Source organism: Lineus longissimus, chromosome 13, assembly GCF_910592395.1.
Source record: "Lineus longissimus chromosome 13, tnLinLong1.2, whole genome shotgun sequence".
NCBI lineage: Eukaryota > Metazoa > Nemertea > Pilidiophora > Heteronemertea > Lineidae > Lineus > Lineus longissimus.
In genome coordinates, this window is record NC_088320.1 from 178,106 (window position 1) to 1,260,187 (window position 1,082,082).

Consider the following 1,082,082-nt stretch of genomic DNA (forward strand, 5'->3'; position numbering starts at 1 on the left):
CAAATCTGCATTGTCCATTTCCCCTAATCTTTCTTTCAACCTTGTTTTCCGTCAATATTCTGATTTGATGCGGGTTTGAGTAGTCCCCCCTCCCGCCCGCGCCCCCATTTTCAGCCAGCCATGTTCACGCGAGTCCACTCGTTTTGCACCCTGCTGCCATCTATCGTATAAATGACCACTTGTAGTTATGGGGAATTCCAACACGAATTCCCACTGGGTTTTCCGTTCAGTAGATTTTCCTGGGGAAGTTTCTCTGGATCATACGGTAATGCCATCTATCTGTTCGTAAACTAACCAACCATTTCGTCTGTCGTCGTTGATGTATTATGGGAGAATAGTAGGTCTTTATAAGGGGGATGGGCTCGAATAGTGGCGTTCCATTCACAAAGAAGCAAAACGCGTGTATTTATTGGACAATCATTTATTAGTAATGACAAAGAATTCCGTTCAAATGTGAAACATACAGGTAAACTATACATCATCATGTCATCGCCTATTCATACCTAACTGGTTATAACTATGGTGAGCTTTCGACATAGTTTTGGTAAAAAAATATTTCTTTTTTTCTTGGACCAAATAAATACGGTCCTGTCACCTAATGCGATTTCCCCTCCGTATATTTGTAAAACATATTTATTATTACCTCTATTTTATATCATTGAAAACGTGTGTGTGGTCATCTGTTACCTCTATGGTCATTAAGCTGTACATTATATGGGAAGCTCTGCTAGTTTCCGGCGTCTAACTTAAAGCACTCCGTGGTGAAAGTGGTCTGTCTGCGGCGTTTTCACTTCATTCATCATATACTGGGCAGGTGGCGCTGCGCATTCTGATGCAATCTGCTAAAACCTCAAAACAAAAAGGTTTAACCCAGTTAAACGATAAGTAACGAACAACTCCTTTAGATTTGAATGGCTACTTTTGATATATATCTGTATGAGGTTTGTCTTGTAAGGACGAAATGTAATGTACATACATAGGATATGTAATGTACATAGCCTGCGTTCACTCGATAGTTCTTTTTCTATTGAATAGGTGGTTTCCTTGGTAAAGTTCTTAAAAATAGCACAATGTCTAATTTTGTTCTTAAACACTGCAACGTTTGCTGCACCGCTTGTCGGCAAAAAAACACGTGAGACACATTATCCGTGATGAACTGATTTGGTGAAATATCCATTTTATTATTGAAGACCTCCTGCAAGCGATTTCATGCTAATGTCAGTTGTGAAAAAGGCAAGCAAGGGTATCACCATTTTACATTGTACTCCACGGTCGCTCCACAAAGAGACAGTTTGACTGAGAGTCTACTTGGCATGCCTGGTATGTTTCGCCAATGATGACACGGATGAGCCTTTGGCATCAAATCTTCGTTTTGATGCAGGTCTCAATGAATATTGTTGGAAGATAAGTCCAGGTAGAGACGAGTGTTTTATAAAGGAAAGTCCAAACTGAAATCCAGCTCTGAGATAGAAAACAATCAGGGGAAACTCTAAATGTCATTATAAAAATATAGATATCGAACGAGAAATTCCTCCGAATTCTATCAGATTGTCCACTTCCATGTTTTAGTCAAAGATCAGCTCAACAGCCTGGCGGCCATCACTGTGGGCGACACCTAGTGGTAGATGTTGTTACCAGCTCGGACTCGTCGCCTGCAAAAGAAAACGGATCACGTGATAAGTCTTAGGACGACAGGTATCATTAAAGGTCACTCCTCTTCCAACGGATTGGTGCCAGGCATCGTACACTGGCACAAAAGGCGTCATCACTTTGTTGTCACAAAGACGATTATAAAACCCGGACTCCATCCCTGCCGCCACTTCTCTGTACAATTCTACACACATCATACTCGGGACATCGTAGCTAACATAGATCGTGTCAGCGAGTTTGACATCTCGTCAAATGTTGGTACAATTTATATGTGCTACACTGGACCTAGTTGATGAGAAAGTTGATTCACCAACTTGCTACTCGTTGCGTCTAATAGGACAAGCATTGGGGAATCAAGATGCTCTTGGCATAGAGAGAATGTCGCCAGGGACAGAAGGCAGCGGAGGAAAGTCGCCTGTGCTTTCAGAGGAGTGAAGGGCTTCGGTAAGGAAGTACATTTAAAGCGAATGGTGGTGTCGCCTGTCATTGCACAGTCAATATCACGGCAGCACGGCGTGTTAAACAGCTCTCATAATAAAACCATTCATACCATCAACGTTAAATGTGTGGGGCGTCTTTGAATCTTTGCGATGGTTGCGTGGATACATCTTTTTATATTGACATGACCTTCTCTGAACTGAATTCATCTTTGCCAATGTATGGACAGGTTGTTGATCTCCACCATTTACTTAATCAGAACAGGTTATTTTAGTTCCCAGCTCCATCAAAGCGCGGGACTGTCCATACGGATATGACGTCACGGCCTTACCTCAAGCACTTGTACATTTCTGTGTTGGCATCCTTAATGCATATTTTATCCTTTGTTGCGAAAATAGGCGTTTTGGCTACTTCTAAACTGGCGGTGTCTATTGCCTCGAGATCTGGAAGAGAAAATAATATCAGATGAACACCTTTCGTCTGAGGGAGTAACTTGTTTTGAATAGAGATTGCCTGTACGGGGACCTATATGGGTTTAGATAATGAACTGACATAATCGGTTTGATCACGAATAGGCTGCGTATGTTTTACACAGTTCAGCTTTAAATAATGATTTATTGAGGACTCTTTCTTAAATTCTCTTCATAATTAATCACTGTTAGCCCGGCTCGATTCCGCCCCGACACGCGCAGGAAGCCGAATAAAAGCGTTGACTCTGGCATCGTCAATAGACCAAATGTCCATGAACAGGAAGTCATGGTCAGGGCATTATGGGAAGTGACACCTGTTTTCCTTGACAACCACACACTTTGATCGTGACCTGAACTATTTGATGCAGATGTAAAGGGAATCCAAAAGACAAGGAATGATTTTATGTCAACAACTATTTCTTGATGTGCCAGCCCTGCCGAAGCGTGGGTGACCAGAGAATCAATGAAAGGTATCATTGTTGGTATCTTGAGCCAGAACAACTTTTCCAATACGACTAATGTACCAGTATCATATCCCAGTGAATACATTCCATGGACGTTTACAGTCAATTTGACACTATAGAAAAGATTGAGTTTCTGCCCGAGACAAGTCATTTAGTTCTAATATTTCACGCCAGGGGGCACTCTATTGATACCTTGCCACCAGGGACCGAGTTTTGAGTACATCCTCTCTGATCATTATGAACAGACACTGCTTTCATTCCTGTGACTGCGAGGGGCCAAGAAATTAAAAACCTCTCATTGCCTAATATGTAAATGAGAAATGCAAATGAGCTCACCATCTTCTGAGTTGAATTCTCCGTCTGTGGCAGGATCTCGTTTACCGAATCGCCCCTGGGGGCGCCACTGCGCCTCGCTGTGTGATATTAACATTAAAACTAAACATAATGCAGCCAGGAAGTATGTGTAGCTCGCGGACCTCATTTTGTCTGAAACGATAAAAAACATGAATATTCATCAGATCATTTGCCTAAAAGGCGGAGGAGCAATGGCATTGGCACAATGTTCCGGCCATCCCCCTAGCCATGGATGACGCACTGTCTCTGCGCGATCGTATCGTGCCGTCGTTGCACTGGCGAATTTAGCTGGCGTTGCTTACCGATGCCAAACTATTTAGAACCCTGCTCTCTTCGCAAAGGATCCCATTCCCAATGATTCTGTTCCGTACTTACTGCATGCACACAGTGTATACACCAGACGAGCAACATGCAATGTCATTTTGCGGATGGTTCCCATGAACAGATCATTTGCATCAAATCTCTTGGGAGAGTATCACCTTTCATGCTGCGAGAGACAAAAATTGCCTTTTTGTATTCCGGAAATAAGTAATGTTCAGCGAGGCAAAGTCTTTTCTAAAATCTGATAAAAAATGGAAATCTCAGCATGTTTGAAATAGAAACCTGACAGTGTCATTCCCTCCAAAGTTTTGTCTTTGCTGTGAGGGAGGCTGTGATGGTGTTTGGTGGGAACCTCTTACCGTACGGGTGCATATGTTGGTCGAAAACCTCTGATGATAGTTTTTCAAAAGCTAAAGAACCTTCGTTTTCAAGAGTTTACCGTCAACGAAATGGTTTCGCAACCTCACTGAGAATGATATGCACATAATTTATACATCACCATGTCGCACGAGTGAGGTACCAGTGATGCATCTCGCCAACAAGAGAAGGTCAACATCGATCAAGTGACATGTCATCCGGGTGTTCCACTTGATGATCGCGACTGATGCGAATATCACCAATAAAACCATTAAACAAATCGCATTGCTTTGTAATGTAGCGGAGTCGAGCCCGTCTTTTGCAAGCTTTGCAAAAAACGTTGTTTGTTTTTGCTATCATGTGAAGTTGCAGTGAGATTCGGCATGAAACTCGTGTCGGCGCTGCATGTTGTTTTCAGACTGATATCAAGTGAGAGGATAGCAAGTTCAGAGGTGTCAATTCCATACTAGCTACCACACCAGGGCTGTGAATAGGAGGTCACTGAAGCTTTGTTTGGGAGTTACTCTATCTCAGGCTCGTTCAACCATGATTCATATAATGCCAATGTTTCACCGGAACCGCAAAACTTTTCAAAACTTACGGGTACGGTGACCAAAGACAGTGTCAGTGTTTCTTCTGGCTTTGACGAAAGAAATGGCTTTTGATTCGGGTAATGTATTAGGATGTCACCTCTAAGTATATGACGGGGAAATCAGTGAAATGTTCTTGTCCCTCAGTTCCGGCAAGGGGTGTATTCTGTTATTGTTCCTCTTCTCACTTTCATGTGGGAGAACTCATGGTGGATTAACCGCAAGATGGGACTGCGGAAATACGCCCAGGAAAAACACCTGCCACTGCCTCTCAGCCTGAACAAGAAGAAGAGGACTCACTATTTCTGATTGACCCACAACCTCCTCAAGTGGAAACCATATTGTTGTCATTTTGCGCCTGACTGGTTATGTAATGTACCATCCAGAACAACATTAGACAAATTGCTCTGGTGTTGTCGCCGCGGCCATTTTGACGCGGCACGCAATTTTCACGCGCAGTTACCGTAAAGCGGAACGCTGTCGGTGTCGTAAAAATAATTAGGTTCTTCAATCAAGTGATTGGAATCACCAATCTATCAGCTGAGGAGTGTGTACGTCCATGCCATCGCAAGATGAGCTGAATTTGGTGTATGTACACTGACTGTATGGTATGATCAGAGGTTTTGATTGGGCCATTGAAGATCGCTTCCTTGGTTCCGCGGGTTGTCGCTGACAGCCTCCACCCTGCTGATGCCGGTGGGATGAGGATATAGAACAAGCTGTTGTCCGACCTAACGACATTATCAACACTAACATTTGGTTCCCTGCAGATTTTTAATATCTATCTACCGAAACCCAGTAGCTGACCGCCGATGTTTCCACGGCTGATTATCTTCGAATGAGGAGTAATTAATGATGAGCCCTAAAGAAACTCCCGCTGTAATATCTTTATCTACCGAAATTAACTGACAATGCCTCGATGCACGCGCGTTTTTATAGCGAATCATCCCGCCCAGAATCAAATTTGAGCATTTAGCAGTCGAGCTTCTTTTTCTTGGCATAATTAAGTGGTTGGCACTTGTCATTGATATAAGATCGCGCTGAAGCAGCAAATGAGGCGGCCATCGAATGCCGTCATTTCAGTCCCTTCCACGTAGTGATTGTCGTGGGAGGGGAGGGGCACTGATTCAAGCGCCGCGATGGAGAAACCAGCGCGAACCATGCACTTTAAATTTAAACCACGCCAACCTGACAAAAAGTGCATTGACGATACGGCTGGTTTTCTGCATGATTGCTGCATCCTAGAAGGTCCTCTTGAGCACTCTGACTTTCACCTAATGGTGACATCGTGTTACATTATCGATGAGATGAAGACTGCACCAGCTGTACAGTGCTACCGAGCCTGTCAAGTGTGCTTAAATAAAAAAAGCCCAAATTGAATTCTTTACGATGCGTGAAAATGCTCTTTTCTTCGCATCAATTGAAATGCATTAGCTCACTATTGGAAGCTATCGCTGTTTTTTGGCCGAGTGTCGCCTTGGGTTTGGTGGTTATAAAGACATTTTAGGGGAAGTGATGTGATTTCAATGCCACGTTGAATTTAAATCATATTTTGCAAAGGAAAGACTGATGACGTCTATTGAGAGCAGTCTTTGCGGGATTAGGGAACTGATGCAATTTAAAACTACGGGCCAGGCAATTGGAAGGGATGGCCGGTGGATTAGGTCAGGGTCACACCAAATCGATGTGTTATATATCGTTACAGCGCCGGTCCGTCACGGTAAACCCCGCGTGCATGCCACCCTATATGCCGGAAGATGCATAGCTGTACGAACGAAAACATTTAATACGAATTACATCATGTCATTGTTTCCATGGGGATCAACCTTCCTTAAAGTAAAAATGTTCTAATGCATTCTGATTTCCTCAACCCTCATCAAAACTATAGCATTCATAAGTTTTATCAATCAAACAATTAAAGTAAAAGAAGATTTTTGCAGTTCCATGTACTGCAAATTGCATTTGATAGAAGAGTGGGTCCCCGCCTCGCTCCCCAGATGGTTGGCTCCCAGGGCTGGCACAGATAACTGGGAGTCTAGCATTCATTAATCGGCCGGTGCTATCATCGCCATCACCCGGCTACATTAGACCTCTAGTTGCTATTGACATGACAGACCGAGACAAAGATAAACAACGACATTGTCATTAATTTTTTAATTTGATTTCATATACCAACTGAGATCAGTTTCTTGTTTCGTTAACCGAACCAGGTATAGCAGGCGGTCTCTGGGTTTTCAATCTTACAGGAATTGACCTGTCGTGAAAATATGCGGAGATCTGAATATCCTGAAGCTCTGGCCAACACTCGGCACTATCGATGTGTGCGAGGAGAGGAGGATACGACTGACTCTCGATTTTCGAGGATGAGGTTCTCCAAGCTTCAACAGACTCCGTCTTTCGCATATCCGAGATCGAGTCCCCAAGGAAAGAGGCCTGATAAGCCAGGGAGAAGCTGGGGAGCGTACTGATCTTGTGGCGTTATCTGCCCCGTATAGGAGCCTGAAAAAATTGCAAATCAGCCGGTGAAGGCATCATTGCGGGGTATTGGGTATAGTTTTCAACTAGCAATAACCGCGCCTCGGATAAACCTCATTGGCTACGGTACCGCCACTGCGCAAAGCTGAGCGTGAAGCGGCCGTTGGGGAAAAAGTTCACAACAAATTGTATTACTCCCGTGGTTTTATTCGGAACTAGGTCATAGAATCAAATTCCACTTTAAATATTAAATTGTACTTAATCGCTAACATGCAACACATAGTAATATTGTTCAATTATTAGGAAAATACATTTTGTGAGATTATGATACATTTGTACCCAAACAAATGAACTGTAGATGATTTTTATACATTGTACGTATCAGCAACGTTCTATGTCTGTTGTGCGCGTATTCAACACGTATCACACACGCATGGTCACATGATTGATCGATCAATTATTGCACTGACCTGAATCAGTCATGAAAAACGTAATTTGGGACATGTCAACCAGTGTTCAAAGGCTGTCTTTGTGTTTGTTTTACACCTCCCTGAATGAGGGGACGGCGGGGACACAGGACATAGATTGTCGTGGTGTGTGTTTAACTGATCAATCACTCCAGTAAGCCGCCCCAATGTACTTACCCCTGAACTTATCAGTAATGTAATAAAAAAAACCTATCTGGTCATGCACAGCTTTGAGTCACGCAGCGGTCAATGTGAACCCGGTTACCCCCCCCCCCCCCCCCCTCCCCTCGGAATTCGACCCAGGTTCGACATTGAATTCATGTAGGGGGCACATGGTTGACCGCTGCATCGAGCAGGAGAACGCAGCGAGTTCTCTTAGTCAATATGGCATGGATTACTCGACAAGGACAGATTGCTAACATCGCCAAATTTTCTGCAGTACCCACTTGCTCGTAATTAGATTCCGAGTTCTCGGATGGTATGTGTGCTTGATTGATACAGGTCAACACAGAGGGTGCTTGACATTCATAAAGTCATGTTGCTCCTGATTGAAAAGGTATTCAGGAAGAACTCGGTCCCATTGACTAAAAAATGAACAAACTTTGCTGTGTAATGGGTTAACAGAGTCAAAAGCAATGCTACTGAGAGCGAGAGTGCGACACTGTTTGCGCAAGCACTCAAACTCGCCGCAACATGTCACCGCATGTTGCGCCTTCTCCTCTGCCACATAATGGCCATCGAGTCCCTGCTTCGACCACTGAACAATCTCGCCCTGTCCACAGCTGCTGGTAGGGATTAAACCTGTTTCTTTCGCGCATGTCTCGAATGCATTTTTTTCACAAGAAAAAGTGCACTGGTGTGGTTTCGGGACGGTTGCTGTGATCTCAGTCACTGTAGGCCTATATGCTAGGACAATTCCGTGTTTCACATTTGTGTGCGTTATTCAACCTAACTCTGTTACAAAGTCTGTGTTTTTTCTCCATGCTTCCATAAGATTATAAACAGAGTAAACTTATTTTATTGCTGCGTTGCCAATCCGAGCCACCAACTTAATCCATGCCTGACCGAGCACACAAGGAGTTTGAAGGGGTATCTATTTCCTTCCATAGTCATGATTGTTATTGACAAACATTCAACAGACACTGACAGCTGATTGATTATTAATTAAGTGTCATTTACTCAAGTATCAATTGGCTATTAGGTGCAGTCATTGATACGCGCGTTCCTTGTCAGATTTACCGACTGCCAGAAGGGAATTTGAGAACACCTGCGAGGATAAGTTCCTTGATTACACATACAATGTACATTCCTTTGTTAAAGTCGCTAAAAGTCCTATAGATTTCCCACATACCCTATTTTGGTCTGTGTACCCATAACAGCGCCCGCTGTAACATCGTTGAACAAGAATGTTTTGGCCGAGTGGTCCTCCGTGGTCGAGTCTGGTGCTGTGCATCGATAGTGAAGGTCATTCATAACTATCGTCTGCCAGCCTTGATTTTGATGATTGAGGACCAATATCCGAGAGGACAATACAACCACACTGACCACTGGGCCCGATCCTCAACTCCGAGCATGACAGATCGATCTGACTTTGCGACCAGTCCATGTACATGGACTCTCTCCACTCTAACCTCTTCTATACGTGCATGTGTACACGGAGTGCGATTGCGACAATGCATACGGCAGTGCTTGGTGATCTCATTCAGCACTCATCATACTCATCAAATAATGCAGGAGCACGTGCTTTGTGAAATTCACGCGAAATCGCGTCAAATCTCATCCAGGGAAAACCCTGGGATGAACCGAACCGTTCTTGCCAGTGAGAGAGTACGCATCACATTGAATCTATACGACATTCACTTCTATAACCAGGGTTTCTTTCGTTTTGAAATGAAATATTCCATTGAATACCGCAAATCAAATTAAAAACTTAAAAACAATTTAGCTGGAGTAGATCCCCAGATTAATGGCACGCCGAGCAATAGTGAGAGGGTGTCATCCATTGACTCGCACGAGCGCCCTGACTGACGGTCGAATAACTCTTCGGGTGTTTGGTGAAAGAGCTCCATTTTGTGAAAATGGCGGATTTCAAACTGATGAACAGTTCGTCTCATTTCCTTGTTTTTGCTTTTCTGTAAACAGCTTCTGCACTGAACTCGGGACTCATTTTTTAAACTTTGGTTTTTCGAGACAAATCTTTCAATCAGCAGGTTTGTGAATGAAGAATCACGCGTTCCCTTCGGAAGGCATGGGAGTGCTCGCTCGCAAATACCATTGGCCGATTCAAATGCGTTTTTAGTTTAAAATCCGGCCACGATTCAAATCACCAAATGACAGTCTATGTGCAGGTTTACGATGAAGGTAGAAAGCGTTGACAAGTGTTCACAACTCTAGCTTGACATTTTGATATGAGTTGGTTCCCGCCAATAACACAACCTAAGACACTCCTAATTCAGAATCCAGTACTTCATTACATGACATGATGGGTTTTCCTCTCCAAATAATGACTTTCGTAATGTCGAATAAAACCGAAGTAGGCAGCCACTATTGGTGATTCCAAAAAGTGCATTGGGGTCAAATAGAAAACATTATACCAATCACATCATCGGATGCAGCTATATACAAACACGGTTTCGTATGTAGTTTTGTAAGTGATTTCGCGATCGAAAACAAAATTGTCTATATTCTGTGTTCGAAAACTCAAGTACTTTAGCACCATGTCGGTTTTTTTCTATAGATGATCATTGCGACGACATTTTGCACCAAACGGAAATGATATTTCGTATTAAATGATTGAAATTTTTTGTCGCCCGAGAGAATATCAACACGAGCCCCACAGCGAAACATTGTGTTCACGTATGGCAGTAAAATGAAAAAGTCGATCCGAGACGAGAACTCCTGTGAGTGGCAAGCTACGAAATCCTCCTTGCAATAACCGACAAGACACAGTCAGTTGCCTAGACTGATCAAGTCAGCCACATTCCGCCCTGGCATTCAAAATAGAACCGACCAAATTTAATTGGATATAAACTCAATCTGGCATCCACAACTAAAATTGCGTGTTAACTTTTCTCGATTAACTTGAAGTGGACGGACCATCAATCACTGTTGCGGTCAAGGATTTGGATACAGGATATATTGTTGTTATTACTTCATCATACCTAGATAAACTGGAAGGAAACTTTGCTACCAGCTTTTGTTGTCTCCAATCGTATCAGTCAGAGGAGAGCGGGGGTTAATTCTTGTTCATTTCTCCGGCCCGAGACTACTGTGAGATCTGCGCCGAACAATCATGGCAGTCGGCTTCTGTTTGGCCAACACCTGATCGGAAGTGTCAAACTCTTACTTGAGGAGAGTGTCACTTTATATCTAGATAAACACCAATTGCCTGAAGAAAGATACCCATGATAGCGATAAAACAAACTTACAAACACGCGATACTATCAGGGTAACTGAGATGAGCGTTTTGTGCAAATTCCTTAAAGAAAAGTGATATCTGGTTTCTGTGGTTGCGTAAATGATCTTGTCTCTGCCCCTGGGGTCGGTATAAGTGTGATGAAGGCGTGAAGCAGTCACTGCGCTATCGCCATCAAGTCAGGTCATCAATATACCACTCGAAATTAGCCTTGGCGACAGCTCCAAAACGATTTCAAGCCCCCGCAATCTGCATCACACTTGTTTGGATGTGAACATTACATCCCCAAATACAAGATTCGTTGATCAACATTGTCCAACATGTTGTGCACTAATGTATTCATTTATGTATTTTGTGTGAGATGTTCGGGATTTTTCCACGGCATCGAGATGTAATGTTTGAATATAAGCGGTCGATTAGCACTGTTCTCGGCTCATTAGGTCGCGCTTGCTGGTGAGATAGGATGTGTTCTCCTCCTTCACCTCGTCCGGTCTCGGCGTATTAGTCAATCTGAGGATGATGACGCTCTTTTCATACCACGTGGTCTTAAGAAGTACATGTACCATCTTTGATTTCTACGTTTTTTGTTGGAGTAACCGCAACCCATTTGCTACTGCACCCAGGCCGCCACGTCAGCGCACTTCTAGCAAACAAGTTCGCTAAGATAATGGTCACTTTATCATTCAGCGATAAGGAAGCATGGTTAGTTACCTTATGAGGATAAATCACTCACAAACTGCCTGCCAACTGTGGCCACGCGGTTGCCCCTTAACACAGTGATAATTAGATTGTTCTTACGAATCGTCGATTTTTTCTAGAAGTATAGGTAATCGCTAAATCAAATCCATCAGCTATTTATCACGTTGACAAAATATCGAAATCATTCGATATGTCATAGCGGTAAGGGTCACTCACCCACCGAACGCTCATACGATGGCCAAGATCCCCCACGAATGGGAATGTCCCTCTAAAGGAATCACCAGGCGTGAAATCAACGCCGTTAATATTAATCAGCCAGCTGGGCAGACGACGGGTTCAAACATTGGAACGTCTGCTGAGGGCATTCTGTAACCCAAGACGACGCTTTTTATGACAAAGTGATGACTTGAGTTCTGTCTGGCGACTCGCTTGACAAGTGGCAATAACAACGACTTCTGCTAATACGTCACTTAACGATGTATCCGCTATTGAACACATCATTTTTATTGTATCCTCTTAGACCGCATATTATGCAACTACATCCCTTTTTAACCTCTATCTCGGTATTTCTCTAATGTCGCTCAATTTCTGTTGATTGCTATTCAATTTCTGTTTTGCATTGGTCTTGCCTCAACATGACCTAAACGGATTCAAGGTCATATCAACCCCCTTATGATGACTTACTGCATCACAACATCATCCCCAGCTAGCTTTGAGTATCATATCATGTGACCTTTGGCGGGCCATGTCAGCTCATCTGGTGAATACATGTATCTCCAACATATACAAGACAAGATTGAAGTAAAGTGCTTTGAAATTATTCCGGAAACGAACCAAGGGCAGTGAAATAACCCAATATGTAAACATCCGATTGATATGATTTTTGCCAATTTACAAAAATGATTATTAAGAAATCAACGCCATCACTGTGACCTCTGATCCATCTCACGCACTTTAACTCTCTTGAGAGGACCGATGATTTCCCACTGGGCTATGACCTTGAGGTTCAGGTGACCTTCCCAATGGAATAAGACGGTTGCTGACCTGTCAGATGACACGCCAAGTGAGGTGAGCTTCGAGTCTTATGTCATTTTATATGAAGACAATCTACTGTTGTTTTTTAATTTGCAGTAAAATTACCTGAATATCGTCTCCAGTGAATTGGTTGTTATTCCGTTGAGAAATGGAACTTTCTTATTTATCCTCAGGTGAGTATCAGTCGTGTTCCTCCACATATTAGAGGACGCACCTTTGGCGGGGTGATGACCTTAATAGACTTGACCTATCATGACCTCCTAGAGGCAACAGAACCCGGTGATGATGTCTAGCAGAGTTTGGAGTTGGTTGTAGTCCATCGATTCCTGGATTGCTTTGGGGTGTTATTCTGAATGTGATGAGGGTGAAAAGAGCTTGTTCACTAACTATAACAGTAACGCTGTGAGCAAACTATTGTTTAGAATAAACAGACCCAAATCGATTCAGTTCAACACTTATCGTACTTTGTTTTGTTGGGACATACTTATAAATTCAAAAGATATCTTTTTTATCTATTTTCTTATTCATTTTCAGGTAAACAAACTCTAAATAATGTTTATATATGTGTATATTTGGTTGTCTTAATGCAGCGCTGGGTTGTTACTGGTATTTCCAGTGTCTAGCAATTGCAAGAAGATTCCAGAAGGAGATCCGATGCCTGCTGTATCTGGGGATGCTTAACTCTCATGGCTAATCTCAGGGCAGATCTGTTCAAGCTCAGTAACATTTGCTGCGAAATGTCAGAGTCACACCGTTGACCACAATGGCTCTTTCAGAACTGCCATTGATAACGTCTCGCACAATCACGCGGGAAGACAGAAGGCGTTGTCCTCACGATCCGGTCTCACATGCGCATCAGTATGCTCTGATCACCGTATCTATTGACAGGAATGCCACTTGATTTTTTTCAGCAAACCTGCCCTGCGAGCCTTTGATTTGCCTGCCTGTAGCGAGCGGCTTTAGACGATCATGACAAGGCCTTGCCGACAAAGTCGGAAGTGTGGACCAACAGCAACGGTAAAGTGAACAGGTATAATATATATATATATAAATAAGTCAGCGTTCTCGTTTGCTCAATAGTTCCAATAGTATACGTTCTTTAAAGCTCTTCCATTCAATCACAAACCTGCTAATATCGTTTATCGATTTCATTATAGCTAGAGGTTCTTCATATTGAAAACTAAAACAAACATGAACCTGTCAATAAAATTGACAATTCATTGATTCAATCCCTTGTCATAGTTTGTGAGGGATACCTTTTACCAATAATTGTTTATGGTTCCTCATTCCTCGTCTGTTTTGCCTCTTGGGCGGCATTTGTGAATGATGACATTGACTTTCAAAGTGGCGCTTGACAGTAGGCCTAACTTATGGCCCTTTCTCTCAGGTAGACGGTTTTGATGGCTCCGAACCCAAGTACCATCATCATTCGGGTGCAATCGCATACCTCAGAAACCCCCACTCGTGTGTCAGAAACCCCCACTCGTGTGTCAGAAACCCCCACTCGTGTGTCAGAAACCCCCACTCGTGTGTCAGAAACCCCCACTCGTGTGTCAGAAACCCCCACTCGTGTGTCAGAAACCCCCACTCGTGTGACAGAAACCTCCACTCGTGTGTCAGAAACCCCCATTCGTGTGTCAGAAACCCCCACTCGTGTGTCAGAAACCCCCACTCGTGTGTCAGAAACCCCCACTCGTGTGTCAGAAACCCCCACTCGTGTGTCAGAAACCCCCACTCGTGTGACAGAAACCCCCACTCGTGTGACAGAAACCCCCACTCGTGTGGGTTTGTGTATTGAACCTGTTGAGGAGAGTATTCACGCCAAGTTCCGGTCAGTTTTGCTCGACAGTGTTGGTGAAGATCGTTAGGATGACAGCTTAAGGCACAGATCCTGTGTTGTCAAAAGTATGGGGTTTGCCAAAAACCTATTCAAGTCTGAAGGCAGGTATGTGTAGAATGATTAATAAGCATCCACCTTGGTGCCTACGCAAGCTTGTGTTGTAGTGTTGGTGACATTCCTCACTGCATTGTTGTCTAAGAATACCATCCATGTCCCCAACGTGGAGAGTTTGCCCGCAGTCTTCAGGCCCGATCGTGCAGAGCAGCAGGTTAATCACTAAATTGCGTTAACCATTGTTTAAAACAAAACTTAGGCACGTCACCTATTAATTCAAATCTTTCACATGTTCTACACCCAGCGTGAGATGATAATTAAACAGAAATGAGATACGAGTGGAATCCTGGTCAGCTGTTGTCAATATTAATTGAAACATCGGGTAGTTAGAGAAATAATTACCGTTATCTCTATCAAGGTACAATACATCGCACATTAAAGGCTGGTAATTTCCTACAAAGAGTTGCTTCGGGGCGTTACATCGAAATTTTATAGGGGTGGCGCAATATCTCATTTCTGATAGGTTATAGCTGGTGATAACTTTGCACCTCGGAGTCAGTATCGTTAGATGAGCCGACAATACAATTTTTAAGGGTCTGACTGCGAGCTCAAGCGCTCGAAGCTGAGCGAAATACACTGATTAGTTTTATTTGTGAAGGATGATGTTCTTTTTAAGGTAGAGTGTGGCCTACACTTTATCTCAAAAGTGGCTGTTGTAATTCGAATGTCAGTGTGGACTTCGAATGGAATTCGAATGTGGCATTTTGAGAGCTCGACTATTCGGATTCAATTGCTACAAAGCATGCGCCTTCTAGACATGACGTAATGTCACGTGAAAACACTCTCTCTACCCTCGGGTTTTCAGACGAACTCGGCCCACGAGAGCCAACACATGACTGTTCACAACGAAATGCGAGATTCTAAATCCTTAATCCACGCGGTCAATATACGGCAAGCTTCTCCTCTTATTGCAGAAATTAGCATCATATTTTCAATAACTTCTTTATCATTTATTCAATGATATTTGAGGTAAATTCTCAGTCGCATCGCTCTCTTTCACATTGTTAAAAGCCAACAGCCAAAACCTCGTCCGCCGCTTCGGTCTGGCCGACATTTTAGCTCCCCTCTCGAAGTGTTTGGTGAGACAACCAATACCCCCGGTTCCATATGAGTTTCTTAAAACACATCACGTGGGTTAGGAGCATATCGATGATTGAAGTAACAAACAGTCTTTGAAGTTAAAAGCAAAGCAGGTTTGATCGTCGCCCGCTGAATGCCAAATGAGTTGCAAGCTTGTGGTGGGGGTCGTTCACAGTTACCAACAACGCATTGTATGATAATCCGCTCTGATCTGCTTCATTGGAACACAATGGATCGGGCTGTGCTAATACTAGGATCATTGTAATAGGAGCCCCTATTATAACAAAGGGAAAATGAGGCGGTTCAACTGAAGTGAAACCAAATGGAAGCTCTGTACATCAAATGCTACATCATTAACCAACAAGGCTTTCTGAGATATACTTTGGGTCAGTCCCAATTTCACCACCCTTGCCCTCGCTGTGCCATCATTATCTGTATCATCGACCTGACGGCTATTCTTGGCAGCACCGCATATTGATCCATCTTTCAACTTCTTTATGTCAACATTCCGTGCGCGTAACCAAGATACAAAACCTGCGGGGATGCACTCGCACGTTACTCGAAAGTTTCCAACATTGTTTTCACTAAATATATCATGGAAATAGTTACAGATCCGATACCCGCTTATCAAAATTCCTGGAGTGATCTTTACCTTTTGAACAAAACGCACAAAGATTGTATAAAAACAAGTTGAACAACGTAAATGTGGCACGCTAGTCTTATTATTTTACATCAAGATGGGTGGATCTCGTGATAGATGTTGGCACTGTTTGTATCAACCCTTTACTGACTGAGCTATTTTAAAACTTGTCCACATCAAGTTCAACACACCCAATCATTAATGACAATGATTATATCATCGGTACGTGCTCATAAAGAGCTTTCAAACGTCAATGGTTATGTCAATAAGTCAGTAGGTGTAGGAAGTTCTCATAGGGAGCTTCAAATGAACGGCCATGTCAGTAGGTTCACCAAAATTGTACCATTGCCACTGCTTGCAATTTCGCTTTCAAAGATACTAGTAAGTTGGCCGTAATACAGTATAATATAGTAATACAGAGAGCATGCACATACAAGTACAGGTAGTAGTGCCGTGGTACGAGGTTGAGGTGACTTCCTGTCTTGATCAATGGAGATCAGCGACAACGGGATCGGATGACCAGTCTCTCTTACGATCAATGCAAACTTCATTGATCAGATCAATGCACTTATCAATGAGGTTGTCATTGATGTCGCATCGTCTTACTCACGATCATACTTTTATCATAACATATTGATTTTTCGTTAAGAACCTCTTTGCGCAGTTCACGTTGTCTTCGCCTTTTCTCGGAAGCTTTCGGCAATTTCCGGGAGGCAGAGAATGTAAGGCATCAGCATTGGAGAGTTGTATATTTGTTTGTTATCCACATGTCTTGTCTATTAGTCAGTTCACAGTGTCATCATGTCTTTGGTAGACTGAAACCACTCTCAGCATATCAACCTCCATTTAGTCTTGTTGATCAGGTTGCAGACGAGAACTTTATTAGAGTTGATATGGGAAATTAAAATGTCTTTGAAAGCTGATTCCTTGCGCCAATGAAATTTGGTTTTATGTTTCTTGTCAGACACTTTCAGGAACAGGGTGAGGTTTTCCTTCAATTTTCATCTTTCATCATCGGAAAAATAAAATCTGATGTTTCCTGGTGAAGAACACGGGGTCATTGAAGTCAGTTCATCGGCCAGAGGACTGAAGAATTGGCAAAGCGTTGAAACAGTCATGTTTAAGTGATGAAATGTTTCAGTGCAGCCCCAAAATTAGGCGAGAGTGTTGACGAGAACCAAAAAAATCAAGTTTCATTGGCCTAAGTGTGGGTGGCAAAGACAAAATGCAGTTTTCTTCTCTCTGTACATCTTCCCCGTTCATCTAATGGACGAATTCTTCACTGTGTAATGGAAACACTCAAACTAAATAATGCATGCAGTGTCGCCAGAACCCACTATTCCCTGCATTGTCCAAAGCCTCTTTGTTCTTTTGTAATCAAACTTCGAAATTCAATGTGTTTCACAGTGCATGGCCATGTGCATTTAGTCCATTTTAAAACATGTGCATTGTGCACAGGTCTATTCATGAGAAAATCAAAGTTGTTTACAGGAGAACGTCATTCCTGTTGGGTGTTCTTGCTGAGTGTTTCGACCAACCCCAGCATACCATGCTTCTATCCCATATTGCTATCACGTGGTGACAGTATAAAATCGTCCCATCGATTCTGAGGTTCAATATCAGGAACAGCAGACATATAAAAGTGTGACATATTGTGCGAAGTAAGGATGAGCAACCATCGTCCTTTATTTGGAATGAAAGTAATAACTCATTCGCTGACAAGTGTACTGTTGTTAACTAAAGGTATAAAAATTATCGAATAGATTTACCCAACATTTCATTTAAATGTTACCGTGTGAGACCGAAACAGTAAACTGTCAATAAATGCTAGAATACCTGATGAAACCGAAGGTCCCTTTGCTTAAAACACGAGTCCCACATGCTAACATAATAGGAATATGCTGATGAACCCCTGCAGAAGTCGCACGGGGTAAACCCCTGTGAGTGGCTCAATTGTGATTGTGCGCCGGGGAAACAGGGACCAGGGGTTCTTATCAGGCTATCGGTAAGATCGAACTGCTGCAGCAGTTGTACGGAATACTCCCTGTGATTGGCTCAGTTGTGATTACAGCACCGGGGAAACAGGATCGAGGGTTTCTTATTGGTCAATGGCTAACACCAACACATTTTTTTGAGAAAATCTTGTAGTTTTTTAAAATCTATACACTGGCAAATATCCTGCACATTATCAGGTAGTTTTTATATCAAGCATGATTATAGATTTTACAGCAGGGCCTTGAAATACAAACAGCGAAATAAGGTTTCATTTGATATTAATTAACGTTAAAGACTGAAAGATACCTCGGCTTATGAAACACAGCCTCGGTGCCCGCGGGCTCCACCTTCTCGATAGCATACCAGTTACTGGCTCTGAATATTTCAGAGGTCGTGTTAGAGGCAGATGTGGGTTCTGGTGAACTTTCAACATCCACCAATATTTCAACCAAATGGACGGCGATGAGCATTTTGGTGGTTGTTAAATATGCCACGCCGATTGATTGTGACACGGATCTGAATGCTGTACATCGGTGATTGTGATGTCACAGAAAGGTGCGATGATGAACAGTTTATAATATGTTGAGGGAACCTACGATCCAGTTGTAGGTCCTCAATGAAGTCACGCCGTCCTCCAGTTTAGTGTTGATCATCACACAACACCTGATGACCCCCCCCCCCCCCCCCCTGTGCCTCACATAGCTGCATGTCGGCCTGAGATGCTAGTTGTTGGCAGCAGTTTCTTCAGCGGATAGATTAAAGGAAAAACAGGAGCAAAAAATGCAGAGCCCTACCTTGTCTGAGGTCGAGAATAAACCGACAAAGAAGCTGGTGGTCTGAGGCGGTCATTAAAGAGAGCTTTCAGAGCTAACTGGGAGCATTTTTCACTTTGGTGACGTCACAGCGCTTTTAAACGCACCTCCATCACCTAAGTACATCAGAATGATGCTATTTTTCAGTGGTCATTCACGACATGTCCAGGGCGTTATGCATGCGTGATGAAAGATGCACGAACTATCAGAACCGCTAATGAGAAACACACGTGTGATGGTTAAAAACCATGGGCGATTCTAGTAGTCAGCTGTTGTAAAATGTGACTTTCTATACGCTTTCCCGGTGACTTTCTATACGGTTTCGTTTCTGACGTCTCCACTCAACTGACCTGAAATGGCCAGGTGGAACTTTTCTTAATAGATGGCTTTCTTGTTTCGGAAGCCCTGGAAACCAAGGTTAACATGTTTCTCTGCGTTCACCATCTTTTGTAGAGTCATAGTCTGTTGTCTATTGTAGAGAATCACTGAAGTTTGGGGAACATTTAAAAACTTATTTCACCGGTTCCTCGTTACACGCGGGCGTCTTTAAAGGGTAAATGTGTGGGACGATTAGAACATCATGATCGCACGGACATCGATCATCGCACGGACATCGATCATGTTCATGGCAGAAATATAGAAGCAAAAACAATTACTGTCAAACGATAGCGTGAAAAGCTGAGCTTATCGTGGAACATAATGACCTTTCTCTCTCCCATAATTGGATCGTAGATGTTGGATCTATGACAATTTATTTCTTCTTTAAGTTAACAGGATAACTATCTAAGGAGGTATTCGAGGCTAAAAATGCCAAGGCATGCGATGCTCTTGTCCATACTCGTCATAAACAAAACCAGCTGGAGGGATGCACTGATCTGTACGATTCGACACTTCAAGAGCAAGGTTTGCGAAAGAACATGAAGTTCAGTAGTTTTTCACGCATTAGAAGATTGTCTCCTATGCCCTTAGATCCTTGGCAATGTTAGACAACATCGAAAGGTCAAACCAACACGTCGCTTCAATGTCTCTACCATCCTTTTTGTGATGTCAGCAGAGAAAAAAGCACTTATTCTACCTAAGGCTTTATGAAGGCCCTGGGATGAATAACATTAGGTCAACGTCTGCTTGTGATGGTTTCCTACGAAACCACGGCAGAGATCACGAAATCACAAAACCATGCCTGACCTGTGTCAGCCTTACGGTTAAATCAAACTGCGTCACTTCGTGACGATTCATTTCGTCAAAAATATCGCATACTTTGAAAGATTATATCTCCCAGTATTTAGCAGTGATTCTGTGTCTAATCTTACGAGCAAGGGTCTTGGGTATTTATATGTCATTGCTGAGAAAGACATGGCAAATAAAGCTCAGTACAAAGGAACAGAACTTTAGAAAGCCGACAGTTGTCAGAGATCACTAAAGGTTCGCAGCTAATTTTCACTTTGTAGTTGCAGAGACAAACGCTCATATATAATGACGTCGCTTATTCCTTAAAAATACATCATGACCTCATCGCTAGTACAGTAGATTCTCCCCATTGCACGACGTGTGTTCCAGAAACTATTGAACACCAAGGACGGCCAGTGGACTGATAAGTAACAAGCCAAATGAGCTGGTCGTTGGTTTTGGGTTTTTTTCATCGAAGGTTAGCACCTGAGCAATCTCCATAACCATGGAGCTACTCTTTCATTTTCGATAACAGAACAATACTGTAAAAGCTAGACTCATATTTATTGCCGCCGGTTCATCCGATTGGCACGCGAGGCATGTTTGGGATGAAAATACTTCGTGAACATTGAACACTTAATGAAAAGGTCGGGTAGAAGGGCGAGCAGTTCCTTCATATTCCATTCTATTTTGTTTGTCACGGCAACTTGATGTTGGGTGAACACTATAACTATCAAAACAAGTGGGACCTAAATTTGGTTTCATAGAATTCGTGCGAATGTTTTACTTTGATTAGCTTGATTTAAAGCTGACCACCAACACACGGCTGTGTTTCTTCGAGTTCCCTAGATTTGCAGTAAACATACCCGGGTAAACATAAGGGGTCGAAGTCGATCTGGTCAAGTTAGTGGTAGCAGGCGTTTGTTGGCATAGAATGCCCACGTGGAGGCTATAGTTCATGCTTATTCTCCATTGCCATTAATTCGTGTTAGCATTGTTGGTTATGGCCAAATCAGCTCAATCCAGCCTCAGGCCAAGTTATCTCTAGCAGAATGACCAAATGAGCAAGGGATATGGACGCTGGAACATACGCCATACCCTCCATGATTAGAGGAGGAATGTGGCTGTGTCTGCCTAGATGAATATTTGAAAATAGTTCAGCTTGTTATTCTTAGCAACCTTCTTAAAGGGCGCTGCAGTCCTTTAATGTCGTCGACGTGGCGGCGCCCTCCTCTACAGACAGACTGTGGAAAAAGAATGCCGGGGACAGGGTTTTCTCAAGAGGGGTGCAACGATTAGAAGTCGATGTTGGGTTACTTGAAACACCAATGGAAGAACTTGAATCGTTTTTCATCCAATTGGTCAGTGTTGCTTGAGAGTGCTTAGTGACCATAACCTGCCATGCTGAAGGCACAGACAAAAGAAAGTAAGCCCGAATGACCATGACAGAATTTGATTCAGTTTGGTCAGGCATGACACAAGTCATTGTTGTAGCACCAACTATTATGGCTGGCCATGAGAGCACTCTATGGAAGGACATTCTTTTCATCGGCAGATTGATCCTGCAACCGAGGCTACTAGCGACCTTGACCCTGACCTTGACCCCATATCGTCCTACGAGCAGCAGATCTGCCAGAGTCTCTCGTACCAACGCTTGTTGATGCGCTAATGAGCGGAGATTGGTTGGTGCTAAAAGGCGCACTTGTTTGCCGGGTATGTCCGGGATTGCGGTGATCAGGTTAGACGCGGTGAGACGCTGCTCTCATTGCTCATTGCACAGATCGGACTTGAATCTTCGCCCGCGTCTTGATCAAAGCAGGGAATGATGACAATGCCTTTAGTTATATAAAACGTGCATGATGTAAAGCTTCATTGCCAAGTATGTGATGGTTCTTGTTACCATCGCTGAATGGCAAACTCCGATCACCAGCTTTGGTGAACGTCATTGGGGAAGCTGCAACTCCTGCAGCCGTGTCGAACAGGGGCTGCACGCGACCGTTGTTTGCAGAAGGGATCCTTCACAACACGACAGTCAGGTCTTATGATTATCACATGGATTAGATCCCCAAATGAGGCTCCTGCAGTAAACAAAAATCAAACATTCCACTGAAGAGTGTCGTAATCGGCTTTTGTTGACCGACGCTAGCTCATTAAGGTCATGGCATATGATTGGCCCAGGAAGAATAGGAAGTCGATGATTGATGTTCTATAGATTACCAAAGGCTTATGTTGCTTAGCTGTTGGTTTTATTGTGCAGCGGAAGAACTCACTGCTTGTCGTGAAGGATACCTTGTCGGGATTTACATCAATATCGTCTGCTTTATGTCTTCTTCTCATTCCCCAGACAACTCATCTCTATCAGTCTTAGCGATACTCAAGAGTCTTTATTTGAAAGCCTGGCGCTCAGATGATGCCGAAATAAATAATAAAACGTCTTGCCGCCGTCACTGTGTTCAAGGAGACCCGCATCTCCTCCGCATCATTAAGTGATTATGAGTTAATCTTAGAGTGTAATCGACGCTCGCGGGACGCTGGTCAACCGCGAGGACTTGGGGACCGCCATATTGATAAAGACTCGGGATGCGAAAGACTTAATAGTTGAGACGTCTCTTATAAAACCGTGTATTTGGTGACGTATTTCCCTTCATAGCCCCTGTTCCCATTCAGGAAACACACGGGAACTTCCCTCCAGTCGCCCACATAGTCCTTCGCCCTTAAAGTCAGGTTACTCTGGACTTTCCCTGCCAGAAAACCAGCCTTACTATCAGTCTATAACCAAGACATGTTGATCAGGAAAATAATATAATTCTGCTTTTTTAACAAAGGGACGAGGTCTGCTGTCTCCGGCCCAACATCAATGAACAAGTTCCCCTTGGCGGAAAGACTCGAGGCGGATTGATACAGGAAATTGTATTTTGATTATTCCCGATATATTGTAGTGACAGGAATTTCAATAGATACCAGTTTTGGAGGGTGATGAGGCAGCTTTTTGCAAGTGTATATGACAGGGACATTGCCCTCCGGCCTCAAGTAAGAACTTCAGCAACGGTTCGGTCCGTTCACTACGAAACCGACTTCGAGGAGCGAGACAGCGCTAACATCAAGGTAGCTTTTTGCATGTAAGAACTCGGCGTGATCGGAGGATCTTACTCAGCCTGTTCAAGTGTTCCTCGCCACCTCATTATAAATAAGACTAAAGGAAAATACCTATAAATCTAAATCTACCTCACATAATTGGCATTTTATAGCCCCTTTCCTTGAGGAAAATGGAATTTCTCGTGATATACTTTCACCGTCATAATATTATTATGAAGAGGCTGCGATGGTTCACTGTTCAGCCAGCTTCTACATCAGCACACCACCACAACCGGAAGAGAGCTAGTCGACGCTGCACAGAATGCTGCTTATCGTCCCCTTGCCATCAGCGTTCATACCTGTGATTGATGGCATCTGACAGGAAGCGTTTCTTGTCTTCCAAACTCTAATCAAGACAGAGATGTGACGCTTCCCGTCCAAACGTCCCACAACACAATTGGAGAGAGGTTGATTTAGAGACAGAGTCATGTCCATTCTGTTCGCAGCTTTGGGACAGAGTTGTCATTCTCTTATACCACATAACTTGATTAAGAATGTGGAGGAATGCTTCTCTGCCGGGTGGAGATGAATCAAACTTATCAAGAAAGTGATGCGAGGTTCCATTAGTTATGTCAATGTTTTTCGAGGGATATCAGATCATTTATCACGGGGAGTGAAGATATGGAAGATTGCATCTAATGTAAATGCTCGCAAAGCAACAAGGACCGTCCGTCAAGTAAATGCTGATCATTTCCACCTAAAGGTAATTATGAAGCACAGATATCTACAACTTTGAAATATTATTCTAAGGCAAAAACTGAAGGTCCTTTCACAAATTTAGCACATCCTCTCAGTTTACACTTAATCTGGAGCTTGCCAAACTGCAGTGACGTGTTCAACATTTTGAAATTTACTGCTGAATGTATAATACAATTAGAAGAAAGTAAGTGATAGATTTTTTCAGATTGCTATGTATTCTGTCATCTTGGGTGCAGTAACAATAGTATCCTAAGGGATTCTGCGATATAATCATCAATAAAAGTTGTCGTTTTTTCTCACAGCAGCAGTTACTGTCGATCGTTTAGCAGCCGCGCAAGTTCATCAAAGAACTAGAAAATCTAATGTCTTTTGATGTCTTCATCCCCTTTAAAAATCGAGGGAGTCAACTTAAAGAAATTTGATCTTGAAAATCTCCCTGTGAGGATATTTTAGTGACATAACAGGGAGTAAATGTCAGATGTGTATTATTGCATGCTTGTACTGCCTGCATCGCAGAGAGGATGACTCCACTACGGTGACATCAGCTTGGAGTGTTGGCTTGTACTGCCAGCGTCGCAGATAGGATGACTCCACGGCGGTGACATCAGCTTGGAGTGTTGGCTTGTACTGCCTGCGTCGCAGAGAGGATGACTCCACGACGGTGACATCAGCTTGGAGTGTTGGCTTGTACTGCCAGCGTCGCAGAGAGGATGACTCCACGACGGTGACATTAGCTTGGAGTGTTGGCTTGTACTGCCTGCGTCACACTTTTTGCCAGGGAGGAAAACTCCACCACGGTGACATCAGCTTGGAGTGTTTTCGCAAAGGTTTTTTTCTCCAGTCGAAGCTTGAAATGTGACTAATCTTTGATGAGTGAATGTAAATTTCGTTTAATGACATCATCACTATGCAGAAGGGATTATGAGCCCTGCCATATATTGGTGGATGCCTTACAGAGGTCAGCCTGTGCTCTTTAGCATGCACTCAGTGAATGTAGTACTTGTTATTCTGTTATTCTGTATGAAATAAGGAGAACTGAATGAGGCTCCATCGCGTCCTGTTCACTCCTCGGTGTGACGCAGCCTTCATGAAATTGTCCAACAGTCAAACACGTGATATGAAAACACAACACAATCACCATCTTGAATGAAGAAAGAAATAAGTCACGTGACTTTAGGCCAAACGACATTGGCATGCAGGATATAAAACTGTGTGAACCCGAACTCCTTTAGCCTGAACTGAGGACCTGACTTCATGTTGACCAAACCTTGTCGATATTGAAATCATGCCGACTTTGTGCTCCGGCGGGCTTTATACATGTATATACTATCAAACGATAATGTCAAACACTGATATAATATATAATCAATGGCTCGGACGCCGGCTACATACTTAAGGCTTATTAAATTCAAATCTGAGTTGAACATTTGTTGGTTATTCTCCTGGGTATTTTAAGTCTTGGGTTTGTTGATAGATAAGTCGGGCCATGTCGCTCCATAATGAGCCATACAGGAGACATTCTGAACGACTTGTACGGAAGCTGGGAAGGCTGAGCCTGTTCAATACCAACTTGGCACAATCGTCCGATGGTCACATTTCAAAAGGCAACACTTCATACCGCAATCAATTGTGGAAGTACCCAGATGGAACTTTCATACCTTGTTATTGACCTTTACTTATTGGGATTACGTGACTGCAAACCGATCCTATTCCGAATGATCATGAAGTGGTTTTATTGTTCAGCGCCACCTAGCGTGTCCAATTGACTTAGCATTGCAATACGCAGTTTATATTGTACAGCGCCAGCTCTGGTTCATTGTCTGTTTGGAGAAAGATTACTCACAAACCCAAAGACCCAGATGTTTTGTATACATCTAAACTTTGATGATGAGTATGTTGAGTTGATGGATCCTCCTGTTTATTTCGAATGGCCTTTCTTTCATGCCTCACGAGTACATTCGAGACCAGGTCACATTTAATCTATTTCATTTATGACAGTCAACCAATGAATAACAATATGGTAAACAGACAGTTTTCACGGCAGTTTTATATCCGCACTGTAACACTAAGGTCTTCATCTAAAATACGGCAGTGCAAAGATGCAACCTCAGCATATTACTCTGATATCTTCACTTCGTGATTGTGACCACCAAGAGTCAGAAATCAAACTGAGCAGTGCCGTGACCATACAGCTTCGAAACTGAAACAAAAGACCCGACACTGGATAAATGAATAATCAGGCGAACTCTTGAGGAAGCCCCCAGAGAAGCTGACACTGGTGTTACCCACTGGTGACCCAACACTACTTTGGAAATGCAATAATGCGCCAGATGATCTCTTATATTATCTCTCACCAGCCTCGATAAGTAATTCTAGTCCGCTCTTATACTCTCTGAGGGATGGATGGGACTGGCAACAGACGTGTATCATCTCTAGAGTTCGACATAATGATATTTTCACCTTTACCCGAGCCAAATCAGTTTCTCGCCCAGCTGCTGTGTAAACTCAAACAATCGGACAACATCCGAACATTGTCACAGTCTTGAGAAGTCCGCTCCTCGCCAGGTTGACTGTTCTAAAAGGTTTTGAATTGTCTCGACCTGTTGAGATGCCAATTTGTAAGAAAACTATAAGATCGGCACACTTTGTATGGTACCATTTGTAAACCTACAACACAGCTATTCGTTTGAAAGCTCTTAGTGAGCACTTTATGATGGTACCATTGGTACTAGTCGACCATTCGTTAGAAAGTTTATTGATAACTTACTTTCTGATGGTACCATTCGTTACCCGACTTCACTTGGGAAAAGACGTTACTTTCTGACTATTTTCTCAGTGTATCCCCAGTCGTAATATGAAGCACTGATACAGAACCTAACTCATTACATGAACGCTCATAACGGTCGTGATCTGTTCTTTTTCCAAGGAAAATCGGCTTAAACAACAAGAAACGGTAACCGAAAACCTTGGAGACTAAATTGCTGAAATCCTTATTCTCGTTTTACACTCGGTAATCGGTGGACGAACCTGATTCTTTAGAGATAGGTTTTCATTTGAAAAGATCCCCAGTCATATCGTGTTAATAAGAGGTCATCGAAGCATACTGGGACAAGAGAGAGACATGGTGTATGAAAACATTAAATCACACGCATACAATAGATCTGAAACTATATCACCTTCGATGGTGGCTTCTTTTGTAACTTTGAGAAACTTCGGCGATTGCCCCCAAAACTCTAAAGTCTTCACCGACAGGTCTGGTGTTAATTTCTTGTATCTAGGCTATATCTGGCAAAGAATGTGAAAGTTTGAGGCTTCCGGTTAATAATGGATGATTTGATTGGTTTAAAGATGACCAGTATACGCACACTGTACGGCGAACGAACTGACCACTAAGGCGTACATTGACTTTCTATCCGGTGGAGACATTCTTTTTTTGTCACTCGATCTTGGTTAAGATTTGTAGCCAATGTGACAACAAATATCGATAAAGTAATGGGGAAGGAAATTCCCTTACTTTTTTTCACAATTACTTGTAGTTTTTAATCATGTTGTTTTGGCCCAGTCGATATGTATCAAAAGCTTTACAAAATCAGTTTCGTGGTCGAATTTTGGGTCGAACTTTCACAGGCTTAAAGTTTGAAGGTGTTTTTGCCGAAGCCGAGCTTTCGACAAAAGATACTAGTAAAGCTTTAATTCTGCAACAGGACAATAAGTGAGGCTAATGAGTGAAGTCCCTACCTTCTTTTCTGTACTGGTAATCACCTCGCCAACTCGGTAGCTCGTTAAGTCCTTGCGTTCCTTCTAAGATACTTTCCCGCGTCTGTATCTGCAGGCTGCTGACCAATAATGTCGTGTTAGAGCACGTGGCAGCGTTCTTCTCGCTTATAAACCACGCGGGCGTGATGACGCGCCACAATCTCACCAACAGGTATCTTGTTCGTTACTTTATCGAAATACATACCCCGAGATGCACACCAGAAAGTTATTCGAATATGACGTAGAGTGGTTTGAACCTCGTCCTGGGTCTTAAAACCATTGGACACCTACGATATATTGGTAATGTTCCATATTTGGAAAGAAGTTATTTTGGGACATAAGATATTTCTCTTACACAGTTGACCTTTTCTATATATAGTGTATCCATATAGAAACTGGACTTCCTCGGCGACAATCACCTGCCCTTATTCCAACTGGCTTCTTGCCGTGAATATCAACTGACTGTCAAATTCCCAGTCTAACGTTACAAAAGCCTACTGTCACGTATTTGAATGTTCCCCTTATCTCAGTGTTTCCATGTGATAGACAGAGCAAGCGTATTTGGATACAGGGAAAAACACAGTTCTTGTGGCAGAAACGGAAACAACGACGTAACACTATTCGGTCGCCCTTGACAACATTCAGTCAACCATAACACTATTCAGTCGGCCATGACACTTTTCGGTCGGCCATGACAGCTTTTAGTCGGCCATGACACTAGTCGGTAGGCCATAACTGTTCCTTATGTGAAGACAATCAACGGCTAATACACACTACCTTGGAGAGGCGGCCTCTATGATAATCATGGGCTGTGACAGGTCTTCTGAAGAAAACCTCACTTGACTTACCCATGGGATGTTTAAATGATACTGGCGGCGATTATTACTGGCGGTCAACACAGGGGCAGGCATTGTTTGCTTGTTTTACGAGTAACGAGTAACGTTTATGCGCGAGGCCGTCCGTAGAAGAGGTCACAAGAGACATCAAAACTCGATACACTTAGTCAAAGGAAAAACAATGGTAATGATTGAATATGAGCTGATAGTGTTTCTGTCGTTGCATCAGCACGAACTGTTATAAATATGTCCTAACCGGATGTGGCTTGTTTTCATGTCTCAATTCAAACGAAAACATGACCTTCTCTGCCTCTTTTAATTGAGCTAATGAACGTTTTGCTACCCAGGGTCAAACTACCACGTTTTTTGAATATTCAGAAATGGTCTTATATCAGTGATACTCAAGTATTCAAGAAGAGCATTATCAGTAAGCTGGCAATGCAGTGAGGTCGTTTCAGTATTGATATTTTTATAGCAATGAAATAAATTCGAAAATAGATATTCATCCAAACACATGTAAACTGATAAATCATTTTTTACTCGACAACGATTTCCGATTTGATATTTGCGAGGTAGGTATCTCTTTGGGTAGGTTGTGAATTGGCCTTGCACGCAGAAGCATCGCTGGGGAGCGGGAATATCGGGCCTGGCTATTTTTTGCCCGTAACCTATAAAGTATGATTTATATATGATTAGTGATTGTAAACATTTTCAAAATATCAGTTTGAACGCTTAACCCTGTCAACTATGGATTGTATCACAAAGAGTGAAAATTAATAAGGACTAATGTAAGATGTTTGTGTAATAGCAGATCAAACACTGCACATCATTTTAACGCTGCGAGGCATGGTTGGAAATGTTACTCTTTCCTTTTGTAATTCATATGACAACAATGCGACCACTAGGGTATAATTGGCTCTATTAACACTCTTGGCCGTTTAGTAATGAAATGAAAAAGGACACCGTCATACCATCTAAGAAAACGGTTAGAAAACAGGAGGTGAAAAAGGTGATCAGGTCAGATCGATGTCCAGACATCCTTTATACATATTGACAATAAAAAGGCAAGCTGGGCATCTTTCCACAAAATTACTGCTTTTACCATTGAATTAGGAGTGCACAACCACGAAAATGTCATCAGAGTAAAATGCTAGGTTTTGTTGTGGTTGTTGAAAGACATGATATAGTATTGTTCCCGCCGCCACCAATTTCGTTAAGGTGCTTCCGGCGAGTGGCCCCGGTAGTCTTCCTGGACCGCTTTGTTAACTCGAGCCTTCCGCCCCGTGATGGGATGACTTAGTGCTCCATTTCGCGGAGAGAACGGAGTTTTTCATACGACGACCGCCATTTTTTACGGGTGTCTGCCTCACCGTGTGATGTAATATCGCGGCTAATTTAGGAGCCTCGGGTCCAATTTCACACTGGATGATCAGGCGTCTTGCTTGGCTGCTAGCAGAGGTGCTCGACTCTCTCGCCTTCAATTAGTTCACCCAACTCCTTCCAAAAGCTTGTAAGCAAACAAATCATGTCGTTATAATATTCGTGTGTTTCTCGGGCGCCATTACTGCCAGCGGAAATTTGATTCTTGCGCGTATTGTTGCGGTACATGTAGTTCCTGTTTTCAAGCCTCCTCTTATTATTTGTCACCGGAGAACATTGATGTAGAATAAGGAGTTTTTTCGATTTAGCTCCTGATATCCGGTTTGGGGAGATCGTTTAAGGGCTCTCGTGGAACCGCCTTCGATACTATTACGTTTTAGCCTTATACATCATCAGGGAGGTAAAACCTTCCTGATTTGACCAACGACTTCCTAAGTATCCTGACCTATTGCATTATAAATGATATTTTCTTGATTAATTTCCTTACTTAGACAAGCAATTTCTGCTTTATACTAAACAAACTGCACGGCAGCTTAGGTTTTTCAAAAGCTCAAAACATTTTGTTTAAAGAGTGTATCCGGGTGCGTAGCTACTTCCCAATCCAGGACCAGCCACGACTCATCCACGGATCGGTACAAGTAATGGCGGGCATCATGACCCATTATGACATCAACTTAAGACAAGCGACACTATGATTGGATTTGACCGTGTCTATAACAGAGCATGGCCAATATAACAGCATGGTCAGTTCGTATTATGTCACAGATTGGGTGATAATGAGTTTAGAGTCCAATGAGCGAGATTTCACGGTTAGAACACGAGGAGAGAGGTGAGCGTCCGAAACCCGGGAAGCAACACTTGACTGAGTAGACCCCCAAGGCAATCTATTCGCCATCCTATTCGTAGGTCTTTCATGGGGGAGGGACACTTCCCTTTACATCATGTTCGTATGCGAAATGTTTCATCTTGTACGTCGGTGCTGCTACCTGTTGTATGATTTTGAAACGGAGAGACTTCCGTTTAGATTGACCGCAGCAATGGCTACCAAACGCTGTCTATACGTACATTTGATAAAGATAGAACAAATCAGTTACTTATTAACAAATTTACTATCTTTTTACTCGGTTTTCTCTTCTACCTTCTTATAAAGGTTACTATGTAAAGACTATTGAAGTTTGATGGATTTTATAATTTTTAAGCTAAATTATATGAGACAACCTAGTTTCTTGTAAAACCACGGGAGTAATACAATTAGTTGCGGTCTTATTCCCCAACGGCCGCTTCATCGACAGCTTTGCGCAGTGGCGGTACCGTAGCCAATGAGGTTTATCCGAGGCGCGGTTATTGCTAGTTGAAAACTATACCCAATACCCCGCATTGACGCCCTCACGGGCGGCTCTGCAATTTTTTCAGGCTCCTGTATGGGGCAGATGATGACAAAATATCAGAACCACTTACCTGACTGTACGGAATGCGGATAGGATCGGGAGGACTGTCGAGAAGTGAGTGATCCCTGTGGCCCTTCCTGAAGCTCAGGCCAACACTCGGCACTATCGACCGAGCTTACATGTGCGAAGGGACTCTGGATTATCGAGAATGCCTGCTGCCGGGAATTGTGGAATTACGAAAAGAGACGCACTTCCCTTAGGACAGCCCTCTTCTCGTCAGCTTTGCGCAGTGACAGTGTCACACTACTGACCCAACACCATCAGAATGCGGCATCCTCTCAGGGCAGTTATTAATGATCTTCAATCAATTCTCATTAATCACCATCCCAAGAAAGATGGACCGCTTTCTGCATGAGAGAAATTATCACTCGCAGACATGACTAGTGTCACACTAGATGCAGGATAATCCGGCACAGAATGATTCGCTGCGAGGTCCCTAGCGCCGGGTCTCTTTCCCGTGCGTTACGATTTCAAACAAATGAGTGAGGCGGGACAATTTGACTGTTAATGGTGAAGTGTCCCCAGTCAATCATTAATGTCAATAGAATCCTTGCCCACGGGACACTTTATTCTAGCAGAAAATTTATAGACCTCATCTGTCCGATCAAAACTTGGAAAATTAAAGTTGAATTATAAAGTGTAAGTAAATAGGTTCACTGAACATAAATTTCAGAAATGGCGTTGTGTAGAACCAGTAAGTAGGCTGATTTATCATACTATGAAAGCCAGATTTGAGCGAATTTGTGTGCGTAAATCTACAGCACTAAGCCACTGGTCGGTTTTCCTGATTTTACACGTGGTGATACATAGAATGTTGGCCTGTATGAGAGCGACTCGTCAGGCCAGCAGCAGCTCGAGGGAAGCCATCACAGAACAATTAACCATAATTGAGAGCGCATGAGAAGACAATGCTACGGCGCTTGGCAAGGAACAGGCCCCCAGCGTCCGCCCATTGCAGTAATTCCTGAGAAATTCATCGTTAATTGTTGGTTAGTTGATGGTGTCTAGGAGGGCGTAGTTGCGATTTGAGACCTGCCGGCGCGGGATTTGTGGAGAATAGCATGAAATGATTACAAACTGTAATAACTGTTTACGTACTTAAAGCAGAATAGCCTCTTGATGGATGAAGGTGTTATATAGTGTCAATTTCCACACGCAGAAGCGGCAATGGTAACATGGTCACTAATCTACATCATTAGCGTTCGATGTGATATAATCACTGGTCTTATCGTTATCAATCCTCGGCAAGACGTTTAGCTACCGGGGCCGATCTGGTCACCACGACTGCCCTAACTTGTGAATGAAGGACTTGAGATGTATCCCTGTATAAGCAATATGATGATTTAATGATGATGCCAAATCATCATGGAATCTACAGGGTTAGACTTAATGATTTGTTGGCACGTCATGTGCTGTGCTTGAGAGCAATTCGAATCGGCGCAGACGCTCGTTGTTGTCGTCGTTTCTTTCCCTACCGCGGAGACCCACCGAAGACACAACTGTCACGTCCGCACAACTCTCCCGCCGTGTTTTAGGCATATGGGCTTAACTTTGGAGCAGCCCGGGTGGATTATTCACCTTGGGTATAACTGTCTCCACGGTCTTATCCTTTTCGTCATGCGGTGGAGCTGCCAGGCCAGGTTCAGTCTGGTTATAGCGATTCTCATTTCTTACACTGTATTGGCAAAAAGTTGGGCAGCCAGGTGTGGGGCAGCGAGGTCAGTTGAAGTCACATTAAAAGCTCTCAGAAGACATCGTCACAACTATAGTCACAGGACCTTTGCAACAGATTTGTCAAAGAAACGTCACAACCAGTCCCACCTTTAACTATGTTCAGTCCCTCTCACAGAATCTTTCAAGAAGTTACAAAAGAAACACATTTACTTGAGATGACCTTGACCTCTTTATTCATTATCTTGAACAACACCGGTCTCACAATGGAGGCAGCTTACAAATGACGCATTACACTTGCACTCATCTGGAGTAAATGCACAGAAATTCTGTTCAGAGTTAGTTACAGACATCATGCCTGGTTTAGAAGCTTCATGTCCTCTTCATTCTGTCCTGTAAGGGCCCCGTTGCTTGAGACATGAGCCTTTGAACTGTCCAGTAGTATGAGAGCCATGACATAGACCAACAAACTACATGTACTGTAAACTGGGCATTGTTCACGAGGGCGAAAGTCAGGAACCAGTCACTTTTCTCAGAATTTCACATGCAGGATTGGCAGTTGGATAGAACTAGTCTTAAGAGTTGACGACTTGGATCATGCCGCCAAGCTCATAGCACAGATAAGAAAGTCTCTGGACCGGTGCCGGGCCTCTCAGCCCAAGCTCATAGCACAGATAAGAAAGTCTCTGGACCGGTGCCGGGCCTCTCAGCCCAAGCTCATAGCACAGATAAGGAAGTCTCTGGACCGGTGCCGGGTCTCTCAGCCCAAGCTCATAGAACAGATAAGAAAGTCTCTGGACCGGTGCCGGGCCTCTCAGCCCAAGCTCATAGCACAGATAAGAAAGTCTCTGGACCGGTGCCGGGCCTCTCAGCCCATGTTCTGACGATTACCCCATCCTCTGCGGTGATCTGCAAAGATGAAGGCCAAGGATGGCATCATTACGTGTTAAGAGTTTGCAATTGCAATAGCTTTATATCGTGAGAGCCGATATCGAGGAAAGGCTACAGTTGGCAGGATGAGGGATGAGCTAGAATCACAGAGACAACATGCCCGAGTGAGGTAGACATTGTTATTTATGCCACTTGTAGTGCTGTCATCTGTTGATAGAATATTCAACTATGCAGGTCTGGGTTTGGTTGAAAATAGAACATTTGAAAGGATCAAAATCTATGACAGGACCCAGACCAACAACCCTTGGATGATGAGTACATAGGCAAACATTTCTGTTGTAAGAATTACTAATGTCACCATGGTAGGATCTGTGATCTGTGATAAGTATCATTTTCACAGCCATGAAGACTTCTGTGGATTCTCGCTTGCCAGGAAGAGAACACAGCCCTCTTACCATCTCGCCAGTCGTCCCACTCCCTTGCCTTCTGTAATGTCTCGGGATCATCGTCTTGTATGTTCGCTTCCTTCTCCAAGTCTTGTCTCTCGTACTCCCTGGCTTCAGCCCCTGGCTCTGGCATGCCAGGCATCTTCTCCCTGAAACACATACTTTAGAGCTACAGGTGCTGGACTGACTCAGACTTGACGTGCTCTGTGTGTTATTATAACAACAATGTTCTGGCTTCAGCTACATGATCAGGCATTCCAGGAATGTTCTCCCTAAAATAAGGTTCTTAACAAATTCATAATCAACGTCGGGGGCCGAAAAGACTTACCCAGGTCTCGGCAAGCGTCCAGCCTCCACCTGCTGATCATACCACTCTTCTACAGAATAGGTGGGAAGACTTGGATAGCCAGCTCCTATCACTTGCTTTTGGAGGGCGTCTTTGGTCAAAATGAATGGTCGGAATGTCTACAAGAAAGCAAGTATTCAAAATTTTAGGTACTTCTGTTACAGAGCGTAGAGTGCTTCTCATTTAAGTTTGCAAGAGAGAAGGTCTACACAAGTATCATTCATATCCACATTCCACGATTGATGCCTTTGGGAAGTCACTTCACTTCAAGCAGAAACACAGATGCAATGTACAGAACTAAAAACACCTTGGTGGCAATGTAGTTTTGTGTTCTATGTAAATACATTGTGCCTCGTTTTGGTGTCTCAAACCTGCCACCTCAACTGCTTAGTTGGATCTTGCATGATTCTCAACATGTACTGTAATACTGGCCTAGTTGACAGAGAGGTAACAAATGGTAGGAGTGAGGATGAGTGACTGTGATGGAAAACTTTCAATGACTCACTGATTTTGGCTTCACTAGTTTTTCTTCTGTTGGAGTTTTAGCACCAGATATTCGCATTTTTGCCATATGCTCTAAAATTGGAAGTTCATCTGAAAAGGAAGTCATACTTCTGTAAACAGTAGTTTTAAACATCTCGCTTCAGGAGAACCCTGGCGAACATCACTCTGCAGGACACAGGAAAAGGCAACTGAAAACATGGTCGACCAAAGAGGATCTGGATGTGAAAGATTGGACGGGATGCAAGACAAGACACTTCATCTGCCTTCCAATGACAGAGGAGCACGATGCCATGAACGGGCAGGATGTCCTTCGATATAATGAGTTCCTCTAGTAATGGGTAAGAGTAGTTTGAATACTACACAAGCTCACCTTTGATACTGTCTAACTCCTCAAGACTAGAATGGATCCATCCGGTCAACAGAGTCATGTAGTACTCTCTCTGAAACAAAAATATGCAATCGTCACAATTTCTCCCTCACAACCACAATAGAGATCATATAAATGGCCTCAACTTGGATGTGGAGTTGAAGACCACACTACAGATTTTCCTATGAGCCCAACTATTGATACATGCTGCCTTCTATCCACAGTAACTCACCTTGATCTCATCATCAACATGCTGCCTTCTATCCACAGTAACTCACCTTGATCTCATCATCAACATGCTGCCTTCTATCCACAGTAACTCACCTTGATCTCATCATCAACATGCTGCCTTCTATCCACAGTAACTCACCTTGATCTCATCATCAACATGCTGCCTTCTATCCACAGTAACTCACCTTGATCTCATCATCGACATGCTGCCTTCTATCCACAGTAACTCACCTTGATCTCATCATCAACATGCTGCCTTCTATCCACAGTAACTCACCTTGATCTCATCATCAACATGCTCCTCCTTGACCTTATCATACAACTCCTTCAACCGGACTTCGGTCTCCTTCTGTTTCTTGAAACGCTCCATTTTCACTTTCCTCCGGTCTGCCATCAATATGAAGTCTTCTTGTCTGAAATTATGATAACAATTGACAACAGCAGCCTTTGTAGCGCATTTCTCAATCCAGGGGGGCCAAGGTGAATATCAAAGGGGAACGTGGTTGACCTTAACTGTCTCTAGGTCTCCAGAGTCAGTCTCGGGGATCGAAGAGCTGGAGCTTTCGCAGCCTGGACTTGACCTTGACCAGTAAAATGGAACAGCGTTCAAACACCCTTGGACCAAGTTAGGTTCAGACACCATAACTTCATTGTGATCAACAAATTGATATTGCAACATATATCTCACCAGTGGTATTTCACACCCTCATCATTTATGCATTCAGCAACAAACAGTCTGCAATCCTGTAAACTAACATCTACCCAGAAGTATCTCACTAGAGCGCCCACTCACCGAGGTGGCTTGGCAGATGCACTTTTCCTCTCCTCCTCCTCACTGGCTGAGGGCTGCTTTGGTAAATCAAAATCACAAACTTGATACAGCTTACATAGCTTAAGAAAGTCGAGGTAGTAGGCCTGTGACTTCTTAACGACTTCCATGCGCTCTAACTTTGTGTTTTTGTTTACTATATAACCAAGAAGACCTGGGAGAAGTAAATACCTGAAATGAAAGAAATACTGACATAAATAATCATCTGAATACTTCAAACCACCTTGACAATCATTTACTTCATCAGTCGCCAATAAATATGGAATATTTTTATCACCAAAACAAACCAGTGATTGTGCACATTAGTCACCATCAGGAGACCAACAAGTGAGACCCCGAGATGTTGCCTACAGCCTCCTTCGATACAAACCTAAGTTCATTTGAAGCCACTTCCTCAATTTCTTCATTCGTACTGAACAGATTCAGATCATTGATCATCATGATACCCTGCTCAGCTTTTTCAATACCATTCTTGACTTTTTTCTGAAAGAAGAACATGATGCATTCTAGAATTAAAAGTTTTTGAAAATATCATTACACATGTGTGCCTACTTTATTCCACTGTATAACAATTGGAGACTAAAGCAGATGAATTGATGACTTCGAAGAAGTTTGTTTTGGCACAGAGTCAGCCGCACTGACCATAGTCATGACTCGATTATGCGTTTCACCTTGAACAAAGGGTACCGTGTCTCTAGGCATTGTTTGTAGTCGGCTTAGGCCTTCTGACATGTTCTGAGTGTGCGCTTTTGATTTTTGTTTTGGCGCGTATTTGTCTTCTTCAAAAAGGCCTATGGCTATGGTATGAGGGGCGGGGCCGGGGGGTGGTACCGAGTGACGAGTTGTTTGATGGAGATTTGCATAGATAGATTTCCTATTGTATGCGGAGCATAACTTGGAACTCTGTTTGGCCTAACTGCAGAATAGCTGGGATAGTAGTAGGCCTAGCTTATGTACACTGACTCTGTCCCTCTGTACATTATTATGTACACATTCAATCATTCCTATCATTTAGCACAGAGTGTCCCAGGTATTCTGCAGTTCCTCCACTCTGTGTTTGTTTGTTGATTACTTGGACAGCATCTGCAACAGTTGATTCATTTGTTGTGTCAAGGAATTCATAGATTTTCCAAATTTCGTCGAAGATTTCTGACAATTTCGGACCCAGCTCCGCCATCTTGAATCCCGGAACAACTGAACGGTCATCCTAAACAGCGTCGACCTGCGTCCACCAGCGCTCCTGACGCTGTTTAGTGTGACCGCAACTGAATTTCAGAAGCAATGTTTGACATAGATTTTTTAAATCACCCATTCTAATTAGTTACGATTATTTAAAACTTTTAGTCAGCCTAGTTAGATAGTATATATACTATCAAAGTTATCAAATATTGTTTGAATTAGAATATCTGAGTGGAATTCGTATGATCATGTAGGCCCTATTACTTGTGTTGTTTAAATGTTCTTCTTTTTCACTCAATTTCAAGATGGCGGCGCCAATGAGAAAAAATGCGGCTCTCCTGCGAGGAATTGCAAAGGAATTTAGGCACATTTACGAAAAGGTGGCCCATTATTTTGCATTTCTCATTATATAAGACTACGAACCTTCCCTACCGATACTTATTTTTGGCGAATTGTTTCAGTTTCGTAGGTCTTTTAGGAGTTGAAGAATGCACTGTCCAACACTTCACTTGATGTACACAACACAGTGTGAGTGACAGTTCAGTAGGTCTACAGGTAGTCCAGGTGGTAGCATCCAGGTTTGGTATGAAATTTCTTTTATCACCATTTCAGCAACGACAGTTGCAGATTTTCTTCCAGGATCTCTCAAGAATTGTTCTTTTTCCATTTCATTTTCAGTCTGGGGAAGTCAAGGAAAAGCCCATGTACTCGTTTATCCTGGACCAGTTCCGAAACCACGATGTGACAGCTCAGAAAATATGTCGCGGTGATAAAGAGCTGGAGCATATGGCCGACACATATCTCTGCTACCTCTACAGTAGTCGCAGACACTCAGTAAGTCTGATTTGGTCTCACCCTTGTCGACGACGACAGTTTTCGATTTATTAAGATCAGAAGGACGTGATGAGTGGCGAGTTCCTTGGAGCAGTCTGTGCGTTTCTGTGTTTGTTGAATGTCAACGACATCTACATGTACATGCTTAGTATAGGTGTCTGATTCTTGATGGCCAGCATTGGACTGCAGATAATATCCTTGTTGGTGCTTATCTTGGTCTCTATGTATTTCAGGAATTGATCAAGACATACAAGGGCACAAAGAGGACTACAGAGGAAAGTGCACGGTCGGTTGGACTGACCACCAGTCATGCTAAATGGGAAAAGCCGAGTGAGTCCTAGGACCCAGTATCACTGCTGTGATGAAACATGCATAAAGGCTAGTTACAGGGACTGGAATGCACATTATACACAATAATGTGAGGAGAATTGAACTTGTTTGGATTCCATGTTATGAACTAAAACATAGTGTGTGCATTTCCTGCTTCTGTGGACAGTGCATTCAAGATGGTTCTTGTCCGTTATTGTGTGGACATGTTGTTGAAGGAAAAAACTATGATGGACATAACAAGACACTTAATTAATCAATTATGTAACAACAACAGTGTGTGAATGGATGTGCTGAATGATCATTCAATATGTTTGCGATTGTAGATTGTGCACCACTTGACATGTAGGGTACAGCTAATCAAACTTTAAATCGTTCTAATCAATATAATTTATATTGTATGCATTTGTAACCCATTATACAACAATGTGTACCTCATGTGCAGAGTAAATATTTTTCATTGAGTTTTGGTCGTTCCATCATGGTTTGCAGCACCTCAGCTCACTTTGGAGCTGAATTAAAAATGGCTTCATCATGGCTTCCAGTTGATCGCCCGAAAGAGCTGTTGGATCAAAGGAAACTTGCCGTGACCTGACTCTTTATTTGAAAGACTCTGCTCCAGCATGATGACTGAAAAGAAATCCCCCTACAAGCAACCTAACAGCAACTTCAGGGACCAGAGTTAGGCCTGGAAGAATTTCCTGGCCCAGTGTAGAGTCGCAGAACCCTTCGAGCAGCAACCCAATGAAGAGGTCCAGGTTCTAGGAGTTGGGGTCAGGATTTATTTCGAAAAGGTTTTAAATTTCCCATGGTTTACATTTTGGACATTTTGATATTTTCTGGTAATGATACCTCTTCTATGGTATGATATTTAGAAGTATATCAGAGAAGAGGTCATTGTAGATATATCAAAGAAATGTCTCATGTATCTAGATTTGAAAAGTGACATTGTCTTCATAAATTAAATGATTCTTTTGATGTGATATTCCTGATATTTGTGCTTTCAACCAACACCAACAGAAGGCAACAGGAGACATTGGAAGGGTCTAACACTATTTAGAATGAGTATCAAGTGCTATTGAAATACAGAGCTGAGATCATTTATCCCTAGTTTGAAAAAATAACACCCAGCCTCAACAACTCAAGGAGCCTACTAGATCCAGCTCATAAGGTACCTAGAACAACATCGGGACCCTACTGGCCATTAAGCTCATGCACTTCCCCCGGGTTGTACCTGAAACAAGTTACAACTAGTTTCTTGTTTGACCGCTAGGGGCGTTGGGTGTCTATGTCAGTCACCTCCGGTCGTTCAATATGGCTGGTGCTGGGAGGGATGTCTGCCAGGTGCAAAATTCGGTGGAAATATTTTTTCAAAATATAAGAATTCCAGAAAACTATCACCAAGCAAATCAGTCTATGGTAGATTTTGTCGTGCAGCACAGTAAGGAAGATCGCAAGGTTGTTTTAGTCACTGTAAGTAAGCATATCGATGAGTTGTGTTGAGAATCTGATATGAATTATGATGCATTTTTCATCTGTGAGTGACTGATTCCTCTTATTGGCCTGGCATGCCTGGCCTGTAGGCCTAACTTGTATTTAACAGTTATCAATAATGAGGGATTGTCTTATCTAGAAAAATGTGTAAGAACTTAACAACAGACATTAACAAGTTACAACAGAGCAGTGATAGCTTTTTGAATCCAAGAATTCAGGTTTTTGATCTGATTTTGATACGCTTTTCTATTTCAGTCCGGTGGCACAACAGTCCCCCTTGAAAGTCACACAGTCCGCTTTATCGACAACTTTAGTATCGGGACGAGAGGTTCTGCTTCCACAGAGTATCCTTTCTAGGCCTACCTGGACCCCAGCTGATCCTAGATACCAGGTTCTTACACTTCCCAATCATGCATTCCCTTGGACATGTGTCATAAGAAGACTGCTATCCTTGTGACCTGCTGTGACTGACATACATGTATACTCATCCAGTCCTCTAATGATGTTTAAACAGCTGGGCAGCTCGTTCAGTCCATGTTCTACTCCTTGACTTCAATCAGATATTTCCTCGACCAAGGCTACGCTGTCATCTTTCTCCACAGACATCGCTCACTCGAACCATTCCTCAGACATTTCTCCAAAGTCTCTTTCCTGGACATTTTGGAGTTTGATGAGGATGAAAAAATAGTTGGTAAGTAAAGGGATTCCAACATGTCTGAAGATCAAGATGAAAATACCCTGTTATGGTATGGCTCACATGGAACTGGATATCAAAATATATTTCGTTAAAGGCAACTTTGCCTTTGCATTCTTAGATGCGGAAACACCACATCTAAAGGTAGAGATATCAACTCATTCTTAGATTTTCTTTATTGCCCTCTTGACATCTTTCATGTCTTTATGATGTTGATAGCGCTTTCAATGCAGGTGTCGCCTACATATAGGTATAATGGAATTGAAAGAGCTCATTCATAACTCAACGGTCGGGAAAAAATATTATTCTGTTCCATATTCAGTGAAGAACAGTGAAATGCCTATGCTAAAGCAAGTCATGAAGAAATACCAGGCAGTGAAGGCGGAGGGTCGACTCCTGTCAGTCAGTTTCCAGACTATCGGAGACTATCTCCACCTATTGAGAGCGGCGGCAGAAGCTCTTCAACCTCTGGAGGGCAGAGCTTTACTGTATTTGGCCGCAGCAGTCTCAGACTTCTACATTCCACGAGATTTAATGGTAAGCCTCGGTCAAAAATACATGTTGTTTCTGCTCTCTGGTTCTAACAACATGAACAAGGCAGTAGTTACTTGTAGCTGTGGGTGGAGTCGAGAGGGCAGCTCTACAAAAGTGGTGAAATGGTGAGCAAATTGATACCACAGAACTCTTCTGTCGAAACCTAGTAGTGACAGAATGCACTTTAGAGAATACCGGTAACTCTAATATACATGAAAGACACTTCTCTGTTTTTCAGCCAGAACATAAAATCCAGTCAAGTGAAGGACCCCTGAACATAGCATTGCAGTTAGTTCCCAAGATACTAGGCCCTCTAGTCAAGACATGGGTCCCTAAAGCATATGTTGTATCTTTCAAGGTAAGTTTAGAGCCTATTTAGTATGAGACCATGTATGCAGACGATAGGTTGGTTTCATTCTGACTGTCTCCAAGAAGGTGTGTCATAATAGAACATGTCTGATGTCTAATTTACATTACATGGCATGCCTTGTTGTTAGGGCAACAATGGCAGAAGAAAAGTCAACCCTGACATCATCCACTATCTCAACAACACGGATTGACGTCTGAAATAGATGCTTGAATGGTGTCACTGCACTATTGCTCCATATCTTTCCTCGGTTCAAAAATGAGTCACATTTGTGTTTTCTTTTGCAGTTGGAGACAGATCCAAATATCCTTCTTAGAAAAGCCAGACAAGCCATGGAAAAATACTCACATCAAGTAAGCTTGATACATTTCCCTGCACATGGTCCGGGGTGGGTTAATGTGGGTGTTCCAGGTCAGTTACATCATACTGATTCTCGTTACTTGCCTATAATTAAAGTTTGGGCTCCATTAGGACTGCCCACCTTTCCCGTAAGTATTGATCAAGGATGATGTGTCTTGTGAATCCATCAAAAGGCATGTCCTAATCCTATATTTGCTGCCAAAATAAGTTTCCCTCATCTTGTGATTCTTTTTCAGCTTGTGATAGCAAACATCTTAGAAACGAGGAAAGAAGAGGTTGTCATAGTGACCAAGGATACAGAGGAAAAGATCAAGCTAAGCCAGGAGCAGATGGCAAGAGGAGTTGAAATAGAAGAGCCGATCGTAAAAAGACTGAAAATACTTCACCAACAATTCTGTGTATGACTTGGTCTGCATGTCAGTCAGACAATGAATCAGGGACTGTTGGTCAATCGATGACATATCGGTCAATCAATTAGGGAGTGTTTGCAGAGACGCCAGTCAGTCAATCATGTCAGTCCATTATTTAGGGACTGCAGGCGTTTCATCATATTGAGCTGCTCACGGAGTCCCTCATTTGTGTATATTGAGAGGGAGTTGGGTGTTCTCATTTTGGAGAAGAGCATTGCAGTCTCCCCTCGGGTATCATGGTGCTTTGAAGAGTTGGATGTGTTGTTACTTATCTGCCTTGAAAATGAGGAATATGGGACCAACTAGGTCTTTTGTTCACAAGATATCAAACTGAGATCAGAGAAAGCATTTAAAAGTGTACCGGTAATGACTTGAGAAAATCCGGAAGAAGTATTGTAGGCTGCTATGCATATGGATGATTATTTTTGAATATTTTGAATAAAACTTCCACATCAATGATTGAATCAGTCTTGTGTTCTGTTCGTGCAGTCGTGGAGGTCAAAGGAGAGAGTTTCCTGGCAGCAGAGTGCTGTTCACAGAGTTCTCACTCTCAGTAGGAGATTGTCTAGACCCTATGGTAACATGTGAATTTCAGACTACCTAAAAGATTTTCGCCAATATGATGTAATAAAGATCACGGATGTAAAGGAATAGGAACAAAAAAAAAATATATAAAAAATGTGTCGTGCGACCCTGATGGGACTCGAACCCACAACCTTCGGCTCCGGAGGCCGACGCCGTATCCATTAGGCCACAGGGTCAACAACTCATTTTGGGCCGCCAGATTGGATTTTATACGTGGGAAACACCTACAAATGGATCTTACACAGTTGTATGCGTTGACGTAATTTTCTTTATAATTTGACAATTCATCATTCATTTATCGATTTCTATATCTGTAAACTCAACGATATGCGATTGGAGCAATGCTTTAGTACTAATTTTGTCGACGACGGCACCACTGTCGCAATGAGGCGCTTTTCTTCAAAATCCCATTTTGCCAGTTGATTTACCCCCAATTTCTACCAATATAAACTATCCTTAGCCCCGATCATGAGATTCAGAGCGAAAATAGTAGACATAGGGTGCATACAACACTTTTCTAGTATGTACCATTTCTCACATCTCTATGAATATTGCTTTTCATCTCGTTCTGAACTGACTTTTTATTAAATTATGTTGTTGACCTCTGGTGTTGAGAGTCGGAACTAAAACTGTCTTTATAGGATGTCTTCAATCAATCAAGGCCGCACTAAGCATTTCTCCTGACACTTTTTTCGAATTTACTCAATCGAAAAAAACTCATGACGGCATTTCTGAGACTTTTCTTATGACAGCCTACCCTCATGTGGTGACGTCTCCAAGTCATTGATGACCTGACTCCAGGTGTGAGGTCAAGAACTTCATAACATAAGTCCAGAGCATTCAGGACAATCAAAGGCACCAAACAAACTAGGTTGGGATGCCCTCAAAAGCTACCCCTCAAAATGTACAACACTTCAGCCTAACTCGTAATAAGCCATCACTCACATGTATTGTAGATGATGACTGTACTGTTACTAATCATCCTAAATCTAAAAAGATACATTTCTTTTTTCAGAGGTTGTCGGGACAATCGCCAAACTAGCCAAAAACTGTATTCTAAGAATTACCCCCAACAAGTTGTATTTTATCCTGACGGAGCGGGTGGCCAATGGTGGAGTTGGCATTTGGTGTGAACTTATGCAGGTGGGATGATTACAATTACATCATAATGAATGGTCAAAGTTCTTTTTTACTTTAGAGAGGTTTTCAACGAATGGTCATCGGTGAAAAATGCTCGGATTGAAATGACGGTCGAGCAGCTAATGTGAGCTCTGCTGAAAGATCTCATACTTGGCTGATTCTTTTCCAGAGTCATTTCTTCAATGAGTACAGTATGGACGGTGTCTCCGAGGAGGACAATGAGATATACCTCGAGGTTTGTCCAGACAGTCTCACACGATCTCTCAAGTCAGCACAGAATGCAAAAACAGTCAAGATCAAGCTCACCAAGCGGCACACTTCTTGTATTACTTTTGAAATCGAATTGGTAAGAAATATCAGGTTGTAAATGTGTAGAGTTCAGATGCAATAGTTGAAAGGTGAAAGGAGTTGAGGGCAGTGCCGTGCCCTGGAAAGACTGACTGGATTTGTTGAGTTTGCTGGTTTTCCTTCCCAAGTGTTAAGAAAATCTCCTTTATATCTTGGCCTTTATTTGAAAATGTCTATTTGTGTATTTCTCTCATTCTAGCCATCTCTAACGAACCAATCGCGGTTGGTGGTGCATGACATCCCGGTCCGAGTGATCCCGCGCCGTCTCTGGGTGGACTACCAGGAACCCAAGGTGCCAGATTTTGATGTAAGTCGTCTTGTCAAGAATTAATATCAGTGCTCATGGTGAGTGCTGGTGGTTTAAGGGTATACATAACTTAATCAGTGGCAGTCACCATCATGCACCATGATCTTGCCCCCCCCCCATGCCCGTTTAGTGATCTTGATATTGTGTTGCAAATAATGAAGCAATGTAATTTCCCCTCCAGGTGAGTATCTATATGCCAGCGCTGAAGATGCTGAGGAATGTGGTCGAGCGCATGAAAAACATCAGTAACTATGTGGTCATATCAGCCAACTGGTGCGGAGAGATGCAGCTCAAAGTGGAAACGGACTTGGCGGCCATCACAACACATTTCAGGGACCTACAGAATCCAGTATTGGGTAAGGAAGTGCTTGCTTTACACCTCAACATTCCTGAGTGAACTCTTCCAGTGCTCAAAACTAGATAAGTCCAAACATAGGAACGGGTCAGTGTCCCGCCAAATGAAATGAGCACACTTTTAGCCTTGTAAACATTTCTCTGCTAATACTGTCTGCAACTCCTCCTTTCTTGTTCCACTTTCCCTCCAGATAAAGGTAACACGTCACAGACGTCCCAGAGTCAACAGTCTAGAGATCGGGATGTGGAAGAGTTTGCTGAGGCACGCATTGATATCAGAAAGCTGGCACAGTTCTTGATCGGTCAGCAGGTCAACCCAGACAAGGTGATATGCAGTAAGTAGGGCAAAGGTCATTTTGGGTTCCTTTTCATGGCTCTCCTGCATCCTTCTGGAGATGATGATACCAGGCTGGCACCGATGAATGATGCAGAGTCCCTCGGTAAATGCAGCAAAGTATAGACATGGTTTATAGACATCTACTGTCATTCCCTGCCCTTCTCAGAGAGTTTGGTACATGTTTGTCACAAGCAAACAGCTCTTGGACAACACACCCTGCTGATATCTTAATCTTAGTCCACCTCATCAAAATTAGATTTCATCTCAAAATAATTGTTTGTTTTACTTGATATTTCAGATATTGTTGATAATCGCTTCATCCACTTCTTCCTTCTTCATGAGGACATGTCGCTGCAGTATTTCATGCCCGTCATCACTTTATGATCCATGCTGAGGACATGTCGCTTCTACTGCTCATCAATGTTGTCACTGTTTATGGACTGTAAAACAAACAATCAGATTTAAAGATGCAGTCATTGGACGAGCAGCAAAGTGCACAAAAGTTGCCAGTACGGTTGAAGGAATGTGCCCCAATGCATCATTACTTTGTGCCATTCCAAAGAAGTTTTCCTCGTCATGAGTTTGGTCTCTTCTGACTTTAGTCTGCAAAGGGAAGGTTAACCCTCTTGGGGTGGACTCCTGTAGGATATTCATTAGAATCTCCTTACAATGTAAATTTGTTAATAAAACCACGTTAATTATAAATATGTTTTCAAAATTTTCTTTAGAAGTTGTCTCTTTTGTCATTTGAGTCTGAAGTGTTGATGTGGTTTGTCCACACTTTGGGTATCAGCTGGTTGAGGCCTCCTAGTCCTACAAGACCACCCAGTCAATCAGTCATCTGGGTACAGGTTGTCCTTGTCCTCAGACATCAGCTGGTGGTTGAAACTTCGAAGAGCTGGGCTAGCTGTCTCATCAATGGATTTTAGGTATTCCGTGCGAGTTCTTGCATATTTTGTACATTGCATACAGAAATGGGTTTCATTTTCTACATCACTTCCAGTTCCACAGAGCAAACATAATCTCTATTCGGGCTTTTGTTTCCTATACCTGCCCATCTCGATTTGGAGCTTATGGCGATTACCCCAGGCAAAGCCCAAGCCCCCAATGCCAAGCCACCTTTAAGTGAAAGCGAGGAAGTTTTTGACACGAGGACGTTTTGGTACCTTGAAAGCGAGGACGTTTTGGCATGGGGGCGTTTTCACTGGATATCATGAAATGGCCCCTTATGTTAAAGAGTATGCCCATATATAGGCTTAGATACATACAAAACACTCAATTCTAGAAAAATCCTTTATTTCCATATCATGATGATATATACAAAGTGAAAAAACAGTGATTCTAACCCACTCTCGGTCATACAGTGTCTCTTTACACAAGGGCCTTGTTGTTCACAAACTCGGCCCTCAGTTCAACTTGGTGTTGTGTAATCAATTGTCTAAAACTGAAGGAGACAATGTCAAGTTAGTGACAAACTTGTTTAAACGACAAGGCTCTGGTGTAAGATTCATACAATAAACGAGATCGCTATTCTGCTCCTATTGTCTTTTGAAACTATAAAATCATTTATATAATCCGGAAGTGTGCAGGCTTAAACCGACACCCTCCATACTAACAGGACAGACTCTTCAATGTAGGCCATCCAATGCGAGTGAAAATCAGTGATCATGACCTCGTTCATTTTAGATGGGGGTCAGCTAAACTAAAGTTCTATAAATGCAACGATTTGCTGGACGGAAATATGTAGCACAGTCCTATTGAGTATCACACTCTTGACCATGCAGCTGTTAAGACCCATGCTATCTTCTAAGTTGAAGTGTCCGCCTACACAGAGACCAGCTGGCCATGAAAGAGCACCCCTCGTACCGAGGCATGTATCATTCACTCCTATCATGATTCTGATTCTAGGACATCTGTCTGCAGTCCATCAATGCCATCTCTGACAGAGTTCATCGTTGACAATATGTCAGGTGATGTCTCCAAGCGGTCCTTTATAGCATTGCCTATTGTCTCGAGACCATCTTCATCAATCTCATCTAACATCAGCAGTACAGCCTGGACCAGGTTAGAATTCTGTAACAGAGAGAAAACAAACTGTAATGGTTAGTTGTGAATTTTCCGCTCCTGTGTTTGGGCTATCAGTATGAGGGTTGTGACAGGGCTTCACGACTATTCAAGCCGATAACATCACTGTTCATTGACTCGACAATGACACCAATCAGACTCGTCAAACATGCTAAGCTAATCTGGGGAGCACTGATAAGTCAGCAGAGTTTCGAGTATCATGTCAACAAATGAGGCCCTTCTCAGCTTCATCCATCAGGATGTCGTATTCAAACTCGAAGGATAAACAAGTCAAAAAGACTTGTACTCGCGTAGATATGAGATATGGAAAACATCTGCTGATCTAAAGATATCAACTACAATAATGTACTCATAGGTTAGGTGTAGAAGAAGTGAGAAGGTAGTGTAAGACAGCACACACTGCAACAAGGTGGCTAAGAAACAGACCACACAATGTGTTAGCTAACCCCACCACATCCCATCAAGGCAGCCGTGGCCATCCATCATGGGGTGAGACACAAGAAGAAGACCCCAACCCACCAACTGTCACTTTGCATGTGTACTTACATGACCTCTCTCCTTTTGATTTCTGCATGAAATGAACAATATGAGAATACTAAGATAAGCTTTTAGGTCTGTGAACTACATTCTGAGATCATCATCATTATCATCAACACCAGTGGTAAATGACCGCTAACTTGACTAGTTTGGCAAATAGCGAGAAGGTACAAAGTAAAGTAGACAGAGGAAATGTTGTGAAGTGTGTTAGGAAAGAAGCAGCAGGGCAGGAAGATAAGCAAACATTTGAAGTAATGTATAGATGAACTCCTCCATCAGGATTTCTCTTTGCCATTTCAAGCACAGTTTGTGATGCATATTGAATGACAAAGCAGAACTACATCACTGTATCACCAATGATCCATAACATCTCAGGAGTGACCAACATCACAGGAGCTTTCAGTGATTGACGTGGGAGATAGTTTCACCTCGGGCTGAAGACGTAGGAGAAAGTCAGTGGGAGTGTGGTGTGTGTGGAGACTAGTTAGGTAGGGATTACAAAGAAAAAGTTGGTCAAATGGGACCAATGCTTTAGAGTGACCTTACCCGGCCTTTTGATGGCCTAATTCTCTGTTTCGCGGGTGAAACTTTCTCTACGGGAAGTGGCTTCAGACCTAACTCAGCTCGGATTTTGCTGTGAATGTAATGTAGAAAGAGATTACAGAATGCATTGGATTTCCGGGTTTGGATGGAGGGGTCGAGACTGGTGTGACTACAAGAGAACAGAATCGCACACACACTTCACTGGAAACAGAGCCATACATGTCCAACACTACTACACAACGCCCATCCAAGCTATCATTATTCAGAATGAGCAACCAGGGGTGGATCCAGGATATTTCGAAAGGGGGGGGCGCACTTTGAGGGCGAAGCCCGAATTGCGAGTGCCGCAGGTGCGAAGCGACGGCGGGGTGTCTGGGGGGGCCTTCCCCAGAAAAATTTTTAAGATAAGACTCCATATGCGATTTCCTGGGATCTGATCTTCAAATATTAAGCACCACTTTAATTTGGGCTACAATTTTTTTACACCGTGCCGGAATTAGGGGGGGCGTGCGCTGGGGGGGCGCCCCCCCTTGGATCCGCGCCTGGCAACGATTACAAATGGACACCAAATATAATTTTCCATTCATTCCATCTCTACCAAGGACATTCTAGAAGTTGTGGAGCATCTATTGAGGTTTAAAGCACTGCAGGAGCTCAGAAATCCACTTAACGGCCAAATATAAAATCTTCTTACTTTGTTTCGTCCAATGTTAGCGTGCGAGGATCTTCAAACTTGTCTTCCTGACTGGAGGAGGTTGCCATCTGTGGTCTCGGTGGATCAGGGACAGACAGTTCGGCTCCAACTTCAACTGCTTCATTTTTCTCATCTTCCTGAATGGCTGAAACAAAACAAATGCTGGCAACTCATTCAAAATGGAGGATGACATCACTTTAGGGGAACGGAAGGAGACAATGATGAATTTAGAGTTTGAGCATCGAGCTGCGTATACCTTGGATCATGCCTTTATTTTGAGTTCAATTTGCTATTGCACAGCAGTCTCTTATTGATTTCTGGCCAATACATATTGATATTGACTGCACCTAGCTAAAGCCCACAGTAATGGTAGGAGAACTAACAAATTCACCAGTCAAATAGATCATTTGGTTCCATTGTTTGGCGACACACATGCAGAGTTTACCGAGTGGTCGATTCAACAATGCTCGCACTCTGCACGACGTCCAAGCAACCAGCCTGGTGAAGATCATCCGGTACTCACCAATATTATCTAGTTTCTCTAAATTGGGCAGTGTACGCAGAACTGTGGACCTGTAGAGATCACCAATAGCGCATGGGTTGTCACTTAGCCATAGAACACGAAGATTTGGACATTCTTGGAGGTAGCAAATCTCTGATAGGTTGCTGATTTGATTTTTCCTGATGTAGAGTTCTTTGAGGTTATAGCAATGTTGGAATGGCTCTAGACTGGTGATCTTATTGCAACTGAAATAGAGAGAGAAATCCCCAAGGTTATATCATTGTTGGCATCTGTGGCATGTGCCCCAGATACATCAGTAAGCAGATACTGGCTGGATACCTTGGGAGGAGGGTGAGATGTACCTCACCAAGAAGACTGCTGCAGCTGAAGCATGATTAGGCTAGTCTGCTCGACGTTTAGGTTACAATGATAGCATGACGTTGCAAAAGCATTGATCCCAGTCATGAGAATGAGGGACAGTGATCATGTTAATTATGGTCCACAATAAAACCTACCTCAGACTAACTATTTCAGCATTGTTGAGCTTCTTTATGATAGTAATATCATCAATTTCTGTTGCCCTGAAAGCAAAAAGGAATGCTGTGGCTAAACTATAGATCCATGCACTTGATTGGGAACAAAACGTCATGACACGTCACATTACACTGCAGTTATGTAAAAATGCATGGTGACGTCAAGATGGCCAACACTACGTGTCATGAAAGGTTCAGAAAATATGAAAAATGTCCTGCTTAATATTTTGTTTATGAATGAATATGATAACTGGATTTTATTTCAAAACCTGTGGACCAATGTTTTATTGTTTAGGATGAAAGCGGCTATCATAAACAGCGTCCACCACCGTCCACCAGGTTTAAAGTCATCAAAATAAAATTTAGTCGACATAAACGAAATGAGTAGGCCATAAAACACATTCTGACATTTCCCAAAAATTTCATCTGCCTGGGTGCAAGATTAGGCCGGGAGTTGTTGTCTAAAATCAAAAGTCTCCTGATGTATTTTTGTAGGCCTAATATTGGGAAGCCCTATCCAAGCCTAAATCAACAGGAATGTGAAAAATGTCCTGCTTATTTCGTTTATGACCATTAGATTTTATTTTGATGTCTTTAAACTTGCTTCCTTTAATTAAACCTAGTGTGGACGCGATCTACAGTCTAGCGTCTAGGATGGTTACCTCTAGGATGACATGTTGTGATGTTGAAAGAATAGACTTCATTTTATTGGCAATTCCATATCAAACACACACATACCAGCAATTAAGCTTCTTTACACTATCAAGTGATCTGGCTCTTGACCGCGCCAAAACCATACGTTCAGATAGTTTTGGCATTTTGACCATAAAATCAATGATAACCTTGTAATTTTCGCAAAATCGCAACTCTTCAGGAATTGCTGTTGTTTCGCTCCGCGACCTTTTCGCCCCCAGTCGTTTCGCTCAACCCCGTCCTTCCGATACGTTTTGTGGTTTTAGCCAGTGCATTGGGGGGGTCTCCCAAACCCACTGTCCTTCTGACATGTTTAGCCAGTGCATTGGGGGGGGGGGGGTTGGAAACATGTGTAAGGGGGAGTCATTTTTTGTCTGGGTCTTGAAACTCACAAAGACAAAATCTTCGAAATCTGGATACATGATAAATATAATTGATTTATCGCTAACGAAACCGCCTTAGCTGATTTTTGATGCGAGTTGGGTCATAGCAAGATGTATATTGTGGTCCTTTAAATCGTCTCAGAAGGACTTATTGAGGGGGGGGGTAGTTAAAAATGCTCCCGCAGAAATCCCCTTCAAGCCGCCAACAGCAACTTCGGGAACCAGAGTTAGGCCTGGAAGAACTTCCTAGCCCAGCGTAAAGAGTCGCAGAACCCTTAGAGCAGCAACCCAATGAAGAGAAGATGTTTGGAAATTATGACCCAAATCCCAACAAGCAGTGAGACATTACTCGGAACAAGTGGGATGGTCCAAGATAAACGAGGTCCAGGTTCATGAAGGAGTTGGGTCAGGATTTATTTCAAAAAGGTTTTAAATTTCCCATGGTTTACATTTCGGACATTTTATATTTTCTTGTAATGATAACTCTTCTATGGTATGATATTTAGAAGTATATCAGAGACGAGGTCATTTTAGTTATATCAAAGAAATTTCTCATGTATCTAGATTTTAAAGTGACATTGTCTTCATAAATTAAATGATTCTTTTGATGTGATATTCCTGATTGTGCTTTCAACCAACACCAACAGATGGCAACAGAAGACATTGGAAGGGTCTAACATTATTTAGCAGAAATCCCCCTACAAGAGGCCTAACAGCAACTTCGGGGACCAGAGTTAGGCCTGGAAGAATTTCCTTCTATCAGATCTTCTATCAGAGTGAGATTAGAGCCGCCATTGATCAGCATTTTCATCATCACTTTCATCAGCAGTTTACTCCTATTCGCCGATGCTGCCATCTGCGAGAAGACTGTAAAACTAGTTGACTCTCCATGTTTTCGCGGAGAAGAGGAAGGAAAATAAATAAAAATAAAAACATTGGCAACATGTTGGAGATTATATTTGCCTAATTTATCCCGATTTTTATAATATCTGAGTCACCCAAAGTGTGGATAAGTTATTGAGGTAAATATACATGTTAACCGTATGCTGCTGGTGACATCGATTCACGAACAATAACTGCTGTTTGGGAAATATTTCGGATGAAAGGAGAGATTGAGATTTCGGGATTCTGCAACCATCCATCCACTCCATCCTTATCATGCTTGTTGCTGAGGTAGCCAGTCCTCTATCATTGAGACTGAGAGTGGTTATCTCGATTTCCCTTTGTCTTGTTTACCAAAGGGAAAGGCATTGATGTCTCAGGTGTGTTAACGGATGTATTCTCTTCATGGTGTCTGTTCGGAGTTCCGTCGTCTGCAATGACTTTTTATCAGTAGTAGGCCTAGGCCTATCAGTATGCACTGTTGTGACCGAGTCTTCTCTTGTCAAAACTTTTGTCGTCTGCAAAAAATTGGTGAATGAAATGGTGGTTATATGGAGCGATGGGACACTTTGAATACAGTCCAGGGTGGCCTAGACATGGTTGAAGGGTACCAGTACGCCTGGCCTAGCTTGCTGAAACAATGTTGCCTATAACTTGAGAAAGTGAGAAGAATGGACCGGAAAAAATGAGATTTATGATTTGAGATAAATTTTGAGAATGTTCATATGTTATTTTGTTTCATCAGATGATTAGTGTTTCAGGCCGAATGTAATTTCTAACTGGAACATTTATGATGTTTTTATTTTGGCGTTATGTTTTGATTGTGTCACTGTCACTGTGATATTTTGATAAATTTAATATTTTCATGATATTGATATGATATTTTGAAGAAAAAATTCTCAATTTTTTTGTTTGCTTTAAAAAAAAATTTCAGTACCTCTTGCAAATGAATTTATTTCTCGTTTTAGTTGACCTTAACTGACTCTGAATCAAAAACTTTATCTTCTGGAATATGTAGAAAACACAATTAAAGAAGACAATTTCCCCATTCGAAGTTGCCGAAAAATGTGAACTATTTAGGATATCTAACGAATTCACCGAATTGCGATGTTAAAACCGCTGAAATCAGCTGTGAAGAGGAAGAACAGTGGTTCCATATTTGGCGGCAAAAGTCACAAAGAGCCGGAGAGCCGTAAGGATACTGAGCCAGAGCGGAGGGCGTCGATAGCAACAACATCTGATGGTGTCGAACAGGCAGAGAAGAAAGCAACCTTAGGCAAGAAGTAAGTTCATGTTTTCTAACTGCTCTAAACCCGCCGAGATTTGCAGACATTTTGATTGTTATTGTTTCATGGTTTCATCATGATGATATAGCAAGGCTACCTTGTCAATGGCATGCTCTACACATTGTAATCTTATTCTGATTATTCACATACGCTTCTCTTGGATCTGTTTGTATCAAGAGAAGGATTGACAGCATTGATATCATTTACTATTTATGGATTTTGTTAAGTCCTTGCCGTGTTTTTGATCAGGCATTCAGACACTTGTCAATTTTTATTGTCCGATTTCAACGCCCTCTGATAAAATTTGATTATTAGAGGCATGTGAATATATTCAGATCCACTTGTGGATGTTGTGAGCAGGGTGGGCGTTGTGAGCAGGATGGGCATTGTGAGCAGGATGGGTCTTGTGAGCAGGGTGGGTCTTGTGGTTGGAATGTAAACATAACTGGCAATGCATTATGATCTCCACATCATCCATTTCTTGGTAGACTAGACTACCTAGAGCTCAAAGCTAGTATTGGCAGGTAGCAGATCAGTCCCAGACATAATGCTAGAGAACGCTAGCCAAACATCCCAGCGTCTTGTGTTTCATGTTGAAAAAACATGGTCTGCTTTACATTCAGCATACCTAGAGTTGTGCTGGTTCTCTTCATGTCTCTCTTGTTTGTATTTGTACAAAGACAGCGTACATTGTTTGAACATTATTGGAATATCATCTTTGTGCAAACTATCATGACGTCATGTAGAATGATGTGGACAGTACTCATTTTAACCCTCTGCCCTAGAACTGTTGACTGGCAATAAAACATTCCCCAATGTTTTCTTTCTGTTGTCCATGTTGTTAGGTCAGCTTTGTTAGAACTTCAGCTGGTAGCTCATGGAAAATGGGTCCAGTCACTTTTCATTCAGCAGGCACACTTCTACAGTACATGAGTCTCCTTCACATCACTGATTCAGTTCACAGTGTTGCCTTTGAAGTTGAAATAGAATTCTTGCATAGCATGGTCTTTGTTCTGCAATGCTGCATCACAATGACCTTACCAGGTCAGTGCAGCAGGGGAGGAGGAGGTACCAGTCTAGTTGTGCATGTCGCCCTAAAGGAGTGCAAATATTAATAGAACATGGTGGTTTGGAGATTTTGTTGGGTTTTTTTTGAATACAACATGTACAGCGTACCAATATTTTCATATCAGCTGTCGACCTCTCGAACTGTGATGACAGTGATGCTTCGTCCTAAAAGTAAAAGATGTCCACCGATCTCCATATTGTTGCCAAATTATGAACAGGCTGGTCAACATCCTCGCATCTGCTTGGGATGAGCACAGTGATAATTGATGTTTGTCTAGAACACCTAATTAGAGGGATGACTGCATAGCAATTAGTCACCAAGAAGAGGATAATCATACAATACATTACAATCAGTAATCGGGAGAGGACAATCGCGAGTCCTATCACGACCTGGACCATCCTCTCAGTTTGTGATAATCACCCCCTAAGGGACTGGGATTACATTAAACTTGGGCTCATCAAACATTTTTCATGCCTTCAAAGGTGTGGTGTAACTTTGACTGTCAGTGACTTGGTGTCCTGAAAATATAACGTTTTCAACTCAAAAGGCTGGGAACGACTGTGACAGTTGATGCATCCAAGCTTTTGGTTGACGTTTGCTTCAGATTCTATTGATAAAAACCACTCTTGTGTATTCCAAATGACAAGAGTGATTAGTTCTGCTAAACACAAAGAAATACCTGAGTGATTGATTTCACATGAACCTGTTAGTGCTTCACATGTTGGTGTATTCATGCTGCTGCATGCTGACTAATCAATTCAATGGCCAATATATTAGGTCAATTGCTGTGAACAATTGATCCATTACTTGTAGGCCTCGTTCTTCAATTTCGTTAAAAAACTAAGAACTGTTAGTTTTCCTTTCGTATTTATACCACACAAATTATGATGCATTGGGGCTATTAGCATGACTGTGTATGGGAGAACTTGCATTGAACCTGCAAGTTTTAGGCCAACACTCCTCACTCCTGTCTCACACTTGTCATGTGAGTTGAATCTCAATTGAAAGATCAAAATGGAATATCAAATACTTTCATCGTAGACCTACTTATTATTGATTAAACATGCTATAGTCACTGATATAAGACCAGTTTACTATGACATCGAGACAAAGGCCAAGCTGGATTATGATGTCTCGAGTATCAGACAAAATGTCGTCAATCCATTTCCCTCCAAGTTGAAGATGTTCAGGTACTGGATCTAATGACAGTGGGCATAATAATAATACCACCAAATATAGAACTACTCTTAGATCAGTGACCCTAGAGTATTTCTGAGTCTGTACTCTGACCCAAATGTATAAAAAGTCCTTTTCAAACAGTTTATGTGAAGGGTCACGCTTAATATGCAGATATTGATGAAGTGCATGAAAATGAATGAAGGAATGATGTGTCACAACTGTAAAAAAGGCTTTTCAGGTGTGCGTTGGTTGTGTGAAGCCTGCCTATGCTGACGTGGATACTGTACATTGAGCAGTTTATTTACCATTGAAACATGGTCCTATTACTGTTGTGCATTATGCATGCCACCAGATGATCCTTCAATACATTACATCAGTTACACTGATGTAAGACCAGTTGATTCAAGCTCGATATTATTACGGCTCATGGTCTTTATGCCAGCATACATTGTTCACATGTGATTAGGATAGGTAATTGGTTGCCAACACCAAGTTGTCCGATGGTCCTGACATTACCTTCTGGCTTGGTCGATGGCAATGATAATCCGCTTATCTTAGATAGGTGAAACAAGAGTAATTCATCACAACAGTCAACACTAGCTCAACAGGAGGCACATGAGCGGCCGTGGCATGACAACATATTATAAACACACTCATCATGTTGAAGTAGGACCAGCATCACTCATCATGTTCATGGACCAGCATCACTCATCATGTTCATGGACCAGCATCACTCATCATGTTCATGGACCAGCATCACTCATCATATTCATGGACCAGCATCACTCATCATGTTCATGGACCAGCATCACTCATCATGTTCATGGGCCAGCATCATTCATCATGTTCATGGACCAGCATCACTCATCATGTTCATGGACCAGCATCACTCATCATGTTCATGGACCAGCATCACTCATCATGTTCATGGACCAGCATCACTCATCATGTTCATGGACCAGCATCACTCATCATGTTCATGGACCAGCATCACTCATCATGTTCATGGACCAGCATCACTCATCATGTTCATTGACCAGCATCACTCATCATGTTCATGGACCACCTCTCATTTCAATCAGTTGTCTGAGGGTTTGTTGTAACAGTGTGTGAACATTCTGTCATAGCCAATATCAACACTAACCACACAACAGGACACAAACAATCACATTCCTTTTGTATGCTTTTGTTACATAATTTTGAATGAGCTGTAAATTTGTTTTGTAACTCTTTTGAGGATATTGGAGTGAAGGTGGGTTGGGATGTTATAGATTCTGTTTAGAAGTGGTGTCATCATAGGCCTACATCTTGGTTGGACAAATTGCCACCAGATGTCTCTCAGGTGGTGACAGGGCCTATTACAAGTGATCAGAGTTGTTGCATTGTCACACTGTTAGGTAACCAAGGCAGAGTATCTCCCTGATTAGCTTGCAAAAAGGGCTTCTTGAGAGCAAGCTGGAAATCTGCAGGAGTCTTGGTATTGTCCTGCCTTGCTGAAATTAGAATTATTCCCGATGGAATTGAAGACTGGTCATTAAACTGATATTAAGGAGAGATTAGCTCCTCTTTTTCAAACATGTCAGAAGCGGTGAGCGATCACTCAAGAGTCAGATGTTGCTAACCATTGATAATCCGCGCTTAGACGCAACCATGAAATATCTCACGAATTCACCCACACCTTCGCTCCCTTTCCAATTACACCCAACAATGTGATAACTCATCCTGGTTGCTATGGTAGCCACATCATCACCATGACAACTCCATCATATTCCTGACTACTTGGTGGATTAGCAACTGTTGGTTCTCACATTGTGTACAGTACTGTCCATAAATAACATGACCACACCGTGCAACTCTGGAAATTCACCATGAGTGGGAATTTGCAAATTCACCATGAGCGGCTCAGGCCAAATAAACTATAAGCCGCATTGGGCAAGTTTACCATGAGCCGTTATGGGCTGGACTGTGTAATACCTAACCTGCATCGTTGTGCTGAGTGGCTGAGCTGCGCCTCAACTTCAACTTCTGTCATACTGGCGCTCAGCAAGAACATGAATGGATGACTTAGAGAAGCAGATTTTTTTACAGCAGTGAGACCACCATCCTTTAATCAATACATGTATGTTGGGAAAATGCTATTGGATTGGACCAGACTGGCTGTCAGTAGGGATTGCCACTGAAACTGCTATCCCAGAGGCGGCAAATCTATTTTATGCTGAAAGCTTTCTGTCATGTTGTGTTTTATCTGCTGGCTCCTGTGTTGTAATGCTAGAGTGCTTGGACAGCTTAGAGACAGATATCGTTGCGGCTTGATTGATGATAAATGACATGAGAGCTTGATGACTTGATGAGAGGAAGGCTCTCTCAGATGTGGCAGATCATGGCTGAATGGAGAGATGAGGATCATGTTTTATTCCAAATAATGCCAACAGTTGTTGGTGGTGTTGGCTGCCCTGTAGCCATAACATCCATGATGAGTCACCCCAAACAAAGACACCTGGAAGTCATACTGAACATCCAGTGGCATTGCCTCCATTACCTGGGACATGCTTAGCAATGTCAATACATTGAGGGTCAAGCTTACCTACAAAACAACTCCACAAGTTTGATCATTGCTTTTGAATGCTGTGGGTCATTGGTTGACTGGCTTCAGTTAGCGATGCGCTGATATGATTACTGGCTGATCATAATCTAATTCGTGACTTGAAGGTGACCAGTTGGTTTAGGAACCAGATGTGCGAGCTGTTCAGGATACATTTGAAGTCCCTTGCAGTGTACAACCTGGGTCAAAACTTATACAAAATAGGCCAAAGTCAGCCTCGTTCTGGATTGACCTAGCTTGTGTACTATCTAGTGCATTCCAGTTTCAATGCACTATGATCTCAGATAGTGCTTTGATAGCTGGGGTCATTATTTGAAATGACTCTGACACAGCCCAAATCTTTTTTTACCCCAATAAACATGCTTAATATTGTTAGATACATACCACACTACAATCCTAATGCAACATGTATTCCATTTAAGCACTTTTGAGAGCATAAAATGCATTTCATTGTGAGTACTGTCCAACACACACCCCACCCCCAATTTCTAATTGGGATAGAAAAAGTTTCTATGTCTAAAACAAGAGACCATTGATGGGAGACCTTTGATTGACATCTTGGCTGTGGAATTCAACCACTTTTCTCAATGAATATGCACACCCCTTGATGTATGAGGCTTATGAATGGCTGGAGTCCACCCAGCACAGCCCCCTCCCCCTCAACTAAACTGTCAATAACATTCTTGGTGGTCAACTTGTGTATGGTATCATGATACAGCCTGGTACAGGGACCTTTCTGCTTGATTAATTACACACATTTGGGTTAATTTGTTTATACACTTGTCTGCTATAATCTCTCAAACTCAGCAGGCTGCTTGTTTGCAAGGCGGCATATTCCTTTGATCTTGTAATAGGGATAGATTTTGTTTCTGATACTTCAAGTGCAGAAGGTCAATTCCATGGTGTTGACCATGTCTTACTGTAGTGAATGAGTACAATTTACACCCTTTCTGGTCATCAACGAAGTGGCTATCACATTTTTGATGTTGCTTGTCCAGCTCATTATCAGCCGCTCATTAGCATATTGACCACAGTAACCATGATGAAACACGTGGTGGTGAAGATCAAGTGCTTCCTGCCTTGTCAATTTTGTTACATCTTTCCTGGTTCCAGTTCTTCTGAACAGGTTAAACTTATTTTGTTGTTCCTTTGGTGGATTATATTCTTACTTCTTTTGGATTATCAATGTTTCACCTTTGTAGGCCTATATTCATTCAGTGACCCTTACTTTGATTTATATTTTTCGACCAAAAAAGGAATATGGAATGAAATAATTGTTTGGATATTTGGATATTCTTGATTCAATATATTAGGGATGTTGAGAGGGTGATTTTATTTATTGTACTGCAATAGTGAATTCAATGCACATTTCAGATGGACAAACTCCACTTTCCATGCATGGCACTATTATTGTTTACATTCCTAATATAGGTAAACTAGGACATATTATGCATGAATCTATGTCAGTGGGCAGCCAAGTTTATGCTAACCAGGTATACTAAACCGAGGCTATAATCTGCCAGCAACTGGGTCACTTTGGATATCAGTTACACTTTCGCTACCCAGAGCACTCACTGTTGGGCCTGTTTTGCTTCTGACCACAAGCTCTAAAGTCCCACGGAACTGACAATTACTGTCTTTTTAGAAAGATGTCCAAAAGAGGTCAGCTTAAAATGAAAATGGCATTTTGTATCAAAAGCAGTGCCCCTAATACTCCACTAATAGAGAGTGTGTCCTGCTAATGGAGGTGTCTGCTAGGTGTCTGTTCATGCTGAAATGGGGTTAATAAACACCAGTTTCTTTTGACTTTCATATCCTATTTACATTTGCATTCTTATGAAGAAATTGGTTCAATCACTAAGTTTTTATATTGAAATTAGCCACTCTCTCTAGAATTTAGAAACACCACATAAGAGCTGCATGTACATGTTTCATTGTTCTTCAGTTAAACTTGATACTTCAGTGAAAGAGGTATAATTCTCTAGAATACAGTGCCAAAGAAAGGATTCATGTTCAAATTTGTGAACATTACTGCGTAAAATTGTACCGGGAATTTGATTTCAAGAGGCAATGTTCGGGAGTCTTGTGGAATTACACTGTCTTGGAGGGGTTTGCTCCCCATGCAATCTCTCTGGGTGGAGGACACAGACCTTCGAGATTCACTAAATTCTATAGTCATTTCAAGCAGGATGTCAAGCACATGGTCATCATGCACCTCAGTTATTTATTATCCCTGAACAAATATTGTGACCGATTAAAGCGGCAGTCTGAAGACGTTTAGGTCTAAACTCTGCAAAGTACACAGGCCTACACAATGCCTCTTTTGTCCTTAAAATGAATGGCTTGGCCTAATTTACCTGAACTGAGTTTCAAAATGTAATTTGAAAACAACCCCTCCCTCGCTTTCATGGCAATCACGACTTTGGCACAGATGTTTCCCCAAAATAACCCTACAGCTCATTAACAGGCCTCGGCCTGTCCGATCAATGATTCTATTGATAGTTTGATCTTGAGCATTAGGCCTAGTTGCACAGTTTATGATGGCTGTGTACGTGCCTCTCGAGGGTGTCCTAAATATCATACCACATTACTATGTTTAATTGGTTTGCCATTACTATCTGATTTGCAGGGATGATTCCTTGATCTTGGAATAAAACCTTGAAGTAGGCCCGTGTTAGCCAGGAGCCAATTCTTGGATGTCAGTCTGATCTGTGTGATCACAGCTGCTGTGGATCAGCCTGTCGAATTGTCAGTAAACTCATGACAGCATTGAATTGAGTTCTCCTTTAGTGGGTGGTGTGCAGTGCTGGTCAGTTCAGGACGGTTTATCAACTTTCAATCTCATCTTATCTACCGCAGATTGATGTTACTGGAACAGGTTACGATTGAAACGGAGTCACATGTGTTAGGTACACGTATCGTGTTGGTGATGTGTGGTGTCTCAGTCATGTCAATCAGATTGAGCTCATCATCCCTTAGGCCCTAGTTACAGTGAAAAATACGAAATAGGCCTAATGTGTTGAATGGTTTCTTGGCAGCAGTCTCACTCGTCACTGTGCTTGGATACCAGGATCATTGCTGGTCTTCAGCAATGATTACAAGGCAGCATTCACCTCCTTCCCGTGGATTTCAACGTATGGTCTGGTTCTGTCCTGCCAAGCTTGCTATAAAAGACTTATGCAACACTTTGGATAAATTGAGGCCACAGGATTATGTCAATGGAAAATACAGTACTATCAGGATTAAAACTTTTGGATTATAACTTGGTAGACTGATACTTGATTGGATTTAGTGTAAACATAGAGAGACAGTAGCATCACCATGTTCCTCATTCCATGTAAAGGCAAACGGGCCAAGACACTACACATGCGCAGGTCTGTGTCACACGAGCCACAATCAAAGACAGAGAAAGGCAACTCCATCATTGAGAAACATTACTATTTTGATGGTCATGGCCAGCCAAAGAAAAAGTTTGCCAGTCTGACACGATCGTTGCCATGGGGATTCCTGCGTCCACAATCATGGCACAGTCATTTGGTCAGAATACCTGAGGATTTCCACAACAGTGTGTAAGTTGATCGTGCTTTTAGTTCACTTGAACGTTTTGATAAAACAGACAGTCTATCCCATAAGGCCTGATAATAATCAGCCTTTCTCTTTCTATTTACTCTTGTAACAGCTCATATCACTGCAATGGCCCACTGCGGAGATGGTGCAGACCTGGACAAGGAAATGGAATGCTTTCCATGAAGTACACTATGATAATAAATCATGGCCCAATTAGCATATCTCTGCCTCTTTGCACCTATAAACATCACCAGCGATAGTCAATCTCATTGCCAGCTGCTGCAGATACCTTGATATTACCAAGAAATCAGCATTCAACATGTTCGAGATCAATTGAACTCGAAAAAACATTTCATGATTCAGCCTTATTCTCTACAAACATAATACAGTATGTGGAGCTAGCATTACCATTAACCTTGTTCAGATAATGTGTTAACCCCTTCAGCAATGACCTCAGCAGTGACCAGTGAGACACATGCATTGTATACCTGTACCCCCCCCCCCCCCCCTCCCCAGCTCCTTCCTAGTGCAAATCAGAGATTCACTGCTGAGACTGGGTCTGTCAAATCAACCAATCTGACCACGAAGGCAGTTATTATCTACTTTGATAGATAATTGTTTTCTAATATATACAGTTTATCTGTTTATGCGGGAATGATTGCTTATTAAGGGCTGTTTGCAGACACACAATGAGAGATCATTATCATGATTGGAGTGTTACTCATATATTTCGGTACTCGATAAAAATCCTAAAGTAAAAATCCCAAAATTCCTGATGTCCTGAGCTAACCTCTGCTGATACTGGTTGAACACTGCTGTTTCAAGGTCATGTTTTGTCCCTGCAGAGTGCTGATTAGATTTATCAGGCCATTTGTAGATAATAAACAGTCCCCTGGGCCTCTTTCATGTGACAGATCAATACAATGTGTGGTCAGTGTAGACCTCTGTGAGTGAGCAACAAATCAATGTTAGAACTCTCATTTGGCTGTTAACATTGTGTTGTTAGAGTCTGATGAGAATCCTGGTCTGATCTCTCCACACTCTACCATCATTCTTCCTTCCTCTGCCCGCCTCTTCCAGAATCCAATACAATCTGGTGAGTTTGCGTAGGAGGTGAATAATTCATGTGATCAGCTCATCCAAGGGGAAACCATTGCCATCAAGCAGCACCGCCAACCTGACGACTGTTATGCTGATCTCGGGCACCATCAGAATCATGCTGACCATACTTTGTGGTACCCTATGTCATCTTGGTCCCACTCTGCTGCATTAGGGGCTCACATGTCATGGTTAGGACAGGAAGTGACTTGAAATGGTGGATTTTTCCACTACCACTTCTAGCTTGTTGTTAGTGTTGCTACTAAGATTTGGGATAGGGTCGTGCGGTTTGTGAAGTCAGATGAAGCCATATGATGATACAGTTCTATACAACAAGCGACTGTCTGACTCAGATGTGTTGATTTTCTGACTGTCACTTCCATTTGGCAGAAGCCCTACAACTTGTTGGATGTGTGAGTCATGAGCTGTGCTCTCCCTGCCTGCTGTCTCATACAGCACATCAACACAGCACATCGTCTGCTCCATAAGAGATACGAACACACAAGAAAAATGCAATCATCAATTTTCATTTGTAAATCGGAGTAAATCAATGGAATTATCATCTTTAGTCTCAGATCTTTTGGCTCGTTTTCCCTCATCAATAACCACTCACAGAGCTCAGATTCCTTACCCTCTCAATCGTTTGACTTGATATCACACAATAATTCCTTATTCATATTCTTATTACATGTGGCAGTAAGGTGCTGAGATGTGATATGGCCATGAGATGAAGGACGTCTACCTGTAGTGTCAACACCCTTGAACATGTTGTATCCTTCTTGGTGTGAAACAAACTGTACTTCATCTCACTTCAGGCTGTCATTCAGTGCCAAGAACAAGGCTGGGGAGGAGACATGGTATGGACAAGAGCCCACTGATATCCCCCTCCGTAGTGTTGACCCCCTCGTACCAGACATCTTCACGTCGTATACCGGACCAGAAGATGGCCTTTGCTTGGTCGATCAGCTGTTACGGGGTAGGTGAGGTGCCTCTTCGGTTGGGAAGCAAAAACCATGCACCTGCTTGGATTTGGAGATTGTCAACTGTCTGGTTGTCTGCCTGGGCAGATGGATCAGTGGTGCATAATGGAGAGTCACTTTGCAGACTGAGAAAAAGTCTAGTGGTTTAGAGTTTTATGCGGCCAAAAAGGAATTCCTCATCCAGTTTGATATGTAGCTGACTGGTCACCGGTTTATACCGGTTGTATCTCTCTCGAGGGTGATTTGTATATTAGATGGGTTCCCATGGAAACCAATGATGTTGACTTATTTATCGAATGTTGGGATACGTGTGTTGATGACTGAGGCTTCTTCATAATGGCTAAAGGGGCATGGTTTCACTTGTTGGGCCAAGAGTTCATGGCACGCCAGGTTTGGCAATGGAAAAAGGTCAAATTGGCCATTTGTTTTCGCTCCATTTTTCAATGTGCTGGTTTTTTCAGAGTGGAAATGATCAGCATTTAGATATTGATAACATGATTCATATCACTTCATCTTTCAGGCTCAGAGAATGACGACGATACACCAAGAGTTCTTGGAGCGAAGGCTTGGAACGTCAAGAGTCGTAAAGCATATGGAATAGCTACCTCATTATATGACCAGCACCCAGTCAATGGCAAGATCTCCGGTAGGTAACACCTAGACTTGAAGCTTGTGCCACTGGAAATGGAATCTCCGTCCTGAAGCAGTCCAGCTCAGGCTATTTCTAAGTTGGGGAGGGCCTCTTCTCCTCTTGTTTCTAACTTGTCTGTGGGTCAAGGTGAAAAGGGCCTCGTTTACACCTGTACATGTGATCACTTCTATATGGTCTTGTTTTCACTGAATCAATGTCTGTCAGAGTCTTTTTTATAACAATTAGGAATGAAATTGATTACGTCTCATCATTCCAGGAGACCCAATCGCTGACTCGTTTGCAATCTGTGCGAGGAAGAACAACGCCATCTTGGTAATCGCAGACGGTGTAAACTGGGGCGAGAAGTCAAAGATAGCTGCGCGCTGTGCCATCTACGGATGCATGAAGTTCATGCACGAGAAGATGTTTTTATCGAATCAGCCAATCAAAACAACTCAGGTAGGGAGAATTGAGATCTGATCTGTATGATGACTTATGAGGAAGTCATGCTGGCTGGCACTGATAACGTTGACGGAGTTCCTTTATAGGGGGCTGCTCTTGGTTGAATGTACACAGACATTCTCCCTTCTGCATGTGTGTGTGCTCGTTAAATGTTCAACAGTAGCGCCCCCTACACTGGAGCTTTGTAAACATTAGAGCAGTCTGGCATTACCTCTGCACACTCCTCCTCTGAATGCCTCGTCTGTCAACGATTCTGGCTCTGCAGGCATCCTGCATTTGCAAAACGTTGACAAATAACTTGGTTTCTGGTCTGTGGTCAATTCTTAATCGCTCACTTGACCATCGGTGTCACTACAAGTCCGTAGAAAGATCACAGGAGTTGTTATGTGACCTGTAGGTGACTTTGCTATTGCACAGTATATGGGCACAATTCACGCTTGTACAAGGTCTCCATTCATGACCAAGTTAACTGATGTGTTCCTCCTCCTGGTTGACATGCGGATGACGCCGATCTCTTGTTTCCATTCCAGGAAGCGATGCAACACTTACTGGACTCATTCTACGCTGCTCATGATACTATCTTGAAGTGTGATGGTGGCCTGACCACACTCAATGCTACACTAGTGATGCCGCTATCTTATTGTAGACAGTTTGCTGTCCTCTCAATCAACGTCGGTGACAGCTTAGCATATGTGTTCAGCAAATTTCACGGTGTGCGAGAAGTGAGTATTGGGTCACATGACTTGATGGCTGAGCGGGATATCCGGGATGCCGGCGGTGCGTTGGGACCGGTCGATGGTGAAAACCCAGAATTACACAACTTGACGTGTACTATGACAATATGTGACCCGGGTGATATAGTATTCCTTACAACTGATGGCATTTCTGACAATTTTGATCCTGTTGTGACGAAGCTGGCTCAAGCGAGTCGTCGCTTTAGCTCACCGGATATCGAACACGCTCAACAACTCTCAGCCAAACCTGAGATGGAACCTAAAGAGAGACATCAGTATTCGGTCAAAGAAATGGAGCGAATCATTCACGAGTTTGAACTCGATACAGAGTCGCCGTGCTCGGCTCAAGAACTATGTGGTGCCCTCTTACAACACGTGTTGAAATTAACAGACAATAAACGCAAGGTTCTCGAAGATCCGAACTTGTATGGTAAGAAGTTACGCTCAAAAGAGCGCAAGAGGCGAGATTCACAAATCGTGGAGAAAATGTCAAAAGCTCCGGGGAAACTAGATCATGCGTCGATCGTGGCATATGAGGTTGGACATTACCATGGCAACGATGATGAGAATTATGAAATCGAGGAAGAAGAAGAGGAAATCCCGCTTAATGATGATGATGATTATGAACCGATGTCACCGATCAACTTGAATGATCCCTACCTCCAAAACAGGAGATTGTCATTTGAGACGTCATTATAGTTCAGCACCGTTCTGGCCAAAAGTGTGGTCGCTTGTCTAATGCAACATCTGTTCAATACAACATTGATATTGGATAACTTTGCCAGTGGGATGATGTTGATGTCAGACGCTAGAAGTGACTGAGATTGTCAACTAGCAGGGTAATCAAGCAGTAGGCTACGGGTGAAAACTCTTCATGAGTCTTGTGCATTTTAGAGCTTGGTTTGTGAGTAAAGGACTTTATTTCTCAGAATGTGGTCAGCAAAAGTGATGAAGATGTTGGCTTTTCAATGTGTTGTCAGCTCGTCACACCATCAGGTGGTGCCCTCTTACGAGTAATATCATGTATAATACTGAAGGAAATGCTGTCATATATCGCTTTGCATATTAAAATACGGAAGACTGGAAGTCTGGAAAAAGTGAAGATTTGGATGAATTCTTGAAATGTTGAGGGTTGGCTCACTTGAGTTGGTTTCCACTCCACCTTATGAAACATGTGAGATGTCTAGCTATCAGTGAGTCAGGGGGCTCTCCCTATAAAAAGGCTGTTTGAGAAACTGACCAAGCTTTGAGCTGAGAAAACGAAACCAGCCATTTTTAAGAATTCATCCATTTTGTAAAAGAAGTTTAAAGTTTATTGTGTAATTGTTGTATGTTGTTTACATAAATCTGCTTAAAGTTTGTAAATAGGAGGATATGAGAGAGATATTTAGTGTGTGCTCTGTTCGTGGTACAATGATCATGGGTGATCAACGACGCTGGGTGGGGGAGGAGCAACATTCTGCTCTTGAGCCTGGCTGGCGTATATTTCGGTTTTTATGGGGATGAATCTTTGCACTTATTTCAGCTTGCACATTTTATGTTGACATTATTTTTGGGGTAAATATGGGATTTGATGCTATGGTTGGATGAACATTCATTTAGATCTCTGTCCATGCAAGTCATGTTTCCCAACTTGTCCTGTCTTCAGTTTGTGTGATGTTTAGTTTATGATCCTTGGGATAGATGACAACACTGTTGGGAAACATTGCTACCGAGTTTTATCTGCATGTTCATATTCTTTCCACTGCCAAAAGTGCTGTGCCATTTGTTTTACTGTATAAGTTTGTTACTGTCGAGCACATTTCTATTTAAGGTAATTAGTGCTAGTTTACAGTAGTAGGTACGATATAAGTACAGTAGGTGATGCAATTAGCCTGTGTAGCATTGCCGACGTCAGCCGTCTATCGCTTGCCGACGTAAAAGATGACAATTTGGCGGAGGGCGTCATCTCGGCAGGAACTACGTGAATATCCTGCTCGGCTTTCAGATGCATCTCCTTACTCTGCATTTGACTCGATGTAAACAAACCAATTTATTTACTGGCAATAAATTGTTAATGCGATTATATGCTTCCTTTCTTAGTCTTGTAAATGTAAAGCTCGGTTCAAGGAAGAATCTGCGAGTCGTTCACTGAGAGGAGCAACTTTACACCTCAAAATGGGGCAGAACCAGATTGGTATTAGTCCCGAGCAAACTACTACGTACAGAAAAACCTCTCATCTGTATTGCTGAACTCCTCGCCCAATGGGCCTGTGACTCCGTTCAGTGCATTCACATGTGGTCTTAACCTTGTCCGGTTCCTCTGGTTTGTCAAAGGTTTCAAAGAGACGAATGACGTGAAATGATATAAATTTATTCCTTTAATAATATTTTCTTTCAATATTACAAGTTCATTGCATGTTCAGCTAATGAGAAATATAAAATCCTGGATATCCTAGTGCCAACACTCTGCTGTTTGCTGCCGAGAAAGGTTGTCATCTCAATAATTAATACTTGTTCTCACACAACATATACAAGATCTAATTTAGCCTATTATAATATCACATTGATCAGCTGATGTGACTTGGGTCTCCATCTTGCGCTGCTGGCATCATCACGACGAGGTGTGATGCTGGCATCATCACGACGAGGTGTGATTATACTTGACATGAAGTCTTGATGTGGCACATGCCTTGTTGGTACCAAGGGCAGAGCCAGGTTTGAATACGCAGCACCAGTTTTGAGCCACAAGACTTGAGTAGATGGTGTTCAGACTGCCGATGATCACTGCAGGGTAATGGAAGACACTTCCCCCTGGATAAGTAATGACTGCACAGTCACTGAAAGCTTCAATCACCCCCCCCCCCCCCCCCTCCCACACTCCCCTATTGGTTCTAAGCAATTTTCAAAGTTCAATCCTCAATGAATTCGCTTCCAATGTCTCTACACTTCAGCAAAGAATGACTGGCGTAGCTCCTCGGCAGCCGACTGGCGGACTTGTGAGTAAAGACTTGTCTTACGCGCTTCCACTTCCGATTGGATATAGTTGTGTGGGAAGAATCCGGATGCGCCATTGCAGTGACCGTGCCACCATCCGGAGTCGTCGCGGCCTGTCACATATATCACGTCACCTTCGGAGAATGCAAGCTCATCTTCTGCCTCTTTAGCATAGTCATAGAGAGCTGTCACTGAGGAGAAAATTGTGTTTGATCAGCAGGGAGCAGTAAGAGAGTCAGAGCATCAGAACTAATCAACTCAGTTAGAAAACAATCTCTGATCAGCAGTGTCACATTGTCGGACAACTTGATGGTCTTTAGCAAAAAAAGGAGTTGTCAATATGAGTCTATGACAGCCTGACATGGCACTTTACGGGCATGTTTTGCTTGAGAATGACTGCTCTACAGAATCAGCTTGGGATTATTGTCAACTGAAAGTGGAAAGTCTTACCTTTCTCAAGATATTCGGCAGGAACCCACTCGGGGAGGTTCTCCAGTGTGACTGAGCTGGTCGACCTTGATCGTAGTTTACCAGGATCATCAGACGTCAATCCTGGTGTAGGAGTCGGCAGAGAATCAAAGTTGACGGGCTCATCTTTGGGGGATTCTGACACTGGCTTGAACACAGCTTCCTGTAGAGACAGAAACTCCTGGTAAATGAGATGAAGGTATCTCCAGGCTTCTCACCTGGGGCCATCTCTTCCATGTTTCTCTGTGTCTGGAGTAGTTCTTCTCCCAGGAGTATTCCTCCTTCGGACAAGCAGTTTTTGTGTGCCACTACAGCGAGGTGCAAATTTGATTCACTGGCATAGTGACTTGATCTTTGGCCAGAGAGAGGTGAGCAGTGGAGTGGGGAGACCCAACTACTACTCTCCACTACTCTCTCTATTCATAGGGACACTCTTTAGCCAATGACTGAAAAGTGGTGTTCTTAGTAGGAGAGGTGTCTTGATTACAAATGTCCAACTGCCAATTCAGGTCCAAGCAACGGGTGTCATCCTGCCATGAAGAGGGGTGTTTTGCTGTATAAAAGGTGCTGAATGAGCTTTGTTATGGGACAACCTGTGCACACAGATCTTGGAAGGCTATCTCTCACCTTCTCTGGTATTGATTGTGGCTCCGGCTCAACATCTGTTTTCTTCTTATTCAATGCTCCCTTCAGTTGCGACATGAAGTCGATCTGTGGAGCAGCAGGCGGTCGCTTGGCAGGTTGTGATGCTCCACCAGATGGGGTCGTCTTCTTGATCGCTGTGCCACCAATTGGTGGTGGAGGTGGTGGAGGTGGTGGACAACCTCCTGGTGGTGGTGGTGGTGGAGGTGGTGGACAACCTCCTGGTGGTGGTGGTGGTGGAGGTGGTGGACAACCTCCTGGTGGTGGTGGTGGTGCTGGAGGACCACCTCCTATTGGAGGGGGAGGTGGGGCAGGAGGTCCACCACCAATAGGAGGAGGAGGGGGAGCACACGGCACACCACCTGGTGGTTGAGCTGGTGCACTTGGTGCCTTCATACTCTCCGCAGGAAGGGGTTGAGGAGCCCCTCCAATAGGAGGCGGTGGTGGTGCAACTGGTGCCGCCGTCGTTGGTCCTGAACTTCTCAATAGAGGAGGCGGGGGAGCAGTAGGGGCTCCACCTATTGTTGGTGGAGGTGGGGCGGTAGGAACTGCAGAGGATCCTATCCCAGGAGTTGCCGGTGCTGGTGGGACGTCGTCTGATTCAGGCACCCGTGCTTGCTCGAGACTGTCTTCAGAATCTGTAAAAGAAGGATAACCTTGATCAGCAGGTGAGGAGGGAGGTGGTCTGGTCGTGGGTGGGGGTGGTGGCAATGATGGTGGTCTGGTCGTGGGTGGGGGTGGTGGCAATGATGGTGGTCTGGTCGTGGGTGGGGGTGGAGGAGGCCCCTGAGGGGTGATGCATGGTTGAATTGCCACTTCTGGGTCTTCATCATGATCCCTTGACTTACTCCTAAATGATTGGAAGGCTTCATCGTGTAGGATTGGAGATGAACTCATCAGGGGTGGAGGAGGCAAGGTTGTTAGTGGTGGTGGTGGTGGGGGTGAGGTTGGCAGTGGTGGGAGTGAGGTTGGTTGTGGTGGTGACCAGGAGCATACACAGGGTTGTGATGGTGGTGGTGCAGAGGGTCGTGGTGCTGCATGAGGGACATTGCCTGGTTGTTGTTCATTTTCATCAGGTTCTGGAAAAGATGGTCACATACAATTACACGTAAGAGGAGATGAGGCTGATTAGTTCTAGTTTGGTGTGTTGTTCAATAGCAATGCCCCCCCCCCCTCCCCGCAGCAGTTTTCTAGTCATCCTACTTGACTTGACTGAGACTATAGCCTAGTCATGTTCTCGACGGTGCAGGTTACATTCAAGCAGTATAAACACTGAAGCGAATAGTTAACTCGAGTCCTGGTGGGGAGCTTCGCTGGCACTCAAGGACTTGTGTATATTCACCAGTGACTAACTCAAATGTAGTTGAGGAGTGGACTGTACCTAGAGACTGTGTATGTCTTAGCTGAGTATGATGACAAGCCTGGTCACAGAAAGTGACCCAGTAGGATTTGAACCTACATCTATGGTATGCACTGCCCTACCTTTAACTGGAGGAATAAATGAGCCTCCTGAAGTGTCGAGCCCTACACGTGCAGGACTGGCTTTCACTCGTAATGTCGCATATTCAGAGCCATCTTCAAACACATAGACAGGTCCTGATGACAGGCCAGGGGTAGGCGCATCCTGGGGGAAGATAAGAAAGACCACCAGTATTTACTTCAAGGGTTTGATAGATTATTAGGAACAAACAGCGGCAAACATGACCATGACTTTCAAGCGACTTTTTAGAATTGCTTCCATAAGGTTAACGGTTCCGGCCTGACCAGTTTTAGAGTAGGCCCACGATGTGACCAAATCCCTCGACCTACCTTCGCCCCTGCACCAATACCATCCAAACTCGAGTAGTCAATATTCGTCTTCCTCATGTATCTAATTCTCTCCTCCTTGCATTCAGGGAAGATGATGCCTTTCTCGGGGGAAGCCCAGAGTTTACTCGGAGGCATCTTGGATGTGGTGAACCCCTTGAGGGCGTTGAACGTCTGCTGGTAGCTCTTTCTACTCATCTCCTGTAAAGGGTGTCAATCAATCAATCAATCAATCAATCAATCAACAAATCAGTCTATCAACAAATCAATTTACTTATGACAGCTTGGCAATGATTAGCTAGATATACTATGAGATAAGCATGTGTTTGAAATCTCAAGTCAGTGGCCGGGGGGACCTACAACACTTGTTTAAACTTTTATTAATAGGCTACTAGTACTAATAGTGACATGAATGATGCCTTGTTCTATCTGGCTGCATAATCGAAAAATGCATACTAAATGCCGTCACTCAGCAAGGAGCCGTCACAACCCCCGATCTTTACCTCTGCTAAATAGCCAAGACTACTGTCCATTTCTGCCAGCTTCGTCTCTTGCGACTCCAGAATCTGTAAGAACTTGGTGGCCATCTTGTTTACCTGGGCTACCACGGTTGCTAGGGAAGTGATGGTCTGGTCTCTCGTCTGCTGCAGGGCAGCGTCTTTATCTTCTGCCTGCAAGACAGGCCTTAACATATCAACTGAACGTATGAACCACGCAAACGACGACGCTGGTCCTTTAAGAAGGCGTCTCGCCTAACAGACAGCCAGACCAAGACACTCCCCCTCCCCATCCGGCTCCCCCCCCTCCCCAATCCCGATTAACAGTAACAGTAATCCAAACCTAGAGGACAGTACTTTAACACGGATCCCCACAAGAATCTTCAAATCTCCTCACCTTAACATAGTTGTCCTGGCATTCTCTCGCCAGTTTGTCAAACCTGCCGACATTCTCTAGAAGTGCTGTCGCCTCGGTCACCTCGTCACCGGCGTACATTCGTTGCGTCGCCAACATTGTCACTGGATCTAAAGCTTTTTATAATGTTCCAAATGTTTGCCGCCGTACATCAAGGAATCGCGTCATTTCTTAATTTGATGATTAGCAGAGGCGCCCGTCGTTCATATGGTTGTACCGTCCCAGGTGAGCTTGTCTTCGGGATATAGGTTGTATCAGCTAGCTACCACTGCCTGCACCATCAGATCCCAAGCAGCTTTGAGGATGACCTGAAGTATGAATACACTCCCCGTCAAACAACAGGATAACAACCATGATATCAAAGAGAGATTGACAAACAACCCAATTAAACTAGCCCAAGTCACATCTTACCAGTTTGGTGACCAGGGCCTGGTTTTGGATGTGCCTGATCCAGTGTCGAGAAATAGGCCTACCTTGTCTTCTGACTTGGTGTTGAGCCCTACTCGTAGGCAGTGTGTCTCTGTGCTGCCAACACGGAAGTATGTGGGACCTACAGACATGAGTATAATCCTAGTTTGGCCAGGACACTCATCCGTCTGCTTACTTTATTAGTTTCACACGAATGATTAGCCTACGAGTATATACGAGAGGCCACCTCACCTGCTGATGGGGGTGACCACGCCGTTCCCTCTTCAGTCTGCACCAGTAAATCAATGTGATAGTTGGCCTCTAAATCGGATCACAACAAATATGGCTTTCTGAACTTCCAGAATAAAACCTATTACATTCTATGTCACCAAATATACTTATCACAGGAGAACCTCTCTATCAAGGACGCCCTTCAAGACTGTCAAGTGCTATCTTGAATAGAGAGGTGTCCTTATTAGAGAGGTCGAATTGAGTGGAAACAACCCATGGGATAAAAACTATTGTTCCTAATAAAGAGGGTGTCATGCAAAGTTACATGTCCGCTTAAAGATGTTTTACTCTATAATGCAGGTCGGAATATTAAGCGCTATTACGTCGCTAATCTCCAATAATGGGTTTATTTGCCTTTATTTGATAGCGTTATTTAGGACACACTCTATCGTCGGAGAGTGGTAATTGTGCTTGGCATGCACTGATAAACAACTAGAATGGTGTATGAGGAACAAGGCATGTCACATCATGATTATCAATTATATTATCAGAACACAATTGGAAATCATGCGATTAGAGACAAATCTAACACTGTCCTTATATAGCACTTTCTGTCTTCTCTTCCTTCCGAATAATGCTGCCGCCCGTTTTAATCGCAGGACGGTCTGCATCGCCGTCTGCATCTGTCATCACAAGCAAGAACAAGGCAGTATTTCAGTCTGTCGTAAAGCATCTGTGCTGAAATTGGGGTCTCTCTGCATCTGATCGACCAAAAAACACTATGATGGTGCTTCGCACTTGATGCAGAGACTATCTGAATCCCCACCCTCACAAGAGGAGCTCCGCCTTTGACAAGTACAGGCCAGGGACCGTCTGAACCTGTCCTCACTCGACAGGACGGTGGCAGTGACGCATTGTGTATAAATGCCTCATATTAAAAGCAGGGACGGTCTGAATCAGTCCTCTTGAGGAAGACGGCGGCAGTATCACAATCTGCCTCAAGCTAGGCCTATTTGGCGTGGATGCAGGTAATGAATATGTCCTCATATAACAGGACAGGAGAGGTATCGTAATATGTCCAATGGCGCCCATCCTGAGTGGAGGGCCTTGTGAATCCAAGGGCTCAAACAACAAGACGGGTTCAGCCTTTGATACAGGTCCGGTCAGTCCAATCCGTTCTCTTAAAAGCTCGGAGATTAAGCGCATTTATTAGAATCCTTCGATTCTTGGACATTCTGTCCCGAGACATTTCAAACTACACATAGACAGCATGAATCTGTCTTCGCACAGCAAGGCAAAGACAGTATCACAATCTCTCCTAAGACATCCGTCCTGAACGCAGGGACAAACTGAATCTGTCCTCGCACAGCCAGCCTGGCTGTGACCGTCTCATCTCTCTCACCATGTTGGCAACACGGCGTGGAGCAGCCAGGACTGATTCGGTCCGGCTGTGACTGTCACATCTCTCTCACCATGTTGACAACTTGGCAGAGCAGCCAAGACTGATGTGGTCTGGCTGTGACTGTCTCATCTCTCTCATCATGTTGTCAGCACGGTGGAGCAGCCGGGACTGTCTAACAGTTGTGTGAGCTCACTAGAGCTTGCACTTACATGATAGTATAAAACTAAAATAATTAAACATAATATTACCGTCATCAGATGCGCATCCGATATGCCACGAGATCCTTCACCGTCATTTCCTTTACCGTCATCGGATGCGCATCCGATATGCCACGAGATCCTTCACCGTCAGTTCCTTTACCGTCATCGGATGCGCATCCGATATGCCACGAGATCCTTCACCGTCAGTTCCTTTACCGTCATCGGATGCGCATCCGATATGCCACGAGATCCTTCACCGTCAGTTCCTTTACCGTCATCGGATGCGCATCCGATATGCCACGAGATCCTTCGCCGTCAATTCCTTTACCGTCATCGGATGCGCATCCGATATGCCACGAGATCCTTCACCGTCAGTTCCTTTACCGTCATCGGATGCGCATCCGATATGCCACGAGATCCTTCACCGTCAATTCCTTTACCGTCATCGAATGCGCATCCGATATGCCACGAGATCCTTCACCGTCAATTCCTTTACCGTCATCGAATGCGCATCCGCTATGCCACGAGATCCTTCACCGTCAATTCCCTTACCGTCTTCGGATGCGCATCCGATATGCCACGAGATCCTTCACCGTCAATTCCTTTACCGTCATCGAATGCGCATCCGATATGCCACGAGATCCTTCGCCGTCAATTCCTTTACCGTCATCGGATGCGCATCCGCATGTCTTCACGATGCGCATGCCTTCAGTTTTGGCTTGGCCACGCTGTTCATAGTTTAGCTCTCAGCAGTATAGTACCCCACAACTGAGGACAGGTTGTGCCTTTTAGACCGACTGTCTCCATGTCATTACGCACTTGGTGATCGCAATGGTATCTTCTGGGGAATAGACAGCCGAGCAGACGCATCAAACGGTGATAAAGTTCCATTTGTAATGCTGGGACAGTACTTTAACAGTCTAATACTACATCCAGCAGCAACTTTAAAGTGGCATGTCATGCAATAAAACTGAATATAACAGATTCATACTCAATCCCAGAATGCACATTAATGGGGAGGATATACTTATATTTCCTATGAAATACCGAAGCAGCATTTTTCAAATTTCTATCTTATAGAATGGCAGGATACCATGATGTATCATGTGTTATACTTCACATTTGATATCCAATATAATTGCTTCATATTCTTCAGTATAACACATTGATACAAATTTAATCTAGTATAATGAGATATTATACATCTCAGTACACTACGCTGTGATATACTGCAATCATTATATTCGAAATATATACCATCTCAGTATATAGCAGTATATTCTAATAATACACATCACAGCTAGAATACTGATCTCAGTATAACAGAATTAACTCAGTATTCCAACCTGTTTCGTGCAGTGGTAGGGCCTGTCTATATCATTATAAACTATCACAATTTGTGCTTTGGCATTCGGTCTGAATAGAGGGACTGTCTGCATATGTGTTTACAAAGCAGGGCAGGGGCAATATCGCAATCCAAGTCGACACATCTGTCCTTGTGTTCATCTTGAAGTTGAAGAGGGCAATTGTGCCTTGGTTCGAAGATTGAAAAGCAAACCAGTAGTTATGAACATCACTCTCATCGACTTATTATTTCATGATCATCATACCTACAGTGAGTATACAGTGAATGCCAAGCATTTACGGAAACACTTAAGCACTTTCAAAATAGCATTAAAAATCATAGTTCAGTTCAGTCTGTAGTCCAGTTTTCGTCAGAATTCAAAATGAGCCCAGTTGCCCCATATCTCAGTGTGCAGTCCACCTCATGAGAACCGCATTCTTGGATCGCTAGTGATTTCACATTGAATTCACACTCCAATAACTTAATGAAAAGTGTGACACTTCACAGTCCTAAGAGTCTGTCTCCTACAATGTTAGTTCTTGATCAGACGGGAGCGGTGAGACTTCACAGTCCTAAGAGTCTGTCTCCTACAATGTTAGTTCTTGATCAGACGGGAGCGGTGAGACTTCACAGTCCTAAGAGTCTGTCTCCTACAATGTTAGTTCTTGATCAGACGGGAGCGGTGAGACTTCACAGTCCTAAGAGTCTGTCTCCTACAATGTTAGTTCTTGATCAGACGGGAGCGGTGAGAAGTAATGGGAGACATGGTCGTCAGAAACATCCTTGATAGTGTCAGGGTTCCACTTGGGCTTCTTGTCTTTATCCAGGAGAACTGAAAATAAATATCACACAGAGTTATTGATACAGTACCTCAAACCCATCATGTGACTGGATAGCGACGTTATACACTTTCACAACAGACTGACGGTATGGAAAGCACAGAAGCGCTTGTAAGGAGGAAGTGGACTTCTGATGACTATCACAAGATGGGGCAGTGAGTCTTGCACCTTTTCAAGTTGAAATCGTCTTACGCCTCAACCCTTGGTTGTTAGATTCGACAAAATTTAAAGGGATATATGTCATATTGGTGAGATGATTTCTGCTGGGGAGAGTGCCATGTGTACCTGCTCTCACTCCCTCATAGAAGTCCTTGTCCTCCATGAACCTCTGACTGAGTCGGTACTCCATCTGGAAACAATCCTGCAAGCTCAGCCTCCCTCCTTCGTTAATTTGGCGTAACGTGACCTTCATGGATGTAGGGGACTGAAAGGCACATGGCAAGAGTTCAGGTACAATATTAAGGTTGACCATAGGTACCGCCATTTAGGCTAGACCTCCAATTCCTAAAGCAATCAGAACTCTTTCCAAATGAATTGAATGCTCATTTAAATCATGGGAGTCTGTTCTCAGGAAAACAAAGAACAGACTCCCGGCCTTGAAATGAGCATTCACTACGATTTGAAGGAGTTCTAATTGCTAGGATTTGGAGGTCTAGCCAAAATGGTGGTACATATGGTCAACCCTTAAAGTCAAAATCACATGTCAATGTTTAGTTTGAGGTCTGACATTTCACTGTCCGATTTGCCGTCTCACCATATACTGCCTGGGGGAGCTGGCATTCTGCCTGAAACTTCAATGCGATGCCTTGGTTTTCACCAACATTTTAGCTCCACTCTCCTGGTGATCAGTGAGCCAAGGGCGGCCACAATCCGGCAATGAATAGCCACCGATACACGCACCATGTCCCCCTATCATGACCTTACCATTTTTTTTAACAATGCTAACTGACTGAGCGCCCATTCAGAGCCATCCTGCTCGAGTTGTGTGAAGATGTCTTCCATCCTATCACCTTTAAATAACTTATTGATCTTTTCCATGCGAGGTTTGAGGATAAAGTCTGCATCGCCATCTTTTGTTAAAGTCTGAAATGAATTGTTGGTTGGTTAATTCATGATTTGGCAAATGATCACTTACTGAATACGCCCTCAGAATGGCATCATCTGGTCTAACCACTTGCCTACTGTCGCCTGATATTATGGTTGGTGTTCTGATGACGTATAGGACAGACCAAAATACTAATCACACGATGTCCATTCCCTAAGCACAGGTGGCCATAACCGAGGTGGGCTCGCCTCAGAATGTCCATTCCCTAAGCACAGGTGGCCATAACCGAGGTGGGCTCGCCTCAGAATCTAGATTGGTCAACAAGTTTCGAGAAAAAAGAAAGAGCAGATTAGCTGGATGATCTTACCTCTTTTTGATAACGGTCTAATATGTGAGCAATGTCTCCAGTGTCGGGAAACTCTAAATCTAGAAGTTCTTTTTCTATAATTGGCACCTGAAAAACAGAAGTAATAAACATACTGAACTGGAGGCTGTCAAAAGATGGTTTCAACCAAACTCTTCCACAACCCATGGATGCCCAAATGACGTCCTTGCACTTGGATGTCACATGGATGCTCGAATGATAAAGGTAATGAACACATAGAATAGATGTCCCACACAATTGCTGTTGGAGGGTCTTGGGTTGCCCGAGGAGGCAAATTCACAACCAGAATCCAGCCCATGTGGTGTTTACTACCATGACGAGATGCCACCCCACCGCTCTACTCACCATCTCTGACTTGACACTAGATGCCACCCCACCACTCTACTTACCATCTCTGACTTGACACTAGATGCCACCCCACCGCTCTACTTACCATCTCTGACTTGACACTAGATGCCACCCCACCGCTCTACTCACCATCTCTGACTTGACACTAGATGCCACCCCACCGCTCTACTTACCATCTCTGACTTGACACTAGATGCCACCCCACCGCTCTACTTACCATCTCTGACTTGACACTAGATGCCACCCCACCGCTCTACTCACCATCTCTGACTTGACACTAGATGCCACCCCACCGCTCTACTCACCATCTCTGACTTGACATAATGGGTGGCGACTCCTGCCTTCTGCACGTCAAGACCCTTCAACCGGAAACCGGTCAATGCAAGGAAAACCCCCAACTTGCCACCAAGTCTAGGCAGAAAGTAACTGCCACCAACATCAGGGAATAAACCTATGTCTGTCTCTGGCATGGCAAACAACGTCTTCTCTGTGGCTACTCTGAATGAACCATGCACTGATAAACCAACCCCCTGAAACAGAAGCAAGTGAATAATTACACCTTGTGATAGAACTAGAGCTAGTATCTTAATAGTGAGCATGACTTTGAAGTTCTAGTACTTGTGCACTTACTCAGCCAATGTGATAAATGAGGGCTACAAAGGGTGACTGTACTTACCCCACCCATTGTGATCCCGTTAATGAGGGCCACGAAGGGAATATGTAGTGTACCTATGGCATTGTTGAGAATGTACTCTTCCTTAAAGAAGTGTTGTGACAGTGGGTCGCCAACTTTCCCAGCCTCCGTTACAGCTGAAAACAGAAAATTATGTTCAAATGAAAAACAATAACATCTGAATTCTAGGGAAAGAGAAATGGCTGCCGAGTGATCGTTGGTCTCACTCAGATTGGACATGGAGGTTGATGACTGTGTAGTTCCTTATATTAAACAGCTCTTGCTTTGACTTCACAGTATAAAACAAAGTGAGCACAATTGCTCGTCTCTTTTGAAATTCACAGTGACATGTATAGAAAGAATGAAATAAGTACAGAAAGTTAAGGACTGGGCTTTGAACCACAGATCTCTGGACTACCGGTTTACTGCTCTATCGTAACCATTGAGTTGTTGAACCTCAATAGCCAGCATTAGCAACCTCTATTTATCGTATTCACAGAGGAATGCTGAAAAGCTCATGAAGGATAATACAGCTCTGTCTTTTTGGTTGACAGCAAAGGCAATGCGCCTGCACACCTAAAATGAGAGGAAGAATTTGATTGTTCTATTCAGTGAAGTGAGTCAGTGGGCATCTTCAGTGGCCGAGATGTCCCAGCATTCACCAATCATCCTCACCTTCAGAGCAAGCTGCTAAGTGAATCATTCAACCATACCTACAATATCACCTCCAGCACAAAATGCTCTGTTCCCTGCACCCTTTATCATGATCATCTTCATAGCTGGGTCATCCTCCCAGGCCTGGAGAGAGGCAAGAGTAAATCATTAAAGCACAAGAGCAAGCTAAGGGCCATCTTGACCCGCAATGTTTTGAGATCGCTAAATCACTCATCCAAGTGAGCTCGATAGCGGTGATGCAAACCCATGAATCAAGATGGCTCAGGAGCTTTCCTTATCATTTGATCAAAGAGATACATGCGGAGACATACATGCACAGCACAAAGCTGGTCGAGACTAGAGCCACTTCAGTTTGGTCCGAAAGTATCAACATATCAAAATCCAACTTGGGACAGTTGGATGCCCAATGATGAGCTAATGTGCTGCGCCTTCGGCAATCTAGTAGAACTTGAAAACGAGAATCTATCAGAATGCCATCACACAATCACAAGGGCAAAAGAATAACAGAAGTGTTCACCATCCCTCCTCACTTTTAACAAGTATAGATAATCCATACTTGCCTTTAATTGTGGATAAATAGTTCGTATCATGGACAGATTCAAAGCATTGAGAGCTTTCGGTCGGTTCAGAGTGATAACACCCTTGTCTCCAATAGTTTCTAGAAGGACCTCATCTGTTGCAGCTTGCGAATTCATCCGCTGTGCAAGAGAGTAAGAAAGAAAAGTGAAATTTTGTGACTGAAAGGATTTTGTTAATTGGTTAAGCAAATGACTGGCGGCTGCCATGTAAGACGTGTTCTGAAGGAGTTGATAAATCCGATTTTCTTCCGATTTACAACTAGGACCTTACAAGCTATGATATTTGGCAACCTATGATATGATGTAGAAGGAAACCAGAGACAGTACCTCTCATCACATGAAGACGATCTTGGATCAAACCCTGAGCTCCGAGGTGACAGGCTCTGATGTTACAAGTGATTTTGCTCCCTGGGCTTACAACTTTACTGACCACTCACCAGATGCTGGAGAATAATGCTGCACCTTGACAAGGACCTTTTGTAGAAAGGAAACAATCGTGGTCTAAAGGCCATCAGTCAAGTTGACTGATACTCTGTCACGTCTGGAAAAACAATGCAAGTATTTTCTTAAAGATCCAAGTATTTCAACAAGCAGTGCCAACACCGAAACACCATCCTCATCCTGTCACAAAAACGATGAGTCCCCAACACGCCCCCCCCCCCCATGGTGATCTGCCCGGGATTGGCTACTGGATCGAACGTGAGGCCTGTAAAAACCTACATCGAATATCGCTTCGAATTTGTCCCCTTTGAAAAAGGCTACAGTTCCACATCCGTGGCGTGCATGTGAGGCACCCTTGTCCACTCCGCGGATATGGATGGATATGCATATCACTGCGCCACAGTGGTCTGTCCATTGGTGGGACTGGGGGAGGGCCGGGCAGGGAAAGGGTAAAAGAAACAATGCACGCATACATATCATGATATCATAAGCAACGCAAGTCTAAAGTCCATCCGACAAAAGGTTGCACAAGTTTATGTACAAAATGAATGCCCAGGTGTCACTCAGTTTGTGAAGTAATGAGTTTCGTCCAAAAATAGATCTGTTTACACACTACGGCAATGGCGTATTGCAGGTACACGTCAACGGGTCATTGATTGTCGGACGTCAGTTCGCCAAGAAAACCAAAGGAATCGAAGGATTCATTGAACTCATCAACACATCATTAGTTTTCAGTGAAGTGCAACTGTATTCCTAGGTAAATCACTTTGGTATATAGAGAGTAAGATTACAATTAACTCACGTTAAAGTTTGAGTTCCGGGGAGGTAGCGTTGTCAGTACGTTGGTTTAGGGGCGCAATAACCTAGCTTATAGCGAGCAATTAGTACACTAAGATTTCAGTGATTAACATAATAGTTGCAAGTATTTGGCATTTTAGACTCATAATTCGTGCTATAATAACTACGTTGTAAACAAAATGCTCAAAATTGATTCATGAAAAAGTTGTTAGGGCAATATCAAGCAAGCAGTAATGGAAAAAAGTGTAATTCCATTAACTGAATATTGTTTTTAGACACTATAACATTTTAGGCCTACTTTTCCGTAAACCACGAGAACAATGTATGTGAAAAAAACAACACATATAAGTGAGGCGCCGAGTATACAGTAATTGTAAGGTAAAGAAAAGCTCGGTCTCTAAGGTCTGGAGGTCCGGAGTCCGTGAGCGCTGACAGTCTAGTGGCGCGGCCCACGGATAGATCGAGAGGGCGGGCGCTGGGGTTCCGCCGACGGTGCTCGCATGCATTAGTCGTATCCCCGAAACCTTTACAACGCGAACAAAGCTCGTGGCATCCATGACGGTATAGGAATTGACGGTGAGGTAACAAAAAAACTCGTGGCATATCGGATGCGCATCCGATGACGGTAAAGAAATTGACGGTAAAGGATCTCGTGGCATATCGGATGCGCATCCGAAGACGGTAAGGGAATTGACGGTGAAGGATCTCGTGGCGTATCGGATCCGAAGACGGTAAGGGAATTGACGGTAAAGGATCTCGTGACATATCGGATGCGCATCCGATGACGGTAAGGGAATTGACGGTAAAGGATCTCGTGGCATATCGGATGCGCATCCGATGACGGTTTTATATATGTATATACACATATATGTATTTAGTTTTATACTATGTAATTTGCAAGCTCTAGTGAACTCACTCAGCTGTTTGACATGGGGGAGCACCCCCCCCCCCCCCCCCCCCACCCCCACAACCCCCACAACCCCGTCCTTCCGATACGTTTTAGCCAGTGCATTAGGGGGTCTCCCAAACCCCCTGTCCTTCTGACATGTTTAGCCAGTGCATTGGGGGTTTGGGAAACGTGTAAGGGGGAGTCATTTTGTGTCTCTTGGTCTTGAAACTCACAAAGACAAAATCTTCGAAATCTGGATACATAATAATTGATTTATCGCTAACGAAACCGCCTTAGCTGATTTGTGATGCGAGTTGGGTCATAGCAAGATGTATATTGTGGTCCTTTAAATCGTCTCAGAAGGACTTATTGAGTCCTATCATAGCCCTCTAATGAGAAATAACCGAACCAACTCAAATGAATGAGTAACTTTGAAACATGATCACAAATAACTCTAATACAGAAATTTAACAAATCAGATTTATTTTCATTTTATGAAATATCGAAGTGTTGAGTATAGTGGATTAATGCAACGTCAGTAATGATAGCCTTTATTGCTTATTGTGGTAATTAACACTAATTACCATACTAATGCTAATTACCATCAGAGTAAATAGTTTATTACCTTAAAATACTTTGGTAGAGAGTTTAAGCTATTGGAGAATGTAACCATTGAAAAGGTACATAAGAGTTTATACACGTCATTGCTTGCTAGTACACTATGTTCGAGTTTCCTTATTTTGATTGACAAAATAACAGACAAGAATTGTACATCTAGTTTGGAGCAAAGTAAAATGCCTGTGCAGAAATTTTGCCATAAAACCCATTACGTTCAAGATCTATTGTAAAATTGATAAAGAGGCAAATGGCTTATTTCAACCAAAGCTGGACCCATCCGGACAGTGATTTAGATTTCAATCTGTCACTTTAGTAAAGCACTGCCTAAGTGGTCAAACTTGAGCTGAAACAAGTAACATTCTACGTTGTAAACATAATGCTCAAAATTGATTCATGAAAAAGTTGTTAGGGCAATATCAAGCAAGCAGTAATGGAAAAAAGTGTAATTCCATTAACTGAATATTGTTTTTAGACACTATAACATTTTAGGCCTACTTTTCCGTAAACCACGAGAACAATGTATGTGAAAAAAACAACACATATAAGTGAGGCGCCGAGTATACAGTAATCGTAAGGTAAAGAAAAGCTCGGTCTCTAAAGTCTGGAGGTCCGGAGTCCGTAACTGTGACGGTCACGAGAGTGATTTGTCCTTACGGATAGATCGAGAGGGCGGTTTGGGGTTCCGCCGACGGTGCTCGCATGCATTAGTCGTATCCCCGAAACCTTTACAACGCGAACAAAGCTCGTGGCATCCATGACGGTATAGGAATTGACGGTGAAGGATCTCGTGGCATATCGGATGCGCATCCGAAGACGGTAAGGGAATTGACGGTGAAGGATCTCGTGGCATATCGGATGCGCATCCGATGACGGTAAAGGAATTGACGGTGAAGGATCTCGTGGCATATCGGATGCGCATCCGATGACGGTACAGGAATTGACGGTGAAGGATCTCGTGGCATATCGGATGCGCATCCGATGACGGTAAAGGAATTGACGGTGATCTCGTGGCATATCGGATGCGCATCCGAAGACGGTACAGGAATTGACGGTGAAGGATCTCGTGGCATATCGGATGCGCATCCGATGACGGTATAGGAATTGACGGTGAAGGATCTCGTGACATATCGGATGCGCATCCGAAGACGGTACAGGAATTGACGGTGAAGGATCTCGTGGCATATCGGATGCGCATCCGAAGACGGTACAGGAATTGACGGTGAAGGATCTCGTGGCATATCGGATGCGCATCCGAAGACGGTAAAGGAATTGACGGTGAAGGATCTCGTGGCATATCGGATGCGCATCCGATGACGGTAAAGAAATTGACGGTAAAGGATCTCGTGGCATATCGGATGCGCATCCGATATGCCATGTCATCAATGCAGGGTCAAAGATAATTGACTTTGAAATAAGCTCAAATGCTTAGAAATAAGTGTCGATGTCCGACTGTCACGTGACTAAAACGTCATCAATATCTTATGGAAATGACCTTGTGAGCTATAAATAGTAACTTCGCGCAATGCTATTGTGACAATCCGACACCAATACTTTTTTGCCCCAATGTTGAATGTATCCTTGAAAATACCAGCTGCCGATTCCAACAACCATCCTCGGTAGTACTCGCGAACGCCCGGAATCAGTATGTGCTGCAGTTTGAAAAGTTTGGGTGCAGGGTATGATAATGATAATAATAAACATTTCGACATCTGTATATGGAATGGATGATCAGATAACAAGAAAAGGAAGAAAAAAAGAGAAAACTGTGGCAGATTCACCGGGAGTCGAACCTGTGACCTGCCGATTCACAGTCGAACACTCTAAGCGCTGAACCGTCAAAGCTGGCCTTTTGGGAAACCAACTCTGAATAGACCTCATGATAGATCATACCCTCAGGTCGCTTTTCAATTTTTGTGATGAAATTGATTTCTTCCAAGACATGGATGCACCATTCAACATGAACTCTGGTACAAAGCTAAAATGGTTAAAGATCTCGTACTCTTATCTCTGAAGTCATAAAGGAATGGAGGAAGACAAAATCGATTATCACATCCATAATTTATTGAAATACAAACTAGACAAAAGAACATACATGCAGGCTTATAGTAAAACAATCGATCAATCCTATCCCATCTGACTGTGAGGGTGCCGAAATAAACCTTTCTCACTAAAGTGGCCGTACTCTCAGAATATCAGCAACGTATAGAAAATGAAGTGTGCACTACATTCGGAGAGTCCATATAGTCAAATTTTGATTCATTACACAATCTAAAATAAATTAACAATCCATAATCAGATATGAACAAACGAAATAAGCTACACCAAGGTCAAGTTGTGTGACGAGAAGTGAACTCTCCGTGAAGGTAACTTGACTTTACTGCAGGAGACAACTGTTACCTACTGATCTTGTTATGAACAACCAGACCTACAAGTTGACCACTTTTTCCCACCAAATGCACCAATCTATCTTCCTGAGGCAACTTGAACAATGATATCACAGAATTTCGTCTTCCAGGTTCACACAAAACCTGCAGGGAGGACAAATAACAATCTGCAGGAAGACCAAGGCACAACCTACTGAGAAGACAATGTCTGTTGTAAAGGAAGACAATGTCTATTACCAGGGAAGACCTAGTCTGCTGGTAGAGAAGACAAAGTCTGTTGCCAGGGAAGACAAAGTTTGTTGACAGAGAAGACAAAGTCTACTGCCAGGGGAGACCATGTATGCTTCCAACATTTGCACATCAAACACATCCCTCCTCTTTCACTTGTGTTTCACTGGCAGTCCATAACAAACGGGGGCAGATCCCACCAGATATGGCAGCTTGCATGTTTCCCTTGCTGCCGATATGAAGTCTTGTAGGCAAGAACCTGGTTCTGCATTCAGCCAAAGAGACAGCAACTGCTCAGCAAAGATGTCGATGTCTTTGTCAGTGATGTCCCAAAGATTGCCCAGCACAAAATACCTGAAACAAAATAAGGGGAATGATGAGAAATAGGAAGGGATGACGGGGGTTTCAATGGCACACTGGTATTTTGGTAGAAAGTAAGTCTCGTGCTCATAGGTCAAGAGGTGTAGGCAAAGGGAGGTTCAACATCTACCGTGGATCTCCATAGTGAACACCTGTAGGTAGGGCGATGATCGACATCTACCGTGGATCTCCACAGTGAACACCTGTAGGTAGGGCGATGATCGACATCTACCGTGGATCTCCATAGTGAACACCTGTAGGCAGGGCGATGTTGTCTACATTTACTTCCACCTCAGCAATCAGAACACACTCTCCGTTAAGAAAAGCACTGGTCAGTATCAAGGGCTCCACATGTACTGCAGAGAGGTCTCCATGCACTGCAGCTGGATGTACTTACGCTCCGCCCAGGAAGTAATGTTGTATTGTTCCAGTTCCTTCACAGACTCCCTGAACAGTGAGGGCAGCACTGCTGCAACCAAACAGAAGGGAAGCAGCCCGGCACTTGGTCGTCTGCAGTGTGTCACAGGCCAAGTACTTGCGGCCACAACCGTGCCCCGAGTAGCTGCAACAGGATATGGTAAACTGTGTGATTAAGAGAACAATGAAGTTCTGGCACAGGGCCTATAAAGCAAAGACAAGGTTGACCCGCAACCAGGTTAAAACAGTTGCTGCAACGTCACACATGTACATGTTTGTACAAGCAGGTTATTAGAAGAGAGTGTGATGATGTCATGAAGCACCACTGATGAGGGTGTTTAGACTGAATAAGAACTACCTACAGGAAGAGATCATAGTCAGAGACGGCAGTCTTATACTGCTTCTGTGTTGGTTTCACGCCACTGATCCCGAGCCATTTGTATTCTCTGAAAACATGAAGCAGCGATGTAAGCATGTACAAAGCTTGAAATTATGGCAAAACCAAACGCAACTGATTCATGAATATGGACGATTACACAATGAAATAGCCTAATATTGAGTTTATAGCAACTCTATTGAGTATTGCCTGTCCAGTCTCAAGACCCCAGCAAAACAAACATTATGTGAAAGTTTGAGTAGAAAGCACCACAAGCGATTTTGGGACCGGTTTCTATGTATCAATCTTTTTTTATCAAATAAGTAACATGATATGTGTACTCACGCAAAAACTGGCAAAAGCCTTTTCTCGGTCTGAGCCAAATTACCATCTGGATTCAAGACAAAGAAGCCTCGGTCTTGGTCCACCCCGTTGTTGAAGACATTGTCTGCATCGAGTTTGGCCTGAGTGAGGAGGGCACTGAGGGTATGGAGGGAGAACATCCTGGTGACTGGGTGACCATGAAGCACCGGCAGGCATTCAAATGGCACCCTCTGCAGCAGCTGGAAGATATAATAGGTGCATAAGCATAAACAAGCAAGAATTGGCCCCTGTGGCCTTCTGTCAATCTCTCATGACATGATGAAAATGGTTCTTACCCTGTCCAAGACCAAGATGACCGGCTGTCTCTTCTGTTCCTTGTCGACGAGACGTAGAATTGATGGTTTCTTGATGTGTGTCTGTAGCCAATCTGGTACCTGGTGTGTCTGTAGCATGTGAGCTGCACCAATCACGAGCTGCAACACAACAAAGAATCACTCAAACTTCTTTCAGAGAAGCCCATCACTGCAGAATCTTCTGTTTTCCTTGCATGATACACACAACTAGGGTGCAAAGCTGAGCACAGTGTAGGCCAAACGACATCAGGACTAAGCTGTGTGACACCATCACTGGCCAATATCTGTTTTGTGATTGAGTTGGGTCGATGGCCACCATCAGGTGCTTGTTGATACCTCAAGCAGCCAGATGCGAACCCCTACCTCAAGAAGGTGCCTGTTTCCCTCCGCGACATCAACATCTTCACAGCTCTTAATGCCCTCCTCTTGGAACTTCCTGGCCAGGTTTCTTACATGGCTCCTGGAATCATCATCGACGAGTTGTCCGAGCAGTAGGCCCTTCCAACTCCCAAACCAATCATTCTCTATGTCATAGACGAATTGCTGGAAAATAAGACATTTCAGTTTCAGATAAGGGCCTTGCTATCGAGCCTCAGAGGCACACTGGTTGAGATGACCAACAGTCGTTTTATAACAAGCACTCGATACACACCCCTGGCAGTGAAGAGTGCAAGTCAGCATAATAATATCTGCAAGTGCCTTTACCTTTAGTTGATCACATAATTGCTTCCTCTTGGTCCACCAGTTGTAAGGATTGGACTCTTCCATCGACTGTTTACTTTTGTTCAGGACGATGTCTTCAAAGTAAGAGAGGTCATCCCTGGCCTGGAAGAGAACAGAACACTTGAGCTCTGTGATCCTCATAAAGATGACATGATTAGCACCACTCTAGGAGCAATCACGACACCATGCATTGCAAAACAATGATGTGGTGTCAATTCAAATGCTTTGAGCCGCAAGAAAATTAGCTGAACCCAAGCACCGACCAGTAATAAAGCCAAATGACATAGTGCCAGCCCAATATTATCTCAAGAGACATCTCCTTTGACCAGATCTTACAGTGTTAGAGAATCCAGGCAGCCTGATGACGATTGGTTCTTCTCCCTTCTGAAGCCTTGTCAGGAAGAGTTGCAGCTGGCCGCCGCTGGTTGGTAGCTGGAGTACTGATAGCTGACAGATGACCCACTCGGCCGGCAGTGATGACACGAACGTCTTGAGGTCGAGTACATCTTTACAGAAGAGAAGCTCCTCAGTCACGTCATGCTCAAGAGACATTAGGTCAGTCGTGTTCATCTTGTCTCGGACAAGCCGTCTGGCCAAGAAAAACGGAGTCATTTTACACGTTATGCAGAAAACGTTAATAAATGTAAGTTCCAAGAACGCTTCATACCATACAGCTGTCTCACAGAGTTTAACATCTACTCCCCGGCCTCTTCTGGAAACCTTTACGTGTATGTACCAACCAAGAACAAACAGTGCCAGGCCAGTTGAAGTTAAACAGAGAGGCACTGGCCTGCAACCTTTTGGTGACAAGTCAGATGTTCTTACACTGCGCTCCCCAATGGTTAGTCTCGCTCAAGTCATCAGCTGGGCTTCTTTTTGACTTCTTTCAGTGATTGGCAGTGATTGTAACTTCAAAAGCAGGACTGATGAATTTGAAAGCAATTGCATGTTGCAGACTAAGATGTTTGACACTTACCTTCTCTTCTTGCCACTGTTCATAATATGCTGATGCCTAATGGTTGTGTTCATAGCTTCAGACAGATAGTAGGCCGTCTCCCATCGGTCCTCTCCGTATGAACACAGCGCCAAACCCTGGCAGATGTTACGGTATTCAGCGACGGATGGGAAGTGGCGTAACATGTCGAAACCATACAGCAGTTGATCTTTCATGCCATTCGATGGCAGCAGTGTTTGTGGGACTGAAGCTGGAAGAAATGATGATGGCATGAAATTGACTATTGTGACTTTGTCTTCATATTCAATGGATGGTCTTTCAGCCCAAACTATCATAGAAAGATTCAAAGGGATAAAACTCGACGAACCCTGATGCAAGCTATTCATTAGATACAAGTCACAGTACAGGGTTGGCTCTGTGAATTTTTTCTTCCTAGCCACTTTTTAGCCAAGTCGCTGCCACTTTTAGCCATATTGAGTTCGCTCTAGCCATCTTTGGGGCTGACCCAGCCCACAGTGTGCGAGAATGGCAGCCCGCCAGTACTGAGACTAGCAAATCAACGAACGATTCGAGGAACACGTGACCGGAGACTCCATGGCAACGAAGCGAGCGGGAAACTAGCCGATAATGTATGCGCAAGGCGACCAGCAGCGCCACCAAAATCACTGTAGCAGCAACGGGTAGAACTACAATGCAGACGATAGCAACCACGTGTGATAGCGCGGCCGCCCGCAAATATGATAAAGTTTGACTGACTAACGATTGTCCTTGGTGCATTTGGTGTGGAAAAGGATCTTTTTGATAGACTTTGATCAATTTTGGCACAACACTATTACTCTCTCACATTCGCAAGTGACGAATATGTGAACGGTGCACCAAGCCTGCAGTGTCAGCCAGATATTCATGATGCTTAATGTGCTCAGGTGAGGAAGTCAACAGTGATCATTTCAAGACCAGATTGTGGAATGTGATAGATAATGTGAAAGATAATACTCACCACCTTTTTTGTGTGCGTTAGTTTTTGCCATGTTAACGTTGGAAACTGCCTCCGCGGGCTGTACTGCTCTCATTGCCCTCGCTATTTCCCTCTCAACGTTCTTTTTTCGTCCACATCTTTTAACCCTGCCTTTCCCACTCACATCATCATCACTATCTGCGGCACGACAAATCTCGATTGACTCGTCAAGCAAAGGTGTGCGACTGTAAGATAGTTCATCACCCCAAACATCTGTCCTTTCCAAGTCCTCATTGATCTCATTCAATAAAGCTTCTTGTACATCATCAGCGATGACGTCTGCTTCTACCTGATTCGTCGCTGATCGGCATTGTTCTTTAGCTCCGCCTCTTGTCCGACGAGGTTGAAGTGGCGATGGAGACAGCTTGGCAGCACGTGCCACACACTTTCTCCCACGTGAGGCCTTCATTGTTTTTGGAACATGAGTTTCAAGTGAAACAGTCTCCACCATACTGATCACATTATCAACGCATACATTTTCATCCTTCCTGCCTTTCCTCCCTCCCGAGCCCTTGGTTAACTTTGCAAGACGAGGTTCAGCGGATAGTTTCTGCCTTCCCCCAACCATACCACCTGGCTTGTTACATTCGTTCACTATCTCAAGTGGCAGGCCCTTTCGTTTCCCAACACTGCAAGGCCCTCGCTCAACACAAAACCCTTCTTGTTTCACACTTCCAGCACCACTGGGCGAGCCACTATCATCAACTGGCTGATTCTTACCTCTTCGAATACGATCAGTCTTTTTGGCAGTCGGTATACTCTGCTTGCCACGGCCACGGCCCCTTCCAGTTGGTTTCAATGGACTAGCGCAGGCAGGATCAGGTTCTACAGTGCCTGGTGCTGATGACTGTGAATCTGACCTGAGACGATCAGAGTGAGACATGAACAGTTCTGCAGTTGGTTGCAGACAGTCAGCACTGGTAACCGCTGATGCTCTCTTGAGCACCGGGATCCTTTTAGCCAGCCCTCGGCCTCGACCTGTCTTCCTCTTCTCACTGACTGGAGAGATGGGCAGTGTATAAACATCCTCAGAAGCTATTGAAGCAGGTGAGCTAGTTTCAGCGTCATCATGAGTAGCAGCCCGCTTTGCCTTAGACTTGGATCCCTTCTGTTTGCTCCCACTCCTCTCAGGTAAGGGTGCCTCCTCATTCTCTACGCGATCAAACGCAATCACCTCAGCCACTTTACACGACTCCAATGGCTCCACTCTAACCCTCGCTGCTTTCCCAGCCAGCCTTTTACGAGAAACTGTCTTGATGCCGGGAGAGGGTGGCACATTATTATCTTCAAATGAGATCGCCATGGCTACTTTACGGACTGACGGCTGAAGTGGCACACGCATGGCTTTGCTCGTCACCTGTCGAGCAGTGCTGACTTTCCTCTTGGTTGTGTTGGAGGCAGGCGTGCATCCATCCTCGTCATCACTACTCGCCATCAGTAGATCTAAAGCCTTCCTCCGTGACACACTGCTTGGCGTCCTGAACACCTGCTTAAGCCCGGCTAATGCAGATATATCAACAACGCACGGTGTCTTATCTGATTGAAAAGACACAGATTTCTTTTTTATATTTCCCGGTGTTTTCAAACGATTCGTACTTGTCTGTGTTGCTGGGGTGACTGCGGTCAATGCAGGGCTATCTTGATTATTCCTCTTCTTGTCAACAGTGTTACGAACGCCTCTGGCTTTGTTGTCAAGAGAAAAAACATTGTCCGTCTCCACAAAAAGGACTTCATCGTCTGCCGAGTCCAGATGTTGGATGACTTCGTCCATCTTCTTTGAATCTGGTGAGTTTCTACATCTGTTCGCTGGTTCCTCACTTCCTAACTGCATCGATCTTATTCCATCTACGAGATCATCAACAGCACCACCTACTGGTGTAACATGGAACTGTTGTAGGGTGTCTGATGCAAGGAGATAGGAAACCTGTGCAACCAGGTGAGAATTGACGCCCATATCAGGGTTAGTATCTATGGCAAGAAGTTCCAAGGCCTTGTGAGCCCAGTCGGGGAACTCTCTAGAACCAGCAGACAAGGCCGAGAGACAATGTTGAATACAGAGCTTAACCTGCTGCAATGTCAAACAGAAACCAGCTGATTCATGCTCAGGTTGAATGTCCTTCTTTCCACCAAAACCAATGTTGTCAAGTTTCATGAAACAAACATTAACCTTTGCTTGGATCTTGGAAAGTAGTTGCTGGCAGTCGATGAGGTACTCATCAGGAGCAGGGTAGCCAAACATAGAGAAAGTGTCTGAGAATGCCAAGTAATGATTAACCCTCAACAAGAGTAACACGACATCCTTGCAGTAACTACATGTACAATCTGGTGGACAACGATACAACTCGATCGGTTGTGGTACATCACGATAAAGGCAAGTAGATTCAGGTGTAGAGAGGCCATCAGCCTCTTCGTCACAAACAAAACCGAAGCATTCCTCCTCCCTCGGACTTGCTGCTACGTCTGCCGTGTCATCTTGGTCGGTTTCCTTGACATATCCGTCGGGAAAGTTCAGGATTCTGTGGGACACTTGGAGCGAGAGCTTGGCATCGTTGATCTGATGTTGGAGAGCCTGTAGCTTGGTCTTCCCGAGTAGGAACTGAACACACCTGAAACAAAACAATGAATACGATGAAATATTGGAGTGTGTGGGCTCTGAGCCTGCCACCATGTTGTGCTGTACTCACAAAGTTCTATAAGCCAGAGAGTACTTTCCAAATCATGAAATAATCCCATTTCAGACTGAAACTCTCATCAAATTGCAGCAGAGATTATAAGAAATCATTGAAGGAATGTTCTACCTTTTTGGTAATGAGAATGCTAGAGCGATATCGAGGCCTTCTTTGAGGTAATATGTGCTCTGTCTGACTTCCCCTGTGCGTACCATCAGGGTGGCACATACATGGAGAGAGGTGAGCAGGTTGTCCAACGAGGTCCATTGCTCAATCAGCGATGTGTATCCTGAAACAGAGCACAAGAGGAGGTTAGTGTTTCAGCTGTGGTTATGTGGTGTTGCTTCCAGTTCCGATCACTAGCTGGTCTTCCTGGGCTCAAGTGTTGCTCTCAATGAGCTCCTCTGCAGACACAGACTATCTAGTTTAAGTGATCGTCAAGCGCTAGATACCGGCTAAGGTCAGGTAAAAGCAAGCCACCATTACTATTCATTCGCTACAAACAAACTAATCACACCATTTGCAAAAGATGTTCGACCGACGATATTACTGGAAAGAAAGTAGATCTCGAGACAAGTTAAAGAGAGAAAGATAAATACGCACTCGGCTGTTTTCCAATGTCTACTTCCAGTTTCTCAGCATTCCATCCAATGAGAAACATGACCACGTATGAGTGATGCATGACTGCCTCCGTCAGGTGAGTGAGTGGACTCGTCGCATTACCGTACTCAAAGTCCATCATCTTGGGATTAACACCATACTGGTGCAGAGGTAGGGCCAGGTATTGGGCGAGCAGACGATGGAACCAGCCTAGGAGAGACCTGTCAGCCCGTGCATCGATACAGAGACGTGTCTTCAGTTGGTTGACTTGCTCGAGTAAGGAAAAGCCTTCTGAAACCTGGAGCAGAAAAGGAATACCAAGTCAAAACCTTGAATGTGGTGTAGCTGAGCTTATACTGTTTGTTTCAAGTTTGGTTGATTTCATTTCCTGCATTAAGGCATTTACATTTTGCAACACGATTGCACTCTAGCAGGTCATGGGTGGTCATCAATCAAGCTCTCAGACCCGAGTAATGATGCGTCCAGTATTGTTTACACGCATAGCGGATGGTGTTTGATTTGAGGTGTTGGTGAGGAAACCTCATACAAGTAAGCCTCGCCACTCTTCAAGCTTACCTTGCCTGTCACCAGGTAGAGCTGCGCCTGAGTCAACAGAAAAACGTGGATGGCAGGAATATCCTTGTCTGTGCCTACAAGGTCAACTCCCTTCTCCAGCGCAATCATCTCAGCTAGCAACACTCTGGCTGCTTCAAACTGACAGAGATTGGTGAGAATGATGACACGACGTGATTCCGTCCGCATCAATTCAGCAGTTTTCTTCCTTGACTGTTTCAGTAGAGATGACAGCAGGCTGAGGCAGTGTAACTCTTTGATGGGCTGAAGACAGAAAGAGCATTGAAAGCTGAATGAAACCAATCAAGCCTACTACATGAAGTGGATCTCGAGGTATTTGACAGTTTGAGCTTCAAGCACATTTGCTTGTCACTAAAGCAGTAGAATGATATGCCCTCGGTCCACACTCATTTACAGTTGTCCACTTGACTTACGTTTTGAGTGAGGGCATATATGGCCTGGGTTATGCTCAACACCTCCAGAATCTCGTTGGTGTAGTCAGTCACCTCGACACGACAGGCCTCTGTTGCGTATTCCAGAGCTTTATCGACTGAGCAGAGGAGTGTGTTCTGTTCATGGAGTGTCATGAGATCACAGAGGCTCTCTTCAAGAGATTTCGTCTTCTGAGAGGTTGTAGGTTTGCTGGTATTGTCTGCTTCCTGAGGTGTGGTCCCACTTGATTCTTCATCATCCTGGGGAGGAAGAAATCAATCAGAAATAAGATGGCAGCTGCTTTTTAACTATTCCTGGCATATGAGACCTTGGGTACTTGCTAAGCTTGGGGTATTGCAGAAGGACAGAGGTCAGAAGAAAACACAAAACATAACAACCAGGAACATATGCAGGGTTTGTGTACATGTAGCAGGGCTAATTGTAAAAAGAAAGAAAAGATTACCATGTTTATGTTGCCATCTTTCATTTTGTTGGCCTTCTCGCGGCACTTCTCAGAGATCTTGATGATGTACGTCCATAGGAATGCCTTGGCAAGTAGAACCAGACCACTGTTTCCTCTCTTTATTGCATCGTTCAGGAGGACAATAGCTTCATCCAAACACTCGCACTGTTCACTGAAGGCAGCGATAAAGATAGACATCAACTCCAAAACAAAACCTTGTCAAAGGTGAGCTGAATTAAGGCTCCAAAATGCTGATTCTTGGCCCGATTTCCAAACTTTAAAGTTCCACAGAGAGATGGGGCATACATCCTTTCATTTCTGTTGTAAAATGAAACCATTTTCAGGCTTAGAAAACCAAAATCCTCCAAATCTTAGAAAAGTTACACCCAAACATGAAATGTGCGTGGACAACATACCTGCAGTCTCCCTGTTCCCCCTGCATCCACAACTGCTGAGCTTTAGAGATCAATATGTTGGCTCTCTTCTCTGGGTCCATGACCAGGACAAGCAGCTCACTGATCACAGTCAGGGCTTCTTCAACCATTCTGCAAGGCAACCAGAAAGCAGACTGGATATGTCACCTACTCATGGTTGAAAGAGGTCTACTCAGAGGAAACCCAAGTCTGCATTCCTGGGTCTTTTACTACTGAGCTTTGGTAGAAACAGTTTGTTAAGGTAGAAATGCTTAGTTTTTACAGTCCTCTTGAGGGAGGGGAGTGTGAGATTCCTCTTAGTACTCTTGTGAAATTGTTCAATGATTCTTTAATTGATCTCATTGTGCTACTTGAAGCCTAGCGGTGTTGCGAGCTAGAGCTAATTCATTACCTGTGGTTATAGGTATAGACGTGAAGCTCTTTCTCCATCAAGTCAACAATGTTGACATTGGTCAGGTCACAATGTTCGCCAAGAAGTGCCTGGTGGAATGTCCTGAAATAACAAACAATATCAGCCTTGCCTTTCAAGGTCTCATACATCTACATATCAGTATAAAGGTAAGTCTATCAAGGTGTTACTTTTCATATACTCGCTACAATATAATACATACATGTAAGCTATAGCAGGCCATGTGTAGTGTTTCGAAACAGATACCTTACCTTAGTTTGATCGTGTTCCTGTATTCCTCTGCCTGGTTCATCACTTGACGTTTGATCCTGTACCAGGCCTCAGCAGCCACACCTGAACGACTTGGGTCAGCAAGAAAACCTTTCACAAGTGCATTCATTGCTTTCTCAGTTTGTCTCGTTTGACGCAGGCTATCACTCAATGGTTCGAAGACATGCCAGATCCAAACACTCGTCTGAAACATTGAGAAAGTTAGCAAGGCTAAATGCTGGTTGGTCTTTGTATCCTTGAGCAAAACATGTCACCTTAACTTGCTCCTTTGTTTGAATGAAACATGCAGACAACATCCATGCTGCCTTGGAGGAGGAATGCTGCCTTGGAGGAGGAATGCTGCCTTGGAGGAGGAATGCTGCCTTGGAGAAGTATTCCCCAAGTGCAGAGAGTACGCTGTTCTGAGCACTTGCTTGATGTCACAAGGTCCTAGGATACTTTATGAAAGACTGACTTACTTCTCTTTTGCTGCGCAGACCTTGCTGTGATGTATCGTTTTTGATGTCCTCCCAGAATTCCACAGCCAGTTTGTAAAACACTATCGCCTCCTTGTACAACTCACGATTGTAGCAACATCCTCCGAGGCGATGAGCGACATAGATGAGGATGTGATATCTCTGCACAACGGCAACACTCATGCCATGGACGGAGATGTCGTCCAGGACATCTTTCATAGTCTTCAGCACCTCAACGCAACTGTCAACCTTCGCTGAACAGTCAGCATTTGAAACTGAAAAGAAAAGCAACAAACACGTGATAAAATGAAAATCCAAGAAGGAAGTTTCCTGTTGGTGTAGAAAATTGGTCCTTGATCAGTCATGCGCAACAAAAGAGTGAAGTATTTATCATTTACATGTAAGAGTCTTTCTGACCATCTTCCTGCCCATTGTAGTGCACTTGGTGTGGATGGTATCACTACACAACTACTGCGTGCACCATCAGATTCTTTTGCTCACAGAGCAAGATTTAGCTGTCAGAGAAAGATTGCTTTGATTGCCAACACTGCTAATACATGAAACAGTTAGAGCCAGGTTGTATTTGTCTCATTCACATCCCATTCAACACCTAATACGGCCAATAATACCTTTTCGTTGTTTTGACTTGATTCGACCAGATTCCATATAAAGCAGAGAAGTGGACACATCGACTATCCTCAATGCTGTCGTCTGTAACTTCTTTACTGCACCTTTGTCACTAGCTGAGTTCACTTGATCAAGATACACCCATTTCTGTCGCTGCAATATGTCTATAGTCACTCTGAGTAACATGTCGAGAGGTTGCTCGAGACTCTCTGGTATTGAGTACGTCGTGGCACCCAACTGACCATAAGTACTCTCGATTTGAACCTTAAGCTGTAAGAGAGACTCAACGATGGTAAAATATGTCCTTGGGCCGAGGGCAGATGGGAAGCGAATCAGTTCAATTGCTGTTGAAATATCACAAGCAAGCTTCTTCTTTTCCTCCACAGAGCCATCTTTCGTGGATATTGAACTGAGAGAAAAAGAAGCCTCCAAGAGTCGACAGCTCGCACGATAGGCGGCCGCAATGCTGGCTTTCTTCTCGTGCACCTCGTTTAAAAACTCGGAACAAATCTGGCAAATTTCTCTGGCGAGGTTGAATTTACCATTGCTACTAAAGTGGCGGATTTCAAACTGCTGTATTTCAAGTAAAGCGTGAAGGTGGTCATCAAAGTCATCTGAAGACTCATTCAACTCCTGCAGTTTATGCTTGAGTGAGCCCACTACACTATCGAACAAGTCAACTGCCAGTGCCACAGAGTTTGTCTCATCACTTGAATCTGGGAAACTGCAGTTTTTATACAAACTCATCACTAAAATTGCTTTTTGGACTAGGATATGAGGAGTTTGCATGTTGATGGAGTAAAACTTGAGTGCCAAGGTGTACACCTGGAAAAGGACATGCGGGGCCGAGTCTCCACCATTTCTGACCGCTATATTCCACAGCATTGCATGTATTGTTCCAGCGATCGAGAATATTGTGGTCTGTTGGTCTGACATGGACTTGACTAGTGGCTCAATCTGGACATGTAAGAATTCTGACAATCGAAGAACATCGCACAGAGCACCCTGAAAACAGATAGGAGGCTTTTAAAAGTTGAAACTTCTTTTGGCTATTTCAAATGAAGAACAATTTGCTGTGGTCGAGTAAGATGACACTGCAGGTTAGCAGGTTGAGAATGAGTTTCCTCCAATCATTTCTCGCCCAGGAGAGACAGTTAACTTAGTCAGAGCATGGTATTCATGGTAAAATAACAATACCAACCTTCTTACTGAGCTTGTTTATGAAATGATAAACAAGCTTAGCAATGGCCAGTGGTTCCTTGGGGCTCTTGAGATATTGTTGTGTTTCTGTGATGCACTGACAACACAAGTGGACAGAATCAACAAGTTGGTGGAAAAGGTGCGGAGGCCAGGTGTCGAGAGTCGAGATGGCCGCATGGAGATATCTGGCAGCAGAGTAGGCATAGCGTTGGAGGCTCGTGTCAGGCAGGTTGCTCTTGGTAAGTAGAAGAGGTGATAAGTACTCCTGAAAAATAGATTTACCATGCAGATTCAGTACTTACAACAATATGAAATATGAATTGCGAAACCCTTCATTCAGGGGTACAGTCACCAAGTCAGCTTTGTACCGGTCGGAAAAAGTGGTTCTGAGCCACCAGCACAACAAGTCAGCATCAAACAAAGCCTGAGGACCGAGTATGAATTGTGGACGTGTTCACTTGGTGTGGTTGCGTGTGCTGTTAGACTGACTATATGCCATAGGCCTAGGCCTAGCCAATAGTCTTAGGCCTACACTTCAGTCTACATGCATGCATGATCATGCATGGTCTACACTGACACTCGTATCGATGTTTGTTACTGTCCACAACTGTGTCGTGGTTTCATGTCGTTGTCTTCGACTTTATTTCAAATGGTTTTCTATTTCAAACTTCAAACTGTACTGTACATGCACTTGTAAAAACGTTAATTTATGCATGTATTGTAATGTAAGTACATGAAATTGGTGACGCCCCCCACCGTATTAGGAGAGGTGTAAATACTAAATGTACACAATGATCTTATTTGTCATTTTGGGTAGGCCTATAGCCTAGTACATGTAGGCTGGTAATACTAATAGTCACATCTTTTATTCTCACTTTCAAGTCCCGGTGAACACTACCAAACACTCCCTTCTTCAAATTGTCGATGAAGCTTTCTCCGGACATATTCACAAATTGAATCGACCGCGAGAAAAGAAAAAAAGACTGATGAAAACCACGGAAAATGACCTTTCCATGCGTTTCATTTTCGATTTTTCATGTTTTGTTCAATTCGAATATCGCCGCTTGACGCGGTGTCCGGTGGTTTCGCTCCCTGACCTTTTCGCCCCCAGGCCCAGTCGTCTCGCTCCAAATCGAAGTCACTTCGAATCGATTCTTGAAGAGTTCTTCAGAAATGACTTTGCCACTTCGATTAGGCCATGGGAATGATTAATACGGGTTACCGTCCGAGATATTTAAAAAGATAATGAGGGTTTTTTTCATTTTTCATCATTCATAATCGGATGATTTACTGGTCAAAACTGTGTAGTGCCACCTATCGCGTCATCCTGAGTAAGGGCGAGGAACGAGGCCGGTCCACAGCGTCCAGAGTGTAACCTCGTACACAAACATTTGAACAAGGATTGAATCGGGGACGCAAGCCCGAAAATGCCGTTCCGTCCACGACAATTATCATTTAATCAAATCGATTCAGTCCTCAGCGAATTGTTGTTTCACTGAGGGTACTGTACCAGTACCATGAACCAGTCTCTGTAATTAGTGAATAGAGAAGACCAAATTCTATTCAATTCAATTTGATTTATTCTCCACTTAGTTAAAAGTACAGAGAAAAAAACAAATAAACCGATCTAGTTTACAGTGGCAGTTACAACATAGTCAATAGTCGATCAAGAGGTGACATGGAAAGGGGTTGAGATACAGACCGATCGGATGTCTGCTGACGTCACGGCTAAGCGGCCGCCTCAGCGCCACCACGCGGGGCCTAATGGTATTAAGATCAAGAGGCGACAGCCGCTTGGATAGCTCCTGGGTGAGTTTACAGTAGGGTCCTACACGTAGGATAGGTCCCATGGGTAGGGCTAGATCCAAAGATACTCGGCCCCTTTTGTTGACATCGGCTATTTTAAGAAAGCACATGGTAACTCCTTACCCACAATACATTGCGGACAAACATTACCACGTGTTTTTTTGTAGTTGTGGTTGTCGTGAATTATTCGCCACGAGAGACAAGACCACAATTGATTTTTTAAGCCTTTTAGCAGTTAAATTGTCAATGTTTGACCGCGACGCATCAAAGAATGCGTCAAGTAGTGAAACTGAAATTCGGATATGATATACGGGTTAGTCTTGCGAGTAACTGGTGCGATTTAAATTGGTGATTGACCACGGAAATTTTTTTTTAAATTGACAAGTTTGACACAAGTGGACATTTTTACCCATATCGGCCATTTTCACTCCAAATTTGAACCACCCCCCTATGGCCAGGTTGTCGAAATTCAAAATTATTTTTTTACCAAACAATTTATTTATATCTGTAGACTTGCCACAGCAAATATTTTTTCAATACCTCTCCAAATATGTACTTGAGAGTAAAAAAACATGCACTCGTCTAATTGATAGGCCTCGACCCTCCAACCTATGAATATTCATTTGTGGTCTTGTCTCGCGTCGGACTCACAGACAGTGTCGCCAACTGCGTTGTGGGTTCGAATCCTGTTGAGGGCGAGTTTTATAATGCAATTTTTTGGGCGTTTTTGGCAGTTAAGCTTCTCACAAAAGAAAGGGGAAGACACCCATGACAGACTGATTGAAAGTTTATCAAATGCACCTACCGGTTGGCTCCAATATCGATCGTTCGACGTTAAAGGAAACTATCCTCATGATAAAAACATACAATATACCCAAGCATTCGGGACAAGAAACATGCATCAGAATAATGTAAATAACAGTTTATTTCAACGACAAAATAGACATGTATTCTAAAATCTATTATTACATCGACATCATAGCAAATCATTTCTATCTTTGGTTGGCAATGCCCCGACAATTAAAATGAACTTATCCCGGACAAAGTCCCGGTTGTTTGAAAGCATGTTCGCTCGTAAAAATATGCTGTTTTCAGACAACCCGGCCCTGGTAATGACTTGGTCCTCATGCACCATCAAACCTCTCTCTGCCTAACACAACAGTAGTCAGGATGATGAAATTCAGTTTTATGTTAGGATGATCAGCGCGGTCATCTCATATAAAGCTGCTGGTGGACGCGATATTGATTCCAGAGGGCGCTAGCATCCATGGTCCACTTGTTGAACATATGATCTGGAAATAGTCCGTGATAGACTGATCCCACTTGCCCGACACCCAGCTTCCTGATTCAAATATATGTGAATATATTTGTAACTATAATCATCGCGAACCCGACCTCAGTGTACTCCAAGATTGTCTCTTCGACCAGTGACTTAAAAGTAAATACTACAATATGTTGAAAACGCGGCTAGGGGTCGTTGCGACTGGTCCTAGAGGTGGCAGCACCTGAGTTCCATCTGGAGATGTATTGCCATCTACAGCTATGACAGCTATTAACCTATTTTAGTACAACCGACCATAAAGGAATAAACGTAAAGGTGCTACAGAGTTGAGCAATTGAAATTACGATATTTTGAAGACATGCGCAAATTACGAATCTAGTGATAACTTTACGATGATGATATTCTCAAAATGAGAGGTTGAGTTCCACATGAGGCTTTCCTAACTACATTTTGCCTTGTAGCTATCCCATAATGCCCGTATCTCACTTTGATTATAATTCGTCACAGCAATTTGTTTCCTGAAGTCACAAGGTTTTTTCAAACTGACGGCCTTCCAAAGACTGAATGCCTTATTGTGAACTAGGCGTACTGGGAGACCAGTTCTTCGAGCGACCATTGACGAAATGAACACATCTTCCATTCGAAAGAGGCGCTGTTTTATTGCAGTATCATATAAAACGGGGACGAGCTTTCCCACAATTGCGTAGAAACCTCCGCAATATGGCGGCAGACTTTTCCCGCCATATTCTTGTTTTGAGATATACCACCGATGGTTTGGATCACGGACGACCGGGGAACCTTTGAACACATAACACATCAAGAAATATTTTGTTTGTTTTGATGCCATATGCAGACGACTCATCAAATGTGGCGCGTTGACGAGCGCGTCGTCATCCACTTTGAATACGTAGGACGCGTGGCGGCAGTAGGAAGTTACCCACCTGATGACGGACACTGATTTGATTGACAGGTTATCATAACTATCCCAATGACTGTGTTGGACGATGTCATGATACGTCAAACTCTCGTTCCTAATCGCAGATCTCGTCCCGTTATCTTTGTCAACCCCGAGAAAGAACAAGACCCGAGCATTAGCACCATTTTTGAATTCTCGTCCCCAGGTCTGGCGGACTCGCTGTCGTCTGTCTGCGTTGTGTAGGGAGCTGATCACGGCCACCACGATCTCCACTGGAGCCGGGTTTCCATCCGACTTCTTGCAAGTTTGTCCAGACTCAGCAATAAACCTGTAGTCACGTGGGATGTAATACTCCGGCTCACCCCGTTTGTTCCAAGATCGTCTATTGTTGTCCACCATCATGGCCATGCGCGTCATCACGTGACGCGCGCTGAAGTGTAAGCTCGTGGTGGTGAGTGTTCTCGACCATAATCCGGGCAACAAGAACATGGCATTGTTGAAAATAAAGACGATGAGAACCCCGAATATCAACAGCAACAACAGCGCCCTCTTCATCGGAAATCTGAAACTACAAAAATGGTGACGTATTAAGGATGGTTCTAAAGAGACCCGTGACATCCGAGATTAAAAGGGCATAATACAATCATTTGTGCTTACGACGCGCAAGTATCAAACGACGTTAAATCCATGCTTCATGTTTCCATGGCAACTGAGATGCGAGTGTAACCTGGCGGAATGATGGATATCGATTGGAGAGTGAACTCCCCGCCCGTGTTGACGTATTGGTGTATAGCGTTCGGGGATTGAGAACAACATACCAGCTCAGGGATGACAACTGGTGTGGACGGAATTTTGACCCCTTTGGAAAAAGTCGGGTAAACAAAATGTCGTTTCAATCGTGGGGATTGAGAATGTGGGGTTTTGGGCATAATGCAAGACTTGTGTCTATATTAGATGGTATGCCACATATACAGGGCATCACCCTCGGTCACTGATAGTCTATCACATTTGACCTATTCAAACTGTCGACCAAAAAGGTACAAACTATACTCTAGGATGGAGTGACCGTGTGACAAAGGATTCTATTTTGCGCTATTAATCTGAAGACTGACGGTCATGGTCTCTACAGAACCGTATGCCTCAATTCGTCACCACAGAATGAGGACAGACAAGGCGCACGTTGCGCAGCTGTGTTTTGTATGAATTTTGACTGACAGCACGGGTGTACAACATTGCAAGTACTGCTTGCGGACACAAACGATTACATCACTTAAATGGTAATGTATTATAGGGCAGAGGACAGCCAATCTCTCAATATTCCCACTGCCATCCCTGTGGACACTCATGTGACGGAGGGGACATCGAGCCCATTAAAACAACATAGACAAGGTGATGAAGGTATACATACCTACCTTATTCCCGGTAGTCACATCCAATGCCTACCAATCTGTCTCAATGTTGACTCCAGCGTTCCCAACGTTCATTCATCCTCCATCTTCACCCCACCATCTCGCCTATTTGATTTCTGCTAGCTCTCGATATCTGGATCCTCGCTATCGCGTTTTATTCCCACTACACACTGGTAGGCATCCATTAATGAGATGATTCATGCTAATTTTATGGTGGCTTCCTGAGCTAAATATTGATCAAGAAGTTTTGAAAGGTGTCGCAGCGGTGATGCATTCCATCAGAGAGACTCACCATCGTGAGCAGACGGGATCCCCGTTTCGTGAGCTGTCGCTGCTTCTTGCGATCATCGCTACTTGATCTGCTGCGCCACTTCTATCCAATTTATGTCCCTCGCAGCTAGATTTACGAGTTGCCCCTGTATAACTGCTTCTTTCTAAAAAAAAGGTTTGCGTTAAAAAGCGTCCGCGCATGTCCTCGTCGACAATGATTTGAGAATCCGAACAAGTCTCAGGGTGAAGAAGACTTCATAAAGTATGGTAAAAAAGGCTCAGCACTTGCGCATTGCGGCATATATCAGTTTGCGTCGAGGCATCGGAATCATGTGCATAGCAATCTGTTTCCTGTACAGACATTTGTTCCTCTGGAATCTCACGTGGTAGAATAAAAATTCCTTGGCGTGCACATGGGCGATAGAGGTCGCCAGCATACCGGATATATAAATGTCTTCAATCCATATAGAGGGCGTTGTGAGCGTGTTGTTGAGAAGCACGTCGACGGCTGACGTGGAAAATGCGTAAGCGGTGCCGGAGCAGTGGGTCGGGTAGAACGTGTCACTGTATTCCTTCTCACTTATGTGCCACCTGTAATCATCACTCCGGACCGCCTTAATTCCTTTTCGGACGGCACACAAAAAGAACTTGTCAAATTTAGGCTGATAGTGTCGCAATCTTGATAAAAGTACATCCGGGTTTATAAGCATGTCGTCATCAGCTTTCAAAACAAAACGTGCACTCGTACAGAAATCTTTTAACCAATTCAACATGGCTACCGACTTGATGGTCAAATTTCGGTATGTGTCTAAAAAGTCTAATTGAATGACGTCATTGTAATGCGCCTTCTCTCGTTGCAGGAAGTTCTGTTGAGCGCCATCTAACGTCGACCCGAAGATGTACACCACGGTCATCTTGTTTTTGACCTTGTTTTCAGATGACCCCCAGTTTTCCCGAATAAGCTGCCGACGTTCAATATGAGTAATGGCTGAGGCCACGACAACTATCAGCTCTGGCTGCTCCTGCACGCAGATCATTGGACAATTCAAAATATAACGGCTTGGTGGAAATCCCCGCCATTCTGGTAGAATCCCGCTGTAGTCGCGTATAAAACGGTCGTAAAAGGTCCCGGCCTTGACTTGTTTCACTTTGGTTTGGGAGGTTGCAAGACCAAGGATGACATGAGTCATCCCAGTGTCAATCGATGCGGTATGCGCAATTTCATGGTTTTTGTTCATCTTGACGTATCCTTGTCTTGGTCTGTTATCGTTCTGCAAATTGTGTCCCAGCCAAAAAATCCCGGAGGTCGTGAACAGACCCATAACACACATCAATGTTTTGGCAGAGCTCAATGAGGTGAAGCGACATGAGCGACGCCCTTGTGGCATCTCTTGGGGCTCCTTTCAACCCCCGATGGATTGGAAACTTTTCGGCCGCTGGAAAAAAGAGAGCAAACAAAGTAATAAACAACGCCATCTACCGAATGATCATGAAATTGCGCGCCTTTCGCAGCAGTGGTCGTTCGCGATACGGAGAAACTTGAGCGACCCGACGATAACGAGAGGTGTACAGAGTCAACTTACCGGGAACTCACCCTTGCATTACTTGAATTAACATCCGTAAATCAGGCTGCTGTAAAATCTGGAGTAACCACAGTCTGGGCGGCTGGATGAAGCCTTTAAGAGAGTAACCAATTGGATCGTCTCAAACATCATGTTATAGTTTTAGTCCGAGCACTGGCATCTCTAAGTACATAATACGAAGTTTTGGGACACGTTCAAGTTCATCTTTCTAAAGAGACTATGAGAAAGAATTACCTACCTTAAAAATCTCAGGAAATTTCTAGCTGTCCATCACAATGAAGTGAAACTTCCACCAACGAGAGAGCCCTACTCGTCCTTGCTAAGCCAGTCAACAGATCTCCGTGACCGAACACGGCATCAAAATCAAGGAGACATTGTAAAGGCACACAATATCACACAATATCACGAACAACGGGTTCTCCGTCTTGCTCTGATTATGGCCATGTATGCGTCATGTTTCGATACGACTTCCTTGAAGTCGTCCGCGCGTGGCATTAGTGAGGTTTCGCAACCACCCGTTTAGGCCCTACGACGACGTTTATCTATTGTGTGAGTTTACCTGATAAACGTCGTCGAAGGGCCTAACCGGGCGGTTGCGAAACCTCCCTAATAGCTCCATTAAACGTCGGCTTGTGAAGTTAACGGAACGGGAAACCTCGTTCGAGGTAATCATAAATATAAGAGTATACATGACTTTGAATCAACTTACAGCAAGGCAACGACGTTATACCTGGTCTTCTATCAACCACTCCATGTAAAGTAGCGCTCATCATATCATACTTTCCAATATTCATCTGGATATTACGAGATATATACTTCAGGCGACTTCTTGCTTCATTTGTCTTCTCTCGGAGGGAACAATCAGTCCGAGCAGGTGCCCATCTGACGAACAAAACTTTCGCATCTCATCAAACTTATCCTACATTTAGGCGGGGTACCCATCATGATACAGATCACCCAGGAGCAAGGTTACCAATGATCTGTACCCAGGGACAGACCATTGTGACGATTATGGGTAAGCTCCTGATCTGTATCCAGGTTAGAGATTACCCTGGGCAAAGTCCTCATGTGGACCCTTATCCATACGTCTCAACACACAAAAAGATGGAAGACAATTTCTGTATAAATCATGGTTTTATTCAAAACGAGTTTTTTACGGGTATACTAAACATGGAACATTAACATGACATGAATTGGAATATGCTGGTAAGTGTATATTATTGGCAGTGAACTTCATTTCCAATCCTAACCGTATATATTAAATAAGTGAAAAGTTTTTGAGAAACAAATGCCATCAGCAGATTACATCAATTTTGGTACTGCAAAGTAGGTCAGGAGCTGTTGTGTGATGGTGTTCCATCACAAAGTTTCAAAGTCATGATGACTCCCACCCAAGCTCACAGTACTCTAAATGATAAAAGTTTGCACACTCTTTCGGTGGGTTTAGATATTATCAAGACACTTAATAATTTCAATAAATTATTACATACAACACTTTGATGTTCTTGGATAGCCAATCAGGGGGAGTTATCGGTGGTGAAGGATGGATATCAGACACAACAATGGTGGATTGGCATGGCAGTGCATTGCCATCTTAAAGGTAGCAGTCATGCAGTTTATGTACAAATTACATAATCTAGATACCTTAATGTCCATTCCCTTATGGTATATTTCTACAAAATGTAAACAAGCACCATAGTAATAACTGAACACAAGGAAATATGCAGCAATTTGCACAAAATATTGGCAAAAAGTTTTACCTAAAATCAGTAAATTGTTTGTGTAAATTGCAGAATATGTTCCTAATATTACTAATATTTGTTGATTGCACAATAGCCGCTGAACCAGACTAGTCTTAAAATACCAAATGCACATTCAGAGTACCTTGTTCCAAGCAATATGTGATCGCCTCTGATGATCAATGCTGTTGATGTAAACACCCTCAGCCAGATGTTCATTATTCACCTTATAAAACACGACACGTCGTGGTAACCTTGAAGGGGATTTCACACAACCAACGTTTCAGCCTACTTTTTACATTTTCTGGGGCGGTGAAAATGAACCTTCTAATTTCCTGTTTATAAGTTCAGCACAGATCAGTTAGCTTGACTCGCCCAGATGAACATGTGGACAATAGGGCCTGCAGTTTCCATTCAGAAACTAGCGTATGACTTGATGCGTTTATACCGATTGAGACTCAGTAAGGGCAATGTATTACTCCTATGAAGCTCTGACATCAACACCAAACCAATCACCCTCAAACCTTGTGAAACCTACTCACTGCAATTATCATTTGTGCGCACTTATCAACAACTGAAGTTTGGTAATGGAATTAAATGGGAAAAGAAGATTGATCACTCAGCATCAATTCTCTGGAGAATAATGTTTTCAACACAACCAAATGATTATTGTATCATGATTACATTTTCCATGGAAACTATTATCTTGTCTGGATACATGTTATAAGACCAGCAAGGATAGAGCTTATTTCCATGGTATCAACACCGACACCAAGCTTTGCATTGGCCATAGAAGCAAGGAAAACATTGATATTGACATTGACAGGTTTTCCTTCAAAGGAAGGCAAAATGAATGCATCACAGAACATGTTAACCCCTCAGGCAGTCTCCCCTCACTGTTCCTTTGTGCTGTTTCCCCTTGTTTCACGTTTGCCTATGATGCCCCACACACTAAATGAACATTAGTTTGGTCCACCAGGGGATCATATAGATGCTACCATCAATAAATAATAACAAAAAATACATAAATATCTCAATAACATCAGGAACCAATGGATTATGCTGCACCTAAACTTGGATCTAAATGATAGTATACACAATTATAAAATGGTTATCAAGTAAAGCAATCACCCGGTGGTTTAAATTGAACTTATGATTACAAATGGTTTAAGGCTAAGTATCTGACTTGTGTTTATCAATAATAGTTGAGATGACACACCAAGTTGGTAACTTGGCCAATTATCACACAACATCAAATGACATGATTGGTAGTGCTACAATGGGACAGGTGTCATGCCTGCTTCATGATACAACCTAGCGACATCAAGTGAGCACATCAGGAACCACTCATCAGGCTGTCGTGTCTTCTACGCACCATCAGCACTTAAGATCGCGTTGATGCAGCGCCTTCCAAATAGACCGCAGCTCTGACGGTGAAACTCTATGACTCGTGATCAATCTCTTAAACGAACACGGCTTGCCGATTGTCGTTTTCCAAAACTGGAAGCCCTTGTGATGAATGTGACGCATGCCCACTTTTCTGGCCAAGATGCCAGTGATGTAAATATCCTCCAACCAAAATATGGGCGTCTCCTTTGATTTTGAGAACAGATCGGCAGCGATGTTGATGGAGAAAGAATAAGCGGACCCAGAGCAATAGTTTGGATATCTTGCCTGCGGGAATTCCCCCTTTGGCACAAACCATTTGGATTTTTTATTTCGTATCGGTGAAGCGCCGACTTGTAATGAACAGAAAAAGAAGCGTGGATATTGTACTCGGCGTAACCCCGCTAGTAAGTTAGGTACGTGGACAAACATGTCATCATCAGCTTTCAATCCATACTGCGCACTTGAGCAATACGTTGCAATCCACTTCTGCAACAAGATCGATTTCAGCGTTAAATTGCGATACGTATCTAAAAAATTGCCCTGAATGATATCGTGATAAATGTCATTCTCCTCTTCTAACTGGCGTTGGAAAGTCTTATTCAAAGTCCGTCCAGTTAGAAATGCCACCCTGACACCCATGTCAATCTTTTTCGTGTACGAACCCCAGGTCTCACGTATCGCTGTTCGTTTGTTGAAAACATCAACACTACATGTCACCACAATGATTAGACGCACATACCCACCCTCCTTGTGACATAAATCTTGCTGGTTCATCAGAAAATCATCATCGTCAGAACCCTCTTGCATTATTATCTCATCCTCCTCATCCACATCAACCTCAGAATCGTCTAAATCTCCAAAATAAATATTTGGCAAATTCGTTTGTTTTTCTAATGCAAAGTTATAATCCATGATGTCATTTACCATCGGTCGATTGAAGCTTCTCTGCGTCACATTGACCATGCTAACAACCGGAAGATGCCGTATGGTTGTCATGACGACGACGGGGTAGTTGACATAGATGACGTAACAGATGATGTTGAACATGCAACAGATGATGAGGATAGTGAAGGCGACACGGCGGGTCTTGCTGACCATCGGGTTGGTGTGCGAGTCACTAGAAAGAGACGGAGAAGATAATCATGATCAGTAACTGGAACCACCACTACATGCTAGTCCACCCCCTGCTGTCCCTACATGCTATTCCACCCCCCCTGCTGTCCCTACATGCTATTCCACCCCCCCTGCTGTCCCTACATGCTAGTCCACCCCCCTGCTGTCCCTACATGCTAGTCCACCCCCCTGCTGTCCCTACATGCTAGTCCACCCCCCTGCTGCCCCTACATGCTAGTCCACCCCCTGCTGTCCCTACATGCTAGTCCACCCCCTGCTGTCCCTACATGCTATTCCACCCCCTGCTGTCCCTACATGCCAGTCCACCCCCTGCTGTCCCTACATGCTATTCCACCCCCTGCTGTCCCTACATGCTAGTCCACCCCCTGCTGTCCCTACATGCTAGTCCACCCCCTGCTGTCCCTACATGCTAGTCCACCCCCTGCTGTCCCTACATGCCAGTCCACCCCCTGCTGTCCCTACATGCCAGTCCACCCCCTGCTGTCCCTACATGCCAGTCCACCCCCTGCTGTCCCTACATGCTAGTCCACCCCCTGCTGTCCCTACATGCTAGTCCACCCCCTGCTGTCCCTACATGCCAGTCCACCCCCCTGCTGTCCCTACATGCTAGTCCACCCCCTGCTGTCCCTACATGCCAGTCCACCCCCTGCTGTCCCTACATGCTATTCCACACCCCTGCTGTCCCTACATGCCAGTCCACCCCCTACTGTCCCTACATGCCAGTCCACACCCCTGCTGTCCCTACATGCTATTCCACCCCCCCTGCTGTCCCTACATGCCAGTCCACACCCCTGCTGTCCCTACATGCCAGTCCACCCCCTGCTGTCCCTACATGCTAGTCCACCCCCTGCTGTCCCTACATGCTAGTCCACCCCCTGCTGTCCCTACATGCTAGTCCACCCCCTGCTGTCCCTACATGCTAGTCCAACCCCCTGCTGTCCCTACATGCCAGTCCACCCCCTGCTGTCCCTACATGCTAGTCCACCCCCTGCTGTCCCTACATGCTAGTCCACCCCCTGCTGTCCCTACATGCTAGTCCACCCCCTGCTGTCCCTACATGCTAGTCCACCCCCTGCTGTCCCTACATGCTAGTCCACCCCCTGCTGTCCCTACATGCTAGTCCACCCCCTGCTGTCCCTACATGCTAGTCCACCCCCTGCTGTCCCTACATGCTAGTCCACCCCCCCCCTGCTGTCCCTACATGCTAGTCCACCCCCTGCTGTCCCTACATGCCAGGCCACCCCCCCCCCTGCTGTCCCTACATGCTAGTCCACCCCCTGCTGTCCCTACATGCTAGTCCACCCCCTGCTGTCCCTACATGCTAGTCCACCCCCTGCTGTCCCTACATGCTAGTCCACCCCCTGCTGTCCCTACATGCTAGTCCACCCCCTGCTGTCCCTACATGCTAGTCCACCCCCTGCTGTCCCTACATGCTAGTCCACCCCCTACTGTCCCTACATGCTAGTCCACCCCCTGCTGTCCCTACATGCCAGTCCACCCCCTGCTGTCCCTACATGCTAGTCCACCCCCTGCTGTCCCTACATGCTAGTCCACCCCCCCTGCTGTCCCTACATGCTAGTCCACCCCCCCCTGCTGTCCCTACATGCCAGTCCACCCCCCCCCCCCCCTGCTGTCCCTTTAATCAATCTCTCCATGAGATATCAGGCGATACTGCTACATATGATCAATATCCCATTGAACTGTCCTCCTCAACACCGAGACAGCTAAATGAGAGTGTGTATAGCTACAATCAGCTTGTTATACGTCATAGCCTCTGAATCATGTGTCTGCCATAGATTTTTCATCTTCTGTAATCATTCCTTATCTGATAGATGTTAAGATAGAACCAGTTAATTGCATGCAGCTAGCTAGCATAGGCAGCCCAAGATTACACTGTTCATTCAATTGATGCCACAAAGATTTCTGACTTGACGTCAAGCAAGCTTAGCGATGCCCCCTTTCCCTATCGAGATGATTGGACGTTAATCTGTGGCATTGACCGATCAAACGTTACCTAAAAGTATATGAGCTGTTACTCACCACGAGGGATGGCAGACTCTAATGACAATGAATCGTCGTCATGACAAGTTATGCTTAGTCCTACATGAGTCACTAGCACTGTTAACAACACAACCAGATTCACAAGAAACTCCAGAGTGCGATGAAGATGAAGATAGTTCTGGAAACGCCGGCCGAGACGGATTCTTACGCGACAATTTCATGTCAACACCACCGAGATTTCCACGAGACTGGCCCCCGTGGAATCCAAAATCACGATAACTTGCCCTTGACGTTACCATGGCAACTGGGAAAATAATTCTTACTTGCTGAGTCAATGACATCCCATGGCTTCCCATTGAGATGTGTCATTTGTTCCCTTTGAATCAATCCGTCTGATATGATGAAATACGTCAACAGCTACTGATTAGTCTAATTAAACCCTGACCACGATGCATGCTAAAGACTTGTGGTGTTTATTTTAAGATGTCACGTCAATCATAACAATTGTCTGGCTAGATGAGGAGCTTTGGCCATTTGACCAGCGGTGCAGTCGAGGTTGATAGGCAACATTGACACAGCACTTAATGTGTTCAGTAGTCTGTTGTATCATAGGACGAATATCAGTCGGACGAGTCCCATCATCTCGAGGAACAACAAGACCCCCCCCCCTCCCAATGGGAGCGTCTCTTACCATCTCACTGTAAGTACTGCCAGCAAAGGAGCACATTTGGTCATTTTCTTTAGTATTGGCAATCAAGTAGGCTATCCCTCTGCCTCTATTCTGGTAAAAACATGCAAATTAGGTTCCAGAAGTTCAGCTAAAAGAACTTTGTCCTTGCCTAATAAAGCAATATTAGTAACATTCAATTAGAATCCGACTAAGGTGACGATAAGAGGTTAGAGCCTTGAAGGGGCTCTGGCATTGGCAACATTGAAATATAAAGCATCTACTTGCAAACAATATAGACATAGAGGAACTTTCTAAGCATATGCAACAGTAGTTAGAGGTCAAATACACATGGATTTCAACTTCGAGCCCATGTCAATTTCATCCACAGAAGGTCCTGTATTGTACTGGATCACTTAAAACTATCCCCTATGGCAATGACATCACCCAGTCTGTCAGTGTGAAGATGTTGGCCTGATGAAGCATCTAATCACTACACTCAAACAATGCAGATAAGTTGGGGATGCAGAGAACAATTCTAACAATAAGGGGGTTTGAATACATTGAACATGGAGACAATGAGCCTACCTTACAAGAGGGTGGAAGAAGAACTGGTGCTGAATGAAAATAATGATAAAGTGTGATCACAAGATCTCAACCAGGCAAACATGATGTCGAGTCCTTCGTGTCTGTGGTAAGCTGCATCTCCTGTGACTTGCTACCAGTTTCGTATTCACATTTCCTTCCACTTTGTGACAATCAACATGAGAACATATGAACCTGTTGACAGTAGCTGGAACAGTGCTACCACCTAAACCTGTCGACAGTAGTAGGAACAGTGCTACCACCTAAACCTGTCGACAGTAGCAGGAACAGTGCTACCACCTAAACCTGTCGACAGCAGCAGGAACAGTGCTACCACCTAGAGTCCCACACAACCCGAAAGACTCAACAGCAACTTACAAAAGAAAGAAGCAAATAATAACAAGTGCAGCCAATAGCACGGCAAATTCCATGGACAAAAAACCTCCATCGGAAGTGTTTTTCCTTTTCTTGGCATTGCCAGACTTAAACTGAATGGCTGAGGGATCTGGTTTCTCATCGCACCCGACTTGAGTCCCCCATTCTCTTGAAATTTCGAAGCGAGAGGTTCATTTTCTGGTTGACTAGATCTAACAAACATCTCCAACAAGACTCGTCTTTCGGCGGTGGGGCTATAAGTCTAGTCTCGCAAGGGCAGATCTACGAGTCTTGGAGGGTTTTTTATGTCAAATTTCATGGTGAATTTTCCTTAACAAGATTATGTGTTTTTGCCACTCCACCTCCGGCCAAGTTGGAAACTACTTTGCTTGCACATTGAACAGCAAAACTCAGTGTTTTTTCAACTTAAAAACCGCTCTATGGGAATTGGTTAAAAACATACACTGCCACCAGCTGGCTTTTCTTGGACAACAAGTCTGTTCAATGGAACATAAACAGCCTACAGATGAGTCATGAATCTTTAATTATGCTGATTAGCACTGATTGAGCAAATGAACGCACTTGAGATGGGACCAACAATGAAGTAATGAGTGAATCTCATCAATAGATTATGAGGCGATCTTCACATGACTTCCTGTACACTCAAGACAATCAGTGCAATTAAATCAAGATCAACATTGGATTTCTTTATCATGGTAAAACAGTTGGGCAGTAAACTCATATCAGATGCATTCCTAGAAGGCATTTTACACGGGTGGCCACACTAGCCCAGATCCCATTCATGGTGCCTACTGGCTACGGGTGTAGCCGTCAAGGCCAGAAAAGTTCACACGACCCGTAATTCCTTTTTAATGTTCGGTAAACTGTAAGAAAACCATTTATTTGTTAATCATTAACAGGTATAATGTACAGGTATTGGCTAAGAAAAAACTGAACAGAATATAATTTGAGAAAAACAAGTTTAAATAACTCACCAATTCGTGGCTAGTTTACTGGGTAAAAAATACACCGCTCCAAGGGCATGGCAGAAGACTAACACAGTGATTTGTCAGGACAGCATCAAGCGAACGCTTGACTGAGCGTACTAATCGCTCCCATACGCCACCCATATGTGGCGCCTTTGGTGGAATGAAATGCCACTCAATACTTCTTTCAGCGAGACTCTTGTGGACTTTGTCCGAATCAATACTAGCTATTGCCTCCTTAAGCTCCCTGTTTGCTCCCACGAAGTTTGTACCGTTGTCGCTATAGATATGCCTCGGTGAGCCACGACGAGCGATGAACCTTCTAAGTGCTAAAATGAATGCATCAGCATTCAGTGAGGATGCTAATTCTAGGTGGACAGCACGAACTGACAAACTAGTGAGGAGACAAACCCAACGTTTCTCTCGACCACGGCTCCGCTTCACCATGATTGGTCCAAAGTAATCACAACCTGTATTATACCAGACAGAATTCATTTCAAAGCGAGCCAACGGAAGCTGAGCCATCTTTGGCACCCTAGATATTATGCGACGCCTATGACAGATGCGACAAGCCTGAATTACACTTTTCACACGTGCACGAGCGCGCGTGATCCAGTATGTTTCGCGTAACCTAGCAATAGTGTGCTCAGCGCCTGCGTGATTTACGCCGATGTGTATTTTCAGAATCAACAAAGTGGCTATTGGATGCTTGCCAGGGACAATGATTTGATGCTTACTTTCATATGGAAAGGGAGCATTGGTCAAGCGACCACCGATCCTCAGAACACCATCAACCATTACCGGAGTCAGTGATTTCAACGAACTGTCACGCGGGAGACCCGGGTTCGATTCCCGGCCGGAGAGCCAGCCCTTGGAGTTCAAGACGTGGCATCGTAAGACATCGGTCCTTCAAAGGAGCAACCTTAGTTTTTGACATGACAAGAGATCCGTACAATTCACCACTTTCTGATGATACAAACAAGTATGAGCAGGCCGCGAACGCAAACTCAGACGCATCACAGAAGGTATGCAACACGAACGTTTCCGGTACAAACTCACATGGCCAGTAACATCGAGGGATATGAAGACCCGGGAGCTCACTTAGCTCTTCACACCATCGGGTCCAATCACTGGAGTCCGCATCACTTACAATGTCATCCCAACCGTAACCTTTCTCCCAGAGACTCTTCATTATCAACTTTGCCCTGAGAACGAACGGTGACAACAAGCCCAAAGGGTCAAATACGGAACTGATTTTGCTCATGATTCCTCGTTTGGTGCAGACATTTTGAATCACAATTGACTCGAAGCAAAACACATCCGATTTCATATCACAATTGATACCAAGTGTTCTGCGAGAGTGCGTACCATCCAGGTTCAAATCTACAACCGTTGAGATTCCCAGGCTATCATCCAGATCTTTCAAAGCGCTCAAAATTTCTGGACAATTTGAAGCCCAAGCTGTCAATTTGAAACCACCTGAAGCAGTGATCTTAATTAGCTCCACAACAAGATCAATAGCTTCTTCAATTGTACACTTGTACAAAGCTTTCAGCATGTCATCAACATAGAAGTTGTGCAACACAGTATCAATCACCAAGGGACTAAACTTATCGATGTGGTCCAACGCACAGCGGCGCAAGCAGTAATTGGCGCAGCATGGAGATGATTTTGCACCGAATATGTGCACGACCATTTGGTATACATCAGGAGGATCATCACTTTCTAAGTCATCTTTCCAAAGAAACCTGAGAGCATCCCTGTCATCTTTGGGAACCAAGACCATGTGAAACATACTTTCTACATCGGCGGAGATTGCTATGGGACCACATCTAAATCTCATCAAAATTCCGATCAAATTATTTAGCAGATCAGGACCCACTAACAAGTGATCGTTCAAACTAGAACCTGCATACACAGCAGCAGCATCGAACACTACTCTCAATTTGTCAGGCTTTTTTGGATTGACAACTCCATGGTGTGGCAAGTAATGTGTACGGTCACTCGATTGACTAACCTCTTCCGGGGATAGTTTACGTGCAAAGCCCTTAGAAATATACTTATTGATCACATCTCTATACTTGTCGCGAAAAGTAGGGTTGTTGTTCAGTTTACGTTGCAATTGTTCAAAGCGGCGCTCTGCTTGTGGCTTATTATCTACAAGATCCGGAGGTTTCGACCATAACATGCTGACTTCATAATGACCGTTCTCTGTAATACGTGTTGTTGTGTCAAGCGCGTCCTGTGCTCTTTTATCTTCCATTGAATAGGGGACATCTGTTGCATCGAGAGTACCAAAGCTTTCGGTTTTCCAGAACCGTTCAACACTCTGTTCCAAGTCGGTGATCTTGTTGATCAGAAAGTTGTTGACACTCACATCATGTTCATTACCAGAACTATCAGGTTGAGTACGATCCACACCCATTACAGTCCATCCCAAGGGGGTATGTACGGCGATTGGCAGATCTACAGGGCCTTCCCGAACTTCTAGTTGTGTGTGGGCCTTGGTAACATTAACCCCTATCAAAACCTTTATGTCTAGCGAGTCAGGCGCATGTTCCAAGTTCAAATGTTGTACATGTGGCCAGGATGAGAAATCTGCATTGTTACCAGCATGAACCGAAAGACTAAAAGGCTCACTGAAAGTCCACGCTTCTTTTACTCTAATTAGTGGTTTGGAATCATTTTTGGGATCACTCAACCAAAACGATAGACACTTGGACTGTTGTTCTGATAGCTTGCCACCAACGCCACACACGCGTAACTTTGATGAGGGACCTTTCAAACCAATACTTTTTGCAAAATCTTCTTGTATGAGTGTAGCCTGACTACCACTATCAAGTAACCCGTATGTATCAACGACCTGTCCACTGGGAGTGTGAATTCGCACCGGCAATGTCTGTAGATATACCACTGATTTTCCTTTTTTCATGAAACCAACACCAACGGAATGGACGTCTGGCTTGCTTCCCTCCTTTGGCACACCTGCTTTAGTGTGATCTGATGAGAAACTACTTTGAGCCAGCTTAGGAGCCAAAAAAGCTTCATGAAGGATGGTAGCATGCGATTTGCCGCAATCTTTCACTTTGCATCTTATCTTGAGGAAACATCCACTAGACCTGTGGGTAGTTTTGGTACACAGAAAACATCTGCCCTTTTCCTTAAACCAGGCTAGACGCTCACTTGGCGTTTTACGGGAAAATTTAGCGCATGAGTCCAGCCAATGTTCACCATTGCAAAAGACACAGTATTTCTTAACCTGGGTATAGGGTGTAGTCAATGTGGTTACCGTTTTCTTCACCTCATGTCCCTTCTTAGACTTGTCAATACTCTGATAACACGGCGGATTTGACGACAACGATGTAAAACGCAAAGCATTCTCTTTAGACTTCAGCCATTGATAGAACAACTCAACTGTTGGGTTTCCTTCGCCCTTCTTAACTACCCAATTCCCCCACGATTCTTGCATACTGTCCGGAATTTTGGAAGTCAAATCACACAGGAGACCTTTAGCTTGTAAATCTGCTTCGTAGCCCATGGCTTTAAACATTTGAATCAACTGAGACACATTTGTGAAAAAAGTACCCAAATCGCAAATACCGCGTAACTTCGGCCACTGGCGTACCTTTCTAATGAAGCCATCAATTACCAGTGCTGGGTTACCATATCTATCCCTAAGTTCAGTCATTGCTTTGGGGTAATCCTTAGCGTCCAGTAACAGACCAAATACCTTGCTGCGTGGCTCCTGGCCTAAATACGTTTTAAGATAGCCTAACCTTTGCCCGTCAGTCAATGCGGGATTATCATGAATGAGGTTTTTGAATGACAGAAACCACTCAGGCCAGTCAGCCGGTTTACCACTAAAAACTTCTATCTTAAACTCAGGCAAACCTGGACCGTAGTGAACAAAAAACGGAGGATTCTGAACATTTGACTGAAAAGGCGCAGGTGGTTTATACACCTCCTGCTGTTCATGATTAGATCTACAATTATTTTCATGATGGGGATCCTGGATCCAAGAATCAACTTTAGTAGCAGATCTTAGTACAGGTGGTTGCACTTTCGCATCAGCTTTATAAACATTTTCATGCAACTCGAAACATTCGTCTATAGTCATCATAGACACACTATCAGATTTTGAATTCAGTTCAAGTTCCTTCAGGTCATAACTAGCACGCGCGGTTTCTAGACGTTTCTGAATATTCAATTTGCGTGTTTCAAGTTCAATCTGTTCTGTCTCCAGTTCAGCACATTTTGTCTCATAACGAAGGCGCAGCTCAGCTTTCTTTAATTCAACGGAATTACATGTAGCTCGTTCACTGGATGACGAGTGTTCACGGGGTTGACTACCATCAGGAACTGCCAGTGTGTCAGGTTCGTCAAATTCATTGTCTATTTGTATACGGACGTCCTTCTTAGGGGTTTCGAGGACCTTCCAGGCGGTATCAAGGGCCTTAGCTGTTGGGCGTATCTGACGACCATACCGAGTTTTATGAGTAGCCATGTGTACTATTTAAAACTACTCACCTGCCACGCCCTGCACTGAAGCTTGAGGAGCGGTGTCCGTATTTGGTACCAACTGGTTTCCTAATACTAGGAATTGTTTACTGTAGCCGTCAAGGCCAGAAAAGTTCACACGACCCGTAATTCCTTTTTAATGTTCGGTAAACTGTAAGAAAACCATTTATTTGTTAATCATTAACAGGTATAATGTACAGGTATTGGCTAAGAAAAAACTGAACAGAATATAATTTGAGAAAAACAAGTTTAAATAACTCACCAATTCGTGGCTAGTTTACTGGGTAAAAAATACACCGCTCCAAGGGCATGGCAGAAGACTAACTAAAATAGGTTCCCTCATGTGCACCCACAGCTCAGGCCCAGGTTAATTATATAAGCTATCTCATTAGGCCTACTATTATTACAGCAAGTCAGAAAGTCCACAAGGGCCTGAGCCATAACTGCAACAAAAGGGGACCAAATGTAAAATATAAAAAAGGTAACTTAAAGAAAAAGTAATTTGAATAAAAATTGAATGAAAACCTTCACAACGGGCCTTAATAGTCTCTCCAAATCTTTGCTTTAACAACATTTAGACGGCGCAATGCACATCTTACCCCCCTCAATTTCACCTGTCACATAAGATTGGGTAGGCCTTTTGTTATGGGAATCCCCAGCCTACATGTAGTACGGTCCAGGCACCGTGGAAAGGCAAATATCTCTTTCAGCGACAAGATATTGGTACACCTTGTTCATCAGACCACCCTCTATCAACTGGAATCAAAAGCAGTCCTAGTGGCGATCTATTACCAAAAACCTGCCATCAATTCTGCCAACTATTACCTAGTAGGTCTACCATCTGTTTTTCAATGTTCATCTTCTCAAAATGAGCACTGTGGTGCTACCAGACTCTTGTACTCCTTCAAATCACTCATCCCATCACACATCGTTGTTCCTCTCAAATTTTTATGTCAAGAAAAACCAGACAAAGAAATGAATAACTCACTGATTGTTGGTGTCTTTTAGCATGTTGGTAGGAAGCGGTGGGTAACTCACTGATTGTTGGTGTCTTTTAGCATGTTGGTAGGAAGCGGTGGGTAACTCACTGATTGTTGGTGTCTTTTAGCATGTTGGTAGGAAGCGGTGGGTAACTCACTGATTGTTGGTGTCTTTTAGCATGTTGGTAGGAAGCGGTGGGTGTTCTCATTGGTCATGGAAGACGATTCACGTGATTGTCCAGGCTGCTTCACATCATGGACTGAAACAACAACAATAGACAATGATCCATCCATGTTGGTCCATGGGTTATACCAGAGAATGCCATTTTCATGCTCCTCCCCTTGTCCACTGATCACCAGGTCAAGGAAAATGACCTAGGGGATGCTTATCGACCTCGTCAAAGCTTTGTAGTCCAATCAACCTTACCTTGGGCACCTCCTTCTGCTCCTGTAGGCCTATCCGGATTACCAGATCACCAACAGTATAACTTACTATTACTAGTATTAGGCCTACCAGCATCATTCATTGTGTACACAGACAGTAGTGTCATAAATCATGTCTCTTCATGGCCAATTAATCCACTGTTAGTAGTGGCCTATGCCTATCCAATCCCTTATACATGTATATAGGCCTACATAGACCTGAGTAGGCCTGGAACCGAAATGAAACCAAAACAAGCAATGCACATGGATCAATGGCTCCTGTTCCATCTCGTGCCATGGAGGTTCTTAATAATACCTCCATGCTCGTGCTAACCATCCATGTACACAGCTAATGTACTACATTGTATACTCTTATCGATCACTTAGCCACCAGACAGTTAGCCAACTAACTGCAAGCAAGAAATCACAGCATCATCTTGGCAGATGCATGTGTCCTAATGACAATGGAGCCGTCATGGACGATAACTATTCAAAGACTTACCTCTTTAGCCGTTCTTTCCGACCTGGCGCCTATTTTCTGACAGACAACGCAGCCCTCAGCCTCTACTCCATCTTTGCCTGACAATCGCACTCTGTATCAGCAATATTGAATCATCACCGTACGGTAGAGACATCTGATGGTGATGAATGGAACTAATATAGCACGGCAGACCAGATAACCAGCTGGAAGAGAGTTGCTTGGGCGCATAGTCCATTTACCAGGGAGTTTGTTCAGTTCATAATCGAGCCGTTTGGCGGCACAACTAGTCGCATTCCCGACACCATATGACGTCACGTTGGTACAGGCCCTGGTTGTGGAACGACACGGCGAGACGAGGACGGGACGGATTTGTCGCATCTTGTTTGTGGATTACCCGGTGAATAATCAAAACTGTTGATGTGAGTCTTAGGATATCAGGGAGATAGAATCGAAACCCGCCATCGATTAGAATGAAGGTTTGCCTTCACGGTGAGTTATAACAGTGCCCTGGAGTGTTTTGTATGTGACGCGCTTCACTTGTTGTGTTGGCATTTAATACTTGTAAAAGCATGTATACATGTCGGATATGGTACGTTCAGTATTACCTTGTTATACATATGCCAATCTGTGGATAACTTTATACCATGGGATGGGTGAGCGCAACCTTTTTTACAAATTAGAGATTGTCCTAGACGTGTCTTCTCCTCCGAGTTATCAAGATTGTGCTCAACTAAGCGTCTCAACTCGTCAGCGACAGTACTCATGATTACTTTCGGATTTTGAACCATTTGATATAATGATTACACGTTAATGTCCTAACTTCGGATTTGGAAGGCTGAGGCGCCAGACCCCAAAGCCTTGCGTCTAATTTTAAAGGATAAATATATCGTACGGTGATTCGCGACATTTCAGGCGATAAAGACCCGACCCTTTCTGTACGTTTCTGAACCTCGCAGAAAGAGTTGGATATCCCTTGCAAATGCAATATTTCATTGTATAAGTATTCAGCCTGCAAGACTCTAAAGTGGGGGTAATGTGTTTAAATTGCCAATAGAAAGAGCCCCTTGGGTGTAGATCTGCAAGTTACAGTGAAAGAAGGGCTTTTCAGTCATCCCTTTTAATTCTTGCAGGCTCCTCCGAGAATATCTGCAAATTGCAAGATCACTTTTTTATCACTTTTCTTCTTGTTGTGTATTTACAGTGACTGAGATATCTCCTACGCCGTGATACACTTGGATTAACCCTCCGCATCCGATCCGCAGGCAGCAAAACAATCACAGCCGCCATTTGTATGGGACACCAGATACGACATTTGCTGCTGCTGCTGGAGGAACGCTTCAAAATGCTCAAAATGAATGCTGCTGATTCCTCTGTCTTCCAATCTTAATTCTACGGAGTGTTAACCCTACCGTATTGAAAAAGTTTTGTGTGAAAAACTTTGGATTATGTTCAATGCCATTTTGACGTAACATTGGATATTCGGTGGATACCAATTTCTGTGACAGTTCGAGGTCGAAATTCATAGTTTTCGTGTTTGAGATTACAATCGTGAAGCAATCGTCACGCGCGATAACGAGATCTCACCAGAAAAACGAATTGCGTCATTTGTGACGTAACTTGCTACAGCGTCGTCTTCGGAGGTGTCATCTTCGATCACGTGACTAAACGCCATAATGTCTTTCTGGAAGAAATCATTCTGGAAGAGGTCGAAAGGAAAGGAAAGTGACGCTGAGAATGTGAATCCGCAAGTCGATGATGCAGACGCGAAACGGAAGTTACGTCATCAACTGTCCGTCTCGCGGTCTGGTCGCTTTAAACAAAAGGACAAGCAGAGGACGGGCTTTCTGGATCAGCCGGAACTCTTTCATGGACCCGAAAATGAAATGCAAGCAAAGGCCGCCGCGGCTGACCAAAGTAAGCCAGGTAACTCACAGACTCAAACCGGAAACGGAAGTATAGGCAGATCTCAAAATCCTTCAAATTGCCGGGAGGTAGAGCAGAGACTCGGCCAGAACACGGCTTTAACAAACCAACACACAGCGCAGGTATGATGGACCTACTGGCAATGTTTGGTCCTTGAGTCGAAGAGTCCATCATTTTATCTGCCGTCCTTATTCTTGAAGGGAATAGCAAGGCGTGTGGGATTGGTGTTTCAACCATAATGCTTTCAACAGGGCCACAAGTTCTCCTCACAGATTCTTGGTAGCAAACCGCAACGCAATAAACTGGACATAAGACCTACCTACAAACGCGAACTGTTTTCCAAGCAAAAACCTCTGCAAACTCTGGCAATGATTGTGATTCTGCGTCTCACCGCGAAACTCTAAAGGCCTGTCATAACATCAGCGTTTCACGCTACGTATCGTGGGGTAACCCGGCGTACGTTGAGTTAGTCATCTAATCTTTCGCACAGTGTGGTTTTCTGAGATACTATTCAATCGTAATTTTGGTATTTAGGGGTTAATGAGTACCTCTTCGGTCTCGTTCGTTAAGTCGCGCTTTCTGGCTAATGTACGCACTTCAAAGGCCTGTAGTTAGCACTGCATGTTCCGGCCCATATATGCTTAGACTTAGCTTGTTCCCTTGGGGGTGAAATTATATACATGTACTAAAACGTATTTGTTATTTTGGGATTAAGTGTTGTGATCGCCACGAACTGATCTGAGGTCTAGAGTGGGAGGGCATGGTCTTCGTAGGCCTTCAGAGATTGTCCGGCCTATGGGCCTAAACTGAAGGCAGACCATTACCGTTAATACGTCCTTAGCAACGAAGCCCGGCGAACTGGTCGTCATACACCACCAGATTCCTTCCTTTTCGTGTTGTGTACCGAAACTAACCGAACAGGCCTCTCGAATTTGATGTCTATTGGGTGATTTCAAAGCTTGGGTCAACACCAGTGATTATGAGGCATTTTTCACACAGGTTTAAAGTCACTCATAGTCGGAGTGGAGGTGGGGGGAGAGAGGGCGCTAAAATACGTGGAACAGTGATATCAAAGGTTGTAACTTTCTTTGCGATTGCTCAGCCTAACTTATTCCGTCCCCAGAAGCTCTTCGGCCATGCATGGTAAAAGTTCGAAACGTCCAATGATAGAATCATGTTCGGGAACAAAGGATTCTATTATACCTTAAATCTCTAAGCTATTCATGACAGTCATGGCCTTTTACGCACCATATACATATACCATAATCCGTCAGAAAACAATAGCGCAGGACACATTCTTCCTATACATGTAGGTTCTTCTTTGGTTTCTATTGAAGTATACGGACGCGCAGGCGAACAGTGGCTTTACAAATGGTTCATTACCATGAAACCATTGCTCGCCAGCGTCTCCAGATACGGTGTTGCTCCATCCAGCTCTTCATGTGGTGTTTAGATTGAGCCTAACTGTGATGTAGATGATAATATGATGTCGCTCTGGGCGAAATGCTGTGATCTGATTGGTTGTATTTTGAATTTGAATACAGATTTGAAAGGGACGGCAACGCCACCTGGTTACTCTACGATACAATGAGAGCCCCGAGCTTCTCGTAATCTGGTTGGTCAGTGCCTCCTAGTGGGTGTTTTCGTCATCTTTTGAATGGAATATCTTATCATGTATATATATAATTTACTTTCTAGTGTATATAAGATGTACAGTTCTGTCTGGTCCGAAGGGCGTTTTACATTCCATATTTTGCTCTAAAAGCATAAATCATATATTGTCACTTGCGCCCAAGGTTTAGACTGGTTACTAATCTCACCGCCAGGGTGGTCACTGGTAACCTAGCGGTGGGATAAGGAACTATGCTCTAGCTATGAGATTAGGAAGGTATCGGCGAGTGTAACTCGGTCATTCCTCAGTGACACGAAGACGAGCTGTGTTTGGGGTCAGAGTGCACCCACCTGTGTATATATCAACTTACATTAAATACAGTAAATTATTGTCATATCATGTTGTTCTGTGATCAAATCCCGTCCCCTGATGACTTCTGTCCTACTGGAAATGAGGTAGAGTTGATCCGTCCTGTACCCCCTGATGACTATGCTTACAAGCAGAGGCCCTGAAATGCGAGGTTAGTTTCCATGAAAGTGTCGTTTTGTCATGGAGGCTCAAGAATGGCATAGCCGCTATAAATCTCGCACTCCAATGTACTAGTAACGTTAATCATCTACATCTATTTCAAACTGATACCGGCAGTTTCCTTATAGTTTCGGTCCCTTCCGTTTGTAAAAAGCTCCGTTTGGACAGAATCAGCCTTTTCGCACCAACTGCAGCGACGTTGACAAGACACCATGCCTACTGACAAATAACACAGTCAATGGACTTGTCCTTCCTGTAATACAACAGGTACCCCATTCATACCAAGGACTTTGAAGTGATGCTAACTTGGTGAGTGCGCTCAACCTACGAATCAAACAGTATTCGTCATATAAAGTCAACACTCGACATGGGTTAGAGGTAGTCATGAACCGTTATGGTTTGGGTACATTATGATGGGACATCTTTCCTGCGGGGCGCAGTCATGTTGGAGCTCTTCAGATATGAAAGAAATATCTAGGGTTTTGATTGGCCAACGACTTGTTGTCAATAGACCAATCAGAAGCCCTCGATACTGCTTTGTCTTTCGCCATCGCCAGAGTTAAGGTTGAGTGAACTGGCGTGGTATGTTTTTAGTGTACAATTAAGTGTAAAGTATGTGCGAGGTTGGCACGACTGCTCGGACGAAGTTGACACCCAGAACAAACCTGACATGCAAACCTGAATGAAATGAATGTGTTTATGTACATATCGTTATTACCTACTTTACCTTAAAACGTTTACTCGGCGTTGTTGACAGTGAAAACAAGTCTTTCGGTGAGAGTCGTGGGTGTTTGGGACCCATGAACTTGTCTGGCGTCGCCTTGTCGCTCCGTCAAGTGCAAGAAGAGTCCACGTTGGAACTTTCATTGTCAAAAGGTTATTTTATGTGGTGTCAGTTGAATGTTAGAGGAATCGGTGACTTCTGCAATTGAAATTCTACTACATGGTGTGTTTCATCAGGACGAAATGGCTCTGCACTTACACGCAGAACACGAGCAATTGAACAAAATGTATTCTTCAAGGTGAAGTCCTCAGTCCTGGTTCACAGGTGAAATTTCAAAGTCTGAAGTCTGAAAAGATACTCAATGTGCCAAACTTGGACAGTTATAATCTAGAAGCAACGACTCGAATCCTATCACTGTCAAATATCCCGCTGTAGGGCTAATTGGTACATGGCCTATACAGTCATAATTACACGATATCAGTTCTTAATTAACGGCAGTGCACGATGAACAAAATCAAAAATTCATCTTGTGCAAATATTTTCGTGTGGCCCCTCCTGCTCGTGCTCATGTTGTGTTTGACGTATTGATCCGTCGACCATTAAACATACTCATAAAACATGTTATTCACATCGATGTGAATTACCCCGACCCATATAGGCTTGGTTACATTTGTGTCTGCCCCCAAGCGGCACGTGGGGTCTTTTCAAACCCCAGCCTTGAAATTGAACATCGTTAATGATTTTACATTATTCCTCCAGCCAATTTTACCGAAAGTAAATTAGTACTCTGTTGTGTTTTTGGTTCAATTCTAAAACTGTGCTGGTATATTTGAAGCAGGATTGAGAACCTAGCTCTGATTGGATCAATTTTGAAGACTGCGCCGGTGAGCGGGGGCTTCTGATTGGTTCTATTCTGAAGATTGCACCAGTGAAACGGGATTGAGAGCTTCTGATTGTGATTCGAAACTATGAGTGAATGCATTGTATTGGTCCTGAATGCAACATCTTTCGACGCGTTTTAATACCTCATGATTATTGTTGGCAACTTTGTGCATAATCTCTTTGTATGTATTTGGCGAAGTACCAGAATAATAAACACTGCTGTGAAAGTAAAAGTAACTTGCTTCGTCGGCATATCCAGCATTTACTATATTTATCGAGCAGATCATTGATCAATCTGAACCCCTCAATGACACCATGATGCCACGAAGATGTTTTAAACACGATGATAGATTGCATGATCGTAAAATATACTATCTACTTCCAGTCACAGCACATCACGAAGGCCTAGGCCTACTTAACGCACGAGTGTCTTTTGTAGAATTTCTGCCAATTCCCCACGGATTTCTTTACACACAATGCATCATTATTTCTGTTTTTATTCTCTGATCTGATGAATCGCTCGCGGCTTCAAGTAGGCAGGCCATCTCATGAAAATGTGTCAGGCTATTCATTTGTAGTTGTGCTGTGATTTATTTAAAAGTGTTTATCCACAATATTGTTGTTGTAAAAAAGCATTCACCACGCATGCGCCCCACCGAGCACCCGGTGAAATATCACAATGCCCGATGATGGTCATTATTTTCCGTGACCACGCGAGTGATCAGGAGATAAGAGCAGACGAGAATGACATCCCCCTGGATAGGAGACAAAGAATGGTCCAATCAGAACAGGACTTCTCATCGTTGGACATTACCAAGATATCCCAACATATCGGCCTACCCATTTTTTTCATTTTTCGGTCTTACACAGCATAGTACACACTGACGTGTCCTACATCAAAATGTATTGACAAGATTAGGCTTTCTGTCAGCTTGACAAACGATGTGTTCAACATCATCGCTAAAATCTAGGCCTATTCGATTCTTTATTTCAAGTGTCAAATTTTTCACGAACAGCGTAGGCCTTTAACAAATTGCTATTATTCCAATTCTCTCGGAAGTAAGACTTTAAAACTAGAGGAGGTTTACTAAAATCCGCAAATATGTTAAATTACAATTTACATGCTGTGGATTATGATAGTTAAGCCTCTATCGGCTTATCGACTCAAGCCACATTTATGTTTGTCAGATGATCAATGGCATCACACAGTCTCTGCACCGTGTTGCGTTTTGAAGTGGAAACCAGTGTGAACTTGACTTTAGGCCACACGTCAGCCATTTTGCCAGTCTGTAGAACACTGGCGGGGACACAAGATAGACTTGTTTCACCATGCAGTCATGTCGTCTTGAGGTGATCTACGTGTTGTGATTCTCAGATGCGTTACGCCCCTCCTTGAATTGAGATTCGCAAAATGGCGGACGGATGTGTTCAACGTAAGAAATCACACGGGAGGCGGGTTTAAGGTGCAAGCTTAACATGGATTTCATCTAACCCTGCAAAGTTGTTTTAGATTCTTGCCAAGAATGCTTCAGTATGGTATTCCTAAAAGGAGAGCTTCAAAAGCACCCTGCTATAACAAGTCTCTAAATACATGTACTGTCCCACTACCAAATCATTCACACTACAAACAATGCCTAAACCATGGGAGACGCAGGCTAAGCCAGACATTACAATCCAAGATATGTCTACACAGGCAGCAGAAGCCTATTCTCAGACATCAATATAATACAGTAGAATTGATATTTCAAAATATTTAACTGCTTTGCTAACTTGGCACGTGCTAGCTAATAGTAAAGGCAGCACAACATGCCCCGTTTGACAACTTTCAATGGAAATCGTTGCAGGAAACCCATATTAATCATAAACCACGATTAATAACTAATCCGGTTGAACCAGAGGGTACAAAATTTTGGGAGTTAGTGGTATTGCAGACTTGGTAAGCTTACTACATGTATGTCGTTCTGTCTGATGGAACGCCCTTTAGAGCTTTAATCTATTCAAGACAACTCCCATCATAATGTTGGCTCATGAGCATTGAGGACATCTCGGGAACAACCATATACAATCATACAAATGCGCTGGCAACTCAAAGTTTGAAAATGTTGCTTGGAATACAGTCGTGGACATCCTAATACTGCTACAGAATACTACTCAAGTGAGCACGTTGTGTTGTTATACCGGAAACAATCTTTAAAAAAGCTTTTTTTCTGACTATGTCATGTTGTTTGCATATCTCGTAAACAGGCAGTGGAATAAGCCTAGCTATTCCTGATGTGACTGAGAAAGCGCGCCGAGCACCATGGGCAAGATGGCCTTGGTTGGCTTGAGCCCCTTGTTCAAACTTGAGCACTCATAATAACACGGAAAGCTCCCTGTTCAAACCCAGCCATGGACGACTAAAGGCCACACAAACATTACATAACTGGCTAGCATGTTTAACATGTTTAAAGGGGTTTGGGGTATTAGGCATTGTGATGTGCTAGCAGGACTCCTCGTATCGGAAGTGACATGAAGATTCGTCATACAGAGCAAGTGTCATGGTCAAGCATCGGGAGGTTCCAAGCAAGTCAGCCAATGTCCGTCCTCAGAGTATGCTAAGGTCCGTCTTCAGAGTACGCTGAGGTCCGTCTGAAAGGCAAACAGATAAAAAGTCTTGCAATGGCTTTGTGTCCTCGGTCGGTCCAAGGATGCTCTATTTTAGAATCAGTCCTTGGTTAGTTTGAGGTTGATAGAACTAACCAAATGATGTCGTAAACGAGTCAAGCTTTGAAAGTGTGATTTCTATTTAGTATACGAGTCAAACCATGCCACTGAAGCGGCCTCCATCGTCCTTTCTTCCACCACCAACGTCCAAGGTCCGCGGTTTCTATAGCACTATACGCTAAAGATCCGTGGTTGAACCATCCATGCTCGGTGAAAACCTTGCAAAATCTCAAACTGTGACTAAGTCCCCATTGCATTTCTCTGTCTCAAACCTCAAATCCGCCTTAAGCGGGATAAAACGGATAAAAAGTCCACAGGACGGTATTTTTAATTTCTTCCAATCGGTATCACCAGGATAATTGACAGTAAGGTGCCCAGGGCTGTTGCCATTTATTGCTAAATGTTTTGTGCTGTTGTTTTGAGTCTGAGAAATATATCATATGCTTGGGGCTGTTGGTTTTTTATCAGTTTAATTCAGTGATACTATATGATATTCATACGTTGGTATGCTTTAGCCTAATTGGTTGATCGGGGATCTGCACTTTAAGAGAGCAATCATCTGGAGAAAACTCGATGTGGGCACGGAGGATATCGGTTTACCTCAAGGCACTGAATATGACAACACTATTTGAAATAGAATGTTCTGTTCTAGTGTTGGAGCAAGGAGGTTCTAGTTTAAAACTTGCTTGGTTAGAGATGGTTAAAAAACAGGCTCTGCCAGCGAGCTTAAATCAAAATCAAAATCAAATATGCGTTACTGTATATGTCGTCTAGCTTTCCTTCCCAGATCAGCACGAACTTTATCATCGGTAAACCTGGACCTTTATCAACCGTGGTGCGCCTGCTACCAAGCTGTACGGTAGTTTGAAAGAGAATCATGAGCTCACATGCGACAGGGACCTGGAAACGAGATATGTTTTGCCAAGAACAAACAATATCCAATCGATGAGGATTCGAAGCCAAGGCACTGAGGAACACTTCTGTGTATGACATCTCATAACCAGGCATTTCACACATCTACATGTTATCAACACCACATTATGACGTCTGGCCGTCCCTAACACGCTTTGTTCCATAACTCGAACATAGTTCTCACATCTCAGCAACATGAGGCCAATGAAAGTAGTACTCCATCTGAGTAAAAACTCGTGTTATGAATCTTTCATGTTAGTTGTGTCATAAAGAACAACACCGTCATTGATCTGCTGGAGAAATAAATCACTGCTAGGATTGGCGAGTTACAGAGATAGGCGAGTTACAGAGATAGGCAGGGCGGGTAAATGTTGTTTTTTATGGTAACACCAGCTCCAGCAGGGCCGCAACAGGGACTTTAGAAAAGACAACACTTCTCACTGCTATAAACTGGACACTATGTACTGTGCCCTGCTGAGGAGTTGGCAACATACTGGTCAAAGCTCTACATATGATGTCCACTTAGTGCATTGTATCGTCACGCAACTGGCAGTGGCGCTTGGTGGTCATTTCGAATGTTATCTTCCTACCATGTAAATCTCAAGCCATTCTTGTCCCTTTAAGGAAATTCCGCTAGACCCGAGAAGCTTACTTTTTATTGAAACTGGCACTTTGCCCGCTCGATCAGTTACTATTATACAGTAGCATAAATCAACTCGGAAATGTATTTTTCACCGGAAGATATTATATTATCTTGCTTACAATGGTCAGCTCAATCTGGTATCTTCAATCTGTGCCGCAAATCTATTCACAGATGTGTCGCGCGGCAGATGTTGCAGTGTCACAGGTAATCTTGGGGTCTGACAATAGGATTGAGTGGTCAGCGCGTGAAAGAAAACTCGGGGCATCTCATTGGATCAATTATGATGGCAGCACCGGTGAAGTAGGATTGAGAGCTTCTGATTGGATCAACCACGATGATTGCATTGGTGAAGCAGGATGAGAGCGTCTGATATGGTTAATTTTTGGCCAAAATGACTTTGAAATTTATTTCGAACCACCTAACCAAACCATCCAAAATGATCGACTAGCATTTGCAGACAGCTCTCCAGACACGTTTGCTATATGAGCTGCCTGCGGTAAACCGACCTACCATATTATGACCCCAGGAGCCTGAATAATTGACTGCAAAATATTGCGAAACTTGGGTAAAGTGAGTTCAAGTGAGCTACTACCGTATATTCTGTAAGCTTGTAAACTGGGATTCGATGTTCATTTTGTAAGCTGCCCATTCTGTCAATTTCAGTGTGGCACGTACGGCACTTTATCAATAATGTGGTGTGCTTCAGACACATACTTGTATTTTATACAAGGGGGCTGTTCGCCCTGGAGTTGTTGGTAACATTACTTTCCCTCATGGGACTAGACTTCAAGCCAGGAGCGATCGTGACGTACCGTCATCTGATGTCTGGTTGGTTTTCGGTAGGAGCCGAGAAGCCTCCCATACCCAACGTGCTCTTTATGAAGGATAGCCAAACCATAAACATTAGTTGGGGACCTAACCACAAATGGCAATCAGTGCAGTCGAAAGTAGACCTGGAGCACCCCGTTGACAAATTCCCTCCAACTACATACAGGGTGTTAATGAAAACATTGGCCCATTGAAATCCCTGATACCTTTTGTCCAGAATGACAACGATTATGTCAGTTGTACCCATAAAGAAGAAGTGCCAAAAGCGAACTCCTTCTCAGAGCGGCTTCTTATCTGAAATAATACCACTGCATAAAGGTGAAAGCCATTTTGGTCAATACTTTGATACGTAAAACTGAGCCATGTTTTAAAGAACACCCAGTATGTATGTAGAGGTACCAGATGTTGGTTACACGTCTATAGGGAGGCGCTAACTGTACATTAGAGGAAAATCAATCGTCATATATACTTGTTCTCCTTCTGTGCTATTGAAATATGTTGTCTACATACCACAGTGTGACAAGCAAGCACCACTCCAGATCGTCTGCCTACTTAAATCACATACTCTATCGAAGTCACGTTGTGTGGGTTACACATTAATTGGATGGTAGAAAAAAACAGACTTTAGCTTTTTATCACCAAATTCGACTCGGTTTACGATCTACTAATGGATGAGTGGAGACCACTAGGCCCTCCTTGTTCCTGCCCCACATCGTGTCTTCCTTTAACAGGACGTTATAGCTTCATGGAATCGTTAGGTCATTTCATCTCAATGAGATGAACCGAGCCTCATGTTCTTTTCTTGCCGTTCCTTGTTAAGCCATATACCAAGTGCCTTCAATGCTCCCTTATGACACGGCTTCAGCGGACCAGCAAATGTCTTCATTGTGGAAACATATACAAGAACACAATTACATTGTGTTCTTGTTTAATGGCTCAGCTAAGGCTTTGATTGTTGTGGTATTTCTCGTCTCGAAAATGAGTCAATGGTTTGTTATCCCACGATACTCAGTCAACCATGGAAGGACTCGGGTCATAAAAACACTGGCATGTCATGTAGAACAGAGATCAAAGTGATATTATGGCCTGATGAACTTCTCCAATGATCATATTTTAGTGCCAATCTTATAGATTAAGGATCAGCTCTCCTCATCTATTTTGTCAGCTAAGACACACCAGAACTCATAAAATATTCAACTAATTAGGCACCGTATAGCTCGGCGGGCAGGCTGTATGGTTGGTTGGCTTCAGTTGTTTAAGGATCCCCATTTCTGAATACTTTCCGAAACTTCGATCCCATTGCTGGTCATGTCATCGTAAGAATTGATGGTGGCATTTTCGTTGGCTGTGACGATGTACCTCCCACTGCCCGTTCGTTCGATGATAATGCAAGAAGGATCTACTGTGATACTTGGCTGTGAAGATGTACCTCCCACTGCCCGTTCGTTCGATGATAATGCTAGAAGGTTCCACTGTGATACTTGCTGGAGACATAATATCCCTATCATTGCTGTGTGTTGCACGGACGGAGATTACGTTGTGTTTCATTTCAATATTTCACCCCAAATTGGTCTTTTGCGGACAAAGTCACAACCAGAATGCTGAGATGAGCTCGCACCAATACACCCTCAGATCATGACCAAAACCCAGGCTGGCAAGGCTAAACAAGACCCCATTCTTATGAAAGAGAGGCGGACAATTCTGTTTTCATATGGCCGTACAGGGTGAACCGATGGGTCCAATTGAACTTAGTAGGTCAACCATTGGCAGCTTATCACAATAGTGCTAGGTTTCGGCCAGTATGGCAGCTAATCTATATGTATTCAATATCAATGAATATGAATATTGACAAACGGAATGTCCTGATATTTTCCGAGTTATTGACTTGGCAGTCGATGACTCGTGCGCCGTCTGGCGTTTCACAACCGAGGCTCCGGTCCCTGGTCTTGGGTTTTGCCAAAATATTCTTTGACAGTTTGAGAGAATTGGTGCCATCTTTCCTAAATTGGACTTGGGCATGGTGGTTAACATGCCTTAGCTGTTTAAGAATCAGAGTGATTCCAAGTTCTGCTTGGGACATAGTCTCAACCCATCTGAACACAGTGCATTGGGGGTCCCCCAAACCCCCTGTCCTTCTGACATGTTTAGCCAGTGCATTGGGGGGGGGGGGGGGGGGGGGGGGGTTGGAAACATGTGTAAGGGGGAGTCATGTTGTGTCTGGGTCTTGAATCTCACAAAGACAAAATCTTCGAAATCGAAATGTGAGAAAAAAGAAAAAGAAATGTGTGGAAATTTATATTCCCACATGGGGTTCGTACCCCAAACAGGGGGTATAATGGTCCCATGATACGTCAGGCGCCAAAGCGACCAACAAAAGAAGACCAACCTAATGGGGTCCACCTAATGTGCGTCCGGAACTCTGTTTGCGCGTCCGGAAGAGAAAGTGCGCGTCCGGAACAATTTCCTATGTAAATATGAACCTATTGTTGCATTAGATGGCTTAAATAGCATTTTAATTCCATGTAGAGAAAATAAAATTGAAAAAAATCTTTTTGGTGACTTTGTATTTTACAATTTTCAGCGAGGTGGTTAATTACTAATGCCATAATCATATCCCAACTTCCTTACGCGCCTTCTCCTGTTGTGGTCGTCTAAGTCGGTATGAGTTTGTCTTTGCGTGCCGTGGGATAAGGGGCAATAGCAATTATTGTGAAGCCAATTTGCGCTTTTAGGGGGGAGGGGAGGGGATCGAGGGGGAAGGGGGAAGGGGGTCAACAAAATTCAGTGCGGTTTTAAGAGCTTCAACTAAAGATGAGCTTAATGATTATTTTCCTGGGTATATATCTTATTCATTAAAATAAAAATGCCAGTTTTTCTACCATTCGACAGAGTGGGCCCGGGAGGGGGGGGACTTATTTTTTAGAATAATTTCTAATTGGCTACACTTAAATTTAGGTATGGCTTATTATCAAAGGATCTAGTGATGACAGTGGATTTAAGGATACACTCACATCAAAGAAGTAGTACAATTTTCACTTATTTTTCTCACAAAATATATTTTTGGGGGTTTGGGGGACTCATCCCCCAATGTACTGGCTAAATATGTCAGAAGGACGGGGGTTGGGGGGCTCCCCGGGTCCCCCATGTCAAACAGTTGTGTGAGTTCACTAGAGATTGCTCTTTACATATTAATGTGAACACATCTCACTAATTGACACTTTGACTGTATAGCGATTTTCAATAACATATTTGATTCTGATTTTTTGTGAAATTAACAATGATAAGACACTCTGACGGCATTCCATGTGCTGAGACACCAGATACCAGTCTAATCCATTACAACACGGCTACTATCGAAATTCTGCAACTGCAACAACAATTGGTTGAGGAGAAACGTCAGTAAACTGGGATTTGATGGCTGTGTAACACCCAAATCACCCCGCTGAAAATTGTAAAATACAAAGTCACCAAGGAGATTTTTTCCAATTTTATTTTCTCTACATGGAATTAAAATGCTATGTAAGCCATCTAATGCAACATTAAGTTCATATTTACATAGGAAATTGTTCCGGACGCGCACTTTCTCTTCCGGACGCGCTCCGGACGCACAAATTGTTCCGGACGCGCATTAGGTAGACCGACCTAATGGCCATCCTACGGTTCTTGTGGAAGTGGTCAAAATCAAAACTTTCAAATTCGCAACATAGAAAACAAAGTATACGCCAAGCATAGTTTTGTGGGAAAGAAATCCTTGGTTTCCGCCTATAAAATCCAGATATTTGTTACTATTTACTTGGGAGGATGATCTGAGTTTTGGTAGGTATTTGCATTGAGTAGCAAATCTAAGATTCTTCCCGATTGGCAGGCAGATCTTCAGCGTAGTTTTCGACTGATCTATTTTCGGACGGACACAGTTTCATTCAATCGTTGTTGTCAGGTGTGATATTTGGCCTACATCAATGTATGCCTTGCCTTACGGTTCCCGTTATCGGTTTTGTCGGATGGCCTGAATGGGCTATTGGGCAGTTTATCACTTTTTGAGCAGTTTGAGTTTGTTGTCAATTCCTGAATAGACCCGTACGTGTGCCAAAATAAATTTCGGCCATCTTTTCGCAGGCAGTGTACTGTAGGCCTACTCACTAACTCAACTGTACTGCCGTAAGTTTACCATGTCATGACATAAAAGTCATGATGTATATCAAAACATCACCAAATGCATTCAAAATATCATGAACATTGACATATTCAGGCCCAAAAACAGGAAGGAAGGTCCACCACCCTGGGATGTCTCAAGATATAATCTGAAGGTATTGATGTTCTGATTTGTCTGATGGATAACTTTGGCAATTCAAGTGTTGACAATTGATCTTTTGAACTTTTGTATTTCAGGTTGTGCAATGAAGGTGTGCCCAGAATGGAGACCATGATCATAGAAGCTTCTGCTGTGCAGACAAGCGGCTTGCCCGTTGAGTTGCACCAAGAGCCGATCATTTATGAAAAGGACCCCTCTCCTGAACATGGTTCTTCGCCCAACAGCCAACCAAATGTGGTCTGTGAGACAAGCTTTAGCCCCAAGGATGGGGTCCCTAATCAAAGTGACAGCCTTCAGAACATGGTCTGTGTTCCAAAAGACGGCCCTGAGAATGCAGCTGCCAGAAGAGTACAGACTTCTCTAAATAGTCAAAGCAGCCAATCGAACCTAAATGCTGACTTTCAAAATACACTTTGTAACATAAAAAGTGAACTTGTGCCTTCCATCAGTCCAGCTAATGTGATCCATGAATTCAAACCTCAGGTCATTCATGACCAGGGGCAACATCTACATGTTCCATCTGGGTTACACCCCTCAGAGACACTGCAGGCCATTCACAGCATTACTTCTCAGTTCGAGGAATCAGAGAATGAAGAGGCGCCCTCGTACTGCGACATGAAGCCTCTGGGTGGAGAGAATCTACCTACCATGTTGACTGAATATTCTGTTGGAAGAGTGGATGGTGAGGTCTTTGATGTTAAACAAGCCATCTTAGCTGAGTTGACGCCTCAGGCAGAAACCGTGGATGTAGATCTGTCTCGTGACATTCTAAATGATCCTGGTGATTCCAAAGATTCGGAGGTAGCTCTGGCTCACACAGGACACATCTACGCGGACTTAAAACCAATGGTACTCGAGTATCATGCTCCATCAGTTGAAATTGAACCCGATTCAGAGATAAGAAGTCATTCTCATATGAACGTTGGGTTCCAGTTCGACACCAAAGTAGAAGAACAGTTCTCTGGGTCAGACTCGGGAAGTACGTTGACAGGTAGCCCCGATGTGCCTGTCAGTCGAGGTAGTATTGACGTGCCTGTCAATCAAAATGACGCGGTAGCCCCTCGGAGCACTTCTTCTAATGAATCCATGGTGGCTATGCCTGCTTGCAACTTATCAAAACCACATCATGTTCATTTCGCCACAAATCAGGTCCAAGAAAATCATGATTCAGGAACAAATGCAAGTGAATCTGGTGGACTTGTTCAGCAGTTTCGTGACATAACAGGCCATAATCAGCAGCCAGAGACTATCATGCTCGGCCCGGCAGAAATGTTGGCAACTATTCTTGACCTGAATAGTCATGAGGTGGAGGAGAGAGTGATCAAGCACAACAAGTCACTTAAACTGAAGAAGTTCAAGAAGAAATCGGTTGAGATGAATTTAGCATGCGAGTGGGAGGAATGTGAGGAGGTTAGCAATGATCTGAACCAGTTCATCAACCACATCACAGCCCATATCGGCAGCAATCTAGAGGACTATGCTGAAGAACCAGGTATGCTGCAGTAGCTTTCTCTTTATACTTCATCTGAAGAACCAGGTATGCTGCAGTAGCTTTCTCTTCGTACTTCATCTGAAGAACCAGGTATGCTGCAGTAGCTTTCTCTTCGTACTTCATCTGAAGAACCAGGTATGCTGCAGTAGCTTTCTCTTCGTACTTCATCTGAAGAACCAGGTATGCTGCAGTAGCTTTCTCTTCATACTTCATCTGAAGAACCAGGTATGCTGCAGTAGCTTTCTCTTCGTACTTCATCTGAAGAACCAGGTATGCTGCAGTAGCTTTCTCTTCGTACTTCATCTGAAGAACCAGGTATGCTGCAGTAGCTTTCTCTTCATACTTCATCTGAAGAACCAGGTATGCTGCAGTAGCTTTCTCTTCATACTTCATCTTCTTCAATGACATCTTGACATGTGCATTTCAACGAGAAGTAATTGTCGATGTATTTCTTTTTAACATTTTCTTTTCAATCTTTTAGATCTGATGGCCTGTAATTGGCGTCACTGCGGCTATGAAACCCAGCGTGGAATCAGGGACATCCTGCGCCATGTCTATTTCCATGCATTCCACGTCAAGTTGAAATGTCTCGGCATTCAGATGATCATAGACAACAATCTCCACGCATGCAGAACAGACGGCTCGAGTCGCAATCTCATCCCAGAGCTTCCAGAGAGTCTCATCTGTGGTTGGGTGCATTGTGGGGTATGTAAGGGTCCTGATTGTTTGGTCAGCTGAACTTGAATGAGACAAGGACAATACACTTCACTGAGACAATGCAGTGGTGATCGTTCTTAGAGTCGAACCCCACTCCTCTTAATGATGAGACTGGTGCTCTAACCACTATGTAACGGAGCTCCCTCTTTCTATATCTACTTTCAGCATGTCTGTGAGAATGCGGAGTATTTCTACCGTCATGTTGACATGCATGCAGACAGCGCTCCTTTAGATAACTTCAAATGTTTCTGGGAAGGTAAGCTGGCTCTGATAGTATTGATAGCATTGTGTTCGGTGATAAACGCTGCCTGACTTAATGCAAATCACATGATTTTTTGCTGTCGCACCCAGCATGTCTAACACTGACAATCATGTTTTCTACTGCAGGTTGTACTGTGAAGGTCAGGAACAGAACTCGTCTGCGAGACCACTTACGGAGCCACACCCAGGAGAAGGTCATCGCCTGTCCAACATGTGGTGGCTTGTTTTCAAACCGCTGCAAGTTCTCAGATCATCTGCGTCGCCAAGGCCCCATGGACAGTAAGTCAACCATTTATCATCGCACCTGGTTTAGCCTTGTGCCTGCTCTGCAGTTAGACACCAGCTAGGTGATTGGCCTTGTGACGCCATCTTCAGCCTCTGAGGAGAAGTCACCATCGATTGTCAATTGGATCTGGTTGTTATGTGTGCCACTGTGGTTAGCTGCCGCCTGGTGTTATTGGCTAGAGACGAGTCTATCGTAAGCTACTCATGTTTCTCACCTGGTGATGTCTCTGCTTGCCCTTGCAAAGACACAAGGAACTTTGGCTTTACATCTCATTCAAAGGACGAGCGTTATGATTGTAACTGGTTGTTCCTCTGTTTGCAGCTCTGTGTTTCCAGTGCTCCCACTGTAACAAGAAGTACACGACTGAGAGACTCTTACGGGATCACATGAGAGTCCATGGTAAGTACACAACTGAGAGACTCTTACGGGATCACATGAGAGTCCATGGTAAGTACACGACTGAGAGGCTCTTACGGGATCACATGAGAGTCCATGGTAAGTACACGACTGAGAGACTCTTACGGGATCACATGAGAGTCCATGGTAAGTACACGACTGAGAGACTCTTACGGAATCACATGAGAGTCCATGGTACGTACACGACTGAGAGACTCTTACGGGATCACATGAGAGTCCATGGTAAGTACACGACTGAGAGACTCTTACGGGATCACATGAGAGTCCATGGTAAGTACACGACTGAGAGACTCTTACGGGATCACATGAGAGTCCATGGTAAGTACACGACTGAGAGACTCTTACGGGATCACATGAGAGTCCATGGTAAGTACACGACTGAGAGACTCTTACGGGATCACATGAGAGTCCATGGTACGTACTCTCTTCCTCAAGAATTGCCAATGATAACTCTACTTGCTATCAGACTACTTGGCCTTGACTATCAAGCCTTGATATGAGGATTTTCTTGACGTAAGCCAGTGATAACAATGCCATCATGAGCATAATGAGAAGAGAATAAGGCTGCTCATGATGTTGACCACATGATTGAGAACATCAATCTTCCTTCTTTTCAGTGAACCATTACAAGTGTCCGTTCTGTGATATGACATGTCCGAACCCGTCCACACTAAACGCTCATATCAAGTATCGCCATTCTGACGAGAAGCCGTATGAGTGTGAACGCTGTCAACACAAGTAAGAATGAGTCTCTCCACGACACCATGTCAAAACGACTAAACATTTGTTCAGTGAATATTAGCAATCCTCTCAGAGATGTCACAGCCTTGTTGGAAGCATATCTCATGCCCAACCTGTCCCTTTAAGTCTTATCTTTAATCTTGTTCAACACTGAGGTATGTTGCTTGTAATTCATCCCAAAACGTTTAACTGTTGACTTTCAGGACCAAGTCTGCTGGTGATTTGAGACGACACATGGAGGTCCATAATGAGAAGAAGATGTTCAAATGTGAGTTTCCTGGCTGTGACTACTCGCATAAGACATTCCACGGGGTTAGCTACCACTACAGACTCCTTCATCAGGTAAATGTGTTTGGGCTACGACTTCCCGAGATGATGAAGTTTGCACTATTGATGGAGCAGCAGTCAGTGGTTGTACACGACTTCTTGAGATGTGACTATCCTGGACAGGACATGATGAAGTTTGCACTATTGATGGAGCAGCAGTCAGTGGTTGTACACGACTTCCTGAGATGTGACTATCCTGGACAGGACATGATGAAGTTTGCACTATTGATCGAGCAGCAGTCAGTGGTTGTACAGATGCCAGTCTCCCTCCTCATCATGTATTAAAGGCAGGTCTCCCAATTTACCGAGCGACCCGCCCATGTCAAAGCCTAGTAATGACCTCTGTCAATGACATGATTTCAAACTTTTTTCCAGACCCCAAAGAAATACCTGTGTCACATGTGCCCAGCCACGTTTGAAAGAGGAAGTAACCTGACCAAACATCTGAAAAGAACCCACAGGTTTAGGTGGCCCTCAGGACATAGTCGCTTCAGGTAAGTTAGTGTTGTGACAAAGTCACTTAAACTAAGAAAGTCGATTTTGTTAATAATGCTGTTGATGTCCCCGCTATAATCAGCATAGTAGTAAGTACAACCTGCTCAGTCCAGATGGGGCTCAAGTAGGCCAAGAAGTCGAAACAATTTAGAAAATGACTAAAAGTGTAATATGATTATTGTTGTTTTAGGTATCGGCAGCAGGAGGACGGCACGATGGGGTTACAGATGGTACGTTATGAAAGTGTGGAGTTGGCCACTCACATCCTAGACAAGGATGGTGAACACGTGCATGCCGCACCGAGAGAGGGCCACTCGGCGGGATTCAACTCGGTGCCAGCCTATCAGAGTGATGCCACAGAAACGCCCATTGTGAATGACTCGGACAAGCCGTCGAATGCTGATGCTGATAAATCAGCTGATACACCAGCTGATGTTTTCCTGACGGAGGCCGATCTTTCGTATAACTTGGAGATGCTCGGTGATGTGGCTTTACATGAACCAGAGTTTTCGTGTAGCGCTGAAAACAGTCCAGTGAAGGCAAAAAGAAAGGCAAAACGTGTTGGCAACGGCCCTGCTAAGTCTGCTCGAATGTCTGATCTGCCTAGTCCTATACACGGGTCGGCATTCCAACCTAATGTTGCAGTACATCATGAAGCAGCCAGCAAAATCATCACACTCTCGTCCAACCTTTCCACCTCTCCAGAAAAAAGTTATGAACTAACGTCCGCTCAAAATGACAATAACAAGACACCTGAAAAGGAGCCAGCTTCAGGTGAACTCCACCCTGAGAGTGATTCACAGCGTCATACTAACTCGAGACCATGGAAGGTAACATTCAATAACTCACCTCGTAAACGAGGACGATCGGCTGGTCGTTCACAAGCAGCAAATAAACAATCAGTTGAGGGGACGCCTGCATGTCAAGCCAAACAGAAGAGTGCGCGCTCACCAAGACTGAAACGCGCCAAGAGACTCAGTTAGGTGTTATGAACTGCAAGGTCAGCAGTAAATGGTCCTGACGTATGTTCCCTCTAGACTATCAACTGCCTCATTCGTCAACATAACTCATGATCTCTATGAAGGTGCTCATCACAAACTTGTAAAACTGGCCTAAATGAAGGCGTCACTTTGTCACAATGTGGTAATGATTTAGAATGTTTTATAAGAGTCTGATATAAGAGAGCAGCTTCTTCCAATGCATGCCTGGCCCTGCTCTCTTCACACTGCACTCACTGAGTCTGTGGTGAGTCTGATATACGAGAGCAGCTTCTTCCAATGCATGCCTGGCCCTGCTCTCTTCACACTGCACTCACTGAGTCTGTGGTGAGTCTGATATACGAGAGCAGCTTCTTCCAATGCATGCCTGGCCCTGCTCTCTTCACACTGCACTCATTGAGTCTGTTGTTGCATTTTATATTGTGTATTCTGGTCTGTTTTGCTGAGCTCGATGAACCTCTATTAATCTGCCTTTGTACCATTTGATGCCTTGCTGACAGAATAAAACTGCCATTTTTCTCATTCTGTGTTTATTGCATAATACCCTTACGAATATGATCAGGGATTCACCATGGTGATGATGATGATGAGTTGATGTAGATGGTGATGATAAGATGATGAATGATTCAACAATAAAATTGTTTTGTAACACTCATTAGTTTGATCCAGTCATTTGTTCAAATCCTGCCCATTACCCCACTATCAGGCCAACTAATCAGTTTGGCCAGACAGTTCGATTGGATCACCCTGTATCCGGCAAACAAAGGTTGCTGCCAGCGTGTCCGTATATAGTGAAACGCTTATAACCACAAAGGTTCTGCTAATAATGGAAATGGCATGGCTGGAAAAACTGGTTGCATCTGATGTTACACCTGTGCTATATTAGTCATGAAAAGCAAATCCAAGGAAAAGTTTGCTGGAGTCAAAATTATAATGTTTGAAAATGGCCTCCGCCAATGAGGAGACAAAGAGAAACCAGTAGTTGGCTTGAACCTGGTGAATATCTGGTCAATGCTGATGGAAAGACCAACATGTCCAAGCTACTTCAGACGTTCACTTGAGGAAACTGAACCTGGGACTCTGAACCGACCTCTGTCAGCGCTGTTCACTCGGAGAAATCATACTTGACATGATTGCAAAGGTTGACTGAGCTGCCTAGTCAATCACCTGAGTTGGAATAGACTTATTATAACCTTCATCACCGTCACCTTCTGTCATCTTTTTTCGTTACTTTCCCTTTGCGTCAACGTCTAAAGCTTGCAGCACACTGGACGCCAACTTCGGCGGCAAGGCGCGTCAGACTGAACGCGACTGAACGCCGCTCGACGCCAGAGTTGGCGGCAGTGGATCGCGCTCATAGCACACCTACTCAGAATTGGCGTCCAGTAGCGTCTTTTCCGCCACTTCCAAGAATCGTGGGGGCTGCCATTTTAGTATCATGTGACGTCAAGACGCAAGCTGATAGGCCAAAGCCTCGCCGTTGACGCTGGTTGACGCCAACTCTGGCGGCGATCCGTGGCACACCTGGATTCTTCTTGCGTTCACTGGCGTTCAGACGCCGCTACAGGCGTCAAAAATCAAACATGCTAGATATCTGGCGGCAAGTGGCGTTTGCCTGACGCCGTCCGTAGCACACTACGGATTTTTCAGGCGTTCAGGACTCTTGCGGCAAAAAACGCGCCTTGCCGCCGGAGTTGGCGTCCAGTGTGCTGCAAGCTTAAATGAAGCCATTTCTTGCTCGATTTGTCTTCTTGTGACAGTTTCCGATCTGTGTAAGTATCGGTATCGATTTGTTTCTGTCGGAGTTGTGATCAGACCAGGCATCTGTGTGACGCCTTAGGAACCTCTGTCCTTGTCCTTTCAGTACCGTTTTCCCTTTCGATTTAAATCTGTGACAAGACACTATGTGCTTCTTCATACGTGCCGTACCTGTCCGTCATGTCCATAGTTACAGCACACACAGAATAAGGATAGTTTGTTATAAGTTCTATCAGGTAGAAGGTTTGCCCGTATCGATATCTATAGAGGTCATGAGGCAAACACCGTTTAACTAATTAATTAAAATGGACTGCCACGTGTTGCCGCTAACATATCACTTATGACCCGGCACTCGTTGGAGAGGTGTGATCAGCAATTGATGATGATAACATCAGTAAACCTATTGACACGACCATACGCTGGAGAGTAACTCGCGATGGTACCATTGAACGTGTTAAATGGACTGACCTACATTACCATTAGTTTCTGCCAGCTTCTGAAGAGCTCTTTCAGCTGGTTTATCGTGCAATGATTTGGAAAGAGCGTGTAATATTCGCAAGGTCTCTTGACCTGGTTGTTCAAAAAAAGATAACCACGGTGTTGTTGGTGTCAACTTTAACTGTGGTTTAAGTCTAGTGGGCTTAACTGAAGGAGATAACGCCGAGTTAAAGTTAACTCCACAGGTTGTAACTGAACGTCTTTTTAACTCTCTTGCCCTGTCCAATTGATCGTCACCGGGAATTCTCGCCCCTTACAACAAGGCGCGGCCAATTTAGAAAGATATGAAGACAACCTACTGCCTCAATTGAACATCAGCGACATTTAATCAAAACGTGCATGAGATCAAGATTGGCATTGTCATGGAGTACATCGGTGAAATTGAATCAATCGTGGCCACGTCACTTCCTTCAGCTGATCAGGGTGACTTCAACGAGTTAGCTACCGCTATCCAGTTCTACAGTTCCACAATTACTCTGGTAATAGGACTGATTGGCAACACTTTATCAGTACTTGTCATGTGTCTGCCACACAATAGGGACAACGTCATGTGCTTTTATCTCCGGAATCTATCAATCTTTGATATCCTCCTCCTCGTTGCTGCCTACTTGCAGCCATTTTGGTTCACAGCCAATCGCACTCTCGGAATCGCCTACTGCATTATCTTTTATTACTTCGCGCATATATTTTACTGCTGTTCCGTCTATACGGTTGTTATAATAGCTGTTGACAGAGTCATAGCGGTGAGGTACCCCCTCCATGCATCAATATGGTGCACTATGAAACGGGCAAAGATAAGCACCATGTTACTTGTTGTGTTTTGCTTGGGGTTTTATACCGCCAGTCTTTGGGTGTTTCCTAAGTTTGATCCGAGTCAGGACGGCATTCGTTTGACTTGTATCCTGCCTGACTATTTAGAAATATACGTCATCATGAAAGAAATCATCGGAACTCCTCTACCAATCTTTGTAGTTTGTGTCTTGAACATTACCATTGCCGTTAGCGTTGGTCGCCATAGAAAGAAAATGAAGCAGATGACCGCAACGACAACGGAAGTGACGTCACAACGCGAGGACTCCAAGAATAACAGTATGACCTTGATGCTGATGCTGGTCGCGACCTGCCTCATCATACTCTTATTCCCGTTTTTCTGTGACGTATTAATCTGGAGTTTTATTCTACCAGACTTGGCAACAGCAAGATCTGATCTGAGATATCTGTCATTTGTCATAATATTTATCCCAGCTCAGTTGAATCATGCTGTCAACTTTTTCCTTTACTGCTTTGGAAGCCGATATTTTCGAAAGGATCTGCGCATGCTCTTATCGTGTAGGTTTAAGTGAACTCGTCTACAGAGCAGATGATGATGTGGATAAGGTAACATAACATAACAACGAGACAACCTATAACCACTGGCGATAATGCCGGTGTGACAGCGGATATAGTCCCCCTGGAGTCATAGTCCGGTAGCATTGTATTTGACCAATTAAGCAGCATGATCTATTGTACCGCTAACCCTAACCAAAACATTTAGCAATGCGGGCTATTGTTACACGGACTATCAGCCCTAGGACTACTATCCCCGCCACACCGGTGACACCAAAATGAATATAGGTATCGTCACTTACCAGAACACTGTTGATAGTGTGTTGGCTATTCTGACAGTAAGACAGTATGTATCTCAACTGTCTGGGTGAATTATGACATTATTAATTTGGCATTTTGGGATCATTACCGTCAGTTACAGGACTCGTTCACATTGACCACAACATGCTCAGTGGAAGTATCGGACTTTTGATAAATCCCTGTCTTGGAAGAAGCTAAGTTATAACGATAGAAGCTAAAATAAATTCTCAATGAACAAGCTTCACCAGAGACGTCAAAGGCATGGTGTCGTGGTTAGGGGCCCGCGACGTGTCTCATCTCCCTCATTGTAGCATTCGCCCGGGCCTTCATTATCATGGCGCAGCTCATGTCGGTTCTGCCATTGGACTCAACACGTAGTGTCAGGAGAGAACTTCGCCCATAGAGGATTTGCGATCACAAAGATGGTTTTAATTGGATTCAAATTGGTATTCATATTTCATGAAATCATACTTTCAAAGTCGAAGTCGAAATTTGCCAGTGTGTACAGTGGTAAATGCTGCTTATGCTGATTCTATGAAGGATGTTCTCTATCATGAAATCTATGATGGGCCATCACGCGCCCGTATGGTGATTATACTCTGCCCTGTCATAGACTCTATGACTGAATCTTTTGCCTGAGTACTCGAGTGTGTACACTTGAAATAGCATGTCTATGAATACAATTACAAATGTCAGATGAAAATAGCAGTTATAAAATAGTTCTTTCTGCATATTGTAGCTGATCATAGACCGCAACTTAAGAGCAAACTGATCTCAAACAAATATGATATCAGCCATGGAGAGAATGGTGTCGAAATGCGCTGGGGCTCTTTCGTGGCATGTTGTTGAATTGACGAACCATGTGAGAAGGTGAATATGCGGGTTGTCCATGTGCTGGAATTCTATCGGTATGCCCGATTTCGGAGATGTCCAGCTGACTTAGATTCTATCTTACTAAATACATTCACTGAGGAGTTCATCCATTCTGAAAGTATCGCTTCAATCAGCAATATGTGGTTCCTTTCACCTTACTAATTCATCCTCTGTGGTTTGTATCACCTTTTCTTTTCCAATGACCAATACGACAATGGAACTGAACAGCGGTATTCAACCAAACGTAATCACACCCTCTCCAACTGCCAATTCGTTGTTTGAGTACAACGACTTGGCAGCTGCCATTCAGTTTTATAGTTCTACCATATTTCTCGTAATCGCATTGATTAGTAACACTATAGTCATACTGGTCATGTGTCTGCCCCAAAATCGAAAGAATGTCATGAGTTTTTATCTACGCAATTTAGCCATCTTCGATACACTTACTCTCACAACTGGGTATCTGCAAGCAAGTTGGTTTACTGGGAGCCCTTCACTAGCAGCAGCCTACTGCATACTATTCCATTATTTTGCCTCTGTCTTTTATTTTCTTTCCCTTTTAACAGTTGTTATAATTGCCATCGACAGAGTCATAGTGGTGAGATACCCGCTTCAGGCAGCTGTCTGGTGCACTATGAAACGGGCAAAGATATCGACATTCATTCTTCTTGTACTTGGGTTCGGGATATACATTCCCCAGTCGCGCTTGGTTCCAAACTTGATTCAGACCGAGCGTGGTGTCCAAGTGAGCTGTGAAGTAAGCGAAGATTTACGAATATACTTCATTTTGAAAGAAATCGTCGTCACACCATTGCCAATACTATTAGTCTGCACACTGAACATAGTCATTGCAGTCAGTGTCAATCGACACCGGAAGCAGATGAAACATATGACGCAGGAAGTGACGTCACATAATGACTCAAAGGAAGACAACATGACTCGGACACTCATGCTGGTTGCTACGTTTCTCATATTGCTCTTGTCGCCTTACTTCATTGATGCACTTGTCTGGAATGTTGCTCTGCCAAACCTGGCGAATGCCAGACCTGATCTGAGATATCTATCATTTGTTGTGATACTTATCCCTGGAACGGGCAACCATGCCATCAACTTCTTCATTTACTGTTTTAGCAGCAGGTATTTCAGGAAAGATCTGAAAGTCTTGGTAAAGTGTAGGTTCTCATCAGCTGATAAAGGTAGCAGGGGACGCTAAACCCGATGTATTTCATGCAGCAAATCACTAGATTCTTATAAGATCGGTTGATTCTTACCATAACCTTGTAACGAATGTATGCATATGTGAACGAATCGGAATAAGACTTAAGAATCTTATAATAAGAACGTGATCGTGATCTTCGACTCGAGCTTAGAAAGGTTCCAGGATGTATATTGGTTATTGTATGCAGGCTGATCAACCTTTTTCGCCTCGGATATCGGACTAGACTGTAACCGTCATCTTTTTGACTTGTCAAATGTACCGATTGAGATTTGGCCTTACATTCTCTCAATGAGCAACGACGACTTATATCGACGACTCAAAGATGTAGATGTTGGGAATATCCGTTGTTGCTAATTAAAGTTCTGGTATCGATGTCAAAGAACTATTTTAGCAAACAGAACTTCTAACTATGACTAACCACCAGAGTCGTCATAATAAGATTTTACGCTAGATTCTAAAATAAGTGTTTCTGGAAATATATCATCAGAGTGTAGATTCAGTTGCCACGAGCAATTATACGTAATCACACTCTAACCACGCGAAACTGGCATGAAACATCACCGTATGCTATTTCCAAGATGAGGTGAAGTTGAAGAAGATGAGATGAAGTTGAAGACGTCTAATGCACATGTGTCCTGATGATGACAGTGAAAGCGTTAATAACAGTTAGGAGTTGTGAGCTATATAACGCGTCGTGAATAACTATTCAATAGGGTATCATGATCGTCGTTGTCAATACCAGTTGAGAGGAAATCCTACAGACATGTTTCCAAGTGATGTTTTTTTAACTCCCCGTTCGTTTTCTTACCTTGGTGGTCCTTTCTCAAGGTGATGATTTACTACACCAGGGCCGGTACAGCACCAACGAAAACTGGTCGTATAAGGCAAATTTTCTAAAAAATAAGTCGATTACTTATGTCCGTTATGAAAATTCAATACACCTTAATTGAAGGGATAAAAATCATTGTGCAAACAGGAGAAGGTCTTCAGCACTGCGTCCCACTGATATCAAGACCATGGAACCAAAGTACAACAGTCGATTCATTTTAACGACGGAATCTATTTCAGTAGCTGACTACATTGAGTTGGCAAATGCCATTCAGTTCTTCAGTTCCACCATTATCCTTAGTGTAGGTGTGGTAGGCAACACCCTCGCCATCTTAGTAATGTTCCTCCCGCACAACCGTAACAATGTCATGAGTTTCTATCTGCGTAATTTGGCTATCTTCGACACCCTTGTTTTGATTGATGGCTACCTTCGGCCATATTGGCTGTCTTTGAGTCCAAGCGGAGCAGGCTATTGTATTGTTTTCTATTACTTTGATTACGTAGTGTTCTGTTGTTCTCTGTGGACAGTGGTTATAATAGCAGTTGACAGAGTGATTGCAGTAAGATTCCCTCTCCAAGCAGCCATCTGGTGCACGCTTAAACGAGCAAGAATCTATACCGTAATTCTCCTTGTTTTTCAATTGGGAATTTACAGCGCTCATCTGCGTATGTCCCCTCAGTACCAGTCGGGTCCCAACGGCAGCTATGTCGATTGCGCACTTCCAGACGATTTATGGATATATTTCATCTTTGAAGAAATCCTTAATCAGCCTTTACCAATCTTATCAGTTTTTGTGCTCAACATCATCATCGCGGTCAGCCTCAGTCGCCACAAGGAACACATGAAGCAGATGACCAGCTCTACACGGGAAGTGACGTCACGAGGTGACTCCAAGGACAGCAGCATGACCTTGATGCTCATGCTCGTCGCGACGTGTCTTGTCATTCTTTTGCTACCGTTCTTCTGTGACGCAATAATTTGGAATCTGATCCTCCCAGACCTGGCCCTCACAAGACCAGATCTAAGATATTTGTCATCCGTGATCATTTTCGTACCGGGAACAGCTAACCATGCTATCAATTTCTTTCTGTATTGTTTCGGTAGTAGGTACTTCAGGAAGGATCTGGGAATGCTCCTGACTTGTCAGTCTAAACAGATGGAGAAACGAACCAGTGGGCACAGGAAGTAATTGAGGGATTAACCTGACATCTCCCAACTGTTTTCTGAATCCCCTGAGAATTTTTCTCAGGAACTTTGAATCACAGGGACCATACGTCTACGCCAGCGGCTGTTTTGACAGACAGTAACTGAACATGTTGCGTAGTCATTTTCACAACAGTGCCGCAGCCTGTCAACTCAGCCTCCCGAGTGTGTTCATATATTGTATGCATGGCCCACCCTCAGCTTGCTTCGTCGCCACTGTAGTTGTTCTTATTGACATGGATATTGATGACATACTCTTTCAGACACTGGAAGAGCTACAAGCTAGCCTGGACCTATGGACCTTGCCTAGATACAACCGGACCATCCCGCTCTCCCAGGCTGCATTTGACGCCATCTGGACTGCAGCTAATGGCCCTCAACCCATCCATTGACCGCCTCGCCAAGGTGACTAAGAATACGGAATCCTTGGAGGATCCGCTGTGATAGTGCCCCGTTATGATGTTGTTCGTCGCCAATATACCCTTTGTTATCAATAAAACAATAGTCTTCATTCCTATCACCCATCGACAAAGGATCACAATGATGTCATGACCCAATTAGTTAAAATGTGACCAGTGAGAATATTTAGTTGGTATTTTCCAAGAACCATGATAAATAAGTGACGTCTATGCCGACCTACTGGCGAGGTGTAGACGTATTACAATGAGACCATACTTGCACGACCAAAGCATTGCTCATAAAGCGTTCTCGCCACGCGTATTCAACACAATCGCCTTCAAGAGCTCCACACAGCTATACGAACAAACCTTGGCGTGTTACCGACACTTAAACCGATATTTACCGTGGTTGGCATAGGCGCAAATCATACATACAGATCGGTGTATACTGCCCTGGTTGTACCATTAGCAAGAGTAGTCATCGATCCGAAGCACAGACTTCATTCATTGAGGAAATATCGTGGTTTTCACGTGGATAGAAAACACAGGCTGCGATCGGAGTGAAGCCACAACAGCTATAATCAACCAGGAACCCTTCTTATTCACAGTGGTTTTCATCAATATCGGAATAGATCACAATCCTTCATTTATTGCCATTTGTAGCACCTGCAGAGTGCCGTATGCCTCGTGGTGAAGGCTTAGCACATCGTTCGCACATACCAGGGCCAGTAACAATGTCGAAGGATTCCATTCTCTTGCTGGAAAGTGTGGTAGGAGAGTCCATTCACATGCCGGACAATGGCGGATTGACAGCTGATGCACTGGTCAATCATGTCAAACGGAGCACCAACAACGAATTGGTAGCCGAGTTTATTTCGATAGATGAGGAACCCAAGAGCGCCACCTATCTTGAGGCAGCGTAAGTACACATTAGTTACAAGTCGATTTCACTGACTTTTAGTAAGATGATTCCTTGGGCCCGGACCTTAGCCCGAGTTCAGCTGGAACTGGAGGGTAGAGTGAGAGTTGCACGTGACATTACGTGATGTCAAAAATGCGCATATCGTGTAGGAGCTGCACCCGAACGCAGTTCGATTAGCCCATACAATCAATATATACCTCTTACCTCAATATTTTCAAAGCAATGTTCGATGATGAGAATGATAAACTGACTTCCATGACCTCATCATTTCAGGAAAGAGGAGAATCTATACTACCGGAATCGATATTACAATGTGTTGAGTATGGACCACTCTCGCGTCAGAATCAACTCGGGGACCTATATCAATGCAAACTTTGCGGATGGATACAAACAGAAAAACGCTTATATCGCTGCGCAGGGTGAGGTTCAATGCGTCAGTCAGTTCAAAATTTTGAAACATTTTCAAAGTCAAAAACGTTTTGGGACTGATGATGTTTCTTCATTTGGAGCAGAAAAAAACCAAAAGTGAAAAACATGTTTGGACTCGAAACATTTTTTCATCTGTAGCATGACAAATTTGTATAAGCCGGAAGTCATATATTGCATTCTAAACCACTCACATGATCTGTCCTTTCAGGACCACTGGACGAGACATTCACGGACTTCTGGGAAATGATCTGGGAACAGTCAGTCATGACCATTGCCATGGCAACAAGGTAAATCAGTGATCTACTATCTATCGAATACTTCACACACTGCCACATGCTGACATTTAGGGTAAGAATGTGATGCTTGCGAGGCCACATAACACTATTATCATTGAATGGCATTTTTAGAATGAATTGGTGATACATTTACGGAGACAATGGCCTTTTCATACCAAAAGCTTTGATCGTTATAATTGCCAACATTGAGCAGTTCTGTGTGATGCAGCACCAGTCCTGTTTGTATAGTATGTTATTGAGACAATGGATCTTTTATACACTTGACAACGCTGTGTACACTGTCCGAACGTCGTGAACAAAACTATTAGGAGAGCCAAAGGTAGAGTAGAGTTTCAATATACACTAAGTTTTAACCAAACCTTTGAATATGCCACTAGCATATCAATACCCCTGAGCCAATTTGAATAGAGCTACCAGCAAGAATGTATGGTCTGGACTACTGGAGTGTTGAGAATGGAGAAGTGAAAGAAATTGGTCCTAAATTACAAACTCGCATGCTTGTCTTGCACACAGACATCAGTGTAACGCCCAAAATCATCATATAGGTTTTGGTAGTTTTGTATTTGCATTTTATTTGATGTCTAGGTATTCATAGATCACACTTTAATAATTTACTTTCTCAGTCATGTAGGTCTGTATGATGTCTCATGTACTTTATGCTTGTTTAAAGTTAGTTAGGTGTGGGTGCCTGTCACCGTTAATTAGTATACAACTCAGAACTTTCTAGGAATTGAGGTCCGGCATCCTCCGAGGACTGTCCATAGTTTATGTGACACTTCTTTGCTATCTTCGGTAGTCTTTGATGTAACTCTTTCCCAGCATCTCAAGAATTTACAACTTCCTGCAGCTTGCAGTTAGTTTCCTCTCTGAAGAGTGATATGTCCTGGTACGCCTTTCATAAATCGGTTTGACCATGGGTCACTTTCAGGATGTTAGAACTTTGTTACTTTAGAAGATTCAGTGAGACCTAGGTTGTGAAGGTGGCAAGACGTGCCTCTTCTTTTGCTTTGGACAAACGGTCCAAATAGGCAAGGTGGCAAAGTGCCCCTTCTGTTTCTTTCTGGACAAATGGTCCAGCCTGTGAAGGCCTAAAGTAGGCTAGGTGGCAAATGTGCCCCATATTCTTTCGTTCTGGACGGATGGTCCAGCAGTTTATTTTGATTTGATAGAGCCAGCCTTGTAAGTAGAGTTATAATTCTCGATTTGTCGTTTTCTGTTTTAATGAGATAATTTAGGTTTCTTATAGAATCAATATGTTTAGGATTTTTACTTTCAATATTGCAGATTGAACCACTTCATGAACACTTCATGAACACTTCATGAACACTTCATGAACACTTCATGAATACTACACTTCACGTCGTTACGTTTCAAGCAACTTCATTGTCACTTCGTTCCTGTATGAATACTTCACGTTGTTTCGATCACTTAAGTGTGAACTGTATGCGGTATACAAGTTTGTGGAGTAATTAAAAGTGTGTATCAATACTGGACCTATACATTTATTTCGTTTATTCTCGTTGTGAGAATGGAAAGGCCTCACTCACCCCATGTGGACTAAAGGAGAGTCCACAATCAGCACACCAGTAGTTGTTTTTGTCATCTTCCCTGTTAGTGTTAAGATGTGGACAATCATGGCCCCTATAGAACCATACCATGATCTGTCAGAATACAACAGGGTACTCTTTCCATAGGGGCAGTTTGAACTGCTACACCGGCATGTTACTGAATGTCTGCTTCCTTCAGGCTGGCGGGTGAAGGGAGGTTCTCGTCGTTGTGTGGAGAGTATTGGCCCAGGGTCGACGGCCAGGTGGACCAGTATGGCGAGTTCGAGGTTCGGAACAAAGGAATAGAGAAACAAAAAGACCTGACAGTGACTGCCTTGGTGCTACAGAACCTTACGGTAAGCGAATTCCACAATGTCACAGGATAAAATGGATACTCCCTTCCTCTCAAAGGTGTCTGATAGCAAACGAAGAACACCACGTGACACTCAGAGCTTAATCGAGCTGGGAATCGATACCTTTAGGCTTCTACATCTAGGATGGATAACGAGGACAAAGTCTCGTAATGATCCTCCTACATCCACATCGACATCGAGACGCAGTACATGATATATATTTTACTCTTCAGACCGGAGAGTCCCGTGATATCGCCCATCTCCAATTCACCGGTTGGCCCGACTATGACGTACCAAGCTCCGCTGCTGCATTCTTAAGTTTCTTGTCGCGCGTCCGACAGAGCCAGCTCGAGGCCATGGAAAGACAGACTTCTGGCTGGACGGGGCATCCGCTTGGGCCTCCTATCCTGGTCCACTGCAGTGCGGGTATTGGCAGAACAGGTACGAGTTTGATTGGGAAGTTAGTTCATTAGCTGGTAAACACTAATTCTCCAACTTCACGTTTATTTGCCTTTGTCGGTGTGAACCTATCGCACCAATGGACGTTGCTTTGTGGGGTAGCTAAAGGTGTTCTCAAGATCTGCGCCTATAACCATTTCTTAAGACAGTATATTGCATGGACTTATTAAAGCAGTTTTGAAACACGATGCAACTAATTTGTAATATTGTTCTGCCTTCCAGGAACTTTCTGTACCGTCGACATTTCGCTCCAGCGCCTGGTAGACATCGGGACTGTGGACATCACTGGAACTCTCCAGAAACTCCGGAGTCAACGATCTCTTTGCATACAAACACACCAACAATATGTCTTCACGTATCTTGCAATCCTAGAACATTGCTCAAGGGAAGGGTTACTCAAAGACAAAGATTCAAAGGCGTATGTTAAGCGACTATGTGAGAATTTTAGAAAATAAACCAGGTGGCTTCGTGAGGAGCTGCGGTAATTTCAAATTTCCAGTGGTCGCCAACGATGGCGGTTGGAACATCAGGACAGGGTGGGTATGAAAGGAAGTACAGTGCTCCTGGAGGATGAATCCCTTTGCTGCGTCACAGTAAATGGAAGAGGAGGAAGAAGAATCATATTGTATTGATCGACGGCATGTTTACAGGCGGACTAGTAATATGCACGATCTAGTCTCAAGGTGATTATCATACACGGCTCAGGAAATTGGTTTGGTTGGACTTCGTCAAAATATTTCTCGTGCATGCCTGGATGATGTTCTGTCAGGAGACAACCATTGCGGGAACCTATTCTAGCTCATGTAGTTCCTGTCTTTAGTCTCCTTTTACATTTGTATCTCACCGGCCATTTGACTGGGAGCACGGGCACAAGTGCTGTGAGTGCGTGGCCAGTGGATTGATCGTTTATTTGGGCCATCTTTGATCTCTTACTGTCATGCTTGTGGTTAAACTAGAAGCAATAACTTGCATTTTATACTGTAAATGATTGAGACCAACTGTGATCTACATGTGTAATGTTCTTGTCGTATAGACTCCATGTACATCTGCATAGGCTGTCGGAGACAGTATGTAGATGTGCCTGCTACCAATAAATTAATTTTATGCAGCCTTATCGTCATGAATATTCGTTCTGTAATTGACAGCCTCCTCAATTCGTCAAAGTGCTTTTTGACTGCTTCCATATTCTGTAGTAACCAATCAAAGTGGTTGTGGTTGCGTCAAAAACCTTGTGCCCAAACCGAGAGGCAATGCATTTTACACAGATGATAAAACTACATTGCAGTCAAGACGTTTTAGAATAATGATCTTAACGAAACTCGTATCATCTATACAAATATAGAGTTTATATTTCTCATCTATTCAACGTAAAAGGCACATTCGAAGAAGTGCGAGATTCGAACAAAAACAATACAGTGGACGAGGTTGAAGTTGTGGCCGCGAGATTGCCATCTGATTACGTCACAGGAAGCAGATCGGACGACATCATTTTAGTCTCGGGGATGAATTTCTACTATGAAGACAGTCACAAAAAGAATCTGGCGTTTTTCGGGACTTGGCCTGTCTTGTGTTGTCGAGTACTTGTGTACAGATGACGACAGGTGGCACTGCTTTAGTCACAGCCTCGCCACCAAGGAACGATCTATCTATACAAAATAACAATGAAATGATATTGAATTTGTCGGCGTCACTATCATACTGATATAAAGTATTCTACACATCACTATGTACACTCTTTAAGCAAGTTCTATTCTGAAAGCAGGAGAAAGGTCTTTGATATGGCATTATTGGAATGTTTTGCGGCAAGGTACCGGCCTGAAATGTTAGTTCGTTTTGGGCGACTCCAAACTACCCGGTCTATTCTCGCAATGATTTTTGACTAAAACATACTGCTCGTACTGTTCCTGAACGCTCCAACTATATGTCACGTCTGAGTGCGTCTTCATGTCACACCCCTTATGGAATTGAGAAAATCGTTCGGAATGACATCGTTGTGAGCTGAATAGGCTTTCCAGGGAAGGACCGCAACCGGTTCCAGACTCAGTGTTGAAGGCACGTGATATGCCCCTACTAAAAAAGCAAAACACAAGCACAGTTTATCGTGGAATTTCTACCTAAGATGACTTCTTTGCTGTGATGTCCCGTAGCCGTATTTCCCGCTTTACTGGGTGTTCAATGATGGTCACTCCAGCGTTAGCTAAGTCTTGAACTCGGCCATTCGCCTGCCTTGAGAACACTGTCTCCTGGTCATCATCTCTTCCGCCTTGTCTGGCCGGAATCTCCGCCTGCTCGTGAGCACTCTCCCTCCTTAACTGAAACCAGCGCCCAAAGTCGGGGACGTTACGGAAGACTTTCTCCATGATCGAGTAGTGCCTCGCGCGATCTGTTGAGCGGCCCCAGCGGCCACCGTCACTGGTGAAACCACTGCCCTGCAGACACATGACATAGTTGACGTAATCCTGTGGTTGTGGGTTCGATTTCAGTACACACTGATCGCGTTTTGATTTAGACTTGAGTCCATTTCTGGTGAACTCTCTATCAATGGACCTTCCCCAACGGCCACCGTCAGTGGTGAAACCAGTACCCTGTAGGCATATGACGTAATCAACGTAATCCTGTGGCTGTGGCTTTGATTTTAGTACGCACTCGTCCCGTTTTGATTTGGATTCGGGTTCGTTTCTGGTGAACTCTCTATCAGTGGACCTACCCCAACGGCCACCGTCAGTGGTGAAACCAGTACCCTGTAGACACATCACGTAGTTGACATAGTCCTGCGGTTGTGGATTCGACTTGAGTACACACTCTTCCCTTTTAGATTTGGATTTGAGTCCATCTCTGGTGAGCCCTTCATCAACAGATCTTCCCCAACGGCCTCCATCAGTAGTGTGGCCATTGCTATGCAGACACATGACGTAATCAACGTAATCTTGTGGCTGAGGATTTTTCTTCAGCACACACTCAGTCTTCTTCGATCTTAATAGCTTCCTGAGTGGCTGACTCCGGTCAAGGACATTCACCACCGACCTGCCCCATCTTCCGCCATCCGAAGTGAAGCCAGTAGCTTTCTGCAAGCACACGATATACTTCATGTATTCTCCCTGGGTTGGCTCGCGTGGTAGCTTGCAAGCGAGCAAGCTGCCGCAGGCACTCAGGGCGATGACGAGGAACAAGAGCCTTCCATCCATGATGATGGGTTATCTGAAAGTAGAGAAGGAGACAATATATCAAAGAGTATCAGACATGCATATCATATGTCATATTTTAATAAGTTTGGTCTAGATAAGATACTAACAATGTTGATGGCAAGGACTTTGGTCTTTATCTAGAACCATTATCCTCGACAATGATGATATAAGGCATTAGTCGTTCGCATCGGTTGCTAAACCACTGGCCGGCTTCTGGCCGTCAAGGACAAGTTCAAAGTCACTAGTTGAGTCCAAAGTTGACGAAATACGCAACATTACGTACGAAAGAGACATCTTAGCTTTAATTGTACCATAACATTTCATGAACTAATCGGCAGGTGTTGTGTTTGGAGAGATTCGGGCCTACTTGGAACCAAGCCGTGGACTCGCGCGAGTGCATGGCGCCAACGACTGATAACTTAATCCAATTATTCAATAATTATGTACTTTATCATTACATACTACCACAGATCATGGTCCGAAACGATGACACGAGTTATATTAAGTTCCTACATGATGTGTTATTGTTTTTGTTCTTGGCTGACAAATATATCTGTATTTGGAACTGACCTTGTGAGACAAGTGATAACCCTATTCCTGCTGATCAAGCTAATCTGGGCTCTTGGGAAAGGTAACATGCTGTTTGACACTGACTACCAGTTGGTGATCTAACCTTGCTTTATATGTCTTGGCGAGATCGAGAGTTATATGCCTTGCATTATCACCACCAGTTGGTGATCTAACCTTGCTATGTATGTCTTGGCGAGATTGAGAGTTATATGCCTTGCATTAGAGTACAAGCAGGAACACTTGGATGCGTCCCACTGTGAGAGCACTGCATACAACAGTGATTATGAGATTATATTTTAACAGTGATGACCGTATGATGACCCGATGTGCCCAGGTTTTGTTAGATTTGTGGGTCAAATTCTGCTTCAATGAGTATGACCTGTCAATTGATATAACTAAATGGTCAGTTTTTTCATCATTTTATTATTCTCCTGAGCACGGCAAGAAGTGGCTATCGTAATGAGACAGTTTGCCATCTCGAGAAAGTATGCATTTCAAAAGTGATGATAGTTGCTATATCATCTGAGGTATCGGTTTCATAGACCGGGATCGATCAGTATAGTAGACCTATATCACATTCAGTCCCAGGCGACACTAATTCCTGTTACAAGGACAGTTTAGTTGATAAACAGTCGGCTCGATCAAAGTGAGTTGATATTCGGAACGACAGATTTCGACAAATCTAATCTTGAGTTTACAATTTAACGTTGCTTTTCTAACTAGTATGACTAATGGGCTTGTCGTTAGACTATTATGTGAAAAGGTAAAGCAAAGATATGTAACACTGTTTGCCTTGTTTACATAAATGTCGATCAGTGCTTGTTTGCTACTTAAACCAATACCAACATGCTAGTTGTATTGAGAACGATAACATCAAGATCACATGATCATAAATTGATAATATTATTGCCATATCATGTTAATTCAAATTTGCTCTAAACTATTGCATAATAATTTTATCTTGTCTTAATTGATTTACAACACCTTGTCAATAAACCGTGTAAACGTCGTCTATTTTAGTCCAACTGACCGCGAACCCTCTGAAGGCCACAGGCAAAGGTACCGGCGCCACATCAGAAGGCTTCATCGAGTGAAAACATTGCTATCAGTTATGTAACAGATACTGCGTTGCTAATACAGTGACCATTTGACGGAGTCACTAGGGAAAGCGGTTGTTTCATGAAGTTCAGCATCTAAAAGCCAATAGCATCAACATTGTCTAGAAAACGCTGATTTTGTCGTCTTAGCACTGACACAAAACTCGATGTCACAAAGATACAGATCAATGAACACCAGGACATAACTGCTTGGTAAACCAGTATCAGGACCTGCGGATTAAGACGTCTCGGTATTGGCCAACATTAATAGCTCCACCCTCACGGTTTTGGTTAGAAAGCCAACTTCAGTTCGGAATCAATTCCTTCAGCTGAGTTCAGCATGGAATAGAAGACCAACTTTGACTTTTAGGCCGAATTTATTCATGTCATCAAGTCAGTACGACAGTCTAGGTTATGTTTAATTCGGCATGAATCCCGCCATTAGCCACTAGCGAAAAGCATGAGTGACCAGTGAAAGTTTGGTCTTTAATAGTTAGAGTCATTCAAGTCATTTCCAGAAGTTGACCCGGGTTGTAATTGTCGTCACGCGTTAGCATCCTGATGAGAACAATGAGAATGTCTTATCAGGTTTCGTCCGGTTCTGCGCTCTTGATCCTTCTTTGATGAGTCGTGAATTATTTCTGAACCTTTTAAAGAAAGCCACACACCAGATGACAACTCACAGACATGACAGTGCATGTTTGATGAGGCGACAGAAGCCCACAATCACATCGTCCGGCAGACATGAGACGCTTAACGCTTTATTACGTAGTCTTTAGCAGCTGGCTTGTCCTTTGTGAAACCTTGGCGATATGGTTTATTAGCTTTCCGGCGATGAGAACTAGTCTTCTTAATTGGGCAAAGATCAGATCGAGGTTGAATGTTCGCGTTGCAAAATGCATGATTAGGTTTTCCCGCCAAAATTGTTGAACTTATTCATAAGTTCAACAGTTCACGGCAACTAGGCCCTTCGGTCGGGTTAGAGGGGAGAATTTGGTCACTGGGACCGCCCAATCCAGTGGTCGTGGTCTGGGTACCGGGGTGGTCGTGTTACAGGGGGACCTGTGATGGTAATTAGAGAGGAAACCATTCGGGACTGGCGATTCTTGCTCGTCAGAGCGAGGTGGTCGCGTTACCGGGGTGGTCGCCGACCGGGGTTCCACTGTACGAGAGATCCAAATGTGGCAAGTACTCATCGCCCGACTCTCGTGGAGGCTATCATCGGTCGTAATCTTTTCCAGCAATTCAGAATGGGAAAAAGCAGTGTGTTCAAGCTAAAACGTGACAGAAACCGCACGCCCTATGTCAAGTTTAAGAGACGCTTTCCTGACCTCAAGTATCCATCTATCTCAATAGGTTTAAAGCACATGTATTGATAGACACTGGCATACATGTTCGCGACACACGTTGTTCAGATATTAAGATAAAAGGACAACCATTTTCTACCTGGTTGACACCCACATTATTTTACATCTTTGAGGATGTGACAAGCAGTGTTTAATTAGTTATCAAGTTGAGTACTATCAGAGTTTGCTTAAAGATTGATGCGTAGATAATTGAGTGTACCTTCGTCAACATGGACCCAGACGTTTACACTCTGATAAAAACACCAGCGCTTTCTGGAGCACCCCCATTAAATAAGACAGGTTTACATAGTTCCATCTCCAGGTGTTTTCTAACATGACGTGTCTGAGCAGTTTGTTGATGAGGAGACACGGCAGAAGGACAAATATAGCCAACACGGCAAACATGTGAGCGTCCGGCTAATGTACCTGCGGCTTCGTTCTCTTCTAGAGAGGATCGGTATGACTTCTCAATGGAATCATTAGGATCTGAAGAAAGAGCCGTATTACCACTGATGGACAGTAGACGACCGCCTCCTACTCGAAATGCTTGGAGGGTGTAAATTCTTTGAGAAGTGGCTATCATCATCGCTTGACGTTTACAACAATACTGCTTTTTGCAACCAGCTATGATTGAGCATGCCAAACGGGTCTGAACCAATAATACATTCGTGTCTTGGTTACGGACTTTTAAAATGCTGCTTGGGAGCGATGTGTTTACTCATTAGTGTGATGACTCGGAATACTGATATGACACCGACGAGGAACGCTGATGACGTAGTTGACATAGGATAGCAAGGACACGTTGGTATGCTGCGATGAACTGCAAAAACAGCTGTACAACAAATGAGAACATGTAAGGCTGGAGTGTGAATACAAGAGAACCTTTACAGCCAGAGCTAGTCTTCGAAATGCAAGCAAAAAACCGTTGGGTTTTAAAACCTCCAGTCTTCGATTAATGTATTCCGCAATGGCTTACGAGCTTTGGCTGATCAAGATGTTTAAAACCATATTCTGTATTGGTCAGGCAGCCTCCCGAAGCCTTACCTCTCCCGACGGTGACTACCATTTCTTTCGTGTTTTTTGGCGGGCATCAAGCGTTTTGTCATGTCGCAAACAGACAAGGGTGAGATGAATGTGACATGGCATACGGTGGTCTTCCTCCTCCTCACTGCTATGATAGCATTTTAATGTTTCCCCGAACAAGCCCAATATAACCCGTTTTTCTGTTCGAACGTTTTGTACCGGACACTATTCGGTAGGCTTCGTAGCCATTCCGAACCACCAAGCACGAAGTCTGTGGTGTTATCAAGTCCTGCGCCAAAACAATTATGCGACACTTGTAAATCGGCCTTCAAACTTACTAGCACGAGGAAGCAGGAAACATTTCAACAACCGTCGTCGACCGCCTTGGTATTCATTCGCCGTCCAACCTTTTAGATATCTAATGAATTCAATTTACTTCAATAAGCGTGACAATATTTGCGTACTGCAAATGATAAAGCTAATTCCATCCTGTCTATTCTTGGCATCAGAAGTGACGGAGTGGAAGATAGTGTTTTGCTCATAACCAGGTGTTTGTTGGTTCGAATCTTGTTATGGGTACCTTACCCCATATCTGCCAAAAGCGATTGTCACTTAGAAGTCATCCTGCGAATGACCATCATCCCACTCAACAGGTTAACCCGTTCTCATGCGGAAAACACGCTCACAGTCTATAGCCAAGTAATAAAACGTAAAATTCTTTCAGGGGTGAATATTCTGGCGATTGCGCAGAATAAAGCACATTGATTGATAATACAACCAGCAAATGAACAGGGAAACAACAGAAGGAAGATGAGTGATTGTGGTTATGACATCATCAAACTGATGGGACAAACAAGTCGTTAAACCCAGGGTGTCCAACCACGCCGTGACATGCTCTACAACATCAAAGCTTTCTTGTGGTTATGAATGGGATATTTTGATGGTAGCATCATCCACAGCCAGGACAGCCTGATGTAACTCTCTCATTAGTATGGAGGTGGTCTTCAATAAAAGTGGGGAAAGGTATAAATAAGAGGCGGCAATTATGTCCTTACAAAGCCCTTACCACGGGATAGTAGGTTGAGAACCATCACTTATATTCTTAGACCTGTCAATGGCGGATCCTATTCCATGTTTTTGAATATAAAAAGAGAGGACAGCGTGCTGTTGCTGATGCAATGGCTTGTGCTAAAAGTGGGGTCAAGTCCTCTGTGAGTGTTCGGCAAGGTAGCTTGCGATGCCTACCTATGGTCAATCGATGCGCGTACGGTGAGGGATACATTTTTAGGAGTTCCACCAAGATAATATAATCATCTCTCGCGTTTTATACAAGAAGGTCGGCTCATCCTCAAACAAAATCAAAACTGTGATTGACAGCTGGCGGTAATCGCACAGGGATAATGCACGATTTATTAGCTTTGTCATTAGGAACGGAAAAAAATAGACCTTCAACATGACTGACGTGAACTGATTAAATCATAATCATAATTGAGGTGAATAAATCTTTTGCAAATGAAGCTAAACTGCCCACTGATTTCTCCCGTGAAACGTGAGCGGCGAATCTATGGTTACCTCCAGAAGAGGCTCTACTCTTCGAACTCTTTTGGCTGAAGGGTTTTAAGGGATGTCACGTGTTCGGTGACAACACTTTTAATCGTGGAAGCATACATTGCCGTTCGTGCTCGTCACTCGTCGCTGCTCTAGCTTTTGTGACATCATCAGGCCATCCTCGCCTTCAGATGGCAAAGGAAGCGTAAATGTGTAAATGATTGCTCTGCGAGGAAGCAAGGCGAAGGCCACATTGAGATTGATCCTTGGGAAATGGCGTTCGACCAGCTGTGAGTTTTGTAAGATGATGTGGACTGCGCAGATATGTTGCTACAGTGGCTAAAGTTTCCTTCATCATGGAATCATTGATGATTCTTGAAAATAAGAATAGTTCACCAATCCAATATGATATCTATGATGACCCGTAAAAAGCACTACGATTAGTATGAATGACATACATGTATCATACATTTATACAACCAAGCTGGTAAAATACATCAATCTTTACTTCTCTCTACCATTATAGGCTGTAGGTAGCTTTATCAGTAAACTGAACAATACAATGACACTAGGTCAATAGACATTGGCTCTTTTAGAAGTTGAAGGGAATGTCATGTATACAAGGTACACGAACTACTTCCGACGATTAGAGGTTTTTTTGTAATGTGGCATAAAGTTCAACGAGTTCCTGTCTTAGTAATGAACTGTTTTTTCATATTTTATCGAGTCCCAGTTTCATAACAAAAGAATAAACAATGCACCATTATCAGATATCATTATTCATAACGAGAGAAGTGCCACAGGCGCACGGTATTCATTTCTTCTGCAATAACTTTCGTACTCGCTCAGTTAAGTCTGCCAAGAAGGCAAGAGATTTGGGAATGTTCGTTCACACCAACACATCTTCCGAATCATTCTGAATCAACGACTTCTTCAGAGACACACTGTAGACGAAAAGTATCTCAGAATATGTGGAATGACACTTAAATGCAACTGATGAAAAAAAGATTGGCTTACCTTTTTTTTCTCTTTTTAAACCTGCTTCAATCCCACGTTTAATAAAAATTATATCACACAGGTCATTTGCTGAACTGTAGATAACTTGGCACTGACACAACTTGGCACTTGAGAGGTTCCGATTCTGACTTGTCGTCTCGATGTTGTCTCCAAAACTTAGCTGTTCGGCCAGCATGGCCAAATATATCAAAACGAGGTCTGGGTATGTGCCAGCTGAGAGCGATAAAGTCAACACTCCAGGCAGAGATCCCTACAGCAAGAGCGTTCACGCATGCGTGTTTTATCATTGATGCTTGGAGTTTGTCGTAGGATTGGTTTCCGTTTTCTTGGGGGCGTATGGAGGTAAACTCATGCTGCTGAATCATAACGAGACACTAACTGGGGATCATGGATTATGAACATTTTGCCAGTGTTTAAAACTGTTGGGTGGGGGGGGGGGGGGGTCGTAGGTCGTGTGTGGCACACATTGGTTCGGGGAAGTGAGAGTCACACAAAAAAATGATAACAATCTCTTTATCAAACTTTGCCCGAAAATGTTTTTATTTATAATATCCATATCAGAAACGGATTATAACATTGATACTGGAAGGACAACAAGATCAAATTATAGTACTATGTAAATCAGAGGTTATTGATAGTATTGGGATTAAGACAAGTCTAATCCAGTCTGTTTACAAGGCTAAAATCTTGTTTGTGACAGAAGAAGTGACCTAATTAACGGTGAAACTGATATAAAATCCATTCTGCACTTACGGGGTCATAGTAGCGGCAATGTCAATCTTAGATGAATCAATTCATCAAATGTTTAAGATCACAAAATCCAATTAAATCAATATGTTTCTATCAAACAGATAATATTGACAGTAATTGCGTCGGTGATTAAGCTAATTGGGCTAATCTAAGTGCCTGGTCGTATTCAACCTTGATTCAGATACAGTGGAACCTCGGTAACACGACCACTCATGGGATTTGTTGCAATCAATGAGAACGGACTTTTCAATTCCACTTGGCGTTACACCACATAGGTTTGGAAGCATCTCCTTGTCAAGTCTCGGTTCGTGGCTGGAGTAACATTATCCAGCTGATGTTACTCTAGCCATAAAGCGACGTGCTGACTGAGGTTGATAATGGTTCCAGGCCTTTCTTCACATTATCCTCGCTATAAATGACGAACTTTGCTAAACATTACTACGACAACTGCATAAACTATTGCATATAATGAAAAGGAAAGCGATACAGCTCTTGTCGCTCCGGACGTGAATGTCGGGCAGACTGGCATCCAGCCAATGTCATGTCCTTTGTTCTGCTCTTTCAGCCAATCAATGAGCGGCTTGAAGTAATCAACGATGGCGGTGGCGTCCATCTTGCGTTGTCCGGTAACGGCTTCCATGGCGTCCTGCCAAGGCTTGGAGGAACCAAGTTGTAACATAGCGCTGGAAGAAACAGAAGTGTTAATAATCTGGTTCTAATCCCAAGACCAGCTTCCTACATACGACGGCATCTTGCACTGTTTAGCAGCTACTGACCGGGACAAGATTAACAGCGATATATTCATGATAACTGATAGATAGTTATAACGTAAAGGACATGTTTTCCGCGGGCAAAATTTGCCATTACTTGTGTCTGCTGTATCTGTTTGCACTCTATCACTTCGGCATACTCGAACATGTGTATGTTCGTTTCTTGTGCAAACTGTTGCGCAGAATACAACACACCACATCTTCGGCAAAATCTGTCTTCAAATGTAACCGAGATGCCGGCCTCCACCTTGAAAGAAGATGCACCGGACATACATGATATTCTGCAGGACCTACCCTAGTTTATCTCCTGCTGCCTTTGACCGATAGATGTCGCACTTATGAAGTGGACCCGTTTGATTGGCTGCCGCGCAAAGAGCTTTGTGGAATTGAAACTGGATGACGTAACTCACAAAATATCTGAAAGGAAGTAGCAGTTACATTGTAAATAAACGTTGCACTTGGCCTCACAAAAGTAATATGCTTTTAAGACAAGGTATAACGAATATAAGTTACCGCCTTCATGTTTGATAAACCAGATCCCCAAATGCTACCCGGCAGCTACTATAATACTCTGCTTCAGGTTGAATATTTGGTATTAAGCAACACTTTGGGCTGCTGGATTTGGGTTTAATGCCACTACACGTCGTTCGAAGAATAGTGACCTGATATAAGGTGTATTTGCAGGGATGTGGTATTTAGCACCAGGATCAAAGTCCTCCTCAGATCGAGCGACGGGCGGCGCTATTCCTTGATATTTGCACCTGGAAATACATAGATAGAAGACAACTGTGACTGAGTCAGGTCGTGAATAAAGTCGTTTTTGCCTCATAGCAATAATATGAAGATCTCACAGTTTCAGATGTCTCAGAAACCTGCATAAAGAATGAATTCTTCCTTTCTAATTCGTTAACTGAAATTCAAGAAAGTGGCCACTCAGCGGCACCTTTTGGTCAGCGCAAGTAGGTCTTTCGCTCACAACAAAACCATCCCTCTGTACGCTACGGTCACTTATGGGATGTCGAAAAGGCACGTTTCTTTCCGTAGAGTAGTGTTTCAGTACGTTTTCGCGTTACGTCTAGACCTGTTGACGCGAACGTGCAGGTTCATGAGGAGAACGTTACGGTATCGTATCGGAAGTATGTTGATCACCACGAATAAAGTATACGAAGCCCAATACCTCAGAGCCCACCAATCTCTGTTGTAATGAGAGGGCGACGTCTCTCCGCTGAAGACCTTCCATCTCCACTGGTCCATGAGGAAGCCGAATGGAAGGAAGGCGATTTTATCAAGGGCCATGGACATCAGGAAGTTAATGTCACTCTCTGAAAGTCGAGAATCAAATATGATCAAAAGAATTCGTGAACTGGTGATAAACGTGACAGAATACACAACTGTAAAAGTGTAAGTTATTGTTCCAATTGGTTTCGCTGCAGTGAATCAAAGTTATAAAATCAGCTCTTGTTTACTTTGGTCATAGGGACTTCAGGCCGTCACTCCATCCCTTATGGTGGTAAACATCTCCGAAATGCACCGCTGAAGTAACCCTAATTATCTATGGTCGAAGGCTTACCAGCATCATTCTCCACTTCAGCGAGTAGTCCAATCTTCTTCAAATGCCCTGGTGTAGAGACAGATAGTGCAAGCACATCCCCCACGGCCTCATGGAAGCCCGGGTTCGCCCCGTCTCGGAAGATGACCGGCTGGTTTTTATACTGTAGATCGTACTGGATGTGACCCATCTCATGGTGCACTGTTACGAGGTCTCCCATGGTGACGACAGTACACTGTTTGATCCTAGAAAGAAAATATAGACTAGTAATTATATTGATGCTGGCAGGGACGCGATGTTTGATAGTTATTCGATCCTCTTTTAGGCTTTAGATAGCCCAGAGTTACAGTTTTAAACAGTTAGTATACGCGCCAACTTCTGATATGGGCCCCACCCTACAAGCAAATATACATCACCACTGAGAAGATCCTGATGTAGCTATAAATAGCTACATCGGTGTACACTCTCCAACCACGGGGTAGCTTTTTTGGCGGGGAGCAAAGGTCGTGGAGCAATTGTTGTCTGGCGCCAAGGAATGAAGATTGGGTTCGGTCAGCCGCCTGAATGACCTTTCAGGCGGGATTTCAGTGTATCTACGATTCGGATTTTTATCATAATTGAAATGTGACAACCAGCTTGTGAGTTGAGCTCATGTACGGGCCAGGCCGGTCAAGTCCTACACTCGTTGCGTGATATCAATATGAATGAACATGAAGGCGTGGCGAGCAGAAGAAACGTGTGATGCAGGCTAGATAATGGGATAAGCCAGGAAAGTACTATGAGAATAGTGCGGGTAAAGCTACTGATTGGGATTTGAGTGTTTTCAGAGGAGTGTCTTTTTCGATTTTTGTGGGATGGATCAAACGTAAGTGAGTTACGAATTCTGTATCTTTCAAAGTGAGAACAATTTAATCGTGGAATCGTGACGTTTTAACAAAAACAAGAGCCGACGAAGAATGGGTAAGTACTTTTCTGTTTCTTTTTGGGACATTCCATCAGTTCTCTTCAAATTGTATATTTGTCTTATTTCAGATGGTGGAATGTCCCGTGTGTCTTTAAAGGGGGACTATAGGCAGGAGCTAGGGGGTTGAAATGGCCATGTTCGGGTGACAATATGCAATTGATCATGTTTGATTCAGGACTAAACATATTCCTCGTACATGCGTGAAGAGACGAGACATTATGAGAGATGGGAGAGAACCCTATTGGCGACTTCGTCCGAGTTATTCTTGGCTACCCAGCTGTCGCCTATAAAGTCTCTTCAAGCTCATTTGAGGGGGGCTTATACCTGTATACAATGCCGTGGCGTTCGTCGTCAACCGTTAGCAGATAGAGGGCATTTCATAACCGCTGGTGTAAGACACTGACGGCCACAAATTGTACTGTGGGCAATTTGCCAAGATTTTCTTTTCGACGATCTTTTCGGGGCTAAGTAGATTAAGGGCACAAAATCATATGTGGGTCATTTGTCAAGAAGTCTTCACTGCATGATGTATAGTGTCATCGATAGATCATCCAATCAAGCCCAACATTGTGCTGCAGGCATTTTGACATTGACCTTATTTCCAAGGTCACAGCGGTCTAAATCTAAAATCTCATCAATGGTGGCATGTTTTGTCGTTATTTGACCTAGACTACAAAGTTCATATGTTTCATCTTGACCCTCAATGTATTGACATTGCTCAGCCTCCAAGGCTACGGAGGCAATACCGCTGGATGTTCAGTATGATATGTCGACACCTATTTGGCATCTCTGCATGTTCACCAAGATTTAGGTCAAAGTGACCTTCTTTCCTGGTGTGAATAGGTAATGGCCATAAAATCCTACGTACGTCATATTTCAGGAGTTATTCACTGTGTGACCTTTTAATGTATGTCATTGATTAATCTGATCAAGCTTTAGGTGGTAACGTTTTGACCTTGACCTAATGTTCAAGGTCACAGATTAAAATTTCTGTCATCTTTATGGTAACTATGTCCCGTCATTGACTACAGGTGAGCAAATGACAAATGACCCCCAGTAATTCATTTTAGCTCAATCAGCTTTCGCAATCTTGTCGCCCCATCTCGTGCTGCCCGTCGTCCATCTCGTGCTGCCCGTCGTCCACCTCGTGCTGCCCGACGTCCATCTCGTGCTGCCCGACGTCCATCTCGTGCTGCCCGTCGTCCATCTCGTGCTGCCCGACGTCCATCTCGTGCTGCCCGTCGTCCATCTCGTGCTGCCCGTCGTCCATCTCGTGCTGCCCGACGTCCATCTCGTGCTGCCCGACGTCCATCTCGTGCTGCCCGACGTCCATCTCGTGCTGCCCGTCGTCCATCTCGTGCTGCCCGACGTCCATCTCGTGCTGCCCGTCGTCCATCTCGTGCTGCCCGTCGTCCATCTCGTGCTGCCCGTCGTCCATCTCGTGCTGCCCGTCGTCCATCTCGTGCTGCCCGTCGTCCATCTCGTGCTGCCCGTCGTCCTCCTGTCGTAGACTACATGGGTCGATACCGGGACACCAACGAGGAAATATCCAACTGGGGGGAAAACAGGCTTGGCAAACCAGATAGATTCTCCATTGATGCATTGTGTTGTGGGAAGTAGCCAGCTTGCCCCCCCCCCCCCCCCCCCCCACTCCCCCACCCTCCAAAATCAAACAAAACCAAAAACAGCAAGAATTACCTCAGGTGAGGAGAAACAGTGATATTTCAAGATGAATAGATGTTATCTTAGAGCAATTAGAGCAACAGTTACCATGCACATGATATTTTTCCCCCTTTTAAATACTTTCCATAGCAAAAGTTCTAATAAAATATCAAAAAGACTAGTGTATCACCCCGATCACCACCACAAGGGACCACAGAACTGGCTAAGGTTGCCCGGCTTTCTCATCAAATTAAAATCCTACACAAGATACCATCACTATGCATACAATTAGTTCCTGAGTGTAAATATAAAACCATCACATCGATCTCTACCACTTCTTGATTGAGTATAGAAAATAATAAGAAATATTCCTCACTTATCACCATACTAGATTTAATCTGATCCCACTGCCCAATCAAACACTTGGAGAACACATCTAAAAACACGAAGCATCAACCTCCTGGACCAAATCTAAAACCAAATCCACATTTACTGTGTTAACACAATACCTATCCTTATCAATCTGACAAACCAGTTGGCTTTTGAAACAAACTCTCCTATAACTGGATGAAAACTCAAGTCCAAAAAAATTTTTCACTGGTTTTTTGTTTTCTGCTCAAAATGAACCAAAATCATCAGTCCCCAAACTTTTTTTGACTTTGAAAATTTTTCAAAATCTTTCCTTTTTTTCTGCTAACCCTTACCCTTAAACCCGGAAAATTTTCCAAATCCAAAAGTTCTGCATGAAAAATGTTAATAACACCTGATATTAGCAAAGAAAACATGATACAGCCCGAAACGATGTCAAACCCTCAAAGCAATGACCCGTATTGCCTCGGTGTCCCGTTGTCGACCCATGTACTTAAGGCAGCCTCAGGATCCCAAACCAAATGCAATAGCTGCAACATGGATATGATAACAACAACAGCTGAAGCGATCTCACCTGAAGAGAAAAGGGCATCACACCCTGCCTCCGAACCGACCACTGGTGAAGACTTCAACACCACATGCACCACAAGTTTGGAAGTGAAGAGAAGGACATTTGTCTTGCCCTTGCAACACCGAGCCAGCGACTGTCAACCAAATCCAGCCAAATATCCAGAACTAGCAGCTCCGATCGAGGGAGGAGTTGGTACCATCAGAATCCTGCATCAGAGACCAAGTTTACGGTGACCAAGACGAATGGAGACAGACGACAGCATTCGTCACCAAGACCAAACTGTCCATCTAAGAAGGAGGAGGCAGAAGTAAAGAATGATAGAGAATTCCAATGTTCTCTATGAAACGAGCTGTGGGACTGCTGGTATGTACTTCTTTGATGGTAACTTGAAGGCGTTATGTTAATATGTTGATGTGTCTACCATGAAGACACTATATTGAAAAAGTCATGTCTGTGTATGCGTGTGCCTATGTTAGTGTACCAGTGTACTTGTTTCTGCTATATCATCCTTATCAAGATGACGGCATGTACTGTTTTGTGCATCTTGTGCTCCGAAATAGGCATATGTGAGAACAAGCACTTGCCTGAAAGTGCTAGATAAAGTGATGACTAGATTCATTGAAGATTTTGGCATGTACTAGTTTGTGCATTATGTGCCCCGGCATAGGTCTATGTGATAGCAAGCACTTCGCTGAAAGTGCTGTATCAATTGTTAACGAGATTCCTAGTAGGCAGATTGTGCGATATGGCTACATCGGCACTGTCCAGTGAGGCTGCGTGAATACAATGGTAGTGCAAGTGTATGTTATCACGATAGGCTGCAAATTCAGTTTATCTTTTTAGGCTTAATCCTCTCCTAAATTGCCTCATACGGCCATAATAGGTCTACTGTCGAAACTATGATTACAGTGGAACCCCGGTAACACGATCACTCATGGGACCGAGGTGGTCGCGTTAGTGAAGTTGCCAATCCGGGGACAAAATGCATGATTAAGTTTTCCCGCCACAATTGTTGTACTTTTTCATAAGTTCAAAATTCTAGAGAAATTATCGAGCAAGAAAACCACCGAAATTGTCTGCTGTAACGATTCTGTTAGTCTACTTCTTATTCCAGGCATACTGAATATGACCACACTACAGATGCATTCAAGAAGAGTCAGAACCACGGGGTTCAACAACATCACAGACACAAAGTCAGCTGGATGAGAAGTATCACTGTGAGGTGACAGGTTTGTTCTACCGAAGACTTCACAAGCTGGTGATGTTCCAAGACAAGTGTAAAGAATGTGTAATTGTGAGTGAGTAGATTCTAGGACATGGATCATCAGCTTTAAGAGATGATCTAGGTAGACAGGATACAGCAATTGGAGACAGGTGAGCTCTCTAAGTGTATTTTGACAGCTCCAATTTCAGTGTCTCAGCAAGCATATCCCTTGTTGCTTCAGCCCAGCGGACATGATAGCCTTTTTACCTGAAATCTTTCTGGTTGTAGAAGTCCCAGGCGGATGCGTGACAGACGACCTCACGCCCCTCCGGCTTTTCAATCATAGACTTGTTCCAGAAGGGCTCAGGCATGGGGATCAGACCAAGAGAGGTGAAAAACTCGTCGGATATCTCAAACATCTTCTTGGCAGTATAGTTCTGAAATATGAAAATTAAGATCCGATCGTCATCTTAGCTTACTTCGACATTTTACTGTCGTCGTCAAAGGCATTGGTGTTCATGTAGCTTCAGCCGTTGGGGGGGGGGGGCAGTAAGCCTAAAGGAGCCCCACACTGAAACTGAACTCGCTCTGCTCTTCGTCGACAAAGACAGCGATATTCAGAGCAAAATTCTAATATAGTGAACATGATAATATTATATTGGTCAATTAGCAGCCAGTCATTTAGTCAAATGTTCAACGCGACGCCCAGATTTGTCAAACTCATAAACCAGCGGCCCTTGTTGTCAACTACCAAACTACCAACCTGTCTGACCATTTCGGAAGTGACGTCAACGCTGACTTTGCCCTTGTAAGGTTCAACGATATCCATGATATTATCCCATGACTGTGCCCACATGTTGCCTGGAAAGAAGCAGGAGGGCTCTTGGTCGAAAATTTAAACATGTTCAAAAGAACGAATGTCCATTTTACCTTATCTATCAAAATGTGCCAAGATATAACTAAGCGATGATGATGTGCTTACCTCATAGATACGCGGGGATGTGATTAATCGAGGACATTTTGCTTACCAAGTAGATGGGCGGGGATGTGACCAGTAGGTGGAAACAGGTCCTTGCCATAGCGCTCCATGAGTTTCCTGCGCACGTAGGCATGCAGGTTGTCATACAGCGGGCCAAGTTCTTCATACAATCGCTCGAGCTCTGCTTCAAAGTTAGGAGTCTCGTACCGAGCGCGCCAGTCTTCCGCAGTATCCTTAAATCCTAAAGTGTATAGAGAAAGACATGAAAATGGGCTTAGTTGTTTGACGTCGTTACCTGTAGTATTGCTCTGCCCTTGTGTGTTCCAGTCGTCTTCTGTTAACGCTGACATCGACCAGGCAAGGCAAGTCCATCAAGAGTGTATCGTGTTTCTCTCTTCGGCCTTTTGTTTGCCCAAGCATTTGCACCACACCAAGTACTATTGAATCCTATGTTTAGCGCCTTGCTGAGCGAACGTTGCCGGTAAAGTGATGTCAGATGCAGCTTGATCAACGTGCCCTGTGCTGTATAATAGATACAATAGTTTTGCGCAGCAAGACGCTCGTCATCCTACCCATGCTTGATGTGATGTCATCTAAAAGATTTCCCAATTCGCTCTGTCGATTGATGATGTAAATCAATGATGCAGGCCGGTTTGGCTGTGCAAAGTAGCTTGATCTGGCTAAAATAGGTCTATTTGACTGTTTACAACCTACCATTTGCTCTTGCACCTTCATTGCTTAGTTCGACAAACCGCTGATAAAGGGGTCTTATCTTAGGTCCGGTTGCATCTCGCCATCCTTTCCATACTCGCAATAGTTCCTCCGGGTCTCTAGAGGTGCGGAGTATGCGGGTCAGGTCTGTAGTCAAGGTGAAGAAATGCATGACCATTTTGAAAATATTGTTTGAGCTGCACAGATTATTTGATAAAACATTGGTTTTCTATACAGAGCCTGGTCGAAATTTGATGCGGGCCCGGTGAATTTGATGAAATGGAGCCTGTATTCACACGATACGAGGAACCATATTCTAAATCTGTACACTCTCCATTTGGTTCACTGTCGATTTGTTTCATTCATCTTTGTTTTGATGCTGACTGATTCGTTACAAATGGGATGAGGTTGTATTGAGTCGTGTCTTGCGGCTAATAATCAAACAAATGTTCTCTGGAGGTTCATTATGCAGCAAAAAATAAGCTGGAGTCTGCAATTCCTCGTTCGTTTACTGCAAGCGGCATAGCAATATGCCAAAGCTATGGGAGGTGTACATGCGACAGTACATATAAAGCATTGCGTACAGTCTGAGACAAAACACCCAGATGCAGCCCTACAAACATGTGTACACCAAGCTAAAAACACGAACAAGTACCGAACATGCGAATGTACATCAGTAACGGGTTGCACAAAACATGCGTACGCACTGACCTGGTTCCAATGGGTAACATTTATTGGCATTACACATCTTGCTGGTACTGTAAATTGTCTCCATTTCAGGAATAATTCCCATGTACTAAATAAGAAGAAGACGGTTTCTAACCTAACAGGTTCAATGAAATGACTTAAGCAGCAGTGGCAGTCCATACTCCTCTCGCGATGTTCCGTGCACACCCGACCAAGTCGCCAGCGCTGTAATTGTGAGCGCGCGACGATCTTTGTAACGAATGTGCGAACTTAGACTAGTTCCCCGATCTGCGACCTTCACGGCATCTAGCAAAACTGGGACCAGTCTAACTCTAATGCTGATTCGACGAGAGGAGTGCGACTGCTGAAATTACGATACACACATGACAAGGCCGAAAACTGGAAGTACCAATCACCCATTTGTGTTATTTCAGCTCGGGCCAAACTGTCTTTTGAGGAATATTGATCCTTTGCTTCTTTGCTATTGCATTTCCAACTTCAACAAATAGGTGATGCGCACTTCCAATTTTCAGCCCAACGATTCTGTTTTGGCGTCGCAAACTAACCTGGTTCGAGTTGATAGCAATTGCCTTCCATGCAAAACTTCCCTGTGCTGTATAATGTCTTCATGTCAACAACAACCTGATTGTACTATGAAAAACAAGTGATATGGGGAAAACAAGTAGAGTGGGTGTAGCCATATTTCTATGGAGCCTGTCGACGAGCTTGGTTGGTAGACTAGGCAATACGATTTGGAACAATGCAATATAGGATGGTTCTCTCCCTCTCACATACATTTTGCCGATTCCGATGCAGCTGACAGTTGGCTATCACATGATTAAGGGCTTTAAATTACACACTCGATGTTTATTACCGCAGACTGGTATGGTAATGGTGCAGCCATGCGTTTGCCCTGGCGATATTGCGTTAAAATGCTGTAGGTTGAGGGGAATGAAGATTCTGTATTGAGCCGGAGGGACGAAGCACGTTTAGAGGACAGCATCATGTACATGCACGTAAAATAACAGAATTACAGACATAAACACGATGAATAGACAGGCAATTTCCGCCAATCAAACAGACGATAGTGCTTCCACATGTACCACCTCTTTCGGTGGTGCTGCAGTCGCCATTAAGTTCTTGATAGGCAGCAACAACCTAGGTTATCCTACGGAAAATCCAAAGAAAGCCGGCGCCACGCAGCAAGAGCGGCAACTTCGGTAGTCGGTGAATGCATGTTTGCTGGATTGTCAAAACTAAGTAGCGACTGCACCACCACAACGACAACACTGGTTCTGTTACCTGGCGCTAAGGAATGGCAGGTTGGGCCTAAGCAGACCCTGGTCGAGGAGAATAGGTACTCCATCCTGTGCATGAGGGAGTCGTACTGGCAAAGGGGGAGGAATATGTCGTTATTTAGCCATCAGGCTGTTTACTGAGGACCAAACGAAACATGACCAGACTGACCAGATCACATCGCTCACGACGTCGTGATAGCGTATAGTCTAAGAAATATATGCCGGTATTCCATGATGTTAGATACATGTAAGTAGACAAAACGTAGAGAAGGTCCACGTTTTAGACCCCATCGCACCAAACCAGACTGGACCAGTTCACATTGGTGCGCGCTTACACGGCAGACCAATCTCGGCCAAACCGGATTGATCTATGTCGGTTTGTTTTAGATGGGTCTAACACGGCCCTGATAGATCCTTTCTACCAGGATCGCCGCTTACGCATGCAGATGCCCATCATCCCATATCTCCTCACTGGGTGGAAGAATCGTGAGAAGATTGACCATGCCTGTCGTTGTCGAACATCACGGTGCAAATGAGCATGACCGATCAGGATCTCATTTTCCTTGGCCATCTATAATGTGAGAATTGAATGGAGCAGCCCCGTAAGAGATGTCGTTTTACTAACCTCTTTGACTTTGGCCTTGTCATCCAGCGCAGCTATCCCAATATTCGACAGGTCCTTAAACATTTTCTTCAGTGTTTCATTCTTGAAGTTTCTCCAGTCAAATAGAGAAGCATTCTTGAAGGTTTCTTTGCTGAACTCAGACTCTCGAAGACTGGCATTAAGCTGAAAGAAAATCATCAGAGTGCAGAGACAGTGTTATAACTAATTGCACATGTCGTTGCAGAACCTGTTTCTGATCATAGATATCTATCTATATCATCTATCTATATCATCTATCTATATCATCTATCTATCTAACTGCCTGTCCTGCATCCATGTGGCCATTTGGGGCGGCCCCACCTGTACGTGGCACCATAGTTTTCTCTCCTCTGCGAGGCAGATGGTCATTTTATGTCCAACCATTCCTTTACATCGTCCATCCGAATCCTCCTCGGTAGACCATGTCTTCGGTTGCCCTCTACTGTGCCCTGCTGGATGATGGTCGGAAGGGTTTCCTTGGTCATTGTCGCGTGACTAAACCACCACTACCAGCTTCCTCTTCTTACCGGCAGTCAGCAAGCTGTCGTGTCTTCTTATGTGCTGGACAACCAGGTCTCTGACCTTGATGTTGGTGGTAGGAGACGTGCAGTGAATGTCGTGATGTCTGCGGTAACGGTTGATCTCGAAAGCATTTATGTGTTTTTCCATCTCGGCATTCATCGTCCATGATTCTGAGGCATACGTAGATATAACGTGCATATTTTGTGTAGCATCGAGAACTCACCCTTATCTGATATTGATATAACCATATCTAATGACAAGCTCTCTTTCTCTCGTATTGCACGATAGAATGAGACGATGATTCACTAGCCAAGCCAGAAAGAAGAGACTGACCGCTTACATTACGGTGTGGCACACTCTTAGTAGTATGACAACAAGCATTCTTGTACGTGTAAATAACTGAGGGGATCAGAGTCATATGCTAATTTACTGTCTCATGAAATCTCAGGTGCTTCTACTAATCAATAAAGGCACCGCACATAACTTGACACTTCAAGCTATAAAAATGCCAAAAGCTCCGTGCAGTTGTAACATCACAACCTGATCAAATGCATATTAGTATTGTTATCGTCCCTTGCATTTCCCTTAACTTTATTTCGACGATACTTGATAGATTGTACAGTGGAACCCCGGTCGGCGACCACCCCGATAACACGACCGCCCCGCTATGACGACCAAGAATCGCCAGTCCCGAATAGTTTCCTCTCTAATTACCATTACAAGGCACCCGGTAACACGACCATCCCGGTACCCAGACCACGACCACTGGATTGGGCGGTCCCAATGAGCAAATTCGGCTTTGGCTTTGAAACTTTCCAGAATTTTGAACTGATGAAAACGTTTTGGCGGGAAAGCTTAATCATGAATTTTGTCCCCGGATTTTCAACTTCACTAACGCGACCACCCCGGTGACGCCACTATTGAACATCGGTCCCATGAATGGTCGTGTTACCGGGGTTCCACTGCAGTCAGTTTTTAGGGCTTGTTCTTTTGTATTGAGTCACCTGATCTTGGCTTTGACATCTGTTTGTATGCATAAGTATACACTTAAAGCGAAGCAGTATCTCGAAGACCATCGACCTACTTTTTACGACTTTACGAGTTCAAGTTCATTGGTTTTTTTTTCATTTACTTGCATAGATCGTGCTGTTTTGTTTTTTCACTACTCTGAAGAACATTGTTTTTGTTTGTGATGACTAGGAACTATTAGAAAAATAATGGTCGGAACTAACGAGGGACCCCAACATGCATAATCGGGCGACTACCCACAGGGAGCAATGTTTGGGAACTGCAACAGTTCGCTTTCATCATTGTTCTATGGTTCACAGGACTAATGATGGAAATGGGTCTCTATAGAACCATACCTTAATCCGTCAGTGTACACTAGAGAGGTCACTCTTGCCAGGGGGATGGGGAGGGAGCATTTGAAACATCATTTCAGAAAAAGACGAAAATGCTCTAAAACGACCTACCTGGATTTCCTTGTTATAATCTGTGATGTTTGTATTATAATTCCAACTCGCTGAGACAGACTGGAAGTACATCTGTTGGGCGGCTTCGTTGTATTCATCCAGCCATTGGGCAGCCAGAGCCTCATCCGTTATCAGGCCGTCAGTTCCGAGGAGGCAGACGGAGAAGACCATCAGTAATGTTGGAGAGAGAAATCCCATGTCAGTGGCTGGTTTCGTTATTAAGTCCTTAGCAAGTACTCTTCCTTTCCTCTTACCTTGGAAAACCCGAATCGCGTATTGGTTTGTAAATATCAGCTTTCTGTCTCAATCCTCAGCATGCAACCGCTTTAGTTGAATTGACAGTTGAAATACGCGCTTACCGGTGTCGAGAAAACAATGAAAACTGAAATCTCTCGAAGTTTTACTACGCCAGCACGTTTCCTACCGTGCCGTTTGCGATGATCAGTGAACAATACAAGTCTACCAGTGCGCTATCCAATCGCGTCGCATGTGAAAACCGAATACTTTCCCCTGATGAATACATAAACTCTGACTCGTTCGAGTTAGTCGTGTTTCGCTAATTTGAAATGAAATACACTTCAATTAGGGAAAAGAATCAACTTTTGCGACCTCACCTATCTCAAGCGCTGAACTTGCGGGGAAAATTAGACTACTATCAAATTTATGTACTTCAGTGGTAATTGAATATGGCCACTCAAACAATTGTTTGTTTCGTGTTACCGGTTTATAAATTGATAAGGTTGTTCCTGCTTTCTCGTTGTCCTGAGCAGAGACAATACTGCAAGTCACTTTCACAGTTGAAGTAAAATCATTTGCAGAAATTCAGCATCTTATTTCCTCCATCATTAATGATGTTAGCTTCTGTAGGTCACTTTACGATGCTGAAAAACAATTCATTTTCATACTTGGCCTTGAAGGCATGAAGTGTTTATCACTGTCCAACTCCAAAGTACAAACGAAGGCCGATAGCGCATGATTTTTAAAATTTGATTTAATCTTATCTCTATATTGACAAATTTTATAACCGTGTTGATACACGGAGGCACATGTCAACACTGTCGGCATGTGCCCTACTGTTCACCGTAGAGAATGAGTTGATTCTCCAGGGTGATGTTAAGTTGATCTTCTAACAAACAAACAACCGTACTTGGCTTTTGATCCTTAGTCCTACTTCTAGGTGACCCAACAACGATGAACTGTTGATTTTGAATGACTCCCAAAATCTTTTTTCAGCAAATTTAGCAAAATGCCAGCTACACTGCGTTATCTTAATAGGCAGAGTTGTCGAAACTCTCTCGAGGCCAGTAGCATGTGTGCGGACGACTGTAAAGTGCCATTTGAGGTGTCAGCACTCTCCCCTAAACTCATTTATGTAATTGTGTCTGGTTATACTGCGGCCCCAGTTAAACACGGTTTCCATGATTTCGTTGTTAGGATTCTGTAAGCATCTGTAACCTCAACTACCGTCACATGATGACTGTCAAATTAACCCTCAAAGCCTATGAATTTGGGCTTGATTTCAACTCGCGTAAAAAATGATTAGTGGCGGTGGTGATGTGGAGGGGTGGTCAGTATTGTGTTCGAGCTGTGCATTACTCATGCACCCCGATGTAGCTTGCTTGTTGTCTCAGTGTGTACGATTGTTGGTGAAGGAGCCTTTCTCGATAAGCAAAATGGTATCACAAACCACACGAATGCGGCCAAGCTCTAAGGCTTCCCAAGTCAAAATCCCGATAGGATTCCCGATATGATCCTTAGTTATGATCTTCAATCAATCACATTGCCATTTTCCAGGCAAAAGAGTAGCTTTCAAGTTCGCCCTCACCTCTGTACTTGGTGGTACTTTCTGTAAAGTTAGGTTTTTATCATAAACAAAGAATCTCTCGCAAGAGTCCTGTACAGAATGTACATGTACATGAACACGAAACCGCAAAATATCTCAATTGAGAATCGGTGACCTTAGTTGAGTGTCCGTCAATCGCAGGTGTGTTGGAGATGATCTTTCCGCGTCGACTGTTTATGTTGAATCAGTGGCCGACGCTCCAGCTCACAGCCCTCAACAGTGTCATTAAAGGGAACTGAAACCGCCCAGCCAGTTCGTATGACCTCGTTTTCATTTCCCGCGTATCGGGTGATCAGAACGAGGCATGAATGAAACATGGCGCCTAGCTGTCAATCATTGAGTGACGTCACTACTATGGAATTTACTACGAAAACTCATGAATGAAAGATCGCATGACTCACGTGATTCTCACATGATTCTCAATAATAACAAATTGAACTGCGCATGCTCGGGCACTGGGGGCGGAGCTACAAATCTGAACTCGAATATGAAGTTGGAAGTTTGACTTTCTCGGGTGGTGAAAGTCGAAAAGTTGAATAAATCGCTCGGCGGTTCCAGTTCCCTTTAAGGTTAAAGAACAAACAAGTCGGATTTCGATCTAGAAAATGATTATTTATTGGTTTGTTTTATTTCATAGTTTTAAATGCAAAAGTAGCAAAATAGGCTTAACAACATTCCCAAATAATAACCTGTATGGAACTGAACATTAGAATAAAGTCAATGTGTGTAACAACCCAGTTTTGAAACAGCCAAACGGAAGGGAGCTAGGGGAATGTCTAGATAAGGAGTATGGGTCGTGATTATATAGTTTAGTTTGTAAAAATGACAATATTCATTCAACTGAGGACAAGATTGAATTTTGTTCTCCTGCATTCTGTGCATTTAAAGACCCGTTCTACTTTGAATCAGTGACATGCCATGCCTACTCGAGATGGCCTCCTGGAGGCCTAAGACAGTGTATCATGAAGCATATCATGAAGTGTATCATAACAATGTCCAACCTGACTAGGTCCTTGATGCGGTCGATGAAGATCCCCTTTGTGAAATAGGCATGTCATATCTCTGATACTAAATGTTCATGAAAAATTGTGATGAGTTAACTAGATGCGAAAGTGTTGTAAATACAAAACCAAGAAGTTTGTTTAACTTGCTGATGGCCGAAACTAGGTGGCAATAACAGACTGGCACATTTTTATCTTGATATACAATCCACTTTGGATCGTGATTTCAAAACCTTGGTAAAATCGTAGATACTATTGACCAAAAAGCACTATTAGCACTGCGCACCTTTTTTAACGAGACTGATAAAACAACACTCTTTGGAATGAGCCGCGATTATTTTTTGTTCCAAATATGAAAGTCATGTTTTGATTGCCGCTTCTACTGTGGTTAGCGTTACTTTCCGGCTTGAGAATAGATTGACATGCCCCATGTCAAGTATGATGCGGGAATATGCAACATACCCCTTTTATGTCTTTAGAACGGTTGTAATGAGGATGCTGTTTAAGTCATAGTAATTCAAAATCGCAGAATAAACAAATTGAGGTTTGTCAATAAATGTCAAGAAACAACTGCATGAACCAGACGTGTCCCCCTGGATAAGGCGTTCGGTGACAGATTAAGGTGCGTAGGTACAGAGACTAATGACCTTCATACGTACCATTTGTTCTGATTTCCGTGGATACCTCGTGACAGATCCTTTGGGGATCGACTTGATTGCCATGCAGGTAACAAAACTCCTATAATCATTCGTGTTTATTGGTAAAATTGCACTGGTGCAGTGCAAGCAATCACTGCATACCAAGTCGCGCATGCTCCCTGAAAGAGAGAACTTATGACAGGATGAAGCATCCTTCATTGCGGATTCGTGATTGTCGAATCAGGTTATCAGTATGATGACGAGCTAGCTCCACTTCCTCGAAAGGTAAAGCATTTTGGTTTTATTATCAGTGTACACCCCATGATTCAACTTCCTTTTAGTAATTTTAGATTTCATTCTTTCGGAAACAGAAGGGCATTTTATCTTTTGGACTATTGGTAGAAATTCTTGTGAACGCCTTTAGGGTGACCTGTTCAGAATTCTTCTGTGTATTGGGTTGGTAAGACCTTCGCTTGATCGCTGGTACCAATTTCATAACAGAAAGCTGCTCTCTTTCTGAGGGGGCTACGCGACCTCTCTACTCATGGCATGCAGTGGAACAACATTACTATCTTACATTATGAACAATTCATATAATATTATATGACACTGTACAAGAAAGACCATTGTGCATAGAAAATGTAATTAATAGCAAAAATGTACATGTGTTAGATTTATAATGAATTAACAATTTCATAAGGCAACAAATTTCAACAATGTATTTACCGAGGATTACCGACGACTGTTCGGTAAAAGTCGGAAAAGTTCAGAAAGTGATCTACCCTACTCACAACCATTAGAAGGTCTAACGGTCTAACGGCGATTAATCTAAAATGATAATTACTACCTCGACTATCAAGCTCGGCATATCATCAATGGAGGTTCGACTTGTGAAAATACATTGTGAAAACCTACGCAAACGCATCATCTATATACGTCACTTGTTTAAAGCTACTTTTTGCACGTGTCGTTTCGTTGATGTTTACTCTTTGCTGCTGTATCAGTAGTACACACAGTATAAAGCGTGACAATTTCGTACCACAGACTTTGACTGAGTTTTCATCACTTTGCTATATGGATACGGCGTATGCTTCACTGATGAATTACCGAGTTTTGTCCTTGGAAAACAATACACGAAATTTGAGAAGAGAATATTGATTTTCAGCACAAATAAAAAAGGCAAGAAAACTTGGCCTCGTGATCTCTTAAATACTAAGTATCCTACTGGCTGTCCTCGGGCTTTAGGCACGAACCATTCCTTATAACATGTTGGTTTTCGAACTACTCGATATAGGGGTCAGAGGCGTCGGTGTTTGCCAAAATTGCCCGACACCTACATCTATTCGATTGTATATTTACACTATGTACACTTTGAACATATCTCACAGATTTATGGGCTGCAATTAAGTTGTGACAAAATTTTGAATTTCAGAGCTAATTACACTCTATCTAATGACGTCACACAGTTTAACCTGTTTACAGATTGCGGGAAGGGAGAAATGAATTGGGCCAAGAATAATTGCATAATGTCGTCTTAACATTCCTCACATGGAAGATTTTCTATTGATACCGGGATTTGGGTTGTGACTGGTGACTGTTATCGAAACCGCTCACTAAAATGAGGAATCTAGTCTGTAATGCAATGAACGAAACACGTCATTATCTACCTACTTTTGTAAAGATGGCAGCAGTTATGCCTCTCACTATGGTCTGTATGTTATGATACACCGTACCCACAAGTAAGTTGGGGAAAAACGGAACGGGCTTATGTGAATCCAAAATAAAAAGAAGGCTGGAAAGCGCAGCTTCCGGCAATCAAATAGTTCAATTGAATACATATTATTGCATATTTTCATCTCAGTTTGATATTGTCGTAGAAGCAGTTTTCATTAATACTAATCAGCAGGAAATCTTGCCTTAACGTGACACAAATAGCCTTGAACAGAAAACTACTTGTGAGAACTCTTTGGTCACTTAAATACAAACAAACTTTAGTCGCTTTTAGATTATCTTCTTTTCGGCCGCTATGCATAATTTGCTGGGCCAATTACATCAAAGAATAAAGATTGGTTGTACCACTTTATTTCTCGATTGACTGTTCAAGTTATTAGCCGCCCTTCTGTTCCATTGTGTGATTATGACCATGCCTAAGAACGAACCAAAACTTGATATTCGGAGAAAAGTTGAAACAGTTAAACAGTGATGATATACTAGTCGTTTGATATATATAAAAAAGACATGATATAAATTGCATGCCACACATTCTATCTCGAATTGGGATTAGTACCCGATCTATTCGAGAGATGCCAGGACGAAATGAGTCCGCGGCCAAGCCTACTTCTGTGAACACTTTCCAGCCAATCGGCGAGCTTGATTTGTGGCCTGGAATGCAAATAAAGTACGTGCACACATTGGTCCAAATTGGCAACCATGGTCATCTGCATTTTGCCCTGCCATCTGGGGAGTGAATCGGTACTAATCCAACGTGAGGTTCTCTCTTCTTCTTTGTCGGTTCTCTTCTTCTATGACGCCACACTTCCTCTTCATTCATTCCACTACCGATATCCAATATCAGAGGACAAGGCAATGTGTTATCGTGAGATTCCACGATATGTGTTTCTGACGTCATCTTCATTATTGTTGACGTCATATCTATTCCCTGCTTCGTCACATTTGGCACGTTGTCCCGTGTTTTGATATACTCAACACTTGGACATTATTCCTTGAAAATAATTCGTTTTATTAAGGTGAGCATATATCTATAAGAAAAGGTAGACAACGTATCTACTCTCAGATTCCGAAGACACATATAATGCATAATTTTAACGTGAGAAAAGCCAGAAAACCTCCATAGAATATTCAAATTGACTACATTGAACTATATCCTGAAGTTCTTAATTGAAGCGAAGACTTGGATTGATGCAATAAGTAAGGCCCCCTCGCTGAAAGCGTCTGTAGCCCAGTGCATCTAGGATCGGGTTCCCGGATGTTTGGTTCCAAAGCGGCGTAGTTGAGGTCACGTTTTTTGACACCATGGTGACCACCATCATTGTATAACGCATCTAGAGAAGGCGCGGAAGATGTTGATTCCACACAGTTATCGGCGGATCTCTGCAATGACCACAGTCTATTTACATCCGGGCATATCACCTGCTCGGTTTTACCAGTCGGCCATTTTGTCTCGGAGTCTAACCACTGATTCTTCTTTCGACTTTGAGCGTGGGGTTTTGATGCATCCTGGTTTAAACATTGGACAAAATCCTCAATACCGTCTAACGTCTTTCTATTATTGAACAATAAGGTTAACAAGGCGATTATAACGACCATAGCCGTCCCGAAATAGTCCGCACTAGGCCGGGTGGCGCCGTTACATTTCTTCGACTTGCAGAAGCAAAGATGGCCGTCCCCAGGCCGCGATTCCTTCATACAAACCAGAGAGACATGCATCTGCATATTGAGCGTGGCAGAGCAAGTCCGGATGTAATGAACAGCGCCTGAAATGAGACAGAGGACACTTATTTTGTAGAATGTGTACGAAGGTGGTCATGCGCCATTTGGTGGGCATTAAATTAGTATCATTTGACAACTACGCTGCCTCCCCCATGTCTGGTGTGGATACAATACAAGGTTGACATGGTCGGTGCCCGTGTGAAGAATCGAACTATGTTGTTCTCTTCCCCCGACACCAGCTTCGATTGTAGTCTTGTTACAGGAAAAACATACTGCTGAATCTGAACCGACCCAGTCATGCCGTCAGGCTTCACGTCTTCTGGATGAAAGAAATTACCTTGCTTTGGGATTCTGACCCACTTAGCACAGGCTCCTTCACAGTTCTTTGCTTGTGCATTCGGATGTGATGCGTTGAAAGGGTCGGCACAGAATTTGTCGCCCTTCAGCGTTGAACACTCGTAACACTTGATGTTCTTGGCTACTGAAACGAAGGGTAACAAAATAAGCACTTGGAAGAATCAAGTGAAGAGCTCATTAAGATCCCAAAATTTCTGAGTCCACATTTTCTTTTCACTGGTTTTTTTTTTCTGCTCAAAATGTACCAACGTCATCAGTCCCAAAAATTTTTTGACTTTGAAAATTTTTCAGAATTTCGAACTTATGAAAAATTCTACCTCGATATATATTTTGAATAACAACATAATAGGTAGAGCTGAAAACGTGTGAATAGTTAACATTATAAACATGATAAACGTCGACAGAATAAACTGACCAATTAATAATCATAATGTAAGAACAGTTCATGATCAAAGTGCCGAGTTCCCCAATGGCCGTCAAAACCTGATTGTTATTCAAGTTATACATTTTGTATTCATTCAGCTTCAGAGAACGCCAGGCACGATGTATCACCCTGAAATTCCAAGTGGCTTGACATTTGGATGAAAGCCGGCGAACTTAAAACACCCGCGAAAACTTTGTTTACAGTAAAGTTTACAGTATCCGATTCGTATAATACAGTGAACAAGCAATGTGTAGATCAAATACAACATGGCATTTACATATCATGGCGAGAAATGATACCAGTTAAATACAAACGATGAAGGTATACTTTATGAAGCATAACGTATTGATTCGTAGATGATACCAAAAAGCAGTTTCTTGAATGTCGAAATCTGTCAAGGGGGAGTATGACCTAAAATCACCCCAATATTTAAAAACATTAAATTTTAAAAAAAAACATATTTCATTGTGGAATGATCTTAGCTTAAGTATTCAAGCAATATTTGAGGCAGAAAACACACTAAATTCTCCCGACACAGGAACATTGAAAGAATAGAAATTTGCCCAACTGGTCTTAAAGTGATCAGTATGTTGTTGCAGACTCAATGAGCGAATGGATTTTGTTGCACCGGCAGAGATTCCGAGGTGTTTCATCATAATTTCTACCCTCCTTAAATCAGACCCAACTCAGTCTTATGAAGACAACGTCACAATCAAGACAGCAGTCCTGGGAAGGCCTGAAATTGTGATTCATTCAAGTTTACAAATAAGACTAAGAGAAAGTCTGTTTTGACATCGTACCCAGCTTGTTGCGTTTAAGTGTTTACTATTATCAGGCATTTATAGAAAATGTTAGAGAGAGAAAAAATGGGATACATAGCATTGGAAAAATATACATGTAGATGTTGTAGCGTAGTTTAATGGATAGCAATGAAAGTGTCCATTCATTGGAGAAGTCAAACATGCTAAGTGTGTAAGAAGGGACTGTCTTTCTTGTGTGTATGTCTTCCGCATCAGATACATACATCACACACGCATCATTCCCGTTCAGTTTGTTCCCTGTGTTCTTTGTATGACGTGTTCCTCTTTGATAGGCTATGATCACCTTGTCTCCTCATGTGTATGACCTTTATTTGTGACTTCGAAATCTTTGGACCGTTTATGGCAAACCAAAAATGAGGCATAAATGAACATATCATCAGGCTTGAAATTGAAAACATGCTCTTGAGAATCAACATTGCTTATAAGTAAAAACTTTTGATTTCATTGGAAATTACAGACTACACTTAGATCTCACAGATTTTGAGCTGTAGACGTCTAAAGCTTAAAGTTGAAGACATGCTTGTTTCGTAGTTTATATACTTACATGCGTCTTGAATAAAGAAACGGGTTCAAGTAGCAATATTATTATATGTCTTGAAATATTTGCAAAAAATGCAAATTTGTGATGTAAGATGAAGTTGTAAAATATAGAGAGAATGATTAAAGTTTATATCGTGTTGCAGTGACATCCTAAATGTTAGTACTTACTCGAGTCAAACTGACATAAAGGTTATTTTCTAAACTTGTAAAGTACATGTCCTGCATTTTCTTATTGGAAGACTGCGACTTCGTGATTTAAAGTTCCTTGTAGCAAACTGAATGTTATTGATGTAGCATATACATGTGAATCGATATGCGCGTTTATGCTAGATTCATGAAGTAGAGAAAGAATTTAATACGTATCAATCAATGGCTTCGTATTCATATTGAAAGTGTAGTCAAGCGGATAAATCTTAATTTGTATCTTGAAATTTAATCAAATAGTTGAGAAACTGTCAGGCATGCAATCCTACTCACCAACGTCTAGGGGGTGTGCGTTGACAGAATTGAGACAGAAATGGATGAATCATAGACTACGGAACATAAGAGCAAGATATTTTGATGTTTTTGCTGTTAGTGTTTGAGGCAGTTCGAAAAGTAGAGTTGGAACTTGCACTGTGAATACAAGTCTCTGATTTAATTGTTATCATCGTCTTTTATATTGACAGTTGACTTAGGCCAGCTAATTGGCAAGGATTAAAATGCACCATCTAGCAATACGAGTCTGTTTAGTATTAGATCAATAAAGAGCATATAAAATCATTATCAAAACGGGGTTGTATGATTTGGAAACGAGTAGAATTATAAAATAATTAAAACTTGAATGTCGAATTTTTAGATAGATTTAGAAATCATGCACTCTCTGTTTACTCACCTATTTCGATCTCTGTGTGTGTATATTAAAGTGTAGAAATATGCTAAGTTTATAGAAAAAGTCAGCATGAAATAAACAAAGACGACCCTGAGTTTCGTGATAGGATGTGTCGTTCACATGGCGCCGCCCAAACTAGAAACGATATGGGGTTGTAATGGTTGTTTACTGCCACTGTGCCACCTTACCTCCCCTTGGCTTTATATAGTTAAACATTTGACAGCGAGCGCTTTTGTGTTGACCATGACACCAGGTGTTCGCCTGTAATATTTTCGTTCCATGAACTGTTCGATGGTTAGTATGTCAGCAGTATTTTTCTGCCTAATGTATTTTCGGACAAGGCTCCCAAAACAGAATGAGTAATGAAGTGTCTTAGTTTGTTCCCTGAGATGCTGCTGTCTTATATTGTATTTCTGTCGCTGGTGCAACATGTTTTACTTCAACAAAACAATGCATAGAAAAATCAGCTTGTTACATATCTCCCTACGGTTTCTAAGATCCTTCAAATCAGCATTTCATTTTACATAGGACTCTAGGTGAACAATGAAAACATGTCAGAACAAAAAAAGAAACACCGTTCAAAAATATACGCATATCTTGAAACTGACTTACACACCATCTTTTCATTGCACTAGGATGGCGCATAGGGACAATGGTTGACTCACTGCTAGATCTCCGTCGAAAATGTATTTCAAAAAGTTCTTTCTGAAGATTATTCGAGATACTCTTATGAATGGAATGCTTTGTGACATAGTGAGAAAGCCCGGATGCGTCACCCTATGCACGTGTGAAGTATTTACAATCTGTTCTGATGATGAAATAAACTTGGATGAAAGCGCATCGCCAAGCATGCTAGGCGTTTGATACTATATATATATTGCATGAAGTATAGACAGCGGGTTGGAGGTAGTACCATAAACCGAGGAGTGGGTAGATTAGAGAGGAGGGAAAATTTGAGCTAGAAAACGCAGATCACTGCTCTCACAACCATTTTGTCTGATAGTCACATGACGACCTCTCGTGATGGCTGGTCTGATCAGATTGTTTGCTAAGGACCTTTGACCTCTGCAGCAAAATGGCAGGAGATTTAGTAATCGCTTTTGTCATAAACTTGACGAAGCCTCAGCTTAGTGTAAACCTGCAGATAAAGGTAAAGGGGAGCAGTTTGCGAATTGTGGTAAGGCTGTATGCACGTGGCTTCTTCCTTTTCTGATAAATGGTTCGTATTAATGAGTGACCCACATAGTTTCAGTTGCAAACTGCACCCTGTGATGCTGATCAATTAAAATGATGTCTAGGTTTTAGCAAGTTTAGGAAGAAAAATTTGAAGTTTAGGTATGCATAATTTCCAAGAATGTTCCAAGAGTGAGGAACTGAAAGATTATATTAGTCTAAAGTGATGTGTACCTTTTTTCACTACCACCTCCGCTGGGAAAGTGTAACAAAGAGATTTAAATAGATACACCAAATCCACAAGACAGGGCTCATGACAGGCGGATGAAATATTGGTAGCCAGGTCGAAAATCCCAATAGAATTCTTAAAAGATTCTTAGTTTTGAGTTTCGTATACATGTGCATCTTCACAAGATTCTTGTATGCGAAACTGAAATGGATCTTAACTAAGATTTTTATAAGAACGTTATCGTGAGTTTCAACCTGGATATTATACATGATGTTACAGAAAGAATGACACAAACTTACGCTGACGATATACACGTGTAGTGTTACCTACAGAAGAAAACGATGAAAGTGTACTGTTTGAGGAAGTTTTTTAAGGCAAGGTCCGTGCTTCAAGAATTTGAAATTGGATACTTAAACAGTTGGTGTTCACAGCTTCATTAACATGGCAAGATTCGCCCTCTGTTGTCACTTGCAAATGTACAGGTCTTGGCCTGATTTAGAAAAGCACGTTTCTTTCTCACTAACACTTCGGCGTTATGTCCTTCAGTCAATTAGACTAAATGCCAAGTTTGAATTAACGCCAGTGACAAACGAACAGTTCACCCCGGGATATGCCCATATTAAGGGGCGTCCAGCCAGCATCACTACTTGGTTGTGTCACCATGGAGGCCGCCTCATGGCAGGGCATCAGAGATCAGGATTGCATCCGGAAACACCTCCTTGCAGTGCTTGTACAGGACAGCTACCACCAGTACTTGTCATTTGCAGTTCTGGGTCTTGGAATCTTGCCATCTTCCTCTTCATCGTAGCGGCCAAAGATCTTTTGCTGTGTATAAGGGAGTACTTACGCTTTCTTCATTACAATATGATCGCCATCATAAAATAGTGTCAGAGTGGTGATATTAAACCCCAGCACGGCGTATTTACTCACCCAAACACTCCTCATCTCCGGCACACAATGCATAACTGATAAGCACCACTGGAAAATATGAAGGTAAAACATTCAACTTTAATACATTATGCAACAGTCTAAGAAGTGTTGTGCTGAAGATGACATTTCCTTAGAAACGAATGAAATTTAGCAAAGGTTAAGGAAATTCTCATGCTTTATCAACGTTGAGCACCTGTTGATCATCGACTCAAGGGCTGGGAACTCCCAGGACATGAGTGTAATTGATAAAGATATTCAAACTTCCAATATCACAGAGGACGGACATTGTCACAACCTTTTATAACATGAAGCACGTGCATCTACGATCGCTTCTACTAGTTATTTGTGAAAACTAAACTATACTTTCTATGAATGCACAGAGGTTCTATCTAATGAGGCACACCGTCGGAGTCACATTAGTGTGACACTAGTGTTTTCACATTGAATTATATGACAGTGAGAGTGTCTTCACTATAGTCCACTTCTCGAGAACACAATGGCAATAAGGTTTATGGTGCTTTACACGAAAAATGCAGCCGGTGAGCAAAATGCTATATTTCATCGGAAACTTCGAAGTTTGAAGCATCTAAAAATCTTTCTTTACAGAATTGGAAAAGAACGAGCAATTTGCTTTCGAGATATGTGAGAGTTGGTTGCAGGCAGTGCAATGTTCTCATGAAATGGAATTCATACAGTTTCAGTTCAGTCGAAGAATAGTGACAGCCATGGCAAGGTGGGAGCAACTATCACAGATTAGAAGGCAAACCAACAAAATAAAAATCACACAAAGAAAGTGGCATGGGTCACAGTTAGCTGTAAAGACCAAGCTCTATTTCTTGACTGAACAGTGCATTCACCACAAATATGGGGTTGTACCCTAGATTAAGCATGTACACACCTGGACATGATTACTATCAAACAGTAAGGTACAACCCCAAACACACAGACAGGTACAGTACACTATATAGCTGACACAATGCAGAGTGGCTCTCTCTGTTACCTAGGGCAAGGTTGAATATTGAACGAATTAAAGGCAGCAAATGATATATCCAATCCGTTGGCTTCTAAGTTTAAAGTGATAGTGTAAGAACGTGTTCAACTGCCATTTGACAGGCAGAAACTGATAAAAACGGTTAGATGAGAACCAGCTTCAGTGCTTTAATATACCGTGGTTTGCAGGCTATGTCAACTTGTACATTAGAATCGGGGAAGTTGTCAAATATGTTTCTCACCCAATATTCACAAAAGTGGCACTTTATCACAGTCTTGTACTCGCAGGTCCATTTGTCATTAGAAGTCTTGTGATGTCGGCCATTAAAACATTGGTGAATAGACAATACTAGTATATTTCATTCTCACGGTTTACCAATATAAGGTTCTAAAGCAACCAGGTTTTATGTGCGATGAGATACAATCAACGTCTCGCTGACCGTTGGGTAAGAAAAAAGAGACAGACGCGCTTTGTACGTTCAGTATGCAACCACCATTACACAGAGAGTTAATAATACCAATTACCGAAATAACACAGTCGGACGAGGTTGGTAGCTGAGGTTACATCCGGGGACTTCGAAAGAGGACGGCCAGCATCACCTAGAAAAGTAAGTGGCCATCAAAAAAGATGTCATGGGGAGGTCTGGGAGGCATGCACAAGATGCATAAATGCTCTCGGGGTAAATATCAAAAATTGCAAATACATGCTGAAAGTTCAATCTGAAACTATATTCAATGTACCTTACGGAAACACCATATCTATACTTTAATGTTTAAGCCAGAGATAAATAACTGGCCTTGAAAGATTGGTTTTTTAGACCTTTAGTCAAAGCAGACAAGGTAACGGCAACTTTGGTCTCGCCCTACCATCAGTACTGAGTCCAGATGCTATGTATATTTCATATGGCCAAATCCTGGGCGCATATTATGTGTACTCTACGATATAACAAATACAACTATTATTACCTTGCCAGCTGTTTTTAAGTACCATATACTTATATTGTTATATCTTGTACAGTTTGCGCTCAATTCTGGGTAAAGTACCATTAAACAAGGGTATGGATCGAAAAGCTATGTATTTTCACGCTTGCTACTGATGAAAGTACCAAGGATAGCAAGTTTAGAGTCAAGTTTCAGATGGTAACAGGAATCTGTCTACGAGTTTTGAGTTGGACTGTAAGCATTATTCGGATGTTTAAATTCGAGCCCACCCAATCGCATTTGGTCTAAAACATTATATAGAAGGCATGGTGTTTCTCAGCTGTAGTTCATTTGAACGAAAAAGGCAGATCAAACACACTTTAGGGAAACAAACATCTTGTGTCCTTTTTGTCGATGGTAGCAGTAGAAAATGCAATAATGCAATGGACTTAGAAGATAATAATCATTATAATGTGGTGGAAACTCATAAAGGGTGAAAATAGACAGGCTGTTCTATCATACAGGCAAATGACTCTTTACTCATTTTGCCTAATGAATAGTTGCTATCCACTTACCAAATGCTTCTAATAAAACCCGTATGCTTGCCATTCCCCGGTCCTGGCTCACCTACACTCGAGTCTAAGCACCTCTCCTGTAACAACAAATACGAAACAATTGATAAGATGTGCGAGGTAATAAAAAGTCTAGACACCCTTTCTGCAATAACAAAATAGCTGAGAAGATGATGAGATTCTGTGGTCAATGACACAAGTCTTAGGATTGTTCCTGCAAGAGCAAACAATAGGGAACATGTGATAAGATATGCCGAACAAAAAGATATCAATAATTTAGACAAACTATGATTTTCAGCGGATGAGTGAGGCTTTAAGATTAACAGTTGTCACTAGCTTGCATTCTAAGTGACAATCTGATCTCCGGTGCTTTGCCTTGCACAGTAGTGTTTTGGGCCATCATGATATTGCAAAAGCAATACCGATAAGCTTAGTGTCTCTTCCCGCGGGAGAAGAGCTACCAACAGCCAGACTCTAAATTAGTCATGATAACCAACCAAGCAAATATCATAAAGTAATAAGAGAAACGCCTTGCCACACACTAATGCTGTGTAATAAGTCATTACTCAAAAACCATTTGCATCAGCGAAGTCATATTGTCATGGGAAGGCTCGGCGTAGATCGGCATAGTAAAAGTGTGATATTTAACATGGACCTGAATCGTATTCATGAAGGTTATTTCCAGATGTAATATCGTTTGCTTCTGAACAGAAGCTGGTCATACATAATGCGGTTCAGCTGGGACAGTCATTTCATGGTTCATAAGCAAAGCAGTGTCTCGTGGTCATGTGGCTCTTCAGTAGCACTACATGTGCAACTGCAGGTCCTTCACAGAAGGTCTGCTTCGATCCTTCGGATATACATATATGCCGGGTACCGACAGCAAAAAATCATGTGATTTGCATTCAGTCAGGCAGCGTTTATCACCGAACCGAATACATTGGTGCATTCTAAAATGGGAATGATGAGAACTGAAATTGATTGCGGCAAATTTGTCATGCTACAGATGAAATTTTTTTCAAGTCCAAATATCTTTTTCACTCGTTTTTTTTCTGCTCAAAATGAAGAAACATCATCAGCCCAACAAAAAATGCTGACTTTGAAAATTTTTCAGAATTTTGAACTCATGAAAAAAATCCTACTCTGAAGGATGAAAAGGATGAAAAAATTTCTGAGTCCAAATATTTTGTTCACTTATTTTTTTTTCTGCTCAAAATGAAGAAACATCATCAGCCCCACACCGGTAACGTGACCATTGAACCTCGGTCCCATGAGTGGTCGTGTTACCGGGGTTCCACTGTAATGAAATCGCCACCAGCCAGTCGCCTGTGAGTTATTCAAATCAATCACTCACTTAAACAGTCTCTTATATCGATTGCCCAATCAGAGCAGACTGATCGTGGCACCGCCGATCAAACACCATCGCTTAGTCATGATCAGTGTCGATTTCATCAGTCTATCAATTAAGCAGGTCTCATTATTTGAATGTCGTTAATTGATCGATAGTTCTATGACATTCTGCAGCTTGGGTGCTGTGCAAACGACCCATCATATTCACGTGGAGGAACGTCACTTATAGCCTTTTGTTACTCAAAGAACGCCTTGTTCGCCTTCTGCCGCTATCGCAACAAAATCCCCTAAGACAAGTCAACCCGGCCAGCTGCTAGTGCCTGGAGATGCTATTTAACACCAACAATAACAACAACATCACAGTTAAAAACGTATACGACCACGTTAAATGTGAAATCCCACAAAAGTGCTTTCTTTCATTCTTATGTCCGCAAATGTCATCTATTCTGGTGCGGTATAATGCCCGATATGTATTTATACTTCGTTGACATATCACTTGCAAAGTGCTTCTTTTCATTCTACCCGATGGTTACTGACCTCTTCGTCGACTGGTGTTATAATATTCATCTTATCCCTGTCTAATCCATGTGGTTCAACAAAGGATATCGAGCGTTTTGCAACAGAGATATCTAGTCAAGAAGATGGCATGAACGCATTGCACAATGTCCTAATCTTAGCATAAGCACTTAGGTGTCTCTTTCCTTATCATGTTCCATATCTGAACAAAAGCGTTGACTACCACGGTCATTCCATCGCAGTTGATCAAGTCAATGGCAGGAGTGACGGTTGATTGCATCAGAAGCTGTCACCCCTTCTGTATTTCTAAAGAAACAGTTGGTTGTCCCAATGCACGTCTTTGGAACCTTAAGATTAACCAACCTCTAAGTTGCAACTCATAACTCGTTAGACAAAGACAGTAGCGGCCATTCACACTTGATGACTGTATAGCGCTATTACTTGTAGCAATAAAAGACTTCGTTATTAAACCAATAGCCATAAAGTGGTTCTTCCGGATGCAATTGGCCTTCTCGGAGTGGCCTTGCCTTTGTGGAATGCGTTATTGCCTGTGAAGCTGTTTCTCTCGCTGTGAACGTGCTTCATGTAGAACAGTGATGACACTTGCTCTAGCTCTGTTGTCAACATACTAGCATTCTGTAGTTGATATGAAATATACCATTATTTCAGACGATTATTGCCAACCTCAAGTGGCTAGCAAACTATTATTCATATGTTTCGCTTAGCACGTAATGGCGGATCGCGGGGTAAATGAACCATTAGCCGATGTAATACACAAGGGTTTGGTATCATAGCACGTTCTACTGTAGATTGAAGCCGAAGAGCTAATTCGTCTTGTCACTTTCCTCACTTTAAGTCTGTTTTTAGGCCATGATAGTACAATTTGCATGATCAGCCTACTTAATAGCCCTTCCTAGAACTTGCCATGGGAACTAAAAGAGCATGCTTCTCTTACAGTGCTACACTTGATCCTTTCTGACTGAACAATGGGCATTGAATTGATTTGGTCGAAGCAACGACCTCCGGGTTATAATCCCAGCGCCCTCATTACTTCACTGATCCCCCTGCGTGCATTCTAAATCTTGTAGTCACCCGAGCCCGGCCAGGTCTGCAGTCGTCTCCAAAATCTGCCAACATCAATGTACCAGAGTCAGATATTCCAACAACCCATTGCTATTCATTTCACGAAGTATTGCTTGTTATGAAGCCAGTCTGATGTAATCAATAAACTTTCCACATGGCAAGGCAGGAGCTGTATATACAACATGTGGATGAAATGCTGGCTCATTGCAGTGCATTCTGCTGTATATACAACATGTGGATGAAATGCTGGCTCATTGCAGTGCATTCTGCTGTATATACAACATGTGGATGAAATGCTGGCTCATTGCAGTGCATTCTGCTGTATATACAACATGTGGATGAAATGCTGGCTGCAGTGCATTCTGCTGTATATACAACATGTGGATGAAATGCTGGCTCATTGCAGTGCATTCTGCTGTATATACAACATGTGGATGAAATGCTGGCTCATTGCAGTGCATTCTGCTGTATATACAACATGTGGATGAAATGCTGGCTGCAGTGCATTCTGCTGTATATACAACATGTGGATGAAATGCTGGCTCATTGCAGTGCATTCTGCTGTACAACATGTGGATGAAATGCTGGCTCATTGCAGTGCATTCTGCTGAACGGTTCCAAATCTATCAACTAGATGAAACGAGGGCGTCGAACTCTTAGTGGCGCAGTCTTTAAACTAACAGCGTGATCGATCCTCTTCGACATAATGTCACCTGAAATCTGTTGTCTTTGAAGAAGATTGTGGACCAAATATAGCTTGTTGGATACATCCATGTTCTTGCTCACATGTTATGATCAACATTTTCAAATTTCAAAAGTACTGGATTACAGTATGAAATAAAATACCAGCAATATGTCATAAAGACCTTTCAAAGACACTTGTGTACAGCTATGCATTGCATTCAGGACTGCATCACTCGAGTAATTGGCCACAACAATGGCCACCCATAACAAAAGAGCTGCGGTGGCGGCATCTTAAACTGCTTACTCTTTGCAGGATCGATTAAAGCCCATTGAGATAAGCTGCCGTCAAGTGTTATGTGGACACGGTGATGGCGTGGGGAGCACAACAGCGTGTTAATGTTGAACTGTCATTATTACTGTTTGTAGAGGGCTTAGTAGCAATGCAAAATATCAAACATTTTAGCAGATTCTGTTGGCGAAAACCTTCTAAGAGTGAGTTTGGTATGTTTGGGCACAAAATCGTAGGGTGGGGTGTTGCACCAGTTCTGATGAATCTGTCTATTTGGAATAATATTCAAGACGAAACACTTATTCTGAGCCGACAGCTGCACACACTTGGTTGTGGAATTTAAACTAGACTCTAATCGATGATCGACACACACTAAATTTTACTATGGGTCTTGCTCCTCAGTACACTGGTATAGGTTTTAGAACATGTGCCCACCATTCTGATCATTCATGTGGTCCACAAATCTAAGCCTGGAGGGCTATAGCTCGATTTGGAAGAATGTTGCTCCCCACCTGTTCATGCATTGAATACTGGTGGTAAGTTGATAATCATTGTGTTGTGAAAGTGTATGACTTAAATTCACGTCACTCCTTCGAAGAAATCTCGCGAATGTCTTCATTAGTCAAAATCCCCGTAACTACTGTGCAGGAGTCCATTTCCTAAAGCGCCTGGATTATACAGACGCCATAATCAAGACATTCGCAGCACTTCAGTAATGGAGTAAAGCGATAACTCGAGAAACCCCACACCAATTATTCAGGATTGCCTCAGTAAAGAAGACAGGATAAACCCGACCATTAAAAGAAATGGATTGTTAACGGCTTTCCCAATTATTTCCTCCATGCTGTTGGCCTCGTAATGAATTTGCGCGGATCAAGTGCTTACCAGTGATCTTTCGCACCCGATAAACGGCTCAAGTTGACTGTAACTGATCGATATTCGAGAGAGTGATTGATCTTGACTCTGGCATCATTGAGTGCATTGATTGAACGTTGTATCGATATTAACAATTCATTGCACAGCGGGATTGTTTCTTGTTGAAGCGATGGCTTCTTTCGATTTTCTGTATCAAAGTGCGAGTTTTGTTCTGTTTGTTGTCCTTTTAACATCTATTGTCTCATGGGATGTGAGGTTGAGCAAAAAATTGGCTTAATACTTACATACCATGTATGACATATCAATGATTTATAAAGCGGTGGAGAGGTTAACGCTAGGCATTCCCTTGACTCCGCTATGAGATCAGACACCAGTTCAAGCGAGAACCTGGCCCGGGATAGAATTCCATGCTTGGGTCCTTATTGGACTCTTGTGATGGAACAGACGCAGTGTACCCAATCCTCTCCCAGCCCTAAATTAAACCAATAAACCACCTCCGGCGAGTAAACGATGTTTGCTTTGTTGTTAACGGCATATTATTCGTAAACGTTAGCTTCTGCCTGGAGTATCCATCGAGGGATATTAGTCCAAGTCAATGGTTACATCCGTCTTTTGTGATCTCTCTGAACTAGGAGAACTGGTAACCACTGTAACGGTATACAACGTAAGTTTGGTCCGCCAATCATGGCAGTAAAACTGAAAACACTGGAACCATTATTGAACAGATTTAAATTCCGAAGGATATCGCTATAACCTCTGTTGATCATTAGCCACACTAAGATTTGTACGGACAAATATTCAACCATGTAGTCTGTACGAAAGAAAACCTCACTCATCACCACATTTACTAGCCTCTGTGAAACTTCAACAGAGTGGCTGACACAAAGAGACAGTGCGGATGTGTATATTTGGCTATCATTGCTCTACATGGCTGTTTGCCCCGGATCCACTCAATCATACATAATGTATCAGGATGCGTGACCGGCCAGAATAGACCTAAATCTCTGGTGGCCAAAATGTGGGATGACTGAAACTAGAACACGGAGATGATGAATTTCGCATGCGTTGGATTATCAGGGGACCTTGGGAAGACGTGTTTTCCGTTATCGGTCAAAATGTAATATGTGATGACGCAAAATCTCAAAATTGACCAAGGTTTATGATCAGTTAGCAAGGCACTCCAAAAACTAGAGAAGACGCCGAGCAGTATTAGGAAGTCTATTTACCTATTGCGAGGTGAGAGGTTACATGGAAAAGCGAAAGGAATTCTGTCGGTTAGAATCGCATCGAAATGCATGAACTATCAAGGATGATTTCACCCAAATGTCAACAGCAATTACAACTGTCTCACTGATGAGTAATCATTTAGAAAGAAGAACGATGTATATTCTGAGCAGAGATACACCAAAATAAGTGTTGGCCAATCATCTTAGGAGAAAATGTCGCGGAAAGAGACATCGAGTAAACAGTGCCATCCTTGTAATGATTTAGAAGAAGTGTTGATGCCAGCACGTGCTACTAGCTTGCCAAGTTAGAACACGATCTTCCATCACAGCGATATGGCGACCAGAGACGACACTAACGAATAGAGTATTACCCTATATGTCGGCCACCCTGGCCTTTCATCAGCTGCTCTATCGATTACTGTGAGGCAAATCTGTTTATATGGAGTTATTGTTGCCTAATTACGGACAAATGGTGGGAACTAAACATATTAAGTGATGCTGAGAATCCCCATGAGAGTGTGAGAATCTGCGGGAGATTTTCTACCAGATACGCACTGTAAGATGTCAGGAGGAGAAATTTGATGCAAAGCATTTGATTTGTTTAACTAGCTACTTTATGTTATTCTTAAGATCACTCCAAGGCTATGCTTTCAGATACGCTGATGGTAATATCATCATCGATATCAATATTAAAAGGTTAATGACGTTTCTCATGCGTTATCCTATTGTAATTAAGACTTAGTAAAATCAATAGACATTCACTGTGACCTATTGCATGGCTTTATTGACAACTGACTGTCTCATAAAAGCAAGCTTTCTATTCATAGATTGGAGATCCGAACACATGCTGTTCCGACATTACAACATAACACACGAACGTAAACAAAGACAAAATAGATTGACAGGAGACAGGTGGCTGTACAATTGACATGGCATGGCATCGAAGGCCGCAGCACACATTGTTACTCGATTCTGATAAGGTAGGGCAACATGTGCTTGACAATGAACTGAATGACAGGCTCCTATGCGATAAAAATCCCGCTGTTTCAGATCCAAAAGCTCAACAAACTACTGAATGATGTGAGCTCAACGAAACAATTCTGGAAGTACGAGATAAGGCTCTGTTGTCACAGTCATTTCAGTCTGTCGCATTTGCATGCAGGGCGTTCTAATTTGCATGCTCACCACTATTTCGTCAGAAGGTCCAAATACAGTTTTGGCTACAAATTAATGATTAATTTCTTGTCCAGATATATGATATATGACATACTTGACAAGACCTTCATTTCATAGAGTATCGTCGCTTAACTTATTGCCTCTGCTCCATTGACATGTACCAGCTGATACCTCAAGTGCTAGACAGTCGAACATTGACCGTATTATTGATCAAGCCATAGCCTGTTGCTAACTTGTTATGACATCTGTTAACCGCTGTATTGTTCCCCTTACACTCAGATAAACAGCTCTTCGTCAATTTGGTCTGGCATATCAAGATCGATAGGGAAAATGCAGACCTTAGACAGGCGGTATCACCTTTGATGACTTGCGGCTATGGGCTTAACTTTTCGGCCAGAAGAAACGGACTGATTGCTAAGCAATACCAAATATAGAATTTTACTCTGTGTTACATATCAGCTGGGGATGACGTACCGACGTCTTTCAGAAATGACTTCTGCCAATGGCGCGTTGTCTCAACGGCGACTTAACAAATGGGCTCGCTGCACAATCTTTCACTGCCACAACAATCTTTCGTCATATCTATAGCGAATAAAGTGCAACACTCTTTACCATCATTAACGGCCACGCTGGTCGCCTGTACCAGCCTCACCCAGTACGTGTCCCATCTTTTATTGGCCGCCAACAACGAACGTCACTCTTGCTCGTTATCGCCAGTGGATGAAGTGAAGCACCCTGTACCATCATTAACGGCCACGCTGGTCGCCTGTACCAGCCTCACCCAGTACGTCTCCCATCTTTTATTGGCCGCCAACAACGAACGTCACTCTTGCTCGTTATCGGCAGTGGATGAAGTGAAGCACCCTGTACCATCATTAACGGCCACGCTGGTCGCCTGTACCAGCCTCACCCAGTACGTCTCCCATCTTTTATTTGCCGCCAACAACGAACGTTACTCTTGCTCGTTATCGCCAGTGGATGAAGTGAAGCACCCTGTACCATCATTAACGGCCACGCTGGTCGCCTGTACCAGCCTCACCCAGTACGTGTCCCATCTTTTATTGGCCGCCAACAACGAACGTCACTCTTGCTCGTTATCGCCAGTGGATGAAGTGAAGCACCCTGTACCATCATTAACGGCCACGCTGGTCGCCTATACCAGCCTCACCCAGTACGTCTTCCATCTTTTATTTGCCGCCAACAACGAACGTTACTCTTGCTCGTTATCGCCAGTTGATGAAGTGTAATCGGATCAATGCCATGAAAACATCGCTGACAACATTTACCAATTGACCCACTGACAGCCGCTCCTTATCGATTATCGAGCAGACGACACCACTTAATGGATGCTCGATAAACACAAGTGAAGGAAGGCAAGGACGCTGGATGGATACATGCATGTAGGAGAAAAGGCAGGAGGACGCATGGAAGGATCTAAAGATGCATCTCGGAGCATTTGTACCGAAACTCATTAGCGAAATGGTTTTTTTTCTTCTGGTTGGGTTTCGGAGTGGGTTTCTTTTCATTTTTGACAGATATTTATGTGACGGTTATTCCGAATCAGTTGTGGGTGGTCTCCCTGATGTTATTTGGGAGCGACTGCTGCAAAAGGCATCTTCACTCTATACAGTCAATAGGACGAAGCTAGACATCGGAGCAGGAAACTCCAGGAAATGCTATGATGTTCCACCCAGCCAAATATTGCACCACGACAAACCGCCGTGAGCTGCAAGTCAGACTGCCAAATATGCCTCGTCATCAAACATGCCCAGCATCGTGAATGTCATCTGAATGCACGGGAGGCTCACATCGGATTAGGTGTCACTTTACGGGTTTGATATTTCACGACATTCCCTAAAGCCAATTAGATTACCCGCGGATATGGCAAGAGCGTAGGGATGAAAGTTTAATGAAGCATTATTCAGCTCAGTGACTTTAACAGCGAAGCATTGGGAACTGATTGATGGCGCCAATCGGGCAGGTGTGAAGCAAGATGAGTTCCGTGGCATTATTTTGGCTTCACTCACAGAAAATGGTAGTCCGGTAGTCCTGTGGAGTTGCCAATTTCATGATTTTTTTCAGTAGCGCACAAGCACGAAGCCGTCACATGTTGAACATTTGACAGTGTTTTCACACTGCAGAGAGCGCATTCTCTGGCTGTTTCAAGTGGATTTTGTTTCTTATAATGTTGTTTCTTAAACTAGGAATGTGAGACGTGCATTTCGTAACGTAGACGCTAGTTGCTTCTCATGTCAAAGTTAACTTTCCCTTGATGCTATGCATTGTCTTGACGAGAATTTCAGCCTATGCCCAAGTTGAGCCTGTGAAATAAAGCATCAAGTCATTCTTTAGACAGGCCCAGTCTGCAAAGCGTTAAGGCGTGTGACTTGATATAGTGTTGTTGTATTCTACTGATCAAGAATCACCATGTATTGCTACATCATTGCCTTTGAAACCTGTCAATATTCTCCTACCATGCCGCAGCTTGCTCGTCTTACATGACCGGACAGCCCGGGAATGTACATCAATATGCTCCATGAAGCCAAAGTAACATATTCATCCCATGTTACTCTAAATTGCCCCACGAATCAGGCAATTCTTTGGCATTTCAACATGTGAATAAAAGCAATTCCATGTCGGGTTGTTCGCATACGATCTACATGGTTACATTGATCTCCAACTGTCTGCAGTAGACGAGATGGCTATGGTATAAGACGTGTACAGAGACTGGGTATTAGCTAAAGTATGAAAGGTTTTATTCAATAATGATTAAACCTGATTCTATGTAATGTCTAATATCACCATGACTCGCCATGTAGTTGCTCTTCAGCTGGAGAGACTGTTATAAATAATCTTAGTATGGCTGATTCCATTCACCAGTGAATGTTTTCCCTTGTCAATTGCATGAACTTCCAGTGTACACAAATCATTACCATCTACCACCACCCACCCACCCACCCCTATCAACACCCTCCTCTTCTTGCTGCATTGATTGAAATGCCATGCTTGACAAGATTTAGGGAACTCTTCCAGAGCTTTCCTAATCCTATTGCGTAATGACGTTGTTATGTTATTTTCTAACCAGCATTATGTCCCCGCCTGGCAACAGTCCACCTAATCCATACAGTCCATCAGAACTTCCAAAGCTGGGCGTCAGATACAACTTAATTGAATTAGTGCATTAATACATGACACAATCGCATTAGCCTAGGTTAGTTAATTACTTTATACAATATGCAGAGACAGGTTGACGATGTTAGAGTGACTGATAAGTTTACAGTGAAGGCAGTTTACACCAAGGTATACTGTCATTTATTATGCATTGTCTATCACTCTCGAAGTTACAGTACAATTAGGGGCTGTTCCATTGTAGGTATCAGCCATATTCGTAAGAGTTCCTGTTGGCAATTTTTCATCTGGACAAGTTGGCCTGATGGTCGATATGATTGCCCTGGAATGATTCATTGATCGTTCTCATGATCCTATAACACTATGATCATAAGGACAGATCTGAAATAGATTATTCTTCAAGGTTCTGGCCAGGCGTCTGCCTCGAAGGTGTCCACCTCGCCCAGAACCCGCCACACACAACTCAATTCCGTCTGCCTGAGATGGATTTGGTTTGCAGATCTAATAATCTGAGCTGTGGCACCTCGTGACCTTCGGAATTGGACTGATCATCCACTCAACGGAGTATGATGTGCCCTGGGTATCAGTTGTTCCCTTGGGCACTGCTTAGAGATATGGATTGGCTGAGACTTTGAACTGGCTTCTGCTCGATGTAGGATGATCCCTTGGGATAACTCTCTCTCTTAAGTGCGGTAAACTGACTTGAAGTGCCCGAGAACTAGAACTGGATTGTAAGTCTGCGTGATGTGTCCGGTGTCACTTTACTGGCCGGTACTTCATGCAGGCTTGGATTGACTGAGACCTGGAGCTGGGTTCTACTGTATTATGTTCCCTGGGTATCTCTCATTCACTCCCGTGGGTACTGCATGCCACGCATACAGACTTGGTTTGGTTGGACTTGGAGCTTGTATTGGCATCCATCAATATTCCCTTGTCGATAGATTTTGGCATAACATTCAAATTCCCCTCGACTCCCACTCATTGAATTTTCGATGTGAAAATCGATAAATTCCCCATGTGGTATTGACGTACCATGGAGCGTGCCCTCGTAAGGATACCGTATTGACAGGTGGCTGTCCACGACATCTTCAAGGGCGTCCGTTGGCGTACGTGTATCTCAAGCCACCTGCATTTGTTCAAGCTTAATCTTTGAAACGTTGACATACTTTGGCGAACGATATACATGTAGCATATGCCGACATTATAAACGTACAACAGCAATTAGATGGTTAGTCTTAGCTGTAATCGAGGCAGTTCTTTCAGCTGTCTTGGGAAATCCGTAGTATGGATTCGTATGCAAATAATTAAGAATAGATTCATTCGAACAGGGTGGAGGCACTGCACACTGCAAAATTATCTTTCTGTAGATATTTCCCTATCACTCGACCTGCTACGACTTGGTATTTGAAAATATCTCTCACGCGTAGACTAAGGACGGATCAGTGTCCTATAAAAGATTTCCTGCAGTTGCGATCGATTTCGAAAATGGCCGTTAATGTCTGGTAAGGCTGCGAAGGACATGTAGATTATGTCAACGTTCCATCCAACTTATCTCTGAGAGCCGTTAGCGCTCACAGCCCAGCCTTAAAAACATGATACAACCTTCATTACCCTTTGTGAATGATCATGGGAAAGTGTTCATCTTATCAATATAAATCGGCCGATATGCATAAGCGGCTGTCGTGGCGTGGATGTTATGGCGGATAGTTTCATATCTTTTGATTGAAGTGGACGCAGAGATGCTAGCTGGGACAGGAACGGGGGCTAAGGTGAACTGTGTGATGGTGCATTATCAGCCGGTGGCCTTGTCCTCAGCACTGCCTGCAGCGACTCACGGGGGCTACCTGCAGCCACTCACGGGGACTACCTGCAGCCACTCACGGGGGCCACCTGCAGCCACTCACGGGGGCTACCTGCAGCCACTCACGGGGGCTACCTGCAGCCACTCACGGGGACTACCTGCAGCGACTCACGGGGACTACCTGCAGCCACTCACGGGGACTACCTGCAGCCACTCATGGGTGCTACCTGCAGCCACTCACGGGGACTACCTGCAGCCACTCACGGGGGCTACCTGCAGCCACTCACGGGGGCTATTCCCGCCTTCGCTCCACTCCACAAACCAGCACAAGCCTGTATCATTCTTGAGCCTTTCTTCTGCAGCCACTCAGGGGGGCTACCTGCAGCCACTCACGGGGACTACCTGCAGCCACTCACGGGGGCTACCTGCAGCCACTCACGGGGACTACCTGCAGCCACTCACGGGGCTACCTGCAGCCACTCACGGGGACTACCTGCAGCCACTCACGGGGACTACCTGCAGCCACTCACGGGGGCTACCTGCAGCCACTCACGGGGGCTACCTGCAGCCACTCACGGAAGCTACCTGCAGCCACTCACGGGGGCTACCTGCAGCCACTCACGGGGGCTACCTGCAGCCACTCACGGGGGCTATTCCCGCCTTCGCTCCACTCCACAAACCAGCACAAGCTGGTATCATTCTTGAGCCTTTCTGATGCAGCAGACACGACTGATATTAAGAAATAAGACATTCAAGTCGAACACACAGACCGGGCCACCAATAACGATAAAAATATATTGTATGCATTTGCTCCTTATTGACCCGAAGAACCAATGTCACCGAAACCAAATTTGCGGCTAGAAATGCCAGGCTCGACGATCTATTGTTGTAAATATGTGGACGTGTACACTGGTGACTTATTCACTACATATGAAGCCACGATCGATGAGACAAGATGGCCAAGTGTGGACTGTCTTTATGTGAGGATTCAACTCTCAAGAAACACTTCTTTCTTTATAATCCAATAACTGGGAAATTTTGGTCCCGCTGAAAGTATGATTATTTATAAGATTCGAAGTTAAAAATCTCACAATAGAATGCCACTGCAGGAACTGTTTCTAGACTCGTTTTTTGAAAACAGTATAGCCTACTAATAAAGGGCAGGCAACGTATCATCTAATAATGCCCTGCACCTCGTCGCAGTGTTATCTAAATGGGCAATTACAGTCATAATATTCATGGTGAATTAATTGTGCTCGAGGATAACCTCAAAACCAATAACGTACCAGTCCAATTATATACGACGCCACCATGGTCAGAGTTGTAATAGTATATAGATAATAACCATCGCTACAAATTTCATATTTCATGTTATGCAGGCTGCAGTAGTCGGTACGCTTATCTATAACCTGCTGGTTGTTCGTGACATTCTGCTCCTCGGTTCAAACACTAGCTGCCCTCTCCATGACTGGCATATTATACATGATTATGCCATATATCTAATGCACATTGATACTGTATGAAAACTCGTATTCTGAAAAGCTCTATTTTGAACCAAATGAAGTTAAGTTGAATTATCTTTGTCATGAAGCAGTTTTTAAGATCCAAAATTTACCAACTCTTGCGTTTAACATCCTGCCACTTACATTGCATGACTCTGGCATGTCATACTTCTCAGCCGTTCAAATAAAGTCACCACAAAAAGGAAGGTTTTAATGTGATATTAACAAGACAGATCACCTTAATGCAGCCTTTATTCTTCGACGAGTGGATTTCGCATTTGTTGTTGCATACTTGCAGAGCCTGCCCTGTGAAGTTATCAACCGAAAAATTAAAATTTCAATCAATTTACTGCTGTTGTTTGGCCTTTGGACGCTCAAAATGGCAATTGAAAAAGATTATGTTAGATGGTTTAAAAGCGCTATATGTATATGTTTACTTTTCAATGAAAAGGCATAACATTATTTTGACATAGTTTGAGCATGTATTGCGTGCATCATTGATAGAACGCCTAACAATAACAGTTGCTGACACCTGTAGCTTTCTATAAACAGTAAAAAAAACGTTGATATACATACATACCTTGTAGCTATACGAGCCCACTATGACGTCCAATGAGGAGAGGATTATCCAAGCCAACGGTATATCCAAATGTTACAACATTGCGTCCACCATGTAATGGTGACTTGGAAACACAACTTGAAACAATGAACCAGCAGGGTTGGCTGCAAACCCGCAGGTCTGGTTGCAAACCCATGCCAAGCAGAAGCTTCTGCTATTTGGCGATTGTTCCATATGTGTCATTGACAGAAGCTGTGTGTAGGCATGTAGCGTACAAGTTTGTAATTGGTATCAATCAGGAATCTGTGACATGTGATTTTGCATTGATGAATTTTAATGAATGACGCGGTATTGGTCTGAGATACTGCCAGATACTTAAGACGCATATCAAGGCTTGGTCCTACTGGCTTCTGCCTAATGTTTACCTTTATACACACAGTTTGCTGAAAACAACACTCTGCCCATGATGAAATCTGTCCGAGAACTACTGAAAAGAAAAAGACGCCAGGCCCAAATGAGCTGATATATGACGTAGTTATTAGATCGGGCTATTCTTTGGTAGCTGCTGACACACGCAATAATGCATTTCAGAGAGAGAATGTGCTTCACCTCAAACATGCCACATCAATCAAAGCAGCCTTAATGCACTGAGAATAGCCCAACATGAATTGTTGTATATGGCATGTTTGGAGTATATGCCTGTGCGACTTTCATTGCTGGTTAACATGTAAGCCAAAGGCTGGAGCAAGGATTTTGATTCATATCTTGCTCTGGATTGAATAGGTCGGATCTAAATGATTATTAACTACTGTGACGGGTCGATAAGTGAAGCAACATGTCGTCGATACAGGTATATTGGTTATTGGTGGATAGAGAGGAATAAGCATTGGGACGGTCTTAAATAATACCTTGAAGTCAGTGACATAAACATTTGATTCATGTTGGGGTCCCCCTACCTCACTCCTCACATGCAGACGTGAATTCATGTCATTCACTTGGCTTTCATTCCAAGATGGAGATGGCAAAGAAAGGGACTTACAACCTTTTAGAGTTAGACCACACGTAGTTCATTTGACTGGAACTGTGAAAGAAAGAGCACAACCAATATAGTAAACGCCATGAAGCCGATATAAAGACAAGCAACGCTGAGGCAAGCTAATTGGGTGGGCTTGGAGGCTATTGGTAATTTGAGTCCCAATATCATCATCTTTATTGAGCGATATCGGTCGAACAAGCAAAGCTACGTTTCCGGTGATATCTGTCATGATATCCGCACAAAAAATGGAGCACCCTCTTGACGCCAAGTAATGGTCCCAAAATTATAATTTAACACTGAATGAACACAACCATAAACTGAAGCTTGAGTCTGCGTACGAAAGTCACAATCACAGTCTTTCTCCCTGACACCTTTCTTAGTCGCTTTTTTCTTTATTGCTGCTGCTGGCTATACAGAATATTGTCATTGTGTTTCCATAATTGCGTTTGCCAAAGGTGGAGTAATTTTCTATGCTTTCGGATATAGTTGGTAGAGCGTTATATCATAATCATATTACCGATATTGCTTAATATGTCTGCAGCTATGTCTATAAGCTTGGATTGGGTATGATGTTATGCATGCAGTTTCAAGGTGCATTTTGTCAAAGACCCTGATGTATCATAGTATGATGAATGCTTAGACGAAAGGTTGTCGCCGATATAAATATTGCAACCTGTTGTCCAACTCTTCGAAGCTACGTTTGCACCCGCTTGGATCCGCGCCTGATAAACGTACATGAATGAATAATAACGAGAACATTTTTCAAAAAAACTCGAAAAAATAGATTCGCCGGGGTTCGAACTCGTGACCATCCAATCCTCAGTGCAACCGTCTAACCGCCGAGGCCATCCAGGCTTTAATGGTAGACCAGGATTTTCGTTGTACAAGTAGTGGCCATATTGAAGAAGCGCAATGATTGTGACGAGGTCACGCTGGCGGAAGGGTAATTGGGTCCAAATAGTTCCAAGCTAACCGTATAATTCGATATTGGGACAGATTTTTCTTGATGTGTCGTATTTATATAGCTCGGTGATATAATAGATAATGTTCGTAGTTGATTTTAATGTTTGAAAGGCTTTCTCAAAAATGTTTTAGAAGCGAGGTCAACAGGGTCAAAAGAAATAGTCTTTGGCGCCAATGATGTCAGCAATGGCGAATTTGAATTAAGATTCCAGTTGATTCTTTTGGAGTCGGAAGTGCGCAAGCACACGGCAATCGTATTTATATAGCTCCGTGCACGTGATTTGAAGGGACAGTTTGGGTGTGGGATTTAGGTGACCAGAAAGATGATATGTAATTTGAATCTATCCGCCTGCTCATCACTGTAGTTACAAACTAAATGCTCATCACTGATAATGAATTTAGCGCCGACTTGTCAAACCATTCTCTGGAGTGCTCGAATACCTAGATTCAGTGTGTGCTTCAGCTTGAAAAGTTCGGGTGAAGGGGTTTTCTTCGTGATAATATTCATAATGGTATAAGATGATGGTATAAGAGGGCCGGCGAGTCAAGGGACTGGAAGAAGAGGGGGCGTGCTCTGCATTTCTCATCAAAATTCCTGGACAGGTGTGTTCCAAAATTTCATGAGTGGTATATTAAAAACGTTTACATCAATTAGGAGCCGTGCGTCTGGTGCACCCGCTTGGATCCGCGCCTGATAAACGTACATGAATGAATAATAACGAGAACATTTTTCAAAAAAACTCGAAAAAATAGATTCGCCGGGGTTCGAACTCGTGACCATCCAATCCTCAGTGCAACCGTCTAATCGCCGAGGCCATCCAGGCTTTAATGGTAGACCGGGATTTTCGTTGTACAAGTCGTCGCCATATTGAAGAAGCGCAATGATTGTGACGAGGTCACGCTGGCGGAAGGGTAATTGGGTCCAAATAGTTCCAAGCTAACCGTATAATTCGATATTGGGACAGATTTTTCTTGATGTGTCGTATTTATATAGCTCGGTGATATAATAGATAATGTTCGTAGTTGATTTTAATGTTTGAAAGGCTTTCTCAAAAATGTTTTAGAAGCGAGGTCAACAGGGTCAAAAGAAATAGTCTTTGGCGCCAATGATGTCAGCAATGGCGAATTTGAATTAAGATTCCAGTTGATTCTTTTGGAGTCGGAAGTGCGCAAGCACACGGCAATCGTATTTATATAGCTCCGTGCACGTGATTTGAAGGGACAGTTTGGGTGTGGGATTTAGGTGACCAGAAAGATGATATGTAATTTGAATCTATCCGCCTGCTCATCACTGTAGTTACAAACTAAATGCTCATCACTGATAATGAATTTAGCGCCGACTTGTCAAACCATTCTCTGGAGTGCTCGAATACCTAGATTCAGTGTGTGCTTCAGCTTGAAAAGTTCGGATGAAGGGGTTTTCTTCGTGATAATATTCATAATGGTATAAGATGATGGTATAAGAGGGCCGGCGAGTCAAGGGACTGGAAGAAGAGGGAGCGTGCTCTGCATTTCTCATCAAAATTCCTGGACAGGTGTGTTCCAAAATTTCATGAGTGGTATATTAAAAATGTTTACATCAATTTGGAGCCGTGCGTCTGGTGCACCCGCTTGGATCCGCGCCTGATAAACGTACATGAATGAATAATAACGAGAACATTTTTCAAAAAAACTCGAAAAAATAGATTCGCCGGGGTTCGAACTCGTGACCACCCAATCCACAGTGCAACCGTCTAACCGCCGAGGCCATCAGGGCTTCAACGGTACACCGGGATTTTCGTTGTTCAAGTCGTCGCCATATTGAAGAAGCGCCACGATTGTGACGAGGTCACGCTGGCGGAAGGGTAATTGGGTCCAAATAGTTCCAAGCTAACCGTATAATTCGATATTGGGACAGATTTTTCTTGATGTGTCGTATTTATATAGCTCGGTGATATAATAGATAATGTTCGTAGTTGATTTTAATGTTTGAATGGCTTTCTCAAAAATGTTTTAGAAGCGAGGTCAACAGGGTCAAAAGAAATAGTCTTTCGCGCCAATGATGTCAGCAATGGCGAATTTGAATTAAGATTCCAGTTGATTCTTTTGGAGTCGGAAGTGCGCTAGCACACGGCAATCGTATTTATATAGCTCCGTGCACGTGATTTGAAGGGACAGTTTGGGTGTGGGATTTAGGTGACCAGAAAGATGATATGTAATTTGAATCTATCCGCCTGCTCATCACTGTAGTTACAAACTAAATGCTCATCACTGATAATGGATTTAGCGCCGACTTGTCAAACCATTCTCTGGAGTGCGCGAACACCTAGAATCAGTGTGTGCTTCAGCTTGAAAAGTTCGGGTGAAGGGGTTTTCTTCGTGATAATATTCATAATGGTATAAGATGATGGTATAAGAGGGCCGGCGAGTCTAGGGACTGGAAGAAGAGGGAGCGTGCTCTGCATTTCTCATCAAAATTCCTGGACAGGTGTGTTCCAAAATTTCATGAGTGGTATATTAAAAATGTTTACATCAATTAGGAGCCGTGCGTCTGGTGCACCCGCTTGGATCCGCGCCTGATAAACGTACATGAATGAATAATAACGAGAACATTTTTCAAAAAAACTCGAAAAAATAGATTCGCCGGGGTTCGAACTCGTGACCATCCAATCCTCAGTGCAACCGTCTAATCGCCGAGGCCATCCAGGCTTTAATGGTAGACCAGGATTTTCGTTGTACAAGTCGTCGCCATATTGAAGAAGCGCAATGATTGTGACGAGGTCACGCTGGCGGAAGGGTAATTGGGTCCAAATAGTTCCAAGCTAACCGTATAATTCGATATTGGGACAGATTTTTCTAGATGTGTCGTATTTATATAGCTCGGTGATATAATAGATAATGTTCGTAGTTGATTTTAATGTTTGAAAGGCTTTCTCAAAAATGTTTTAGAAGCGAGGTCAACAGGGTCAAAAGAAATAGTCTTTCGCGCCAATGATGTCAGCAATGGCGAATTTGAATTAAGATTCCAGTTGATTCTTTTGGAGTCGGAAGTGCGCAAGCACACGGCAATCGTATTTATATAGCTCCGTGCACGTGATTTGAAGGGACAGTTTGGGTGTGGGATTTAGGTGACCAGAAAGATGATATGTAATTTGAATCTATCCGCCTGCTCATCACTGTAGTTACAAACTAAATGCTCATCACTGATAATGAATTTAGCGCCGACTTGTCAAACCATTCTCTGGAGTGCGCGAACACCTAGAATCAGTGTGCCCCTCTTCCAATATTTCTCCCAAAGAAGATTGTCAGTTGTTTTAAGGGGAAATACAGATGAACATATACAGACATTCAGAAAAACTGCATACGGCGGCGAATTTCATGAACGTTATGAAACATCTGTCCTTCCCATCCCTGGTTAGGAACACTCCCTATATCTCAAGTGAGTTTCGACCGATCCATTGCTGGCTGTTTGCCGGGAACAGTCTGGCACTGTCGCTGAAGCGTTTCTATTTCAACAAATCAATGTCCCACATGAATCTATTCTAACGTTGCAGTGGAACCATCGCCCGAATACTTTTGCAGTGATGGGCGAATTTATCATTGGAGGTGGCGGGGTCCTTTTATCATATTTAAGAAATCACTGCTTATGAAATCAGGCGTTTTAAAACTATTACTTGAAGCAACTTAGAAATCAGTTTGCAGAAACTGTGTTCATTGCACCATGGACATCGTTTCGGTCTAGAGACGTGTATATTCGTGCCTCTGTGGTCGCAGTGGCGACTGGTGTGCTTGTAGAAAGCTAACTGCTTTGTTTAGAGTAACCACAGTTTGTGGTGAAATGATTGGTAAAGTGCTTTATATCGTTTCAAGAAGAGCAAATCACCAGATAGAAGCATTAATATTTCCTTTATAAAGTGTCTGTCACTTCGAATAGAGCACTAGCTCTGGCAGATATACTAGTGTATCGTCTACCAGAAGAACTAATTGCCACAAATATAATGATACAGGTCTGAGGAGCAGGTTTCCCTTATTGAAAGAGTAGCCGTCATAAATAGATAAAACGAAGACAGCCGAGATGAATAAAGTGCTCTAAATTGTAACAGTTACTTTATAAATCGGCATTTAGAGGCAAAGCAAGGCAGCATTAGGAGATGGATGCAATGAATAATTGATATGACTTGACTACTGAAGGCTTGGTGTTGAATAGTTCGGTCGCGATGGGGCGGAACAATTACCCTAAAAGGTCTAATGATTTATTCAACCCAACTATTATGGTCATGGCATATCTGGCCTATCGTAGATGGAGTGTACAGGTGTGATGGTTGCTTATGATATACATTGTAGTAGGTAAAGTGATTGGTGGTGACTTATATGTTGAGGAGCTCAAAGGAACTCGCTATTCCCATCATAGTTGCTTTGTACAGTGACTCGGAGATAAAGTAATTGAAACTGATTGTCGGCGCCAACTCGATTAGAAATCAATGAAGTGATCGGGTACATCCGCGAAAAAAACCAAAACCAACTTTCACTACAGCTTGTTCAAAAGGCATATGGTGGCCTTCCTACACAGAGTGATAGTGTAAGATATTGAGGTCGGGGAATGCTTTCTCCAGAATCAATGCCAGTCATGATTTGTTTTCGTAGCGACTTCAAAATAATAGGATATGTACCTGTCAATCATTGTGGATTTATAATTGAAGCAATTATGTCAACAATTGGACCTGTCGCTTTGCCGTCGAGTCATTTGTAGCCTGTAAATCAAGTCAGAAATCAATACATTCTATAGTGATTCTGTAATCAAGTAAATAATGGATCATATCATGACGTAATGATGTTATGTTCACCATGAAAGGAGGAGGTGACACTTACTACAATTTCACGCATATTGGTGTTCAGAGATGTTTTTACATTTCACACACATTGGTGATGATTTTACAATCTCGATGCGACTTTGCCAGGTGCTCCTCAACCGTTTTTTGTGTCAACACCGATTATAAAGAGGGTGATGTGCGGGCCAACTTAGGAGGAGTAATTTATTGGACTTAAACGTTTGATAACCAAACGCTCGCTGGTGCCAAGTAAACTTTTGCCGCAGTTGCTACCAGAGTGGAGAAACTCTGTACGTAGTAGATCCAGTAGTGGGCAATCCGGGTTCAGTCGTCTTTCCCCATGGCGGTGATTGCACTTCCCTTGGCGTTAAATATGCATGTCATGAAAGACAGCAGACCATGTGTTATCCCCCTCCAAACACTCGAGTTGACGAGCTGCATGAAACAAATCCCCGCTAAAAAAGCACTGGGAGACCCAAGTGTAATGAATAGTTGATAGCAATTTGGCCAGGATATGTATGCTGTGTATCACACGTACATTCATTCACTCAGGAGAGGCAGTATTGAACGTGCTCTTCGTCATGCAAGGATATGGTGTATAAACTGGTATGCCGATTTGCCTTGTATTGAGCGCCCCGACCATTTGGGATGGGAAACATCAGGCGTTTCTTTTTGCCGGTTCTGCCAAGTAATTTCTAGGCCATACCCCTGGCCGGTCCAAACGCTGGCGGACGAGAGCACCATACATCAAGAGAGCTTCTCAATTAAACAGTTCTCTTCATCAATAGAGAGGCCTTCGCCTATAAAGATCCACAGCAGACCTAACTACGAGCACTGTGTACTGAGAAACTGGGAGCACACATACAGAGGTAGATGTCTAGGATATCACGAGGTCGTTGGAATCCCTTGTTGATACCACAGATGATGTCGTTCTGTCGGCGACAGTGGCATTGGCTTTTAATGACCTCTTCGACATTCGCTCATAGACGATTACCTCTGTGTGCTCGATCCAAGCTCTGGCCCTTGCCACTGAACTGTATTAACTTATAATTAATTCAACCTACCTTTCTGTTGAACCTGGCAGTTCTTCCCCCGCAACACCATGGCGCTTGTGGTTTGTATCTCGTGTCTGCGGGTTCTCAACAGCAACAAGAACAACTATATGATAATGATTAAATCCATGATGCTGCCGGGATGTTTTTGTTTTTCCGCTGAATGAGCATGATCTGTATACAGCCTAAAACGTACGCCTTTGCCTATAGGCCTACAGCGTCAGCATTGCTTCTCCATCTAGGTTCTTCCAAATGTTATCCCCACTTTACTATTAAACGCAACAGAATCACGAACGAATCAATAGACGTCTTTAAACTCCATATCCAAATCTCGTTGATCAAAGAGTGATGAAATGGAGCACGTGCACTTTAAAATTCCTCGATCCATCATCATAAGACATTTGCCGTTATCGTGATTTGCTCAGTGTTGCGAAACGTCTAGCCTATGGTTGGAAAGAAATGATGCACTGCTTAGCAGGCTTCTTCGTGTGCACATTTATTGTATCGGCACCTGTTGCGCGACTATTGCGGGTAAATACATTACAGCTGGGGCAATGTTTAACAAAATACGTTGACGCAATGAAATAATAGACGACATAATACCTGTTTAATATCTTGTTGATGTTGTTTGTAAGTAAACAATGATATTTTAAAGCTCGTTTGATATGCGGCAAAAGAGCATTGCAACATCTCTCCTGTTTTGGCTAAAGTGAAATACTTCAAAGCAATACATTTCATGCCAGTACTGCGTGTTCATCTCCCACGTATTGGGCATACTGTCATAGGGAAAATGTGTTGTGGATGAAAACCACATATCAAGCATTCGTTCTGCATTAGCTTAAATTCCGCTCAATTCTGTCTAATTCATCCCAATTAGCTGGTAACGCTCTGAAAGAGTCAACTAGGAAACGTTTGTACATGATAGCATCGCTTTGGCTCTGTACCAACGTACCCCATCGACCAAGGCCAAGAAGGTAGGCCTACCTTGATGGCCGGAGCCAATGTAGGAATACATTATGAGCACCTATAGCCAACATCGTTTACTTGAACAACATCTTAGATCTAATTTTAGTCTTCGAAAGCAATCTTAGCTTCATTACGATTTCAAGAGCAGGTAGAACCGGCTTTCATAGCCTACCTAAGCCAAGCATTACGCATCGTAGCCAATGTATAGCATTAGTAGACATACACTTAGGAAGGAATAAGTATTCCAACTATAGCCGAATGCCAACTCAGACGTAGATTATTGCTAGCATAAGCCTACAAAATGATAGGTTTCCCCTGTAGAAAGTTCACCTCTATTTCATATACTGGAGGAGGCACGATATTGGGCATGTGGGGTGTCGGGACTCAATAAAAAAACATTTCCGTTTATGCGTAATCTAACGTGTATTTTGTGACGATTCCATCCTTTTAAAGCCCCTTTGCCCAGATTTGATAGCTATTGCTCCATAAGGTGCTGAATTATTGCTTCTACGTCTATCTAGATTCATTATCCTTATCTAATAAGCTACAAATCCCCGCACTATATAAGCAGCATCCGTCATGTTAATATTTCCCAGTATTTGCAATACGTGGGCTGACAGCATTGCTGGCAAAACCTCGAATGATAGCTGGGTAATTAGCCTGGCTCATATGATAAGAGTAGGGTAATAATGTGTGCAGGCATCCGCAGCATGTTTATCGATTTTGTGAGCATAAAAGCAGTTCTTTGGTAAAATGAAACATCAGAAAGAACAGTGCAGTAAGATTCAAGTCAGTGTATACAAGTATATTCGTGTCAAGTTTGCAATCGTCAGTCAATTGAAGATGTGAGAGCGAGAAGATGCTGAGTACCTTTTTTGTTAATTGGGTTTATTAATTGAGTTGTCTCAACTCTGTAACCTTCTCCCTGTCTGGTGTGAATACAAACATGTTGACATGGTCAATAAGCCAATGTGAAGAATCGGGTTTGACTGTCATATTCCATTTTCTATCAGACAACATTGATTTTTGAACATTTGTTCATTTGAATAACACATGAAATTTCTCTCCATCATGGTAGAGTAGAGTTGTGATTTGGTACATTAGTGTATCTAAGTAGTTATGGTAAATTTCTCATGACCTTTTTTAATCTTTGCAGTGTCAAGATTCACGATGTCCTCAAGAAGAAGAACGTCTTCACCAATAAGTAGAGATTTACAGCTGACAATGCGGTGATAGGAACCACGCCAGTGTCTTCGATCAGCAAACCATTGCCCTGTCTACATTTGTGTATTTTTGCTGAGACATCATGTCACCTTCAGGTCTTTGTCATTGTGGCAAAGGCTGAGTGTTTATTAGTTAATGCACACCTTGCCATCTCCTACGTTTTGAGCTTCCCAGCAATAACAATAGGCAGCTTTTTACCAGAGTGCAGAGAGGATGCTCAGAGATAGATCAAACAGATAAGAAAAGGGCGAAGCAGGATTTATTTGGAGTATGTGTACCAGCATACTATGTACATATCATGACATGATAGAATGCTGGTCTTCTGAAAGCTGTTAGATGTAGTCTCATCAAACAAGAACAGAATATTTTACTTCGGCGTATAAAGTCTGATCATTTTGTTCCTGTACGCAGACACACGCAGAACTGCATTTTGACCCCAGCGTAATGTGGATAGAGCTAAAAAATGACCGACGGTATCAAGGCATAGCTCCGATCTCACAGTATTCGTTTTCTGCCAATATTTTACCACAACAAAGTTTGTGTACAGTTGATACGCAGATACTTCGTAAATACATGTGTAGTGTGGTAGCCTACACGTTAAAGTCAGATGATGTAAAAGATCGTTTTTTACTTCAGAACTTCAATGTCGGTAGACTAAAACGTTTTAGATGTCACTAATTAGTCAATAGAGTATATCCAACGTGCTGTTTTACTAAGAGCTTGCTGCAGCGCCAGTGTGAACTAATTGTATCATGTTCGCCGTTGATCTGCGTGTTAAAACCTTATCCACCGCAGTTGGATTATGTCAAGTTAATTGATAAATGGATTCTATCAGAACAGGCTTTCATCAGTGCCATAGCTCAACATTCCATGACCGTGTTGTATTTTAGCGTTTAATGCAGGAAGTCCAATTAACCACTCTGTCAGCAAGCTGAATTGATATATGATAGGTACAATGAAGGCTAAGCAACCAATGCATCATTGGAGGGTTTCATATAAACACATGACAAATGTAAAAAGGAACTCCATTTAACCCGTATTGTGACTATAGCATCGCCTGCTGTGGCTTTTCAACATGTATCTATAAGCAGAATGTGAATGCAATGCGGTATTAATCAAACGGCCCATCTATCGAATTCCCTCCGCAATCAAAGTTGATTGCGGCAAATTTGTCATGCTACAGATGAAAAAATTTCTAAGTCCAAATATTTTTTCACCTGTTTTTTTTTGCTCAAAGTGAAGAAACATCATCAGCCCCCAAAAATGTTGGCTTTGAAAATTTTTCAGAATTTCGAACTTATGAATAAGTTCAACAATTTCGGCGGGAAAACCTAATGATACATTTTGTCCCCGGATTTTCGACTTCACTAACGCGACCACCCCGGTAACGCGACCATTCAACCTCGGTCCCATGAGTGGTCGTGTTACCGGGGTTCCTCGTGTAGCTTCATACTTGGTACTTGTCCTTGTCTATGCTGATTCGACGCGATCTAGCAGCAGTCAGCTTTAACTTTTAAGAAAAAAACTGCACCTGTCATGCCTGTAATGAACGGAACACACTATCAGCAGTAGCCAAACATCCCATCCTAGAAGGCGTTATTACAAATGAGAAAATAGCTACCCTATGCATTACCCAAATTACCAACTCGGCCTGAAATGTCAATAAAACATTGCAGCATTGGGAGGGAGATGGCACGAGAGGATTTGACTACAATATGAAATATAGATGAAATGAACAGGCCGATAGGGTAGAGAGACAAGTGTTGGCATAAGGGCGAAGTCAATACGAGGTGTGTTGGCTTTTTCGGTGCATGCGGTTGGTATATGCTAGTTCTTCAGTTCCTGAAAGGTATCTTGTTGTAGAGAGTTCGTACGCACAGTCAGTCTCCGTCACCATGATCATCAAGTGTCACCACTCCAGTAGCTAATGTGCCAAATATGTAGCGGTAAAACTAACTTTTAATGTCGATATATAGTTTTGTAGATGAAAAGACAATGTTTGAATAGTCTATTTCAGTACTGCATATCAACGCCAAGTTATGATTTTAAAGCTTTTATCAAAATAGGAAGTATGTTTTAGACCACAAGTATTATTCTTAACCACTTTTAATAATGGCAGTACTAATATGTATTAAGCTTACATTTCATGAAGGGAATTTATCGTCCTCATTTAACAAACATAAAAGTACACACGACTGTGGATAGGTTGATTGGACTAACCTTAATATAAGTATTTATGCACCCTCTTGCTAATTCAAGTTTTATTTGTGCTCATAGCACGGTAAACGTAGACAGAATTAAATTTGAAATGCCTCGTGTTAAAAGGTTTAGCCAAATATGATATTGTTGATCTGTGATTTAGAAGATATAAGGCAGGATTTTCGTCATCTGATCGGAAATACCTGACAGTCTTATCTACATGCTCCTCAGAGTGAACCATCTGAAGCCACTCGCGAATCAGAATGGCTTCTGAATCACCACTCATCGCATCCTTCAAGGGAAGATATTCATATGCAAACTCTCGATTTCAATCCGCAGAATTGATTGGTCTCCCATGGGGGCTAGCCAGGCGGAATCGGGGCTAAATACGTGGGCATACCATCGCGCTGTTATCATGCTAAGCTATCTGGCACGATGAGATATGCAAACAGAATCAAATCAATGCTTCCTTACCTTAGTTCCTCCACAATCTATCCCTATTGCTGGTAATCCAACATTATAGAAGCATTATCCACAGCATATGTACAACGAACACCGGGTAATCCTGCTTTCGGTCTACAATCCCGCGTCTTTGGCCCATTTGATGAACGTAGTGGTAGGGTTTCGCGGGAGTGACGTCACGGATTTTGCATGAACGCCATAACGAATCGCTGGGCCTCTCAGAGCCACTCGTCGGGGAACGGTTCCATTAAACGTATCTTTGTGTGCGTTGTGATCGTTATGCCTTGGAACTGGAGAGTAGTCGAGGTTGATCGTTATATTGGCTCAATCCACTGAGATGATATGCTATTCAAGTGTGAAGTTTCATATGTATAGGCCGGGTTAAGCTGGCGTGATGTTTCATGAAAACATGGAAGTCTGAACTGAATACCTATTCCTTCATGGCTAACGCATGCTATAAACATGCAGCGGTGTTTCAGCATCAGACTCTTAATCAACTGGTTTTGTTAATTATAAATTAAGTTTGGTTTAGGTAAAACAGGCCTGGGTCAATCACGGAGTCCAATCGATACGACCGTATTGAGTAGGGAATAGATTTCCCGTAACGATAGACCCACCCGATCTTTTGTGACTGGTGAAATGAGTAGATAAGGGTGTATCATCAAAAGCGCCAACGGCACCGGCTAAATTACCGCTGAGGTTGAGCGTAGTTTAGTCGCAGCGACGATAAAAGAATGGGGTGCTCTAATGGAATGGCCTTTGGCTGCTAAACTTGTCATACATATTGTGAATGATGTACAAGCATTTGGATTGATTTGATTTGATTTGATTCGGTTCTCGATTTAACTTTATTTGTATCATGAAAGAAAACAAAAGAAGTACCAACCTATTATTTATTTACAACATTAAAACTTGTCATTTGCATTATATCACAGTTTGGTTTTGTTAGACTTACGTAAAGATACGATGCTGCCCACGCGATTTGCGCAAATCTTTCCTGTGAAACGCGTTGCACCGCGCATCACACGGCGACGATGGCCATACAGCTTACAAAAAGTTATCGCCATCTCGTGGGCTGCAGCTAAACTCTACAGTTCATCTGTTATTTCCCAGCACCCAACACCTGAACGTGAAAGTGGTGTCCAGACCATGTATCACGTGCACCCATACAACGCTAATACTGAAGTCAGTACAGATAAGGTCACTGTAGTCAGTGTATGGTATCTTCCGTTAATACTTAAACTTGAATTGCACTTGTCTCTTCCACACATACAGATAAATCCGTTGCCATATTTCTCCTTCCTGCAATCATCGCTGACGATGAGATGAAAGTTCTCCATCGCATAGGTACAGGTTCGCTCCAACCACATGGTCCCTGAAGATTAAATCATGATTTCGTATATAAACAAAAATGCAAATATCCTTTTGTGAGTGAGGTTATTGTACTCAGCGGGACAACTTGGATAAGACAGTTCCAGCAAAGGGAAATCTGTCAGAAAACCAGGACTTGTGGAGCCGGCTATACATATGAATCTGGGCTTCTGACCAACTTGTCAGTGAGATGGTGATGCGCCTTCGTTTCAGGAAAACTTCGACAGCCTACAGTAATGGCTGCGAAAGTAGACAGTTTAGTCGGGAACCATTTTAGGATGAAGAAAAATCAAGTCATCCTACGGTCTGCTTGGCTCTTCAAAGAGAATGTTCATCCAATCTAAACCCGAAGTCGATTGGCCTTCTAGATTCTAGATAAGAATATGCATAAGCACACTTCTAACTTGACACATGTACCAGTACAGCTTATGCCCAGCTGTACATCAGGATATATCTTAGCTTACCGTTCTTCCGCCTTGCCCACTTGACACACATGCCCTTTTTGCACATGCCCACTCGCACATCGGGATGCAGGTCGAAGTCGGTACCATTGTTGGCACACGTGCTGTTCTTGGCATCACCTTCACAGAAATAACATTCTATCTCGCCTGAAAAAAGCAATAATCTGAGGTGGGGTCTTCTCCCTCTTCTGCGTTTGGAAATCTGAGCTCCGTTGTTCAACCAAACAAAATTAGAGCACTGGGCCTACCCTAACTAGTTTAGACAACGGCAATAGTATTCAAGTTAGTGCCAATTAAGCGACTTCTGAGCAACCGTGATTCATTTTCTCGCCGGGATGGCCACTCTCACATTTGACACAGTGCTCAAGTTGCCAAGGATCCCATGTGACCATCTTCTGATGACATTAATGACATTTTTTTGGCCAAACCTTCGCTTGGATCGAGACAGGTCATCAACTCTCGATCCATATGAACAATCAGATTTATAACATCGACACACTGACCAAATCACTGCTTCGGAAGAGAGTGACAATCCTCCTTATACTTGTGTCAGTATTCCAAGACTTACCCTCCCCCATGTCTCCACCAGTTGATGTCAGAAAAGAACATAAAAGTATCACTGTAAACCTGCGAATTTCCATAGTCAGCTTTCCTGAGTCGAATTGCCAGTCATGGCAATGACGCAGTTCATTTTATCAAGAACAAGTTCACTTTGACTTACAAGACCGAAGTTGATTCTTGTATGACAACAAGCAGATGTGGCCAGTAGACCACAGAGACATACACAATGTAAACGTCTGTGCGCAGTGTGGTAAAGTTTGACGAGAGAATTTCTGATCATGCATAAAATGGACAATTCGACAATGCCTTTATAGGTGGCATTTATCTGTTGAAGACGAGTACAATACCATAAATCCGGTAATCTCGATCACCTGTCTTGCTCGGGGACTATCGATCTCAAATGGTAATGGGTGTCAGTTGAGTGTAATGCCGCGCGAAATGCAAACTACATACTATCATGAGAATCCTTTTCCCTTTTTTCTGCTCAAAATGAAGAAACATCATCAGCCCCAAAAAAATTTGGCTTTGAAAATTTTTCAGAATTTTGAACTGATGAACAAATTCAACTCTGAAGGATGAAAAAATGTCTAAGTCCAAATATTTTTTTCACTTTTTTTTCTGCTCAAAATGAAGAAACATCATCAGCCCCCAAAAATTTTGACTTTGAAAATTTTTCAGAATTTTAAACTTATGAATAAGTTCAACAATTTTGGTGGGAAAACCTAATCATGCATTTTGTCCCCGGATTTTCAATTTCACTAACTAGACCACCCCGGTAACGCGACCATTCAACCTCGGTCCCATGATTGGTTGGGTTACCGGTGTTCCACTCTATATACTTACTGGCATACTCTTTAAATGCAGTCACTGTACAACAGAACGCTGAAAAAAGGGAAGAATCAGTCAATGCATTCATTATGACATGGAATGTCCTAGCCCAGACCGTTGGTTCAGAGTTTACCAGGGTATCACCAAGTCTCGATCGTTGGTTTGGTTTGTTAATTCCAACGAAAATCACCTCGGTCGTTTCTTCTGTAAAGAAAGTGAACTATTGTGGCATTAATCCTAACGTTTGAGCGTCTACGATGAGACGAGATTGATGAACGTGGTCTTCTGAACTCGAACAGTATAAACTGAAGTACAAACTGCTTCCAGGCATTCGAGGTAATAGTCACTCCGTAGGATGTTGCATCGGCGCATGGGGTTCGACGCTGTTAATGTAGCCAGGAGCGTATACGATAGCGCTAGCGCTGGGAAGTAGCTCCACCACTGCCCGTTCGCGTCCGCTAGGGTACACAATGGTACCACATCAGAAGGTCATGCAGAGAATCGATTGATTGATTGAAATCAACCAATAGGAAATGGGAATTTTGTTTCCTGATTCCCTAGCTGAGGGTTAATAACTTTATCATCATAACTACATTAAACAAAGCGACATGAGTACGATGAAAGGGAGATGCATTTCCCTATTGGAACAGCTGGACTTTCTCTTCATGGAGGCAGTCGGGGATGTACTATTATATGGATATGAGCGAGGACCTGGACATGCAACATGTTGCCAGTGTGATATGCCTCAATCAATGGATCTTGATTTACTTGATTCTATCACGTGTGGGGAGAATGGAAGTTGCACAGATTCTGGGTTGTGGTCACTGTATCGCGTTTATTATTTGATTCATCATGCTACCAGACATCACAAGTCACGCACCGTCAAACTATTGATATTCATAGTCACGATAGGACTGCTTACATATCAAATAAGACTGCATTGACTATCTGTTTGCACACTTCAAACACACTAGTGACCACGGCAGCGGTGGATCTTACAGTCCAGGACACAAGTGAGAGTTCATTGCGAGAGTTCCAAAAGGTTTCAGTTATATTATGACTGGGTTTTAACTTGTTAAGAAGTTCGAAAATAAATTCTGGCAAGTACTGGTGTTGTTTAGTGCCCCTACTGTTACGATTCACATCGTTAAAAAAAAGTTTGGAGAAAAGAATTTCAGATGCTGGGTATTTTTTGTGTTTCCTGTACATTTTCATGTACATTGACTGAAGTTTTTCACTGCTCACCCTTCAACACCAGTACCTTGTCAGAGGAGCTTTTTCTAACTTTATGACAGTTTTTACCCTGTGTGGTTTGAGGTGGTTGGGATGTTGATGTGTTTTCTGACATAAAACGGTGATTGGTGCGAATCCGCCTTCCACATCCACTATTACAAGGTTTAACGGATCATGAGTAGCATTGGCTCGATTGACAAGTTGGAGGAAAAAAGACACCAGCATATTTCAACACTGCCGGCGTGTGCTTGTGGCGAGCTATGTTGCTCAGTAAGAGCTAGGAGTAAGAAAACAGTACCTTGTATGACACTGTAACAGACATCACAAGTCATACTCTAATTTCTAATTTTCGGCCCGGAATAAGGCCTCACTCAAGCCTTATCACTAGAAACGTTTCCTCTACTTCCCAGCTCATAGCTCTTACATATATGTTAGGCGTGTGCTGACGTCCAACAGGGTCTCAACAGTTCAAATATTATTGCAAGTGATTACATTCGGCCTGAAATGTTAGTCTTCTAACCTGTGGGCTTCCGTTAAAATTCAAACCACAATCAAATATATTTAAACCAAATGTTTATAATTCAAAGTGCCTTGTCAAAACACTATCAGCAGGAAAGTAGGCGGATTTAGATTTCCCTTGACTAAATACTTAATACATGAGACAAAACACGACCGTGGTTCACCGATACAAATAGCTGACCAGTTCAAGCACTGTTGGGGATCTTATCGCCAAAACGAGAAGAATAATATACACATCTTCATCAGTTGAATGTGTTGAATTCTTATTTTTGCTGCTGGATCAAAACCATCGTATGACCAAGCGGGATAGCCTTGTCTCTCGTTGTCAATGCGCTTTCTTTCACGCACCAACCTTTCAAGTTAAATCTTCGAGCATACATTATTTTGGTTCACAACATTGATATCTGTGTTGTACCTCTGCTTCGAAGTTCTCCTATCCCATCCTTCTGGTTGTGGATGCGTATTATGAATTATGTATTATGTGGGTGCGTATTAGATTATGAAACAGTGGTCATTTGATTCAACTGCGTCTGCATTCATGCAACGCGGATGAAGGGCCGCAAAGTAATAGCAGTTGCCCTGTCCAGCAGAGTTCAAACGAGGTAATATTTCAACCATCAGTTTACCGCAGGCGATGTATCTCAACAGTGCGAGTCAAGGTTGGTAATAGGTAAACCTGAAATCCAAAATCAATTAGAACTCCTTCAGAATTAAGTGAATGCCTATTTAAAACCTGGGAGGCTCTTCTCTAGAAAACAAAGAACACCTTCCCAACCGTAGATGCAAACAATGAACCTCTTTTTTCACGATCATGCATCAAAGGCTTCTCCAACTCTCTTGGAGCTGCAACATGAACGGATGGGAAATGGAATCGCGAACAAAGTCAAGCGCGATGACAAACACCGATGACATAGGCCTACTTACCAAAGATGAGCACAATGCAAGCCTGAATTGTCCATTTAATCCCACCCATGGTTATAAGATAGTCACATTTTAATGATTTAGTAGGCCAAATTCGACGTGCAATAGGTTAGAAAGACACCTAATCGGTCAATCGACTGTTTCACAATGCAGGCCTGTTTGGCCTGAGCAGTCTGTTGGGTTTAGACTATTGCCATTGTATAATGCATTCATAACATGCGCGTATTGTGATATTGTTAACGGTGTGTGTCACATGTGACAATAAGGCCTAGCCAAGCACAACGAAACACGATATGGAATTCTCAATTGATAAATTTGTGTCATTTTCAAGTAAATACGATCATAGAATGATAAAGATAATTTGGATTCACTCGTTAGTTTGTTTGAGAGTGAATCCACACAAATCATCTCTCTGTGCGCTATGCGGGCTAAAAGAAGGCACCAAGGACCATACTGCATGTATCATCTATACATATATATAAAATCGCAATTAGTCCACACTTGAGTGAGCATGCCATGTTCTATGGGGGGCACATCATGATATCGGCTAAGAAACGGCTATACGCCTTACACTCTACGAGCTGCCTTCCTCCAAACAGTATCAAAAGTTTCAATCGTCCTGTCATTCAAGTCCCAAATGATACAACAATACCAAGACGTGCAGTAAGTGTTAAACAATCTCAATTTAGTTTCGAATTTGCAAAAATGGAATTTTGACAGTAAGACATTGACTCTGCGATTGAAATCGGACACAGTCGTGGTTACCTCGGAATTCCTTGCATCAGGCCAAGGTGGCCTTGGACGCCAACTCCTTCGCAACCATGCGTGCACCTTAGAAAGCTATTGCAGGCGGACCATCATCAAAGTTGATACAATTAGGCATGAAGTATAAGAGGTGATACTTAGTGGCAAGAAAAAGGCACTAAGCATTATGAGGGTGTTGTCCATGAACATTTCAAAGCATTTCAAAGAGGTCAAGCTAACAAAAATTCATTTTCTCCCTCGAAAAAAGTCAGAAAGCATGACGTAATTATACTTTACTCCACCTAACAATAACATTATAATATGTAGTCGCTCAGCTAATCTGAATTTCATAACGTCTTCTTGGTATCAGAGAGCTTTCTCTAAGTATATTCCTTGTATCTCTCGATGGTCGATAGGTTTAGAATCTTAGCACGGCGACCCCATGAACTTCATAAATGACTTCACACTGAGGAATCCTGAGGATCTTATAGCTAAGCTAATGCTTGGATATATTATTTTTCTGCAGCTTTATCCCCGCTTGATCCACCCTTATTGCTCGCGGTATATGGCAACAAAATATGTATTCTAGTTTTGATAAAGATTGTGGTATCATTCCTACTCCCGGGTATAGTCTTCTCTCTCGTCTTTGAAATATCTGGCCGAACCAGACAGACAGCAGTGTTAGGCTCCCAATCAAAGTTTGGCGTCAAACTCAAAACTTTGGCATTCTTAGTGTTGTTTGTTTTTTAGACTGAATGACGATGCCTGCATCTGGATGTAAGAAGATTTTGATAGTTCACGGCTACTTACTCCAGGATTCTGGATCATGTGTCTACGTGCGGAATCTGGCCACCGGCTTCCATATGCAGGGGCATCATGTGACAATTGCCTGTCAGGATATTCATGCTGAAAAGCTGAAAGGTAATATCTAATAAAAGTCGGAGTATTCTATTCTTGTTTCAATACCTGAGTGCAGCAATTGACGATGCTAGTGCAAGTACTAGACCTGAGTGTCATTTTTGTGTGAAGACTGAGTTAATGTAATGTCTATCTGCGATTTCCAGAATGCCGTGTGCTTTCACCAGCCTTCTGGAATCAGAACACATTCCTATTGGAATAACTGTAGTAGTTATGAATGCATGTCTGATATTTTGTGTCAATGATTGGTTGACTATTTCATGTTACCCGTTATTGCAGATATCGTGCATAAAACTGAAGACGTGAACTTCCCAGAGAACGATGGCGTCACTGCCTTCATACCGATGCCTCCCTTTATGAACCACGTCCTGCCTGTCTACTTTTACAACCCTTATGAAGGATACAACGCCAAGACCATTGTTGAGATGACCGAACAGGAAGGCGAAGAGCACATTCAGTTTGTCTCAAAGCGACTGGCTGACTTGATCAGTGTTCACAGTTACGACTTTATTATGACAAACCACTGTCTGTTTAGCCCTATCAATGTCAAGAGGGCGCTCGAGATGTGCGGGAAGAGTATTCCTTACGTCAGCAAGATCCATGGAAGTGCACTCAATACCATAGCAGCGAAGGATAAACGCTGGTTGCCGTTTATTTACGAGGGTCTCCGCGGTGCGAAGAAGATCATTTGCGGCACAAGGTATATGCAAATGAGGTTATTTGATGTACTGACAGAAACCCTTCCTCCCGCGAGCATAATACCTTGCGGCGTCAATACAGCTTTATTTTCAGGCTTTCCTCGCGTTCCTCGTAGGAATAGACCATTCAACATCATATTTTGGAGCCATATTCTCAACACGAAAGGAATAGGTGAACTCCTTTTGGCAATTTCGCACGTTAAAGGAAAACACCCGAACATCCAGTTCCACGTGGCTGGGACGGGAATGTATGTTGATAACTTCCAACGAATGATTGAAGCTCTCGACGAAGGCGATGCTGCAAAATTCGAAGCCAATGCATTCAAGAATGATTTCGTAGCGAAGCACGTTGAAGTGAAATCTCTTTTCAAGAAGATTGATACCGATTTCATTAAGTACCATGGCTTCCTGACGCATGACATCCTTGCCCCCCTACTTGCAACCTGTGACATCATGGTGGCACCGAGTAAAGCAGATGAAGCGTTCGGTATGGTCACAATTGAGGCGCTGGCTGCGGGGGTTTATCCTGTTGTAGCCGACCACAGTGGACTCTCAAACGTCGTCGATATAATCTCATCCTACGACTCAGCAGTGACGAATTGTATGAAGATTCCTTACCCCGACGGCAGGATTGATGTAGGAGAGCTAATCGCGGCGGTGAATAGGGCGGTCGAATTCGTAAAGTCGAGTGATGATCAACTGGCGGGGAGGTTAAGGACTATCAGCAAGAATCTAGATTGGAAGGAAGTGTGTGACATGATAATGAACTAAAGAGACATTTCGCCTATGTGGATTGATCCGGCTGACAAGACATCGGAAAAACAAAAAAATACCCTGAAGAATTCATTTAAATTTCACTTCGCTGTCCAATGATGAAGTCATTAACAAACATTCTAACCGCTCTATATCCTCCACCCACCACTAGAAACACTTAAGAATTGGATTTCTATGGTGAGGTAGGCGAACTCTATCCCACAACACATTAAAATCATTTGTAGTCTTCATGTTAAATAAAAGTCGCTCAGCTCACAGACTATTAGCGCCTAGGCTGACAGGATAGGCGGCCCTTGAATATCATACTCATCATTCGAGTGCCGTCCAACATTTCTGCTCTGTGTATCATTTGATTGTTCGTACATGTATTGGCAATAAAAAACCACTCAGATAGAAAACTCATTTGGACCGTGATCACGATGCTCAGTCCGGATTAAAGTGTCACGCAGTATTCATCGACCAGTCTGATGAGATTGGCAAGTTCCGCTGCTAATGGTACTTTGGCTGTCTAACTTATGAGCAGTGAAGTGATACCATTCATCGAAATGACATTGGCTATAAATTTGCATAGTGGGAACCAATTTAGTTTCAAATTGTAGACGTTTGAGGCGCATTTGGTATTGCGTTAGTTGATACTCTCTACGGCCGTTAAACGTTTAGGTGGTGTACCAAAATCTCGGAAACATGATAATCGGGACTTTAGTTTAGTGTAACCATCAACATTCGACAGAAGAACAAATGGATTATAACGCAGCTCTTATCATAATAACGACTTCGATCCTTTCTGTACTAGGTAGGTAGTATATCGTTTTGCGATTTTCTGAAGATTAAAACAATAACATCTGTAATAACAATAACATCTGTCTTGATTTCGTAGCAATTAACAAAGAGGTCTTAGTGCGTACTGACAAAGCTCCCTTTTAAGATTTAAAGATTATTTGAGGATGAATTTATTTCTTCAGGGACTGAACGTCCTGTTGGCGTCTGGCCCCTCGACTCTATCTCCAGGTTGCGAGATGTGTCGGGAAATGAAAACCACATGACCCAATCCAACACAAAGTTTGTAGAGTGGTCGAGCGGCATTGGCGAGACAGCTGTACGCCTCTCCAACGATAACGTTATCACGATACTTCAAAAGGATGGCGCAGATTCAATGAATTGCGGAGGGAGCTTTACCTTGATGTTCCATGTTCACATTAGAAGTTTGACTTCTCTGTTCTTCCGTTGGCATGGAAAAATGGGTTACGGATCCATGGCGAGGATATCTAACGGTCAGGTAAGTGGTATCAGTCAATTAGAAGAGCGTGTATGGTGATTGAGGACATGCTGTAGGGATGCACAAGAAATTGTATTACAAATCGACATGAACTTTCCAACATAAACCGTCGCGGATTATTTTATTTGCATCTTTTATTGTGTTGTTTGTGCTCATCATCTAAACTAACTACCAGCCGAGACTGATAGCACTTTCTCCATTTATTTAGCAAGTAAGGAAGAGCGGCATACACCAATAAACAACCTTAACGGAACCAGTTATCATATTTTCAAAATCTTTTAATCGTCAGCCCTGGTTGATTCTGCGCAGAAGTTCACTTCAGCCCCTTCTCCTCTTTCGCGTGCCAATTCGATTGAAATCTACGCAATGGAACTTCGTCGCCTTTTCATATGACTCCGAGACCAGAGAGGCCCTGGCTTGTGTGAATGACCAGTGTGCATCTGCCAAATCAACTGGAAAGCCTGGGGAAAAGCACATGTGAGTTCAGTATTGCTTTAAGCTGACACTTCATTAAGTAGTGGACACTGAAGACATGATCATGATTTTATAATTCACTTTTAATATCTGGTATTGACACGATTGAAGTTATTGATATATATACTATATAAATGATGCTTATATAGCGCAGTATCCAGACAATTGTCCGCTCAATGCGCTTTACAATGGAAAACCCCAACTCATCCAAAGGCCTCCCGAAAGAGGTGGGTTTTCAGAAGGACTCTGAATGAGCTAAGGTTGTCGCACAATCTCAGTCGCTCGGGTAGAGCATTCCAGAGCTGTGGGGCTGCGAGAGAGAAAGCCCGGTCACCGTATGATGGTACAACCGGCTTTGGACTCACCCGCAGCCTGACACACCCCCGCGATCGCAGGTCAAACGAGTGAGACTGCGCGACAATGAGCTCGGAACAATTCCGTCACCATACGTTTAGTGTGGGTGCGTGTGTGTGGTGGGGGGGGGGGGGGCATTTACACCCATAAACTGCACATGAAGTCGCCCATATGGTGTATTGGAGATATTGTTTCCGTTAAATAACTACTATCTTTGGAAGCTAAACGCAAAAGCGTTTTTATGGAACAACGTTCACCTCTAAAATCTTTGTAGGGCCTATGGTAAAATGACGATCAGAAGTCAGTCAAGAGGCAAAGAAGGACTAAAGCTTGCCTGCATCCGCCTTTACAGAATCAACTTAAACAAAAAGGAACTTCTCAGGATGGCGATCCTCCACCTAAACTGCACTGATCGTAAGAAAATATTAGCAAATTGACTTGATGATACCTTAGATATTCGTACTTCGTTGTTGGTGAAGGGTTGCGAAACCTGCATTAGTTGAATGTGAAGATAACATAACAGAGAGATGATAAAAAGTGTTTCCCCTGCTCTGATCATTTGCAACACCACAAATATCGTTCAACTGAATGAACTCGAGAAACAGGTAAGACTCGGGTCTTTTTGGCATGGACCTGATTTTCACTTCTTACCATTGGCATTGCGGTCAACTAAGATTCGTCTGTTTTTACCATTGCAGATTCCATTATGACACCAGCTATGTTATTCAGAAAGTACTCAAAAGCAGTGCCTCTCTCTGACGTCACATGGACTTCTGACGTCACAGGTCGAGGGCCCCTCAAATGTCTTTTCGAATGTCACACACGTGACAAGTGCTCTGCTGTCAACCTCGATACCAAAGGTCAAAACTGCCGTATGGGATCTTACACGAGTGAATCATTACTTACAACAGGAGACGAGGATGCATATGTCGCTTCCAATCTCAATTAACGATACAACCTTGGATGAGGATTTCTTTCGTTTCCAGTTTAATCGGTGTTCCTGGCTAGTTGTATCTGCATATTTATTTTAGTATACATTCCCTAAACTACTGATAGAACTTATAGTCACACGTGTCCGAAGAGATTTCCGGGGTTGGGTCAGCTTGGTTGTTTGTCCAGCCTATGTGAGTGGTATGATAATCAACATGACCACCGAAGACACAACAGTTACCAGCATGAACAGCATGAAGAAAAACCTATCAAGAATTTCAGCGGCGACCTTCCAGCTGTTTGCGTACTTTCCGCTACCAGGGTGATTGTCTTGTTCGTAGGAATCTTGATTGTGCATGACGAACTGGACACGCCTCATTTCTGGTTCTTTTGCACTAATTATTGGGATAATCGTGCTGATGTCTGTTGTCATGGTAGCAGTGCTGCCCCCTATCATTGATACAGTATCAGAACTAGGGCTTGGCTGCACTTGGACGATTTTGGTTGTCGTTTCCAGTTTAAGCTCCGCGACTGCTTTACGCTTGAATGCGATCACTGCCAGAATTCTGAAGACTAGTGTCTTTGCCCAGTTGGGGACGGGTTTGTCCGGGTCGTGGTGATGGATGTTGAGTACAAGCATCGCCAGCACGACAGACGTAGCTGAGAGGCCAATCAAAAGGGTGAGGTAGATGGCTGGAAGAAGATGGGAGACTATTATTGAAGAACTATAGAAGCGAGTCTAAACGATTTTAAGTCACACTGACCAACTGTCGCACTGACTACGCAGTCAGACGTTGTCTGGTTTAAGAATCATCGAAGTGATTAGCGGCCTTCCGAGTCCGAGTTATTGTGGTTGATTTTTGACTGGGCAGTATAATGACTGAATAACTTCACTCAAAAAGAACGGCATATTCAAGCGCTCTCTTTTCATAGCAGGAGCAGATAATGTGCTTACAGATGAGTGAGGTTGTCTCCGATGTCTTGGGTAGTGTTTCAGCTATGATTAGCTGGTAGACCGTGAACGCCAACAGGATTGTCACACTGAACGAGATTTTCTCTCCGGCTTCACTCGGCATGTAGAAAGTCATCGTCACGAGCAGGGATATGAAGACACACGGACTAATGAGATGGACCCAGTAGTATCCCGTCCGCCTCTTTAGAGTCAGATTGAGTGTGAACTCTGACAAAGTCAGGTAACCAGTCGGTGAGCCCTCCGTTGGAAAACTTCTATCTCCTACTTCCTGTTTTGCTGACACGAGATCCCATTCAGTACTGTTGATGTAGAAGAGCGTCGACGAGTCATCTAACATCGTTGTCAACTGTAAGAAGTCTTTCAAGTGAGTTGTGGAGATGATCGGTATGGGGCAGACTTGTGTATCGAATGGGAATCGCGTCATGTCCAGTTTGCACGAGACTTCGAACACCCCAGTGACTATCCATAGAACTATACCATAGTTGTAGACGACCGCTCTGTTCTTAGCTTCTGCGGACAAGTCGTAACTCAGGACGTTGACACTAGGAAGTTATGAGAAAAAAATAGTCGGTTGTGAAGATTTAAGCAACGCTCGTTTTCAGAAGAGGCGTCTAGCGATAGATCCGTCTTTTGCGAATCGTATCTAAATCGGAAAATGAGCTTGTTTGTTTGCTTGAATGACGATTTCTGCTGTGGACTTCTTAGAGCTTCTTGTCTAAGAAGAGATCAGAATGTGCGGTAAAAGAGTGCTACCATATCTTGACTTGTTTCTGCATCGTGTAGAGCGTTTTTATCTCTAACCTGTGTCTAGCAGTCACACAGCACTTCTATTAGGTGGGTCTTATTCTAAGCTTGGCATGTACAGGAATAAAAGCGTGTTCCTGCTTGGTCGCAAAGCTGGCAAAGCTACACAATTGTTTTGGATTCGAAAGCTGAATGATGTGGCTGTCGTCATCTAATGATACGCTTGCTCTCAATCTCCCCCTAGTCCCCTTTAAAGTTATTGTGATCATACTATCTTCAGAACGAGCGGTTTACCTGTTCCCTATTCCTAAATCTGGTTTCCAGATGTCCTCAATGGGAAGAAAGGTTTGGGTAATTCCGCCATAGGCTGTAGAGTCCCATCGCAAGTGTACATCAGACCACATCTGGAAATAGGCCAATGTATAGGTGTTCAAAACATAATACATGTATAACCGCACTCGTGTATATTTTAAATGATGGCCGACAATTTAGCCTAACTCTCGAATCGTGATCATTTCAAGTAATGGCCGACGATTAGACCCTACTTTCTCACAAAACTTATATCAATTTCATTTACTTGATGTACCAGTTTTACAACAGGAATATCGTCCTGGTTTGCATTTGCTTGTGTTGGTTAAGATGGGGAGGCAATCTACTAGTAGAGTGTTCACGTCCTTGCAGGTACGAATTCAATGTTTCTTTGATGCAACTGCATCTGAGTCGCCGAATTGTTGCATCTCTTACCAAATTGATCGAAGCAGAGATAGTCAAAACCTGCGAGCGATCATCCTGAAAGTGAAAAATGTCAAAATCAGCATCGCGACATTTTGCAAGTTCTGCAAAAAGCAACATGGGGTCATATGCACGTTTTCTGATAAAATTTTGTCAACGTACGGGCCAGGCTTTGTTCTCATACACTACAATGCTCTTCGAAACGTCGTGGAAAGACGGACATTATACAGATGGAGAACCAAAAGAAACTTTAACCAGCCAAACAAAGCCTGTCTTGCATGCGTTGGCATGGGAAACAAGTCTGGCAGGATATCATGTCGAGCAACATAGGAGATCAACACAGAAATTAAGTCGTATAATTAGTTACCAGCGATCAAATTGTGACGTCATTCATTAGTTGACCCCATGTCGTATATTTTTCAAGACAACAAAACCTGCTTTGATTGCCATAATTGCAAATTATTGTGCGCAGTTTAGGCAGTGGTCACATATTGTGGAATATCAAGCTTTGTTTATCGGCTAAACTATTCCATATTGCGTGATAAAAGCTATTGTACTTAACACATTTCCTGTTTTCGATGAAATAGTGCGCAAATAATCGAATGTTTGCAGCCTTCATTATCCCTATTTCCGGCAGCCGACTTGACTCATAATGTAGTGTTTTCAGGCAAGTCCTGTTCAAACTTAGCAACCATTAGAACATGTGTCCTAAATTTCGGCTTCATCGCCTAAAATATTTCTCGCACTATCAAGCCCAAATATGATGATTTTTTGTTTAGGTTCCGTTTTAATCCAAGTTCTTTAAGCCGTGTCTTATGTGACTATGTGGCAATTTCTATGGTCCGGGACGATTGCCACTTTTGTACTTAAATTGATGTAAAATTATTCGGCCTTCATCGAGGAAGATTTTTAATCTTTGATCTATTCCAGGTTTTTGCTTTAGGATTTCAAATTCTAGCCAAAAATTGTGGTGCCTAAGGTCAACCATTACCTATAACTTACCAATGAAATGATCTGGTTTATACCTGTGAAGACCGTTACTGATAAAGCTGTCAATGGATCCGCCACAGGCCTCACTCGTTCGTCGTACCCATTGAGGAGATCGGCCAGCAGAAGGTCCTCGCTTGTTATGTTGGCTGGGTGAAAATCAAATACATGTAGCTGAAACTTAGTGACGAGTAAGTTTGCCAGACAATGAAGAAATAAAGCATGGAAGGTGAATGGCATTATAGTTTTCATTTAAATGTGAAATGAGTGAAGCACTCCAGACCCAAGTTATTTTAAACGACGCTGGAATCGAAGCATATCAAGGATGTTTAAGAATCTCATTACGCGATTGCACAACTTTTCGTATATTCGAATCCGAAAAGCAACAGTGTACTATCCCCTTGGTCTTATTATTTCAACTTTCAATAAATTTGTATCGTGAAATTTGGAAAACCATGTCAGGCCAATTCTCGTTGACTGTAAAGTCATCCTCCCAAATCCAAAGGAACTTACCTGCCCATGATGTGAGCCCAGTTGCCCCTGAGAGACATTGACTGATGATGAGAACTGCGACCAGGATGCTTGTCCATGAAGATATGGTCCTTTGAGATTCCATGTTTGGGATTTTTGACAAACCTCAGTAATTTAACAACGTATCGGATTTAATTCTGGAAATAACCACTATTACCCATTGTGAAATGAGTCCATCCGCCGAACAAGCGTTAAATGTTCTCTGCGTAGCTGCTTTCAACTCTCACAATCACATGATTATTATATAATCCTATCAGTGGCTCTCCATAACCATGGCAAACAGAACGTCACGCATGTGCTGTCATAAAGTGCACCCTATGGTTGTGACTAGTCACGTGACAATTGGCTATGACGTCACTTGTCAATTCATCCAATCGAATCGTTCTAGATTTGATCGAGGCCAGGCGAAGGAAGGCACCCAGATGTGTTTTGATTCTCAAGACTATCCCATGAAAAAGTCATCGGGCAAAATAAACGTGAATTTACATTCGTTGACTAGTCTGGTTTTACAGGACACATTCCTCTGTAGGCTTTATTTCAGCAAACCTAAGGTCCACATTATCATGAATTGCGTGGCTGTCTTCGGTAATTAGGACTCGTGTGCCTAATGTCAATATTGTGTTCCGTCATATGGAGATTGACTTAGCTTTGTCCGGCGGGAAAATCTAGCAAGTCATAGAACAACTAATAGGGTCTCATAAAACACAATATTGGCCTTTTTCACAGGTTATATGAGCTAATGTTGGGATGGTTCCAGAAATATTCACATTTGACCTAGTTCCTTGTGGTAACGTTTCTTCAAATGGTATCCAGGGAGGTTGGATAAACCGCATATTTGTGTGGACGGTTATATCCACTCAAAGACTTGTGAATTTGTCGAACAGTGTACGGACACAAATATGATCTGTGATGCTGAATTCGCAGTGGTGGAAATCCAAGCCATAAGAAAGTGTTTTATTATAGAATTTATTGTCTCTCTTATTACATGTATAAACTTTTAAGTCTAGAATGAAAGTGTTTCATTTGAAAAGGCATTCTCTTATAAATCTCTTATCAATATATAGGCCTGTATATCGTTGCTAACGTTTACCGTGGGAAGTCATTACATCAGGACAAGTTGAGTTGATTGTGATGAGTATCATGTGTCTTCGGTAGTGTTAGAGCACATTCACCGTTGGAGATGCGAGGGCAAGAAATTGGTCAAGTGTTTTTCATATCCAGAGATAAGCAAGGAAACACCCGGACCTAAGGAAGGCAACCATACCTTGGTTGTCAAATATGCTGCTAACTCAATTTTCACAAAAATGCACATGTCCCCTTCTTGCTCTAGCATTCCCAAGTCCCCTTCATTGTCTCACATTGTTACAGTTTCACCTCTAACTTTCCTCAATGCTGCTTAATGGTTGCTGCCTTGTCCTTCATCACAATGGCGGTCATGGCTCTCAGTATAGCCTCTTCCAATGCTCGATCCGCAAAACAGTAACAGTTTAATCCTCACTTGGTCTTTGGCTCCCTTTTTGGTATATCTCTTGGTTGTCTCCATCACTCCATATAGTTTATTGTGACTTGTCTGACATCTTTTCTCTCATCTCTAGTAAAGCTGTCAACACTGCATTTTCCATCTCTTTTGCTGTAAATAGTTTTGCAGTAGTTTTTATTTTTCTGTAGGACCGATGTGATCGCATAATCATATAATATCCCACGGAAATGGTTCAAGGAGGCAAAATACTAGCACATTTTGTAAGATCTACACCATTGGTTTCTTGAGTCATGAACGTGGACATTTTCAGGAATCCTATGTTACACCAGCCGAGCTTAAACCATCAGGTGATACAAGGTTTTACACGGTTTTCCCTGTGAGAGTATAGAATTTACTGTAACAACGGAACTTCATGAGGACTGCTCGTGGTTCAGTCCGGTCAGGTATTTTCAGATCCGCAGCGGTGAAATGTATTTTATTAGACTTTTTACTTTTCTGTAACCACTACGCTTGCAAAGCGGATTTTATAACTTCTGATTGATTTATACAACCTGTACAACTATCATCTCAAATCATTTGAACATTTGAGAATGGATGAATAGCATTATTACCTGATGGCTTCTCCCCCTTCTTGGGCTCTTCCCTTCTGGCTGGCTCCGATACCGCGGATGCCGCATCCTGTCGTTTTCGTTGGTTGTTTCTCGCCTTAAGCAAACTAAGTGCTGTAACAAAGACACGAGGTCAAGTATTTACGACATTAGAAGCAGAGGCCACGATGCAAGGCTACTTTTTGGACTTAACATTTTTTCATCCTTCAGAGTGTGTAATATTTCGGCTATCATGCGCTTCTACTCCAATGCATTTACTATTGAATTGAATGCAGCACGGAGTCATCATTCACCTCTGTCTATTTGATCCTTTGAAAACGGATGGTTCAACCACTGGCCAGCATCGTCATCTGTTTCGACCACATCCGTACCTAGTGAATCGCTATCTTTTGATGGCTTCTGTTTCGGCGCCAATTTGTCGTCTGCCTTCATATCCTGTTCTCGTGTGCCGACATGCTTAGGGTCTGAAATGAAAAAGAAACATTGGCTTGATAACCGTGTTTTTAAATTCCATGTCTCCACATGGTCAACATCCTACTAGCAATGGATCGTAAAGTTCCTCAATCGGGTAATCTCCCCGCGATCCATCTCTCGAAAAAGTTATGCTTACCAAAGCCACTGATTTGGTGATCTTGTGTTCTCTTCGGCTTTGCTTGCAGTTGGTTCAACTCCAACACTGAAATGATAGAATATAGTCATTTGTCAATACAGGACCACTCACAAAGGTTAACGCTTCTGGGTGTGACACTGTGGTATACCAGCCGTCTTAAACTAGGTAGATACTCTGTGGCAGGTGGAGCATCTCGACTTTGAACTGCAGTCGACATACCGTAGTGTTGCCGACTGACTACGAGGAGTCATGGTCGAAAGAAACAGACCAAAAACAAAGCTTTGGAGATCTCTTGATATAGCTCATGTATTTTGCTATCATTACTTTGACGGCAGAATCAGTGGTTACGATGTATGGGACATCAAAAGACACCTTTAAGCCATTGTTGGTGATGGGTGTGAAGAGCACTTTCTTACCTAGTCTTCGAGCAGTGTTCAGACGAGCAGCGAACTTGGCAAACTCCTTTACAATCCTGACATCATTTTCTGGCAGCCTCTCAAGAATTGTCTCGACCTCCTCTTGTGTCCAGCCATGATCGGTGAGGATGTCGTCAGCTTCGCCTGCCTTCACATCTTTCTTGGGTGCGGTGCTCCCTGTTCTCCGATCTTGGCGCCGGATATTGAGATCAGATATTATTTCGTCCTGTTGGCGAGCTTCGCGCTGGTTGAGCTTTTCGTCAAGCTGAAGAAGAGCGCAGAGTTATAGAGTGTTGACCTCAATAATATTTTTAATCGATACTACATGTACCAGTTGTAGTAGATAAGAATGGCATATTTGCCGGGTCTATGAAAATGCCCCTCTTCATTAATATTTTGCTTTAGAAAACTTCTGGCTGACCATTCTCTCGACTATTACACGATGCCCATTCTATGATGCCTGGTCTTTGCAGTACCAATATGTAAGGTTTGCTTCTGCCATTAGGTCAAAAAACTACAGCATCATATCATAAGATGCAAGGCCTCCAAGGAAATAGCCTCATTGGATTTGGAAGTACCAGTACTGTGGCAGTACAATTCAATCTACGACATCAATTTAAGACATTGATGACTCCTGTCGGGTTGCACTATCTGACTGCCTTATCAAATTCGAACACGGACAAGCCCAAACGCCTTCTGACGCCGGTAACTTTGGCATGTGTTTACATAAATTTGTGCAAACATATTTGACCTGTCTCCAGCTTCAACATACTTGAGCGATGACATCTTAACACAATATGTAAGTACTGCCTTCGTGGCCGGGCAACGTTTATGGACAGCGAGTCACCGTCTTTTTTTAATCATTATTATCCCAAACTATATGGCATCGACGTTATATCAAAACTCCACGCGTGTTGTTTCCACTGATATTGCAGTGATCATGGTGATCAGTTTGTTTTTGAGAGTTAGGAGTTGTTCGGTTCACTTACTATTTCCTTTAGGTCGGCCAAGACGTCCGCGTCTAGTTTTGCTGAATAACAATAAATGAAAAAAGTCATGGATATATTCAAATAGTTCTTACATTGAGTCTCACGGATGTATTGCCTTAGCTTGGCCTGAGACATATGCAAGAGACGCATCCTATCGTGTAACCTGGCTCGGTAAATAGAGACTTGTTTTTGTTGAATAAACAATCATTTACTATTTCGTGGTGGTTATAATAGAATATGATGGCCATTCAAAAGCGAACTGAATCAGTGTTTTTTCACAAAACACAGAAATACTATGAGACCAAGTGGATGGACCAATTCTGACATCCTCCGCCTCTTTATAAGGAGGAAGCATACACTAGAAGTAATAGTCATGTGAATGTCCTGCCGAGGACAGCAGTAGATAGGGTTATACTTGGCACGAATATGGTTCTGTATAATTTCTGACACATACGCTTTCCAACTACTTGTACTTTGTTATCAATTTAAAAGTTCGATTTACCAATAAAGTAGGATCAAGGTATTCATCTCTTATATTGGTATATGCTGATGATTTCTCTAGATTGTAAGGGGGGGATCTGAGGCCAACCTTTCCCTCCGCGAGGCTTCTGCTTCACAGAACCCGAGGGACATAGGACACACAGAACAGGGGGGGGGGGGGGTGACCCCGGCGTATACGTAATTGCGAATCGGTACATTTCCTTCGATATTGCTTTATCAACCCATGATGTGTCACGGATGATGATATGTTGGATAACCAATTACCAATTAATACAGAATAGAGTATACTAACCAGGTGCTGCCGAACTAAGGACAACGACACACGCCCAAACTGGTATCCACAAATGCATATTCCCTTTGGCAGCTAGCTTGTTAAATGCAATAAGTGACGACTCTCGAACAGATGTTCGTCAAAACACGCTTCAAGTCGAAGTACTAATATTCCTTTCTGAAATTTCAATGAATTCAAAAGGTCAATTCGAATGACTCGTCAGGACGCAACTTGAGGATATGTGGGTTAGTCAACTTCTTCTGATCGTGCAGTAAAGAGTGCCTACTCAAGTTCTGATAAATGATGAAATGAAATATTTCAACACAGATCGTCATTTCAAGTATGCCTTCCTTGAAAAAATACCGCTGGTTTATTATTAGACAATGATTGTCATAACGATTATTTTCCAGGTCGCAGGTCATAGGATCGGTTCACACATGTCGTTTCTTCCTTATTGTTGCATGCACATGCACCATTCAACAGTCTTGGTGAATGCCTTATCATTGATAAGCTTGATTATCTCTATGACAATGTTTTCGTGGGCATTGTGTGCTTGCTATCTCAATATTTCATCAGATTTTAAGTTATTTGTAAATATAACATTGAATATATATTGTTATAGAGATCTGTTCAAACAGTTTGTTCGCAGATAATAAGCAGAAATCGAGAAGATGCATGCCTTTATTATAAGACAACGGCCGCTTGTCTATTCATGAAAAACAGGAAGCATATCAGTGACTTTAATACGTTTTGACGGAAGCGCATTGAACCTGGGCGTGTCGGGTTTGATTTGACTCAGTTCTAATTTTGTACCAAGATGGCATGAAACACAAGCGGATGCCAAATACATTGAAGTCAACGATTGATTCAAATTACAACTCCAGCACACATGGACTGGGTTGTCTCTGCAAAGATCGGTTTGATTCCGAAGTGATTTGTTGGGAGACTTTGCATCACAGACGAGATGTATCGACCGACACCAGAAGTCGTAGAAGACTTCAGATATTTCCATAATCATATCTGTAGCTATCTGAATACCAGAATTAAACAATAAAATGACTCAATCAGAAGCAATTTATTTGTCGCTTTGGTTTTGTATGCAGGGTTTCGTAATCGACATCTACACTTCATCTAGGAGGAGTCGGTTATTCAGGCAAAGAGATACATATCGCATCTAAATCGAACTTACATCGTGCTATAAACTACAACTTGCAAATTGGGCTTTAGTCATCCAGAATTTCCAAAGTGAATAATAGCCTTTACTTTTCTGACATTGCTGGCATCTAGTGACGTTACCATGATGCTCTTTGCTCGATGATGTTTACATGTGGTTGGCGCGTAGAGCAACCACATCATGTTCGACTCCACTGAACAGTTTCTCCCCCACTGTCCCTTCCCTGTACACATCGCTACAAGTCCATTTAGATCTGTTAGGTGTCTGCTTCTTCTCCATGAGACTATTCATTTGCTCCCGGGCTCCCATCCATGCGTCTTCGTGGTGTCTGTAGACGTCCGCCGGCTTCCATTTCGGGGCGACTGTGTTGAGTTTTGCTTCTGAAACCGCCTTAGCCATTCTCACTACTGGCGAGGCTGGCTTGTTTTTTCCGAAGAGGCTGGCTAAAGTCGACAACGGAATGAGTGACGCTGCGGCAATCCCCGCGATGACGAGCCAGTGAGGGATAGGCTCTTCTGGACAAGTACAATAACAGCAGGCTGCAATGATATCAAGTTCAATATCAAAGTTTAACAAGAACCTCTGGCTCTTTATACAAATCTTTAATCTATCAATCTTGTTTATAACTAGCATATACTACATGGAATTGGTGTGGGACTGAAATAAGTTAGCAATTGCTGTCACGAATAAAGTTGCATCAGATGAGACTTACGTGGTGGCGGAGACGTTGGCTTCACAGTCGCTGAAGAGAATAAACGCGAAAATATTCAATTATTTTGAAGAAATTGATAGAGCGGAATGCATGCTGGAGCGTTGAAAGTTGAAGGCAGAAGAAAATAAAACAGCTGAAACGGAGCATGTGCGTGTAAAGGAACTCTTGGTGTGAAACACAGTAATCAGTACGATGGTAAAGATTCAACTCGGACCACTCACTTGATGATATAACACCAGGTCTGAATGCTCTACGACGGAATGCGACGGTAGTACGAACTCATCAACCCTAAAGCCTTTATCTATGCCTGTACTCGATACCTATAACCCATGGCCAAGGAAAGTGACAAGTCCCGCACTGTCAACAAGTCAGAGTTGATGCACTTACTTGTTGTTGTCGTCGTAGTTGTAGTCGTGGTTGTCGTAGTCGTGGTCGTTGTTGTTGATGTCGTGGTGGCTGTGTTTTTATAATAAGAAGAAGACAAAAAAGTTTGGTGTATTTCTTTGGAAAGGCTGCTGCAGTTTGGTCGGTATAATCGGTGATAAGGTGATATTTCTTTTGGAAATGTATACGCGGTCTATACTAAAGAATCGTAGCGAATGTGTCGACCTAAAACGTGGCGTTTTGTTCACGATGAGCTGCAAATTAAAAGCCAAATTTGTTTAGATGTATTATAACATTACTGAAGTTTCGGAAACCTTTGTCGCAATAGATCAAAATGAAAAGGAACAAGGATACTTACTCGGTCGTCCAGTTCCGTATACCTCAACTTCGCACAATGTCAAATCATATTTTCTGCCCTGTACAATGTACACGTATCGTCCTACGGCACCAGGGGCACACCTAGAGCGAGATTGGAACTAGAATATCGATGGAGTTTTTATGATGCTCCTTGGCCTGGCAAACCCCTCGATTTACGGGCTAAAGTTTTATCTTGATCATGTTGATAAGAATACCGCCCGAATCCAATGGTCAGTATCGCCTTTAGGCCAATGAGTATTCTGATGGAAACGTATTTAACAATAAGATATTTGCTTTTTTTTGTGTACTAGTACTGTTTAAACTTCACCTGTACGTCATGGTCCTACCAGTAGGTGCCGCACCCCTCATGTGATAGCACAACTTAAACACGCCTCTCGTTCGCAATGGAAGGGGTCTTCTATTTGTTGGTGGTGGGTGATTCGACACATAGATCTTGAAATTGCTCAGTCGGAATCCTGTGCAAAAGAAAACTGGTGGATCAAGTGCAAATTAAGACATCATTACTCAGTTACGTTTTGGTTTGTCTGTATCCATGTTCATGGCTTGCCAGAATGTGTGCTGACTGTATTACGCGATCACTGGCTGCAAACATTATGAGTCCGTAAAATGTCTATAACCAAATTTGAAATCCTGAATAACTCTAGCATATCTAGTAATCGCAGGATGCATGAGCATCATTAGCCATGATGGCTGTGTGGTCAGAGTGCTTTAACTTCACTGGTGGTCTTCTTTGATTATTAGTTCTCAAAGTCGAGGACCAACAAACTGTGAGTAAAATTGCAGGGGCACGCCTACCACAGCAATCAGCACGATTGGTGATCTTCACTTGGTGTATGGAATGCACATGACTCAATCGTACAGCCCACCAGTTTCTTCTATTCGGGTACAGCCTTGCACTGAAGAAGGAAGCGTCGGCACTTGTATGCGTGCACGAGTTTCCAGGCCAGTGGGCGTTCCTGTTCCCGTCCACAGCCCTTGATGATAGTCCACCATTGGTTGTGTCGTACTGGTAGGTTGGTCTTCCCCGGGCTATGTTTGCTGAAATGAAAAACATTGAACGACAACGGGTTCAAAGATCTATATGGAAATGTGGAAAGTTGACCAGATGCTGCTCTTATACGGCGTTCTCTACTCTATCTTTTCTGTCACTTACCTCCCTGGCCACTCGTCCAATTGATCAGGCACAGAATAAGAACAACAAGCGACAAAAGTTTGGCACGACTGGAGATCATATTCTTTCAAGGATACTCTAAAAACCGGGGAAAAATCTGCAAAACATTGTTAGAGCAATATGAGAGGTCCTAGTTGGCGTGTTTTTTTCATAATATGCTTATAAAATGCCATTCCAATGTCACCTTCAATACTGCGATCAATGAAACATACGGCCCGTATCCCTTTGTAATGATGCAAAATTGGAATATAAACCCAAATGAAAGGCGTTGAGTCAATACCAGTTTGGACGCTTACCATTATATATACGCCAGTGACAACATTTGAATACATTTGTCACTTTTTCAGATGTTATTCATGATGTCTTCAGTTAATCGTACAAATTTCGATAACAACAAAACAATATTTATCATGTTTAACATAATTCCGTAAGTCTGTCTCAAATGGCCCGTTCATGAATTAGGAACTTTGATCTGCTTGCACTTATCGCGGTGTATTCAAACAATTTTTAAATTTTGAGACCCTTTGAATAACCCACTCAGATTAGATCTGCATTGTACCGCCTACATTACCGTTAAGTAGTTCTACTAACTGTCTACCTCTGAAACCCACAGAATAGTTCAAAGATTGAAGATTTCAAAAGAGGGAGAACCTCTTGGTTGTGACCTGCAGAGGGACTGCTGTCTTCTATTGAAATATAGTCAGTTTATCAACTGCGGGACTAATTATCCGTTCCCTTGTTCCCATCCACGCATCATCCTGATGTCTATAGACGTCTGCTGGTTTCCATTTCGGGGTGACGACGTTTGATTTCGTGGTTGCTCGTGCCATTACTCTACTTTCCAAAGCGTTTTTGGTTATACCTTTTCGAGAGCCACAGAGTATGGCGCTGACGATGGAGAATAACGGGATGAGAGATGCGGCAGCAATCCCTGAGACGACCAGCCAAGGCGGGATAGGGTTCTCTGGACACTCGCAATTGCAACACACTGCAGTAGAAAATTGGTGGGGCCATCATTAGAAAGAAAAACACGATATATATATATAACGAAAAAGTGTTATTATCTTAAAGCAGGTCGGCTGTTCCGATGAACTAGGTCTCACCATAAATATACCGCTGTTCTTCCTTTACTTTTAAACTGGTTCTGCCACCTAGACCTAAATTTATGATTAAATAATAACTCAAACTTGCTTAATGCTTTGGCATTGTCGAAACAGGACAACGGTTTGCTGCGGTTGTCCCTACATGTGAGCAGTCGATCGAAATCGGATCAAGGGCTAAAACGTCTACCATAAGGACATTTCTTACTTGTCATTTTTTTCATCGTTGAGATCATGGTTGTTCTTGTTACAGCGGTAGTTCTTACAGCTGGCGCCGCCGCCATTGTTGTTGTTGTTTTTCTTCCTGTTGTTCTCGGTCTTGGCGGTGCTTTGTTTGTCGTCGTAGTCGTAGTCGTAGTCGTAGTTGTTGTAGCTTTTGAAAGGATATGATAAAATCTTAATGCATTTTCTTCATAAGAAATACCAACATCAGTCTCGTTTCTGTGAAGCATTAGTTATTTGAAGGTTTGCTTTTAGAGATTCCTTGGACAAGTTCGAAATAGTCCATTTTGCAAAGTTTTGTGAGTCAATGGTAAATATTAGAACACATTTTCAAGTCCCGGTATGGTTTAGTCTGTCGTTGATATAAAAAAAAAAAAATGCAGAAATTAGATATTTTGACCATTGATGAAGTGGCTTCTTAAACTCAAAGGGTTGACATTTGAGGAAAAATCAACCTCAACCCTCGAGATTTGCTTACTCCATCTTTTTCCGTTTACTTCGACTTCACACAATGTAAGGGCATCTTTTCTCCCCTTGATGATATAGAGGTATCGCCCAACTGCGCCTGCGAGACAACTGGAATAGAAAACAATGACAAGCGCAGTAGTTTTTAGTATAACTTCATAACTATCTGGGGATGACATTTTCTCTGAAAGCATTTTATTATAATATACAGTGGAACTCCGGTAACACGACCACTCATGGGACCGAGGTTGAATGGTCGCGTTACCCGGGTGGTCGCGTAAGTGAAGTTGAAAATCCGGTGACAAAATGCATAATTAGGTTTTCTCGCCAAAATTGTTGAACTTATTCATAAGTTCAAAATTCTGAAAAATTTTCAAAGCCAAAATTTATTTGGGCTGATGATGTTTCTTCATTTTGAGCAGAAAAAAACGTGTGAAAAAAATATTTGGACTCATAAATTTTTTCAAGTCATGACACTATAATCCTGAAGACTTTGAGTCGTTCTTCAAAGAAACTTGGTCAAACACTATTTAGTGTAAAACATACAGCCTGAAGAAAATGTAACATTCATGTATCCTATTGTAATAAAACTTTACCTGTAGGTAGTTGTCCCTCGAGGAGCACTACCCTTCTGGAAGTGGCACACCTTAAACAAGCCCCTTCTCTTGAGCGGAAGGGGACTTTTATTTCGTGGTGGGGGATAGTTCGATACTGCGATGAGGAAGTTTGCCAGGCGTTTTCCTTAAACATGCAGAATAAAATTAAATGTGCAGACATTTTAAAATGTCCATTGACCGATAGTCAATGGCCGGTATAAAGTGCTCAATTCACGAAAAAGCCAGACCATTTTCTGTTGTAATAGTATTTAAAGCAGCCAGGATGCAAGCTACCAAACCGTGCGGCGAAACGATAGTGTAGTTCTGCCTCGACCATCGGTTGCATCCGCTCCATAATGCGTCAAATGCAGCGAACGTAGTGTTTCAATACCTCTGGTTCGCTATCAATTCCATTAAAAAAAACCAACTGCGAGTCATGCGTGATGGTTTTAATGATTTTACTTACTGTTTGTGATTTTCACCTGTCGAATCGCATGAATATGATTCAGTTGGACGGCCCACCAGTTCCGCCGGTTAGGATACGCCTTCCTTCTAATCCATCCATCAGTTTTAGTGTGAGTGCATGAATTCTGCTTACCGTCAACTGCTTTTGATGCACCCATGCCATTTTTCGTGTCGAACTGCAACGCTGGGCGGCGAAGGGCAAGGTTCACTGAAGGTGCAAGAGTGGAAGAATTATTAAGGGAAATAAACATGATAGATGATGAAATGCACAATGCAAGTTTTGCGCTCATGGTCACTACCTTACCCGCTTGTTATGGATGCTACCTTTCTTTGCCTGTTACTTCTCTATCGGAGTAGCCAATCGCCCTATTCGATAAGTCACAAAAATGAAATATCATCTTCGTGATGGCAAAACAGAGATAGTGCAAAGACAAGTTAATGTGATTTATGTCAGATCGTTTCCATTTTACCTACCCGATTCCACATTTCTGACCAAATAGTAAAGAACAAACAAAGTAATCGCCAATATGTGTCCTCGAAGCATTCTTTCCATGACCATGACGAAAAGTGTCCATTGGCTTTATTTTTTACTGAAGTGATTCTCACAGTGACTTGTTAATGATGCCTCACTTTCCATAATGACTTCTAAATTAACTATGATGCATCGTCTTGCCCGCGGTGAGGTGATTCCTGAATACAAGCCAACAAACCTTGGAATCATATAAAGTTTTATGATCATTCGGAAGAAGAACCTGTATTCTAGGTTAAGCTACAGCGAAGGATTACCATAATACCAACGATTGTAGTCAACTATTCGTTCGACGCCAGCATTCATGCGATTAGAATAGATAGACTCACCGTCTCAGAATGTTGAGCAGATTCAAAGGGAATAGCACAGTAGCGAATGTGAAAATGTGAGACCATGTGTGATATCTTGCTTAAAGCTATCGAATCCTTTTTAAAGTGTCTACGTTACGGTGGTTATGACAGGACTCTACCTGTTGTTTATTACCATTAGTCAATCGAAAGGTTATTTAACGGAAGTATTATTCATAACTTGGCGTCCAGTCAAGGTTTATTTTGGTAACGTCGTGCAGGTTAAGTCGGATCTTGAGGACCATCACAACCGAATTAAGCAGCTGCTCGGGTTATTAATTTGCTCGACCAGCTCGATGTTTTGGCCCTTATAAACCCCTACTGACTCGTTCAGGATTCCCCACTAGAGGCTTTTCGGAATGGTACCCTAGTGAGGCGATCGGTAACTCATCTTCACGTTCTGCTGAAAGATTTTGCTTCTGGCGGCTACGGCATTTTGAAAACAGCAAAGTACCTTTGTATACATAATTATGGGGATACACATTAATCAGATATGACAGTCGACGTATAAACAAATCAGATGTATTTTTGTATTTTCTGCATGTCCAGCAGCAGATTCGAAACGACGTGTGCGACCTGTATACTCCCCCACAGGCACTCACTCCAAGAAAAAACCAGGGTAAGTATTTCATCTTTATTATCATTGGTTTAACCAGTGCTTCAGGCTGAAACTGGTATCAATGTATGCACCAGCCAAGGCCTAAGCAGTGTTAGCAAGAAACAAGCCAATATTTGACTCATTACAAATACACAAAGACACTTAAGCGGATCTCGATAGACGCTTCTTGTATTTTGTTTTCGCTGTTGTAGTGGCAACATGATAAATAAGACTGTTGACCGGAGGACTGCCCATTTCATTATGTGATACGATATCAGGATATAGAGCAGAATGATCATCGTTTACATTTTTTGAGGGTCATCTATGGTCATCGACTTTGGATTGTGACGAATTCCAGTCAATCTTTTTCATACGTGATCGCCGTGTGTTACGACCTTCATCAGGATGAACGTTGGTCCCTTCATTCTGTGTGACCCAGATATATCGCGCAAATTAACTTGTTGGAAGGACTTCTTGTGACTATTGGATGTCTTATCAAATCGTGGTTCGAGATCTAGTTTGGTTATTTTCGTGGGCTTTATGATCACCATTTGCCTATTCTGAGATTAAGACAGGTGTTTGGCCTCATTTCTTTTTCCTTGCTCGTGTTTGAAGTCGTAATGATATGTCTGGTGTCTACTAGCTTTTCATTCAGGCAACTGAAAGGCTTATCTTGTTACTTTCAGATTTTAACCAAGATATACCAGCCAAGTAAAAGAGAAGACCACGAGAAGAAGCTCGATGAGGCTTGATGACGTTCGATAACAACAATCGGCCGCCAAAGCCTCAACACTAGCCGCATACGAAATTCGCAGAGCAACTCCAACTTGGTTACATTGAACGCGCGAAAGCCAGCTTATGTTATAATTGTGACAAAAACAAGTTGTGTCGAGTTGATTTTGTTACCGCAAAACCGTTCAATTGTATAACGCGAGCGCAAGGGATAACCGCAAAGATCGTAGCGGGTGCTTTAACATACTTCACGCGAAATCATTACCGCTTTGCGCTTTGGCCTGAATCTATCTGCTTTGTTGCTAAACATGCTTCACCTGTTATGTAAGTCATTATGCTTAAACAATATCATTGCACGATATCCAGCACAGGGGTTGTCAAGATTGCAATTGATGTGACTGTCGTTGTTTTTTGGGGAGCACCTGAAACTTAACTGTAAAACACGAACTGAAAGATAGTTGTTTAAATTCTAGATTAACGAGAATGGTTTAAAAATTGTTGTGGAATATCATGACTTCGCCTTTGCTGAATATAGCTGTTCTTTAAATTTGGAAACTCCCAATATCGTTTATCTCCTTGATCCTGGAGTAAAATAGCCGTCTCTGTGATTTCAGCCAAACCGACCACAACAACAACAACAACAACAACATCAACGACGACCACAACTGCAGCTCCAACAACGACAATATCATCAAAGTCCAAACCAAATAGTATGTAAAATGCACAATGAATCGCTATTTTGACTCTTGAGCGCTTATGAATCAGTCGACTTGATAGAAGTTCCATCAATATGGTTTCCGGAGTGCTCGTAGTGACGAGACCTTGGTTAGGATCTCATGAAACTAATTCGTTACGGTAGAAATCAAGGAGCGACTGGAGTTGTTGCTCTGTCGGTTGCTTGTTTAATCTAGGACATGGGGTTCTTCTCCTATTCTTAAAGAATGGTCTCAAGCGATTGACTCCAATCATGCAAATTATGAATGGCGATCTTGCTATACGTTTCAGTTTGTTGTTACTGCGATTGTCCAAAGAATGAGATCCCGCCATGGGCAATGGTGGCTGCGACCGCCGCTGCAGCACTTCTCCCGCTCTGGGCTATCGTCGGGGCCATACTTTGCCGGAGAAAGAAGAAGGATCCAGTAGCAGAGATTATGACTGAAGCAGTCCGGAGGATCTCCATCCACCCAAAACCAGCCATGCCGAAGACGACAAAGTGGAAGCCAGCGGATGTGTACCGGCACCAAGCTGACGCTTGGACAGGTGGGCGTGAGACGCCACCTGAACCTGAACTAGAACCAGAACCAGAACCAGAACCACCAAAGGCAGCAGGGAAATCAAAGTGGAAATGCAGCGATGTGTACAAGAAGGACGCTGGGACAGATAAAGGTGGCTCGGTCTTCAGCGGGACTGAAGAGACATCGAACGCCAGTAGCCTCCTTGGGAAGCGTGAAGGCTCTAGCCTTACCACTGTGACATCTCTCTCAGTGGATGAGGACGACCCTCCGCCACCCTATGTGCCTCCAATGACACCGGGGACGAGCAAGGCCAGGCAACGAACCATGCAAAATAAGCCGCTTCCTCCAGTGCAGAGTTAAGGTATGATAACGTTTTGGCATATTCATTGAACTCACCGGGAGAACCGAGTAGACATTTTACTTCAGTCAGTTCATGATGCCAGTTTCGTCGCTACACTGATGCACTATAATGCATTTTTTTCATTTCAGTTTACTTTGGGCCGGGAGTGTAAAGACCTTTAAGAGACTCCTTGTTCGAGCTTTAACTAAGAAGTATATCAATGACTTAGGACAGGCATTGGCAGTAACGACAAGAGACAAGGAGGCAGTCAGAAACGCGTGCATAGACCTTAGAATATTGCCTTCCGATATGATCCGCGCCCCTATCAAAGTCACATTGCCACCAAATCAAATGTGATGACTTTTAACCGTAGTACATGTAGTGTGTTATTGATGTTTTAAATCTTTATGGACTGTGCGTGTGAGTGATGTTTTGATATAGTTATCAAGAAATGATGATGATAATTTAGTGTTAAGTGTGGTATGTTAGTGTATTTGACCTTATAACTTTGGAGCAAAGGCAACTTACCTCTGTTGTATAATCATTTCATCAACACGGCGGGTACAGGTTTGTTTTTTTTTAAATTCTTACTTGGAAGAGAAATGAAGACACAGAAGGAAAAGGACAACAGATTAGTTGATTTTGAGGTGCGAAAGGCACGCATTTCTTTATTTTTGTTGTTTTAGTGCCTTGTTTATATTGTGTTGCAAAGGTAGACCGATCCCTTTCTTTACCAAGTGTGACTAAGTCACTCTAAAGATTCAAAATATTGAAATAAGTCTCTATGTGTTTCCATCAGAGAGCCTGTATAAGAGAGAATCTCCCTAAAAGATCGATATGCGAAGATGTTGACCAGTTTGTTTAATAAACTAGAATGAGCTGCATACACGTACTTGTTTTTGTTTCCTTCTTAAGTCTTAATTAGAAGCTGAATGTATTTTCGCCGCGTCAGAAATGAAAAGTGTAAATGCAGGAACTGAGAGTAAACCAGCATTGGACTTAGAATTGCATGAAATCAGAACACCAGACCTGCGTTTTGTAGCTCGGGAATCTTCGTTTTGTACATGGGTCTGCGTTTTGTAGCTTGGGGAGTCTTCGTTTTGTAGATAGGTCTGCGTTTTGTAGCTCGGGAATATTCGTTTTGTACATGGGTCTGCGTTTTGTAGCTTGGGGAGTCTTCGTTTTGTAGATGGGTCTGCGTTTTGTAGCTTGGGGAGTCTTCGTTTTGTAGATGGGTCTGCGTTTTGTAGCTCGGGGATCTTCGTTTTGTACATGGGTCTGCGTTTTGTAGCTCGGGGATCTTCGTTTTGTAGATGGGTCTGCGTTTTGTAGCTTGGGGAGTCTTCGTTTTGTAGATGGGTCTGCGTTTTGTAGCTCGGGGATCTTCGTTTTGTACATGGGTCTGCGTTTTGTAGCTCGGGGATCTTCGTTTTGTACATGGGTCTGCGTTTTGTAGCTTGGGGAGTCTTCGTTTTGTACATGGGTCTGCGTTTTGTAGCTCGGGAATCTTCGTTTTGTAGATTGGTCTGCGTTTTGTAGCTCGGGAATCTTCGTTTTGTACATGGGTCTGCGTTTTGTAGCTTGGGGAGTCTTCGTTTTGTAGATGGGTCTGCGTTTTGTAGCTCGGGGATCTTCGTTTTGTAGATGGGTCTGCGTTTTGTACAGGTCCGCGGTGCTCGATCTTCGGATTGTACACGTGTAACGGAAGTCGTTATGGGCCTTGCATGGTTAATGGTTATGTCATAATTTTGACCTGGTTTGCTTGGGCCTATAATTTGGTAATCTCCTGAGGTATTTTCAAGTGATGATCGTTGGTCTCCTTTGTGTTCTGGGCTAATGATTTTAGCTTCTTTTGTGTGGCTTACTTTGTAATAGGGTTGGTGAATTCTGGCTGTTACGGCAGGCATTGGTTCGTTGAGATGAGGTAATCTTTCTGTATAAAACTGGGCCCTAGCGTTGATCAGTGTCCATACCTAGCGCGCTTGCTACCAGACGGGTAGACCTTTTCTTTCTGTGATTTTGCTTGGTTCCTATGGCTGAGTAGAGCCTACATTTTTGTCTCATCTCTCTGAACCGCTGCATGGTGTGACACGCCCAATCTTCACCATGTATGTCATGTACATGGGAACGTTTGCTGACTTTTGGCTTTTCTTGTGAGTATAAACCCTCAAATTCCGAGTTCCGTATTTCTGCCATGTGACCTATAATTTTACCCCCTTCGTGTGCCTCTAGGGCTGGGTTTGTCAATATCCTGTTATGGCCAGACTGACCGGGTTTTCCTGAGGTTTCTTTTAGTTTGTTTGAGTTGGAACTTTGTGTGAAGAAGCTGGGCAAAGTTGCCCACAATTCCTGTCCGACATGTCATGATCATGTCACTTGTTTTATACTGGATTTTGATAGTGTTTAATCTTGTTCTGACTTCCCTGCTTGGCATAGGTTTTGAGTTACATAATCAGAAAGTGATTCCAGGTGATACAAGTTCTGGGGAATCTTAGTTCGGAGTGTTCCATGTCTTGGTTGGTGAACTGTTTTGGGCCACCCTGTATAGATTTACATTGGCTTTGGTTCATCTGACTGGTACTTTGATTAATAGGTGATTTCTCCTCCAATTAGATGTCGTTTTGACAGGGGAATTTAGGCTTCTGGGTTGTTGGTAGAACAAGTGTGGTGAGAAGGAATTTGGGTAACCTGGGGTCATATCTGGTTGGCCATGCAGTTTATTGGGTTGGATGAATGTGAAGTGAAATCTGGAATCTGGTTTGTTCATAATAAACATATTTTGGGTATATTCTAGCGCTTATAATTTATCGGTCAATGCACACCCCCACAAACTCTGGTTCTCGTCAACGCTGGTGAAGGTTCATTCATTTTGCCAGGGGTTGACGGGAACTCATTAACGACAATTCCATTGACAAGGACGTCGTTACAATTGGCACCCGCGTGGTTTTCATTGGCCGGTAATACTTACTAATTGCTATCTATATTTCACTTTTTCTGCTTCCTGTGAGTTGTCACTGGGTCGTGACACTTGTTGGAGGGGGGAGGTAGCCTGTTTTTGGCTGACGTGTGTTTTTTTTTTGTCAAGGTAATATTGCTGGTTTAAATGTATCATGGGAAACTTTTTGGAATTTCTGGTCAGTCTGGTGTGTCATGCTATGCGGTGGAGATGAGTGGATGAGACAATGTTATTCATTTGAAGTTTAGATTTAGTTTATTGCACGCTAGGTGTGGATCATCAGGAAAGCTCGGTGAGTGGCCAATTTTTTATTTTTATTTTGATATTTGTGTTAGCTTGAACATGGACCCATCTGGACGGGTAGACGAATTCCTGTCGCAGATTGGCACAGCCCTGCAGGGGATGCAGGAGGAGATGACGAATGTGATGGTTGGGCCACCACCGCCCGCAACTCCGGGTTCTTCTGGTCGGATGCGTTATTCGACTCCTTATGGGGCAACAGCTGAGTCCGATGACGAGCTGTTCCATAAGAAACCGGTGGTGTTACCGGATTGGTATAATAACGATGGTAAGACAGATTTCGAAGATTGGGTGGAAAGAGTGCGAATTGTGCAGAGGGTGAACCATTGGTCAGAGGAGCAGCTAATGAGTTTTGTGCCCTTGCGACTTAAGGACGATGCTTTTCGTGTTTACAAAGACATGCATGATTTTGAGAAATGTAATTTCGATACCTTTTGTGAAACTTTCAGGCTGCGGGGTTGCCCTGCTGATGTGAAGGTATTCAAGGCCAGACTGGCGGCGCGGCGTAAGCTTGAAACAGAGACTTACGTCCAATTGGCCGCAGACATCCGTCGTCTGGTCTTGAAGGCCTTTCCATCGGCAGGAGTGGCGATACGGGAAGAGATGGCGGTGGACTACTTTACTCAGGCACTAACCGATAGGGAAGTTCGGCTCCAGGTCAGGCGGGCCGACTGCGACACCTTGGACGATGCTTTGTCTAGGGCGCTGGCTGAGGAAAGTTTCCAAAGGGCCGAGAAACCTGGAGAGGCTAGGAAGGGTCCCCAGAAGGTGAACATGACGAGGCCGGGTGTCGCAGACGGACCGTCGGGACCTGGTATGCAGAAGCAGATAGACGCGCTTTCGAAAAAGCTAAATGACGCGCTGGTTGCTCTCGGTCAGATTAGTACAGCCCCTGGTAGGAGGGCTCGGCATTGTACGTATTGTGGTCGTGATGGTCATGAGATGGGTTTCTGTTTTAAAAGGAGACGTGACCAAGAACTTGAAGCTCAGCAACAGCAGGGACTGCCCACCCAAGGTAACACAAATCCACAGTCAGGACCTTCTCAGGGGCCTCTGGGCCCTGGTTTTCATCCTGGTCCTAATCCTGGACCTAATCCTGGACCTGGTACGGGAAATCCACATTTTTAGATGGGGCTGGCTCTTCTGAACTGAACCCTGAGAGGGGTCAGCCTGAGGCTTTTGATTATGTGCGGGGGCAATCTGCACATGTTAGAATTTTGATGCATGGGGTAGAGTTCATGGCTTTGCTGGATACAGGTTCAACTTGTACAATTATTTCAGAAGATTTACATCAGAAAATGAATGTGTCTGGTGGGGCGCCTTTGATGCCATATGATATGGAAATTTTGAATGCATCTGGGGGTACCTTGCCAGTCTTAGGAGAAATTAATGCTAGGTTGGAGTTTCCAGATTTGCCAAGTCCTCGTCCTGGTAGACAGCATACTTTTGTAGGGCCAGTGGTAGTTGCCGCTGTGCCTGGGTTGTGTGTCTTGGGGATGGATTTTCTTTCACCAATGAAAGCTTCCCTGGATTTAGGACATAGATTGTTGCGATTGTTTTGTGGGTGTGTGCCCATTCATTATAACCAACCTGACTTGGCATTTTCTTGTTACAGGGTTTTTGTCGGGGAGACTACCACCATACCACCATCGTCGGAAGTTGTGTTGACTGGGAGAATTAGAAGAAGGGGCGCGCTGCGGTTGCAGGAGGGAATGATGGAAGGTGTGCATCATGGTTTTTCGTTGTCCGGAAACAGACCATTGGTGGCCAGGTCGGTGGTCTCCGTCGACAAGAACGCTGTACCAGTACGACTGATGAATGTTCACAAGGAACCATACATTTTGCAAAAAGGTCAGTGTATTGCTATATTACAACCTTTTGAGTCGCAGCAGGAGACTGATCTCAAGGTTGGTGAAACTGAAGATAAGTTGTCAGAACCTTTGCAGAAGTTGTATGAAGAGAGTCTTGGTGAACTTGATGAGGCACAGGCCGCTGATTTGTACAAGCTGTTGCTGAAGAATGAACATGTGTTTTCTAAGGGTGACATGGACTTGGGTCGTACAGATGTAGTCAGACATAGTATAGATACTGGGGATTCTCCTCCTTTGCGAGAACCAGTGCGCCGGTTACCTATTCATAAGTATGCTGAGGCTGAGAAATGTGTACAGGATATGTTGAAGCAGGGGGTGATTGAGCCTTCAAGCTCTCCTTGGAGAAGTGGGGTAGTATTGGTGAAGAAAAAAGATGGCAGCACTAGGTTTTGTATTAATTACAAGAAACTGAATTCGGTCACCAAGTTTGACAGTTACCCTTTGCCCAATATTACTGATAACTTAGACGCTTTGAGAGGGGCCAAGTGGTTTTCAACTCTAGATTTAGCTTCCGCTTATTGGCAATGTGAAATGGATCCTGATTCGGCTGCTAAGACTGCCTTCTCAGTGGGACGCCATGGGCTATATCAGTTTACTAGGATGCCATTTGGACTTTGTGGGGCCCCAAGTACTTTTGAGCGTTTAATGGAGTTGGTTTTGGCTGGGTTGCAGTGGGAGATTGCCATAATTTATTTGGATGATGTGGTCATTTTTTCGTCAACATATTCTCAGCATCTTGCAGATATCCAGAAGGTGTTTGACCGTTTGGGAGCTGCCGGGTTGAAACTGAAGTGTAAGAAGTGTTTGCTGTGTAGACGTGAAGTGGAGTACCTTGGTCATGTGGTTGGTAGGGATGGAGTAAAGACATCTTGGTCCAAGATACAGAAGGTAAAAGAATGGCCGAGGCCTAAAACTGTCACCCAGCTGAAGAGTTTCTTGGGCCTTTGTGCGTATTATCGTCGTTTTGTGCTACGGTTTGGGGAGATTGCTACCCCGTTATATAAATTGACAAAGAAACAGGTGGATTGGGTATGGACAGCTGAGTGTGAACGTGCATTTGAATTGTTGAAGGAAAAGTTGTGTACCGCTCCGGTGTTAGCCTATCCTGATCCAAGGAAAGAGTTTATTTTGGATACGGATGCTAGTGGTCATAGTATCTCTGGAATCTTAGGACAGGTGAATGAGTCTGGGGGTGAACAAGTTGTGGCTTATGGCAGCCGGGTTTTGTCGAAAGCTGAGAGAAACTACTCTGTCACACGCCGTGAACTGCTGGCGGTAGTTTATTTCATCAAGCAATTCCGACATTACCTGGTGGGGAAGGAGTTCGTACTGAGAACAGATCATGGTTCCTTACGCTGGCTGTTTAATTTTAAAGACCCAGAAGGTCAGGTTGCTCGCTGGTTGGAGTATTTGGCTTCATTCCGGTTTAAGATTATGCATAGGCCAGGTGAGAAGCATGTAAATGCGGACAGTTTAAGTAGATATCCCCTGGAGGAGGGTGAAGAGCATGAACATTCCATTAGTGAACCAATAAGTGACATTCAAGAATCAATTATAGAGGATCTGAGTACCCAGGTGGAAGCTGAGGAATGCACTCGTACATGTAGTTTAGCTAGCCCTGAGTCTGAGTTTTGTCGTGTTTTGAGAATAGATGTTGATGCTCCTGCAGGTATAGTGGAGGCGCAGAAAGCTGATGGTGACCTAAAGACTGTTCGGAAGTGGTTGGAAGCTGGAGAACGTCCGCCGAAATCGAAGTTGCTCCAGTTCTCATTCGCCCTTCGTCGTTGGTGGTCGGTGTTTGGTCAGTTAGAACTGAAGAATGATTTGGTTTACTACAGATGGGAGTCAATGAGAGAGAACAGTAGTGAACTTCGTGTAGTGGTTCCTGATAGTATGAAATTAGAAATTTTCCGATTGGGACACTCTGATAACACAGCTGGTCATTTTGGGGTGCATAAAACCCTAAGGCGTATACGTCAGACTTTCTATTTTACAGGCTTGGATGCGTTTGTGAAGGAGCAGATCAAGAAGTGCAGGACATGTGAGCGGCGTCGTAGTCCGATACCTCATAGGCGAGCACCTCTTCAGGACATGTTGGTTTGCAGACCGCTGGATAGGATTGGAATGGACATCGTTGGACCGTTTCCGGCTGGTAAAGATTACAATCGCGTGATTTTGGTCGTCCAGGACTATCTGACAAAGTGGGTAGAATTGTATCCTTTACCTTGTCAGGAGGCTGCTGTGGTAGCCAGAGTTTTAGTTGACAATTTCATCACTAGGTTCGGAATCCCATGGAGCTGGCATTCTGATAAAGGGCCTAATTTTGAGTCGAATCTTATGTCTGAGCTTGCTAAGATTTTAGGAATCTTGAAAACCCGAACTACGAGTTACCACCCACAAGGTGATGGTTTGGCAGAACGATATATGAGAACACTTTGCACGGCTTTGTCGAAGTTTGTTGATGATCATCAGAGAGACTGGGTGGAATACTTGCCAATGATTCAATATGCTTACAATTCTAGCGTCCAGGAGTCCACTGGTTTCACGCCTGCACGGTTGATGTTGGGACGAGAGATGGTGACGCCGTTGTCGTTCGTTGCTGGTAGACCACCTGGTGAGCCGTGTGATGACGTTGGTACTTACGCAGAGGATGTTGAGCAGAGAATGAGGTCGGCTTTTGACATGGTTGAGGAGAGTTTGGGTGCCGCACACAAGAGACAGAAAGTGGTGTACGATTCGAGGAAGCATGGGAAAAAGTTCGAGTTAGGAGATCGTGTTTGGTTGCATTCGCCGGCGGTCAAGCGTGGATTGAGTCGGAAGTTGCATAAGCCGTGGACTGGACCATTCGTGATAGTGAAAGTGCTATCAGACGTGAATTTTAAGATTCAGCTGGAGGGCGGACGCAAATCGTACGTAGTGCATTTCAATAGGCTAAAACCGTGTTACTCAGATCAAGTGGCGCCTGAGCAGTTGTCTCAGTCAAATACTGAGCAAGCGGCTGCTGCTGTTGAACCGCGTGATGTGACTGTGACTGTTCCAGAATCTGGGAGAGATGTACCAGGAGAAGTGGAGTGGCAGGATGATGCGATAGACTTTGACCCGGAGGATGTGGAAGTGGAAACCGAGCCTGTGGTTGTTGTGCCTGCGGTCTCGCCAATCCGTACTAGGAGGGGTCGGAAAATAGAACTGCCATTTCGATTTCGAAATGATTTTGTAATGAGATGCAGAAATTTCAGCCTTTCCAGGGTCAACCTTGAAGGGACGTGATGGAATCATAGTAATTTAGATAATTTCTGTCATTTTCCAGGTTTAGGAGATGAGATGGGAAACTGAAGAGCATATAGTAATTTTTCTGCTTGTTTTCCAGATGTGTCGTGATGTTTGGTGACTTTGTATTTGAACATGTTTTGATATTTTGTGCATTTTTGATGTCATGAGGGCATGACATTTTTAGAGGGAGGGGGGTAGTTGTAACGGAAGTCGTTATGGGCCTTGCATGGTTAATGGTTATGTCATAATTTTGACCTGGTTTGCTTGGGCCTATAATTTGGTAATCTCCTGAGGTATTTTCAAGTGATGATCGTTGGTCTCCTTTGTGTTCTGGGCTAATGATTTTAGCTTCTTTTGTGTGGCTTACTTTGTAATAGGGTTGGTGAATTCTGGCTGTTACGGCAGGCATTGGTTCGTTGAGATGAGGTAATCTTTCTGTATAAAACTGGGCCCTAGCGTTGATCAGTGTCCATACCTAGCGCGCTTGCTACCAGACGGGTAGACCTTTTCTTTCTGTGATTTTGCTTGGTTCCTATGGCTGAGTAGAGCCTACATTTTTGTCTCATCTCTCTGAACCGCTGCATGGTGTGACACGCCCAATCTTCACCATGTATGTCATGTACATGGGAACGTTTGCTGACTTTTGGCTTTTCTTGTGAGTATAAACCCTCAAATTCCGAGTTCCGTATTTCTGCCATGTGACCTATAATTTTACCCCCTTCGTGTGCCTCTAGGGCTGGGTTTGTCAATATCCTGTTATGGCCAGACTGACCGGGTTTTCCTGAGGTTTCTTTTAGTTTGTTTGAGTTGGAACTTTGTGTGAAGAAGCTGGGCAAAGTTGCCCACAATTCCTGTCCGACATGTCATGATCATGTCACTTGTTTTATACTGGATTTTGATAGTGTTTAATCTTGTTCTGACTTCCCTGCTTGGCATAGGTTTTGAGTTACATAATCAGAAAGTGATTCCAGGTGATACAAGTTCTGGGGAATCTTAGTTCGGAGTGTTCCATGTCTTGGTTGGTGAACTGTTTTGGGCCACCCTGTATAGATTTACATTGGCTTTGGTTCATCTGACTGGTACTTTGATTAATAGGTGATTTCTCCTCCAATTAGATGTCGTTTTGACAGGGGAATTTAGGCTTCTGGGTTGTTGGTAGAACAAGTGTGGTGAGAAGGAATTTGGGTAACCTGGGGTCATATCTGGTTGGCCATGCAGTTTATTGGGTTGGATGAATGTGAAGTGAAATCTGGAATCTGGTTTGTTCATAATAAACATATTTTGGGTATATTCTAGCGCTTATAATTTATCGGTCAATGCACACCCCCACAAACTCTGGTTCTCGTCAACGCTGGTGAAGGTTCATTCATTTTGCCAGGGGTTGACGGGAACTCATTAACGACAATTCCATTGACAAGGACGTCGTTACACACGTATACACCCTATACGTTGTCGTTTTTTTCCTTTATTAATGCAAAATAAACGCTCTCTCCACCAAAATCCTCATCGCTCGTAATTTGTCTCGAGGCCTTCAACACAATAGGTTGTGTTTTAAAGGCGGTTTTTTTCACATGTCGTTTGATACCAAACTCGACCCCATCAGGCCAACCTAACTTTAAATGTGTATCGTGGCATAAGAACCGGTAATAGGCGTTATTAAAGACGTCAGTCATATTAGGGTCCCGTACAAATCTGAATGACATGCCGGCTTGTCCCGGCTTTGGTCTAATATAACCGTAAGCATCTCTAGTTATTCGGAAATAAAATGTTAATCCACTGAAAATGACAAATGTGCATTCAATAAGGACGTGCAATCGTATCAACATTACACGCAGATTACCTTTAAGTTACCAATCACACCAGCCCATTATTTTACGTGCTATCCTCTTTCGCACCCAAGGGAATCAAAATCCTGAACTCCGAACTTCACCAGGTTACAAGCATTTCATATTGATGTGGAGCTAGTAAGGAATATTTTACACTAGTATGGAATATTTTAGAGAACAAGACGAACGTACATGCACTTTCCTGTTGTCGCACAGTCATACATCAAGTATGTAGGTTCCTTTGTGTTATCTGTTTTCTTCACCAATTCTATTCTGTAAGGCGTGGCTTCGGCATTTTCAACAGCAAGTAAAGCCTGAAACGGCCTTTTCTTTGTAAAAGGGAGGTAACTCAAAACCTTGCTGAAGCTGCTATCGGCTGTATACGGTTTAGTTAGAATAGGCATCATGCAGCTTGATTTTGGCTTCCTCGGTTTACCACGTTTTGGGCAGTGAAACAGGACGTACATTTTGTATTCGCCATCTTCCAAAATTTCTGTAAGGAAAATCAATTTAGTCCATTCACTTCCTTTGGTTAGCCAACTGAACGAAGAAGATGAAGAAAGAAAGACATCCATATAGGGTCCAGCCACAACGTATTTTCGGAACCGGTCTCTTCCTATTCGATTGTCATAACCAGTAGTAAATTTAAAAGTTGTTAAAGAACTATAGGGGTATCTTGGTTAAAACTAGCGGTGCAGTATGACTATCTTTCTATAATTTGGTTCCCTTTCCCCAATTAAAAATGAAGTGACACTCTATTGTCTTCCTTTGCTTAAAAGAAAAGTGAGTGGCGGGCATTAAATGACAGTCTAAGATTATACCATGGGCTCGTGTTGAACTGATTAAAGTATAAAAGATTGACACAGTTTCTTGAGTGACGGTAAACATGGAAGTGTCCCTGATTTTGTTACCTTGATGTGAGAGACAGGTCCACTTGTCGTCCTGTTCACGCTCCGATATCTCAAGACGGTAAAATGGTTTCAAGGTTACTAAGATGCGACTCTAACGTTAAACAATTTGCTGATGCAAATCTGTCTTTCTATGGGTAGCTCTCAGCCAGAAGACACGAGACAAAATCTGACAAAAAGAACTAAGTCTGATGTCTAATGCCTGATGACGTCCGCATGCCTCGGCATCAGTAAATGACGTCTTTGTCACCCTCGTATGCGAAAATAGTTCTTATCGAAAAGAGATCACGTTTTTGTTTGTGGTTCTTGATGTGGATGGCGTCGGTACGAGAGATTCCATTTTGGTTTCCCGAATGCACCAACTGCTTTTCGCAACACTTTATTATCGTGTATACAGACCAGACGAGCAATATCTACGCGAGTTGGAGGATTCTCAGGCCAAATGATGCCAAAGATTGATGCGATGTGGTCATATACAAAGTACTTTTTATGGATAAGGTTAAATCTAACTCATGACTTCAGAAGATAGACACTAACCTTGCAGTAAACAAATCCGACAGTTGTGTCTATAGATGAAGTCGAGGAATTCCTCATAACCAGCTTGAATATTGCACAGTATTTTGTGGTAGCCACATAGCTGAACGAGCCACAACGTTGGTCAATATGGCAGAGAAATGCACAAGTAAATGTGGTTCTTTCCTCCACGAGAATCAGTGGTTCACGGCTCTCAGGGGAAGCCTTACGGAAGTACTGAGCTGAAGCCTCTGCAACAACCAGAAACGCAGACATTGAGGAGATGAAGAGTCTCTGTTGCTGATTTCTGATGAGGTGCATTGTGGTCATCGAGGTACAATATCGTGTGAAGAGAGCTGCTTGTTCGCAGGTGAGACTAACCTTGCACACACGCCATAGATAAATGAAGCAGCAGCCGGGACTTGGTAAGGAGGAGCCAAACATCTGTGTCTAAACGCTGATTTCTAGGCACAGGCAAATCATTTCGCCCAAATATGGAAGGCTGTGCTATTACTTCCACAGTCATGAAGTACACCGTAAAGATAAATGGCCGACATGAAAGATATTTCGGGTGAAGACCATTGTGTAGGTCAGGAATAGCATATTCTGTTTCCCCCTGGTGTTCTTCTTCCAAGTTAATTCCTATATGTCCCAGATTCTGAGAAGTGGAAAGGCTACTGGGCGGTTGATTCGTGTCGTCACGGAAACGATGATTAGAAAACCATAGACGCGTTTTCGTCTACCATGCTAGGCCGTGTTTGATATTACAGGATTGCTTTACGACCATGCTCATCGTGCATTGTATGACTGGAGTTGAAAGATTCACGGATTAACATGAATGAAATCATTGTTCTGTTCACAGCTTATATCATTCTTTTATCATTATTGAACAGGTACTGAATGGAGGGGTTGCATTTATCTCAATTGCCCTCCGGCACTGATTGAGCGTATGGTTTATCATTCACAGGCATGTTTGTATTGATTCGTTGCATTGTTCGAAGAAACAAAAAATAAATATATACTTTATTGTTCGCCAGCAGTGCTAAACCTCGTCAGGTTCATAGTCTTGTCCATGCCACAGCTCTGTGTTATCCCAAATACATGCACGTCACTGGAGAAAAAAACACAAGTCTAGACAACCCATTGCCATCATGGCCATCGACTATCTAGTACCTGAGCCATCGCCATCATGGCCATCGACTGTCTAGTACCTGCAGTTGAGCGAGTTTGGTTCTCGACACCTTCCAGCACGAAGTGAGCAGGGTCATTACCTGGAACATAAAATGCTCCTTGCGCCATGCTAAACTTAGCCAACCCTGCAGAGAGTGCGTTCCTCGACCACAATACAGATTGACTTTAGAAGCATAGTATTCGTCCCCTACGATGGGGACGAATCTTTTTACCTTTGTCCGCACACGTAGCTTACATTGTCGTTTTGTCCCTGGCCCCGTCAGATATCAAAGCAAAATAAACAACAACAACACCAAAGCTAGCAAAAAGACTGGGCCTCCTCGACTCTCGAGGTAACGTTTATCCTCAGTCATCATATCAGTTCCATTCCTCTTAGTATCATTATATGCGGTGACCATCATGTCTTCCACAGCCTCCCAGGTCCCGTTGTGAGGCGAAGGATCTATTCCAAGGATCTGACACATGATCTGGTAGATGTTCACATTGGCAAACGGCTTGGCTGTGTAGTTGCCTTTGAAGTCTGGAAGTAAATGTGAAAGTGTGAAAGTTTCAAAAAAAATTTCACTGGTTTTTTTGTTTTCTGCTCAAAATGAACTAACATCATCAGTCCAAAACTTTTTCGACTTTGAAAATTTTTCAAAATTTTGTAGTGAATTGTTACTCCGTGGATGTTCTGCTCCCACCTGGTCCTGTCGCATAGAAGATGCCTCTCATATCAATTTCTCGGTTGTCATATCCATGGGTGCCACCAGGTCTGTACTCATGCTGGAAGAAACAGAAAAAGATTTGATGTAATTGCAATTTTTCGTAATCTTACATTGCTGGATGTACTAAACTGAATTCGCACAGTCATTTGTATGTACCCAAGTTTGCTTGTGTGTAAATGAACTGAAAACCTTCAACTATAGCCTAAATCTGGTGAATCACTGTTTCGAGTTTTCGTCTAAGATTGGTGGCTGAAAACAATGAAGACCCGCCCCGATAACTGATGCCTCACTATGCCGTGCATGGGACTCGGACATGTCGGATATGTTAAGATATCCGGGTATAACTTCGAGGAAAACAGTGATTACGGTCAATTACGCAGGTAGCAAGTCAGTCATCATTAAGTTATTTAAGTTAACGTCGCCTAAGCTGGTTCCCCGTTCCTTACTAAGTGAGCCATTCGCAAGCTCTTATCTATCAAATCAAGCGAAAAAATGACAATACCTCTTTTGGACAAGAATGCGCTGTATTGCTCTGAGGGTCTTCAGAGAAAATTATGGTAATTAGGACCTTTAATCAATTCAATAAAGAGAGGTTTGCATATGTCAAGACGATGTATGCTGATAGCAATCACAAGAGGGTCTCAATGGTGTATGTATGGGGTGAGAGGTCCCTAATGTTCGTACGAAAGCAATCCAACACTTGTTCCAGCTCGAACAACATCAACACAAACTGATGAGTGGCACCAACCCAACTCCTGCATTCGATAGTTTCGAGGGTTAGGGACAACGTAGTGGCCACAGTTTTCGGGGTAAGTGGCTGACTGTACATGTATATCTTTGATTCTGGTCGAGACAGTTCTTTCAACATATTCTTTAAGTTTGTGACTGTGAGAATGTTTATCGCTGGAGCATCAATAACTTGAAGCCCGGGTCTTTTTATATTTGCCATATCTCAGTCAGTTAGCTAAAGACAGTTAGGTACGGTACCATGACCTTTCAAAAGGGAATCACAGAGAAAGATGTTATTGTTTTTAGCGGTTCTCGTATGAGGGGAAACATTCGGAAACGTAAACTCTCAAATACATTATACTGGCACTGGTTATCCAGCTGAGGTGTTGAGTGTTCCTTTTCACTCTAAATAGTAAGTCCTGCGGTCAATATTGACACTAAACATGACCGCAACGACTTCATCCAGGATAAGACATCATTATTGTCTTAGTTTGAGCAGAGATCAGTCAATGTTTACGGCAGGTTTTAGCGTTTCTTGTCGCCTCGTTGTATGCCAATGCCGTCATCGACGTACGAACGAAGGCAGCTTGAAAATTTTGGACCCCCAGTTTTGTATCGTCGCGTATAATGGATCACTGACGGAATATAAATTGAGACCTTGGTGTCACTTTTCTTTTCGGAATTGTAGAGCTGAGGTAAGGTTTTAACACATTTAGGCCACCATAACGTATATACTCTTCCCGGGTTACAAAAAGTTGCCTCAAGAACCGTTCGCCCCACTGCCCGCCCTCAAGAAAACGAAGATCAGGGACGTAGAGATTCGGGCCTCTAATTGGCAAGATGCCGTGCACCGTTCAGGTTTCAAATTCGGCGTACGACGATTTCGTTGCTGCTTCAACTCGGCCATCTTTTAAGAGTGGAATAATACTTGCTGGAGTTAGGTCAAGGAACTGATTAACTTTTTCTAATTACAGCAAAGATCAAGCGCCGTCAGGATGGCAAAAACCTACTTCCGAATATTCCTGGTTGTGATCGTTTCATCGTTAGTGTGTACATGCATCTTCTTGACCAAGATAAACAGACTGGGAAAGACGAAAGAGATAGCAAAAATAGGCAAGTATCTTATGATTGGCCTCGGTGCGTTGATGTCCTAAAGTGGAGAAAGACTTTTAGAGTTAAAATCACTCGATACTTTTGGTTTCCTTGTTACGTTTGTTTATTTATTTTCATAGAAATTACTCTTTGAAACCATATTGAAGGGCTGTGTACTTCGTGTATCGAAGCAGTTGGCCTTAAGTGAGTTGAATATTAGAATTTTGTTCATGATCACCAGCAATCATGCCTATATTGGTCTATTGGAATTATTTTTCCACAAGTAATTTATGTAACAATCCTGTTTTTTTGTTTGCCAGGCAAGAATATTCTCGCCTTCAATGGTGTGCGGTACGTCTATACCGGGAGGCAAGCCTACTGGTGGAGGGAGTTGAAGAACTTCAAGAGATCTATCACAGACATACTCCAAGGGGAACCAAACAATGATAATGCCATCTATCAGACACTTCTAGCCAGGAAGATCCCTCTTGACGTCTTAAAAAAGGAGATACTGGAAACAAAACACAATCTAACCGTTGATGGAAAGGAACTTTCTCAGAATGTGTTACATGCTTTCAATGCAATTCTAAAATTGGAAGATACTTCTTTGGAACAGAGAACTGGAAATAAGGCTCTTTTGGACGGTTGATATTTTTAAGAAGTCCGCCAATTTTGGCTACATCTTTTGCCGGTATGTCATTATGGGCCGAGGTTGCCAACTGGATTTCCGCCTAAGACATAGTAAGTGCGATGGGGACTTTAGGGTCGTGGCATTGACACACAAAAAGACGCCAATCTGGCGAAATATTTGAACAACGACTTTGAGATACTCGATCAGTATGATTGACAGCATTACGTAGACACCAGCTCTGTTCCAATGAACTTGATGCCTATCATCTGTTCACTTACATGTATTCCTAGTATGGACCAGTGTATATCTGCCAGCAAGAATATCGGTGGGGTGAATCTTGAGTGTTTGAAGTGCCAGAACTGATCCTGTGGGATCTCTTCCTTAAGGTAGACGTGGAGGTGGGGATGCTTGTCTTTGAGTTGATGGTGAATCTAAATGATGGAGAAGAAAGTATTTTGAATCAGATCATTAGTTGTATTCATGCTGTAGAGGAAAAGAATACAGACTGTAGATGACGGCTTGTTCTAGTGCAATGCACTAAGGTCTTTGTCGACACGCACGAAAAAAAAGGAGTTGCGTTGAAAATGGCACGTTCAACATCTCTTAGCTCAAAAGAGTTAAGCCATCCTTGATATTTTATAATCTAACGGTAGATGTATGTTCTAGAACTGTTCGCTACTTTTCCACCTAGAATTTGTAACTTCCCTTCAGATGGCAAATCAGGACACCACTATCGTGATTGTGGGGCTCGAAGCGGGAAAGCAATCGCCTGGCCATGGAGACTGCAGGGCTTCTGGTTGACAAATTCCGGGGCAGGAGTCTCGCATGTTAACTTGGTGGAAAGTGGCAAATGTGATGATGATGGTCATGTTCGCATCACTTTCCGCTGGGCCCCCATTTAACCACCAACGTACCCATTTAGTCTTGCCTTTCCTCGGCCATATGCAGACATCTGAGTATCGTATACTGCTCCATTCTACGGAGTCGCCCCATGAAGTTTCATTGAAAAGATTCCCCAACCAGATTGTCTTTCGTGGATCTTTAGTTGTCATCCCATGGTCACTGAAAATGATGACGTCTGTTGTTTCTGCTAAGTTGCTGTTTGCAAGGTTGTCTAGGAGATACGTGATGATACCGTCTGCTTCCCGCATTGTCTCGTTGAAATCTCGCGTGAATAAGCCTTGATGGTGGGCAAAGTAGTCTGTTCGAGCAAAGTAAAAACCTGTAATATTAAATAAGAGAGTTAACACTATAATTGGTTCAAGGTCAGAAAAAAATGAAATGAAAAATGTTTTGGCCGAAACCCGGGATCGAAGCAGGGAACTAGAGCTTTCAGTCTAACGCTCTCCCAACTGAGCTATTTCGGTTTAAGAGGAGTGACCTGGTAATTCTTGAGCTTTGACATTGATCGGTGGTAAGGCTCTCTCAACACAAAACGTTTTACAACACATAACTGTTGAGAGTTGGTTCTGATATGGTTCCAATGGACATACATTAAACATGACAATTCCTCTACCTGCGAAATCCGTCTTATTTTCCATCATGTGTTCAAAGGTTTCCTTCATGCTGCGTTTAATTTCATATGCAGATGGTCCTGGGTCGTCCGTGTATTTTATATAATATTCTGGAGTGTAATTTCGTATCGGGACCTCGCACCCTAACCAATAATACATTCGGCAGCGTTTCTTCTGAATATTCAAATAGATGTCGAAATATTAAAGAAATTCTTAATGACTGAATCAATTGCTTTCAGGAAGTTAGTATTGTCGTTTAGTATGCCTTCGACGGGAGTGTTTCAGGAGCCTATGCATTCGTTAACTGCAGCTCAGACAGGAATTAAGCATTTCTCTCAACAAACAGGTTACAATGTGCCTTTCTACGCCATTATTGAAGGTGCAGGAAGTAGAAGTGCATTTTCACTACCCACAAAAAAGAAATTTTATGAAATACGAATATTAGCATGCAAGAGAAGCCAATCTAACTGTTAGTTTTACCTGGCGTGTGGCAGTCACCCAGATCGGCTCTCCCCCATTCCACCAGAATGGGTCACTGTAACTTGGACTACCCCAGTCGAAGACCTTCTTGGACTCTGGCTCATACATTCTGTTCTCCATCATACCATGGTCGCCGATGTGCAATCCTTATCCATGACAAGAGGGAAGTGAGCATTGAGTAAAACATGCTAAAACTTAATGGATAAGACCACAGGTTAACACCCTGTTAGGTGCTTTTGCTCTGGGCAAATAGGAGCCAGAAGCATTGATCGGGCCTTGATCAGCTTTGTTGATGATACACCAGTAGGCAATACAGAATCTTAGAGATATACGTCAGCGTTATCTTAGGCCACAAGATTAAGATGTTACCAAGTTATTTAAAACTTACCCGTTGTTAGACTGTAGTGATTAGGCCAAGACATTGTTGGGAACTCTGGCATCAGGTTCTCCGCCCTAACGCCCTCTGTCGCGAGTCTTTGAAACCCATTCAAGCCTGAAATCAGATATGGGTAATCCCACCGGAACGCATCAAATAGCACCATGATCAACTTCCTGTCATCCTTCAGTTCGTCGCCGTAAGAGGTCGCTGTGATCATGGAGGCAAGGATGGCGTACGTTATGTTTAACCAGTTGGGGGTGTGCATACTTGTGGTAAGGATAATTATATCACGCTGACGTTACTGCAAACTGGAAGGAAAACTATCATGACGCCTTCTCACTCAAGTGACATTATCAAACTTATCATATAACGTGCAACTCAAATTGTCCTGGCTACTTCTACAGAGCAATACTGTATAACCAACTGCAGCACAGTGATAATTCAAACTCACAACTTCCCGTCAGTTCATGGCAATTGTATCGAGGCTACGATGATTATATGATGACTCTTTAAGGAAAAAGCTTGTACCAGTATTGCGCTGGTTTTGCTAGGTGTGGAATTACTGCTAGCAACGACCATCCATCATCTAGACCTACCCCGATTGCAGGCTACTCTCGAGATGATCAGACCTACGTTGCTTGATGGCAATGATTTTCTGCAATCAACAAGCTTACAAGCAAAGATTCACTTACCTGAAAGACAGTCATATACTCCCGGCACCCAGCTTTCACTAGGTCTCAGGGTAATCATTACTGCACCACCATAGGAATACCATAGACCAATAACATCATTTCACATATTCCACGAGTACGTCCGATATTTCAATGTACATACTTGTATATACTAGTCTGCAAATGGCGGTTTCCTCTCCATTGATAACATTCAACATGTGCGCTCTGTCGCCAGCCGCTAGACATAATGATATCGATTTTATAAAGCGGGAAGTGGAACACATTGGAGCATTTAATTCTAAAGTGTGGAATGATGGGGCTGAATAGACGTATGCTTGATTGCGGCAAATTTGTCATGCTACAGATGAAAAAAAATTTCAATTCCAAATATTGTTTTCACTTGCTTTTTTTCTGCACAAAATGAAGAAACATCATCAGTCCTAAAAGAGTTTTCAGAATTTTGAACTTATGAAAAAATTCAACCATTTTGGCGGGAAAACCTAATCATGCATTTTGCAAACGATGTGACTGTACATATTGCAATTCACACCTTGACATCGTGATAAGGGTAAAAAATACTTGCAGAGATGATGGCACAAAGTAGCCAAACCATCCAAAACCACCTGATGGTCCCGAAATAAAACTCCCTTTAAGAATTGTTGAGTAATTGCAAGAGAATTTGTACGCAGATGTAATTTTAATATGAAATTCTTGTAACAGATAAACCAGGATCAAAATCATGAGTTTCAAATTTTCTTGTTGATGTGTTTGTCCTATTTCCTTGGAAACACTGGTCTGAATACCCACTGCATCTCTGGAACATTCTTCTGGCATACTCTCAGTCCCACGTTGCTTGTGCCCACCATCCGGGCACAAAGCTCGCTATGAAAGTGAAAGAGTTGGAATTCGTTCTGGAAGAAAAGGGTCGAAGTATAAAGAAACTCATGAGGTCTCTGTGACATCCTTACGGTTTGTTGCCGGGGTCTCTTTCACGTTCAACAAGTCCCCAACGTGAATAGATATAACACATGACCCTTATCGGTGAGGGCGTGCTGTGATATTTCAGGGCGATTACTCCGATTTATGTCGCTTTCGGGTAGACGCGACTGAAATACATTTGAATTCAAACTATGCAAAATGTGTAAAGCATCTCTGAAATCGTATGGACGCGGGATTTCAAACAGTTATATTGTTATCCGCTTGATTAAACGAGCGGCGCAACAACGAACTGAAACACCCAGTCTAACATCTGATATGGCAACATTATTGTTTACTATGTGAGTTACCTCGTAGTACTGCCACTCTCCAGTGAGATCGGGCTCCCCACATTGGTTTGTGTATAAGACGCCAGCACTTGCCCCGTTCACGCATTTGCCGTCCTGCAGAAGCTGACCATCCGAGTTCAGTATGAATAACTGAAAGGTGATCGGTACAAAGGTATCATTAAGCAGCTCGTTTTGAACGGATGTCTGACCGCTTGCAAGAAGTGTTCGACTCCTCTTCAGAAATTCATATCTTTGAGGATGGCGGGCTAACAGTCATTCTATTCATCTACGTGTCTGCATGATAATCTACTGAGTGTTTTTCTTCGAATCGTTATAGTGTACCAATGGAATGAGATTGCCCTTGGCTCCCAAAACCATCTTCAAAACCTTTAAACATATTTGTTTGTCTATCAACAGTCAATCCCTGCTAATAGCGAAAGGTTTTCCGCATCTCATCCGACCACCACGCAGAATGAAATTACCAGCTTTCCTCATGTTTGCACATTGGATCAAGCTTACCTGAGTCCCGCCGTTGTTACGACACGGAGTCAGCCTCAGCTTTCCCTTCGCCACATCAACTTGATCCAGACACTTTGCTTGGTTTCCCTTGTGAGTCAACTCTCCCCAGGCCAGGGTTTCTGATAGGTAGGGGAAACGGTCGACTACCTCGTACGCCACTTCCCTCATATACCAATCGAAGCTTTTGCATTTCAAACGTTTTCTTGTTGTCATCATCTGTGAGTTATCTCCTGCAATGGCGAGGTGAGCGGTCAAACTTCATTTAATACTGTATCATGATGAAGTTATCAACATAACGATATCACTGCAGATTACATGGAAATTCCAGCCATGTTGCACCAAAGGTGTGATCAAGGGCAAAGCAACTGGCGAGTGTATTTATCCATAAACCTTTAGAAGCCACAAACTACATGCACATACCTATTGTAATATGTTGCAGCATTGGATATGTTCTGTAGACATTCGCTTTGATATTATCCATCCAGGTCATTGCGATAAGCTTTAGGTTGACATGAACTGTTGAGGAGTTGGATGAGTCGAAGTCAGTCGTTTGCTTCTTATCTAAGACCGCGATATGGGAACAAGGTACGAACTCCACCCGTCCTCCGCATTGCCATACCTGCAGTAAGATGGGCTTTAATGACTAAAAGTGAAAATTACATGTACATTCTTTAACCAGAATGAATGGAAGACACTTTCATACTGCAGTGGTGATATAGTCGCTGCCAGCATGTAGCCAGCAGCCTTGGTGATCTGATGATCCGCTCCAAGGAGACACTGTAATGACTATCGACCGAGCCTCTTGTGCCGTTTTGTCAGGGCTGTGCCCAGCCAAAACTTATCACAAAACAGTGGATGGAGTTTCCCAAGATCGTCATATGTGACAGTCTGCTGTGTCTCTCTAATAGTACATCTCGTTGATCGATAACTTGTATTGACAACTCTGACGACTGTCGGCCGCACTGCAACATCGCAGTAAAGTAAAAATGGCCCTCAAATGTGTTTTGAGACCCTACTCGACGATGGCGTGTCTCCCGCGACGAGTTCTTTTGTTAATAGTCACCTTAAAGGACATCTCTAGATCGGCTCCCATCGGCCCTTCAAGTGCAGGACCATATCCACCGAGGCGAAGAAAGTATTCCCGTCCAATTGCAAACACGCCTTCATTAAAGGCAGGTGACCAATAGGGGGCGCTAGTCCTGTTTCTCTTCTTTTGAATCTTGGGCGGGACAAGGTTCTCCGTGAATTTGAGCCCCCAGTCGAAGATGCCAAAGTGAATGTCTTTAAGCTCTTTGAATGGTTTGATGCTGAATAGTGATGGGTTGATCTTGTCTAACCTTGGGACAGCCAGTGTTTGACTGAAATCGAATACAAATCAGAGGTAGTTCGTGCACATTTTGGACAATGATATCTACATGAACTCGCTAAAAGTTAAGTCACCTTACCATCTTACCTATTCTCCGCAATCCGCGCTAACAGTGGTGATAACCAGTTAATGCCACATTCAGAGCCCGCTTCCAAAAACACAATGACGTCACCACTACTTTCCCCTGCTCCGATGTTCCTTGCAGAGACAATGTCCAATTTGCCCTTTGTTTTGAAGTATTTTACTTTCTTGGCTACTTCTGGTGAATGTGTTGCGATGTGGGTTTCTATCTCTGATTTCATTCCAGTACCTACAATACCAAAAACACTACGTCAATTATATATGTCTGATCATAAGGTCAAAGTTCAAGGCTTAACATCCCCGTCGGACTTATCATTTTTCAAATCATGGGCTTAGGAGTAGTAGTCGGCACTGCAAGGACCCTAAAGATCTTACCAATAGCTGGAAATCATTCCAGTGTTTCGCTTGGTGTTCCATCATTCTTGATGACGTGTTGTTCGATTGTGTCATTTTGAATGCAATGGGCTATTGGTGTATTAAAGTCATTCCATTTCACAGACACCAGTTTCCTGGGGACATCATAGGTAATCTCAATGTCAATCAATCAATACACTCACCAGTACTTTTGTCAATACCATGATTTATCAGTATGACTTCGTTCACCAAATCCAGTGGTCCTCTTCGAAATACGCTGTGGATGGTTCGCAGTAGCGGCGACAGTAGATAGTTGGGAGTGGTAATGACAATGCTTGCTGTCGAAAGCTCCGCTTTGCTTGGGTAGTGCCAGTATTGACATCTAAATGAAACCATATTTGCAAGAATTGATAAGGAATTGATGTGTACTCTCGCAATAGTTACCAAAGAGAACGACAACCTAACACTTTCAAAGAGAAGACGATTCTATTTCTTTTATAACGTGAAAATTATCCCTCCAAGTATCACTGACAATAGTTGGCCGTTTTGTGCAACATAGTACTCACTCTTCAGGTCGGCCATCCGGTATTGCCCGATCTAAGGAAATGACGTCACTGGCGTAGATATTCAGCCCATCTCTCTTGAACTGTGCATCATCTCTAGCAACCTGCACTGCTTTACCGTTTTCACCATGCCCGACTGAAAAGGTTCCAAGAAATAATTAGGGATTGACGGCGATAAAGGTGTTATAAATACCGGTTATTTCAGCCGCCTCGTTAGCGCAGTAGCAGCGCGTCAGTCTCATAATCTGAAGGTCGTGAGTTCGATCCTCACACGGGGCACGTCCCGAAGTGCGGCTTCATATTTTATCAATCGGATATTTTTCCTTGGGTTTTTTATGGATTAGTTTTACGATAACCGTATTGTTTCATATCAACTTATTTTTAACAATTGTTTGAAAACTTGTTTAAAGGGAGGAATCCTTCACCCGGGAGGAAGCCTACCCTCCGCCAGAGAGAAACAGCCATTGGACTGAATGACTCGAATACAGAGGACTTAACAAAATAAGAGCAGGTTTACTCTTTACGATCGTGTAACTTGTCACTCTTCTTATGTTATACAGAACAATTCATATCGAAGAGCTACTTATAGGCCTTCACATGTCACACCTCGTTTATGTTACGCCACATAATGGCATGTTTTCAAGCGTGAGTCAAGGAACAAACTCGCCTGTGACAAGTGAACATGCTTGTGACGAACCTTTTCCGGATTTAATGATACTTTTTTTGGCGATTTTCTCATACGCTCCGACCACACCTTCCTTAAACACAATCTTGACGTCTTGATGTTCGATACTTGCTCTTGTCAGGCCAACGTGACGGTTCTGTATTTGGTCCATAAGCCAGTTATTTGATGTATAAGCTGTCTGAAAAGACAAAGATGTTGATGATACCTGTCCTCCAAATAGATCATCGGACCTGGAAGGTAAAGTTCTGGAACCATCTATATGATCAGTACGCATAGCTAGCAGAGATCTCGTTTTGTAAGCAGAGACATGTCCTTCTCTGTGAATAGTCGCCAGCAAAGCCACGACCCACCACGACTTGCCTTTTCAGAGGTGGGTTCAAGTCGACGAAGACTAGAAGTACAATGTCCGCCCCTGAAGACACTAGTGGTGCTCGTTTTTTTGCAGCCACTAACATCAGCACTAGCAGTGCTCGCCACTTTTGAAGCTACTGTAACTGACACCGAGGGTCCTGTGTTAAAACGTTTTGACATTTGTCTGGTGTCTTGTCATAAATTGTGCTCGCCCAAGCTCCATGCACCCAGGACTTTTCAAATCTACGTAAAGGCCCAAAGCAACAGAGGTCCGAGTAACAATACTTAGTATAAAGCGGCATGCCGTTCATGAAACAGAATGTGGAACAATCACCCACCTTTTTAAACCACCTATCATGCTGGTTGTTCGGTGTCATTCGTTGGAATAGTTTAGCTACGATTATCAGAGCGATAAAGAACATGCAGAACCGGACAGTGATGAGTTTCATTCTGATCTTCCTGATGAGCATGGTGTGGTCACCTCAAGACATACAGTGCTAACAGTTTCCAGTTAATCAGTTGGTAGTCGTAGACATCTATCTCCTAATGACTGCTCCTTTGGTCGTAGCCTTGTTTATTCATTTGAATATGTCGGACCTGAAACACGGAGCTGTAGTTTTAGAACTGTTGCTCTCTGAACGCCAATCCCGTCAAGGTGGTGTGTCTGCGCCATCAGACCCTTCTTGTCTATAGTCATGTCATGTTACTGATCGATGATCTTACTTCTAAGGCGATCGTGGATGCATCACAAACAAATTGTGGATGGTACTGGTCTCATAAGATTCATCAATTCATGTGGTGTTCCAAGGCGAAGCCTACCCCAAAGTTGTCATAACTGAATTAACAGAGTGGATAAACAATCGAGCACATTGCTCGAACTCTGAGTAAGTCTGACCGCTAACCTCAGACCCCAGCAGGCCACCTTGGTTGATGACTGTTTCAATTACCCGAGATGGTATATTGCATCTACCTATCATCATAGTGCAGGGATGAAATATCTGAAATGATTTTTTACTACCCATTGGCAAACTCATCAGTCTTAATTTCAACGCAATTATAAAGATCGTTCTCAAGAAATCGATACTATCCTTCCAAAACTTCATACGAAGAGGATCTTGCGCACATCAAAGTGTAAACGAAAAAACGCTTCATGTTCTTCTCTACCTTTTGAAACAACAACGTACTTCTTCTTCGAATGAACATGCGTAAGACTGCATCAGGGGCAGGTTTCAAAGATGTTGAATACCTGTTTCGACTGTTTAAAAATACGCAAAGGAAGTTGTCTGGTCTAGGAAACCTCTCGCCAAGGCTTCCGACTTGATAACCAATGTCCAGTAAGGTACATACGCCCGAAGCGGATCGTTTCTATCGGTTATAACGAACTACATCAAGTTTTGGGATTCGTTGCGTAAAATTGGTAAGTATTCATGTTTTTTTAAATATTCAAAATGCAACACCAGGTGCACGTGTATGAGTGAGATGTGTTGCTCAAGCATTCTTATGTCAGTGTGGGATGTTGTAACTATTGTCTTGCAACTTGGATACGCGCTCAGCTAACAAGCGTGTAAATAAGCTGTCTATGGTTCCGTTAAAGTATTTAGTCTATCGGGGTGAGTTCGGTTATGAAGATGAAGTCCTTAGTTCGCACATTCTGTTGACCTCAGTCGAGTTGGTGCATGCAAAATCAGTAATTGCATACTTTGAAATGAGTAAATAAGTAAGTTATGATAGCACCGGGTTGGCTTAATATTGCATAATCGAAGGTCCCCATTTTATTGTAGTTAATACAGTTAGTCCCAAACACTTATTGGATCGAATATCATATTCTTGCTGTAGGACAACGCCTACAAAGAAGAGCGGGATGGAACACTAATCTAGCTATTCTTGAGGTAGTCACAAAATATGTTGAAATTCGCACTAAACTGTGAAGTTGAAAAACATGAAGATGGTATTCCAGCGATCTTGTGATTGGAAATCGTCCTTACCTTAAACAGTGCTCAGTGCATCGGCTGATGTACACGTGATAAAGAATGTACATTTGTACAGCATCATCAGCGTAGTAAAGATCAATCAGTGCATTGCATGTACACTGATTCTGGTTTGCCACATGACAAGTACCTCAAACAGATGGAGAAGTTGACAAGGCATCTGTTCAAATTCGATTTTCTCCAGACTGGTCAATTCGAGCTTCATCATAGGCCTCCGCAACAACATGACTCTTGTCACAACTCCACTAGCAGCTCGTAATATAAACATTCTATTCAGTCTTTTAGTACTTCGCCCTCATCGGTTAGTATCAACATGAATGTCGGCACAGACGTCTTGAGTAACCAAGGCATTGCGATAAATTAGCCTTTAAAACCTGCGAAGCGACCTCCTTGGCTTAGCCGTGGCATCCCAACCCCCAACAGCTTGAGATCCGTACGGTAGGCCTATCAAATTTCAGGTGCATGTTTTGGACTTATGATTATTGTTATCACGGCGTGACTCCGAGAAGTTCCACTGGTTTCTTCAGACTAATAAATAGACGCTGTCGGGAGTGCGTATCCATCCCTATGTTCAAAATGCATGCAGTCTCAGGTGTTGAATGAAACGGAGAGACTGAGCTGACAAGCGAGGAAGGGCGATTTTGTCTGCTGGTATATTAACGAGTATTATATCATCCCGTCATAGCTGTAATTCACTTCCAAGTCCGTTTTGGCAGTCTCCTACATCCCCGTGTCCTTTTTATTGTTTGGTTAACATGTGTAGGCAGGAGTATTGTGGCATTATTGTTGGCATCATACACCATGGTCCTGGGGTAGAACCAGAACCGTATTTGCATTTTCATCCAAAAAAGCATGTAAGCAGGAACGCGGAAACATGTGACAGGGTATTTTCTATTTATTTTCTTGGATATTGCTTATGACAAGTAGAGGCAGTTCATAATATTTACATCAAGCATAAGTAGTTTGGGGAGTAGAGAGTTGTCTGGTCTGAGACCAACGTACAAAAGCTTCCTAGTTCTCGTAAGCTCCCAAGATTGGGTATCCCATCGCAGATTGCCTATGGCCACGTTCAAATAATGGAATCATTATGCTTCTAAACGTCTTCGTCATGCATGACTTTATACTAAACACTACAAACCTCATTAAGCAATGCTACGTTCATAAATAAAGAGCTTTGTACATTATAAATGATACACATTATGTTTTACTTATACTGTTTCGGTAAAAAAGTGCGAGAAAGAATACATCTAATGTGATTTGCATTTAACTCCAATGACCTATTGTTACCACGTTCAAAATGACTTGTACACATGTTCGAGAAGTTAGTATGATGTCCCCTAAGCCACGTTTACTGAGTATTATATATGGTATCAACAGACTGAGATTCTGTGTGGCTTTACTGGAATAACGAGCTGCATTGAACTGCATCTACAGAAGAACCTGGCAATGTGCTTGTATCTAAAACCAACTTATGATAATTATGTTGGGCACCATCTGAGTAATTAGAGTGTAACAACAGTACTCTGATCTAATGACAGCAAACAATAACGGCGGTTGTAACAGCTAAGTGTGGCAAGATTAGGCTGTATCGTAAATGCCATCTCCTTCCTAAAATTAATGTGTCGAAACTTAGCGAGTCGACGTACATGTGAGGTTTAAACAAATGGCTTGCCTCCAACCATGTTGGCCTAACGTTACGAAGCTCGACTTGTCTGCATGACTCGACCTCATCATGATTCCTCGTCGTGGTTTTTGTAAAGTTACGACAAAGATCCAAAATTCGTGATCAAAACTGACTGCCAAGATATCCCATTTTCGACGTTGTTCGCATTGCAATACTGCAGAGGTGTGCCTTTGAGCCAGTTTTACTGGGAGCATCCTGAAGGAGAGACGGCTATCAGACAACGTCCTGGCCGAGCTCTCGCCGCCCACAACAACATTAACTCTATCAGAAAATCTAACTTTTATCTCAAATGAGTGATATCCATCGAATTCGTTAGCACCGTAACTAAAGTTACAAGAAATATTGTCATTGTTCCTATTGTTGATATTGGTGTCGCTGCCGATATGATACTGCCATGTTCAGGTGGACTTGGAAGAGAACAGGAGACTGTTCGAGTTGGAAAAATACTGACTAGGCCACGGGGGTAGGTCTCTGGCATATCTGGAATAGAATAGAACATAGCCGTTATCTAAAAGGCAGAATAGAAAATGTATCAAAATCCTCATACTGTTCTTTCTGTGGCAAGTTCAGAGCTGGATATGATACAGTCATACCAGGATACAGTTCACGCTGTCATCAACATAGAAGTTAAAAACGCGACTTGATCCCGGACGAAGATTGGACTAGTGTCAGATGCCTCCTCGCAGTGTATATGAGATCGGGAAAACCTAAAACTCAAATCTTTTAGATGTTCCCTTGGCCGCATTGTACTGGGAACCTAACGTACTGCGTTGTTGATGTGTCTGCTGTGGCCCCTATTCAATATGTGTATTGGGTGTTATGGTTCCTACCTTCGAAAATCTCCTTCTCCTCCCCCGTACTCTCGTATCTCAGCTTAAACGTCCCGGGCCTTTGCCGTTCTTGTAAGGTCAGGGTGACGAACGGCTCAGTAGTCTCGCACCCGTAAACCTGGAACAACACCACAATTTGAAAAGTGATGAGGTTGAAGAAGAACTACCTATAATAGGTGCCAAACTCTTTGAACTATGGCGTTCGGGTTTTGTTCAGTTTGGATTGAGATCCTTAGTACTTCTTGTGTAAAGATCCAGAGATCCGATCAGTTTAGTGAGAGAAAAATATGTGTCATTATTTGGATTTCTTGTTTGATTTCGGTTTTCATATACTTGATCATTCAAGAAGCGTAGAGCTATCAAACCTGGACGTATACAAGTTCGTTATTTGTGTCCTATGGAATGAAAATGACTCACCTCGATCTTGAATATTGCACCCATGTATGTGATGCCCTGGAACTTGACACCACTTGATGATGGAAGACACTGCGGATTGATGTCCATGTGATCGGGGAAGATTCGGATGCCTCCGTAGCCGAAGATGAGCGTGGATAGGAAGGCAGCTGCCCCGGGAACAAAGTTGGAGGTTTGGACCATGTCTGTGGTTGTGTCTGTCCACACCTGGAGCATAATGAGCAGTATTGATAATCAGGACTCCTCTGGGATCATTATGGGTAGGCAGAACATAGGAGAGCACATTTATCATGTACAAACCATATCAATAGCATTACCAATGTACTGTCGCTAAGGGATAGCATACTAATTCCTCTATTTCCCAGGAGTTCCACCAAGTACCTTCGCAGAGCCAAGTCAAGAGCCCTTGAAGGACACAGTTGAGACAAATTCACCAAGACTCACCGAAAATGGCCCCCTTGGATACCCAGTGGTCATCTTCTTAAGCGACAAACCGGCTTTCTCTGTATCATTCAGGGCTAACCAATTCATCACAATAGCTGCGTACGCATACACTGGCGGATTATCCACCAGTTGAGATGCGTATTTCTCCAAGTTATTCCTTCTGTCTGCTGGTGATATCTTAAATGCTAATGGGTAGTCCACCATCAGAGGACCCGGGATGTAGAGGTTCTTTTCGGATGCATCTGAAAAAGAAGAGCAGTTTGAGACTTATGTAAGTAGTGGATATAAGTCTGGTAGACGTCCGATACATCACAATTGCATGGAGATGGAGACTAACCCATGGCAGAACAAACCCCACGCCATGGAGTTGATTCGCTGTGAAAGGCAATTAATGGATTGAACCTCATCAAAATTTTGGCGAAGGGTTGGGGTTAGGGTGCCTACAATATCCAGACCAGAGGCTAGAGGTAGACCATGCCCTGGGAAGGCAGTACCCTTCCGGTAATTACAACGACATGGCTGATGCCATGCAAATGTTGAAGAAACAATCGATTGCTGACTAACCTGTTAATCTACTGTAGCCATCAAATGGCTCTCGGAATTCATCAGCAGCGTTCATGGGATAGTTCATCTGCCTCGCCACGGCCATCCAGCTATCCGGTACGGCCCCTTCCTTGTCTACGAGGCAAGCGGCGTAGCGAGCATACTGGATGGCGAGAGAAGCTCCTATGTTGGTGTAGATGTCGTTGTCTACCTTTCGGGTGTTTGACCTGAGTTGATATGTGTCTGGACCCATAACTCCTGAATCATAGAGAGTTTATTAGCCTTGGACCCTAAGGAACTAACGATTCTCAAAAACCTTCAACAAATGCAAGTGCTATGATAGAACTACTCTTTGGTGAAATCGCCAATGTATGGTGACGGATTAATGGATACAACCTTGTAAGGCAACGAACAGTGGTACTCTGCCAAATGTCCAAAGTAGTGATAATGCCACTTACGAGACCACTTATCGGCAAGATATCCATTTCCCTTTTATCGATTATTCCTCTATCAAACAAACCACATGGTGTGTGCCTTTGACTTATAACAACGTGCGGGTTGTCGTTACAGATGACATTCTGGTCGATTGGTGCCCAATTCACTCACGACATGACAAGACCAAGTCGGTAGGTTGGTCTCGCCATGTTTTTATTTTCATCAACACTGCGTGCTGGCTGTGATCAGACATACCTAAAATATCATATCGCTTCTTTGTTTTACTATAAGTCGCCTTTGATACAAAATACTCCGCCGTTTCTGTCAACAGAGGCAGACCTTCCTCATTTGCCAGCCAGTTACGATCCTCAGTCGCTAACACGTACAGACGGCCCGCCATTGCAACGTCAGAGGTCACGTGATCTGCATATTTATTGACGTCACTACATGCTTTACACTCTGCTCCTGGATTCGAACGACATATGTTGCAGTCGTTCGGCGTGACGTCATGTCCGGTTTGGGCGCTTTCCCATGGAAACTTGGCACCTTTTCTCCCAACCTCTTTGGCAAGAGCTCTAGCAGCCTGAAAAAGTGAGGTTGGTCAATTGGAGAAGCGATTGTCTACCGATATTTCTGATATTCTAATGATTCCTAATACCAAGATGACTAATACACTGCAAAAAAAGGTTACTGATCAACCGCAGACGACGTCTCCAGTTTATAGTCACATGACCTCTTTTGTTTTGTGAGAGCAGAGGAAGTCATCTGACCAGGGTTGCAATAAGTTGATGATTAATCACAAACCACTGTGGCCAAATAAGATATAGTGATATTTTACCAACCGCCAACCACAAGATAGGAAGTTTTTCTTACAATACGCCTGCCAAGTTCGTTCCATTCTTTTGGTGAGGATATTCGGCATTCATTAAAACTCAATGTTTTTGATAAGTTGCACTCTATTGTTATGCCTAAACAAAGGTGTGGGCATGTGTGATGATAAAAAGTCTGCACGATTCGAATAGAGCCAACATAAACATAGCTGATCTGAGGAGAAAATGTAGCGAATCTTTTAGATGATCGGAATAGAACGACTTCGAAATTAGCCAGTATTTTGTGAAACAACAAACATATATCAAAAAGCTCGGTCTTTTGTATCGGAGCCAGGAAAATTGGTTGGAAAGCCAGATAGATTGCATTACGGATAAATCACTTAAATAGCATAAAATAACACTTTTTTAATGACAATACGCTCAGCTGCTAGTCAAAGTGCAAACTCTTGTAACAGTACCCTAGTCGCAAGTAATGGAGACCTCAGTCTTATTCATAGCTCACGCGCATTGGTCTATTGAATACTCGTAGCCATCGAGAAGCGTCGCTTTTGGTTCAGAGCAAGTCGCGAACCCAGTTGTAATGTGCGCATTAGTTTATACATATAAACTTACTCATTAAATTTGACCCTAGGCCGAGGTCAGTATCATCTGTTACCTCTAATTTTGGCCCTAAAAACGAAGTGACTTCATTTTCAGCTGAGTTATGATCTGTTTTACCTGAAGTCTGTCTGTCCGATATTTTAGGAGTAATCTCGCAGTTTCTGGAGAAAATATCAGAGTCACTGGAAACGTCCAGACGTCCTGGTTCCACATCACGTGACCATTTGAATTGCCGTCATGCGCAAAGCCTTGGAAATTGACAGTCTCTGTCGGAGGTAGGGCACTTAGTAATTGATACATGCTGCTGTAAGCAAGGTCTTCTAACTCCTTGTTTCCCTTGATATCTATGCTGAATTTGTTCCAGCGGTTTCGCCATTGACTTATATGGCGGCTGTAGAGCTCTTTGCTTGCTCTGAGAGCTGAAACATACAGAAAATTTGATTAGAACTTGTTTTTAGTGGACTTCATTTGGTTTTTTTCATTGGTTTAGAAATCAATGTCGATACGTTAAAGTGCTTTTTTACCTCTATCTTTGAATAATACGAGGATGATATTGATATTGAACCCTACTCTCAGATAAACATCCCATTGTTATTCAGTTTATCAAAGACTAACTTTTCTACACATATGGTACCTGAAAGATGAGTTATTGCTATTTGATGCGACTTTCTCATATTTGCCTTCAGGTTACTCTGTTCTCGGGTGCACTGTCCTGAAGGTTTTGTAACTCACATTTTGCTAAATGAAAGCTTGCCTCTGCTCTGTCTCTGTCCGTGTCCACCACCCGAATAAACTGATTGGTGGCCGTGCTCTCAGATGCTCTCATCATGATCAAATTAGGATATGTGTAGAACATATAGATGTTAGTTGGTTTGACGCTGGGGGACTCTCCTGTCAGTACTCTACCGCTGCAGTTTCTCTCCCGACTGAAAAATTGAATAGGCAGATATGTAGAGTGTCGTAGTGAGAGAGAGTAGGGCCAGCTCCCAAAGGTCACAAGATGTCCATGCTTTCTGCTCCATATATGCAAGATAGGTGTTTTTCAATTGACCAATACCAACTGGAGTGCCCCAATTACTGCTCATGGAAGTAGCGACTGGGTATTCTGTGTAGTACACCCAAAACAGTTATACCCTCTCTTCTTACAACTTACTGATATCAGCTTTTCATGCTGGCCTTTGATGGAGAACATTTTCTCAGACATCTCAGAGAAAATCGATATTCTCTGTTTCAACAACTTTTATGCGCATGCCCTGCGGGGCCCCGTCAAATATCATTTTGCAAATACATGTACTATTTTTGGGCTGTTTTATTGGAACTGGTGAAGGAGGTTGCTGTCTGCTAAATGAGCTGAAGTGGTCTGGTGTTTGACTAAGTGATTCAATGAAGACAACATGTACTAGTACAGTGAAACCCCGGTAACACGACCACTCATTGGACCTAGGTTGATAAGTTGAAAATCCGGGGACAAAATGCATGATTAAGTTTTCTAGCCAAAATTGTTGAACTTTTTCAAAGGTTTCATAATTTGTCATAAGTTCAAAATTCTGAAAAATTTCAAAGCCAAAATGTTTTGGGGCTGATGATGTTTCTTCATTTTGAGCAAAAAAAAAACAAGTGAAAAAAATATTTGGACTTGGTAATTAGAGAGGAAACCATTCGGGATCGGCGATTCTTGGTCGTCATAGTGGGGTGGTCGCGTTACCGGAGTGGTCGCCGACCGGGGTTCCACTGATATAGAAATATGCAACTACAAGGTCGTCAGAAGAATATGAAGCCATTATTTTGGATGGATTACTCTCTTCGGGACTATATTTCCACTACTCTATCTATAGTGATATGGTAAAATAAAAGGAATGACACAACGATTTCCTAAAGGACCGAGTATCTGACATTTTTTATATCAATATTCATGGCAAGGATCAATTTAGCTCAAACATGACGTAAACAGGTTTTCAACTCTTCCACGTCACTTCTGGTATGCGATGGAAGGACGACATATTCGAATTTGTCAACAGATATGTCTCAGCTAATCAAAGTAGTTATCTCCGAAATCCTACTCAAAATTCCACCATTATCCATAATTGTCAAGTTTAATGAGAAACTGATCGTTCAATCTGTATTGAGATCATTGCAAGCTTTTTGATCCATGAAATATTGCAATATATTGATCATGATCATCGCCAATAATCAGTCCTGTCTATCAAATATCAGATCAGGAGAATTATTGTTCCAGCCAGGTGGGTGTCAGACCTACAAATGAGGCACCCATTGAGTTCAAACTATGACAATTTCAACGCTGAATCAAAATTGCTACAAATTTATTTCATTTTCACTTAATTTATGCTTGCTTGGTATAATTCGAAGGAGAGTAGTTATGAAACAGGCCATTCAGAGACCATTCTTCTGTGTATTCCAATGTGTTAGATGACAGATCATATGATGTGTGTGGAGTGATACCAGCGAAGGCGTTGACGGCATCATCTAGATGCAGATCCTTGACACTCACCTGACCCCAACAATGAAATCACACTTCATGGTGACGTCATCACTTTCTGCTGCCTTCAGAAACTGTGGTTCGAAGATGACATCTTGGTGTAATAAAGCGCTGGCGTGGCGCTTGATGTATACTTCCTGTACGAGGACATTACTCAGAGAAGGGTCGGCGTGGGCGTAAGTGCGGAGGGAGCCGGTGAACTGGGCGTTCACCATGTCAGTTTTTTCCTCGTAGTATCCTAGAAAACAAACAAAACAGATCACTCCGTAAAAGCGAGAGATTGTACTTGTCGGGGAGGTCGATTAATTCCGGCTTCTTAAACCAATGCTAGCCCTTCCTACTCTCTATTGCTTGAAGAAGGCAGGGTCCGTTCTGACCAGGCTCAAAGCTTCAGAGCCTGCGACTGCTGTGAGTAACGGCACAAGTATACAAGCTTTCGCCTTATATGCTTTTTTGGATTTGGGTTATTGGCAATGGCCGATGCAAAAATAAGCTCATCGATTGTAGATCTGCCAAAAATGGATGCTCTGGTATTAATGTTGGTAGTTGTGGATGTTAAAAATCATTATCTTACCTTTTTCCACGTTTAGACTGTATGTCTTGACCTGATTCAATGGCCTACCATCCCCATCACTATTCTCTGGTTTGATAGTAAATGCACGGTCAGGGAAGATCCTGGTCCTATGACTGGCTGATCCCGCCCCGCTGTACAGCCCGGCTAAGTGGATAGTGTCCGAGTAGGGGACGTAGGCTAGGTATCCGTTACCGACGTACGGGATGAAGTTGAGGTCCGTGGCCCCATTGACAGTTGGCAACCTAAACAAGGATCAGACTATCATAAGTTTGGGGAGGGGTGCAAACTGCAAATCATATTTCGTAGAAATCTAGCTGTCATGTTAATCTTATAAAAGTTGTATCATGTCTGAATTCACTTTCAATTTCTGTCTACATTATGTCTTGTTCAGTTCGTAATCAGCGTTATTTCAAAGTTTTCGTCATGAACCTTAACTGCTGGAACATCTCCGCATTGTCTCAACAATCCAATATTTACCTATCTGCGACAAATTCCTTCCAGCTTGTTCCTTTGTTGGGTATTGTTTGAGGGACTTGTCTCTTGGTCGGCCATCTTGATTCTGATGCTCGCAGGAATAACAAGAGCATCAACAGTGGTTGCCAAGTCATGTCCTGTAATGAGAAGTGAGGCATCTAAATCAGAGGTGATCGTAACAGAATTGGAGAAACTTGCAAGAATTAAGCTGTAATATACGGCGTTGATAGAGATTATATGCAAGAAAGAGGCTTGGGATTACTTCCATACCAGCCATGAGGGTGTGGGGGAGGGGGCGTGGGGTATTCAAAATTGGGAAATCTGCATAGTATACAGTTCTGTCAAATGCAACGAGATTACTTGGAGCCTCCTGCGAAAGTCACAGTCCATCTCGATCACTGGAGTACACTCTAAATCATATTTGCAGCCACTGAGGCAATTCTATGATGTTAAATGAGCCAGAAGATAGACTTCCCATGAGAAAGATGAGTTCTAAAAAAGGCACATCGATTGGTGAGGCTATCTGCCGGTGGTAATAGCCCTCAGTGCAACCTCAATGTTCTCATGACGTGACGAGAGAAAATCTCACGGGTGGGGCGGAAATTAGCCATACTGCTGACATCATCGGCGCCAACAACTGTTTCTTTTAACCCTGCCGGAGTCTTTCAAAACAATAAATGATTGTGTCTGACCCTGCTGACCTCGATTTTGAAAAACTTTTTAAAAAAGGTCATTCAAACGTTAAATCAACTGCAAAGATAATCTTTTATATCACTGAGGTATATACATACGATATGTTGAGAAAAATCTGTACAACTATCGAAATATACGATTACTTGGAACTATTTCGGCTAATCACTTTGCCACCTGCGCGACCTTGTCACTATTGTGGCGCGCTCGTTTGCATACCGCATATAAGAGGCGAATAAAATCTCCATTTCAACATGAAAGCCTTGATGGTTCAGCGCTGAAGGTGTTTGACTGTGGATCGGCTGGTCACGGGTTCGAACCCCGGTGAATCTGCCGAATTTTTTTTTTCTTTTTTTCTTCTTCCTTGTCTTGTTATCTAATCATCCATGTACAGATGTAAACATTTTCATTATCATCATTATCATACCCCGCACCCAAACTTTTCAAACTCCAGCACATACTGATTCCGGGCGTTCGAGTACATGAATTATGAGGTAGATGTATTGTTTCAATCATCGCAAATCTGCCTAAAACGGCAAGTTTTCTCAGGTACGGGTACGGCAGTGGCGTGCGTCTTTTTCATTGAAACGACCTCGCACGGCCGGCACCGACATATATCGTCGTTGATGATGGAGAGAGCGGTAGCCGGTACATATTGAGCACGGTTCACCAGCAGTTCAATCTGCTCATGACGTGACGAGAGCAAATCTCACGGATGGGGCGGAAATTCGCCATATTGCAGACATCATCGGCGCCAACAACTATTTCTTTTGACCCTGCCGGAGTCTTTCAAAACAATTGATTGATTGACTCTGACCCTGCTGACCACGATTTTTAAAAACTTTAAAAAAAGGCCATTCAAACGTTAAATCAACTGCAAAGATAATCTTTTATATCACTGAGGTATATAAATACGATATGTTGAGAAAAATATGTACAACTATCGAAATATACGATTACTTGGAACTATTTCGGCTAATCACTTTGCCACCTGCGCGACCTTGTCACAATTGTGGCGCGCTCGTTTGCATACCGCATATAAGTGACGAATAAAAGCTCCATTCAGCATTAAAGCCTTGACGGTTCAGCGCTAAGAGTGTTTGACTGTGGATCGGCTGGTCACGGGTTCGACTCCTGGTGATTCTGCCGCAGTTTTCTACTTTTTTTCTTCTTCCTTATCTAGTTTTTCAACTGGAGCTCGAAGGAGAATCAGAAATAGGTCTCTTATTCGTGTAGTTATTGCGGGTCCAGGACAAAAATCCTGCTAAGACTTTGTTTCACATCATATTCAGTTTCTTACTGAAAGATTCTGCCATGTGTCTTGTAAAGAGTGGTCAAACGCCTGGTCACATTCTTTCACCAGTGCTGTCAAATCAAGTGGTGTATGAAGCATATAGCTTGTCCCCTCAAATTCAACAACTATAACTCATTAGAAGGAAACAGTACGAGAAAGAAATTGACAACAACAAAGAAATGTTGTGAATGCCGCTTTTTGGGAGCAATTATTCTCTTCCCTGCCAGTATTGGCGTGACTGATACAGGAGAATAACGAATGAATAAAAGCAGTAAATGGGAGATTATAGTCATGAGTATATTGGCGGGTCGTGAGGAGGATCTGGTCTCACTAACAAAGGAGATGTTGTTGGCTGTCTTGTGTTTCAATTTTGAACAGGACTGAAGTGAAAATGAAACTGAGGAAAACGAATTCTGAATCAGTGTGATGTGGTACTTACAACTCGTTAACTGAGCCAACGTAGACTTGACAAGTATTCAGTCTTGACTACGATGACTGGTTTCTGGAGCCAATATTCCTCTAAACATGACAAAGTATGTAGTGTCCAATGTGGCGATGTCTACTTCCTACAATGCATTGATGTACATATTCCACCATATTAAAATCGACTATGACAATAAGTGCCTTTATCTATGTTGATATTATGAGATACGAGATAGCGAGTTCTTTGGGTCAACCATGGGGGTCTATTTCTAAAGCCCGTAGCACACTAGCCGCCAACTTCGGCGTTTACAGGCGTTTTTTGCCGCAAGAGTCCTAAACGCCTGAAAAATCCCTAGTCTGCTACGAACGGCGTCGGCGAACGCGACTTGCCGCCACTTGCCGCAACTAAACGCCAAATATCTAACATGTTTGATTTTTTACGCTTGTCGCCGCGTTCGATCGCAAGAAGAGGCCAGGTGTGCTACGGATTGCCGCCTGAATTGGCGTCGGCGGTGAGGCTATGGCCAATCAGTATGCGTCTTGATGTCACATGATTTCAAAGTGGCAGCCTAAAGTGGCGGAAAAGACGCTATTGGACGCCGATTCTGGGCAGATGTGCTCTGACCGGGATCCACTGGTCGCCAACTTCGGCGTCGAGAGGCGTCAGCTGAACGCTTCTTGTCGCCAAAGTTGGCGGCTAGTGTGCTGCGGGCTTAAGAAGGTAGGTACTTGAAGGAATCATGTCAATTCTACACTTCACTGATCGGTTTGATTGACAGTTGATTGATGTAGATGGTTCATTGAGTGAAAATTCGAGTATTTTCATTTTCAATCAAACAGCAAAAAGCATCAACAAGAAAATTGTCGTTGTGCGAATCATCAACTGGTGCCGCCTTTTTTCAGGCTCAACGACCATCCCCCTTTACAGGTAGTCCCAGACAGACGACAATCCATGAAAGCTAACCTTATGAACTCGAATGACCAAAGAGGACCTAATAAAATACACTAAAGAAATCCGAGCGCATAATTATCAATTGTTGTAAAAATGTATGCCGTAAAAAGTTATCAAAAAATATTTCTTTCATGTTCGCAGAGCAAATTTAAAAGAGAAGGACATACCTGTTATCGTATTATGACTCAATCATAGTTGGTTTCTTAGAAACGAAAGAGACCCTGGTCTCTGACCAGGTCGGAAGATACGAAAGTCACCACGGAAGCTACACCCCTGTCCATCGCAACGCGAGGTCCCCTTCTACAAGTACAATGCCGACTATCTCTTAATTCTTTGAACACTCTCCACACATTCAGCGCAAGAAAGCGATGAGATATTATCACATTAAAATAGTTTTAATTGTGTCATTCCCGCTAATTACTGTGTCATGCTTAAAGATCTTGCAATGAAGTTAGATTTAATTGCACAAATTACCATGTTATTCGCTGAGTAAAATAACTTTGGTTAGAAGGCAGAGGCCTGAGGGAAATAAGATTGAAGACTTGGCAGATGAAGCACACGGCAGTAATATCAGAGGGGATGGTTATAGGAAGATGGTTAGTTACCGCACAGTTCAAGAACCGCCAGTTGTTTATCACGTGCAATAAAGATGATGACATGAAGGAAGGCTACTTCGGTAATAAGCGGAAACGACCAGGAATACTATTCAAGTTTAAGACAAATAACACTGTCGTGAGGGTTGTTGGGCCACGTGGAATGCGTGGAATATTTCCCTTAGATTCCGTTGTCAAATGTACAGTAGATTCAATTTCAAGTAGTTCAGTAGAAGGAGACGTGGTTTGTTTACTTCCGGTAGGAGGGCGACGGGAACGTATGCTATTTGTTTGAATAGCGCGTGCATGAACATCCAACCGCCAGCCCCGTCCAGCGTTCATGGCAGGTGTAGTATACGCATTGGCCTTCGATCATGTTTACTAGGTCCGGGTTATTGGCGAAAAAAGTTGACATCACAGATTTTGCGAGAACTGTATTCTGTAAGGTCATCGTGAGGTAGAGCAGGGAATATCAATTGTGCAGAAAACAACTTGAACAGTGACACTACAGAAGAAATGAAACTTTTTCCGTTTGTAATGAATTTAACGATAAAATATTTGGAATATAAAAGTGTCATTAAGGGCTGTAAAAAGATGTTCTTGACATGTTTCGTACAATACAATAACAACATCACGAATGTTGGACAATGGGTGGGGGGGGGTATGAATTAAAGTCACAATAACTATCTAAATGCAGTAACAGCGTTTTCTCCTTATCCATAGACTGGCCATAACAGGAAGATATGAGTCTGAACCAAAAAAACAACAACTTAATCATTTGTTTGTGAAGAAAATGCAGGAGTCAGAACAGAAATCAAGTCGAGAAATGTTGATGTGACTTACTCTCTTTTGCTGCTACAATCTTTCTCCGAGCGTTCTTCTCAATCTAGTTCCCTCCGATCTTCACCTAAATCAAATCACTGTCAACCTCACAGACACAATACTAAAAGCCAATTAGACAAATCAGGGTGATAATCGTTATCATTTATATTTATTTGTCGAACCACTCATTGGTCATATAACCCTGGTTTCCTTGTCATAAATTTGGTATTTTGAGTGGTCAAAATTCGCTGAATTTTCTCGCCATGTTTTCCCTGTGATGTGTGCCACATCTGTCTTTACCCAAGATAAAACAAAAATCCAACTTGTCATGCACGATAAAGCTATTTTGATGTAAATAATGCGTAGCCGATGATAACAACATTGATTTCTCTTAATCACAGGATTATAGAAATTTCGGAATATTTTCTTCTGTGGATATGTCACGCCCACACGAGATACGTAGTTTTAGGGTCAGAATGTAATCTAAACCGCGCTTAGAGGACATTATAGTATCCGTTCAGTCAACGCACGAAACCGGGAACGGTCTGTCTTCTGTACACTGCTTCCGCACAAAGCTTGTCTTCACAAGCTTTCAAAAAAACACCTTAAAAAAGAAGTTGCTGATTATGCATTTGTTTACAAAAGCAGTTTTGACGACACGAGTATTTGCCACATGTGACGTCGAGACTCGCAGCACATATCGCATAAATGCTCTGCAAATATAAATAATATGTAATATGTTTGATATCAACAATTTCGCGAAAAATGGATTAGTTTACCGTAAATAAAAGCTCATAGCATATTGTTCTAAGAAATAAATTATTCGGTAATAAGCCTTTGCGTGCTTTACGTTAAAAGCGTTTGGTAGTAACACGTATAGCAATGGGCAGTGCTATTAGAACTTGGCCCACGTGTGAATGTGTATGCTTTCAAGACATCTGATATGAACCCTGAACGCGCCCCCAAGTCACCGTCGATATATTATTAGAATACTGTTAGTTTTGTAGTATCATTTCGAGTAAATTTGCCAGTGCATAGTGCCAAGTACTAGGCCAGGACGGCAATAATGTCCGTAACGTGACCTTTGCAGCCAGATGTAAGGGAGTGATGTTACAATTGGAAGGTCGTCTCAACGACGTCTAAGGTCTCTTTCATTGTTTAAACATCAGGGGACCAGCAAGCAAATTTATTCAGGCATGGACACGTCGGGGTCATATCCTCACAGTCATGGAAAAGCAAACGTCCCAAAATATCAATTATCCCATATTTATAATCAACAAATATGACCAACTATTGTTTTCCTCTGATCGCTTAGCTTATAAACATAGCCATTCCTTATTCGGAAAGTGATTGTTGTCAAAATAACTAATTACATTACATATTCTAATCATTGTTTGCATAGTCTATTTGCAATCCGACCATTCCAAAATTTAACACTATATAATAATGAGATATTAGAGTAACGATGCGCTGAAGTACATGAACAATACATTGAAGTTTTAGCGAGGAATTCTGAAAATAACGACAAGAGACTATTGACTCAGTATTTGATAATGGTACCTAGAAAGGCTGTCGAGCTTTGCTAAATACGTTGACACATCAATTATCTTATCATTGTTTGTCCTATGACTCGTTGGGTGAGATTTCTGAGGAAATATGTCACTAAAGAGTGACACTCTAATTCAGAGTTGGCACGACTTTACCATCAGTCCCGGTGAAATTTAAACTTATTACAAGAAGCTTTAGACGGGTAGGCGTTGCATTGTTATAAGAATCGTTAACAGTTCTGCCAAGACACTACCGGATTCTAGATTGAAGTGACTTTCGCTCTTTGATAACTTTAACGTTGCTGATCAACAAACCGACAAGGACTTTATATTTTGACTGACAGGTAGGAAATCTTACTTCTTGTCTACTCGTATTTTGATTGTCTATTGAGTCTGATACCATACCTTTATATTAACGTTAGATGACTACTTTTTTACTATACTGTATATATTTTGACTCGCCTTCAACGGAATGATGATGGTCAGAGATGATCACTTCATCTGGCAAAGATCTCATGCAAAAACGGCGGATCGGGTGATCAAATTTAAGTTACGTGCCTTTGAATTGCCAGGAAGTCCCCACAGCATATGATGACCGCCTCTCCAGTCATTACATACCCTTTTTGCTTACAGGATTATCATTCCAGCATGCGCAACCTCTTTATTGGAGTTTAAGGCCACGAGTTTTAAATATCGGTATGACAAGGCACAAGACTTGTAAGAAGCGGGTGTTGCAGCATAAGCATTGTAAAACATGTGAAAAGTTCCATTGTAGGAGATTGGTGTATATCTAGATTATGACAGAAACCCATGTCCGTTACATATGCCTAATCGTCTAACAAGGTGTTGCTTCCATACACCTTTCCAGAAATGGGGCGCTGAGTGTCCGAAATAGTGATGTCATAAGGGGAAACTAGGCCTTGTGGTGTAGGGACAAAGGAGATAGTCATGGTTGACCAACACACTTGAATGCCTTTGATGACGAACAAGGGGGGAAAAGTTAGTTCCAATGCAAGCCACTAATTTCGGGAAGCATGTACATGTATATGCTCTTGCATTTGTGTAGAAGATGTTTAATGCACTGCATCTTCGTATCGATTACCCCATACCAAACAGAGTCTTGCTGAATCCTATCTTGGGAGTGCCACTTGAGTTTCAATCTAGAAACTGCTGGAACAGTGCAGTGACTTCTGTCCTGATCGGGCTCAGTTTGTGCAAATCGATAAGACGTTAGAGATGTTGATGTAATAAGGCTGTCGTTGTCTGCGGTTACGACAACGGGATTGTCGTATATCGAATATGGCAGTAGGTCTATGATTCAAAGTCATTCTATGTAGGCAACGGTCAGTCAAGCCAACACCATTTTGCGTTCAGTCTCCATCAGGGACAAAGAATTCACTCTGTACCTCCCGATTTTGTATACATGTAATTCCTTGTTTTACTCATTCTTAACATTATTTCTGTTCCAAATAACTGTATTCCGCCGTCTACCAGTGAGATTGTTAGGCGATTTGCCAGTGATGTTTTTTTGGCATTTCATGAAGTGTATACATGGTGTACTGTCAATATAGCAAAGCCTCTGAGTATCGCATGAATATCGCATGTAACGGACATGGGTTTCTGTTAATGCCCTTTAGTCAGTCACTTTCCTTTGTATTAATTGCAATTACTACAATCAATTACTGACAGTTATCATATTACACGGGAATTAGGCCATCATATAGTTAGTACATTGTATCTTGTCATAATGTAATTAATGAGTCTGGTACATTCCTGACCAGATTTTAAAATACCATTTTGGGTGGTTTCCTTTTTTATGGAAAACTCGGTAAAATCGAGGGTATTTCAGACTTTACACGAAAAGAATGACATATCAGTCTCAGAAGAATGAACACTTTAGATGTGGTTGTAAGTGTACTCAACGTGCACATATCACAGTGTCACAATCAGCGTATGAGAAATAGACAAGAGGTATTGTCGCGTATTCAGACATTACTGGTATATGGTACTTATTGCAATATACAAGTAAGTAGAAACTGGGTTAATAAGCTCATAGTGATTTGCCTGTAATTGACACTTACCAATACGTAATCATATCATTTAACCGTCGCTACGCCACTCTTTATTGCAAAAGAAGCTCATTCTGCAGCTGGCTCGGTGTGTATAATTAATTGTCAGCAGAGACCACAGCCTTTGTCTGGTCATACTCCTCTGGTGTTGTTCAAAGCTAGGGATGGCGTCAGAACAGCTTTTACCAGATACATTTTTACCAGAAGGAATACTATGTTGGCATTTTAAGCGACCTCCATCCTTTCTGCCATGTCTTCAGGCTGTATCATTCACGAAAAAAAGGTCATTGTCAATCGCCCTGACTTGGTGTATTTATCACCCGGTGAAATCGGCTACACTAACAATGGAGCACAATAGAGCTAAGCAACGGAGCAACCTCAAGTATTGTACGCTTTATATCACGAATACGAGTCAAATGAATAAAAGTGGCAAGTGAATAGAACCATAGTCTTATTTCACAATGGCTAAAGTATCAAATCAGACCAACGATCAGTAATAACAGTTCGGTATTGTTATCCCACGCTATCTTTTATGTCAATTCATGTCGGAGTTGTAACTCTCTCTTGGTGTCCTAGATTCGGTCATGCTAGTAACGTGCGTCCGGAAACCGGTTCATGCCTGGATGAATATCAATGCTGATTGGTGATGAATGATGCTGTGATTGATATGGTTTGATGCGGTTTTGAGGTTAATCTATAATAATAATAATAAATAATGACCAGCCAGTATTCAATGTTCGTCCCCATCGCTGAACTGAACATTTTCAAAGTTGCTATCGAGTTGACTGTGGGATTTCATTGGCACACTATACAAAACCGCAACAATTATAGTATGAGGAATACCATTTTACCCTGGTACAGTGGTTAAATAGACATGCCCCCTGTGAAGAACCATTTGGACCTTATTCAATGTTCTTGCTTTGAGAACCGATCGCGAAATGACTTATTTCATGGCATTTTGTGCCTTGTCTGGAAATGACTGTCAGAAATGACCCAATACAAATGATTCCAACAAAAATGTTGTCGCTTCTTGGCAAAATCGAGAAGATATCTTCGAATTATAAGAGTACTACCATAACCCGCGCTCCACGTGAAATATTTGTGAAGAGGTACAGTGTCAAGATGTTTAAATTAGTGGAACGTTCCTACAGTTTAGAGTATACCACAATACTGTTCAGTTAAAGCATATGCATCGGCCATAAACCTCCTCCTACCGGCGAAGTGACCACTTAAGTACAAAATGGGCTACATGTTCGGTACTGACTTATGGAGAAGACTGATGAAGATGAATGCCCGAAGACAACTTGATATGCCAGGGAAAGATTTAACTGGGCCAGTAATTGATTTATTGTGTCCACTCAATTTAATCTTGACAGTAAACTATTTCAGGCATTGTAATCCCTTCACAGTTGATTGAGTACAAAACTGTCCCACGATACTGATAACATTGGATTGATTTAAGTATGTCATCTTCAAAATGCCCCTGTCTAAGAAAACAAAATTGTCATGGTGTTCAGCACGTTTAGCACTGTCGAACAGTATGTTATATTTCTGTGCATTCTGTATATGATATCTGCTCTAGGAACACGCAATGATCACACAAAGGTGTTTAACTCGTCACAAAGCAGTTTTGTAGGAGTAAACATTCCTTTAGAATTACGATAATCAGTATTTGATATGTATAAACTACTAGTAAAACAGGGAATATGGATTGGGACCATATAGACACCTGTGTGTGCTCAACCCGGCACCTCCTCTGCCCACACCTGGCCGTTCCTAGAAAGTCTGATCTTAACTATTATATAGTTTTCGGCATATTCTCAGTCACTGAGCAGGATCCGTTGCACATTATTCTAATATTGTGAACACCTGCTACTACTTCGTGCCTGCTGAAGGTGGGACATATATAGGCCTACATTAGTAGTTAAAAAACATTACATTCAGAGCTGTAGACAACATGTGGGTGTTAACATACAGGGTAATTAGTTCAGAAATGTATGCGCTGCATTTCATTCAAGCACAAGAATTTAGTAAATGAACTAAGCACCACCATTGACTGAATTGGAAACATAATGTCTCACTTGATTGATAAATGCAGGAAATATAAAAAAGTATCATTGTTGCTGAATATAATGTGATGGTGTAAGATATGCGTAGTTGTGGGTGAATAGAAAGAAGACTACGTGTACTTGATTCCTTGACAGGTGGCCTCACATGTAACTGGACTTGACCCTTGTCGATCAGTTAGATCAAAACTGGTTGAAGTTATCCCAAAACTGTTTAATGCTATGGTTAACGATGGTGAAACTGTTGTCAGAAAGCAGATAACCATCACCAATGGAGGTGAAGACGCTCGAGAGAATACAAGTTTGAACAGCAGCAAAAAGAGCAGTGATGAGTTGTCATCCAGTATAAGCACATGCAGTAATCAAAATACCAACACTCAAATGAATGTCACCGATTCATACTAATAAACTTACCAGCAGGTATTTCGGGTCATTAACTGTATACTACATCCAAAAAATAGAACTTTTCATCTTCCTTTCGGCCTCACTCACGTCCCCTGCAAAAAATGCGCATCGGCGACCTTGCGAGTTTTTAAGAGGATCCATGAATAAAAGCATGTAGACCAACAACGTGCAAGCGAAGCATTGAAATGATATTGAAATATTGCCATGAATTATGAAGCAGTCCATGTGCACCCGACTATGAAAAATGAATAAAATGATAATTCAATAGTGTTGTCCCCTATGACAATATGAGGACAAAGAGCAGACAGTTGAAAAGGATATAATAATTCGTTACACTCCCTCCGGTGAAGGCCAGTGGAGCACTCACAATCAAGATATAACAATCTAACGCGGATTATTGGTCCTTGGGAATATTACGGGTATGGCATTTGTCATCGTTTGTCAGAATAGTAACTCAGCTGGGTTTGTGATTTAAAGGAAACAGAGAAAGAAGATGATTCTTGTTGACCTGCGTTCCCAACTAAGCAAGGGGAAAGAGCCAGAACCAACTCAAAGACATTACACCGGGTCAGACGAAGATCAGTGAAAGGACAGGAGCCTCTGTCATTACAATGCCAACGATCAGATCCTACCAATGGGTGAACCTTGTCAGAGAGCACCGTGTTAAATTGCGGAACATGAAACCCGAATGATGCATTGAAACGTACCGCGGTACTTTGGTGACCTCTGGGGTGAAATAGCATCAGACTCTGACATCAGCTAATAGCGAACTCGACACTAATCACACAAGGCTTAATGAAGCGCAAGTTTTGTCTCATAACACCAATTAATGTTACAAATCACAAAATGATAACCGACCAGAGGCTCCAGTCAGACATGGGTAAAAAGCATTTGGCTGTCTGAGGGACCGTGTGACTGACGAGTTTGCTGGACGCGCTGGATATCGATCCAATGTATTCATGATGTTAATTTCTGTCTCCCCACGAGACTGAAGGCCATCCAGCGTCGGCCAGGGTCAATTGACCGGCCAGCAAATATCGCTGAGCCTGCAGAGTCCCCTTTGGAGTCCACTTGACAGCAGCAACCGTAATTGCGACGAACTCGGTCTGTGAAGAGGGGTCGAGACTCCATGAAGAAGCTGCCATGGGCTTACTCTTAACAACACTGCAGATTGATTGACGACAAGCCAAATTCCTTTTCAGATGATACTGTGGCAGTAACACTGGGTCAGCTGATTTTCACACTGTCGTCGACCCATAGATATTCTGTGATCAAAAGTGCCTATTTATGGTGATGAAGCATGATAGGAATCCAAGACCCAAGTACCACTCAGTCGGATCCTGCTGATAATGATCAATCTCTAAAATAAGGCAACCACGACAACATATTGGCCTACTTAGGTCATCAGATGTTAATTTGAATGACAAGTGCGTCCCATTCAAGCACGTCTATTACTGCACAGTTTCAAGTAACCAACTCAGCATGAAATCAACAGCAATAAATCCAGGAAGATTCTTGGGTTTTTCGGACATTTTCCACTGAATGCTAATGCTGGTAAACTAGCTTTATGACTCATTTATTGGGTGCACATGGTGTAGGCCAACTCCAAAAGCCTATAAAGTCACCGTATTATGACTTGATGACCAATACGCCAAGTTAAGAACAAGCGCAACTGGGGCCAGTGAGCGAAGCTAAAGCGTAGGTAAGCCTGCTTCATTCCATTGGAGTCGGGTTATTTGTCCAGTAAACATTGAGAGTTCGTTGTCAAGTGAGAAATTATCTTGAAGTGAGAAAAAACACTGCTGGTTTTCTGGCGACACGTCGGCCTGCCGAACTACCCTTCATCAGCAGGGCAGAAACAGGTCTTTGATATTTTGTTGGATACACTAAACTTGGATATCTGTTGAGACCCTATGTAGTGACGGCAAATTCGGAGGAACGTTGTGATAACTTAGACGGTAACTACCACAAAGCCTGTTGGGCATTTTTCTGCATGGTTATTTGATGAGAAGACATGTAATTCAAGGCGAATGTTGTCCTGGGTGACGCATCGCATCATCTGGTTGATTCTACGTGACATGCATGAGGGCAAATAGATATCATGGAATAGGCCTATAGTATCACGGCCTGCATGTTCAAAACTAGTTTTTTTCCCTAACGCTGGCGATAACTCAACATGGCGCCTTCTCCTTCTGTCAAGTCCAAGCTTATTTAACACGACTGATTAATGTACCTTTGAGAGTTCGCGATGTTCTTGAATGAATGAATGAAATTGTCATTTATATAGCGCCCGTATCACTGGAACAATGTTCACAGGCGCTCATAAGCTTGCACAAACAAATATGTTTTTAAGTCTCTGCGGAAAGTATTGACGTCCTGTGCAGCTCTCAGGGTGGACGGTAGTGAGTTCCACACCTGAGGCGCAAGAATGGAAAAGGATCGTCCTCCGAAAGTTTTTAGTCTGTATTTGTTTTCCTTTAGAAGGTCCATAGATCCAGAGCGAAGGGAGCGAGGGGGTGTGTAATGTTCGAGGAGATCGTTGAGGTAATTGGGTGCCAAATGATTGAGTACACCAATGAAATCAATGTACATACGAGACATAAAGTGTAGGACACGACTGCAACAAACAGAGAGTAGAAACTAAATACTTAAAAGGGGCCAGTTGATAACATCTAGTCGATCCAAGTGATTCAGCAATCTCATCATTTTGAAGATTCTACGACTTCTATGTCTTCGTCCGGAATGTTAAAGTCCAAGGTGCCAAAAACAGAACCTAACCATGGGCACAAGTGCAGTGTACTATACACCCAAGGACAAGAGACGGGAATCTTGAAACTATGATATGCTTTCAAATCGTGATACTCACTCGCAAAGGACAATTATTATCTGTTTGACTCATTGACATCCGGTCATCAGTCCCAGATGTAATCAACTCAATTTCATCCATTGTCTGATCTCATGCATTGGTTAGCTAAAATGGCTAATTAAAACTGACAGCGATATTTAGATGCGGTGTTACATTTTAAGAGTCATTTACTTCGTCAATGTTATCTTTGTAACTATTCACTGGATGATGAGTATTCGATTGTCATCGGAGAAAGAGTCACAAAAGATGCAATTCTCAATATGGGACAATCATGACCCAAGAATCAGCTAATGCTCGTCTTCCTCTGACCAGATGGTTCATGAGACAACATGAACAGCACACAGAACTCAACAGATAGCATTATGCACTAATCAAATTGATAATTAAACATTTAGCTGGTTGAATTGGAATAATATGTCACGTGGGAGACGACACAGCCCCACCAGTCACCAGTATATGTAATTCTCGGATGCAATTCCTCCAAGAAACGCCTCCGTAATTGCATTACAGTAGGTCAAGGTCTCTTTGAACCCATGGTACTTGTATTGAATTACTTAAATGATGACTAATCGCTGTCTGTTTATTAGTTTGTTGAACTTAATTGTAGACTAATTCGATAATAAGCTCTCAGATCGAGGAATCAGAACAAATTGATAAGGAATCTCTTTTTTGTTGGAAGTTGACCAAAATGAGCAACGGCAGATGACTCGCTGGTGTCGTGTTATGACCATACATCATCCAAATATTAATATACAGTAGGCCTATGGTTCTACTGGCCTGATGATCTATCACAAACTGACGACTTGATAAAGAAACGAACATTGCCAATCAGATGAGAGTCTTAACTATCGAACTCGGCACATTTGATTTCTGAAAGCCTATTGGCCGAAATCTATCTTTGCATGACAGCAAAAACTAAATTTGGTGATTACATCAGCGAAACACCAAATATGCAAGGGATAAAACAAAGGAACTGTGTTTATCTCACAACCTGCAGGTGTAGGCGTACTTGAGGCCGGCATGAAATTCCACAGTCATCAATAAAAGAGAGTGACATCCGATGCCACTTGGTAATGTTTGAAGTCATTGAGGTAATACTAAAGGATGCTTCTGGTACCTCGAGTGGACAGGACTGGTAAGAGGCGACAGAGCGGACAATGGCATTAATTGAAGGTCGTCAATGATGAGATCGCACCTGTGTGACTCTTCTGATAGTAAACAGCTGACATTGGGAATAGTAGCAACGCATGATTGAAGTTTGCCATTCAGAGGCAATTCCATATTGATTTGTTGTTGAAGTAATACAGACGAGAGACAGTAAGGCACTAAAAGAACTTGCATTTCAGATTTCATATACCAGCCACATTTCTATCTCTTTTGGTCATCATCAACCACCTCGAATCTCGTTCTCGATCCAACCGTGCCTTTTTTGGTATGAAAAAACCTCGATGTTAGTTGATGCTTACTTGATGATGACAGCCATCCTTACCGGACAGTTATAGATCGATCTTGAATAGTTCATGTTAACTGAACGCAAAACCGAATATCATTGATTACTTTGCTTAGCATATTTACTGATGACGACCGTGTCCTCAAATCCATGCTGTTTTTGGTATAAACTACAGATAGGCTAACTTCAATAAAATAGGAAGTTTGCAACATCATCCCCAACATACAAGTCCAAGAGCTTGGCTACACAGACTAGGATATTCTCTTTATGCTTTTTCCTCTTTATTCCTGGTTAACGCAGCAAATCAAATAAGCGATGATTATCATGGTTTGATGTCGTTCCTGATGGATAGTCCTGTCAGAGACGGAGGGCAAGCTCTAGTCTAATCTTATAATCGATACGTCGAGATTTGCCAACTCTACAACTCAAGCACTTAAGAGTAAGCTCTGATAAAGCACGGGTCCACGAAATATAAAGCTACACAAAAGGTAAACAGACATTAAGCAATGCCATCATACTAATGCAAAATGTGGCCTTCGAAGCAAAAAATCGGAAATAAGGTATTAATGAGTGACGAAAATGTCATCTTTCATGCGGGTTGTTCAGGTAGGCTATCTTAAAAGCCATAGTACCTTTAATAAAAACAAAACAAAACAGTTTTCCTCTGTCAAGTAATATTGTCTAAGACCTGTACTTTTGTTCTAGCATAAGAGTTATTTGATGAATTGACACTGAAATGTAGAAATGACCCAAGAAACAAATCTGAAACTTCCCGGCGCCCCACCCGTCGGATTTGCTCTTATCACGTCATGAGCACATGTACCGAATATCTACCGGCTACCGCTCTCCCTATTTCAATTGTACTTCGGTAGCTCAGTGGTCTAAGGCGCTCGCCCGATTGGGTTTTTTTTGCGCTGGTTCGAATCCCACCGATGCTTTGAGTCCCCAACAACGTGAAATTGAGCAACTTCAACGTGTCAATACACAATTCTGATTAGACCGGCCAAGGATTTTATTTTTGATTCCAAATCCTAGGGTCCTCTTTATTCTACATATGAAGTGTGAACACCCAGGTCCCTGTGGCAATTTAATTGTAAGCAATAGCGCAAGACATACTTCACACGCCTTAACCCATATATATACTGTGAGACACCAAAAAACCAGCCGACTGTAAGTTCTGTTCGAAGAATGAACATGCCATGAGGCTGTGACTGCCAATCAACTTAATTAGCCACTAAGATTTAAAACTTACCTTTAAAATTCACTTCAGGCAGCACTGCCAGGTAACTCTGCCAGGTTAAAGTTTAATCCATCGCTTCCGCGTTTCCCGCCGATCAGAGAAAAGTTAAGATGTCTGAGAAATCTGACCTCAGAGACATCCCAACTTATTAACTTGTGGTGCACTTTTAAGTTTCGAACTTTTGTGCATATTTTGTGTTTTAGTCTAAGCTTACCGATGAGACATCTCTACGAGGTAGCCTATACACAACTTGGAGCATTTATCTTTGGAGCAGCTTATTAGCTTAGCTGGAGGTAAAGTATTTTCTCTTTCATAAAAATTATTCCATTTTTGTCTTGTCTTGTCCTATATTTACAATATTATCGAATGCTCTCGAGTACTCTTCTGTTTTGTTCTCACATCTCTGCCTCTTTTTCATGCGGAGAGGCTGCACAGAGATTGTTCTCTGACTGCTATTTTGCCCTGAGGCGAGGACCGTTATGTACATTGGCCGTATCAACTTGACCTGCCAAGCTGTTGAATATCATTTCTCTGGTCATCAACAATGATCGCCGAGTTTACCAGGTCAGTCTTGGGCTACAAACTGTCGTCCTTATGTGGCAGTCAAATCATCAAGCACCAGTACCTAACCCTGTATGGCGTTCACAATTGACTTACAATAGCATAAATCATACATGAGCCATTTTAATTATTTTAAAATATAAGTGAATATTCGAGTGTCATATTTACCAGGTGTTTGATACATTTTAACCAGGTGCATGACACAGTTAATTTCGCATTACAATATAATTCTACTGATAAAACTACTTGATGAATAATGCAGAACCTCTCTGCCTGAAGATGAGTGGTGGAGCGGCAGTGTAGGTATCGGCATATTATCGTATCTACCGATTGTGAGAATATTCATGGTAACAAACTTCAGGGTAGATAGCCAACTAAACTCCTCAACTAGTCATTTCTGTTAGAGAACCTGATAGATAGATATACAAGGTCAGCATGGAGGCAGACGAACGACAAATTAATAGCTCATTTGATAATCGTCTTAAGCACAAAAGATCTACAATCATGAAGATGTCAGTTAAGTAAGATCGGCGAATATGGTCGTGGTGTTGAGATGGTCTACAGACAAGAGTGCCAGAAATTCCAATAGATTCTTAGATGTGTCTCTCGCTTCTTCATATCTTGTTATATTGATCAGAATGTACCAAAACAGACAAATTTATTCATCTCCAAAGAGCATGCCATGCCTTGATACAAATCACGGTGTGTTAAATTCGATCTTCAACTTTGAATAGTGGTGGTACGAGATAATGGGTGATATGAATAAAGACTAGCAAATGCTTTTATCTGAAACTCCATGTACATTTACACTAGGCCTTTCCGTACAAAATTGAAGTAAAAGCATTTGCTAGTCTTTATTCATATCACCCATTGAGTGGTAAACTGACAAAAATGATAACTGTTAGATACTTACCTGCAATCGAAGCCTATTCAATGCCAAAATTGAAAAAATATGGCCCTAGGCAGTTAACATAATAACATGGAAAATATGTATAAACTTACATGTGCATTCATCTATCCCTCCTCCAGTATCTTCTTGCATTAGTCCAAGGTTGATACATGTATATCCATTACGTATTAGCGATATATTCCATCCGATACACAGTTATCTAACAACACCAGGTGCCAGAACAGGATCCGACTCTCACTGAAAAAGCAACCTCTCAACGAAATCTATAGTTTTCATAAAATTATTCCCAAACTTGTGTTTCTAAAGTGTTTTCTTTTGAGTTCACTTCACCAGGTGATTCACCATCCGACCAGATCAATCTTTGCTCTCTGTGGATAAAAAAGCTCGGGTTTCACAACTGTGTTTGGCTACATTTGCATCCTGTTCTCCAAATTCAATTTTCTCTGAATAAATCACATATTACGTATAATTCTACTTCCTGATGAGGACGTCAGCATAACCGCACATGGTGCGACACAGCTGCACGCTTCCGTTCCTTCTACGACACGCCTCTCGGAATCTTACCCCAAAACGAACACCTGCAGTCCGAATAGTATGGATATCAGCGCACCCTAGGTCCAGCCAGCTCCAGTAGGACCATTCCAACAGCAGGGGGACCTTCAACAGAACACTCCTCCCTGAACCGCACTTCCACAGAGGGAAACCCCGAGTCCAAACCACCTCCAGTATCCAACAGCAAGGGCAATCCCGAACACCAACAGAATGTGACAACCGTGTGGCTTCCCTGCAGTATGGCCGCTATACACCAGGGTAAACGTGCAGCTGGTGACAGTGAAAAAATCCCAACTCAACGAAAATATGTAAAATCATCCGAATTCAATCGAATATAATATGTAGAATTGGCTGAATTAATCATTCATAGAGATGCTATGACATTTGCCGAGGACTTGTTGGTGGATCAGCGATCTGATGGACAGTCCAGCGGATCGATGCCTTGTCCTGCTTTTAGTGTTTTGACAGCGCAAGATAAGTAACGTTGCTGCTCCTTGAATAATCAAAGCTTTTTGAGGCAGGAGTTGATAAGATTGTGCTTTATCCGCTGGTAAAGTTTTCAATTGGCGTTGTCAGACCTCACCAGACCATCTCTATGAACAGGAGTTTGCTTATCCAAAGGTATGCAGTCCCAGTCCGGATTATGCCTTCGATAAATATATGACTGTGTGTGGTTTTTACATTTGTGAAGGTTCCAAGCTTAAAACTGTCCCAAAAACGTCTAGTGAGGGTTAATCCAAATGAAAGTCCGATTCATATTCGTTTTTTGCGCTGCTTGATCCGCGCGCTATACTTGTAGCGCAAGTGGTTTTCCTCCGACTCCTGTTTTAAAATTAAAGATATTGGAGACTGCAGTCTTGATCTTCAGCCGAATTCCCAAGAGGCAATGTCTTGGCAAATATTGATGGCAGTGCTTGCTATGAAAAATCCTGGGCATATATTGGATGTGTCAGTCCCCTTCGCGGGCTGCTCTAAGAAATTTATTTTGCAAGTGATACATACCGCCTTATTTATACATTAAGTATCTTGTGCGGTGTTTCGGATGGACAATTTCAGCTTGATTTGCCCAAACAACCAGTGGACCCTCCTACAATGCCCATCTGTCTTTACCGTATGTTTAGCCTGGGATGGATCCAGAGGTTTCGGCACTCATCGCCTCTCATGGTCGCGGCATGAATATATTAACGTGTACATTCGTGGGGTACATAGATACCTGTTTGAAGTAACTTTAAGTACCAAAATGGCTGCGGAGACTCGTATTATATCAAAGCCAAGAGCGCACGAGGACTATTTGAAGGTACTCAGAAGCGGTGGCAACCTTGCGCATTGTTGGCCACCTGGTAACGCATGCCACCAAATATGTGGAGATAGTTGGGCCAAATACCGACATCCGCAAAGCGAAGTGCATCTGTACGTGATACAAAGTCTTACAAGAAAGCCCAGCCTACGTGTCCCGAATTAGGTATTTTGTATAACTTCGAAATCAAGGCCTGTGTATGTAGGGTCTGGACCTCGATCAGCAGTCGAGGTCCAGTGTGAACATGATAAGAACTCTGAGAATCAAAACATGCAATAATGATAATTAAGTATGATTATAAATTTGTAGAACTTTCCACGTTTAAGCAAAGAAATGTTACTTACAGTTAAATAGTTATCGGATCTCTGAGCTGGCGGCCTCAAAATCACTATTGCATCGCCAGACGCCGATGACAGATTGCCATAACAAGTGAATGTATTGTTTAAGAGCAAACGAAATAATGAGATTTTTTCATCTTCGACGAGAAATTATTCTTTCAGGGAAGAGGATATAGTCTCATAGACAAATAAAAGTACCTCAGTACATGGTAGAGTGATGGTGTACTCCTGATTTGATTATGAGAGGTATGATAACGTACGATGATAAATTGCCATTATCATAAACATACAATCACAAGAGTCGTGGACTTGGACTTCTGGGTCTAATTATGTTACTCTGTAAGAACTTAGTTACATTGTATTAACGTAGGAATTTACCAAAGGCCGTGGCTATTCGTACCGTGACAGGGCCGGCTTGCCTGGCTGGAAGTCAAGGACCCTACCCACACCCGGAGCCAGGAGTAAAGGCACTTCCAACACTCGTCACAAACAAACACCACCTCAATCATGAATTAGGCCTACTTTCCTTACCCACCATCACCCATGTCACCACGGTGCGATCTATTTATTCACTCCGTATTATTCGCACCATCACGGTACGGTACCTTTCACCGTAACGGTGTTTCTGACGGTGCGAATAAGACCGGAAACAATGGCCCCATACACCGTGGCGGTTCGAATAGCCAGTTCCTTTACAAAAACCGTAGCAAAAGCTTTTGCGTAAGTTTTTTGCCGAGAGCAGTTCCAGTCGCCCACGTTCGTGCTTAGGAGCATGCAACCAAGTAGGCTTGAGTGGGTGCTGTAACCGCACTAATAAGCAGACGCTGTGATAACCTAACTCTATCCTCTTGTTTCATCTCTATCTGTACCACACAAACTGTGTGTAAAGAACGCAGGGTTATTATGATAATCGTATGGCGTCTGCGGTTCACTAGTGTTTTAAAGTGATTTCCGATTTTTTTATCAAAATAGCTCAGATTCATAACAAGGACACGTCATCAAGTGGTCCCTGGCTTGATGACAGTTTCATATCTTTTATCATCCACGAACAAGGTTATCCCTTACAGCGATGGGTGCGAACAAACACGAGATATCTATTGTCGTGTCGCTTGACTTTCCGGCGTTGTTCCTCTCATGTCTGACCAAATATTTGAAGAGGTGACAGTTGTCACAATATGTCAATCATAATATGCAGAGGAGTTGTCTATCCGACATGTCAAAGATATCACTTTCCCTTATCAAATTCCAATCAGTTCAGTATTTCCTTTTCAAGATTTTTTCTCCAAAGATACTCGGCTGTAGAAATATTCTACACTTCAACCTTTTTTTCCACAAATTCGACTGCGAAACTACATATCTACGATTTCATGTAGTCTCACTCATCATAGTGACAGACAGTGGTACTTGATCGTCCAGTTTTATAACTGTCTATTCCACACTGGTCATCGTTTCAACAATTTCTCACCACCTGTATCCCTGCCTTGTTCTAACGTGAGTTAATTTCACTTGCTTAGGAAGAGAGAAAATCCCTATCCACTTGGATGAGGTATTTGTTTGACCTGACATCGGCAGAGACGTCTTTGTTTCCGTCTCCTTCCAAAAAAAGTAACTGTTTTCTATCATTTCAGAACCATGAATGTCTTATTACCTCTTGCGTCCATACTTGTGCTGACGTCAGCAGCCCCTGTCATCAATCTTGCCGATGGCACAACAATTTCGAAAGACGAGAGTAACAAGGATTTTCTATTCCTAACAAAAGAGTAAGCATTCAGATTCATGTCTTTGTACTGACAGGTTTTGATTGGTCTCCCATCATCGCAACTGCTTTGATCTCGACGCAGTGCTGTCTTAAATCTTACTCAACCAACTTATGAGCTACTTCATGGCGTAACGTCTTTCAGAGTTACTTCATGGTGTAACGTCTTTCAGAGTTACTTCATGGCGTAACGTCTTTCAGAGTTACTTCATGGCGTAACGTCTTTCAGAGTTACTTCATGGCGTAACGTCTTTCAGAGTTACTTCATGGCGTAACGTCTTTCAGAGTTACTTCATGGCGTAACGTCTTTCAGAGTTACTTCATGACGTATTGTCTTTGAAAGACGTACATGTACTCGACCTTGTTAAACCTTAAATCTGATTACCAATACTTGGATGCAGTTGTTACTTAGAAGAGGTAGGGGGCAATCTTCGAAGAAGGGAAATCAAGTCATGTTGGCCTCGGCGACATGATACTTTTCACTAAATGAAGATACAATCACTCAAACACAGGACTTTTGCAACGAATACTTCTCATTTCAGTCTCCCAAGACACACAAATGGCAGCATCAACTTCCGGTTAATGCCAGAAGTAGGCAACGGCCATATTGGTCACGTGCCATTCTCGGACACGGTATACATGAGCGCCCTTTACAATGGTCAAGGTGGGAACAGCCACAGAGCAAGAATACCAGCCTACTGTGCCTTCGAGATGGACTTTTCAGATTTCAGACTTAATGATGGAGATATTGTAAACCAATATTCACTCAACGTACAAAAAGGTAAGTTCTTTAAGTCGGTTCAAGATACTAGGAATTCTGAATATTGAAGGCACATCATTGTTGTCGAACAGAGAGTTACGAAGCTTTCTTATGTGTGCCGCTTCACTCATATATGTCAACAGTATGTAAGCCGCAAACCTTTCCAATGAATCTTCATCTTCATCAACGTATGTGTTATTGAAACGTCATCAATAACATGTATGTTGCTGATTTGCACTGATTTCCGCCATTTATTCCACCAGGTTTCTTCGAGATGGTGTCCACCATCCGAAGCCGCTACCTAAACATATCGCAGAAAGTCTACGCGCATGCCCACGAGCAGTTTCCACACCTCCTCGTTTACGAGTTGAAGATTTGGCGGATGGAAGGAGGTCAAGCAAACTCTGATATTGACTTTAGAATCAGGTCGTTAGATGGCTCTGTTTCAGAGGACTTGAAACTGCAGTTGGATTCTAAGTACCTTGCAGGGTGAGTACTGTTTTCTTGACTGGAGGTCGCGGAGATTAGTCAACGGTAAAGTGCCGGAGCTTTCTGCTTCGAATGAACAGATGAAGGGATGGCTTGGGTGGCAGAGTTCCACTTTGTTGATTCATAACCATCCTGAGATCAGGCTCTTCTCTCTGCCAGGTCTGTTCCTTAGCATCATATCGTGTGTCGATCTGCGCTCAGCTCACTATGATCGTCTGATGAGTGGCAACACCCTACAAGCACTTAGGCGGATCACTTTCTATGCAACCGCTTGATTTTAATACCTTGATATCTGTCCTTGCAGCGTACATCGATTCGGTACAACAACTGAGGCGGAGAACCCCGACAACAAGCTGCAAGAGATCCACATCTACCACAGTAAGATCCGCCCCTACATGACATTTAGGGCCTCCGACCCTAACCCACTGACAGTGTCATATGTCATGTCCGTGGCCCATTCTGAGGAAGAGGCCAAACGGTTTTATGAATCAAGCTTAGGTAGGTCAGTTTGCGTTCAGTAAGACATCATCAACATCTAGGAATCAGAGAAATTAACCAAGATTTTTCACCCTGATCTGGGTAGCTCCGAATGGAGGGAGCTCTTAGCCAAGGATGAACAGCCAGGGGTCGTGATTCCCTCGGAAGATCTTCGAAACCGACTCTGCACGTTTGAAAATTGCCATACATTACCCATGCATGAGGTTGATGACCACTTGCGAACAATTCCAGTATTACCTCGTTTAGCTCTTCTTGGAGCGCGTAGAATATTAGTTTCTTGTGTTTAATGGAGAGATGTCTATATGCATTCGTGATGCTTTCAGTCCACACATCAACTGCCTACCTCCTCGACCAACACTCAGTCACATGGACAAAGATGTGGGACACAGGGCGGGTGGATGTAGGCGGTAACCTTACTCTCTCCAAGATGGCCTACGCCAGTCTCTACTACCTACTCAGCTCTCTGCCGCTGAAAGATGATGGAGTTGGCGGAATCAGCGCAGGTGGTCTCGCGCACGGCGGATCCGGAAAGGACTACCAAGGGCACGTTACGTGGGAGCAGGATGCATGGATATTTCCAGTCGCGTTGTTACTTTTTCAGGAGAAGGCAAAAGATTTATTGCAGTACCGAATGGACAGGCTTCAAATGGCTAAATACCTTGCCGGGAATATGTCTCTAGGTGGCGCCAGGTATCCATTTGAGAGTGCATACACTGGGATGGATGTTACTCCTGGTGCCTGTGAACTTTGTAAGGCTGCCCCCTGTGAGATCTGCAAAAAGATAAACCAGTATACAGAGCATGTGACAGCCGAGGTTGCGTTGGCAGTGCGACAATACGTCTTGGCAACGAGAGACTTGGCTTGGCTGGCGAAGGAAGGTGGTTTCGATTTCTACAAGAGTTTGGCAACGTACCTCGGCGACAGGGCTACGTACGACAGCAGGAAGAAGACTTACAATATAAACAGTAAGCTATTTTTTATTCTTTGAATGTGATCAGTCTCGCCATTTGAACGAATTCTCAAAAGGATCATTGTAGAATACCAGAGAACAATTCAGTTGTCCACTGTACATCTCAGTCGTACCTTCTCATTACAGATGTCGTCGGTCCCGACATCTACCAGACCAACAAGGAACTCTTGATAGTCAACAACTCCCTGTACACGAACGTGGCCACGAGTATCACTATGGCTTCAGCCGAGTATATCTGGTGTCTGGCGGGCAAGGCGGGAGTCGAGCTGATCCCGACCCAATGGAAGACGTACCTTGCTAGAGTTGCACTGCCACGGTCGGGCACTCTGCTTCTACCGTTTGATGACTACAAAGGTATACTGACTGTAATTAGAAAATAGTTAACAGTGTTCTCTCCGAATGCTTTTCATCGATCCAAGGTGAATGCCATGTCGTGCCTGTGATAGCGTTCAGCCCCATTTTAGCGAGCAATCATCAGTTGAGTTTATAGCTCTGCTGAAGGAGCCTCTGTTTTCTTAAGCCCTAGTACATTGACCAAGTATTACCCCAGCTAAATTGACAACCTTGTCTCATTTGTAGCAAACTCCACGAAGGACAAACTTCTCTTTCCGAGTCCTTTGGCGATAGGCTACCCCCTCGACTTCGTCATCGGACCCCATGCCAGGCGCACCATCATTGAGCACTACAGTACAACCATTGCTGACGATGCCCCAGCCTACACTTGGGCGACACTGGCCACGGGTTGGGCGGAAGTCGGCGAGTTGGAGAAAGCAAAGGATGCATTCCATAAGACATTTGATGGTTTTACCCGGCAGCCATTTTGGGTAAGTGCTATTAGCGCAATTTAAACCAGAAAAAAGATTCGTGAGGGAAAGATTGCTGTTTATGCAAACGAAATATGGCACTAAGAGCTGATAGATTTGGTCCACAGAGGACCATTGGGTGTATTGTTAGCGGATACCCAGTCTTAAACAGAGTAAATGCATGTCTCTTTCAGATCTGGACGGATACCAACGACAAATCCAAAGTTGGTCGCATCAATCATTTGACTGCCATGACCAGCTTCCTGCAGACATTACTCTTCGGCTTCGGCGGCATTCGGATGTATTCGGACCGCCTCGCTTTCAATCCAAGATGTCCAACTCCTGAGGCATCATACATGTCGTTCTCGGGGATCGATTACATGGGCTACTCGTTCGATTTAACATTTGACGAGCAGACCGTTGACTTAACTGTGAAGAAGATGCATCCACGGCGTCTAGTGCAGTTAAAAGTTGGCGATGGAAAGGAGTTGAAAAACTTTACAATGGGTGAGTTGTCGACAGTACTAGTAATGAAGGTGCTGAACAATTCTACTTATTTGTAGTCTGCAAATGGATTCATCTCAGCTATTAAGTAGTTTTGGAAAGATATCGTAGCTGCTCATATGGCCCTGAATTGTTTTAAATTGTTGATGTTAAAATTTTGCGTGTCTATTTCAATGCAAATATTGTTTCAGGCAAGAGTATACATTTTCCGCGGCAGCCGTTCTCCTTCCATCTGCTCGCTGAAGACAAGTGCGGACTACCAAATGTGTCACCGGCAGACAACGCCGTAGAGCCAACTGCCAACGAACAAGTCCTCGGCGTCGGGGCAGCTCAAAGAAATCTGCCAACATTGTTATCAATATTTATAACTATTTTCCTGACAGTAAAATTGACGTATGTACTGTAAAGCGCATGCTAGCTTTCATAATAAAATGTATGGTTGGGGAAGATTTGAGAACAAACGGATCGGAGAAGATAGGTTCATGGCTTGAATGCCGCTTTTGACTATTGTACCTCGACATGAAATGTCTAAAATATCCGCGTTTGCCGACTGTTGCATATCGATTCCGTATCGATCACAACTCAATCTCAACACATCTGGATAACTACAGTCGATGAACACGGGTGGTTGGGGGTACACTGGCGTTATATATTGTGTTGTACAAGCTTTCTCTTGGAGGAAACTGCAATGATAGTGCTTGAACCAGAACATTAAGAACACTTAGGAACGGTTATATGACAGTCGCCATACTTGTATCAGATATCAAAATCGACCGGAGAACGCACAATCGTTTCCATTTCCAGCGTTCTTTTTTGTACTTGACAACACCGATGAGATTTTGTGCTGAGCGATTTTCCTAACATTTGTATATAATGTATGTATGTATATATAGTATGTTTGCTAAATTATGACCATATGAGTAGAATAGAAATGTGAAGTGACGTATTAATGAATCTTTGAATGTAGGATCATATTTGAAGATTTTGAACAGTAGGCCTAATGACTTTGCTGGAGTAATGTGATCTAGGTATGCTTTGAAAGAAAATTTGCAAAAACTAACAATAAAATGTGTATTTGAAAAGTGTGTGTCTTTGTGTAATTTTTGTTTTCTTCTGACTGTATTTTGCTCCCTTTCAACCAACACTCCGCCCGATATTGACCACGCCAAGTGAAACTAAATGGCCGCATAACCGGACGATTTGAATCCGAATCGTTGTGATCTGCTTTTATAATCGCTGCAATATGCGACGAAGAAATCTCGCCTGCGGGTAAACCTTTAATCGCTGGGTATTGTGTATTGGTCGCAGGTCGCTGCAAACTCCGATTCTTGGCTGATATAAATGCCAGAACCAGGCGGATTATTCTCTGATGACACCAATATCTCGCCCATCGGTATTGTACCTCTGGCATTGGCTAAGAAGATAATTGGCTATAGAATCTCGAGAACCTGGGTTTTTTTTCATTTCCCTTCCAGTTTTCCCAAATGAATCATGTATGCCCCAACACAATATTTTCAAAACTATTGTTCGCAGCAGACGATGGGGACGATATCGTAAATACACTTGGCGGTAAAACTAAAAAAATTGATTGGTCCGACAATGGATTAAAATGAACTCGTGCAATATTGATGACACTTGTAGATATACCTCTTGTTACCAGGGGAACGACAAGCTTGCCTAAGGCAACTGTATTAACGAATGCTTTAAAACGAGACGTTTATTGATAGAGTGGAAGCTATTTCATTAAATGATTCATGTGGCTTGTACTAAATGTGAATGAAGCCCGCACCTTCAGAGGAAAGTCCGTGTTCGTCAATCTTGCCCCGCAAACTTCGGACCCCATTTCCCCCTCGGACACCGTTACACCTGGATGAAATTGGAGGGGAGGCTAAGGACGGAGTTCCACTGATAGTTCAGAATTGTGTCCATGCATCTATGGGAAGGATTAAAACTGCGCCCAATAAGAAGGCGCGACTGAGTGTGAACTACGCATTAAATTTCGGGCTCGATTACGGGTCGATAGGAACAGCTTGCATTGGAGAATCAATGAAGTAGAAGGAAAAAAAGATCGGCCAATATTGCGCAAGTATGGGCAGATCAGCTTCCCACAAAATGAAGTGTATGCTGCAATTCTGTTTTATATGTGTGAGTCCTACAATACCGTTCAAACATGTCATATTATACGATAACTGACATGACTGATAGTCAGCTGCTCTTTTCCCAAGACCATGCTGGAACGAGGCGGCCAAGGTAGCCCGCTCTTAACCCATCAATCATCTTACTCACGATGGATAAGGATATGTCTGTCTCCTTCTACAACACAATAGAAACCAGGACCAACTTTTTTGACGGTGTTTGAGGGGAAGAATGATTTATCAGATTGAGTTATATTTACTTGTCAGAAAAGAAAACCAGTGAGGAGCTACCGCTGCATATAAATATGAACTAACTGTTCTATCATTAGCTCAATATACGAACACTACCAGCCATAGTATTTGCATAGCCTGAATGTCGTTTACCATCCGAGGCCTACAAAGGTAAGCAACGCTGAATATGCTGTAGAACTGCATAAATTAAAGCCACCGAATGAATATGTCATTAGAGAGTGGGATATAATGTTACAGAATGACTTTGTTTTCGCGCTGTGCCACTTAATGCAAGTTTTACCGTATTCTTATCTACAGTTCACTGGTCATGGTCTCGCTCAGCGCAAGTGCAACTGCATCCACATTATCATCAGTGCGGAGACCTTTGATAAAATCTACTGATGGTATTCTTGCTGAGGGCAAAATCGATTTTTATCTTTCCAGCTGATTCAAGTATGCTATGTAACATGGTGATGGTAACAGTGTACTTATTGTGATTTCAATAGGGCCAATGACGGCGTTGTCTTTTCACCAGCATGTCACAGCGGATCAAGTTAATGATCAAGGAGCTACAGACTTGAAACAGAATATATGTAGTAATCTTGTATAAGTATATGAACGATAGGAAAGATGCTATTATTGAGTAAGTAACAGTTTTGTTAGTTTGATTCGAGTTTTCGTCTAGTTTGCTTATTGTATCTATCCAAAAATGCATGGTCAAGGGCCTAACCACCTGGGCCTAACGACCTCGCCCGCCGAGCGATGAATAAAAATTTTGAAATATTTGAAATATTTTAATCAGCCAGTGCTCGATTGGTATGTCAGCCATATTGAATCTAATGTACGTGAGCACCCAGTATATAGATATCAGGAAATAAACAAGTTTTTGGCCAATCGATTTTGCCATACTTCCAATAAGTTGCATTGTGGCAGGTGTAGACAGAAAAAGCTGTGGAAATTATTTTCGATTCATTCGTTACAAACTGCATGTCATTGAGCATGAATCAATTACAACACACACGGATCCACCTTTCCGGTAAGCTGCATTTCTCCGCATAACTTTTATCTATGCATTTCCTTTTTGAGCGAGTCTTCGCACTTTGACAGCAGTTGATTTATCAACATATATCGGATGATTCAGAAAAGAACGGCTTTGTCTTTGAAGGGGTACAATGAATTTCTTTCTGAGACTGCAATTGACACAGAGAAAGTATCTAAAATGTGTGCACAGTTTAATAGGATAAAGTAACATCAATATCTCCGGAACACTTTAACATGGTGGTTATTGTATTTTACACGACCAAAAACGTCCATTAGCGACCATGATGTGTCAAATACTTTATCCGAGGTGCGTTCATATTTCGGACACGCTTTGTGCTACGAACTGTTAGAAATGCAACTTTAAAGACAGGGCTTTTTTCGAGTAACCCGAAATGTCTATAGTTTATCCATGAACGATGTTGCGTTACCGATAATTTTAGAACATGAGGTGTGAAGCAATGTCACACCACCATTTCACATGTTTCAATCTGATAGAAAATAATCTACCCCGACAAGCTCGGGACATTTCCCAACTGGTTTCGTCATCCGAATTGAGTGCGGGTTGGCCCAATTAGCCTTCCATTAGCCTGACCTCGTTCCCGCATCAGAATCAAATATGGCGGAATCATAACAAACCAAATCAAGAGTTAAGAGTGCTTTTATCTCCGACATGACCAGGATATTTATATTGCAATTGCACAAATCTAATCATTTGGATTGAATTGGCCATCATTATGTATGTGGCACAATAACCCAAAGTGAAACTGAGTTGCATAGTGTGTACATGACAAGGTCTTGCATGGAGGATGCTGTCCGCACGATGTGAAGGAATGCGACGACTAAACAGAAGTTACCGCCTTACAGGTAAGCTATGCATGCAAAGAACAGGACATGTACCTTTCGAACCAAGTAAAGTCTGTCTTCTCAGTTGCTGCTTGGAGCAATGACATTTTTCAAAGTTGGAGTCGGCGCTGGGAGCAAAGACATTTGAAGCTGCGTGCTTGTGTCCTTGCATGGCGTATAGATCGCTGTCTAGTTCAGTAGTTGGTGCATCATTGCTGACATCATCATTAGGACCCTTGAACATGTGTTTCATGCGGCGGACAATCATCTGAAGGTCTTGGTGTGCCGTCATCTCTCACTACGGCTCCTACTCGGTCCAAACGTTGATGATGACAATCGTCTGTCATCCTTATCTTTCACAATGGGCACCTGCGTTTATGAATCTTTATCTGTTAGGCATTCTGTGATGACTCTTTAATGTTATCAACAGCAACAGCTGCTGCCTGAAGTAATGTAACAGCCACCATGTAATAACAAGTGCAACCACTGTTCAAGCATTACCACGCTCGTTTTCGCTACTTCCATTAGATCTGTCTTGAATGAGAGCCTTGTTACCTGCGGTGTACCGGTATATGCTTGAGCAGGAATGAACCCAATCCAAGCTAGATGGCTTGCGATGAACACCACCACTCGCCTAGGCCAATAACACCAAGTGGCATGTAACCGTATAGTTGCATGCAAAAATGCCCATCCTGCACTGGCGTACAAAATACTCCACAGAGATGAATTGCTCCTGCTCCAATTTACAGCGAACGTTAAGGAGGAAAACGAAATGAAACACCCGCAATCAGGCCCGTGGTTGCATAAACTTATTTTATCAAGCCACCGGTAGGGAGACGGAGTACATTGATGCAATAGTCTACAGCCACAAAATCGCGAAACTTTTTCCCTCAGAGTGAAACCAAATCATTCAGGAGTTAAAATGAAAAATATCTTACGCGGACCATAAGATATATAGCATTTTTGCTGACAAAGCCAATGACTAAGGTCAATGTTAAGAGCAGACATGAAAAAGCACATTATCTAAATTGTTAATATCCGCCATATCCTTCCTCCTATCTACATCTGATGACTCAATTTGGAACACTTCAGAACCCGTGACACTTCCTTAGACCATAGAAAGCATACTTGAAGAACACTCCCGAAAAAAAATGAGCAGAGACATCGTGTTTTTATTGCAGGTGTTGCTTTTATGAGCGATATAAATATTAAACCTTTTGAGGGAGTATGAGTCTGTTCGTCACATCTGTTGCCACAAGCTGCTATGCTTGTCAACTATTGTTTACCGAACAGTACAGAAGAAAAAACAAATGAGTTATAAATTCTGAGCCGTGGCTGGCTTCTTCTGAGAGCGTTTGGCGAGACTTCTTCCAGTCCCAGTAGTTTTTTGGTTACTCAAAGTACTCGCGAGCACGATTGGCGGGTAGCGGAAGTATCATCAAACGACTCATACCACTCCCATCGCTGGAGCTAAGTTAAGTTGTTCAGCACAGCGAGAGAAAAAACGCTCTTGACCGTATTTGCAGTTGTGATTTCAGTCATGAGTAATAGCGGTTGGCAAGGTTTAAGACGATTGCCAACCTCTAACCAGTGATACTTCATTGATGTGTTGGTTTTCTCTAATCTCGACCTTCTTCTTCTCGTTTCAGGATTGTGCTCCACGCGCAAGACATACGCTCTCTTAGGGATTGGAATATTGGTATGCGTGTTAGTCGCCTACTTTCGGATCGGTGACGAAGTGCGTACAATTAGGAATGACTTCACAAACTTTGCTAAGCTGGAGCAACGAGGTGCAAAGGCGCTGAAACTTCTTAAAGGGAACGACCCGGACAAGGCGACAACGGAATCGGACAGGTTACAGTCTTTTATAGCGACAAATATGCCGCTTGCAGCAATGGTAACAAAGAAACCTACGATCGGTAAAATAGAAACGACGTCGACAACAATAGCTACATCAACATCTGTTAGAACGGAAAAAACAAGCACAGCAACGGCAAAGACGACGACAACAACAACGGCAAAGACGACGACAACAACTACCAACATACCAACAACAACGTCAAAGCAACAATACATGAATACCGTAGCACAGACCATGCAAAGGCGAGGCATGAGCCAAGCAGAGAGGATAATTGCCTTGGATCTTCTAAAAGTGATCATCAAAGTTGCTAAAAGACTTGGTCTGGTCCATTTCATTTTCGGGGGGACGATGGTTGGAAGTTGGAGGAATCACGGAATCATTCCCTGGGACGATGATATTGATTTATCCTTCAATGCTTCAGATAAGAATCGGTTGAGGGAGGGTATCGCTGCACTTGGCAGCCCCTACAAGTGTAATGATGGATCAGCCAGAATCAAAATGTGGTCCGACTCCTCCACCATCCAGTCTCCATACTCTTGGAAGTGGCCTTACATCGACGTCATCTTCTTTGAGAACAATGAGACTCATCTTTGGGAGAAGGCAGGAGAGTTCCGAAGCACTAAATACAAAATGGCCGATGTCTTCCCATTGCATGAACGGCCCTTTGAACAATTGTGGGTGAACGCACCCCACAACATCGTAGCCATGTACTTGCTCTATTTCGGACAGCCTGATTGGTGTACAACCTGGTGGTATGTCCATAAGTTTGAAAAAGGCGGTAAAATGATTGGGTTTAACTGCAAGGAGTTGGCACCATATTTCCCATTTGTTCACAGAGATATAGTGAATGGGACAATGAGAGAGACACTCAAGTTACTGGACGTAGTCGTCAGTTCAGTCATGGTGCCCGGCGAGCCAGTCGAACATATTACAGCGCCTTATGGGTTTAGAGCACTCGATGTGACCAGCACTAAAAAAAGTAAACGTTAAATTTATTTGCTGGATATGATTCATACTGATTTCATCACATTGATAGCTACCGGGCCCAGGCAGGCAGGACGAACATTTGGCCTGGGTTATGTCCCTTATAATGAAATGAACAAACAACAAACTAGAGGGTGACACTTTCCAATCTTTATTTGATATATTCAAGACAAATTTAGGTATTCGGCTTCACACTGGTGACTTGATCTGTCGTGTCAAAATCACTAACATGCTTTACACCACATGGTATTTCCTAAGAGATACAAAACGCATTGATAACATCATTCGTCCCAGGAATCACTCTATGCCAGGGCATTAAAATCTGTTGCACCTGTTAATCCTGATTTGTCAGGACTCTATCTTGGTCCAGTACTTTCTTCCAATACTTGCCAACAAGGCCCATCTTTCATTTCGGTCAGTCAAAATATGAGTTTGGGTGTTGGAGCTACTTGAGGTTTCCTGGCAATAACATGATAACGCTTATGGTCAATCTGAATGCAAGGTCGTTACGCCTTTAAAATCAGAAGAGGCAATACAGCAAACTTTAGACTTTAGAAACATCACCAACCACCTCAACGCATGCCGCATCAAACATCGCACATGGTCTCCAAGTAATAAATATCATCAGGATAACATATTTCATGTATTAAATGCTTCATATAGCCAAAATTACTATCTTTTTTGTTTCATTACTTCCACATGGGACATTTCTTATTTTTTATTCTTTTTGCTACAAGAGACGAGTGGCCCTTCTTCTCTCCGGCTTTGACGCCCTACTACGAACATATCAATAGATCAGCCAGCGGTCTCACATAGACAACACAATCCAGCTTTACCAAACTCCAGTTGAACGGTCCTGGCCACCATCTTAATTATATAGCACACGTAAACATGTAATGATCATTGACAGCCCCAACGGCTCCTGGCCATTTTCACATTTTGAACATATGATTAGGCTTCTTTTTATACGAAATTCATTGAGATCTCGGGTCACTTGTGGCTTATTGTAGCGTGTCCTTTGATACCGTAAGCGATTCTATGATATTTCAGACCTTAGCATACTGATATTGTACGCTTCAGTGACCATGTTTTAGTCCATTAGCGACGTCAGGACAGAATGGTAGTGCATGATTTTAACCTTATGCTGGGATAAACTGCCTCGAGACAAATGGAGAGTGCCGGAGCTACGCTGTAGGACGATCAAAAGATCCAGAGGAACCTTCTCATTGCTGAAGCTGCTAGCTGTAGGCCTCTTTGACATCAAAATATACGAGTGATAAGCCGGGTAGCGTAGACGACAAACTGTCTCTAAGGACGACTCAGAGTGATATTGTTGTGATTTGGCTAGTTCATATCAGAGAAGGATTTAGTGAACCTGCTTACATGTAGAAACATCGTGACATTATCAATTTGGAACCATTATCGTCGTACAAGGAAATGATCCGCAACTTGTAGTTGGTCAGGATCCACTTGTATTTGCATCGAAACGAGTTTATTGGTAACTTTTCGTTTCCTCTAAATCTGCTCTTCGTTGAATGAAGGAGGACGAGACGGAAGACAGTGAAGTTTGTTGATCCCGACCGAATGGACAGCAGTTTCAATTGCATGCAGTCAAGGTAAGAGTTTTCACAAAATCAACTTTATCAACTTTTCCCCCATCGTAGTCATTGGTTGCTATTCGATGCTCTATATACCTAAGTCAAGCTGATCATCATTGGGGGAGGGGGGGGGGGGGGGGGGTTATGACTTATGACAACTGACATATGGAGTTTGTTCATTACTTTGCTAAACTTATAGTAGGCTATAGAACAACGTAGTTCATGACAAATGTGTATTCAAATAAAACGAAAAGTAAGGCGTCAATTCCGTCTGCAAACTGTCTGTTTATGTACATGATATGACGTGTAGGCCTACGCCTTCAAGCACAGTATACGCTTCATATACTAGTATATTGGTTTATAGGTCTCTCCATGTCGAATGTTGTTTTTATTTTCAATTTATTGTGACTTAAACCAAAGAATAACAGTTCTATCTTCTGTTATGTCTTTGTTAAAATAGTAGGATTTGTTAGGATAGTTGATATGATAGACTTAAACCGTCAAAGAATTTAGTTTAGAACCGTATAACTGCACGAGGCATTCTAATAGAGTTAAAGCTAGCATGCATAAAAAACCTGAAGGTAAGTTAGAAATCACAAACGCCCGACCACCAAAAGACCAGACAAGTTCGTTGACGAGACAGGTCGCCGATACGCTCTCGTGTGAAGAAAAAATAAAAACATTTCCTCGAGCGGGTTCGAACTCGGAACGCTCGCAACTTGATCCATGCCGTGTTACTCACTTGGCCATGAAACTGACTGGGTGGGTGGCATTCGATTTCAAACAATGCTCGCGCGAGTTCGCAATGCGCACTTGAACTGCTCTGTTGGTGAATACGGTAGCGCCACTGCGGCCTGCTGGTAGTCTATCATACCTGAGGGCATTCAAAACATGGCGGACGGGCGTTAGTGTTTTCTAACTTGGCCGTTGTAGTCTTCGTTATGTGTTAACTAGACGCGTTCTCAGAAACAGGGAACACGGGCAGCCAAAAGATCAATCAATAACATGTGTCGATCTCCAGCTATTGATATTTGATTAAAGAGCTCTACTGACAAAACAAATCTTGAAATGATTCAAATCCATGATGATAGGCCTTGCATTGCCCTCAAAACTAAACATCCGTCACAAACTTCTTGTGACGCACGATCGGTATCAACCGGTTTATGAGAGGTTTGGTCACTAGTCATTACACAATCAGGTAATTATTATTTATTATCATTAAAACATATTTTTAGGTGCCATTATCAACGAATTGCTCAAAGGCACCTTACAATCTAAGAAACAATGTGCTCAAAGTACTAAAATACAGCAATAAAACAATAAAACAATTTAGGACCACATGATTAAAAACGGATTTAAAAATTGGCTAATTTAAAAAGATAGGTTTTCAATGCCTTCTTAAAGATGCCCAGAGGTAAGATGCCGTTTCGCCTTCAAGTTGGCCACCTCTGTGAATATCGTTTTTAACACGAGATGGTCTTGAAGTTGCCAGATTCGCCTGATAGGTAGGCTTTTTCAAGCCTTGGAAGGCCTGCGATCGACGAAATACGAAGGTCTTCATTTCGGCTGCCCGAGAAATCAGATGAATCTTTCAAAATCGCCGCCGATGAAATACATTTACATGTACGTACTTCATCGTTCGTAAGGGTTCGTACACCTGCAGGTTTCGCAAGCCCTGCGAACGACGACGTCCAAACTACGAAGGTCATTTTGGTCCGCTACTCCACGATTCGTGGAGTTCACACAGGTGCGTGAAGACACCAGAATCGTAGCGATCGTTCAGCCAAGTATAAATTGATTCTGATATCGCCACGCGCCTGTGACACATCCGGGACCTCATGGTGTCTTGGGAATCGGCGTTGGCAGAGAGAGAGTACCCTTCGGTCTGCATGGAGAATGGGCAAAACCCTTTCTCAACATGCCACTCAGTTAATTTTCATGGCTCGCCAGTGACTTCGGTTTATTTCCACCTATATAGGATACCACATCTTTACCTATGATGATTTATGTTCGGAATTGAGCTCACATCTTGATAGTTTGATAGTGCCATGAATCATACACATTCACCCGCTGTCAACAGATAACGGATATAACGGCATAGACCCATCTGATTTGATTGAGATAAACCCCGTGAATAGCCCGTAGAGCTCCGAGAGCGTCCTAACGATAATAATAACACTGTCATTTTGTCATCGTCAAACAAACAACACGAATATCTTGATTGTGGTCGAGACTAATATATCAATTATTTTGAATAGAAATAGCTAAATGGCGCTCATCATCCAACTGAGCCCTCGATCAGGATCTTAATTGGTCAACCAACTCAATGATGTTGATAGTTCAAGTTTTAACTGCCAGATGGAGCTGCGGATTCCTTCCTTCATGGTTCAGTGTCGTCCTCTTTTGCATTGCTTTTCGGCAGCGGTTTGAGCCGAGAAGTTAGTCCTACTTCGAACTCCTGTCTGCGACCAAGCTGATGTTCGCATTCTCTCATGTCTTTTCAGAGTGCGTAACGTCTGAGATCCGAACGAAACACATCGCTTACACTTTACTGCAGTGTTGGGTGATCCTACGTGACCTCGACGACAAGGGTGAAATGATGTAGACTCGTCTGAACGCCATTGTTCCTGGGTGGACTTTTTTGTAGTAGACTGTAAAGGGAGAATTTCTTCACCAAGAAGTATCGGGTACACATCACGAAAATCATAATGGCCACGAAAGTATTTCAAGACAGCAGTGGCCAAAAGAAGCGAAGTTTCCGCTTCGGGGCTGGCAGACTGATGACCTTCAAAGAGGCAAAGTCAATACCGGATTTCATCCTGAAGCGCAACCTAGCGGCTCTCGACGTAAAGAAGGATAGAGTTGCTCTGAAGATGAGACGAGAAGAGATGAACCTAGAGCTGAGCCTGCAGTCGCTGAACACTTCTTTCGGCGAGTATGTCAACATAGAGACGGCGGAGGATGTCAGGAAGGAGCTCAAGAAGGGCATTCGCAAACAAATGAATGGTGAGTACTTTAGGTTCCCGATAGGGGGCGTTACTTTCGTGGTGCGAGAACAAATCCATCGCTACACTTGCGAAGTGATGCCTACAGGTCCTCTCGAATCTTACAACTGTGTTTTGTTATCTTGAAATGTTTATCTTTGGTTCATCTATATCACAAACATTTGCTGGACTAATAAAAGTATATAAAGTCTTTAGCATACCTTAAGTTTACGATTCAATGAGAATAATGACAGATTTTATGGCCTATTCACGAAGAAGGATTATCAATAGATTTTGCGAATGATGGGTTTTAGTACTCTTGAGTTCAAAATCTAATATTGTCCTCTTGAAACGTTTATTGGGCAGTAATTGGCTTGAAGCCAGTGCATTGAAGAGAGATCGGTCTATGAATCGTAGGCTCATTGATGGATTCAGACCTATCCGACGTCAGATTGAAAGGAGCCTGACACGCTTCATCCACATCCAGGGATCAAAGTCATTCCGCCAACATATCTGTCAGCTTCACTCACTGACAGACGTTCGGAGGCATACCCATCGGCTGAAGATGGGACTCGTTGTTTATAGCCATGAATTCTGTCAGAAAGCGAGATCGAATCATTCGTAAATGTGTGTCTCAGGTGATAAAATCACAGCCTTGCATCACACCAGAAGTGAATAAAAGCAGAACCCATCAGCGAAAGAATGTCAATAACATGTCAAACCAATGATTTTCGCATTCGAAGCGTTGTAAAAATGGTCATAAACCAATAACTATGCAAATGCCTCGATTGCAATTTTTAATATCCGTCATGGAAGAATAGGCTAAGTGCTAATAGAATGTAAACCATTGTATTCATTACTTGGTGACCGACAAAGCAGCTTAGCTTTAAAACCAATAGAGATGTTGGTGTGTGACAGGCACTGGTTAAAGTCATCATCACATCACAAAATTCATTTCGTTTATGTATGTTTGCATGTACATGTACATGGTGACCATGCATGTTCAGCAGCGGTGTCACTTGTAATCAACCCACAGCCGCGTCAGCTGTCGTGTTTGACCACTGACATGACTGTACTACATGCACCTTTGGCGCATTCATTCGACAACAAACTGTACAGGTCCAATAGGCAGTAATATCATACTTTGATCACTGACAGAGATAATGTGTTACATTTCACTGCCATAACGAACCAACCACGGTGTTTTTCAATCTGTTGAATGATATCTTCAGTCGTCAGACCTTACCCCAGGTCACAGCCTTTTACGCTCACTGTCGTCTTGGAATCATCATAATACAACTCTACTCTTGTTTGGCGCAGTGTAAGACACCAGTGGGTCCACTATGATATAAACAGGAATAAAGCAACGAACAATCTTTACCCTCCAATGTTTGGTTATCTAAAGCATTCTGTTTTTGTTGTTCAAAATTCACACTGGGTTCTTTCAACATGAACAGTTAGGCCGCGATCGCTAGTGTCACGTTGAAGAACTGACAGACCAGCAGGGGGCAGATCGATGTGCACTGACAGTTAGATGCGTATAAAGACCATCATTCTCACCCCCACAATAGCAGACTTACTTTCATTCCGTCTGTGAGGGGCCGAGTACATAAAGTGAAGTTGCCATTTGTTTCCTCAGAGCAGTTTTCCACTTCTGATAGATTCCAAACTTATACAAGCTGTGGACATTCATGTCAGATTGTGACCGACGCGATAGCTTCACCATCTTCATGATCGTTACTCGTGATCGTCGCCAATTATAAAAGTGACACAATGGTAATGTGATGACAGAGAAATTGTCGGTTGCATGAGTCGTTACTATAGAAGTCTACTATGACTATTGATAAATGGAAGCAATAGCTCATCAGATCGAAACAAGCTATCGTGACTGACCATGAGCAAGCGATGGAATGTTCTGATTCGATTGGAGTACTAAATACATGTATGTCCATCTCGTAATGGCGAAGGACGACACAGAAACAAGAACAAGCAAATTGTTTATCACATAAAACCACATACGATTTTCCAATTAGAGTAATTGCCAAAACTACATGGGATTACAAGCAGACAGGAAAAGACCAGGAAGACCATGACCATGCTATAATTTCAATGATTGGGAGGATCACACGGAGGGTTGAACATGGCAAACCATGTCAGAATGAACGGAATCCCATTAAACCGGAATATTTGCCAACTCCGGTAAGCACATTCTGGATGAGGGACGTTTACGGCGGCTTTCAATAGTCTATGACTTGTTTATCGTGGATACATTGTTGTCGTTTACCTTGCATGACGAGGATAGGCTTGAAAACTGTTTTCGGATTGTAAGCAAACGCTTTGAACTATCAAACAGACTGCCGCTTTCAAGATACAATAAAACGATTCATATGGGTAATGGATGTTTATGGATCATAATTATTCTTCTTAGAATATCTGCTCATTTCGTCAAGCAGAAGGATATACTGGACTTCTCATGTTCAAGTTGTTTCCTTGAAGGTGGCTATTAGTCCCGGATACTCCACCGTGATTGACAGACACATATCACAAGAGAGAGGACTTGGCAGCGGACATTCCTTCCAGTAAAAGGGGGTAGTCGTTCTTGTCACGGATAACGTTTTCGTGGACACTTTTGCTTTTATTCTCCAATGGACAGCGCGATGTTACCAACAATGATATTGGAGACGCATCAGAATGATATCGAAACGGATTGTACGGTATTTTAGTAACGCGTGCTTATCAAATTAGTATCATGACACATTGTCCATATATTGTAATTAACTGTCAGGACCGAGATAGATAAGCGTTGTCTGATATCTTCGTTGACAATGAACAATATTGTTACTGTACGGAGATCATTCTATTCGGGTAGTCTGTGAACTAGACTCTGACTGAGTGGTTTTCTGGACAGGAATTCCGGCTGTGACATGCGGCGGACCGGATGATGAAAAGAGTGCCTAGTTGAAAGATAGATTAGACTGATTCAATGTTTGGATAACAGGACAACGTTCCAGAGGCTTCTAAATCAACACTTTACCGGATAGATACTTTAGGCACTTGAGTATGACGCAGTCATCTGAGTTGTCTTCTCTCCACTTTCGTAACCAATGATCATCACCATTATGGCCCTTCGAACCGGATACTTTCGGGAAGGCCTCAACCTAGGCAAAAACTAAACAATTTGGCGAAGTGGCAAATATCATTTGATGTGACCATTGGAGTTAGAACATATTTTCGCTCGCTGATACTGGCACATTCCTCTCGTGTTTGAGTAACAGTGACCATGTTGGGCTACATGCTGGTTAGAAATGAGCGGAAGCCACGCTCTATTCAACAGCTTCTTCGAGGTATGTCGGGGAATACTGTTTTTTTGCGGGATGACACGTTAATGACGAAATCTTGGTTCAGTACTCAGACTGACATTGTCTTCCATGTCATCAAGAAAATGTTGATATTTTGAGAACATGTCCAAGTTGTCGTTTCGTGATATTTGGAAGAATAAATGGTTGATTAGCTGCATTGATGTCGATATTTCGCTTTAGCATCAGTGAGATTATTAGCTCACCTCTGGGGAGCGTGTACCACAACCTCTGCCACAACACTCACAACATAAATCTTTTATTCATCCCATTCGAACCAGAGTTTCTCAACAATTTCATTCAATAAACCCAATGGAACTTTAGCGTCCTTCTAATCTATGTCCCTGTATATTATTCATGGTAATTAGAACTATCACTGTGATCTATTATAGATGAAGTAATTCCCAGTGGAAGCTACGTTGATTACGGTCAGCGTTCCGTTGGATAGATCCACGGTGATTAGAATATCAACTATTCATGGTGTACAGCTATGATATGGACGCGACTAGTCCTTTAGAAAGTCTAACGCTACTGTTGTAAATTAATAACGCTTATTTGTGCTAACGCTGGCGTTTATCTCCAATGCCGATGGAGCATTTTAGTCCTGATCTTTCGAAACCATTGTATTATATATCCACTTCATATTCTTACAGCGCAACGCGAGCAACAGGAGATAGCTGAGGCTGCGGAGGTGAACGACATTAAGCACCCTGAGAAGTGTTGGATCTAAGTAGAGCGATGTGTTTAGTTCTTTCCACACCACTGTTTAAATCACCCACTTCTTCTACTTCTTCCAGCCCAGCGAGAGCAACAGGAGAGAGCTATGGCCGCTGAGAAGGCCGCCCAGGGCCACGAGGAGCAGCCATCGAGTGAAGACGAGGCAAAGAAGGCTCAAGAAAACAGGCAACCGACTCCAGTCAGAGAAGCCATGAAGTAAGTACACTTGACATCTTGACCCCAGAGGTTTTGAAATTGCAATGCGCGCTGCGGGCAAAGGATGAGATGGTGAAGAATCTCGCGAGGCAGGCTGCCAATGCAAAATGCACTTTTCGTCCTCTCAAATCACCACTTAGCACCACCTTGATTGGTCAACACAGAGTTCAGGAGATCCAAGATCTACATCCTACTATTTAAGTAAAATTCCGTCTCTTCAATCTCTTACAGGCGGAGGAAGAGAGACGTTTTAGCAAGAAAACAGAAACACCCTCGGCCGAAATACTCACAGCTCGTCATGGATGACAAGAAACAAAGACAGTTTAACAACAACCGGAGTTATGATCGGCTCATGGAGAGTTATGGCAGGGGTAAAAACGATGAGAAGTTGGAAGCTTGGCTGGATATGATGTACCCAAGGATGGACCACATGTCCGCGACTATCATCGGGATGAAGAAGCGCCTGGAGCGCTTTCAGAGCAGAGAGGCGATGGTGACGAATCCCAAGGAAGGCGGTGTGCAGACGCTGATGAATAACTACAAGGTGTATTCTTTGTATCCGGAGGTTTTGAAGGAAAAGAGACAGAGAGTGAGGCGGGGGTCTGGGAGTGGGAGCTCGTCAGGGAGCCAGGACTCTTCACAAGTTTTCAATCGTGTGCCGAAGCTCCCGCCGATAAAAAATGAATCGAGGTCGAGTTTGGGTGGTGTTTCTGAGGGTGATATTCATTTAGAGTTGGAGAAGAGTTCTAAGAATGGTTCGGTGCGCTCCGGGGAGAGTCGGCGTAAGAAAGGGCAGCGGGATAGCGCTGGGAGTACAGGCAGCAATGGTAAGAGCAAGGATGAAGCTTCCAATCCTCCGCTTAAACTTCCTCCCGCTCCGAAGAAGGGGATCTTGCACAACGCACCGATTCAGGCCAAGCCGGATATCAAGTCCGACCATCATAAAAATGACGAGGGTGACGTTGCAGATCTACCTCCAAAGAAGGAGAAGAAGAAGGTGGCGATCATGACGCCGATAATGAGCCGCGAGGGGACACAGGTGACTCCAGAAGATGGCGAGACGGAACGGACGGAAGCTAAAACGGATGCGGAAAGACAAGAGGAAGAGGATGAGATGGCAGAGTTTGCTGCCTTCAGAGAACGCATGCGCGATTCTATGCGACGCCGGAGCTCCGTCAACTCGAAGAATAGTGCAGCAGCTCTTGCCCAGGCAGCTGAGAATAAGAATAAGATCGAGGAGATCAAGCAGCAGATTCTGGCGATGCGGCGCGGGGAAAACGGAGGAGAGGACTTCGAGTTGGAGATGTCGCGCCGGAAATCACTGATGGTACTCATGGGTGATGATTACGATGAGGAGGACATGGCGTGGTTGGTGGACGTTGAGGAGCCAGAGAAGCTTTGGAAAGATGTCAAAAGCTGTCGCTACCTACGCGGCCACGACCCGACGGAGATGCAGGTGCCTGACGGACCGCTACAGGAGTTTGTGTTTTGGAAAGGCGACTTCGCGCAGGAGTCGAGTTTTGAGCGGGAACAGAATGAGAAGAAGATGAAAGAGTTGGCTGATGCTGGGGTCGAGGGGGCCGGCTATGATAGTGATGTGGGCGCTATCAACTCAGTGGGGGAGGCGACAAGGCGTATCTCGCTTTCAGAAACCACAAAGCGGAAGTCAATGGAAAACATTTTCAAGTAGAAACTCTTGATACTGCAGGCACCACATGACTTTACAGACTCAATGCTCTCTCAAGGAAATGACTGTTTATTAACATGTACTTTAGAGTCGGTTATACTTTGCTCGGGAGAAGGTTACTTTGCCCGGGAGATAGGCCACTTTGCCTGGGAGTACGCGTTTTATTAACGTATTGCCATCTCGTGGTCGCCTGATGAGGTTTCCAATGGCCGGGTATCACAAGGAATGAAAAACTATTGAACTTTGCCGCAAAAAAGTCGCGAGAGGTAGTCCAGATCATTGTTCTCAACCTGTCCTGCCTAAAGATGTTCGGAGATGACTTGGATGCGCATAATACCAATAAGAGAACATAGCCGAATCATAGATTTAGTTTTTTTAATACATTTTTTATCCAATTCCTGTTCAAGCTTTTCGATGTAGTTGATCCGTGCAGAATCGGTGCGTAGCTAATCTGTGATTATGAAAATGTATTAAAAATGCACATGAAAATAATGTTGTTCCTTTACTTGACGTATGTCTCCCCTGATGAGACTATGATCAATTCATCTTGGTCATAGCGACGGTGGAGCCCTGCGGTTGGGAATCGGCTGTTTTTACTCTCTCATCGCGTCTTTCCAATACGAGGAGAGACACCAGACATCTTCAAACAGAGGGAATCGGATCAGTTCAGAGAGAGGTTACCAATGTCCACAATGTCACAACCAGTCCAGGTATTCAATTGTGGCACTGGGATGAGAAGTGAGTGAAGGAAGACCAAGGGTGTTACCTTCACTTATGCCAACTAGAAGAACAGGACCATTGATTGCGCTCACTCCTTACCAGGGAATATGGCACATCACAGAATTTCAAAAGGAAGAATAAGAAACATGGTATAGAAAACGTCATATATTATTATATATATATGTACAATCTGACTGCATTGTTAGAAATCATTTATACATTCATTTGTAGACAACAGATCTGTTACCAAGGGCAAATTCTGGTAAAACTACAAGGGCCAAATTCATAAAGGGTGTTTAGCTTAAAACAGCGTTTAACTACTGAATAGACAGATTCTGGCCCTTCATGTGAATCTTCACAGAATATGAATAGGCCCTGAAACTGATTAGAGAGAACTTGTACATGTCTAACTCTTAAACGCCCTTTATGAATTTGGGCCCAAGACTGTAACAACTAAACCAGGGTATGTGACCCATAAAAATATTTTACCACTTATAATTTGGAATCATAGTGATTAATAGTCGAGACTCTTCGTGAAAGTTTAATAAATACATCAAGTGGTACATGATATGAAGAGCAAGATAAAGCATAAGAGTATGTTTGTCAGATGATGAGATGAAAACTCGAGATTTTGATTACGGTACTAACTCCTGCATTACCAAACTGCATAGTAACTGAACTGGTGCACATCCCTGATGTACATTATAAAGTGAAAAACGATGATGAAAATAACGAAACCCTATTCATGAATTAGAAAAGGAAGAAATGTATAAATCTAAATGACCGTGTACATGTTGGTCTAATCCTTGCCAAAGCAGAGTGTATAACTAGTGTCATTAGAAGCTTGACTACTCTACTGACTGATTGATGAGGTGCCCTGTCAGCTGTGCAATGGAAACCACCACATTGGCGCACCTCTTTATCGCAATTTGCTAAATATTTTTGAATAAAGATAACAACCCGAGTTCACTAGAGCAGACAACTTCATCATATTGCTGCAACAATAGTGTTTTAATAGACTTGCAATATCCTTCATTTGGCTAAAGATTTGATCCTTTTGGACAGTCACAACAAGACGATACGATTAAAGTCTTTTTCACTATCAATTGATGAGCCTGTCATCGTGAAGTTTCAGCTGTATTCATCTAGAACAATGTAAACTCGCGGTTCGTCAATGCCATCTCATTCACAAATCTGAAAGAGAAAAATAAAATGCTGTCAGCGAAACAACCTTAGTTTGAGATCAATAACATCAACCGTACCTTTTTCAACTAGAATCTACACTGAGTAGTCCTCGGATTAGCACGCAGGCCATATTAGGTTTGGTGTATTGCGCTATATTGTAGTTGACTTACATCTGATTCATCATGCCAGGAAAGTCCCAAATACCCCCCTACATACATCCGACAGGCAATGTGATTGCAAAGCATTGTGTGTCATGATGGTTTTATTTAGCATTAGATACTGACCTTGTCATTTCACTATTTTGATGTGTTTTTCTTGGTACATGAGTCCACGGTCGGTTGACATGAATGGGGTCCTCCTTCATCCACCATCCATACTGCTGTGATGTCGTGGCTCGCCCTCTGTACAATTCAACCGGTCCTGAAAGGAGCATACCCCAAATCAATCCTAAACATATTTACACCTTTCCATAGGCTAATCACAACTGGCATGCAGATATGCTCTATGACAAGGGTCCTCATGGCATGTAGTTCAATCTCCAAAGGCACGGCTGCATCTGATCATGCCAAAAATAACACTACTGGCACGGTATATAGGCCCCCCCCCCTACACCCAATGAATAAGATAACACAGTCCTTGTCGTGTGTGGATCAACAATGTGAATGACTCGCACCGTACCTTGTGGACTTCGTATATGTTTATGCCGCATCCGTACATATTCTACGTGAGACCCCTTTGGTCCAGCACCATATCCTGAAACTTGGTCAATCGGCACGATGGATGGACGGAGATTTTCATCGATCTTTGGTTTGCAAATTGGAGGAAGTTTTTGCAACTGTTTATAAGGAAGTGTGTATCTGCCCACAGCAAGATCTTGTTCATATTTGTCAGTTTCTGGATACTTTACGAACTCCCTGATGCTATTTTGGTATCCAGCATGACTGAGGCCAAAGAAAGCCATTTTGACCTACTGAATAAATTGATTTTCGAGTGCAAAAAGCGGTTAAAATGCTACATTTGGAGAGAAACCCTGCATGTCAACGTGGTTGCTATGCCTTTTGTTTATTCCATGTATTCGGAACCCGGAAGTAAGTATCAACCATGGTTGCAGGTACTACAATGATAAAATATCCTTGTCGTAAGCCATCATAAAGAACCAAAATCAATGAATCAATGATCTGTCCATTAAGAAAATGTATTTATTCTTCGATATTCTCCAAAATAGTTGTATCAATGACCTGTATTTACGATTTTTTTCATTCATTTAATGGTCCAATTTTACCTGCATACGAGGTAGATAAAAGTCTCGCCAAATCTTTGATCTCGCCAAGGAATCTCGCGATATTCGGCCATATTGGAATCCAGAACATTCTCACGCTTGCCGGTAGAAATTTCTCGATTTATTGGCACAGAATCCGCCCTAATCTCCTCATTCACTCCCCATCGGGGTTAAAAACAACGCAAGATGTCGAATATGGGCCAGATAGCATTCGATGAATACGGCAGACCTTTCATTATATTGAGGGATCAAGACAAAAAGAAGCGTTTGTGTGGCTTGGATGCCCATAAAGTTCGTATACATTCTATATCGTAGTGCATTTTACACTATTGTAATGATTGCATGTCTGCCATGTACATGATGCACATAATGTTCATTCACACTGACGACCTTAGCTCACGAGTTGCGTTTCTATGGCTTGAATAAATGCTAAATGCCTCTCTTACTTTTCTTTGTCCTGCGCATGTAAATAGCCTTGCCTGAGGCTTTGTCATATTCATAATCATGATAAATAATCATGTTGCCATATTTGTTGGGGTATGGCGGTCAGTTTTTTCACTATCAATCATCACAAAGACGCAGAATCCACATTCTGAGCTCGCGATCCAATGGGAGCAAAAAGGATCTTGTTAAATTTGTCGTTGTTATGTTAATCTTGCCTTCCTCTTCAGTCGCATATCATGGCAGCCAAGACTGTTGCCAACACCCTCAAGACGTCGCTTGGGCCCAAAGGTCTTGACAAGATGATGGTGGGCCCCGACGGTGACATCACAATCACTAATGATGGTGCCACTATCTTGGGTCAGATGGATGTCGAGCATGAGATAGCCAAGTTACTTGTTCAGCTGTCCAAGTCACAAGATGACGAGATTGGAGATGGAACAACTGGGGTTGTCGGTAGGTCCAATTAATTGAGTCAGACCTCGTAAGTTACTTTGTATGCCACAGACATTGGATTGATATGAATTGGCCCCTGGAGGTCATGTCATTTCCTGAAATGTTATAATAACTGTTCCTTCACAGATGCTGATTTGTGATTGCTGATGTAGATCTGCTCTAGTTTTCAAAACACCGCCTGCCATATTAAAAAATATCTTGTTTTTCTTCAGTTTTGGCTGGTGCACTTCTTGAGATGGCTGAGCAACTCCTGGACCGTGGTATTCATCCAATCCGTATCGCTGATGGTTATGAAATGGCTGCCAAGATCGCTGCTGATCATTTGGAGACAATCTGTGACACCTTCCCAGTTGATCCCAAGAACACGGAACCCCTCATTCAAACTGCCATGACCACCCTAGGATCGAAAATGTAGGTTAAGTCACTCGGCACTGGCTTTGCTGTATGTAAACTTGATGATATTTTGAAGAGGTATTTCAAACGCTTATGTGCCTTGAAGGCAAAAGAGTATATTGAAGCTGTTTTGTCACCAGTCTTTCTCGAATCAAATCTGCCCGAGTAAAAAAAGCATGGCTAAATTGTTATGGAGCTTGTCCCTAGCTCCATGGCCCAGACACCGTGCAAGATCAATCCACTTGTATTGCTTTCGGGTTCTGTCCTTGTTGGAGCTCGATATCTCAAAAGTGGCACATGTTTTCAAGACACCGTTGAGTAGTCTTTACAGAAACCGAGCTACCGTCACTGAATCAGTGTTTAAAAAGCATGGCTAAATTGCTGTGGAGCTTGTCCCTAGCTCCTTGGCCCAGACACCATGCAAGATCAATCACTTGTATTGCTTTCGGGTTCTGTCCTTGTTGGAGCCTGATATCTCAAAAGTGGCACATTTTATATACAACTTCTCAACCAAGTTACAGCTAAGCCAAGTGTTCATGTTCCAATCAAGTTCTCTACCTTGATTTCCAGTATCAATCGCTGCCATCGGCAAATGGCTGAAATTGCTGTCGAAGCGATCATGTCTGTTGCAGACTTCGAACGGAAAGATACCGATTTCGAGCTGATCAAGGTCGAGGGAAAAGTTGGTGGGAAATTGGAGGACACAATGCTTGTAAAAGGCGTAGTCATCGACAAGGACTTCAGTCATCCTCAGATGGCAAAGGTACCCGTTACTTCTCTGGCTGGGCCTCGTATCAATTCATAATTACCCGGTGGTGCAATTCTATAATTCTTCCAAAATGTTGGCAGCCATAGCCTTGGTTTGTCTTGATCTGACTTTATTTCAAGTGGTGATGAGGATAAAACTGCTCATGATGTACCCTGAATGCATTATACGCTATTCTGAACCACAACATGGATGGCACTTGAATTGCCGTGCTATCGTCAACAAAGTACTCAATTCATTTTTTGTTTTAGTCTCTGAAAGATGCCAATATCGCCATCCTAACTTGCCCATTTGAGCCGCCGAAGCCTAAGACCAAACATAAACTTGATGTGACGTCCGTCGACGATTACAAGAAACTCCGTGAATACGAGAAGAAGAAGTTTGAAGACATGGTTGAGATGGTGAAGAAGACAGGTGCTAATCTCGTCATCTGTCAATGGGGCTTTGATGATGAAGCAAACCACTTGCTGCTACAGAAAGATCTCCAGGCTGTACGATGGGTTGGTGGACCTGAAATTGAGGTATGTTTCTAGATCTGTGTCACGTTTGACAGGGACCCAGTGGTAATGAGGATAAAACTGCTCATGATGTTAACTGATTGCATTATACGCTATTCTGAACCACTGTTGGAAGTCCAGCTTTCTAAATGTATAAACCTTGAAGAATACTCCTCAGATGTTGTGTTTGACCAATTCAATAACTTTTGATAAATTTGTTGACAGATCAGAGTAATGTTAAGTGAATATATTGTGTATTTGTAATGTAATAGCACTCAATATCCTCCCGATCTTTTCCAGTTGATTGCCATTGCCACTGGAGGGCGCATCGTCCCTAGGTTTGAAGAACTGACTGCGGAGAAACTTGGTCATGCTGGAATTGTACGCGAGTTGAACTTCGGTACGACCAAGGACAGAATGCTTGTGATTGAAAAGTGTCGTAACTCAAGAGCTGTCACTATATTTATTAGGGGAGGTAATAAAATGGTAAGTTGTAGCATTGCCTTTATTTTAGAATAACTCTGGTCTGAAAATGTCCTGCTAGCTAGATAGTGGTGATGAGGATAAAATCATTCATCATGATGTACACTGAATGCTATATACGCTATTCTGAACCACTAGTTTTAAAAGGACAACCTACTCGGGGCTGATTTGTGTTGGGTACCCATCGTAGTGGAGTCTATTGATCAAGTAGCTGTAAGATTCATGAACTATCTTAAGAAAAACCGTTAAAATGTTATTTGTTTGGGATTTCAGATTATTGAAGAAGCAAAGAGAAGCTTGCATGATGCCCTTTGTGTCATCAGGAACTTAGTCCGTGATAACCGTATTGTCTATGGAGGTGGTGCGCCGGAAATCTCATGTTCTCTCGCCGTACATCAAGCGGCAGATAAGGTTGGTATATCTAACTATTATGCTCGGCTTCAATCGAAAAGCATCTAGCTGGTCGGATTGAATTTCTTCATATTCTCTCAGTTTTACCATGAATGCAAGAAAAAACTCCCCTCGAACCATTGTCTTACCTCTTCCATAGGTTTGTCACACTGATGTGGGGGAAACATTGATCCAATGATAATGATAAGCTAAACATTTTGAAGCATCTAGCTGGTCGGATTGAATTTCTTCATATTCTCTCAGTTTTACCATGAATGCAAGAAAAAACTCCCCCCGAACCATTGTCTTACCTCTTCCATAGGTTTGTCACACTGATGTGGGGGAAACATTGATCCAATGATAAGCTAAACATTTTGAAGCATCTAGCTGGTCGGATTGAATTTCTTCATATTCTCTCAGTTTTACCATGAATGCAAGATAAAACTCCCCCCGAACCATTGTCTTACCTCAACCATAGGTTTGTCACACTGATGTGGGGGAAACAGTGTTATGAATAAATGAGTTAGGTCTTTCCAAAACATGCAGGTGTACACATTACAGTATTCACTTCTACTCCACAGATATCCACATTAGAACAGTATGCAATGAGAGCATTCGGTGATGCATTAGAAAGTGTACCATTGGCCCTGGCTGAAAACAGTGGCCTGCCACCGATTGAAACCTTAGCTGAGATCAAATCAAGACAAGTAAAGGAAGGCAACCCGAGACTCGGAATCGATTGTTTAAATAAGGGATCAAGTGGTATGTATTGGAATTTTGACTTTAGACTTGCTAAATGTTTTGTTTTGTTTTGTTGGAATTTTTGAAAGCATCTAGCTGGTCGGATTGAATTTCTTCATATTCTCTCAGTTTTACCATGAATGCAAGATAAATCTCCCCCCGAACCATTGTCTTACCTCTTCCATAGGTTTGTCACACTGATGTGGGGGAAACATTGATCCAATGATAAGCTGAACATTTTGAAGCATCTAGCTGGTCGGATTGAATTTCTTCATATTCTCTCAGTTTTACCATGAATGCAAGATAAAACTCCCCCCGAACCATTGTCTTACCTCAACCATAGGTTTGTCACACTGATGTGGGGGAAACATTGATTTAAACTACTTAATCCTTCATTATTTATACGCATAACCACTCTGCTGTCTGGAGTTTTCTGTCCTGACAGTTTTTAACATACTATGCAAGAGAAAACTCCCTCCGAACCATTGTCACACCTTCTTTCATAGGTTTGCCACACTGATGCGAGGGAAACAGTGCCTCTGTTCTAATTTCATATTACGGTACTTTTGTTTTGTACCATATAAGGCTCCTAATATCTTTGCTTGTGATTTCAGATATGAAGGCTCAGCATGTTATCGAAACATTGACAGCCAAAAGAGCCCAGATTATGTTAGCCGTACAAGTCTGCAAAATGATCTTGAAAATAGACGATATAAGAGCTGGCGCAGATTCTGTGAGTATACAAATCTTTGTCAGGTGTTATCTCAAGTAGCCTGGTCTGTCATCAAGGCGTCTCTGTACTTCACATGGAAGGACTGTAAGTGCAAAGTTTGTTTGTCTCAAAACCATTGGTGTTGGCAGTTTGTTTGGTTTAGAATGCATTATCATTGTGTCTTTACAAGACTCGCCAAAACCTACCCAAATTCATACTCATTCTTGTTTGACAAATCCCTCATTTTTGTTTCAGGGATATTAAATCATATCAACGTTGAGCATGAGGACGAAAATGGAAACAATCTATAAACGATCAACCATGGACTTGTTCTTTCTTTATGGAACTCCAATCAGTTTTTTGATGGCTTGACACGGACTAAGCATCAAGTGCATGTAGACTTTGACGAGGACTGGATTACAACACTTCTAGAAAAAGGACAGACTGATAAAAGAGGACTTGAAGGACATAGTGTGGTTGATCTTTTGGTCTTTGGACGTTGGACTGTTAGCCTGAAGTTGTTCTGATTGGTCTTTGAAAGAGGGCATGACCAGCTTTATTGTCTCAGCTCCTCAGCGTCATGTTGTACCCAATCCATTGTACAACAGTCAGATTCACTCTACCATGCAGTCTAAAGGCTTTGTGTTATTTCAATGTGCTTTTTCTATTTTTGTCCACCATGGCATGCTCAGCTAAATTTGGATAATTGTTTCAAGTGTCACTTATTTCTAATGTTTATCTTCCCTCATAGTAGGTAGCAAATCTTAATCTGCATGCTGTCGGCACAGCCGTCATTGATGTCCTTGTCATCTTGTGTCTCTATTCACCAATGAAACATGGGATTAGCAGTAATGTAGCCTGTTGCCTCAATCAGTATTGTCAAGCCTGGCACGCATGGTAGAATCATATCGTGAAACTTGGGACATTGGAATCTTTAAAAGTATCTAGACGTGATAAATTATTTCCTCAACCCTGGGGCCTAACTATGATCAGTGATCTTGGTATGTGCTCCTTGACTTACGTAGCAATTTGTTTTGTACATTATTTTATATTTGAAAATATACCAAGGTTTATTGTGGAATATTTTTGTGTTGGGGTTACTTTACTAGACACTGGACACTCAATGGAGAAGGTTTTGATGAAAGTTAGTCTTGGAAGTTATCTCTGAAAGATATCACTTTCAAGGATTGCGTGGCAGCACAGTTGGAGACGCCACCAAATCAGGCCTGGCAGTTCTTGTCTTGCCAGCCTTGTAAGAGAGATGAGACCGTCGTCTCCAGATAAAACAGGACCTGGAAGTCTCGCCGTGTTGCCAAAGCAGTGAGACCAGTGACAATCACAACCAAACCAATAGGACCTGGCATCTCCATCGTCTTGCCAACAAGATGAGAGAGTTGAAACAGTTCCACCTGCGGACAAAGGCTCACACAACCAGGCCCAAACACGTCTGGTTGGGACTTTCATCAGTGTCCTCGTGATTGCAAAACGATCGAGCTGGTGGGCTCCACCATGTAATAGATACAGAGCGAAAGTTGAGACAGTCACAACCACACGAACATGCAGTGATACCTGGCTGTGACACTGCGTTTGCATCACAGTGAGAGAGTTGAGACAGTCACAACCACACGAACATGCAGTGATACCTGGCTGCTCCACTGCGTTTGCATCACAGTGAGAGAGTTGAGACAGTCACAACCACACGAACATGCAGTGATACCTGGCTGCTCCACTGCGTTTGCAGCACAGTGAGAGAGTTGAGACAGTCACAACCACACGAACATGCAGTGATACCTGGCTGCTCCACTGCGTTTGCAGCACAGTGAGAGAGTTGAGACAGTCACAACCACACGAACATGCAGTGATACCTGGCTGCTCCACTGCGTTTGCATCACAGTGAGAGAGTTGAGACAGTCACAACCACGCCTAAATGGGACCTGGTAGCTCCACCGCGTTGCTAACACAGTGATAAGAAAGAGATAAGACGGTAACAACTCTACCGAGTCGGACCAGATTGCTCCTCTGCCTTGCAAACACCGTGATCAAGTTTACGAAGTCACAACCTTACCGAATCGCGCCAGGATACATAACGGCGTCGTTAGCACAGTGAGAGAGTTAAGACAGTCACCACCAGACCGAGTCGGACTTGGCAGCTCCACCGTGTAGCCAACGGAATGAGACGGTTGAGACAATCACAGCAAGACGGAATCGGCCCTGACAGCACCAGCGTCTTGCCACTGCGGGATAGATGACTGAGTCTAAATCGTCTTGCCAATACGGGGAGAGAGCATAGTCACAATCTCACCTGAATGGGACCTTGCAGCTCCACCGTGCCGTGTCAGCTCCACCGTGTCGCCAACATGTTAATAACAACCATACCGAGTTAGACCTGGAAAATCATCACCGTGTTGCATATGGTGATTGAGTTGAGACAGTCACAACCACATTGAATAAGACCTGGTCGCGCCACAATGTTATCTTAACGTTAAGCTGTGTTGGCAAGACGGTTGAGCATCCAGTGGTTTGTCTGTGGCCGTCTCATCTCACCGCTCAGTGCCAGGTCCAATTCAGTTGGGTTGTCACGGCAAACAGCCGGGTCTTACAGTTACACGGCCACATGACTCCACCCTTGGCATTTCCAGGGTGTGTGTCGAGGGAGAAATGGCTTAAAGTCGGGATGAAAAAGTGTCATCAAGCACCGTGCGAACTCTTGTCTTGGCTTAACAAGTGTTCCGAGATGATCACCTTGTTTTAATTATTGATGAATATTAGAAAAGAGAACAACCAATGGTTGGAAACCTTTGTCGTTGGAGTTCATCGGGTTCACTGCGGCAGTTGGTGAAGAGTCCGAGACGGTGGTCACGGCATGCTCCAGGATGGTAATAAAAGGATGCGCCTTCAATAATTCATCATCGCGTTTCTGATAATCAAAGTTCATTTCTTTCTACATGTTTGGTGCCTGTGTGATCGGTTGCTTGGAGTCTTAATTGTCTCGTGGGACTAATTGACTCCATAATTCTGCATAATTGGATAAAGGGATGCCTGAACTGTTGCGGAATGTTTAAATATGCATCAGCAAAGCCTCTGCTCGGTTGCGTGAAGGATCAACACTGACGTGCGAACACAGTAACTATTTTAATGATGTATGCGTCTCAGATGATGTCTATATAAAGCCTCTTCTGAGATAGACGCGGATCATTTGATCAAGGGATTCTTTGCCAAGCCAGGAGTCACGAACCACAGGATCTTTTTCTTTCCATTTTCACATGATCTGTTAGTGCGAAATGTTCCTCGGGAGTAAGATGACCGTTAGGGAGCTGTCTGTTGTTGTCGCCAGTTTGATGATTCTAAACTGGGGAAGAGTTGATGGCACTGACCGTAAGTCACTTTCCGATTTTTGCCAGTGTTGGCCTGTGGCCTTGGCTAGAACCATCCTAAGATTCAGGGTCTGTCGCCAACGCCTACGCGGACATCCTGGGATGAGGCTTTTTACTCCTTCGTCATATATAATCCGTCTGAAGGGTATGATTTCACGAAGGGTTTGAAATATCGACAGGCGGAGTATATAAACCGCTGGTTATGTCAGGATGCTGTACCGACCTTTTCAGTTAAAGTGTGATAAGTTTTAGCTTCATGTATGGTTCCTAGCCTTAATTGACTGATCGTTTGTTTCCAGCTGGCCTTGCGTTCATATCCTCTGTGCCAATGTCAACAGCTACCACAACTGTCATCGATGCCGGACAGACAGTGACGTTCACCTGTCTGAAGTCACTTGCCACCGTCACCCCCACTAATTGGATATTCATCAAAGGCGCCTCCACTGAAGTGCAAGCTGATTCAACCTCGTCCACCTTTGTGATTACAAGTGCAGCAACCACTGATGATGGAGCCTACTCATGCAAGGCCAAGCATGCCACGGATATCTCCACTGCCATTTCAATATCGCCCATAACTCTCACAGTCACCGGTAAGTCATTGCGGTCCGAAAATCGCTCGAACGACCTTTCAGTGTAGCGTTAGCTACTCCAAAGTTGAAACCCTTTTTACGCCGACCGGGATGTGCAATGAATTTGCCAGATTGCAGAACCCTTTACTCATTGAAGATTGATACTAAGCGCTGGTTTAATTACCTTTAACATTGAGAACGAATCTCATGTTTGCTATGAGTAAAGAGAGTGAGAATAACTTGCTCGTGTACGTCGTATTCGACACTTCTTCCTCATCTTCTTCAGCTCTATCTGCACCAACCTTGACCACTCACCCAACAACGACCTCCGACACTGTCAAACAGACTGAGGGCCAAATAATCACCTTCGTGTGTAAACATGCCACAGGGAATAAGGCGCCAGCAGAATACAAGTTCTTCATGGGAAGTGCTGCGGACTCCATGACCGAGATCACGACCGGACACAGTAACGGCATCTATGCTCTGAAAGTGATGAAAGCGGATCATGACGAGAAGAAGATCAAGTGTCAACAATACAACGCCAACACTGCTACTGGCAAGAAGGACTCGGCGGTCCTCACACTGTCAGTGAGCGCAGGTTAGTATCCACACCACACCACCCCCGCCCCCGCCCCAACCGCTTTGATAATGAGATAGAAAGTCTTGACTCTGTCCGTGAGCGCCAGTAGGTCGGTCGACCATTCCATAGATACATCGGACCATCACCAGTTTGATTCAAGATGTCCTTGGTTTCTTAACATTTGAAACATACTCCGTCATTTTTCAGCTTCAACCTGCAAACAGAGTAACGGAAACGCCCCGACCATCAGTCTTTGTCTTCTTCTGGCCATGGCAGTGGCGCCACTGTTCTCGTCCAGCCGAGACTAGGAACCAGAAACTGGATTCGGAATCCTAACCGTCCCTTTTGATAGCACTGTTTTTTCTCTCTCATATGTATTTTGAACTTTCTGTCATACAGTAATTTACTGACAGCAGCTTCTCCAACGACTGTTGCTGCATAAAGCAGCTATCGTATTCTCATATCATTCATTTATGACACTGGAACATCACATGTGATGCCGACATTATACTTTAAACTTCATCCATTAAAGACCTAAACATGCTCTTTTGCATCTCGAACCATTTCTGAATTGAAGAAATGCTCCCATCGATTGCCGGTGAGTCTGAGTTGTTGGATTAACTGTCATGACTGTATACTGCAGTGACACCTTTTAAGAAGTGGAGGTATTTTCATGCTGTCCGTGTATAATGTTGAGAAAGGGATGAACTCCACGGATCGAGCTTTCGAAGGAAAAACACATCTTGAGTTTGTATGAATTTGAAGTGTTCCCGTGGTGATGAAAATGCCCCCAAATCTTAACTCACGTAGTGGCTATGAAGCTGTAACTAGTAAGTGGTCTGTGCACTGATATTAATCACCTATGAAACTTTCAAAGGCGGTTTCCATCCACCCTGTGGTTACATGCCGGGGCTACTTGGACAGAGGAGCACCTTGAGGCTGAGCCATGGACCTTTTCTCTCTTAGTACGATCTGGCGGGAGAGGGGAAAAGGAAAAGCCTGTTCAAGGTTCCCCACTCGCCCCTCCAAGTCTAATCTCCGTATGTAACTTTTCATTCTCTAAAACTTGTCGCAAAAACATGATTTTGACAAGGAACCAGTCACAACCAAGGCTGCACATTCAAAATGCTTCAAGTGATGTGATACTTTCACCACGACCGTCCTTTGTACCAACACAATATATACATGTGCTTTGCTTGTGGGGGGGGGGGGGGGTATAAAGTCAGAGTTTTGGACCAAACTGTCCAGGATTGTTTGCCAAAGTGCAAGTTATTGAGGGTACTATGTGACCAGCATTTTATGAACCGTCTTTTCAGACGGGGACGTCTTGATGGCAACATGTTTGGTGGCCCAGTACTCCCCGTTTGTCGCATGTTGAAGAAGATCTCAGATTCGAACTGGGGTGACTCTCTCTCTCTTGGCGTGTAATTGTTGATGTAAGTAAAAGATGATAATGCAAAACCTGACTTGTGTCTTTTATTCAGTATTGATTTATGTGTGACTTGATCTCAAGAGAGCGTCTTAGTTTGTAGTTGTTCGCCGTTTGCAGGGTAGCGAAACCTGCCTAACATTAATCCTTCAATCAGCGACACGGATTGCTCTTTAGTAGAAATCCGTCTTGTCCACGGTCGTCATGTGGCTGTCCCGCAGACCGTACTGTGACGACGGTATCTTATTAAAGGCAGCCGTTCGTAACCGTTACGAACGAAGACAGACCATCGTAGTTCATTTGTCGTCGTTCGGGGTTGCGAAACCTGGACATTGGACGATGTAAGGTGCAATTCACCAACAAAAATCCGAGATAGCACCACAATAGATATGATCAAAAACATTGAAAATCGGGACGCAAACACAAAAACAAGCCTCATATAGCGTTTTTACACGGTGCGGGTTCAAGTCACAAACTTCAACATTGTTTACGAATACTGGCATCCGATTTAATACAAACGTCAGCCGCAGGCAAGATCTGAACCATGTATTTATAAGCTGGTACCGGAGCCAAATGAGTTTTTTTCAAGTCCATATGTGCCCGAGGAAATACTATGCGTCGCCAAGAACGCTGTGTTTACATTCCAAACACTGTTGACATGAGATCATGTAGATTAACTGTGCATTTGCAAGTTCTGGTCGCCGACATATGGTAGGTTTTAAAGTTGATTACCACCGCACATTTCATCGCCCAAGTTGTCTTCGAACGCGCGACAAAACTTGATGCTGTTCTGCTTCCCAATACATTGATTAAGCTCCACTACAGATACCAAATCAGTGACCTTAATTTTGGAATGCATACAGAGATAACGGCCACGGTGCGCTCCATCTGAACATTCATCAGGAAGCACACACACCATACGTGGTACATCGAGAGAGGCCACTGGTAGGGAGGGGCCTATCACTTTCGCTGGGGCACAATTTATTTATGAGCGTTCTGATTAGAATATAGTATGCATGTACTTATGGTAATTGCTGCCGTGTTGTGAGAGTTACCGTAGGTGGAACACTTTCTTGAAGTTATCCGTAGAATGATCAGGTAAGACTGATACTGTTTTCTTCACCAGCAAACGAGTTGGCTGCTTCTACAGCCAGTGTTGCCGTGTTGTGAGAGTTACCGTAGGTGGAACACTTTCTTGAAGTTATCCGTGGAATGATCAGGTAAGACTGATACTGTTTTCTTCACCAGCAAACGAGTTGGCTGCTTCTACAGCCAGTGTTGCAAGTTATTTGAAGATGACCTCAGGTCAGGAGTCAAGCCAGGATCCCCAAACGGCCAGTTGTCGCCAAAACAAGCCGAGCTACTTTGTCTTGTCATGCTTGGAGTATCCTTTTCAATAACAGTATAAAACTCCGGAGTTGAATTAGACTGACTGGTGTATATTCGGTTATTATCAGCTCCGATATGCCGTTCAAACAGCCGGACATGACACTGGCTGACTTGCATATTTCCAATCGATCTCTACAACCAAGTTCAATAATTGCAATCCAACATTAAATTTGATGCAGCTAAGTAAACACATGAAAACTAATTGGTAGGCGAGTATCGATGTACATGTATGAGCGTCCATTGACGAATGGGCATTATAAATACAGTGGAACCCCGGTAACACGACCACTCTGCAATTTTGAGCAGAAAAAAACAAGTGAAACAAATATTTGGACTCAGAATTTTTTTGTGGAGAGTACTTTTGATTATTCCAGTCAGAGATTTTGTAAACTCAGTATACATTAGGCATAACACTAGTATAACATACTCATGTTGTTTTCATTCCTTGGCTTCGATATCTAAACGGATCGATCGTTCGTTCGATTGTCTGGCCAGCCAGCGCTAAGGCTTCTCTATTCGACCCTGATCAAGTGTTCTAAATGTGCTGTGGGACTATGCATCCGTTAAACAAGTTATGATCAATTATGCCGGTATACTTCCACCACTGACCTCATTCTAATTTCAGCTATTATGTGCAATGTAAACTCATTTCAAACATCGTTTGCACACTTTTTCTTTTTCACAGTAAACGGCGGGACAATATTGACTCAAAAGGATGATGATCTCTGGATAAAAGCAAGGCTATACTCAATATTATTTTGTAATTTCAGTTAGAAGACCTTGACGATACTACAATTGATGGCACTTGGAGGAATGCACGGTGTATTGCCGTTAGCAAATGTAACAGTGACGTATGCCTGGGATTGAAAATAGCTTTGAGAGCCAAAATCTAACCGTCTGTTTGGAACTAATTAATGCGACTCAGGATGTGAACAGACAAAGATTGCAGAACAGCGGAGAGTTCCATTCCGAGACTGTTGCACTGATTTGAAGAAAAGCAAAAGTTTCGGCTGGGAATCAGCAAGACGCCATGAGCTGGCTTCGGATCGCGATGCGGTAAGGATAGTTTGGTCCCTTCGTCACCAATTCTGTTTCAGCTTTGTTGACGCGCGCGTTTAAGCTTTGTCTGGCCCTGTGCATCGTTAGCGACGAGGTCTCGAGGCTTTCGATCTGAAAAAAGAAAATGAATGACATCTTGGTCATTTTTGTTCGCTGCGAAGGCTTCTTTCACCGAATCTGATTCAACTTGCAGAGGTCGCGTCCTGCGGCTGGTTTGCCCCGTGCTCCTGGCGTGTTTGGTTGCCGTCCTCGTCATCACCAACCGGAGACGGTTCCGGAACATCAGCTGCCCCAGGTGCTCTCAGGGTAGTGGGGCGAACCCTGTATGGGAGAGGGTGAGACTAGCCGGGGCCCAAGGTATTATACTCTATATTCTCTTATGTAAGATCTGTTGATAGGCTCACACGCTTTGCACGGTGTTGGTCACAGTCACTACACAAATAGCCAGATTCAGCGCCGAAGTAGTTGGTTGATTCTCGGACGATGTTTTGTCGAAAGACGATGCCCAAACAAAAGTAAAACATAGGTGGATTAGAGAGATATGTTGTTCTGCTCATCGGTAGTGTTCAATGATGATTTGTTGTTGCTAACTCATACTGACCACTGCTCTTTAGGTCGCAACGCCAAGGGCACAGAGACGGAGTTCGCCAGCGAAACATATCGGTTGGAACATACCCATATACAAATATCTCAAATTCCGCAATTGAAGCAGAGCAGTTACTTTCAATTCCCTGATTTCTTTGCAGTCAGGGAGATGGCGAAGTTGGAGTTCCCGAAGATGTACGAAATGCCACCCTGTGATCCGAACGTCAACACGACACTCAACGAAGACGTTTGTAAGGTTCTCGGGGCGACGATAGACGAGGGGGAACGACAAACGTACCTTCGTTTGCTGACCTACTTTAACGACCTGGCGGTCAAACACAACTGGACGTACTTCATGGCGTTTGGGACGTTGTTGGGGTCGTGGAGGCATCATGGGTTTGTTCCTTACGACCAGGATGTTGACCTTTATATCGATTATAAACACAGGATGGATATTGTCAACGTTATTGAAGAGCAGTCGAGATTCGTGCCAAAGCAAATGGTGACAGATCAGTTGAAAATATACGATGCAGAAAGAGTGGTTGGTGGCGCGTACTATCCGAATGTAGGTCGATGGTGGGCGCCCGATCTCGATTGCTTCTTCTATAAACAAAACGCAACCCATATTTTCAAATCGGATGAAACCAACGACAACGTATGGAAAAAGAGTAATATTTTCCCCTTACAGAAGCGTCCATTTGAAGTGCTGGACTTGCCTGCACCCATAGATACGTTGGGGAACTTGGTCAGTTTGTATGGGAATACGTCCACATGTGAGCGCTATGCTAGTGCTTATAAACCCGTGCAATGTAAAGACCTTGGGAAGTATATTCCGTTTGTACAGCGGGCTTTTAAAGTGGGTCACATGGAGGAGAAGCTCGTGTTGGGCGATAAGGTCCTCCAGGTAAGGATGACGAGTGAATCGAACAGAAGTATCACTGTGAATCCGTATTCACTGCAGAGGGTATAACAAATATATATTATTTGTAGGCTTTAGTTGGTAGCAGTTGAATACGGTGCGATGGAAAGGTGCTCATATAAGATTTCTGCCATTCCATTCATTCGTTGACAACCTTGTCGCGAGTCCGGTAAGATTCGTTTAAGAATTAGGAATGAGTACCGTGTTCTAGCAATATCATGTCAGTCCAATACATACAAGTCAACCTTTGGTGCCGCGTGCCTTTGTCCAGATACTTCCTCAGAGAGAATAAGATGGAGATGTAAATCCTGTGGTTAGCCAGTGTGAATTTTGTGGCTAAGTATAAATGAGTTCGGGTCTCCATCTTGGGCAAAGAATTCGTTGTTTGGTAAGCCGGGCTGGCCGTTGTCTACGAAGTCCGTTTGTACACATATCCAAGGCTTGTAACTTGGGGCTTGGAAGACCTGTCCCCTTTAATTTGTGAGGATCCGGTTTATACAAGTCCGATAGATATATGCCGTGTTTACTGTAAATAATCCTGCTCCTTTACGACATAACCATCGAGTCGCCGGTTACACCATCATCAATGAATGTTTCACGTCCAGAACCTCTCTCCTTACCGTATCTTTCCTTCTTTGATGACCTCCGCATTGGTTGCGGAGCGGAATTCAAATAAGTCATATCAACCTTAGAGGAGAAGCTGTGTATGGCTTGGAAATAGGTTGAGACCAGAGGTACAGTCAGGGCCATCAGTAAGATCCCAGAGAGGGCGCAGAGACCTCCCACAACTTTGCCGAAAAAAGAGCTTGGGACAATGTCACCGTAACCAACGGTCGTCATGGTGATGATGACCCACCAGAAACACTGGAACATGTTTGGGAACATGTAGTTTTGAGGAGAACCGTTTCCCACTCGGTCCGCTACGTAGATGATCACGCCCATCGTGCATGTAAACATGAACACGAATAGAAAGATAGACATAATTTCTCTCCAGTTTCGCTTCAACACGAAGAGTAGTACCCGGGTTGGCATGTAGTGGCGCACCAGGACGTAGAAGTGTAGCCCGCGGAAAAACTTCATGAACCAAAATATGCTGAACCATTCTGCTACGTCGACATTGCAAACTTTGAGCACGCAAGTGATCTCGAAGTACGCGATGTTTACGATGGTTGGCAACTGGCTGATGACTTCGATGACGACTCGAAACGACGTCAGAGCGAATCCGATAGATGGCGCAGTAATAAGATGCAGGCAACCGTCCAATAGAAAGAAGACACTCATGCCAAGATCGAAGGCTTGCATCCACCCATCTAATCCTTTTTGAAGCATTTTGAATACGTAACCCTTGGTGAGAGCTTGGCAGACCATGTACTTGATGTCGTCCTCTGTGTAGGACCCGTTTTGACGATACTGGTCATCAATGTCATCCAGCGCCTTCGACAGATCGCCATCTTCAACCATTAGCACAGCCATGTAGAGAAGTACAGCAATGTACAACAGGGCTGCATAGATCTGAAAGTGAAAGGACTTCCACTAAAGCTGCTAAACAGATCACAAGTCATAACCAACCAATGAGCAACAACCAAGGTACAAGGGCATTCTTGTTAAAGCCCCCATTGATGTAATAAAGGCCTGGCACATGCTAGTTGATATTCATATTGTCAACGAACGTGGCCAGTATTCATTCCTTTACTCCGCGCTGCAGACAGGCAAATGTTTGCCAGCGTTACCAAAACGGATGGCAAATGTTTGTTCTTATCGGGACCTCAACTAGATGCTAAGATGCTCGGTCATGATCGGAGAGTTATGATCTGGAGGTAACGACCAGTGGATACGGATCGGGGGTAATGGTCTGTGTACCGGTATAATAATCTGTGGGTAATGTTTTCGAAATGATCTGCGGAATAGTGATATAAGATTAACAACATCGAGGTATTATAAAGAGAGTGTGTTATCATAAAAATGGTGCCATTTCTCCATAAGCTGTTGCCAATATATGCCTTTCTATGATGGTATACGTACCTTTCCGGGTGTCGAGGTTAAAGGGTAATTCAAAAAGTACCATGCCTTAGCCCTGGTGAACCTCGACCTCTGACACTCCAGGAACACATAGTCTTTCACAAGTTGTTGTTCGGTTCTGATGGCGTTTTCGAAGCTTTTTATAGCCTCGGTTTGCTTCAGGGAAATCTGGTATCTCGATGTGCAACATGGTTCAATTGGGCAGTCGAGTTGCCAAAACTCCAGCTCCTCTTTGTACACTGCGCCACAGACTTCGTTTGGAAAGTGTAATTTTCCTAGAGATATAAAGGGTGGGATCAAAGTTAGAGAATGTGGTGGGGATGATTGAGGCAGCAGATTGCCGGACGTGCCAATGAGAAACACTACTTTTGAGCAAGGAAACGGTAAATACAAAATGGAGACGCCCGTCTGGCATAATCTGTTCGCAATAGTTTTGTCGGGTCCATGTCACGGCTTTGAGGCAGGATGTTCCTCCCTTTACTCAAAGGCGTCCTTGGATAAAAGGCCTGGGTGAGGTCATGAACAAAGTGTTTTTGTGGAAACTCAATTGCCATATTACATGCTACATAAAACATGTGAGTGGTATCGCTGTTTTATAAGAGAGGATGCCACACAAGATCACAGGCCATTGAAAACATGAATACCAACCCGTTTCATAGTACTGTATGACATGCTGGAATACTGTTGGATCTCGATTAAAGAAGTAATCCACATCGGTGTGGCCGAGCTCCTGGTAGTGACGTGCGAGTCTCCCAAGTTTGGTGTCCGGAAACTTCAACAGCTGCGAGACGGGAAGGTCGAATTTACGTCCCCTGAGGCGGATTCTGACAAGGTCTTCGGGATTCAAGATGGTTTCCTGGGCGTGGGAGGGTCGGCAATCCCAGCTTGAGAGGCGTCGTCCTATTCTAGACATGTTCTAATCTCTGATCAAACGCAAGGTGAAATGGTTTGCGACAATTACAACAACATCCAACCGTTTTCTGTGTTATCCTGCCGATGATAGCTTCATCTTGATCATCAAGAATATTGTAGAATCACTCGTTCAAAGCATCCATGTCTCACATCGGTCTATGTGATAATAATTCGGCCAGACCACAGCAGCATTCACCTTTTGACCTTACCCAGATTGGCACGGTGATTTGCAAAACAGCATAATAGGATTCTAATGCTTCAAGCATATATAAAGCAATTCTGTGTTATTCTGACCATCAAATGTCGATGACATGATGGTATATGATTATAAAAATGCTGTCATTACAGCAGGTAAATCAGGCCTCTGACAACACATGTATATGGGTCGCTCTCCAACAAACAGATCCAAGGATTTGTTAAATCATAGATGTATATTCATATGTGCTGTATATCATTAGCAATGCGTACAAAATTCACTTTTCAAACGCGTTCAATTTATTAATATCACCTTAGACATGGGAACATGATATCTATGACTTACCAGATGTCGTCTAAAGGGTCTGGCGCATGATGCACGACGTGTAACTACAAGTATTCGTTTTACCAACGTACACGGCAAAATTTCTCTCATTGGGCGCTGGAAAAACGAAGCTTTAGTCACAAATGTTGACAACATGTCAAAGTTTTTATGTTCTGCAGGCTTTATCGTCTGATTTAATACAACCAATGAGTCTATTCACATCCTTCCTAAACCTTCCAGACACGAGACAATACAAGTAAAAGTTCACACATTGATTCGTGGTGGTGAGATAAAACGCTACGTAGAAACTCAGCTCCCTTAAATTCGGGTAGTTCTTCTTAACATCTGGTATGATGAACTCCCACACGATATTCTCCACAGGGTAGTAGGCCATTAAAAAGATGAAAGTGAAAGCGACAACCATCATCATCACAGTTAAGCTTTTCTCTTGACCCTCTTGCTGTTTATGACGACCCGTTTCACCGAGGCTTGCCATTTCTTTGGCCTGTCGCCTGAACCTATGAAGAATGAATAAGTTAAGGGTTAATACTATTAAAGGGGACAGGTAGTTTACTACGGTTTCGTACATGATTACTTCGAAGTAATCCCACCAGAGTGGGAAGTTATCCGGCGCCATGCAGACTGAGGTGTGTGTTGTATAGTCGCCGATACGATACTCCTTCCATAGTTTTATTAGGCTGAATAAGGAGTGGAAAACGCAGTTAAAAATGTAACAGCAGGTGGCGCGCTTTATGGTGCACCATTGCGAGGCTCTTAAATGGTAACATACAGCAACGAACCGATCGATTGAGATTATGACGACATTCCACACAGATATCCCGAAGAATACAAAACAAAGATATAGAAACTCCTTACAGATGAACCAACCATATCGGTCCATTGCATCCGGGTACCTCGAGAGCAGCAGTCTTTGAAACACGACAAAGATTAGCATGAGTTGGTCCCCTACTGCTAGCGCTCGGAAGTGGTAGGACATGAGGACATTACGTTTCTGACGAATGCTCTGTGTCATAGTGAGAAAGGTTAGGGTGTTCCCCACGACGCCGAGGGTTATGAGGACAGAGGGGATGTAAAAGCTGAAGATGGTCATGAGATATTCGGTCAGGGCATCTTTGATGAGTGATGACGGTATCCTCGAGATATTTGCGAGCGGCTCTCGGACTGGGACCAAGGCATCCATTTCTCTATCACCGAGTTCGTGCCCCATGATCACATTGAAGATATTTCAAACCTGGACACTTGAGTTATTGACCTACCCTGATGTCCGGGGTATATGCATCAGGTTCTCTGTGTTTTCTGCATCACTTCTTTCCCCCGCAATACAAACTTCGTTGCCATCCGTTAGACTTGGGATTCAAGAGAATGAAAGTTCATGCCAGACCCACCTCCCCGTAAATTGCATCCTTAACAGATCTGCGTCGCGACTTCTACAAAATCGACCAAGAGAGAGCCTTCCGTCCCCACCAACTTCTTCGCCCTCTTTGCGCTGGGGACATGACGATTTGAAATGCCGTAGCTTTGGTTCTTCTCCGTTCCAAGGTTTGAGTTCCCCTCAGTTCGGGCGCATCTCTTTTGCTCCTTCGCAGTGATAAGTTGTCAATATTTCTTTGAAAAACGATGTGTTGGTTGGCGACATGGTGCAGATTTTAGAAGGTTGTTTTAGCAACAGAGGCGTAATGTTGATACATATCATCGTTGCTGATATTATTATCATCATGATCATATGGTTTGTACGCTGCTTCATGCATACTGTAAATACGGTAATGTGTTTTGGTCTTGGTGATCGATTCTATAAACAACACCATAAACGAATTGCCTGCAGTAATTACTTCTATATTTAGAAACTGAGAGGACATTTCTTAATTTAGGTGCGATATCACATCACAAGTTGCAATACAACGATATCTGATTTTATACATGTTCAATGAAGAACACGTGGGTTTCTGGTTTTCGATTCCACCGGGGAGGTTTCGTTAATGCAATCCATCTTTTGCCATACCAGCGAGGCGGCTGACGAATCAGTATATACATGCTTCCCGAAATTGGTGGCTTGCATTGGAACTAACTTTTTCCCCCTTGTCCGTCATTGAAGGCATTCAAGTGTGTTGGTCAACCATGACTATCTCCTTTGTCCCTCCACCATAAGGACCAGTTTCCCCTTATGACATCACTATTTCGGACACTCAGCGCCCCATTTCTGGAAAGGTGTATAGGACGGCCCAGGCCGGTCTCTACCCGTATTAACCCGGGTCCTTATTTCACCTGTTGTCCTACTGGCCAAAGACCTCTATTAGCCAGCGTGTACATTCTGTGTACATTTTAATGAACATAGGTTGGTGAAAAAAGTACACCAAGGGTGCTTTAATTCCCACCAAATTTTATATGTGTTATGAAGAGGCTTAATAGTAAAAATTCAAAACATTCCAATACCGATTGCCTGAGAAAAATTGATTTGTGTACATCATTGCCATCAAATCGTCACTCGCGGACTGATATGGGCCTATTAGAATACAAGTTCTAAACTGGCCAGTGAGACAATATTTCCTTAAATTAATTATCAAAAAGTATATCTCTGTTATGGCCTGGCTGTGTAGATTAAGAATCCACCAGAGTGTGTTGTAACGAGTGTGTTATAACCAATGACCCTAATACCATTCATTATTAACTGTGAATGCAAGAAGATCGATCAGCTGACCAAATATATAAGCATGCTAATGTAGGCCTACTCAATGGCAGCGTGAGCCCGAAGCTTGGACCTGCCTTCAAATCGCTGATCGAGGTATAATGCAAGTCGGATTTGCAAGAGGACCATTGCACTGAAGGTAGGTAGGCCTACAGCTCATGTTAAGTTCGTCTCTTTCACCTGACCCCCTCCCCTGCCTCCGCCTGGCTAGGATGTTCAATCATATCCTACTTGGGTCTTTTATTTGGTACCTACAGGCAGTGAGATGCCTGCTTGATGATGACCATGGCTTGTGAGGATCGCCTCTCGCCAAGGTCGTTATTTCCAGCGAATCTGATGGGACGGAAAATGATATCCTCGGTCCTTATAGATGTCAGAGCAGTTCAACCCAGCAAGACACGAAATTGCTGTCTGTGACATCCTCCTATGCCCCATTGGGTTCAGAACATGTATATAGGCTAAGTGTTAAATACAGTAGGGTACATTTTCAGAGCTTTTAACTCGACCCTGACCTCCTGATCACGCGATATGTTGGCCTAACTTTGTTCGGTGGCAACTTTGGCGTCATTTGGCGCGTAATTCCAATAACGTTCTCTTGCGCTGTCGCTATATGCGACACTGACTTTCTTGCAGCAGAACGATGGATCGTCTCCGGTTTAGCACGTGCCGCTTTTTAACCAATCACGTTCACCGACTCATGATCAAGTGCCGAACCAACCTCCTTCTCAGGGTAGTAAAGAGCGTCAATCACATCAACAGCATCAACAATAGTATAGCGAGAGCCGCGTCCCTGTGTGGAAGTTGGTGTGGGCTGAGACAAGTCTGCTACGATCGCCCTTCCGAAGTCCATAATAAATCTCTGTTTTAGTGTTTCAGGATTCAGCTGACGAATAAACGGGTTCGATTTCACCATGGCTGAGAGAAGCATTCCTAAGCTGGCCGCCATGGGTACGACCGCTGGTGTCTTGACCATCACTGTAATCTTCAACATCCTGGCGATGGGAAATCCAAAAACAGGTAACTGACATCACTGTGCTGATGACAGCCAGGATGTCTTTCTGGGTAAGACCTCGACTTGATTGTGGACAGCTTTTGAACTGGTACCATTTGGTATTTTCCCACGGACAGTTCTCAAGTTGGGCCTTCCCAACAACTACGAAAAAAGCCTAAAGATGGCTTGAAACTATTGAGTCACTTCTTCTTATAATCTTGGTCATGTGTTTTTTCCGGAAATGGAAGGTTAGTAGAGTCAGAGTATTTCAATATAGGGCTTACGTATAATTACAACTTGTCTCATTGTTGTTCTAGCTCTCTTCACCAACACGACTGGGTCAGTTTATGACTACTACACCCTGGAGATTGTCCCTGCAAGTTGGACATTGATTACACTATGGGCGATCATCTACATTTGGCAAGTCTTGTGGATAGGGTAGGTATCAATCTCCAAGCCTCGGCATTGGTGACGGATGCTTTGTGATACTAGTACTTGCACGGTTTACGGAGCAAAAAAGCTAGCTATTCTCTCATTGAGAGATTGGGCTACGTATCGGTTCGCGTTCTGATAAAAGCTAAGCATCCAGGGTATCTGGTCTTTGGTGCATTGTTGGAGACACACCTGCCTATTTGAGATAACTGCCGAATGATGCTGAACACATTTCAAATGACCCCACCTACGTAGATTTCAGTACAGCGCCACTGTAGACGATGCTATGACGGTGTGCAAAACAGTTGGCCAAACCATTTTCAAACTTCGCCTCATCTCTGCTTCCAGATACGCACTCAGCACCATCTGCCGGAAGTCAGCGTCTGGTCCCCTCTACCTGCATCCGGCACAGATGTCCGTATGGTTCTATGCCTTCTTCATCGCGAACAACATCAGCAACATTATCTGGCAGATTGTGTGGGATAGGTTCCTACTGGTCCCATCTCTCGTGTTCCTGGCCCTGGTGCCGCTAACGCTGAATGGGTGCCTGGTGACCGTGTCCAAACCTCTGTCAAATCACCAAGAGTCACTCATAAAGGAAGGTAAGAGTTATCGCAGCGTTCTTTTTCTGCTGTATGGCGTTGATGTACCGAACATTAGACCCCAGCTGCGTTCGTTTTACCAAGGAGGTTCTAGTTTATAAAACTCCAGACCCTTGGCTCGCCCAACTCGTTGTAGAAAAACTGTCCGGCCGTATTGTATTCTGACGTATCGTGGTATATGGTACTGTAGAGGCCATGACAGTCAACACCTCAGAGATTCTATTAATGCTTTTAAAAAAGCGCATATAGAATCCTTTGTTCCGCGGACATTCTATCCTTGGACATTTCAAACTTTTACATAATCATGGGCTTGGAATTCTGATTAGAAACAGTCTTGTATTGAACCAGTAACATTTAGTGTTCGATGTTTAGAGCGAATAACTGACACGAACTCCTTCCTTTTCAGGTTTAACCCGTGAAGTCTGGATGATCCATCTCTTTGTTGAGAATGGTATCCTGGTCTACATCGCCTGGACCGAGATTGCCACCCTGATCAACGCTGCCATGGTGATGCATTACCTCATGGGCGTCGCCGAGGAGTTGGCGTGCACCATCGTACTGGTGATCTTCACTGTTATATTCATCACGTGGTTTATTCTGGACATCTTTGTTTTTGAAGAGTAAGTATTAGTCCAATCACCCAGCCTCACTATTGGCATTATTGGCAATCGTTTAAAAGAATCAAGAGTAGGGCTAGGGTACCAGTAGCATGGCTGTTATCTCGCAGACCTAAATCCCGTGTCTCCCGAGACCAAACCTCCGAGATGTTGACGTCATTGTAGTTCTTATTCTCATACGACTGACAGACATGTCTTGCTAATTCCATTTCACCTTCTCCCTTTCTAGGATGTACCGGTACATGTTCGTCTACTACCCTGGGGTCGTGGTCGCTCTCTCCGGCATTGTCAACAAGAACTGGGATCCAACCAAACGGAACCAAATATTCACTGTGGTTCTGCTGGCGGTGGCGTGCTTAGCAACTGTAGTAAAACTTGTGTTGATGGTGTACCGACACAAGACGCGGCCGATGGTGGCACATAAAGATGAACACTCATTAATTGGAGTTACAGCTGTATCGTCGACAGGCAGTAAACAATACACGGAGTAGAATCTCTCCCTCAACTTGCTCTTGTTCTTCGTTCTTCGGACTGTGATCTATTGCTTGTAACAGCTGTAACGTCTTTGAGTGTTTCCGTTGCTCAGTGTTTCCCTTCATTCCTTGGGAACGCTTAAACACAGCTTGAAGCGTTCTTCGTTTCCCCCTGAAGAAAAGTCACGGTAGCTGTCAAATATTTGGTAACACTGAAATGTGGGGAACAATCACAGATGTCACACCGACTGTTGACCTCTATTGGAGAATATAGGTCGTCCTTGCGGTCTTCTTAAACCTCGTATGACGGCGGTCCCCGCTTTCTTCTTCCGTGACAGCTGAAAGGCCTAGCAGCCCAGCGACAGACACGGTAGATCTTCTCCTTGGGCTTCACCCATCCGGATATAAGCTCCGGGACTAGCTATGTACGATGATAGTACTTCATATTCTCAGGTTTGCATGATTGTGACATTGGCTGGTTGAAGATCATAAGCGAAACGAAAGTAATGTACACCATGTACACAGAAGGGAATAAAGTCTGAAAAGTTGGTCGTCTCACCCATTGTTTTATCGAGTTGCAATCCATATTTTCTAAACTGGTCAGAAACAAAGACTACGTTTATAGAACATACGATGTGTCTAAACGGTATGTTATGAAAGGAAGCTTTATGGCGCTACGCATTTAGCTGATCTCTAAATAACTTTATACTGATGTATAAACTAGGAGTATTGATCAAGCTCACACAGTCACCAGAAGAGCAAGGCGAGGCAACAATCTCGATGGTCCAATGATTTGATAGAGCAGGGCCTACTGAACACCCGCATGCAGCAAACGGGAAATCGCTACCAGAAGACGGAAACTTTACATACGAGCTTCTAAGAAAATAGCGCATGCAGAGACTAGACGTGGTCATGATGATGTCAACTGATGGAGGTCTTGTTTTCAGGACGGGAGCCCCTCTTTCGGGTGACTACAACGAGCTAGCAACAGCCATCAAGTTCTACAGCTCAACCATCACCCTCATCATTGGGTTCATCGCCAACACGTTGGCCGTGTTGGTCACATGCCTACCACACAACCGCAACAACGTCATGTGCTTCTATATCCGTAACTTGGCTATCTTCGACACCCTTACTCTCATAATAATGTTCCCAAGCCCATATTGGTTCGGTACGAGTGCGACACTTGGAGTCGCCTACTGCATCATTTTCTATTATTTTGGATCTACTTTTTATTCGTGTTCTCTGTGGACGGTAATTATAATAGCTGTTGACAGAATCATAGCTGTGAGGTACCCCCTCCAAACAGCCGTCTGGTGCACTATGAAACGCGCCAAGACATGCACCATCGTGCTGTTGTTATCTCAGTTCGCTTTCTATATCGCGCATCTGTGGATGTCTCCTCAGTTCCATCCGGGTCCTGACGGCGTCCATGTCACTTGTGTCTATCCCGCAGATTTGGAAATCTATTTCATCGTTGATCACATCGTCAGTCAACCAGTGCCAATTCTCTCCGTCTCCGTGCTTAACATCGTCATCGCTGTCAGTCTGAAGCGCCATGAAAAACACATGGAACAAATGAATAAGGCGACACGGGAAGTGACGTCACGAAGCGACTCCAAGGATAACAGTATGACCTTGATGCTCATGCTTGTCGCTACTTGCCTCATCATATTATTATTTCCTTTCTTCTGTGACGCAATAATATGGAACTTCATTCTTCCAGAGATGGCCATAGCAAGACCAGATCTGAGATATTTATCATTTGTTATTATATACGTGCCAGCGCAGTGTAACCATGCCGTCAATTTCTTCCTGTACTGTTTTGGGAGCAGGTATTTCAGGAAGGATCTGCGCATGCTCCTCTCCTGTGAGTTCATGAAGACGGCGAAACACTCCATTTCTGCGGTTTTCTAGCGTTCCGAAAAGAATTAGCTGAAACAGTAGAAACGATAACTCGTCAAAAAATGAAACCGAGGCTCCAATATAGGAATACTGTGCATGTACTGTACTGTATAGTCGCTATTTATCCGATGTTGGTGCATCTTCTTCAAATTGGCCTATAATACATAATATAGGCCATTTGACCAGAAGCCCTTCAACTGGCTTAATAGCGTGGTCACAGTATATGAAGTAACTGTAAACCTGAAACCTTAAATCGTGGTTATAAAGTTCCTTTCAAGTCGAATTTAGAAAATGTTATAAATACCCTGTTTTCAATAAAAACCGCCGAGTGCTGTTATATTATGCATGTTGTTGTTCTTAAAATATCGATAGAGAAAATGTGGAGACCCCGCCGGCGGGTTTTGAAGCTATTGATGTGAATATAGGCAGATGGGGACCAGCTACAGTGGATGGTGTCACAGCTAGGCAACAAGGAAGAGGTCATCGGCGGGGGATACGTTATTCCTTAGCTAGCTAACGCTTGCCATAGACAGGCGTTGTCTGTTTGTGAGTAGCACATTATCGCTGACGCAAACTTTGATTGACATCGCGAGCATCAGTCCGATCACCTTCTTCCTTTACTGTGTCATGGTCATAATGGCGCCAACGGAATGGGAAGGACAGCTCGTGGTGCGGACAGGAACACCTTCTTCAGAAACTGACTACAACGCGCTAGCAGCAGCGATCCACTTCTACACTTCAGCCATCATCCTCATCATCGGATTGATAGGGAACATTTTAGCAGTTCTTGTCATGTTCCTTCCCAACAATGGCAATAGCGTCATGTGTTTTTATCTCCGTAATTTGGCCTTCTTCGACATGCTTACACTACTCATAGCGTACCTACGGCCATATTGGTTCGGTACGAGTGCGACCCTTGGAGTCGCCTACTGCATTATTTTCTATTATTTTGGATCTACTTTTTATTCGTGTTCTCTGTGGACGGTGATTATAATAGCTGTTGACAGAGTCATAGCTGTGAGGTACCCCCTTCAAACAGCCGTCTGGTGCACTATGAAACGTGCAAGGTTGTACACTATACTACTTGTGGTCATCCAGTTTTGTTTTTATATCCCCCATCTGCACATGTCTCCTAGGTTCCATCCGGGTCCTGATGGTGTTCATGTTAGTTGTGTCTATCCCGCAGATTTGAATATCCTGATTATCATTGACCATATCGTCAGTCAACCAGTTCCAATTCTCTCCGTCTCCGTGCTTAACATCGTCATCGCCGTCAGTCTGAAGCGCCATGACAAACACATGGAACAAATGAACAAGGCGACACGGGAAGTGACGTCACAAAGCGACTCCAAGGATAACAGTATGACCTTGATGCTCATGCTTGTCGCTACTTGCCTCATCATATTATTATTTCCTTTCTTCTGTGACGCAATAATATGGAACTTCATTATTCCAGAGATGGCCATAGCAAGACCAGATTTGAGATATCTGTCATTTGTGATCGCATTCGTACCAGCGCAGTGTAACCACGCCGTCAATTTCTTCCTGTACTGTTTTGGTAGTAGGTATTTCAGGAAGGATCTAAGAATCCTCTTTACCAGTGGATTCGTCAGCCAGAATAGAGGAAACGAAAAACTCTATAAGAACAGTAACTAGAAATGATTCCGATGTAACGTCCACGTTGGTGTATTTTCAAAAATCACGATTTCGATTCACGTTGTTATCATGTTTTTTTGGGAAATGGTGACCGGCCATATGAGGCATTGAGAAGTTAGGCCACTCCTGTAAAATAAACAAGTATCTTTTGTTTATAGTCTGACACAAATATCAACTCAGAACCGGATATCTTTATTTGGTAGTTGGTCTTGAAATTTAACATAACTTGATAATAAACAGGGAACAATCTTAAAAAAATTGTGAACATCAAAATACAATCGATAATTTTCAAAGTGTTTTGAACCACTGACATTAGGCCTACTCACAGCAAACCGACACAGATAAAGGTTAACTTGATTAGACCCCTACGAGTTTTTACACTCGGTTGTTTAGTGAATATTTAATGACATTATCAATAGTGACCTGCTGTTCCTATCCATATGAATATTCAATGATACGACATAATGTCATTCGCACTGACCCGCACTTTCAGTTACTGAATTAGATATCATTCCGATTCAAGTGCAAGTTTATGAAAGCCGGTTTTCTCCGTTGGCTACTAGATAAGTCGCCTGAAGACTTTCAGCGCGTATCTGTAACTTTAATATGAACAGATTGACAACAGCCGTTCAGGTCGGTCGGACTAACTAGAGAAGATGGCGGCGTATCATTCGCCAGTGAAGTTGGTGTTGTTGCTGATAACATGGTTGGCGTATCTTTCGGAGGTAACCGTGGAGTTCCTGGTGCCCTACCTCGTTCCAGACGGTGAGATATGTTCTTATTGTTTCAGGGGGTAGCTTCCTGTACACGTTCTTGTGCCTTCAACTTGTAATGTAACGACTGAATCTTGTTTTGCGAGTATTCACAATGCATTGCTCTTAGTAGTGTAGTAGTATAGTACATAAGTAACAACAGTATCACAAAAGTCAGCTGGCTGCGAGATGCTAATTCATGGGGGGCTTTGGAGTATCATTCAGAAATGATCCAGGTGGTAATATAATGTTCATGAACTATATGCTGGTATTGAAGTGCTTATGAGAGGCAAACATATCCGGGTTTTTTTATTATAAACATATCCGTAACACCTTCAGCGACTGCGTTGGCATTAGGATTTGCCCAGAATGTACATTTCGCTTCGATCCTCCAGCTGTATACATTCTTCACAATAAGAATAAGCCAGACGTGTATGTAGGGATATAAACCAGAGATAGTGACAATGGCACAGTTGGCACAAATGGCACGTACGATATGGACACTGTCAAGGCCTACTGGCATGATCTTGTCAAGTCAATTTTCGACAGCGATCGACCTTACTGGTATGCTTATGTTGAAGTTTGTTAGGTCAAGACTATTGATAAATCAATGAAGTTTGTTTTCAAGAGCATTATGTTACGTCTTGCGCTTACTCATCAAATCCTCATTTTAGATACGAATAGGGGCCTACAACAAAGCACCCCCCCCCCCCCCGCCCCTCCGACATCTTAAGCACTCCTAATTGTATCCAGATAATCTTGAACTTTTCTTCGTATACCTTCATTGATATCATTGTCATTATTTGCTTCTTCTCTTTTCAGCGGTACTACAGTCGGACGATAACAGGACGAATTCTAGCGACGGAGCGCGCATCATTCTGCAGCCTTACCCCTTGACCAGCCTTACCATATGGGCCGCCATCAACGTCTATCAGTTCCTGTGGCTGGTGTACATCACGAGCACAATATGTCGTCGGAATCCGCGCAACCGCCAGTTTATCTACTGCGTGGAAGGTGTGATTCCTGCGCCTGCGCTGTTGTTCTTTACGGCAGGAATGGTGGCCAGAAACATGGCCGTCATCGCGTCCAACAGACTTCATCACATGACGTCATTATCTGCGTCGGGATTGACCCCGATATTCTTCTGGGCAAGCGTATGGTACTTATTGCGCTGCTACAAGGAGTCAGTGCTTCAAGAAAACCGGATGTCGGCAGACAGAATCCTCATCCTGGTCTTATTACACAACGGTTTGTGCTCAATTGCCACTTGGTCGACCTTGCATTTCAACATTCAGACGTGTAGAGCTCTGACGTCATTGGCTCAGCTGCCGCAATCCTCAGCTGGGATTATAACTCTGTTCATTGTGTGTGTCGAAGTAATCGCGTGGTGCATTCTGGACTGGACCATATTTCGCCACCATCTTGTTTTTGTGGTCACGCCCTATATCGTCTGTATTGTTGGGCTTGCTGCCATCACAGACTTTAAACCCATTGACCTGACCGGCAGCATCCCGTCTATATTACTTGGCCTGGAAATTATCGTTACCATGGTGAGATTGATGAGGTTGTTCTGGGATGCCGGCCAAACAGGGAATCAACAGACCAAGAATCGCCGCACACATCATGCGCAACCGGAACCACTTCCCGACCTGATACCGTTGTCAGTTCTGTGAGAGTGGCATTTCACATGTTCCATGACACATGCAAAACTTAGCTGTTGTGATATACAGTTGTAATTGTCAGTTTTTTGGAGTGTGCCAGAAACAGATAAACGCAAGGCCGTTTTTCTCAGTTTCCCTTGAAGTAACGGCCTCTCTTAAACATGTATGGAAACACTGACATATTGGAGAACAACCGAAAACTTTACACCGGCAATCAGCCTGTCAATCTCGTGACCATGTGCAGTGTGTCAGAGGGACAACAAAGTCTTTCGTTCCTCAATATTTTATTATCTTTTATAATCACTAGTAACATTGTAAGATGCATATCCTGTTGAAGCCAAGATAATTGTTGTACTGATTTATACCCCGACTTTGTATGTACAAAAGAAATACAACCAACACCGGTAAGCCTTAAGAACGAAGTTCCCAAGCACTTTCATGACTAGTCTATTTGTATCAAAACATCATAACAAACAAGCATCCTACTACGACCACCAAGCCCAGACTGGAATGAACCCCGTACGTTCCAACATCCTCCAAGTACGATGCAGCATGTTCCCACGATCCATTGTTCGGAGCGGCTGGTATCTTCAACACGTGACACATCATCTGGTACAGATCCACTATGTCTACAGGAGGAAGGTCTCTCTCGCCGCTTTTGAAATCTGAAGGATAACGACAAATGTATAGAGAGTTAGCTCTTTAGTATTCCCGAGTCGTTGCTGTGTTTGGCAGTGGCATGGCACGGAAAGTGTTTTAGACCTTTCCCACGTACCACTGCGAGGATGTTCCTGGGTCAACCATGTCTTCGTTTCGTCTTTTACGAGAAATGACCTTGGTTGCAACTGGATGGACTTGCAGAAGTATCATTGATAAAACAAATCAGCTTGAATCTATCTAAAATAATTCTATAAACTAAACGTCCAACATACCCGGTCCTGTAGCGAGAAAGATGGCTCTCATGTCCCTTTCCCTGTTACCAAAGGCATGTCCACCCTGCACTGGGCGCCCAGTGTCATTGAACACCTTGAAATCGTAATGTTTCTGAAATAGAGTAAAGAAGGTAGAACTTTTTCTTCTTCTGCTGTCGGAAGATGCTCGCCAGTCACTCTGTTTTCGGTAACCAAGTCAGCTGTCCTAGAGAGTTCCACCACAGAGCCTCAGAGTGGTGTCATTTGGCCAGTATTCCACTCACTTCTTCATTAGGGAGTACATGTTGGTCTCAAGCACATGAGCTGCAGTCTGGTCTCCAGCTCCACATTCACCCTCTAGACCCCATGCGATGGGCACAGGGAGCAGGTACGAGCAAAGCAAAACAACAACAAAAGCCTGAAGCCACTAATTATCAAAGTGCTTTGCTCGGTACTTACTTCTAATGTATCCAATACCATATACCATGGTATATCATCCGTGACTACGATCGGCGCCACTCGAGGATTATGCTTGTAGTGCCATTCCTCAGGCAAGAATCCTTTCTGGTAGACTTGCATGTGGGGGTTCTCGTTCTTCAACAATTCATAAACCTGAAATCAACAATGATTTGCTTTTTTTAATCGATGCCTTATGAGTTCGCTTATGGAAACAAACACTACCTAGTATGAGGATCTCCCCACAAACCGGTCCACTTCGGGTCTAAGACCCTTTGTCTCCTTCTTAAATTCACTGCCTTTTAGCCGCTGGGTGAAAACTACTGGACCGATCCATTCAAGTTTGCACTAAGCTTTGAGGAATGTTAGTGGCTGAATCATCAGAACCGTAAGTCACAAAAAGGAACCCCATGACATACCTCTTCTTCCTTGCCTAGTTTTGGCCAAAGAGAAAACATCGGATACTCGATATTGTTTCTGTAGTTGTTGGTCAGCCTCTCCCGCTCCTCAGCTGACATGTATTTCGTCACATTAATCATCTTAGTCAGGTCCAGTTGAGTCATGCCGTGGTCGGACATGATCATGATGTTCACTTCGTCGGTCAGCTGATGTTCAGCAAGCTGGTCCTGAAGGTAATCTATGTGTTTGTCGATGTTCAGGACTGTCTTGTTGAGGACATCGCTGAACGGTCCGTACCTGTGGCCGAAGTGATCTGGATCTTCGATGTAAATACCTGAAATGAATCGTTGTCATAATAGTGGCTCAGACTTTATAAAACTCTAGTCAGCAGCTGACCTTGGAGAACGTCTACACACGGGCTGTTGACCGAAGTCCATACTGACATATCCCCCTTGCCACGAAAAGCATCCGTGAAGTACTCAGTTATTAACTATTGCAGGCTAGTTCGTGCAACAACCTTCAAATAAATGAATCGCGGACGAGCCATGACGCTTGATCCACAAGCTATTCTAGAGTTTCTTGAGGCGATATACCCAATATACCAACCTATTAAGTCAGCACCATCCTCTAGAAGATTCCTAATTCCAGAGTCTATCATATATTTAAAGTTCGTCTCAAAAGACCCGTTGTCATAACTATACGCATCACAGAAGTTTGGGCGTAGACCTCGTATCTCAACTTCACAGCCTAACCAAGAATACATAAACGACTTCCTATCCTGAAATGGGAATCATTGATATGGGTCATAGAAGATCTTCGAGGACTTTTTGGAGGCCAACTGATGTATCGTTACTTTAACTTTCTTGTTTCATTCATATGCAGAGTAAATGCCCCGACATCTTTACAATGCTATGTTCATTGAAGTGATGTTAAAAACTCCTTATATCCAAATAAAAACAAAGCAATTACTCTCAAGACTTAATTACATGTTTTCTTCCAGTGATCCAAATGGGTTCCCCACCATTCCACCATTTTGGATCAGTGTCGTTCTCGCCCAACCCGGCTTTGAAGGTGTCGTTGGTGGCTGGGTCGTACATGCGGTTCCCAACCATACCATGACTCTCAACGTGAAGACCTACAGGGATGTGCAGAAGGAGATATGGGTATATCATTGCCAAGATGTTTATCAATTAAGGGTTGACCAAAGGCTCCACCATTCTGGCTAGAACTTGTAACCTTGAGGCGATAAGGACTCTTTTGAAACGAAGTGAATGCCAATTTCAAGGGTGGACCTCTGTTCTTTGTTTTCCAGAGTACAACCTTCCATGTTTGATAAGGGCTTCACTTCCTTTTGAAGGGGTTCTAGGGCTGCTTTAGGATTTCAAGATCTACCAAAATGCTGGTGCCTATGGTCAACCCTTAGATGTATGCACTGCTGCTCAAAACGAACGAAAACAGCCTGACACAAAACACTTGATTTGCTTGGTAGTCAGCTCATTGGTGACCTGCAAACAAATCGTGGTGCACCGTGTGATAAATGTGATATCGACGAACCAATCACACTTCAAAAACTAGGCCAGTGTTCAATAGCCTTGGGCTACTCTTATGACTGCACATCATGCACTACTCTACCATGGATTGCGAGTGTCTCATAGAATATTGGCCTGGTGGGCTGCAACACAGCAAGAATATTTCTTCTTGAGGATATCAGGGTTAATGTTCGCTTCTCCGCTCTGCACTCACCTACTCATTTTCGTTCAGGCTCAACATTAACCCCCGATTTCCTCAGGATGACGTCTCTGGTCTAATCCCTTTGAGCTCTGTCACAGGCCCACACCGAAATTTGGGACTCACCTGTTGTTATGCTGTAATGGTTCGGGAAGGATTCACTGGGGAAGTCTGAAATCATATATTTGGCCTTTACCCCTCGCTTCATCAAGCGTTCAAATCCCTTAAGGCCCTGAATCTCAAAGTAGTCCCATCGAAATGCATCCAGCAGTATGATGATAAGTTTGTTGCCTCGACGAGAGCTTGAGCTTGTCTGATAATTAACTGGACGAGTATCACAGAAGGAAAGAGTAAATGTTATCAGTGCCACGTGGCTGAGCATTACGCTACATAGTGTCATGACGGAGCTTGTTCGTGCTTCTCGCGGGTGCCTTCAGTACGAAATCGAATGAACCAGTTGCGTCACATAAGAGTCCTCTTGGAATATCTGTACAATTCCACTACGCATTCTACGAATTTACCGCTATGATGAAAAGGCTCTCTTGTCTCTGTCGTTGATGGCAAGCCTGCTCACCAGTCAGTGGAGTAGTGGTATCCTACGAAAGTAGCCACTGGTTCCCTATTTTCGGTGAGGCCTTCCAGTAGGCCCGGCTAGGCCAACGATGCAACGTGCCAACCATTCATCCACCAGTCTACAATACAACTCCACGTACACGGCGACTCGCCTCTGTTCCACATACGTATCCTGTGTATCAGATGTTCGTTCCATTTGATCAATACTGCCTGGTTCTGAGGCGATCCCCACGTGGCGCTGTGAGGTACAGAACCATGCTACCGTCTCAAATCAATACTTATTCAGGTTGACGGAGACTAATTATAGCCATTGTTGACACGAATTATATGAATATCTCCATTATGATCGCCGTTGTTAATAGAGTTTGCGTTTTCATTTGTTCCTACACGCATTCTTATTACCGGTAGAGAGACTATGAGATGTTTCAAGTCAACGCGAAACCTTCTGCAACTTAAAACATACATATAAAAGTTAATTGAGGGGTTAATCATCACAAGCGCGACTGTGAGCTCGTAAAGAAATTGTCGTAGCTGTAACACTTCGGGGTCACTGATTTGATCTGGAAGAATTGCAATCCATATGAAGTAGTCTAATGTGTAGGGGACGATCGTTAGGATGAAAACAACAGACACCAGGAGCAGCATTGCTGTTAGTTGACCTTCCTTTCCCGCCAAGATCGTTTGACCATGAACTGACACGTCACTTCCTGTTGTGTTTTCACGATGACCTTGACCTTTCCTCTGTATCTGCCATTTTCGTGTCACCTTGACAACCATGGAAACATTCAAACACAGTACAATCAAGAGTGGAATCAGCATAACGAAACACAGGAAGATGATCTGTGACACTTTTTCGTGCAACTCATTACCAAAAGCACATTTCTGTTTCAAAACGATGGAATCAGGATCGGACTTGCTACAAAGGAAGTGAGAGTTGGCTATCATGGAGATAACCAACAGGATGACTAGATGCTTCCTTGCTCTTGATATGGTACACACGGCTCTGCATTGGAGTGGGAACCTTACAGCAACAAAACGGTCTATCGTCATGAGGACCAATATCCAGTGCGAGTTGGTCATTGTCGTGTTTACAACATACATAAACTCCTTACAGAACCACAGGCCATTGAAATGAAAGAAATCGGGGAAAATTGAAAGCATGTAACGCTGTAAATTAAAAAATAGTAGCTCTGTTGTATCCGAAATGGCCAAAGCCATCATGTAGAAACAAGTTGATGATGAGCGATATTTTGGTTTCCATAAGATACAGATTGACAGAATGTTTCCTATGATTCCTATGGTAATGATGATGGGTGGTAAGACACGATCAAAAAAGAAGAGAGGATCATGGTACGGGTCCTGCCTGCTTGCCGTAGCTAGCCTAGTCGCGTTAATCCAAGAGTTGTTACTGGAACTGTTGTTGGCAACTCCTGACAGCCATTTTGCACGAACAGATCCTTCCTGAAGAACAGGCGAAGCTGGGACTAGAAACTCAAACGTAACACTTCGTTTTCTTAATAAATGCTGTAGCGTCATTTTAGGCCATACATCAGAGTCTGTATTCTCATTGATTGAACCATAGACCTCATTAGCTCACTGTCAGTTCACAATGGTTTTCGAAATCACCTTGTCTTCTGAGATATTGGTTACTCGAGGCCAAATGAGTGTGTGCGCAGCACTTCATCACCAATCACCTTATTTGCTGTGAACTGATCTTGCATCAGCGGTCAGATTGTTTGATCCACATCAAAGAAAGGGTACTTCCCCATTTGCCTTCGAGTATTTGCACCACCAGTCCGTGTCTCATCCTGTTACCAAGAAAACGACAAGTACCATTGACCTGCGATGAAGGAGGTTGGCACAACTATCCCTCTACAAGGAGTGGCTGACCCACTTCTGTAGATGTGTCATGAGACCCATTTTATCATGGTGAAGTTAGCCTCACCATAGTGAAATCTGAATTCACCATGATGTTTCTTCACTTTGAGCAGAAAAAAAATCAAGTGAAAAAAATATTTGGACTTAGAAAATTTTTCATCTTTCAGAGTTGAATTTAGATTTCACCATGGTAACTTAGACATCAGTTTTCGTAAGGGTCGTGGTCCTGCAGACATGTGAAAGGCAATGTTACTCATGGAAGCATGCATTTCAATAAATATTCTTGAAACGACGCTCGGAAGTGATTTGCCTTGGGAACAATCTGTAAACATTTCGTTTATCATGTTAATGTTAATTATGTTGATAACAAGTGAATGTTTGCACATCTTTGGGCACGAATTTGGCGGAGATTCTCATGGGAAAGCATTGGAAAAGACGGAATATTGTATTGTACTTTGTTTCAGTACAATTTCGATAGTCTCGTGTCCAAGACGGATCACGAATCAAGTCACGAATTCAGTATAGTCTTAGTCACGGTCACGGCCAGGAAGGAGTGGTTGCTAATGCCAAACTCTGAGAGTGCATTGCACAACGTTTTGCATTGCACAAAGTTCACAGTGTCGCTAAGATGCTGACAGATGGCGGAGCTTGTGTCATCCTTTGGCTCTTGTTGTCGGGCGCGAATGTAGCCAAGACGACAGCAGGTAAGATACGACCCCCACGTACACATTTTGTTCATGACGGACGGAAAAACACTCGAATTTATCCATTCCTTTTGGAAATAAGCTTACTTAATTCACTTCGTTGGTGACAAAACACAAAATCGTTGACAAGTGAAAATTAACTTAAGAAATGACTGCCGAATGTTGATGTCTAGTCAAGGTGGGTTTCAATGATGATCTCCCAAATACGGTTTGCCAGTAAGACGGTAAAGAGTTTTAGTAGATAAACTCATCTCAGAAAGTAACTCGGGAAGATACATTACCTCTCAATTTCAGCTCCTTGCAACCCGAACGCCCAGGTTGACATCTACTTCATGATAGACGCCTCAGGTAGCGTCAAGGCTCAGAACTTCCCACATCTTCTCCAGTTTGTGAACATCCTGATCGGGTCCCTTCCCATTGGCCAGAACCAGGTCAGAGTAGGCGTCTACAGGTTCAACCACCAACCCACCTTCATATTTCCCCTAAACAGGTATGTACTTTATGCATAGCTTTACTTTGAATTTCTGTTAAAGGGAGATGAAACGCGGGAACCAGGCGGGCCAGATTACTACATTTCAAAGTCGCCATAGTTATCTTACAGTACATCCACGGGTATTATTTACCCTGTTACAAGGAATCACAAAATCGGAGAAAATAACAACAACGACAGCATCAACTGCAAAAAAGCTCGAGAGTCATTCAAAATCTTGTTTTTGACATAGGTATTACAACAAGGCCGCCATGCAACGAGCAGTCAGCGCCATCCGGTTTACTGCGGGAACGACTGGAACTTTTCGCGTACTGAGGCAAATGAGGCTGAATGGCTTTACTGCCGCAAATGGTGACCGGCCAGGTGTCCACAACATCGGTATTCTCATAACCGACGGCATCTCGAACAACCCCTACCAAACCATCGCCGAGGCAACCGCGTGCAAGAGAGCCGGCATTGAACTCTTCTGCGTCGGCGCACAAATACCCTCGATGAAGGAGGTCACGGCCATAGCCTCGAAGCCGAAGAAACCTCACTTGTTCCGCGTGAATAAGTTTCATCAGATGAAGAGTCAAGCGCCCGCGATATTCAAAAAGATTTGCAGTCAGATCTCGAAGTACTTCTCAAATGGTGAGTAAATGGATGATTACAGTGTCAAAACGGCAATGTTCTGGTCATCATCATCATCATCCTGCGCCCGAAATCAGCTGATTGTCACTCGTGGTATTAGGCATTGGTGTTTGTAACAAAGACCGCTTTGATTCCACAACATATCATGATACATTTTACCGCCACCATGTCACCATCATTCGATATACATTTGTAGTCATCTACTCATCTTGCTTTCGCTTAACTACGCGTTCGTACCAATTGCGCAGGCCATGGTACCGCGTCTTTAATTTGGCGGTCGTCATAACGATGTCCTGCGGATCGAGGTCCAACCCGTTGGGTGGAAGAATGCGGGAAGTAATGGCATTGCCACACGGAGATGATATACGGTGAAGATATAAGAGGTAAAAGAATAGGAAGAGGAAGAAGAAGCAAAAGATGGGATAGACTCTACCTACCAGAGCGGCAGATGTTGTGAAACTAGGAAGCAATCACACTGCCTACGAACCCATAAATGGATCTGCTTAATGGTAAGGTCCTTTAAAGAATCATTCAAAATCATTCGTTAGTGCTGTAAAATGAAATTTGATTACTATGAAACTAGCGCTACTTTTGCGCTCTTCCACATTTGGAATACCTGAGCATTCTATTTTACCATACCTGCCTCATCAAAGCCCATACCTACCTACACTGTGCTTGTTGACAAATTTACAGATTTTCTTTGAAATCATCGGAGCCTTGCCTGACATCTGGACAAACTTCTTCACCACGAACACATGTTTTTTTACAGGTTTCGAGGCGATCTGGTAAATCTGGCCAGTGGAAGGAATCTGGACCCCAACGCAGAAAAGCTCGACCCCAGCACGTTTTGTCAGCGTTGCCTGGTTCAAGGTGGCTTGCTGTGCCCAGGAGATGCCATCCGTTACTAGTATACCGATGTTATGGACGCCAGGTCTGTCGCCATTCGCTGCTGTGAAACCACTGCAAGACAATGAAACCACAAACTACACTATTTGGAAAGTTTCGGTCGTCATCTTTTTTAGCTGTGGAACACGAACGACGGTACTGCAGGCAAGGTTCCTTAAAGGCCTGAGTTGTTCGTGCTCAAGTTTGCTTTCCTCTGCAGCAGTTTCTGCGATAGAAACAAGTCTGGCCACATGGGAACCGGTCTGGTTACAGAAGTGGTAAGTAATAGTAAGCAACAACGATAGATTCTAATGAAAAGAGAGGACCGTTGCCAAACACTTATGATCTCAAACAGAACAGTACAAGTACATACACTGTTCTGAGATCCCGTAAGACGAACTGCGTGCTGGTGCCTCCTCCAGTAAACCTCACAGCCCTAACAGCTCTCATCAAAGCCGCCTTGGAGTAGTGCCTATTCAGGGGGAATATCAGGCTGGACTGGTGGTCGAAGCGGAATACGCCTACCCTCACGTCGGTCTGGCCGATGGGAAGGAAATTGATCATGGCAGCCACGAAGTTGAGCATGTGGGGGAAGTTGTAACTTCTCACGCTTCCAGAGGCATCAATCATGAAGTAGATGTCGACCTTTGCTTTCGGATTGCAAGCTGGAATATAAAGGAATCTCTCATTGTAGACATGCACTTTTATCTAAAGCCTGCATCGAACGGATCCGTACTCCTTGTAAACAGGGCTTAACGGGTATTAGCTTAACTTCTATGTAGATGAATTTCTGGTCGAGAACGTAAGAAAGGCACTGTGATATACGGTAAACCCTGAGGGGTGCAAGAAAAGGGATACATGTACCTTTCTCAGGATCTCAATTATGACAATGAAACCGAGAAAATATGACTGAAAAGACATCATGTGGAGAACGAACTTACGTGGTGGTTTTCCAGTAGTGCCAGTTACCCTGGACGCTGTCGTCAATTTGATGATAGAAGTAGGTTTCGCTGTGGTAGTCTTAATATTCGTTGTGGTAGTGGTAGGGGGAGGTTTGGTTGTTGTTGTCGTAGGTTTGGTTGTGGTAGTCGTAGGTTTGGTTGTGGTAGTCGTAGGTTTCGTTGTGGTAGTCGTAGATTTCGTTGTGGTAGTCGTAGATTTCGTTGAGAGTTTTGCTGCGGTAGTTGCAAGTTTCGCAGTTGTAGTTGTGGCTTTTGTTGTTGTAGCTGTTGTTGTGGTCGTCCTTTTAGCTGTAGCCACAGGTTTTACTGTGGTGGCCCTACGCGTTGTTGCAGCTTTGACTTTCCCAGTTGTAGTTCCTGGCTTTGCTCCTGTCGAAGTCCTTGTTAAAGTACTGGAGGTTGTTCCAGCAATCCCAGTAGTTCCAGTAGTTCCTTGTCGATGTGTTGCGGCAAGTGTAATTGCCATTTTAGTTGTCAATGTCCTCACCGTAGTCCCTCCAGCTGAATGCGTTGACAGTGCAAGTGTTCCAGTTGCTTGTAAACCAGTTGTCATTGAAGACACTGTCAGGCTGGGGAGACTGGCTGTGACTACATTGAGCTGCGTCGTCTGTCCCCCTTGTGTGGTACTACCCACACCTGGAGTGGTTGGAGTGGTCGTTCCTGACGAAGTCGTCAAGCGGGCACAGACCTCTCTCGTGGTTAATATTCGCTTAGCAATCAAGATAGCCTGGCCCTTGAGTTCCTTAAATTTCTTTACGGTGTAAACGTGCTTACTCTTTGACTTCGAAGCAATGGCAATTATCTCCTTCTTGGAAGGAATCTTTGCTCCCACACAATAAAGCTCTACACCAGCTTTCTTTGCAGCTCTTGCCTGCGCTAGGGTTGCCTTGCCATCGTTCGAGAGACCATCAGTGATGAGGATTCCGATTTTATGCATCCCGGGTCTAGCTCCGTTCTTGCTTGTAAAGCCACTGAAACATATAAGGGGATCAACGTCTGTTATTACAGAGCATCCGGACTCTAGATGTATGAACGTACCTTAATTCAGTGTGGTGTTTACTTTGGACAAGGCAGTCGAGGCAGCGAAAACCAGAACGACGTGGCGAAGGAGCCTTTTACGTTCAAGAATCTTACCTCAGTGCCATGGCTTTGAGTGCCTTGTCTGTCGCCGTAGATCCACTAGCATACCGAATCCATTTGACAGCAACCTGAAGATGTGACGTCTTGTAATATCGATTCAGTGGCAGCATCAACTTGGACTTGCTTCCAAATCTGTAAACCCCAACTCTGATCTTAACTTTCCCGACTGGCAAGGCTCTGATCAGGGCGTTCACAAACCCGAGCACGTGTTTCCAGTTTTTGTAGCCGACACTGCCAGAGCAGTCCACCATGAAGTAGATGTCGGCCTTTGGGTCGCATGCTGAAAGACAATGTGTGCTTAGTTCCAATGATGACGAGGGCGTATGAAGTCTATTATGACGTTAAGGCTATAGATATAGTTCTAGTAGATTTCCCAATACTGAAAACGTCGAGTAAGTATGATGTGCTCGAGAAGAACACTTACGCATCGCAGTGGTGGTAGTTGTGGTTGTCGTTGGTGGTGGGGTGGCCGGCGGTAACTTGTTCACCTGTTGACAAATCTTCTTCACAATGGCGGGCCCGCCCTGTTTCATCTGGCTGAACTTCTTGTACCGGAACACGTGATCTTTGGTCGGTTTGGATGCGATCTTGTTCACCTCTGTCATAGTTGGAATCTGTGCTCCGACACAAAACATGTTGATGCCGTACTTCTTAGCTTTCTTTGCCTGGGTGATGGTTGATGAGCCATTATTTGACAGACCGTCTGTGATGAGGATGCCCACGTTATGGACATTTGGTCTCATGCCATTCTTTGGTGTGAAACCGCTGAAAAGTGGAGGTGAGCACGGGTTTAAAATAGTGGGCACTGACAAGGTAGAAGTGAAATATAAGACTTTTCATACTTTCATTTGTAACATATTCAACCAAACATCAAGTTGATCTAGTATTGCAGCACCGTTTGTTTGTTTGTCTGTAGTGGTTCGCCTGTGGTACGACACAATATTTCCGTGGGAAAACAGTGCCCTGGATACCTCTGTGGTTACCTAACGACACAGTCTTATTGGGCAATACACATAGACAGACCAAGGACAGTAGAGAAACTCGAAGCTGTTAAGTCTTACATTTGCCTCATCTGTTTGAGAACTTTGTCGGTGCCAGTGGAACCACTTGTGTATCTGATCCAGTTCACCCAGGTCTTCAGCGTAGCTTTGTTATAAAACCGGTTCAGTGGAAACATCAGTGTCGATTTCTGATTGAATCTGAACACTCCAACTCTGACCTGGTTTTGCCCAATTGGTAGAGAGTCGATGATAGAATTGACAAATTTCAGGAGATACGGGAAGTTTTTAAATCCAACACTACCGGATGAGTCTATCATGAAATAGATGTCTGCCTTGAAAGTGCACTTTCCAGATTTTGTTTGCTTTGCTGCTGTTGTCGTCTGCCCGTGTACAGTTGTTGTGGTTGTTGATTTGACTGTTGTTGTGGTCGTCGGTGGTCCTGTGTAGGGCGTGGTGGATGGTGCTGGTGTCGTGACTCCACATACCTCTCTCGTTGTCAGGATTTTCTTTGCAATAGATGCAGCCAGGGTCATTAATTGTTTAAACTTTTTAACTGTATATACGTGGTCACTCTTTGACTTCGAAGCGATGGCATTTATCTCCTTCTTGGAAGGAATCTTTGCTCCCACACAATAAAGCTCTACACCAGCTTTCTTTGCAGCTCTTGCCTGCGCTAGGGTTGCCTTGCCGTCATTCGAGAGACCATCGGTGATGAGGATTCCGATTTTATGCATCCCGGGTCTTGCTCCGTTCTTGCTTGTGAAGCCACTGAAACATATAAGGGGATCAACGTCTGTTATTACAAAGCATCCGAACTCTAGATGTATGAACGTACCTAAATTCGGTGTGGTGTTTACTTTGGACAAGGCAGTCGAGGCAGCGAAAACCAGAACGACGTGGCGAACGAGCCTTTTACGTTCAAGAACCTTACCTCAGTGCCATGGCTTTGAGTGCCTTGTCTGTCGCCGTAGATCCACTAGCATACCGAATCCATTTGACAGCAGCCTGTAGATGTGACGTCTTGTAATATCGATTCAGTGGCAGCATCAACTTGGACTTGCTTCCAAATCTGTAAACCCCAACTCTGATCTTAACTTTCCCGACTGGCAAGGCTCTGATCAGGGCGTTCACAAACCCGAGCACGTGTTTCCAGTTTTTGTAGCCGACGCTGCCAGAGCAGTCCACCATGAAGTAGATGTCGGCCTTTGGGTCGCATGCTGAAAGACAATGTGTGCTTAGTTCCAATGATGACGAGGGCGTATGAAGTCTATTATGACGTTAAGGCTATAGATATAGTTTTAGTAGATTTCCCAATACTGAAAACGTCGAGTAAGTCTGATATGCTCGAGAAGAACACTTACGCATCGCAGTAGTGGTAGTTGTGGTTGTCGTTGGTGGTGGGGTGGCCGGCGGTAACTTGTTCACCTGTTGACAAATCTTCTTCACAATGGCAGGCCCGCCCTGTTTCATCTGGCTGAACTTCTTGTACCGGAACACGTGATATTTGGTCGGTTTGGATGCGATCTTGTTCACCTCTGTCATAGTTGGAATCTGTGCTCCGACACAAAACATGTTGATGCCGTACTTCTTAGCTTTCTTTGCCTGGGTGATGGTTGATGAGCCATTGTTTGACAGACCGTCTGTGATGAGGATGCCCACGTTATGGACATTTGGTCTCATACCATTCTTTGGCGTGAAACCGCTGAAAAGTGGAGGTGAGCACGGGTTTGAAATAGTGGGCACTGACAAGGCAGAAGGAAATATAAGACTTTTCATGCAGCTTTCATTTGTAACATATTCAACCAAACATCAAGTTGATCTAGTATTGCAGCACCGTTTGTTTGTTTGTCTGTAGTGGTTCGCCTGTGGTACGACACCATATTTCCGTTGGAAAACAGGGCCCTGGATGCCTCTGTGGTTCCCTAAGGACACAGTCTTATTGGGCAATACACATAGACAGACCAAGGACAGTAGAAAAACTCGAAGCTGTTAAGTCTTACATTTGCCTCATCTGTTTGAGAACTTTGTCGGTGCCAGTGGAACCACTTGTGTATCTGATCCAGTTCACCCAGGTCTTCAGCGTAGCTTTGTTATAAAACCGGTTCAGTGGAAACATCAGTGTCGATTTCTGATTGAATCTGAACACTCCAACTCTGACCTGGTTTTGCCCAATTGGTAGAGAGTCGATGATAGAATTGACAAATTTCAGGAGATACGGGAAGTTTTTAAATCCAACACTACCGGATGAGTCTATCATGAAATAGATGTCTGCCTTGAAAGTGCACTTTCCAGATTTTGCTTGCATTGCTGTTGTTGTCGTCTGCCCGTGTACAGTTGTTGTGGTTGTTGATTTGACTGTTGTTGTGGTCGTCGGTGGTCCTGTGTAGGGCGTGGTGGATGGTGCTGGTGTCGTGACTCCACATACCTCCCTCGTTGTTAGGATTTTCTTTGCAATAGATGCAGCCAGGGTCATTAATTGTTTAAACTTTTTAACTGTATATACGTGGTCACTCTTTGACTTCGAAGCGATGGCATTTATCTCCTTCTTGGAAGGAATCTTTGCTCCGACACAATAAAGCTCTACACCAGCTTTCTTTGCAGCTCTTGCCTGCGCTAGGGTTGCCTTGCCGTCGTTCGAGAGACCATCAGTGATGAGAATTCCTATCTTATGCATCCCGGGTCTAGCTCCGTTCTTGCTCGTGAAGCCACTGAAACATATAAGGGGATCAATGTCTGTTATTACAAAGCATCCGGACTTTAGATGTATGAACGTACCTAAATTCCGTGTGGTGTTTACTTTGGACCAGGCAGTCGAGGCAGCGAAAACCAGAACGACGTGGCGAACGAGCGTTTCACGTTCAGTTCAAGAACCTTACCTCAGTGCCATGGCTTTGAGTGCCTTGTCTGTCGCCGTAGATCCACTAGCATACCGAATCCATTTGACAGCAGCCTGCAGATGTGACGTCTTGTAATATCGATTCAGTGGCAGCATCAACTTGGACTTGCTTCCAAATCTATAAACTCCAACTCTGATCTTAACTTTCCCGACTGGCAAGGCTCTGATCAGGGCGTTCACAAACCCGAGCACGTGTTTCCAGTTTTTGTAGCCGACGCTGCCAGAGCAGTCCACCATGAAGTAGATGTCGGCCTTTGGGTCGCATGCTGAAAGACAATGTGTACTTAGTTTCGATGATGACGAGGGCGTATAAAGTCTATTTGGACGTTCAGGCTATAGATATAGTTCTAGTAGATTTCCCAATACTGAAAACGTGTAAAAATAGGTTTCGACACAGAATCTCGAGTAAGTCCTGTGTACTCGAGGAGAACACTTACGCATCGCAGTAGTGGTAGTTGTGGTTGTCGTTGGTGGTGGGGTGGCCGGCGGTAACTTGTTCACCTGTTGACAAATCTTCTTCACAATGGCGGGCCCGCCCTGTTTCATCTGGCTGAACTTCTTGTACCGGAACACGTGATCTTTGGTCGGTTTGGATGCGATCTTGTTCACCTCTGTCATAGTTGGAATCTGTGCTCCGACACAAAACATGTTGATGCCGTACTTCTTAGCTTTCTTCGCCTGGGTGATAGTTGATGAGCCATTGTTTGACAGACCGTCTGTGATGAGGATGCCCACGTTATGGACATTTGGTCTCATACCATTCTTTGGCGTGAAACCGCTGAAAAGTGGAGGAGAACATGGGTTTGAAATAGTGGGCACTGACAAGGTAGAAGTGAAATATAACACTTTTCATGCAGCTTTCATTTGTAGCATATTCAACCAAACATTTAGTTGATCTAGTAATGTAGCACCGTTTTTTTATTGTCCGTAGTGGTACGACACCATATTTCCGTGGGAAAACAGGACCCTGGATGCCTCTGTGGTTCCCTAAGGACACAGTCTTATTGGGCAATACGCATAGACAGACCAAGGACAGTAGAAAAACTCTGAAGCTGTTAAGTCTTACATTTGCCTCATCTGTCTGAGAACTTTGTCAGTGCCAGTGGAACCACTTGTGTATCTGATCCAGTTCACCCAGGTCTTCAGCGTAGCTTTGTTATAAAACCGGTTCAGTGGAAACATCAGTGTCGATTTCTGATTGAATCTGAACACTCCAACTCTGACCTGGTTTTGCCCAATTGGTAGAGAGTCGATGATAGAATTGACAAATTTCAGGAGATATGGGAAGTTTTTAAATCCAACACTACCGGATGAGTCTATCATGAAATAGATGTCTGCCTTGAAAGTGCACTTTCCAGATTTTGTTTTCATTGCTGCTGTTGTCGTCTGCCCGTGTACAGTGGTTGTGGTTGTTGATTTGACTGTTGTTGTGGTCGTCGGTGGTCCTGTGTAGGGCGTGGTGGATGGTGCTGGTGTCGTGACTCCACATACCTCCCTCGTTGTCAAGATTTTCTTTGCAATAGATGCAGCCAGGGTCATTAATTGTTTAAACTTTTTAACCGTATAAACGTGGTCATTCTTTGACTTCGAAGCGATGGCATTTATTTCCTTCTTGGAAGGAATCTTTGCTCCGACACAGTATAGTTCTACACCAGCTTTCTTAGCAGCTCTTGCCTGAGCAAGGGTTGCCTTGCCATCGTTCGAGAGACCATCAGTGATGAGGATTCCGATTTTATGCATTCTGTTTCTGGCTCCGTTTTTGCTAGTAAAGCCACTGGAAGAAGACGTCAAGTCATGATCAAATAGCTAAACAAATATCCCACACGTTTGATGACACTCGTGCCTGTCTCGCAGCCATTTATTCTCCACTCACCAGTGCTGCACAATCTCTGGCTATTGTTTCAATGACCATAGTGATGAATTGGCCAATCCTCATACATTACTCGGTTAAGACGTCAAGGCAAATTCCAAAAGACACCCAACACAACACTATACACCTGCTTCTACGTTCAAAAACTTTACCTCAGTGCCATGGCTTTGAGTGCCTTGTCTGTCGCCGTAGACCCACTAGCATACCGAATCCATTTGACAGCAGCCTGCAGATGTGACGTCTTGTAATATCGATTCAGTGGCAGCATCAACTTGGACTTGCTTCCAAATCTGTAAACTCCAACTCTGATCTTGGTTTTCCCGATTGGCAAGGCTCTGATCAGGGCGTTCACAAACCCGAGCACGTGTTTCCAGTTTTTGTAACCGACGCTGCCAGAGCAGTCCACCATGAAGTAGATGTCGGCCTTTGGGTTGCATGCTGAAAGAAGATGCAAAATTATTTCCATTAAAAATGAGATTAAGAACAGTCTCCGACTTTCAGTTCCGTTTGCTCTTTCGCTGCAGAAAATACCACCATAGGCTCCATGTCTCCTTTGACGTGAGCTTCACAATCGGTATCCGGTGGAGCGTCACGTGTTCTGAGATTGATGGCACTGCACCAACCCCGCCAGGAAACTGGACAAGCGGGTCTTTCCCCATATCTTTACGAACGTTCACATGATGTCGATGACGACAGTAAACATTTGTTAAAACTATTTCGATGAACGTCTTGAGCAGGAAAGGTCGCTGACCTTAAAGCTGACATGCATGCATAAAAACTCTGATGGCCAATTTCGAAAACACAAACGTCCGACCACCAAAAGACCAACTGCACTTGAAACATGATAGACACCCAGCGACTGCAAAACAACAAGTTCGTTGACGAGACTGGTCACCGATACGCTCTCGTGTGAAGAAAAAATAAAATATTTCCTCGAGCGGGTTCGAACTCGGAACCGTCGGCACTTGACCCTTACCGTCTTACTCACTCAGCCACGAAGCCGTTATCGAGTACGTAGACATTTTGCAGATTTTCATTTCAGGTACAAGCTAGACAGAATGTCGTCTTTTGTACCATCTGTACCATTTTCAGTTTTAAAGTGGCCTTTAAAATTTGCCCTTTTACAATATTGGCAAAGTGAATTCATAAGATACATAATCAGGAGATGAACATGCCACCCCGCGATGATTGTAGGAGCACGCAGCTATTTTTTGTTTTTTAAAGATGCAAAACAATTTCCCGCTTCGCTAGTATTAAAACCATGCGTGTATTGAGGAACTGTCTGATGAGGTGGCATTCGATTTCAAACAATGGTCGCACTGGTCACTTTTCAGTATATGAACTAATGCTCATATCAGTGCCCTGGTGGTGAATATGGTAGCGCCACTGCGGCCAGCTGGTAGTCTATCGTATCTGAGGGAGTTTGAAACATGACTGACCGGCGGTCGTTCAAAACATGGCGGACGGGCGTTGGTGTTTCCTAACTTGGCCGTTAGGGTTTTTATGCATGAATGTCAGCTTTAAGGTCAATTTTTGATATTGCCTGTAGGGGGACTCAAGGCATGGGCTTGGGAGGGGAGGTCAAATCGGTTGTCTTCATGTGACGTATTGGCGACGTCGTTGAATCTGAGATCACGTGGTCTCCCTCTACACTATTAACTTACCAGACTCCGTCTGTAACACATTCTGTGCTAACAGCAGAGATGCCAAGAAAGTCCAGCAGAATATGATTTTCATCCTGGCTGCCTGCAAGTCGACAATGACAAAGATGTATCAGATGAGACGAAGTTCAAACTTGACTATGGTCTACCTTAGAGAAGGGCCTGCACACTGCTGCCTATCCAGTGGTCAGGCCTGCATTTATTCCGCCAGTTTTGACGGGTGGCGGCGCATGGCGCGCAGACTGGACACATTAGACCAAGTCACCTGATCCAATTTACTTGCTTCCTCATGCACTGCTTTTTAACGTCATGTAACTTCAAAATAGACGTTATTAGGTTACAACCTCTCTCTGCACTACACGTATCCCACACACGCCACAGATAACAAACGGCTCCCTAATCCGAAATTGATCACATATCAAATAAAAGTATTCAACCAACTACAGCAGACACACTTTTCCAAACTCCTATTTCCTCACCAGTCCCAATAATATTCTATCCCGGGGTCGAGATTAGCTGATTGCGTTGTCTGAAACCCAGCCAACTCATGAATTCCCAATGAACAAACAACTCACAAAGAGGTTGGCGATTTGTCGAAAGACGCACGGTTGCGTGCGACCGGCTCGTACCAGGCGTGTGACCTATACCGACAAATCCAGAATAAAATATCGTGACATATACCCGAAGGTTAAAGGACACTCTGTGAGATATCGCGCTCACTTTGAGGTAATTATTCGTCCTCAGATTTATGAATTTGAAGGGACATCTCGACATGGGCTAGACTATTATGCAGTCCATTTCATCATCCTGGTCGTCTTTCCTCGATGACGACGGGCCGAGGCCGGTCCACTGCGTCCGGAGTTAAGGAATGGGCAGGATGGATGGAAACGGAGACAAGATAGGGGTGGTATTGACGGTACGTCACGTACGAGGCTTTCTGGCCAAGGATGACTTTCTTGCTAGGACCATACCCTAATCTGCCATCATACAATAGGGTCGGACTCCTTTTCCATGGGTACATACTGTGTCGATCACCGGCTTAGCTGAGAAGGCCCCTTGAAATTATAAGGCCATGTGCCCGAGGTGGGCTAGATTATTCAGTCGCAAGAGATCAAGAGGTGATTACCATCGGCCAGCGATCTCTGTCGCCGTTACCCCACACATGTATTCAGATGGCCTGGCTGACTTCTATATCGGTAGAGACTTATATAAGAAAAAATACAATTGATGCCGAGGTTAATTTCATTTAAATAGCTCAACCCCAAAGGGCTTTTCACTCATACCTCAACTACTCCACACATGTTCAGCTGAAGACAACGGTACTGAGTATGCGAATGACGGGAAAGCGCCGACATTGCAGGACGTGTAGTAGACCGACTAGGAGCCGTCACGAATCCGTTCGTTGTGCGGTCGTTGCGAATGTGGTTGTAGATTATAGCCACACCTCAAGAGCTATGGAGACATATCAAGTAAAAGTATTCATTCCCCTTTGATACAGGGCAATGATAATGGGATTGTCTTCCGGGTCCAGATGGAGGCATGTGATGAATGCCAGGCCGAAGGGATGATAATCAAACCGTTTGTCAAGAAGTTGAGAAGACAAACAAAACATATTAGTACATACACATATATTTTATTTTCTGAATAAATAACACATCCAATTAGTTTAGGTGTACTCCAGGTGTTGACTTCGTAATACAAGAGTTATATTGCACATCTTCTAGTGTCTCTCTCAAACTTCATGTCATCATTGGATATGAAAAGTGTTTTGAACTGCTGCCAGCAGGTTGTTTGTCGAAGACCCCACATGGGATATTTTGAAACTAATTTACAGAAAGTCCTAAAAGACCAATGAGAGAGGCTACACAGGTGGAATGTCAAATCAATAATGTACAGCAACAAATATCAGTCTCTTTCCAATATAATGATTCCCTAATTAACCCATCACTTCATGCAACATGCATATAATTCTGAAAGCCTCAGTAATAACAGGCTGTCTGTGATATTGCAGAGAGCAGAACAAGCCAATTCTACTTGATGGTACTTTCATTTCAAATACACATCAGGCCAATATGACAGCATTGTTTGGTTAGGTCAATGTACCTGGCAGTTGTTTCATATTCTGCCACACAAAGCAACCGGCATCTCTACATGAAGCAAATCACAATCATTTATCTGAAGTCATCAACACTGAACATTCCCTTCGCCCGTCTCAATATGGAATCCTTGCTAGCATCATACGGGTGGTCCTTACTCGGGATCTCGAGGACAGCTGGCGTCGCTACGTTGTGAGCATCGAGGACGTAACGTATCATCTCCGCCACCTGGAAAAGAAGTGACATCAGTTGATCAGAGTCATGATAGACTACTATCTTTCACTTGACATTTCATATAAGTCTGGCCTTTTATAGGCCTACCAGCAGTGCCAGAGACTGGTACTGTTCAGGCCCTCTGCTCATACAATAATACTCATACTCAATCAATCCCCTGTCAAGTTTGAAGTGTTGAGAACCACTTACATTTTGATTGATTAGTATTATGGCCACATCATCTCGGGCGACAAATGACTTGAATGTTTCTTCTATTTCTGCTACACTGGTATCTGAGGAAGAATGAATAAAAGAATCATTCATTTCACACGAATATGTAGTTTTTTGAGAGGTTCATGAAGGTCAATGTGAAGTTGACAGGATTCCCTTCCTAGTGCCGAATGCTCAGGAAAAGCCGCCCCCGCCCCCGCCCTAACAACCAAATAAAACAGGTTCATTTTGAGACCATGAAAGAGAAGTCATCTCTTACAATCAGTTCTGAATACCTATAGAACCTCATCAATCAATGGCACAGAATGTCTCCTGCAGCAACCAAGTGTTCCAGTCCTGCACAACCATACTTACTTTTATCAACAACTAGAAAGTTGGGTTGCCTACTTTTGTTCATTTCACCAATGCCACCAAGAAGAAACCCGGTGCAAGTATCCTGAAAATAAGAAACAGATAATACATATCAGATGAAGTTAGCTCCAAGTCCAATGGACTACCCTCTAAATGCCCCAATTTAAGGGTGGGAAATTGTACCATGAATCGTTGATACGGAAGGGAGATCAGTTTTCAACTGCAACTCTGCACATTGCCACAGCATCGCCACTATCATAACCATGGCTGGCATGCTGGGCTGGGGACTGGGCTCTAGGCAGCATGCATGCACATCACTATTCACACTCCTCTGGCTCAGCCAGCAGGACTACCCACACGCAAGGCCAAGGCCAAGTGCCTTTGGAATTCCGAATTGCAGCTTGCTTTGGCTTGGGTGGCCATGCCAAGCCCATGGCCACGATAGAGTATCATTTTCACCTAAATTTGGGAAAAACATAATTCTATTCTTTAATTGTCAGTTCTGATATCAAATCTGTAACACCTAATTGTTACAACGTGTGAACAACTGAAAATTGTAAATTTACAACTAGAATTTGAAATCGAATTAGAATTTTCAAGCTTGTCACATGACGTATAAATCTCTTGTAAAGCCTATTTTTGGTGTCTTCTGAGACATAACCCTGGCTTATTTGGGCTTATTGTGTAGGTATTTATCTCTTCTATATTCTACATTGTTCAATTACGTGAAATAGGGAGAAATGAAAGCATACTTCGTCTCCGATGACGGCGATTAGCCGACCTTTTTGCGATGAGTGTGCCATCTTGGATCAAATTTGGTCTTGAGTGATCAATATCGGTCATACTAAACAGCGTCCACCAGCGTCCACCAAATTGCAGAATTCAACCTATTTCTTTAATAAATATATATATAATGTTTCGCGAAAAAATTTGGATTAAAACAAACTAATAAAACTATTTCAATAATGTATTCATTTGTTCTTACCATTTCCAAGTGTCATGGTGGTCGAATCCAGAAAAAAAATTGTTTTCGGAAATAAATCGATTAAAATGTCAGTAACTACACGTCATACTTCAACTGAAGTTGTTTTATTTGATACTGTTGATGTTTTTCCATTACAGAATGATTAGAATTATTTCATGAATGGAAGGATGTTTGTGTAATCGACCATTGTTAGTCTCAAAAATGACAAAACTGGGTGGCAGTCTTGAGTCTGGGAAAATGTCCACTTTATCTCAGACTCAGTTCATGATTATTGCATGTCTATCATGAACAGGTCCAGGTGTTGGTATGGGGCATGCTGCCACCCATTGTAGGCACCCGAATGGCATGCCTGCCAGGCTGCTGCAGTGCTGGGCCTGCCTTGGCCTTGTCCATCTCTATGGTTAGGTTAGGTAAAGTAAGGTGTCAGTAGGCCTATGTGTTGTAGGGTCAGTTGTACCTCATTGCTTCCTTCTTGTTAGTTACTCACTCTATATGCTTGCTTTTCTTCCAGAGTCCAATAAAAAGAGATGTCGATCATAGAAGGCGTTGGAGATGAGGTCACAATCTTTGTGACCATCCTTTTCGTCCTTACTGGGCTGCTTCTCGCCTGGTTAACTACTACCCTCAACCCTGGGTCATCTGATGCAGGGACTGACATCAGTCATGAACCAACCAGTGAAGGAAATGGAGCCACTCACGACCAGGCAGGAAGTGACACTTCGGAAACGTCGCCACAGCAGCAGGAAGAACCTCCAGATGGCACAACAGGAGAAGTCAGGAACCGACTCCATCAAGAGCAGAACCAGCCTGACCCATCAGGACCTGGAGACTCTGTACCCAAGAACTCTGCTCCTGAGAACTCAGAACCCAGTGCTTCAGGTTCAAGTGCAGGCACCCCACCTGAACCATCTGAAAGACTCGACGGTCATATTCGATTGAAAATCAAATATCTCGACGAGCGAGAAAGATTTGTCCAAGCTCGCCCTGATGAAAACATAGAGAATTTCAAAAGGTAGGTCTGCCTTAAGAACAAATGAACATCCATACAAGGATGTGATGAACTCTCCTTGATCTCCTCTTCTCGTTTCTTTCCTTGCTTCGTTTACTAGTAAGCTTTAACTTCCATATCCTTGACTGAAGGGGTTCTCTCAGCTTATAAACCAAGTGGCACCCAGTGGTAAATAATATGTTGTTATTTTTACTTCCAGGACACATTTCGCTGGTGAGCTTGCCGAGAATCTTCTGGTGCGTCTTATCTACAATGGTCAAGAACTGCGTGGAGACGGCTCAACGCTGTCCTCGTACAACATCGGAGACATGAGCGTTGTTCATTGCCTGATCACACGCTCACAACGTCCCCAGGAAGGAAACGTACAGATGGACCAGGACACTATGGAAATAGACCTTAGCAATCTAATGTTCCCGTTATTTGGACTAATTCTAGGTCTGATCTGGTACTGCCGGATTGCCTATAGAAACTTTTTTAATGCTATGTCCACTTTGGCGCTTATTGGGATCACTGTCTTATTTTTCTTTGCCTGTGTGATTACGTTTCGGAATAATAGGCCACATGAACATTTCCCCCCGCCTCACATGCCTCAAGAGGTACCAGGCGCGGGTGGTCACCAGCACCAGGAATAGTTGGATATTTCAATTTGGGTGGACAGAAAGTTGTACCGATACCATCAAGAATACAACTTAGGTTTTTGAGTTGTCAAGAATTGAATTGTGGACTTCAGAAAGGGTAATTTGGATGCTTTCTCCACAGCAACTAGTCTCTGTAATCTCCCTTCCTACTCAAGATAGGCAGGTTATGTCATGTTGTGCTTATGTGGCATGGTTTGGCACCAAGTTGGCCGAGGCATCTTGGCAGTCAAAGCTTCACCAGATGCCTCTCAAGATTTTATTTCTTACTCTTCAATGTACATGTAAAAACACTGATGAAACACAAGTCGTCTCCTCTAAAGGAATGCTACTTGAATAGGTTTATATTGTACAAACACTGTCATGGTGTATAGAATGCATGTTACTTTCCCCCTTGCTTGTCAAGCTGATCAGCTCATGAATAAATTGTTGAATATTAGATATGTGTGACTTCATTCACGGTCATTGTCAAGTCACAACCAAGAGGTCAACAGTATAAGTGGACAGTCTTCACTGTATTTGCCTTACAATACAACAAGCCATGGATAGCTCCACGAGTCCTGGAAACCTGCAGAGGCTTCAGCACTGTGGCTTAGACAAAGGAGTGTCCAGCCTTATCAAGGGCTCAACTGACACGTCCCCAGACCAACCAGCCTCATCCCTTCTGTAGACGTTTACAAATCATAGTATCTTGGGTGAAGGTGCTACAAATGTAAAGGTGCAGATCAGCTATCTTGGATATCCGATATGTACCTTAGTCGTTTACAACCAATGACATGGTCATTCTAGCAGCAATGGAAACGTGGTGTCCACAACATTGTCTCACCCCAATGGCAACAACCAAGGGACCAGGACATCAAGTGGGGAGAAGAGATGGGGACCTCCGAGAGCACCAGTGACACACAGCTGGCCGTGACCTCGGAGAGCACCAGTGACACACAGCTGGCCGTGACCTCTTCTAACAACACTTGGATGTGCATACCACTATTTCTGGCCAAGGCAAGGCAGAAAGGTGTAAATGCCGCACGCTCAGTCCCAACCAATAACATGCAGTCCAAGTCTGGGTTGAAGAATCACCAACAAAACAAATGCATTTCAAAAGTCAATATCTTAAAAGCGATTTATTCAAATAATGCTTTTACACTTCAAAATATCTGAGTATGTTGCAATATGCATTGCACCTTAATTTGTTTCCCAAAACCAACAGCTAACCTTAACAACCTAGTTTTCTCCACAAAATGTGGAGCAGAAGCCCACTCGCGTGATCCAATCAGCACCCCTATGATACACAAGGTCTATCCAAACATCAAATTGCCAGAAGGACTTGTAACTAGACTAACATGATATGGTTCTATCCAGCCTCAACAACACGAGAAAGGAGTCACAATTTATTGCTAACTGGACTACCAGCTACAAATACTAAGACCAACTGAACAATGTCATAAATGACGAGGAGTTTGGTTCTGAGTAATGTTTGCAGAGCCCAAACTTTTCCAATTTGCTCATTTTTCAATTTGTGTCGACTACATTCCATGTTTGCTGCTAAAGTTTAACAGTTAATGCATTAGGGTTGAAAGCCACAACCAGAATGACCACAGCTATCAAAAATAGTTTTTCCTTTGTAAGAGAAAATATCCTAATTTATGTACACAGATACGAGACCCAAAAAAAACAGAAAGGAATCAGTCAGTATACAGTGCTGAGTCATACACAAAGTCATCTAAACAGCAACGATTCCTATCACTTTCGGTCACAAACACATCAAGGATTAACAAATAAAAGGGTTCTTTGCTGAGAGGACCACACAACCTTGAGCCAAAAGGATAAGTTAACAGTCATTTGGAGATGGAGTTTTGACCAGAAGGCATTCATTCATTCCTGAATAAAAAGGCACCAATATGTAAACAATTCCCTTCCAAAATGACCTGAGTGCATTTTGCTGCGGCTCTAAATGTGGATTAAATGTAGAAGTATAAAGCCATGGAATCCGAGGCAAAATATTCCAAAATGGCATCAAATATAAATAGATTGGGTCACTTGGTTCTTGGGTTGATCGTGTAGCAATTGTACACCACAAGACTGGCACCATATGCATGAAGTTCATCAGTCATTCTGTCTCCAGAACTTCAGTCAATATTATACTCTTAGGTCATTTACAAGACATCTAGCACAAATAAATAAGAAGCCTTGAATATTTTGATTATAAAACACACGGATACTGGCAGTGCCGGTTTGTAATGGCAGACTAATCTAGTTGGAATGTTCAAAACAGCTACTGTAGAAAAAACAGCCACCACAAGCGCAAACACTCAACAAATAAGTCTCGAGGCCAAGTCCAATTAATAACGAGGATGTCAGCATGAATATAAACCAACTGATATGGTGTATGAAGTCGACGGTGGCCTTAAGCCAGCTCTTGGTTCCCAATTATTGATTGCGGTCAATCAGGTACGCTTAAAGAATTACAGGCAGAAGTCCCATTGACTGTGGGTGCTTTCCTGACCGAGTCAACTGGAACTGACCACCTTCTAAGAGGATGGTTTCTTGTTATACAACTCGTACCTCAGTGGCCATAGTGTTATTGCTAGACAGATCTGTCAATATCAACAGTGTTTCTCCAGGTATATACATGAATGCATATGTACAAGTGTACACAGGCCACACAAAGTACAAAAATGAACCATTCGGTATCTAAACACATAAATACTTCAGTCATTCACATTATTAAGTAGGGTCGACACCAAAAGCATGAATGACCATTCAAGCACCCTTTACGGATATGGAAGCATTTCGCACACATACCAGGCAGGGAGCTCTCACTAACTCAAAGATTTATGAAATACAACTTTTGGACATCAAACATTTCTTTCATATGGAACTTTTTCCTTTTTTTACAAAAATGACTGATGCAGGTGGTTCAGGAGGTATGGTGTGAAGAGAAAGATTACTATAAAACTATGCCAACCACCAGTGATGAGACTGATCAAGATGTTTATAATTCTGTCTTCTTTTTCTCCTTTGTATTTTCCTCAGCCTTCCTTTTCTCTTCCTCGGCCTTCTTTTTCTCCTCGGCCTTCTTCTTCTCTTCCTCGGCCTTCTTTTTCTCCTCGGCCTTCTTTTTCTCCTCGGCCATCTTTTTCTCCTCAGCCTTCTTTTTCTCCTCAGCCTTCTTTTTCTCCTCGGCCTTCTTCTTTTCCTCAGCCTTCTTTTTTTCCTCAGCCTTCTTCTTTTCCTCAGCCTTCTTCTTCTCTTCCTCAGCCTTCTTTTTCTCCTCAGCCTTCTTCTTTTTCTCAGCCTTCTTTTTCTCCTCCTCAGCCTTCTTTTTCTCCTCAGCCTTCTTCTTTTTCTCAGCCTTCTTTTTCTCCTCCTCAGCCTTCTTTTTCTCCTCCTCAGCCTTCTTTTTCTCCTCGGCCTTCTTTTTCTCTTCCTTAGCCTTCTTTTTCTCCTCAGCCTTCCACTCTTCCTCAGCCTCTACTCGACGTTTCTCCTCTGCCAGTCTGTTTTCTTCTTCGGCTGCCTTTAGTTTTTCTGCTTCTTGTTCCAAACGTTTCTGTTCTTCTGGATCATTCCTGAAATAAATATCAGAGAAGTCATTTGACGTAAGTCTAGCAGAACCAGGCCCCATGCTCCCTCCAAAAGAATCATTTGTTGAGCACGAAGAAGAAAAAGAGGAAGAAGGTGGCTTGCCCTGATGGGGTGTTTGATCGCAGTCGATAGTGAGGTAGGCAGGATGATGGCTGGATATCAGCAGATCACGCCTGAAGTGCTCTATGTTGGATTTGTCCCGTAAACTACAATCATAAATCTGGACAAATAATCTGTCTATTCTGATTTGCAATGTAGACTAGAACAACAGCCATAAACTGGATAATATAATGACTCACTCTATCATGAAGTTAAACAGGTCGTCAGTGGAGCGTCCGCCGTCATAGTCCTTCACCATCTGGCCATTCCGGAAATATTTCACTGAAATCAAAGGAAAACTTTACTGTCAACAGGACACATTATTTGAACAGAACTGCAGTGGGTTCTATCAAGACTTGCTCAACTTGACAACCTTGAGTTGTTCGTTGCAGCTTTGGATGATTCCCACCACCAGCTTTGTCTTAGCAATGCCATGTTGCCATGCACTGCATGCACTACATGCACCATTGCATGCACTACATGCAGTTATGTGGACAATGTATGTGAACAATGTACAGTATTATGTTCTGACGAAACTCAGTGATTATATCTTATCTTCATGACACACTTTGCCCAGAATGTACGTGGCAAGTTCTGGCAGAGGTCAACAGTCAACAATGCAGCTCCTTGGCTGACAGAAGGTACGTGGTACTCACGTGTCGGGTAGCCGCGGACCTCGTACTTCTCACCAATCTGCGCCTCCTGTGTTGCATCAACAGCAGCTAGAACGCCACCTATCTGTAAATACAGGAACATGTCTTAATGTGAGGTGGCAGGAGTGGTTTTTCTCTTGCTGAGGGTCAATTTTCTGTAATCTAACTTGAATTCTGATGTTGGCGATAATAAGTTGATCAGAAGAGAAACTAGGTGGAGCTTTCACCACTTCAAATCACGTCTCTCAAAGCTATAATGAGCCAACCAAGGCTTACCGATCCATCAACAAGTCGTTGAGCAGCTTCACCATACGCAGGCTTCATGGCTTTACAATGTCCACACCCTGAAAGATCATCAAAACAGAATGTCACAACAGCATCACAGGCAGGAGCCAATGATGGAACACTCATTCTTACTTGGCACAAACTGTATGAAAGACTTAAACCACAGCAGGGAGTTACAAGATACTTTCATGTAATAGAATTTCACTCAACAAAAGCAGAAAAGAAAACAATCAAACTTACATGGTGCGTAAAACATAACCAGGACGGATGGATGTTCGGATAAAAACGTATCAAAAGTGTCGTCTGCCAAGTGCTGGACGTTGCCGGCGGCGTCGTTCTCTGCCCAGGCAAGTCGTGGGTCGGTCTTGGGCTTCGGAGGGGGAGTCGGGTTCTGGGGATCCTTCATGAAGTGCACGAAGTCATTTTCCTGAAAGTGACAGTGAAAGAGTTAAAGCCAGATGGAAGACTCTATTTGAAGAGGGATAGGTGTGAAGCCATCAAGAACCAGGCCAACAACTACATCTCATCAACCAGGAGCATCTCCAACCAACCAATAGGAGCCTACCTCTCTTCCACCAGTATATTTCTCATCATTCTTGCCGTAGTTGAAGTACTTGAACGTCGGGTAGCCACTGACGTCATGCTGTTTACAGACGTCGGCATGTTTTGTACAATCCATGGCAGCAAACATGACCTTGTTGTCCTCTTTGTACGTCTCAGCAGCTTTCATGTAGTGCGGCTTGGCTTTCTTACAGTGACCACACCCTGGAAAATAAACCTATTCTGGTCTTAACATTATCAACAGGAGCTTTCAGTGGTCAGGAGTAGGTATGGTGTGTCCCTATCTCTGTATGGCAAGTTATAGAGAAGACACGCCACTGGTGAGGAACACCAAACTCAGTGAGAGGGGCAGACCGAAGGACATTTAGGAGGATACCAGGATCACAAAGAGAAGGCCTCACAATGGAGTCAGCCAGACTATTGTATATCACTTACATGGGGCATAAAACATGACAAGAGTGTGTTTCTTCCTCTTGAGTGTGCTCTTGAAGTTTTGAGAATCCAAATGGACCACATCACTCTCTGTTAGTTCCCACGGTTGTTCTTCCGCGGGTGGTGGCGGAGGCTCCTTCGGACTGTAAAAGAATAGGACTATATTAGCACGGATAAATCACCTACACGGCGGCACTGAGCCTCCCATTGTGGGCCTCTCTCCACAGTGCAGATTCCCTATTACAAAACCAAGACCATGTTTGAAATTATTCAATTCAATTCACAAAGCAAGATGTGATGTCATCAACAAAACAGGCATCAACAAAGACACATTACCAACATGCGAGTGTTTGATAACTTACTCTTTCATAAACTCCACAATTTTATCTGCCGTTCTTTCATTGACATCGAATTTGACTTCACCATCCCTGCAAAAAATGAAACAAGTGTCATGATAAGTTGGGTCAAGTTCACTTCTCCACATCGCTGTTCAAGAACTTGGGCATCTCGGAGGGTTGTGGCCACCAAGCACATGACTTGACATGTAAAGAACAACACCTGAAAGGACTCCACGCTCTCAGCTGAGCAAATTCAAATCTCCATCAACCTGCTCCTCAGGTTTCCAACTGTTTCATGAAACATCAACTTACTTGAAATACTTGACAGTGGGGAAACCTTTGATGCCATATTTCTCCGAGACGACTTTCTCCACCGTTGAATCAACAGCTGCTATTGTCGCTTCGATCTGAAACCAAGACGACACAGTCGATGAATGGAAGGATTGTTACTCAGTAAGTAATCAACAGGTCACCAAAACAGTGGTTTATCACCTTTAGACCAGTGACTTCTCCCGTCTAATCAAAATCTTCAGAGGGAACAGAAGCCTCTTATTCTACTCTGGGGAAATGGATATGATGAAGGGAACAGACTGAGCTCTTCCAGCTGCAGCAATGAAATGGATAGTCTATCAATAATAATGAAAACGATGTTGTCAGGCTGTCACAACGTCTCTGAGAATAATGGAGTAGGCACCCAATGCGAGCTGTGGCAATTCAGTTCAGACAACGCCTACCTCTTCACCCTTGAGTTGGGCAGCTGCATCAACATACTCTGGTTTCATCTTCTTGCAATGGCCGCACCCTGAAAGAGATGGAGGGACATCAGGTAATCAGGATCTTCTGCCAAGTCTACACCATGGAACCTGACTCGAGACCATTCTACAGAAAGCTGACATCAGCACTTTCTGATAGTAGCATGTGTTCCATGACTAATCTTATTTCTGGGTGAAATTATTTCCGATCACTCAACTTACATGGGGCATAAAACATGACTAGGACGGAGGGATGAGATGCCATGAATTCATCAAAGTTGGCATCCGTCAAATGGACCACATCAGTCTCCTCCTCCTTCCATTCAGACTCTTTCTCAGGCTCTTTAGGTGGCTGAGGGCTGCAAGAGAAACAGGGTGCACGTCACAAGATGCTTTCAAGTGAGATAAAGGTCTCCCCGACCAGCTCAGGGCTTCTCTTGGAGGCCGACGTATTTTGTACCAAAGATTTACTTTGATCATTCATGTTTCAAGAGCCTAAATACATTCTAGATAAACCACAACTTAAGCCCACATATATTTAAGTATAATAGCCTGTCAAGTCTGAGGCCTCTGCAACATTTGTATGTCATGTGATTCCATCATAACCTAAGTTACATGGGCTTCACTAGGCCTATTATTGAGTACATAGTGAGTAAGTGGCAGCATCTTAAGATTCTGAAGAAAATCAATACAATGTAATTGTTATAATTTGTATGTTTTTTCTTACTTCTTCATCCAAGTAACAATACCATCTTTATTTTTCTCTCCGCCATAGTTGTATTTCATTTGGCCTTTTCTGAAAATATGAACAAGCATAGATAAACAGCAAGTCGTCTTCATTAAGAACAGGGCAGAGGATGCTGGTCTTGGTTTTACCTCAATGTCTTGTTAGTCTCACTGTAGCACTGTACAGCAGAAAGAGAATCACCTTAGCTGAAGACAAACTAGACTTGTGTGGAGGCTGAAGAAGGACCGATTGCTAGACCTCAATCTCCTTGTAGTACTCACTCTATGTAAATAATGGAAGGGAATCCTGTGATGTTGAACTGTTCTCTGATGATAGCATTCTCTGGTTTATCAACGTCCATGCCAGCAAGAACCTGAAATACACAATTAGGCGAGAGTTAGACTTTGACTTGATCTGCTTGCTATCGCACAAGACCATTGCACTTAACCTCAACAGAAGCACTCGAAGTGATAACAGGCCCCATGCATCTATATTCCTGCCATCAATCAAGTTGACCAACTGGTTTAGTCACATCGTTTCTGCCCAGAGGTGATAATGGAGGCAGCATTATCCAATCTCCTGGTTAGTAACTGCAAGCACCAGACTACCCGTCTGTCGTCAGCTGATTTGTATACTTACCGAAAAACCTTTCAGTTCAGTGGCAGCCGCTGCATATTCTGGTTTCATCATCTTACAGTAGCCACACCCTGGAAAGACAGAATACAAGTATGTACAGATAAAGAGAGGTTGACCGATGTCTAAATCAGAAGAGTTTGGTTGAAGAAAGTATGCAATCTTAGTCTGTGCTTTGTCATTGACTTATCATCTTACACTGGGATAACAACGACTCCTCTGGTCGAAAAATTATCTCGTCAATTCTAAACTAACCAGGCTATGACCACAGCACACAGCAGAGAACCTAGCAAAGTGCACAAGATCTGACTTACATGGCGCATAGAACATCAGGAGTATAGGCTTTCTCTCTTTCTTCAGTAATTTCGTTAATTGTGGTGGATTCATGATATGAATGACATCATCCGCGGATGATTCTTCATCCCATGGTAAATCACCTTTAGGATCGCGTAGGAAACTAATCAGTGACTGAAAGACAACAAGTTACCATTCAGTTAGATTTGATCTCTGTAATCAGGATGTACCTTTCTATAGATACAGCATTTGTAAGTTCCAAACGTGCTCTCAATAGAGAGGTTCGACCAGCTTTAAAATGCATGACCTGATCTTCATTTGCTAAGTGAATCCCAAACTATTTTTTGAGGATTGTAGAAAATAAAATGTCAAACAAAAACCTACCTTGGCTGTTTCTCGCCGATCATATATTTTATTAAATTCACCATTACTGGAAGAAAAAAACCCATCAATAGTACTTAGAAATCCAACTGTCACAATAAGCACAAATCTTATTTGTCCAAGGTGGCCTTCGATTCAACACACTTATTCACCTTTCTATTCTTGAGGACACTAACAAAACCTGTTATAGCAAAACCTATCCGACATGTGCCATAATCCTCAACAAAATATACCAACTTACCTATAATGTTTTATTTCATAAGAACTGGGCTTCGCTTTAAATTTTTTGCATAATTTTTGAGCTGCACTGAAAAAAGAAGAAAAGAATCTTACAAAAATCTACCAGATTACCAAGAAATTTTGTATGCGTATGATTTTATTGTTGGCAACATGCCCACCCCCCCCCCCACCCCATCCCCGGCCCCATGTATGGCTGCTTACCTACAATCCACATATGCCACTGTGGCTTGGCCCATCATCTCTTCTGCGGCCTCGCGGGCAGTCTTGAGCAATGAGGAGACCTCACGATCTGAAAATAAAGCAGACAGATGATTGTATAATCTAATAAAGGATAAGCCCAGGGCTCTCCATCTTCCTGCAGTGCTCAAGGAAGGAATAATAGAAAATATACTCTATCATTCTGTAGGCCACTGAAGGCAGTTTTCAATTCACGCTTGGACCCGACTGAAGACTTCACTGCCACTTTTTGCTCTGTAGAAACGCCCTTTATTTTGTCACTCAAACCGAGGCTAATGACCTTTTTTTGGGAAAACGGCAGTGAATTGTCAAGTCGCTAGCAAGCTCGTAGGAGTTTAGGACAGCATCTAGGCAATACACAGAACTGTTTATTTACATACCATTTTTTGCATAGACAACAAGGACATTTGTCCGAGTCCGTAATAACTTTTTGAAATCCTTGACATCCTTCGGTCGTTGAATGAGGTTTTGCCGATTCTTTGCTGCTAGTGTCGACAATGGAATGATAACCTGAAAGTGAAATTGAAAAGTTTGTGAGGGTGTGAGGGTGTGAGGGCCAAGTCTATAAGACCTTCTGAGTTTGTGAGGGTGTGAGGGCCAAGTCTATAAGACCTTCTGAGTTTGTGAGGGTGTGAGGGCCAAGTCTATAAGACCTTCTGAGTTTGTGAGGGTGTGAGGGCCACTTTGTTCAAAATAACTCAAAAACATGACCCTCAAAATGACTGAAACTCATCATGGTATTTCTTCAGAAGCATGAAATATACTATCCAAATGGTTTTAAACCACAGATGCTCAGTTTTTGAAGTGTTGGTCATGATTGGTCGTGATTGGTCGTTATTTAGTATGACTGGTTATCATTATGTGTACCCAGGCTAGGACAGGAGAGCGAGAGGCCAAATTAAATTTTCTAACACCCATCGTCCCATGTACTCAAAAACTAAGAGGTCGGTCAAGAAATTATCAACGGAACAAGCAAGACATTAGTTTTGACTTATCGTTTGTTTATTGGAGTCTTGAAATCAGTTCTTATTCAGGGAATACACACCAAAATAAACAGCAAAGATCGCCACAAAGTGGACACGCTCACAGTCGCCATTTTGCCACGTATGGACAATCTGGTTCCGTATCCGGTGTCTTTTGTTTTTGTCGCGCACACGAGAAGCGCGCCGATGAACGGTGAATTCACCATGGTGATCATGATAAATCTCCCGGTCTTCGGTCCGTCTGTCGAATTGCTATAGACAGGGTCTATTCTACAGACCAAGGACTTTACAGACCTCGTTTTTTTGCTCTCACTTTTTAATTTGTTGAGATTTTCATGAAATCTAAAGTGATATCAGACCGGAAACGGTTTCCGCATATGTTCAGAAAAAACTTTTGAAAAAAATTAAATTTTAGTACCCTGATTTTGAAGAAATAAAAGTCTGTAATTCTCAGAATTCTAAATAAGAAAAAACAGACCAACTTCAAAGGCAAATCAAGATATAGCATAGTTAAGATGAACCGCATGATTAAACCAGGTTCATATTTGCTTTGACTCAATGAATGACGGATCTGCGGGAGCTGGTTCAGGGGTTCCAGCCGTAAATCGTCCCCCGCCCTAAAAACGGCCGATATTTTAAATTTTACGCAAATGCCTAGTTCCAATTTCTTAGCTTAGATGGCGGTATCTGACAGTTACGAAGACTTGTAAAGATGTGACACTAAATGCATAAGGATTTACCGTGGCTCCATGTTGTTTATATGCTGGGGAGGACCATGTTCTTCAGAAATGACCTTTGCCAATGAGACAGTAGACCGGCCTGGCCCTTCCCTCTGATGGATGTTCCTTTTTGCTACTTGGTGCGCCTTATCCCCAATTGCGTCAGGTTCTAGGTAGTGCCCCATGTCTCTTCTGGATGTGCCCTCCCCCTTTATAGCGCACCATGGCAGTGTTGCTACATAGTGTACCAAGTCCATGCCCCTTTACTAGGCGTACTCTGTCTGATCTGGATGTCGCTCTCCCACGACCAGGCCGAATCAGTCCTGGCTGCTCCACCGTGTTGACAACATGATGAGAGTGATGAGACAGTCACAGCCAGGCCGCATCAATCTTCGCCGCACACTGCCTAGTTGTTAACATGGCGAGAGAGATGAGACAATCACAGCCAGGCCAAATCAGTCTCGGCTGCTCTGCCAAGTTGTCTACATGGTGAGAGAGATGAGAGAAAGTCACAGCCAGGCCAAATCAGTCTTGGCTGCTCTGCCAAGTTGTCAACATGGTGAGAGAGATGAGGAAGTAACAGCCAGGCCGAATCAGTCCTGGCTGCTCCACCGTGTTGACAACATGATGAGAGAGATGAGGAAGTCACAACCAGGCCGAATCAGTCCTGGCTGCTCCACCGCGTTGACAACATGATGCGAGTGATGAGACAGCAGTCACAGCCAGGCCGCATCAATCTTCGCCGCACTGCCTAGTTGTTAATAAGGCGAGAGAGATGAGAAAGTCAGAGCCAGGCCGAATCAGTTCTGGCTGCTCCACTGTGTTGACAATAATTATGGTGAGAGAGATGAGACAGTCACAGCCAGGCCAAATCAGTCTTGGCTGCTCTGCCAAGTTGTCAACATGGTGAGAGAGATGAGGCAGTCACAGCCAGGCCGAATCAGTCCTGGCTGCTCCACCGTGTTGACAACATGATGAGAGAGATGAGGAAGTCACAGCCAGGCCGAATCAATCCAGGCTGCTCCACCGTGCTGACAACATGATGAGAGAGGTGAGGAAGTCACAGCCAGGCCGAATCAATCCTGGCTGCTCCACCGTACTGACAACATGATGCGAGTGATGAGACAGTCACAGCCAGGCCACATCAATCTTCGCCGCACTGTCTAGTTGTTAATATGGCGAGAGAGATGAGACAGTCACAGCCAGGCCGAATCAGTTCTGGCTGCTCCACCGTGTTGACAATAATTATGGTGAGAGAGATGAGACAGTCACAGCCAGGCCAAATCAGTCTTGGCTGCTCTGCCAAGTTGTCAACATGGTGAGAGAGATGAGGAAGTCACAGCCAGGCCGAATCAGTCCTGGTTGCTCCACCGTGTTGACAACATGATGAGAGAGATGAGACAGTCACAGCCAGGCCGAATCAGTCCTGGCTGCTCCACCGTGTTGACAACATGATGAGAGAGATGAGGAAGTCATAACCAGGCCGAATCAGTCCTGGCTGCTCCACCGTGTTGACAACATGATGAGAGTGATGAGACAGTCACAGCCAGGCCGCATCAATCTTCGCCGCACTGCCTAGTTGTTAATATGGCGAGAGAGATGAGACAATCACAGCCAGGCCAAATCAGTCTCGGCTGCTCTGCCAAGTTGTCTACATGGTGAGAGAGATGAGAGACAGTCACTGCCAGGCCAAATCAGTCTTGGCTGCTCTGCCAAGTTGTCTATATGGTGAGAGAGAGGAGACAGTCACAGCCAGGCGGCATCAGTCTTCGCCGCACTGCCTAGTTGTTGATATGGTGAGAGAGATGAGACAGTCACAGCCAGGCCAAATTAGTCTTGGCTGCTCTGCCAAGTTGTCAACATGGTGAGAGAGATGAGGAAGTCACAGCCAGGCCGAATGAGTCCTGGCTGCTCCACCGTGTTGACAACATGATGCGTTTGATGAGACAGTCACAGCAAGGCCGCATCAATCTTCGCCGCACTGCCTAGTTGTTAATAAGGCGAGAGAGATGAGACAGTCAGAGCCAGGCCGAATCAGTTCTGGCTGCTCCACCGTGTTGACAATAATTATGGTGAAAGAGATGAGACAGTCACAGCCAGGCCAAATCAGTCTTGGCTGCTCTGCCAAGTTGTCAACATGGTGAGAGAGATGAGGAAGTCACAGCCAGGCCGAATCAGTCCTGGCTGCTCCACCGCGGTGTTGACAACATGATGAGAGAGATGAGGAAGTCACAACTTAACGGCCGTTTTTTGTTGTTGACGTTTTGAGAGGTGTTCAGAAAATTCGTGGTATTTCTTTAACTATTGAAATTATCGATTGTTTGTTGACATATTCATGATCTTTGTATCACCCTTCACATAACAAACTTGATCTTTCATTTAAAAAATGTTTTTTGGGGATTTCTGCTGATGCATCATGCATCTTGCATAATGCTGTATTGGGGGAACAACCCATCTTGAAGACAAGCATCAGTGCTACCTCAGGGTGATGGTGTATTGGGGGAACAACCCATCTTGAAGACAAGCATCAGTGCTAGCTCTTGGGGATGGTGTATTGGGAGAACAACCCATCTTGAAGACAAGCATCTGCTAGCTTTGGGTGATGGTGTATTGGGGGAACAACCCATCTTGAAGACAAGCATCAGTGCTAGCTCTGGGTGATGGTGTATTGGGGGAACAACCCATCTTGAAGACAAGCATCTGCTAGCTCTGGGTGATGGTGTATTGGGGAACAACCCATCTTGAAGACAAGCATCTGATAGCTCTGGGTGATGGTGTATTGGGGGAACAACCCATCTTGAAGACAGATCAGTGCTAGCTCTGGGGGATGGTGTATTGGGGGAACAACCCATCTTGAAGACAAGCATCTGCTAGCTCTGGGTGATGGTGTATTGGGGGAACAACCCATCTTGAAGACAGATCAGTGCTAGCTCTGGGGGATGGTGTATTGGGGGAACAACCCATCTTGAAGACAAGCATCTGCTAGCTCTGGGTGATGGTGTATTGGGGGAACAACCCATCTTGAAGACAAGCATCTGATAGCTCTGGGTGATGGTGTATTGGGGGAACAACCCATCTTGAAGACAAGCATCTGCTAGCTCTGGGTGATGGTGTAATGGGGGAACAACCCATCTTGAAGACAAGCATCTGATAGCTCTGGGTGATGGTGTATTGGGGGAACAACCCATCTTGAAGACAAGCATCAGTGCTAGCTCTGGGGGATGGTGAATTGGGGGAACAACCCATCTTGAAGACAAGCATCAGTGCTAGCTCTGGGTGATGGTGTATTGGGGGAACAACCCATCTTGAAGACAAGCATCAGTGCTAGCTCTGGGTGATGGTGTATTGGGGGAACAACCCATCTTGAAGACAAGCATCTGCTAGCTCTGGGGGATGGTGTATTGGGGGAACAACCCATCTTGAAGAAAAGCATCTGCTAGCTCTGGGTGATGGTGTATTGGGGGAACAACCCATCTTGAAGACAAGCATCAGTGCTAGCCCTGGGCGATGGTGTATTAGGGGAACAACCATTCCAGTGAGGACTAATCTGTCTTCAAGATGGATTGTTCCCTACTCATTCATCACCCAGAGCTGGCACTGATCTGTCTTCAAGACGGCCAGAGTCCTGTACTGGAATTGTATATAACTGTTTACATACTGTTGACAGAGATTTTTGTCAAAATGTCCACTGCGGCCAATGATGGTTTCTACCCATCGGCTGGGACAGGCAGTGTCTATATTTAGAGACAACAGAGGGATGTAGGGCAGGGGTCAACAGAAACAGTCAAGACGGCCATTATAAATTACAACTAACAAACATATTTATTTTATACCTTGATCTGCCACAATCAGTTAACACAATCATGATTTTTACAAATATCTGTAAAGTTATGTGCAAGTTTGAAAATGAGAAAACACAAATGACACTTTTTCCCACAATACCCTTGAAATGCAAATGGCTTCATTAGTAACTTTCTAAAAAACGTCTACCAAAAAGCATGATTTCTACTCCTACATAGAACACTTAAAATTCCAAGTCTATCGATGAATGACAAAGTCATTTGAAAGAAGGAGTGTCTCTGGACATGCTACAATCAAGACATATTGCCTGACAGTCGCGGTGTTCCTGTATAGATGGCGCTACACATAAGAAAGTCTAGAGTTGTTTAGAACGAGGGCGCCCATTTCCTTGTGCTACATAGAATCGTCGCCTTCACAGGAAGTCAATATCAAAAGTGGGCAACTTGCGTGATTTCAAAACAATCCTACTTGCATTCGAATCAAGGGAATAAGTTTTACAAGTTTAGAAATGTCAGGACCATTCACGGAATAAACACAGTCACGGTGTATACATTACTATCTTCTATCACAATGTCATCACAAAACCACAACAGTCGCCCTCCCCCCCATAAAGTCCTCTTCAACTCTTGCTCTAAGCCCTAATGTACATGTTTCGGGTTGATTAGTGCCGAAAGAATGAGAGGGTAGCATTCTCCTTTCACCAGTCGTAACCTTCATATTCCCAGAGCCAGGTCAGTCCCTAAGTTCCCTCGTGTACACTAGGGCTGGGTGACACAGGATGGCGTCGCAACCATTCTGGAGCCGAAGGCTTGGCATGTACACACCTCTACAGTAAAACAATTATGGCACTTCAGTAAAGTCTTCATTATTTATTTTGCCATTTTCACATGACAAGAACTTGAATGAAAGGATTAGTCTGGATTTAAGGTTGATCAATTCAGGGTTAGTGCCTAGATGATGTTCCGGTCGCATCTAACGACTGTTTCTGGGTAGCCAGTCAGCTCTAGGTGTGCCAACAGGTAGTAGAATATTTACGCACATTTTCAGATTCACGATTCACAACAGTACAACCCTGTACAGGACTTTTGCAAACACTGACTACTGCTGGCCAAACATCATGATACTCTTCCTTTGATAAATAGAAGGATTTATCCAGATAAAAGGCATATTTCAACGCTGCCAGAAAACGACATGTCTCACAAACCTTGCACAGCAAAACATCTGAAGCCTCGAGTGCTTTGACAAAGAAATAATGACAAAATAATGACTAAAATGCGTTTCATAATATTATTGATAATTTATGGACTATTTACATGATCTATTAACAACTTTATACAAAAAACTCATATTCTGGCTCATATAAATACCTTCAGGGGCAACCTCACAGGAAGCAGAAACCCAAGTGTTGATTTCTCAATGTGAGTGCGAGAAATCTGGAGACTCTATCTGACTGAGGAACCTTAGCTATAAAATCTAACAGCCATCAAGTTTTAAACTCTCCCCAAATGCGCTGCATATTTACCCCCCCCCCCACCCCCCCCCCCCCCCGCCAGATAATAATAACTTATAGTTAATAATTATCAAATAATTAAGCATACTAACTTTGAACTTACAAACCAATATACACATAATCTTAATATGGGATTACAGGCCCCTTTCTGAGGAGAGTGTCATCATAAACCTATCACGATAATATGATCATTTAACCCCAACATAAACAAACCCAACCTCCAGCCGCAAGATTTCTTTGCTTCTTTTTAGTTCAGATATTCCATTTGAATAAGAACACAAGCAAGAGTAACAACGGTCCACAAGCTGAATCCTTCCTTGACTTTCATAAAGTGTCTTAACTATAACTCCCCAGAACCAGTGGGAAATATTTTGCTGAATACCATCACATTTTGCATACATTTTTGTTATTGCAATGATGTCGATGTCATGAATACGATGCATTGCGTTTCCAGACAGCCAGGGAAGTATTGAGGCTTACAATCACCTAACAGCACATTTCATCATACATGTCTGAAATACCTCTTCAAACAATTTTGAAAAAAGATTATGATTTCAAATCAGCACAATCTCTAATATGGCAACTTAAAACATTGACTTGGTTGTAGATTTTGCTTAGTCTCTGGTGTTCAATTATAATTCAACGCTTGGTTTAATACACCAAATCGTATCGACAATATATAAACTTGGTACAGACTTTGTCCAATCAGTTGAGACTCGAGCCTTATTCAGAAAGACTGGGTTTAAACTAAACAAACAGAATTCATGTTATCGACCGGTCCAACTTCATACCAATCCAATCTAAAAGACTGGTTCCCTCTGAACAAAATAGATCGGTCCTCATGAACAGACGTGACAGGCTCCACAAGTAAGCAGTCATATCCAACACAATGTGTCACACAAAGTCTCTAAATAATCCACGGTGTCATCATAACGCAGTCTCTTCTCGTTTGTTCGGGTTGTCCTCAAAAGGAGGAGGTGGTGGTGGTGGTGGCAGGGGCAGGCCTTTAGAGTCGACTGGGACGATGATCTCTGGTTCTGGTTCTGGCGCAGGTGGTAACGGCAAGTCATCTTTCTCCGTATCCGTCTTCAATCCGACTTCGGTGATCGATCCGAGTGATGCAGCTTTCTCGAGTTTGGCATGTTGTTTACATTCTTCCTTGATGCGAGCAAGCAGACGACGAAGTTCACGGTTGCTAGGCGCCAGCTTCAGTGCTTCCATCAGGTCGTCAATGGCTTCAGTGTACTTCCTGAAATCAAGAGAATGGAGAACTTAGTATTTAGGCATGCATTACAATGTAGGTAGTAAGGTGTTAATTAGCATCATTTAGGACTAGCTTTAGTTGCAACGACAGTAATATCAAATGGTTACTGATATGCTGGGAAAATTTTCCCACTTTCTTCTAAATCGTCAATATCAATGTAAACGCCATGAAATTTGACTAGAAAGTCAACCAACCTGTCATCACGCTTGGCCCTGGCTCGTGCATAGAAAGCTTCATATGACTGTGGTCGTAAGTCCAACACCTTGCTGGCGAGATCAATGGCGCCAGGGACGTCTCCGAGCTTCCTCTTGCAGCGGGACAGGTTCAGCATCAGGTTGATCTTTAGGTCCTTGAACGTCTTCGAGTCCTCTGCTCCGCATTCTGTGGGGAACTTCTTCAGGGCGTACATGTAGCGGTGAGCGGCTTCTTTCAGGCGGTTTTTCTGTGGAGAGAGAAGGAGGGAAATAAGACAATGCCTAGAGACACGGCGATCCTTTGTTCAAGGTGAAACGCATGGCTGGTCAGCGCCAAAACAAACTTCTTCAAATTCGTCCATGGTCATGGCGAGGCTTACTTTCTTTTGATGAAATTAACTGGTATAAAAACAAGATACATACCTTGTAGAGTATATTCCCGTCCTCCATGAGTTTGTTGAGCAATAGAATCAGAATGTCCGCCTTGCCAGCAGCCATCGCCCAAGTTGCCGGGCCGAGTTTGGCACCTTTCTTCAAGAAACAGATGACAACACTTGTATTCCTGCAGCCAATGGCGCGGTCAAGGGGACGCATTCCATTGAAGTCTGTGTGTTCAATGTTAGCACCATGGTCGATTAGATACTGCACCTGAAGGAAGAACAGAGACCTGGGTTACAATTGGATGATTGGTTGTGAGCTGTTACAATCAGAACATACCATAAACTATCACTTGTTAGCAAGAGCCCAGCTATGCACTGACATTCAAGTTTCTAATTTCCCAGAATAGGGACCAGTGCAAATAATGTATCTATCTTGGTACAGCTTAGTTTAGAGAGAACGTCAAAGGTGACAGCACCAACAGCTCCTTTGTGCGTTATGATGAAGGTAATAAAGAATGCCCTGAGGATCACTTACCACTTGTGCATCTCCATAGAAGGCAGCCAGATCCAGCGGACTACGCCCATTCTTATCCTGGTGGTCAATGGCAGAACCGCGATCGATCAACGTCTGTACGCACATGAAGTGTCCTTTCAGACATGCCCAGCAGAGGGCGCTTAGACCTTCACGGTCCACAGCTGTTGATAAAGCACCTGGAGGAGGCAAAGAGAGAGAGATTTAGAACTGATTGTCATCTTGGAACAGTCACTTATTTTCTATGGTAAAAATCTTTGAAATGTCTTTCACATCATTTTCAAGATCATCTAACTGTGATCTCAAAATTAGACTCTACAACATAAAGCCGCTAGGTAAGGTAAAGTAGCATCAAGGAAAATCATCTCAACAAAAAATGCAATATGAACTTTTCAATATTTACCTTTTGAAAGTAGTAACTCCAGCACACCGATGTGACCCTCACTACCAGCGATCATTAACGACGTGCGACCATGTTTATCCGTCTGCTCGATATCTGCTCCGGCATTCAGCATGAAATCGACAACCTCCCAATGTCCACCTTTCACAGCGCAGAGCAACGGTGGGACTGTCTTTCCATTCGGGTGCTGGATGTCAGCTTGGCGTTCTAACAGCATCTTGATGACATCAGAGTGTCCGTTGAAACATGCTGCAGTGAGAGCCGTCTCTCCATGGAGGGAGTCCACCTTGTTGACAGCTGTCCCTTCACTACCGAGGTCTTGAAGATTCAAAAGGAACTCCAAGATCTGCAAAAGTTAAGAATAAACCATTGTCAACAAGAGGAGAAGAGACATCCTAATTTGGCTCAGACTGTACTGGTAATGTGCATCAATACGGTTTCTGCATGGTGCCACTGTATTTCTGACTGCTTTCTCAGTTTGAGCTCATGTGAATACATGACCCAGCTGGTCCCACACTCAACCTGCTCAAGGCACATAGGTAACAACACACACAGCCACTAATGACCACAAAAGGTCTATTGAAATGTGTCTAATCCTATATGAGTGAATGTTCATTTCGTTTCAATACATGATCATATGCAGAGGGGATCATAAATCACGGTTGGCTGCCTCCTGATCTGCACAGAAGTTTCATTGATTGGTGTTGTAACTTTTTAAAACTCTGCAGTTCCACAAGATGTTGTGTCCTTGGTTGTTGGCTCTGGTAATCAGGACTTCAGGTAATCAGGACTTCAGGTAATCAGGACTTCAGTTGGCCAATGTGGCAAGATAACTTACATGTTTGTGGCCTGAGGCAGCAGCCGCGACCAACGCCTGTTGCAATGCTTCGTTCTTGTTCAAGCGACTATCACGGCTCGTCCAATCACATTGCAGCAAGAATTTGACGGCTTCCAGGTGTCCGTTGAGTGCCGCTAGCACCAGGGGGCACTGACCATTGGTGTCGGTGTGAGTTACCTGGAAATAGAAAAGATGAATTTCGAATAAATCATTTGGAAACAAGAAGTTATGACATGACATTTTAAGAGATGTGATTTCAAATATGACACAGGACACACAATTTTGGGGAGTTTTGAAATGATTACCCCGGAACCACGAAGAACCAAGGTGAAAGTCTGGAATCACCAAGTGAAATCCAAGCCAAGCACCTCAAGTCAAATTGAGGACTAAACATACCTTAACCATCCTCATGATGAAATCAAATATGACACAAATCAGACAAATGAGACAATTGAATATAAGAAGTGATGAGTGTTCAGTTAGATGTTCAATGAGAACTGATGAGGATTCACCAAGATATTCACCTTAAATACCCAAATCAGTTGTCAAGCCACTGGAACAAAAACTCACCAAATTAACAGAATAATTAGTGAATTTCAGTGACATATTGTTACACCAACAATGCCAGGGCAAGGAACTGTTTCCTGACCATTGTGGCTTGGCACCAGAGCTGGTTAATGGGGTGTGACGGTGATTAAGCTGGGCTGGCACTGAGGGTAATATATTGGTCAATGCTGGACTAATTAGTCAATTGATCATGCCAATTGTTTTTGTTTATTGACCATGAGAAGGGAAGATTGGTTTTGGCATTGAAGTATTTCATCTCATCATATTTTGTAGGGATCACATTTTCCTTCGGTGGGCCGACACAGTGGTTGTGTCTTTCTTTATAATGGTTGGTGGATGGGACAATGATTGGAAGTTCTTAACCTGTTCATGGACACTTAAATACACAAGATTTTGTTTCTTTCTATCAATACAACACCATGTCAATGTTTCATACAGGCACATACATATCACTTTGTCTAGTAGTACTATCATAGTGCGAGAAAGTTCTCTGCTGAGTCCTCTCTGCCAGGTGGGTACACAACATTGTTTTGACTGGAATTCAACTTTCAAGTCAGATAAAACTGCTTGCAGTTTCAGCAATTTGACAAAACAACTTTCAATAGCTTTGGAAGTGGACTCTCAGATGTTAGAGTACAGTACTAAGTTACTGCTGTGTTATGATAGCAATTTTCATTCAAGCACATTTACCAAAAGTGGGCCTACATAGCATTGACCAAGCCTTCCTGACACTGACCACCAAAGGATGTTCCAAAGCTCGTTAAAAGGTTGATTAATTAGCTTATAACAATCATGACTTAATCTGTGACCATACATTTAGAACTTGAACTGTTTTGTTTCGAAAGAAGATTGATCATGGCTTGGGTCGCACACAGTGTGAAAGGTAATGTTTGCATCTACAAAACAACAAGTTGTGGATTTCTACAGAAGTCAGTTTTTCACTTTCACTGGCAGATTCAGGCAATCTTATTTTGTTAGTTCATTCAGCACATCAACTGCTGACACAACCATTTCAAAAAGTGCCAACAACAAAATCCAAAGTGATATGTACCATTGTTGCGCAAGCATGCCATTCTGACTGACACTGACTGTCAATGGCACTGGTGTGTGTAGTTCATTTCATTCTTGATTAATTAGCTTGTAGCCAAGCACTAATTACCTTGTGGTCATAGGATCAATCGTGGTAAACAATGTCTATAGGCAAGCTTGGTGGGCACACTTCATAAAAGGCACGGTACATTGACCATACTCTACTTCAGTTAACATGGTGGAAATGTTTTGTTTTCACTGCAAATAGTTTTAGAGCAGTTTTCTTCTGCCCATTCTCTGTTTGGGGTTATAATGGGAGTAACTCTGATTTTGATTATTCTGTGTATATAAAATAGAGTTCATCTTTTGGAGATGAGTTTACTATTGAGTTATTGCTTAACTTGGAAGTAATTCCTCTGAAGACACAAGCTAAGGTTTTCACTGGACATTAGCTGAGTTCAGCATCAGGAAAAAATAAACACTCGTGTTGAAAGAAATGTGAGAAATTGGGTATGAAATAGTTCATGGAGTAATAGAGACACTTTTCAACCAAAAGACCAAAGAGCCAAATCATTTTGAGGGCTGATAGGTGAGGGGAAGGGTAAACGAAAAACATTTCCAGAATCAACACTGTAGAGATTTGGCCAAGACTAGATTTTGGGACAATTTGTATGCACCAGCAGATTACGTACCTTTGCTCGTCTAGAGACCAACATGTGCATAATATCCATGTGTCCACAGGCCGCAGCGTAACATAGAGCAGTCTTACCATCCTCCCCAGTCCCGTCAACCCACGCGTTGAATTCCAACAGTAGTGCCACCATGTCAGTGAAACCTTCTTTGGCGGCGACGCAGAGTGTGGGCGCTTTCTGGTAGAAGTCTGTCTGGGTGTTTGGGTTGGCACCTGACAGGAGCATCAGGCGGCTGACCTAAATCAAACAAAATATCACACGTTAGTAAATGATAACGATGTTCTCGCTGCAAGAAGCAATGATAGGTCCAGTGGTGTGTTTGTTAGCCATCTGCGTGGTTCATAGCCAAAGGTTGCGATGCGCACCCCTGGGCCAAGTCACCACATAATCCTTCCATGGCAAGGTGTTGCGTTTTACAAGAGATCAACTTCTACGTCTCATGGAAGATAACCCAGACAGAATGATTTGCCAAAGAATAGAGTGAATGCAACTCAGCTATGTAACTTGATTTCACACTTCGTTCCATTAAACTCACCTTGACATTTGGTGAGAACAAATTGCGGTGCGATATCAATGCAGCGCTGAGACTGTTTGAGCTGAGGAACATCCAGAAAGCCTGCTGATCCCGCGAGGAGTAACCCATCTGCTTGCTGATGTTCTTATAGATGTGAGCCTTCAAGATGTGGTGGCCGAGTTCGACAGTCTTGTCTGGGTTGAGAGGCGCGTTGATCCTGGTCAGTTTGAATGCCAACAGGGCATGGCCATTCCTGGAGAAAAGGTAAGGCGGATGATAAAGATGACATTGATTTGCCTTTGAGGTGATTTCTGTGGTGCGATGGGGTCAATGTTACAACATGAGTGTTGACACAAATGGAGACAGAACTACAGTATTGAGTGGAGGTAGTGGAAGATAGAGGGGCTGGGCAATGACATCTATTTTATTGTTGAAAATCACCAATCAAGACAGACTGATCAAAATAAAAAATTCTTGAATCAGTACAGATTAGGAGGGATCAATCAGTCATGAATAGACCCAGTGGTCATGATCTCTTCTGCATATTATGATCATGTCATTCAACAAAATTAACATCCACTCATATAGGATTATAGTCTCATTTCAAAAGACCTTTTGTGACCAATGGTTGTGTGTGTTGTAACTGATCCAAGCCACCAATGCATTCAAAAGATTAGTTGATTGGATATCTTTGCCTGGGAGGTGAATTGTTCAAGTTAGTAATCCTCAAAGAGTGGTTTTCAGTCTTACGGTCTGAAACAGGACAAGTATGAATGAACTGCAAACTGCTCTCCAAAAACATGCTTGACAAACATGAGTCACTACCATATCCCCAGCATGCAGCCTCAGAAGGCACATCCAGAAGTCAAGTTGACATTTTGGGATCTCATCAAGAATTTCCAATGCCAATATGGTCAGACCACACAGATCATATAACACAGGCATGCTGATCATGAGTTGAACACCCAAACACAAGGAACATCATCACTCTTTAGCATTAACACGACAAGCTGTCCCAGTCTGGCCTTGCATGCTTTCATGCCAGTCTTCAAGGACTCAAACAGCATATGAAAGACTATAACTTGACACAACCCCAGGTTTGCTGAAGCTCACGGCAGACAGACATTATTCAAAGCCATGATTGCCAGGCAAATGATTCTGCAATGGTATGATGAACTCAAGACTTGATTCAGTATCTGACATTTGCAATGCATCTTTTTAACTACACATCACCCTATACAGTTGGAAAACATGGGGATAACTTGGTTTCTAACATTAGATTTCACAGCTCAGAGTTCGCCCTTTGGCTCTAAGATAGGCCTACAGTCCTTCTCTTCGATCTCTGAGGACATACAAGATAGACACATTCACATGTACTATACTATTCCGTGCATACAGACTGCCGTAGTTAAAAGTGACAGGGCTATTGGTCTAGTTCATGCATCACAGAGGGAAACTTCCTGCAGCTGGGATGGTGGTTGGTCCATGTGGCGGTGTACATGTTCTAGTACCTGATTGACTCACAGATGGCAGCATGATGAAATGATACAATTGGTCATGTCTGCCATATTTTAAGGACGTCACACGCACTTGCGTGAACGACATTGGCCTTTAAACTCACATACCACATCCAAGCCAGGAGCAGGGAATTTACCGTCATTCACATGACAAATACGAGTAGTGTGTATGTGTGAAAGATGGTCGTATGGTGAGATGTAGGAGTGATAATCAAGTATAAACTGAACTGGATCAAGGTTTGTACAATAACTATCTCTAAAAGAAAGGTTTCTTTTATTGACGAAAGTGCTATTGAAACTCAAACACTATACGATCTACGAGAAATTCACTCTGTAATACTCTCGACGACAAAACTGAAATAAATCAAGAATTCAAAGAATATTAAACTACTCGTTGACACGTAATATGGTGTGGGTGTGTTTGATTAAAAGAAGAGCTGAGTAGTGATGAGCAGCAGCAGAGGGGGCAAGCAGACCAGGGAACAGCCATTTGAAGCCAGAGAGAACCGGTAACCTTACCTATAGTCAAAATCAGTGTTCCTGTGCATGGAAGAAGCAGAGAAGCATTGTGTTAGTGGATTAGTGCATGGGAGGTAGTGTTCTCCAGGAGGAATTTTAGAAGGACCCCTCCCCCAAAGAAAACCCTAAAAACCAGTTTTCACCAAATATTTTCTTGGAGGAAACTCAAACTGCCCAATAGAATAACCAATCCAAGAAAGAGCGTGAGACATTCTCCACCGCTTCATGCATTTCCATAGCTTTCCCGAAACCCATTTTTCAAAGTCTCCATGGATGGGCACAGAAAATGACTTAGTACGGAGAGCTTTGAGTTTTAGTTAATGAAGTCTGAAACTTTCTAGTTTGAGAGGAAACTAAACATTAGAATCAGTCAATGTTAGTATAAGTAGAAACCTCATCTCATCACCGAACACAGAATACTGGACTGTTCTTATCAGAAACAAACCGGTGGTCATCTCATCTAAAATCACATTGGAGAACTCAGGGATGGGCAGTGCAGGGGGTCATGGGCACCAACGGGTTGATCTGGAGGCGTGGTCACAACATTATCATCTCTAGTCCTGGTATAGGGACATCCAGAGTTTGAGAGATGTGGTTTGACCAGGGACGGGACAATGGCAGCAACTGCTGATGTCCCAGATCAAGAACCAATCTCTAAAGCTGGAGACCCACTTCCCAGACAGACCCTATCTAGGCGGACTAGGACTAAGGTGGGCCAATCTACCCTAAGGGCTTGTTGGCACATATATGGATGGGGGGTGGGGGGGGGGAACAGATAGTTATGTTAACCTACAGTTACAAACAGTTCATGTCAGAACTGAAACCAATTCATGACAGCAAACATTTAGATTCCTTCAGTACAATACATCGTCACGGAAGACAATTTGAAAACTTATAGCACTGAAAGTTTACAAATCAAGATTGACAGAATTGGATAGTCACAGTTTCAGTTTATATTCGAGGTGGGATTAAACAGTTTTAATCATTCTATACAGAAGGAGATAAGAGCATTACAACATGTTGTCTTTCAGTCCAAACCTGATAAGAGGCTCATTCAATTATGAGGACAGTGAAAACAACACAACGCACTGACACCACAGGAGACAATCAATCACAACAAGGAGGTACATCACAATATGTCACCTAGAGCAATCCTACTTCTACTTGACTTGTGCAACCCAAGTGGAATCTATAAGTGCCCTACATGAACTTGTGTGCTCCATGCTCCAAGAACACCTACACTACCCATACCACCATCATGACCACTCAAACCAAATATGAAAACATTCCCAAGCTCAATGCAAAGTACTTGAAACTGACTGAGTAAATTCGTTCAACACGACTCAAGCAAACGTAAAATGCACTTTGTGTCAATATCCTACCCCAAGTTATCCTTGCTGTACAGGACATAAACACTCCACTGCCCCACCTTGTGGACATTGCCAAGTCTCAAACTGAGACCAAAAATCCTTATGTCCAGCATACCCGCTCTCCAAGTCCAGACCCCCGTAGCACCATCATGCCCTCCCTCTGAAGTAACACTTTAAGATCACATGTAGCACACCACCAGTAACTTTCTCCAAGAATTGAACTTAATCAGAGAGAGCAGGATTGTGGGAGAAAGTAGGAACATTGTTATATACAGGGTAAGGTCGAAATTGTTTGGACAAGGTTGAGAGAAAAGAACCTATTGGTAAACCCAGCTTAGAGAAACAGATACCAGGTCGAATAAAATGATGAAGTAACAAAGAAACAGCGCATAAGATGTCACCACTTACCTAAGGTCGCACAAGAACTTCAAACTCTCTGTTTCGTCTCGGCGAATCAGCCACTCCCTGAAGGCCGGATGGAAGTACATGAACGACGTATCCTGACGCTGGTGGAGGAACACTTTGATCGTCTCTAACCGCTGTACAAACTCGTCCCACGACAGAAACCGGTCGAGGTATCCGCTGTTCACCGCCTCGAATATCTCGGTGGCCGTCAGAGGGTAGAGCGAGGCGAGGCAAGTGTTCAGAATCGGGCAGACCTTCTCAAACGATCGAACACTCGGGAACTTCAGGTTGAACATCAAGAGAAACACTTCAGCTAGGTTCACAGGGAGTATCTTATAGTTGGTACTCTTCATGACTAAGTTTCCACGCTCGATTAAGTCCAGCGTCATTTTGCAGTAAAGGAAACATCCCTGGCTTAAGTTAGTGAGGTGGGAGGAGAACTTGTATTGAGTGGCCGTTTCTAACTTTCCGTTCAATGCGATGTTATTGCGAAGGTTTTGACTGTTATTGACACGGTAGTTGACATACTCGTGCAAGTCTTTCAGTAAGAGTTCATTGGAAGCGATGTGATCGAGACTAATCCGTGTGAATGGCAACGGCTTGGTGATGTCATGCAAGACTGAACGCACGGTGCATACCATTTTCAACCACGTTGGAAAATGAGTTATATGCGCCGCTAAAAATGAGGCAACAGTGTCACCATAATCTGGCTTGTGAAATTCGGCCTCGTTCAGTGAGTCAATTAAGATGATACACGTATCCATCCCTAACTTTCCTGCCTTCGTTAACGCATTCAATGGCTGCAATACGCCACTGATGAACGCCTCTGATGGGTTGCGCACACACTCTTTCATACAAAGACAAGTCTGTAGGTTTGGGTCTTGTACAAGCATATCCCGGTACGGTATCAACTGTGGAGCTAAGACTAGACGTGCGGAGAGACTGTGAACGAAATCCGGTACCATACAGGTCTGATTGAGGTCCGCCTGACAGTAGTGGTAGGAGACGATTTGTGATGCTAGGCCCTTGAGATAATCGTAGGTAATAGCAAGGCTCAGCGTCGAATTGGACAGGCTTCCTTGCTGGTTCAACATCATATTCGAAGCAGACAGCTCCATGTGGCTTGATGCCGGCCGGCCTTTTCCGTTGTGGTTTAATTCTGAAACTAAATAAATGTAGAGTAAGATACCATCGTTGAACTTCGTCTCCAAGGCTGGAGGTTTGCTATCAAACGCCTCTATTTGAAAGGACTTTAATGGAATGCTAAGGACTGTCAGACTAGCACAGTGGAAACACCACGGCCTGTCACCTCGTAGGTCCTTGGTTCAATTCCTTGTCAGTCCCAGTAGCTGATGAGTAAGCATTCCAAGGAAGTGCCAACTTTAACCCTTTTCAGCAGCTTTTAGATCAACGAATCTGAAAACTTACTATTTTCTACGAGGCCTGTATTGCCATCTCCAAAGCAGCTGTAAGCCACCAGTTGTTCCACGATGGCCGACTTGCCGAATCCCACACCTCCCATGATGATCACACCCTGGCTATTCGATGAATCTTCCTGGTTCAAAATCTGCAAACAACCAATAAACAGGTGAAATAATCATCTGAGCATTTCTGGGTACGGGTATGAAGTCTTTTTGTCATGCTACGGCTTTCATGTAAAGGTCACACCAGGGCAAGCACGACAGACAAGTATATGATCAATGATCCAACTGGGTCTAAATTGCTGACGTGAGAAAGGCTGAAGACTTACCTTATCTATATCTCTGAACACCCACTCCCGACCAACAAACAAGGGGTACCGCTCGTGGTGTGGAATCTCAAAGTTGATTGGGGTGAGGTTGATGGTGGGAGGTCTCGGTGGTTTGTAGTTCCCTAAGAAACAAGGCAAACATTAAACTCAGGTGGAATTATATCAAATGAAACTTTCAGAGACACCTGCTCTTCTTGTAGATGTGCGTGCGGTCAGAGACAACGTGTCAATGTCTGGATTCCAACCAACTATGTTCAGATTGTGAACTGAAACAAGACCTCAACAGCATTCAAATGGTTGAGGATTTCTGGGCATCTTATTTATCTCTGGGCATCTTACCTCTGAGCATGCTCGCCCTGGCTGACCGTCGAATGGAAGACTTCCGCTTTCCGAACAGCTCCTCAATCTGACCTGTCGCCGTGGCTGAAACAGTAATGCACTAATTAATACACTATTGGACACACAGGTGGCGCTGATATCTGACTCCTTGCAATGCTAATGCACATCTACACATACGGCTGGTGCGTGCTACACAAAAGAAAGAAAAATTATGCATGACCTGGGATGGAGAAACCTCATTTTTATTCTTCATGTCACCTTCACTTTCAATTTTTTGCATTTTTGAATGAACTCTAACTTCCTGAACAAAATAATCAGATATTTCAAAGGATTTCTTGACCCATAAAATGACTGCCCCCGCACTGAGGTGACAATCAGAGATATGATCATTTCATGTCAATGGCCATTTCAGTCTCTTGTATGAGACATGCCGTGTACACTTAAGATATATGAGTCATGCCTGTGGGAAAAGCAGGATCTGTACTTTTCCAAACACAGCTAACAGCAGGAATTCTTTTTAATGAATCGGGTTCAAAAGCATAGCTACTGAACCGAATGATTCACAAATCAAATCTTTTAAAGGTCCCAAAAGTATCTCTTGCCTAGAATGACACTGTTCAAAAAACATCCAGAATTACCCTGAATGAAAAACCTATGACATGACCATTCATTGGAAAGCTCTTGATGGGCTCTTTCTAATGATGCCATCCATTTCACGATTCATTTTGGGTTGATTTTCTCGAAATATGTTCTAGATTTTCCACCCCAGGTCGGGCAACACGTCATATTCCAACACCACATGTCTATAATTCCAGGGATGAGACTGAACCAAAACAGGAAAACACCGAAAACTGCTGTGGTCATCCATTCAAAGCCATATTCTTTGGGGAAAAACATGCCCAGACATGTGCCAAAACTAAGCACTTCTTGTCCGATAATATCAGGTGACTTCCAAAGACTGGTGGAGTCCAGTAATGTGACACATCACTGTCATGCAATCCCATCAAAACAGAAGCTGTGTTGTCTGATTTGAGGAAAAATGCAAGAATTCACAACACTCAGTGTCAAGCATTGAGAATGCTATAAAATGTGTCCACGCAAGCTATTCCAATCGACAAACCAGGTCTCTCATTGTTTAACATTCAGCAGGCAACACGAATCTCAAGAAAACACATGCATCATCCCAATGATTGAAATACTCCAAAATGTAGAATTTGTTCTCTTGTTTTCTCAATTTCACACCCCACAGGCAGAAAAATGTGCGTTTTGACAGAAAACTGAAAACTTCCTTTTTGTTAAAAGTTGAAATTTCAAATTCTTTTGGAGAGGGCCTGGCTCGGATAACACGGTAGCGAAATTCCCCAACATCAAATATGCAAAATGCAAAAACTCTTCAGTCTCATCCCTGTAAATATTGGAAAACCATGGAAGGAATCATACATACAGATGAGCTGGCGAAAGTATTCTATCTGCTGTTCCCGCTCTACAAACAAGAAAGTTAATGAGGAATGAACCAGCCTACAAAACAAGACTATTTCAAACAGAGTCTGACCACTCGGGAGAGAAGGCACAGGAGGACTGGGGTCGGAGTCAACAGGAGACAGCATGCACACAACCAGTCCTATTTTCCCCCATTTATCAATATATCCTGGCTTTATGGCCAAACCTGGGCTTTTGTCACTCGTTCACATGGCCAAGAGGCACAACAGAAAGCTAACAGCAAGACCTCGGTGATACAGAACCTCTCGAACACTTCTGAAATATGAATATATAATGACAAGATCCTTGTTTAGAATCAACAGAGCATTCACTGCGAACAGGCCTGTCTAAGATTGAGAACGATGAAGATGAAAAATTCTGTTGGGTATTCGGGTACTTACTTGTAATAGAGTGTGGTCTCTGCGATATCGTACTCCCAGGACTGATACTCGACACAGTACTCCCAATACTCATGAGGGACTGCATACTCTCGGAGCTCGGGTCACGGCTCCCGGCGTTGAAGCCAGGGCCATAGCTGAGCCGTGCGGTGCCACGGTCGCTACCGGATGAGACTGAAAATGGATGGAGAGAGATGATCATATTGCAATCCTGTAAATATTTAAACTTGGCTGGTGAAGATATTCAAATCTGTTGAAGGAAAGAGACTGAAATTCTCAGTTGATAATTTCTGAATTCAGACCTCACCCGTGGGGGCTGACAACAAGGCCTCTGATGATATCATCATTGGTTTACAACTGTTATGATAGGAAGAACACATTTCGTCATTTTTTGATTTGAACAAAGACAGAACAACATTATAAGTCACTTGCAAGTCTAAACGCAAGTGTTTTTTTCTGAGGTCTGAAAGGAGATAACGATTCTTATTAGAAAAAGCCATGCTTGAGTCAGCCATCATGATGCAGTAACTGATGTGATTGGTATCAGGGCAGGGGCTAGTAAGTTCATCTGCACACCATGCTAAACCAAAAGTCAAAATTCGCTTCCAAAAACACCAAGCCTTTCATCCATAAAAGCCAGCTGGACCATACTTTATATCTTCCCAGCCATTATCTGCCAGTGACATGCCTATAAAAACCCTAATCAACTTTTTACCCTTTCTATCATTGATTTGGAATCGAGGTTGACCAATACACAGGTCAGATGCTCATTTCAATCTTGCCTACATCAACTCTGATTAAGATGCTCTATCAAACTATAGTTCAAGAATGAGTAAAATATAACACTTTACTTATTGCAAGTCAAACATTATGAATTACTGTGCACTTATCACATTGAAAAGAAGGCCTACATGTCACTACCTGAATTACATTCAAAACATCTATATCCAAGAGCCTACTCCCACACACATATAAGTTGTGTATACATTGTACCATTCACACAACACTGTAGCTTCCAAAACAAATGCATGCACAGACCTCAGCAAGCTTAGCATGAACAGACACAAGATTTCATTGTTCAGACAAAATCAATTTCAGTCACCGTGCTCCTGAGAAAAAGCCATGTTGGTCACTGTGAGCATTCATGCTGAAAAATATGCAGGAATTCTTGAAAGCTAAGTGTGTCAATACAACAAGAGATCAAGTAATGGGTATTGAAGAGGACTATTCCCATGTTTATATACTTATTCATATCCCATTGAGGTATTTTCATGGGCGGTAGCGATTCAAGTTCCCCAAGACATGAAATAAATTCACAGATGAGTGCATGCATGGCAAACACACATTAGGATGACTGTTCATCAAAACATAGTGAAACAAAATTTCAGCAGAAAAAAAACTGAAACTGATAAAAATCCATAAATTTCAATGTTTTGAGTGCGCTTTTTTCACAGCCTATTGGGAAGCCGTGTACCCTACTGATGATGGACCTCAGAACTGAATGGCATCTCTACCATACTGTCTATGAGAAGATAAAGAACCAACCTGTTCGAATGCTGTAATCACTGGCATATCCATCCAGACCACCAAAACCAACCACAGAGTATAGTGACTTTCCATGGCATGGCGAGAGAGACTCATCATCACTTTGATAATCATACAACCGTGGGGTGCATTCAGTTACACCAGATTCAAAGCTGTCATTCAACAATGTGGCATTCGTAGATGTTGAGTTGCTATTCTGACCCAATAAGTCTGTGCAGGCAAATGATGAAGTATTCCAACGGCTGGTTGTGGTCCTAATCCGTGAGGATAAGGTACCATGAGCATGTGAAGAACAGTTCCAAGTATCGTAGTCACTACTTGTAATATCATTCGAGTTGACGTCAGTTGGTGTACTGAGGTCATATGATGGAACACAGCAAGAACTAGAGTAGGCACTGTTCATGGTACCATAGTTACTACTGGTTACATTGCTGTAGCTGATATGAGAACCAGCATTGCCAGTGGCTGTATTGCACACGCCCTCAAAAGCACCAAGATATTTGGGGGTTGAGATGATCTCAGAGATATTTGCACTGTCTCTAAATATTGAACCAGCGTCTACCATAGTGCTACAGTCACTATCAGAGTCACTTAAAATAGTGCGGACGTTTTCACTGTCACTAAACACAGATTTGGTGCCATCTTTTACAATATTGTAGCCAATTTGTGCATCGCTATGAGCAGCATGGCCATCATTCACATCGACTTGAAGAGAATCAGCACTACCGCCAAAAGTGCTCCATCTATTGTCCCTGGGGGAAACTATACTCCCGACAGTATAGCCACTCTGCGCTGCTTGAGTCATATTCCTAACATAGTTGCCCTGATCATGATTATCAAAGGAAAACCCAGCACGGTTTCCAAAGGCATCATACCGGTTGTTTGAGTAGCTCTCAACAGAGCTTCGATTGTCAACCACTAGAGAATCGGCGCTCCCTCCAAAAGCATTTCGTCTCATTCTGGGGCTACCCACAATAGTACTGCAATCATCTGTGGTGATAAAACCACTGCTACTTCCATAAGAACTTAACCTATTCCGAGGGCAACCTGTAACATACCTAGGGCTGCCAACAATAGTACTGCAATTGTCAGTGTCTGTGACGAGAGATCTAGTGCTGCCTCCGTAAGAACTGTAATGAATCCTAGGACTTGTATTGTAATATTCATCGTTATCCAAGACAGAAGCCGTACTCCTGGCATGGGGAACTTGAGTCCTGACAGCTCCAGTCACATGCCGAAAGGCCCCAACAGCATCCGAATGCCTCCTGACACCATGGTTATTATCATCACTGACAATGCCAGCAGCAATGCCCCTTGGTTCACCTTTAGTGCTGAGGACCGCATCGAAGATGTCATTTAGAGATTTGCTTGAGTCTTGCCTGTAATCATCCCAAATGGCCCCCTTACCACTGCGTACCATTCCCATACCACTCTTAAGAGGGCTGTAGTTGTTGTCCTCAGTGACAGGGAGAACGTGCCTTGCACTTGAAACACTCCAAGCACCAGATGATTTATCAGTACTTGAGCTGACCTTGGTGCCAGCAGTCTCTACAGCCATGCCTCCATCAGTAGTGCCACTGGGGTGACCTCTTTCAACAGCCGGGTTACCCATTCCAGAGTTACCCTCAGTTCCCAAGGGAGCACCGTCAGCATTGCTATTGTCCCTGTTGGCAGAGTGCCCCTTGATTTTCCTGAAATCCTTGTAACTTACAGAGTCACCTGTCAAAGTATTGTACACCAAATCCCCTCGCGTAGCACTAGGTGTAGCATTGGCCTTATTCTGGCTGGAATTACTTGTACTCCAAGTTGTACTGGGAGCAGTTTTCACTGTATTGCTACTATCCCTACAACTATCCCTCCATGTACTAGACTTGTCCTTCATTGCACTGGAATTATCCCTCAATCTACTGGAACCAGAGCTCAAAGCACTGGGACTGTTCCTCAACCTACGGGAGTCGCCCTTTGATGAACTGGCATTGTCTCCTACAGCCCCAGCACTATTCTTCAGTCTTCTGGGCTCCACCCCTGCACTGGAATTCTCTCTAAAGGCACTAGATGTGTCCCTAAATGCACTGGAATCAACCCTCAGTTGACTTGACTCGACCTTGGCTTTACTCACACTGTCTCTCAATGGACTGTAGTCCTGCCTCAGATCCCTCTTCCCGCGAAGAACGGATTTCTGTGTTACCCTTCCACAACTGCGGCTTCTTCTTCTACTTGGATCAGCTCTGGAGGCATTTCGACTTTCCCTCCCGAGGTTTCCCTCAAACTGCTTGTTACCATTGCTATCAAGCACAGCAGGCCTACTGACACTTTTGCGAGGACCACCAATACCTGCTGTACTGGAGCCATGATCCATGGAACTAAACCCACTCGCATCACCTTTGATGGTGGCATCACCTTTGATGGTGGCATCACCTTTGATGGTGGCATCACCTTTGATGGTGGCATCACCTTTCATGGTGGCGTCACCTCTCCTTCCACTGCGCACATTTCTGTGAGTGTGAGTACCAAATCCACCATCATCACTTTCTGAACCATCACCAGTCGTACCAACTTTGCCGGGTTTACTACGATCACGCTTATTTGGATTATGTACCCTCCTAACCTGCCTGGAGTTGTCCTTGGATGATACAGCACTAGGTTTATTGAACACTTGTTTTGTACTGAATCCACTCTTGTCACTCCTGAGAGTGTCATAACCATTTGCTGCACTGAACTCACTTGGGGTACTTAGGTCACTTCTCACCGCACTAAATCCTCTTTCAGTCACACTGGAGTGACCCCCAGATCTACTGAGCCCAGGTTTTCTACCGTCATAACTCTTGTCGCTCTGTAGGGTACCATAATCACTAAAGTCAGTACTCCTTTCACTTTTGAGAGTGCCATAGTCACTGAAGTCAGTAGGAGTCCTACAGTCACCTCTGTAAGCACTACATGGCTTTTGGGTTGCACTAGATAGACATCCAGTTCTACTGTCACGTTTTGTACTGTATGAACTTTTATCACTCTGCAAAGTTCCATAATCACTGAAATCAGTAGGTGTCCTGCGATCTCCCCTCATTTGGCTATATTCCGTTTGGACAATGCTGGAGGGACCTCCACTTCTCATGGAACCACTGTTTACACTGTAGAAGCTTTTGTCACTCCTCATGGTACCATAATCACTCGTGGTACCATAGTCTGCACTCCTTTCACTTTTTAGAGTTCCATAGTCACTGAATTCAGTGGGTGTCCTGCAATCACTCCTCATTGTACATAGTCCACCCCGTTCAGTACTGGATCCACTCTGGGTGTTGTACCCACCATTGGTATTGTACCCACTCCTATTCATACTCCACCTATCTGAGATGTTACGGTTGTCATTAGTGAGGTTCCCACCTCCTATAGTCTCTTCACTCGGACTCCAGTAGACATCTGTTGCCATCTCCAATAGATTCCCCTCACTCTTCACCTTCGCCATCATACTCCCAGTTACGCTGAAGTACATCGCTGGACGTCAACAGTTCCCAAGCACTTGACCACTACTGGAGTAACACGTTGGTCCCAAACGCAGGATTTCATTTGAAAGTTTGGTCGATCAGTAGCTACTGAAAAGCATTGCTTGAGACTGACAAGCTACGAAATCACATCTGACATGACATATTACACCACATTACAATCTGCTATGGAATTACTTAGTCATATCCAATGAGAAGTAAAAAATGCCTCGTCTGGCACTTTGGCTCTCTGTTGACATGAAACATGGATATTCCATTAGTGTGGCTACTTTTTAGTTCCAAGTCTATGTTTATAAAGTGTCTGAAATAATCCTTTCATGTGTAGATTGATAATTTCCAATCTTGTATCAAGATCGCTCAGGCAAGTTAGTGTTATCATGAACTAACCTCACACAGACTGATTAAACACTTTCTTAGATAATCCTACTGATAATCCAAGTCGGATATCATAAATGTACAACAGCACAACTCAAGGAAGGTCCTTCATGTATGTTATCCACGAATGGAATCAGAATCAGTGTTAGGCAACATCAGCCAAAACAAGACAACTAACATTCAGGTTAGAACTTCTCCAGAGGTACATCCTCGTGATAAGAAAGCCCTTATGCTTCACAGCACGGTCACTACATCAAAGCCGCTGTTCAGACTGGCACGTCTGGAATGCACCTACTCCGTTTTCCGTAGAGATAACCCACTTCACACACGTAACTAAGTTAAAGAACATGGACCGAACCTCTTAACCTCAACTCCAGTCTTGACATACCCTCCTTTTAACATATCAAATTTCAGAGATAACGCCTAATTTAGGTCTGACACAGCCATTTTCTGCCACTGTCAAATACGCTCTTCACCAGGAAGAAACGAAGAAAGTCTAAGAACAAGTCCAAGAGTTAACAGTTTGTCTCTGAAAGTATCTCTTGAGATTCAGTAGCAGGCTATAATCACTCTATCACATCAACACTGTCGAATTACTCCACGACTGCTTGTACGGATGTATGAATGTCTGAGTCCAAGCACGTTCGAGATCTCTCATTCCATTCGATAAGGTTTCCATATCATATTGCCATGGAATGGAAAGTGTTTGAACAAGTCCTTTGAACCATGAAATTCTTCATTTATCGCATCCAGAGAGCAAATATCACATGATTTATTCCTCGAACAATTCGTGGATATCTTCCATTGTGGTAAATCCAAGGCATGTGTCGCAACAGAATTCCCTAAAACATTGCGTTGCGTCAAAGGTTTAAAAATGTGTTGGTCCCCAGTTCTCACGCCGTGTCCTCACTCGACCGTCTAGGCCTGAGTAAACTAAAAAGCTTGTAGCCTAGTCTTTATCCAACTCTTAAAGGCCCGACCCAAATACCTTTATCAAACATTGCAGGCCGTCTGAAGTATTTAGTGAAACATACCTCTACTGATTGTCGTGATCTCATACACACTCACAAAGGATGACAATACATAAGTGGCCTCAATGAAAACAGAATAGAGCGGAATTTCAAATATCACGCCATGATCAACAAGGGAGCTACAACATTTGAAGAGGGCAACGGACAATACATATGTTGCTATTTGTTACTTTTGGGGTTATTTTGCCCTTGGAGACAAAGTAGAGTCAACTTTAGATGAGGGGTAAACAGCCTAAGGGCTATAAAGACTGTATGGTGGGCTTCCTATGTATGGTGGGTGTCCTATGTTTGGTGGGTGTCCTATGTATGGTGGGTGTCCTATGTATGGTGGGTGTCCTATGTATGGTGGGTGTCCTATGTATGGTGGGTGTCCTATGTATAGTGGGTGTCCTATGTATGGTGGGTGTCCTATGTATGGTGGGTGTCCTATGTATGGTGGGTGTCCTATGTATGGTGGGTGTCCTATGTATGGTGGGTGTCCTATGTATGGTGGGTGTCCTATGTATGGTGGGTGTCCTATGTATGGTGGGTGTCCTATGTATGGTGGGTGTCCTATGTATGGTGGGTGTCCTATGTATGGTGGGTGTCCTATGTATGGAGGGTGTCCTATGTATGGTGGGTGTCCTATGTATTGTGGGCGTCCTATGTATGGAGGGTGTCCTATGTATGGTGGGTGTCCTATGTATGGTGGGTGTCCTATCAAACGTATTGAGTGGAACTTCAAGGATATCAATTGAATTTGAAGATGATTCTTGTTAAGACCTGTTCAATCATTCTTCTTCAAAACACTTCTGCCAAGCACCATTCAGCAGAATGGTGATTTTTTGCCAACACAAAAAGATATCACAGTCTAACAACCCTCTTGTTACACTGTTGCAGTCAATAGAACCAAAATGCCTTTTGAGAAGATATAATGATTTTGGCAGTTTTTCAAGCGTCATATTCTAGAGCTCAGGTGCTCACATTGATCTTACACATCATTTTACATCATTAATGCCAACGTTCAAATTGAGAGTCACTCTATATTATGCGTAAACTTGTCTCACACAGACATTCAACTTTTGATGATACTTGATACAACGTAGAAAACTGACTAAAGTTTCCAAAAATCTTGTAAACACATTCCTGTCATACTTTTGCATGCATGGCAACAACCTACATATCTCACTTTTATATAAAAGACTCCTAATTAAGACTTCATTACAAACACTACAATTTACCCTCAACAAACTTATATGTTTGTACACGGTACATTACGTAGGTTATCTATGTGTTTCTGGTCATAGATCAACATCAAAGATTTGTCTACAGCAAAGACTGAAAGGCCCATGTGAACAATACATTTGAATGTATAGAGGAATGAACCATGGTTGTATCAAGGCAGACAGATCGCATTAATGACTTTTTCTCTTCATTACAACAAACTAGGGTCGGTGTGGTCTATTGGTGCTGATTTGATCATACTCCTAATGTGATGGGCTCGATCCCTAGGGCTCTGTATCCATAGACAGCTCCCTTGTGGACTTGGAGTTCTATCTCCTTCAAAATCAAGTGAATACTAATTCAAAGGGAGGAAGTCATTTTCTGGAAACATTTAAGAACTGACCCCCCACCCTTGAAATTGAGATTCACTTCGATTTGAAAAGTTCTGATGGCTTTTCCAGCCAAGATGGTGGTGCCTGTGGTCAACCCTCACACACAACCACTGTGGTAGAAATGCTCTGAAGAGCAAACACAGGTCACTTACCGGATGAGTTCGAAGATTCATCCACAGACTCATATCCATGTAAGAGTGTGTACAGTTTCTTGAAAAATTTGGCCATATCTATGTGAAACTAATTCAAAATTGTTTTCACACAAACTCAACATAAAATCCTTGGTAGAACGAAGGCCCAAAAATTCCTTCCAAGCGACGGGTTTTCAGAAGTATCAAAAGCTGCAGAAAGCCTCGACACATATTTCATCAGAAGTCGATCCTGATTGACCTCATCAAACCAAATGAAACTCTAATTGATCAAACGCCTTGATAAAGATGCAATCAACAGGCCAGGATGCTGATAGGATAAAGGCTTCTGACATCTAAGCTGATTGAATGTTGGCAAGATCAACATTTCACATATTGTTCAATGGTTGGACATTGGAATGTGTTTTTGAGCCAAACTAAACATCATTGAGCTCAATGTTCAAAGGTTTGATACAGGTTTTGGTGAGTAAACCATATCCATGATCTCAACATGAAAGTTGGGAAAAGTGTCGTGCTCAAGGACACAAAGCTTTGACATTGTTGGAGGGGGCTTGTAAAAAAGCAGCCAGTTGAAGTGGACAACCTTAGCACTCTCTCACTGAGAGAATAAAACAGCTAAAAAGCGCTTTCAAACAACAAACACAGAATCACTGAGCCATAATTGGAAGTGACAGGCAGCCACATAATCACAGATTTGACAGAGAATAAGACACAAGTTTGACTTACCAAAACCATCCATATCACACTAGTCTAGGTCGACCAGAACAGCTAGAAACAAAGTCAAACCCCAATTTCCGACAACATGACCTTTTTCCATCATCCATCTCATAAAAATGAGCCAACAAACCTCCTGAGCCAATCAAGAGACACTATTCATGAGCAACCACGTTTCCTGGTCCAATTACGTTAATGTAAAGTTGTTTTATATTTCCCCTAAGCAGCACAAAAACTGGGATCCAATATTTTGTGATGCTCTCAGAAGTAATGCAAAAATATCATCTCAGTATCTGTCTGGCTTCCTGTGTCAATCTATTCAAGAGGAACTTTCATATTAAGAAACAGAGAACATGGTTGGTTTGGGTATGATTTCATCAAATCTTTTAATTTGAAATATGAAACCATGGTCTCTGATGTCTTAAACATCCTTAATCGAAAAGTGAGTAGGGTTTTTTGGCAAAATCTGTTTCAAATTTAACTCCAACCTGATAATGATAAAGATGAGACCCAGTCCCAAAAGAAAGCTTCATTTCAAATAAGTCTAAGACTGCTATTTGATTTGAAATGGCACATAACGATAGTCAAAACAAAGTCATACATTCCGCACTTCTGAAAGCAGATGCAATGAAATATTATGATCATGAAACCATATACAGCATGCTGTCGGAGAGGGGGTCTTGGATCATGCAGTTACTGGTAGCAACTGCAGTAGGAAGGGGTTAACACCACCACTGAGTTATTGAAACGTGCTGAAGTCCTATAGAAATGTACAAACTTCTTTATCTTGAGACTGATATCTTACAACTTATGTCAATTAGTGAAATTAAAATGGTGGACATGAAAGTGTATGATATGATTTGTAATATCATTGTAAGATCTTATAGTTTTTAGACAAAGGAGAAAACTGTTTTTGAAGATATTCACAACACAGAGACAAAAGTAGCAATCACAGAAAAAATCAAAAATCAAAAAATCTCTAAGAGCGTTTTTAGAGGACAACATGCATTGAAGGGAGGGTCACGTGAGAACCAGGTTTTCGTGGGTTCTTTCTGTGGCATATTCTTGTGTGACGGGTGCATTCAGAGAAGTTGTGGGTAATGTCGTCATCAGATATATCGTCATATCAGGCCACTCTTAACCAATCAGAGGGCTTTCTTCTTTTCTTCTTCTCAAAGCTGCTGGTAATCTGGTGTGAACCGCAGGGGTGGGGTAGGAAGCACCACCAGTCAGATGTTGTTGATCAGAAATAAGACTAGCTGCAAGTTTAGCAACCTTTCGGCTGCCAAATCACAGCTGCGGAGTCCTGCTCGACTGCTCAGCCACACTGATAGGCTCAAGCAATCAAAATGACAGGCGGGCACTTTTGCCCTTTTTATGCAGAGAAGAAGATTCATGCTTCTGAGAGCTGATGATGACGTTACTGCACACCCCTTGTATCAGGTCTGTTCTAAGCAAAGAGAGAGAGGGCAGAGATTTGGGAGGAGTGTGTAAATGTAAGACTTTGATCACCACTCAGATATTACTGATACTGACAACACTTTCAAATTGCAGCAGTGAACCATTCTTGTTGGTGCACTCTCCTGTTTGCAAGGATGAAAGAAAATCGCTGGTATGCATCATGTCTCAAAGTTGTTGTCAAGTGCAAAAGACAGAAGTGTCACAACTGACCAAAATGACCATTCATTGGAAAGCTCTTGATGAGCACTCTCCGATGTTTACATTAGTTTTGTTTTTTAATTATTCCCAACAGCCTCAGTCAACAGCAGTGGTGATCAGAGCCCGTGTTTATTTCTCTTGAACCAAGGCAGTGTAACCCACTAAAAGTTGTGTGCAAATCACAAACTAATCTTTGTACCTCTCCTGTGTCTGGATGAACGCGGCCGCGATGGTCGCTGGGGGTACTGACTCAGACTCAGTAGGCTACATGTTGATGGCACTAGAAAGGAAAGCGGAGCACATTACCAGCAGAACGCCACCTTCAGGCACTTTCCCTCACTACCTCACTACAACCGCAGGTGTTGAGTGGAAAGTACATCGACACTATTTTGACAATGAAAGCAAGGAAGGTTGTAGACATTATGTTTATAATCCACAATTGTCAAGGAAGGTACAGACTTTGTGTAAGTACATTTAGATTTCTTAATTGAAGCAATTAGTCAAGGACAATTAATGAGCACAGAAATTCTGAAGTCAGTCATTCTTAAACTTCAACTTCAGAATTAAGACATCACGTCATTCAGACTCTTACATTATTTAGTATGAAGCAACACAAACTTATTAATATTTTATGCATGTTCCAGAATGTGCAAGGACATTCCAACAACCAGTCAGAACCAATTCAGGAAGGTCACACATGCATACAACACTCATTGTGCTGAAAATGCTGCAAGTGTAAAAAATCTTTAAAATCTTGTGCCACATGATCCAAATTTACATTTTGTACAGACATGGAGCCAAAATCCTGGTCAATTTTAGCGATCATAAGTTTCAAAGTTCTGGTGACATTGTGCCACCTGGCAGAACAAAGTGAAACAACTTTTCCCCAAATGTAAGTATTTCTTTTCAGGTGCACAGTGCGATCTACAGCGGATAAATAAACACACCACTAAGGAACCACCGCATCTATCCAGGAACAATGACAAAAAAATTTACATTAAGAAAAATGAGTGAAATTTGACAAAATGCAGAATACAATGACGGCATACCTCGGCTGGCGGTCTTTAGGCTTAGTAAACTGCACGACAAGGGAGCTACAACAAGAAGGTTAGACGAGATGAGTCGGGATGACACGGAGAGATGATGACAAGGATTACGCACAATGATCATTCAGGATGACAACATGGCACTGATAGCAAATGTACAGCATTCAGAACTTCATATCTTTGACATTTATCTATGAGGAGGATTAGCGAGGGTCACTGCCTGCTATCAATAGGTACTGATCTCCATATTTCATGAGACGGTGACCTTCCTATCCTTTAAGACAGCCATGAGGAAAATAGCATGACACCATCTGACATTACAGTATTGAACCCTGAAAGAAACATATCTGTAGTTACCACAGAATATAACAGATGGCAACACTGTATATAATTCAACTGTAATGAAAAGCAATCAATTATGTAGAGGCAGGGGAAATCAAATCACATTTTTCTGAAAAAGGAATAAAGCATTCCTTACAAGCCCTCTGGCGCACTCTGGGAGGGCCTCAGAACTCTCATTTCAATTTGCTGGTGGGATTAAGCAACCTGGAGGTGGGCATCAAATAGCCCAGGGTTAGTCATTTTGTACAGAATGAGGAAATAGCCAAAGAATTCCTCACAGAGTTACCCCAGGGTTTTTGTAAGCCATTTTACTGCTCGGCTGCATGATTCAAGGATGATGTAGGGGAGTTTTCATTCAAACACCAAAGGCATTGACACAGCGAAGCCTTCGGCATGCCCTTGTGAAGTATGAGAGACTGAATGCCCAAGCTTGGGGTAAGAATCTCTAGTGCTGGGAGAAGGAAGGGCATGGAGGAGTGATTCCAGTACCTCGGACAACCACAGAATAACCCGGCACCGCTTCAACACCTACCTGTCAGTGTTGATATGGGGCTCCCCTCGGCCCACTCCGGTGTGAAATCACTGCTATTGAGAGACGACACACTTGTAAACGTCTCATCTGGTCGACCGTGTTCGTGCTCTGGTGTCGTAGGCCCACCCTGACGATCACCCAGTAGTAGGCCTAGTCGCATCATCAGGTCATTCTGAGCGACATCTGGTGGTGGAGGTCGACGACGACCTTCTGGCGTTTGTTCTGCAAACGGAAGTATTGAATGTTTGGGAATGGTTATCATCAACAAAGGGGGGTGAAATCATGCCCCCCCCGCAACATGTTTGTTCTAACCAAATGTACCAACAGGTGCATGTACCAAGTTACTTCACGACATGAACTAAAGGAATGTATCAAACTTTTCTGCAGCTCTTTCTTTGGTATGTCAGTATTTCAATTCTCTTGCAGTCAACTTCCTGCATTCTGTTCGGAGTTGACCCCAAACTATCCGTGGCAACTTAAATGAAACTTTTTAGGCGAACTTTTTATAGAATGAAAATCATGGTGCAGTTAGGCATTTCAACCTGACTCGTTCAGCAACGTTCAGTTCAACTGGTACATTCCTCAACAAGTGCACTAGTGAGGTGGAAGACAGAGTCAAAGTAGTCAAGTTATGAAAAAGCGACTCATTTCTTACCTTTTGGGCCCTGTTCCGCTAGCTCCTTGCTAGTCCTACGTGGAGACCCCATATATCCATTGACCATAACGTAATCCTTGTTACCTTTCCCACCAGACGAGCGTCGCCTACTCCCGTCAACATGCGCGAAACTACTCCTCGGTGAATCCATCACGCTCCGTGCTTTGACTGACCTATCCATTGTGGTCGCACGGACAAGCGAAACATCCCCCTTTGGCACACTAGAACTCAACTGTGACGAATCACCACCATTTGCATTTCGGTAAAATTGCATATATTTCCCACCAGATGGCACTGATGTGCTCAATTTTGATTCGCTACTGCTCGATTTGAGTTTTCTTTGTTTACCGTCAACGTGCACATGCGCGGACGTCAGAATTTTATTTCTTAGTTCTTGATCTTGACTAACAGATGGCGCCACCCGTTGTTGCATCTGTTGGTCAGTCACCGTCAAAGCCTCGGGTGTACCGTTTCGTTTGGTTTCATGCTCCGGAGATGACAACTGCATCCCGTCAGGAGAGTAATCCTTCCGCTTATTATACCCAGCCTGATCGAGAGCAGCATTACACGCCGCCTCATAACTACTAGCGCCACCATCCACATGGTTCTGACTTCCACCAGCGTTTAGGACAGACTGGAGGTTATCAACACTTCGACCTTTGTGCGATTTTGGTTTGAAGAACTTTGGTTTTCTTGGCACAGCGGGTGGAGGACCATGAGGGTTTGAGCCTGGAAAGATTCAACGAATAGGAATGGTTAAGAAGGTATTCATAACTCTCATCATAAACCAATAAACACCTGAAAGAAATAGGGATCAAGTTTTGAATGAGATTCAAACCCTGAGCTGACTAGAGAACATACAAGAATACCATCCAAAATACGCCAAAGTTCTGTGCAACAGGCTTGTAATCAACAGTTCCGACAGAGGCAAGGTCTACAGATTCAGGAACAGATTATAATAGGACTGCCAAGCAGAGATGACAGGCCATTCACAAGGCCCACTTGGTGGCCTATTCATTGTCTCAAGTGGTTTGGCCAAGGCGTGTGCTATATTGTCAATTTTGGGTTAATTTGGCACAATTGGTGCGAAACTTCTGTCAGGGGTTTCAGCTGAAACATAGTGCAGGCTCAATAGAACCTTTCTCAGGGTTATCTAAATCAGCAGGAAATCTATCAGCTGTGAGATCAATGGAGAAAGGATATATTGTTCTTTCTGGCTATGGCAAGGTAAATGCTTGTAAAATGTATAGACTGTAGCCTATGAAAGGCAAGGTTCATATATTCGGCCCTCAGTGAGCATTTGCGAATAACTGTATCATCAACGCTAACCGTTTATAAAGCCACCACTTCTGCCATCTAGTGGTTTACACCAGATGGCCGCTTGGAAACACTTCACATGAATAAACATGGCCGTTTACCAACTGGCACTCACATTCCCCTAAAGGGTTAAGACAAGGCAGGCCGGTTGATTCATGTGATATTTGTAGAGACTCAAAGTGGCCTATTGAAAAAGATTTGAAAGATCAACACTTCATATTTGATAGAGAAATTAATGGTATATCTTGATGAATTGAATGAGTCAAAAACAAACAAACTATTTGTCATCTTGTTGGGTGAATTCATGATTTGAAAAAGATCAGCAAAAAATCTGATTATGAATGGATTTCTGAACTATGTATGATGGTCATGACAATGCATGCACTACACAACTCTGGAAATGTGTTTCAAAGACTTTGTTGGCCTGCACTTCAAATTTCAAATCTTGAAGTTTTCAAATCATTCAATATTTCCTCAAATGCAATCGCCCACACATGTTCAAAACAGAGGATTATTGATTGACTTGAACTTTCCCAATGATTGGCAGGGTCCGGCCCCAGTATCTGACATGGCATCCAACACCCGATATAATCAAACCAGTTCACAAACAAAACACATCAACTCCTGAAAAAACAATCGTTTAAAACTGCACCAGTGGATCGATGTAGCAGATCGAAAACCAATTTTCCGTTTGATACATTGAGCTGGTGCTATTTTTGACGGTTAAAGATCGCAGTGTGATTGAGAGTGGAGACGATACATTGATTTGAAGTTCGAGTGGGCTGCGTGGAGGAGGGATGCGGGACAAGGTAGGGTGGAAAAGGGGATTGTTCCTGAGGCATTTGACAACACATACAATTGTACAGTTGACAGATGACATGCTTCGAGGATGTGTCCCCCACGCGGGGTCCAAGGGAAGATCAAATGGTGTCGTGATCGAATACCTCGATATCTCACACTGGTAGAATGACTGGATGTAGGTAAACCACTAAGAGGCATCCATGGAGAGAGGACAATGACGAACCATGGCATCATTCTTAGTTTATCAATGTATATTCCTGTATCTACAATCATAGAGATGATATCCTACCTAACACATCAGCTGAATGAACCCCATTGCTCCTAACATTGATGGAATATCTCCCCGGGCTCAATGATGCTAATAAATGAGAACATTCCAGTGGAACATGGTGCCGGGCTGTTTACAAAGCTTTAACAGACTTGAGTCCACTGTTGTTGTTGGAAGCAAGTCAAGCAATCAGTCTAGAAATTAGCCAGCCATAGTGAAGGAGAACATATCCCTTCAGCATCAACATAAGTTCTCAAGCTATCTCGGCGGCTTTTATTAATTTCAGGCATTATTTGATCTCAGTCATCACCCAACCTCCGATGACACATTCGAATATTACTTCCGCAGTGTTTATTAGTTTGAGCGTTTGATGTGTTCAGACGAGCTTTTCATCCGCCTTCAGAACTTGAGATCAATGAAAAGCTCCTTGGAATCTCCCTCAGAAGATACATCAGCATGCATAGATCTGTGTGTACGGTTTGTCATACAGCAAAGCAAATCTGGCCACAGTATCTGGCTACTTCGCAATGCAAGGACCAACCAATTGAGATCGATGCAGAAGTACTTGCAATGTGCCCACCAACTACACCATGTCAGGCTAGGTATGTGCGCCTCTGGGCTGTTCAGGCCAGCGGGGTTCAGGAGCCAACAAAACAGTCTTCTCAAGGCAGTGGTCCCCACTTTTATAGTTCCACATGGACAGCACTGAAGTGGCTCAGAAGAGACTCAAACCCACCACCTCAATGAAGAGCTCCAATTCTAACAACCACGCTCTCATCTGAGTAATCATTTGCAAAAACTTTACGTCCTCCTATCCAAGATGAACATTGATGAATTGTGGAGGGAAGATAACATCGTCATCTCCCACGCAGGTTATCAGGCCAGTGATCCTCTCTTAAGCCCACTAAACCTTGTCTTCACATGCGACTTCAAAGATCAATCCCTACATTGGGAGATTTCTCAAAATGATATTAATCTTCCTTGACAATTCTTTGCCAAGTTTCGTCACGGCTGAAGCAATAAAACCTGATTGCATTCAATGCATTCAATTGCATTCAATTGCATTCAATGCATTCGCTGGCAGGTTTCGTTGTCTAAATGCTGATTGCTTCCGATCGGTATTACACAAATCGTTCAACAATCTTTCTGTGCAGTTTATTTGCCATTTTATGCCGATTACCAATCAGATTCAGGCAAACAGCCTGTATTCTGATTCAAAGCATTGTTGAACAGGACAAATTACCAGAAACAAAGCAATGGGTCATTCAAAGCAAATTTGGTTCAGAATTTGAAAATTGTTACGAAACTCTCCGATAAGCACTCCACCATTAAGAAATCAAACCTCATCTGCATTAAAGACATTCCTAAATTGCAATCGATTACCAAATTCCCCTTGATGCAAATTGCTGGGAGTTGAGGTTTAATTCTAGCGATATTGAAGTTTAATTGGCGATGGTGTATGGTGTTATGACAGGTTTATGACAGCGCTCAGCTGTGGGATTACCTTGATTGTGACGGGTTGTCAGCGAGGTGAGAAATTATACCACGTTAAAGTTGGGTGACGTCTCTAAGTAATATTTTACCACAGGATGTTTTTTAATTATTTGGTTGATTTATTAAATGTAAGTTCCTCTCAGGGGAAGAAGCAGGAGTCAGATTATGACTTCAACTGTTGTTGACGTCAGATACCACAACAAGTACTTCAGCATGATACGTCCAAGCCTTTGCCTCTACTTGTTACGACAGCGACCATTACAAGCAGAAACCATCTTTGAAATGCCACTACCAGACCATCTTGTACGCTGCAATGTCCTCCCAATGTTCTGCATCCCTAGTTGAATCGATCAGCCCCGCCAGCGGTCCACTGGAACAAGATCTGGCGGATAAGATCCAGGATGATATGCATGTAATTGATACCATCATGATCCAAGATAGGTCGCCGTGGTCTTCTTCTAACTCCATCAGGAAATTGCTTGGATGCAGTTTAATCCTGCACACTCATGCAGAATAATACGCTATATTCAATCAGTGTATCATCGAAGAAAGAAGACACAGAGCTGAATGGAGTTTGTTCCTGCTTTTGGTCAGTTGTTCTATGTGCTTACCTTCTCTTGTCAGGAGAGCAGTGTAACAGCCAAGGTCTTTCACAAGACAACCGTCAGACAATAACCCAGCAATGGCTAACAAGATTTACTTGAATTAGTTGATTGTATATCTCCACAACCTTATTATGGCAAGAATCACCCACAGTAGCATGCTAACCGCTCCTAATAGCATCAGGCGATACCCGCGGGACCATTCCAACGTTATCTTGAGCAAAATGGCCGAGTTTGGGCAAGAGTTAATGAGATGTTTGCCTCTTAATGGGATTAGTTAAAGATATGCTCGTCGGCTGCACGAGAGCCCCTGGGTCAGACGGATATCTTGAGCCGATCTTGCCATTTTCATTCTAATTATGAACTTAGGGACAAGGTCTTGGCATTGACATTGGAAGTTACGGAGAGAGACAGAGAGAGAAAGGCGCATAACAAGACATCTCACCATTGATGATATGTTCATTCTCCTTCTCATCGTCCAACAAATCAGTAGCAAATATCACAGGGAAGAATCGGTGACCCATCGATTAGACAATATTCCGTTGAATGTGAATGAAAGTTGACAGTTTCTGCTGACATCAAAACTGATATGAACAGGAATTGTGGAGAAGTGTTCAGTTCACTATCTAGTCTTGTCTAGTCTTGACTGTCACTCCTTGTTTTGTGTCATCAGTATGTTTAGGTATATGTAAGTACAGGAACATATTTAGGCCTATTATACTGAACAATAGACCAAAACAAATAAGCCAAATAGTCCACTTCAAGTTGGTTGACATCGATGTACATTGTCATGTACACTAGTGCATGGGAGAGCCAACAAGTAGGGGTGCCATCACTGTCATGTCTCATTAGGCTAAGAAGCCTCAAAAGCAAAGTAAAGACCTACTTATGTTGGTCAACATAACAAGGGGTCAGTAAGCTGATTCATTGACCAGTTCTGACCCTGTCATTTTCTGCAGGTGCCGCCCTATTGTATTGGCGTCAACAATCAATGGAATGTCCATTCATAAAAGTCCTGTGAGTGATCATCAATGATTGATAGTCCAGCTTAGCTTTGGATCACTCATAACTTCAAGAGCCTCTTTCAAACTTCTGAGTAGAGCAGAGCCTGACATGGCAATAGTACTACAGTTATGTGATGCACCTGATCAAGTTGTACAATGAGATATTCAAGAGCTGAAGTGTATGGGTTTACTCTGAAACTGCTTCTAAACCGGACAATATATGTCCGACTATCAGAGAGTAAAACTAACTACTCATCTTGAACAGGGTTGCTAAAAACAAATAGTAGCCAGACAACATCAGAAGACTGTCATTTCAACATGGTACGCCCACATAACAGGACAGGTCTGAAGTTTCTGGACAAACTGGAATCATGACAGAACTTATTGAAAGTTGATGTCATTGATGAAAGGTCACCAAACATAATGCACTCAAAAAGGCAACCAGAAGAACAATACAATGAACTTCATGAAAGACGGCCATGCTGAGATCTGGAGACACAAGACGCCTGTGCTTAATTCAGTGCACCTAATCAGGGAGTGCCAAAGCCGGGCTAATTTGGGGTTCATTGAGGAACACTTGCCACCTCCATGAACTTGGCCATGTGACTCTAAAGTCCACACATGCTTGACCATGACGTGACTTAAAGGTTTACAAGCCAAGGATTTCGTGGCCAATAAAGTCATGGGACTAATCACACTTCAGTTCCTCATTTCTATGCTCAAGTTCAATCAGTCATGCAGGCCTAATGAGACCACTTACTGAGGGTGAAACAGACATCTACATGTTTTAAGGCGTTGACAGACTTGGTTAGTGATGCATGCTGCGAATTGAAAGTTGCGAGTTTGGATTCAAATTTAGATTCAACCAACACCTAATACTGTAAACCTCTCCCCCAGGACCTCACAGCCCTGTTTATCATGTGATCTTCACAAAACCAGTTTATCGAGCACTCCACACCACTGGGTGATGAATTTTTTGCTTGAGCTGTTTGGTGATCAATATGATTTTCTGATTTCACGGTGAGATGGTTCGAGACGTTATTTCAATAATATACACAAAATAAGGGGAGTGAGTCGGAAGAGAGGGGATATACCAATATCAGTGGTAGTGGTACAAAGGGTTTCCAGGAGTTTTCTATGAATCATTTCGTTTCAATTGCAGCAAGACAAAGGTGAATCTTATGAGAAACAGTGCTTTAACTGGTTGAAGGAACAAGCAGAAGTCTCATGCTAAATGGGGTCACAATCTGCAGACAAAAGTGTACCATACTTCCTCTGCTAATGGAGTCATTCTCCCAACTCAAACCCTTCTAACCCTAACCCAGCCTGACCCATGATGAACCCACAAACGACCCCCGCAGTTCTCAGTATGTGTTCCTCACATCTGCAGCCCTTGGAACACGTGTACTCATATTGTATGGTTAAGTGTACCCACAGGAGTCTGTTAATACGATTCATTCACAACCTCTCCCTTGCGTCTCCCTTGTGTGCTCCTGGTGACGGGCCGGTAATTGGTTGAGATTGGTCCCGATGACGATGCGCTGGTTTGTCATGAGGAGAAAAAGCAGTCACCACAACCAAGGGCTGGCTTGTTCAAAACATAGCAATGTTGGTAATCTTCATGTTGGTGATGATTAGCCTGCTCACAAAGGGCTTTTCGAAAACCTTATCCATAAACTATTCAACTGCACAGATCTCATAAATCAGACGCACCAGCCTCCCCAAGACTCGACATATCTGAATTTCAATATATTGAAACTCAATATTTGATGAGTGTTTAGGGCTGATAGCAATGATTCAATCTGGTGACAGTCATTTCATGGGCTGGTAACTACACAGTCTCGGTGGACCTGTCACATTTTCAGTCTCTCTCCGCCATTACAGATTGATTGGAAACCGATTACAACACTGTAAAGCTAGTCTGTGGTGGTGCTATATATGATCATCGTCATCAGCTTTTGACCACATCTGGTCTCAGCTGTTCGACTGGGTCTGGATTCTGATATTACAGTATTTGAGGGGCAACAAGAGCACCGACGAAACACCAGCAAAAAGACAAACATTCTCAGAGTATCGGACGCAGCCTGACTGTCTATCTCTTATTGGTGATCATCGCCAATATTCATGTAGCCGGGGGCGATATCGTTATAACCACAAATCGATCGGCCCTCCAAGCAAATTGATCAAGATGGACTATAAATGTTTCGACGGTACTTGAGAGGATATCGGTGTGTTGTCGTCCCCCTTAGAAGGTGCTCAAGCTGTGACGCGTGACTTCTGGCGATATCACAAAATGGTGATAGACTTTCCCAATACGTGAGAGGAACTTATCAATATTGTAACAGCGTGTTAGGTTTTTTCCATGCACACCTTGATTAATAATGCTCTCAAAGCCATGGTGTTGGTAGAGGGAGGAAAGGAGGAAGGGTTATTGGCATATTTTGATGTTAGATTTAGGGATGACTGTACTGTTTAGCATGCTCCATGCTGTTACAATCTTTCTGAATTCAGGGAGGGCAACTTTTATGCCTTTATACCTCAAGCCATGAACCTTCATAACCCAACACTAAACAGATCTGCACTTCAACCCGACATGTCTGAAATATTGAGTTAAATTCCCGTCAAATTGAAACGTCAATATGCTCAATTAGGTTGACTGAAGCAAAAACCAGCCAGGAATTATTAAAGATAAACTAAGCCGTAAATATAACCTCTGCTCACTTATCAAATTCAAGTCACATCAACAGTCGACTAAATCAAATTACACCCGACAACAAACGTCGCCATGTTTATATAAAGAATCTAAAAATTATTGCCGGAAAATTGAAATTTGTTGGCACTAGATTTGATCTTGCCAGGGAAATTGAGGAGTAATCAAGTCACCTTTGATTTGATAATTAGATAACGATCGTCGGGTTGACGAACCACGATTCATCCTCCAAGAGTCAATATTAGTCTTGTTCATCACGAGTGATTGTAGTGGCGGCCCTCAGCATTTGATAAGCGGGTTGAGAGTGTGACAAGTGAAGATGTCACAATGTGCCTGATGGTTTCTCTCCAATGAAATAGATGCAACCACCTTATTTGAGCAGATGGCTGATGCCTACCTCGAGATCCAAGTCTCCTGGGTGCGAACACCAGTCGGGCCATCACTTTTGTCTTTCAAAGGTTGAGCTCATGAGATGCACTTTATGAGTTTTGAACTTTCATGATGTTGTATTGTGTCTGAGAGATACAAGATATCCATGTATGCAATGTTTGGTGACTTTACAAACACCACCCTGTGATCAAATGCAGGTCAATGTAGGCTAAACCAGAGGGAGGTTTGGCCAGTACTGATCATGATGCATCTTTGACAAAGTTTGAAGTTTCTAGAGCTGTGACTGACACCAGACAATTGGTAGGAGAGGGTACAATCAGCTTAGATCAGTCGAGTCTGCTGACAACAATATCCAACAAAGCCATTCATCAAAACTAATCGATACTTGTTAAAACCCATCTCATCATGTCACCCTCCTCCCCATCGATTATAATCCCGTCTCACTGGAGCCAAACTAAACAAGTCATCAATGCACATCCCGTCCCTGCAATTTCCTCATTAACTCTGAGCTTGTCAATACTGTTCTGCTCTCAGAATGTCGCTTACTTTCTAATGATATTGACCAATACTGAATACAGCAGAAAAATATCCTACATTGCCTAAAGCAACATCATATTGGATATTGAGGGTTGAATGATATCGCCTTTGAAGCAGAAATGGCTTCTAGAGTGAGTCTCAGTGACGTATTTCTGTCAGCCAAGCTCATTCATGTTTGAACACAAACACAAAGCAAACTGAAGCCATTCTCTATACTGGGGAGATGCTTATCAAGACTGGTAAGCACCACAGCAAATATGAACCTTGAAACTGACACATGCAGTGAAATGACATAGTTTTCATTCAACCATTCATACCTCCACAATAGCCATTGAAACATAATAACACGCCATAGCCAGAAAAACAAAACACAGCCATTCAAGATTGGTTCAAGTCGCGCATCAATCTTTACAAAAACAATGCGACAACAGTTATTGCTAATGCCATGCGAGCGGGAACCGCAAACTGTCTCTGGTGATAGGTGCGTAATGAAAGGCAACTGCTGCCGACGTGACCAGATTAAAGGCAACCAGACTGATTAGGTGCTACTTGATGTTGAACGGATCGCACTGGTGACGGCAAATTGGTCCCGCTATTGGTGCGGAGGGAAGTGCTACCATTCTTCACTGTAACACCATATCTCTCTCCGACCTATTGTAAACCACTTTGAGAAGAATGTTCTTGAGTGATTTCTGTGTTTGACAAGCTGGACTTGTCACACTAAGTCTTACATTGAACTGAATGTATGACATCTCAAGATATTGTGGTTGTTTGGAAAGTGACGTATGATATAAAACAGAGTAGAGTAGGATTTGGGAAAAAGATTAAATTTCAAATTTGTAGTTTAAAGAAATTTCAGAAGATCGTGAAAAAAACAGATTTAAGAATGAGAATTTTGAAAAATTGAAATTTGGCTTATTTATTGAGGATTCAATGAAAAAACATCTATAATTGGAACAAGAATGTGCTGATCACAACAGACGTCCAAATCAGGATGGAATTGAGCAACAACAAGATATAAAAGTGCCATGCAAGAGTAAAAAGTGCGTCTACACATGGTGGTTTGATTGTGAGACAACATCGAGACTGGACTTGGTGTGAATGGTGACTCAAATTATCAAGTTTCTGGGTTCTGTTTTTTTATAATTTTCGTCAATCGAGGGTGGCTTTGTGGACTTGTGACAAGGTTTTGCATTTGTGATCACACAAATCACTTCACACCAGATTTTGTGATCACATTTTGTGATCGTACCAGATTTGATAATCAAGTGCAAGAAACGTAAATAAAGTGGGAACATTTAGACAAGTGGACCTACCAAACTGACCAAGCAGTCGTGCGATCTTCCTGGTCAAAGCGATAAATGTACTATCCTTATCTGAGTGCAGGTAAAAGGGGAGAAAGAAAAGTAGATTAAGGTTTGAGGATGAAGAACGGTTTTTATTGAAAACACACTGCTTGAAAACTTCATAAATGGTTTAGAAATACGACCATTTATTCTATCTGAAGACTATCTTTAATGAGGAAGAAAGATAAAAGCTTTGAAGGCAAAAAGAAAATGAGGTAACATTGAAGATGAAGACCACTTTTTGCTTGGTTACAAAAGTGTAGATCTAGTATAGTAATACTCAGAGAGAAATGTGAGTATGTAGAAAGAAGAGCTCATCACTTATTCCTATTTTCGAAAAAAATGTTCTAACCGGAATTCTGGGAAAACACATGATACATACTATCAGCTGTCAGAATAATGAATGAAGGACCCTGGATCCAAGTCTATGAATCTTAAAATATCACCAGCACGCCTCATTTCTATCTCGATCAATATGTATTAATTGAAAATACCAGAATACTATAGATAATGAATGGTATTGCACCATACAATCATTCCACAACGTAGAGCTCCATCTGCTTTCTAGTTTTACCCTTGGAATAAGTTTCTACAGAACACTGACAAAGCCAAAGCAGGAACAGTGACGAAGCCAAAGCAGGCATGTCTGAAGTCTGACAAGGTGTCGTCTCTCCTTGGCAGGAAATGAGCTCTCACCAAGACCACCACAAACTCCTTTATCATCAAGACACAAGTCTGATTAGTAGGTGGTTGTAAGAGATATCATTTCTTTTACATATTTCACATCAAAGAGACATTTTTCAAATGATAGTAATTGATTCAATGGAGGCTTGGCTTTGTGCAATTTAGTCTATTTGGGAAGAAGGGTAAGGCAGGGTGACATTCTTTCCCCTTGTCTGTTTCTCTTATTTGCAAAGTGAAGTAAAAGCAGGTTATGCTAAGGGTATTGATGGCTTGGTATGGATTTTCAATCTCTGGAATTTCTGTGACTCTTGTACCTAATTGCTAATATCATATAATCACGTCGCTACCGCGGCCCACTCATCAATATGATTCTAAACACTCTCATCCAACCCGCAGAGTAGCGTGTAAAACACCTGCCTGCAGCGATGACAGAGCAACGCGGCACTCATTACGTCCTAATGGCACGTACCGCTCAGTCTTGCTTCAACTCACATCTACGCCTTTTGATCTTATAGCTTCTTGATGACGTTAGAGATGTTTTTTATCATTAGGTGTGACGGAATCATTGCGAAATCAAAGCGATACAGATCAACTGGCCTTCATAGGGAATATTGGCGAAAATGTTTCTGTCAAGCTTGATTGAGATATCAAGGGGCAACCAGGCAAAGAATGAGCCCAAGGAACAGCCTCATCGCTAGAATGCTTGTCATGCCATCATAGCCCGCAACGCGCTCATCTGATTATTCAGCAAACCATCCAATAACTCAGCCCAAGTAATCTGCCCACAGGATGCATGTAGCCATTACAAGCCACTGATCTAAATGCCTGGTTAAGCTTCGGTACTTCTGTAGTTTTCCTCAATCCAATTGTTTATGCCGTTTTCCTATAATTCCCGTCGTACGTTTGCCCGCAGGACGCTACCGAGAATCAAATTGGTGGAGTGAATTGCGGTAATGTGGGAATTTATTGGATCATAAAGAAAGTGGCTGCGTTGGTGCATTTAATCAAGTCACCGAGATGGACACACGGACACGGGTTGTTATCTTCCTCGTCCATGATGGAGGGCGGCTTTTTAAAGCACGTCACGCCACGGGCGAGAAGTATGTTTATGATGTTGGGATTGATCGAGTAGCCAGCCTCCGGGTGTGTCTGTAAAGTTAATGGTGAGCAGCACCACAGAGTCAGCAGACATTTTGTGATAAAGTATTTGCATGTGCAATAGACAAATCCAAAGTTGGCCGATTAGGCCCAGTCTCTGCCCATCTACAGACGGAGTCTTCCTGTCATTACACCATCAAGTCATAATGTCACATCATGAAGCCACAACTGTAGTACCAAAGCCAAAGCCTGTTTGTAGAAGCCACAAATTCACACAGGACAAGCCTACTTTGGTTCTGTAATCATGAATTTGGTCATGTTATATATCGCGGACACAGCTCCAGAAAAACCCAATGGTTGTCGTTATTTATTGTGCAATAGAGCCATAATGTGCCAGATAGGAAGGATAATTGGGGGAAATTCTAACAAATACAAGTAAACATACCTTTTCACACTAACAGCGGCCATTAAAGCACTCCCTGGTCTACATGGATGCTGATCACAATACTAATATGACATGATTGGTGCAGTATAGAAATGACGCAATTCGAGAGAGAATAACGGCCAAATTACTCCTCGCCTCATTAGAATGCTGATCCATGGAGTCAGTCTCAGTCTAGATACCATTCATACCTTCCAATCATCGCCTGATCTAACAATAATGTGACGTGGAAACACTAGGTTGGAATATTCTTAGGTCTTTGTCGGCATGTGGGAGGATAGCCAAGTTGACAGAAATGCTCGGGTTATACGATCTCACTTACATTACTTCCTCAAATTCTGTGTAATGATAGAAGGACAGCAACCCTTTGGCAGTATGATACCATCGGATGGTGGACTGTCTTTGCCAGACAGTGAATGAGTGTTAGTCTCCTTGTTTCCTGACCTTGTAACTTCTTGCCACCCCACCAAAGCCCTATCGATCAGCCCCAGCATCCCAGTTACATAACGTAAATGAACAACAACTCCCTGACCATGTCGCCGTATTGATCCGGAACTCTCCAGTCATAGAGGGGTCATTCTGCTCCATCATCAATAGAGTAGTGGATTAGGTTGGACAGCACAGATCCTTTGTCGCAGTACTGTCCCTCCAATCATATGGGAGAGGTCTCGGAATGATTTCCGACATTTGCTCAGATAACTCCCATATTATCCTCTTAGCGCTGCCTTGTCAATCCCATCTCATGTTCACGCTTTCACCTGTGATGGTAATACGCAGCAGATAAGCCTGATGGTTGCAGAGATTTGCAGCATGACAAAGCTGAGCATGAGTTTACTTTGACCCTTTCATTGTGTCTGCCACGATGTTAAGCCGATTCTCATCTTCAATGACCCAGGGAGCAGAGTGTGAGGATGATCCATTACAGTTTGACTACAAGCTGCTGGGATATTAAAGGACTGGAGAAGTATCGAGACAGACCACCTGGCTGACACTAGATGGCTTCAGAGTTTCTGTGCAGAAGGTGCTTGTGTACAGTTCCCTAAGCTGTGAAGGAATCATCCTCTATGACCACAAACTCTTAGGCACTAATGCGTATCATTGCACCTTCTATACCATCTCACAAAGTGTGAACCAGGGCCCAATTGTTTAGAATAGCCGGCAGTCTTACTCACTGAGCTTTGAATAAGATAGTCAAAGTTATCATCCCAGTGTCTTCAAACAAAGTTAGCCATGAATGTGTGTTAGCAGTTTATAGATTTCAGCTTCTCCAGGGTCCAATACCCGCCAGCTAAGTCAAACCCAGTTCAATATCAAAGTGAGACGACTTCTTATGAGTACATTAAATAGATATAAAAGTGAGTCATCTAGTATGAGCAATATCTACTGAACTTGTCTCGCCATACTTATTGATAGGCTCGAGTTGGACTCAACACACGTTGCAAGGAATACTCAAATGGATTTTCAATGTCTCTTACGTATGCGGACAAAGTCACCTTGAATTGGGATAGAATGAGCATCCACTTCATGTTCTAAACCAATATGAAAATCACGACTGTGATATCCTAGTCTACTCATGTTACTACAGATGGCGTATATACTAGAGAGTCTCGCCAGAGGACATGCCACATTATTGAAAACCGTTCTTTGATCTGGCGGAGGTATGTCGAATGGGATGGAAGTCCCTTGGGACGACATTCTCTCTCTACCAAGAACCCTCAGGGTAGGCATCTAAATATGTTCAGAACCTGTTTACGCTCAGGACGAGACATGCTAATTAAGATTTCTCATTTGGTATTGGAAGGAGTGGCAGTGGTGATTGCTTGGCATGGCACTGCATAGAGTGGCACCAAAATATTTTTTTCACTTTTTTTTTCTGCTCAAAATGAAGAAACATCATCAGTCCCAAAAAATTTTGGCTTTGAAAATTGTTCAGAATTTTTTCCCAATAACTCCTGTTCAATCTCAACCTAATGTGTTCTGCTCATTCAACTGTGTTTTGTACAGTAATCCTTGGCTATTGATCAGGCACCGGGAATAGTGATTTAATCCAATAATCATACATCTCCATATTTACACATCGATCAGTATTGATTGGTCAATGCACATTAATCAGATGTTGATGACATCCTTCACTTCAACAACTGATGATCTCATATGCTGCCAAATGCCAAGGCACAAACCGGAAGTTCAAAATGTCAAGGAATACTCTACCTCGAGTCTTTCCCTCAGAATGAACTTTCCTGCTGGATTTGACACTAATTATGAAGGACAAGATGAAGAAGCTACTTCATCGTTGAATAATCTGTGATTGCATGTCAAACTAACTAAAGATTCCGAAAAGAAAATCGTCTGAATAACTTCATTGAGAATTCCACTTCCAACAGAAACATTCAAATGAAATGCGATCATATTTTTTCCATGGCGTAACCGTGAGCATGAAATGATTGGTGTGGATATTGGAGAACTTCACCGCCCGGCAGCATCCCGCTGGGCCATGATCAAAGACGTAACAAGCTCGGGGACTCGCTACTGATCACACCCAAGACGCTCTGCTACGATATTGATTCAGAAGTGGTTATTGGCAACGGAGTGTTGTTGCGATCAGCCGTAAATACGAAAGCCGACGGGAAAAAAGCAGATGTGTCAGTATCAACATTGGGATATTTTGGTAGGAAATCCATCGAGGCTGAGGGAAAGACTGTTCTGACAGATTACAGTGAAATGAAGTGAAGAGAGCAGCCAAGGACAGAAGAAGGAGGAAAGGGGTGTTGTCTAATATATGCAGGGAAAGCTTGCATCACTTTGTCCCCTTCACAACACAGTTAGTTTCAGGACAACATCTAGTTTCAGTACTACTACACGACCAAACCGCTCTCTCCATCCACCACACAAAACACATCCTATGATATCCTGCATAATGAACAATTCACCCTCAACAAGACGCACGAAAAACAATTTTCTCCTCCTCTGCCATGAATGCTTGATTGCATGTGCGATCATTTCCTCACAAAATGGCTGCCAACTCAAAGAAAAATCCCATTTGGTTCGTCTTTTAGTTTTTGCTGCGGTTTATTGAGCTTATAAATCCATCAATCTCTGTCCGCTTTATTGATTTTAACCCTTTACCCGGCTATTCTCAAAACGGTGCAAAAGATAAACAAGCATTTTTAATCCTTCCACTCAATGAACCAATGAAATTTTCAAACATGCCTGACAACACACGCCAGAAGTGTTCCCACCTGGGGCCATTTTACCAATTCAAAAATAAATTGAATTTCTACACTTTTTGTTCTAATTGATCTGCTAATGTTTTTTCCAGCCAATCAGAACACAGAAAGCCAAGTGCCAATCATCACTTCTTCATAGGAAGCTCATTGAGTTTTTCACGAAGTGAATGCGATCGTACGGCTACTTTTCCAGTTTCTTTCTGGAACCAAGAGTATCAGATTGTGATACTGGCAAGGTAGAGGTAATGGAGTAAGCAGACCAGCAGGTTGCGGGCAGACCATATGCCAGCCGACAGTTCATATCATCATTTCACCAGCACACTTTTCAAATCGATTTTAAAACCAGTGAATCACTCAAGCATTAACCCTCCACTGGGACATCTCCTCATGCATTGGTTGTCGCAAGGAATACCGCAAGGATGGAGCTTGCTTTTAGTGTAACCCATGCTGTCATCCACATCACGTTTTCCCAAGCTCTCTGTCTGCCACATGTGACATTTATGAATGCCTCAGCTTCCCAACAACAACAGTCATAAGGAATAGACACTGGCACTTGTTTCCTCGGCTACCAATGGCAACAGGTGTGGCTCAATGTACTCTAACGCTGTGTGACATTTACCGCAGAAAGTAAGATTGATAACTGGAGGAAAGGCATGGGACATTAACCAGCGAGAACATCCTCTCCTTGGACAATAGCTGGGTAATAAAGATAAAAATTCTATAACCTAGCATCCATCTAATCCCTTCATGCTCGTAACTTCTGGTGAATCGTGATTGAGAGGAATAATGCGTGAAAGGTCGTACCAAGCAGATTTGATGACATCAACATCAGGCATCTTGAGAATATCAGTATTTGTGGACTCTTCTTCTTTGCTTTGACATTCCGGTCAGAATACAAAACAAGACATCTGTGTGCTGATACCCTTCTTAGCTCTTTTTCTGCATTTCCTCGGACACACTTAAGTAAGGCTTCTTCCCCTCAGAGCCTGAAGAAAGGCCCCACTCTGTCACAGTTATTATGCCCCTCCTCGAGACCGTCTTGAGAGGCTCTTGTCTGCAGTAATTGAGTTTTGCTTCGAGTCTGACTTTGACAGAACGAGAACGCAGCAGTCATACCAGTCTCAATCAAACTGTGCAGGAATCAATCAGGGCTTCAGTAAATCAGTGTCCACACCAATGCACAGGGTTGTACATCTCATGTTAGGATGACACGAGTTCTTCAACGCTACCTATGAAATATCTTTATGAATGGAGGTCTTGATTTGTCAGGCAAGGCACTCATCCAAATCTATACTAGAGACCAGACATAAGATTCATACCATCATCAGCACATACCCTGCAGTTGAAATGTTGGTGAGATATGGCTGTAACTTTTCACGGGTTAGAATGCCCCCAGCGAGTTGACCTATCCACTGATAATGAGTGTGAGTTCTGTTACTCCTGAAAAAGTTCAACACCATCAAGATCTCTTCTTGTAATCCAGTTCTGCAGTGCTAAAAGCCTTCACCTATACATTATGTATCTTTTGGTATTAAACGATTCACCAGCAAGAAGTATTAAACCACCTGCTGAGACTACATACCAATAGATGCTCTATATCCCATTACCAGAGTTGAGCACCTTCCTTACTTTGTTAATTAACCTTCTTTTTGCGGCCTGGAATCTTCATGTATGTCAATTAAGTAGGAGGCATTCATCTCCTGCTAATGGCTTGTCAGGGTTCAGACAAAACAGTGTTACACTCCAAATACTGTTACACTCTGTTTCCACTCGGTTCTAAGGTACTGTAACCAGGAAACACCAAGAACATCTTCTTGTTCTTTCTCAGGACCGAGATATACCTGGATTTAAAAGAATCTACCCTTTAGAAATGTGGTATCATACCTATCTTAACGCAGTAGCCTTATCATGTCTGCGTCAGAGTGATACACGTATTTGCCTTCTTCATTTCCTTGAACATTTCATGCGTTATCTTTCTGAATGAATTCCTCTTCAGAGGAGAAACCAACTCTGTGGTTCTGCGACTTTACCACATGCCTTGCCAACTGAGCAGCCTTCCTTGTTGGCTTGCATCAAAGACATCAGAACTGCCTGTTCTTCCTAGGGCAAATCCTCCTCTTGTTACTCCCGACTGTTTTTGCTGAAGGTGCATATCATGTCAATCTATACAGTACCAAGGCAGAGACACCCCAACAGAACTGCTTGTTCAGTGAATCCACCTCTGGTGAAGATGTTTGTTATTGGCAGACAGTGCATACATGCCCATCCAGGCCGAGCTTTAAGCTACCTCCACAACAGGTGGTTGCACTTCATACAAGGTGACTTGCATTCTCTGACGTAGCCTTGTTCATTCCCAAGGCACCTAGACTTCCTGATCAATGGGATATCCGAAGGGTGTTGGTCTATTCAATGATCAGACCTAACTCCCTTGTCTACATATTGGAATACTATCTCTACTAGCGCTGGAATGCTATTAAAGCCTCCCATTACTGACTAAAAAACTAGCATCTTTCCATGAATCCTATTGTAGAAAAAGACTTAAAGTCTGGTTTGTAATATATCAGTGGTGAACTCACAGTGGGCTGAATAAGACACCTATCATAGTGTCTGTTTTGTCTTGTGTTGGATATGAGAAAGGCCAGAAAGATATCCACGGCCTACGTTACAACCAGCTTCTTGTCTTCCTTTGATAAAGTACTCTCTCTTTCTTCTTTGAGATTTCAAGCTTACCGTTTGGTGTCAAATTCTTAAGAGAGGATCTTGAGAGAAGAAGAGGCTGTTGAAGACGCAGAGTTCTGGTATCATTTACCAGTCTAAGGGAGCATTCAGACACACTTCATTCATAAACTTCCTTTGAAAGGATGACGAAAGCTACATTGCTGGAGTGATGGGCTGTACATGCTGGCAGTCTTTCTGCCGAGGCTGAATCAAAGGGGATAACAGTGTTTTGTCCAACATCCTGACAGAACAGCCCAAAACACAAGTCAGCAAAAAATATACGCTTAAAAAGACAACCTGGGCAGCCTAAATCTTGGTCATCACGTTCCTGTTCACATTATCCAATTCCTTCACCAGCAGGAGGCTCATGGGTCATTTCCCGGCTCAGTAAACCTATTGCCGGGAGCCTCAGTGGTCACCCTATAGATGGCAAGGTTTTTTTGTGCAGGAATTGATGAAGTCAAAATGGGCTCCGTAGACCAATGGGCCATGGTGCAGTTCAGAGGGAATGATGAAGAACTATTGGAAACCTTAGACAGACTCTGTTTCAAGATTGAAAGAGAATGTTCTAGATAAAAATAATGCTGAAGACATCTCTTCCTCATCATTCCATTATCATTATACACCATGTTTTCCTCCAAATTCACAGAGCCACAGCCCACTAACATGGCCAGCAAGAATTCGAAATAGGCAGGCATAATCTTGTAAAAGATAAACCATATGTCTGGCCCTATAAACAAGTTAGTGTGGATGTTTAAGCAACTGCTTTAGCACAGACATACAGTGTTCCAGGAACTTGCTAAACTCCTTGATATACCAATAACTGTTTGTTTGAATAGACACCCAAAGAGGCTATGAATGCTTCTTTTTTATTTGCGGCTAACTCTTTGAACTGTCAGATGACCTGAGAGCCTGTTGCAGTTGTTGCCACGATCGCACTTCCACAGTTTTTAACTCTAGCGAATTTGTTGCTCATGGTGTTTAGCCAGCTTTTGAGATCACATGATGCCATTATTCTGCCATTATAGTAGCCCAGGACAATGCCATGTGTTATGCAGCAGATGATCAGTTTTTGTCTAACATTCCTTCTCATTTTGTTTTTGTGCTTTCGTGCAAGAATGTGGTGAATTCTGATTGCACCTCTGAGTAGGGTTTTTATTGGACATGTGACTGAAAAAGAAGCGAAGTAGCTAGAGATTGTGTGACAGGACTATCACATGATATAGCAGACAGTGGCTCTTCCCACCATAAGGCAGAACATTTGAGAATTTTCCAATGGCTGAGTGTCACACCAATATTTCAATAGCTGTGTGTAAGATGATAAGCTCTGCTGTAGTTGACATCATACTAGTAGAGTACTGTTTAGAAGGGCAAAGCAGTCCAATGACTCTGTGACATACCAGTCTTGCAAATATCGTTTGAGCGGGCAAAGCAGCTTGGTCAAGTGTTACGGATTCTTACCCTGCCACAATTCTCAGCTACTGTCATCCGTCTTCGAATGCATATTAACCACGCTATTCACTCTCCGACCATAATCATGTTACCAGATGATAAATGGTGATAACGTTTATGCATCTAATAACTAGCGGAACCCAGCCTTGATGGTGAAAAACACGGCCAATAGAAGGGAGGTAATGAGAGATGCTGACGGAGATTACTTCACCTGGCTTTGTAGAAGAGCGGCAAGTGATTGTATTCGGAAGAGTTGAACCGTGGTTAGTTCAGGGGCTGGGAATAGTAACACAAAAACTCAGTTGAGTCCCTTCATCAAAACACTGAAGCAGAACAACTATGGAACAATGCTGATTTACATAACTGTAAACTTGCCATTTGTGAGCCAGTTGATGCTATTGACAAACACTGAACCAACATTCAGCCGCGGTTTCTGGTACACGTAGCTTTCACCAAAACTGAAGCAAATGGGACTCAACATGTCAAGATACTCAAAAAGCCACACCTTACAAGTATAAAATGAATAAATCCAACCTCTCAGACATTCTCTATCAAATCAGAATCATGATTCCAGTCCACTTGACCTATAATTAATTGAAATGTTTCCTCAGAGCTGCGTGATTCATTAAAGACGGGATATGAATTGATAATCAGCCAACCACACCTCTTCAGTTTGTAAGGAATGGAGGAAATACTTCAAATCCTGAACATACATCACGGGTCACCATTCATACTGGTAAGAAATGAATGAAATACTTGAAGTGAATTGCGCACACCCAGTTTGTTGCCTATTTTTACATGTTCGTGATTTGGTAGCGTTCTCTTCAGGAACTTGTGTAGTGGAATTCCATCTTGATTACTGGTGCAGCACTCTGTAATTGTTTCATCCTTTCAGAGAGAGAAAACAAAATAACCTTGCTCACCCCACCAGGCATCTTTGAGATGATCTCTAAGGCTACCAGTAACTCTATTCATCTGCTACTTGCAAGAAAAAAACTAATACTTTCTTCTGGACACGATATCAATATGAGCCGGTATATGATGAAAAAAACATCGAGCATCAGCAGAGATGAGAATGTCTGAGTCTGTCCATGTGGTCAACATTGATTCTGTCCGAGCGTTATTGATGACGGAAAACGGCCGGGTTGTATTTGCCAATGAATGATAATGACCGTAACCAGCCAATCAGGTATGAAGCGTGATTAATGAGCAGCAATCTCCATTTTGAACACTCACAATTGGTACAGCAAGGTTCAGCTGAAGAGTTTATTGGACTCGGAATGAGGTCTATTCATTAGGTATTCCTCGAAAGTGTGACGGAGGGCAACTAAAGGGACTGTGCTTTACTGTGCCATCTCGGAGAATGTGTCCAGATGAACACAGAAGCTCTTGAGATCTTGAAGCCACTCTGTCAAACGCTTGTTCCTATTTGTGGACAGGTCATGTGGCTTCCTTGATGAATTTCAATCTATGATCAACTGAAATCAGTGCCAAGGTTAAATGTGACCCGCTCTACCAAAACTAGGCGCTTGTTGCATCTGAACTTGACAGGTTGATACGGACTTGTTGTTCATTTCCCTATTGTAGACCTTTTGTGAAATGTGACCAAATCAGTTTGTAATAGATTTCACAAAAGGTCTACAAAAGGGAAATGAACAACTCCGTATCAACCTGTCAAGTTCAGATGCAACAAGCGCCTAGTTTTGGTAGAGCGGGTCATAAATGGGTTGCATGATCACTGAAGTTTGTTTCATGCAACTGCACTATATTCACTCATTGTGTCTCTTTTGTTCACCAAACCAAAAGCCATTCGCAGCCTATCAGCCAATGGAAGCGCCCTGTGTTCTCAGCCATTTCCAGTTACTGATTAAAGTGGTACTGGCCTTGGGAACCAGTCAGTGGTGGAATGTGAAGCAGTTCTTTTACCTGGTGTATAACTCAGCTGAACAGCCTAAGGCTTGTATTCAGTAGCATCAACCACTGGAAAGTTATACTCGGTTCCATATTCCACATCAGCGCAGACCCAGGATTCAGGGCTGTGGGTTTGAACCCTGGTCTGATCGCTGCCTTGTCTTTCACATCAGAGGTGAGCACTGAAATAACAGCAGCCACTTGATATTCCAAAGTGCCTCCACGGAGACCTATAGTGACAGTGCTTTGACACAGACCTGGTCATCGGAAAGTGCTATAGAAAAACTGTCATTACCAGCTTAGACATTGGAAGAACCGTCCAAACAATTAAAACTACAGCCCTCGATTAGTTGATATGAACAAGGTCACATCAATTGTAATGCAGACAAAACCTATTCATTCTTCATTACTTTTAATTGTACCTTTTGTCTGAAACATTATTTCATTATTACAACCCTATTCGTGGCAATAAAATGTAGACCAGGTTTGGCATGTTTCTTGTCAATCATGAAGAACAATGTACTATAGAGCCAAATAAATACGAATTTCATCACCAATTATTCCTAAATAAAGAATCCAATTTGAGGCTAATTAGCAGCCAGAAAAATGCACCCTTAAGTATAGGAAATCACGAATAATTATCTACTCATTACAAAGGACCATGCATCCAGGCCTGGATAGTTACTTGAGCTGGTGTTTACTATAGAGAGAGAAGTTTCAGTGATGCCACAACAAAATCGACATCCTGAGAAATCGATCACCAGTTTCAGTGATTTGAACTGAGAGATTTCCAACAACCACGACACTCCTGCATCCCACGTTCATATCTTCCCTCCACTCCCTGATCAACGCGATCCATCAAAGACATGCGTAACCGGGCAGAAAATTGTATTTCATACTCAATACATTGACGAATGGATCAAATTCTTTGGGGACCATTTGGGGATTCTTGCGGAAAGATCGGAGAACTTGTAGGTCTTCAAGCAGGAAGAACGATTTATTCAGAGCCGTGTTGACGTCTTTCCTGTCTGTTATCGGCAAAGCCATATGTGGGAAGATTTGTGATGTCAGTATTTCCTTGGCCAGGTTGTTCAATATGCCAAGAGAGGCCCTTCACTGCCACAGGCGGCAGGATAATGTGGTCTGAGGGGGGCAAAACACCCCTTTTCTTCACAAATCTGCATCAAAACGACGTGCTCTCTGCAGATCATTTCCAGTTTTGAGCAAGTTTCTAATTATTTTGCCGTGACTCCCATCATCAAAAGATCTCCACGTCGCCTGACACCGCACAAAACACTGACACTCCCCTTGATTGATGCAACATTTGAAGAGCTAAATCAAAAATACTTTTTCTTCCTTTTCGTGTTCATGCAGTCGTAAGCAGGCGCCTCGTCTAATAGTCCTGGTGCTATGGGACTGCCGATCAGATAACGTAGAGGCAATGCATTGGAGCATGAGGTTTTTGTCCTCATTTTGCTACGATGAAATTATTCTCAAAGTACAGTTTTTGCCCCAGTACAGATTTTCATGGAGTACTGTTTGGTAGGTTTTTATTGGCCAATCCCCTAATTGGTAAGAGTAAGGACTAAGCTAACAAACGACTATTAATAACTGTTGTGGGTTGCAGCAATAACGTTGGTTGTTCGTGAGAACCTTAAGTGTTGATGACCACGAATTTCACTTGAGGATGAAGCAAGTTCCTTTCTCCCATTTCAGTTACTTCTCAAACTTGGCTCTGTACTGGTGCCCTAGGCGGAGCAAATGCTTGGCAGGGCTCACCTTGCATGGGTCTAAATGGCTGGTTAATAATGCGTCACCCAGCAATCCAAACCTGGCAGGAGGTGAGGGTAATGGAGTAGAAGATGGATGAAAAATCGCCAGTTAGTTCATCAGAGCGAACACTGGAGATAGGTGAGAAATGGTCTGATATGACAGGATCTGAGTGGCATGGCAGTAGTTCCTGGCTCCTCTAATGGATCAGGCAGGTATAACTCCCGATGAGCAACCATGCAAGTCTTCCTCAGCAAAGCTGGTGAGAAGGCATCAAGGGAAAGACGGCTGGATTGGCATCAAACCGAAAGGGTTAACGGAGTGACCCTTTCATCTTGGCTCATCTCTTTCGTGTGCACCCTCATTTACTCATCTCAAGATTAACCAAGAAGTGAATGAGGGCCGTCTTACAACCAATTTGATAATGTGTTTGATGTCTAATTCATTTGTGCGGGGTAATCTTCAGGGTTAGTCATACTGATTAGCAAGGTTGTGGGGTCACCATTAATGTCAGTAGCCTTCCACGGAGGATTTAAGCGAAATCGACTCATGAATGTGTACAACGAGTTTACAAAATGGTCTTCAACAAAGACAAGCTGTGTCTTGAATGTGCAGGGTGGTGCTGTTATCTTTTCTGACCTCACTCTTGGCAGTGGTTGTCACCAAACCTCGCTAGAGTGGAGCAGTCAATTGTGCAACCCCTCAGCTAAGCCATGGTTCGCCCTACATTTGAGCTTCACCCATGCAGCGTTTCATGAGAGAACCAATTTCTGAAACCTCCTTGCTACAATACTAACACGAATCATACAGAAAAACTCAAGGGAAATTGACCCGATCATCGCGTGACGAGCTGCGCGCAAACGACAAAACCATTGATCGGACATGGTACATTCGACTGAGTTTCGATTCATCGGAGCTAATCACGTCGTCGCTGCTTTTTCATAAAAAATTGCTGTTTGCCCGAAGATGGTTGGTAATATTAGAATTGATCGAGACTCGTTTCACCGACGGGATTATGAATGTGATTTCTCTGCCATCGCGATATTGGTTTGTTTGCTGTCGCAGTCTGGATTGAAATTGCTATGGGTTTGCTCTCAGGTCTCTCTCGTCTCGGTAAATAGTTACAAACAATTTTTCTGGCAACTTGATTTTTTTCTAAGTGAAGATACCATACCATGATAGTACCACAGGGGAGGGTGGGAGAGGGTGGAGGGGATGGCACACAAGCTCTTCCAGCTGGTTATTGACTCTCCACTCTTTCCATATTGATGAGCTTTTGAAACAAGGCCCGAGGAAGCCATGGTGAAAGTGACGTACACATTGGGCTCAATTCAGTGAACAGGTGTACTTTTTACTGGTTCCATTGGTGTCACCAATTGTGACCAATTATTGTGAGTGGAGTAATCCTGAAGACAATGGAGTATGAGGTGAGAGAAGAACAGGTAGAGGCAGTAAAACCACTTTCTATTCACTAAAGAAGGTGATTTGCATCAGAAATGTCCTTTATCATGGGTTGTATTAAGTCACTCAGCACAACAAAGCTCTCTAAGATCACAATATTATTGAACCTCAATGCCTTCTGGGTCAAATGTGTATAAAGAGTTCAAAAACAAACTATTTGTATAATTGACATTATTTGGCCAATTAGGAAATGGCAGAGGTCACGCTGGTTAACAGTTTGGGGTTGGTGCAAGTCATTTGAGCAGAGCGAAAACCACATTGGATCGTTCAGTTCACCTTTTCTCAGCTAAGAGCCTTGAATCAAAGAACTCAGGTGTGACATCAATTCTTCACACAGAATGAGTCAACCCTGTTTGATCCCCTGGAAACCTGGTTTCATCTTTCAGCAGGTGCGCTACTGTTTTCATCTTAATCAGAATCTGCCACTGGAACCTTGAAGCAACCAGCAGCGATCTCCATACCAAGAGGGAGCGGTAAAGATCTGGTTACTTTCATAACATGATGACTTCAAATTGAAAGCATTGGTTATTGATCTGATGATCTGGTATGCTTTCTGAGATAAGACTATGAGCAGAGCTTGCCACTGAAACTGACAAGAAGCCAGGACCTATCTGTGGTAAGCTCCATATCAGAGGGATTGGCACTGATCTGGTTACACATCATAATATGATGTCTTCAACTCCCATGATCCTGGAATGTATTGAATTGAATCTGCGATTCAGTTTGGAGCAGGAGCTGCAGAGGTTGCTGTCTGAACCTTGAGGCACCAGGGGTTGGTTGTGGCAATCTCTGTGTAGTGAGCACGGATTGAAGGTGATCTGCTTAGTTGATCAAAGACCCACGGTGAAACTAGGAACACTACATCAGTGAGCTTAGTATTGGAACCTTAAGGCATCAAAGGTTAGTTGTGACAAGGTGGATGGAAGGTGATCTGATGATGACACAAGGAAGGTATTACAAGGGTCTCCCCAACCTAAAGGTGTAACTGGTTACCCTGCACAGTCTCTAGAGCTGTGATCATGATGCCCGTTACCTAAAGGTGTAACTGGTAACCCTGCACAGTCTCTAGAGCTGTGATCATGATGCCCGTTACCTAAAGGTGTAACTGGTAACCCTGCACAGTCTCTAGAGCTGTGATCATGATGCCTGTTGTTCTCTTGAGAAGCCACCAATCCCCTAAACTGTGATTTCAACATCTACTCTAAGTTAGTAACACTAATAATGGTCTTAAACACCAATGTTACTAACTGAGCCGTTATCGTCTTGCAAAGTAACTCGCTTGATGCTATTCAATGTGTCTGCCACAATGAAATGACCGCAACCTTTCAATGCTGTCGACCATCTTGTATCGAACATCCATAATGGACAGATTGCATCGTGTCTGCTCATGTCAAGACCATGCCTTGCCTCCCCGAGATAACCAGCCGAAGTCAATCTAAGTACGTAGGTCATTCACTGGTATGTCATTCAAGATGGACAATCACAACAACCTAACAAGTATTGACGCCCTCGAGATCACGTATCGAAAGTCTATATCATGATTTGATGGACTGATCAAATCGTTCGTGCTTGATGGCAGCTCTAGTGATTCGTCCGATCGCTCATTGGTTGGATAGATATGCCAGTTCGGTACACAGCGATTCTCGCGGGGACCATCCATCTTCAGGGCTAGTAACCGTGGATTATTCCCACTCCTGCTGGCTGTCAAGTGTTAAATTGGAGTCTAGTGTTGTGGACTCGCTCTTCAAGTTACTTTCAGTTAGGGATGTGGGGATGTGGGCACTGATCAATTCTATAACCCAGAATGGGTTGGTGAGGGCTAGATTCTAACCAGCGAGGAAAATGAAACAGTTGACATGTCAGAATGGGCTGGCTTCCTGGTCTGACTGTAGCTGACCAAAATAGCCAGTACAGTTCACTGCACAAAGGGAGTGCATACCTGACTGCACCCTTAGTCACCATAGTGGTGATCCCATGGCCAAGCCTGTTGTAATGACCAATATGATGAGCCAATACTCCACATAATAACCTCATTATTACTGACCAATATATAAATACCCAAAGTAAATGATGATTAACTGGACTTTCAGTGCAGTGTACTATCATTCTGCCACAGTTTATTTGAAACCAGTTATTACGCAGGGCAGAAATTATGACATACATCACTTTGTCCACTCCACCTCTCTCTCTCTCCCAAAATTGAATTCTCTCTAAAGTACAGAACACACCAATGAAAACAAACATCCCATTGAGTGTTTTCTGATGCAGTTTTGCAAGTAGCAAGACAGACAGCATCAAGTGTTATGAATCGACTGGTAATTGAGGCTGCCTTGGCTCAAGTTGTTCAGCATGCACCACAAGAGTCAATTAGAAAAGAAGTTCTCGGCAATCGCAAATGTGGGTTTATATGAAAAATGAAGCTTTGGTAATAGTGGGTTCACTGTGTGGTTGAGCAGTACTGGTTTTCTTGTGGTTTATTAATGGACTGTTTCTGTTGATATAAAGCCTGTGTGCTTCAGTGATACATTGCTGCAGGACGAACTTTCATCAACAGCGACCACATCAGTGTGAAAATGATGCCATATCAAGAAAATTCCTACTATAACTAAATGGCTTTCCAATGACTGCGGCTGATAACTGCAGGTAATCAAGGAGAGTCGTAATGGCAGTATATGCTTAGGAATGTTGTTTGGGTTCAGTAAATCCATGTACAACTCACTCACCATGAGTTGTGTACAGGAAAGGTAAAAGAAAGGTCAAATAGATAGGCGGTATCTTGAAAGAGAGAAAGAAGCTTAAAGCATTGGATATTGGAAGGAGGGAAACTTTATTCCTTCATGCCAAAAAGGCCAAGAGAATCCCAAACCTCCCCAGACACAAACGGTTTATCTCCCTGACATCCTTGGCCACTCAGAAACTGGCAAACCAGCATCCATCGTTCACTTGGACACATTTTCATGAAAAAAGTGCCAGCAGCACTTGCAAGTCTGACAGGCTTTCTATTGAAGTTAATCCTCCCTAAATTGGTTTGTCATTCAATTGGGCAGCAGCCACCTCATCGGTAATCAATCGTGGCAGTTTGCTAGCCGAACGTCTCAAATTACACATTGATTACTAGTTCCATTACGGCAAAGTGAGTCTTGGAATCAATTCGTTGTCATAATTGTTCAGATTTGAATCCGATATGTCCAGATCTTGGTTCATTAAGGGCACAGAATGAAGAGACAGCATAACATGATATGGTTTGATGGTTGTGAGTAACTTTTCTGACGACACATGTTGCTCAGCAAACAAGGCTGCCAGAGAAAGATCAGATCAACACGTTAGGGGTTAAACTGATCTCTCAACATGGGAACTCAGCCTGTGGCACTACCATCTAGTCATGAATAGGATGTAACAGTTTTGTCAATATCAACCTGTGTATATCTCCACTAAAGTCAAAGCTATTGCCCCAAGCTGTATATCTTGGAAACGATTCTAGACATCAAGGTTGTATTAGTCCACGAAACATGGTAATATGAAACATTGAATGTGTGCTGAGAGCAAAGATGGATTGATGAACAATATACTGTGGACAAGGCTTGTTGGCTTTTGATTTACCAAGCCAGAGGCCCAGGGGTCTTGTGGACTTTGAAAGTTGAAAGACAGAATGACAAACCAAAGGTTCCAGTGGTCATGTAGAGTTAATGGAAGGTTTTCTGGCCCACAGGTGCACTCTCAGCACTTCTTGAGATGTTTGCATTTTGAGGCTAAGAAAGTGGAAACAACTCAATTTTCGACGAATTTGATAAAGTCTGATGAAATATATAACTCACTTATTCCGCTTGTTGTGTGTGACGTCCTCGGTGAAGCTGCGACATGATTATTATCCAATCCCTGCACATATCCATCCTGAGGTATCCGAGTTTGCATGTACGGTGTAAAGTGTCCATTAGTTTTCATTTTGGGCCGATGATGACCCTGGAGTATCGCCGTGTCACTTGTTTGGCGGATGTGGTTGCCATTGTTTCTTTGTGAGGCGTTGTACACTGAAAGATAGAAATCAACATAGTCCGTGTTACATTTTGAGCAAAGATCCAAAGTTTGAAGTTACTCAACAGAACTTTTTCTGTTTCAGTCTCCCAACGAATTGCCAGGTATCATTTTGTCCGATCTCTTGGTGAAAGTTCCAACTCTATTCTTCTGAAACTGAACAAGGGGAGCAATTGTGTTCATAAACAGTGATGCCTAAGTTGCCCGTTGCCTCTGTCAACAACAGAGAACTGCAGAAGAAGTTGCAGGGAAACCACTCAGTGTCCTCTGTTATCCTTCTTATGAAACAAACACCTGACCATAACATACAGACTGTGCTGTAAGTCCCTTGTACATGAGTGCATGAGTATCACTCAGGGCAGGAATAACATGTTCAGCAACACTGCTCCTTCACTGCTCCACTACAACTGGTTTTCCTCTGTTCTGGGTCATAAAGAAATCAAGGTTGTTCATAAGTCTGGTAGACTTAAGATACAATGCGAACATTTGATCCCGATTTTGATGTGCAACAGCATCACCGACAAGAAGTGAGCAACGATACATTTGGAATTTGAAACCTAAACAGTAGCAGTAGAGATACCACAGACAAGTTCTGAATTTCAAAGTCATTTGTGCACTCACCAAAAGGGGGAGAGAGAGAGGGCATGTATGCCAAATGGATTATGATACTAGACCAGTTGGCCTGAGAATTCTCCCCTTGGGAAACTGAAACGAACACCATAATGAAACTGTGATTCACGCCTAAACAATTTAGCGGGAGTAAGATTTCCAGCCATCTTATCATCTTGATTTTCATTCCAGGAGCTGATCAATACAGAATCTCCTGTTTCAATTTTGAATTTGATCGTTTCGTTTAGTAATGGTGTTCCTGTTGGATCCAGTGAACCCCAGTAAGAGGGGCATGAGCGTAACCTGGTATAAGACTGGGAACAATCTTTCTTTGCCACGTGCCCTGCCTTGATTGAGATGCCAAGACACTCCGCATCATCTCACGATCAACAAGATACATAAAACATTCTATAACCAACAACCGCCTCTTAAAATGTCAGCGGCATTATACCGCCGAGTCGTTTTATGACTCGTGGCATTGTTCATTACAGGGGAAGGCGAGAAAATATTGAGCTAAAATCGTCTATTATCGCAGATTATTGATTCTAGTCACCTTAACACTCGGATGTGGAGCGAACTGTACCCGGCGAGGTTGATGAAGAGCCATGGGTGTTAACACCTTCTCTTCAACTCAACGCAAGAACGGGGAAATCCTTCATGTATATTTGGCAGATAGGGGAGGTTTGTTCTTGACAATTTGATGGATCGGTGACCGATTGTTAGAGACCGACTTTTGCCGGTTAAATCGCAACTTCAGCACTGGATCAGTTCTGCCTAGCCAGTGGCCAGCCTTGAGGAGCTTCATGGACTTTCACTCGGCACTTACCAAGCTTGGTGTGGGCAAAGGGAGGAACCACTTTCAAAACGTAAACAAGAAGCACTGAAATGGGTCAAGTAGCACACCTTATTCACCTTCTTCAAGAAATCAATACATCAATCAATATCAAGCCCACATACACTTTTTCTGCAGGTAACATTTGATATTTTCCATCACTGATGTGTTTAGTTATATTCTATTTATATTCCAAGACTGAGCTGCTGAAACTAAACATAGATTCAGGTGGTAGGGGAGTGAAAGAGTAAATGCCACACTGATGTGTTTGTTCCAGCCGGAAAAGATCTGTTGGCCTTGATATTCACATTACGCTTTACTCTCTACTCATAAATTAATCACAATTAGCCAGTTGACAGCCACCAGGGCAGGCAAAGAAAGGCTACAACAAACATCTAACATGAGCACCTTTTAAATATTTATCCACTCAAAGCTTTGAACTATCTCTGGCAGTTTTGAAAACCATTAAATGTGACAAACTCGTCCATTATTTACAAACAGAAGAGGGAGGGGCGATCCCATGTACATGATGCACGAGAGGGTTCGGCTTACTAGAAAGTACAGTGCGGAGCCCAATCAAATGTGCCGTTCTGGACCCATGCGTCCTCCCATAGCAGGCCTTTGGACCTTGGTTCATTTCAAAGGTGAAATCTGAAGGCCCATGAGAGGTTCAGGTGGAGGGGAAGAGCAGAGCAAATGGTGTTCAGTCAGTGGAATGTGATTCCAGTTCAACTTCTATTATACTACAATCAGGTGCTTTTGAGGATTGATATCAGTGAAAGGAAGGTGTGCCGAGCACAAAACAACAAGGTGAAATCAACCATGTGGTGATCTGATTTATTTCAGAAGAAGGATATGTTACGAATGCAGAGTTGAAGAATGGTTTGTTTCCGCTTCGGAAAAAGAAGTTGGGCGGGCTACCAGTAGGCCTACAAATGTTAGAAAGGAGGAGTGTGTGGTGAAGTGGCTGTAGAGTGTTCAATTGCTGATTAAGAAGTTATGGGTATGAATCCCTTCCACAGCTCCTAGACACTTTGTCCTCTCCGCTGTGGAGGACGAGCTGGCCCTAATCTTTAGAAGCCAAAGCTTCTCAGCCAACACCTGTTTTCTGACAAGCTGGTAATATACCAGGTAGCTTAAAAACAGTGTTTCACAAAACACCAAGTTTCAGCATAAAACCAAAATAACTTAAAGGTCTATTTTCTACATCAAACGAGCTTCAAAAAGTGTTTACATCTGGTTCAGGATTTCAAAATATTGTATGTGACTGAAAAATACAGTGGGTGTAGCCAGATTTTATTCGTTATTGAATCTGATACGATCGGAAGCTCATCGAACATTCTTCACAGAACACATCTTCTGGTTAGCATGTTTGATATGATAACTGGTGAGGTAATGTACCTTGATGCTAAATCAATACTTCAGCCCCAATGTTAAAAATACATGATGAGTCAACAATACCCGATCAAACATCCAAAGAAAAACACCAGCCAGAAAGAACAATATGTTTTAAAGGTGGATTCTATTCTGACCTGGAGCAGGGTTCTTGAGGAGAGAGTACATGACAGTGAGTTGATACCTATCTTTGCCTTTGATGCAAACTCTGTCAACTGAAAGCTGTACTCAACTCAAATCAATTCAATGGTTGACATTTCTTGTCTTTCTAAAGGAAAGATAGTTCAGACGTTTCAAAACAAATGCCTGTACGGTGCAGTTAGAATCAGTCTATTGTATACTTACAGTCTCCCTCACAAAGTGGACAGTCCTCGCTACTGAACATACACATGTAGCAACGCTCATGGCCACACGTGTCGATAAGACGGCGCTTCTTGCCCTTGTCAAACGGCAGGTGGCAGGCAGGGCAGATCTCCATGCTCTGTGCCTCCATCGCAAACGTCGAGAAGCTGTTACGGATCACATGGACTTCTGCAATCAGACAAACAGGGTTCTAATTAGCATAAAGTTACGCCATCTAATGAAGTTTGTGTGAGTTGCCCTAGGGGACAACAAGCTACTGTGGCAAAGGGAAAACAATCACAAAATTAGAGTTTTAAAACAGAAACCACAAGTTCCCAACACAAAACTTTCACTATCATAATATGCCCTCACATATCCTGGTTTTAAAGCCCATCAATATCAAGATATCCTGGAGAACTTTCATGATGATTTCCCAAGCGTGGGCTGAGTAGTTGAAGCGTATTGAACTGAATCCTGCACTGTTTACAACCTGAGTCGAAGAGACGATAATACCGCCAGTCTACGCATGCGATATGAATGAAGATATAAACTGGGCGGGGACAATAACATACACCATTCAAGATTTCACAATACCAAACCCACTTCCTGAAACCAGGTTAACCACGAGACGTTCATTGAGGAAATATTATATCTAAACCACAGAACTAGATCAGTCAGACCTGTTCAAACCTGGCTGTCGATATTTCAAATATTTTATAGACTGTTTTAAAAAACGGTTCAATAAAAATACTATATGCAGACACAAAGTCTGTGACCTGAGTGACCTAACATCAACTTTGATTTGAGACAAATGCCAGGTGGGCCCCTTGGTTAATGTAATGAAAATGTCATCGGAAAGCAATAGAATTTCATGAGATCATAATGCATAAATTGAAATGCAATATTTCAAATAACTGAAATAATTCACCATCAGTATATTCAAATCATCCCTAGATGTGCTGCAAACATGCTAATTGCAAATGGATAATCATATGTAAATCGTGAATTGAGCATAATTTTATATCGTTATGCTCCATAAAAAACAAATTGCCTAACTCAATTCTTGGCGAAAGTTAGATGACATCTGCCTATCTGAACTCCCAACCATGTGTAGACAGAGGTGTCAGGCGGCCAACCACAATATTGCTACTTCAGCTCGACCAAGTGTCTCAGCCCTCCTGTCCAACAATGACCATGGTCTCATTTCCAAGTATATGACATGACAAGACGCTATACTAGAATCAGGACACATTTTTTAAATATCTACACGATAAAAAACAACACAAGTTTAGTTAGGTGCATACTGGAGTGTTATGGGTTATTTGGCATATTTTACCAATGGCGCCAGATAATTGACTTCAACTTCAGGGAATTTAATCAACAGATGAACTCAGACATACCCGCATGTTGTGATAGAATAAAGGTGAAATTTGAGACACACACATAGGTACAGGGACTTGTATGTTTCTCAAAAGGACCATGGGGGATAAGGAGGAGAATTCGAAGTAAAGACAAACGCAATATACGTACATGAGTGAGACACAGGCCTGAAGTAGACTATAGAATGGGAGAGACCTTTGGGGTTAATTCTTCATGCATTACTATATAAATGAAAATATTACTCTTGAAAATTCAAAATAAAACATGAATGAACTTATGAATTAATTTTATGGTCCTAAGACGCCAACAATAGTGTGCTTCCAGGACCGGATGTCAATGTTTTCCTATAGCGCTTAGTGAAAAGACTCGATGAATGGCAGAAGCATGTTGGACAGAACATGTCCAAATCTTAGGCCTATTTTAAAACTTTTTTCATGTGCTTTCCATTCAGTCATACATCTAGGCCTACACTTTAAAAGGTGCCTGTTCTCTCCAGCACTCATTCATAAGTTTTATAAGTTTGACATGGTTTGCGGTTTCAAGTGTTTTCACACCAGAGACCTAGAGCATTACCAGGCAGATCCAGGTTACAAGCATCTTATATTCCTGTGTTCTGAGTCTCTCAACCCCATGTCAGCAGAGAACCTGCTCCCTTGTTTTAAATACCAAATTCACTTCTTCTTTAATTTAGGTGTTTGGGTCTGGGGATCTTGCGGAACATGTGTTGGATTTTGGGTAATAATATGTGTTTGGGATTGGGATTTTGATTCTGTGGGATGGTATCACTATAGTAAATTGGGTGTGTGGTTTCAAACTGAGTTCACTGCAGTATTGAAGGTTTACTAGCACAACAACTCATGAAAGTTTATGTCTTAAAGGAAGACTATAGGCAGGAGGAAGAGGGTCCAATTGGATGTATATCAGTACAATAGTACATACAGGGCAATCCTGCCAACAACAATCCCCTTAAACAGGACGATACAGAAAATGGACTGACTCAGACCTCCAGGCAATGAACCCCAGACCCAACAAATCTATCAATACAAAAGAACCCATACATTGTGTATGTAAACCCCTTCACAAATAATACCTTAGATTACTTGGCTACTTTAGCCATGAAATTGATAATAAGCAACCCCTTTATTATTTGTTTGGGATAATGAGGGTCCATGGTTGACCTTTAACTGTTTGTTTGAGTGGACTTGACATTTTAACCCCCACTTAAAGCACTCTGGGCTGGCATTGACAGTGATTAGGATGGCATTCCGAGACACACTTGTAGGCCTACTTGTGGTACAGTTTGGCCCACAACCAGACATCAATACTGATTTCCATGCCCTTCTGGCATACAAAAAATATGTTGCCAAAATGTAGACCTTGTCACTGATACACTTTTGATTTTTGGCCGGCCACCCTATCACTTTCAGTTCAAAACTTGCAATATTATGGGCAAGGTGACAGCCATGATCCAACCACAATCAAATATCTTGATTGTGGTGTGTCATCAGTGTTGTCATGCAGATGGCAAAGGAAAGGCCAAAATCATTTACTCTGCTCCAGACTTCCAGGCTACTTCCCTTTTATCCGAGGGAACTTACAACCACACCAAATTTATACATACAGACAGACAAACATCTTCTTCAGTTCCCCAACATACAGTGTACAACCTGGGTCAAAACTTATACAAAATAGGCCAAAGTCAGCCTCGTTCTGGATTGACCTAGTTTGTGTACTATCTAGTGCATTCCAGTTTCAATGCACTATGATCTGAGATAGTGCTTTGATAGCTGGGGTCATTATTTGAAATGACTCTGACACAGCCCAAATCTTTTTTTACCTCAATAAACATGCTTAATATTGTTAGATACATACCACACTACAATCCTAATGCAACATGTATTCCATTTAAGCACTTTTGAGAGCATAAAATGCATTTCATTGTGAGTACTGTCCAACACACACCCCACCCCCAACTTCTAATTGGGATAGAAAAAGTTTCTATGTCTAAAACAAGAGACCATTGATGGGAGACCTTTGATTGACATCTTGGCTGTGGAATTCAACCACTTTTCTCAATGAATATGCACACCCCTTGATGTATGAGGCTTATGAATGGCTGGAGTCCACCCAGCACAGCCCCCTCCCCCTCAACTAAACTGTCAATAACATTCTTGGTGGTCAACTTGTGTATGGTATCATGATACAGCCTGGTACAGGGACCTTTCTGCTTGATTAATTACACACGTTTGGGTTAATTTGTTTATACACTTGTCTGCTATAATCTCTCAAACTCAGCAGGCTGCTTGTTTGCAAGGCGGCATATTCCTTTGATCTTGTAATAGGGATAGATTTTGTTTCTGATACTTCAAGTGCAGAAGGTCAATTCCATGGTGTTGACCATGTCTTACTGTAGTGAATGAGTACAATTTACACCCTTTCTGGTCATCAACGAAGTGGCTATCACATTTTTGATGTTGCTTGTCCAGCTCATTATCAGCCGCTCATTAGCATATTGACCACAGTAACCATGATGAAACACGTGGTGGTGAAGATCAAGTGCTTCCTGCCTTGTCAATTTTGTTACATCTTTCCTGGTTCCAGTTCTTCTGAAGAGGTTAAACTTATTTTGTTGTTCCTTTGGTGGATTATATTCTTACTTCTTTTGGATTATCAATGTTTCACCTTTGTAGGCCTATATTCATTCAGTGACCCTTACTTTGACTTATATTTTTCGACCAAAAAAGGAATATGGAATGAAATAATTGTTTGGATATTTGGATATTCTTGATTCAATGGATTAGGGATGTTGAGAGGGTGATTTTATTTATTGTACTGCAATAGTGAATTCAATGCACATTTCAGATGGACAAACTCCACTTTCCATGCATGGCACTATTATTGTTTACATTCCTAATATAGGTAAACTAGGACATATTATGCATGAATCTATGTCAGTGGGCGGCCAAGTTTATGCTAACCAGGTATACTAAACCGAGGCTATAATCTGCCAGCAACTGGGTCACTTTGGATATCAGTTACACTTTGGCTACCCAGAGCACTCACTGATACACGGAAGTCAACGAGGACTTGAATCCAAGTTATAAATGCATATTAGTCGTGATGAGTCACGCATCGCAATCCTCTGCTGCGCTGCAAATACAGCGTCGCCAATACTGCTACTTAGCGACTGAACGATGGATGCGCTCAAACCGGAAGGATGCAAATGCTGTCATGGCCAAAACAATTAGTTGTCGCCAATAAGCTTTATGGATTGGTATTCCTGCCGATATGGTGCACTCGGAACAACCCTGCACAAATGCCAGCTGGTCATGCTCCGGTGTGTTATTTGTCTGTTTCACAGTGCACAACATTTGAGGATAATTCAACTGAGTACCTCATCAGAAACAGATAACTCATTCCTGTTGGCCTTGTATATGATTCCACTGTATTTAGCATTACATCTCTCCTCTCTCTCAATACCAGTATTGATTGAGAGACACCAACAACTGCCTTACTGAGTACATATTTCACTTCATTCAATAATGTGGAATTCTATTGTCTTTTGGGTTTGTTGAAAGTGATGTCATAATATAAAGATGTTTAGTTACAGTCGAGTGAGAAATTCCTATGGGGAACCAGCTGGGTCAAAAAGCTAGTGACTTGTTATTACTGTAGTGGTGGCATCATTCCTACTAGCCCAGGCTAGAGGGAAATTCCCTTTAGCTCAGTCGGTAGAGTGTTGGCCTTAAAAGCGAGAGGTCCCGGGTTCAATGCCCGGTTGGACCTTGATGTTTTTCCTCTGTTACAAGAGGTGAGGTGTAGCATTGAAGTCGGTGGTGCCACCTGTTGACTCATAGAAACCTCCAAATTTGAAAGAGGCACAAAGCAAAGCTCCAAGCTCCCACACAAAGCTCCAAGCTCCCACAGTTCCTTTTTTAAACCAGTTCTACAGACTGCCTGTTATAAAGCTGGGGATTGGACTCATTGGGGTAATAATGACAAATTTGATACATAATTGTTATCTTGTGGGTCAATAGTAGTGGGCAGTTAGGTAAAAGATTGGGCCTGAATGTCAATACGCTGGGCCGGAATGTCAACTCTGTTATCTTGTAAGGGTTATTTCAAGTGTGGGAGTTGAGGGGTGGGGGTTGAGGGGTGGGCGTTGAGGGGTGGGGGTGGGGTGGGGTGGGGTGGGGGTTGGTGTGGGGGTGGGGTGGGGTGGGGTCGGGTGGGGAGTGGACATGTCTACTGAAACACACCTCTATTTTCCATACTTTATAGTTCCAAAATAAAGTCCAGGCTATGGTTTTGAAAGGGAGGCATCCTGAGCTGTCGATCACAGCTACCTCTTTTCATGGTTGTTCTCTCGGGTATTTATTCACAATTCCATTTGTGTACAAGTAGTTCATGATTTATCATTCATATTCCATTCATGAAAATGCGAACTGATTCATTGGCCTGTTTTCATCGTACATGTTTTGAATTTTTATGAATTAAACTCTGATTTGATGGAACACGTGGCTTGGATCAGGCCAAGATTTATTCAGTGTTCCATGCATGTATAGTACCCCCAGGTATATGGCACGGCTTAACCCGCCGGCCATTGCAGTGATAATAATTGTGCGTTACTGCAGAGCGGCATTTGATTCATCGGAAAACAGACCAAATCAGACACTGTCCACAGACCCAACCTGGAGTCAAAACGCCTCAAAAGTCACGGTTTGAATTAAACCAATTACAGACAATCTGTCAATTATCACCTGAATTAGGCCACCAGACTGGATACATGTATGCCGCCATGTCATAATACACTTTACATATCATTTTGATATGAGAACATGATCTCTGTCTGGAGATATCTGATCGCATACTTGACAAGGCTGACAACCTGGACGGGTCTTTTCCCCTCAGAGTGCAGTCATCCCCTGTGCTTTGCAACTCTTACTTTGACTAACAGCTCAAATCACATTTGACATTTCTTCTGCTGTGTATCAGTTATACACAAAATACCCACCAAGCTGTGCATTACTGGACTCCCTGTGACACACTTATGTAATTTGGACTGTATGCTCTGCTGACACTGACAGGTGAATCATGAAACATGAAATGAAAGAAGACAGAGGAATATGTTTGTCTCCTTCTCTATATCACTTGAACCCAGTTATACCCAGACTGAGGCCATTCGATCTTCACATTAGTAGTCCATGCACTCAAAATCATTGAAAGACCATCAATGAAACTGTTTTGGAGAGTTAAAGGTAAAGTGGTACACTTAAAGTCCCAGTGCAGTTATAGCCCCCCCCCCCCCCCCCCCCAGAGTTGGCAGTATCGACATTCATGTTATGATTGTATCACCTTTGATACCTTGGATTTCCAATCATAGCAAACCTGATCGGGAAATAATTCAGTGGCACTGGATTTTATATGACTAACCCCTTCATTCACCAAAACCTCACCTGTGGTGAAAACTGATTATGGCCAAAGCCTTATAAAGTGTGATGTTGGTTTAGATTAGAGATTGTTTAGCCTTAGTATAGAGCATATGAAGTGCATATGAAATATGTAGTGTATAGGGCTTATGTAAAGCCTATTCAAGTGACTGTTTGGGTTCAAAACTTGGTTTGATCCTTTCTTATTTCTGCGCATTCAAAAAGGTGACGGAAACATGAGTCTCCAATATGGCACACAATGGCCGATTCAGACTCAAAAATGTGCTATTTCAGCATATCATATAGTGCAAATGACTATCATCGAAGACACAGACACATTTACATTAGAAACAAGAGGGCCAATGGCCTGTCGCTCAGCTGAAATATCATGGCCTACTGACTAGAAAAATCAACAACACTGCCATACAAATGGTACAGAGACAGTCATGTATAGACTAGACATGGACTGTTTTCATTCCCAATGACCATAATCAAATACCTAAATTATATACCACATATATGGATACATTACTGTAGAACAAATACTGGCATAAAGATTAGTGAAAATTACGCTTTATGTAGGCCTACCCTGGGTGTGTAATTATGTATAACATTCGTGACTTTTCTGCATGAACCTTGTATTAGCTGTATAAATAATGTGTTTCCATAATCATAGGCTATTTGTTTCCATTCTGTATTGTCAGCGCTATACAATATGTGAACTACTGGTGGAGCACTTTTTGTTATTCATAAACTTCTGACTTTTGGAAGATGTTTGGAGAGAGTTTGACCTGCTATGTAAAGGAGGACAATATGGAAGGTGCACCTGAATCAGCCCCCCCCCCCTCACGGTCAAATCCCCCTTTAGTGTCTATTTAAAACAGGATGTCAAACAAAAACTTTGCGTTTAACATCGATATCTTCACAATAAACATACTGAAGAGTTGGCTCCACTCATTCATGTATCTACACGTATGATTTGCAAAGGTGAAAACCACAAGAAAAGAACAGGATTGTAGCACCTCTCCAGTAAGCTGAGCATGAAACATGGTCTACACCGATGATACAGGTGGAACCAGGACACGATCGGCGGTCCTCCCAGGTTCACAGCGTACGCCACTATTCCCAGCATGCACTTGATAGGAAGGACAATAGACGCCCTCATAGCACTTATTGAATACGAGATGCGTCGGTGGACAAGCTACTGTGATTCGAAATGAAACCGAAAAAAAACTCATTCAATTCAGCGCTAAGCAGGAACTGAACCATAAAAGATGAGATTTTGATAAAGTTGTAATCTTCCTGGAAAGATTTTTTATATTTTTGTCCGAGAGTTGAACAAATATCGGAAGTGTTGGAATGCTGTTCACGTGCCGAGATGTGAACTTTTTCAACTTTCATTTCAGGAACTGCTGTAATAAATGGGGATGGTCGAGGAAGGTTCTGGGTACATGGAGCTTTTCTAACGTCGATATGAGTGTCACCTGATCACATTTTGCCGATTGGGCATCCTGTCTCACAAATTCCTGATTCCCTCCCTCACTGGCAGTGGATGGAGGGTGACACACAATCAGGTCTTGGTGGAAAGAAACAGGAAATACAATGTACTTAAAAGCAAAAGAAATTTAAGTGGAAAAAACATTGTTTGGGAACTTGTAATATAAGAACTTTTCAGGTATCCCTAGGGCTTGACACCTGGCACCCCCTCTTCAGCAGCCCAAGTGGAAGCAGCTGACTGGAGAATTGCATCTTATTCATAGCCGCCCTGTAATAAAAAGGCCAAAAATAGATCCAAAGGTTGAAAATTGGCTATATTTAAATTCCCGTTTTTGTCCAAGTGTTTCAATAATGTTTGATACAGATGGCTTTGCAGCTTGGTCTGGATCGATGATTAGCCAAACCTATGTTGATATGTTGACAGGCATGGTCTGGGACATCAACAGGATCACTGAGGGTGGACCATAGGTACCACCATTTTGGCTAGAACTTGAAATCCTGAAGCAGCCCTAGAACCCCTTCAAAATGCAAGGAATGCACAGTTAAAACAGGCTGTTCTCAGGAAAACAAAGGACAGACTCACAACCTTCAAATTGGCATTCACCTCAAGTTCTAGGTGGTGTCAAGATGGTTGTGATTCAAAGATGATCTGTTACAATACTGATGCATGAGACACATCAAAAGGAATGCCCTATTGTTCAACCATTTGTAACAATCAGCAGGGTGTCTGGGGACTTGAGACAGTCACTGTGGACCTCAACCAAGTCAAAAGGCTGCATAATGGACCCGTCCTCACTTGGACATAGTTGACACACCTTTCTGATGCCTTGCCGCACCGCAGCCATCTCCTTAAAGATTTTGCAGGAGGAAAGGAGGGGGAGAGCAAGTGGTGTGAAGTGCTTTGCCAAAGGAAGAAGTTGAGGAATAGGCCTATTTGAAGCTGCTTTTAGGTCTGCACCCTTGTTGGGGGGGGGGGGGGGTCAATCCCCGGCTTTGTAAATGTAGAGCTTGTCTACTCCCTGCCCCAACCTTTGTAAGTGACTGACTGAAAGTCAGCCCAGGCACTGTACTGGTCAAAAGTAACTTCCCTTCGCTGGTGCAACTACATGCAACTTCGGAGGCAGTCGGACTCCACTGTTTGATGGGAGAAATTCCTGATCATTGGCAATGATTTATCTCGACATAAATGATTATGACATCCGTTATAATTATACGCCAAACAACCAAAAGCACAAAAACTGCACACACGAGATTATTGACATAATTGGCCTACCCCTTCACACATTAGTGGAAGTTTTAGTCACGTTATGTTGAGATAATATGTAACCAGCTGAATCTGAACAGTAGCAAATTAGTTGGATAAGAAAATAGAATTTGACAAGTTTGGACATGGACATTACGTACCTCCACTTCTAAAGAGCTCACAATACCCAAATAGCAGTGTATACCGCCAACATTTAGTGATTTAGTAATCCAGAAAGTTTGAGTATCCAAAAGTGATATATCCAAGAGAGTTTACAGTAAGTTTACAAGGGTGCACCCACGCACTAGAGGTGTGTGAATGTACAGTAGAGTGTACACAGTGATCCCTCGCATGCTGGCTGAGCTCAATATCCATAGGGGTGTGAAGTAGCGACTGTATAGTCTGTTTATAAATCAATTACCTGTGTGGCTGTTAAATGGGGCATAGCCACCACACTTAAAGCTAGGTTTTCCCCTACAGCATTATAAATCTCTAACGAACAGAAGTTTGGAACAATAGCGACTCGTTAGTGGTGTTCCTTTAAGCTCAGCTTCAAGACGTCAATGCGCGTGCGTGCCAAGATGGGTGGAGGCTGCACAGGCAATACCACTGGAAGTTCTGTATGCCTATCTTCTTGCAGGAGGACTCTCTACCATGGACAGATCAGCTTTGCCTGCATGTCCTGATCCCACAGGGCCTACTGCACAATATTAAGCATATATGAATAGTGATTATGCTTTGCCCAGTAATTTTGGTAACATTTCAGCAAATATTTGGATACACCAGGTAACCCTTATATTTTGTGCAAATATGGGTGCAGTTGGCTTAGAAAAGCCCTTGAATCAAGCACGAAATCAAGTCCACATATAATTGGGTCAATCTGCTTGTAATTAGTCAGCCACTGGACTGACACTTACAATGTGTCCACAATGAACTCCTAGGACTGGTTGGGCACCAGAGGCCAAGCTTACAAGAAAGGTGATGTTGCACTGATCCCTTTAAGGAAACATCTCACGTGAACACCTCTGAGAAAATGGGGCGTTTTGAACGGCACAGTAAAAACCTAAAGCAGGCATAAGTTCTCATTCATGATTCTTAGCAGTTTTGAGTTTGTTGCCCAACGACATGGAATACTCAGGCAAAAGCTTGTTTAGGTCCTCGTTTATTCTTGACATAGCAGAAAGGGGTCAACCCAGAGTCAATGGGAGACTATCACATGGTATTTTTGATACAATCATATTGTTCAAATGACATTTATCTCTGAAAAGTGAGCCCCTGAACAGCTAGAATGAAGGGCTAATTGCTCTCCTAAATAAACAATAGTCCAAAAAACTGGGCCAGATTCCTAAAGGCTCACATTTTCCTCACAGTAAAAATGTCACTTTTCTGGCTGATATGAGCTGGAGATGAGTTAAATATCAGCAGTTTTGTTTCGATGGGTAATTATCGTAATTAAGACTTAATTAACAAATTTGTGTAATCTCGTCCAGGGTATAATGATGAGTGACCTTGTGAGTAAAATAGATACAATCTCACATGGCACAGATTGACAATTACCAAACTCAGATACAAATCATTGGGGTTTATACCAGTCCTGCCATCTATCACACTTATCACACTCTAAAATCATTACTGCCATCGAGACCTTCTATGATGTTCCTTCTAATAATACGCAGCACATAGGCCTAATGTAGTAGACTTCTTGCAAGGGAACTTCTCAGTGAGGCTACATCTGCTGTTCATTTCAACTCCTGCCTGAAATATGAACCTTTCAATATCGAGCACATCCATGACATTAGGTGTAGGGTAATGAGATTACATGGTGAAGGACATAGCTCTCGTTGATGGATGATCGAGGACGCTCTCTCTCTCTGTGTGGTTCACTGGGGTTCACACAGACGGCAGCACTTGCAACAATCATCACAACTTACAACTGAACGGGGGAGGGGGCAATCGGAAAGCCCGTATTACATAAGCAACTGACCTGTAACTGTCACTCTCAGTAAGTAAGTAGGTAAGTGAATGATGTCTTGTATAGCCCCAAATCCAAGTGTCCTGCTCACAAGGAGGACTAGGAGTGTATAACTGTCACACTCCATTCAGCAATATCAGCCTGACCTCCAAACTCTGTCGGGCAACAGAATACAACTTCACTGACACCGACCGAAGTCAGAATGAAGGCTCTGGCCAGACACACATAACTGCTAAGAGGCAGAGCTGGAAGTGTATTCAACTTCATTGAACAATTTCAGCCTGATCTTACAAATAGTGCCAGATGGAAGTCAGAATAGGCTTCAGCCAGACCGACAGCCACTGCTAGAATGTTTGCCCTTTCTGACTGAACACAGTCACCTTGAGGGGGCAAAGCTAGAAGTGTCTAATCATCGAACTTCACAGACCAATTTGAGCCTGATCTTATGAATCGTGCCACACCAACGGAAGTCATTTTGCCTGATTTCACTTCATTTCCCAGCAATCGTCTCCTGTCTGGCTGACCGCAGCATCCGATGAGCAGCCTATCATGATGTGTCTCGATCCGTTTATAATGCTGGGTTATCAGGCAACATTTCCTGAAATTGCAGACGGGTGCAATGATTTCTTCGTTGAGGCTTCACCAGTAGACCCTTTATCATTGAGTCACAACATCAGATGGATAGTCGTCAGTGGTTCTGGCTCAAGGCTTCCAATGGTCTGGACATGGTTACAGCCAACGTTGTCTCAGATATGTGCTAGGGCTAGAATCCCCCTGGTAATATCTCCACATTTCTCACAGCTCTGACATTTAGTATCCCGTCTCCGCTGGAGGGTGGTCTCCTGCCCCGACACTTGCCATAATTTGGTTACCCTATTGGATGATATTGGCAAATTAGATGCGATATATATGTGGCATTTTATCCATCATTGAGCTGATAGCTGCGGGGCGCTGCTACTTGTAGTTAATGCCAAGTTTATCCCACCAGTTGCTACTCATTATAGAAGCTGATCTAATTATTGTCTTTCTATACAGTCTGCCACTGGTGATGTTCTGTATGACTACCATGGGGATACAATGGATTAACCCCTTAGCGCGTACACAGAGAAGAGGGTGTCCAACTCTGCTAGCCAAACAGTTTCAGTAGGCCTACTGATATATCATCAGCTACAGGCCCCGTTTCATGTCTTCAACAGATCATGTGAAAGAACAGCGGCAGTCTCATAGCCCCCCCGCAGACTTTCTGTCACTGAATAGTCTGGTGATCACATCAGCTGCCCAATGTGGCAGAAAGATATGCCCTCCAGCGCTGGTCAGACCTTGATTGGCAGCTCATTCTACCCAGCGCCTTGCCTCGGTCACAAACCAGATGAAGTATTCTGTCACTTCTGCATGTCATGAGAGTGCTGCTGAGAGGGTTGGTCAGCATCTCCAGAACAGTCAAGCATGGCGTCATAGCACCAATATAGTGAGGTATAAACCTGGAGCCAGGATTATGCCTTGCCAACCAAAATTGCTATCCAAATTGGATACATCGTCACCATTCAAGAAATGAAAGCAGCTTACAGATAAACCAATTGTTGGCTTCATGAAGTATCCTCCAACTGAACATCAGATCCACAAGAATAGCTGCGGTATAGTTTGCCGTGTATGTCGGGCAGATTGATGGGGGGATTTATCGGAGAAGTTTCAAATTCCAGGTGAACTGATTCAGATCCTCCCGAGTGGAAACATGATCTACAGGGTACATGTATGGTCAGCAGCCGGAGTTGAGTGGACATCCACCACTGCAGTGAAGGAAGTCTTGATGTCATGAAGAAAGACCCATTGCTTGAAGGGTTCCTGTTAGATATTGGACATCTCGTCAGGGAATCAACCTCTGGGTAAAAGTCAGATAATGCCGACAGCTTCGTCAGCTTGATATTGTCACATGGCCAAAGACCAGGAGGAAACTTTTGAGTGATGTAATGATGGCAGAACCTTCCCTTGATGGGTTTCCTCCAGGATATTGGACATCGTGGCAGGGAATCACAGTCTCGGCGTTTCCGACGTGGTCAACCTGGTAACATACATGTCCTCCCATAGCAAATGCTGCTGTGTCTGAATGAGACAGCGGCACCGCATTTGAAGCAAGACAATACAAGGATCATTGGGCTTTCCGAGGTTCCTCCTGGGCCCTACTTTGTTTGTGAGTATGACAAACACCACAATACAAGCTCAAACACCTGCTACATCAAGAAGGGAACATGAAATCCTGATGTCTCAATGCCAAAACACATGAGCTCTGCCAACATCCATAACAAACCCATCGACTGAAATCTCCGATTCATGCCGGTCATGTCGACCCACATTAACTCATATTAGTCATAATCCTCTTGAGGTTGACCTCTTTCCGCAAACGCGTTGGTCATCCCAGATCAAGTGGTGCATGAGGTAATGATCGTCAACATCAAGGCAAAGCTCATACCATATCGGAGCCAAGACATGCGCAAGACTGGCTTACATTTTAGTTCCAATCTACCCTTAAAACAAGTATCAACCCAGTCTGAAGCAGCCAATATAACATTGGTCTGGCCTGATGACGTATGTGCAGTGACTAGAGCAACAACTGAGCCAGATAATCACGTCCTTCCGTTGCTGAAGACGGATGTTCTTCCCTTCTGTTGATACTTGTGTCCTGCCTCGAAAATATTTTCCACTTTGCCGATGATATTGCAACATATTTACAACATGGGAAAAGCTTTTAAAAACAGATGAAAATATCATATGTATAGTTGGTACATAGGTGGATGAGTCTGATAGTTGAGTGGCAAGGGAGTGTCTGTGGTTAGTTGATGGGTCAAGAGGTTGTCCAGGAAACATTGACGCCGTTACATCTATCTGATAAACTGACAAAATCCGATGTCTGTGACACTGAGATACATCGCAGACATGTATCGCCTTGGTTTCTCCTTGTTGATCTGATTTGCATAAGGGGGATAGACATGGTTTATGTGAGTGGAAACCCATGTCTTCTAATCCTAAGTGGACATATGAGTGGAAGAAAAAATCATCAGACAAGGCCAAGGAGAGGAAATGTATGAAGATTTTTATGTGATACATAAAGGGTGGTGAAACTGAGAGCATCAAGATAGAGGTGATCCAAAATAGAAGTGTTCTGGAAGGGTCTCCTAACCTTGATCCTCCGATGGCCTAACAAGCCCAGCCATGAGAGATCAAGCTCACACATGTCCAATACTCAGATGGCTAATCTGGTCATGGCTATTCGACAGGCGAGAACGGCTGAGAGGATGTGTTCTTCAATCTCACTAATGACTCAGGAACATGGCTGCATACTGTTCCATTCATTATAGCGTCAATTCTGTTCATTTTGGATCATGAATAAATAAGTTCCCCTCTCCTCAATAGCCTTGCATGGGCTCTTATCAAACAGTTAAAACACAGCTTTCCGACCTAACATCTACATAGCTGACAGGAGCAAGGGAACTTACCATTATTCTGCCAGTTATCGGATATGCTCCTCACCATGTGATTCCTCCCGGGGGTAATTGAGACCGGGTCACTTTTCTTGTTGTTGTTGAAACATGTTAAATCACTCGTCACCCCAGCCAGACTGAGATCATCAGCAACTCCCGCCAAACTCTGAATGTCACTGGTAACATCCGCCAAACTATCAAGGTCACTGTTTAATCCAAGGAAGGTCACTGGTTCATCCGTTTCGTTCCCATTTGCGTCGTTGACGTAGCGTATCGTAAACATGGTAGTTTTTTATTCCATATGAATTTAAATCCTGATTTCACTACTGAAACTCAAAGCAACGAACCACTTACAGCATATCCACCCTGCTGGTCCATGTGAGATCACCAAAACCTGGAAAGAGACAACAAGCAATGTTTTAGAGGTATGTGGCCATGCTTTGCCAGAATGAACTCGTCCAAACATCATCAGTCCCAAAAATATTTTGGTTTTGAAAATTTTTCAAAATTTTGAACTGACTCGATGATGAAAAATTTTCGAAGTCCGCATATTTTTTTCACTTTTTGTTTTCTGCTCAAAATGAACCAACATCATCAGTCCCAAAACTTTGTTGACTTTGAAAATTTTTCGCAATTTTCAACACACAGACGAGTCTGAAACGATTTAATGATGATGGAATTTGCCTCATTTAAAGCACATCCCGAAGTTATTCCTATCACAGCGAGTGACTGATGTCATCATTAGGCTCGGATGAATAAGCATTCATGATTGTAACATCATTATGGATAATCTCATCTTCTTCGAGCAAATATTCTATATATTGTGTCAGAGTCATAACAAATTTACCAGCAGTAAATTGAAATATGCTTGCATGATCAAATTAAAAAACTTAAGTATTCGATTGAAACCCCATGACAAAAACAGTTTCTAAGCATATTGTGTTTGCAAAAATCAACCAGATGTCTATTTTGAGAATTGGAAATCTAAAATGAATTGAATATTGATTACAACATGATCACAGAAAACACAATATAAATACTCGTCATATTGTGCCGTAAAATCAACAGCATCTCTCGAGACGGAAATTACCAATTTTCAATATTGAATCGGAGGATTTGCCAGGCGTTACTCTTTCAACAATCACGAGCGCTATGATTGAATTTGCAGCACCAAAACAAGTTGTAAATGGATTTTCCGCAATCTGCAACAGATGACTTACATTTGCTTCAATAACGTATTTAAATTTGATGACATTATCAATAGTGACTATATAGCTCATTTTCAGCCTGTTTCATAGAAAATGAGGTTATGGAATGCCATGGTGTTCAGGAGAATACTGATAAATCTGGGAAGTATAATTCAACAAAATCACAATGTTGAAATAATAGGTGAAGTCCAGTGCTCACCTATATGAGAATGAATTCATGAGAACCAATGAGTTATGGGTCACAACAGAAGTTGACAATAGCTTGTCTGGAGTATGGACAATTCCATTCACCTTTCATTACCATGATCCCAGGGATTGATGTAGAACATCCTCGACACTCAACAAACACATTAGAAAGTTATTCATCCCTTCTTATAAATCAATGATTCTCTTCTATTACCATACACTACATCTTCATACTAGCCCAAGATATGTGGGATAATCATTCTTCGGGAACAATAGTGAAGACACAGCTTTACGAGACTGTCATTACCTCAGGAAATTAATCGCGATGTATCAAGCTCACTCTAATCTCTAACCACCAAAACCGCTTTAGCATCAATAACATTTTGGCAGACAGTATGATGATGGCAAGAACTTCGCGTGAAACATCAATTTGTTCACGGCTGCGCATATCACCTACAAGTATGGTGAGTGTGGTATGTCACTTCATGGCTGACACCTCACGGCAACTTGTCACCTCATGGCTGCAGTCGACTCTGAAAGTGGTCTGGCCTTATGTGCCAGTTTGAACTTGAAGGTGATGATGCACTTTGTAGCTGCTTGCTTACACCACTAGAAGACTCCTACAGAAGCTTTTCATCCCACACCATATCATTATCAAGGGCTGATCTACCAAGTATCCATTATTCAAAACCTTAAATGTTCTCTATGGAAATTAATATTCAACCTCTTTGATATTTGAGAAAATTTCAAAATCACAAGGGAAAAATTTGCTATCGACAGAATTCTCTAGTCTTAGTAGTGCACAATGTACAGTTACACCTTTGGTTGGTTGGAATGTATGTAAAAAAATGTACAGCATCTTATACAGAAGGCATGCTGGTTTCAAGCCAAGTTCAGATGAAACATGTATACTGCACTAGCTTTACACATGAATATCACATGATTTTTAGTAACTTTTATATTTGATATGTTTGTTCATGAAAAAGCTTTTTGAAATGTTGATCGATATATATTATAAGTGTGTTAAGGTCATAGGTAAGGATATGATGCATGTACAGAGCAATTAGACATACCAGTACATGAATCAAGGTTGGTTCTAGGATGGTGGACATGTGGGGAAAAAGCTGGGGCGAAAACGTCAGGGAGCGAAACGACCGGATACCCATAACATAGAAAATCCGCTGCAGATCAGATTCCGCAGGTTCCGCAGAATCCGCAGGATCCGCTAAATCGCAATGGCCGACATGTGGGAGGGGCCAATGCTATTTCAGTGACAACAGACCACTTTTCCAACCCATCACCTTGATATGGCCCTGTGAATAGAAAGAGATATTAGCTTCCAATATAACAAGGATGGACCTTCTATATATCAATGTCAGCCAACCCAAGGTATGGGTGATAAGGTGATTCTCCTGCACTGAGTTCTCCATGCCATATGAACCAAGAGTACAGCTAGCCTCGTTTTTTAAGACATGTAGCTGGCAACTACAGTACCAAGTGCCTCACTTGAGAATTCAATACTATGAAGTGTGGTTTCCTTCAATTCAGGTGGTGTATTACACAGGTCTCTGACTCTCTCTCATACTGAAGGTAATTGTTGATGTATACAAATGGTTTTAAAGTAAATCAATAAAAGTAAGCTGAATTTATAGGTGATATATCAATGTGTGATATATCAATGAGTGTTCATAATGAAACCCCCAGGCCATTTTGATAACCTGACTGAAGAAATGCATGTTTTCTTCCTGAATGGTCCCCATTTTGCCTCATTCGGTTGAATGATTATTCAACGCCAAGGGACTTGTCAACGCCTGTCGCAGCAGACAAATCTACGCGTTGATCCGATAAGGTCAAAACTGACGGAGGATAGAATATTTCAGCCGATAAGGATGCAGGCTATGGATATTTCAATATGTATGATATTCACATGTACAAGAAGCGGGTGATTAAATCAAGTGGAACGTCACGGCTCGTTCATCAAGAGTTGATTAATTCGACAGAATTTGAAATCAGCGACAAGTGATCAATATTTCTGGTGTTGCCCTCAGCCAACTTCAAGGCCAGGAGACCAAAAACATGACTAACTTTCACAGCCGTGGCATTGGCCAAGGTGTAATGATGGACTTCCCAACGTCCCTCTCTTTGGCTGATAATCTGACAAACTCGGTCACTGCCAACTGTAGCCCATCATCGCTTCTGAATGATTTCCTCAATCACCGTGTTTCAGATCTGTCTCAATGGTAACTCAATAACAGCTGGGCTAATTCCTCTTCAGTGAGCTCAATCAGAAGAGTGGAGTCAGCCAATTGTTCAAGACATTGAAAGGCTTCTTTAAATGATACTTAAATGTCTTAGAATGACTGCATCACTTGATCTGTCACAAAAAGACATGGGAAGATGTTCCATAAAGTACTGTGAGTGCAGACGAGGTTGGGTGGTGCAGTTGAGCCAAGGTTGGGTGGTGCAGTTGAGCCAAGGTTGGGTGGTGCAGTTGAGCCAAGGTTGGGTGGTGCAGTTGAGCCAAGGTTGGGTGGTGCAGTTGAGCCAAGACCTATAGCCATGTGCTACTGGAGTACAGAATATCAAGCAGTTAATAATGCATACAGACACGAAACAACAACAACAGCAATATGGTTATGAATTGAACTCCCTCAACACTACACCATGCATACATGATGTCCCTAAAAGTACAATAGTGATCATATTCCTGTTACAGGATATCATCATCCTGTTTTATGGAAAATGATAGGATTATTCTTTGTCGGTATAAATACTTTATATTACAGGCTAACTTCCTGAATATGATAGGGCAAGAACATTAGCCAACAGCAATGGCTGAGGAAAAAAATATATGTGTTCCTGTTTGGGGAATTGCTCTAAGTCAGCTGAAATGTTGGTATTTGCTCTTAAGAAGCTTGTCACAATGAATCGGTGTATAGGTTTTTCATAATGGATGCAGGCAAAGCAAGGATCAATGATGTATTGAGTAACAGCTTGAAAAATCATGCAAGCTTTTTTATGAAAGATACAAAACAAATTGGTGTTCATTGAGCTTGGTTCACATATGTGATACTCCAATAGTGTTATAGACACCATGAAGGTGTTCTGGATGATGGGAGTCTAACTGCATTGCTTAGCAAAGTGTTATGTAAGGTGTTGCTTCAAGAGTCACCATCACAGGACTACATCCCTTCATTCAGGATGGTATTTATTTCAATCGACAATGAGGCGGTATTATGCTTCTTGACAGAGCAGCAAACGGTGGAACACAAATAGACAGTACAACCTCTCTATTAAGGACACCCATGGGACTGACAAATGCTGTCCTTAATAGAGAGGTGTCCTGATTAGAGAGGTCAAATTGAATGGAAAGTACCAATTTGGGACCAAAACTAGTGTCCTTAATAGAGAGGTTGTCCCTAATAGAGAGGTGTCCGCTAAGGGAGGTTCCACTATATTTGTCCTCTTTTACCATGTCCCACTGTAATGTACACTCCTTCCAGAACAGGACATCGTGGCCAATCCCTTCAGAAGCATGAGGAAATCTTTTGGAAACATAAACTCAGAACATCCTTCTTCTGAGAAGCGAAGTACTGAAGACTACCACTTCGTGGTACATGTACCTGGAGCTATAAGTGCATGATAGATTGTAAGCCTGGCATATTTGTTTTTCTTCTCCCCAAAAACAGAAGCTGTACCGATGTGAAAAAGTAGCCTCAGGCTTTATAACCAGGCCTAACACAATACAGCTTTTGTTGGTAGAAAGAGTTTGACATTAGAAGGCATTTCCAGTCAGACTAATTGGACTTTTTCTGGTGCTTGCTACCTCTGGGCTATGACTTTCACAACAGTTGCTTTTGATTCTCCAAGTTTGAGAAGAATGTGGGGCAAAGGTAATTATATATATATACTCACTTCATTGAAAATGTTTTGGGGTTTTATCCTTATTTTCTAAATAGACTAGGCAAAATCAGTGAAAGAGCAGCCACCACGAGGTCCAGTTATCCACTTACTCAGATATCTATCCTGGCATGGCCAAATCACCTATATATTCTCTGAAATTCCTCAGAATCCTCATATAAAACACTTATGAAAATGACAAATTCGTTATTGACCCAGTTCGAATAATCCTAGTACCCCTCCAGCTTAATGGGATTCAAATCTTCACATCGATTCGGAACGCGCAATCCTATGAAGAAGTGCGAGACTGGGCCAAGAAATGCCACGAGAAATCCTTGTCCAACCAGCACCCAGCACAGCCTATGACGTCTGACGTTGCTGGTGAGATGACACACCGAATGAAACGCAAAACAACAAATCAATACTAACAGCTAACCGCTATCGTTAGATAAGGAATCTTTCCGACACCGGGGCAGGGGCATTTTACATGGTATCTCGGACGCAACACACTCCAGGGGTTCAAATTTGTAGCATGTAGTTTCGTTTCAACATTCCCATTAGAAAACAGTTGTATTGATTGAATGACCCACATATCTGCAGGACGGGAACACTCACTTGATGAATGACTTCCAGACAGAAGGAGAGCTAACCTACCTACCTCAAGTCTCTATATAGTTATTCCATTTGAAACAATACTCACCCCACGTCTGCAGGACTACACATGAAGTGGGAGGAAAACAGCCAGCAGTATCGATATTAAACATGCATTACATTGTGATCATCCGCTAGAGTACCAGTAGTATCGATGAGAGCAGTGTCGCCTGGTATAGGAGAAGGTTTTTATCCAAGTACATTATCGGCATTTCCTCAAAGCCTTTACCATGGGTACACAATAATAGGAACGCTAACGTCATTTACAAGAGAGGCTGTACTTAATCAAGGTGTCCACTTTTTCTACAATGCTACGGCTGGTTTTTACAAGAAGTGCAATTTAGTGTGGGGATTGAACCCAATTGCCATCATGGTTCTGTTTTCGATTCCAGTGCGCACAGGATGGTGGTCCATCGCAGGCAAGCCTGGCATCTACTTTTACTCCTAGACAAAAACAAGACATTGCTCAAAGGCACAGAGATGTACCAGTGCTGAGCTTTTCAACAGCTGTACTTAAAACTAGTATACTTCCTTATTATTTAGCCGGGATTCTAACCGCCACTGGTCTCCTACAGGCCAACATCTTCCCATTGTCAAAAAGAATCTTGTTCGCCAGGGATTCTAACCGCCACTGGTCTCCTACAGGCCAACATCCTCCCAATGTCAAAAAGAATCTTGTTCGCCAGGGATTCTAACCGCCACTGGTCTCCTACAGACCAACATCTTCCCAATGTCAAAAAGAATCTTGTTCGCCAGGGATTCTAACCGCCACTGGTCTCCTACAGACCAACATCTTCCCAATGTCAAAAAGAATCTTGTTCGCCATGGATTCTAACCGCCACTGGTCTCCTACAGCCAACATCTTCCCATTGTCAAAAAGAATCTTGTTCGCCTGGGATTCTAACCGCCACTGGTCTCCTACAGGCCAACATCTTCCCATTGTCAAAAAGAATCTTGTTCGCATAGGTAAACACTGAAATGCTCAAAGCTTTAAACCGTGACACTTCGTTCAGAGAGTTGAAACAGCCAATTTCATTTTCAATTTATGACATCTACGCCTACTAAAATTGAATTAGTCATTCAAAACATCCAATTTTCTCATGTCAATGTCTGGGGATCTGTTAAATCTACTGGGGAAATCCCACCTCACTAATCAAGGCATGCAACTAGCCAACACTGGAATGAGTGTTGTCAGCATTGGGCTGGAGTCTTTGATGTTCATCTGCCTGTGGTACAATGATTGAAAATGACAGGTATTATTATCTGATCTAATATCTGATCTAAACTTATCTGATCAAAACTGTTCTGATCTCCTCTGATTAATAGTTTTACAGTCAATGTGGGACAAGTTATTTGTATAAAACAAACTTATAACTGTAATTCTATTCTACAACTCGATGGAAATCCAAATGGTCATTTTACATGTACATCCCAATATTATTGTCCCGGACCAATTCTACGGCGGACGGGTATTCCTTTTACACCGGCAATGAAAACCTCAGTATGAAATCTAAAAGTGAAATAAGGACAACAATGAAGGTGGGGAGCAAAAATGATGCAAAGACACTAGTGGAACTATGATGGAACCCACAGCATGGAATCTACCACGGAAGCCCCATGAAAGTTCCATCCACGGCCCATGAGTGGATAGCTGATGGGAGACCAGTTGTAAAACGTTGTTTGTGATGATCATGAACATTCCATCCATGGATCTCCGTGGATGGAACTTCCATGGGCCGTCAACTATCCCTGGACGGCCACTTCCGCCCGTGTACCAACACATCCATCATGGAATCTACCACGGAAGCCCCATGAAAGTTCCATCCACGGCCCATGAGTGGATAGCTGATGGGAGACCAGTTGAAAAACGTTGTTTGTGATGATCATGAACATTCCATCCATGAATCTCCGTGGACGGAACTTCCATGGGCCGTCAACTATCCCTGGACGGCCACTTCCGCCCGTGTACCAACACATCCATCATGGAATCTACCACGGAAGCCCCATGAAAGTTCCATCCATGGCTCATGAGTGGATAGCTGACGGGAGACCAGTTGTAAAACGATGTTTGTGATGATCATGAACATTCCAACCATGGACCTCCGTGGATGGAACTTCCCTAGGCGTCAACTATCCCTGGACGGCCACTTCTGCCCGTGTACCAACACATCCATCATGGAATCTACCACGGAAGCCCCATGAAAGTTCCATCCACGGCCCATGAGTGGATAGCTGATGAGAGACCAGTTGTAATACGTTGTTTGTGATGATCATGAACATTCCATCCATGGACCTCCGTGGAGGGAACTTCCATTGGCCGTCAACTATCCCTGGACGGCCACTTCTGCCCGTGTACCAACACACTCATAGCACATCTAGCCCATGAACTGCTGGCAAACAAGTGAACATAATTCCAACTTCTTAGACCGTAAGATTAGTGATTCTTCTCATGTATGATGATGCCTCTCCTCGCCCCATCCCACAAATTACCAAGCGTTAGTCAGCCTCTCAGAGGACCGCTATAAACTATAATAGCTCTCCGCATCATTCTAATAGGCTAAATCTTGGGCAGGATTCTGTGGTTTATAGCTTTGCTGGCATGATGTATTGTGGACTGATATTGATCTGTTGTCGAGGACACCTACCAAAGGAATTCGGCCACAGAGAATACATCAGGAATTGAAATCGAGACCAATTGGATGCTTGTAATCAAATCGACAGGATTTACCATTGAGCTCATGGCACTCATCCTCACCATTAGTGGTGGTTTAACCCTAGACTTTCTTGGAAATCCGAAAAAGGAAGAACACTGCAGTGTCATGAAATGTATGTGTGCTCGTCCAGAGCCTTCAATTCAAAGGAACTGTCGTGTTATTAGTGTTGACTATCCTTCCTTGGGACACTCTCCATATGCCACCAAAGGTCCTTAGACTATTACAACTTGTACAGTCGACTGTTTCCAGGAGTCAACCTACATGCAAGGCTCCTATTGAAATCAATCTCTATCACATGCGAGAGTTTTCTGAACAGGAATCATCTTGGGATGTGACTAGAGCTGATGCTACTTCTGACCTCAATCTTATGAAGTTCATCATGTTAATAGCCATCAAATAGCTCCAACCCGACCAGGGGTTTTATATCATAACCTGATCCCTCTTACCAGGCCATTTGGCTAGCTGATGTTTTCTCCTTACCATGTTGACTGAGCACTTCAATCGCTACTACTTTGGCTGTAAGCTTGAAGGTTGCTCAGTTACTAAGCTCACCAAAGGCCGGTTAAATCATAACCCTGGAAGAGCCGTCACTTCGCTTAATAAGATGATGATCGATTGTCAGACATCAGGCGTCAGGCGTCACGAATGCAGAAAGGGTGTGGTCAACTGACTGCGGCTGACAAATGCTTTCTTACGTCCAGAAGACGAATGAAAAGTCACAACATGAAACCAGCAGCAAGAATAGACGCAGTCAAGTTTGCCAGAGACTTGTAATATGATTGTGCACTGTTAGGACATTACAGCATCGGAGTCTGATGAAGACAGATGAGATGTCTTTCGACAGCAGTAAACATGGTATATAGTTTGTAATGGTAAGGGAACATTTATTCATAGAGCGAAGCATCGTAACCATGTTGACAACAACGGTGACAGTAGTTGTCCATTTCTGTGGTTTAAAAATGGTTAGAGGGAAGGGCCAGGCCGGTCTACTGTCTCACTGGCAAAAGTCATTTCTGAAGAACATGGTTCTCCCCAGCAGATAAACAACATAGAGCCACGGTAAATCCATATGTGTCATATCTTTACAAGTCTTCGTAACTGTCAGGTACCGCCATCTAAGCTAAGAAATTGGAACTAGGCATTTGCGTAAAATTTAAAATATCGCCCGTTTTTAGGGCGGGGGACGATTTACAGCTGGAACCCCTGAACCAGCTCCCGCAGATCCGTCATTCATTGAGTCAAAGCAAATATGAACCTGGTTTAATCATGCGGTTTATCTTAACTATGCTATACCTATCAAGTTGTTTATATACCCGTCAGTTTCTTGCTGCATTGTTCCCATCTGGACGTCTTGTATACGTTTCATGTAGTACTGCTGGTCCACGGCAGGGGAGCGAGGGAGGAATAGCTTCTCCGTCTTTCAAAGAAGGTAAGAGAAATGAGAAAGTCATAACAAGACTGAGTCGGCCTTGGCAGCTTCGCCGTCTTGCCGGCACAGTGAGCGTATTGAGATAGTCACAACCAGACTAAATCGATCGGTCATTGCAGCTCCACCGTCTTGCCGACACGGTAAGAGATGATGCGAGACAGTCAGAACCACAAGCCGAATGGGACCTGGCTGCACTGCCGTCTTGCCCACACGATGTGAGAGCCGATGTGAGTGCATCACCAACATCACCGTATCGCGACTATACTCATAGGGAGAGAGGTCACATCCAAATCAGGCCGAACACGCCGAGAAGAGGCATGACACCATGTAGATACTTGGCGTATCCAGCAGAGATATGGAACAACCTGCGTGGAGAGAAGGCACATCAGGAGGAGACATGTTACACCCTGTAGATGCACACCTTGTGCAGAAACATGGTGCACTGTGTCTGGGGACGGCTCATCGAGAAGAGAAAGAGCACATCGAGTTCATGACGAGTGAATTGCCGTCAAGTACCATTCTCTGTATTGAGTGAATGGAGGAGACTGGTAAAAGAGTCTATGTCGAAACACGACGGAACGGGTATGTGATGATGAGATCCTGTGAATTCAGCAAAAATGTCCAAGATCCCAAAAAATTGATTTGTCATACTGGATCGAAATGAAATTGACCAGTTTCAAGTGCTATAGCTGTTGTTACGGATGTCAGCTTACAGAGCTATACCATGATACCAAAGGTCCCACGATGAAAAAACTGTTATTTGATATGCGCCACCCAACCCTGTCTTGTTCGGCTTGTCATGCCTGCCTCTCTTTGTGTTTTCCTCGTTATTATCCAGCGTCGATGATGTCAGATGAGACAATATCCTGGCGAACATCTGATGTTGGCTTCCTTATACTAGGAAGAAAAAGATCCGACATACGAAAAATAAAACCTGTCTGATTTGTTTCGGCTGATCAACCCTTTCCGACCGACTCTGGAAATGAAATGGGTAAAGTCATGATGGTTCTGCAAACCACCAGCCAGACATGCCATTTTCACTCTTCCAGAGTCACTGATACCAGCTCCGTAATATTATGTGTCGATATTATTCCAGGCGTGAATGGCGGGTGTTGATATAATACTGATCAACAGACTCGCCAAATATCATTATGCTTTCTGTTGACACACGACAAATCAGCTGTGTGAGAGACGAGACTCTACATATTGGATCTACCATAACGTTCTTATTCAGCAATGATGGCCATTTTTTCCTTGAGCATTTTTCATTTTATGCGTGTGCAAGTGACAGACGTATCATCAGATATTGGCCTTTCAAGTAGCATACTGGTCCCAGATGCAAGACAAACAAAACTATGCTGGTGATGTAGTCACACATCGTAAGTAGGAGAGTCCTTCTTCAACAAACCCTCCCCACAACCCAAGTAAGACAAATAAGCCATTACAATAGCAACTTCAGCCCCAGATGATCGAACCAAGAAATAAATCCTGGCATGTTTCCCCTCAGGGTAGCTTCACGCCCTTCAAACGTCCTTCACGCCTAATGATTGGACTTATAATCACAGCGTGACACGACGCCGACATGAGACGCCGACGTATCATGATATGAGTCATTATGGTTTGCGAGCTGATGGATGGGTCCTGTCATGGTACCACGAGTATGCATTATATAGATACCATTATCGTCATTATCGTCAGTCGAGGATCACATGATGATTTCTCCATGGTTAACCCTGTAGGAGGGATGAGTGAAATAGAGGAATATCTCCAAATATGTAACCAATTTCGACACAAATGGTTCCATAAGAAAGAGCATTCGAGAACTTCGAGATGACAACTGTTTTGGACAACTGCTGTCTCCGACATTTGCCAATTGGTTTCACCTCCGTCTTCAGACAGAAAGCCACGGTGATGTAGTCCCTTTCACATACAAGTGCCATGTTACAAACTATTGATCTTTCTTATGGTTACATCTGTCATTACAGGATGTGTGCTATGATGATCTGAAAACCTCTTGAATTGAATAACGAATTCAGCTTTCTGTTGGCTGCTCATGGTCAGTCCACATGGCAAGTTTTTACTGTGTTGCACATAAGTGTTGTGTTTTCTTCCTCAAAAGCGTGCCATAATAAACTGCAACCTTTACCATTCAACTCTTTCTTTGACTATCATACATGCTTGGTTCAGATGATGAGTCTAGTGCTAATCATAGGAACATGCCAGCAGGCTTGATGATAAGTGGGAGTCCAAGTGCCACTCTGACTACAAATCATAGCGAGTTTGGTCCAGAAAACAATAACAGTCCATCAATGAATAAAGGCAGAATTATGACGACTGGGGGAAATGTGGTGAGATGAGGTGGATGGAAAATTGTCAAGGCTTTTATGTGTCGAGACTAATGAGAAGAAACATTATCGGTAATAATGTCTGGAGTATTACAAAGCTAAACAGGAGAAGATGGGATCTCATTTTCACTTGGTCAGGTCATCAGTACTTCTGACGGCTTTGGAGGCGCGCAAAGTGTCCTGCTGTCTTCTGTAAAGGTTTGTTCTCGGTGTTGATGGCCCCGACAATGGTGTCTTGGTCAAGTCATCTTCTGTGGGCTCTTCAGATCTAACCTATCATTACTTCAGTGTTTTTAGGTTTCGTGTTGGAGTTGCAGGTGATTATTCTCGTCCCTTCATCTTGTAACTCTCTGAAGAGTTCTTGATACCTTCTAAGTCTAAGCTTTTTCTAAGAAGGTAAATGGTTTGGAGTTCATGGCCGAGGTCCTCGGTGTCTGGTTTTGTGGAAATTTGGTTTTACAGTAAAATGACTCGAATGACATAAGACTGGGGCGAAGCTTGACTATGCCTATACAAATTTCATCGATTCTGTCTTTCCAATAAGGATGGTACCAGTGTTTTGCATCTTTAGTGGTATTAAGCTCTAATTATCTCAATTAAACCGATTCGTAGACCAAAACGAAAACTACAGCAAGGGCCTATTTGCCTTTAAAAGATTAGAGAAGCGATACTATCACGTGACATGATCAGTAACTTCTGGAACACTAACAGCACATCATGAGATTCTTTATGCAATCGATACGCCATATTCTTCACGATGGAATTCATTACGACCCGATAGATTTCTGATATCCTCATTACTGAGACACGGAAGTTTCATTCAGCAAATATTTTCTCGCAAGATGCTTGTAATTTCAGATATTTCACCAGCTGATGCATGATTTGCACATTTTAAGTTCATTCCGATATTGATCGGGCCTAACGCATGTATTTTAGTTCTCTGATTTTCAATTCGAACCTTGTTAGAGATGGAATATTGAGTGCCTACCAGCATAACATGATAGACTACAGGAATGGTGCAGTTGTGAGGTTGTATCAGAAGGTGTATTGGACAATCCATTCACATTTTGAGGGGTTGGAAAGGTTTTAGGACCACAAGAGCATGCACTGCTGCCTCATGTTCCCAGCTATCGACTCAAGAATTCAGAGCCGCTTTTTTCTCTAATGATTGTGACCCCTTATTTTGTCAGTCAAAAAGATACTTATGTCCTTTTGGGGGCAATCTGGCCGTGAATTCTCAAATCACTCGACAATCATCTTCAGCGTTTAATCCTACTCAGAATTGCCATAATCTATACTGCCAAAGAGAATATTCAAACTATCTGCAGTTTTCTGCACAAAAAAATCTCTCTCTATGCGATGATAGCCTCCTATGACATTCCATATCGCAAACCACAAACACTGATCATTATTTTTAATCAAAGGTACACACACAACCCATCACCACTAAATATCCAACATGAAAGGCTATAGAACCATACCGAAAGAAACCAGCCCCACATTTATTAATTCAAGAGCTCTCATCAGCGCATTGGAAATTACATCAAAAGATTTTTTATTGCCACAAGGAGATGTTGACGACTTCAGGTAGAACCCAACACTGCATGGAATTGGTAATGATGTTTTAATTGCACACATTTGGATTGTGACATGGGTATATGTTTGTTATCAATTCACCGTCAAATTCAAATGTCATAAGAAAATCAACATGGACACTTTTCTCAGTTGTCACTCTTCTTTCATCCACCATCCCCTACTTGATTGATGGAAATTAGATATTCTTTTTCTGATTCAAAATAACTAGCACTTCTCATTAATTCTGAGATTATACTAGTCAATCAAAAAATACATCACACAGACTTTTCATCCATTTGATGACTATCCACAGGAAGAAATATTGCTGCATCTCGAGAAGTTGTTAATTGCTCTTTCCCGTAATTGAGGTTGTTTTTTCCACGTCAGTCACATGCTCTCCCTTGGCTTTGGCGGATCCAGGAAGCTCAGAGAGGTAACACTCTAAAACTTTTATGGTGAAAATACCCTAAAGTTCAGGTTGGTATCAACATTTTCTTCAAACACATGTGGATAATTGCTTTCACTTGATCTGCCACTGCCCTTGATGCGGCTGAAACAAATATTGTCCACAAGATCCTGAAGTTTAGCGTCTCCACTTCCACCACTTAATCAAACTTAATAATTAAATTCGTAATAGCTTTTGAAAGGGTGAACCTAATGTTGCTTACGAGTCTCAAGCCTGGTGAAGTAAAGCAATGTCTTAATGTGATTTATCGAGTTTCTTAGCTGAATGGATTAAGAAACTGAGTTGTGATTTATAGATTGATAAAATGGATATGAACGGACGTGATAATCAAGTTGAGGGAGGTCGATTGGTTTTGAACCCAATTCGGATTAATAAAGACACTCAAGATCTACAGGATACATGTAGGTTGACGTTCATTCGAATGAGAAGCAAAGTTGAAGGCCTTGTAAGTTTGCATCCACTCTCCAAGTGTTTTTCACCAATAAATATTCTGCCAGTACAGAGGTGAAACCGCAGTGATCCTCTATGGACCAAACCCATGACGGTCTGATTGTGAGCCAATCAGAGGAGGGCATTTAGAGCCATAAGCAATGCCTCTTATCTCCCTATAAAGTCACAATCATCACCGGATGCTGGAGACATTCAGCAGGAAAGTTGTCTGCCGGCTGTCTACTTGGCAAAAGATTTCACATTGCTGCCATCAATGTCATCAATGTAAGATACATTTCCCATAACCAATTCCATCATGATGGTCTTCTAAAGCTCGAAAGGTACCATTGTACATATCCTAGGTTATCTCAGGTGGCAGAATTCGTTCTTTGTAGAAACTTTCTCTTCCGGAGTTCTCTTGTAAATATTGGGTAAACCATGACAATTAGATATGACTGTTGGATTGTTTCCTCGCAGTGGTGCCTGGATTATCAGGAGCGCCAAGCCTTTGTACTGGAGGATCATGGTTACACCAGAAACTGGAGGTTCCCCAGATCTATTACAAAAACAAGCAATATCCTTTGTAGTATCCAAACTGATACTGTTCACAATAACAAGTCTCCCGCTCAGCTCAAAACTTCGCAAAGAATGCAAAAATAAACAAAGAACAATTTCAGCCAGGTTGGAGGAAATAGCTGATAACCATGACAACTGTTGGGCATCAGGGAATGCCAACGGGTATCAATTTCAAGCATTGTAAAGATCATTTTAAATGTACCACCTGCAATGTTTGATGTTTGCGTATCGCTCTGTATAGTTTATGTGTTGGGTTGATTTAGAAAATAGGAAAGCTTCTTCAGTATTCAAACATTCCATTTTTGTAGCGACCTACCTTACAAGCTACCTTTCGATTGGCTTCTAGCTTCATCTCAGACATTTCATTGCACATTCCATTTTTCATTTCACCACAATGCCCCTGGCTGTGGCGGGAAACGCTCCACCCTTCATTGCCTCGCAATTCGCAACATCTGAGCTGTAGATATTGACAAACAGGTTTGAAAAGGACTGTTCAGAAACTGACAATATTGCAGACTGTAGGGAAACATGCTACAGTCAACATGGGAAGCTTCATCTTCTAAATCGCAACCTTTGACCTGATTTAAAGCCATCTGATTTCAGAGGAGTTGAAAGTCGAATCTAGTGTGCCACAAATAACACATCATTTGGCGATCAGTGACAGTGTTCGAGACTCAATCACATCGTAAAGCAAACTCTCAACTGTTTATTAATCAAGAGACATCAAAGCGATGACATCCATCAGATCTATTGAATTCTCGTTGATCATCTGACTCAGTATATTTTAGCCATGTTGGCTGTAATCACCACATACATCTCTCTAGATTAGATCAAAAACAGTATCGACGCACATTTAGTATTACTAGATTCCATTTCAACTTTCTGATAGCTATGGATGCACCCCCGCAACCCTTATACCGGCCAACCTGACAAAGCATAGAGGGCCCAAAGCATTATTTGGCAAAGTTAACATGCGACTCCTTTCAGCTGGAAATCCCAACACCAGCAATGCTCTGTAAAGTTTATTCAGAAATTGACATGAGTAGGTTACAAGAGATTCCTAACAAAACCCATGACAAAAAAACAACAAAGGCTGTTGTCCAGATGACAACCACGTCCTATGGATGATTTCCTCAACACATAACTGATGAATAAAGATTTTCAATAATCCTACAGTACTGTGCAGGTCGTGTATGTTCGAAGTCCCTCAGGACCATGTAAACTGATACTGACAACGTATTACTGCCAATGATATGGTGATCTTTGTCAATACGTGAATGCCAATCATGAAGCCCCTAGCATTAGCTGTGGAAGCATATCAGTTCATCGTGGTTTTGCTAGTATTAGCTTCATCACTCTATAGGATTAAGACAGACAGGACACTGCAGCACATCTAAATGTGCATACAAATTGGCTGATTGGTTGCTGTTTTCAACCTTCCACCACGTTGATTTTGGAAATTTGCTCCAAAGGAAGTTTTTGTCCACATAATCTGACCACCAGATGACGGTGATTTTGCAGACTCTCCCTCTTGGGCCACCTGTGTCATCACTCCCTACCAGTGCTTTTTATCTGGGCTTAAATGTCAGAGAATTTCAGCACTGATGCTAAATATTTGATATTAGAGATCCAACAATTAATGAAAGATCATATTGAAGATCTCGCTGTCATGTCATCAAAAAGTTAGCAGTATTATTTGAAATCAGTGTCAAATTGTGACAGGCAAGCAGTTTTTACAACCACTTGCACTTCAATATGCATGTTCAGTAGATGTGATGTGTGCCTGAAGTTGTAGCTGAAATCTTTTCCAGCAGCTTCAGTCAAAGATAGTCAGGCCTGTCAAGGATCCCCCGCCTGGACACATTCTTTCATTTCAGACATTCTCACAGTCCACAAATAATCCGACCTTATATACATCATGACCAATAACTACATACTTCACAAGAGACTTCAGCCTCCCCACATCATATGACGACAATCCCCACGACGCTTTCTATCTGACATGACGCTTTTAGCTAATTCCTGTGTCGACAATCTATCGCCACATCGATGACGGATTACTCAATTTGGACGTGATTTTCCCCCCAGCGAAAGCAATTCCATTTCATACAAATATACGAAGTGAAACAGAAGGCACTGAGGCAAGAAAAATTGCTGAGCGAATCTGAATTATTTTATTCTGGAGGTGACAGGTATTAGAGCGATCCCTTTGATGTAACGAAATCCTTTATCGAGATGACAAGAATTATTCTCGAAGGCAACGTTTTTTCTCTGGCAACTCTGGGCCAACTTAACCAGAACTGTTGATCACCTCTAATGGGGAAACCAACAATTGACTTTCAATTGCTCGCTGGGAGTTCTTCATGTTAGCCTCCTCTTTCACAGTCATTTGACCTGAATTAGAGAAGGACTACAAAGCATTTCTCAAAGTTCTTGAACAGCATTTTCCCAGTAGAATAGTTCCTACCTCTCAAGCTCAAGACCTGCCCATCCTTCCTGCTATCTTTCCAAAAGAATTCAGCTGCCTCAAACTGCTGCACCCAACATCAACAGGAAAGAAAGAATGGTGCCAAGCAACAGAACTACCAGCTACCACATCTCCAAGGAGACTATTGTGCAACCCTACCCTGCCCAGTTCATGGTATTTTGCGAAACGGTATGAGAGCAATGTAAAGCATCGTATCCGTTCCTACTGCGGAGGAAAATCTCAATGCTGAGTCTTTCAAATCCCCCAAGATTGGAAAGCTAGAAATCCTCTTTTCATAAACCATTCAAATCATGCTCAATGCATAAGAGTTGAAGTTTGGCATGTTTTGAATTGTTTAGAATTGTTCGCCTCCTATAAAACTCGCAATGGTACCAGACATGACACATTCAACAGTATTCAGTCTTCCTTGCCAGTGAGTAAGACACAGAAATTGCCATCGCGTCCTTGTTCTTTTCATTGGTGGGAAGGGGCGATGGGATACAAAGCATCACTGAGTCATGGGAAGTCACACGAGCCTGAATGCTGAAGATATGGCCACTGCGATCGTATCTGCCATGGCCAGGCTGTCCAGCGATGTGAAAACAACTGATACCACCATCAACTGCTGTAACCAGGTACATAAGAGGTTATTATGAATCTGGTCACCATGTTCAATTTGTGACCAAATACGGTGATGAAGGTGAAGCAAGCTTTAGATGTCCTTTATCTGGGGACATCAGAATGTAAAATAAATCTTGAAATGACTACAACTAGAGCCACAGTAAGTGAAACATAGCACGACAACACATTTATACATACCTGGTTTCCCTCTCAATGCCCAGCTAGATTCCTGAGATACACCTATGGCCAGAATATCAAACCTTAGGACACTGACAATAGATGCAATAATAATATATACCAATAGGTTAGCGGACGAACAAGACCAGTGAAGGGACATGGAAGATTTACAACGTCTGGAGCACAATTTCTCCATTTGTCAATGAGACAGTTCTGGATTGGATTTGCCTGATGGATTGTCACAAAGTCTTCTTGGATGGGAAAGTTTGTATGTAGTAATCGCTTAGGGGATGGGCAATGAGACGAAAGACAGACAACAAACTTCATTCTAAGCAGGCCTGACTATCTTCATCGATTTTGCCAGTGACTTCCCCATTACTGTTCATGATGTATAAATGTGCTCAGAGTAGAAATCGTCAGTTGCTAGCCCTACAACCAGAAGATGTCACACTACTACGGAATCATTTGCAAAGGATGGTGAAATGTGGCAGATAAAGTGTTTAGTGTTGTTATTGGTCTGCAAGGGATGCAACAGCTAATGACCTACAGAACACTTTCATTGATTCTGCCAGTGACTTCTTCACTATCATGCACATGCGCTCGAATTAGAAAAATCATTAATTACCATATTCATGCAGAAGATATCACGCTATGTAATCCATTCCTTACTTTTCTTAGCTTGTCAGTTTGAGTTTTTTGTAGCAATGTCCTACGAGGTATTTAATATGTTAGCATGAGATGTTATCAATGCACTGATGAACTCTCACAGACGATGATGATGATGAACTTTATTAACAGTACGTGGCAGTAGTTAGCGGTCCAATACACAATATATTTTCCTCCAGCTGATCACGACGTTTTAACAGGGCATTTCACATGCTAACTAACTTTAATTCTGGGTGTGATACAGTATCATGGTTAGGGCAGATGACCAGATACGACCTATGATCGTGGATTCGAAATAGGCCCCCTACCAACAGGGCAAAATCATCATTTACCAGCTCCCCTGGCAATTCATTATCTCTATTTCATCTTCTCATCTTTCTCGTTGCAGGATAATCTCCATTTGAAACTCCAGAACCATACTGCAAGTCTCCAGGATCTCAGCAGCCTTTCCACTTAACATTTTAGATTGACATTCAACGCGACCTTGCCAAGTTCAATTAAGTTACAGCAAAGAAACATGTCACCTTAATAATGGAACTATCTCTTAGAGAGCACATCCCCTAATGGCGATACATCCTGCTCCGCGCTTTATACAACTTTTACAAGATTATCAGATTAGCCTGCAATGTTGAATGAACACTTCGATCTTTATTGATACAATCTTGTTCGAGAGTTTCAAACGACAAAGTTATAAGCTCTCAAAGCGATTACTCGAATCTTGCCACGTATTGAATAGTTCAATTTGAATCATCTTGAGCGCCAATTTTCCAATTCTATCTCTGTAGCAATCTGGGATCGATACCCGCACAAAAACGTGCCGCTAGCGTCATCAGATTGGTGTAATTGATGTAGAATCGTAAGCTTGGGAACTGATAGGCTGTGTTGTAGATTCACAACTGGCTAAAACCATTTGCAAGGCACTGAACTGAAGCTTGGGGATGAGATGAGGGAGTCTTAAGAAAAATGTGGATTAAAGCAACAAATAAATAACCGACCTCACAGCTGAACTCGTAAGAATGGGATGAAAAGACCTCTAGGGGAGGTTCCCCTACAATAATAGAGTTTGGATCTGAGGGATTGAGCAAGTGAGCGACCTGGTAGCCAATACTGCAGACAGTTTGTTACAAGGGTGGATATGTTGGTGGATGTGAATCGGCTAGCCTTGTAACAGATCGGCATATCTGGACACAGGACTCCACCTCTACTGATACATATGGAGACTCTTTGGACAGTGTAAATTTCCCTTCAATATACCGCAACAAAGTTCATAACAAAGTATATTACTGTAAGGTGATGCCAACCTTTTAGTTCACAGTTCTACATGTTTGTAATTGCAAACATGGTCGTAATGAACTTGGTATTCACCAAATTGAACTTTAATGTCCGCACTGACACCACACCATTCCTAGGCTGGGAATACGCTGCGATAGTTCAAAGGAGTAACAGGAGCTATGATGGCCAAGTTGAAGTCTCAATCACGCCACTTCCTAACACCATTAGGAACATTCTACCATTCTCGTCAAGGAGAGGAAGATCCATAATGCCTGTGATCATGTTACAACAAAGGCTGGCATCGCTTCTCACAAGCTAGGATGAAGCAAGAGCGATTATGTGTACTCTGTATTGAATCTCTGGTGTCGGTTAGATCGACTAGTGCGTAGTCTGACGCCCAGATTGCCCAGGGGAAAGGAATGTTAGTTAGTGGTGTAATCAGATGAGAAGGAGTAAACTAGTTCATATTGCTATTTCGCACTCGTACCAGAAATACAGCTCAGAAACTCGAAGGACAACTTCTTCCTGTCACTCAACTAGAATGGCCCTTGTTGATCATCTACGACCCATAACCAATAACAACGTAAATCAATTTGGAATCGGAAATCAAATGATGGCCTGAGAATGGCATCTCTCGTTACGGGACTTGTTGGCGCATCTTCAACAGAATCGAAGACCAGATGCTTGCGCAGACATGGCAAGGCATTCTGGGACTAATTTGTAGAGCCTGCGTGACTTCTAGTCATACCCTAGTCAGTATTGACCAGTTACTTAAACTTCAAAGGGAAGTGAGGTTGTGTACTTCATGCATTGCATTCGAGTGACACGCAAAAGCGAGGTTAAAGCTCTGCTTAATTGGGGATTTGGAGGCTCGTTTTGTGCACTGTATCTAAAAATAACCTCTTTTCTACTTCGGAAACACAAAATTTTACATCTTTTTCTCCAGCGACCTTATGCACGGCCACCGAATCAATTGGGGACCAATCCCCTAGCACGATAAAAGCCAGCAATTGAACTGGTAAGCACCACATCATGCAATTGCAGCCTCTGATTTGATGGATTAACCAATGATCTCTGATAACATGAATCATAACCTCAATTACACCACGATTATAAGCAATCGAACCGTTGAGATTTCATATCTGTCTCTGCGGTGTCATTCAAGGATTCCAAGGCTGCAATAAGGAATGCACATCTGTAACATGCAACTTACCATGGAAAGTTCAACAAAAAAGTCAAGTTTGTTTGTCATCGTGCCACATGTAAGGGCTAACAAGGCCGGTGTAGAAGTTTAAAATGTCCTAGGATAAAATGTCCGGGAACAAAGGATTCTATTATGCGCTTCAATCTCTGAGCTATTGACGGTCAGGGTCTCTATAGAACCATATTGCAGAATACAATAGGGCCGGACACTTTTTCCAGATGGGACACTTTTTACTTTTACACCGGCTTTGTGAGGGACTCTACGAACGAGAAGACGGTTTGTACCCTATACGTGTACATGGCTAACAAAATGACAGCAGTGAAATATGCCACCACCCAATCGTCTCGAGATGAATGCCTTGAAACCACTCGGCCATCGGGATTGGTAGCATTTTGAATATATTGTCTACCGAAAGGATCATCTTCAATGATCAACATTTTGTAATGTTCATATTTTCCATTGTTTGAGGGTTTTCTACAGTCATCTCAGCTTGGTCACCAAGCCAAAGATTAATCAGTTGGATCGATACTCCGTAAACTTATCATCTTCACCAAATCACCGTCATTTCTTTAAAAAGTCAGGAAGTTCAATTCCCTCTAAAACGACCTGAATATAATCAGTTATGATTGGGTAGTTTTACTGAATATAGTCAGTTATGATTGGGTAGTTTTAACTGGCCATGATTCGTTGAATCGATAGATCTTTGATGAATCATATCGTTTGAATCATATCGAAAATCTAGGGGGGATTCTGGGTGACATTCATCGCTCTGGCTGGCTTCATCCACGAGGGGCCTTTGTGGGGTCTATACACATCAAAGAATCACTAATTCAGGGTTTAACCAGGATGAGAAAGAGTTCCAATGCAGTGTTTAACACTGAGGTCTTACAATGAATTAGATTTCCAATGACCGTGATCCTAACTGATATGACGCCTTCTTTGTAACCAGATCCCCTCGCCATCTGTATATACTTCTGGCATATCCAACACATCATTACCATTTACATTACTCCCCTTGGCCAAGCCGTCCTTCCCCTTACAACTTTACCTCCGACATGTTAGCCAAACCCTAATGAGCACATCGCTGTTCTGATGTGAATAATTGGTCGTGTGTTTGCTAAGTCAGAGCGGGACAAGCTTCACGCTTGTTAGCAGCCATTGCCATGGTGAATAGAATGGTGATTATTTACTGTGCTAGTAACGGCCAGAAGACCTAGGAATACCGCTGCCGCCAAGAGTTTTTTAGAAGCCAGGAGAATAGGAGTCTATGCATTCCAGTACATTTATGGCTTGAATACACTGCATCCTAGGACTGGCTGCGCTATAGGTCAACCGTTGAATCACATCGCTCGACCCGCCAGTCCTTAATTATCGCATTTTGTCCAGCATGCAAATCAGATTGTCCATAGTCTCGCTCAAGCAATTAAACACGCAATCGGCCAGCCACTGATGGAGCTATCTTATACATTATTCAATGCAATGTGGGGTGTTGGCAACAAATTGTGCGCTGGGGCCTTGTGTTAGTTGGAAAGGATGCTATTTATTGAGGATAACTGACAGAGTTGTCAACAATGCTAGTCCTAACGGTCTAATTGAAACGAGATGTGAGGCTTGGAGCTCCTGAATCATTTATGATTTTGGCTTACCATGGCTTAACCCTTGTTGGTGTCTTTTTTAATAGTCCAGAGTTCAGGATGACATTTCCTTTGCTCTAGGAAAGATACAGGTGCGCTATGTTAAACCAAAAAGATAATCTGTTCATTTAACTGCCGATCTTCACTAAAATATTTTCCTGAACTCGCCATACAGCGAGTGCAACTAACTTTGTACAACAACCCTAACTGCTGCACTAATCGATTGAGCCACACCTAGTCCCTCCGATGTACACTAGGCCTCCCCTGCGTTATTCCCATTTATAATACTGACAGAAAAAATGCCATGTACGAGAAAAACAACCACCATCGGCAATTCCTCTTCGCTTAATCCTAACTGCCAGAGAGTGATGCTCAGTTTAACCTAGTCCCTGGGGATTCAAAGCTCTCCCACTTACCATGGGAAACCACTGTATTAACCTTGTTTGTCCGCAGTAATGGACCCCTGGGAATGAGATTGGGATTAATTATTCATCATCGTTTGACACATTCTTTCTTCATACTTCCCTGCCGGAGCATTCCAAAACGAACAAAAAACATCATCCCCTATTGAAAGCTCTGCAGCAAGCTCATTTATCGGAATCGCTATGGTCAGGTAAATAATAGCTTGCTCTACTACTACCGAGTGACTCCAATGGCTGATAGCATTTCGAAGGCTTCATGGATAAGGAAGGATGAGGATGATTTGGGGTCGAATGCAATATGCACAAGATAATTCGAGATAATAAGTTAATTTGAGATAATTCCAACTCTGCTTCAGAGTTATCTTCCTTGCCAATACTAATGCCAATGACGAAAATTCTATTCTGCCAAGGAGAGTTAACCGATCCTTCATCTTCCTCTCCTTACCATTTGATTTACAGCAGCCGTTTTTTACCGAATGACCGTAATGTTGACAATAATGACACCACCGGAGGGTCGTTACTTCAGGTTATCAAAGCTCCTGGAAGGAGTAGGAAATGACTGCCTGAAGATGACCACAGGATGCATCGTCATAAGTCTACATTACTATATAAATATTTTAATTGATTGATTAATTGATTGAACAACCAATGTCATTGCCACAGCGTAAAATGTTGTAGAGTTAATAATGCAAATAGGCGAGAGACTTAGTACATTGTTTTGGTAAATTGTCCACTCTTTCTTTCTGAGACTCCTTGATCAATCCTTTTGGAGCACAGGCCGCCCATCATTTGGAAAGTAACAAAAGTACATACCTTTGATAAAAATGTTTGAGACACGCATCCTTTGTGAGTAATTCAGTGATTCAATAGCTGTGTCAAAGGAAGACCTTGGGGCAGTCTTCTTGTTACCATGGAATCTACATGTACATGTAAATGTACTGTTCACTGTTATCAGGTAACAGGTAACAGGTAACAGGTAACAGGTAACAGGTAACTGACAACAACACGATCTAAACAAAACGATATGAAAATTTGAATGGGACTATTAAGAAAAAAATATTGAAAGCAATTTGAACAGCAAAAGATGCAGGACTTACCAAAGGCAAATTGAATCAATTAACTTTTTCAAAGGAAACCATCCACCAGTACGGGAATGTCCAACTCCTATCCTTCAATCCTGTGATCCGCTTGGAGAAGCCAAAATTGAGCCAGTCACCAGTTGCCGGTGTCTCTTCAACTTATAGGCTGTTCTGTAAGTGAAAGCTTTGTCAGATGCTAAACAACCTGTCTTTGGTGCATCCCAATGCAGCTTCAACTGGAAGCATTGATACTGAAACCATAGCTTTCATCAAGATCTGATTCTGGCGTGAGATCAGCATTAATAGATACATAAATTGAGTCAATGAGACTCCCGATGAACCAGGTCAATAAAATGTAATTGACTCGCTTCTCCAAAAATATATTTTTCAATGCAACTACTCTGTTGTTCTAAACAGCAGCACGATTCAACCTAATACCCCTGGGAAAGGTTCTACCACTGCAATTCCCAAGACTGAGAACTAAATCATTATATTAGCCCCAAGTTCCACCGTCGTAAACCAAATCAAATCACTGTCCATAGTTTATCTCTACCAAACTGTCAGCCCAAAAATTACTCGCCACTCTGTCAATAGATGCAAGAGTGACAATGTCATCATAGTATAGAATTGTATCAAGACCCAAGAGAATGTCCGACTGTCAATTAACAGCCAAGGCCAATTAGACCAGTTAAATTCATAATCAATGCCGGTAATAGTCCCAAATTTTGCTTTAGTATGATAGATGGTAACAGCAATTAAACACGAGTAAACTTTGTACGGTTTTCGAATTGCCATCTTTTGATAACATCTGTAACTGGACAACCTTGAGTGGTGGGGGACCACATGTGTACTCTCCCAACGCATATTTTTCATTTGTGGTAAATTAGAATTTTCAGGGTTGTTTCATTGGAGATGACTACCATTGCACCCTGGTGGAAGTCTCCGGAGAAACTTGACCCCCAGTCAGAGGACTGGTGTCAGAAAAAGATCTGGCGTACCATGAAAACTCTGACTGGCCTTTTGGGGACACTCACCTTTTGACCAGCCCTGTGGCACACCAGGCATGCCATCCGTGTTCGAGAGTAACTGGCACATGGCCTAACCCTGGCCCTGGGAATACAACCTGGCCGTGATGGCATACTTTCTCTGGCAAGCCTCGGTCCCCATCTGGCATACCACCCCTCACCAATGTCTTGCCGCACCTGGGCCAACCATGGCCCGTATGAGCACGAATACACAACCTTCAAAGGATCCTTTAGCTGAACAAGACAACATTACACTTGCGTTTTACATGAGCGATACAAGAAAACTGATTAGGTTGTATCATGGTAATCATCTCACAAGGACGGACAATGGAACAACCAGCCTCTGCCAGCTGGTTATCTGATCCCACGAGACTGGTAGTACCCATATCTCCTGACAACTAGAGTACTGCTTGGGAACACAGTAATCTTAGAAGACTGGTGAATCATTCCAAAGTCCTTTCTCTCATGCAGAACGTGCCACCAAAAATACATCAAGATAGCCAGGTCAGGACCAGGCTTGGCCCAAGGTGGCTCACTGACCTTTGGCAGCCTGGTGTGGGCCAGGTCACATTTTTCCTAAGGGTGGAGACAAGGGCAGGCGGTATTTGCACCACGCCACCACGGGCACCACGCGACCACCACGCCACCACGCGAACAGGCGGAGCGATCATAATGACGATATCAAAACAGACCATCAGACCACAGACACTTGAGAGTTGTGGTTACACCTACCAATTATAGATGGCATGTTGGTATACTGCGTTGTTGCCTGACGGGATTTACGAGTATTTATTACTTGTTAATGACATTCGCAAAAAGCAGGGCTATTATTAAGCCGCTATACATCCGTGTCCAACCGTTTGTCATGAGAGATCTTATCACACCATTAAAAAAACGGGGGGTTACCAAATGCAAACGATGGGTCCAATCGTCAGTCAGGTACTGACGGATACAGCCCAGCCTTTCATACTCCGCATGATTATAACCAAAGTCATTACGCAACATATTGCGTTCAAATGAGTTCCATTACAGAGGGCACCTGTTTTGGTTTGAAACCTTTACTTTCTCATCAAACCGACTTATTTTGTAGATGTGTCATTAAGCTCTGTACACACTGACAACATTTTGGGAAACATGTTGGCCAACATGTTGTCCAGGTGTGATGTTATCGAAAATTTGGCCCTGTATACACATGACAACATTCGACAACATGTTGGGCAACTTTAAAGGGAGACTATATAACCCACTCGTACTCGTATGGTTTTTGCAGGTCAGTCGTCAGTTGGAGTAGGTCTAGTTACTCAACGGTAATTCAGCACGTATTTCCGTAGTTGGCGTACGCCTTTATTCCAATAATCCCAAGAACGGGCATCAGAGAAGCTAGGATAGCAGCCAACGCCATCTATAATTGTTCCAAGAAACCATGATCCAATGAATCGACCGCTATTTTGATATCGTCATTATGATCGCTCCGCCTGTTCGCGTGGTGGCGTGGTGGTCGCGTGGTGCCCGTGGTGGCGTGGTGCAAATACCGCCTGCCGGAGACAAGGCCCACCCAGTAGAAACATGGTGCACTACGTCGGGAGAGTACACATCTAGGTCAGACAGAGTACGCATAATGAAGGGGCATGGCACATCCAGCAAAGACTTGGGACACTCTCAGGCAACATTGGCGAGCTATGAAAATTCCTTCACCCGAACTTTTCAAGCTGAAGTACACACTGATTTAGGTGTTCGAGCACTCCAGAGAATGCTTTGACAAGTCGGCGCTAAATTCATTATCAGTGATAAGCATTTAGTTTGTAACTGCAGTGATGAGCTGCAGGCGGATAGATTCAAATTACATATCATTTTCCTGGTCACCTAAATCCCACCCCCAAACTGTCCCTTCAAATCTTCGTGATAATATTCATAATGGTATAAGATGATGGTATAAGAGGGCCGGCGAATCTAGGAAGTGGAAGAAGAGGGAGCGTGCTCTGCATTTCTCATCAAAATTCCTGGACAGGTGTGTTCCAAAATTTCATGAGTGGTAAATTAAGAATTGGGAACTAGTTATCGGGGGTTTAATTACTACAGATAGTGCCTCTGGACAAGACCAACAGCACGTGTACCAATCAGCACGAGGACGAATCACCAATAACTCGACCAACCAAGTTCCCATTGTTGCTTTAAATGTAATGCAAAATGTGAACGAAATTTCCCATATCGGAAACGAGAATGCCTTGGGCCGAGGCTAAATTTGGCCTGGGGAAAGTTCTGCGCATGCGCTAATGTTGTTTCAAAATGGCGACTCCAAATCGCTGTCTGCTACTCTTTCTGAATTTTCTTCTGTTTTCTCTGCGATCTTTCGGTTTCCTTGACATTGATGAGATTAAGAATACACACTACGGGATAGAGCTTCTGAAAACACCAGTTCTTGTGACCCAGGTTCGCATCTGATTGCTCTACGAGGCGTTAAAATGCGATGTTGATGCCATTCAATGCATTTTCCTTAGAAATTTCCTCCAGTCCAAGGCCAAGACCACGACAAAACTGTCAGTGTCAACTCCAGCAGCATCATCATGATCGTTGCCCAATCATGCATAGGCCTACGTCAGTTGTGTCAGTTGGTCTGATGGCCGTATTGTCGTTCACAGAAATCAACATATGTTGTCTTTACCTTATTTAAATTATCATTAATTTTAATCTTAGCACTGACACTGCCCATGCACACTCAGAGTGTCACACTGCCTGGCACTGACAGACTGCCTGAGGCAAAGGTTGCAAAGTGTTGTTTCTGTTATTTTCAGGAAGCATCTGCCCAAATGGTTTTCCTCTCCACCATCCATGGGCAGAAGTATCGCTGTAACTACCCAGACCATTCCGTCAACAAGGAGGAAGCAGAAGGGCGAGAAGCAGAGCAGATTGGTATCCCTGATCTCCTAAAGCCTATGGACGATGGACCTTGCATTATCACTGTAAGTTTGCGTCCGGGGCCATATGGCTGGTAAAGTGAGATATTGTAGACCCTGGACAGTCCACAGTCTATACACCTAGAAAGTTGCGGTTCTCTAGATACAGACATCCATTCCCAATTACACTCTCTGGCGGATATTTGATCGTTATTATTCTTGCTCTCCTTGATATTCAGTCCTTTTAAGAACTATTTCCATTTCTATTCATTATTCTATTTTTCTGCTGATCTTTTCAGACAAAGGATTGGTGGACGTACGAGTTCTGCTATGGAAAATATTTACAACAGTACCATATGGAGGGTGAGCATACTTTGCATATTCCGAGCCAGGGTTGGGACAACCCTCTGTGATTTCATCTTCAAACTACCAGGAAATGTGTGAGGCTCGGATCACAACTTTTTCATTGTCTCAAGTGAAAATTTATCTACAATACTTTTCGTAAATTTGTAACCTGTCAACTTTAAAATGTCGGGAGTTATGTTTCTCTTTCTTTTCTCAGATGGTGTCCCAGTGGGTAAGGTGATATACCTTGGTTTCTACGAGTCTGAATACAACTGGAAAGCAGCTGACAAACAGGTGAGTTGAACAGGCAATCGGGCAATTCTCCACATGATCTTTGTCAGCCAAGTGGGCCAGGCTCTTAGAGCAGAAATTTTCAATTTTTCATTTTCTCTCAATATTTTAGGAGACGAAGCAGAATAAAGAGAGATTGAATCGTTACCATAGCCAGCAGTATTCCAACGGCACTGTGTGTGATTTGACCAACAAGCCGAGAAAAGTGGAAGTCCGGGTAAGTGGAACTTTGGAACTGACGTTGAACAATTTCGCCGGCTCTTTTAGCATAAAATCTTGATAAAATGCTCGCCCATGTCACAAATCTTATATACTGGAGTGGTGTATGGTACATGTACGTGACTTTTTGATAGAGAAAAGGACTGAGAAATCTTGTAAATATAGGTTGAAATTCTCCTTAGTCACAGGTGTTGCAATTGAAAAAAATCTGATCTGTATGGTGTTCTCAATTCTATTGTATATTTCATTGTTCCATCACTGCCTTTCTTGCCATCAGTTTCTCTGTGATGAAGGATCAGGTGACCACATCTCAAGGATCGACGAGCCCGAGTCATGTGTCTACGTACTGACTGTCCACACCACCAAGATCTGTCACCACCCGTACCTGAAGCCTCTGTCTCCGAGTAAACCACTCCCCATCACGTGTAACCCCGTGCTGGATGCGGAGCAGTATCGAGAATACCTCGATGATCAGGAAGGTACGGAATGTGGTCAGTGATTGAAGTCAGAGTCAAGTCATTAGGAGATAGTGTTGAACTGGCTAGTGAGGCAGGGTCTGGTCTCTAAACATTACTGCCAGCCTGACAATAATTCCTAGTCCTTTTCATGTTGATGGGTTTGATTGCTACAAATGTTTGGCGAACTAAAAGTTCTCTGTAAAGACGATGCCATGGCATGCTCCATATGAACCTATCATTCATGTAGAACATGACAAAATCGTTCATTTTGATGTCTCTGTTTCTAAAGCGACACGTCATCCTAAATGTCTGCTTGCATGTACACATCGTTCCCGATAAATCTGCTGTTGGTACACGCAAAAAATCAATACAGATATGATCTCTAATTCAGATTTATCAGTTGAATCTTCAGCTGTTCAAAACACTGGTATTCCCTTATCAACACATCGAAAGGAAAATCAATAGATACATTTAAAGGCCTTGTTTATGCTTTGTCTAATATTACTCCCAGGGGAAGTGTGCAGCACCATTCCTCTCTAGTCTACATGGGCTCTTTGCCTGAGAATAAGGTTGGGTAAACTCTGAAAATTAGTAACTTGATTGAAATTGTTCTGCTTATTCAAAATGGAAATTCCTCTATTTCAGCCGAGAGATTGCGAGCAGAGGCCTTGGCTCACGAGCGGAAGAAGTACTCAGCAGAGGCCAACAAGGAGCAGGAGGGGATAGGAGAAGGTCCCGATGGGATCAAGGATGCAGGGGCGAAGAGTGAGGCAGGAGGGGAGGAGGGGGCCCGCGAAGGGAAAGATAGTGAAGACATGCTGAAGACGTTTAAAGAAGCCATGGTTAACTCTGTCAAGAAGGAATTGGGTGGTGGCACAGATGGGGGTTCAGGTGAGTCGCGACAGATTGGTATAGTCCTTAGTGTCCATCCTTTATCTTAACGTCCATCGAAAAGAAAGAAGGCTGGGCAGGAGCCAGTTCTCACTTACCAGTACTGATGATCTTCAATCTGGACTGAAGTATTTTTATTCTTGTTGTTGACTTTCAGATGCAGAAGGATTAGATTTTAAGATGCAATTCAAAGTGGTGAAAAGTGCTGAAGACATTGCGAAGTTAATCAAAGAGATGCAAGGAGGTTCTGGGAGCGATGTTGAGAGAGACGATGATGATCTTCCACCTGCACGAGTAGCGCCCCCAGTTGAACTAATGCCGTCAGAGAAGTTCATCGACCGGTCACCAACCGAAGCTTCGGGGTCAAGGGATGTGCGGCAGGGGGAGGTCCAAAAGATGGCATCACCTAATGATAACAACCGCTTGACGAGGGGAAAAAGTCAAATGGAACGCTTTGCTGAGTTGATTCATCGAAAGAAAAAAGACAAGTTGAATACTCCTGGATATACTCAGCACAAGGATGGTGATGGGGAATTCATTCAAGAGTTTGATAGAGGTAGGTCTTGATCATCATTCAGGCCAAGTGATGCACTTTACATTGTGATATTGTTACTGTGAGTGTAGCTGTGATCTGTGCTGTACTCCTGGCCCCCAGTGCAGCACAGGACCTCAGATGTCAGCCATGGTAGATTATCAAGGTCTCTCAGCACCACTCACTGGTCACCATCCGTACCGATCCATTTAGTATTGTCACTTTGAGACATTCCTTCTTTCTCCAATCAAACACTCCTGACTTTCTCTGTTTGCTTTCTCTCTTTAAGGTGTAGAGCAACTTATCAAAGAAGGTCATATCCGAGAGAAAATGGCCAACATGAAAAATAAAATCAACGATGCTGTGTCGAGTGGGTTTGGAGACATTGTCAATGAGGTAATTATGACTCTTACACATCCTTTCAATAATGTACATGCGAATTAGACATTGACCTTGTTCATTCCAGGTACTGCCCACATGTGGCATCGTTATGAAATCAGAAGAACCAAGATCATCTTTTAACTTTGCTCTTGGGTGGTAATGCTTATCAATGCGGTTTCCAGCATGTGACAAGTGGACCCAGTTTCTCTGACTTTATGAAAAAGCACCTGTGATTGAATATGTTATAAGCCTTACTATCTGATTATTTGTCTCCAGGCCCAAGCAGAGCTTAGACGGGAAGGTTTCGATGGTCCAATCAACAGAAAAGAAGCCTTCATCAATTTAGCATCAACTCTGGACAAACTTCTCAATCGTCTCGAAAAGTCTAACAAAGAACTTGACGAAGTTGATACGAAATTACGAGAAGCAGCTGAAAGTGCAAAAAAATCCTTACGGGAGCAACAGATGAAATCAGCTGAGCTATTACAAAAAATGAAGGCAAAACAAGGCGGGAAGCCTCCAGAGGGTGCTGATAAGTTAACAGAGGATAAGATGCTTCAGCAGATTGAGAAATCAAATGCAGATCTGGAGAAGCGGTTGCGGGAAGCGCGGGATAATAAGCTTGCCGCCCAGAAGTTCCTACAGGAGCAGCGGTTACGCTCTACAGAGATATTGAAGAAGATGCAAGAGAAGCAAGGTGTTGACTCCGGGTCAGCCGCGCAGGAAAAGCCTGGGCATACGGAGGAAAAAGAAGGTAGGTTAACATCTTGTGATACATCATGTCACTTGATTCTCAAAAAAATTGCTCAGCCCTGTGACCACTGGGAACCAATGGAGACTGTGGTCTTCTTCCGATCATCTCGTCGTGACTAGTTCACTACTAGTTGACTGTCAACATCCTATTCCTCCTCAGCTCTTATGCTTTATTCTTTTCCAGATGAGGTTGAGCCCCACAAACCCCAAGACGACAATATCCGAGTGAGGGTGACGAAGGTTGAGTTCAAGGACCCTAATGAACCTGCAGAGAAGCAAGCCAGTCCCTCAGACACCAAGAGCGTTCTCGGCGATGCTCAGAAACTCAAATTAGAGAACTCTGTGAGGGAGGAGTTAAAAAAGGCGGGTCTTGATAAAAGTGGTAAGTACTTTTACTAAACTGTCTCCTAATCTGAATCGAATGCTGAGGAAGATGACAATCCTACATGAATATTATTGCAGTAAGGACTGAAACTCTTGTTGCTTAGCAGTACAAAAAGAGCCACATCAAGTCTTTAGGAGTAAAACAAAATATGGCAGAACCTCTCTCTGAGGGACACCCTTGTGATAGTGAAATGCTGCGGGGGTGTATGCTCAAGGAGGCTCCACTCTTGTACCCTTCTCCTTATCTCTTGTTGTCTGTGTTCCAGGTAAAAAAATACATATAAAAATCATCACTTCGATGCCAACCGATGGGACGGGGTTCCAGGTGACGGACGAAGACTCTGCTGCATTTAATAAAATGATTGTCACGATATTGGTAAGTTTATGATTCAGGGACTGACAAGGATGTCAAGGAGTTCACATTCCTTGTCTTCACATTCCTTGAATAAGCCTTGAAATCGATATTCTCTCAGCCTGAGGTCTTTTATGGGGCAAATTGAAAATCTAATGCATAAGCTGACCAGTGATGGAGCAATCCATCTGCTTAGACTGGCTGAGAAAATCTTACAATTGAGATTTGTTGTGCCTTCTAACCCGTTATGTTCTTCCTCTTCAGGGTGGCAATCAAGATGAGATGAGAGAGCAAGAGCGTCAGCTGCAGTTCGAAGACAGCTATAACTTTGTTTATAAACCACAGAAGAAAAAAAAGGAGGCGTCGCCAGTTATTCCGTAAATTATGTGATATGTGCTTAAAATAGTTCTGATGCAAAGGCTGATGAAGAAAGCCATTATGAAGAAGAAAAAGCTAATCAGGGTAGGGACAGTACTCCAGATCTGAATCCTAACTGTTTTGGTGCAAACCTGCAAAATTTCAAAAAGATTCATTTCATTAACTGAGAAAACCATTACAGACACAGCAGAGGAAATCTACGTGAACTCAAATGGTCTGATGTCGATTCACTGGCTTTTGTATCCAAACTCTTTGTATGTTTGTGGGGGGAGGGGGGGGGGGCACTGGGACTCATTGACAGAGATTTATATGTCTACTGTGTACCTCTTTGAAATGAAATAATGCTGCTGTTTTTAAGCTCTCGGTGCCTCTGGTGCCAGGGATTCGTTTCCGAATATTGGTTCTGCTCAAGAAGGTTATTTCCTATGTCCGAATTATGATCTAAAATCTCCTGGGATTGTTGTCACAATCATAACATTTGAAATTATCCGTCAAAGCTCCTCAAATTTCAACTTATTCATGTAACCATTATCATTTCATGAGGTACACAGTGCGGGGCAATAGTGGGAGATTTGGAAATCACACAATGTGACAAGCAATGATGGGAGGTTTAGATGCAACCTCTCAAAATCTCCAACTTTGCCCTGGTCAGTTGCAATATTTTAGCTAATCATGAACCATGAAGCCATTTCACTGCTTTGTACATGTAAGATGATGTTATTGTTATTTATTCACGTTTTGTATCTTAAAGTATCGCTGACTTTGTGAAGTCATGTTTGACCAAGTTGAGATAGTCTTGTCCCTTGATACTGATGTCACCACTTCATTTAGTCTCCACATTTGAATGCTTATAACTATTCAGAGTTTGTAGGGTAACCCCCTCTATTAAAGCACATCAAGTGTACATTTTAATCTAGTACAGGAACTGTGTACTACACAAGATGGTCAGGCAGTTGTAGGATGTACAGGAACTGTGTACTACACAAGATGGTCAGGCAGTTGTAGGATGTACAGGAACTGTGTACTACACAAGATGGTCAGGCAGTTGTAGGATGTACTACTCATCAGGATAAAATGAGATGCTGAAACTTAAGTTTTTCCTCAATGCCAAAATCAAAACCTTGTATACTTGTGACTAAGTAAAGTATGAATAAATTGTTTGATATTTCTCTATCATATCGTTGTTTTATTCTGTTTTGCTTTCGTGGCTAGGGCCTGCCAGTTGGAGAACTCTCGTACCTCACCTCTGTATGAACCTTGGGCGAAGCATAACTGGCAATGTTCCCGAAACTGGAAGAGATCTGCTGATGCACAACTCAAGAGTTGCTGATTTCATATGAGTCTAAAGGATATTCTACGATTATTATCTGTTTCTCTCCCTCCGAGTCGGGTAGCTCCAATTTCAGGTCTAGTTTGGCAAGATTCCTTGTGCTGTTATCATCAATGTTCAGTCCAAGAACACCCTCACAACAGGACTAGGTTGTTGTGATGAAACAAACTCAAGGGGTCTCCTGATTGTTCTTCATCTCTCCCGCCATTGTTGGTTCTATTTTTGGTATGGGTGTGGCGAGATTCCGTGATATTAGTTCTGTCACCCCCTTACTCTTCAGACCTTGACAATCCTTGTGTATGGCAGCCTTGGTGCTTGGTGCCACCAGCTTCAGCTGCTCCAAGAACTGGTTGCGCTCTGAAAAGAAGGGGGAAATTCAAAAGTGAAAGGAATGTTCAATTGTGATTCACATGAAGGACTTGGAGCTATGTAAAGGTCAATCCAGACACACTTTAGAATAAGTCCTACATTATTGTCCAGCACTATTGACATGTTTCATTTTCATTGGTATAAAAATCAATGTTAGGGTGGTCTTGCATGAAGCTCATGACTTACCTCCATTGACTCTGAGTAGAGTGTACACCTCCTGCTCCTGATTCCTGGCATGCTCCATGAATCGGATACAGAACAAGGCATCCAGGTTTAGTGCGAATAAACCCTTGGCTCTGAAAAGGAAGTCAGATTTTTTTTCAATCATAAAGTAGAAAGTTGTGACATTGTCTTTACCAAGTGTTTGTTTTAGTTTCAGAGCTTCTTGTGGATCATAGCACTGACCAGCTCAAGTATTTGACCCCAAATACAGTGATTGTTTCTTCCAGGTTGTGACATTGTCTTCTATGCGTCTTCCGGGTTGTGACATTGCCCCCAACGCAATCTATATTTTCTCTGTACGTGGACCATTGCGGTTGTGAAAGGGACCAAGGCCCAGTGGTTGTACAGGCCTAACATGATTGTATTGCAGGGGATGATCCCGCCACAAGTATAGTCCCGGTATGGTCAATTCTCCCAGGGAGATACATTTACTGTCACGCCACACAAACCACAATCCAATTAGAAAATATCGATTAGAAATAATATCCAATAACAAAATTTAGAAATTGATGAAGTTTCAGTCCAATCGGCCTACTTATGTGGTTTGGGGGCTCAAATTAACCCATCGTGGTCAAAAAGCTGATGCGCACCAGAACCTTTCGTTCAAATTGACCAAAACCTTGTATAGCTGTCCAGACTTTCATTGATATACTTTCTAATACAATATATGCAGATTGAACAGACCCATCCATGTCTGGCTGGTCATGTTGCCATCAACCACGAGAGTGCTGTACTGGCTTGTGGGGGCGGCTACACCCCCAGGGCATTACTCAATCTGGCGGTTGATTGAGGGAGGATCTCTTCCGCTCTCTTAGCTTTAAGAAACTACGGCCATACCTCAATAGATATGTATCTGTATCTTGTTCCTCACATGACATCTCCAGATGGAACATGCCTCCTACGTCGAATGAGACCTTGTCCATAAGGACGGTCATGTAGGCCTGGCCGCCCGGGATCAAGCTCGTCAGCCAGGTGCCGCGCATCTTACTCGGGAACACACACACACGGTCTGCAAGTAGCATTAGAATCTTTGATCATAGATTAAAGATAGAGCTAAAGATATAGCACTGATGCTTGTGGCCAAGGGTACCACCCTGATAGCTCTGTGGCTCTGTGGCTCTGTGGCTCTGTGGCTCTGTGGTGGAACTCTATGGCGGCTGACTTCGTTACCGAAAACGGATTGACTGTCTGGCGTGCATCTTAAAACTCCGAAAGCACATGAAGAAGAGGCTTAAAAACTAGATGAAACAGTTCTATGCATTCTGGGATTAGTGCCACTAAACGGTAAATACATCAAAACAATTGTTCTTTTTTTCTGTTTAAAGCAGCTATCCTCAATGAAAGGCTGTTATCGCTCTAATAGCATCAACTCAAAGCTTTGTTTGGTAAGTCACAAAGATTCTTCCTGTAGTGACTTCACATGAATATTTTTTAAAGCAGGTTAAGTCGTATTCAGATTCTACCTTAAGGAAGAACAGGGGACTCATGGCCTAAGAATAGACCCAACCCGAGTAATATAATGTCAACAAGTCTTCCGTAGTTTTTTACTGGATGAAAGAGTGTCCCGGTTATTGTTGTAGAAAAAGGAAACTATCTTAATGGTTTTCGTAGAAGGAGATCAACTTCAATCTTTCTTTTTTTTGGAACATTCATCCCATATATATCATACATTAGGAAGATTTCGAAAATCCCCGAAACGCCAAAGCCACGCCTACCTTCTTCGGCACGGATCAGCACAGGTTTCCGAATAGCTTCATCAACGCTCAATAATCCGTCAACATATTTCAGAAAAGGGAAAAAGAAACGACCACTTACCTGCGTTCGTTGATGATATAAAAAAGAGTAGTAGGACCAGCCATAGATATCGCCCGTTGAACATATTTTATCAATCACAGCACAGTCAATGTATTCCTTGTAACTGAATATTATTAATCCTGTGTCAAACGCGCAAATCCAAATCGCAATAGATTTCAGCTTCACTTGGCGACAAGCTTCACCGACAAACAAATAATCCAGTAAGAACTGGAACAGTAATAGCAGGTTTTGGTCAATTTAAACGAAAGTCTCGGTCTTTTAGGACAGTTATACCAGGTTCTGATCTGTTCAAACGAAAGTCTTTCCTCCCTAGCTCCCCTGCCGTGGACTATTAGTACTACATAATACGCACAGAAGACGTAACCATGGGGGTAATGCCGGGAGAATTGTTCATAAACATTTCGACCTGTATGCGCTAAGGGAGGAAGCGCTTAATTGAGGAAAGCCAAAGGTCAGCTATCTTTGGAACAACTCATACAATCAAGCAGCACCTCTCCCGGGTCTAAGAGCGGACCTGGAACAGCACTTCAGGCTGGACAATATCCACCCATCTCATGCGTTAGGCGGGTTCGAGCAATTAGCCTCACCCCCGAACTGGCGTGAGCGAGGGGCGTCCTTTAGCGACTGCAAGGAAGCCGGGACGCTGTAACCTTCCCTGAACTTTTCTCCTTGATACTGAATAACCCCCGTCTCTACTAACCGAACAAATCCAAAGAAAAGGTATCAGAAAACGAAGATCCCAGACTATTAGTAAAAGTCGGCAATAGTATGTATCTTACTCAGTGAGACGAGGGAGTCTGCCACGTCGTCACATCCAGTAAAATATGGTCTCCCCCATGTCTATTGTATAGAGACACTGCAATATGAGGTACCACCACAGATGTTTCACCGGCTCTCGGGCATTGGCCCCTCTCACTTTGAGCCTATGCTCATCAAATTTGCATTTTCTTATAATTCCGAACTATTTCTATATGACGATACCTGCTCTAATGCTATTGTCTCGACAAGATCTCTATCACGTTGGAGACTGCGTATCCCCCTATTCAGTACAGGCTGTTGCGACCTTCACCAGCGGATATTGGAACAAGCTTGACTGGCCACTTTATTCTGGATGAACGGACAATGCAATATCAAACTTACCTACATTTATTAATAAAGTCTCTTTTGAGGTTGATGACTATTTCATCAACTGGAAAGGTTAATATGGGGTTACAACCTGGACTCGGTCGGTCGAGACATGTCGGTCGCTGACCTGGCATAAAAGGGTATTTATCCTACCTTCAAATAGTCAACAAAAGTGCATTTTCGTTGGTTGTGAAGATGTACCAAGCCACCTTACTTTCTCAATCCCAAGACCTGACCTGACCCTATGACCATTGGACTGCATCGCCAGCTCTCATCTCCCTTCAAGCATGAGACACCACTTCGGGGGAACGAGTGTAATGGTCCAAGATAGTTGGGGTCAGGCTATTTTATCCTGAGGGTAGGCCCTCTACACCAACACCTCAATTTAAACTTAGCATTGAGGAGGCTCGCCTGGTATTAAGAAGGCACATGGCAGCCGCCAAGTCGGATTTGGCCAATTTTTGTCATCAGCACAGCCTGGTCTATACCTGTCTTTCTTTGCTGGATGGTCAGTCAGTGTTTGTGGGGCTGACTAGCGGGGGGAGGGGAAAGAGAACCGGCCATCATTCTCTATCATCTCGACCTACCAAGTCTCTGCCATCGCAACATTATTACTATAACTTCACCAAACCATGAGGTGCTCATCCTGCCCCTAACAAATTGTTCCACATCTTGACCAACAATGTCACATGGCTTTCAATATACCTAGAAGTAGACATCACTATCACCTGATCACGAAAGTCATTTTTGCCCTATTTCTTATTCTCTTCCCAACCATATGACCAAATCACCATTTACAGTCAATTCGATGACTACATGTATTTGTTTTATTATGATTGAGCTAAGGCAACCATCGATACTTTTTGTTAAAAGAAGGATGATCCCCTTTATCACAAATTAGGCCATCCATCTTAAAGATTGATTGAAATTCTATGCCTTCATGTACGTCAATAGTGGGATTGTATTGTACTGTGAAACATTTTCTTAAGAAAGTCAACACTAATTTGAAATATCATGAATATATCTAGGCCTGGCATGGGTTCTCCGTTATAAAGTGGAACTGATAGTTTTCGCCATGTTTGATAATCTAAAACATGAAGTAGGCTTACTTCGCCATGGAATCCTGATATATGCTTAAAATAAGGTAAGATGAACCTCAAAAGGGTGTTATTTTTAATTTCTCTTCTTTGACCGTGAATGATTCATACCATACCATAAACTGTCGAGTCACGAGTCGAACGAAGCCTGTAGGCACCTAATACTGGATAATCAAGTTCTCATTTGTCCTCTTCATAATCCCGGCGAGTGTTCGAGAACAGGATGGTCTCCTCGGACCCCATTGCTTTAAGATGTCGCACTAGACGACATGTCCATTCTTTGAGATAACAAGGCGTGTTGGTTATCCTTTTAGTTTTAGGACACTTTCCACCACACGGCACACTCACTCTCCGAGACAGTCCCTATTTACATCTTGAGGACAAGACATTTTGAAGATCGTTCTGTCGTTGGAGGACAGTTCTCAGCAAGTGATTGTCGATCAGAAACTTGCCTTCCTGTAATAAAACTGCTCATTGTAAATTAACTTTGATCTCCATACACATCAAAACTACATCCAAAGCAATCGGTAGAAGATATACATGTACCGTATTTTGTGAAAATTATTAATGATTATGCTCATCACAACAACAGTGCCTCAACATTGTGCATATTCCACATTGTGAGCGCTGGCCATAGAAGACGACTAATATGTTATCTATCTGGAAATATGTTGATCGGTCATTTCAGACATGAAGAGACTGAACGAAATTGGATGTCTCTCAAGATAGGGAAATTAAAAATATTAAAATGTTTAGCTATTCAGAAGTACATGTAGTGAGTGGGAAAACGAAAGTGTCGAATTGAACAAGTGCCACTTAACTGATTTAGTATTCACCGTAGGCTTCAGTGGTCATTATCAAAGTTACTTTATAGTGTCATGAGGAAGTTCATCAACAATAGACTTCACAGAAGCAATGAGGACTTCAATATACCATAAAAATAAAGCTCTATAATGGTTCATATGCTTATATCTAAACATAAAGATCAAATTTGCATTGCTTTGCACTTGAAATGGCGACCATAAACCAATTTGAAGGCTTTCACTGAACTATCTCAAAACCTAGACACTTCGCTCCAGGGGGTCTATGGGCAGAAGATCGCTCGGGCATACAAGGCATTCATACGATACCAAGAATGAGGTGTTTTTTAACTTAAATGACAAAAAGTTTTGGTAAACATGTACAGAATTCTTGTTCTGAGTCCTTCCAGATACAAAAATGTTGTGCCATGATAGTGGTCATTGGCCCCGGACTTAATTTCAGCTGTTGGTTAATAGAATGATTTTCCGAGATCTTCGTGGGGGCGACCAACGGATCGAATTTTCAAATGAACATTGAATATTGGGTTGAATTTCATTGAGCGCATTTTTAAACAGAAACTAACGCATTTCATTACTAAAAGTGCATTATGTATTCAAGTTCTTACTTTTTATGGTAGCTGTATTAGTAATGAATTAGCTTGAGTTGTGAGGATGTCAGTTTGCGCTTTGTCTCGAGCGTCCTGATGAGTCAAATACCTCAAAGGAGATTATCAACACGACGAGGCATTGTTCGTATTACCAATACATATCCTCCTTCGTGGATCTTAACCTTTCAAGCAGATCAAACACATTATGAAAGAGCGACAAGACACATATAAAAGTAGCTATTGTTAAAAGTGACAGTAGATGAGTTGTGACCGGGATTACCCTGAAAATGCGATCCCGGCGTCTCTTGGTCGAGTTACCGATAAGCCGTGGGAGAGGGGACCAACGCAGCGATCAATTATTGTTTACAGCGACTAATACAACCCCTATACTGCATCATAAAGCTATAAACTCCATCTGAAGGAAACATTTTCATAAGCACCCGAAATCGCCTCGAGTTAAGTCGCTTCAGTAGTAGAATACACTTTTTGCTAACTCCCTTCGCCGATTCAATACTGGAGATTTTTTGTGTCATCATCTGGTTTAAAGATGGTTCACATTCTTGACTTTTACGAGCATGACTATATGCTCTCGCCATTTGTAAGTGTTGTTTTGGCATATCTTGTCGCAAGCTTGAAAAACCAGGTTCTTCTTCTTCTGCGGTATTCGATTGCGCATGGAAGGCGTTTCAGCTCTGTGATGGCCGAGAAGCGGGCTGCTTTCACTAAGTCCTCTTAAATTTTGAACAGACAAACCTGCTTTGTGTATGTATCTTCATGCGAGGTTCCGTGGTCCTGCTAATGCATGTCGGGCTGGAAAATTACTCTTTTGCTTTGCTCTTTTTCCAGCTGCAGTCTGGGATTTGCTCAGAGATTAGGCATCAAGAGCCAAGCGGCCTCAAAACCGATTATTCACGATTCTTTATCTCATCATTTCAGGTTCCTGATTACAACATCTCCATCATCGTCATGAACAATTCGTCAGTCAAAGAGACGGTGGTTGTGTCCCGGGATCTCAGACCAGCAGACAAAACTGTCCTCCCACCACTGCGGCCGAAGACACCGAAGGAGTTACCACCACTTCCACGAACGCCGGGCGGCCGCAGAAAATTCGCCAGCGACTCGCAGCTGCGGTGTGGCGTGATTCAAATCATTGGAGGGATTGCTGCTATCATCCTGGGCACCGGGGCAATCATAGCCGGCTCTGGAGGAAACAAATTAGGCTCCGTCGGGACTAATATCTTCGCCTCTGGAATCTGGGGCGGCCTCGTTATGATAATCGCGGGAATCTTCGGGGTCGTTTCGGCGAAGAACGAGAAGACAACTTCAATACAAGCGTGCTTGGTGTGTTCCGTGTTCAGTTTGTTGTGCTCGCTCATTTTCATTGCACTTTCGGCCAACATGTACGCAATAGACTCAGACTCAGCATTACACAAAAGCGGCACAGTCCAAATCGTGACAGACGCTACTCTAGAATCGAGAAGGAACATAGACATCGTGAGTATAATTGTCGGTCTCATGGTCTTCATCGTAGCAATCATACAGATCGTGATAAGCGGTCGTGCGCTCGCCCACGCCAGCAAACGCAAGAGCGACCGACGGGTGTTCTTCACGGCGCAGCCCACGCCTAGTGGAAATGTCCCTAAAGTGGGGCGGGACGGAGCCATAGTCATCGTGCCGGCGGGGATGCACCAACACCCTCGGCCCCATCTTCCGCCGAGTCATATCGAAGATGACCTCCCCAATACGCCGCCGCCAAGATATGTCGATCAGTTGCGAGAATAACAAGATATTGGACTAAAATGGACTTCTCTGTGATAGTTAGTTTGGAATAAAACATAGTGGAATAAATTCACTGATAGAACAAAAGATTGACAATACAGTTTTTGACATTTCAATTCACTTCGAACCCCTTCACTATAAATGCTTCAAAGCTGAGTGGACTTGGTTTTGTTAGTCAATATTCACTGGAACCCATGGCCATAGAGGCTGCGATACCTTTATGGTGTGATTATAATGTTCTGGTCAAACACAGTACAAACCGTTCCTGGTTCGGTGATACACGTTGTAATATGTCTTTGAGTATCGCATCGAATTTCAATGTAATATACATGTAATAAAGCAAGATATTTTCACTCTTACAAGTCAACTTTATTGCTTAAAACGCGACAGTCAATATCTGCTTAAACTCACCCGCAACTAGTAAATGCTATGATGAACATTAGTGAGCTTTCGCAAGCGTCCGGTTGGGTAGGTCCATCACAACGTGTGGCGAAGATGCATCTGTTGCTAGCGCATATGCACACACTATAGATGAGTTTTCACTAGATGTGGTGAGTCGCTGGTCTAGGCCAGGCGGTTGCTAGCATGGTTAACATCTCCGCACTTGTGAAAGAGGGCGAGATTAAGCTGAATTAGACATCACTATACATGTCGAGAGATCGAGTAAAGTTTGGCCATCTCGTGTTCCTCACTTCTTGCCTACAAAGATAGAAATAATTGTGAGATTGTCTTGGCTTATACTACAAACACGTTGCTATACTACTGTGTGAGCCGTGTGACATTTGATGATGCTAAGAAATCTTCCGCCCCTCGATTTGGCGCCGGTAGCACGGACTTCAGCTCTTTGATGCAACATACTGGACAATAAAAAACAGTACCTAATTCATTGAATTTTAAAATGCAAAAAAATGAATTTACCAATACCTGCGTAGGTAACACTGCCGGTGATTTTGACTGAAAGACAAAATAATGACTTGAGTTAGACTCCACCTCGATAGGTACATGGATGAACAATGCTAGGACATCTGTGCTCTTCTACTTGAAAACGCGGCACTGCAGGGATCAACTGGTCGAAAGAAGCAGCTCAACATACTGTAGGAAGAGAACCAAAACTCTCATCAATATACAGCTGCCCCAAATTAAAGGTTGACTGGTCTTACGCTGAAAGAAAAAAACCACAACTGGCGATAACTTACTTGTCTGTATTCCATTCATATAAGTACGTTCTGAAACAGAAAGATAACATTTCAGTCACTTGGTGATATCACAAACGTAGACAAAGATTAAGACTTTTTTACCATAAAGGCAAAGAGAAACGCTTTGGTCTCTTTGAATGGAGATCGCACATTGGTGCCCGCCTAAAAACACTTCAATCTTTTTTCAGATACATGTGGGCATAGACCCATGCGGCACCATGAAGCAATGGAGAGGTACTGCTATATATAGGCCTACTTACCGACTTTCCAGCCAACAGACTGAGCTGTAAAGAAACGTCATTGGTTGATATGAATATAAGGATACTGATGTTAACAGATCATTTTCAATGGAGTCATGCCATGGCTATAAACACCACCAGTTTTGTGGCTTCGTTTCTTTATTTCTTGAAATGCCGCTGACGTCGCCTTTTAGCTGACGTATCATGATCACGTACAAGCGTTTACAAATTCTTATGTGATAAGGCAATAAACCAATTGTGACTTGTTTACACGTCGTCTGCTCATCATTCTAGCATGGGGGATATACTGCACTACTTTAAAGTTAGCACTTACCCCACGTGATGAAAGCGTCCATATTCGTAACTGAAACAAAAAAGTAAGCGAATATTCAAGAAGTTTTATGCTGGTTTTGGGAGATGTAAGTCGACCATTTGCTTGGAGAACCTCGCAACTTGCGTGAAGCAGGTATGGAATATTTGTTGCTGATACGAATCATCCTCGAAAGTACTCGAACGCCCGGAATCAGTGCTTGCTGCTGTTTGAAAATGTTTGTTTGGGTATTTTTTTCTTCAAGATATAGGGCCTAATGATAATGATAATAATGAAAATAATAACATGAACATGAATGAACAGATAACAAGAATAATTTTTCAAAAAAACACGAACTAACATATTCGCCGAGGTTCGAACTCGTGACCATCCAATCCACAGTCCAACCGTCTAACCGCCGAGGCCATCAAGGCCTTAATGGTAGAGCGGGATTTTCGTTGCTAAACTCGTCGCCATATTGAAGAAGCGCCATGATTGTGACGAGGTTACGCTGGCGGAAGGGTAATTGGGTACAAATAGTTCCAAGCTAACCGTATAATTCAATATTGCGACAGATTTTTCTTGATATATCGTATTTATATAGCTCGGTGATATAATAGATAATGTTCGGAGGTGATTTTAATGTTTGAATGGCTTTCTCAAAAAAGTTTTTGAAGCGAGGTCAACAGGGTCAAAAGAAATAGTCTTTGGCGCCAACGATGTCAGCAACATGGCGGATTTGTTCTAAAGTTCAAGTCGATTCTCTTCAGTGGAATCCAATTTGGATTGAGAAATAAACTCTCTTCTGAATCGTCGATTGAGGCCTGATTAGCTAGCATTGGCTGATCAGGCCCTTGGTTTCAAGTCTGCATACTTAGTTTGTCGTATTGATATAGCTCACTGTGATTTAGAGGGAGAACTTGGGTGTGGGATTTAGGTGACGAGGATGAAAATGCACCGATTCACCTCCGTGCTGCCGGTGAGCGTATCATGCAAAAACAATAATTCTTGAAAATAAATGGACGGTTTAATACGTCAAAGCAAGTAGAAGTTTTGGCTAAGATGTTGATTTCACTCACTTGCGCAGTATCCGCCTCCGACATCAGTTGTACCACTCATGCCAGCGCACCCAGTGCCTTTGACATTGAAGGCTTGAGGGATCTGTGTGACCCCATTCACGATCCTCGCACTCATATCTGAAGGCGAAAGGGGGAAATATCACTATATATATAGTAGATGGCGACATCAAGGAAGAAAAATGGTAAAATGTCATTACTTTTAATACATGACAGATACTAAGTTCATGAATGAATAATGGTAGTTCTTATAGCGCTTTATATTGTGGAATATTCTTAAATTACATTCATTCGATAGCCGAATCCAGAAACGCGTCTGTAGAAACCACTTCGGATTATAGCCAGTTGAGAGTATCCAGAGTGGCGCTGGCCAAGGTCAAATCAGAGAGTATACCGTATTCCACCTTGCCACTGGACTCCCTGAATCAGTAGGCGGATTCTCGGCTTCCTTCATTAAGTAGATCGACTACAAACAATGGTTCCGATTTGTCAAGAAATTTATCATAAAGCTCCAACTTTAAATTGTTTTGCCACATAAAATGCGGGTAATGTTTGACTTACTAGTTGATGTGGTGGACGTAGAGCTGGAGCTGGAGAAGCCTCCGCCATTAGACATAGCTAGAAATGAGAGATGGAGATGAAAGAGACATTGTAGAACCTTTAACAAAATATTGTGAAATAAGTAAAAGAACAACAATTCTCCTGGGAATACGGATTCTGATAATGGCTAAACAGTTTGAACTCAGATGAGTATAAAGAAGAGACCATACACGGAAAAGGCTGCGTTCGTTGTTCTGATAGATTGCTATGTTACAGTGTAGAAAGCATAGCAAGATACTCACACGAGCCAGTTAAACCAGATGATCCTCCAGATGAGCCTTGCCAGCTGCCAGTCCCAGTTGAGCCGCCTGTTGAGCTGCTACCAGAGGAGCTACCACCTGACCCAAAGGAGCCTTGCCAGCTGCCAGTCCCAGTTGAGCCGCCTGTTGAGCTGCTACCAGAAGAGCCACCACCTGACCCAAAGGAGCCTTGCCAGCTGCCAGTCCCAGTTGAGCCGCCTGTTGAGCTGCTACCAGAGGAGCCACCACCTGACCCAAAGGAGCCTTGCCAGCTGCCAGTCCCAGTTGAGCCGCCTGTTGAGCTGCTACCAGAGGAGCTACCACCTGACCCAAAGGAGCCTTGCCAGCTGCCAGTCCCAGTTGAGCCGCCTGTTGAGCTGCTACCAGAGGAGCTACCACCTGACCCAAAGGAGCCTTGCCAGCTGCCGGATGAGCCACCACCTGAGGAGCTAGATGAACCTCCATTACTTCCAGATGAACCTCCGTAACTCCCTGAAGAACCCCCAGAACTCCCAGAGTGGCTTCCATGGCTTTCATCCGACTCGCCGATATAGTGACCACCACTACTATGTGCACCATGGTATTCCTCTGATTCGTCGTCGTGACCACCATAGTGACTGTCGTGTGAAGAGGATGACTCGCCCTCATAGTGCCCACTTCCTCCGCCCGATACGTACGGAGCTATGGTCGTAGGCCTACCCACTTCCATAATGACTGATGTCACAGTAGGCCCTGCAAGTGAAAGTTAACCATGTGAAATATTGTTTTAGCGGACCGATAGACATTTTCAGTGAATACGACGAACCTCAAGTAGTATGGCACCGGCCGGTCGACTGAAGCCGATGGTGACGAGAAACCGACATAGAAACATGAGAATGTACATGGTAAAGGAAAGGTCGAACAGCCTGCTTGATCAAATATCACCCTACCTTGCAGGTTGCTGGCAGTAGCAGCAACATTTACAAGAATGCTATTGAAAGTCGTCACAGACACGGTGAAGTCTGTCTTGACGAACCTTGATCCAAGGGCCTGGGTCCAGAAGCTAGTGCTTCTCTGCACACCAATGGCAAAGTAATAGAAATAGGTCTTCATCGTAGTTTCCAATTGGTAGATGATGAGCTGGACTTGTCGTTGTTGACTAGAGACCTGCATACCTCCGCAGAGCCAGATTGATTTGGGTTGGTATGAGGAGAAGGAGTTTTGGACCACCCACTGGACCTTCTGAAGGACCAAGACCACGTTCACTGACACACTCGTGAAGCTCCAGTAGGTCGTTGACAACAAATTGAGGTTTGCACTTATGTCTGACTGCGATTTAAACTGGACCACATTGACCTGGCCGCCGCGGTGGACACAGACGTAGAGCTGAAGGTTGCCGCTGCCGAGGCTGTGAGTCCGGAGGAGTGTCAGGATCATGTAGAAGGTCTCGTAGTAACCATCCTTCCCAGTGGTGCTGGAGGCGTCCAAGGTCAACACGAGTTGAAGGTTGATCTTCTTCATGGTTCTCCAAAGACCTGGAAAGATGATGCAGTGTATACAATATGAGTATGAGAGTGATAGCGATGAATTGGACGGCTAGTGGTCACACCATGTTCACGAGCATTACCATTCCTTAACCTACCATATATCTTGAAGTTTGCCGTGTTGGTCTGGAACCAACTGATCGTCCAACTGGACGTCACGCTGAAGGAACTCAATTGAATGATGTAAGTCCGGTCCACAATGTCCTGCCAGAAAGTCAGACCCGTCTGGGAGCCAATCGCGAAGTAGTAGAATCGGAAGTTAATGCTGATGGTCTGCACGTAGAGGGCGATCCTGGCCTTGATTTCCCAGGAGTTGCCGACGTTGAAACCGCCCATCATGAAGAGACACCTGGAATGTAATGCGATAGAAGGACATGATGAAACCTCGATACATCTCGGAACAAAAATGGCAAAAGACTTGGGAAGGGAACCGGACCTTCATTATCCTGGTCTCTATCGCCAAGCGTTTTGGGAATTACTGAATCACTTGGAAGATGATTTATATGCTGCTCCGAGTGGCACAAAAGAAGGACAAGCTACTTGAATGTATGAGGAAGAAGAAAATTCGAGCAACTTGACATTTGAAAGATGAGTCGAATACCAAGAGGTACTCCTTAAAAGGCGCAGCCGTAAATCTGAGACTTGAGAAGGAAACCGGGCCTACCTGCCAGCCCCTGCTCTCTGGAAGCTCAGATAAAAAGACGTGATCTTTTGGAAGATGAGCTGGATGTTGAGAGCGCTGCCGGAATATCGGCAGCCGTTGATCTGGTTGACATAGGTCTGAGTCTGGGCGTCATTGTCGAAGGTGAAGATCTGGATGTTGGCGCCGTTGGAGTAGACCACCTTCAGTCTCAAGCTATTGCCGCCAAGTATGTACGTCTAGACAGCAGGAAAATGACTCGGTAAGCTATGATTATGTTGTACAATCAGTTACACTGCGCCTTTTAAGGACACGTAGAGGGCGATCCTGGCCTTGATTTCCCAGGAGTTGCCGACGTTGAAACCGCCCATCATGAAGAGACACATACATCCTGGTCGATAAAATTCTTGCCTCGTAAGGCAAACTTTGAAATTCTGTGAATCGATTTTTTACGCACACTCAAGGATTAGCCTAGTTAAAACCAAAGTTTCATCACCTTTACCCGCATCATTTCTCCTTCTCAGTCCATTAAAATTCCCCTCTATTCATTCATCTGACAACAATCAGAGTATAAAGCCGACATAGAATTATATACCTTTAGCATCATGATGATGAACTGCTGCGACTTGCTGAAGGCGGACGCCCCGGTTCCTGAGGAGCCGTCAAGGGTCAAGACGAGGTCCAGGAAGAGGACTCTGGTCTTTGGTGGTGGACGAGGTGGTGCAGGCTTTGGTCGAGATCCGTGGCTATCACCCTCCATATGACCCTCATGTACATAATCGTCATAACCTTCGTCGTGGCCGTGGGCGTCATATGACCCCCCATATGAATCGCCCGAATCGCCCCCGTACCAGTCTCCGCCGTATTCGGAATAACCTTAAATAACCAGACAACGCCTAGAATATGGATGGCTCGGTACGCTGGTTCGTACCCAAAACGCTGTTTTTAGAATCAAACTAACAAACTGACATTTATTTCAAGTAGTTAATAATTGCCCCCCCCCCCCCCGAAGAACTTCGCTTTTCCCACAATACGTGATATCGCCGAGTTTATGCGTTTCAGTAAATTAGCCATTTGCATGGACATTTGAATTTCCGAAAATCCGAACCCTACCGTGCGCCGATTCGAGCAGTATAAGAACGCCCAAGGTTACAGTCAAGGTCAACAACGGCGACGCCATCTTCGATGCTGGAATATGATATGAAAATGTAGCATAACTTATGCGCGGTCATCGACAGAGGTCATTTTATAGCGACTCATACGTCAGGACTGATCCAGAAGACATTGTTGGATGCATTCACCTCGTTCCTCAAGAAACAGTTTGAGTCTTCCTATCAGGTATAACCAATTGAAATACAGGTAGGCCTATCATGCTTATTCGGCGCAGACGGCACGGCTATGATTGAGTGCGTGTTTTTTGAGTGGTCAATGCCTGTCACCTGACACCGACAGGAGGTGGCACATTATTTTTGCTTGGGAAAGTTTATGAATGCGGTAGGTCTTCCTCATGGGACTATGCACCTCGTTGATGGAGATTCCACATTCCGACAGCGACAAGGACCCTTACGCATATATCAGCGCTGACTGGCACTATGAGCGGCAGGTGTGGAATGTCACTAACATGCTGATGTCTATGTATCGAAACTTACAATATAGAGCAAAAAAATTACCATAAGTACTTGATTCAACAGCCAGACACGCTCTTCTCACGCGTCTAAATTTCCTGACATTTTGTCTAAACTGATATGTCACACCCAACCCTTCACTGCATTGAATTCGAGCTAGAATTTCTAATGGTTTCGTTATCAATCCTCAGTTTCGCGAAGATATTATTGCGAGTTGAAGTTAACGGGGAAAGAGGATATGGCACCACGACTCATGACACCTCAGGGTCAAGAAATCAATCGGACATGCAATCTCCAAGCAGAGAATTTGAGGGGAAAACTGTCAGCATGTCTGACGGTCAGGGCCGGGGGCGAAGTCTACTGGATTGGTGTTGGCCGGTCGTGGGGAAAACGGTTTCTGCAGCTGCAGTATTCAAATCGACACTCATCCCATAGCTGTGGCTACATTCAAACACATCCTCGCATAAGAAAGAGTAAATTAATCACTGCGTAGGAGTTTATTCAACTGTGGTAGCTAATAGATAAAACTACATGTACGTTGCATAACACACATTCGCCCCTAGTGAGGAAGATGAGAGTAATACTGGCCAAGGGATACCACCCTCATTTCAAAGCTCTGGAGCTTTGTGACGTAACTTTCCACTTGACAGCCGAGATCGTTACCGAAAATGGACTAATTGTTTACACAAAAATTTCAAAAGCAGAAGAAGAAGAAACTCACCTATTGACACGTTAGTTATCGAGACGCAAGTCTAAAATGAGCTCAAAAGACTGTGGACTAGGATTGTGCTTTTTAACGGAAGGTCCAAATCGCCAAGACACTTCTAACTTCCTGTGAGGTATTTCCGTATGATCAAAGGTGCCCTGCCTTCAGGCGAGTTCAGACAGAATGGTGACACCGCGAGGTGGGTACATCAGCATATACTACCAGTAAGTCTTTTTTCATCTATACCTCCACTTCGAACCCTTCTGCAGCTGCTAGGTGCAAAATAAGTGACTCTAGATGAAAATTCATAAGTCAGGAATGTTCAGTTTGGGTGGTATTGATCGATTTAAATAGTGTTGATATGAGTACAGTCTCCTACAGTGACCCCATCCAAAGATCGTGTTCATCACTTTGTAAAGTGATGTCCACTTAATAAATCGTTCGCAAGTAACCTGGAGCAACTCTGATTTTTACTGACAAGTTTCTTCGTAGTTTGGCTCTTATGCCAGGGAAAGCAGAGGAGCCTACATTGGATCACATTCTTATAAAGTGCATTTCACGTTTCGTAAAGTGCAGAACTTAAACGCAAATACCAGGTTTCATCGATACAGTCTTGCCTGTGCGAGTAGGAACTCTATCATTCCGAACTCTACTCGAGGAACCCTAGGAGCTAGTCTCGCCCAAGAACTTCTACCTCTACATAACCTCCCCTCTCCACCAGGCCAGATACTATTATGGATACTACGTACATGTATAAATAGGTTGAATTTATAGTCCCGACAGGCATCCTTGGGCCCCATTTTATGAACATGCATGCATGATGGTCTCCTTTATAAGTCCTGCATATTCCTCGACGACCGCACTGTCCACCAGGTGTTTGTAGTTCACCAGAGACCAGCTCATTCTTCCATCAATCGTTACAATATTGTGCACAAACAAATGAGGGGTTCCCTCATGTTCGGCTGTAGCCCAGTACGTCTCAACCAGCTTGTAACGCCCGGTCTCTGCAGGGCGTCCAGTCGCCGCGATTGCTTCAGGGCGTCCAGACGCCACGATTGTAAAACTCCCGCGGTTGGAGATGTTGAATGCATTGGTAGGTCCCTTTTTATTCAAAAATGGTTCATACCCACGTGAAAGCACATCGAGCAGAAACTGCGACATCTTCATTATAGATATCGGTTTGCCGCCATCAATGATTTTCTTGATGTCCACCAAGGACTGCTTTGCAATATCCCAGAAGGACTCCTCGGAGTTCCCGGGAAGAGTAATCGGAAGACTTCCAAAAGTGATGAATACGCCTAGTGATTCCTCTGGAATAGGCTCTTTGGCAAACCTGCGGAGGCTGAGGTTAAATACGGTCGGAATTTCAATCTTTTCCACTGCTTGTAATGCACCGTGTTTCAATAGGACTTTTTGAAAGGCGACAGCAGCGCTCGCTGTGCACGTTCCGTGAACTGTCACACCCATTTCCTTACTTTTCCTGACAACCCTCCTGGTCTCTTCTGCCGAGAACGGTATGGGCAAGACGGTCGTTGTATGCTCAGGCTCCAAGGGAGGATTGGTGCTAAGGAGGTCACTGATTTCTTTAGGGCATGCATTAGCCCATGCTCCAGCAGCCTTCAAGAGAAGGGGCAGTCCCAAAGAAACAATTGTGCGCATGAGTCTACCCGGTGTTTTGATAGCCAAGTTACTCTCCAGAGAGGTGGACATTGGTATGCAGTCAATGGTAGGCTCCACCCCAGTCGCTATTTCCTCCATGAATCCTACGAATTCCCGGTAGACTTTCATGATCGATATCCCGTCTAGAAGTCCATGGTGAAAGGTAAACACCAATGGCACGGAAAAGACGCCATTGTGCTCCTGGCATTCCAACATCCGGACTCTCCATAACGGCCCGGCTGAGCAATTAAAAAGTGTCTTGAGTTCCATTTCTAAAACATACACCCAGTCGGAGCCAGCAATCTCTAGAAAATCGATCTCAGCTTCGTCCATCTCAACGAAATATTTCACAGTTGCCTGGTGTCTATGGTTGAGATATCTCAACCTTAGTTGCTGGTACCGTGTCATTAACATCTCCAGAGCCCTCTTAACATCAGCAGCAGGAACTACGCCCTCGGATTCTATAATGATGACGTTCGAATCCAGAAGTTTCCCATTGCCTTGAGTGTGAATAATTTCGATACAAACCTCCATTGGGCCGCAACGTCGCCATGGCTTTTTCACCTTTCGAATAGTATCATCGTCATCGCCGTCATTCTGCAGGTATTTCCATATCATCACCATGACTGCAAATCCCAGAATGGCGCACACAGCAGCCACAGTATTCGGATATTGCTCCCAACCAGTGGTTTCGATAGCCATTTCAACAAAAGTCTAGCAGCACTGCGCACACGTGGCAAATGCTTGAAGCCGATCGGACAATACAATAGGCCTACACATAGGCTTGGGCCAGGTTTGTTGCTTGTCAAAGCCCATCCGCAGTATTGCAATTGATTTGCCGGTTTGCTAGTTTTAATGTCAAGTCATCGCCTGTGTGTATAAACTGTAGGTAGGCCTGTAGAAACTTTATATCATGAAAAAAGTTTATTTGGACGTTTGAAGTCAAAACTTTTTTGCGACTTACGTTGTTTCTTGATTTTGAGTAGAAAAAAAAGTGAAAAAAAATATTTGGACTTTAAAATTCTTTTTCATCTTTCAGAGTTGAAGTTCAAAATTCTGAAAATTTTTCAAAGTCAAAACATTTTTTGGACTGATGATATTTCTTCATTTGGAGCAGATTCTCATGGCCATGCGCATGGGAAAGCATGTATACTCCATGGTGAAATATTTTACCGTCCCAATTCACCATGGTGCATTTCAAATTTCACCATGGTGAACTTCAATGTTTACCATGGTGAACTTTGAAAATCATTTTTCGTAAGGGTATTTGCCTATCGCCGGTACCGATATGATACCATCAATCAACGCTAATTTAGAGATTCGTATGATTCAATGATGATTGATTAATGATCTTTTCCCCAGCTATATTTTTATTTACGCCATAAACCAGGCGTGTATGTGATAACTCGTTATACAGCTCCTCGCCTAGCTACCTCAAGGTCGATATATCATGGAAAGAACGTGTGATATGCTGGCATTGACCGCATTTGCATTCACAATGGCGATGTATGTGTGAGTGCCTGGCGGTGCTGAATACATCACTGAGTGTGTGTCATACATAGCCCTACAGTGGTTGGTTGTGGAGCGGAGACAGGTCAAATCCTCGTTTCAAGGTAAGCGGGGCTAGTGTAAGACAGCTTGGTTCCTTTTGCTTGACATGCATGTGGGCCTACAGCCACCTTCATCAAACCATCGTCAGTCGTATCCCCCTCCCCTCGCACACGAAACCGATGATGAAGGCAGGCCGTCATTGGTACTGTAGTATGGTACCAGCTTGATAGGCCTCACCATTTTGGGACCACAACTAGTGTCATTTAAAGAGAGGTTGACCTTAATAGAGAGGTGTCCGCTAAAGAAGGTTCATCTAAAACTGTTCATTTATTTCTATGCAAATTGCACACATTTATTGTTGGTTTTTTAGGTCAAGTGATTACAAAGGGACAATCAATGGTTCGTTGAATATGAATTACACTTGTTCTATATCAATATCATGCATACCTGATGTGCATGTGAGCCTACCGGTCTGAAAGTAAATAGTGTAGTGCCACTTGAGACTAAGTCCTAATCAGGAGTATATGGGACATGATTGTACATGTAGCAAATGACTATGATCAGTAACCTTACAATATAATTTTATATCGCGGGACGTTCTCTCTTTGGGATAAAATCCCCTACACATCAACATCCCAGTATTACTTGGTCTTGTTTTACAGATGAAACCATGATGTAGACTAACTAACAGTGAAGTCGACCAAGGCCATGTTTACAAACATGATCTCACTGGGGACCCCTGTGTTTCTGATAGCATTACTCCTGCTCCAGTCATCAACGCCCTCTGTCAGCAACCCCCAGAGCAGCGAGGATTATAAAGCGACCTCTACCGGTGATGGGGTAGTAACTGCCAGAAAGGTGATGATGTTTATGTTCGACGCCTTCCGGTGGGACTACGCGGAAATGCCGGGCCTTACAGGCTTTCCGCGTCTCTTCAAAAATGGCGTCCGTGCTGAATACATGCTGTCTGAGTTTCCCACTGTGTCCTGGCCAAACCATTACTCAATCACCACAGGTAAGCCAGACACCGACAACCTTTACGGGGTTTACATAACTACACGCTATGTAAGCCAACGGTAAGGCAGCTGGCACTCTGTTGCGAAATACCTCCTTACGCAGCTCTATGCAGACTCGAGCAGCCCGTCTGTCATCCTGAATCCCGGCAGGATGGTCATCCTGTGACGTGTGTGATGGCAAGAGGAAATAACGTACGATGGGGCACAGCCAATGAACCCCCAAATGAAGAACAGGTTCTGGCTATTATAAGTAAGGGGTTGCGGGTTGGTAAGGTAGCCTATCACGTGTTGGTACTACGTTTCATTATCTTCCAATAGGTCTTCACGTTGAAAATCACGGTTTAATTGACAATGAAATATACGACCCTGTCCTGAAAGAAATATTCAAACCTGTCAATGAAAATTACTACAAGCCTCACTGGTGGAATGGAGGTGACCCCATCTGGATCACGGCAACTAGGCAGGTACGAAGTAAAGATCCTTTATCTTGGTGTGAATATTCGTCCTGATTAATTTGATCTCCACAAGCTCTGTGGGTCAACCCATATGAGAAACGTGAGATGCCCAGTGTTTTGATATCTCCATTGTCTTGCCTCTCTGGGGAAGGTCCCCGGAAAAGCCGCAAGCTTAGGCCGGGTTATCTTTCTCCCCAACCCCGTTGGCTCTTACGGTGCCGTCTATACCTAGATGTAGACTCCTATGCAGTCCATTTCGTCATTCTGAATTCCTTTCCTTCATCTACCGGCGACCCGACAGGGTGAGGCCAGTCCACTGCGTCCGGAGTGAACACAGATATCGCTCATCACCTTGGCATCGCGATTGCATACGCAGCCTACCGCCGAGAGGTATCTCGTCGAGGTTGGGTGGGTGGGTGGTCAACGTATACCTATCTAGTATCGAGAATTGCAGGGGATCTGTTATTGTTGGTTGACAGTTCAGTTGCAAAATTGTTGAGATTTAACACCAATTCCAATTTACCACTATTCACAGGGTTTGCGGGCTCATATGTACTATTGGATTGGTGGCGATGTGGAAATCCGTGGTCTGCGTCCGGAATGGTGGCGCCCTTACACGGATAGGAATATTTCAGGAGCTGGACCAACATACTTCAACTTCACCCGAGATATCGACCAAGCTATCAAGCTGTTTAAGAATGACAGTGTGGATTTAGTTGGTAGGTTTTTAAAGGTCTTAATTATACGCTTACACAGGATTCTTGAGAAGAGATACTGTGTACGATTGCTGAATGTGACACCACCGATTGCGTTGGCCAGCAGGAACTTGAATAACATTGCACTTGGACTAGACTATAACCCTATGACAATTCTATCAACTCCCTTCTTTCCCTTCCAGGACTATATCTCGACCGTCCAGATTACTACGGCCACGAGAACGGGACAATGTCCATCGCACTGAACAAAACCGTTCATGACTGTGATAAGGTCATCAACCACTTGCTGGACCAATTAGAAGTCAACAAACTCGATAATGTGGTTGACGTTCTCATCTTCTCGGATCATGGAATGGAGAATAGAAGTTTTGACAAACGCATCTTTCTCGAGGATTACATAAGCAAGGAAGACTGGAATAAGTCGCTGATTCAAGGAATCGGTGGTGGGCCACTGGTTGGACTCTGGCCTAAGCCTGGCTTGAAGAAAAAGGTATGCAGTATAATATTCTGTGTGCGATGTTGATGTCGCTCCAATGTTCAACTACTAATCCCTCATCTTCCGAGACAAAAAGTGTCCAAACCAATTGTGTTCTGAAGGACAGTGGCAATGGTTGTTAAAAGGCCATTACTATCAATACCGCAGTGATATGAAGCTCATAATACTAATAGAATCCTTTACCCTGGACATTCTATCTCAAGACATGTCAAAGTTCTAAGACACCGGTGTAGTATAGCTAGGTGTAAGACGTACACTCCCCTGGTTCCTGCTTTTAGTCTACCTAGTCGTAATAATGCCACTTTTTAAGATCTTATACCATATTTCTCCACTATGTTCATTCATCATCTCGTTCCAGCTTTATGGTACTTTCAAAGATCGCCACCCAAACATGACAGTATATTACAAGGAGGACTTGCCTGAAGACGATTACTGGCACCTGAAACACAACAGGCGGACACCACCCATCTTACTAAGGGCTGATCTTGGCTGGTATATCCTTAAGCCTGTTAACTATACGGTAAGGACATTCAAGATTCCATCCTGTAATTCTTAGATCATACCATAGGGAGTTTTCCAAAAAGGCCACGTCCAGTTAACGCGTATCCCATTGTTCGACTTGGTTATCAGGAGGTCAAACAATGAGATAGGCGTTCACTTTGGCGTTTCGGGGGCTTTGCGAAAATTCCATAGCTGGTGTACGGCAACGTACGAGAAGTCCTGAGACCGGGATCTCTATCATTGTCTACCTCCTTGCTCTTCTGCCGTCCTACCTCCTCTGCGAGGCGTCTGGCCGAATTCACACTTTGACGCTCGACGTTCAGTAGGCGTTGGGGTTTTGTACTGTGGCGGCTCAGAGGCGCAGAAATCAACCATACAAAATTTTGATCTCACAAGATGACGGAGGTTATCTTTCGTCTCATTCCTCAAGTCACATCGGACAGGGTTCATGAGTTTTATATGTTTTTCAGTGGAACTTTACGGTGGGAGGGAGCCACGGATATGATAATCACTACAAAGACATGCGAGCAAGCTTTTTTGCCATTGGCCCACGTAAGTAAATACATGTACAATGATGAAGATTTCTACGAAGGCAGGACCAAACTCGGTGGTTCGACTGATGCAATAAACTTTCAGGAAAGTCCGTGATTAGGGGCCGAGCAGGTCGCTCAGTCACAGTTTGGCCTTATCGTGATGACAAGCCTGAATACTGACAAAGATAGACTATCTTCTCGCGAGGTAAAGCAGTAGTAAATTGGTAAACCTTCATTTTCTCTCCTCCACAGATTTCAAGAAAGGCTACCTGGCTCCATCATTCCCAAACGTCGACGTCTATCAAATACTTTGTAAAATACTTGACCTTGACCCTTCACCTAACAACGGGACTTGGAGTCACGTGGCAGGAATGCTAGTCCCTGGAAACTGGAATAAAATGATCCGGATTGATGCAAAGACGAAATCGAACTATATATCTATGATGAACAAACAATTGATGGCCTTCGCGGCTGTGGTTCTCATGTTTCTGATGTTATAACACAGGCCGACGATAGCTTTTTGTGGATATGACTTCCCAAGAGTTCTCCAGTGTCTCGGGCAAGTGTCCGCGGCAGCCATTCTGCGGCAATTAATGCGTAGTGTTAGTGACTGCATTGAATGACTGATGATCCGGGCCAATGATCTTCCTAACAGGGGGTTGAGATCAGGGATTAATCACGGATCCTTATTCGTATGCGGATAGAAATGTACACCAAATTCGTCCTTTTTCTGGATGGTTTAATCCATACGCATGGTATACCTAAAGGATCATTCGATAAGCCGCTGCTCACAACCTCCCTGTCGTGGCGAGGACTGCTACTTATCACTTATAACAGATGAATAGTAAACTCCTCTGCAAGTTCAAAATTGTCTAATTGTCCCAACGTGATACTACATGGTGTATTGTTTATATCGCCTTTTAACGTAATACATGTCTGTTACTACTTGTATTTGTCATCTTCATCGTCTTGTGGGGATTATAAAAGTACAGGATGACCTTGTCGTCTCAAGTCCCCGGTTGACTAGCCCAAACTAGTTTAAGCACTACACATTCGCTTTCCCAGGGAGTTGGCACTCCCTGTATTAAGAAAGGAACGCCTTAAGAGTCCCCCGTATGCCTTTCCTGCAGAGGGGACACTCATTTATCCTAATGTTGCAGTTCTGACAGACGACTAAATGTCCACAAGGTATAAAGACTATGTTCGCATCGCGTTCATAGCAAATCTTACACATCTGCTTGTCCTTCAGTTCCCGGTTTTCCTTCTCCAGAATTTGGGTCTCTAGGCTTAAATTTCCAACTGATGTTTCGATATTTTTTATAGCTGAACTATTTCCCGGGTTGCCACCAGTCGGCGCTGTAGTTTCTGTCCATGACGAGGCTCCTACAGACAAAGCCATGGCGAAATTGGAACTTGATGTCGTGGAACTTGATGATCCTGACCTTGGTGTTGTGAATGGAGTTTGTTGACTTGTGGATGATCCTTCGGACCTTGAAGACATGGCAGGATTCTGAGCCAAGCCTAGCGCGTAGTGCCTGACAGGGTAGTCGTCCCCCATGTCAGCAGCCTCCACGGTAGCCATTAACATGTCCTTGTACGACTTGAAGTCGTCTCCATTATAGATCATCTGCTCTGCAATGACAGCACCGACAAGATCAGCAGAGAAACCCATCCCAATTAGTCTCTGTGCCCATTCCATGTCCAAACGAGCTCGGACTTCACGGGCTTGGACTTGCCTCTTCGGAATCCTTGGGGGACGTTGGGCTCTGGCATGTCGGGTGGTGCCTTGTACAGAGGCGGGTAACGGTGGCACTGGTTGCGTCTGACGAGGAAGGGCTAAGGGATCTCGTGCAGTGGATGTTCTGGCAGTATCACTTGCGCGCACTGTTTGGGGCTGATGGCTCACTGACAATTCTCGACTTGTAGAAGCCACAGGATTCGTTGGATGAGCGGTTTGTTGAGCCACACTTGCCTGAGATTGCTGTGGTTTTCGTACATTCTGACTATCGTCAAGTTCCATTAACTCCCGTTCAAGAGTGCTATCATCCATTTCAAAGCTATCATACATCTCACGTACCATCCTGACAAAACGTTCACCCTTCGAAGACAGCACAAAAGCACATCTTGGATTTGCCTTGGCGTGTTCTATCCAAGCGTCATCACTCCGTTTCAAAGGTGGGACAGCGATGCCACAGTAGTGACACAACAAATCCCTTCCCCCACCAGGATAGAACAAGCCAGCCTCTGCTGCTTCGGTGACAGAACATCGGAAAGCATTGTCCCATGTCCCAAAGCTAAATGTTCTTTCAGCCTTGTCAGAAAACCTTGGATGTCTCGCATCCGTTGAGTGATAAACATTGGAAGCCGACGATTGGAGGTGAAAGCCATGTGACGGTTCTCCATAGAGATCCTCCTCGTCCTCATCGCTCGACCCATCGCAGACCACTTTTGTATCGAGATGTTTGACGTTACCATGGTTACGTTTCAAAGATGGTGTGTTAGTTGCTGCTCCGTCCTTGTTTTCAGTCTTGTGGGTGATTCTTAGTTTCTTTCCAGTCGTTCTGTCTCTTTCAATCGACCCCGAAGTATATTCATTGACTGCACCATTCCTCATTCCAGTTCAAAATGATGTAGTGTTATTCTCTCCTGAAAAATACAAAGAGTAGACCTATCATGTTTAATCAAGAGTCAAGTCATTGATTATGATCATCATCCTGACCCCAAAAGTTGGGCTTTGACATCGCTACCCATCATCAGTGGTACACTCTTGACAGTGCATCTACTGTAGCGTTGAGGAACGAAATCAGCGCCTCTACATTATAGTGTCAAGATTGGGTCGGGTCGCGAATTTGTTTTCCTGAACCTTTGGTGCACTATAGTGTACATTTGTACAGGGACTTTCAGCCAATCAGATTTCGACAAATACATGACGTCAGAAGGCTCAAAAACTTTAGAGCAGTTGGTAGAGCGCTCGTCAGAAATGGCAGAATACGATGTTCGATCCAAAGGGCGCGAGTTCGAATCCGGTTGTGGACATCATTTTTCTTTTTCTTTTTTTTTCTTTATATTTTATTTTTATAATGCGTTTCTTTTCCCTTGTTATTTAGATTTTAGATATTCGAGTTATTTCTGCTGCCTGCAATATACATACAGAAAGGACAATAACAATAGCCCTGATCTCCAGTCAAGGACCAAAATGATAGTCCTTCAGATATCATATTGAGTATGAATATACAATGAGACTTGTCTCATGTGAATGGTCTTCCTCCGGTATGAATATGTTTCTCTTAGCATTCCGCGAAGTTACTATTTATAGCTCACAAGGTCATTTGCATAAGATATTAATGACGTTTTAGTCACGTGACAGTCGGACATCGACACTTATTTCTACGCATTTGAGCTTATTTCAAAGTCAATTATCTTTGACCCTGCATTGTTTTTAGCATGAATGATACCATAGAGTCAGAGAGAGAAATATTCAGAACAATTATGTAGTATTTCCGACACTCGGACATGTGCCAGATTGAATCTAACTGCCCTAGTTAGAAAGCCTGAATCCATTACGAAACCGCATGTTTGTCCGACAATGGGTGGTATGAATAAAGACTAGGAAATGCTTTTACTTAAAACTTCACGTACATTTACACTAGGCATTTCTGTACAAACAGAAGTAAAAGCATTTACTAGTGTTTATTCATATCACCCATTGCCTCTAATTCAGCGATGGGGAAATAGAGGGCAGCAGCTGCAGTGATGTCTTCTTCGCGGAATGCTAAGACTTGTCTTTCTGTACTGCCTCATGTGTATGGTTCCTCCAGTATATTTTGATACTGTATGCTTCAAATTTGAGTAACAAGCACAAAACAATACAAGCTTTATCGGATTCTGATTGGCTGAGAACCTGAGTACAAATGTACACTGTACTGTCCGAAAGGGTCAGGAAAAAAATTCGCGGCCGGGTCGAGGTAGCCTAGACCAATACTCTGCTGAACAGCGTAGCGGATCGAGGCTATAAAATGGGTTAGGGTCAAGGTCGTGCCTCCCTTGTGCGACCTAAATGCCTCCCTTGTACGACCCAAGTGCCTTTTTACACGTTACAAATGAAGTGAAAGCATGCTACGAAACGTATGCCACTAAAATACGAGAAAATGTATTACATTTGACAACCCTACCCATGTAATTATTGGAATCTTTGGGAGTCCTTTTCGAAATCTGCAAATTTGGGAAACAGCTCAAGACTGTCTATAGTCTAGACCACTGCACAGGAACGTACCTTATTGAATCGCCCCCCCCCCCCCCATCCACCCTAATCGACAACCCACTACAGGTATAACTATAAGAATGGTATTTTACTTGGTTTTAATGTGTGTTGTTGGGGGGGGGGGGGGGGTGTCAGTCGATTGCGGATTTGGAGGGGGGCTATTGAGCTCTTGTTTCCATTATCACGTGAACAGACTGTAGCCAGTAGGGGAATACCGAATCTCGTTTTCAGTCCGCGCCAATAGCATACAAGCACTGTGTAGGATCATCGCAGTATAAGAGCCTGGTCGCGAGTATGAGTTGCGTAAACCAGTTCAAGGTTAGTCCAGGTAACCTCGACCCTATCCGCCGTGCAGCGGTGCTGTGGCTTTCTGCAGTGTTGTCACATTTTGTGTTATAATCATTTTATAATAATCATGTCAGGAGTCATTCCTGCTCGCCTGATTCAGCCGATTTTGACGTGTGCTTCTTTATTACGAACGAGAGCGTGTCTACAACGGTTTCAACTCCCTGTTTTGTCATTGTTACATACAACAGTTGGTAAGAATATATTCTGTTCACCACACGTCACTCACTGGTCACTCTGCGTATGTGCTATGTATGCCCGGGCCTCTCTACACTCCACAGGCAGGGTGTTCGGTCAGACAGCTGCTCTGCAGTCTGCAGAGTGTTGACTCGATCAATCATGCACTGTGTCAGTGTGTGGCGGGCTGGACAGGTTATCGGCAGGCATCCAGTGCCAGTTGTGAGAACAGCATGAGTAAGGCCAAGGCCAAGGGGTCAACATTGTGAGGCAAAATAGCTTTTAGCTGTCAGATTGGGATTGAGCCTTTCTACAATAGGACATCGGGACGGATGTTGCCTCCCTTTTTTAAGTCCCATTTTTATAGTCCCATCTCCCATAGTGTTATCCTCACCAGCATCCATTTTCTCCCCATATAGTGATGACACAAACTAAGCTGAGCGATGAAGAATGGAAGGCGAGGCTGACAGACCAGCAGTATCATGTGACCAGAAATGGAGGAACAGAAAGGGTGAGTATTGAATGGAGGACAGAGAGTTTTCAAGATTCGGGCTAAAGTGTGCTGTACAATGATAATTGCTACAAGGGTTAAACCTCTTGAGTTTATTGCAGCACTTTGTAGACCCTTAATGTTACCTTTGCTTTGAGACATAAATTAGTAGGAGGCCTAGACTACTTTTCTTCCCTTTGATCTGCAGGTGATTCAGGCCAGATTTCAAGTCCCCAATCTCAAGATTTCACATCACTCACCTCTTATATATAACTATGGTACTCTCTGTCTCTGTGAGGAAATGAAACTGTGAAAGTGGCTCTTGTTCACTTAACCAGCGGAATTTTTTATAATTAGGTTGTGGGCCATGCAGATTGCTGTGTTGTTTGTGTGTGGACTAGGCACACCTCACTTGATACAAGAACTCTCGACTAAATTGATCAATGAGTCATGCTTCCTGGATGTTTGCTATTGGATTTTTCAGGCATTTACTGGTATATACTATGACCATAAAGAGAAAGGAACATATGTGTGTACATGCTGTGGAGTGGAGTTATTTAGGTATGGACTACTACAGTTCTAATTACAAGCTAGTTGAACTAAGGCACCCCTACCATGACAATATGCTTTTGACAAATCTGATCTCATGATAACAACCCAGTAAGGGACACAATTTAAACCCTCCTCTCTGGAATCCTGGGTTCGAGTGATGACTCATCCAGGTCATCAGGTCAGTAATGCAAGGAGTATTATCGATTTGATCCAGTTGCTTCCTCCTTTTATACCCTGGCTGTAGATTAAAATTATGAATGATTGTCTGGAAATATTAAACATGACAAACATCTCTATCTTCCAGTTCAACAACAAAATATGATTCTGGATCTGGCTGGCCGTCATTCTACAAGGCAATGGATAAAGAGAAAGTGATTGAGATCCATGATGACTCGCATGGTATGAGGAGGACCGAGGTCAGGTGTAAAAATGTGAGTGCATTATGGCATTACCATCCAGGCATTTTGGACTGAAAGTAAAAGGGCCTGGACAATTTTAAATTCAAATGATTTGTTTTAGTCAGAACGCCCCCAGAGAAATATTACAATAGAGATACACCCTACCATTAGACCTACACCTTATGCAATATAGCATAGTGGAGAAATATCGCCTGCATTGACCATCGTGTCTTTTTTCAGTGTGGCGCTCATCTTGGTCATGTGTTCAATGATGGCCCAGCTCCGACCGGGCAGAGGTACTGCATAAACAGCATAAGTCTTCAATTTAAAGGGGACGCCGAGAAGTAAATCAGGACATCTGCTCAAAGATCTCATACTGATGGACTGTGTGTGAGGCATTGTGTAGAAAAGAGACAATGACTGCGGTGTTTTCATTGATCAGTTACCCAGGGAAAGTGTCTTCCTGGACAAGGAGAAGTTACCTATTACCTGAAGTAGAAGTGTGTTGCGGATTGATGAAAATGATAAGTATTATGAACCAACCCACGAAACAGCTCAGAAGGTTACTAAGTGGGGACAGTATGCATGTAATTATGTATATTTTTGTATTTTATGTGATAGCATACAGTGATAGTCAGTAAAGTTTTTGTTATAACATGTGTGAGTTGTTTTGTTCAGTTCTCCAAGCATTTGGCCATAGTGCTGCATGAGGCAGGCACCATCACATGTTGTGACTGCTCCAAAGAAAAGATACTAAAGTGGATCGTCAGCAAATAACTAAATTCAACGTCCACAGGGACAGATTGTCTGCCGACACTTTGTTGGGACATCCATGGTATCATTAAGAGACATAGTCACCTCCACTGTCCCTTCGACTGGTTTATGTACGTACTCCACGCTCTCGTCCATCGTGATCATCTCCACTGTGTTGGTTGGAGATGTCATTGATTGTACTTGGTGAGGTTGGGAGACCATAATAGTCTTCATTTACATGGCAAAAGAAAGCCAAGTCACCTCCACATCAGACAGTAATAATACAGAGGTCTTGGCAGAAAGACATCACCACTTCTAGTTGTCTGTCATTCCAATGAAATTGTTCTTCAGCCGCACTTGTAATTTGAAGAGACAACAAAATCAATTATTAATCATGTTACAGTTTATTTGAAATTCATTTTTGATAAGCCAGCACATTGCTTGAAAGTACTTAACAAGTATACAAGTAGATAAACCAATAATATAGAATATTAGATACCTCATTATGGTAGTTCGAACACTTCCCCCAAAACTTTGAGTCCAATCCATTTTCCCTATCCTCCAGCCATTATACTCCTGATATACGTAAGCCAGAATGACGAGGTCTAACTTCATGATGACAGGTTAAGAGTAGATACTGACAGTCAGAACAGCTAAGTTACATAGCTCTTCTATGCAGTCCATCAAAACCTTTCCACTTGTAGAGGCTACCCAAGGTCAAGGTCACCCACATATCACCATGCATCCATTGATACAGATACTCCCAGGACACCATCTGTAGGATTGTCAAAGCATATCTGGACTCACAGTCCACAAGAAATGTCTGAATCAGAACACATAGTTCAAGTAGTTCTTCAACTTATTGGGCAATGGCAGCTGCTCTATTTTGGAATTTCTTTCAATAGTCCGTGAAGCATTTAACACTTTCCGTGTGAATAACCTGCAGGATGACATCAGTGGTCTTGGCTGTTCTGGAATAGAAACATACTGGAAATTAGACAAATTGAGATGAGTGGCGCTTGTGATATAAATCTTTAGTCTACAAGACAAATTGACTTCGCACAATGTGGCAGTTCAAACAGACAACATGATACAACTTTGCAGGACTATTTGCTGCCTTATTTAGATACAGTGACTCTTATTTGCTCAAGACAACGAAACGTTCCTGTTGATAGCACAAACAGAAAAGTGTCTTGTCCGAGGCCACAGGGTCAAATAGATTCATAACTCACCTGACATTTCCTTGAGATAATTTTTGACATCCTCGCTGCCATCCAGTTCATGTGCGAGTCTACCATTATCGTCCCGAGAATTCAAATCCGTTCCACACTCATAGAGAAGCTGTGCGTACCTGATATCACATCCATATCGCATCACCGCATGATAGAGAGACTGACAACATGGCAGACGTTTATACTGAGCACCAGTCTTTTTATTGAAGTCCGGATCAGCACCAGCGATGACCAGAACCCGGAAGCAGTCGTAATGTTTGTAGACCACCGTTATGTAGAGCGGTGTACTGATAAACGATCCAATACTGATCTGAGACAGATTGAGATCAACGCCGCTCTTTATTAGCGCCTGAAAAGATGAAAGGGGAAACAATTCAAAACGTTTCAACGATTTTTAGTCGGAGAGTCAAAGACACACAGCTCCTGCAGCAGACATGACAGACTGATTGTGATATTATGATGCATCAGCCATCTTAATGGTGAGAATGCATAAACACACTTAAACCCGTAATCAGAACAGCCTATCACAGTGATTAATTCCAACCCTATGTCCGATTAGTTGCATCAGAATGGTTTTGTGTGCAGGCAGTGCCCTCTACCCTACCTGCCTATTTCAATCTGGTCGCGTATTTCATATCTTTTCTTGAGCAACTGACAGAACACCCCCCACTTTACAAAGGATTCATTATCAAACTGCTGACCACCTTGTAGATGTACTCACCAACACCCCATCAAAATAGCCATCCATGGCAGCAATATAAAGAGGTGTACACAAACTCATCAGGTCACCATTAGGATTAGCACCAGCTCGAAGAAGGATTTTGATACATTCCAGATGTTTGTGTTTGACTGCCATGTAGAGAGACGTCTGACACTTGATGTCAACAATATCCACGTCAGCCCCTTGGAGGACCAGGTATTCCACAACTTCTGCATGACCAGCTTAAATCAAGATTTATCTTTCAATGTCATTACTTGCTGCAATATGAACCTTGACAATCTAGTTACTACATGTACGACATGTATAAGAAAGTGCAGATTATTTGCCTAAACTACACAACTACACCAGTTAAGGAATAAGTCTCCGATGTGCTTCATTTAAACCCACTGAGTTAGAATCATGTGAGTGTGGCTGATCACTGATCAAACTTGCACACCTCAACTTTACTTCTTTCTTGGTGCACAACCAAACCATTCTCAAACAAGATTTGAAGCACGATCTAAGTTACCTGTAGCAGCCAATCTAAGAGGTGTACAGCCAAGTCTGTTTTTTTGGCTGAGATTCTCTCTGTTCCTATCAACCTCAAGAATCCGTTTGACAGTCTTCAGGTCGCCTTCATGAGCTGCCACATGCAAGGGAGAGTCAGTCTCAAGCACCCGGTTAGCAAAATTCAAGCTATTGAGTACGTTGATCATTTTGCTGGTAATGTAATCATCAAGTCGCACTGACATTCTGGAGTGGAAGGGAAACAAATCATGTCAAGTTGGTGTATATTTTCATAGGCAACAAACACCCCAATTCTCAATTTTTAAGCAGGCTTATGGCATGCCACCTGTACCACTGTTATGACTGTACAGTACCAACACAAACAACGGCAAGAAGAAGGTAAGGAGTCTTGAATCCCCATTCCCATCGGCCATCCCCTCATCAAGGGTAGGCCAGACTAAAGGTGAAGGCCTAGCACTCAGGCAATGCAAAGCCAGTGGCGTGATACTGATTGTCACACTCACACTTCTGTCTCTTCTGACGGCCGTCACACTGTGACTGTGGAGTGTGATGTGGATATCTTGGCAATTTTCTTCCGTGCTGCAGGTTCCAAATCTAGGTTTTTCCAGCGAAATTACATTTGAACCTAAAGTTGGATAGTTTTACATCAAAATCAAACAAGAACTAATTGCATTTTGAACTCCAGCAGCTCATAAACGCAAATAAATCGAGATTTTTCGGAAAAATTTGGCTTCTGTCCACCATGTTTATTTTCAGTGGATACCGTTTGTACCTCCGAAATTAAAGAGCAAACTGGATACGAGGTTTTTACTTGTTCACTCGAATATAAAGTTTGACATAATTTCGTACAATAAAATTGATATAGCCCTTTTTAAAGATCTGTATCTATATTTTGATAACGTTTACTGACATGAAAACCCTCTAGATGTTCCTAAATACTCATATCAAATTAGGACCCTGGCACTGAGGTTGCTCCTGGCAACAGGGAAAAACAACATGGCGAAGATAGTCATAGCAGGTGCCCGTTTTTATCATATTTCTTCCCTAAACGACATAATTCATGGTCCAGTGCTGTTTGCAGCTATCTCCTTGTTGAGTTAAACTGTAGCGCTTTCTATAAACTTTGATAGCGTGGTTGTTTAACTGTTTTCTGTGACCAACTTGGGTAAACTGGAGGTGGAAGGCCTCAAATTAAAGCTGCTTTTGGTGATGATATTGATAACTGAAGCTTTACTTTAGGCCTACACTCTAACTGTCTAACAAAAGTCTAAATATAATAGAAAAAAGGCCAATTAACTTACCCTGAAACAGAAAATTGAAACAAAGATGGTTTGTATTAGTGTACAGTAAGTATAGGCCTATCTTCATCCTCAATCCTGTGCAACACTGTCAACACCTCAAATAATTGTTTGTATTTCAGGTCGGGCTAACTGCCCATATTTTGCAAAAAGTGAACTTCTTGCCGACAACCTTGCCAAGAATCTTGATGATTTTAAACTCCACAAGATAGTCATACAGCCATCAGAGTGGGAGGTGAGTGAACACTTAAGTGAAGAGTTTCATTATGTTTGTTAGCTCTGTTGTTGGGTTGCCACTGACCCTATTGAATGGACCAACAATAGGTCAGCTCAGGACAGGTGTAAATCTAAAATCCTCTCTTCCAATGGTAATGAACAAATGGACTTTCAGTTTTCTGAATTCACTGCTTGGCTGTTCTTGATGTGTACTTCAGAGTAAAAGATTCTGAAGAATCTTTATGTTGCTTTTTCAGGAATGGCTGTCAAAAACATGCAGCGAAAGAAAATGGCTGCATACGAAATCGCCAATGGTCTGGCGCGAATTGATCGATCGTGGTGGGAAGGGTGTCCTTATCGGAGGGGCAAATGATTTCCAGGAATATGCCAGAGGGTACTACAGCGTTGTCTCTAACTTCATTAGCGATGACATGTTGAAAATTGCTGAGGAAAATCTTAAAACTAAAGATGAACTGGACGAGGAGGAACGGTCATTGAAAGCGTTGAGCAAGCCTGTCAACATCTGTATCACTAATGCCAGCAGTCCTGTTAGTTATGGTTTGATTCCAGAAATAGCAAAGGGTGTGACATTTGGAGATCAGACTGAGGTCACTCTTCACCTACTTGACTCGGAGGAAAATATTGAAGGAGTAGGTGGTGTAGAGTTCGAGGCTGTTGACTTGGCCTGCCCCCTATTGCGAGGTGTCAAGACCACATCAGATCCTAAGGCAGCATTTAAGGACTGTAGCGTAATCATATTGTTGGACGAAATTAAGAAGGGAGAGGAAGAAGAGAACTCTGACTGGTTGAAAAGAAATTTTGAATTTTTCACAAATTACGCAAACATTATTGGAGCAGTTGCAAAAAAGGATGTAAAGATTCTCATAGGTGGCGCAGGACCTGTTAACTTTATCACAGACATGATGATCAGAAATGCTCCCGAGATTCCACGACAGAACTTTGTTGCTTTCAGTCGTTTATTAGAAAACCAAGTCAAAGCTGTGATTGGACACCTCCTCAAAGTCAACTCAGCCTACATCGTTGATGCTTTAGTTTGGGGAAATCCTGCTGGAGAACGTTTCGTAGACATAGCGCATTGCCGCGTACACAACTTTGACGGGGCAATCTGGGGACCACCATTCTATTCCCGTCCAGTGAAGGAGTTGATTTACGACAAAAAATGGCTCGAGAAGGAATTCCAGGAGATGGTGAACAGCCGTCAACAGAACCTTGTCACGACGATGAACCATCGGAACAGCGTGTCCCATGCTGCAGCGATTGCTACACTCCTGCAACACTGGGTCCAGGGGTCACCTGAAGGTCAGATCTTCTCACTTGGAGTGTACTCAGAAGGTAAATACATATATATGGGGGTGAACTACACACGTCTTGATTGGACGTCTTTATTAAAAATGTCGAGGGGGGATTGATTGAGATTTCCCCTAGCAATAGAAGTGAGGGCTCAGGTTCTGGCGACATTGTAACAAAAACAATTGAAAGTTCAAGTGGATTGCTTTTAAAAACTGAAGTCAGTATCAGAATCAAGCCTCTTGATAAATGTGTCATGCACCTGATTGTAACTGATGTTATGCCATGTGTCATGCCTCTGTTATAGGCCCTTCTTTTGAGTATGAAAATTGTGATGCATACTCTCCACAACTTGAGTGTATTCTGTTATCCTTCAGGTGATTACGGGATACCAGAAGGCCTTGTTTGCTCTGTCCCTGTAAGGTTCCACTCGGCTGGTTACTGGGAGCTTGTCAAGGATATTGAGATGGCAGAAGAGGAGAATGAGAAGATCAAGCTCTGTGTGGAGGTAGGTGGTCAACATGAAAAAGCCATTGAGTCTATTAGCCACCACTTACTACCCTGAAATACCTTTAGACCAACTTTAATTAAGGATCGCTGTTTGATTTCCCGAGGCGGTAACATTACATGACTAGCTGTGAGGAGTATGCAACCTACATGTACCCCAATTCCAGGATGACCTTGCTTAGTTTTCCATTATAGAAGTGCAGTGGTTCTCAACCCAATTCACTCAATAGAAATAACAAGCCAATACTATTACATTTCAGGACTTGACCAAGGAGTACGAGGTGATTTTCCCACCCCCCTTCATCCCACCTCCAACTCCACCAGCTGAACAAGAAGCTGAAGGAGGGAAAGTGTTTGGGACGGAGGAATCACAGCAGACGGACGACGCTAAGAAAGAAGGTATGTACACTAATCCACCGTGTCACATCGAGATCAAACCATGTCTGGGCCGGCTACTGGTATATATGTAGGCGCTGTGTCCTTGGATTGAGATTTATTTCCTTGTACAGTTCCTGTTAGTGTTATCAAGCAAGTTGTACATTGGCAAAATTTGCAGTCTGCTCTCACAAGGTTGAAACAAATACCTCGCCCCTTTGATGGATTGAAATGTCAGCCAAAAGGTGTCTAAATGTTAAATCTCTTGCAGAAGATGGAAACTCCTCGGCCACTATGACTGGCACGACATCCGAGAGTGAAGGTGACACCGATAAACTGGCAAAGATTGTCGAGGAGAAGGGGGAGGAAGAAAAGGCAGAACAGCCAGGGGATGGGCAGAAGACGGACGAGTCTGAAGATCAGACGGAGGAAGCAGATGAATAAACAAGAGATTCTTTTCACTAAAATCTTTAATTCAATATTTGGACTCGGCAACTTTTTACACAAAATGAACATTCAGTTTACAAGCAGAAGATTTGAAATAAACAGAAGCACTGGTGTAAAAATCTGATATAACGTTCAAGTTCTCTTTAAAACATTGTACAAAATGAAAATTTTCTAAAGACATTATTGTAGTCACTGCTCTGCAGGTTGGAGGCAAAGATATCATAGAAACAATCGCTTAACATGTTGTTTATTTGTAATTACAGTGTGCCAAGAAAGAAAAACAACTTTGCAGAGAGAAATTCACTGTGATGAAAATACATTATTTACATCATTGTTGATACATACAATTTTATTTAAAAGTACCCTTTGTGTCATGTAGATATTTTGTGATATTCGTGAGATATTTAGTGTATCATTGACTAAAACAAGGCTGTGTCACATCTGGAAGGCCTGTCGAGAGAACTCCATTGATTGACCAATGAACATATCATTTCATAAACACTTTCGATATGAAATTCTGTAGATGTCATACAATAAACTTATTTACCAAGTATTCAAAGAAAATATCTGTTTACCTCATTGATATTTCCATTATTCCTTGCAAAACTGTGGTATTTGGTCTGCCAGATCATTAATGTCCCTGTGAATATAACAAACAGGCTGGCTTGTCAGTCCCCTGTTACACAGTACACCTGCATCTCCTGCAGAGGTATATCATTTCCATTGTTCAGCTCTTCAGGGTTTCTGAACAGAACGTCAGCTATTTTGGTCAAAATGTAGTTCAGCACTACACCTTTTACCCCACATGCTCCATTAAAACAACATAAACAAGATGGGATATGCGCAGAAAATTTGCCAAAAATGGAAAACTTGACTCTCTTTAGATAAGCCACCATGGTCGGGTTTTGTTGCTGGTGGCACAGAAGACTGCAGATGAGAAACAACAGAAGCAGACTGCAGAAGGACAGTGTAAAAATGAGTTTTGCGTCCCTCTGGATTATTTGGTACTCGTCCATGATATCGTCAAGGGTGTTTACATCCGTTATATTAAGGTGTGACATGTAATCTATGTTATAGTACAGTGAGACCTCACTTCCAAACATGGTTAGTGAGAGCACTGCTAATAATGGTGCAAATAACACAACAAGATATGCTCTTAGTTTTGTAACTTTAGTGAATCCTGGACTGCCACAAGTTTGAGGGATAAATTCACGCTGAATTCCACTCTTATCTTCCCATTTCCAAGTACACGATAGAAGCTTGTCAAACAGAACAAGATCTTTCTTTAAATGGATAGAGCGACCAGCATTGAAGGTGATCGATGCCAAGGTAACAAGAACTGGCAAAACAGAAGAAAACATAATCATGATTACAAAAGATATATCTAATATATCTAAAAGATCCTTTCCTTCAAGTGGCAGAAACACCTGAAGTAAACGCTCAACTATCATTAATATAATAAGGCAACCCTCAAAACTGTTTAGTAAACAAATCACAACATGAAAATGCCGAAATTGAGAATAACATTTGTATAATGGTTGTGTTAAGTGTTGGTTTACACCGAAATTGTCCACAATGAGCGTGAGAGTGACAACAACTGATAAAAGACCACTGAAGAAGCGAACAGTAGCTGGGAAAATATTTAGACCAATGTTTGACAGCCACAGTGACAGTATTCCAGAAGGTGGAAAAGACACAACCCCAAAGAGAGTCCAGGAGATGACAAAGGTCGTTATGAAATGTGTGCAGATCAGCACAGGTAAAAGGAAATGTTTCTTGGCAAAATATGCCTTTTCTGCATTTTTAAGCTCTTGCAAAATCCTACGACTCTCGAGGTATGACCTGTCAGACTCGGACATCACTTCATCCCCTTTCAAGAAAAGGTCATTCAACTGGTGACTCTGACCCCTCCTTACAACTTCTTCCAAGACATTTATGGCATGTATACTTGTATCCTCCATGGACCACATGTCATCCTTGATGCTGTCCTGCAGGGCTATGTCCATAAATGTTATCTTTATCGGGTAGGAGGGAAGAATGCCATCGCCATATTGGTCTTTGACATCAACTTGGTCACGGACGCACTAAAAAGAAAAGAGAGGCAAAAAAAGTTGAGTCTAGTGTTTTGTTTTTACAATATGTCACAGGGTATCAACCAAGTCAGTGATACCTCAGAATTGCCTGATCTCACAGTTTGACACCTATCGAACTCCATGAGTCGGCCACCAGCAGAGAAGCCAAAAACCATGCAGTCAGTAGATCAGAAAAGAGGCCAAATTTTCCAGGGGGAACCTACATCTTAAAGTCAAATTATTTTGACACAGGTATTCAACACAGTCTATTTGTTTTTTTAGGAAGGAAACCTTTAAAGTGTTTCACCTTTATAGCTCTATAACATGCTGCCTTGTAGAGATCTCTTTGACTTATCTCTCTCATAAGCTGCTGCTCCGTGTCCACAAATGACACTCTCCAGTAGTCATGGGCGCAGATGAAGTGACAATCGAGGGTTATGTCCCACGGCAGTGATCTTGCCAAATCTGTCAATTCTTCTTCTTTGAACAGCTTCAATGGTTCAGATTTTACACCAAATGTCAAGTCGATTTTGACAAAATAGTTTTCTGACCAGAGAACAATCTTCACTGCCGGCCCAGCTTTCACAATCTTTTTGCTCATGTGCTTTGTCATATCGGATTTAACTAATCCCTTTCCAACCTCACTGCGAAAGCTATCATGTACTTGACAAGGACTCAACTTGACTTCACCGTCAGGTGTTTGTAGATCTCTCTGAAAGATACTATAAAATGCTTTTGTCTCAATTTTCGATGATCGTGGTTTTGTCCGAAGCAGTGGTTTCCGAATTGCTTTATAATTATCAAGAGTTATCAGATACTGATAGTCAAACTCATCACAGCTGCTCACTTTCGTTCCTTCTGCAACACTTCCACACATTTTGAGTTCACCGCCTCGGAAAAAATCATCCCCTTCAGTCTTCAGGTAATTGCCTACATCTTTCATGATCTTTTCCACACCTAAAGAAATGTTCCCATGTTTGCGGTAACTTTCTTTCACATGTGCCATTTTACTGGCCTCTCCCCTCTCCGTGCATATCCTTCGCTCTTGCTCTTGGTAGAGTAGATAAGGACTGAGATAATGACGTGCTACAACCTCGTCGAATTCAATCGTTTCCTTGTTTGGTGGCGAATCGGTCGACATTTTCTGTAAATGAAGACAGTGTACTTTTAAATATTGGCCTTGTTTTTAAAGAAAGATTTATGAATCAAAGGAGAAGCCATTGTTGACTAAGTAGGCCTTAGTCAACTTATAATTGTAATTGGTATCACCAGTGATTTAAGTTCACTGAAGAATGTAGACTATATGTGGCCGAAGTAGTGATGTGGTGAAGTATGTAGACTATGTGGCCGAAGTAGTGATGTGGTGAAGTATGTAGACTATGTGGCCGAAGTAGTGATGTGGTGAAGTATGTAGACTATGTGGACGAAGTAGTGATGTGGTGAAGTATGTAGACTATGTGGACGAAGTAGTGATGTGGTGAAGCATGTAGACTATGTGGACGAAGTAGTGATGTGGTGAAGTATGTAGACTATGTGGACGAAGTAGTGATGTGGTGAAGTATGTAGACTATGTGGACGAAGTAGTGATGTGGTGAAGTATGTAGACTATGTGGACGAAGTAGTGATGTGGTGAAGTATGTAGACTATGTGGACGAAGTAGTGATGTGGTGAAGTATGTAGACTATGTGGACGAAGTAGTGATGTGGTGAAGTATGTAGACTATGTGGACGAAGTAGTGATGTGGTGAAGTATGTAGACTATTTGGCCGAAGTAGTGATGTGGTGAAGTATGTAGGCTATGTGGACGAAGTAGTGATGTGGTGAAGTATGTAGACTATGTGGACGAAGTAGTGATGTGGTGAGGTATGTAGACTATGTGGACGAAGTAGTGATGTGGTGAAGTATGTAGACTATGTGGACGAAGTAGTAATGTGGTGTAGTATGTAGACTATGTGGACGAAGTAGTGATGTGGTGAAGTATGTAGACTATATGGACAAAGTAGTGATGTGGTGATAGTATGTAGACTATATGGACGAAGTAGTGATGTGGTGATAGTATGTAGACTATGTGGACGAAGTAGTGATGTGGTGATAGTAAATGTCAAAATGTTGTGTTATAGAGAATCAGATGAAATTCTGCAGACAGAGACATAAACAGCGAAAACAATAACATACCTCTTCCCAAGATTCGTTTAAATCTTGATCCGACATCTCAATTTCTACCTCTGGGTTCTGCATCTGAAATTAAATAACACCGTACAAGCATGGGTTTCTGAATGATGTCTGTGACATTATACTGGTCCTCAACCATAAGTTAATACCATGATTAGAGATTCACTGGACATCCAACTGTCCTGCACTTGATCTATCCTATCCAGATCTATCCAATCATTGATTTCCACTGTCCTCCTCTGGAAAACCATTGGAAGACCCATGGATGCCCACTGGTCCTCTACTGGAACTATTGGGACTCCAATTGATGTCACTGGTCCTTAAAAATTGAGTAGCCTATACATGTATATGAGATGTAAAAACCTTTGCGGTCGATGAACGTTTTCAGACAGTTGAAATATCATGGAAAAATCACCTCCACACTTGATTTCAAAAAGATGCATTCTGTGAATCTGATCCCAGTATCCGGTAGTATGATTAGTCATCTCTAAAAATGGATGGGGAATCCCCACATTAATTGCATTTGGTGATATGAATAAAGACCGTAGCAAATGCTTTTACTCCGGTTTTGTACAGGAAGGCCTAGTGTAAATGTACATGGAGATTTAGATAAAAGCATTTGCTAGTCTTTATTCATATCACCCATCCTCATCAGTAGCTGCCCATTTCACCTTAACCTAATTCGCCTTATACAATATGGCCTTCTCCCATTTAGCCTTCTCCTAACTTGCCTTTTCTCAATTTGCCTTATACAATTTCACCTTCGTCTTATCACTTATCTCGCCTTCTTCCTAATTGGCCTTCCTCTCTCCTCGCAAGGCCAATGCCTTAGGCCTGTTATCTTGACCAAATATGATTACTGATGACTACATATATCAGAATCGATGCACCAAAAAATTGAGGTTACCCCCATTGCAAAACTGATCATTTAATCTTTATAACTGTTTATAAGCCAACTTATTAACCCTTTCGTTATAAGGCCAGCTTCAGTACACTCCGGACGCAGAGGACCGGCCTCATCCTGTCCAGGAGATCCAATTAGGATGACACAATGGACTGCTAAAGCCCGTTTAGGCCTATCAACACTATATAGGCTTACTATGACTAGTATAGGCAGTTGCAGTGTTTTCTTCCTAGATGCATAAGTTGTTATCTCCATCCTAAAACTACCTGTGATTAGGCATATACGTTTAATAAAAAATAAACAAACTGTATTTTAGCTAAATTTATCTTTATTCTTTTCTGTAAATCAACATGACACAAGGTCTCTTACAATCTCTCCCATAAAACAACTAACTTTACCACCCTGTCCGTCATGAAAGGAAAACCAGCACCAGGTTCTCATGGCAGCTCTCATACTCCACCCATCAACAGAGGTGACATCAGCTCTACCGGCATTTCAACGGCTGCTCCATAGCCACCTATTGAGCTGTTGCAGACCACTGAGTGAGAACCATGAAACATGCTGAACTTAACTGAGTCTGACAACATTCAGTCTGAATTGAGAAAGGCCAATTGACAACAACTGGCATTATAAATCGGGCACTGCCAAGACAAATCTCCGAGGAAGAAATGTTCTTGCAGGTTCAGACAGAATGATAAATCTAGGAGTTTTATGAGCTTTGCTCATGCACAACTACAAATTCTTTCAAGTCTTTCTAACTTTGACATCTGTTCTGACATTAAACCTGATAATTAGTTGGATTTGGAATAACTAAAGAAAATTGCAGAAGCATCGCTATACAAAATACTCTCAGCTGAGGTATGAAACTCAATTTTGCAAGGAAAATGGGTTTAGTTTCTGTGTGCTGTTGGACAGGAGAATGCTACAAACACAAGATAAAACAATTAAGGCAAGATTCAAGCTTGGAATTCCACTACAGCAGGAACCAGGACATCACACAGCTTTCACAGGCATTGGGTTAATTTAAATGTAAGATATTGACTTGGTGATAATAACTGACCACCTTGCCTGTGGAAGACAGGAAACTGGGATGTTGTCCCACTATAATGGATTCAGACCTAAAACCTTAGACACCCGACTTCAGATTAGTAATGCAAAATGAACAATTACACAAACAGACACAACAATCAACTAACACATCAACTGGTAACACAGCTAAATCAGAGATCCATCGAAAAGTAAGTGGAATAAATGAGCAATAATAAAAAATCAATTTAAAACAGATATACACACACCTCTTTGGTTGAACCCAAGTTCAATATTTCAATAATTCCTCAGTCTGATGACAAACCATCACCTGAGAATGACAGGGTTCTCGCTACAAAAGGTAACGATAATGTCAGCGTCATTGATCCTGAGAGAAACACAGCAAGTCAAGCAAGTCATGGAAAACATCACCAAACAAATGCTATGAAAAGAAACTTGGCTTTCATTACAACCTGCATCTGAATTCTCAATGCACATGCAAATCAGTTGCTATTCAGATTGAAATAAGGGTGGAGTTATTTCTATGGCCTGAACTAGGATAAACACCGCACATTTCAACAACTTCACATATTATATACTTAACCAATTCTGCATAATAGAACAGAACCGTGGTCATAATCCTCGTCAAAGACTGAGATGCTGTACATCCATGTCTGGCACTAGGCCAATTCATCAGCTTTCAACCACGGGCTGAAGAAGTATTGTAAAAAGGGACAAAATTGGTTTCCTATTGATGAAAAAACCTTGAACACTTATTTTTAAAATACTTCTCAAAATCTAGTTCATCTGTTAAAAATAAGTTTGCACAGCCGAAAAAGCTCAGGAATGAACACAGTATCATATATACAGCACCTAAATAACTAACAAAATGATTGTTAAACCCTAACACTGAGACAGTGGTCATAATCGCAAAGAAGACCCACCCCACAGACAATGACTAAATATTTGGCAGATGGGTAGTTATTAAAAACTAACATAAACACACACAAAATGATTCAATTGGAATTAAAACATTCCAGACTAAAACAAATTAACACTTTGAGCAAATAAACCACAATTTGTTTTCAAGAGTAAGTTGCCTTTAGCAGAGCACAAATAAAGCACACACACTAGCCGTATTCACTAATTTCAATCATTCAAGAGTTCAATATCAACTGTCCCAGAGGAGAGCTCTTGAAAGTCTACAGCACCTCACCTGGTCACTAGGTGCAAAACTAGGCTCATCTAGACGAACAACTTAACACTGATTACAAGCATCAGGGAGCTTTCTATGGCACTCATCCTGCAGAGGATCTGCTGGCTCTGTCTAAATATCTTTCCTAACTATGGTTCCTGTTATCGTCTCTTCACTGCTATAGAGTTGACTTCCTCAACGCACGATTCAGCAGGAGAATATCGCGTAGTTTGAAACCGTATTCGGATTGGAGGGTTCTGTAGAGGAAGTCTGGAGCAGTCTCTTGCATACGTTTCATCTCATAAAGTAGCTCGCCATCGAAGTCTTCAAATCTGAAAGAGGCACGTTGTCGTGAGTTCCAAGTATTGAGGATGAGGGTGGACTTGAATATCATAATGCTCCAGAACCACGGAAGAGGAAGGAGGAAATCAGTGCTGCCCTCAATCTTATGAAGAAGTGGTCTGAACAGGAATAAAACCCCAATGTTGATCCCGACAGAACCTAATGCCATCCTAAGCTATTCAATTACAGAAGATGAAAATATTGCCAAGACCAGATTAACTGTCATTAGGGACAGAGCAATCTTGATATGCATGAAACAACCTCCTATTTCCATGTACTTACCTATCAGAGTAATCACTGAGACCATGGTTCTCCAACCACTTTTTGATTTCTAAGATTTTGGATAAGGAGTGAGGCCTCTCTGGGAGGGCTATGGCTGTTTCTGTGGGGCTTTCAACCTTCGTCTCAGGACTGCCGGCATTGCTGCATGTGGCGTACGACTCCTGACTGGTGGACCTGGGCACAAACAAATGTTCAAGTTGAAATGAAATTGGCGAGTGGATGTAATGTAAAGTAACTGAAGAATATGTAACATTCAAGGCAAAGTAGCTGTGAAAACTGTCTTCTCCATTAGAAGACCTACAATCACAGAGGCTGTTCAATCAGGATTATCGTCTGGGTCCAAATACATCAGGTCACAGGAGAGCTTGGTTCTCAAATTTGGTTTGAAGTTGCTTCTTGATCTTCTTCATGCACTCACCTGCCAACAAAATCACAAACACCGATGCCACCATCAGCGATCACTCTTCCACGGTCACCCAACTCCCGGATCAAACCATCGACAGCAAAGTCAAAGTTGTTTTCGTCGCTGAAGTCAAAGTAGAGTTTGGTGCCCACCATCATCCCGAGCCAGCCGTCAGGCGTGTAATCTTTTTGGAGGATCAATGGCACAATACTGCGACGGAGTCGATATGTATATTCTGCCTCTGAAAGACAAATGAGAAATTCAAGATTCCTGAGAAAGGAACAAGTTAAAACTGAACTATTGCTGTTGGTGATAACTGTCTGATCTTTTAGGCTCACCAACAAATTTGTGTAGCAACTACTTTCCACAGAGTTGGCATTCAGCTTGGCATGTTTTGATATGTATGGGTATCTGACTGATAAGCTTTGCTGATGTCTTCAGAAGTCTACCTCTGTATCCCATAATCCTTTACCCCATGCCTGGCCATGCTTGCCCGAGTTTGTAGTTCATGGTTTCATAAAGTTTGTCCCTGGCTACCTACCAGATCTGCAGTTTGGACTGTCCTTGTATCTCTGAGACACACACAGGATCACCACAACTGCCTTCTCTACAGCAAGTGCCATGGCCTCGAGAGTTGAACCACCTGTGAAGGAGAAATCACTGGTTAAACATCATAATCAACAATTAGAGGGAGAAAAAGAGCTGGCGAGGAGAAGAGGACGACAGCCTCTAGAGGGAGGCTAGACCTGTGTGACTCTGATATCTATGAATGGAGGTTCATCGACCAAATGCCACACCACATCCTGCAGGGCTGTCCCAGATGAACAATCAGTAAGAAGTCTGACAATAGCACGCATTCTGAAGATGAATCCTGTTACACTTGATCAAAAGCCAGAAGAAGACCATGTCACAAAGTCATACTCACTCATGTTCTCAACATCCATCCAAACCTTGTATCCCTCGGCTTTGAGGCGGTCCTTTACTTTCAGCATGACTGGTTTGGAATCCCACTGATAGCTGATCATGACATGTGGTGCCTCACTCGCCACAACATCTGAAAACAACCAGCTAGAAAGTCAATCAGACAAAAACAGACGGCCATTTATAGCAGTTTTCCCTGGAATGTTACTACCTCTAAAAGATATCCAAGTCTTGGTTTTGACTCATAATCAGTTGATAACAGTCACTACAAGGACACAATTCGTCATTGCATAAAGGTCCGGTGGCATTTTTATGACGATACCAAGTGTTCTCCTTGTTCGGGTTGTGAAATTACTTCGTTCATTACCTGCATCATGTGATATGCTTGAAACCTTCCATCGAGCACTTATTTCCCAGAGCGCACCTCTTGCCGCATGGCGGACGCCTTCTTCCGTACCGCTTGTGATAAGGAGCTGCAGACCTGGAATAGCGAAGAGGAGATTCTGCCAGTAGTATGCATCGTTGCAAGTTCATATCAATATGAACAAAACAGGCCACAAAATTACAAGTGTATGAATATCGTGATTGTCTTCCCAGGTAAAACTGGGTCGCACATGGTACCAAATGGATGAGAACTTGTATCTTTGCGGTGAGGTTAGAACCCTGGCCAAAGAACGACTGTGTCATTCCCTAAACCAATCACTTGCACTCACCTTCCAGACTTCCGTTCTCTTCTTTGATCCTCTTCTTACAGTATGCATTAAACGCGAGGATCCAGATGCCACGAGCGGCAAACTTCTGCTCCTCTGGCTTACAGTCGAGGCTGAGTAGACTCACGTAGAGAGGGAGGATGTGGTTCCTTACAACACGTTCCTTGTTGGAATCATTGGCGACCAAGTGGTTCAAACCGTGGACGAGCTCGCTCGCACAGAAACCGTACTTCTTCGAGAAGTGTCCTTCTGATTCTATGGCCGATTTGAGTATTTCAATAATGTAGCAGATGTTTGTGTCGTCTGCATGGATGATCATGTTCTCGTCCTCAGTTATTATATAACTGAGGAGAATCAAGACCTTCAGTTTCAGAACAGGGTTGTCCGACTCCAAATACCCCTGCAGGCTTTTTACCGCCATGGCATCACGAAAGACATCTCGACTGTCACGATAATGGCGGCAGATGTTGTGCATAATACCCATAATTCCCTTCACATAATACAGTTTCATTTCATCGTTTTCTAATTCCGTCGAGTTAAATGCATCATTTCGCAAGTCTTCTAAAAATAAAGTTATGGCACCACTACGCGTGATTTTCTCACACAAACTCCGGGATATGTCGGTTGTATTCCACAAGGTTGATACAACCTGGATAATGTTAGTCAGAGCATCCTGATGGACCGTTCCATCCTCTTTATGGATTGAGTTCCAAATTCGAATCAACAACTGCACAATACCAAGTTCCTCCATCTTGTCGGCAATATGTATTCGCCAAGAATTATCTGGATTATAATTCGTCCTTCGTTTAACAAATTTTAAATCATCGAGTGGTTTACTCGTCGTGAAGTCAATGATATCGAGCAGTTTTGGGATGCGAGATTCCAGCAGCGCCATGACCTCTGTTAAGCTGTACTTGCCGTGACTCTGCGGAGAAATCTTTGGAGAACAAAGTGGTGAGAATGGCGAACTGCAGCGAAGTGTCAGGGGATCTACTGTGACTCTTGATGATTTCTGAATTCGACACGGACTGATAGGCACTTTGAATGGACTCGTGGAGGGATCAGTAGCCTCGATGGCTGAGGCTGGATTATCAGCATTGTGCACCAAATCAGCAGCATCTTTACAAACTAAGTCATCCTTCTGAACTTCAGTGCTGCTGGAAACACCTTGCTCTGCGTGTTTTTTCAGTTCCTGATGACCAGCTACCTCTTCTTTCCCCAAGGATTCAGCTCTGGTCTCACTTTCTAATCTTAAATCAGGAGGTGAACTTGTATCCAAGTATACATCATCTGACCTCTCTAACTTATGGCCGTTACGGCGTTGGAATGGATCATGTGTTTGTGCATCTACAGGGCTAGAACTGGAACTACCAACACTTTTTTCAGTAGGGCTAGCAGTTGCTACAGGAAAAGCTATGTTAGGCTGATGGAAAAGACTGCTAGGTGCATCTACAGGGCTAGAACTAGTGCTTCCAATGCCTTTCTCAACAGGGCTAGTTATTGTCACTGCAAGACTGGTATCAATTCCCAAAGTGTTGTTTACATTCTCTGAACTAGATATGTGCGAACAATGCCCTGATGTGGGAGAAATTATCATAGCATTCGAGTCATAGTCAGGCGATTTCACCAGAGGGCCCAAGTTGTTTGGAACTTTTGCTCCGTTTGATTCACTAGATTGCCCACTGCTAAATGCATGAGCAGCAGAACTTAAACTGAGAGATGTTGACCGACGCGCCGTTGTTGTGTCTGAATAACTAGGGAGGGTTACTGCACAGTTAGTCACATTAACAGGTTGCGACTGAGTTGAGACAATATCAGCATTTGTTCCAGGACAACACTCAATGGAGGTGCTATCTGGGCTAAGTTCATGCGTCTGTCCGTTCGGTACTCCCAACCAGGCTCCTCCAGCATCAGACTTGCGTCGGTCCTGGGCACGATCTACGATGGGGAACCTCCAGGGACTCGGAGTACGCTTCCGCCTGGGATCTGGTTCATCTTTCTTGGCTTTTTTTGGCTCTGGGGGCGAGGTTGTGTTGTCTGATGGATTGCTACACCTGAGAGATTCAGGCAATTCTTTTGTTGCATCCCCAACCCCCTCCATTCTTACGGGAACTGCGGATGGTCATCCCTAATCAGGAGTTCCCATTCTGATACTGGAAGATAAGAAAAATTTATGAAATTGACACCTAAATTGTGAAGGCCTAGTCCTAAGTCACATGAGCAGATGGCATGCTGAGCAGTGTGGCAAATCAATACCAGTAGGCCTATGAGTATGAGTACGAGAATGCAATACCATGATAATCAGTCGTGAGGGATTGGGATGTTATTTGAGTTTGACCTGGGCATCATCAGTGCCAGTGGCAGTGAACTGTGCAGCAGTCATGCAGTGGGTCTCAGTGCCTTACTGACAGCGTCACTCACTGACAGTGACACTCACTGACAGTGACACTCACACCGACACAGACACTGACACTGGATCACTGACACTCAGTGTCAGTGACCCAGTGGCAGTCGTCGCAGTGTCACTGTCAGTGTCACACTGACACTGCAGTCTGTCATTTGATCTCAATAACCATTTTAGGACTTGTTTTCAGGCATAATTACTCATTTTGCAGAGCTAATGTGGTATATTTACCAGATAGATAACTAGTGAATATATATTTGCCTACGTGAGCCAAAATTCTACAACGCTGCATGAAAGTAATAGGGTAATCTCGTTCGAAAAATCTGAAAAATCTAAATATTCTCGAGTGACCGCCATCGCTCCATTCTCCAAGCGTCGTCAATTGTGACAATCGCTGACAAGTCTCACTCGACTTACTGTCTCTGCCACAGTTGGTTCTCCAGCAACGGATGTATGTAGAATTCGTCATTACGGCTGCTCGAGTGCTCTGACCCCTCTGACTCTGTACCGCAGTGAATGATTATTTCGGTTTGCCAAAAAGCATGTAGAGAATACATTGTTGTTGTCCTTATTATTCATTATTCAATAAATATAGAACAATCATAATCGTAAAATTTGTTTCGAAAATAATTGTTTTCATTTGTAATTTTTTCTCTCCACTCTCCACTCAGATTGTGGCATTTGGTACATTGCGAGCCTTATCGATGGCGGATGTTGATGTGTTGCTACCGCTGCCTTCACCAAAAATTCCTATTTTGAAGTCACCATAAAAGCATATCTTCTGGTCACGAGTGATCCAAATATATCATAAAGGAACGTCAAGTTAATGTACTTTATACTGATACCAATTATTTGGTAGGTTTTATATTTGAAGTGCGAATATCGTTGTTCCAAAGAATCATTTTTGCTGAATTCGCAAGAATGAAAAATCAAAATCAAAATCTGAAAATGCACTGCTGCACTAGCTGCCGCAGTGCGCAGACCCCACTCCACTGACATCATCCATACTATACAGAGACTTTGACCAAAACAGTAAAGATCTTTTCATTCACATAGACCTATGTTTTGTGGAATCTGGTCACTCAGTGGCTTTGCTTCAAATTTGTCTATTCTATTTGCAGAGATGAGTGTGACTGATGAAGGCCTCAAACAGCAATTCAAGCTTCTGCAGGAACAGCAGCAGAAGAAACTGGAGAAGAGAAAGCAGAGAAAAGATGACCAAGAAAAACAAAAAAGAGATGCACAGATAGCCAAAAACACGCCACCAAGTTTTGGGATAGAGGACGACTTGAACCTAAAATTGGCTGAGCCACCTACAAATGTTGGAATCTCAGAGGAACTGGTTGATCATTTGAATGATGAAATAAGAGAACTAAAAGATGAAACTGGTCGCCTGTACAAGCTGTTGAGTGAGAAAGATTTTGAGATACGGCAGTTGAAAAAGAAAAGGGAGGAGGATAAGATTGCACTTGCGGGGACTGGTGGTGTGACAAATGAAACTGCTGCAACAAAAATTGTTGAGCTTTCAAAGAAAGTTCGAGAACTTACTGCGGAGTGTGAAAGTGAAAAGACTAAAGCTAAACAGTATGCAAAGAAATGTAAGGATCTGGAGCATGATGTGAAAAACGTGGCACAAAACGATGGGAAAAAGGCTGGAGAGACCACTGCCAGATCTCTCAAGTCTGATGCTCTTGAGAAGGTAAACATCTTTTAAGGGTATCTACATTGTAATTTCACTTGTCTCCCTCTCTCTCTCTCTCTCTCTATTTCTTATACTCATGAGTATGGTAACAAAAATTGCCAAGAAGACCTTCCTCATATACTTCAGCTTATCTTCCTGATGATTGGGTGTAATTCAGCAGGATTTTTTTCCCGCAATATGACCAGCACCGTAATTCATTACCTCATTCATTTCAACGTCATCTTCCAGGGTCCTGTGACTGAAGCCGATTTGAAACGTGCTGAGGACAAACTCAAACATACAGAAGGCAAAGTGGTGGAAAATAAGTCGCAGATACAGGCTCTGAAGCAGGAACTTCAAAAAGCTCACAAGGTTCGTACTGAATGAATACTAGATCTTTATGTTCAAACAAATTATACCGTCGATAAAAATCTAATCAGTCTTAATCAATCTGCCTGACATAGATCACATCCAAAGGGAGCAGTTACAACAAAGTGGATGACAGACAGTTCACTTCTTCAAATTTCATTTCAGATCATCACTCAAGAGGTTGGTGATGGGGTAAATATCCAGGGTTTGCTTACTCAAACAAGTCAATGGAAGGGCAGGGCACAGCAAGTTATGCTATTGCAGAAAAAGGTATGTTGTGGTTGGAATATTCCAGTGGGTTATTATCAGAGATATTTCTCCAGGTTTTGTAGAAGAGAAATCATTGTCCCATTTATAATCTACTGCGATAATCTGCTTCAGGTGAATGAACTGCGACTGGAACTCACCCACTATAAACTGTCCGGCACCACTGCAAGTGAGGTTAGCTTGGACGATGAGTTCATGGGCTCCAGTGCATCGCTCGTTGGTCGCACCAAGACAGGTTCAGTCACGTCGTCAGAATATCGAAACGTGGACACAATCCGGAAGTTAGAGAAGGAGCGGAAGGAGACACAGGAGGTACAGAAGTTTACTCGGCTTTACAGGAAGAACTTCAGTTGGAGTTGGAGTGAGAGGAAATGAGAAGAACTTATACAAAAGTAGTGCTAGTTTGCCAACAATGGTTAGGGATTGTGTCAAATAAATACCCATAAATGCCAATTGTCTTAGTTTGCAATGTGCACCTCGGTCAGAAACCATCTTCATTAATGAATTACTCATTGTTTGGAAGTGGCACTAGTAGAATAGAACCTTAACAATTTCACCTAACCTGTCTGTTTGTCGTAATTCTCGACCATCTGTCAATCATTCCTGATTTTGAACTGTTTGTTTTACGTCTAGTCCTGTGGTACAGTGATGAAGAGGTGAAATTGTGCTCCGTGGATCTCCTTACGTTGAAACCAATAGATAGAAAACCTCTGTCTAACACATTAACCCTTTCCTTCCAGAGAGCTGTGGCAGAGTTGAAAGCCTTAGAGGAGGATTATACTCAACTAAAACAGAAGTTTGATGCTTCAAAAGCAAGGTTTGTTGACTTATTCAACCAACTTTTTACTGCATTTGCTCTCTTTTTCAAGTTTTCTCCATTGCATTATTTGAGCAAATACTTGAACACTGCTGAGCTGGATAGTCTTGCTGTCAGGTCCTGGTGACAATGGAACTATCGATGCTGTACGAGGCCAGACTTGATTTTCTTGGACAACTTACTAAGTGTGGGTGTGGAATGAAATTGACTACCGATATGATGCTGATACTAAAACTGGTTGATTCAATTCTAAGCTGTTGTTTTGATGATTTCAGACACAAGGTGCTGACTAATGAGAACAAGTCATTGAAACAACAGATGCAGACGTTACTTGAGAAGGGCAAACATGACGATGACCTTATTCAAGCTATGATGGTAAGTGATGCGAGAACAGACTCAGAGTAAAAAATCTTATCATATACTTGATCTGAGACCATTGAACTAAACTTCATAATTCAGGTAGCAAAGATGCCAACTACTGTAGACTGACACATAATCCAATGAAGTTGTTGGGATATTTTGTTAAGAGAAGATTTATTTTGTACATGTAAAAGGCAGAAAGGTTCTGACATATATCTAGTATTCTACTCATTTACCATGGTTACAGAAACAACAGACCCAGTTGAAGCTGATGCTGGACGAAACAACAAACCTACAGAAGCAGACAGAAGACTTCAGTGAGAAGAAAGTCAAGGAGTTAGAGCAACGGTCACAGCAAGATTCCAACATTGTCGAACAGTTAAAGAGGATCGTGGCTGATAAAGAGGCAAAGGTGAAACAGTTTGAGGAAGAAATTAGACAGATGAAACTAAATGTAAGTGATGTGTAGGGAGAGTGTGATCCTCCTCCCCTCCCTTACCCCCTTTCTATTAGGAAAGATATCAATTTTAGTTTCCTGCTCTCGCACCACAATATCATCAATTTTAGACTATTTTTTGCATCCCCTTTTTAACATCATTTTGGATCTGGCAAATTTGGATCTGGCAATACCTTTAGGTCCCATCGGTCGGGATGTAAGATTCTTATGGATTATTAGGCAATGGTAACCTATTCCTGGTATGAATACTGTCAATCAATGAATGTGTTGTATATTTCAGAGTTTACAGAAGGCCCAAAATAATGGTGTTGGATCGTTGTTCGAGTCTCGTCCCAGCACTGCCGCCAGTCAGATCCCAGTGGCTGTCACTGTTCTACCCGAGAGACGAGAGTCTGTCATGATCATGGAATCAGTTTCCCCACCAGCATCACGACAGAGCAGCCGGGCGCAGTCACGAATGACGGACTCCAGACGATCTAGCAGACCGATGAGTCGGCTGCAAAGCACAGGGTATGTTACAAACAATAAGTCATTTATTACTCATTCATTTCATGGCATCAGGTGATTTTGACAAGTTTCCTCTCCCAGAACAACTGACTTGTCATTTGCACTCTCTGTTACCTTCCAGGGCGGCCAACAAGGAAGTTGAGGAGTATCGTGTTCAGCTCCAGGAGTACAAGTCTATGCAACTGGCCGCAGAGGTAGAACGAGATAAACTTGCTGAACTCGTCAAACTTTTGCAACAAAGGTAAGTATAAACACCACTCATATGCAGCTGTAGTTACAATAACACGCTGAGACTCTTACTTCCATTGAGAGAGGGGCCTCCTTCTGAATGATGTCCTTGGAAGAATCCAGAACATCCAATCATACAACCATGATACCCCCTGATTCAAATGAGAGCAATCGTCAGAGTATCTGTGGTTCCCGTCCCTGGTGAGTTGTCTTCTGTTATCTTGCTGAACATGTTTCTCTTATTTGTAGGTTAAACGAAAGTACCCAGAAGGCCACTGAGTCACAAACAGATCTACAGAATCAAAAGCGGAGGAATGTCGCTCTGGAGAAACAGTTGGGCAAGGCGAAAATAGAACAGAAACAAGCTGCAAGTTTAGGTCAGTATGTTACATCCGTTGGGATCAGAGTCTGAAATTTCCTATGCATTTGAAGATCTTCTAGTTGGATCATAGTTTGTGCCAGGTTTTATCTTCAACGTTAGCAAGTTTGACATGTACGCTACATGTAGATAGTTAATTCGTTTTCAGTACGGTTATCAAGTTGACAGACCTAGAGAGGTCTGCAGTAGAGCTACAGACTTGTGTGGCGGCGGTGGTGTGATTTGGCTACATCTCTTAACCATTCTCCTTGTTTTTCAGGTTATTCTCCTGCCAAGAAACCAGGGAAATCAAAATCTAACAACACGTCGGCCACGGGATCACATGAAACAATGGGTATTGACGATGAATTAAACAAAGACTCACCAATTGATGCTAATATAGATGAATTACAAACAAGGTACACCACCTTCGTCATCTTTATCATTTGCATTCGAACTCTTGTGGGATTCAATCAGAAGCTACTCATGTTTCTTACTTTAAGTGGGATCTTTTCATTCCCTTTCCTTCACAGGGAGGCCGACCAGCAATTATTTCTCCCTACCTGGCACATGGAATCTTGATTCTGAAATGGCAGCCCTCCCACTTTAGCATTGGCGACTAAGTATGATGGAGTTAAAATAACGAATCGTAAAATGTTTTGTTTCAGTTTGGAGATCCAGCGAGATGAAAATGAGGCACTGAAGGAAGCGTTACAGAGCACTCTTAGAGCGAAGGAGGAGGATTTGAGACTCTACCATCAGACAATTGATGAAACAAGGAAGATATTCCTCCATGGGTTAAGACAGTTTAAAACAGAAAGTTAGGTTATGGATGACTTGCAACTGGTCTCTATACTAATATCTTCATAGAAACTGTAACTAATTATTGATCAGTTCAATAGAAGAGTAAGCTTATTAGTGAAAAGGCTGCTGTCCAAATATGTACATTGTTTTCATCCGTCCTCCAGTGAAAATGTAAAGCCATTTCCATTGATACCGAGTTGCAGTGATAACGGATATCTATTGAAGACCGAGGTAACATTCCACCTGTAGAACGTCCAATATTTTCCATATTCTTGTACAAGTAAGCCTATTTCTTACCCTTGTCATCTGTTTTTCGTCCACAGTCTGTACTGCTTGTCCACTGTCTCCCGTGTATTTACACATTTCCATGTGTACTTTGTGTAGTATTTTGTTGCAGCACTGCAATAAAGTGATTATGTTATGATGCAACCTTGCGTTTATTGATATTTCGTTGATGGGTTTGAGCAGACGTTACACCCATTGATGTTAGTCTTAACGTCGTTGATCAGAATTGGAGAAGGATGGTCTCCTTCCAGGAGATGTAAGAAGACAACGCACGCACCACATCCTTGAGGATTGATGGTTTCAGACCGAGTCACCTAGTTGCCAACAGACGGACGAGGTCTTCCACATGGCCGACAATTCTCAGGAGATTGTCTCAAGATGACAAAGTCGGGCAGTGTTGGATTCACAGCCATCTGTTGCAACATCACAACCTCGTCAGGTCAACCAGGAGGCCCTTGAGACAGGTCGGCACATTTTGAAGTCTAAAAGGGTCTCGTCAGGTAAAACAGGACAGAGTCACAACCTCAGACAATTTCACAAACAAGGGACAGTGAAGTTTCACAAAGACATCCTTGCTAACAAATGGGGACATCAAAGACAACTTTGTCTTCAAACTGCACTGCCAAATTCGCCGGTTTCTCCTTACTGCATGGGGCAAAGACCACTGTGGTGATGCATCCTACCTTTTGGGAGACTGGGATGCTTTATATGAAACAGTGAGGTCTCTGGATTTTGACGGATTCCCCCATTCTGAAGGATTGATTGCTGGTCAAAGCAAGAGTACAATCACAACACAGAACAACAAAATAAGTATACATTCTTTATTCTATTTGTTAAAGCAATATGTATATGCAAAATCAACAAGTATAGTTTACACACCTCCACTCCACATGTCAAAACCTAATGCCAAAGGAAAACTGCACCTCTCAGACAGCCGGTTTGCTCTTGAAGAGTCAACTCCACAGTAAGTCCTTGGACATAACATTTTGACATGCAGAGGTTGAGTGTACACTGGTGCCGTGTTCCAATAACAAAACAAACAAAATGAGATGGAATGGCAGACATAACTCTAAACTTCATGAGTAAACAACTGTATTTGTTAAATCCATGAAATAATCCCTGCAGACTCTTTAATTTCACAGGTCACATGTCTCACTGAAGTTTAAACCTATATCTAACGACTCCAACGTGAAAAACTATACAATTGATTACAGAAATGTCAACGAAAGTAACATCAGAAGTCAACAAAGCCCCGCAAACCACAGAGATTTGGGGAGCCCACCTTGACACCTTCAGCGCCAAACCACGTAGATCTACGTGGCCAAATCCCCTCCCCTTTGAGCCGGTTATCGGAGTCTCATGGACTTCATGGAAGAACTACGCCATCGCCATCTTCAGGGCAAGGTAGAAACTGAAAATACCGTTTGGTCTCTTCAGTTCCTACCTAGCCCTGAAGATGGCGATGGCGTGGTTCGGCGCTGAAGGTGTTAAAAGGTTGAATCAATTTACTTCAACAAATCAAATTTTAACAAAGAGTATTTACAAAATGCCCAGAAAAAGTACACTCTTGCCATTCAGACAAATGCCCCATCTCCCATGTTTCCATGGCCTACCTGAAACATCAGATTGCTGAACATAACTAAGGAAGTAGCCCATCTAATCCTGCACCTTTCTCAGGCTCATTCGCAGGTCGGTTTTTAACCAGAAAAACAACCTATGATGGGCCAAGAAATGAAGATGGTGATAAGGACCGAGACTAATCTAAGTCACAATCACTGCAATTTATAAACTGATGACTTACCGGTATCGATATGATAATAATAATAATCATGATTTACACTTCTACAACTAAAACATGTAAAAACTGTCCCAGATGTAATATATCAACTCACTGGTATGATAACACCACTTATAAATCTATTTATACATACATGTATTATTATAATACATATCCATTGGCAGGACTCTGGTCTTCCCGATTCATACAAACATACCATTGCTATTAATTCAAATTCATTTCAACCAAAATCTCCTCGAAATATACAACTCTCCTAGTCAGAAGATAAAGAAATTTACAGGACCATTGTAGTTTCCAATCCATCACACAATAAACATTACGTCTCATCAATCATCGGAGAACTCGTCATCAATGAGTTAACAAGACTGGTCGAGTTCAGTCGTTTGTTCCGCACAGAAACTGCGGCTCATAACTCACACATGTCGACAACATCACATTAGGTTATGTTGGTTGGCTTCATTGTTTGGATGCATCAGCAGTAGAGTTGTTACCCTCCGTGGTCAGGACAAAAGCCTTGGCCAGAATAGCTGCAGCCTCTGTTCTTGCCACAGCCGCTGCAGCCTCAGATCTAACTGACCCAGTGTCTACTGTAACAGGACCCACATCAGACGACCTTTCAGGCAATGCACTTACCGTGGGGGTAGAACTTCCAGTCGTAGTAAACTTGATAGGGCCTGATATTGGGACGCCAACAGGGAACTGATGAGCTGGGGACTGGAGCGGTTGGAGAGAGAGTAGCTGCATGCCGTGGGGTTGGACTGTGTGGAGCTGAAGGGTCTGGCCTGGCAATCCCTGCAGGGTATGCCCGGGGAGGCCTGTCAACTGGGAGAGGGTGGTGGCAAACAGAGGCTGGCAGGAGACGGGGGAGGTCAGGGGTTGGGAGAGGGAGGACAGGGACTGGGGAAGGGATACCAAGGTCTGTGGCAGGGATGCAAGGTTCTGCGGGAGAGATGTCAGGGTGTGGGGGATGGAGGTCAGGGACTGTGGTAAGGACGTCAGGGTACGGGGCACAGAGGTCAAAGCTTGGGACAAAGATGTCAAAGTTTGAGGGATAGAGCTCAAGCTGAATGGCGATGACGCTGGGATTTGGATCTGCTGAGGTAGGCCTGGTAAATCAGACGGCCGATGGATGACATGTGTACCAGGTAGAACCATTTGAGGTGTTCCATGGACTGTGCGCAGCTGCTCATGGACAGCAGACATCAACGGCTGCGAGACTGATCTGACAACCGTCGTTGCCGGCAGCGACACTGGGATGTGCGCTGGTTCACAACCACGCTCGGCTAGATTAACGACCTCCTCCACAGGTTTACTAACAATAGGTGGCATGGTCGCATCCGCAATACTTTCCACCATAACTTTTGGCGCAACAGTCTTGCCCATAACTAACGGTCTGAGTTCTGCCAATTTTGGCGACAATCGGCCATCGTCTGGAGACTCCATCACCGGTTGTATGACTCTATAAGTCTGACAATGGCCCTTAGGTGGCGTTGTATCAGATTCATCCCCCCTCGTTTCACCGGTGTCTTTATCCTCGATACTTGAGTTCCCCTCTTCATCCAGCTCCAAACATTCCTCATAATCTTCATCCTCTACTTCACACTTGATCCTCGGATGTTCACCATTCTCGTGCTCCAAAACATGCTCGACAAACAAGCTATGGTCTTTGAACAAACGATTACATGACTGACACTCGAACATCTCCAACTGGTCACCAGCAGTCGGACCAGACGTCTGATGCGTCTGAAGATGAAGATCAAAACTACTGAAAAATTTGAATCGTTTCCCACACTGTGAACATTCATACTGGGCGTGTCGCTCGTCCTTAGATATTGCATGACGTCCTTTAATCCTTGCCTGTGATTGGTGGACGCTGAGATACTTTTTCGATGCGAACGATCGCCCACAATCGCACACATACGGTTTGGATGTTGAATGTTGTCTAATATGGACAGTCAGGTCTCCTTTGTAGGTGTACGTCCTACCACAAATGCTGCATTTATATGGCTTTTGTTTTGTATGTGACCGGATATGCTCCATCAATTTACTGAAATATTTGAAATGTTTTCCGCAATATTCACAAGCGCGTACCTGGGTCTCACCTGCCTCATCTTTGTACACATAGTCCTGTGGAGAAATACACTTCTGTGTATCATGGTCAACAATAATCAAACCATTAATAGTCTCCTTGGACAGATGTCCCAGATTGAACTGTTTTACTTTCTCAGTGTCCATGATAGATTTGACGAGATCGCTGACTTCTCCCGGTGAATGTTTCGATTCAGTACTGCCAGGAGTCGTAGGTGGGCCAGAGGTTACAGGTGTCCCCGGCTCTTGTTTCAGCCCAAGCTGATTCAGCGGCATATTTTTCATCTGCCAGGCTAACATTTTGTATCCAGCAGCGCTATCTTTGTACGCCGCACTATCCATTGGGATGCTACTGTAGTTAACGGGTAGGCCGCTAGAGGGCAGAGCAGATGCTGGACTGCCAGGGAGAATCTGACCTCCAGTGGTGCATACTTTAGGCTCGCCAATGATCTCAGCATCTTTCGCCTCCGCATGAGTTATAGGCAATGGCAGCGGCAGGACGGATGGCCGTTGAACGTTCGTGTGCATGTAGTCCATGGCCACAGGGGTACCAGAACTGGTTGCAAACACTGGCTTCATTCCCAAGATAGCCGGTGAACTAACGGTGCCTGGTTGTGACAAATAGTCAGAGAACGTGTGCGCAACATGCTGGCCTAACTTTATCACAGGAGATGGCAGAGAAGTTGGACTTTGTAACAGTTCAATTTTCTGGTCTTTCAACTTAAAAGACGGCGGGCCTGACAGAGATTGTGTTGGCGTACCCACTGGGAGTGAGGTATTTACATGAAGTTCTAGTTTCGACGAGTTGTGATGCGCCCCAGTTGCGAAGACAGTAGGTGTTTTCAGATCAGTGTCCACACTCGCCTGCCTCATCAGACCGATGCGTTCCAAACTCGGTGTACGCTGAAGTTGCCCCGCTGTAACAAAATTTGGCACAAGCATTGCTGTAGAGGGCGTACCAGGAGTGTTGGAACCTTGCAAAATATCACGGATCACAGAAGACGAACTTCCAGTCGAATTGGTGCGCAAACGTTCAACGCTTTTCTCTCGTTGAAAAATCATGTTTCGTACTCTGTCTTTTACAGTAAAACGTCCTTTAGGGTCATTGCCCACATCTTTATCACTGCTATCTTGCTTTTCTTCCTTACTATTCTCGTCTCCATTTCCTGAAGAGCTGTCTTGTCGTCTGCTATCGACACCTTCCTCTTTACTTACATTTGGTGAATCTCTCGCAACTGGTTGCTCACCACCAACATCAGTGCCACGTTGTTGAACGTGCTCAGAGCTCACTGGCTGCAAATTACCCACACCACTACCAGAGGGCACTGCTTTTAGACTATCCGAACCAGCATTAGAATCCTGTTTCAGCAAACGAATTTCACGGCAGTATTCAAATTTGTTCCGTTTACGTAGCGGGCCGTCGCGATGTGGATCATGTGGTTCTTTAACCTCTCTAACATCGTGAGCACTAGTAGTCGTCACGGTTGACCTGGTGCCACCTAGAGGTGCTGAGGACTTGTTATAATCAACTGAAGATCCCTCGTTAACCGGTGGGGAAGGCAACCCAGCGAAACCCTGATTTTCAGTGACGCTCACCTTCCGTAAAATCTGGCGTGCACTGCGCTGAACGTTTTTTATAATATCTTCCGGGTCGTCGATATTTGAAAGCTTTCTCTTCACCGTGGCAGACAGTGGTTCTAAACTGTGTCCATCACTTGTGCTGTCTGTTCTCTCTCGCTGGACATGCCCATCACCAAGACTCGAGCCCCTCATATCGACCGGCTCTGACATCTCACTGTCATGGCGATTCAGCAGCGCCCGCCTGAGATGCAAGTCCCGACCATCAACCGAAGGAACTTCCATCTGTTCATGAATGGACCTTGTCCCCAGGTGTCCAGAAATAGCACTCTTCGCCAAAAGCTGAGCGCTACATAACTGATCACCACCACCTGACTCGGACACAGGAGGACTAAGTTGATTACTTCCACCAGATGGAGGCCCAGGTTGTCCAAAACTTCGACTATCCGTAGGTGTTGTGGGTCCACCGTATCCACCTGCAGGCTGGAACGACTTGGACATTCCTCTCAAACTCGACACATCAGCTGCCTTGCTTAGCAACTGCGCAATCTGGATAGCGAAAGCTGGATGGGTATCTGACGTGACACAAATCGTGCCCTCGATGTGGATTTGGTACTTGTGAGGTACTTCTTTCGTACAAATCTGACAAATGACTTCAGTGAGTAGGAGTTTCATGCGGTCGCGGAGGTCTGGCGCGTATACCATAGTTGCACGTTTAACCGGGATGGTACATCACATCGGCGGGCCTACAACGAGAGAAGGAGTCAAACATATTAGCAGCAATGACAATAGTCCTGTCCTACAGAAGCTCAGGATCAGAAGCAACTCAGAGGGTCCAACAGTTTTGGTGGTATCCAGGTGAACATGTAGTGAGAGATAAGGAGCAAGTTTGATACAGACTCCAACTTAGAGTTAGAGTGCCAATGGTACTGTGAGATAGCAGAGACACCCTTTGGCAACTTCATGTAACTTCGCCTGGTCGAACTTGCTCAACTGTCTATTGTCCATGTCTATGAGGAAGTGTCACTTTCTAGGAAGTCAATGGGTTTATGGAGAATTGGGACAGTTCCTGTAGTACCAATAACACAACCAGGCAGAGGTTGGAGTAGCCTAGATTTTCATAGGCGGCTGTTTTCTGAAATTTCTGGTCACAAGTATTTCATCTTACACAATTTACTTGGCAAAGATTTTTCCCCAAAGCCAAGGGGAGTACTTTACAGTAAATCCACACCATCAATGCCTATGGCAGAATCAAAACTGTACATCAGGCATGTTCAAGGATTCCTGCTAGCTTGTGATCCTAGGAAAATATTGCGCTATTCTTAGCACTGACAACAGGAATTATGCTATAAATAGCCTCGTACATCGAGGAGGTATTATTAGCAAATGTCAGCCGTACATGCAAGATATGAAGGAACTATTTGTATAGATATTAGCTTTAGCTATACTCTGCACCATAGTTACATTCAACCGATGTTTGCTGCGATAGAGGTAAACAGCCTGTGCAAGTTAGGCCTACTCATCTGTCATGTCTGTTTATAGGAAGGTAGCCCATGTACTTTCAAACCTCGATTGAAAACACTCCTTTTATCCACACATCATTCCCAAAATGCAAGCTGATTATCTGATTCTCTCAGGAAGCCAACCCCAAACCACAGTTTACGTCTTACAATGGCATTGTAACATGCCTTGCCAGAGGCTGCTCACAGGGCTGCTACACTTTATAATGATGAAGTAGCTATTAAAATCACTTTGCCAACGATCATCATCCCCAATGGATTGTAAAGTGTCTTGCCTTAGGTTACACACAGCCCTTTGCCAAAGTTGAAGGCAATGTGTCACGTTTGCAAACAGGACACAAACGAGTAAAGCGCCATGACCCGAGATGGGGATACACAGAAAATAAAGTTCCCATGGTTACATAGCAACTTTCTAAATTTGTGTTATGATTTCTGTTATTTTATCACCTGTACAACCACTCCCCTGGCACCAACATGACTAACATCTCGGATCAATGATTTTCTATCTAGTTTTCTGACCGCAGAGGGTTAAATATAGCAATGAACTAGCATCATCAATGTCTATTTATATCATGATGTGCAGCCTACCTAGCCATCCTAGAAATAAGTGAATGCACACAATCTGTGTGGGAGTGAACCCACACTAGGAGAGAATGCCAAAGGCTGTTGCTATAAAATGATGAAGATCCATCGAACAGAACCGCCCTTTCCTATGCATACTAAAGACCGTTCTGGTAGACCTCAAAAGATGTCTGTATTTTCAGTCTACGCGAGATGCCAACCAGGGACCACCAGCTTGGTCGCTTTTAAGATTGATAAAGTTACAAGTTATCAAATCAAACCGCACATCATCATAAAAGAATGGGCCAGTGAAAACTGTAGGCCTATCACACTACTGGTAACCTCATAAACGAATGGGCCAGTGAAAACTGTAGGCCTATCACACTACTGGTAACCTCATAAACGAATGGGCCAGTGAAAACTGTAGGCCTATCACACTACTGGTAACCTTACCCCCCCCCCCCCCCCACCCCCATCGGGAATCAATCACAATGGGAGTCAAATCAAAACCTAACAACTTTTACTGATAGTGATAGCCTAAGATTGATTTCATATGCTGAAAGAAATGATCACATTTTCCAGTAATAAATCATGACCTACTTTAATTGGTTTCCATGGAAACATATCTGCATGACATCTATCAACAGACTGGTCATTTACTTTTTGTTGTTCGAGGAAAAATCGATTAAATGTTCTGAGTAAATGTATCATGATTAGAGAGAAAGTCCTGGGTTAGAGCTATAAACAGTTATGTTATATCAGCCAGGCAAAGTCCTTCAAAACCTTTTCGTCTGATTAAATTCAATTCAAGAACAAACTAACGATACATGTACAAACTGTCCTATTTTCACTCAAATCAAAAACCAAGGCTGAAAGTTTCGAGTTCGCAGCAAAGCTGGTTGTTCTGTTTCTGATGAGATGAGCCTAAGGTTACTGTCACCTTGGTCAAGGAACTTGGCTTCCATTGCCACAGATTTTGACAACCTGATGTCATTGAGTGCTGCACATGAGCATCACTGATTGCTGAGCTGGCTGGTGGGGCATGGACCATGGCAATGCAGGGGATGCATGGGGACAAGGAGGGGGAGGGGGACCAGATTTGTCATTTCACGTTTTTAAATCACAAATCGCCCAACGACCCAATTACAGGTACTCGAAGTGGAAGAAATTAGCCAGCATACTCATTGCCTTTCACTCCAGAACAAATTCATGTAATACCATTCAGTTTTCGATAAGCTTTTAGAGTTGAATACCTCGCCATGCATGTATGGTTGGTGTATTGATCACGATCCCACACCTGTTACAATAAGGCCTTCTTGGTGTATAGTTCTCTTCATAGGCCTGGCACTACAGCGGTACTGTTCTGATTGAGGGCCTTGGTTGGGCAAAAGGCATGACTCAAGAAAGCGTTGACTTCAAACTACACTTTATCAGCATCCTTTTTGAACACCCCTGTTGAATAGCTCTTGAAGTGTTCATCCAGCTACCAAAAAAGTTAGATTTTTCCAACAGATCTACCACCCACTCACTCACTTGTGTGACCCCCATAGCACATTTTTACAGATCAGACTTTGAGATGTGATGAATGAATCTCACTGAGAACAATTTGGCACTATTCAGGTCAGTGGCACAACTTCTCGAATGTTAACAACTAACTCCTCATTCATGTTTTTCTGCAGCCTGTATAGGGCCTAGTAGCCTACTCTCAACTAGGCTTACATCTAGTAGTACACTACTACAACATAGGCTTATTCTGTTTACATTCCTTCGCAAACGCGCAAGCCAAAAATACCAAACAGAACTCCAACAAACCATTCAAATTGATCTGTAAATCGTATTGGCCTTATAGACGACTCCCACATGTCCCAGGCCAACCGACATGCTTCATCACCACAACTGGGTGGCTAATTTTGAATTCTCCCCTGTCGGAAGCCATGAAACTTCCGCCCTCAACTTGGCACCACAGCCGCGTTCCGGACGTCGTTTCTCCATTTAGTCCTGGGAATCATCTACATCACAGTAATTACAAGACTAGCATGATTCAACAAGAATTTCGATTTCTAAAGCGCCTTTGATTTGTCAACGAGTTGAAGACAAGTCCAAAACTTCCCAGTCACAAGCTTGTGGGGGGGGGGGTTCGTCTTGGAATAGTCGTCACTAGTCTTGCCTTTCAGGAAGCGACAACTGAAGACACACATTGGTAGTGAATGAAAAGTGACTTGCCAAAGGGCAGAAACAACAATCGGAGTACTGACTGGCAAAACAATACTGACAACAAAAAAGAAACTAATAAATTTGAAATGTCTGCCCTACTGACCTACTGGCCGGAGTTTTTATGAATAAATAGAATCTACATTCCATGAAATAAGGCCACCAATATTATCTGTGCACAAATAACAATGGCAGGAGGATTCCATAAATTTTGTAATAAAAATAACGAGGCCAGCATGACTGACATTGTAAACATTATTATCAGTAACCTGGCATTTGGCTTGTTGTGCTCAGTCCCCCATCACAAAATGTCAAATAGGGCCTATTCACCTGCTAACCCAAAAAGACTATCCAAGATTCCCCACATGCCCTACTTCCATTTCAGACTTGTTGACAATAAAAGATTGAAGACATTTCTTTTAATAGCACTATCAACCTGTCCTCATCATATTGAAATTCAGACATCAAGTCAAGATCAAGTTCTGGCATAACCACAACCACAACAGGCTTGTTGACAAAACAATGACCTTATCTAAACGCATGGGAGGGAGTAAGTATGTATGAGTGAAATGGCCTGATATTGTCAGGATGGGTCGGCTTACTGACACCTCTGACGTGTTCTGAGGAGTGTGCGCATTTGATTTGTTTTGGCGCTGATTTGTCTTCTTCGAAAAGGCCTATACCTTAGAGTTTAGGCTGGTTACTACAGAAAATCCACTGCATTTGATTTGTACCAACTGGTTGTTTCCATTGGCATTGCATTTGACCTCTGTAATCAGGACATCTTCTTAACTACTAGTACTAAGACGACATTTAGCTGTCAGTCACAAGGCTAGTCTAAGAGATTCTACTGTAGTAGTTTCATGTTCAGTCATGATTCACTTCAGTACCTTCTATTCGTTTTATCACATGCTCATGGCTTCATTGATAAAGCAAGGAACTACTGTGTGATGATGACCTACTTTCAGCCTACTTGCCAATCCATGCATGGCAGCTAATGCATGAATGTGGATGGCAACCAGATTTGACGTTCGGTTTTGGGTTCTCAACCTCTCCACACCCTTTTCCAGCCAACTAACACCAAAGGATCATCTACATCGCTTTTAAACAATATCACCTTTCAATCTAGACATTTTTTGGTAGTTTGAGCTCCAGACGGCTCCAAATATAAGAACCGCCCCCCACAACTTTGATCACCATTTCTAGGCAGGTCTTCCAGCAAAAATTCCAAGATGGCGAGAAAACAACTCCCGTTTCTAGGATCTATCAAAAACACCCAAAATTGAACGGTTTAAAGTCGGAGTCTGCGAAAATCGTGAAATTAGATCAACTCACCCGCTTATCCTGACTGTCACCTTCCTGATTGATCACAGCCTCTAAGCTGATCTTGCCAGGATTTGTATATTTTTCCGAGAAGGCCAACGTCGGCAACCAGGAAAGACAACCATTTTCCTCGATGCTATTTTTAGCTCAAGAGCCTTGAGTTTCGCGTTTTGGCGGGAAACACCCTTCCTGGAAGTCCGATTCCTAGAAATATGTCAGTGGGTGCGAGTGTGGGGGTCCTTGATTGTGTTTTTCGCTTTCTGCTGGGTCTCTTGGCCCTTAATTTCCTGGCAGTGGTTCAAGTTCTAGAAATTTGATCATGTGATAAATCACGTGATGAACTAGGAACTGATTAGACTCTTTCACCTAGTCTCCTCCAATCACTCATTCCAGAGACTGGCACTTGGCGGCATTTCACTCGTTATGAACGGCAGGGTCTATTCTACAGACCAAAGACTTTACAGACCTCGTTTTTTGGCTCTCACTTTTTTATTAGTGGAGATTTTCATGAAATCTAAAGTGATATTAGACCAAAAACGGTTTCCGCATATGCTCAGAAAGAAATTTTTGAAAAAATTAAATTTTAGTACCTTGATTTTGAAGAAATAAAAGTCTGTAATTCTCAGAATTCTAGATAAGAAAAACAGACCAACTTCAAAGGCAAATTAAAGCATTTTTTAAATAAAAGATCAAGTTTGTTATGTGAAGGGCGATACAAAGTTCATACTTGCTATGACTTGATGAATGACGGATCTGCGGGAGCTGGTTCAGGGGTTCCAGCTGTAAATCGTCCCCGCCCTAAAAACGGGCGATATTTTAAATTTTACGCAAATGCCTAGTTCCAATTTCTTAGCTTAGATGGCGGTACCTGACAGTTACGAAGACTTGTAAAGATATGACACATATGGATTTACCGTGGCTCTATGTTGTTTATCTGCTGGGGAGAACCATGTTCTTGAGAAATGACTTTTGCCAATGAGACCGGCCTGGACCTTCCCTCAAATGGATGTTCCTTTTCGCTACTTGGTGCGCCATGTCTTCTGGATGTGCCCTCCCCCTTCATAGCGCACCCTGGCAGTGTTGCTACATACCAAGTCCATAACCCTTTACTAGGCGTACTTTGTCTGAAATTTTTCAAAGTCCATTTTAGGCTACTTTTACCGAATGACAACTTGTAATTTTGATGAATATCGAAAGCGTTAATAATAAACTTCACAAAAATTCCCTTCCAGCGGCCATATTTTTTGTTGTTGACGTTTTGAGAGGTGTTCAGAAAATTCGTGATATTTCTTTAACTATTAAAATTATCGATTGTTTGTTGACATATTCATAATCTTTGTATCAGCCTTCACATAACAAACTTAAACTTTTATTTAAAAAATGTTTTTAAAATATCTTAATTTGGCCTGTTTTTTCTTATTTAGAATTCTGAGAATTACAGACTTTTATTTCTTCAAAATCAAGGTACTATTTTTTTCAAAAATTTCTTTCTTAGCATATGCGGAAACTGTTATTGGTCTAATATCACTTTAGATTTCATGAAAATCTCCACTAATAAAAAAGTGAGAGCCAAAAAACGAAGTCTGTAAAGTCTTTGGTCTGTAGAATAGACCCTGCCGTTATGAACTAGATTTGGGGGCGTCGGCTTCCGGTGTCCAGTTAGGTGTTTTTCCACAAAGATGGCAATCTTGACTGCGTTCCTTACAACGCAATTTTTATATTTCGGCACTAAGATGGGTAAGCTCGAGCCGAGTGAAAAACCAGGAATACCAGAGCGTTCAGTATTAACAGTGAATCCACTGTATGCACTGCAAGTGTGTGGCTCGCCTAGCTCCGAGGGTAGATCATAAGTCAACGAGGCCTCCTCGACCCCATCCTGAGCTTCAGGTTTTTGATGCTCCTACGTCCCATAGCGAGAGCTGGAGCATATGGAAAACCACTGGGTGCCGAGGATGCCTCGACCCCTACGCTGCGCGGCGGATAGGGTCGAGGTTCCGTGGACGAGGAAATGATGAGGCCATGGGAATGATTAATCCGGTTTAGCGTCCACCTCCCGCATGGGTTCAGAGCGTCCTTCAAATTTTTTTCATTATTTTTACAAAAAGCTCTTGTTTAAATTCTGTAAGGATCACTCATTTTTTCACCAAGCTTTACAGGAGACAGGAGTGTTTAATGGACAACTCTACAAATACATTCTCATAGTGTTGACCCCATACGTTTCAGGTACGTTTCAGGTCAACTGTCTCTGCTGCCACCTATAACGAGTAGTCCCGGCAAATGTGGAAAATATTTACGCTGTTTACTTCTTCGCACATTTTGTACACGTTGTGGTGAGTTTGTTGATGAGATGTTCATTCGACGCTGACAACATTGATAGTTTCTTTCACTTTCACTTTCAGAGCCCAGATACAGGTGGTGAACTTGGTATCCCTTTTAATACAGCTAAATATCTGTGGTGTGTTTTCTGGGCTCCACCGTCATGCATCAAACCTGTTCCACCCTCGACTTTGCTGCATTGTTCAATTGCCTCCTACTAGCAGGGTGTGTCGTTGCTACAACCAGACCACACGTTGTGCTCATTGTGGCTGATGACTTGGTAAATATGCATATTTCTCAACAGTTAGTGTCACTTGATTGGGAACAGCGTTTACGAAGATGTCACGTCGTGTTACGTTACAGTAGGCCTAATGTAAATATGCATGGTGACATGACGACGGCCAACACTACGTTATGTAAATGTTGTTCCCAATCAAGTGCATGGATCTATAGAAATACATAGAAACTAGACTGCTCACTCATTGCTCCAGAGACAATGTCACAATCTCAACATGGTAGCTTTCATATTCAGGCATAGGCTCTCAAGCTCACAACTGGCCAAATTGCTATGTGTAAGACTGCTCTCCCATCCCTCCTGAGACAATGTCACAACCTCATATGGATGTATGAGACAATGTCACAATCAGTCTTAGGCTCATGAGACAATGTCACAATCATCTGTTGTCTTCAGTCTGTAGCTATATTCCATGATTTTTCCAGGGTTGGAACGATGTCAGCTTCCATGGGTCCCAGCAGATTCCCACTCCAAACTTGGACAGGTTCGGCCACGCTGGGATTATCTTGAACAACTACTACACTCAGCATATCTGTACTCCGACAAGGAGTTGTCTGATGACTGGGCGGTACCCGATACATCTAGGTGAGTCTGACACAATGTGATCCATTGGTCTCTTAAGGTTGTGGATCATGCATTCTTTACAAACAGCGTGATTGGCTGAGAATTCGGAAACTCCAAGACTATCAACCTCGGAATGCAAAAGTGACCTGCTGGATTCTCTCTGTACTCGACATAGCCACGAGTCAGTTGGCGGCAATCTGGTGTAAAGGTTTGAAATGTCAGGGGGAAACACAGAATTCTATTATGACTAACATATGTGATGACTAGTCATTGAACATCCTGCCGGCCTTAATGTGAAACATAATGTGTGATATCTGTATCACAACTCTCTTTGATGATTTTCAGGACTTCAGCACAGTGTCATTGTTGGATCACAGCCCTATGGCCTTGGACTAAATGAGACCATACTGCCTCAGTACCTCAAGTCTCTCAACTACAGTACCCATATTGTGGGCAAGTGGCATTTGGGATTCTTTGCTAAAGAGTATACACCAACTTATCGCGGTTTTGATGACCATTTTGGTTACTGGCTTGGTGCGGAGGATTATTGGGATCATACAGCTGAAGGGAGCAGTGTGAGTAGTTAGTCACCTCGTCTGTGTTCGTTATTGCTTACTCTCAATAACAGATAGAAGTTCAAACCTGTCGAATCATCACCTTGCGACCTTGGGCAGGACGCCTTACTTCAGTTGACTTGTCATCTGAATGAGACACAAAACCTAAGGTCTTACCCAAAGATCGCAAGCAAGATCATGTGATCTTTCAAACAACAGTCCTCCAGTATTTGGCTTCAGGCAGTTTATTAACTCAGAGTTGTTGGGTCAGTGGTGTGCATATATACTTTGGGGCATGCCTAGAAAGTGATCCTTCGGTGATTCGACACTGTGATAGTGACTTCACCATTATCTGTAATTGTCATTTTCAGATAAGAGAATGGGGCTTAGATTTCCGTCGTAACATGGATGTTGTACGAGACGAGTTTGGTCAATATTCAACTGAACTATTCACCAGAGAGGCAGAGAATCTCATCAGAAAACACAACCAGTCACAGGTGAGGTGAATTCTAGGAGAAAATTATGTATGATTTTGAAATTTCCATGACATCTGAAGACCGAGTAAGTTGGCCTGTAAACCTAAATGATGCACAACCGTAGTTGCACGCAAAAACACTCACTTGTCCTGAGAACGAGACCTCCATTGAAGAGTAAATGCAGAAGAAGGACAAGAATCATCTATTCCTTGTTTAATGTTTTACCTTCTCTCATAGTGTCTCTTCCTTTATAGCCCATGTTCCTGTACATGGCCCACCAGGCAGTGCACAGTGGCAATCATCAACACCCAATGCAAGTCCCTTACAAATACTATGAAAGGTTCCCACACATTCAGGACCCAGGCAGAAGGAAATATGCTGGTATGTTCACAAATTTTAAGTACATAATTTTGTCTTTATTTCAGCCCATGTTCCTGTATATGGCCCACCAGGCGGTCCATCGAGGCAACTATCCTGACCCGATGCAAGTCCCCTACAAATACTATGAACGGTTTCCACATATTCAGGATCCAGGCAGGAGGAAATATGCTGGTGTGTTCATGATTAAGCTCTGTTGTTTGATTGCTTCAGGAAATGATTCTGGAATAATAGCGACCTGTGGACATTCGTGAAAACTACCATTACGATAGGCAGTTCTACTACGGTATTCTGTGAATGATCCTAAAACCTTGGCAGTTTAGACCATTTGGAAACCACCTACCAATCCTGACTCTCATTGCCCCCTACAATACACCTCTTTCAAACAGGCAAGGCAGTCCCCAAGTCACATTGGAGACGTGACATCCCCTGGAGGAGACTCTCCTCATGTCTGAGACAGTTGTGGCCATATGGAGGAGACTTGCGTTTATTGTGACTTGTGCCAATATAAAGTATTTGAGATATTCTTATCTGTTTTCAGGAATGGTTTCTGCCCTCGATGAGTCATTTGGTAATGTGACACGAGCCTTGAACGAGACTGGCATGTTGAACAACTCTATCATCATCTTCACCACAGATAACGGAGGTCCAGCAGCTGGGTTTGATTCAAACCATGCATCAAACTACCCACTCAGGTTGGTTGAAGTCTGCACAAGGTGTTACTTTGAACCTGTCATCAATGATATGTCGGAAAAAAAGCTTTCATCATTGCATCGCATTCAACCCAGATATTTGATTTAGAGTTGAAACTCAACTGGTGACCTATAAACAATATGTTTGTGGTGATTGAAGCGATGAAATATACTAGCTGAAAGTTGCTCCCTCTCTTAAATGAATAGTAAATGTACTGGTAGTCGCAACTCAAAACCTCCTTGACCTGACTTGTCTGTTGTGTCCTGAATCATTCAAAACTCCAAAACTTTCTTTCAGAGGACTGAAAGCCACTCTTTGGGAAGGCGGAGTACGCGGACCAGGCTTTATCTACTCCAACCTGTTGAAAAACTCGGGCCGAACTTCCAACCAGCTGATGCACGTTTCTGATTGGCTGCCGACCATCCTCAGTGCAATAGATGCTGATATCAAACCAAATAACCCAGATGGTTTCGATATGTGGCCAACCCTGAATCATGGCCTCGAGTCACCACGGAAGGAGATTTTACATAATATTGATCCGACTGACAACAATGCCGCTATTCGTGTCGGAGATTACAAGGCTATTATGGGCAGCCAGTCTTCCCGAAACAGCTGGTATTTCCCAGAACAGGTCAGTGAAGAACTGGAAAAAATGGATGTTCATAATTCTCACGACTATTCGCCAAACTTTATAAAACAGTTCAAAATGAAGTATGATGGAGACTATGATACATTGACACTTCAGGATATTGTGAACCATTTGAATAAAATAACCCTAAAACTTACTCAGAAATATCCATACATCAACAAAACCAGGGATTCTCCCATGGAATCTCCGTTTGTTGTTAACTGTGGGCCGTTTCCTTCGAATGCGAGGACCAACTGTAGACCTGGTGACGCCCCCTGTCTCTTTAATGTCAAACTAGACCCCTGTGAGTATCATAATCTTGCTGATCATGAGCCTGAGGTCTTGGATCTGCTCTTATTTCGAATGTCTCTCTATTCTGAGAGCGCCGTACCGATCCGAAACCTGCCGGAGGATCCAATGGGCTATCCGAAAAATCATGATTTAGTTTGGACAAGCTGGGTCAACCTCACACAAGCAGAACTCTACCCCTAAACTTTGGAGGTAGATCGTCCTAGAAAAAGGCATCCTAGTCATGCAGTCTTATAATCTTGGTGAAGTTGGAAGCTGAGGTCAAGACGGTTTGTGTAAATGGCTAAATTTTCAATAAAGTTATTGTTTTCATAACCTTTATCTAATCACTGTATACTTAGTGTGGAATACCTATTTTACAAAAGCTCACTGATAAGTTAGATATAATGTGATATTTTTGTACTTATTTATAACTGCACTCACTCTTGATAAGCTGAACTATGCATTCCCGATCTCAAATTATCTCGGTTTACAAATTTTGTTGAAAGGGAGACTATAGGCAGGACCAGGTAGGTCAGGTTAAGTTACATGTGGTCACTGGGTCTCTCCTATCTCAAGTATGTTGAAACTATTCAGACCTGAGCAAAGTTTATTGCTGAATCAAACAGGAGCCAGTCCCCTACATGATCATATCAGTCACCTGGAGACGACCAACGTTGACCCCCTGGCCACTGCCTAGTAAGCCCCTTATTGAAGTGATATTATGTTGTCTCAGATTTTGATATTCTATTATTTAGGACCAATGTGAGATTTCACCTGACAATCAGTATTATTTGGAAGTATTGTACATATGAAACCTTCGCTCATAGTGTTCAACTGGTCATGGTGTACACGTGTCATAGATGGTCATGGTGTGCACGTGTCATAGATGGTCATGGTGTGCACGTGTCATAGATGGTCATGCTGTACACGTGTCATAGATGGTCATGGTGTGCACGTGTCATAGATGGTCATGGTGTACACGTGTCATAGATGGTCATGGTGTGCACGTGTCATAGATGGTCATGGTGTACACGTGTCATAGATGGTCATGCTGTACACGTGTCATAGATGGTCATGGTGTACACGTGTCATAGATGGTCATGGTGTACACGTGTCATAGATGGTCGTGCTGTACATTGCACATAGCTATTTGATTGAAATAAAGTTCTAATAAACACTTTCACATCATAGACTCGACAGTTTATCTCTTGGTTGTTTGCTTCTTTCAAGTTTTTGGCAGTTACATCTCAAATGATGAGGTTCCAAGATCAAATGTGAAGAACATCCCAATCAAAAACCTAGCATTGGAGGACACAACATGCCCCAAATTTAGATCTGCTGTCTCTTGGAGGACATGGCATCAGGATAAGCCAGCTGTGGTCTCTTGGAGGGACACGAAGAAGGACATAGTCACATCCAAGATCCTCTGGATTAACTGTGTCGGTCACAGCTTTTGTCTCTGGTAGTAGCATGAAGGACATTTTCACAACGAAGATCATAGCATCTGCCACAGTTTTAACTGCAATACCGGTGACCAGGAGACATCAACAGCCAAAGTCTTGGAACTTCTCAGCCCAAACATAAGATTTAAAGACAAGATTTCTATATTACAAGATTTTATTTCCCTCATTACAACGATGATGCACAGGAGATCACATCTCACCAAAGCTATCTTACTAGGATGTAAGTCATGTAAAGCTACTCAAAATTACTTGTGTGGTTATTAGCCAACACTAAACTAAAAGGAACTCTGATCAAGGAAGACCATAACGTGAGTATTTATAGTCATCAATATCATGCATGCCATGGTCATGGAAAATAAGTAGAAAAGGCATATATCTAGTTGATACTGGAGTCATTGTCACAATACTACCTGGCAAGATCTGGTTGAGTATGCGCACGATGTACCAGAAAATGTCCATAGTCAGTAGACGTAACAGATAAGAATACAGCCACTTAGTTCGTCAGCTTCAGATAACGAAAACAGCACACTTCCACCAATAATTGCACCAAATACTCAATTGCTACTTCCGTAAGACTAAAATGTTGCTCCTTTAACTAGTAGACAATAGTCCATTTAGCGGGCTGCTCACACTCGTTTTTATCATCGGGGCAGAAACGGTTGAATGACGTTTTTGACAGGAAGCCAAGGATTTCTCGCTCGTCTTGAATTCGAAAGGAGAAAGTGGATTCATGGCTGCCAATAGAATACCTTGCATGTGCACAAATCCACTGGTCGATGATGGCAACTCCACCATCTTTGTACTGTTGGAGTTCAGACTCGGTTGGTTGATAGCGGAAGACTTCGTAATCTTTTAAATCCTTTTTAAGTTCTGAATATTCTGAAAAGAGGACAGGATAACATTAGGTTCGAGCTATCACAATGAGTTACATCTGAAATGGAAATGGCAATAATCAATCTCACACCTTTTGAAAAATAGACTTAAAAGCGGAGCATTGTGGTGTACACGAGCCTGACTCACAATCCAAGGGGTATGAGTTTGAAACCTGGTGATGTAGTTTCATCTTCACATGCTGGGAGCTTAAGTGACGCAAATCCTTGACACTCAAGAGAGCATCTCTTTACACATGCAGTGAGAGTTCTTGTAAATAACTTCAAGAAAGACCCACGTCAGCACGAAGCACTTGATATAAAAGCACCAATGGCATAACCATGTCTGATAAGTGATTACCTTCTCGTGTGCCATCCGTTGCTATAAAAACCTTTTTCAGCTTGTATTCCTTGAGTAACTTCTTTAGGGTTTTCGCGGCCCCCTGTATCGATGGCACCTCATTTTCCCGCACTCTCAAGAAGTCCGCCCTCCTCAGGTGGACACCGATGTAGGGCCCTCCCTTGGCATCACCGTGTTTCCTCTGAAGAAATAGTTACACGAAATCAGAAGAGGCACAATAGGCTAATGCAAGGATTTACAAAAACAGAATTTGTCAACTTGTGGCCCTACAGTCCAGTGAGAAGGCCTCAATTTTGCATCATCGAATCTCAAATCTCAACTTGGGCACCAAAGCAGATACCACATGAAATCATTTTGGTTGCAAATTAAAATGAATAAACCTGTAATGATAATCATCAGGAAACATGCAGTGTGTCATTTGTACAATGTTCTTACCCGCATGTTTCTCCAATCTGGGTCAAGTACAGTATTATCTTTCTCATCAGTTGAATCAAGATAATCTGACCGGAACTTGTCTCCAACTTCTCGTAGGTGTTTTGCAAACCTCATGCTCCTACGCCCCTGGAAATGGAAGGAGAAAAGCACAAATTAAGATTTGAAAAACTTTCTTACAATTGGGTTTTGAGAATAACTAAAACTCCAAATGATGATTAGAGGAAGGTCAGTGACATGACCATGACCATTACTTGACTTTGATAGCTCTCCCTGCAGTGCTGATGAGGAAGCTGTGGGCTGGTATGCTGCAGGTGTATAACCAGAGACAAAATGGCATCATCATCATGTTCTCCCCAAGCATGTTCTCCCTCATCAAGAGTGTCGAGAACACATCTACTCACTTCCCAATAGTCTTTACCCCCAAACGTATCATGGAGAAGGCTTTCTGCTCGGTTGATAAAGACAGACCGCCCAGTTGTATTTTTCTGTAGGAATGGAATGATAAAACTGGCATGGCCTTGGATGGATATACATTGGAATATTTTTGCATAGACTTTGTGATAATCCCAGAAGTAACCGTGCCATCTGCCCGACTTGTCCTGGAATAAAAATAAAGAGGCTGAGATTATTTGCTCCATTTGCCCATAATGTTCCATGTCAAGAAAAAACTATTTAAACCACAAATTGTTAAAACATGTCCCTGTCACCCTATATATCAGCAATAGATCTTTTTTAGTCTTGTTTATATGAATTTTTGGTCACCCTTGATACTGAACCTTACCTGTTTATAATATTGTCTATCTATGCATGGTCTTTCATGCATTTTTTCTTCCCAATCCTTGCCCCAGCCTTCTTTATAATGCTGCAGATAGTACAGTTCATCTATCACACCATTGGAAACTGAAACGTACAAATGAAGATGATAAGGAATGGACTAGAGGAATGGCAAGGTATAGAGATGTGGGCATTAACTCATGGTTCAGGAGGTTATGAGGGTGATTATGGTTGTCAGCACCTTGCTATCAAAAGTAACATCACTCACTGATATCTAGGAATTGGAAGCTGTTGAACTTGAGTCACCGGGAACTAACATAGACACTTACTTTTATTGAACTCTTCAAATTCTATCACAGGTACATGGCGATTAAAGCTTTCCATTTCAAAGAAGGAAGACCAAGGTAGACTGTTTTGTTCAATGTCTCGTGATTGCCAATGGTACAATCTATTCCATGGAGGCACAACCAATGTCCATGGTTCATCCTTGTTTAAATTCTTGACTAGAATTGACATCCTGAGGTAGACATCCCTCCTCAAATTAAATCCTTCACCTGGGTTGACATCATAGATCAGATATCTGCAAAGGATGAGAAAAGTTTAAGTTACTTCATGATGACTGATTGTCCAACACACAGGGACCGACAATGTCAATATCAAACTGAGGCGACTGAGTTTCTGTGAGCGGGTCGTGAACCCATGGAATAACCTGCCAGGCGATGTTGTCGCAGTCAAGACAGTACAGGGCTTCAAGGCCGCCCTGGACAAAACTTGGCGAGACCTTAGATTTGACTTTTAAGGGAATTAACGTTGGCTAGGCACCTCATTTTTAAAACTGCCTAGCGAGAGAGTCAAAGGACAATGTTTTAAGTTGTGATCTCACTGCAATGAAACATACTGTAGAACAAGCTTAATACTATAGCTCAACACCAACCACACCTGCGCGGCTCCCGTTTCAAAAGCATTTGCAAACCGGCAATATCCATATCCACAGGCAACTGCCTTAGATATTATTGATGATGATGATGAATTCAATATCCTAAAAGAGACTGTTTTTCAAAAAAGGCCTAGGGGCCTATGCACATGCGCAGCGAAGGCCCAAGTCCTAAATCACAAAACATACCGTCATATGAACCCAACGCTAAACTCCCCTGGGGTTAAAACCAACCATACCATGCCTACAAACTAGTCAGTAAGCTCTGCCGATTTGGTCACTTTGCCCACTAGGGACGTGGCGAAATCAGAGTGACAGATGACAACAATCTTTGTATCGCACCTCATATCTTTCTTCTGACTGTACACAGTGCGTGCATGTGATCCAGTATCAAAGGCCATATCATCCTCGTCATTATGACAAAGTCCTGGAGAAAACGTCCGACATGTCAGAGAGATAATTAGGAAAAATTGAGCAACTTTTGAGAAAGTTGCCACGTCGTCCGCCATGTTGTTTGAAACGCCACCTTTGAGTGAAATTTGTAAAATTTTCGTCTGCTACAACTTGGTCAAAATTTCGAAAAGATTATAGCATTGTTATCTAAAAAAATCATATGTTTAACTGAAATGTGAATATGTATAGCTCATGACTGTTGCATTTTCTGACACTTGTAAAGATGAAAAGCTCGGATGATTAATGATTGATATTCACTATTCAGTGTTACTGTCTCTGTCTGTGGTTCTCAGAACGAGACAGAGAGACATCAACTGATCAAGAAAGATGTTTCGTCAAGTCCTCAAGAACAGTACAACACAGCAACTGAGACGTTCTTCTGTCTTCCTGGCCAAATGTCTCCTTCTCTTTCAGCATCTGCCTCGAGTTTGACATGTCAGAGGAATGTAATCAACCTCCGAAGCCAAACCCAGATAAATGGCCAGTAATTGTCAACAGTTCCCTGAAGGATGGTGAAGTGGTGAAAATGCTCTCTCAGCATCACAAAGTGAGAGGTGAGACGGTGACAGCTACCTTCAAGTCAAGGCGTCATGTGTACCTCATCTATGGGCACAAGATCACAGAATTCATTGATGACCTAGATGAGCCTGGTTCTCAATCTGTAATATAGCCATGATGAAGAGAAAATTGAAGGCTAATATGTTTGTTCTCTTTCCGTAATATTAATAATTGCATTTCTAAATCTTAGTTGCAGAGAAGACTATTGAGAACACTTGCATCTTTCCGGTGTCTGGTGTGGCTTTTATGATCCAGGTGGTACATGTTTCCACTCCAACTTGGTCACCACCAGAACATGCGGCTCTCAGATCAGATATAATAGAAAGGCAAGTTATTTTAAGTTTGCAATGAAAAAAAGAGTGATTGTGACATTGTCCTCAAAACAACTTGAAGACAAGAGTAGCTTAGTGTCCACAAAATATGTTCAGTCCTTCACCAAGAAGACCTTCATGGTTTATGCAATGAATGTCCTGTCCTTGTGATTGTGACGTTGTCCTCCTAACAACTTGACTAATCTCCTCCAAACCGATTCCAGACTAGAAAAGTTCCTTCGCATCCACCGTAGATGTTACCTCCTTCTAGTGGCAGATCTTCATGGTCCTCGGGAGTTTGCTGTCATCATGACAACACAACAGCAGTTCTTCAATCAACAGTTGAACATTCTTCCTGTTCACAGTTTGACTGAGAGTGTTCACAGCATGCTCAAGATTGCGAAGGTAAAATCTATGGAGAGGAAGCCCAACACTGTCGACTGTCCTCCTAGAGGGGCACTGGACTGTCCTTAGTTATTTAAGAAGTTATTTGTTGCCTATAGACTGTCCTCTGTAATGGACTGGTCTATTCTTTATAGAGAGGTATCATTTGGACCGCAATCTTCTGTAAAGGATTATCCTGATCCTATACCGTCTTCTCAAAGAAACTCCCTGAGAAATGGTCTATAGATCGATGTACTTGATTGGGAACAATGTTTACGAAGACTTCGCGTCACGTCACGTTACACTAATGTAAAAATGCATGGTGACGTGACGACGATCTACACCACGTTATGTAAACGTTGTTCCCAATCAAGTGCATGGATCTAGTTATACTCTGCAAGAATTCTATTGAGATCCTAAGATGCTTTCCCTATAAAACCACTTCAGAGTGGCGGGCAAAATACTGGTCTTGTGAGAGTTTACTACATCGCACGACACAGTGCAATGTATTACATCGTTCTTCATGTAACTCTCACTATAGATGCCACACTATTTCATTGCAGGTGACCTGCCAGCCTGGCAGTGGTAAACTCAAGGGCTGGATTTCATCTGTCCTCTCTCAGCACGTTAACGAGAAGAATGCAATTCTTCATGCTCTCGCTCAAGTAGGGTTAACATCTCACCGTATCTTTACTTTGTCGGTTATATCTTACTGGTCATAATGTCGTCTCCAAGTCTCTTGAAAAGACTGTTTAGGCCGAGTCTTCTGTCCTTTGGAGGCTGCAGGACAGGCACTGCCAACAACCACTACACGAAATTGGTTGGAATATAGAGTTAATGTTGTTATACTGAGATCAGTTTTCTAGCTGTGATATGTGTTATAATTAGAATATACTGGAATATACTGAGATGGTATATATTTCCATTTCGTGCAGGAACCAACTTCGTGTGTGTAATGATCAGATAATCAGCAGCCGGAGGGTGGTTGTTCCATCGTCTGTTTTCCATTAGCCTAATAGTGTTAACTTGTCAGAAAAACTTGGTCTTTTTTTGGTTTTGTGAAGGTCTTCCAAGCCAACCTGACAAGATAACCAGCAGGCAGAGGGTGGTTGTTCCATAGTCAGTCCTCCATTAGCCTTAGAGTGTGAACTTGTCAGAAAAACTTGGCCTTTTGAGGTTGTGTAAAGGTCTTCCCAACCTGATCAGATAACCAGCTGGTAGAGGTTGTTTGTTCCATTGTCTCTCCTTGCCTGTGGTGTCTTTATAGAGTTCTCCATTAAACACTCCTATCTCCTGGGCAAAACTTAGGGAAAAAAAGTGTGATCCTTAATCCAATCTTACCAGAGTCAGCAGTCCTTCTCGATGGTTTAGGAAGCATCAGTGCCATAGCAACAGCTGATATCAAGTCTTTGACGGAGTGTAGCCTCGACACACAAACAGCGGAGATGGTCATCAGATACTTTGAGAAGGACTTTGTGACGATATGATTCAAAAGCGAACGAGGACTGACAACGAATTTGAGGGATTACACTGTAGACAGTTTGATCAAATAAAGTATTTTTATGTCGATATTGATGAAAGGATTCACTTTTGCCCACATCAATGCATCATCAGTCTTGTTGGCTGCTCTGCCAATTTGTCAACATGGTGAGAGAGATGAGACGGTCACAGCCAGGCCGAATTAGTCCTGGCTGCTCCACCGTGTTGACAACATGATGAGAAAGATGAGACGGTCACAGCCAGGCCGAATCAGTCCTGGCTGCTCCACCGTGTTGTCAACATGGTGAGAGATATGACACAGACACAGCCACGCCAAATCAGTCCTGGCTGCTCCAACGTGCTGACAACATTATGAGAGAGATGAGTCGAGACAGTCACAGCCAGGCCGAATCAGTCCTGGCTGCTCCACCGTGCTGACAACACTATGAGAGAGATGAGACAGTCACAGCCAGGTCGAATCAGTCCTGGCAGCTCCACCGTGTTGACAACATGGTGAGAGATACGAGACAGACACAGCCACGCCAAATCAGTCCTGGCTGCTCCAACGTGCTGACAACATTATGAGAGAGAGGAGTCGAGACAGTCACAGCCAGGCCGAATCAGTCCTGGCTGCTCCACCGTGCTGACAACACTATGAGAGAGATGAGACAGTCACAGCCAGGCCGAATCAGTCCTGGGTGCTCCACCATGTTGCCAACATGGTGAGAGAGATGAGACGGTCACAGCCAGGCCGAATCAGTCCTGGCTGCTCCACCGTGTTCACAGCATGATGAGAGAGATGAGACGGTCACAGCCAGGCCGAATCAATCCTGGCTGCTCCACCGTGTTTACAACATAATGAGAGAGATGAGACGGTCACAGCCAGGCCAAATCAGTCCTGGCTGCTCCACTGTGTTCACAGCATGATGAGAGAGATGAGACGGTCACAGCCAGGCCAAATCAGTCCTGGCTGCTCCACCGTGTTGACAGCATGATGAGAGAGATGAGACGGTCACAGCCAGGCCAAATCAGTCCTGGCTGCTCCACCGTGTTGACAACATGGTGAGAGAGATGAGACGGTCACAGCCAGGCCAAATCAGTCCTGGCTGCTCCACCGTGTTGACAACATGATGAGAGAGATGAGACGGTCACAGCCAGGCCAAATCAGTCCTGGCTGCTCCACCGTGTTGACAGCATGATGAGAGAGATGAGACACATCCAGAAGAGAGAGAAAGGACTTTGGGAGGATTCACCCACCAGTCTTCTAAGATGACTGTGGTTCCAAGTAGCACTCAAAGAGTTGTCAGGTAGATATTGGGTACAACCAGTCTCGTGAGATCAGATAACCAGCTGGCAGATGTTGGTTGTTCCATTGTCCGTCCTTGTGAGATGATTACCATGGTACAACCAAATCAGTTGTCTTGTATCACCCATGTAGAACGCAAGTGGCGATACGACGAGTGATCATATCAACATTGTTGTGGCGATACTCTACACCATCCCTTCGCAATTCCCACAGCCCATGATCACTGTTCACTAAAAGATTGGAGAAACAAGTCGTCACAATTCCGTTGGCGTCATATGCAATTTGAATTGCAGCAGACGTCGCGGTTTAACATAAGTTGTGTACCGGTGCTACCGAATACGCTGCATGACACAAGGGCCTTAACATCACAGTAGAAAAGAATCATATATTGAATTTGGCTAAATAACAGGGCTCAGCCAGGCCTCTGAATCTGATGATCATGATCATGATGGGGGGCGGGCGAGGGGGTTGGTCCAGCAGCGGCTGGCAGCGGACATTTGTCTTGACTCTTGCTTAGCGCTGCTACAGCTTAAAGTGCTGTGGTACAGTCTAGAAGCAGTGTCATCATTGGCGAAATGGACCATAGTTTGTGAGGGGCTGAGTTTCGTCCAAAAATAGATCTGTTTACACACTACGGCAATGGCGTATTGCAGGTACACGTCAACGGGTCATTGATTGTCGGACGTCAGTTCGCCAAGAAAACCAAAGGAATCGAAGGATTCATTGAACTCATCAACACATCATTAGTTGTGAAGTTCAACTGTATTCCTAGGTAAATCACTTTGGTATATAGAGAGTAAGATTACAATTAACTCACGTTAAAGTTTGAGTTCCGGGGAGGTAGCGTTGTCAGTACGTTGGTTTAGGGGCGCAATAACCTAGCTTATAGCGAGCAATTAGTACACTAAGATTTCAGTGATTAACATAATAGTTGCAAGTATTTGGCATTTTAGACTCATAATTCGTGCTATAATAACTACGTTGTAAACATAATGCTCAAAATTGATTCATGAAAAAGTTGTTAGGGCAATATCAAGCAAGCAGTAATGGAAAAAAGTGTAATTCCATTAACTGAATATTGTTTTTAGACACTATAACATTTTAGGCCTACTTTTCCGTAAACCACGAGAACAATGTATGTGAAAAAAACAACACATATAAGTGAGGCGCCGAGTATACAGTAATTGTAAGGTAAAGAAAAGCTCGGTCTCTAAGGTCTGGAGGTCCGGAGTCCGTGAGCGCTGACAGTCTAGTGGCGCGGCCCACGGATAGATCGAGAGGGCGGGCGCTGGGGTTCCGCCGACGGTGCTCGCATGCATTAGTCGTATCCCCGAAACCTTTACAACGCGAACAAAGCTCGTGGCATCCATGACGGTATAGGAATTGACGGTGAGGTAACAAAAAAACTCGTGGCATATCGGATGCGCATCCGATGACGGTAAAGAAATTGACGGTAAAGGATCTCGTGGCATATCGGATGCGCATCCGAAGACGGTAAGGGAATTGACGGTGAAGGATCTCGTGGCATATCGGATGCGCATCCGATGACGGTTTTATATATATGTATATACACATATATGTATTTAGTTTTTATACTATGTAATTTGCAAGCTCTAGTGAACTCACTCAGCTGTTTGACATGGGGGAGCACCCCCTCCCCCCCACCCCCACAACCCCGTCCTTCCGATACGTTTTAGCCAGTGCATTAGGGGGTCTCCCAAACCCCCTGTCCTTCTGACATGTTTAGCCAGTGCATTGGGGGTTTGGGAAACGTGTAAGGGGGAGTCATTTTGTGTCTCTTGGTCTTGAAACTCACAAAGACAAAATCTTCGAAATCTGGATACATAATAATTGATTTATCGCTAACGAAACCGCCTTAGCTGATTTGTGATGCGAGTTGGGTCATAGCAAGATGTATATTGTGGTCCTTTAAATCGTCTCAGAAGGACTTATTGAGTCCTATCATAGCCCTCTAATGAGAAATAACCGAACCAACTCAAATGAATGAGTAACTTTGAAACATGATCACAAATAACTCTAATACAGAAATTTAACAAATCAGATTTATTTTCATTTTATGAAATATCGAAGTGTTGAGTATAGTGGATTAATGCAACGTCAGTAATGATAGCCTTTATTGCTTATTGTGGTAATTAACACTAATTACCATACTAATGCTAATTACCATCAGAGTAAATAGTTTATTACCTTAAAATACTTTGGTAGATAGTTTAAGCTATTGGAGAATGTAACCATTGAAAAGGTACATAAGAGTTTATACACGTCATTGCTTGCTAGTACACTATGTTCGAGTTTCCTTATTTTGATTGACAAAATAACAGACAAGAATTGTACATCTAGTTTGGAGCAAAGTAAAATGCCTGTGCAGAAATTTTGCCATAAAACCCATTACGTTCAAGATCTATTGTAAAACCGATCAAGAGGCAAATGGCTTATTTCAACCAAAGCTGGACCCATCCGGACAGTGATTTAGCTTTCAATCTGTCCCTTTAGTAAAGCACTGCCTAAGTGGTCAAACTTGAGCTGAAACAAGTAACATTTGTAGATTAAAACTGCTTACTTACAATGATAGCCAAAGATATAGCAGGAAACATCGAAATGTAATGAATTCTTAATAACAGTTAAAATGAATCCCATAAGTTTCACATTCAAATTTGCATAAATCTCAATTACATTCTTCTAATCATTACATCTCCTAACACATTTGAAAAGTTTTTATCCGCACAATCTTAGAAATCGAAGTGAATCTCTACTGAAACCTTCCCAGAACCCCCTCTGTTTATCGCAATATCATAGAATGCACAGATATTGCATAATACTGCTTACACAGGGCGTTTCGGAAAATTGCTGGAATATGATTACTAGATTTGTGACATATGTTTAAAATGAGAGAAAAAACATCATAAGTAGGCCTATTCCATCAATCCATTCTGAATAATTAAGTAATCATACCTTCTGATTGGTTCCTTGATAATGAGTACGCATAATTTACATGTTTATGCTTATTTACATATGCTAATGAGGTGATGTGGTGTCATGATCTTTGAATGAACCAATCAGATACATGGAATTGGTCCCAGTACCTTATTACTTCTCGATTATAAAATGCCCTTTGAAATGGCAATAGTTTTGGCAAAATGTACACATAAGAAGACATGCCAAGAACATTTCAGAAACCCGCAAACATTTCGATAGTGAGCACAGATCAAAAATTTGAATGAGAATTGCTTGAGAATATTCAGCTAAAGCCATACTTGTATCTTACAATCCCAGGAATAACAGCTAGTGCAAAAATCGACAATATATGTCAAAATACCTATACATGCATCCATCTATCCAACCCAAACCCAGGTCATGTCCAGCTGCACAAGCAATGAGTATTTCTCTTGCTTGCAGCCTGGCTATGCCTGGGGACTTGGTTGGCTATACACTAATACTGACATCAGGACTTAAAATACTGTCAAACTTCTAAAGATGTCGCTTGTGCAAAGCTTGATCCTCAATTAAGGTGGCAATCATCATGGCCAGGGAAAGGCATAACTAGTTTGAGACAAGACACAGAACTCACCCAAGGTCAATTCTCGAAGACAATAATCTTGTTTCGCATTGGAATCTAAATGAATTGTGAAATGGCAACTAAATCATTCTGGAAAAGATTTTGACCGGTCTTGCCTCAAATGGTAACTTTAAGGCCCCCTGACATGAACACTGCCACCTATAATGCCTGGACCCTGAACTGACTACTGGAACGGTCAAGCAGAAAAATAGCTAATAGAAGTGTGGACAAAACTCATTATAGCATCTTTATGTGCACATCTGGAGCTCCAAACCGTCTCCACCTCAACTTTAAAGGCATACGTCGTTCGTAATTAATCGTTGTCCAGTAAATCAAAATAGAAATCCAATTATACACAATGATAGTGCAGTATGCATACAAATTTGCTGAAACTTGGCATGTATAGTATTTGTAGATCAGTCTACACAACAGCAATGCTGAAGTTTTAATTCAGTACGTTTATCCGCAATTGAAAATGTTCAAATTCAGTTACAATATCAAACTTTTTTACGAACGGCGCATGCCTAGTGCTCTTGTTTGCAGCCAAACGATGTGACGAACATAATATGCGAGACAGACTAACTTTACAATTAAGAGAGTGGCACTACTTGCACAGACCATGGCTAAAAACAAGCAACTTGGCTTTTGTCCACTTAAACGGGCAATATACACATAGAATCTGAATAATAGAAGAACAAATAAGAAACCATGGGTTACTATGGTTACCACCATCACATTACACTGGACATTCAAGGGCATTAGGTCTAAACACCAATATCTACAATCCTATGATCAGTGACGAATTGCACCTAGAGATTAACTTTGTACATATGAACATCGAAGACTTGACTAAAAGCAGGTTTTGACTTTACAAAATGGTTCTGCAGATAAATCATGCTTGAATTCAGGCAAGTATTTGTTGATTTCACATAGCATTTGCCTTTTCTAAAGTCGAAAGCGGCTTCCAAGGACAGAGGTTGAAAATATACAAGGAGAAATTCAAATGATCTAGAACTTTACACAAGTGATTGCCAAAATTTACATAATATCAATGCTGCATAAATGGATACTTAATTCTCAATCAACGAATCAAATCAGAGAAACCTTAATTGGTCAATTAGTGATGTGTCAATCAAATGAATCAACCTGTCAATCATATAACAAAGAACAATTAATCAACATGAACAACTATCCCAATGACAGGGAAAGCAAGTGACTAACTAAATGACAGGTGTGGAGCTTTTCTATTCAAATCTAAATCTCATGGAAGATTTCCAATTACTGAAAATCAATTCAAAGAAACAGATCTAAAAGACAGAATTTTGCCACCTTTTAGTTTGATTATAGATCATTAAGTGCAACAAAGTTAATTCACAGTGATTACATTTTATGGGAGATACTCTCAACGACATGAACTAAAGAACACAACATTCAATTTTACACAGATAAGTCCTAGATATTCTACAAGCAAGTTTTAATTTTGTTTGTCGATTGCTGCAAGTTTTTCACCCACTGAAACAAGATAATTCTGTGCATAGGCTGACAAATTGATTCCTAAAAAACAAATGCACAGAAGGAATTTTTCCCTAGAAAAAGTGAGATTCATTGCTCCACTGCACAGACTATTTTGCTTGGTAACCATGGAAACTGATGTGGTTACCATGGTTACATGAAAACAACTAAAAACAAAAATGGCATTCTAAAATCGAATACTATCCAAAGAATAATTGCACAGCTGATTGGCCTTCATTTCACTGGTTACCATGGAAACATGATTCCACGGCAACAAAATACATATTATAGAATACATGGCATACTAACTACTCGTATCATGCAAAAGTCATTGCACTGTGATTGGCCTTTTCTGGTTGCCATGGTGATTTATCGTGGCAACCAAAGTAAACGTTACATGATAAATATTATGGCTCAATACAAAAATGGCTACATTTGAATATTCAAATTGCACAATTTCCCAGAATGACTTGGTTCAATAATTAAGAAACTAAACTACTAGTTGCCATGGCAACGCTTGATTTTACCGTGTAGCACCAAAACTAGAAATATATATTCAAATCATTTCAGTTTCATAGAATTTATGTCGTCTTTTAAAGAAAATGGGGTGTATTATATCCAATAGTATTTCATCATGCACCCATGCATAGGAAAGAAAGACTACCTCCACCAAGAGACCATCAAGCATGAAGAAAAAGCCCCGAAACCTGACCAAAGATTTTAAAAGGGTTTTTTTGAATCTGTACATGCGTTGACTAGAGGAACTCATCTTTTGCTAACGAGATTCAGACGGACTCTGGCAACTCAATATAGGATGTCAGTCGAGCGATAAACCTTTCCTTGTCTGAGTCAGTCGTTTCTGTCAAGTGATGGGCAATGCCCCTCTCTGTAAGGATGCCCGTCTCCACCAGTTTTTATCCCACCTGAGATTACAATTGACTAGAACTTTTGAATAAAACACCATAACTGGAGTATCTATGCATGAGTGTATGTGCTGAGAAGTGATGAAAGCATTCGCGTTTTACTGAGGGATATCTTCATGGTTGCACTTCGTTGGCAAACAAGCAACATTTATAGCTGCAACCTGCGATAATCATTGCAACGATGAGCGAGAAAAAGATTTAAGTCGTCTGCGAGTAAAACCAGTAGTTTCATAGGTTAATGGTCACACCAATCATTGATTGTAGTCCATGTGATGACTGATTGCACCTCAATGCAAACTCATAATCAAAAAAGGTATATCCTACATCTAATAACATTAATTGCAATATAAATACTGTCTAAAAATGATTTACACTTGAGTAACTTACTATAATACACGATAATTTGGAAGAACTACGAATGTTGTCAGCTTGAATTCAATGGAAGCACAATGATAATTGTAACTTTCAATGAGAGAGGACGACCTTGGGAAAAAACTCAAGCATTTTCAACGAATTTCAAGTCATCCACCAAAATGCTTCTATGTTCTTCTGTCAAGGAATTATGGTTTTACACTGAGCATTAATGAGCTTCAAAGTTACTTTCAAGACTATTACAAAGTTCTCAATGAGTTTTTCAGCACTCATCATCTCTCATTCAAAGTCAAAATGAGCCATTTCAAAGCTTTTAATCCCCAAGTACCAAGGCCTAATAAGCATCAGAGCCGATGTCGCCATCTTGAAAGTCAATCGATCATCACTTTTGATTCTTAAATTCTAAAACATTAATGTTTTCATAAGGTTATAGAGGCAGTCCTGAGTGGAGCTTTCAGAGGGCCCTGACCAAGACAAACCTCAAAAAGACTAGGTATTTCACTTCAAATATCAGACCGAGGTACCCGGGGTCAAAGCATAAATTAATTGTCATGATTTTTTGGAAGATCGCTTGAATACTGGTTTGTTACCTACACACGTATTGAACTGGAAGCATGAAAAGATACATATATAGTAATCAACATTCTGAACACCGACAAAATTTAACTGTCTAAACTTCATTGAGATTCCATCTCCAGATTGCAAAGACCGTCAGACCTATATCAAATATTGCACTGTTTTTTCGAGAATCTCCTTCAAATGACTTAAATGCGCCATCTGAATTGAATAAAAGAGAAATTGCACCGTGAATATAAATACTTCTAAATCTCAAATTTTACAGATGATCATTTTTTCACTATAATTTTCCAATTGGAGCAACATCGAAAAACCAAATTCCATTGCTTAATTGTTTTATCATAAATGTTCTCTATCGAACACTTCGGAGGCACCACCACCTTTTACACTGGAAGCACAAAAAAATGAGTCATTCATTCACATGAGCAAAAACTGAGGAAGACAAAAAATGGGATCATAAAATTTCAAAGAGAGATTTAAGGCAGGAGCGAGGTAGGTCAGATTTAGTCACACGAAGACTACCAATTTGACCCATTATCTCCTGTCTATATCCTCCCTTTAAAGAGTTTGACCTTGTAAACTGACAGTAGGTGCTTCTCAACATCATGCAAATACTTTCTAGTAATGATTAGGATTGAGCTGAGGTATAAATAAACAAAATGAGTAGGCCTAGAACTGTCAAATAAACGATAAACTGTAATAAAAAAATACTAAGGTTCTGGCTACATTCAAGGATTGCACTCAGGGTTTATGCTATTAAATGCACTGCCTCTTCGCTAGTACATGAGCAAACGTCTTGCATGCATTATTCATGACTCTGACCTTTGACCTATCTACAATTTGCATATCTCAACAAGTGAACAGCTAAGAATTTGAACCAATGCGACTCAATAAATCTGTTTCAACTGACTGACTTTTTCCTAAAAAGGAAGTTGTTTTTCCCTCTTTCTGTGTATCACTGCAGTGCGAATAGGCGCCAATTGTCGTCTAAGCACTGACCAACAGTTAAGAATATTGAATTTCTTCACACTTTGAGTTGAAACATAACTACTAAGTTCACAATGGCCGTTATTCTTGAGTAAAAAAGAGTTTCATTAATTTCATTGATCATCATGGTTGTGCACTAACATTGTAAAGAAAAACACGAAATGCATATTCGATCATAAAAAGAACACACCCGCGATAGTAAAATTGGTACATTTACATTTTAATCATGCATAAAAGACTATAGGCCTACTTGATGTTTGGATTTAAATTTATCCTTGGCACTCCAGAAAAGGAAGCATATTCTTTTGCCACTATACTTTTTTCCTCCAAAAAAACATTAGGGGTTATTGTTTTGATGGATATGTTCAAGATCAAACTTGTTGCATAAATATTGTATAGACTTATCTCAGTAAAACAACTGTAAAATTCCAATTCATTTCTCATCATTTTGATGCTGACCCCTTGATTAGGGATTGTACAGACAATCGTCTGCAGGATGCCAACATTTTCAAGTCTCAAAATCACAAACTGAATGCAGTTTCTGAATACATACACATAGATTCTGCATCTAAACACATACATCATACTAATGAAACATACACATGAAATGAACACCCAACATTCATGTATATGGAAAATCACATAGAATAGTAAACACATAGTTCTAAATTCTCAAAAATCTCTTTTCTACAGAGTGTCTGAGTGTTCCCAGCAACACATGATGATAATCAACTAATCTTGGTTTCCAGAGTATGTAGAAATGACACAAAGACACTGCTTAAACTCGGATAAAGATAATCAGATGATAAAAATCTCAAACTTTTTAGAAAAGTTTTCGGAATGCCTCACTTCACTGATTGGAAGAGAAAGATCGCCTTATACTGCCCCGGCTGATATCCAATTCACCCCCTACTTATGACAGACACACTTGCAAATTATTTGACAGCTGAATATGTTTGTGACCCATTGTTTATACCATATGTTTGGAATGTACTGGTAAAACTATCAACTCCTAAATCTGTGACACAAATGTTAGTCAACCTGGAAATGGAAGGTCTTTTCATCAACAGCAAGACCATGTGACCCACAGTTCTGACCAGTCTTTCTGTGCAGTGCCCCCTATACCATCATAGCTATATCAGTGGTTTCAGACTCAGTGTCGTCATCCATTTTCCCGTTTGTCGGCTTACAATACTTGTATCTGTGGTTCATGTGCTGGCTGTACGACCCGGAATGGCTGAAACGTTTTCCACATTTCTTGCACATGAATGGTTTCTCACCGGAATGGAGTCGTTTGTGTTCGGTCAGGTGGTGTTTGTGTTTGAAGGCCTTGCTGCAGATGTCACAGGCGAACGGCCGAGCTCCTGGAAGAGAGAAGTAAAAACGTAAACAGACAAGCAGATAGACAGATGTCAAAGGCAAAAGTAGATCGCGTCCACAAACAACAGATCACAGAGGCTTTCTGACTTTGCCACCCTGCTGTCATCCAATACCATAACACTCACTTCGGGCTTAACTTGGCCATTTTAGATGGGCCCATCCATCTTGTTGAAGTGAAGTTTATTCTTGATAAGACAGCAGCCTTAGCCGTTTCTTGAGCTGACTGACACGTTAACCACCGGTTGCCCGGCTCCCGCTATGCTGGATGACAACTCGCTCTCAGTGACACAACTTTCGCGTAGTGAGATAACTTGCGAGCTGTCCAACAACTTACCGGAATGTTCGTACTTGTGTCTAGCGAGCGAACTCTGCTTACTAAACATCTTCTCACACTGGTCACATGCGTACATGCCTTCCCCTTCGTCGACCTTATGATGTTTCCACGATCGGCGCTTCTTGCCTCCGGGGCCATCCTCATCCATCAGACCATCGAGGAAGTCTGGCGAGTACTCTCGGTGGTCCTGAAGGAAAGATTGATCTTGATTTGTAAACGAGTACATTACCCAATCTCTGTCCTAACTGAGCTCGAGGCTAGACAAACTTTGAAGACTGAACCAAGAAATGATTTCAAACCAAACCACACAACAATGATCAATTCAGTTTTGCTGCCTTGCTTTTTGTGTCAACTGGCTTAACAATTATATGGTTACCTTAAAGACTACAAGTAGTGAGTACATGCAGATGTTAGGAAAGATTGGAAGATTGTAAGTTTGTCAATCACACCTACCATTCTCATCATTTTCTCTCTTGAAAACTTGCCAAATTCATCAAAGGAATGATTCGTGGAATGACTGAAGACAGAATCGGAGAAGCTCCCGGGAGATGAGTTCAAGCTGCCCTCTAGTGGGTGACCATCGACACTATTATCACAACTGGACTCATCCGTGGTGTGTTGGCTGCCGTGACTGTTGACATTAGGAATGCGTGAATCGAATGGTGACAGTTTAGAGTTCGAGCACAGGTTTCCGTTCCTGTCGATGGAATTATGAAGTCCGTTTTCTAGAGTCTTATTGTAGATGAAACCACGACTTTCCGTGTTCGACAAAGGTGAATGCATCGAGGGAAACATTGTGGGGTTTTTGAGAATGTATCGATGTTCTGCTTCACTGAGCGACATCGAAGGCGACTCTTTCTTGATGCTCAAGTTGAGAACGCTCTCCAAACCACAGCTCCCGTTGAGAGAGGGTGACTTGCTGCTGCAATGTGCCGGTGACGGCGATGAACGCTTCGTGACGGACAAGTCTAATGGTTCAGCCTGTGACGATGATGGGATCTTTGGTGGCGTGACGGTCGGTCTGATCGAGTTCATGAATACGGGGTTAAAGCTATGTGCATGAGGAGGAGGTGGGATCTGCGGAATGACAAGCGAACTCGCTGACTGAGCACCGTTGAAATGCTGCGGGATCATGGGAATGAATGGCGATGATTTTTGCGCAAAGTCTAAGCTCTCAGGCGAGGCCATGTCCTCGGGCCGACGGGAACGTGCCATATTTGGAAAGTACGGAACCTCCTTGCCGCGCTTTCTGTCGCGTGCTCGCATGTTCTGGAACCATACTTGTACAACACGTTTTGGGAAGCCAATTTCATTACCGATACGAATCAGTTCATACTTGCGTGGCCGAGGATTGATTTCGTACATAGACTTCAAAACCCGTAACTGTTCCTCGCTGATCAGCGATCGAACACGACATTTGATTTTCTCACCGCCATCTTTTTCCTCATTTTCAGAATCATCCTCATCTGAGCTATTTCGTTGTCCATCGTCATTGACAACATTCTCGCGCTCCTCCTTTTCGTCAGCCATTTTCTCTTTACTTACAGGAATGTCAGTGTTATTTTTACACAGATACCGCTCATGCTGGTGCAGGTCAACTGCACTCTTGAATACGATGTCACAAAACCGGCACATCAAGTCAAAGTTCTGCCCCTTCCCCTCCTCTTCCTCAAGGTCAAGTTTGCTGCCTATAGACTCCCCCTTTCTCGTTGGTTCTGCTTTCAACCAATTGTTTTTCATTTCTAAAATACTGCTATTTTTTGTGCACAAGTAGCGTTCATGCTGATGTAGTTTGACCGCGCTGTCAAATTTTTCATCACAGTAACTACAGATACACTCAGCAAGTTTCGTGTCCTCACTGTCGTTGCCTGAGTCCTGACTTAACACATTCTCACCTTCACCATTTGAGAGTGAAACACCGTTCAATTTACTGATTTCGCGCTTCTCATCTTTCGTTTGATGTTCCTTCTGTTTTGTGACCGTCCTTTCAACAATCTCAAGAATTCGCTTAACTGAGTCTAAATCATTCCCAGAATCCCTTGCATCTGACACATCCTCGACTTCTAATCCGCGATCTTTTTTCTCTTCATTCACAACACTGTGAGCATCGACAGAATTCCGTCTCGACTTCTGCGCATTGCCATCTATGTCATCCAGGTCTTCTTTGCCGGTATCTGATTGGCTCCCATCATCCTCATCCTTGATCTCTTTGATCTTCTCCTCATGATCCAGGTCCCTCTCCTTCAACCCAAGTAGCGACTGCACGCTATGCTTCTCAAATCCCATCTTCTCCTTTGTCTTCTCAAAATCATTCATAAACGGATGGATCTTGCCAAAATTTGGCGGCAGGCAGGGAATCGGACTCGGCAAACCGTGCATCATGGGAGCTAACAGGTGACTTGGGAACGGGCCATACGGTAAGAAAGGCTGCATACCGCTCAACAGCGGAGCAAAATGGGGTGGTAACGGTGGACACTGTGATATGAAGGGCCGCGGGAAATTTGCATATTGATTTGCAAAGGACACTGGGTGATGGTCCAAATCCTGTTCTAATTTCTGCGGACTTGTCTCTTTCCCGCCGAGACGTCGATTCACTATGTTCTTCGCCCACGGCCAGCACTTCTTGGACGTCATATGAGATGAATATGAGCCTGAATGACTGAACCGCTTCAAACAATGCGAACATTGGAACGGCTTTTCACCCGAGTGAATCCGGACGTGCTCTTTCAAATGATGTTTGAATTTGAATGCCTTTCCGCATTCCGGACATTTGAATTTACGAAGGTCGGAACTCTCATCGTGACTGATCATGTGACGTTGTAATCGGTAGATATTCGCAAACGTTTTATGGCAGACTTTGCACGATTGTGACGTGATCGAGTGTAGCGCCATGTGTTTGTCCAATAAGACTTTGTTGGTGAATTTCTCGTTGCACTTTGGACACGTGTTTCGATCGATTGCGTTCCCATGGAATGTGCGCATGTGATCTTGGAGGATGTAGAGACGAGGGAAGACTTTATCACAGTGATGACACTTCAACAGGAAGCTATCGTCATTTGCATTATCTGAAATGACAGAAAAAAGTTTTGGTGAGACACAAAATATGGGAGACATAATCTGTGTCACTGCAATTTAGCTGGTCGAGGGCAGCTTTTAACTCACTTCTTCTGCATCTCCTGAGGGTATTTGTTAAGTACCAAGGTACTACGGTTACTGGCCAAGTGACTCATGTTGTCAATCAACCAGCGACGTCGTCAACAACAACTTCAGTTCTCACGTGGATGATTTGCTCGCCTTGGCACCACACAAGGACTTTCAGTTGAGGATCTCATTCAAAGGGCATGACAGTTGGTGTAAAGTAACATGCTCAAGATCACAATGTTCAAGCAGACCCACATGTAACCACCGGAAGACACAGACACTGCCAGCTAGAGGAGGGGGAGATGATACTAACCATGGTCCATCTGATCGCTCGGTTCGACATCCTCCTGATCACTGACGGGCTCTGGGAAGATGACGGCTGTGTCACTGCGACTCATGAACTCCTTAATCTTGTCCTCCTCGCTCAGACTCGGCGACGGCAAGCGCTCATCAGACTTTAGCTCGCAAGCTGAAATGGAATTCAGGTATTGAAGTCTTTACCCAAATGACAAATCTTCCACTTAATTTTCAAATTTAACGATCTCGGAATCAAATAGATCTAGTTTGTCTCATCTTCTAGAATAGGTCGAACCTATCAAAATGACCATTTGTTGGAACCGACACGATCTGTTCTTTCTGATTGTATCATTTTCAACATCATTGGTTGACTCTAAAAGTTAATTATTCTATTTACAACCAGTGAGTGTTGAAAACAGACAGGCCGACTCAGTTTGAGAATTCATCGGTAGATAGCAGCACTGACATTTACAATGTTATTCATTACTGACCACGGATGAGTACCAATTCATCATTACTCTTCTTTTCAAAAGGAATACCTTCACATAGTCAACATATTTCACATCAGAACACAGACCTTGGCAGCATAATTATATTGTCTTTTTTATACAGAGCAAAAATTGCACAAAAATAAGTTTGGGATCAAAGATAGGGAAAAATATCTGGAAGGATTCTATCATCATTACTCATAAACTATGCAGATCCAAAGGTATGTTGAAAATGCCTTAAAGTATCTTTGTTTTATTAAAGATGAACTTCAAGCCCAAAAAGTCCAAGGCTTGTGAGTAACTATTATGGTTCAAAGGGATTATTTTCCACATACCATCTGATTCTTTATTCTCCTCCATCACAACATCAACATCCTTTTCCAGCGCCTTTTCGTCAGTGTCCATGCTCGTCTCACCCTCAGCCTTGGTGTCAAGGTCACCGTTCATGGAACCGCTGTTGCTATGGTGACCACTGTTGCCGACATTGTCGTCATGGAAACCATTCATTCTCTCTTTAAACAGCTGGCCTTCGTCCCGTTTGGCCAGGCTTAGGTTTTCTTCCTCAACTGCAAAATACAAGAGAAAGTTCCATAAGACTACGGGCAAAATCATCTTCCCAATATAAGGGGGAGTGGACACTGGATCCATGATTAGAAATGAAAAATCATAACCATTAAACAGCATGGTTTAGATATATAAGTTATCTTTTTCTTGGATGTATGTGAACAAAACTTTTTGCATAGGTGGCGCCACCCATTTTTGGGGTGTAACAAGATGTTGCGATTATTATTATCCTTTATCCGTCTACACACTCACTCAGTCCTCCCCAGAACAGTTACTTCACCAGACAGGTTTTTTCTTCTCTGCAGTTATAAACCTTGATCATCTGAACCCCAAAGTTTGCCTCTGCGCATATTAATTTTCAAATTTAACGATCCCGGAATTAAATAGATCTAAATCCTATTAATGACGCACTGCCAACCTGGGCACCTGGCGCCGTCCCGGCCAATATTCTTAAAAGGTTGTTTAATTTGAGGTATAAGCCACCGTCATGGGACATACCGGTATTAGAATATCGTTGGTGTTTGAAATTTGATGGAAGGATTTGGCGCACATGTTGTAAAGAGGCTGCTGATTGGTTGATTTTTGATGGGTATTAGGTGGAGGTATTATAAGCTGCGGTGCTCAGCTGGGACAGTGACGGAGAGATGGATTGAGAATGCAGTTTATTGGATGATTAATTTTCAGTACATATTTCATAGGTGGATCTTTGTGGAAGAATGTGGAAGCCCCGGTCAGTATGCAGGAACAGGTCCAGCGGCAGCTGGTTCATTATTTCAGAACATTCTTTGAAATTGATCATGAATTTCAAGAAACTAGCGTCGAAACGTGTACAGGTCCTCCTCGGAGGCTGACCCTCTTCTTCAGATAACTGATGGTTAATGTAACAGTCTTCAGCTGTAGTGAAATTCTCATCACTGGGGTTTCCAAAGATTGAGAGCTCAAAGTCTAGCCAGGTAAAAACCACAGAAGAAACTCACACAGGTGTAAGAATGATCCAGGTGAAATTTACAAGGTCTCTAATTCGCTACTGGGCTATTACCATAGCTACACTCTGTCAACAAGAGCTAATATCGCAAAAACAACTTTTGTTTCATCGCAAATTTTCACCTGAAGTGGATACAGGTGAAAAAGAAAACTGAGATGAAATGCTCAAGCGAATACAGAGGCATATTATCACAGCTTCATGACAACAGTTCAGGTTTAGTGGAACATCACTGCCATGCCACCAAATGATATTCAGCAATTCAGAATGCTTTTCAATTATACACCAGTGTCTTCTGGGGTCTCTGGTTTCATTCTATACCTACAAGTCTACCAGAAAGTGTCTACATCAAATTCAGCAGTACGGTATTCCTATTTTGACAATTGGTCAATTTCTTGACTTCAATCTCAAATAAGTACATGAACCAATAGCTGTTCTTGTTGATGTCGTCATGCAAAGGTATGAGAACTCTCCCGTGGGTGGCAGTGACACCAACATGAAATACGACCTCTTCAGATTAAACTACTAAAAACTTTACAGGTGTTTTTTTCTGAGACTGTTGCAAATATATCACATGTTTTTCTTATCCTGTACCACGTAAGGTTGGTGAGAAACCACGTAGAAAACTACACGGACATCTACAGAGGATTTCAGGCAAAGTTACCACGGAGGAAACGTGTGAAATTTCCCAAAGAAATCCTTAGCAACAAGACAACTTCTCAAGGTATACTTGTCCCAGAGCGGGGTGTAGCTTGTCACTTTCACCTGAGGCATGGGAACCAAAGTAGAGGTCACCATGTCATGAAAGGTCACCAAACATACAAGGCGATAGATAAACACCACATACTGATTTCGTCTCGGGTTAAGGGACTGGAATGATGAATTTATGAACCACTGTTTATTGCTTAAAACATTGAGGTTTCTTATGAAGAATCAAATAAACGATCAGTGCCCTTCAAACGCCCTTCAAACGTAACAAATGGACAATTTTTATTGCAACGTGATAATTATCACTGCAAGAAACAACAAAATATCTCATCTGGCCAGCTCAGAAATCAACTGCATTAAAGGATTAAGCTAACCAGCTGGTGCTATATGGAAGTTAGTTAATAGCTTCACAGGTTGGTTATGTAACATCTTTCCAAGGCTGACACTTACTGACAGGTTGAAGGGGAAATCACTCAACCAGATAATTGGAGACAAGATACTTCATTACCTCAGGCAACCTGGGATTCAGGTGGCTAATGCTATAGCAAATGTAGAGGTAATGTGTTGGATATGGTATCTGGACATGGGGGTGATGATGCAGGCTGAAAGGAGTCTGCAGGAATCAAATCAAATCAATATTAACCCTTTCAGTACAATGATTTATGGAAGCCGGGCTTTTAGCTTTCTCCAAGCGACACAGCTTGACTTGGTTGTAACAAGCACACACAAGGGACGACCAGTTAAGGTTGTGATCGGACTTATTGGGGGAAGATGTTGATATGCTATGGTGCCAAAATGGAATTGGATTTAGACCGGACAACTTTGACAGATAGACCAACAGCAATGGGCAGCAGAGACAACAGCAAGAGACAACGTGGCAAGGTCGACTCTCAGATTCTGCACCGTACCTCAATCTAACCAGGTATGACGTTGATGATCGTCACAAGAATGTCCTCCATAAACACACATGCATCAAATCATGGCTTACGTGGCCTTCCGTGTCATGGGAAGACAAGACAACCTCGTCCCAAATGAATAAAGACAATCCAAATGAGTGCATTTGTCATACTGAAGGTAATTAGATAACCTCGGGACAAGTTTGTAGATAAACTTCATACCTTCAGAATCCAAAGTCCCAGGTATAAGCTAAATATTTTCACTGGGTGTTAATTTGCTGAGAAAGTTATCGATATAGGACATGGCACTGAGTTACTATGTGGCACAAGTTACTGAAATTCCATAGGACAATCCTTTTCATGAGAATGATTTACCTGTGAAAATATTACTGTCTCTTTGGTCTTTATAACATGCCAAGCATCTTTCTCACAATAACACAAGTGATTACAGCAGGGCCTATAGTATGTTGTCCAAAAATCTTGTCACTAACAATGGTATCATATGAGAAACACTTTCTGACTGATGGTCTGAGAGCCCATTGTGATATGCCTCCAAATTGTAACACATTTCTATAGTATTACTAGTCTACATGAGTAGAAGTTGGCATTTTCATGCCGGTCTTTTAATGTTTAAAGTGAATGTGATGTTTCGTTCATGTCAGCTTCAACATCAGTACACTTATCAAATGTTATCAAAAGGTCCAATTATGAAAATACAATTGAATAATGGGCCTCAATTAGTTTATCCCATTTCAACAAGGCACAGATCACAAAAATTATACAGAACCAAAACACATAAAAAAAATCTGACGAAACTAAATTGATGTTAAGTTGTACAAGTCAGTGTTGCATCCTGTGAATTACTGGTGATTCCAGTCAATTTCGATGATAATGACATTGGACGGTATGGACATCATGAGTGGGTGGCTGTTGTACGATGATGGAATTATTACTATTTTAGAACGTTATGACAAAATGACCGTCAGGGAAAGTTGTTCATCATGTGGAGGTATGCAGCATTTTGTCTCTTTAGCAGGAAGTATATATATAGGACCATATATGCCTTCATTCAGCACAGTTTTTCTCATTCCCTGCATCTTAACCATGAATGAGCCAATGGCGAAACTATGGTTATCGTCTTGTCGGCTGGATGGTACCGGCTGAGCATGCAGTACCTTGGAAACAGTGCAATACACAATTAGGCCGCAATACACAAATATGAGACATTGCTAGTATTGTTAAACCTGTGTTAGAGACAAGAGCACCTGGAATCCCCTTGCCACCTTGGAAACACTACAATACCCCATACACAAATTCACCGCCCATTTGATCAAGGTCTATCTGTACTCTTTCTCCCCTTGCCTCCCTGGAAACATTGCAATATACATTTTAACTCACAAGTTACTACTGATTAGATACACATCCAATATATCACACAGGTAGGCCTTAAATACCTGATGATCATCACTGGCCCAAGGATTAAAGCCAGGGGCAACAATACATGCCATTGCTGCGACTTTGGTTTATCTGATCGGCGAAATGTCTTTTTCAATTGGTTTGTTGTAGTTTACAGAAAGAAAATGCAAAATTACAAAGTTACAAAATCAGAGTCAGCATGTGAAATGAACAGGGAAGTGAGAGTGATTGAGAATCATGGTCTGGCCGGACTCACGTGAATGAATGCCAGGCCATTCCCAATCTCAAATCTCAAGAACTTACAGGTTTTCCTGATTTCAAATTATGCTGCAAAAGAACAATTTGTCGAATCAGACCAAAAAGTAGGAATACGACAATGGAATTGGATTTTGTTAGAGGGTTTAAAGACTGCATGGTATGGTAATCACAACGGTTCATTCAACAATTTTCGTTAATTTGCTGCATCATTTTTGAGAGAAGATGATATTGTGATGTACCTGATCAGAAGTCTATCAGTCACCAGATGCTGATGGAGGTACCGCCGGTACCTGATGATACCGCCTCCAGGAATTAAGGTGAATTCATAGAAATATCTGAGAATTCCATAGGTAAATTTCTTAATGAATCACAAATTTTCTGAGAATCGAGGTTACATTTTTGACTTTTGTTTCAAAACAGATGAGATCATTGTTTTTCTAACTGGTATGGGACAATGGGGTTATGATACCTGATACCTGTGAAATAATATTCTTAACATTGAACAAACCAATGAGATGGGGTAAACCATAGAATTACCACACGTCTCCATTCCATTTTTGATTACAATTTGATTGAAGGGGGGGGGGGTCAGGGGCATACATCTGTTTATAACTTAATCACCTTTTGCCTCAATGTCAATCAAATGGTGAGAGTTTTTCACTAATCTTTATGATTTCTTTCATGATTTACTTCAGACAAGACAGGAAAAGTCGGAGATAATCAGAATCTCAAAAAGCAAAGGTCTACAGTTTTAGTATGAACTAAGGTGACAATACTTCATATGATTGTATCAGAAATTAAAGCAGTGGAAGTCTACCGCTTGAATGAGAATCTGAAAAATTATATTCAGTTTCAAGATTCATTTTGAGCCGAAATATTGATTGATTACCTACATAAGGTAGGCCAACCTGTCCAGAACTGTGAAAATGTAATCGTGCCATCAAAATCCCAAATTACCAAAATGTAACAATTCTCAGAAACTTGACAAAATATAAGAAAGTGGTTCCTACCTCTTTTCATGATTGAATAGTGATATCTAGGCTGTGGTATGAACAACGTGTTACTGATTAACGGGGAGCAACACAGCGACTCCATCCTCAATTACTGAGCAGACGTCAACGTACTCCAACAAAACTTAACAAAATCCAACAAAATCACAAGAAAAGTTGCGATAATTCACAAGAGAAGTCCCGCCAAGTCATGATGATGTCAAAAAGCTGAGAAGAAATCCACAAATGGGAAACAATTGAATTGAAAAAAAAGTGTATAAGCAGATCCTATTTGTTATAAGGTGGTGCTATTCTGTCCTTATCGTAAACTGGGAATCCCAAATTCCGTTGCTCCTGTCGCGATTGCACCCACTGACTGAATGAGGATGAACAAGTGAAGATGTGAAGTTATGCAGGCTCACAGGTCGGTGAGCCTTGAAACCAGGTTGGCAGGTGGCAGCAGGGGTCTCATCGCGCTCAATCAATGGACCAGTCAGCATGTCGCATCCTCTGTTTTCTGATCAATGCACCTCCTGGTTGCCTGACCAGATAGGTTGGTGCAGCTACGGGTGGGCGGAGCCAGCAATGGTTGAGTCCGCTGGAGCTTCAGGGGGCTCATTAATTATGCATGCGTGATTGTGATGTTACAGTATGATAGTAAAGGGATTGTAAATGATCTGGCGATGATATTGAAAACATTTCTATGGGGATTTGAATGACGTTGGCTTGTGCGGAAAATCATCATTAAAGCTTAGGTGCAATTCTGGCGAGTACGCAATGGTTTGGTGTGGCATTATTCTAGGATGCTACTTTTTGGTGTGTGACTGCTATCAAGTATTAAGGAACAGAATAAGATTACATTCAAGATCTGCAGTGAATGCACCAATCCAAAGAAACTGATATTATTGGACAACTGGTTCAGTAGCAATTTCATTAACAAAAATAATGGAAAAATATCAACAAATTACAAAATGCTTTTGAGTTTGATGACAGTTTGGACTGATCAGGGAATTTGGTGTTCAATGTTTTAACGACTTCATTAACACAGCAAGCCAATGATACAATGAGTTTATCTACGAATCATAAGTAAGTGAATATCTCTGGGAATTCGCATAATGAAAATAGGAATAATTATCACACGTTTCATCAGTTTTCATCACAAAAGTTAGGCTCAGTTGTAAAACAGTGACAACATTGCAAATTTTATTAACACAATTTACCAGTGTTTTCCCTCTCTTCAGCTGGTTATGCCCAACTATCCTGATTACCACAAAGAGAACTACCAAATGTAAAAATTATTATTATTTTGCGGTAACTTTGGAACGAAAGTGTACAAGGAAGTGCTTTGGAGAGGAATTTGAGGTTTTTTGTTACAATTTTAGGACCGTTTTCAAATGTTTCTGGGATGACTTGTTGTTTTTTGATAAAAAATCTGGAAAATATTGTCCAAAATTTGGTTCAAAATGACCAGAGGATGCCACACAAATGAGACTCAGTGAAATCATCAGCTGCATACATAATTTTCAAAATATCATAATGACCCCCCTCTAGACAGCTATTTTAATCACCGATAGCCTTGATTTTCCCGGGACATGTCAATTGATGCCCTCATATCCTTGTATCGTAAAAACAAACAGTTCTGCAGGTATTGTCATTGAATTAGGTAAGTACACTAATTAGCTAAATAGTGGCTGAGCACATGGGGGTTAATTAGCCAGTATAATTAAGATGAGGGTTGGCATTCAAAGAGAATTGGTGGCACACTTCATACCTTTATTGTCTCGGCCTGCACCAATTAAACATTCTGACCCATCGATGGCACTTGGCCTCTTAAAGGTATATGGGCTCCATTATTTGTAATTTAAAGATACATAGGGTTTAGTTGTAAACACAATGTTTTTGCACAAATACAATAGAGATAATAGCGTTGTAACTTATTTTAACCGAACAGTCAGGGGGGGCCCCGGGGGGCGGGGGCCACCTGAGAACTGGCCATTGCAAAATGGGGGGATGATGACTCCAGCGACCTGCCCCGCAATGATGAATGTTTTTTTCAAGGACGACTGGGACATCAAGGACAATAGGTACAGCCATATAAATCACCAAGGTCCCAGTGATAATGATAATGATGATAGCACAGATTATACTATACCATCAAGGGGCCAGCATAAAGGTTAGGTTATCATATTCATAGATATATGGTGGTTGGATAATTTACCAATAGGTATGGAGGTGAAATTAGGCAGATGATAAGTTCATATCATAGCGACATAAAGTTTGAGGCAATGTTGTAGCTTTTCATTGTCTGAAAGCACACCATAGTAACAGACTGAAATTCATTCATTGCCGCTATAAAAAACAAAATTGTTCAAAATTGCTTTTTACGCGGCAATAATTGCTGCTGGTGAGGATATGTGGGTAACACTTGGAGGACAATTTATCAAAACAAGAAATGAGATCACATCAGTGAAATTGCGGCATAAAATTATAGCTGCAATTTTTTTCCTTGTTTCTTCCTGGTTCAGTTAGTTTGTTCAGTTTCTTTACACAATGACCACAAGTTCCTTGGTATTTGCCCTCAAAAATTTCAGCCAGGAGTTGGTCACACACGTCATGTTTTTCGTGCAAGCTGGTCAAACCAGTCTCATATCAACATTCATTAAGAAATCGTCAGTGTAAAGAAAGACTAGAGTGAGAGAAGCTGTGTTATATGCAAAATGGGCAGTCTCAAATGATTAACTTGCCAATTAAGATATTGTATGTCATCGATGTATATAATTATGATGCTGGTCCATGACTTCTTGATTCCAAAACAACACAGGTCAGGTGGGTACGTGATTCAAGGCGACACGCGCCAATGACGACATACCGGAACACAGGAGACAGGAAGGCCTCATTAGGTCCAAGAGGGCCAAGTGACATTGAGTCATGCAATAACGTCTTATCATCTTAACGGCCAGGTCATGGTGCTTTAATTGGAAATCTTGTTATGAATCAGGACGGCCATTTAATGAGAACTTTGTAATAAAATTTTAACCTAAAAATGATATTTCTGATTTTCCAACTTTTCAAGTGGAGATTTCCCTGTCGGACACTTCCAGGAAACCCAGGAGAATCAAGTGAAAGCAGTGACAACACCCAGACACGAGAACGTGATCTTTGAGGAATCAGACCATCTGTGTTTTAAGACGACATCATTCCCCACAATAGAAGTTTACCTCCAGAAAAATCGTTAGCAATTCTTTGTTATCATGCAATTAAGAAGTAATTATGTTGACTTTGTGGTCTATGGTTGCTTTCTTGTGGTTACAATAGCATTTCAGGTTAACCAGCCATTAGTAGTAGAGTGGTGTCCAGAGATTTTACACAGTTATCAAAGGAGACACTCGGAACAAGTCATGAGTGGTTGAAAGTTAAGAGAGGTACTGAGATACCTCTCAGCAGAGGAGAAGGCTGATTGATCCTTTTTGGAACTCTGAACAACCCCCAAATCCCATGGAAAAGTCTGAGATATGGGCCAAGACCAAGGCTAAAACTATGGACTCAACCTGGCCACATCTTGTGTACCTATTGTCCAGTAAATCACCAATATGTCACAATAGGATTAATAGCTAATGATATTGGTGAATGAAGGATTAGTGGCCTGGAGGTATGTCTGTCGTATTGTCCACCTGGCAGTTTGACTATCAAGAAGGGATCAGACTCTAGACAACAGGGCATAATTTCATAAGCGTCCTTTTGGATAAAAGTTCCCACAGCTGACTTTATAATGGCGGCGAGTCATATCAGAAATGTGTTTGTTGAAGGTTCTCTGAATATGATATGATTTAGAACATCTACAGAGTGATCTAAGTGGGAGGATAGTGTCAACACTTCAGCTCCTTCTTCCCTTTTCCTCATATAAAAGATAACTGAATCAAGAAAATGACGTGAAATTATCTATCAGAAAGTGTTCCTCCCCATTCAGTTGCATAACAGCCTCTTAAACGCTTCCTCTACTGAACACTTCCTCCCCAAACAAAACACAATCCTTCAAATATCTCCCACACATCCAGCCACTACCTGGTCCTCATCTATTTTCAGCACTAATTAAGCCATAATTAATGTGACATTACATCCTTGTTTTAATGAGCACATGGCAGGCATGATGTCCGCCGGTGGGATACTTCCTTTATCTTACTAACAATGTTCCTGGTTTCCTGGTTTTACGTTTCCTTGTTTGGCCCGACATCTGTGCTTTTTCAGTATGCTGTGTTCCAGATATTTCAACAATCTTAATAGCAAAACAGGTTATCTTCATACTAGACAGGGGTAGACCAAGGACTCCGAGAAAGCGGGTACTTCAATAAACTCAACATTCAAAGAGTTTTCAAAATTTCACAACTTTGGTCAATTCCCCCTGAATCAACCTTTGCTAGTCTCTTTACTCCAGACTCTTTTATATCTAATGATATCATAGTCATATTTTCATTAATCAGCCTTCGTTATTGTTAGTCTTTAGCATCTTTCCAAGCAAAGGGGATCAAACACAACAATGGGGGAAACATCATATTCTTATCAAACACCTTTGTCTCTGATATGATAAGGATTTACTTCACAAGAGGACAAGATAAGACCTGGCAAACACTTCAACACAACTTGTAATTGGGAGTGTCCTGACAATGAAACTGACATCCCTTCTCAGCATAGGAGCCAATCATTATATCTGATGGATGTCCACAACAAAGGGACAAAACTTGGCTAAGGGAAACACAAGGATTGTTTGACAATAAAAGCATGATTACATCACTGTATAAGTAAATCCTGAGTCACTTAAAAGTATGATCAATTATATGACCCAATTATATATTCATCAATGCCAGGCTAAAAGAGCCACAGGAAGACCACTCACGAGATATCTTAACTCTACTAATCAGACAATGAAAACGATGATTATGACATGGCGGTCTTTGTGTCTGGGGTGAGAGGATGTGGCTCCTTGACCAGGCATGATGCCTCACAGTGGGAACCTGTGGCTCTCATGCTTCCTGGTAATTAGCTTCCTTGTTTGGCTCTCGGTAAGCCAGGAATGAGCGGAACTCATCCTGTTCAGAATTCTTAATGGTGGTTTCTAATCTTAGGTGAGAATGTTTCACAACTTCTGTTAGCTACAGCAGTCACAAAAGCAACGTTTTCATGCAAATTTGGACCTTTTTCCAACAAAAAGTATGCCCATGTGACATCAAGAATGAAAATATCAGCAAAAAACTGAAAATATTGCAAAGAAAGAATGCTGAATCCTGGCTTGATGGCTGTGTCATCTCTGACACTAGATACCTCAGCGCCCTGAAATTAACAAAGTCAATTCACGGCATAATTCGTGTTTACAAAGTCGTCATACTGAATAAATTTGCAGCAGAATATCGCTTGTTGTATTTTGTCGTATTTGCACCGCTTTGTATCATTCTGGCATGATTTGCAATCTGACGATAGACATGTTCTACTTCATCAGCTTCACCTACATGAAGCTGTACATTTGGTATGAGAAACCGAACATTTCACTTGTGGTGTTCTGGTCATCTGAAGGTGAAACTAAACTTGAAGTCTGTGTCACCAAAGTTTTTCACCATAACGTACACATTTTGTACCAGAACATGTACAAATGTAGAGAAATCCCGTCCGCCTTGAGATGGATTGGGCATCTATGTGTTTGCCTCATGTATTGATCTTGGCATAACTTGTCTCTTCACCGGGGAAGTATCGATGTGCAATCATCGCGCATTGTTATAAGGAGTTTCCTGAACAAGTATAAGAATTCATCATTGAGAAAGTTATCTCAGATTATAGCATTTTAGCCAACTGGGAGTAGAATGTGGAGTCGTGATGTTTGGTTGGAACCGGCATGCTATAAAGGGCCTTCCCAGATCTCTGTCCTGGCGTGATCGGCGTTACGATGCAACGGGGCAGTGCACGTTCCACGGCAAGTTCATATCAAGCGACCAGAATATGATGCGTTTGTTTCCCTTTCCACCTAAAGCATGATGGGAAATATCGGGGGAATTCTACCATTAATTGTAACTGCATCGTCAATATGTAATTATAGTGTGGTACTTCATTGCGGTGGCGATCAAAACCCTGCGTCACATGCGGCCGTTTGTTTCACTTACGGTGGACAAATGTTCATCCATTATGAATGAAGCATAAGTGAATTGATGCTCAGGTCGCAACAAGACATTATTAAATTTCGGGAAATGGTTTTGATCATTTACATTAGGATGAAGGGGAAACGACCGGGAAAACAGATGGCAACAGTGACTTGAGGTGGGAGTTAGGAAGCAAAAAGCGGCCTTCCAAAATTGTCCCAAATCTGCCTAAATCCTGTCATTATTTTGTTAATTTCTTCATTTTCTAACAAATATTCCAGTGCTCATCTCAGTGAAAGTCTCACCATGGAAATTGTGCAGTCCTTTACGCACAATTCAAAGACAGATTTCCGAAGTAACCTTGGTAACCTACATATCAAATTGATCTTTCACCTCAGCATGAATGGCACCCAAATCACATGAGGTAGCAAGTTTGTAACCCTAGTATTAACCTGTAACAGTTCAGAGACCCCATGATGCAAGCTCTCCCATCCCCAGCAGCCCTACTGGCACCCAAAATTACGATTCTGCATTTTCCTGCAAAATTAGGTGAATATGATACTGAATCCTTAGTAACCAACAATACTGCAGTGGTGACCCCTGCATTCATCGGCTCTACCACCCCCAGGTGCCTCCATCCAACAGTAGTCCCTCATCCCAGTGAGGGTATCACCCCTGAGGGAGGTATCACCAGTTACCTGGTTACAATGTAAGCGATTATCTCACATAAAGAGGGTATCATTGGTCTCAAACCCCCACCAAGGGCTATATAGAAACTCACTCTGATAATTCCAGGGTTTTATGCATAGCTGGTGATGATACTGGTCATTAAGACACAGATCCTATGAAGGTTGATTGTCTGAGGCATAATCAATATCAAGGGGCAAATTTCTAATAAGTTTTCAACAAAAGCAATTAGAGTTTAAATTTTGGAGGGTTCACTGAGTTTTTCAGTCATAAATGAGACAAGGAACTCGACCTTATTGACACTTTTGTTGAGGATCTAAAATTTGACCTGGAATTCTGAGTTAGATTTAACTTGGAAACATTTTGTCCACTGAAATGCATCAGGAGAAAAGAAACTGCCAAAATTATCATAAAACAAAATTCCTGACAGACTTGGTTTCAGCCAAAATTCTTTAGCAATCAAATTATGGACCTTAAAGAGTAAAATACAACTGAATGGCAACTAGGTGATAATCTAGGTGATCAACTCTTTATCTAGTTAACCCTTGACTGGATTATCACCTCAGCAATGAGATAACCATCATAGGCCTATCCACTTCTTGTTTCCACCTCAACTGGTTTTAGATTCACCTCTACCTGAGTGCGATCACATGTCCTTATCCACACATACCTGTACATGAATATACAGGTGGTGCAGACTAGTTAAGATGATTCCAACCGTCCCAAGGTATAGGTGAAGTTGAGGAAGGTTTCAAGCAAACTTGGTCAGATTCACCTGTAGATATTTGTGTGCAGTTGTACAGGTAACTCAGGCGTGCCAGGTGAAATTATCTATGGGTAGGAACCTTTCTTCAGTGTGGAGACTTTGTTTGGGTGGAGACAGGGCCTTTTTGACCCCTTATTGTGTCAGGGATGTTATCTCTGTTACTTCCTGTTGGTTTTCAGTTTCTTCCACTTCTCAAGGGTTCAGTTAAAGGGAACTGTAGACAGGAGCTCAGGGTTCAAACTGGTCATCTTCAGGTGGCTCATCTCCCACAGTTAAGAGGAGTGGGTCGTGTTTGATTCAGCATCAAATATCTCCTGGCTTGTACAAGTATGAATAGAGACTCCCTATTGGCGACTTCATGTAACATGATATGAACTGTCCAGGCTCCTAACTATAGACTCCCTTTAACATTGTAAAAAGTGTTAAAAAGTAAGTATTGCCATAAACAATACCACAAATCATATTTCAGTATATTTCCCTCATACTATTATTCCAAGTAACTATACCCTGATTACGGAATCTGATGCCATGATGGTTTTGTCCAAAGTGTACTCAATGAATGACGAGTAACAGGAGCTATTTAATCTTTTCAAATTATCCAAATTGTCCAGAAAATCATCAGTGCTTTTTATGGCAAATGCACCCCATAACTTTTCTCTGCGGATTGTTGCAAAAAGTTTTAGTTTCAAATTGATACGGGCAAAACCAATCAAATATCTGAATCCGTTTCTTTGACTTTTCTATTAGTCTTATCAGGGATGGGAGAACAGAGTCACTGGCCAAACTAGAAGGAACTCGGTGTTTTACAAGACCCCTTTAACGGCCCGATATAGGCATGTGTTTAGCTCTGCGGAGTTTGATTGCATCAGGATGTGTTTTTAAAGGAGCCATTGCCGTTGGATCGTTGCCGGAATGTCTATGAGTTTACAATATCATCATCAAATAGGATGAGTTTTAGGTCGTGAAAATCTGCGGAGGAACTGCCTTTCTAGAGGTGTGGTTGATGTTCTCTGTGGCCCGTCACCAAAGTTAAGCAACACCGATAGTGGTTAATTGGTGGTTGGGTGACTGAGTACATCAACAATTACATCGTGTAGTGAAGTGTCCGTCTCTAGTCTGCAGCAAGGTTTTTTAGAAATAGCCTCAACTACTCCTTGTCCTTTCATCGGTGATTCGTCACAACAATTCGTATCGCAAGTAACTGTATCAGCGATCACAGATCTACATGTTGATGATGACGTCCCTGTGTTTTGCCATGGAATCCTGAGAAGCTGCACTCTTTCAGATGAAGAGACGTCCCACACTTTCTCTGTAAACTGTCACAATGAGGAACTTTTATGCAATGTCCTTATCAATAGCCCATTTCAACCTTCTCGCATGACAGGTGATCCACAAGTTTTGGCATCATACAGCACATTGTACAGAGACAAAGAAGCAAAGATGTTGCTCTGAGTAAGTGAAGGTGAACTAGTATGGAGAAGAGGACATATTTCAGCATCAGGGGAGCAAAGATACATCAGAGAACCTGAACCCTTCTCAGAAAGCAAAAGTGATGAACCCCACATTCTATGAGTTGGGGATTACTCCTCTTCCTACCAGTGCGACACCCACATCGTACCCAGCACTTGAAATAGTTTACACCATCTTGACGAAGTGGGCGCCCTATCCAATATTCACAATCGGGTTTTTCGGAAATACTCTCTCCCTGCTTATAACCACTAAACAGGAGAATCGGCACATTACGACTTGTGTTTACATGACGGCACTGGCTGTCATTGACAATATGTTCCTTGCCCTTTGGATCCTTTCTTCTAGCCTAACCTACCACGGGCTTGGTGACAGTATTCAAGACAGACACACCTTTCACAGGTAAGCCGGAATACCATGAGTGTGATTGGCTATCAGGCTTGCATACTTCTATATCGCTTTCTACCAACATTTTGTCCGAATTTATGCAGTGCTGGAGGAAATCCTTGCACATCCTAAGGTCTTATGATTAGTGAAAAGAGGCCAAAAGGTAGAAAAAAATATTTGGACTTAGAAATTTTTTCAACTTCAGTCAGTTAAAAATTTTGAAAATTTTTCAAAGTCAAAAAAGTTTTGGGACTGATGATGTTCGTTCATTTTGAGCAGAAAAAAAACCAGTGAAAAAAAAATTTGGACTCCAAAATTTTTTCAACTTTCAGTCAGGGCAATTAGACCCTTTGGTCGGGTTAGAGGGGTGATATTGGTCATTGGGACGAGTACTGGGGTGGTTGTGTTACCAGGACCATTCGGGACCGGCGATTCTTCGTCGTCATAGCGGGTGGTTGCCGACCGGGGTTGCACTGTATCTAATGATTTGACATCTCATTATCTATTTTCTTTTCAGAACACTATGGTACCTCTTCTACACGACCGTACAGGTTTCCCGCCTCATACTGGCCGCCATGACGGTTGACCGCGCATACGCTGTCATGTTTCCATTGGCTGCAAGGTCCATTTGTACTGTATCAAAAACAATAAAAGTCATCCTGTTCATGACATTAATCCCAACTTTAGTTAACATCAGCATGTTCTTTACCTTTGATGTCTTATTCATTGGAACGCCAGACGAAACCGGCCTCCTACATTTCCCTCAAATGCCATGGGTGGAAGTTTTCTTTGGAACGTGGACTTTACTTATAGCCGTGGTGATACCTTTCATAATAATTTTGATATCAAACATCATAATCATATATGGTGTCAGGCGCGCGGCCACCAATCGGAGCAAGATGGCTGACGGAACGGGTAATAACGCAAAAGAGAATCATTTGACAAAAATGCTGATACTAATATCAGTAGCTTACGTTATTCTGTGTTTGCCATATGGGATTAGTGAAGTCGTGTTAAAGCGTCCAGAAGTCGCAGCTACATACGACCTCAGCTCCACCTATTGGCGACTGAGGTTATTAGTCGTCACATTTGCCCTCTCCCAAATATCGGCTTTGAATCACGTTGTGAACTTTTATCTTTATATTCTCGGCGGCGGTAAACACTATCGAGATGATGTCAAACAAGTGTTCAAGTCATGTTGTGGGACGAAGGCATAGCACACAGACTGTCTCTCCTTGAACTGTGAACCGTGACGCCGAAAGGCTTGTTATACTTACTTCATAGTTTGCGCACGCATATCATGCCGACTCAAATCCTACTGCTCGTACAGGCAAGAGGCAATAGACTTTTAGTCGCTAGTATTTGTATGCATTCGTACACAGAAATCCTCCCAACTCCAACCCTAACTTGATGTCACAGATTGTTCATCATGCCTACAGTATGTATACAAAGTCAGCAAATGTTAGCTTGAACCAGACGATAGGCAATTCAACTTGACTTTGACCAGGCTCAGCATGCATCATGCACTACAGCTTGTACACAAACTCAGCCAAACTCATCTTGAATTGGACTATATATTGGAGTTCACTTGAGCTCTCATTCATAGATTCATGACTGGCACGGAGGGATCATTAGATAGTCCTCCGATGTCGGAATCCTCACGTTATAGTAGATCTAGATCATACAGTAATGGATTCATATAAATGCGGTTGTTGGGGTAGCTCTCCGAAACTGAGACAAATCAGTAGGTGGACACAGTTTTGGTGATTTGCTTTTTTTTCAAAGTTGGTGCATTGAAATGATAGTTTATACAAATACAGTAGAATGTCCCTATTAGGCACACCCTTGGGACTGACAAGTCATGTCCTTATTGATGAGGACGCCACGGTATCGTATAAGCTCCCCAGAGGTGAGCTAAAAAATAAAAGCTGTTTTACCAAACACAGTAAAATCAAGAGGGGGGGGGGGGGGGTGCAAATAGTGGAGAGTAAGAGCCTCCAAATAGCATGTAAATAATATTCATTCAATTTTCTCAATGCATACACATGTTTACTACATGAGAGATTGCGCTGATTTTACCGATATATTTCCCGATAAGCATCGCGTAAAGCAGAAAACATGATTTACAGATTGCGACTACTTTATGCCGCCATTTTTTGTCGATGAAAGGTGAAGTTTATGGCATCGTAATCTAACGCCATCTCACTAGCTGTCAGTAAGGCTTGCACAGGGTAGACGCACATGATCTTATCATTTTAGTCAGCTCATTACGCGGCAGAGAATAAAAATATTATTGGAAAAACAAGCAAGATCTGAGAAAGATGCGTTATTTTGAAACTTAATTAATGTTAACTCATTAGTTGTAGAACTCTTAATTAGCGAAGTTTTGAATCATCGTCGTACCCTATGACAGGAGCTTTAATCAAGTTTTACATTCTGAAGTATGAAAGGGTTAAACGTATTCGTCATTAATTGTCATCTTTTTAGATTCGTTATAAATTAAAGAAATTACTTGATGCAAATTAAACTTCTTTTCAAACACAGAAATTGAAAATCAAAGTTTATATTTTTGTAAAACTTGAATGAAATTACTTCAGTGATACTGATCATGGTGTTGGCAGAAATTGTGAAAAATGGGTGAAATTTGTCATCAACAATTCTCAAATCTATCAAAACTTTGCATATTGTGAGAGTAAAGTTGAAGAATTGCAATTAATTCCAACAAAATGCAAAACTGATGAAAACTTCAAAATTGCATCTGTTTCTTAGATCTGTATCAGAATTAACGAGATTTTAGAAATTGATAACTGGAGTTATGATTCTTGAAGCTGTTCATAAAACAGTCAAATTTACAGATGGTTATCCCTAATTTATAAATGCACAGTTCCTGTGAAGTCGGCAATACTGAATTGCAACAGAAAAGGTACATAAACATTCTAACAATTGCTTATGTACCCTTTTAGATGCATCCTCCTATAGCCCTCTACAAAGTGATTTAGTAAATACACGTTTGACTTCTGGGCACAAAATAGTGATATGGACAGGGTATTCAATTGACGGTCCCCAGGCAGCTCTTTGCAAAGTTAGGGGCGAGGTTCTGCGATGTGATTTCGACTTGCTGATAAAAAGATTCCATATACAAACACAGGGTGATGCTGTACTGTCATATACTAGAGACACCTATTGGTAACTTCAAGTAACTTAATCTGCCCCACCTTGTTCTGAAAGAGAGTCTCCCTTGAAAGCTGTGCAGAGTGAACAGGTGCCTTTTCACCAGCGGCAGCGAATCCCGCCAGAGTCGAAATAACTCTTCCACTCTCCATTCATCTGGAGTTGCCTTCTGTCTCATTTGCATAAACATTATTACGCCATCCGCAGCCAACACTGCCTAGTTTTTACCTCCGTCAATAGCCATTAAATTTACATTGAAATCTCGTCTTGTAAGGCGTGAAAAAATACCAGCATGCTGCACGGAAATTAACATATTGCCGATAACTCATTAGTCGGTTTTGAAATTATTCCTAACGGTAACCGGGGGAAATGATGAAGTTTAAATTCGTACCATGCGGTGCTCGACGTGTAACGCTCAATTGTCCCGTGTTTAATTTGTTTTTTATTAAGAAATATTGATATTCGTGGCAAGTATTTAATAAAGTTGAAATCTGCGACGAAGGACCCCGAAGAAACAAATCACGGTGAGCGTAATTTATCAAAGAATGTCGATCTTTTGCAAAATAAATCTGAACACCGTCTTTAAGTTACAGAAATTGTGCAGGTTCTTTTTTAGTCCTGGTGTTGATAATTACACTTTTGTAAGTCTTCGATGCAATTTACATCAAGCTGCGGCATTTCTTGGGAGATGACATTTCTCACCAGACACCTAGTGCATCATTAACTGCTTTTGGAATTCCATGCTGTTATCATTAACGGATCATTAATTAGGTTCCATTGTTTCTCATGTGGGCAACAAATTGTGACCAAACCAACGAAAAAGAAAACGTGTTAATCTCACCCCAACCCAGAATTGATCACCAAAGCCCAATAACATGAAAGAAGACCACTTTCTATGCAGAGTGCGACTATAACCGTACCTCTTACAGAAGATCATCGGCATTCAAACCAAAGCTTGCTCTGAAGTATGCGCATCTCAAAAACATATCACACGCAACGATCGGATATCAATTTGCTAACAATTATACTGCAATTTTCATGTGCAAATGTGAGGTATTGTTTGGTACCTAAGACTCAGCAGACGAGGTTTGTTGATTTCTCCCTCTTGAGGAATTCGCTCGAACAAATAAGTAATTTGTAATATTTGAATGATAATAACACTCATGCTTTCGCGTTGTCTTAAGATAGCGATCCTGCGTCCCGTTAGCATGCGTGATTCATTGAGCAATCTTAGGTAGAAGTACACCACAGTCGAGTGTTTGGCTACGGGGAAGTCACGGCGACTCCTCGTTCTATATAATTATGCTTTTGTCGCACGAGTAGTATTGTATTTATTTTGGTGATGAAACGTATCGAACAACGCTCGAGATATTTACAAAGACGGCATCCCGGGTATCGTGAGGTGGGCATAATTGAAATCTCAAGTATTTGGTGAAATAAATTGATATTTGGGTTTAATTTTCATCTTTTGATACTGCCGTCCTTGTAGAAGACGAAAGTGGGTTGAGCTTCCACGGGTTTACATACATGATACTTACATTGCCGAAGATGATGGGTTTAGCGATGAGAAGTTTACCGTCATCCAGCATTAGGTACGCAACATCTCCAAGATGAGTTTGGCAGTTAACATGGGATGGCAGACACTACTTAAGTCGAGGTGGGCATGAATGCATACGAATGTACGTGAGACACCAATCTGAGTGGCGATGAGTTAGCATCAAGAAGAACCAACTCCGCATCATCTTTGGGCCAGTAAGAACATCCACTGGTTCACTCTTGTTGCATTAGTCGGCCGAATCGTACATCCATTGATATCAATATGACCCTGAGAAGTCATCCCAACCAATTTTCTCTCAATGAAGTTCAAATGTGGTAGTTGTACCCAGTTTTCTATCATGTTTGGGTCAGTGAGAACACAAAATTTCATTCTTGATATTTAAGTGGGTCTAATTGATCAACAATGTGTCCTTGAGGAATGAAGGGTCCTTAAACATCAACTTGACACTCAGGGACTTCCAACTCTAATTCATTTCCCGAAATCAATCGTCACAAAGAGATCTTTCTGAGGAGCACAAACTGATGGTGGCCCAGCCCTCAGTGCAGGGGCTATCAGTGGTGAATCCACGAGTTCAAGAAAGAGGAAGTCTCCCCTTCCCTTGGTCATTTCAGCCCTGTTATGAGGACCGAGTGGCACTTCCCAAGCTTCAAACCCACAACCTTCTGATCACAAGCCCGACCCTCTTCCACTGTTCCAACCCTCTTCTTTATTCAGTGAGAAGTCTATCACCTCACGAATGAAGGACTCGTACCTTCTCCTGGTGAGAAATGGAGCCCAGTGCGATATTTATGTAAAACTGGACAGGACAATTTGAAGAAAATCGATAAATTTAATCTTGAAGTGACCTAGTCTGTCTTTAGTTTCAATATTTGACCTTGATATTTCCTCAATTCCGATAAAGACTTTGCTGCTTGAAATGATGTGCGATAGTTTCAGCTTAGTGCACCTATAACTATCTGGAAGGTTGAATTCAAAAGTGAATTACGTTGTTTTTTGCTCAAGAAGCCTTTAAGGAACATGGCAATGAGATCTGGCACTTTACCAGTTCAATATTCTCAAGTCGCATCTCTCATTCACATCGCACCTTCTGCACAATAACAACTCAATTGTTATCGTAATAAACATTTTCAATTTCATTATCGTCGCAGCCGCCACTTGTCCGAAGAAGCACCACATGAGTATCACCATTTTCTTCGGTTTGCTCATTACACTTTCTTCGTTTGACAGATCCCGTTACAAATCGTCACGTGAAGAGTGCCAGCTTACTTCACACGAGCGTAACACGAGTTCTGAGGAGCACTCTCCACATTCAAAATGCAGATGGGTTATTAATATGCACTTACTAATTGTCGGAGAAGTTTCAGTCAGATGTAGGTACATTCACGGCCGCTCCGATCAATGCCACAAGGAACGCGGAGCCAAGAATCCAGTAATAAAATAGCAGCACAAACGACCTCCTCGGACGATGTGAAGTAAGAAGTATTACGCACAAGACGGCTCCATTTTTAATTAGACCACGTTTTCCTTTTTTTTTGTGGTTTAATTGCAGTGTGTTTGACAGACAAGATGTTTTCATGTTTCAAATGAAGTTCAGCATTGTTTTTGCTGGAGGCAATCAACACGTCCCACTCAACTTGTGGATTCATCTCGTCTTGTTGTTGGGTTTCTCATATTTGAAAGCTCGCCATGAAAACTAAAGAAAGATCAATGATTTGGTTGATTTTTGGTTTGGGGATACATTTGTATACTGCAGCTTCATCAACATTTCACAAATCAACCCAACTCCTATAAGGGTTAAGCGCCCTGCCCATAGACACATAGAAAAATAACTGCTCATGAGCAATTGTGCATAATGAGCAATGTAAATTACACCTCGGCTAATGAACCTAATAGCCAGGCTAATTAGCCCCTCAGAATATTGTTGTGGAAGCTGACGTTTGTTCCTGATGCGATCTTGTACCTTTATGATTCTCAACAAAAGATCAATCAACTAAATTGGCCATCAATTTACAGATTTGCTATTCCATCAATCATACACACTCCCTAAGAGAAGTGAGCACTGCTGAAGGCAGCAGTAGCATGGTGTAGTACTCTTCATACTTTGGGGATGGGATGTAGCTAAACCAAGATGCTGAATTAGCCGATTAGACCAGTACACTGCAGGGGGAGTGCAAACAAAGAACAGCACAGCATAATTCCCAATTGAACCCAACTGCTCTCCTGATGCACCCTGGTTCACTTTAGTCCCGGCCACTATCAAAACCTACTCCGTTGGAAAAATGATTAATCGGGGTGATAAAAGTTTCAATGTACTCCACATGTAAATAACTCGTTTTACATACACTATCGTAAATGCGCCAAGGGATTTTAATGCCCATGCGGCAATTTTTATTCGTTGAGGAAAACTACATTCAAATGATGAAATTGCCTGGTTCTCTGGCCAGTCTCACTGTCTGCGCTGGCTTCGAAGGTTACAATAATCAACAACAGAGGCTAATGCAAAATTATGGCGCACATTCATCCTGGTGTTTTTCAAAATTTTGTTTGATGGCGATGACGGATCTGTAATTGTATTTTTTAATGAGTGGCCACTGTATTGTCACATGACGCATGCAAGATTATGGTCTATTTTGCTCAGGGAAGTTTTTTCGATGAATTTGTCTCAGATATCTGTATGTCTGTTTGATGATTAGGTTGGACAATGTTGTTGATAACAAAGAGGTGATCTCCCTGTTTGATATTCTCAAAAAAACCTAATCATACATTTTGTCCCCGGATTTTCAACTTCACTAACGTGACCACCCCGGTAAGGCGACCATTCAACCTCGGTCCCATGAGTGGTCGTGTTAGCGGGGTTCCACAGAATATCTTAGGTGGTCTTCGATGGATACCGTCACGAGAAAAGAAACCACAGTCATGAAATGCTAACAAAATTCCACCCCAAATAAAAAAAGCCAATCGACTCAGCAACATAGCCAGTGACTAAATCAGACTCGCGTCCCACCACCTTAATAATGTGTCACTTCTTTCATTTAGCACTTCATTAGAATTCCAACCCGTCACCTAAAATGCTACCGTGAAACTTTTTGAAAGCGCTGACAACAATTTGTCGTAACCTCCCGTCAATTTCCTCGATAAATCTAAAGGCCACTGGGCAATTTTTCCGATAAACACGTCGATATCGGCCTGGACGGTGATAAATAAGATGACGGTGGACGCGTAACTTGATTTCTTTCCCTACCTACCAGTTTACATACACTTGTCATCTGACATCAGTGTCGACTCCAACTTAAGTTGACGGGAAACTTTTGAGTGAAATGTACATGAATGCAAAGTCGATTCAAGCCAATTTGGTGTGAAATTGAAAATGGTGGAAAATTCTGTACATTTTGTGTAGGAATGTACATGAATGCATTGCAAATTCAAGTCAATATGAGCTGAAACAACAACTGAAATTGACTTCAAGTTGATTTGGCAGAAAATGCCTTACATTATGTACAGGAGTCCCTATACCGATGTACAGGAATCACAGCCAACCTGACATGAATCAGACGTTCATTTTGATTGACAAATATCATTTTGCTCCTCAGTCACGAAGAAAGGAAAACTTGGCGTTGATTACGTGGGTATTCATGCGCGAGGCATGTCAACGGTGTCGAACAATAGCGCCGAATGGCTACCGCTTGTCATTACCCACAATCCAATGTTATTGAACCGGTGGCGAACAGGTCGTAATTTGTGCGGATTGAATGGAACTCTTCGGAGGAGAAGGAGATGATTTTATCAAATCTGATTTATTTGCTCAATATTCGCTTTTTGTTATTTTGATAAATACGATCGACTCTTACGCAAATTTGCATAGGTATTGTTGAGGCTGCATTTCAATAATACTTTAAGTCGATCTTAATGGATGAAACCAGAATAGGTTGCACAACTATGAGGTGAAGAAAGGCATATCACTCCTGAGATCATGGGTTCGAAAGCCGGTCGGATGCTTCCTTGTGTGAGAGGCCTCCTCTCCCTGACAGCTATTGCTGTACCTCCGAGGGAAAGTAAGCCTAATAACCCTACATGATTAAACAGACTGGATCCTTTGTCTATAGACATCAGTGAGAAATTTACTCCATTTCCCCCCATTCATATCTATCTAAATGAGAATCTCTGCACAAGTCGTCTTCACATATCAATCAACCAATACCTATACCTTCCTCAAAAAGCAGAAAAATTAAACGTCGCACAGACCAATTGACTATTGATTCCTCTCCGACTGAATCATGTGAAATAGCGCCGAGTCAGAGTCGGGATACGGCCGAGGGAGAGAGGTGAACAGGGCGCACGATCAATTCCTCATGTTTCACTCGTCTTTGATGAAATCGCTACATTCCCGTTTCGCGGAATAAATTAGTATTTGTTTTCAATTGTGTCATTAGGCAGCGACAGTTGTTCACCGTGGTGTGTTCAGGAATGCGCTGACTTCGAGTGGAGATGATGCTGGGGTTGTCATGGATGATGGGCCCTTGTTGTAGTAATACCACCTCAATTGCCCATTCTGGGGTGACTAATATTCATGTAGATGTCTTGTCTTCATGATTTGATTGCTTTATGACAAATTTCTAGTTGTCCTTGTAAATTGTTAGTTTCATACTGAATGTACTAAGAACTGAAGGAATCGAGCCATTGGATGAATTAACAGACGATTCGAGAGGAGATTGAAGCTTGTCAAAGTAAAATCACACTCTTAGTTTCGTATGAAATGTATTTGGGCCTGAAAGAGAAGACAAGTGTCCTGCCATTGAGAAAGCCATAAGGGCTCATGAGTGATTTGGTAGTTTGGTTCAGAAATAGGACAGCTCTTGAAAAACTTTATAGAATACGGCCAAGAAAGAGTATCCTATTCGATCATTCGTTTTATTTGTAATTCCAGCTGCACATTTCAAATAATTGAAATCATGATTAGCCCGTGAGCCAAAAGGTGCAATGAATTCATATTCACGTCCAAAACGCTTAAGAAATTTCAAATTTGACTTGTAGAATCTAAAAGTGCGATTTCACACGTCCCACTAGACCATGCCAGTTTCTACCAATCACAAGAATACCACCTTAACTCCGGATATAAAAATCTACACCATAAACCTTGTCTCCAGGGAAATCAAGTTCAAATTTTCAAACATCGCATTCAAGACGCCCCTTTAAGAGTTAATCGGGGAGTTTATGTAACTGTACTCCGGGAAATCAGCGGCTGTTAAAGACCTTAAACATATGGGTTTTATTAATTGGCTTCAAACCGCACAGGTTTCACGATCTTTATTGCGACTGTTTCGAAAGTTTAATAAGAATTTGTACGTCTCGCTCCGGTGATACTAGGGAAATCAAACCATTGAAAACCATCTCGGAATAAACGATTTAAAGAAACTGATGTTGTCATTTTTCATCTTTTGAAATCTGAATCTTTAAACTTGGGCTGACAGCATTTAACACCAGGTCTATCATTGAGTTTTCATCGTGGCCTGAATGAATTGCATTACCTGTAATGTATTAGTACACAATTTCAGCCGAACTTTCTTTCGATTAGATCATTATTTTGTTCTTGTGAACAGAAATGTGTACCTAAATTGTTAATTTTGTTACCTGGATATGTTTTGAGTCACAGCATGATTTTTCCTCTCTCAATTACAACACAATCAAAGCTTCTCACACTTACAATACATCGGTGAGTTTTTCATCATATTTACTGAATTCCTTGCACTCAGTTTAAAGTGGAAACTTCCTCGAGTGTCCACGTAGCCTGTTGCCACCACCTAAGAAACTAAAAGGTAAAGAAATCGCAGCTATAAGATGTCCACAAAAACAACTTTGTCTCGTTTGACTCACATAGATAGTTGTGATACCTGCGGGTTCTCATGACCCCAACCTCACTCTACAGCTTGTTTAGAAACGCGACACTCTACCGGAATTGTTTTCACCCTGTTTTACAGGGATACCTAGATAATTGGCCAACCAGGACATACCACTGGCAATCTCCCCCATGCAACTCTGAAACAAGTGTTTTGACCATGTTATCAAGGTGACACCGGTATATTCCCGATTGTTTAGAAACTGGACTCTGATTTAAAAGTTTTTCATGTGGGTATAACTGGTCAATGATCGACCAGGATGCGGGTGGTGACTCAAGGCCTAAGTTATCAATGGATATATTCACTGAATACCAAATCACAACACATGTTTTGACCATAGGAACCAATGGTAAGGGCAGTTGAAAGTTCACCTCCATGGTAAGCCCCTGGCTGGAAACACGCCCCAGTTGAAAACAGGACATTATGGGTATCATAAACTGACAATGTCCTGCACTCTATTACTGCAAAAAACAGCCTTGATGAGTTAATCCGAGATGACTCGTAATCAAGTTCATTCCCAGTAGCATGAGACGTTCACCCTATCCCACCTTGTAAGGTGTTTGAGTCACTGTGGGACATGCCATCTCCCCAGGGACACTCAGCCCATTGCCTCAAGGAGAGGTTGCGTTCAAACACGTCATGTGCACTGGTCTGCTTGGCTAGGCCGCCAGGAGAAACAGACAGCGCTGTTTTAGGAGCCGGTATCATGCTCCTGGGTGATAAGGTGCGGAGGTGTAGTTCTTGAACAGCAGCCATTCAGGAGACATTCCTCCTAAAATCTTCAGCCCAGAAACTGTCCATACCTGAATTTTTAATTCACGAAAAAGCGACCAAACTCATCAGCTTTTTCTTTACGACACTGAAGAAAGTACTCGCCTTCTCAACTGTACGCCATGATTAAGTGAGCTCTGATGAATCGCCTCATCATGATTAGAACGGGTCAGATACGAGCACTATTTTAATTAACTTCTCTCAAACAAAGCACAAGTTAATGAGGTCGCCTTCGGTAGTCAGGGATGCGACCCCCGAGGGTGTGATTGCTGCTGGTTACTCCGCCTCTGACAAGAGCAATCGTGGTCCGTTTTGTGTGAGCGGGGATGCTCATTACGGAACAAATCAAGTTACTGAATAGCAACACTTCTTGTAACCGCGGTGATCAAAGTTTATTTTTTGCTGTGGGAAATTACGCATTCCTGTGCAGTGCATCTTGGGACTTATCTATTGAGTTCAATTCTCGTCCAACTGCGAATAATTGGGTGATTTATACGCAATGTCCACCAGCACTTATCCTGCTGTGACTCCGAGGGTCAATCCGACAACAAGAGGACACAGATTAAACTGCCAAATTAAGCAGACACGATGGGAAATTAGAATTACTTTGAGAAATTAAACTGTTCGTTTGGAGGTTATCTTCAGATGTGACAGGTGCCCACGCCGGTTCAGCATCGTCATTCCACCGGATGACACACAGACATTGAGTCAGAGCTGTCAGCCAGGATCAACAGTAAGACCGGTTGACGGGGATGCGCCATATTTATGTTGAAAAATGCATCACTTTGCAATTGCCTGATCCTCTGTGCATCGCAATTTGCATCTTAATTAATCGTCTACGGCCGTCATATCAGAAGGTGGTTATGGCGAACAAAATTAAACGCGGATAACAGGCTTAGCGTCTAATTCCATAAAAGCATACCTCTGGATCAAGGGGCCGCATCTGTTCTAGCCCGCCCCATGCTGCGTACTAGATCAACGTTGAGAGATAATGGAATGCTGGGATATAGCAGTACCGTCAGAACCCAGGAGACTTTATCCCGGCGTAGGATAGTCGTGGCATGGGGCACTGTTTGATGGGGCGACACGAGGGGATACCCTATGATGTCATCCAAGTTCCGAGCGATTATATAAGATAACGTTCCACTTTGTCTAAATAATACCATTACAATTTTTACGGTCTGCGGTGGATGACTTTTTTCTTGTAGTTGGCGATCAAGTGTTTAGTCATGGTTTGCCTGACTAATATGAGAATTCGGTCAGATAACAAAGCGTTTGGGACGCTTTATCTTCGGTTTAGTTAAAAATTCAATTTGATTCCCTGACTGATAGTGTGTGCCCTTAGATCTTCCACTTCACAAAGCATATTCCCTTTGATGGGTTTTTGTGACAGTCTTCTTTTTTGTCTTAGCCACTGAGCAGTTGCTTGAAACAGTCGAAGAAACATCATCTTTCCAAAAAAAATTTTGGCTTTGAAAATTTTTCAGAATTATGAACTTTTGAAAAAGTTCAACAATTTTGGCAGGAAAACTTAATCATACATTTTGTCCCCAGTTTTTCAACTTCACTAACGTGACCACCCTGGTAACGCGACCATTCAACCTCGGCCCCATGAGTGGTCGTGTTACCGGGGTTCCACTGTACATCGATCTCACAGAATCCCTAATCTTATTCTTCCTGATACTGTAATTCATCCCACCGCAGCAAATGCACTCTGGCACTCCGCGATAAAGTTACTATTCATCTTGTCCTACCTCCGAGCCCGATGACGCTGCACTAATACCCATGATGCATCTGAGTTTAAAGTTCAAATCTCGCAAACGTTCAATTTCACAAAGCAATTTATTAATGCCACCAAATATGCCGTCTCAAATATCATATACCTATGTTAAACAGGTCTTGGAATGAACTGATGATGGAAAGTCTATTTCATGTTAACTCGATGAGTCTCAAATACGAATATCTTAATATATGGCACATAAGATTCCACGAACTAGGTGAAACACACTGATGACAGTTTCGCAGATCGTGGTACCGGATCACAGTTTGACTATGAGGGATCACTTTTCTAATAACCCATGTCTTCTTCAGCGACTCGGCGTGTGTACCTTTGTGCGGAGTCTGAATACCTTGTCAGCTCATCGCGTTGTCTTCTGACAACGTAATTCTCTTCTCCGCCCATCTCAGCGATGATCTAGCACCACTTAAATTTCTCCTATCGACAAAATTATGTGTACATAAGGCCCGCTACACTTGTGTACCTATAACGAATAAACGTTAGGTTGTCAGAGCTTTTGTGATTACGTTGTGGAACAAGTCAAGAGGGAATAGGTTATCATCGAGTCTTTTAATCTCTCTAAAGGTATATTGCCGTTTAAGATGGCTGCTATAAAGGAGATTGCTGCTGCGCCATGTCAGAAAGTGTTTGCCGAGCGCGAAGGTGTTGGGATTGGGACGTAGGAGATATGGCGGACATTATTTGTTGGGTGCAAATGAGGCTCTAACGGTGTTTGCGCACCAGGCAACGGGGACGTTATGCCCACAACAACTTTCAATCTTCGCCACGTCTTCTGAGGAATCGACGACAAAAGAAAATTTATTGGCGTTTCGGCATGAAGTTTGAGAAGTGTGGCAGGGAAAGTGGGTAGACGCACTGTTAGCCCAGGGAACACATCTCACTTTAAAAGATTACCATTGAAGTATTGTGATTCGTTCCGAGTTTCAACGCAGAGGCGACCATTTTTACCTCCTCTGTTTTGTCAATGTTTACATACGCTCCATCTGTTTCCTCTTTCACTGACCAATCAGCTAAAACCATCCTCTCACTACTCGCGCAAACACAAACACAACGTCACAAACGCATGCCGTATTACTCCTTAAAGGGTTAACTCAGTTCTTATTCATCAATATTGAAACAATATCTACCGTTTACATCTCACCAATAACAAAGTTATGACTTATTATGCAAAATCAACGATTGATATCGTAGAATGTTATGCGGTGCTGGCGTCAGCAGAGATCACAACATACCGTCATACACCTTTTTCTTAGTCACACGCTCCTTCTTAGAATTGTTTTCAATCCTCGTGATCCAACTTGTCAGTTCCGATATATCCCCAGCATCTCACGCGCACAAAACCCCGTCCCGTGAACGCAGATCACTCGTTTTACCAAATCCCCTGATGTGACGATATGCAAAATGTCATATTTTACACAAAAACATTTCTGAGTTGATTATTCTGCAGCATTTTGTCTTTGATCTTTGTTTTCCTGATTCAGGGGATCACGAATTTCTCATGTTCCAATCCCGAATTGAATATTCAAAATTTTCTTAATGTGTTTTTTGCCGTGGAAATTTCCAAGTTGAATTTGATAATCTGTCTCTGGATTAGAGGTGATTTGTAACAGTGAAGTTTTTGAGGTCAAGACAGTTTAAGGGAGATTAGTATCCCCCCCCCCCCCACCCACACAGGCTGCCAGGCGTCCAAATTTATGACATTCAATAACACTGGCACACCTTCATTCACAAATTCCCACTGATGCAGAAACCCTTGTGAAGACTTCCGTGCCTCGCTCAGTTGGCACAATTTATTAAGTTATCATGGGCGAAATTTGCTTACAAATTCTTGCAGTGAACTGTAATAGATTTAAAGTGACAAATGGAGGAAAGGTACCATGTCCATTTCAGCTGTTCCTCCAATGGCTCACCCCCTTTCTGTCCATTTCAGCTGTTCCCGTCATTGTCCATACTCCCTCTCCTTAGATACACAGAAACTGATTTTCAAGAAATATTTCAGAGGCGTGACTGCTAATGATGGAAATAAGACCTAATTTTGACTCATCTTTTCAGTTTAGTCGCCAAATTCCTGGATTCGAGTCCGATGCCTCATTGTCTATTGTTTCCCATCCCCAGCAATCCATCCGGATATTTACGCCATATTCCATCCCGTAACAAATACCCACAATCCCCAGCAATGACCGTGAAGATACGCCGGGTACCGTACGTTAAGCCAGGTTTGCAAGATTCCACGGTTATGATCCAACAATAAATCACATGTGCAATAATGTTATTTTAACCATCTCTTTCCAGATCCGTGACTGCTTTACCTGTCAACCGGATAGCGTTCGCACGTTATAGATGACGGCGGACATTTTGCCGAGTTTATACCGGTCCTAGCGAGGTTGTGTAATTGGACCAGGAAGAAAAATGACAATGTCGTGGGTGATATTCAGATGTTTGAGATTCAGAGGTGATAAAGTGACAGTGGAAGGATATTTGCCGGGGCGGTATGATCTTGACGTCAATTGGTCGATTGGGCCAGCTAGAAGTGGAGGCTTAACATCAGACGGAATATGGAAGGGAGTGTCTCGTAACACTGAACAGTTGTGGTCCCTTCTTCTGAGGCTTGCTACTCAAAGGTTATTGTGACTAGCCATAACTGAATCACAGGGCCATAATTCACACAACTAGTAACTGCAGTGATGCATACCTTTTAGATTTGACCTTGGTTGTCATGGTGAAGAGGCTTGGCAACAAGAAATACCTGGTTACCGTAGCAATTAGTCAATGAAACAGGACTTGAAATCCTTTGCTATCAAATCTGACAATGATATCAAACCTGGGTGACCCAAAATCTAGAATGGCACTGACTACAGGAAAGAATTTGTGAATCAAACAAAGTTAAAGTGGAAGAACGATGTGTTTATGAAAGAGATATCATATTGTGTGAAGTATTGCTAAGAACATCACTTGAGTTGTCAAAACATTAGCTCTAGCCATCTCAAGTGGATGATCGAAATTCTTGTCTCCAAGTCTGACATGAGTCTTAACAGCTCTCTCTTTTGGCAATCACTTGGCAGATCTAGCTTTAGGCCATGATGAGGCAAAGACACCCCTATTGTTGCTGCTCTGAACCTGGAATCCGTAACAACCAGAAATCACTAGAAATATGCGCTTGGATTTAAGTGTATTGGTCATCCTTCAGGCATTGGTCACACGACACTTTCCTCCAAAAAAGTTCATGGGATTTACAAAACCAAGATGATAAGAGAGGCTCATGTCACTGGCATGAATTTATCATACTTTTATCTCTATCTGAGGTGTATACACTAAGTGGTTGGCAAAAACTGGCAGCCTGAGCTGAAATGGCCTGGTTAGGACATCTGGCTAAAAGTTATCAAAGAATAAAAAGCAAGCAAAGAAAATAAATTGGTTTTGTAACAACGATTGTTCGTTTATCTTTATATTCCCAAACAGAGAAAGCCCATCCTCGCTTTTACTGAAATTGCAAAATGTGGCCATGGCAGAGTATCTATCCCACAATTCACTAGAAGATGATACGATTGTGACACGATCGTCAACAAATACTCGCACACAGCGATCGCCAATTCCATGTTTTATGATTCACCAGAAACGTCCAATTTTCTGCGTACCATTCAATGCTGGCTACTATCGTTTAATCAAATAGACTGTCGCAATTATCTGAATGAAACCAAAATCTTACAAACTCTGCCAATTTCGCTGTCGCAGTCCTGCGATGAAAGGTGCTAGCATACACCAGATGAACTGCACAAGGATACAGAATTTGGAAAATGATGTTTCAGTGATCTAATGATTTGCGAAATACGGTTACTGATACATGGAGCTGTGGTGGTGAAGTGGCTCAGGTCTCTGCCTAACGGTCAAGGGGTCCCTGCTGCACAGGACTGAACCGCTTTTAGTAGCAAAATATGCCAATAAGTGGCGTCATTAATACGTTTCACTGCTGTGTTCCGTGAATACAACCCATAAGAAATCAACTTTAGATTCTTACCAGGTAATCTGGAGAATGAAAAACGCCGTGAAACTCCCGGGTGAATAGAAGAAAATGAATCCAATTCTATGCAGCCGATGATAAGAGACTTTTGTTAATAATTGTGCACCAACCATAACACAGGCGATGGAAGAGGATGAACAGTCTCCTTACGTAACGGACAATAACATCATTTATCTTCGTTATGACTTTAATGACTATGATTCGTTAGAAACGCGTCATCTTTTTACGATTACGCATCATCACCGCAGGGGTGGATGGCATTTACCTTGTAATATTCAACGTTTGAATAAATTGCGCCTGTTTATTATGTTTTTATTGTTGGCGCACAAGAGGCGGGAACGTCAGCCAATAGTAGAAGACACGGCAGGTAATTGCGCACAATCAACTTGCCAACTTTGATGAAACCGTATGCTCAGTCCATTTCATCAAAAGTCTACGGAGACATGGTGTACACATTGCATAAGAACTGTTCGACTCTGATGCAGGTACTCTACCAACAGGAGGTGAAACACTCCAAGGCAAACAGAGAAATCACAGATCCAAACAGGCCAACCCCTAATTACACTCCCCAAGAATACTCAAGTCATCTCGCAGAACCAATTAAGGAAAATGACAACAAATTTGGTATTTATGTCTATTAAGGTATTTGACCGTAACATTCATACGCAACTCTTAATGAAATGTTACGGACGTTTCAAGCACTTGACGATCCTGCTCATCAGCCGTTCATTTATCCGAGGAACAAGCGGAGTTTGTTAGCAAATTGCTCACTAATTTCTTCTAAATCGACACGAGTCTCGAGCCACTCGGAGGTGATACAATAACGCAGCAAGATGGCTTCCTTTCCCACGCCGCTTAGTCAGAATGCTCCGCTTAAAGTGACCAATTATTGCAAAGTGACATCCTATTCGACCAACACAAAAACCTGACGACCTTTCCGTTAACGAAGCATTGATTATTCCGAATCATTAGAAACATTTACTTTTTCTAAGGATTTGCAGTTCGTGGGTTGTGGTTTGAATATGATGTTCTTCGGTAAATCAAGGATGGCTCAGGAATGCATGATTAGGACTCTAGCCTTCCTACAACAGAAAGTGAATATCTTGCCGGGAAACGACTTCTACATAACGAAGATTATGATATCAGGTCTTTCTCATCGAGAGCTTTCCAATGAATGGTCATGTCTATAGGTTTCGATACATCTTGTTAGGGCCACTACAAGCTTTACCGAGAACATTTTCAATCCAAACTCCACCTGGTCCGATCGGGTTAATGCCTCATCTACCTTCCTCCCTAAGACACTGGTCGTCTTGCATTTGTAATCATTGCGATGTCATATCAAATCTCCCATCAGAGATTCATATGCCGCGGATTAACATGAGCGACTCCGCTGCATCTAGCGAGAGCACCTTAGCTCCGCCACGTCCAAAATTAGGCGTAAACAACACCGTCTATCGATACGCTATGATCACGACCGCAAATCATTTGCATAAAGCCATTATTCTACTGCGGCTTCATACAATAGCCATCGCCAAATGAAAAGGATCAAGTTTTGATCGCCAAATTACGCCGAGGTTGCGTTTATCGAATCTTACGATATGAAATTTGTCTGTGGAATTGCATTTGTGTTGTAATAGACGGTCGTTACAATGGTCTTCTTGTTTCTTCCAAGGAAGAACCACATCGTCTCTACTAAGGTAAAGGTTTCAGGACAAAATGTACGGAGGGACTTGCGCAACTCTGAGTGGAAAACATTTGTCTGTTCATTCCTGCTGAATTTGGCCAAGATCGCAAGAGCTTGATGAACACTTTTCTATGTGAAATTCACAATGAACTTGATCAAGCTTTGAGAGAAGCGATGTCTAATTTGATTCACCTGGAATCACTTGGAAAACACGTACATCTTCGAGACCATAATAGAGAAATTCCACTGCCAATTTAGTCAGTATTAGCATGCAATGGACTTGTGTTTGGGACATTTGCGTGGTTAGTTTCGCTAACGCGGTAGATTTGTTTGCCAGCAAACAATGGTCATCAAGATAAGGAGTTAGGAACTTTCAATTTGTCAGGTTGAGCGGTGTACCTTATTGTGTCGCTGTCATGTCTTGTTACGAGGAATTCGCCCCGATTTCATTGATCTTTGTATAATAGCATCCCCATCTTGTCTGATGTCTCTTTGATGTAGCTGCTCAGCTGATGACATCCTGGGATGTCTCTTCAAGGGGGATATGGGCAAGAGGTGACGTCCCTGTCTAGTTGGACATCTCCTTGAGGTAACTGCTCAACTGATGACATCCTGGGATGTCTCTTCAAGGGGGATATGGGCAAGGGGTGATGTCCCTGTCTAGTTGGACGTCTCTTAGAGGTAACTGCTTAACTGATGACATCCTGGGATGTCTCTTCAAGGGGGATATGGGCAAGGGGTGACGTCCCTGTCTAGTTGGACGTCTCCTAGAGGTAACTGCTCAACTGATGACATCCTGGGATGTCTCTTCAAGGGGGATATGGGCAAGGGGTGATGTCCCTGTCTAGTTGGACGTCTCTTAGAGGTAACTGCTCAACTGATGACATCCTAGGATGTCTCTTCAAGGGGGATATGGGCAAGGGGTGATGTCCCTGTCTAGTTGGACGTCTCTTAGAGGTAACTGCTCAGCTGATGACATCCTGGGATGTCTCTTCAAGGGGGATATGGGCAAGGGGTGATGTCCCTGTCTAGTTGGACGTCTCTTAGAGGTAACTGCTCAACTGATGACATCCTGGGATGTCTCTTCAAGGGGGATATGGGCAAGGGGTGATGTCCCTGTCTAGTTGGACGTCTCTTAGAGGTAACTGCTCAGCTGATGACATCCTGGGATGTCTCTTCAAGGGGGATATGGGCAAGGGGTGATGTCCCTGTCTAGTTGGACATCTCCTTGAGGTAACTGCTCAACTGATGACATCCTGGGATGTCTCTTCAAGGGGGATATGGGCAAGAGGTGACGTCCCTGTCTAGTTGGACATCTCCTTGAGGTAACTGCTCAACTGATGACATCCTGGGATGTCTCTTCAAGGGGGATATGGGCAAGGGGTGATGTCCCTGTCTAGTTGGACGTCTCTTAGAGGTAACTGCTCAACTGATGACATCCTGGGATGTCTCTTCAAGGGGGATATGGGCAAGGGGTGATGTCCCTGTCTAGTTGGACGTCTCTTAGAGGTAACTGCTCAACTGATGACATCCTGGGATGTCTCTTCAAGGGGGATATGGGCAAGGGGTGATGTCCCTGTCTAGTTGGACGTCTCTTAGAGGTAACTGCTCAACTGATGACATCCTGGGATGTCTCTTCAAGGGGGATATGGGCAAGGGGTGATGTCCCTGTCTATTTGGAAGTCTCTTAGAGGTAACTGCTCAGCTGATGACATCCTGGGATGTCTCTTCAAGGGGGATATGGGCAAGGGGTGATGTCCCTGTCTAGTTGGACGTCTCTTAGAGGTAACTGCTCAACTGATGACATCGTTGGAGGTCATATCAGAGGGGGTTGAGGCTGGTTGAGGCCAGTGTCTATATCAAGTAACTAACATAAACTCTCAAAAACTTTGGTGCAAAGAATGCCGTGAATGGGCCATGACAACAGTACAAATCTTTCACTTTTAAAGATGTGAATGCCCCACTGAAGTGACAGGTGCCACTGTTCAGTCATAAAGGGCAACAAATTCAACATTATAATCATATCATAAAGTTCTAATCTGATTTCATTTGAATAATGATCCTCCCTCCTTTTAACAAAAGAGCATGTTAACTCAAATAATGGACATCAAATTCCTTTAATTCAGTTTCAGGGCCAGAAATATGACTATCTGTCAGGGTGTCAATACCATTAACTGATGTTAACAGATGTAAAACAATGCAGATGCGATGATACTAACTTCATCAGGAATATACACAGACAAGGCGAGGGTTGAAATTTGGTTTGCGGGAAAGTTGGGAAAAGAGATGGCAAAACTGGAGAGTAGTTCCAGTGGTTGTCTGGCTGGCTGACTTCTCCAAGGTGACCAAAGCAGCAGCGAGCAACGACATTTAATAGTTGTACAAATAGGTAGAGCACTAGTCGAGCAGCTTATCTGAGTTCTCCTTAAAAGTTTTGAGGATAGGCTGGGCTTAAGTCAGATGATACTGCTACTGCTGTTGTTATTGGTCTATACACCCACAACCTTTACTTAAAACTACACCATTGGCCTGTGATGCAGAATTCAACATCTGTTGGCCTGACATGGGTTAGGTGTGAATCAAGCATGTCCCATTGTGAGGAGGCAAGTGGTAGAAACTTTTACCACAAATACAATTATAGAATTTAAAAGTGCATCACCATTTATCAGTTAACAGGGGGAACACAACAAATTTACTTTTAGGTTGGGTGGAATTAATGGGAAAATTGCGTTAACATATTGCCACGAAATTGTTTCTCGTTGGAATTATCCGAGGTGTCAGAAGCATTTTGTCACTTCTGTTGAATTTTGTACAATTATGTGGAGGTGAGGATGTTTGTGGCCTGTGATGAAAGGTGGTCCACAGCCACTTTGAGAATGATACCTTACTGGTTTTGACGTAGTGAGATTATGATCATGTTCTTTCTATGAGGGCAAGTCTTCTATGTTGACAGTTTAACTGAAGGAGATAATGCCAAGCTAAGTGAATGCCAGCGTTAGTGACAATAGCTGGTTTTGAACAACCGGGCCATGGATTCAAACCCACCAACTATGTTTTGCGACTCAGGAACCAGATCAGCCACACGAAGTTGAAATATTTAGGTGACATTTCGCCTTGAAACGAAACCCACGATCAAGGAAGGAAGGAGGAAGAATTTGGTGGACATTACAACACGAATCGTAGCATCAATGGTGGGTGCCATCAGATGACTACGCCTTGGAACCCCGACTTTACTATTACAAGATAAATGGGTTGTAACGAACGAGACATCTTTTCGTTAATGGCCCTGAGACTTGCCTCTCATCAACTCACAATAACAACTTAATGAGATTCTGAAACACTGACGCTCCTGAATTTAATTAACCACGGTTTAGTCAGAGTTTTATTCCTGTCGTTTCACGATGATTACGATTCCCTGGAAATTGACAACGGTGTGAAAAATAGTAAACCGTTGAGCCTGCGATGAATTAGCCGAGTTCTATTCATTCAATTTAGTAACAGTCAGCCTGACAATAAAGTGATTAAAATTCCCAATTATGCTCTTATGATACACCCAGTATAACACAAATTTGAATAAGGCTAGTAGCTTACTTCTGAAAGCACTCTATGGGTGTGCAAGTTGTAAGAACAATTTAGACTGAAATTAAATCTAAACCAAGAAAACGCACGAAAACTTTTGATGATAAGTTTTGTAAAGAAGCATCAAATGTAAACAAACTTCACCTAATTTCCATGTTTTGCATGATGATGATTGCTTCACAAGAAACTTAATCCAAATTTTGATCTTTCAATGCAGATTATTACGAATTTGAGGTGATAAAAGTGAGGTAATGATTCATTAGTCAGTTAATTTTGTTGTTTTGAGCTAATTTCAAACTGACACCTTTTTGCCACTGAAACTAATGGTGGTTTTCAACGACAACCTTTCAGTTTTACTCTGAATGGGTGACTTGAACATATACCTTGTGATGACTAATACCAATTTTGACGGCTTTCTACCAATAAATACGTCATTAACAGATTACATTCGTGGTTGGCAGTCAACAACGGCAGCAACGACAAGCGGGAATTGGAGAGATTTCATCCATTATTTGAGCAGGAGATTCACAGCATCCAATAAAACACAGGACAATAGGACAATTGTCGTCACCGCATCCATCGCACCTAGGCATTCATCCCGGTGAAGACGATCCTAATTAAACCGTGTCGTTCATCTATGAGATCGTTACCGTCCCATAATTCCTTTGCCTGCCGATAATTCCTCGTAGTTACGGTGACAATTACACATGTAATCTATCAGAGAAGTGCGTATTCACCACGCGATAATGACTTCAGGTAATCTAAACAAGTCCCCTGGAGGATTACCCCAAGAACACCTGAGAACATGGTCATGATGATAACGCCAAAATAATCTACCATTCCTATTCAAGTTGTCAACGGACAGGGCAGAGACGGTGATGATGCCGCTTTGGAACCATCTTGCAGTGTCGCCAAGAATGGCGGACCTGTCAAACGTCGTGTTGGCCGTACTCAAGTGGGACTCCATCGCTTCATTTTGGAATGATCTACGTTTCGATGGTTGCATCTTGGGTTGGGAAGAAAAGAGGTATTCTGAGGTGATGGCAGGTGGTATAAAGGAACTGTCTTTCACTGATGTCGATGGGTCTCGAGTAGGGCTTCAGTGACTTGGTGAAATTGTTATAGAATGCTGGCAAGGCGAGTTTGTGACTCTGAGATCTGGTAGATTGGAGGGGGAGCTGTCTTGGTCAACGTCAAGAGGTGACGAGGCCTGCCAATCAATTAAGGTGGTAGGGAGCCAAGGAGACCTGAATCAACTTGGCCGTATTGTCAGTGATAATTGTGGTCGTACTTGTTTGGTACTGCTTGGACATCACAAATTCTTACTGTCAGGTACTGGTAGAGAAGAGATCTAATCATCTATTGAGGTAGTTTGAAGGCCACAAAGTTAAAATATCTACAACTCTTTGAGCACAGGAAGGGCCAGAGGAATATGGTTTAATGGGAGGAATTCCATCAAGAAATAGGGTACATGTAGCTTGTGACGCCACCTTCCTTCCATTCAAAGATGAAGTCATACAACTTGTAGCTGTTCTTGTGAATGTCTCCTAATCTGGATGTGGAACTATTTCAGCAAAGGAGTTCTTTACATATTGACAATTCTTGAACTTTCTTTGAATTGCCAAAGGTTGTTGTCCTCGAGGTCAATACCCGACTCTCCCACCATCAGCCCTAAACTGCCTCTAGATCACCTGGTAACACCACATCATAACGACCAAGCTCGACATGCGGAACATGGGACTTCCGTCTAATTTATAGCAACGCTCCTTGTACCACCTTAGAATCAGACATGAGTCGACTACCAATTCCTACCAATTAGCCTTTTCTTGGTTGAAAACTTAAAGACAGGTAGAATGCAATACGGGTGTGGGTCTCAGAGATAACGCAATGAGATTCTTATGGAAATTCCTTCAACAAGATTTGGACGCTTTTTCACTAAGATAATTTTACCACTCAACCAAGTTTGTTTCCTCGTTAGAGGTCCCTTATTTCAATTCAGTCCAGGGTTGTACAGTGGAACCCCGGTTGGTGACGAATGGTTTCCTCTCTAATTACCATTACAAGGCCCTCGGTAACACGACCATCTCGGTACCCAGACCACGGCAATTGGATTAGGCAGTTCGAATGACCAAATTCACCCCTCTAACCTGACCAAAGGGCCCAACTGCCGAGAAAAGACAATGCTGCCATGAGCTGAGGTTCTGTTCCTAGCTTTTGCCCTGCTGTCTGTACCTTGAAGCACTCTAAATAAACTGCTGGTTGCACTCTAATAAACTGCCTGCTGTAATGTACCTCAATGTCATAAGACAATGACTCCTTGTCTCCACCTCAACTCAATGCAATATCAATGTCTCACCGCTATCTGAGGAAACTAATAGCTATTGGGAACCAATAACCAAAATAAACAAACAGAAGGATATTGCAACATTTGATGATGGAGAGAGAGCCATTGCTGTTACATTGTGAGGAGGCAAGGCACAATGGAAGGTGGAGGAAATAAAGGTCCATTGCTGATGGTTGAGATGTGGCAGCAAACGATTCGTCTACATTTCTTCATCACACTGGCAGATTGCATCACAGAAGGGACTGTTTCCAAATCAGCAGCAATCTCAATCACTTTACCGCTGCAGACGTATCAATCAGTTTACTATTACACTTGTTAAAGTCATCAAGTCCCAATCACTTAACCATTACACATGTGTCTAAGTGATCAATTGGCTGATACACCTGTACAACAACAAGAAACATTTAACTATCGTTTACCATGGATGTTTTATCATCGTTAAACCACGGATGTTTTATCAGTGACATCTGTTCCCTTCAGGTGATTGCTAGTAGTATCTCAGGTGAGCCACCACTTTAATCAAGTAGTCCTTGTTTTATATCCACCCATCTGCCACTTCAAGCCGCATTTTATATGTAGCATTACCGTCTGCTAGCAGATGGTTTGTTACTTTACCGCTCTGATTACGATAATGGTGGATGGCCTTTCCTTTCGACTCAAGCAACGAATCTCAATGTCAATCACATCTAAGGTGGGAGCTGTGGTTCTCTGTTCCTCGTGTTGTAGACAAGTTGATGAACTTAAACAGCTATACGCTTTGATTCCACCGTGGACCTCTGTTATTCATGAAAAACCTCTTTAGCAGCTGTGCCACTTCGACGGCTTGCCTCATTCAGGTAGTACTTATCTTAAGTGATTTATACAACAGCTTTCAACCCGTGTTGGACCTGTCCCGCATACGCAATCGACAAGGTGAAATAAGTGATGCAAATTCTGTAGCGGATCAATCCGCGTTACGCTGCTGGTTAATGGAGTGTACCGCCCGTGGATGACATCATGACTGCCGAGATTTACGAGATGATTAGAGCGCAGTGCTTGAGACTGGTAGGTGAGCCAACGCATAATTGAACGCTTGTTTAGCGGACGTTTCCAAATCAATTGTGGCCATCAACCGTATTACTGTGTTAATTAGTAATTTAGCATATCCGGTAGGATATAAACTCGAAGTGTTTGTAGTCTTCAGTGGGGTGCATCACCAGAGTCATCGGTAGTGAGCCGAGAACCCTCCTTATCCAAGCCATACTTGCCGAGGTGGCCTCCTCAGGCTTTCCTGGCACCTACTGGTGAAGGTTTGTTCACTTCTTTGAGAGAACTACACCACCTTAAAGGAGAGCACAACTGTGTTACCTTGACTCAGATAACCACATGATCAAGCACCTTGCCAAAGACCAAACCAGAGAGAGAATCAACCACACTACCACCCAATCTTCAATCCAATACAAGAACTTAGAGACATGGAGCCTATAAAACCATACATTTAGTATGCAAAGCTCATCTCACGCAACCACTAAACATCAGTGTGAATCTTCTTTTCGAAACTTGCTATTAAGGTGATCTGCATGAATAAATATAAACCATCAAATTACACATCCCACGTAAGACATTCATTTCGTATGCAAAACACATCTGATGCACCACTATTACGATGCAACTCTTGCTAAAATGCTAAACGTTTCATTCTATTCGTATTGTTTCAAACTCTCCTCGTAAGGTGATGCATTCCTGCTTAAAACGGAAACCTGGTTAGTCGTACGAACGATTCCAAACGCGCTATTTTCCATTCAGACGGTCCATGGACAGCCTCATCGCAGAGACACTTTCTGAAATCTCTTCTCTTCACCTGCATTGTCTTCACGCAGACTCTCTTCGACGTTCTCTCCACGTTAAACACTAACATAAAGACAGTGCTCCGCAGATCAGCATGTTAAATTTCCGCCTTTATATCATGGACACCTTTAATTAGTTAATATTCCTGCGCCGTGCAAGATAAAGTAAGGTGACTTGTCGTGTTTGATAAAATAGATGACTCGCCCATTCACGTTATCAGGCGTATCTTCCAACCGCCGAATCGGGCAGAAGTAACGAGCTCGTCAGGCAAGGACGACACGGAACAGGTTTTAACACTGTCAATGAAAATGTGCACTTTATTGGTGTATTGTGTTGTGAAGGGTCTTCCTCTACAGATACTGACAAGAGCAATGGACTTGGTAAAGTTGATTCTCAGTACGACTGGGTTTGAGAGCCTGAACTTCAACATTGATCTCCCTGAGTTAGAGAGTCTTGTAAGCTCTACCACGGAAAATACTCATTGAAAAGTAGCAGCGTGACTTCCTTCACTCATAGATACTATTGCATCTGCTTTTGAGCATAATAACCTTTGATCTCACCGTACAAAATCTCATTGCCAAGAGTTCATATTCCGATCAGATTTGGCAGATAATCCAAGGTAATCTTTATATGTTCCAAGAGACGTCCCCAGACATCATCATGAATACCCCCAATGACGTATCAACACAAATGGCTAAATAACACACTCAGGTACGCGACGTTATCACCCAACAAACGCGGCAACTGACAGCGTCCGAGACAAATTAGGTAGATAAGGTGCGAAGGAGCATCTTTAATTATGCATAGGAGGAGAGACCAGTTGGTGTCGACTAGTTTACTGTCTAGTGGTGTGGGAACTCGGATAAGGCGGGCCGACCTTGTTGATGGACTTCATTTGTGGTACGACTTTCAGATCTTGGCATGGCAGAGTTTATACCATTTTCCACCAAATGAATATGATTGGTTAGGTTTTTCATAATGCCTGCACATGACGGCAGGTCTGTGATGATATCCTTCCTCATAACACTTCCTGGAATACGCTCAAACATGTTCCATGTAAAACTTCCCAGAATCCTCTAATCCATCGTCAATGACAACCACTGCTGACCCTGGCCCGCGTCTGAGGTATCCCATGAGCCCCCAATACCTGAATACAATCCATCACCCACCATTTTGATTAATCCCGGCATTGTTCTAACTCCGCCGTCCGTACGCGCTGATTAACTAGACGACCACGCCGGTATTAATTAGATTAAGTCGTACCTGTAGTAAATCAGCGCCACGTTTCCAAGGAGCGCTGCCAATTAAACTTTCCAATCTTGTGTTGTCGTTAATTTAGTTTGGGGATCAGTTTGGCTTGACGGCGCTGATCCAGTGTGAGGGAAAACAGCGCAAGGATCGACTGACAGTCAGTCAATTGAACACTGTAATCCTTACCAGAGATGATGACGGACCCTTTAAGTGCCACAAACTGTATTCAAAGCCTCGTTTTCTAATTAGAATTTCAATTTGAACTTTGAATTTAAGAACAATATCTTACTTTACGTGACCCCGAGTATGGAGTAGAGACATGACACACACCCTACAGGAAGCTACCAATATCCATGTATCTTTATCAATGGTTACCCCATCCCGCCCTATGACGGTATGTTCAGGCCGAACAGACTTGAAGGGTCAGCATTTGTTAAGCATATCACATCCTAAGACAAAGTATGGTCCTGGATATGATTCGAGCCAGAGCTGCTCAGAGCTCCAACTTCCAAAACCACACAGGAACAGGATCTACACACTGGATGGTGCTGAACTGAACACCAACAAATTCAGTTTGCCTGAGGTCCCTTCCCTGTTCCCGTAGTGGCACCTGAAATGCTCATCCTGCCTCGGAGGAGGAATACTCCCCGGAGAATAGCACCTCCAAGTGCAGAGTGAATGCTGAAGACAATCGAGAACTATTTTCTGCCACACATATCATGCCCCCCTCCTATTGCTTTTGCTGCTAAACATCCTCAACAGAGAAGAAAAGTTCACTCAAAAACACTTCACGTTATAACCCAACAGGGAAAACAGCAATAATCGGTGGCCCTTGAAGATGAATTTCACCGTCTATTCAAATGGAAACGACAGTTGATTTACCTGAAGGGAGTCACCGTTTAATCAGCGATCACACCTGAGTAGTCTCAGGTGTGCAGCAAGGGTGATCACATGGATGAGGTGCTTGAGACTAATAATTGCTCGAGCAGCTGATGCAGTGGTTGCTGATTCAAACACGCTAAGTGGCTTGGTTATTTCAGAATTTCAGAATCTTCAAGACCCAATCTTGGTTTCTTTGACCAGTAACAGTGAGAAACTATTCAGAATCTGAGACATTTCAATCACTACTTCCTATAACCAGCAAACCACCGATGTCTGTCGAGCTTTTCTATAACAAGTAAAGGGTTGGCAGAATGGCCAAAGGATAACTGTCCACCTTCAACAATGGTGAAAGGTGAAAATGGAAAAAACAGACTCGTCTACCCTGAGGGCAAGCAATTGTGCAAAAAGTGTCCGAATCGGTGAGATTGAGTCACCTGGCTATGGCTGTCAGTTTTTTCTCGTTGCCGAATCGCTTCAGGTGATTTGGTGATTACACGCATCATGATAATGTACCGTTGCATTCTGGGCCTGACGATGGATTTCGCGTAGAAAAAAGTATCGTTTTCATTGTTCTATGAAGCAGTAGGCTGGGTTGATCAGGAGGTGTTTGGATTTTAACCCCTTGATTGAAACTCCAAGTTTTCTTCTTTGATTAAGACCATTTGTCCAAGAACACAGAGCCGACCTAAATGCCAGTTGCAAACAATGTAAATTCCAGTGGCTATTTTCAATTAAAATATCGGCCCTGCTGAGCATCCCAACACACCCTGCCTCTCCATGACTTATCATGATTGAATGACCTTCAAAGACCGAGGTTAAAGCATCCACCTATTAGTATGCGCGTCATTTTTCGGTCGACCCTATCTGGATATTAAATCAAGAAAATAAATCCTGCATGAAAACCCAAACCTGTCGTCGTTATTAAAGTTTCCTCCTCACTTAATCTCCACGTTTACACCAGCAGAGAAAGTGGTGAGAATTTCTTCGCCGTGGGGTCTAGAGAACCAGTCACCTGAACTCATTATTTCGGCTTACCTCCCTCCAAGCACTCGCCACGGTAGACATTTTCCACCTTCGTAAATCGCGTGGAATTATCGGATATTTGATGATGCAGGTAGCAACCCTCAGGCGATGAGGACTCGGTAGTAGTTGAGGTGTGATGATATGTTCATTAAAGTTTAAGTTAATTTAATGTCATTCGCTCGTTAATCAAATTGAGATTTAGATAAGATTTGAGTGGAGTGAATTCACCTCAGGAATTTATTTCTTGGAAAGTTGCAATTTGGCTCAAGACTCAGGCAAAGTTTTTTTAGATTAAATGAAAAGTAAACTCCATTGTCATACCTTCCTTGTGGACACCTTTATCATCAGAACACCCTCTCTAATACTCCAGGACACTGCTTCTGGTCATTTCTTTTCTATTGGACCAGCCAGGACGTCCTTTCCGACTTCCAACACATTTTCAAGTATGACAGGTCAACGTGTTGTTTGTGTCATTTCAACAACCATTTCAAGCAAACGGGTGGGTGTGTGACCTATCTTGCTCATAGCAGTCCAATCTGCTCATATATATATTTAGATTGGAATAATGGTGTTATGAAAATGTTGTGGTAAAAAGTCTTAACAATGATATTGATATTGTTTCTTGTCCCCTGGGGACTTTGACAGATCAAGGTAATAACGTCCTTCCTTCGATAAACACTTCGTTTTAACCATTTTAGAACACAGCAATCGAACCCTCAGTATCAGATTTTGCCCGAAGACAATGACAATCTTCTTTCATAGTGTTAAGTTCTGCCTGATTTCAGACTTCAATGCATACTTTACTGGTCCTTTCAAGTCATTCAAGCTCAAGCAGTTCAACAATTTCATCCCCAGTGACAGTATTCAAAACATCTTGAGGCTGTGGGTTAGGTCAGGATAGGTTAACAACAATACCTTCATCTGGTTCACATTGGCATCCTGCCCCATCAAGGTAATAATGTCAACTCTTGACTCACTTGGATAAATGTTTACTTTAGCAAGTTTTAGACCAAACACAATGTCAACCTCAGCATTCCAATACCTTTAGAAGTTAAAGGATATCTATCCTCTCAATCAAGTATTCCATAAAGACGCATCTTCGTGGAGAAGTCCGCCACAAGTCAACTTCTGATGTGTGCTGAACTGATAGCAAATAGGCGGCCACACCTTTGCTCAGAACTTTTAACATTTGGCTTGTAAGTGAAAGGCATTCATCAAGATGTTCCTTACTTACTTTTTTCTAAGAGACAAGTCTATATTGACCGGTGTCCACTGGTGAGACAAGGAGAACTTTTTTACAAATCACGTAACTTTCTGTCGGGTCACTCTCTCCTACCAATCACATATATAGAGGGGTACAATGACATATTAATTTGTGCATGTCCAAAATAATCAGCCTCAGTTGCGGTGGTCAATCTTTGCTGGGCAGTGCATCTTGCCACCAAATTACCATTTTGGTGTACGACTGTGACAAGAAGAAAATTAAATCCTGATGTATGTGGTCTGAGAGAATCATGGAGGGAAGGCCTGTCCTAAAAGTTGGCCTGTTCGTGAAAACTTGACTGATCGCCTGACTGTCAGTATGATCTGCGAGACAAACTTCAAGTTACCACCTTTGCTTTGCGACAATCACGGATGAAATCACCACCAAGGAGAGCCCAGGCCACTAACGCCAACCTCAAAGATAAGTTAACGCTAGCGTTAGTGACAAAATCTTTCTGAACACCGGTGCCCAGATGTCCTAGAGGGGCCTCCCACCACCTTGCTGACCTAGGCTGACCTCCGATCACCCCTCACCCTGGGAAAGCTCCATGTTTAGTCTATGATCTCCAACCTCTCATTCCACCTGTAAAGCTGGACAAATTCACAAGAGTTTTTCCAGGTTTGATAGGCCTATGATCGGCTGTTGCTAGGCCAATTGCCTGCACCGACTCAAGGTGGTCCTCACCTCATTTTCTCCTGTGGTTTTTTTACTTTGTCTTGCATTATAAACTCATTAACCCACAGTAGGCCTTTTTCATGCCATTGAACATGATGACATGCCTCACCAAAAACATTTCTACTTACAAGTGTCGTAAGGTCAGTACAACAACCAAAAGGCTATATATCATGGTCGTAATGACATTGACGACAATTTTTCAGTTAGATTTTCACATCGTCAACGCAAATTTATGAGCGGTGGAAGACATCAGTAGAGGAACTGCAGCTTTAAAGGGGGGCTATAGGAGCTAGTTAGAAGTCTTTAGGTCCTACGCATAGTTGTGTTTGATTGAGCAATGATTCTGCTCCACCTACAAGCGTGAACAGTTTCCTTGAACTGTGGGATAGGAAAGACCCTATTGGTGACTTTGTGTAACCTAATCTGAACTACCTGGCAGCTCCCTGTACTCTCCCTTTAAGTCTCAACAACCTGTCTGCTGATTATTTAGTAGTGAGGTACACAGACACCTTTTTAGGTAAAAGTAGCCTTCAACTATTTATATTACCAGGCGCCAGTAGTGGGATGTCCCCATTCCCAGAGATTCCAGCTCAGTGGCTCCTTCGTGACACTGCAGGTCTTGTAATCAGTTGCTGGGTTACCAGTCACCTGGGGAGGTGGAGTGGGGGCATCTCAGGCCCTAGCAGCAGCATCCCACCTTCCCCACCTAGTAATTCTAAGGGTGCTTGTACCAATTCCAAACTGACTGACCTATCTTGACGATTGCCAACTTCATTTTAACCCCTCCCCGACAAAATCACTAGCCAACACATCCTGATTGAGATCCACAGGTTGGCTGCAGCATTTCAGACACTCAAAACTCAGCAGACTTTGGTGCTGCAGCAAAATAAGCTACCTTCACATACAAACATGACCTCTATGTTTCCATGTTCTCGCTGACACTAACTCAAAGCTATTCCGGCAACTGAAACTTAGTACACCTTGGCCATGGCACAGCACTATCATGATTCCATGTTACACTATGAGATGACCCCGATATGGGTAACCCAGGCACCTTGACTGGCATGTAGGATAAGGTAGCCTCCATGCTGACACCAACTCAGGTTTTCCACCTTAGCTGACAGGCAAACTAATCATAGCATACCTTGGCGATGCCAATGCAAAATGTCAGTGGGTGCACGGTAATAAATCACAGCCCTAATATATGAATGAAGATTTTGACAGTTATCGTGGAAATATCACGGGCGGAGATCTTAGATGCACGGGCACGGAGACACAGAGATTATGGTCCAACTTTGATGTGAGTTGGTCAATAAATGACCTGATGAAGAAATGGTCAGCCTCACATATTCTATTTCACTAGCAGATACAGTGGAAACTGGTCGGCGACCACCCCGGTAATGCGACCACCCCGCTGTGACGACCAAGAATCGCAGGTCCCGAATGGTTTCCTCTCTGATTACCATTACAAGACCCCCGGTACCCAGACCACGACCACTGGATTGGTCGGTCCCAATGACCAAATTCAAAGCCAAAGGTACTTATTTGAACTCAGGAATGCGACCAGATCACATTTACCAAAAGATAGTGGTGTCACACAACACTAGATTATCCTAGGGGTAGGCCTTACCAATGCTATTTCAATGTGCCCAGGGCTGTGTAACATTACTATTTCTCATCACACTATTACAGTTGAGCGACAAGAGGTCAGCCAAGTACCTTTGGCCAGATCTATCGGAAAAACAGTATCCTGTTCTGTAACTTCAGCTACCAAATCATACTCATAACTACGACTGATATGACTATTTGAGTCACACATTGAGGGGGCTCCATAAAGAGAATAACAAAGAGAGATAAAGTCCTGTACCGTCGCGATTCCGACCACCTGATCCAACTTGATCCGTCACGCCAATTTACCAGTAAATTATGGCGGGACTAAACCTTAGTTCGGCCACTGTAATAACGGAGATAAAGATCTTTTCTGATTGGACGCTTGGGATCGGTGACAAAATGCGATTTCTCTACGATTTGGATTCCCCAGATCAACTAGATGGCTAGTTCTACAAGATGAATCATTTGGTGGGAGTTAATTAACGGAGATGTATCTTTGCGAAAGTTTTTTACCTCATTTTTCAGGCTTCCATAGTATGATTAAGATGACAGAATTCAGCTGGACTCGCTCACAGTTCTGCAGGACCCAGTTGGGTCTGATAGACATGAGTTTGTTGTCAGAGTTGCACAGTGGGAAGACCGATGTTTGAAACTCTGGGTCGGGGGTTACTCCCATTCAGTGTTCCTCTTCATGTATCCAATTGGACCCACCAGCTCTTGCCTACAGTCCCCCTTTGAGATGATGAAAGTTTAACAAATATTAGAAGACAAGGAAGAGGAGAAAAGAGTAAAGCAGCCAAACTCTCATCGAAACGATTAAGATTTCCTTTGGAAGGTCATCATGTTTCACTACCAAGATATACTAACCAACCCCATCATGAAACAATTGCTGGTGTCAACCTTGTCATGAGAGCTTTACGAGGATCTCCGCGGGTGACAAATGGGACGGTCACTGTCAGCTATTGTAATCTATCGAAATGAGAAGATTTCAGAGGAACAATTCATAACGCCATGGTTTGAATTTGACAGGCGTCCACTGACTGGTATGATGGTACCTCAGTAGGCCTACTTCAACCCCATCCAGGACAGAAACACCAACAGTAGCAGAGATATTCGGATTACCCAATGTCAATTGCTATCAGCACAAGCTGGAGCAACCAGACGAATTGTTCTTAGCCTTCATACCGCTCTTTTTAAAGCCAGTGAAGACCGCCAATTGCCTGAAGTATTCTTTTAGTCAGCCTTGATTCGGTGAAACCAGCAACCAGTGAGGACCAACAATTGTCCGAACTCTTCCTGCGTCATGCAAAGTCATTCACAGAAGTGTAGACCAACAATTGTCAAAACTCTTCCCAACTCATACAAAGTCATTCACAGAAGTGTGGACCAACAATTGTCAAAACTCTTCCCAAGTCATACAAAGTTATTCACAGAAGTTTCTCCAATCCAGTAATCGAACACAATAACTATCTCAGCGGGGCGGGTCCTCGCAGTACGGCAGACTATAACTGACAACCTATTGTCTCAATCAGTGTATTAATTAGTGCCGGAGATCATAAAGACGTACCGCAGTAATCCTCGAACGAGCCGATTTATCAATTGGAATGTCTCACAGATAGCGATCGTGAGTCACAGCGTGGATTGTCTCGCTTGAAATTAGTGTGGGGTAATTAACATCACTTGTCTAAAACTCGTTTGACAATAATGGTACTAAATCTGTGTATATTCTTGAGTATTCTAGAAGATAATGACTTGTTTCGCATGGCTTTTGATTGTCTTGGATAGACTGGGCCTTTGGTGTGTCTCCGAGACCAACCTTTTCTACAGCATTTGAGCAACTAAGAATCTTCATTCTATTCTTCAGGATTGAAGTCGAACGTATCACAAACAAACAAATCTCAAATACTTCTTTTTTCATTTTTGACAATGACGTGTAACAACTTTACGGTACCTTAGGGGCAAAAAACCCTTGACTCAAAACAACATTGAGTAACGCAAGATTACATCAAACATTACAATTTCAGTTGAATCAGATTACCAGCGCTTCAAAAACGACCGAAGACATGTCCAACCGAGGAACAAGTGACAGCACACGCTGTCCCGGCACGCAGCGTCCCAACATCACATTGCGTTAGTCATCGCGCGATGACTCTGCTGCCACTTGAAGATAATATCCTGGAAAGACAATTTCATGCCTCGGTATCTTGATGACAAATATTTCATAATTGGCGCAGAGCTCTGATACGCTGAATACAACTGGGTGAATGGCCGGGACAGTTCAGATCTCCGGGGGTCGAGTTGGATGCTAGTCATTTGGGGGTAATTAAGGATGGTCAGTTAAGGCCAGGATTACGAAACAAGAAGATAAGAGATCAACGACGAACAAAGACTTTTCAAACTTATTGACTTAGCCGACTATTCGAGGTTTTGTACGGCTGAAGGTTTGGCCAGGTTTTGTAGCCACAGCCAAAAGCATTTCTAAATATCCAATTTATAGCAAAATATGGCAAGTACAAAATGTAAGAAACTTTGTTGATTCTTCTGACATGTCTGAGCCATATTCTCTTCAAATATCGCTAAGGGCAGCCAGACACTTCGGCCAAACGTAGGTCAAGAAACGAACCTCGCAACGGGACGCAATCAAGTGTGTTTTGGGAGCTATCAATGTCTGATGGAATCTAAGATAAATCATGTGCGGAATCGTTAGCCAATTTCCACCGCCAGCGACACAGAAACAGGGGTCTATTGGTCCCGCGTTCTCAGGTCGAAAGGTTGGCGTTTTAATACACAATGCAGCGCGGCTGTCACTCAGGGTAACATTCTTGATTAACTGAGCCAATGTCATCGTCCTGGAAGTTCTACATCATAACTAACTAGAGTTATGTATCTTCCATCTCAGGATTAAAGATACTCCTGGGGTCAAGTAATTTTCTCAACCGAGGTGCAATCTTCGCTGGAATCTATAGCATGTTTGACCAGTGTCAGACAATCGGCAAACAATCTCAAAACGTCCACAAAAGTAAAGGTGCATGTTGATGCAAGATGAGGGCTTGTATTCCCTCGAGGCAGAGCTGACCAGCGGCTAATACCGAGCCAATATCGGAAATTGACCGATGGCCACTTGTCCAATTCGTTGATGACAGTATCGCTGGAGCCCAGTATGAACCACATGGGGCTCCATCACTGCCCCGTTGTTGACCGAGGCAAAATTACTTCAACAACAACAAGTATGGCAACAGAGGGGCTGTCTGTCAAGCAATTTGGCGCTGCTCTCCTGTAGACCTCCCCTAAGTCTCTGGATCAAGTCATTTTCTTCTGATATAAATGACTTGCAAACTTGGCCAAAGCACTTTCATGAACTTCATGCCAATACTAAACATGTCGTACGCCAGGAGCCAAATCTATAACAGTAAGAATCGAACCACTGAAAAGTGATATACACCTTTGTCACTGGACGTGCAACTTCATGAGAGCCCCAAATGAAAAGATGGAATTCTGGACAACATCCTAATGTCTCCTCTTGATAAATTGTCATGGCGTGGTCACTGTGACTGCTCGGACAATTACACGAGGGACATCTAATCGAATTCATTAGATCCTCAATGCCATACTAGCCACATAGAAATACAAAATGACGCTCCGTACATCAAGCTCAACCTACATAGACTGAGCAACAGAAAACAAAAAATCCAAATGATGATCCCGATCTTCCAATGGCGATACATCTCTTCTCAAGTTACCAAGTCGATTTAGACAAGGTCACCAAAGGTCGTTGCGCCTATTTGTAGGCAATATATGATTTGGTGTCCAGTTGATTGGGTTATTCTTAGGTGACATCCATGGGCCATGACGCCGATGAAAGGAGAAGCGGCCAATAACGAGAAATTGCTTCTTGATGAATATTCCCCACACTTCCACTTCTTGTGAACAGTTTCATTTGAATTAGTGACTCTAATCATTCTAGATATAGAATACGAAAACCATGGTAGTGAATCGTAACTAAAGTTATGAGATAATTAACATTGATACACACCTAGATATTGTATGATGTCATCAGTGGTCGACTGAGTCATGCGAGAAATCCAACTTGATGAACAAAGATTAGCTCCCGCCACTTTTTCAACCCTCCATTACAACATAACTTGAAACCCGGAAAAAATTTTTAAGTCCAAATTTTTTTTCACTATTTTTTTTTTCTGCTGAAAATGAACCAACATCATCACTCCCAAAACTTTTTTGACTTTGAAAATTTTTCAAAATTTTGAACTGACTGAAAGTTGAAAAAATTTCTAAGTCCAAATTTTTTTTCACTGGTTTTTTTTTCAGCTCAAAATGAACCATCATCATCAGTCCCAAAACTTTTTTGACTTCGAAAATTTTTCAGAATTTTTGACTTTTTTTTCTGCTAACCCTTACCCTAACCCTGAAAAACTTTCTAAGTCCAAAAGTTTACCAAGACTTTTGACACTGAAGGCACACAAATTCTGCACTTGTGAGGTGAACGTTAGGGACCAGGTTGCTCGATATAAGTATTTCTTCATGTGGAAGAAACCATACCCGGCCAGCGGAGCATTTAATTGATTCCGAGGTGGGATGGTATCAGAGGAATTCGAATCAGATACAAACTTTACCGTAGAAGAAATCGATTGCGGCGACTCTATTCTAATTGGGAAAATAAATGATCCAAGGAACTATATTGAAAAACGTTTTCAGGTCAGTGGCTATATGGCTATGCACTTTGTAAGAAGACTAACTGTGAGGTTGGCTGCCTTGGTTTGGAGTGAGCAAGGGTAGAGGTGACGTCCAGGCAAACAACAGCAGTAGCATCTTTGAAGCGTTATACCATCAATAACCTCTCAAGGACTGGCCCTGATGAAGTTAACCAAAGCCCACCAGTTCGGAATGTCACAATTTTGGTGCAGAAGGGCTGAGGTGAACTCCTCCAGTTGACCATGGATTAAGTTGAGGGTATAAAAGCCAGTATATGTGACCACGGCATCTCCGCGATGGATTATCTTAAAGTGTTAATGACAATAACTCTACCTCAGCGAATGGCTCAGACTGAGTGCAACCTCCCCAACCCAACCCGTTAGAAAACGATTTGAAGTTAATCTTACATCAAAATGAGATTCCTCAGCCTTGGCCGTCCAACAATGAAATGGGAAGTTTATGATCTGAGACAGCAGACGTCATCTTGAGAGGTTGATTTGAGGAAAAGGTTACCAAATGACAAATGACTTTGGTGAGGGTTTTAGGCATCGGATGTGGTAGACCGGGACATAGAGAGTATGATTGTCAGGTTCATGTACTTCGAATGTGGTACACAGGGACAGTGCTGGTGAGCATGTAGATGAATAATCTTGGGCAACTATGTCAACTTCAGCACCATGAACAGCATGAACAGCGAAATCCTGGCAGTCCAAGCCGAGGGCATGAGCCTTATCAGAAACAGCCCTGACGATTGCGATCCACTCACTTCACTAACTGCACTACCTCCCAACACTACCATCACCTTATGTGTCCTGCTCCTACCCAATCCAACCAACAATCCTTCATAACTGGTCCCCTGCCTCAGTCTTGTCTAACCCCAGGGCATGCGCCTTATCAGAAATAGCACTAAATGAACACAGTCCACCCATTTCACCTCTAATCCGACCAATCTACCTTCCACGTATCTCCACCTGATAATCTATATTCCGCCCGCATCGTCCATGTCACGACGTCCAAGATCCACCATCCCTCGGGGCTTACCAAGTTATGGAAATATATATCGTGTGATCAATGTAAGAAAGCCTACGGTCGACTGGTCAGTGATCTTTCATTAACTTCAACAAGACGCTTATGCAGAGGCTAAGGTAGGATATGGGCTCAGATGATGGTCATTGCATGGATCAGTGGGGGAGCTATAGGTGGCTGATAGCTGGACAGTCTCTCCCTTAAAGGAACAAAACACTCACTACACTCGGTACTGACAAGACAGAGGCTAAGGTGGATTATGTGGCGTTCTCGCTGAAGTTGACGAATAAAGATATCAACACACCAAAATGTGAAAGCACTTCAGTCAAGAAGGAAGCATAAGGTTGCCCAGTGACCATGCAGCACGCAAATGAAACAAAGCAGTTCCAGATCCTAGAGAGAAACAACGAGATTCACATCAAGTTGCTTCATCTACCTTTAATTTTCTCTGCAATCTTCACATAGCTTTAGAATTTTATTCTGTTGACCACAAGAATCATTGGTCATTCTCGTTGCATCATTGGGTCAATAGAAATCTGCATAGCCGCAGCTCTAGGGAGACAAACCATCCTTCCGTAGAATACCAGTATGTGTTATTACCATTGTAATGCAGTCGGCCATCATCAGAATGTTTATCCCATCCTTGGTCTTGTGTGATGTTTAGTCTGTCCCTCCTGGGACCAACGTCTCTGTCTACATACTATCTATCATTTGATACCATTGTTACCTTGGATAAGTCCAATCATTTCTTTGTTTCACAACTGCTGCTTTGAGTGGTTGGGTTTGCGGGCAAAGGCTGCAAGCAAGCACCATGTAAGGCCAACCTTGGAGAAGATGGAGTTCTCGAGCGTGAGCACCACGTAAGGCAAAGCCTTGGGGAACATGGAATTCTATAGCAGGACATTTGGTCCCCTCCAAAGCACCTCTTAGAAACTTTATCCCTTGGACAGGTTCTCACTCTTGCCATTTCAATCCACAGCAGATTTTCTGTTAAAGTTGGTGATATCTCTTTCTGTTACACCCATCATACATGTGGGACGTAACACCGGGTTAAAGATTCGCCCTGTGACTTGTATCGAACAGCCAGGCCTAGGAAATATGGATGAACCATGGATCCGTTTGTGTTGGCCTGACCAGGAAGCAATGAAAACAACCTGTAGCTTGATGATAAACCACCTCCTAGGTGCAGAGGAGCAGAGAAACCTGATTTAATGGAACTATAAATTGAATTAGGACCAACACTTTGATATCTTAGACATATATTTATCACTGGGGACATTCAGGGAGATAAGAGTGCGAGTCTTAAATGGAATGATACTGGTCTGGTATCACCTCTAGTTTATTACAGTCGCTGGTGTAAGGACTTTAGCTGCTTTTGGAATGCTTATGCAAATTTCTTTTTTTAAGTAAAGCTGATCATGAGGGGAATGGTACCATTAGACAGTACACATCAAGGGCTTTCCAACGAATGGTCATGACACTAGGTTTGGACAAACTTTATTATACTAGTGCTGTATCATTACAAAGGCCAAGTCAACTGGTATTACAGATAATTTGTTGATAATTTCAAAGGTAACAATGGAATTTTAGAAATGATAATGTGATGCTCATATATATACGTTAGGTGACTCAGAGTTCAAACAACAGAACAGGTCTCGTATAACATGTAATAGATAGTGATTTTATCGCTTGAAGTGTATCAAGTACATTTTTGAAAACTATTATTTATGGAAGCAGCAGAAAGAACTGTCATCAGTTTGCCTTGTGTGGTTATAGGCCCATGGTTGCATTGGTCTCAGTAACCAGTTTTTAGAAAGCCCTTGGTGAGCACTTTCTGATTCCTTCTGTACATCGACATAACCACTCAGGAAGGTCTTGGTGAACACTTCCTGATAGAACCTTTTGTGAACCTATTGACACAACTATTCATTTGAAAGCTCTTGTTGAGCACTTCCTGATAGAACCATTCGTCTTCTGGTTGATTCCTTCTTGTTCTGTGTATTACATTTTCTGTCTCTTCTTGAAGTGGCCACAATCCCTAAGGTGTTAAGCCTAAAGCATTGTTGATGATGGTCAACACATACAGATATGACGAAAAAAACACACTGAGAACTGCCAGGAGAGCATTTTACTGTCCATTTGTCAACAAGTTTTGAAAAATGCTGGAAAAATTGTGCAATATTCCAGCAGGTTTATTGATGGGCACATTATAAAAATGGCATAAAATCCTTGGATATTGCCAAGTAAATGGGCCAAAAAACCCAAGACAATTGCGCTAGTGCCATTAATACCTGACGTCTGGCGCTTGGGGAATTGCTTAAGAGCAGATGTGGTCAAGAATTTGACCACCTATCATTAATAACAAAAAATATCTCTAGAAAAGAACACTGTCTCAGGAAGATTACCGAGCAGTAAGTCAAAGTTTGCAATTAGTGCTCTTTTAGCAAGAAATGCAGAAGGTTATAGGTGGCCAGGTTTCCACGAGTAGCAGGCATTTTCTATGATAAACGCATTGCTAATGCTGGGTACAACAAAGAAGGAAGTCTTAACAAGTACAGAAAACTCAAGTGCCTTGACTGGGATTTGAACCAACAGCCCATCTCACGAGCTGTGAAATAGAAAGAGACATCCCATGAGTGATCATAGAAGTGACCATCACACTGGGGTGGCAAATATGGTGGTACAAAACCAAATGAACTCTTCAAAAAGAGCTGCCGATGATATTGGCATTAATCACTTCACAAGAAGTAACCTCTTGTGTTGGGACATCAGACTACAACAGAACAACACCAGACGAACTCCTGGAAAGGTTTCAATATCGGCAATATTTCATCCAGATCTTGACCTGTTGAGGGGCAGTAATGGCTAGTTTACATGTCCTGTGTCATCTCTGCAATATATCCATTCTTGTCCCCTATGTCAGAAGTCACCTATTGTGCCCAGATACTATATCTGTGGCACAAAGACTAACTGAACTCCTCGAAAACAGTTTCAATGCCGGCAATATTCAACTGAGCTCTTCGCCATTGTTCACCTCTTGTCTGGCAGTGGATGGCCGTATCAGATGATGAAACGTACAAGGCTTTATTAGGGGTGGAAGTCAGAGTATCATTGTTGGGACAGGAAGAACAATGTTTGGAACTGCTCACTCAGCTTGTTTCACCTTTTATTGCTTTTTTGCAGTGGTATCAATGGCAAGATGACAATTGAATTGAGCTTATCCTCCTTCGGAGCTCTTCACAAGAACAGTAACTTATACGTTAGGAGGAAGGGCGCTGCCATGAGCACTGTCAAGGAACGCCACATCAATAACATCAGATGATCAGGAAATTTCTCAACTGCGCAGAGTACGCTGTGACTTCAATACACTTATATTTCCTACGCGACTTCTCCAGAATCACCTATCAGCACCACCTCGGGATGTCATGTCAGTATGCTTGACACTGGTTACAACAAATGCTTGCTTTGTCCCCATAATTGCTCCGGACCTGCCTTTACCTCCAAAAGACATAAAAGAATCGCTTTAATTTCACTTGAGACTCGTTCCTTCACAGTCTAGCGGAGCAAATCTTTCTTCCTTCATGCGCTGATTGACATTAGACGACGCAAACTCCCCGTGGGGCTTCCCCTGACCATCGTGGTCACCGTGATGATCAGGGCTGACCGCTTTCTCCCCGACGTACCTTTAAGCCATCTCTCCCTCATAATATACCGCTAACTAAACACAGAGGAAATTTGCTACAAATTTAGCTCGGCTATTGATGAATGCAAATTTGGACAAATCAAGGTACACAGAAGAGTCATCGAGTCACCTAGTCTCTCAAACTCTATTAGTTGGGCCTGAGGCCTCAGCCAGAAAGAGGTGAATATTTCGGCGGATTTGATTAGATGTGCCTGCGGCATCTGTCCACGATAAAGGTATATATCCTCTGAAGATGCAGCTCCTCTAGTCGAGGGTCATCGCCGAGATTTTGCCGCAAGTTCTCTGGTAAGTTTTCACCTTGGTTGTTGAACTTGCTCGAGGAGTTCATTCAATGATAAATTACCTTCATTTGATTCTGTGATTGATTATCGATGGCGCTGCAGGTTGGTCATTTAGCCGTCAATGTCTTCTGTGATGGATTGGTGGATAAGTATGGGAATGTTTGAAGCTTGAGGTCGTCATTTGACGGGTGTTGCCGATTTAGCTCTACCTGCAGCAGCGCGTCATCTCAGTAGTGTAGTCTTGAGCTTTTTTTACTCAAAATAGATACACTTCTGGTAAAGTAATAGTTTCAGGTATCATCATGAAGTCATGACCATTTTTCTTCCATTTTCTTCAAAAAATTAAGTCCAAATCTTTTTTTTTCGAAGAACACATTTGTTTCAACTGAATTTTCAGGGTTAAAAAAATTTCAGTTGAAAAAATTTCTAAGTCCAAATTTTTCTCAAATTTTTTTTCTAAGTCCCAACAAATTTTTGTTCACCTGAATTTTCAACGTTAAAATAATTTCAGTCGAAAAAATTAATTTCTCCAAAAAATTTCCAAGTCCAAATTAAATTTTTTTCAACTAAATTTTTTTAACCATTCAAAAGTATACAAAATGGTCAGTCGCAAACTTTTTTTGTCTTTGAATTTTTTGCTAAAAAGTGTCCTTAGGAAATATTTCGGGCGGAGTCTTTGATCCTGATGCCATTTTTTTTGGCCTTAAAAATAGAAAAGATGGATAGTCTCAAAATAAATTTCACTTATAATATTTTCCCTTCCAAAGAGTACCAGACATTCAAACACAAGATCTGTAGTAGAAAGTCCATCACATTTAATCGCAACCTTTTTCCAAATAGAGTTAAAGCAATCACTCGATTTTCACCTTTTTTTCTCCATCATGCCAACATCAACTTCAGCGGAAATTTAAAAGCAACCCACCTCATCGCGTCGGTATTTCTCTTGATTACCTTATCTGATACTCTTTATTCAGTGAAATTAGAGACATTAAAACTAGGTAAACCTGATTTATGTTGGGAAGAAAAGGAACACACACCCGTCGTCCCTAGCCTGACATCCAAACTTATTAAATTAGAGGAAAAATGATGCTCTAATCAGTTTACAAAGAGGCGCAGGAGCCGAGTGTCTCCCGAGCCTCACAATCACATGCAGGTAATATAAATTGATTGTCAAGGAGTTTGTTGTATCAGCGTCTAATCTTTGAAGAGAAAATCCAAGATGGCAGCCACTTTATTAGCGATTCTAAGCGAAAGTGACATCTGTCTCGTTGGGCAGGTGATGCACCTGATTCAAGCCAATATTGAATTTTGGATTTCGGAGCGTAACGTACGGTGGCATCAACCTGACAATCTAGTGTCTGCCTATACTAATGACAGTCGATTTTTTGGTCCAAAGTCTGTTTTGAAAGAATTCTACGTTATCATTTTGGTGAGGGTCCATCTCATCATCTATAACTTGTTGTTACAAATGAGAATCAATGAAGCATTTCTCTCAATGAGGTTGACAGATGCCCAAATATGATGTGGAAATGCTACTGGGTCACTCAGTAAGAAGTGAAACTGCAGGAACATCAGGGGATCTGGTGAAGAAGATTATAAAACGCCCTAACAGAAGGCAATATGCTCCACAGGGAGAGTAAGTATGTATGGTAGTAAATGTTGTAAGTCTATCAGTACTCAGTGCTTATTGGAAACATGACTTAAAAGAATTGAAGGAAACTACATCTTTCTCGATTTAAAGGCGGTGCACCTCTGAACCAGTCTTAAGTGTCCCACCTGGCATCACACCTAGTAAGAGTAAACAAACCGGACAGAGCCCGTAATGTTCTCAAAGGTAACTTGTTTAGAATTCCTCAATGAAGCAACCATAATTCACCACTTGGAAGAACCTGAAAGATCTCCGGCACCTGTGAGAATCTCTCGCAGTGTTCATCTAAACAAGACTGGGATCACCTATACGACAAGTGTACACGACGTACACTAAGGTTTGTTCATGTCAACTTGGATGGTGTCTTGCACACCTTCGTTTCACCTTCTACATTTCCCCTACTTGTTTTGATTACCTCCGCAAGGTAAAAGAGATATCTGATGGCTTTGCACTTTTTCCAAGATTGACGAATTACACCGGGAGAATAGAAAGCGAATCGAACTGCCCGCCAACTGATTACTTTTTGATATAAGAAATACACACAGGTGTAAAAGACATAAATATTTAGACAGGCTTTGAAGTTGTGAATGGAGCTCTTTAGTTTCTTCAATGGGGTACTTCAGGTGGTAGGTTAGATGTGCATCGGTGGGTGGGGAGCTCGTAAATAAACCAAACAAACTCCAGGTAAACAAAACCGATGGAAGATGCATCGTACCTGGCAATTACGGTAACACTGTTACCTTGTTTTGTGGTTTTGCTCTCTGTCAACAGGTGGCGGTATAAGACAGTGTCCAGTTAGGTAATATCGTTTAATGAGAAAATCTTAATTTGAATCTTTGCCTGCCAGAAGAATTTGGGCAATTCATTCCATCAGGGCCTATTGAGATGGCCCAAGACTGTTAGAGTTCTGGACTGTCTGTTACTTAGGGGGTGAAATTAATCAGGTTGAGGCCAATGAAATCAAACAAATCTCCAAAGAGGGACGTCCATCAAAGTCCTGGTTCATAGTTTTTGCAATTGTGCTCAGGGATTAAGCCAAACACACAACTGATAGATGCATTGAACTAATCCCAGTTTACACCCACCCTAAGTTTGCCTGTAATGTACAGATGAAATGTACAGTGGCTGAAAGAAGATGCATTGAATCTTGAGTGAAAGTCACCTTGAAATGGCTCCTAAAGCGTGATATATGAAGACGAATGGCCCTGCCACTAAAGACAGAAAAACACCGTCATTAACCTCAGTGAAAAAGTTCAGGTGGCCAATACCGCGGATGAATTGGCTTTGACCGGTGTCCATTGAGAGTTAACCAATCAGGTAATAGATTAGAGCGGTGCTCATTCTGCTGATCGAGATGGAGTTGTGGTTGTATACTAACCCTCCAGGACGATAAGCAAGGGGATCACCTGAGATGAGAGAGATGCTTCTTCATGAGGACACTGAGATAAGCAAAAACACAGAAGTTCAAAATGGACATCTTTTTTTCAAGAATTTGGATCAGTAGAGAACTGCATCAAGATTCGCCTGAAATGTGCTTCACGAAATCATGATGAGCTTTATTCCTAAAGGGACATGAGGATAGGTACCTCCTTTCCCTCTCTGAGATTATGAACTTCATTGGAAAGGTGCCCTGAAAATCATTGCCCTCCGACAAAAAGGGGATGCACCTCATGTGACCTCTCCCCAAATCCGCAACTGGTAAAGAGTATGAAACCCCTGCCCTTAAACTTTATGCACACAGTATTTGGCATTCCAGATGGTTAACTGCACCAAGCACTCAATGGCAAATGTTTTATCGGACAGATTCTTTTTCCAAAACACCGCTCACCTGCCAAGGCAATTCCTTGAGACATCATAATCAACAGCAAGAACGCTAAATAATTGCAAAAACGACGAAACAATGATGCAGAAAAAACCCCAACCAGAATCAATTCAGAGGTGAATATGTTACCATCACATGCATCTGTTGCAACCCCCCCCCCCCCCATGTAATGCATATTTCGGCACAATATGCAGATAATGCACTCCCCTTGGGCAGGATCTGCTGCAGAAGGAATCATTTTTTAGTGTCCGTCATTCACAGAAGCAGCAGACATCTAACCTCATTTAACCCCCTTTCGAGATGGATAACGCATAATCATGATAGTTTTTCAAAAGCATACAATACTGCAGGTTGAAGACTACCTGAAGGATAGAAACACCGATACCAGTACCTCACAATAGACCTCAATATCTCATATTTTAGATAGTTGTACCAGCCCAATTTCTATTTGTAACCCTCGAAGGCAGGCTTACGGATCACTGCCAAAAGATACCGCCAACCTTACACCCAAAATCAACGCACTCCAATCTCTCACTCACAGGTACAAGAATTCCCCAACACCTTGTTGGTTGTTATTTTGTCATTTTTTGGATAGTTTTGCGTACAGGTGCCAATCGGTGGATGTTTTTGTACAGATATTGTCCTTCTCTCATTTCTATGACCGGATTTCTGCCACTCGTAGATAGAGGAGAAAAGAAATACTAAGTTTATATACCGCTAAAGAAAATAGTGTAATGTTTCGGAGTTATTCCATCACCTGGGTTTGAACCACACATGCCTATACACCTGACTGTCAAGGTGTTCCTGGGTGAGGAAAAATGAATCAAAATATAACCAGTATGCTTTCGATGCTCGATTTTGCGAGAAGGTCAGGTGATAGAAGTGAAAAAGTTTCATTGAAGATAAAATCGTTGGACAAGACAAATTCAATTGGAAAATGGGTCATGTTTTATGTACTCCTACAGACTGCTCTTTTAATGTCACATGTATCAAACATAACGTACATTATCATGTGTCAGCATCTCTTCCTGTTTCAACCTGGCCCGTTTTTTCATATACACACTAAATTGGCCAATGATGCTAATTACCTTAGCAATTCCAAGGTATTGTTTTATGGCAGCAACCATTGTTTTGTCTCACAACGGTAAATGTCATGTGTCTGGACTGAATGTACCTTTGGATGGGATTTCATCACTGGGTTTTTGATCAGAACTTTTTCTGTGAAAAGTTGATACGACTAGAAAGACACTACGTGGCAAAGGCCTACCTTATGAGAAATTCACTTAGGCACCTGTCAATCCCAATCTGCCGAGGTACCACATGATATTTATAGGTTAATATTCTAATAATTAGTTTTATTTTGTGCATGATAGAGATAGTAAGGTGTTTGATGTTCTGGCTGCAATAACTAAGGTGTGGGTCGCAGCGGGATAGGTTAGAATAATAACATATCTGAAGCATCAGAGACTCGTGGGAAGTAACGTTGCATAGTTTTATGAGTTGAACATTGGTCTCCGCTTCTAAAGGAAGGTCCCAAGATTTTGGTCCGTAGCAAGGGGAACCAGTTCATGAGATATTGGGCGATAGGTCTTCAATTGGAGAAAGCTAAAAGAGACAAGTTTGACGATTGTTCTTTATCATCATCAAAAGCACCAATTGTTGCGATTTTGATTAAACCAAAATTCCCAATAGGAAGACGTAACCTTCATGACATTGTTAATGACCTTCAAAGAACTTTCATCTGAGCAAAATGTCAAAATGTCTAAATAGTGATAAAACTCAAGCTCCATATTGTAAACCAACTCCCCAGCCACACCTGATGTGCTTTGATAAATTCATTGAAGTTTAATAAATGCTTACACTAAGGTACCATCGCTCACTTCACCTCAACCCATCATTTTATTTCCATAAACCACCTCAAAATGACCTCACAAACATGAATAAATGTATGAAATATCTATCAAAATACTTTAATATTATTCTCTCCTCGCACCTGAATGGCAGTGATAAACTCAATCATGGTGACTTCTGAACTTGCTGTGCCATAACTTAACAATTGGGCACATTTGATTTCAACCTATATTAAGCGGCCCGGGTAGAAACGAGAGATTTCTGTCGGAAGTACTGCAATGATTATCGCATCCAACAAAAACCTCTTGTTTGCAAGTTGGAGTGACAGACCTCTTGTTTGGATGGTGCAACCTCAAGTGAGACAGCACAACCTGAACCAAACGTTGAGATGTATACCAAACCTCACGACAGACTCGGATAACAATATTCATATTCTCCGGTACAGTAGTTTCTCGCGTCCCCAGGGAAAAACACGAGAATAAGAAACAGCCGCCAGACACGGCGTCCCACAAAGGTATGCCATCTCCGCTCTGATGAGTTAACGTATTCGACTGGTTCATGCATATTCATGAGATGTCAAGTCGCACATCACTTTGTAGGCGATTATTCTAATGATGTACCTTTGGTGCATCAAAAGTGTGCGAGTTATGACAGGAACTTGGGAACTTGATAGGGTTGCTGCTGTACAAGAGATCGGCTTTTGGCATTAACCATTCATCAACTGGAATAGCACAGACATCAGTTCATTATAGTAATAGCAAGTTTGTGCCTTGATGCTTACTCCTGGTGGCCAAAATAAGAATCAGGTCATCGGGAACTTTAGCCTTATGATCATCTGACCTGTACCGATAGAGAGGGTCATCCTGGTGTGGGACCAGCATAGATGACAGAGACTTCAAGGAAGCATTGATCATGCAGGTTGCTTTCCCGCACTTTTTGCCGAAATGAATATACCTAAGAGCCATCTTTTAATCTGGTTATTATCACGAAGATTCATCATCAAAAACGTGATGGCGCCATTCGAAGAAAGCGATCCAGCAAAGTGACTAACACGGTCTAGGTTGATCCATCCCTTACTAATAACGCCAAGCCTAATGTAGCAAAGAAGCGGTCTTAATTTCTCTGTGGATGATGGTTGGTTCTTACATCATGGTCCAGAGGGAGCCTAATCAATTACCTCGAAGCTTTGTACATTTGTCGGCCATTCTCAACAACATGGCGATCATGTCCCATCGCACAAAGCAATGCCGCCATCTATTCAAGAACTGACGGGCGAGCAAGTTTAGCGATTTCTGTAATCCACGGCAGGGAAAGAGCCGGGTGACACTTGCTCATTAAACTGCTCTCCTCGACACAATACATCCCCACCGAGCCACCGACACCGCTAAACGATCTTCTTCTTCGCAATATATTTCCCGTCTCTGATGTCCGCGGGAGAAATTATCGCCGATACCAACCTTTGGGGGACCTTTCTGATGCTGAAGTGGCGGTGAATTTATAGGCCTGGCGGGGGATTAATTGCATTGAGTATCTTACCAACGCGGAGGTCAGGGGGCAAGAGATTACGAAGGATGTGATTCAAAAGAGCAAGGGTGATCAAAGAGAGTTGATTGGACGCTTGCGCGTTCTCTCTCTCCCGTTAATGACGCCACTTGCCGCGTTCCCACATTTTATTATTTTGATTTTTCTCCTGATGTGACTTTTGTTGCAGGGAGCGGAGGGACATTGATTCTTGGACGATGCTTACAATTAATGAAACGGCTCGGTGGTTGGTTGATTGGCATCGGGTGGTGGCATCAGGTTTTATCTGGAAGCGTTGCGTTGTGGAATGGGGACCTGATAAGATGGGACTGAGACGAACAGTCAGGGGGCTTTGTGTCGGACTCTAAGAGTGTTTCAAAGAATGTTGTTTGCGCAATGTCCTATATAAAACATGTATTGATTTGAAGATGTTTTGAGAGTAAATGCAGCACCACACTAGCCATTGCTGTGTCCTGAATCCACACATTCAAATAACTCTGAAGAGCTTATTTTGGGTCTGATTTTGAAATTTCAAAGTTCTACAGAGAGCAAAGGCAAAGACCTTTCTGTTTCTGCTGTCGATTTTAACTTATGCAGATTTCATAACCTGTAAATTTCCAAGAAAACGAAACACCAACAGGTAAACAAAACAGTATCTCAAACTTCTCCATCAATACCAAACTATTTTTTACTCTTCTCATTTTCCACACAATTTATTTGCAATATGCTAACAATTTTTCACAATATTTATTGAAGATTGGTAAACATCATTTTCATGTTTATTCTGCTTAGGTACAAACAAGAGATAGGGCAGGTAGTATTCTATTTCATACTTTCTCATGTTCTGATATCCTACCTGTAAACTGGTCTTGGATACACTGAGCCTTGGACCCTTGTCACCATCTGACATGCTTTACAAGAGCCAATTTGAGTCAGAAATTATTGCAAGATAATGAAGGTCACATCAACCGACTCTGCAGTTGTAAGAATCGGAGGTGGATTCGACAAAATCTGCCTCCCGATAAAATACCTCCGAAGATATTCAAATGTTTCGGAGAAGACGTATCTCGCAGCTTCTGACTCCGTACACAGGTGTTCCTTTTATCGCAAATAAATATTTTCCTAGCGCCCGTGTTCATACCTGTGAGATGCCAAAACCTTTAATTCGGGTATCGCACAGAATGAAGGTGCCACTGTATCATACCAATCGGAGCGGTAAGCCCGGTAGAAGGTAACGGTATGCTATTATCAAATGTTTGAGCTGCCTTTGGTGTGATGGCTACCTGTCAGTCTTCTCTACCTCAGGAAGATTAGTCCATGATCAGAGTGTGAAACCCTATCAAAACTATGATGGGCGAAAATGCCAATACCTGGTGTGGCAGTCTTAAATGTCCCTCCTTGGAAAATTGTCCTTCCCTGAATTGTGCTGCCGGGACACTCTATCCTATAGGATGCCTAAGACTATAACACCAGTAACAAACGTAATTGACAGCTCAGCACCACATTGGCCAGTGCGTCCACTCAAACTACGATATCATAAAGCGTTTTCACATTAGCCCTACTACTCCAGCATAAACCAAATCGTTCACCGCATCCGTGATATTGATAAACAGCTTCCTACCGGGTGATGCGTTTATCACCAATTTCATAACTTGAACCTTTTCTGTTCAATCACCTGGCAGAGGTTTCCGCCATTTTGAACAATATTTGCGCGTGGGTACGCGAAATCTGAACATGATTAGTGTCCGTACACTAATGCTCTTGGGGTCATCTTTTCCCGCTGTCACAGCGCGATATCGGACAAGTATCCCAGCATGCATCAAAGTGTATCCCATAATGCATCAAACAAACCAGAAAATGCAAGTAACGGTAATTAATTAAAGTCTCAGAACCCGTCAAGTGAAAAATATCAAACCTGTCAATAAGGTAACACAGATTCGTACGTGGATTTTACTAATGTCAATTTCACCTTTACGGTTATGTGCTTTTGACGGTGACACATGCTTGCACTTGATTGGCCAGGCCATGTCAGTGTGTCAATAAGACGTCACGGCGATAGTGTGTGTGCAGCGCGGTTGTCACTCGGTGACGGGAGCTGATTATTGCTACTGGCGATGGGTCCATCAGAACATGCGGTTGACCATGGCGTGGTCACTATGGCATGTTACAGTGAGTTAGCAGAGTTAGCTCCGGGCGGTATGTCTATCTTGTGTCCACTTTGCATCGATTAGCTCCGATACCATCCTGACAAATTCCACAGGAATCCGTTACAACTTACAGTATATTATACAGCATGATATTCTGACAATGTGGGCACCTTTGGCCTGACATGGACTTGATTTGTTTTCATCAACATTGGTAGTGTATTGGTCTACCTCTATCTACTCATGGCTATTCAAAGCTTTAGAGAATAACTTATATTGCAATGAGACTACAGGGCCTTCAAGACGCTCAAACAGTATAAAGATATCACAGAGTGTTGAACCATGGACATCCTCCTACAACAACCAATTTTGTAGTACTACACCATCACAACCATCCATCCGACAGAATTGTTGACTCATATCAACGACCGCGAAATGAAGAACGAACGTGTAACACATGACTGTATTGTCTACATTAAGTGGTTATCTCTCATTTAATGCAACTTAATTCACATTACTACCATAGGTAATGCTCACAAACATCATTGTAAATGATGCAAATGATCCACGGAATGCATCCTATACCACCTACGGACGTATTTAGAAAAACACGAGGGTGATTTTTGATTCGGTGGGCTATATACGTCATGAAGCAAACATTAGCGTGTCGGCAGAGGACTGGCGATACATCCCAGGGGACTTGTAGCCATACTTCAATTGTTACTGAACAGGCATGGTGGTTCTTATGGGATTCACGATATTAATATTACGAATTCGCCATGTTAATTTTGTGCATTTATGGGTGAATTAGGAACCAAACTATCAATTCAGCGGGGAGCAGAGCACCGAATAGGTAATTTGTATACGGTGATAGTCGATTGGTTCGGAGATAGTGAATATACGATGTGGTAACACGGGGCGGGTGCGGCCGGAAAAACTTGCTAGTTGTCCGTGATGAGACCCACGGGAATTGAACATTCATTTTTACGGGTTTGCAATCGGGGGGAATCTTGGGTAATTCATTTAGAAGTCGTAATTTGTGATTCGGAGCTGCTCCTAACATGACGCAGAAAGAGGTGTTAGGTCTTCATTTGCATGTTGTGTGTTTGACGAGAAACAGATGAACATTGGCCGAGAAACATCTAGCTTTTCGTCCCATTACTTTTAAACACTGAGAGAGTAGCAGGGGTCAGTTCATGTACAGAGGTTACATACAACAACCCTATCTACAGACAAACTCTGACGAGAGACCTTTTAGTCACACACAGCAGCAATTACAATCGCATATAACAGCAGTTCAAATCACTCATTCGCACAGAAATGAGGCACAATTTCACTCTTACTTCCTTGGTTAAACATTCAAACAGACATACGAGAATGGACTTGTCTACCTTACTCATAATGTTGATGATACTTAATACTTTGGAATGTCAGAATACCAGATATGATTTACTACTTAGATGTTCCGCCTATACCTTAGTCACCGGTCAAACCCAGCCTCCCCAGCCACGGGCAGAGGTCAGCGGCATTTAGCCATTTGAAATGTAATATGGACAAACTGACCACGTTATTAAGTTATCTTAATATCGAAATGAAAATTGATGAGGAAGGAGATAATGAGTGGTTCATATCTGAACAGCATTTTGTCAAATTGTTGTCATAATTGTCATTAGTATACTATATCATTCGGTAGCATTGAATCTGAACCCTGCTGGGGGTCCCCGGGCGTTCATTTGATGTCGTACTAGTATCAAGTTCATTCACGATTCAAACAATGTGACCTCTGACCTTTACTGATGCGGCATCAGAATCAAAGGTGACGTTGAAGGCAATGGAGTGCAGAAACCTACTATTTTCACAACCCTAACTCAAAATATCGAATGATAATTTTGATAAGCTACGCATTATTGAACAGTACTGATGACAAATATTGCTAAAAGAAACCCAACCATGTTGCATGAGAAGTCCCATCAGGTAGTGACTCAAGGCTTCAACCTTTCTTATTAGACACAGTGCCAGCAGCAAATGCAAATACATGATACATATTGCATAAGATATTTTGAAGTGGTTGGTTTTACGTTGAATTAATATGCAAATGAGGTGCAGCGTCAATATGGCGGACGAGTAATGAAGATCGCGCCCACTTCTTATTGCTGAAGGTAAAACTTCATTATACTAGAAATTTTAATTAAACTTCTTACAATATCGGGATCAATTTGTGGAAGAGTTCAGTGCCTCGTGCTATATTGACAGGCAAAGATGGGAAGGGATGGGAGAGCCTGCACAGGACGTAATTAGTCACGAATGAAAATATCAGGTTTGGTTTTGACATTTTGTTATTGCTCTGATGAAGATTGTATCCTTTCTGTTTCATTAGAGGGTACATTATACACCAGAGCGGCATTTTCATTCTCAGAGACCAACTCCACCACAACTGGAGCGTAACATTTACTACCCAAGTGACCAAAGTACAGTGGAACCCCGGTAACATGACCACTCATGAGACCGAGGTTGAATGGTCGCGTTACCGGGGTGGTCGCGTTAGTGAAGTTGAAAATCCGGGGACAAAATGCAAGATTAAGTTTTCCCGCCAAAATTGTTTAACTTTTTCAGTCACTTCAAAATTTTGAAAAATTTTCAGTGTCAAAAATGTTTTAGGACTGATGATTTTGGTTCATTTTGAGCAGATTCTTAGGCCTCATAGCGGGGTGGTCGCATTACCGGGGTGGTCACCGACCGGGATTCCACTATAGTTTCATCTGCAGCATAATTATCTCTCAAAACAACACCACGTACAGTCAAACTGGTGTGCCATAACCGTAGCAATACACATAACTTCATACAATCAAACATAGAGATAGAAGAAGAATACCAAGGTTTAGTAATGCTCCAACTGCCGAGACTCCATCGACTGTCACAGCACTGAACATTGAAATTGACAATCAACATTACCAAAGGCAATTTAAATAAGGTATGGGAAACGACATAAGCTCATCGAAAGTGAAAGGTGCACGCTCGCTTCCATCGTCGTTACCGATACTAATCCTCATCACCTCCTCCGGGGACGCCGGCTTCGTTAAAGTCCCGAAAATCAATTTCAGGGATAGTACAAATACTTCACTACTCAATAATACCCCATAATCACCTTTCAGTAAGCCTGGCGAACATGCTCCGAGCATCTAGGTGTAATTCTATAAAACGTATGCCCCGTCTCTTGAGGGTTTCTATCAATAAGAACACCTTGGTGTTCTCACGTCAACGTAACTCATCTCGATTGGCGGAATAGAAAAGCCTCTCGCGAATCAATTGAAGAAGTGTGTTCATCTTAATGATGTCATAAAAGGGGAATAAAGGCCAATAGTTATACCTTGTACCATATCAAGTCGCGCGATTCAGCGGCATACAGATGGGAGTACGATATCGGTATTTGTCACATGACAGGCCTGTTTTTACGCAGATTGATCATGTAAACCCTATGGCACTCGCTGTGCGTCTTTTAATCTTTCCGCACGGTTTATCCACACCCGTCACACCGCGCATTATCTATATTTTATCAATATCATGCGGATCGCTCAATATTTATTCATTCCCGAACATGAGTTACTACTTAGAGTCAGGTGCGGTGTTCTCTCGCCTGCTTTGTGGCACAGCGGTTCACGTATCCCATGATCCTTCAGGCAGATCGATACCTTTTTGCCGCTGCCGCTCTTTTGCTTGTTTCGGGAATCGTATCTCTGAATCTGTTTGCGTCGGCCTGATGTCGCGATTAGGCTACCTTAAGGATATGTTCAGATTTTGTTTGTTGAAATGGAACTTGGATTCCTTTTAGCGCGACATGTCATGTATGCTAAATACGCAACTCGAGACTGATAATCTGCTGACTGGTTTTACCTGTTATCAGCAACGGCAACCTTGTGGTTGTCTCGTACTCTCCATCACAGAGGTTTGACGTCATTCAATGTTGTTGGAGATTGGGATGGTCTCTCAATTCAATTCAATTCAACTTTACTTTCCAAGTCTATAAACATAGTTTGAGGAGATTCAACGCACCTCTGCCAACAATTAATTCTGCAGGAAGTCCTAGAATCCCCTGCACTGTAACATCAATAAATGGTGTTTTTGCATTGTCAACAGGGTTGCCCCTTCGGCAGAGATCGGGCGTTTCAACCTGTCATAACTGTGGAGGAGGATAGAAGATTACATACTTTCTTTTCATGAAAACAAAGCAGTGATTCATTATAATAACCACTTCCTGCTCTCGTAAACGAAAAAGCTTGACAGTAATACCTCCGCGCCAGTTCGTCATAGGGCACATCGCCACATGCTATCTTCCCATGATGCCACAAATACCTCCGCGATTAGCGTCCATACAACTCCCGCTTCAAATTCACAATAAAAACAAAAATGAAATTAAGGCAGAATAGTAATCTAATGGGATGATTATTCAAATCAACTTGCTCCATCGGAATGCGTCGTCAAGGTAACAAGAATCAATGTTTCTTTCTCTTATTTTATCATTTCCGTGGTGATGAACGAAATCAAGTGGTCTCATCTTTATCGACAATTTTAGAGTATTTGCTCTCCATTGTGCTTCTTTATGTTTTGTTCTTGATGTGGATACAATATTTAAAGTCTACTTCATTCATTCACTGAAAGATGTGGATGTAACAGTGCTCAGAGAAAGTCTCCATCTAAATATGTTGCCCTTACTTGCGAAAATGTGCCTCTCACATCCCTACAAAAGGTGCATTCCTTCCTGACTTAAAGACAATGGCACATCCACGTTCTGACCCGTCTAATCACAGCCGCATAAACTTTATAAATTATCTCCAATCTAACGATTAATCTTTCGTCTTCTTGTGAGTCACACGAAGCCCGGCGTAATTTGTTTAATGGTCCCGAGACAATTGCTACCTTTATTTTGTTACCACGTCTAAACTGTATTCGATTTCATCAGAGAAACAGTGGTGCACAAGGATTTGTCGAAGAGATACTCGCTGATGAGCTAAGTGTGCATTTGCGACTTGCAGAGAAGGAACACGATGATGGCGATGAGGCAAGCGAATCTTCTTCTTCTCTTCTGCTGCATTCGGAAGAGCAACAATGAAATCTTTAGGACCTGCCCATTTGAAGGAGCTCTGCACACTCCTAGAATGAACCCATCTGAAGCTTAGAAAGATCTCGAGCACTTAAAGCTGTTTTTGCAGAGTTTTCGACAGTGCATTTCAGAGAATAGTTTGTGGATTGGTCCCCTTTTTTCGTAGCATTACCCATATTTTCATTTGGCCGTTTATTGAATGCGGAAGCGCCTAATCTAAATGAATTCACCTGCACCATGTTCGTGATATTAGATTATGAGAGAAGAGAGCAGCGGACTTCAAATCCTCAGGGAAATAAAATAACTCAATGTAAGCGCAGTTGTTTATGATGCAGCAAACATCGACATACCCCAATGGAAAAATGCCACATTTGATGTTGATATTTTATGCGTTTTTTAGTCTACGTCAGCAGTGTTCGCTGCTGTTGATGTGTAACCTGAGGTCGGTGTACAGCAGTCGCTGCAACATTATCACCTATCTATTGCCTCTCTCTGGGTTTGGCCTTGTGACCATGCTACTACAGTTAGGCGCCGATTGGGTTATCAGGCTTGTGACACCTTCCTCAGGCTTGGATAAGTCCGTAACAAACTTCTGTCCAAATCCATGCCAATTGAAGAGGCAATGAAATTAAGGTGAGACTTTTTTTACTCGCCTAAGTACCTTGACCAAGATCACAGGCCGTCAGTGTAACCACCATGAAGTTCTGATTATTGACACCTCAACCACTGACCCACACGGCACAGCAATTCCTGAGATGCAAATGGTGGAAAGAGAGAGAAGCGTGATGAGGACAAATATATTTCGTGAAGAAGTTTTTTGGCAGAGCCCCTAAGTCACTAATGGAGACCAACTTTCACTTTCAGGAAATTGTACAAATGACTATCAATTTTTTCGATACAATTTTACGTGAATTTCGTGACAAACGCTGATGTAATTTCCTCGGTACTGCAGCGGTTATCTAATTGTGATTTTCCCGTCAAGTGGTGTTGTATTTGCAGCATCATGCGTTCAATAACAGTGATTTCCTCCTTCATGTTTCGCAACGCTTGTTTGATATAAAACACATGTACACGAGTTAATGTCCCACTGAACGACCAACGTCATTAGCCTCTCCGCTAGCCCTATTATATCCCATAATGCAATTAGAGATTTGTCCGTCATGCATGGCAACAATGGTCCGAATCTGTCCAATACAAGTGGGCTGGCCGAGTTTTGTTTAATAGCTAATAACAAGACTGATTCATTTGGAGCGGGCATTGCAGTGGTTGGCCGTAAACCTGTCCTGGCATACTAATGTCCATGAGGGACACAGCATAGGTATTAGGTGGGATTAGGTATTTGGAACAAAAGTAATTAATGAACTTGGAGAAATTGCATTTAGGCTCCGGCATTGTGAGCACGATCGTAGCCACACAGCAGAGGGATATACGGTAATACGACGCATTTATATCCGGCGCACAATTCATAACAACACCGAGTCATTATCATTGTTTATACCATTTGGAAACTTGAGGGATCTTTCAGCTTACATGGGAGTGCACTGGGTTACTTGACCAATCAGATTGCAGTATATATCTTTAGCTTTTATATAGATATACGAGAATACAGAAGACCGATGAGTTGTTTTAATTGGTCATAGTGGTGATTAGCTGAGGCGTACGAAGAGGATTGTAAAGCAGTCTTGACCTTGAACAATAAGTATTAACAAGCTTATGTCCGTGATGATCAAGTGGATCTTGGTGTTTTCATATCCACTATAAGACAATGTCCTAATCACTTACTGATTGGGGATACATATTGCATGTGTCATGGAAAAGCCTGGAGTCTTTACCTAGCGTAATCAGTCACTGAAGCTTATAGCCGAGGCCATCATATTGTTCCTTCATTAATAAGACAAAGTGTTAAGTATGACACAACTGCCTCTCCATGTTTCATTCGTCACTGACAGGTTGGCAGGTCTGACCTTCAACACTAGGGCTTACAAATCCACAAGTCTTGGAGTTGGAACTTCAAGTGTAGTACTGACATTATCCAACTTCGTAAAACGATGCCTCTATTACAACTTTTGTCTTGAAATTTTTAGCCTTCGTCATTTTTCTGAGTACTTCACTGAGCAAGAGATCCTCATGAGAAGGCAATCACCAAACACGGGATTCAAAGACCCAAAGGGTTAACAAGGAGGAGTAGACTACGACCAAGACACTTCATTTCATCCGAAGATTTATTCCAAACGTCTCAGCGATTCAAAAGTTTACTTTACTGGTCTCTAGGGGGCGAGGTGACTTTATCAGTTCGGTGCAGGAATCCTCGCTTCGTCGTTTGGATCAAGACTCACCTTGGGACAAGATATAATTAACTTTAAAGGTAGTGGAATGAATGAGCTTCGATCAGAGATTTGAAAGGTAGCTTTCAAGAAGATTGTCTTTGGTGCTCGGGGAGTATCATTTAAAACTCAACATTTTGAAAGTCAGGAGCTGGGAGAGTGTAAGAGGAGTGGCATAGTGGTTGCACCATGGCTGGTCTTGTGACCAGAGGGGTCATGGGCCCAATTCATGGTGGGTTTGAATTTGAGGTTTGAGAGGTAATTTTCAGTTGGAGTGTCTTTGGTACCCTGGCAGTAGCAAGTGAATATAACAGGGTTCGAAAGTCATATTACTATTCAGGTATGTGCATGGCACACCAGTTCAGATCTTGACAACCTTTGACATTAGGAGGTCAACGGCCCGGGTATGGTTGCCCTAGATCAGCTTCCCATCCCTTCAATGAACTGAAGGATAAGTTCTCAATATTGATAACTGCAAATACAGTAAACCATGCTGAGCATTTCAATAGAATACCTGAATGTCCCACATTCCCATTAGAAACCACAATAGCATCATGTTATCTCTCTCCTCTCAATGATGCAACTCTTTGCAGCACAAAATGGAACCTCAACTTCGTACTGCTCCATCACGTCCTGTGAAAATCGCTTAGCATTCGACAACTGCAAATGCACTATTTAGACCCTGACTATTTGAATAGAACACCTGAAAGTCCCATCATTCCTTTCAACCACAAAAGCATTTTATCGCTCCTTCTTGCGATGCAAGTGATAGAAACCGATATCTCAGGTCAAAGGCGCATCATTTCATTACTTGTTTGGATTGGTTTGTCCAGTTTTGATAACTGTCCCGTTAGAGTGGCAGAAGCGGAGGACACATCTCTTGGATAATCTCAATCCAATTAAGATGTGGAGAGAAAGGTAGAAGTCTATGATGGGCAAAATGAATTGGTTTTTAGAGTTAGGTTCCACCTTCAACTTGACAGAATTCACTGTGTAACATATTACAGTTTTTGGTGATGCACACTTGACTGAATTAGACTCAAGTTTGGTTCGATTGAATGAGGTTTGTGTAAGACTGTGTACGCCACTCTAATGTGGTACTTGACCTTGCCCTTAGATGGAAGCACTGTATGGTGAAACACTGTGGTTCATCACTGTGCCATCAGATGGAGGCACTGTCTGCTGAAATGAAGAATTATAAGTTCACCACTGTGCACCTGATGGGAGCGCTCTCTGAGTGGAACTCCATGGCTCACCACTGTGCCATCAGGCAGAGGTACTGTCTGAGGCAATGGAGACCATAGTTTTCCACTGCACCATACGCTGGACGCACTGCCTCATTCCCTCCAGTGGAAAACACTCTTTCCTTTTAATGATACAAAACAGAAAAGACATTCACAGGTCAATAGCTCTCAATGTCCAATACCATTGTCTCCTGTTCCGAGATAACTCTCAACGCATCTCCTTCATGACCACACACTAGTTTTTATGAAGAAATCACTAACTGAGAAAGGCCATTATCCAGCTGATTTATGTTGTACCTGGTCCGTGCGTCCACCCTCCGATGTGGCCTCAGGCATGTCCGAGCGCGGTTTACGATGGCGGTCACAGAAGGCGGGAGATTAATTAGACATCGCCAAGCACCAGTGACCATGTGATAAGATTGCTACCGTTGCGCGGTGTACCCCGTATCAGACGGAACACCATACCATCATTTCCGTCGAAGAAGACAACCGTATAGCCTCAAGTCGGAATTTCAGTGGCAACTGTCGTGTTATCGCTTTTGCCGAATGATTTAAACAAAGCAATGCAAACACGAGACCTGTCATTACACAATGCCCACAGCCAACTCGTCCCGTCACTGAATAATATGCGTGGATGATGGGAAGACAGCGCGGCGATGCGGTGAGATGGCCTGGTGTTCTGGATGCTGCATTGGATACAGCTTGAGGGGTGCAGTAAAGGAATGACTTGGATGCATCTTTTACATGATGTCATTCTTTTCTATCTCTAATTAAGGATGGTGCAGCTAGGAGTGACTGTTTAAGCGATTAGCTATCTCTTGCATCTCCATGCGTTGAGTCCTTCTTCAAAGTCCTACCTCATCCCAGGGAGTCTTCTGCCAAAACATCAAGGAGCAGCCACTTAACACTTTGCTTGACCTATCAACTCTAACTTCAAGAGAGCAACTAGGAATCGAACCCACAACTCTAAGTCAGAGATCGGGCATTTGAACTTGCACCCTTCAACATGACACCCTTGCCTTCTACTTCTGCGATGTTTACTGTTGTTGTAAGAGCATCCACGACAATAAAACGTGACAACCTGAGAAATCTCAGGCGACGATTCCCTTTCATCACTTAGCGTGTTACGGCGCAATCATGACTGGAGGTGCCACATAATCTAAATAGCGTTTTACGTTGCGGCAGCGCGCGGTAATTCAATACAGCAGTTCTACCTGGGAGCTTAAGGCAGACATCCAAAGGTAACTTATTTCAATTACGGGCATTGGCGAGCATTGTCAGCAAATTGGCAAAAAGGTGTGCAATTTGTAGTAATCCTCTGTGGGCTCTTACTAATAGGGAAGAGGCTCCTCGGCACTTAAAGCAATATCGCCAAGCTCGTAAACACGACTCAGGTGTGCGAGCGGGGAAATTGGCAGATTGGGCATGACGGTCGGGGAATTTCTTATATTAGGCATATTTAGCGTTAATACCACTAGGAGTGGCGTTGCTGTGACGCGGTGATATGATTTACACGACTGACCAGGTGTTTTCATCCGCAGTGGTTAGCGGACTAGCATCGCCCGTAGCCATTCTGATTGCTTCTTCATTATTGACCACTTTCGGCGAATGAGGCCCTAATGAGTTGTTTGTTAGTTGGTTCTGGTCTAAATGGCCCATGTTTATTGTTAACCTGTTGTGGTGATAGGTGTAGTGGCGTGAGCTGATTTGGCGATATGGCTACTGATGGCCATTTTGCGAGGGGCTAATTTGGTGAGTAAGTCATGGCGGTCAGGTGCTACAGCGCCAAGTGAATCAATGAAGACAACATCACCAGACATGTGCTGTACCCTAGCGCCAGTCAATGCCATGTATTGGTGGCAATACTATTGCACAACCGTCCCTCAGACTGGCAATAAGTCGGTAGAATCCTCACTTTCTCTGAGAAAACAAAACGAAAACTTTCATCGAGGAAGAAAACGTGCAAATCTCACCAGATGGACATCTTCTGCCTCAAGGTGATCCAACTTAACGATGATCTAACATCATTTCGTCAATTGCGACTTGACCTCTGACCTTTGTTAACATTGGCTCATGGGCCATATTGAGCTCCAGTGAAACGTGTCAAAATTACATCAGATTAACGAAAGGTACTCAGATCAGACTATTTTGGGTACACATCGTTACGAGTCACGCTACTTAATGTTTCATAATTGAATTATGGGTAATATTTCTCGATTGTGACGTCTCCGTTGGGAGTTTCCCGTGCTGGCGATTGTGGTATCGGTGTGAGAACACCTGTCTACGTTTTAATGGCGGCTTTAGAAGCTTGGGAATGGCCGTTATCGTCGGTCGCCATAACTGACCAAACGATCAAGATCTTTCCTTTATCCAATGAGATTGTCATGATATTGCGCATAAACATGTGAACACTGGTTATGGCACTTTCAGACAAATGTTACTTGACAGGAGCAGCAATGAAAATAACAGATTAACTCTTTTATGACTGGTGCTGAAGACCACTGGACTGAAGTGCGGTATTGGGACCTGTGAAATGTTGCATCCTTTCATTGCAAAGATGACTTGGTCACTGAAGCTCCAAAATATGCCCTATAATGTTTATCAAAGGGAGACACACCGCCCAAAATCCCTTCCCTAATCTTGAGGAAGATACCAATATCCGTTTTATCCCCTTCCCAAATCCGCCACTGCTCAGAGCATCGGGAAGTGTTTATCATTTATGCTCCAGCTGACATCCCCATCATAAAGTGCAAAGTATCCCAGGAGCTTTTGTCCCAGTGTTTAGGAATAAAAACGCTGCTTATGCCCATTGTTGAGAAGAGAATGAGAAATTTAGAAAATGCAAAAAGTGCCAAAACCCCAGATGGCGGAGCACAGATTTACCTGGGTGGTGATTCTGTGGCAGTAAAAGCTTTGACACATCCATGCATACATTATTCTACTGTTATGATGCAACGTGTACTGAAAAATCTGGCAAATTTGCAGTGAAAAAAGCAAAGTTTTCATTTCACTCGGATCAGACAAGTAACATATACACTTCAGACTGATATGGAGAGGAAATATCAAGGTGGTTTGATCGAAGTAGACCTGATACGGACAAGAGAAAGGAAAGCTGTCAAAATGTTCATTTTTCTCACCCCGCCATTCACAGGAGCTGAGGCGTCAAATGAGACCTTTGTCATTGATCACCAAATTGGGGTTAGCGCCCACGGGCGAGGTAAGCCACGTGTCCCTGCTTTGAACTTCGTCAAGCCATTAATTAACCTGCGCAGGCGGTAAGACCCGACTGATTGGAATTCCTACCTACGATTTACGAATTATTTTGCGGGCGCATTCAGGCTTATATGATGGCGCAAGCACCCGCCAACCTTTGTGCAAGCATACCGGTGATCTTTGTGCTACCGTCAGAATTTATGACAGTGTGTCAGATTACTCGCGAGCGTTTGTAATTATGTTGTAGATTACGATAACTTTTGCTTTTGAGCATCAGACGGCTTGTCATAGGGGCGTCGAGGTCCTGTTAGGTGTGAGTGTGAGGGGTTTTCATTATGGGTCTGCGAGGTGAGGCTATTACAGTTTGATTGGGGACAATCTAGATAAAGACATGGACCAAAGGGATGGAGGAAATTGAGCTTAAAGGGGGAGTATAGGTGGAAGTTTTTGTATAGTTTTTTCGACAAAACATTCCGCTGAGAGATTCAGGACAGCATCGGGATCTTCAGATTTTCTCATTGTCAACAAAAGACATAACATCTTCGAAAATCCCATCTCATATTTCTACCTTCGAACACTAGAGAGCATCACATTGTCATATCTCGGTCACAACTTACTCGATCCCTCCTCAAACCTGAATATTTCATATGTGTCAATATCAACGTCAGAAACACCGGCAGACTATTACTTCCCGCGGCTGTGATACCTGCATATTACAACAACCATGGCGGCTGATAGGAACGGAAAGTGACCTCTCAACATCTTTCTCTGACAAGGTGAGGGCTCTCGTCCCTGCTCATTCTCACCAAGGTGTAATTGCCCACTGTTTCAAATGACGTTGCTACTCGTTGGTAATTAAACTTTATGGCTACTACTGATATTGAGGGCTATTGACGCCTGACATTCCCTCCCCTCCACACCTGGTGTTGAGCTTTGTATTCACTTTACATTTTACCTGCTAAGGGCATATGCTACTTCAGCTTACTGGTTTCGTTAGCCAATGCCTCAACCAAAGAGAACGCTCGTGCAGAGCAGTGGTCTACAGACTGAGAAGATAGCCTGTGGTGGACCAACATCCTTGCAAGAGGGAGTTACCCAACAAACACGATCAGTGGTCTACAGACTGAGAAGATATCCTGTGGTGGACCAACATCTTGGCAAGAGGGAGTGACCCAACAAACACGATCAGTGGTCTACAGACTGAGAAGATAGCCTGTGGTGGACCAACATCCTTGCAAGAGGGAGTGACCCAACAAACACTATCAGTGGCTCACTGACTGAGAAGATATCCTGTGGTGGACCAACATCCTTGCAAGAGGGAGTGACCCAACAAACACGATCAGTGGCTCACTGACTGAGAAGATATCCTGTGGTGGACCAACATCTTGGCAAGAGGGAGTGACCCAACAAACACGATCAGTGGTCTACAGACTGAGAAGATATCCTGTGGTGGACCAACATCCTGGCAAGAGGGAGTGACCCAACAAACACGATCAGTGGTCTACAGACTGAGAAGATATCCTGTGGTGGACCAACATCTTGGCAAGAGGGAGTGACCCAACAAACACGATCAGTAGCTTACGCAAAACCCCACGAAGCAGACTTTAACTTGGGACACGAATGTCTAACAACAAAGAACAAAGTTCGAGACAATTTATCTTGTCAAGAACTCATCCCTGTGAGGACCTTGACAGCAGCCACGAATGATCTCGGTAACCAACTTTCAGAAAAGGTGACACTTTTCCCATCTTTTCTCACCTATTTTCAGAAATCAATGCACAGAGAGTTGTTGAGATTTAAAAAGTTGATTTGAGACAAACAACAGCTTGTTCCGTCCCACTGTTTCACAACGGCATGGAACCTGAAGTAGACTATTGACTTGATTTTGAATACGAGTTGTTTCATGAATGGGAGCACCTCCACATGACCTGAGCCGTCTGAACCACTAACATCCAAGAAAAGATCTGGCAGGGAATGTGTTTGGTTTCTGCCATATCTCTTGGCTAATGATGAAACCTTGCACCATATTCAAGACCAAAAGGTCACTTCCAATGTGAGCAACTTGGCCACATACGCAATTGTCCGGTGACCGTTTTTACCAAATCGTTTAATAGATTTATTGGCGAAAGAAACATGGTCGTTACACAGATTCAGCCAAAGTAATTGCGTGAGACGCTTCTCGCAAACAAACAAGCTGAACGTACACTGATAGATTAGGAAAAAGAGTAAGAAACGAACAATTTAGCTGGAAAAAACAACACTAATGTGGAGAAACTCGAACCTGGGTTATTGGAATTCATGACGAATCGAGAGGTACAACTAAGACCTGATTTGATTGGACGAACATATCCATTTCTCTTAAGTTGCGGGGAGAGATTTCATGAAATCTGAGCTGCACGCCAAAATTGTTTAAAAGGCAGCAGTTTATAGGGAATTTAATTGAAACCTGAAGTGAGGCGCGCTTAAGTTACGCAGTCAGGCTAGGAAATCAATTGAGTGGGGATGGGACTTTCGATTGAGATACGAGTGGAGAGAACTTGTGTTCAAATTTGAAGTGTACAAGCAAGGTTTGAGACATTTGTTTAGTCTTTTCACGCCCACTATTTCAATCACTACCGACATCAATATCTGTCAGTGAAACCAAATTCATCAAGTCTAAGATCATCTGTATGTGAGTGTACTATTCCTTCACTCAAAAACCTTTCAAAATAACATTGACCAAAAAATTATTTTTGAACTCGACATCAACTGTAAAACACACATCTACCAGCTTTCCATAAACCTTATTACCAATTTGGAAAACATTTCATAGCACAAGAGCATCTTCAACAAAGAAATAACACAAACTTTATGACACAAAAAACAACTTAAGGCAGTTTCAATTACAACCTGAATTTACTATTTACTCTCATGAAGATTTCAATATAGAATCGTATAAGTTTACCAAACCTATGCATACAAGATCAGTGAAACGTTTCTGATGAGATTCAATAGTAAATATTATCACTTTCACACCAATGAAGTGGGAAATATTCGAAAAAGTAAACACGGATAAAGTTTTGAGATCTCGATGTGACAGGATTAAGGAGTATCGGGGAAAACTTGAGGCTGTTTTTGTGTGGTAGTCACACGTTTTCATTCAGTAATATCTAGTTCTTATGATCAGATCAATTCAGACGATGAGATCTTGAACTGATATCATGTGAATTTACTTTGAGTGAAAACAGGGTGACTGGGCTGCAGCGGGTATAAAAAGTTAAACACTTTCCAAGAAGTCTTTCCTCGAGGAGCTGCTACGGAATACTTGACCTAGCATACAACCTCAAACGAAGAAAGCCGACTTTGAAGTGATTCTTACCCACAGCCTTGGCAAGGAGTCCCCACAATCTAATCACCACAAGAACCTCAATCACAAGAGTCACCCAGAATATGATGTACAACTTGGACATAACCTGTCAAAGACCATCCACTCCTTTATCCAAATAAACCCGGGAATTTAGCATCATTTTTCATCCTGGCATTTTCCAATGAGTCAGGTGACTGTAGTGCAGCCACTGAAAATTTTCTAACCTCAGCTCTCCCTCAGTGACATTTTGAACTGATATACATGGGTACGTGTTCTCCTCTTCCGAGGTGTTTGCTCTTGTACAGGGGAGAAACAGACGATGACCGCTTGGTCCAAGTTGGGATAACTGACATCAGTCGAGGAGGACTAAGAGTCCAGTGCATGCTACTCATGTTCTCACTAGAATCCGATCTCTCTTTTGTACCCTGGCACTGGCAAAAGGTACAAGGAATCTAAGTTTTCAGTGTCATTCCAGAACACTGCAACCAAAGTGGAACAACTTGCCCAAGACCACAGGCGACAAGTCAGTGTCAAGTGATGGAACCCACAAATGAGTCCAACACCATCGATACTGGACCACCTCACCCTCTAAGACTCTAAAATTCCAAACTCACGGCCGGTAGCAAATTGGGACGGAACGGATCCTTAATAGTAGTTCACCCTAAATAGAATTCGTTTGTATGTAATACACAGGTGATTTACAGCAGCTTGGATTGGAACTGCCACCTCATCTAGCAGGACAAGCAAGCCACGATGTCCGACATGCCAAATTACGACAAATATAGGTACCTATATCTTGTCGAACAATCTTATTGCAACTCAAATTGGCCCGCCACACTGCCGCGCCGCGACCATTAGAGGTCCCAGGGGTAATATTATGCAAACAATAACCAACAACGTGGGGTTAATTATAACCAGCAGTACAAACCACGGACAATCGAATAACGGGACGTTTGGGGGACGGTAATGTTCGACGACGATAGAACGTCTTGTTAGCTGTTGATAAAGATCAAGCCAAAGCGGCCTGCTCCGCGATAATTAAATTTCGGTAGAAATTACCCCCTCTCAGGTGATTTAGTGATGAATAAAACGGTGCATGGGTAATGTTTCAAAAACAAAAGGATGAGAAGATCAGAGGTTCTGCGGATGAAACCGTGCTGTAAAGTAATGTGTCTGGTTCTCTGAACACTCGCGGTTCTTTTCACTGTTTGATTGGTTCAATTCTCAAGGTGCAGATTCCGCGACTCTGGATGACAGCAGGAATGGCGCAGGACGTGACATGAGACATTAGCATTGTTAGAAGATGGCCGCCGCGATGTTATCTATCAAATAACCGACGTCAATCAGGCTTAATGAGTCAATCCTGAGGGACGCTGTTCCCTCTAACACCTAAAGTATGAGCTTAAATTGAACGCAGTGACTGCACTCACGACTTAAGGTGACCTTTGAAGGTCGGTTTCTCTTCTGATCATTAGCTGTAGCTAGTGAGGGCTGGTCACAACCAATGCAACCGATTCGTGGGGCACACCCTTTGAGTAGAGAGGAAACCATACGAGGTTTTAGGAGGACTTCGATTATGTTACAGATCATTTTGACTCCGATGCTTTTGTACCATCTCAACAGTTCAGAGAAGACCCAAGGACATGTTCAAGCCTCGAGCATGGTCAACACGCATTCAGATAGACCATGTATAGTCATATCCTCTTTTTCGTAATGGTTTCCTTGTCAGCCCTGGGCCTTTCGGGAGGAACTATATTTCAAATGAAAGACATACCTCTGTTCACCCCTTAAATGCATTAGGTAGGCCTGGAAATGCACTGGCCTACTTCTGTTTCGTTTTTCTCCATCGTCATCAGACAGACTCAAAGCACCCAAATAACTCATATAAAAAGTTTGAATAGTATTCGTGCTGAATGGCCGTACTCACAGCCATCAATGGGAGGCTGTAAAGGTGGATCAAGTACATAACGAGATAATTGTGATAGTAATTTAGAGACAGGAAACACTAGAGATCTATCATCATTACAATGATTAAGTTTGTGGTTGAACATTCTCAATGATCTATGAAAGGGAGGGAGTCGATCAGCTCACTGAAAACGACACACCTATAAGAGTAACCTCTCTATACAATCATCTACATTCAAAGTTTGGAATTGGTGAGAGGGACCACTGCCCCTGTAACGCATAACGAATGAATGTCCACCATGACCTGACAAGATGCCAAAACTTAGGAAAAAATTTCTAAGTCAAAATTTTTTTTTCACTGGTTTTTTTTTTCTGCTCAAAATGAACCAACATCATCAGTCCCAAAACTTTTGACTTTGAAATTTTTTCAGAATTTTGACTTTTTTTCTGCTTACCCGTCCTCGAACCCAGAAAAAATTTCTAAGTCCAAAAAATTTTTTCACTGTTTTTTTTTTCTGCTCAAAATGAACCAACATCATCAGTCCCAAAACTTTTTGGACTTTGAAAATTTTTCAGAATTTTGACTTTTTTTCTGCTAACCCTTCCCCGAACCCGGAAAAAAGTTCTAAGTCCAAAAATTTTTTCTGCTCAAAATGAACCAACATCATCAGTCCCAAAACTTTTTGACTTTGAAAATTTTTCAGAATTTTGACCTTTTTTTCTGCTTACCCTTCCTCGAACCCGGAAAAAATTTCTAATCCAAAAAATTTTTTCACTGTTTTTTTTTTTCTGCTCAAAATGAACCAACATCATCAGTCTCAAAACTTTTTGACTTTGAAAAATTTTTAGAATTTTGAACTTATGAAAGGGTTAGGGTTGAAAAAAATTTCTGAGTCCAAATATTTTTTTCACTTGTTTTTTTTCTGCTCAAACTGAAGAAACATATACATTCATTCTCTTGCAACGTCTGTCCAAACCTCAAAACCTACCACTGCCAGAACTAAGACTCCTTCACTCTTCAAACAGTTCAACTGGAGAGGACCAAATGTCCCTAGGCTATCAAAGTCCATTGTCAAGGTATCAAACAGACTGATATCACTCGCAAAAACAATATGATGTAACGCTTTTTCTGCCAACATACCAACGCAACAATAAATTGGAACGGAATAATCTGCAGCAAAAATCACAAAAAAAATTGAAAATACATAGCCAGGCTGTCTCTAACTTCTGATTGTGGCCGATAAGAGAGTGTTTTTCTACCCAATTTTCACGAAAGTTTCTCAAGGGTTGATATGATCTTATTATGTACGATTCCATCGAGTTAACCTGTCACTTTGTCACAATGTCCTATTGGAATTTGTTAACCTGAGGCGTTTCTCGCTTCGTAACCGACAAAGATCGATTTCTTGATAAATACGGGGGGATGTCATTGTTTCTATGACATGATAAGGCCACTTCAAATTTCTGAATTGACCTGAATGGTTTGCCAAATCAAATTCAGTCATGAGGAATACTTGCTGATAAACCTCTCTCCACTTGGTTTGTTTTCCTCATTTCTTTGATTTCGTTGTTGTTTTTCTCTTGCAATGACGCAATCTCAGTGAAGCAGGACTTCTTTCAATACTTTGATGTCTTTCCAAATTTCTTCAGCAATTCCCCATCCTCACCATCAACTCAAAGAGTACCCCCAGGTGTGAAGTTTGTCATCACATCACAGCAATAACATCATTTGAAAAAGCGAAAAGTTAGGTTACTCAATGCCTATTTGCTTGCGTATTTGCTTCACCTTAAGGTCTCACCGTCTTTATTGCCCAATGCTCCCGCATCAAACTCGTTCATTCCCCCAGGTGTGAAGTTTCCCGCCCAATCACAGCAATAATGTCAAGTTTGCTTTCTCCGCTGATGTTTGCATAACTTTCTACTTTTACCACCCCTTTAAGATCGCGACGTGCCGTGCTCAAATTTCCTGCTCCCGCTCTCCCCTCTTCCGTCTCCCCCAGGTATAAACACGAGGGTTGATCGTCGCTTTGTTCTGATATCGTGGAAATAAATTATTCAGCGGACGACTTGACGGCAGCATCTTGCATTCCCTCTAGAATTCATTTTGACATGATTTTGTCTTTGCGCAACGGTGTCACGAAGCCATGTTAAGACACCGCGGAGTAAGTCGATATGTTCGGTGAGACCTGAAGGGGCTGCGGTACGTATTGTGTTTCCGAATTGAGTAATTACCCACAATGCAAAGGTATGCCCAGAGCCTCTCGGCCCAGATTCGGCTAACCTGAATCTTGGGTGCCAAGTTTGGTCTTCCAGATGTTAATGTCATCAGAAGTGAATTACAGATGATGTCATTAATATTGGAGGTGAGTTTGAAGACTTTAAGGAGGAACTTTGTTTCACTGAAGGAAATTGCATTTGATAAGTGTCTTAGATGGTAATTAGGTAAGCTTAGATGATGCCAATTAGGTAAAGAAATGAGAAACGTTCTGTCAATGCATGTTGCAAGGAACGATAATGTAGAAGGCTGGAGCCAACCAAATGACGTCGAGAGACGCCACATAGTGAGGTGGTTTACTGACCTGCAATGACAAATTAACTGATGTATGTGGATCAAACTACCAACCAGTATTCCCCTAGTGGTAAAATTCAAAACCAGACTTATCATTCCACTTCAATATTCATCAAAGAAAACTGAAAATTGGACAAAATAGGAATCACTCAAATGGCCTCATGGGCCAAATTTTCGTTTTAACAAATGTAATCAAATAAACACGGCAGGCGATCGCGAGTCAAAGGGATAATAACAGTATCACGATTCTTGGCGTAATTGTGCCGAAACAAGAGTCACCTGAGATGGCCAATTAACGTCGCTAGCCGTTAATTCATGTCGCCACGATTATCGTACATGAGCACGGGAAGTGTTCACCTATTAAAGGCAATGTTAATCATTGTGAAAATGAGATTACACTTCTGTAAATTGTCGGCCATGTTGACTTAGACCAATATCGTCTGATCGTTGTTTGCCGGGCAGGCAGGGGATGTTTCGTTTCTCTATTAAAGGGTGACTAGAGGCAGGAGGTAGGCAGTCAACGTGGTCATCTATAGTGGGCACAGTTACAGGACTACCTCATTGCAATTGGTCGACTCATCTGCTGGTGGGTCCTACTGCACCACAAAACAAGTAGGGCCTCGCCCGTCCCAAGAATTAGATCATCCATGACTATCTCGTCGCGATGGGTTTACAATACTCATCCCGGCTCTTAACAGGACAAAACCAGAATACTGGCAGTATCAGGCGATTCTGGTCAGGAACATTTTTTCAGTTGGGCTGGTGCCTTAATCTACAAGACCTGCCAAATCAGCCTGAAAAGTGATGCCAGAATACAGGACCTTATGAGTGAGTGTAAAACAAGGACGAAATCTCGTGCAGCCTCATTTTGTGACCTGTATTACCGGAGGCAAACATGGACTGAAGAAGGTAAACTGATGCTTCAATTGACTTAGGATATTTACAGCCATTTAAGGTGATTATCTTCCAAGCTCATGCCTTGGCATAACCTGCAACAAATTAAGTCAATATTAGTGGTGGAATAAACGAGGAAAAAAATCTGAAAGTCATGAAAAATATGAGTTTTGCTCAGCAGCCATGATTAAGCCAGGTTATGGCTCTTTAAATATTTGGAGGTGAGGAAATTGAAAAGCTTTTCGTAATGATGTGAGATTTTGCCGCCTTGTCAGGGAGCAAGTACTTAGATGAGCAGAAGTTGACGGAGATCACTCAGGGCAGAAGCTGGCAGATGGGATAGGAGCACCGCTCTGCTGGCATATGAACATCACCCTAGCCTTCAGCACCAATCTCACGATCGCAATATTTTCCACAAAAATACTATCTCATATTCGATATTCAGCCAGAAAGTGTCAATGCGAACGGTTGACCCCTGATTGTTTGACGAAGTACTCCAATTTACAGTGCCTTTATCTAGTAGCCTATTATGTTAGTAATTTCATGGTCCACATATTTGTTCAGGTAATTTTGCCTCCTAGAAAGTCAATTATCATTGTGATACAATTACCTGTGTAATTAGCAATTATTGTAATTAGCTTGCCCAATTATGCTTGTGGCTTTGAGGAGGTGGTTCGAGAGTCTGAACGTACCTATTGTGCGAACTGTGGTCTCGAATGCAACGGAAAGTCACCAAATTTCATCATCGAATGTTTTTAACCCATTCTCATTCAGTCCACAAACTACTGGCAATGGATACTTCCAAACATATGCTATTATTTGAAATGAATAGGATGACTTTTCTCAGGGACAGACTGAGGGAAAGACTGACGTGAATGGAAAACCAAAACAGCTGTATTCGTTTAGAACTTTTCTTGCTTTCTCTGTCCAGATTCATCCCATTGTAGCCCTCCTCAGCCTTTCTTGGCCACCAGTCTTTGGTATGATATTCAAATAGAATACAAAAGTGAGCCAGTAATGATGTCATATGTTGCTTTTGGCAGAATATTAATTCTGGATGAACAGCATAAGATTGGTATCCATTTTGACCGCAATTGTCAATTTCTTAACAAATTTTTCATTCATCTTAGCTTTTGTTTGCCATTTTGAAAACTATACTCCCCGTTTTTAGCCGTCAATGGTTAATGTGGTTTTACAAGTACGATACACGAGAGTAATAACAAATGACATTTAGCTTATATATGAGACAATAACAGGATGTTGTGATGGAGCACACCTAGATAGACTCAGGTAGAATTACCGTCCAAATTGGCCCTCGTTTGCCCATTACCGAGTAAAGCCCGAGTGATATTATCAAAACGGTTGAGTTTATTACTCTGGAGGATAGTCTATTTGATTGGATCGGAAAACACGGAACGTGTAACATCTATCATAGAACATCACTACACATGCCGGTAAAATATGTATAACGTATTCAAGGAATTTGAAAAATACTCAATCTAATCAAATACAACAAAGGATCACTATTTCAAAAATTTGAAAAATATCAAACAAAATACTTCAACGTGTCTAGACAGAAAATTGCCTGAGTGTAGCACCCGCATATTGGAGGTGGTGCTGACCCTTCAAACAATAGCCAACCTTTCCTTGCCATCTCCCATACAATTACTATAAAACCATGCCGACCTGACTTGGTCAGAAGGCCCTGTGTATCTACATGATGAACAGTACACAAACTAATGCATTGTCCTTGTAAACCTTCTTAAAATGAATACGACTTCAGTCTCAAATCAAGTTTCTAAGATTCTCCTCTACATTTCACGTACAATTTGCTATGAATGTAAAGTGACTTCGACTCAACCAAGGGCGAAACTAAGAACTGATCTGTAATAGCTAAGCAAACCCTGCAATTACATCAGGTAATTTTATTAGCCGGTAATTGTCTTTTGTCCGGATAATAACCGGTTTCCTGCGCGTTTGTCCCGGTGAAGGACTTGATGGGTATAGTGGATGTTCTATCAGGGGTGCATACCCACAACGAAGACATCCCAACAAGTCACTTCAGTTGAACAGTTACCCTGACTTCAGTCGCCCGTGTACCCCCAACCGACCGCCTCTGCCACACTAACCTATCCCTCAGCTGATGGTTAACCATCAGATTTGCAAAAAAAACCAGACCACAACTGATTTACTATTTCAATGTAAGCATCATTAAAAATGACCTAATCAACACGGCATGAAATAATGCCATAATTACCGGTAGATAAACGCAAGTGGTAGAGCTGTAATTATAACACAAATCATAACAGGTAGAATTTGCAACAATTAGTGACTGCTCGAGACTGATTGCCTTGTAATCGATGGTAATTATCGTTGACATCGTATAGGGGGATAATTGCTGATCCCGGGATGCAGGTGTTCTGGGCTTTGTGGTTACGTATCATCACTGCCACAGTGGTTAGAGCATAGGTCACCCCTGAGGCCATAGATTTGGCCAAGACATCCTGAACATCAGATGGGACGTGTCTCTCGGGTTGGAGAACTGGGCAGGGGAGGGTATAGACCCAACTGGTGAAGAGAAAGTGGAATTGGCTTGGTCTCACACCCAGGAAACGAGCAACCAGTACTTCCAGGCAGGTTCTCAGCCAGGACCTACCAGGAAGGCCACAACAAGGAAGACCCAGCTACAGAACATGTAATCTTTACAGGGAGCTGAGCTTGAACCAGGCCAACACAATAATGATACGTCAGAGACTATCAAGATTGTTACAACAGCCTCATCTCATCTCACATACCACAAAGGTGATCACAATTCAACTTTACCATGAGTTTCTATGGGGAAATACTTCCTGCCTTCAGTAATTATCGCAGCAATTATCATTATTGATGTAGTTATGAAGGTATTGGGTTAATTACGCTTGTTTGACAGAAGGTGGCTCGTGACAATGTGACCATACGGGTTATGTCCGTCAATGATGTTAGGCGAGGAGATCGGACATTATGAAACGAAGGTCACGTCAATGGTTGAATGTGGGATGCTCACTTCTTCAATCAACATTTCGGAGTAAGACCTTTTATTGTACGATATATGGGTAACGACCAGAGAAATGACCTACACATGACCAATAGATGGCACCACTTGACAGAGTTGTGAATAAATTTACTTTGACAATACCCCTTAACAGTGGTTAAGGCATTCAAATCCACAACCAAAATGTCACAAGTCTATGAAATAACAAACAGTTTTTGATGAACAAGACGCACTTCTTCCACCCAACATTAGCAATGCCAACGCCCATGAAAATTGCACCACATTTGACTCATTAGTCTCAAGCATGCCAACCATTTGTCTTGAGCACATCAAGTAGTGCGCTGACAGAGACAGTCAGTCAACAGCAGAGATGTTTCAAGATCGGAGAAAAGAACGAAAGCCATTAAAGTGTTTGAAACCTGTATTTTTTGTCTTCCATTTTCAACCATTTATAGGGAAGATCTCGATCAGCATTTCTTGATGTCCATTTGTATCAAGATTGATATAACTTTGGACTAAATCATACACTTTCTCATATTGTCTCAAGTAACCACCTATTTAGAAAGGGTTACCAATAATTAGTCATAAACACCTTCTAAATGATATTGACCATCACATCGATTCCGCCCCTATACTTGATACCTTTTCAACTTGATGGCCGCTACCTGACCAGGAAAATACTTCCTCGGAGTTAATTGCTCGAGATTGGTTCCCGCCGAAAAACTCCGTCGAAGGTGAGCTGAAGTAGGGGCACTCGTGATCTGGAGGAAGTCGAAGTCAGATTAATGCGTGTTTAAGGAAATGGCCACAGCTTTCGTAAATGCGGAGAAAACGTAACGGAAACGAAACCTAAGTGGTAGAGTGTCTTGGGCGGATAGGTGAAACGGTCTCTGGGTGACGACCAAGATACTTGCCATCGATTGGTTAAGAAGTGCGGCGGTAAATACATTAGCCACGCACCACTTCACGGCAAGTTTTTTTTCAGATTAACGCATCTCTGGAGTATTTGTTGCCAGCCGTATATAAAAGATGATACTGTGGTTTAAAAGAGACTTGAGGGTTCAGGAATTGGTTTCTCACCCTAAAACCTCTCTCGTGTTTCACCTTAAGATCTTAATGGTATTTGCCACACTGATGACTTGAAAGATGTGCATGATTCAATTTCTTCAAATGGCACACCAGGCACCAGATGCAGGAAGGATGTTCAAAGTTTCGCACCGACCTCAGGAAGGGGTGGGTCTGTGTCTTGCTAACCATCTGACTTTCACAGTGACTGGACAAGTCTGATTTTAACCTAACCTGCCAACTTGATGAACCAATGACCATCCTGCTACCACTTGTCTGAAAGGAAGCCATCTCAAATACTCAGAAAACTAGAAGCATCTGAATAAAGAAGTTGCCTTTACATATTGCTACCAGCCCAGGCCATCCATCTCCGCACAAAAGCACCCCATCATCTTTCTGTGCACTTACAGGACAGTCACTTAAACAACGCAGTGGCGGACCACTTAAACGAAACACAACAGCGACAACCAAATCATCACACAGAGAGAACATCCCGACTTAGTCATTTCATGTAAAAAACGCCACGATCCTGAAATGTTGGTTAACAAATAGGCGTGCGATGTTTAGTGTCGTTCAAACAGTGACTGAAGCGATGTCGTTTTGATGGAGATGCTGCCGTGGAGAATTGTCATCGTTCACCCCGCGGCACTTCCCCATTGTCCCACCAGCCTCTCATGGCTATTGTCCGAGGGTGAGTTGGGTCAGCGTTTTCCCTCCCACTGGTGGTGACTCAGGATACTACTTCAAGGAGGGGGGTCACGCATTCGACACATCGGCTGGAAAATCGTCCTAAACTGTTGGACAAGTTTCTGGCCAGGCCAAACATCCATTGGATCCCTTCCGCCATATGACACAAGGCGACAAGCGAAGATGATTGCGTTATCTTTGAGAGGCTGCGACAGTTATACTGAGACTGATATTTCCGTTTTCTTGAACAAGTGGTCACATTGAGTTGTTTTCAGCAAGTTACCAGCCAATTGGTGATCATTGCTCATCGGTTCTTTGTCTTGATGTCCAGGCAGCTTATCAAAAGAAACCTACATTGCCAGTTTGTGACAACTCGTCTCACATCTCTACCAATACCATGCAAGGGCCTGAGTTGTGCATATGGGCGGAACCCCAGATTAGTATCATGATCCTCAGATGAACAGGTACCGGTTTTACAAGTTTTACAAGTTTAACTTGCGTGGTGTCATACTAGAAACCCGTGATCAGCATAATGGTCAAGGAGGGAACACAGAAAGGAAAGTATTTCTGCCTTTGATGCAACCTATGAGTTCACTGGACCATTTGCTTCATATTCTACTACATGAAGTAGAAACTTTCTGTCAGTGATACATTGAAGGTGGACAGCTAAGTTGTCAGAGTGAGGTGGCTTTCGAGTTGTTTTCCCATTCAAAACAAAGCATATCAAGAAAGTGCTTCTGCAAGCAAATACCATGCTAGATATAATAGTATCTCTTCATTTGGTCCTCAAAGAGGGTCCTTATCACGACTGTCATCATTGTCCATCCCAGCCTCTTCAGTGAGTAAGGTTTTTACATCTGAGAGATCCTCTCTGTTATGGCCCATGTCTGGGCAAAGGACTTCAAACACAATGGCGAAGGTTTGAATGGTGTACATGGAGTGGTCAATAGGTGACATGTTGGTGACATTCACAAGAGGTAACCAGTCGTTTAATGTTGTCATCGATGGAAAAAACGTCAAGGGTGAAAAAAAGTATCATCACTGGAACAAAAGGTAAATGTGGATTTGGCAGTTATTGCTACGCTGACATAATACTGGATGGTTTGGAATTCGTATTTTGTTTTGGCCCGCAGCCATAGGTAGTGCCGGCTCTGATCTGCTTACCTACAATAACCCTAATTGGGCCCCAACTGTAGTACAACACTCCCAAGAGCAACCAAGAAGACCAAGAAGAAGCTCTGTCCCGAGCCTCCATGTATATCCTTTGTGATCGAACCAAAGGAAGAAAATCAAACTTTCCAATTAACCAATCTAAACATCACTTTCACTGCCCAGCTGGCCAAGTACGACTATGGACAACACCTCCAAAGGACAAAGCCAGCTCCAAATTTAACCTGCTGTAACTTTAATATGCCATTAACGGATGCTGAATACCACACTATGACCATAAGGAGCATGAAGATGGTTATGTAAGATGCTAGCTGAATCTTTGATGATGCTGATGTCATCTTCGTGTCAAATCTAAGAATAAAATTTCGGACAAGTTGTCATCACCTGTCAGTGGATGCTGGCTATTTGGGGATGCGGGTCGAAAGTCGGGTAACAAAGGGGTATATGGACCCTTGATTAGGATGATTAGCATCAACTTTAGAGGGATGCAAGTCACCCAGTTCAATTCCATAAAGAACACTGTCAAAGTCTGGTGTAACGCAGTTCATTGCTAGACAGTGATATTGCCAGTATTGAAGAGATGCAGGAGGTACCCTTTAGGCCATAGCTTGTCCATCAAGAAAAGTTGTCCTCAATCACCCATCCCCCCTAATCCCACACCAACAAAAATATAGGAGGGGCAAGTAAAGGCATAAAGCCCTAAGTATTTCAGGTAGAATTCACTCAAACTCTGATGAGAGTATAAGCCTAGAATAATGCAATCTGATTTTGACTTTTATTCAATTAATACATGGTAGACTCCCCAAGAACTCGTCCTGATTTTGAATTAGTCAACGAGATTTCTCAAACAATGCTGACACTCTCACATAATTTCATCAAATGACATTATAATATAACAAGGTGAAATCATGAATTATGATGAACGTGTCATGTTTCAAAGAAAAAAAACAACTTTACAAGGAAGAATTTGAATAATTTCATTATCATTTTTAATCGAAGATAATACAATGATTTGTAACACGTTCAAGACTTGTTTAATCAGAAATTTCAAATTTCAAATTTCATTATTTCATTTGTTGTTTTGAATTTATAATAGCACAAGGTGACATCATAATTGGTAATTAACTGGACACCGATTAAAATCAGATACAATCTCTTTGTGTGATAAATAATTTACAAAGTTTTAGGATTTTTTCTCTCAAATCAAATCACTATTTGATCATTGAGATGAATCTATAATTGAAGTAGGAATGATGGAAAACTGTGTTAGATAAATGATTCAAGATATATTGGAACATCTGCCCCAAAACACCAGCATCAGTGACAGAACTTGTTCTCAACAACCAGGCCCTGAATGCTGAGATCCAAATGCCACAAACATGAAGGTAACACCCATGAGAACCAAATAAGGCATTTGTCCAAAACCTGGTAAATGTCAAAAATTATCATTACTCAACGTGTGGCGGCCAAATTGAATCTCAGCCGTCTATCAAATTGAATGAATAATTCCAAGATATTTGACAGGACAATTAGGCAAGACCTCCAACACCCGACACAATTGCTCCCAATAAAGAATTACACCACAAAGGTAGGGAAAATCTGACGACTTCTTCAGCGATCAGAAAAAACTTCATTCTTATGAAAATTTCCCAGATTAGAACGGATTTCTTCCGAAACCGAACAATCAAGATTTGATTCCATCGCCGATGAGAAATATCGTGGACACAAAGTGTTCATGGACCTTTTGAACTCTGTAAAAAAGAATCGCTCGTGCGAAGCATATCCCATAATGCCCTGGAGTCGTGGACAGGTGGTAGCACACGCGCCATAGGTGTGCCGCCGTAAAAAGAAAACTGAATACATTTGTCAGCGCAAATGGATGATATTGTGCGGATATTGTTCCGACGATCGTCCGCAAAAGGTGCCCGGTTTATAAGACGGATAGTAAAGAATCTGACTGGAGCTAATTAGCATTAATTAATTTTTGCCGCTGGGTTCGTTCCAGCGTGTGGTTTCTGTATTTTCATTTTGAGGTTCAGGCGTCGGACAGGGTTTAAATAGGGTAATATGAACAGAGGATCTGACGTGTCGCGTGCCGGCACAGACTTTATATTTTTGTAACAGCCTCGTGAAATTTTGTGAATGAATGGTTTGAATATGGTAGGGTAGCAAGAGGGCCAAAGGGCTTCACTTCACCATGTTGCAATAGAGGTCATGTTTCAAAATTTCAGATCATACCCCTGTAACAGAATAACAAGTAAGGACCCTTTTTGACACAAGACCTCAGGACAGGGTACTAAGATCACAACACTTTCTTAAGATATTTAAGAGATGAAAGACCGTTTTGGCACATGGCAAAAAGGGGTCCAAATAAGGTATCTTGATTGAATAAATGAATGAATATAAGAATTTCTATAGCGCCTGAATTAAAAGAAAAACTTAAATTCTCAGGCGCTTTACAAAGCAAAACACTCCCTGAAAAGGTGTTGTTTCAGGAGAGTTTTGAAAATGTCTATGGAACCAGCAAGCCTGATGTTGGAAGGTAGCTGGTTCCATAAAACCGGTGATGACCGGTGATTGTCACCATTGTAACAAGATTAGGGGTAAGGACCTTTTCGGCATGCGCCTCAACCTGGGGGTGGAGACCGTTAGGATAATGATGGGATAAGGGCTTCAGGGACAGATGCAGATAAGGGATGATAGAGTGGAGTGGAGGGTCTAAAAGGCGAGGAATATAATCCCTTAACAATGGATGAGCAGTAAGGTAGGTTCGGGTGCCTACACCTTGATACCAAGGATCCTAGTTTGAAATGGCTTCTCTTCAAAGCAGAAAGCAACTATGAAGTCTCAAAGGTATGAATTAAAAACGAAGACTGAGGTATATTTGATCACTTTATGATTGGCGAGGGTTTTGACTCTTGTATTTAAAACCCCCTTGGTACCACCTACCCCTAGCGGGGTCCCTGGGGAAGGTACTACCCAGGTGATGCGAACACCCAGTCAGGGGGTACGCCTGAGGGGACAGCTACCAACCCATCATCAAACACCCTGAGGGTCTAAAAACCTGGAGCTTCATTTTTCATTGTATTTGATGGGATTCATGATTCAGCAGGGATAATTCTGACAGGACAGTTGAGCTTTAAGAAAGGTCTTTAGATTTTTACGCTTTATGAATAGGAAAGGGCACACAAATACTACCCCTCAGGGATGAGACGTTTGCACTTTTAGGATGATGGTTTGAGGGGGTAATTAGGTGGATAGACAATCGGATGGGCCGAGATGTGTCAGGGACAAAGGGTCAGCATCACAGGATTTCTATAATGGGTGTCTGTGATGTCCAATGGTAATTAAGGGACAATTAAGCCTAGAGATATCTCAATTGTTTCAAAGTTTGTTGCTGTCCACAACTCGAGTTTTTAACTCAAAAGATTTTTCGGGGTGGTTTCACATGGTCACATCAGTAGCCGTCAAGATACAACCATATGCCAATGAGCTGCAATCTGGATCTAGATTCACCACTTCTGACCAGTTCTCTTGACTAGTCACTTTGATAAGCCACGAAAAATGCACTTTCCTGGAATATTTATGAGATACAGACCCTTTGACTTCAACGAAATTCCTTAAAAAGCAAACAAAAAACTTAATCCTACCTGAATTGCCGATTAACTCGGTCCAATCTTCCGGGTCCATAATGCTGTCATCCGACTCCAAACCTACGTCATCGTAGAATGCAAGGAATTCCATAGCGCCAAAAACAATATCATGAAACGAGGGTTTTCAATTAGGCGAATTTGCTCGTCACCTAGAGTAAATGGTTCAACATCTGGATGAGTCAGTTTGTTCCCACTGCAGCACTTCTGTTAAGTCAATTAGTCCGTAAAACGTTCCTTTTGAGTTTATTGACCATAAACATAATCCTTTTTACCTTTCACTGACGAAAAATCTGGAGAAAATGCTGTCCTTTTTCAATGAGATTGCTGTGTCAGGATTTCTAATTGGAAAGGTTTTAGAATTCCAATCATCTTGGGCTGATATGACTGCATTTGGAAGTACATCACCAGTGAAGACTCTATATTGTCATTTCCATTTTGTTAAGAACAAGTCATTGAACTGTTAAATGAAGAGTCTTTGCTATCACCTTATAGACTGTCAATCAAAATATCAATTGATCACTTGTACGAAGAGTATAAGTAGATATCGTGAGAACTTTGTTGTCTTCTTCCTGATCCTGTCAATCATGTGCAGCTGATGATACTCTTATGTTCCATTACGTTATGCTTTGATCACTTTCATTTTAACCATAAAATCCCGTTCACATTTAAAGACATCTCAGTTGTTCATTGTCATAGTTATCCTTCCATCATGGTAACAATGTGTCCCTAACAAACAAAATAAATTTACTAAGCAGAGGCCTTCATTTGCCAGAATCAGACAACCAGAATCATAGAACCAGAATCATAGAACCAGAATCATAGAACCAGAATCATAGAACCAGAATCATAGAACCAGAATCATAGAACCAGAATCAGACAACCAGAATCATAGAACCAGAATCATAGAACCAGAATCATAGAACCAGAATCAGACAACCAGAATCATAGAACCAGAATCAGACAACCAGAATCAGACAACCAGAATCAGACAACCAGAATCAGACAACCAGAATCAGACAACCAGAATCATAGAACCAGAATCAGACAACCAGAATCATAGAACCAGAATCATAGAACCAGAATCAGACAACCAGAATCATAGAACCAGAATCAGACAACCAGAATCATAGAACCAGAATCATAGAACCAGAATCAGACAACCAGAATCAGACAACCAGAATCAGACAACCAGAAACAGAGACTGAAACTGAAACAGCAAGTAACCTGGGGTTAAACTGTCATCATTTTTGGATGAGAGTTTGACAAAACCAAAGTTTTTGACAAGCCACCATGTGCCATAATCAACATTCATGAAATGGTGTTGCAAAAGGAGAGAGTAAGATTGGTCTTGGTTAGATCAGACCAAGAAGAGAATCATCCACCATGTCAACGTGTCTTGAAATGAGTAGAGATCGTAATGGGACAGCAGGACCATAATTGATATCAGGAAGAAACCTCAGCAAAACACTACTCCCTATACCAATGCTGTAACCATAGACATTGAGACAGTTAATCCATCGATTTCTCTCCCAGCATCTCAATTATGTATTCTAGTCATCGAGCACCTGTCAATCAATGTCAATCATCAATCCAATTAGATTAATGTAAATTACCTCAGCTGACGTGAGGTAGACAATGGTGGACTAGTTGATTTGTGATGTGGATTTCAAGGAAGTAACCGACGTGCTATACCTATCTATAGTCTCGATAATGGGCTGATATGGAGGCCCAAATTGAAAGATTTCAGGTCTCAAGTCACCAGCCTGTTCGCCTGCTCTTCAGCCCCATCTTTATCAGGACTTAGAAGCTCAGAAGCATACCGATCTGCTATCTTCTTGACTGATTCGATGGACTAATTACCTCCGCACTAACGAAGTGGACAATCTCCACCGTGATCAGTCACCTGAACATATTGTCTAATTGATCAAGTGATTGATTGTTAATTAACTAATCATTCGAATAGATGCAAGTAGCTTATGTTCAAGGAAATGAGATCGCACCGGAGGTACTGATTGTCCCAACAAACGAGAGTGGAGCTAAATGTCGGCCATAACCAAGGTACCTCACCGAGGTATTAGGCAAAGTGGTAGTTCTACCTGAGAAGGTTTTGCTGAGACAACCAGTACCAACTATGAGTTATCAATATCTAGTCGTTAGTATCCTCTGTCAAGTTGCTGCCAAAACAAGCTAGGACCTCGTTTGGCGACAGGGCTTTCTCTGCCTGCGCTCCATCTCTTTGGAATCAACTCCCATCTCATATTCAGGATGTTTCAGATGTCCTTAAATTCAAATGTCAGTTAAAGACCTGGCTGTACGCAAGGCACTTTGAGGGGGCAGCACCTTGAGCACGATTTGTTCGGTGGAAAGGCGCCCCACACAAATTTTATAATGTATGTATGTATGTAAAGCAGCTCAAACAAAACAGTGGAATGTGACTGCCATGGCTCTCTACCCCATTCCTCATATGTCTCCTGCTAACTTAACTGTAAGATGACATGACACTCCCGTCTACTAACCTGTTGTTGTGTCCTATTGATCTCCACCTACTGGAGTTGAAGGTAAAGTAACCATAATGTAATATGAATTAGGATATCTTTATGAGTCATCTCTGAACCACTGATCTTAGCCTTGATGACAAAGGTGGTTTGTCTAAGGAGACAATATTGACCTAAAGATTGCCAAGATGTTGTTTTCTTATGTGTTAAACTATAATATGTTTTTCTAAGTCATTGATTTCTACCTAAGATTGTTATTAAGGTTAATTACACCGGTGAATTATTAATTAAGTGTCTTCGCAGGTTTCTTAAGGGTCATCTATACTGCGATTATGGCCAGATGCCATTAGGTGTGCCTTTAAGGGAAACAGCCTCACCATTTCTGCTAACTCAGGTCATTGTATCGCCACGTTTAATGGCTAATGTAGCTGTTACATATCTATATGATATGATAACCTAATCATACCATATCTGAAAATGACGCGTCCAAACTCACTGACTAAAATATCCAGACACAAACTAAGATCCTAACACTCCTAAAGAATGAGAATACCAACACATTCCAGATTGATTAAGCGGACTTTTCAACGAATCCCTGATCAACTCCACAAACAAATCCGTCAATGCCAAATGCCAGAAATCATCAACAAGTCTTCATCATGTAACAAAAGCCCTATATCCAATAAGTTATCAAAGACTTACAAAGTTTGACAAATTATCCAGAATTTGAGAATTCCCCTAGATATGAGGACATATGTGCACTCCCAGCAAACTGTGGACAACTCGCCCCGCCATGAAATATTAGTCACCTCATCATGTAACAAAAGCAACACGAAGACCATAACTTTCCAAAAACTTCCTATGAAACTTGATGAAGTATCCTGAATTTTGCAAAATTACCTCAAAATATCACCAATTTTATCCAAACATTATTCCGATGAAGAATCTGAGTAGGAGATCGTCGGTAAAGTGTGCATCGGTAGACAGATGGGGATTGTTATCATCACGTTCTACGCAGCCTCCCAGGTACAGAGGGGTCAGGACCGGGCCCTATTGTGTCCCGATGACGTCTTTATATTTGAGAATTCAGGTGAGGTCCTGAATTAGGCAGCGGATTAGTCCAATGCGCCAGGGAGGGGCGTCGACAAAAATTTGATGGAATTCTTAAGAATTTGAAAGACAATGGACAACAAGCTGTTTTGATGGTACGGAGGTCTGGTCTGTCTTTTAGGATAAAAGATATCAGAAAGGCTCAAGGAACTTTGATATGAGAGAGGACATGTTTATATCTGTGGTGTTGAACAGAAATAGCTCACCGGTCCTTAAGAACAGAGAGGGGAACTTTGATGTCATTCTTATGTACATGTATACAAAAAAGATAACGGTTTAGGCATCATTTGATACTTGTAACTTCTTAACAGCAAGTGAGGACGTTATTTGGCAGAGACACTTGTAAGTGACTTGCTCAAGGAGTCACATAATTACTGAACCTTTCCTTTAAGACCTTAATCCCGACACCAACCCACGAAATGACACAATGGGGTCAAAGTCTTCATCAAAAACTTATTAAGAAATGAAATGTTGAGACTTAGAGAGGGGGTGGTACATTGTTGGACGTGTTTTGTTAAAGGGGGAGTGGGCTGATCACCCGTTCTAGCACCTTTATTATGATATCCTACAAATTTTGACGCAATGAGGTCAAAAGATTAGAAATGTCAACTCAAGCTCTTTTGGGCGGATAAAAAAACGTGCATATCTGTCAAGCTTTTGAAAGAGGGGTATAGCTATACTGATTTGTTCAAAAGAGGCCAAAAGGTCAAAATACTAAAATATTCAGTTCGGGGAAGAAACAAATAGCACACAAATTTTGTGAGAAAAAAAACATGATTAGGGAAAGTCAAAGTTAATATCTGAAAAAATTTCGAATATTTGAATTACAAATTTAGATTTTTGAATGTTAACAGGGTTCAACAAAATAGTACTATCAAAATCACTTCTAAAAAAATGGAAATTTGACCAAGTAACACGAGAAATTTAATGAATAAATTTTCAAAAAAAAACTCAACAAATGTAAGATTTGCATAACAAGAGCAAACTGCATAAAGCATAAAGCATAATCAAAAATTTCAACAGAATATTTTTCCAGCCAAATGAACCTGATTTACAAATTATTGTTAATTTTCATAATTGAATAACAAAAATTTAAACAAAATCACCTTTGAAATATTAGAAGGAAAACAATCATAAAATATAACAAAGCTCCCTCAAGGTGATCACCAACGGCAAAAAACATCATTAGAAAAAAAACTTTTCAACCGCTAATAATTTTATCAAGACTAATGAATGCAATTTTCAAATTGTTCTAAATCACTGAATATCATATAAAGGAGCTCCACAAACTACCGCTGAAACTATAGTTGCAAAATCACGATGTCAAAACTCACAGCGCGCCCGTTGGCATCTAAATCGGTCAAAGGTGTTGGGGAAAAATGTTTGTGGGAACCGTCTACGATGTGAGAACCCTGAAAGGTGACCATTGATGCTGGTCTGACCGGTACAATACCCAAACAGCCAGGCAGCTGGTCCAGTGAACTTTGAAGGACGCTTGGTAATTGTCCGGTGGCTCAAAGAATGACAGATTGTTGTGCCGCTTTTTTGAAAGAGGGCACGAGTTCGGTCCAAACTTTGAATGATGTTTCAAAGAGGGCATGAGACTGGGCGGCTGATTGTCCAAGGACAAGATGTGATGAAGATTAGAAGATTCAAATATTGTAAGTTTGGGGATTCGTAGAACTGTCCAGGTTTAATTTTCCCTTTCAAAGGGTTCAGCACAGGAAGGGCGGTGGGACAGTAGAAGACAACGGACACTGCGTCATGGTAGAGACTCCCTTACGGGACAACAACGGCGACAGATGACAACGGACACTGCGTTGTGGTATAGACTCCCTTACGGGACAAGAGGTCACAGTTTATTTTTCAGTCAATCTCTGCTTGTCTAAACGTGCCACCGTTTTTGAAGCAGGACACAGACAACGACGACGACAGACGACAGACGACGATGAATGACAACGGATGACGACGAAGGACACTGCAGTGTGGTATAGACTCCCTTACGGGACAAGAGGTCACAGTTTTTTTTTCAGTCAATCTCTGCTTGTCTAAATGTGCCACCGTTTTTGAAGCAGGATACAGACAACAACGACGACAGATGACAACGGACACGGCGGTGTGGTATATAGACTCCCTTACGGGACAAGAGGTCACAGTTTATTTTTCAGTCAATCTCTGCTTGTCTGAATGTGCCACCGTTTTTGAAGCAGGACACAGACAACAACAATGACGATGGACCCTGCGGTGTGGTATAGACGACGGACGACAACGGACAACGAAGGACACTGCGGTGTGGTATAGACTCCCTTACGGGACAAGAGGTCACAGTTGATTTTTCAGTCAATCTCTGCTTGTCTAAATGTGCCACCGTTTTTGAAGCAGGACACAGACAATGACGACGACGGACGACAGACGACGATGGATGACAACGGATGACGACGAAGGACACTGCGGTGTGGTATAGACTCCCTTACAGGACAAGAGGTCACAGTTTATTTTTCAGTCAATCTCTACTTGTCTACCACAAGGAATTCACCACATTACCCATTTCTCAAGGTCTTGCAGAATGAAAAGACCAAATCTTTCATTAGAAAGGGTTAAACTGTATGTAGATTATACATTTGCCATCTGTCAAATCAAAGACACATGAACAAATATCTAATGAGCTCCAAAAATAAAACTTCCACCAATCCGGCTCAAAGAGAATGCTTCAGACTAAACGTTCATTACTATCAAAATCAGCTCTGACAATCGTGTGATGTTGACTCGGCCTGGACACAAGTGGTGCTCTGCTACACCTGTGCGGGGAAGTACCATGGAGAGGCACTCCATGTCAGGACGGCTGCCGTACCTGAGTTTAATATGACTGCCAATGAAACTGTATTTCCATCATGTACGCCTGGCCATGTGGCATATTGAGGCACATTCGTGTAGTTTCCTCTCGGCAATCCTCAATATCGTCACCCTCCTACGAGAATTGCCGAACTCATTTTAGCTACTTTTGAGAAAACAAGAAAAAACTAATTCAAATCTCACTGGGAACTTATTTATTTACTAGTTGTTGGAAAATGGTACATGATGATATGACAATTCAGATACAATGAACATAGAGAGTCAGTGCAGTTTCATAAAAGGTGCACATGACTTAGGCAAAGATACAAATATCAGCAGGTGAGTTGGGCACTTTGATTCATGAGTTAGGCAGAATGTCTAAACGTATAAATGACTTGGGCAATTTTATCCATGATCATTTTAAGGCAGAGTAACACAGTCTCCTGGAATTTATGATTGCAAAAAGCATTCCAGCATTGACCAATCTCTACAGCAATTGGAGGGTCCAGAAGCTGCACTGACCTCCAGCAAGAATAGCTTTTATGCAGCAAATCAATCCAACTTGACGTGAATAGTGTGAGGTGTGAAGCATACTTTCAGGAGAGATGCCACACAGGTTAGAGGAAACACCCGAGCAGGATTCCAAGATAACAAAACATAACAACATTAGCAAAAATCATCGTCATTTCCCCACAGAAATCATCCCGTGCAAGCGGAAAAGTGTTTTGCGCTCAAATTACCGATTCTGACACGAAGTAGCACTCCTGTATTACACTTCACACCTCCAAAAGCTGAAGAGTGCATTATACCTATTGTTACGCGTAACCTAATTGTTTCAGCGCTTGCGACACCAACGTTTTTTACGAAAGCTTCCTTTGCGTAAGACAATTATAGGTAGAGCAAGGCACTCACGAAAATTAGTACATACGCCATTAAGCATCAACTCCAACAGCTCTCTGCTTTGGGAGGGGATAAAAAACTTAACAAGTGCCACGCAATCTTCTTAATTCCCTCTCCAGAGATGATTTCAGTCCCACTGGATGGAATAACCAGTGTATTTCGTGTTGGTGTGCAAGTGATTGTACAGGGGAAGATGTCAACTTAAGTTGGAATATCACAAACAAATGCTTAACGTTTGAGCTATCAAGGCTCCTACACATCTTCTCTGTGCAAGCTACATGGGATTCCTACACTGTTGAGCTGAAATTAATAGGCCTAGTTCAGTTAAGTGATGTCACACAAAGACAATATATGAAGAAGTCTTACCTGTTTTATCTTTGTTTTCTGTGGACTTCTTTTTCAGTTCACCTTTAAGATAAAGTGAATTAGATTATATAATCAGTTTTTTGTCTTCGACATTGCCCTCTTTAACAATGACTCATCACAACGCAATCTTTCCCAACTTGCTCAATTCGAGCAAACTAACTTTCATAGCTTAGCATTAGCACTGAAATCATCCAACTCAATTCTCATCATTGTCACCCTAGTTTGCATGTACCTCGCCAGATCAAAGGTGGCGCCACATAAATTATTCACGATTCTGACAGTTCTCGGTGAAACTTGATGCGTAGAGTAGCAGTTTGCTCGGAGGAGGTCTCAAACCTGATTGTGCCGTGGCTAGGTGGAATTGTTTGTTCGTTTACTGCCGTTACGTTAGAACCTGTCAATAGAGACACAGTAATGCATTTGATTTCAGTCAATAGAAGGCAGTCTGGCAAAGAATACCGATAACCCTCTTTTGACGAAAATGTCAGTTGCTGGGTTCTTGCTGTGACCCCTTCAAATATCAAATGGATAAGAGGAACTGTAAGGGCAGTACAGAGAATTAAAGTTTCTTGGCCTAAATACCCTCATACATCATCAGCGCTACACCTTGCCAACATGCTCCAAGAATTTCATTAAATATTCAAATTTCAATTTTCGATGTGAATTTCACCGCTTGTGTGATCTTGAATTACGAAGTGCAAAGTAATGCTTCGTTAGGGTTATGGTTGGAGGGTCCTTAAACTCTGTCGAGATGCAGAAACCTGCTGTGTGATGGATGTCATTATCCGCAGCACGCAAAGGTGTACTTTTGAAGACAACTGAAATACGGTTCAAAGTGATACTCCGTTTCTGTGATATCAAAGGAAAAAGCAGCAGAAGAAACTGGACAGGCAAAAACTACACAAATAGGCAACAACTTGCTGAGAAGAAGATCAGGTCATAGGTGGGGGATGGCGAAGGAAGATATTTTAAGGAGAGCTGAACTTTTTTAGTTGGAAGCGAGATATCTTCTGCCTTCCGCCGACTCCAGAACCTGATGCTGAGATTGTCCCTGTTCACCGAGATACATCAAGCCCACAACGTGAAGCAGATATGGCCCCTTCCAAGATCCACATCTCGATACTGAGATGGCCCCTCTCCTCATCAATCGAGAGGTAACCCATTCCACTAATGATGTAAATTAAATTCTATGGACTAATTTACATTTGAATTTCAGTAATTCCTCCCAAGCGGCCGGAGACAATGAAGTTATACGGCAGGACTCCCATCACGGCCAGGTAGCAATGGCGAAACACAGGAGACAATGTCTTATTATATTGCAATTCAATTTTTATCGGATGTTCGAGTCACAATCACAAATACAATTGAGGCCCAATCACAGTAGCATACATCAAAATCTCACAAGAGCAAACACAGATGAAGACGTACGGACAACTACCTGTTTCGCCAACATCCAGACAACAGCCGAAACCTTGAAACAAAATGATCGAGAAGAAGTGTATGAAATAATACGGTCTATGATACAGGATCAGATCAATATCCTGACAAAATTACGTATCGATTCAAGACTAAAGTAAATGTTGCATTATAATTGATCCGAGCTGAGATGCAACCTGTGTCAGTGAGGTTGGCCTTGGCAAAGACGGAGCATACCTCTCTTTTGACCAAATCCCAGTTCCTGAAAATATGCTGGATATAGCTTCGTGCCAGATAGGACATAGCCTCACTCAAAGAGGTAGTGCTGGCTATAGCTCTGTTCCAGGGAACAGGCCGAAGTTGACTGTCTCTACCATTCTACACCGTTGATCTCATAACAACAACTCGAAACCAAATTCACTTTTCCATGCTACTTTCCCCACAGCTCAAGAAATTGCATCAAAGAAAGTGATTTAGCCATTCGAAGGTAAATCGCCCATCATTTTGCATCCTTCCATTGTATTTAGTCATGCATGCCTCCAAATAGCTGACCAATTATCCTCAAGTGATAGTTGATCAGACCCTAATTAACCTAATTGATCACCTGTCAATCTTAATTAGGTCAACTGACTTAATGGATTCTGTGTCCTGACTGTGGATATTTACCCATCCATTTGATTTCCTTCTTCAGGTTTGCTGAGGGATTTCGGTGAAATCAGAATGAAAGAATTTCCATTTCTGATGTATCTTAAGCCCAGTTTCCCTCTACCATGTTCTATTCTACTAGGTGGCAATGAGGTAGCAGCTATTGATTCCGCTAGGCTGTCATGTAACTCAGATCATGTAAATGTGGGGCAGTAGATCAATGTGGGGCACTAACTTTTGGAAATCTTAGAAATTTCTTTAGGTACTTTTGGAGGCATGTGGCATCTTCACGCGAGGATAATCTCCTTCCAACATCCCACGTGTGTGATCCGGGCGATTCAAAGCTCGCGAGGTACGGTGCATTAAAAATGGACGTCACTTCACTGAAATATGTACGCAGATTATCGATGTGGGATTTCAATGTCGTTGAATTAAGAAAGTTTTAACGAATTCATAACGGCGTTGAAGAAGGTTTGCATGTCTCATGGAGCTCATTATGGCATAATCTCCTCGTTAGTCGAGATATTAGCAGCTGAAGTTGAGGTTTTGATACCTTAAGTTTACACGGAACCAAATTAAAGGAGCAGATCTCTAAATTATTTAGACTACTGGCTCTGGGATGATTCAGGCATAGATGATAATTGGCAAAGTGTTTCTTAGGAAATCTAATTAGATTGAACAAGTAGAATAATTCGGATGAGGTTGTTTGTAATATACACCATCATCTAAGATATAATTGGATTAAGAAATGAATGTTTGAACATTTCAGATTTGAAAAAGAATGTTATTTGCTTTATCGTGTTAATGGTAAAATGGACAGAAGGACCAGCATATACGGTTTAAAGGTTACAACTTCTGCAGCACCAACAGTAGCGACAACTCGTGCCTTGAAAGTCTCTTGAAGGTTACGCCCTTTTTCAATAATTTCTCATAATTTCTAGCCCGTGTGACAACCAGGTGTAATTGTATTACAATTCCCAGGCCACACCGCCATTACATCATCGCCGACTTTGCAAATTACATAATGACATGATTTAGTTTGGGGATGGTGTAAAAGTAACCCAGGAGTTCCTCCGAAAGTTATATAAAGCTGTGCTGACAATGTGTTATGATTGCCGAGGTGATGCCTGGACAAAGGGTTGCAGATTACGGGAGAGGCTGGGGGCAGGGGTGACGCGATTGTCCCGTGATGAAAGGCCACGGGGTCAGGACACGTGGACATTGTGGCGATAATCTCCCGCCATAGGTATGTGGTCCGTGTCGGCCGCCACAAACAGATTTCACTCCGATGGAGACCCTGGGAGAATATTTCATGGGGTGGCATGTGATCATAATCTTAGAGAGCCAGCTGCATTAAGGGACACAGCATCGAAACCCCAAACGATTTTTCCTTTGAGGAAATAATACCCAGTAACCTTTGTTAGTTTGAATAAGACGTCACCTGGTTATGATTTCAAACAATTCGACACTGCTTTATAAATTTGATTTTGGGGAGGGACGGAATATTTTCTGTGGTAAATGATTCCGTGGCGCGTGCCTTTTGCTGTCGTCTGATATGAATTGGCCCAATGACCTTGAAGAGACAGGGCATTTTGAGCTGGCCGATTCTTGTTTCGGATTTAAGAACAGCTTTGCTCAAGACCAAGACTTCACAGATCAGAATTAACACAAATTAGGACCCCAATCAAGCAAGGTTCTCAGAACTCTAGAAGATTGACATGGCCACCCTCAGACCCATTATGATTTCTCTGTAAATACTGGACGTGTGGTCATTCTTGACCCCCACCCCGATGATTGACCCACCCCAGTCATTGCTGACTTCGATGGACTCGTAAGGTTTCCTCATCCTACTGAAGCTATTACTGGATCAGGCCGGAAGCGCCCGGACAGGAGACACGCGAACGACATGCCAAAATAGCCATGGGAACGTGGATGACTATTTACGTAACTGAAGGCGAGGTGTCAGCCATATATTTAAGGATTTACCAAATTTCAGGCTATTTCTGATTCTTGAGTTCAAGGGAAGGCACCAAAGTCAAGTTTCAGTGGTATTGGTCTTGCATCGCTGCAAAACTCACCGAATTGGAAAGCAACCCAGTATGTATTCCTGAATGGTAGGACCAAGATATCAAGGACTGATTCGCTTGAAGAACACGGCAGAATCATCTTGGTGTTCCCTGAAAAGCTCATTCAGTCCCATCAAACTTTCCACATCAAACTCCAACTTGCAAAGACCATAGACCAGAACATTAACTCGAAATGAGCCCAAGTCAGATTGAAGAGAGCCCAGCTTATGATATGGACTCGTGCATACCTTATGTAACTGAATGAGACAGACCCAAGATATTCCTGGAGGACTCATTTATCAAAGTTATAAAAAGCCGTGTAGCACCTGGAGTCACATCATACCTCATTAACACCGTCAATGCGCTCGTGACCACCTAAACACCCCCGACGGTGGGCCTTACCCTTGACAGCGGACCTTATATTTATAGGCCAATTACGTTGCGTAAGTCCATGTCAACACCACTCCCCTTGCTATATTTGAGAAATTTTGCAAATATACTCGCGAGTTGACAAGTGGTGTGACAATGCCGTTTGGCCTGGGGACCTTCTTGGCCCTAGGGTACCCCCAGCAGATCATGTGGATGTTGCTTTGATAGTCGTTCACCCAGATGGTCCTTGACATTGCCGGTATCAACTTTGAGAGCGGACAGGAGGTGTGCCGGCCCTTGACCATGTTGACGGGATGACCAGTCCCCTGGAAACGCTAGTCTGGCTCAGGGCATGGGGGAAATGGTTACAATTAGGAGAGTCTATAGGTTTTTGTCAAACACTTCTGAGCATTAATAGAAGCCAAGAGGCAGGAACCAGGTAGAGCAGCTTATATACAAATAGGGGGGCATCACCGTTAACTCGTAACAAAATCAAAGAGGTATTGGCCGCTAACATACGAGACCAGGCCTGGGAGACACTTAGCAAGCGAGGGCATGATACTGGATGCTTTAGACGAGGAAAACCTTTCTTGTATTGATTCCATCCACAGTACCTCTATCAGTGAGAGTTGAGAGACAGAGAGTTATGACTTAATAATGTCAAGGATAATATGAACAAAGGGTCCTGAAACATGCTCAAGAGTGGTTAAGCGATTCCCAACAGGACACAAGGATCGGAGCAGGAAATGCACACAAAGAGACCATTGAAGGTATTATCACAAATGCTGACCTTGAAGGAAATGGTTTTATTTTTGTTTCTGTCTTAAAAGGTATCACAACTTGTCCAACAACTCCTCAGGAAATTGCTGAACTGAAGAGAAGGAGCCACGGCCCACACTGAGAGGAGAGAAAGAGGAAGGAAAACTTATGACCAGTATAGTTTATGGGAGGTACCACTATGATTGCGGATGAAAACAATATCTAAGTTAGGGTTTTTACTGAGCTCATGCTGATTCTTACTTTTCCTAGGAATCTTGAGACAATGCCGTTAAGAAGTGCAAGGTTTAATTGGTATTTTTCATGTCAGTAGCCCAATTAACCTAGTATAACCTAGTATTAAAGACGAAACATGATCCAGTGCTCTCGAGACACAACCCTTCCTGGTAATTAGAGGCCTTTGGATCATCATGATCGTGAACCTCTTGGAAGGTTACAACAACATACGTGCCAGGAAATGCTGTGTTCTGCTCACTGGAGATTAGGTGGGGGAAGCACTCATAGAGAAGTGGACAGGAAAACCTGTTCTACCTTGATGACTGGTCTCATTCTATTGATTTCTTGCTAAAGTTGATGAGAAAGTTGTCTCTATGACACAAAGAACGCCTTCTTTTTCAGCGTTTGCTCTGCATTAAATGGAATATTCCTTATTAGGCGGGTTGAGCATGTTTTTTGTGTGCCACTACGGTAAGCTCTGACTTCTTGGTCAATTGGCGTTCTGACTCAGTCTTCGGCCAGAGGTAGAGTCCACGCAGGACTTAAAATTTTTTTTCATAAGTTCATAATTCTGAAAAATTTTCAAAGTCAAAAGATTTTTGGGACTGATGATGTTACTTCATTTTGAGCAGAAAAAAAATTTTCAGAAAAAAATATTTGGACTTAGAAATTTTTTTATCTTTTTCAAAAGTTCAAAATTTTGAAAAATTTTCAGAAAAAAATATTTGCACTTTTGAGAATGAACAAGTGTTATGCTCAGGTCATCGTCGCTGAAGAATTCGAGAGATTGCAACACCTATGGCGGCAGCCATCTTGGATTTTTAACCGGCCACCTACTTTTCGATAGAGTCACCATGGTAAATTAGACATCAATTTTTGTAAGGGTTAAAGTCAACAATTGAAAAGATCTGAATGATTTTGCGAAATTCGAGTGAATTACCCTGAAATAACACGAGTGGGAGATCTGCAATTTTCCTGAGGTGAAACCTCTTGATTTCATCCGGCATATCATGTGACCAGCTTCTCATTAATTTGGCGCATGTCTTTATCATGTTTATGTGACATTTGATCACGTGGTCTAACTTCCCCAAGAACATTGGTATCCTGTAAAAAGAGTAATACAAAATGATGTTCGTCGGACACTTTAAAGGGAACTGGTTTCGAAGGATGTTTCTAAGTGTTTTGCCCAGGGCAGTCTGTTGCTCAAGAAGTCATGTTTTTTCGCAGAATTTCAGCAGAACAGAAATTAATAAGTGGGCGTATATTTTTGAAGATTTCATCCTGATTAATTAGTCATCGATTAGTTTTAATTAGATTTCTTGTGATGCCATCTGTGACCTATAATTATAGAGAACGTCACAACACTTTTTTGCAAATGATTTAGACGAATACGCAAATACTTCAAGAAAGATGCTTAATCTTGCAACATTTAAGCAACATTTAGAGAGAAGGGTGTCACCAAGTACACGCTTTTGTCAAAATCTATATAGATTACCCTTAGTTCCATCATTGTAAGTGTTACCATCATGCCTGAACTCATCATTTAGGCAAGAAGGGTGTGAAAATGTCTTGAGCTTTTTTTGTACTTCCTGTGACTGTTTATAAATCAATGACTCAGTCATTACTGCATCTGAATGATTAAAACAGATTCGAAATTGGTGTGAAAATTTGAAAAATTAGAAAACTTTTCACAGATATTCTTATGCCTGTCTAGACTGATTTTAATAATGCAAGCACATTAGATATTTCTCGAAAAAATTATTTTCCTTCTCTCTGCGATGTATTTTTACCCTCAATATCTGAAAGGCGAATGTGCATTACCCAAGAAGTTGAGTCTGATGACCAACCACACGGTTCAGAATCACCGTTTTACTTTGACAGATGTGTCAAAAGATGGCTACACATTCAAGACAATGATATCGGCCGCCTGAACTGCTAATTACAAAGCGGAGAAAGTTGTGCAATCAACTCATCACTGGTCGGAGCGCAGTTCATAACGATACGTCACGCGCCAAGAAAGGACGACACGCGTTGTTCCATCAGTGTGCTTCCTTGTAATGTTTTCAATTGTCTTCTTATTCTAATGTTCGTTCCACTGAAATAGACCATAATCTTCAGCGCATAAATGTGCATAGATGTATGAAAATTGCACAGACGTTTCAACAGCTTTGCATGGATTGTCTTAGCTTTGATTGTCTCCCACTTCAAGTCCATTCCACCAGCACTGCCCTGTATCTGTAGTACATCAACACACACACTGCTACACAAATCTTATACAAATCTCAGCTGAAACCGATCTCACATTTGCTAATTCAACGCAGTTAATTATGCGATGAATTTGTGCATTTTCAAATATCGGAAGCGACTTATCGTACCTGGTTTACGCACCTTTTGTGTTGATTGACAGCCAATGTTTTCTTTCGGCGCTGACGACAAAGAACGACATCTGGGCGGACATTATGGCAAGGTTCAGAAAACTCTGCTCAAAACAATACCTTAGCGGGAGTGCTTTTAATCAGTTCATCTTGATATGAATGATTTTCATCATTGTAGGCTGGTGGATCCTTGCTCATTTTTAAACCAAATTTCTAATGGACTGTCTCATGCCTCGAGTCCCAATGAACTGGGCCAACCATGCCAGCATTTCCCTCTGATTCAGCTTCCATCAAAGAATTATAAATACATGTATTGTGACTCCTGCTGGCATAGTGAGATGCACTTAGCGTTCTGAGTTGCATATTATATCAGATTAAACTACACACTTCCTTCTTTAACATAATATTTCACTTTGAATTCACAACAAAGTACAAAAGAGAACACAGCTAAACTGATAGAGTTGCTGTCAAACTCACAATTCAGGGAACATAAGTCAGAAAACTCGATTAGAATTAGTGATGAAATGGTATAGAAGTCAATCTTTTTTCAATGATATGCTGACGGATTAGGGTGTGAAGGGTTAACTAGAAAGACAACGGCAGCAATTTGCTGCAGCCCATTTGCTGCTCGTCCCGTGCACCATTCCCAGCCAGCAAACTACCGTTAAGATTCTATCACCTTCACCCATCCAATTAAGCAGGGCAAAAACACGGAAACCTTCTCCGATTAATTACTCGGAACAATAAAGGTGTTATCATCAATATAAATGAGGAGTGAGCACCTTGAATTGGATCGTTTCAATGGCCGTTTTGTCACTGCCGTGCAGGGGTGTCTTAGACGACAAGAACAATCGTGGAGCAGCGCCTTTACTCCGCAAGAACAGTCGCACAATCTCAGTTATTTCTGGATTATTCATGCAGGACGATTATTTATCCCAGGTGCTTGCCAATATTTATGGGATGTCCGTTTTATTGGCTCGTAAATATCTATGGTGTCCCGTTAGGTGTGTTGTGATTGTCTTGGCGTTGCTACCGGCATACTACTCGCAGCATCGTGACCCATCAGGTACAGATACGCCATTGTCTTCCTGTCGCCGTATCAATCAAAGGGACGCTACATTAATATCACATGATGGGATGGCGATCGTGGTCACTTTGTGATAAAGAGGCTCGTGAGGTTTTCAAGGCGCTCTTACCTACAGTGGTGAGATGAAGGAAGATTGACAAGATGTTGTGTGGGCTCTCAATGTTCTGCGACCATCAGGGATGAACGCATCACCTCAGGAAAAAGGGAGCCCCTGGCACTTTTATCTAAAATCAAAGTCAATTGGAAGATATTTTCTGAGTTAACCTAGAGATGTCAATCTAACTGAATCCTTCAAATTCTATCTTTTTCTTTTCTAACACACAAACATCTGTCCTCAAAAATTAGCAAAAATAAATAATTACTCCACTCTTGCAATAACTGAAATATTCACAACTTTTCAAAATTTCATTATCAGACGTGAAAATCTCAATTAGTCTGAAAAGTCAAATAAGAAACTTTCCATAAATAAGCAATTGGACGCCATTGAAGAAAAACACGAAAATCTTATTTACTGCGTGAGAAATTTGTGAGAAATCAGAATGGAATCTGTCGTGCTGACATGATTCATTCTTCGACGTTATAAAGAATGAAGATAGTGCAGAATTAGTGAAATTGTCATAATATATTCATCAAACGCAATGACACTACTTGAATGAAAAACATGATTAATTTACTATGCTATTTCAGTTAATATCTCCAAGTGTCAATCTTGTTACTTTATGGCATATTGTTGGGTATCGCACATATTGCAATTTTGGTCAAAACCAATAGTGACTCATTTATAACTGCTTCCATTTTTGGCACTTATACTTATTACTCAAGCAGTTGTGGTTGGGACATTGGTAACAGAATGTCCACCACATCAGTCAGGAGACAGATCAGCTTCCTACATTCTCATACTCTGCATCCCTTTACCCCTCAGACATCAAAGTCTCACGAAACCCATCTTCAGCACACCAGCAGGGTGTCATCCCTTTGAGATTGTTGGTGGGCTATCTTCTCATTCAGTCTCCCTATTCAGGCGGCGTATTGAAAACTAGTTATCTCTTGACAATCTGCTCCTCCTCGGTGGTATATCATAACACAAAAAGGCTCTTCTTTCTTTGTGCCTGTCCAGGTGCATTTCATATCCCTGCTGTCAGACCCTCTCCTTTTATATCAGACGGAATGAAGGTTTATCTTAACATATAGCAGTACAGGCGCTAATGTCATGAAAATGTGGCAATGCAAAAAACTGAACAAATTTTTATGTGAGAAATGTTGTCCTTGGAACTACCCTCACTCGCAAAAATATTCCCAGATTTTGAAACATTCTACAGCGACCAGAGGCATCGGTCTTGCCATTTCTGTTGTCAAATTACTCTTTTCAGAAGAAAAAACCCCAGAAATCCTCCAAAAAACAGAAATGTTACGTCACAGAAGAAGATTTTGAACAGACGTTGTCTGAAAATTTCCAAATGTGCAATAAAAACGTCACTTAATGATGAAAGGATCTAATTCCTGCTAATACCTCACAAAGGTGACAAGACACTCTCAGGCATGGTAAAATATGAATCAACTCCTGTCATTAAAATCCTCATTATCACTGCAATTATTTAAACTTTCATTCTGCTGTTTTTCGCTGATAGTACGCTTATCTTACACCAGGGGATTCATCACTAGGTTTTCTTAACACCGGGGAGACGGTGACGTTTAAAGATTTATACCAAGTTACGATTCGCGTAATTTGCATCCAGGAGTGATCATCACCAATCAAATTTGACTTTTCAAAGATGGTGAGTTTTGTCACTGTAGCGACCAAACTTCATTGTATCTTGCATGAGAAGATTTACCCATCAAATATTGGGTTTTCTAAAGTACAATGGGTGATATGAATAAAGACTAGCAAATGCCTTTACTCCGGTTTTGTACTGGAAGGCCTAGTGTAAATGTACATGGAGATTTAGATAAAAGCATTTGCTAGTCTTTATTCATATCACCCAATGAGTCAAAACATGGTATTTTTTGTGATAATTTTAAAATCTGTCAATGTAAGATTTGTGACTATCGAGCGGTGATGTTTGATCACTGGGTCATCATAACGCAAACACAGTAATTGCGTTATTGACTGCATGAGTTCGATCCGATCACAATTAACCATCAGGTGGGCAAACATTTCCCAACCACAGGTGTGAGTGACAGGCAGAGGCCAGGAGAGATGCTGCATCTTAGATGTGTGGGCTGGAAGGTTATCATGTGATCAGCTATCATCTTAGGGTCTAACGTGGGCACACAGGATGTGGTGCCACCTATTCATAAGTAATGAATGGGAAACATCAACAAATCGTCTTGCAAAACAGGGCATTCTGACACTGAAATACCGTATGAGAGGATGGAGAATGCCAGTAGCAGTCAAAAAAGACATTTTGTCAAATGGTGCCAACCTAGAGAACCTGAAGATAGACTTGGAACACTTCTAGAGGGGCAGGCTGTGTTTATCTCGCAGAAACACTAACCTTTTACCTCATCCTCCTACAGAGGGCCTTTGACTCATTCCTAAAGAACAGTCAAGTCAAATCCAGTTACTTAAGACACGCCCCAAAGGCCCGATTACCTATCACTCACACACTGATCAAACAAAATTTCAGAAAATTCTACATACCTCCAGACATTATAAAACTTCGAAAATTCGGGAACTTCAAAACAAAATCTGAGATTAAAATCACTGCGAAAGCGACAATCACGACTAGATTGAAACCGACAACGACATCCTGGCCAGGTAAACTACGTGTTGAACGCAATCAACATGTGTTACCTATTCTATTTCATATTGATCTCTAGTGCTCTACCCACCTCTCAAACGTAACACCTGGACTTTCTAAATACGTGAAAGCGTCTGGGAGCTGTGGCACCATATTAAATTCATATTCGTCAATATGTGGAAATTATCCACCGTGTGTATTTCAATTGATTTTTATCTCACAATAAAAATCAAAGCCAGCGAATCACCTGGTGGATTACAAGGCCTGGTGAGTTTAACCCTTTACTGACAGGATATATTTGACAAAACATCGGAATGTATTCTGAACCAATATTTGATAACAATCATGATATCTGGAGAGGGAGTTCTTCGTGAGCTATCAAACAAATGGATTGTCAATACGTTGTGACAATTTGTAAATTTCTAAGGCGGGTTGTTTATTCTTGATATCATGAAAGATCGCTGATTACAAATGAAGTCAACTCCAGCCAAACGTTATCAGTTGGAAAGCTTTGGTGCACAAAACATTTTATAACAGCTTAGAAAACGGAGATCACCATGCGCTCAGTGGGTCTAGCAAGATAGAATGAGTATTACAGGGATGTTAGGTCGTTATGGACCAGCAGTAACTTCCGTGCCTATCCACCCAAGGACTGAGGTGTAACATCTCCGATTCCTCTCACCAAGCACAGATTATCTCAACAGACCCGCAATGGCTGCCCAATACTGATGTACCCGTTCTCAGCGTAGGATTTCATTGATACTAGCACTTCAGCGCTCCATTATAGCGGTGCTTCATATGCAAATGGCTAAACAGCTATTAGCATCTTGAACGCGTTCTACTACACTGTACCCTTACGAAAATGAATCCCAATTCAACATGGTGAATTGGGATTTACCATGGTGAAGTCAAGCTTTGGACTCAGGATTTTTTTCCGGGTTAGGGTAAGGGGTTAGCAGAAAAAAAAGTCAAAATTTTGAAAAATTTTCAAAGTCAAAAAGTTTTGGGACTGATGATGTTGGTGATGTTGGTTCATTTTGAGCAGGAAGAAAAAAAAAAAAGTGAAAAAAATATTCGTAAGGGTACGCGATCGCCATTGACCGGGTGGACTGAGGTAATGTACTCAGCATCATCGAGCCGCCCCTATTTGAGTACAATATTTGGGAACCAGTACCGTGATTACGATAGTTAGTAAGTAATAGTTCTTGTCAGTATCATTCTCCGGAATTGTTCTTAACTCCCGATATTCTGTTTTCAAAATGATACATTAAATCTGACCGTGCAATCTGCTGCCTCATCGTAGAGCGACGTGAAGGCGCGAGATTTATGACTTCACTCGGCCACTTGATCAAGCAATTTGTCCAAATTTACATAATTCAGTTTCCGCTTCGTATGTAAAATTAATCAAGATGATTCGTAACTGCCACGACCCCGAATCAGGTTCGTGGAAATGGCCATCCGTGGTGAGGATAACGCACCGTTTCAAGGTACGCACCAACGGGAAATCATATTAAACACATATAGGTTGAGACCGATAAGGTGTCGTATTCATACCTGTCCCTAATGATGTACCGGTTATTTGATTAAGATGAGAAATTTCCACGATATTTCTGTATTACGTGTCAGCCTTGTCAGTTTCCACTCCGGCCGTCGCCGAGAACAATAAGGTGTGACATGGAAGCGATCTCATTTAACGTGGAATGTCTTGTTTTGATTTATGGTCTGCGCAGAATGGGCCGCCATTTTGTGGTGTTTACCTGATTACCGTTGCGATTGATCGTCGTGATCATTTACCTGACGCACTGTAAACAGGCTTAATACGGCATCTTACATATCGCTGTGTCATGCTAAATACTTTGAGCTGCCCCAGAGGAACTTTAGGCTTGGGATTCTTACTTTCCCCACGTATAGTAGAGGCATTAGAGGAGAGAGTTCTCAGCACTAACTGCTGCCAAGCACTCAACAAGACCTCAACCACACTCGCATCAATACCAAAAAGCCAGCTACAGAGAATGAAACTGTTTTTACTTTGCACAATTTTTCAATATACTTTGCCAATAACAGCATGCAACATATCCGTAGTTAAATTACTACCTCGAGCAAGGTTTAATATCAGGAGTTATATGATTAGCACGAGACATTAAGTGCGGATTACGGTATGCATTTGATAAATGTACCGTGGAGGATTCGGATAGGCCATTACGCCATCGATAGGGGGGCCAGGTCACAAAATGAAACATTGAATCTAAGTAAAACAGTTAATTTAATGAGAACTTTCAGAGTACTATTTCTGTGAATAATTCAAGTACCATTGTACCATTCTTCTTCAGAAATATTCAAACTTATCTGTGGTTTTCCTACAAATGACTCGTAGCCCACCCCCCGCAAGGAATGGTGGACTCTATATATCTCCTTTACCGTCTGCCTGAACTGGCCACCAGGGAGCAATGCACTTACCTACTAGCAAGGTACAACTGCTCTCATCTCTAACCGGTTCGTTACGAGGTCGTCAGGGGATAACTCAAATTGATTGCTAAATTATAAAATGATGTACTGCACCAAACAGTTTGGGGGCTCTTTTGGCAAAGTCAGGGGTGCACCAAGTGAAAATGGGAGGAAGTGACAAAATCAAATGTTTGGGTGGCAAGGGGTGCTTTTTGCAAAGAAGATGGCAAATTTGAAATTGATAAATTGCCAACATTTGCAGGGGACATAATGTTTGTCTTACTCTTGGTCATTAGAGCAAGGAGTGTGCATCCTTCAACATCTGTAAAGTCAGCATCCCATTCCTTCTGAAATGGACAGGGATTCAGAATAGTACTGCAAATCCCAGGATATTTCTGAAAGTATCTGAGCGGACTATTCTCACCACTATCAACCAACTTGAGTTACCGATGTATGCAGCACTTGGTTTTAAATGATAAATAGTACTCAAGAATACATCACAACAACAGAATACTCCAACACAAGAGGTTAAGGTATCACATCGATTATATCTTATAACAATCCACCCACTCGAGTCACCGGTGTATGTAACTGGGTGAATAATCCTCAAATTCTTCCCAGCATCCTGCCTCCTTGTCTGGTGTGAACCTGTCATCCTTACCATTACAAAGTGTCCATTAAAGTCAGGTGTGTACACCACAAGGAGTTCTTGAGAAACGCTACACCAGAGGAGACAAACATGGAATGTCAATGCTTTTCATATCATTGAACCAGTGGAGAAATTGGAAACCAAGCAGTGGGGGACAACTCTCTTGATAAGAGGTTGGTGAGGTAAGAAGTGAGTTTCACCCAAAGCAAGATTGTTGCTAGTCTTAAATTCTCCTTTTTAGTTTTAGCAACAGTTCACTGTCCCATGTGTTTGCCCTAAGAGCACAGCATGAAAACCTGCCTTCTGCTAGCAGGTTTTTCCAGCTTGTCCACGGGTGTATAAATTTCATGTTCTCAACTTCTGACTCCAGTCAAGACCTCGCAAATCCAGCAAGAAGAACGATAACTTTCGGCAAACAATTGAACCAATGGAATGTTTCATGGCAGTTGAGATGGTCAAGCTGAGAGCTCTGGATTTGGAAATCGAAGAGCCTTTCAAACAGAACCGTCTTTCATCCCGGCAAGCAAAACACTATGGCATCTATCAATACTTGGTTACTCTTGAAAGAAATGAAAGACTATGACTGTTACACCACTGATGCCAAATGGGGAATACACTGAAAGACGTCTACCGCCGTACGACAAGATGGTGTAGGACCTTCCCTCAATTACTGGACATATTTGAATGAGCCATAATTGCTCTTGAAGGTGTGTCAATGTGGAGCCCACCTGGCGTATTCTGACTCCTTGAGGACGAGTGGGACATAAGGAGACAGCACACTTCGACTCGTAAGTTCATCTTCACTGAAGTCTCATCCGTACAACATCTATTAGAAACTGTTCAGCAGCACAGAGAATCAGTGAAAGTAAGACTGAACTAGAATGTTGTGACAAGGGTATGGGTGAATTCACCTGACACTGGAGATGACAACTCATCCACAGTCATATTCCGATGACTGTATATTTCAGACCAGTACTCACATGTAAAGCTGGGATTCTTTTGTCTCTTAGCTCAGCTTTTCTGGGGCAAATATACCTAGAGCCTAAATAAATCAACGCGCCAACCGAACTGCCTCTCAGACCATTATGTCTTCCTCTACGACCAAAACACTACTTCTTTCCCTGCGGTCACAATCAGCCCAACGTCACTAACTTCAACTCCCTCATCCATCTTCCACAAATAAAGTTCACATCATCCCCCGAGAGTACACGGCCCCTTATCCTTCTTGAAAATCTCGGTGCGTTATTTGTAAGCCAACATGGCCGAATCGACGGTGAGCCCTGACGCGGAAAAGAACCAACCTATCTCGCCGAAAGAATTTCAATTGAGCAGTTACGGAATCTTAATCACTCTCTCGGGACAAGAATAAAAATCAGTTTCCACATCTGAATTATATCTTCATGAAATAAGCGTATACCTTTTTAGGACTCGCGCATCGTGAGTCAGATTTCAAATTCTTTTTCTTGTTATCTTTACGCTGAACTGGTCGCCTCGACAAAGTTCCACGTATCATCCAATTGATCTATACAATGGGTCTGAGATTGCGGTACGCGGTGCATGGCTCCGTACCCTGACGTTGCCTTTATGCAATTTCTACTTTTAATGGCATTAAAGGTGATCTTTGACTCTGGTTTGATTCGACGATTCACTTTACAATGTTTCATCTGCGACATAAATGGCCCGATAACAAGTAAACCAGGAATTTTGCATGTCGTGCGCATATGTTACCCTGCAAGACAAACTAGCTTGGTTACATTGGTTGATGTGGTGAAAAATTTAACCATTCAGTGGAAAATGAGTAACCTTATTGGTGAAGTAAAATTTCAAAGTTCTAGATTGGTCTTCTCAAGCCATGCTTCAAGGTTCAATCTCCTTCTGGAAGTAGCCGCATGGTGCAACACCAAACTTGTCTTTTTTGTCAGTAGGCCTAATCTAACCTAGAACTCAACAGTGAAAAACAAAACCAGATTGAAATATTCAGGTTAAAATAAATAGGGAGGAGAAGGTCGGTACAACATTCATTTTTATAAAATTGTGATATCTGTACAAAAAAATCCTCATAAGAACTAGAAGCCTAATCTTTGCTCCGATCAAAGGTGTACAGAAGTTTGATTCTTTATCATATCCCCGTTATTACTCTTTGACCACAAAGAGATTCTAAAAGGCCATCTTCAATATATCTTCTGTAACAAGTGGAAGAATTTTGAGAAGAAAATAAACTTTATGAGTTCAAATTACGAAATCAATTATACCCTAGATTAGATATTTGATTATACTTATACAAGGTAACAGAGGCATTCTGTAGGTTGGACTTGGGAGGGCCAAGGAGAGATGTATTTCAGAGAGGTGGGTGATTTATGATAATTAGTCTGTCTTGTTTCATAGTATAGTTTACATCATAACTTTAAAGTGCTACTCTGCTTCATTATGATTTAGATTACTACTATCTGTAATGAAATGGCCAGGGCCATTGTGCTCACCTCATGTGGAGGAAAGATGGATAAAGAGCATGGTATTGTGTCATGTAGTGTTAGGTTTGATGTAGGTCCAGGCAATTACAATTTCCCCAAAATGGCCAATTTACATAACATTCGACCTCTGTGACCTTGAAAAGTAGGTCAAATCAAAGAAGACCCGGGTGACACATTGAATGGTTGTTAGAATTAGATGTACCTATGATATAAAATTGGTGCCAATCGGGCAAGTCATTACTAGGAATAATGGCATTTTGAAGAATTTAGGATTTGGCCCCCTCCCTGGAGGCCAAACGGCAAATCAGATCGCACCAAACTTCGGTACCTGAGATCATCTGACCAAGGGGTACATGTGTACTTAATTTGTGATCAATAGTCATTGCAGTTAAGAAACATGCCATAGTTACGGCCTGACGGCGAATTTACGCCATTTGACCTCTGTGACCTTGACAAGAAGGTCAAATTAAAAACCTGGGTGACATATACTGTATGGTGGTTAGATGTACCCATGATATCAAATTGGTGGCAATCGGGCAAGAAGTTAAGGAATAATCACATTTTTAAGGTTTTTGGATTTTGCCCCCTGGTGGTCAAGTGGTGAATCATATTGGACCAAACTTCGGTCCCTGAGATCACCTGACTAAGGGGTAAATGTGTACCAAATTTGGTATCAATAGTCATTGCAGTTTAGAAACGTGCCATCGTTACATCCTAACGGCCAATTTACACCATTTGACCTCTGTGACCTTGAAAAGGAGGTCAAATCAAAAACCCGGAGGATATATGATGCACCTTTGCTAGAAGTACCTACCATATTTTTTTCAAAATTTCCCGACTACTATTAAGGGAGATATTGCATATTTTCACTTTTAACGTTTGGCCCCCTGGTGGCCAAACCATGAAACGAATCGGACCGAAACTTGGTCTCCAAGGTGTCATTACATAAGGGTACATGTGTACCAAGTTTCAACTCAATAGCTCTAACAGTTACGAAACGTGCCCTGCTAACGGACGACGGACGACGACGACGACGACGACGACGACGACGACGACGACGACGACGACGACGACGACGACGACGGACGACGGACGCCACGGTATGGGATAAGCTCACCTCTGCTAAGAGGTGAGCTAAAAATGTGTTTTTTATCTGAATTCAGATTGATGTTCAGTTCAAACACCTGATTTTCATAAGACAATAGAGATGTGTTAACCCTTCGATATAATTTTTTCACAATCACTGACAACAGACAATGGAAGCATTCAACCTGGTGAAAGAGTTTGAATATCAGGTCAGAAACCGGAGGAGGTGAAGACACGCCAGTCAAGGAAGAGCTTTCTCTCCAACAAGCTAACTGACATAATACTGATGCCTGCCCAAAGAATCATGCAAGCCTTCTGATTCAATAAGACAGCCTAGTGTCCTTGACTTCCCTGTGATCACCAATCATAGGAACACATCACAAATGTCTTAGTCACAAGTCCAAAGTCACAATGATGTAATCTTTGAAATTTTACGCTAATTCAATTTTTGAACCGAGGCCATGTAATTGCGCTAGGTCACATGACTAAGGTGCACCACAAACACTTTAGTAATCGCCCATCTCCACAAGATTACGCGAACATCCCGTCAAATTTATGACAAATACCTCCTCGTTTCACAATCAGTCGACATTACACCTTTGTCATTGACAAAATACCTGAGTCACGGAGGGAAAGCAGCACCAATGTCGTCTTCTCATCTCGCACCTGACGTATCGGCGTACCCCGCGCAGGAAGTCAAGTCGCGGTGTCTAACCACTTCAATCGCAAACACAATTAACAGGCGGGAATCAGGTAAATGAATGTTTGAATCTTTTATCATTCTGATTGCTCCTCAACTGCTCAGGGGGCTTTGCCAGAGATTGTACACACTCCCTACCAGGTGGGGTCGAGAAGATGAACGGGGAGACAAGATTAGGTATTTTAGGATATGGGATTGTCAGTGTCTACAGAATACTGGAAAACTAGAATAGTTCACTAATTTCGAAATACAGTAGAACATCTCTATCAAGGACACCCTCGGGACTGACCAGTGCTGTCCCTAATGAAGAGGTCTCCTGATTACAGAGGTCAATTTGAATGGAAATGGCCGGTTTGGGACCAAAACCAGTGTCCTTTTAGAGAGGGTTTCCGCTAAGAGAGGTTCCACTGTATATTCTATGATGGCCTGTCAGACATTCTATAATGGATTCCATCATAGATGGATACAACCATGTTCTTTCACTATACATGTATATTCTATCATGGAGATCATAAGTCTATGATGGGCCATCTTGTTGATTAAACACATCATAAATGTTTCCAGTCCGTGTGACACGTTCTTGTAGCACTACTGACAAGGGTGAGTGAGCACTGTTACCAAGTAGGGGAGGGTGTATGTTTGACAGGTGGAGCAGCCCTGATATAAAATAGTGGACCATGGAGGACGTCTTCTTGATGAGGTGAGAATGGCCAGGTCATGATTTGGATGGAACCAGGTCCCTTTAGATCAAGGTGTCAGGGTCCTTCAAGGTGACATCTAATTGAGATATCTCAGATCTCTGCTGATTTCTTGTTGCACTTGGGCCTAGCCAATACAACTTAAAACGGGGGGGGGGGGAGGGGACCAAACTATGTAGAGTAGAACCTCTCTATTAGGGACAAGTATTTCAGTCCATTCCACTACTCTTAAAAACAGGCAGGCTGACCCACATTGTCACAATGCAGGGGATCACCTCAAAATTGCTTGATGCCATGAGAGATGATTTTTTTCATCTGGGGAGGGTGTCAGCCTGAAAAAAACTAGCATCACTTGAAAGAGTGATAACCTCACACTTATCATCATGGTGGAAGATAGGGGTCAGCTAGGGGTTAACTGAATAGCTTCTTGAACACTCGAGCAAGAATCATGTTGTACTTCAGACTATAGAAAAGCAGAGATTAGAAATGTTAATCCATGAATAATTGGTGTTGATGTGAGATAGTGTTCAGGCCAAACATAAGCATTTTTCGTCAATGAAAACCAATCAACTTCAACAAGGACAATGGTGACATGGTTACCATAGCAACATGGCAATACCATAGCAACATGGCAATACCATAGCAACATGGCAATACCATGGCAACACCATAGCAACATGGCAACACCATAGCAACATGGCAACACCATAGCAACATGGCAACTAACACCTCAAAGGGTCCCAGTTTCCATCATGGGCATCAAAGTAAAGTTATAGCCATATAGATACGTACCACCACTACATAGGCCTACTGATAAATAGCATGGAACATGGCCTATATTTAGACTCATGCATGAACACTGTATTTTCTGGTAGAGTAGTCTTGGTTGCACATGAGTTAGTGGTGACCCATTTCAGTTCTCACCGAGGCAAAAATCAGCCCAGAAACAGAAACATGGCAGGGCAGTCGTAACACACTTAATTTGATTCATAAATTATTGAGAGTAGACAATTACTCAGCACCACCACCATCTCCCAGCAGCATTTTATCGATTTAGTGACAGGAGCAAAGTGATGCTTAGTTGGGATAGAAACTCCGTGTACTAACTGGACCCGAAAATCATGCGTCCGAAACATGCGTTTTTCTGCAAACAGGCGGCATTAATGCAGCCACAACTTTGGATATGTATAGATATGAGTGTGATAAAGAGAATGATATAGGTGTTAAACTTGCCCTACCTTTCTTTCGTTGAGGATTCGACTGTTTTCTTCGGCCGAATTTGGCCTGCGGTTCCATCGTCTCATGATACTGTCAATCTCGAGCGCGCTCGTTGCGCACTAAGCATGATCTCAAGTCTATTTCCGGTTGATATGTTAGCAGACGACAGAGTCAGGGCACTTCTATTTGATATCGTACTATACTATGCCGCGTCTGAGGAAAGAATGTCAGCTATGTCTTTTTAAAGGGAGAGGGGATGCGTACCCTCCCCCCCCCAAGTAAAGTTCCCTTTTGCAAAAGTTGCTTGTTAAATAACCGGTATGTTTTCCCGGGCATCATGTAACTGGAAACAGTTTTGATACATGTATTAGTTAAAGTAGTACTTCAGTCAGCGAATACCCCCCCCCCCCCCCTCTCATGACATGGTTGGCAACATGGTTGGTGTGAGATGAATAGGGGGAATCCTGGACTAACATGCCATACCAGTCGCTACAAGAAACACAACTCGAAGTTTTAGTTCTAGCCTCACCCGAAATCCACCCCATTTTCCCCCATCTTTGTAGCGACTGGTAGGGCATGTATAGGAGAGACCCTATTGGCGATTTCAGGTAACTTAATCTAGCCTATAGCTGCCTATATTGGCTGCTGCCTATCATAGTCTCCCTTTATGGGTCAGCTAAAACTGGCTTGATTTTTTTCAATAAACCAGTCCAGACTGATTCCAAAATGTTTTAATCCAGTGTGGTCAAACAAAAATATGTTGAAACAAAAATATCATGTGATGTCTTTTCCCAGCCACCGTACGTTTACTCTCCTCGACCAGATGGACAGCTACCTGGGGAAAAGACAACCTGGATTAGGTTCACATCCAGTCGAGGCAAGACAAAAAATAAGGTCACATTTTGATGGCATTGCCTTGGTGGGGGACACTGCCAGTCGAGTTGAAAATAAAAGCGCGCTTTCCATTTCATTACAACCTTACTTGATCCCTTATGACCCCTAAATGTTTTAGTCTCGTGTTTTAACAAGACTTGATACCTGTGAACGGGTTTGTTCGAATTGTTTACGGTCTCCCCTGGTTACCAGTTTAGTGGTAATGCGACAATGTCCTGTTGAGAGGCTCAATTATTATGATAAAACATTTGTAAATTTTGTCGTCACTGTCATGTGCTGCCACATGAGCTAAGAAAATGGAACTAGATTTTGTATAAAGTTAAAAATTCACGCCCGTGCTGATGGTCGACGCCAGGGGAGCTAGCGTTTAAATTGACCAGAACCTGGTATAACTGCCCTAAAAGACTGAGCCAGAGTAGTCTCTTTATGTACATCCCCTGCTCTCCTCAGTCAGATGGACAGCTACACAAAACCAGAATCCTGGAGAAAAGGCGACCTGGATCATGTCACATCTCGTCGAGACTTACAATTCCCGACATATAAATTGTTACGAATCATTTGAGTCAGTGCTAATCCGCTATTTTTCAGTTGTCGAACATCTTTCCTAATGAAATAACCTTGCATGGGTGTTTTTTTACGTCTCCATGAACCAATAAACAACTGGGTGTGAAAAAAGGTGTCGTGACGTAGCCGTATCACAAATATTCCGACACTCGTTTCGGACAGAAACTGCTCCGCCACGCAAAATCTCAATACCTGATCGGAGGATTGACACCTTCTTGGCAGAGATATAGTCGCTCCCCAGATCTGATGTGTTATCTATACATTCATAACTGCCGCTGGATGAGAGTTTCGCGTGTCTGTTGGGCGGGGAGAGGACGGTGATGTTCCCGGCAGCGACGAAACTTGTCAAGCCGCAACACCACCTGTCAATTACATTCCGTCTCCGTTTGTTGGTCGTCGGCTACTGATGTCAGAATGGTCCGCGTCGTTTCCTGGGAAATTTATAGCGACACTTTGAAATGAGCAACAAGATGCAAGGAGCGCATTAATGAAGGACATTAACACTTTTTAGAGCGATATTTGAATACGGCAGGCAAGCCGAGGTGATGCTTTACGGACACTGATGAATATGGTAACAAGATGAGGTGCTTCGTGTATGGAGACTAATGAATATGGTAAGGAATGCGGCGCATTACTGGCGGAGGTGGCATAGGAGGTGACATGACCTATCGGCGAAAAGACAGAGTTCGGGAGAGAGTTCGATACGTCACGAAAGAAAATCAAGTGCGGGCAAAGAAGCGATCAAAAATCCTTGCGTCCTGCGATGATGATCGCATGATCGCAACAAAAATCACTCGTCTGCGATGGTCAACGCAAGTGATTGCGACAAGATTAAGATTCGGTCATCTACAGCAAAACAAGCGATTTGCCGGTTAAATGCGCATACGAGAGATTTTTGCCGCACACCACTGCAGTGATTCTAGAGCGATGAGTGCGGGATGAGTGGCTCATTCTTTAAGGAAGGTTAAACGAAGCTGTAGAACCAACAGAAAAGTAACTGCTTTGGAAAGTGTCCGAATCCTTAGAAATGAACCACTCACCAGTACCAGAGGGGCAGAACAACACTTTCGGCCTGGCCAAGGGCAAAGGGTAACCCGGCCACTCAGCATAGACCCTCCACCTTTCAGATTACCTCATAGTGCAGGTTCTAGCTATAATTGGACCAACTCTCCAGTAAATATGTCTGAACGAACGGCGATCCTCTCGATATGACGAAGGAGTATAAAAAGCCTGAATCTCAGGATGCCCTTTAACTAAATCTGATTGGAGAAGTCACTGTCTGACAGAAATACTTTTCCACCCAAGGTAGCTTGCTGCTGATACGAATCAGGGAATTACTCGAACGCCCGGAATCAGTGCGTGCTGCAGTTTGAAAAGGTTTGTTTCGGGTTTTTTTTACTTCAAGATATAATAATGATAATGATAGTAATGAAAATAATAACATGAACATGAATGAATAGATAACAAGATAATGAAGAAAAAAGAGAAAAAAAAGTGGCAGATCAACCGGGATTCGAACCCGTGACCAGCCGAACCACGGTTTAACACTCTAAGCGCTGTACCGTCAAGGCTTTCGTGTTCACGTGGGGATTTTATTTGCATCTTATCAACGAGCCCGGTGATGCATGACCAGATGACATCCCTCTAATGCCATACATGTCGTCGCCATATTGAAAACGCGCCGCAATTGTAACTAGGTCGCGCAGGTGGCGGAGTGATTTGCCGAAATAGTTCCAAGTAATCTTATATTTCGATAGTTGTACAGATTTTTCTCAGTATATCGTATCTACATACCTCAGTGATATAAAAGATAATGCTTGCAGTTGATTTTACGTTTGAATGGCCTTTTTGAAAAAGTTTTTAGAATCGAGGTCAACAGGGTCAAAAGAAATAGTTTTTGGCGCCAGTGACGTCAGCAACATGGCGGATTTGTTGTAAAGTCTGAGTCGGTTCACTTGGAATCCATTGCGCCGACGCTAACTGTGACGGGTGCAAATTTATAATTCCTAAACTGAACTGACACTGATTGGCTGCTCATGGTCACGTGGTGTAGCCTTAACTGCGCACACTTCTTCAGCGATCTGGAGGCATCCTTTGGCGTGGGTTCGAATCCGCCATTGGGATTTTTTTTTCTTTTGCGGCAATATTAAGCAAACAGTAATGAGAAATGTGTAATTCCATTAACTGAATATTGTTTTTAGACACTATTACATGTACATGTATTGGCCTACTTTTCCGTAAACCACGAGAACAATGTATGTGAAAAAAACAACGCATATAAGTGAGTCGCGAAGTATATAGTATTTGTAAGGTAAAGAAAAGCTCGGTCTCTAAGGTCTGGAGGTCCGGAGTCCGTGAGCGCTGACAGTCTAGTGGCGCGGCCCACGGATAGATCGAAAGGGCGGGCGCTGGGGTTCCGCCGACGGTGCTCGCATGCATTGGTCGTATCCCCGAAACATTTACAAAACTCAAAATCTGGTGGCATCGATCCAATGACGGTAAAGGAATTGACGGTGAAGGATCTCGTGGCATATCGGATGCGCATCCGATAACGGTAAGGGAATTGAAGCTCTAGTGAACTCACACACGAAATTTGACGGTCTCTTTTAAGGGCCCTGTGTTTTGAGAGGAACAAATGACAAAAGTATACAGTCTGCATAGACTTCAGTCTTGAGTCAAGAGTTCCTTGGCCTGACTGTGCCGTCTGGGTCGAGGCTGAGCTGGCTGGGGTAGTTCGTTAATGGGAGCTTGGTGATCCCGTCCCCTCCCGCCTCAATGACAGCGTGCGTATTCTCCACGATGTGCATGTCGTGACCGTTGACCTTTAATTCCATTGGTCCTGTGCCTGGTTTGTAGATCCCGATCCCGTTGCTCAAGACTGACATGCTACCTGAAGAACAAATTGAGTGAAACCTCAAATTGCGGGCGGTGGTTGGAGGCGGTTGTTTCAACAAAAGGCTCAAACTGTACGTACCAGCGGGCAATTTTAAATTGCCCCGCGCCAAATAAACATTGGGGCCGAGTGATTTCCCGCGCAGAGACCGATGCAGGAAAATGCTCAAGTGTATAGGTCTTTACCGTTTTCATGTGCGTCACGTAAAAGTGGGAGCAGATAGGATTACCTCTGAAGCCATCGGGTACCCCGTTGGGTGTTCGGTTGGTTATGCCTGGCACCAGCCCGGCTGCAGACCTAAATCCGGGTATCTCAGCCATCCTGAGCAGACGTTGATTGCGCATCTTCTTCCAAAGGATGAGCAGTTCGTCGATAATGAACTCTGCGAGGTGGGCGAGGGTGAGGACACTTGCGCCAATGAACAAACCGATCTGACCGCCGACATCACCGAAGAGAGCCTCGCTGGGGTAGGCAGCATATTGTTCCACTATCTCGTAGTTCAAAGACTCGTAAAAGATGTTGATTGCAACAAGGCTGTCACTGGATAAGTCAATGGTGAAAGAAAGAAGGATGTTTGAAAAATGGTCGATAGAAAAAGCTGGAGATGCAACGGACTTGTTGAACATCACCATCTTGCCATCACAACGCTTCTGGACGATATACGCTTGGAAGTATTGGCGCATGGGCTGACGACATAGTGTCCAGTGACCAGTTATCAGGTTATACGGCAAAGACCGATGCTACAATGTAGAAGGCAGACCAAACAGTCGGTTGGAAATCTCATCGACGCAATCTTTGGCCACGCCCGGCAAAGGCGTTATTGGTTGTAAAGCGGCTATGGGTATGGATGAAGACACCATGCTACTGTTTCGGGGCCCTACCTTGTTATTGTGTCCGTTAGATTAATGCCAGACTCAGTGTGCCTCCCCTTGTTCATATCCTTGAGTTTGTCCACCATCTCGTGTCGTATCTTGAGTGAGGACATCTCCATGCTGTACTTGGACATGTTGCATGGAGTCTGACAGACGCAGTCATCGCTGTCCATTAGGAATTCTGAAAACACAAATACAAATGTTATATAATATGGCCCATCGAAAGGGTTAACATCTATCATCATCCGGGCCCGCTCTTTGAGAGTGTGCAAGGTCAGAAGTGGAATGAACTAATCAACTGGCATCTGCAGCGACACTCATACCAACAGTGCTACACTGCCGAGAAAGGTCATACACGCCCTCCTTTTCCATACAAGTGCCCTTCCTCTTACTCGACAGCTTACCAGTCCTGACGAGGAAGGTCATTCTGCGGCTAGCGAAGAAGGCTCGGTAGTCCACCTTTACCAGTTGGTCGACTCGCAATCAACGGTCTACCACCGGCAGAGCGACAGACTTCGGTTACACAAGAGCCAACAAGGCAACTAAAGAATACCACCAATGTGCAAGTACTTACCTAATGTTGGGTTGGCACATGTTTTCACTTGGTGTGGACTGCACAGTGGAACTTCGCTACCTGGTAGACAGATTAGAGAGAGATGAGTGACGGAGCATGTCCTCCCCTTGGCCCCCTACTAACAAACGCAGCGGGAACATGCGGGGCACACCTGTGACTCGATCTACATTGAGCTCAGCTTAAGCTTGTGTCTGTGGGCTCTCGCTCTCGACAATAGCGCTCTCCTTTGATGCGTCGCTTACTCGAAGCAGAGTTTCGAATGCGGAGCTAGATAATCCAAGGAGTTAAGGGGGTGTCGTATTGATAGAGAAATGCTCACCCATGTCAGGTAGTTCCAGCAGACGACAGGAACAGTTCCTGATGACGCTGGCAGATGTGCACTCCAGCCTGCAGCCGGCCACGGAGTACTGCTCATAATGCTTCATCTCGAAGTTGTTGGCGCAAATTCCGTACGGCTCTGGAAGGTTGATGATCTGTGGAAGTATAAAATGAGGGTGAAATTTAATTCTATTTCGCTGATTTTATCCAGGAAACGAACCGAGCCAGCTGGTGCGATTGGAGCGCAAGTGTCATGTCAAGTGCTTTCATCTGATGGCGCCACTGTAAACTACCCGAGTTATGCGAGAAGGACGCCAAAATGCAAGGAAAGGCTGTAATCTTATGAATGACATTTATACTTGCCAGTTCCTTCCGAATCGCAATGAGATAATGCGTTTCTGGTTGCAGGCCGAGACCCAGCTCATCCACCAGTGGCGGCTCCTTGCGTTGGTGGAGAAGGACCTTAAATCCCGCATGCACAGTCTGGTCATTATTCATATAATCATACTCTTCTAAATTCAAATACAAATTCAACCCATGGGCGCGGCCAGGTTTCTTCGACGTCAAAACAGAGCCATTCTGGCCCGAATTAAAGGTGTAACAATTGCCATAGTCTGTAAAGACGTGCGTGAAGTTCTCAGGGCCGCAAATCTCGTCACGCCAGCGGCACATCAGGAGCATGTCCTTGATCTGGTGACCGGTGCGCTTGGTGAACTCCGCCAAATCCGGTGCCGCAGGCCGGTACGACTGCCAGTCTATGGCGTCTATGCGGTCCTGGAACGCCTGGTCATAATGTTCCCGGTGGAGGAGATGCCAGTCCTTGTCGAGGAGCCCCAGGGTCTGCCCGTGATTGTAGATGTCGTCGTCGGTTAGGGAGGAGAGGCGGTAGGAGTTGACGTTGCAGATCGTGACCGATGGGAACTCTGGAAAGCGATAGAATCGTCAAACTTGCAATTACCTGCGATTATAATCGCAGCTATATACGACCAAATTAACTCATCTGGGCGGGGTCAAACTGATAAGCGCTGGACCTGATATACTCCGACGCAGTTAGAAGTGTGAGGAGCGAGGCCCTACGATATGAATATGCTTTAAAATAGTTATCTGCTTTGAGAATGTGTTTGATATCTACTCGCACGTCGCTGCGACCTGCAAGTGACTGCTGCAAACAAGCGATTATTGTCGCATACGATTTCGCAGGGCGTAGCGATTTGAATCGCTCGTTTCGGAGCGGCGCTTTAGTCTCTGACTACTGTTGGTGACCGCTCTTGCAATGAAGGAGCGTTGAGGAAAAGAGTAGGAAGAAACCGGAGTAAGACTTACCAATCTTTGAGACGTAAAGCAGGTCGACCCTGGTACTGTGGGGTGAGCCCTGGAAATACTTGATCCTATTCACCATACCGTACATGAAGTAGCTGAAGCTGGCCGAGACCATGGTGAACCAAATAAGGCGGCGGATCAGGGCGACATCAGGATGCATGCAGCGCCGGAGGCCGTGGAATTCTGTCTCCTCCGCATACTTGCTCAGTCTGGCAAGGAAATCTTGCTTTTCTGCTTTCTCCTCGGGAATCTGCAAAGGAAGAGACATGTCCTCCTTCGAAAAAAGACGTGTATTCGTCTGTTGGACTATCTGAGTATCATTGAAACGCTTCTAACTCTCAGTGTATGTGATCTTCAAAGACAAAACACTTTGTGTAAGAATATCATACTGAGATTCATAACTTGTTTGATCATATCGAAGTGAAGCACCCTCACACTAATTAGCCTTTTCATTACTCAATAAGTTATGGATTTATGAAAGTAGACATGGATTGAGCGCAGCAGGTGGTGAGTGTCGGTGACGTCACTTACCTCAGTGTTTCTTCAGCCTCCTGGTTTACACTCCGGGCGCAGTGGACCAGCCTCGTCATATCGCCCCGAGGAGGACGATCAGGATGACGAAATGGACTGCACAGGAGTCTACCCCCAATCGCCACCAGGGAAACACAACGATGTGAAAATATACATGTATTTGTCTTCAACAATGGGTTGGTCGTCGTCTGGGAGATCATTAATTACATAAAGATCTAGATCAGTAGGAAAGTTATACCCAAGGTCTCGCTCCAGACGACCAATAAAACGTCCAAGCGACTTGCCCAAGATCACACTCCAATAAACATACATTATACATTATGATGATCATGGGAGACAAATTGGGGTTTGGACTCGAACCCGCCTGCACTACGTCTGTTTTACTATGCGCGTACCTCAGTTCCCAGTTCCCTGCCTGGCCTCAAGGGTGCGCGGTGCCCGGTGCGCAGAGCCGGCGAAGCCCCCATCATGGAGGACAAGGAAAGCATATTTTGGAAAATTTCCTGTAAAATGATAAAATTCAAAGAAATTCTGCACTAAAGTACGTTTGGAAAGGGATCTCAGTTGTGTGAAATTGTTTCTTCACAGTTTGAACCAACTTTAGTTGACATTGCGAATGTAACTTGGGTGTATTTTCATGAAATGTCAAATAAAAATGAACAAAAAAATGGCAAAATTACACATCTCCCATCATTGCCATAAGTCTAAAGATCATGATTATAGCTTTTGATGATGTCACTGAAAGATGTCAGATTACTGAAAGAGAATGTCCACCTCACACTCTCACGGGGAGATGGGGAGGGGATCTATCATCAATGTAGGTTGTAATACTAGAACTTTGACAATGCACTAGTCGGAGAAATTTGTTGAGACTGGCCCTAAAATCAAGTTGTGGAAGACCAGGAAATGGTAGGGTGGATTATGTGTTCACCACATCCTAATGAAAATGATGCTTTTTTCAGAACATCCCACTCAAAAGAAGCCACTGACCAGAGAGATGAACAGCATGATGGAGTCACTCGACATGACCTCAGACAATCTGGGTGACTATACTGTGTACGACAGCGACTCAACAGTTGTCAGTGAGACTGGTGGACAACTGTCGGACTTTGACACGGAAATTCTAAAGCCGAAACCATTATCTGCACTTCCGAATGATTTTATGACAGAGGATTCTCCCACCTCTATTCATGATAGAGCTGTAGATCAGGATTCATTCCTCATGGATTCCGAACTACCCGGGAATGGGCTGCTTAATCCGTATAATGGTCTCCCAAACATCGATGTGCAAACATTACCGGTTGTGCCGGTGCCGGTTAACCTCCATGGGGAAAAGCCGTGCGAGTATCTGTTACTGCGGTGTGAGACATGTAACCTTATCATGGTCGGAGCCGAGGACTTGAAGGTGCACAGCCAGATGCCAGATATCGATCATATCTACATGTGCTTGCATTGTAATCAGACTTTCACAGAGATTATCACCATTCTTGAGCATGTGGGCTCTGAAGAGTTGATGCCACTTGAGGGTGAGATGGAGAGACTTGAGGATCAAGCAGTGGCACCAAGCAAAGAAGCTAAGGTGAGAACATTAGAATAGCTGAAATAAAACCTGTCTGCAGACGGATTGCTCCGAACATATTGGAGTCCAATGGCTCACACACGCACAATCTCAACCAGCCGAAATGCCTATACACACAACTGTTTTTGGGAGATATTTTAGGGAGTGGCAAAGTTAAACTGTTACTGGCAAGATTGCATGTTTGATGATGGTGTTGTGGCAGTTGTGATGAAGTCTTGCAGTTGGTGAAAAGTTTGTCATTACTTACTGACATTGGTTGTATTCCACTCATACAGTCACTCCATATGATGGGCCGGCCCAGGTCTCTTGCTTGTGATCATTCTTTGTCATATGTACTGGTATAGTTTATCCTCTAGATAATATGTCCTGACTCAATCTGTTCTCCATGAACAACTCTTCTCAACTACCTTAAAATTCCCTCCACCCAAAAGTACACACAGATCTGTGATGTCATCACTACATCAGCACAATGTCATTATTTGTGTGTAAGTGGTCTGCTAGTTAAAGTTAACAGTTGGTACAAATTAAACTTTGCTTATGATGATTACTATTATGAATGACAGTGTTTGATTCTGTTTTTTTTTTAGGGAAAATCAAAAAAGAAAGGTGTAAAAGGATCGAAGGCTGTAAAAAGCTCTGAACCAAAAGGTAAGATTGTCTGCGAAAGAGCCCTGTAACTCTATGTATAGGGAGACTCATATTTCGCAGCCCTTTCCATTTAGATATATCAAGTTGTATAAGGAAGATATCAAATAGAACTGATTTTGTGAAAAGAATTATGAAAATAGCCAAGTCGTGCTGCACAGCTGAATGAAATCTTTTCAGATATGCTTGTTCTGATCTCTCCCCACCTATTTTCAGCCGTCAAGAAACGTGGCCCACGCAAACCAAGAGAGCGGCCTCTGATGAAAGCAGTCGAAACGGTCGTCACAATCTTTCAATGCCCATACTGCCCGACGTCATTCCTCAACTTCGTAGCATTGTCCTTACATGTCAAAATACACAAGGATCAAAACCAGCACATGTGTGAACAATGCATGCAGGCGTTTGTGGATGTGCCGACACTTCAGGCACACAAGGCCAACCATTTATCAGGCATGGAACTGCGCTGCCACTACTGTAAGCAACCATTTGCTAGTCAAGCCGAACTTCATGCCCACTGCGCTGTGCACGAGGATGATGCTGAAAAGAAATTCTGTTGCACGTATTGCGGGAAAAGGTATGTTACGCGTGGCGGTTTACGCAGACACGTGCGTACACATACGGGGGACTTGCCGTATCAATGCACTCATTGTGATAAACGCTTCAGGGCAGCCGGTGATTTACAAACACATACTCGAAGTCACACGGGCGAGAAACCATACACTTGTGAAATCGATGGCTGTGGCAAATCGTTCATCACGAAGAGTAAGTTGACGCAGCATGTGAAGACGCACACTGAGGAACGCCGCTACATCTGTGATCATTGCCACAAAGGTTTCAAACGCAACTGCGACCTGTCGCGTCATGTGCGATTGCATTTAGGATTCAAGTTATACCAGTGCAGCTTGTGTCCGAAGTCGTTCACGACAAATACAGTATTATCGCGACATGTCAAAAAACATACAGGTATAAAGCCTTTTAAGTGTGAAACCTGTTCTAAAACCTTCTTTACGAATTCTCATTTGAAGAAACACATGTTGTTTCATACTGGTCAACGCCCACATAAATGTTCATTCTGTGGGAAAGGCTTCACAACAAACTGGGCCCTCAAACATCACATCTTGATCCATGTTGGCACGAAACTTCACCAGTGCACTTTCTGTGGTAAAAAGTTCTTCCATCTGCAGCCACTGGCTCGACATATCAAATTCATCCACGGGAGTATCGGGGAGATGCACAAGTGTAAGAAATGCCCGCGGGAATTCCGTACCAAAGCTCTTCTCCGGTTACACGGACGACAACATGAGGAGATTAAGTTTCATGAGTGTAAGGAATGCGATGTGAAGTTTCTGCTCAAGCAGAGTTATAATCGTCACATGACTGACGTCCACAACGCACCGAAACCTTACACTTGCCGTGTCTGTGATAAAGGCTTCCTGAACCATACGGTCATGATCAATCACATCCGAACCCACACCGGGGTCTTACCCTTCAAGTGTGATGATTGTGACCGGTCTTTCGTATCCCACAAATCCATGTCGGCGCATCGCCGCGTCGCTCATGACTTTACAGGTAACACTGATCCTGCTTATTGTGATATTTGTACGAAGGTGTTAAAGTCACCTGCCCAGCTGAGACAGCATCGTAGACGCATTCACGGCGTCACAGGTCATTCTGCAAATACTGCAGACAGAGAACCCGATGAACATGGTGAGTTTATCTGCCGCGAATGCGGCTCCACCTTTGAATGGAAGCAGGAACTAAAGGAACATACGAAAAACCATAACATTGGGCCGAACAAACTTAAGTGCGATCTCTGTTCTAAAGAGTTTCGCAGTAATCAGACGTTTCAAGACCATGTGCGAGGACACTCGATGGAGAAACCATTTGAATGCCAACATTGTAAAAAATGTTTTGGGAAACGTAGCATTCTGAGCCGTCACCTTTTGATCCATTCTGGTGAAAGACCATATAAGTGTAGCTTATGTGATAAATCTTTTACGCAGAAAAGTACGCTAGATGCCCACTTGAAGCGCCACAGTGGGGAGAAGCCATATGAATGCGAATTCTGTGGCCGTTGTTTTGCGGATCGGAGTCATTACAAACGTCATGTTCAACTCATTCACAATCCTACGCCGAAAAATCAAGTAGAATGTGAATTTTGTAAGAAAATGTTGTCGTCGAAGAATAGTTTGCGGCGCCACATAAAGGCGGTTCATGCCGAAAGTGTTGCCGAGGTTATTGAAGAGGCCAGTGGCGATGTTAGTACACATGAGGAGATGAATGAGAGTGCCATCTTTGAATGTTTGGAGACACCGTTGAAAATGTCAGCGGTGAAGAAAGTGGAAGTACTTGAAAACAAGAAGGGCAGCCATTTTGGAGGTTTACAGCTGAAAGGAGAGTTTGAGGTTGAAAAAGTTGAGGATTTGTGTTGAGATAAACCAAGTGGGATTTGACACCTCATGACAACTCGTACTTAGAAAGGGTTAATGTCCTCTGACATTACAATACATAATATTTCAAAAAAAATCATGTGGTTTGTCCAATTTTGCATATCAATCATGTCACCTTTGTCAGTTGTAATTGCTAGTACATGTACAATAGGGCCGTTTAGACGACGCGAAAAAATCCGGATGCGTCCCGAATCCGGATTAATTTTTCGTCGTGTAAACGCAAAAAGATCCGGATCAATGTGGTTGCATCCGGACTAAAAAGGTACCATCGCCTTGAGTGGTTTTAATCCGGATTCATCCAGATTCGATCCGAATGCGGTCTTTTCGCCTGTCGTCTAAACGGCCCTAATGTATGTATGAAACGTACTTTCAGGTGTACATCTTCTGAAGTACCAATGGGAGATTTGAGACAATAACTATGTCCTCGGAGATTCTCTTGGCTGTTATAATGCCTCTTGACATGTTCCTGTGTATCTGTTGGGCCTCTTGCATCAGTGTGACCTGCGACTATGATAGGATAGTCTTTTTATAAATTGAATTAAAAGTGTTGTATAAGAGGCTCCTCATTTAGTGAATAGGAAACAAGGGGGGAAGCATTATTGGTAAATTTGAGGTCCATTTTCAAGGCTCTAGCGTATAACCTCTTGCGTATAAAGGGGAGTAACGACAAATTGCGTAATAGTGCGTTCATTGTGAGTACCAAATGATTGGCCCCTCAGTTGTTATTACATGTATAGTATCCACAGAGCTAACCTTTAATCAAGGAGTTCAAGTTTATTGAAATGATATTTCACCGACAGTTTTTACTTCTTTACTCATTTTAACAAAATATTGTCTCCGATATTCTTGGTTTTTATTCACCAACGGTGATTTTAACCTTATATTAAATGTTTAACTGTATGTTGAATTTTATGTGTTTACAATAATCTGGCATGGACATGATATGTACTATGTTTTTCATGGTGTATAAACTATAAATCCATGCACCTGATTGGGAACAACGTTTACATAGTGTTGGCCGTCGTCACGTCACCATGCATTACAGCTCGGACGGTTTTACATCCCTGTAATGTGACGCGACGTCTTCGTAAACGTTGTTCCCAATCAAGTGCATGGATTTCTAGTTTCTCGTTAAAAACCTTTCTTCCAGTTGTTCTGTGATGTACATGGATGTTGTTGGTGGTGAAACACGGAAAAATAAAGAATCAAAATCTGAACTTTGTTTTGCTCGTTGATGCTTTGTGACATGATTAAGGATGATTAGATTTGACACTCCTCGGGCTCCTAGCACAAGTCTTCAGGGATGACACTTGTTGTGTCCAGACATGCAGGTATACAACTGAAGAATCTCTCTTAGCACTTGTTCTGTCGGCGACTCCTAGCATTCTTGGCAAGTCTAACTGGTCGATGTGACACCTGCTTAAGAGCGAGAGGAGTTGGACGTGACACCCTCTTGGAGAGCTTCAAGGTTCCTGTGGGGGAGAGCTTCAAGGTTCCTGTGGGGGAGAGCTTCAAGGTTCCTGTGGGGGAGAGCTTCAAGGTTCCTGTGGGGACCTGGTTAAAAGAAACCCAGGTCGGTGTAGCGGAAAATCCCTTTTCAGTATATTTCAATAAGTGACGTGATCACATAATATTATCATAACATACTGACAAAACACATCATGAAAATAGAATAAAATGTTTTATTGAGTATAATGGTTAATTAATAGCATTTGGTGTCTGATGTATGAATCTATAAGGCGGCTTTAACAACAACAAGCTACACTGCGGTTGGACGAGGCACCAAAACATATGTTAGATATAGAGACAATGGTTTCTTCTCCAAAGCTAACCACACTACGTAGTGCACAAACGCTTATGTGATTATGTCAGACCTATTAACTATTCCAAGCTCAAAAGAACTTGATGTGATCATGCCTTCATATGTACCATGCTTCAGTCCTAGAACACTATTTCAAGCTCAAGAGGGCTTGACGTGATTATGCTAAACTGTACCATGCTTCAGTCCTAGAACACTATTTCAAGCTCCTGAGAGCTTTAGGTGATTATGCTAAACTGTACCATGCTTCAGTCCTAGAACACTATTTCAAGCTCCTGAGAGCTTTAGGTGATTATGCTAAACTGTACCATGCTTCAGTCCTAGAACACTATTTCAAGCTCCTGAGAGCTTTAGGTGATTATGCTAAACTGTACCATGCTTCAGTCCTAGAACACTATTTCAAGCTCCTGAGAGCTTTAGGTGATTATGCTAAGCTGTACCATGCTTCAGTCCTAGAACACTATTTCAAGCTCCTGAGAGCTTTAGGTGATTATGCTAAACTGTAACATGCTTCAGTCCTAGAACACTATTTCAAGCTCAAGAGAGCTTTAGGTGATTATGCTAAACTGTACCATGCTTCAGTCCTAGAACACTATTTCAAGCTCATGAGAGCTTTAGGTGATTATGCTAAGCTGTACCATGCTTCAGTCCTAGAACACTATTTCAAGCTCCTGAGAGCTTTAGGTGATTATGCTAAGCTGTACCATGCTTCAGTCCTAGGACACTATTTCAAGCTCAGGAGAGCTTGACGTGATTTTAAAGCTACAAAACAAAATGAGAGATACAGTGAAACCTCCCTTAGTGGACACCTCTCTATTAAGGACAACCTCTCTATTAAGGACACTAGTTTTGGTCCCAAATTGGTTGTTGCCATTCAATTTGACCTCTCTAATCAGGACGCCTCTTTATTAAGGACAGTACTTTTCAGTCCCAAGGGTGTCCTTAATAGAGAGGTTCTACTGTAGTTCATATCTGAAGACTAATACTTCTTTCTTTAAAGTGCTCAGTGTACAAACTACCCTAGCTTTATACGCTGCGTCTGAGTAAAAGCAGGAGCAGTATGTGACATAAAGTTCCTAATATGGGGCTCCCCCATCTGAAAATTCAACAAAGATTTCCCACACACATCTAATGCTGAATCAAACACTACCCAGATGGCTAACTGTGCACACTAAGGGGGCCGGCAGTTGACCAATTTGACCCACTAGCTCCTGCCTGAAGTCCCCATTGAAAAATTATTTGCTGCAAAAAAGCCCCTCCCCTCCACCAAAGTATTATAAAGAGAACACTGACAAAGCAGAGACCTGAATTATCCTCTAAGTAGTAATATAAATTGGTAAATGAATGATTAAAATTGGTGTAAATACATTCTTTTCATTTGAAAGTGAAAAATAGATTTGTGAAAAACAGCTATTAAAGAGTTGGTCCCATAGTTTATGAACTCAAACATTGATAATATTTCATAACGTTTTTGACTAAAAGCAAGGACCTATGACTAGATTTTATGACTTGGTATTGGATAAAATCCATACACCTCGTGGTACAGCCAATCTGGAAGTCTTCGTGGTTGTGGCCATGTAGCTAATGAAACCAGGCCAACACTGCTTGTTGTTGATTCAGAACATAAGCTAGCTATGACCATGTTGTATATTAGAGCCATTTGCAGTAACTAATCCACCAGGGGGCAGCACTGAAGAAATCAATGTCCAATGAGCAGATGACGTAACAAAGGATCTGATTGGTTGGTTGTAACAAAGCTAGTGATAGGATGGATTCATGAGCAATAATGATTCGTTCTTCTGCTGCATTGCCAGCGCTGCCTCCGTCTGTCGCAATCGATCCTCCTTCCCTGGTATTGAACCGAGACGACCCTCACGGTAATCGCTTATTGCCTGTAAGAATGGACCACAAGAAGATTAGTTTATACACAGGTCACAGGAGTAGTTAAACGTTATATGGCAGAGCTGAAGGATTGAGACGTTCCCGAGAAATGTTGAGTTGACTTCGGGAGAGTTGGTATGTTCCAACAGATGATTTCAGGGCAAAGACTTAGAGCACAGCAATAACGCACACATTTAGCATATCATCCTTGAAAGAAATATTGGGCCAGAATATTGCTAGTTTTGTCTCATTGTCATTAGGCAATACCTACCTCTTCTATCTCTTCCCATGTATTCATCACAAATGGTCCGTGTTTAGCGACGGGTTCTTTTATAGGTGTGCCGGCTGCCACCAGGGCACGCAACTCTTTAGTATCCTCTGCTCTTATGTACAAATCGCGGCCTGCTTCACTCATCAGTCCGACCTGACCTGCATGGACTGGTTGCTTATCAAGGCCAAGAGAACCTGGAAAACAAGCGCAAACTGCTTGAAAATAGCCACAACGCAACAGACCCCAGCTCTAATAAAATTTGCATGTTTTCATTGAGCCTCTTGGTCTTAAACCGCCGGCAGATATGGCCAACTATGAATGTTAGACCTGAGCCCTGGATAACTGAGCTCGGACGTGTCATACTCTCAGAGTCAGTAAGTACTTGAATCATGAATGTACAGGCCAATAGCTAGCGGCAACAAGGTGAAGTGCTTTGAGCAACTGAAACCAGTTGAATACTACGTCTCATTAACTGCTGGTCTCACTCACCAGCTCCTCTCCAGGCATAGACGAACCCGTTTAACCCATCGCTCACTGGTATCGACAAACTACCGCCGGGTTCAAGGTGAACATCGAGTAAGAAAATAGGGATTTTTGTATTAATTGTGGACTTTGTTCCTGTAATGAAATGATCAGCAGATGTGAATTGAGATGTCGTACTAATGAAAACACTCTCAAACAATCTGTAAAGAACAGTCAGGGTATGTCTGTGTAAGAACAACAGAACCATGAGTGTGACAACAAGGATGTTCAACCTCAGAATCAAACCAAGAAAGTGTGCGCCCATCCTGGACCCCAAGGCACAAATACATTTTCAAGGGTGCCTGGAGGGACATCTCAGGTTAGTTTCTTATTAACCATTGTGCTGAGAGCATGGTGATTTAGAACTATTTAGCCAGACAATATTCGAGAGTTGAGGGCTAGCAAAACCTACCTCTAAAGCTTCCTGCTATCACATGTATTTTGGCTTTATTCTCATGAACGACTGGCGTATTTTCTGGAGGGACATCCTGATATGTGGGTGCTATCATTTTATCCTGTAACCAATGATAGAAGAGGAATGAATGTTTTGAAATTGAATTCCCCGAGAACTTACTCAATTTCATGACTGATTTTGACCTCTAGAGGTAGAAGCTCGGTCAGTTTACTTGGACTTACTTTTGCTGGTAGATTGACCCACAGTTGGAAACCCTCCGAGCATCCTCCGTGTTTCATCATGTCATCAGGAGGCATCTCCGAGTGGACGATACCACGACCAGCATTCATCCACTGCACCCAGCCGGATTCAAGAAGCCCTGCAAGTAGTTCAAGACAAGCTTCAGCTGACAAAAGTCAGGGGTGAACTTTCCCAGTTGCGAGCCGATAAGTTTGAAAGCAATTTCCAACTACTGATCTCATTCATAGCGCCACCCTGAGAGACCTCAGGTCAATCTGGCAAAGACAGCACAGAGTACATCATCCCAGAGCATAATCCTGTCTGAGCCACTCAGAGTATCACTCCCACTCAGAGTATCACTCCCACTCACCCTTATTTCCTATCGAGTCCTGATGTTTCACCCCACCGTCGACAACATACGTCACGATAGCGAACCCCCGATGCGGGTGGTCTGGTGCCCCAACCGCCTCTCCTGGTTTGTATTCAACCGGCCCTGAAAATAGCCAGTTCCCCTTTTAGTGGAATCATACCTGTCACAGTTCGTGACTATAGTGATCAGCCACCTGTAACAATGGGCATCCCCCCCTAACAAAAAAGTCACTCCCGAGTCCCATGTTATTTCCCAAGGTACACAGTTCCATGCTGAATGATACATTACTCTCTCAAAGCCGTACTAACCCCCATATAACAGGCACATTTATCAAGTGCCTCATAGAGCCATGACAACAGGGCTCGCCACCGATTGATAAATCACGTTGCGTGTATAGAAACCCAACTGGATACACTCAAGTTGAATAGCCTTCCATGTCTTTTATAACTCTCGAATGAGTGTGCATGGCGTGCAATGCACTTCACTGTATTTATCATCAATTCCACGAGGTGTACAGGTGTGTGATCTCAGAAGACCAGTTACCAGGGTTCCTGACAATCTAGCTCGGACAGCCTATCACATATCAATCACTTGATTGAGTCGAGAATGTGTGTGGAATATCACCAACTGCTAGTATGTCGGCGAGTATCATGAGGACTGTTCTGTTGAACACGGCAGACAGTAAAATGAATTGAATTCAAGAATAAAATCAAAAGAAAATGATATGTAGGTTGATATAGTCACAGAGTATCGCTTTATACTGTACAACTGTTCTGTCTCAAAAAGTGCTTTGCATTCACACTTCAGCCAAGTGTAGTAAACCCTTCAGTAGAAATCTAGGAGCACGCATACTGCATTATGTTTGACTGTTCCAGGCCAACTGAAGGTAGCGAGTGAAACTGGCCAATCTCGAAACCACAACCTCTTGATCACAAGTCAGATGCACTTCTGCTGTGCGAATTGAAGTGGCTAATTGAAGAAAGAGAGTAGTTTATGTCTGAATTGGCACCCAACCATAGCAGCATGCTCCTCACACCAACAAGAAGAAAGGAAGACCATTGCCTCACCTAGATGATCCAGCATCAGGAATGGGTCCCACGTCGGAATGAGGGTTCCACCAATAACCTTCCTCACCAGGAAGCCACTGCCTTCCTTCCCTGCTGGCGGCGATGCGATCTTGATGATGGCCCGCTCGCCCATTCTCCCAATCTCACTGATCACGTTTTACAGCCCTGTAGTGAGAAAAGCGGGGAAAAGGTCAATCATGCTTCACATGCCAACAGCAGAAATTCCAGAGCCAAGTGATAGCTGACATTATTATCAACCTTCAATTTCAAATAGCTAACAATCAGAAGAGTACCTTTATGTCTCTTGATTGAGCACAGGTAGAGAGAGGACACAGGAGTCTGAACTTCCGCTAATTTCAGGGCTTCACTGAAAAACAAGATTCACAGGTCTATCCCAAACGAATCTGCACATATAAATGAGGCAAGCTTATGTCACCAGGTATGTGTTATGCCTTGAATTCCCAGTTGCACTTTCCTTCGAGCATTACCGCTTAAACTGCACTCCTTCATAAGTTATACGAAATCATGAAATAACAGGAGAAACAATATTCACGATCCAGGACATTCACAGCAACATTGTAACGCACCAGATGATGAGAACTTGGCATAGACGCAGCACCCTAACACACTGATATAACGACTCTTCCTAAGGCCCTATTGAGAACGATCGATCTGCGAGCCAATTAGAAATGGTCTGTACATGAGAAAGTGAAGGCGTGAACCAGGTATTTGTGAGTCAGTATGCAGAGGCGGTACATGGTATCGTTATCATTCATTGATTATGTTGCGCATGTTAATAACGCTAAGAGCCAATGTCGTTTCTATGTCAGGAAAGTTATTGAAGTCTACATTAAAACTTGTGGTTGCCATAGAAATGACGATCATATCTTTCTTTGCACACCCTAGGTCCCTGTTTCATTACACAGGGGAATAAGAAGGTTAATGGTTAAGTGAATTGCCCAAGACAATGAATAGAATATCACCATGTCAGCTACTCACATCAGTCTATCTCAGTGAAAGAGATTTAAACACTCCCTGGCAACTGAACTGTGATTTTGAAAGTTATGAATGGCGAGGGCTCAACTTGTGTGTGAAGAGGTCATTATGATGTAGAGAGAGAGTTGCCTCGCACCATACCTCGTACTTCTGATTATCAGACTGCATGAACACATCACGTGTAATGAGTCCAAGGGCGTGGCTGGACATGACTTTATAGTCTAAGCTTGCATCGTTTCATTACCAAGTGGTGAATCTCTCACCAGGAGCCAGTGATCGAGTGAACACCTTTATCAGATTTTTATTGGTTTTATATGATTTCTTCATTCTTCTATCAATAGATTGCAGGTAGCAGAAGTCAACACATGGTTGAAGCGTCTCGATGATAACCTTCTCAGCATCAGTGATACTGGTACACGAGCATATCTCTTGGTATTAGCCCAGTTTCCATGGCAACCCAGTGTTGACAAATTATGGTACTTTGAATGAATGTCAGCAAACTGGAGTGTAGATTCACTTTTTAGAGATCGCTAGACGGTCACTCCCGAAGTAGTATCGATGATGACACTTGTGACTATTGAGCACTCCAATCCAATAGATGTCACTACTGATTGCATTACTTGCTCAGCACCGGGCGCTGCAGGCAAAAAATGCCAGTCCGGAGTGAACCGGTTAATGTTTGCACCTGCCATCTTCTGCTCTTTTATTTACCCTTGGCATTTACCTATGATTAGCATTATCATATCCACTAGATCAGTGCAGTATCAACTGACCAAAAGAGTTATGGAATAGTGATCTGTCCATGTCGATCGAATCCAGGTTGGCATTGATTGTGGGCGTGGCACAGACATATGCTCACGCCATCACGCAGCAGTCTAAGCACTTCACAGTGACCTTAAGTTGCAGAGAGTGTAATAGGCCTAGTTCTCAGTTATAATGTGCAGCAATCATGTTCTGTTGAACTCTCAAGGGGCGTAGCTACTTTTTTGGTCTTGGGGGGAAATGACAGTTTTGGAAATGTTTCGGAAAAAAACACATTCCCGCTGGCTATGTCCATGAACTGGTGTCAATAAGTACAGACAAGAGGTGATATTGATCAATTGATATTTGAGTCATATGCATGATCACAATGATGTTTGTGTAAAAGTGTAAATCAATCGTCAATGACGTCATATGCTTGTATGACACTTCAAAAAGATGCATGATTCCTGTATTGTATTGTAAGAAATGGGGATGGGGAAGATGAAGATAAAGAGAAGAGGACCAGTGGCTAGTGCTGGTGACATCACTGCTCAATTCCTGGAACAGTGCAACACTGCAAGTGGAAGCTTAAATGATCTAAAATGTTATAAAAGCAAAGAATCTCCCAGATCCAATAAATCAAATGTCAGAATATCATTGGGATGGCAATATATGCAACATAAGTGCTATTATCAATATCATGATATGCAACAATGTAGACAGCTAATGCAATGTGCATACAAATGTCAAAACCGGTTCAAGTAAAAACACAATTTACGCCCTAAATATCGAGAAAATAACGGCGTACTTACATGCAATAATAACTTAACTGGTTTTTCTTTAAATCTACCGCAAAACTGAAACGGATTAGGCCCCGGAACCTCGTGAATGTGATCAGCAAAGCGTGTCAATAGGACCACTTGTCATTTGATTGATTTGTTATTTCTGATTGAGATCGCGAGTGAAACACACCGGAACATTTCTCGCGACCTTTACCGCCGCAATAGTCCAGGTAACCTCGACCCTGTCCGCCGCGCAGCGGAGGGTCGAGGAGGCCTCGTTGATTCACCCGAGGCGAGCTGAGCATATAGTGGATGGACTGTTAATACCGAGAGCGCTGGTATTCCTTGGATCGAGGTTACCCATCCTTGTCAGAAACAGGTGACCGGACACCGGAAGCTTACGCCCCCAAATCGAGTTTATGACGAGTGAGTTGCCGTCAAGTACCAGTCTTTGTAATGAGTGAATGGAGGAGACTGGTGAAAGAGTCTACTGCTACAATGGTTTTTCGCCTGTGGGGATACTTTCGGCGTGCGCTGTTTTTCAATGATGAGCTCGGGAAGGGCGGTAAAATGTGTTTCGCAATCGTAGGCTACCCGGGTTTGAAGGAGAGGTTGACGACAGAGTAGGAAGAGCATCTGGGCCATCCTGCGTCTGCTACAACCTAAACTTCAGTGCAAACCCCGGCACCGACCTCAATAACGTGTGCGAGGGGAGTACACTCCGGATGCAGTGCCAGTGGGCTGTCCTCGTCCGGGGCCGGGTCTCGTCCTTTTGCCATAGAGGAAGGACGGTCAGGATGAATAAATGGACTGCATAGGAGTCCAGAAGGGAGGAGCATGTGACTACGGCAGTTTTAGATTTGACCAAACTTAAGTCGTGACACTGATAATGTCATATTGTATTGTGTCTATGGAACGCCATCTCTTCACAAAGCAATCGCCAGTCAGTCGCAAAGTTAATTCTTGATAATTTCCCTAGCAAATTCCATGCGCACAGCCGTGACAGCTGATAAGGTAAACAAACACATGACGACTGGATGACATTTCGCCAATATCTTATCGATTTTGGTCGATAAAAGCTGGATTATTTCTTAAACCTGCCAGGATCAGTTGGCATTGGGTCTTTAGACGCCGAGCACAGTTACTGGTGAACATGTCATTGAATGGAACGCTAGCTGGACGCGTAGGGGAGGCGGTACAAAATGCGAGTGGGGATTCTCTGTCACTAGTCTCAGTGTCTCTGAAGAGTTTCTTGGACAATCCGATAATCAGACCACTTCGGTTGATTTTCTATTTCGTCACACCGAATGAGACGACATTTAAAGAGCAGCATGAGGTGCCTGATTATGTCACAGAGGTAGGGACACAACTTTTTGTAATTGCTTGTATAGTTTTGCTAGTTATTTAATTCTACCACCAGTACATAGTCAATAGTGGGATACATTGTTGTATAACCTCGTGCTGGTTTGTGAACCAGGAAGTGACAGGAAAGTGTTTATGAACTCTCATTTGTTTATAGGGATCTTGGTATTTCTCCATTTACATAGAACTGGTCATCTTACTGGGGTTTGACATGTAATCTAGTTTCCCACTTGCCCCCCTCGGGCATCCCAGTCCTCCCCAGAGGTCATGAGTATCGGTTCATTTTCAGGTCTTCCCTATGTTCACGTTGATGATTCTCTTGGAGCTTGTAATCTGCTTCATCAGGGGAAGACGGACACTTAGGATTAATGACAGTTTCAGTTCTGTCAGTGCTGGTTTGCTTTCATTGCTTCCACCGTAAGTTACCTCCAGGAGTTAACCATGTAGTTGAACCTCTTTATGGAGTTATCTCCACCAAGGGAACACTTTCTGATAAGGACACAGAGTCTAGTCCCAAATTTGACCACAGAAATCCCTATAAGGAGGAAATCCAAAATGTCCCTCCCCTGTCATCAGGAATGCGGTAAGGCCTACTTACTTACTTACTTACTTACTTACTCAACCGTTTCCCCTTAAAATTTCACCAGCCTTGAGCTGTAATTTATTCTTTTTGTTTCCTAATTCAGAGTACTGTTCAAGGGAGTAGAATTAACTGCATACATCTGGATCCATGAGAATTTCAACTATTTCCATCTTCCTTGGGACTCACCCTGGACATGGATCGTGGCGTTCCTGGGCGTGGACATGGGGTACTACTGGGCTCATCGCATGGGACATGGTGAGTGTCAGTCCCGAAGTCAGCTTGATCATGTTGGCTGTATATAATTAAAATGATTATCCTTTGCCTCGTTCCATTCCATGACCATATGATTAAAATGATAGAGACAAATCTTTTGGCATTTTGTTAGACTTTGTGCTATTTTGTATGAACACTCCCTTAGTGAACACCACAATTGGTCCTAAATTGGCCATTTGTATTGAATTCAACCTCTGTATTTATGACACCCCTCCGTCAAGGACAACGTCTCAATGATCATCACACCATTTCATGTCATACTCATTTGGCAAGTTCCTGGACTCGTCTGCTTTCAGAGGTGAATCTGTTATGGGCAGCGCATCAAACTCATCACAGTTCTGAGCACTACAACCTAACAACGGCTCTTAGGCAGTCTGCTTCCCAAAAATATGTCTCTTCCGTAAGTATTGAAATCTTGTGAGAAATGCTGACGAAAATGAGGAGGTTCTTCAGAAGATTTGAATTCAATCTCTTTTGAAATGTCTTGATGATGAGGAATTTGAATTGCCTATTTATTTTCATTGTGAATCGTCCCCGTTTGAAAAGCTTACAAGCGGCAGTACCCATCCGGCTTCTTATCAAGGGCCAGTCTCCTCCCTTGCTCAGTTTCCAGTAAACTTATTGACACCCTTTGTTCTCTTTTCAGATGTTTTATCTTCCAATGGCAATATTCGTTCCACCGTCCGCCTATCTGGTGCACTCCCAGTTTAATTTGACCTACCAGTTCTGGGTTCATACTGAGGTGAGACTTTACCGTCATCTTTCCAATCGTACAACTTTTAATTACTATAAATCAGGAGAGTGTTGCCCACCTTGCAGATAATTACTTCTGAGCCACTCAGTTTTCTTTCCACTTGATTACAGTTCAGTGCTTAGAAGCCCCTCCTTAAATCCCTTGGTAGTCTCTCTGTAATGCCAAAATGTTGCTTTGGGTTCTCGCAAGGATTCTGTCATGAAAAAGTCAAATATGATGTGCTAAACTCTCCTTTCCAGGTGATAGACAAACTTGGGCCCCTGGAGTACATACTGAATACACCAAGTCATCATCGAGTCCATCATGGTCGCAACAAATACTGCTTGGACAAAAATTATGCTGGGACGCTTATAATCTGGGACCGTTTATTTGGTAAGTTCAAGGCAAGGTTGCAGACTTTTGGTTGGTGGAATTGGTTTGCCTGTCAATTAAGTTTGTTTCTTCCCAGGTCAGTGCTGTTGGAGGGGGGTGTACAACTACTTGCGTAAGGGGACCAACAGCACAACTTCTTGTTTTGAATTCTGCATAGCAACATTCTCAGTGATACTGTGGCTTAACTGCATGGTCCAACTTTACTTTTCATACCAAATGTCACTTTAAGAGGCCTATGGGTCCTCCTCCTGCAGGCCTTAGGATACCCAACTGATCTCCACAATTGACAAAGTTATTTCATCTCCAGGTACTTTTCAAGAAGAGACCAAAGAGGAGGTCGTCTATGGCTTGGTTCATCCGCACCGAAACTGGGACGTTTTCTACACACAAGTCAGTCACTTTTTGTATATCTGGAAATGCTTCTGGCGCAGGAAAGGATGGAGAAATAAACTGAATACTCTCTTCATGGGACCAGGTTGGGCGCCAGGGAAGCCGAGGTTTGGATGCCATGAAGACATTCCAGAGGTACGATCAGTTGTGCAAGTACTCCTATTAGCTTTGGTGTACCAAATATATCAAACTCGATAGGGCACCCCTACTTATTGTCAGTTGATGCCCTGCAAGAACATTTCACAATACAATAAGCCTGAAGAAGAGTGTGTTTCAGAAGACTCTGCAATTGATATTAGGACAGCACACAGTGTATCACTGCAATTTCTAGGTATTCGAAAGTGTCATTCCTCTCACACTCACATGTTTTGCCATGTTTTCTTGGGGCGCACGATCTAACACCAATAGACACACCAAAGGAGAAGACTCTCAGCCAGACAAAAAAATTATGCATTTTCTGTTATTTTTTTTCAGATTGAACAGGCGGTGAAAATTTACAACAAAGATCTTCCAATCTGGTGCAATGTGTATGTTGTGATTCACTTTGCCCTGGCTCTCCTAGCGTATATTGCACTGTTGACGATGAAAAAGGTACTGTGAGCCCAAGGGTTGCAAAACAACAGCACCTAATTCCATGCCTCAGTAGTTTTAGTAATTCAGACTGTGGCATGGAAAATTGAAAGAATCTCCTTTTGTGGCATGATACATTTCATATTCGTTCTGTTCATTCTCTAGTTTCACTGCTGTAAGTCCATACCTGATTATCAACCAAGCCCCACTAGATATTATGCCCACGTTGATACGGCGCCATTCAACATGTTCAGTTGGGACAGACAGTGGGTGACACCAAGTTGTCCGGTAGTCGGGACATCATGGCTTTTGTATGTGTCGAATTCATGGTATACTATAAGGCGGCCTTAGATCAGTGAAGATAGAGTATGTTAGTCTCTCTAGTAAGTCTGTTATCATATTGAGATGTTGGATGTTGAGTGAGTGAAACAGACAGGCTCAGGTGCATGACACCCTGCCATTTGAAACAGTGACTTCTGGTTTAGAAATTCTAATGTATGTTCATGGCAGGTGTCCACATGTCATGTTCTGTTATGAATAATTTCTCTTTTGAATGAATGTTGAGTGTTTTAACCCTCTGAATATCTAGTTGAGGAATTATAGTGCATGTCTGCCTGTTACACTGACCTCTACTATCATCATTAGTATAAGAGTCATCAATGTATTGCATGATCTGTCCTCTCTGTGAATGACATTGTTTATGTTAGCTGTTGTAATAACTGTGTCATGGTTGGGACCATTACATGGAAGTAGCTACCTCACAGCCAGCCACAGATTCATCCCATATCACTACGCAGCCATATTTGAAATAGACTATAAATAAATGGGTGAAAAAGACTCTGACTTGGGGCCACCCACGTTTAGAGTGGAACCTGTCTTCTTTGACTCCTGGGTTTACCTCTGTTAACCCCCCTGCCAGTGTATTAAAGGTCTAAGGGAGTGGATACTGTAAGAAGAGGGTAATTTATCACAGATCTAGAAATTAAGACCATAAAACCAGCGGGTGTGGGGGGGGTAGAAGAAACAGTTACGGTAGCATGTTGAGGTATCTTTCAGGTCAGTGTATGCATGATCTTTCTCGTCCGTTGTCGAGTTCTCTCTGCTTGTTATCTTTCAGCTTGTTGGTCCTGTTGTTCTGTTTGTGTCTGTCATGTATGTAGTCTTCACGCTCTCAGTGTTTGGGTGGCTCTATGAGCACAAGTAAGTGACTTTACAGCGCTTCTTGCATTGGTTTTCATAGATAATATTCTAGCATTTTGGCAGATTGTCAGATTGCAATGTCCAAGCTTTTTGACAGATTTCTAATGAAAGCATTTCTGTTTGTGACCGTGCTCCACCATTTGCCGAATAAGTCCCAGATGTGTTGATTCTGTTTCAGGCCCCACGCTCCGTACTTCGAACTCCTTCGCTGCCTGATTTATGTTGGAGCTGACATCTACCTCACCAGTAGCGGAGTTTACGATGGTGCATCTGCGATGTTGATGTATCTTGCCCTAGGTCTGAGGTTCATTTTCCTTGCGTCGGGATCTATCTGGCTCATCCACTGTTACAGGGACTTAACAGCCAAAAAGAAGGAAGCTTAGTCACGCTCTTGATTGGAGGACATTGATTGGTCAGCCTTAAAGGGACCATTAGAGAACTGGCACTAGCTGCGCAGGTTAAACCACCAAGCAAAATACTACAAATAGGTGTCACAATCATCTCTGTATGACGTTGTTTACAGATTGCACCAAAATTGTAAATTGATGTCATGTTCTTAATTTGTTGATAAAATTGAACTTTGTTTTGCCGATATTCGGCAGTTATGATGTGTTACATGCAGTATCTACATGCTGTTATCAAATGGGACACGAGATCATGTGACTTGCACTAAAAGTGGAAGTCATTGTGTCATGATCATGATAAGAAATGTGAGTCATTAACTGATCCTCGAGGATAACAGTCCTGACTCAAGAGGTCTCTGTAATCAGTGTATCCTTTGTATACAAAGTCACCCAGTCATAAGTGCATTGTGAAGGTCACTTGCTCACTGTGTATGATATATTATTCCAGTAAACTCCAGGCCTCTGTACCTGCAGCTGTAACTGCAGGCCAATTATGTAAGTGAAATATTGAGTTAAACTGATGTACTAATTCAAATATAACACCATGACAAATCATATTTCGGTTGATAGGATCACAAAGACAGTTATTCTAGGCTTCATTGTGTATTACTAGTCATGTATTTTTTCAGAGGTATATGGTAAGAAATCATATCTATATATCAGGATGGTGCACTTTTAAATATCAGGAAATTTTAATTGAACGCATAGTACCAACTTGCTACCATTCTGATCTATGTCATGCATGTTTTTCTTAACATTTTTCTGAACACTTTTGTAATGAATTATGTGGTAACTTACTTTACATTACAAAGTATTTTCGCTTTCATGAGAACCAACGAATTGTTAAGGGTTTTTTTCAGGTGTTGTTTGGACCAGTTCTTTGACATTCCTACTGCATAAAATTGCTCTTCCTGTTTACTGAAGACTCCAGTCGTGTTTCTTAAAATGGTACAACTATTTTTAGATTTGACTATGTCTAGTTATTGGAACAGGATATGTAAAATAGGACAGAGAAAAGTTTGCTTTTTTGTTCACTTGTGATCGAGCAAATTGTGACATTCCCATATCTATTGGTGCAAAGCTTTATAACGTGTTGAAATTTCATTGCTCCCCTGATAGAGGCAAATTGGGGTATTTTAGAAATAGTGTAGAATAACACTCAGATACAAATGGTGCAGAAATTATTTTCATATAGCTGTAGGAACAGATGTACATGCACTTCAGACATCAATAAATTGTGATATTAGAAAGATAATTTTGGCTCTACTTTTGTGTTTAAGCCAACGTTGGAAGCACAACCTACTGCTGTGGGTTGTAGACAACCTCCTTTACTCCACCCACACTTTGCCACCACGATATGATGAGTAGTGGGTACACGACCAGAGACTCGAATGCCCGAGTTGTCTTGAGATCCCCGGTACCTTCTGCAATGTGATCAGCGCAGGGCCACATAATGCTCTGGTTGGCAACTCACGAATGGTCATTCACCAGGTCAAGTGACCACAGTCTCTCCAGATGGATCCAACTCTTGTAGAATGTCCTTGTTCAGATCAGAGATGCCAAAGAGAGATTCATTCAAAGGGCTTCTGAACGCATATTTTCTGATTCAGCAGGTGCCGTATTGTATCAGACAACTTTCAGGAGAGGCAGTGCCCAGAGTGTAGTCCAACCAAGGAATGGGGCCTGTTAGAAGTTGAGGCTCTCGTCCTGATATCATGTTTCACAGGTTAACCCAAGATGGCTACAGATACGTACAGACGCCTGTGTAATCAGGAATGGCTATGCCAATCGTCAGAATAATTAATCGATCTCAAAGTTTTTGCCAGCCGATGGCAAAATTGATAACACAATGGACAAAGATGGAATGTCCGCAGATTGTTTTTATTTTCACAAAAATCAGATCTCGTCTGCATCACTATTCCATAAGGTATAAATAATATCTAGCAAAAACAGTGGTAAATGATAAAATCTTGGTGGAAGTCGCAGCACAAGCTTTGGACGGAATAATACAAAGTGCAAAACATCTTCAAAATATCATTGCCACCACAACCACAAGACAAGATAGTGTCTGGCGGAAGTGGTATAATGCAAAGGCATTCACTGCACATCCAGCATCTGTCTCGATGGGCAATGACACAAGTTTCTCCAATGGAATATTGCATTAAATAACACTTGAGTTCAACTAACAATCTAAGGCATTGTCCAATGGCCAATGACAAATAAAACTCTCACAGCGTAATAACACGTTTCTTGTAGATAGACCGGCACACCGGACATGAATTGCTACGCTCTCCAATCGCAAGCTCCTCAAAAGCCTCGATACAAGTTTTATGGAAAACATGCGTACAAGATAAAAGTACCGTATCTTTACTCCCCGGGCCCGGTGTCTGAATTTCAGTTTTACTTTTCTTATTCAGTCCTTTTGGTGTCTTTTTGTTTGGGTTGGAATTCCGCTCTCCACATTCCGAATTGTTTCGGACGAATCCTTGCTTTGTCAGGGACGTCAGACAGATAGGACATTCAACATTTTCCCGTTGTACTGCCTGCAACAGAAAGGAGACAATATGAATGGACTGAAGCAGGTGGTATAGTGGTTCAAGTGGCTGACGACTGACCAAGACCAACCGTAAAATCTCACCTTGATTTGTATTTCATCCCAATCTTCGTCAGACATAACCATGGATGCCAACTCAAACTGCTTGAAGACGTCGCGACTTGCCTGGACATTACGATCAATCTCGGAGAAGAACTCATTGATATTGTAGTCAAGAGACTTAACCATTCTGTCAGTGATTGACTGGAGCTGAAAACAGGACAAAGTAAGAATGTCATCACTGAAGATGCACTTGAAATTTCGTGTAAATTGCTTCTGATGAGGAAGGGCTTTCAAGGTTTCTCAAGACAAGCCTGTATGAATCAATCTATTAGTAAAGGATCACTTCTAGACAGAGACCCACAGAACCTTATGCTTCTCTCTGTGTCTATGACGTTGCCAAGCCTCAGACTAGAGGACTTTCACTGCTTTAAGTTGTAAGAAATATGTCATGTCATACCTTTTCTTCATAGAACTTCCTCCTAAGCAGTGGATCTTTTGGTGGGTGAGCTGCCCGCAGCTTCTTGTACCAGGATCTCACGACGTGGCCGCGCCAGTAGGCCTGGATCCTGAGGAAGAAGGAGACAACAAAAAACTTAAAAGATCTGATGGTGAGTTAGGGTGTATAGGGAGGGTACTTAGAGTAGAAGGTACTTGGGCAGTTCTGAACTCTGCACTAGCAACAACAAACACATGTTGTAATAGTACCCTGATGAAACTTACATAGTTGCACATTTCTGCCGATGAACCTTGGCACCCTCATGGATCACTCGTGTTTGGTACTGTTCTTTCCGACACATGGGGCATGTTTTCTTGCCAGAGAACCTTTCAAATGCCTTCAGACAATTCTGAAAACCAAACAAATAGTCTGTCAACAGTAAATATAAGCCTGTGTGGCCCAATGAAGCAACATTTGGGGTTTGTTCCGATGGACTGTCCAATTAAAAGTGCCGAATTCTACATACCAGTGTTCTCATTTGCAACCAGCCAATCAGAAAGCGCTAGTTTGGAGGGAGTTTTGCTTTTGCAAATCAGCAAATTGCTTGCTCTCCTTATGAGCTACAACAACATTCAAAGGGCCTCTAAGTATCGCCTTTGCCAAGTCTGTTGCTAAGTCTCTGCATGAGACAGTCACAATCTGGAGAAGTCACAACCAAGTTGAGACACTGATATTGCATTGTTTACCTTGTGAAAGACATGAGAACATGAGAGCAGCACCTGGTCCTCATGACCGTAGTCTTCCTTACAGATGACACACGGCTCATGTGAGTCTTCTCGTTGATTGGATGTTGCCTTTACTTCTCGCCACTCGTCTTCTGTCAACAGTTGCTTCGGTGCATCAACAAGACCAAGCTTTTGAGCTGAAAGTAATTAAAAACCACACTCGTTACAAATTACATCATGGAGATTTCAGAAGTGGGTCACAAGGCAACGATCGAGTCTTTCTAAATACACCTCACTCTCAAAGATTCTTCATCTGTGGTCTCAAACAGAGAGTTCAGTAATGTTTTACCTATCAGGTACACCATCTGTCTTTGCTGGTCATGGTCTCCAAAGAGTTGGTCGTTCATCCAGGATTAGGATTGCCAGAGCCCTGCCTTAGGACAAAGGATGGTTTTTATGACACTATACATTATACTATCCCAAGAAATGTTTGGTACTAAATTGTGACAACTTGGTCTCGATGACAGTACAAACCTAAAGTTGGTTGTGGAGGTTTAGGATCCAACACATATTCCTTTTCTGCTTGGTCACTGGAACATTTCTGTCTGACAGGCTCTGAAAGGATGATTAGTAAATGGTCTAATCAAAAAGAAAAAGCTAACCTTTGAAGACAAGCCAGGCCTTCAGATATCAGCCTCTGTCTGAGGTAAAGGTGAAGCCAGGAGCAGGAGTTTGAAATTGTGTTAACACTTTTTAAAATGTTGCAAAGTGTGTTTACCACAGCTCTTAATATGTTTAGGAGTGGGGTGAATATGATTGTGGAGTGGCCAGTGTGAGGAAATTGTCTCCACCGAGAATTAAATTGATTGGAATGGGTCTTGCATGTCTTAGGATGTTAAATTTCTGATCGATCTACAATATTTTGGAAGAATGACTCGTACTTCGTCCTGTATCCAGAACAGACTTGACATCTTTCAGGTTTTTCTGTCGTCTGTTTGTTGGTATGTTCCGACCGATCTTGTAGGCTGGTCGGAGCGCATCTGTCAAAGCGAGGCTGCGGATGAGGTGGTCTTGAAATGCAACGGCAGTCAATGCCGTTGTATCCTGAAATTCAGTCAAAGAAGAAACTTTAGCTAGTCACTTGAGGATGAGACATTGACAAAACTTTAGGAACGACTTTAGAATTCCCGATCGGAAGTATAGGGGCGAATGAATACCGAATAATGAACAAGTAGCCTAACCCTAACCCTAACCCTTTAAACCGATTCACAACTTATATAGTGCGGAGGAACATCCGATCGGTAATTCTAAAGTTTAGCCAAACTTTACCCTACAACATCGTCAAAACCCAACAATAAAGAAGATATGTATCTTTTCAAACTTTACAATTTAAAATTGAATTTGAATGCAAATTTTGGGCCAACTGAGTGATTCTCCATTCTGCCCAATCAAACAAACAGGTTTCATCAGCCAATCTGACCCACTTTCCTTCATCTTACCTGTGTCTGACTTTTAGGCAAAACACTGCCACGACCTCTCCCTTTTGAATTTTGCATTTTTATCAAGTAGTTTGGTCAAAAATGGCCAAAGAATTAGTGTGAAAATTCATTTTTGACGACTGTCAGAAATGACAAGTGCGATTTGGCCCATTCTCAAAAAGCGCTACAATCGATATAGAAGTTCTTCTAATGATCACCAGAGGTCATAGGTGTCGAAAAACCATATCAGCGCCCCAGAAAGTGGGCAGGCAACTGGTGGAACTAAGAAACATGGCGGAAACTGAAGTGGATTTGACAACTCTGCAGGAATAAAACCTCGAGTAATTTCTTTGATCGCAATGCAAACATCGGTTACTTGATAACATTAGAGAGATGGATACCGAAGCTGACCTTAGAGAGCAATTATTTCACAATGCAGTGCGGGAATATATTGTAAGTAGCCCCTAACGCTGTGACGCCTTCTCTTGCGAAATATCGTAAAAAAATACACTGCAACGTTAGTACATTGTTGTGTACATTTCGCGGTCACCCTGTATATTTTTTGGGAAGTGAACCTATGCCTTATATGTTAACCAGTCTACATGGTATAGGACTGTGGGTGTGATTCCTCTGCTTGTTTTGGTTAGAAATCTGAGTGTCGGATGGTGTATTACTACTGTATATTCAGGCTGACGGAGGGAGTGAATCTGAAGCTTCTCAATTACAGGACACGCCTTTGTAACATAAAACTGTGAAGTATTATACACTTAATAATACGGCGTAGCTTTGGTAATATGCCTGTCATACATGTATGTGTGTCTAATTTCAGATCTCACTCCTGCTGTTCATCCTCCTCTACATCAGTTCGTATGCAACCATTGTCACGTTCCGGCGCAGGGCTGACAAGGAGGATTACTACTCAGGTACATGTACATCCTTGAGCAACACACTTCATCAATATGCCTAGTGGTCTCCATAAATGATACGGCTTCAGACATGTCGGAGGTCTCAGATTGTTGATTTAGCTGATGAATGGAAGACTTGCTATACCCAAGAGAGAAAACAGCACCGGTAAAAAAATATTGCACTGAACAAATTACGTATTTATGCCCAGAAAATATCCAGAAATTGTATTTAAATGGTCTCAATCTGTGTTTGCAGGCGATGAAGAAGATGCGATGGTTTATCGCATATCGCTGTGGATCTGCACGTTCACGCTGTCCGTCTCGCTGGCTGCCGTGCTCCTCTTACCCATCTCCATTGTCAGCAACGAAGTGCTCATCCAGTTCCCCAAGAGCTACTACGTCCAATGGCTCAACTCATCACTCATTCATGGTAAGTGGGATCTTGATCTGCCAGGATATCAGAGTCACTTTGAAGACGTATCAGGAGTGCTATATTATGGGGTTCGGGTGGGGGTTCCTTTATACAAGTCTCACCTTCCTTTTCTGACAAGTTATGATTTCAATTACTTTCCTTCCATTTCAGGCCTCTGGAACAATGTCTTTTTGTGTTCAAACCTTGCCTTGTTTATACTGATGCCATTTGCATACTTCTTCACAGAGTCTGAGGGGTTCACAGGATCCAGAAAGGTTTGTATTATGTTTCAAGATAGTGTTGTCAGGACTCTTAACTAAGTCACTTGATTCACATCCTCTGAGACAGAAAAAGGAGATTCTTTTGACTTACTTTAAGCGAGTGTGAGCAGACAGCCCCATTAGCTTGTAATCAACTCCTCCCATTCCCAACTGAACAGGAAGGCAAGTTCAGATCAATAGCAGGCAAGAATGCTCTCACTCTGAGTAAGAAGGCACTGTTCCTAGTTTGTGTCAGTTCTGATCCATGATCAGGAGGGTCTTGATCAGTGTTCTGCACTCTCTCTTCGCAGGGTATCATGGCTCGGGTGTACGAGACGTTTGTGGTGTTATCGTTGTTAGCTGTGCTGGTGTTCGGGTTAGCGTGGGTTGCATCCGCCCTGATAGATGAGGATCATCCTAGTCGGCAGACGCTGTTTGGTGAGTGTCTCATTTAACTATGATTTGAGCAGGTGACATCCACAACCATCATTTTCTTGCAAACTACGGTGCCGATGGAGAAAATGTTAAAAGAAAAGATCAGTGTATTGACTATGTAAACAATATTTCTCCAATGAGTTATCGAGGCATACGCTAGAGGGTGATAGTGCCCGAGAAAGAAGTCTTTCATGATGTTTGGTGGGCTACCTCAGACGGTGCATTTGCAACTTTTTCAGTGCTAAACATTTTAAACCCTGGTGTTGATGTGTATTTTATAGGCTGGCACTACTATGATAATGACAATGAAAATGATATGACCTGTCCTGCTGTTGAAAGCTCACAGTCACACAGTTATGGTAAATTACTTTTAAAAGAAAAAAAATTCCATCCCTCAGAATTCCTGCATTGCAATTTATACTCTGCCGAAAACCTCCCTTTATTATATCAAACACATATCATCCTCTCAACTATGTTTTTTTTAATGTTTTTGAAGAAGAAACAAAATTTCTTCCCTTCTATTGTCCCTTTGCTGAATATTATGCTGACTCTTGATCAAAGATTGGGTGTTATTTTGATGGTTAGGAATTCCTGATTCCTCTCCTGAAAGTCCCTCTCCCTCACCCATCACCATATCCCGTTCATTTGGGGTAGAGAATTCAAATTCAAGCAAGAATTTCCTGGCAACTTCAATCTATTATACCCAGTCTGACAGCTATGGTATGCACTTTGATATTTGGCCACAAAAGACATGTCGGTATTCAACAGTTTGTAGTGAAAGTATTTCCCAGGCACAACAACCACTTATTGACTACCTGAAGAACCTGCCAAGTAGGCCCAGTTGACCTCAATATTCTATAGTACTTGCTATATCTCTACCTGTCTTGAGAGGCCTTGTATTTCAAGTAGAAGAAGTAGAACTCAGAGCTGTTTTTATGCCATCCTGTACAGAATTGTTCAAAAAGACTTGTTACCTGGTGCTATTTTGGTTGAAGTGTTTCTCTGTCCATCCACTGGTTGTCATGGAATATACCCAGCACTACTCCTGCGAGTAAAGTGAACCATGAAAGTTTTTGCTAAGCTCAAAGTTGGCAAATTTATAGATTGTAAACTTAGTGTAATACCCGGCCCATAGTGTTTTGTATCAGTTTGAGAGAAACTATCTTCTCTCTCCATTGAATCACCCAGTTTGCAGTCAACATATTGAATTTCTAATTATTGCTAATTTCCAGATCATATAATTTCGTTGAACCGGTTCAAACAGATCATGGCTGATTTGCCGGCGTTTTCGAGAGGTACTGCTTGCACTTTCACAAGCATGTACAGTTATACCCCCTTTGAGTTTTAACAATTTCTTCATGTAGTACATGTAGTATCGTTTGTTTATCACTGTAGTGTAAGTTATGTACCTAAAGTGGGGGTGAATCTGTTGGCACTCCGGGGCTACGCAGTGGTGGCCGGGTCCTGTTGTCATATTTTGGCACATTTTAGTTTTGACTGGGGTGGCAGCTAAATCCGTTTTGCCCAGGGTGCTGCGCCTGGATAAAAAGCCTAGTGGAGAACCCTAGCTATGCTAGAGCTACTGTTCTGTGAATGATGATGCCTAGCGGTGAGAGTATAAAGTCCATGCTGTAGAATTGCTATGTTTACACATATTGTACATTTCCCCTTCCTCCCTTGTCATAAATCTCTGTTACATATTTTCTATTTTTTTCTCTACTAAATGTCGCTTAGTTGTGAATGCTCTCCTTTGATTAAGAGGATGATGAATCAGTGTCGTGATCAGCAGAAGTATTTTGTATCCAGTTTCACCAGCGCATGAGTGAATATCATTGCAGATTCTCATCATGAAGAATAGGATACAAAATCTGGGAAGTTTGTTCCAGCATCTTCCAGCACTGATTCAATCAAACCAGTGGTGTAGACCATTTGAATGTAGCGTGAATGTTCCTTTTAGAGGTGCTCAATCATTGCCTGCCAGACAAATTGATCAGACCTGCTTATTGCTGGAATTCGATTACTCTGATGGAAACCTGTAATCCATTCAGACTTGCGTCTGTGATTTATGGTAGATAACTGATGATTTATCACACAGTTCAACCCGAGGCTTTAGACAAACATAGAAAATTGCTATAATCAATTCACGGCTGATTTTAGCTAGATAGTCCAATGTAGTTGGTCACCTGAAAGAATCATTGCTGATGGTAACAATACTGATTAATTATTACAATGCCCAATATTCCCTCAAAGGGTCCATTTCAAATATTTGTGGGATTAGGAGCATAATCATTGATTTAATCCTCTTTGTCCTCCAGCTGTTATTGTGCTGACCAGGTGGCTGTGATATGTCACCCTCAGAACAAGTGGTCCTTGTCTAGTATAGTACTACCAGTAGTGTAGTATAGTTGGCCAACACATATTCTATTATTCTATTCAGAAGCTGAAACAATAGCTGGACAACCTTGAATATTTGTGTTAATCATTTTGAATGTCAGAGATCACAAAAACATTACTCATTGATATTCTTTTTGTGTCAGACACTCTGAGGTTAAGTAGGTCTTTTGTCCTTGATACTGTTGTCGACCTAATCCTGCCTTGTATTGGTGGGCATTAGGCATCACTACATTAGGCACTCCTACAATGGGTCTGATATAGGATATCAAATAACTTTTTTCATCAAACTGATATAAATCATGATCATACTATATATTGGGGTGTGCACATACAATATATTGGGGTATGCACACTGGAGTACAAGGATGTATAAAGTCCATGATGAACACGTGTTGTTTATAGGATAGATCCTGTTGTCCCAATTATTGAACTTGTCATAAAAATCAACGGTTGCATTCCTGGCTGCAGCTGACAGTGTTGATCAGACAATCTTAGTCCAAAATGTGTATATCGAAATGTCACATTCATGCTACTCCAAGTTTAGTTTTGACTGACTGCCAACTCATATGAAATTGAACAGCTGTAATTAAAAGTCCTGGTACAGTCATGTCAAGAGTGGTATTGGATTCCATGAAATATATTTAGACCGAAAATATTGCTTTCCAATATTCCACTTTGGTTGAGCCAATGCAGTGTTTAAGTACCATTCACATGGCTGTGCTAAGAATAGCTCTCTGATCCTGTGACTCATTCCTCATGTCTGATGCGGAGGTCATGGATGACATGGTCGGCCTGAGTGCCTCGTCATCCTTGAGTAGCTGATGTTGCCAATCAATGATCATACGAATCATGTATTGAACCAGGAGTATTGAGCCATCAATTTAGCTTTCTCACGACTCAAATGACACGTTGGTAATGTAGGACGAGTCTGATCATGTTGGCTTGAATGGCAATTATATACTAAAAATCAAAGTATTTAACAACTGATATGATTCTCCCAAGTGGTGTTCACACATAGGACAGACACGGTAGATTTTGACCTGGGCCAATGGCAGCATTTGTCTGCCCTCTTATCTCCTCTCATCTCATTTCAGATGTATGGAATGTCTACCTACCATATCTCTATTCAGGCATATCTCTCTTTGGAGTCCTTATGCTCTTATGTAAGTTTTAGATTTACTAAATATATAAAAAAAAAAAAAAAAAAAATTAGATTTCCTATACTAGGACTAGGAGTAGCAATGAAGTCATCACAACCATTTTGTGTGGCCAACAGGAGGTCTTGGATATCGCAATGATGACATTGCATCAATGCGACAGCATCACACTAGGACGAAGGTCGTCTTGTCCCTAACCAAGTGAAGTGCCGATTTCTTTGAAATAGCAGTAAATACTTCCGCATGAATGCCAAAACTAAAGCTGAATCTGTCATATCTGTCTTGGAGATAAAGTATAGAAATGACTGATTTCTTCCTTGCAGTATGTACCCCCCTCGGTTTTGCCACCCTCTTCACTGTGATGGGACAATTAGTCACCAAGCCACAGGTAGGTGACTTGCAGAGCAGTAATCTGATTGGAATCGAACTCACAACAGGGGCAGCTGTTCAGAGACAAGAGGGTATAGGCAGCCCTGAGCAGAATCCACTGAGTGACTGAATGAATACCAAGTGAAGATGAAGAAGAAACTCACTATTGCTGTGTACTAAGTATCATACATCATATGATCATATGTCTTACTTTCTCTTTGACAGTTCCTACGTGATATCGATGAAGAGTTGTATACAACAAAATTTGAGGAAGAAACGTTAAAACGACGCCTCCTCCATCCACTAGGTAGGTGGCAAGTGTTCGCTTTCAGATGTGGCCGAATTAGAAATAGATATAGCCTGCAGCAGTATATGGATTAAATCTGTCATTCCGGAGAAGCAGGTCGATTTCACTTGATCGGAAAAGAAGTATTTGTTGTCTGAAATATCTCCACGGTGTTGATTTTGAGGATATTTCATAACCTGATTGATGTTTTCCAGGACAATCACTTGCCAATGGTCACACCAACTCGCATGACCTGCAGACGAGGTTAGCAGAGGTTCAAAAAGATAGAAAAGAATTAGGTAAGTGGAGAACAACAGGTTGATGTTACCGTCAAACCTGCGGTGGCTTGTGGCATCGAGGAAGATCTGAGGGAGAGGAAGCCTACCCATCCGCGCATAGATTCTGTGTTAACTTTGTGGTTGTTCTGTTTCAAGAATGCATCTCTCCTCATCCCCTAGTTGTCAAACGATTAATGCTGGATCTTTGGAATGCTAAGAGATCTTAAGAAGACAGTGACTTTTCTTCTGTCCTCCATGTGATTGTTGCTTCATTTGGTTTTAATTTGTAATTGCAGAAAAGCGGCGGAAAGCATCATCGATACAAAGAAACTTAGGCTACCCGCTTGTGATGTTACTGCTTTTAGGACTAACGGTAAGAAAGGGATAGATACTTAGCTCCAGGCAGCAGGCAGGTTTAGTCCAAGGAGTGACAAGTGTGACTTGTTGCGATCAGTTGGCCTGTTTAGCAGTTTGTCGAAGGAGGGGATCTAGGGGAGCCCTCAAAACTGAATGCATTACTCATTCACAGGATGTAGACCTGTTGACTCTAACAGCATTTTCAATATCAACGACTGCTTTAACCCACAGTGGTGATGTCCTGCTGACGATTACCTCTTCATGTCAGTACAAACTAATGGATACCAACCAAAGGACCTTTCCAATATCGCCGACTGTAAAACGAATCATGGTGAATTCCATACCATTTTATATTGCGTTTCAGGGTTTATCAGTATTGATGGTTGCACAAAATATTTTCGAGTTGATCGTTGGTTTCAAGTCACTACCGATGGGGGCCAAGGAGACTGTCTTGGGAATAGCATCCTTGTCTACGTTCGGTCCTGTTGGAGCCACACTGGAAATAATTCTCATACTGTATCCTTTTTAACATCAACTCTTCCACGATCAGCAGTGACTTGTGGACTTGTTCCTATTACTGGGATCTGCTGCTGGGATGTACAGGGGTAGAAATCACTTGCCAGATTTCATTACGTGAAGTCGATGGGTCCTCCTAACTACATTTGTAACTGTTCTATCTGTCAGTTGGCTGTTTAGTTGGTCTGGACGTATCGTAGCATTCCTTAACCTAGCCTCAGATATCTTATGTTAGCGTCAATAGTTGGTTTGTACAGTATATCCTTCATGTGTTCCATTCGACCAGTATTACATGACACGCCGATGACCAAAATCATTGCCAATTGTATTCTTATATTAGTGCTGAGTTCAGCTTTGCCAGTGCTCTCCAGAATGCTAGGTGAGTATAGCATCAGTCACGCACCACAAGCTGAGCCAACTCCATTTCAAATTTTGACACCTTCAACAAGATCAGGCATGTATTGAATGCAAGTCACTTATCAAAGTGAGCTTTTGCAACTGCCCGATTAGGCCAGTGACTAGATTCAGTGTCAATTCATCTAATGCCAGTCACAGAAACAGTGAAACAGGTTGGTCTTGCATCACGTCTCTAAATAAAATCCCTCGACAATGCGATGGCAGCCTGATTTCTACAATTTCTCTTCGTTGCAGGAATTACAAATTTCAACCTTCTGGGGGACTTTGGCCGAATGGACTGGTTGGGAAACTTCTACTTAATTCTAAGTTACAATTTAGTGTTCGCTGTGGCAACAGCATTGTGTCTTGTGAAAAAATTTACTTCGACGGTGCGCAAGGAACTGATTGATCGAATAGCGAGTGCATTTCATAGTGAAAGCCGGCATTCAATATCTATCAATTCATTGTCCATGAACGGATCAACACTCTTAAAGGAGGATTAAAGTCACTGTGATGTTTTCTATTCAAATCTGTGCTTGTTGCTATGGGAAGGAGAAAAACAGGATTCAGAATTTACTGGGAGTTGTTTCGGTGACCTTGGGAGAAAGACTGTGGATGACGAGATGGGCACTTGCTGTGTTATACCCCCATGTTCTAAGTTGAGTTTGAAAGTTGAGTCTTCTTGTTAGAAAAATGCAGAGTAGTACGAGTAGTGGAACTGAGAAAGCACTGGTTAAAAATCACAAAAATTGTGCTTTGCTTGAACTGGGCAAATATAGAGCTTAGGAAGAGTTGACCCCGAACCAAACACATGGATTGTCTGCAGACATCATTTAGATATCAAGCTCAACCTGCCAGGAGTTAGGTTGATCAGTTCATACATTCCGCAATACGCATTATACATGTACACGTAGGTGTACGCATAAGTGTATGTTTTATGTACACATAGGTGTACACGTAGGTGTATGTTCAAGTAGGTGCTGAGATGTTATATTAAATATGTCAAATCTAGTGATACATTTCAGCAATAGAACCGTTGTCCCACTGTGATCTATATCCTTTAATTGAATAACATTGTAAATGTGTAGTGCTGTGTATCATAGCTGTGTGAAGTAACTTTATGACGACTTGTTGCACTGAATTGAGCTTAGGCTGAACTTGATAAGGCATTGAATGTTGTTTACCTGGTCTAGTCTGCAATACATATTTACTCTACGCATTTGGCTGTTTGTGAGTAGTTACCTGGATGAGGACAGAAGATTCATCTCTTCAGTAGGTCTAGTGTAAGTCAGTATTACGTGACATGACACAAAATGAGTCAAATGCACATTGCATTCACTATTTCTTTCTACAACATACACTCCCTTTGATTGAGTGTATTTCATGAACAACACAAAGTCCTGCTGTGGGGAGATTGACTGTAGGAAGACACGATATCTTTTCTCGAGGCCTGTTGGTGGCTATTGTTGACTTATTTCTTCACAAAGGCAACAGCCTTTGGACTGGAGGACGCTTTCCTGTACATGTACTTACTTATCAACCATTTTTAGCAACTGTAAGTCTACTTATTAATAGTTGACATCGGCCCTGGTCAGTGATGGACGTTCAGAGCCAGAACTAATCCATATTGGCACCACAACCAAAAGGCCACATAGAATGCAACCACGTGGTCTTATGTTTGCCGTATGTTTGTTGTGGCTCTGCGGCTTCTGCTGACGGCTGCTTCTATTGACTGATCTTTTCTCGCTGCCTGCCATTGGGTTTTAGAAAGTACACTTATCAGGAATGACTAAAAAATAGGAAATCATCTATTTGTTGATATTTCCAGATTATGTGTTTCTTATCGTAGTGTCAAAACTTCTACATCTTTACTGCCATTCTTGTATATAATGTCTTGGTCACTATTTTAACCTGTATTTACTCTACGTGTCTCCTTATTTTCATATCTGTGACCTGCTCTGGCAAAAGTAGGCTCTTGTTGCCTCAATCCCCAGCAGACGTTTGACCAAAACTGTTCCTAGCATGTGAATTGGTCTTTGGTGCCCTTGATTTCATTACTTTGCTCAATGTTGACTATTTTGTATGATAAGTTGTTGTAAAAATGTACATTTTGTAGCATATGAACACTTACGACTTAAGTGGGTATCAATGCATTTGATGTTCACATTCAGAATGGGTGCACACACACCATGGCCTCGTATTTATCTACTTTCTGTTATGTTATAATAATTATTGTTTTCTACTTGATGTATTTCAAACCTTTAGGGTGTTAGATCAACTGCTATGTATGTTACTAGTTTGGCTATTGTAACTGACCCTAACGGCCTGAAGTTGAAAACCCTGTCTGACTCTCCCAACCAGACTACACAAACTGACGTCATCACAGTGGTTATCACCATGATGTGATTGACCTTCATCTAAAAGTAAAAGTGTGCTTTATTTTAGTCTTACATGTAAATGTGCTCTTTACACAAACTTCATGGTTCACAGCAATGTTCACTGAACTGAAATGACCGCGTTGAACATGTAATTGTCAAAACCAAGGGTAATCCTATCTATTGATATGTAATTTGTTGTATACATATGTTCAGTTGTAAAATGTTCCTCATAATTTTGTAAATGTATATTTTATCTCAATATCTATTGTTCACTACATGTATGTCAAAATTGAAGAAAATTGGTTTGTTGTTGCCACGCCTTTATTTGGCCCAAATCAAAATTGGATGACAGCAAAAAGGGGTATGGTGAACTTATGGATCTCATGACACCAAACCAAAGGCCTCATTCCAAAAGGGCCTAACTCTAATGCATTATCTTATTAACTCGGGCCTGTTTAGCAAGAATACCTACATCTCAGTACTGGCACACAGAAATGTACAGGTATATAGTAGACCAACTATGAGATTTTACAATCTGGTCATATCACGATGAGAAATGTCCATGTGTTCCTTTTAGTTAAAGGGAACTGAAACCGCCAAGCCAGTTCGTATGACCTCGTTTTCATTTCCCGCGTATCGGGTGATCAGAGGCATGAATGAAACATGGCGCCTAGCTGTCAATCATTGAGTGACGTCACTACTATGGAATTTACTACGAAAACTCATGAATGAAAGATCGCATGACTCACGTGATTCTCACATGATTCTCAATAATAACAAATTGAACTGCGCATGCTCGGGCACTGGGGGCGGAGCTACAAATCTGAACTCGAATAGGAAGTTGAAAGTTTGACTTTCTCGGGCGGTGAAAGTCGAAAAGTTGAATAAATCGCTCTGCGGTTCCAGTTCCCTTTAAGATGTAATGCAATGATATTCTGGTAGTTTACAGTGCCACAAGTGACAGATTGTAACGCCAGATGGAAGTTGACATCTTCACAACAACATCTGGCAGCAAGTCCAGATGCTAGATTCTGAAGATGTGGAAAGATGGTTTTATTGTCTGCTTTTACTCTCAGAGGGTTAACCATGTTATGTGAGTAATTGTCCATTTCAACTGTTGTGATAAGATCTATGTATACTAAAAGTATGATGGATCTTTTTTCAAAAAATGTACAAATATCATAACCCTTGTGTTGGCTTTATTAATTGATATACATTTATGATGTCTCTGAAAACCTCTGGTTGTGAGATTAGAACAAGATGACCCAACCTCAGCTCTGACTGAACTACTGTCTGAGGCCACAGTAATGACTACTGAACAAGAAAACAGGGCCTACTGTGACCGCTCAGAGGACTGGGCTCAGTTGTGACTATTCAAGAGGCTATCCAAGGACTCTGTTGTCTCATTGCTTGACTGGCTACAGGACTGGGCTCAGTTGTGACTATTCAAGAGGCTATCAAAGGACTCTGTTGTGTCATTGCTTGACTGGACTGTGCTTGGTTGTGACTTCTTACAAAGACTATCCAACGACATGCCAATGACTACTTAATGAATAGACTGGGCTTGCATGTAGTTGGATGTATCAGCTGAACCATCCGAGGACTGACCAAGTACTGGACTTGGTTGTGACTACTGTACAAGTAGATGAAGTTCTTGGGTGTGACTGCGGATACAGGAGACTGGGCTTGCTTGTGCAAGCTGTACCACAGGCAACGTGGTCGAAGAATGCGCACAATGATCATAGCAGTCGGCCTTGGGTCTAATAAGGCTGGGATAGAGTCGGCTTCCTCCCTTGTGCGTTCAGGAGCTCCAGCCAGGCAGCTTTTCCCAGCTGTGTGAAATGGGATTTTAGGGAATTCAATTCTTTAGCTGCCTCCTCACTAGTCGCCTGCTCGCTTGGGGTACTCTCACCAAAGGACTGACCAAGGACTGTGCTCTGTGGCAAGACTTCCAAGAGAAAATCATAGGGCTCAGTTGTCACTACTAAACCTTCTCAACAGGAAGACAGAAATGACTCCAGAACTTCCATGATCCGAATATATATTTACAATAGATAGACTGTACAATTGATAGACTGTACAAATCATACAATAAATTATTACAATTTGTTCATAATTTAGTAACCAATTATACACAAAGTATACATAAAGACAGCTTCATTTGAAGAGTTGAATTTACAGTTCAGAAATATGAATATTTCCCACAATAACAACGAGAGATACTTTGTCTGGTGCCACTGCACGCATCATTAAACAAAACTGTAACCCTGACTGGTCTGAGTGACATTACACCTTGTATCATGAAGTGATTCATCTGTTCACACCTCCTGGGTAATGGTGGATTGCTGGATCTAACTTGTCACTCAAACAGAATCTCTTACAACAAGCCTGCAGTGATAATCTTAATGACTGCCCTCTAAATTGAGTCTAAATGCAAAGATGCATTGCACACTGTGGTCCCAAAACCATCATGCTCTTGGAAACCTTGGTATATGGCACATCATATCAATGTTTTGACATTTTCGTTGCTAATTGAAAATCAGAAATCTTACCCTGTTCCTACACTTCCCATTGTCTTACCATAATCCATCACAATTAAGATACCGACAAAATTGCATTTCCATTCAGATTTTCTACAATTTAGTGACCGAGTCTTCTCTAACAATCAGTGGAAATGTTCAGTATTCAAGAACTTGAGATCACGAAAAATTATGCTTGGAATCTGAAATCTCAACTGAATCAGAAAGTCATGATCCAGTCCACTCCGATGACTCTTATCAGTGTGTGGGAGAAGTCATGGCCCAACACCCTGACAGTAGAGTCCTGCCACACCTGGAGATAGTCCACTTGGCCGTAGGCATGCTATGAACATGATTAGCTGGCATCTCTATCCTATCTTGCCGGCCTGAAGAGAGACATGCACATATTGAGGATCCAACCAACTTTAAAACCTTTCACTCATAATTAAAAAACTTGTGGGGTTGTGCACAAAAATGTTGATAGATGTCACTAGTATCGAGATTACATGACATTTCTGTCGTGGGTTCAGACCTGAGCCAGCTATTGTTGATTCAGAGCCCACACTTTTAGCGAAGACTCATAAGACAACCCTGATTTAACTTTATTACACAGAGTGGTTATCTTTTGAAAATGCCGAATCAGGGCCTCTACACTATCATGTGAAGACTATAAACTAATAGCCCTGAATCTGCATATCCTGTGACAGACTTACTTTCTCCTCCTGAAGATTAACTTTAGCACCCATTGTAGAATCACTGGCCAGACGAGAATGAAGACGATTGTTCGTCCGGGGAGGTTGCTGAACGGCCACCATGATGGAAGATTCTGAAAGGAATATGATCAGATCAGACAAAACTACACCCTGAACCAACTCGTCTATCAACAAGATCTCAATGTGGTTTGCAGGGTCAGGTCAGTGCCTCAGGACAGTTAAGTTGAGACACACTCTTTATAAGATCAACCCAGACACGAGACACTTTCTATAAAACTTCCCAATGAAATTGATTGAGGGTATGCTTTATCCAGGTTCAGTGAAACTGTCAATGGTAGTCTTGGTAACACACAATTTTGATATGAAGATGATCAGATAACATACCCGCTCTTTCTTTATTTCCTCCGCATCTCTTAACTAAAAAACAAGACAAAATATCACCATCAATGAGGGGCTCTGATAGGAGGCAGACTTTGGTCAAAGTTACTCCACAAAGGCTAATAATTACAATGGGTTGGGGCTATAACTTAACCTAATATGAAATCTATCAAGACTCAGATGGTATAGACAACAGGTACCAACAGTAGCTTTCCCACAAATGGTCATGCCAATAACTTTTGACAGAGCTTGGCATCTGTTTTGATGAGATTTGACCTTAGGTTTCAACGATGACTCACTTGTCTTTGTAAAATCGCATGAGTCTCGAGTGTGTTGAGTCGCGTCAGTACTTGATTCATGTCCTGTTGTAACCGTATGAGTGCCACCGCGATCTGCTCATTCACATCCCCTATGTAATGTTGGTCCGGACTGCTGCCACCACTGCCACCAGCACCACCTGCTGGCAATGACCGTGAACTACTCGCAGTCGGCCCAGCATCTTGATGTCGAAAACCTAGAAATGACATGAATAATGACCATTTGGTAAGCTGTTCAGGGTGAGCTCTTGATGACTACTTGTCTTGACAGTCTGATCATATCCATATGGTATACAGACGGAGGTCATCCAACTTTTCTAACACCCTGTATAAGTAAGCTCAGCCCTATAGATGAGTTAAACACAGTACCTACCTTGATTTGGCACACCAGCAGGAGTTGTCATGTTGCTCGAGAGTGACCGTGTTGGTCGTCCTAACACTGGGTTATCACCACCGCCACGGTTCATCACAGAATCGGTTTGTAAGTTTGGCTGACTAGATTGGGGTGTTTGATTCAGGAACTGGTCCAAGATGGCGCTACCCTGACTCACGGATAACGCTGTCTGTAATAACTGTTCTTGCGACGTGGAAGACAGACTCGAATTTGATAAATCAACAGTTTGAAATGACGATGCAATATCTGCAGTTGTTGACAACAGTTGTGGTCGAGGGTGGTGGACGTCTGCTCTGGTTTGAATCGTCGTTCCACCAGGCGGCGCACTGGATGTTGATTGGATGTCTGTTCTAGTCACATGGTCCGGGATGCGAGCGGGAATGAGGTTTGGAATCTGAAAACAATATCATGATGGTTATTATCAAGCTTTAGAGAAAACTGGAAAATCAAACACATCCCAATCCCCTATATTTCAACTCTATTTCATTAGTCACCTAAAAATGATAAATTTGACCCCCTAGCTGCTGATAAAGACCTCCTTTAAAAGATTCTCACCTGAACAAGTTGGTCAGAGGTATCACAGAATTCGTCCATATCACTATCAGTGTCGCTGGCTACAGAACGTGGGCTAACATGACCGTTTACACGACGTCGAAGATCTGGAAGTGTAATTACCAATAATATTATATAAAAGACGTAACGGTCAGTGACTTTTCCTGAAAAACAGTACCAGCCATAAATTGTAAGAAACGTTTGGGAAATCACTCAACACAGTAGCTGCACAGAATGGAAGAGGGGTTACAGAGGTCCCCTGGATGGTGCATGTGGTACTAGGGACAGAGTTTAACCTACAACCCTAGGGTTGGTATCAATTCTTTCTTTCGGTCCTATGGTAGGTAATTCAAGGCAGGGTATCAATTTGGGTAAATCCTTGCCGCTAGATAGACAATGACTCATGATATTCACCTCTGCCTCTGGGGCGATCATAACTCCGATCTTCGAAGTCCTTTTTTATTGGTTTCTGTGGTGTACTCGTCATTGGTGCCTTCACTGTAATAATCTGTGCTGCTATCTCACTATTCAGAACATTCTCTATATTAGTCTCGTCAACACAGTCGTCGTGACCATTTTGTCTTGTCACTTTTACAGCCAAGCGCTCACTGAGTTCGGCATTTCCCAACTGGTTGTTATTGTGGAGGTCATCTGAGCTACCATTCCTTGAAAGACCGTCGGCTTTTGTGTCAATATCCTTGTCACAATCTGGAAAGACAACAGCAGATTACAGGTCAAAGTGCATTGAGATTCAGTTTGTGATGTCATCTGGTCAAAGACACATTTCAAATGTCTCCCTATCTTTAGTTACCTAGCAAGACGAGTGGGTCCACATGGTTCTCATCTGAAAGGTCTGGCACCCGCTCCTCCTGCGCTGAGTCTCCATTCATGCCTTCCAGAGCCCGAGAAAGATTTTCCCGATCTCTCTTGGCTTTGATGGCCGCTTCCTGCTTCTCATCGATGAGCTCATAGAAACTGCCCAATTTCTCGATGAAGTCTGCTACCATCTGTGTCTGAGGCATCGTCTCAATGATCTGCAATGGGAGGACGGGCTGGTAAAATCAGGACAAAAATGTGATGAAGAAATGAGTTCAGCAGCAGACACCGAAATCGACAATCATTTGTTTAACGCCTCCTGAAGATGTATTGTAAGAGTCTTCATTCCACACTCCACATTCTACAAGGGTTTTTGACACCTCTAGAGAATAGTGCGTTAGCAGGGACGGAATGAATAGACTGTTAAAAACTGACAACACCTCATAATCATGGCAGTCTCAGTCCTCAGCAAAAAGGGCATATCCTTTCAACTCATAATTAGGCAGAGCATAGAAAGCATAAAGTGCATTTACTTGGGGGACCATTGAATTCATATCCTCGGGTAATACCTGCTTCAACTCTTCAACATAGCTCCTCATAGCATCCTCTTTCCCCATTGGCCCAAGGCTGTGCCAGGCATCCCTGAAAATACATTCGTTTGATTATACCTTTCATGTTTTTTCTAGCATGAAACTACAGCCAATCATGTACCAGAACCAGGAAATTTGGTTGTTCACTCTCATACTGACAGTGACACACTGAAATTACGTACCAGACATTTGATGATTTGTTAAGTTCAAATGTTCACTGGCATTTTTAAAAGAATTGGAGACAGAAATTACAGAAACTTGAGACCAAAATGACCATTCTGCCAGCAACAACCTCAATACTGGCTTGTATGTAAGCCAACATGAACAGGTATAATAGTAATCAACAGCTCTTCTACGGCACTTCCTATGCTGAACCTTACCATTTGGCCTTGCCCACCATGTCCCAGAAACCTGGCTTTGGAATGTTACATGGCCCCAATGTGGCTTGTTTGTAGTAGGCATAGAACTTGAGCATCAACTCGTGTGAGGGTTGAAACGAACCTGAAATAACGACGAGGACACAAATATTGTGACCACCAGGCATAATAGGTATCTTGACAGTACATCAATCATGTCGTTCACGAGTATTGGCTGACCAAGCACATAGAATGATATACGTTAGGCCTACGCTACAGCTGTTTCTCCTGAAAAGTATAGGCCCATGCCATAATAGTAACTTAGTTATAGCATGTATAGTAGACTAGGCCTAAATCAAATGGAGAAAAACTGGTTTTAGAATGTTCAACTAAAACTACTGCAGGAGAAGATATACGAAGGGTGATGGCAAAAAGGTTCAGTTTTTTTTAAAGACTGTTTTCTAATCTATAAATCAGACACCTTCTTTTCGAAATAAAACGCACCATTCTTAGGTAAACTTTTGATTACATTCACAGCAGCATCAAATTTTTCTTTAGCAGTGGACTCCATTTCGCCAACCTTGACTCCAGGTGCCTAATTTCGTAGACAATGTACTGGTGACGTCTACAATAAAGCTCTATGGTAACGAGCGTGAACGAGACTCGACATCCGGGCATTTTCGAACTTTTCTTTGCTGGACAGATGCTCGAGGAATTTTTCTAATTTGACCATAATAAGATAGAATTTCAGCCAAAATGCAGGGCTTGTCTTTAAAATCATTAAAAAAGCATCCTGCTGTAGGTATTTCTATCATATTAAAGATTAATGGTGCAGTGACTAATGCGTTTATGAAGCTTAAGTTCTGATGCGTTTATGCGTCCGACAATCGAATGTAGGCCTAGGCCTTTATTATCCATTGTCAAGTGAATGGCCTTCAGAGGTCATGGGACACTTTTCTATTTCCAGACACTTGACCTTATTTGGACTAAGTGAACACCACGCAAACAGGGTTGCTGTGCTCCATTCCCACTCCCTAAACCTTAAAGGTCATACATGCAAAAAATACCTGCCTCACGGATCAAAAATAAAAGATTGGAATTCGGCAGTTGTCTGGCACTGTCTGTGGCAGTCCCAGACTTGGGACTCGGCCACCAAGCATTGGCAATCTCGTACAGTATAGTACAGTATTCCTCATAGATAGCCTTTTGAATGAATTATTGCATTCATGCATTCAATTTCATTTCATTATTCATTTATTGGAAGTAAATTGGTAATCATTTGTTTTTCAGTTGATTCCCCTGTACTTTTGTGTGGGTGTTGGAGTTTGTGGAGCTGCTTTTTATACAACAAGGTTGGCCACTCGCTGCCCTGATGTGAGGTAAGCATCCTTCAAACTTATCAGTAGAATTTCCAGACGAAAGTTCTTGTATTGTAACCCAGTGCAGAAAGGTCCTTAACTAACTCTTGTACAATCACTGTGAGGTAAATTCAGTTTAGTAGTCAGTTAATAGATGAACAGCTTCTGTAATCGGAGCAAAGAAAGTATTTATTTCCCGACGTTGAAATTGCTGTTTTGAAACTCGGATCAGAGTTTGCTCAAATGTTTTTATTATGTGAATACGTAAAAAATTCATCGTTTCAGTTGGGACAAGAAGAAAAACCCCTACCCATGGCAAAAACTGGGGGAAACTGGACAATATAAGGTGAGATTGGTTGACTTGGAATGACCACCATGAATAGAGAGTCCCGAGTGTCACATGGCCTGTTTTAATTGGACTTCTCATGTTAACAATGGTTGCCATCAGATATACAGTAGAACCTCTCTTAGCGGACACCTCTCTAATAAGGACAACCTCTGTATTAAGGACACTAGTTTTGGTCCCAAATTGGTTATTTCCATTCAATTTGACCTCTCTTATCAGGACACCTCTCTATTAAGGACAGCACTTGTCAGTCCCGAGGGTGTCCTTAATAGAGAAGTTCTACTGTACTTGATGCTGCATACAGCAAAACAAACGTGTCCTACTTTTCAGTGACCTGGGGTGAACCTCATTTTTCGCATATCCTGTCATTACATTATACTATAAAATCAATATTTAGTTGTAGACAGTTGTCAGTAGCGACCGGTAGTGGTACACTTAAGATTGTCATTTGAAAAATTACAACTAGTTTCTTCTGTTATCATAACTTTAAGAATTGTCTGATAGATGAGTCAGCGTGTTTACAATTACCGGTATGGTCCGTCTCTGTTTCATAAAAGCCATTAGCTGTGTGAACAGCTAAGAAATCTTTGTAGCAACACTCTTGTGGTATGCAGGTGCTTAGGATGAGGACCCCCCTGCTGTTGTAGTTGTTATCAAGAATTGATAGAAATATAATTCAATATGTGCTGATAGAGGTTTCCTTATCTTACAGTTTTACTCTCCCGTGCGAGATTACAAAAAGTTGAAGTACCCATCGGAGAGGCCAGACATTGAGAGCATGGAAGAGAAGTAAGCTGCCAGTGAGCCAAGGGCCAGATTTACTTCACCATTTGGCTGTACATAAACAAACGTGATAAAACTTAGCCATTTAGTTTCATTTGTCATATGGATATTCAGTAAATTCAAAGTTTTGATGGAATATTGACACTTAAAAAATACCATTATAATCATTATTGTTTGTTTGATTTTCATGGGTGGATTTGTTTGTTAGTATTCTGTCCCCTCCTGGTAATTTGAGATTCTCCATTCCATTACCAGTATCCTAGCATGAAAATTGTAATGGAAAAGGTTACTTTAGATTTCCATGGGGTGATAGAGGTCCTGTTCTATTGCTGTTCTTTGGTCTTTTAAACCAGCTCCTGAGACACCAAATTGAGACTAAGTGAAGCCAGACCAGTTCCCTAAATTGGCCCGACGGCGCAAATAAGTCACCTGAAGATAATCAGTCGGAGCCCCAGCTCCGCTATAGTCCCCCTTAACTCATCCCTTCATTAAAATCGTTGATTTTATGTTAAATTTGGACTGAAATTGTTGCTTTGAGATGTATGTAATCTCCTCAACTCAAGTTCCATAGTTTTAGTATGGCAGTATACTATTCATGCTCATTCTTTTGCTGAAGAATATGCACTTGGTTGAGTTAGCAGTCATGTTAATGCCTTTGAAATGAAAGACTAGTTATACGAACAGGGTATGATTCAAATAGAAATTTGCCTCTAAAAGATGCTTTTAGCTGTCTTTGTCAACAAAACAATATGGTCGTTAGCTGATATTTTTCTACACATGTTATTTCATCTGCCTTGGTTTGTTGGCAGTTTTTGTGTTGTGTAAAATCCTCTTCCTTGTACATGATGAATTCAGAAGTGGCTTGGTAAACTGTGCTGTCTCTCTGCTTAGACATTTAAAACATGTATCGTAGCTCGGTGTGGATTTTCGGATTGTAATCAGGTGAGAGTGTTCACATTCAATAAAAGAAATTTACATGTAACTTTTCTTTCATTCTTTTATTGGACTTGAGTGCCTGTTGGCCCAACTCTTGAGAGCTGGTTGGATAGGAGATTACCAGGCACGTAGGTACCAACCGTGACTAAACCTTGATTTTTGAGGCTTTCACTGTTGGTGCTAGTTTGTGTGCTGCAGCGTCCTGCTGTGATGTAGTCATGGTTGTGACATTAAAAGTAACACAACAAACTCGTCTCTTGGTCTCCCATAGCATAAAGTGGGTGATGTGATGAACACTGGTAAATCGATGCTTTTACTGAAAAAATTAAGTACATTGACACAAGGGCTATCCCCCAGTATTGGTACTATTAGAAAGACAACTCCGTGTTGGCTCCTTTGAGAGGCTTTTGATGTGTCCTGAAGGAAAGGCCTCTCCTTAAAGTTATGGCGCCAACTTGATGGAGCAACTAAGATCCATTGGCTCTGGTCAAGCCCTTGATGCTCACCATGGTGAATGTAGAATTTACCATGCTCACCATGGTAAAATATTTCACCGTCCCAATTCACTGTGGTGAAGTGCTGTCCTCTCAGTTTACCATGGTGAATTGTGGATTTACCATGGTGAAATTGAGACACATCCCCCCCAAAGCACATGTCAGAGAGAGACGGGGGCCTTGCATGGGGGGGGGACTAGTTGTGTGAGTTCACAAGAGCTTTCACTTCACATATTAATACTTTGTGTTATACCTCTCAGTTCCTTATGGTTGTTTGCTTTGTCCAACTTTTTGGTAGGACGATAGTCACCACCAATGCAGACAAGGACAATCGTCGAAGTACAACCCATATGAGGCGGCTGTCTTCACGGCGGAACCGGAGGTTGTACTCAGTCTATAAGTTTACAAAATAACGACAAGAAATAATGGCTGCGGTTGGTTGCGAGCAAAACTCTGGGGACGAAGGTTCGGACGGCGAAGAACTCGATCCTCGTGTTCAGGTGAGAAAGCAGAGAGAATAGTGTGAAGTAGTAATAAACAAGCTTTATTTTGATGTGTCATATGTGTATATTGTCGCCAGGAATTATATAATACTTCGCCGTCCTTTTTCGGTGTCCTTTCACTCAGACTGACACCACAGTTTTCATTTTCGAAAATGTACATCAAACGCAATGGGTCCTACATGATGTAGGCCTAGGCTATGTTCTACTTACCCATGTCGTTCCTACCGTCCATTGTCTGCAGAGTTGATTTGGTGTGAGCTTTTAGAGCATACTTGTTTACCTATTTGCATCAGATGCACTTATTAGAAATAGAAAATTTACCATATAGGCCTAAGTACTATAGCCATGGCATTATATTAGCATAAGCATGAAGTAACGGTGTCAGTCGATTCACTGACTAAAAAAGGCAAGGAAATGCATTTGCCACTTATGGTGACATTGTCATGGAAAAGGAAGCTAGAAACCATAGAAAAAGGCAGGTTGCTGCATCCTGCAAGAACTCTAGCTTACATGGCTGAAACACTGTTCTTACTTGATTGATGGATCTGATTGCCTCTTCACATCAAGCCTTTCTTCCGATAGAAGCCCCCCCCCCTCCCCATGACCATCGAACCACCTCTCTCCCCACCCAACCCATCCTCATACATTACTCCTGGGATAATGAAATCTACAGGTGCAGAATTTATGTATGCCACAGTTAGAACAGTTTGAGTAAAATCAATAAACTGTCAATGCAGTGAAATATGGCACGCAGTTGTCATCAAGGCATGTCAATAAATGATCATGATTTTATTCAGTACATTATAATTCAATCGACTGCATGCATTACTGATCATGCACTGGCTCTGACCTTAAGTGAGCAGCTTTTACTGTACAAGCAGGCTCTTATTCAAATGGGGTGTGATCACGCTCCCCTTCTCCATTACTTTTTTAGGGGGGGGGAGTGCATATACTGGAGACAGGTTCATTGTAATAAAGGTGTTTTAGAATCTCTGATATTCCCTTGTGAAAGCCAGGTTGACAGCATTCTCTGTGGTATCTTGATTGCAAATCAAGACCTTGGGTCGCTTTCAAGTATATTAGTACCCTTGATCTTGCTCACTCTCAAATGAGGTGTAGAGACTGGAGCCCTTGATCAGTTAAGAAAGGCAAGATCAATTAGTATTAGTGAAGTATTTATCACAGCGGCAAAGTTGCATCATTCTGTGCCGTCAGATTGACATTTTTCACAACTCATCATGTTACCAACATGAGGTGATAATCTGGGAATATAATAACATTGCTGTTTGATGGAAGTGTCATCTTATGGTCAGTCATTACTGAGAATAACAAGTCATAGTGTGAAGGGTGCCTCGTCTCATCTTACCCGTATTTTCTATATCGATATCCCATGGAGTAGTGGTACTAAGGTGTCAGGTTGAACCAAGGGCGATATTGACAGTGCTGGTCCAGCCTATTGGGACAGACATTGTCCGTTGTTGTACCGGATTACAATGAGGACTCAACTTTACTCGAGTCTTATTGTCACAGATCACATATTCAAAACTTTTTTTATTTGCTCCTCATTCATGTCATTGGGTGATATGAATAAAGACTAGCAAATGCTTTTACTTCAATTTTGTACAGAAAGGCCTAGTGTAAATGTACATGGAGTTTTAGATAAAAGCATTTGCTAGTCTTTATTCATATCACCCATTGATATCAGATCATGAGCAACTTTGTGAAAAAGCCCGTGTCTAATTTCTTGCTGTCCCTTGCGATGAAGGGTTAAAATGACAATGTGACTTCTGTCTTGTCTGATCAAATCATTCCAGATCACGACATTGTTTACCGGGGGTAATTCAACTTTCCTCTGAGGTCTGTTTCATGCATAATCTAATTACCATTGGGAGCTTTTAGAGTGATTGCAATTTTGGTCCTCGATGTTATTGGGAAGCTGGTTACTTTATCGCTTATGGTAATGTGATAAGCATTTGTGTGGTTATCCTTATGTCACAATGGTTGTTGCTGTTGGTGCATCATCCTATCATTTATCAGTCGGACGTCAGCTTGCAGGTTGTCAGGTTTGTCGTTGAGAATTATAGCTCAGTTTATAAACGGTCGATTTGTAAAACGTATTGTCATGGAAACTAGTTGCTTGAGTGATTCTTCAATGGAGCCTGAGGGTTGCGATCTTCAGTTCTATTTCATGTACCAAGACGAGGCGTTCATACCCGTCTTTGCGGGGAACACTGCAACGCGATCCAATGTGGAGTCTGTGGATATCGCCATACAGACGGATCAGGTATTTTTCTTTCAATAAACTAATAAAGGCGTCTGCCGTCTGTCTTGTGATTTGATTGTCTCCTTTCTGAAGAGGACACCTTTTCCAGTGGTGGTTGTTCGGCGTGACTCTTATGTTTATTTTCTTTATTTTGAAGTAACCGTACCATGCTAGTATGCTACCGGCTACAGCATATGCTGATGCTGGACTTGGTTGTAAACATACTATGACCTGTCTATCACTCAGTATCTATCTAGGTTTGGGAAAGAGGAGGGGAAGACATTTTCTTTAAGAGTCCTTGGAGTATGATAAATGTTTGAATCAGGTTTGTGTTTTGTATATTTTAGGTCGAGTTGGAGAAGTTGAACCATGCTTCTGTTGAGATTAACCAGCTTGAGCTCGAATTAGATGTGAGTACTAAGTAGCTGTCTTGTCGAGTGTGATAACTTGACTGTTCAAAGCACCAGCACTGAATGAAGGAACAACACAACAGAAGTACAACTCAAAATAGTGAAGTCTTAAACAGCTGGTGCAAGAGTGGTCCTGATAAAGCTTTGACCAACTTCAGGGAAACAGTCATTTTTGGTAAACTCGATTGGGGGGGGGCGGGGGGCTATTCATGAAAGCTGTGTTTCGATAGCAGTCAGTTTCATATTGCAATGCTGCTACATCTTGATATTTATCTCCAGGATGCAAGAGCAGCATTCAGACAAGCTCTCTCTGAATCCACGCAGAGGTTAAGCGCCCTGTCCAAGAAACTTGGCTCATCTATAGAGAAGGCGCGGCCATACTACAAGGCAAGGATGGAGGCACTGGAGGTCAGTATTTTACCCTACTACTGTACGACAGCTGACTGACACCAAGGTATCGTTTTACTGTGACGGAGACATAGCGTCCGATTTGTCTGAGTTTTGATAGCATATAAGCGTAATATGTATACTTTCAGACCCATACCCCTGTGAAAGTCAGCGTCGCCTTTGTGATACCTTGTTCTTTGAGCAAAGCTAATTATTACCAGCAGCTAACTCTACTGTTATCAGAGACTACGTCATGTCTCGCTGTGGGTGCTGTCATTATTGAAGTGTATGTCAGTGCCACATGACCATATTAGGTCACGTATTAAATGCCATGACAACAGCTGATTACGCAGAACATTGATGATGTCCTACCACGCTAATTAGCTGCAAATTGGTGATTGTTTTGTGCAGAAGATTGCATAAACAATAGGAACGGAATATCGATAATGAGGTCGCAATTTTTTTCTTGGTTTGATCTGATTCTGAAATAGTCATCTGTCCTTTAACCCACTATGTCTGATTCTAAGTTTATGATGGAGCCTTTTCCTGTGATGTACAACCCCAACGTAGTTGCAGGTGTTTGCATTATTTGAGTTATTTAGTACATTAATGGCGTACGATTGACAAAGATTCAGCAGTTTAGTTTTCTACTGTGACTCAATATTCACTTAGACTCTATCTCTGTAATGTATCTTGCTGCATCACTTTCAGGCTGAAAATGACACGAGATCAGCGGCGCTTCGATTTGAGCGAGCATTCAGCATGCAACAAGCGGCCAAGGAGATGGTGTTCTTGGCCGAACAGGGCTATTTCAACAAAGGACAGCCATTTGACACAGCTTGGCAGGAAATGCTCAACCATGGCACCTTGAAGGTAAAGTCAACTGAAGTTACACTTTGACTCAATGACTCGGAAAATGTGTGAGACTGAGAACTTTCCAACAAATGGTGATGTCACTTGGCTTTGACAAGCATGACATTGTCAACATCTTCATCTGAGGTCTTTTCAGTGTTGATTGCTCAACAAAACAAAATATTGGGAACAGATTGAGGAGATATTTGTTGAGACACGTGTTACAAACAACTTTTCTTCAAAAAGATTCCAAACCAAATCTTAGATTTTGAGAAAAAGCAAAGTCGTCTGCTTAAATCTAGATGTCGTCTGCTCAGTGAAGATGTCCATCTTTTCTTCTGATTTCAGGTGAATGAAGCAGAAGTTGAACGCCTCGAGAGCGAGTTAGAACATCAACAAACAGCTGCCGTGTACAACGACCTTGAGCAGCGGGCTAAGCATTTACAGAAGAAACTCAAGACCTCCATTTCCAGATCAAAGTGAGAACACTACCTATTCATATCATCGAATATTCTTGGAGGATCGAAATGAATGTGACCCATTTTTAGGCTCCTAAATCACTTGAAGTGAATACTTCCGCCCCCTGGTTTCTCTTTTCGGATGCTCCTTGAGTGTTTTGGCTATGTGGCCTGAAGAAATTTCCATGGACTGCCGCTGGTGATTGTCAAATGCAATTATTTATATGGCCCCGAATGTCTTAAATTTGAAAAAATTAATTTCGAGTTCTGTGATCATTCCTCTGCACTTGGTTGCCAGTGATTGGGCACCATCATTGCATGTCACCAAAGAAATTCTATCCCTGACATGTCTGCCCCTCACTGATCTGTCTTTTTCCATCTCACTCATCGGTGGTTTAGAATGTCCATTCGCCGGTCCTTCCTTCAACTAAACAGTCTCTGTAATGACTTTAACCTTGTCCTTCTGTAAGTATAGTCAAAGTTGCCGGGCTCGAAAATTTGTCAGAAATACCCCCCCAAAATTTTGTTTAATGTTTTGAATTGTAAGCCATTTTTGAATTCTTGGCCATTTCAGTTTTCTTGGACAAATAATGGATACCAAAACTATGTCCCCACACTTTATGACGCAATATTTCAATATCACTGCCAGTTTAATCAGGCCAGTGTGTAAACTAAAGTTTTAGGTCGGACCAACATGTCCTGACAGTTCCTAAACCTTTTTTTCGAGCCCTGTGTCTTGGGTACGGTGCTAATTCACAGGTGGCAGCACTGATTTTGCTTTGAATGGCTTTTATAAACCCTTGTGGGGTGAAATCAGTTTATTTGTAGTTTGAGTGCAAGTCCTGGAGTTCTTTTTGTTTCTTAGTTCTGTTTTCGGTCATGCTTATGTTCTGACATTTCTATCAATTAGTCTGTTAAACTTCTTGTACGTCCACATCACAACAACTTCCCAAACTTTCCCAAATTCTTCTAAATGATGATCATGAGGAACAGTTAGCATGATGCATGGACTTCGTGTCTTGTTCATCACGTCAAAATGTATCGAGTAATCATGTTCAAAGCTTCTGCATGATGCGTTCAGAGTCATGTCTTAATCTTATTCACATGGCATCCTATGTCGGTGTAACTTGCTGTTTACTGCCTCCCTCACCCTCATCTCATATACCACATAATGCAGGATACTGTGCCCTTGGCACAACGTTTCCACCAGACTGAACGTTTAACCCCGTCCCCAATGCACGAGTCATATCAAGATCTCTTGGCTGTCAGTGTAGAAGACAAGTAGATGATACCTCCACAAAGAGACAGCGTTAGTGACGCCATGTTTACATCACTGACCCATGTAGCACTCTTTGTGTTAGCACAACAATTCAATAGTTACGTGTAGCGATGTCAACAAAGATGTTTTCCACACGTGCGACACACCTCATTGGCGATGTCAGCATGGTCCGGACCAAGACTTGACACCCAAAATGGATGCCTGAATGACGTCACTGCATGGCCTCCATTGCTTGTCCTGGAACTTGTATGGCATCTCTGAAAGATAGTTTGACTTTTTGCATGTCTTATCACAAAAACCACAAGAGTTGATTGCTTGTTTATTGTCAAACATCAATTTACAATACAAAGGCTGAGCTGGTCGAGTCATCAATTATTGTTCTATTCGGTTGAGCAACGCCAATGATAATTTCTTCTGCCAAGAGTGGTTATCTCGGTGGTAATGGGTCGAGCCATGAAATACACATTATTGGGCCTTAGCTGTTTGTCATCATTCATTTTTGGTGTTGGCTGACATAAAATTCACTTTGTGTTTCCATAGACAGTGCTGCCACCTTTGAACATAAGTACCTCATTATCAGATACCCCACAATTATTTCAACTGATGATTTTTGTCTCTTTGCAGGCCGTACTTTGAGCAGAAGGCCAAATTTAATCAAATTATGGAGGTAAGGATGAGTTAGATATTGTAAATTGGTCCTTTCACTCGAGAAATACAGAATAGGGATTTGGTCTTCAGTACCACAATCATCATGTTTTATGACCTACTACAGCTGATCCAAGAGGTTTTGTGTTTTCGAAGCCAGATTGCAAGGTAATGACACAGATCGTCGTTTTGCGGCAGTATACTTACTCCCAGGGTGTTAACGGAAAGGGTTCCTGCTAATAAATCATTGCCATTTTATGTTTAATGAAACTGATTTCACACATTAGCTATCTTTTCCACCCATTCCCTTGGATAGCCTGCAGGTCTTGAGATATTTAAACCAAAAGGTCATGTGGTTAGTATGTTCTCCTTGTGTCTTTTCAGGAACGGAAACACCATGTTAGTTCCCTCGAAAAACAGGTCATCAGGGCTAAAAACGGTTATTCAGACGCACTGAACGCTTTAGAGACAATAAGTGATGAAATTCACAAACAGCGGAATGAGAAGAATGCACGGACTACCCTCGGCCGGAGGGGAAGCGGAGTCGGTGCAGAAACACCAGCCCCACCACCTGATGACAAATCACCCGCTACGAAACCTAGTCGTAGACTTTCAAAGTCAACAAGTGATTTTTCAACCCAGACAGACGAAAACGGTGCAGGAAAGGACCAGGGTTCACCGAGGACCCCACGGAGTTTGGAAGAAATTTTACAGGACATTTCACCAAGTGCAAAACGGCGGTCTCTTAAAGGTTATGCGAAAAGAGACTCAGTAAGACGGCGCACCCTGGAACGAGGGCAGGAACTAGATGTGCCTCAGTTGTCTCGGGAGGTGTCTCCGACTATGTCACTGCCGTTGTATTCCGATTTTGAGAATGAGGAGTACATGAAACTTCCGCATGAGTCACCACATTTGGTTGAAAAATCACCACCGACAGACATTTTAAATCCAGTCAGTTTAGAGAACAAGGTGGATGAGTTAAGTTTGGACGATCAAGATGGGAAAATGTTGCACGATTTTAAACGTTTGCCAAATACTTGTACAACTGAACCAAAGCGTTTTGAACATTCAGATTCGAATATAGAAAAGCATGTGCCAGCTGCCAACATTCATGTTCAAAGTATTAGTATTGTTGCCACTAATAGTGGGCAGGACATTCAAAAGATGCCGCCACCAGCTGCACCAGTGCCAAGGAGAAAGTGTGAGAGTGATACGGGCAGACCAGCATTGTTAAGCCCGAAGAGTAGTGTGGACGAGTATGACGCGTCTGATACCGAGAGTGTCTGTAGCAGTGTCAACGTTATTGACGATGAACAATTGCAATATCTAATGAACGATAATGCACCTGCTCCACTCCCCGATATAACGGAGGAAGACATAGAGGAGAGGGAAAAGTGGAAAACCATGCCGGCAAAGTTGAGTTATTTAGAATACTATATGAAATACAAAATGGAGGAGACAACGCATTCCTGTGATCAGGCCCGGTCGGATGATCGGTCGAGTTCGGAAGATGAGGCGTTGTCCGATGAAGAGGTTATGGTTTAACTTGTGAACAGTTCTGTGGGCACAAGCCAGCCTACTCATTCCTCAAAGCTGATCTTGTGTCTGTAGCCTCGGCTCTGAAGTACCGCATGAACAAGCGATTTTAGTCGCTGCGACTTACGGCAAAGCCATGACAACACACTAATTTGGGTTAGTTCGTTAAAGTGAATTTGTGATGGTGTCCTGGCTTTGTGGCAGGTGGCAGGAACTAAAATGGTGTGTTTGCACGGTGCCCTAGAGATCCTTTGATAGATGGGGTGGGAACAAAAACGGAGGGTGAACACCGAATCCTTGATGTGATAGTAAACCAAGTAGTATGCAAGAGTACGAGATGGGTGACAAAGAGGTTTATGGTTTTGAGATGATCGTGTCTAACTGTTTTACAAAGAACCGTTTGTTGTATCATGAATCATCTATTCTAAGTTGTAATTTTCTACTCTTACTTTTTATCTCGTCTTGAAATCTGTCTCCACCTTGATGTACTGCTGTAATCTTGTCTTCGCATGCTCTATCATCTTGGTGTAGGTTTCTAAAGTTATGATTCAAGTGATTAAAGGGGGACTATAGGTAGAAGCTAGGAGGTCGCGTGTCTCCCGTCTCTAATGTCCACTGTGAGGGAATTGGGTCGGGTTTCACTGAGTGACAAAAGTAATCCTTGTACATATGGTCTCCCTTAAGTATGGTGTATTTTGTGTTAGCAACTGGTGGTCTTTTTTGGCCAGTTTACAATTGAGACTGTGTCTGGTCTTCAAATAAGTTTCAGTTTTATCATGTTGTTGTATACTATTAGTGTATCAGTTGCCAAATAATGAATCATGGAAATTTTTATTCTGATGCTGTAATCACTGAGAGAAACTTTTACCCTAAGTTACTTCCAAAAATATTCCAAATGTTATATGATGTGGAGGTTGTCTATAGTCATTTCATAATCATGCATCAGCAACAGTTAGTTATACTAGTGAGGTACATTAGTAAAGAGTCTTATTGTTACTTTTGGTACCAACAGCAGTGTCCTAGATCAGGGCCCTGTGTTCAAAACAAAATTGAGCCGTGTCTCTATATTTCATTGAGTAGAATACACTCTATACTAAAGTAGGCTTCTCTTCCTGTTGTGTGCTCAGTTTTCATGAGAGGAAAATAAGATTTTCCTGTTCCCATATATTCCATAAATACGGCTTTTGTAAATTGGTCCCCAATTATGACGAGAAGTCTCTGTGTCGTAGTGAACACTTCGCGAGCTTAATACTTTTGCTAGAGGCCAGCTGGGATACAATTGAGACTTCAGGGGTGGAGAAATGTTCAACATAATGGTTTTATCACTGGAAAATGCACCCATTCGCCGAGATAAAGGGACACAAAAATCAGAAAATGATGTTTTTGCAAACATATAGTGTCACAAAATTAAAGGGATTTTATAGTATATTATGAGAGCCAGTGATGTACATGTTCCATGCACTCAGAAGATTCCATACAAGTTACATATTTATCTTTGTTACTATGTTTTCTTTCAAATAAACAGTAAAGGATAAACATCTAATGTTGAAATATGACTTGAGTTTTATTTTTGTCCAATATGGATAAGGCCAGGCCTGAAAAACTGTGGCAAAGACTCGGTACACTCAGGCAACATGGCGAGCTATGAAGGGGGGGGGGGGGGTGACATCCAGAAGAGATATGGTGCACTACTACCGAAAGCCATTTCTACAACAATATTAAGAGCGAAGGTAAAATACAGTCCGACCCGTTCAGCCGTTGTGGTGGAAAACAGAAATGTCCTCGTTTTTCACTTTTGCTTCGATGTCTTTCTTTGAACAGGGTGACAAGTTCAACAGTTTTGTGAGTTCACTAGAGCTTGCACTTCACACATTAATACTTTATGTTTTTGCTAGTAAATAAAAGTTTCATTTTCAGTATTGTCCTTAGAATATGAGCGTTTTTGTCACTCTTTGTTTCCGTTTGTTAGCAATGGTTGTGCCTATGTCCTGATCTGGTGTGAAGAAAGCCTATGATGCCATGTAGTCCACCAGACATACCTTACATTTCCTGGTTGTTTACCATGTCCATCTTTTTGGTAGGACGACAGTCACCACCAATGCAGACAAGGACAATCGTCGAAGTACAACCCATATGAGGCGGCTGTCTTCACGGCGGAACCGGAGGTTGTACTCAATCTAATATTAGAATTCCTACCCGGAAAATTACCCCTAGTACCCTATGTCGTCGCCATATCAAAAACATCAGTCCGCATCTTTACTGTAATGAGGTCGCGCAGATATTGAAGTGAATTGGCCTTGATAGTTCTCCCAAAATATTAGTATATCATGATTTCTGTGCGGTATCGTCTCCTTATATTTCATTGATATTGCTCAATAGTATGCGTAAGAGTTATTTTAGCTAATTTCAACGTTTGAATAGCCTTTTTGAAAAAGTTTTTAGAATCGAGGTCAAAAGAAATAGTTTTGGTACCAATGGCGTCATCAATGGCGGATTTAGATTGGAGTTCGAGTCGAATTGAAGTTTGGCCATATTTTGTATAAGTTTACAAAATAACGACAAGAAATGTGGCTGTGGTTGATTGGTACATGTCTGCATGAGTTCACACGTCACTGTTCAAATACCGGTTGATGTCATCTCAAGAGAGGGGACAAAGTCACATAATATGGAGCCGTCAAGAAGAAACCTGGTGATTTGTTCACTGGGAATCTTCGTGTGTTATTTCTATTATGGAATTCTGCAGGAAAAGATGTGAGGATTTCCTGTAATGATACAGTAATGTTTGTTGATTTTGATGCAGATAGGATGTATTGTAGGCAGGCTAGGCCTAGACTATAAGTTAAAGTTAGGAGATTTCTACTCGGGTCCGGGTATGGATGCCCCAGTATATATTGGTATTCGGAAAAAACGCTGTGCCCTCTTGTTCATTGAACTCGACTGTACCATAACCATTAACCATTGGCCTAGTATCAGTATCAGACTATCCAAGGCCTAGCTAGCCTACATTATCAGGGCGGCCTACAGTCCCGCCCTAAAGTAAGTTGCGATCGGGAAACCATTGATTTGTTAATTAACAGGGTAACTTACTTTGTGTGAAAAAAAGAGTGATAAGGGCCTTAAAGACGTAGGTCTAATGTTTTCCTAATGCTTGATAACTGATAAATCTTATCATTTTACAGAACAAGAGGGAAATATATGGTTGGAGAGAAGACGGAGAGATTCACATATACTTTGTCATTGGTCTGTGTACAGTGTATCATCAATCTTCTATTTGCAAAGTGTAGTAAGTATTGACCCTCCGAACTTGGGTCATTTATCCCGTTCACATCTTCCATGTGCACAATACACTACTATACTATACTTGTCATGAAAAACCTCTTGTAATTGAGTTTGAGATAATGTGACTCGTGGTTGACATGATATGGTAGTCCCAACTGGAATATTACATTGGAGCTCGGCGGTAGATCGATGTAATTGACCTGAAGGTGTGTTTGGGGTGGATGGAAAATGCAAGCAGGAAATAGAGATAACTGGATAGGGGCCTACAGAAACAATCTTTGAGGAGATTTCTCACCGTCTCTGAAGATGGCCACAACCTTGAGTAGTCGCTAAGTTACACCACTGCCAAATTGCTAAATCAAAAGATACGGTGACTAAACTATTCCCTTAAACATTACCTCCTTGATCCTTTTTCAGTCATTTACCTCAGTGCTGGCAGCAGCGATGCTGAAAGAGACAACACTCCCAAAAAGATGTACGCTACCTGTGCAGTGACGTATCTTTGTGCAATGTTGGCGAGTAACCATGCTCTACAGCATGTCAATTACCCAACCCAGGTGAGCACCGATACCACCCCCTCAGTGGTTTTGGGTGAATTGGTCATCACAGTTCTAGTGGGAGGTGAGACTTGTGTAAGACTTAAAGCTCTGTTGCAGAAGCATATTGCAGAAGTCTTTATTCCGCTCTTCCAACTCCAAAACTTTAAAATATATTGTATTTCTTTCATTCAAGGTTGTTGGCAAGTCAATCAAACCAATTCCTGTGATGATCCTGGGTGTACTGTTGGCCAGGAAGAAGTATCCTCTCCAGAAGTACATGTTCGTCCTCATGATTGTGGTGGGGGTGGCATTATTTATCTATAAGGAGAGCAAGGGAACAAGCAAATCGAGCGGCCAGTCCATCTTGGGGATTGGAGAGATGCTACTGGTGGGTACAACTTTCCATCAATGTCTGTATCCTCGTTTTATTGTGGTAATTGTGACTACTCATGACTAAATTGTCTAAGACAGATACCTTCTTCCATTTTATTGGTGTTGTTCCTTTGTAGGGAATGGGAAGTTGACATCATCAACATAGATATTTGACAAAGAATGTAGTCTCTGTCTATGTCTAATGTTTTGGTGGACACAAGGGACATTGTCACAATCAGGACAAAGCAACTGCTGCTCTGAGGTGTCTGCCTGTACTTTGTCATATAACTCAGTGGTGTGCTTCTGTGAATGATGCTTTCTTCTCTTTCAGTTGCTGTCTCTGGCCCTTGATGGGTTTACCGGTGGCATCCAGGACCGTATTCGTGCCAACTATCGTACCCACGCCCACACTATGATGTTATACATGAACTTCTTCAGTGCTCTCTTGTTGATGACAGGTAAACGTTTGTCTTTGTCCAGTCTCCAGATATTGGAGCTTTGTGCTTATTGAAACCATTCGGCAACTGTAGAGATTGTTCTGTCCTGCATCCAGGGAGCATCCAGGGATCATCAAAGACATTTGTCATTGCCAGAAGGAAGTTTGGATGTGTGAAGCTTTCATCTTGTGAGAGATGGCATTCAATGGTTATCAGGAAAGCTAAGTTTATCCTCGAAAGCCAAGCAGCAGTGGCCATCTCACTTTGGCTGGACTAATTCCTGTGGACTTTGGTCAGAATCTGTCTACTTTCTCCTGACCATTTAACACATCATTCCTGTCATTGTAAACGATCAGTGGTTCTGGATAACCCAACCATTTTCACTACAAATGGAAGTTAAAAAACTTCTTTTTTTCAGGTGTGCTGGTGACAGGCGAGGTATTCAACTTCGTTGCATTTGTGTCACGTCATCCGACCATTCTTATCCATATGCTCTCATTCAGTGTAGCGAGTGCATTGGGACAGGTGAGTGTCTTTAATCACATCTGATGATTCGCAGTCCAAATATCGTGGCTTAGTCGCCCGACACAGACACATTGCTTGTGACCTTAAACAAGTCGCATGTCTTGAATGACCACATTCTGTAAATGAGACGTACCATAGTAAAAAAGTGACCTGTCTCCTCTTCTGTTGTAGAACTTCATCTTCCTGACGGTTGCCAACTTCGGCCCTCTAGCCTGCTCGATTACAACGACAACCCGCAAGTTCTTCACCGTCCTTGGATCTGTCGTTATCTTCGGCAATGTCCTCGCGGGGCGGCAGTGGGTTGGCACTGGTCTCGTATTCAGTGGATTGATCTTGGACAATTTGTACGGAAAGGAGCAAAAGACTGTTAGACCTTGTTGATCGATGGCATTTGGTGTTGGATCTATTTTGAGCTTAGGTTATGTCTGCCATGTGATTGCTGTTGATCCCTTGCTGTGTGGAGCTTGTACTGGCGTCTGACTCTCCATCCGTGGGTTGTGGGTTCAAACCTGGCCCGGTCCAAACTTTGCACTTCAAGGGTAGTGATGTATGAGCTTCTCCTAACCCTGAAGTGCCTCTGTGGAGACGTATGATAGTTGGCAGCAGGTCCGGGTCAAGTGTTCCGTGACCATTTTGCCTACAACCGCCAGTGGGTTTACCATATTTATTCATGTTTTAGCTGTATAGATTCCAGAGGAGGGTTACTGATTCCGACAAACTTCAGGCAAGTTTGTCAAGGCAGTTTTACTATTATTCCACAATCCAATTCGCAATGTTATCTTTTCCAATGTAGTTTTGAAATAATCAGTTATGTGTGTGTACTTAAACTTGCCTTCACATGACAAATCAAGATATACGGGTGTGAGATTTACATCTGGCCAGGGAATTAGTCCACCAATGATCAGATGCATTCCTTGACATAATCATCATGGTTTTCATTTGATCGAAGAACTTCGTATCCTGAACAATGCCTCATTTGGAGCGGTACCATCCAGAATATACATTTCAATAGCAATATTGATCTGTATCCCATCAGCTGATATGGGTGTTGAGTTGTTCGTGGAAACGTTTAACATTTTGGTGCTGTTTGTTTAGGTTGATTGATCATACTGGGTGAGATACCAACAGTAGTACTGCATGTAGTATGCTGTTATGACCTTCTCCATTGTTAGTTACTGCTAGTCTGGTAGTTGTCGTGTATGTGATTGTAGGCTTCCTCTCTTTTGCTTTTAACTTCATATTTTCATTCTTCTGAACTGGGAAGGCCCATTGGGGATTGTGGGACTCTGGTTAGGTTATGTCAGGGCCAGTTAGGTTTCCAACTGAGTTGGATACTTTTGACCAATTGTTGTAGATGTGAAGAGATTGTGGTTTCATGAAAATAAATGTTTTATATCAAACTAAATTTTAGTTTTCTTTTATGAAAGAAAATTGAGGGGCCTGGACAACCGGCCCCTCAAGATGAATCCTCTCAAAAGAGCCGCTAGGTTGTGACGAAAGTCAACAAACATGCAGCAGTGTTTCCGTCATCTGACTTAAAAGTGTTCAATCCGGCTCCCTTGCTTTAATCTATCTTGTTCTGTGTCATCGAGTACGTCTCCACATTCAAGCTCATTTCCCCAGCTGAATACCTTGTGATTGATGTCCCTTCTCAGTAGACATGGTTCATCAAACTGAACATCTCCATTATGGGTGACAATAGACTCGCCAGGCTCCATTGTGACAGATGAAATAACCCAAGAAGTGCCCTCCGCCCCAATGAAATGTCTAACAGAAAGGATTCCAGCCTACTGTGGCCCAGTGAGATCAGTCTAATGAACCAGTGTGATGAGATATGTTGAAAAACAAAGCGAACTGACAACAATTTTTCCATAAATAACAAGTTTAATTTCTAAGTATACATGATTATACAATTAAGTTCTCGGGCATCCCAGCCATACAATCACTGCTATTAATGATAATAGGAAACAAGAATGTACTAAGTACCTGGCAATACAGTTTGGCAATATGTGTTCCAAACAAAATTACAAACAAACTCAAGGACGGCTGATCAACGAAAGAATTCTAAATACTTGTAAACATTGAGTAAAAGAATTTACAACAAAAGAGTTCATGATGGAAAGTGACACGTCTCCATCTAAACAACAGAATAAGGGCCCAGTTGTTAGAAAGCATGTCAGCTTGTAACATCACGTTGACCTAGTGTTTATGTACACTGATCTACATGATGTTTAAAGTAAGGATGTGTTCTAACAACTGGACCCTGTATTTTGGTACTGTATCAAGAAGAACAATCAAAGCTTTCTGACCCTGCAGGTCAGTGTGCAGCTAGATAACCAGCTCTAGCAGGTGCATGATATCAACAAAGTCATAATCTTAAAGTTCATTTTATTACTTCCTATAGTTGGAACAGCGTTGCTGCCATATTGGCCATCAATGTCAAGTGACCTTGTAGATAAACACTTAGCTATGACATAAAATGTCTGATGTCCTCAAAGTGTCATCTAATTTTGATACCCAACAAGGTGGAATTCATATGAATCGCATGGCAATTGTGACGTAAATGAATAATCTCTATACGAAGGCTCTCCTCAGTCCGCTATGTAGAACTCGGGCAGTGCTCAGTTGGTTTTCCAACGTAGTGCTCAAAACCTGATGGGTATTCTTCCAAGTAATTGCCTCTTAGATATGCTGCCATTGTCAAGATATAGGCCTATAATCTAGCTAATCTATTTACATATACATTTATCATAAGATATAAATGAAGATAATAAACAGACCTATTATGCGATATGTTTGAGGGCAATTCTGTTACAGTAAACAATAACACCATCAACAACCGCAAGATTTTGAACCATTTCCATGAAGATGCACTTGAAGGGAATGTTTTAAAACTGACTTTATGACGGTATTTCATACATTCTAGAAAATAGTTTCAAATACTACTTATATCCAATTCTGCAATTGAATCGTCTAGCACTTGAAGATAACTGTGTCCCGCATCGCGCGCTAATATCTGACTACATGTACGTCATGCTCATTTTTTTCTGAAAAAAATTAGAAAAAATTGAAAACAAGATAACACAGCGGTTTGGGCAAGTTGCGTCAAGCAGTGCTCAATGACAACACGCATCTTAAGTTGATTTGAAAAAGGCTTTAAGCTACCACTGCTAAGTCTAGAAGTCAACACATGTTACTTAATGCTTCTACAATCATCATTTACATAATATTATTTGTATGAACGAACACTGCTGCACTAGCATGCCAGATACCTGCTTTGGTTTGTTCAAACCATTTTCAAATAGCCTGGAGTGGGCTAAATGTCACAGGGCAAATCAAGAATTGGAAACATACAGATGATTATTGTATTATCAAGATAGGACATCAGATGCATATACTGAAATAACCGACAGTTTCTTGTGACATGCTCATTGGGATAAAAGATGCACCAGTGTGACAGGTAAAGCACTTTGCTGTGCTCTCAGGGTTAGATTTGGAAGGAGGGATTTAGCAACCATCCACTCTGGCGAGACTAGACTCGTGCAGGAGAATCTCCGTCAAGCAAATCACATTCAAATTCCTTCAGTACCAGCTTCACTCTTCCCACATTTGAAACTAATTTTTCACAAAATAATTTGAAAAAGACTTGGATGACAAATTTCAATATAAACAGTAGATGAAATGAAATTTTGTTCCAAAATGATGTAAATATTGAAAATTTGGTGAAAAGCTTGGCCTAAAATGTCGTCTGCAGTGAAACTTTGGTACGAAACGAATCGCCCCTATCACACTTACTTGTACGGTTCACCTATGAGAACACACATGAGCTTTCTGTAGTCGCCAGATACGTCGTCCTGAAATAGAAATAGGCACGTGAGCAGATGACAACGGGACTTTAAGACCAACACCATTCGGGAGCTTACCCCGCCTCGCTGTGTTTCTGGTGCCTGACAGTAAATAGTGCCACAAAGTACATTTCATTTGCAACCTTATAAACTTGTCAGCGCGAGATGCATTTTAACATTTTAAAATAGGCCTTCAAATGTATTGAAATCTACATCGTAATGCATTATTGTACATTAGGTTTATTTAAAATCTGAGTCCCACATGTCTTGGAGTGTCGTGTATGAGTGCACATAACAGTTTCTTGTAGTCTCCAGAGATGTCATCCTGAAATTAGGATAACCAATGAACAAGACACTGCGCGGTTATGGAACGCGCAGCATGATTATTTACTGTACTATTTCAGCTCAGTGTTGTGTCGTTGATTCTTTCACTTCCACACAAATGAATGTATTCTCTTCAAGTCTTAATAAGTCCCATGAGAACCTTGTAATGAGAGGGTGGCCAGGGTTCTGAATCAAGACATACAGCTGCCCCCCTCCAGACATTTCCCCCCATTGATTGCCCTTGGACATCTACTGCCTCAACAAGCATCCCTCAAAAATCTCCTGCTGGGGCATATAAGTACCGTTTTTTTCAAAACTACGTCTCCTTCTCTTGCTAAAATCTTTTTGAATATGATATGATGATACTTACAATGACCCAATCGTACAGCGTCCCCTTAAACAACTTGGCAAACTCTGCCTTAATCTGGACCATGTCCGTCTCGCATCTGGAGACAATGATCCTGACGAGTGTGTTGTCATCTGTCCCAAGTCCCTTCATCGCTTTCTGAAGGGCCATCGCGAAATATGTAGGCTTGTATTTGATACAACGCACTTGAAGAAAACAAAGATGAAGGTTAGGTGAGAGTTGTCAACATTTGCTGTCCACCACTGTAATTTTCACAAAAACAAAGGTGTGCGTGGAAAAATATCTGAAGAAATGTCTATCACATTCACTCTCGGACCAATGTTTCGTGATTTTGTTCACACTATTTTGTCACATGACACAAGCAATCGCAAACAGATGACACAGCCCAAGATTACAAATAATGGCACTCTGTTTATTCTCAGTACTCACCCACTGTCAGCATGCCATTCTTTAAATCTCCCGACATTTCACTTTTTATAGACTCCTCAATGTCCTTATGTGCTATTTTTTCGTACTCTTCGAAAACAGCGCGTAGGTGAGGGTAACTTCTCGAACACAAAATGACGTTGAACCTGAGGAAATGAGAACAGCGTAAGTTAGCTTGAGTCTGGTTGCACCGCCCTACCGAGTGACTCTATACTCATGTCAATAAGCCCAGAAGAAGCAAAACAGAGAACGTGAAACATTGGTTTAGGTCCGGTGTTCGGTGTTTTTCGATCCCATCATTTTGTCATGAGTCATCCCCATGCAAAAGAAAGCTGAAGGTGTAAGTGCAATAACCGTTTTTTCACGTGAACACTTGCAAGTCAAATGAATTTCATCCAAAACTCTCAACTTCATAAGTCACAGGTATAGTGCAAAAGTCAATACGATGTTAAATCATTTGCAATCATTTCAATGCAAATGCCTAAACAAATTTGAACAAAATATCATCAAGAAATGCAGTACAAATGATGCCTACCCTCTATCACTGAAACAATATAGAAACTGACTTGAGATCAATCTATATCATGCCAATTGAGTAAATATTACCTCAGACTGAACGACGTTTTGTGATGTGTTGTGTGTCTGTGTCTGATGCAAGAATAGAGGGAACATGTCAAGTATGACTCTACTCAATCATGGACATTGAACATGTAGAGAGCCTCTACACTGACATTTAGCAATAAGAGGATCCAAGTTGGCAATAACCTTCTCTCTCTTTGGTTAAATTTGACATCATGTTTTCCCAGACACTTTGGTGATTAGCTCTTTCTTATCAAACTCTGGTGGGAACGCCACAAGCGATGCAGCTCTGCTGTCTGACGTCATACAAGCATATCGTACCTTGATTCATCGGTTCCCCACTTCTTCTCACCGGCCTGGAATAAATCCTCCGCATCTTTCTTGGCTTTGTTGCGATCAAACTCCGGATTCTCGTCTCTTGAAGCTTGTAATAATGAGATCATCAACCGTTTGTAATGACCTGACGTCTCTGATTCAATATCTGCCTCAAGATCCCGGTTATATACTGAAATTGAAGATACATGTATTGATTTATTAAGTGTTTATCAAATGTTTGTCCTCGACTATAAACCGAAACAGGCAAAGACTCTTGTTATCTTCACAGCAAGAGCTTCAAGCTTACACAACCAGTACCAAACGTACCTCTTTTATATGTTGATTTGATCATCTCCATCTGTTTGCTTGTACGTGTGCAGATAATCTCAATCAGCGCGTCCTCGTCTGTGCCTAGACCCTTCATCGCTTTCCTGAGCTCAGCTGCATCATACTCATCCGGAGCGCGGCACAATGCCAGACAGGCGTCCAAGAAGTGACTGCTCAGCTCACTCTTGAGTTCTTTCATGAGATCCTGGAATCACAATGTTATTTGAAGTCAGAATGCATCAAAATGCGGGACGGCACATACCTAACACTGAGAGTTGATTACGAGATGTAGGAACATGGCCTGTAACCTTGGGCAATAAAGCGTAACAGTGTTCCGCTGGTAAAACATGGTCAATCTTACCTTGCCGAACATCATTTTGAACTGCTTGACGATCTGCATCCTCTGAGTGACTGACCGGTAACCAAGGACATCAATGATGGCTTGCTCGTCTGTCCCTGTAATCAAAATGAAGGAAATTTGACAACATTGCAGGGTTAGACGGGAGGCGCAAGGCAAAGAGCTTCGATGACGGAGACCAAAGACCAACAAACAAATCACAAGTGTCAGATTTCTGTGATGTTCTTGTGTAATCAATACCTGTAGTGCTACCATGTTCTACTGAACGGTGGTCTACTCTACCAAGAAGGGAGGGAACCCTGATCATGTGAGATGAGTGATAATCAGGCAGCTGACTTACCTAAACCCTTCATTGCCTTCCTTAGCTTCTCAGAGTCAGTCTCTGCATCAAAGTTCTCGGCTGGTTTCAGCGTACCCTCCTGATCATACTCCTCTGTCTCAAAAAATGGCACCTCCTCCGCAACCTTTCGTTTATTCTCCTCTGGCTTTGGTTTTTCTTTCTTTGGTGGAGGCGCCGCTTGTTCCTTAGAAGGACGCCGCGGTGCCTGAGCCTTCTCGACCTTCTTCGGTGGTGGGGCTGCGGTTTCCGACTTTTTAACTCCTGGTTTGCCAAGTTGTATTGTGATGAGGTAGCTGTCTGCACTTTCGTCCATATCTGCACTGAGAATCTGAAAATAGGTTGCAAAATCTTACAGTCGTATAGTTGAGAGAGAAACTGTCAAGACTGCTCTGTGCTCAACCGATGCTGTGTCTTCTGGATTTGTGGGAGCAGGGAGTCTGCGACATTTAGCAAGTAAGAATATCTGTACCTAATAGTCCCAAAGGGATCAGCAGTATAAATTCAAGCCAAGCCTTGTAAATAAAACCACATCTACGATGAGTTTGGCTTGCTCAGGATATTATATTGGCTTTGAGAATGAAATCTAGCTCTTACCTTTCCAAGTTTCGGCTGTGATACTGATGCTCTGAAGTTTGGGTCTCTCTTAGCGTAGTCTAGGAGATGGGCGTAAATATGTGATATCTGTTTTTTGACGTCTCCGTTGCCAGCACTGACAGGCATCAGTGTTGGCTCCTTTGGTTCAGGTTTAGACTGTGGAACAACCACAGGAATGTCTTGCTTTGCGGCTTCGATAGCTTTTCTAACATCCTTCACAGTCATTTGGGCAGTGTCATCTAATTTCTGGAAGGGAACACAAGGATACAATGACACATTATGAGAATGCTTCAACTCGTGATTGACGTAACATGCACTCGTATACCCACCAACTGGTGAGTCGGTCTGGTCACAAATCCATTTCGATGATCTGAAGTATAAACGTCATAAGCATGAAACCTGGACAATTCCTAATAAAAGAGGCAGAGCTGTTGTCTGCTGATGTATTACTTTATATCTCAGTGCAAGTCATATTGGAACTGTCACACACATGACGGGGATGCCACTGGACGTAATTCAAATTCCAGTTTGCTGTAATCCTTTTTGGAAGGAGTCCAAGAAGCAAGAAGAGGTCCTCATGGTGAATGATGATGACACAGATCTGACCTCTTTCCTGCTGCATATGGTCTCAGGTTCATACAGAGGTTAAGGGCAGTAACTGAAGCTGACAGTGTCTGACAGGAGAGATGATAACAAATCTGACAACATTATCAAAATCTAATTCATTTATTGCACTATCACAGTGTTTACAGAGGTAAGATACGATTGATGAGATTGTCTTTTGGCTGAAGGTAAAGTTATGATCTGAATCGAGATCGAGAATCATGGGGCTCAAACACATTCTGGCAAGGGGTTGCTGTTCTTATCCTGACATCAGTGCTGTTGTAGTCCTTGCAAATCTTGTCGTTTCCTTTCCATGACCGAATGAGCAGTGGCATGTCAGGTTGATCAGGCAGGTCTAGCTCTCCTGCCGAAGGAAAGACGAGATTGTGAATACGCTGGCTGCGGCAGTATCTGGTGCTTTTATCCCTCAGATTGCTCTCTCATCAGGTCACAGCGCAGAGTGCAAATTAATAACGCCCGCAAAACGTTCCGCCTAACAGTACACATTCTCGAGAAACAAAAACATACTCAGCTGTATAAAAACTATATTTATTCATAATTTGAAATAAAAAAGCTAATAGAAAAAGCAGTAGAAATCAAGCAGAAAAGAAGACCTACCTGCATAACCTGGTTTGTTAAGTTCCCTAACTGCTGCGTAGAGATACCAGACGGTCCTTCTGTAATCCGTGGTGCCTCTGGTTTTGGGGGTGCAGGCTGAAATACTGTCCCATGTGGGCCTACATTCAGGGCTGGCCACTGATCTGGTGGTACCCCCCACAAGTTGATCTGTGTCCCTGAGTAGTTGGTGGGATTGAATGGCCCGTCAACTGGAATGAAATAGAAACATTTAAGGAAAGATGTGGTACATGTATTTCAGTAGAACCTCTCTATTAAGGATACCCTTAGGACTGACAAGTGGTGTCATTAATAAAAGGTGTCATCATATCTTCTGAAATTACAGTCTATATCATATTGACCTACTCACCGTCATGTGTCCCAGCTCCAGCGGCCCCAGGTGTTCCCCAGGCTTCTTTTGGCATGTGTGACGGCACCAACGCCTTAGAATCTTTAGAATCTTTCTTTTCATCTTTCTTTTTCTTTTCCTTTTCTTTTTCTTTTTCTTTATCTTTCTTTTCTTTGTCTTTTTTCTCCTCTCCTTTCTTCTTTTTCTTCTCCTTTTCTTTGTCAGCCTTCTCCTTTTCCTGGAGTGAAAGCAATTAGACTTAACTCAACCGAATGAGTACAATTGGATAAGAAGGTTAGTTGTAATAAATGCAGGGCTGGATTTCAACTTAGACATTAAGAAAAAGTTAATTGCAGTGACTGGTGGGAAAGTTAACAAACCACTAGACATGTACGTTCGAAAGATATTAAGTCTGCCTCTTTTCTTACTTAAAGAATACAAAGAACTACAGTAGAACCTCTCTATTAGGGAGACAAGTGCTGACAATATTAGAGAGGTTAGATGAAACAGAGAGCTGTCAATATTAGAGAGGTTAGATGAAAAGGAATCAAACAATTTGGGACTAAAACCCTTGAGCTCTAGCATCTGAAGCCTACATGTGCTATCCTACAAAGTACTACGCATCAGTTAGTTTTAAAGCTGACTAATTTTACTACTTTTAAACCCCTGAGGACTGAAGACATTACCCAAATATGAAACACAAGCAGTCCAAGGATAAGAATCAAGGATTGTGACTGCGGCTTTCGGAGGTGTCTGATTTCTTACGAAATTTGTTATTTACGGTTCAGCAAAACTTTTGAAATGCCTTCAGTCCAGAAGGATTGATGGTGAGCAGCCTAGTAGGCCTACGTTTTCTGGCTTCTCCTTCTTCTCTTTTTCCTTCTCTTTTTCTTTATCTTTCTCTTTTTCCTTCTCTTTTCTTTCCCCTTTTTCTGTTTCTTTCACCTTTTCCTTCTCTCTTTTTATGTTTCTCTGAAGCTTCTCTCTTTCCATGTCCAGTTTCTCTTTTTCTTCTTCAAGCTTCTCCCTTTCTTCCTCTAGTTTTTTTCTCTCCTTCTCTTCTCTCTCTTTTTCCTTCTCCCTCTCTTTTTCCTTCAAGGAAAACATTGAGATTAGAGAAGACTGGCCACCTCTTGGCTGCGGGTTCAGTCCGGGCCCGGTCTTTCCACTTATTCGAAGTTTCCTCATGATCTCAATCCAGTGTCCATGTTCTTGTAAGAGCTAAAATTGCTTCATTAACCTCAGCTCTCAACTCTACACATACATTTTTCTTACTTGTAAATCAGCAGTTTAATGGATTTGGGTAACCTAAGATACAGTCCTTCAGTCCTTGGGGTTCAAATAATAGCAATAATAGCAAAGTGAATATTAAGAACTATCTCGGAAACGACATACATACCTTCTTTTTCTCCTCTTTTTCTTTCTTCTTCTTTTCTTTCGCTTTTCGTTCCTTCTCAAAATCAACATCCGATTCGCTGCTGACGAAACTCATGATGTCCGATTCACCTTCAGATGATGAGTATTCAGGCTCCAGTTCCTCAACGTTGAACGTCTTGGTGACGACACTGCTCTCACTCCGGCCATCTCTGCAAGAAAATACAGGGCTGCATTTCAGTACAAGAGCAGTGTTCATTTCCCTGCTTTGAGTGTGACGGGATCTTTGTATCATAAGGTAAAGTGTCTTACCCAAAGGCATATGACTTACTAACCTGGTGATGGCGAGACACCTCAGTGTCCTTTTCCCTGGTTTGAGTGTGAAGGGAGCTTTGTAGCGGAACGTGGCCTCCTTGCCACCCACCTTGGGGCTGAATGGGTTCGGCTTGGTGCCATCTGTGGTGAAGTAGACTCGGCAGCCTGGTGATTCTGAAAATGATGAATTGAGAAATTATAATTTGGCGTAACTTTCTCTTGCATAAGGGGTTAATCCAGCCATTTTTGTTCAAATTTGAAGGATGCTTGTTTTCTGACATTGTATTCGGTGCTATCTATCTTTCATCAATGGTACCCTTTCTTATATCAGTACTAGTAGATATTGACTTTTATAATAGCTCAATTCCCCTAGGGTTGCCCTTTAATTGAGCTTACATTCTGCTCATATCGTAAGCCACTTAGAGGAGTTAAACAGATACAAACTTCAGCCCATAAATATACAAAGGATGTTTTTGGGATGACCAGCCATAAAAATAAACATCATAAACATCGGCATCTTGTGACCTAGGTCTTTTAGAAATACATATATAAATGAAGTCTGCTTACCAGTGTATAACTCTAGGTATGTTTCTGTGTCTATGAGGTTGAGCGGCTTGCCAATCTCCGGGGGCCGGAGGGCAATAATCGATGGCGGTATAATGGCACCGCTACTCGGCATGTCGTCAGACTGAAGAACAATGAAGAATTAAGTATTTAAACACATGGGAAGACGATACTACACAAGGTTAGCTCGGCCTGGAAATTTGCGATCAGTTTTTACTTTTAAAATCCCATGACACTCACGAAAAACAATCCTACCTCAGCTTGGTCATGAATGAGATAATGTTCCATATCCATGTGATGAGCCTTATGCCTCTGCCAATGCAAATGTGAGGCTTTTTCATCATTTTCCATGATTAGATAGAACTTTGCTGCATGAATGTTACAACAAAACTGACACCAAATACACATTAACTTCTCTATAACCTTTGAAAGGATTATAAACAAAATATTGATTTTGCATAACTTGTTCAGCAAAATGCCAGAGACCAGCTTAACTTTAATAAAGGATTAACACTAATCCTTATTATCGATTACTTACTACCAGTACCAGTTGGTCCATCTGGGATAAAATACCAAAAAGTCAATTGTTTTCTTTTAATAATCTTAACTTCACCAAATTTAACAACTGTTGGTCAATTTGGGGGACGTGGGCTTTGCGAATCCTGGTTCAGACACCAACCATTGGAGAGCAAAAATAGTTATCTAGGCCTATAGACAGAGCTCAGGGAAATAAGAGCAGTACATGATGTCCATGAGTACAGTCAGTGTTCACAGTTGCACTAAGCATACAGTAGGCCTACAGCCTCCAGTCCAGGGGCAGGGCACAATCTGAAAAATATTGCTCTCAGAACATCATGTTTCAGTTCTGAAAACAAGGATAAAGTATGGCAAACTGCATTGTAACTGTGAAGAAACATATATTCTTACATTTAGGTATCTAGATGCCGAAATCGGATGATAATGCTAGCCACCGTAGTGCTGTAAATGGGGGACAACAAGATTCTTTTCCAAGCTTTGTTGATGTTGTTGTCAAGTCAATCAACACATCCTTACCTCCAGACATAATTAGTGTAGGAGAGTTCCAAGCACCTGGTTCATTCTCCAAGCGTCGTCAATTGTAATTTCTACCGCCAAGTTTCACTTAAACTACTGACTCTGCCACAGTTGACGATGTAACGGGTGTATGTAAATTTCGACTTTACGGCCGAAGACCGGGAGATCGGCAGCTTTCGGAAGTGACGTCAGCATAGTTCCTTTCAATCAATTCCTGTGAAACCGCCTGGTTTTCTCATTTACAGGTGATTTTAATCCGCTTTGATCGCTATGAATGTATATGTGATTGATATATAAACGCATTATTCCTGTTCTATATGTCCCATCATACGATTTTTTGATAAATTGGTTCGGGGATCCTTCAAGAACGAGTTGGATTTGCGGTTCGAAGTTGGTGTCATTTTGGCATGGATTGGCTGCTGCTGTGCATGCTGTGTGAATACATTACCTGTTGTACAGCGTAAAAATGTACACTCGGTCCGTTTGGAATGTTGTGTGCAGTGTGTGTGTGCGCTGCTAAAAGCTAGAGCCATGCCCAGCCAGTAGCAGTGTTGTTGTCTTTATTCCCTGTGAGTTCATTCAATCATGTAATATGATCCGTCCGTCCCAACCAAGAAACTTGCAAATGATGACCAATTTTTTCCCCAGCTTATCGATAGATGCTGATTCAGTGCTATGTCAAGCCAAATTCTCCTGATGCAAGCAAAATAACTTTTCTTGTCAATTCCAGTTGGGGAAGATCAATCAGATCTCTGGGACGATATCAATCAGATGAGTTGAGTTATACTGATTGTGGTTCTTTTCAGAATGACTTCCGACGCTGTTGAGAAGCCTGTTGAGGATGTGAAGTTGGAGGATGCCAACGACAACTCCGGCACAGAGTCTGATTCGGAGGAATCCGTACCGGAATTGGAAGACGCTGATGGCCACACAGCAACCAGTCCAGGGGTAGGTAGTAGTCTGTTGTCTGTAATCAGGTATATGTAAATGTTGGTATGTCAAGATGGCACTGTTCTGAAGTAAAGATATTCTGTTGAAAAGAAACCTGAGATACTTGCAAATGATGACTTATTTTTTCCCCAGCTTATCGAAAAATGCTGATTCTGTGCTATGTCAAGCCAATTCAACCTGATGCAAGTAACAGATGCCTTCAACTGAGGAGTATAAACACAACTTTTCAACCTTCTTTTGAGGTACTAGGGATGACTCTGATTTAAATGAGTCAGAACCAACTGACCAACTTCAGGTCAGTGGTTAAGATTTTGACTTTAAATCTGTTTTTCATTTTCACAGGTGTCGGCCACCACCGGTGTTCATGAGGAGCCAATCAGCAGAGCAAAACAAAGTCGAAGTGAGAAAAAGGCCAGGAAAGCTCTTATCAAGCACAGTGAGTGACTCAAATGTGATGGTTCAACAACCACTTGCATCTCCTCCATCAGATCAATGTCCTGCAAATGATGACTAATTTTTTCCCCAGCTTATCGACAAATGCTGATTCAGTGCTATGTCAAGCCAATTCAACCTGATGCAAGACTGAAGTTGTCTAAGCTCAAAAGTTAATGGTTGTGAATGAACTCTTTCAGTTTGTTGATTTGTTTTACAGACCTGCGGCCGGTTACAGGAGTCACCCGTGTTACCATCAGAAAAGCTAAGAACATCTTATTTGTGATCCCTAAGGCTGATGTTTACAAAAGTCCTGCATCGGACACATATATCATATTCGGAGAGGCCAAGGTAAAGATATACCAGGTTGTGATGGTCAAATTGACAGAACTTGGGAGTAAAAGTACAGTGCGACCTTGCTGTGTGCATGTACTTGCACATCAAATCAATGTCTTGCAAATGATGACTAATTTTTTCCCCAGCTTATCGACAAATGCTGATTCAGTGCTATGTCAAGCCAATTCAACCTGATGCAAGACAAAACAGACATACGGCCATATTTTTCCTGACTGAACTTAAAAAGGTCGATGGCCCAGATTGGCCTCTATGTCAATGTGGAAAGATGTCAGTGCAGAATTGTTAAAACTGTTCTATTCTCTTCAGATTGAGGATCTTAGCAACCAGGCCCAAATTTCGGCCGCAGAAAAATTCAAATCCCCTGATGCTAATCCAGCTGGTGAGGGTCTCCCGAGCACCGTCTCGCAGCCTATTCAAGAAGAAGACGAAAATGATGATGAGGTAAGAAATGGGATAACGTTTCACTTGCTTACCACCAATGTACAAAAGGATTTTTGGTGTATTCTGTTTAGCCTTGCTGTCTAACATGGCATGCAGGCAGTCTTGCAAATGATGACTTATTTTTTCCCCAGCTTATCGACAAATGCTGATTCAGTGCTATGTCAAGCCAAATCTTCCTGATGCAAGACCATGAATATATATGTTACAGTAGAGCCTTGTAAACATCCCAAATTATAGGCAAACTATTCACAAGATTTTGTGTTGGAAGATTTTTCAGTTACGCAATCGTGATCATGTGTTCTACTCATGCTTTCAGGTTGATGAGACGGGTCTGTTATCTAATGACATTGAACTCGTTATGGAGCAAGCCAGTGTCAAACGGGCGAAGGCGGTCCGGGCGTTAAAAAATAATGAAAATGATATCGTAAATGCTATTATGGTAAGTATCCGGTTTAAACTTACTAGATTACTTGTTGTAAATGCTGCTGGGTCTTGCAAATGATGACTATTTTTTTCCCCATCTTATCGACAAATGCTGATTCAGTGCTATGTCAAGCCAATTCTACCTGATGCAAGACCCCAATAGACCGGCAGGGTTCAATTTGTATTGACCTAATGGTGAGGACATCTGTTAACCCTGAAATATTTGTTGACAGCAACTCCATGGTGCTCATTTGTCCCCGACTAATCCTTGTCCATCCTCTCTTTTCAGGAGTTGACGATGTAGAACAAACTGCCTCTGGGGACTAAACATTGGGAGGGAGATAACTAGTGCTGCATGCAAAATGTGGAAACACATTTTGTTTTGGGTTGGATTTTTTTGATACTATATTATAAACTCTTGTAAAATATTAATTATCGTGTAATAATAATGCCGAAAAATACAACTATATGTTTTGTTTCTGTTTGTAAGTTATGCAGAAGGAGGGAGAATATCGTCATTCTGATTGGCCTTGGAAATGGTTTCTTGTGAAACTCAGGTGATGAGTAGACGGGTGAGGAAACTCCTGGATGTGATTGGAACCAACCCCACGCTGTACAAGACTATCTGACCTGTCATTGGGAGGCGCGGAGAGACTTTCAATGTTCACAAAGGTGGTTGTGAATTGTCTTTGAGCAGTTCGTCCCCATGTTCATTGCTGGGTGGTTGTGCAGTGGAACAACCAGTCCAGTGTGGTTAATCTTACTGTCCTCGAGCCATTCCCTTTGATGATATGTGACTGCCCTCAATAGTGTCACTTGGGATAGCTAACATGGAAGATGCAGTGGGTCCAAAGAGAAGAAATTCTGCCCCCACTAAGGTTACTGTCACTGAGAAAGATAGGTAGAGGAAAGGCAGCAGAAAGAAAAAGTAAATGTTATAAATTTACATATTTGTTGTTTATTTCTATCAGAAATATTGCAGACGCTACTTTGACATGTACAATATTTTTGTAATTGTACTATACATATTGATAATCAGATTTACAAACAGAACATCTTAAAACAGCATATGACTTTGAAAGCGGGAGCAGCCTTGAAAGGATGTTGACATTCTGTTGGCCTTTTGGCCGTGGATGATCACAATGTCAAACTTCCTAAGACTGAGGCACCCCCCATCGATACCAAAATCATCATCTACATGTCATGGCATGACCAATGCCACTGGATTAACGTGAAGAGCAAAGCCAAGTTGGGACCGGCAGTGGATCATAATTCTACATTTTACAATACAAGACGTACATGTAAGGCCTAAAACAGTGAAGCCCTTGAACTGTGGCAGTGGACACGGCTACCTCACTGTACTAACTTTACCACAGACTATCTGAACAAAAGCCAACAGATGTATTTACTCACACAAACACCAATTTCAACAAACTGTGCAATAGCAGAAATTCTATTGCAATAATGGCAGGTTCTCATTTCACAACCAGAATTGTGAATACTACGCAACAAAGGCTATTTCAAAACTGATCAGTCACTTCTACTGAGGTCAATATTGTACTACAGCAAGAAGACCAAGGTTCTGGTGGGAAAGTCGGCTATATGCAATGGACGGAAAAACTAGTCATAATCGGCAGAATATAGTAGAACATGAAAGATTAACTAAAGAAAGTATACGTAACTCCATTTATTGAGGATTTGGACACAAAATCAGTGTTGTAATGGACGGACAAAAACAAATCTATAACAAAGGATCCAGGTCACTGAAGCCGGTATTATAGTACCTGATTCTAAGAGTTTTCACCACTCTCACATGTAAGGTTGGAACACGATTGTCTATATTTACCATGTGAACCAGATATGCCCCGAGGACAACATGGAAATGATTCACCAGGGTAGAGCCCCTCTCACAGACTCAGTCCATAAATGTTGCATGTAACACCTACATTTTGGGGCCAACAACTCGAGTTCTATCACATGAGGAGAAATGACAAGAACTGCATCCAACTAGTCATCTAAATCTTCATATCTGGAAAAGAGAAAGACAATAGATGAGAAGTTGGCAACTGTGTAGGAGACAATGTCACAAGTATCCATCAACAAGCTCGGCTTTATTCCTCTGAAGAGTGCACGGCTTGATCGGATCAAAAGACATGATCTCTGGCTGGGTTTGATTTTAGTAGTGGTCCTGTTGCTCAAGATCACCTCATTTCAGGGCAGGCAACTTGTCTGAGTATAGTCAACATCAGGTTAAGCTCTTCTTCATGGCCTGAAAGTCTATAAATGGGGACAGGGAATGTTTTTATGGCCCAAAGACAGTTATCTTACTTCATCAGTCTTCGCCGTATATCCTTCAACTGGTCATTCTTAGTTGCCAACATACGCTTGAGATTCTGGAATGGTTTGGTCTGACTGACTTTCTTCTCCAGTTCCTGAAAATAATACAAAGGAAATGTCATTTTCCAGTTTTCAATTCAACTGGAAGCTTGCTTACTTTGAACTACGCAAGTTCTCCAATTCCGTTCATGCAGTTATTTGCAAAATCTGTGATAATAAAAGTTACACCCGTGAAAATTGTCACTTTCCTGGAACAGATGCATACCTTTTCTGCCATCTCGAGCATGGCTTTGATCTTCAGCAGTTCATGTTTCGTGTCAGTAAGATCTTCCCCAAGAGCCGCTGCACCTGCTTTCCCAGAGGCCGCATCTTTATCCATCTGAAGCTTCAACCTTTCAAGTCGTTTACGGAGCTCTTCTGGGTCTTCATCACCTGCATCCTGAATGTGACAAAAGCAGTCTTCTTTTGGTAACAACTTATAGCAACACTGGTAGAGCAAGGACACATTTCTGAGCTGAGGCTTTTGCCATGTCCACAATACATGAAGTCTTATCAATGTGGAGGAAAACACTTCAGTTTCAAATACCAGCATTGTCTATACCACTCACACACATAACATTATGTTTACAACTGGTTCTTTTAAATGTTCACTTCTTAAATTCCCTATTCCTTCCTCAAACCAAGAACAGACCTACCATATCAAGCAAGCCCAATTCTCTCCTCAACTTTTCAAGGTCTTTTGATAATTTTGTCTTTTCCTTGGCAATGCCCAGAGCAGATGATTCAGCAAGGCGCATGTATTCCTTTAACCTGGCATTTTCGTCTTGCAGTCTTTGAATTTCCTGGAAAAAATCCAGAAAACACATAAAATTGCTTGTAGGACAACAGCAGTGCCTGTCAACCATGTGAAATTTGTAACATAAACGCGTTTTCAAGAACTGGAACGCCATCAGCATCATGGTGGAGACAGATGAATGGAACATACTGTCACATGTGAAATCTGCATTTTGTAGCAAATACGGCTGTAAAATAATGGGTTATTCATAGCAGACATACCATTTGAAGTAACTGAGTGCTGCCTGATTCATTCAGAGGTTGTAATCGGAGAGGATTGAATTCTGTGTCTCGCTTAGCACCCATAAATTCTTGCTCCTCAAACTCGGCAATCTGTCGGAGTAATTCTCTGAAATAAACCAGAGAGATGGAGTAAGGTCACAGTATGCTTTGACAAAGACAAACCACCAATGTAAGCGACTTGGGTTGAAGATGGCTCAGGGAGTGGGGGAGATTGTAGTCATCCCTGATACCTAACGGAAGGGAGCGGAGCAGTGTAGTGGGTTAAATGGTATGAACTTTAAACTCCAACTAATTTGTCATTTGTGGAAGAGAGGTCCGACTTGTAAAAGGAGAGTTTCCTAATTGACGTACCGATTTTCTAACTCTGATATATCAGCCGATTGTTTCAAGTGCCACTTCTCCGCCTGCTGGAATAACTGTCGTAGCAGGAGGATGTTTGTGTGGGATGAATTGAGCAGCTCGGACTCGACCTCGCTCCGTACGACAGCAAGAAGACCATCCAACATCTCCTCAACCTCATCTGTGGTGTAGGTTTCTTCTGCTTCAAGCCTACAATGAGAAATAAACAGAGGTTATTTTGTCAGCCTTCCTCAAATATGATGGTTACACATCAAAGACCACAAGACATAAATCCTCAGTAATGTTTACCTGCTATCTTTGAGATCTTTGAAGCAGCCATCGACGGAGCGTAGCCTCTGTCCTCTTTGGTAACGGGCAAACCTCAGATAATTGAGGATTTCACTGTGGTGATGCTCATTCACACCTAAATTCTGGAAATGACAAGGAGACTATTAAGAGAGAAGAACACAATGAATGATGATGATGAACAAGAAGACAGTTCATGAATGACTCAATGATTGAGTTGCAAGCTCCAAGGCAAATTTTCTTCGACTTGTCAGTCGTTTATTTGCAAATAACAATGATCTTATAGAATTTTTTATAGTACCAACACATTCTATAAACATTTATCTATATGCACAACATAATCAGACAGATAAATACCATGTTTGTGGATTTTAGAGGCGATTTTTGGACGGAATTTTAGAAAATATTTTCTGAAGTTGAGTCACGGAAATGACGTCACGTTGTCAGGATTGGTAAAACAGCAGATCAGAAGTTAAGTATCTTCACTTCAAATAAAGCCTTAGTCATTAGATATGTTGAAATTAATACAAAACAGTTAGTTGTTGGACTGGAACTGGTTGAAAAGTGGTGAAAACCTCAGATTTTGAAGTTTTAGACCCGTCATCCGGGCACTTCACCTTCTCGCAATCCAACATGGCGGCTCAACCTAGTGAGTGGCATGGACACCCGCGAAATATTTCGCTTTCTGCAGCCAATCCTGGATTATGAAATAAATAATTAAAGCAATAGTAACAAGCCAACAAGAGGATTGAACATATAAAATACTTGCATCACTCCAAATACTCATTCAGATGCATTTTATCACCGTTTGAAATTACCCCTTCTACTATACTTGCCACATGTGCACATGCATTGGACAGTGTAGTGTAAATGTACAGGGCGATGTACAGAGCACGACGCGATGTGCATGATGATGTGTTAGTGGTTTGAACTGAACTTCCAAGACAATCCATGACCGGTGCAGCACACCGCTGGCCGACTCTTGAATGTTATGTTGATGTCGGACGTACACAGTTCACCAGTAGGCAGTAGCGTCTCTACAAATATGAATGTGATGTTCAGTCGTGATGGAATGTTCGATGAACTAGGGCCCAATTATTCTATTCTATTAAACGAAAATGTTTCTTTTCAGCGGCTACCGGAAAAAAGAAACAGAAAAAGCAGAAGGGTGTGACCCTTCACCTAAACGAGTTTTTAGATGAAGGGGAACCCGGCATCAGCTTGGTCCTGCAGAACAAGGACTGGGCGGCAGAAATGGAGAATGAAGAGGGAAACGGTAAGAGTAATAGGTGATTGATAGGTTGTAATAATCTATGGAAATGGTAAGAGTAATAGGTGATTGATAGGTTGTAATAATCTATGGAAATGGTAAGAGTAATAGGTGATTGATAGGTTGTAATAATCTATGGAAATGGTAAGAGTAATAGGTGATTGATAGGTTGTAATAATCTATGGAAATGGTAAGAGTAATAGGTGATTGATAGGTTGTAATAATCTATGGAAATGGTAAGAGTAATAGGTGATTGATAGGTTGTAATTATCTATGGAAATGGTAAGAGTAATAGGTGATTGATAGGTTGTAATAATCTATGGAAATGGTAAGAGTAATAGGTGATTGATAGGTTGTAATAATCTATGGAAATGGTAAGAGTAATAGGTGATTGATAGGTTGTAATAATCTATGGAAATGGTAAGAGTAATAGGTGATTGATAGCTTGTTATAATCTATGGAAATGGTAAGAGTGATTGGTGATTGAGAATAGCCTGGTTGACTTATTATTCATACTTGATGTTTCTCCTTACTCCAGATGACTATTACGATCCTTACGGCAGCTCCTCTAAGCCAGCGATCAGCAGGACACAGCTGCCAAGTGCACCAAGATCTGCTCGTCAGGGCGAGCTATACGACGTTGATAAACTGCCCTCTAAACCGCCATACACAGCATTTATTGGGAACCTCCCTTACGATGTCTGTGATGACGAAATTCAGTGCTTCTTCAAGAATTTACCGGTAGGTGTCAGATATGTCAGAAAAAAGCATTTGCATTGTTCTGAGCTGTGAAATGAGGAATACCACATAGAGAGTGCAGATCTTGGATTACTACATCCTGTATCACCCAATTGGGAGATGTGATGATTATTCAAATGTTGTTTATATTTGGATGCTTCTGTCCCACTTTCTCCTACTAATAAGTCAATAACCGTTGGTGTTGATGTCATCTTGAACTGAAGCATGATATCTTTGGGATTCATGGTGATTTCTTCATTTATCTTCCAGGTGAAGTCTGTGCGTCTTCCCAATGATGGAGGGCGATACAAAGGATTTGGCTATGCCGAGTTTGAAGACAAGGCGTCCCTTATTGAGGCTTTAGGTTTCAATGATGAGGTAAGATTGCAACTGAATGAGCTAGCAGTGTAGGACAGTGCCGGTTTTCCGTGTTTCTCAATCACTTCTTTTCCTGGCAGTGAGAATGTCCTGGTTCTTGCACTCCGACTGTCTATGGGGTTGGAACCAAGGACCTGTTGATCTCGAGCCAAGAGTCCTAGCAACTAGGCCAGCATGGCTATTGTCCCTTTGCAGTGTTTAGAGTTTCTCTCGTGACTAACGATTATTCATTTCAGATGATGCGAAACAGGAAGGTGCGTGTTGATCTTGCTGATCAGAACCAGCAGGGAGATGAGCGTGGCAGCGGTCAAAATAGTGGTGGTGATCCGAATAGGACAGATGACTCTGATTGGAGGAGAAAACCAGCAGACGATGGTACGTAAAACTCGTTAGATTTAATTAAAACAGTGCTGCTTTGTAAGACCAGAGTCTTTCTATACAAGACTCTGTATAGAAAGACTCTGGTAAGACGCACAACCCATTCAGGTCGCTGGTGCCGATGAAATCTATGAATTAGTTCCATGTTAGTTGCCAGATGCCTTAGTTATTGAAATTTGAGAAATCTGTCTTCTGCTTTATTTTGGTACTGGCAGTTTGCCTTGATCAAGTCTCATGTTGGGTTGCTCACATGTTGGAGACTGGTGTTGATGCCTCTATGTTTGTTTCATGATTTGATTATTCAGAGGGTAGTAGTCGAGGTGGCAGCAGCTATGGCCGTGATGATCGAGATCGGGGATTCAGCAGAGATGGTGACCGCGGTGGCTTCAGCAACCGAGACAGAGATGGAGACGATTCAAAATGGAGGCGAGATGGTGACAGTGACCGTGGTGGTTATGATCGTGATGATCGCAACGGTCCACGTAACCGTGATGATGATAGACGCGATAATAGGCGGGGTTATGGAGGCGATAGAGATCGCGGTTACGGAGGCGATAGAGATCGCGGTTATGGAGGCGATAGAGATCGCGGTTATGGAGGCGATAGAGATCGCGGTTATGGCGGAGATCGTGATCGCGGTTATGGAGGCGATAGAGATCGCGGGTATGGAGGCGGACGTGATGGTGGAGATCGTGATCGGGGATACGGGGAACGAGATCGGGGCTATGGCGGTGGAAGAAGAGACGACCGATATGATGACCGTGATGGCGGAGGTACGCTCTTGAAATCAGATATAGGCTTATGTTCGTCCATTCAAAACATGATAACAAAAGGTGACTTGTTCCAAACCTCTTCCAGATAACATTGGGAGACTGAACAAGCATTGAACAGTCACGCATCTGAAACCTGTTTTTGGTTCACCAAAACAGGATGTCTTTTAACAACACGACGTGTGGCGGTTTGAAGGTTTGCCATTGATTGATGTTTCAAGTTCACATGAGGTCAACATGTGAGAATGAAACTAGGCTATATGAATTTGTTATTTGTTTCAGGTCGTCGGCAGTTCGGTAGTGGCTTCCGAGGGGGTGGACGCGATGATAGGTATAATTCAGAGAGATCATACAATGACAGATATAGTGATAGGAGAGGGGGCGACAGGTGAGTGCTGTATCGAGAGGGAAACATGGACACTTGGTTCACCAGGAGGGTCACTCGGGTTACTATGCAGCACTCATGGTTTACTCCTCTTTATTACCTTCTGACTCGATCTTCACTTGCCGCTCAGGGCGGCTCTTTCTCCCTTGTTCATTTCTGGTTCTGTTCACCAAAGAAAGTCGCGCAAATGGTATTTAGAAACTTGTGCCAACTGGTGATGCAGTTGTCAAGGTCTACGCAGTGCGCCATCTGTGGGATCAGTCATATCTGCTGGGTTTTTCTCTGGCCTGGCCCTCACGCCTACCATTTGATCCCAGACCATAAAATATAACACCTACCACAAAACTCCCGGTTCAGTCACTTGCTGCTCAAGAATCCATTAAATTGTTCTTGTCATTCCAGTTCTAGATATTCCTCGGATCGCAATGAAGACCGATATCGTCGTAATGACGATGATCGAGGTAAGCCTGACGAAGGTAGCCCTCCCACCGAACAAGGTAGATTAGTCTTTATTTTTAGAAAACGGTAAAGTGAAAAACTACGTCCTAAAGCTATATCTTCAGAATCTTGGTTCTTTTTTTGTGGCTCATTCTCGTGAAATAATGTCCTGAACTGGCCTAATGAGAATCTTTGTTGTTACCAGGTCATTAGTATTTGTCTTTGCGTTTACATGTTATTTGTAAGTTTTGCTCAGTTTGACATCTGTTTTCAGACGAGGGTCCTAAGGAGAGGCCACGACTTAATCTCAAGCCTCGTACTAAACCGATTGAGGAGGTCAGCAAACCGGTCAGTAAATCGGACGTTCCAAAATCTTCCATATTTGGCAGCGCAAAACCAGTGGATACGGCGCAGCGGGAACGGCAGATTGAGGAGAGGTTACGTAGACAACAGGAGGAGGAGGAAGAGAAGGAAAATAGAGAGAGAAAAAGGTAATCATCTTCTATTCACCTCTTACCAGGTGAGCACGTCTTGCGGTGCAGTTGCTCAAATTTGCCAAGGCCGTTTTGGTTTTCGACAACAGAGCTCTCTGACTTTGTCTGTCAGGTAGGCCTTCCATGTTGAGATAGAAAAGCTAACCTTTCTGTGAGGCTAATGACTTGCATATTCTTTTCTTGATAGAGATCGTGAGATGCAATATCGGGATATCCGATTAACGGAAGGTCCCAGGTCACATCGGTCAGATAGAAGTGACGAATCAACAGAGGAAAAACGTGAGTCTCGACGCGAAAGAAAGTCTAGTTCAGGTTCAGCGTCGGGGAAAGGTATGAGGACAGGTGAGACGCTGCCCCTTCATCCGCTGTAGCTCGAGCAGACATTGATTTAGAGCTAACATTGTGGTTTGGTGGCGTCTCTTTTTTTGCAAGCAGCTGATTGGTCGGATCAGTTCATGGTACCGTGACCGCCTGCTTCGGGTCCTGGCCCGGTTGTTCCAAACAAGTTGGTCACTAACTTGGCAATATCTTTAACTTGAGGTAAAGTCTCATTGACAAACCTGAAGGAGATAGCCCCGAGTGAAAGTTAATGTCAAGTAAGGGACCTTGGATGGCTTCCCTTTGAACACCAAGCCTCTGCTTGCCTCTGCTTTTGTGTTAAGTTAGCCTGTACTAGTAACCCTTGTGTGAGAATTTCCACTGCCCTTGGTATAAATATTGCACCCTTTTCTCATCAAGTTGTTCTGACGTCCTTGCATGTAGTCTCCATGACATTTATTGGCTTTGTTTTGCTACTTCTTTTTACCTGGGTGTTTTTGCCATTGGAGTCCTATTACTGCCATCTATTCCATGTCGCTATGGCCGATGAAATGTGGCAGTAATTTGCCACAACGTTTGCAATGGAAGGCAGTGATGCGGCCCCTGCTGTTAGTTGCTTTCCAACTCATATTTTTGTAGGAGTAGTGATAAGTGTTTTGTATTCATTCTTGGCTCAAATGAGTTCATTCATTTGGCCCTGCTAAGATAAAAGAAAACTGGTTAAAGAGTGTGCTCAGCTACCAGTGGTTAAGGAATTGCTTCTCAACTGGAGGTGTTGATGTCTCACCAAACACTGCAAGGGCAACCACCTGCACAGTGTTCTCGAGGCCTTCACATTTAATCTTGTTTGCCATAGAGCTCTGTCCATTTACAAACATATATTTTATTTCATTCAGTTGCGCCCCCACCCACGACGAGAAGAGACAGCGATCGTGAGCATCATCCGAGACGCGATAGTGAAAAATCAAATCATTCAGACGTATTTGAAGATGAGAAGAAAAGCCCCGTGAAGCCGATATCACCGCGATGTGATGAGCCGCCACCAAAGTTAGTTCCTGCACCGCCCCCAAAGGAAAATATCTGGGAGCGGAGAAAGACTGAGCAAAAGCCAGCGGATGCTCCGCCAAAATCCAATTCTCGTCCAGCAGAGGAGAGTAGGCAGGCCAATAATGAGCGTCCTCGGAATGATGATCATCGACATGATGAGCGCCGCACTCAGAATGATGACCGTCGCCGTGATGACGATCGTCGACGAGATAATTATGATCGCCGTGGTGATGATCGACGACAGGATAATGGCAATCGCCGTGGTGACGATCGCCGACGAGATCATGATGATCGTCGACAAGAACCTTCCAGTCAAAAGGTATGTTAGTCCTTGGTATATCAGAGATGCCAGCCATTACACCTGAGCCCTTAACCCCTGAACCACTAAGCCATCAGAGTCCTTTATTTCTACCATACCCTATGTGTTTATTTGTCTCCTTCAGCCCATATCTCCTGAAGCTGCTCCACCTGTGAACGCCTGGTCTCGTGGGAAACCTAACATCGAGGCCGACTCTTCAAAGGAGAATTTCTGGGCAAAACGCTCCCAGGAACGTGTGGATACTGATGATGGAGGACGTGGTGGTGGTCGCGGGGTGCCCCGTGGTGGACGTGGAGGGCGCGGGGGTTCCAGAGGGGGACGGGGTGGTGGCGCAGACAGAGGGGGAAGGTAAGTCCACAACAGTATGATGTTCAAGAGATGACCAACAGACCACACTTTATGACATGACCAGTCATTGAGAACCTCTTGGTCTGCACTTTTTAAAGGTGATCGTTTTATGCCAGATATATTTCGAAGTCATCTTGAAGTAGCTCAATTTCTTGTGGGGTTCCATATGCTAAAGTACTTGCTACTCTGTTTCAGAAGGGATGCGCGCCCAGTGCCCACATCTCTTGAAGATATGCCTAAGCTGGAGGAATCCAAATCAAAGGTAGGGATGTGGCTTCCTGACTGTCTTCATGATACCCTTGATGCGTAGTGACTTGGGCATTATGCAGCAATCTGTTGATTAACCACGCTTGATGTTGCTTTCTTGGTTTGGACTAGAAAGTGGAATGTAATCTGCCTTAAAAACTTAGTCTGAAGATGGATTAATTGATCCGTGGTGTGCCATACATGTAGTAACCACAGGAATGCACCCTTCTGCTTGGTGCAGCTACAGAAATGAAGGAAGTTACATGTATGATGTTGTTTTTCTTTTACAGGATTTTGCGGATTCAAATAAATTCTCTCATCTCGACGAAGACGTTGGCGCCGAATAGACGAATAGATTCTGTACGGTGATTGGTCAGATTCAGATCACATGATCTGCTGTATACACTGAGTATTACGCTGCAGAATTGGTTGAATTCGAGATATTTAAAATTGACTGCTTCACCAGACTTGATCTGGACAACCGATCGGCGATATTGTCTGAAATATGGAATTTATGGTTACAACTGAAATGCTCTGTTGTGCGCTTTATGGTGCATTGCTTTATATTCAAATTGATTGCATATTTGACAATTCAGAGAAACAGTGTCGATTGGGTTGTTTTTCACATGCCCCCAGTGCCTTCCAACAGAAATTGTCATCGTGGTCTTTGAGATCGTTTCCCGACTGGAGAGGGTCAAGGTATCACACGTTGGGGAAAGTTGACTTAGCAATGTTTCGAATGTGTACAACGGGAGTGTTATTAGTGTCAAGCTGGCAGATCAAGGGCTGCTATGCTGTCAACAGCAATATTTTGGTATTCAGTATTGTGGTAAAGATTGACCTCAGCAGCTTGGCTTAACAATCATTCTGGTTTACCGTTCAAAACACTTGACACATGTCGCCCATTGTCTTTCAAGTTTGTGGAGATTAGAGTTGTTTTGTTGAAAAAGTTATCGCTTTTGTCCACAGACAGCAACTTTTGTATTTTTGTTAAAATTTGGAAGATATGACATCTCTGGTCTTTTGGTTGAGAGTTAAAGATATAAATAAGTAGGTAAAGTAATGGCTTTATGAAAGTTTCCAAGAGAAATCATACCATGAGAAGTATTTTCTCTGCGTTTGGCTCTCAATCGTGCTGGTCTTGCCTTCTGGAATCAAAATAGTACGGTATTTAAAACTGACTGATGATGAAGATACCAGATTGCAGTTTTTGTTGGTTGACACTGGGGCTTGAAAGAGAACGACACGGCCTCTGCACTTCATTCAACACAATCATGAGAGATTCAGAAAATGTGATGTATTCCATTGTGAATGACCTTGAACCTGTCTAGGTTTTGAGTCTTGATAGATCACATATCGTCACATTGTAAATGATTTGTGTGAAATTTCCGATTTGATTGTTTGATTGTAATTGTCCTTGCCTCCATTTTGGCTGTGGATATGTATTCTTAATTATAATATTTAGGCAGTGCTGCACTGCGACCACTTATCTGTTGGTGTTCGCTGTTTAAAAACTGACCACTGCTTTGAAAACTATTTGCCAATTTTCAGTGTTGACGAATGAGGCACTTTCTGTTCAGTCGAGTGGCTACAATGCTTCATGAGCCGCCCCCCCCTTGATTTTGGGTGATGCATATGTGCTTACATTCAATTGTAGCGAGGGATTATGGAACATACTGAAAGAAACGAAACATATTGGTATCAACTAATTGAAAAGGTTTCTCAAATTCAAAACAATATCTACTACCTGTTTGTTGTTTCAAATCTGTGGCCAGTTTCTAAGCCGTATGTACACCATAGTTTTGCAGTTTTGACTGTATTTATTGTTAGTATAATAATAGCTTTTAGGAAGATGGTGAAGTCATTTCATTCAAAATGTATTGTAAAGGCTGCCTGCTCTTAAACACTTAGCGATATTTTACGGACCTTTTTACACTTAGTTACAACTGTTTTATTACGCTAAAAGAATTTTTTTTAGAAATCATGCTAACATGATCAGAAAACCCAGGAATCCCACTTTCATTCTTCACCGTGGGCCTTACACAAAGCTGAACTTAAGGGTAGGCAGTTCTAATGTCAGGGTGGGGAGGCCCTCATTCGTTCATATGGGTGGGTGCATGTTTTAATGGGCAGGGCACTTGAATGTGAGAGCCTTTCTGGGGGATTTTTGAATTCTGACAAGACCATGATGAGAGTGAACACCGGTCACCTTGTTGTGTCAGCTGTGTTTGCCCCTTCACACATCCAGTATACTTGATTTATCCATCTATTTCACCAGAGTCATTCGTAACCTTGCCATTTTCTGGTGGTCCTCGCTAGGGCCATCTGTGCTGGAATTTGGAAACTGGGACACCTTGACATATTAGAAAAAAGGTTCTGTGGAATCGGCCTGTTAGTGTATGATGAGATCTTTGACAGGCTGATCAGCTGATCATTATCCCAGACAGAGCCCTCAAGTCCTCAATTATTGGCACTTTATTGTAAATACTTATATCACATCTCAGTTATTTAGAACGAAAAATTAATTTTGAGAATTTTATTTGTCTAAATCATGTCATGTGACCACTCTGTACAGAAATGTGCACTTTCTGATAGGTACTCCATGTCATGTGATTTGTCAACAACATGGTGTAGAACACCACAGAATGCAGAGCTGTTAATTATTTGTTTTCATTTTGTTTAAAAGGGAGAAGATTTGGGCAAGTTTCAACTTGATCCTCTGAACAAGTTCATATGAATACATAACTCAGTGTGATTCTGACAGGATTCAAGGTGGTGGTCGTTCTCCACCTCGAATCCTGCATTGTCACAGAGTGTAAGACATGGATTGTTCTGGACATGAGCATTGAAGTCATTTCATCTGGCTTGGCAAGCCACTCTTGTGCATTTTGTATTGGTCATTGCATTGATGTACAGGTAAATCTCTGATGAAATCAACTTGATTGGAGACGAAGCCCTCCACCTATTTCTCATTTGTTATAGGACTGTAGCATTTATGAAAACTTGTAAATAACTTCATAAAATGGTTGGCTATCACAAAGTTAAGGATGTGTTGTTGTGTTTTCTGTCGACCAGTTCAGGTTGTGGTTGTGGTGTCTTCTTGTCCTTCAGTATGGCATTGCACATCTGTCATACCAGCAAAGTGAATGAGATGAGATGGTCACAACCAGACCAAACCTGGCTGCCATCTCCACCATCTTGCCAACACAGTGGTTGAGATAAGACAGTCACAACCAGACCAAATCTGGCTGCCATCTCCATCATCTTGCCAACACAGTGGTTGAGATGAGACAGTCACAACCAGACCAAACCTGGCTGCCATCTCCATCATCTTGCCAACACAGTGGTTGAGATAAGACAGTCACAACCAGACCAAACCTGAGCTGCCATCTCCACCATCTTGCCAACACAGTGGTTGAGATGAGACAGTCACAACCAGACCAAACCTGAGCTGCCATCTCCATCATCTTGCCAACACAGTGGTTGAGATGAGACAGTCACAACCAGACCAAACCTGAGCTGCCATCTCCATCATCTTGCCAACACAGTGGTTGAGATGAGACAGTCACAACCAGACCAAACCTGAGCTGCCATCTCCATCATCTTGCCAACACAGTGGTTGAGATGAGACAGTCACAACCAGACCAAATCTGGGCTGCCATCTCCATCATCTTGCCAACACGGTGGTTGAGATGAGACAGTCACAACCAGACCAAACCTGGCTGCCATCTCCATCATCTTGCCAACACGGTGGTTGAGATGAGACAGTCACAACCAGACCAAACCTGGCTGCCATCTCCATCATCTTGCGAACACAGTGGTTGAGATGAGACAGTCACAACCAGACCAAACCTGGCTGCCATCTCCATCATCTTGCCAACACAGTGGTTGAGATGAGACAGTCACAACCAGACCAAATCTGGGCTGCCATCTCCATCATCTTGCCAACACAGTGGTTGAGATGAGACAGTCACAACCAGACCAAATCTGGGCTGCCATCTCCATCATCTTGCCAACACAGCGAGTGAGATCAGATAGTCACAACAAGACCAAATCTGGGCTGCCTGCTCCACCACCTTGCCAACACGGTGATTGAGATGAGATAGTCACAACCAGACCGAATTTGGGGCTGTCTGTACAACTATCTTGCCGACATTGTGGATGAGATCAGACTGTCACAACCAGACTCAATTGGGCCATCCCGACCTGACTGTCTTGCGGACACTTTGAGAGAGATTGTCATGACTAGACGGAATCTGGGCTGCCTGCTCCACCATCTTGTCGAGAGAATGAGTCGTTCACAGCCAGACCGAATTCGTCTTGCCAATATAATGAATCCTGCCTGGTTGCTCCGCAGTAATGGGAGATGACACAAGAGTAGAGAAAGTCACAACCAGACAAGATCATGCTGGAGACAACCCTGTGTCTTGCCGCCATGGAGAAAGTGGAGACAGTCACCACCTGACCGGCCAAGCTTGCCTGCGCCACGTCACCGTCTTGCCCACACTGAAAAAGAGTAGAGAAAGTCACAACCAGCAGCAGGCCGAATCCGGCCTCATGTTTCACTTTATTGCCGACATGCTGAGAGAGAAACGGCCATCAGACCCAATCGGTCCTGGAACCTCCACTGTCTCTAACCTCCATTGTCTCTCACAGTGTGTCGGCAAGTCAGTGAAGCAGGCAGCACCGAATCAGTCTGGTTGTGACTGTCTCATCTCACAAACTGGTTCGGTAGCAAGTGGCCCCGGCTGTAACTCTCTCATGTCTTTCACCGTGTTGGCCATACAGTTGAACTGGCTGACCCAATTCGTTCTGTTGATGATTGCCTCATCTTTCTCACCCTTTCTTCAAGACGGTGGGAGGCCCAACTTTGTCTTTAGTCGCGACTGTCTCACCAGTCTCATCGTTTCAGGAGCAGGCCGACGGCTGGGAACATGGTGGAACAGGCATACAGGTCCAATCTGTCTTGTTGTGGCTCTATAATCTCTGGCCCAGGTGCGGCAAGACATGGATGAGGGTGGTAGGCCTATGCCAGGTGAGGACCGAGGCTTGTCAAGGGAAAGTATGCCATCACGGCCAAGTTGTATTCCAAGGACCCGGGTTGGGCCATGTCCCAGTTAATCTGGAACAGGGCTGGCCAAAAGGTGATCACTGGTCCCCACATCAGAGGGGGTTTCAAAAGGCCAGTGGAGTATTTCATGGTGCGCCGTCCTTGTGAGATGATTACCATGGTACAACCAAATCAGTTGTCCTGTATCACCCATGTAGAACGCAAGTGTAATGTTGTCGTGTACAGCTAAAGGACCCTTTGAAGGTTGTGCCAATGTCTTCTCAACCTGACCAGATAACCAACTGGAAGAGGTTTGTTGTTACCTGGGCTGTCCTGTCGTCTCCAAATTTCATTAGCGGTAACCTTAGTGTAATTTTTAGGTTGTGTCAAGGTCTTCCCAACCTGACCAGATAACCAGCTGGCAGAGGGTAGTTGTTTCGCGTCAGAGTTTTTATGTTGTGTCAAGGCCTTCACAATCTGAATAGATAAGCAGCTGGCAGAGCTTGATTGTTTCGACATCCCACAGACAGAAAGATATTGGGATTTCACCAATCGCAATTGCAGTTGCCTTTACCATGACAGAAGACGGACGAAAAAGAGCGATGGCCTTCATGATTTTGCTTGGGTTGGGGAGTTCCTGGGCTGATAAGGGCAGGCATACATTTGGTCAGGTCAAGTCTTGGGGTTGAGAAAGTGTTAGGTGTTGGTGTAGGGGACCCTACCCTAAGGATAAATGTGTCTCAATTTCACCATGGCAAACTGACAGCACTTCACCATAGTGAATTGGAACGGTGAAATATTTTAACAGTATCCCTAATTGTTTTTGCTAGACAATGGAGCAGGTCTGTCTCGTCTTTCTTACAGAGTTTGATGAAAGGTAGAGCAGCCAGGTCCGATTCAGCCTGGCTCTGGCTAATTCAACTCTCTAACCGTAATCGGTGAGATAGTGGCATTGCCAGGCCAGATTCGGCCTGGCTGTGACTGTCACATCTATCTCACAGTGTCAGCAAGTTGATGAGTAGCCAGGCCCGATTCAGTCTGGTTGTGACTGTCTCATCTATCTCTCCGTGTTGGTAAGATGATGGAGCAGCCAGGCCCGATTCAGACTGGTTGTGACTGTCTCATCTATCTCACTGTGTTGGTAAGATGATGGATCAGCCAGGCCCGATTCAGTCTGGTTGTGACTGTCTCATCTATCTCTCCGTGTTGGTAAGATGATGGAGCAGCCAGGGCCGATTCAGACTGGTTGTGACTGTTTCATCTATCTCACTGTGTTGGTAATATGATGGAGCAGCCAGGGCCGATTCAGTCTGGTTGTGACTGTCTCATCTATCTCTCCGTGTTGGTAAGATGATGGAGCAGCCAGGGCCGATTCAGACTGGTTGTGACTGTTTCATCTATCTCACTGTGTTGGTAAGATGATGGTGCAGCCAGGCCCGATTCAGTCTGGTTGTGACTGTCTCATCTATCTCTCCGTGTTGGTAAGATGATGGAGCAGCCAGGGCCGATTCAGACTGGTTGTGACTGTCTCATCTATCTCACTGTGTTGGTAATATGATGGAGCAGCCAGGGCCGATTCAGTCTGGTTGTGACTGTTTCATCTATCTCTCCGTGTTGGTAAGATGATGGTGCAGCCAGGCCCGATTCAGTCTGGTTGTGGCTGTCTCATCTTCCTCACCATTTTGCTCACACGGTGCAGCCACAGGGACAAAATGAGATGAGACACGAGGAGATATTTGTCAAGACAAACAAGACTATCATTAACAAATAAGGGACATTTATTTCTTTATGGATTTACAATTCATTCACTCCTTCAATGACGCAAGAATTATGCAAGGTTACCAGACAAACATTTCACTTTCTTATACGCTAACCCATCAAGCTGGTCTTGCCCACAGGGAAGTAGAATGTCCGTAGAACAGCAGCCTGTAATACTACTTCCATGTGGTCTGTCTAGAGTCCATGGAGACCAGTTATCTTGACAAATCAAGAATCAACCTTTGTTATCATCCTCTCAAACAGGGTCGGATGCAGGTATCCATCACATGTTTCCTTAACTTCAAAACCCTTTCTAAACATGCCTAAAATGGACACGCCTCGTATCGCGCTGAAATTCTTAATTTTATGATAGTTGTCATGTTACATCAACCTACCACACTCTTTATTTCACTGTATGCAGGACAAGCTAACTTTAATTCTTTTGTTACGATGAGTAACAAGTTGACTAAACATGCACATCATGTTTACTGAACCAGTTGGAATATTTCAAGATTTTCAGTCGTGAGACGAAAGCACAACTTGCACAAACCTTTTGAAATCTCTAGCACACTGGCCAAGGTGTAACACAGGCTTATTATAACATCAGGTGTAGCACTGTGGCAAAAGTATGTAACTACACTTCATTGGTAGAAAAACAGAGCAGCACATATTGTATTTAGCATTGGTGTCACAAATACAAACGAACATAACAGGATATCACTGTGTAGCACATTTTGCATTTTTGGTTGAACACACAGATAACCTAAAGTCTATTCTACATGAAGGATTTTAAGGACAGAAGGACACTAATTTTGTCATGTGGCATGACAGTCTTTCACATGATAAAAGGGTTTCACCATGACAGTCCTTGCTTTGAAATCTGAGTAAAGACGTTTGAACTGCAATTTTGGATAGAGTCTGAAACAAGACACGATATTGTGTTAGACACAACCAACATTTTACAAAGGTTTGAACCAGGCACTTCAAGGTTTCAAACCAGAACTACCCCACCACGAAATAAGGGAAGCAAACACGCTGTATAACATCTCAACTCAGGACAACAGGCACATCTTATGTTCTAGAAGATCCGGTATTTTCTGTCAGCTCGATTAGATCACAGACGATCAACTGGACGGGATCTCGTAGGACATAAAAGAAGCGAACTGTTCTGATTTTGGATATCATCACTGTACAAACATAAAAAGGGGGTATTTCACTGCACCAGAACCAATATAGTTGTACCTCATTTGTAGCACAGCAATAGTACACATGCCTACTAGTTCATTTTGAGGTGAAATTCACTATGTACAGGGTGTTCCATAAATTGGACTATTAAAAGCACACTTTAATTTCACCACATTTTGTCTATAATACAATTTACATTTAAATGCTTTTCAAAATACCATTCACTTCAGGAGCCCATCATGAAAAGGGAAGGGTCATGGAGGACCATTGACCATAATACATCCTGTCACATCCTAAACACACCAATTCTTTTTTCTTCAGTCAAACATATCGGCTTCCCATAAACCACCGCCCTTCCCCTTTCATTTCGATCATGCGGACCTCGACTCGCAATGGGTTAAAATACCCCGTCCCAGACTATATACTACATTTGCTAAAACATAGGCCCTACAGTTATACTCCTAAGTCTGTAATATTCATTTCATATAATTATATTATATATTTACATAAAGTATGGTATAATGTCATCTCTACCTCAGAACATAAGAGAGCATTTCACCATCAACTAAAATCTTGCTCACTAATTTTGTAGAACAACTACAGTGGAACCTCCCTTATCGGACACCTCTCTATTAAGGACAACCTCAATTAAGGACACTAGGTTTGGTCCCAAATTGGTGGTTTCAATTCAATTTGACCTCTCTAAACAGGACACCTCTCTATTAAGGACATCACTGCTCAGTCCCGAGGGTGTTCTTAATAGTGAGGTTCTACTATAGATTCACCACTGAAATAAAAATCCTATTTGACACTTCTCATGGAGATTTATGCAGCAGTCAGTCTAAGCCTTGTACCCCTCACCACTCATTTAGGATCAAATAAGGACTGAATTTTGAATAGAGTTTCTTCCTGAATAGGAAACGTCAAAAATCTGTTGATCCTTTCATCATTTTTAATAGAAACGAACTTCTGACTTCTAACTGGTGACAATGTGGAGAAGTGCCAACACGTGTGGATTAGCAGAGGGGGTACAAGGTGTACATTGACTACTGCATTATAAATGACACTTCATATCCTTGGGATCTGCAGCCTAACACCAGGCAAGTTTAGAAAATCTTTCATTAGCAGTAGCACTAAAAATGACAAAATCCCACGTAGACATTCTATTTACAAATAATCACCTTAAAACAATGTATAAGAACAAGATGATGATGACAACACAACAATTACAGTCTTTCAAAAAATTTGATTTGATTCGTGTCGACAATCTACAAAAATCAGCAGTTTTTAGACCGGTATCGGTGAGAAGTCATTGTTGTATATACACCCATCAGTCAATCAATCTAACCAAACAATGATGAGAAACTAACTAGACATTTACGGACTGACTGTGATGTCCATGAGACCAGATCGTGCTTGTTTCAGAGATTTCGAAGATACTGTCAAATGATGCTTTTTGTACACAGTTAGACTGGTATATAGTGAGGAGACAAGTCTTGGTCAGCAAAACAGAAGAGCGGGAAATTAACAGCGGTGAGATCGTTGACCCCAGAAAGCTTTTAGCAATTCATAAATTATACACACTAGAGCAGCTAAAGCACTTAAAGCGTATTTCCTGTACAAGTTTATGAAAGCTTGAAAATTCCCTGAGAGAAAATAATTGAATCTGAATTCTGAACGATTCTTGTACACTGAGGAGACAGTTGACTATACAGGGTGTCAGAAGAAAACTTCATGACTTTGTGATCGAACTAACCCTCCATTTACAATATTGTTAATATCATCAATGTGATCCAATAAGTGTGATCCGTATTTCTACATGAGGAAAATATTCTTCATCCAATTTCGATTTTCTTTCTCTATTTTCAAATAAAACTCATAGTTTTGGGAAAACCCATGGCATTACGGCCTAACTGAAATTAATCTTGATCATTTGCTATAATTTGATTTTCTAATGAGTTAGCTTGAGCAGTACATATTAACATCATGTACCAAGCGATCAGAATGACAAGAGTATGAAACAAAGCACAAATATTACCCTGGACGATGGGAGGTCGTCTCTATTGCAAAGGCAGACGTCCTCAAAATGAGCAAAACCTGAGATCACTGAGAACAAGGTCTAGTTTTAGACAGTATGTCATCACAGAATGGAGATATAATCTGGACCATTGAAAAGGTGGAAGTGATACTATCTCTCGTTGCAGATTTTGATTTCTGAAAAGTTAATCCCCCTACTTTCCCTCTTGAGCATGTTGGCCAGCACTTTTCTTATGGTCCTGATAATAATACCCTTCAGCAGAAATCATTCATGCATACATGAAAACAAGAACCCTTCTTGTTCCCTTGGCCAAGGGAGTCTGTGAAAAGCAGAAAAAATGTTTTGTTTTAACATCAGGTGGCAGCACTATACAACTGCCACGAACACCGTGTATAGAAACCTGAAGAAATGTAAAAGATTCAAACTGCAAATGGTTTGCAGTAAAACAGAACTATACTGTACAATCAGCTATAAACTGCTGACAAGAGTCAAAATGGTTTGGTATGAAAATAAAGATACTACTGTAAAACCAGTCAGGAGCCATCTCAGCTAATACATGTGCGGCTGAACAACTGACACCCAAGTGCAACTCAACCTATTCACAATCAAATCACCTCTAGAGGCCTGCAAATCACAAACATCAGAACCAGAAACAGTAGGACAATGCGGCCCCTTCCAAAGTTAGTGGCTCCTGACTGGTTTTACAGTAGCAGTACTTGACTGATGTCTCTCTCCTGGTTTGATCAACAAGGTTAACACATACAACACTGAGGACCTTTTTCATGTTGACTTGCAAGAAAAGGCATCGATCTTGAGCTTGATTCCCAGTCAACCACGCGAGATGTTGCTGGTCAGCATGACGGAATATGCCCACCTGATGTCTCGGTCCTTCATTCGCCACCAAGGAGACTTACTTCTGCTAGTACAAATATTGTACACCAGGTGTCACTAGGGTTGGAGTATCATTCATCAAGAGTATCTCACACACACGCCACCAGGCGCTGCAGGTTTTGAATTGACTGAAAAGCGTGATCGATGACTAAATGTTACAATGACAAGAAGAGAGCATTTCACTTGAAAGACACTGATAGTGTTCACTTTAGTCAAAAGATGGCACTCTCTTCATGGCCTTGACCTTTTCTGAAGCAAGAGTTGCCGGAGTGAGTTAGCTTCCTCACGAAGTGTCGCCACCTGGGCTCGTAAAATTGCATTTTCTTTCTCGAGGAAACTAGCTCGTATTGCGATCTCATCCTCGCGAGCCTTACGCGCGTCTCGTGACTTCTTTGCGGCGTGATTGTTACGTTTTCGTCGTTCAAAGTATTTATCGTCTTTTTGGTCGACCGGGATAGGTTTCTTTTCACTGCGCGGCCGTTTCTGCGCCTGCTGAGTAGCTGAGAGAGCTCTTGCTATCGCTGGAGCAATACCTGAAAATATAAACATAATAAACAAATATTAATTTCTATTGCAAATGGTCAGGCAAGAAAAGTGACCTGATGAATATTTAGGACCTGATGATATAGTGACCTCGCCGGAATACAGAAGAAAACAACTCATAATTGTCTTTTGGCATCCTGAGGAAATCAGGGATTAATGTTCACTGATATCCTCAGGATGGTCTTTTGGAAACCCTGCAATGAATTTGAAAGTGTTAAGAAACGGATTTGAATGTATGAAGAGCCACCAGAAATGTTGTATTTTTACAAGGCATCCCCAACAGTTCATAAGTTCAGCTATTTCCAGTTGTGTTGTAATATTACCCACTTTATCACTACATACACAGAGATTTCATTCAGGTGGGATCTTGGTAGATAAGTTGGCGCAGAATGCATAACACCAAATGTTAACCCCTACCGCACCAATCAATACTTTTGGCAAATACTTGTGGTCAATATAAGCTTTTCCAGTACTGGTAATTTAAAAACATTAACCCAACTCAAAATTCAAAAGTAATTCTTATCACTTAAATGTCCTCTCAAAGTAAAAGACTGAACTAAAGATGCCCGCGGCCAACACAAGAATGAAGCTGACCACTTATCATAAACAGCTTCAAGTATCTGTCTCATCCAGAGGTACTGCTCTGGTGACAGATGTCTGGCGCGCAATTAAAAATGGGCACGTGCCAATGCAGTGTGCTTGACGACCTTTTTCAATGCGCCAATGAAAAGTTTCTGAATTCAATGGACAATTTGAGAATTTTCGCCAAGTGTCCGATTTTGGGATCATAAAATGTCAGCAGGACAATGAGTGGAGATCGCAACAAGTTTTTGAATGACGAATGCTCGGTTTTGATGCTCAGCACACGCGCCTGGGATGAGTCAAATTTGATGGACGAGTTCCTTCGTTAACGATGGGCGAACAATCGCCGACTTCACGAGGTAATTAGGCGATTCTTGGCGACGCTTCAGCGACTCATTAACCTGGTTCGTTAACTCTGAATTCTCAAGTATGATAATTAGTGTAGTTTTATTAACGAAGAAACAAAGAAGTTGTAATTTGTGATGAGGAAAAGTGTGATTTTATGATTTTACTCAACGTCTCGTCAAATGACCAGATGTTTGGGTTGGTCTTCAGACATGTTGTCATTTAACATGCTGTGGTAATAAGTGCCTCGGAATAATATGTTTTCTTGACTTGTAGAATGTTTCATGAAGTGACCAGATGGTATGGGTGGTGGCCCAATTTGATGTAATTTGAAAATAATGAGTTTGAAAATGGTATACATGTACATGTAGGTGGATTTGGTTTCCAGCCAAGCAGGCAAGTCAATGTAAATTGAATACCTAAGGGGTCATTTTAATTTTTTCGTTCGGGGGGGGGGGGCAGAACCCTTTTTCATCACAGATCTGCATGAAAAACACGTTTTTTGAAATACTAGAAAATGTATCCATCTTGGAACAAGAGAATGACTGAACTAAAATAAGATTTAACTTAAGGAAAGTCTGACATTAAAATATAAAATGAAAATCTGCCAATAACGGATTCCATTGAATCATAAGATAATCACCCTGGATGTAAAATCGCCACGTTTCTTTTCAATCTCAAGAAAACTTCCTCATCAGCACCGAATGACCGCAGGCCGCACAAATCATCATTTCGACCATTTCCTCTCACAATACAACAATCGCACTGTGGATAAATACTCAAACTCGACGACTGGTGCAATAATGGTGTCGCTGACCAGCGGACAGTCGCAATAATGGCGGAGACCATTACCCAGGTGAGAAGTGCCATCTTCAATCATAGGACTTCCTGCGCGCCACAGAAATGCAAATGTATGATTTTGACGATATTGAAAATCTTTTGTGCTGCACTAAGATGACCGTTGGTCATAGCCTTGCCTTTCAAGGTTTTCTATGGAGCTAAGGGAAATTTGAAAATAAAGCTAGAAAAATTTGCCCTGGGTACTTTACTGGGTCCATCTGGTGCAGACTGACCAAAGTTTTAGATATTTTACTTGCAGAACAAGACTTGGGCTTATAATGGTTCAAAATATGCATTCATCTGTGTAGGGCTATTGGTCAAGAGTGCTACTTTTCATCACAACATAACTCAAGTCCCGAAAATCTTCTTTCGATATTTTTACGCTGAGCTTGTCAGAACGCAAGTGCATTTGAATGTCACTTCTGACAGTTACGTTTTATTCCAACTGACGAATGTTCGAGACTGATTCAAACATTTCTTGACTATTTTTGATATTTATGTCAGAACCAAAAGTGATCTACTCTGCACTCCTTGGCATTTGTGGTTTGTCCAACCCTGTTGCTGCCTCACTGATACGGTCCTCAAAATAACACAGAAGTGTTGAGGTCAAGAGAAGGGAACATGACTGTACGACCACACCCCATCACACTGACCACAGGGAACTACCAACATTTGATTTTCTCACATTTCAGTCAAAATTTATTTGAAAAGATCAAATAAACAAACACTGTCCGAAAAATCAGAGAAGTCAACTGAAGGAGTATCTCGAGAACAATGAGCAGACGACACGACCAAATATGGAACAATGGTATCCAGTGGTCAGTATTTGTCCAGCGAAACAGGAGCGAGTTTAGCCAATTGGGAAAACGTGTCCATAGAAAATATGAAAATCAATGGACAAAGCCTAAGATCATCTGCTTCAGAGTATTAATCACAGACAAGTCGGAGCAAGACAATCCAAAACTACAGGGTGTACTTTCCGAATCAAAACATCCTCATTTACATGTTTTGTGCCCATGATTCCCAGATTGACCAGTCTTGAACCAGCAGACGTGCAGCTGAATTGATGACAGTTGTCAAAATTATCATTCAGCAGTAAATGATATTGTCTAAAATTAGACTTTCCTTTGAGGAAATTTGTAAATTTGCCCTATTTTGTTGTTGATCAGCAGATGTTTGCAGACATCGCAAATCTATTTATTTAAATTGATAAGTCAATGGATGCCACACAACATATTTTGAATTTGAAATGTGCCAAATGATGCTTTGGTCATTTTAACCCATTCTGTTTCTAAAGTCTGAAGAGTCGAAATCAAATTTTAAAATGTCCCAAGAACTAAGTACAAACTGTTTGTAGACCCATTTATTTTTGCGGCCCCACAAATTTGCAACTTTCAGTGACTCTTTGACCCCCTTTTTCAACACCTTGCCACGAAGTTGTAACTCTGCAATTTCACCAATAAGGATACAAGCTACAAAACGTCGGCCTAATACTGTGCTTAATTCTGAAACAGGGAATTGTAACCAACTAGCAAAGTTCATGAACCTGTGGTGTAAATGTCTGCCAGTCAACAAAGGAATTACATATTGTGCTGTATTAATGATATAAGAATTACATCAACAAACCTTCCACTGGCCTCCAGGGCAAACTGAATATAAAACACCTATTTCCACACTTTATGAGAGTTTTTATAAGGGCCACATAACACTGTGATGAAGTCACATAAACTTTGTGCTGAGACGTTATGTGGCGAATTGAAGAAATGGTATAAGTTTTATCAATACCATTCAAGTGATTTTGAAATTGCAAGAACTGTTAACCCCTTTATGCCAACGATTGCAAATTTTTACAATTCACTTAAAATCAGAAAAACTTTTGCACCGGCAAGCTTCTGTTGTGTAGAAAACATTTGTGACCTACAGTGTTATAGCCTGATCAGTTAGGGTGTAATGCTCATGATACAAAGTTCAATCATTATTAGGGCCATACTGCTAATGTAGCTAATTGATGTAACCTGATCATATTGATTGATCTTATTGCCTGCCTTTGATCAGAAATGTTGTAATGCATGGTGTTGACCTCTCAAATACAGTTCTGTTCATCAATAACCTTCCTTGTATTGCTTAACATTGAGCACTGGATCCTGCGTTAACAGGCTGTCTGGACTGAACACAATGAAGCAAGGTTTACCAACGGAGAACAAATTGAAGTGAGTCGATATTGAGATGGTCCCTGTAACTCACTGGTCAAGCCCTAACATACCAGAATTCTCCACGTAGCCTTGAATGATAACACTCGGCCAAGAACCCGTGATTACACATGACATAAACATGCAGATGCATGTTAAGTGCCAATACCTTGCCCGGTGGTCTGCAAGATCAATGCATGTTGATTGCATGTTGTGGTTGAGGCATTCACCAAAGTGATATTTCAGATTGCATTTCCTGCAAATCGTTCCTGATCAATGCAACTTGGCAAAGACAGCATAACTCACCACCAACTTTTACCATATGCTAAATGTTCACTAAGAAGTGAGGCAATAACATCGAAACCCCACTTCTCCCCATGCTCCACTCTCTCATCATCTCACACAACTGACAAATGTAGCGCCCCCTCAATAGACAACCTTTCGCTACAGTTACAATTACTTGTTGCAAAATCCTCTGTCCTTTTGTCACCCACCTGTTTCGGGAGATAATCACGGCCGCGCGCCCGCTCATCCTCACGGACAGGTGAACAGATTAGGAACGTGGCTATCTTTGGATTTCCGTCGCATTGTCAAAAGATATCACAGAGATCTGAGGGCCATTAATTAGGATTTGGCGTAAAGTTGGAAAGCGGGAAATATTTTTACGTTTTGATGAACTGATAGAAAGTTGTGAGACATTAATTTGAATTCTGTGCTGATTTTGAAAACCTTCGAATGATTCTTAGGGGCATAGATGGAAGCAGAAGAGAGAATTCAAGAGAACCTTTAGAGAGAATTCAAGAAAAGTCCATGAATCCACCCCCAATTGCAAAAGGCCTGGAGTTTTCATCAGAGCATGGAAAAATGACTGAGAATCATTTTAACAATATAGCCATGTACTGTCCATCAAGTACACATCCTATAATATTATTTATATCCTTCATATCTTATCAATAATAATAATAATCTCTTTTTGTTGACTTGCAAGAGTCAAAACTACAAAACCTGAAAAAAATTTCAAAACTGCCAAACATACAAAATGAAAAAAATCAACATATGTGATAATTACCCCAAACTGAATACATATTTCCTCCTCCATCCATTCTATTCCCTGCAGCCTCCCACTGCGGTGAGAAACTCATCCCGAGCGGGTTATACCCCGATGGTACCGTCAACGGGTACGAGGCCGGCAAACCACGATTAGCAGAACTTTCGGACACGAGCTCCATGACGTTCGCTGGACAGTAACGATCTGTCAAGTGATGCTAACTCCACGAAGGATGACACGTACTAAAAATAGCCCACTTGACTCGGAGTCCGGGATTCATTCGGTGCCACAATGGGGTATTCAGCGGTGACCACTGATTAGTGCGGACTGACCACTGATGACCACTGGTTGAAAATGATGACTGTTATGATTTTAATACGATTGTTATGGATGCGTATCCAAGGCTCAACCCGGAAAAGGTTTTTGAATGCTATGTCCGGGAATGATATTGGTCAAATCTGCTGACACACTGAAAGAGTTCATGAGTTCCACCCATTATAAAGGGTTTGGATGAGATACATTTCAAGTGAATGGTTCTTAGCAATCCTCCATCCAACTCAAATATCTGAAACTCTGACTTTACGAGTGGTAAACGTCACATGATCGTCATCAGCCACCAGTCACTGATTGCGCAGGTTATCGATGATATCAACATTGATGGTGACCGGAGATAGCCACAGTTATCAGCGATTCTGAGTAATTCGTGTTAATCCTAGCTCAACCATGGTCAATAAACTTGACATTGTTTTTTATACAGCTATTCTGATAATTTTCGATTATTCATCAAAGTTAACATGGACTATCCTGGTTATCACAGTGATTCCTCTCATGTATTCCACAATAAAGTCCATTCCGAGAAAACGAAGACAAAATCACAACCAAAATGAAAAGTGAAGGAATGAAATGTCCTCGCACAGGGTAAGAAACACCTTCACAGAATTTATACCAAGTGAATGTTGAGCCGGAGACTAGACAGACAAATTTCTCTGAGGAGTAAGCTTGACGAAGAATCCTGGCTTGAACATAGAAACTGTAAGGTCTAAAAGAGAATAAGGCACTGCTACATTCTGACTCATATCTTCACACAGCTAACACAAATCTCATTAATTTGAGTAGCAAACTTATAAAATTCTTCATAAGCGTCTGAACGGTGTCTTACACCTGTAACAGTTCATGAACCTGCCGTTCATCAAAGCATATTACATAAGTTTTAGTCAATAGTTATGGAGAATTGTTTGTTGGACAAGTTGTTGTAATCATTTAGCATGATATCCAACTGAACTGATTGCTTGAGTCCATCAGCCAATTCAATGAATCCATGATTTTTACATGATTGTTTGGAGTTAAGACTAGGATTTGCGTTATTGCCTTGATATTAATCTGCTAGTGTTACTCTCTTGATTGGTGGAGGGGGGGGGGGGGGCTATTACACAACACTGGCAGTGATATGTTGTCACAACCAGCATCAGAGGACTTGTCATAATCTCACAACTGATTTTCCACTTGTCATGAATCCAGAACAAGAGAAATATCATGCCTTCGAAACCAGCGATGAGCTGCCCTGAGAATTCCGCCACGCTTATCCCAAGACACAAAACAATTGGTGAGTTGGAGGAGTTTGAATGATTCTGTCTTGTAGTCCAAGTGAAGACACCAGCATAATCCTATATCATATTGAACCTGACAGATAATACAGCTAATCGGTTAATCCATGAAATGACACACCAAACCATACATCAGCCATAAAACAGAACATGTCTAGTTAGCAATAGAACAAAGAACTAGTAATTCCACTGCAGCTCTCACTGGACGGATCCTATCACCTTGCAGGCTCCAACCACACTCAACGCACACAACTTGATACGAAAACTGGCGAGATATCGCAGCGAAAATATCTTGGCCCTTCGATGAACTCTAACCTCGACTGGGTGGAGGCCCAACGGTGTCACAAGATTACCTAACCAAACAATACGCCCCTCGATTGGGTCCAATACGTTACGTAATGAAGCTTTATCAGTCCGGAGTTGGACACCAATTGTATCTCTCGTCTGATTTTCATCTTGAAAGTTAAGCCTTGGATAACATGTTTGAAATAGGAACAGTTTTAGAGAGATGTGACCTGGGTCACCATTTTCTAATCTGGTCAACCAAAAAGACAGAAAACAACACTTACTCATGCTTGATGTATTTGTCATACAAGCATGAAAGATGGATCTGTAGTTGGCAACTCCATATCATGTGCCAATCATGGCCAAGTCACAAGTCACAAGCTGCGTCTTCAGTGGTCACAATCAAGGACAGGTTGTGCCTCTAAAGACAGACCAATGTTTCACAAGGATGCAGACTATGAATATCAGAATGAAAAACCAAATCATAAACAGAAGAAGGTTATTGGTTAGAATGTCATTCCTCTCCACGTCAGTGAGCAAGAAAGATTTCATGAGATAACATGACCAAAATAAAAACAAAGAAACGGTCAACAAAACTTCTGAAATGTAACATTGCAATATTACACATAGTGCACTCCCTCTGAAGCAGGCATACATAATGAGTGTGTAACAACATGTCACTCCTATGCAACCCCTATATTGTGGACACCTCAGTAACAAAGACAACTCAACCTACCGCACACTACATTCACAACAGGGTCAAATAAATCCATCCCATAATCATGTGTCGTCAAAAACTGTAAAAATTTGGAGGAAATATTCCAAAATAAATCTAGTCCATTGAAAACATTCAACAAAACTGACCTCTGTTCAGCAGGGTCAACTGTGTAAGTCTATATATAACAACATGCAATGGAGTTAGCATGAGTTAGGTGGGTAAGTACATTTGCATGTTCCACTCAGTGAGCATGCAGGGTATGCTTCAACTCAAGCTGTTGTGAGTTAACAATACATTTGTGAACAATAGGCATGGGAACTGCACTCAACTTAGTTTGGAATCTTCAACATAAGTCCAGCCAATACCAATGCATGAATAGGCCAATACATCTCAGGTCTAGAGGTTGTCCACAGCCAAATCCTTGGCCATGAGTTCTGATGTCTCATGTTTAGCATGGCAGTGTGACTCTGGTCGACAGGGAGAGGTACGAGTGAGAAAAGATATACAGATAGGTTGTTCCAGGACAACAGGCCATGACAGATAAGACAATGTCACAACCATACTCAACGGTTGTCTTGCATCTGTTGTCATGCAGGCCTACCAATAATATGTTGACTTCCTCAAAGATTAAAGTGCAATATGTGATTTACCAGAAAATGGCCGAGAGGGAACAAATGACATCCAATGGTGGTATTTTTGCTCTTGACCACCAACTGTTCGGGGCCATGCAGTCTCAGGAAGGTCGACCCTGGAATCGGGTATAGCCTATGACCCTAAAAACTGGAGGACAATCTGCCACAATATTGCCATCTTCTCTCAGAGACTTACTTTTGTTAATGCCAACTCTGGAATAATCCAAGAGAGAATTATACTCCATTGAGTTGTAACTGTACTCCATTATAGCGAGGCGCTAACTCGGACAGCGAAACACACACTGGAGTGGTTGCCCCACAAGAAAAGACAAGTTATCAAAACACTGGCATACTTGTATCTTACCGAATAGTACAAGTAATGTTGCATTTTGTTACATTTTGCACACTGGGTCGGCCCCTTCCCATGACATGTACAGTGGATTTGGCACCAGGTTTACAAAACGTACACCGTAATGTCATGCAATCGGTTACGTGTTGCAATATTGCATGGCCCTGTTAACCACTTTGGGCTAGACCGCAGGAATAACATTGTATAAGATACCTCAAGGGTTATATCGATAAAAAAACAATGTCTGTAGGCCTGGGTTATAATTGATAGGGAATACCGTTCAAACATCACATATCAACCACGCAGGCAGCGTTCTCATTAAAAACAGGCGGAACACGCCAAAAGTTTTCTTAGTCACTCTGACGCTGATAATGTTACCACTTGTGTTCATTCATGAGAGGCTACCATTCGTACCAAGAACTGAATAGCATCTATACCTATGGTTGTCATAAAAGGCCTACTCTGCCTGTTTACCTTTCTCACGGAAGTTTGTGATCATGAAACATGCCCTTTTTCACTTATTATGAGAGCGGTCTCTTCATTGATATGTTCAACCAGTTTCACACAATACAAATCCATCATCTCGCTACCAACCTTACCGAAAGTTTAAATCCATTCGAAAGTGATGCTAATGGATATAGACCAATGATATATCTCTGCAGCTAAAAGCCTTTGGCGTTATTTCACCAGAAAAGGATAAGATGTTGATAAGTCATTCTATTAGCACCCATCATCTGAGATTTGAACAAAAGCAGAATGACCAGATATTGGTTTGAGTTTGGACTTAACAGGAAATGACAAGCTAAAAGTGTGATATCAGTAACTGTTGGCATTGGAATCAGTTTCTTTTATGAATAGGAGAGAAATTGAAAAGTTAAAGGAGTTTATTACCATGCTAACGGCTTCCAAGTCACTTTTCATGCTACAGAATTAATTTCAGAGAAAATGGAAAAATCTATGGAATGATCAGGTTTCGAGTTCAAACTGAGCCTCGTGAACATTTTTAAACATTCAAAATGTGATCAGTGCCATATGCAACAGATTTCAAGATCTAGCCAGCCAAGTGAAGCCATTGGAAGTATTAGACGATGATGTCAGCACCCTGAGGGATCATATGGACCAACTTCTGGCGGATAAATCTCGCACGGACAAAGAGAATTCCTTCTGTCCAGTCTCGCACCCGTCCATTTTCTATTGGACAATAAAACATTAGTATCGGAGATGACCACTCAAAACAAAGCCTCCAACAACGACGGGAGGTGTTGGGATAGCGGAACTTTGAATTGACAATGGATCATAGCCTTGATTCGACAACTGATTCAGATTCAACAGATTTCTAATATTAATTGTAGTTATTTTCATCGCCATCGCCACCCTCAGCCATTAAGACAGTAAAACCCGGATGTTTGTGGTAAAACGTGTTGAAGCCTGCGGGCACCTGTAGGACCAGCGATCAGGGCAGGAATCTTTATCAAATAAACAACCTTGGTCAGCTTCTACAGCTGCAGCTTTAGAGGTAATGTGACCCTGAATGGGGCTCCTGGGGCAACCTTGCCAGTTTTGACAATACTAAGCAGGGTTCTGGACAATAGTGGTGGGTGACCACAGGGGGTAAGGGTCAGGAAGTGGTCCAGAGTGGTCAGTGTTCGGCCAAAGAATCCATAGACAAAAGAACCACTGCACTCATAAATAATCACCGTTGGAGGGTCACTATTTATTCCAGATTTATTCCCTTCAAAAGAATCCTAATGTCATCTGTCATTTGCATTATTCTTCTTAGTGGAATTCCATAGTTTTGGTGACCCGTCCCAATATGTCAGAGAGATTCATAAAAGTTGTGAAAAGATTCGAGATTAGGAATGCGTGGTCGCCTTCTGTCAGATTCAGTGTCTGTCGACCGGTTATTATCAACGGAAAACCACACTTGGCAAAACTTGATGTAAAGTCACTGTCATTTTGGCAAATGTCGGAGATAATTTATGACAAATGCGTCCATGATTTGGTCGTGCACCTTGAAAGAGGGAGAAGTGAAAAGTGTGAATCTGACAAGAGAAGTACTGGTTTTGCTTCACCTTTGCAGAGGTGTGAAGAGGGTGGCACCTGGTAACTGCCAAGCTACCGTAGCAGATAACCCATAGGGCAACCACTTAAACAAGTATAACCCATAGGGTAACTACCAACCCATTGGGTAAGTATCAACCCATTGGGTAACTATCAACCCATTGGGTAACTACCAACCCATTGGGTAAGTATCAACCCATTGGGTAACTACCAACCCATTGGGCAACTACCAACCCATTGGGTAACTACCAACCCATTGGGTAACTACCAACCCATTGGGTAACTACCAACCCATTGGGTAACTACCAACCCATAGGGTAACTACCAACCCATTGGGTAACTACCAACCCATTGGCAACTACCAACCCATTGGGTAACTACCAACCCATTGTGTAACTATCAACCCATTGGGTAACTACCAACCCATTGGGTAACTATCAAAGCAACTACTGTAAACAGGGATGACGACAACAGCTCTACCTCAATTTCAAAAGGTACTGGCATCTCATCTTCTTATCTCAACTCATCAAGAGTCAAGAACATAAGGAAGGAAGGATCTCAGAAAGATTCCCAGAAATGAAACCCTTTCAAACTTCCATTGGACCTGAACCCACTCCTACTGGTACAGAAGAACTCACTGTAACTACACCACCACAATTTCAAAAGTTATCAGCATCTCAACTTCTCATCTCTCCTCATCAAAAGGGACGAAATCTCATAAAGCTCTCAGACATGAATATCCTTTCAAGCCCGAGGTTCAATGTCCAGAAATCCTTTACATCCACGGGACATAATTACTTTCTTTATGCCCAATTTATAAAAGAAAAATTATTCGATTTTGAAGAAATAACGCATGCCTTGCAGCGGGACAAAAAGATGCGTGGCCTGGTCACATGTCTTTTGTCAGAGAGCATAAACGCGCTTTCGAAAAGTTTGTCAAATTGGGTGTATGATATTTTTACTCGTGTGGTTGTCTTTGTTAGTGATAAGTGGCTTTTTAAGGTTTGATGAATGTATCGTTACAGTGTTTAGTTGAGCTCGTGCGCTTCTTTTGTGGTGAGAGATTAGTGCCGATTTCTTCAAACAACCGATGAGTTTCCGTTTCTTTATTTCAGGTGGGAATAGTTTTATTTATTTCACGGCATATTATTGATTTTTATGTTTCTAAAACAAAATTTCTCACACTTTTTCACATATTTTGCAAGAATTATATTCGGCAAGCTCGGTTTTTCCACAGCCTGTAGCTTTCATACAAGAATCATACAAGCCTGTAGCTTTCATACAAGAATCATACAATGTTAAGCATTATATTGGCATGATTTTATGTTGTCACCTCCCTCAAACAGAAACTCTTCTACCACCCCCTCCAACCACAAATGAACCAAAGAATCTTTCCTAAACCCCTTCACCAATATCAACTTCCTAAGAACTGCCGTCGTGATTTTTCAAATCTCCGACGTCTGTCGTTTCTATTCCAATCATCACCTGCTTCTTTCTCCCCATCCACCGATCTATCTGCCTCCCAACACAATCCATCCCCGTCAACACGATTAGCCCCTTTATTTAGTTAACTGCGACGCTCCACTGATAATCCTCCACACCATGCGAGGAACCAAACGAAACTGCCACCACGTGCAACTCCATCCAGCAAACCGTAAACCCGCCATCGGCAAATTGTGTCATTTTGATCCTATGATCTCTGCGATTGTTAGAATTCGACAGAATCTCCCGCGCAGATGGATCCGGCATGAAAAACACAAAGCGTCGGTCCGCTTGTCCAGTGCTGGTCACTCATCGCAGTAGGGGATTAGCCTGTTTCTTTTATTTCAATGCTACTATGTTATTCTTCATTGTTGAATGGTCGAATTTATTGTCGACATTCGTAGCTTTGTTACGAGTGGCTCGGCGCTTTGTTTCTGAGGAACAATCATCGAATTGCCAAGCCAACACAGTGGTCATTCTTTGTGGGAACAATACCTGTCAGTTTTTGATTCGGACACCAGTTGACGACTATAATTTCCTAAACATCATCAAAAGACAAAATTCAAATTTTGCCGAGGGTGGGTGGGGGATGTCTTACTTCCAGTTAAGCCCTACAGACTTGTGATTCTCATCCAGTCGGGGACATCTGCCTCGATTGTTAAGCAATAATCATGACGTCTGTCAGGAACTTCTTTAACGATATTTTGATTTGCTGCTAGTTCTTGTGGGATACGAGGCAACGGACATTTTCGGTCTTCACCCCCTCAGGAAACGATCCTCGCCATAGAATCGGACAGGAAGTTCTTTGTTATGATATGTTCGTTCCCTTTCTGAGGGTCGGCGGTAATTTGTCATCGCCTCGCACCGATTATATTTATAACACTTTATTATCAGGTAATCGTTGTTCATCTCGGACGATCTGATCAAATGTATGATTTCCTTTTCGCATTCTGATAACTACAGGGTCTAATTAGCTTATGGGCGCGGAGGTGTAACTTGGTCAGTCTGGGAACCGGCAGGTTCTCAGGATTCGAAGGCACTTTAGAAAGAGCTGCAAGTTTGGTTCTTGCTCCAAAGACAGGCAAGACTAACTAAAGTCTGGATAGTGAAGGAAAAGCTTAGGATGAAATTGGTTCCTTTATCAAAACAATACGTGTTCACGCTGGGACCGTTATAGTTTTGTGATTGGGTGGCAAGGCCATGAATAAAGTGTGGTAATAAGTCCAAATCTGAATGCATTAACTATTAGATTTTACTTTTTAGCACAAACTGATCAAAACATTTTAGCAGAACTGGGCTCTGACCTGATGTGACTCGATCGTGTCTTATCTCATCCATTATTATGGGAGTAGTGTTATGTATACCACCTGTCGTGTTTGACACAAGTTTGTAATAACAGGTAAATGAACGCTGACCTAACGATGAACTTTTCTCACTTTTCTAACGGTCAGAATACCATAGTCTAAGAGCTTAGAATGTTAGATTAACATTTCTTTGTCAGGCCTAATGGTGACATAAACACACAAACAGGACCACTTTCTCTCCAGACACCTCTGCCAGCAGGACTCCCTCTCAATGTGGGGTGGTGCGTCCCGACACTTTTGAAAATGGAATGGTGTTTTTTACACAACATACGTAACGTACCCAAGCAAGGAATCATTGGCTTGGCCTGGGCATATACAGTAGAACCTCCCTTAGCGGACACCTCTCTAATAAGGACACCCTCTCTATTAAGGACACTGGTTTTGGTACCAAATTGGTTGTTACCATTCAATTTTACCTCTCTAATCAGGACACCTCTCTTTTAAGGACAGCACTTTTCAGTCCCGAGGGTGTCCTTATTAGAGAGGTTCTACTGTAGATTGTTTAGGACATCCTTCTTATCATAATGATATTCAATGTGTATAATGCACAGATGTCATGGTCAGCTGCTATGCATGACTTAACAACTTTTGAAATCCTGTCCAAACATTTGACAACTTTGAGAAAGAGAATCATTTCTCTATGCATAAGCGAGACATGTCCTTAGGTAAGTTCACAATCCTACTCAGGTGAGCTGGTAGATCGAGAGGAGATTGTGACATTGTCTCTGGGAAGATTGTGACTTTGTCTCAGAGTGCACAGATCAATAATCCTGGACACTTTTCTATTCTATACGAACTTCACAGAAGGACTTCCAACAAGACTCTCAATCACCTGAACAGCCCAGATCATCGCCCCAGAATCCAAAGTCAAGTCGTAATCTACTCAATTTCCCCGCACAAGCCCGTAACATCACGGCTCCTTCAACAAGGGCCAACGGGAGTTCATCTCTCTTTACTTAATACCATCTCAATGAATCACCAAGTGATAACAGACCAGTAAGACATTTGATTGCCGCTGCTATCATTCAGGGGACCATCTCAGAAAGCCTATAAACTTCACAAATTGGAAATTCCTATTCATGACATTTACTGTAAGGTCCAACAAAAGTGAAGATGTGAAAAAGGCAGAACTTTTTTGCTATTTTTAAAGGGAGGCTATAGGCAGAAGTAAGATGGGCCAGATCTTAAGGTTTCATGAGGTCACCAATAGGTGTCTCCAATGTCTTACAGTACGTCAGCACTTTTAATGGATATCATTTAATGAAAGGATCCGGAGACCTCTGAGTTGGCCCCTCACCTGTCACCACCATCATCCACGAGTGAATCACAACAAGTAAACTAAACATGATAAAGTGACCTGAAATAAAAATCTTGATTATCAAATTTCAGTGTTCCCTGAAATGACCTTGGAAAGAGAAACAATTAACCAGGTTAAAAGCAATCACCACTTGATTGTTTTGATCTTGATAATGAATCTACTGAAAGATAATTCAGAAGTGTTGTGACAAGCCACAAGTAATAAAACCAAAGATGACTAACAACAAGTGAAAAGAATGATGGAACTGGAGTAATTGGGTGTCTCACCAAACACCGCGAGGGTGGAGCTAAAGTGTCAGACAAACCCGAGGCCCCTTGCCAAGGCTTTTGGCAAAATAGCAGCCCACAAGAGCGGTGTTTTGTGCGGCAACCAACACTGACAGGGAGGAATCAATTTCTATCCTAAACTACCTCCAGCTATAAAGGACTTTTTGATACCTTGACTTGTTTAGCGAACCTTTTATTTCAAACTTTTTGAGTGGCTGTCAGAAAAAAAACAAAAATTTTTCCAGATTAATTTTGATTTCACGAACCTATCCTGGTAAAATTTCTGAGAGAGAGCAGGCAATAAAAAAAAAAAAATTTCAAAATTAATTTTTCAATTTTTTTGGAAACAGTAGAAATATGCCTACCTGCTGAAACACCTTGCGTTGCACCTGAAATCACAAAAATAACAGGATAAGTTGAAAAAGTCCAATGGAAGTGTTCGCTGCCTCTCAAATTCTCAAGAAAAGTAGAGGGAAGATGGAAGTTAAGAACATATTTAAACAAAAGTATGACAACAAGCAAGTCTGGGTCATAGCAACAGCCCCAAAATGTTACAAAATTGTCAAAAGTTATGCCGATTCTTTGAGAAACTCTGAATCAGTGGCATGATCAACAGAAGTTGGAGAGAATTTCAGTAGTGCAAAACCCAACGCCACAGTGTTGAAAACCAAACTGCCCCCTGGTGAGTAGACACAAACACATCCTGCCTATTCTACAAACTTCCACAAGATCAAACCAGTACAAAGGTCAGCCTAAACCTCCTAATTCAACCCCAGCTGGCACGTTGATTTCCTAATGCACATACATACAAACACTCACTTTGTGTGGGGTCTATTAATGTATCGGCGGTGAGGCCCACACTGCTCAGACACGCCCGAGCCTGGGCTATCCGCCGTTCTGACAAACGTCGCATCGGCACCGGTTTTGCAAGAAGATTCTGTTGCATCATGGGATTCATCATTTGGTTTTGGTGCATGTGTAGTGATAAGTCTTTTGGGTCATCCGGGCTACCTGAAATTTGCGGGCAAAGGTTAACCCATTTTAAAACAAACATTTTGAACTAGATTCATGGATTTCCACCCCTTCACCCACCTCATTATCTCACCCTTCTAGCAACTCATCCCTAATTGGTCCTCATCACTATTGAAAGCCATCCCCTGGTGATCGAACCAGGCACCAATTAATGCGCACTCAAACACTGGAATTCCTTAGTGCTGCCCCCTCATGATAAAATACAGAACCTGACCTCCCAACCAGATGCAAGATCTCACTAAATTATATAGAAATCAGAACATTTGGTGGCATGATCAACCACAATAGGTTGCTGTGGACCTATTATTGGCCGAGGCTTTGACATTTTCACTCCATTAGATAGTAATAGTCCAGTCCTCAAAGCCTCAGACAAAGACATAACTGGCTCCAACCCAACACTGCACTGGGATGCACTTCCACCGCCTTTGCCCACCCAAGTCGAACTCAAACATGCAGTGATCAAAGAGAGATTAAAAAAGTGAAATTACTTTGTATGTATAATCTGTCTTTACCTGGGGGTGTGGGGGGCATGGAGCCGCGTTCTGACTTAATGGCAAAGTTTGTTGGCGAATAAATGTCCTGCACTCCGCCCCCAGGCATAGAATGTAAATAATCGTGAGCCGACGTTGGCACGTTGACATTTTTGTCCATTGATAACGATTGTCCATTTTGGTTGTTTAAAGAGTCTGAAGGGTCAAGGCCACCGAATTGCTGGTCCACGTAATAGTTCTGATGATGGTGATGGTGATCTTGGTGTTTCGAATCTGAAATGAAACGATTGGAGATGTCCTAATTACTGAGGTCACAATCGTGGGGAAAATGGTGGGGTCGTTGCGAGAGAGGGTGTCTGGCTGGTGGAGGAGTCTGCTAGGATGGGGTTCTGTTGTCTTCCATGATCTGAAATTGATACCAATCAAGTTACAAAGACACATAGAGTTGGTCACCAACCATGCTACCAGGGCTGCCACCTGTGAACTGACAGACAAACTAAACAGGCAGTTATGCCTCATCAAGGATGGCATTGTTTACAGAAACCCTGATTGATTCTATCCCAGCTTATGACCAACCACCTTGTATAGGGGTTTGTTGCTGAACAAAGAAAGGGTTTTCAAAATGAGCACCAGAAGGGGTCTTATGTAAGAGCCATTGAATTGGCAACACAGCATGTGCATGGCTCAGTGGACAGGTCATCAAATGAAAAAATATCCCAGTGGTTCTCAATTGGCCACTACCAGACTTTCAATAGAAGTTTGGGTCAGCTGACTTTCAGAGGGTGGATGGGTGATGCACCTGAAAGTTTTTTTAAAAGAATTTGTTGAATGGCGCAAAAGATAGTGCTCCTGGAAGGGAAAACAACAAGTTATGTAGACCCGCTTCAGAGACTGTCAAAATTGAGGAGAAAATGAGCTAACAAATGCTCCCTGAAGGTTTTGATAGGAAGATTATAGCAGCTCTTCTGTATTTCAAATAAAATCAAAATACTAAATGGACGGCAGATCATCTTCTAGACATTATAAATACGGTGGCTCAGCCTTATTTTGGCGATTGTTATGTGGGAGAGAACCAACATTGTCAAACAGTCACACTGGTTTATCTACTAAATCCAAACTTAGCTTGGTGAGATATGCTATCACCACTCCAAGACTAAATTCAGGTTGTTACAGCAGCAGACGGTGATATTTGCTAACTCCAGCTAACACGTTATGAGAAGTTATGCATCTTGGACCCGAACAGGACAAATTTCATCTAAACTTCACCAACTTGAGGACACATGGACTATAACTGGAACCCTTACCGCTCATTACACAGCAAGCACAAGATAACTCAGCTGAAAGTCTAAAATAAGGGTGTGGTTACGTGGTCGCACAATGGACTTCTCAGAAGGATGCTGGATTTAGAGGAAGAAGACGGACAATGGAGGTTATATCGGCGAAACTATCAGGCATGATTTCTCAAAATGGAATCAATATGAAGCTATCTTAGGGCCGCGGCTCAATGTTTTCAACACAAGCTGTCCCTCGTCCTGAAATGTCTATTTTGAAGTGAGATGAATCTTGTCTTTTGAGATCATCAGATGTCTAGGCACACCCCACAGTCACATCCTACATGTCCTAAGACAGGCAGTCTGAGGTGCTGAGATGAGAAGTCACAACCTTTTGTTATGACTCACGAGATAACCACTTAGAAAATACTGAGAAAGCGACTTGCTTTGGAACTGGCAGTGAAAAGTTCATCATTCATCAAACCATGAAAAAACACTTAAAGTTCAATAGAACACTTCCTTCCATGATGAGACAAGTGTCGGGAGTGGGCAATGGTAACTTAATTTGAAATGTCATTAACTTCCAGCCCCCTCTCTTTGTCAGTGTACAGTTTTAGCTGTTCCATATAGATGTGTTGCACATCAAAAAAGTCTTTCGATTCAAGAGTAAGTACAACAGACTCCCCTTTCAACAATCTACACCATTCCCCCCAAAAAATAACAAAGGTTTTCTTTCACAAAGAAAACTTGGCCAGAGAACACAAAAAGGTCTCTGAATCACAACTGTTGACCTGGCTCTAACCCCAGCCCTTCCTTTTTTGAAGGGGCCACACAAAAAATGAATAGTTGACAGGACTGGCAATTGTATTTATATGATCTTTTCAAACAAAACAGCTACAAAAAGCTCCCCCCTGGGCAAAGTTTTGGACAAGACTGTGGATGATCTTTGTTGTCAGCCAGACCTGTCCATTTTAAAAGGTTCACTACCATACAAGGCCAGTCAAGTATTGAACCAGTATCTTTGTCTTCAGCCATGTTTTTTTTCCCACAATGTATTTTGGGACATTGGTTATGTAATCTGTAGCTTTCTATGAGGAATGAGTAATGATGTTGTCAAGCATTTTGGGCTGTCTAAAGAATGGCTAAACAGACTTTCATCTCTTGAAATTACACTCTAATGGTCAAAATGAGTTCCAGGGTACCTGGATGTCCCTGGTAGCCTTAGGTGTGTGAACATTCCACCTGTATTTGAGATGGTCACACCAACCTTAGGCATTATGATTTTCATCAGGCACTGTCAGGAAAGGATTGAGGGCGTCCTTCAACATTTGGTTCCATCAAACATTGGAATGGATGGACATTTGGTATAACTACCGTATCTGGCAAGTGTATTGTAAGCTGGTATGTGTACAAAAGTACATATTATCCAAGGAATCTTGGCATGAAACACATGATTTGACTTCAGGCTAAAAAGACCTGAACATTTCAAGACAATCTGCATGCATAAGCAGGGAAAATCAGTGATCGGAAAGATCATGATAAAAAAACAATTCTTCAGATCAGGTCAGGTTAAAAGTTCAGTTTGCTTGATTGTATTGATTGGTTTGTTGAAAGAAGGATTAGCCACTATTCCCAGCTATTCCAATTGGTGCTCACACCCCCACCGCTTTTTACTTTATGAAAGCATAGACAGACCAAAACTTGAACTGAGATGGAAAAGCAGCAACGTTTTGATATCGGTCAGTAGGTCAGGATCAGAGATCATGGAAGATCAATCTGATTGGCTCTGAATCTTGAGCTGATAAAATCTACCGATGAAAGTTATAATAATGGAGAGAAAAGATAGTCAATGGCAAGAAATGAGAGGAACTAAAACCTTAAAGAGGAATGTATGAATGGTCACTCTGGCATTGGACTGGCCTCCCCTTCAGAGGCTTTGGCATGGGGGGAGGGGGCTATACATATCTCTTTTTGGCTTCGAATAAAACCCCCATTAATGACACAAAACTACATGACAAACTTTTGTAGTATTGTCAAGCTGTTGGGTGTCATCATATCATCAGTAAATAAAGCTGTCACGGATGGCACCATCTGTTTCATAGTCAAATTGTACCTGTATTAGGGCTATGAAGAACAGATGCCCCTCAACTGGGGAAGACAGTATTTTCAACCCTCACTATGTGCCACACACGGCTTTTTGTTTCAGAGTTTTTGACATAGCATTCGCCACATTTCAAAGTATTTTTTAGACATGAACATTTGGTACAGATAGGTTTCTGGAACCTCCACTGTAGAGTGCATCTAGCGATCAAGCTTTCTTTTGGACAGAACAGTAGCATGTCCTACCACACTGGCCAGCTCACAAAATCATGATAATACAGCCACAAGAACACTGGGTCACTTTTATTACAGATTACCTCAAATGATTTCAGGTTTAATCAAATATTTTCATCGGACATGAAACTTATCCAATATTGACCACACTAGATCCAAGAATGAACAAACTTCTTGTTTCTTATCAGAATTATCACGAGTTACACACAATATGAGTGACCCGGCACAACCATTACAGAGGTTATGTCTCCGTTTGTAACCGCCCCTCCAAGAAGGTTATCAACCCAGTTGAATATATTATGATTCGGAATAACCCAAAACAATAATGTACCAGACGTTATGTCGTCCTAAACCTCAAAGTGGTAATACTTATTTAATACAGTATTGTCTCTCTGGGTTGAGAAAACAAGATTGTGTAAATGTGTCCTGAGATCAACTATGGCAATCCCTAGTTATGCACAACATCTAACGCGCTTCATAACTGCTATTACACGGCATGTGGACCTTCTTGTAACATGTAGTATTGTCCATAAGGACAAGGTCACATTTGAGAAACACGCCATCTGGCTGAGGGTCTAAACCCTCTTTTATATATATTTATGGTTCATTATTTCACAGCTACTGGAACCCAGGCCGAGCGCTTGCTTTATAAAGTGGCATACGAGTTAAGTGAGTTGGCCGAGGATGAACTGATGACTTCTGGAAACCAGCATGTCTTCCACCCCATATTCCCTTGGCCTTTGCGCCAATCATTTTACATTCTGGCCAAGTAGAATAGCTGGAACTCTGAACTTTTCACATCGAAGAAGATCTTTTTTTCACCCGCAATAAAAATACACCATGGATCGAATCCTGGCATATATTGGCCATACGATGGTGTAGAGCATGAACATTTACAGCCCACATACAAACCAACTAATCGTAATCGTAACCCACTTACATAACCGATTATGTGAATGCCCGGAGCTCCCAGACAGTATTTTGATTATATTTCTGGCCTGCATTACATGCTTGAAGTACTAATCTCTATGTAAGAACAGCCACAATGCTGGCTAGACTGGGCTATGGGGTTTAGCATTTATATACCTTATGTCGTCTGTGTTTACAAGAGCATAATACTTTGCTTCGGTTTTTTATTCAAATCGAGGAGTAATTTTTTTGACCCACATTTTGACCATACTGGTACCCAGGGTGACATCTGAGTCACTAGATGGCGCAATGCTCAAAGATTCCCATCATGCTATCCTGATCATTTGCGTTGATGTCCTTGAGCAAGTCACTCCACTAAATTGTCAATCCTTAGAGATGGCCTTCTTTGTCCTGTTGAATGGTTGAAATGTAGATCACCAGAGACCCCCAAAATGATAAAAGAAACAAACACTTACTTAAGTCCCAGAACCCCAGGTCCTCATCCAGAAAGAGATCAAACATATTGAAACAGATTTACAGCAAAGATCACAACAAGTCACAAAAAAAACTTTTAATTCCATAAACGTCAAAAGATCAGTCAAACCCAATGTAGGCTACTGTGTAGTTGATCAACCAAGCTGGCCTGCTTAACAAAGCTGATTTTGGCGATTCTTTAAATCCACTTTTTCACAAGAACTCTGAACAAACAAAACTTGTCCAATATGAAAAGCAGTCCACCCTGATACCTTGTCATCGCCAGTCTGACCATGACCGCCGCTTTGAAAGCTCATTAAAGAGTCGAGACAAGAAATGTGTTGATGCAGACAGAATGAAGCAATCCCCCTTTTCCAGGAAAAGATCCTGTTATATCAGGCAGCTAGTCAACATGCTAGCAGAGCCAACTACAATACTATTTTCAAGGTCTCATGATACGATTTCAATATGTATTGGTTGCTATTTGCAATATCGTTTATCAAGGTTCACTTCAAATAGTACTGTCAAACCGTTCAGGAGTAATACCGCTTTCCTGATGACAGCAATTCTTCAGAATGCAACTTATATGTCTACGGTATTTTATTAAGAGTGCTTTAGTGATATTGGCCTTAGAATAATGAGCCATTTAGCCTTGAGTATTCAGTTTTTCATCACTTGTAAGATGACATTGATAACTTTTCAGTCAAATCTTGTCTCTAGGCCATGATCATTATAAAAGCTAGTTGTTTTGGACGTAATGATAAACGCTTAAAGACTTCCGGTCACCAGCAAGACGTTCAAATAACATCTCTGAACCATTTCCTGGACATTCCTTCCATGACTTACCAACATTAAAGCAGGATGGTCAAATTATCACCAAAGATTTGAAAATATTGAATTTCACAAAATATTCTAGATAAGTCATGGAGTACAAGTTACCAAATGCTTACTGATTTTCACAGTAAGTTTGCCAGAAAATGACGAGGATTTTGTACAGAATTTCACGCGAACTGCCTTCCTCTGTCTATAGAAGACAACAATATAATTGTAAACAGACAAATTTCCAGGAATACCTCGCAACTATATCGACAGTTGTCATTGATCAATACGTCCTTGACCCACAGCGATGAAGGAACGGAGATCCTTGCTGGAGAATCCTATTTTAAGGATCAGCCAGAATCGTGGGATGGGATCCGTGGATAATTGGCAGGATTTCGTGGAATAGTACTGCAGTACTGCTCAGAATTGTATCATCCAACATATGTCAGGCCAATTTTGTAGAAACTTTCGCAGCACACTCAGAAGGCACGGTAAACACTGAGTACAAGCATACCAGGCTATACACCCAAGTACACTCGGAAGGCACGGTAAACACTGAGTACAAGCATACCAGGCTATACACCCAAGAACACTCGGAAGGCACGGTAAACACTGAGTACAAGCATACCAGGCTATACACCCAAGAACACTCGGAAGGCACGGTAAACACTGAGTGCAAGCATACCAGGCTATACACCCAAGTACACTCGGAGGGCACGGTAAACACTGAGTACAAGCATACCAGGCTATACACCCAAGTACACTCGGAGGGCACGGTAAACACTGAGTACAAGCATACCAGGCTATACACCCATGAACACTCGGAAGGCACGGTAAACACTGAGTACAAGCATACCAGGCTATACACCCAAGTACACTCGGAAGGCACGGTAAACACTGAGTACAAGCATACCAGGCTATACACCCAAGAACACTCGGAAGGCACGGTAAACACTGAGTACAAGCATACCAGGCTATACACCCAAGTACACTCGGAAGGCACGGTAAACACTGAGTACAAGCATACCAGGCTATACACCCAAGTACACTCGGAAGGCACGGTAAACACTGAGTACAAGCATACCAGGCTATACACCCAAGTACACTCGGAGGGCACGGTAAACACTGAGTGCATACCAGGCTATACACCCAAGTACACTCGGAAGGCACGGTAAACACTGAGTGCATACCAGGCTATACACCCAAGTACACTCGGAGGGCACGGTAAACACTGAGTGCATACCAGGCTATACACCCAAGTACACTCGGAAGGCACAGTAAACACTGAGTACATACCAGGCTAAACACCCAAGAGAAGAACAAACAAGATATTTTCAAAATGGATGTATTATTGAAGAGTCTAACAAAAATTCAATTTGGTTGCAAGAAGATGCTTAATCAGGGATACCCAAGCCTTAGTTACCAGGTGAGCAGAGATACTGAGGGAAAAATGAGGCAGTGGGGGCAAATACCGGACAAGGCATGCTTTCCCTTTGAATCTGGCGGCCAGACTAGGAAATTCCTTTTTTTCTACCTGATAGATACCAGCGGTGATGCAACGGAATTTACGGATGCAAGCGTGAACTCCACTCAAACAAACAGAACGAGAAAACAGGAGCCAATTTCTGGATTGATTTGGCCGCTAAATGGTTATAAGATACAACAGGAGAGAGGGCTATCAATTCTGTAAAATGACTGCTACGATTTGAATACTCGAATCCATCAATCATAATTGACCATGGGTATAAAATTACATTACACACATTGCAAACATGCAATCAGAAAGATATTAAAAAACCCCTTTGATTAGCAGAAAATGACATGTGGGATTGAACTCTTCCAGGTTCAACCTCACCATCCTGAGTGTCAGGGCCTTTCACTCTGCCTCAGTAACGTGTGCGAAGGGAGGAGCATGCAATTGACCCTAGAATGTGAGGAGACAGCTTCAACAAGTCAACTCGACTTCAGCACTTGTTTTGGTTTGACCCTTCAATGCACTATTGATACTATCAGCGATCATCTCAGATAGGCAAGGAATGTCGTAATTTATCAAAATGTCAATTCAAGGGGACAGTATCAGGATGCATGACTTTGAGTGCAAAACTTCCACTTCTAGACATGGCCTGTTAAGTCATTTTGAGATGGTCCCCACACAACAATTCAAATCATTTGCCAGTCATCTTGCACAATTAGTGTGCCAACACTATTAATTACATTCAAATGCATGTCAATCAAGCACAACTTGCAACATAACTAATTTTACCATTAATCAGCTGACCAGCACATTTACGAGGGATGGGGGACTGGTTTGATTGTGTCTGACAGGTCAAATTAGATGTGGTATAACACTGACCAGGGTCCTGCAGCTCCAAACCACTAATATTGTAATAATGGCATTCAAATTGAACTTGGATGCATCTCCTTTAGTAATAGAAAAAGGTATTGCTGAACATAGTGTATGACAGCAGTGACACAGGTCAATTCAGACAACAGACACCCTTTATCTGAAACCCTGAGGTCAGTCTGTGGTACTTTTTACCAGGTTTATGATCTTTGCATTCTAAACAGATGTAGAAGTGTGCATCTGACTTGCATGAGTCACTTGTCTCAGGTTGTGCCTTTAACATCTCAAGTCCTGAAAACGCCAGACACCCAATGAAGACAAAGGCACATCTAAATCAACAGGACATGTCACGGGTTCCAAAAAGGAAAGACATCTTTTGGCAGTTTATCAGCAAAATGAAATGGTCACTTTAAAGGACACTTTTGAAGATGCCATCATGGTATCTTGACACACACGGTTCAAGACCGCATCCGTAATACTTAGTAAGATGAAATGTGGACTGCAAACCATAGCATTTGGAGGGCAGGGCCGGGACGAGCAGATCACCTGATCAATGACCAAGCCAAAGAATTCATGAGATAATCTTGATTGATGTGTTTCCTGGATCCACTGGCCACTAGGGTTAGTAGGACATGCAAGCCTTGCACTTCCTGGTGCCTGAGTCACTCACTCACCACTCATCAGGTTCAACAAACAAACAAATACAGTAGAACTGCCCTTAGTAGCAGACACCTCTCTAAGCAGGACACTCTCTCTATAGAGGACAGTGATTCTGGCCCCAAATGGATTGTGTTTACACAATTTGATCTCAGTAATCAGGACACCTCTCTATCAAGGACATCACCTGTCAGTCTCAAGGGGTGTCCTTATCAGAGAGGTTCTACTGTATGTGTATAACCAGATAGATTTATCAACAGAGGGATTGGTTGATAAGCATCGTAGTCAAAGCGGATACCGTCATCAATCCTATGATAATCATCACATCCTAAAACTCGCGCGTTCATCACACCCTTAAAAATTCCACCTCCCCAATGTGTTATGGACCATTCACTAATGTTACATAACACGCTCAAACAGAGCTGAAAAACAGGTTACCGCGTGCAGATTCATTGTCTAGTCCTGAAAGAAGCATGACTGTCCTAAAGGACTGCTTAGGTCCGGGTGGCGAGGAAAGGGACCTAAATATATCGGCAGGACAGTCATGTTACTACCTGTAAGCGGGCAGAGAATTATACCAGCCTTTGGCAAGTCATAACAGGAGAAAGAGCCCCTGTCCAAAAGATGGTTTGCGAAAAGCTCTGTCATGGTAAACTCCAGGTGCCTGTGGAAAAGGTGTAAAAAAAGAGCTGTATGTATTTCCGCAAACTCTCTACATTTAAAGTTGGGTATATTATGATAATAACTCATGAACAGATGTAGGGGATCTATTGTCCTCGTGATTGTGACAGGTTGTGACATTGTCTTCAATACTGGGAAGGATAATCACCATTAAACAACAGAACAAGGAGTTGTCATACACCTCCCTAACTCTGTCCCATCCACTATCTAAAGAATATCCCTTCTCCAAACGCAAGGCTGCCAAGATAATGACATGAGCCTATACTATAGGCCTTGTCTGTGCAACATCTCTCTATCGTCGATCGCCAGGTTTCCCGTCCCCTCCATCCAAAAAATACTAGAAAAGGACAAGCCACAATCCACTATAACCACAAACTAATACACGATTCAAGAACAGAACCAACAGCGGCGATCAGATGGGTTAATTTGGGTAATTATGCAAGCAAAAATACTAAACAACACACGAAAAAACCGCAGACCGACGAATTACTTGAGTATACTATAGGAGATTACGTAACCAACCATACATCGTAACAAAATGGCGATTGGTCAGTTAAACCCAATCTAGAAAAGTGACCACAACTCACCGAAAGTTTCCGTGTCTTCGCGCGGCCTAAAACTTGCGATTGAAGGAATAAGACTTGGGTCAACGTTCTGGTATTCAAAATAATTCGATTCCGCCATATTTCCGGCGTACATAAGGCGCACAGAGGTGTAGAAAAGTCCAGATCCCGGCCAATGTTGATGGTGAATGTAAAACCACGCAATGGACCAAGGTCATTTTGTTTAGGGGCAATAGGTGGTATTGCGTAAGCGATTGGTAGAGTTTAGAGCGTTACGTAACCACTTGGCGCGATATCTGAACTGGAATAAGAGTGGGTTGAGGTTTGAATGGAGAGAATATCAGCAATTCTAGTTATTTGTAGTGAGTCACAGCGTTTTAGCGTCTTCATTAGTGATTTCACAACACCTTAACCTCCTAACTTGACCAACGCCAATTGGACATGTCCGAATAGATGGTGTAATTGTTAGTACGTAAGACTGGTTACCTATCAGGCCGGTGTAACAGCTTTAAATGTCCTGCGAGAGAGTCCTGGGGTGAGTTTCCGGGACAGAGAATTCGCTAATGCATTCTGAAATGTCAAGCCCCTTCGCGCGATATCTTTCAAGAACGCACTCTGAACCGAGAAATTTTCTGTGAAATCCTGAATTTTCACAAGGCTACTGAGTCGGCGACGTTATGTCTGATGCCCTAGTTTACTTCCGGTTTAGCCCAGAAAAACATAATGCAAAGCTCAAATTCTAAATAAGGAATCCATAAATATCAACGTGCCTTTCAATCCGAACAAAGTCAGAACGCAATTTTAGAAAACTCTGTGTAGCTGAAAGTGAAAGTAGGCCTACGATTATTCCCCCTCTTATTTCTTCTTGCTAAACCTCTCTAATTCGGTACGGGTAAGAGTAGCGTCATCAGGTTGCCGGTATTAAAATGCCTGTTTATTTAACCGACGCGACGCCCCATTACCGAAAAGTTTAAAGTGCCCTCGAAATCCATTGTTTTAAAGTTTTCTATGTAATTTGGTTGATGCATAAAATAACTGAAGTAGCGTAGAACCCAAATTGAGTCAGAAAATATTGAACGCACTCAATTCTGCGATAATTTATAGTACTGTCAGAAATTGATTTCAGGAAGGAAAATGTACACCCCATTCTCTGACTGACTGCGGTGCCGACGAGGTGTATTTGGAACTTGTGAATGTTTGGAGACGGTAGTTCAAACTGAATCAAAGGTGCAAATAAGGCGTGGGCTTGTAGCTGGTGGACGCAGTGGACCGGCCTCGTCCTGTCACCCGGTAAGACGACCAGGATGACGAATATAGACTACATGGGAGTCTAGTAGTCCGTATCCTGTTTCTTCCCGAGTATTTGCACATCATTATGCTCAACATTTCACATGTCTGAAGACTTTTAAGGAAGACTTTCTTTGGTGCCGGTTATTTGCATTTTCAAGCAAGAAACGTTTGTCGGATAGATAATTCTTCCGAATCCAGTGATTTTTGTCAACAGACATTGGTGCAGTGGTTTGGGGACATTCGTCACCAATTTGTCATCATGTCCATAATCATGCGTCTGTATAAAACGCTTCGATTGCTACGGAAACGGTGGATGAGACTGTTGATCACAGGAGTGCTCCTGACGCTGACGTCACATCTTATTGTGCGCATCGTCAACATTTCCTACCAACTACGTCAGAGCAAGTGGGCGTTTAACGCCAGGCCGTATTCAGTGTTAAAAGGGATGAATAATGAAAGAGTGGAACCATTTACGGTCATTTTGGAGAGGTTAATTTTTCAGAGGCGTCAAATACAACGGATACATCGTTTTCCGTCAAAAGAAACCAAGAACCGGTCGTCACGTGACAAATATGCAGACGACCATGAACGCATGCGCAATGCATCGAGTAGGTCTGGGCACCTGAATACGACGCCGGAAGGTGGAAACGTCATTTGTAACGAAAGCCTTCTTTTTGGTTGTCCAAACGGAGAATATCATAGTGAAAGCCCGACTAAACAAGGTAAAACCCAAAGGATCAACTCAACTTTTGGGGAACGCCTCCCGCTTCTTAAAGCATCGAGGCATTACCCTACAGATGCTATAACACAGCGTCTGAGACGAGTTGGCATAAACGAATTGACGCCTTTCTTTGACCGAATGGAATACATCAGTATTCTAAAGGTGTTTATTGACATCGTTGATAGTAAGAGCATTGTCTATTACCTCTGCTACGGAAGCCTGTTAGGCTCATGGCGTTTTCATGGGCAAGTCCCGTGGGATGACGACATCGATATTTGTGTGGATATCTACTTCCGGGAGGCTCTGTGGGTTGCGTTTACGTCATCAACTCACATATACACCCTCCACGTATCAAAATATCACAATTTCAAATTCTATAAGAAGAACGCTAGAACAATCAAAACAAAACCATGGTTGTACCCATTTTTGGATATTTTCTTTTATTCTGGGGATTCGAGTTATACATGGGTTCCTGAGATGCCATACAAAGTTCCGAGAAGTGACCTTCTTCCGTTCGTTAAGCGCCCGTTTGAGGGTATGATGGTTTCCGCCCCGAAAAAATCGTTTCGGTATTTGACCTATATTTACGGCGACCTTGACACTTGCCAGTCAGGAGAATGGAATCACTCACAGGAAGTGCGGATGGTTCGCAGGTTCCGGTTCCGGTGTACACAGGTGCTAGGTACGATCTTTCCTTTCGTGAAGCGGGCCAGGAAAGACGGTGGAATGATGGAGCGTTTGGTGCTCGAAAATGAGACATTCTACACACTTCGGGTGGACGGAGAATGATCACTCAGTTAAATTGATACCGAACTGAGGAATTGGTTGTTTCACCAAACACCGCGAGGTGGCGCTGAAGTGTCGACCAAAACGAGGCGCTCCGTTTCGGCGAAATGGCAGCTCCACGCAAGAACTCGAAATGTGTTGAAGTATCAAGTGCAGGTCATATCGACTGGGACATATGATAGCCTTGTGGATATTCAGTTCTTAATGGGAGGTTCTTGTTTTCTAAACGATACAAGTTTCAGTTTCGAGGTACGTAGCACTAACGGCTCATAGGTTATTTAGACGCTCCTTTTCACCAGCATGGCAGAAACTATGGATCGTAGTTGTAAGAGCTTTATTGATTTGCTTCAGGTTTATACAATAGAGTGGCAACGTTCCCCGGGTAACCTGTTCACCATACCATACCTCGCCAGTCCGGTTCTCCGAGAGCTTGCCGTTAAAAAGCTGTAGATGGATACCCTGGTTGGATTTTAGTTTTGTCATTTGAATTTTCTATGTCTTCGACACTGCGTCCACACAGAGTCCGTTGCATTTTATGACTCACTTTATTTATTGATTATAATCATACAGAATCAGAAAGGTAATGAAATCATAAAAATGTACAGTTCTATCTGGTATAAAATGGCAAAAGAAAGATAAATAGGACGTGTATGCATGTTTGGCGGGCCAAATATACCCTAAAACGAGCGCATGGAAACACTCTGGATTCACATGGCGAGGGTACCACTAACTGACAGGCAGTGGTACCATTTCTCATGTTGAGGAGTGGCATCACTTCTTTCTAACCAACTGGAACATGTAATAATGACTACGCGACTATTTGCGAGTTCGTTTCAAAGTCGCCAAAGTCGAAGACAAGGAACAACCACAAAAATCTCAGTCACAATGCACGATTTTGCACGCCCACTGATGATAACTGGAATAAAGAGTTTGTCACAGACGCGGACCCTCTCCTCATCAACAGGCCGATGCGTCCTTTTCATAAATTGAAATGCCAGGAGAGTTGAACCCGTCGTCCTGTTGGTGATTAGTCGCGTCTATCTGCGCAACATTCCCCTGAATATTCACAATATCTTCACTCTTCATATAAACGGCGTTATCGAAACCGCTAGCGTTCTTTGCGTAGTTCATGCGCTTCCAATAGATAACGCCAGCCGATACTGCGGCTAGTAACAGAATCACACCACAGCAGACGCCGACGATGAGACCTATTTCACTGGCTGTGCCTGCAAGATAAATTTGGCAAAATTAGACAAAAGAGCATTTCTGGGACAATACAGACTTTCGTAAGCCAGTCAGCCTCTCTCTTAAAGATGATGCTGAGACGGAGAGTAAATTCTTCTTGGCGCAAAAAACAATTGTGATGGATTTTCAGGGGAATATAAGCCAGGATAATTGAGCAAACTCTTGGCAAAAAGTTAGCCTACAGTTCACTTACCTTCTGAACTCTGGTTTTGTGGCGCCTTGGACGGTAGATCTGGTGGTGGCGTAGTCTTGGCTGGTGGCGCCGGACCTTCGCTCGGACGTCCTGGGGTGGAGCCGCCTGGTATGACCTTTGGTGTCGAGGCAGGGACCCCTGCAATGGAAGGAGGTTTTTTGGTAAGGAGGTTTACTTTCCTCTTCTGAAGAGAATTCTCGGTATGTAGGCCGAATACGCCATTGGCTGAAGAGCCTCGTGGCTCAGATAGAATACAGGTACCCGTAGTTCCAACTGATGTTCCTTCACATCATCGCGAAACCTGCGCAAAACTGAAGTTCTCTTGTCTCCGGGACTTTTGCAGCATGAATTCCATCATATTTATCTTCAGTAGCCAGACTTCTCCAGACCACCAATGGGGTAGAAGGAGATAAACCAATTAACATGTAGAGAGCACTTTTTATCGATGAAAGCAAATTGGATATAGCGCTATTGGAGGTTACTAGTAGTTGGTTGGTTGACGCCAGAAGAGTAATGACACTTGCCCTTCCCCTCATGCTGTACTCTTATCAATGCGCGGCCAAGTGGCGCTGTAGGTCGAGGCCAGATAGACTTGAGAAGGAAGCCATGGAATTGCCTTTCTTAACCAGCCGAGCAGCACCAGTGAAAGCAGCACTGGTGCTACTGAGAAGTCTAACTGGTCTTCGATTCGTAAACTGACGGCTCCAACTTTTGTGGTGTCTCTGGCAGGAGCGACGTTCAATTGCACTCTTACCTAGTTTGCCTTGCCTCATGCACATGTAACCTCTAGGGACATCACAGCTGTTGTCATTCCAGAGGCCGCTGACTTTGAAGAACCCCACGCACTGTTCAGCCTCGCCTTGGTCGTTTGGCTCTCCATCGTTCCACTTGGTAAAGCCGACACCAGTGTTGTCTGCCCATAGGAAACCACCTAGAGAAAGGGAGGAGATAACCCGTTAAGAGGATCAATGAGATGTATAGTGTAGTAGATTCCTAACCCGAACATCATGGGTTCGATACTGATGCTAGTGTACCGTGACAAGTCGATCAACATCGGGAGTCCTTTGAATGAGGCGATAAACTGAAACCACTGGCTAGCTATCATGGTACCTTTAGATTTAAACGACAGTCGGTTCGTCAACCAAACATACATGCCCCGCTGGTGATACCACTTACCATGACTGCGCCGAAGTAAACCAATCCAGAAGCTATCCACCTGCAAGTTGGCACCAGTTGCTGCCGAGACAAGGTAGTCGTTCAGAGCATTGGAATGGATGCTAACCAGTGTCGCCCCCTCACGCTGGCACTGGAAGTTGCCCTCAGACCACGTGCCCTTGTCATCACTGAGCTTGTAGCACTTGGACTCGTGTGGTATCCAACCGTCGTCGCATTGACCGATTTGGAATGGTGGTAGAGTTGGTGGTGTTTCTGCAAGGGAGTGAACAATTAAACTGGAGTCGGTCTATCATAAAACAAATGCGGCTATCAGAGGCTTGCCAACGAATTGTCAAGCTGCATGCACCTTGCAATGGATGCGAGTCAGCCCTCAAAGGCAGTTTAAATCTTAGTCCGAGATCGGTACTAAACTTACCTGTTGAAATCTTGCAGACGACAGGTAGCGTCTCGGCACATTTGGTGTCTGTCCAAACTGCTGTGTACCTGTCCATTGCAACACAACCCTCATCCTTGCCCCTCGAAGGTTCGTTCGGCCCCCAGTTGGTGACCGTCACCGGCCAGTTGTCGGACCATATGTAAAGTCCGGGGATCTGGAACAAAATATCGATAAACAAGGTATGGTGTAAACTAAAGCAGGCGATATCCTGGAAGAGGCGCCCCTGTGCTGATTTCGTCAGCTGAACAAAGTGCCGGCTTGACTCCTGCACAGTCCCAGCCTGTTTTTCTCAGTAAACGTGGAGGGGCATGTTCGTACTACCAAATTGTGTAGCTCTTCCTTGAAGAATAAACATGTGCGAAGAACTCAGTTGACCAAGTATGTTTCTTACCGTTTTGTCAGTGAGCCCCAACCAGACATTTCCAGTCCTGGTGCCCATCCCTTCCAAGAGAAGTTTAAAGACAAAGTACAGTTCGTAGTGGTTCGTTATGGAGACTGGAACCGCTCCGTCAGCCTGGCAGAACCGGTTGGCCTGGTCCCAGATTCTGAGACCTAGGTCCAGCTTGTAGCAGTTGCCTCCGTATGGTTGGTAGCCAGACTTGCATGGGTTGATTGGTGTAAGAGGTGGAGGGGCAAGCGGATCTGCAAGAAGGTGTTTGAAATGTAGTTAGCATGTCCTTCCCGGTGGCATGATGGTAAGAGTGGCAGACGTATGTTTTTGATGAAAATCCTTTGCGAGCTTCTTCCCCGCGCAAGAGTCTTGGATGCCACAGCCTTTTGTTCAGGACCGGAAAATTGCAAAGGATACAAGTTTTAAAGAATACCTTTTGGTCCTTCGCAGAGGAAATGTCTTGCACTATCACAGTTGATATCATTCCATTTTCCTGTGAGGAAGTCCCCACTGTTGTAACACTCAACACAAGCCTCCTGAAAAAGGATAGGACGATCAATTCTGTGGCCTGTACTTGTGGCAACGCCTTCTCCTTCTGAAGACTTCCTGAAATATGGCCTATCAGAAGCTCTCAATACTGTGTTTTTAGCGGAGGTTTCAGCAGGGCTGAGGTAAATGTGGGCTGGCCATCCTTTTGGAAGATTAAACGTTTTCTTACCGTGTTCGATGAGGATAGTCCGTTCGGTTCCCCATTGGCCCAGTTGGCAATTGCCACCTCTGTGTTATCCATCCAGACAAACTTCCTTCCCACACCCTGGTTGTGGAGACCGATGTAGAATGACTCTCTGGCAGTGATCTTCAGGAGGATATTTACTGTAAAAGATACCAAATGTTGTCACTGTTGATGACAATCTCCAAGCAGATCTAAGGATATTCTCTCTGCAAGGAAAGACTTCCATTGCACAATGCGGTCACCATCGGCCAATAACATCGTGTGCAGAGCTCACTGGACACAACTCTGCCGGCAGTGGTGGGGTGGGGGGTTGAGGTGGTTGCTTGGGTTCTCATTGGCGGATTGGACATACTCACCCAGATCATAATAATTATTGATACTCGCTAAGTAGTACCCGCTGCCGAAGCTTGTGCACTTTTCGAAGGCGGTGGTAAAGTTGACGTATTCATCAAAATATCGATAACATTTGTCACCTGAAAGTAAACCAGTCATTTTTACACCATCTTTAGAAGTCCTTGGTCTGCGGACAAGGCAAAGCTGTACGACCGGGTATGGCGAGGCAGTTGTTTGACATGACTGTGTTCATCCAGTGGTTGGATTGAGAAGTGTTCATTGGGCAAGAAGAGGAGAACCTGTATGGAGAACATATTGTATACATGGCTTTCATTGTCAATATTGCTCTCTCTCTCTCATCGGTTCCATGTTATAAGATGTTCGATATTCAAGCGATATTCACGTTCATTATCCAAACTGAAGGACCATGCATGGAAATGTCTTATTATTCCTTCTTCTTTTACTTATCTTAGCTTGACTCAGTCGTTGGAAGTTGATTAAAAGGGACTCACCCACAGCGAAGTAGCCATTTTTACAATTGCCAGGAGCAGGTGGTCTGGTGACTGGTTGTACTGTACTGTAACTTCCGTTTAACTTCTCACAAATGAACTGGTGATCTTGGTTACAATTGTCATCATTCCATAGCCCTTCAAATATAGAAAAGAAATTGGGACATGTGGAAAAGTAGGCGGTCGTGCGAAATGCGCTTAATTGCGACGTACGTCACACGAATCCCCACATTGGATTTCGGTCACTTCTGTGGTTTGCTTACCATGCCAGTGCGACATGGTCACGCATTTCTCCGCTCCAAACGCATCATTAGGCTCATTCGGCGCCCAGAAGAAATAGGTGGCAGGTGAGTAGTCCGTCCATCTGTACCCGATATTACCCAACTCGTTGAGGCCGATCCAGCGATCACCGTGGGAGGTTGAAATCTGAAAGAAACAGTCTACTGGTCACCTACCATGATAAAGTAATAAGACTCTAAAGAAACCACATGTGCATGCATGCCTAGTTACTATTCGCGGCACCAGATGACTCTACTTAGTAGATACACAGCTTAGTTCAAAATCTAACACGACATGTCATCAATTTCGGTCAATGATGTACCTGACTGAGAAGAAAATCGTTTTCATCCTGATCCTGCACGCTGACCAAGTTGCCGCCAAAACCCTGGCAATAGTCCTTGCTCTTGTACCAAGTCATTCGCTGCGTCGGAAACAGGTAGCACATGCCGTTATAATGGATCCATCCCTGTCCGCATGAGACGGACGTGTCGCCAGTCGGGCCTGGCCGCCCTGCCCCAGTTGGAAGGGGTGTGTTCGTCGGCATTTGACAGATCCATTCACGGGCACCGTAGCAGTTGGCGTCGTTCCATGTCAACGGGTCGCTCTGGAGGGCCACGCAGTTCTCGGCACCGTTGTGGTTGTCGGGTTGGTAGGGCATCCAGTTGGCGAAGTTGAAGGCGGAGCCATCACTCCAAGTGTGACCTAGAAAACAGTGGAACCTCATCACTTAAAAGACTAGTTGGGCATGAGTATGTGTTGTCGGACATGTTAACAATTCTGAAACCCAGTTTGAGTTTAAAGTTGAGCTGTTTAGGTTTTGACCTGTCCTCAAATGTCGATGGGGAAAGGTTAGTCTATCCAATTTCGTGAAAAATCTAAGCTCATTTCGATGGAACGCCCCTGAACCCGCTGTCGCAAATGATTAGGGAAACTTTCTTCATAACTTTAGGTGAATGACTAGAGGAACTGTCTTAACACGTTTTTGTGAAGGATTTGAGAAACTCTCTTCTGGACAGAAGGCCTAAAGCCTTTTTGAAACCCACCAGCTGTGTTGGGATCCCTGGAGTTGAGGCCGATCCAGAATCCTCGAGATGTCACCCAGCTGCAAAGGAAAAGCGAACATATGGCATTCAGTTGTTCAAAATTGCAAAAAATCCGTGATTTCGACCATAAAACGCTACGCTACCGAAGATGTATACAGGTAAATATTGCGAAAATGATAACCGTTTTAAAATCACCAAGATTTCCCTTACCCAGGTGTGAGTCCGTCAATGATAGCATTGGTATCATTGCTGTGAATACTGATGAGGTCGCCACCGAATGTCTGGCAGTGGGCTCGAGCGTCTTCCCAGGTCTTTCGGTATTTTATGTTGCTTTTTATAAACGCCTGCAAAATGAAGAGTGTATACATGTGGCTGCCATGGTCAAGATCGTCAAATCAAGATAGATCATACTTAAGAGCTAAGGTATTCCATTTGACACTACTGTGTGACCATGACAAGGATATATTTACAGCTTCCTGTGCGCTACTGAAATACATCTTCCAGTCTGCGTAAGGTACCCAATTCATTGGGGGCAGGTCAACTGGGCAAGGAGGTAGTCTACTTACCCTGTAACACATATTCCAGTCTGCGTCGAGTACCCATTTATCTGGGCAGGTCAGTTGGCCGGGGGAGGTGGTAGGTTTCATGTCATTCTCGCAGATGTATTTCTTTGCCGGGGTACAGTCATTATCAGACCAGAGGCCAAGGCTCACACCGGTGCCGACGGTCACACATTTGTTTCTCTCATTTCCTGCAAGCAGACGACAATATCACTGCACCAACAGAGGAGATTGCCCGATCAGATTTCTTAATGTAATAGGAGGGTATAGTTGTTGTCGTCGGTGCATCGAGAGGTATAAGACAAACAGGCCTGACTGAATGTTTACTCACCTGAGTGGAGGCTGTTCCAGTTTGAGAACGTGTCCTGTGCCCCCGAGGTCCATGAATAGACACCAGAGTTGTCCCCTTGGTTCGAAAGACCAATCCAATAATCTTCGCTACGGAGAGCCAGCTGGCTCGAGAGGTACGCCTGTTCAGACCTGTAATGCAACAAGTACCTCAGATACATTCAGAAACGTTGATGGAATCGACCAGTTTACCCCAAATAACTCCTTCTGATTGGCTGATTTTTAGTGATGCAGAATATAGCACTTCTGATTGGACACTGATAGCGGATGTGAGTCACACCAAACCTCAGAGAGTCTTAGCTTGTGATTGGCTGATTTCTATGACTCCTGCACTTCTTCCAGCTGAACTTACGCGTCTGACACAGCAACAAGATGGCCGCTATTGGAGAGACAATCAGCCTCGGCGTTGGCAAACGTTTTCTTGGCCTCAACGAATTTGTAGCAACTTTGACCGTAACCTAGATCGTAGAACTGCAACGAAACAAGTGAATACAGGACTTACAAAGTTACGAGGCGAAATAAACTACATGCCAATGCTCTCCTCTGAGACAGTGAGATTAGACTCAGAGAAAGCTGAGAGAAAGAGAAGAGAGAAAAGAAGAACATTCACAGGGCGCTCGTAAAGAGAGTCACATCAGTCGGCTTCACCGGAGGAAGGTGTGCTTACGTAAGTCCAGGCTTGACGAAAGAGCCGCAGCATTCGGGCTTAAAAATGCCACGCGGTTGAAGAAAAGAGCCAATAGATGAGCCAGCTCAGAGTTGGGCTAGAAGGGAGTTGGGCCGAGAACTCTCAGAGCAGAGAGAAAGAGCTACAGCATTCGACCCAGAAAGAAAGCTTTAGGCTTAGAGGAAGGGACCAGCGTTGGTTTCGGCCCAGAGAAAGGGGCATGGCCTTTAACTTAGGGGAAAGAGGCTCCGACAAAGAGTAGGATAGATCATACAGCAGAGAAGAAGGCAAAAGAATGTCGCTCAGAGAAAGTGACAGGTGCCAAGAGCCATTTGTGAAGCGAACAGTATCCTCTTTGCCATGCACAAGCTTCCATGCACTGTTGTGCCCTTCAAGACAGCTTACCGTCGAGCAACCAGGTACGGTCGGCACGCCCGTGGTTGGTGCCTGAGCACTCATTTTCATTTTGCAGACCAAACCGTCCACACCATAGCTATTGGTGATCGTACCGCATGGTATATCATTCCATACACCACCCTGAAGAATACAAATTGTTACAGTTAGTCGCCATTTATGGGGTAACGTACCGTGCTACAACCTGGGAAGGTGGGCGCGCCTGTTGTGGGTGCTACAGGGCCTTGTTTTGACTTGCACACGTAGCCATCTACTCCCCAAATCTCGTTGGTTGAACCACAGGGCACATCGTTCCAGTAGCCGCCCTGAAAGTCAGAGTGGAGTAGAAGATGAAAATAAAGGTGTTGAAATACAATAGGAAGTTTAAAGCCTGTGTTTTAAAGATGTTTCCAGACTGCATGTTGGCGTTGACTTTACTGGTGGAATCGACAGGTTCTCTATGATGTTTTCTGTTTCATCAGGGTTCGTGACTTCTTAAACAAACTCCCTCGAACGCGGCTCTGGCCTGCTAATTTCAAAGCCAACCAAACTCTTCCTATAACCTCCTTTAGTCTTCTGCAGTCCTTTCAAACAACGGCCAACGGAAGTTTTCTGCAAATCAAGAACCTCATTAAGAACATACATGTACATGTACGTCGGAATAAGTTTAGCGCGAAAATGGCAATGTCAAATGTCGATCATTTTGCCGTCAGACGCCCCACAATACCAGCAGCGATTGGTCACTTACAATGTTCGGGTTGAGTTCCACACAGTCCTCTCCGTCTCCTGGGCTGGCATCATTCGGCTCACCAGGGTTCCAGTTTGTGTACGCCACTGGTGACCCGTCCGTCCATTTGAATATGCCTTCCTTCTCGATATCATTGAGGCCGATTAGCCATTGGTCGCCACCAAGGTCTGCAAACAGAAATCAACCAATCACGTTGTCGCGTGAAGCAGGATACCCAATCACAACGATGCATGAGAACGATGCATGAGAAATGCAGTGGTGAGCGAATCAGATCAATGTTAGTGTCAACGAATTAGAATGCGGCATGGTTAGTTAGTCTTGTCGGAGCACCAAGAAGAGTTGCGAACTCTTCGTTGGTGTGGCTACTCACTTTTGGTTTGAATCCTTATGTAGTTGTCTTCTGCTCGATCCCCGATAGAGGCAAGGTCTCCGCCGTACGTCCTGCAGGCAGTCAACCCCTGGGAGCCGGACAGGCTGTCAGCCTTCACGAACTTGTAACAACTATCCCGCCAACCTTTCCAGCCGGATGGGCATCCCATCACTGTGCCTAATTGAGAGGAAAAGGTAGGAAATGATGACATTGCACTTCCAATGTTGTGGTCACTTCGACTCTTGACTATCGGTATGCTCCTTTTGAACTCAGAGAGGAAGGCTTGTGTTACTTTTCATATGTACGTTGTCATCTTCAGGAAGGCCTTTCACAGGCCACGGAAGCCTTTTGATTACAGTGGTCTCAAAGTTAGGGATCGTCCAGTCCTATTGGATTGAGCATTCGTTGGCAAGTTCAGCACGAGCTTTCTGACGGAGCAGTGTGTTTCCCGATTGACAGAACTGTAGGTAACTACACATAATTTTCTTGAAATATCTCAGCCAAAGTCCAAGAGACTTGAGCGAACTTGTCAACTTACCTGCAGGTAGAGTCGGTGTTGGAGCAGGTATAGTTGTCGGGATATCGCCAGTCTTCTTGCAGATGTAGCCAAACCTCCTATCACAATACTCATCATCCCAGCGACCATGGGTTGTCAGGACAACCCCGCAGTCCTGGCCCGTGGACTGGTCATTCGGTTCGCCTAGTCGCAAAGGGAAGCAATAATGGTAGGTGTAGTAAATGGTTAGAATAGGAACTCTTCTTCATCATCTTTCACTGTTGTAAGGATTGCCAGCTCAAGATGATTTACCTGCAATGCTTTTAACCGTCTAAACAATGCCTGTCTCAACCGCTGGTAACTGCATCTTGATCCTCAGGCTTTGGATCCACTACGCCGACCCAGACTCCGTTACAACAATGATGTATGAGGGGAGGTTACAGATGGAGAACCTCTTGTGGTTTGAATGAGAATGTTGTAATTGTGACAATTACTGGCCTCTACACGACATCCTGTGGAGCAGCTATATAACAGAGCTACTCACACAGTGCAACCTCTGAGCTCGGCAAGATTTTGTGCTGACCAAGAACGAGATGTGAACCTAAGACCACTGGCGTGCGAGTGGGACACCTTTAGGGTCATCAGACCAGATGACTACTCACCCCCATTCCAGTTGAAGTAGGCGGCTCCGGACTGATCACTCCACACCCAGCGATTCTCCCTCCCGATATCATTGAAACCCATCCAGAGGATCAAGTCGTTCATGGAATTCACACGGCCTGGGAACAGAAGTGTGTGATTAAGGTGACGCAGGAAAAGTGGACAAAGAGGGTTAACAACGGTATAAACAAGGTCCTAAGCATTACTAACTGCAAAGTGGACTCACCAGTAATGCAATTACACTGCTATTGCAGCGAGGAGATAAACACTGGCCAGCTGGCATGTTCTGGCTAGATTCCAGTTAAGCCAAGGACACAAGACAGTAGCAGTCGTGAGGCAAGGGTTGACTTACCAGTGATGTAGTACTGCTCATGCAGAGACGTGATACTGAGGAGGTCTCCTCCAGCCACTTGGCATGTCTGTCTGGCTAGGCTCCAGGTGGTCGCCTGAGACACAAACCGGTAGCAGTAGTCAGACATCGTGTCATCTTCCCAACCGTAGCCGCATTTTGCTGTCCACTGGGCCGACTGTGTCGTTGGAGCGTCCGTCACACCTACAATCTCTGCAGCGATACAAAAAGGTACTTCTTGCAGACTACCTTCAGACGAATGTGTAACCTATTATGGACTGAATTCCTTGAATCAGTTGAAATGTAGTTAGTCGCCCAAGCTAGAAACAGATACGCACTCCAGAGAAGAGGGGGAGGAGAAGGAGACGCAGTGGATGTGGTAAAACTAGTGGCAGAAACTTAAGAAGTAACGCGGAAAAGTTGTAGCAGAAGATGTGGCGGGGGAGAAGTGGTGGCGGGAGAAGTTGTGGCGGGAGAAATGGTGGCGGAAGAAGTGGTTGCGGAAGAAGTGGTTGCGGAAGAAGTGGTTGCGGGAGAAGTGGTTGCGGGAGAAGTGGTTGCGGAAGAAGTGGTTGCGGAAGAAGTGGTTGCGGGAGAAGTGGTTGCGGAAGAAGTGGTTGCGGAAGAAGTGGTTGCGGGAGAAGTGGTTGCGGAAGAAGTGGTTGCGGGAGAAGTGGTTGCGGAAGAAGTGGTTGCGGGAGAAGTGGTTGCGGGAGAAGTGGTTGCGGAAGAAGTGGTTGCGGAAGAAGTGGTTGCAGAAGAAGTGGTTGCAGGAGAAGTGGTTGCGGGAGAAGTGGTTGCGGAAGAAGTGGTTGTGGGAGAAGTGGTTGCGGGAGAAGTGGTTGCAGGAGAATAGCCGGTGGAAGAAGTGGAAAGAGGATAAGAAGAAGAAGAAGTAGCAGAAGAAGGACTATTTAAACAGATCAGAAGGTACTTACGTGCAGGTTTCTTACAGACAAAGGCCTTGTTGAGGGTGCAATCGTTGTCATTCCAGAGGCCTGTGTAGGGCAGGTTGGGAGTACCGGTGATCTCTGTACAGTGCTCGCTTCCCGCGTTATTGGGTTCACCATCGTTCCATTTCGTGAAGGGAGGCTATGATAATCAAAACGAAACAGAATATACTGGAACTTCAGTCGAGCAGAGGAACGATTGAAGGATGGTACGTTAAATTCCCAGGGCAATTGAAGGCACTAGCAGACTTAAAGTTTCACCAAGCTGGTACGCACACGCCAAGAACCTTGGGAACAACTTCGCGGTCACTTACTATTTGATTGACTGCCCTTTGGGCCGCCTCCTGGTCTCATCCGTTTTAATAAAATCATGCTTACCGCAGTATTTTCATCTAACCACACGAACTGTCCCTCCAACGCAAAGTCGTTCAGTCCAATCCAACAGTCGGACTGGATTTTACCTGGAAATGATTCAAACATAAATTGGGATCTTTCGTAGGTTTGAAGGTGCTAGAGAAATGTTCTTTTTCACCTTCGGAATCAAGCTGATTTATGGGTCTGAGTTATACTTAATTCGGAGAACAGCTTGTCTTACATAAAGGAGATACCGAAACACCCTCGGACCTGAAGCAGGTTTTGGTGGTGCTGACTGGACAAATCTAAAGGTTGATCTTACCAATGAGGAAGCTGTTTTCTTGTCTACTCCTGATGTCCACCAAGTCGGCGCCGGAGTCTCGGCAAGACTGCCTGGCATTCAGCCAAGGGATAGCAGTGGTGTTCATGTAGTAGCAGTTGCTCTTCCATCTCCGCCAACCTGCGTTGTACTCACATCGGTACTGCGCTACGGAAAACAATCAACCCAGGCTTATCAAGAGGGGCATAGCGGCGTGAAATGTATGAAACAGTGAATCTCGGAGTAGGCTATGAGAGAATGGTCGCTTGTCTTGCCAAATATCATTAAATCAAAATAGTAAACAAAAAGGTTGTGATGTTCGCCTCGAGATGAAAGGGAGATCGTGATCATTTGCAAAACTTACGAGCAGGAGTGGTGATGAACATGGGCGTCTGTGCACTGTTGATCTGGCAGACGTAAGGCGTTGGGATGTAAACATCAGATGTGACGCTCCACCTTCCTTCAATGGCGCCAGTATAAAGGACGCCACCTTGGATATTTTTGTCGTCCATGAATGGCTGGTTGGTGTCCCAGTTGGTGTATCCGGTGGAGAGGTCTTCGCCTGTTGTCCACATGAAGGCGCTGCTTGGCTGTTGTTCTGCAAAGGCAAGCATAATGTCAGTAAGACATGAGATTTTCCCCGCATAAGATATCGTTTGGTAGTATAGGATGGGCGGATGGAGTATCGTTTCGCTGGTTATCCCATCACCAATTCATTCCCATTGGCTAATATGAAAACCTGAGCAATTGTGAGGTGCTGACCTAAAGACTCAACGCAAAATGTGTATGTTGATGACTACGTAGTTCAGAGAGTCTCGAATTCCAATAAGCAACATGGCCTCAGCGCAAAAACATTTCACTTCTCGGTGGTTTAACCTGCACGACCTTTGGATGACAACCTTCCTATTGGGTACTCACGTGTGATCCCAAACCACATCCTTGAGAACCCAGTCGTACGCAGGTTGTACAGGATGGTGTCGTTGACGAAGACCTGCTCCGCCTCACTGAAATAGAAATGACAGCAATATAGATATACATGAAGGCAATACGCCTAGCTGTCTTGGACAATACCTTTGGGTAGGTACAGCTGCCAGGGCGCCCTAACCTTGCAGCTGTGCGGAAGTGTTATCCAGCTATTTGGGGACCAGTATCCGGCAGACGACTCCATATTTCATCAGAACAGAAATGTGCATCTGGGAACGCAAAAGATACCTTTTAATGGTAAGAAGATGAGCCCCAACGCTAGTACAGTCACTGTTGGCATCCTCGAAAGTCATGGGCGTCTTGGCGTTGATCTGGTAACACTGGTCCATGAAGCCTACCCATCCTGGACTGCACATTCCTGAAAAGCAAGAAGATGCCCCAGATGTTAACTCTTGTAAGAGTCAAGAAAGTGAGTTTTAATTAATAGCCACTCAAACTCAACCTCCCCTGGAACTACTTGCATTATCATATTGATGGTGCAGCTGACCTCATAACTGGCTTACATGTAGAAGGAGGTCGTTGGGAACTCTTTCAGCCATTTTGTTTTTAAAAATAACAATGGCAACGCTCACCCTGTGCTTTCTCACACATGACCGCTTTCATGCTGGTTCCATCACATATTGTCGTCTGCCAGGATTTGGCGGGATTGCTGCCCCAGTAAATGGTGAAGGCACAGGTGTTGTTCTCCTGGCCTCTGAAAAATGATGCAACGATAAGTATTAATTAGGAGGGGAGGGGGATGGTATGTTGTATTTAGGGCCACTGGGTGCATTTGACCCTTGCTTTACATATGACTTGCGTCATTATGGACAGAATGAATAACTAGAAGCAAGTGACCTTTTAATCAGTGATCGGAGTCACTCGAGGAACACATGAGAGATCGCGGAGAGAAATCTAAGTACACGTAGTTTCGGATGATAAAGATAAGGTCACGCACTTCTGGTCTTGTTATTCGGATAGAACAGGAACCCTTGCCCATCATTTGACTGAACATCACTAAATGTCTCTGCTACTTCATGCTGCTGCCCAGGTTTGATTCCCAAGTACATGTAGTAGGTTTATACTTACGCGACTTTGTACGGGTACCTGCTGTTGTACCAGAAGGTCTGGCCTACATCCTCTCCGTTGTCCCACTGGAGGAATTCAAAGCCCAAAGCATTGTTCTGAAATATGTGAGAGAGGAATATAGCGTTATAAAGCCAATGCCAAGTCCTTCTCCATAAATGTCCTCAGCCGTTAGATCTTCTCAGCAACTGTGACCGATACATTCAGCAGGCGGAGGAGACTGTAGATCTATTTCGTCGACCTACAAACCATTTCTCTCATATGAATTGGTCCACTTCAGGAGCTGCCTACAGTACCAAACTGCGCATCATCAAACTTACCGCGGGAGTCGACTGCAGACCAATCCAGACACCGTGTCCAATACGCTTGGCTAGAAAAAGGATTCTCTGAGCGTCAGTCACATTCTGCACTGTGGTCAAGAAGCCATTTTCATTTCGACATATCGTTCTGAAAGTAGATTCAAAAGAAATGGACACCAGCATTTGCATGGGAGACAGAAGAAAAACTGTTGATGAGATTACTTGCTGCCAGTCCTAAGCAAGGTCACCGCACGTCGATCAGTGACAGACCTTGTAATCGACTTGTCGCGTCATCATCTCAAGTGTTGCTTCTTAACCCGTTTGTCAAGCTGACGGACGAACCAAATGAATGAATAGAGAGCTTACTGCGCGTCATAATAAGTCTCTGAATTGGTGAAACTCTTGTAGCATTTTCCATTGAAGCTCTCCCATCCGTTTACGTGGTCGCAATAGAAGGGTTGATCTGTAAAAGAATGGTTAACTTAATGAAATGAAAGGTAGGCGGGTGTGTAAAACAGCATCATTACTTACCCTCCAGAGGTACACGAACAAGTTAAACGTTCTGTATATAAACCTCTCTAGCATACAAGTACACCTATGAGTTAAACGTCACTTTTTCGAACCTTTTTAGTAACCTACCCTTCTTCCTCTTGCAAATGAAGGCATTCTGACTCTGGCAGGTCCTGTCACTAAAAAGACCCGCTCTGCCGATGACGGCACAGAATTCATTGCCATTCTGGTTGTTTGGCTCTCCGTTCAACCACGTACTGAAATATCAAAGGTAAATAAACATTGATTAGAGTTTCCCAGATAAACCAAAGACCGTGAAATTATACGCGTCCTATATGAGAGAAAAGAAACCTCCTTCTCCATGCAGGTGCCCCTCCGTTTGTTCACCTCGAACATGCTAGCCTGTGCAAATGTCTAAAACGTCCTCTCCCCGAAGAAGTGTCCGTCCCTATTGTAATGGTGACCCATTAAGGTATATGGTTCTATAGAGACCGTGACTGAGCATCTGCAGCATAGCCAAGACATTTACTCACATAAAATTCTCTCCAGCCGCCGAGCCGTCAGACCAGACGAATGGCCTCTGTCCTGACTGAGCGATGTCGTTCAATCCAGTCCACCAGATACCACGCTTCGTGTCGTTGCTGATCTGGTTTCGGACCCAAACCTGGAGAAAGAAGAAACTGCATGATCGTCAGCCATTGACGTATCAGCTCACCTGAGTCTTGATACGATACAGTGGGACGAGGCCGGAGTGTATTTCGGAGGGTTCAGTAGAAGGGGTCGAAATGGATGACGTACGTCCCAAAAACATTGCTCACCAGTTCGTCAGTCGATTCTATTGATACGAGATTCGCGTCTTGTTCCTTGCATATTAAGTTGGCATCCAGCCAACTCCTCTGTACGGACTCGACCGAGTAGCAGAAGTCTGCTCCAGGGCGGTTGATCCACCCGAAGGGGCACTGGCCCAATGTCCCTGGAATAGTGATATGTGGATGTAAGGATTTTTGGCCGTTGAAGCTGATATTTGTAAGGTGTTGCAACCCTTATGAACATTGAAGTCTCTCTTGCATTACGAAATCCCTTGGAAGGAGTTGGCTACTGTACATATGCATGTAATCACTCTTGGTCATTTTCTGGGACGGTATCAAAGGACAGGATGGCCCGTCATGACACCACTGTCACATAACTTAGTAGGCTAATCCTTTAAATTATATATTTCATAGTTAGAGCTTCCATGTACCATTCTTGAACAAGATAAACCGTTCCAAATCCCTTAAGTTTCCTTTGCGATTTATAATGTCTTTATGACAGATTAAGAAAGTTCAATAGATGTTTCTTTTATGGAACTAACTTAGATAAGAAGACATTGATAATCAATGCAATAATGACAATCAACGCGATTGATTGATAACAAAAGATAGGCTTGTGCGATATCTCACATGACATTGTTTTGAAAGTGATCTGCCTTCAAGAAATAACCAATCGAATACCTGACGACTCCACAAATTGTAAGCCTTTTAGTTGGGGATTTCTTGTAAAGAAAATGATTCCTTAACGTGGATGATGGCCAAGGTATATTAGCACTGGTTTCACTGACAGATCGTTTACGCGAAGGTGACACGGTAAAATTTCATAAGTTGGCTATTAAATCAAATGTGTGTTGTACTTGTACACGTATACAACATAACAATACATTAAGTTTTTGTACATATTCTGTTATCGCTTTCAACAAATCTGATATTGCAAGCTTGGTCTATTTATCGAGAAGGAAGTTGTTGAAGATTTTACAGTGTTTAGGTAGTGGAACTAGGTACACCTACATGTATATATAGTGAGTTTTAAGATGTCAAACTGATGTGTTACCTTGGAGGGTGACGCCTATAAGGCAGAATAACACCAACAAGCTGTTCATGGTGCTCCACTGTCCTCCAGGAGAACGGATGACACCTACTCCAGTAGCTACGGAAGGAGCGTCGAATAGAGAATCTGGCGTTGACTTGCAATGCAGTGCCAGTAACTTTAATCCTGATGCGTTTAACTGAACCCTGAACCAGTTAACTTATCCTGTGACAATGAACCTGCTCTTCACAGCTTCCGGTGACAACAACTCCGACTTGGCAGGCGGTTGATGCCGTCTCCAAAGTGGCCAACAGATAGTGCGGTCAAAGATCATCCGTTCGTCATTCCTCGATTCCTAACAAACCTCCCTTGATTTCAATGCAAATTCCTATGCATTATGTAATGAAATGCCCCTTGGGGCGAGGTTGCACAGTCACATGGAGTATCTCTTACATATATATCATGGAGTTTGATAATCTCATATCATTTCTTATCAAGTTCAAATAGCGTAATAGCATTGTGCTTTATTGATAGGTTAAGCAATGATAACCAGGTATCAACATGTGCAAATTCGTTTTCCTTTTCGTGTTTGGACACGGACACTCATACACTCCCAGAGTAGTGGTGACAGTCAAACACCGGATCCAAACAAAAAATGAAACAAATACCAGTATTCAATGATTTCTTATTTATTTACATTTCAAATAAAGAATCTCACACGTGCATGAATCAAGATCAACAGTAGTCGTCTTCATTGCTTGCTATGTACATTTAATGAGGTGTGCCATTCGCGCCATAATTCATCTTAGATGGTGCAAGCGGAAGCAATGATCTTTTATGATATATGGACAACCACCAAAAACAAAAGCAGTGAAAATATCTAACGTTAAATAAAAATAAATACAGTCAGGTTTGAGCACATATAAAAAGCAACCGACACCAGCTGAACACGTGATTAAGTCAAGGATCAACATTAGCATAGAGTCCACCAGGCTCAACTCTTTCTCCGCGAGCCGCGTTTTCGTAATTGTCTGCTTCAAACATGGATGCCGGAACGAAATTTTTCCAGTGAGGAGTGCCACTTTTCCCACCCAACACATGCTCTCTGTCCTTTTCAATATTTGTGTATTTTGCGCCATCAGGCGGTGCGGTAACGACATCATCTTGAATGTCACAATCTTTGATGTTGCAGTAATGTCCCTCGTTCTCAGAGTCACTGACCTGCAGATCTACATCTGAGGGATTCACAAGGTCAGCGGCATGGCAGGAGGCATGTGGTTCTCTCACGACATCCGGGGCCTGGCCGCCATTGCCCGGTGACCTCCCGACAGCGAAGACAATTCTCTGTTGATCTTCCGGAAGGAGATCATCGTAGACTGTTAGCGTCGGTTTTGAGATGTCCTCCGTCGAAATAGAGGCGTAGCCCCTCGGAAGCGCGGCTGGAGGACGCTGAGTGTTATCCTCCTGTGGATGCGCAGCAGGCGACCTAGGAACACCCCAGATAATATCACCGGGATTTCGCGGTTCAGCGTAGGATGGGTTATTGTACAAAGACTCTGGTGGACTGATTGGTGAAGGAACTTGCAGTGTCTCTTCGTTATCCACCGCGCTTTCCCAATCCGCTGACGTTCGCACAGGGCCGCCATTTTGAACTGGAAGTTGGGTGTCATCACCTATGTCATCACCTGTTGACTGCGCAGGGTTTCGGACGGGGTGAGATGGAGAATATTCTCCTTTGTAGATCTTTTCAAGAATCTGCAGCTTTTTCGTGTAAACCACGTACGAGACGAAACATCCCATAAAAATTAGGATCGTCACGATGACCGACACCGAAACTGCGGCGGCTAGACTGAGGGTTCCAGGCGATGGGTCCGTTAGTGAGACTAGGGTTGTTCGATCAGAATTATCAGGCCCTAGCGTCCGATACAAAGCGCATTGTTCATAACCGCACAAGTCAATCTTGACACAGGCAACAAAATCCGTATCGGCTTGTAGGCCGGTAAAACGGTACTGTTTTGCGTCAAGGTCGACAGATGTCGCTTTGACGACAGCAACACCACCTATATTCCTTAAAACAAGTACGCTAGGGAGGTGGTATCCCCCCGTATCCCATCGAAGCATGGCGGACGTATTGGTAATGTTGGTCACGCGCATATCGCTGGGCGTGGCACTATCGCAGATAGAGGACGCCTCTGTACTCAAAGCGGAAGTTAAAGGCGATGTTGTCGGCGGGCAGAATTGGAGCATATCTGTGTATCGGATGTCCAGGGTCTGCGATGGTTTCGGCACCACACAGATAACAGGACTCTGCAACAACAAATTATTTTGAGCAATCCACGTCTTCAGCGTGTTCAAGCCGCAAGCGCAAAGGAATTTAATTCCGCCAAGATTTAGGACCCAAAGTGCCTTCAGTTTGTAAAATGGAGCAGGTGCCAGCTCATAGAAGTCGTTGTATGACAAATCGAGGAACTGTAAATTATTCAGGCCCGCGAAGGTTTCATCATAAATCATCCGGGTTCCTGATTGGCTGACCTTCAGAGACTGGAGGTTAGGAAGTCCGATGAAGGCGTTTGCGATTAGGATAGGCATCCGGTTGCCGCTGAGGTCCAGGTGCTGCAAGGCGCTGATGTACCTCACTCCTAGCAGACTCTTCCCTTCCAACTGATTCCACCCAAGGTTCAGTTTCTGCAGCGCATTGCACGGGATAAAGAAACCAGATTTCAGAAACTGGACATTGTTATGGCTGATGTCGAATTCCACGAGGCTGGGCCACAGACGACAAGTGATAATTTCCAAGATGTTGATGTTGTTGTTGCTAAAGTTGGCCACCGTCATGGCCGGGAGACTGTTCATGAGAGCTTCTGGGATGTTGGCTAGCTTGTTGTGGCTAACGTCAAGGTGGCTAAGCCGCGGTGCTGTCACCACTCGATTTGGATCTGAAATGAATAAAGTTTCCATCGTCAGGTGTAAGGTGATTGTAAATTGTAACAAACAGGTATTACCTACTGCTTAAGTACGAGAGACAACGAGAATACGAACGACGTCTTGTTGGAATGTTCTTCCAGTAGAGTTTGTTTAGACTCTGAGGCCGGGGACGTGAACACCTCGCAGGCGAAACCAACTAACCGCCGAGTATTAAGACTGTTTGGCAGTACCGTGCACTTTGTTGAGAGTCTGGGTGTTTCAGAGAGGTTCACCAAGATTTGATATAGATTACAGGTAGGAGACAACTTATTTCAAGGACCATGACAGTCGTCATCTTACCAATTTCCGAGATCGAATTGTTCCGCAGTATCAGCCTGATTACAGCAGGTGGGAGCGAGGTTGGTACTTGCTGTAGCCCCTGGTTGCTGCAGTCAACCACTGTGCCACTGTCGGAGCAGGAACATTTCACTGGGCAGTCCTGGAATGCCTGACTACCCGGATGTAACAGGAGGTACACCTGAAATGATGATCAGGGAAAATGATTTCAGTTATGGTTTTTCAAGTTAACATGGATATCCCATGTGTAGAGTTATATTGAAGTTAGTTGCATATGGAATGACAAATTGTCAACATTGTTAACATTTCATTTTGTAAAACAAACAAGATATTTTTTGATGGTGCATGGTCGGAAGATGACAGGCTGGTGAGTTTGAGTGGCTTGAAATGAATGCAGTACACCTTTCAGAATGTGAGTGCATGAGGCATTCTCTCTGCGATTTCAAGGGTACAGATCAACTTGGGCGTTCCGCAACTCTATCTATTTGCCAACATTGACTGAGGCATCTTCAACCCATGTTCCTGTCAATCAAGCGCGATAAAACCAATCGTCTGCTTCACGAATCAGGACAACAAATTTAAACAATGATCTCTTTGAGATAAAAGCTTCAGCAATCAGGTGAAGTGCTCGATAAAATGAGTTTATGATGATGGTCCAATTAGATCTGATGATTTTTACATGCCTGACTGGTTCAGGAATGTTGCCATTAAAACGAACGCTTTTTGAATTAGCCGCTTTCCGTCAAAACAAAAGGCAGTATATCATGTTCAATGAGTGTCGTGGGTGAGGAGTAGTCACTCGAAAACTTGGCAATCCTATGATGAATTCGTCGAAAACTTAGATTGATCGGCGCGGGTAACATAAATACCTTCAGGTTACATTCGCTGCCGGTTATGAATAGGATCGGATGCCAACACTATGTGCGTATATCAGCACTCATGTTTGTCATTTTACTTTTCTCAGCCAAATATTGGTATAATAAACCTATATCTTTATCTGTCATCCGGATTTAAAGATTGTGCACATTTGAGCGAAATGAGTCATTCATTTTATCAGGGGTTGGGTCAATTACAACTCAAACAATGATTTCCTGTAAAATGCTCTTTTGATATTTGAATATTGAACAAGTTTACGGTGGTGTAGTGCATGGTAAGAGTCAGGCCGCTCTAGGTCGAGAGGTCGTCGGTTCGACTCATTTGTTCTACAGATTAAATTTCGAATGAAGGAAGGCGCTGTGAAACGAGATGAAGGGAAAAAAAAGGATCGCAGCGACCGATTCCGGTTCTTCATGGTCGTTTTCATACTCCACACAGACAAAATCAAGCGCCTACATCACACCGCCATGAACAGCACGGGCTATGAGTTGTCATTGATTGACAGCCGAGCAGCCGGTTGTCCACGTTGCTATGTACCACTTCAACATTAAATCGCTCTAAATTAGACCTATTGAACTCATCTTTTTAAAAATTTAATGCTATTTCGAAAATAAATTCTGCTTTTAGCCCTCATTTTTAATAAATTTCTGTTCTTTGAGGATTTGCATTCGCCGGCAGGTTTTCTTGTTTCCGTCTCTTGATAAACTGTCACAAAACACGTTATACAACCTGTGTCTGCAGCTAAACCTGGCAATAAAAATGTAAAATCCATCACAAATCGTCCCCGATAATCCCCAGTGATGAGTTTACACTGCTGTATTATAAATGCCTAATTCCGTTTCAAAAGTGCCCACCACAGAAAAAAATGGAAAGCTGATTGGCTTTGCTTTTGCTCACGTTGTGCCCGAGGCAGGGCGATCTAATGTAGGCGGATGGGTTGGGGATTAGGCTGAAAGGCTGCCGAGAGCAGACTGTCCTCGTCCCCGGAGAATGCTGAGATCGCTCCGACATGTCCGAGCAACGGAAATGAAATGATCATGTGTGAAGATGCGTGCATCGGACTCATTATCCCCGTCCGCGCGGTGAATTGTCCACCCGGGTTGTCCATCATGTCGGCAAACGCCAAACGAAGACTGATCGGAGCGTCCTGTTGTAAGGTGCCTCAATCAGTGGTGTTCTGCTGTCTTTGTTTGTGGGGGCAAAATCGCCAAACAGCAGATTTTCACCGATTTTTAGACTGACCGAGGACGAAAGACCTGTTTTTTAGATTCTTAGAGGCGAGGTTTGCCCGGTATCTAAGTGGCCGTGGTTGTGAGAGCAGGCAGGCTTAACCCTGGCCCCAGGGCAATACAAACACTCAGTAAATATACAGAAGATTATCTGGGTGGGCTTTTGATGGCCGAGCCACAAGAAACAGAATAATTGATGAACTAGAACTAATCAGTAATATGCATATTAAGCAATTTATGCGAAATTGAATGGGATGCGTGTCTATTTCGGACATGTCTTAGCCAAATCTAGTGTTTTTATTCACAGGTTCATGTTTGTGCAGTGGATTTTCAGCAACGTGAGAGTGTCGTCTGGGTCTACCATCCGGGTGTCAAAATATGAAATTCAAAATTCAGAAAACGTAAACAGTGCGCTACTGCTAAGTTTATGCCCATTTGGGGACCGGCGGGGACACAGTCCTTGGTTGTGACCTGCACGGAATGGAAGGTTCAGCTGCTGCATGCTGTCACCACGAAGACCAATTTTCTAGCCACCTTCAAGTCAGTTCTTGTAAAGACAACAAGAAACTAGAAGCTTTGAATTCGCTGCAGTGGCCGGGCAGAGTTGTGGTCATTTCTGATTTAGGCCGGAGTGCATGACAATAACATGTAACTGCCAGGACACCGACCAAAGGACATGCCCGGGTGGTGCCGTCGTCGCAGTCACAAACCGATGTCTGCGGGGGTGATCAGGCAAGGAAATCGACCACAACTCGCACATTATCATTCTTCATTGAAAAGATAAGAATGACTACCAGGAAGCTTAGGCGCATACATTATGCAATTATACACACTTTTATTGCTGTTTTGACGATAAGACTAAATTATTTTAATGACGTTCTTGACATATTTACTGCTTTGTTCACTGTAATTGACCACTTGAGCACATGCGTATGATATATGACCACGACACCAATCCAACCTCTACGCTCTCATATTTGACCACGTTTGAATATTTCCATAAGATAAGTTTGAAAGGATTGTTTTGAAAGAATTGTCATTGTTGTCGAAAAAGCGAAATAGAATAGAGGAAAGGTTGAAAAACGGGGAAACATTTTAAAGGATTGAGAATCACCTAGAAAATGAGAGTGATATCAAAAAAGAAAGAAAAAAGGCTTACCAGTAGAAGAAGAGGTTCCGTACGCAGTCGCATCTTGATAGTCATGTTCTGTAGCCTTGTCCACCAATCAACGAGATGTCCATTTCAGAGAATAGTGAAGACATTCTAACTCTCCCTTGTCTCATCCGAGCTGGCCATTGTCCCAGCAATCCACATACATGTAATCAAAGTTTGCCATCCAGTCTTGATTGACTTGCCTTATCTTTACGATTCGGAGTCACTGAGGGCAGTTGAAACACCTATCATGTATGAACCATCCAATATCTTCAAGCGCACCGTGCCGAGGTGAACACGCTGTCGGATTGTGTCGTTATCACAATCTACACTTAATCTAGACTGGGTGTACAGTGCGGAAAGTGGACACCGTGTTAGAGACTAGGATTTTGGAGCGTTCGGAGCACATTATCTCAAATGAAGATGTGCATAAATATTCAGGCGTTCAATATACATTGGGAAGTTTATCTGGATTTGAGATTATCAGTAAATAAAATAGCTATTGGCTGATCAGAGGATGAAGGCCTGGTGATGACGTCATTGTGATCGACAGACGTGCGGAATGATATTGGAAGAGGAACAGCATTATCATTGCAAGGCAGTATTATTAAATGCCTATAGCCACAGTTCTACCTATCCAAAATCCCCGGGTTTTTCGACACCCGTGTCTTCGCCGTGTGTAAGAAAACCCCGGCGAGCGCTTCCACCTGTACAATCCGCATAAGATATTGTTAGTCAATCCGGCGACAGGCGCCGCTGCAGTTAGTACCTCTTCGGTGTCTTGTAAATGTTGGAGGTTTGTTGACACTTTTTACGCATGCGCCGTAGGGCAGCAATTACAGAAATCGAACGCGCCATCTATCGCCGTGCAAAGGTTGCCGTGTTTCTTGCGCTTCCACCTATTAGAAAACCCCGTGGATCAAACCCGTGTTTAAATTAGACACGGGGTTTTCACATACGGGTCTATTTAAGCACGGCAATTCAAAGGTGGAAGCACAAAAAACACGGGGATTCACCAGGTGGAAGCGCAACTTATGTTCCTCAGGAAAGGATGTAGATGTGTACTATCGGGACGCACAACTTCAACTCTCCTCTTCGTCCTCCTCGAAGACACTCCCTGGATAAAGGGTTGTGCCAAATAGGACTTCATCTCATCATTGGTCGCAAAAGGTAGCTATTCGTCACTCAAACGACTGCAGCAATCATTGCTTAGTATCACATTTGCTCAACATTGTACACTGACCGAGACATTGGTCCTTCGTTTCTGATTGAGACAGGGGTCCTTCGTTTCTGATTGAGACATTGGTCCTTCGTTTCTGATTGAGACAGGGGTCCTTCGTTTCTGATTGAGACAGGGGTCCTTCGTTTCTGATTGAGACAGGGGTCCTTCGTTTCTGATTGAGACATTGGTCCTTCGTTTCTGATTGAGACAGGGGTCCTTCGTTTCTGATTGAGACATTGGTCCTTCGTTTCTGATTGAGACAGGGGTCCTTCGTTTCTGATTGAGACAGGGGTCCTTCGTTTCTGATTGAGACAGGGGTCCTTCGTTTCTGATTGAGACATTGGTCCTTCGTTTCTGATTGAGACAGGGGTCCTTCGTTTCTGATTGAGACAGGGGTCCTTCGTTTCTGATTGAGACATTGGTCCTTCGTTTCTGATTGAGACATTGGTCCTTCGTTTCTGATTGAGACAGGGGTCCTTCGTTTCTGATTGAGACAGGGGTCCTTCGTTTCTGATTGAGACAGGGGTCCTTCGTTTCTGATTGAGACAGGGGTCCTTCGTTTCTGATTGAGACATTGGTCCTTCGTTTCTGATTGAGACAGGGGTCCTTCGTTTCTGATTGAGACAGGGGTCCTTCGTTTCTGATTGAGACAGGGGTCCTTCGTTTCTGATTGAGACAGGGGTCCTTCGTTTCTGATTGAGACATTGGTCCTTCGTTTCTGATTGAGACAGGGGTCCTTCGTTTCTGATTGAGACAGGGGTCCTTCGTTTCTGATTGAGACAGGGGTCCTTCGTTTCTGATTGAGACATTGGTCCTTCGTTTCTGATTGAGACAGGGGTCCTTCGTTTCTGATTGAGACAGGGGTCCTTCGTTTCTGATTGAGACATTGGTCCTTCGTTTCTGATTGAGACATTGGTCCTTCGTTTCTGATTGAGACATTGGTCCTTCGTTTCTGATTGAGACAGGGGTCCTTCGTTTCTGATTGAGACAGGGGTCCTTCGTTTCTGATTGAGACAGGGGTCCTTCGTTTCTGATTGAGACAGGGGTCCTTCGTTTCTGATTGAGACAGGGGTCCTTCGTTTCTGATTGAGACATTGGTCCTTCGTTTCTGATTGAGACAGGGGTCCTTCGTTTCTGATTGAGACAGGGGTCCTTCGTTTCTGATTGAGACATTGGTCCTTCGTTTCTGATTGAGACATTGGTCCTTCGTTTCTGATTGAGACAGGGGTCCTTCGTTTCTGATTGAGACAGGGGTCCTTCGTTTCTGATTGAGACAGGGGTCCTTCGTTTCTGATTGAGACAGGGGTCCTTCGTTTCTGATTGAGACATTGGTCCTTCGTTTCTGATTGAGACAGGGGTCCTTCGTTTCTGATTGAGACAGGGGTCCTTCGTTTCTGATTGAGACAGGGGTCCTTCGTTTCTGATTGAGACAGGGGTCCTTCGTTTCTGATTGAGACATTGGTCCTTCGTTTCTGATTGAGACAGGGGTCCTTCGTTTCTGATTGAGACAGGGGTCCTTCGTTTCTGATTGAGACAGGGGTCCTTCGTTTCTGATTGAGACATTGGTCCTTCGTTTCTGATTGAGACAGGGGTCCTTCGTTTCTGATTGAGACAGGGGTCCTTCGTTTCTGATTGAGACACGGGTCCTTCGTTTCTGATTGAGACAGGGGTCCTTCGTTTCTGATTGAGACATTGGTCCTTCGTTTCTGATTGAGACATTGGTCCTTCGTTTCTGATTGAGACAGGGGTCCTTCGTTTCTGATTGAGACAGGGGTCCTTCGTTTCTGATTGAGACATTGGTCCTTCGTTTCTGATTGAGACAGGGGTCCTTCGTTTCTGATTGAGACATTGGTCCTTCGTTTCTGATTGAGACACGGTCACAACCAGGACATTCTACCTAGTTGGCTGTCACAACCTCATCTTGATTGGCGACTTGATTCAATGAAGCATGCACCAAGTGAAAACCCATTTTCAGGAGACTTTCAATGTTTCATTCTGCTTGATGGCCTGAAAATGTAGTCTGAAGTAATAGGAATCCCCCCCCCCCCGAGTGATTTCTTCTTTAACAACACTAAACTGGGTTCCAGGGATACTTGATTCAATGATTCTCTAGTATGATAACTCATCAATGGAGTGCAATATTGCATTTGCCCCAACCACACTGTAAGGATGGAGACATTGCCCCTACTTTAGACATGGTGATACTACAGCAGGATTGTAGCGTCCTTGAGGCAACAGTTTGTAAATAAGACCAGATAGTGAATGGGAGACCCTGGCTGCTGCTGCAGCACCCCTCAATAATTTGCTGAAGAGTCGTAGCTGGAGCACTCCTGGTGCACACCAGTTGAGTCCTTGCTTTCCCATGCACAATAACCTTGCTTCCCTCTCCAAATTCTCACAAGGGGTCATACAGTAGAACCTCTCTATTGGGACTGGCAAGTGCTGTCCTCAACAGAGAAGTGTCCTGATTAGAGGTCAAATCAAATGGAAACCAATTTGGGACCAAAAGTAGTGTTCTTAATAGAGAGATTGTCCTTAATAGAGAGGTGTCCGCTAAAGGAGGTTCCACTGATAGAAGTACGCATCTGGGAGGGAAAGATGGGTCAAGAATTCAGAGATGCCCTCTAGCAGTAGTGGGTACAGCAGTGTCGTCCTATGTCGTACATGTAAGAACTAACCAACAAGAAAAAAGTTTTAATTTATCTTCTTGTATTTAGACTAAGTATAACAACTTAAATTTTAAATGATTTTCAAATTCTCAGTTATATGAAATTGTATGACATGGCTTATAACACAGTATATCATACATTTTGTAATATCAGCAAGGATACATTTCAGCCCTCACACTGTGGATCAAATCACGAGTTGAGTACTATATACAGTAAATCTGTAGCAGAGGTTGGGTGGTTCCTGTTCAGAAAACAGTATCCAGTTGACTGATTTTAGCATTGTCAAGGCTTGCAAAGGTCATACATAATATAGTGACAAAATCTGTGACAAAACTGTTTAAACACTATAAATAGTACATAAGTGGATATTCTGACAATGCAACAGCCGATATTGACATTTTTGCCGACAAAAGTAAACAGTATTCACATAAAGCAAGCTGACAAAGTTATTCAGGAAACATAATGGTGCTTTTCACACCGACGTATTCTAGTGAACACCGCCGATTTTTTGCAATGACTGGCCAACAAAAAAAAAAGAACAATCATCTGAATGATAACAAGGTGTGACCTGCTTTCTCATAAGTAGGTGATCAGAAAGGAGAAAAAGAATCAGGGGAAAGCAGAACAAATATTTATTTCTCAAAATATGTTTTTCTTGGAAAATGATTTTATCAGTCATGCTAACTTCCTGACGGTGTTCTATCTAAGTTGCTAACTTCCTGACGGTGTTCTATCTAAGTTGCTAACTTCCTGACGGTGTTCTATCTAAGTTGCTCAGGCGGTGACTGAAAGTATGATAGCTGATAAAGTGGCATCATTTAAGTTTTTCACAGACTTTTCTTCAGGTTTTTAAAACAGAATTTTGTGAGTATGAATATCTCAATCAATTTTGTTGTCAAGTGAATGTAGCTTGTCACGTACGTCATTTTGTGCAAAATGACTCCACTAGTAAAATGTCTACACCCGCCTTGGACTCCAAGAGCCAACTTATGACAAAGCATGTTGTATTTGCAATCAACAATATTCTGGCGAAAGCCAACATACACAAATATTTACAAAAATGCTTCATCCACTTCAATAGGTCATTATAATTGTTCATAGATCCCACATCCACCACCAGCAAGCCATTCCCTTGCACCCTCATGAAGTCGAGTTTTCTCCCTTGATACATGCATGTCAACCCAAATCATCTAGGCAACGGTTTTCATCAGTCTGTAGAGTGCATGGCCAGTCAACTGGGCATTCATTGCCAAGGAAATTCAGCATAACTTATTTGGATTGTTTTGCATCCAAACTTGAGAACGGCCATGGTAGATTTTGACCATAACGCACGTCCGTATTGATGATGATAGTGAGTTTGAAATAAAATATGCACAATTTTTATCTATTTTCCAATGTGTATTGATGTTGACGGCTCGAAAGTCGGTGTGTTTGGGGTCTGTGACAGCCTAGCTTCGCCATGGCATTGTGTACATGATGCATGGCAGCATGTACACGCTGTCATGTTGGAGTTGGGTTGGCACAGACTATATTTCTCTAGTGTCTTGTAAGCCTAACAAGGCTGGCTGTTTTAATATACAGATAACACTCAAATAAATGAATAAATATTGGAGCAGGAATATTGCTGCACTCAATTTGTCTCCTTTTTAAAATTGTGATGCCAAGTACAAAACCAACATATGGATATAAAAACGGCATTGATTGATGTTCCCGGTATGCGGATTTTGGCTGCCCATTTACAATCGATGTTTCCCACGGTGGGAAACATGGGAAACATCGATTGTAAACTGCTGGTGCAAAAGACGCACCAGCAATAAAGGCCGGTCAAAATGAATTGACCGCCTGATCGATGTTCCCGGTATGCGGTAGGCAACATCGATTGTAAACGGGCAGCCAAAATGGCTGTCCGTAGTTGCTGGTGCGAATGACGCACCAGCAATAAAGGCCAGTCAAAATGAATTGACCGGCCATGCACTCTCGATCCTTTGGCCGGCCAGCAATGAGGGGGAATCCACTGCTGGCCGGCCATTACGCTACAAAAACCTTTACCCTCTGCAAAATGTGATTGTTGCACCTGGGACAAATGTGCACCAACTTTGCACAGTCTTCGCACAAGACCATATGTCCACAGTTTAAAAGAACCACGTTGACCTCCTTCTTCCAACATTTTTTGCAGTACAGCTTTTCTTTCAAACTCTTGTTTTCTTCCTTGGCCTTTTTTACTGCAGGATCTAAATCCTCGCTTGCACCAGGAGATGCAGCAGGCCCAGTGAGGCTTGCAGCACCTAAAAAAGGATTATGGAGCTGAATACCAAGCATTTCAGCTGCATTCATTACAGCACGGACCAAATAACCATAATTTGGGAAATCATCTGCCTCTGTCTGGAGTTGTTCCCCAATCACCTGACCAACCAATTCTCTCGGATAACCCAATGCCATCAACTTTTTCACGTTGTCCATATCTAGCCTGGACCTGATTTCTCTTGGCTCGACACGTCTTATCACTCTCTTCGGCTTTGGATCAGGGGTAGTGTGTGAACTACCACTGGATGACTGAGCCAATGGTGTTGTACTTTCTGAAGTTCCGTAACGTGGTACTGAATATGCGGCCCGATGCACTTGGATACCGATGGTTGGGAGGTCATAAAATTCTAACACCGCCTTAACAAACGCCCAACCTTTGTGAAAATGCAGGAATTGGCAATCTTGTGAAAAACGAGCATGTTCAATCCAAGGGTCATCTTGTATGTCCCAAAGTTTGAGAGGAATCCCACAAAAGTAACACTCAGTTCTATCTTCGTCACCCTTGTAGAACATGCCTGCTTCAACAAGCGCATTCACATCAATTTTGGGTTTCGGCCAAGTCTTATAAGTGTCATGTCTCTCTATCCTGTTGGCGAACTCAGGCCACTTGGCAGCCGCGGCATTCAACTGTATCCCCTTTTCTCCATTTGATCCAGAAGAGGTCGGCCCGTCTGCTGATCCAGAATAAAGGTCTTCACCGTCCATCTCTAATCAAATTGCATCAATGGTCCAATTGGTCGAACCCAATGGACACTTAAACAGTTAAACTTAGCTTTCCTGATTTCTGAAAAAATGGAAAACAATTAATGAATTCGATTCCAATTCCAATTCAAACAGACTTTCTACATGCATTAAGTACAACACACATAACAATGTACATGAGCAGGCTTTACCAGTTGACATGAAGACAGTTGGTAAAAACTTGCTGCAAGGTCAACATTTGATAAAACTTTTGAAGAAAATTTTGCCAGACATCATATCATGATTGAATGGTCTTAGTAACAGCTACCCAAAAAGTCCCAGGGATATATGTGGAAAGTTTTAGTTCTTGTAAAATTGGATGAAATTTGAAGGATCTTCAAAAATTCACAGGGTGTGAGGTCAGGGGACTGTGGTGGCCATTTAATCTCACGGTTGATCGCACCAAATGCATAGATAGATCTGCTAGTGCTACTTGCTGGAGACTTCAGTCCTCAACCACTCACTCTTTTACCTCAAACACACACTGCTTAGCCTAAGGCTTAGCTGCAAGTTGCATTTTGCTGGTCGGAGTCGAGAGAAAATGAGCGACCTTTCCAACATTTGAGGAGTGTGCAATGGAAACACATGCAAAGGATTGCATGATTTGGAGGCCTAACAAAAGCCCTGCACTGGGAAGACAAGATTTAGGCTATACCAAAACGTCAGTAACTGGTGCAAGACCAGTTCTGGCTGCCATGGAGATGGTTGATTGAACTGTTTCGTCTTCAGTCATCTGTGACAGTAAATTGGACTTCTTGGTGTAGGCCTAATGAATGGTGGTTTGTCGAGGACGGTTTCCATTTTCTTGAAACACCCTGTAGAGTACCTGTCGAGACATGCAAATTGCAACGCATTGAAACTTGGCATTGAAACGTGCATCCGATGTTTTTTTTATGCGTGCACAACAGAGCAACCCGCAGGTTAAATTTTCTCAAAATTTTGTACATATGATGACATACTGTCCATGTTACCAGATGGACAGAGTTTATTTTAGAAAATTTACCAACAACGCACATTTTGGATGTTTTTCTTTTCAATATTTTCTTCTGAGGTAGCCATTTTGAGGTCTCACGACATAATACGGGTGACTCAATGTTAGAATGTATTCATGCGCAATGTCCGCCAAGCATGATAGTTCCAAAATGATGCACCTTTGAGGATCACACAGTGAAGGGTTATGATGACATTGAGTTTTATGACCTGACCTACTTACACCTGAAAAGTAGGTCACATTGACCTGAGTTTTTGTTTATATGTACAAATGCCCATGTCTACATATCAAATTTTAAGAGTCTAGGACTGAATAAATGACGAAACGGCTACCTTTGCTGAAATTTTTGAGTTTCACCTCTGTGACCTTCAAAAGTTGGTCAAATCAAAAACCCGTACATTATGTCATGCAGTCTTATCAGAAGTATCGACAGTAAAAATTGCATTGTTCTAGCTATGAGCGTTCATGAGATATTGACAAAATAAGTTTTTCAAAGATGGCCGACTGGAACCCATAAAGAAGGTCAAATGGCGATGATTTCTTTTGAGTCAAGCCATGTTGTCACAAGACATCCTCACACCAAGTTTCAACTTTCTAGACCCAATAGTGAGCAAATGTCCCCGTATTGTTGACGGACGACGGAAAAGACGTGATGAGATAAGCTCACCCATCAGTGAACTAAATGCCAGTGTTGATTCAGCGACATGTTATTAGGAGTTTCAATGAAATGGCCAGGGCCATTTTGCTCACCTCATGTGGAGGAAAGATGGATGAAGAGTATGGTATTGTGTCATGTAGTGTTAGGTTTGATGTAGGTCCAACCAATTACAATTTCCCCAAAATGGCCAATTTACAGTACATTTGACCTCGGTCTATACTTAGGAGGTATGACGACACGCAACCCCCACAAGATGCATCCTTGATCTACAGATAGTTCCTCACGGCGGTTCCACTATGGCTGCAGACTACTGTCATGCAGGTAGTTCTCTCGGCCAGCCATTCAGAACGTACAAGAACACACGTGACATAACCGGATCTTTCCGGGTTTCTTCAGCTATGTCCCTCGCAGCAACTAGCAGCTCATCTGCCAGACTGAAATAATTCACCTGTCTCTCAACAGCTACACGTGCACCATCCACCGGAAACCTAGACAGCATGTCCGCATTTGCATTCTTGGCTGATCTGCGGTAGTGAATGGTGTAATTGTACGCCATCAAAATCAACGTAAGTGCAACGCGGCAAGTGTTGGCACACCCGTGTGTGGCCCAAAGATCTTGGTCAGTGGCTCATGATCAGTGTAGAGTTCGAACTTCCGTCCGTAGAGATACTTACGGAACTTGGTCACACCATACACGATTCCGAGCGCCTTCTTCTCAATCTGCGCGTAATTCTTCTCACTGTCGGATAGAGAACGTGATGCAAACGCAATAGGTCTCTCAGACCCATCACTCATCATGTGCGAGATCACAGCACCCACGCCATAGGGCGAGGCATCCGTTGCTAAGATCAAGTCCTTCTTTGGATCGTAATGCACCAATACGCGATCACTGGTCAGTTCTTTCTTCACCTGCTCTAACGCTTTATTACAGTCCTCGGTCCACTCCCAAAGTACATCGCTACGGAGTAGATCATACAATGGCGAGAACGTACATGTAGTTGACAAGTTTGGCAAGTAGGCCCCAGAGTAGCCCACAATGCCCAGGAATGTACGCAATTCTGCGACGTTGGTTGGCGTTTTCGCTTTCAGAAAAGCATCAACTTTCTCCGGCACACACGCGCGACCCTCAGCATTAACACGATGACCGAAATAGACAACTTCCGGTACGCGGAACCTACATTTAGGTTGCTTGGCCACGATGTGGTACTTGTTCAACCGCTCCAAGACAGTCTCCAAACGACTCAGACACTCATCACGCTTCGTTCCCGTCAGAATGTCATCCAAAATACACCCAACCCCGGGTATATTGACCAACACACGATCCATGACAGACTGGAAAATAGATGGCGCTGTTTTACCCCGAAAGGCAGTCTCTGGAATTGGTGAAGACCCTGATGAGTATTTATCGTACACAGCGGCTTCGACGCCTCAGTGAGCTCCAATTGTTGGTATGCCTGGGTTAAATCTAACTTAGTGAACGCCTCGCTACCAGTCAGCGTAGAGAACAAGTCATCTGTCGTAGGCAATGGATATATATTGTCCTCCAACGATTTATTGATTGTCACCTTAAAGTCACCACAAATTCGCAGTTAACCCGATGCCTTTGGAACAACCACGATTGGAGAAGCCCACTCGCTGTTTTCAACCTTTTTTAAAAATTCCCACCTCTGCCAACCTGTCGAGTTCAAGACAAACTCTAGACTTGATGGAATATGGGACTGGCCTAGCCTTACAAAAGATCGGCGTTGCGCCCTCTTTCAGCTTCAAGTCTACCTTGAACCCACTAATAGTACCTGTTTGCCCACTATAAATACAGAAGGGTAACGCTGAATGAGCTTATCAACCTCGGGGTCATCACTGAATACACCAAAGATTTGCTTCCAATCAAGCTTGATGACCTTGAGCCAATTTCGGCCCAATGGCGACACTTTTTCACCCTTTGCTACTACCAGGGGTAACTCAGCTTTTTGCCCCTTATAAACAACAGGCACACGAATTTCTCCGACCAAAGGGATCTGATCTCCTGAATAACTTTTTAAAGGAATTTCACTTTCCTGAATAGGCACCGATGCGAATTGCATGCGAATTTCATGCGATATTACGGATACCGCTGCGGCGGTGTCCACGACAAAGGACACTGATTTATCGCACACCTGCACATCAACCTTAATCTCAGATCTTTCCGTGGAAGAATGAACAGCATACAACGCTTCCGAATCTGAATCTGAATCCTGTGTTTCTACATAATACGATCGTTGTTTCCTTTGCGTTCCTTTAGCGCCACCTTTTGGAGCTGATTGCTCCTCCTTGGTTCCTTTTTTTATTGACAAACCTTTTCGAAGTGATTAGCTTTCCCGCATTTACGACACTCGACTGCCAATCTGGATCACGTCCAAAGTGACCTTGACGACCACACCGAAAACAACTGCCACCCTTAGCACCGCCTTTTTGAAATCGACTTTTGTCCTTTTTCACACCTTTGCCTACTTTTGTGACACGATTCACACTTTCGGATTTTTCCTGCTTCCCACCAGAACCCATTGACTCTAGCTGATACTCGACAGGCACGTGAGGTTTGCAATAGTCTCTCCAGCGTCTATCCTCCTTTTCTAATAATTTTCTCCTCAGCTTATTTGACAGGCATTTTTCGATAATTTTATCTCTTATGTCCACCTCCTCATTATCAAAACTGCAGTACCTGGCCTGCTTTTTTTGTCTCGCAACGAATTTATCCACCGTCTCAACGTACTTTTGGGCCATAGCCCTGAACATATGCCGTTCGTAGGGTTCGTTGACCTTCCCCACGAAGTGGCGGTTCAGTGTACGCATTGCCTTTACATAGGCATTTGCACGGTCCGGAATGGGGTTGCCGTCAGCGTCAACTTCAATCGTGGGGGGGGGGGGGGGGGGGGGGCCCAGGGTCGGCCAATGTTTCAAAGAGTTCCTGGACCACTGGGCCAGCGCAGTGCAGGAGTAAGGCCTTTTTCTGTGGGTCCTCAACGACGGCCTTGGCCTCGACAAAATATTATAAAAGATTTCCGCCATCTTTCCCAGCGGGGACAGACGGCCGCGACATTTCCTGCCAAATCAAACCTTTCGACGGCTAATAACTCGCCTGAAGACAACGCCATGGCTCGTTCTCACTCAGTGACAGTTCGCCTTCCTCGTCGCCAATGTCATGTACCACTCAACAGATATCTTCTGGGTATAATAACGTATTTATTTGACTATACTCGGGTTTACAAACTGGCTCTTAGCGCCATGCTCACTGACTCATTACGAAATTGTGCACAACATTATCCGCGACTATCATGACGGTATACTGGGTGTGTCATATAAATGCCATAAAACACCACACTATGGTAATGGTAATTGTTTCCTATCTGTTTATATCTTAGGGCTTATTTTTGAAAACTTTATGGAGTGTGCGTGCGGGTCCAAAAATTAGCAAGCGATGCCTTCCAGTGGCTAAATAAAAACAAGAAACTGACAAACTGCTGAGTCAAGTAAAAATCGCGCGCTAAAATAAAATAACCGCTCCAGGTAGGTCGTCCAGTGTGAACTCTGGCTAAAGTACCTGGAGACAAGGTACCTAGTGTTGATTATCTCTGTCGACTTCGTTCGCCTGTGGCCCCTCAGCGCTGCACTCACTGAGACATGCGAGACGAAATGGGGATTCCCATAACCTCATTCGTATGAATAAATTAACATGAAAAGTCAAGGACTTAGTGCGCCCCCCTTTAGGTCGGGGGAGCGTAACGTTTTAACCGAGTACAATGGAGGGGACCCCCCCCCTCCCAACCCCCCATGTTGGGACCATCCATAGTTCCTTCCGACACATTTTTGTTTTGGTAATACATTGAACATTGTCCTTAGTGAGTGTAAGCCACTGTTATATATAATTCGGGGGGACATCCCCCATTTTGGCCTTGCGGCCAGGCATATTGTTCACCATTCCTTCCCTCCAGTTTTTAAAAGTAGTTCATATTTGTTTGTTCCAATCATGGCAAATTGGTTCAATGATGCTAAAGAGAGACAGGATAGTTACTCCCTTCACAGACCGTAGTTTGTTCGTTGTCCGCTAGGTTGCAGAAATTCGGTCATTCATGGAACTCAAGCCAATTTGCTCGCGCAATCGGCGTTTGGATTTTGATTATGATGTTGCTTGTGAAACGCTACTGAATACGACAATCAAGATGTACAGACCGGGGGAGCTGGCAGTACGTACCCATAAGTCTTTGCGGTAGTCTCGCGCGTACCGGATATAACCTATCAAGCGTTCTCCTTCAGAGAAATACTGCGTTGCGCTCAACTGCCAATTATGCATTAGTCTGGTGGACACGAGGTTGGCCTTAAACTTGCTTGAAATCGAAAATTTGGACAACACACGTGTACTACAGCGCAAACGGCAGCATTCTGACATATAGAAACATGTGGTCTGATTCTATTTTTACTTGTCATTAAGTGATCACGCGTCCAACCTCGTATGCAGGGTAATGTGGCTTTCTCATTGGTCGAACGTTAATTTTGTTCACAGCCTTATAAGGCACTTGAGCGCAACGCAGTATTTCTCTGAAGGAGAAAAGCTTGATGGGTTATATCCGGTACGCGCGAGACTACCGCAAAGACTTATGGGTACGTACTGCCAGCTCCCCCGGTCTGTACATCTTGATTGTAGTATACCATTGATTTTTCTAGTTATGTTGGTTTTTTATCGGGGGTGGTTCAAAAATAAGGAAAATATTTCCCCAGGTGTATAGCTTAAGCGCCCCGTCCTAACGGGGGGGGGGGGGGGGGGGGGGCGTAGTATGAATAAAATTAATGAATAAATAGTAAGTAAATATGACGCCCCTGGGAGTGGTCTCTGCTGTCCCTGCCTATCAGCGCATTTAATTTTGAAGACATTTTGACGTTTCAGAAAACATTTCATATGAGTTAACTTACGTGGTATACAATAATGGTATTCGCTTCGACTGCAAGTGCAATGATATTGATATCAGATACACTATACAGGCTGTCGACGATCGATAGCTCCACAGTCCACGACCGACTCAGGACACCACCGCCTATAATTGCAAGGGTCCATCCCGGGGGATCCCGTAGGAGGCCTATATGTGTCGAGCATTGGGGGCTTTCATCAGAGGTCGTCTGTTGGAATTATATATTGTCCATTGGGATAAGTTTTTGAATTAGAAAGCAAAACGGACGTCCCAGCTGTGGTAAACTGTAAAACGAAACCAGCAGTTTAATGAGTAAAACACCATTTTCTCTAGAATGGGCGATAACCAGGGAGTTGCATTTTTATAAATCATCTATAAAATAATAAGAATTTTTGGAATATAGTTGAACATTCAACACGACCGATCGGAATGAACTTCATTTTTCGTTTTACTGGGCATGTACATGTATACATTTTTGTCTGTAGACATGCACATACTTCAGGCTGGCGGCAGGCGATTTATTTTTTCACACCAGGTGCGGCCATTTTGTTTTCCATATATAGCATAATTTATGCAGCATCGTCATTGCATGCAGAATGTACGTTTTTCGAGAAAAAAATTGGGATCCTTGCGAGAGCTAAGCGAACTAATTATCGCGCGCTAAAACAAAAGGTAGGTCATTCAGTGCGGTGACCGGCGCGCGAACTCAATGGGGATTTCCAAAACCAAAAACGTCAATTCATTCGTATCAATAAATGAATAAATTATGACGCGTTTGCCATATATGGAAAACAAAATGGCCGCACCTGACAAATGGGTTTTCCCAATGGAATTCCCCTTCGAAATTCGGTTAGAGAATTAGAATTTCAAGACTCAACCAATAATGAGTCTGCTTACAGACCTACGAAAGCCCAGAAAGGCTCATTCAATATTCAAAATTCAAAATTCGAAATATCCAACAACTATTGATGTTTGAATTTTGAACTATGGTCTTCTTTGACTTCAAAATTAAAAAATTTCAAATATTGAATAGCATTCCGCGACGTTACAATTTATAATTCATTAATTCAATTTATTGCACAACTACCAAAGGATAAGACAGTATGGCAGTACATATATACAAATACAACACATTCAAAAATATTTTTAAAAGAAAGTTACATGTATATGGTAATTAAAATAAGACCACAATGACTTATTAATTAGTGCCCCTGAAGAGCTGTTTGTCTTTCTTCAAAGGCTTTTGAGATAAAAATAGCGGTATCTAAAATAATCTTACTGTCATTACTACTTATAATAGAAATAAAATCCAGATTTGAAAATAATTGACTACATTTATAAAAATTTATACTTGTGAGATACTCGTCTCTTAATTTATTGTTAGAGGGACATCGTGCAAAAAAGTGAAACTCGTCCTCGACAACGTTACACCCAAAAGGACAGAGACGCTTTTCAAACTGAGTACCAAAGTGTCTACCTTTTTCGCTCACAAGGTCATTTGAATAAGATATTGATGACGTTTTAGTCACGTGACAGTCGGACATCGACACTTATTCCTACGAATTTGAGCTTATTTCAAAGTCAATTATCTTTGACCCTGCATTGTTTTTAGCGTGAATGATACCATAGAGTCAGAGAGAGAAATATTCAGAACAATTATGTAGTATTTCCAACACTCGGACATGTGCCAGATTGAATCTAACTGCCCTAGTTAGAAAGCCTGAATCCATTACGAAACCGCATGTTTGTCCGACATTGCCTGTAATTCAGCGATGGGGAAAAAGAGGGCAGCAGCTGCAGTGACCTCATTATCGCGGAATGCTATTTACCTAAATTCACCATCTTTTATAAAAAAACACAAATAACTTTTCACCACTGAAGTGTGAGACAAGACCACCATTGATTTGTTAAGCCTTTTAGCAGTTAAATTGTAAATGTTTGACCGCGAAGCATCAAATACTGCGTGGGGTTGTGAATCTGAAATTTTGATATGATATTCCGGACAGTCGGGCAAGTAAAATGGTGAAAAGTAAACTGGTAGTTGACCGTGGAAGTTTTTTGATAATCGACAAATTGGACTGACATTGATATTTCCACTCTTTTCAGCCAACCATCAATGGCATGATCTAGGGGTCACTACGCACGCATATGCTATGAACGGACGTCTATTATGTTTTTAAAATACTTTTTCTTTATTTCTTACCACCATTCAATATTTGTTAAAATTTCAATTTTGAAGTCCAAGAAGAGCATAGTTTAAAAATTCAAAGTTCAACATTTGCCGAATTTTGAGTTTTGAAGTAAAAATAGCATAGTTCCAAATTCAGAGTTCAATTTGTTGAATTTTTAATGTTCCGTTGCATACATCCAGTAACAGTGCTGATCCAAATTCAGACCAACCAAGTCCAATACAGGAAGTTTGTGAAATTCATGGGTCTCACACTGTATCTAGGCCGGGTCCATACAACCAACAATCAGAAAAAAGATCACAAAGAAAAACAACTTGAAATGTGAGAATTTATTCTGCACATGTTGCAGGAAAAGAGAAGTCAATGTTACGTATATTCTCAAAGACTGGGGGCATATTGTGATGTGTGTCGATTGTGCAAAGGGGGTGCATACTTGCAAATATTGAGAAGATCTTAGGCAGGTCACTTTCTAAAATCTTCAAAAGTATCATTCTGTAGCCCTACAAGCTACAAATAACCTTACTTGGACTAAAAGTGTGACATTACTTCAAGTTCCCTTCCCTTTGTAAGTTCATATACAAACACCAACTGATCACTCAATACCACATCACTTAGTTACAGGAGAAAGACACCCTATACCAAACCATTGTGGGTGTTGTTGTGGCATACGCCATTGATGGTAGTTATGTTGCCATGAAAGTGCCCAGTACTTCATCACTTGCACTTCAATGCAATTTTGTTTGAATGATCGACCAATGTAACTCATTGAGCAAAACAAAAAGAGAAAGTACAATACGTACAGGAGTATCACCTTAAAGCCTTAGATATGTATTTTACATCAAACAAACTCGTACAAGTTGCCAGCATCCGTTGTAACGGCACTGTTATCTCTTGATCCTGGTCTCGTTAAGGTTTTTTTCTTTTTCTTGCTTGACAAGTTTGATTTACACTTCTTCCTCTTCTTTGAACTGTTACCTGGAAAACACAGGAGTTGAATAAACGTATGTAACTCTCCTCTATATAGCCCTTGTAAGACTTGTAGAAGGAGCTGTCATTTCACCTGAACTTCAGCTACTTCAGTTTTGGCCTTCATATATCAGCTCTGCCCTCATGGTGTTTGGTGACACAAGAAACACCTCTTTGAACTAGACTCCTGTTCAGTATCAATTCCCTAAATCAAACCTAAGCCTTCCTCTCCTGGATGAACTTACATTACTGGAAATGCTTGAAGTTGAAGAAAAAAAGTCAACTTACTTGTAGTAGTAGAAGTAGAATCGGCAGGTGAAGGAGCAGAGGCGGCCTCCCATTGCAGTGTGTCCCGCATAGCTTGACTGTCTCCATCATCGTACGTGTCGATGTCAACATGAATTTCATCAACCGGGTCGAGACAAGAGCTGTAAGAAGAGAGAGAGATGGTCCATTGAGTATACCAGACTGGAATATGCAGATACATGCTCAAGATGTGACCTGACAATGGCATCTCGAGCTCGGGCCGACACATGTGAGCTGGAAGTTAGACCACAATCCAGAAGCATTTGACAGTCACAACTGTAAATAAATGGAAGGCAGGCAAATCTATCTGACAGCGTTTTATACGCTGCTGCTGTAGGTAACGTTCAAACAATACACACAAGTCATTCTTTACTACAAACTGTATCATGACATGAAAGACACACTGTAGAAGCAGGTTATTTAAAAAAAACATAAAGAGAAAAAAATTAGTACACATACAGAAGGGAACATGCTACTTTTAGAAGGATGGTTAGACAATGTTTAAAAACAAGATTAAAGATTCACAGTCCAAATTAGAAGAGAAGGATATATGTCCTATACAAAAAATCATAAAAAATGCTAGTGTAGCAAGGTCCATCACTCATAAAATTCATGGTTTACAGCACATCCAGGACAAAGACGACCTGGAACTGGCTACTCTTAAATTAACCTATGAAAAACTCGTGCATTAAAATAGAAATTAAAGCTAGAATTTAGTAATAAAGGATGCTACTTCTAAGTCATCTACGCTAGAAGATAGTACCTCCTCTCATGTCGTGTACGGCAGGAATAAGGCCTGAAACACCACGAAAAAATTCACAATTAAGAATAAGAAAAAAGGTAGAAATCTTGCCTTTGATTGACATGTGCATGATGTAAATGTACACAGGTAAAATTATTTAATGTATCTGACTGCCAAAGACACATGGTCATTTTAACCAACAAGAAAGAGATGTCACATATATGAACTCCTCACCCTATGCCATCACACTCACCTTTGCCCAAGGAGATACCCTCGAACAGCTTTCCTCTGGTCGTCAGAATGCTGGGGACATTTCATCGATCTGGAACAAGCATATCATTATGAAATTTGAGAGTGACTGAGTAAGACATTTCGCCAGTAGTTGGAATGCTTCGGCCTTTGACTGAGAAGATAAAACTTTTCTCTCATGATTCAGTTAGTACTGGTCTTTGGGAAGGTATTTCCAAAACAACTAGTACAGCTAATGCTGCGAGGCTTCTTCTCTAGTGATAAAAATTGGGGAAACACAGACGCTGAAAGTGTGAAGATCCCATTCAAGTGAGAGGCGCGAGTAACTTGTGATCGAATCCTTCTCCATGCCTGTAGATCCAGGACCACTTGACCAGTTACTTTGCTGGGATCCACCCATTGAGGCACAGAAAAGGGTTCATAGCAGACTTCCTGACAACGCACCTGGTACACATCTTTTTTGTATGCTCCGATATCACACCACAAGTCTGAAAATAGAAGTAACCCAATTAGTTCTTTCAGTGACGTGCAAACAAGCCATTTAAACTGCTGCTTCCTGCAATAACATGTATACCAGTAATCACTGCTACGTGTGACAAAAAGATAGCACCACCAGAATGAAGTTATCATGCAATGGACTGGTGTTCAAAACTTCTCAAAGTGCTCAGCAACCTTTTGAATCGGGTAACAGTTGGCAAGATTTGATAACGCCTTGCTCTCCAAATGCATGAATGATAACTAGACAATGTAGCCATAACTCATTCAAAGATCTTAAGCATGTCGATTACATCTGATCATATTCAGAAATCGACCAGAACGAATTCTTTTTAAATTTACCATGAGTAAGAGTGACTTCCTTTCATCAAGGGTCATCGATTCGTACATCGGTGGCTCAATCACAAGAGGCTGACTGTGGACATCACCACCGGTTCCACCTGAAGATGAGAAAGGATTGAAACATTTGCAATTCAAAGAGCCAAGGTTGGGGTACACATTCACATAAAAACTGAGGGAAATGAGTGACTCAGAAGTGACCATACATCATGCACATGGAAGCAATGGGCTCACTGATTTAACTTGTTGAACTAGTTTGCTTTACAAGAATGGATGGGACCCCTGACTGTCTGAACACTTTGTGGCCAAGCGTCAGTTGCAAGACATGAAATTGGCAAACGGACTAACCACCATTGAGCTTTGTCTTCCCATTTTTTGGCCGACTTGACTTTGTCTTCAGCCGAGGAGAATTAGCGTACGCTCGGTCTCGCCTCCTTCGTGCTGAAAGTGAAAAGAAAACGTTAACTTGGGTCGTCTTTCAATCCAGCTTGGAATGCTAACAGGACCTAGTTTCTCACTGTACTCAGCATACATGTAGCAAGCTGCAGTGCATTTCCTTATCAGCCACGAGTCAGTTGATAGACCTCTCTTATAAGAAGGCAGTGACAATGTTAGCCATTCAAAACCAGAAGCCCTGACACGCCTCAGTTCGACCGTATTTAAATCTGTACCTTTCCTATCATTCCACTCGAAGTCTTGTTCATCATCACTGTTCTGGAGTTCATTATCACTGTGGTTCTCCTTCTTCACACCAGCCCGGGCGATCCTGAAATATCACAGCTCGGAAATGACAGTACTGATATGTCAGGAAAAGATATGGATCATGGTGTCTGCAAAGAATGTACTCTAGGGATCTGCCGGGTACAAAAGAATTGCTTATGAAATGCATCATTTTTCAAGGGTTCAAAAATCCAGATCATCCATGGTCCATTTACAAGTCAAATCGGCAATTGCTGTCTAAAGACATTTTCATTGTATTCATGAGTTCACTTTCAATGGCCGTACCTTCGACTTGCAATCCTTGAGCTGTTCCTACCCATTCCCATACATTTTTCCAGGTGTGGGGCAAACCTAGAGGCTGCAAGATTCCTACTACAACTTGGACAGACACACTCCAGCTGTTTCTTCATTGGGACCTGTCCGAACACATCAAGGCCTTTCTCATCTACGGTTTCTTAAATGATAAATTGATGCAAATTTCCAACTTAGCTGCTGTGTTAGGACACTCGAGTGTTCAGAAAATTTACCTTTTTATAGCCATAGTTAACAATGAATTGATATAAAAGATGAAAGTGTCGAATCAATCTTTAAAAACATCATGCTAGTTCTTTACTCAACTACTAGCTAGCAGTTAACATGTCTTAGTTGCTTCAACTACAGGCTTTGATTCAATCCTACAGAGATAGCATTTACAAGATATGTTATACTTACTGAATGCAATATTCGACCTGAAAAAGGGAATAGAGAATAGCAGAGTTTGGACAAATTCATTGATTTGATAAACCCAGTTTACACACACGACAATATTTCAGCCCATCACTCATAAATATTTTTGTCAAACTTCTTCAGCGGTTGTATTGTACTTTGGGAGTTAAATTCTCCAGGTCCAGGGAGTACTGCTCCTCCAAGGCGGGATGCCACAACAGTTTTTTGAACCAACTGGGTTTCTTGGCCTGGTGACTGCGTCTTGGACAGTCTTCTCATCAGTTAAAGTGTTGATGGATTTTACTGGATGAATATCTTTATTCAATCAGACAGATATCTCGACTTACTACATACATGGTTACACAATCTGCTGACACTAACATATTCATAACTCTGTGAATGATTGGTGTTCACTTTCACCACTTACTCTGGATCCAGGTCGGCCAAAAACAACGTCCCAATCTTAGCACTGCGATGAGTTTCGAAACAGACCCCCAGTGTCATTTCATCGATCAGATCATACATCACTTCAGAATACAATTCCTGAAACAAATAAAATATGGGTCATCAGGCAACTCTATTGAAAACTATAGTTGTCAAGTTGTGCCATGGCCACGCATGCCAATTGCCAGCATATCAATGGTCACGGGGGGGGGGGGGGGGGCGTAGAGCAGTACATATCTAATAGTATACTCTGGTGCATATAATAAAGTTAAAACCAAGCGCTACAGGTTGGTGCCAAGATTAGAAATTTAGTGGTAGTCTTTCTGCACTGCATTGCACATCAGTGAAATGCATGCATGCATGAATTGAATGATTGAATGAATGAATGAATTGGTAGGGCCTACCTGGGCTCGCCGAGATTCCGAGGCCATTTCCCCGCGATATTATTTGGTTCAACGACTTGCTTACACTGTAAACAACTGTTCATTGGGTAAAGAAACGTTTGCTTATTAAGTTCAACATCGTTTTTTGTAGCGTCGTTTTGGCTATTACTGTGTTTCACGAAATTTGACAGAAATTTTTTTGATAAACCTCTGCGGCAAATCGTTGTGGTTGTCGCTTTATGATAACTTAGGTCTCATTAGGGACTTTTTTGTATTCATGCGCGGCCAAGCCCTAACCGTAGTTCCTAAAATCATTGATTTCTCGGTCCTCACAGTACGTCAGTGTTAATTCAGCAGTTGTTTTGGCAAATACATGTTTTTCTGGAGTTTCTGAAACCTAGAGCGCTACTCAATAGGCGGCTAACAAGAAACAACGCATTTACTGTTGTTGCCGACGTATGTGTACACTGAACTTGGGATGTGCGTCGGCCCCGTGTTGAAATGCCGTCCAGTGCCAGTTGGTGCGTTTTTCGCTGATTTGTGCCAAATTCAACATATCTCAAAAGTTCAATGGTTGACCCTCGTTTTTTTAAAATTTTTGTCTAGCGTAACCAACTGTCTTTCATGGGAGAATGGTCACTGTAAGAATTATTCAGGAAGAAATGTATAATATTTGGGGTTTTTCGTGATTGTTCGGACTTGTCATTTCTTGGGCAGGTGGCGATTGCGGTTTACCAGTTACTCTAAGCACGGGTGACTCTGGGCAGAGATGGGGTGTCAGTGTCTCTCTCAAGAGCGTACAACGGACTGTCTGCAGGATGCCTCATCCAATACTAAAGAGACAGGGCTTTTAGCACCTCTGTAGGGACAACCACACATCGCAAGGATAGGATACAACACAAGTTTGAATGTCCTGGAATAATTCGCATCTCTTTACGAGACTAAATCGGACGCTCTGTAATGTCACATCCTTCGAACTCCAGGGACACATAGATACACACATTGAGCGCCAGTTCCGCGAGTAGTGGAGAAATGGGACTTTGTCAGTAAAAAAAAATTATCTAGGCAGATTTCGCAAGCCCTCACGAGCGAAGATGTATGAAAGATGGTCTGTGGTGTCATGAAATCCTGCTTAAGTTCAGTTACGCGATATTCGTAAATCGGCTCAATCATCGATACCATGATGACTATACAGATATAGGAAACCAGACAGAGCTCTTCAGAACTGTCGTCACACATAGACGTTGGTCTCCGCAAGGCTTGGAAAAACTGTCTCTTCTTCTCGATCGTCAACTGCTTACATACAAGTTGGCTATCTCATTCGGGGTTGAAACGGGATGCAAATTAAGTTACGGTACAGGCTAGTTCGTCCCTGACCGCAGGCGTGAGGTATTTTTGATGAAGAAGGTGTATTTGGTAAGTGCATAAATCTCACTTTTCGAGAGTGTCCCCCACGCTGAGAGACCGAAGGACAAGAGACAAAGGCTGATGATATGTCATTCTGGATTGAAACGGGATGCAAATTAAGTTACGGTACAGACTCTGGGCTATTTCGTCCCTGTCTGCAGGCGTGAGGTATTTTGGCGAGGAAGGCGCATTTGGTGTCGTTTGGTTAGTGCATAAATCTAACTTTTCGAGAGTGTCCCCCACGCTGAGAGACCGAAGGACAAGAGACAAAGGCTGATGATATGGCAACTTTTATTGGGCAAGTATATAATATATACTACAAAACTTAGATTTAGTGGCGGGCATGCGGAATCAGAAAAGGCTGACCGTAAATTGTTGCACGTGAAGATAGTGTAGTGTGTTGATCGAACTTGTTCGGAGTGATCCGCACACTTATTGACCGAAGGACAAGAGACGAAGGTTATGATATGACAACATTTGTTTGGCAAGTACATACATATGAATAATGCAAAACTTGGAATACAATAACACAACGTTGATACTGCTGACGCCGCTTGAGCCGCTTGAGCAAGCGTGTCAAGGGATCAGAGGTTGGGTCAGTGCGCATGCGGGGCATGGGATGGAGGGTGGTGCACTTGAGTGTCGATAAGGATGGGGGGGGGGGGCAAAGGCAAATGACAATAGCATAATAACAATTGAACAATGTACAAGTCGTAAGTAACCGTGACCGCTTTCAAGGTGGCAAGAACTGATTGCGGACCAAAACATCTGTTAACACCAATGGAGCATTCTCTTGTACTGTATTTTAGCCCAAAACCGCCCAATCAAAATGGTGCAGAGACTCGATTGACGTTTATTGTCTTCAAGAGGAAATTGATCTCAAAACTGATATGGGCCTATAGTATAAATAATATCCTACCTAAAATATAGGCCTTCTGTTAAATTAGGCCTGCCTTAGGAAAAAAGAAAGAAAACCTACAACCAATTCCTCTTGAAAACAAATATGTCAATAAGGCTCATCCATGCATCATTTGAGTAAAACAATGTAGAAACACATTTTTGCTGTGATCAAGAAATAGCTCCATTGTTGTAATGTTGCACTTCTTGTGCTATGAAATAGCTCAGATACGGTAAATGGATTGCCACATTGAAAACGGAACAAGAAATAGCAATATTCTGGATCAGCGAGTACATACATGAAGTGCTATTGTTTCAGGAATAAGCACATATTTTGCAAGATTCACTTTTAACAAAGAGTAACAATGTTCGATGTTTAATTTTCAGGGTCGAAAACAGGTGAGTGTCAACCCATTCTGGGCCAACAGCATGAATTACAACAAGAAAAGGGTCAATTCCGCTGGGAACTGCTGTTCCCTGATCATGGCTCTTGACTACTGGCCTGGAACAGAAAGGGAAGATTTAGATACCAAGAAACATTGAAATATACAATTTTTTTTTAATGACGTGTTTTAAAAAAATCTATTATAGCATATCAGTAATATGTCTATACACATGTTTATGTCTGTGACAGCCTCATTGGCACTAATAAGATGAATCAATTAAATTCAATTGTCAGGCAATGGTGGTCAACCTGCCTCGGGTTTGTCCCAATATCAGTCACATGATGACGGACCTAAAGCCTCATTTCATCAACTGTAGCCAGCTTATCGAATTTTATCTCATTTACCTCAATTGTGTTCCACAAATCTGGCATCCTGAATATTTATCTCTCAGAAGTGGCCTCGGTCGCGTTGGCTCGATTCTTGAGTCGGGACAGCGAAACCACACAAGATGGAGCAATCCACCTGAAAAAAATTGGAGACAATTCGAATGCTGCTTCAGTGAACAATGGGCGATCTGTTCAGGAGACGTCTTTCAAATCGCCCATGGTTTCATAAACGAGAGCTGAACAGACAGTTCCAGCTACTCTTCGCATATTTCCTTCTTCCAATGCATACATCTCGTTTTGTCTCGACCACACTTGCATAGCTATTTACTTTAAGGTCACGTGCAGGTCTTATTGGTAATTGCTGGGGTGAAACTTGGTACTGCGGGACAGACTTACATGTCCACAAAACGCAATGTCACTGCTGGACTGATTTACAAGTCCACAAAACGCAGAATCGGACATGGACATCATTACCCCAGCAAGAACCCAATGTAACCCCACAAATAGGGCCGTTTATAATGTTTAAGACATGTTTATACAATAACAATGCTGAAGCTATTGCCTGCAGTGACCTTGCTAATCATTTTTATGTGGGAGGGGCCAGGGACCGTGACTATTGATAAAGTCCTCACGATATTATATTCGTCAACAATGGGGCACAGACTTTCAGATATTTTCGTGACTGACCTATATTACCAGTACAGTCCAATATATATTTCTTTTTTTTTGACTGACCTCTATTACCAGTACAGTCCAATATATATTTCATTTTTCGTGACTGACCTATATTACCAGTACAGTCCAATACATATTCTATTCTTCGTGACTGACCTATATTACCAGTACAGTCCAATATATATTTTATTTTTTGTGACTGACCTATATTACCAGTACAGTCCAAAGACACTATTTAGTCTGTATATTATTCTAGGGCTGGGGTGGGGGATGGGGAAATTCTCCAGTGACAAACTTTTTGATTGTCATTCTGGTAAAAAAAAACACGTCCAAAGAAGAAATTTATTCTCATAACTTATAACAATGCTCGAAAAAAACTTTTAAAATGTTCATGTGGCGAGTCGCCACATGTACCGACTATACCTGTGGATCTAAATATATATATCATCATTGAAATCCTCAGAGAAATTAAACCAAGACAAAAAAGGGTTCCATGCCCTTGGTTTCCATGTACCGCGAACGATGCTAACGATAGGATTTAGCTGACAGGATTTGGCCACATGAACCCCTCCCTGTCCAGAAGACGCGGGGGTCGTCAGATCAATTTGAAACCGCCATGGACATCACTTCTTCCCCCTCACAAGTCGGTCGCGATGACCTCCATGTGCAAACCATTTTGGCTGTGGATGCCCTGGTAACCCATGTCGCCTAACCAGACATAGCGCGCTGCCTGACTAGAAGTTACCGCCTCTGAGACCCAGGGTTGAGACACTGGGGTCTGCCCCTAGCTGACAGGTGGCTGGAGATCCATATCATAGAGCATACCAACCGTACATAACCGGCTGGACTGGTACACCCTATCAGGCTCAGACTCCCCAACGGAGTCTATTGAGCGCAGCCGCAGCGCCAGTTAATATGGATGGATTTACGTCGTCAAATAGCTGTCGACCTGATGAGCATTCGTTCACGGTACATAGAGTTTATCGGGGTTGGGGGCGAAGAGACAAGACCAGGAACTCCTATGGGGTCGCGGGTGCAATGCAACCCGAGGAACGAGATGCACCCAAAGTACAAACTCGAAAATAACTGGCTCATCCTTCGCCATAGGTGTCAAGTATGTACCACTTATACAGACAGGCGTCATTAACGTTGGGTAACACCTCACAAGGAGCAATACCAAGCATTTTCAAGACCTCATATTTAGCGAAAAGGTGTGACAACAATGATAATATATCAGATCCAATACCAGTCCCTTGACCAAACCCAACCATTTCTTGAAAGTTCAAAGGACGTCGGGGCTTCTGAAAGAAAAAAGAATTGGCCATGACAGCTACGGTAGATAGATCGAAGTGATAGATGGGCTAACTGTCTATCTGAAAAGGGCGGGCGGGCAAATTTTTTTTCCTGAACCTTTTGGGCACTATAGTGAACATTTGTACAGGGACTTTCAGCCAATCAGATTTCGACAAATACATGACGTCAGAATTCTTACAAACTTTAGAGCAGTTGGTAGAGCGCTCGTCAGAAATGGCAGAATACGATGTTCGATCCAAAGGTCACGAGTTCGAATCCGGTTGTGGACAACATTTTTCTTTTTCGTTTTTACTCTTTATATTTTATTCTTATAACGCGTTTCTTTTCCCTTGTTATTTAGATTTTAGATATTTTAGTTATTTCTGCTGCCTGCAACATACCTACAGAAAGGACAATAACAATAGCCCATCTCCAAGATCCAAGGGATAGTCCTTCAGATATCATATTGAGCATGAATATACAATGTCTCATGTGAATGGTCTTCCTCCAGTAGGAATATGTTTCTCTGCAATGAGACTTGTCTTTCGATACTGCCTCGTGTGTATGGTCTTCCACCAGTATATTTTGATACTGTATGCTTCAAATTTGATTAACGAGCACAAAACAATACAAGCTTACTTCTAAGTTTCATGATGACGCCCCGATGACGACACATATTTATCGGAGTCTGATTGGCTGAGAACCTGTGTACAAATGTACACTGTACTGCCCGAAAGGTTCAGGAAAAAAAATTCGCGGCCGGGCGATTAAGCAGGCGCATACAGTTAGATATTAAAATGGTAACAAAATGGCCGAAATTTATCTTCGCACACCATCTTTATACTTGTATAGGAGCTATAGGTGAAACTCAATGGTGACGAGATTATTACTGCTCCCGAAAGAGATTTTAAGTAGCCTATGTCTTTGTTTGCTGCTGGTTTGCTGCGGCTTTCAGCAGCTTCCTACCGCGAAAACATGCTCACATGCATGCATAAAAACCTAAAGTTGCCGCCATTGTGATGTAAATACGTGGGGTATTTCCCACCTCCTCTAGCCTTTAGGATTTATTGATCACCGAGACGATTGGTAATTTCTGCCATGTCTTCATGTAAATGTCTCTGAACTACTTCGATTGTATGCCTTATCTTTCTGATCCGGTCAAGGTCCTCATCATACATGTCACATGTCACAGTATCAAGGGCTGATTGGTACAGGGATAGAATGTGTTATGAGCACGTTACACATTGCGCCAAGCACGTGGCGTGTGACGTCATAAAACATGGCAGACATGACCGATCGTCTCATTTTCTTGCTGCCAGAACGATAAAGTACCATAGATAGGGTATAGGCTAACAGTGTCCTCCTTTCAAAGGTCAGCTAAGCCGATTGTGGAAATATTCAGAACAGCAGTGGCGGATTTAGGGGTCCCGCATGAGTCATCCCTTTTTGATATTTTAGGGCACCTCTCCTCAAGAATCCTCCACCTCATTTTCAGGATTGCACCTTCGGCTCTATCATGAGTTCTCATTGGTGGGGCAGCACCACCCCCCCCCCGCTTCTTTCCTAAATTTCTGGATCCGCCACTGCTGCAGAGATGAGAAGTTTCAAAAGAATACATGTATGTGCGATCAAGGAAGTTTCGATCGAGAAAAATAACTCACCATGGTGATGTTCACGTCGTATCTTGTGATAAACCGGTTGGGCAGCATTGGGTGTGCTAGACAGGACAACGTGTCTGGCGTCTGCAAGAAATGAAAATGAAAAGATAAGATAAGATTGTACATTGTATCAGAAAATAGTCACAAAATTTGGGGAGAAAAAGTTGTGGAGAAATCAGGCTGAACTCACCAATGTTGAACCAGTGCTTCGACTTGGCGTCGACACAACTGAACGCTTGTGTTCCCCAAACCGGTCTGTCATACCAGGAGCACAGCCAAATTCAACCCGTATTGAGTACGTTACGTCAGAGAGATTACCAAACCACCCTCTATTCAAATTGTGATTTTCAATCAAATTCATTGACCCATACACGAAAATGCTCACGGTATAAAGCTGATTGGTCAAATACTGAGGTCACTGTCAGATGAACAGGAGTCGGACAACAAGTGACATAACTTCGCGGAAACTTGGCTTTTGTGGTATTTTTAAACGAGTCTACGTGTTACGACACAAATGGGTTGTCCTCATGCATTCACTTTGGAGACGCATTTTAAAATAGATGTTACGTCCTGTTAATGGGGCACGTCACCATCGCGTACATTCGGGAAAAACTCCCTAACGAGACCTTACATACTTACCTGAACCGGAACAAAGAACTACGACACTCAGCTCTCAAGTTGAGCCACTGCTTTTGTGGTACTAAAACGGCTACAACTCGAGAACTAATGACCATGGACCAAATGTAGTTTGTTGTCTTTACCACTGTGACGAATTCGTGCCGTCTTCTTCCGCCTTGTCTTCACCCTGATTGTGACTAGATTGTGATATTTCCTAGTTACAGGTGGCTTTTGGCAGATGGCGTCCTTGTCTTTGTCAAGCGCCAACTAGCCCCATGTCAGTGCTGCGCTTTTGCGAGGGATGAATTATTATTTGTCTCTATGCGTGGTCCTGATGATTGGACCGTCCAAGGACCGCCAGATTGTTATCAATTCTGAAAGATGAAATGAGATTTCTTCGGTTCCACGAGCTATCACCCCCTTATCGTATGTCCCATAGTCCACGGTGAGGTACGCAGCCTCAATGGCATTGGCAAAGTCGAGGGGATTGTCGCCCAATTTCTATATATAGCTGGCTGACGCTGTATCAGGATGGTATCTCGACTGCCAGTGGTAGATGGCGATGTGAATCGTGATATAAATAATAATGATGGTCCGCAAAGAGGCAGAGTCGGAATTCCGGAAACATCCGAGCTGATCTAATCTCCGGATTTAAAATGGAAGCAGACGACAACTTATTTTTGACACCATTGTTCAGTTTGCACATTTCATTTCGGAGCGCTTTGAAGTCAACAATAAAATAACAGCGAAAGTTGCTGCAATTCATCCCACGTGCTATCATTTCAGTCAACTGATTTCGTCGTATGGAATAAATTATTTTCCTTTGTCCGGTGCTGCTTTCATTTGGGTTTCGTCGTCGGCGAAATTGGTTGAATCTGTCAAGATGGCGGGGTCGTATTTCCTTCTTCTTCACTGCAAATATTATCATACCCCAGGAAGTTTTGTATTCAAATATGGCGAAAAAGATGATAGTGTCTGAAGTTAGTCCACGAATTGTTTTCTAATTTCTCTTATAAACACCGAGGAATGTGAAATTGCAGGCTTGTCATTTCTTGGGCAGGTGGCGTTGTATAAAATCCAAACACCGGCGCCCCGCCCGACGGACTAGCGGCACAAAACGGCCACAGGTCGATATGATTGGCTATTGTAATTGTGATGTTGGGTGTAAATGTAACAGCTACTATTGTGCGATTTTAATAGAGAATCTTGATTAGTTTAAGTGTTGGATTGATATTCTCGATCACAAAGGCGGAGCAGAGTATCACTCCTTGATTGGTTTGGACAGAGTGTTGTTCAAAACGCGTGGCTTGAATAACTGGAGATAATTCCGAGGTGATAAAACCGGGCTCATATCTGCGAAAACACTTGCATTGTTGTGACAAAGGACATTTGAGATGCCGGATAGCTCCAGCGTCCGAAACGCTCAGACTAAGAATCGGTTGTTTAATTTCGATCGGAACCGGCGCAACCGAAATCATGAGTGCCGTTGTTTATCTGGAAGCTTGATTCACACCGCGGTATTGAAATGGAATCACAAGGTAATTATTTCGGCGTCGCGCGAAGAGAAAAACAGAGCCACTGGCAGGCTAGACTTTATGTCGGAAGAAGTCGCAATAATCCGAGCTAATCGAATTCGGCCTACTTACAAAACTTGCAGTCTATAAGAACAATCATACAACTCTGACTATGATTAAAAACAAGGCGTCTTGAAGTATACCAGTAGAATTTATTGTCGTAAATCCAGTTGATCAACTGGAAATGGTTTTGCAAAGCACATTAGGAAGTCAACATATGTTTTCAAAGGAATTATCAGATCGAGCTTGAGGTTTTCTTATAGCAGTATTTTATTGGTGAAATCTCCGTTGGCGTGAGTATATTGTCCAATCAGAAGTAGTGAATTCTGCATCGCCGGTACGGTCACAGGATCTGAGCAAATTACAACACTGTACTAATTTTGATTTTTGGGGGAGATTACGGTGTTCAATACTTTCGGCCAAAAGGGTGATCATCTGCTGTAGTCAGAGAGTCTGTCAAACATGAGGCACAGTCTTCTAATTCTAGGTGACTCAATTAGGCGTTATGATGCAGTTTGTTGAGAAGGGCATCCTGGATGTCTTGTCCTTTCAAACTGCTGATGTTGAGTTCTAATCGCCATGCGATTCACATGAACTGGAATTGGCACAATAATCTTTGGTTTGGTTTGGTCCGGCTGCTTTCCGTGCGCAAATCCGGCTTTTACACGCTTCCACTTCGCGCGGCGGTTTTGGAACCATATTTTTACTTGCACCTCGCTTAGATTCAGAGTCTGGGCAATATGTGAGCGTTCAGTTAAGGAAAGATACTTTTTACACTGAAACTCCTTTTCTAGTTCTAGCAACTGATCACTTGTAAAAGCCGTCCGTCGCCGCCGAGACTTGCCGGAAACAGAATGAGAGTCTAGTGTTTCGTCACTTCCGTCGTCTGACATTATACTCTCTTGGTCCGAGTGAATTCCATTTTTAGACAAAACAACGTCGCTCATGGCAACCTCCTCGTGCACGTGACTATCACTGGTGCTGTCCGCCATTTCTTTTCGTAACCGGTCATTCGGATCGAGATCTGAAGAGAGAAAATACAAGAGAGCGTCAATGAAATGTCGATGGCCACACAAAATTATTTTCTGTTTAATAGTACCCTGGATCCTTAAAAACCAGATAAGACATATATACCAAACCATATGCAATCAGAACATCATATCTTTTGCCCAAATACGAAATTGACATGAAGCGAAAAACTAGCCAGGTGAGTGGTCAATTTGCATATCACAGGATCGGAGAAAATACTAATGACACATCCGATTGGACGAAAATAGATTTCTAGTGGCTATTAATAAAGAAAATTCCTCGTAACGACTGCGTATATCCGCAGCAAGATGAAAGCTACCTTCTCCTGCAGCATCAGCGTACTAGATGCATAATTAAACATTTACTTTATTGGGCCCCAAGCAAACTGGCCGGCCGAGTTTGACAATCAAGTTTGATTTGACAGTGATCGATGAGATCGTTTTAAATAAGAATTCCTGTCTTAATGGATGAAACAATTATGAGCACCAGCCGTGCCATTGGCACCACCAGGCAGGCAATTATTGGAAGTCCACCGCCAGCTTGGGACTTCGGCAAAGCCATTGTCCAACGATCTCAAACGCCCTTTGGACAAACTTGAGGAGAATCTGAGGAGAAATCGAGTTGCACGGTCACACACCTTTCATTTGTCTCACCGAAGGATTTTCGGATAGAATAGCAAGGCTGAAAAAAGTTGAGAAATGGTGTTTTTAATCCTATGAGTTCTAACTGCATGATTCTTTTGTTGGGCGACACCCTTCTGAATGACGAGGGCAGACTCACAAAAGCTCGAGAAGAGACCAGAAATGAAATCTCTTATTCACACACCAGCCGCTGATGCTGATGATGTTCATTCATGTTTCGTTGTCAGTGCAGAACTATCTTCGGATGCGATTGCAAACATATTGCATTGTACAGTCGTTTAAGCTATTTCTTAAAACTTTACCTTCGAAACTTTCATCCAAAACGACTGAATGAAAAGACACGTCAGTCAGAACAACACCAGAGAGAAAACGATCAACAGCAAACTGTGATTTTGAAATGCCCCTCTTCTTGATGAGTTTGATCCATTCCGGGAGACTTGTATTGGAAGTCGTCCCCTCGTCTGTCCCGGCCACACCCACCACTTAACCCTAACGGGGGATATTAAAGTAAGAGCTTCTAATGTTTGTGTCGAACATCGAAAAGGAACTTTATGTGGTGATGGCAAATACGTGATCGGAAAAACGATTAGGAATCTTTGGTATTGTGGGGAAGCAACTGCAAAAAGTTGGACGCGACTTTCTCAAGTGAAAGAGAAAGTTCTGAGTAATAGAACTCAGTAATGTAATGTTGAGGACGTGATCGGATATTTGGATAAGGTTATTCCAAAAGTATCCCATGAATTTGCAGCTTTGCTTCAAAAACTGCGTTCATTAAACTGTGAGACTGTGATCTTTCGTGACATGAATTCGTTCGAACATTCCCATTTTGCAGTAATTGAAACTCAGATAGAATGTAAAGCTTAAATTTTGCTCTTTTTCGCCAGAATAGCTTCACTGGTACTGATCTCAAGGAATTGTCATCTAAAGATCGAGGCAGCAGTCACTACCCCAAGCAACATGACATTGAGCGTGAATGAATGAATGAAGTTTACATTTATATTCCGCAAATCCAAAATATTTGCCCTAATGCGGTTCAAAAACATCGTCTGAAAAGGTGGATCGACTCCTTAACCCGGCAACGCCTGAAAATATCAACAATTTTAGCACTTTGTAGAGGTAGATTGCCTCCCATTCCGACAGCTGGAGGTTCTTCCATCACAAGGCAGCTTACACCACTTAATATGAAAGGTGGCTGACAAGGCTTCTGGAACTTTGTTGATTGATAATTAGCGAGGTTAAACGGTGGGCAACACAGGTAATTCTGACATTAAAAGGTAATAGCGTCAGTGGAAGAAAGAAATTGGTAGCTTGAACTGACCGATTGTGCGGTCTCTGAGTTGAAACTGAGTTACAATGCCTTGCAAGAATCTAACCTGCGATTCTTCGAAGAACCTGCCCTTCCCGGCCTCTTCTCTTCACAAGAGGTCTACGAAGGAAAATCTGAGATCGAAAGTAGATTCCCTTGATTCTCGCGCGATTTCGATCGCCACATGTCATAAATCAGTCATCGTGAGTTTTTCTCTCCGCTCATTCTCACTTTCTCCGATCGCCCGCACGTTCGGCTGTTTCCTTCGCTGTACAAATAAACATGGTTATAGCTTTGGGCCAGTTGTTCGAGTATTTACAAAATGCCTGCCGCACACAGAGCGATTAATTGCAACTGAAGGAAATGCAATCGCTGCGCTTCCACAACTTGCCTTACTATTTGGCTCGGGGTGGAAAAGGAGGCTTCCATTTCTCTTACCACTGTATTCGTCGAATAAGCCCTGGCAGTGAAGATGCCGCAAGAAGGTGGGCAAGTGCCTTTCCCATTTCGATAAAATGGGTGAAACCCACAATTTTCTTACTCACAGGAATGCACCTCATGCACGTGTCTCATGAGCACTTTCTTTAGATTTTTCAGTTATGTTTAACATTTTGTATAAAAGTATGTAAAGAGTAGCCAACTCTAGAATGAAGCATGGTGATTTCACAATGAGAAATTCCCTACATGAGGAACATATGTGCCGGGTCAATGTAGGCCCGGAAATTTGACAATTACTCTGTCTCAGGCGTCATTACCCTCTCATGATTGACGAGGTTGTATTGTGACCGGGAGGACAATGGGCGAGTCATCTTGTGAAGTGCATCATCTGATTGTTCGGGAGGGTATCCGTGTCGTGGAATATGGAGTCCAGTGGAGACATTACAGTTTTCCCCTAAATATCTCGGAGCACACCCATCTACATAGATAGAGTTGGGTGTGCTCAGAGAGTCCACCAGTGAATGACTGTGGTTGTTGTGATGATCATCGTGACCATTCCGAGTTCTGTCATACAATCTGTTGTTGAACGTCGTCATCCGAAAATGGTTGCTGTTGCGTTTCGAATTTCATGCAAAAATTGACATATCAACACACAATATAACGACTTGTAATTACATATCGTAGTCCTGGATGATTTATGAGAGAGATCATTAGCATTAAATGCAACTACTCAATCATGATCCAGTGGTCAAATTAAACATCATTGTACAGTACATACGTAAATGTTATTGTTGCATAAATTGAAAGGGAGAAAGTAGGTTCTTGATAACGAAGTGTTTGCCAAGCCATATCATCCAAATACCGGCTACTGTTGGCCTTGGTGTCCTTCGTTTGTATTCAAAACACTTAATACTACCGCCTGTCAGGCAAGAACGAGGAATGCAGTGAGCGCTGGGAAGTATGACAAATTAAGAACTTCACAAGTATTTATGATGGTCGTGTCAAGAAACCTCTAACTAAAACCAACTGGTAGCCCCGACCGGGTGTAATCAATCTTGACTCTCGATCATAGCAAGAAGCAGTATAGGTTATTGTCCTGCCTGAGGTTATTGCACATCGGTATCTTTGATGGTACCTAAACTATTAACAAGAAAACTTAGACGAAGAAAAAAATGTACGGACACGTCTCTTTTTATGCCACCACGGGTTTGGGCGGTACACAACAGAGGTATCACTGTTACTCTATGTGTACCATATTGACAGCCGGAGTTGGCAAACGTTTGAAAACTGTGGTGAGTTCTCACATTCGGACAAATAGAAGTATAGATCACACTTCGAATGAATAAAGAGGTAATACGAAGTGTTTTATGCTGGTCGCGTTCCTCAAACATGCATGATGAACAAATATTGAAAATTCTATTTGTATTTACCTTTGTCGAAGAATTGAAATTGCGTTCCGTGCGAATATGAACTCGAGGATGATGGGGAGAAGTGAAGTCTGTGGTCTTGGAACTGTCTTTGTTGGAGGTGAACAGGGTCCATGGCCTGGGATGAACCTTGTGGAGCTTGTTCTCTCTCTGAGATGGTGAAGCGACTAGAATCAAAGGATCGGTTCGCCAAAGGTGAATGTCCATGATGTTCCTGCGAAGGCGACTGTTTTCCTTCCGGGGAAGACGACAGGCGGTTGTTGTCACAATCGACGCCGATACTCCCAGTCAGCGAACTGAGCGAATTTATTGAACCTCCGCTGCTAAGAGTGGGTAAAGCTGTCGTAACGGGGTTGAGAACCCTTGCACCATTTTGACCCCGTATCCCTGCCCCTGTGGCAGTAAATGCAGACTCCCTTGCATCAGTTCCTTGTGATGAAAACCCGTCATGCGCTGGTGGCAGCGACATCACTGGAATAGTCTGTGCTTCTTTGTTCACGAGGTTGACACTGGAAGAAGACGATAGAGTAGTGTGGACTGCTTGCCGCACAGGAGGCGCAGCTAAAACATGGGGCATCCTCTGAGTCTGTGACAGATCTTGCGGTAAGGTAATAGAACTCGGCAAAGGAACAGATTGTCCACAAGGTCCAGGGGTTGACACCGGAGTCTGAATACCCACGCTCACATTCGTCACAGTCTGATTCTGTGTGACCTGCTGTATAATCCCTTGTGATAACCCCGGTAGAAATCCAGCGTAGTTAGGAAGGTATCCATAATTCAAAGCACTTTGTCCCCCTGTCGTTAAAACAGTCCCTGGAACTGGCAAAGCAGTTGAGAATATTCCTTGTTGAGGAGTCTGTGTGACTTGAAGCCCTGTTGGCAGGGACGTTAAAGGAAATGGCCCAATGTCTCCCGCGACTTGTCCGACATATCCAGGTCCAGCGACCACGGTCGGAGGGGGTACGTATACGTATCCATTGTAGAGAAGAGGGTGTACTATTCCCGGTGAAGCTTGGATTAAAGATTCCACTGGGTAGGCACCAAGGTTTGGCTGCATTTTCAACATCAGGTTATTTGCAGTTGCTGCGGCACCTGAACATTTGCTCTGACTGAGCTAGCGTGGCTGTTGTGTATGACTGTTCCAGTGGATATGCTTACGTGCTAATGTCCCAATGGCGACCATATGATGGTGCCTTAAGCACGGGGGAGTTCCCGCGGCAGTAATCCATCATTCCTGAACACAATGTTCTGAAACTGTCATCAAGCAGTTGACATGCACGCCTCGCCGTCACGTGGTAGGAATTATATCGATTTGATTGGCTGGATGCGAGGGCAACAACGTAATTTACTGCCATTCAATGTTGTTGTGGCCTCGTTCCTCGAAGGATTGCTTGCTGAAAGCGGGATTCTCATTACACGTACCACTGCATAACAATGCGTTCAATATTTCACCAGAATATCACAAACGAAACAGAGAAAGGATAAAATCATATTATAATAACGGCACTGTCATTGCAAATTGAATCCTTTTGAACAAATTTTGCTAAGTACCTACTGAGAGGGCCGGAGTGATGGTCCTCCTGCGCCTGCTAATAGAAAGGAGGGGGTCTTGTTGGTTTTCTGTCATGAAGTTGTTCCGCGTATTACGCATTAGTCCCCTCACCACCTGGCTCAGTGTGGCGGGCCAACTCAAATGTGTAGAGCCAGGATGACCAACGTCTTCTCGAAGAAGACCCGGGGAAGATACCAAGAAAGAACTAGTGCGCAGAGGCTTTGTGGGTCAAAGGATACGCACGGGAATTTACCCAAGACTGCATCAATGAAAAGTTGAACATGTATACACTCTCATCTCTTGCTAGGACTGGTACGAGGTTGTGTCATATCTGATAATCGTTCCGACTGATAGCTTCACTGTGATTGGTTGATTCCTGAGTGTTTCTCGCCCCTCGCCCCGCCGACTCAATAAACTGTTATTAATTATGATTGATGATTATATTTTAGATCACCTAAATGGAGTTGGAAATGGAGCGGCGATTTGCTGTTCTGTGTGCCATACCGCCACCCCCGTGAAAACGATAAAGTAAAGACATAGGCCTATTGGGTGATATGACTAAAGACTAGCAAATGCTTTTATCTAAAACTCCATGTACATTTACACCAGGCCTTTCTGTACAAAACTGAAGTAAATCCATTTGCTAGTCTTTATTCATATCAGCCATTGACTCCCTTAAAAGTTTGGTGGGGGCTGATGTTATCAGGATAAGCCCTGATAAGACAGTAAACAAAGGGAATTTAGGCCTATGGTTACGAAGGGGCTTCGCTTAAAGACAAATGACTAATGACTCATTGTTTGGGAAATGCTGGAAGAAAAGAAGGTGAAACGAGGTGGGGAGAGCGTTGTTTTGGACAGTATTCAGGTGCGCGTCAGTTTAAACGCCGATGAGGTGTAGTACCTTCTGGTGAAATAATGTATGCTGCACCAGTAAAATAGACATCATTAATTTTTACCACTAGAACAAGAATTACTCCTAATTAACACTTCACCGACATCATTCGCTCCAAAACCAAGTCAAGGGGGTGCGATCTGTCATGATGGGACTGCACTCTACTGACCAGCGTTTTATGTCTCCACTTTTCTAGCGGATCGGAGAAATGGGGCTGAAATGCCATTCCTTGCAGGAAATAGGGTGTGATCATATCGCGTTTTTTTTGTTTCGAGCATTTATCCAAGAAGGGACTATGATATAATGGTCTACAACAACCAGTACCCCGAACGATCATAAATTATATTAGAGAAGAACACTTGATGATGATCGTTTTGCGAAATGCTATTGCGGCTGTTCTTCATTTTTGGCCGATTTTGAGATGGTCCCAAAAGTGCCCGCAAAGCATCTGGAATTCACGAACCTCAACGTGTATATCACTTTCAGTAATGACTGCTACCCCGCTGCGCACAGTTACCGATACTCCAGTGTAGCGGTTGATTTTGAACCGCATCTGCCGGCGGGCAAATTGGCCTGCACCTCTTGGGAAGTCACTTACACGGGCGGCCCGGAACGCATTAAGTTCTCACAACAACATTCGATGTGTGTCAGAATTATTTCATCCCTAGTTTGACGAAAATATCCTGCACATCTGCGGCTTGTTTTGGCCGCAAAAAGCGCAGTATTTCAGGCAAGACTAAGTGGAACTACTTTAATTAGTTTTGCGATTCGGTGACAGATCATTTCAGTTGTACTAATCATTTGCTAATGATTAACAGTTGCGATGGTGTGCAACTAAACGCTGTGAAACCTGCGCCAGCGATGTCTCACTGGAATGTCTTGGTATCAAAACGTCGTCATCATTCGTTGATTTCAACTGACTGTGAATAGGGGTCACGATAGGATCCAAACGACCCGGTGTTTTCTTTTTGGACGTTGTAGTCATGGCGGAGTGATAAAACAAAATGGCGGCGAGTCGGAAATGGTCTTTCCATCAATCTGGGCCTGATAGTTATCATTTGATGTGAAGTACTATTTTCATATACGATGATGATATTGCGGGTTTAAAAGTATGGGTGTGTGGAGTTCATGGAACAGCAAATTAGTCTACTTCGGTAGTCTTTGAAGTCCATGATAAACACGGTATAGTTGTCAGAGACACGTCCACGCCACACTATGCAAAACTTGTCCAATTTTACCCCAAAGAATAGAAAAGTTGTCCTTTGAATGGGGACTCAACCGCTTGGGACGGGCTGACTTGCCAAGCGGAATCCGATTTCAAACGTGAATCAGTCCAACAATTGTTCCGACGTTTCTCCGTCATCGTTCACAAGAGCTAGCCGTCGATTGTTAGGCGATGATTTATGGGTCTAGGTGACGAGGTGAAGCCCCGATTCTATAGGCGTTCATAAACAATTTGGTAATTTTTAATTCTGAGCACTTTGAGATGTGCCAGAGGTTTTTGGGAAACAGCTGGTGGCACCATTTGCATTGAAAATTAAGGGGGACGCGCTTTCTGAAAAAATCCATAAATTATGACCAGCCAACTTTGTTTATGGCATCGGTCGCCATTCATTTGCATGAGCAGCAAGATACGGGCTATTTCCCTCGCCTGTGTGTGGGCGATATCATATGAGGTGGACCTTTCTCTTCAACCCCATGTGCATGACTGCAGAGATGACCAGTTCCTCATGTATGCCTAGCCAGTGACCGAGCCCGGGTGACCGAGCCACGAGAGCTACATCATCGTTGATTGGAATTATCAATTTGGGCACTCAGCATTGAGCTGCTCCTACCGTAAAACATGCAACATGACGGACGATTCTCGTACTTTTTCTTTCTGAACAACTAGCATCACGCCAATCTGCCAACAAAGGAAATCATTCTGAACCAAACATGGCGTCCGGATCTCACCAAACTGAGTGGCACCACTTTGCACCCTTGTTGAAGCTGGAATAAAATCGTGCGTTGTACCCGAATGATATGATGCTGAATCATTTTGAGATAGAGCGTCACCCATCCCTGCGCCGCTTGGGGGCTAACTTCATTCAAGACAGGCGGTCACTTCAAGAGCCAAACCTTTTCTTTGCGCGGAAAAATGTTTTGATTTCGGACAAAAGCGTCCGGAATAATCTCAAGTCGGGAGATTAATCCTATTAAAATGATACTGCAATTGACAGGTCGATAGAAAAACTGGAATCATTGAGGCGGACGGCGGAAACACGCCGGTGATCGTCTGCCATTGTTGTTATTGTCGTTGCAACCTAGAATTAACATTATCAAAATACCTCTCCCTCGACCGATTGAATGCTCACGTCCCTGCAGGGCTTTGATCAACCGCCAGTTTCTGTTGAACAAATTTCAAAGTCACCGTAAAGTGTTTGGAGATGGGGCCCGTGAAAGCTCGACTTTTGTGGCATCATTGTTGTGCGGCGTTTGTGAAACGCGGCCAATTATTCAACACAAATAAGACGGGTTGAGTTGAATGGTTCAATAGAAAGTGAACCAATGTATGCTTAGCTGAGAACACCCGGCTAATTTTGGTGATTTTGTAAATTACATTATAATAATGTGGACATTGTGAGATCACATCTAAGAGAACGTGTCTCCCCCTGCTGGCTCAGTCACAAGACGGTGTGAGGGAGGACGGTTTGGGAAGAGGAAGAAGAAGGGGAATAGAAAACTACCCTACTGTAAACCTATGGTACGCCTGTACCGGGATTCGTGCCAAATTTTCCCACCCAACGCAACTGCGTGATAACTTCCAACTAAAGTAGGCAGGAACATTTTTTGATAATTGAAATCAGCACCACAAAACCCCGTCAATTTCATCAACGACAGTTTTGACATGACAATCTAAACGGTGTAGCCTAACTCATAGGCACCGCCGAGCAACCACACAATTCCAATACCAGTTATAGGTAATTAACTGTACATAGTATGTGTTCATGCCATCATTTATACATAATGAGATTTAATGAAGGAAAATGGGCCACTTGGAGAAATTAGCTAATCGGACTGACTCTTTTATGTTGCCGCTCTGTGAAAATGGTATTTTAACCATCCTACATAATCGGTTAGGAGTTCAGACCCGTACATTTACCAGGCTGTTGCACCGAGAGAAAAACCCCGTCGACATCGTTTTGGACGGCGCGCATCCTGAGGATTGTAAAATCAGGGGTTTTTCTTCAGCTTCACTCTGCACTGGTAGTATTCAAGGAGTATTCCTTTTACTCCAATGCCCTGACACGCCTGATATAGGATACACGAAACGAGACAGCCTTATGACATCTTGACCCTCAAGGTATTGACTTTGCCCAGCTTCCAGACAACGCGCGCCAATGGGCGGAGACTACGGAGGCAATACCGCTGGAAGTTCAGTATATATGCCTTATGACGGCGGTGATAACTGTATAGAGTAGATCATCACCCCTAATTACATGCCACTCCAAAATATAGCGGTTAATAACTCTTGACCCCGTAAATGAGCAGCATTTGGTCAAAAACAAAATTGCACTGCCATTCTCCAGAGGAAAGCCTTTGTGGTAGCCGACTATCGGGGAGAAATTCGGCTAATTGGGCTTGATTGGGTTTTGAACGAAATCAAACATCTCTTTACGCCAATTGGTGGCCATATTGTTTTGGGTATACTTGAAAGTCGGCTGGTAAATTGGCTGGGACGTGTTACTGCAGCTTGATCGTAATTACTGGTGTAAATTGCTTTGCACTTGCAGCTGGGGAAAGATACCGGGAAAATATATGCATATTATGATTGTGTAACACAATGAGTTTATAGACCAACCCCTACGCAAACCAGACGCATTGCATTTTCCACCAAGTGAGGCAACAAACAACAAAATGGAAGGAACTAATTTTGGTATGAAACATTTATTTTGTATGAAAGTGACAATAAGCCAATGTTTTATTACAACACACAGCGCGCATTTATAATGTTGGATGATATAACTGGTACCTGAAGTTATAATTTCATTTATCACAGTTTCTTGGATATGTTATAATCAGCTGTTAAATCTCTGAAAGTCTGTATTTCTCTGCACGGGGCGCTAGTCGAAGGCATTATCATCAAGATTGATCTTGTGATGAGTTATCAATGCTTTCATCATGACCTCCATGCTCCGCACACGGTGTTCAATACTCTCTACTTGTTCAGCTAGCCTGTCTTGTTCTGCCACTTCCTAATTTGAAAATAGACATATAAATCAGTTTGGTTATCATCCTGGACTTAGCCCTACGAAACAGTTAGCAGTTAGCCCAGACGAGCCTGCAACATGGCCAGGCAGGTATCACTTGGGAGTCGTTTATCAATAGATCGTATCCTGAGAAGAAGTTGATGACTCAACGATATTTTAAGATTCGTTTCTGAGGATTCCAGAAATGGAAGAGTAGGAAACGGTTGATTGAGAAGCGAGGGGAATGCCTTTCTGATAACTTACCGAGTTCTTGACCAGTACTCTTTCTATCCGCAGAAGGGACACCGTCTCCCTCGGGAAGATCTTCTGATACCACTTCCTGGACGTGTTAATCTTCAGTGTCTCTCTTATCTTACTGCAGCAGAGCTTTCGCAAGAAACCGAATCGTTTGGAGTGACGGAGTTTAAGTAGCAAGCCTTCGAAGCTGAGGGTGAGTTCAACCTGCAACATGAATAGAGGCAATGGGTTTCATCCGGATTGAGTTACTCCCTCGACAAGGCTATAAAGGCAAGGCAAAGTAATGCCGTTTTGATCACGGCTCAACCTGGCGCTGAGAGGAATAGACTACGTGTTCCAAGATCCACTTTTGCCGAGAACACATTGCGAACAAATCGAGAAAGGAAGTCACAGTTTGTTCATGTTTTAGTTGCAGTTGCAGGCAGACTTCGTATCACTTTCTAATGTTGCAGGATTCGGGGCAACCAACAAGACCCCAGGTACACTTCTCCGTTAAAATACCTGCATAGCCTTTCGTTTTAGAGCTGCTTGTTCTTGTACCGTCTTGATATCAGAAACCGCCAGACCAATCTGAAATGAAGGCAATAATAAATTTTCAAGACCAGTAGAAGAAATAGTTTGCAAAAATATACAAATTTAAAAGCCATCGCGAACTAACCGTCCTTCATTGACAGGAAAGTAGTCTTGACCTCATCAGCTATTTAACCAAACTGACCAATAATATATTCCCTAAAGATTGTACTGACGTTTCCCTGTCCAGCTCAAAAGAAACCTTTCAATCAGTGACTTTTTCTGGCAAAAGTTTGGAAACGACATCTTCACTCACCAGCAAATTCATGACAATGATGATCATGATGACAATAAAGAGGACAAACTGTGCCGTAGAGACGAAGTTGTACCAGGACTGGATGTGCCGATCATTTGTGTAGGGTTCATGGGCGACGACAGAATAGTCCAGGTCACCTGACATCATTGTGAATGTCTTGATCAGGGATGCCAGAAAAGTTCGGAAGGGGAACTGATTTAAAATGAAATTGAAATAAAACTTTAGCACGGATATTGCCTGCAAAAGATATCAATGCGTTTTCAAAATATATCAAAGATGAGGACACGAAAACAACCACTTGTTATGGATGACTCATCTGGTTGCTAAGTAATGCATTGGAATTGAACTGGTTGCCAAGTTACGTGTCAAAGAAACTCACCTGGTTGCCAAGTAACGAATGGAAGCTAAGACCAAATGCAGTAGCCAGCAGAAAGAGAACCGGGAAGAAACGGATGAAGGTCATCAGGACATCGGTGAACATCACAGAATAGATACCGACCACGGGCAATTTACGCATGAAGAGGACTAGGTTTAGCCATGCCCAGAAAATGGCAATACCGCTTATCTGCCATTGCCACGCCTGAAAAGAAGAGAAAGCTTTCTTCAAAGAGTTTTGCCGTTGCTTTGCCAGTTACTCCTCCCGCAGTTTTTTCACATCATTTTAAATGGCCTTTCGTTTTCCCTGAGCTAACTATTCCAGCACATGTTTCACCACACAGGTGCAGCTGCGGCCAAGGGATCTTTGTACGAGCACTCACCAGTCTGATCCCAGTTGCACGCTGACATGGGTTGTCGAAGTCCAAGCAGAGCAACAGAGTAGTGATGATGATGGTCCATTCAATGTAGTTGATGTAGTTCCTGAAGTAGAGCCATTTGCTTTGGACTATCTGTATCAGCTGAAACATTCAAGGAAGCACAGAATGGAATCGTCGAGTAGACATTCGGATATCTAATACATGTAGTAAATCCAAATCTACTCATTTGAAAACGACAAAACACACAGAAAGAAGTTTATACGCCAGGTTTCTCCAGCCAGTTTACTCATGCAAGGACCCAACTATAAACATGGCTGCTTTCTTCATAAAAGATGCTTGACCCATAAAAAGAAACTTTTGGAGACATTCCATCCCCGACCTAAGACAAAGCATTTCGTAGACTTGTTCCCGAGTACCACCTTGTTCAGCTTTGCATCTTGTAGAGATAGGCTGATCCGTTTGAACTATTTGGTCTCCCTCCAGGCCTCCAGGTTCGAGGACAAAATTCTCACCTCTCTCGCAGCGATAATGAGAACAAATACTATGCTGCCGTATTTGCAAACCTCAGAGAAGGCGGACTGTTGGTTCACCTTGCCCAAGTCTGTAATGTACTGTACCACTTGTTCACACTCCGTCCCATTGTATGTGGCCAAATGAGTGAAATTGCTGAAATGAATAAGGAATATCATGAGAGTGGCCATGACTGATCTCGTTCTGGTCAAAATGGTCTTTTAACCTGTGTCTGAAATCTTTCTCCTTCAGATTACAGTAAATGCAGGCAATCATTGAAATGGCACCGGGCCGAAAGGTACTTACAAGTACTGATATGTCCTCCTTCCTGCATCATCCAAAACGTAACCAGTGAGAAAGAGCAAAAACAGCAGGTAGACACTCAAGTTCACGTAGTAGAGAATTCGACCTGTTTTCCACTTCTGTCTCAGCAATGCTGTCACCAGTGGGTGGCTCAAGAGGTCTTGGCGTTTGGAGCCAACCTGAAGATCAAACAAGGAGACACGATGAATACCGATTGGCATCAACAAAAATATATACGTCCAGAGAGATGCTAAGTCACCGATGCTGTACAAGGCAGAAAGGTAACAATGCTAACAGCAAACCTACCATGATCTGCAGCGGGTGGTTCTCGGACATAATGAAGATGTCATCGGTGTATGGTTGGGCTCCTGGCATCAACTTGTAGTCCTTGTAAGGATTCACTGAAAAAGCGGAACATGAAGCTGATTTGACTTGCTTCGAGTATTATTGTGAAAATCATTGAAATGTACCTGCACAGTGCTGGCTTTGATTTTAAAGCTACTTAGAAACGCGCAGCCAGCAGACCCCTGACTTACAGAACATCTTCTTGGGCATGTTCATCAGCAACTATCTTCATTTTAACTGATTACAGAAGATGATTTACAATCCTGTAACTCCTACCTCCCGTATCTGTTATGGATGACCCTCCGTCACTTTGGTCCTCGCTCACCCATCGCTGCAGTAGGTAGGCATCGTCAAGGAACTCGTAATTATACTCGATCGCGTATTCCGAATCGGAAGGTTTGGTCCCCCTTGGGTCACAGCAACGACTGAACACCTCCTCAGCTACATCTGCGTAAGAATGGAAGGCATAATAATGATTAGGTACAGTGAGAACATGAGCAAGGAGAAGTACTTGTTTGGGATGTTGAACGAAGTTTGCAAAAGTGCATTGCTACAGTTGTCTCAAAACAGGACACTTGTGCCAAGACTGTTACACATGCTTACAAAAGAGCATTGTTTCAGTTGTGTCTGAACAGGACACTTTATCCGAAGATAGCTGAAGCAAACATCAAGTACCTGGCATCTTTCTGATTAGTTTGCGCATAGGTGTGTCGTAGAATCGGTTGCTGTTGCCCGCGATTCGGTTTGGTAGCATGCTGTAGTCGTTAGACTGAAGAGAGTCTTTTACGCCGGAGTCAGAATGCTTCAGGACACTCTGTGCGTTCTTTAAGGCATCAGTCCATTTGCTTGAGTTAATGATGGTTAGTACCACGTTCCTGTAAATGGAATACGACACCTGATGCGGTAGGTCTTGTATTGGTCAAAGTGGTGGTCAAGTTTGACAGTTCTAATACATGTTCTGTAAAGTTGATGTGCGTCCTCCACATTATCACACGTGGATGCTGAATACTTGACTTGCCAAACTCAGAAATGCAGCGCCACTCGCGGACAAAGAAAGAACAACTCGACATTTTTTTCACCGGTTTTCGCTGCGCATGCGTACCAGCCATCCGGAAACTAATAATGGCGGCAATCTGAACTTGTTTTGTGTAAGTTTTTGAGAGTTCAAAAAGTTCTTTAAGGCTCATGATTTAAGATAATTTAGCAATCTGATAACTATTACGTGTTAAGAAACAGACGTACCACAGTTATAACCAGTTTACCTGTGTGAATTTGCTTTCACTGCGTGTAGAACAGTTGTTTTTCTCGTCCGTCGCCGCGAAAGATGACGGCTGGTACGCATGCGCAGCGAAAACCGGTGAAAAAAATGTCGAGTTGTTCTATCTTTGTCCGCGAGTGGCGCTGCATTTCTGAGTTTGGCAAGTCAAGTATTGGCGTGGTATCTAATCAAAGGGCTCGAATGTGTACTTACTCATGTCCCTTGTCAATTGCCAGATCAAGGCAGTTGCATCCACTCCCTTCTGTCAGACCAACATCAGCATTGTACTCCAACAACAGTTTGACAACCCCATCATTTCCTTTTCTAGCGGCGAGGTGGAAAGGGGTCTGAAAACGAATGGAGTGAAAGCTAGGCTACCAGCTACTTGAAAAATTGATTATCCACACTGTGTTAGTCAAGTATTCCCCTGTAGCTGTCGTACAAGTTTGAAACTATCATGTATTCAGGTCAACCAAACGTGCAGTAGATGATCAGGGGCCGAGAAAGGACTTACAGTGGAAAACAACATTCGTGGGTTTGAAAGTACGAAGAAGATGGCGATTGCAAATTCCTTACCCTCTTCTTCTCGTCCAGTGGATCAACCTGGCAACCACTTTGTAGCAAAACATTGGCAGTCCTTGACCATCCTCCTGCTGCCGCTAGGTGGAGTGCTGTTTTCTTGTCATGGTTCCTAAGTAAGAATGAATACGTTAACATACCTACATTGGTATCAGCCATCGCTTCCAGAACGCAAGATGTAGAGAGACAAACTCGGGATATTTTTCGAGTCGGATGTCGTACTTACGGTGTGTCAATATCAGCCCCTACTTGGATTAGTACCTCAACAGTCCTAACTTGACCCTGCTCAGCAGCAAGGTGCAAGGGTGTACAGGCCTGCTCTTCTTCGTCGTTCAGTAGGGCTTTGTCCTTCCCAAGGAGAACATCAAGGACCCTGAAGAGAAGGCAAACAACTGAGCAAGATTGGGAAGCACACAGTAATCATTTTAATTTGATTAGACAAGCGTTGAATCTTCGAAGGAGATCTAGAGTATATCACCATTACACACTCACGCTGTCTTTCCCTTCTTGCAGGCAAGGTGTAAGGCCGTCTGCTCCCTTTCGTTTCGTATGAGCTTATTCGACCCTTTGTCAAGGAGATACTGAAACAATAAAGAATAACGCGATTTGTTACAAACCCATCCCTCCAACCAGAAGTGCTCAATTCTCCATCCCCAGTGCAGTCATTAAAAATGGGCCAATCAAAAGATTTTGGGGAGACATCCAGTCACTTTTGCATTTAAAACAAAAGTCTCTTGAAACGCATGCAAAGAATGGAATACCCGCAGCCGACATCATCAGGTCCAATGCTTACCTGGACAACTCTAACGTAGCCTTTCTCTGCCGCCACGTGGAGGGGCGTGTCGCCATAGCAGTCACATGCGTTGATCATACCCGCGTTTGTCATTCGATAATGGCGGAGTAGACACTGCAATGAAGAATACGATATGAATCTCTAATAAATGCGTGTTTGATATAACAATTATTGCAAAAAACTGTGACTTAGTTTTCGAGTTGCCAGCAATTTTCCTACCTGTAACGTTTCTAACTTGCCTTCCGCTGCCGCGAGATAAATAGCGGATTTCCCGTTCTTGTCCGTCGCCCTGACGTCTGCATTTCTGTCCAGTAGAACCGTCACTGTTTTTACATGTCCCTTGCGGGCGGCTTTCAGGAGCGGGGTCAGTCCATCCTTGTTTTGTGTATTCACCTTGGCCGACCTTCGAGAGAGAGATTCGAATTCTAACAGCAAATCAGATGAAGTGAACCATCCACTGAATAAAAGCTTTCAATCTGATTTTCAGATGAGGAGAATGAATCTTTTATGATGAGATGTTATCATAACATTAGAAATAGCCGTTATTTGCTCAGCTGTGTTATATAATCTATGTATTTTCCTCAACATACCAACTGATAAGAAGGTCGCAGATGTTGTTGTATCCTCGAGAAGCCGCCTTGTGTAGTGGCGTTTCATCCTGGTCGTTCTTTGCATTGATGTTCGCCTTCTCCTTCAGAAGCACCTTAACAACTGCTTCGCTGCCTGTCTTGGCGGCGAGATGTAGCGGAGCTGTCCCGTCAGTACGGATGGCATTAACCTTGGCACCTGGATATAGTGTAGAGAAAGGGATGAATGATATCATTGTGGTAAACATAGATGTCGTGCCAAAGTCGACACTGGCATTAAAGCTTAGCTGAACTGTCTTACCACATCATGATCTTGGGAACGTCCTAAAACAAAGGTACATGTGTTTCAGATCCAATGATATTTGGTTTGGAATGAAAATTTAACCTCAAAATCAGAATTTCGTCTTATTTACCTCGAGTAGTATTCTCTAGCGAGAGGGGGATCTGCCGTACAACCGAGGCTGTTTAGAATAGTTCTGCAATGGATTCTAGTTGCCCGGTTGTTCAAAGTTAGTCACAAACTTAGCTTGACAAATGGGAACGGCCTAAATTCAGCAGATCACGCCTGTTGTCCAACTTTCCAGAGTGGATTGGATAGCACTGAGAAGCCTCTTTCCCTTACCATGCTTGATGCACTCCTCGGTGACCTCCTTATGTCCTCCCTCCACTGCTCTGTGGAGGGGAGTGCTGTTGTAACGGTCTATCTCGTTCACGATCTGAAAGCAGGTTTGGTTTTGGATAAATACTGATTGAACGAGATTTCGAACTGCACAGTGGTCGCAGGTCTGCATTCGTGTTATCTATCAGTATCAAGTGTGATGTATTCAGAGTAGGATATTACCATTTACTCACAGCAACAATTACAACGCTTGAGTGCGTGGGGAAACCATCTCTTTTGGCTACCGAGTAGAACTTTATAGTTACCGACTGGCAGCATATGGCCATTTTACCTACCTTGTTCCCCAACTCTTCATCTGCCTCGAACAGCATCCTGGCAATATCAACGCTTCCCTCGGTACACGCTACGTGAAGCGGGGTACTTTCCAGTACACCGCCCTTCACTGCAATCGGCGCCTTGGCATTGATTAGAACCCTGACTACATCGGGTTGGTTATGCATGGCGGCAAGGTGAACAGGGGTCATGCCCTGAGTGTCGGTGGCCTGCAAAAGTATGATATTCGTTCTGTTAACTTTTGATTCCCATATCTGGCCTATCTTGCCCTAACTACCCTTTTGTGCCAAGAGGAGCAAAGTCAGAAACACAGTAGAGTACAGTGTGCTGGTTAAGGGCATGAAGGGTGGGTATGTTCCTATGCCATGGGAAGCTAGAGATCATGAGAGGGTCAGGGGTGGGGGTGTGGGGAGGACCTACCTCGATATCAATGTCCTTATTCTCCAAAAACGTATTGACAGCGGGTGTGTTTCCCTTCATTGCCGCTAGGTGGAGTGGTGTCAATCCATGCTTGTCCTTGGAGTTGACATCGGCGCCCTTTTGGATAAAATGTTGTATGATTTCATCTTGGGTTTTCTTAGAGTCGCCTGTCACGGTGTACTGGCTTGCTTCTCTTTCACCGTCAGGTACATCTTTGTCTCCATCAGTTTCGTTGCTTTTACCCGTCTCCTTGGCCACCTGTCGGGGAAAAGAAAAGAACTGGACGATCATTAAGATCAAAATAATACGCCAATCGTTAGACTGACTTTGGTTAACAACAATGGCCCTGGAATCAAAACTACTGGATCAAATCGGGAATTCTTGGTGTCACTTTCCTTCCAACAAAATTCCCTATCCATACATATCAATAGTGTAGGCCTCTGAAAAGTGGATGGGTGAGGAGGTTGCTTTTTATTGGACCACCCTGTATAGGTACGAACAAGAACCTACCTCCTCCGTAGCATCTGGTTTATATTTGGCAGCGTAGTGAAGTGGCGTAGCTTTTTCTCTATCTTCACTTCCAATATCTGAAAGTTATGTGCCAAACTTTACAGGATCAATTCAACATTTCCGTAGCACTTAGAGACATGCTAATGTGATGACATGAGGGGGGGACAGGACCTCGCCAACTGGTACTTGGTATTGCGTCTATGCAGTTTGCCTCCTATTCGTAGCACTTACCGCATCGGCACAGCGAACGGGATGAGAAAATATCAGTATCAACATAACTTTCCATTCATGGATCAGGTGAGAAAGAACCAATAAGAAGTGCTAAATTCTGCATCACCGGTGTAGTTATTGTAAATCTACCAATCACAAGGCGTAAATCACAAGGCGTACGGAATTCTTCAGGGCTAATCTTGACTTTCAATGTGTTGACAATGCTCAGCTTCCAGACAACACGCGTATGGGCGGAGGTAATACCGCTGGAAGTTCAGCATGTCAGGGCTAGACTTGCTCCCAGAAATTGGTGATAATGTAATAGAACGATTGACGAACCTGCACCGTTCTTAATGAGGTAGTCGACGACATGGCTATGGTTGTATCTCGCAGCGTAGTGGAGCGGGGCGTGGTGGTCCTTGTCCCGCCTGTTGATAAATTTATGTCTCTTCTGATCAGTCAGGTGGTTCAGCTGCTTCTTGAGTCCTTCTAGGTCTCCCTCTCTGGCAGACTAAAAGGTAAGCATGTATGGCTCATTATCCTATAGCGACCCGACTTTGGGCTCACTCTGTTGACGATAATATTCATGTGGTTAAGCTGCCTTTCATGGGCCCTTCTTCACTTCCTCTCAAGTTGTTAAAGGCTCTGTGGGTGACGTATGAAGTGATGTCATTAACGCGCACGTCACTGCCTTCGCAACGCCACCAACAACTAGCTTGTCCCAGTACCTATAAATGCCGGTCATCTCGATCCGCCGGTTTCGATCTCGGGGTTTAGTATCGACAGCGAGAGCGAGGCCAGCGACCCAGGCAAACTGGCTTCTCGATCGTGAAGCTTGAAGGAGTCTACGGGCCTGCATATATGGGACAGGGCCAAGCTTCTCTGATGAGCTGGCCGAGCAAGATCACCCTCAGTGGAAGAGTAAAAACGCAACGAAGTTCGTGATAAGATAGACACTGCTCCGCACCTAAACCCCCGGTGTAACCTATGTGATGCTTCATCGTAGACATTGTGGGTGCTGTGGAATATCTTTCAACTGGGATGCTTCACATGAATCAACAAGGACAAACCATGATGACAAGGACTCTACGGTATCCAAAGAACACTTACCATGCATAGTTTTTTTATAGACGGCCTCGGCCCAACCATTTCTTGTTCATCCTTCGACATGATATCCTCTTCCAACAGGAGAACTCGAATAAAGTAGAATGGTCTTGCTACCAACTCATGTGGTACATTTATGCTGATTAGCCTATTTCTTGAGTACTTCGAAACTGGCCAGAAGTGAAAAAAATGTCGTAAAACCAAACGTCTGGAGGAGGTCTTTACAAGTCGAAGTTCAAGGGTAGTATGCAGCACAGTCATATCACATATATACTACAACTTACAATAAACTGAGCCATTTCGCAATGCTTTCCTCGGCTACGACAGGCCTGGAAATTAGTACATACTCAGGTTTCAATGCAAGTTTACAGGCTAGAAACCTGATAAGGCTTACGCCGTTCGCTATCGCTGCTGGTCCAGGAAAATAGAACTGCCGTAGTCCAGCTATGCATACGAATTCGCTGAAACTTGGTTATTAGAGTATTTGCATTGTCTACACCACGGCTATGGACGGCCTAGGGAGTCTACCCCTGTCCGGCTGACGGGGGCTCGAAGACCCACCTGTCACCAGGTAACTGGGGTGTGCTGAATGAAGCCGGTACCGCCTGACGGGGGGTCAAAGACTCACCTGCTGTATACTTGGCAAATGCAGTCAGTCGAGAGCCATATCAAAGACCTGAAAGCAGGCCCACCTATCATTCGACTACCGGTTCTCCTTTTGACCCGACGACGAGGAAGCGAACCCCGATTACGCACGCGGAATAAGCGTAGATTGCCGACAATCTGACAAAGACGGCGATACACTACATCAAATTGATGTGAATCATTCTGTGCACAGAACGATATCTCTACACTATATCGTATTTTCATGCAAACTTTGTATGAATAACCCAGTTTTTATTCGACCACATACTCCAACATATTCCTTCATGCATGGTATTGATTTGTGAAGCTATTTAATGGTAAGTGGGTCGATGAGAACAGCGTACTGCATGACGGTTATAATTCTTGGCGCTTCATTCTGAAATATCAGCTGAGCTGTTTGCCGTATTTGCATCCTTGTGTAATTGCTGGTAGCAGTTTCTGCCCCTGGTGGCAGATGTAACACAATGGTGGTGACACAGCCTGGTAAAACCACGCGCTTCCCTGCGAGATCTCGTGAATTTGGTGGTCGTTCGTGATATTGGTTGGCATCGGGGTAGTCTATCCCAATCTTGTTGGTATACGTTGTGTAATAACATTCAGAGATATTATCTTCGGCGCAGTTTGTTCCTATATCAACATTTCAAGCACTTGATACCTACTGTCGTGCTTTCAAACGTTCAAGCTCTTTCAGCACGGGGAGTACATAATTAATTAGGAAGTGACTATTTAGCAAGCCTGGCTTACCAAACAGCGACTTTTTCTTGTCATGAATGGAGAGCCGAACTCATTAATATTTGTAGTTTTCGAAGAGCTCGCCAAACAGGGTAGATTTTTTACCTGTTTGGCAAGCCCGGCTGGCCGAACAGGGTGGCTTTTTAGTGCTGTTTGGCAAACGGCTCTCCAAACAGGACAAAAAAAGATGCCTGTTCGGCGAGCGGCTTGCCAAATAGACCCGGCCAATTAATTATATACCAACATCATTATCAGTCAGAAATATGAAGACAAAGGGTTAATGCTTATTCTATACGTATATATTGTCTATCATCTACTACATAGTATACGGGCAAAATCGACAGTTTTCATACACTATTGCGAGACTAGTCCATATTGCGCGCCATGTGCCGAGACTGAAATAGAAAGTTTATTCCATATCATAATTTTCTTGCATTTCATACGGGCCTGTGAACTAGTGGTAAATGATTCGAAGAACACTGTGAGCCGATGGAGTTGCGTTCACTCTTTTGCTAAGAAGTATAAATCATCTCATACGACTATTACTATGATTATACATGAGTAGATGCGTTTTTTTATGAAAAAATATGTTTTCCAAATTGTACGCTGATGGATTAAGAATGGATCAAAACACAGTTCTATAGAGACTCATTGCCATATGTACTCAGCGGTAAGAAGCGCACAATAGCGTCCTTTGTTCCGGGACACCATGTCCCAGGACATCTAAAAATGTTACACCGGCACAGTTCAAAGTATCGCGAAGTCTTTTCGTTCTTCCCATTGCACACATCCGATATTAGCATGAAGCGAATTAGATGAGTTTATTCCAAACTTATTAATCAAATATTAGGAATACGTACTCCAGGCCATGAACAGATTGCCATTAGTGACTGGAAATAAAACGTATCAAGCGAATAATAGACATGCGTGATTTGCTAAAGTACAAAATAGAGGGCCTAAAAATAAGACCAAACGTTTTATCTATGCTGAGACAGTAGCCAGTATCGGCGGCAGAATGCTGCCGTTTTTATAAACTAAGTATATCATTTCACTGACCATCAACCACACTAATTAGATTGGATGATACCCAAGTTTCATCAGCTGTAGAAGCAAAGTACTGACAGGCCATAAGGAAACCACAATCTTTGGGGCATGTTCAGGCCGACACTCGGCACTAACCACCGAACTTATGTAACATGCGCGAGGGGAGGACTGAGAATACGACTGACTCTGGTTTTTGTGGATGTTGTTAGAGCTAACTGAGAGTCTACTGAAGCTATCATGACTCACTCTTGCATGTGCTGCCGCTGGTTTGGGTTCCACTCGGACACTCATCCATATTCTTCACCATCCACGTTGGAAGAAGGGAACCTAAAAAGAGTGGAATGCCTTCGTCAACGGAGTGACCGAAAATCGGTGATTGTTGCCACGAAAACCCTATCCGCAACAGTTGTCGCTCAGTACACCAGTTCTACCAGTCGAGTATCTGGGTTGATCTGCTTTACACAAAGCAAAATTCAGCAAAAAATACCGAAAATACCAACGAAGTTCAAGCTAACATTTCAAGAAAGCGTCATTGCTCTGGTCCTGCCGAATCCAGGCCGGAATCGTTATTTACAGCAATTACTAATTTTGGCTAAATTGCGAACGCTGAACCACTGATCAGGTTTTACCTTCTTGAAGAGACAAAGTTCCTACAAAAAGAAAACGAAAGAAAAATGATAACGAAAAGTCGCATTACGGCCTACTGCATTAATTTTGAAGTACTATAAGGGATTATAATGAAATCCCCGAACGCATTCGCGGCCAAAATAATTATATTTAACTCCACAAAGTGGTGTCGTTTGATGAATATTGCCTGGGTGAAACATGCGAAAGTTGCTGTTCGATGGCTGACTGTTTAACTTGTTCCATGTCTTCTGTATACTTACCGGATTGTTGAACAGTTTGTGTTTGCTGGACTAAAATGAGGCAAATCAAAATGACATTTTCTGTATAAAAATCTTAAAACAGAATTTGTATATTCAGTAAAAGGGCAGACAAACTTCAGATTATTTATGAAGTTAAAACACTGGCATCGAAGTTATTTGCACGGAAACTCACCAGTGGAATTTAGTACCAAATGTAACTATTAACTCCTGTTTTTATCTATTCTCAACTTAAAGCGAAACTAGGCATGGGTCAGCTACACAATATACATTCAGATCGGTTGAATAATTACACGTATTCAAACTTACTTGTCCCAGAGATCTTGACTGAAAGTCAAAGCAGCCGAGAAGTTTATCTTAAGACTATAAAATCGAAACGGAATCGAAGCATGAAAACGCACACGGAATTGAAGCATGAATGCACGCGGAATTTATGGCAACGCACGTATGTGATAATAGAGAGTAGCCCTCATTCGTGTCCCATTGATACGGCTTGTCATTAGAACAGGGACGGTATATATGCATCCAAATATGCAGCATATACCAAAGCCACTCTGCAAAGCGGAATAACTTCAACTGCGAGATGTTTGACCTAACTTTCCCTACTGTAAAATACAACGTACTGTGTTCCACATTGCCCTCTGTCGTTCGAGCTGAAACAATAAAACAGGTACAATGAGGATAAATCAATTCCAAGAAATCAACAAGAATTGTGTCTAGTTTTTTATTCAGTCGTCTTGATAGGCTATCGCAGATCGCCTCCAAGTGAATAATCTGTGCGTGTCATCATTGCCTATTGAAGTTTTTTAAGGGTCAAACTGAACACTATTACTGGTAGCGCTGAGCTTTAACAAACAAACTATGGTTTATCGCAATAACACTCATGTTCTTAATACTTTATTCCACTCCAGGTTATAAAAATGACGCCTTTCTAAATCCACGAAGATTTTTCGAGAACTTACTGACTGTCAGCCCGATGGTCTTGGCTGAAAATGAAGAAGTTTTGTCGATGACGTGCGGCAATATTGCTGAAGGATTTTGAATCGGCACTACGATTGATAGAAGTGGGAACACAATATCCGGGTACGCATGCGCACGCAAGATTATGCTACAGTAAACACTCTGGGAATAGAGAACTACCCCGAACACAGTACACAAAATATCAATGAGGCTAGTTTGGTAGACCTGAAATATACAATCCCTATTAAAAAAGTAATTTTTTGACATTTTTATAGAGATTTACATTGATTTTACATACCCCAGGCAATGAACGCAGTGAGGTCGGAAACTGAAAGTGAGAAACATTTGTCTATTAGACACAGCACTCAACGGTTTGCAATAAGATTGGAATAGGCATCATCGCACGGAAAACACATTCAGACAACTGCCTAAACTGGCAGGAATAAACCACCAGCAATTTCTGATTGGTCGATTCATCATTACAGTATCACATGAACTGAATTCGAACCATTTGTTTGGACTGCCAATGAATTCCATTATGATGCTATTCAAGACGTTCTTTCGACGACTGTTTCTGTTTCGGACGTGACTTACTTTCGCACCAGGCTCCTTCCTTAGCTGTGGTCCCTCCTGGGCAGACGCTCGGGTTGTTGACGTTAAGGGAACGCTGCACCCAGTACTTGTTATTGACAACCTTCATTTGAACTGAATCAAGGGAAAAGTATGCTTACAATATTCATTGGAACTATAGCATGAAAGCAGCTTGGTTTGTTAACAAACTTCGCTTGAACTATTAAAAGAGGAGGAGTTTATTGTAATCAACTTTCATTTGTTTGATATAAAGACACGTTTAACACGATACAAGGACTTGTGTTCAGGTTATTCTAAGTTAAGCAGTAACCTAGGCCTACTTGATTGTGAGTATCATCCCGCTGGAGATTTTATCATGGTTTTCCATGCGCATGTGTCGTGGATTTCGTTAAATTAAACTTGATATAGCAAAGCAGAATTGAAGATTTCATTACAATATTCAAGATTGAAAAATGATTTCTACTCACATGTACTTTCCTCTGCAAGAAAGAACTGGAATGATTAGCGCCATTACGCCTTTGTCTTCCAATGCTACATAGTCCATTCAGAGATAAAATGATGCCTGCAAGATGTAAGCATATGAGACCGAGTTTTCATGTTGGCGCCAATTCGCAACTTTTAGGAGTGTTTGATCCGGTGGTATGATTCAACAAGGAACATGGCGAAGTTCAGTTTTCCTTACAAAAACAAGTTCTCCAACTACAATCTTACTTATATAAGGGAACTTACGTGTAACTCCCATATCTATTGTTGCTGTAAGAGAGAAAACAACGAGCCAAATAAGGGCGCGATTCTAGGGCACCGTAGTGGGTAACGGGTGACGCTCACAAAAGATAATCTGGTGGGCAGCATGGGCTTGGCAGGACGAAAAACCAAGCCAAGACATATCCGCGTGGTGTCGCGGGGTCAACACAACTGCCGCATGATATCAGGACGTATTGATGATGGTGTATAGGTCTGTGTTGTCAAGAAAACTAGTGCAGTCACAGTATGGTATTCCTTGAACCAATAACCTACAAGATCAGACTAAAAGTCTACCACCCATCGAAATTAGCCCCTTTCGAGGTAATAGAGCAGGGCAGTGTATTGAGCCAACGGGATCGGTCGCAGGAGAATTGGATCGGTCACAGGAGAATCAAAGGACTATAAAAAGCACAAGACCGCGTGAACCATCGCATCCTACCTCCAAAGTTCTTGATGATGGTGGTGATGGTCGGCCCTTGCTGCACATTCTGCGCAACGCTGTAAATCTTGATGATGAAGTTGGTAATGAAGGAAGAATCAGAGTCCAAGCGGCTGTCTGTCTTGACGTACTGCGAGTCCAGGACAGTGCTCCAGAAAGTCGTGTCCTGCTGTACACCAATGGCGAAGTAGTAGACGAAGACCTTGAACTCCGATTGGAGCGTGAGTAAGACTTGCTTGGCTTCTTCTTGGTCAGTAACCTGGAGCGGGAGTTACCATGTGATGCGAGTACTGGGTGTTCCAACCAACTCTATTTCGGACTTTTGATTTATTATTTTTAGTCAAGATACCTAAAATAACCAACTTCTAATGAGGAGGGGTAGCTGTGCCACCGCGTTCCCCACGTATGTACACTATAACAATCACTAGTAAATTGAAAGATATCAACAGAAGAAACGTACGAACCTGCATTCCTCCCAGCAGCCAAACTGTTTTTGGTTTGTTAGGGGATACCTCAGTGCGTACAGTCTCTTTCACCGCTTCCAAGATGCCCTTCGTATTAGGTGTTGCACCAGAATAGGTCGCCCGGATCTGATCGGTCACCAGCAACCCGTAGAAAGCCGCAATGTCGGCTGAGGTCTTGAACTTGATGACGCGAGGTTCACCGCCGTTGTAGTAGACTACAAACAGTTGGAGGGCATTGAGTCCGATGTTGTTGGTGTCCAGAAGGCGGAAGATGGTGGCGAAGGTCTGGTAGAAGGCGAGACTACCCGTGGCTGTGGAGCCGTCCAGGGTCAACACGATCTGTATGTTAGTGGTCTTTTTAGGTGTTTTCGGGCCTGTTGGTAGAAAGAAATTTACGTCAGTCTAAAATAACCGCAGAAGTGTTGAAGCAATACTTGAAGCTGCTGTTCCTGGATATTCATTATCGCTGTCCAGCTGATTTTAATCTCATATTATTCGATTCCGCAGCCATGTCCGTAGGCATTTTAAAGCACGAAGATTCCCAACTGGCCGCTAGAGGGCCAAATCAGCTGCCATATCACGAAACAAATCTAAAAATAAACACACTGGACGATTTTAATTTTGTTCAACAAACCTACCTATGTCACTTTGGCCATGATTGAAGAAGCTCACGACACTATTCTCACTTGTATCGATAGATACATGAATATTGCCCGTTCCTCCAAGGATTTCTTCAAACAGACTCTTGCCTTGCGTCTGGACGCCAATGGCGAAGTATTGAACGTTGGTGTTGAGTCTCACAAGCAGATCTCTGATGTATATTTGAACCTTGAACTTGTTTCCTTCATTGGTTGGTACTGGGAAACCGCCAATAAATATTGCCGACCTGAGGAGGAAGAAAAATGTGCATCTATACCTGTAGATCTAGATGATAGTTGCACGTCCTCAAGTTGGACCAAAGGGTATACGTAGGGAAGGCCGCCAGCATGTGACAATGCCAGAATTACCAAAATGAATGTCCTGCATATCAATATATGTATTATGGTCAATGATCAGACTTTGCAATGCATTACCTTGGTCTACTTGCGGGAAGTCGTTGTCCAATTTCCACAATTTTTTCCAGTATGGTTACAAAATGTTGTGTCCTGCTTCGATAAGTCTGCCCGTTGATCAAAGTCACATATCGATCCACACTACTTTCGTCATCAAAGGTCTGCACAGAGACGGTCTGAGAGGAGATGATCACGTAGATCCTCAGGTTACTTCGACTAATTTTGTAGGTCCGCAACAGAGTCAGAATGTACTGTTTTGCCTTGTTGAAGGCAACGCGGCCAGTGGCAGAGGAGGAATCGAGAGTCACGATGACGTCACGGTTCAGCTCTCGCTTGGGCTTCTCTGAAGTGCATGTAAAGAAATTGATACTCATAGATAGCTTAAATTTTTATCAGCAGATTGTTTCTGAGACAAATACGGTTTTGTCACCTTTTAAAATAACCTCGCATAAAATCCACTTACCAGTTGTTGTCGTTGTCGTTGGCGTAGTCGTTGTCGTGGGCGTCGTTGTTGTAGTTGTCGTGGGCGTGGTTGTCGTAGTTGTTGTTGTGGGAGTTGTTGTTGTCGTTGTCGTGGGCGTTGTCGTTGTTGTTGTTGTGGGAGTTGTTGTAGTTGTAGTTGATGTAGTTGTGGTAGTTTCGCCTGAAATGAAGAATTTACGACAACGTTTTCTAAAGGTTCAATGCATGGATGTTTGAGCAAGCAGAAGGGAACGTGTAATGAGAAGTAGAGGCAGAGGTTTTAGTAAGGTTCATTCCACTCCCCTAGAATGACCAAGAGAAGGGATTGTGTATGGATAAGGAGGAGGTGTTCACTTCTCCGTGGCGTAGCTCGTTTCCTTAATCTGGTTACATTTACTTCTTTACCGACTGAGAGTGTTTAGCCCTGATTAATATTGAACGGAGAGAGATGGACAGAAGCAGTCTGCAGACATTTATTTGGCGCACCATTTAAGGACTGCAGGTGTCACTCACCAAACTTGACAATATCCTTGACAACAGGTCCAGTTGTGATGACCCTGATAGCTTCAGTCACTGCAGTGGCCGTCAGGCTAACAACATGATTTATATCGACATTTACGCTGGTAGATATGGATTGAGTTGGTAGAACCATCTGCCAGAAACCTAAATCATTTTCGGAACCAATGCCGTAGTATTTGAGTGGGACCTGCAAGTTGAAATACAAAGCTATGATGGTAACAGATAGAAGCCACAACATTTTTCTTTTGACCGAAAGTAAAAGCTGATAAAATTCCAAACATATAGGATATTGCAAGACTCGTTCATATTGGCCAATGGCCCTATACTAGTCTTGCGTCGTCGAGACAGTCTTCAGATTTCAACCAATCACAAGGGAGTATTTTCCGAAATTTTGCGGTCCATTTTGCCTACCTTGTACTGCACCATAATAGTCTTTAGGATGTCCAGAGTCTGCCTTCGGTCCGTGACCTTGATCCCACCCAACAACCAAACAGTCCTTGGCTGATTCTGACTGATGTAGTTCTGGATGACAAACCTGACCTTCGTCAACAAGGTGATAGAGTTACTGATGTGTCCGTAGTAGTGATAGTAGATAGTAGTTTGAATCAATGTTTTCAAGTTCGTTGTGACGTCATTGTTATTGATGAATCGGACAACTCTGGCTTGACCTCCATTATAATGGATGACGTATAGCTTGAGTCCGTTTCCACCGATGGTTTGGGTTCTGAGTAGGGTGAGGATCAAGTTGAATGTCTTGTAGTAGGCAAGGCGACCGGTCGCCCTGGAGCCGTCCAAAGTCAAGACAAGTTGGAGGTTCTGGGTCTTCTTGGTGAATCCAAGACCTGGAGAAATACAACGATCTCATCAGTGGAATAAGGCGGGGCACCTAAAACTAACTCTAATGAAAGGTCATGTTCTCCAGGATCACTTCGGGAATCTATTCTATAGAAGCTATCGGTGTGTATTTCTCCTACATAAAAGTACAGTCAAGTCTTTGCCCTCTGCCAGCCACTCTGCCAATTAACTCATGCAAGTTGCAAAAACACTACTATCACTTGTGAGTTATTACATGTACCGTACGTCACATCACTATCAGTGCTACTATATTGAGAGTTTATGTCTAAAATTTAACAAATTCATTGTAAATTTAAGACTTCACTGTATAGATGAGCGAGTGCCAACAGCGAGGTGAAAGGAAACACTGAGGTATAGAGTTTTGTACTTAAAGTCTTTTTGACGTTTGAATCTGTCTTGTAAACCTACCTTTCACTTTCAGGGCAGCCTGCTTACTAACAAACCAGTTGACGACATATGTCGAATCGGTCTGCAGCGAGGTTAGGATATATCGGCTGCCGAGATTCTGATTCCAGAATGATGTGTCCTTTGTTACTCCGATGGCGAAATAGTAGAATCGAATGTAGGAGCTCAGAGATTGGATATAGAGGGAGATTTGGGTCTTGTACTGATCGTTTGTGCCGGAGGATAGACCGCCAATGAGGAAGGCAGACCTGGTCAAAAGATATATACAAACTTCATCAAGTACTTGGCGTCATGTACCTTGGTATGCAAATAGGCCCTAGGCGTCAGCTTTGAATTTGAGTCAAGATCTCCTAGACCGTCCATCTCAACAACAAAAAGAGTTACTGAAACGCCTCTGCGTGACGGTGGTTGAATAAAAGGAACTTTTCAGGCTACCTGATTGGTGCATGTGACTTTTTTGCGAAATTATCTACCGGTACTGACTTGAGAATTGGAATATAGCAAACCTAGTCAAGGGTAAACTATATCCGGGAAAGTCGTTTTGACTTTCGTTGATTTCTATCCAGCCTACCTTGCGACATTGCTCCTGTAAAAGGTAGCACTTGTGCTGTAGACATAAGTGCTTATTTTCTGGAAGATGAATAATAGGTTGACGGTCCGGCCGTTATAGTGCAGGTTACCGATGCTCGTCCTGTAACTCGCAACGTTGGATTCGTTGTCAAGGGTGAATGGGGTAAAGACACCTCCTGAAATAGTTAACGATACAATTCACTTCCTTATTTTGTCAAAACAAGCACACATGAGATCATGCCGCACTGGCCAATTGAAAGTGCCGAATTCTGCACGCCCGGCTTGCCCATTACACTAGGCTCCAACCCACTACGCTGCATCCTGAGATCAGGATTTTGATAATCCTACGTCATATACAAAAATAACGAGAGGCGGAGTATATTGAAAACTACTGGTGCAAGGATGCAACGCTGAGTGGGGCGGGCCAAGGCCGGTCTACACGCCCAGCATGCTCACTTGCAACGAGCCAATTAGAACATTGCGTGGTTGAGTTCCGGTCAAATTTTGGTTTCGAAATTTTGTAATACATTTTCAAATAAAGAATACTTCAACCTACTCACCATTAAAGTAGAAAACCTTGATTCTCAAACTGTCTGCGCCGAGTCTGTAGGTGCTCAGTAGAGTGAGGACATATTGCTTGGCAGAGTTGAAGGCGGTCAGCCCAGTTGCGGTGGAGCCGTCCAAAACAATGAGAAGATCGAGAAGGAGGGTCTTCTTTGCTGGAGCTGAAGTGAAATACATAGGAGGAAAATCGACCAGCAGACGACCATGACACGACGATGACACAGAGATGGCACAGAGACGGTCTGAGAGGAGATGATCACGTAGATCCTCAGGTTACTTCGACTAATTTTGTAGGTCCGCAACAGAGTCAGAATGTACTGTTTTGCCTTGTTGAAGGCAACGCGGCCAGTGGCAGAGGAGGAATCGAGAGTCACGATGACGTCACGGTTCAGCTCTCGCTTGGGCTTCTCTGAAGTGCATGTAAAGAAATTGATACTCACAGATAGCTTAAATTTTTATCAGCAGATTGTTTCTAAGACAAATACGGTTTTGTCACCTTTTAAAATAACCTCGCATAAAATCCACTTACCAGTTGTTGTCGTTGTCGTTGGCGTAGTCGTTGTCGTGGGCGTCGTTGTTGTTGTTGTCGTGGGCGTGGTTGTCGTAGTTGTTGTTGTGGGAGTTGTTGTTGTCGTTGTCGTGGGCATTGTCGTTGTTGTTGTTGTGGGAGTTGTTGTAGTTGTAGTTGATGTAGTTGTGGTAGTTTCGCCTGAAATGAAGAATTTACGACAACGTTTTCTAAAGGTTCAATGCATGGATGTTTGAGCAAGCAGAAGGGAACGTGTAATGAGAAGTAGAGGCAGAGGTTTTAGTAAGGTTCATTCCACTCCCCTAGAATGACCAAGAGAAGGGATTGTGTATGGATAAGGAGGAGGTGCTCACTTCTCCGTGGCGTAGCTCGTTTCCTTAATCTGGTTACATTTACTTCTTTACCGACTGAGAGTGTTTAGCCCTGATTAATATTGAACGGAGAGAGATGGACAGAAGCAGTCTGCAGACATTTATCTGGCGCACCATTTAAGGACTGCAGGTGTCACTCACCAAACTTGACAATATCCTTGACAACAGGTCCAGTTGTGATGACCCTGATAGCTTCAGTCACTGCAGTGGCCGTCAGGCTAACAACATGATTTATATCGACATTTACGCTGGTAGATATGGATTGAGTTGGTAGAACCATCTGCCAGAAACCTAAATCATCTTCGGAACCAATGCCGTAGTATTTGAGTGGGACCTGCAAGTTGAAATACAAAGCTATGATGGTAACAGATAGAAGCCACAACATTTTTCTTTTGACCGAAAGTAAAAGCTGATAAAATTCCAAACATATAGGATATTGCAAGACTCGTTCATATTGGCCAATGGCCCTATACTAGTCTTGCGTCGTCGAGACAGTCTTCAGATTTCAACCAATCACAAGGGAGTATTTTTCGAAATTTTGCGGTCCATTTTGCCTACCTTGTACTGCACCATAATAGTCTTTAGGATGTCCAGAGTCTGCCTTCGGTCCGTGACCTTGATCCCACCCAACAACCAAACAGTCCGTGGCTGATTCTGACTGATGTAGTTCTGGATGACAAACCTGACCTTCGTCAACAAGGTGATAGAGTTACTGATGTGTCCGTAGTAGTGATAGTAGATAGTAGTTCGAATCAATGTTTTCAAGTTCGTTGTGACGTCATTGTTATTGATGAATCGGATAACTCTGGCTTGACCTCCATTATAATGGATGACGTATAGCTTGAGTCCGTTTCCACCGATGGTTTGGGTTCTGAGTAGGGTGAGGATCAAGTTGAATGTCTTGTAGTAGGCAAGGCGACCGGTCGCCCTGGAGCCGTCCAAAGTCAAGACAAGTTGGAGGTTCTGGGTCTTCTTGGTGAATCCAAGACCTGGAGAAATACAACAATCTCATCAGTGGAATAAGGTGGGGCACCTAAAACTAACTCTAATGAAAGGTCATGTTCTCCAGGATCACTTCGGGAATCTATTCTATAGAAGCTATCGGTGTGTATTTCTCCTACATAAAAGTACAGTCAAGTCTTTGCCCTCTGCCAGCCACTCTGCCAATTAACTCATGCAAGTTGCAAAAACACTACTATCACTTGTGAGTTATTACATGTACCGTACGTCACATCACTATCAGTGCTACTATATTGAGAGTTTATGTCTAAAATTTAACAAATTCATTGTAAATTTAAGACTTCACTGTATAGATGAGGGAGCGCCAACAGCGAGGTGAAAGGAAACACTGAGGTATAGAGTTTTGTACTTAAAGTCTTTTTGACGTTTGAATCTGTCTTGTAAACCTACCTTTCACTTTCAGGGCAGCCTGCTTACTAACAAACCAGTTGACGACATATGTCGAATCGGTCTGCAGCGAGGTTAGGATATATCGGCTGCCGAGATTCTGATTCCAGAATGATGTGTCCTTTGTTACTCCGATGGCGAAATAGTAGAATCGAATGTAGGAGCTCAGAGATTGGATATAGAGGGAGATTTGGGTCTTGTACTGATCGTTTGTGCCGGAGGATAGACCGCCAATGAGGAAGGCAGACCTGGTCAAAAGATATATACACACTTCATCAAGTACTTGGCGTCATGTACCTTGGTATGCAAATAGGCCCGAGGCGTCAGCTTTGAATTTGAGTCAAGATCTCCTAGACCGTCCATCTCAACAACAAAAAGAGTTACTGAAACGCCTCTACGTGACGGTGGTTGAATAAAAGGAACTTTTCAGGCTACCTGATTGGTGCATGCGACTTTTTTGCGAAATTATCTACCGGTACTGACTTGAGAATTGGAATATAGCAAACCTAGTCAAGGGTAAACTATATCCGGGAAAGTCGGTTTGACTTTCGTTGATTTCTATCCAGCCTACCTTGCGACATTGCTCCTGTAAAAGGTAGCACTTGTGCTGTAGACATAAGTGCTTATTTTCTGGAAGATGAATAATAGGTTGACGGTCCGGCCGTTATAGTGCAGGTTACCGATGCTCGTCCTGTAACTCGCAACGTTGGATTCGTTGTCAAGGGTGAATGGGGTAAAGACACCTCCTGAAATAGTTAACGATACAATTCACTTCCTTATTTTGTCAAAACAAGCACACATGAGATCATGCCGCACTGGCCAATTGAAAGTGCCGAATTCTGCACGCCCGGCTTGCCCATTACACTAGGCTCCAACCCACTACGCTGCATCCTGAGATCAGGATTTTGATAATCCTACGTCATATACAAAAATAACGAGAGGCGGAGTATATTGAAAACTACTGGTGCAAGGATGCAACGCTGAAGTGGGGCGGGCCAAGGCCGGTCTACACGCCCAGCATGCTAACTTGCAACGAGCCAATTAGAACATTGCGTGGTTGAGTTCCGGTCAAATTTTGGTTTCGAAATTTTGTAATACATTTTCAAATAAAGAATACTTCAACCTACTCACCATTAAAGTAGAAAACCTTGATTCTCAAACTGTCTGCGCCGAGTCTGTAGGTGCTCAGTAGAGTGAGGACATATTGCTTGGCAGAGTTGAAGGCGGTCAGCCCAGTTGCGGTGGAGCCGTCCAAAACAATGAGAAGATCGAGAAGGAGGGTCTTCTTTGCTGGAGCTGAAGTGAAATACATAGGAGGAAAATCGACCAGCAGACGACCATGACACGACGATGACACGACCAGGACTCGGTTGTGCAATAACCATAAAATGTGATTTCGGTCCAGCGAAGTTATAACAGGCCTGGGCTACGAACACCCCCATTCTACCCTACACCCTCTGGTCTAACCACAAACCATCTATGATTCCTCCCTTACATCGTTCTGTCAACGCATGCCACAGTTTGGGTGAAGCCGCATCATAAGATAGATCATTAAAATATATTGGAAGGCATTTGAAAACACTTTGCACTTCTGGTTCCACGATTTATCGTTCTCAGTCTACTACTCAACCACTTGTCCCAGAGCAAGCTTACCACAGGAGCCTTCCTTGGCGTATTGCGAGGTTTGTAATGTTGTGGTAGTTGCGATAGCAACCCTCGACGCACTATTGGTGTGTTCCCAGCAACTCTTGTCAGTCGTGAAGTCTACGGCACGGCATCCGGGGCGTGCAGCACAGAAATCCCGGCACTCAGTGGATGTCCAACTGTACAGCTGGCCATTGGATTTACGTTTTGGGCTTGCACCAAAAGAATGCAGGTGTTTGTACAGCTTCATGCATCCTTTTGTCGGGGCCCAAGGATAGGCCGGCCACACTACCAAAGAAGAGTACTCATGTTAAATTGATGGTAGTCTGTCACCACATGCAGCTTTTGCCCCGATCCCCAATCCTCGTCATTGGTAAGGGTTGGCTAGTAATATACATGTACCGTGAACACTTAGCCTTTTTCTTTTCTTTAGATAACATTGTGTACCGTTTGGTCGGAAAATCAACCATCTACAATCCTTTAAACTCCGTACGCAGTGGACCGGCTTCCTCCCAAACACACTCACCTAATGACCCGGTATGAATCGGACGACGAAAAGCACTGCCCCGAGAGTCTACATTCCTTTTGACAACATAGCAGCTGATTTAGTAACATGGTTAACCTTTGTCTAACCATCAACCATACTTTACTTCAGACATCATAGCGGCTAAATTACATGTATACCCTTTGGTCAAACCATAGACCATCTACATTCCTTCTGACAGCATAACCGCTAACCTAGTTACATGTATAGTCTAACCACCAACCATCTACATTCCTTCCTTACATAGTTCTGTCAACGCATGCCACAGTTTTTGGTGAAGCCGCATCATAAGATTGATCATTAAAATGAAAACATTTTGCGCTTCTGGTTCCACGATTTATCGTTCTTAGTCTACTGCTCAATCATTTGTCCCAGAGGTAACAGCATTTTCCTTGTCTTTGAAAATGAATCATACCAACAAGCTTACCATGACTACATGAGCCTTCCTTGGCGTATTGCGAGGTTTGTAATGTTGTGGTAGTTGCGATAGCAACCCTCGACGCACTCTTGGTGTGTTCCCAGCAACTCTTGTCAGTCGTGAAGTCTACGGCACGGCATCCGGGGCGTGCAGCACAGAAATCCCGGCACTCAGTGGATGTCCAACTGTACAGCTGGCCATTGGATTTACGTTTTGGGCTTGCACCAAAAGAATGCAGGTGTTTGTACAGCTTCATGCATCCTTTTGTCGGGGCCCAAGGATAGGCCGGCCACACTACCAAAGAAGAGTACTCATGTTAAGTTGATGGTAGTCTGTCACCACATGCAGCTTTTGCCCCGATCCCCAAGCCTCGTCATTGGTAAGGGTTGGCTAGTAATATACATGTACCGTGAACACTTAGCCTTTTTCTTTTCTTTAGATAACATTGTGTACCGTTTGGTCGGAAAATCGACCATCTACAAACCTTTACACTCCGTACGCAGTGGACCGGAGTAGAGATAGCCCAAACCCTGTTCTTTAAATCTTAAGAAACAGGAATGTCTTGCAGGTGGACCGCTTATTACATTCCGCCGTACAAACGGCCAAGGTTGTCCTCGTAATGTGCTTTATGTCGTTACCATTGCAGTCACCGTAGCGATGGGTGTACCCGGCCACATCATAAACTAGGAAAGACAACAGGGAATCACAAGCATGCCTTCTTCATCTCAAAACTTAAGTTTTTGTTGGAAGACAGTTTGGTGTTAGATGAAGAAGGCATGCTTGTGATTCCCTATAATTTAGTATAGACATTGAACACTTACCTTTTGGTGCCGAATAACCAGCTCTCTTGTTGTAGAAGTGGAAGGTCTTCATGCTTGTATAAGTCAGTCCAGAACACACATTGTTTTTTAGCCAACAATAACTACTGCTGCCACGGGCCACAAACAGGAATGTCTTGCAGGTGGACCGCTTATTACATTCCGCCGTACAAACGGCCAAGGTTGTCCTCGAAATATACTTTATGTCGTTACCATGGCAGTCACCGTTGCGATGGGTGTACCCGGCCACATCATAACCTAGGAAAGACAACAGGGAATCACAAGCATGCCTTCTTCATCTAACACCAAACTGTCTTCCAACAAAAACTTAAGCAATGGGGGTTTGCCTCAAATTATAACATAACTTACTAGCAGCGGTGGCAGCGCTGACCACGGCAATGAGACAGACCATTTGCAACATCGCCATGTTGATGTCCCTGGAAAGAAAAACTGCCTTCATTATAAACATCCTCAGGTCCTGAATGTTAGAAAAGCACGAACGGTTACAGTACAGCCTTGACGGCAATTACTCGTTTAGTTAATTCTATTTATCAATTCATGTTTATTTTAATATCATTTATTTGCTTTATTTTGTGTACTTCAAAAGAATAATGCGTCAACGGTATCATTCTTTGTAAGTAAACAAAGCAAGTAAAGTTTGATTTTTTAGGCTCCGTTTCCCTTTCGGAAATATTTTTCAAAGTGCCCCCCCCCTCACACACATGCAGACACACTTATTGGCAGTTATCGCATGAAATATTTCCTAAACAAAGTAAGAACGTGGATGATGTCTGTACACAGAGCGTAAAACGTTGTAGTTTCGATACAAACATTTAAACCTTCCTGAGGAGCGAAAAGACGAGAAGACGATGGTGATTAAGCAATAGACTCTCATGGGAACTTACTGTTCTGAGCGTTCCAAATTATAATGACGAGAGGCAACCACTGTCCTCCCTTGGCCAAGACGTGAATGCTCCTCCGAAACCAAGATCACTACTTAAAGATGAGCGACCGAACAGCAGATGGTCCATGACGTTCTTGGACGCGCATGTTGGCAAACAGAATCACCGTAACTCTCATTGATTCGTCATTAACTTTGCCAATTATAAATAACTGAAGAAACACCTATCAATCTGATAAGCAAAATGACCTGCCCTTGATTCCTGCCACTTCAGAAATAGTTGATTTTTCTTTCAGAGAGGACAAAACTACAACCCTCTGGTCCCAGCGAGACGTTTTCAGACAATTCTGCTGCTTGTACATCTGGATGGGAGAAGAACCAAAAGGAATTGCCGCGTTGCCTTCAGTATCCTCAATGTTGTTAGCCTGTTTGCCATCATTTACCCCTGAAACCAGAAGCTCATTTTGTTGGAAGACACCGCGGCATCTGTAATGTTGACAAAAAGTAGGTCATTGCGACCTTACATGTACTACATGTATGTAGTTACAGAGGTCAAACTTTAATATTTTACTGATAGTGACCGGGCCCTGTGATATTATTTTTATTGAATGATGATAAATAAGATGAAGTTGATAACATGCAGACGCATTGATCTCTCCTCCGTTTTTTACCTCCATCTTATCCCAATGTTGTCAGAGGTTTCGTATGTAAACTAATCAATGAGTTAATGAGTATCATCTTTCATCCAGGCCAGACAGAGCCGCCTGGGAGTTTTTTCAGTGATGTTTGCCATGAATACAATCTGTTGTTATTTTACAAAGAGATTTAATCAGGAGTAGGTCAATTTCAGGACTCAATGATAGCTGGGGTGAGATGATTTGACGTTTCTTCACTTCAGGTTCTTCTCCCCCGAATACGAAACAGAGAGAGTTATAGATAAATCGTGTTGAATGAATGCTTGGTGTCAGTTTATTTTCACTATATCGCGAGTCGGAGTCTATTAGAAATAGAATGCGTAATAATGACTAAGATATTACGCCCGGAATCAGCATGTGCTGCTGTTCCGACACTTCCGACTCCAAAAGAATCGACTGGAATCTTAATTCAAATTCGCCATTACTGACATCATTGGCGCCAAAGACTATTTCTTTTGACCCTGTTGACCTCGCTTCTAAAAACATTTTGAGAAAGCCATTCAAACATTAAAATCAACTACGAACATTATCTATAATATCACCAAGCTATATAAATGCGATATATCAAGAAATAACTGTCGCATTAACGAATTATACGGTTAGCTTGGAACTATTTGTACCCAATTACCCTTCCGCCAGCGTATAACCTCGTCACAATCATGGCGCTTCTTCAATATGCCGACGACTTGACCAACGAAAATCCCGGTCTACCATTAAAGCCTTGATGGCCTCGGCGGTTAGACGGTTGCACTGTGGAATGGATGGTCACGAGTTCGAACCCAGGCGAATCTATTTTTTCGAGTTTTTTTGAAAAATGTTTTCGTTATTATTCATTCATGTACGTTTATCAGGCGCGGATCCAAGCGGGTGCACCAGACGCACGGCTCGCGGCCTTCTTATACTCATCATCTTATACCATTATGAATATTATCACGAAGAAAACCCCTTCACTCGAACTTTTCAAGCTGAAGTATCAGAAGGCCGGCGAATCTAGGCGGAACTGGAAGAAGAGGGAGCGTGCTCTGCATTTCTTATCAAAATTCCTGGACATGTGTGTTCCAAAATTTCATGAGTGGTTAATTAAAAACATTTACATCAATTAGGAGCCGTGCGTCTGGTGCACCCGCTTGGATCCGTGCCTGATAAACGTACATGAATGAATAATAACGAGAACATTTTTCAAAAAAACTCGAAAAATAGATTCGCCTGGGTTCGAACTCGTGACCATACAGCCAGAGTGCAACCGTCTAACCGCCGAGGCCATCAAGGCTTTAATGGTAGACCGGGATTTTTGTTGGTCAAGTAGTCGGCATATTGAAGAAGCGCACCGATTGTGACGCGGTTACGCTGGCGGAAGGGTAATTGGGTACAAAGAGTTCCAAGCTAACCGTATAATTCGTTAATGCGACAGTTATTTCTTGATATATCGCATTTATATAGCTCGGTGATATTATAGATAATGTTCGTAGTTGATTTTAATGTTTGAATGGCTTTCTCAAAATGTTTTTAGAAGCGAGGTCAACAGGGTCAAAAGAAATAGTCTTTGGCGCCAGTGACGTCAGCAACATGGCGTATCTGTTTTAAAGTTCGAGTCGATTCACTTGGAATCCATTGTGCCGACGCGGCTTTGATTTGAAGGGACAAATTAGGTTTGAGATCTATGTAACCAAGATGACAATTGTTCGAATTCCTTCACGTGGACCTCTGTATACTGCAACATATTAATTCTTGCTAATAATGGTTTTTCCAAATGTTGTGATTTGCATATTCTGCCTTGTCCACTTAATGCCACGTGCGTTTGCTATTTTTAGGCTGGCCCTTGCTGCGCTGCTATTTTCATTGGCTGTTGACTATTCGGGGAAAACCCAGGTTTCCACCAGGAAGTAAACACGGGGATTGGAGAAGGAAGATCGAAGTTCCCCTAAAATCTCCTATTTTATGTCGATTTGAGAAAATATTTCTATAATTTTACTATCTGTGTGTCGGTAAAGTGATGGTGGGCACTTCAATGCAGAAATTAAAGAGCTTGCTAGAAGGTTAACCTTTACTTAGATGAGTTTGAGTCGAAAGCCAAAATGACTTTTTTTGCCTTACCAGCAGAATAGTATAGACCATAAGGTATTGGTGTAGTGTGCGGCCACACTTCACCATCACAGGTCAAGCTCAGCTGAGCGCTTATACGATCGCAGCCACTTTTAGTCCCGGTGCCTCTGTGGAGACCTGTTGTAGCCACCAACAGGCAACAGTCATTACATTATGTACAGACCCTAGACTATATTCATCCCACCAATTGTTGTTTTCGATTTCAGATATTGAGAGCTTCCTCAAGGAGATCCAGAGAAAAGAGAACCTGTCGCCATGGGCGGTGAAGGAACGGACCAAGGTCTTGAACGCACTGCAAGACTTCAGGAAAGAAAATAGTGAATTGTTGGTTGAGGACAACTGCCAGTCAAACTCTGTGGGGCCAGATGGTATGCGTAGAACTCGGTGCATTTTGATTTGATGTTCTCTGACCATGTTGTCTTAATTGGTACACATTGTAAGACAATGTGATAGGGTGACATTTATCAGTTTCGTCCTTAATAGCCAGTGGACTAGGTCAGTATGGGAGACATCACTGTCACTGATTGTATAAAATGTGGGAGAGTTGTCACATCCTTGCAGATTATTGGAAGGAGGAACTGTTGATCTAGATCTTATTCAGAAGTTGATGGTACAGTCACAATTTGTATCTGAGGAAGTTGGAGTTCGCGAATTGTCATGGTACCATTCCTTTTTCAGATGAACTGTATGATGATACCTGTGTCACAACGGGTACCATGGGTTCGGTGTCAACTGAAGGCCTCGATGACATCTACGAGGACACAGACATGCCAGACACGACATCGCTAGCTAGAAGTCAAACTGAAAGTGTTGGTGAGACATTGAGTAAACAGGAAGATGGTGACTCCGGTAGGTTGGCTGTAGACATATGTTGAATTTGTTCTCTGAGCAGATAAATCACACGAGGTATGGGGATGAGACATTCTTGTCTGAAGGGGTAGATGGTATACTCTCCCCAGTTATATAGCATGGCTTACCTTGTGATGTGTTAGCCCCTGAGCTGGGTGCGGTCATGACATGTATAGGTGACCGGCGCTCGAAAATACATGTACATTTCTTGTTATCCCGCATGTATCTTTCAGACTCGAAATCTATCGCAGTAAAGGATATTGAGAACCCGCAGATGTCTGGATATATGGAAAAGAAGAAGAAATCAGGTTTGAACATTTTCTATCCTGAATTTTCTCTTACATTAATGTTAGGTCTTGTTTTGGAACTTCATTGTCATTGGTCAAGGTCTCCAAATTTGAATATGTGGAGAGTCCTGCTCTATCTCAGGCCAACCTGGGATACTGCGTCTTTCTACGGACTACTAAGATGGAATAAAGATGAAGATGTAAATCTGGTAGCAAGCTGGCATGTTGATGTCCTGGTATTTCTTGTGGAGTGCTCAATGGAGACAAAGTCACAACCAGTGGAATCATATCAAGAGGCACAGTGACAGTGATGTTACTGTCATCTTGAAAGCGACATGTCTTTCCTTCTCAGACCAGTTTATTATCCCGACTTGGTCGGTTATAACTGGGACTATAGTATCACTTCTAGATCGCATCAGTGTTTGTGACTTCTTTCTTTCTAAACACCTAAAACTTCCTCTCCCATGCAGACAGTAAGCTGACAAGTAAACTATTTGGCGGTGGTTTCAAGAACCATTACCTTGTTCTCAAAGATGGTGTGCTCTACTTCTACAAGAAGGAGACGGACAAGGCACAGAAAGAAACTTTGAATATTGAAGGTAGGTTCAAGGTCACTAGCTACTACATGGGTTTTCATAGACTATATCCAGTGGGATCTTAATTCCGTGCAAACGCTGTTGACAGCGTGATCATTTCTAGAAGTATTTGATAAAATGTCTTCCATGCTTTCCTTGGTGGCCTGGAAAGGTCAAGAACTACAGCGTGTGTTATGCTGTGCAAGGTATTTCAAATGTCAACAAAGCAATATATTTTCCCTATTTTTTCCACAGGATATGATATTCGACCCATCCCTGGACTTAACAAGGACAAAGCAGAGAAATCGATCCAGTTGTTTTGCCCAGCCAAAGCAACTTATGAGGTATTCAGCTGGAATATGTAAAGAAATCATATATCTGGTTTCTAATTGAAATTGTGGCATGACCTCAATGATTTAACATTAGTTTTTGGTCATTGGCACATGTTCTGTGGACAGCTAAGGAACAATATGACACCTGGATGTGACATTGGTCTCAGCACTAAGTAGCTATGCAGGCCTGGGTCAAAGATGGTTACCACGATCATCTTTGGAGAAGGTTTGATGTGTAACTTAGGTGACATATTGGTATTATTAGTGGATAAATATCTAAAGAAGGACTGTTATGAGCCTGGCACTGGTATTAGTAGGTCTTATACATGAGGGCAAACACGTCATAGAGTCGGAGACAAAGTAAAAGATGTGAAAGAATGTATTTAAAGACCTTACACAGATCAGTGAAAACATCATGTCAGATTTTGAATACATGTTTTACTTGTAATATCAAAACTATGTAAGCTGGTCTTTTGTGTTTTTGGTAATATATATGTTATCTCTACCTTTTCAGTTGTTGGCACCAAGTAAAGATGAATGCAAAAAGTGGACTGGCGCTCTTGAGGCTGTGTTAGGAAAGATCACTTTGGACTCGGTGTCTACCACTGAAGGAACAGGGGACATAGGTAGGGAACTGTTATCATGGCTTATTTGATAGAGCAGGCTACATGATCGTTTTGCCTATTCATAGAGCCTCTCGGCATCTGGAAATTGTCCGATTGGCACACTTGTACAGATGAGAAGCCTTGACCTGGCCTTTGATGGCATTTGTAATACATTTCTCCGTGCTGATTGATTAATGCCAGTTTACATTTCAGATGACATTGACGGTGAAATCTACGATGAGGCAGATATGATTGGCAAGGATGTGCGCCTGACACCAATGGCACCAGATGAAGAGACGTACGATGACACCACAATTCAATCAGATCTACCACCACAGCCTGACTGGGGCAAACTGCCACCACCTCCGGATGACTTTTATGAAGACACCGAGCTTGCTAAACCGCCACGTCCAAGCAAAGTGTTACTGGTACATCAAAAATCATCACTGCATGGCGCTCCGAATTCACCAGGACCTGTGGAGACATATGATGATACGTTCGCACCTCCAGCTATTGCTGAAGAGTTATATGATGACAGCGCTCTTCCAATTGAGGAAGAAATTTATGATGATGCATCAGTACCCCCGCCCCCAACACATCCTCCGCCAAAGTTACCACCCGCAGTAAAATCTCAGATGCAATCTCGTCCCCCTGCTCAGGTGCCAACTGAAGAGGAGATATACGACGACACAGATGCACCTCCCCCTCCTCCAGTGGCGAAGTTGCCACAACCTGCCAGACCTGTGCAATCTCGTCCCCCTGCTCAGGTGCCAATTGCGGAGGAGATATACGACGACACAGATGTACCGCCACCACCTCCAGTGGCAAAGTTGCCACAACCTGCCAGACCTGTGCAATCTCGTCCCCCTGCTCAGGTGCCAATTGCGGAGGATATACGACGACACAGATGTACCCCCACCACCTCCAGTGGCGAAGTTGCCACAACCTGCCAGACCTGTGCAATCTCGTCCCCCTGCTCAGGTGCCAATTGCGGAGGAGATATACGACGACACAGATGTACCCCCACCACCTCCAGTGGCGAAGTTGCCACAACCTGCCAGACCTGTGCAATCTCGTCCCCCTGCTGACGATGTTGCAGGCAGTAATACAACTCGGCGGCCACAAAAGCCTCTACCCAAAGTTGAAGATTACCCCGGTATTGACGACTATGATGATATATATTTGAGCAAGTGGGATCACAGTCCTCTGAAAACCGATGAGCTGTGTATGAAACGTGGCGACATGATCCGAGTTCTTGACAAATTATACCGCGATTGGTGGGTTGGTCGTAATGGGAACAAGGTTGGGCTCGTTCCACATGCTTATTTGATGAAAGCGTATGATTTATGCATAGAGTAAATGACAACAACAACAACAACACATTTTCGTTTACAAATGAAGGGCTTGGGGACAGCAGTGCAATTTCGAAAAAAAAGTAGTTGCTGACGAGAGCACTGACAGACAGTGTTGCCATCTATAATGAAACTTTGTATTGATAGTGTATTTGAAGGGCTTGGAGCACAAAGGACAAGAGTACACTATTAATACATAGTCAAGAACTCAGTTTCTTTCCAAATTGCACTTGGTGGTTGAAGCCCGTCAAATCGAGGTGTACCGTATGCATGTGATATGGCAAAGGTGCACAGGGTTGCGGCCAATCAACAATCCAAGAACTATATTTTCATATAAGTATTATCAATGCGATTGTGCTGCGATACTCAAGATCAATATGAAATTCTGCATAATTTCTAACTAGACTTTGTTTACAGTTTATTTCGGTTGACATTGTCAATTGAATTAACCCTTGTATTCGATATTGAGATCAAACTCATTGACATGTATGACGATTCCACTAAAACACATCAGAAACAGGAAGGCACAGTGGGGAGCATTCAACTTGTGATTGGGAGGTCATGGGTTCGAAGCTTGACCAGTGCCTCTCAGGACTATATCAACTGGCCTGAAATGGCCAATTGTAGCACAGCATGAGCTCTCCTTGGTTTCTATAGAGTAATTTCTAACTTAGGCTGGGAAACGAATGTCAAGTGCTTCGAGTTTGTACAGTTGTACAGTAAGAAGTGCTATATATGAAAAACTACATTTTGTTCCTTTTTTCATCGATAGTCCCTTTTGATTTTTTTATGCTTACAAGATATGCGATAATAGGTGATTGTATATTTGTAAAGAGAAAGTCATATATATTTACTGACTAGACTTTAATATATCAGCAGACCTTGCAAAATACAGTAGAACCTCCCTTAGTGGACACCTCTCTATTAAGGACAACCTCTCAATCAAGGACACTAGGTTTGGTCCCAAATTGGCTGTTTCCATTCAATTTTACCTCTCTAATCAGGACACCTCTCTATTAAGGACTGCACTTGTCAGTCCCGAGGGTGTCCTTAATAGAGGTTCTACTGTAGCAACATAATTTTTGTATAGTGCAACTACTGAATGCAAATCCTGGATTGCCATCGGACAGTTTTTGCCGATCGGGAAGGTCAACAATCTTAACCAGAGATGTTCTTTTAATACAGTGTAAAAAGAGAATCAGAATTATATTTATTCAAGTTTTTAGATGTTTTAGAATAAAATTTTGTATATTTTAAAAATATGTTGCATTGTTTTTATGATTGCATATCTTGAATTCCTTCATTTGGCTCTTTCAGAGCCGATGCTCGAGCTGGGAGGATTGTCGTCGACAGCCAAGTCACGAGGATCTTTTGTGTGCCATTGTTTGTTGCCAAATGGGATTAATATCCACTCTAGCAGACAAGCAGGCAAGCTCCGGAGAACAGTTAGTCGAAAGAGTGGTTCAGCTCAGGGAAAGAGGTTTGATGCGGCAGTTTGACGACGGATATCCAATCGCCCGAGGTCATAAATGCAAATCGACTTGATAATGTCAACTAGAGAAAAAGATGGCCTCATTCTCAAATCTGAACTACTCTATTAACAAAAGGAAACAAGACGTCTTCATTTCAAATAAACATTTTCTATTGGTAAATAAATGTTCAAAGTGCTCGTACATTTTGACTAGTCAACTGTGAAAAAAAGCTCGGAGGAGGAATACATTTCGCCAGCTGTAGAAACAAATGCAGATCACTCGTGCTCACTTGTCCAAGACAAGCTACCACTGCGTTGACTCAGATTTTTCCTCTTGCATTGAAAGTGAGCATGTCAAAGTCCATGAAATTCTATAAATATGCGATGGCATTATAGATGCTATGTGTCACCACTCTCGGTAGGTGCTTGTACATCCTCCCATTCTTGAGACAGTTGTAGACTGGTTTCTAGCGAGGTCGAGTGAGAACCATTGAAGTAACTGGAGAAAAGAATAAGAAAAGGCTAAAAAATGTTGGGTGACTTCAGCATAGTACAGTGGAACCTCTCTAATAAGGACACCCACGGGACTGAGATTGCTGTCCTTATAAGAGAGGTGTCCTGATTAGAGAGGTAAAATTGCATGGAAACAACCCATTTGGGACCAAAACTAGTGTCCTTTATAGAGAGGTTGTCCGTAATAGGGAGGTATCCGCTAAGGGAGGTTCCACTGTAGTTTGAAACCCAATTGCAAAAACCCATTACCCATTTGAAGTGATGGTTTTTGTCAACAGTCACGAAGTACAGGTGTAGTGGTTGCAGTTGTGGGTGCATTCAGAGAACACTGGACTCTGTCTTCTGTCAACTTTTCTTTTGGAGTGTTCATCTGCTGGTCTGGTAGCCATTGCCAGGCTGACAAGCCGAGACTAACCAGGAAATGAAGTCGAAGACGCATGAACGGCACACAATTAAGAATGAAATTTCTTACTTTGAGTCAACTCTCCGACAAAAGTCGATCAAGTTTTGATGTTCGCCGATTATCTTTGGAAGTTGCTTGTTCGGAAGGTCTGTGGTAAGTAGGGCATAGAGATGGCCGTAGACAGAGGCATCTAACTCGGTGGGTCTGAAATGGACAATGGTTAATTGGATCAATTAACAAACAGATGTCAATCAAGTGACTTTTGTCTATCTTGAAAATCTTTTTATTTTGTACTTACTTATTTCCAAAAAAGAAGTCCTGGTTTCCCAGTTTCTCTGAAAGTGCAGCGCAGCAACTCGTCACTTCGTCGCACACCTACAAGGAAAGAATACATGATATAGGTCCAATTCTAACAATGATGAATGATCAAGACAAGGGGACAATCACTGTAGTGGTAACTGACACTGATACTCTCTTCATATTTTCATTTGCAGCCGAGCAATTGACTCTCCAAATCCTCGTCAATTTTGTCCCAGTACAAAGTCCTCATTGCTCCCTTGTATGACACATAGACATTGCACTCATTTGAGATTGGCTAACAAAGACTGACCTGGTCAAAGGGCTTCTCAGCCCAACCAAGAGTCTTGAGTTTCTGGAGTTCTGATCTTTGACTTATCCATGGGATGATCCGATTTAAAGGCCATGGATACGGCGACCCAAAGCGAGGCTTCGTGATTTCGTCGGCTATCGTTGGGTCATACCATGTGATATACAGCTGCAACGAAAAGGACGAGACACTGAACTTTGGACTCGCCAAATGTTTTCATAGTTATGTCTATTTATAGTTGAACTCCATGATTGAGGTTATTTCTTCCCTTACAGTGCCCTAAGGTCCTATGTCATAGTTCGGACTCTGAGACCAAAATTCATTGGACCTATTCCCTATCGCACAGAAATGATCTTCTTCTACCTTCCCAATCTTAATTGGACAGTTTTGTGGTCATTGATGTAGGTTCTATATAGATGCCAGGAAATAAAGACGCACCTCTGCATTTCCCAGCACACCATCCACCAACGATATGTACGCCCGAATCTCTGCTTTCTGAATTTCATCCGAGTCTGCACTCAAATGATGACCCTACAAAGAAAAGACACAACATGAAAGACAAATTCTGTCTTACTGAATCCAGGACTTGGACAATGATATCCAACTGATCCCGAGAACAGCCATACCCTTCCATAAGAAGACATGTTTTTTTTAGCTGCAGGATGGTTATAACTGGCACCCAAAACTACAGTTTTTGCTGGCACCTAAAACATTGAAGACTTGGAGATGACAACTGGTCTCAAAAGTGTATTTCTTTTACCTTTGTCAACACAAATGTGACAATGGGTTCAAACTCCGAGACAATCATCGGACCGACACGAACAAAGGGCATCTTCCCAGATGGAGACATGTGGGCTGCATTTGTACGACATTTTGTTTGGAAGTTGAGCCCACACATGTGTAGGAAAGCCTTCACTCCGAGACATGAGGCATAATCCGGCAGGAGGATGTGGGTGTCTGGATCAGTCTGGTAGAGAGTGACGTCTTGGGGCCATGGCTCTCGACCTAAAAAAGAGAGTGAAATTATAACAGATGGATATCTGTTGACGTTACAATGATTTGTAGTCCTCGGATGGCGGATGTACAGCCTCAGTTCTACGAGACGAGAAGGACGAGACCGTCCCGGCTATCGTCCAGCTCAGCAGACTGATGTCTGACGTCATAGTGACGTGCAGTGATCTCACCGTTATTGACCAAGTGATTGATTATTATCAAGAAGGCAATATAATCACCACTCTCAACCACAACACTACTGCAACACTACACAGCCAGAACGTGCTGCAACCTATGGCCAGTTTCTGATAGACCTAGTATACAATATTCCATCTACAAAATATCAATTTGCAAGGAAAATACACAATGTCATACCTCCGAATTCGACCTGCACAGCCTCTGTTAATAAGGACATCCCTAGAAGCTTCGATTTTTAGGCTTCAACAAGGGGATTATGCATAAATGACAAAGAAATACAGGACAGTATAAAATGTTTAGCATTAAGGACGATTGGGAGCGAAACCACTTGGGACGAAAAGGTCATGGAGCGGAACGACTGTTTGCCCTTGAAATGCCCGACACATGTATCCGTTTTCATCACAACAAACACATTTTTGTCGATTTCTCTTCAAGAAACACAATAAATATCAACATTGGAATAATCTACCTGTTTACCAAATAAAATGGACAAACTTTCGAGGTAAATGTGCCGTATTTGCTCAATCTTTGTGATAAAAGCCGGCCATTTTTGGCATGATTCCACATTAAGTGTTACATTACATACATAGCCCCCATAGTACATGTAGTACAGCCGGCTAGTTACAGGGTGGTCCAGAACAAACGCAACCGATACTGCCACTACCAGGGGGTTAAAACCATTGATATCAGTGGATGAGGAATCTTTCTAGGAGAGAAATGATACCAAGATCGCCTTATTTGTTTCAGTAGTTTGTGTAAAAGCCTATTTTGTGAAGCACAAATGGGCTTCATTTGCGCATTGGAAAAATCGAACTCAGAACAAGTCAGAAGGCCTAAACTAGGCTAAAGCCGACTTTGGATAATGCCTAGAGACACGGTGATCCTTTGTTTAAGGTGAAACACATGACTGGACACTGTCGTATCACTGGTCGTCAGCGTGCCAAAACAAACTTCTTCGAATTCGTCTATGTCATGATGATGTCATAACGATGTTTCTCCCTAACTTCTATGAGATAGAATACCCACTAATAACAGCAAGTGGCTTTAGTAACAAAGTGGTATAATCTACATAGAGCAAGTAGGTTGTGTGTTCATCCATATGAAATCAATACTGCTATTGACCTCCAGACAGGATTCAAAAATTGATGTTTGAGCCGTAATTCAGAGCCAGTATGCTGCTGACCCTAGCATGCCATACGTTCATGTACAATAAGAAAGAAGTGAGCAGTGTGAGATTTCCAATTAATGTGGGGCAATCACAAAAAAGTCTCAAACTAGTTAGTTGTCCTCGATATGAATTGTATTCAATCAGTCTTTCTATTAACTTCTGATATGATGCTTTTTGTCGACAGGCTGTTGGTTGGTTGTGATCAGATGCCGCTGTACTGAATAATGTGTTTTCCTTGACTACTGGGAGTAGCGAGACCGTCCTTGCATACCACGGTCTGTTCCATTTTGCTGTTCTAAAATTTTTGCAACCATGAATTAGTATATAGTAATTTTATGCCGTTGGGTTTATCCTCCCTTTCTCCTGATAACACTGATTCATGCATACATCATGGAACTTGTGGAAGATATGCGTTACTTGTAGTCAGTCACTCGGTTCACATCGGCTGAGTGTTTATCTAAACTGCTTGAATATGAAATATCATGAATGAACTTCCTCGGGTTATTTCATGTCATCCATTGAAACTATTGTTAGTAAATGTTTGAGTTGAAAAAGTAGGCCTCACTGTCTCAAAAGGTTTTAATAGACCCATTATACCTATCTGTTATAAGCTAGGCTGGATTCTTGCCTATCTAATATGAACATAATGTGAATTGAAGGATGACGATTTTTTAAAATTTAAGATCAATTTGACACTTATGACAGACTGGCGCTGTCCTATTGCTCACTGACAACTATTATTTATTCAAAAAGTATTGATAAAGCATTGTAATGTAAACACTAAACAGTTCTGTGCCGTAATATACTCAAATCTTGAATGAAAAGATTCAGAAACCCTGGCCTGGCCATTTCAGTGTGGTTTCTCTATTCATTTACCACCCAAGTTAATCCTACCTATTAGTCGATGTTATGTAGACCTTCTGGTAAAAAACATGTACACAATGATGAAGTTCTGGAAAAACTGAACACCAGTTTAGCATCTCAGTGCCTTGTGGCTGATATCTTTTCTATCAAAGCATTCTAATTTCGATGCTAGGCATATATCCAACTTAATTTCTTAACCAGTCTACTACTAATACGAGTCTGGTGCATGTGCTCTTGCCTAGTTTGTCTGTCCTTGAGCGCCCAGACAATGTCAAATGAAGTGATTGGAAATTTGATGCTGCATTTTTTAGAGGCTCATACATCATGACATTGCTGTCTGGTGCAGTGATGGTATAAATGTCGATAATGTGTGTATTGTTCAGGTGAAGAGCAAGCTGTGCAAAGAGAATGTTATTCTGTAGTTTTTGGCATCACGGACGGACTCAATTTCAAAGATGAAACTCGGACTATCCCTGGATTCAAATGTGTGTGGTGTTCACCAAACTAACTGCATGTAGTTCTCCAACAGGTAGCAGACGTTCAGATGCCAGTGCAGACTAGATCTTCTAGCCCAGTTTTTGCCCCTAAAACTAAGCCAAGTCTTCTGGCTTGTTATCATTGGAGTCCTAAACCTACGGAGTATAAACAGAATTTTGTTTGAGTGCACGTTTTTATCCCACATGATGTGTAGTTATATGATGGTAGCGCACTAAGACTGATGATATCCATTGCTTGTGTCTCTATCATATTTGTGACCCGCTCTACCAAAACTAGGCGCTTGTCGCATCTGAACTTGCCAGGTTGATACGGACTTGTTGTTCATTTCCCTATTGTAGACCTTTTGTGAAATGTGACGAAATCAGTTTGTAATAGATTTCACAAAAGGTCTACAATAGGGAAATGAACAACAAGTCCGTATCAACCTGTCAAGTTCAGATGCGACAAGCGCCTAGTTTTGGTAGAGCGAGTCACATTTTTAGTTTTTCAATTACAAAGCCTCTTCCAAAAATAATGGAATACGTGGTCATTACATAAATTCATTAAGAAGAGTGCGTTACGTTTTTCACCGATCACTTAAGCAGGTTCTCACAGATTCTAAGAGGTTCTAACAGATTGGTGAAGTACGTCTGGGTTAGAATAAGGTGAGAAGTACTTGTTGTACTTTAAAAAATAAACCTCTTGGGTATATAATCAAGCATATACTGCATGTACTCTGTGTTGACGTTATTTCGTTGATTTTGACAAGTCTGTTTCACATTGGCCGAGTTTACGCCATTCTGACACAAGTCTGAGGATGGTAACCAGGTTGGATAACAGCATGTGGCTCGAGTATTGAGACGTTGGCTCATCAGCACGCCCCTGGGAGAGATACAACTCTAAATAGTTGCGAGCCCAGACAGGTTGGTGTGTTGGTGGAATTTGAGTAGCTAGTCAGGCCTATCTTACATCATGACCTTTGAATACAGTTATGAACATTGGTTGTTATAGTTCACTAATTGGTATTGGTCCAACAATTGCTATAAAGTATAACCACTGACAAAGGTCATTGTTATAGAAGCAAAGTATACTTGTGATGTAATTTTCTGTAATATATGTGTAACCAGCCAAGAAAGGTGAAAATATTAGTAATAGTAGGCATTGTGGGTTCAGATTTTGAATTTCCAAAATTTCATTGTGAGTTAGGTGGACACGCCTCAAAGAAACAGGTGTGTTTAATTTCAAAATGTGTACCATTTCCACAGAGTGGTAATCAATTATTCAATAAAGACAGAGGACAGATACCCAAAGGATTGGATTTTCCGGTCCCCTCTGTGCATTTAACTGGCTCCCAACAATGCCCAATGTCGATTATTCTCCACAGTTGTTTCTTGGCAAATGCTTTCAATTGTCCATCCTTGGATTAGTTTATCGAACCATCCTTCATTTCCTGAGACAAACTTTCCACCCTGAAGTCCAAATATGCTCTCGACTGTGATAATTGTTTTTACTGACAGTAATACAGATTAGCTGAAGTACCACCTGCAGAGAAACTTGACAGCACCAGGTACACGTGGGGGAGTACACACAGCAAATAGACCCCTCAAAGCGTGGAGCAGGAGGGTAGCACCCCCCCCCCTCGTGATGATGATGCCCGGGATGTCATTTGAACTGTAGTCAGCCAAATGTTGTGATTATCAGATGCACTGTATGCCCTGGAGTTCACGGGATGTGAACTTGGTAAATAATCAAACCACGTGTTAAAACAGAAACCAATGACGATTTATTAGAATGGAATTTTATGATTTTATAATCGATGTTATAAAATTTATAATAATTGTTGACCCATTTTTTAGTCACGTCATATCGACGAGAGAAAATACAGCTGTTGTAATAAATTGTTTATATTCTTGGTCTGAATAATGGTCAGATGTATTCAATCTTTGGATTGTGCGTTGACCAGTCGCACACTCTCTTAGGGACAGAATCAAGACCTGGGAATACTTTGTTGTGGTATGCCTTGTGATATATGTAGTTTCATGGAGTCAGTTCTGTAGATTAAACAGCTAACATGGCTTGATGACATGGTACACAATGTGTTTGGCTCCCAGGTTGTTAGTTTGCTCTTTCGAGTGAGACAGAGGCTCTCTGATTTTACACCTCTCTATCAAAGGGACGTGTGAGGTGGAATACTTTTTCTTATGTGACTATAATGACTGTTTCTTTGTTTGATTTTTAACAATAACTAATTCATTTTAATTGTTTCTATCGTTTCAGATATTTATGACGACATTACAAGCGAAAAAAGTCAAATGCCAAGCGCAGAAAAGATTCCGCGGTTCAGATTTGGGCAACGTCAGGCCGAAGCCTCTTTCACTAAAAGAAATAAAGATGAAGACTTCAATCATACCCAGCGTGCTCCACCAAGTTGCTACTTGAAATATCTGTGTCCGTACCTCCTGTTATTGTTGATGATGAGCCAGGTCCAGTGCACACTGGGCGCGGGAAATAAACTCCTCGTCTTACTCGTGGATGGCCTGCGCTGGGATTATGTCAATCAAGCCGATCTGCCGGGTTTCCAGACGCTGTTTGAGTCGGGTTCTCATGTACATCATATTGACCCAGAGTTTCCAACACTGTGCTATCCAAACTATTACTCCTTTGTGACCGGTGAGTAAACTTTCTCTGTTGGTTGATTTTGGTGCATCCCCCCCCCCCAAAAAAGCCTAAATACAAGTCACTTGGGGATGATATTAGAGGTCTAGTCTCTCTAAAGTCATTCATTGTCATCATAGTCTGCGTCACCACCAAAGGACGTGATTAGGTCACACAGGTGGTAAAGTGAATTGACCGAATATTTCTTCTCAGAATTTCAGTACAGCTGAACCTCGGTGATCTAACACAATTAGCCACGCTCTACTATTAAACATCAAATGTTGACTTTATATTTGTAGGTCTCTTCCCTGAGAACCATGGAATGATTGGTAACAACATGTATGATTCAATCAAAAATGAATATTTTTCAAGTTCAATGAACACTAGCGCTCACTGGTGGGAGGATGGAGAACCCATCTGGGTGACTGCGAAAAAACAGGTGCGTATTCACTCACTCTGATCGTCTTTGTTACAGTCTAGTGACTGTCCTCGTCCTCAGACAAAACCATCACAAGGTGCAATGTTTCTTACAAGGAGAGTGTTTTCAAGGGGTCGTCAGCTAAACAGTAGCTCAGTTTTATATGTCTCCCATGGGACAAGGCTATCGCATTATGAAAATGACATCTGGTTGTATTCAATTGCCATTCATTATGTACAAATTCAGCTGGTGCACTTACCAGGCCTTATGTTTATGCAATTGTCATAATTCATGGTCGATCTGTTAATGATGATGTTGTTACCAGCTGGTTACTTGTCTCTTGCATTGACCCTTCTTGTCACAGCTTCCATCGAGACAATTACAAGCTTGTTTTCGTGCCGCAGATTGCCGAGAAATCAATGCAACATGTGATTTTAAAATTTTGCTCACTTTTTCTAATTCACCACTTTGAATGTCTTCTTCAGGGTAAAAGAAGTTATCTCTTTCACTGGCCTGGCTGTAATCGTTCAATACGAGATACACGGCCGGATTATTGTCGTCCGTACGTCTCGTTCCCATCAATGCAAGAATATATGGGGTCCATGGTCGAGGGACTTAATGCGTTACATAATGACTCGGCAGATTTTGTAGGTGAGTGGATGTTGCAAATTGAAGTAAAGTTACTTGTCTGAGGTCGCAAGCTGAGTGCATGGCACCAACAGATTAAATCTGTCTTCATTGTCAAACTGGCCAATGGTGGGCACATGTTTCAAGCATTACTATGCCTTCCTTCAAGGACAAATTTGTTTAGTTTTACTTTATTTTCTTCTCCTTTTAGGTCTTTACAATGAGCATCTAGACATGGTCGGCCATCGCTACGGACCAAATTCGAAACAACTCCGCAACATGCTCATCGACCTTGATAAAACAATCGTCTTCCTTCTTCAAGACTTAACCGAGCGTGGCCTTAGGGACAAGGTCAATGTCCTACTCCTTTCAGACCACGGTATGACAGACATATCCATGGAGCGTATCATTGACCTCAGGCGCTACATTTCAAAAAGAGATTTGGCGCAGACCCTCGATGGTGGCTCGTACACGAATATTTGGCCTCTCCGACATGTGACAGACAAGGTATGTAACAGCAAGCAATGTATTCATAGCCAACAAATATAGGAGCACTTGTGTAGAATTCATGTACCAGGCCTCTACCCCCTCCCAAGTGAAGTATTTGAATCATCTTCTAAACCTTCCTTTTCAGGTGTACAAGAAACTGAAGAATGCTCATCCAAACATGACGATTTATCAAAAACATACGCTTCCCGACGTTTGGCATTATCAACACAGCCACCGTGTGGCACCACTAACTGCTGTGGCTGATAACGGATGGTACATCTTAACGGTAAGTGATACAGCATGAGACAAAGATATGTGACCCGTTCCAGCAAAACCAGTCGCATGTCCCTCTGAGCTTGGCAGGTTGAGACGGACTGTTTGTTCATTTCACTATTGTCTGCCTTTTGTGAAGTCTGACAACATCAAGTTCTTCTGTTATCTCCATTTGTCATCCTAGGCTCATCTTATTAGCGACATGCGACTGGTTTTGCTAGAACGGGTCACATATATGTGACTGATCTTATTTTAGGAAACTGAGAGCACGTCAGTCCTGTGATATGGCACTATCAACGAGAAAGTTATCCTGTCTCGTCATCTTATTTCAGTACACCAATGGTTATGTTGTCTACACGGAGAAGAAGCGACCAGCTTTAGGTTGGCATGGTTACAGCAGCCAGGAGCCTGACATGTGGCCAATGTTTGCAGGAAGTGGTCCAGGTGAGATGCTAAACAGACATGTTTATCTGTAAACCCTTTTTTTGGTAGATTGATAGTTCGCTCGAGAGGGGATGCCAATTCTAGCAGTAAGCCACGCGCTGGGATCAAGTATTTGCAACTTCAGCAAATTTCTCTTCATTAGTGGCTTTACAGTTGTGAAGTTGATGATACTAGATATTTGCTTCTGAATGATATTGATCTCTAGTCTTCCTGATGATATCTGGTACCATGGTTAAAGCACATTTTATCATGAAATCACATCATCTTTTCTATTCTTACTTGTCTTTCAGACATTGTCCGCAATCAAACCCTCCCCTCCATCCGTATGACAGACATCTACCAGATGATGTGTCACCTCCTTAAAATTGAACCGGCGCCGCACAATGGGACATGGCCACGCGTCGAGCGAATGATTGCGACCACAATGCAAGATCCTATTCATGGCGTCCATCAAGCTCCTGTTGTGATATTGGGGACACACAGTCAAGGCCAACCGTTGACCTTGAACTTTGTGACCTTGACCTTAGGTCTTTTGCTGGCCATGTTTATGGTCTCATGATAATAGCAATTGATCTAATTTCGAGAGAATTAAAATTTATAATATTTGATGTGGCCAGTGGTCAAGGTCTGCGTTAATTTTGTCGAAAACCAACTTTGTCACTGTCACATTGAATATATTGATTTAAAATGTTTTCAGAGGCCAACCTCTGTTGCTTGCTTATGTGCATAGAAGCAAAATAGAGGCAATTATCAAAGCTTGTTGACGCAGTGTAGAAAGGGATATAATTTTAGATTATTTGAATGGAAAATATTTTGTTGTGGCCAGTGTTCAAAATCTGCGTTAATTTTGTCAAAAACCAACTTTGTCTCTGTCGCAATGAATATTTTTGATTCACAATCTTTTCATATCAAAGCAAATTCAAAAAAATTATTGGCGCTTGTTGGTGCGGTGTAGATAGTGATATCATTTCAAATATTTGAACAGAAAATAGTTTTGACGCTGCCAGTGTTCAAAGTCTCTGTTGCTTTTGTTGAAAACCAACCTTGTCTCTGCCTTGTGGCATATTTTCCGTTCTAAATATTTTCACCTATCCGCCTTGGCCAGTTGCTGATGTGAATAACAATCGGGGAAATATTTCGATGTGGCCAGTGTTCAAAGTCTGCGTTAATTTTGTCGAAAACCAACTTTGTCACGGTCACATAGAATCTTTTCACCTATCAATGTTGGTCTGTTGTTGATGTGTATCAAAACAGAGAAAATATTTTGATGAGGCCAGTGTTCAAAGTCTGCGTTAATTTTGTCGAAAACCAACTTTGACTCGGACTCAGTCTAATATTTTCCTCTATGAGAGAAAGTTGTCCAGGATTGTTTGAAGAACTTTAACACCAATCCCTGGATGGCACCACTCCTAAACATCTGTGATTCCCTCCAACAAGACACCAGCTGTATTTTCAATTCCAAGTGTCTGGAAATGTCCAGTGACACAAGCAGTGATTTGATATATCTAGTGGAATTCTGGTGCATATGAGTATTATGACATTGCACTGTGATCAACACGTGAAGCTGATAATGGCGTCACCTTCGGTGCCAATGCTGCCCGGGATCTGTAGTTAGGGTACAAGTACCTAGCCATAACCCTGTCTAGACACACATCATCAACTGGGTTGCACTTCATGTAGCAGACTAAACTAATGCTAGTCTTTTGACATGCTGAAATCAGGTTATACGTGTATTTTATCGGTATTTTAAACAACTTGTGATGTATTGAAATCAAGAAAATATTCTGATGGGACCAGTGTTCAAAGTCTGTGTTAGTTTTTGTTGAAAACCAACTTTGTCTCTGTCTCATCGAATATTTTCGAGTAAGACATTTTGATACAAGAGTACTGGAGATAGACGTTTGTGAACTTTACAGCAGTAGTCCATATTAATCAAATGGATGATAGAAATAGGTGTTGTTGTAAGGGATTTGGAATGAAGAATAATCACACGGAGCCGATACTTAAAGTCTGCGTTAATTTTGTTGAAAACCAACTTTTTATTGTCTCTGGAAGATTATTTTCCATTCCAAATATCTTAAACTTATCAGTAGGTGATAGTTGTAAGCTAGTAGAAATGAAAATCATTTGTTAACTTTCAAAAGACTGTACTTTTCATCATTCCTAGATGACAATGCAAGTGGGGGAGTGCTCATCTTCATTTTCATACTTTTGGCTGAGTATTTTGAGATTATGGGCTCCTATTATAAGAAAGGTATAAGCCCAAGTAGTTAAGGATGATTAAGAATGGAGGTTTCTTTAGCTGAATCTCACTATACACAGTACATGTATATTCTGAATATTTTTGTCGAATTTAGAGCTTTCCATAGCAACTCATATCAAACTTGTTATTGCTTGAGCTGAAACGTGTTTTTATTCCAACTGCCGTACTCACCCATGTGAGATGTCAGGTTTTTCTGACTATAACTACTTCCAAGAGCTCAGACACACCATTATTGTGTACTGATATACCATTTGGCTAACAAGCAGTTGCATTTTGGGGCTTGGGAGTCACAACTTAAAGCGATACTCATTTTGGTTCTGACTGACCAATTTGACAGTCTTCGACGTCACAACGCAATGTATGCGATGATGCACTCAAATGCATTTTAAAAAACGTAGAAAAAGAGAGAAGAGTCAAAGCACATCTGCTGCAGTCGAGGTATGACCGTGGACTCAAATGCATGTTGTTATGTCCCCAGAAATCTGGCCCATTGTAGTGAAGTGGTTTAAAAAAGGACCAGAATGTTGTTCAATGCAAATGACTTCCATCTGTAAAAGTTGTGATTCTCAACCTCGGTATCAATAATAGGGAACTTAATATCAATCATGACAACATTACTACACTAGGGGTGGTTCAACTTTTTCACAAGAGTACAAACCATATGCAAGGGAGAGTGGTTAATGACATTTGTATGCTTTTTTTGTTCCGTGGAAATGTTGGTCAATATTTTCTATCAACCTCCTTTTCACCATCGTCCCATGACATTTTACCTCCAAGTCTGATTTTCTACCTGTCAGTCTCATTACGTCGCAACCATATACCCTCCACAAACAGTTTATTTGAAAAGTGAATACTTTTTTCGTTACATCAGATATTTGGCTCTGGTGTTATTTACTGTGAAATGGAAAGGGGGCAACATTCCATTTTCCTGTCAACACTTAGAGGGGGAGGGGGGCATGAAACAGAGCATTCTCTGTACTCATGTGAAAATGTTGAATCACCCGTTACTTTATGAGCAATGTCCAGAGTGCTTTCAGCTGACCAATCAGATGTATTGAAATTACAACGGCCCATAATTGGTCAAACATGTCAACAGTCTGATGGAGCAGCAATCAATTGATGCTCAATTTACTTAGCAAGAATTATAAATTGTGACCCATCACACTGAATTGGATGATACTTGATATTACTTAGGCTGTATGTTGATTTTATTTAATTATTGTAAGACTGCTAGCAATGAGCGAAATACAATTTGATATAATAAACGTGCTACGACATGCATGAACTAGATAAACTTTATGATGTTATGTTCAAAAATATCAATAGCCGGGAAAGAATATGTAATAAAAGAAAAAGAAAACTATCTCTTGTTTTGTAGTTTGTTGGATGTTCTTCATGATGTTTGGGAAATATTTTTGCCGTGTTGATTTCGACGTTTCCAGTCAGAGTAGAAGGTCTGTTAGTGTCTGGCCCCTACAGTGCTGTGCTCTTCCACCCTCCTCAGTAACATCACTTTATGGATAGGTACTTGGGTTGCTCTGAGTGACTATTGTTTACAATAATGGGTGTCTCGTTATGAGATGGATGTACCCTATATTGTTGAATGGTCCAATCGGGTCAGGCTGCAAATTGATGTGCGGTCAGTCCTTAGACTGTTAGAACACATTGCCTCTGGCAGCATGCAGTTTGTGAGTGCACCATCTGAAAAGATGACAGGCTGTGTGTACGTCCTACCAACCCCATCTTCAAGGACAGTATTCCCTTAGAACACATTGCCTCTGGCAGCATGCAGTTTGTGAGTGCACCATCTGATAAGATGACCGGCTGTGTGTACGTCCTACCATGGAGGTATTATTAATAATACCTCCATGGTCCTACCGACCCCATCTTCAAGGACAGTATTCCCTTGGTCACGTGTCTTCACTCGACACATCATCCCATCGGCAATCAGATGATAACCAGGCTCTGTCTCTCTCCTGCCTTTTGTGACAACATCACATCATCAGCTCGGACAGTCGCTGTCTCATCAACTTGGACATTGCTGTGAGATGACATCTGGATGCGAGGACGCCAGGTTGTGAAAATGGCTTATTCAACTGTGACATTGACCTAGCTCATATTCATCCGGTACAACATCAAATCAGCCGGACGAAGCAACTAAAAGTACCTTAATTAGGTGGTTACCACCTGAAAATCTTGCTTAGGAGGTCATTCCTTGTTCCCAATCTTCACTAATGAGGTAAAACAGAAAATGAACAAGTCCATGTTTAACCACCTAAGGGAAAATAACCACCCAAAAGTCCAATGAAGATGATAATTGCCACCTTAGCTACTGTTTGCAAACAGCAAGGACAGGCTGTGTACAGTCTCATCAACTGGGACAACGTCACATCATTTTCTTTGGATGTGACTTCGTCCCGAGGACAAATCGTCTTGAGGAGGTGGCGGCCTCTACCAATCATTATAAATACTAATTGGGAAGGTGTAAACTGTTGATAAAATTGCTGATAAAAATGTTGATGGGTCCTCTAACTTTGGTGGCTTGACATTTGTTTGTTTTTAAATATCAAGCCAACAAAGTTAGAGGACCCCATCAGCATTTTTATCAGCAATTTCATCAACAATTTACACCTTCCCATACTCAGGTCTCGTTAGGGAGTTTTTCCCAAATGTACGCGATGATGACGTGCCCCATTAAGTTAACAGGACGTAACATCTATTTTGAAGTGCGTTTCCAAAGTGATTGCATGAGGATAACCCATTTGTGTCGTATATCACTGGAAACGCCCGATTCCCTTGATTCTGCAGGTTGTTAAATCGGGCATTTTATTTCTTTAAATAAATCATAAGCGTCGCATTTTCTCCTAGCTCTGTTCACCATCCCAAATGGCAAAATTGCCAATTGCAATTGGGCCGGCCAATCACGGAAAACCCCAAATATTATACATTTTTTCCTGAATAATTCTTACAGTGACCATTCTCCCGTGAAAGAAAAATGCTTACACTACACAAAAATCAAAAGAAAATCGAGGGTCAACCATTGAACCTTTGAGATATGCTGAATTTTGCACAAATCAGCGAAAAACGCACCAACTGGCACTGGACGGCATTTCAACGCGGGGCCGCGCACATTCCAAGTTCAGTCTATACGTCGGCAACAACAGTAAAATGCAAAGTTTTTTGTTAGCCGCCTATTGAGTAGCGCTCTAGGTTTTAGAAACTTCAAAAAACATGTATTTGCCAAAACAACTGCTAAATCAACACTGGCGTACTGTGAGGACCAAGAAATCAATGATCTTTTAGAAACTACGGTTAGGGCTTGCCCGCGCATGAATACAAAAAAAGTCCCTAATGAGACCTATTCCATAATATTTCGACCAATCAAAGGGTAGCTTTCATTTCGCTATCCCGCAAGATGGCGGCGAAGTATTGAAAGAAAGGATGCCGAATTTGTAAATTAAAGGTCCGATATTTGCTAAACTATGGCATATTGTACAAAAATATGGTGTTACAGTTATAGATAAAGTATCGGGGTATCCATTGTTGCTAGTTTAAAGCCAGAAGTCCGTACCAAACTCCTGTAGTGAGAGAAAATAATGACCCCATTTTTCACTGACATCATCATTCTTTCTACCAACCAATGCCCAAGGCACTAAGGCAGGGACTGAGGCCGAGGGGCAGACAGAAATTCCCCGAAAGTCCGTCCAAAAAATCCCCCTGCCCACTGTTCCTTCCTTCCTTCAATGGATGGACTGGAGGAATTTAGCCCATCGCCGGTCCGTCAACAATAACATCCACCAAACATCACGACATGAACATCATCGTGACATCAATTTCTTATTGACATCAGGTATTTGATTCATGTCTTACTTTGTTCTTGCAGGTATTTGAGTTTGTCTCAAACATCTTTGTATATCGGTTATCCCTGTGCCAAGCTCCAGACAATGAATCATCAGCCATCAGTTGAGCCTCTTCCACTGGTAAGTATAGATGCTGTGTGTGTCTGGTCATATGATTCTTGGGACTGAGTGCATGAATAAAGTCCCTCATTGTGTTATATCGAAGATCGATGCTTTCGAGTACAATCAATATGTGAAGTGTTTAGCTATGGAATGGAATGTGTTCCCCAAGGTAACAATACCCTGATGTGATGGTAACTTGAAGAGTCTGCTTATGTGGACACAATTCCAGAATCGTCACTTCTCTGATTCTGTGTGGGCCAAAGTAGAGAAGAAATGGTGAAATGTAGGAAGAATACATGTAAATGATAACCACTTTTAAACAATTTTAAGAACAAAGTTAGAAGAGCTGTGGACTGGAGTATTGGTCAGATCAGAGTGACCTGCCATCATCCACATAGTGATCTCCTTGCTCCGATACTTAAACCATGATTAGGCATTTAGGCCTTTACTGGCTATCATGGCTATAGGGTGACTAATCTCACTGAAATTCCTGGCTGAACACTTCTTGCATTGGTTTTGAATAAACAATACAGTTTACCTTTCAGTACAGTTTGCAATTCCATGACCGCATTGAATTGAATCAATTGACATGATCCCCATTCTATGATAACAAGCTGGAACCCTTGAACAATTAGCTTCATGTGCTGTTTTCATGTTATTGATTGCTTGACAGCTGATGTCATTCTGTAGTTTGTATCAAACAAAAGAATTCTAACATAGTATCAACGGGTCCATATTCAGACCACCATCTTGGTTCTGTTGACCTTCTGTCAATCTGTGCTGTATCGCAGACATTTGTTCAAGCAATGGAACAATTTTGATCTTTCCTGCAAATTTCCAGCAGTACTTTGGTACTGCTATTTATCCACTGGAATATTGATCCTGCAGTGTACAGCATAGTATGCATGTAGTATTGTACTGCAGCTCGGACAAACCTATGCTACCATGAAGTCAAATCGTGGTTGTGGCAGTCATTCCTGAAACGGTCCCCTCAACATCAGCGAGCTGTATCAGTAACCACCTCTCTCATAGTCAATAGGCTACAGTGTGCAGTATGGATTGGAACAGTGTAACTGTAAGGATACATGTATGAAAATTGTATAGTTTATAGTGCATTCATATGGCTTTCTATCTATGGATTTATCTGTTATTTTAGCCAGGGGTGAGTAAAGCTACCCATTTTAGATATGTTCACATGCAGAGTATGTTTTGAGCAGCAAAAGTAATGGACACAACAGGGATGAATCAGTTACAATGGTTTTCAAAGTTGGGACATAAGTGGCACATTATTGATCAAATTATTTCAATTCAGCCTGCAGTTGTGTCTAGTTTTCATGTCTTTAGAAACCCTATTGATTCAAAGAGAGTGGGCGAGGGGTTCAGATTCCCTTGATATTTCCCAGATCGTCAATAAATATACGAATTTGAGTTGTACAAGCAAGTTCAATTAAGCTTTGGCTGTGTGCCAGGCACTCAAAATGTACGGATCAATACCCTGACCGGGAATGTACATAGTTGTCATTTCGTATCAGCCAGTTTTGCTAATTGAAAAGCTTCAATATTTCATAGGATTGTGTAATTGTAGTTTTTACTCCGCTTCCTGTGCTTTGAGTTAGATAAAAACTGGTACAACAAGTCTATTCTAATTCCAAAGCTGGCAAAACACAATATTGTTTTATCGATCTCAGCTTATTTTACCAATTGAACTTGCCTTTGGCAAAATAAGAGACATCATCTGCTCTTTTTCCCTTGGAGGTTATTGACTTTCTGTTCCAATTGCCAATGGCTTAAAAATGACATGTTGGAATACTGCTAAGGTCCTCGATGACTGTACCTTTGTGCCTCATGGCTGACTTCATGCCTTACATTCCTGTCAAAGTGGAAGTAGTATACTGATGGTCTCCAACCCACTCAGTCTCCGTGTTTTTCTTGGGTATGTTTTATTTATGGATGCTGATGACTAACTTGACATCGCTGTGATAATAACATTATTATTTTCTCCATTTTCCTCTCACTGCAGTCTGGTGACTTCAGGCAAGACTTAGCATTGTATGATAAGAGTCTACATCACAATCCAAATAATAAGACATAATATATTCATGACCAACCATGGTGCATTATGTTGCAACATTACGATCTGTCGTCTTACTTGTTACTCGCAATAGGCCATGAAATTGAAGGCAATTTCAGTTTGTATCACTATCAGTGGTCTGTTATTTGCAGCACTTGATTAGATAACATCTCATTCACGTCATACTGTATGTTCTTTCAGGGAGAGAATGATGGAGGCATGGCCCCTGGGACCACAGCGCCAACGAGAATCAGCGATACCCTCGGGAGAGATTCAAAAGGTAGGCATGATTTATTTACGACTCCTTGACTCTCTGAAGCCAACAGATCAGCCCTGTGTTATCCTGTTGTGAATATGTCACCCCGTAAGCTGGTTGAGTTGAACCTAGGGGGAAAAAACTACTCGCTATAAATGCATTACTTGTTGCAAAATGATCCCCAACTGTTAAATGGCATTTCCTTTTCATATCGGTTTTTATGATTTTATCCACTCTGTATATTCAACCTCTATCGATTTAAAAAGGGTGGCTGTTCTGTACCTCCTCGTCCATTAGGCCTGTACGCCTGTCACTGTAGCTGTTCTGTTAATCTTACATCCATTCCACTTGGAGAGAATGAAATCTTGGTGCACAGGTTCACACACATTGATTTCTGTCTACAGAAATAGAACTGTTTTATCTCTGGGTAGGTGCTCTTTATTTCTCGTATTGATGATTATTGACAAGGTTTGTGCCATTATCTCATCTCAAGTGTGATCAATCATCTTCCTGATTCCATGCGATGAATGCTCGGTAATTTGTGATGTTTTTTTCTGTTTTCCGTGTATAATCTATGAGATTTATCTGCGAGACATCTCACCAATGTTATGCTTTGGGTTTGCGACAGGAAATCAACTCTACTAAGAACGAATACCGGGTATCATGTCTGGGACTTCACCGGCTGCTGGTGTGCTTGGTTTAAAACATATCAAACAAACTATCGGAGAGTTGATCGGTGCTTTGGTAGCATGCTATCGAACAGCTCTCTCAAAAGACGAAGATTGACCACCTACCGCCTGTTGGCGCAAACCATAGATCATCTATATTTATTTCCAATTGATTTACGCCATCTCCTTAATGGTGGATCTTGGGTAATCAGGTCTACTAATTGGTTTGGTCAAGCTTGATGTAACCTCATTAATGATTGCGCGTATGATTTGGTTTCATCGCCAATAAAACCTGCTGGGCCGCTGTCCGAGTCACTGTGAGCTCATCACGCTGGGGCTTATCTGGAATTCTGTAGCATTATGTGACGAGTAGCAGTATCAGTCCCCTGGACAGGATGCTGGTCCATCACAGGTCAACATACCCAGGCAAGCATGGTGCCCATTTATACTCCTGAAATGTAAGAAGCACTGGTCATGTGTCTTGCTCAAGGCCTCAGAGATAAAACACAAATGATCCTTCAGAGAATGGAACCCACAGCCTCACGCTGGCACTCAACCTCTAAGTCTCTGATCTCCCTATCATCAATGGGTGCTGCATGACAACCCCAATCTGTGTTACCAATGAACTCGTCTGATATCAACATGTCAATAAATTTGTAATCATGGTAATTCAGTCCGTCGCTGACTTCATTTGAATTGATGAAATTCGATGAACTTTTGTCAAGGAAATTGGATGGTTCAGGTTTCGAATATTGTTGGATTTAATCAAAATAATGAGTTTTGACTATAGTCTGTGTTGTTGTAATCCTGAGTTAACTCACAGAGATTTTTCTATTCAAATGTCTACGGTTTTAATCATTGGATTTCAGCACATTATCATCTGTTCGTAACATATTGGAATTCTGGTCGAGAAAGTGGGGATTGAATTTTGAGTATCTCAGTGTATTAGTTGTTGGCCAGGAAAGTCGGTGGCACCCCCTCACCCCCTGAGACCAGTCTTATCACTCATGAATATTCAGGTGCTCTCACCTCAACGAGCCACCCGAAGCATCCTGAATATCTGAGTACAATATTCCAATTAAAGCCTTGTTGGTAGTGATAGGGATGAAGTAGAATCACCAATTAGCTTCTCATGGGAAGACTGGTGTGCTCCTAGTTTTGAAATAATCCCGCAAGATGTGTGGAGTAGTTTTCTATTGGGAGACTGTTTTATCATTAGTTTGTGGCTACTTGTTGGGGTAGGATAGACTGGCTTCAGTCTTTTCTTCGGTTTGTAAAGTATTCTTTAGACTTTTTCATGGTTATGACATGGATGCTGATTGCAAACTAATGACGTTGTATTCATGTCATTGATCTGCATTCTTCTGCTGTCTTTATGAGATAATAAGCGTGTCTGCGAGCTTATTGTGATCTTTGGCAAAAGTGCCTGAGGCAGTTGCGTTGATTGGATCAATTGTCTCGTATGGTGTGTCATATTTAGAGTTTCTTTCCCGAGGCGTAGTTGAGGTGCAATGTATGTACGTTGGAAAAGACACTGTCAGTGTTGTTGAGGTTGTTTCTTGGGCTTGTTAGATGTCATTTTAGCATGTTAAATGCCAGCTCAATCAGTTCTAGACTTAGGGTGCTGACATGCTTGGATATGTACAGTCGGTATGGATTCAACCAATTTGAAGGTAAGGCATGAATCTGTCCTGGTTAACTGAGATGCAGACTGTAAGTAGCAACTCCAAAGTGTCAATGAGTACCATTAAGATATTGGCGTAATTCTAAGCTTGTGTCTCTTTACTTGGAAATGATATACATAACCTCTATCCGCTGAACTGAGCAAAGGTTCGGTATCCAACCTCCTCCACTGCTCTGGTGTCAAATCACACGTTGCCACAGATCCAGTTGCGAGTGCCACTCCGTCACCATCTTCCTTTGACTGCTAATGTAATGTGGACCTGGTGGAAGGATGTTCTCATGTTTGCTACAGGAGTTCCAGATACAGCATGCTGTTCTAATCCCATTTTTTGTTGGACGTGCAGCTAATAAAATCCTCGTCAGTTTTACGTTGGTAATGGTGTCTGAGATGTAGACACAGTCGAGTATGGTACAAACTATACTTGTTTATCAGAAGAAAAGATGCTTGAACTTTGCCATTTGGGCCGTGTTGAACAGCATCATTTGTTGATTGTTTAGTTGATGTTTACTTCTCTACATGAATAGGAGTGATACTGTTCCCTTTGCCTTGCATGAGATCAACATCAACAGGGAACCATTCTGGTAAAGTACTCATAGAAACGTGTTAGAAGAACCATGGTCGAGCTATCATCATCAAATTAGATGCACTGCCATACAAAATGTGCACTGAAGAGTCTGCTTCTTTAGCTCAGGAGTAGTTGCTTACCTTTCAAGTTCGCTACCAGAACCAGTAGACTATCACAGCAGGTTATTGAAGCTAACGCTGCATATCGTATCACGTAATTGCTTTCATCGCCTCTCTACTCGTTGTTGTTGGAGATAAAATGTTGGCGGTATCTGCCGAGGTGTTGGGAAGGTTTGCTCTCGTGAATGTTTCGATGAAATACACTTCTTTGAAGTTGAGAGCTGTTTGGATGCCACTGCCAGTGAAACTTGTGTGAAACCAAGAATCAAAGTGCTACTTGGTCGTTGTGAATAGTGTTGGAAATTCCCTCAAACATTGGTGTCCGCCCCTTGAGCAAGACTGTTGATCATTCATATCCTGTCGATCACCAGCTTTTCTTCCAGTTCCAACTTCTTTCTTTGTCAGTGCACATTTCCCTGTCGGCAATACATCATGTTGATACCAACTTGTTGTCAGAACCAGACAGATTACATGTCAAACCATAAAGCTTGTGTAAATCCACCAGGCCATGAGAAAATTTGAAATATGTGCAAATTCTATCACAGATCAATATTCAGTGGTCCCATGGGGAATCAAACAAAGTTGCAACATTGGTATAATTCCATTTGTAAGTTTCTCACTTGATGTACGAGTTGTTGGTCAATTGTTCCCGGTGTCGAATCCGAAAGCATTGTGGTTGTTTTATGTGGCCTATGTGACAATACATCAGAGTTCAAAGGATGTATGAGAGGGCGGGTTGGCGTTTTATGCGGCCCAAGTGACACATCTTGTGGCAGACAATTTAGCGAGATGATGGTCACAGTACCTTAGACTTGTATGGTCAAGAGAATTACATGTACTATCTATCAAACTATCCTGTCCTTCAGACAAATGGTTTTTTGTAATATACCCACCAAGAGCAAAAGTGACCATCACAGTCTTACTTGAGCACACCATAACAACCTGTGCCATTGATACGCAAACCGCTGCCAGGCACTGTAGTGCAAGGTTCAAGAAGAAGATTCAGATATGAACCAAATTACCAATTATTTTGTCATTTCCTGATCTTTTGTCTTGCGCGATGACAACGCTTGGTGACGGTGATCATCTCTGAGCTCTCTCTCATTTCTGTCAGAGAAATAATGGCCTCATGACGAGATCAGATCGTCGGTGATGCTCGCCGCGTTTGACAAGGTCTGAGTAGATTTGCTTCCCTGGGGATTCTGAGAGGACGGTTGGATTGGTTTGTTGGAAATCTTGACTGTGCAACAAGATACCATTGTGATTGGTGTTTTGGTGAAAAATGTCTAGCCTGAACCCTGGGGAAAATGTGACAGACTCTCTGCACTTCATGTTTGATATTAAAGCTACTGACCTGATTTTGTTGCTTGAAAAGACGCGGTAGAGATGGCTGTGGATGAAACGCTTAGGTTTTAGCTTGCTTATGGGGTTCACAGCCCTTAACAACATTTTTTAGCATGTTTTTGTCCTGCTAGTAAAATGTATTCATATCAATCTGAAAATTGAGCTGAGTGAAACCAGAACTACTCTGCACCATTTCTATCAAAAAGCAACTAGACTCATGTGTGGGCAGCCTAATGTATGTAAAAACAGAGTCAGACTTGAGTAGACGAAAATCACTATTGCTAATAATGTGTCACCAAAGTTCTCCAATATTTCAATCCCACATCATCTTCCATAAGGCTGCATTTATCAAAAAAGAGAAGCTACACCATGTATGAAAAGTAATATCTTGAACAATTGTCCTGTGTGAGAGTGATGACACATCCATTATGTCCTGACATTTCAGGGAGTACTTGATTTTTACATCAAAGTCCAATGTGTGTTCTATTGACTGTACATTTGTATACAGGATGGGTAGTGATAAATGGAGCCGGTGACTGTATGAAATACAATGGTGTTGGACGTGAGGGTCAGCTCCTGCTCATATCAGTAAAAAGAAAAAATGGTCTGCAGGATCTCTGAGCACTCGCTCTCTGCCATGTCTGCTGAGACCACTAGAAAATTTAAAGGTTATAGTGTCAAGTCAGATGATACATCTTCCGTAGTCGATATCAGACGACAATTTACCCGCTACTTCTGCACCACTAGCAGAAGGAAACACCACTTCAAGTTGGTTGTGAAGCATTGTTGCTCGTGTGCTGAGACCAAGGGTTAATCACCTTAAAAAGTCATGAACTTGTCACATTTCTAACTGCATTTGTGTACTTCCTCGCTTGTGCATACTGTGAAGTTTTAATAATTAATGTCAATAACACAAAGTGGTCTTGGTAATATTGTTGGCATATTGTTCAGAAATATTGCCCGAGGATGTTATGTTGCATAAAGCATTGTTTTGCCCAAGCTGTGTGAGCATGTGTGCAGCTTGTGGAACACAATGATGTGCGTGGATAAAGCATGCCAATGGGTGTAAGGAAAATGTACTTTACAGCATGTTGAACAAGGTTGCATTCATACCCGCAGAAGCAGTTGGAATATCACCAAATTCTAGATTGATTGATGGCATAAAATTAAACCAGGTGTTGCAAACACTGCCGACCTGTATAGGGCCTCCTTGGCAGAGAATGTAGCAAGAATAAATAAAGCATGAGCGTAAAGTACATGTAGCATGATTAACACTCTAGCTCTTGTCATGTCAAGCATGCCATATATGGATGCCCATCACTCTGGCAGACCATGGTTGGTCCTGTCTATATGACTCATGCAGCAATGTCTGTCTCAGATGGATATTTTGATACACTTCTTTGAAGTATTTATCAAAGGATGCATGGCTATATTATATCATACTATGTCAATAAGGCTGAAGAGCTATGCATATTGGCTTGCACATTCGATCTTGTTCTCCGAAGATGTTCTTCGAGCAGGACATGTTGACGCCACGTTGAGAACAGAGAGGTTGATTGTGCAAATATTCTGGCAATGAATTGGGAGATACTGATTCTGTAGAGAGAGTTGAATGATAGGAACCTTTCCTACCGATTGTTGAATATGGCAGTCACTTTCACAACAATTCTCTTTACCAGAAGTGTTTCCCTTTCTTCTACATTCTCACGAGGAGCTGTGGTTAGTCCCTAATGAAATTGAACACAGCCTATTCATCCCCGGGGTTTTCTACAAATCCACGTCAGCTCAGATTGCCCAACTTCTGATTGTCTTGGGATTGGTGCATCAAGATAGTGAATTGATTTATTCCAAACTTCATCTACTATTTGACTTGTTCATCGCTGAGATGCTTCTTGTATTACTTCTAGCCTTACAAGCTGAGGGGGGAGTTCATAGGAGGTTTTGACGATGTCTCAGAAGAAATTGTACAAAGCCTATCTTCATCCCCAGGGTCTTCCACATGTCCTATAATCAATTCACGTCAACTCAGATAGCCAAAGTTGCGATTACTTGAGATTCGTTATTGGTGCATGATGGATTGATTTCCGAACATATATCTATTATTGGATATGTTCATCTTGTTAGGTTTTATGGATGTCTTGTTTGCCTTGAGACATTTGTGGAGGGGGTTGAAGCCGAATTTCGGATCACTAGGTAATGTTCTTGGTGATGGATTGAATTGTCAACTGGTTGGATTCTTGAACTCTCGGTTATTGAGAGCAGTTTGTCAAAATTTGTTGGTCTGGCAAGTCAGACCAATGAATTTGTCAACTCATGTGGTGCAACTTGGGAAGATTGATCAAGATTTTGAAGACAGTGCTGATTGAGGGGTTTTGAAAGTTCCTTGAGGCAAATGCCTGGAAGATGAATCGGTTCATTTGGTGAATTTCTCCCAAATCATTTTGGGCTAAATCGATGTCGTTTGCCAGCATGTGCACTCAAGGAAACTTAAGTCCAGGCACATCTTTTCGATGCTCTATCGTAGCATTTTCCATTGAGTTGCGAGCCTGGGAGCAAGGTTGCTAGTTGCTGATCTTGCCTTACAACTGATTTTCTCTGCAAACTAATTATAGGGCGATGGTGTTGGAAGGCGAGATGTCCAATATTTGAAAATGTATCCTTTTTCTGTAACGAAGGGAATTGATCCAAGAGAATCAATTTGTAATCCTAAACAGCAATCACACAATATGGATTGGTTTGGATTGCATCTGGGAAAGATTTGGAAAATAGAAAACATGTTTACCAGTTTCCCTGCAGTATCGACCTTGAAAAATTGTCAGATGTTTATTTGAGATTATATGTGGGAGATTCAAACTTATCTATTACATTGCTTTAGAAAAGAGATTATTAGAAAAAATGTCTAACATTAGTTGAAATGGATATTTTCTAAGCCAGCAAATCTGCTCATTCAAGGCTGTAGTGCTAAGCCTCTCGCTTGCTACTAAAGTTGTGTTTGGTCTGTACCTGTTACTTGCCCGAAGGTGAAACTTGAATAGGATTTTTTCTCCATAAAATGTTTGTACAAGCTTGTGGAACTAATGGAGTAGATAGATTGAAGACGGCATGATATTTCATCTTAGTCTACACACCTTGTTCCCTAAAGCAAATACTGTCAGAACTAGAACTAAAACATAGGCCTATTTCATGGTAGGTATCAAGGTACTCCAACATTCATGTAGGCCTAACCCTATGTAGACTCCCCTTCCCATTATGATTCTCACCAAGTCGAAAGATCCCCTTCACACTGGCAATAAGATCTTGAGGGTCGATAAAATGGTGGGTCTAACTCAACAAAAGGGCCGGTTCTCTGATACACATGCAGCCTATTGATCAGATCATTACCATGACACTTGAAAATGATGAGAGTGATTTCCATGCCTTAATTGCCACCAGGACATGAAAGTCTTCAAGGTCAAGGAGTTAATTTCCTGGGTAGATCACTGAAACAGTAAGTCAAACACGATAGTGAATACCAACACAAGCTTGTCCATTAGCTCTTCCAGCACGTGTTCAGCCTGACACATTCAGATAATCAGTGACGTCCCTTCTTCTGCCCAATCTTCTCCTGAACATGAACAGCAATGGCGAGCATGACCATGTATATGTCATCACAGTCAGTCAAGACAGAGCAGTGTAAAATATGGCTTAACGAGAGTAATCACAAGGTGGCAGGGTATTCCTGTCACACCACTGCCGCGATGACAAACACTGGTTCTAATAGCATCCGGGAAACAAATGGCTGGTTCCAGACATTAGTCTTATTTGATGGGTAAAAGTGGACGCTTGTTCTGTGGCCACTTCATTTGGTGGCAAACTCCAAATGGGGAAATGGCGTTCGGCAGTCTATAAAGGCAAAAGCTGAAACATAAGACTTGTGGCATAAACATGTGATGATCATGAGGAGGATGATGATACTGTTTTTGTTCTGGGAAAGCCTGAGAGTCATGTTGTTTGGAAACCACCAAACAGGTCTGTGTAGCTGCTGTTCTGACCACCTAACACCACATCAAGACTCATCCTGACTGATCCTTACTGCTATTGGCAGATCTCAGACAGAAACTCCACCTTACACAACTCCAAGACTCATCCTGACTGATCCTACTGCTATTGGCAGATCTCAGACAGAAACTCCACCTTACACAACTCCAAGACTCATCCTGACTGATCCTTACTGCTATTGGCAGATCTCAGACAGGAACTCCTGAGAGATTGGAGCTATCGGCTTCCTGTTGCAATTTTCTTGCGGCTTACGCCTCCTTATTTTCCATATTTCTCCTTTTTGTACTTCCTGCCATGTCTTAACTTTTGATCATGCTAAATGCAGGAAGTTGTCATGTTCTAGTAATCATCTTTAGTTCCTCGTACACATTTGTAAATGCCATGAAAGAAGATGAAAAAGCAGCTGAAAGTACACGTATGGGTGCATGGTCTTCCACCCAAATTACAATCAATGGCCTTGTTCACATCCTGTGTATACTTCCCAAGTATTAGAGTGTGTGGTGAGAGGCTTCGAAATTGGACACAAGGGATCGTTTCACTTGTATGATGAAATGGGGTGTGCAACATATCGATTATGAGTAAGAAGATTTACAGCCGGACACATTTGCCTCTTGTCAATAATGCTTGTATAAGTGAGACTTATTGGAGATATATTGTAATAGTGGATAGAACATTCAGTTTGCACTGCCATGTCCATATGGCATGTATATAGATCTGGTGCCCCAGGTCTACGTGCGACCGTCCTCATTTGTGAAAATGTGTTGAAATGCCCATGAATTTAGGAAAATTGGATCATTTTCTATTAGATGCCCCCTCAGACTCCCTGATCCACCCCGTTCCAAGGTCTAACAATATCTAAAGGGGGACTGGACAATATCAGAGTGACCCTGTCAGTGACAGTGATATGAATGTTATGCCACAGCCCCGTCCTCCGAGGTTTTGACTCCGTTGACAAGCCAATGTCCATGTTATAATGTCAGAGCCGTCGTTTCTTAAGTCGGGTTTCAATTCTGTAGGGCGTTGTAAGTTACAGAGGGCGTTACTTTTCTCACTTCGATATCTTAGAAGCTCAGGTTCTTCTGTCGCTGCTTGCATGTCATCCAATACTGCTCACAAAGATCTAGCATGTCCTTTCTTGTTGTCGCTAAGTTCCCAACTCGATAACGTTTTTATTGGCAGGTTTCTTCACAGCATGGCGATAAGGACTCTTTGCTCAATATCCTTTAGGCTAGAGTACATAAGTAAAGACTTGGCAAAGTGACCATTCTTTCACCAGTAACCTGATTATTGGACATAAAGTGGCAAAGTGACCGTTCTTTCACTTGTCACCTGGTTGGAATTTCATAAAGGTTTTTTGCCTTGGAGACCAATCAAGATGTCAGTTATGCACATCATACTTGAATGATAATAAACTAATGAGTCGCAGTGTGTTGTACAATTCAATGAACGATTCATTCATCTTTCTAAAGTGCAACCTAATCCATTACATAATTGTAAGTCCAGCTGATGTCAGTGATGACGCAGGAAGATGTCCCTCGTTGGAATGTAATCAGGAGTTTTAGACTCTGGGAACTCCACCAGCTTTTGTGTTGAAGTTTTTTACTACAGATAAAATAGATACTTAATCATCTGTCAAAAGAATATTGGATTCGTTATATTAGTTTGGCTGGTGCCTCCAGATGATCTATCTGTGTTTTATCACCTGGATTAAGGGGACGTGTCATCTTGATTGCATCCGACACTAACTTTATTTCCTGGGGCACGCCATCGTGATTGCTGTATGGATGTGCGGACGCCAAGATTCAAGACAGTGGTTGTTTCACAAGGATATACTGATGTCTTCTTTCAGGGTCAATCTGATGCTGATGATGCACAGTTTCACCTTGCCATACACCATTTGCCATTGCCTCTCACTCATCATCTCACTAAGTATCATCCTAATGGACTGCTGTAGTTCCAAGTGTTATTGACTCCATGGTGGTGAACATTGGCTAACCACATCACACATCTGAATAATGCTCTCCAGAAATACCCACTTGCCTCGCCATCAACAAACAGTGTAAGTTGAGAAATGAGCTCCTTGACTTTATTGCTGTTTTAGAGATGCGCGAGGTGTTAGCAAGTGAACTGATCAGTTTTAGCTGACCAACAAGATTTATGCTTTCTCACCTTATTCTTACTGAATAGCTTCCAGTGGCAGTGGTGAGGATGAGCTACATCATTTAGTGGTAATGTGAGCAGCTGATATGGAATGGTTGGTCTGAAACAGGTTGCAAGTGGAAGAATAGGCTACAGCTTTTATGTTATCCTTGCCAGCTCTGACCTGACTGGTCGTACTAGTAGTATGTGGTTAAATTTTCAAAACAAAACATAAGATTGTCCATGGCATGAGCTTCTCAATTGAGGACTTGAACATAAAAACATTTCAAGACATCTCCTCGATAAGACAGCCCCATGAGATGTTGTTGTCTGTTTGTCTTAATGATAAGACGTGTCCCTAATGCCACGGTTGGTTCTCCTAATGAAGTCATGGACCATTAAACCATGCCTGAGGAGAATGTTGGAGCAGATAATGCTGACTGTGTTACCATTAGCTTTTCTTTTCTCTTGGATGAAATTTATCGATATTGAAACGGCATCTTCTAATCTGAGCGTTTCGTTATAAGGCAGGTTTTGACAGTCCTTGGAGTGATGTGAATGATAGCACAAGTTTTGAGATAGAGTTGATTGGCTGAAGGAGATGACTTTGATGATGTGGAATTTTAAGAGATGTTGCACACACTACTCATTAGGACTTGAAGCGATGATTGCTGATAACCTGTCCTGTCATACTTGTCACAAATGCAGTGTCATGGATGTGTTTTTCTCACAGCAGGAAATGATGGTGGCTGTCACAACATCTTGAGTCAATTGGAACGTAGCAATCACATTTTTCAAACATGACGGCTGCAACCATCCTGAGCATGGTTCTGCCGAAAGCCCCCACGTGTGTCTTTTCCAGTTTTCTCCGAAGCAAATAACTGCATCTTTCTAACCCTTTTCCCACTCTTTCTCATTTTAGAAACGAATGGGCCCGACCCCATGATGGACAAAGAGAGTGCCAAGGTTATACAAAGAAGGAACAGACGAAGGAGAAAACTGAATCAAGTAAGATATATAGCTTTATTGCCTCGTATTTGGCTGTACATCAAAGCCAGAAAAAGACACTGCCCAGGACTCCAGGGCACAAGAGTTGAGATTTTCAGATCTGGTTGATGAAGGAAATAAAACTCTGATATCCATGGAGATAATACTGCTGAAAATAAATCATGTTGTCTGCCCTTGATTGTGATAAGCCTTTAGATAGCTCTTGCTATCTTGTTGCTATCAGAGATAAACATTCCATCCAAGGTTAACCCTACCAGAAATGGCAGCGCTTAGATCTGACAATACTTTGAAGATAATGCTCTCCTGTGGTATTCGATATCAAAAATATCCCTGTAACTCGAGAATGAATAGCATTGCCTTGTGCGTCTTGAGATGTGACAAGCTTTTTGAAGTCCGAGCTGTCTTGTAGCATTCTGTCTGTAGACCTGTAGAACACATTCTGATTGATGGTATTCTATCAGAAATGAATATCCCTGTACCCCTAGAAGGAATAGCATTTCCCTGTGCGTCTTGTGATCTGACAAGCCTTCGGATATTGAGCTGTGTTGTCGAATCCTGTCTGTGCGCACAATCCTAGAAGAAAGGAGAAAGGTTACCCCTTGGGAATGGTGGTTTCCATTCAAAAGAACCATAATCCAATTTTTATCCACATTACTGCCATCTCTAATCATGTACACATAACTATTTCAGGGCAGCCCACGCCAAGGAGACCGTACTGATACGGCTGGCTATGTTTCCGACAATGAGTCCTCCTGCTGTGAGGAAGATGGCGCCACCAACACATCAAAGGTATAGTATAGAATATCCTCTCTGTCTGTTCCTTTACGAGTGGAGGGTACGCATTATCAACTCTCAAAAACATACAGAGTCCCAGATTCGTCCGTGGTCCTGTTTCAAATGGTGCGTATTGGCACTGGGGTTGAAACTCTGGGTTATGGCGTCATCTGTTGACCACTTGGCTCTAGTTTGCGAGGGTTTATCATGTAGCCTCACCACGTTTTGTTTTCAACGTTTCATCAAGACCTGGATCGGTAGGCTACTGGCTGTTCATTGATCGGAGTGGATTCTGTCTGACGATTTTAGAATTTTAGTGAGAAGATATTTTAGTCTTTCGATCGGTACAAGTTTACAAATTTGTGGTGGCGTTTTTCATGCACCACATTTCCGGAAGTGATACAGCAATTCAGGAAGGGGTTACATGTATGTTGATAAAAACAACTTGTACCACCAGATACTGTCAACGCCAGACAGATTCTCACAACATGTTCTTTGCCCAGGGTCTTGGGGAGAAACACAAGTTTTCTGACATCATTCTTGGCCTTTCATCAGTGTTGATATCAGTTAAAAGAACGGAGTTAGATCTTTTTGATGTCTTTGATAGTTTTCATCAAATCAGTCTTTCTCAAATTGGTAATGAAAATAGATTAAAATAGACTAGGAGGGTTAGGTCGAGATTGTGAAGTCCCTGTAATATGCGTGTTAAAGACCCTGGGCTCTGAACTCCACTCAATACCAATGAACATCTAGTTCCTACGACCAAGCAACGTATGTAAGTGAACCAGCCAAATGAAGGGTAGGCATGGGGCACTGGTAAAACTGCTCCCTGAGGGGTGAAGTCTCGACGACGGGGTGCCTGTGATGAAGACCAATCGGACGACGAATCCTGAAGAATTGGACAAACGGACAAGTGGTTAAGAAATTAGTGCAATGTTAAGATATTGTATAAAGATGTACTTCGTTACATAAAGCTGCAAAAATATTACAGACCCAAAAAATCAGCTGGCCAGAACCAAATTTTTCTTCTAAAGCAAAAAGAAATTAAAGGTTTTAAATATCTCAAAAAACCCTCTGGTTTTGGAGGCTGATGGGTCTTTACTATGCTCGAGTTTTCTGACCTGACCGTCTTGGTGTTTGGGCGCCTACTAGCGGCGTATAATGAACCGTTTTAACTGCGTCTAACTTTTGGCAATGTCTTGGAGTTTGCACTTTGAGTAACTCTGTTTGTACCTTGGACTTGTTGTGATGATCAATCATCTTCTAGCTGCACCAAATGTACCTTTAATTAGCAATGTAGATTGCGGGTTATTTATTTTTCATCCCTGATAAGTATTTTAGACGACCACTTTCAGTTCTATGCTTAATGCAACCTGTATATTTCATGCTTGTGTGATATCCATCATGGTAGCTGAGCGGAAATTCTTTCACTTGCTGGCAGTTCCTTCTTCAGGGTGGCATGGTGCTGTGAAATAAATGCTGATCAGGAAAGAAGGGAATTTTGAGATAGTGGTATTTGGAAGGTTGAACTCTGTGATATAGGCTCTGTAAGCAATACTCATTAGCAGTATCATAATTGCTTTGGGCAAACACAAACCTCCAGAGTTGAGTCTTTGTAATTGGAACACTAATTTGATACTGTTGGGAGGAAATAATGTAAGCTGAATTCTGGTCCAGAAGCCTGCCACTCGAAGTGTAACTACAGTATTCAAATGTTGGTTTTCTGACGCTCCATGATGTATATTAGCTAAGCTGCCTTCAGCACCCATCAAATTGGAGGATTCTGGGTTTTAGTTGATTGCTTCAGTTGCACAACAATCCTAATCATTTAGTCATTAGTTAGTTGCTGATCGGCTGGAAACTGTTCTTCGAGAAACAAGCGTTGAGAGAGAGAGAAACCACTCAAATTAGGTGGCTGTAATGGAAATTGGTCTGAAGAATAGTATAAGTCATGCTGCAGAGTGCAGTTTCAGGTGTCGATTCGAGTGAGGAGGAGAGGGGACCTATGACCAGATCAGAGTGTTGATACCATTCACAGCTCCAAAGTGCTAGGAATGTAGATTGCATCACTCCTGGTCTCCACTTATAGTTTCGTGACCTGAACCTGTGTCTTTCTTCATGTTTTAACTATTGTTTCTCACATTGGTTCCTGAAGAGATGTTTCCACCCCTCAGCTTAGCCCCTTATGTTGTTTCCACTATCAAAACAAAGCCCCGAATGTAGGCCGATCTTCAGACTGGTGCACGGACATTAACCACTGTTGCCAGACTTGTTTACGGGCGGATACTCAAATAAGATTTGGCAGCACTCCTGGTGATAGGCATCCACTACCTCTAGTAACTAAGCATTATGAAGCTGTCATCGAATGAAAAGCCCGAGCGAGGGTGTCTGTTGTGCCATACTACATGTCAAGCCTGAGTGCCTTTCTATTCCAAATTCAAACCTGGGTGCCTATCAAACTGGAGCACCTATCCAGTCGTCGTTCTCCAGGTCCAGTCTCCACTTTGAAGATCACCTACTGCATGAGTGTATATGCATGCCTCCGCACCTCTTCTGTATAACTTAGGTCCGCGTGTGTATATGTAGGAACATGGGATGTTTGGCTCGGTTTTCACCACGATGATAGTAGCAAGTCTAACTTTTTATTTTTATCTTTGCAACTTGATTCTTGCTGTTCATAATAAAGTAGCCTAACAAATGGTTGAATTCTTGGTCGATATGTACCCCAGTTTTTCATTGCCATTCTGCCACATGTGCTTTTCACCATTGCGGGGACCAATCACAACACAGAAGGACATCATTTCACTCAGCTAAGAATTCGAACTTATGACTTTTTTATATTGGTTCGACTAGAAAACCCTTTTTGAGAGCTTTGGAATGAATACCTATGTTATTGGCTTCATTTGTGTTCAAAATGTTACCAGATTGTCATTAACCAGTCCTGGATTTTAGATCTCAGATATTGGTGATCAATAGTGCCTTCAGTGTTAAGACTTGGACAAGCAAATGTTTGCCAGCAAGATTGGCAGACAAAAGTTTGTTACAAAATCCCAGTCACCTGTGTTGTGACCACGTGCCTGCAATGTCCTTCTCTGCATATATTTTGAATGTTCGTGGTGCCGCTATATCCTACAATGGTAGCACTGGTCCCAGCATGTTATGTGTGTTTTAAACATGTGTGATGGGGTATACATCACCGTTGGACGGGCAGAAAGATCGCTTTAAAGGTGGACTGGTGAGACACACGGCCGTTGGTTCAAAATTTCCAGCAAAGAGCAAATATTTTTCACAAGTTTGTTGAAATTAAAAGCTTTCACCACGGAAATGTGCTGTGCTATGAAGTAAAGAATTCCAATTTCTCACTCGGGCTTAAAAGTAAAACAGCAGATATTAACTAATTGAGTATCAGTATCGCTCCTTCTGTTGTAGAAGTTTAGAACTGGCGGCCGTCATCTCATCGGCTCAGAACCTTATGGAATTCTGGGTCCATTTGGAATGTTCTCTGGTTAATTTTTTTGATGATCACTTTCGGGCATTAGGTGAGGTGCCAGCGAGCAAGATTTTCATAATTACACTGAGAGACTAACATCATGTAGGACCTTTGTGTGCTCTGTTGTTGTGTTCTATGGGACACTGTCCCTGTAGGACATTTGCTAATTGCAATTAAGCTTGTTTAAGTGCTGGCTTATTTTAAATGAGGCACTATTATTATGTTAATAAAGACTTGTATTGTGAAAGTTCTTGTAAAAAGGACTTTGCTAGAGCACTGGTTACGGCTCAAGTTGAGCAGTTCTTAATTGCTTTTACAGTTTCATAAAGTTAGTTCTTCGTTAATTTCAAAGCACAAATACTCCTTGTAAATAATTAGGACATATCTTCGTACTGTTATAAAGCAAAGAAATATCTTTTCAAAAACTAAGTGGATTGGAGGAGACCAACCTATACCGTCATCTTAAAAGTCTGCGCACTTGCATGTATACGGTGAAAGCCGTGACACCCCATCAACCATTCCCCGTCAAGTCTAGTGAGCGTGTTGTAAAGGGGTTTCTTATTATTACCTGAACCGTTTAAACAGGCCAAAATGGTATCACTCTAAGGGCAATGGTGGGTATGATATTTTCTCAGGCCGAGCAAAGAATTCCTGTTTTCTCATCAGCATTGACTAATTTCAGCTTTGGTTGTTCAAGAACTACTAAAATAAATCTGTTCATTGCAAATGCTGTGGGGTGTATTTTGACATGGGTTCTCACTGACATTGGGGCATAGGATGATAAAGAAAATGTGATACTTGGGAAAAGGATAAGAAAAATTACAAGAATAAAGGACAAATTGTTTAAAAATGAACTCAGTTTCTGACGAGACGGCAGGAATTTATTTGCCATGGCCTTAGCTAAAGTTTCAGACATTAGCAGTGATCTCCTGTTGTATCTTTCAAAATGTCATAACAAATTGTAGTTTGGCTGAAGTTGAAACTTTGTTATTGGAGGGTGTTTTATTTTTTTCATTATTAATCATCATTATCGTTACCTTAACTGTCATTTTGTCTGAAATTTTAGAATGAATGTTAGAATACTTTGAACACTGCTGATTTGGTGTGTGGTTATTGGCAAATAGTGTCATAGCGGGCATCATTAAACCCATCTACATTTCCTACCCACCGATTACCGTTTTCACTCCAAGACGAAAGATCTTTTTGTCGGACATATCAGCAATTATAATCATTGGTGGCAGCAATTTGAAATGCGTATTTGAGGGGGCACTTATAAAACAACACATTGTGTCTCTGAAATCGTTAGTGGACCGTTTGTTTACGATAACGCTGAATCCGAATGTTAAAATGAACCTGAAGGAAGTATGGCTCTCTTCTTTTACCTCAAAATACATGTTTCCCAATAAAAGAATGTCCATGTAACTATTTTTGTCAGCCCCCCTTCATAAAGTAAATATTCTGCCCTTATACTCCTCTCTACTTAGGCTACTGACATGCCAGCAAAGCAAGTAGGCGTCACGTAGCTGAGTATGGTAGTTATCAGAAACGTCACCTCAGCAGTGTGCAGGGTATGGTGCGCTGGCACATCTAATGGCTAACCTAGTACAGCCTTGACTCGCGGTTTGTGGTATGACTCCTTTTGCTTCTTACACTGGTCGCTTGCCTTGCATGCCACATGTGATAAAATTACTAACAGTTTGTCCAACATCAAACACTCCTAAGGGTTGTAAACAGAATGTTTGTGCGTGACATCTTTTGGCCCTTTTTCTCTTCCATGCACTTCATCAATTCCTTCCTAAAAGGTGTGCGACTTTGCTGGTGTTCACCTTTCGTGAGTTGAGATTAGAAGAAAAGGCAGATAATCATTGTGTCTTAACTTTTGTGTACCTTCATTGAACTCTTTAAGTACTGGATTTGTTCTCTTCAGTGACTAGAGATAGCCCTGCAGGCACGGGCCTTTGTGTTCTTGCAGAGACAGTTAACAGTCTTCTGATATCACTTTGTATGGAAATAGTCAACAAAGATTTATCTGGGAATGCTGGCAAAATCAGATGCCGCTTTAGCAAGGCATTGATGAGGTTCATGAAAGTGAAAGGAACTGTCAAAACCCTGGCACAATAACATTTGCAACCTCATCGATTCACGAACGCCATGCTCGGCCTTGAGCTTCTCCTTGCCCGTTATACGATACCCTCAGTTTTTCTGTCTTTCTGTATTCGGCTCAGTGAGGACCATTTGACTCTGTAGTTTAGTACCCCTGTTTTAATAAAGATCTGCATGAAGAGTACCACCTTATTTTGATGCCACTGGACTGCTTGTAAAACTTGACTGTCCCTGATTGAACATGGTGGCTACCACTGTGGCTAACTGTTTCCTCTGGTCCCATATCATACTGGGCTCGATTGTTCAAAACAACTTCTGTGATGGTAACAGAACTTGTGATCCCATGACTATAGTACGAGACTCTGGAAGTTTTTGAGTTAAGATCATTGGCTGTGTCATGTCTGGCCACTGATGTTGCTTATGACAAGAAAACAAGAAGATAATGGCCTGTATCCGAAGCTTGTCCTTGGCCGTGTGCTTGTGTTCATGTATTGTAAGACTGCACTCAGTGCTTCTAAGATAGCATAAACTGCTGCTGCCCCCCATAATGAAAGTCCCTCTCCTGATCTCTTTGGTGCCTTGGGTTATCAGCCTAGGACACAGCTGCACAAAGCAATAGTTTTATGAAATCCCAATAATGACAAGTGTCATTTGGGGAATGAACTGTCTTTGTTCACAAACTCTGATGAATATCCGGTTGTGAAGGCCAGGTTTTCTCCTTGAGTTGAATGGTCAAAATGAGATTGGCAGATCACTGATGTTGATGTCTTGGTATTTTTCATATTCTTACGAAGTAAATTGATCATTAGATCTAGTCTCTGTTGTTGCCATTATCATCAGTGGCCAGGCATGATCTGCGTTCGGAAGCTAAACTGATGCTCCCTCGAGACTAACTGCCATGATATCAATAGCAGGGCTGGAGCACAACTCCGAAATCCCATGCTTTCGGGGTGACTATATGTAAACCCCTTTTTGGCACGATGGGACAGAAAGTTTTTCACAGTGCTTGGGTGTCTTTAGCTTGAGTAACACTCTGCACATGTAGCTGGGTCCAGTTTAAAAGAAGACTTTTCATGGTGAATTACATGTTCTCTTAAAAACAAAACGGCACAAGTTTTTTTGTGATTTCCTGCTTCTGTGTACCTACTGTGGAATTCTGTTCTTCAAGTTTTCGCAAAATGAACTCACTTCTTGGTTTTTTTGGTGACATCAGACATTGAGTGAACATCAACTCAGTGCAATAGATGAGTTGTTGTAACGATGAAAACGGCAACAAGCCAAATCTTCAGTAAAGTATGAAGAAACATGGATTTAGTATGAAATCTGCCTCATGGTTAAAGTGGTCAACGAAAGGTTTCTTATGCTCATGGGTATTTCACTCATGAGTTCACAAGCTTCTAGTTGACTCCTTGTTGAAGACAATTAGAGCTTTGGTGACATGTCAGGTCATAGAAATGCATGTAGGTCTCCAACGTGAAATAACATGATTTCACAGTGTGTGTAAACAGAAGCTAGAAACCACCATTTTGCCTCCATTGTACATTTTTTCTGTTTTTTCTCCTACGTCTGATTCTTGTTTAGTTTCTCTTTATGTGTAGAGTTGACCATTCTTGTAAATAAGCTACGAGTTCTAGGCGTTCCACCTTCATAACATACACCGCCCCTCCCCTCATAATACATCAATCGGTGAGCTCTTCTGGTTGTTTTTTCTTCCTTGCATACTGGTTGGTAGGGACGTTATCATAATGCATGATGATTTGACTATCGTAGCGTGGCTTATCATTAAATCATGTCCACAGATTTTATCTGGCCTGAGGACATTATTAATAGGAGATACTACATACATGGCAATCAGTAGACGCGCGTGTTCTTAGCTGGCTGTTTTCTGGCGATTCTATAATGAAAGTTCAGTATCGTTTACAGCATTTCTTAAATCACAGAAAGTATTGAAAATCATTTTGAATCATAGATGCTCCTAGAAACTTGCCAGTGGAGGATACAAGAGAAATAAGTAAACTTAGTCTCAGTAAGCTCAAGTACGATTGAATCGAGGATGTAGGAACATGACAGTGACAGTGTTGTTGTTTCTCAGAGCTCAAGTTATACCTGCCCAATTCAACTCTGGCTGTGCAGTTACAAGCTTCCATTTCCCAGTCCAATTGGACTGCAGTTGATGCCTTTGTTGGGGAGGACAATGCCTAAGTAGTATGAGAAAATACTGTATGAGATGAATTAGATGAAATATCTGTGGCACAGTATTGGGGTATGGTCTGGAGTTCTGAGGCTCAATAGCACATCACAATCCACTACGAATCAAGACTTCTTGTAGAACACAGGAACAAGACTCATATTGAGGAAGGCAGAGATCCTCTTATTATAGGATCAAGAGGGTACACATATAAGAGGGTGCATGCAAACAGGGTCTGCTGCGGTGTCTTGCAGTGATACTTACACAATTATTGTTTATAAATTAGAATTTACAGAGAGGTGATCCTCCTTAAAGCGGGTATGTAGACACGAGAAAGTCGGCCGTTTTATCACGACACTAACTGTTTACCTCATAGTGTGTGTGTTGCAGGGGGATGGATGGGGCCACCTCCACAACTGGACATGCCCTATGCCCGACATGGCAAGCTGTTGGATCTGAATATTGGAACCCATATCAGTGCCCGATGCCCAATATGGCTAATTCTTTTGAAAAATAAGCTAACGTTTCGGTACACAGTGATCATTTTTCTCCCACTCCATATACTCTTGGTATGTTTTTTGAAAAGTTCTTTCCTCAGGTGATACTATATGTCTTTTTCACTTACCTAGTCTTCTCCGCTCCTGGTTTCTTGTGTTATACAGAAAGTCCCCATGAAGAAACCCTGTCCCAGTTTTATCTACTTCTTTCGTTCTTCTGTCATCCACCAAACTTTACCTTCAAACAGCTGGGAGATAGGTACCTTCGTTATTCAGATCACCTGTCTGTCTTCCAATGGGATCCCTGTCTACTTTCAAACCCACAAGTTCACATTGTGTCAACTGAACTCTCTCTCTCATCCCTCGTCTTGCATATCCTCTGCCAACTCAATCCTTCAACTTCTGTGACCTCAATAGTATCACCTGAAACAAAGTTCTCAATGCGAAATATGCTGATGTGCCTCCATTTATCGTGGCTTATTTGCAAGAGCAGAAATTTACTTGTGAACGAAGTGCCTTCATTTACTAGTATTGAAAGTATCCTATCAGTTTCCAAAGCATGTGCTCAAAGAAGATATTTTGTGGAAGAGGCGATTTTCCTTGAATGATTGTGATGCTTTTGTTGACGACTGTTGACCATTTCTGAATCTGGCACACAGAGACTCAGTTTTCTGCTCTTGTGAAGATGTCTTCAAGTTGACCACCATAGGGCATAGGGTATGATCCTCATGAGAGAGTGAAGGTTTGAGCCAATACTGGCAGGGCTAGCATCAGGTATAGGTCATACCCTGGCTGCTGCGACCGGCATAGGCCCTCACCCGAGACTAGCTCATGGTTGGTTTGGAGGTGAGCCAGCGTTGGCGCGAATGATCAATGCATTGTAGATATACTGAAGTCACTGTGAGTGATTAGCCAGGCTTTATTCTATCGACAGACTTGTTTCTTCTTGCTCTTGACGCGCTGGCCAAATACGCAATCTTCAGAATGAAACATATTCACAAATTCAAACTCCTTACCCAAGAAGTAACCCCAGGATGAAAGTTGTCCAAAAACGCTTTTGGTACTTCCCAGCTTGACCATGGGTGGAGGTTTCTCACAATCCATCAGGGATTATGATATTGGCGGGAGATCTGGCTAGTTTGAGGCAAACAGCACCAGTTATTTTCACTCATGTTACAGACATTTCATATGACAAGTAATAGTCCTGACTGCCATGACTTTCACATCAAATCCTACCCCATCATCTATTTGGTCACCATTACAGATCATACAGTTGCATAATGGATTAGTTCTTCTCCCAGATGTCATATCAATGACGGCTAATCCAAAATATGGCAAGATTATGCCTGTCTAACTAATAAATAAAAGCTGCCTCTTGTCTCTGTTATTATTGATCGTCATCCACCCTAATCCTGTTCCTGATACCAATTAGATGTGTCGCTGAGACCAACCCATGTGGTTCACCAATATCTAGTATTCAGTGGCCATCCTCTTGGGATGTCTAGCACAGTATAACTGGCTGCATTGTATGGGCCGCTTCCTTGGCAATGATATTCTGTATAAGAAGAAAAGACAGCATGAAGGACATTGTTTTCTTCTGCTGGGCTACCTCTTGCTGTGGTTGGGTATAAGCTTAGACCATGAGGAAAGGTTTCTGTAGATTTTAGACCTTCATTGACGATGGAATGAAGAGTATTAGCTCTTATTAATAGCAATCTCACAAGTGAAGTTAACTTTCTTTAACCTCAACTGAATTATTTCCATCTTGCCATGTAATTAGTATAACATTTGACAAGTTTAAATTCATTTTGTTTGTCCAAATAGTGTCGAAGCCCAAGCTAAGATATTGGGCATGCTGGCATCAAACAAGCAGGTGCTTTGTCTCTGTTGGTGTAAGCTTTCATGGCCAAGTTTCATTGTGACATTGGTGTTCGGTTGGCGCGTCAAGGCAGCACTTCGCTTCCATCAGCACTTCTCCCTCTTCCTTTCCTTGCCTCCTCGTCATGTCCAAATCCATGTTGTTCACTGTTCTATATGACTTCCATGTTACATTACGCCCAACAAGGACTGGGGGCGACAAATACTTTGAAATAAAAGAGTTGAACAGATGTTTAGTAGTGTTATGCAATTCAAGTCCTTTCAGGAAATCTACGTTATTGGTTTAACACCTTTTATACTTAGTATTGGTACTTATCTGAATCGTTCAACCCTAAAAGAGTCATGTCTCCTCAACTGTGAAAAAACTACCAATAATAGTGAGGAATTTTCAGTTTGTATTAAGTTTGTTACTCAATGTTAAGACCTGTATTCCTATTTTCACCAACATTTTTTGTGGTTAATTTGAGAACAATGTTAAAACTTACTTGGTTCTTGTTTCAATGACTCAATTAACCGCCATCTTCCTCAGTCCTTAAATGGGTTCAGCTAGTATTCGTTTGCATCTTAACAAAACGCCTTGTTTTTCCCCCTCAACTGCTAATGGCCGATATCATCTCAAACTGCAATAAAAGAACATTGTGTCAAACTGCAAAATTAAAGTGATAACAGAATACTATAACATACTGGTAAACTTAACTTCGAAAAATCTCTCTCATTTTGTTACAAACTGGGTAACTGTTTTGTTAAAATCTGGCCTGAGCATGTGATCAGCTTGTTTCCTAGCGCTGCCTTTGATAATCTACACACTTATCAACAGTTGGGACATTGTATCATACCATAACTTAGATAGACTGACATGAGATGCTGGTCTTGTGATAAGATGCTCTTAGCACTTGCATTTTGAAACAAAATGTCTATAAATTCATAACAAACCTAAAAATGCAAACCGTTTTGAAGCTCACTCAATGTGGCGTTTCACTTAGTCCATGTATCTTATCGCAGGGTTGACATCAAGGATTGACAGATCCAGTTAACTGGAAAGTAAGTTCCTCTCTCCTAGACCAGGCTGATTCTGCTTGGCTTTATCAAGTTGATGCCCTTCGCACATACTTCAAAACCCAGATTAGGAATAAATAGAGTAATGTTTTCAAGTTCACACTCAACACTCCTTTGGGTCAAACAGCTTTCCCCACGTTATCGTCAGGTCTGCTTCCGCTCATTCTTTTGCATTCATCCCTTGTTCTTTTACTATCTACATTTTCCTAATGCTCTAGTTATGGTTACGAACTAATCAAAACTTACAAGAAACAAATGGAACGTTTCTCAGTTTCGGATTTATTGTACCCCTGCCTTATTAGGGTGGAGGGTATGAATGTAAAACAAATGTGCAACTATTCAAAGTGATTTTGTTGGTTTATCTTTGAGATCGTGAGAAGTATCATGGTTATCTCAACGACTCATGTTCTTTCGCATGTTGAATTACACAGGATTTTACTTTGGTTTTTTTCTTGTTTGTGCAATGGTATAGTGCTGGCATTAAACTTAATGAAAAGAGCATATATTCTCAAGACGAGAAGAGAAGTCTATTTACTTTTAATGCCGGTACACAAGAGTTCTCCAGTTTTGTTTAAAATTTCGTAATCCCTGAAAATAAACTTTCCCTGCTGTTTTTGCTCTGATTGTTTTGGTGCCAATATTTCTCTTGTGACAGTGTAACATTGTGTAGTGGATGACCACTGAGACTTATAACTTTGTTGATACTGTTTTTCAAGCTCCACGCTTTTTCAATCTCACACCAGAGGTCGCCTGACTGAGCAGCGGTGAATGAAGCATATAGTATGTACCTCAGCTATCAGTGGAGCGAGGCATTTGTCCTTGTGGATAGTCATCTCCACTGCAAATGATCTTCTGACTTGAAACCATAAAACGTCTCTTCGGCTCCAGTTCAGTTTCATAGGTTGATGCTTATACGTTCACCCCCTCTGGTGGAGATTGCCATCATCATCTCATTAATTTGCATGATCGTCCATCATTTTGTTTTTATCTTTAATTCTATTTTTCCTGATGAATGTTATGGAGTTGAGAATGTTCTATTTTGTGGGGCTTGATAATTCGGGATTCATTCAGTGCCTTGTTCATTTCAACATATTTTATTTCTTGATTTCCTCAGTTAATGGGGTTAGAGCAGTATTTTATGAGATGTTCTGCCCTTGCTTAAATAGCTAGCGTTCATTATTTCCATGCCTAATGGCATTGGGAATGAATTGTTCAAGGTTCTCTTGTTCAGTGTCCGATCGTCAAAAGGCACAACCTCATGAGGTTGTTGTATTTTAGAAATATTTTAACGGTTTCTCACATTCTGTCAGAAAGTTGATTGGCGTATCATCTTGTGCGATTCTTGGGACAGTGTTTGGTTCTGTGGTATCGATACTTTGCACTCTTCCAAAAATTACCATGGATGTCGACTGTTCAAGCGTTATGAGAAATGTGGTGCTCATTTCAAAGTCAGTTGGACACTGAAGAAGGGAAACTCAAATTTCATCCGAAGGATTTTAAAGTGTTCTGTCTCTAAGGATAAGTTGTACACCAACGATCTGTGTAAGGTTCTTGATTCAGAAGTGAATGGTGAATTAAGAATACTTACGATTACTAAAAACCCATGGACCTCCTTGATGAAGAAGAGCCAGGTCCACCTCTTCGACACATACGAAGATTTCATTTTGCTTTTCAGAAAACATTCGCCATATGTTCTTGAAGTCGACACAACATAATTTGCATTGTTTTTAATTTCTACACTGTAGTATGGCTTTGTAGCTGAAGATAATAGTGCACACATTGTGCTTTAAGTGACAAGATAACATAATCCACTCTAAAAAATAAGTCTTAGGGTTTGTTAACTTAATTTAATGATATAACTTGCATGACAACTAGTGTATTTAAAAGGAATAAATAAACCGTTTTAAGATTTTTAACCTTACTTCAAAGCACTTAATTTTCTCAGCTTAGATTGGACTTGCAAGTTGACTCTCTGTTCCTGTTCTGGTGTCACCTACTTTGCCTCTTACACTCACCTGGTTGTGGACTTCAAAAACCACTGGCAAAATAATGCCAGGAACATTTCATTTAAAGGGTAGCATGCACTCAGTCGTGAATTTACATACACACCAATTTGACCTAGTTTTGCTTGAGATTAAAAATAGAAATAAAGACCTGATTTGAGGAACATTTTGAGGCGATTTTGCTAAAAGAATGACATTCGTTTATCATACGTAATGTTCAGCGTTTCTCATCCCCCACTCAAGGTTCATTAGTGCCGTAGGTAACCTCTTTCCACATATTATGTGTTGGCTACATTATGACTATAGTATTTTTTAATATGTCTAGTTGCACCTAACATTGTTAGTACCATATGTCTCCACGTGGTGGCGTTTAACTGTATATCTGGTCTCCCTATTTTAATTTGCAGACTCGAACGACCTTGGGTAGGTCCCCACCGTATTGGTCTAACCCGACTTTTCATGAGTTCTAGCACACGGGTTTTCTAAAGTCATTCATGTTTTTTTTCATATGCTCTTACAATCCGTTTTCACAGTGTTGTGTACTTATATGCATATATGTACAATATGTTAAGGTTGTATTTCACCATAACTCAGACCATTACCTATATACATGTACTATTGAGAGTGTACACTAGCTTTGAGGTGCAGTGACTACAAAGCTTAATGGACCTGGCGTACTGAGATCACAGTCCCCATTAAACTTTTGGTACTCGCTGTAAAGATGTGCAAACACATCAGTTTCACTCCATCAGAAGCAGCTACTGTGTACACATTCTATAGAGAGAATGTATAAGTGTTATGGTCTAGTTAAGTTGAAGTGACTTTACATGTATGTATATCTAGTCTTTCACACGCTACATGGTCTTCATTCGATAGATTGATATAACGTTTGTTTCACCCAAATAAGTGGAAAAGCGTGTACATTTTGTTAACTACAGACATACTATGTTCAGGTTCTCTTGGCCAATTTGCAGTGATACAGACCGGAGTCAGGTTCATTGCAAACTTGGTCAGAGCTCCCTCAACATGTTTATTTTTGCCAACATAACTGAAGTACTACTTTCTGGGCCATTTCAGTGTCCCTTCTTCTTTAGGACTCAGTGACGACAGAAAATGACAAAAAAAATAAATTTTCAATTGAATTTCCCAGTGATACATCTGTTGCTACTTGACTGAAATCAGGTTGTCCCTCTGAAGATGTCTACATCAAAAAAAACTGACTTCGAAAAAGCTAATTTGGCCAAAGTTAGTTTCAACTCAAGTGTAAAACATAACATAATGCACAGGCTAGCCACATATTCAGCGTGAAACCAACAAATAGAAATGTCTTGCAGTGTTGTGGGCTGCATGGTTTTTGTTCCCATTAATATTACTTCTCAGTGCATGTTTAATTTTTCAGCGAATAGTTTGTTTGGCTCATTAAAGGGACTCTCTCACGACGTGTCCTCTTGCCAATTCATTTGCTGTCATCAACCATCATCAATTCTTATTTCGATAGAATACGGCGTTGTTTAGTTTAATTTGTCTCCTAATATCTACAAAATGACATTCACCTATGAGTTTGGGTGTAAATGATTCCTTTCGTTTGGAAGTTAAGAGGATTACACAGTTTATGCTTAGGTTGTATGATCATTTCATCTTGAAATAATTCGTGAGAGGCTCGCTTTAAGTACTTCCGAGAGCTAAATAGAAAAAAACATATTCTGTCTACACTTCAACCAAAAATACCCCAGGTTGCAAGCGTACGTTCCAAACTTACAATTTAATATCATGGAAATTGACATATTTCCTGTTAACATTTTGTATTGTTGCCATGACAACTCTAAACGCTTGGATTTCTTGCTCATAATTTAGGCAACTAACTCGTCTGGTTCTGGTAGGCTGTCAAGTTCAAGGTCATCTTGTTCTGACCTTGGCATTGTAAGGTCAAGGTCAATCTTGTAATCTGACCTTGAAACTGTATATGATTGTGCTTGTGATAGAATGGCTGGTTTCGTCACTTTATTATCACTTAAACTGCTTGTCATCCTTCACCCCTATCTTTCCCTGTATAGACCCTTCCTAATCGTCTGGCTTGAACCATTACAGTTTAGGAGTGTAAGTCTAGTCTTGCTGGACCAGTGGAGATCTCAGAGGTGACTGTCATCCATTGGCAAGGTTCATGATTATGATCCTTCATCCAAAAATATGGTGGATATTTTATGCCTCATTGAGGTCACCTAAAATGAACTCATGAAAATGACCAAAACTGTTTCATATGACATGTTGGGGTATTTGCTTCTCATTGAAGATTCCTTTGAACATTGCCACTGGATGACACAACTATCGGAGAGCATTTTAAGCACAAGATTTTCATTGGTTGGGGAGAAATTGGTTGAGGTTGGAAGGGGGTACCTAAATGCAAGGTTTTGTCCAGCGCTTTAAATGGAGAGCTTAAGTATCCGCCTTCAGTTTTTGTATGATTTTTGCCCAGAAGTAACAGCTTTAGTGCATGAAATCATAAATGACTGTCCTACTTGAAAGAGAGCTTTTCTGTTATGAAATGATTTTGAAATAATTGTTGTATTATTACATTATCCGGTTGAGACTGGGACAGAATCTTGCTGATATGATGACGTTGGTTGTAGCTTGGAATGGAGTTTCAGCAAAATCAAATCTGACAACACTATATAGTTGAGATTTCTTTAAAAGTCGCATTTTATTCAACTAATGCTTGCTTAAACTGTTTTCACAAACAAGCAAAGGTTAATTGTTGGATTTTGCATCAGTTTTAAAGTGTTTTGGATGTTTTGTTGTGGGTGGATCAAAGATACGATTTTCTTGGGTAAGCAGACTTGTGGTGTAATTGGCAACTTATTCTTCTCATGATTTTTGGATTGCAGGCAACCTTCAGTTAAGCGCTGACCATCCGTCAAGAACGAGTTTACAAATTAGACCTGTAGTGTGCTGTAACAAAACTCAAATCACCACTTAGTTCAGTTTTGCCCTTAGTTGATAAAGTTACCTGTACATTTACAATGCTTTGTATACAATATGTGCAACAGTTTATCACCTTGTGGCGATCGAGTGTATTCAACCTTAACTCTATTTGGACTGAGGGTACAATGCCAAGAAATAGTAAGAATTTTCTAATTTAGCAAAACCCTCTGAGATAGGGATTCAATTTGAGGTCGGGAGGAATAGCAGACACCTCTGTAAGCAGGACTCATTCTCTATTAAGGACACTGATTTCAGTTCCAAATTGATTGTTTTCATTCAATTTGAACTTTGTAATCAGGAGAGCTCAATTTTAGAATGTTCCTTCAGTCCTCTCAAGAGCTAATGCTTAGATTTCAGTGGCACATGATCCTCAATAGAACAACCTCGTAACATTTTCTCCTTTTTTTCTCCTCAGAGGTTTTGGAAAGTCAAATTCATCTTTGTTTTTGTGGTCTACTCGAATATTAACCCTTTTCACTGCATCTCTCCTTCCGCCGTTGCACATCAGTCCAGAACGTGTCATTTGTGAACTCTTTTTCCCTTGTGTTTATCTATATCTATTTAAAAATACAGAATCAAGAATATTGTAAGTTATGCAAGTTATGTATCCATATTTTTTTCCATCCATATTTTGTCGGGCAGAGTAGGCAGACTTTTGTGTCTGGGTGAATTCTCACTGGTTTCTTGTCTTCAGTTTTAATATGCGTGAAAAATTCAGCCAGCGTTTTTAGTTATTAAGTGTTTTGAAAAAAGTGTGTCAGGTTTGGATCTGGTGTCAAAATATCTGAACGATTTCAAAAAATTACCAGTTATACCTGGAAAGATTTACTCACTAAGGGCTCATCAGTTGTCTCCTTGTTTGAAGGCACACTGAGTGAAAGGAATTGATACCGAGCTGGCGATCACAGGTTGTCTGATCAAGACCTCTCGTGTGGACAGAAAATGCAGACCAATGCTGGAAGTGCCAGCCCAGGGTTTTGGATGAGATTTGATGTCTATGCTAGTGGTCTTAATAAGACAACCCGGACCTCTAGCGAAATATTCATTTCTATTCTAAAATGACTCAAAGTGAACATTTGCCATCAAATTGAAGTCTAGCTGTCATTGGTTGTGACAGCAAGGACCACTGTGACCTGAACAAGGCTCCTGTGACCAAGGCCTTATAGTATTGGAAATCAAGTGTTGCCTACTCTGCCAGGCGTTACAGTGAATACGTTGCATAACAACTTTCCCCTATTTCCAGTACTTTCTAACCAGCTGCTAGATAAGGCTGTGAGGAGTCATTTTGCATGGGTGTGGTTCAGTCCAAGGAAGACCAGGTGCAGGGTACAAAAGTTCTATGTCAAAATGGGAGCTGAAATTGCTTAATTTCCATGTATGGTGTTGTGGCTTTCTCATTGCATTGGGTTCAGAGCAGTTGAGGATGGCTGTAGAAATATCACCATGAAGTGGTCCGGTTTAACAAGATAATGCAACTCTATGTCAGACAAATACTACTGAAACTAAAACAAGTTCTTTCTCAGGCTGATACCAGCTCCAATTCTGCATGTCATCATGACTCAGACTTCAGAATTCTTAGATCTGTGTAACCCAGTGATTATTGTGTCATGTGTGTGGAGTGAGTAAAAGGACCCTGAGGCGTAACTGATCCTCAACATAAGTGTTAATTGGTTCTAATCTTGGGTTATTGACCAACAATAGCAACAACAAAAGTTGATGTTCACCTTGACCACATCCATGTAAAATGCTTTCACTCTGGGCATGCCTGGGTATATCTCCGTACTCTGTATTATAGGCCTACAGAGCAGTATGGGTGTTGCTTGTACGACACAGACATTGCTTGGTTGCGGCTTGCTGGCTGACACATCGGTGGCACTCTGAAATTAACAAGACCATAAAAAAAACGTTATGAGTTGATTCTGATTGAATGTATACGACACTGGTAGAATAGAAGCTTTGCTAATCATCATCGCTAAGAGTCCAGTTGAGTTCAAATTGAAAAAATATTCGGCCTGAGATCTTTCGCACTTGGATCCTTGCTTGGACTTCTCGAGGTGGGGATGCACAGTGGGTCTTTGCACTGGGTAGAAACAAAGTTGAATCTACCAGTTACTCATCATGCGAGTTTCACTTGATCTATAGGCCACAGACAAAGGGTTGAAATCAGGCCGGGACATGGTGAATATCACACATTCTTTCCATGCAACAGAAGCAGATTTTACATTTCGTAGTTTTGTTGAAGAAAGTAATCAAAGATTAAAAATATGAAAATTGTTGTCTGTGCCACCGATGTGACCGCCATCTTTTTGTACTGTTAATGATTGTTGACTTAATGTGCGTGTGACTAGGTTAAAAGTTATCTCTGTCATCTTACATAGTCACGGAGAATCTAAGAAATTATCTGATTATAAAAAAGTAATTCACCAAATTTTCATACTTTTTAAATTTCTCATACTTCGATTGTTGAGAGTTCTAGTATACCACAGTGTTAAATTGTGTGAATTTAACAACCACCGCAATTGGTAAGAATTAAACCAGGCATTGTTTAATTGGGGGAGGGATACTACTTGTATGACTTTGGTGGAGAAGTCTTTGGGTATCACCTTCCAATTTGTGTACGAAATAATCAGATAGTTTAGGATTGGTGTTGGCGTTGAGACATAGCACCTACCAACCCCAACAAAAACTCATATTTATGGCACTTTCTTTCTTTCCAGATATCCGCTGCTGATTATCGTATGATATGTATGCTTTTGTTTCCCATTCTGTGTGTGTTATTGCTGTGTATTGCGTCCAAGAATATGTCTTTCTCATTTTCATTCAGATTCACGTTCTAGCGAAAAAATGCTTCGAATATTGGGTTGAGTGGTCACACAATGAACACTAAGAATTTACTAATAATAAAGTGACAAAGTCTATAATTTTACAACTCAAACTATAAAAAAATCTAAAGATTCAGCAAAAAGCTGAAGCATTCTTTGTTCTGTTTCCAGTTTGTCTGGCTGCAGACTCCCCACATTCCCCCTCTCTTCTCATGGACTCTACAGTCCTATTTTCTATTCATTTATCCTTTGTTGGAACTGCGGTTTCTCACTCTATTTAAGTATAGTTTAAGTACTCATCCCGGGCGCCATACCAGTACAATCTGAGGGTGCCTAGCTCTTACCATTGACGAAGTTATTACTTTGCCTTTTCGTTCTTCCACAGGTTGGGGTGACCAAGGATGGATGTGAGGCAAACGTACGCATCGACCCCTCAGAGCTGAAAGATGGCAGCACTGGTATTGGGAGGTCCATGGAAACAGTTGTGGGTGACCATACGGGTCAGTGCGACGAGATGACCAATGGCATGTCAGAGAAGGATGTGTCGAAATCGAAGGAAGTGCTGGAGACGACCCTAAAGGGGACAAAAGATGTCGAAGGGATTCTGGCAGCGAATGAAGAGATAGAAGATCAGCCTGGGACAACTATGATAAGGTAAATAGTTATCTGTGGTGGTGATTGTTTGGTGGTATTCTTGGTGTACAACCAAGCAGTATTTAGTGAAAATTCACCTGACTGCCCCTCCTCTTTCTAGCCTGGGTGATTATGACGTGGTGAAGAGGACATCCGAGAAGACAGAAGATATCACAAGGATTCCAGGAGCGTCAAAAGTTCTAGAAAATGAGCCTGTCGTGGCGAAAAAGAGGTAAATTTCTATTTCTGGTGGGGATTGCTTGTGATATTCAGGTTGGAGCGTGCCTAAGTTAGTTGTGTTGTTCAGAGATCATTGATTTAGGTCAGTCGTACACTCTGCAGTTGAGCCTCTGGTCCGATTTGCTAACAATGGTAAATGCAACTTTTTGAATGCATTCAACTGAAATTTCTCCTTTATTCCAGCATGGATGATGATCATGTGTCCAATGTGATCAGCACCCTCTGCAGCCTCTGGTCCCCACCTGTTCCAGCGCACAATGAAGTGGCTGTTTACACTGTTCATACTGACCCGGGCAAAAAGACGACGGCAGCCAAGGGTGAAACGAAGGGTGTGATGACACCGACGCGTGCAGCTGGTGCAACTAATGCAACTACTACTGGTTCTGGCGCTACTGGTTCTGGCGCTACTGGAACTGGTGCCGCTGGGACAAGTAAGTCGACACCAGAGAAGAAGCCAGCTGCTTCTGGAAGCAAAGATGGTAGTGGTGATGCCAAGCCAGCTGCTACCACTAACGATAAGAAAGCTGAACCTAAGGTGAAGAAAAATATATGTGATGGGGCGTTCATCAAAGTATTGAGTAAAGATGAAGTGACAGAGTTGGAATGGCCAACTGAGATGGTTCAGAATACCACGACTGAGCCGAGCGTCACTTACAGTTGTAATCCGCTCTACTTTGATTTTGGGCAACTGAGCACTAAGGTAGATAAGAAGGAAAGCAAAGCCGAGAAGGAGTTATACCCTGGTGAGATGGAAGCAGGTTCCAGTAAAAGTACATCCAAGTTGTTCGTGCCTCGACAGTTGACACAGAAGAAGGCTGACAAGGAGAGCGATGACTCCAAGGCAGAGGATGGTGGAAAAGATGCCGAGAAGGCGGAAACGGAAGGTGCTGCAGAGAAACCTAAACATAAGAAGAAGAAGAAACACCGTAAACATCATAAGACTGATAAGGAGAAGCCTGAAGGTGAGGAAGGGGAGAAAAAGAAGCGTCATAAACACAAAAAGAAGAAGTCCAGGAAGAGACATCGATCAAGTAAGGAAGGGAAAGAATCTGGAGATGAGGTCGCTACATGTGCTGGGCCACCTGAGGTAGAGGAGGAGGCCCCCGTAGCTGCTGAGGAGAAGAAAGAGGATGTCAAGAAGAAGAAAAAGAGAAAGAAGTCCAAGAAATCACATAAGAAACGAAAGAAAGAGTCTGATGTCGATTCGGGGAATGAGGATGAGCCAGATGGTGCGGCAAAAGGCGAAGGTAATCCAGATGACAGGGTGAAAGTGAAGAAGTCAGGTAAAAAATCGAAAAAGTCTAAACATTCTGAATCAAGTGGTGAAGAAAGTGATGGGGAGAAGAAGAAACGGCGACACAAGCACAAGAAGAAGAAGCATCATCACTCTGATAAAGATGGTGGGAGCGGTACGGAGCAGAAAGAAGTCAAAGTCAAACAGGAGGCGGAACGAGAGGTCAAGAAAACTGAAACGCCCAAGAAAGATCCAAAACGCAAGCACAGCGAGTCCGACTCTGATGCATCTGATGGGCAGAAAGTTAAGGCAAAGAAGATCAAGCAGGAGACACCAGGATCTGCTAAGAAACCTCAGATTCCTGTAACGGCTGTAGGCCAAAGCAGTAAACCTGACAATCCAGGACCTGAGAACAAAAAGATTCGTCCTATCAGAATTGAGAAAAAGGAAGGAAAGCTACATCCCTCTGGGAAGAAATTGATAGGTCCTGAAATGAAGGATACTTCATCGAGTAAATGGGATACGAGTAGTGACAGTGAGTTGGAGACGATGCTTCAGGTTAAACCAGACATGAAGAAAGCCAAAGCTCAGACAACCCTCAGGACGAAAGAGACACGTCAGCGTGAAACTCAACGGAAAGAAGTCGTCACAAATAACCCTGGTAGTGGAGGGAAGAAATCCAGTCGCAATCGTAGTCATTCGAGATCCGAACGTAGGCGCAGGCGTGACGATTCCAGTTATTCTTCGTACAGCTCGGACGAAGATCGCAGCCACTCGAGATATCGGCGACACTCCTATTCATCAGATTCTGACCGCAGTCGCTCTGGGCGTCGCTCAAGGCGTCGTCGCCGATCAAAGTCCTATAGTTCAGGGAGTGACTACTCGCGTAGCAGGTCTGGGTCAGGCTATCGCTCACATAGCAGGTCTCACTCCAGGAGCAATCGACGTGGCCGACGTCACAGCAGTTATAGCAGTTACACTGATTATGAAAGTGATTATGACCACGGGAGATCCAGGAAGCATTCCAGAGGTCGGTACCGTCACAGTTCATCATCAAGAAGTCGTTCGCGGTCCTATTCAAGAGATCGTTACCGTCGCAGAAGATCTTATAGTCGTTCGCACAGTTATTCTAGCTACAGCGATCGCTCACGCTCACGTTCAAGATCATATTCTCGGTCAAGGTCACGAACAAGAAGCAGAGATCGGCGTCGGTATGAACTAAAATCAAGCCCAGATAAAGAATTCAGCTCGGTTTTACCCAAGAAGGAGCCTAAAGTACATCGAGCAAGGTCAGAGAAAGAAGCAAAAACATTTGACCCCAAGGATCTTGTATTGCCATTGCATGTCAACAAAGATCATGTCAGCGATCGCGCTCAGGAGCTGCTCAAAAAGATTAAAGAGAAGAAAGAAACTCTCGCTAAGGATGGAGACTTTGATTTTAATGATACTGTTCCAGCTGGTTTAAAGTCTGCTGGGTTGATGATGAAAAACTCAGCATTATTGGGCCCCCAACCAGCGATGATGGACAAAGTCCCTGTAATGCCAGTAATTGGAAAGCTACCGATAATGAACAAGAGGCCTTACCCACAGGATGAAAGGAGCAGATCTAGTGAACGTAGCCCTAATAATATGCATGGTCCGCACGATAGGAGTCCTTATCGTAGACAGGATGGTCGCTCTCCTGGTCATATTCCTCTACCACCTGGTGCACTGGGGAATAACTCAAGCAACCCAAACAGTCCACGCAGTGATGGGAGCCTTGGGGATATTCCCAACGCTCCACCCAACAAAATGCCAAGACACAACAACATGAGGCCAGGATCGGAGTTTGAAAATAAGATTCCATTGTGCCGAGGTCCAAGATCAGAAATGGATTCCATTCCGCTACCGCCAAGTGGAAGAGGAGGACCACACATGCATCCTGGAATGAGAGGACCGCCACCTGGTATGAGAGGTCCACCACCACGTCCGGGACCACCTGGGATGCACAGACCACCAGGGCCTGGACCGCATGGCCCTCGTGGGCCACCTATGCAAGGGCCCCATGGTCCTCTACATGGGCCACCTCATGGACCACCACATGGGCCACACGGTCCCAGAGGTCCACCTCACCCAATGGGGCCACATGGACCTCGTGGGCCTCCACCTCCTGGAATGAGAGGACCCTTCCCCGGCGGACCTGGTATGCCACCAAGAGGACCACCAGGAATGCCACCCAGAGGCCCCCCTCCCAATCACAGAATGCCTGGGCCTGGACCACCACATCACATCCAGTCACCACCACACCGTAGCAATAGCCCTGGACAAGCCAATCGCCATTCGTCACCATCACATGTGAACCGCTCTCAAGCACCTATGACTGCCAAGCCACCAACGCAACCACCTCCTAAAACTACGGCTCCTGCTACTACCACCCAAACTGCCACTGGTTCATCTCAGACCCGCCCAAAGATGCCAGGACAAAACGCTCAGGGTAGATCTCCATACATCGGTCCCCAGGTGTCACCAGCCATGGCACAGAGTCTCGGTTTAGACATTGGCACTGGTAAGAATAATAAAAAAGGAGCAGCTAACTCTGTACCTAAAGAACAGCAGAAGGATATGGCACCTCCGCCACTACCCCCATTGCCCAAGGAGGCTAATAAGAATGATAAGAAGACGCCCCCGTTACCTCCCAAGTCCCCATCGCCTAAGCCACCAGATAAAACTGATTCACCTCCAGCTCCGATCATGCCAATGGCACCTCCAGTCATGAGTGCAGAACAGGAGGAGCAGTACAAAGTGCTACAGCAGCAGGCTCAACAACATGCAGCCATGTTACAACAACGGGAGACTGGTTCTTCAGCGGGGTCACCAGATGAAGTAGCACCCGCACAACAGCAGATGATCGCCATTTCATCACCAATGGCCATGCCTATGCAAGGTGCTATGGCATTACCGTCGTCAATGTCAATGTTTTCTCCGGGGATGCAGTTCCAAACAGCGTTACCACAAGGACTTTCTGGACTACAGATGGCACAGATGGGTCAGATGGGTCAAATCCAGATGATGGGCTCGCACCCTGGCATGATCTCAATCCCTGCTGGTGGTGGAATCCCTGTCCAGGCTGGCCGCCCACTTTATGCATCAGGTTTACCCCCTGGCCTCTCCCTTGGAGGGATACCTGGTCTACCAGCACATTTAGCAGCTCCTGCAGGGGGTGTGCCCATGGGTACACCGATGACGATCAATTCACTTGGACAGTTGACTCCTCTACCGTCTGGGGCTGTATCAGCAAGCAGTCTCCCAGCAGGTATGTCACTTCCAGCAGGTATGATTCCAGTTTCCATGGCTCAGTTGTCTCAAATGGCGCAAGCGAGTCACAGCATCCAAGGATTACCAGCCGGATTAGTGCCACATCCGTCTGCCGGTGTTTCTGGAATCTCGGCAGCGGCAGCTGCAGCAATGGCTGCCGGTGGACAATCTCCGTTTTTAACAGCCGCTCCGAGTGGCCATCCTGGTTTACCTGGACAACCCATGATTATAGGTGGACCCATGGGAGGCATGCTTCTGCCTGGCACCAGAATAATACGTCCACCAATGTATCGGTTACCATAAACTTGTAACAATGTCATAATTGTGTAAACCCCATTGTATTTGGTTTCCTCTAATAGTGTGGGGAGGGTTTCTAACTTCAGTTCATTGTCATGATTAGAGAGATATAGCTGCTGGAAATCTATGCCTTGGCTAATAAATCTGGCCACTCGAACATAATGAAGTGAACAGTAGCATGATTTGCTGTTATGAATAACAACATGCCAACACCAAAACTGTCATTCATTTAACCCTTACAGTCCTGAACGCAAACTGAGAACTCATTATAAATTTGCGTATTGTGAAGGGTATACGAGTTCAAGGTCATTAGAATGTTTACGTTATTGTAAATTATCATTTTAGGAGTTTTTATTGTTACTACTACTGTAATACTATCACTGTACAAAGATGACCACATCTGGTGGCCAACAACCAAGATCTTTTTGTCATGGTTTGGCATAAGATTTTGGATGTTTTGAGGCTCACTGTAAAGTCACATGCTGTGATTTGCAGCGTTGAAAGTTACGGGTGACGTGACGTGCTCTGAAGTTGACTTTAGGATTGTGTTTATAATCCCTTATTGGAAATGTCTCACTCGTGAAGTAATGATGGAATGTGGTATTTTATACATGTAAATGTTTTGACTGCGTTATGTTCTTGGAGGAAGAATGGCTGAGGTTGATAAATGTCCGTTGATTTTACGGCAAATCAAAAAGTATATATGATCAATAGTGGACATTTGGGACTTGTTAGCCAATAAGTGTAGTGCTTGGAATGTGCAACCCTCAGTGTTTTGTGTTCAGTGTTGATACACATTTGATGGAGGTAGAAAGTTGACTTCACACCAGCTGTAATATGCCGTGTTTAATTTTTCAAAGTCAGTTTGTTGAAGCCCGACAGTATGGTGCCACCGACCTCTTGATATCATGACTTGTTGAGTTTAACCTTAGCGATAGTTGTACTTTGATGCTGTGATGCAGTCTTGTGATCAATATTGCCTCTCACTGCTGGGTAGGTTTACGGGCAGTCCTTGACCGTCTAATCAGGACTGCAGGGGTAGACTGAAAACGCAGATCAAATTTGAGGTCTTCTTGAGAGGACTCCTCCAGTGAGGTATTCATTTCTATTCTAAAGAGGCTCAAATTGAACATTTGCTATCGAATTAAAACCTAGTGGTCCTTGGTTGTAATACCACTGTGATCAAAATGAGGCTTGGTATATTTTCCATTACAAACATTGATATCTGGTGACCAAAGCTTTTAGATTGTTTTACTAAGCTCTGCACACACGGGACTTTTGAAATTGTCAATGCAGAAAAACATTCTTTGCTGGAGTGTAGCCAATTTGGTTTACTCTTGGGAGCAGTGGGAATCAAACAGAACTTACAAGGAATATGTAAAGGGAAAGTATAGGCAGGAGCCACTTGGGTCAGATTAAGTTGCATGAAGTCACCACAAGGTGTCTCTGCTGTTTTGCAGTACGACAGCACTGGTAACAGAGACCAAGTCAAGTCTATCCGTGCATATTAGTCATCTGGAAACCACAGATGGCACCCTCATCTTTTGCCTATAATCACCCTGTGTTATTTCTCATTCGGCAAGTTTTATTTACTCTTTAGATGAGAGAAGACGAGCACAAATTTGTACATCTTCAATGAATTGTTCACTTGTTTGTCTTTTAATGCTTTTCTATGATATTTATTTAATGTTGTTGTAAAATATGATTTTTGCTGCAAATCACCTTATTTCTGCCAATAATTTCTCTTGTCAAAGAAGCAAAGAAGTTGAAAATTTATGGTGAGATCAATCTGCGTAAATCAAATATGTCATGTTTTTTACCGAAAATTAAGGGTGTAGAAATAATGTGGCTTGCGGTATTTGCTTTTGGGGATGCACAGCAGTATAATAGCTTGGAGCAGTGCCGACATTTGGGTATGTTTTTCATTTTAAAAGAACAAGGTTGAAGTTCTTTCTAAAAGTCAGGAATTGTATTGTAAATCTTGCCCACATAATAGCCAAGAACATAATGGCTGATGACTCTTGGAACTATTATACAGTTTTCTTGACTTTTTGTTGAGTGAAGCCCTTAATTGTGTTGTCAGCCTTGAAAGAAGGACATGTACCCAGGTGTATAGATGATGACATACAGTTGCCTTATTTTAAGTTGGGTTGGTACACACTTGTGGTCAATGCGGCCTTGATGTACTGTACCACGTCCCGTTCTTAGTAATTTATCAGATCGGTCTGGCTGTGTTTATATCCAATGCCTGGCCGTGCTTGTATCTTGTATATTTAGACTGTACACTCAATAAACATGTATATACATGGAAATTGTTGTCCGCTTTCTTGTTCTTGAATTGAAGATGCCCCAAGTGCAACGGGTTAGTAAAGACACTGGAAAATACAGGGAATAAAGATTGGCTTTTCAAAATGAAGTGGTATTTTGCAATAGACTTATTGCCTCATGTCAATGTTTGATGCCCGTTTGACTTACTTCTTGCACTCGCATCTTCAATTCATCAGTTGCCCAAGTGAAAGCCTTCATGCAGGCGTATACACATACTGATACTCCTGAAGGAATCAGAGGGGAAGAGGCTAGATCTTCGATGTTCATGCCTCTTGATTCGAAAGTCACTTACCATGCTAACAGGACAGCTTTGAGTGGATGTGGCGTAGTCTCCAATGAAACGTTATCTAAGTCGGTATGAACATCTTCTGCTGAATGAACTTGATGTGAAATGGTCCTCGAAGCATGAGAACCCTGTGGGGCTTGTGACTAAACTGGATGTGCCTTCCTGGCTTTTGGGCTTGGCTTGTCCTATATCACAATTGACTGGATGTCCGGTGTTGTCCAAAATGTCTGAAGACATTACCTTTGTCTTTAAACTGAAAGTCTGAACACTTCTGGTGGCACTGGCCAGAGTAAGCTATGACCCATTCCTTGGAGGGATGTCCCTTGCTGCATGCACCAGGAGTTGACTTGTCCTTGTCAACTCCACCAGCATTAATATCCTCTGGGCAGGTACAGAAAATACCACATTTTCCTCTAGTCCTGTGGGAAACTCCCTGATGCCCCAGGCGTCTCAAAAGACGGTTGCTCCCATTAAGGATGTCCCAAAGACGTAAATGGTTCTTCAACAACGACAAGAACTTCTTGACGAAGAGCGTCTTGGTGAAGGGGCATGGCACATCCAGCCAAGACTTGGTACACTCTCTGGCAACATGGCAAGCTATGAAGGGGAGGGCACATCCAGCAAAGACTTGGGACACTCTCAGCCAACATGGCGAGTTATGAAGGGGAGGGCACATCCAGCAGAGACTTGGTACACTCTCTGGCAACATAGGCCCAGATGACTGTTTGATGGCCTGCTCTACTCAGTCAGACGGACAGCTACACGAAACTAGAATCCTGGAGAAAAGACAACCTGGACCATGTCACATCTAGTGGAGACAAGGTACACCCTTAACAGATTGCATGACATCAATGCCGTACAGATAGCTGGAAGTTTGATGCGTTCCGAAATTAATTTTTTTTAAGAGGTCCCGTTTTACTCAGTCTAGCTCTATATGGGCAAAAGACAGTAGGCTAGCTGTCTTCCGACAGGGAAAAGATCCTACTGAGGTCTCGTTGGGGAGTTTTTCCCAAATGTACGCGATGATGACGTGCCCCATTATCAGGACGTAACATCTATTTTAAAATGCGTTTCCAAAGTGATTGCATGAGGACAACCCATTTGTGTCGTATATCACTGGAAACGCCCGATTCCCTTGATTCTGCAGAATGTTAAATCGGGCATTTTATTTCTTTAAATAAATCATAAGCGTCGCATTTGCTCCTAGCTCTGTTCACCATCCCAAATGGCAATATTGCCAATTTGGCAGGACGCTGTGACCTGTAACTCGCCGCCGGTACGTCCTCCAAGCTGATATATCCTTACGACACTCATCTTCTCTGGTGCTGCCATCTGAGCTAAGAAAATGGAACTAGGCAATTACTAAAATTTAAAAATATCGCCCGTTTTTAGGGCGGGGGACGATTTACAGCTGGAACCCCTGAACCAGCTCCCTCAGATCCGTCATTCATCAAGTCAAAGCAAGCATGAACCTGGTTTAATCTGTGGTTTATCTTATTAGTATACTACCTATTGAGACCGTTATATACTGTGCAAATTCTCTCGGCATTACATCCATGGTTTAACCTCACTTACGTAGCAGGTGCGTTGCAGGTCAATTGTCTATGCTGCCACCCCTTAGTGAGGACAATAACTAGTAGTCCCGGCATGAAATGTGGAAATATTGACGCTGTTTACTTCTTCGCACATTTTGTACACGCTGTAGTGAGTTTGCCACTGAAGAGAATTGGGGGACCGAGGAAGAGGGAAATTCGATAAAAATAATCGGGATGTCTATTTTCAGTCAGGCCAGGTGTCAACATTGTCTCTGTGGCAGAAAGGCTGTGAACTGTCTTCTCTGTGGTCACGTCGAGGTGTCTCACCCTCAGGTAGACCAGGTTGTAACCTAATTGTCACAATGATAGTCAGGCTACAACACAATAATATCGGGAAGGTGGGAGTCAGTTGACAATAAACACAAGAATCTTTTAAACACACAAGACTCAATCTGAATATCGAAGACATACATTGATTATAACTGTCTTCTCTGTAGCAGGGTCGAGCTGTTGTGTCAGATCTACATTGCACGATTCTAGGATAAGACGGAGAATTCGATCGACCATGTTCTTATATTGAGTGTTGACTGGTTCAATATATCAGATCCTACTTGCTGACTTTCAGCTGGTAATCTGTGGGTCAGTCTCCGGTGATGTAATGATGAAGCAAAATACAATTTGTAGTGTCTCCTCCAGGGTTGTGACTGTCCTCGGAGAGTGTGAAACATACAGATATAAGTTGGTCAATTAGACACATAAAACTCTCCGATGTTCATGATCAAGACCCCAGCAGCGTTGCCCCCCCCCCCCCCCCCGCTTGATGAGATGCAAACGTACTTAAGTTAAGACCCAATTCAGTATTAGTGTCTCATTGACAGAAGTCATATCTGAAGGACACGCCGGTACGTCCTCCAAGCTGATATGCCCGTACGACACTCATCTTCTCTGGTGCTGCCATCTGAGCTAAGAAAATGGAACTAGGCAATTACTGAAAATTAAAAATATCGCCCGTTTTTAGGGCGGGGGACGATTTACAGCTGAAACCCCTGAACCAGCTCCCTCAGATCCGTCATTCATCAAGTCAAAGCAAGCATGAACCTGGTTTAATCTGTGGTTTATCTTATCAACACAGTACCTAACAAGTTCCTTATATACTGTGCAAATCTCTCGGCATTACATCCATGGTTTAACCCCACCTACGTAGCAGGTGCGTTGCAGGTCAATTGTCTATGCTGCCACCTCTTAGTGAGGACAGAGGACAATAACTAGTCGTCCCGGCAGCGAGTTTTTTTTTTACAGGTATATTCGTACCATTGTGTATATTTAATTTATTATCAAAATAATTAAGTAAATGAAAAAAAAGCAATAAAAACAAAAAGTGCATAATTGTTTGGGTCCTTCCGAGATTCGAACTAACACCAATTGTCAATGTGCATCGCTGATCTTGTTTACTGACTAACATTACACGTGCGTTTCTTACTTGATGACGTCAGGCGAAGTTACTGAGCTCTGATTGGCGGTCAATGTACACAATAGTACGAACCTACCTGTAAAAAATAACTCGCGGGCCGGACAATCACGGAAAAACCCAAATATTATACATTTCTTCCTGAATATTCTTACAGTGACCATTCTCTCATGAAAGATAGTTGCTTACGCTACACAAAAATCAAAAAAAAATCGAGGGTCAACCATTGAACTTTTGAGATATGTTGAATTTTGCACAAATCAGCGAAAAACGCACCAACTGGGACTGGACGGCATTTCCACCCGGGGCCAACGCACACCCTAAGTTCAGTGTACACATACGTCGGCAACAACAGCAAAATGCGTCGTTTCTTGTTAGCCGCCTATTGAGTAACGTTCTAGGTTTTAGAAATTTCAAAAAAACATGTTTTTGCCAAAACAACTGTTAAATCAACACTGGCATACTTTGAAGACCAAGAAATTAATGACTTTTTAGGAACTACGGTCAGGGCTTGGCCGCGCATGAATTTATAAACTCCCTAATGAGACCCGAGGGCTTGGTCGTCAACAGCGCCCTCCGTAGTGTGACGGCAAGCGTTGGAACTAGGGTTTTGAATCACTCCCTCCTCCTCCAGCTGGTTAACGCATCACACGATGTCGCATTGGTTGCGATTCCCCTGGCCCTGCGTCTTTTTGGACCCTTATTTATTGACTTATGCTGAAAAGTCTATCGATTATTGACACATAAGAAGCGAAGCTGCCACTGGTAAGTCTTTTGATAAGTCTCAACGGAGGCTGAGCGATGTTTTTTCAATGGTAAAGCCTTGCGCGGGCCATGTGCAGTAGAACCTCTCTTAGCGGACACTTCTCTATTAAGGACCCCCTCTTTATTAAGGACACTAGTTTTGGTCCCAAATTGGTCTTTTCCATTCAATTTGACCTCTCTAGTCATGACACCTCTCTATTAATGACAGCACTTGTCAGTCCCAAGGGTGTTCTTAATAGAGGGGTTCTACTGTATATCCGTGGAGGTTTACACTATCAGTGTATGGATGTCTGGTGCAGTGGAGAGGCCATCCTCTTGCAAACAGGGCCTACAACACGACTTCTTCTTAGCATGAGGGAGTAAGTGTGTATGAGTGAAATAGCCTGATATTGTCAGGATGTTGAGAGGCAGGCTCAGAGGAAGCGGGTCTGTAGGCATAGTGAGATGGAGCAGGCCCTAAGTCCACAGGGATTTGAGGCAAAAAGTGCTAAAATTGGGTATGATATGAGGTGTGTTTTTAAAAACAATTTATTGCTGAGCCTCCAGCCAGGGCAGAAAAGAGCGGGAAGCCCAAAGTCAAGAGCTTTTACTCTAAAATTTAAAATGTTTGGTTTGGTGTTACCATGGTCACAGCGATAAACAGCTTGAAAATAAATAGAAGGGAGATTGTGTACAGTGGTCTTTATAACAGTGATGGTACTATTGACAAGACAAGAGCCATGGCTGTTCCCCTCTCTAGCAGATTCTCGGTCATGTCATTTACTTGAGGAGAATCACTCCCAAGAAAAGTGTGCAATTCATATAACCCATCAGGAGCAATTAACCCTTGGTGCAGATCTGTGTCAGTTGAGTCCCCTTTTCTGCTGAACCCATCTGTGAATTAGCCCAGGTCAATTAGTGAAATGATCTGACGAGACAGATGGCGCGCCAAGAGGATATTGTCGACCTTGCAACCTTGCATGTATTCTCCCTTTAAAACAATGAAAATGTTGCTCAAGATCCATAGTTCAGTGGTTACCTTGGACACATACTTTTAGATTAATATTCTCTTGCCAATTAAAAACCAACCGTCTTGAAAAAAACATCTGGGTATGTTTTGTCGGTCATCGAAACAAAAAAAAGCTCTGATCAATTCTTAGGGAAGATGATCTAAAGTTCTTGAGTCATTATTTTAAGTTAATTAGTTCAGATAAGATTTCCAATTAATTTGTTATTAATATGTCGTTGATTGATATTTTTCTATGCTGAGAAAATTACCTTGTATTGATTTTTTATAGTTTTGGACAAATTTCTATAGGTGATGGTATCATACTGGTTTGGCTTATTTAGTTTGTACACTGGTTTAAGTCCAAAACAAGTTAGCCACTTACTTCAAGAACTTTGTATCAGGCCTGAAGGACTTGACTCTGAAAGAGATACAAGTGGACTCTGTAGTGGAGCATGGTGTGCAGCTTTGGGTGGTTATGCATCATGTAAGCACTTTGAGACAGACCTTACATGATCAGTGAAAAATGCTAAATGATTTGACTGATTTGTAATCTTTTGCTGAGTCACACTTGGCCGTGCATTGTGACAGTATCAAACTTATAAGATGTTTTACTTTGTAGAACCTGAAACTAAAAATCTATAGAAAACTGCAAATTTTTTAAAAAAAACTGCCGCTATTGATCAATAACAAAGGTTGCTGTGTGGTTGAATAGACCGCAACTTAGTTCAAGCCTCAATTAGCTGGGCTGGGCAATGATTGTGCCAACCACCTAATTAGGGGTTCGGTCACTGCAACATGAGACATGGAAGAAGATATACCCGCTTACTGTGCATTGATATGATTGAATATTGATTGAGATGTTGAGAAATACATGAAATGAATTAACTAGCAATTCAACCTATTTTGACTTATTCAGGGAGCTAATGCTGTTGCGCCATTATGTCGTTAAGGGGAGGCATGTGCCTATTCTCTCAGACCAATGGATAATTATCTGTGAGCAGCAGCCATCAGTCTTTTTTTCATTTGATTATCATTTCAGCTCTGCCTCATTAGGGTCTCTGCCTTATTGATCTTTTGATACCAGACATTCATTCAAAATTAAAGAGGTTATCATCAGTCTTATTCAAATTATAAATCGTTGCAAATACAGAGGAACCTCACTCAGCATACAGCTCTCTATTACTAGGGACATGCCCTCTAAGTAAGGACACTGCACTTGGTCCCAAATTGGTCATTTCAATTCAATTTGACCTCTCTAATCAGGACACCTCTCAATTGGAGTAAGGACCACATTTGTCTGTCCAAAGGGTGTCCATCTTGGGACGATTCCCAAGTTAACCATGTGGTGTAAGGAGGCATGGGGCTATCGTAGCAGTTATAATCAGTTGATTACTGGCTCTAACATACTGCTGGTTATGGGGCTCTCCCACAGCAGCAATGTCTAGTGCAACAAGCAAACAAAATTGGGATTATTTTCCACAGTGATAATGATATTCTACACAAAACGAAACAGTTGTGAACAGTGTGAACAACCTTAAGTGTGAAGACTGAGATTAGGAGATTTGTGGTACAGAATCTTTTTGCTGAAGATATACTGACAGGTTGAAGAGTTGAAATATACTAATGAGAGAGCAGCAGGGTGTTTTTGGTATGCTGAAATTGGGTTAAAAATCATTGTGGAGATTTGGGATTTCTGGATACCCAATTATTTGATGTGACGTCAGCATTGGATTAAGTAAAGATTTGGCTGAAATTGCATCACGATTCAAGATAGGGGCGTTGACTTAGAAAATGACATGAAACAGATACCCCTCTCTGCTCATGAAAACGATTTTCTGAACAAGGGTGCCCGGGGATAAAAGGTTTCGGTTAGGATTTAGAAGATTTGTAACTGACTATAGCGATAAATGAAAATACAGTCAATGCTCGTGCCATTCCGTGATCTGAGTTCATTCGGTGCAAACATCTTATTTCGCTGACGAGAGCAAGTTTCGTCGACCAGGCAAAATCAGATCGGTTTTTGATTGAAATGATATGAGTGCCACTTGGTGTGATGGCAGGGTAGTTCAGGAAATGGAGTCGGAACCACAAGGTTGTGAGTTCAACATCCACCATTTAGTATTGATGTAATCATTGTTGTGTGAGTGATGTCTTCAGTTGACTGCCACATTAGTGAGAAGTGAGTAGTAGTCAAGGATATGGTGTTGGAACCTCAGAGTTGTGGGTTCAACAGTCATTCAGTATTGCCACTGTGAGTTGCTGCATTGTTGTTGGTGATCTAATTCAGTTTTAACCTGTGGTTCATCATTCTCCTTGGCTTCTTGATGCTGGTGGGTCACTTACCAAAAAGTTGGATGAGTTGAAGAACACATAGATGGGAATGTGATAAGGTGAGCTTAAAGGTTTAGGTTGCACTGTGTCCCTTGTCAGGACACTTTGTTTATAACACACCCAAATAACTATATTGGAGGGAGGGTCCCGACCTTGCATGTGTTTATTCTATATCTGCTGGGTTAGTTCCAAGGAGCGGTTTATTTAGAAACACACAAGGTTCAGTTCAGGCAAGATCAGTCTCTCCCAGTTACTCCAGGTCTACTCCATGGGCACCTCCCCAAGCGGTTATTCCGTTACAAGCAATAGGGACAAGGTTGGCGGCATTTGGTCATTGCCCCATCTTGGTTCATTGAGTACGAGCACCACTTTGAGGCTCAAGTTGAGTGATACTTCCATGAAATTACCTTGATATCTTTAGATGATGCTGCACATCAATGCAGTTTGGTTCATTCATCTTAGGTTGGACCGAACTTAAGTATTTGTTTGACCAGGTTAGAGAGAAATTGCTATACTTTTATTGAATGGCTGTACATGTATACACAGGGATCTCATGCCAGGTTAGGGTGGACGAAGTTTAGGTTGTTGGGTGCAACAAATCTACATCAACCAAGTCATTTATCGGTGATATTTGACCCTGTAACAGCCCTCTGACCCAGAGTAGTAGATTCCAATCTCCAGAAGCGGAGAGTTTCATTCCGCAAGTTGATCTCTGTCCAAATTGGATGATAGTATGATAACCATTTTGGAGAGTTTGGTGGGAATTATGAAGAAAACATCTGGCAATGTGTTGGTCATCTCAACTTGAATGAAATTTACTACAATCATCGAAAGTGCAAATAAGGAGTTGGTACTCATGATGGTTTCGCCGTCAGCAGTAATTAGCACTCTCCTCCTTTAAGGGTGTTGTCAAAAGCCTTGGGGTGTTGTTTTAGCAAACTGATACAAACGATATTGTGGACACGATAGGAATTTCTGTTAACTCATGTTGCACTGACTTGTGGTTCATGTAGCGATAGCCTATCTCTCGTTGGTGGTGCGTGGTTAGGTCAGGAATGATGTTATCTCTGTGGGAAGCATGAGTCTCCTCGGTGGAAAGTGTGGCGGGTAATCGCACGGGTAATCTCCAAGTAGGGTCATGTTGGTTTGATTGGCAGCAGGGAGAACTCACAGCCTGTCAACTGCTTGCCCTGTCAGTGTCACCATTGCTAGCTATATCGGTACAGTGGAACCCCGGTAACACGACCACGGGATGGAGGTTGAATGGTCGCCTTACCGGGGTAGTCGCATTAGTGAAGTTGAAAATCCGGGGACAAATTGCATGATGAGGTTTTCCCGCCAAAATTGTTGAACTTTTTCATAAGTCCAAAATTCTGAAAATTTTCGAGGCCAAAATTTTTTTGGGTTGATGATGTTTCTTCATTTTGAGCAGAAAAAAAAAGTGAAAAAAATATTTGGACTCAGAAATTTTTTCGGGGGGATGGGCTCGTCCTGCCTCATTCCCTTATCCAGGATTTCTAATCATGATTGAAAGTTATCGCGATGCCTCATCCCTCACCCTGTCTCTCGAATCATAAGAATGTAAAGCTTTATGTCTACCTTTTGACATGAAACACCTCTTTCTTCTTTAAGAGCTTTGTTTTAAATGAAACTTCGCAATCTCCTGAGTAAGCCCAGAGTTGGTCACTGATTGTCCCCTAATGACAGCTGCAGGACATTCCTGGGGTTGACTTTGAACAACCACATTTCTTAGGTTTGTTGTGAGCCATGCAATGCAACGTTGGTTAGATTCCTTGTTTCTGTTCTCATATTAACAGATAGTTATTAGTGATTTCATGGTGCCAGGTGTTTGGATAATTTGACTCTTGCCTTTTCGTTTTGTGATATTAAACTGGAGATTAACCCTCAATCTCTCTGCTACAAGTTATGCTTCAACTGTTACGCCCTGCAACTAACCGAGAGGTCTCTAGTTTGTGCCGCCCCAAGGGCGTCGACCTTGGATATCACATATTATGGACGGTAGTTGATAAAGCTTGGAATCAGTGAAACCTTGGAACCAGTGATAAACCTTGGAATCAGTCCTAAAAATGCATAAAAACATGAAATAATGCCATTCGAACCTAACGTGGTTACGAATCAACATTTGGAGCTTATTCTTACATGATCAGACCGGAATTTTATGGTAATTTAGAAATCTGTCGCATATCCGATTCAATAGTCTATATTTTAGAACAACCCAGTTGTACCTCGCCTCCAGTGTACAGTACTGATCTCCCAAATATGGGAAGACACGCCCACCACACACCCATAATATGGACCAATAGCGCTCCGCTTATAAATACGCCACTACCACGCGGGGCCTATTTGAACTACGGATCGGTCTGTTCATACAGGGTGATACAGAGAAAATTGGGGGCCTGTCATGCATTATGCATGGATAAGGTTGACGACTATGTCTAGGCCTAATTGTCTATGATTGACTGATATTTTATAACAAACGATGAATAAAAGAAGCCTAGTCATGTATGTTTATTACCGAAGTTTGCGGATGAAAATTTCCTTCGCCGTGAGCGATTTCTTACATCTTCCAGTACGCATCGAGGGATGCAGAGATCTTTGTGACGTCACCAGTTCTAAGCGGTTTTTTTTATTCACGTGTGTGTTTGTCCTATGATCTCGTGCATCTAGTACCGAGCATAATACTTTATCGTCTATGGAATACAAAACAATCATAAAAACTAATTTTTGCTTCCATTGAAGAGAAATAAAATATTTTAACGACCACAACGCATTGCCAATTGATGACGTCATCCTCCACATTAAAAATGTTGGCTTCTGAACTAACTGGCAAATTGCTATCAATAAAGTCAGCTGGGACGAGACTGTCAGTTGGGAGGGTATAAATCGTGGAAGGAACGCACCCGGTTTCCCGCGCTATTTGCACAGTGATTCCATGGTTTACATTGAATATTCCAAGGTTTATCAGTGTTTCCAAGGTTTCACTAATTCCATACTTTATCAACTACCATTATGGACAGCAAATGACAAGTTGGTGACATAAAGAAGGCGTACCTGCTTGATTCGTGAGTGCTACTTACCGTTAAGAGGCCAACAATATGATAGTATTGCACCAGTTGAACCCGCATTCATACTATGCAGTGGTTATGGACTCTGTTCGGAATTTTGGTCGTTGGTTGAGAGAGGACAATGGAAAACTTTCGATTGCGGCATTTGGATGAGGAGGATCACGGCACCATGGTGAGATATTTTATTCCCTTCCAACATATATCCATCTGTACAGGGTGTAGGCCTAAAAAATCATGCTACAAATCAGTGGAAGACGTAATATCAGATCGACAGACAGTCTTTTTGAAGAAAAAACAGTTCCCTCAGAACTTGACACTAATTCGACAATAAGTTAGTTGGGGTTACAGGGTTCAAATTGACGGGTGCATTGTTGTTTTCATCTAGATCCGGGAGATTGCCTAAGGAACTGCCTTCAACTTCAATATCACTTCTGAGAGCTAAAGGTTTTATCATGGCCACTCCAATTGGCCTATTACAAATATATATTTCTCTTATAATTTTTTTTCTCTTGGCTTGGAACAGCATAAATGTCCATGAACTGTTTCTTGTGATACTGAATCTGCACCGAATGACTCCGGATTGGTGTTTCTGCGTTACTGTTAAGCGTCGACTCCGACGCAACTGTGATTGGATAAGCATTGTAACTTCTTTGACATCTTGCCCAACTGAGACAGATTATAATAGGTTTAACTTTGATGAAACAACAACAAAAAATAAAGTAAGGCGTGGAAAATGACATCCCTAAAACTGAATGACTTAAAAAACTTTTGTGCAAACAGATTTCAGTAAATATTGTGGTGAAGTGTAGTCCCTGTTAGGCTGTTTATCCAGACTCTTGCTTCTGCAGCTTCTATCTGAATCCAGGATAGGGGTGATCTAAGTTAAAGTAACAAGTTAGATTTTACACATATGCCCATTTTCTGAGATTCTGTGTCAAGTAATTAAATGAGTAAAATAATCCCTCAACAGCCTTACCACCCGTTCGATTCAGTGGTTCAGCCCACCGCCACCTTTCAGTCATACAAGGTTCTCTTTATGAATTTCTGATCCCTCATTATTGTTTCTAATTACTAGCGAACACTTGACGACCCGCCAATACTAATGAGGGACAACCGCTGATGGACTCTTCACATTCTTCTGGGATGCGATGGACACAGTCATGTCTAAAGAGGATCATTACCAGGAACTCTGAACTGAGTTTGAACAGTCCATGGTAAGCATTTTAAAACTTTATGCTTTTATGCAATGTGAACTTATTGAACGATAATTTAAGAATAATGATGGGTTCCTATTTTAACAGTCTTGAATATAACTCTCTCCATTATGTGATTTAGTCATTAGTAGCAACCATATAAACTATGTTCTAGTATAATTTTAAAAGTATAGATTCTCTATCTTGGTTTGAATTAGCTGATTTTAGCCCACATAGGTTGGAGGGATATTACCATCGGGTGCTATGTCTATCTGTCCATCCATCCAGTGATTGGTTTCGATTAAAAAAATGCCTGGAAGTGGACCATCAAAAAAAGTTTTTGGTGCCCTAAATGATTCAAAATGAATGCTAAAACCAGAAAACCTCTCCACAATTATTTTGTAAATTTCGTTTATCGGAAGTAAATTGTCTACTCAGCACTGTAAATAATGTACATCACTCTTGCTCAACTCGAGCTGATCCAAACTTGAATATTTTTCCACTTTGTGTAGAATGTGAAATGTGCACAAAAAAACTGTACAAAACGTCTCCCAATTAGTTTTCCTTCATGTGAAATGCACTTGCTACGAACATGCGTGAGGAAGTGTATTAGCCATTTGACTGGTAGAAGGTTACAGATAGGCTTAGCGACTAATACCAATGGCTTACTGGACTAAGTTTGAGGTTGTGGGTGGTAGAACTTAATTGGAAAGATTTAATTTTTCTCAATTTCCGGTAAAGATATATGATGATTTTATGATTCTGATTGACAGCGTCATTCAAGAAATGTTTAGTAATATTTTTGTAGGCATTGAATCCATCGTTAAGCAAGAACTCCTTGTAATGTCTTCTGATTAAGTAGGCCAAACAAACTTTGTGGTACAGAATCTGTTCCGTTATATTCATCAGTTTTATCCCCATCATATACAGTGGAACCCCGGTTGGCGACCACCCCGGTACCCAGACCACGACCACTGGATTTTTTTCACTTCTTTTTCCTGCTCAAAATGAAGAAACATCATCAGCGCAAAAAAACTTTGGCTTTGAAAATTTTTCAGAATTTTGAACTTATGAACAAATTCAACTCTGAAAGATGAAAAAAGTTCTAAGTCCAAATATTTTTTTTCACTTTCTTTTTCCATTTAGATGGTGATAACTGCATGTATTTGCATCATACATAACTTTTTTTGTTTTAAAACGTCAGAATATTCTCTATAATGTTTTTCGCCGAGATAGTTATAACCATCATATTGATTCTTATTTCTTTATCATAACTTGATTAGTATCATTAAACTCTCGATAAATAAACGCACGTCGCAATCAAACGATATCGCACCGTGGGTATCAACTTCCGACTCCTGCTCTTAGAGAGCTACGTTACCAATCCTCGGTTTAACATCGCCGATCTCGTCCCGGCGCTAAGTAAACTGCACCCAACGACCCCAACTTGCTCGGTCGTTCTGGCATTCTTACCGTCAATCATAACACAGGCTCCTTGGGTTCATGTCACTTGAACTTGGTTTAAGTACCTCATACATTTTCTACAAGGTAGTGTGTATCAATAGGCTCAGGTTAGCTTGGGATGAACTAAGCACATGTCTGCAATTGACCTAAGTTACAGAAACTGGATATTTCCATCGATTCCTTGAAATCTACTATAATGAATACATTCCTAACAGTACAGACTGAACCCTCTGATCCTACTTCAGAACATCTCTGGAAAAAAATTGAATCAATTCGGCACAATTTTGAGAAATTTAGGATTTCCTTTAGGCGCCTTTTTCAGTCGAGTCATTGACTTTGTTGAAGGTGTAGTAGATGCACCGAATGAACCTGAAATCTCAGCCAATCAGATTGCTTGCATTTCTCTAGTCATGGGAACCTTTCGTTGCTTATATCTTTCGATGTATACGTGTTACGGATATGATTAAGTTATAGAACATTTTGGATATGAGATGTGACAGTCGAAAAAATGAATCGCGGCCAGTTTTGAAAAAGGTGTGTTATCTGAAAATTTTAAAGAGAGCATTGGAAATATAAAATTTATTGGATTTGTATAAAGGTAGGTTTTGTTTTATGATAATTAAGTTATAAAGTTAATGATTACTTATGATTTGAATATAAAACTAGTGTATTTCATGATTGTGAATCATAACTGTGCTAGCCTGACAACTTAAGACCTGGAAGATCTCTGGTTGCTGATACTTGAAATTGAAATAGGTATGATGAACTTCTGTCTTGGATGATGAACTTTTCAAGGTGTCATTTGTAGAAAAATAACATAAATATCACAATGTTGCCATCAGTAATGTGATTCAGTGGTTTCATATGCCCAATTTTGACCTACCGTTTCCTTACCATTCTAGTGTTCAACAAGTTTTTTACCTCTTACACATACAGAAACTTAAAAAAGAAATCTTGAACCAGAAGGTGTAAGACAAAATTTTAAGCACACACACCATTCATGTTAGTATCCCATCTCTGGGCGGCCTATCACTAGTTTCAATACAAAACCAGAATCAGGAAATATTTTTTCCAGTGTGCTAACTGTACAGATATTTTGAATGTCAAATGAGCACTTCTAAATGCTTTGCTTTCAAACAGCTGAGCCCAGAGTGCTATTGTTTTAGGTTTGACTATGTTGACGGCACGAACTGCCCTCAAAATACCTAAGTGGTGATGCTCTCCATCACCCGATAGGTCAAGCCCCCTCATTAGTTCATGATGATAGCCATTGGATGGGGGTCAGTGTTTTGAGAGGAAATTCCTTCCACACTCCCTGCCTCTTCCTGTTGTGGTACCAACTGTGATATGGGCTGTTACAAAATAAGTAGATATGAATGGAAAGTGAATCTGTCCGTCAAGATATTTCTTTGAAATGAGAGTTTTACTTTGCGGTTTGTATGCTGATGATATTTTTTTCCCTATTCTGTTGGGTGGTAACTGTCATGCTGGTCTTGAAATAACTAAGGATGAGGTGGACTTAGGTTCCAATTAAGAATCAAAGGGGTGCTTTTGAAAACATCTGTTTCTTCTGAGAATTGCCCTCTGTTTTTGTATCTTTTGATAAAATCACTTAGCAATTGTCCGTTTCTATAATTTCAGGTAGAGCAAGTCCACCAATACAAGCAGATGTTTTGAAGCTACAGTTTGACAGAATACACGTCACAGACAGATTGCGATGAATACAGGAATGGATACGTACCAAGTTCTAGTTTAGAACTTTACCCAAAACTTTGCAATGTATCAAGGCAGTATTGATAGAAGCGATATCGTACTGTCTAATTATGAAAGAACTAAATATCTCGATGTTTCAAACCTTGGAGAGGACATAAATAAACTTTACAATAAGTCTAATCATGATCAGTTTGAAGGTACAAAAAATCTTGACAAGTCTGATTTCCTCAATAGAATGCCAAACTTTGATCGATATCAGAATACTAGTGACTTGGATAATTTGTTAGTTTATGAGATGAAGCGTACTCTAGTCGAGTCGGTTATTGAGGAGCAGTACGCCATGGATAACATAAATGGAAAATGGGCTAGGCAGTCAGGCGGACCCTCTGAGGAACTTTGGCAATCAACCGACAGGAATCAAAGGAGTGTCCACATGGCACTGTCGTCACCTTCTCACAAGAACATTCAGACACATTCAACAGTTCCCCAACATGGAAGTCCTGTTGAATATTTTCCTCCAACCCATAGTGTGAGATCTTCTTCATCCCGGACTACAGAGTCACAGCGTTTTGGCTCTGATAACACTGTTAGTTATTCTGCGCAAAACACTATCCTGCTGTCTGGAGGTTCGGACACTTCTAGTCCTCAACAGCAAAGGGCATTGCCATGTGAGAATTGGAACTATAGTCCTGGTGGAGGTCGAGGTTCTCATAATGACATTCAAGGTAGCAGCGTACATAGAGTAACACCACTATCTAACCTTGGTGACACTCAACAATCTTCACCTTCTTGGTCAAGTAAGTCTTCGCCTGGCAGCAATCGGGGTTCTCGTGACTCTTCAAGAGACAGACAAGGAAAGGAACTTTTGGGCTCTCAAGTTGCATTCGGTCTGACTGCAGCTCCAAAAAGCTTATCTTCAGTAGGTTTTAGAGGATCTCCAATTGGGGTAGTGTCTATACATGGAGTAGCACAGCCAGTTTCTTCACCAGAACTAAAAATTGGAGATTGCTCTGCCTTGAGACAACCGGGTCAGAGCGATACCCCATCTAGTGGTGTCAATCATATTGGTTGTATTGAAAGGAACTCTTCCATGCAAGACATGGTGACTCGGCATCACACACAACTCTCAAGTACTAACGAGAGGAGGGATCCTGACCCAAGCTACAGTTCGGATAATGAGGATGTTTTCATAGATGTTGATGACAGTGGTGTGCCAGATAAAAGGACAGATGAATTGAAGACAAAACCTAGAGACAATCTGTCTGCTGTGCCAGAGATATCTCTGAAAGACATTGATCCAACCCAGAGAGACAAAGGGGCAGTCAGTAGCGAGGTGACCACTCAACACATTGAGTCTGTTGATAGCAAAGACAAGCAAAATCCCCCACTATTTCACAGTCTGTCGCCAGAGAAAAGACGTGCACAGGAACCATTACGTCGGATCCGGGGACGCCGCAAGTCTCATGTTCCTCTTCAGCGGAAGAAAACTTTCCGTGACTTTAATGCATCTTCCATTCAACCTTGCACATCATATGCAGAACATTTCCAAGCATCCATAGATCCCTCTGGTGGGCGGTTCTTGAACCCGTTTGTTCATCCAACGAACTATCTCTATCATTATCCTGGTTACTTAGGAGTGCAGGAACCCGCTGTGTCAATGCCCATGCCTTCTCTTCAACAGATGGTTGCCTACCCTCTTCCTCAAGTTACCTTACCTAAATTGTCCACTCAAAATCTCAAAAAGAATCTTGGTAATGCATCATCTGATAGCAAAAGAAAATATACAGACCAAGAGATACCTGGTCTCAAAGCTACTCGTCCACCATTTACGTCTCAGCAATTTGATACAAACTACAGCCAGTATGATCCAGGGTTCTATAACAAACTGTTCCAACAATGGCCTGCTGTAGATCAAAATCAAGCATTACATCCAGCACAAGCTGCCAGTGCTACAGTAGGAATTCAGGTTGCACCAAAACCAGCTGACACCAAATCAAAAGATGAGGCTGATGCAATACCGAGTAAGGCATCTTCAGACATTTCACGCCCTTTGACACGGCCATCAAACCGGACCGAAATTAACTCAAATGAAGAACTTACACAGTACTTCAACCTACTGTTCAATCCCAGCGGGTACAAACCAAAGGAAAAGTCCTGCCGTGGTCCGAAGGCAAAGACGGTTGATACTGAACAGTCAGAATGTTCAAAAGCAAACTCTGGCATGTCAAAGAGCAGTTCCATGAATCGACATAGGGTGGTGACACAAACAGTTTCTAAGGTTCAGGAGAACAGGAGGTCTAAGGTTATTTCCATTGATTTGACAGATGATGATAAGACTGATCTCGTCATTGGTGATACCACAGATGAAGTCAAAAAGCCGCAGAGTTTGTCGTCGACTAAGCGTGGGGTCCTCCCAATCAGTGTAACTGATGAACTTTGGTCTATGAGTGACATTAGTGTCAATCCAGAAATGACTGAATTAGATTTAGTTGACGCTGCTTCAGCTAATACAGACATCATTGCTGAGAAAACCCCAGAGGCAAAAAATGATACGAAAGATGACGGTCCAGTTAAGAAACCTGAATCGGATAAACCATATGTGCCAAATTTCTTTCAAAATTTACCAGAAGATGCTTTTAACAGAGTTGAACTCTTAGAAAGTATAAAGAAATGGACTGTCAGTGATCAGGGTGAGTTAGGTCAGGATCAGGGTGAGTTAGGTCAGGATCAGGGTGAATTAGGTCGGGATCAGGGTGAGTTAGGTCGGGATCAGGGTGAGTTAGGTCAGGATCAGGGTGAGTTAGGTCAGGATCAGGGTGAGTTAGGTCAGGAACAGGGTCAGAAAGATGAAGGTCACTCCGGGCAAGTTCAAGCTGAAAGAAGTGGTGCAGGTCAATATCAAATTGAAAGTGCTAGAGAAAGTTGGTGTCAGAGTCCTGAAAGTCATAGCCATAAGAAGCCTGATACATCAGTCGAGGGGAAAACAGATGAGAAAAACAAACAAAACGTTGATCATTCTGAGAGAAAGATTCCAGTTTTGGATGCCATGGAAACTATAATCACTGGTCTCCTGCATCAAGGTGCAGTTGACCTCTCCTTGGCAACTAAATCGGTGAATCAACTTTTTGAAGACAAACTGAATGGGATCTCTACACCATGTACTTGTAACTACAGGCGACGTCCTGCTAAAATGTCACGAAGCATGGTTGCGCATGCAAACGCCTTGAATCGAGCCAAACAGAAACAAGCGCAGGCCGCAGCTACTTTCAGAAAATCGACCCAGACAATGCACCTTCCAGTAAGATCAGTCCAAAGAGCTGAAACGGTATTTCCTGAGATGATTCAGGAGAAACGGGTTATGAAGAGACCAATGGTGCAACCTAACTTCAAACCATCCTTACCGCCGAAAAAGTCAAAGTTACAGAGTCGTTCTAGTACTATAAGGCATTATGGTCCATTGCAGATGGCTGATTGTGAGGGCAAAGCTACAGTAGCAGAACTATCAAAATCTGATGAAATAGTGGTTGGAGAAAGAAGTAATACCAATTGTCATTCGAAGTCAAAATTAAGTAATCTTTGTCAAAATTTCCAACCATCCTATGTCAGTAAAGCTCAATATCCATTCCTTTTGAATGAATATCCCCCTTATAGTTTGATACCGAATGCTCACAAATTGTATGGTGATTATCTCGCCCAAAAGAGGTCTTTAGAGATGCTGCAGAGTCATTTCTGCATGCCGTTGCCGGTCCCAATGAAGCGTCCACGCATGGTATTTGTGGAGGAGGGGAAGAAGCTCAATGGTCCAGCAATGTGTTCAGTGTGATTTGTTTCTTGAAGTGGTGGTAATAGTGTCATCTATCAGAAATAGATGGCCTATAAAAGGTTTTAAAGTATTAAACATATATTTACAGATTCGGTACTTCTCAACGTTATTGGTATTGTGACTCTGGCATAGTTACCTTGTTTGTATCCACACATCCTTTGTACAGTAGTGACAGCATCTTTGGTCAGGCTGAGCATACCCAAGGTTTGGTCCATTTGGGTGAATATGGAGGGAGTTATAATATGAACATGGGAATATCTGGTAAAAAGTCGTCTACCTCAAAATCATCATAGTGTTTAAGGTTGTGTATGATTAACAATTTTAATCAGTGGTTGTCAAGAACACCAATTCAGAGCATAACATTATTCTATTACAATTTAATCATTGGCATTGATGAGGTGGTTAGATGGTAGTTTCAGTATTATAGTAAAGATGGAGACACAGCGTCTTTGACTGAAATGCTGGACTCGAGATTTAAGAAAAAACAAACTATGAAGGGCTTTCTTTGCAGGAGCAAGAAGAGAGAAAGGGTCTGAAGAACTTGTTATAAGCTACAGTGGAACCCTGTTAACACGACCACTCATCATAGTGGGGAGGTGGCCGACCGGGGTTCCGCTGTACTTTGTTTGGCTAATATAATTCACAGGTATTCAATGTAAACCTTTTTCATCCCTTTGGACCCCAGTAAGTTTGAAATAATGTAAATAAAACTATTTTACCTCACTTGATTCTTTTCTGGCTTACTTTCAATAATAATTTTCCTCACTCTGGATATGATGCTGTTGGCTGGTGCATATAAAGTTAACTGAGTGTCTGTATAATGATAGGAGACACTTCTTGGATGAAGAATGAAAATTTAAAAACTGTTGGAGATCATCTCTTCTCAGAAAGAACATGACATATTCATTAAATGTGCGTCTCAACACAAGATGAGAAAGTCCCCCCCCCCCAACTGAAAATGTCCACAGTCACAGCCCTGAAGGATGTGGAAAATCCAGGGATCAGGAGAGAAGGAAAATAAGCATGCATAGTGTATGGCTTTGGCTGGCTCCCTATCCCCCTGAGATGTCCCCGACATTCTCAACCGTCCTGATAAGATGACAACTCTAGCAACACCTTCTCAGTGTGTGCCCCACGATTGTGGAATTCATTCGAAGGCTCAATTATTCATAATTGTACTGCCATCTATCATCAGGTATATGAAGACAACCCCGTAGTCTTCTCCAAGGAGGAGACGCCGTCTATGCACTGGAGACACCTTGAGGATAATTAGTGAACACGTTTTACCATTGTTGTTCTTAATGATTCTTCTAGGTGTCGCTAAGATATGGTGTACAGGATGGGGTCGGGGGTTTATGTCATATGGATGGGAGGGGAGTGGTGTATACCTTAGACGACCACAATTCTACAGCTTTGTAGAAAGTGAACCAACCAAGAGCAGCCCTCCTCTGAAATTGAACGATATATTTTCCCGGTGGCATTTTGCTACCAGCAATTGTTACAAGAGTTTGTCGTGTGAAGTTCCTAAAAGTCTGAAAGTCTTGAATGATATGTGAATGAATTTTTCATGCAATACTCATGTGCGTCTGCAATCGGGTGCAAGTCTATGGAAACATGAGAGAAACTCCGATAAAAACTCCCATGAAATTCCATCTTCTCATGAATAATTTACATCTACAGACCCCAGGTGTGTCTAGAGGGTCATACGACCCTCGCGAGATGTGAATGTGGCTTGAAAGTGAAGATTGATTTTATATCCCGATAAGCCCTCATGAAGTAATCATATATGTATGAAAAGTAAGGCTGCTACTGGGAGCTGGTGTAAGAACTAGTTCCAGCCTGAACTGATGGCCGTGGGTCTCGGTTATAGATTGACAGATTCCCTAAGCATTTGGATTCAGAATAAATCAAAGTTTTAACTCAAAGTTCAGGCCCTTGGGTTGAAACTTTGTACATATCAACATGCTCCTAAACAAATTGCCTTACTCAATTTTTGGAGAAAGTTAGATATCTGCCTATCTCAACTCCCAACAACATGATACACCTTCTGTAAAAATGCCTCTCTTTGGCAATATATTGGTGTACAGAATACATTGAATGTAAATCTGCCTAACTCAGAATCTGAGTTCTTGATCTCTTTTAATCTTCACAATGCTCAAACAGTTTGATCACAAGACAGTGAGAAAAACATAATCCTATCTGCGTCTTTCAGAACTTTAATTTGTCACGCTACGATTCTTGCGGCGAGAGATCCTATTGAATTGCACCTTGGGAATTATACCGCAGTTAAATTTCAAGGCTGGCTTCGATAGTCTTGCTTCAGTTCAGTTGCTGGTTTCTGTTTCATTTTAAGAGTATCACAAGAGAAAAGGAGTGTTACAAGACCAAGCCTTGTATTGTACACGATATTGTATATTTCATTTGGTTAAAAGCTGCCACGATAACGTAGTGTACTCAAGGCGTGGCTTGACCTTCCTCTAAGGCTTGACAGAATTTTGTGTCCTTCGGAGAAAAATGCCATTGAGATTTACGAAAGAAGAAACGGAGCAAAAGCTTTGAACACTAATGATTCTCAGCAGCCTGTAGGTTGTGGCATTGCTGTCATCTTCTTTGAAGACGTTCCTGCATCCCAATTTGTTGGTGGGGATGATTTTTCTTTAAAAGGCCACCTGGGAGGGCGGTCTAATCACTTTACAGCTGACCACCTGAATTCTAAGTGTGATAATCACATCGCCAAGGAAAACTTCCCGCAAAAACCCCACTGCTTTGATCTACGGAAATGGTTCCCAACACCTTTCTCATAACAATTTGTGAAGCTTTTTAGGGATAATTAGCTTGACAGGTTAATTAGCGTGAGGAAACTTGGCACATCTTTGAAAATTCGCCCCGGTTGTCCGCGGAAGGATAGTAAGGAATAGTCTTTTCTCGCATGTGATGATAGGCAGCATCTTAGCGTCGCTCGTGTTTGCCCTGAAAATCCATCCAAAAATTACCCAAAATGATATATTGTTATAAAAGTCCTCTTTTGTGTCTGCAAAGATTATAACATTCCTCAAAGTTGCAAGAAATGGGCCACATATTTTTGATGTTTTGCCTATAGATATTGGATCGTTGAGTCACCAATCAGCCATCATCACTGTCAATATGTGCATCACACTGGTCAGATAATCGTTATGACAATAGTGTCTGGTGATTCATAAATGACCGGTCATCAGCGAAAACAATCAATTTAATTCCCAGCGACTCATCGGTAATAAAGGTGCAAATCGAAAATGGCCGAAACGACCTCCACTGGTCCATACAAATAGCCTTAAATCTCACGATAAATCAGAAGATTTTCGACTCAGATGGTTCTAGTTGTCAAAGTGATTTGTTCACCTTTGATCATTGGAGATTTCCATGTGGAGCTTTCCCAAATGGTGGCATTAAAAACTATTAGTTGGGTTGGGTATCTCAAGGGGATCTTGTGCTAATTAAGTCACCCGGGTTTTTTTGCAGATAATTCGAGGTGTGTCTGCTTTGTTCTTGTTCTTGATGGGATATTTAATGGGTTTGTGGTCATAAATTGTAAAATAATCTACTCGCTCTACTTGGAACTATATGTACAGCTTGCTATGAGCATTTGAGAGCAATTTGGGGATAGTCTTCTAAAGTTTTGTTGCGATGATATTCTGATGGAACCAAGATTGTCTTTTTCTTAGACGAGATGTTGTCATCATGTTTGTAGTTGTGGTTGGTAACTATCAATCTTTGATAGTGGTCTTTGCGGTATTGGGCAGGAGATTGGTGCAGGAAGACCTAAGGCGGGACAACTGACAATTCGGAAGTTACTAGCTCTTCTATTTGACCTTGGTGTCTCATTTTCTTCAAAGACTTTGGTAACATCCTTGATACCTCTGATCAAAGAACACATGATTGCTTTAAAATGGAAAAATGTTGAGTAAAAAGATTCTGTAAGAAAAAATCGTTTTGGAGGGCAGGTTTAATCAGTAATTCTATCTTTTAAATCCACTTTTCATGAGAAAAAAGCCAAAATTAAATAAGGAGAATTTAACTCGGTGACAGTGAAATCCCTGATCCCACGGTGCTGATCCAGCCTTGGGGTGAAATTATGAGCTTGAAAAATAAGTTGTCCTTTCACTATCAAGTTTCTATCTTCAGGGGTCGATTTTGAGGTATGGAAATGTTGTAATCTTATCCACTTTAGTCTTGTTAGAAATAAGTAAAAAATCAAAGGAGTCAGATGGGGGATCATGAAATGTTGAAATGAAGTCAGATATTGCTGTATACAACAAATTCTTGATTCTATTTCAGAAAAACTTGTTTCCTTGAATAATAATCTGGTTGATGGTGGGATATTTGAACTCGAGGAACTGGGGAAAACACCAATTTTCGTCCCAAATCCACATCCAAAAACCACTTGATTTGAAAATAAATGAACCAAGGTCCACATTCAAAGTTGGTCCCCATTGATTTTCAACTTGAAAGCATCCTTTTGCATTGATGACCAAATCAGCAACTTGGAGACCTGCTACTAACACTCGCTAATGTAGCATTATCTCAGCGTCCATAATCTAGCATTATCTGAGTCATATGGTCATAAACTGCACTTTACACATATTCTATTAGACAGCAAACAGATTGACCAGTAAATTACCGTATCCATCTCGAGGACGAAATAACGATAATGACAGAAGAATAAATCGCTAATTGGGAAAGTGACATATTGTTAATTAGATTGGGTGTTTTTGTTCTTTATTGATGTCCCATAATGCTTATTGTTAAAGTGATTGATTGGTGCAAGCCAGTGTGCAGGTCAGGTTCGGGTAAACCCTTAAAAGATATAAGACAAGTCCTCTTTATAAACTGAGGGATTCGGCCAAGTCCTTGAACGAAGCAAGATATCTGTTCTGAGAATTGCTTTAGACCTGCCCTTAAGTCTTCTTATCATCTTGTTGGTAATGGACAGTATTCACTCAGTGAAAGTGACCCTATTCCTCATCTTCATTTCCAAGTAGCACTGTCTCTCTAGAGGGCTCTGCCCTTTATAATCCTACCATCAGACTAACTATCCTTGGTAATGGTAATTCTTCTGCCCTGGATATCATCCTGGAAAATCATTCTGCTTGTTCCATTTTGCTGATTTAGGTGAAAGGCAACATCTTAGGAAGGAAGTTACACTGTGACTTAAGCGATCATTTTCAGATCAAAACAACAGCTGAACTTAAAACAGCACAGGACTTCGCCACTTTGAAGGAAATTTACTGGGTACCATAACAGTGAATTCACCGCTTTGTTTTCTCAATGTTCTTTTGAAAAGATACTCTCCAAATGGACAGATTTCATGATGTCCTCATATCAAACTTATCAGAAATGACCATGTTTATCCGACATATTCATCAAATTTGCATACAATACCATTGCTGGTTATGTCAACCAGCCATGCGCGATGAGTCCTGTGTCTCAACGACTTGTTTATCATCATCCTCTCGTCTCAGTTCACCTGATTTAACGACAAAATAGCCCTTCCCGTGCGCTCGGATCGGTGCGGATATCGGGAAGTATCATTGCATGTTCGTATCTCCACTGGAGTTGCATTCTCTTATTATTGATATGTGGGTTTGCTCAGTGGGGTGAGAGTGATATTGATTCGCTGGTTCAGGGTTCTGTGGATAGGTGGCAAGGTGTGGGAATTTCAAGAACCGTGAATTTCGAGAATCATGTTTAAAAACATATCTTGACACGTTGCTCTAAATACTCCTGGGCCTGGCCCTGAAAGTGGTAATGGTATGCACATGACATGTTACTTTGAGGAAGGCTTTAGAAGTTGAGGCAACTGCAAATAGATTTATCTATTACCCTGAGCGTGACATTACGATTGTGACAATCCCACGCTGTTGGCTCTTTTAAAAACTCTTCATCTCTTCAAAAGCACCGCAATTCTCTGTTTTTCAATCAGTGGGGAGAAGTTAAGTAGATTTTCTCATGTTGAATTGCTCGAGCCTTTGTGAGGTGTGATATGTGAGGTGAAATGAAATGTGTTTATAACGTATCTATATTTTTTGTCTTTGAACAATTTGCAGATACAAAAATGGACAGAAGAAACCTCGATATGAAAGACGCCAAGACGATGCCAGATTTCGTGAGTGGGACCTTATAGATGTTCTTCAAGTGACGTCACGACCACCCGCCAATGCATTTCCTTTACGTCATGATCACGTGTGACAGCCAATATGGCAGTGCAAAACAATTAACAACGTCATCATGTGACGTCAGTGAAGAACGTCTATCGAAACAGTTTGACCTGAATCTTGACTCAGTGAAAAATTTAAATGAATATTTCTGAATGGCTTATCTCTATTATTGAAGCAAAAAGACACCTTTCATTCCGCTGAAATTGGCAGATGAGGTGATAAATATTCAACACTAAAAGTGAGGCTTTGAAGAAGATACATTAAATGTTGTATTGAGAGACCTTGATATTGTATCAATGAGACCTGTCCCTAAACGTTTCCCGCTTCTCTCCTTACATGCCTCTCACATGTAACCAATGGATGAGGTGATAAATAATGCACAAGCTCCATTAGTTTTGACTAGTCTAACATCTGCTCTGATTCCCATTCGTATATCTTACAGCAAGCAAAACTAAATGCATTTGGTATTCATGCCAAGGGACTTTTGGTTGGGTTTCAGTAGGCTGTTTTTGTTCCCTGGTGTTCATTGAAAGTCAAGAAATGGCCCAAGTTTGCTGAAAAGAGCAATATCTGGTTATCCATCATACTTAATAACAAATGCGAGTCTATCTTTTATTTAGTATATTTTTCTATATTGTAACAGCCAATATATTTGTTTATCTTATTGTGTATCTTTCATGTTGAAAATATCAGGATATTTTCTGTATTTGTAAAATGCACAGATAGAAAAAAATAATGAATAGTAAAGATTCCGTTAATGTGTTTTGGCCTAAAGTAGAACCATAAATATCTTTAATATCACGTAGGCCTACGTAATGTGTATGTTTTGTGTTGCACGCTTAAGAAATGCAATTGTGAGTCAAATCTTATGTCCTGAATTTAAAAAAAAATTAGATGCACAAGTTAGTGTTTTCAAGAAGGGATTTCTAAAATGAAAATGAAGAATCATTAACAGCCCCCCAAAAATTTGGCTTTGAAAACTTTTCAGAATTAGAAGGATAACCCTAACCCAATCCCTGACCCAAACAATTTCTGAGTCCCAAATAATTTTCACTTGTTTTTTTCTGCTCAAAATGAAGAAACATCATCAGGCCCCAAAAAATTATCAGGCCCCCAAAAATGTTGGCTTTGAAAACTATTCAGAATTAGAAGGATATCCCTAACCCTATCCCTAACCCCCCCCCCAAAAAAAAAATTCGGAGTCCAAATAATGTTTTCACTTGTTTTTTTTCTGCTCAAAATGAAGAAACATCATCAGGCCACCAAAAATCATCAGGCCCCCAAAGATGTTGGCTTTAAAATTTTTTCAGAATCAGAAGGATAACCCTAACTCAAAACATTTCTGACTCCAAATCAAATCAAATGCACAGATACCAAAAATAATGAATAGTAAAGATTCCGTTAATGTGTTTTGGCCTAAGGTAGAACCATAAATATCTTTAATATCACGTAGGCCTACGTAATGTGTAAATTTTGTGTTGCACGCTTAAGAAATGCAATTGTGAGTCGAATCTTACGTCATGAATTAAAAAAAAAGAGATGCACAAGTTAGTGTTTTCAAGAAGGGATTTCTAAAATGAAAATGAAGAATCATCAACAGCCCCCCAAATATTTGGCTTTGAAAACTATTCAGAATCAGAAGGATAACCCTAACCCAATCCCTTCTCTTGTTTTTTTCTGCTCAAAATGAAAAAACATCATCAGCCCCCCAAAAATGTTGGCTTTAAATTTTTTTCAGAATCAGAAGGAAAACCCTAACCCAATCTCTAACCCAAAAAATTCTGAGTCCAAATCAATTCAAATGCACAGATACAAAAAATAATGAATAGTAAAGATTCCGTTAATGTGTTTTGGCCTAAGGTAGAACTATAAATATCTTTAATATCACGTAGGCCTACGTAATGTGTAAATTTTGTGTTGCACCCTTAAGAAATGCAAATGTCCCAAATTAAAAAAAAGTGAGATGCACAATAGTTTTTGGCTCACCGTTCGGGGAGTCCATACAATAGCGCTGTGTCCGTCGTCCGTCGTCTGTCGTCGTCGTCTGCTCGTCGTATCCTGTGGCACGTTTTTTAACCGCTAGAGCAAGATGGCTAAAACTTGGTGTGATGTTAGCTTTGGGCAATATGCCCAGACGTATTTTTCTTTTTTGCGTCTTTTTTCAATCTTGGAAATTGGTTTTTGTCTTTTTGAAGCGAATGGTTGTACGTAGAGTGCAACATTTTTATGGTGTGTATCTAATAAGGTTAAATGACATATCACCTGGGTTTTTGATTTGACCTACTTTTCAAGGTCACAGAGGTCAAAGTTCACTAAATCACCGATTGGTGGCACGATTCAATTCTATTTGAGCTAGAAGGTTCTAAACTTGTGAGGATATATATTAGGGACCCTCTATTCTACCCCAAAAATTTGTCCTGCTCGAACTTCAAATATGGCCGCCAGGCGGCCATCTTGAAAATTAAACAAAGTCGGATTGAAACCAAATTTCATGTGATTGTATATCTATGTACTCTCTACAACGTCCCTGATTTTCAGTCAAATCCATTGACCAATATGGCCGCCAGGCGGCCATCTTGAAAATTAAACAAAGTCCTATTACTCCGAAACTAATGATCGGATTGCAACCAAACTTCATCTTATTATGTATCTATGTACTCTTATCAATATCCCTAATTTTCAGTCAAATCCCATGACAAAAATGGCCGCCAAGCCGCCATCTTGAAAATCCAACGAAGTCCTATTATTCCTAAACTGTGGAACAGATGTCAACCAATTTCCATGTTACATGTACACTCTTCAATAACCCTGTAATTTAGTCAACTTTATAACCAAAATGCTATCGTTAGATGGTACGGGTTATTTTCTTTTGTGCCATTGAGCCAAGAAGAAGAATATTATTCAATGGAATCAAAACTGGTGAAACTAGCCAGAAACTGTTTTCCCCATATCCACTGCAAATATCATGCATTACATTACCCGAGCACATGGTCCCTGGACCATTTCATTTCAAGAAGGGATTTCTAAAAGTCTATGGGCATCATACTAAAGTGGTGCCGTTGATCGGAGGATGATGAAGCCATTATTGCACAAGGTCCGGTATCACTGGATGGCCAATTACGAGAGAACGTAGGCATGTTTTATCTATTCTATTGCCAATCAAGTTATCTTTATGGAAACATTTGGAGTCCAACCAACTGAAGATGGCTTAACTTCAGCGTCTCTCTGTATGCTTTTCTGGAGAGAATAACAGTAGAAAAACGCTAATGGCTCCACCCGTCCATTAGGTTTATCTTCATGAAGCTAGATCGTAAGAACAAGGCTTGCAATCATTACAAGAAAATGTGAGAGAGCCTCAGAGGCAGGAGAGACAGTCATGTTTGCCTGGCTTGGGCAAGTGCGTTTGTATAATGAAGACTGAGATGTCCAGCTTACAACTGCCCCCAATGAAAACCCAAAACTTTGGAAATTCTTTTTGCTGTACTCTGTGCTTCAATGATGCAGAAAGTATTGATGCCATCAACTGAAAAAAGGAGAGCAAGTGATCTACAGACCTAAAAGGCTGTAATACAATCAACAATTATGTATTTTAATGTCTTTATGGCATGGACATGATGGAGGCTTGTTTTCTATACAACATGGCCAATGCATATATCGTCCTAGGATGGTCATCTTTAGACTCTGAAGCAGATACTACTGGACAAATTAGACACAAAATATGTACAGCAACACTGCTTTTTGGGGGACCGATGATAATGGGCAATGAACAGCAAGACTCAACAGCGCTTCATGAAGCCCTATGAAAAAACATCCAGCCTAATGGCATGAACGTAAAGGAACAATTGTAAAGAGGTAGACCTGAGGACAAAGGCAGAAGACAGTGGAGTACATCCGGTATGCAGGCATGACTGTCGGAAGAAGTAAATGCAAAGAGAAAGATTTCAGTTGTCGTTTCTGCTAACATGGAAAGGTTACATTTTTATCATGAATGAATGCTGCAAGACGTTTCCGGTGATGAAAGAAGGTATGTAGCCACTCTTGTTACTATCTTATCCGAATTTTTGAAAAATTGTGATGAATTTTTTGTTTCTGTCAACAAGGGAAGGTTGCACATTTATCAAGAATGAATGGTGCAACACATTTCCGTTAATGAAAGGAGGTATGCTGCCTCTTGTTACTATCTCATCCGAATTTTAAAAATTGTGATCAAAAAGAGGACATTTCTTACAAAAGGTGTTTGATAAAACTTGCGGAATGACTCACAGAGACCGCAATCCTCTTAAAGTTCACTTATCACAACACATCAGGCCAATTCTCTATTGCATTATCTCAGACCTTTGTTCTTCCCTTGCAGCAAAGACAGTCGTTGAGAGCTGAGATGAACATGAAAGTAATGTTGACGCCAGCAGTTTTTTGAGAGAAAGTCCAAAAAGATAAGTAGGCTTTCGATGATCATGGGTTAGAAACGTGGATCAGTTTTAATGCTCCTATGATTGGACACATTCTTATTTCTCGGCAAATTTACTGACAATCATTGAACGGGAATGGCACCAATTAATTTTAACCTCGTAAAAAACTGGTCATACGGAACTACTATTTCTTCTAGTTCTTCTTCTAGGTTGTGGTTGAAACGTCTTCTGTGAAGATATAACCTCAATGCGAAGGAGTGACTGAAAAGCAACATAAAGAAGAAGAGGACAACTCCAGAAAAAGCCCCTGCCTCCAAAATCTATATTTGCTGAAGTGGTTTTGGAGGTTGGTGAGTTGATTTAAACCAACAAAAAGAAGAAGAGAACAACTCCAGAAAAAGCTCCTGCCTCCAAAATCTATATGTGCTGAAGTGGTTTTGGAGGTTGGTGAGTTGATGTAAAACAACATAAAGAAGAAGAGAACAACTCCAGAAAAAGCCCTTGCCTCCAAAATCTATATTTGCTGAAGTGGTTTTGGAGGTTGGTGAGTTGATCTAAAAAAATTAATTAGAATATGGGAGCAGTCTGAAAAATAGGTAAGAAAAATCTAATTTAATCATTTGTTTTTGACAATACAATGAGTATCCAACTGATGGGAAACATATTTTACCTTGTCCTCAGATCCTATATTTTGACTTCGGGCTAAACCTCCCTTTATAATCTGAGGAAGGTAAGACAATTGTCGATTGCGTTATCCAAGACCTTTGTTCTTCCCTTTCTTAGATGATGTGGCGTCGGGGGCTACAGCTAGGCTGATTGGATCATCAAATGACTCCTGGGCATTTTGGTTGAAAAATCAACGCTTTGTCAAATTATACTCTTAAGCTTATTTTTTATTGCATTATTGCATAAGATCTCGATTGTTCCTTACACACAATGAAAGCAATATTGGGGCAAGGATCATTGGGGCAGAATCAGCTCGAGTTCTCAGTTATCGAATTCAGTATTCGGAATTCAGACTCTCATTCGAGTGTCCAACTAGAGTGAGCATAAGCCCCGAGTCCAGAAAGAGAAAATCCTATCTTCTCTTTGACCTTTTGATTAGATCGTCACTCCTTCATATCCGTTTTTTCCACACATTCACTAGAAGCTTATTCCTGAGCGATGATGATTTTAGCTTCTTTTCATTCGTGGCTTATTCTGATAGGAGAAATCTTTTCATTTTCTTAGCCTTTGTGATCTTAATGTCATTTGCAGGGTGGGGCCAGTCTTTGAAATATGCAACAAGGTGATGTATTATGTGTATTCATGTGAGCTTCCCACAAATGCTGCTACGGAAAGACGCAAAGCCAGATGCCGTAGAAGTAGTTCTTTAGAATGTCAGCTTAGTTTGTCATAATCCATGGATGATTTTTTCCAACCCTACCTTTTTGGGAGTAGTTGCTTATGAAATTATGACTTTTCCTGGTCATTCAAAGTGCCTTTCTATGAGGGGAAGGTGTATTAGCTGCTGGCTTCATGAAGAAGTCAAAGACAATATCTACATTGAATGCATCATTTAAAAATTGATCCTTCAAACAAAAATAACTGCAATTTTTAAAATTGAATTTAAACAGAAAAGTACTGAATAAGAACAAAATTAGACTTAGAGATTTAGCATCCGTGCTTTAAGCATGTTGAGGTCTCCTTTGTAAATGTAATGGGCTTGTGAAAGCTGGAGCTCATCCTAATTCATGGAGTCCTGTGTGTTGTAGGCCCAAAACTGTTCCTTGTGTCATCCCCCTCAACTAGTACATCATCATTTTAGTGTATATTGCTCTTGGTAAAGGGATTAATTCTTTGCTGTTTGCTTTATAGATATATGACAAAGAAGAAGAATTAGGCTGAACCAATGCATTGGTTGTTGCTTGGAAAGTTACAGCCACCACTCAAAAAGGTAACTTCGGGTAATGTCGTTAAAAAAAGAATTTAGGGTAGTTGTACATGTATAGTAGAACCTCTCTGTTGTGTATTGTTTCAGCAATCTCAACTCTACTGACTAATCCTACTTCACGTTGCATTTGATTGATGGTTAAGTCTATCGATCCACCTAAAAGTGCTCTGAGGAAATCTTCTAAGGTATGGGGCCTGTTCTTATACCAGAAGTGCCTTTTTGCTACAATCTTCGTCACTCATCTCTGGGAGGATGCTTTCAAAGGCGCTTATCACTTTGCGAATGCTTAAAAGAGCATGAATTGTAAATTCGTTCCTCTTTATGAGTAAATTTTCACTGCCAATAAAAAGGTGATTTTGCCTTCTCTGGCTCTGCAACTAAGCTTCAGTATGGTGGCCACAACGACTAGCTGTGGTCTGTGATGTGTAGCGATTTTGAAATTGGGCTGGCACTCAGGAAAGTATTTGACTTTGCCTCATCCATTTATTTATAATCGTAAGCCAATAAAGGAAAGATCAAGTTCCAGGCAATCGGAATACCTTGGAACAAAGAACAAGATACAAACATCAATAATCATGTCATTAACGTCAAATGACTTAAAAAATATGTGGCTAATTGTAAAGTTAAGCCCCTTGTGTGTCGCTATTGCTTTGTGCTCCTTTGTGAGTGGTAGTGATGACTTCTTTCTTTAAGACTAGAAGGAGCATCTAGAGACTTGAATTCTTCTCAAAATGTCGCTGAGGAGAAAAGCTTGTCATTTGTGAGATAGTTGAGTGAAAAAATGGTCCAAAGTATTACTCTATGACCTAGATTGTTTAGCCCTTTAAATATGCCAAATTCAATGTGACCATTCAACACCATTTTCCTTTGTTCGCTCTTTATATCTGTTATTGCTCTTCTCTAGAAATATTGAAGGTGACATCTTTGCGCTGGAACAATCGTCACCATTGTCTGATCTACCAGGACGCCAGAAGCCGTGTCTCGGGGCTTAAGGATGTATATATACATAGCTTTGTGTTTCATATATCATCTGTCTAGACAAGCTGTAGGAAGTGAAACACATGACACAATAGAAACAATGCTTCTGACCAGTACGAGTTCACCTTTTGCTTTGAGAAACCCAAGTGACCCTAGAACACATGAGTTAACAAAATAATACCAAACGCCAGAGAGATGGTGCTTCAAACGTTTGATAGCTACTTTTAGCTCAGTTAATATCCAAAAGACGGTTGTCTCTCGTGGGTTAAAGAAAACGTTCTCCTCCACTCTGTCCATATTTATCATCTCAACTACCCCCTCGAGGATCTCCTAATTCGATCACCCTAATCTTATCACGCTAGCCTCTTCAGTCAAGAGATTCAATTTTCTCCGAGTAGTTCTTTTGTGGTGGAACATTGCGAAGGGATATGTAGCAAATGGATCAAATCATTGATTCAAGAGGCTTGATTACTCACTGGGGATTTCAAATAAAGATATTTCTTATTTTTGGTCAATTCGATACACACCACATCATACATTGCTCCTTGGATGCATCTTGAGAGCTGGAGATACACAATTACTGATCAACCACCCCAAGAATATACTTATTTTTTTGGTGTACTTTGCAGACACTGAACATAGATATTGTTATAAACTATCTATCTTGCATTTCTTCCCCTTCCCTCTTAACATGAAAACTGAAAAATTGATCATCACCCTGTATAATTGGCATTAAGATTTCCGCTTTGCTGGGAGTCATTGTATGTTGGGACTTTCTAATGAAACGAAGCATCTATATCGGACCTGGAAAAAGTAAAGCTGAACACTGAATGACACAAAAACTAAAACCCCAGATGATGACCATCTGTATGCTGAGACAGTGCAATTTGCCGATACAGTTAAGACAAATGAGGCTTTTTACCAAACATGCCATGATAGTGTTTGTTGCTCAGCAATTAGGGATGTCCACTGAGGACGGGAACTTGTTGTGACCAGATAATACGAGTGTTTTTCTTTTTTTGGTGCCTCTTGAGAAACTTGATACAGATAAAGATAAAGGAGTTCTTTTCTTGGCAGATTTTTTGTGCATAATTTGCGTTGGTGACATCAGAATTCTAGGGCCAGAAAAACCCGTATTTCCTCGACAAAGGGCAATATTTGATAATTGTAACATGCACATCATTTCGGAGGGAGCTGACTGAATCAATCCACCTGTTCCATTTCCTGGCGGGGTAATTAACGTAAGCCTTCTTACTTACTAATGGATGTGGCTTATTGCTGCACGCTAGCGACAGCGACCAAATGATGCTATCTGCAACATGATGCTGGTGTCAGAAATGGATTATTGTTGCATGTTACCGTTAGCAACCTGTAGCGCCATGATTGCATTTGTAAATATTCAATAGAGATTTCTTAAATACAGCAGCAATGTAAGCAAGAATTCTAATTCATTGTCTTCATCAAAGACAATCTTTGTGCAATTTCACATAATTCAACTCTATTCCATATCGCCAACTCAAAGTCTCTGCAGTATAATCGTAAATCAATTTTTGAAAATCTTTGGAAAATTGTTAGTCAAAACACCTTCGTTTGTTTCACGATAAACAATGTTGACTGTCATTTGGAGCTTTGAAATTGGTATTGTTTCTCATCAAGCGTATTTGTTAGATGCTGGCTCGAGGTGCTTCTTTCTGTTGTTCCAACAACAGAATCCATGTTTTGGTTTTTTGACACCGAAATTTCCAAATCTCTGCAAATGTTTAGGTTGTGAATACAATACCTGGGCCTATGTAGCCTCTAGGATATTTAACAAAGTTTTCCGAGCAAGCCCTTTTTTTGGGGGTACAGAAACTGTTTTGCCAATGCAAACAATACGTTACAGAAGCTGGTTTCCTGCATTTAGTTTCTAAGTTGTTGACCAGATTAGGTTTTTTCTCCTGGCTAGTTTCTCATTGGTTATAGCAGCTCTTCCTGCGGTCCATGGAAAAAAAGGGTATTTCTTTGAGGAAAAGCATTATGGTGAGTTACAACGGATCTCTTCAGCTGAACACCGAAACAGCTTTTCTTTTCCTTGTTTTGAAAGTACATGTATAACTTTTTCAGGTTATCCTACTTTAGACACAGTAAGAAAGTACAGTAAGAATTAGTCGTTTTTTCCTGCTTAACTTACTCTGGAAAACTTTGCAGATTAGGGCATCAGGACTTGGCAGAGCTGTGTCTTGCCGTTAAAACCCCGCAGAGTACATATACCGATAAATGGCCTACTTTTTGCATGTGCAGGCTTACTTTTTGCATGTGCAGGCTTACTTTTTGCATGTGCAGGCTTACTTTTTGCATGTGCAGGCTTACTTTTTGCGTGTGCAGGCTTACTTTTTGCATGTGCAGGCTTACTTTTTGCATGTGCAGGCTTACTTTTTGCGTGTGCAGGCTTACTTTTTGCATGTGCAGGCTTACTTTTTGCGTGTGCAGGCTTACTTTTTGCGTGTGCAGTGTTACTCATAAGGGTGTATTGGTGTAGTCACAACAACACTGGCATAGGTCTACCCATGCTGATATCTTAGCTTTTGATCTTTTTGTCTCTGGCTCCCTCTTTAATGGAACTCTGTAACTATCATTTAGGTCTCACTCCTCCTTTAAACTACGAGTGCCTTGAACTTTAGCAAACTCATCAATTTCCTCCATCCAGCACCATTTTTTGCCTGCATGTCAACCAGCATAGATTCAAGATTATACCCCTTGGTAGAAACGTGACATAAAAAGTTGCAAATCTCTTCTAATTGAGGAGGTATGCTAATTAGTTAAGACGTTGGATGACATAATTAGCATCATTTAGGCTCCGCTGTCGGCTAGTAAGATGGGAGATGGAGCACGTCCAAATTATTCCTGTGGCAATATGTAGAATGCCGGGATATGTTCTGTAAGGGGGGTTTGCTTGATGTGTGTTAAAAAAGAGAGAAAAGATGGTTGTAAATGTCAACGGAAACAGATGGATATGTGGAGATGGCTACTTGGTTTGGTTGATCATTTCCTTTATTCAACCTGGCCAGTGTAATTGCTTTGACTAATACTATTCTTTGGGTATTCATTTAGCTTGAACATAAAGATATCGGGCCTCTTCGTCATGTCAGTTTCCTTGTGAGCATTCCTGCCCTCAACAAGGTGAAACAATTATCTCAGGAGTTAATCTTCAGGAAAGATCTTATTAACAGAGTCCACCACACTTCTCAATTTCACGGTGATTGGTTTGACACATATCAACAAGCAATCCACCGATCATGGTCCAGTGATCAGTGTGTTTGACGTGGGGATTACCCTGGCTCATCGGCGCATAGTGACGTTGATTATTCTTGATGCGATCGATGACATTGCAAGGATGGCCATCGAAGTGTGAGGGAGACCTGTTGCATATTTCATTGACGAACTGTTGAACTGGGTTTCTCTTTCTGATAAAGGATTGATCTACGCTTCATGGCGCTTTGAACATTTTTACCCGCTGTTAAAAGTTAATGATGTACATTGCAGTCTTTCCAATCTATGACAACCCATCAACAGACTAGCCACTGCCGGCAGAGATGGGGAAGATGGCGACAGTTTACTGATTATCAAAGCTTAAACTCACAGAATATAGCCACTCCAAGCTTTCAATTCCGATATTGAACAGTACCAATACTCGGTGCTTTGATACTGCCATACTCATCATTCCTACTGCTCAGAATCCCTGATCCTCACTTGCACTTGTGCGGCAAGCTATAACCCTCTGGACATCAAAGATGACAAAAGAGTCCATTTGAATTCAAGATCATGGCCACTTCTATTCAAGCAACAATTTTAGTTGAAATAAGTTGAAGAGAAGGAAAGATACTCAACTTCAAAGTGTTTTAGAAAGTATGGGAGACAGTGCTTTCATGATAGGAGACTGGCACCCTCCCCTGCCCATTTCACAAAGTTCTGTTAAATGAACCACTCAGTTGGATGGACTATAAAGGACCCTCATGTTACAAAAAACATAACTAGGTAAGTTTGTATATCTGCCCAGAGTCGCTGTGATATTTTGACACCCATAATCTGAACATGGAATGCTTACATGTAGGTAACAAAAATAAAGATAAGATGATGCTACAAAGGTCAAATCGATAAAACCTAGGAGTATTATTTGACACCTTGAAGTATTCAGAGGACAACCAAATGTCATATACAGTTACCATTTCAGCTCCTTTAAAGTTGTAATGTTAACCAGGATTAAACGTCTTTGTAGTTTTTAACGCAACCTAAGATAAGCCGCTTAGAGGCGCTAAAGTTTAATATGATACTGGCAAAGGTGACAGGGTCATCACTACTTCCTTGTTGATTTTTCAAAAAGCCATGTTCGTTGTTGCTAAGGGAGCCCTTTTTCAGCAGGATTTAATACTTAGTAGAAATTGTATTTTCAAGTTTGATATGGACAGGCTGATAAACGATTGTATCGTTGCTCGTTATCTTCCATCAAGCGTCTCTTTGACTGGTTTGATGAGAACTCTTGCTGACAAAAGTGGCAAAATCTGAAATTAGTGAAAATGAAGAAAAATCATCAGTCCCAAAAAATTTTTGACTTTGAAAATTTTTCAGAATTTTTAACTTACCCTGGTTCCAGTGTATATTGCTTATATTCACCATTCTCTTCAATAGCCTGTCAGCCTCATTTTTTTGTCAAGCTTGCTTTGATGTTGTGCTCAGTTTGTTTGCTGTTCAAATGACACTAATTTCCAGCAAGTATTTCAGTTTTTTGCAGCTTTAGCTGATTACGCCTTTACCCACCTACAGAATATATGGCTTGTACTCATATTTTATGGAAGGGAAGGTGTTATTCTTGCTTTGGTCTGTTTGAAAGGGAAATCAAGCTTATTTCTCGCCACATTTGCCTGTTGAAAGAAATCGAGCTGTATCAGATTGAAAGGTTGCAGTACGACAGGTTTGAGATGAATGGTGTAAAATTAGTTTCTGTTACTAATCCGCTGCCACGGCAATCTATCATTTTCACTCTGTTCACTCTTACGTAAGCATTCTAAAAAGTGGCTCAGTTTTTTCAGTTGGTGACTGACGTTTACGCTATCAACTGTGGTTTGTGTGGGAACTTGTAATGTGAACAGGCTCTGAGAAGCTGTGTTAACCTTCAGCCCTTTTTATATCAGTCTGGGATAGAATTTAAGTTAGATCAGATTAGTGTTCATCATCCACTTTATCATCTTTAAAGTTTTCGTTCTTGATATACACCTAGCCAAGAACTAGCAATAATCAAACCAGCCTAACATATCTAATGACTAGAGGGGCATTTTATTGCCAGGTTCCCTGTTGAGTTACGATGTATTGCTCTCTGAGCTTGCTATTGGTATGCCTAGCTGGCAAAGTAGACAACATAAAATCACAGACACCGACTTTTTAGTAGGCCAATTCCAATCATTTAAGGTGATCTGGCCGATAACATGAGCAGTCAGCTGATGAGAGAACAGCTGACTCCTCCTAGAAGGCAATAGCAATGACTTTACAAGATTTGGTAAGGAAACAACTAAGGAAACTGCCTCTTTCAGTGTGCAGGTGCCACCTCCGAATATATAATCATTTGTCATGTTTGTTATAGTTATCTCGCCTATAATCAGTGTCTCATTAGCAGTCAACTGATGTAAGGACAGTTGACTCATGATAGGCATCAGTTGTTTACTCTTTGACAGAATAATTCAACATCCAAGATTGATATTCTGAAAACTCAGTAATCAGGGTGACTGTGCTTGCGAGACTGTTAAGTAGGAATACCAAGTGACCCGAGTGTTGATCATCAACATATGCGCCGGTTTTCCTCATATCCAGAAGTATTAAGGTAGCAGGAAGGGTTGGGCGTTTGTGGTTTCTGAGTCTGAGGGGGTTGGTGTCTGTTGACTGTGCTTTAAGAGAGACTAGACATGGCGCCAGTCTCTCTTAAAGCACAGTCAACAGGCATTTGGTCTCAGTTGGGTAAGTACAGAATCAAGGCAGCTCAGAGAGCAATGATTGAACGATGCTGTGGACAAGTCCAAGGATACTGCATCAGTCACGACCAACTTCTCATCAGAAAGCATCACCACCAGCATATTCAATGTTCAGTTCCAACCTGTACCAGTCCAATGCACGTCTGTCATGGTCAGCAGTGGTCAGCTTAGCGCGATATGGAACATTCTTCCGAAACTCAAGCGAGGGAGGACTATGTCACTGATAAAACAATGTGTCGAATATAACCAGTGATGCCCAGTATTGATTTCCTGTACACTTCTTCCTTTCAACTTAGAATATAAGTTTCTCTTTGACATTCTTATTTCACGCAAAATGTTGAGAATTAAATTTAAAAACAAGAAAAGCTTTGAAATCTGATTTTAAATGCCTGAGAGTGATTTAATTTAAGTTTTAACTATGGGCGGAACCTTGTGATTGTGCAAGTGCCTGCAAGGTGTTTTCTCAAATTAGTCAGTTGTGCCAAACACAAAGGATTAGATTATTGTAAACTGAGACAAATTTGAAAGTGAAATTAAGTTAACATTGTTTAAAACAAGCCCTGCATTTAGGTTTTTCTTTTTACTGTGTGCGCTTCTTTGAAACTCTTTGAGATGAATTCTTTATTAGCTGTGCTAGATAGCGCCTTCACCAGTTAGCAAGTCTTTGGGCAAGTGTATTGACAGTCTCGATATTCACATCAGCATGAAGTCAGAAGTGGGCTGAGACGGTGAACGGATAGGAATTAATTGACAGCTTAAAAACATTCTCAATGAGAATGGCATCAATGTCCTGGTCTCTTTCACGGAGAACTTTATTAAAACTAACATTTCAAGCCTGCATTTAGGAGAGTCATCACAACCCACTATAAGGACTGACATTAAAGGTTAAAGGAAGTTGAAGAGAAAAGGAGCTTGTCTAAGGTACACTAATGGAAGATATTGAAGAAAGGTTTATACTGATCTCGGACTTACTATAAGCATCTGCATTTTCTGCGAGATGGATTATTTTCGTGATGCATTAGGTGCAAGCTTCAAGATTAGGTGCAAGCTTCAAGATGCAAATACGCCAAGCTTTTCTCACAAACCCTGCCGAAGGAAGCTTTAACTTATTTTAAACATTTTGAAACGATAGAGCTGAAGCATCCTTCTAGTTTTAATGCGAGAGGCCCGGTCCAAGTAAAAGAGTAAACGCACCTCACAACAGGCCATTTACAACACTATTTCATCCACTACTAACAGTCTACTACTACTAACAGTCATATACATGATGTCTTTTTGGCAGTGACCTAATGCCAAGCATTTACTTGCATTGCGTCATGTTGACATAGACTGGTAGGCTATTGCAGCATCAATACGAAGTGATGCATCGGACTGAAATATCGGTCCATCGTAGTGACGTGGTTAATGATTCTTCCAATCCATTGCACACCTGCATATTGTGTCATTGTTCTCAGAGCACTACTATGAATCACAGAATGAGAATGTCAGCCTGCGCAGATCGAGAAAATCTGTAAAAAAATCATTGAAAAAAATCTGTATTATTCCACTAGAATGCCCCAGACGTCAGGAAGAGGCTTCCTTTTCTGTTGTACGTAGCTCCTGCTGCCTATTATTTTACGTGTATCACACTAGCCTTTAGGCAATTCAATTTAAAACAAAATTTGAATTGGTAAACCCCTTGTTATGACTAAGATTCGTCATTGTGTCATCCTAGTGGCTGGACATTTCTCCACGGATTTGGGTGCCGGGGATCATTTGGATCAGTTCTTGCAACATAAACCTTGGGGATCCTGCATCAGTTTTGTTAGATATTCACTGCGTTGGCTATTGCATGGCTGAACTTCCAATAATGATATTTTGACAAGTATATATCTAGACATAATCAGTTTTTTAGGTAGTGTGTTCCCCAGGTTCTTAGGTTTTTTTTAACTTCATGATTCATCGGAGCATTGTTTGTTTTAAGGCATTATTTTCCAGTGATTGTCTTCTGAAATATTAATCAGTTGCTGATCTCTCTTGCATCACCCTCTTGTTTGCCTTGCAAATAATCCTTGACTTAGAATTACAATGGACCAGGTTTTGCGTGCCCACATTCATTTTTTTCAGGGATGCTAAGAAACATTTGTATGAACCACATTTGCTTCATATGTTTGTTTCAAATAAAGCCTTCAGAATCTGAAAACCTTTATGTCATGATTATCTGATTAAATGATATCAAAATATTATCATAGAAAATATGATACAACAAATTTTGAGCATAGTCACTGTCTGATAAGCCCTGTTTTAAATCAATGAGCATGTAAACTTTGTTCATGAAAATTAAAAATTTTGTTGAGGGCCTGGGGGTTGAGATTTGAAAATGTTTTATATTTAGTTTTAAATAAACATTCCACAAAATTTGAAACAATGATGATTCCTCGGAATAAAACTGGAAGGTGGGCTATGTAAACAAATAACACCAAAAAACAAGCCTTAATAAATCTTTCATAAATATGACAAACTGTGCTTGGATTTTATTGGCTCTACAATTTCTTAACAAAAGATATCGAATGAAAATTTCATCGCAAAATACGATCTCGTGGAGACAGATAGAACTCACGGCGATGAACACTGATAGACTAAAAAATCAATTTGTCAATATGCTGAGGATAATTACCGAATTGCGTTGTATTTGCCCTAGGAAAGAACACCGTCGCTGCATTATTATGATGTTTGGTTTTCGAAGCCCGTGCAAATATTTTCACCTCGATGTATTTGACAATGTTTAAAGAGGAAATGTGTCGTGGCTGGCAGCGTCAGTTCACACAAAATGCCATCAGAAGCGATGTGTGCTTAATTCATTGTGACAAGAACGGAATTGAAACTTTGGTCATAGAATTGCGTGAACACAAGGGATGAGAATTGACAATTTCTTTTCAGTTCCCCGAGGGATATCGCCGAGTTGGTGTAAAACATTGAATATTCAGTAACTGACAATGTGAGACCTTTGGCCTCTGGGCCATGTGACACATTCGGTAATTTGAGAATGTATCATGATGATTTTTTTAGCCAATAAAGGATATTGGGAATGTTCAGCTCAGTCAGAAAAAAAGACATGGATATGCCTGTCAGTTCGTTTTAAATTGAGTGTCCTTGTTATGGGAGTTCCTGTTAACGCTAAGGAGACAGTCAGGTGTTTGTGACTACAACATCGTTTCTTGGAAATATTACAACTCATCCTGACCCGTCTCACAAAGTGTTACTATTCAGTTTTACACCAAGACTTGTTCCTAAAAATCAGTTACAACCACGACTTTCACAGTACAATTGGACCTCACTAATAACTTTCATTTGCTGCAGCCGAGGAGAAGGTGCTGACCTATGTATGACTGCTGATATAAGCACCAGTCAAACACTAAGCCAGAAGTTGCTGATAAGAAAAGGCCTGCGTTGGTTGGGTGCCTCCCTATTATCACTTACAACAGCAGTGCAGTCATACACTTCTGCTCACAATAAAACCACGAGATGCCCAGAGCCAACCCTAACCCCGCCCACTTCAAACACAATGAGGCACCCGTTTTCAAACTTCGGTTGTAAACTATTGACCCGCAGAGAACGGATTTTGCAAAATGAAGTTATATCATTCAGTTCATGTTTGAAAGTCCTCAGTTGTTAGATGTGACTGTGATTGAAAGTGTGACAAAATGTTCTTCTTGTGGTAAAGTGACATGGCATGCTGGTTTACTCTTCTTGGTCATGGGTCCAGACCTGAGCAAGTTTTGTCGCTAGCACTGGTGGTAACTTGACTTGATGTTGAGTTCAATGGACATAACTAAAAGGGAAAACACCAAGTGAAGTTAATGCCGGCGGTGGTGACAAAACCGATTTTGAACAATCCAGCCCTGGCCTGGCTTCCTCCATGATTGTCACTGGTCATGGTCAAGTGAGCCCTGAATTGGCCATAGCTCCTCGATACCCCTTTAGGGTTCCTCTGTGGTCGTACATGTAGTTGTGTAGTACAAAGCGTTAATCCGTTCCATTGTATTAGGTGTGTCTCAATCAGGTTACGTTTCATTTAAAAAGCCGCCAATTAAAACGAGATCGGGTGCTGCTGCTGTTCTGATTTCAAAGCAAACCCGGGCAGTGTCTCATTTCTGCTGGAATCCGTGGTAAAAATATACAGCTTATTGGGAGTAAATCAAAATATGAGCATGGAATGATTTAAATTTGTCGCAGCAGCAGAATATGGTTAACATGTACTTTAAATATGCGATGCGTTTCTAAAGCTCCATTCTAAAATTCAACTGCTGCAACATATGATTCGTTATCAAGAAGGTTGATTTAGTTTGGTTTGATAGCATGAGCCACATGCTGAATTAGATTCAGCCTACTTATCCATTAGAAATATCAGTCCACATGTAATACTAAAAAATTACTTTCTCCAACAAATTTATCAAATTCAGGATTGAGGGGGGGCTTTCGTTACTTAGGGCAAAGCTTAATCCATGTCTTTACCTTTCAGAACAGCAATCTCCCTAAAAGCCATCGATGACACAAGCGGATTATCAAATTAGATAATTGCACACATTTTAATTGCTTCACTCAGTAATTTGTCATCCTAGACAGATTAACCTTAGATCGAAAAATTGGTAAATCTTGAAATTGCATTCGCTTCAATTGCTTGGAGAACTCTGAGACGTAGCGCAAGGACGTGTCCATAAAAAAGTGATAGATCTTAATCAACTTATTTACCAGTCATAACTTGGTGTAAAGTTATAAGAAACTGTCCTGATCCCTATAAGTGATTTCCTTGAATCTGGCTGCAATCAACTTTCTCAGACTTGTAGTGGCTGACCAACAGATGATTCCCACGTCAGCTCTCCACATGAAAAGAAGGAAACCTTTGAAGGTAAAAACAAAGCGAATACCTGGGGCAATTGTTTTTTTAATCATGTTAACGAAGTTAGAAGACAACATCAACTGGCGTAGAAGTCTTTGATTGTATTGTCCCTACGGCAATCAATGAACAGGTCTTTGAAACAATAGTCATGGCAATTGCGTCGTGGTTTAGATAAGAACCTGAAATAAAGGTTGACGATTGTCTCAAAAATCCGGCATTTTTGCTGAATTTGGGCTGTTACTTTTGTGATGGCAAAGAATACACTCTCGACAGCAAAATGGCTGTGTCCTTTATTACATACCAAAGCCCAGAAGATTTGAAAACGTCTTCATCTTTATCAATGCTTTACTCAGTATTTTGCACTAAACATGGGTTAACATGGTTAATCACGATAAGCCTTTTCATTCAAAAAAGCACAAAATTACTAATTCATGCGTTAAGGAATACAACTGTTGCATTTAGATCTCATTTTATTGGGGGGAGGTCCTGTTCTTTGTACCTCTGTTAGTGGTCTCCTTTATTAGGGCTTGCTTCAAATAGATCCTAAGCTGGAGAGAAATAGCTTTTACCACTAGGGGGTGATATACACCAATCCCCACTCGTACTGCTTTTGATAATGGGTTTTAGCGAGAGGAGGTGATTTCCAGCTGGGTTTTGTGGAGGTGGGTAGGGTAGACCATGCAAACTTGTTTTGGTTAATGGCGACAGGTCATGAGATATTTTTTGTGATTATCTCCGACTATGCATGGTTTAAAGGTGCTGTGTTATACTGTCTCTCACAATGTTATGAAACTAATCAAGCCTTTGGCCCATCTCCTCGGCTAACTTTCAGTTGCTTGCGTGTTCACCTGTGAACAATCGAACTGATGGAGGAGCAAACACATTACAACCAATCACAACACACAAATGACATTACCATGGTGACTTTGACTTAAGGGTGGACGTAAATGTGATCCTGGACCAAAAGCTGGCATCGCCAAGAGCAAATGCAGATCATGACAAAAATTAAACATTACTAATCAAATCTTACGACAATCTTGATCAAGTTACTGAAATTTGATCCAGTGCCCGAGCGAAGATTTGCACTTTTTCGCGATTGGTTTGACATTGTTATACTCTCGTCATATCCACTGGTGACGTTTCGATGAAATTGTGGAACATTGCTCATAAAGTGTCGGATCTTGTTGGAGATTTTGTTAATCATGTATTGGGTTAAATTTGATTGGAGACAAAATTCTGTAAGCCTGCGGTTCTTTTTGATGTCTTACCAATTGGTCACATGTTAGTGGAACGTGACTAGTTTTTAAAGACAGCCGTGGCAGATCAAAAGAGGAGAGGTACCCGGCCAATACTTTTAAAATTTCATTGCCTGATTCAATTTCTAATGTTAAAATTTCATGGTCAATTTCAACGATTTTTCTGAAATTAGGAAAGGACCTTAATAGCCTGGGAAATTTCCTGACATCTTGTTGGATATACTTTTGTCGTAGTCGTTTCCTTAACATTGGATATCATTAAAAAATAATGGGGCAAAAGAGGGTCTAAAACCAAAATAAGAGGCGAAGGCGGTTTCTCTAAGTGTAGTACTAACTAGCTTCTGGGTTGTGAATTTTTCTTGTTTTGGTCATCGAAGATGAAATTAGCCACAAAAGGTGAACAGACCAAGAAGAACAAAACATCACACGCTGCAAAAAAAGCCCAATAATTCCATCCAACACTCCCTAAAGTCTTCCAGGCGTATAGAGAACAAACCAAACCTAACCTGACCACAAACGCCGAGATTCACGGTGCATTTCCTCTGGCCATTCTCCATGCGCTGCAAACTTAATTTACGAAAGGTTTCCTTTCAACGTTCGTTAATTACTGCGGGTTAATTAGATTCACACAGATCGCCCGTAGCCAATGTTTACGTTTGCTAATGCGGAGCACGGAGCATCTCTCGGCCAGTGACTCATCGTACGGCAGAATTAACGAAAGCCGATCAGATGGTGAAACAGGAAACGGGGTGGCACTTTTTTTGTTTTCTGCCATTTGGGGAAATAAGAAACGAGGAAATCTCCTTATGGTCGAGTGGATGGTGGAATTTGAGAGATGACGAGAATCTTGGTCGTCTTCTGAACCATTTGCGGCAGTTTTGTGCCAGAATGGATAATACCTACTTTTTAAAGAGTAAGGAAAGTAACATAAGTGTCTAGTTATTCTATAGTTAAAGAGGGGGAAATGTAAGGAAAGCATTCAGTTTGCATCAATTTGATTGAGTTGTATGTGTAGCCTATAATTATGATGAATATTTTGACATTGCATCACCTTATAAATCTTTAATCATGTTTCTGAACAATTGTACGCTGATCTGTATTTCTTCTTTTTTTAATTCCTAGAACTGTAAACAATAAGTTATTTATTCTAAATGATAGATTCAAAAATTATCCAGTAGACAAAGGTCACAATTTGCCTTATAGTCTCTGTTTATTGGAAGCTGTTTGAATATTTCAAAAGCATCATAATTTTACCTCAGAAATTTTCAGGCATTTTTAAATAGTGTTTGCTTCTATTCATAGCTAATTGATTTTAAAGGTTGTGCTTTGACATCCTGAAAGCTTTAAATCGTTTGAAAAAACAATTGAAAAATTGCCTCGGGCAGTGATATTCAACTAATATGATGAGATATTGACCGAATATTCCAATGTTGGTTGATATTAATAATCACTTACTAAAAGATTAGGATAAATTCCTTGATATGTATATTCCCCTCATCAAAGTATGTAGTTTTATGGTGTTGTGTTCTTCCCAAAATTTACAATTTCTTCCTAAAGAGTCAAAGGCATGAAGTATAAAATCGCAATAGAAACCAGGCGCTTCTGTAATGATTAAAGAACACTCCTTTAGCCAATCTCATGAATATTCATGCAGCAATTTGGTCCATCTCAGTTGAATCACTTTGAGTATTCAGCCTGCTCTCTCTATCTCATGCATTTTTTATGTTTGGCTGAAAGCACGTTAAAACCCTGCCGCTGAGCACCGTTGGAGATTCAGAATAGATACCAGCAGGATTTAAATAATAAATAGGAATCAATATTTAAGTCTTTCGACCATCTTTAACCCCCCCCCCCCCTTATGATACAGATTGAGAGCAGAACTATGGTCACAATGAAAATCTGCATTCTGCTCACCCTCTTCAACAGGATGCATTCAAAAAGTGTTGTCAATCATGTTTTAAATTCAAGTACTAATAGAATTTCAATCTCATTACACTAAGTCAAGTGAATTGCTTGTAATGTCTTGGCTCTTGCGACTAGTTTCTCCCCATTTCTCAATGATTCCCTCTCAAAGTGTTACATCGTGCCATTTCATTCACCTCAATGCTAATGCCATTGTGATGCTTCTCATTGTCAGTTGATTCCACCATCTGACCGGCTGTCACTCAAAAGAGATAACACTGTGAAGAAGTGACAGCGACATCCTTCAAGAAGCAACTTCAAATGGATGCTTTCTTGTTTTGAGGAAAAAACATGAACAGAAGTGGTACCTTGAATAGTTAACTAGGGGATATTGGGTGTTGAGGATGTCTTTTCAGATAACAACATTTTATTTGACACTTTTTGAAAATCGACTTGAGTCTTGAACAAAGGGATTAAGGTGTTGGCCTTTTTTGTCGTGATGGTGTCTACAAGATGTCTAAAAATGAAAGGCTACAGTCTTCTTATTTTTTTCAAATTGAGAGAGTCTATTTGGGAAAATCAAGTTATAACTCAGTTTGTTCATGGGAGTACACTTCTTGTCCATTAGGATTGACCACTAAATGACCGAGGTCAATAATACAGTCATTCAGTAGTTGGCCTATCTTGTCATCTGTCAATCCTGGGTAGACTAAATCAGTCAAGTCTGGGACAGACATACAACATGTATCACATTATCTATTTTGTTGACTATAGTATTATTATTCTTGGCGGTGCTCAGGGTAGTAGCTCTCTTCTTGGTCTTAGAGTGGCAAACACCTCTCTTTCCATATCTGAAGCCTCAACGATCACTCTGCTGGTGCGAGATCAACTACCAATATCAAATATATGTCTGATGTAGTTACTATAAAATGTAAACTTTATCATTTCCAAAACATTAGCATACTCATTTTATGTAATGGAACAAACCCAATTATATATTGTGCAAAACGTGTCAAATAAAATGAAACAAGATCGTGAAAGTTTTCGTAAAATCTTTGAAATTTGAGAAAAACACTTACCCTCCTCCGGAGTTCTTTGATCTTTCAATAAAATCTATGATCAGGCAACGGATTGTGAAACTGGATATTTATTGTTCATTTGCCGATAGCATTTTGAGGTAATTCACATGAAATGTACATTTTGCGTTAGGTTAACCCCTCGGGTATAAATTTTGAGAATTTTGCAAAATACAGGTTTATGAAATAATGATGGTGAGCCTACTAATTATATGTTCTGATGTATGATATTTGATATGTTTTTGCCAGTGGCTGTGTGAGGTTAAATGGCTTTCACGTGGTACTACCCCCTCTTATCCATTTCGACCAAATTTTTTAATTTGATGGATAAAAAAGGTCACGTGATAACTCTAGGAAGATGGTTTCTATTCAGATTCTGGTCTGACTTCTAACCTGTCCATCTAATCCTAACACTTAATGTTGTAATTTCTGTGATGCACTTTAGAGTTTTATTTTTTTCAAATTCAGTTATGGTATAAATGAGCCCCATATATAAAACTTTGAAGTTGTAAATGTAGTGGTATTTTATATGAAATATACCATTTGATACATAATTCGAAATGAATTCAAATTACACTGATTAAGTGAAACAGCAGTATACACACCCTTTAATTTCTCAAAATGAGTCAATCATAAACAAGTTGAAATTGAAAACCTCAGAAATTAATCATTCCGCGGTGTCCAATTCTTTGAAGCATAAACTGAAAACCATATTGATCTAAAAAGTGGTGCATGTTGTGTGCAATTATGCATTGTTTCATCTTTATTTTGCCACACCCAGTTGAGTGTACATCTCGAAGCCCAGGGCATGGCGGCTGGCATGTGATCGCAATTATGATAGTCAATTTAAATGTACTCATATGATGAATATAATTGTCAAAAAATTGGATCATAAAATCCTGCAGGTAAAAAAGTTTCATTTTGTTAGCTTTCATAGTTCAGAAGTCGATATGAAATGATTTACAATATATAGTTTCGATTATTTTGAGACAGTCACTGCCCTATGGTCCTAAAGGACTTTGATTACACTACATGTGGTATTATAGGCATATTGTCTAAAAAACGGGATAGTTGTTTAAGCAATGGGAGACAATTTTAGATATTGCTTGAAGCAGCCAATCTGTAGTGTTGCTTGAAAAATCATGTCAGATAAAATATTTTGTTTTTGCCAGACTTTGAGATTGCGACTTCTTTTTAGAAATCACTTGGTTGTTTAGAATAATTATGCCCTCGAACCATTGTACATATTATATGTGGTAACGACAAAATCTAACTTATCAATTAACTATCACAGTTGGGGTATCTTTCCCATTAGAAATAATTTATAAAAATGACTTTATTCATTACCCAAGGCACTCAGTGATGTATTGGAGATCAACTTTTTGGGTGGCTCAAATGTATTGTGAGCCTGGCACTGATATGTTTGAACCATGGGCTTGAAATTTGAAAGGTGCATGGGTGTCGAACTCACGCTCTTATCTGAGTTGAAAGGGCTGAACTAGTCTGCATCATGAGAGATCTCCTTTAAGTGTTAATAGAGTTTGCAGGTGGATATTGACCCACCAGCTTTGATGGCTTTCAGTTTCAAATTGGAAGAACCCGCGGCGATATAGGCGCCAGATTGGTACTACAAGGGATATCAATGTAATGAAATTGTTATTTGGATCAATTTCAATATGTGTATCAATTTATTGAACAAAAGATTGAGCGTAATTGGTCTCATATGTTGATTTCAAACATATTGTGTGGGGGTCTCTGTTCATGATTACAGGAATCTAGTAAATAGTGCACAGTGAAATGTATAATCCACTTGAGTATAAGTATAAGTTACCATTGCTGTCGAATTCAACTTCAGGACTATCTCAATCACGTGAATATCACTCAACACAGTCTCCTTATAACTAGGCGGTAAAATTAGAGGGGGAAATTGCTTCCCAGACATCACAAGCAAGTTTGTTTTTGACCATGATGTTGGCTGAAAAAAAATCAAAGAAAGTGGCATTCCCAGAGAGCCTTAATGTCATATAAAAACTTGAGTTCAATGCAAATTAACGGAAAAACCTGTGTTATTTTTTCAAGATGTAATTTTGATAAAAACATGCTACAATTCAATTGCTTTGAACCAGTTTAAATTGTCAAGTGTAACATGATATTAAAAAGAAGAATCTAGACCAAGAAATTGCTTAATAATTGAAATATTATGTAAAATCATGCAAAATATGAACTATAGTGTGAAGACTTCAAAAGAACTTAATGTTGGATTATACACTTGCTTCGATGTTATAATCTTTCAGTTTTTCCCAATTTCACAACAGGCCCTTTTTGGCCTTTTGCTTGCTCAGCATTAGTAAACCATTAAATCAGTACATTGATGTACACTACTATGCGAACTAGGGATCAGGGAGTCTAGTAAATAGACTGCAATAAAAAAATCAAGTTTGACGAGATTTGGCTGAATGCTTGAGGAGATGCAGGGATAAAAGTTCACCTGATTGAAAACTTGTGTACTTTGAACAGATTTGTCTTGAAGATTTAGTTTAAACTTCACAGATGTTGGAAGAGTTATTAAATCTGATGTTTAAGTTAGAAATTGGATTTTAATAATTCATAGAGCTGAGTTTCGAATTTGGTTTTCTTGTGCGAACTCGTTGTCAGATTTTGAATTAACCTGAGACTGACCGACCTCTTGTGTTACTTACTGCTAGCAACAGCAAAGTTTAATTTGAACTGAAAAACCTTATTGCAAGTCTTATCTTCAACATGAAGTAAGGCCTTCTTTTTCAAGTGAAATCCAGGTCTTCTTGCTGTATTGGCAAAGATATCTTGAAAGACAAATGTCAAACCAATAAAATCTTGTTCTTTTTATCAAACCGGTGGAGCATTATTCAACACATGATCATAGCCAGTCATTATCCTTAATCATATCGTTTAAACCCTTCTTTTTGCAACAAAGAGAAATCGGGTCAACTGTCGAGATTAGGCTGATATCCTTTGCCTTGGCCCTTATCCCAGTATTAAATCAGTTAGTTATTGTCAAGAGTAAAGTGCCTTTACCACATGCAGCTTTACCAATGGTTAGGGGTGATTTAGCTTTTTACTCGTGCCATTTTCAAAGTTAAGCCCTGCGGTAAATTAACTTTTTTCTTAGTTCTTTGGTCTCTTTGAAAGGTTCTTTGCCACAAGTCTTAACAACTTCAAGATGCTAGAGTGCAAGATTGAGGTTAAGAAAAAATGACCAAGTGCCATAGTGGTATCATCTGGACAACATTGCAGCCATCTTGTAGCTTGTAACTACTATGCATGATATAACTACTACACAGTACACCACTAGAGTTATCCAATTCATTGCCTTTCTTGTCACATTCATATGAACAACATTCAGCTTTAAAATATCACGACCCTCCCCACTGACAGCCTCCTACTCGATATAGTTGACCTGTTTGCCATACACTTGATATATCATCGTTCACCATCCGTTACTCTCGTCCCAATCTTGCGCTTTTGTCCCCCCACTTGTGGATGATGGAGATGCTTGGCAAAGTGTCACTTTGCAGGAGAAAGCGAATGCATATCTAATGCCAGCTCTGAATAGCTGAGACAGGATTGAAAATGGGTGTTATTAAACGCGGCACAATTGTGAGAGTTGTTCAATAACTCTTGATGAATGTGAGGAGTCGTCTTCGCTCAGAATTGGAGACATTGGTCTTAATGCAAGGTTTATCTTTCTGAATATGAAAAATGTTGTTCAGTGAATGATCATGGATTCGAATCATCTTTGCTCTCTAAATTGTAAGGTACTGGAAATATCGGATTAAGTGTTAGGATCATGTTTTCTTTTTTTAATCATCAGGAAGGCACTAAGAGTGTTGTTACTTCCAGAGGTACAGTCAGACAGAGATTGATATTAGCAAGCAAAGATTATTTGCTTGCTGACCACTTGACCAGATGACTGAGGAGGTATTGGGAGAGAGAGATATCCTATCAATCAATGTGATATTGGTACTTCACACACTGAGGGATACGGGGAGGGGAATGATCAGCGGATAAGTCAGGGTTTTGCTTCAGTGAGATCCAGCTACAGATAGATTTAGTGAGATTTGGGCGAGTCTGGCACCAAGATAATTTTCATGCAGTTTTTCACTCTCTTTCAAGAGTTTTATAACATTAGACAATTCCTCCCCCTATTCCGGCCTTTTACTTTCAACTGTGTCCAGAACCTGTTGTCCACCTGCCCCAATCAAGTCAAAAAGCCTATTTCATTTGATATTATCAATATTTGCTTCAAATAACCTATGTCATTTGATGTCATACTAAAGGTATCAAAAACATGCTAGTAAATTCGTACAGAAGGACCCTTCTTACAATAAGTACCCGTTAAATGGTCATTAATTTTTACTTTGAGTGACAGCCACGAACTTGCCAAATCAAAACACACTTGTTGAAATCTCATTGGTTTTCTATTTAATCTGCTTGTGGTGTGAGGTGTGAGTAAACGGAAAGTATTCACGGTGCACCTGAGGAAATATTTTTATGACCGTTTCTTGGTCTTTTATGTTTCCTTTACTAGGAACCTTAAGGAGTGTGAAAGACCATAACTGGGGTTTCTTATGAAGGAATCTTCCGAACCAGGCAAATGAATGATTTGAATTGCTGCTACGTGCTTCGTGCAATTGCTGCTATATGTGATAAAAGGATAAATATTCATATAAATCCATCACCGTTTATTTTTAATCAGAACATCCTGAATTAAAATGTATTGGAGCAAAGAGCACATTCCAACGCTTTCATCAAGTCTTGAATAATTAAACTTTCTACCGGAATAAAATAAGTAGTCGATATGACAAATCCAATGCAGCAGCGCAAAGAACATATTAAAGTTTTTTTGACAAGTCTGTAATAAAAGTTCATCACCACTGTCACCACAGTTCATCAAATATGAAAATATATATTTTTTTGATGAAGCAGTTTGATCGTTGAATTGGAATGTGTCTTTTTCAAGGATAGACTTTGAGGGGTAAGGTAAGAGTTAGGTTTAGGGTTAAGGTAGGGTTAGACATATATTAGTGTATATCATACATGCATTACCTCTTCGTGGAGAGAATATGGTTGATTAAGGAACTTGGTATCAATAGATTCCCCACTTGTTGTTGTTAGCCTTTGAAAATTGGTGACCTCTATGATATCATTTACCAGTGGCACGAGAACATTACTGATGATTTTATTCAACATTATAACGTTTAATAATACATATAAACGAGCAGTTTAAGACGTCATCTTTAATGGGCCCCTCGCCAAGAGTTGAGGCTCACTATAAAGACTTGTGACTTGGGCCTTGTATGTCTGTAAGGCAGGCCTTACAATGTCATTAGTAGTTGACCTTCTGTACTTAGTGTCTTGAGAGCTCATAGGCCGACTGGGTTCATAGCAATAACAAACTTACAAGGAAACCATAAAGCTTTACTCGGTGGCCATAGGCCAAGTTCTATGAAAGATTTAATTTGAATCATAGTTGCTCTGTATGGTAGAAAACTGTTATTTATTAAGATTTTAATTTATGTGTTGTTGAAATATGTACTATCAACGCGGCACACAAAAACCTGGACAACTACAAGATGGCTTCATTCTTAAGCTGGTCCAATTCCAGATTCAAAATTTACTATTTCGGGAACCTTTCACTGGGGCATGTCCGCTTTGAATTGAAGTTCATGCGTTTATTGACAAACATGGACCCCCTTAAAATCAAGCTAGGATATGCAGGGCCTACTTGAGTTCCTGTGAGTAATCCCTAAAACTAACAGGGGGCTTCTCCTTCAAAGGCTTAGAAAACTACGGGGAGGGAGATTTAAGAGATTAGTCAACATTGGAGGATCTTAGGTCTGTGGTTTCCATGATTGATAAGGCCAAACGCGTGATTGAGAAAGTTTATTCTGTGGTATATTTAACAGTAAAATCCTTTACAGGTGTATCAAGTGTAATAGCCTTGAAGAACAGCCTTGTCTTAAACCCCCAGGTTTTAGCGTTGCTATCCCATATAGCAGTAAATAGGAGGAAGGACATAATAAAAAGTCTTTCCTCCCCTTGGATCTCGGCCACACAATAGCAACCTAACCAGTGCTTGGTTAATGAGCCTGTCTGGACAAGTATAACAGAACAATGACTATAGTTAATGGAAAGTCCAGTTAGCAGGGGGCCTACTGTCAACATCTGGCCATATATCCACCAATTTAAGTATTACTATTATTTCCTGGG

General features: G+C 42.5%; 89 protein-coding genes, 3 long non-coding RNA genes and 12 other non-coding genes across 202 annotated transcripts; 51 read left to right on the top strand and 53 right to left on the bottom strand.

Annotated features, from left to right (window-relative positions):
• Nucleotides 1–7,129: 7,129 nt before the first annotated feature.
• On the bottom strand, nucleotides 7,130–7,266 carry LOC135498509 (U4 spliceosomal RNA). The gene has a single exon (XR_010449086.1). It is a non-coding gene; the product is annotated as a U4 spliceosomal RNA (small nuclear RNA).
• Nucleotides 7,267–31,479: 24,213 nt separating this feature from the next.
• On the top strand, nucleotides 31,480–31,616 carry LOC135498497 (U4 spliceosomal RNA). Its single transcript, XR_010449074.1, has one exon. It is a non-coding gene; the product is annotated as a U4 spliceosomal RNA (small nuclear RNA).
• Nucleotides 31,617–33,527: 1,911 nt separating this feature from the next.
• Nucleotides 33,528–38,665, bottom strand: LOC135498118 (immunoglobulin-binding protein 1-like). 2 transcript variants are annotated; one of them, XM_064788289.1, is made up of 9 exons: nucleotides 38,525–38,665; nucleotides 37,293–37,405; nucleotides 36,887–37,093; nucleotides 36,371–36,506; nucleotides 35,866–35,935; nucleotides 35,497–35,585; nucleotides 34,974–35,110; nucleotides 34,655–34,794; nucleotides 33,528–34,217 (listed from the first exon to the last, which is right to left on the bottom strand). In XM_064788289.1, the coding sequence occupies exons 2-9, from the start codon at nucleotides 37,361–37,363 to the stop codon at nucleotides 34,177–34,179; spliced, it is 891 nt and encodes a 296-aa protein (XP_064644359.1). In that variant the 5' UTR covers nucleotides 37,364–37,405; nucleotides 38,525–38,665; the 3' UTR covers nucleotides 33,528–34,176. The 2 variants fall into 2 exon arrangements, with proteins under 2 accessions (XP_064644359.1, XP_064644358.1); XM_064788288.1 differs by lacking the exon at nucleotides 38,525–38,665 and adding an exon at nucleotides 37,995–38,129.
• Nucleotides 38,154–39,718, top strand: LOC135498120 (protein FMC1 homolog). The gene is made up of 4 exons (XM_064788290.1): nucleotides 38,154–38,205; nucleotides 38,407–38,481; nucleotides 38,780–38,935; nucleotides 39,169–39,718. The coding sequence occupies exons 2-4, from the start codon at nucleotides 38,407–38,409 to the stop codon at nucleotides 39,274–39,276; spliced, it is 339 nt and encodes a 112-aa protein (XP_064644360.1). The 5' UTR covers nucleotides 38,154–38,205; the 3' UTR covers nucleotides 39,277–39,718.
• An 849-nt stretch (nucleotides 39,719–40,567) lies between these two features.
• LOC135497894 (phosphopantothenate--cysteine ligase-like) lies at nucleotides 40,568–43,590 on the top strand. Its single transcript, XM_064787887.1, has 7 exons — nucleotides 40,568–40,735; nucleotides 41,012–41,100; nucleotides 41,317–41,447; nucleotides 41,773–41,987; nucleotides 42,223–42,342; nucleotides 42,639–42,704; nucleotides 42,948–43,590. Exons 1-7 carry the CDS (start codon nucleotides 40,577–40,579, stop codon nucleotides 43,113–43,115), a joined length of 948 nt encoding a protein of 315 aa, XP_064643957.1. The 5' UTR covers nucleotides 40,568–40,576; the 3' UTR covers nucleotides 43,116–43,590.
• A 219-nt stretch (nucleotides 43,591–43,809) lies between these two features.
• Nucleotides 43,810–43,882, bottom strand: Trnar-ccg (transfer RNA arginine (anticodon CCG)). The gene has a single exon. It is a non-coding gene; the product is annotated as a tRNA-Arg (tRNA).
• Nucleotides 43,883–44,081: 199 nt separating this feature from the next.
• On the top strand, nucleotides 44,082–46,897 carry LOC135497989 (checkpoint protein HUS1-like). Its single transcript, XM_064788097.1, has 7 exons — nucleotides 44,082–44,226; nucleotides 44,722–44,849; nucleotides 45,016–45,192; nucleotides 45,394–45,501; nucleotides 45,683–45,857; nucleotides 46,047–46,190; nucleotides 46,491–46,897. The coding sequence occupies exons 1-7, from the start codon at nucleotides 44,175–44,177 to the stop codon at nucleotides 46,574–46,576; spliced, it is 870 nt and encodes a 289-aa protein (XP_064644167.1). The 5' UTR covers nucleotides 44,082–44,174; the 3' UTR covers nucleotides 46,577–46,897.
• A 605-nt stretch (nucleotides 46,898–47,502) lies between these two features.
• LOC135497901 (cilia- and flagella-associated protein 410-like) lies at nucleotides 47,503–51,978 on the bottom strand. Its single transcript, XM_064787891.1, has 6 exons — nucleotides 51,825–51,978; nucleotides 51,069–51,134; nucleotides 50,575–50,798; nucleotides 50,052–50,196; nucleotides 49,361–49,448; nucleotides 47,503–48,265 (listed from the first exon to the last, which is right to left on the bottom strand). The coding sequence occupies exons 1-6, from the start codon at nucleotides 51,911–51,913 to the stop codon at nucleotides 48,083–48,085; spliced, it is 795 nt and encodes a 264-aa protein (XP_064643961.1). The 5' UTR covers nucleotides 51,914–51,978; the 3' UTR covers nucleotides 47,503–48,082.
• Nucleotides 51,979–53,068: 1,090 nt separating this feature from the next.
• Nucleotides 53,069–68,717, top strand: LOC135497962 (PP2C-like domain-containing protein CG9801). 4 transcript variants are annotated; one of them, XM_064788019.1, is made up of 6 exons: nucleotides 53,069–53,424; nucleotides 54,013–54,327; nucleotides 64,661–64,821; nucleotides 65,346–65,471; nucleotides 65,734–65,915; nucleotides 66,449–68,717. In XM_064788019.1, the coding sequence occupies exons 2-6, from the start codon at nucleotides 54,152–54,154 to the stop codon at nucleotides 67,349–67,351; spliced, it is 1,548 nt and encodes a 515-aa protein (XP_064644089.1). In that variant the 5' UTR covers nucleotides 53,069–53,424; nucleotides 54,013–54,151; the 3' UTR covers nucleotides 67,352–68,717. The 4 variants fall into 4 exon arrangements, with proteins under 4 accessions (XP_064644089.1, XP_064644090.1, XP_064644088.1 ...); XM_064788020.1 differs by having other exon boundaries at nucleotides 53,069–53,335; XM_064788018.1 differs by having other exon boundaries at nucleotides 53,069–53,184.
• Nucleotides 68,718–68,989: 272 nt separating this feature from the next.
• On the bottom strand, nucleotides 68,990–74,399 carry LOC135497985 (abl interactor 2-like). 4 transcript variants are annotated; one of them, XM_064788089.1, is made up of 8 exons: nucleotides 74,117–74,399; nucleotides 73,439–73,764; nucleotides 73,048–73,215; nucleotides 72,548–72,745; nucleotides 72,221–72,362; nucleotides 70,724–71,817; nucleotides 70,079–70,259; nucleotides 68,990–69,819 (listed from the first exon to the last, which is right to left on the bottom strand). In XM_064788089.1, exons 2-8 carry the CDS (start codon nucleotides 73,553–73,555, stop codon nucleotides 69,575–69,577), a joined length of 2,145 nt encoding a protein of 714 aa, XP_064644159.1. In that variant the 5' UTR covers nucleotides 73,556–73,764; nucleotides 74,117–74,399; the 3' UTR covers nucleotides 68,990–69,574. The 4 variants fall into 4 exon arrangements, with proteins under 4 accessions (XP_064644159.1, XP_064644161.1, XP_064644163.1 ...); XM_064788091.1 differs by having other exon boundaries at nucleotides 74,061–74,399; XM_064788093.1 differs by having other exon boundaries at nucleotides 70,724–71,376; nucleotides 74,117–74,386.
• Nucleotides 74,400–77,261: 2,862 nt separating this feature from the next.
• Nucleotides 77,262–82,912, bottom strand: LOC135498133 (3-hydroxyisobutyryl-CoA hydrolase, mitochondrial-like). Of its 3 annotated transcripts, none has more exons than XM_064788307.1 (10): nucleotides 82,829–82,912; nucleotides 82,023–82,126; nucleotides 81,568–81,705; nucleotides 81,046–81,130; nucleotides 80,336–80,469; nucleotides 79,965–80,189; nucleotides 79,294–79,380; nucleotides 78,806–78,964; nucleotides 78,167–78,305; nucleotides 77,262–77,874 (listed from the first exon to the last, which is right to left on the bottom strand). In XM_064788307.1, exons 2-10 carry the CDS (start codon nucleotides 82,095–82,097, stop codon nucleotides 77,756–77,758), a joined length of 1,161 nt encoding a protein of 386 aa, XP_064644377.1. In that variant the 5' UTR covers nucleotides 82,098–82,126; nucleotides 82,829–82,912; the 3' UTR covers nucleotides 77,262–77,755. The 3 variants fall into 3 exon arrangements, with proteins under 3 accessions (XP_064644377.1, XP_064644378.1, XP_064644379.1); XM_064788308.1 differs by having other exon boundaries at nucleotides 82,500–82,912; XM_064788309.1 differs by lacking the exon at nucleotides 82,829–82,912 and having other exon boundaries at nucleotides 81,913–82,044.
• A 3,462-nt stretch (nucleotides 82,913–86,374) lies between these two features.
• Nucleotides 86,375–100,647, bottom strand: LOC135497747 (uncharacterized). Its single transcript, XM_064787593.1, has 22 exons — nucleotides 100,474–100,647; nucleotides 99,600–99,863; nucleotides 98,401–99,403; nucleotides 97,775–98,046; nucleotides 97,298–97,500; nucleotides 97,029–97,130; nucleotides 96,620–96,748; nucleotides 96,204–96,375; nucleotides 95,743–96,000; nucleotides 95,312–95,572; nucleotides 94,739–95,033; nucleotides 94,265–94,424; nucleotides 91,449–94,072; nucleotides 90,473–90,701; nucleotides 89,833–90,085; nucleotides 89,479–89,598; nucleotides 89,137–89,316; nucleotides 88,756–88,893; nucleotides 88,442–88,659; nucleotides 88,083–88,166; nucleotides 87,701–87,865; nucleotides 86,375–87,297 (listed from the first exon to the last, which is right to left on the bottom strand). The coding sequence occupies exons 1-22, from the start codon at nucleotides 100,540–100,542 to the stop codon at nucleotides 87,096–87,098; spliced, it is 7,401 nt and encodes a 2,466-aa protein (XP_064643663.1). The 5' UTR covers nucleotides 100,543–100,647; the 3' UTR covers nucleotides 86,375–87,095.
• A 2,478-nt stretch (nucleotides 100,648–103,125) lies between these two features.
• Nucleotides 103,126–104,001, bottom strand: LOC135498316 (beta-1,3-galactosyltransferase 1-like). Its single transcript, XM_064788569.1, has one exon. The coding sequence runs from the start codon at nucleotides 103,999–104,001 to the stop codon at nucleotides 103,126–103,128; it is 876 nt and encodes a 291-aa protein (XP_064644639.1).
• On the bottom strand, nucleotides 103,862–107,231 carry LOC135498124 (beta-1,3-galactosyltransferase 5-like). Of its 3 annotated transcripts, none has more exons than XM_064788298.1 (3): nucleotides 107,103–107,231; nucleotides 105,015–106,717; nucleotides 103,862–104,170 (listed from the first exon to the last, which is right to left on the bottom strand). In XM_064788298.1, exon 2 carries the CDS (start codon nucleotides 106,667–106,669, stop codon nucleotides 105,560–105,562), a length of 1,110 nt encoding a protein of 369 aa, XP_064644368.1. In that variant the 5' UTR covers nucleotides 106,670–106,717; nucleotides 107,103–107,231; the 3' UTR covers nucleotides 103,862–104,170; nucleotides 105,015–105,559. The 3 variants fall into 3 exon arrangements, with proteins under 3 accessions (XP_064644368.1, XP_064644369.1, XP_064644367.1); XM_064788299.1 differs by having other exon boundaries at nucleotides 103,862–104,164; nucleotides 105,011–106,717; XM_064788297.1 differs by having other exon boundaries at nucleotides 105,011–106,717.
• Nucleotides 107,232–108,429: 1,198 nt separating this feature from the next.
• LOC135497748 (beta-1,3-galactosyltransferase 1-like) lies at nucleotides 108,430–122,264 on the bottom strand. Of its 3 annotated transcripts, XM_064787595.1 has the most exons (5): nucleotides 122,164–122,264; nucleotides 121,247–121,498; nucleotides 120,268–120,409; nucleotides 114,383–114,411; nucleotides 108,430–111,109 (listed from the first exon to the last, which is right to left on the bottom strand). In XM_064787595.1, exon 5 carries the CDS (start codon nucleotides 111,088–111,090, stop codon nucleotides 109,981–109,983), a length of 1,110 nt encoding a protein of 369 aa, XP_064643665.1. In that variant the 5' UTR covers nucleotides 111,091–111,109; nucleotides 114,383–114,411; nucleotides 120,268–120,409; nucleotides 121,247–121,498; nucleotides 122,164–122,264; the 3' UTR covers nucleotides 108,430–109,980. The 3 variants fall into 3 exon arrangements, with proteins under 3 accessions (XP_064643665.1, XP_064643664.1, XP_064643666.1); XM_064787594.1 differs by lacking the exon at nucleotides 114,383–114,411; XM_064787596.1 differs by lacking the exons at nucleotides 114,383–114,411; nucleotides 120,268–120,409; nucleotides 121,247–121,498; nucleotides 122,164–122,264 and adding an exon at nucleotides 113,167–113,758.
• LOC135498317 (uncharacterized) lies at nucleotides 116,567–120,244 on the bottom strand. Its single transcript, XM_064788570.1, has one exon. The coding sequence runs from the start codon at nucleotides 120,242–120,244 to the stop codon at nucleotides 116,567–116,569; it is 3,678 nt and encodes a 1,225-aa protein (XP_064644640.1).
• Nucleotides 122,265–122,470: 206 nt separating the features above from the next.
• LOC135498113 (uncharacterized) lies at nucleotides 122,471–126,071 on the top strand. Its single transcript, XR_010449004.1, has 2 exons — nucleotides 122,471–122,631; nucleotides 123,344–126,071. It is a non-coding gene; the product is annotated as an uncharacterized LOC135498113 (long non-coding RNA).
• A 10,522-nt stretch (nucleotides 126,072–136,593) lies between these two features.
• Nucleotides 136,594–143,568, top strand: LOC135498163 (uncharacterized). 2 transcript variants are annotated; one of them, XM_064788357.1, is made up of 10 exons: nucleotides 136,594–136,713; nucleotides 137,287–138,701; nucleotides 139,183–139,406; nucleotides 139,584–139,674; nucleotides 139,806–139,958; nucleotides 140,287–140,412; nucleotides 141,000–141,120; nucleotides 141,327–141,465; nucleotides 141,826–141,944; nucleotides 142,136–143,568. In XM_064788357.1, the coding sequence occupies exons 2-10, from the start codon at nucleotides 137,312–137,314 to the stop codon at nucleotides 142,926–142,928; spliced, it is 3,156 nt and encodes a 1,051-aa protein (XP_064644427.1). In that variant the 5' UTR covers nucleotides 136,594–136,713; nucleotides 137,287–137,311; the 3' UTR covers nucleotides 142,929–143,568. The 2 variants fall into 2 exon arrangements, with proteins under 2 accessions (XP_064644427.1, XP_064644428.1); XM_064788358.1 differs by having other exon boundaries at nucleotides 140,287–140,364.
• A 7,625-nt stretch (nucleotides 143,569–151,193) lies between these two features.
• LOC135498105 (tyrosine-protein phosphatase non-receptor type 9-like) lies at nucleotides 151,194–156,461 on the top strand. Its single transcript, XM_064788278.1, has 6 exons — nucleotides 151,194–152,266; nucleotides 152,543–152,688; nucleotides 152,907–152,985; nucleotides 154,741–154,897; nucleotides 155,128–155,335; nucleotides 155,576–156,461. The coding sequence occupies exons 1-6, from the start codon at nucleotides 152,028–152,030 to the stop codon at nucleotides 155,806–155,808; spliced, it is 1,062 nt and encodes a 353-aa protein (XP_064644348.1). The 5' UTR covers nucleotides 151,194–152,027; the 3' UTR covers nucleotides 155,809–156,461.
• A 219-nt stretch (nucleotides 156,462–156,680) lies between these two features.
• On the bottom strand, nucleotides 156,681–165,319 carry LOC135497919 (uncharacterized). Its single transcript, XM_064787944.1, has 2 exons — nucleotides 165,140–165,319; nucleotides 156,681–158,551 (listed from the first exon to the last, which is right to left on the bottom strand). Exon 2 carries the CDS (start codon nucleotides 158,536–158,538, stop codon nucleotides 157,468–157,470), a length of 1,071 nt encoding a protein of 356 aa, XP_064644014.1. The 5' UTR covers nucleotides 158,539–158,551; nucleotides 165,140–165,319; the 3' UTR covers nucleotides 156,681–157,467.
• Nucleotides 165,320–165,657: 338 nt separating this feature from the next.
• Nucleotides 165,658–180,115, bottom strand: LOC135497834 (angiotensin-converting enzyme-like). 3 transcript variants are annotated; one of them, XM_064787782.1, is made up of 12 exons: nucleotides 179,291–180,115; nucleotides 177,279–177,440; nucleotides 175,380–175,464; nucleotides 174,672–174,815; nucleotides 174,007–174,198; nucleotides 173,742–173,839; nucleotides 173,246–173,415; nucleotides 168,230–168,453; nucleotides 167,837–167,981; nucleotides 167,322–167,420; nucleotides 166,954–167,076; nucleotides 165,658–166,572 (listed from the first exon to the last, which is right to left on the bottom strand). In XM_064787782.1, the coding sequence occupies exons 1-12, from the start codon at nucleotides 179,486–179,488 to the stop codon at nucleotides 166,299–166,301; spliced, it is 1,914 nt and encodes a 637-aa protein (XP_064643852.1). In that variant the 5' UTR covers nucleotides 179,489–180,115; the 3' UTR covers nucleotides 165,658–166,298. The 3 variants fall into 3 exon arrangements, with proteins under 3 accessions (XP_064643852.1, XP_064643851.1, XP_064643853.1); XM_064787781.1 differs by lacking the exon at nucleotides 175,380–175,464 and adding an exon at nucleotides 175,922–176,006 and having other exon boundaries at nucleotides 179,291–180,111; XM_064787783.1 differs by lacking the exons at nucleotides 175,380–175,464; nucleotides 177,279–177,440; nucleotides 179,291–180,115 and adding an exon at nucleotides 176,658–176,827.
• A 1,609-nt stretch (nucleotides 180,116–181,724) lies between these two features.
• LOC135497832 (uncharacterized) lies at nucleotides 181,725–221,108 on the bottom strand. 7 transcript variants are annotated; one of them, XM_064787773.1, is made up of 7 exons: nucleotides 220,964–221,108; nucleotides 194,054–194,130; nucleotides 193,083–193,157; nucleotides 191,568–191,615; nucleotides 190,937–190,963; nucleotides 186,560–186,700; nucleotides 181,725–186,266 (listed from the first exon to the last, which is right to left on the bottom strand). In XM_064787773.1, exons 2-7 carry the CDS (start codon nucleotides 194,085–194,087, stop codon nucleotides 185,641–185,643), a joined length of 951 nt encoding a protein of 316 aa, XP_064643843.1. In that variant the 5' UTR covers nucleotides 194,088–194,130; nucleotides 220,964–221,108; the 3' UTR covers nucleotides 181,725–185,640. The 7 variants fall into 7 exon arrangements, with proteins under 7 accessions (XP_064643843.1, XP_064643842.1, XP_064643848.1 ...); XM_064787772.1 differs by having other exon boundaries at nucleotides 186,560–186,703; XM_064787778.1 differs by lacking the exon at nucleotides 193,083–193,157.
• Nucleotides 221,109–221,839: 731 nt separating this feature from the next.
• LOC135497964 (UPAR/Ly6 domain-containing protein qvr-like) lies at nucleotides 221,840–226,994 on the bottom strand. 2 transcript variants are annotated; one of them, XM_064788022.1, is made up of 4 exons: nucleotides 226,849–226,994; nucleotides 224,188–224,226; nucleotides 222,787–222,930; nucleotides 221,840–222,326 (listed from the first exon to the last, which is right to left on the bottom strand). In XM_064788022.1, exons 1-4 carry the CDS (start codon nucleotides 226,895–226,897, stop codon nucleotides 222,106–222,108), a joined length of 453 nt encoding a protein of 150 aa, XP_064644092.1. In that variant the 5' UTR covers nucleotides 226,898–226,994; the 3' UTR covers nucleotides 221,840–222,105. The 2 variants fall into 2 exon arrangements, with proteins under 2 accessions (XP_064644092.1, XP_064644093.1); XM_064788023.1 differs by lacking the exons at nucleotides 224,188–224,226; nucleotides 226,849–226,994 and adding an exon at nucleotides 223,352–223,938.
• On the top strand, nucleotides 224,877–233,331 carry LOC135497963 (uncharacterized). 3 transcript variants are annotated; one of them, XR_010448978.1, is made up of 7 exons: nucleotides 224,877–225,214; nucleotides 228,340–228,510; nucleotides 228,787–230,772; nucleotides 230,942–231,255; nucleotides 231,545–231,732; nucleotides 232,358–232,497; nucleotides 232,782–233,331. XR_010448978.1 is itself a non-coding variant. In XM_064788021.1 (3 exons), exons 2-3 carry the CDS (start codon nucleotides 228,345–228,347, stop codon nucleotides 229,974–229,976), a joined length of 1,356 nt encoding a protein of 451 aa, XP_064644091.1. In that variant the 5' UTR covers nucleotides 227,336–227,508; nucleotides 228,340–228,344; the 3' UTR covers nucleotides 229,977–230,817. The 3 variants fall into 3 exon arrangements, 1 of the variants encoding a protein (XP_064644091.1); XR_010448977.1 differs by lacking the exon at nucleotides 224,877–225,214 and adding an exon at nucleotides 227,336–227,508; XM_064788021.1 differs by lacking the exons at nucleotides 224,877–225,214; nucleotides 230,942–231,255; nucleotides 231,545–231,732; nucleotides 232,358–232,497; nucleotides 232,782–233,331 and adding an exon at nucleotides 227,336–227,508 and having other exon boundaries at nucleotides 228,787–230,817.
• Nucleotides 233,204–237,284, bottom strand: LOC135498318 (neuronal acetylcholine receptor subunit alpha-10-like). Its single transcript, XM_064788571.1, has 6 exons — nucleotides 236,963–237,284; nucleotides 236,465–236,598; nucleotides 235,475–235,519; nucleotides 235,025–235,134; nucleotides 233,969–234,528; nucleotides 233,204–233,706 (listed from the first exon to the last, which is right to left on the bottom strand). The coding sequence occupies exons 1-6, from the start codon at nucleotides 237,063–237,065 to the stop codon at nucleotides 233,204–233,206; spliced, it is 1,455 nt and encodes a 484-aa protein (XP_064644641.1). The 5' UTR covers nucleotides 237,066–237,284.
• A 654-nt stretch (nucleotides 237,285–237,938) lies between these two features.
• LOC135497904 (uncharacterized) lies at nucleotides 237,939–242,246 on the bottom strand. 2 transcript variants are annotated; one of them, XM_064787897.1, is made up of 7 exons: nucleotides 241,877–242,246; nucleotides 241,084–241,124; nucleotides 240,095–240,359; nucleotides 239,679–239,744; nucleotides 239,440–239,532; nucleotides 239,072–239,182; nucleotides 237,939–238,610 (listed from the first exon to the last, which is right to left on the bottom strand). In XM_064787897.1, the coding sequence occupies exons 1-7, from the start codon at nucleotides 241,932–241,934 to the stop codon at nucleotides 238,537–238,539; spliced, it is 708 nt and encodes a 235-aa protein (XP_064643967.1). In that variant the 5' UTR covers nucleotides 241,935–242,246; the 3' UTR covers nucleotides 237,939–238,536. The 2 variants fall into 2 exon arrangements, with proteins under 2 accessions (XP_064643967.1, XP_064643966.1); XM_064787896.1 differs by having other exon boundaries at nucleotides 239,362–239,532; nucleotides 241,877–242,244.
• A 728-nt stretch (nucleotides 242,247–242,974) lies between these two features.
• Nucleotides 242,975–249,127, bottom strand: LOC135498048 (uncharacterized). Its single transcript, XM_064788197.1, has 12 exons — nucleotides 248,997–249,127; nucleotides 248,524–248,730; nucleotides 248,058–248,202; nucleotides 247,475–247,572; nucleotides 246,983–247,147; nucleotides 245,657–246,662; nucleotides 245,299–245,541; nucleotides 244,811–244,958; nucleotides 244,484–244,584; nucleotides 244,129–244,197; nucleotides 243,742–243,771; nucleotides 242,975–243,568 (listed from the first exon to the last, which is right to left on the bottom strand). Exons 6-12 carry the CDS (start codon nucleotides 245,733–245,735, stop codon nucleotides 243,177–243,179), a joined length of 1,062 nt encoding a protein of 353 aa, XP_064644267.1. The 5' UTR covers nucleotides 245,736–246,662; nucleotides 246,983–247,147; nucleotides 247,475–247,572; nucleotides 248,058–248,202; nucleotides 248,524–248,730; nucleotides 248,997–249,127; the 3' UTR covers nucleotides 242,975–243,176.
• A 1,145-nt stretch (nucleotides 249,128–250,272) lies between these two features.
• Nucleotides 250,273–253,191, top strand: LOC135498416 (uncharacterized). 2 transcript variants are annotated; one of them, XM_064788670.1, is made up of 4 exons: nucleotides 250,273–250,501; nucleotides 250,683–251,438; nucleotides 251,734–252,324; nucleotides 252,453–253,191. In XM_064788670.1, exon 3 carries the CDS (start codon nucleotides 251,781–251,783, stop codon nucleotides 252,321–252,323), a length of 543 nt encoding a protein of 180 aa, XP_064644740.1. In that variant the 5' UTR covers nucleotides 250,273–250,501; nucleotides 250,683–251,438; nucleotides 251,734–251,780; the 3' UTR covers nucleotide 252,324; nucleotides 252,453–253,191. The 2 variants fall into 2 exon arrangements, with proteins under 2 accessions (XP_064644740.1, XP_064644739.1); XM_064788669.1 differs by having other exon boundaries at nucleotides 250,273–251,438.
• An 11,494-nt stretch (nucleotides 253,192–264,685) lies between these two features.
• Nucleotides 264,686–271,525, bottom strand: LOC135498428 (glycerophosphocholine cholinephosphodiesterase ENPP6-like). Of its 3 annotated transcripts, XR_010449048.1 has the most exons (9): nucleotides 271,363–271,525; nucleotides 270,680–270,971; nucleotides 270,292–270,437; nucleotides 269,814–269,985; nucleotides 269,212–269,519; nucleotides 268,576–268,728; nucleotides 265,822–265,903; nucleotides 265,159–265,658; nucleotides 264,686–265,120 (listed from the first exon to the last, which is right to left on the bottom strand). XR_010449048.1 is itself a non-coding variant. In XM_064788696.1 (8 exons), the coding sequence occupies exons 2-8, from the start codon at nucleotides 270,933–270,935 to the stop codon at nucleotides 265,405–265,407; spliced, it is 1,353 nt and encodes a 450-aa protein (XP_064644766.1). In that variant the 5' UTR covers nucleotides 270,936–270,971; nucleotides 271,363–271,525; the 3' UTR covers nucleotides 264,686–265,404. The 3 variants fall into 3 exon arrangements, 2 of the variants coding, with proteins under 2 accessions (XP_064644766.1, XP_064644765.1); XM_064788696.1 differs by having other exon boundaries at nucleotides 264,686–265,658; nucleotides 270,310–270,437; XM_064788695.1 differs by having other exon boundaries at nucleotides 264,686–265,658.
• A 506-nt stretch (nucleotides 271,526–272,031) lies between these two features.
• LOC135498423 (N-acetylgalactosaminyltransferase 7-like) lies at nucleotides 272,032–278,601 on the bottom strand. The gene is made up of 11 exons (XM_064788687.1): nucleotides 278,511–278,601; nucleotides 276,864–277,122; nucleotides 276,187–276,352; nucleotides 275,493–275,625; nucleotides 275,130–275,308; nucleotides 274,579–274,801; nucleotides 274,189–274,483; nucleotides 273,546–273,744; nucleotides 273,126–273,355; nucleotides 272,628–272,756; nucleotides 272,032–272,252 (listed from the first exon to the last, which is right to left on the bottom strand). The coding sequence occupies exons 2-11, from the start codon at nucleotides 276,993–276,995 to the stop codon at nucleotides 272,115–272,117; spliced, it is 1,824 nt and encodes a 607-aa protein (XP_064644757.1). The 5' UTR covers nucleotides 276,996–277,122; nucleotides 278,511–278,601; the 3' UTR covers nucleotides 272,032–272,114.
• On the top strand, nucleotides 275,697–275,768 carry Trnam-cau (transfer RNA methionine (anticodon CAU)). Its single transcript has one exon. It is a non-coding gene; the product is annotated as a tRNA-Met (tRNA).
• On the top strand, nucleotides 277,867–314,775 carry LOC135498420 (protein-glucosylgalactosylhydroxylysine glucosidase-like). Of its 6 annotated transcripts, none has more exons than XM_064788681.1 (10): nucleotides 277,867–277,942; nucleotides 309,542–309,673; nucleotides 310,212–310,450; nucleotides 310,693–310,918; nucleotides 311,223–311,416; nucleotides 311,740–312,381; nucleotides 312,513–312,740; nucleotides 312,966–313,210; nucleotides 313,384–313,696; nucleotides 313,885–314,775. In XM_064788681.1, the coding sequence occupies exons 2-10, from the start codon at nucleotides 309,546–309,548 to the stop codon at nucleotides 314,097–314,099; spliced, it is 2,430 nt and encodes an 809-aa protein (XP_064644751.1). In that variant the 5' UTR covers nucleotides 277,867–277,942; nucleotides 309,542–309,545; the 3' UTR covers nucleotides 314,100–314,775. The 6 variants fall into 6 exon arrangements, with proteins under 6 accessions (XP_064644751.1, XP_064644748.1, XP_064644750.1 ...); XM_064788678.1 differs by lacking the exon at nucleotides 277,867–277,942 and adding an exon at nucleotides 294,281–294,503; XM_064788680.1 differs by lacking the exon at nucleotides 277,867–277,942 and adding an exon at nucleotides 300,334–300,401.
• LOC135498419 (protein-glucosylgalactosylhydroxylysine glucosidase-like) lies at nucleotides 279,393–306,476 on the bottom strand. Of its 5 annotated transcripts, none has more exons than XM_064788673.1 (12): nucleotides 305,819–306,476; nucleotides 287,842–287,975; nucleotides 287,365–287,606; nucleotides 286,803–287,028; nucleotides 285,026–285,219; nucleotides 284,411–284,712; nucleotides 283,119–283,446; nucleotides 282,450–282,686; nucleotides 281,886–282,127; nucleotides 281,445–281,648; nucleotides 281,028–281,145; nucleotides 279,393–280,677 (listed from the first exon to the last, which is right to left on the bottom strand). In XM_064788673.1, exons 1-12 carry the CDS (start codon nucleotides 305,828–305,830, stop codon nucleotides 280,478–280,480), a joined length of 2,439 nt encoding a protein of 812 aa, XP_064644743.1. In that variant the 5' UTR covers nucleotides 305,831–306,476; the 3' UTR covers nucleotides 279,393–280,477. The 5 variants fall into 5 exon arrangements, with proteins under 5 accessions (XP_064644743.1, XP_064644744.1, XP_064644747.1 ...); XM_064788674.1 differs by lacking the exon at nucleotides 305,819–306,476 and adding an exon at nucleotides 298,709–298,880; XM_064788677.1 differs by lacking the exon at nucleotides 305,819–306,476 and adding an exon at nucleotides 292,634–292,704.
• A 692-nt stretch (nucleotides 314,776–315,467) lies between the features above and the next one.
• LOC135498429 (uncharacterized) lies at nucleotides 315,468–321,460 on the top strand. 2 transcript variants are annotated; one of them, XM_064788698.1, is made up of 3 exons: nucleotides 315,468–316,230; nucleotides 316,504–316,702; nucleotides 319,593–321,460. In XM_064788698.1, the coding sequence occupies exons 2-3, from the start codon at nucleotides 316,690–316,692 to the stop codon at nucleotides 320,792–320,794; spliced, it is 1,215 nt and encodes a 404-aa protein (XP_064644768.1). In that variant the 5' UTR covers nucleotides 315,468–316,230; nucleotides 316,504–316,689; the 3' UTR covers nucleotides 320,795–321,460. The 2 variants fall into 2 exon arrangements, with proteins under 2 accessions (XP_064644768.1, XP_064644767.1); XM_064788697.1 differs by lacking the exons at nucleotides 315,468–316,230; nucleotides 316,504–316,702 and adding an exon at nucleotides 317,737–317,964.
• A 392-nt stretch (nucleotides 321,461–321,852) lies between these two features.
• LOC135498422 (uncharacterized) lies at nucleotides 321,853–331,850 on the top strand. Of its 2 annotated transcripts, XM_064788684.1 has the most exons (4): nucleotides 321,853–322,404; nucleotides 324,891–325,392; nucleotides 329,524–329,659; nucleotides 329,891–331,850. In XM_064788684.1, the coding sequence occupies exons 2-4, from the start codon at nucleotides 325,095–325,097 to the stop codon at nucleotides 331,347–331,349; spliced, it is 1,893 nt and encodes a 630-aa protein (XP_064644754.1). In that variant the 5' UTR covers nucleotides 321,853–322,404; nucleotides 324,891–325,094; the 3' UTR covers nucleotides 331,350–331,850. The 2 variants fall into 2 exon arrangements, with proteins under 2 accessions (XP_064644754.1, XP_064644755.1); XM_064788685.1 differs by lacking the exons at nucleotides 321,853–322,404; nucleotides 324,891–325,392 and adding an exon at nucleotides 326,999–328,714 and having other exon boundaries at nucleotides 329,891–331,849.
• A 368-nt stretch (nucleotides 331,851–332,218) lies between these two features.
• LOC135498435 (sperm microtubule inner protein 11-like) lies at nucleotides 332,219–334,308 on the bottom strand. Its single transcript, XM_064788711.1, has 3 exons — nucleotides 333,930–334,308; nucleotides 333,536–333,671; nucleotides 332,219–333,260 (listed from the first exon to the last, which is right to left on the bottom strand). Exons 1-3 carry the CDS (start codon nucleotides 334,210–334,212, stop codon nucleotides 333,212–333,214), a joined length of 468 nt encoding a protein of 155 aa, XP_064644781.1. The 5' UTR covers nucleotides 334,213–334,308; the 3' UTR covers nucleotides 332,219–333,211.
• A 284-nt stretch (nucleotides 334,309–334,592) lies between these two features.
• Nucleotides 334,593–340,492, top strand: LOC135498424 (T-complex protein 1 subunit epsilon-like). Its single transcript, XM_064788688.1, has 10 exons — nucleotides 334,593–334,821; nucleotides 335,202–335,427; nucleotides 335,640–335,838; nucleotides 336,391–336,583; nucleotides 336,838–337,107; nucleotides 337,384–337,569; nucleotides 337,840–337,977; nucleotides 338,538–338,718; nucleotides 339,312–339,430; nucleotides 339,665–340,492. Exons 1-10 carry the CDS (start codon nucleotides 334,717–334,719, stop codon nucleotides 339,671–339,673), a joined length of 1,626 nt encoding a protein of 541 aa, XP_064644758.1. The 5' UTR covers nucleotides 334,593–334,716; the 3' UTR covers nucleotides 339,674–340,492.
• On the top strand, nucleotides 336,709–336,773 carry LOC135498512 (small nucleolar RNA U54). The gene has a single exon (XR_010449089.1). It is a non-coding gene; the product is annotated as a small nucleolar RNA U54 (small nucleolar RNA).
• LOC135498513 (small nucleolar RNA U54) lies at nucleotides 337,148–337,212 on the top strand. The gene has a single exon (XR_010449090.1). It is a non-coding gene; the product is annotated as a small nucleolar RNA U54 (small nucleolar RNA).
• Nucleotides 337,636–337,703, top strand: LOC135498511 (small nucleolar RNA U54). Its single transcript, XR_010449088.1, has one exon. It is a non-coding gene; the product is annotated as a small nucleolar RNA U54 (small nucleolar RNA).
• A 2,102-nt stretch (nucleotides 340,493–342,594) lies between the features above and the next one.
• Nucleotides 342,595–345,393, top strand: LOC135498434 (uncharacterized). The gene is made up of 4 exons (XM_064788710.1): nucleotides 342,595–342,784; nucleotides 343,083–343,373; nucleotides 343,639–343,950; nucleotides 344,140–345,393. The coding sequence occupies exons 1-4, from the start codon at nucleotides 342,691–342,693 to the stop codon at nucleotides 344,238–344,240; spliced, it is 798 nt and encodes a 265-aa protein (XP_064644780.1). The 5' UTR covers nucleotides 342,595–342,690; the 3' UTR covers nucleotides 344,241–345,393.
• A 656-nt stretch (nucleotides 345,394–346,049) lies between these two features.
• Nucleotides 346,050–349,708, top strand: LOC135498430 (uncharacterized protein RP688-like). Of its 6 annotated transcripts, none has more exons than XM_064788706.1 (4): nucleotides 346,050–346,072; nucleotides 347,521–347,806; nucleotides 348,003–348,166; nucleotides 348,556–349,708. In XM_064788706.1, the coding sequence occupies exons 2-4, from the start codon at nucleotides 347,781–347,783 to the stop codon at nucleotides 349,362–349,364; spliced, it is 999 nt and encodes a 332-aa protein (XP_064644776.1). In that variant the 5' UTR covers nucleotides 346,050–346,072; nucleotides 347,521–347,780; the 3' UTR covers nucleotides 349,365–349,708. The 6 variants fall into 6 exon arrangements, with proteins under 6 accessions (XP_064644776.1, XP_064644773.1, XP_064644772.1 ...); XM_064788703.1 differs by lacking the exon at nucleotides 346,050–346,072 and adding an exon at nucleotides 346,260–346,285; XM_064788702.1 differs by lacking the exon at nucleotides 346,050–346,072 and adding an exon at nucleotides 346,266–346,306.
• A 7-nt stretch (nucleotides 349,709–349,715) lies between these two features.
• On the bottom strand, nucleotides 349,716–355,788 carry LOC135498425 (potassium voltage-gated channel subfamily C member 3-like). 5 transcript variants are annotated; one of them, XM_064788692.1, is made up of 4 exons: nucleotides 355,724–355,788; nucleotides 351,981–353,282; nucleotides 351,336–351,607; nucleotides 349,716–350,825 (listed from the first exon to the last, which is right to left on the bottom strand). In XM_064788692.1, the coding sequence occupies exons 2-4, from the start codon at nucleotides 352,243–352,245 to the stop codon at nucleotides 349,860–349,862; spliced, it is 1,503 nt and encodes a 500-aa protein (XP_064644762.1). In that variant the 5' UTR covers nucleotides 352,246–353,282; nucleotides 355,724–355,788; the 3' UTR covers nucleotides 349,716–349,859. The 5 variants fall into 5 exon arrangements, with proteins under 5 accessions (XP_064644762.1, XP_064644760.1, XP_064644761.1 ...); XM_064788690.1 differs by lacking the exon at nucleotides 355,724–355,788 and adding an exon at nucleotides 354,042–354,439; XM_064788691.1 differs by lacking the exon at nucleotides 355,724–355,788 and adding an exon at nucleotides 353,653–354,439.
• Nucleotides 355,452–358,615, top strand: LOC135498432 (uncharacterized). 2 transcript variants are annotated; one of them, XM_064788708.1, is made up of 6 exons: nucleotides 355,452–355,607; nucleotides 356,337–356,485; nucleotides 356,777–356,897; nucleotides 357,240–357,493; nucleotides 357,900–358,113; nucleotides 358,340–358,615. In XM_064788708.1, exons 2-6 carry the CDS (start codon nucleotides 356,380–356,382, stop codon nucleotides 358,599–358,601), a joined length of 957 nt encoding a protein of 318 aa, XP_064644778.1. In that variant the 5' UTR covers nucleotides 355,452–355,607; nucleotides 356,337–356,379; the 3' UTR covers nucleotides 358,602–358,615. The 2 variants fall into 2 exon arrangements, with proteins under 2 accessions (XP_064644778.1, XP_064644779.1); XM_064788709.1 differs by having other exon boundaries at nucleotides 357,900–358,054.
• Nucleotides 358,616–359,498: 883 nt separating this feature from the next.
• LOC135498319 (alpha-1A adrenergic receptor-like) lies at nucleotides 359,499–360,500 on the top strand. The gene has a single exon (XM_064788573.1). It carries the CDS (start codon nucleotides 359,499–359,501, stop codon nucleotides 360,498–360,500), a length of 1,002 nt encoding a protein of 333 aa, XP_064644643.1.
• Nucleotides 360,501–362,608: 2,108 nt separating this feature from the next.
• LOC135498431 (uncharacterized) lies at nucleotides 362,609–364,833 on the top strand. Its single transcript, XM_064788707.1, has 2 exons — nucleotides 362,609–362,909; nucleotides 363,719–364,833. Exons 1-2 carry the CDS (start codon nucleotides 362,801–362,803, stop codon nucleotides 364,567–364,569), a joined length of 960 nt encoding a protein of 319 aa, XP_064644777.1. The 5' UTR covers nucleotides 362,609–362,800; the 3' UTR covers nucleotides 364,570–364,833.
• A 180-nt stretch (nucleotides 364,834–365,013) lies between these two features.
• LOC135498426 (glycerophosphocholine cholinephosphodiesterase ENPP6-like) lies at nucleotides 365,014–368,815 on the bottom strand. The gene is made up of 7 exons (XM_064788694.1): nucleotides 368,178–368,815; nucleotides 367,310–367,458; nucleotides 366,930–367,101; nucleotides 366,344–366,657; nucleotides 365,928–366,080; nucleotides 365,490–365,601; nucleotides 365,014–365,222 (listed from the first exon to the last, which is right to left on the bottom strand). The coding sequence occupies exons 1-7, from the start codon at nucleotides 368,449–368,451 to the stop codon at nucleotides 365,014–365,016; spliced, it is 1,383 nt and encodes a 460-aa protein (XP_064644764.1). The 5' UTR covers nucleotides 368,452–368,815.
• A 2,172-nt stretch (nucleotides 368,816–370,987) lies between these two features.
• Nucleotides 370,988–372,334, top strand: LOC135498320 (cartilage matrix protein-like). The gene is made up of 3 exons (XM_064788574.1): nucleotides 370,988–371,206; nucleotides 371,501–371,696; nucleotides 371,929–372,334. The coding sequence occupies exons 1-3, from the start codon at nucleotides 371,131–371,133 to the stop codon at nucleotides 372,332–372,334; spliced, it is 678 nt and encodes a 225-aa protein (XP_064644644.1). The 5' UTR covers nucleotides 370,988–371,130.
• Nucleotides 372,335–372,870: 536 nt separating this feature from the next.
• Nucleotides 372,871–381,253, bottom strand: LOC135498321 (collagen alpha-4(VI) chain-like). The gene is made up of 14 exons (XM_064788575.1): nucleotides 381,233–381,253; nucleotides 380,277–380,984; nucleotides 379,648–379,988; nucleotides 379,191–379,476; nucleotides 378,315–379,022; nucleotides 377,676–378,016; nucleotides 377,246–377,531; nucleotides 376,375–377,082; nucleotides 375,738–376,078; nucleotides 375,308–375,593; nucleotides 374,153–375,144; nucleotides 373,585–373,876; nucleotides 372,995–373,286; nucleotides 372,871–372,876 (listed from the first exon to the last, which is right to left on the bottom strand). The coding sequence occupies exons 1-14, from the start codon at nucleotides 381,241–381,243 to the stop codon at nucleotides 372,871–372,873; spliced, it is 5,598 nt and encodes a 1,865-aa protein (XP_064644645.1). The 5' UTR covers nucleotides 381,244–381,253.
• Nucleotides 381,254–384,362: 3,109 nt separating this feature from the next.
• LOC135498068 (V-type proton ATPase subunit F-like) lies at nucleotides 384,363–386,451 on the bottom strand. Its single transcript, XM_064788221.1, has 4 exons — nucleotides 386,385–386,451; nucleotides 385,636–385,717; nucleotides 385,261–385,343; nucleotides 384,363–385,065 (listed from the first exon to the last, which is right to left on the bottom strand). Exons 1-4 carry the CDS (start codon nucleotides 386,433–386,435, stop codon nucleotides 384,913–384,915), a joined length of 369 nt encoding a protein of 122 aa, XP_064644291.1. The 5' UTR covers nucleotides 386,436–386,451; the 3' UTR covers nucleotides 384,363–384,912.
• Nucleotides 386,297–388,700, top strand: LOC135498067 (transmembrane and ubiquitin-like domain-containing protein 1). 2 transcript variants are annotated; one of them, XM_064788220.1, is made up of 3 exons: nucleotides 386,297–386,316; nucleotides 387,129–387,629; nucleotides 387,826–388,700. In XM_064788220.1, the coding sequence occupies exons 2-3, from the start codon at nucleotides 387,145–387,147 to the stop codon at nucleotides 388,256–388,258; spliced, it is 918 nt and encodes a 305-aa protein (XP_064644290.1). In that variant the 5' UTR covers nucleotides 386,297–386,316; nucleotides 387,129–387,144; the 3' UTR covers nucleotides 388,259–388,700. The 2 variants fall into 2 exon arrangements, with proteins under 2 accessions (XP_064644290.1, XP_064644289.1); XM_064788219.1 differs by lacking the exon at nucleotides 386,297–386,316 and adding an exon at nucleotides 386,623–386,684.
• Nucleotides 388,701–389,354: 654 nt separating this feature from the next.
• Nucleotides 389,355–398,574, bottom strand: LOC135497898 (protein disulfide-isomerase A5-like). The gene is made up of 20 exons (XM_064787889.1): nucleotides 398,524–398,574; nucleotides 397,859–397,988; nucleotides 397,443–397,530; nucleotides 397,243–397,308; nucleotides 397,005–397,050; nucleotides 396,641–396,794; nucleotides 396,333–396,400; nucleotides 395,975–396,066; nucleotides 395,694–395,762; nucleotides 395,189–395,325; nucleotides 394,949–395,016; nucleotides 394,527–394,621; nucleotides 394,239–394,304; nucleotides 393,880–394,019; nucleotides 393,449–393,648; nucleotides 393,124–393,310; nucleotides 392,875–392,942; nucleotides 392,602–392,683; nucleotides 392,146–392,227; nucleotides 389,355–391,830 (listed from the first exon to the last, which is right to left on the bottom strand). The coding sequence occupies exons 1-20, from the start codon at nucleotides 398,572–398,574 to the stop codon at nucleotides 391,254–391,256; spliced, it is 2,466 nt and encodes an 821-aa protein (XP_064643959.1). The 3' UTR covers nucleotides 389,355–391,253.
• Nucleotides 398,575–404,522: 5,948 nt separating this feature from the next.
• LOC135498217 (protein TANC2-like) lies at nucleotides 404,523–504,357 on the bottom strand. Of its 9 annotated transcripts, none has more exons than XM_064788424.1 (24): nucleotides 504,300–504,357; nucleotides 479,276–479,654; nucleotides 464,267–464,452; nucleotides 460,869–461,081; nucleotides 442,261–442,320; nucleotides 431,822–432,550; nucleotides 431,167–431,388; nucleotides 430,296–430,340; nucleotides 429,446–429,526; nucleotides 418,682–418,852; nucleotides 418,246–418,284; nucleotides 416,802–416,885; nucleotides 416,463–416,584; nucleotides 416,141–416,279; nucleotides 414,716–415,877; nucleotides 412,938–412,958; nucleotides 410,923–411,154; nucleotides 410,388–410,624; nucleotides 408,100–408,276; nucleotides 407,265–407,607; nucleotides 406,865–407,040; nucleotides 406,373–406,597; nucleotides 405,950–406,197; nucleotides 404,523–405,740 (listed from the first exon to the last, which is right to left on the bottom strand). In XM_064788424.1, the coding sequence occupies exons 2-24, from the start codon at nucleotides 479,541–479,543 to the stop codon at nucleotides 405,419–405,421; spliced, it is 5,502 nt and encodes a 1,833-aa protein (XP_064644494.1). In that variant the 5' UTR covers nucleotides 479,544–479,654; nucleotides 504,300–504,357; the 3' UTR covers nucleotides 404,523–405,418. The 9 variants fall into 9 exon arrangements, with proteins under 9 accessions (XP_064644494.1, XP_064644493.1, XP_064644496.1 ...); XM_064788423.1 differs by lacking the exon at nucleotides 504,300–504,357 and adding an exon at nucleotides 484,570–484,610; XM_064788426.1 differs by lacking the exons at nucleotides 429,446–429,526; nucleotides 504,300–504,357 and adding an exon at nucleotides 484,570–484,610.
• A 3,233-nt stretch (nucleotides 504,358–507,590) lies between these two features.
• On the top strand, nucleotides 507,591–514,271 carry LOC135498126 (protein OS-9-like). Its single transcript, XM_064788300.1, has 13 exons — nucleotides 507,591–507,736; nucleotides 508,099–508,266; nucleotides 508,500–508,563; nucleotides 508,763–508,839; nucleotides 508,949–509,053; nucleotides 509,333–509,534; nucleotides 510,159–510,404; nucleotides 510,562–510,960; nucleotides 511,226–511,332; nucleotides 511,594–512,071; nucleotides 512,255–512,452; nucleotides 512,721–512,830; nucleotides 513,071–514,271. The coding sequence occupies exons 1-13, from the start codon at nucleotides 507,593–507,595 to the stop codon at nucleotides 513,185–513,187; spliced, it is 2,415 nt and encodes an 804-aa protein (XP_064644370.1). The 5' UTR covers nucleotides 507,591–507,592; the 3' UTR covers nucleotides 513,188–514,271.
• A 7-nt stretch (nucleotides 514,272–514,278) lies between these two features.
• On the bottom strand, nucleotides 514,279–517,217 carry LOC135498127 (uncharacterized). Its single transcript, XM_064788302.1, has 4 exons — nucleotides 516,921–517,217; nucleotides 515,943–516,114; nucleotides 515,070–515,179; nucleotides 514,279–514,871 (listed from the first exon to the last, which is right to left on the bottom strand). Exons 1-4 carry the CDS (start codon nucleotides 516,982–516,984, stop codon nucleotides 514,684–514,686), a joined length of 534 nt encoding a protein of 177 aa, XP_064644372.1. The 5' UTR covers nucleotides 516,985–517,217; the 3' UTR covers nucleotides 514,279–514,683.
• Nucleotides 517,218–519,042: 1,825 nt separating this feature from the next.
• On the top strand, nucleotides 519,043–522,682 carry LOC135497961 (uncharacterized). 2 transcript variants are annotated; one of them, XM_064788015.1, is made up of 2 exons: nucleotides 519,043–519,189; nucleotides 521,487–522,682. In XM_064788015.1, exon 2 carries the CDS (start codon nucleotides 521,517–521,519, stop codon nucleotides 522,330–522,332), a length of 816 nt encoding a protein of 271 aa, XP_064644085.1. In that variant the 5' UTR covers nucleotides 519,043–519,189; nucleotides 521,487–521,516; the 3' UTR covers nucleotides 522,333–522,682. The 2 variants fall into 2 exon arrangements, with proteins under 2 accessions (XP_064644085.1, XP_064644084.1); XM_064788014.1 differs by lacking the exon at nucleotides 519,043–519,189 and adding an exon at nucleotides 520,992–521,148.
• LOC135497960 (uncharacterized) lies at nucleotides 522,683–530,591 on the bottom strand. Its single transcript, XM_064788013.1, has 14 exons — nucleotides 530,499–530,591; nucleotides 529,266–529,340; nucleotides 528,748–529,028; nucleotides 528,177–528,391; nucleotides 527,611–527,861; nucleotides 526,919–527,503; nucleotides 525,993–526,721; nucleotides 525,712–525,768; nucleotides 525,154–525,270; nucleotides 524,099–524,128; nucleotides 523,786–523,809; nucleotides 523,526–523,555; nucleotides 523,254–523,283; nucleotides 522,683–523,028 (listed from the first exon to the last, which is right to left on the bottom strand). Exons 2-14 carry the CDS (start codon nucleotides 529,330–529,332, stop codon nucleotides 523,018–523,020), a joined length of 2,427 nt encoding a protein of 808 aa, XP_064644083.1. The 5' UTR covers nucleotides 529,333–529,340; nucleotides 530,499–530,591; the 3' UTR covers nucleotides 522,683–523,017.
• Nucleotides 530,592–533,584: 2,993 nt separating this feature from the next.
• On the top strand, nucleotides 533,585–538,431 carry LOC135498287 (glycerophosphocholine cholinephosphodiesterase ENPP6-like). Of its 2 annotated transcripts, XM_064788531.1 has the most exons (9): nucleotides 533,585–533,755; nucleotides 534,064–534,092; nucleotides 534,356–534,708; nucleotides 535,028–535,173; nucleotides 535,700–535,883; nucleotides 536,063–536,370; nucleotides 536,735–536,896; nucleotides 537,348–537,429; nucleotides 537,663–538,431. In XM_064788531.1, the coding sequence occupies exons 3-9, from the start codon at nucleotides 534,402–534,404 to the stop codon at nucleotides 537,908–537,910; spliced, it is 1,437 nt and encodes a 478-aa protein (XP_064644601.1). In that variant the 5' UTR covers nucleotides 533,585–533,755; nucleotides 534,064–534,092; nucleotides 534,356–534,401; the 3' UTR covers nucleotides 537,911–538,431. The 2 variants fall into 2 exon arrangements, with proteins under 2 accessions (XP_064644601.1, XP_064644602.1); XM_064788532.1 differs by lacking the exon at nucleotides 534,064–534,092.
• LOC135498285 (death-associated inhibitor of apoptosis 2-like) lies at nucleotides 537,259–541,663 on the bottom strand. 2 transcript variants are annotated; one of them, XM_064788527.1, is made up of 2 exons: nucleotides 541,583–541,663; nucleotides 537,259–540,056 (listed from the first exon to the last, which is right to left on the bottom strand). In XM_064788527.1, exon 2 carries the CDS (start codon nucleotides 540,022–540,024, stop codon nucleotides 538,495–538,497), a length of 1,530 nt encoding a protein of 509 aa, XP_064644597.1. In that variant the 5' UTR covers nucleotides 540,025–540,056; nucleotides 541,583–541,663; the 3' UTR covers nucleotides 537,259–538,494. The 2 variants fall into 2 exon arrangements, with proteins under 2 accessions (XP_064644597.1, XP_064644598.1); XM_064788528.1 differs by having other exon boundaries at nucleotides 541,568–541,618.
• A 360-nt stretch (nucleotides 541,664–542,023) lies between these two features.
• LOC135498301 (peptide methionine sulfoxide reductase MsrB-like) lies at nucleotides 542,024–544,288 on the top strand. Its single transcript, XM_064788557.1, has 5 exons — nucleotides 542,024–542,210; nucleotides 542,613–542,704; nucleotides 543,168–543,244; nucleotides 543,540–543,666; nucleotides 543,874–544,288. The coding sequence occupies exons 1-5, from the start codon at nucleotides 542,087–542,089 to the stop codon at nucleotides 543,979–543,981; spliced, it is 528 nt and encodes a 175-aa protein (XP_064644627.1). The 5' UTR covers nucleotides 542,024–542,086; the 3' UTR covers nucleotides 543,982–544,288.
• A 483-nt stretch (nucleotides 544,289–544,771) lies between these two features.
• On the bottom strand, nucleotides 544,772–547,595 carry LOC135498296 (ankyrin repeat and SOCS box protein 1-like). Of its 2 annotated transcripts, none has more exons than XM_064788552.1 (5): nucleotides 547,350–547,595; nucleotides 546,848–547,071; nucleotides 546,340–546,560; nucleotides 545,619–545,967; nucleotides 544,772–545,352 (listed from the first exon to the last, which is right to left on the bottom strand). In XM_064788552.1, the coding sequence occupies exons 2-5, from the start codon at nucleotides 547,068–547,070 to the stop codon at nucleotides 545,285–545,287; spliced, it is 861 nt and encodes a 286-aa protein (XP_064644622.1). In that variant the 5' UTR covers nucleotide 547,071; nucleotides 547,350–547,595; the 3' UTR covers nucleotides 544,772–545,284. The 2 variants fall into 2 exon arrangements, with proteins under 2 accessions (XP_064644622.1, XP_064644621.1); XM_064788551.1 differs by having other exon boundaries at nucleotides 544,772–545,357.
• Nucleotides 547,596–547,838: 243 nt separating this feature from the next.
• On the top strand, nucleotides 547,839–551,530 carry LOC135498279 (putative malate dehydrogenase 1B). Its single transcript, XM_064788519.1, has 6 exons — nucleotides 547,839–547,864; nucleotides 548,267–548,379; nucleotides 548,618–549,713; nucleotides 550,046–550,176; nucleotides 550,436–550,574; nucleotides 550,822–551,530. The coding sequence occupies exons 1-6, from the start codon at nucleotides 547,843–547,845 to the stop codon at nucleotides 550,992–550,994; spliced, it is 1,674 nt and encodes a 557-aa protein (XP_064644589.1). The 5' UTR covers nucleotides 547,839–547,842; the 3' UTR covers nucleotides 550,995–551,530.
• Nucleotides 551,531–551,547: 17 nt separating this feature from the next.
• Nucleotides 551,548–555,703, bottom strand: LOC135498272 (uncharacterized). Its single transcript, XM_064788506.1, has 4 exons — nucleotides 555,656–555,703; nucleotides 555,244–555,306; nucleotides 553,377–554,213; nucleotides 551,548–553,081 (listed from the first exon to the last, which is right to left on the bottom strand). The coding sequence occupies exons 2-4, from the start codon at nucleotides 555,304–555,306 to the stop codon at nucleotides 551,666–551,668; spliced, it is 2,316 nt and encodes a 771-aa protein (XP_064644576.1). The 5' UTR covers nucleotides 555,656–555,703; the 3' UTR covers nucleotides 551,548–551,665.
• A 774-nt stretch (nucleotides 555,704–556,477) lies between these two features.
• Nucleotides 556,478–563,902, bottom strand: LOC135498267 (uncharacterized). Of its 2 annotated transcripts, none has more exons than XM_064788494.1 (8): nucleotides 563,845–563,902; nucleotides 561,027–563,176; nucleotides 560,681–560,794; nucleotides 560,318–560,446; nucleotides 559,934–560,035; nucleotides 559,408–559,633; nucleotides 558,990–559,163; nucleotides 556,478–558,697 (listed from the first exon to the last, which is right to left on the bottom strand). In XM_064788494.1, the coding sequence occupies exons 2-8, from the start codon at nucleotides 563,122–563,124 to the stop codon at nucleotides 558,544–558,546; spliced, it is 2,997 nt and encodes a 998-aa protein (XP_064644564.1). In that variant the 5' UTR covers nucleotides 563,125–563,176; nucleotides 563,845–563,902; the 3' UTR covers nucleotides 556,478–558,543. The 2 variants fall into 2 exon arrangements, with proteins under 2 accessions (XP_064644564.1, XP_064644563.1); XM_064788493.1 differs by lacking the exon at nucleotides 563,845–563,902 and adding an exon at nucleotides 563,659–563,781.
• Nucleotides 563,903–564,139: 237 nt separating this feature from the next.
• LOC135498274 (coiled-coil domain-containing protein 13-like) lies at nucleotides 564,140–569,696 on the top strand. The gene is made up of 13 exons (XM_064788508.1): nucleotides 564,140–564,282; nucleotides 564,549–565,126; nucleotides 565,358–565,480; nucleotides 565,643–565,747; nucleotides 565,859–566,056; nucleotides 566,485–566,561; nucleotides 566,837–566,936; nucleotides 567,169–567,375; nucleotides 567,659–567,888; nucleotides 568,007–568,126; nucleotides 568,363–568,490; nucleotides 568,752–568,890; nucleotides 569,140–569,696. Exons 2-13 carry the CDS (start codon nucleotides 564,551–564,553, stop codon nucleotides 569,294–569,296), a joined length of 2,160 nt encoding a protein of 719 aa, XP_064644578.1. The 5' UTR covers nucleotides 564,140–564,282; nucleotides 564,549–564,550; the 3' UTR covers nucleotides 569,297–569,696.
• A 671-nt stretch (nucleotides 569,697–570,367) lies between these two features.
• On the bottom strand, nucleotides 570,368–580,930 carry LOC135498264 (uncharacterized). The gene is made up of 2 exons (XM_064788488.1): nucleotides 580,652–580,930; nucleotides 570,368–575,770 (listed from the first exon to the last, which is right to left on the bottom strand). The coding sequence occupies exon 2, from the start codon at nucleotides 575,727–575,729 to the stop codon at nucleotides 571,815–571,817; it is 3,915 nt and encodes a 1,304-aa protein (XP_064644558.1). The 5' UTR covers nucleotides 575,730–575,770; nucleotides 580,652–580,930; the 3' UTR covers nucleotides 570,368–571,814.
• Nucleotides 580,931–582,651: 1,721 nt separating this feature from the next.
• On the top strand, nucleotides 582,652–588,036 carry LOC135498277 (arylsulfatase B-like). Of its 3 annotated transcripts, XM_064788514.1 has the most exons (8): nucleotides 582,652–582,862; nucleotides 583,039–583,235; nucleotides 583,676–583,835; nucleotides 584,160–584,389; nucleotides 584,740–584,865; nucleotides 585,270–585,396; nucleotides 585,764–585,917; nucleotides 586,213–588,036. In XM_064788514.1, exons 2-8 carry the CDS (start codon nucleotides 583,119–583,121, stop codon nucleotides 587,033–587,035), a joined length of 1,737 nt encoding a protein of 578 aa, XP_064644584.1. In that variant the 5' UTR covers nucleotides 582,652–582,862; nucleotides 583,039–583,118; the 3' UTR covers nucleotides 587,036–588,036. The 3 variants fall into 3 exon arrangements, with proteins under 3 accessions (XP_064644584.1, XP_064644585.1, XP_064644583.1); XM_064788515.1 differs by lacking the exons at nucleotides 582,652–582,862; nucleotides 585,270–585,396 and adding an exon at nucleotides 585,099–585,225 and having other exon boundaries at nucleotides 582,975–583,235; XM_064788513.1 differs by lacking the exon at nucleotides 582,652–582,862 and having other exon boundaries at nucleotides 582,975–583,235.
• A 411-nt stretch (nucleotides 588,037–588,447) lies between these two features.
• LOC135498288 (GDP-fucose protein O-fucosyltransferase 2-like) lies at nucleotides 588,448–597,607 on the bottom strand. Of its 3 annotated transcripts, none has more exons than XM_064788534.1 (7): nucleotides 596,979–597,607; nucleotides 591,066–591,316; nucleotides 590,744–590,862; nucleotides 590,364–590,561; nucleotides 589,963–590,088; nucleotides 589,528–589,708; nucleotides 588,448–589,176 (listed from the first exon to the last, which is right to left on the bottom strand). In XM_064788534.1, the coding sequence occupies exons 2-7, from the start codon at nucleotides 591,250–591,252 to the stop codon at nucleotides 588,893–588,895; spliced, it is 1,095 nt and encodes a 364-aa protein (XP_064644604.1). In that variant the 5' UTR covers nucleotides 591,253–591,316; nucleotides 596,979–597,607; the 3' UTR covers nucleotides 588,448–588,892. The 3 variants fall into 3 exon arrangements, with proteins under 3 accessions (XP_064644604.1, XP_064644605.1, XP_064644603.1); XM_064788535.1 differs by lacking the exon at nucleotides 596,979–597,607 and adding an exon at nucleotides 596,113–596,132; XM_064788533.1 differs by lacking the exon at nucleotides 596,979–597,607 and adding an exon at nucleotides 592,013–592,171.
• Nucleotides 592,557–594,332, top strand: LOC135498322 (protein SPO16 homolog). The gene is made up of 5 exons (XM_064788576.1): nucleotides 592,557–592,677; nucleotides 592,872–593,007; nucleotides 593,217–593,397; nucleotides 593,940–594,041; nucleotides 594,312–594,332. The coding sequence occupies exons 1-5, from the start codon at nucleotides 592,557–592,559 to the stop codon at nucleotides 594,330–594,332; spliced, it is 561 nt and encodes a 186-aa protein (XP_064644646.1).
• A 603-nt stretch (nucleotides 597,608–598,210) lies between the features above and the next one.
• LOC135498266 (zinc finger E-box-binding homeobox 1-like) lies at nucleotides 598,211–735,988 on the bottom strand. Of its 2 annotated transcripts, XM_064788491.1 has the most exons (7): nucleotides 735,928–735,988; nucleotides 714,949–714,990; nucleotides 610,084–610,314; nucleotides 609,277–609,432; nucleotides 606,276–608,887; nucleotides 605,823–606,009; nucleotides 598,211–605,472 (listed from the first exon to the last, which is right to left on the bottom strand). In XM_064788491.1, the coding sequence occupies exons 1-7, from the start codon at nucleotides 735,983–735,985 to the stop codon at nucleotides 605,228–605,230; spliced, it is 3,531 nt and encodes a 1,176-aa protein (XP_064644561.1). In that variant the 5' UTR covers nucleotides 735,986–735,988; the 3' UTR covers nucleotides 598,211–605,227. The 2 variants fall into 2 exon arrangements, with proteins under 2 accessions (XP_064644561.1, XP_064644562.1); XM_064788492.1 differs by lacking the exons at nucleotides 714,949–714,990; nucleotides 735,928–735,988 and adding an exon at nucleotides 615,583–615,917.
• Nucleotides 624,304–630,408, top strand: LOC135498293 (galanin receptor 2b-like). Its single transcript, XM_064788541.1, has 2 exons — nucleotides 624,304–625,005; nucleotides 625,508–630,408. The coding sequence occupies exons 1-2, from the start codon at nucleotides 624,689–624,691 to the stop codon at nucleotides 626,205–626,207; spliced, it is 1,017 nt and encodes a 338-aa protein (XP_064644611.1). The 5' UTR covers nucleotides 624,304–624,688; the 3' UTR covers nucleotides 626,208–630,408.
• Nucleotides 735,989–740,040: 4,052 nt separating the features above from the next.
• LOC135498323 (acid-sensing ion channel 2-like) lies at nucleotides 740,041–743,610 on the bottom strand. The gene is made up of 7 exons (XM_064788577.1): nucleotides 743,346–743,610; nucleotides 742,386–742,945; nucleotides 742,024–742,177; nucleotides 741,705–741,764; nucleotides 741,140–741,311; nucleotides 740,488–740,798; nucleotides 740,041–740,255 (listed from the first exon to the last, which is right to left on the bottom strand). Exons 1-7 carry the CDS (start codon nucleotides 743,608–743,610, stop codon nucleotides 740,041–740,043), a joined length of 1,737 nt encoding a protein of 578 aa, XP_064644647.1.
• A 715-nt stretch (nucleotides 743,611–744,325) lies between these two features.
• LOC135498268 (zinc finger protein 665-like) lies at nucleotides 744,326–749,764 on the top strand. Its single transcript, XM_064788495.1, has 4 exons — nucleotides 744,326–744,414; nucleotides 744,836–745,452; nucleotides 746,040–746,100; nucleotides 746,314–749,764. The coding sequence occupies exons 2-4, from the start codon at nucleotides 744,871–744,873 to the stop codon at nucleotides 748,527–748,529; spliced, it is 2,859 nt and encodes a 952-aa protein (XP_064644565.1). The 5' UTR covers nucleotides 744,326–744,414; nucleotides 744,836–744,870; the 3' UTR covers nucleotides 748,530–749,764.
• Nucleotides 749,765–750,211: 447 nt separating this feature from the next.
• On the bottom strand, nucleotides 750,212–757,779 carry LOC135498295 (uncharacterized). Of its 4 annotated transcripts, none has more exons than XM_064788548.1 (8): nucleotides 757,679–757,779; nucleotides 755,112–755,276; nucleotides 754,045–754,167; nucleotides 753,677–753,813; nucleotides 753,453–753,555; nucleotides 753,008–753,136; nucleotides 752,519–752,712; nucleotides 750,212–752,258 (listed from the first exon to the last, which is right to left on the bottom strand). In XM_064788548.1, exons 2-8 carry the CDS (start codon nucleotides 755,242–755,244, stop codon nucleotides 752,124–752,126), a joined length of 954 nt encoding a protein of 317 aa, XP_064644618.1. In that variant the 5' UTR covers nucleotides 755,245–755,276; nucleotides 757,679–757,779; the 3' UTR covers nucleotides 750,212–752,123. The 4 variants fall into 4 exon arrangements, with proteins under 4 accessions (XP_064644618.1, XP_064644617.1, XP_064644620.1 ...); XM_064788547.1 differs by having other exon boundaries at nucleotides 757,661–757,779; XM_064788550.1 differs by lacking the exon at nucleotides 757,679–757,779 and adding an exon at nucleotides 755,699–755,757.
• Nucleotides 757,780–758,620: 841 nt separating this feature from the next.
• LOC135498286 (alkylglycerol monooxygenase-like) lies at nucleotides 758,621–764,793 on the top strand. The gene is made up of 10 exons (XM_064788530.1): nucleotides 758,621–758,987; nucleotides 759,282–759,409; nucleotides 759,679–759,830; nucleotides 760,145–760,248; nucleotides 760,495–760,590; nucleotides 760,842–760,974; nucleotides 761,282–761,499; nucleotides 761,839–761,955; nucleotides 763,052–763,134; nucleotides 763,313–764,793. The coding sequence occupies exons 1-10, from the start codon at nucleotides 758,784–758,786 to the stop codon at nucleotides 763,515–763,517; spliced, it is 1,440 nt and encodes a 479-aa protein (XP_064644600.1). The 5' UTR covers nucleotides 758,621–758,783; the 3' UTR covers nucleotides 763,518–764,793.
• Nucleotides 764,794–765,400: 607 nt separating this feature from the next.
• Nucleotides 765,401–768,935, bottom strand: LOC135498289 (RING finger protein 32-like). The gene is made up of 8 exons (XM_064788536.1): nucleotides 768,795–768,935; nucleotides 768,237–768,399; nucleotides 767,830–767,910; nucleotides 767,317–767,492; nucleotides 766,855–766,979; nucleotides 766,592–766,700; nucleotides 766,177–766,341; nucleotides 765,401–766,081 (listed from the first exon to the last, which is right to left on the bottom strand). Exons 1-8 carry the CDS (start codon nucleotides 768,849–768,851, stop codon nucleotides 765,767–765,769), a joined length of 1,191 nt encoding a protein of 396 aa, XP_064644606.1. The 5' UTR covers nucleotides 768,852–768,935; the 3' UTR covers nucleotides 765,401–765,766.
• Nucleotides 768,936–769,065: 130 nt separating this feature from the next.
• LOC135498283 (limb region 1 protein homolog) lies at nucleotides 769,066–780,101 on the top strand. Of its 3 annotated transcripts, none has more exons than XM_064788524.1 (14): nucleotides 769,066–769,226; nucleotides 769,603–769,696; nucleotides 769,935–770,108; nucleotides 770,262–770,365; nucleotides 770,662–770,788; nucleotides 771,067–771,144; nucleotides 774,274–774,342; nucleotides 774,660–774,724; nucleotides 774,931–775,012; nucleotides 775,207–775,290; nucleotides 775,566–775,642; nucleotides 775,991–776,142; nucleotides 776,364–776,521; nucleotides 776,794–780,101. In XM_064788524.1, the coding sequence occupies exons 1-14, from the start codon at nucleotides 769,167–769,169 to the stop codon at nucleotides 777,039–777,041; spliced, it is 1,572 nt and encodes a 523-aa protein (XP_064644594.1). In that variant the 5' UTR covers nucleotides 769,066–769,166; the 3' UTR covers nucleotides 777,042–780,101. The 3 variants fall into 3 exon arrangements, with proteins under 3 accessions (XP_064644594.1, XP_064644595.1, XP_064644596.1); XM_064788525.1 differs by lacking the exon at nucleotides 771,067–771,144 and adding an exon at nucleotides 772,018–772,080; XM_064788526.1 differs by lacking the exon at nucleotides 771,067–771,144.
• An 845-nt stretch (nucleotides 780,102–780,946) lies between these two features.
• On the bottom strand, nucleotides 780,947–786,136 carry LOC135498278 (acyl-CoA-binding domain-containing protein 5-like). Of its 2 annotated transcripts, none has more exons than XM_064788518.1 (11): nucleotides 786,056–786,136; nucleotides 785,576–785,696; nucleotides 785,175–785,247; nucleotides 784,601–784,823; nucleotides 784,204–784,497; nucleotides 783,793–783,896; nucleotides 783,217–783,631; nucleotides 782,826–783,040; nucleotides 782,533–782,565; nucleotides 782,149–782,261; nucleotides 780,947–781,821 (listed from the first exon to the last, which is right to left on the bottom strand). In XM_064788518.1, exons 1-11 carry the CDS (start codon nucleotides 786,120–786,122, stop codon nucleotides 781,809–781,811), a joined length of 1,671 nt encoding a protein of 556 aa, XP_064644588.1. In that variant the 5' UTR covers nucleotides 786,123–786,136; the 3' UTR covers nucleotides 780,947–781,808. The 2 variants fall into 2 exon arrangements, with proteins under 2 accessions (XP_064644588.1, XP_064644586.1); XM_064788516.1 differs by having other exon boundaries at nucleotides 785,139–785,247.
• Nucleotides 786,137–786,208: 72 nt separating this feature from the next.
• Nucleotides 786,209–789,020, top strand: LOC135498303 (cytochrome c oxidase subunit NDUFA4-like). Its single transcript, XM_064788559.1, has 4 exons — nucleotides 786,209–786,349; nucleotides 786,842–786,930; nucleotides 787,195–787,255; nucleotides 787,968–789,020. Exons 1-4 carry the CDS (start codon nucleotides 786,308–786,310, stop codon nucleotides 788,046–788,048), a joined length of 273 nt encoding a protein of 90 aa, XP_064644629.1. The 5' UTR covers nucleotides 786,209–786,307; the 3' UTR covers nucleotides 788,049–789,020.
• Nucleotides 789,021–789,893: 873 nt separating this feature from the next.
• LOC135498275 (myosin heavy chain, striated muscle-like) lies at nucleotides 789,894–799,352 on the top strand. 4 transcript variants are annotated; one of them, XM_064788511.1, is made up of 8 exons: nucleotides 789,894–789,968; nucleotides 792,582–792,644; nucleotides 792,924–793,052; nucleotides 793,743–793,904; nucleotides 794,232–794,362; nucleotides 794,741–794,806; nucleotides 796,245–796,287; nucleotides 796,650–799,352. In XM_064788511.1, the coding sequence occupies exons 1-8, from the start codon at nucleotides 789,894–789,896 to the stop codon at nucleotides 797,808–797,810; spliced, it is 1,830 nt and encodes a 609-aa protein (XP_064644581.1). In that variant the 3' UTR covers nucleotides 797,811–799,352. The 4 variants fall into 4 exon arrangements, with proteins under 4 accessions (XP_064644581.1, XP_064644582.1, XP_064644579.1 ...); XM_064788509.1 differs by lacking the exon at nucleotides 789,894–789,968 and adding an exon at nucleotides 791,092–792,255; XM_064788512.1 differs by lacking the exon at nucleotides 794,741–794,806.
• Nucleotides 799,353–800,308: 956 nt separating this feature from the next.
• Nucleotides 800,309–804,335, top strand: LOC135498292 (solute carrier family 35 member B1-like). The gene is made up of 7 exons (XM_064788540.1): nucleotides 800,309–800,552; nucleotides 800,981–801,084; nucleotides 801,498–801,637; nucleotides 801,813–802,007; nucleotides 802,323–802,449; nucleotides 802,847–802,953; nucleotides 803,125–804,335. Exons 1-7 carry the CDS (start codon nucleotides 800,398–800,400, stop codon nucleotides 803,332–803,334), a joined length of 1,038 nt encoding a protein of 345 aa, XP_064644610.1. The 5' UTR covers nucleotides 800,309–800,397; the 3' UTR covers nucleotides 803,335–804,335.
• Nucleotides 804,336–805,324: 989 nt separating this feature from the next.
• On the bottom strand, nucleotides 805,325–815,297 carry LOC135498269 (myb-like protein X). Of its 3 annotated transcripts, none has more exons than XM_064788497.1 (16): nucleotides 815,176–815,297; nucleotides 814,252–814,372; nucleotides 813,705–813,858; nucleotides 813,395–813,581; nucleotides 812,941–813,087; nucleotides 812,017–812,233; nucleotides 811,650–811,858; nucleotides 810,429–810,674; nucleotides 809,835–810,162; nucleotides 809,498–809,592; nucleotides 809,137–809,341; nucleotides 808,816–808,999; nucleotides 807,919–808,061; nucleotides 807,493–807,674; nucleotides 806,749–806,807; nucleotides 805,325–806,000 (listed from the first exon to the last, which is right to left on the bottom strand). In XM_064788497.1, exons 2-16 carry the CDS (start codon nucleotides 814,361–814,363, stop codon nucleotides 805,991–805,993), a joined length of 2,478 nt encoding a protein of 825 aa, XP_064644567.1. In that variant the 5' UTR covers nucleotides 814,364–814,372; nucleotides 815,176–815,297; the 3' UTR covers nucleotides 805,325–805,990. The 3 variants fall into 3 exon arrangements, with proteins under 3 accessions (XP_064644567.1, XP_064644566.1, XP_064644568.1); XM_064788496.1 differs by having other exon boundaries at nucleotides 812,845–813,087; XM_064788498.1 differs by lacking the exon at nucleotides 812,941–813,087.
• Nucleotides 815,298–815,477: 180 nt separating this feature from the next.
• Nucleotides 815,478–818,369, top strand: LOC135498300 (nascent polypeptide-associated complex subunit alpha-like). Its single transcript, XM_064788556.1, has 7 exons — nucleotides 815,478–815,546; nucleotides 816,108–816,249; nucleotides 816,595–816,688; nucleotides 816,905–817,035; nucleotides 817,348–817,482; nucleotides 817,799–817,921; nucleotides 818,195–818,369. The coding sequence occupies exons 2-7, from the start codon at nucleotides 816,109–816,111 to the stop codon at nucleotides 818,207–818,209; spliced, it is 639 nt and encodes a 212-aa protein (XP_064644626.1). The 5' UTR covers nucleotides 815,478–815,546; nucleotide 816,108; the 3' UTR covers nucleotides 818,210–818,369.
• Nucleotides 816,352–816,442, top strand: LOC135498510 (small nucleolar SNORD12/SNORD106). The gene has a single exon (XR_010449087.1). It is a non-coding gene; the product is annotated as a small nucleolar SNORD12/SNORD106 (small nucleolar RNA).
• On the top strand, nucleotides 816,746–816,836 carry LOC135498508 (small nucleolar SNORD12/SNORD106). Its single transcript, XR_010449085.1, has one exon. It is a non-coding gene; the product is annotated as a small nucleolar SNORD12/SNORD106 (small nucleolar RNA).
• LOC135498506 (small nucleolar SNORD12/SNORD106) lies at nucleotides 817,134–817,224 on the top strand. The gene has a single exon (XR_010449083.1). It is a non-coding gene; the product is annotated as a small nucleolar SNORD12/SNORD106 (small nucleolar RNA).
• LOC135498507 (small nucleolar SNORD12/SNORD106) lies at nucleotides 817,581–817,671 on the top strand. Its single transcript, XR_010449084.1, has one exon. It is a non-coding gene; the product is annotated as a small nucleolar SNORD12/SNORD106 (small nucleolar RNA).
• Nucleotides 817,971–818,061, top strand: LOC135498505 (small nucleolar SNORD12/SNORD106). Its single transcript, XR_010449082.1, has one exon. It is a non-coding gene; the product is annotated as a small nucleolar SNORD12/SNORD106 (small nucleolar RNA).
• A 348-nt stretch (nucleotides 818,370–818,717) lies between the features above and the next one.
• Nucleotides 818,718–822,423, bottom strand: LOC135498298 (leucine zipper transcription factor-like protein 1). Its single transcript, XM_064788553.1, has 8 exons — nucleotides 822,322–822,423; nucleotides 821,968–822,089; nucleotides 821,671–821,868; nucleotides 821,299–821,425; nucleotides 820,938–821,084; nucleotides 820,508–820,681; nucleotides 820,234–820,337; nucleotides 818,718–819,934 (listed from the first exon to the last, which is right to left on the bottom strand). The coding sequence occupies exons 1-8, from the start codon at nucleotides 822,322–822,324 to the stop codon at nucleotides 819,913–819,915; spliced, it is 897 nt and encodes a 298-aa protein (XP_064644623.1). The 5' UTR covers nucleotides 822,325–822,423; the 3' UTR covers nucleotides 818,718–819,912.
• A 168-nt stretch (nucleotides 822,424–822,591) lies between these two features.
• On the top strand, nucleotides 822,592–832,138 carry LOC135498271 (eukaryotic translation initiation factor 4B-like). Of its 6 annotated transcripts, none has more exons than XM_064788499.1 (14): nucleotides 822,592–822,613; nucleotides 823,097–823,240; nucleotides 823,773–823,975; nucleotides 824,243–824,350; nucleotides 824,587–824,725; nucleotides 825,034–825,501; nucleotides 825,781–825,886; nucleotides 826,286–826,380; nucleotides 826,596–826,812; nucleotides 827,003–827,157; nucleotides 828,030–828,499; nucleotides 828,624–828,847; nucleotides 829,043–829,109; nucleotides 829,384–832,138. In XM_064788499.1, the coding sequence occupies exons 1-14, from the start codon at nucleotides 822,598–822,600 to the stop codon at nucleotides 829,438–829,440; spliced, it is 2,469 nt and encodes an 822-aa protein (XP_064644569.1). In that variant the 5' UTR covers nucleotides 822,592–822,597; the 3' UTR covers nucleotides 829,441–832,138. The 6 variants fall into 6 exon arrangements, with proteins under 6 accessions (XP_064644569.1, XP_064644570.1, XP_064644573.1 ...); XM_064788500.1 differs by having other exon boundaries at nucleotides 827,003–827,145; XM_064788503.1 differs by having other exon boundaries at nucleotides 827,003–827,094.
• A 6,952-nt stretch (nucleotides 832,139–839,090) lies between these two features.
• Nucleotides 839,091–846,037, bottom strand: LOC135498302 (hepatic leukemia factor-like). Its single transcript, XM_064788558.1, has 2 exons — nucleotides 845,584–846,037; nucleotides 839,091–840,548 (listed from the first exon to the last, which is right to left on the bottom strand). Exons 1-2 carry the CDS (start codon nucleotides 845,741–845,743, stop codon nucleotides 840,247–840,249), a joined length of 462 nt encoding a protein of 153 aa, XP_064644628.1. The 5' UTR covers nucleotides 845,744–846,037; the 3' UTR covers nucleotides 839,091–840,246.
• On the top strand, nucleotides 841,371–843,105 carry LOC135498305 (uncharacterized). The gene is made up of 3 exons (XR_010449041.1): nucleotides 841,371–841,499; nucleotides 842,168–842,341; nucleotides 843,018–843,105. It is a non-coding gene; the product is annotated as an uncharacterized LOC135498305 (long non-coding RNA).
• Nucleotides 846,038–870,332: 24,295 nt separating the features above from the next.
• LOC135498261 (macrophage mannose receptor 1-like) lies at nucleotides 870,333–887,551 on the bottom strand. 2 transcript variants are annotated; one of them, XM_064788479.1, is made up of 37 exons: nucleotides 887,287–887,551; nucleotides 886,242–886,396; nucleotides 885,957–886,087; nucleotides 885,553–885,680; nucleotides 885,280–885,376; nucleotides 884,935–885,061; nucleotides 884,618–884,712; nucleotides 884,122–884,243; nucleotides 883,778–883,907; nucleotides 883,484–883,569; nucleotides 882,930–883,163; nucleotides 882,569–882,733; nucleotides 882,271–882,353; nucleotides 881,881–882,034; nucleotides 880,946–881,155; nucleotides 880,596–880,712; nucleotides 879,976–880,137; nucleotides 879,438–879,614; nucleotides 879,068–879,234; nucleotides 878,332–878,463; nucleotides 877,612–877,730; nucleotides 877,243–877,391; nucleotides 876,918–877,102; nucleotides 876,562–876,695; nucleotides 876,352–876,410; nucleotides 875,631–876,010; nucleotides 875,293–875,455; nucleotides 875,033–875,167; nucleotides 874,544–874,660; nucleotides 874,173–874,327; nucleotides 873,888–873,990; nucleotides 873,455–873,705; nucleotides 873,043–873,217; nucleotides 872,628–872,879; nucleotides 872,206–872,382; nucleotides 871,452–871,589; nucleotides 870,333–871,239 (listed from the first exon to the last, which is right to left on the bottom strand). In XM_064788479.1, the coding sequence occupies exons 1-37, from the start codon at nucleotides 887,333–887,335 to the stop codon at nucleotides 870,971–870,973; spliced, it is 5,682 nt and encodes a 1,893-aa protein (XP_064644549.1). In that variant the 5' UTR covers nucleotides 887,336–887,551; the 3' UTR covers nucleotides 870,333–870,970. The 2 variants fall into 2 exon arrangements, with proteins under 2 accessions (XP_064644549.1, XP_064644550.1); XM_064788480.1 differs by lacking the exon at nucleotides 878,332–878,463 and adding an exon at nucleotides 878,514–878,645.
• A 384-nt stretch (nucleotides 887,552–887,935) lies between these two features.
• LOC135498273 (leucine-rich repeat-containing protein 4-like) lies at nucleotides 887,936–894,112 on the bottom strand. Its single transcript, XM_064788507.1, has 3 exons — nucleotides 893,788–894,112; nucleotides 890,527–890,704; nucleotides 887,936–890,198 (listed from the first exon to the last, which is right to left on the bottom strand). Exons 1-3 carry the CDS (start codon nucleotides 893,830–893,832, stop codon nucleotides 888,223–888,225), a joined length of 2,199 nt encoding a protein of 732 aa, XP_064644577.1. The 5' UTR covers nucleotides 893,833–894,112; the 3' UTR covers nucleotides 887,936–888,222.
• A 3,589-nt stretch (nucleotides 894,113–897,701) lies between these two features.
• LOC135498294 (baculoviral IAP repeat-containing protein 7-like) lies at nucleotides 897,702–907,449 on the bottom strand. Of its 4 annotated transcripts, none has more exons than XM_064788544.1 (2): nucleotides 907,311–907,449; nucleotides 897,702–900,760 (listed from the first exon to the last, which is right to left on the bottom strand). In XM_064788544.1, the coding sequence occupies exon 2, from the start codon at nucleotides 900,679–900,681 to the stop codon at nucleotides 899,701–899,703; it is 981 nt and encodes a 326-aa protein (XP_064644614.1). In that variant the 5' UTR covers nucleotides 900,682–900,760; nucleotides 907,311–907,449; the 3' UTR covers nucleotides 897,702–899,700. The 4 variants fall into 4 exon arrangements, with proteins under 4 accessions (XP_064644614.1, XP_064644613.1, XP_064644616.1 ...); XM_064788543.1 differs by lacking the exon at nucleotides 907,311–907,449 and adding an exon at nucleotides 901,732–901,805; XM_064788546.1 differs by lacking the exon at nucleotides 907,311–907,449 and adding an exon at nucleotides 901,721–901,740.
• Nucleotides 907,450–907,461: 12 nt separating this feature from the next.
• Nucleotides 907,462–915,064, bottom strand: LOC135498290 (ataxin-7-like protein 3). Of its 3 annotated transcripts, XM_064788538.1 has the most exons (13): nucleotides 914,866–915,064; nucleotides 914,445–914,560; nucleotides 914,024–914,040; nucleotides 913,598–913,766; nucleotides 913,264–913,358; nucleotides 912,941–913,033; nucleotides 912,596–912,693; nucleotides 912,203–912,246; nucleotides 911,763–911,831; nucleotides 911,531–911,563; nucleotides 910,750–910,889; nucleotides 910,296–910,470; nucleotides 907,462–907,590 (listed from the first exon to the last, which is right to left on the bottom strand). In XM_064788538.1, exons 1-12 carry the CDS (start codon nucleotides 914,890–914,892, stop codon nucleotides 910,334–910,336), a joined length of 1,038 nt encoding a protein of 345 aa, XP_064644608.1. In that variant the 5' UTR covers nucleotides 914,893–915,064; the 3' UTR covers nucleotides 907,462–907,590; nucleotides 910,296–910,333. The 3 variants fall into 3 exon arrangements, with proteins under 3 accessions (XP_064644608.1, XP_064644607.1, XP_064644609.1); XM_064788537.1 differs by lacking the exon at nucleotides 907,462–907,590 and having other exon boundaries at nucleotides 908,635–910,470; XM_064788539.1 differs by lacking the exons at nucleotides 907,462–907,590; nucleotides 911,531–911,563 and having other exon boundaries at nucleotides 908,635–910,470.
• Nucleotides 915,065–916,553: 1,489 nt separating this feature from the next.
• Nucleotides 916,554–921,827, bottom strand: LOC135498304 (uncharacterized). The gene is made up of 4 exons (XR_010449040.1): nucleotides 921,737–921,827; nucleotides 921,550–921,630; nucleotides 917,939–919,896; nucleotides 916,554–917,650 (listed from the first exon to the last, which is right to left on the bottom strand). It is a non-coding gene; the product is annotated as an uncharacterized LOC135498304 (long non-coding RNA).
• A 2,043-nt stretch (nucleotides 921,828–923,870) lies between these two features.
• Nucleotides 923,871–930,336, bottom strand: LOC135498282 (homeobox protein slou-like). The gene is made up of 2 exons (XM_064788523.1): nucleotides 928,583–930,336; nucleotides 923,871–924,762 (listed from the first exon to the last, which is right to left on the bottom strand). Exons 1-2 carry the CDS (start codon nucleotides 929,643–929,645, stop codon nucleotides 924,242–924,244), a joined length of 1,584 nt encoding a protein of 527 aa, XP_064644593.1. The 5' UTR covers nucleotides 929,646–930,336; the 3' UTR covers nucleotides 923,871–924,241.
• Nucleotides 930,337–934,953: 4,617 nt separating this feature from the next.
• Nucleotides 934,954–945,559, bottom strand: LOC135498265 (transient receptor potential cation channel subfamily A member 1 homolog). 2 transcript variants are annotated; one of them, XM_064788490.1, is made up of 25 exons: nucleotides 945,291–945,559; nucleotides 944,669–944,751; nucleotides 943,898–944,069; nucleotides 943,349–943,425; nucleotides 942,839–943,096; nucleotides 942,421–942,627; nucleotides 942,089–942,182; nucleotides 941,470–941,665; nucleotides 941,099–941,282; nucleotides 940,880–940,993; nucleotides 940,579–940,667; nucleotides 940,313–940,459; nucleotides 940,084–940,198; nucleotides 939,721–939,854; nucleotides 938,925–939,124; nucleotides 938,526–938,696; nucleotides 938,211–938,305; nucleotides 937,908–938,083; nucleotides 937,604–937,757; nucleotides 937,095–937,232; nucleotides 936,716–936,916; nucleotides 936,337–936,528; nucleotides 936,012–936,080; nucleotides 935,517–935,714; nucleotides 934,954–935,258 (listed from the first exon to the last, which is right to left on the bottom strand). In XM_064788490.1, exons 2-25 carry the CDS (start codon nucleotides 944,726–944,728, stop codon nucleotides 935,127–935,129), a joined length of 3,573 nt encoding a protein of 1,190 aa, XP_064644560.1. In that variant the 5' UTR covers nucleotides 944,729–944,751; nucleotides 945,291–945,559; the 3' UTR covers nucleotides 934,954–935,126. The 2 variants fall into 2 exon arrangements, with proteins under 2 accessions (XP_064644560.1, XP_064644559.1); XM_064788489.1 differs by having other exon boundaries at nucleotides 944,669–944,832.
• Nucleotides 945,560–946,316: 757 nt separating this feature from the next.
• On the bottom strand, nucleotides 946,317–962,305 carry LOC135498324 (mucin-3B-like). Its single transcript, XM_064788578.1, has 34 exons — nucleotides 962,229–962,305; nucleotides 961,693–961,760; nucleotides 961,327–961,581; nucleotides 960,515–960,799; nucleotides 959,553–959,831; nucleotides 959,031–959,195; nucleotides 958,471–958,645; nucleotides 957,903–958,147; nucleotides 957,051–957,481; nucleotides 956,634–956,826; nucleotides 956,122–956,301; nucleotides 955,813–956,001; nucleotides 955,589–955,753; nucleotides 955,030–955,204; nucleotides 954,462–954,706; nucleotides 953,610–954,040; nucleotides 953,193–953,385; nucleotides 952,681–952,860; nucleotides 952,239–952,560; nucleotides 951,804–952,051; nucleotides 951,166–951,539; nucleotides 950,702–950,960; nucleotides 950,248–950,271; nucleotides 949,986–949,997; nucleotides 949,522–949,632; nucleotides 949,226–949,255; nucleotides 948,930–948,953; nucleotides 948,591–948,620; nucleotides 948,277–948,294; nucleotides 947,971–948,000; nucleotides 947,713–947,733; nucleotides 947,330–947,410; nucleotides 946,900–946,929; nucleotides 946,317–946,434 (listed from the first exon to the last, which is right to left on the bottom strand). Exons 2-34 carry the CDS (start codon nucleotides 961,748–961,750, stop codon nucleotides 946,394–946,396), a joined length of 5,499 nt encoding a protein of 1,832 aa, XP_064644648.1. The 5' UTR covers nucleotides 961,751–961,760; nucleotides 962,229–962,305; the 3' UTR covers nucleotides 946,317–946,393.
• A 2,496-nt stretch (nucleotides 962,306–964,801) lies between these two features.
• Nucleotides 964,802–968,906, top strand: LOC135498280 (uncharacterized). The gene is made up of 8 exons (XM_064788520.1): nucleotides 964,802–964,955; nucleotides 965,229–965,390; nucleotides 965,701–965,871; nucleotides 966,105–966,179; nucleotides 966,629–966,757; nucleotides 966,989–967,077; nucleotides 967,580–967,691; nucleotides 967,884–968,906. Exons 1-8 carry the CDS (start codon nucleotides 964,913–964,915, stop codon nucleotides 968,756–968,758), a joined length of 1,656 nt encoding a protein of 551 aa, XP_064644590.1. The 5' UTR covers nucleotides 964,802–964,912; the 3' UTR covers nucleotides 968,759–968,906.
• Nucleotides 968,907–970,648: 1,742 nt separating this feature from the next.
• LOC135498299 (metaxin-2-like) lies at nucleotides 970,649–973,539 on the bottom strand. The gene is made up of 7 exons (XM_064788554.1): nucleotides 973,385–973,539; nucleotides 972,777–973,021; nucleotides 972,455–972,547; nucleotides 972,020–972,184; nucleotides 971,708–971,784; nucleotides 971,479–971,613; nucleotides 970,649–970,992 (listed from the first exon to the last, which is right to left on the bottom strand). The coding sequence occupies exons 1-7, from the start codon at nucleotides 973,422–973,424 to the stop codon at nucleotides 970,893–970,895; spliced, it is 855 nt and encodes a 284-aa protein (XP_064644624.1). The 5' UTR covers nucleotides 973,425–973,539; the 3' UTR covers nucleotides 970,649–970,892.
• Nucleotides 973,511–984,231, top strand: LOC135498281 (glycerophosphocholine cholinephosphodiesterase ENPP6-like). 2 transcript variants are annotated; one of them, XM_064788521.1, is made up of 8 exons: nucleotides 973,511–973,709; nucleotides 977,994–978,386; nucleotides 978,671–978,810; nucleotides 979,275–979,440; nucleotides 979,628–979,923; nucleotides 980,051–980,191; nucleotides 980,511–980,622; nucleotides 980,913–984,231. In XM_064788521.1, the coding sequence occupies exons 1-8, from the start codon at nucleotides 973,592–973,594 to the stop codon at nucleotides 981,179–981,181; spliced, it is 1,635 nt and encodes a 544-aa protein (XP_064644591.1). In that variant the 5' UTR covers nucleotides 973,511–973,591; the 3' UTR covers nucleotides 981,182–984,231. The 2 variants fall into 2 exon arrangements, with proteins under 2 accessions (XP_064644591.1, XP_064644592.1); XM_064788522.1 differs by lacking the exon at nucleotides 973,511–973,709 and adding an exon at nucleotides 977,642–977,729.
• Nucleotides 984,232–986,293: 2,062 nt separating this feature from the next.
• Nucleotides 986,294–1,028,539, top strand: LOC135498262 (G patch domain-containing protein 8-like). Of its 6 annotated transcripts, XM_064788482.1 has the most exons (8): nucleotides 986,294–986,348; nucleotides 986,769–986,865; nucleotides 989,120–989,198; nucleotides 1,000,654–1,000,739; nucleotides 1,001,430–1,001,528; nucleotides 1,020,915–1,021,183; nucleotides 1,021,284–1,021,394; nucleotides 1,021,586–1,028,539. In XM_064788482.1, exons 2-8 carry the CDS (start codon nucleotides 986,830–986,832, stop codon nucleotides 1,026,231–1,026,233), a joined length of 5,328 nt encoding a protein of 1,775 aa, XP_064644552.1. In that variant the 5' UTR covers nucleotides 986,294–986,348; nucleotides 986,769–986,829; the 3' UTR covers nucleotides 1,026,234–1,028,539. The 6 variants fall into 6 exon arrangements, with proteins under 6 accessions (XP_064644552.1, XP_064644553.1, XP_064644556.1 ...); XM_064788483.1 differs by lacking the exons at nucleotides 986,294–986,348; nucleotides 986,769–986,865 and adding an exon at nucleotides 987,956–988,009; XM_064788486.1 differs by lacking the exons at nucleotides 986,294–986,348; nucleotides 986,769–986,865; nucleotides 989,120–989,198; nucleotides 1,000,654–1,000,739 and adding exons at nucleotides 1,005,589–1,005,617; nucleotides 1,009,581–1,009,612.
• The last annotated feature ends 53,543 nt before the right edge of the window (nucleotides 1,028,540–1,082,082 follow it).

Excerpts from the sequence above, each read along its gene's own strand:
- LOC135498118 (XM_064788288.1), bottom strand. The coding sequence starts at position 38,099 with ATGGCGGAGCTGGGTCCGAAATTGTCAGAAATCTTCGACGAAATTTGG. Across the intron at positions 37,406-37,994 it reads CTGTTGCAGATGCTGTCCAA|AAAAAAGTCAAGAATGGTAT; the intron begins GTAATCAACAAA and ends TTCTTCTTTCAG. Across the intron at positions 34,795-34,973 it reads GGACGCTTGCCGAGACCTGG|GGAGAAGATGCCTGGCATGC; the intron begins GTAAGTCTTTTC and ends TATGTGTTTCAG.
- LOC135498120 (XM_064788290.1), top strand. The coding sequence starts at position 38,407 with ATGGCGGCGCCAATGAGAAAAAATGCGGCTCTCCTGCGAGGAATTGCA. Across the intron at positions 38,482-38,779 it reads TTAGGCACATTTACGAAAAG|TCTGGGGAAGTCAAGGAAAA; the intron begins GTGGCCCATTAT and ends TTTCATTTTCAG. Across the intron at positions 38,936-39,168 it reads ACAGTAGTCGCAGACACTCA|GAATTGATCAAGACATACAA; the intron begins GTAAGTCTGATT and ends TATGTATTTCAG.
- LOC135497894 (XM_064787887.1), top strand. The coding sequence starts at position 40,577 with ATGGCTGGTGCTGGGAGGGATGTCTGCCAGGTGCAAAATTCGGTGGAA. Across the intron at positions 41,101-41,316 it reads AGAGGTTCTGCTTCCACAGA|ATATTTCCTCGACCAAGGCT; the intron begins GTATCCTTTCTA and ends GACTTCAATCAG. Across the intron at positions 41,988-42,222 it reads ACATTCCACGAGATTTAATG|CCAGAACATAAAATCCAGTC; the intron begins GTAAGCCTCGGT and ends TCTGTTTTTCAG.
- LOC135497989 (XM_064788097.1), top strand. The coding sequence starts at position 44,175 with ATGAGATTCAGAGCGAAAATAGTAGACATAGGGTGCATACAACACTTT. Across the intron at positions 44,227-44,721 it reads GTGCATACAACACTTTTCTA|AGGTTGTCGGGACAATCGCC; the intron begins GTATGTACCATT and ends TTCTTTTTTCAG. Across the intron at positions 45,193-45,393 it reads TTACTTTTGAAATCGAATTG|CCATCTCTAACGAACCAATC; the intron begins GTAAGAAATATC and ends CTCTCATTCTAG.
- LOC135497901 (XM_064787891.1), bottom strand. The coding sequence starts at position 51,913 with ATGGTCAAAATGCCAAAACTATCTGAACGTATGGTTTTGGCGCGGTCA. Across the intron at positions 51,135-51,824 it reads GTAAAGAAGCTTAATTGCTG|GGCAACAGAAATTGATGATA; the intron begins GTATGTGTGTGT and ends TTTTGCTTTCAG. Across the intron at positions 50,799-51,068 it reads GCTGAAATAGTTAGTCTGAG|TTGCAATAAGATCACCAGTC; the intron begins GTAGGTTTTATT and ends TCTCTATTTCAG.
- LOC135497962 (XM_064788017.1), top strand. The coding sequence starts at position 62,502 with ATGTTCCTCATTCCATGTAAAGGCAAACGGGCCAAGACACTACACATG. Across the intron at positions 65,472-65,733 it reads AGTCAATGGCAAGATCTCCG|GAGACCCAATCGCTGACTCG; the intron begins GTAGGTAACACC and ends TCATCATTCCAG. Across the intron at positions 65,916-66,448 it reads AGCCAATCAAAACAACTCAG|GAAGCGATGCAACACTTACT; the intron begins GTAGGGAGAATT and ends TTTCCATTCCAG.
- LOC135497985 (XM_064788089.1), bottom strand. The coding sequence starts at position 73,555 with ATGTTGGCGACGCAACGAATGTACGCCGGTGACGAGGTGACCGAGGCG. Across the intron at positions 73,216-73,438 it reads GCCAGGACAACTATGTTAAG|GCAGAAGATAAAGACGCTGC; the intron begins GTGAGGAGATTT and ends CCTGTCTTGCAG. Across the intron at positions 70,260-70,723 it reads CACAATCAATACCAGAGAAG|GAAGCTGTGTTCAAGCCAGT; the intron begins GTGAGAGATAGC and ends CTGTCTCTACAG.
- LOC135498133 (XM_064788307.1), bottom strand. The coding sequence starts at position 82,097 with ATGGCCTTTAGACCACGATTGTTTCCTTTCTACAAAAGGTCCTTGTCA. Across the intron at positions 78,965-79,293 it reads TAGACCGTTATCAAAAAGAG|ACTTTAACAAAAGATGGCGA; the intron begins GTAAGATCATCC and ends AATTCATTTCAG. Across the intron at positions 77,875-78,166 it reads CTATGAGGGAGTGAGAGCAG|TTCTCCTGGATAAAGACAAG; the intron begins GTACACATGGCA and ends ATTTATTTTCAG.
- LOC135497747 (XM_064787593.1), bottom strand. The coding sequence starts at position 100,542 with ATGTCCGGAGAAAGCTTCATCGACAATTTGAAGAAGGGAGTGTTTGGT. Across the intron at positions 90,086-90,472 it reads AACAGTGGCAAGAAGAGAAG|ACGGCTTGTCCGAGACAAGA; the intron begins GTAAGTGTCAAA and ends TTTCTTGGCCAG. Across the intron at positions 88,167-88,441 it reads AGGCTTTTGCCAGTTTTTGC|AGAATACAAATGGCTCGGGA; the intron begins GTGAGTACACAT and ends TCATGTTTTCAG.
- LOC135498316 (XM_064788569.1), bottom strand. The coding sequence starts at position 104,001 with ATGGTGGACAACAATAGACGATCTTGGAACAAACGGGGTGAGCCGGAG.
- LOC135498124 (XM_064788298.1), bottom strand. The coding sequence starts at position 106,669 with ATGCCACAAGGGCGTCGCTCATGTCGCTTCACCTCATTGAGCTCTGCC.
- LOC135497748 (XM_064787594.1), bottom strand. The coding sequence starts at position 111,090 with ATGGTCAGCAAGACCCGCCGTGTCGCCTTCACTATCCTCATCATCTGT.
- LOC135498317 (XM_064788570.1), bottom strand. The coding sequence starts at position 120,244 with ATGGCTACTCATAAAACTCGGTATGGTCGTCAGATACGCCCAACAGCT.
- LOC135498163 (XM_064788357.1), top strand. The coding sequence starts at position 137,312 with ATGGAGACCATGATCATAGAAGCTTCTGCTGTGCAGACAAGCGGCTTG. Across the intron at positions 138,702-139,182 it reads GGACTATGCTGAAGAACCAG|ATCTGATGGCCTGTAATTGG; the intron begins GTATGCTGCAGT and ends TCAATCTTTTAG. Across the intron at positions 139,959-140,286 it reads TCGCCAAGGCCCCATGGACA|CTCTGTGTTTCCAGTGCTCC; the intron begins GTAAGTCAACCA and ends CTCTGTTTGCAG.
- LOC135498105 (XM_064788278.1), top strand. The coding sequence starts at position 152,028 with ATGCCTCGTGGTGAAGGCTTAGCACATCGTTCGCACATACCAGGGCCA. Across the intron at positions 152,267-152,542 it reads GCCACCTATCTTGAGGCAGC|GAAAGAGGAGAATCTATACT; the intron begins GTAAGTACACAT and ends TCATCATTTCAG. Across the intron at positions 152,689-152,906 it reads CGCTTATATCGCTGCGCAGG|GACCACTGGACGAGACATTC; the intron begins GTGAGGTTCAAT and ends CTGTCCTTTCAG.
- LOC135497919 (XM_064787944.1), bottom strand. The coding sequence starts at position 158,538 with ATGGATGGAAGGCTCTTGTTCCTCGTCATCGCCCTGAGTGCCTGCGGC.
- LOC135497834 (XM_064787782.1), bottom strand. The coding sequence starts at position 179,488 with ATGGGATTTCTCTCTCCAACATTACTGATGGTCTTCTCCGTCTGCCTC. Across the intron at positions 174,199-174,671 it reads TGAAGGTGCAAGAGCAAATG|GATTTAAGGATACTGCGGAA; the intron begins GTAGGTTGTAAA and ends TATACACTTTAG. Across the intron at positions 166,573-166,953 it reads GCAGCAGGAGATAAACTAGG|CGCTATGTTACAACTTGGTT; the intron begins GTAGGTCCTGCA and ends TGTTTCTTCCAG.
- LOC135497832 (XM_064787772.1), bottom strand. The coding sequence starts at position 194,087 with ATGGCAAGCATACGGGTTTTATTAGAAGCATTTG. Across the intron at positions 186,704-190,936 it reads TACACGTGTATATCGTCAGC|TAGCCAAGAACATCAAGTGT; the intron begins GTAAGTTTGTGT and ends CCTTCGTTTCAG. Across the intron at positions 186,267-186,559 it reads GGTCAGAATCCCAAAGCAAG|GCGCTGTTCATTACATCCGG; the intron begins GTAATTTCTTTC and ends GTCTCATTTCAG.
- LOC135497964 (XM_064788022.1), bottom strand. The coding sequence starts at position 226,897 with ATGGGTGGGATTAAATGGACAATTCAGGCTTGCATTGTGCTCATCTTT. Across the intron at positions 224,227-226,848 it reads TTGCATTGTGCTCATCTTTG|CGTTCTGTTGTACAGTGACT; the intron begins GTAAGTAGGCCT and ends CCCTTTTTTCAG. Across the intron at positions 222,327-222,786 it reads GTGGGCAAGGCGGAAGAACG|GGACCATGTGGTTGGAGCGA; the intron begins GTAAGCTAAGAT and ends TTTAATCTTCAG.
- LOC135497963 (XM_064788021.1), top strand. The coding sequence starts at position 228,345 with ATGACGATGCCTGCATCTGGATGTAAGAAGATTTTGATAGTTCACGGC. Across the intron at positions 228,511-228,786 it reads TCATGCTGAAAAGCTGAAAG|ATATCGTGCATAAAACTGAA; the intron begins GTAATATCTAAT and ends CCGTTATTGCAG.
- LOC135498318 (XM_064788571.1), bottom strand. The coding sequence starts at position 237,065 with ATGGAATCTCAAAGGACCATATCTTCATGGACAAGCATCCTGGTCGCA. Across the intron at positions 236,599-236,962 it reads TGGGCTCACATCATGGGCAG|CCAACATAACAAGCGAGGAC; the intron begins GTAAGTTCCTTT and ends ATTTTCACCCAG. Across the intron at positions 233,707-233,968 it reads GGAGACAACCTCACTCATCT|CCATCTACCTCACCCTTTTG; the intron begins GTAAGCACATTA and ends ATCTTCTTCCAG.
- LOC135497904 (XM_064787896.1), bottom strand. The coding sequence starts at position 241,934 with ATGCATTTGTGGATACCAGTTTGGGCGTGTGTCGTTGTCCTTAGTTCG. Across the intron at positions 239,745-240,094 it reads GAACACTGCTCGAAGACTAG|TGTTGGAGTTGAACCAACTG; the intron begins GTAAGAAAGTGC and ends CTATCATTTCAG. Across the intron at positions 239,533-239,678 it reads TCACCAAATCAGTGGCTTTG|ACCCTAAGCATGTCGGCACA; the intron begins GTAAGCATAACT and ends TTTTCATTTCAG.
- LOC135498048 (XM_064788197.1), bottom strand. The coding sequence starts at position 245,735 with ATGATCTCCAGTCGTGCCAAACTTTTGTCGCTTGTTGTTCTTATTCTG. Across the intron at positions 245,542-245,656 it reads TTGGACGAGTGGCCAGGGAG|CAAACATAGCCCGGGGAAGA; the intron begins GTAAGTGACAGA and ends TTTTCATTTCAG. Across the intron at positions 243,569-243,741 it reads GCCAACGTCTCCGCCACCAC|CCTGCTGTTATTGTACTTGT; the intron begins GTAAGTCTCATC and ends ATATCATTGCAG.
- LOC135498416 (XM_064788669.1), top strand. The coding sequence starts at position 251,781 with ATGGTGGCTGCGACCGCCGCTGCAGCACTTCTCCCGCTCTGGGCTATC.
- LOC135498428 (XM_064788695.1), bottom strand. The coding sequence starts at position 270,935 with ATGCACACCCCCAACTGGTTAAACATAACGTACGCCATCCTTGCCTCC. Across the intron at positions 270,438-270,679 it reads TCACTACAGTCTAACAACGG|GATTGCACATCGGCGACCAT; the intron begins GTAAGTTTTAAA and ends GTCATGGATAAG. Across the intron at positions 268,729-269,211 it reads GGAAAGGCAAGACTAAATGG|ATTCACCATCAACTCAAAGA; the intron begins GTACGTTGGTGG and ends TCCATCATTTAG.
- LOC135498423 (XM_064788687.1), bottom strand. The coding sequence starts at position 276,995 with ATGCTCATCAGGAAGATCAGAATGAAACTCATCACTGTCCGGTTCTGC. Across the intron at positions 274,802-275,129 it reads TGGTATTGACAAAAGTACTG|GTACTGGAATGAAATCAGAG; the intron begins GTGAGTGTATTG and ends TTGGTATTGTAG. Across the intron at positions 273,745-274,188 it reads ATCTAGAGATGTCCTTTAAG|GTATGGCAATGCGGAGGACG; the intron begins GTGACTATTAAC and ends ATCTTACTGCAG.
- LOC135498419 (XM_064788673.1), bottom strand. Across the intron at positions 287,607-287,841 it reads AAGGAATTTGTCGCAGATAG|GTTGCCAACTGTCAATGGGG; the intron begins GTAAATATTGGA and ends ATCCTTGTTTAG. Across the intron at positions 282,687-283,118 it reads GAAGCGATATGATATTTTAG|GAGTTATGGGTCCAGACACA; the intron begins GTATGTCTGATC and ends TCTATGATTCAG.
- LOC135498420 (XM_064788681.1), top strand. The coding sequence starts at position 309,546 with ATGAATGTCTTATTACCTCTTGCGTCCATACTTGTGCTGACGTCAGCA. Across the intron at positions 309,674-310,211 it reads TTTCTATTCCTAACAAAAGA|TCTCCCAAGACACACAAATG; the intron begins GTAAGCATTCAG and ends TTCTCATTTCAG. Across the intron at positions 313,697-313,884 it reads GTTGAAAAACTTTACAATGG|GCAAGAGTATACATTTTCCG; the intron begins GTGAGTTGTCGA and ends ATATTGTTTCAG.
- LOC135498429 (XM_064788697.1), top strand. The coding sequence starts at position 317,907 with ATGCTGTCCGCACGATGTGAAGGAATGCGACGACTAAACAGAAGTTAC. Across the intron at positions 317,965-319,592 it reads CAGAAGTTACCGCCTTACAG|GATTGTGCTCCACGCGCAAG; the intron begins GTAAGCTATGCA and ends TTCTCGTTTCAG.
- LOC135498422 (XM_064788684.1), top strand. The coding sequence starts at position 325,095 with ATGGCCACGAAAGTATTTCAAGACAGCAGTGGCCAAAAGAAGCGAAGT. Across the intron at positions 325,393-329,523 it reads CATTCGCAAACAAATGAATG|CCCAGCGAGAGCAACAGGAG; the intron begins GTGAGTACTTTA and ends TACTTCTTCCAG. Across the intron at positions 329,660-329,890 it reads CCAGTCAGAGAAGCCATGAA|GCGGAGGAAGAGAGACGTTT; the intron begins GTAAGTACACTT and ends AATCTCTTACAG.
- LOC135498435 (XM_064788711.1), bottom strand. The coding sequence starts at position 334,212 with ATGGCTTTCTTTGGCCTCAGTCATGCTGGATACCAAAATAGCATCAGG. Across the intron at positions 333,672-333,929 it reads ACATATACGAAGTCCACAAG|GACCGGTTGAATTGTACAGA; the intron begins GTACGGTGCGAG and ends TGCTCCTTTCAG. Across the intron at positions 333,261-333,535 it reads CAAAATAGTGAAATGACAAG|ATTTGTGAATGAGATGGCAT; the intron begins GTCAGTATCTAA and ends TTTCTCTTTCAG.
- LOC135498424 (XM_064788688.1), top strand. The coding sequence starts at position 334,717 with ATGTCGAATATGGGCCAGATAGCATTCGATGAATACGGCAGACCTTTC. Across the intron at positions 335,428-335,639 it reads TGGAACAACTGGGGTTGTCG|TTTTGGCTGGTGCACTTCTT; the intron begins GTAGGTCCAATT and ends GTTTTTCTTCAG. Across the intron at positions 336,584-336,837 it reads GTCATCCTCAGATGGCAAAG|TCTCTGAAAGATGCCAATAT; the intron begins GTACCCGTTACT and ends TTTTTGTTTTAG.
- LOC135498434 (XM_064788710.1), top strand. The coding sequence starts at position 342,691 with ATGTTCCTCGGGAGTAAGATGACCGTTAGGGAGCTGTCTGTTGTTGTC. Across the intron at positions 343,374-343,638 it reads CATAACTCTCACAGTCACCG|CTCTATCTGCACCAACCTTG; the intron begins GTAAGTCATTGC and ends CATCTTCTTCAG. Across the intron at positions 343,951-344,139 it reads CACACTGTCAGTGAGCGCAG|CTTCAACCTGCAAACAGAGT; the intron begins GTTAGTATCCAC and ends GTCATTTTTCAG.
- LOC135498430 (XM_064788706.1), top strand. The coding sequence starts at position 347,781 with ATGAGCTGGCTTCGGATCGCGATGCG. Across the intron at positions 347,807-348,002 it reads TGGCTTCGGATCGCGATGCG|AGGTCGCGTCCTGCGGCTGG; the intron begins GTAAGGATAGTT and ends TTCAACTTGCAG. Across the intron at positions 348,167-348,555 it reads GAGACTAGCCGGGGCCCAAG|TCAGGGAGATGGCGAAGTTG; the intron begins GTATTATACTCT and ends ATTTCTTTGCAG.
- LOC135498425 (XM_064788692.1), bottom strand. The coding sequence starts at position 352,245 with ATGTCTAGAATAGGACGACGCCTCTCAAGCTGGGATTGCCGACCCTCC. Across the intron at positions 351,608-351,980 it reads CATACAGTACTATGAAACGG|GAAAATTACACTTTCCAAAC; the intron begins GTTGGTATTCAT and ends TTATATCTCTAG. Across the intron at positions 350,826-351,335 it reads TAACCTCGACACCCGGAAAG|ATCTATGCAGCCCTGTTGTA; the intron begins GTACGTATACCA and ends TTTCACTTTCAG.
- LOC135498432 (XM_064788708.1), top strand. The coding sequence starts at position 356,380 with ATGGCTGAGAGAAGCATTCCTAAGCTGGCCGCCATGGGTACGACCGCT. Across the intron at positions 356,486-356,776 it reads GATGGGAAATCCAAAAACAG|CTCTCTTCACCAACACGACT; the intron begins GTAACTGACATC and ends TTGTTGTTCTAG. Across the intron at positions 357,494-357,899 it reads AGAGTCACTCATAAAGGAAG|GTTTAACCCGTGAAGTCTGG; the intron begins GTAAGAGTTATC and ends CTTCCTTTTCAG.
- LOC135498319 (XM_064788573.1), top strand. The coding sequence starts at position 359,499 with ATGATGTCAACTGATGGAGGTCTTGTTTTCAGGACGGGAGCCCCTCTT.
- LOC135498431 (XM_064788707.1), top strand. The coding sequence starts at position 362,801 with ATGGCGGCGTATCATTCGCCAGTGAAGTTGGTGTTGTTGCTGATAACA. Across the intron at positions 362,910-363,718 it reads GCCCTACCTCGTTCCAGACG|CGGTACTACAGTCGGACGAT; the intron begins GTGAGATATGTT and ends TTCTCTTTTCAG.
- LOC135498426 (XM_064788694.1), bottom strand. The coding sequence starts at position 368,451 with ATGACACTATGTAGCGTAATGCTCAGCCACGTGGCACTGATAACATTT. Across the intron at positions 367,102-367,309 it reads GGATCACTGGAAGAAAACAT|GATAGGAAGTCGTTTATGTA; the intron begins GTAATTAAGTCT and ends TTCCCATTTCAG. Across the intron at positions 366,081-366,343 it reads AACTAGGCAAGGAAGAAGAG|GTTTATGAATTGTTGAAGAA; the intron begins GTATGTCATGGG and ends TGTTGATTTCAG.
- LOC135498320 (XM_064788574.1), top strand. The coding sequence starts at position 371,131 with ATGCTGACAGATGGCGGAGCTTGTGTCATCCTTTGGCTCTTGTTGTCG. Across the intron at positions 371,207-371,500 it reads TGTAGCCAAGACGACAGCAG|CTCCTTGCAACCCGAACGCC; the intron begins GTAAGATACGAC and ends TCTCAATTTCAG. Across the intron at positions 371,697-371,928 it reads TTCATATTTCCCCTAAACAG|GTATTACAACAAGGCCGCCA; the intron begins GTATGTACTTTA and ends TTTTTGACATAG.
- LOC135498321 (XM_064788575.1), bottom strand. Across the intron at positions 373,877-374,152 it reads CACTACTGGAAAACCACCAC|CTTGCAATCCGAAAGCAAAG; the intron begins GTAAGTTCGTTC and ends TTTATATTCCAG. Across the intron at positions 373,287-373,584 it reads TTACGGGATCTCAGAACAGT|TGGTTTCACAGCAGCGAATG; the intron begins GTATGTACTTGT and ends ATTGTCTTGCAG.
- LOC135498068 (XM_064788221.1), bottom strand. The coding sequence starts at position 386,435 with ATGGCACACTCATCGCAAAAAGGTCGGCTAATCGCCGTCATCGGAGAC. Across the intron at positions 385,344-385,635 it reads CTTTCTAGTTGTTGATAAAA|ATACCAGTGTAGCAGAAATA; the intron begins GTAAGTATGGTT and ends ATTCTTCCTCAG. Across the intron at positions 385,066-385,260 it reads TAATACTAATCAATCAAAAT|GTGGCGGAGATGATACGTTA; the intron begins GTAAGTGGTTCT and ends CTTCTTTTCCAG.
- LOC135498067 (XM_064788220.1), top strand. The coding sequence starts at position 387,145 with ATGTCGATCATAGAAGGCGTTGGAGATGAGGTCACAATCTTTGTGACC. Across the intron at positions 387,630-387,825 it reads AACATAGAGAATTTCAAAAG|GACACATTTCGCTGGTGAGC; the intron begins GTAGGTCTGCCT and ends TTTTACTTCCAG.
- LOC135497898 (XM_064787889.1), bottom strand. The coding sequence starts at position 398,574 with ATGGCGACTGTGAGCGTGTCCACTTTGTGGCGATCTTTGCTGTTTATT. Across the intron at positions 393,649-393,879 it reads TGTCATGTTTTATGCCCCAT|GGTGTGGTCACTGTAAGAAA; the intron begins GTAAGTGATATA and ends TTTATTTTCCAG. Across the intron at positions 392,684-392,874 it reads AACGACTTGTTGATGGATCG|ATAGGTGGCGTTCTAGCTGC; the intron begins GTAAGCCTTGGT and ends CTGTATTTACAG.
- LOC135498217 (XM_064788420.1), bottom strand. The coding sequence starts at position 423,713 with ATGTACTTCAGCGTAACTGGGAGTATGATGGCGAAGGTGAAGAGTGAG. Across the intron at positions 407,608-408,099 it reads CTGCCTCAGGCCACAAACAT|ATCTTGGAGTTCCTTTTGAA; the intron begins GTAAGTTATCTT and ends TAACTTTTGCAG. Across the intron at positions 405,741-405,949 it reads AGGGCCAAGCGTGATGACAG|GAAGTACACTGAAGCCATTG; the intron begins GTTGGTTGACTT and ends TCTTGATTTCAG.
- LOC135498126 (XM_064788300.1), top strand. The coding sequence starts at position 507,593 with ATGGCGACTCCAAATCGCTGTCTGCTACTCTTTCTGAATTTTCTTCTG. Across the intron at positions 509,054-509,332 it reads CGAGAAAAGTGGAAGTCCGG|TTTCTCTGTGATGAAGGATC; the intron begins GTAAGTGGAACT and ends TCTTGCCATCAG. Across the intron at positions 512,831-513,070 it reads AAATGATTGTCACGATATTG|GGTGGCAATCAAGATGAGAT; the intron begins GTAAGTTTATGA and ends CTTCCTCTTCAG.
- LOC135498127 (XM_064788302.1), bottom strand. The coding sequence starts at position 516,984 with ATGTTCAACGGGCGATATCTATGGCTGGTCCTACTACTCTTTTTTATA. Across the intron at positions 515,180-515,942 it reads ACAGATACATATCTATTGAG|AGCCAAGGGTTTATTCGCAC; the intron begins GTATGGCCGTAG and ends CTTCCTTTTCAG. Across the intron at positions 514,872-515,069 it reads TCTACTCAGAGTCAATGGAG|AGCGCAACCAGTTCTTGGAG; the intron begins GTAAGTCATGAG and ends CCTTCTTTTCAG.
- LOC135497961 (XM_064788014.1), top strand. The coding sequence starts at position 521,098 with ATGGTTCACATTCTTGACTTTTACGAGCATGACTATATGCTCTCGCCA. Across the intron at positions 521,149-521,486 it reads ACTATATGCTCTCGCCATTT|GTTCCTGATTACAACATCTC; the intron begins GTAAGTGTTGTT and ends TCATCATTTCAG.
- LOC135497960 (XM_064788013.1), bottom strand. The coding sequence starts at position 529,332 with ATGGCGTCGCCGTTGTTGACCTTGACTGTAACCTTGGGCGTTCTTATA. Across the intron at positions 523,810-524,098 it reads GGACGCTTTCATCACGTGGG|CTCAGTCTGTTGGCTGGAAA; the intron begins GTAAGTGCTAAC and ends GTTTCTTTACAG. Across the intron at positions 523,284-523,525 it reads TATGAATGGAATACAGACAA|TCAAAATCACCGGCAGTGTT; the intron begins GTAAGTTATCGC and ends TTTGTCTTTCAG.
- LOC135498287 (XM_064788531.1), top strand. The coding sequence starts at position 534,402 with ATGTTTACAAACATGATCTCACTGGGGACCCCTGTGTTTCTGATAGCA. Across the intron at positions 534,709-535,027 it reads CCATTACTCAATCACCACAG|GTCTTCACGTTGAAAATCAC; the intron begins GTAAGCCAGACA and ends ATCTTCCAATAG. Across the intron at positions 535,884-536,062 it reads TGACAGTGTGGATTTAGTTG|GACTATATCTCGACCGTCCA; the intron begins GTAGGTTTTTAA and ends TTTCCCTTCCAG.
- LOC135498285 (XM_064788527.1), bottom strand. The coding sequence starts at position 540,024 with ATGAGGAATGGTGCAGTCAATGAATATACTTCGGGGTCGATTGAAAGA.
- LOC135498301 (XM_064788557.1), top strand. The coding sequence starts at position 542,087 with ATGTCAGGAGTCATTCCTGCTCGCCTGATTCAGCCGATTTTGACGTGT. Across the intron at positions 542,705-543,167 it reads GAAATGGAGGAACAGAAAGG|GCATTTACTGGTATATACTA; the intron begins GTGAGTATTGAA and ends TGGATTTTTCAG. Across the intron at positions 543,667-543,873 it reads CCGAGGTCAGGTGTAAAAAT|TGTGGCGCTCATCTTGGTCA; the intron begins GTGAGTGCATTA and ends GTCTTTTTTCAG.
- LOC135498296 (XM_064788551.1), bottom strand. The coding sequence starts at position 547,070 with ATGTCAGTGCGACTTGATGATTACATTACCAGCAAAATGATCAACGTA. Across the intron at positions 546,561-546,847 it reads TCTTAGATTGGCTGCTACAG|CTGGTCATGCAGAAGTTGTG; the intron begins GTAACTTAGATC and ends TCTTGATTTAAG. Across the intron at positions 545,968-546,339 it reads GCTATTTTGATGGGGTGTTG|GCGCTAATAAAGAGCGGCGT; the intron begins GTGAGTACATCT and ends TCATCTTTTCAG.
- LOC135498279 (XM_064788519.1), top strand. The coding sequence starts at position 547,843 with ATGGCGAAGATAGTCATAGCAG. Across the intron at positions 550,177-550,435 it reads AGATCAAGCTCTGTGTGGAG|GACTTGACCAAGGAGTACGA; the intron begins GTAGGTGGTCAA and ends ATTACATTTCAG. Across the intron at positions 550,575-550,821 it reads GGACGACGCTAAGAAAGAAG|AAGATGGAAACTCCTCGGCC; the intron begins GTATGTACACTA and ends AATCTCTTGCAG.
- LOC135498272 (XM_064788506.1), bottom strand. The coding sequence starts at position 555,306 with ATGCAGAACCCAGAGGTAGAAATTGAGATGTCGGATCAAGATTTAAAC. Across the intron at positions 554,214-555,243 it reads TAAACGAATCTTGGGAAGAG|AAAATGTCGACCGATTCGCC; the intron begins GTATGTTATTGT and ends CTTCATTTACAG. Across the intron at positions 553,082-553,376 it reads CATGTTATAGAGCTATAAAG|TGCGTCCGTGACCAAGTTGA; the intron begins GTGAAACACTTT and ends TTTTCTTTTTAG.
- LOC135498267 (XM_064788494.1), bottom strand. The coding sequence starts at position 563,124 with ATGGAGGGGGTTGGGGATGCAACAAAAGAATTGCCTGAATCTCTCAGG. Across the intron at positions 560,795-561,026 it reads AGAGAACGGAAGTCTGGAAG|GTCTGCAGCTCCTTATCACA; the intron begins GTGAGTGCAAGT and ends TCGCTATTCCAG. Across the intron at positions 559,634-559,933 it reads CAGTCCAAACTGCAGATCTG|AGGCAGAATATACATATCGA; the intron begins GTAGGTAGCCAG and ends TTTGTCTTTCAG.
- LOC135498274 (XM_064788508.1), top strand. The coding sequence starts at position 564,551 with ATGAGTGTGACTGATGAAGGCCTCAAACAGCAATTCAAGCTTCTGCAG. Across the intron at positions 565,127-565,357 it reads AGTCTGATGCTCTTGAGAAG|GGTCCTGTGACTGAAGCCGA; the intron begins GTAAACATCTTT and ends GTCATCTTCCAG. Across the intron at positions 568,891-569,139 it reads ATAGATGAATTACAAACAAG|TTTGGAGATCCAGCGAGATG; the intron begins GTACACCACCTT and ends GTTTTGTTTCAG.
- LOC135498264 (XM_064788488.1), bottom strand. The coding sequence starts at position 575,729 with ATGGTATACGCGCCAGACCTCCGCGACCGCATGAAACTCCTACTCACT.
- LOC135498277 (XM_064788514.1), top strand. The coding sequence starts at position 583,119 with ATGCATCAAACCTGTTCCACCCTCGACTTTGCTGCATTGTTCAATTGC. Across the intron at positions 584,866-585,269 it reads GAAAACACAACCAGTCACAG|CCCATGTTCCTGTATATGGC; the intron begins GTGAGGTGAATT and ends TCTTTATTTCAG. Across the intron at positions 585,397-585,763 it reads AGGCAGGAGGAAATATGCTG|GAATGGTTTCTGCCCTCGAT; the intron begins GTGTGTTCATGA and ends ATCTGTTTTCAG.
- LOC135498288 (XM_064788533.1), bottom strand. The coding sequence starts at position 592,071 with ATGGCCTTTGATACTGGATCACATGCACGCACTGTGTACAGTCAGAAG. Across the intron at positions 590,863-591,065 it reads ATTTGAAGAGTTCAATAAAA|TTTCCAATGGTGTGATAGAT; the intron begins GTAAGTGTCTAT and ends TGTACGTTTCAG. Across the intron at positions 590,562-590,743 it reads ATAGACAATATTATAAACAG|GACAAGTCGGGCAGATGGCA; the intron begins GTAAGGTTCAGT and ends TTTTTATTCCAG.
- LOC135498322 (XM_064788576.1), top strand. The coding sequence starts at position 592,557 with ATGTCAGAGGAATGTAATCAACCTCCGAAGCCAAACCCAGATAAATGG. Across the intron at positions 593,008-593,216 it reads AGATCAGATATAATAGAAAG|ACTAGAAAAGTTCCTTCGCA; the intron begins GCAAGTTATTTT and ends AACCGATTCCAG. Across the intron at positions 593,398-593,939 it reads GCATGCTCAAGATTGCGAAG|GTGACCTGCCAGCCTGGCAG; the intron begins GTAAAATCTATG and ends ATTTCATTGCAG.
- LOC135498293 (XM_064788541.1), top strand. The coding sequence starts at position 624,689 with ATGAACCCCACATTCTATGAGTTGGGGATTACTCCTCTTCCTACCAGT. Across the intron at positions 625,006-625,507 it reads GACAGACACACCTTTCACAG|AACACTATGGTACCTCTTCT; the intron begins GTAAGCCGGAAT and ends TTTTCTTTTCAG.
- LOC135498266 (XM_064788491.1), bottom strand. The coding sequence starts at position 735,985 with ATGGAACCGCAGGCCAAATTCGGCCGAAGAAAACAGTCGAATCCTCAA. Across the intron at positions 610,315-714,948 it reads AGAAAACAAAGATAAAACAG|TTGAGGAAGAAAACCTAAGC; the intron begins GTAAGACTTCTT and ends TGTATTTTGCAG. Across the intron at positions 609,433-610,083 it reads GGAGAATAAAGAATCAGATG|CTTGCGAGCTAAAGTCTGAT; the intron begins GTATGTGGAAAA and ends ATTCCATTTCAG.
- LOC135498323 (XM_064788577.1), bottom strand. The coding sequence starts at position 743,610 with ATGTCTCTTCCTTTGCAGATTCCCGAGGAGAAAGCAGAAAAGCAAGAT. Across the intron at positions 742,178-742,385 it reads TTGCGATTCGGAAGGAACTG|ATCATCAACCTTCCAGAGCC; the intron begins GCAAGTATAAAT and ends ATACTTCCACAG. Across the intron at positions 740,256-740,487 it reads GGTACCCGATGGCTTCAGAG|GTAGCATGTCAGTCTTGAGC; the intron begins GTAATCCTATCT and ends TTTGTTCTTCAG.
- LOC135498268 (XM_064788495.1), top strand. The coding sequence starts at position 744,871 with ATGAACAGCATGATGGAGTCACTCGACATGACCTCAGACAATCTGGGT. Across the intron at positions 745,453-746,039 it reads CACCAAGCAAAGAAGCTAAG|GGAAAATCAAAAAAGAAAGG; the intron begins GTGAGAACATTA and ends TTTTTTTTTTAG. Across the intron at positions 746,101-746,313 it reads AAAAAGCTCTGAACCAAAAG|CCGTCAAGAAACGTGGCCCA; the intron begins GTAAGATTGTCT and ends ACCTATTTTCAG.
- LOC135498295 (XM_064788548.1), bottom strand. The coding sequence starts at position 755,244 with ATGGGCGAGCGGGCCATCATCAAGATCGCATCGCCGCCAGCAGGGAAG. Across the intron at positions 753,814-754,044 it reads GGACTCGATAGGAAATAAGG|GGCTTCTTGAATCCGGCTGG; the intron begins GTGAGTGGGAGT and ends AACTACTTGCAG. Across the intron at positions 753,556-753,676 it reads GGGTCAATCTACCAGCAAAA|GATAAAATGATAGCACCCAC; the intron begins GTAAGTCCAAGT and ends CATTGGTTACAG.
- LOC135498286 (XM_064788530.1), top strand. The coding sequence starts at position 758,784 with ATGTCATTGAATGGAACGCTAGCTGGACGCGTAGGGGAGGCGGTACAA. Across the intron at positions 758,988-759,281 it reads TGCCTGATTATGTCACAGAG|GTCTTCCCTATGTTCACGTT; the intron begins GTAGGGACACAA and ends GTTCATTTTCAG. Across the intron at positions 760,975-761,281 it reads AATCTGGGACCGTTTATTTG|GTACTTTTCAAGAAGAGACC; the intron begins GTAAGTTCAAGG and ends TTTCATCTCCAG.
- LOC135498289 (XM_064788536.1), bottom strand. The coding sequence starts at position 768,851 with ATGCAAAATTCAAAAGGGAGAGGTCGTGGCAGTGTTTTGCCTAAAAGT. Across the intron at positions 767,493-767,829 it reads ACCTCCACAACCAACTTTAG|CTCAAAAGCTTGGTCTTGTT; the intron begins GTTTGTACTGTC and ends AATTACTTTCAG. Across the intron at positions 766,082-766,176 it reads GGGATGAAATACAAATCAAG|GCAGTACAACGGGAAAATGT; the intron begins GTGAGATTTTAC and ends TTTCTGTTGCAG.
- LOC135498283 (XM_064788524.1), top strand. The coding sequence starts at position 769,167 with ATGGATACCGAAGCTGACCTTAGAGAGCAATTATTTCACAATGCAGTG. Across the intron at positions 769,697-769,934 it reads CAAGGAGGATTACTACTCAG|GCGATGAAGAAGATGCGATG; the intron begins GTACATGTACAT and ends CTGTGTTTGCAG. Across the intron at positions 774,725-774,930 it reads AATTAGTCACCAAGCCACAG|TTCCTACGTGATATCGATGA; the intron begins GTAGGTGACTTG and ends TCTCTTTGACAG.
- LOC135498278 (XM_064788516.1), bottom strand. The coding sequence starts at position 786,122 with ATGGAGTCCACTGCTAAAGAAAAATTTGATGCTGCTGTGAATGTAATC. Across the intron at positions 784,498-784,600 it reads GGACCCACTCGTCTTGCTAG|ATTGTGACAAGGATATTGAC; the intron begins GTAACTAAAGAT and ends TTGTCTTTCCAG. Across the intron at positions 783,632-783,792 it reads CCTCTGACCAACTTGTTCAG|ATTCCAAACCTCATTCCCGC; the intron begins GTGAGAATCTTT and ends TATTGTTTTCAG.
- LOC135498303 (XM_064788559.1), top strand. The coding sequence starts at position 786,308 with ATGCAGGGCTTGTCTTTAAAATCATTAAAAAAGCATCCTGCT. Across the intron at positions 786,350-786,841 it reads CATTAAAAAAGCATCCTGCT|TTGATTCCCCTGTACTTTTG; the intron begins GTAGGTATTTCT and ends TTTGTTTTTCAG. Across the intron at positions 786,931-787,194 it reads ACTCGCTGCCCTGATGTGAG|TTGGGACAAGAAGAAAAACC; the intron begins GTAAGCATCCTT and ends TCATCGTTTCAG.
- LOC135498275 (XM_064788509.1), top strand. The coding sequence starts at position 792,094 with ATGGAAACTAGTTGCTTGAGTGATTCTTCAATGGAGCCTGAGGGTTGC. Across the intron at positions 793,053-793,742 it reads CAAGGATGGAGGCACTGGAG|GCTGAAAATGACACGAGATC; the intron begins GTCAGTATTTTA and ends CATCACTTTCAG. Across the intron at positions 794,807-796,244 it reads GACTTTAACCTTGTCCTTCT|GCCGTACTTTGAGCAGAAGG; the intron begins GTAAGTATAGTC and ends GTCTCTTTGCAG.
- LOC135498292 (XM_064788540.1), top strand. The coding sequence starts at position 800,398 with ATGAGTTCACACGTCACTGTTCAAATACCGGTTGATGTCATCTCAAGA. Across the intron at positions 801,085-801,497 it reads TCTTCTATTTGCAAAGTGTA|TCATTTACCTCAGTGCTGGC; the intron begins GTAAGTATTGAC and ends ATCCTTTTTCAG. Across the intron at positions 802,008-802,322 it reads GGATTGGAGAGATGCTACTG|TTGCTGTCTCTGGCCCTTGA; the intron begins GTGGGTACAACT and ends CTTCTCTTTCAG.
- LOC135498269 (XM_064788496.1), bottom strand. The coding sequence starts at position 814,363 with ATGCCGAGTAGCGGTGCCATTATACCGCCATCGATTATTGCCCTCCGG. Across the intron at positions 813,088-813,394 it reads AAAAAGAGGAGAAAAAGAAG|GAAAAAGAGAGGGAGAAGGA; the intron begins GTATGTATGTCG and ends TTTTCCTTGAAG. Across the intron at positions 809,342-809,497 it reads TCAAAATGATGTTCGGCAAG|GATCTCATGAAAGAACTCAA; the intron begins GTAAGATTGACC and ends TTGTGATTCCAG.
- LOC135498300 (XM_064788556.1), top strand. The coding sequence starts at position 816,109 with ATGACTTCCGACGCTGTTGAGAAGCCTGTTGAGGATGTGAAGTTGGAG. Across the intron at positions 817,036-817,347 it reads TCATATTCGGAGAGGCCAAG|ATTGAGGATCTTAGCAACCA; the intron begins GTAAAGATATAC and ends TATTCTCTTCAG. Across the intron at positions 817,483-817,798 it reads AAGACGAAAATGATGATGAG|GTTGATGAGACGGGTCTGTT; the intron begins GTAAGAAATGGG and ends TCATGCTTTCAG.
- LOC135498298 (XM_064788553.1), bottom strand. Across the intron at positions 821,426-821,670 it reads ATATCAGAGTTAGAAAATCG|AGAATTACTCCGACAGATTG; the intron begins GTACGTCAATTA and ends GGTTTATTTCAG. Across the intron at positions 819,935-820,233 it reads ATACGGCGAAGACTGATGAA|ATATGAAGATTTAGATGACT; the intron begins GTAAGATAACTG and ends TCTCTTTTCCAG.
- LOC135498271 (XM_064788499.1), top strand. Across the intron at positions 828,500-828,623 it reads AAGAACCTTCCAGTCAAAAG|CCCATATCTCCTGAAGCTGC; the intron begins GTATGTTAGTCC and ends TGTCTCCTTCAG. Across the intron at positions 828,848-829,042 it reads GGCGCAGACAGAGGGGGAAG|AAGGGATGCGCGCCCAGTGC; the intron begins GTAAGTCCACAA and ends ACTCTGTTTCAG.
- LOC135498302 (XM_064788558.1), bottom strand. The coding sequence starts at position 845,743 with ATGGAGCTCGTGTCCGAAAGTTCTGCTAATCGTGGTTTGCCGGCCTCG. Across the intron at positions 840,549-845,583 it reads AAATATGTATTCAGTTTGGG|GTATTGCTCCAGCGATAGCA; the intron begins GTAATTATCACA and ends TTATATTTTCAG.
- LOC135498261 (XM_064788479.1), bottom strand. The coding sequence starts at position 887,335 with ATGAACAGCTTGTTGGTGTTATTCTGCCTTATAGGCGTCACCCTCCAA. Across the intron at positions 877,731-878,331 it reads CCGTACCTGGTTGCTCGACG|TTCTACGATCTAGGTTACGG; the intron begins GTAAGCTGTCTT and ends GTTTCGTTGCAG. Across the intron at positions 876,011-876,351 it reads CAGGGATCCCAACACAGCTG|GTCACACTTGGAGTGATGGC; the intron begins GTGGGTTTCAAA and ends ACTGTTTTCTAG.
- LOC135498273 (XM_064788507.1), bottom strand. The coding sequence starts at position 893,832 with ATGACTATCAAGATGCGACTGCGTACGGAACCTCTTCTTCTACTG. Across the intron at positions 890,705-893,787 it reads CGGAACCTCTTCTTCTACTG|GTGTACCTCCTGTTACATCC; the intron begins GTAAGCCTTTTT and ends TCATCATTTCAG. Across the intron at positions 890,199-890,526 it reads CAATTCGATCTCGGAAATTG|ATCCAAATCGAGTGGTGACA; the intron begins GTAAGATGACGA and ends TATTCATTTCAG.
- LOC135498294 (XM_064788544.1), bottom strand. The coding sequence starts at position 900,681 with ATGGACGGTGAAGACCTTTATTCTGGATCAGCAGACGGGCCGACCTCT.
- LOC135498290 (XM_064788538.1), bottom strand. The coding sequence starts at position 914,892 with ATGGCCTCGGAATCTCGGCGAGCCCAG. Across the intron at positions 914,561-914,865 it reads CGGAATCTCGGCGAGCCCAG|GAATTGTATTCTGAAGTGAT; the intron begins GTAGGCCCTACC and ends TATTTGTTTCAG. Across the intron at positions 910,890-911,530 it reads CGTACACGACATGAGAGGAG|CTCTTGTCTCGACCCGGTTG; the intron begins GTACTATCTTCT and ends CTCTTCTTACAG.
- LOC135498282 (XM_064788523.1), bottom strand. The coding sequence starts at position 929,645 with ATGTTGAAAATGCAGCCAAACCTTGGTGCCTACCCAGTGGAATCTTTA. Across the intron at positions 924,763-928,582 it reads ATTTCAATTCTTCGACAAAG|ATCTCGATCCGAATGACCGG; the intron begins GTAAATACAAAT and ends TTCTCTCTTCAG.
- LOC135498265 (XM_064788490.1), bottom strand. The coding sequence starts at position 944,728 with ATGTCGAAGGATGAACAAGAAATGGTTGGGCCGAGGCCGTCTATAAAA. Across the intron at positions 938,697-938,924 it reads ACTAATCAGAAAGATGCCAG|ATGTAGCTGAGGAGGTGTTC; the intron begins GTACTTGATGTT and ends ATTCTTACGCAG. Across the intron at positions 938,306-938,525 it reads ATCCATAACAGATACGGGAG|TGAATCCTTACAAGGACTAC; the intron begins GTAGGAGTTACA and ends CCGCTTTTTCAG.
- LOC135498324 (XM_064788578.1), bottom strand. The coding sequence starts at position 961,750 with ATGGCGATGTTGCAAATGGTCTGTCTCATTGCCGTGGTCAGCGCTGCC. Across the intron at positions 955,205-955,588 it reads CAAGGTTTTCTACTTTAATG|GAGGTGTCTTTACCCCATTC; the intron begins GTGAGTAGGTTG and ends TAACTATTTCAG. Across the intron at positions 948,954-949,225 it reads CACTGCGTTCATTGCCTGGG|CCAAGACCATCGGGCTGACA; the intron begins GTATGTAAAATC and ends CTTCATTTTCAG.
- LOC135498280 (XM_064788520.1), top strand. The coding sequence starts at position 964,913 with ATGGTGGGCACTTCAATGCAGAAATTAAAGAGCTTGCTAGAAG. Across the intron at positions 964,956-965,228 it reads ATTAAAGAGCTTGCTAGAAG|ATATTGAGAGCTTCCTCAAG; the intron begins GTTAACCTTTAC and ends TTTCGATTTCAG. Across the intron at positions 965,872-966,104 it reads ACAGGAAGATGGTGACTCCG|ACTCGAAATCTATCGCAGTA; the intron begins GTAGGTTGGCTG and ends TGTATCTTTCAG.
- LOC135498299 (XM_064788554.1), bottom strand. The coding sequence starts at position 973,424 with ATGTCCTTATTAACAGAGGCTGTGCAGGTCGAATTCGGAG. Across the intron at positions 971,785-972,019 it reads CTGAGAAGCCCTTTGACCAG|GTGTGCGACGAAGTGACGAG; the intron begins GTCAGTCTTTGT and ends CTTTCCTTGTAG. Across the intron at positions 971,614-971,707 it reads GACTTCTTTTTTGGAAATAA|ACCCACCGAGTTAGATGCCT; the intron begins GTAAGTACAAAA and ends TGTCCATTTCAG.
- LOC135498281 (XM_064788521.1), top strand. The coding sequence starts at position 973,592 with ATGTATCCGTTTTCATCACAACAAACACATTTTTGTCGATTTCTCTTC. Across the intron at positions 978,811-979,274 it reads GGGTGACTGCGAAAAAACAG|GGTAAAAGAAGTTATCTCTT; the intron begins GTGCGTATTCAC and ends TGTCTTCTTCAG. Across the intron at positions 980,192-980,510 it reads ACGGATGGTACATCTTAACG|TACACCAATGGTTATGTTGT; the intron begins GTAAGTGATACA and ends ATCTTATTTCAG.
- LOC135498262 (XM_064788482.1), top strand. The coding sequence starts at position 986,830 with ATGAATCATCAGCCATCAGTTGAGCCTCTTCCACTG. Across the intron at positions 989,199-1,000,653 it reads CCTCGGGAGAGATTCAAAAG|AAACGAATGGGCCCGACCCC; the intron begins GTAGGCATGATT and ends TTCTCATTTTAG. Across the intron at positions 1,021,395-1,021,585 it reads CCTGTCGTGGCGAAAAAGAG|CATGGATGATGATCATGTGT; the intron begins GTAAATTTCTAT and ends CCTTTATTCCAG.